Source organism: Aedes albopictus, chromosome 2, assembly GCF_035046485.1.
Source record: "Aedes albopictus strain Foshan chromosome 2, AalbF5, whole genome shotgun sequence".
NCBI classification, from domain to species: domain Eukaryota; kingdom Metazoa; phylum Arthropoda; class Insecta; order Diptera; family Culicidae; genus Aedes; species Aedes albopictus.
Window position 1 is genome coordinate 403,572,412 of NC_085137.1, and position 840,890 is coordinate 404,413,301.

At 39.3% G+C, this 840,890-nt stretch overlaps 12 protein-coding genes and 1 non-coding gene across 18 annotated transcripts in view; 8 read left to right on the forward strand and 5 right to left on the reverse strand.

Moving 5' to 3' along the window:
* The first annotated feature begins 2,972 nt into the window (after positions 1 to 2,972).
* LOC109413834 (uncharacterized) lies at positions 2,973 to 5,086 on the forward strand. 2 transcript variants are annotated; one of them, XM_029860898.2, is made up of 4 exons: positions 2,973 to 3,247; positions 3,306 to 4,493; positions 4,609 to 4,845; positions 4,910 to 5,086. In XM_029860898.2, exons 1-4 carry the CDS (start codon positions 3,218 to 3,220, stop codon positions 5,069 to 5,071), a joined length of 1,617 nt encoding a protein of 538 aa, XP_029716758.2. In that variant the 5' UTR covers positions 2,973 to 3,217; the 3' UTR covers positions 5,072 to 5,086. The 2 variants fall into 2 exon arrangements, with proteins under 2 accessions (XP_029716758.2, XP_062704939.1); XM_062848955.1 differs by having other exon boundaries at positions 2,973 to 4,493.
* Positions 5,087 to 12,177: 7,091 nt separating this feature from the next.
* LOC109407944 (small ribosomal subunit protein eS24-like) lies at positions 12,178 to 13,191 on the reverse strand. Its single transcript, XM_019681141.3, has 2 exons — positions 13,041 to 13,191; positions 12,178 to 12,713 (listed from the first exon to the last, which is right to left on the reverse strand). The coding sequence occupies exon 2, from the start codon at positions 12,701 to 12,703 to the stop codon at positions 12,311 to 12,313; it is 393 nt and encodes a 130-aa protein (XP_019536686.1). The 5' UTR covers positions 12,704 to 12,713; positions 13,041 to 13,191; the 3' UTR covers positions 12,178 to 12,310.
* A 7,180-nt stretch (positions 13,192 to 20,371) lies between these two features.
* On the forward strand, positions 20,372 to 22,292 carry LOC109407943 (phosphoglucomutase). The gene is made up of 2 exons (XM_019681140.3): positions 20,372 to 20,608; positions 20,681 to 22,292. The coding sequence occupies exons 1-2, from the start codon at positions 20,531 to 20,533 to the stop codon at positions 22,286 to 22,288; spliced, it is 1,686 nt and encodes a 561-aa protein (XP_019536685.3). The 5' UTR covers positions 20,372 to 20,530; the 3' UTR covers positions 22,289 to 22,292.
* A 16,123-nt stretch (positions 22,293 to 38,415) lies between these two features.
* LOC109413839 (neogenin) lies at positions 38,416 to 675,125 on the forward strand. 2 transcript variants are annotated; one of them, XM_062853347.1, is made up of 10 exons: positions 38,416 to 39,389; positions 635,414 to 635,731; positions 646,283 to 647,039; positions 647,176 to 647,291; positions 648,003 to 648,165; positions 648,221 to 649,002; positions 655,489 to 656,769; positions 656,833 to 657,034; positions 657,101 to 657,234; positions 672,450 to 675,125. In XM_062853347.1, the coding sequence occupies exons 1-10, from the start codon at positions 39,245 to 39,247 to the stop codon at positions 672,689 to 672,691; spliced, it is 4,140 nt and encodes a 1,379-aa protein (XP_062709331.1). In that variant the 5' UTR covers positions 38,416 to 39,244; the 3' UTR covers positions 672,692 to 675,125. The 2 variants fall into 2 exon arrangements, with proteins under 2 accessions (XP_062709331.1, XP_062709330.1); XM_062853346.1 differs by having other exon boundaries at positions 38,417 to 39,389; positions 647,604 to 648,165.
* Positions 140,830 to 146,001, reverse strand: LOC134288445 (uncharacterized). Its single transcript, XM_062853345.1, has 2 exons — positions 145,883 to 146,001; positions 140,830 to 145,405 (listed from the first exon to the last, which is right to left on the reverse strand). The coding sequence occupies exons 1-2, from the start codon at positions 145,895 to 145,897 to the stop codon at positions 144,143 to 144,145; spliced, it is 1,278 nt and encodes a 425-aa protein (XP_062709329.1). The 5' UTR covers positions 145,898 to 146,001; the 3' UTR covers positions 140,830 to 144,142.
* On the forward strand, positions 262,854 to 264,608 carry LOC109413838 (procathepsin L-like). Its single transcript, XM_029860902.2, has 5 exons — positions 262,854 to 263,021; positions 263,100 to 263,302; positions 263,699 to 263,799; positions 263,877 to 264,313; positions 264,385 to 264,608. The coding sequence occupies exons 1-5, from the start codon at positions 262,932 to 262,934 to the stop codon at positions 264,541 to 264,543; spliced, it is 990 nt and encodes a 329-aa protein (XP_029716762.2). The 5' UTR covers positions 262,854 to 262,931; the 3' UTR covers positions 264,544 to 264,608.
* LOC134288888 (uncharacterized) lies at positions 342,107 to 403,371 on the forward strand. The gene is made up of 3 exons (XM_062854813.1): positions 342,107 to 342,466; positions 342,526 to 344,788; positions 403,039 to 403,371. The coding sequence occupies exons 2-3, from the start codon at positions 342,755 to 342,757 to the stop codon at positions 403,369 to 403,371; spliced, it is 2,367 nt and encodes a 788-aa protein (XP_062710797.1). The 5' UTR covers positions 342,107 to 342,466; positions 342,526 to 342,754.
* Trnas-aga (transfer RNA serine (anticodon AGA)) lies at positions 553,914 to 553,987 on the forward strand. Its single transcript has one exon. It is a non-coding gene; the product is annotated as a tRNA-Ser (tRNA).
* A 27,940-nt stretch (positions 675,126 to 703,065) lies between the features above and the next one.
* LOC109407940 (probable cytochrome P450 301a1, mitochondrial) lies at positions 703,066 to 791,613 on the forward strand. 4 transcript variants are annotated; one of them, XM_062853348.1, is made up of 7 exons: positions 703,066 to 703,616; positions 757,989 to 758,387; positions 766,317 to 766,467; positions 779,543 to 779,655; positions 790,171 to 790,566; positions 790,632 to 791,046; positions 791,113 to 791,613. In XM_062853348.1, exons 2-7 carry the CDS (start codon positions 758,047 to 758,049, stop codon positions 791,434 to 791,436), a joined length of 1,740 nt encoding a protein of 579 aa, XP_062709332.1. In that variant the 5' UTR covers positions 703,066 to 703,616; positions 757,989 to 758,046; the 3' UTR covers positions 791,437 to 791,613. The 4 variants fall into 4 exon arrangements, with proteins under 4 accessions (XP_062709332.1, XP_029716747.2, XP_029716749.2 ...); XM_029860887.2 differs by having other exon boundaries at positions 703,066 to 703,554; XM_029860889.2 differs by lacking the exon at positions 703,066 to 703,616 and adding an exon at positions 703,626 to 703,927.
* LOC109407941 (uncharacterized) lies at positions 791,583 to 793,583 on the reverse strand. The gene is made up of 4 exons (XM_062853350.1): positions 793,324 to 793,583; positions 792,088 to 792,204; positions 791,773 to 792,030; positions 791,583 to 791,712 (listed from the first exon to the last, which is right to left on the reverse strand). Exons 1-4 carry the CDS (start codon positions 793,510 to 793,512, stop codon positions 791,629 to 791,631), a joined length of 648 nt encoding a protein of 215 aa, XP_062709334.1. The 5' UTR covers positions 793,513 to 793,583; the 3' UTR covers positions 791,583 to 791,628.
* Positions 793,584 to 807,646: 14,063 nt separating this feature from the next.
* LOC109413873 (uncharacterized) lies at positions 807,647 to 808,716 on the reverse strand. Its single transcript, XM_019687598.3, has 5 exons — positions 808,570 to 808,716; positions 808,466 to 808,507; positions 808,297 to 808,401; positions 807,947 to 808,226; positions 807,647 to 807,830 (listed from the first exon to the last, which is right to left on the reverse strand). Exons 1-5 carry the CDS (start codon positions 808,624 to 808,626, stop codon positions 807,769 to 807,771), a joined length of 546 nt encoding a protein of 181 aa, XP_019543143.2. The 5' UTR covers positions 808,627 to 808,716; the 3' UTR covers positions 807,647 to 807,768.
* A 13,286-nt stretch (positions 808,717 to 822,002) lies between these two features.
* Positions 822,003 to 822,969, forward strand: LOC109413874 (general odorant-binding protein 67). Its single transcript, XM_019687599.3, has 3 exons — positions 822,003 to 822,279; positions 822,340 to 822,600; positions 822,661 to 822,969. The coding sequence occupies exons 1-3, from the start codon at positions 822,043 to 822,045 to the stop codon at positions 822,940 to 822,942; spliced, it is 780 nt and encodes a 259-aa protein (XP_019543144.2). The 5' UTR covers positions 822,003 to 822,042; the 3' UTR covers positions 822,943 to 822,969.
* A 5,499-nt stretch (positions 822,970 to 828,468) lies between these two features.
* The window catches only part of LOC109407939 (palmitoleoyl-protein carboxylesterase NOTUM), a 91,852-nt gene continuing 79,430 nt past the window's right edge, over positions 828,469 to 840,890 (reverse strand). Inside the window, exons 2-5 of the mRNA XM_029860891.2 lie at positions 836,655 to 837,207; positions 836,295 to 836,591; positions 830,705 to 830,911; positions 828,469 to 830,638 (exon numbers count right to left, since the gene is read on the reverse strand). Of these exons, the coding sequence (XP_029716751.2) occupies positions 829,623 to 830,638; positions 830,705 to 830,911; positions 836,295 to 836,591; positions 836,655 to 837,207 (2,073 nt within the window). The 3' untranslated portion in view covers positions 828,469 to 829,622. The remainder of the gene's footprint in view (positions 830,639 to 830,704; positions 830,912 to 836,294; positions 836,592 to 836,654; positions 837,208 to 840,890) is intronic.

Below are 840,890 nucleotides of genomic sequence, written 5' to 3' on the forward strand. Positions count from 1 at the left end.
CAAGAAAAATAAAAAGCAAATAAAATGATTGTTTAGATGCCATAATTCAATTAACTCCTGCTTCTCAACTCAAGACCTGAGACCTCAAGACCAACAATGGGCCTTTTCATTTGACGTCTTAAATCAGCTGATTGTTCGGGCGTTTGACAGTTCTTCTATGAAGATGACACGTTCTTGTTAGCAGCTGTTGTTCAAGCTTTGTAAACAAATGCATGCACGGATCTATCACATGAAAAGGCCTATTGAAAAGGCCACAACAACATTTTGTAAACAAACATGTTTCTATCCACTTATCCGCGAGCGGTAATTGACCAATCCAAATTCCTGTGTGGTAGTGGTTTGTGTTCAGAATTCCCGTGTTAATCTATCTGTAAGAACTTTGTAAACATCTTTTGTTCTAACGTATATGGATAGGCTTGCATTAGGTTTCGTGAGACATTTTTTGGACAACTCAATGGCGGCGGTGGGCATATCCAACCGGTTCGGATGTTGACGTTTGTTGGGGGAAAGTCAAAACAATTTCATTCTCCTCCTCACCCCTTCCCCCACAGTTTGTTGGCGCCAACCGATTTCGATCCCCAAGAAACGTCAAAATTCGAACTGGTTATTAGTGCCCGCCGCCGCCATAGGGAACTGCATGAAATTCTCTCCTTCTCTTTCACTCTAACAGAAATCTTGTAAACAACAAGGCCACGAAACTTCAAAATCCCATACAAAATCAAAACAGTGCGGTGCCCTATTGCCGCTCGCGGATAAGTGGATAGAATTTTGCACCGAAATTTAACCTCAATTTTCTCTCCGAGAGAGAAAAGAACGGCAACGAATGGGAATCAAAACAAACCACCGGAAAATGTCAAAATTCGCGTGAGAGGGAAAAGGATGGGACGAACGAGAATGAACCGAACGTTCATTCGTGACGTCACCTTGCAGAATAGTCGAGTGCACCGATGAACTGAATTCATCGCGGTCCGAGAATTTTGACACTAGAGCGGGGTCGCTTCCAATCAGAAGTGAAAGATTTCCAATCAGAATTGAACAATTCTGATTGGGAACGACCCCGCTGTAGTGTCAAAATTCTCGGACCGCGATGAATTCAGTTCATCGGTGCACTCGTCTATTCTAGGTATGGACTTATCCACCGATGAACCGAATTCATCGCGGTTCGAGAATTTTGACAGTAGACGAATGCACCGATGAAATGAATTCATCGCGGTCCGAGAATTTTGACACTACAGCGGGGTCGCTTCCAATCAGAAGTGAAAGATTTCCAATCAGAATAATTATTGAACAATTCTGATTGGGAACGACCCCGCTAGTGTCAAAATTCTCGGACCGCGATGAATTCAGTTCATCGGTGCACTCGTCTATCAACACGGAACTACAAATGAACCCAAATTTAAGTTGTTTTGACCCAATCCCGGTCTTCCGTGGAATTACATACTCAAATTTGCGTCAAACAGCGATAGTGGCGAGTGAGTAGTTCTCGTTTGTCTTATAGGGCTCTGCATTGTTTTGATTTAGTATGGGATTTTGACGTTTCTTGGCCTTGTTGTTTACAAAACTTCTGTAAGAGTGAAAGAGAAGGAGAGAATTTCACGCAGTGCCCTATAGAGTTTTGCATCGAAATTTAACCTCAATTTTCTCTCCGAGAGAGAAAAGAACGGCAACGAATGGGAATCAAAACAAACCACCGGAAAATGTCAAAATTCGCGTGAGAGGGAAAAGGAAGGGACGAACGAGAATGAACCGAACGTTCATTCGTGACGTCACCTTGCAGAATTCTATAGACGAGTGCACCGATGAACTGAATTCATCGCGGTCCGAGAATTTTGACACTACAGCGGGGTCGTTCCCAATCAGAATTGTTCAATTCTGATTGGAAATCTTCCACTTCTGATTGGAAGCGACCCCGCTCTAGTGTCAAAATTCTCGGACCGCGATGAATTCAGTTCATCGGTGCACTCGTCTATGGACTTATCCACCGATGAACCGAATTCATCGCGGTCCGAGAATTTTGACACTAGAGTGGGGCTGTTCCAATCAGAATTGGACGATTCTGATTGGAACAGACCCCGCTCTAGTGTCAAAATTCTCGGACCGCGATGAATTCGGTTCATCGGTGGATAAGTCCATAGACGAGTGCACCGATGAACTGAATTCATCGCGGTCCGAGAATTTTGACACTAGTGCGGGGTCGCTTCCAATAGACGAGTGCACCGATGAACTGAATTCATCGCGGTCCGACAATTTTGACACTAGAGCGGGGTCGGTTCCAATCAGAAGTGAAAGATTTCCAATCAGAATTGAACAATTCTGATTGGGAACGACCCCGCTGTAGTGTCAAAATTCTCGGACCGCGATGAGTTCAGTTCATTGGTGCACTCGTCTATCCAGGTCCAATCAGAAGTGAAAGATTTCTAATCAGAACTGAACAATGAGCCATTTTACGAGACGTTTCGGATCAGCTGATCGCTCATTTCATGAATGAAAATTTGACAGGAGGTTGCGCCCAAGCCCGTGAGTGTTAATATCAATATCAACACTGTTGTCGTTTCGTAAAATAGACTATAGACGAGTGCACCGATGAACAGAATTCATCGCGGTCCGAGAATTTTGACACTAGAGCGGGGTCGCTTCCAATCAGAAGTGAAAGATTTCCAATCAGAATTGAACAATTCTGATTGGGAACGACCCCGCTGTAGTGTCAAAATTCTCGGATCGCGATGAATTCAGTTCATCGGTGCACTCGTCTATAGACGAGTGCACCGATGAACTGAATTCATCGCGGTCCGACAATTTTGACACTAGAGCGGGGTCGGTTCCAATCAGAAGTGAAAGATTTCCAATCAGAATTGAACAATTCTTATTGGGAACGACCCCGCTGTAGTGTCAAAATTCTCGGACCGCGATGAATTCAGTTCATTGGTGCACTCGTCTATTCTGATTGGGAACGACCCCGCTGTAGTGTCAAAATTCTCGGACCGCAATGAATTCAGTTCATCGGTGCACTCGCGGACCGATTGAATTCTGGCCCGTGTGCATTGGCGCAAGGATCGGTTCGGAACAAACAACAGTCTGCCAGAAATGCCAAAACAGAAGTCTTGGCCGGAGCCAAGCAGAAAATGAAAGAAATTGATCGAATCTATCGGACTATTTATACCTCGTCAAATATAATATCCGTGTGAAATTAAGCGAAGTTTGAATCAATATCCCAAAAATGACCACAATCAACGATCTTCCGAACGAGGTAAGCTACATCTTCTCGGATGTTTGTAACCGTGTTTCTGACCGTTCCTTGTCTTCAGATCCTTCTCATGATTTTCCAGCAGGTTGAGGATAAGAAAAAATTCACCCGTACCTGCAAGCGCTGGAATGAGTTGATTGCTAACTTCCTGTATCTGAGTATCGATCTCTCTAGCGAGGGATGCATCCGGAAATTTATGAACATCACTTTCACCCGCAGCTATCGGCAGCTGCACATCTACGGGGTGATGTTGGTGCGGTCGGACTTTAACTGGACGGACAGTTCACGGCAGCTGGAAAGTGCGCATGCTAAGCGAGTTCGCTATGGAACTGATCCGTACGTGTTGTTGCGCAAGTGCCTGCAAGTGGTCCGTCAATATGAAGGGATGTTGGAGTATATGAATTTGACCTTTGGGCCGTTTATGGACAAAAGCTTGCTGGCATTCTTGCCCCGGAGCGATGGGCCCAGTTCGTTGGAGACTTTGATGATCCGTTTTACTAGTTGGCACATAATGAAGTCTGAGGATTGGATCGTTGATCGAATGGAGTTTATTTCCGAAGAGGGATTAAAGGAAATTTCAGAGATGCCAAACCTCACAAGTCTCACGTTTAGCGACAACCGCTCAAAAGGTGATCGAACTGCCCGACGAAAGTTCTTTGACGCAATCGCCCGGAAGGCGAAAGCAATAACAGAGATATCTCTGTCATGTGGCTATTACGCTTGTTTTTCGGATTACCGAATTATTCGTAGTTTTTCAACGCAGTTACAGGTATTGTCCTGTACCGTTTGGCCCATATTTGTGAAAGATTTCTTACAACTTGCGTTTCCGGAAGTAAAAACCCTCTCCCTAAACTTCACACCCTGCACAACAACGCCAGACCCGGGCCGGTTCTTCGAAAACGCTAAATCACTTGTCCGTCTAACCGTTACCAATATCGACGATGATGAGTTCTTCCGGCAAGGTGTCTATCGTAGCGCTGCTACCGTCGAGTGGTTGACCATCACTGGTACCCAAGAAATACCCATGGACGGGCTACATGGCTTGATCGGTTTGAGGGAATTGGAACTGTGTGCGTATATCGAATCCGATGTGCAAAATGCGGTGCCTTGCTCTCCGTCCTTGGAGAAGCTGGCAATTGATCGATGCACCAGCGGTTTTTTGTTCTACTGCGTTTTGGCGGAAAGTGTTCCTTACATTACGGAACTTTACATCACCGAAGATGAGGCGTTGAATGATGAGTGCCTACGGGTAAGTTTGTCATTTCTTTTTTTTTTTTCTTTTTGAGGATTTAATCGATGTGTAAATATGGGACTAAAATGCGATCATATGCATTGTACTTAAGCCTCAATTTTTATTCTTTCAGGTAATATGCACCACAATGCCCAACTTACGGGGGTTGAAGCTCAATGTACAGCTATTCTTGGAATATCCGGTTACTGATGTGGGTTTGCGTTACATCGGAAATCTACGCCAACTGGAATACCTCTCATTGGACTGCTTTGATAGTGCGCATTTGCTTATGGAGCGAAGCCATTTGATTGGTTTTGATTGGGCGCCATTGCTTTGGGCATCGGAAATCCACCTAAATGGATTTCTTATGGTACACTTACTGTTTCATCTTTTTTAAAACTTTCCTTCTACATATTCAAAATTACTATTCTCAGATTGATGTGTCAAACATATTGGATTTTCTGTTGAATCCCAACTTGCGGAGCTTGAGCTTGGAGCGGTGCGGCAGGAGTGCCAGTATGATAGAAACTGTGAGGAAGATCAAGCAGCTGATGGACGTTTCACGACCACTGCCACGTATTGCGGCGATCTGGTGATGTGGTAAGTTGGTAAATTAAGGCTCAAGCATCCGTCATCATTTTTCGGAAAATAAAAAGCAGTTTTCTCGCTGTAAATCAAAACAAGGACCATGAAAATATATTCACTGCATTCTATTCCTCATGTGGAGTACAGTGAATATATTTTCATAGCAAAAACTTTTGTTTTGAACGAAAAAACTGCTTTCAAATATTTGATGATGACGATGATTTCAATGACGAATTGTTCAACGTTAAAGCAACTAACGCCATTGCATCCTCCAACAAACACCAAAAGAACAATGTTATTTCATATTATATCAGCTGATGAGCCGTATAGTAGAACTATATTCATATGCCATACAAATAGATGACTTTTTTTTTAAATTATCAACATACATTTTGAATATATGATTTCAACAAGTTACAGTATTAATACCCTTTTTTTATTTCATTTTTCGTTACCATTTTGCAGCATTTGGTGCGGCAATGAGAGCGCAAGTCAGTCCAAAGCCGAGGAGGGGGTATCCATAAAGTACGTCACGCTTCAAGGGAGGAGGGTTGCCCCTCGTAGAGATTTTGAAAAATATATTGATTTTTCTATTTTATACGAAAGAGCACCTTTTTCTGAGCCACTATGATTTTTTTCAGATTTTTAGAACCTTATTTTGGTAGGGTATGTGTTCCATCAGTAATCTCACGCTCCCATATTCATCCTATTCGAAAACAAGCGATTACGGCACCGATTGATTCCGTTCTTTTTGTTTTCATGGGTGCTCATTTCTAACAAAAAAATACAAAAATAAGAAACAAAACAAACAGCGTTTCATTCCTTTGTTTTCCATAGAATGAAAATGCGAGCCACATGCTTAATAAGGGAACCAATACCCTACCTAAAATCAATTTCAAAGAGATTTTTTGAAATCACCTTCTGACAGCTGGGCAACTGTTTGACAGCTCCGCCCAGTACAAACTGTGACGAGGGGTGATACGACAAATTGCTCCCATACAAACTTCAAATTGATTTTTAAATAGGTTCCCGGGCCTCAAAATTCATGAAAATTTGGATTTCAGCTCAATTTGACATGCAGATTCAGAATATCGAATTTTCTCAACATCGTTAAAGAAGCAAATTGCCTTATTTCTAAGAATAATATTATCTAAAAAGAAGGAACATTGTTGGGTTTTTGAATGCCGAAAGGAAAACAATGATACTTTTTTTCCTTCTTCATTAAAAATATTTTTGAGTTGTAATAAGAATGGTTGCCATTAAAACTGCTTATATGTTCACTTTTTCTACTCCATAGTATTGGAATAATGATAAAAGCCCTTCTGATACCGCATGAATGAAGGGCTCTCTCTCTCTCTTCTTGGCGTAACGTCCTCATTGGGACAAAGCCTGCTTCTCAGCTAGTGTTCTATGAGCACTTCCACAGTTTTTAACTGAGAGCTTCCTCTGCCAATGACCATTTTGCATGCGTATATCGTGTGGCAGGCACGAAGATACTCTATGCCCAAGGAAGCCAAGGAAATTTCCTTTACGAAAAGATCCTGGACCGACCGGGAATCGAACCCGTCACCCTCAGCATGAAGGGCCTTTGAAGCGAATAATTAGGAACAGCCATTGGGATGGATCCCTCCAACCATTTACGCCGAAGAACGTGGTCAATTGAGTCTTTCCGAGTAGTTTTCGACAGAATAATCTTTGTAATATAAACCGGTCATAAATAAACTGGTCCATTAACATCTTATACACTGAACAACATCAGTAAAAACCCGATTTAATCCACCTATGGTGAACAGAACCCTTCTTACACTTATTAAAATTATTGTTGTATTATTTGTATTTAACATATTTATTTTGTCTAATTGACCAAAAGTTCTAGAAAATATTGTGGATTTGGCATCTAGTGGATTGATTTCCAAAATAGCATCATGGACCAAGGACTAAACTACCAGAAATGCCAGAATTCTCCTAGAATCTTGTATGGAATGTTTATGAATAGTTTACATATTCTGGAAAATTGTATCTTTTGTTAACTGCCAAAAGATCTTGAATCGATTAACAAAAGAGTAAGAAAATCAGCGAGATACACTTTGTCTAATATCTCTTGATCAGTCGATTAAATTAGCTCCGTAGTACTTGGTATTCATGGTTATGGTGTAGAAAGGACAAAAATGATATATCTACTAAGTTAATCAGTTTTGGCATTAGCTAGTTATTTTGGCTGTCCGGTTCTTGCATTTTTTCCCAAAATATAAATTCAAAGCTTCCATTTAACATCTTGTTAGTTTTCATAGAATTCCTGTGTACAGTCAACTTTCGGTCGTTGGGCTACGTTTAGGTGGGCTACGTTTTAAGTGGGCGCCCGTTAGGTGGGCTATAGCCCAGTTAAAACGAAGTCAAACGTCACTTTTTGACGTGAAGCACGATTTGTCAAGGTTGGTAGCCCTGAATCTCTATTGTTAAAGATTATTTGACAGCTCAAAACTCAGCCCACCTAGTGAAAGTCTTTCACTAACTGGGCTAAGAGCTTAGTGCAACGAGCGAAAGTTGACTTTATTTGAAATTTGTTATTTATAATTTTGTTGAAAACAATAACCTGCTAGTATACACTTTGTGTGAGGTCAGCATTATTTATTGAAAATAATTTCCCATAGACTGGTCAGACACTCATGCAAGATAACAAGTGAATATAATAATAAAAAAAGATTTTATTGAAATACTCTTCGTAAGATATCTCAGTAATCAAATGTCGAATCGAAATAAAATTTCAGGGCGTTTTACAGGGATATTGTAGCTTTCATTTGGTGCTTAGAGAACCCAAATCGGTTGGCAGACGGCTGAGATATATATTATGGTACCCTTGGTCAAAAATCTCTCAAAAAGTTAACCTACACTCAGTAGCAAAAAAAAAAAGCCGAGCTGAATTTTTCTCCCAAAATCCGTCATGTTCAATCTGCTGCAACTTTGGCAATTATCAATATTTTTGGCTGAAAATTTTACCACTTCATCATCAATATATTGATCATGTATGGACAAAATTTCAAATTGATATAAATTATATATTTTGAGTTATAAAAATTTGTATGAAAAATCCATTTTTGGACATATTTTTTTCAAAAATCCGTATTTCAGTGAAAAATTTAAGTAGCTTCATAAAAATTTCACTGCAGCGTCTGTAAATATAGGAAATGTTGTGGTCAAAATTTTAAATGTTTTCATTCATCGGTTTGGGCCACAGAAATCGTGAAAGTTGAAGTACCAATATGGGTGCCTACAGTTTTCACTCCATATTGACCATGCTGAATCACCGGTGCAGAAAAAAAGCCGAGGTCAATTCGTGCCATTAATGTTTAGATCTAAGTTTTAACAAACAATCCATCTTGTATGACATATTTTTATAAATTTTTGTGTGGGCTGCTAGTTATCTATGACATTCTACACGAAACACATAGTGCGTTACGCGTTACACGTAATGCGTTACAAATATATGTACTTATGTTAGTGAATATACAAGTAGATTGTAAAATTTACAAATTTTGGCAACTGTAAAAACATTATAAGCAAATAAATTGAGGGGTATAATTTAGAGCCACAAAGAATGATATAGTAAGGCATGTAACGTCACATGTTTGCTTATGATAATGTTTGTAAACAAGGAATATTAGCATACGCGCCAACTTGTGACGTAGTTGGGGGGGCGAGGCCTCTCAAAACCAATCAAATATGGAAAATACCAACGCAGTTCAGCTTATTTAGGCATATTCTAGTGAAAACTAGTGCATTAAGCTGAAAAAACTTGAATGTTGTCCAATTTTTGAAAGCTTCGCCCCCCCAACTACGTCACAAGTTGGCGCCTATGAATATTAGTATTAAAGCGAAGATACAATGAAGCAACGCCCCGAACCTCGAGAGCACAAACCCCAAGAATCAAATGACAGGCTGCGCGAACAGTCGATCGACTGGCCACCACCAGTGAATAACCAATCGAGCAAACCCTCCAGCACAAACCGCCATCAGCTCTCCTGACCTGCGCCCAACAAATCCGAGGCACAGCCCAGCCATAGCTTCATATTAAAACCAAAAATCTAGATTGCAGAGTACAATACTTCCCAAGTAACCACGCAGCTCGGGCCGCAAATCACGCACAACACGTCACAAATAAAACAAACACTATGTACCCCGCCCGTACAACCGAAACCGATCTAGGGTAGAGAAGGGTCTCTTTCCACTCCAACCCGTACTCAACTGCACCCACAGGGTAGCGCACCCCACACACACTGCACTCATGCATCCATCACGACCCGAGCCGCACGGTCAATTGCCTTACTTTGTTACATACATATACCGTATAAGAAATAGATATTTGCGCGTAAAACACTATAATGTTAAAATCCTTGCCTATACATACCATTAAGATAAACATTGTACTGTATGTGTATTGAACTATACTTTTTAGCAGAGTATATTAAGCTTTTCTGGGGAATGGATTTCTGGGAAATAGTTTTCTGGTGAATGTTATAGAATCGAGAAAGTATTATGAAGACGAGGAGCAATGAATAGAAGATGAATACCAACGTGGTTTAGCAGAGATTAAAGAGGCTCACTGAAAAGCCGTTCCTGCAATCAGGTTAGAGTTTTCTATCCAAAAGGAAGAAGTTAATAGGCAGTTTGGTGGTGAAAAGGCTAGTGACGACTCAATATGCAATTCTATTTCAACTACTACTGGTCCTAGCAAACCACCCGCATAGAGAAATACAGTTTGTCTTAATCTCCAAACAGTAAATTTCTTGTATCTGTTGTTGTTAATGTATAACAAATTGTTGCTATTATGTCAAAGATTGTGAGGTTCTACGCATTCAACTATAAATCACAGTCTATGCAATCCATACCAATAGGACAGATCGGTGAAGTACTAGATTTGTAGTAATGAGCTGAATTTTAGTATGGTGAGAAGGTCAATTCTCCGTTTCTGCAATGAAATGGTGCAAAAAGCGTGGGTATTATGATTCCTTGCCTAATTTGATGCTGTTTGAGCAAAACTTTGGGCAACAATGTTGTTGTTTTCTCCATTTCTTGCAACATAAACAACATAGTTATCCAAAGTTTTGCTCAAACAGCATCAAATTAGGCAAGGAATCATAATACCCACGCTTTTTGCACCATTTCATTGCAGAAACGGAGAATTGACCTTCTCACCATACTAAAATTCAGCTCATTACTACAAATCTAGTACTACACCGAACGTGCCCCATTGGTGACATTATATTATACTGTGCAGATGTTGAATATTGTGGAGATGGAAACTGGCAAATAATGGTGGCAATATTTAATCACCATATGTCAAACTGTTTGTGCTTGTTTTGTGCAACACACTGACACACATGCGTTAAAACTGTAAGTTACTAATGTTGAACAATATAACAAACAGTTGCACGCATTAGTATTTGTGAATCAATGAAAGTCGGCTGAAGGCTGCAAACTTTCAAAACAAAGGGAAAAAATTGAGAGCTGAAAAATGTAAAAAATGAAAATTTGTTCTGAAAACGTTTGGTAAATATCTGCCGCAAGTAATCGCTGCATTGGACCAGCAGTAGTTAACGTGTTGGTAGCGGTAAGTATTTCATTCAATGGAAAAAAGATTCGTTCACCAAACTAAAAACTTACAGTAAATCATTTCTCTTCATAGATGGAAACGGTTTTCACCAGGAGGCGTTTATAGTCGTCCTCATTGGGGGCCTACAGCTGGTCGTGGTACCTATACGGCATCACTCCGGTGACCAACTTCCCTTTCATTTGGAACTTCTGCCGTCTGTATCGCGTATCATGCGGACGGTTCAGCAACGAGCCATGAGGGCATCAGTGAGAAATCTACTTGGGAATTTAGCTATTAGCAGGAAAATTTTGGTTTTACTACGGTTGAACAGTGAAGCCTGCTGACACCGGGTATGCAACGAACTACGGCGGAGTTGGAGAAGCAGAACGACACATTTTATATAGGCACACGATTATTAATAATAAATATCATTGTTTTATTAATTATTATTTAATTTGTTCCTTATTTACGGTATTCTGGTACAAATACAAATGAACAGTACATACTATATGAGCACTAATCCGTATACAGTTATTCTACTATGGAGAACTATAAGTCACTAGTTTTACATACATTACAAGTGTTTCTTTCAAATTAATGGTTAAACTGTTCTCTAACCATTTGCTATGCTATGAATTGTTTGAAAAACTGGATAGTATATTGACCATATGCTTTACTGTTTTGCGAAAAATTTGTTCGAGAAAATGAGCGATTTTTTATTGTAACCTATCTTAATCGCCTATTCCACATACTGTTATTTGGAGGATTACCATTTGTCAAACTGGCAAATCTGTACATGGAATGGTTATCTTACTGTTAGCTCGGGTAGTCTGAGAAACGGTTAATTAACAATAGCTAATAGTCATCAACAGTATAAGAAACGCTGCATTAACAGTTCGTGATTATGCGGGCACTCACCCAAATAACCTCAGAGTACAATACACAGCTCTAGGATTTATTGAATATTATCGATACACACTACAGTGACTAGAGGTTGCACCAACTGAACTAGCACGACTAGCACTGACTAACGGACAGCACTACAGCACACATAATACCTAGTGAAGAATTTTCCACTTGACGAAAAGTTTTCTAAGAGGAGCAAGCATCGAACACACACATCGAGGATTGCAAAACGCCTGGACGACCAAAAATGTAATTCTTTAACATCTTGTGTACAGCAGCCTAGAAAAAATGATATTCGCAAAACCCGAAACTATCAACATCCAAAGTAGTTTACTCTAGCCAAGGATATTTGATATTTGTAAAATGAACCTTACGGCGATGACATAGTGCCGCTTCAAAGTGAGAGTGAGAGTGCGCGTCCATAGGATTTCCGTGGATTTGCTATTATTGATATTCTTCTTTGCGGCTTCGCACACGCGCACTCCCACGCGTAACTATAACGGCGCCCTTATGCATTTTGACGTTTCCACCCTGAACAAATGTTGCTCCAGTTTTGAATACTTACCGAGGCCGAGTGCTGTGATATCAACATCTATGATTAACAAGGAACTCGTGCTTAGGTACTTATATTAAACCATAAAGTTATATTTTCTTTCCCTTCGATGGAATAAACAGCTCCCACCGGAGTGAAAAACCCGGAACCAGGGCCCCACAAAGCACAACAGCGACCAGAATAAGGATCTGACCCGCTTGCTTACTTCTTGACGGCCTGTCCGACCTTGGCCTTCTTGGTACCGCGCACCTTCTTCATACGGTTCTTGCGTTCCTTGCGCTGCTTGCGGGTCATCTTCTTCTTCTCGTACAGTCCGTGACGGCCCAGCCGGTGCTTGGGTTCGAACTTCTTGGCAAAGTCCAGGGTGTCGTAGATCAACGCAAAGCCGGTCGACTTGCCACCGCCAAAGTTGGTCCGGAATCCGAACACGAACACCACATCGGGGGTGGTCTTGTACATGGCCGCCAGCTTGTCACGGATTTCCTTCTTGGGGACCGAAGCCAGACCCGGATGCAGGACATCGCAGATCATCTGTTTACGGCACAGCAGACGGTTGGTCATGAACCGGCGGGTACGGATTGTAGCGGTCGACATTTTGGCGCACCTAAAACCAGAGAAAACAATAACAATTAATCTCCAGCTGATGCAAGTACATCCTTCCGCAATCCAAGTCCGATTTAACGCCGGAAAAACAATGAACCACACGAAACATTCACTTGTAAACAAATCCGATTTGACACTGTGGAGCAGCAGCAGGAAGCCATAACCTCACTCTTCCTGTTCGCAATCGGCCTCGGGAAAGTGAATGTTTCCAGATCCATTTTCCGGATTATCCCGTTAATTCCACACTCAAATCATAACTTCTCATTAGCCCGACACTTGGATCTATCCATTGCACATAATTAAACCACGAATTCGAACGAAAAACTACCTTTTTTAACAGACTGAAGGTAAAACCTCAACACGTCTTAGCGAACGCACTTTAGCGAAAAGAAAGATCCTTCGGGGAAGGCATGTTAGCTCGATGACAGTTCTTTCGCGCCGGAATGTTGGCAGCTTTGCGTGTTGACAACTGACGGTTGCGTGCGTTTGATTGCATCTGGAAAGTTTTTCAGGAGGGGTGTCATTCAGGTTCGATAACACCGCAGTTTACAGCGCATAACGAAATTCAAATGAGCCGTTTGAATGGACGTCGAAATCCGAGTCGAAATCAATAGTTTTATGAACTTATCCACGATGACATCACACGCCAACTGACAGCATGTTATTTTTATTAATATTATTATTATATTTTATTAAAGACACTTTACCAAATGGACTTATCCAAGGTCCTCTTTTTCCTCTGGATTGCTTCTTCTTTTCTTCTCCAACTGCGGGCACTGTTTACAAAAAATAACACCTAGGCTAGGCCCTAGGATCTAGCGAGAGCAAATCTGTGTTCGGAATGTTGTTTAGAATTCTTCACAGTTCCTCAGATTTTCTCCCATTTATTGCGAGGTATGCACTTCAAACGGAATCGCTCAAGTAATTTTCGTTCAGTGCATTATTTTTCCGTGAGAAATTTAACACAGCAAGCCCCATTTGATTTAACGTTTCGTTTCAGCTCCGTACTAGGATCCGGAATAAAGCGACGCTTTATTATTTCTTGAGCGATTCCTTGCCTGAATTTTCCACGCATCGAGATAGGCCAAGAAATTTCTTGCGATCCCGATCACCCATATACCAAAGTGTGACCTGGTACCAATGTCAAACTGTAGAGTGTTGCATGTGCTGAATGAAAATTGCTGTTTTGGGGATGTCTTTCAACAAGCTTCGTCGATCATTGATAACCTGAGTAATTCAGAATATCTCAGAGTTGCTCTCGTTTGCACAGTGTCTTGCCCCTAGGGGCAGGACAGATCAAACGAGAGCAAATCTGTGTTCGAGGTGTTGCTCAGAATTCCTCACAGTTCCTCAGAATTTCTCTTTTTTATGCCAAAGTGTGATCTGGCATCAATGTCAAACTGCAAAGTGTTTCATGTGCTGAATGAATATTGCAGTTTTGGGGATGTCTTTCGACAAATTTCGTCGATCATTGCTAAAAAGAGTTACAGTCGGAACCCGCTCGTTGAGCCACAACTTCCACCCAACCAACGAATTCGATTCGCTAGTTGGGTGAAGTGACAGCGGCACAAGGGGCGTACGCATGGTTTTTTTTTTAATCATGTTTAGGTTGGAAGTAAAAAGTAATTTTTTTTTTCAATTTGTTTTACATTTAGAGCAAAACTAATAGGGTATCGCGCTACTTGGGCGGTGGTTTTCTTCGTCTGTTATTTTCGTCTGTTTTCCACTGTAACTCGGTCTATTTTGAACCGATTGACTTGAAATTTTGTACACGGGTAGATACTATACCTATCTCACCGCATTCCAAGAATTGTGTCAATTGGTTCAAGATTGACTGAGTTATAGTGGAAAACAGACGAATATAGAAGCCACCGCCCAAGTAGCGCGATTCCCTACGTTTTGCAAGATACATATATGGCCTAGGGGCAAGACACTGTGCAAACGAGTGCAACTCTGAGAATAGGCTCCTAAAGTCCTATCGGGATTCTTGTTTTAAACCACAATATATGGTTCAAGAGTACATATTTACTCAATTTTTAACGTTTTTATTAACCGTAGTTGAAAATATATAATTTTTATTTTTTTAGCCTTTTGTCTCGTCCCTAGCTTATAACACATACTTTGAGTGATTTTTTTCACCGTGTATGTCAGATAGGAACATTTTTGAAATCCCAGTGCGAAAAATGTCGAGCTCAGTCACACAAGGTTGACCTGTCAAAGTAGAACTATTTACCATTTTACTTATTTCAAATTTTCTCATTATTCCTTTGTTTTTCAAGTTCGAGTAAAGTACAATTCCGATTAGAATACCATGCTTGATAGTATTGTTCAATATAAGCGAGATTTCGTCTTTAATTTTAGGACCCTATTTCTGAGTAACTCTTTTTAGCAATGATCGACGAAATTTGTCGAAAGACATCCCCAAAACTGCAATTTTCATTCAGCACATGCAACACTTTGCAGTTTGACATTGATGCCAGATCACACTTTGGCATAAAAAAGAGAAATTCTGAGGAACTGTGAGGAATTCTGAGCAACACACTGAGAAACCAAACTACTCTTTAAAGGGTAGAAAAGTACTCTCTTTGAGAGTAACTAGGTGAACTCATAAAAAGAGTAAAAGGCCTGTACTCTTTAAAGAGTACAGGCCTCGTACGTCAAACCAACGGATAAATTTTACCCTTTTTTCCAAATCGAAACGCATTGGAAAAAGGGTAAATTTCACTCTTTTTTCATTTTTATAGAAACTTCTCTTGAATTCAGGTTTTGAAAAATCAAAAAAAACAAGAAACAACGAGAACATACAATTATGTAAAACATAAAAACTTTATTTATCAACATAAAAATCCTTTATCTAGTGATTTTTCTGTAAAGTCCCGTCCGATGCCATGCCGCTGATTTGGTGATGAAATCCTTCGGGGTAGAATGTTGCAATGGCCGGAAGGAATACCTCTCGCCAACCTGGATCATAATTTGACGAGATGCTTCGCGCTTCGAAACATCCTGAAACAGGTGTCTGGAACTTTCCGGGATCCCTGCAAAAGGAGTATATAATTAATTAATAATAAATCCGTTTGAAAAGCTGGTAAAATAATATTTCAATGCAAACTTACATTTTAAATGTATCCATCTTGCTATCTCCTGAGCGCGAGAAAAATATTATAACACGATTTTCACCCATTAATGGGAATGTGCTCGAAACATGCAAAAGAGCAAAAAATACCCTTTATTGAAAATTTTGAAGTACCCTCTTTTTTGACAGTTTCATATATGTGTCGAAAGAGGGTATTTTTTACTCCTTAAAGAGTAGAGCTGGGTTCGCAGTGCACCTTGTAACTCTCTAGCTCAGGGATTGGGGGATTTAGGGATTCTCAGGGTCGTTTTATAGGATGGCTTGAACTTTCACACCTACACACTGATTTAAGGGCTATCCTGAAACAGGAAAACTGGACATTGACTTCACAGACAAAACATGAAAATAGCAGAGTAACCAGGGCTGCGCTCTAAATAAATGGCTTTCACTGAGGCTATTTACAATTTACATAGTTTTATTGTGGACTTACCGGCTACTTGTATTCTACCGGTTACTTGAGTATCCGTTACAAAGTAGCCGTTTTCATGTAAAAATCGGCTTGATTGTCTAAAAATGAATGTCGCTGAATAGCTAGAGGCAACGAGGAATAGCGCATGCAATAAAAATGTTTAAAATCATTTTTAAGTTACTCTTTTTATAAAACGGCTACTTTGGAGGCCATACTGAAGCGACCGGTAGAATACAAGTAGCCGGTAAATCCGCAATATTTAACAATCGTGACGTCACTTTGAGGGGGGGTGGGGGTGTGTGTGTGTACTTGCATGCTTTATAACCGGGATCCGGATCCAGAATAGGCTCCTAAAGTCCTATCGGGATTCTTGTTTTAAACCACAATATATGGTCCAAGAGTACATATTTACTCATTTTTTGACGTTTTTATTAACCATAGTTGAAAATATATAATTTTTATTTTTTTAGCCTTTTGTCTCGTCCCTAGCTTATAACACATACTTTGAGTGATTTTTTTCACCGTGTATGTCAGATAGGAACATTTTTGAAATCCCAGTGCGAAAAATGTCGAGCTCAGTCACACAAGGTTGACCTCAAATGTCAAAGTAGAACTATTTACCATTTTACTTATATCGAATTTTCTCATTATTCCTTTGTTTTTCAAGTTCGACTAAAGTACAATTCCGATTAGAATACCATGCTTGATCGTATTATTCAATATAAGCGAGATTTCGTCTTTAATTTTAGGACCCTATTAACGTTTCACTTATCGGAACTAGCTTACCGGGAGCCGGTGGACCGGTCTGATGTTCTTCGGAGAAAGTTGGTGGTGGACCGATAATAGTAGCGATCAACGGCTGCCAATGAGGGACACCGACGGAATCGGCGAAATACTGAACAGCAATGGCCGTCGCTGATAGGAGCCGGCCTCGAACGATAACGGCAATTGTTCCCAGTCGGGATTTCTGATCGTTGACGATCGGTTTCGTCCGGGAAGTCCCCGTCCGGACGTTCATCTGGAGAGTAGTTTTAAGATGGGAAGAAAAAGGTCCATTCATCGGACCTAACCACTCGATTAATACCCCGACATCACTCTACATAATAGCCTCTTACAATTTGCCACATCTTGCACAAACTAACAATAGAATTTACCTTTTTCTTATATCTTCTTTTTAACTTGTGTTCTTGTCGTTTTTCACTAGGTTTTTGTATGTTACAATACTAATAGAAAAAGAATAACACATTAGCTTTAGGTCTATGTTGCATGATTTTAACTACTAACCATACTAATTTTTGCATGCTAGCACGTTTACTAACTGTTTTACTAACACTTTTTGTAACATTTTACTTTAGACCTATTAAAGAGAACAACACTAAATTATTACAAATTCACCACACAAAAGGTCTTACAATAAACCTTACAGAACAATTTAAAATAACACGCGCGCACTACTATTATGCGTTGCGCGAAAATTTGTACGCGCAAGCGCCCATACACCTCCGCCTGTAAGAAAAATCATTTTGGTGTTTTCGGCGCAGTATTCCTTGGCCAATTCGCGCACTTATTGTAGAAGACACCATAACGATTAAACATACCAGCGGAGGTCTATTAGCGTTTTTGCACCCTTTTCGCTCTCTATTTTCTTGCAACGGGTAATACTCTATTCACAAATCACGATCAGAAAGAACATGGAGATTTCAGGTTTCCTCTTTTATTATGGCGCCAGCACCAAACCGAATAGCGACGTTTTGACTAGCGACACTTTTCGACTAGCGACACTTTTTTTCAGTACCGGGTGTAGTGCGCTGTGTGCGTTCAATGATGCACTATCATATACGTCACTTCCGATGCATGTTGTAAACAAACCAAAACCTAGACCAAAACTAACAAAAATATTTTTCTTAAAATTTTTTTTTTGATTTCCAACCGAATTCATAATATAAGAATCGTCAGTCTTAGAAATGGAACTCGATCAATTACACATATACAACATAGAAACATGTAATATGCATGATTTGTTCTTTTAATGCCAGAAATTTGATCATATACCCTAATTTTACTAACTCCATCTGGAAGTCAATAATCACTGGCTGCGTACTCTTTTGCCATGACAGCTCAACTGGACCGCCACTCAAACGGTATGCAGTGCGAGAATGGGACAACGCTGTTGGAGAAATGTAGTGTCAGCCCCCTGGTTTAAGATGTTTGTATGTGTTGTAAAACAGCTGACGAAGCATAACTGCTAATGTGTGTTTACTTGACAATGTATATTAGGGGGATTCACTAAACAGCGTAAACTGATTAAACCTAGGATTAAACTGATTAAACGTCGCGATCACCAAGGCAATCTTTGATTATTTCACTCGCAAAATCATGAAACATTTCAAATAAGCAGAAAATCATGGTTTACGCAGCAATTTAATCTGTTTAGTGAGTACCCCTATTATGTTTGTAAAAATAATCAGTCCGTACTAATCTGTTGCCCCGAATAGATGTAAGTTGAAGAAGCTATACGTGTCGATCTTTCTTCGTCATATCACGAATCTCGCGACGGTCCGGAACCGTGTGTACTGCGCTGAGTATTCCATCAAACGCTCTTACTCCCATCAAGCCACTGAGAGCAGCCACTGTCCCATCAGTGTTAGTTGGTTCTTTCTTTATAAAAAGGCGTATTAATGTGAAGCGGGAAATTTGGGAAAGGAATTGAAAAATGCAAAATTGAAAAATACTAAACTTGTGGTGGAACTACAAGCATAATTTGGAACCGACGGTTACAACCTCGAACACAGATTTGCTCTCGTTTGATCTGTCCTGCCCCTAGAGTGAGAGAGATGCGGATACAAAATGCATAAATAATAGTATATAGAATTCTGCAAGGTGACGTCACGAATGAACGTTCAGTTCATTCTCGTTCGTCCCTTCCTTTTCCCTCTCACGCGAATTTTGACATTTTCCGGTGGTTTGTTTTGATTCCCATTCGTTGCCGTTCTTTTCTCTCTCGGAGAGAAAATTGAGGTTAAATTTCGATGCAAAACTCTATAATTCCGTGTATAGTGGTTTCTGATTTTAGTGGTGTTTAGTGGTGTTGCGTGTACGTACACGTTGCATTACACGAACACTACCTGAGTTACTGGTTGAAAATAGTAAACAAAAATCAGCTGTTCCCGGCAAAATCAAATGGGCATATTTTCAACCAGTAGATTTGCATTAGTGTTCGTGACACCGCGCTGCGAAACCACTATACAGCCTGGATTCGCTGGTTGGGTCACGACTGCGCCCCGATTAGCGAACCGTGTTCGTTCGTTGGGTCAACTGACAACTGATCAAAATGCTCTAGACACACGCAAGTGATGAGAAATACGTCACAAAACACTCACATACTTGCACAAACGTTCTGTATATAGGAGCTGCCATGCGGCGGCGGTCAGACGTCAAACTCGTTTTGACATCGATTTTGACATTGACAGTGCTTTTTAGTTGGGTTTTGCCCCAACCAGTGAACATTCAACCATCGAGACAGTCCATCTAACGAGCCACCAACGAACGAATCGGCACTGTACTTTTATTTCTGAGTGTAGAATTCTGGAGCTCGATTTGAATAGGTCGTATGTGCTTTTGTCGATTAAAAATTCGATCAGTTGGATTCGCTTATCATAGCGACAACCGTTGAAATTGAGCAAAGTTTATACATACAGCAGAATCCTCACAAAACAGGCTTTCTGTTCCATCATTAAAAGTTTGCAAAATATCTGCCATATTGCTACAATGCCTAAAATAAACTGATCGAATTTTATATCGACAAAAGCACATACGACCTTTTCAAATTAAAGTGACAAGATGAAAATTCAATCGAACTATTTTACACTTAAACGCTAGATTGCATGGCATCCTAGCGATTTATGACCAAAAAGTTCAACCATACTTGCATCTTGTCACTTTAATTTGAAGAAGAGAGAGTCGATGAAGAGAACTCTCTCATGTTACTTTCGCCCTTATTTAAACTCAATCTAGATTTATTTAGAAGATGACAACAGCTACAAAAAAAAAAATAGACACCCCTAGCAAAACTGCCTTCACCAGCGACCTTCACGCGACATTCAAAACAGATAAAGTCCACTGAAGAGCGCCCAGAGAAAAACATTACATTCGTTCGTTAGCAGTCTTCCAGAAAAGCAAGTTATTCGATCCATTTTTGAATTGTGCAGTGCAGTTCGGAACTCCATACAGGCAGTTCGATAATAGAAGTGATAAGAGATTGGCCGCAGGGTTCAATATGGCTATAACAGTTGCTACCGTTGCCACCGCTCCCTTCGAGGGGCAGAAGCCCGGCACCAGCGGACTGCGAAAAAAGGTGAGTTTGAAAATGTTCCAGGCTCTGATGTGAGGCCCCCTAACCGGTTTCTTTCTGTGTCACCCGCCAAAGGTCAAAGTTTTCACCCAGAAAAACTATACGGAAAACTTCGTGCAGTGCATTCTGGACGCCAATGGAGGTGCCCTGGCGGGATCGACACTGGTCGTTGGAGGCGATGGGCGGTATTTCTGCCGGGAGGCGTGTGAGCTGATTGTCCGGATGTGCGCCGCCAACGGGGTGGCCAAGGTCCTGGCTGGGCAGAACGGAATTCTGTCGACACCGGCCGTGTCCAGTTTGATCCGCCGGCACAAGGCTCTGGGTGGAATCGTCATGACTGCGTCGCACAATCCGGGCGGCCCGGAGAATGATTTCGGAATTAAGTTCAACTGCGAAAATGGGGGACCTGCTCCCGATCACTTTACCAACAAGATCTACGCTTTGTCCGGGGAGATCAAAGAGTACAAGATAGCGGAAGGGCTGGAGATTGACGTTTCGAAGACGGGCGTCAACAGCTACGAGGTCGGCGGTAAGCCGTTCGTTGTGGAGGTGATCGATTCCGTGGCCGATTATGTTTGCTTGATGAAGGAGATTTTCGATTTTGAAAAGTTGAAGGACTTTGTCAGTGGCAAATCGAGGAATGGCCAGCCACTGAAGATGCGGATCGATTCCATGAATGGCGTCACCGGAAGTTACGTCGAAGAGATCTTTGTCAATTGTCTGGGGGCATCGAAGGACGGCGTGGTTCACACGACTCCCCTGCCGGACTTTGGAGGGTTGCATCCGGATCCAAATCTCACCTACGCCAAGGATTTGGTTGAGGCCGTCCGCAGTGGAGACTACGATATAGGAGCGGCCTTTGACGGTGACGGCGATCGGAACATGATCATCGGTCGCAATGCGTTCTTTGTTACGCCGAGCGATTCGCTGGCAGTCATTGCCCACTACCTCGAGTGCATTCCGTACTTCAAGAAGAATGGAGTCACCGGACTGGCCAGAAGTATGCCAACCGCTTCCGCCGTAGATCTGGTGGCCAAGGCACTGAACAAGGAACTCTTCGAAGTCCCAACCGGTTGGAAGTACTTTGGAAACCTGATGGACGCGGGCCGGTTGTGCCTCTGCGGAGAGGAAAGCTTCGGCACCGGTTCGGATCACATTCGCGAAAAGGACGGTATCTGGGCCGTTCTGGCGTGGTTCTCTGTCCTCGAACACACCGGAAAAAGCGTTGAGGAAATCTGCGTGGAGCACTGGAAGCGCTATGGCCGTAATTATTTCACCCGTTACGACTACGAGGAATGCGACCTGGCACCGTGCAATGAAATGATGGCCACCCTCGAAAAAACCATCACCGATCCGTCCTTCGTCGGCAAAGAGTTCTCCTCCGGGGGTAAAACCTACGCCGTCAAGCTGGGAGACAACTTCAGCTACAACGACCCCATCGACAAATCCGTGTCCACCAAGCAGGGCCTCCGGATCGTGTTCACCGATGGAAGCCGCGTGGTGATGCGCCTCAGCGGTACCGGAAGCTCCGGAGCCACCGTTCGACTGTACATCGATTCCTACGAGAAGGACAACGTGCTCGGACAGGCGTCCGTCATGTTGAAACCCCTGATCGATATTGCCCTGGAAATCTCCAAACTGCCCAGCTTTACCGGCCGTAATGCGCCAACCGTCATCACGTAAGAAACTCGCTTTCGTGTCTTTCAGGAAATCGGCTAAGGAAAAGCAGAGCTTTGATACACATGATTCGTTCGTTATCAAGCCATACGCGAACGGTTATCAGCTCTGTTTGTAGAAATTTAAACTAAGCTAGCACCAAAGTGTCATCATCATTATCGTTCTTGTTTAGGTTCCTTATGGCCTCGTTCAGATTGTAGAAATTCAAATAGAAGTCATTGTTTGTGCATTTTCATTAAGTTTTGTTATTGTGACTGTATTCGTTTTAGTTCGAATGTTTAGAAAAGTTCAAATAAAGTTGAAACACATTTTAGTATCCCATGTTATTGGAAGTCTATGTTTTTTAGGATGACAATCACTGTTAAGCAAAAACAGCAAATCATGATGGATGCGATTGTTGCAAATTAGAAAAGTCATTGTGGGATAGGTACTGATAAACTTGGCGTATGATAACAAACAACACATTTCGAAAGCTCGGTTGCGACTTTGACGTAGGACTACGCTTCACAAACACTTTTTTGCTTTGGAAATTCCATACAGTCAATATAAATACTAGTAAAGGCCTATAATGATTTTTCAAATTTAAAAGTTGTATCACATGATTTTTTATTACGTGGAATGCCGACAGGGTACCAACGAAATCCACAAAATCCTCTGGTTTTTTTTTTGCTCATTCAACTCAGAAACTCTCGTCATCTTATCAGTGTAGAATTAGCATTAAAGTTAAAATACACGTTAATATGTCCATGTTGCTGCGGGTTCACCTAAAATGCCGTGTATTAAAATATTCCGGGATATGTGCCCGGAAATCCGGATTTTTTGCAGCCACGATCATCGGAGCGGTTCAAATGAATACTCTCCTAATAGATGAGTTTCTGAGTTGAATGAGCAAAACATTTTTAGAATCGGCGGGGAATAAACTGAGATACGATCATTCCTATTTCGTGGAAATCCGTATACCCTGCCGGCATTCTTTTACGGATGTTTTCTTTTTTGCTGGCCACAGTACGGTTAATTAGTTCGCTCAAAGTTATAATTAAGTTTTGCAGAAATTGCGCTGGTAGAAGAATTGTGCACAAATCATCTAATAAACAGGTGAGAACAGTCGCGTCTTCGGCCACCCTCAGAGACATCACGCTTACGCTGTGTACCATAAGCGCGCTTTATTGATGGTGCGTGTGCTAAGTACACGACGCGACCGCTCCCGGGTTAATAACAAATAATAAGCTCAAGAATATTGGGAAGTGAGAATCGCCAAATTCAGTGTTTGTTAATTCGCTTGACCAGGTGAATCCCGCTGGTCGCGGGTCGCGATGGGTCTGAGTAAGGGCCAGATTTGAAAAACTCGATCGGAATTCGATTAATCTGGTCGACCCACCCTAGTACCGCCTCGTACACCGTGCCATTAAGCTTCCTTGCAGCGCCTATAGGTACGCAACACGACGACCCGCAACACCGAAGCTCATCCGTTTTGTCGCTCGGCGATTGTCCATTCATCTCACAAACGCATAACGCTCGGCCTCCGAAAGCTCCGTGCCCGCCATCTGACGACGAGTGGCTGAATCCTCAAACATCGCCAACGGAGTGAGCGATTATTTTCAGTAGGGGTGGGCGGGGCAGTAATGGACACTAGTATGGGACAAACATCAAATTCTAGCTCCAGTCGACTTTTTTGATTCCATTTAGGTCCCATATGAACTGTACAAAATTTCAGCGCAATCGGTGAAACTATAATTTAGCGCAAGCGGTTCAAAGTGTTCATACCATTTACTATGGGAAAAGTTACACTTTCAGTTAAAAAATCCCAGAGGTCGCCCTTTGTCTCCTTAATTCAAATCGATCGTTGCTTCTTGTAGAAAAATCATTTATAAAACTTTGCTTCGAAGACCGCAAAACAATGGACTACCCGCTTTGCGCGCAGCCACAGTTGATCAGCAGGAGTAAATCAATTTAATTTTGTATGGCGAAATGCATCTAAACTTGAATTACTTGAAATACAAAGCTTTTCCCGAAAAAATATTTGGTAGGCTTAATTGTGGTCACTATTGTGCACAACCACTACCAAATATTTTTTCGAATAATGTGTTCCACTTTGAAGAATTTGCCTTTAGATGGTATTCGCCATACAATATTTTTGCGATTTACTTTTAGCGATTTTTCGCGCATAGAAGCTAGCGCCACATTGGTCGATGCGGAGAGTAGGAAAACAGCCGATGTAGTTAATTCATTGGATGCTTGTGGAAAAAGTTATTGATTAATGGATCATTGAAGCCGACTTTTCCGCTACTCACCGCATCAAAACAAAAGCGCCACTATATATGGACGTTCACACAGTGACAGCAGTCGAGTTATGTCAAACACACAGGGCTACGGTGGCGCTATCTGTTCATTTCATAGCGGCCGTTTTAGTTATTTTAGTGATCCATTACCGATTTGTGATGCAACGAACGGCTTTTTGTTTTGTTTTATCAGCAGCACTGTAGCAGCAGCCTTGGCTGCTGCTGTTTCTGGGGGTGGTGATGCCTCCCACCGCACCCCAGGGAACGTTCAAAAATTACGTCCAACATTTGGGGGAGGGGGGGGGGTCTACAAAAGTGTGACAGTACGTGTATTGGGTATAGGAAAATAGCGTGACAGAGGGGGGAGGGGGGGGGTCTAGAAATCCCAAAAAATGATGGACGTAATATTTGAATCTTCCCCCATGCTTTTATATCCTTCAAAAGAAGAATATTAAAGATGTTGACAAGTCCAAGGCTTGTGCAGTCTCTGCTCTGTGGTCCTATGACCACCCGTATTTATACTACCTTAGGTAGACATAATAAATCATACCTAGACATTTAGGTACTGTAATGAATAGTATTTTATGTAGGTAGATATCCTATGCACACAACCATTAGGTAGACACTACAGTCCTTTCCCCTTTAGAAAACTTCAAAAAATAACATACATCACCAAAATAATGATAACACAAATAAACTGACTTTCAAAGACCATATCTGTTCGCTAACAAAATTACAAAAACAAAAAGACAATTTTGCTATCCCAACATCAGCAACTTTACCAAAATGACAAATAACACAAATCCATTCACCAAAACATAACATATGTTTATTCCGCCACAAAAGAACAATTTCGTTCACCACAAAAAATAACATTTCGTTACTACCAAAACAAAAAGACAATTTTGTCAATGCACCATCGGCCAAAAAGAACATTCTGTTCACTATATAATGGCAATTCTACCATAAAAGAACAATTCCGTTCTCCACAAAAATAATATTTTGTTATTACAACATCCTGAAAACCAAAAGGAAATAATTTCGGAATAACTCAAAAGAAATTACACGTTCCTTGATCCTCGTCGCCACTTTTATATCCTTCAAAAGAAGAATATTAAAGATGTTGACAAGTCCAAGGCTTGTGCAGTCTCTGCTCTGTAGTCCTATGACCACCCGTATTTATACTACCTTAGGTAGACATAATGAATCATACCTAGACATTTAGGTACTGTAATGAATAGTATTTTATGTAGGTAGATATCCTATGCACACAACCATTAGGTAGACACTACACATGCAACAACGGCAACAGCAGTGCTGCTGATAAAACAAAACAAAAAGCCGTTCGTTGGATCACTAATCGGTAATAAATCAATAACTTTTTCCACAAGCATCCAATCGTTTTGCGGTCTTCGAAGGAAAGTTCCATAAATGATTTTTCTACAAGAAGCAATGATTGATTTGAATTAAGGAGACAAAGGGCGACCTCTGGGATTTTTTGTTTGAAAATGTAACTTTTCCCATAGTAAATCCTATGCAAACTAAAGCGCTAAATTATAGTTTCACCGATTGCGCTGAAATTTTGTACAGTTCATATGGGACCTAAATGGAATCTAAAAAGTCGACTGGAGCGAGGATTTATTTTTTCCATACAAGCGTGTCCCATACTAATGGGACAAATATTAAATAATTATTCTCGCTCCAGTCAGCTTTTTTGATTCCATTTTGAACTGTGTAAAATTTCAGCGCAATCGGTGAAACTATAATTTAGCGCAAGCGGTTCAAAATTTTCATAGGATTTACTATGGGAAAAGTTACACTTTCAGTCTGAAAGTTTCAGATAAAAAATCCCAGAAGTCGCCCCTTGTTTCCAAATCGATCAACGCTTCTTGTGAAAAATATTATGCCTCTCAAGAAAAATCAGAATATGGCGATTATCTGCCTCTGGCTTCTGATATTAGCGCGACAGTCACTAATCATAACAGCGTCACCAGATTTAAAAGTATATAATTCCACTATATGGGGTTTGACAGCAAGAACACTGCTCATTCCACTGAGCTACACTGAAATAAATTTCATTGTAATGGACTACCCGCTTGGCGCACGCCCACAGTTGATCAGCAGGAGTAAATCCATTTAATTTTGTATGGTGAAAAGCATCTAAACTTGAATTACTTGAAATAGAATGCTTTTCCTGAAAAAATAATTGGTAGGCTTAATAGTGGTCACCATTGTGCACAACCACTACCAAATATTTTTTCGAAAAATGTATTCCACTTCGATAAATTTGCCTTTAGATGCTATTCGCCATACAATATTTTTGCGATTTACTTTTAGCGATTTTTCGCGCATAGAAGCTAGCGCCACATTGGTAGATGCGGAGAGTAGGAAAACAGCCGATGTAGTTAATTCATTGGCACATACCAATATCTTCTTAGTAGTGGTTGTGCACAATGGTGACTATAAAGTATACTATTAGGCCTACCAAATATTGTTTCAGTAAAAGCTTTCTATTTCAAGTAATTCAAGTTTAGATGCTTTTCACCATACAAAATAAAATGGATTTACTCCTGCTGATCAACTGTGGGTGTGCGCCAAGCGGGTAGTCCATTGCGCCAGCGTTTAAAAATTTAAAACATTTATAAGTAAATGTTTCATACTATTTACACCGTTTTTGTTTTTATAAAAATAAAATAAAATTATTTCAAATAACATTTTTTGATTTTAAATAACAATGAAATACAACAAAAATTCTACCAGGCTGCAGTAAATCAAAAATAGTTAAAACAACTACCTTCTGTTGCACATTTAGCTGATGCATTGTACATTGGATAGTAGAGACAACAACCTAAACATAAACTCAGAACAATTGTTAATAATACTACATTTCTTCTTATCATAAACATGAAGTCACTTCGGTTGAAAAACGTTGGTGCGAGTCTGTTAGTTGTAACCCCCATTGTAGAAATTCTCACTATAAAGCTGCTCTCAGTGTACTCTTGCCGTTCGTCACAAATACATTCAAAAACATCTGTCACTTCGGGAAACCCACGTGCTTTTGTTTTTGGCGGGAAGACTTTTTCTTTTGTTTTGCCTTGCGACTGTCATGCGGCGGTATGCCTTGCGAGCGTACGACCGCCGCAGGACTCTAATAAAAGATAAGCGCGACAATATGAAACTTTCCTTCGAAGACCGCAAAACGATTCGAAGCTTGTGGAAAAAGTTATTGATTTATTACCGATTTGTGATCCAACGAACGGCTTTTTGTTTTGTTTTATTAGCAGCACTGTAGATGCTGCCTTGGCTGCTGCTGTTTCTGGGGGTGATGATACGGATACCTCCCGCCAGCCCATGCAACAACGGCAACAGCAGTGCTGCTGATAAGACAAAACAAAAAGCCGTTCGTTGGATCACAAATCGGTAATAAATCAATAACTTTTTCCACAAGCATGGAATCGTTTTGCGGTTTTCGAAGGAAAGTTTCATAAATAATTTTTCTACAAGAAGCGTTGATCGATTTAAATTAAGGAGACAAAGCGCGACCTCTGGGATTTTTTGTTTGAAAGTGTAGCTTTTCCCATAGTATATCCTATGAAAACTTTGAACCGCTTGCGCTAAATTATAGTCTCGATTGCGCTGAAATTTTGTACAGTTTATATGGGACCTAAATGGGATCTAAAAAGTGTTAACATAGTAAGCATTGGATTTGTATCCCCTCAATAAATCATTATTTGTTAGTCACTACACCTGGTCAGACGCTTTTCATTCTATCAGGTTATGAGCCCAGGATAGCTCTTACCGACTGGTGTAGCCTAGCAACCGGCCAAACAACAAGCCGAAAAGTGAATTTTTTTCCTCAAGAAGTCTGCAAGATTTTTTCATCTGCAGCATGCCCGTAAGAAGATCTGGAGAAGGGTTCCTGCCACCACCAGCAGCTCAAGATGGATTTCCGGTCAAAGACGGACTACCGCCAAACGGTCCTGCTCAAGCTATCGGTTCCGGCAGCCGAAGGGAAATGGCCCCCGGGGGAAACCAGGAAGCAAGAGGGTACGACCAGAGAGTTCCGTTCAGCAGTGCGTCTCATCAATCCCTGGAGAAGCTGAAGGGCCGTGACGATTACGCGGCGTGGGTGTTCGGAATGCGGATGGTGATGATTAAGGAGGGAACCTGGCGAGCTGTGAATTCCCCGGACGACGTGCAGATCAGCGAGGATTTGTCCGACCGTGCCTTGGCGACAATTTGCCTCAGTATCGGGAGGTATAATTATAGCCTCGTTCAAAATGCCCGGACAGCCAAAGAAGCTTGGCACAGCCTTCGGACCGCCTTCCAGGACAGCGAGAAATATCGGAAGATTAGCCTGCTGCGGAAGTTGATGCGGTTGGAACTCGAGGACTGTTCTTCCGTGGAGGAGTGGGTGGATGAAATTTTGACCACAAGCCAGAAGCTGAAGGAGATCGGTTTCCCCCTCAACGACGAATGGATGTCGCTGATCCTCATGATGGGGCTGCCGAAACGATACGAACCGATGGTCATGGGAATGGACGCATCAGGTATCAAGTGGTCAGCAGACTGGGTGAAGTCGAAGATTCTCCAGGACGTGATGATCGAGCCCGGGACCAGGGCTAGCGGTTCAAATGGGACATTAGCGACTGGTCCGAAGCAAGGTAGTAGGAAGAAGGACAAGTCGGTCATGCGGTGCTTCAAGCACAGAGAACAGACGTTTAAGCTCGAACAAAAATACGTCAAAATCGTGTGTAAAGGATTTGAGTGTACCTCAACGCCACCAACGGAGACTGCCCCACATATAAAGTCGATTTGACCCCACGATGGCAGTGCACTGTGAAATAGTGAAATACAATTTGTATTACAGTCCACACAGTATGTCTCTTTTATCTGATACTGTTATTGCACCACGAACAGTTGCTTTTCTGTTGAAACTATAAAACTCAGAGCATTTGATCATAAAAAACGGTTTATGTAACCCATTTCAAGTTGTAACAGATTATCATATTGTGCAAAAATGGTCAAATAATATAATAGTGAAAACTCGGAAGGCATGGTGACAATATACAATGACCTTTTCTCAAACGTTTGTGATTATTTTTGCGCAACACACTTACACATGCGTATTTCACTGTATGCCACTTAAATTCGACAGTTTGCCAAATAGTAGCTTGCATTGGTATCTGTACCGACTTAACTTTGCAGCTTTCAATTTTGTAAAAAAGAAAAACAAAATCTTTCACCCGCTAGTGGAGCGACAACAAACTGTAAATTGGCTCGGTAAACGGTTTCAAGCGCATGTAGCGGTCTGGATTTTTCTGGATGAAACAAAGGTAAGTTTTGAATAACTCCTAAATTTGTTTTTTTGTGCCATATTTCATCGATTGTAATTATTTTGCAGAATTCCCGAACTTGTGTGTCCGTCTTCGAGTGGTTCCCCAAAAGGTAGGAGAGAAGGATTCGTCATGCTGCGAGCGAGAATTGTGTGTCATTTGAGACTAAAAATCTGCTTCTACCGGAGGAAGGTTTTAATCGCCGGAAGTTTTAATCGCCGTAGGTGCTGCTGGGTCTAGGATGGATCACCGTGCAAGTCGGAGAATTCCAGCAGACTTTGACATCTCATCCGATCGGAATGACCCGAGACACATGTTGCGCTGCTCGGTAGGGTGCGTGAAAGTCTTTCGACATAGTTTAAGCATTTTGGAGATGAATTCGAGGAGAAACATTTAGTGAATAAAAAAATCCTTTGATTATAATGCATAACCATCTTTTTATTTGTAAACGGTTCAAATATAGCTCAACCATATGCCATAAGCTTCAAATACCATGGAAGACCATAAACCAATAATAACACATACATTGTCCGTTTTTCTTCCAGATTTAGTGTTAAACTGATCTCTAACCATTTGCTATGCAGTAGATTGTCTCAAAAACTGGATAGTATATTGACCGTATCCTCTACTGTATTGTGAAAATTTTGTTCGAGAAAACGGGCGATTTTTTATGGTAACCTATCTTAACCGCCTATTCCACATACTGTAATTTGGCGGCTTACCATTTGTCAAACTGGCAAATCTGTACATGGAATGATTATCTTACTGTTATCTCGCATAGTATGTGAAATAGTTAAATGGCAATTACTAATAGTCATCTACAGTATAAGAAACATTGCATTTACAGTTAGCGATTATGCGGGTGTTCATCGTTAAAATCTAGGTGCTGCGGATAGAAGCGGTTTTATTTCTCAAGCTAGCCAACACACACCAACACACTCCCGGCACACAGCTTGTAAACACGTACGAGCGTTCAACTTTCTTGCAAACACCTCTCTCAGCGCAGTTGTCAAACATGCCGTCGCGACGCTGTTCGGAAATGGTAAACATGATCAATCCACCATTATTCCTATTTTGTTGTCGTGTTCAAAGTTTATTATTTTCCATTCGTGATGGAAATTTGGATGGATAGTTGTTACAAAATTAGCTAAAATGGGCTCAAAACAATGTTTATTCTTCTCCTCGCTTTCCAACGGATTGATAGCGGCAAATGGAGATATCGTGACAATAGTTTTGATTATATCCGCAGCACCTAGATAACAATACTCTTCAATCAAGCACACAGGTACAACAAGGTTTAACATAACCTCTATCTTCAATGTTTGGCTCCCAATGTTTGGCTCCCGCTGAGAGAGCATATTGAGTCAGTCCGCGACACTCAGGTTAAAATACACTAGCCCACAAAGCGACACGAGCGCCAAACGGCCAAAAACGGCGAGCACTAGAAACAAATATGACAACACAACAATGTAAGTGATGAGACGCTAGCGCCGCGCAACGGGAGCATAACCACATACTCTGAAATGACCGTTACAAAGTTTTACACAAGGCAGAAAGCGAAGATAGACGTCTGTTCTCTGTGCTTCAAGTGCGAGAAGCTTGGGCACTACGCGTCGGAGTGTCCACAGAAGTCGACGACGAAGAGCGAGAAGGATTCCCGGAGCACGAAAAAGAAGGCACTCGTGGCGTGCAGGAAGCGGAACTCCCTGGACGAGTGGATATTGGACTCTGGAGCCGGAGACCACATGTGCAGAGACGAGAGTATTCTAGTTGGCACCATGCAGGTGGCAGAGACCATTTTTGTGGCAGACGCTTCCGAAATACCGGTTGTGGCCAAGGGGACCGTCGAGCTGGATGCTGGTGTGGAAGGTGAGTGCTGTAGGCTAGATATTTCTAACGTGCTCTTTGTTCCAGACCTCGTAGTAAATCTCCTTTCTGTGAGTCGCATCTGCAAGAAGGGCTATTGCGTAACATTCTCGAGGGAATCGTGTGTGGTCAAGGATGAAACAACGGGAGAAGTTATCGCCACGGGCCGCGAGAAGGACGGCCTCTACCAACTGAACCAGGTTGGTCAAACGAGTGCGTGTGTGGCACGATTGGGCACGACCAGCCACCAGTCTGGAGATTTGGCATCGGTGACTGGGGCACCTTAACGTGGACAGCGTGAAGCGATTACCTGGCATGGTGGTCAGCATGGACATCTCAAGCGGGACGATGTCTCCTTGTGTCCCTTGCATCGAGGCGAACCATCAGAGGTTACCGTTCAAATCCGGTGGTACAAGAGCAAGCGATCTTCTCGAGGTCGTGCATTCGGACGTGTGCGAAGCAATGGAGAAGCCTTCCCTTGGCGGGAACAAGTATTTCGTCACCTTTATCGATGATGCGAGCAGGATGACCTTCGTCTATTATCTGAAGGCCAAGAAGGATGTGTTCGAGGCGTTCAAGGAGTTCAAGGCCTACTCCGAAACCCAGACTGGGAAGAAGTTGAAGTGTCTGCGAACCGAAAACGGCGGCGAATATACCGGTAAGCAATTCGAGGATTTTCTCAAGGCGAATGGCATTCGCCACGAGACGACCGTGCCTCACAATCCGGAGCAAAATGGGTTGGCTGAGCGCATGAACCGGACGATTCAGGAGCGTACGAGAAGTCTGATGTTTGACGGCAAGTTGGACAAACGATTTTGGGCGGAAGCGACGTCGACAGCTGTTCATTTGATCAACCGATCACCGATGAAGGGCATCTCCGTCACCCCTTTCGAGAAGTTTACGGTACGGAAACCGGATCTGTCCAATCTACGAGTGTTCGGGTCAAGAGCGATGGCTTACGTGCCGAAGATGAAGCGTGCGAAGTGGGACCCCAAGTCAGAGCCGTGTATCCTGATCGGCTATTCGGAGTGTTCCAAGGCCTATCGAATGTTCAACCCGAAGAACAATCATGTTTTCGAAAGTCGGGACGTGGTAATACTGGATGAGCGTCAGGTAGCGGAGGTTCCGGTACCGGAGGAGACCGGTTCGACCGTCGAACCGATGGTCTTCACGAGAGTTGATGGCGATCAACGGGACACCGTGGTCAACAAGCAACAAACCGTTGCTGACTGTGACGTAGATACTAGAAGCGCGGGAAGGGAGACAAAGACGTCGGCGGACAGTGTGCTAGAAGAGCCACAGGGTTCGCAACAACCGCTTGCGCTCCCCTCGCATTTTTCTAAGCATCCTACGATGAGGCGCAGCGTGAGGGAGCGCCGATTCCCAGGCAAGTATGCAGATTCTAAGGTTACTTACAGTGTCTTGCCTCAAAAGTTTGAAACTCCCCAGAATCGACGACGAGATGAACGAGAACCAGGACGAGGACGTGTTTCACAGCACGGGAGCTTGGACAGCACTGCGCTCCCGTCACACTCGAAGCACAGTGACTGGGGGCGCCCAGTCCAAGGCAAGTTGGATGTTTCTTCTGATAACGGCTACTATCTCTCGCCGGAATACTTTCCACAGGTATCCAAGGATCCTGATACGCTGCAGGAAGCGCTAAGCCGGGACGATCGGGACCGATGGATTGAAGCGATGGAGGCAGAATTCGATGCGTTGAGCGCGAACGAGACGTGGTGTCTGGTGGATCTCCCGAAGGGACGGAAAGCTCTGAAGAACCGCAAGCCGTCTTTCAGTGTTGGAGTATTTGTAAACTACAGCCTGGTTATTTTAGGCAGGAAAATATCAAGATCACAATTTAATTTGGTAGATCTTACGCTGCAACGCACCAGGCACCAGGCTAAGGTGATCTATATCATATTTCTATTCTTCTCAATGGGCTTTGAAAACAACATGTTTTAAGGGCTATTCACACCAACGGGCCGGGACCGGGGCCGGGCCGCCGCCGGGGCCGGGGCTCGACGGGACTGTTTTCGCTTCGTTCTCACTGCAAACCGTGCTCACCGGGCTAGCGCATGCGCACCAGCAATTTATGTTGCGCGAACTCACGCACACTATGAAGCGGTTGTAATTTGTTTTGTTTTTGCTTCTGCGCAGTGTCTCCCGATGTGTTTTGATGTGCAGTAACAATGATGCAGAAAGGGAAATCAAGTGAATTACTGGCAGAACGTTTGTGCGATTTCAGGCAAATTCATGTTTGGATTCTACTGGAAGTTCTTTTGCAATTCCTCCAGCGTTTGCTTGTGGGTTTCATCCAGGACTTTCTTTTGTTATTCCTACAGGAGTCTGGCATTCCTCCAGCTCTTTTTGTGATTTCCCTGGGATTTTTTCAGGTTTTTCCGGAAATAACTAAAGGACTCAAGGGAATTTCTCCAAAAATACCTCCATTTACACCTACCAGGAATACCTGCAGGGATTCATTTAGAAAAAAAAAAAAAATCTCCACGGTGTCCACTCCAAATTCTTCCAGGAATTCCTCCAGAAATTCATCCCCGAATTCATACAGGAGTTCTTCAGGAATTGTTCAAGACATTACATCAGGAATTCTTCCAGGGATTTCTCCAGTTAATATTTGAAGAAATTGTTCCAGGATTTTCTCCAGGAATTCATACAAGGATTTGCCTAGGAATTCCTCTAAGGATTCCTCCAGAAATTTATCCACGGTGTCCCACAGAAATTCTTCCGGTTATTTCTCCATGAATTCCTGCAGGTATTAATCCAGGAATTCCTACAGCAATTCCTCATGGGATTTCTCCAGAAACTCCTCCAGGGATTTCTCTACGGATTCCCCCAGGAATTTCTAAAGAGGATTCCTCCAGTGATTCTTCCATAAATACAGCAACTACTCCAGGAAATTCTCTAGAATTCCTTCCAGAATTTCCGCCAGAATATCATCAAGAAATTCTTCCAGGAATTTCCCCAGTTCACAGAATTCCTCAAGGATTTTCTCCAGGGATTCTTTCAAAAATTCCTTCAGAAAATACTTCCAAGAAAATTTCCAAGCACTTCTCCACGAATTCTCTAAGAATTTCTCCAAGATTTTCCAGTTTTCCCAGACCTTTCTGCATTTTTTTTTCAGGAATTTCTCCAAGAATTTCTTAAAGATGTTGATCAAGAATTTTTTTAGAAATTTCTGGAGAATTTCTTGGAGGAGTTCCTTGAGCAGTTTCTAGAGTAATTTGTTAAGGAATGTCTGGAGAATTTTAGAAGAAATTCCTGGACGAATTCGTGGAGAAATTCCAATTCTTGAAAAATTTCTGTAGGAATTTGTGAAGCAATTTCAAGAGAATTTCTTACAGAAATTTCAGGAGAAGTTATTAGAGACATTCCCTTAGAAATGGTTATAGAAATTGTGGGAGAACTTCTTGAAAAAAAAGCTGTAGAAATTCTTGGAAAAATTCTTGGGGAAATTCTTGGAGAAATACATGAAGAACTTTTTGGAAAAATTCTGAAAGAATTCTCGGAGCAATTTCAGGAAGAAATCTTGGAGGGATTCTTGGAGGAGTTTTTGGAGGAATGCCTGGTTAAATTTCTGAAGTAAACTTTAGAGAAATTCATGTAGGAATCTCTGAAGCAATTTCTAGAGGAATATCGGGGGGAATTCATGGAAGAATTCCTGAAGGAATTCTTGGAAGAGTTCCAGCAAGAATGCCAGACAGAAAGAGTTCCAGGAGGAATTTCCGAAAAAAAATCCTGGTGAAATTGCTGGAGGAATTCCGGGAGAAATTCTTGGAGAAACTCCAGGAGGAAAACTTTGAGGAATTCTCGGAGAAATTCCTGGGATTTTTTAGAGGTTTTCTTAGGGAAATTATTTGGTTTTAAAAAAATTCTGGAAAACTTCTTTATTCTCCTAGAAATTCTTGGAGGAATTCTTGCAGGAATTTCTATTAGAATTTCTGCAGGAATTCCTGGATAAATTACTGAATTCCATAGAGAAATTGCTGAAGAAATTCTTAGAAAAATTCCTGCGGAAATTCTCCGAGAACATCATGGAGAAATTCATCGAAAAATTCTGGAGGAATTCTTGGAGAAAATCCCAGAATCAATTGTTGGAAAAATCTTTGAAGGAATCCTTTGAGGAATTCCTGGAGGAATCCCTGGTGGAATTTCTGGATGAATTCCTGGAGGAATCCTTAGAAGACGTTTTGGAAGAATCCCTGGAGAAATTTTTGGAGGAATTTTTGGAGAAATTTCTTGGTGAATCTTTGGTGGAACCCTTGAAGAATTCCTCGGAGAATCTCTGGAGGAGCCCTAGAGGAATTCCTGGTGGGCCTGGAGGAATCACTGGGTACAACCTCTGGAAGAATTCCTGGATGAATTTCTATCAAACATCTCGAGAAATAAATGAAGGAATTTTTGAAGGTATTTTTGGAGGAAAACTTTGAGGAATACTGTAACATTTTCTGGAGGATTTTCTTGGAGAAATTCCTGGGAAAATATTGGAAAATTTATAGGAGAAAATCCTCGAGGAACTCTTGGCGGAAATTCTCAATAAATTCTTCAAAGAATTATTGGTGAAATTCTTGGAGAAATCTCTTTGAGGAATTTCTTGAAGAAATCCTGAAAGAACTCTAGGAGGAAATCCTGGAAGAGTTTCTGGATTATTTTTTACAGGAATTACTGAAAGATTTCTTGGTGTAAAGGCTAAAGAAATTTTCGAGGATTTATTGGGATATTTTTGGAGAAATTTAGGGAAAAATTCCTGGAGATGTCCCTGAAATGATTTCTGGGGGAATTTCTAGAAGAATCTTTGAAGAAATCTCTCGAGTAAATTTTTAAGAAATTCCTGAAGCATGTACAAATTTCTGGAGGTGTTCGTGGAGAAATTCCAAGAGAAATTTTAGGAGGTACATTTAGTGAAATTATAGGAGGAATACTTGCAGAAATTTCTGAAAGAGTTTTTGGAATAACTTCTGGAATAATTCCTCGAAAAATGTTGAATAAATTCCTGGAGAACGTCACGCAAAGAATCTGAAGAAATTCTTGGAATAGATCGTGTGAAAATATTTCGATAAATTCCTGGAGAAATTCTCGGAAAAATTCTGAAGAAATTCATTAGGAAATTTTTGGAGGAACTCCTGAAAGAATTCTTGCAGGAATTCCTGCAAAAATCCCTGAAAGATTTAATAGAAGAATCCATGAATGAATTGCTGCAGAAATGCTGGAGGAATCCTTAAAGGTTTTTCGAAAGAATCCTTGGTGATATCTCTCAAGGAACCTTCGGAGAAATTTTTGGGTGAATCTCTGGGGGAATTCTTGGAGGAATTTCTGGTGTTATATCTGGAGGAGTTTCTGGAGGATTTCTCTGAGCATTCCCTCAAAATACTTCTGTAGGAATCATTGTAGGAATTTTTGGAGCAATTCCCGGATTAATTTCCTTTTTTTCTGGAAAATCCCTGAAGGAATTGCTGGAATAATTCTGAACTGCTGATGAATTTCTAACTCAAGAAACTGCAGTAAAAGTTTCGTAAAGAAATAATGGAGAACTTCCTAGAGAAATTACCATCAGATTCCCTTAAATTAATATTCGGAGGATTTCATGATCAATTTGTCGGATTTCTAAAAGTTATATAATAATTGAAAAAACTGTGGGAGAATATGTGCTTTACTTCCCGAGAATCCATGAATATTGTATGTACTTTTTTGAAGATTTTAACAGTAATAGACAAATAAACATAAACCTTAAAAGCGCACTTGACGCTCTTCTATAAATGTTATGTACACATCTTAAACACAATTTGTAATGGCGCAAACGAAAAAAAAATGCAATTGTTGCGGATTCTGGTCAACCTGTTTTTTTTTAAACTAGAAGTTCTTATCGAACTTCTTCGAAAAATTGCTTTGAGAAATTGCTGCAGAAAAAAACAATCCAAATCCCAACTAGAAGAAGCCAGAGGAACGAAAACATTTTGTTATTGACCAATCCAAATTCCTGTGTGGTAGTGGTTTGTGTTCAGATTTCCCGTGTTAATCTATCTGTAAGAACTTTGTAAACATCTTTTGTTCTCACGTATATGGATAGGCTTGCATTAGGTTTCGTGAGACATTTTTTGGACAACTCAATTATTTTCCTCTTGCTTTCTCCAACAGACGACCGACGACAGACGACCAGACGTCCAAAACAGAAACGAAAAACATTCGTCTTCATCAGCCACTCTCGTTCGAGCTCACAACTACCAACACACGACGCAAAATATGCTGCCCACCGTGCAGCTACCGGGCGTTCCAAATATCGTTGACAACGATATTTGCTGTCCGCCCGGTCGCACCCCGGTTTCACCCCGGGCACTGCCCGGTTGCCGTAGTGTGAACGCTTCCATACATTGTGTATGAAAGAAATTTGAAACATAGCCCGGACGGGCCCCGGCGGCGGCCCGGCCCCGGTCCCGGCCCGTTGGTGTGAATAGCCCGATGACTCGAAGCTTTTAATCGTTTTTTTATTCCATTCATCACATTTTTCAACTCGACCGTGTTCGGTTATGTTGCTGAAGTGATACTTCACCCTACTTTATGGCCTTTTATGGCTAACTTTATACCACTTGGAACTGATGACATTTGCCCAACAACCGGTCTAACTCACACTGACAGCTCTGCCGGTTGTTGTCGAACATCTGACATCGGGGCTTCTTCTTGGCAGGCATTTCGCTTTCTTCTTCATTGTATTCATTTGTGTTTGATTTTACTACAAACGGCGTCTCTTGCGGGTGCAACACAAACAGAAGAAACGAAGAAAAAAAAAAGCATGAAAGAATATGCGGCTCCAGCCAGAGTTGCGGCAGCACGGTTGTAGTGGTGTTGTTTCGTCTGGACCCATTCATTCGCAATATGGCCGGCTCGGGAGTAGGATGCTGTTGTAGTTGTCGTCGTCCACCGTCGTCGTCGCCGTCGGTTGTCGCGTAGAGAGTCCTATTCTGGTTGTGAGGCATTAGAAACCGTCGCGAGTTCATCGGGTGAGGATATACCGGAGAACAGTGTCCTATCGCGCGGAGGATTTTTTTACGGCCGTTCGATATGGGATTGCGCAAGTGGGGTGAGGGCGAGTGAAAAAAGATGGGGTAAAGGTGTTGAATTTTGAAGCATCAGAAAACAACGGATGGATTGGGCTGACTTGCTGGAAAGGTTGGAATTTATCAAATTGTGAATTAAAGTTCGATTGGTGGCGTGTGATATAGATTGGCGGAGATTGGAGCAAGTGCCAGAGAGGAAAGAAGCGATAAAATATTGTGGTGCAGCCGGATGGCAGTGCAGTGTATTCGTGTTTTCTTGTGTCGCTGTTGAGCCAGCCGATCGAAGTGAAGAGAAAGAGCAGTGGGCGAGGCAGCGAAGAATAAAGAAGTTTGTTTGGAGCAAAATTTGAATGTTTTCTTAGCCATTGTGGCCAGCGGCAAACGGGATTGGTTTTTGCTAATGAAAAATCAAAGATGAATATGCTAGGAGCAGAACGAATCACGGCAGGCTGCTTGTGGCCCACAGAAAGGGTTGGGAGTGCAGGCAGCAGGCGATGGAATCTAATGATATGCGGATTTGTCATCTCGCTGATGTTTACAGCGTGTTACAGCAGTCAAGGTAAGCCACTCGTAGGCTTTGTAGCAGTACTCTAGTCACAACAAAAGAAGACTGGACATACATTATAGATCGTCGACATTGGGATTTGCGATTGCCAAAGGGAAAACGCGGAGAGAATGGGAAGCCTGATTGCAAACGAGTTTGTGAAGCGAAATGTGTGAATGAAGCGCACACGATTGCGGCACCGTGCATTAGCCGAAGTGGATTGAAAACAAAAGCCGAACATGGCACGAGTCAAGCAAAGCAAAGAGCCTTATCGAACGCCACAATCCATCATCCGTCGAGTTCGCACGGATCGAAGTTACCTTTAATATTATACTAATGTTTTAGTTCAGTTCTGTGAAGTCGAAGTATTTAAAACTAAACACATTTATAAATGTGAATCAAGTAAAAATCTGGTTATCACGTACCCGTGACTAACGAAAGCAAGGCTAAACAAAATCAGCCCTTGAAGCAAAGCATCCGGAAAACACTACCTTTTTAGTTAACAAATTCCGGATAATATAGGATTATCCTGGAACCTTCACATGTTTATTGTACAAAAATCATCGATGTCTTGATCCGTAAAACGCGGGCAGTTATAGAGAAAACAAATCCTGAGATTTGTACAGCTGTTTTTCTATCTATTCATAAACCTCAGCACGCCACTTCGATTCCAGCATCAATGCATGTTGTTCGAACAGCCAAAGTGAAGGCCTTTGCGGTGGAGTATAGACACCAATAGCACTCCCTCGACATAACGTACACTTTGGAGGTGGAACTCCGCATCGATTGATCGCAATCCACCCCATCATGCGAGCAAATGTTAATTAAATCGGTAAATTACCAGACTAATTGCGTTAGATGGCTGCGTTTGAATGGCGAATCAAGCAGTAATCTATCTAAATTCTATGCATAGGTAAAACTGTAACTTGCTTTGACATGCCATGCGGAATAATTTGCCCTGAAAAGAGGTTCCACCGCAAATCCACTTGCAACAATTGAAACCACATTTGAATCGAGCATCTCTGCATTAGTGAAAGGTTCGTGTCTCAAAGTTGGTTCGTACAATCGTACGACCGCAGAGAAGAAGCCACACAATCCGTAACTGTTGACCACCTCCCACAAATGGTCATCGGCCGGTTCGGACCACATTGCGTAAAAGGAAATTTCAGGAATCGACAACAACAAAAAAGAGCATACGTGCAGCACCTCTTATTGAGTGCCTGCCCGGCCAAACTGAACTAAATTCGTCGCGCCTTTTGCAGTGGAGCAACCAGCGAGAAACCAGTTTCTCGATCAACGAGCAATGATTGGGGGGCGATGATATGTGCGGTTGCAAGAAGAACCAACGTTGCTCCATAATAATACGTACCTGTACATAGACTGTCATGTACGGTGCGAAAAAACTGCACAGAAAGTCAATCAGTTCATGCGGGTTTTGAGAACTTTATGGATGGCTCGTATGGTGCGGTTGCAACTTGTTCGGAAGAAATTATGGATTCTGGGCACATCTTCGCGGTGGAAGTTTGAATTATGGCGGTTGCATTGAGCGTTATTACCTGAATTGTTCTTGCTGGAAACCTTGTGGTTGTTCCAGACTGAATCCAGGGTTTTTTTGTGTTTTACTTGTAGGAATTACAGATAAAAAATGTGAGTTTGAGAGTAATTAAATTCATTGGTTGTTTTCCTCTTCACGAAGGACATCCACCAGTAGTGACCATTGTCACAGTGACTTTTGCACTGTCGTGACATCTCTGTGACATGTGTGTTGCTTGTTGCTTGGCAGAATACCTGAAACACAATCAGACGTAACACTCTTCAAAAGGGCTTCCCTGATAAAAATATCATAAAAAAACGATAAATTTTATTGTTACAACACCATTTTTTCGAAAAATATTCACCATTAAACGTATTGTAATTTACACGGCACACTCACCATCACCCCTATTGTTCTATACCATTCGGCGAATGGTAAATGGCACTTTTACAATAAAAAATGGTGGTCGTTATATATCTTAACCATAAAATTTTGAGAAAATTTTTATACACTTTTTCGCGAAAAACAATAGAATGTATTGTGTTTTTATGAGACATTTTCAGGGCAATTTTCAAAAGAAAACAATATATCTAAATGTTTTTTCATTGTCCTTTCCTTACAATACAAATACAATTAATTAAATGGCGTCAAATGAATCGTTTTTACAATAAAAATACAATAATATTTGTTGTTATTTGTAAGCAGTTTTCGCTTTTGAAAATCCATAGAATTTATATTTCCCGCTAACATTTATATCCAGCATTTACGAGCACTAACGGCCGCCAAAATGATATGCACATTTTATGATAAGAATCAAACACTCTGATGTCTGTCTGGTATGTATTGTCTGGCAGCTGTTGATAAGATCTATCATCAATCTTTTCAAATAACTGCCAAATATCACTAGTCAGACCTCAGGTCGTATGATCCATACCATAAATCGTTCACAATTCAAGTGGCCATTAGTATCTGTAAATGCTGGAGAAAAATGTTACCGAGAAATATGAATTCTTTGGTTTTTCAAAGGCGAAATCTGTTTACATAACAACAAATATTATAACATGCAATATATTACCATCGGTTCAATTGACCCCATTAAACTAATTGTATTTGTATTGTTATCAATGGTAGTTTAATATTTACCAGATTCCTTTAATTAATTGGAAAACATTAGAAAAAACATTGTTCATCTTTTTCTTGTCGTAACGTCCTCACTTGGCTAAAATCTGCTTTTCAGCTAGTTTTCTATAAGTACTTCCTCAGTTATTCATTGAAAGCTTCCTCTGGCAACACGGCTTGACGTCTGTTAGTCGTTGAAGTTTTAGCGAATAACATTCGATAATCGAAACATCTACTTTTCTCAAATTTAAAACGAAAACTATAAAAAAATATGTCAAGTGATTTTGTATTTCATTATACAAACATTAACCAAGCAACAATAATATTTATTGTTATTTATTTGCTACGAATTGTTTTAAGTGTAATTGAGAAATAAACTCTTTTTTAATAAAAAGTCCATGAGAACTTTGCATGCACTTTTGCAACTATATAAAAACAACTTAAATTAATTTAATAAAAAATTAACTTTAAATTATTATAGAACTATTGAAAAACAATCGAATCAATTAGTCACTAATAAAGCTAATGTTCACTTATTGTACGAACTATATGGGCTTGATTTCTATTGTAAAAAGTAACAATATATCTACTATGTGTTTTATTGTGAACAATAAAACCAGTCACATGTTAATAATATTTACCATGTAATGAATGGTAATTTTTATAGATAGTAGAGTAAACATAGATCCGCGGACACCGCTACAATGTTTCAAGCGTGTAAGTAGTAATTTTCAAAAGTGCGACGATTGAATATGACGTCATGCGTTCCATTGATGTTGTCCAAATCGTGACGTCATGCTCGTTTGGATACAGATTTTGACAGTTCGTTTGGATACAACGGATTCGTCTTAGCGGATCTATGTTTACTCTACTATCTATAGTAATTTTTTATCCGGGGTGTCACATGTAGGCAGTGCTGAAAATGTCATTTCGACATATCTAAATTCAACCACATCCACCTCATTTCAGAAGCTCAACCTGAGAAATTCTTTGGCACATCCCTGGAAACGGTGATGGAAGGATTTCTGAAATTTCTGAAGAAACTCCTGAATAATTTTTTGAAAAGATCCTGAAGGCCCCCCCGGGAGGAGAGGAATGAACATTGTAGTTGTAAGTGACGTTAATAAAAAGGGCCCGGGAGAATTCCCGGAGCAATTCTGGGAGGAATTCCTAGAAATCCCTGGAGGAATTCCTAGATGAATCTCTGGAGGAATTCCTGAGAGTATTAATGCAGGAATGCCTGGAGGACACCCTGAAGGAAACTCTGGAGGAATTTCTGGAGGAATCCCTGGAGTAATTTCTGAAAGTATGCCTGGAGAAACTCCCAGAGGAATTCCGGGAGAAATCCCTGGAGAAAATTTTGAAGAAATCTTTTGAAAAATTCCTGGAGCAATTACTAGAGGAATTTCTAGAGGAATACATGAAAACCTTAGTGAATATTCTGGAGGAATACTTGAAGCAACTTTGGAAGCAACTCCTGGAGGAAATCCTGGAGAAATGTCTGAAGGTACTTCTGAAAAAAAAAATCTGGCAGAATCCCTGGAGACATGCTTGGAGGAAACTCTGGATAAATCCCTAGAGGATTTTTTAAAGGAATCCCTGGAGGAATTTCCGAAGAATTACCTGGAAGAATTCCTGGTTGAATTCCTAGAGGTATCCCTGCATAAATTCCTGGAGGGATCTCTAGAGGAGTTTTGGGAGGAATCCCTGGAGGAATTCCAGAAAAAAAAACCCTTGAGAAAATCCTTGAGGAATCCTTAAAGGAATTTCTGAGGAATTCCTGGAGGTATCCTTGTAGGAATTCCTGCAGGAATCCATGAGGCAATTCTTGGTGAAATCTCGGGGAGTCCTTGAAGGAATACTCAGGTGAATTTCTGGAGAAATCCGAGGTAAAATCCCTGGAGAAATTCCTGGAAAAAATCCTGTAGAAATTACTGGAAAAATCTTTGAAAGAGAAATTTCTCAAGGATTTGTTGAAGAAATTTCTGAAAGAATTTCTGGAGGAATACCTCAATCAGTTACAGGAGGAATTCCTGACGGAATTCCTGAAGATATACCTGGGGTAATCCTCCATGAGTTCTTGGAGAAATTTCTGGACAAGTCCCTGGAGGAATTCCTGAATGAAATCCTGTAGGAATCCCTAAAGAAATCTCTGGAGGAGTCGCTAGATAAATCCTATGAGGAATTCCTGGAGGAATCTGTGGAGGAATTCCTGGAGGAACTCCTGGAGCCACTCCTGGAGGAATACTTGGAGGAATCCCTTGAGGAATACCTGGATAAATATCGGGAGAAATTCCTAGAGATATTGGTGTAGAATTTTCTGGAGAAATTCCTCGAAGAATTCCTGGAACAATGCCTGGAAGAGTTTCTGGAGGAATTCCTGGGGTAATACCTGAATGAAATTTTGAAGAAGTTCCTGGAAGAAATCTTGGAAGAATGCCTAGAGGAATCTCTGGAAAAATCCTTGGAGAAATTCCTTGAGGAATTCCTGGAGGAGTGGCTGGAGGAGTACCTGGAGGAATGCCTGGTGGTATTTGTGGAGGAATCCCTAAATGATTCTCTAAACGAATGCCTGGAGGAATGCCTGGAAGAACTCCTCCAGGAATTCATGGACACATACCTGTAGGAATCCTGGAGGAATGCCTTATAGTATTCCTGGGGGAATTCCAGGAGACATATCTGTAGGAATTCGTTGAGAAATCTCTCGAGAAATTCTTGAAGGAATCTGTGGAGGAATCCCTAGAGAAATCCCTGGAGAAATTCTTGGATGAAACATTGAAACAATTCCAGAAGGAATCCCTGGAGGAATGTCTGAAGGTATTCTTGGAGAGATTCCTGAAGGATTCTCAAGAGGAATGCCTGGAGGAACCCCTGGAGGATTTCCTGGAGACATGTCTGTAGGAAAGGAATTCCAGGAGGAATGTCTAGAGGAATTCCTGAAGGAATGTTTAGAGGAATTCCTGGAGGAATTTCTGGAGGCATCTCAAAAACAATTCCTGCTGAAATCTCTGGAAGAACTCCTGGAGGAGTCTGTGCATAAATTCCCGGAGGGATCTCTGGAGCAATTCTTGGAGGAATTCATGGAATAATTCCAGGAGGAATCCCTGGAGGAATTCCTGAAGGAATCTCTAGAGGAATCACTAGAGAAATCCTTGGAGGAATTCCTTGAAAAATCACTGGAGCATTTCCAGGAGGAATTGCTGTAGGAATTTTCGGATGAGTTTCTGGAGAGATTCCTGCAGGAATTCCTGGAGTAATGCCTGTAGAAAATCCTGAAATTCAGAACGAATCCTATGAAGAGTTTGAGGACGAACTCCTGGGGGAATCCCTGGAGGAATCTCTGGAATCACTAGAGAAATCCTTGGAGATATTCTTTAAATTATCACTAGAGCAATTCCAGGAGGAATCCCTGGAGGAATTCCTGGAGATTCCTGAAGAAATTTTAAGAGAAATTCCTGGAGGAATGCCTGTAGATATTCCTGGAGGAATATCTAGAAGAACTGTGAGGCTTCGTGGCCTTGCGGCCAATGGTACCAAGCATTAAGTCGCATCGTGCTGGGGAGTGCGGTTCGATTCTTGCCGCAGCTGCCAGGAAAAGTTTTCGGCTGTGCCACTGGGCGTTGCATGCTAATCCGTTGTGAAGTGTTATGCTTCCTTCAAAGAGCAAGTAGCTTACTTGATGCATTGAACGTATCCTCTTGAGGAATTCTCTTGAGGAATAGCCCCAGCAGAAATCCCCAGAAAAAATTTTAAAGAATTCTCAGAAGGAATTCTAGAGGGAATCCCAAGAGGAGTTTCTGATGAAATCATTGGATGAAGTAATGAAGAAATCGCAGAAAGAATTCTTAGAGAAATTCAGAAGGAATCCCATGAAGAGTTCAAGGCGAAACTCCTGCAGGAATTTCTGGAGAAATTCCTGGAGAATCGCCATGGAGAATCTCGGAAGCAAGAAGAATTCCTGGAGGAATTTTTAAAATGATCCCTGGAGTTGTTCCTGAAAGAATCACAGAAAGAATTCTTGGAGGAATACCTGAAGGAATTCCTGAAGAAACCCCACGAGGATTCCCATTCCGGAAGCAATCCCATGAGGAATTCCTTAAGATATCCCAGGAGGACACCACTAGCACTCGGACATCGATCAGCCACCCAAACATGGGGAACAGACGCCGTTGTGATTCCGGATGCTCAGGATTGCCGAAACCTTCTCCTTTTTTCTGTCAGGCGATGACCGAAGTTTCCACTAAGGTTGATTACTCGATCTTCACGCATTTCATGAAACCTGCTTGAAAAATAGAGCCTATCATAACTGAGAATGAAATGTATGTCAAAGGATCAAGTCTCAGCCAACATATTAAGTTATCTCCCAAGAACAACGAGTTTTAATATTATAGTCCAAACCAAAACGTAATGATTCATTCCAATGACTCAAAAAAAAAATCAGAATTTCTGTACTGAAGCAAAAAAAAAAAATAGCATGAAACGAGCTCACCCACGCAACCGCACTCGTTGAAAGTAATCATTATTCCAAATGTCTTATGAAATCAGTTCTTCAATAAAGTAGCAATGTGTATAGTGCGGTACATAGCTTACTACATACAAATACTGACCTCTTCACAGGGACATAAGCTTGATATGATAATCGATCTACAAAGCTATACTAGGTATACAGCACTGTCACGTTCTAGACATTACAGTTAAGAGTTAAAAGTACCAATTGTTTGATAAAATAGTTGAGATGAGAAGTTTCTGAAAATCGTGTTAAGCTAAATAATTCATTCACATTATCTTAGCTGTCTACTTTCTTAACCGTTGACAAGTCAAGAGCTGCGTCACAAAATTGGAGTTTCTGTTCTGTTCAGTACGCTTCAGTAAGCGCAACCAACGCCATTAACGAATCATTATACCCATGGCTGCATACATCATCATTGAGAAAGCATTATTTACGATGCGGTTATCACAGTTTTGCAAACCAACTAACGCTGCAGCTCTGATGGAGAGCAAACCTCATGACGTAATCTCCTCCTAGCTATGATGATTTCCAGCACAATCAGAGGAAGGAAGCACCCACCATTAAATCGGCTTGTTATGCACACACGGAACGGGATAGTATCAGTCGCCCGCCCATCCAATCGAGATTGAACTCTCTGATATGGTAGCCCACTACTGCAATGCTGCTGCTGCGGCTAGTTCATGGTGATACGGTTATGATGATGTTATTGTTCCCGGTTAGAATCTGCTGATGTGGCCCTAATTAGTAATCCGATCAGAGAATACGGATCACACGAGAACACAAGAACGGTCGACCACAACAAGAGCAGCAGCAGTAGCAGCTTCAGATTGGTAACGGTGATCCCCGAAGGCAGCTCCAAGATTAACCTCTGTTTCACCCATAAATGGTTAAGTTGGGGAATCTGACCATCATCCTGCAGGAATAGCTAAACCGGTAGCAACAAACCACAGCCAATCAATCGATGAGGTTTCGATGGCTCATGTTGGGTTTATGCCCAGGATGGGATAAACTTACTCAACTCGAGTATAACAGCAGGTAACAACATCTAATGAACGACGATCTGTTGTGGGTGGCCGAGGCGAGGCACGTGTTGCAAAGGAGCGAGAAGCCACACAGCACCTGTAAGATGGTCCCTTTATGTGTGCTCTACGTGTGAACTTTACACGTAAATATTAGTTTTCGTTGGGTCGTCGTTTCCACTGTCCAGGTCAAGAAATCGGCGACCATGGATCGGATCGAATTAAGACGATACTAATCCGCTGCCAGACAGTCGGCGGAATTGAGCTGTTTGTATGAAGAAACTTGAGAGTGAAGGTGTACGTAAATGGGTGGTCGGGATAATTTGTAGCTCAATTGTTAGCAACAGCGGAATGTCGTTGGTTGATGTTGGCGGTAATCCAATTAACGTGGGAATAATCACCAAGAGGAGTGATGTGGGTGCCTTTTCTGTTGATTGTGGGTGAAAATGTGGAAAATTGGAAAAACTTCCAAATGGGGATTATTGTGTTTGTCTCACAACATGGACTTGACCCCCCCACAAAAGCTAAGGTCATGAAAAAAACCCTATGTTCGTGCAACGCATCTATATGTGCAATCACCCTACCCCCATTGTATCACCATATAGTACACAAATGATCAATACATAAACAGTTGTAAATAAGCTTCAGCCATGGCTGGACGTCCGAATTTTACTTAAACATCACACAACGTAGGAATTCCTGGCGGATGTGTCAACACCCTAATTAATAGTGGTGATGGCGCCTTTCTCGTACCTTCGAAATCCTGTTTCAACAAAACTCAAGTAACATGTTGATGAATACCTATCGTATTTACATACGATAACTTCGTTAACCATGCTCTAGATTACACAAATCGCCGCAGTTTGATGTGTCGCATGATGAGGCTTGGTTCCGTTTTATATACGGCCAGTTCTACCGATGCTGTTCCGGATCACTGAAATGGCTATAACTCCAGAACGCCTTGACCGATCCGGACCATTTTTAATAGCAAACAATGTGTTAAAATTGCGGTTCAATTCAAGCTATAATCCGAAAAATCGACCAATGGGAAGTGCCTTACAAGTGAGTCAACTTATTTTGCGCACAGACATACATACATACACACATACATCATCTCAATTCGTCGAATTGATTTGATTGATGTGACTTGGCCTTCCGAGCCTACCGAAAATTCGTTTTTTGAGTAAACATATAGCCTTTCAGCACACTTTGGTGTACGGGAAAGGCAAAAAATGTGAAACAAGAAAAAAAGTTGTGCAAGGAGTATCTCTGTATGGGAGATATAAATTTCGTCTCAGATTTCCGACAACAATATTCAGGATTGGATTTGGATTTGCATTTTAGTAGGATTCTGATTGGGTTTGGATTGGATTTGGATTGCATTTGGATTGGATTTGGATTAGATTTGGATTGGATTGGATTTAATTTGGATTGGATTTGGATTGGATTTGGATTGGATTTGGATTGGATTTGGATTGGATTTGGATTGGATTTGGATTGGATTGGATTTGGATTGGATTGGGATTGGGTTTGGATTGGATTTGGATTGGATTTGGATTGGATTTGGATTGGATTTGGATTGGGATTGGGTTTGGATTGGATTTGGATTGGATTTGGATTGGATTTGGATTGGATTTGGATTGGATTTGGATTGGATTTGGATTGGATTTGGATTGGATTTGGATTGTATTTGGATTGTATTTGGATTGGATTTGGATTGGATTTGGATTGGATTTAGATTGGATTTGGATTGTAGTTGGATTGGATTTGGATTGGATTTGGATTGGATTTGGATTGGATTTGGATTGGATTTGGATTGGATTTGGATTGGATTTGGATTGGATTTGGATTGGATTTGGATTGGATTTGGATTGGATTTGGATTGGATTTGGATTGGATTTGGATTGGATTTGGATTTGGATTTGGATTGGATTTGGATTGGATTTAGATTGGATTTGGATTGGATTTGGATTGGATTTGGATTGGATTTGGATTGGATTTGGATTGGATTTGGATTGGATTTGGATTGGATTGGATTGAATTTGGATTGGATTTGGATTGGATTTGGATTGGATTTGGATTGGATTGGATTTGGATTGGATTTGGATTGGATTTGGATTGGATTTGGATTGGATTTGGATTGGATTTGGATTGGATTTGGATTGGATTTGGATTGGATTTGGATTGGATTTGGATTGGATTTGGATTGGATTTGGATTGGATTTGGATTGGATTTGGATTGGATTTGGATTGGATTTGGATTGGATTTGGATTGGATTTGGATTGGATTTGGATTGGATTTGGATTGGATTTGGATTGGATTTGGATTGGATTTGGATTGGATTTGGATTGGATTTGGATTGGATTTGGATTGGATTTGGATTGGATTTGGATTGGATTTGGATTGGATTTGGATTGGATTTGGATTGGATTTGGATTGGATTTGGATTGGATTTGGATTGGATTTGGATTGGATTTGGATTGGATTTGGATTGGATTTGGATTGGATTTGGATTGGATTTGGATTGGATTTGGATTGGATTTGGATTGGATTTGGATTGGATTTGGATTGGATTTGGATTTGATTTGGATTGGATTTGGATTGGATTTGGATTGGATTTGGATTGGATTTGGATTGGATTTGGATTGGATTTGGATTGGATTTGGATTGGATTTGGATTGGATTTGGATTGGATTTGGATTGGATTTGGATTGGATTTGGATTGGATTTGGATTGGATTTGGATTGGATTTGTATTGGATTTGGATTGGATTTGGATTGGATTTGGATTGGATTTGGATTGGATTTGGATTGGATTTGGATTGGATTTGGATTTGGACTGGATTTGGATTGGATGTGGATTGGATTTAGAGTGGATTTGGATTGGATTTGGATTGGATTTGGATTGGATTTCGATTGGATTTGGATTGGATTTGGATTGGATTTGGATTGGATGTGGATTGGATTTGGATTGGATTTGGATTGGATTTGGATTGGATTTGGATTGGATTTGGATTGGATTTGAATTGGAATTGGATTGGAATTTGATTGGATTTGGATTGGATTTAGATTGGATTTGGATTGGATTGGATTTGTATATACAAAATATAGAAAACTGACGATTTGGACCGATGCACGTGTTCACTCATTCGACTTTTGAGCGGAGCCGTGTTATCTAGGTGGTCATGGTAACAAGTTCATTTTATGTGGTCACCTGCTCAAAAGTCAAAATTAGTAAACTCGTGGAAAGGTTTGAGTAAAGCGTGCTGTACATGACCGCCTTGGTATCACTCTTTTCCAGTATCAAAGATGTACCAAGTCAAAAGAGGTCCCATCTAGTAAATCATTGTTGTTGTTTCTCCGTTGAAGAAGCAACGACAAGTTCTACACTATCGGCATCACCCATCGCCATCGGAACGACTTTTATGGGGCATCGATTTCGTTCCGGATTCGACGAGATAGAGAACTTGAGAAAGTTCATTCACTGCAGGCGGCAGGAAGCTCTTCAACTTGGATCGTAAATTAGATTTCGCCTGATTGCGCGACATCGATAGAAGCCTGCCGTGTGGTGGCGCTTATCTGCTGACATCGAATGTCACTCAGTTCGCCGACGATACATGCCGCCGAGTCGAAGACGACGATGCGATGAGTTGTTTTTAAGTTGTTCGTTCGTCAGCCACACTGCATCGCATCGATCTGGAAGGAAAGATACACCATGAAGATGTCTTCCTTCACATATTTTTCGGGGGCGGGGCGCTGATGGACGGTTAGTTGGCTACCAAAAAGCAGTGAGTTGTGAACGGTGATATCTATGCAAATTTATGCCGTTATTTTGGAGCTTTTCGTGGAGAGCTTATTTAAATATGATAATTCTTTGGTTTAGATTTTAAGCTGGCCTGCATCGTAGCCGAAGACGACGACTGGTTTCGTCGTTAATGAGATATCAACTCATTAAAATTCTAAACATTGGACGACAGACAACTTCTGTAGCAGTGACATGGTTTGATGACACCTTAAGAGACAGAATCTTTCATCACCGGAATGACCGGTAGGTACTTGTGGTTGAGTTGAGATGTTCTCCCAGATCGATTGACAGACGACTTGAAAAATTGAAACCGTATCAAGTGGCCCTCAAGTTGAGCGTCGCTGATGGGCAACCGTTCAATAAAGTGTGTTTTTCGCTACCGGAGTCTCGCATCGAGGATATTATGAGCAGACCCTCGAACGAATCGAACGATGCTTGAATTGGCCGCATTACGGGTGGCAAATATGTAGAAGAATGGGGTAAAACGCGTTCTCAATTAAAAATCGATTTAACCGTTCATGAACCGTTGTCTTCTCAGGTAGGGGGATTAGGGGCATAATGGACACCCCTGTTTTTACCGAAACTGTTGAGTTTTAGGTAAAACTTTTAATGCATAAGTGTAAAGGAACAAGTCATGGTTCTATTTTTAAATAGTACCATATTGCTCCAAAATAACCAAAATATCATTGAAATTGAAATATGATTTTCATATGGTGAAATTCTTATAATTTCGAAGCAGCATCAAATAAGGTATTACGAGTGTTGGAGTGTGTCCACCAGGGCGCAAAATTTTCGAGCAGACGAGTTGAAGTTCACCGTGCGACAATTTTCGTTCACTTGCCTGCATATTAATATTCAGCTGCACGATACTCGTTTGTTAACTGAATGGAAGTCAATGAATATTTGTAAACATCTGATAAAGTGTTAAATTGCTTATAAAATATTAACGTTTCGATAACATTTAACGGTGCTTTACACAGATCTTTTCCCATTTGATTGTTGTGGAGTGTTTTTGGAAGGAATCGTAGCAATAAAAGTAGGTAATTATGAAGATGTTTCTCGATCGGCTTCATATTCAATGACTACGAATTGGCTTCTTTAACGATGTTGAGATAATTCGATATTCTGAATCTGCACGTCAAACTGAGCCAACATCCAAATTTTCATGCATTTTGATGCCCAGGAACCTATTTAAAAATTAATTTGAAGTTTGTATGGGAGCGATTTGTCGTATCACCCCTCGTCGCATTTTGTACTGGGCTGTCAAAAGGTGATTTCAAAAAATCTCTTTGAAATTGATTTTAGGTAGCTAAATAAAGTTCCAAAAATCTGAAAAAAAATCATAGTGGCTCAGAAAAAAGTGCTCTTTCGTATAAAATAAAAAAATCAATACATTTTCAAAATTTAAAAACCCAATTGACTGACAGTGTGAAGAGGGAGAACGAAAATGAATTTGTTTTGAATATTCAGTGCAGAATCATTCAAACTCGTGCTGTTTTCAGTCATTGACTATGAAAATTTTGCACCCTGGTGTCCACCATAAAAACAAGTGATCTTTTACCTTATCTACATGTATTCGAAGATTTAGCAATGGATGAAGTATATTAGGGGGATTCACTTCACATCGTAAACTGATTAAACTGATTAAACGTCGCGATCACCAAGGCAATCTTTGATTATTTCATTCGCAAAATCATGAAACATTTCAAATAAGCCGAAAATCATGGCTTACGCAGAAATTTAATCTGTTTAGTGAGTACCCCTATTATTTTTGATCAGAATTTACTTAAATTAGCAATTTTAATGTTGTAGTCGTTTCGGGGCGAAATGATGACTGGCAATTAAGAAGGGATGTACGCGCATTGCATACTGTTAGGCGTTTTAGAAAGTTTGAAAAAAATCAATCCGATTATTTTAGCCTAAAGTTTATTTAATTAACTTTGATGTTATGTAAACTCGTCTAAGATGGAGTATTATATCTGTGGTATTGATCTCCGTAGGCAAATTACTTAACTGGTCGATGTAACCAAAGAATTAGCACAAAATATGCAGGGGTGTCCATTATGCCCCGATGGGTGTCCATTTCGCCCCGTACCTTTTCTGCCAGCCCTGAAAAACACACGGTTTACAATTCATTATTTCTTCACAATAAAGACATTTTACCTCCTCTAAATGATTGAAAGACGTAGGAAACAAGTTAAAGTTGTAAGTCAACTGTTAATATGTTATGTTTTACTTTGCTTAGGGTGTCCATTATGCCCCTAATACCCCTATAAATACATTAGGGAGAGTTTACGTTAAGAAGAAACAAACCATCATCCGTATTTAAAATCTCAAAAGCAGTTTTTTAATTCAAATGTCAACCAATACGGCAATAAAGTTTTATTCACCATCTAGATAACAATGAAATAATTTTCAATAGTGACTTTGTGAGTATGAGCCAGCTATGGGTTATGTGCTAAGCTGGTAGTACAGTCAGGGCAGTGCAGCGCAATGTTGTCCTTTTGACTGCAGCTAAATTAAGGAAGTACGTTCCGAGTATAGATAGTAGAGTAAACTTAGAGTTACTCTACTATCTATAGTTCCGAGCGTCTGTTTACCAAGGATGTGCGGCTTAAACATCATCTGTTTTGGCATTCAGTCTGCGCCTTGTGACATTTGCTGCTGCCGCGTTTGCTGAGATGGCCATCAGCAGTACCTACTTCACACATAAGAATATATCCGAAAACAATCGTGGCGGCACCCGAAGGGTGACACTTTCTCCCAGATGATCACGGGCGTAATTTTTCAGATGTCATAGATGTTAGGTCATACAGAGGTCCGAACATTGACTCGAATTATTGTATCTTATAGCCGCAAAAAATCAGGCGTGATTATCCAGCACCACGAGATCAAGAAATAACAGAACGACGCTTGTCACCCAAAGGAGTTGCTGCACAGTACCATCAGAAGCTAGACGACAGCATAGAAGAGGTCAGCGGATCTGGCGATTCCAATAGTGTTAGTTTATCCATGAAGCAGTGACAACAACTGCTCAAGAAGTGATAGGTACCGCTCTTCGACCACGAACGAACCGACGTGACAGCTAGAACAAATAAATTCAAATTTGTTGTCCGCGACGCCATGATGAAAAATTGCCGAACACTATCGCCACCTCTATAACGGCTCGCGATGGTTTTCTAGCACGACACCAAACCCCCGTGTGTTCATATAGGAAACGGTTCGTGTCTGCGCTGATTTGACAGAAGCGATCGCTCGCTTCGCTGGTTGAACGTTAAATTTGAATCACCACTGTCACGTCGGTTCGTCGTCCAATGTCGTCCAACGTAATGGTTGGTTCGAACATGAGTGCCAACGAGTGACGAACGAAAACAATGCCGCCAGAAGTCGAATACTAGTGGCCTGTACCCGACTCCACAGGAAGCGGTACAGGGTGCCAAGAGTAGAATAGAAACGAATTAAATGCAGTAAAAAAACGGCTGCACGAAGAGAGTGTGATTGCTGAAGCGCAGGAAAGTATGGACAGGAACGATATGCGGAGGTTTTATGCAAACTGTCAATGGAGTGCGACACACGACTGACGTAGTGCTCGCCATGTGCAATGACCGGGGAGGAAATTTGCTGACAGATAAAACAATGGTGGCAGCTAGCTAGCGAAGCACTTTGAAGATTTGTTGAATGGTAGCAGTGAAGGAACACCCAGGAACAGGATTAACATAATGGATGACGATCAAGCAGTGAAACCAAAAACACTGGATGAGGTTAAGAGGTCCCTTGAAGAGCTGTAAAACAGCAAGGCAAGGGGGAAGGACTGGAGTGTGACAATGACAGAGGTATTATTATTACCCTTTTGAATTTAGCTTATAAGGTACTGTCGCGTATCCTGTTGAACAGACTGAGACCTCTTGCGGAGTTTTTCATCGGCGAATACCCGGTTGGTTTTCGTGAAGGGCGATCACTTACTTACTTTCAGTCCTAGGCACCCACGGTGGTGCAGAGGGCCGAATTGAAAGATTTCCATCCTGGGTGATTGCCAGCCATCCTGGATGAATCAAAATCAACCTTGGATGGATTTTTTTTTCCGGTTGGGTACATTTCCACTGCAACCAAAATGGTTGTATTGTGGCGGATTGAAGCAGGGTTATGCTCTTTCAAATACAAATGGTGCAATCTCATATTTGAAGCATAATACATCTATATTTTGATAACATTTCAGTCGAAAAAGTTTTCATTTGTTTTTCCATGCATGATTCCATGACAGTAGAAAAATATTCTGTGAACGTCTAAATCCAGTAATTTCTTACACTTCATATTGAATTCTAATTCCCTAAGAATCCTAATGTTGACCGATTCTCGCTACTTTTTGAACTCACTCCGGTAGTCGAAATTTTAAATTTGTATGATTTTCACATCTAACTATAAATGGGAATTTCAGAGTGCTTTCGTACAAATTCCCGAGGGCTCCAGTGGATGTCTAAGGAGGTTTTAGGAATGTTCATAGCAGTTTCAAGGTGTATCAAGGCTTTTCAGTGGATTTCAGAAGGGTTCCGAAGGGGTTTCCGTGAGATTCAGAAAGATGCAAGGAGCTTTCAAGGAAGTTTCACAAAGTTTTCGAAACAATCGTTTCAAGGTCGTATCAAAACGTTCCAAGACGTTTCAGGGGCTTTTATGGGGTTTAAGGAAGTTTAAGGAGGTTTAAGGTGTGTTATCTAAGGAAGCTAATGATTCAGGGGGTTTCAGAGATTCTAGAACGCTTCTAATCCTTCTGAAAATCCATGAGGAAGAATTTCAATGCGTTTCAAGGTGTTGCGGGTGGTTCCTGAAGGTGTCGGATTGCTTCAAAACCTCTTGAAAATCCCGGAAACGCCCTGAAATCCTATGAAACGTTTTGGCATACCTTTTAAATCTCCTGACATCGCTCTGAACTCTGTTAAACCTTCCATTCCATTCCACACCCTCAGAAATCTCCCTGGAGTGCTCCTTGAACCCCGTGTAGTCTCCTGAAACGCCTCTGAAACTCCCTAGAGCATTTACAGAGAAGAAAAGGGCATCTCAGAACAAACCGATCATACGAAAAGTGATAAAATAAAAGGCGTGAAAAATCAACTCGATTTATTTTGTTTCTGTCCATTTCGTTTCCATCGTGTATAAACGTCTAAACAACTCCATGGCTCGAAGTGTATGGATTACCTTCAGGTATAATCAAAATTATTGAATAGATGACGTCACATCGATGATTAATTCTCTCATTTTACGAAATTTTGTTTCATTGAGAGCATATTAATTGCTGTTTGCAATTGCAGGCTGTTATAAAGCATAGTTATTATTAGATGTTTTACCAATTTTTCTTAATAGTCATATAATGATATTATACATATTCCCAACACTATTGTATTACTTATTATTATTATTATTTTATTATTACACTATTGTATTACGTACCCTTTTAACAGTTTTAAGAGATAAGCAACTTTGTCTGTGTCCCCGAAATACATTTTAGTTAAACACAATCTTTTTGCGAACCAGTTTTTGAGCTAGTGTACCTGACTCCAAAATACCGTGATTTCGGGTGAAATTGATCACTTTTCACAAGATTGGGTGTCTAATTTTTGAATAGCTCTTGATACGAGCAAACGCTATGCTTTAAAACAAGTACGACCACGGTTTTCATCAGTCAACTAGGTTGAAACTCTTATTGCAAATCATTTTATTATAATAAATGTAATTTGAAATAAAAAAAATCTAAATTAACCACCCCAGAATGCGAATTACAGAATTTTGTGACTAACTGGTTGTAAAACATGTACACACATCATTCAATAACCCTTGAGTCAGATGAAGGTCATTTTCTACAAAATATTTTGAGTCTGAAGCGATATTTCTAACAAATAAAAATGGTCGTCACCCGAAACCAAGGTCCAAGCTCTAGTGTCAACACGGTTGAAATTTTCCGTGTAGAAAGTGTGATTTCAACCGCTAGGTGTCGCGACCAACAGTATGACATATTTATCAATTTTTGACTCCAGATTTGACCTTCTCTTCTCTGGCATTTATCAAACCCCTTGAGAAATCAATGAATCGCTCCAAAAAACCACCTGAAATACTCTGGAACGCCCCTGAAACATTCCTGAAATGCCTTATCGTGCTTCTGAAACCCGCTGGAACACCTCTAGGATGCTCTTAAAACCTCTTGAAAGCCGCTAGAATACTTTTGAAACCCCTTGAAGGCCCCTAAACCCCCATAAAACCTCCTGAAACGAAGTTTAAACTCGCTGAATCCCCTAGACTGCGCTTAAAATCCCTTAGAAGATCCTTGGAACGCTCCTGAAGTCTCTTGAAAGCCACTAAAACTGTTTTGAAACCCCATGGAAGTCGTTGAAGCGCCCACGAAACCCCCTAAAACTCCTTAGAACATCTCTGATACCCACTGGAAAACTTCTAAAACCTCCTAAAGCTCCCCTGGAACACAGAGAACAGACATCGAGGCTAGAACAAATTTCATTCAGAAAGTTGTGTAAGGATTTAAATCTTCACTCGACTAAGGTTGCAAACCAATACACGTTGAAAACACTAACGACGCCAAACATCATATTGCCACAGTCAGTGGTTAATTGAAACATTTCTGTGCCTGGAACTACTCGGAAGTCCAATCAAACTCGCAGGAAAGCCCCTAAAAAGAAAAAAGGTTCCTAAAAGGAAAGCCCCTGAAACGTCCTATAGCACCCTTGCAACCCCTTGAAGACCCTAGAACAACCACCAGAACCAAATAGGAAGAGGAGGAGGTTTTCATGAATGTTTTTGTCACTCTACACGGAAACGCCAAACTACCCAAAATTGAGTTCTTTTGACGCAATCCCATAGTTCTGCCCAATAAGCCAAATTTGAGTAAATCGATTAAACTCACACTAGGTAAATTGCCTTTACCTCCAGCAAAAAAATATACTTAAGAGTAGGTAAATTCAACCCAAGACCCCCCCTCATTCAACCCAAATTTGAGTATACCTACATTCACTCAAAATTGGCTTATTGGGCTCAAGGACCCCCATTGGGTAGACGCATCTCTGTTTGTTTTTGACAACATCGGTGGGGGAAAGAGGGAAAACAACCTAATTTTGGGTAACTAGTTTATTCGATATACTCAGCTTTGAGTAAAATCGACCCAAAAATTAGGTAGTTTGATTTCTTTGTGTACCATCAACCCAAGTGAAAACGCATGCAGAATACTGACCAGTGTGAGGGATTTTAGATGTCGATCACCTTCGTTTTGTTTCGAATCGATGGCAATCGCTACCATCAGATGAAGAACAATGTAGAAAATTCAAATGTGGTTTATAGGGAACCATTCCTGGCGTTGAACGCACGCTTACTTCAATGTCCCGATTTGCATCGGAAAAGTTGAAGGATTTTTTTTTTGAAAACTAGGCACTTACACAATCACACTTTAGCAATCCACATTTTCGGAATTAGTTCGATAGTAGTGTGCATTCTTCACGTTGTTGTCAGCAGCAACATGGCCCATGGCCACGTAGCCCACTATTTAAATAGGTTTTGCTTAAATTTCTGTCTTCATTTCAACCAGATGTCCATACATACTTTGAGAATATTTGGATCACTTTGAGAATCATGCTTTTTTGTTTCCGTCAGATCTACATTGGCATCCATCTAGCTCGTCAATCGCTTTTATTGTCAGTCTGCCACAAAATCGAGTAAAAGTTTGTTTCAGTTATCATCGATGTCATCTTCCAAAAATTGCACCATAGAAAAGCACACAAAACACAACAAATTAATTCACACATAGAAACCCCTGCAGGTGAGTCCGAATAAACGAATGATATTCATTATTTTTATTAACTTTATACATTAGCATTAAGGACAAGGTATTTGGAGTACATAGCTCAAAATTTCTAGAGCACCGTTTTTTAGAACCGTTGAACGGATTTGGATGAAAATGCATCACGATAATTGTTCAGTGGTTGTCAACAGCGTGATGCATTTTAAGCCAAATCCGTTAAATGGTTCTAAAAATCGGTGCTCTAGAAATTTTGAGCAATGTACTCCAAATACCTTGTCCTTAAGCGAGTTGCACAAACTCGTAGGTGGTACAGTCCTAGACCGCTGTTGCCTCTTTCCCGTCCGAACCATAGCGCAAAGATTTGGGACTAATCTCTGATTCATAGAGCAGATTAACGCAATCCTTCAATGGTCGAGAACTGTTCTGGCCATGTCCTTGCGACTGCTGAGGGATGGAGAATCTGGTTTGTTTTTCCATCTTGATCCTGCAGTGATCAGGGAATCTATCAGATTCCAAAAATCAGGTCTAAATCCTGGAATAGAAAACGGTATTAACATCTTTCATTGAATAAGCTATTTGTGATACACTTGCAACGGTTATATACCTTACTATAATTTCTCTATCATATGACAAACTAACCTGTATCCATCCGAAAAAAAAATGTTCATTATTATCAGTAAGCATTGAACACATAAACAGAAACACAGAAAAAAAACTACATTAAATCTTGATCCTGGAATGTTCTTACAGGAGCCTGGCCACAAACGTTAGAAAAACTGCTCAAAGTTAATTGTGGTAGATCTTACACCGTAACGCACCATTCTATGGTGATCTACCCACGTTACGGGGCATATTTTTATTAACTTTGTACTTTGTTTTAATTAAAAATAAATGATAATATGGAACAAGCTCACCAATACACTCCATCCTTTCTTTCAAAAACTTATTTTTCTCTCTCCAATCATACACATAAAAGAGCACGAACAAATCGACGCGGATACAGCAAGCTCTTGAAGCTGACTCTCGATTAGCCACCCCTCTCCTTTACCTTTCTCTAGCATCCCGTTGGCAACAGCTCGCTGTCTTAGTGTACGGTTTGGATCAAAAATTACCCTAGAGCATAAGGAGGGCTATACTTCACGACAGCTGTGTAATGAATCAACTGAATGGTAAAATAACGGTGTTGGCCACGTCCTTGCAGTCATGTTGGAGGGAAGGAATATTAGTACCAATCTTTGCAATGTGAAAGACCTTCTTTACTACTGCGTCAGCATCGAAGGCCACAGAAAGGAGCGCTTGTTAAGGACAAACGTCTTGAAACCCCGCTTTAATAGTGCATCAGAACTTCAGACGCACAAATCTCAAGAAGCAAGCTTTAAACAACAGTGCATTTTATTATTCTGTTCTTGCTCACTTGTAATAAGCTTAAAATGAGAAGCTCAGGTGCGCTGGTTTTATTTACGAAGAGATTTGTGCCCTTGAAATCGTGAGTAGGTGCCAAAGTCGGCCATTGTGGCGGCCATTTTCTAACAAGTCTGTCCTTAATAGAGTAGAGAGTGTCGAAGTCAAAAGTATAAACTTTTGGCGCATTTTATACTAAATTCACCTACTCCAGCGACGATTCTTCCAATGTAAACACACATTCCTCCCGGTTGGTTGGCGTGGCGACGACGGGACACTTCTCCATAGTTGCTGCTTCCGAATTTTCGACCATCGAACCGATCAACTATAACACGCCGGGGTTTATGTTTCATCGTCCCGCTCCGTGGCTCCGGATTCGGGATTGTAATATTTGGGTCTTGAACGAGCTGTTATTGCTGACCACGCGTTCCGTCGGGGGTGTGCTACTGCTTTTTGTCTTTCCCCACACAGCCATGCATCCGCAAGCGTGGGAGAGCTAGTGTAAATGTTTACCAAAACCTCCCGCATCGCGTGTGTTTGTGTGTAGATTGGCCGGCCTCAGCAGGAACGGATCGGTTATGCTACTGGATCACCGACCGACCGACGATAATCATATGCCGATTGTGTGGTACATATCTACTAAAATGTGGGAATGGGCCACTTCTGACGATGCGATGGTGCTGTTTCTGTTTGTGTTTAGTTTGGAGTGACCTCTTACTAGCTGGGCTGAAGATGCTCTCGAGATGATGAGCTGACGGTTGCAATGTGAAGGGGTCGGTCGGTTGGTCGGTCGTCCGAAAGCGTAACTATCATCACATACTGAAGCGATTGAAGTGTTGTTTCTGTTGATTAGGTTATGATGGTGATGTCAGGGCTTGTGCTGATGGTTGTTAAATTTTACGATTGTACTATTGATCCACTTACTCTTCTAACAACATAATTGTCACAAGTTGGCTAATTTTACGTCTTTTTCTATTCATTGCAGGTTTGTGAGCAGAAGACTTGATGAAGTTCATCCGGCATAGTTGGAAACGATTTGCAGTTTCGTGCATACTATACAACGATTTTGCTTGCATATACCCCATTTTCATAATCATGTCAGAATAATGTTTTTATTACGAAAACTACCGTCATTAAAAATTGAGTAAATTTTGGAAGATTGAGAAAAGGAATACTTAAAACTGCAACAAGTACTAGGAAATGGCCCTTCGAAGGAAAATAAAAAGGTTCCGGGTCATTTGGCCGAATGCCATTTGGCCGAATGCCGTTTGGCCGAAAAATGAATGATGAATTTAAACTGTTCTCCGCATCAATATGACTCAAAAGAACAGCCTATGATTCAAAGAAGGAAAAATATTTGATAAAATTTTGTCAGTTTCAACGCCAATTAATCCCAAAATGTCAAAACTAGAAAGAATAGCCTATGATTAAAAGAAGGAAATATTTGTGATGATCATAATGGTAGTTAGACTGTTAAAAACTTCCTCTGAATTCATTTGATCATAATTCGGCCAAATGGCGTTCGGCCAAACGATCCATTCGGCCAGATGGCATTCGGCCAAATGGCGTTCGGCCAAACGGCATTCGGCCAAACGGCGTTCGGCCAAATGGCCGGACACCAAATAAAAAAATCATAAAATATTGACGTCAACAATGCAGTTTCCGTTTTATATCGGTCCTCTTGGACCTTTTGGACCTTGTTCCGGTTGCTCCGGGCTCATGACAATCATTTTGAATACTTTTACATCGTTTGCAATCAACGTTTCATTCATTATCGTTTCCTGTTTATTTCTCTTAAGTATCGAATTTGAGCTGACCGGCCCCGCGTCGGAGACGAAGCGCTGACGAACACGGTTTCCTATTTGCAAAATTGTTGCAATCTCTTCATCTCACTTAAGACCGATTTATTGGCATCCTATCCTGTAGGCCGCCGCCGCAATCAAGTCGATTTTGACCCGATAATTTCATTTGCTTTCTCGCTGATCAATCTCGGGCAGCACCAGCACAGACGAATAGACAGCCCGTCACTGACTGGGAGGAAAATCTAATATTCGACCCAAACAGCCTACCTTCTCTTTAGCACACTAGCATCTTAAACTTCCTCGCCAGCATCAGCAGGGTGGAAGATAAATTTCCCACCGATTATCATCGCTCGGTGCGCTCGTTACGACCTTCTCGTTCGTAGCGTACCGGTGTGGCACGAGCTTGGATGTTGGGCCCAAACGGGCGTGCGTTCAGAGCAGGCAGGTATACGAGACTCGATGATGGATATCGCACGATTGCAAATTACCGGAAAGGTTGGGATCTTTACGACGACGACGACCATCATCCTCTCCGGCAGGGGTGCACAGACTGAGACCCACCAAATGGGGAGAAATTTTCATCTCGTATAACAACCGTCATCACGGTCATGATAATTGCAGTACGTACCTGCAAACATTTTACTCACTATTATTTTGTTAAAAAAGTACCTATTCCTTTAACATTTTTAAATGTTATTAATATGAACATTAAAACAGAACTTACTGAAGGCTGAGCACAAAGTGTAAAAATTCGAAGATCCAAAGTGAAGAAAGATATTTTCATTTTTTCATTCGTGTTCCGCCAATAGAAGTTATAACCTATAGAGGAAGAATGTCGCTGGCGTCTCTGCCGCAACAGGCTGCGGCTTATTTTGGAAAAGTTGTTGAAACCTGAAATTCGTAAGCTCCTTTGGATTCAAAAGAGAAACGTCTGAGTTTGAGCCAAAAATATTGAGATTTAGAGGTGGCGCAATCGCTTCAAAGATGAATTTTCTTATTACATACTCGAAAGGTGCTTTCACTTCAATTTTCAATCCTTTCTTATGAATATCACAAATTGATTTTGGAATAAACTTGTAGAACATTACATTTTTCCAAAGTCACGCAAAATACTTTTTTTTGAAAAAAAAAATCCTCCACTGTGTTCCATATCTCTAAATATGATGCACAATATCTGGTTTGGAGTAAAAACTTAAAAAAATGGTCATAAATTCAAATTTAACATGAAAATACATGTTTTAAGGCATGTTTTGACAGTTTTTGGTGAAAAGTGTCATAAAAATGAATTTTTTGACGAATGGTTTGTTCAGTGCAATGATATGTAACATAAATACCTACAAAAGCACGCTGAAAGATTTGAAATTGGTCAAGCAAATTAAAAGTTATCAGGCCCTGAAATTATATAAAAAAATTGGATCTTTAAAAACTCATATTTTGCGTGACTTTGGAAAAATGTAACATTTTACAAGTTTATTTTAAATTTCATTTGTGAGAGATTCATAAAAAAAGAATTTAAATCGGTTAAAACTTGAAAAATTTATGGTATTTGAAGTGAAACCACCTTAACTTAACTCAAAAATTCTACTTTGAGGCAATTGCGGAGATAGGCCGGGATATAAGTGGCAAAGCGAAAAAGTATGCAGCTTAATAGATAGATACCTGACATGTTTGCGAACGAGTACAATCATGTCACCTTAAAGAAATTAAAAAATGCACTCAGATGGTTTTATATTTGAACTGGCGAAAATTGGCAATGAAAATGTTATTTGAAATATCCGATAAATACGTGAAGTAACTGCTTACTAAATTCTTTAAAAAATCTGTAATTGAATGAATCCAGAATCCTATAAAATAATAAAAAAGAAAAAAATGCCGGAAAAGCTTCTAAAAACTGTGTATTGGAATTTAATGAAGAATTTCTGTTAATTTATTCAAATATTTTTCGGATGAATTATTATAGAACTTTCTCACATAAATCTCTAAAATGTTTTTACTGAATTAAAAAAATAAATAAAAATGATGCATCTTGGAGAAAAAAAATCGATACACATTCCGTACTTGAGTTAATTAACAATTCAAAGGAATTCATTTTTCCGAAAACCTTACTCTTTACTTATTTTAATGATTTTCCCTGTACATAGCTTATTTACAGCCTCAAATTTTGACAAGTAGTCTAGGATTTATATTTACTAGGTTTAATCACCGCATGACTTTATCATAATTAATTTTAATTGGCTTTTTTCGGTGATATTAATACTACTCGAAGTAAGAGGGAGTAAGGAAAGTAATGAAAGAATACGGTGGATAGATACGCAAGCGGAAAGAAGGACGGATGAAGCGAAGCGCTTGGATGTTGTTGTGAATGTTCCCGTCGTCGGCGTCAATCCGATTCTGATAAGCGTTCGCTTCATGTTTTGGTTTCGACGATGTAGGCCTCTGATTCTAGTTGCCATTTTGGACTCCAGACTTCTTCCCCATACCAGATATACTCATATTGAAAGCCTCAAACTTCATTAAACAGCCGCCATTTTGGATATTCAGTTCGCCATTTTGGAACTCCGGAACTTTCTACATATCAGATACACCCATATTTCATGGTTTTAGAGCCTAAAACTCCATTTAACAGCCGCCATCTTGAATTATCAGACGCTAACTTGGATATTCTGGTCGACACTTTTGAACTTTTCTTATTCCGAATATATCCATATTGAATGGCTTTAGAGCCTACAACTCCATCAACAGCCGCCATCTTGAATTTTGAGCCACCATCTTGGATTCAAAACCGCCATCTTGTGTATTGTAACTTGTATATTCATGGTTTAGGATCTAAAAACAATTAAATAGTCGCCATCTTAAATTTTGAGCCGCCATATTGGATTTACGATCACCAGCTATATTCTGGTCGCCTTTTTAAGAATACAGACATTTATCATTGCATGGTACACCAAAACCTCCATTTAGGTAATGAGTCGGGACTGCCTAAATAGAATTTTTACCTAAATGGATTCATTACCTAAATGGATTCAGTTTATTACCTAAATGGAGTACAAGGTTGCAAAGAAGTTTAACTAGGGAGAGTGACTCGAATAGGAGATTTAAAGAGGGTCATGGGGAGTTTCCGAGAACTTTCAAGGGAGTTTCAGGAGGGGAGGGGCTTCAGGGGCGTTTTCGGGGGTTTTGGAGGGTCTCAGGTGAGAATTGTTATGCAAATGACTAGCTGGGCACGGAACACAAAAAAACCCTGCAAAATTCCGCCAGACTGAAAAAATTTTGAATATCGGGTCAAAGTCGGGTAAATTTTTATCGTATGTTGGGCCACTGTTGGACCAACATCGAACAACTGTTGGGTCTATGTTTCGTTTGGTGGCCAAAATAAAAACAGGTGAATGATAGGTTAATGTCGGGTATGACGTCATCCATCTTAATTTGGACCAAATTCTATTTAGGTAACGTTACCTAAATGGAGGGACCTAAATAGATTTTACCTAAATGGATCCTACCTAAATGGAGGTTTGAGTGTAACAGAGCCCAAAACTCCATTATACAGCCACTATATAGAATTTTGAGCGGCCAACTTGGATTTTAGACCGCAATCTTGGATGTTGTGGTCACCATTTTTGGACTCCGGGCATCTTCCCTATTCCAAACATACCCATATTGCATGGTTTAAGAGCATGAAACACCATTAAATAGCCGACATCTTGAAGTTGTAGCCGCCATATTGGATAGTTTGGTCGTTTGGGACTCCAGACATCTTCCCCATAACAAATATACCCATATTGCATAGTTTTAGGGCCTAACACACCATTAAACAGCCGCCATCTTTGAGTGTAGAATTAGCATTTAAGTTAAAATACACGTCAATAAAAACTAAAAAAAAACCGCCATCTTCAATTTTGAGCGGCCATCTTGGATTTTAGACCGCCATCGTGGATATTCTAGTCACCTTTTTTGAACTTAGGGACATCTTCCCCATACCGTATATTGCATGCTTTTGGGGCATAAAACTCCATGAAAAAGCCGTCATCTTGAGTTCTAAGCCACCATCGCGGATTTTAGACCCCCACGTTGGGTATTTTGATCGCCCTTTTTGGACTCCAGACATCTTTTCCATACCATATCTACCCATATTGCATGGTTTTATAGCTTAAAACACCATTAAACAGCCGCCATCTTGAATTTGAAGCCGCCAAAATTGGATTTTAAACCGCCATCTTGGATATTCTGTTCGCCATTAAGGGACTCCAGGCATCTTCCCTATACCAAATATACCCCATATTTCATGTTTTAGAGCCTAAAACTCTATTGAACAGCCGTGATCTTGAATTTGGAGCCGCCATCTTGAATATTAGGCTGCCATCTTAAATTTTAGGCCGACATCGTGGAATTTTTGATCTCCAGTGTTGATTTTCACACAAAATTCGTCAGCCACGCAAAAGACTACAAAAATCGCCGCAGTTTGATATGTCGCATGATGGTCCTTGGTTCAGTTTTACGTACGGCCAGTTCTACCGGTGTTGGTCCGGATCACTGAAATAGCCATAACTCCGGAACGCCTTGACCGATCCGGACCATTTTTAATAACAAAAAAAAATCCGGTTCGATTTGAGCTATAATCCGAAAAATCGACCTATGGGAAGTGCCTTAAAAGTGAGTGATCTTATTTTGCGCACAGACATACATATGTACACACATACATACACAATTTTGAGCACTTTTCCGCTATAACTCAGTCAATTTTGAACAAGATGACTTATTTTTTTGTACATGGTGAGATACGTGTTTTATCTAGCCGTGTACAAACGTTCAACTGAATTGGGTAGAAATCGGGTGTTCTAGATACTTTACACGACATTCAAAACGGAGCTTCATTGAACTTCAAGAACACATACTGCAGTGTTCTAACAACCACGAAGACAACATGCTACCCAAGTAACCACAAGCATTATATCATTGCACTAATTCAACCGTATATAAGTATAGCTAATGCAAGATTACCTTTATTCAACATCTTCCAAGCGATAAAGCATTTAGCCTACATTTTGAATGCATTGAAGCATTAGGGGGTTTTGACAGTTCAATGTAGTCCTAAAGAACCTTTGCTTAATGCTTCATTGCATTATCTAGATAAATGCTTCACAGCACACAGTAATGCAAGCATTTATTGCTCTATATACACCATCACTAAAGTATGCGCCGTTTATGTTGCATTGTAAACATAAAGAAACCTGCAGTCTACAGAAAGAGTGTTGGACCATTTTGGAAGAAGAAATATATATTTTGTATAGAAAACCATAATTATGAATTTTCAGGAATGCGACAAGATTTTGTCACAGATGGTCTTGGTCTTAAGACTGAGAATTTATAGCTATGAACTATGACTATACATACTGAATAGATATGGCCGTTAAATCGCAAGCCGGTTGTGTAATCAACTACCTACTGTAATCGATTGTTTACATTCCCAATTAATAAAGAAACTGCAAGCAAAACAGGGAAAATAAAGTTGAAAGTTTTGACAACGAAATTGAACATGTTGCATTATCAGATATGATTCTGTAGAACAATAAGTTGTCCATTTATGTTATAAAAAAATACATGAACTATATAACAATATGATTGGGGCGAAAACACAATCGAAAACTGGTTCAACAAAACAAAATCATCCACTCTTTTTATAACTATTAGATACACAACTCCGTGAGGTATACGCTGAGTATACGTTGCTTTAAATTGCACATTTTCCTCCACAAACATCCATGGCGATCGTAGCACAGTGTTGGCGCGTCCAGCTTCAATCATGGTCAGCAACATGAATCTTGGTTCAATTCCCGAAACAGCTGAAAAAAATCATCACAGTGCGGCAGATGCAACAGATATAAGGAGATAAAAATAGACAAATGAAAAAAAATCTTTTGTTTACATGATTCTATTAAATTTTATTGCATTAGCTATGTGCGATTACCAGCTTCTATACGGTACAAGCATTTTATATACTTTAGCAATGACTACAGTAAAGTCTGCTGATCTAGCTTTATATCCACAATAGTAGCGCCACTTTCAACTTTAAAGCTACTTTAATGGTATCTACATGACAACACAACTTTATATCGTATGCCATAAAATACACTATAAAGTGAAATTAGTGCTCCATATACAGCAGCATGGTTACTTGGGTACACATCGTTGCTGTTTGTTTAGTGTGTAACTTGGACAAACCTTGAATAAGGACTGATGTTGATTTAAAAAATTCACTAGGATTTATTCTCATGTTTTGTTCAAAACAACTAAAACCCCGTTATTGATTGCATTTTATTACTTAACATGTCCCGAGCAGAGGAGAATGTCAAATTCAAAACAACAGAATTACATAGCCTGGTTATATATCATAATTTGTTATTATTAATTTATCAAAGTATTTTTTATAACATGTTTTGTTGGGCAATCTTAATTTGTTATGATAAAGATATTATGATTTATCCACTAAATAACATTTTAATAATTTACTTTGTTGTAGACCAAGTTTTGTTATTATTCTACTATTGAAATGTACAAATATGTGATGAACTATAACACAACAATAACAAGTTTTCAAATTCACTGCAAGATTCATTGTTATTAAGTTGTTGTTGAATCTAACAAAACATGTTATTAAATTGGTCTTTTTTTTTAATAAGATATGTTAATAACATAAAAATTACTGATTCCATTATACAGTTATTATGCCAAAATAACATATTTTGTTATACTGTTGAAATGCTTTTCTGCTCGGGGCACGTTGTTATGACTGAATTATAAAAGAATACTAAAGTCAGTTACGCCCTTTTCTCAAATTCATGCGTTGTTTGATATTGGGCTCGCACTAACACCTCATAACAGCGAAAACTCGGCTTAGTATCTTACAAAAAGCTAAAATCCTTATAAATTATTTTGTTATTATGTTTATATTCGCACCCGCAGCAGCTGCCACTTCCGGAAGTTTAGAGTTGGTCCAATGTGACACCTTAACCGCCTGGAGATTAATCGTAATGAACTTCAAAAGCCAACAATCGTAGACAGAACAAGCTTCAAATTAACACCATCGCATCGTAGTATCTGTTGGATTTGTGTTCAATAACAAATACATCAATCAAAACAAAAACGAAAATAGAGTTGTCAAATTGCAATGAATACGATGGTGTAGGGTGTCCAGTTTGTGGAATAATCCTCGATAGCTATCATTGTCGAATTAGCGGGGTTTGACGGTATCACAAACTTTCTAAAATAGCTAACTTACTAAAAATAAACATTTAAGGCTAAACGTAATCTTTTCGAAAAAAATCCTAATTTCGAAATTTTTTCATACAAAAATCCAAGATGCGATGAAATTTTGAATAACTTTGAAAACACAAGAACAAATCATAAATGATATGCGTTCATCTCTAACGTCTGTGTAAGATTGGCTTCTTGTGTGTTCCGCGGAAAAACGGTTTATGAAACCGACCGCTTTTCGTCGTCTGTGGCGTGAAAAACATGGCATTACACAATGTTGAAAGCGAGGTTGAAAGTTCTTGGCTACTGCCAGTGGACGGGGGCAACGAAAAAGCCCGTAAGATTCCAATCTCATATCTTCTGTTGCTCCATTATTGTAGAGGAGGCTCTCTGTCTCTGTACTGCCACCCGGTATGCTGTTTCGTTTTGTTCGATGTTGGGATTAGGGTCTTTGTCTGTGCGCAGAGATATAGGGCGGTCTGCTTGTATCGAAAAGTGATTTCCATGTTCGGTGGGATGTTGAACAAACTCGGATTCAGTCAGACACCAGACCAGGACACAGAGAGTTCGTAAGATACACAGAGGCGAAGAAGCTATCACCGGTTCAGGATCTGACTGCGACCGGCCAGGAGTTTTCGGTTTGTTTGAGAGTTGTAATGTTTGAGGATTCAGTAGGTAAATCTTTGCGCTCTCGTTTAGTAGCTCTCTAAAAGCTGGGCGTAGTGGCAATAATAAATTCAGATTGGTCTTTGGCTTTATGGTAATGGGAAACCCGGAAACACGAGAGCTCCAGGCTGAAGAAATAGGAAAGTTATGTTCGCTTTGGGAGAGGTTATCGACATTGGCCGATCTCGGAGCTGTCAGAGCTTTTAGGCAGATTTTTTCCCAGATAAATATGGAAAGGATTAATTGGTTCAACTTCTATGTAAAGTAGGAATATTTGAATGTAAGGGATATGTATGGTAGTGTTCCTGGTTAGCTTTGAAGTTGGTTGAATCAGCGGAGGATCTGTAGTCATTTCTTAGCATACTCTGAAAAAATTTATGAAGTCCTGTTTGTAGAAATATTTAGAAGTTGTAGTTTTTATTACTGAATTGAAATACGTGAATCAATGTTATTTACGACGCAAACATGCATCCATAATTCTTTGTGCTCATTGATGGAACCTTTGCAACAATTAAGTTCCTTGTTCGCAAGACTCATTGCCGCAACCCGTAGCAGTTGTACATCTGTCCTCCAGTCTTCAATTGGTTGAACCTTGTCCAAGTGCACTGCTGGCTGCCGCATCGACCATCAATTTGTCTGTGTCATGTTGCCACCTTATGCCATAAACTTTATATAGGTACCCACCACAAGCTGAATGAATGAATGACGACGATGGCAGAGGTGCACTTCCGACACGCTAAATGGTCTCGCCCAATCGATTGCATGTCGATAAATCAATTTATGGTTGCGCGTTCTTTTTTTACTATCTTCTTTCTTACTGTAGTTGAGCGCTTTTTTTAGTTTTACTCCGTAGCTCATCGTCATCTGGAGATCATTTCTCTTTGTTTATTCTCAGCTAAAGCATTATTTTTGTTTTTTTTCGGATGAGGGAAATTTAGTATTGTCAACAATATGTTACTACAGAGATCATGTTTTACCCTTCTTACACCCATAAGAAGGGTATAAATACTGCTCGAAAAACCGACTTTCGATCCGAGGCCCGCAGGGCCGAGTCTCATATACCAATCAACTCAGCTCGACGAACTGAGCAAATGTCTGTGTGTGTGTATGTATGTGTGTGTGTATGTTTGTGTATATGTTTGTGTGTGCGTATGTTACAAAAAAAGTCACGCACGTTTCTCAGCCGTCTGATATCCGATTTGGATTCTCTTAGTTACAAATGAAAGCTACAACATCCTAGTAGAACCCAATTGAATTTTATTACGATCGAGCATTTGGTTACCGAGATATCTTTCGAAGTGTACTTTAAAGTAATATATGTTAGCTTTTTGAGAGATTTTTGACATTTAGCATATTGATGAATATCTCAGCCGTCTGTCAACCGATTTGAGTTCTCTTGGCAACAAATGAAAGCTACAACATCCTAGTAGAACGCTCTGAAATTTTATTTCGATTGGACATTTAATTACTGAGATATCTTTCGAAGAGTACTTAGGAGTTATACAACTAAACTTTTCGAGATTTTTAACAAAGTGTATCATACTAAATATCTCAGCCGTGTGCCAATCGATTTGGGTTCTCTTGGCACCAAATGAAAGCTACAACATCCTAGTAGATTACGAAACGCGACGCGAGATAAGACACGACACTTATGGTTCTTACAATCGTCAAAATAATTAAAAAATTACCTTAATGCCGACCGGTTTCGGGCTCGATGCAGCCCATCTACGGGACAATGTCCGACTGATTGCGCTGTTCCAAGTTGGGAGAGAGAGAATGCTACTGCTGCTGGTGGTTCGTGTCGACGAAATCGAATAGACTCGACATGATGGGAGGATCGTCTTCATTCATCAGCGGTTTTTGGGCATTGCTGATAAACATTGACTCCCATGCGTTTAAGTGGGAAGCTTTTCTTACAGTTTTAACGATCTTCGCACTTCCCCAATCTATTTCGTGGTCGGTTTCCACCGTATGAGCCGCCACGCTCGATTCGCTGCTCTTCTTAGACACCACGGCGTTCTTATGTTCCCTTATGCGGACTTTGACTTTCCGGCGGGTTTGTCCAATGTAAACCGCCGGACAGTCTTTGCAGGGAATCTGGTATATGCCAGACTGCTCGTCAGGTGGAACCTTGTCTTTGAGGTTGCAAAGCAGGTCACGCAGAGTGTTCTCACTTTTGTGAACAACGTGTAACCCTTGTCGATGAAGTGTGGTTTTTATGGGGTTTGTTATTTCCGGGTAGAATGGCAGGCTGACTCTTTTTACTTCTTTGGTGTCCGGCTGTAGGGTAGTTATACTGTTGCGCTGTGTTTTTCGTTTATGTTTTCGGATGATTTTATCCACAAAAGGCCTGTCGTACCCATTCACTTCGGCTGCTGAATAAATACGGTCTTTCTCTTCTTCAAACTCTTCCTTCGCCATGGGTACGTTGAACAACCGGTGTGCCATAGAGTGGAAAGCGGCTTGCTTCTGGGCACCGAAGTGATTGGAATCCGAAGTGATGTATCTGTCGGTGGAGGTGGGCTTGCGGTAGATCCCGAATTTCAACGTGCTGTCTTCTTTTCTACTGATCAACAGATCGAGAAAGGGGAGTCTCCCTTCTACTTCCTTCTCTACAGTAAATTTTATCGTATTGTGTTGGGAGTTTAACATGCCCAACGTTTGATCCAGGTATCGTTCCTTAACCGGAGCAAAAACATCATCGACGTAGCGCCACCAGATCCTGGGAAACAACTTCTTCTTTTGAGCTTCGTTCTCAAAATCGCTCATGAAGAGGTCCGCTAGCAATGGGGACAGCTTGCTACCCATACTGAGCCCAAAGGTTTGCCTGTAAACCTTCCCCCTGAACGTGAAAAAATTCTGGTTCATACACACCTGGGCTACGGAGAGATACGCTTCGATATGATTTGGTGGAGCTCGGCTGCGTTCAGGGGGAAGGTTTACAGGCAAACCTTTGGGCTCAGTATGGGTAGCAAGCTGTCCCCATTGCTAGCGGACCTCTTCATGAGCGATTTTGAGAACGAAGCTCAAAAGAAGAAGTTGTTTCCCAGGATCTGGTGGCGCTACGTCGATGATGTTTTTGCTCCGGTTAAGGAACGATACCTGGATCAAACGTTGGGCATGTTAAACTCCCAACACAATACGATAAAATTTACTGTAGAGAAGGAAGTAGAAGGGAGACTCCCCTTTCTCGATCTGTTGATCAGTAGAAAAGAAGACAGCACGTTGAAATTCGGGATCTACCGCAAGCCCACCTCCACCGACAGATACATCACTTCGGATTCCAATCACTTCGGTGCCCAGAAGCAAGCCGCTTTCCACTCTATGGCACACCGGTTGTTCAACGTACCCATGGCGAAGGAAGAGTTTGAAGAAGAGAAAGACCGTATTTATTCAGCAGCCGAAGTGAATGGGTACGACAGGCCTTTTGTGGATAAAATCATCCGAAAACATAAACGAAAAACACAGCGCAACAGTATAACTACCCTACAGCCGGACACCAAAGAAGTAAAAAGAGTCAGCCTGCCATTCTACCCGGAAATAACAAACCCCATAAAAACCACACTTCATCGACAAGGGTTACACGTTGTTCACAAAAGTGAGAACACTCTGCGTGACCTGCTTTGCAACCTCAAAGACAAGGTTCCACCTGACGAGCAGTCTGGCATATACCAGATTCCCTGCAAAGACTGTCCGGCGGTTTACATTGGACAAACCCGCCGGAAAGTCAAAGTCCGCATAAGGGAACATAAGAACGCCGTGGTGTCTAAGAAGAGCAGCGAATCGAGCGTGGCGGCTCATACGGTGGAAACCGACCACGAAATAGATTGGGGAAGTGCGAAGATCGTTAAAACTGTAAGAAAAGCTTCCCACTTAAACGCATGGGAGTCAATGTTTATCAGCAATGCCCAAAAACCGCTGATGAATGAAGACGATCCTCCCATCATGTCGAGTCTATTCGATTTCGTCGACACGAACCACCAGCAGCAGTAGCATTCTCTCTCTCCCAACTTGGAACAGCGCAATCAGTCGGACATTGTCCCGTAGATGGGCTGCATCGAGCCCGAAACCGGTCGGCATTAAGGTAATTTTTTAATTATTTTGACGATTGTAAGAACCATAAGTGTCGTGTCTTATCTCGCGTCGCGTTTCGTGATTGTCGTGTTTGTTCTTACGTTAGCACTAAGTACACAAATTAAAAGTCCTAGTAGATTGCTCAGAAATTTTATTTCGATTGGACATTTGGTTACAGAGATATCTTTCGAAGTGTACTTAGGATTTATTCAACTAAACTTTTTGAGATTTTGACCAAGTGTATCATAATAAATATCTCAACCGTGTGTCAACCGATTTCAGTTCTCCTGGCACCAAATGAAAGCTATAACATCCTAGTAGAACTTTATACAATTTTATTAGGATTGGACATTTGGTTATCCAGATGTCTTTCAAAGAGTACTTGGGAGTAATACAGGTTAACCTTTTGAGAGATTTTTGACCAAGTGTATCATAATAAATATCTCAGCCGTTTGTCAACCGATTTGGGTTATCTTAGCACCAAATGAAAGCTACAGTATCCTTGTAAAAGGCCCTGAAATGTTATTTCGATTGGACATTTGGTTACTGAGATATCTTTCGAAGAGTATTTCAATTAATTCCTTTTTTTATTATTATATTCGCTTGTTATCTTGCATGAGATTTTGGTCTATGGGAAATTATTGTTCAATAAATAATGCTGACCTCATATAAAGTGTATACTAGCAGGTTATTGTTTTCAAAAAAAATATAAATAACAAATTACAAATAAACAGGAATTCAATGAAAACTAACAATATGTTAAATGATTGCTTTGAATTTTTATATTGTGGGAAAAATGCAAGAACTGGACAGCCAAAATAACTAGCTTATTCCAAAACTGATTAACATAGTAGATATATCATTTTTGTCCTTTTTACACCACAACCATGAATACCAAGTACTTCGGAGCTAATTTATTCGACTGATTAAGAGATATTAGACAAAGTGTATCTTGCTGATTTTTTTATCCATTTGTTAATCGATTCAGATCTTTTGGCAGTTAACAAAAGATACAATATTCCAGAATATGCAAGTTTTTTTTTTTAATTCTATACAAGATTCTAAAAGGTGTCTGGCATTTCTGGTAGTTTAGTCCATGGTCCATGATGCTATTTTGCAAACCAACCCACTAGATGCCAAATCTACAATATTTTCTAGATCTTTTGGTCCATCACACAAAATAAATCTGCTAAATACAAATAATACAACAATAGTTTTAATAAATGTAAGAAGGGTTCTGTTCACCATAGGTGGATTAAATCGGGTTTTTATTTCATGCACGATTTCAAACTCATTTTGATTCTTACAATAGTTTTTGAAAATATGTCTATAACGAATGTCACTTATAAGCAAGAATCTTCAGCAATCAATAATGTACAGTACCGACGCCCGCCACTCGGTTTACGAATAATATACTTCTCAAGTTACATTTCCCAGATTAATTGTTTCGAGGAGATTTGAAGAACTAGTTTAGGTTGCCCAATAACTCTTAAAACCTCCACAAAACCAATTGGACTTCAATTAGGTTAGAAAAGTTCTTGTTCAGAAACTGCTATACATGTAAATCTCTACAACCGACGTGCACTACCAACAAAGCATTTATATAAATTCAAACCACAACAATACACCATTCGACCTCATTGTAGAAGTAGCAGTCTGCAAAGCCATTGCAAATTTTAAAAGCCATATTTTTGCAATAACTTTTCCAACGATTCTTTCTACCATACCTCCAAAGCAAACAATAATAATACCTATACAATAGAACACAATCCCAGCCATGCGTTGTCGGTTTGCAAAGCTGTTCAACATTTATTTAATGAATCATCCCATCCCGGGGAGTACCCAACCCTAGCCTAGCAGGGACAATATCCAGCAGACACGCGGTCTATTAAAAATGAAAAATTGTCCAGTTTAAGCAATTACCGCCGTACACCGCATGGCTCAAATGACAAGCCTCTTTCCATTCATGGAATCACCCCCTTCTTCTCAACTGCTGATCCACTAGCACTAGCTGGGACGCAAATTAGACTTTGTTTAATCAGGCCCAACCTAGAGGACTGACTCAAACTCAGTTTCAGCTCGAAAAACCAATCGAAAGTCGTTCGATTTCCGCCGCCTGGTGCTTCGTCAGCCCATCAGCACGAGAGTGTCTTCCCACCTAGGGGCACCACACGAAGAAATCAAACTACCTAATTTTTGGGTCGATTTTACTCAAAGCTGAGTAATAAACTAGTTACCCAAAATTAGGTTGTTTTCCCTTTTTTCCTCACCGATGTTGTCAAAAACAAACAGAGATGCATCTACCGAACGGGGGTCCTTGAGCCCAATTAGCCAATTTTGGGTAAATGCAGGTTTACTCAAATTTGGGTTGAATGAGGGGGGGGTCTTGGGTTGAATTTACCTACTCTTAAGTAAATGTTTTTGCTGGAGGTGAAGGCAATTTACCTAGTGTGAGTTTAATCGATTTAATCAAATTTGGCTTATTGGGCCGAACTATGGGATTGCGTCAAAAGAACTCAATTTTGGGTATTTTGGCGGTTCCGTGCACGTCGTCGATGACGATCGATGGACGTGTGAATTTTGTTGCTCAAGTCGTAAAAAAATAAATTTATGACTCTACGCCATATCCGGTGCCGTTCGATTACCCTACTCCCACGAAAAAAAAAAAGACACGGAGGCCCATGTTGGTAGGCTGAATGTGGCGGTTAATGAAGGCATGAAAGGTAGTAAAAACTCATGCCAAAAGTTGTTCCAGACCAATTCGGTGATATTGATGGAACTTTCAGTAATAAAGTAAATAACTCACTATGAGTATGCGCTTAAAAAGTTTGGAACAAGGACCAACCAATAAAAACTGTATTTTTTCTCGTAAATTCTAACTAAGCTCATCGTGGCTCATTTAACTCCTTGGAGACGGATGGGTCACATTAGCCTAGCCGAGAAAATCGTCCTGTACAAACGTATTCTATACCAGCGAAGTTGCATCCAGAAAGGCGAAAATATCGTCTCCAAAGGGTTAAATCGTGGATTGTAAGTAGAGCACATCGGGAGCCAAGCCATTTTGGTAGTGGCTTTCTACACGGGTGAAAATCCGGAACCCGAAACTGGCGAAGTGCGTCACGAGTGGGCGTAATTTGTTTTCATGTTATGGATATATATAGGTATATGAGTGATTCAATTGATATTTTCGCAGGAGTCTATCCAGGATTCCTTCAGAAGCTCCTTTTGTGATTCTTCCAGAAGTTTTTTTTTTTCTGAAATTCCTCAAGGTCCATCTGATATGACAAGAATGAGAAGTCAACAACGGAATCCATCGAGATTGTAAAAGCGATAAAGCAGGAAGGAGGAAAGAAGGAGAAGGAGAAAAAAGAAAAGAAGGAAAAAGAATTGAAATGAAATAGCGAAGAAAGAAGAAAGAAAAAGGAAGTGTTGAAAGAAAGTGTAACGAGTGCCAAAAAAGTAAGGACAAAGAAAACAACAGACCGTGTATGAAGCAGAAGGAAATAGTGACTAATATAAAGAAAGAAGCATGCGAACAAGTGCAAAAAATGGACGAATATCAAAGGGAGGAGCAATCTACAGATAAGTAAACAATCTCGGAGAGAACTTCTGGAGGAAATCTGGTGTAAATCCGGTGGAAATCCCTGAGAGGATCCCACAATGAACTTTTGGTGTAACCTCCGGATAAAATCCTAAAGAAATCCCAGAAGAATTTATGTGTAGCAGGCAAAATAAGGACAATTTAATTACTACAGTATAGGAGAAATTCATGAAGGAATTCTGAAATGAATTGCTGGAGTAATCCCAATAAGAGCGAGACATCTCAGAAGGAACTTCTTGAGAAATTCCAGAAGACTCTTGAAGAAATTCTAAAAGGAAGAAGTGAATTCCGGAAGAAATCACGATTGAAAATCTCAGAAGGATGAATCTTTGAATGAACTCTTGGTTAAATCCCAGAAGCAACTTCTGATCAATTTTGGAAAATTTTGGAGGAATCCCAGAAGGATCTGCAGGAGGTATTCGTAAAGGAATTCCTGAGGACATCCTCGAAGGAGCTTCTGGAGACATCCAAGACAGACTCTAAGAAACTCCTTGAGGAAACTCAGGAAAAGCTCCTTGAAAAATCACAGAAGAAACTTTTGAATCATTACCAGAAGGAAGTGTTGGAGAAATTCTCAAAAAAGGAAATCCTAAGTAACTTCTTAACGAATTCAAGAAAAAAATTCTTGTGGATTCCTAGATTCAATTCCTGGAGGAATACCAGAAGTAACCGCTGGAATAATTTCAGCAGGAACTCCTGGGGAACTCATAGATCAATCTCTAAAGGCGCAGTGGCTTAATTTCCCCAACAGGGGAGGAAAAAAAAGGCACTCCTGGAGGGATTGCAGAAGGAGCTCCTGAATGAATCTTATATAGGAGGAATCTGAGAAGAAAACTGTAGGAAAATCAAAATGAATTTATGGAGGAATTCAGAAGGAACTTCTTAAGGAATGCCTGAAGCAATTCTTGGAGGATTATCATTTTGCTGCAGGCGAATTCGCTGGTATTTTTTACTAACTGAAGTTCACCCAGTAGCCCATGGCTGTCGGACAAAACAATAAGATTACTGGTCCTATTTTATACATATGGCCAAGTTTGACGATATAATACTCGGATTCTACTGTACTGATTTGGCTGAAATTTTTACAGCTGACATGGAATTACGGGAATTTTAATTTAATTACATTGATTGAGTTCGGTTTACTACTTCCTAAGTTACAGATATACGGTGCGACAAAACTATAACATCAGAATTTCATGATGGTTATTTGTGATCAATTCAAGAAAAATGTCCCCTTGTTGAAATGGCATCCTTAACTTTATTTAGCACTTGTTTATCAATCATCAAATATCAGATACTCTTATATATCCTTTGATTATGGCAATCTGAAAGCGGTCCTATTATATTGTCGTTTCGTGTATCTGTAACTTTTGATGTAGTGAACAGAACTCAACAATTAAATACAAACCAAAATTCACGTAACTCCATGGCGACTGTCAAAGTTTCAGCCAAATCGGTTCACTAGAAACCGAGCATCACATCATCAAACTTGGCGATTTTGTATGAAAAATGGCTGGTGGTTTTATTGTTTTGTCCGACACTGAATATAAAAATAAAAAAAAAAAATAAACGGCATTTTTAAAGTGATGGAGACGCATGGTCATTCCATATGTAAATGGGCACAAAATTGAAATTAAAAAAAAATGCAGCTCAAAAACAACTTGAAGCACATTTATAATTTTTTAATATGTTTTGAAAATAGTTGATCTTTCAAATATAAAAAAGTATAGTCGTTGTGGTCCAACATTGTGAAAATCATAATAAATGATATTTTGATATATTTTGCATAATTAAGTTAACACATTTTGTTTTGCGATATTCTTTTTTAAATCTAGAGCTAAAAATCTTTCCATGCGTAAAAAAGATTGAAAATCGATCAATTGGTTCGAAAATATAAAAAAAGAGAAATATCGTTTTTGGACCACCCTATTTTCAAAATGGCCACCCTAATGGCGAAACAAAAAAAAATATACGGGTCTCATTATTTTCAGTAACGATCATTCCTACTAAATTTGAGCAATATCAGAGGGCTTTTGTTTTTGAATCTATTCTTTTTTCATGGAATGGCTGCATATTTTTAATGTTTATAAATCCTGCCAGACAGTGCACAATGGTCCACGAACCAGATTTACGAGGAAACATACATTCAGCGCCTTCAAATGATTTTTAGACAAATATGATCTTCTACAAAGTTGTTCCTAAAAATAAACTGTTTTGACCAAATTAGAAGCATTTTCCCATAGTTTTCATAGGGTGACGCAACAACAAATTGTTTTATTGCTTTATCTTTTTTGTATCAAATTTCTCGTCAAAGCAGTCAAAGAACTACTATTAGAGCTTCCAAAAACGCGCATTTTTGTGCGCTGAGAATGTTGCTACTTCATTCCGTTCACTAGATATTGATGATTTTCTAGAAAAAATAGGCACTTTTACTTTTTTTTACTTGAGTTACAAAAATAACACCCTCCTAATTTTTTGATATGTTTTTAACAACATTTCTTCTTTTGAATGCAGGCAAAATATATTTTTTATGTTTGCCCTAACCCGTCATATCACCTTTTCAAAAAATTATGATTTTTTAAGAAAAACACCTGTAACTATTGAACCAAAAGAGATAACGACCATCTCAGCGCACGACGCGTCTTCAAATGCTCTACAAGTGTTTCTTGGTCGACTTTGATGAAAAATCGAAATTGAAAAAGTTAATGCCAGAAAACCGGTTTTTCTTGAACCACCCTAAGCTTATTCAGAAAACTGTCTCTAGTTCAGTCAATTTTAAAGCTACATAAAAACTGTCTTCAGAAAACTTGCTCAAGATGGATAGATTTACAAATTTCCCGAAGAATGTATATAGGTATTCTCGCAAATAAAAAAGTTTGGTTTCCGATTTCTTTGAAAATATGAACCACCCTAATTTTCATGCACAATGGAAAGTTGACCTTATTACTAGAGTCAACTTTGTAGAAGACCATATTTGTCTAAAAATCATTTAAAGGCGCTGAATGCATGTTTCCTCGTAAATCTGGTTCGTGGACCACTGTGCAGTGTAGATGATTTCCGAGAAAATCACTGAGGGATACTAATAGTTTTTCTGTATTTGAAACTATCGCTTTGATCAATGTATTGGTACACCATTATTAACTCGTTTATTATCTTCCATAGATGAGGTTTCTATTTTAGTAAAAGTATAAAACGAAACAGAGGCTCTAATAGGCGTTTCAGGCAATGTGACAAGGATAATAATAACACTAGTTTACAATACAAAACAAAAGAAGTAAACTTCCATAAACGAACAAAATTTTTGATACACAATTTGGCGCTGATGTCGTAATTTTAAGTAGTGCAGTTTTTTAAATTTTATCTGAAAATCAAACACTGCAGTTGATAAAAATGTAGAATTTTCTTAAAATCAAATATCTTGAGTTGTTGTCAACCAATTTTCAATCTTTTTGCATGAATAGTAAGCTGACTATATCATACTTATTTAAATTGAATTAACTTGTCACAGAAGAGTTACGGCAGCACAGGTTTTGGTTGTGCGGAAGTCACTGTGACTTAGTTCCAACTGATAAATACTTACTTGCTAGAAGTAAGTCACAGTTACTTCTGCGGAACAAAAACCTGCGCTGAAGTGACTTTTCTGTGACAAGTGTGTTACGTGGGAGTAGGGTGAAAAATGAGATTTGATTTTCTCGAGATACCAGGAATTGTTTCGGCGATATCTTCATGCATCCCTATCGAGAATTTTCCCTGGATTCCTACAGATACTTTTTCCGGAATTCCTGCAGGGATTGCTACTGAGATCTCTTCAGGAATTTCTGCAGGGATTGCTTTAGAAAATCGTAAAGGGTTGTATTGTATTCTATTCGGCATTCCTTCATGGATTTGTGCAGCATTTCCTTCAAATATTCCTTCCTATACTGCCGTAATTCTGCAAAGTGACGTAAGCGACATTGATAGTTTTGGCCCATTTTTTGGTAATTATGCATAAAACTCTTGCTCAACCTCTAAGTTTATTTCCATAGATGATAGATTACGACTAGATCTTGCATTCTAATGCAGCAGGCATACCACAGTGTTATTTTTACACCAGATATTATATTTAATATACCAACAAATATCGACATTTTGAATGGCGCTTACGTCACTTTGCAGAATTACGGCAGTATAGTCCTGCTGTAATTCCTTGAAGCATTCCTTGTGAAAAGGAATATAAAAGAATGTTGATTTTAGGAACTCGTGCCGGAATTTCTGATGAGATTTCTTCCCGAATTTCTTTTTTAGGGATTTCTTCAATAATTCTTTTCGGGATTCCGTCTTTGATTCTTTCATGAATTTCTGCTCAGCTTCCAGCCAATATTCGTTTAAGGATTCCATGAGGTATTCTCAATAGGATTCCTTCAGAAGCAATTTCAAACAATTTTGCCGGTATTGCTTTATAAAATCCAGAAAGGACTCTTTCAAGAATTCCAGCTGGCATTCATGCAGGCATTCCTGCTAAGATTACTTCATGGATTGTTTCTGGTATTTTTTCAAAGATGGCTGTCCAGATATATGTATTCAGAGAATCCAAAGGCAATTATTTTAGATATAAGGAGCCGGGAATCCTGCTGGTGTTCCTTGATAGATTGGTGCTGGAATTTCTTTAAGGAGTACTCTCGAGATTTTTTTCTGAGATTCCTGCTGAAATTCCAGTTGGGATTCCTTTCAGGATTCTTCAAGATATTTCTCCCAGAAGAAAGAGTATTGGAATAGAGCGTGGATTGGAGAGCAGAAGAGTAGGAGTAAAACAGAGATAAATAGGCTTTTTGATACACCTAGATATCTCTCCTAAACCATGATGTCATCTGACAGTCAATTTCTTGAACCAAATCATGTCAAAATATCACAGCACATTGCTTAAAGAAAATAATTTCAAACAACAACATCCAAATTAGTTTGTTATCGAAATATTATAATTGAAGCAGCTTAGTATACACAACAGTGACATGTGAAGACTTGATCCCTCGAGGCCATATTCTTGGCTGAAACTGCGACAATACATTCGTCTATAAACTAAAAACTAAATTTTCTTAGAAAGTAAGAAAAGAATCCTCTTCCTACTTATTTTTTACAAATCCAGTATGTTTTTCAAAAAATAAATTAGAAATACCCCAGTTCGCATCTTCTTCTTCGTAAAGATCTTTTTTCTAAAGCTAAATATCAATCGTTTCCATATGAAATTCTGTAGCAAAAGTCCAACAATGTTTTGAACGAGCTAGCTGTCACGTTTTGTTCGTTTCCGCGTTTATGATTGATTCGGCCGGTTCGAAAGGAAATTATCTGGTAGTGCTACGCCATCAGGGAGTGAAGAAAATAGTTACTACAAGAAGTTATTCTGCCGGGGAGATTATGAGAAGCGTTAGGGGAATCACAATTAGTTTCTCTTCATTTATGCGTTTTTTTTTTTTGGTTTTTATTTCTGTGTATTTTAACTAAAGCTAATTCTACACTTACGCTTCATTTATGCGGCAGTGGTGTGAAGTGATCTTATTCTCTGAAATATAGCTGGTGGTGCTACGGTTTGATGCCAAGCTAGTATTTTTCCGCGTATGAAAGTGCTTCGTGTATTATCTTGTGGTACAGTTTTTCGCAATTTGTGTTAGTTTCTCCGAATCCCTGTGGACTAAATAACAATGGTATAATGAAAGTAAAAGTGCATAGGGATTTTCAAATGGCATTTTTTTTGGTTGATGAGAAAAAAAAAACTGCCATACACAAAAGTATCTTGATTGTGTTTGAATAGGGCGAAAATTCTAAAGTGTGAAAATGCTTCTGATTCAACCTGAATCTGCTAGAAACAATCCCGCTGTATTACCGAGGATAAAACCACTGACTGTCGGTAATAAAACGATAGAGCTCAAGGCCCCAATTAGAATCAATATGATGAGATCTTTCTGATTTGTTTTTCTATTTGTACCCATAACATCCATATATAACGGGTAAATAGTTTTTTGAGGAGGGCTGCATACATTTTGATCTCGTTTAAGAGAGCGAGTAAAGGCGCTTAAGCCTAGGCTTTAGAGCCAGGGCCCAGGACATACGGGAGAAATACCGTTGGCCCATCCCAGGATTCCAGAAGACATGGAGTGACATTAACATTCTTAGCAAAGTCACTCCCAACGAAACGATATATTATTTTCCCTTTTCACAGAACGGTTGGTACGAGATGTCCCCGTTTACCGATTCCAAAAACAATAAAAACGCTGCACAGTACGCCTGGCCGCTTTAATGGTTGTAATGCATCTCTGATGCATTGCAACCATTAATAATGACAAGAAAAATGATAGGAGTAGTCGATCCTATCATTTTCCAGGATTCTTTCAATGAATGGCTGTGTATGTGTAGACTAGACTAGACTAGACTAAAAGTCCAACAATGTTTTGAACCAGATTTTCTTTTGTAAATATTCGTGAAAAACCCGTATGTGTGGAGAGCAGAAATATCAAATCAGTCGCCCAGAAATAATCCTAGTAAGTCATCTTCTCGCATGCACAAAGACCGGTGCAAATCACCGCGATACATTATATGGACGAACAGAGATATTCGAGACACGGTAGGAACTGATCCATTTTCAATGTCGACATCAATAACGAAGGATTAGCTATCCGCTGCATTGGTTGGTGAGGAAAGTGGCAGTCTTCCCCCGGATTGATATGCAAATTAGCGAGATAATTATAGGAGAATTGCATTTCTATTATCGCTTCTAGTTCAAGAGCGATATGGAGACTACAACAGCGAAGAGTATGACAACGATGCGACGCGACGCGACGATGATGCTGTGCTCCGTCGAACAATGATGGGTTGATGTTGTGAGCACGGCGCTCATAAAACATCACTTTATTATTTGTTTATTGATCATTATAATGCTATTTGGCTCTGCAGCTTGCCACTCATCCCATGCAGCCGGGTTCCAACAACAACAACGTCATGGTATGAAGGGTCCTGGCTGACCGGCAGCAGCATGACCGCCGCCATTCGCGAGCTTAATGCTATTATAGCAGAACGAACGAATCAAACAACGCGAGAACGAGCGCCAGCATTGATTCGCGCTTTTTGTCGGTCCCTCCTAGATCGGAACGAGAAGGGCCGACAATCATCGTGCGCCCATTTTTCCCTTGCTCAACAAAAGAGCGCAAAATTTATGCCAGGCGATAAGCGCTGCGTCTGTGTCTACTAGGTACTGAGGCATAAATATATAGTTAATATCTTGCCAAGCGAAATGGGAACGTTAATTGAAAATCGGAGAAAAGAGGAGATTAAAAAGCGATTTAAGCTTTAATTAGATCATTCAGATTTCCACCCGCGCTCGGTTTCAGGACGATTCTGATGGCGTTATTACCCTTCTTACACCATTGGAAATCACGCTGTTCGTGATCCGATATTGATGGAAATTACACGACCATTAGCATTGATTGGCTTACGGATAACATTGGATAAACGTTGAGATTTCAGTGTTCTCTTTTAAAGATCTAAGTCACTCGAAAAAAAAAAATCAATTTCAATGTTCAATCTTTAATGTTTCTTCTTGTATTATTTTGTAACTACTATGAATATATCTTTGGGATTTTTTCTTTATCGTTCATCCTTTATTATCTCTCTTTAATTTTCTTTGTTCTGCCGTCAATTCTCTATTTACATCTGCTTTCTTGCATCTGTTTTTCTTTTTTCTCTATTTTATTTTTTTTCTTTATTTATACAGGTCGGACTCGATTATCCGGGTGACTCCAAAATTATTTCACCCCGGATAATCGAATCACCCGGATAATCGAGCCATGCTTCTTCTCTTTTATTTTTGATGTTCTTCAATCAAAAACTGTTCGTTAAACATACAAGCTAACATACATAACGTTGTAGTGCCTGAACTCAACGTATATTATTATTACAACCATGTTTTTTTAAAATGAAATTTTAGCTGAAAAATGTGAAAAAATAAAAACAATTTTTAAATAGGCTAAATTTTACTTACAGGTGTTGTATTTGATGTTTATCACATTTGTTGACGTATTGTAATCTAAAAATTTGTAAACAAAGCAAAAACAAACTTTTCCCCGGATAATCGAGCCATTTTTCCCGGATAATCGAGCCCCGGATAATCGGGCCCCCGGTTAATTGAACCCCCGGATAATCGAGTCCGACCTGTACTTCTATATTTCTATTTCTTCTCTATTTTAACTCCTACTTTCTTTTCGTTCTTGTTCAAACATTCTTTTCATACCGTTCATTCACCTGAAGCGCGAAGCTCCCGCGCAGTAAGCCCGAACATCAAGTGCATGATTGACTGAAATGGCATAAATGAAATTATGTATGTAAATGCAATGATGTACAAAGGACCATCATTTTCCTCGTGTACCGACCGACGTTTCTTCGTTCCTTCCACCACAAACAGGTTCCGCTTCCCAAACAGGAGGAAATTTCCCATTCTTGGTTCGTCGCCCGACGGGGAAAAAGAAAAACGAAAACCCAGGCTTCCCGGAAACGAACTCGCGCTTTGCTTTGGCGCGCTATGATTGCAGCAGCTCATCCATGGCGGACTGCGTCGGGTGGCATCCTGATTCGCTTGGCGGGGCAGGAGTGAGCTGAAAAATGTTGTTACTATCGATGTCAAAAATAAATGCGGTTCTGGAAGCAAGCAGCAGCAACAGCAGCGGCTGTGTTCCGCTAGCAAAAAGTGTACAGACGCGAATAAACTTTTTCCTCTAGCTTCCTGATTTGGTTTTTCTGTATTATTTGTGCTGTTCTGCCACCACAAATTGCGTTTGTGTTTGTTTTTTCCTTTTCCTCTTCGATTGTGTCTTGGGACATTGAATAACCCTAGTCAGTCTGTCGGGAGAACTTTTGCAAGTCACTCAGCTGCAGAGTGTCTGAAAGCACATGTATACATGAATGAGACAGTGTGCCATGCGCTGGTTTGAAATGCGTCTCAAGAAAATTTGTGAGATTTGAGATCGTAGCATGCTCATATAAAATCTAGTGTACGTGCCTCAATGAGACGTCTCGTGAGACTCGTCTCATTGAGATGTTCATCAGATCAAACTAATAGCAACAAAACTTTTTTAAAGGCCCATTATTAGTTCTTGTGAAACTTGTTCCGCTCTAGAATCAAGGCAGAAATTAAATCTATGGAAATACTAAGCGGTACAAGCGAAGGGTTTGGTTACTCCTCCTTCGCCAACCGTTCGGTGACGCCAATCGATTCCTATCCTCACAAAACGTCATGATCACAATCGCTCGTCTGTACCCACCACCGCCACTACCATTCGCTGGGAGTGGTGACTACTTCATTAGTCATAGAGGACAGCTCAAATCTGTTCTCGTTCCTAGTCGCTCCAGGCTGCACTTCCTAAACTGATAATGGTATTTATAAGGTGAGAAAAAGGTACCTGTATCAAAACTTTCATTTCCGCTCATTTGTGCTAATTTTTCAACGATTGGCTTTCAGCGAGGAATGATAAACTTCTTGACCAGATTGTCCGGACGTTTTGGTCGATTCCACTGACCTTCGAGCATCTTCTACGGACTTTGAAATATATTATACATTAAAAAATACATAAAACCACTGATTGAAACTCTTTTGTTCCGCTGATTACAATCAATCCGAAAATGAACGGCGGTACCATTTCCCTGCAACTTAAACCACCCTACCATCCCTCTCTGTTGGTCAAACAGAACACGCCATTAAAATCATCAACCGGAAGCCCACGAGGTGACCAAATGAGCACCAAAAGTACTTTTACCTAATCTCTCAAAACATTATGGACATACTCACATCACTTGGGAAGAAGCCCCTACCAGGATTGTTCCTTGTTCCACCTTTCCCGTCGTAAAACAACCTCTACCCCAGCATACATGACCCAAACATCCTCCGCTTTCGAAAAACGTCAACCCAATCCACGCTGAACATCATCTGCAAATGTCATCCTAGTGAAGGATTCAAGAATGTAGCAAACCGGTGTCGGGTCGGGTAATAACAAGCTGTATTTACATGGAGCTTGTCTCATTGAGACGTCTCATTGAGACTCGCAATGCTAATGTGATGTGCATCAACATCGTGAGTCTCAAGCTCAAGGAATATTAATGTGCTCACAGCCAACTTTTCTCAATCTCGTAGTGAGATTTGTGCGTACAGATACTCTGCTCAGCTGTGTCCCAGAAGACTTCCATGAAGGACGTCGACATTGATATGTCATGCGATTGCATCTTAAAAATTGCAATTGAGAGAGTCATGGTGCGATCAGCTTGCTGAATTAAGTGTAGAATTAGCATAAGTTAAAATACACGTAAATATATAAAAAAAAAAAAAAAAAAAAAAGCTTGCTGAACTAAACGGATGTTTTTTATTTTATTTTAGTGGATTTTATAGTTGCATACAAAGTGGCATGCAAGTAAAAATTACTGAGTGTAGAATTAGCATTAACCCATATCCACCCAGCGTGCTGTTGGTAGGATGGATATTCCGAACGCCCAGAGTCCTATTCATAGGACAGTACTTTTTAGGTGAATATCTTGAGAATGACACAATATTTCAGTCCTGAGAAGTTGTTCAGTAGATCCATACTTTGCAAATGGTGAACAATTAATTTCAATAACAATTAATTTCAAAATTGGCTCACTAAATGGCGTTATCGTTGCTGCAAAGATTGCATAAGATCGCGGCTTGTTTTATTCTTAAAGATTTAACCTAATGCTTAGCTCTTTTGTCCACTAGGGCGCTACGTGAGCGATTCCAATTGGCAGCTGCACTTACACTTTGTACAGCGCCTAAATGTATTCTATTTTAATTCTACTATATCGAACTGGTTACCTTTGTGTTGCTGTCACTTTTCTACCCTGTCCATGACAGAATTTCAAGCACGATGATGATGATGTGTGGCTGCTGTTCCCTTTTTCAGTCCGATTGGGGTACATCCATTATGAGTTACCGCCGATATCCAAGTTTTCGGGCCCGTTAGAGCTATAGCAAAGAATTAAAACCCTAATTAATCCACCGGTGATGGGGCCTTTCTCGTCCCTTCGAAAACACATTTCAACAAAACTCAAGTGACATGTTGATGAATATCGCACTTTCATACGTTAAACAAAAATCCATTACATGGCACCAGAAATCATATCGTTTATGTAGCTTTGATGTTTGAGTCTCAAACTCTTAAGGACATAGGGTATTGGTTCCCTTATTAAGCATATTGCTCCCATTTTCATCCTATGAAAAACAAAGGATTGAAGCGTTGTTTGTTTTGTTTTATATTTTTGTATTTTTTGTGTTAGAAGTGAGCAAACAATTTGTTGATTGTGCTAACGTAAGAACATTCACGATCACAAAATACGCGAACACGAGACGGAACACAACACTTATCGTTCTTACTAATTAAAAGGAACTTTAAAAATTACCTTTTTGGTCGACCGGTTTCGGGCTCGAAGTTGCCCATCTACGGGACATCGTCCCGTAGATGGGCAACTTCGAGCCCGAAACCGGTCGACCAAAAAGGTAATTTTTAAAGTTCCTTTTAATTAGTAAGAACGATAAGTGTTGTGTTCCGTCTCGTGTTCGCGTATTTTGTGGTTAGAAGTGAGCACGCATGAAAACAAAAAGAACGGAATCAATCGGTGCCGCAATCGCTAGTTTTCGAATAGGATGAATATGGGAGCGTGAGATTACTGATGGCACACATACCCTATATGAGCGAATCTGGAGCCGCTATCTTTGATTTTCAATCACCATCTTGGATATTGTGGTCACCATTTTTTGGAGTCCAGAATTCGCCCCTATATCAAATAAACCCATATGACATGGATTTAGAGCTTCCAAACTGCTTTAACCCTCGAGCAGTCGCGTCTTTGACTACTTGCTGCGACGCCTCGCTCACGCTATGTACCACATGCGTGCATTTTCCATGGTGCGTGTACTCAGTACACGACGCGACCGCTCCCGGGTTAAACAGCCACCGTCTTGAATTTGGAGCCGCCATTTTGGATTTTAGATCGCCTTCTTGGAAATTGTGGTTGCCATTTTTGTACTCCGGATATCTTCTTTATACCAAATATACCCATTTTTCATAGTTTTAGGGCCTAAAACTCCATTGAACAGCCGACATCTTGAATTTGAAGGCGCCATTTTGAATTTTAGACTGCCATATTGGATTTTCAGGTCCCCATATAAAATATGCCCTTATTGCATGGTTTAGGGCCTAAAACTCCGTTATACAGCCGCCATCTTAAATTTGGAGCCGTCATTTTGGATTTTAGATCGCTGGATATTCAGGTTGCCATTTTTGGACTCCGGACACCTTCCCCATACAAATTATAACCATATTGCATGGTTTTAGAGCCAAAAACTCCACTTGATAACCGCCATCTTGAATTTGGAGCCGCCATTTTGAATTTTAGACTGCCATTTCGGATATTCTGGTCGCCATTACCCATATTGCATGGTTTTAGGGCCTAAAACTCCTTTAAACAACCTCCGTCTTGAATTTGAAGCCGCCATCTTGAATTTTAGAACGCCATCTTGCATGTTCAGGTCGCCATTTTTGGACTCCGGACATCTTCTCCATACAAAATATACCATTATTGCATGGTTTAGGGCCTAAAACTCCGTTATGCAGCCTCCATGTTGAATTTGTAGCCGCCATTTTAGATTTAAGACCGCCATCTTGGATATTTAGGTTGCCAAACTCCACTATACAGCCTCCATGTTGAATTTAGAGCCGCCATCTTGGATTTTAGACCGATCTTGGATATTCAGATCGCCATTTTTGGACTCCAGACATCTTCCCCATACAAATTATACCCATATTGCATGGTTTGAGGTCCCAAAACTTTTTTAAACAGCCATCATCTTGAAATTTGAGCCGCCATCTTGGATTTTGACCCGCCATCTTGGATACTAAGGTCGCCATTTTTGGACTCCAGACATCTTGCCCATCCAAAATAAACCCATATTGCATGGTTTTAGGGCCTAAAACTCCATGAAACAGTCCCAATCTTGAATTTGTATCCGCCATCTTGGATTTGAGACCGCTATCTTGGATACTCAGGTCGCCATTTTTGGACTCCAGACATCTTCATCATACCAAATATATCCTTATTGCATGGTTTAGGGCCTAAAACTCCGTTATACAGACGCCATCTTGAAATTGTAGCTGCCATCTTGGATTTTAACCGCCATCTTGGATATTCTGGTCGCCATTTTTGGACTCCAGACATCTTCCATATACAAAATATACCTTTATTGCATGGTTTTAGGCCTAAAACTCCATTAAACAGCCGCCATCTTGAATTCGGAGCCGCCATTTTGGATTTTAGACCACCATCTTGGATATTCAGATCGCCATTTATGGACTCCAGACATCTTCCTCTTACAAAATATACCCATATTGCATGGTTTTAGGGCCTAAAACTCCATTAAACAGCCAATTTGGAGCCGCCATTCTGGATTTTAGACCGCCATCTGGAATTTTGGACCGACAACGTAGAATTTTCGGTCTCCTGTGTTGATATCCACACAAAATTTGTCGACCATGCTGAAGGTTACAAAAATCGCCGCAGTTTGATGTGTCGCATGATGGGGCTTGGTTCAGTTTTATATGTGGCCAGTTCTACCGGTGCTGGTCCGGATCACTCAAATGGCCATAACTCCAGAACGCCTTAACCGATCCGGACCATTTCCAATAGCAAACAATGCGGTAAAATTCCAGTTCGATTCGAGCTATAAGGACTGTATCGTTAATTCTGAGTACACCTGAAAATGGATGTATTTGGAAATGTTGCATTTATTTTATAAATTAAATTCAATTACATTGTTTATTGACCATCAGAAAAGCCCATGACATGATTGTATATTTAATTTTTCGTGGTTCTTGTCACTTCTCGAACTTTCTTCTTGGTGTTCTTCATAAGGTTTTGGACAACCGTTCCGACGATGGTTTTGCTTACGCTGACCCAGTTTTTCTTGAATTTTGTGACGTCCTCTGCTCCTCTATCTTTTATCCGTATAGTTTCCCTTTCATCAAAGTTAACTATTTCTCAATGGGCCTTATTTGCGGGCGATTTAGAGGATTCATTGCCCTTTCCACAAATTGACCAGTTGTTTTCTTCATACCTGTCAAAGGTGTCACGCGCATAGTGGCAGGATGCCAAATCCGGCCAAAGTGATGTAGGACCTTTGTGCTTTCTGATAAGTGTCAGAATAAGTTTCTGGGGACATTCCGTCCGGTATATTTCGACGTTCATACTTGAGAAGTTCAAGAAAGGTGACGATTTCATACCACATTGACAAATTGCTTGCCAAACCAACACATTTTCCCAATTTTTTCGCAAAAAAATCGATTTCTCCTATCTCGTAACATCCGTGCCACACTTCACAGTGAAAAACTGTGCCCCTGGAAGTGCTTTGTAGTTCAATTTGACATACGTTCCATTATCCATGATTATGCACATGCAATTTTTGCTCAAAACATCGTCGTACAGTTTCCAAGTCCGAGTTTTCATATAATCCGCTAGAATTTGACTGCGTTTTGGACATTTCTGTTTTGGGTAGGTCTTAAGGGAATTACGCTCCTTGGCACGTTGAACCATGCCAACAGTCGTTCCGCACTTTTTTGCGTAATCTCTAATGGATACCTCCTATTTTCTTCAACGATTTTGCAAATTTTGCTGTCCAAATTTGACTTGGACGCACCTGTTTTTTTGCCGCGTCCGTGTAAGTTTTTCAGTGTGTTATGCATACCGAATCTTTTGATAGCATTTTGGACAACAAAAACCCTAACACATTCATTTTTTGCTAATTTTCTTAGCGATGATCATTTTTTATTGCAGTGCCTGGTCACAATCGATTTTCACTTCTCCTCCGTAAATCCTCGCATTGATCCACTTGAGGAAAAACTTTTAATTTTAATGAAGGTTATCGTTTGTTTACAACGTTAGTAACACATAGACACATAGCAGTTGTCAAAATAAGGCATAGTCTTTTTAATACAGAGCCTCAAAGGCGTACTCATAATCAACGATACAGTCCTTAATCGGAAAAATTGGCCAATGGGAAGTGCCTTAAAAGTGAGTGACCTTTTTGTACACAGACATACATACACACATACAGACATCATCTCAATTCGTCGAACTGAGTTGATTGGTATATATGACTTGACCCTCTAGCCTTCTATCGAAAATTCGGTTTTTGAGTGAACATATAGCCTTTCAGTACACTTTGGTGTACGAGAAAGCAAAATAGAAAGAATGCCAACTCTCGCCTTTTTATATGTAAACGTCAAACGAAAATACTAGTGACGCTCTCTGCGTATCAAGGTTGAAGCTCTGTGTAACAGTGTTTGTGATTTGTCATAAGAGAAGGTTGTGTGCGTATGTTTTGGTATCTGCATTCAATTAGTAGCGCACACTACCGCATGAAGGTTGAACTTTCAATCCGCAGATAGCGCTACGGTAGTGTCCCCCCGAGCATCAGCGAAGTGGGCATTCTTGATATTCCTTTTCTTTGGCTATAGACTCAGAAAAGGGTCAGGTGTCATCCGCTCTCGGGCCGGAAGAGCAACTGACGAAAAATTGCAAGTGCCGGGGCTGGGATTGAATCCATGACCACCCGTCTAGGTAGCGGACGTGTGTCCACTGCGCCACGGGACCCGGCTATGGTCGCGGCTTATAAGTCAAATTTTAAATCTATATAGGGTTTCTTTCATCTCATTCCCGTCTTACTAAGCTCTGTCCAATTCATATCAAGTTCATTCCTGCACCTCGCTGAATGCTACATGGCCAGTTTAGTTTCAATGACTAGTTCATAAATTAGTTTTCATATTTCGTTAAAACATTTTGTAAAACAACTACCCTTTCATTAAACTAAAAAGATAGAATAATTGTCCTTTGAATTTTATTTACATCTAGTCCATGTCTAGAAGCAGAAAGCTTCTAAATTGAGATGGATGTAGTTCTAGAGTAACGACCAAAATATTTTGGGTCATACTTTTGCACACCAGATCATAAAACCCCATCATAGTGCAACGAAGAAATCTTTCTCTGTGGTTGTGATACACGATGTTTCGTATGCACAAAATGCACGCACACATTTGCCTGTATCTTCAAAAGGAAGAAGACAGCTTGTTTGTGCACAATTTACAGGTGGAAAAAAAGCATTTTATTTCAATAATAGAGCAGCTTTTGCTGCATTCTGCAGCAGTGAAATCCAACTTGAACGTGCCACATAGATTTTGTAAGGTGTTAATTGAAAGTCAGTTGAATAAGTGAATCTCGCGAAGTGGAAATTGACCGGTGATGAAGAACAATTCGGCTAGCTGCTGCCTTGGTACGGTTGCCTTCGTCATACGTTAAACGAGAAAAATTGTTAAGTCGTAAGTGGAGTGATATGACGAAGCTCATAGGACGAAGTGAATTTCTTTCTTGCTAGTGTTATAAAAGTGATTTACAATTTCCTGAGAACTTATGTTCAAAAATAGCTAGTGTACCAGTCATGAATACAGCATAGCATTCTACGGTGACGAATAAGATTCCGACACTCGCCTAAGTACCTATGTAGATACTGCGGCTGTTGTCGTACCACTCGATCGCAATATGAAGCGCCAAGATGAAGCCAACGATTTCACAGTTCCCTGCTCACGCGTTTTAAAATTATCTGCCGTCAGGCATGTTACGTGGCTTCCATTTTTTCCTCCCCAAACCCTAGTGGCAATGAAAATCTCGAGGATAATGCGGACCTATACCAACCAGCCAAAGCTTTCGTCACTATACTGGTAAATAGCGGCGTAGTTGCAACGCGTCGCAAAGAAGTTCATCTACCCATATCTATATGGGCTTCACGCGATGATGGTAGCTATAACATCGTGTCGGGATGTCTGCTACTATCCTGGTCTGGTCTGGTCTGGTGCGCCGATGATAAGGAGCAATTTTCTATTCAACGAGCTGCTCCTCCTTTGGTTGTATGTACGGACGTACGTACGTACATCTATAACCTGCATTATATCATCTTTGCTTTTAGTTCCCGCCCGCGCGCGCTGATGGGATTCGAAAAGTAACAAAATGCCTCCAGGGAATGTAAAAGTTGTAGACATGCAGGTTGCTCCAGCAAAATTGTCCATAGTTTACAATGAAGCTGAAGTTTTCGATAGAACCAGCCAATTTTTTTTTACTCAGCTGTTGATATGGGTGAACCTGAAACTGCACCAGAAATTCCTTCTAGACTTACCGAAGGAATTTGTTATGAAGCTGTTTCTGGAATTTCTCCAGAGGTTATCTCTGGTGTTGCTTCAAATGTATAACCTGGAATATCTTCCAGCGATTACCCCACATTTGTGTAGACATTATAAGGGATTCCTATTGACACATCTCTAGGAATTCCTTCTAGACTTTCTGAAGGGATTTTTTTTTTACTTATTCGTTTATTTGGAAGGCTCGGGCGCCACATGGGCATAACTGAGCCGAAATCTTTTGTTTTTTTACAATGGTTATACATTTTACAATTTATTACTGCCTTAAAACTATGTTAGTTTGGGAAGCCGAAGTACTCGCGGCTGTTTCGAGGTTAAGGATTAAAAAAAAAAATAAAATTGGGAAGGAGGGATTTATGGGTTTAAAACTAAATTATTTGCTAACTTATACTAAAACATTGATGGGACAATTGTCCATATCTGTAATGGAACCAAAAAGAAAGGACTTTATCGGTAGACAACGACAAGAAGAGGACAAACGGAAGGGGGGTGACGACAGACAAGGGCGAACAACAAAACCAAAGGGCGGACAACGAAAACAAGGAACGTACTACATCAAACTCTGACATCAACACGTTTCAAAAACTGGTAAATCAGGTTCATGTACATATTCCAAATCAAGTCCTGCCAACACTTCTCTAACGGGTTTCTGTTGTTTTCCTCGGACCCGGAGAATTTCATACAGCTCAGATCTGATCTCGCGATACTCATTGCATCCCCACACGACATGTTCGATATCCTGGTAAGCCACGCCACAGACACAGAGATTGCTTTCTGAGAGCCCAACACGGAAGGTATGTGCGTTCAACAAATAGTGGTTGGACATCAACCAACACATTACACGAATGAAATCGCGGCTCAAATCCAACCCTTTGAACCATGGCTTCTTCGACACCTGTGGAATGATGGAGTGCAACCATCTACCCATCTCTCCATCTCTCCATTTGTGTTGCCAGCTAATCAAGGTCTCCTGACGGGCCAATGCAAAAAATTCGTCGAAGGCGATTTGACGCTCGTAAATATCGCCTTCGCTAGCGCCCACCTTAGCCAGAGAGTCCGCTTTCTCATTGCCCGGGATTGAGCAATGTGAAGGGACCCAAGCTATGGTGATGATGTATGAGCGTTTGGACAAAGCACTCAAGGCTTGGCGTATTCCTTTCAGGAAGTACGCTGAGTGCTTCATCGGTTTCATTGACCGAACAGCCTCCAGAGAGCTTAGACTGTCGGTAAAAATGAAGTGGTGCTCAGGTGGGAGAGTGCGAATGTACTCTAAGGTGTAGTATATAGCCGCTAGCTCAGCAATATATACCGAACATGGCTTTTGAAGCATAAAGGTGGCGCTATGAAATTCGTTGTAGACACCGAATCCAGTCGAATCATCGGTTTTGGAACCATCTGTGAAGAACTGTCTGGCCCCGTTAACATGCCCGAACTTACTTACAAAAATTTGTGGAATACCTATGGAACGAAAAGATTCCGGTATACCGGTGATCTCATCCTTCATAGAGAGATCAAAATCCACAGAGGAGCTGTCGAAGTCTGAGAAGTTGTCACGATTGGTGTTAACCGGAGATGGGCTTACCTCCAGCGTCATGTACCAGTAGTACACACTCATAAAACGAGTTTGGGGATTCTGTTCGAGCAGCTTTTCGAAGTTTTCTATGACTAACGGATTCACAACCTCGCATCGGATGAGGAACCGGAACGACAACTCCGCAAAGCGGTCTGTCAGAGGCTGTACACCAGCAAGTACCTCTAAACTCATTGTGTGAGTCGAGATCGTGCAACCTAACGCGATCCGAAGGCAACGGTACTGAACCCGTTGAACCTTCAGCAAGTGTGTTTCTGAAGGGATTCCTTATGAACTTATTCCTGCAATTTCTCCATGGGCTCTCTCTGGTGTTCATACATAGGTTCTACCTGGAATATCTTCAGGGCTTTCTTCTATTATGGCTCCAAGCATTCCTGATGGAGCTCCTTCTAGGATTTCTTCTGGAGATACTCTCTGAAGTTTCTCTTGGGGTTCATTTTAGAGTTTTACGACAATTCACCTCGGAATTTCTTCAGGGATTTCTCCAGGAATATCTCCAAGGGTATGAGCGAACCCCGTCAGGGATTCCTACAGAAATTTTTCCAGAGGCTCCTGTAATTTATAGCGGGGGTCTTTCTGGTGTTCCTGTAAAAGTTTATGTCTGGGATATCTCTAGAATCTCTTCTGAAGTCCAGGGGTTTCCTCTGCAGTTTCTCCAGGGCATCATTTTTGAGGTTTTTGGGATTAATCTAGGTTTTTGGAGGATTTTCTTAAAGAATTTTTCCAATAATATGGGCGGGCATTGTCAGGAATTTCTACTGAAGCTTCTCCAGGGATTCCTGCTAGACTTTCTGAAGGGATTCCCTATGAAGTTATTCTTGGAATTTCTCCAGATGCTTTCTGGTGTTCCTGCTAAGATTTTAACTGCAATATCATCAGGGATTACTTTCATCATTGTTCGAAGGATGGAGTTCTTTCTAGGATTTCCTCCGGAAATTTCTCCAAAAATATGGAAGGAAATCATTAGAAATTCTGAAACATCTTAGAGCTAGAGGATTCCTTCAAGGTTTTCTGAAGGGATTCCTTATGGAGTGATTCCTGGGATCTCTCTTGAGGTTTTCTCTGATGTTCGTGCAAAGTTTTTCCCATCTTCAGGAATTACTTCCATTGCTGCTCAAAGGATTTCTGAATCCTTCTAGGATTTTGCTCAAGTTCTTCTTGAGATTCTGACTGAAGTTTCTCCAAGGGATCTGTTTTGAGTTTTCCGGGGATTTATTCTAGATCTCTTTCATCCACGATTTTTTCCAAGAAAATGGGCGGAAATCGTGAGGGATTTCTCATTTCCATAGGGAAACTTACCAGAGGGATTCCGCTTGAAGTTATTCCTAGAATTTCTGCAGAAATCGTGAGGGATTTCTCATTTCCATAGGGAAACTTACCAGAGGGATTCCGCGTGAAGTTATTCCTAGAATTTCTGCAGGGGATCTCTCTCCTGTTTCTGCAGAGGTTTCATCCGAAAGATTTCCAGGGATTTCTTCAATCATTGCTCAAAGGATTCCCGATGAGGTATATTCTAGAATTTTTCCTAGAACTCTTTTAGGGAATTTCTCTGCAATTTATCCAGGGATTTCTTCTTGAGTTTTCCGGGGTTCATCCTGTAAGTTCTTTTGGATTTTGTCCAGTAACTCCTTCGAGAATATGAGTGTTTATTGTCAGACATTCATACCGAATCTTCTGTATGGATTCCTTGTGGACTCTCTGAAATAATTTTGTGGCTCTTTCTTGAATTAATGTAGAAATTGGAGTTCCTTCAAAGGTTTCACCAGGTTTCAAGGATTACTCTAATTCTTGCTCCAAGAAATCCTGATGAAGGTGCTTCTAGGATTTTTTCTCGAAGTTCCTCCAAGCATTCTATCTATAGTATCTTCAAAGTCCTTTTTTGAGTTTTCTGAGTATTCATACTAGAGCTTCTTTAGGATCATATGCTTAATTTCCATGAATTACTTCAAAGATTCCTAGTGTATTTCTACAGTAATTTCTCTTGGTCTTTCTCCCGTGATTTATCCTGAAATGTCTCCTCCTAAACTTTCAGTATTTCCTCCAGAAGTTCCTTCAAGGCTTACGTGAAGTTCCTCCAAGGATATCCTCAGGAGTTTTTTTGGAGGTACCTCCCGCAGTTCATTTCGAGATTTCTCCAAGTACACCATCATGAACTCTTTCAGGGATTCTTCCGGCTTCTTCACGAATTCCGTCGGGAGCTCCGTCATGGATTCGTTCAGGATTTATTCAAGAGCTTCCTTCAAAAATTACTACATGGAATTAACCAGGAGTTATGCCGGAATTCCGGCTAAAGCTTCTTCGAGAATATATGCTGAAATGCTCCTGGAACTAAGCAATTCTTGAGTTATTCCAGATACTTCTTTTGAAGCTCTTCCGAGGCTCCTTCTGTGTCCCTTCTCCTTCCTTCAGTATGTAATTCACTATAGAGTGACTTTCTGATATTCTCCCGAGGATTTCCATTGGAAGTTCTTCAGAAATTTCTTCTGCGTTTGTCAAGAAGTTCCTGCTGAAATATTTTTTTGCGGTTTATCTTTGAATAATTTTTAGAGTTTTTGAGGAGTCATCCTGGATTTTTTTTCTGGATTTCTTCCAAAACTGCTCCAAGTATTTCTTCTGGAATTTCCCCATATTTTTTTCAGGGGTTCTCCCTGGAGTTGCTTCAGAAATTCTTACAGTAATTTGTCCAGGATTGTTACTGGAATTTCTCCTAGCATTTCTTTTGAAATTTCCACAGGAATTTCTTTTAGGATTCCTTCTAGTTTTTCAGTAATTCCTCCAGAAAAAAGTAAGTGAAGCTTTTAAAAGTATTCCTCCTAGAGTGCCTCAGGAGTTTAGTTTCAGAGATGTTCCCATCAAGACATCCTCCAGGGGTTACTCTAGGGTAAATTTTTTGTGTTCTTCCAGATATTCTTTATAGGAATTTATTCACTTGTTTCAGAAATTCTCCCTAGAATTTCGTTAGAGATAACTACTGTAATTTCTCCTGACATTCTAACTGGAGTTTCTCCTAGGATGCCTTCTGGAATTCTTTCTGGAATTTCTGCAGGAATTTCTCCCAAACTTTCTACAGGGATTTATTCTGGGATTTATGCAAGGATTTTTTTCAGTTATTTCTCCTGAAGTTCATTTAAATACGCCTCCTGGAGTTCCTCAGAAAACCCCTCCAGGGGATTCCTCTAGGAGTTCAGTTTGAGATTTTTCCAGATTTTTCATCCCAAGTTCCTCCAGAAATTTCTCCAGGAGTTACTCCAGGTATTTCTTAAAGGACCCCTTTTGAAGTTTGTTCGGATATTGCCCCCTGGATTTACTTCGTTAGCTGCAGATTTCTCCATGTACTCCATCAGGAGTTTCTTCTGGAGTTCCTTTAGAAGCGTGTCACCTTCCCCAAAGAAGGTCGCATGAGATTGGAGACAAAATAGGTTGAAAGATGGAACTGGCGGTACTGATCCCCATTGCCCACGTACCTACACCAGCCTTAAATTGGTTCGATTAGTGGAACCAGTCATGAAGCGTAATCGAGTCAATCCGTAAATAAGCAGAAGCATAAATTTTACATGCAATGAAAAAAGGGTGTATATTTAGTACTTACGTTTTTACTGCTTAACCTACTACTAATCCTATGTTTAGTGTGTGTGTGGGCGTCAGTGTCTCGTGTATCCCGCGACGACTACTGGTTGCCCCGCCTGTGTGGACAGAAGTTCATTTGCCGGTCGCATACCAGCTATTCCAGCACTGGAGCTCCCAATCGATCGCGCCAAGGATCCAGTGGCACAGCTACCCCATGTTTGTTGGTGAATAAAAGGCCTAATAAGTAGACATGATTTGGTGCTTAGATTCTCCCCCAGATGCGCACAACACTTTAGGAATTGGTTCAGAAATTTGCCCTTACCGATCTCAAACACTCCATCACTCTACTCCATTACTCCTTTCTGGAGCTGCATGCACGATATGGTGGAAATTTGTGTGGCTGAATAATGTAATCAAAAAATAGCATAAGCAAGGTTTTTCCTCCATAAAAGCCAATCACTTTTACCTTGCTCTAGGTCTGCCAGAATCACCATACTTCCACTGAAAAATCTCACTTGCTAACAAATTCTGTTCGGTTCACAAAACGTTCTTCCACGGTCAGGCTAACTATCACCTCAACGTGTGTAAACTTTCGCGCGCGTTGTGCCTGCTTTGCGGTTAACCGAGAACTGGTGATCGAGTGCGATCCAACTGCTGATCAGTGTTGCAGAGCTGATGTGTGGGGACAGTATTCTCTTATCATTGCAGGGTGGTGATAAGAGCAGATGGACAGTAGAGAGTGAGATCTTAGAGAAGCGGGGCTTGCATGAGGGTTTCTGATACCGGTTTATGGGGCTTGTTGGCGGGAGATCAATATATTCTGTGCATCAACGTGAACTTTTTCTATCGGCTCCTCCATATGAGTGTTGCCTTCAATGTTACTGCTAGTGGCTTGGGGCCTTGTTGGGGATCTCATTCAGGCATCGGTGGATATTGTGTTCTGTTGTATTGTTGTACGTGTTGTGTATTTGACATGGTAAGAAGGACCTATGCTTTCGTTTAATACGGCAACTTTAGGAGCAACATTGAAGCTCTCGCGAGGCCGTTGGCTGTGAGAAGGTTACAATACCCCCACACCAGACTGCAATATGGGAGACCATCCCAATATAGCAGTTTCTTTCTTACCATGAGCAATCCACTCACATGATCGACAATTGTCAACCTAGTAAAGTCGTGTTAGGTGTCGTCAAGTGTAATCAGTTAATCCACACAAAGCACATTCTTGTCAGGGCAAAATATTGATATCTCATATGCCAATGGATGGTTGTTTACCAGATAGACTATTGTTTTACTGGCTCGATTTCAGCTCTATCTGAGTTTGAACAATAGTGGCTCACACCAACCAGGAACCGATCTGTGATCATTCGTGGTTATTCGTTGTGGCCATACAGATTTAGTTTACGTTTGGTTTATCTTTTCTCATTTCTCAGACAACTGAAAACAAATTTTCTGCTTCGCTGAAGGGCCTCAAAATTTAGGAGAAAGGAAGTTAATCAAAATTACAGACATACAAAACTTCAACAAAAATTTCACTTACTTATCCAGACATTCTAAATCTACACATGATTCACACTATTTCTTCTCAATCAACATACTCAAAGACAGATATTTTATCCGTTTATTCTCGCATACGAACTTTCACGCGTATCGATCGAGTAACGCGATTACTCGATCGAGAGTCTCATCTACATTCGAATTTATTAGTACGCCAGTGCCCGATAGTCACAAAGTTACACACTCAAACGCCACGAATCCTATTCAATCTTACGCAATCTCTCGGTTGTACACGAACTCTACACTTAATCTACGCGAACTCACGGTTATACACGAATTATACACTTAATCTACGCGAACTCACGGTTATACACGAACTCTACACTTAATCTACGCGAACTCTCGGTTATACACGAACTCTCCACTTAATCTACGCGAACTCTCGGTGATCACCATTTCCTCGGACATTCAAAACGCAATCTAAATCCCTAATCATTCAAACGCACGCGATCCTCTTAGCCACACAAACATAATTTTCACAATAAACTCTTGAGTTGAAAGTAAACACTACGACATTCTCACGCATCTAATACTAAATCTCACTTATTCCGGAATCAAATCTTGCGCCGCAAACACACCTATATTTCTTCCTTCCTCATCCTCCAGCTCATATGATGTAGCTCCTCTTCTAGCAATTATTTTACACGGAACATAAACGGGACCAAGTTTGGCTGAATAGTGGTCAACCGCACTTGAAATTTTAAAATTCTTTTTGTAAACTTTTTGACCAATGTTAAAAGTGGGTGGTAAACCCTTGTGTTTGCTATCGTAATTCTTTTTGTATTTCTCAAACTGTTTTTTGTTGTTTTTAATAACCTCTTCATAGACAGAACCTAAAGCTATTCTCCTCTGCTCGACGAATTGGTCAGCTGATGGATCAGAAGTGTGCCTATCTTGAAGATGGTCCCTTCCATCAACTGTCGACTCATAACCGTGCACAAGAAAAAAGGGTGTAAATCCCGTAGACGAATGCTTGGTGTTATTGATAGCAAACTCAATCTCAGGAATCTGAGAATCCCAGATGCGATGATCATTCTGGCAATATGTACGAATACAAGCAAGTATGACTCGGTTCACACGTTCAACCGGGTTGTTTTGACAATGTCTTCTAGCATTTTTAAAATGATGAACATGAAATTTGGACAACAAATCTTGGAACTTATTTGCTAGGAACGTTACAGCATTATCTGAGACTAACACTTGTGGAACACCAAATTTTAAAAACCAATCACATTTAATTATCTGAGTCAAACTGTCAACACTTATTTTCTTAACAGGAAACAAACGAACATATTTAGTGAACACATCCAGACAAACTAACAAGTCACTGTTTCCTGACTTACTACGAACAAAACCACTAATGTAGTCCATAGCGATCATTTGGAACGGACGCGTTGCATCCTTCTGTTCTCCCATTGGAGGAATTGTGGCAATAGTCGAATGTTTGGACTGCTTGCAAGTGCCGCACTTAGACAAAATCCTTTTAACATCGGTTTTCATCTTAGGCCAGTAATACTTTAGTTTAATTCGCTCTAGGGTTTTATCTGTCCCCAGATGCATTAGTTTGGCATGTTCCTCTTCAACTAGTTGCACCATCTTGTCAGGTGGTACAACCACTTTCCATTCCAGTCGGCCCATATCAAAATGAGATCTGGAAGTGACAAACTTGTATAAGTCGCCGTTTTCAATTTTAAAGTTCTGATACTTTTCTGGAGTGTCACTGACTTTCTTCTTCAAATCATTGTACCATTTCGAAGTGGAATTTTCAAAGATAGCACATACAGCTCGACTCAGAGCATCACAAACCACATTATCACACCCTTTCCTATGCTTGATAGTCATATCAAATTCCTGCAATTTTATTGACCATCGTGACAGTCTCGAACTCGGACGCCACTTTGAGTTGCAGATGAATGTTACTGCGGAGCAATCTGTTATTAAAGTAAAGTGTGAGCCTTCCACGTAGCATCTAAAATGCTCAATTGCTTCAAGAGCGGCTAAACCTTCCTTGTCGGTGGGCCCATATTTCTTTTCACAGGCACTGAGCTTTCGTGAGAAGTAGGCAATAATGTGCTCTTTACCATCCAACTCCTGCGTTAGTATGCCTGCTATTGCCACATCACTAGCGTCGGTTTGAATAGTAAATTCTTTTGTCCAGTCTGGATTGGCTAAGACTGGCTCCGAGATCAAACATTCTTTCAGTTTGATAAACGCCTGTTCCGCTTTATCAGTCCACCTAATCTTCTTGGGCTTGCCTTTCAACAAGTCAGAGATTGGGGCTGCTATACCGCTAAAGTTCGGGATGAAGTTGCGGTAGTATCCCGCCATCCCTAAGAATCTGCGAATCTCCTTTGGAGTTTGCGGTCGAGCAAACTTGGAGATCGCAGTGACTCTTTCAGGGTTCGGTTGGTAGCCGTTCTCTGAAAGAATAAAACCTAAATATTTTATTCTTTTCAGGCAGAATTTGCACTTAGCCAAATTTACAGAGAGGTTAGCTTCTCTTAAGCAATCAGCGACTATTTTAAGATACTTAATGTGATCTTTGAAGGTTCTTGTTGCGATGATTATATCGTCGAGGTAAGAAAAAATAAATGGTTCGTAGAGCCCTTCTTTTAGAACTCTATCAAGGATCCGAGACATAGTAGCACTGCTATTGATAAGTCCAAAAGGTAGCCTTTTGTATTGAAAAAGACCCCTGCCAATAATCTTAAAACTCGTGAATTTCTTTGAGCTTTCCGCAAGCTTAACCTGCAGAAAAGATTCCTTCAGATCCAGAACCGAAAAGTAGCGATTTTTGCCTAAATTATTTAAAATTCTCATTGAGCTGGCTAGAGGATATGCATCTCTAACAGTTTTAGCATTAAGTTTACGAGCATCTAGACAAAGTCTCATATCGCCATTTTCTTTGGTAACTGGTACCACTTGCAACGCCCAGTTAGAATTTGACGGTTCAATGATGTCCAAGTCTAACAAACGATTGATTTCAACATTGACTTTTTCTTGGATTGTAGGAGACCATGGATGGGGGTTCAAATGAATTGCGTTGCTATCAGTGAGCTCAATGCTATGCTCCATAACATTGCAAGCTTCTAGAGTGCCAGGCTCTGATACTTTGAAGCTTTTCTTCACTGATTCTAGTAATTCAGTCTCTTCCGCATCGAGGATGTGAGAAGCGGGCTGAATTTCATTACTTGATTCCACATTACAAGTATTAAATTTATCAATCCCTTCAACGTCATCAAAAGTTAGCTTGATGTTGAAAAGTTTAAAAAAGTCCATTCCTAAAATGCAACGAGTTCCAAGCTCAGGGACAACTAAACAGGGCAAAATTCTTGTTGTTTGATTGACTGTAAATGGAACGTCAACAAATCCATTGATTTGCATTGGTTCCCCACTGGCAGTTGAAATTTTGATGTCTTTGTCCAGACCTTGAATTTGCAAAAAGCTGGTTAAATTTCCAAAGTGTTCTCCAACTAATGACACATTACTTCCACTGTCCAATAACCCGTGCAACTGAAATCCCAAAACGCTAAATTTCAAAAAATATCTGTCATCATTATCCAAGTTTACAAAAATTGTCTCAATTTGATGAAAATAACCAGCAAAGTTACATGGCTGATCATGTTCATGTTCCTCAATGGTACAATCTGTATTTTTCTCAAATTTCGAAATGATTTGTTGAAATGTTGCAGTGGTTTGTGTGTTTTGACTCAAACCTGGAGGAATTTCTGAGGTTGGGAAAATCACCTCCTTTAATTTCCCCTTCTCTGGTTTTTTGCCTCACAAAATGGACATTCCTCGTAATGAAACTCAGGAAGCCCACATATGCAGCAAAATACATTGCGCCTTGAGAAACATTTTGTGAAATGATGACCAAATCTTCTGCAATTGAAACAAATTCTTCGATCTGGAACTTTGTAGTGTCTCAAAATATCCTCTAAGGACAATTCCCTCCATCCTTCATTCGGCTGGTATTCCTGCTGAAAGTTTTGGTTACTGTTGTAGTTAGGGTTGTTTCTGGGTCTATTGTTCTGTGGGTTTGCATTTTGCTGTGAGCTGTTTTGATTGTTTCTACTATTGCTTTGACTGGGTTGCTGAATTCGTTGTTGATTATTTTGATTATTGTTGGTTGCTGGGGGTCTGACATTGGAATTGTTGGGATTGCTATTGGAATTCACTTCATTAATCTTTTGATTTTCAAACGAAAGCACAAATTTGTTCATGATTGATTCATTGTTGTTATCAATCCGAGTGCACAGTTGTTCTAAAGTGTGCAAGTCCTTGACGTCTACTAAGGCCAGTCGGTCTCGGTAGATGGGCCTCATTGTGTGCCACATTATATCAAATTTGTCTTCTTCAGACATTGGAGTAGTTCTGCACAAAAAGAACTGTTCCATTCGAACTAAAAAGTTCGAGAATAATTCAGATTTCGCCTGGAACATTGAAAATGAGCGAACTTTCACATAGTGATCAATGTTGCTCGGTAAGAACTGGTGCCTCAAGGCTTGTATAAAGTAATCCCAGTTTTTGTTGCGTAAGGTCGGCCATTTTGCAACAAACCAATCTTGGGCAGGCCCAACTAATAGAAAATGGGCTGATTCAAACAATTCCTCTTTGGACATTTTCTCCGAGTGAGCAAAAAATTCCACTTACGAAGGAACAGATTCAAACCAATTCCATTGTCATTGCCGGCATACTTGATTGGCCATTGCGAAACCGGAAGTGATTTTCTGCTATGTGAAGTGTTGCTAGGAAGGTTAAAAAATAAAGGGTTATTTGACAAAGCATGATTTGAAAACTGAGATTTTATGTTAAATCCCGGTGGAAGAAATTCAACCGAATGATTTTCATCCTCGACTAGTACCACATCAGGATCAAAATTCAAATCCAAATCTGGGGCACCATTTTGCTTTTGAATTACCGGTGATTTATCGGAGGAGATCTTTTTCTTAGTACCCGTGTACTTCTCAAGTGATCTCATTTGTTCGCGATTACTAACAAAATTTTCACTGTGATTTACGTTTTCACGTGGAATTACCGGCGGCGGCGGCGGCGGAGAAGGAATCTTTTGCCTCTCCTGTTCTGCATTATTATTGCGCGCGCGGCTATCACGATCATTTTCCTTTACCGAATCCGTAGTTTGTTTCGCTTTCTGCTCGTAAACCTCATTCAATCTGTCCCGAAATGTGGGAGAGATTGTGAGTCTTCGTATTTCACGCTGACTCATTTTGCAAATGCTCATCACCGGACTGAACTCTTCCTCAAAATCAAATAAATTATTCGGAATATCTTCACTGTCTACGCTCTGCGCCATTAGTGTCCTTTCACTTTAATTGCACTTTTCTTCTCTTCAATAACCGACACGATTAATCCTCGAATGATTTTTAAACGATTACTTCTTATCTGCGATACGATTACTTTTGATTCACTATACGATTACGTTTGAGATCGGCCAATCTATTCACTATCCTGAAAACTGTGTGTGTGTAAAAGTATAAATTATGTAAGGAAGTTCAGTGAAATGTAAATGGAATTCAATACGATATAAAATAAATTCAATATTTGTTTGATAAAATCTGTTTAAATTCAGCATAATTCAATATTAATTTCATTTAGTTGATAATTTAATTCATTGTGCTAAAAACTATTATTCTATTTACATATGTACAACTTCTTGCCAAAAGTTCAAAAAGATTGCAAGAATTCATTTTCTAATTTCTTCAAAATGACGACTTCAGAAATTCAATATAAAATTCAAAATGGACTTAATCTAAAGAAATCTAAAAAACTATTATGTACATATTTACAAAGCCATCCACCATTGCATATGAAATTTCAAAAGTTGCTGTATTATAAGCGAATGACTCCATGCTAGAAAAACTTCGTCAAAAATGGTTATCCACTGTACAGTAACATTTACGTTGGGCGCCATTTGTCACCTTCCCCAAAGAAGGTCGCATGAGATTGGAGACAAAATAGGTTGAAAGATGGAACTGGCGGTACTGATCCCCATTGCCCACGTACCTACACCAGCCTTAAATTGGTTCGATTAGTGGAACCAGTCATGAAGCGTAATCGAGTCAATCCGTAAATAAGCAGAAGCATAAATTTTACATGCAATGAAAAAAGGGTGTATATTTAGTACTTACGTTTTTACTGCTTAACCTACTACTAATCCTATGTTTAGTGTGTGTGTGGGCGTCAGTGTCTCGTGTATCCCGCGACGACTACTGGTTGCCCCGCCTGTGTGGACAGAAGTTCATTTGCCGGTCGCATACCAGCTATTCCAGCACTGGAGCTCCCAATCGATCGCGCCAAGGATCCAGTGGCACAGCTACCCCATGTTTGTTGGTGAATAAAAGGCCTAATAAGTAGACATGATTTGGTGCTTAGATTCTCCCCCAGATGCGCACAACACTTTAGGAATTGGTTCAGAAATTTGCCCTTACCGATCTCAAACACTCCATCACTCTACTCCATTACTCCTTTCTGGAGCTGCATGCACGATATGGTGGAAATTTGTGTGGCTGAATAATGTAATCAAAAATAGCATAAGCAAGGTTTTTCCTCCATAAAAGCCAATCACTTTTACCTTGCTCTAGGTCTGCCAGAATCACCATACTTCCACTGAAAAATCTCACTTGCTAACAAATTCTGTTCGGTTCACAAAACGTTCTTCCACGGTCAGGCTAACTATCACCTCAACGTGTGTAAACTTTCGCGCGCGTTGTGCCTGCTTTGCGGTTAACCGAGAACTGGTGATCGAGTGCGATCCAACTGCTGATCAGTGTTGCAGAGCTGATGTGTGGGGACAGTATTCTCTTATCATTGCAGGGTGGTGATAAGAGCAGATGGACAGTAGAGAGTGAGATCTTAGAGAAGCGGGGCTTGCATGAGGGTTTCTGATACCGGTTTATGGGGCTTGTTGGCGGGAGATCAATATATTCTGTGCATCAACGTGAACTTTTTCTATCGGCTCCTCCATATGAGTGTTGCCTTCAATGTTACTGCTAGTGGCTTGGGGCCTTGTTGGGGATCTCATTCAGGCATCGGTGGATATTGTGTTCTGTTGTATTGTTGTACGTGTTGTGTATTTGACATGGTAAGAAGGACCTATGCTTTCGTTTAATACGGCAACTTTAGGAGCAACATTGAAGCTCTCGCGAGGCCGTTGGCTGTGAGAAGGTTACAAGCTATTCTAGAGATTTCTCTAGAGCTTACCCTATGATTTCCTTCAGAGATTTTTGCAGGGGTTACTCCAGGGATGTTTTCAGGAGCTCTACCGGGATTCCCCCTAGAGTTTCTTATATGATTCCTGAAGTCCTCTGGGAACTCCTTTTTGAGTTTCTGCAGATGCTCATTCTGATGAATATCCAGGATCTTCTCCTGAGTTGCTTCAGAAACGTCTCCTAGAATACATTCAACGGTTTCACTCTGGAGTGTCTCCTTGCTGTCTCGGATGTTTTGGAAGCCTCCAGACGTTTCTTCTAGACTTGGTGAAAAAGTTTCTCCATGGAAGTTTGTCCAAGAAATCCTACTTCTGTTTCCATACTAGAATTTCTCTAATTATTTCCCCAGAAATTTCTCCATCGATTGCTTTAGAAATTATTCCATGGAATCCTTCTGGGATTTCGCTTGGTATCCATTCTGAAAATTCTATAGGCATTTAGATGGATTTTAATGGGGATGTGTTTGGCAACCCAGAAATTTCCCATGGAATTTACCCACGAGTCCCTCATAGAGTTTCTTTGGAGAAGTCTTCAGAAGATCTCCCGAAAAACTCTTCGATATGTCTTCCAAAGATGCTTCCTAGAGTTTCTACAGGGGTCCTTTCTGGAATTTCTCTACAAAATCTTCCTGCAGTTCTTCCGAGGTATTCCTAGTGGAATTTATCGAGGGATTCTTGTCGGAATTCATACCGTATTTTCTTTTATAATTTCTCTTGGTATTGTTGTACGAATATATACAGAAATTCCTGCTCCTACAATCCTGAGTTTTTCCCTAGAGCTATTCTACAGATTCCTCCTGTGATTCATCTGAGGATTCCACCTAAAACCCTCTCGAGTTTTCATCAGGAATTCTTTCAGAGCAATTACCGGGATTTCTGCTGAAAACTTATTCTTGATCCTGGAACTTTCCAGGAACTCATACAGGAATTTCTTCTGGATTTTCTAAAGATAATTTCAGAAGTTTTAAAATTATTTATATTTCAAATTCTTGAAGGGATATTTCCCGGAATTCCAGCAGGAATTCTTTTGGAATTTTGCAATCATGAAACAACACCAAGTAACATTTTGGTGGCCAATCAGCCTTGTAGAGGCTTTTAAAACCTTCATTAAACCTATTAACATTTATTTTGGTTTTGTGATGGTTCTGAGAACCTCTTCTAGTCTAGTTGATTAAATATACTACTTGGGAAGAGAGATATTGCTTTAGCTGGCTGAACTTACCTTTATGCTTGTATAAATTATTGTACCAAGTGGTTGTGCCTCTCATCCACAAAAGCTCCATTTTCACACAGCACATCCTGTACATCGTCGTACTTACCATGGAAACATGACGAAGACAGAGCCAATAGACGTCGTCCTCATACAACACTCAAACTACAACGACTCCACCGCCGAGTGAGTGAGTGCTGCTAGTTGCACTGAAATAACCCATCCAGCAGAGTACGTAGGTATAGGGCAACAGCATAAAGTGAGTTTAAACGGTTTGTGTTTGAAGTAAATAAGCTTTCCTTCGCCCGCGCACTCCGACGAATGGTGTATTAAATTACTGGCTCGTTTTGCTTGTTCACGCGAAGATGAGAGGCTTTTTGCTTCTGCTTGCTGCTGCTTCTACCGACCGACTATAATACCGAGGTTGGAAAATTCTTTGAAATTTTCCTTCTTCTCCCCAACTGAACTGGTTGACGAAAGAAAATGGATGCTCCGCTCCATAGAGCAGTAGTGGGCGCTCGATGTTTCGCCGAAGCGGAATCAAATGCCCTCCGGCGGTAGGTCGTTACTGGAGTGGTGGGTGGGTGGAAAAGTTTCCACTCGTGTAATGATGGAACGAAATATGCTAAACCAGCTCGACACGCCTGATCCTCGGGGGTGGTGGAAAATAGTTTTGCTTTGCCATTTCGGATTCTTTTTTTGTTCGAACTTTCCTTTCGGCTGACAAATGTAAAGCAAAGCATTTTTGGCTTTCGTCGTTTATTGTGTGGTGCTCGTCTGTCGAGAGGCAGTCAAAAGAAGTCAAGTTTCGGAAGTTTTCGAGCAGAATGGGTTAGTCCCAGGGCGGACGACGAAAGGATATGGAGCTGCTTTTAACCCGTAGGGGCAGATTGCTTGACTGACTGCAAATAGTCTCGGTGGCTTCCGAGTATCGCTGTCAAGTGCGTTGACATAAACATAGTATATTGTGGTCCCAGAGGAGCCCAGGGTCCAGATTGAAAGTTTGTATGGTAGAAAAGAAAGATGCAGGGACTAGATGTGTGGGTGGGTTTGCGATTGCGAAAATGCGAGAAATCTGAACAGGCAGAGGAAAAAAAGAAGTAAAAGTAAATTGCTAATAAAAATTAATTTAGGAGAAAACAATATATTTCCACATTACTTCCATTTGTATCTCTAATTTTGCTTTCTTAATACTTTATACGAATCTAGAAATTCATAAGAGAGTACTTGCAAGAATATTTCGGAAATTTTTTGGAAAATTCTAGTCGAAATTTACAGAGGAATATCTAGGAAAGATTCATAAAAAAATCAAGAAGAACCTCTGATCAAATTACTAGAGGAAATTCCAGAAGAAAACTCTGAAAGAATGCTGGGTACAATTCCTAGAAGAGTACTTCAAGGAATTGGAGCAATTAGAATTTCTTAAATAGCTGAAATAATCTGTGGAGTAACTCTTGCAGTTATTGAAGTCTTCAAGGAATTTCTGAAAGAATCCCTGCAGAATACGTCGGTGAAGTGCGTGGAATACTTCCCGGAAGAAATCATCAGAAGAATATCAGCAGGGAGAATCACTGTAGAAATTTCTGGAGGAACCCCCTGAGCAGATCTTGTACCGACATTTAGAATTCTGTAATCTTCGAGTGAGTGTGATCAGTTTTGTACCTTGGCGGAATTAAAAGGTATAAAACTGATTACACTCATTCCCCTGAACAGTAGTGTTTGGAATTCTCTTAGGAATTTTGTAAGAAAAAAATCCTAGGATCCTATAGGAGTCTTCTGTCAGGTCGTTCTGTTTAACTTCTACGATTTTGTCGAAGAAACCAGCCAAGAAACCAGCTTTGTTTTTTTTCACTCGATATATCTGTGAAGTAAATCATGCGTTGCAACCTGGCAAAATGGGAGAAGAGAGATGAATGTATTCAAATATTTGTAATCACTATAACATGCCAGCATCGGTTTTGTGCAGAAAATTCCAAAATTGTATCTCCGAGAGCCGAATGCCGTTTGGCTGAAAACAGGAAATAGCCCTAGTGATATTGGCCATTTTAACACCAACTGCTTCCTGTAGAATGACTTATGAATACTAAAAAGACTCTGATGATCATATTGGCAGGTGAAATATCAAAAAAGAATGAACAAACTTTAAAAATGAAAAATCTACGCTAAAATTTCAGAAACCACTATAAGTGTACTTTTGGTTACTAAAAGTTGGTCTTTCCGTTTGTCATTTGAACTATTTGTTGATCATATTTCGGCCAAATGACCTATTTGATAAGATGAGAATCGTCCAAATGGCATTCGGCAAAATAACATTTGGCCAAATGACCATACACCTGAGATTTAATATTAGAGATGAACCAGCCAAGGGCTGAAAGTCTCTATAATAAAGACAAATCAATCAATTGGATTTCATATTTTTAATTCGAATCAAACTGAAAAGCTTCGCTGAAGAGTACATCGCATATTTCTTTTAAATAAACTGTGACTGATACAGGTCGGCCTCGATTATCCGGAGTCAGATTCTGATGCTTCGCAAACATGTATCTGGGGAACGGAATGTTGAATGAAGCTGAAATTCTGACATTTTGTCAAGCCAACTTTGATAAGTAATCAGTCAAAACTTCAGCTTTGTATGGCATTCCGTTTTCCAAATATATTTTTGGGAATCTTCAGAACAGGACTCCGGGTAATCGAGTCCGACCTCTATTAGCCCTAGACAACAATGAATGAAAAAAAAAATGAGCAGTACTATTGAACGGAGCATAGTTAGTGGTAAACAACGCTCATTGTCCACAGATTCCCTGAGGAAGGCACAATTAATGTGGCCGAAACGTTGAATGAAAACTGAAGAATCCGTTTTTGAGTTATTCCTCCCAAGACTGAAAGCCATAACCTCCAAACATAAATGAAGAAAGCTAATCGATTTTATTTATTCTTCTCGTTTCAGGTACGTGGACATCATGCTTATGATAGATCTAGGAATGAGTTGATATGTAATATGGTAATGGATTTCTCCAGATGAACATCCCAAAAAGATTCCCCAGGGTTTTTTTGCTGAAGTTCCTTCACGATCTTCTCTGTATGTTCTAAAACCTCTTAAACAAGTCAAAGAGTAGGATTTTTGAAAATGTTACTTCAGATGTAAAGTTTCTTCAGAAATGTTTCTAGGATTTTCTCAATAACTCAAGTTACTCTCAGTCTTAAGCATCTATGATGATTCATTATATAAATTTGAAGTGTACTGTATATATTCATTCATTTTTTTAGGAAATTTCTTCGAGTTGCTGTTTAAACATTTTTAGGTGGACTTTCACAAAAAATTAAGAAGTTGCTTTAGGAATTGCTTGAAGATTTCCGTCGAGAATTTTTCCTGAATTCGTGGATGGAATTCTTCCCTGCAGGTACTTTTAGAACAATTTCTCTAGCAGCTCTTTTACAAATTACTACAGGATTTTCTCTAGTAGCTGCAAGAATTCCTCCGAGAATTCTTGTCGATTTGCTCCGGGAGTTTTTGTTTTGAAATCGCTCGAAAAGCATTATGAGATTACGAAAACTAAACCTTTCCAGAAGGATATCTCTGGATTCCCTGAAGGAACACCTAGATAAATTTTTGAAAGAACGCTTCGAAGAGTTTCTTTAGTATCTGCTGGAGGAACTCCTGAAATAAGTTCTGAAGTAACTCTTAGAGGACTTTTAAAACAATCCTCAGTGAGATTATTGCAAAAACTGCTGGGGGAAATTTCTGAAGAAACTCTCGGGGAATTTCTAAAAAAAAACTCCAAGTCGAGCACTCGCTACTGAAGAAGTCTTTAAGTCGTAGACGAATATCTGTTTCAAAGATAGTGGAATTAAAATTAATTTGTTGGTCTTTTCTAGTTTTTTTTAAAGTTATTCATTTTTGATCTTTTTTTTGCCTTTCTCGTACACTAAGTATACTGGAAAGGCTATATGTTCACTTCAAAAATGACTTTTTGATAGAAGGCCCGGAGAGCCTTACCAATACCAATCAACTCAGCTCGACGAATTGAGGTGATGTCTGTGTGTGTGTATGTATGTGTGTATGTATGTGTACAAAAAACTCACGTCACTTTTAGGCATTAAATTTCAACCGATTTTAACGATTGACGGTTCATTCGACGGGGAATATTGTCCCATTGTTTCCAATTGAAAATGGTTCGGATCGGTCCAGCCGTTCCAGAGCTCTGGCCATTTAAGTGTTCCGAACCGGTACCCCAGGAAGGAGCCAGATATGAAAATGTTACAAACCCATGCATGCGACCCATCAAACCGCGGCATTTTCGATAACCTGATGAATGGTAAGCAGCAAAATAGTCTCAGAGCACATTTGAACCGGTAATGTTCCGGAACCGGTTCCTGGTGTCCCGCCGGAAGTGGCCAAATATAAAAGTGAACTAAACTCATACTTGCGCCACATCAAATGGCGGCTTTTTCGATAACCAGTTGAATGATAAGCAGGAAAAAAGTTTCAGACCAAATTTGAACCGGTTGTGCTCCGGAACCGGTTCCAGGTGTCCTGCCGGAAGTGGCCAAATTAAAAATTTAATTAAACCCATGCTTGCGACACATCAAATAGCGGTTTTTTCGATGACCAGGTGAACGGTAAACAGGAAAATAGTTACAGACTATATCTGAACCGGTAGTGTTCCGTAACCAGTTCCTGGTATCCTGCCGGAAGTGGCCAATTATTAATCTGAACCAAACCCATGCATGTGACACATCAAACAACGGCTTTCTCAAAAACCAGATGAACGGTAAGCAGGAAAACGGTTTCAGACCATATCTGAACCGATAATGTTCCAGATCGGTTCCTGGAATAATGCCGGAAGTGGCTAATTAAAAAGCTGAACCAAACCCATGCTTGCGACACATCAAATAGCGGCTTTTTCAAAAACGAGATGAACGGTAAGCAGGAAAATAATGTCAGACCATATCTAAACCGCTTCTATATAAAACTGACGAAGTTAAAGGGCTGAATCCAGCTGAAAGCGTTTGATGTTGACCGAAGTATAGTAGATCAGAACGCGTCACGCTAAACAGTTATTCGGCGCCAATAATTGCCAATAAATCCATATATTAACATATCTGAACCGGTTGTGTTCCGGAACCAGTTCCAGGTGTCCCGCCGGAAGTGGCTAATTAAAAAAGCGAACCAAACCTATGCATGCGAAACATCAAATCATCAAAAAAAAATCGACAACCAGAAAAAACTGTCAGCAAAAAAGAAGTCTCTGACTAGATTACCGACAGCGTTACAGAATCAGGATTAGATGATTCGCTGAAATTACGAAGGTGAACAAATTCGATGCCAGCAACTTATATGCGTTAGAGAACAAAATCTTGACAAAACTAAATGGGATCTCGTCAAATCACATCATCTTGTCAATATAGGCTGAAGTGTGCAGAGAAAAAATGGTCGAATTGTCAGCGAGAGTAATCTTTTAGGATTCTGGAACACTTCGGCTTCGGTCGATGGAAAAATTCTGAGTACATATTCAACGAGAAAGGCACTATCACCACTAGGTGGATTCATATGGTTTTTTTTTGCAATAGTGACGCAATGGATCAAAACACACGAATTCAAGCTAGTGTTTCAAGCTCTTAGGGATATTTTTGAAGGGATTCCTAAAGGAATTCCAGAAGAAACTCCAAAAGATACTCCTGGAGGGATATGTGTAGGAATTTGTGGATTTAGTGAATTAACTAAACATAAATTTAATCAAATACGTTTGCTATACGGAGTTAGTGACGTAACCCTACAATCATTTTTAAATTGATCCTTATTTTAGTTGATGTATCTATTGGAATTGGACCAATACAAATTACGTAACGAACAAATCTTGTGTTATATTTGAAAAGGGCGAAATAATTTAAAATTGGTTACAGTAAAAAAATGCTATATTTGTTTTTTTTCGAAAGATTCTTCAAAAATTTTTCAGTGGTTATTTCCATCAATTTCTACAGAAACTCATTTGGATTATTTCAGAAATTATTACAGATCTTTCTTAGAGTTCCTCTAAAGGTTTTTACAGAAACTTCTGCATATATTCCTTTAAGATTTTCTTCCATGGATTTCTTTAGAATTTTCAAAAGATTTTTACCAGAAATCCTCTATGAATTTATCTGACGTTTCCAAAGATTCAACCAGTAATTCCTCAAGAACAAATCTTGGTATTCCTTCCGCAATTTACACGAGCATCCCTGCGCAGCAATTCTTCAAGGGATTTTCATGGCTATTGTAAGGAACGTGCTTCCGCGTATTGGCATCACCGCTCCCAGTATCAAGTGTTGCGTCATAGACACATGTTTGAGGCTTTGAACAATTTCGAAATTATCACGAAACGGCAACGAAAATAAAAGAAAATCAGTTTGGTTTGGACTTGCTAATAAGATATGGCAATTGTTTGATGATATGTTAACTTTTAACTTCAAACCTCATTTCTAGAATTGTTTCATTCAATTTTTCTACTTTTGTAAATTTTGCAAAGTTCTAACAACATAAATTCCCGTAAATTAAGGGAGACCTTTATTACCCACCAGTAGTAGGCTGTGCCCATAACGTTGCTGTAGAGAATTACAGAGGATACAAAAAAACCTGGACAGGCAATGTTTTCTATATTTTATTTTAATTTTAGGGATTTTGCTAGAATCGATTTAGTTTCAAATAAAATAACTCAATCTTGCCAAAATTCGTTCCGTTCCTTCTAAAATTGGTTTATTAACTAACAACTCAAATTAATCTTCCTTGGTCCCTAAAAAAGTTACAAGTAAGACCCGCTTTTGATCGTCACGAGCCACGGAGAAACCCGGATTTGGTCACTGTGGTCACCGGAAACCTGCTTAAACTGAAAAATTCCGTTTTAGAGACCCTAAACTTTGGCAAGCTAGCACTTTGATTATAGACATTATTATTGACTAATTATTAAGAACTGGTTCCGGAAATCCGGAACATCCCAAAAATTAGTTTTCATCGTTGCTTTGCTTTGAATTTTATTGCATAAGTTCTCTCCACACTTCACTGAAATGAAAAACATATTGCTAAGGACCATTTTGAACCAAGGCAGTTCCACTGGGCATTTTACTAGCACTTCCTCCAGGAATTCCTTTTGGTGTCGCAAATATCATCATGTTTCATCATCAATAAATACATAGAGCTGTAAATTTTTGTTAGTATTCTCACAACAACAATTATTGTAGATGTAGCAATCTCAGTTCCAATGAGTTATTATTATTAGCTTTATTAAGGAGATTTTCAGCCCGCGGCTGGTTCATCTCCAAAGGTTCCAATGAGTGCACACTCACTGGAAATGAACTCGAAAATTGAATACAAAAATGAAGAAATAAGGAGGTTTTATGCCTGTTGGAGGAAGACTTGTCTATTCCAGCTCCTGTGGAAATAAAATAAAAATCATGTGGGAGGTCCCCTGATGATTGCTTTGGAGTTTCACTGGGAATTCCGCCACAAGTTCCACCGGGATTCTTCCAGAGCTTCCACCAGGAATCTTTCAAAAAGTTCAAACAAAAATCTCTCAATGAGCTCCACCTATTACAGTGACGATTCGTTCGTTGAAAGCTCGTTAGATGGGCTGTCTCGATGGTTTAATGTTCACTGGCTGGGGCAAAACCCAACTAAAAAGCACTGTCAATGTCAAAGTAGATGTCAAAACGAGTTTGACGTCTGACCGCCGTCGCATCACAGCTCCTGTATACAGAACGTTTGCGCAAGTATATATGTGAGTGTTCCGTGACGTATTTCTCGTCACTTGCGTGTGTCTAGAGCATTTTGATCAGTTGTCAGTTGCCCCAACGAAAGAACACGATTCGCTAATCGGGGCGCAGTCGTGACCCAACCAGCGAATCCGGACTGTATTCTAAAAAGTGCCCGCTCTAGCAGAAATGCCTGTAGGAGTGCTATCGAAAGTTTGATCAGGAATTCCTCTAGATGTTTCATTGGGAACCTCTTAACGAGTTTCACAAGGAATTTTTCCAGTAGTTCCACCATCAATTCCTCCAGCAATAGCAACGAAAAATTCCAAAGGAATTCCACCGGTAATTCCAGGAGTTCTGATCGAAACTCCAGTACGTTTTATAACAGAAATTCTAATAAGCGTTCCACTTCGAATTTCTGTATTAGTACCACTGCAAATCCTCTAGTTGTTCCACCGAGATTGCTTCTTCAAGTTCTTACGAAAATTCACCAGAAATCACTCAAGAGGTTGCACCGGAAATTCTCTCGCAAATAATTTCTTTGAACCAAGAACTGTTTAAAACGGAAGAGTTCCAAATAGAATTTCTCTAGAAGTTCCACTAAATGCTTTTTTCCACCATTTATTTCCCGAGGAGTTCCACTGGGAATTCATCTGGGAGTTCGGAAATTCCTGTCAGAGTTTCACGTGGAATTCTGCTCAAAATTTCAACAAGGGCTCTTCCAGTTACACCGGAAAGTCCACTCGAAGATCCTCTGTGAATACCTGTAGGGCCTCTTCCGCCAATATCCAGAAATTGTAGTAGTGGATCTACCGTAAATCCATCCAGTATATCCACTAGGAACTCCTCTAACACTTTCACTGGGAATTCTTGTAGGGGTTGCACCAGAGATTCCCCTAGGAGGTACAGCAAAAATCTCTCTAGGAATTCCACTAGGGATTCATCTAGGTGTGTCAAGGAGAATTTCCGATTATTTCTCGAAGTACCACCAAAAATCAGAACCGATCTTCAGAAATCCCTCTAAGAGTTTCAAGGAGAAGTTACTTCTCTATGTGTTCCACAGGAAAATTCTTAAGGTGTTCCACGATAAGTTAGCTTCGTTTTGAACAGTGGATATTGTTTTTAATTGCCGTGTCGTACTGAAGATAACTTACAAAAACAGTAAAAATATTAGTGTACTTTATATCCTTCTCGCGTGCCTTCAAGAAAGTGATTCTGAACGGCGAACCTTTTCCACAATTCCTACGGCAAAACTCCATTCCTACATTATACATTGTAGTATCATCGCTGGACTGAATCATAGGGATCCTTTCTTACAAGATGAACGAGTGAGTTCAGGGCAAAAAAACGGTACACACCGACAGAAAGGGGGCAAGTTTATCTTGCCGAGTTGATCTTGATAAATCTTCTTTAATATTTTGCTTTCTGTTCCGGATTTAAACTTCGGTGTTCCGGCTCTCGCACACTGCTTCGGGTCAGCATCAGCAGCGCATTAGCTTTCGTTTCACGTTGTTCTTACAACGGCGACCAGTAGTGTGGTGGTTTTTGTTTCCTAATATGCCGAGATTTTTCCCTTCCCGAAAATTATCCGCTGAACGAGCTGAGAGTTGTTGTTGAGGTGGTTCGTAGGAGGGAAAACAACAACCAGAACTGGCTTAATTCTCTTTATCTCCTAGGCGGGAGTAGAGTAGATACATGAGTCAACTCCGGCCCGAGTGCAGTTTATTAATAGGAAAACATAAACCATAAAAATAAATTACCCAGCCATTTATGCTTTATCCCGCATCCAGTAGAACCGGGAACAAACGGGAAGGTGTGGCAAAAAGGTGGTCAGAAGCCGGAAGAGATTAAGAGACACTACCACGTGCGACGTGACAGTACCTACGCTAGATTTCGAGGAATTCGTTGGAAGGCATGAATCCAGCTTTACGGTGAAAAAGAGCTCTGATTAATTACGCGCGCCCACATCTGCCGGAACTTTTCCCGTACCCGACGGCGACGAACAACGTTAGAGACTGATTAGTATTGATGAAGACCGTCGCGTCGTTGTCCTGTCGTTAGGCCTAATCAGGTCCACGGGGTGTCCTCACACTGCTCATCGGTTAATGCTGAGCTGGATCCCACGTGGACAAGCGGAGCCGGTCTTGAACCATGAGATAACCATCGTTGGGTCATTATTTATTTCCGCACCTTTGAGGCCACGGTCGTAGTGTAATGAATCTCTTGCAAGCAGAGGATACGATTTGCACTCAGCAGGATGGCACTTCGTCAATAAAATAAGAGACGACGATGCGATGGCCGAGACAAGCAGCTGCCGTTTGTTGCGGTCACTAACGGTGCGATGCGGAAAGGAAACACGATACTCTTCCACTTGGAAGCATATGGGTCAAGCTGCTGATGTTTGGTTGATAGAGGTTAGACCGCACATTGGCCTCTTAATGAGATATTTATGCCCTCCTGCTGACCAGCAGGCTCGCCACCGGCCGGCCGGCCTGGGAAACTTATCAGGCTGCGATCAGGATTGTTGTTCTCGAGTGGGTATGTGAGTGTAAGCCTAGGAAAAAAAATAAGGCAAGTACGACTTCTTTGCATTGCAATGCATTGAACGGTAGCCACGAAACACGAAACTTGTTTTGGTGATCAATAAACGGTTTACCTTTTTTTTTTTTATAGAATGAGAAAATCTGCAACAGATACCCAAGAGGTGGTTCCTCGGGTGATGTGGGGATCGACCCACTAAAAACTCATTCTCTCTCTTCCTTACCTTCGCGGTACGCCCGTTAGGGATGACTTCGAGAAGGGGGGGACCGTACATGAGTACACTCTAATAGTAAGCGTTCCACCAGCTACCGCCTTAAGTTGTTCACTCTCCCCTGGAGGCTCGGGTCCTGGCTAGTACTTAGACTACCCGTTGAACTCAAGCTCCTGGATGGGGAAGGGGGGCCAACTCAACTAGCTGTTGTTCGGCTCGCCATTTACTCTGTAGTTCAAGTACGATTCGAGAAACCGTGGAAGTAACGGAGTCCCACTTGTCCGCCCCCATACACTACACATCCTTTCAACAATGTTGTCAGGCGTGATATCTCTACCGCATACCTCCTGCATACTCGACCTTTGCTCCACGAAACGTGGACATTCAAAGAGCACATGCTCCGCGGTCTCGTCGCAGTCTGCACACTCCGGACATGCGGGGGAGCCTGCGTGTCCGAATCTGTGCAGATACCACCTAAAGCACCCATGGCCTGACAGAAATTGAGTCAAGTGAAAATTCACCTCACCATGGGGCCTGCTCGTCCACTTGGACACGCTCGGTATGAGCCTGTGTGTCCATCTACCCTTGCTGGAGGAATCCCATTCGCTCTGCCACTTCAGCATAGACGAGGTTCTGGCGATACGCCTCGCGCCTCTTATGCCGCGTCGCTCGAAGCATTCTTCATCCTCTGCCACCACTAAAGCTATGGGCATCATGCCCGCTAGCACGGTTTACCTAAAGGGTTATAATAACCGAGTACTTCGGCTACAGGCCCTGTGAAGTGTTTCAACCAGGACGAACCAAACCTCACATCCTTTTTTTCACTGAAGTTTACGATACAAAAGTGGATTTTGTACGTTTCGTTCATCCAAGGGAGCTACCCTATAGAGCCCGGCTGATTAAGGGTAGGCATGAGAGAATTTACTTACTTTCCGACCTGAGTACCCAACGTATCTAAATACCAAGGTAAGATACTCCAACTATTATTCTTGTATTAGTGAGAAAAGGAAAAAAGCAAAAAAATAGTTATGAAATTTGTGCAGATTTGTATGGGCGCATCACAATTAAGCAAACTTTTTTGAGAAATTAGGCTCTCACATCATAGAGGCAATTATTAAAAGGCATCTCACTAGATAAAAAGTGACTTCCATGCAATAAATCAGAAAATATCGCCATTTGAAAATCAATGACAAAATTTTTTTAATTGGTTCTAAACGTACTTTTACAGCATTTAGAAACGTTCAAACTAATAAAACTTTACAAATTTTGCAGAAATAATGACATTCTAGAGTAAAATCACAAACTTTTCATAACTAACGCAGATGTGTTAGTGAGCCTCGTTATTGACATTTGCGGGAATATCTTACCTTGGTATTTAGATATGTTGCTGAGTACCCACGCAGAGGGCCGAATTGACCGGGCCGCCATCGCATCGCCTTGACCTGTGTTCAGGTCAAATTTCTGTCGACTTGTTTTATTTCGCTGTTGAGGTTGCGCCGCCATGAGCGTTGGGATCTGCCTCTGCTGTGATGTCCTGCTGGGTTCTAATCTAATTTACTAGATTAACTGGTCGAAATAAGTGAGCTATGCAAAAATGAGCGATTTCCGTTGATATTTAGGGGTATCTTTTTTGTAGGTCGAAAGCTTTTTCGTGATCAATGAACACCAGGTAGAGAGATTCTTGTTTCATTGATTCATTGATTTGCTCCAAGACGATACGAAGCGTGACAATATGGTCCACACACGGATTATTTTTTTTTTACGAATTCCTTCAGGGAGGTATTTCGGATCCCTTCATAAAGTCCTTCAAGGATTATGTCATGAAGTTCTTCAACGAATCCTTCAGATGAACCTTAAGGAATTTATTCAAAGATTCTTCTAGAGACTTCTAGAAGAAGGAATCTTGCAGGAGTTCCTCATGAAAATACCTTTAATGAATTTCTGAGGTCATGCTTGATCAGGTATGGCTCCTGAATGGATAAATGTGAGATTTTCTGAAGGAATTTCGGAAGAATTCTCGAAAGAATCCTTGTAGAAATGAGCTCTAAGATTTCTAAGCAATCTAAGAACTCTATGAACTCTAAGATGTATTCGGAAAGAATCATTGGGTTGATTTTGGAGATATCTTTGATGACATTCTTAACGAATTACCAAAGTTCTGTAAAGTAGTAGTAGAAGTACTAGAAGTACTATGAAGAATCACGTAAAGGATTCCTGAAGAAATTTTGAAAGCAAAGGGATTTTTGAATGAAATAATTAGGAAATGCCTGGATTATTTTTCATAGAGATCAATGGCATAAACCCCGAAGAATTCCTCTCAAATTCGTTGATGTTGATTCGCAAAACAATTTCTATAGATTTCCGTGGAGAAATTTTTGATGGCAGCCTTGGCGAAATTTCTTTAAGACCCCCTGAGGGAATTTGTGCAGGAATCCTTTGGGATGAATGTGTTCGCCCGTGCAGGGTTATCTGAAGGAAAACATTGGGAAATTCCTGAAGGAATCTTTGTAACGTAGTTGGAAAAAAATCTTATGAGAAAAAGAAGTCTTCACTGGAATTTCTTAAAGGATTCATGATCGAATCGTGACAGAGCAATTGAAAAAAATGCCTAAGGAATCTTTGGACGATTTCATACAACAATTATTGGAAGAATTTCTGAAGAAATCTTTGAAATGCTTGAACAATGCTTCATAAGAAATCCTTGAAAGGACTTCAAAAAAAAAAAAAATGTGGCATTGCAAAAAAAAAAATCTTTCAGAAATTTATAAAAACAAATATTGAAATAATTCCTAAAGAATTCCTCCGGGAAATTTGCTCAAGGGATCATGTGGGATAGCCCCAAAAGAATCGTTTGTTGAAATATTTGAAATTCCTTCAGAAACACTTGGAGGAGCTTCCGAAGCAATCGCAGTAGCAACTTTTGAAAAAAAATTCGGAGGAATTTGTAAAGAATTCCTTGAAGTTATTCCTAGATGAACCGTAAAAGATATCTAAGAAAGAGTTGTTGGAGTTCTTCATTTGGAACAAATGCGTGATGAAATCCTTAGAAAAAAATTTTAGATGTTTCGTGAAGAAAATCCAGACAAAATAGGTGTTATCGCTAAGTAAACCTTTAATGGTATCAATAGATGGAAACCATGGAAGAATGCCTTAAAAATACATTAAAATTTCCAATAAAATTTCTTGGAAGAATTTCAGTGAGAATTCTTTAAAACATTCTTACATTTTTTATTAAAAATTTCCTTCAGAAATTTCTATTGGATCTTTTTCAGTAATTGCTTTGGAAAACCGTGCAACAATTCGTTTGGGAATATCTTTGAACATTTATTTGGAACCTCCTTCGGCATCCTTCATTATATTTAAAGAAATTCTTTGGCAATTAACCCAGCTATTGTGTTCCATTGAAAATTCCTACGGCAATTCTCTTGAGAATTTTTTTAGCAATTCCTTTGGAAACTTCTTTGATCAGTTCTGGGCAATGCTTCAGCAATGGCTTAGCAAAATTCTTCAGAATATTTTTTGTACAGAAATTTCTTTGAAAATTCCATTTACAACTTCTCGTTGTAATTTTTTTGACAATTCGTTTTAAAATTCCTCTGGCAGTCCCTTTGCTAATATACATGACTATTACATTTCCTATAGAAATTCATTCGCCAGGTACTTTGAAAATTCCTTAGTTGATTCGTAAATTGAGGCAGCAATTTTGGAAAATTTCTTCGTTAATTCCTCAGAAAATTTCTTTGGCAGTTCCAGTGGAAACTTCATTTGATAAACCTGTAAATTTCTAAAAAAAATCACAAAAAATGTTTGAAGGAATACCAGTAGATTTTTTTTATTTGCCATTGTTATTGGGGAATTTCTGTGTGAATTCTTGAAAGAATTCTTATTTTTTTATTTGAATCAGTTAAATCTTTGTAGAAATCGCAAGAGAATTTATTGATTAAGGTACCCCGGGGCAAGTGGGACCCAAAAAAATGCTAGTTTGGTTTTGTTAAGCCAAAAATTCTAAACATAAATAATTTTATAATTCCAATAGTTCTGAAAGACATTGTTGGTATATTTCTTCTTATTAAAGGGCATTGAAACTGTTTCAAAATTTTTAAAATCTGTATATTATGCATATGATGAAAAGTGGAGCAGATCTTCATTTACACCGTATCACGGGGCAAGTGGGACCTATTCGGAATTGTTGTACAAATGGCTTAATAAAGTTGCTACATATATGTAATGTAGTATAAATTATATAATTATAATTATAATTATTATATATAGATATTATAATTAATTATATATAGATATATTATGCGAATAACTATTTTTAGCGATTTAGGTTGGAAAAGTTTTGTGGTATCGTGCATAAATTACGTAGCACATATAATAACGAATCACTGAGGAGAAAATTATAAAAGCGCCCTAAGGTTAAACTTGCTTTTCATATTACGTAGCTGATAAAACTCGCCAAAAGATTTTTCAAGATTTACAGATGTTATGTTTACCCTTACATATTTTACAATCATTAAATAAAGATTTTTAAATCGTGAACTTTGAATAAGTCGTTTTCCAATTTTTTCATACTCTATTACCGGTTCCTTAATATTCAGAAAAACTCATTATGCAGCAAAAAAAAAAAACGAAAAAAATAATAGAATTAAAAAAAAATATGAAAAATAGATGATTTCGGTTTACCATTTTAAACAATAGCTTCATCATCAGAATAGAAGTATTTAAGTGTAATTCAACGATTGTTTACTTAAGACGCCGATTTTTACTTCACTTTTGTGAAAATTTCGACTTAGGCTGAAGAAAGCGAGATCAAACTATGAAGTTGTGTTTGTTTACTTTCATAGGTCTCACTTGCCCCAGATGCTAAAATGCACTGGGGCAAGTGAGAGCAGTTAACTAAAGGTAATAAATGAAAATAAATTACAGCTTTTTCGCTTTAAATAATTTGCAAGCACTCCAAAGATTATCCTGAAACCGAAAAAGTTTTACTTTATTTGTTATTTTATTTTTAAACGACGAATGTAGTAGAGTACGTTAATCTTACTTAGTGAATTGAAAATTACATATGATCTACAATAACATATATGGTCTCTTTATGGTGAGAACAATTGCAATTTTTGAATTCAAAGTATCCGTTGGTGTGATACCTATTTGTTCTATGAAGAATGTTTGCCTTAAAACTAAAAAATAAAAAAAATATAGCTGTAGGTCTCACTTGCCCCGAATTCTCACTTGCCCCGGGGTACCTTATTTTAAATAAAGAAATGTATAGAAAAACTCCTGAAGGAAGTTTTTGAGGATTTTCTAAAGGCATCTTTGAAGGAATTCCTTTAGAATTTTTAATAAATCCTTGGTAGAATTCCTAAAGCAATCCCTGCTAAAGCCCAAAAGTAATCTTCTATAGAGCTCTTGGAGAAATTATAGAATAAATTAAGCAAATAATCTGATTGATGAAAACTTCGCTGAGGTTCCTAATAAGATCTTTGAAGAAATTCCAATAGATTTGTTTGAAGAAATATTTAAGACATCCTTGGAAAAAATGCCGTAGGAATTTTTGAAGCGACTCCTGAAGAATTCTCGATGGGTACCCTATATGAAATATTAAACTTAAATTAATCACTTAAAAGATGCTTCCAGGTATTCCTAATGAATTCTTGAAGAAAGTGGCAAAACAGTCTTAGGAGGAATCCTTGTAGAAACTTCTGAAGAAATTATTTGATTTTATCTTATCAAATCAGATATCTATTCCCTTATTATTTAAGTATATATGCACCTATTTTCACCCTACTGAAAACAAAGAAATGAAACGCTTTTTTTTTTTATTTTTGTTAGAATTGAGCAAGAATGATAACAAAAATAACGTTATAAATTCGCGCAGTAATCGCTTTATTTTCGAATAGGACGAATTTGAGATTGTAAGATTACTAAGGCACGTTGACCCTACCGGGAATCCTCAGAGATTTTTTGAACGAATTTGCGGAGGAATTTCTGGAGGAATCAATAATAAATCCTGGAGAAATGCTTGACTGAGATGCTTGGTGGTAACTTAGAATGATTTGTCAAAAGGTTTTTCGAAAGAATTTCTAAGGAGTCTGATCAAAAGTCACAATAGACATTTTTAGAAGAGTTCTTAGAGGAATGCTAGCAAAAATTCCTTAAGGAATCCTTGGGGAAGCTCCTAGAGTAGATGAATATTACAAAATTCGTTGTAAGAAATCTAGAAAGATTTTTGGAAAGAATTCCAACAGAAGTTCCTCTCAGAATTTTCTTAGAGAAACTTTTGTAAGGATCCTTGAAAGATTTTTGAAAATTATTATCCAATTGGGTTTTTAAATTTAAAAAAATGTATTGTTTTTTTGATTTTATACGAAAGAGCACCTTTTTCTAAGCCACTATGATTTTTTTTCAGATTTTTTGTACATTATTTTGATACCTAAAATCAATTTCAAAGAGATTTTTTGAAATCACCTTTTGACAGCTGGGCAACCGCTTGACAGTTGCGCCCAGTACAAAATGCGACAAGGGGTGATTATACAAATCGCTCCCATACAAACTTTAAATTATTTTTTAAATAGGTTCCCGGGCACCGAAAATCATGAAACTTTGGATTTCAGCTCAGTTTGGAATGCAGATTCAGAATATGCAATTATCTCATCAAGCCAATTGATTCTTTTGAAATTTCTTGGAGGTTTTCTAGGATGAATCTCTTAATAAAACTTTAGAGAAACTCCTAAATTCTTGAAAGAATCCTTGGAGGAATTTCTAAAGGAATCCTTGGAAGAAATTCTAAAGAAATCTTCAAAAGAACGCCAAGATGAGTAATGCATACTTGAGGAAATGCCAAGATAAATTATTTGATGAATCAATGGAGAAATGATTTACTTCCGTGGATATTTGGAGTGCAAATAGCTTAAAAATAGTGTGTTTTAATTTGTTTTGACAATTAGCTTTAAAAAATGCGCAAAAATTTAAAATATTTTCTTTGGCGAAGTTGTGGCCCCTGTTTCACTCTACAATTCGTTCTTTGACATCCAACTTCTATCTCTTATCGTTTATTTGCAATTTGATTTAAACATCGCATTTCAGCGCATGAATTTGCAACTGTTAAGGTAAGCAGTTTTTTGCCCACTGTGCCGCACATTTAAATCGAAATTGCAAGTTAACTATGTATAAGAGTTAAAAATTTTGAGTCCAAGAACGAATTTGTAGAGTGGAACAGGGGCCACAACTTTGCCAAAGAAAGAATTTTAATTTATTACGCTTTTTCAATGATAATTGATAAAAACAAATTGAAACACACTACTTTTGAGCTATTTTGCTATTTGATAGAAAACTCAATAATCTTTCGAATAAGGCTAAAACACTGCGATAAGTTTGACCATTTTCAAGTTATAGCCAGTTTCGGCAATAATAATCAAAAACATGGAAAGTTCAATAACTACGTAACGTTCGAGATTTGACTATATGCGTAGAACATTGTTTTTTTTTCACCATTCATGGTCCTCTATCATCCATTAAAAAGTTTGCACGCACGAACCTAACACCTTGTATATCTAATTTAATGCGTAATGCAATATATGTGGGGAATTAGGGTAAAATAGGCATAACTACATTAGCGCGGATACTGCCGTCACTTCTAATCGATTCCTTGTATCATAATCCACTAAAGAAACCCTCCATAGCATACCACCCTTAAGTTTCTTATGGGTTACACAGTAAAACCGTTCAGCACTAAAATATGTAAGACCTATTCATAAATGCATAATTTCCATACCACTCATAAAATGTGTAAGAGTTACACATTCACAAAATCTGCTCCTGCGTCCACAAAATCGTTAAAGTTGCATTTTTTTTGTATGGCAATCGAGCTAGGTTTACTAGTGACCTTGGCGAACCAAACAATGTAGCCGTTTCGCATCTAGAATAGTGTACGAGCAGATTTTTTGAATGTGTAACTCTTACACATTTTATGAGTGGTATGGAAATTATGCATTTATGAGTAGGTCTTGCACATTTTAGTGCTGAACAGTTTTAGCGTGTATAGAGCTAATTTCATACAAAGCACAATATATGTGGAGAATTTGGGTAAAACGAGCATAATTACATTCACGCGGTCACAGAATTCATTTTAAATCGCTCCCGTGTATCATAATCCACTAAAGAAACCCTTCTTAGCATACCACGCATAATTTCCTTGTGAGCTATGGAGCTTATTTCATGCAAAACTCAACATAAGTGGGGAATGAGGGTAAAATGAGCATCATAACATTAACGCTTCTTAACATACGACTCATAAGTTTCTTGTGAGTTATAGATGTAATTTTATACAAAACATGGGGAATTAGGGTAAAATAAGCATACATACATTCATGCGGTCACTGCAACCACTTACAATCGATTCTCCACATCTTAATCCTTCAGAAAAGCCCTTCAAGGCAAACCGCATTCATGTTTCATAGGTGTTTTAGAGCTAGTTTCATATAGAAGTCAATAAAAACTGGAGAATTAGGGCAAAATGAGCAGGATAAAGATCCGTGTGGTGTGTTTAACCACCTTCATTCGATTCTTTAGACAATTTTACGCCTAAAACCGTTTTGTTCATTAGAAAAACTGGATGTGTTCGTGAGATACAGAATTTAGTGTCGGTTTGCACTGTTTTCCCCCGCTGCAGCGTATTAGCTGGTAAGATGTATCTTTTACGTACACCGTAGCATTCGTCTAAGTCCCACTAAGGCAACGTGAGACATCGTAGAGGAGACGAATGTCGCCGGTATTTGCGCTCGCCGTCTTCGGCTAGGGAGTCCATCCACGATATTTTGTCCCGCCCACATAAGCGCTTTAATTCGTTCTCGTGAGCTGAATAGCGCTGACGTGCTATGGCTGTGGCTCCTCGTGTTTTCGCTCGCTATATCGCGGCTTTGACGTTCCTTCGCTCCGGGAACTTTGTATGGGGAAAGCAATACGAAGCTCTGTGCTTGTTTTTCCAAAATTGTTTGAAAAAAGGAAAACTCTGTTATAATATAGTTTTGTTTGTTTTTAATCATTGCCTTTTCGAGATTTTGGTTCTTCTAGTTTTGCCGTTTCAGTACGCGTTAATATTTAAGTCATAAATTAAAAGTTGAACCAAACAGACCAACCCAGACTAATCAGGTCCTACACAATAACCTTTACTCATATGCAATCATAGATGAACAATTCGTGTCACCCTCCAAATTAAATGAAAACACCTCAAACCACTCTAACTTCTCAAACGTTCTATCCAGAGAATCTCGAGTAAATTTAATTAAAATTATTCATACCTTTCGTGTCACCATCTGATTGAGCCCTCGCCACCTAATACCTTCACGCGCGACAAGCAGTGCACCTGATAGGTAGGTAGATAGGTGAATCTCCTTCCGTTTGATAAAACATAATCGAATTTCGTTCGTTGGTTCACTCGTCCATACGCAAATATTTGCACATGAGCTTCTCGTCGTTTAAACACCTTTCCTAGTGTGGTGGTTGTACGTGATCAATCTCCAGTGTGCAAGGGTCGAGTACTAGAATCCCCACTTGACCAACAGGGGCGTGTTTTCACAATCGTGTATAATTAATTGAATCTATCCAATTAATGTTACGTCGCAGTCCGCTGCTGAAGTGACACATTGCTGGTATTGTTTCAGAGTGGACGTGGTCCAACAAATCTACAATTCATCTCGGAAGTTGATTTCCGGGTTGCCCTCCTATTGTCCATTGCCAGTCGACTAAGGTCACAAATCAAATCGGAAGACATACCTACCGGGAAGGAAGTGCTTTGTGTAATTGCTCTTCAATCCTTTGAGTTCCGGAAGGGTGAGCACGATTTTGCTGGTCCTGTGGCGATGATTACCGGTTTGAACGACAATCGCAATTATTTCAGGATAAATTGTTTCCGTTTGTGTCACATTTTTTTTAGGAATTTATGTTCTTATGTAGTGTGCGTTGAAGAAAACCTGACAATCCTGAACGATCGTAGAAACTGGAGGAACATCGGCCTAGACCTAAACCGACAAAGATGGTGCTCTACTATACGGAACGGATCTCTGCATGTCCACAGTTGTCTAGAAAAGAAGTATTTTATAGTAGCTGTTGACTAAACAATGGCACGATTGACGCTATCACTATACATCGAGTGAGCTTAAAGAATACTGAACTCGCGTCAAGCAATCTCGTGACACAAAAACAATCACTACAGTTTGCAGTAATATTAAATAGTGATTTCAATACGATTATTTTTTAAGTCCACACTTCAAAAGTTTAGTGACAAAGCATCACATCACAATTAGTAACAGGAAATAAAACTTTATCCTGCACAACAGTCACCCAACCGGAAATAAATATCCACTTCAAGCACAATCAATCTCTCACACTTTACCGAGACTTATCACAACAATGTAATTAGTTCATCCGACCAGAAACCTCACCCTTCATCCCTTTAATCCCAAACCGGAAAGCGTCTTAGCAAAACCTCTGACAGCAGCAAATTTCTCATTCAAACATCCGAACGTTTGTTGTCGGTGGGTATGTAGGACCACATACAATTTCCTCTCTCGAACATTTTCATGCCATCGTCATCGCTCTTATTCAAAAGTTGTGAAGTTGAAGCTGCAACAGATGTATGACGACATACGAACACACACGGAACTGAACCGAACCTCATTCCTTCCTGTGAAACTGCTTTCTACCAACTCCTCCTACCATTAATCATACGATGATGTTTTCCCATCCCAACGATGAATGTGTGTCTTCACCGAAATCCCCACTTCCTCCCCCCCCCCCCCAGCAAAACTTTCCGGACTAATTCCGCTGCCAAAGCTGGCACGTAAGTCTGAGCAATTAGGTTAATAGATATCTCGATTTTCTCGAGGAATTTCAATCATTTGGAATCCCGTCTTGACGACAGCAGCAGCAGCAGCGCGATGCCGGAATGGTTGGATGGTTTGGTTTAGTTGGTTGGAGGGTCGTTTTCCCGAAAGTTGCTTCCGACGAACCGAAAGTTCAATCCAAGCGTAGCGCGAGGTGTGCCATCACACGTTGCTTTTGTGGTCTTCATCGTGCTGGGTGTGGGAAGTAGGTTCTAATAGGTACAGTCGAGTCTCTTACTAAACGAATTCCTATTAAATGGACTCCTATTAAACGAACTCCTACTAGACAGGGGTGAGCGTTATAGGAGACTAAGAGCTTATGGGATTTCGGCATTTTGGGGGTGTCGATAATAGGCTCGGGTGTGTTAAGAGTTAACGCAATACTTTCTTCGGCAAAGTTTTAGGGCTTGATAAGATCTACCATTTAGAACTTTGGTTCATATGATTAGTTGGCAATTTGGCCGCTAGAGGGACCATCAACAATTTGATGCTAAATTGCACTACAGGAACCATATCAAGTTGTCAAGCAAACGTTACGATATGCGACAGCTCAAGACCCTGATAATTTGGAAGGATAGTGTATTCGGGAAAGTTGTTGGGTACGCCAATAACTTACTGACGATGAGTTGCGAAGTTCGAAATTCCTCCACTGGGCGGCGCTAGTGAGCAAGTAAATTTTCAAAACCTCATATCTCAGAATCCCGATAACTTAGGAAGATGGTGTCTTCGGCAAAGTTGATCAGTATGACTTAAACTTACATAAAAATTAACACTTGTTTCGCCATTCTGCCACTAGGCGGCGCTAGTGAACAAGCAAATTTTAGAAATCTCATAGCTCAGAATCCTGATAACTTAGAAAGTTGGTGTCTTCGGCAAAGTTGATCAGTATGACATAAACTTACATAAAAATAAACATTTGTTTCGCAATTCTGCCAATAGGCGGCGTTTACCGAGGGTTTTCGTCTTTTTTCGACTTTTTTGGCGGTTTTTCGGCTTGGCAAAACTAGTGTCGCTCCCCCCGATTACTTAGAAAGTTGGTGTCTTTGGAAAAGTTGATCAGAGTGACATAAACTTACATAAAAATTAACACTTGTTTCGCAATTCAGCCACTAGGAGGCGCTAGTGAACTTGCGAATTTTATAAATCTCATAGCTCAGACTTCTGATAACTTAGAAAGTGGGTGTCTTCGGTAAAGTTGATCAGTATAACATAAACTTACATAAAAATAAACACTTGTTTCAAAATTCTGCCACTAGGAGGCGCTAGTGAACTTGCAAATTTTAGAAATCTCATAGCACATAATTCTGATAACTTAGGAAGTTGGTGTTTTCGGCAAAGTTGATCAGTATGACATAAACTTACATAAAAATAAACACTTGTTTCAAAATTCGGCCACTAGGCGGCGTTTACTGCTTGTTTTCATATTTTTCGACTTTTTTGGGGGGTTTTCGGCTCAGCAAAACTAGTGTCGCTCCCCCCGATAACTTAGAAAGATGGTGTCTTTGGCAAAGTTCTGATCGACTTGACATAAACTGACAAAAAAATAAAAATTGTTTCGCAATTATTTAATTTTTTAATTCTTTCAATTCGTCAAGTAGTTTAAGTAGTTTAAAATTTCCACGGAGGATTCCTTTCGAGTTCGACTGACATCAAGGTATACAACTAATAAAATATGCATGCTGCCCAGGGGCAGACTTTCAAACCAAGTATCTCATCAATGAAGAATACAGTCTCTCCAAGATTGCAGAATTCTGAGCTATAAGATTTTCAAAATTTGCGTGATTACTGGTGCCACAGAATTCAGACAGAATTCTGACACAAGTGTCCCATTTTGTGCAAGTCTATGTCATACTGATCAACTTTGCCGAAGACACCAACTTTCTAAGTTATCAGGATTCTGAGCTATGAGATTTCTAAAATTTGCATATTCACTAGCGCCGCCTAGTGGCAGAATTGCGAAACAAGTGTTTATTATTATGTACGTTTATGTCACTCTGATCAACTTTTCCAAAGACACCAACTTTCTAAGTTATCGGGATTCTGAGATATGAGGTTTTGAAAATTTACATGCTCACTAGCGCCGCCTAGTGGTAGAATTGCGAAAGAAGTGTTTATTTTTATGTGAGTTTATGTCATACTGACCAACTTTGCCGAAGACACCAACTTTCTAAGTTATTAGGATTCTGAGCTATGAGATTTCTAAAATTTGTATGTTCACTAGCGCTGCCTAGCGGCAGAATTGCAAAACAAGTGTTTATTTTTATGTAAGTTTATGTCACTCTGATCAACTTTTCCAAAGACACCAACTTTCTAAGTTTCCGAGGGAGCGACACTAGTTTTGCCAAGCCGAAAAACCGCCAAAAAAGTCGAAAAAAGACGAAAAAACCCGGTAAACGCCGCCTAGTGGCAGAATTGCGAAACAAATGTTTATTTTTATGTAAGTTTATGTCATACTGATCAACTTTGCCGAAAACACCTATTTCCTAAGTTATCAGAATTTTGAGCTATGAGATTTCTAAAATTTGCAAGTTCACTAGCGCCTCCTAGTGGCAGAATTTTGAAACAAGTGTTTATTTTTATGTAAGTTTATGTCATACTGATCAACTTTGCCGAAGACATCAACTTTCTAAGTTATCAGGATTCTGAGCTATGAGATTTCTAAAATTTGCATGTTCACTAGCGCCGCCTAGTGGCAGAATTGCGAAACAAGTGTTTATTTTTATGTAAGTTTATGTCATACTGATCAACTTTGCCGAAGACACCATCTTCCTAAGTTATCGGGATTCTGAGATATGAGGTTTTGAAAATTCACTTGCTCCCTAGCGCCGCCCAGTGGAGGAATTTCGAACTTCGCAATTCATCGTCAGTAAGTTATTGGCGTACCCAACAACTTTCCCGAAGACACTATCCTTCCAAATTATCAGGGCCTTGAGCTGTCGCATATCGTAACGTTTGCTTGACAACCTGATATGGTTCCTGTAGTGCAATTTAGCATCAAATTGTTGATGGTCCCTCTAGCGGCCAAATTGCCAACTAATCATATGAACCAAAGTTCTAAATGGTAGATCTTATCAAGCCCTAAAACTTTACCGAAGAAAGTATTGCGTTAACTCGTAACACACCCGATATAATAGGCCACACCCCCAAAATGCCGAAATCCCATAAGCTCTTAGTCTCCTATTAAGCGGATTCCTATTGCGCCCCCCGACCAGTGATCTTATAAGAGTCTCGACTGTATGCTAATGCTTGAACCACCGACGACGACGACGGCGGTGACAAACGAGCACTGGGTGAGAATGCTTTGATGATGTCCCTTGTCCCATGTCACCACATTTCGTCTTCGATGGTCCTTCTCATTTCTTCAGTTTTGTCAACCCAACCATCTATCCCAAACTAAAATCAGCTTTTCAGCTTAACTTTCCACTGTTTTGTTCACATACGGCACACCCCTAGGCTCCTGGTTGGGGAAAGAGTAATCTGACCCCAAATTCTTACGAAAGATTTACAGAGAGATATTTCCTGAATCTGACTGAGCAAAATTCGATTTTCTATAAAGGCCTAAGCTGACTTAACCCACATTGTATGGTTTTAGCGCCTAAAAATCCATTTGGATTCTTGGATTTTCGACCGCCATCTTGGATATTCTGGTCGTTATTTGTGGAGTCCAAACTTCTTCTCCATACCAAATATACCCATATTGAATGATTTATTAGCCTGATACACCATTGAACAGCCGCCAGCTTGAATTTTGGGACGCCATTTATTATTTTTCATCGCCATCTTGGATATTCTGGTCACCATTTTTGGGATCCAGACTTCTTCTTCATACCAAATATATCCATATTGCATGGTTTTAGATCCTAAAACTCTATTAAACAGCCGCCATCTTGAATTTTGAGCCACCATCTTGGATTTTAGATCGCCCTCTTGAATATTCTGGTCACTATTTCCGAACTCCGGACATCTTTCTCATATCAAATATACTGATATTGCATGGTTTTAGGACTCAAAACTCCATTAAACAACCGCCATCTTGAATTTGGAGCCGCCATCTTGGATTTTTGACCGCCATCTTTATATTTTCGTCGTCATCTTCTTATACCGAATATACCTATATTGCATGGTTTAGAGTCTAAAACATTATTAAACTGACGCTGCTTTGAATTTCGAGCCGCCATCTTGGATATATTGGTTGCCATTTTTGAACTTCAGGCATCTTCCCCATACCAAATATACCCATATTGCATGGTTTTAGGGCCTAAAACTCCATCAACAGCCTGAATTTGGAGTCACCATCTTGGGTTTTTGACCGCTATCTTGTCTACTCTGGTCGCACTTTTTGGTTTTCGGACATTTTATTTATATCAAGTACAGTGTCGGACAAAACAATAAGACCACCAGCCATTTTTCATACAAAATAGCCAAGTTTGACGATATGATACTCGGTTTCTAGTGGATTGATTTGTCTGAAATTTTGGCAGTCGCCATGGAGTTACGTGAATTTCGATATGTATTTAATTCATTCAGTTCTGTTCACTACATCAAAAGTTACTGATATACGAAACGACAAAATAATAGGACCATTTTCAGATTGCCATGATCCAAGGATATATGAGATTATCTGATACTTTATGATTGATTAACAAGTACTAACATTAAGGATGCCATTAAAATTTGGGGACATTTTTATTGATTTGACCACAAATAACCATCATGAAAATCTGGTGTTAGAATTTTGTCGCACTGTATATCTGTAACTTTGGAAGTAGTGAACAAAACTCAATCAATTTGATACACATCAAAATTCCAGTAATTTAAAGTCGGCTGTCAAAATTTCAGCCAAATCGGTTTACTATAAACCGAGTACCATATCGTCAAACTTGGCCATTTTGTATGAAATAGGACCGGTGGTCTTATTGTTTTGTCCGACACTGTATACCCATATTGCATGGATTAAGAACCTAAACCTCCTTCAAATAATCGTCATCTTGAACTTTGGGGCGCCATCTTGGATTTTGCGCCGCCACATTGGATTTGGATATTCTGGCTCTCATTTTTGGACGTCAGACATCTTTCCTATATCAAATACATCCAGACGCGCCAGCCTAATCAAATAATTGGGGGCGTAAAGCCTGATTTTTCTGATTTTTTGTATGGGAAAATCTAAAAATCGTCGAATATTGGGGGGAGGGCAAAACCATGCTTGCCCCCCCCCCACCCCCCAAGTTGGCGCCTATGAATACATCCATATTGCATGGTTTAAGAGCCTTAAACTCCTTGAAACAGCCGCGTCTTCTAGTTGGATATTTATGTGGTTTAGTTTTAGGGTTCGTTCAAATATTACGTAACGCACGGTGTCAAACTTTCGATTATTATCGTGCATTCATGTACCTCGGATTTTTCCTTGAAAATGATCAGTATTAGGGCTATGTATTCATAATCGGAAAGCTAGAAAATATTTCATCGGCGAAAATTTTTCCATACCTTTTGTATGGGACGTTTTTTGGGCTTAAATAGTAATTATTGATTTTTAGTATGGAAAATAGCCAAAAACTCATCTAACTCAATTTTTCCCCGATAGAATATTTTCAAATTTTGTATTTATACATTATAGCCGAAATTCTAACATACTATTAAGAAAAACCCGAGGTACATGAAAGTTCGATAATAATCAAAATTTTGACACCGTGTAACGCTAAGGGGGGAGGGAGGGGGTCTAGCGCTGTGTTACGCTTTATATAAAATTTCAAAATTCCCCATACAAAACTTGTTACGTGGGGGGAGGGAGGGGGTCTGAAATTCTCAAATTTTGCGTTACGTAATAATTGAATGAACCCTTATATATGACAGTTCACCAGTGCTGGTTTGGATCACTGGAACGCCTTGACTGATCCTCACCATTTTAAATAACAAACGGTAAAATTCCGGTTCGATTCGAGCTATAATCCGTAAAATGCGCAAATGCAAATGCGAAGTGCCTTTAAAGTAAGTGAACTTTTTTGTTGCGCACAGATATACATACATACACACATACATACACACATATATACACACATACAGACATAATCTTAATTCGTCGAACTGAATCAACTCAGGTATATGTGACTCGACTCTTTGAGCCTCCTATAGAAAATTCGCTTTTTGAATGAACATATAGCCTTTTTAATGTACGAGAAAGGCAAAAATATCAAAAAAGGAAATGAAAATTAAGAATTATTGTTTTTTTCAAAAACTAAATTAGTAATAAATTTCGAAACAACAGGCAATTCGTATAACGCATTAACTCAACCTACGCGCTGCAGCAATTGGCAGCACCCTCTCACAGTCGGATGGTGGATGGAGACTTGCTTTTTATAAGCAACTCAGCCTATTAAGCTTTTTAAAATTTTTCAAGAGTAACATTTGAAAGGAGCTCTATCTTTTTTGTTCACAGATTTTTTTATCGATTGATTTGTCTTTATTTAAGAGACTTTCAGTACAAGATTTTTTTAATCGATGTAACTAAAAAATGACCTATAAAAAAGAATCGTATGGGGAATTTTAAGCAAATGTCCAAGCTTTCATAAAAAATATAGAAAAAATGATGCCCTAAAATATAATTTTAAAATTCATAGTCATTTTACAAAAAAGCCCACTTTTTCATGTTTTTAAATTTTTCTCCTAGAAAGGCAATATAGTTGCCTAACTTTCCTCCATACATAACAAATTTTTCAAACATAAACTTTTTCATATTATCTTTTTAGCGTGTTGCGCATTAACTCGTAAAGGATGCATCAAGAATCGTTATACCAATTCAATAACACTCAAAGGGCAAGTTGTTCATTACATCCATACCTTGTTCCTAGTGGACAATACAATTTGTGACTGGTTCACTAGGTGGCGTAAACGATGTTGCAAAGATTACATATTGTCACTACCGATGAGCTTCATTTCGAATGCGAATTAAATTTATTTGCTTGAAATGCCTCAACCAATTTCAAACAAATTTGGCAAACACATTCCTTACGTTGTGGAGGGTATTGGAATTCAAGAAGGCGGTCAAAACTCCAGAATGTATGCTATTCAATGACAATGCTGCTTCGAATACTATGGAATATAGGTACCTATCGATCGGCCTCGATGTGTAGAACTTAAAAATAAATATCCGTTGCCATTTTAAATCTAAAATGGCGTACCATAATTCAAGATGACAGCCACGGAATGGTGGTTTAAGCTACGACACCATGCAATATGGGTATCTATCAATCAGACTCGATGAGTAGAAGTCAAAAATCGACATTTGACGCCATTTTTAAATCTAAAATGGTGGACCATAATCCAACATGGATGGCAATCACGGAATTATTGTTTTGAGTTATGATACTATGCAACTGGGTATCTATCGATCGGACTCGATGGACAGAAGTGAAAAATTAAGGTTCGATGCCATTTTTTAATCCATGATAGCGGACCAGGATTCAAGATGGCAGCCACGGAATGGACAATTGAGCTATGATATCATGTAATATGGGCATTTGTCAATCGGGATTGATGAGTATAAGGGTGGATGGTAATATAGAGGGTTGGGAAGACAGTGGGCTAGACGGGTGGGTAGAGAGTTTGTGTGATGGCTAGAGTAGATGGTAGGGGAAAGGGTTAAAGTAGATGGTAGGGTAGAGAGTTAAAGTAGATGGCAGAGTAGAGTGTAAGGCAAAGGGTAGAGTGGACGGTAGGGTAGAAGGTTTGGTACAGAGTTTGGTAGAGCGTAGGGTAGAGAGTCAGGGTAGAGGATGAGGTAGAGTGTAGAGTAGAGGATGAGGGTGGAGGGTAAGGTAGAGAGTGTTAGGGTAGGTGGATGGGTAAACGGTGAGGTAAAGAGAGGGTGAAGGGTGGAGGAGAGAGTAGGATAAAGAGTTAGGGTAGAGAGTAGGGCAGAGAGAAGGGTTAGGATGAAGGGCTGAGATAGAGGGCAAGCAAGACGGTAAGGTAGTAAGCAGAGGGTTTGAACAGAGTGTAGGATAATAAATGAGATAAGATTAGATGAGATGATATATTATCGAGATACCTTCAAGAATTCTTTCTGCAATTTCTCCAGGCATTCCTCTCCTAAATCTTCCCAGAATTTCTCCCCGGATTCCTCAAGATGCTCTTTCCGGATTTCCTGTAGGGATTGCTCCTGAGCACTGAAAAGTAATTGACGCGCCTTATTTGATGCTTGTTTTGTGCCTCTTTTGTCCGACAATTCTCATCTTTGCTCTTGAGATATCATGTGGGACTTTTGCAGCGATTGCCTTTTGAAAATCCTTAAAGGGTTGTTTTAGGTATTCTATTCGGCATTTCTGTTATGTTTCCTCCCGAAATGAAATATGAAAGAATGTAGATTTCTGCCGAGGATTCTGCTTCACGCAATCCTGGATATTTTAGGTGTTCGTGCCGTACTCTACAGAATTCCTTAAAAAATAACTTCAGAGACTTCCGCTGGGATTGCTTTGGAAAATCCCAAAAGGATTATTTCAGGAATTCTAGTCTGCATCTCTTCAAGGATTCTTGCTGGGAATACTTCATGGATTCCTCCTGGTATTGCCTTAATTATTTTTGCCTAGATATTTTCAGAGAATATGTGTTCTTTAAGGTATATTGTCGGGATTCCTGCTGGTATTCCTTGAAGGATTCTTTCTGGGACTTTTTCAAGGATTCCTCTCGAGATTCCTTAAGTATTCCTCTTGGAATTCAAAGATTTTTCCACTGATTCCTTCAGGGGATTCTTCTGTTATTCTGTTAGGGAGCCCAGCTGAGCTTCCACCCGGAATTCCTCTCAGGATTATTCCAGATATCCGTCCCAGAATTTCTATGGGAAATCCTGCCGGGACTCATTCAGAGATTTCTGCCAGGACTCATTGGAAAAATCTTCTGTATGGTAAATTGTGAAATTTAATATGAAGCGTAACACTCTTATAGATCCATTCCCTCCTTTAATAGAATTATGTAGTTTATGAAGATCTCTGAGTTATTTCGACAGAGGAAGAAATAGTATAAAAACAGAGCATGAGTTAGAGCTAATGAGAGTGCGAGAGTAAGAGAAAAATACAGAAACAGAAAGTGAAATAACTGAACCTTGTCGGTTGGTGGTTGAATAAAGAATGAATTTATTTCTCTGAAGATTGTCAATGTACATTTTGATCAAAGACTACTTAGATGCTACATTCTCTCCCTTTGTCAATTTTACAAATAATAATATAGTTTATGAACAATAATGATATATTAGTTAACAAATTATGAACGATTGTTTCTTAAACGTTTGGACCATACCGATTGATGTTGTTCTTCGTCTCGCAATCGTTTATCGCTTAGTTTTGTGTTTGATGATGTTAAGTTAGTTAAAAGTGGATTATTAGTGACAATTGATTTTGTATGATTCACGTGTCTATCTGTAATTACACCAGATTCAAGATTCTTTAGTTTGAGTCTAGTCTTATTCCGCTGAAGCACAATATGTGGCTGAGACGCAAAATTTGTGGTTAACTTGTTCTTTCTCAACATGTTCTTCACAAGAACATGATCGCCTACATCTATCTTAGAATACTTTGCATGTTTCTTCATGTTAGTGTATAACCTGCCTTTTTCTTTTGAATTTCTATCATTCTCTCGTGCTTCTGTTACATCAACGCTCCTCCTGATAGGTGGTAGTCTATCTCTAATATTCCACCCAAATAATAATTCTGCGGGACTAAAATGTGTTGATGAGTGTGGTGTAGCCCTATAAGAATGCAGAAAATCTTGAAGATCGTTCTTCCAGTTTCTCCCAGTAGCGACGCTTATTCGGATGGTTTTCAAGAGGTTCGATTCTGCCTTTCTACCAGACCATTTTGAAAAGCAGCATATGGCACAGTATGCTGAATGACGATGCCGTTAACTGAACAAAATCTTGCGAATTCCTCCGATGCGAAAGGCTGTCCGTTATCACATACAATCACTTCTGGGTAACCGAAACGGGCAAAAGTTTCTCGAAGCTTGGTTATGGTGAGATTTGCGGTCATTGTTGATTGATTTGCTACTTCAATATATCTATGAAAATGAAAATTAAATTTATAAACGTCTAACAGGTATTATATTATGAAATACTGAAACCTCGAAAAATAATCAGTAATCACTAGCAAGTGATTTCCCCCAGGTATTTCCATGAAATCTATAGCCAGCTTCTGCCACGGAAATGCTGGCATTTCGATTCTGGAAACAGGTTGATGTTTGGGTTCGGAAACCAGAAGGCATCCGGAACAGCTTTGGACAAATTGTTCCACCATTTTGTCCATGTGAGTCCACCAAACCTTTGTGCGCAAGCGTCGTTTCATCGATGATATACCCAGATGAGGATCATGAGCTATCTGTAGAGTTCTTGTTTGTAAGCTTCTTGGTACAACAATTTTGTGATCCTTCATTATCAAGTTTCCATCATACATCAAGGAGCTGGCAATTTTCTTGTATCTGGACAATGTTTTCGGCCATCGGTTTGCCGGGTAAGGTATCCATCGAATAAGTTCTTGCAATTCAATATCATCTTTTGTAGCTGATTCAATTTCTTCCAAAGACACCGATCTTGGGCATGTGTCCACGGCTAAAATTTTCACGATCCTTTCAGATTCTTCATCAAACGTTGGATCGGAATCGGAAACACGTTGGCAAAGGCGAGAGAGTACGTCTGCGATGTTACTGTTTCCAGGACGATACATGACTTTGTAATCGTAAGACATCAATCTCAACTTCCATCTCTCAATTCGAGGCGAAGGCTTCAAGCGATCTCCAAATATCGATACCAGCGGCTTGTGGTCTGTGATCAACCAAAAGGTTAAACCGTAGACATATTCATGGAATCTTTCGCAGGCCCAAACTAAGGCAAGAGCTTCACGTTCCGTTTGAGCATATTTCCTTTCGACAGGAGAAAGAGTTTTGGATGCATAGCAAATAATACGACCATGATCTCCTTTGTGCCTTTGTACTAGTACTGCACCTAATCCAACAGGGCTGGCATCGGCAATTATGAATGTTTCATCACTAGGATCATGAAATCCTAGAGTCTCATGTTTCAGTAATATGGTTTTGATTTTATCAAACGCTTCCTGATGCTCAGCTTCCCAAATAAATTTGGATTCTTTCCGTGTCAAACTGTTTAGCGGAAATGTGAGTGTAGCCATGTCAGGAACGTAACGGTGAACGAAATTTACAAGTCCGAGAAAGCTCCGAGTTTCGGCACACGATCGTGGCGGTTCCATTTTCTGTACTGCTTCTAACTTCTTTGGTGAAACAGAAACACCGCTACCGGAGATCAAATAGCCCAGAAAATCTATTTCTTCCACATTTGAAACAATTTTCTCGTTATTTAATAAAACATTGTGTTGATGGAGACGTTCAAGCACAACCTTTGTTCGTTGATGAAGTTCATCTCTGCTTTTAGCCGGTATCAGTACACTCAGCGAAGTAAACTACCGAAATTCATTAGAATACCTTATGAAATTTAGCCATAACTGTAAAGTATGGATGCCCTAAGAATACCTTATGAAAATTGAACATGCTTTTTATGACCTAATTACATAAGATAAACTTATGAAAAGAGCAGAAAAATCGTAAAATGATGCAGACTGGAATCGATCCATGAACGTCGAGATCACTGAGCTCGTGCCCAACCCACGCGGCTATCGACGCTTGAGAATATCGTCTTGCTAAATTTGTATAAAAGCCAAACAGTGAGTCGATTCTGCGTCATAAACCGACCTTATGAAATTCAATCTAGTCGTTATGAATTGTTAAAAGGCCATTTCATAAGTTAGACCTTATGATAATCTTAGGTTTATTTGCCTGAGTGTATATGTCATCAATGAAAATGATGAGCCACGGCATATCGGCGAATAAGGTTTCCATCACCTTTTGGAAAATTTCAGGTGCAGCGGATAGGCCAAACATTAATCGTTTGTATCGCATCAAACCAAGAGGCGATATAAAAGTGGTTATATAACGGCAATTTTCATGTAATAATACTTGATGGAATGCCTGTTTCACATCAAGTTTCGTGAAAACTTTGTTCCCGCCAATTTTACATGTCATTTGTTCCATGGTAGGTAATGGATGTACTTCTCGAACGATAGCTTTGTTAGCCTCACGCAAATCTATTATGATCCTGACTTCTGACGAGCTCTTCCGTTTAACCAACATGGGTGAGACCCATTCAGAAGCTTCGCTCACCTTTTCAATTATGTCCTGAGCAAGCAGTTCCTTAAGTTTCTTTAAGGTTAATGCTTCTAATGGAAAAGGAATACGTCTAATTGATTGTCGAACTGGAGAGACTGTTTTATCAATTTTTATATTCGCCACAATCCCTAATAGAAATGTTGTTCCATTCAGTAAATTTATTGTTATATCTATGATTTATGAATTACAAATTAGTTAAACATTACCTTGCATGTGGGGAAAGGCCACATTATCCACAGCTTGTACGAACTTCAGTAATCCCAATTTCTCGGCTGTATCTCCGGACATGAGTGAACATTTTCCTCCCTCGATAACGTACAGTGTAGTTTCAACGGTGTTCCCTTTCCATGTGATTTCCGAATCAACTTCTCCAAGGACCTTGAGATTGTTGCTGGTTCCATAGGCCTGGAACGATTTCTTGCTCCCCTTTCTCACGCTAAACGCCATAAATCCGGTTTCCTTTAAGGTTTTCCAATCGCGATCACACAGCACGTCAACATCTGCTCCAGTGTCAATGATGAGTTTCATGGCAGCTCCACCGATGCAAACAGTCGCTGTCCGTTTCTTCGAGTCCAGATGGAAAAGATCGAATGTTTCCGCTTCTGCATCCATTGTATGGGCTCCATCATCCGTGCGTTCAATTTCTCGAATGTACTGCTTCTTCCTGATGCTTGGTCTGTTAGAATTGGTGGTTTCGGTAGAGTTGCGATGTTTCCTTATCTGACGGCAGCAACGGGCAAAATGTCCAACTATTCCACAAATACGACATTTCTGGTCTTTAGCAGGAAAGTTGTCGCTTCTGAATGCATGACGTCCGTTACAACGGGGGCACCTCTCCTGCTTGTAGTTCCTCAATGTTTCATTCGATTGTCGGTTCATTTTGTTGATTTTCAGCACGCTTTCCGCCGGACAAGGAGTTGCGCTTGTTTCGCATTGATCCAACTGAGACTGCAACGACTCATGAGCACGAGCTGCAGCAATAACTTGATTCAAGGGTAAATCACTCTTCAGAATTTTTGCCTTTAATTTCAGATCCTTCGTGGTCGACATTATCTGGTTAACGATCAACTTTTCAGATTGTTCGCCAAGTTCACAGTTTTCAGCAAGCTTCCGGAGTCGAAATGCAAATTTTTCAATATTTTCTCCTGGTAACGGAGACGCTTGCCGGAACTTCTGCAACTCGAACGCGATGGAGATTCGGGGAATGAAATATCCATCCAGTGTTTCAATAGCCAGATGGTATCGGTTTTCGATCAGATGATTTTCGTCCACATCGATCTGGTCAATAATTCTCCGTATATCCGGTCCACCGAATAACGCCAGGGTTTTGAATTTGGCTTCGTGGTCTTCAATACCTCTCCAATCTACATACGCGTTAATTTGCTTCTTCCATTCCTCCCAGCGAATGGCTACGCTCCCTTCTGCGTCTTCAACGAATGGTGGGATGAGAGGATTGACCTAGCGGGGGATAAGATGAAATAACTTCTTCATCTAATGAATGTTAGAGTGGTTTACATTAACCATACATTATTAAAACATACACTAGTCCTACTAACGCTCTACCTTTTCCTGTTTGGTTTCTGTTGTTCCCATTTCATTATAAATGAATTTCTATGGGCAACCCAAACTTTTTTTTATTTGAAATCCTGTTTGGTCTCTGTTGCTCCCATTTCATTATAAATGAATTTCTATGGGCAACCCAAACTTTCCTGCTTTGAAATCCATCTTGAATTCAACAGCTTTCCATATTTGGTTTGCGTTTTAGGAAACTAAAATATCAACTTTCAGGTTCCGAAGCTCTGAATAATCTCTATATTCAGACAACGTACTGCATCCTGAATTTCTAGTTGCAATATTTTAGTTCTGGAACTGTTTCCAAGGCAACTACAAACATGAAAAAAACGAAAAACAATCTCTCAACTAAAATGTACATACCATCGGCCACGCCATCTTCAAATGTTCGTGTTTTACGATACCGCCTGGTACTCGAATCTGCTTCCCGAATCTTGACCGCTACGCTTCCGTTTCCTGAATCTTGACCGCTGTCCGGATCTTGACCCCTCGATTTCCGCTACTGTCATTTTCTGCTCGACTTCCGCTTCTTGATCTGTTCTGCTTCAATCTTGTTTTCTCCTTCAAAATCAGATGGTGACACACCGGGACTAGTTCCAGTAGTTAACCTCCGCCGTCGATGGGTCGAATAATCTGCACCCGCAGTCGCCAAATGAAATAACTGAACCTTGTCGGTTGGTGGTTGAATAAAGAATGAATTTATTTCTCTGAAGATTGTCAATGTACATTTTGATCAAAGACTACTTAGATGCTACAGAAAGAAATAGGCTTTTTGATACACATTGATATCTGTAGTAAACCATGAATCATCTGACCAAATCAAACCATGTCATCTGAATAAAAATAAATGAAATTACTATAACTTATTTTTCTTATTATTAATTTCAAATTAAGTCAAATTTTTTATATTGATATTGAGAACTTATTTCCCACCGAATTATGAGCTTATCGTAGCAGTAAAGACTACAACGGTTTCAGTCGAAAATTTCAAATGAATTTTATTCTAAAGCCTGTATCCGCAATAATCGGGACGCAGAAGTACGGCTGTAGCTCTGTAATGAATCGGTAAAATTGGCCAAATAATTGACCGAGAACTCTTTGGTGTATGTTTATTATGTGTGCCAAATTTCATAAGAATCGATGCATTACTTTTAACTGTGGATGAAAAACAAACAGACATGGTTTTAAGCATTTTGTACAATCATGATCAATTTTCATTCGCATAATGGATGATTCTTCTACGCTACAGTTCAAAGTTCTGTGATGATAATAATGAAATTTCGTTAGCAGTTCTGATGCTTATAGAGACACTTTCTTGTAAAATTTCATCAACTTTGATCAATTGATTTGAAAGTTACTGGTGTTGATATGGGTGAGTGTGAGTAAAAATTTTTCGTGTTTTTCATGTGCGATGTTTGCCTATTCATAACTTTTGAATTTCTCTGCCAACTTTCATGAAATTTTTATTGAAGATAGTTGATTATGTGTATATTATGCCTGCAAAATTTGATGGTTATTGATATAGTACTTTCAATACTACAATCGAAACAATAAGGGGTGCTGACTAATTGCTGTCTGAGGGGCTTAAATCACGTTCAGTCCCAATACATGTTTCGACTATAAAATTGTTGATAGTGCATCGATTTTTTTGAAATTTCGCCTGTGCAACAAATGTAGATTGAGAGATTTGTGTTCAAAATTTCAGCCATTTTCTACGCCAAATTCAAAAGTTACAGCGCTGACAAGCAAAACTAGGGTCTGTACAAAATTCAATGGCGCACATTCTACTCTTTCGTTGCTACAACAAAAAGTACTGCAACGATTCACATGAAATTTAGTAGGTGAAATGAACACATCTCAAGATGTTATTACGCCAAATTTGAGCAATTTTAATGTATCTATTGCAGAATTACAGGTGTATTTCTGTGTCCCGAATATTACGGATACAGGCTTTATATTTGCGGACTTCGTGGCCGTGCGGTTAGCGACACCAGCTGTTTAGGCGTATTGTAAGCAACGGAGTGTGGGTTCGATTCCTGCTCCAGTCGGAGAAAACTTTTCGTCGAACGGAAAATCCTTCACTGGACCACTTTGTATCGTATGTGTTCAGTCTGTACAGCCTCTGGCTGAAGACGGTGTGTAGTGTCTTTTTTTAAGGCTTCTTACGGCATCATCAGCATCGGCAGCCATGTTGGATATGAGCCTCAAAATTTCAAAGTGATAATTCTCTGCCACCAAAGCGAATATTCGTATGAAAAAGTATCATTTTATATGCTCACAAGCAGTGATTGCGATGATACTTTTTCTGCTGCGTTGCTGCAGAATTGACAGTTTTTTATCACTTCAAAAATGCGAGGCAAACAATCATTGAAAAGAAAAAGTCAATGATTCGTTTGAAAACTTAGTGATGCAGTAAGACACCCTAAATCTGATACGCTACACACATACACGGTAAAAAATCTGCACGCTGATATAAATTGATTGGCACTTGGACTCGCACTACAGTTCAATACATTCGATATCAATTGAATAACAGTTGGAAAAGAACATCCAATGCTTCTTCAATATTAATGGAACTTCACTTCTATTCGTTGTTGAATATGTTTTGATTTCAAAACAAGAATTAAAAAAGCGTTCCCCCGCACCCAGATTTGATACCAGGATCTTGAGAGTCATAATCATCTGTTCTAATACTACACTACTTCACATCTGATAGAGAAGTGCGAATCAAAACAAAACACTTTCTACCACTTTTAATCTATTTTCTAATTGCATGCCCAAAGCACTAATTACACAAGTTTACAAAATAAAACGAAAGTCGTGAACTTCTGTCAACGACCAAAATTTTTGAAGCACAATTTAGTGCTGATTTCGAAATCGACCTTCAAAAAATTTAAAGTAGAACAGTTTTTGAGTTTTAGCTCAATATCGAGTTTTGTAACTTTTCAAAATATGTAATTTACTAAAATTCAAATATATTGGGTTTTGTTCAACCAATTTCAAATCTTTTTCCATAAATTAAAAGCTGAATACAATACCATTCGATCATCTGAATACAGGATTTGCGTCAGATTGATGAAATTCAAGATATTGGCGAGTTTTAGGGACGATCTTCTTAAATTTTAGCAAAATTCCCAAATTTTTTTGAAGAAATGTATTTTTTTCAATAAGAAAAAAACAACTGAAAAATTCTTTCTCGACGTTTATTTGACATATCATATGTAGGTGAGTTACAGTAAAAATTTCAGCTCAATCGGAGCATTGATTACGGAGAATGAGATGTTTGAAGTGAGCGGCTTTGCTTAAAAATAGAACAAAAATCGATTTCAAATCATCAACCTTGTATGGAAAGTCGAAAAAATTTCCGCTCTACTGTATTTTTTTTCCTTCGCGTTCTCGAACTCAGGGCATGATTCTACACCAAAAATAATCATCAGCTTACCGAGTTCAAAAATGCTGTAAACTAGTGTTATCAAATCAACAGCTTTTCATTTGGACAGTACTGCTTTGTACATTAGTGCAAATCGAAGTGATTTTTAGTTGATTTCTCCGGTGGGTTTGTTTTGATTCTTAAGTCAACACTGACAGCATTGCGAATTCAAACGAAAAGCATTTCTAATCATGTTGATTGAGATGCTGAATAGTTGAGGGATTTTTCCTTTGAATCAAGCGTGCAGAATTTTTATCGGGTAGCTCAAAACTAGGGAGCAGGGAGGCAAAACCTGGCACAAGCTTTCCATCTTGAGACAATTTGTTATCATAATTCTCGCCATAATGAACACCTTTTCCAGTCCCCAAGGACCACTAAGTCATTTATCATCTTACCTAATCTGATTACTTTAATCAATGTTATCCCCTAAATCACCCAACCAGCTATTTACCACCTCCGGAAAGTGCCAAAAATTCAATTAAAACTTAAATTGTTATGTAAATTATCCCCTATCCGCTCGGTTGAGAGCTGAGCTATACTGTGCCATCCGAGCGACCCCTAGGGACACCAACACAGAAAGCTCTGATCCGTGTACGGACGTCATCCACGCACCGTACCGCACCGTTTGATCTCCGGTGGAGTCAAACGAGGCTAAAAGCTTGCTTAGCACAAACAAACACAGGGCAGGAGAAAAAATTAGCACATCGATAATGACGACGGGATCCATTCCCTTCGGGGACCAGAGTGGAATGGCACATCACCATCACCGGAAACAAACTTTTGCGCTCATCGTCCAAGACACAGACAAACAGACGTAATTATTACTCGCCTTTTTAATTCAGTTTGACGTTCACACTGCCTCCAGCTAGTGTCCGGTTGAACAAACACAGCGCTGTCAGTATTGAGCGACGACAATTTCGATCGCAAATTATCACAAGTGTTACATCTGTTTGCCTATGATCTGGAAGTGGTTGTTGTCCTCGGGTCTCAAAACCGGGTGATTCAAATTAAAAAAGGTTCAATTCTAGGTCCAATTCGCAATTCTGGCATCGTTCCGTCGCGTCGGGACGTGGATGAATGGCTTGCCCGGCCACACCACGCCCTCATTCGATAATGACCTTTTATTAGTTTGCTGCTCTATTGTTCTGTTTCCTTTGTTTTGCTGCGGTTCGTAAAACTACCAAAACCGAATCATTTCGCACGAACAAACCGTCGTCGTCGCTTCGCTCCGCTTGTTGGCGAAGAGTGGTGTCATTATCACACTTTTTTTTCCTTCTTTGCAATTCGTGGCAAATAACAAACAAACGTTTAGGCGATTATGAGTTTTGCTGTTTGCTAATGAGATGAAATTAACTAATATCCGCTTTTTCTGTTTTCCATTTTTTCAGGTTTGTACCGCGATGTGAAACAGTGAAACCGATGGCCCGGAACGAATTTGGGGCGTTTTGGAATCAATGGATTGTGAAGTCCTCTAGCGAAGTAAAGGATACGGCGGATTTTTTTTTAATACAATTTTCAAATGATTTGGAGCTCGGTAATGTAATATCGAAGACATCTAAATTTTATATTACAGTCATACCTCGATATAACGGAACTGCAATTTTATTTTCGTTACGTTATATCGAAGATACGTTATATCGAAGCATAATTTTTTTTCACGAATTTCGTTTTAAATACATATTTTGAAAAAAAAAATTACCAAAAAGATTATGTTAATCACCCAACAGTGATTTCCCGCCTTTCTTATATATATTTTTTTCATCATTGAATATTATATATTTTTTTAAAATTTTGTAAGATCATACATAATTCGAATACTTAGCATGTCTCTTTTTATTTAACTATTTAATCCAATGTCACATATATCAAGATTCTTCTCCCTTTTTGCATCTAGACCTGATCAAAGGTCAAGCGTTATCTATTGGTGTGATTATAAGTAAGACATCCATGTGACGCAGGCAAAATTATAATCCGATGATGCCTCCAGGAATTCCTCTCGGGATTCCTCTAGAAATAATTCAGGAATTCACCCAGGAGTTCCTGGTTGAGTACCTCATGAAATACCTCATGTGATTCATCCTGAAGTTCTCTAAGGATATTTATCCAAGGATCCTTCAATCTTCTATGATTCCTTCATAAATTCTTACTGAATTTTATATCTGCTATGATATATTTAGGAACGCCTGCCTTAATTGCTTCAGATGTTCTTGATATGATTCCTCCACGTGGTTTCTCAAGGGATTTCTGTAGGATTCCCCAAAGAGATTTGCTTTTCAAGATTTATTCTGTCCAAGATTTTTCCAAGGCTTAATTCTTTCGTTCCTCTCAAAATTTCTACTAGGATTTCTCCAGTCACTCCTGCAAGGATCCTCCAAAAAGTTCCAATATTTCAACTATTCCTGTTCGAAGAGTCCCAAGTAACACATTTGTTGCAGAAGACTCACGGCGGCGCAGGTTTTGTTGCGCAGGAGCCACTGTGACTTACTTCTAACAAATGAATTCTTACTTGTTGGAAGTAAATCGCAGTGACTTCTGCGCCATGAAAACCTGCGCCGTTGTGACTCTTCTAAGACAGGTGTGTTACTTGGGGTATTCGAAAAGATTCACCCAGATATTCTTGCTGCAACTAATCCAGCACAATGACTGAGTTTCCAAAAGATTTCCTCTTCAGATCCCGCTAGAAAAACTTCTGTGATTTCTCCAGAAGTTTCTCCAGTAATTCCTTGGAAATTTCCTTCTGAGATACAGAAGTAATTCTTTTCCACTAGAAATTTCTTCAAAGATTCCTCCAGATATTCCTAATTTGATTTTTCCAGGAATTCTTCCTGCGCGCATTTTTTTTAAAATTACTTCAGGAATTCAACCTGAGTTTTTTTCCATGGATTCTCACTGTGACCCTTCTTGAAAATCCAACTAGGATTCCACCAGTGCACGAATTTCTCCAGAAGTTCCTGCTGAGATTTATACAGAAGTTTCTTATGTAATTAAGGACTGCCCCTGAATGTTACCAGGAATAACTGTGTTTATTGCGGTAGAAATTCCTCCGAGGATAAAACACGTTTTTTTTCAGGCATTCCTTCAGGAGTTGCACCATTTATTCAGGAATGTCTTTAGAAATTCCTTCAAGAGTTCTTCTGAGGATTTCTTCGCGAATTTCTCCAGTGATTTCTCGAGAAGTTCCTCCAGGGATTTATCAGAGAATTTCTCTAGTGATTTTCTGCAAAATTTACTCTAAGACAAAGCGGACCGTTACTGGCGTTCTTACACCCAGTATCACACGAAATCGAGTTCACTACCAATGCTGTCTACTGTCATCTCGTTTGGAGTTTAAAGGCTTTGTTCCAGTAGGGATGTAATGTCAATAATGAGTAGAAGATGTAATGTTTGTTCCGTGAAAAGCTATATAACATTTCTTATAAACATTGACACCGAAAATTCTAATAAAACTTTGAAATTTGTCATATAACCCATAACTGGATAGCAGGCTTGGTTCCAGGAGGGGTGTAATATAATATTGAAAATTTTGTAAATCATTCTAATTATTTAAATAGTGAAAAGTTGGATCCAAAAAAAAAGTTACGTTATATCGAGTTACGTTATATCGAGGTTACGTTATATCGAGGTTACGTTATATCGAGGTTACGTTATATCGAGGTATGACTGTATCTATTAAACATTTGTGTGAGATTTTAATTTTCAACTTACATGGGTGTTTCAGACGAGTGTTAGAGGGGTTCCTTGGAAGGGGCTCTTGAGCACCGTTGGAACGTCTATCCACCCTCATAGAACGATCCTAAGACCTCTTAAGATCACCTAAAACGCCCCTGAAACGCTCTTGGGACCCCCAATCAACACGAAGTCGCACATGACGGAGGCCGTACATTCTTCCATTTATCCGCGTGTTATAAACGTTTTATTCAACAGCATATGCGGTCGTGAATAACTCCTTAAATATTTGAAAACCACCGAAATCCTATGGAACGCTCATGAAGTTCCCCGAAACCCCCTTGAACACTCCAGGAGCGTCTCTGAAACCTCCAGAAACTAAATAGGACACCCCTGGAACGCCCCTGGAGAGACTCTGAAAGGCCTCGAAGTCTCCTGCTACACCTCCAGAACGCTCTTGTAATGCTACTGAAACCTCTTGGAACACCCATGAAACAAACCTGGAACTCCCTCCCTGGAATCACATAAAAGGCTCTTGGGACATCCTGAAACCCCATGACACCTTCTGGAACACCCTTAGAACGCTACTGAATCTCCTTGATAATCTCTGGAACTCTCCTGAAACCCCTTTGTTACAACCACTACCATCGATCGTCGATGCACGCGTACCTGCGGTCTAGGCTACGTTTTGACATCTATTATAAGGCTACTATTTGTTGGATTGTAGGTACATTCTTGGGTGCATCACACAGCTCAGTGGAGAGCTAGGTATCAACTGGTAGGTAAATGGAAATAAATTGTAAATATGTTATACCTAGATTGAATAAAGGAGAGGCACTGAGCTGGTAGCGATATCAGTCAGTGCCTGGGTTTGGAGAACAAAGCCTCGCCTGTGTTTTTTATTTCCAACACTATTGTGAGGAGAATCAAAGAATCCGCAATAGCAGCCGGTTGATATCGCAAACGTGGTTTCGGGAAAATTGTTAGGCGATTATTTATTGAATTTGTGCGCCTTCCAATGCCTCTAAACTACAGTGATCGCATCATGATATCTGTTACCGTTGCTGGCCACACTGCTGTTGGCCAAACATCTGAAGTGTCGCCGTTGCTTAATGACGACGGTGAGATGTCAAATTCTGGTGAAGTCGAGGACAATAGAAAATCTACATGCGGAGAACATCAGCAGGAGCAAGTTCTGTGAATCTACGATTAATTTGTTAAAATCTAATTTGAATTCGTTACCCTTCAATTGGAAAACCCTAAATTGAATTCTAAAACCTAGTTCGTGCGATACAGTAAGAATTTGTTATACTCTACCTAAATGAAAATCCTAAACAAAATTGTTCTATCATTTCTCACTTAAATTAGGTTAGAATCGCCAAGTTCTATAGCTGTGAATTTGCAATTATTCTATTACTGTCCTGTTGACTAGGTAAAATGTTATAACTATGCTAAACCTTTGAAACTACTAACTATGTTGCTTGCAGTAGAATTCCAACTATAACGTTGTATCGGGCAAGCAGAGGTTGTGTGCATACTTTGCAAGTACACCGAAAAGTGTGAGCTATATGAATTTCCTACACATATGTACCTATTTAATTAATAAACTCTATTACAGTTTAAAGCTGCACAAACGAACATCTTGATAGTGCTGCTAACAGCCCGGTGGAAGTGTCCCTCTTGCCCCCTTCGCAACAATATCTATTGAGCTGTATGGTAACTGAGTTATATGAATTCTTACTCCTAACACAAATAGATACTCCTACGTAAGTTAGAATGACGATTATAAGTACCTTATCAGCAATGTTAAACCGTAAAATTAATAGATTTTCTAGGCTAGGTTGCGTGATACCCAGTTATACTTCACAAGTAGCAAATACGGGAAGATAGTAAATCTGTAAGATTGAAATACTAGGGGTACTCACTAAACAGATTAAATTGCTGCGTAAGCCATGATTTTCTGCTCATTTAAAATGTTTCATAGTTTTGTGAATGAAATAATCGTAGATTGCCTTGGTGATCGCGACGTTTAATCAGTTTAATCAGTTTACGCTGTTAAGTGAATCCCCCTACTATGTACCGTGAAACCCCACTGAAATACATATTTCTTCTAGTTTAAGCTGATTACTGAACCCGCGCAGCTCCAAAAATTAGTGCGTCTATTCCGTGTCCGAACACCCTTTGAATACCTTTTTATTGGTGAATTTCAACATAAAAGCTAGTTCTTCACACAAGGAGCGTTCCATTCTGAAACTGACGGAAACCCCCTGAAATACCCTGGAACACCTCTGCAAGCCTTTGAAATCTCATTGAGCTTTAGGGGCACTCAATGAGATTTCAAAGGTCCCCTGAAACCCCTTGAAATCTCCTGAAACCTCTTGAAACCTCCTGAAGCCCCAAGGAACGCCGCTGAAGCCTTCTTAGATCCCTTGGAACGCCCTTGAGGTCCCTTGACAATCCTTTGAACGTTCCTGGAACCCTCGTAGAACACCCCTTAAACTCTATGAAATCACATGGAACGGCAATCCCAAGTAACACACTTGTTACAGAAGAGTCACGTTGGCCCAGTTGTTTGTTGCGCAGCAGTCACTGTGACTTACTTTTAGCAAGTAAATATTTATTTGCTAGAAGTAAGTGACAGCGACTTCTGCGCAACAAAAACCTGCGCCGCCGTGACTTTTCTGTGACAAGTGCGGTACTTGAGATGAACGTTTCGAGTTGTTTGAAGGTGTTTTCAAAACGGCGTTTCAGGGCGTTTTAGAAAGATTTTAGAGGGGTTTTTATAAACTCTCAGTTGAGCTTTCAGAGGGATTCAAAGCGGTTTCAGAGATGTTTCAGCGCGTTTCAGGAGGTTTCGGATAGGCTCACTCAGAGACTTAAGGGGGCTTCTCAGGTTTTCGGGTGAGCTTCAAATGGATTTCAAGGAGCGTTTCGAGGCGTTTCGGAGGGATTTTAGGGAGCTTTACATGCTTTCAGATGAGACCCAGAGGGATTTCAAGGTAGATTCAAGGGGGGTTTCGGGTTGTTTCAAGGCGATTAGAAGAGCTTCAAGAGAGACTCGAGTATTAGCGCAGTCTTATGCCGCACACCATCGACAGTTGCATGAAACCTCCGCATATTATTCCGATCCATACTCTACCGCGCTTCAGTAATCACGTGCTCTTTGTATTGATGTGTTTTTTTTGTGGCGGTTAATCAGTTTCTCTACTTTTGGTTCTCTAGGTGTTCGGAGGGTCTTAGCAGGCTATCTTATCGATCCATTACTGGGACTGTATGCTTATTTTTAGTTGAAGGGATCAACATGCCACAACAGAGGTAGCGATATCGTTGAGTCGCGGGTCCTTCTCATGTTGGCCTCCTTGTGTTAGTATTTCAATCGATTACTTTCGTAGCATCAGCACAGTTACCCAAGTAACTTACATACAGACATTTATTTGTTCAACATCATTAAGACAAGACATGATGAACAATTGTACGCCACAATACTCGGTTTGTGGCTGCCGCTCTTCATCCTCGGTCGCGCTCAATGCTCGCCAAGTCACGCTCCACCTGATCAGCCCGTCGTGCTCTCTGCGCTCCACGCCTTCTTGTGCCAACCGGATCAGTTGCAAACACCAGCTTTGCAGGGTTGTTGTCCGGCATTCTTGCAACATGCCCTGCCCACCGTATCCTTCTGGCTTTGGCCGCCTTCTGGATGCTGGGTTCGTTGTAAAGTACAGCGAGCTCGTGGTTCATCCTTCTCCGCCACACACCGTTCTCCTGCACACCGCCGAAGATGGTCCTTAGCACGCGTCGCTCGAAAACTGCGAGTGCTTGCAGGTTCTCCTCGAGCATGGTCCATGTCTCGTGCCCGTAGAGGACCACCGGTCTTATTAGCGGTTTGTACATGGTGCATTTGGTGCGTGGGTGAATCTTTTTCGACCGCAGTTTCTTCTGGAGCCCGTAGTAGGCCCGACCTCCGCTGATGATGTGCCTCCGAATTTCACGACTCACGTTGTTGTCAGCCGTCAGTAAGGATCCGAGGTAGACGAATTCCTCCACCACCTCGAAAGTATCCCCTTCTATCGTAACATTACTACCCAGCCGGATCCGGTAATGTTCGGTTCCGCCTACCAGCATGTACTTTGTTTTTGAGGCATTCACCACCAGTCCGACCTTTGCTGCTTCGCGTTTCAGGCGGGTGTACAGCTCTGCCACCGTTCCAAATGTTCTGGCAATAATGGCCATGTCGTCCGCAAAGCACACACATTGACCGGATTTTGTGAAAATCGTTCCCCGGCTGTTGAGCCCGGCTCGTCGCATCACACCTTCCAGCGCGATGTTGAAGAGTAGACATGAGAGTCCGTCACCTTGTCGCAGTCCCCGGCGAGATTCGAATGAACTGGATAGTTCACCCGAAACCCTTACGCAGTTTTGCACACCGTTCATCGTTGCTTTAATCAGTCTAGTCAGCTTCCCAGGAAAGCCGTTTTCGTCCATGATTCTCCATAGCTCTGCGCGGTCGATACTGTCGTATGCCGCTTTGAAGTCGATGAACAGGTGATGCGTTGGGACCTGGTATTCACGGCATTTCTGGAGGATTTGCCGTGCGGTAAAGATCTGGTCCGTTGTCGACCGGCCGTCGAAGAAGCCGGGTTGATAACTTCCCACGAACTAATTCGTTTTAGGTGACAGACGACGGAAGATGATCTGGGATAGCACTTTGTAGGCAGCATTCAAAATAGTGATCGCCCTGAAGTTCTCACATTCCAAATGGTCGGCTTTCTTGTGAATGGGGCAGATTACCCCTTCCTTCCACTCCTCCGGTAGCTTCGGTTTCCCAGATCCTGACTTTAAACCGGTGCATACAGGTGGCCAACTTTTCTGGACCCATCTTGATGAGTTCAGCTGCGTCGATACCGTTTCACGTACCCGATGGTGCTCTCGGCTGCGTCGTTGATGGCTGCTTTCATTGTACTCCAGCAGTCCTCTAGAGGGGCCTTATCGAGCTCGCCCTCGTCTGGCAACGCGGCCTCGAGATTCTGCGCGTATGCTGAGGCGACATCCGGTTGTTTCAGTCGCTCTAGGTTGTACCGTGGCGGTCGCCGGTACCGTACATTGTTGATGACGGAGAGTTTTGGGCGCAGTTTGACCATCACCAGATAGTGGTCGGAGTCGATGTTGGCGCCACGATAGGTCCTGACGTCGATAATGTCGGAGAAGTGCCGTCCGTCAATCAGAACGTGGTTGATTTGAGATTCCGTCTGCTGTGGTGATCTCAAGGTGTAACGATAAGGGAGGCTGTGTTGGAAAAAGGTGCTACGTATGGCCATATTTTTTGGAGGCGGCGAAATCAATGAGTCGTAGGCCGTTTTCGTTCGTCTGCTGGTGAGCGCTGAATTTACCAATCGTCGGTCTGAATTCCTCCTCCTGGCCTACCTGAGCGTTCAAATCACCTATGATGATCTTGACGTCGAGGCTTGGGCAGCGATCGTACTCGCGTTCGAGATGCGCGTAAAATGCGTCCTTGTCATCATCAGTACTTCCGGAGTGTGGGCTGTGCACGTTTATTATGCTGAAGTTGAAGAATCAGCCTTTGATCCTCAACCTGCACATTCTTTCGTCGATCGGCCACCAACCGATCACGCGCCTCTGCATATCGCCCATCACGATGAAAGCTGTTCCCAGCTCGCGTGTGTTGCCGCAGCTCTGGTAGATGGTATGATTACCTCTAAAAGTTCACACCATAGATCCTGTCCAACACACCTCATGCAGCGCTACGATGCCGAACCCGCGGTCCTTCAGTATATCGCTAGGGGCAAGACACTGTGAAATCCGGAGCAACTCTGAGCAATCCTGAGTAACTCTTTTTGGTCGAATCCATTCAGAAACGTCTCTACGAAGCGGGAAATCAGGCAAGACTGCTCGATTTTTCACTGGTATCAGACAACACTTCGGGAAAAGCAGAGTGATCCAGAGCAATCCAGAGGATTTCTGAGCAACACTTCGATAACAGAGTTACTCTCGCTGTATCTGTCTTGCCCCTAGGTATATCGGCAAGTATGCGGGTGCTCCCAATGAAGTTGAGAGATCGGCAGTTCCACGTACCGAGTTTCCAATCGCAAGTCCTTTTTGTTCGCTGGGGTCGTTGCCGTTGGTCTCGGTTCGTATTACATATTCTATTGCTGATTTTTTGTTACAATGGTTTTTTACGGCTGGCTCGTAGGGCCTGACACCAACCCCCTACTTTCCGGAGGACCATAGTGCACAGTTGAGCTTGGAGTCCTTCCCTGGCACTCGGACGAAGATCAGCCGCCCCCAACATGGGGTAGTGATAGGAGTTGCTGGGCAGAGGCTAGTGGATCACAATGGGATCTGAATTGCGCAGCATACCCAGCCTTTACCGTACCCAAGTAACAATGACAGCTATGACTGAATAGCTTATTCAGTCAAAATTTTAAAAATCACGTTTAAGAGCGGCAAATTCAACTGTTGTACTGCGATAACATTTGTTGGGTAGGTAATCCAAGGTATCAGGTATCAGTAGGTCGACTCCAGAGGCACGTTCTCCTCCATTTGGGAAATTTGTGGCATAAAATCCAAGGTATCCAGTACACGGTTTAGATTAATATTAACTCTAATCCAGTTCCCACTTGGGGCGACCAACCGTGATTTTCAGAAATTACACTCGTGCATATCCATCGGATTAGACAAATAATCAAACCGGAGATCACGACAAACGAACATATCATAAACCGAGAACGACTGTCCTATATCCCGAAGGCAGGCACGACTCGCCATTATTGTGGCTTAGATTTCAGTGCTCCTCCGCATCCATCGGAAGAAAGGCGAAATTGAGGAAAATCGACTCCCATCAGCATGGCAGAAGCTGTTATTTGCTTCCACACTGCACCACCGCGCCCGCGCCGCGAGGCAATTGACTCAACTATCCAGCACATCTGGCGCTCTGGCTGGCTCGTGCATATCTGTAGGTTGTAGTTTCCCAACAGAGCTACACGTAGGTATAGTTCATGATTGTATGATGCTCTGAAAACAATAATATCAGTCGCTTTTTCGTTTTTCTCTTTTTCTGGCATCAGCTTTGTCAACGGCTTCCAAACAGACGGAAGTATATCAAGAGAAAAAAGCAAAGTTATAGCATAGGGACTAGGGAGTGCAGTTTGCTTCTGCAATTCCAGAGACTCCTCGGGCGCCCTTGTGCATCAAGCGGCCGACTGTCAACAGGTCAAGATCGATATTCAATTTAAAATTCACCTCAAGCCACACGGTTTCGAATGACCGGTCGGGAAGCAGGAATAGAAAAGAAAATCTCTGGCTATCGTCGTGCTAGGTCGTGCTATAGTTTCCGACCAGCTGTTGAGGTTTTGGATTCAATTTCTGATGTTTATCTTATGATGTGCCTCTTAAATTAAGAGAGTCTCAATGTCAATCAATATACTCTGAAATTAGGAACAGTGCCTTTTTAGGATGCCAACAGAAATAAAGAGGTGAACCCAAGAATCACAAAACATTTTTGAAAAAATGGACAAGATTAAGGACAACCATTAATTTCAAGCAAGTTAGCAGAAGAAATATTACCATATTAAGCACTTTTTTCTCAATTAAGTTAGGGTTGTCCATAGAAACGCTTTAATTTATTGAAAGTCGTAATAAGTGGAATAGCATCAATTTCATCGTCGAGGTCACGAAGCTTACTGAATTCTCCCACTTTAGTACATAGTCATGGGAACAACATATTGCCTATCAGATCAGCTCTCATTGGTAGGTGACATATATTTTCTACGCCTGATACCCATCGCCACCGTGTTGGTAGCCGAAGAGAGTTGCAAAACCGATGAAATGAGACCATATTCTGCCTTCTTACACACACGAACGGGAGCACAGGAGCGGAACCGGAAGCTTGAAAACTGTCAGCAACAGCCCATAAGGACTAACTTTTTTACGATGCATTCCTCGAAATGAAATGTCACGGAAGTGGGTTTATTTCCATGCCTGATGGCCTTCGGCTTCAGTATGAAAAGAAAACGAGTGAAATTCAGGTCAATCTCGACCACTCGAGGAGCGAACGAGATCCTTTTGTCATATAATTTGAGCTTTTGTCGTCGTTGATGGGCTTCGATAGCCCTTCATTTGATTAAGGGGAATCGGTATGAAGTGGAACGTTTGAATGAAACGATCTTTAAATTTGGCCGGGTAAAATAAATTCAGGAGTTTACGTTTGAATCAAATGAACTACGCTACACTTGTTTATCCTAGCTTTGTTCATTTGTATTTTTTTTATTTGTGCTAACGAGATTTTTAGCCCTAGGCTAGTTCATCCCGGGACCCACGCTTCGTTTTCCTTCCGAAGGAAGAACTCACATTTTTGGGAGTTTGTCGGAAGTGGGATTCATTCCCAGGTCCTCGATGAGATAGTCAGGCCAGGTTCGCTTCACCCTTGCTAAAAGAGGCAAATGCTTTATTGAATTCCCGTTTTTTAACCACCAAAAAGAAAGAAAATTCGTAAAGAAAAGCCAAAAAAAACTATGCCTGAACTCGTGGAAAATTTTCAAAAAAATATGTTTTGAGAAGGTTTTTTTATAAGCTCTAATCACTGACATTTTTGGAATGCACTTTTTTTTCGTTTTTGAGTTATGGCCAATTTTGTTGAAAAATGTCCAAATGTGCCATATAAGCCTTTTCTTTGAAAAATCATAACTCAAGAACGTAGCATCGTAGAAACTAGAGATGGGCAATCAGATCCGGATACGTTTAAAAGATCCGGATCCGTGCAGTGAGTGAGCGAACCGTGGCTCTTTTCCAGAGAGAGCCGGATCACCCGTCCGCGTGCCTCTATATGAAAGACCCGCGAGAAAAGAACCGTTTGCTACTCTTTGCATCGCTCTGGATTGCTTGCAGCTCATTCTCTCATGTCGAATTCGTTTATTCCCGACGGTGCACTGCACCGGTGTAGCAATTGACACCGGAAAAACGAACGGTTTCGGTGCAATTTGTTGACAGCGTATGATGGTATTAGTAATAGCGCGTGAGAGCGTCAATGAAAACAATAAAGGATATCAAAAATAAACATAATCAATGTTTTCATGATTTTCGTGATGAACAAAATTATTATTTTTTATTTTTTACTTTCTATATCCAATTTAACAATTTTCAAAGTTTTCAGTAATCCACTTGTACATGATAAACTTGTAATAATAAATGTTACTTGAAAATTGCTATCCAATGTTTCAACACTCCTATATTATTTATCTTCTTCAAATTCTCGTAATATCATAATTTTTCAATTAAAAGCAACTTTTTAGAATTAAACAATTTCCGTTGCCCAATAAAATGGATGCTAAGGCGCCGTCCACAAATAACGTAACGCTCTAGGGGGAGGGGGGGAGTACAGCCAAGCGTTACGGCCTATACAAAAATTTTAGGATTTTCATACAAAAAAGCGTTACGGAGGGGGGAGGGGGGGGTTCGAAAAATGTCAATTTTAGCGTTACGTAATAAATGGATGCTGCCTTACATACAATTTTAAACGATCTACGTGCACAAGCTTAACACAAAAATTGTTAAAGGCAGTTCAATAGAAAACGTTTAGCTACAACGTAAAAAGAAAAATAAATAAACGTTTTTTAGAACATAACGTTATTGAAACGTAACTCATATTAAAAACGCTTTAACCCTTTAGTGACATTTGTTTGACTTTCAATGTAATTCAAAAATTCAATATTTGCTGTAAGAAAAAAAAATAGAATTTACGGTTTTTGAAACTGTTTGTACCTACAAAATGTTACTTCAGTAATATTTCAGTCCAATTTGAATGAATAAATTTTTATTCTATTCTGGGCTTATCAAAACTTTATTACGTCATTTTTTCATAATTAATAGATCACCATGCGACAGAAAATTCTAATGATTAAAATCATTAAAAGTAATCCACATTTTTGCGATAATAAAAAAATAATAATGGGAAAAATATACGTTGAATCAACTCTTTGAAATTGCATGTTACCGATAAATTTTGAAGCTTCCTCTGAAGTTGATTGAAAGACGTGATAATCATCGATCAAGTTTAAATAATTTTTAAACGCACAGATTTGCTGTTAAATGAATATCCAAGAAAATTTACCTGATGCCGAAGAGAAAATCATCATTCCTATCAAAACAAAACCACGATACAAGTTCAGCGATATGCATGTATTGGTAAAACTAGCTTTGTACCTGCTACACCGCGCTCAAACTGGGTGTAGCATTTTCTTGCACCGGTGCCAATCGGGTGTCAAAACAGAACAGTACCTGCGAATAAACGAACGGTTTCGGTGCAAGTTTGCTACACCCGGTGGCAAAGCGGTGCAGGCGGTGCAAATAAACGAATTCGACATCAGACTCATCATACGACACTCACTCTCTTGATGTGTTATGGCATTCCCGCATCCACCTTACCACCTACACAGCAGCGTGTTTGGGTCGTTCGTTCGAGTCAGGCCGCCTAGGACAGTCGGATCTGCGCTCTCCCAATTGAGCATCGTGTGCGTTGTTGGCGGACCGCATGCGTGAATTCTTCGCCAGGGAACTGAATGCGGTTGGTATACGACTGTAGTGGTGAGGGCTCGGAGCCACCGCTGGCTGTTTAGCTGTGTTTGCTTGGCGTGAGAAAAAATGCACGTGTTGTAAAGTTATGATTGCTCAGTGCGCCGCACTGAGCGCGGTTCGGTCATTCATGACTGAGCCGCAGATCCGTTCAGAAGATCTGGTTCACTAGAGTGATTGATCCGACTCGGTTCCGATCACTGAAGTGAGCCGTTTTGCCCACCTCTAGTAGAAACAAAGTTTTTTTTCTAGAAAATGAGAGCAAATTTCCTCAAAAATTAAAAAAAAAAAATGGAATGGAAAAAGTTTTCCACAAAATTTTCCACCGTTGAGAAAATTCATAAAGAAAAGCCGGAAAAACTATGTCCGAACTCGTGAACTTGTGAGAAGGTTACTTCATAAGCTTTAATCACTGACATTTATGGAATGCATTTTTTTCCGTTTTTGAGTCATGGCCAATATTTGTTGAAAAATGTCCAAATGTACCATATAAGCCTTTTTTGGAAAATCATAACTCAAGAACGGAGCATCGTAGAAACAAAGTTTCTTAATGAAAATGAAAGCAAATTTTCTTAGAAATCCAAAAAAAATATGAAATGAAAAATGTTTTCCACAAAGTTTTGCAATGTTGCAAAAATTTATAATGAAAAGCCGGAAAAACTATGCCCTAATTCGCGAAAAAATTGCAAAAAAATATTTTTGAGAAGGTGATTTTATAAGCTTTGATTGCTGAAATTTTTGGAATGCACTTTTTTTTTCTTTCCTGAGTTATGGCAAATTTTGTGGAAAATGACCATGTAAGCCTATATTATATGGTCATTTTTCACAAAATTGGCCATAACTTAGGAACGAAAAAAAAGTACATTCCAAAAATTTCAGCGATTAAAGCTTATGAAATTACCTTTTTAAATTTTTTTTTCGAAAATTTTCCACGAGTTCGGGCATAGTTTTTCCGGCTTTTCTTTATAAATTTTCTCAACCGTGGAAAATTTCGTGGAAAACTTTTCCCACTTCATATTTTTTTTTTTGGATTTCTGAGAAAATTTGCTTTCATTTTCTAAAAAACTTTGTTTCTACTATGCTTCGTTATTGAGTTATGATCTTAAAAAAAGCTTATATAGTTCATTTGGACATTTTTCAACAAATATTGGCCATAACTCAAAAACGAAAAAAAAAATACATTCCAAAAATGTCAAAATGAAATGAAATGTGAAAATTTTCCGCGAGTTCGGGCATAGTTTTTTTCGGCTTTTCTTTACGAATTTTCTCAACTGTGGAAAAACTTCGTGGAAAACTTATTTCAGTTCATATTTTTTTTGGATTTCTGAGAAATTTTTCTAATAAAAACTTTGTTTCTACGATACTTAGTTTTTGAGTTATGATTTTTTTAAATAAGTAGTGTCAGGGGAAAACAAAAAAATCCACCTGAATTTTCCGGGAAAGCAGGCGACCCTGATTTTTTTTTCATTTTTTTTTGTTCATATATCCTTGAGCCCTGCCTGTGGGAAAAGTTTCATAAAATTCTGAGACCTTTCGGCCCACACCCGTACGGTAATAACAAAAATCCTTAGATACGAATTTGTCGTTTTCTACAAAAATGTATCATATTTAAAGTATAAAAAGTATTCAGAACAAAGTATTCCGAAAAAAATCAACCAATTAAAACATATTGGAAGAAAACCGTTTCTTCCTAGGAAATTCGACCAGGAACTAAAATCTCTTAGAACAAAGACTGCAAAGCATTCAAAGTAAAGTTGTTCACAATTGAGTGTTTTTTAACTTTGTAGAACATCATGTTGCTCTTTATAACAATGAAAAGTTGACATTTTGATCTGGAGAACCAGTTGGCCCACCCTAATTTCACATTATTGAAAAAATAATGCTTAAAATATATGATGAAATTTTCACAAAAACCAATAATATAGATTTTGTACCGACTTTTCGAACCCTCTAAGCAGAATACCCTCTTCGAATGAGTGTAATCAGTTTCGTACCTTTTAATTCCGACCTATGTTGCTTATCCTTTGTCAGATACGCGTATTTCGACTACCACTTGTAATCTTCCCTTCTTCCTCAGTGGATAACTGATACTGAGAAAGAATACAAGTGGTAGTCGAAATACGCGTATCTGTCAAAGGATAAGCAACATAGCGCGGAATTAAAAGGTTCGAAACTGATTACACTCATTCGAACAATAATATAGGTGTAAATAATTTTTCCACTTAAATACGGCCAACGGACCATTGAACATTAATGACATTGATTTTGGTTCGCCACTGCGACCAGTTATTAGACCGATTGTGACCCTGAAGGTTTTCCAGTACGAGTCCCCGAAGAAATTCCCGAGGGAATTCCTGGGAGGTACCTTGAAGAAACTGCTGAAGGAATCAATGAAGGAACTCATGGACTAATTTCTGCAGGAACTGCTGTATGAAACCCTGTAGAAATTTCTGCAGTAATCCCTGATGGTTCAAGAATCTCTCTTGAAGAGATCCCTGCAGAAAATTTTGAAGAAATCCTCGATTGGAATTTCAGAGGAATTCCAAGAATAATTACCGAAGGGATTCAGGAGTATTCTCCGAAGAAATTGCTGGAGGAATCCTTGAGGGAGTTCAAGGAAGAATTCTCCAAGGAATTCCAGGAGGAATCCTAGAAAAAAATCCAGCAGGAATTCCCAAAGGAACTCGAGGAGAAATCTTCAAAGGATTTCCAGAGAAATCATCGAATGATACTCAGGAGGAATGCTCGAAGGAATTCCTAAAAAAACTAAGAGGAATCCCTGTCGGAATTTCAGGAAGAATCACCGGAAGAATTCCAGGAGAAATCTCCGAGAGATTTCCAGGAGGCATATCCAGAGGATTTCTCGGCGGAATCAATAAAGGGAGAAATCCCCGAACAATTTTCAAGAGGAATTCCCGAAAGATTTTCCTGAATACCAGGAAGAATCATCGAGGGCATTTTAGCAGAAGCCCCTGAAAGGATTCCAGGAGAAATCCCCGAGAGAATTTCCAGTAGAAATCTCCGATGGATTTTCAGGATTTTCCATAAAGTAATTCTAGCAGGTATCCCCAAAGGATTTCCAGGAGGAATCATCGAATGATATCCAGGAGGAATTTTCGAAGGATCTCAAGGCGAAGTCTCTGAAGAATTTTCTGGACAAATTCCCCAAGGATTTTTCAAGAAAATTCCTGGGACATTTCCAGAAGGAAATCCTACAGGATTCTCTATAAGCAATCCTGGAGGAATTCTTGTAGGAATTGGAGATATGCCTGATTGTAGTCTTGAAGAAATTCTTAAAGGGACTCCTAGAAGAATATCTGAAGGTGCTCTTGTAGGAGTTCCTGAAGGTACTTTTGGAGAAATCTGTGACGTAACTCCTAAAGGAATACCTGAATCCTCCGGGAAAAATCTCCAAAAGAACTACTGGAGCGATCCCTTGAAGAACTCCTGCCCAGACAACCAGTAATCGTATAAGATGTTGCATAAGATGATAAAGTGCAGGCCATATACGTGCATGCCTCCATTTAAGGTACACCGGGGCAAGTTGAAACGGGTGGGGCAAGATGAAACAGCGGGTTAACATTATGTTTTCCAATGATGATAAACAGTTTGATTGCCGTATCACATAGTTTTTGATTCAAGCAATCTTTTAGCGAAGAAAGAATTTCAAAATTGTTTTGAAATCTATTTCAAAACTTCGTGTTTCATCTTGCCCCACCCGTTTCAACTTGCCCCGGTGTACCTTAGGCGCATGTAAAATGTACGCATATCGCCTCCACTTTAACATCTTATACAACATCTTATACGATCACTGGTTGACTGGGCTGGTAGAAGTTCTAATGGAAGTTCTGGAGGAATCCCTGAAGGAACTCCTAGACTAATCCCTGAATGTACTTCTGGGTGAATCCCTGAAGAAACTTCTGAGGAATCCCTGAATTTTCCTGGAGGTATCCTTGGATGCTTCTGTATGAATTTCGGAAGGAAATCCTGAACAGATCTCAGAAGGGGCTTCTGAAGGAATCTCTGAAGGGATTCCAGGCGGAATCTCTGGATTCCTAATCTCTATAGGTCCTCCTGTAGAAATTCCTTAAAGAACTCCTGGAGGAACTCCTGATGGATCTCCTGAAGTCATCCCAGAATCCTCCTGGAATAATCTATGAAGGAACCTCTGGAGTACCATATAAGGAAACTCCTGTTGGAATAGCTAAGGGAGCTTCTGAATTAATCCCTGATGACACACCTGGAGGCATCCCTTAATCCTCCTGGAACTACTGGGGAGAGCTCTGAAGAAACTTCAGCAGCAGTCCCTGGAAGAACTACTTTATTGCAGGTATCCTTGAATGGACCCCTAGGTTAATCCCTGCAGGAACTGAAGGAACTCTATAAATTTCCTGAAGACATGAGGCATCTTGAAGGATTTGCTGGAGGAATCCTTGTCCATGTAACAATTTGATGGCTTATTTGCTTACCAGAGGTTTCGAGAGCCGCCGTAAAACCAATATGATTAAATTTTGGCTTTATGATGGTCTTTATAACCTCTTGGATTCTACTTCGACATGATACTTGGGTGGACCCCTCAGAAGAAACTTCTGCATACATTACTGAAGGAACTCCTGGAGTGATCCTTGAAGAAACTCCAGAAACAATCATGAAAACTCAAGGGTGCATTTTAACTCGATTTCCCAACTGCATTCCCAAGATGAGCTCAACAATTGTTGAAAAATAAGAACAAGCCCCGACAACGATGACAAAATCAGATGCAAATAGTGTCATATAATGTGACTTTATGACAATGCTGCACTGTCTTGTCCACATCCTTGCACAAAAGATAGCGACTTGAGCGCGCGGCGCGACCATATCGTTTCCACTGATAAAGCCAACGAGAAATCACTGTCCTGGTCCTGCTGCCGTCGACAGGTCCGTTTTGTTCAAGTTGTCATCGTTCTCCGCGCGCATCAGTGGCATTGTCACTGCACCGCCACCGCCGTTCACAGTGACGGACGACCCGGCAACGTGAATAAAAAATTCAAATAAAAAGAGACACTTGTAGTCGATTTTTTTTCATTTCGTTCATTCGTCCATCGTGGATTTATTTGCTCGTCCGCCATATTTAATCCAAAGGAACAATACAGTTTTTTTTCCTGCGTTTCTTTCGTTTCGATTTCTGCATTAACATGTCTAAAGGGTCTAACTCGTTTTGTAAACAAACATTGTTTCTGTCGCTGTAGGGCTCGTCTCGATCCACCCATGCATCTGGGGGCCGTTATCAGAAAGAGCGAAGACAGATCTTTCTGATAACGGCCCCCAGATGCGTGGGTGGATCGAGACGAGCCCTACAGCGACAGAAACAATGTTTGTTTACAAAACGAGTTAGACCCTTTAGACATGTTAATCCAGATTTAATTCTTTTATTTATACGTTCCACGGAAGAAGCTGCTGTCCCATAATCCGATGAGCATACACAAACAAATTCGTTAGGGTCCGAACGGAAATCAAGGGGAAAGGAAGAACGACTGGTTATGTGTTGAGTACCAGGGAGGTGTGAGGTTCTTTTGTTCGAGTTCGAGATGAATCCTCCTTACAATTGGTGGATTCTGAGGGATTGAACTCGTCAAAGATTGTGAGCTATTGTCTTGTGAAAATTGGACTGAAGTACAATTTGAATGTGAACGTTAATTTCCATCTTGTTTTTTTTATGTGCATACTTTTCTATATCTGCAAAGCCCCGTACACAACTCTTTGTGAAACTTCTGGAGAAATCCCCAGTGGAATTTCTGGAGAAATTTGAAGTGGCTGTGGGAATTTCTGGTGAAATCCTTGGAAAAGTTTCTAAAGTTACCCTAGTACAAATTTCTGAAGGAACTTTTGAAACATTTTCTGAAAAATTCCGGAATAGTTTCTGAAGGCATCGCTGAAAGTTTCATTGAAGGAACTCTAGAGAAATTTCTGAAAAATGGGTGTAACGTTCTTCATAGATGTTGGATCACTTTGCGGTCTTCGACAAAGTTGTTTGGTATATAGTCACCTACAAACTACTAAAGGGTTTGAATATTGAATGCTTACAGCGCCACCTAGCGGCAAAACTCGAAAACTAAAGATTTCTGCATACATTTGGCTACGATTTCCCATACAAACTTTAAGCTTGTTGAGCGCCCTCTTGGGCTTTATCGATTTTGCTCAAATTTCGAACGTAGCTTTTGGAAGTCCAAAACAACTGATTTAGGAGGTAAGACTTGGCATTTTTCAAAATTTTTGTTTTTCATATAAGTTTGGGCCACCTTAATATAGATACATATAGATTTTTCTGTTTTTATTTTATTATTATTGATGAACTCTTCTGTTTACGTATAAAATAAGAAGATTTCAGAATGTTTCAACAGGATTCATGAAGTTTGCGGTAGATTTCAGTCCACAAGATTCGAATCTCCAATGGATTCATTCGGAAATTTTGTTAGGGATTAGTTTAGAAATTCATCCTATTCTACAAATTCAACAAGGAATTCTTTCAAAGCATTTTGCATGATTTACTTCCGAAATTCGTCTATTTTTTCCGAAATATTATACGGGAATTTGAGCAGAAATTCCTCCATGAATTGTTTCAAAAAATCATTTAAAGATTATTTTATAAATTTCGGCATTTTTTCAGAAACTTCTCTAGAGTTCCTTCAATAAAACTTTCAGCGATGCCTTCAGAAACTATTCTGGAGTTTTTCAGAAAATGTTTCAAAAGTTCCTTCAGCAATTTGTACTAGGGTTACTTTGGAAACCTTTCCAAGGATTTCACCAGAATTTCCCGCAGCCACTTAAAATTTCTCCAGAAATTCCACTAGGGATCCATGCAGAAGTTTCACAAAGAGTTGTGTATGAGTTTATGCAGAAATCCCTCCAGAGATTCCTTCAGAAAATCCTTCAGAGATATACTCTTTTATTCGGGACTTTTCTAGTTTTTTTTTGCGAAAAATCCTTCGGAAATTCCTTAAAGCATTCTCTCAATCGATAAACGATACTGCATGTATTTATTCCAAAACTTTCTTCCGGGTTTGCTTTAGAAAATCCAACGACTCATTCAAAAAAAAAAAAAACTGTGAAATCCATTTTTATTTAATTTCTTCAGAAATATCTCCAGATGTTCCTCCAGAGATTTCTTTACAAATTTCTTCAAGGATTACTTTCAAAAAACTTCCACAGCTTTTTCGATAATTCTTTCATGAAACCTTGCTGAAATCCTTCCTGGTAAAATTCACGAGTTTCAGAAAAATCACTCAGGAATTATTAAAGAAATTCTTTCTCTTTTGAGAGCTCCTCTTATATTTGCTTTATAAATTCACCCATGAAAACCTAAAAAAATTCAGTTAGAAAATATTTCGCAAAATTTTCTAGGGATTCTCTTAGACTTTAGAATGTCCTCCAGAAATTTCTTCAAGGACTTTTTTCGGGATGCCGATCAAAAAATTTGGGGGTTGGGACTTGAGAACCAAGGATTATTTTTGATAATAAGGACAAGCTTGCTTATTGCTTTGTAAATGTGTCGAACAATTCATCCAGGATTTTTTTGGATTTCTTCAGGAGTTTCTCAAAAAAAATCTCAAAAGATTCTTCTTCGAACTAGTCCACAGGTTTCTTCAGAGTTTTTTTCAGATATTCTTCCAAGAATTATTTTAAAGATTTTTTGAAATTTCTTCAAAGATTGCTTCAGAATCAATTTTTCTTGGCAATTTCTCCAGGAATGCTCCTATAAATTTTTCGAGAAATTCTTGTTGGAATTTCTCTAGTGGTTTCTTAAGGAATTCCTCCAGGTGTTTCTTCAAATTTTTCACAGTTTCTTGCACAATTTTATCCAAAATTTTAGCAGAAATTCATTCAAAGATTTCTGCAGGAGTTTCTTTCCTTCAGGGATTCTTGCGAGAATTCCTCGATGTATTTATTTAAGCTTTGTTTCCAGACATTATTTTAGAAGTTTTTGCTGGAATTTCCAGAAATTCCTCCAGAAAATTCTCAAGAGATTGTTCTAGCTGTTCCTTCAGGGATTTATGCAAAAGTTCCTCCAGGTCCTTCAAAGATTGCTTCTTTTTAGGATTCATTCCGATCTTTTTTCAGGATTTTTTTCAGACATTTCACTGCTCATCCTTCAGGAGTTTTTCCATGACTTTATTCCTTGACATTTTTTGAGGATGTTGTAAATTATAGGAGCACCTGGAGAGACTTATAGGAGCACCTGGAGAGTTCTTGAGTTCTTTCAGGTATTCCGTTAGAGATTCCTTTAGAAAATCCGTTCCTTCAGAAATTTCCTCAGTGATTTCTTGAAGATTTCATGCAGGAGGTTGGTTTAAAAAACTTCAGCAGAAATTACAGGAATGGCTTGAAAAAATGTTCAAAAAAATCTTCGAAGCACTTCTCCTGAGGTATTTCCAATAATTCTTTCAAGGATTGCTTAAGAAACTTCACCAGGGATTCTTTCAGAAACTTCTCAAGGGAGTGCGTTAGAAATTTCTTCAGAGATTACCGCAGAAATTACTCCTGCAAATCCTTAACTCTCCATGTGCATTTGGGTCATTGTTAACTCGAACCGTACACTGCGTAAACGAGCTGTTCCCAACGTGATGGAATGAAGGGTTTGATTATTTTCAGAAATTCCCGTAGGAGTTTTTTCTTGGAATTATTCCTAGATATGCTCCAGAAGTTTGTCATGAAATTATTTTAGTAATTCCTTCAGAGATATCCCAGGGAGTTATTCCAGAATTATTCCAGGAATTCCTTCAGCGAATACTTCAGAAATTACTTCAGGGATTTCAACCCGTGAATCCGTTCAGAAATTTATTGAGAATTTCTTCTAGGTATTTTCACAGGTAACTTCTGGAGTCCTTCCAGGGATTACTTCAGGAAATCGGGAAGAGGAATCCTGAAGAAGTTCCGTTGGAAATTCAAATATTCTTCATTTTTGTGCAATTTTTAGAAGGACTGCTGAAAAAATCTCTGGAGGAATCTTTGAAGGAAACCCAGGAGATATTTCTGACGGAATCGCAGGAGTGACTTCAAGGAGAAATTTTCAAGGGCAAGAATTTCTGCAGGAATCCCTGAATAAATTTCTCAAGCAATTTCTAGAGGAACTTTTGGAGGAATATTCTTAGATTTTTTTAAAGAGCAGTTTTATGAACAAAAATCCATGGAAGAGCTTCTGAAGAAACCCTTTGTTGATTTTTTTTACCGAAATCATTCAAATACTGAAAGAGTCTTTGGAGATATTTCTGACAAAAAATCTGAAGGAATCCACGGAGAAATTACTAAAGTAATACCTAAAGTAATACCGAAGAAATCTCCAACCCAAATTCGTAAAAAAGATTTTTTTTTTGTAGGAAATGCTTGAGGAATTTCTTAGTAAATGTACAGAGTATTTCTGAAACTCTGCATTAATTCCTGCAGGAATCTCTGGAGGAATTCATGCTAGAATTTATAATCATAATTCTTACAAAAAAATCATTCCTTCAGAAATTTCCGCAGTGATTTCTTGAAAATTTCCTCAGAGAGTTTGGTTTAGCAGAACTTCCTACCATATCTTGAGAAATTATGCAAGAAATTCTTCGAAGCATTTTTCCTGAAGTATCTCCAGGAGTTCTTTCTGGGGATGCTTAAAAAATTTCACCAGGGATTCTTTCAGAAACTCTACAAGGGTGTCAGTGAGAAATTTCATCAGGGATTTCCGCGGAAATTACTCCTGCAATTTCTTAACCCTACTTGTTTCATATGAAGTTATTTTAGGAATTTCTTCAGAAATTTTTCAGGGAGTTCCGTCAGCTATTTTCCCAAGGGTTATTCTAGGAATGCCACCAGAATTACTTCAGAAATTGCTTCCATGAATCCTTCCAGAAATTTATCAAGAATTTCTTCCAGGAATTTTTACAGGAAAATTCTGAATTTCTTTTGGTTCCTTCAGAAAATCACCAAAGTGAAATTTTGTGAAATTTCTGGGAAAACTGTTTAAAAAATCTGTGAAAGAATCTTTGAAGGATAGATTGGACCAGGAGATATTTCTAACGAAATACGGAGTAACTACCAGAGATGGCATGCTCCTCAGTGCGAAACGTGAGAAGAGAAAACATACACTCTACACACGACTTTCAACGAGAGCGAGAGTGAACTACGCAACTTTTTTCACACACAAACCAGCCGCTCACTCTCTGGCATCCATCAGCGGCACACTCAAAATGAGTGCTCAAACAAATGATAGAACAAGCATGTTTTTCAGTTTCTGCGTGCACATTTTGTGCGCACAGAAAATGTGCACACAAAAAATCGTTGAGTGCGCACTCAGTCGTGCTTCCAGTGCAATACTGTATGTACCACAGGGAGTATGAACGTACTATTATGCCGTCTAGTAGCAAATGCATCTGCTAGTCTCAGATATCACATAAATCACAGACAATAGATGTGACTCAATTTCTTGGGTTTGTGACACTAACGAAATTTCAATCTCATATATCTCATGATCCTGATTACTTAGAGAGTTGGTGTCTTCGGCAAAGTTGTTTGGCTGGCCAAGGACTAAGCGATAATAAAACTTAAGATTCAAAATTCCACCGCTAGGCGGTGCTAGTGAATTAACAAATTTTGTTTTTCATATATATCAGGAAAATTTGCAAAAACTTGCAACTAGCGCCGCCTAGCTGCAGAAACTTGAACCAAACGGTAATTATTCTGAAAGTCCATGATCTTCCAAACAATATTGCCGAAGACACCATCTATCTACAAAATCAGGATGCTGAGATATGCGCAATTTAAAATTTGTTTGCTCTCTAGTGCCGCCTAGCGGTGGAATTTTGAATCTCAAGCCTTATTATCGGTTAGTCCTTGACCAGCCAAACAACTTTGTCGAAGACACCAACTCTCTAAGTAATCAAGATCATGAGATATATGAGATTGAAATTTCGTTAGTGTCACATATCTATTTGTCTGTGATTTATGTGATATCTTAGATAAGCGGATGCAACACTGACAAAATTTCCATCCCATATATCTCAGGATCCTGATTACTTAGAGAGTTGGTTTCTTCGGCAAAGTAGTTCAGCTGGTCAAGGGCTTTCAGAATATGGGCCGTATGATTCGTGATTTCACCGCTAGGCGGCGCTAGAGAGCGTACAAATTTTACATTTCACATATCTCAGCATTCTGATTCTTTAGAAAGATGGTGTCTTCGGCAAAATTGTTTGGTAGATCAAGGGCTTTCAGAATAATTACCGTTTGGTTGAAGTTTCTGCAGCTAGGCGGCGCTAGTTGCATTTTTTTGCAAATTTTCCTGATATATATGAAAAACAAAATTTGCTAACTCACTAGCACCGCCTACCGGTGGAATTTTGAATTTTAAGTTTTATTATCGGTTAGTCCTTGACCAGCCAAACATCTTTGCCGAAGACACCAACTCTCTAAGTAATCAGGATCATGAGATATATGAGATTGAAATTTCGTTGCAATTTTTTGCAAATTTTCCTGATATATTTGAAAAACAAAATTTGTTAGCTCACTAGTACAGCCTTTTGGTGGAATTTGGAACCAAAATATCCATCAACTGTAAGTTCTTGACCAGCTTAAGACGTCTGCTTGTCTCTGATATTACAGGATTTGATACCCCTTAGCGGGTTGTGGACTCACTGGCATGCTTACGGTTCACCAAATGCTCAAACAACACTGACCCCTTTGAACACACTGCGTGTGCACTGAGTTCGGTTTTTTCTGCGTGCGCGCAGAAATTGCGCACTGGGATTATGATCTGCGGGCTCTCATTGTTCTCACGCAGCACTCTAATCACCCGCACAAAAACTCTGCGTGAGAGAAATTATGTACATTTTATTGTGCGTTTTTTCTCTTTCTCTTTTGTAAGAAAAATGAAACTGAGAGGTTTAGTGAAAGATGAGCGTAAATTGGCACAGTTTCTGCGTGACATGCCATCCCTGGTAACTACAAGAGGAAACTTTGAAAAGATTTCTGCAGGAGTCCCTGAATGAATTTCTCAAGCAATTCCAAAAGAAACTCTTTAATTTCTGCTAAACACTCTTTGCATTTCTGCAGAATTTTGCAGAGAACAGTTAGATGAAAAAAAAAACTATGGAAGAGCTTCTGAAGAAATCTCTTCAAATACTATAAGAGTCTGCAGATATTTCAGACGAATTTTCAGAAGGAGTCCATTAATTTCTCAATAACTTCTCAACTAACATTGATTGATTGATTGATTGATTGATTTATCTTTATTATAGAGACTTTCAGCCCTTGGCTGGTTCGTCTCTTTCTCAACTAACAGAATACCTGACGGAAGTATTGAAGACATCTTCAGTCCAATTCCTGACAAAAATCCCTGATGTTATTTTTGAAGAAACTCTAGGAAAATTCCAGATAGAATCTCAGAAGAAATTTCTGAAGAAATTCCTAGAAGAAAACCCAGGGGAAGCTTCTTCGGAAACACTTGGGGAAAGTCCAAGAGAATGTAATGAGAAACTTTAGAATAGTTCCTGGAGCATTTCTTCAATAACATACCTGGAGGATTTTTTTTAATAATCCTGGAGTAATCCGAAAATTCTCTTGAAAACGATTTTAATGGAATTGCTGTACAAACTCCTAGAACATATTTCTGGGGATTTTTTTGAATCCATGGAAAAAATCCAAGAGGTATCCTTGAAGGACATGATGGAGGAGCTTCTGAGGAAATATGCGGAGTATTGTTGGAACTGAATGAAAGAATTTCTGCAGAAATCTCTGGAGGAATTCCTACTAGAATCACTGAAGTCAATAATGCGAGAATCCGAAGTGGAATATTTGCTGGATTTTCTAGATGAATCCCTGAAGTAGTTCCGTTAGACATTCCTTTGGATATTTACAATGGAATCCCTGAAGAAATTCCCGAAGAAGGAATACCAATAGGAACTCCTGCATGAACCACCGGAATATTTTGTGAAAAATAAAAACGTCAGCAATATTTTAATTTCTGAAACAATCATTCAAAGAACTTCTAAATGCGATGATGAACCAGTCTCAATAAGAAAAAAAATACAAAAACTTTTGAACAACTGGAGAAAAATCACGAAGGAATCCCTGGAGCAACATTTGACTACTTCAAAAGGATTTTCTGAAGGACACCTAAGATACAGGGGATAGACAAAATGGTCGGAACAGGAAATTTTTTTTCTAGTAGCTGTAACTTTTTGAAAAGTGCATCAAATATTCTAAAATTTTCACTGCAACTTTATCAGCTAGTTGTGTATCAGTGGTCAAAATTAGGAGAAAATCGGGCTATTCTGCACGAAGTTATAACCTGTTTAATCTCCGGATTCAATGAACCGAATGCAATGAAATTTTAGCTATTTACTAGGCTATTTATGACTACTAGTAGGTCAACATACAGTGAAAATTTGTGAATATTTGATACACTTTTCGAAAAGTTACATCTTGTTGAAAATTATTTGAGAAGTGAAAATATTGCCTGTCCCGACCATTTTGTCTCTCCCCTGTAAGTGTCTGAAGCAATTCTAGAAATTGTGTCCTGAACAAATGCTTGGTGAAATGTCTATAAAAATTTCTTAGGACATATTAGAAGGAAGTCTTGAAGAAATTTCCAAAAACGATTCCTTGGAAGAATTTTTGAAAGGATCCTTGAACGATCTTTTGGAAGGAATTCATTGATGATTTTCTACAGCAATCTTTGGAGAATATTTCGATGGAATCCCTGGGAGAAATTCTAAAGGAAACATTGGAAATATTTAATGAAAACCTGGAGCTGGAAGATTATTTTAAAGAACCTCTTAATGATTATCTTAAGAAATCTCTGAAATAGTTTATGAAGAGGGTTTCTGAAGATGTTCTCAAAAAATCATTTGCAAAGTTTTAGAAGGAATTTTCAAGTTTTGATTTTCCAAAAGAAATCGCTGGAAAAAAAAATCTAAGGGAGCTCATGAAACTCTGGAGAAATTTGTGTAGCAATGCATGGATGATTTTTAAAATAGAAAGCCCTAGAAAACTTTCTGAAGGAATTCATGGAAGATTTTATGAGGGAAATCCTTGGAGGATTTTCGAAAGGAATCTCTAGGATTTTCTAAAAAATTCTCTAGAATAGTTCTTTAAGGCAGAGAAATCTCAGAAGGAATTAAAATAGAAATTTCTTGAAGATTTCATGGAATTTTTGAATAAATCTCTGAAGATTTTTAAATAAAATCTAAATGATTTCTTCAAGAAATTTTTGGAGGGCTCTTTTGAAGAATTGCTGAAGGAACTAATAGAGGATTTTTTATGAAATTTATGCAGGAATTTCTGAAGCCTGCAAGATTGTCTAAAACATATCTTTGAAAAATGTTTGAAATAGTATATATTAGAATTGTAGTTGAAAATTTTCAAATGATTTCTTGATTGACTTTTTGAAAGAATGCTTAAAGAATTTCTTGCTTGAATCATTGAACACGTTTTCGTTGGAGTGAGATTTGAGTTGGCGGTGCTTAGGAATATCATTATATTTTGTGGCGTCAAGCACTAAAGCGGCGCACATCTTTAGTCATTCTGACGAAGTGAGTTCAATATGGGTACTGAGACGAAGAAAGTACCTATACCCTATGTACATATTTCTTCACTTGCATCTATTTGTCATCCTTCTGTTTCAAAGCCATGTCGATTATCGAACAAGAGTTACCCAATAATCCAATTTTACACCATGGTTTCTGCATCCATCAATTAGGTGACCGCCTCTAAAAATGTTTGTCCGCCCCAATTTCTCAAACCAAATAGCATATAGTATCAACATGCCACTACAAAGACGACGACGACGACGACGACGATATCCACGACATTATCCATTGCGATGTTTCGGGGTTTCTAATTCCCAATTTGTTTCCCATACCCGTGCCAGTGGCATTGCATCGCCAGCTTTGCATACCTACGCAATAAATTCGGTACAAATTATCGACTAAAACCAAACAAATAAATTTCCGTCTGGCCCCGGGCCCGGGGGCATCCCATTAGACAGCGCATCATTCAGACGTTGATCTGCACCGCACATATCCCGCATTATTGTGCATTGTGGGGCGGATGGTCGTTCCCGAAAATTCCTAGGTATGCGACGGAAGTTGCCCTATCCAACCAGGTCGACGGTCGTCGTCTGTGCGCTCTAAATAAAGTTCCGATTGTTTTGTTTGCCGTCGCTATTCCGTCCGTTAGAAGCATTGAGTTTTTTTTTTCGCTTCCTCGCATCTAATGAGAATTATGTGTCCCATTTCGCGCTCCCAAATAAAATTCCTGCGGGGGATACGCTTCGGGATAGTTCTATTTGGAGCAGTGGTTACCTAGCTTTTTTTCAGGTCTACCGTGCACCAACTTTTTGGGATGTTTGATAATCATGGGTTGCACATATGGGCTTGATGGTCTCATAGATACCGCTTCTGATTCGTGTGCAGAAGGTCCTGGGTTCAATCACTGACCAGATCCTTTTCTATTAGTTTATATCTGTCCATCTAATTTCTCTCTACATATGTATAGCGTTTCGTAGCCATCGCTAAAACCATAAACCATTTCCAACTTCACACCATAGTATTATCATTCATCATTATCGCGCCTACAAGTAATGCTACCTGCGATCTATGCCACACCTCTATAGTAATCCGCCACCTTCCATCTACCAAACGGCATCCATGATACATATAACGTTTACGACAAACGTCTTAAAATCCCGCTTTAATAGTGTATCAGAACTTCAGACGCACAAACCTCAAGAAGCAAGCTTCAAACAACAGTGCATTTTATTATCCCGTTGTTGTTCACTTGTAATAAGCTTAAAATAAGAAGATCAGATGCGCTGGTTTTATTTATTTCACTACGTCTCCAGCAAATGCTGCACAGACTGATTCTTAAAAACTATCACAGGTCCTTAATAGCTATTTTAAATGTAATCCTAGACATCCCAAAGTCATACACGTCGAAAACTTCATTGAAGTGTTGGCAGCAGCGGCTGAAAGGATTGTTCTGCCCGTATAGTGTTCTGCGAAACGGTAAAGCGATGAAACCTCTGTTTCTTAACCGGCGACACGGTGCATGGATGTTAAGGTGAAACATCAAGAAAGCCCAGCATACAAACTTTAGAGGCACAAATCTGACGAACGAAGCATCGAACCAAGTCCCACTTGATTATCCTGGCTTTGCTCACTTGCAAAAAGAGGCAGCTTTTCCAAATTGACCGCATTTGTTTACGAATTTTTAAGATTTGTGCTCTTGAAAACGTGAGTAGGGGTCCAAGTCGGCCATTGTGGCAGCCATATTGGCACTCTCTGAAGTTTCTCCTTAATGTCGGCTAGCAACGATGAGCAGTCAGTCTTACCAGATAAAATGTCGTATATCAGCAACCTTTGGAGCATTACACGGCGACTTGTCAATGGTTGAAGATTAATGAGCTTGCACCTGTCTTCATAAGGAGGCAGCCTCAGAGGGTCATTCCAAGGAAGTTTCCTTAAGGCGTACCTTAGAAACGACCGTTGAACACGTTCGATGCGTTCAGAGTGCGTTGCGTGGTATGGTGACCAAACTTGCACGGCGTACTCTAGAATACTGCGGATGAGCGTACAGTATAGGGTCTTCAAGGTATATATATTATTGAACTCTTGCGTGTTGCGTTTTATGAATCCTAATGTGGCAAATGCTTTGGCTATCGTCGTCGAAATGTGCTTAGCAAACGTCAATTTTTTGTCGAAAATCACACCCAAGTCTTTGATCCATTCCACTTGTTCAAGGGGAGAACCATTCAGTGCGTAGTCGAAAGAGATTGGCGATTGTACCCGACTGAAACTAATTACTTTGCATTTTTTAACGTTCACATGCATTCCGTTATTGTTACACCATTCGCTGAGGATGTCGATATCATGCTGTAACGCAACGCAGTCCAGCAGAGACGAGATAGAACGAAATATTTTCAAGTCATCTGCATAGAAGAGCTTTCCAGAGCGGAGACGAAGACACAAGTCGTTAATAAACAGCACAAAAATCAGCGGCCCTAAGTGGCTCCCTTGCGGAACGCCTGAGGGAATGTGGAATCCTATTGAAGAAGCGTTCCCAAACGATACAAATGCCGTTCTGTTTGTGAGGTAGTCCTTTAACCAATTGGTCAGCCAGGCGGGAAATCCGTAGTGTTGAAGTTTCGCAATCGCAAGATTGTGAGGAACTTTATCGAATGCCTTTGCAAAGTCCACATAGATCGAGTCAACTTGCACGCGCTTGTCCATGCACGGAAACAGAAAGTTGGAGTAGTCCATCAAATTCGTAAGTGTTGACCGATTTTTAACAAACCCGTGCTGGCACTCCGATATGATTGGAAGCGCGACAGGAAACATGACATCATAAATCAAACGTTCAAATACCTTAGCTAAGCATGGTAGAAGCGAAATAGCTCGGTAGTTTTCAACGTTATGAACGTTACCAGATTTGTGTATCGGGATGATCGCAGCAGTTTTCCAGGCGGTCGGGAACTTACCGCTCGTAAGAGATCGGTTGAAAATGATCGTCATTGGGACAGCGAGAGGGGCGGCGCACGATCTAACAAAAACTGGAGGCAATCTATCCGCGCCTGGCCCTTTCGAAGGATCCACTGAACTGAGGGCAGCATGGATGTTGACTTCACTTAGAGCGGGTTGTGCTAGGGACATATTGTATGACGGAATACTGTCGATGTACGGGCCTGTTGCGGAGACATCGTTTGTTTCATACACATCTTTGAAGAAGTCAGCAAATAGATTCGCAGCCTCATCGGTTGAGTTTGACCTTATGTTGTTGTAGGTTACGTCGCTGGGAATAGACTTATTACGTTTTTACGAGTTGACATAAGACCAGAACGAGGAAGGATTAGCTTGCAAATCAGTTTCGGTACGATTTAAGTAGTCCTTGAAGGCGGAATCCACGGATGATTGGTAACTGGATTCCAATTGTTGCAGATTCATTTTGGCTATGTGCGTTCTTTGCTTGAAGTATCTTTTCCTGGCCTTGCGGAGAACGTTGCGACTGTGGCGTATTTCTGCAGTCCACCATGGAGGAGACGTCTTAGAGTGTCGTAGGTTTCTTTTGAATGGCACTTTTTCATTCAAAATTGAAAATACTGTGTCGTAAAAATTGGTGATGGCATCGTCTAAGTTATCGGTCTGTAGAATGCCAGACCAGTTGACCCTCTCTAAAGACGTCGAGAGATCGTCAAAGTCACAGTGACGTAAGTCAAAATCAGGAAGACCACGGTTAGCACGATGCACAATTTGCTTAGCAGGCAGATAATCTAAACGAATAATGAACGGCTTGTGATGGATATCAACTTTCAGGATTGGTGTTGGGGGTTCCAGTAGTTCGACGTTGACAGGATCATTCACAAACGCTAAATCAAGAAGTCTTCCATTTGCGTTGTATGCAGAACAGATTTGATGCAGGCCGCATGGCAGGACAGTTTCACACAGGCTGATCTCTTGTTCAGAAGAAGCGTTCAAAGGAATATAACTGTTGAGGTCAGTGTCAAGTTGCCATTGCAAATGAGGTAGGTTATAGTCGCCAACTTTGCTTACTAAGAGATTTGTGCGCTCGAAATCGTGAGTAGGCGCCAAAGTCGGCCATTGTGGCGGTCATTTTGGGATTCCAACAAGTCTGTCCTTAACCAAACACAGGCTTCCGAAACACTTTGACATCCAATTATGCTTTTGGGCAGATGCAGGGGATTCAATGGCCTGCCGTGGGCAAGCGATTGCAATCATCACTCCCTCCCCATTCCACACATTGATCTGATGTGGCTGATGTCATTCTCATAAAAAAAAAAAGAAAATAAAGATCACCAACACTTACACACTCAAATTGCCTGTTAGTCCCAAGCAGCCTTCTCATTGGTTTCTTGTGTGAAGATTATTGATCTGACGAAGCTGTGGGTGATCAATCAAACTTAAACTCAACTCATTTAACAATCGTTGAACAAATTGAAGGCATACAATAAAGCCCCTAGTCGAAGCGGTAAACGCGTGGGTGATCAGCAAGACTATGTTGAGAGTGCCCGGATCAATTCCCGGTCAGTCCAGACATTTTTCGCAATGGCAACTTCCTTGATTTTCTTGGACATATAAAAAGTCTTTGTACATAACAAACGATGCGATGATGATCGTAATTGTGTACCCACCATCAGCGCTTAAGAATTACCTAAGGCTGCAGAGTCATACCGGAACATGACCGTTGTTTTTTCATGACAAAAGCAGGGGTGGCCACATGAACTTTTGCCCGGAAACCAGTTCATTTAGCTTCCTTAGGCTACCCCCCGAAATCTTCAAGGATATGTCTGTTGTATAGACTAAAATGTTAAAATATTAAAGAGAACAACAAGGAACGAACTCACCGGATAATCCTATTCAGCTGTTTTTTTTTTGCGTTTGCCTTCCCGGCTAGCAAACTTTCATTTTGTTCCCGGATGCTGCTAACTTTTTGCACCGATCAACCAAATCAATTGTTTGTAGAGTAGAAATCTACTCACTCGTCATATGCGCTAATTCCCGTCATATCATGCGGAAAATAATCAATAGCTTATCAGATGGAACCGAAAATATGTAGACTTTCAAAAACCAGTCCCTATAGCACTGGAAATCGAATTATTACGCAAAATTCATGTTTCAATTTCACTCCCCTCAGGCCGTTTTCAGTGGTTATCCAAAATTATGGTCCACATTTATAACAATTTTAAAAATTTGGAACGCCAAAAATAGATCAAACTCCACTCACTTCCACCGGTGGTATTTGTTTCAAATACAAAATCCCGCATGATATGCCAGCTTGTCATTGTTTTGAAGATAGAAAAAGGAAGTAATCTCTAAAGATTAAGCTTATTCTCGGGGATAAGACATCCCTGGGGATGTTTCAGTGGTTTCACCAAGGCACCGAGTTCCCAATGGAATTCGTTCAGTAGTTCCGTTTGAGGTTTTCCTCTAATTCCTTCAGGAGTTCTACCTGGAATTATTTTAGGAGTTCTACCTGGAAATATTGTAGGCATTCTACATTGAATTACTTCAGGAGTTCCTTCAGGAGTTCTACCTGTAGTTCCTCCAGGAGTTCCACTTGGAGTTCCTCCGGGAGTGCCAACTGGGGTTCCTCCAGCAGTTCCAACTGGAGTTCTACCTGAAGTTTCTACACGAGTTTCTCCAGCAGTTTCACCAGGAGTTCCCCCAGGATTTCCAACTGGAGTTCCTCCAAGAGTTCCACATGTAGCTCCTTCAAGAGTTCCACCTAGAATTCCTCCAAGAGTTCCATTTGAAATTTTCTAGGAATCATTTCAGGAGATTCACTTAAAATTCCAGCAAAAGTTCAACCTACAGTTTTGCCAATTGTTAAATCTAGAATATTTTCAGTGGTTAGAACTCCTCCAGAGATTTCTGCAAGAGTTCCAACTGGAATTTCTCTAGGTGTTCCACCAATGATTGCTCAAGGATTTCCAACTGAGATTTCTCCAAGAGTTCTACCTTAGATCCTTAGGAAGTACGACCAATAATTACTCCGAAAGTTTTACCTTGCATTGCTCCAGGAGTTCCACGTGGAATTCTTCCGGAACTCAACCAGGGACTTTCCAGGAGTTCTATCTGCGATTTGTCTAATAGTTTCTTCTAGGATTTCTTCAAGAGCTGGTACCATAAACGGGGATCAAATTGATCTTCAGGTTGAAATTGATCAAACATTTTTCCAGATAGGTTGAACAGTTTCATTTCAAGTATCGTGCTGTAGGAAACAGATACTAAACGATATTTGTATGGAAACTATTTAAAGTATGCTTTATCTAGCGGAAAATCGTCTGATCAATTTCGAGCAGAAGATCAATTTGACCCAGGATTACGGTACTTAATTTTTTCCGATGGTTTTATCTGTGTCTCCTCTAGGATTTCCACGTGGGAGTCCTGGAATTCCACTCTGATTTATATGAATCTCGTCAAATGTTCCCGAAGCTTTGTACATGCCTACATTTTGTTTTTGTAAATAAAAATTATTTCAACAAATTTCTCTAAAGGACTCCAGAAAAAAATCCAAAGGAACCTTACTTGGTATTACCAGTGGAATCAGTAAAATAATCCCTGGAAGAACTTCGGAAAGAAACTCTGGAACGAATTCTTTCAGAAACTTCCAAAAAAACAAATACGGAGTAACTCCGGAAGAGATTCCCGGATGAACTTCACCAGTACCAGAAGGAATTCCAGGAGGAATTCAGAAAATAAATTTCGAAGGAACTGCGGAAGGTATTCTTATAGTAACCTTCGCTAAAGTTTACGGAAAAACTCTGGAAGGAATTTCTGGAGGAACTCCGAAAGAAATGTTTGGAAGAGCTCCAGAAGAAATTCTAAGAGAATCACAAGAAGGAAATTTAGGTGAAACTCTAAAAAGAAATTCTGGTAGAAATTTACAAAGAACTTCGGAAGGAATATCTCAAGGACCATTTACAGAATTCTCCCAGAATGTCAAAAAAAAAAGAATTTTATAAAGGAATTCGGTAGGAGCTCCGAAAAGAATTCTCAGAGGCATTCTAAAATTATATTTTGAAATAACTAAGTTTTGAATTTTCGTATCAGGAGTTAAAAGACTTCTGAAGAAACTCCGGAAGCAATTTTTTGAGGATCATCGAAAGGGATTTCCAAAGAAAAAAACTGGAACATTGCCAGATGATAACCTGGTCATTCCGAAGGTAGCTCACCTAAAGCGATCTTCCGAATAAATTCATGCAGAAACTACCCGACTAGAAGTTTCTAACAAAAATGTAACATATTTCTAACTAATCCTGATATTCATAACTTATTGTGTTATACTTCTGTTAGAAACATTTGGTGTACATAAATAATATAACACAATTATATCACATTATGTTATAAAATCTGATTATAACTCATTGTAATATCCTTAAGTTTCAGTTCTTTGGCATTGAGATAGCATTGTTACAAAGTTGTATCAAATTATGATAGAAACTAGTTTTTTTGAAGCTAAGATTTATATCACGTTTTTTTATAATTTTGATCTGTTCATAACACAATAAGATATTTTATTGATTACACCAGAGTACTTTTAGTTACAATTTTAGTTATTTTAACATCATCCTGCATCTAGTTTATAAAATAATATGTTTTTGAAAATTTTTATAACATCATAACACAATATGTTACAACTTGATATAATTTTCTAGTCGGGTACTGAAAGAATTACCGCAGGACCCTAAGGGAAAATTCCGATGAAACTCATGAAATACGTTTCAGGAGGAACTTTAGAGTCATTTAGATCTTACGAAGATCGCAGATTGGGATTCGCATAGGATCTCTGGAAAATATTTTGTAGGAACTCTGGTAGAGATACCCGCAGGTGCTCTGGAAGGAAATTTCTAAATATGTTTGGATGGTACTTCCGGAAGAACTCCGGAAATAATCCCACCGTAAGATTTTTTTTCGGTGAAAATCTGAACAAAAAAAAAAACTCCCGCATAAGCTGCGAGTGGAATTTCCGGAGGAACCCGATAGGATATTTGCGGTGAAATTCCGTATGGCATTTCTGGATGAACTTCGGAAGGAACTTACGGAGAAACTTCAGAAGAAAGTCGAAAAGGATTTAAGGAGAAGTTTCGGAAACAATTCCAGGAGGAACTTTGAAACCATGATTGGACAATTTCCTGGAGTAATTTCTGAGGAATGCTTGAAGGAATTCCTGGAGTAAGCTTTGGAGACCTGGAAGAAAAACCTGAATTCCTGGAGAAATCCTTAGAGACATTCGTGGAGGAATCTCTGGAAGGTTCTACCCCGTTAGGCCGTTAGCCGTTAAGCCTAATGCCTTTAGGCCGAATGTCGTTAGGCCGAATGCCGTTAGGCCGAAAGGGTCGTTAGGCCGAAAGGGTCGTTAGGCCGAAAGGGTCGTTAGGCCGAATATGCCATTAGGCTGGATGGTTCGGGTCGTTAAGCCGAACTGGTCACTAGGCCAAATGGGTTGTAAGGTTAAACGGTTTGCTTAGGCAACTGAATGGCAAGAAACTTTCGTTTGAGGGAAACGGTCTTCGACCTTGAAATTTTGGTTGGCTTTGAATGGTTAATTGAATAAACACACTAATAGTTTTTCGCGTTTTATAGTCTAAATTATAGATACACCGGAAACAAATTCAGAGTTCCAGTATGAACATGATTAACAAGATTAAGTGCAACTGTATCGAGTTCTCTAAAACTTAGAAAGAACAGCCTATGTTTAAAAGATGGAAAAATCTTCGATGAAAAAGTTGTTAGCCGTTATGCTTATATTGAGTATGAAAGTTATATTACGAAAAAACACGCTATGTTCAGAAGAAGGAAAAACTCTGTTGAGGGCTGTAATACTCATAACGAGTAAAACATTTAAACTAGAAACAGCAGCAGGAGACTACCGCCGTGAAACAGAACAGTTAAACAAGAAAGAGTTTAGAAGAAGTAAAATTTCAGATGAAAAAGTTGATTGCTATAATACGAATATGAGTAAAACAGCCTATGTTCCGAAGAAGAAGGAACTCTGATGAAAAAGTTAATGGCTGTAATCTTTATAATGAAAAAAGAACAGCATATTTTCAAAAGAAAGAAAAAAATCCCGATGAAGAATTTAATAGCTGTTATGTTCATAGTGAGTATAACAGTTAGGCTAGAAGAAAAGCCTATGTACAGAAGAAGGAAACACTTTTATGCAAAAATTATGGCTGTAATACTTATAATGAGCAGAATAGTTAAACTAGAAAGAACAGCCTATTTTCAAAAGAAGGAAAAATCTCTGATGAAAAAATTAATAATTGTAATGCTCATAGTGAGTAGAACACTAAAACTAGAGAGAACAGCCTATGTTTAGAAGAAGAAAAAATCTCCGATGAAAGATTTAAAAGCTGTAATGCTTATAATGAGTATAACTGTTAGACTAGGAGAAAAGCCTATGTACAGAAGAAGGAAATACACTAAGGTCTTTTTTAACACGGGTAGTTTTTCTGCTTTAACTCGGTCAATTTTGAACCTACCTATCTGATTTTCCGTACACAGGTAGTACTAACCGTGTCTACCTGTGTACAAATTTTCATGTGAATTGACCCAAAATTGACCGAGTTAAAGCAGAAAAACTACTCGTGTAAAAAAAGACCTTAGTGTACTCTTATGAAAAAGTTTATGACTGAAATACTTATAATGAGTAGAATAGTTAAACTAGAAAGAACAGCCTATTTTCAAAAGAAAGACAAATCCCCGTTGATAAATTTAATAGCTGAAATTCTATATTTATTCTTCACCACTTATCCTTAGAGCTTTTTTGTCCACTAGGGCACTACGTAAGCGATTCCAATTGGCAGCTGAACTTACACTTTCTACAGCGCCTAAATTTATTCTATTTTACTATATTGAACTGGTTGCCTTTGCGCTGTTTTCTTTTTTGTATCCTGATCATGCTAGAATGATAAGCACGATGATGATGATGCTCTTAGGTTAGGTATATTTTTTTATATGTATTACATTCATTTGCAAGTAGTATAATTATGTTGACAATGTTACTGTATTGAATATTTTTATCCTGTCGATATCTTTGGTTGTGCCCGATCATCATATCACTTTGTTTCTAACTAAAAATAAGCTTTTTCGAGATGCTGTATTATAAATCTTTTCTACTTAGCCTCCCAAATGATGTCGAATTTTCTCATGTTCATTTCGTTTTGTGCAATATAAATAAAACAATAAAAGTCAGTAGACACATATAATGACAACCTATTCGGCCTAACGATCCTGTCAGCCCATCGACCCTATCGGCCTAACGACCCTGTCGGCCTTACGACCCTGTCGGCCTAACGACTTTTTCGGCCTAACGATCCTTTCGGCCTAACGACCCTTTCGGCCTAACGACCCTTTCGGCCTAACGACCCTTTCGGCCTAACGACCCTTTCGGCCTAACGACCCTTTCGGCCTAACGACCCTTTCGGCCTAACGACCCTTTCGGCCTAACGACCCTTTCGGCCTAACGACCCTTTCGGCCTAACGACCCTTTCGGCCTAACGACCCTTTCGGCCTAACGACCCTTTCGGCCTGATGACCCATTCGGTCTAACGACCCTTTCGGCCTAACGACCCTTTCGGCCTAACGGCATTCGGCCTAATGGCCTTCGGCCTAACGGCATTCGGCCTAATGGCCTTCGGCCTAACGGCATTCGGCCTAACGGCTTTCGGCCTAACGGCCTGCTCCCCCTCCAGAAAATCCAAATTTCCAAATAATCCTCGAAGTAATCCTCCAGAAATTCCTCCAGGATTTCTCTATGATGACATCCTTCAGGAATTCTTCGAGAAATACCTTCAGGGATTCCATAGAAAACTCCTCAAGTGAATTGTCCAGGAGGAACTGCTGGAGAAATTGCTGGAGATTTCCCTTGAGGAATTCCTGGAGCAATCCCTGGAGAACGTCGTGGAGAAAATCTCGAAGGAATGCCTGGATCAATCCTTAGAGAAATTTCCTGGAGGAATGCGTGCAGAACTTCACTTCCGGAGGGAGTGCCTGAAGAAATACCAGGAGGAGTCCCTGGAATCTCTGAAAAAAAAAACACCTTGTGAAATTCTTAAAGGAATGCCTGGTGGAAATCCTAGAGGAATCCCTTGAGGAACTCCTGGAGGAATCCCTAGAGGTCCTGCTGGAATCCCTGAAGAAATTTTTGGAGGAATCCCTGATATCCTATCAGAATAACATGATTCCCTCATATGTTCTGTAACTCGATGATCCCTATGATACCAAAATCTCAAACCTTCTTTTTGGTAAAATTCTTGAAAAGTTAATGGACACATTTCTTAATTAATTGCAAGAAGGGTGTATTTATAGGAGAATTCCTACCAGTTGAACTTTCGGACTTGAATATGGCAGTTGTAATTTCCCTTCGTTACGTCGGCTCAATCCCAAGGACTCCCAGCCCACTCAGGGTCGGCTAGTTCCGTCGAGGCTTCGCAAGAAGAGGGGAAACAAAGGATTGGAATGTTTGACGGCTTTATTCAAAGGTAAGCTATGTCCCTACGGCCCTATCTATGCCCTAACGCTGTACTTACGGTAGTGTGTGGTGTCAGTGTGGGGCCCTGATGCCGCTGCCTGGAACCGCGCTGCCGTCCTAACCGTCACTTGGCCCTCGTGGAATGGCTTCGCAGGCCGGAGTTTCACGTGGGGCTCACGGGCGTCCTGCCGTGGCCGGCTTGGTACGTCTCGTCCACCGGAATTCCTCTGCGGACCCGGAACACCTTCACTCCACACTCGTGGTCTTGGAGCGGTCTCACTTTGCCGGCAAGAATGGTCCTCGTAGTCTCGGCACGGTTCTCAAAGTAGGTTCCAGTCCAAAACCTGGGCTTCACTTCTCCGCTTTCGTCCTACGCTTCGGATACAGTTCACTGCTCGGGGTGTAATTCGTCACCAGCTCGTGGATACTATGGCACCACGGCTTTGGACCCGACTCCGTCTTCTTCTGCACCACCGATTGGGCCGGATTGGCGCAGCCCGTCCACGCGGTCTACAAACGGTGAGTATTGGCCAGCACTGTGGGGTTTGTGGGTCTTGCCGTTCGAACTGGCACTGTCGTTCGCTGCCAGTCACTGGCCACAGTTCACTTTAGGGAATCTAAACGTTCCCAATACTTTTAAAACACTTTTGATTAGATTTAGTCTTCGTGTTGAAGCTATCGTAGTCTTCTAGCATGTGGACGAGTCTCGGGCTCCCGACCTACTCGGAACCAGCGAATAGCCCTTTTTTCGTCTGTTGGTAGCTGCTCAAGTGCCAAACTGCATCGGCTACCAAGCGCAGTCAGCGTGGGGTATATTGTGGGTGTGTAGTGTTGTCTGTCACTTAACAAATTGTGTTCTGTGTTTGTATAAAATTTTGATTTGACTGTTTGCCGTCCTCCTATCTATCTGATATGGTAATTGCATGGGTATTGTTTATATATAGCTGCATGTTGTAGTAATATTTTAGGTATTTATTTATTTATTTATTTATTTTATCTTAATATTAAGCATAATCTCCCCTACTAGCTAGCTAATGAAATCCTTTGCCTTCCCTCTTAAATTTATTTATTCTACTGAGTCAGACTGGGAATCTTTGAAAAAGACTGAACATCGCGAAGCGAATGGTCACACAGTAAACATAAAGGGTTAACCAAATTTAACTTTTTTCTGATATAATTCACAAGTTTAGCCAAAACTGTTCCCACACAGAAGGAAGGAAAAAAGGAATTTTTGATAGAAGGTTTTGAGGATCAAGCCAAATATACCAATCAACTCAGTTCACCGAGTTGAGATGATGTCTGTATGTGTGTATGTATGTATGTATGTCTGTGCGCAAAATAAGTTCACTCACTTTTAAGGCACTTCCCTTTGGCTGATTTTTTGGGTTTTAGCTCGAATCGAACCGCGTTGTTTGTTTTTAAAAACAGTCCGAATCGGTCAAGGCGTTCCAGAGTTATGGCCTTTTCAGTGATCCGGACCAGCACCGGTAGAACTGGCCTGAACCAAGTACCATCATGCGACACATCAAACTGCGACGACTTTTGTAGCCTTCAGCATGAATGATGAATTTTGTGCGAAAATCAACACTGGAGATCGAGAATTTCACGATGTCGACCCAAAATTTAAGATGGCTGCCTAATATACAAAAAGGCGGCTCCAAATTCAAGATGGCGATTGTTGAATAGAGCTGTAGGCTCTAAAGCCATTCAATATGGGTAAATTTGATATGGAGAAGATGCCCGGAGTTTAACCAGAGTTGTTGACCAGAATATCCAAATTGGCGTCTCATAATTCCAGATGGCGGCTGTTAAATGGAGGTTTTGGATCTAAAATCATGAAATATGAATGTCCGGAGTTTAAAAATAACGACCGGAATATTCAAAATGGCGGCTGTTTAATGGTGTTCTCGCACATTCAAGCGTCTGTATGGATTCGGTGCTATGGTTGGTCAATTTGGGGACACTGAACAAGTAGTTGGTTCACGGAGTTGCATATCACGCACAGTAACGGAGAACAGTATCGTTTCAATGATGATCACTTTATTCTACACAAAACATTATAGACGAAACACTATTATTCTGGTCAGGTATGTTAACATACATTTAGTGATTGCCTTTCGACTATTCTAGACTGATAATTATTTCAAATTCTTTCGGGGCTATTTATAGTCGTTTTCAATAATGCTAATTTACGCGGGAAATCCGAAGTGACCCCGAAGTAACAGAAAATGGTCAGAGATGATCTATTATTTGTGTGATCCTATATGATACCTAATCTCATTAGAATTAGCTTTAACTGCAACAACATTGGCGTTAACATACCGCCCCCCTTGAGAGGACTTGCCTTTCAACAAACTACATAGCGTTTATTTTGTTGGTTCTATTTTGAATCGCATCTGTTGGACTACCATTATGTACTATCTCTCCTGGTCTGATGAGCAGTGTCCTCGGTTGACTCGGATTACTCTGGTTGCTTCTGCGTCTGCTCATCTCGTTGCTTGAACCGCCTTGAAGGTGCTGCTGAATCCTGTTTACGAGAGTCCTGTGTTTGATACTGCTATACTGTTGCTGATCCTGCTGACTGTTGCTGATCCTGCTGACTGACATCTTGCATTTCTTCCGACCGTTGATGCTGCTGGTAGAACTGTTCTACAGGCTTTTCCGACTGCTGTACATTCCTTCGAGAACTCAAACAAAGGCTCCGTATACTTCGACTTCTCTCGCTGAACTGAGTTGAAAACCGTTGCTCCGTTCAATCTATTCCAACGGTCTGTCGAATCTTCGTCACGGTTCCAGCGATTTCCTCTCGCTGGACTGCTGAATCTCCCCATGACGACTTCTTCAGCCTGACGCTGAAGATTGTAGGTTGACTGTTGTAGGAATCTTCCGTCACGGCTTCAGTACACGTCTGACTGGACTGATGAACTACCACGACGAAAATCTTCTGTCTTGCGCAGAAGATCATTCCTACATCTGACTTGTTTCCTCTAGTTCGATTTCCTTCCGAAAGTAACAGCTAATTTAACTGATGATCTGCCAAGGGATCGCGACCCATAGTTTGCGAAACGCTGGTGGAGCAGTCATCAACCGTCGATTCCACCATAGGGATTTACAATTGGCTCTGGAAACGGGAGCCAGCCTTTTGGCTCCCGTGTGTACCCCGTCGATGTCTTCTGTCAACTGCTGCACAGTGGAATTACTGCTGGGAATTAGTCCGCAAGAATGTATAGTTGAGAAACACTGCATCAGTTTCCATCCATATGCATGACAAACGAATGATTTACTCCACACTTCCAACATTGCAGCTCCGTGGGTCAAGGTTGATCGGTGATAAGAACGATTTTTGTTTCGAAAAACAATCCAGTTTTGTTTTCATACGGATATTCGCTCAAACCACTTTGATTTCTCGTTGTTTCCCATTTTCTTCGTTGTTGGTTGCGCGATACATACATGAGGTAGGAATGGGTTTAGTACAACGACCAGTAACGATTTGAAATGGCCGTTCCAATAGGATCTTCCAATTTCAGCAAATATGCACTCCATCTTCTTAAAGGTATGTAGGACTCCACAGATGATTGCATCAAGTCGCTATTACTCGTTTGTATCGTCGACGGCAAATGAAACTAGTTTTACTCATGTACAGGCATCATTAGAAACGGAGCTTGTCATTATTCACTCATCACATGTTACAACATACTTATCTAGATCTTCAGAAACGGTCACATCATTCACATCTAGACTTTTTCAATGTCATCACATATCACAAGGCTCAGTTTGTTTATTGTTTAGTAGCGAAACTTTGTCAAGTTTTTCCGATGTTTCGATTCATGTTATGTTTTGAATAGTGCGAATCAGTTCATAATTATAACGAGTTCGTTACAGAAGTTCTTCCAACAATCACGATAGCCGACAAATCACTGATACATATTTTGAACACAGCACCGATGGATTCGGCTCGAAGGACCATAAATGTTCTCGCACATTCAAGCGTCTGTATGGATTCGGTGCTATGGTTGGTCAATTTGGGGACACTGAACAAGTAGTTGGTTCACGGAGTTTCATATCACGCACAGTAACGGAGAACAGTATCGTTTCAATGATGATCACTTTATTCTACACAAAACATTATAGACGAAACACTATTATTCTGGTCAGGTATGTTAACATATATTTAGTGATTGCCTTTCGACTATTCTGAACTGATAATTATTTCAAATTCTTTCGGGGCTATTTATAGTCGTTTTCAATAATGCTAATTTACGCGGGAAATCCGAAGTGACCCCGAAGTAACAGAAAATGGTCAGAGATGATCTATTATTTGTGTGATCCTATATGATACCTAATCTCATTAGAATTAGCTTTAACTGCAACAACATTGGCGTTAACAAATGGAGTTAGAGTTTTTTGGTATAGGTTTTGTTTCTATAGAATTTTCAAAAAACTTGAAATAGGTACATTAGAATTATTTGAAGAACATAAAGCATTCTTATCAGCTTCCTCTGACAATGATCATTTTGGATGTGTATATCATGTGGCAGACACAAAAGTACTCTGTGCCCAAGGAAGAAAAGCACCGATAATCGAATCTGCCACCCTCAGCATAGTCCTGTTGAATATCCGCGCGTTTTCGCTATAAATTCCGTATTTCTTTAGAAAGTCTTGATAAACTCATTTCAGAAGAACCTGAAAAACGACTGAGATTTCGAATCAGACTTTTCCGCGGTTGGAAACCACTGCTTCCTCAGCGAGAGGTGACGTTCCAATAGTTTTACGTAGGAAAAGCAGCTTTTCCGCTACAGGAACCTTTTGAAGACTAGACGATGTGGTAGGTGTACGTACTTACCTCACTCACCGTCATTGCACTGCTGCTGCTGCTAAATCTGGAGAATGTCTCGTTAATTAGCGCTTCCGCTTGGTTGGTATGGAAACGGTACCCACAGACGCAAAAGAGACCACCGAACTATCGTCGTCGTCGTCGTAGGTAGGACGACGTTCTGCGATCTACACCTTGCATTCATTAGGTGTAGGGTAAAGTGAGGTGAGATGTTATTTTCCAAGATTTCTTCGTTTTCAATGATGAATGAACTTATTTAGAGGTCTTTCAAAGCAACTCAGCAAAACGTAAAGTATTCTTCGCTAAAGTATTCTTCTTAACTATTCGATGTATTGCGCCATTTTACGCCATCAATGCATTTTGGTCGATGTTCCCCTATTGTGATAAAACGGTGCAACTAGTTAGTAGGGGGAACCAACGTTAATGTACACTTAGAACGAACGAACTGCATCGCATCGTGTGACTTTTTTTTTATTCCTTTCAGAGATGTGTGAGTGCAGAGGGAAAATAAATGCAGGAGCGTGTTCTCTCTAAAGTAGTTTGGCATTGCACTATCGTAGTAATTAAAGGATTCCTGCAGCAGACAGGCCTGGATTATGTCAGCCGCTGTTGGCTTAACTTATACGCGGTTAAAAGAAGGGGTCAAAGTTGTTATCTGCTATGCAAAACGTTAAAAAAAAGTTATCATATGTAGTAGAGTAGAAGAATGTTAGTGAACTTTTGTCCCGGAGGCGGATGTTTTTTTTTTTTGAAAATTGACATACCTGCTCAGTATTCTGGCAGAATCCCTTCTATGGATCTGGGAGAATCTATCACAAGATTCAGGAAGAATCTCTCTCATAATTCTGGAAGAATCCCTCTTACGATTTAGAGAGAATCCTTCTCAGGATTCCAGAAGAATCCCTTTCAGAATTCAGGGAAAATCCCTCTCAGGATTCAGGGAGAATCCCTCTCAGGATTCAGGAAGATTCCTTTTCAGTATTCTGGGAATCCCTCTGAGGATTCTGAAGGAATTCTTCTCAGGTTTGTGGAGAAATCCTTTTCGTGATTCCGGGAGAATCCTTGCCAGGATTCAGCGAGAATCCTTGCCAGGATTCAGCGAGAATCCTTGCCAGGATTCTGGGAGAATCCTTCCCAGTATGCTGTGATAATCCTTCCCAGGATACTGGGAGATTCCTTCTCAGGATTCTGGGAGAATCCTTCTCAGGATTCTGGGAGAATCCTTCTCAGGATTCTGGGAGAATCCCTCTCAAGATTCTGGGAGAATCTTTCTCAGGATTCTGGGAGAATCCCTCTCAGGATTCTGGGAGAATCCCTCTCAGGATTCTGGGAGAATCCCTCTCAGGATTCTGGGAGAATCCCTCTCAGGATTCTGGGAGAATCCCTCTCAGGATTCTGGGAGAATCCCTCTCAGGATTCTGGGAGAATCCCTCTCAGGATTCTGGGAGAATCCCTCTCAGGATTCTGGGAGAATCCCTCTCAGGATTCTGGGAGAATCCCTCTCAGGATTCTGGGAGAATCCCTGTCAAGATTCTGGGAGAATCCCTCTCAGGATTCTGGGAGAATCCCTCTCAGGATTCTGCGAGAGTCTCTCTCAGAATTCTGGGAGAATCCCTCTCAGGATTCTGGGAGAATCCCTCTCAGGATTCTGGGAGAATCCCTCTCAGGAGTCTGGGAGAATCTCTCTCAGGATTCTGGGAGAATCCCTCTCAGGATTCTGGGAGAATCCCTCTCAGGATTCTGGGAGAATCCCTCTCAGGATTCTGGGAGAATCCCTCTCAGGATTCTGGGAGAATCCCTCTCAGGATTCTGAGAGAATCCCTCTCAAGGTTCTGGGAGAATCTCTATCAGGGTTCTGGGAGAATCCCTCTCAGGATTCTGGGAGAATCCCTCTCAGGATTCTCGGAGAATCCCTCTCAGGATTCTCGGAGAATCCCTCTCAGGATTCTCGGAGAATCCCTCTCAGGATTCTCGGGGAATCCCTCTCAGGATTCTGGGAGAATCCCTCTCAGGATTCTGGGAGAATCCCTCTCAGGATTCTGGGAGAATCCTTTTCAGGATTCTGGGGGAATCCCTCTCAGGATTCTGGGAGAATCCCTCTCAGGATTCTGGGAGAATCCCTCTCAGGATTCTGGGAGAATCCCTCTCAGGATTCTGGGAGAATCCCTCTCAGGATTCTGGGAGAATCCTTCTCAGGATTCTGAGAGAATCCCTCTCAGGATTCTGGGAGAATCCTTCTCAGGATTCTGAGAGAATCCCTCTCAGGATTCTGAGAGAATCCCTCTCAGGATTCTGAGAGAATCCCTTTCAGAATTCTGGGAGAATCCCTCTCAGGATTCTGGGAGAATCCCTCTAAGCATTCTGGGAGAATCTCTCTCAGGATTCTGAGAAAATCCCTCTCAGGATTCTGGGAGAATCCTTCTCAGGATTCTGGGAGAATCCCTTTCAGGATTCTGGAAAAATCCATCGGGATTCTGGACTGCATGTGAGAGATTTAACCTTATTTAGTTTTGATGCTGTGATATGTTTGATTTTGTGTTTGTGGAGGAAACAAGCACTCTTGGTGTCCAGTGGACCGAGAAAACGACGACAATACGAATTGTTATTTGAACCCTTCCATTGTCACCATCCGACTATATTTCTGTTCATTGTTTATAGATTCTTCATGCCGTCCTGTTTTTATTCATTCCAGTTTGAAACCAGACGCTATTTAGAATATCCCTTCTATTTTCCATTCCTAAATACCCTTTCGGAGCCAACCGCCCGTGAAATTCTTTTCCTGAGCTGTTGACAAATTTCTTCCCGACCAATTGTAATGCATGCATGTGGCATTTGAAGCTACCAATTCCTCCACAGAATAATTGTCTATTATTTGAATGCAGTCCGTACGACGATGGTGGCGGTGGCGGCAGCCACACACCGCATCGTTTAGTTACAAAAGACGGTCTTATTCCGGCACACATGTTTGTTCTTTTTTCCAGAGCAACGACCATCAACGACGGTCGCGTCGGGACAGGACGGATGTCATCTCGAAAGATCTGTCACACAATGGGATCCTGATAGCTCTGGGTTGAATAAAAAAAATGTAAACGACGACGACGCGTTAGGTTAGATGATACTCAGGCCGATGCGGACAAAAAGCGACGATTTGCTGTGTTTTTTTTTATTCATTTTTCTGAATTGTTTGAAAAAAAAAATGTGGTTCTTTTCCGGGAAAACCTTGCGCCATTGGCTGACTGGTGATGAAATATCGTTTAAATAAATGTCACAATCAGATAGGTCACGGAATTGAATGCGGTATCACCATACATAGTTGATGTGGATGGTTGATGAAGATGGATTCAGGGACAATTGTTCTTTTTTTGGTTGAAGAATGTTTCGAAATTCAGTTGTGCCCCTTACTTCGTCGTGTTATCCACTATGCGCTTACATTCTGACGCATCAAACGCCATTGCACAATGGTCCAGGATCCAGATTTTAGATTTTGTAAAAAAAAAAACTGCAAACACAGCTCACTGTTGCAGTTTTGACCAAATTCATTATTGAGTTTATAGTAGAAATAAATGCAGAAAGCTTTGAAAGTTTGTAGGCAACGTCGCAATATAATTTTAAATCTTGTAACACCTATGTTTTTAAGTTTATTTCATTTATTATTGGATTTTTTAGTTGAGGCTTAACTGGTTGCATTTCTTCATTTTTATATCAATATTTCTAGGGAAACCCCTAAATTACATTTTATCTGAATTCATTGAAGAATTTCTAACATTATTTCTGTCGAAGTTTATAACAAAACCTAGAAGATTGTTGCTGTTATTTTCCATATGAATCTAAAATCAACATAACGAAATTTGTAACACGTTTCTCTGAGAAAGTTATGAGCATATGGATATCGGAGAAATTCTCTAGCAAAACAAAACTTTTGGTCAATTTAGAAACTCTGGAAAATAATGTAATAATTATGACCGAAGGTATACGAGCTTTATTGGTAGAAACTTGTTTTTTTTTTCGGCTTTCAGTCACAGAAAAAGCATTTATTATTTCAAATCATTGCCTACGTTTCGATCCTGTGGTTGAGATCTTCATCAGGGATCGATACGAATCAACTTGTGAAGATCGTGTTGATCACACGGAGGATTGTCGTTTTCATGAGGGACCAACCACCACCCTGGTTGAGATGGTGAGTGGGTGGTACGCTTAACCGTTCGAGTCGCAACACTTGGCACTTTGGGAACACTTCTGTTCTTGTTTACCGGATTGGAGTTACTGTCTATTGGTAGAGATTCAGGTAGAGGTTAAGGTTAAGATGAGGACTTTTTATGGAATTCCTCAAAGAGTCGGCCTAAAACTGCATAAAAAAAGTCCTCCGCCTGAGGGTGCCTGACAAATCGTCGTGTTATTTTTTGTCCCGGCACATAATACCTGGTGAGTTCGTTCCATGATTATTCCACTACATTCTAAGTTTTCACGGTTTTAGAGAAATATGTTGAAGGCTGGTGAGGGAGTCGTGGTCACCAGGACCAAATCAAGCACCAGATCTGTACAGTCATCTCAATTGTGTTGTTTGAAGTTGATCTATTCCAACAGTCTGCCATACGTTTGCCGCACCCTTTGGGAACAAACCACCAGACGAAAATCACAATACCGATTGAGAAAACCGTACAACTTGCCAAATTCTGCACTGGTGGTGGGTTTTCATCTTCATCATCATCATCATTATCATCAATTCTCATAACAATATATCTTGAAAGCAACATTGATATAGCGCTATTTTGTATGAAAATGTTAAGTATTTTGCATATGCCATAACGCTCGGCCATACTATCCCTCTCCTCAGATCGTTATGTAATTTATGGGCGGCACCCAAACTTTGATTGAGGACTACGCGATCGGATTTAGTGAATAATTTCTTCAGACACTTAACTGATCGTATTTGTTTTAAAATCCCGGACAAATCGTTAACGATAGTTGAAGCGGAAGAACGAATGCAAATTTTCCAATTTTTGGAAGTTGTTTTATGAGAAATTTTGGAAATTATAACAGAAATCAAATCTAAAGAAATTCCCTAATATAATTTTTTTTAACATGGTTGGTGTATACATTTGTTGCAGTCCCTAGAAAAATATTGCTGGGGTTTTCAGCATTATCTCCAATACGACAATTTGAAGATTCTCAGGAAGAATTACTTCTTTGGAATTACTCTCAATGATTTTTCACTGAGAATTTCGTGAACAATTTAAAAGTCTCTTAAGGATTCAGGAAGAAAATATGCAGAAAATATACAATCTTTAAAAGTTTTATACTTCAATTTCTAATAAACTATTTATATTAATACATATTAAAGAAATATATATAATATAGAATATAGAAATTTTCAATAGTTTTTAGAAGTATGGAAACAAAAATTTGAAACAACTCATAGAAACTTAGGAGTAAATTTAAAGGACACATTCCAAGTACAAAAGCTGTGTTGTAAAAGTTTAATGAAATTTTATCAATTTTATCTTTGAAGGAATTATCTGAGGGCATCTTTGAGGAATACCTCGGAGCAATTGTTTAGGAATTTACCAACAAGTTTTTGGAAAACTTCAGTTGACGACAGTTTTTGGAAAATTTTCGTTTATTGAAATTCTGAACTTTCCGTCAATTTTTTTTATTGAATTTATAGAAAACTATTTTATACTGATACATTTTGAAAAAGAAATCCATATGAGATCCACGGAAAAGTTCCTGTTTCTGTCAGAATTTCTAGAGGACATTTATTTAAGAAATTCCAAATTTGAGAAACACCAACCATGCAACAAACCAACCAAGCTGCATTTGCTTCTCCTGGCTTTGTTTACTTGCAAAAACATGCACATGATCAGAATTAACAGCATTTGTTTACAAATCTTTAAGATTAGTGCTATGGAGAACGTGCCTACTGCGTTTTTTTGACGTTCCAAGTTCAAGTCCCTGGTAAAAATGTATAAACAATGGATTTTTAAAAAATCATGCGGGAACGCAACCAATCACTCTTAAATATTGTACAGTTGTTTTGGACATTAATTTTCCCATATGGACTGTATCGGTAATTAACCATAAACATTCAAAATGCTCTATCTCGAAGCATGGTTGGTCTTTTTATTCCGGTTCTTCTATGAAATCTTGAAAAAAAAATAGTATTATTGAAAATATTGTTCTATGAGTATACCACACAAAATAGCAATCTGTACAAGCTGCATTTTTTTAATTTTTTTAACGTTTCAATAATTTGTAGCGAAAAAAATTGTACGGGAAAAAATCTGGAAAATAATGATTATTACTAGCAGTTATGTACACATAACATATCACTCGATACCGACTTTTAAAATTCTTATTTTGGATAGAAAAACCTTCAACATCAAGAATATAGTCTATCCCAAAAAACACCTACTTTTTGGTCGAACTTTGACGCTCTGTTTTAAATATCTTCAGAGGTTATAAAATTCCATTCTCTGGTAAAACTACCTCTTCAATAGATTTAAATACATACCCAGTCGAAAAAAATGCAAATTTTCAACTTTATGTATTTTTAATTTGCGTAATCATTCTTTTAAGCCGCATAAAAAAGAGTTCTTCGAAAAATGACCTTTTTTAATTTTTTAGAATTGCCCTAAACTGCTAAGAGATTTTTCCTTGATAAGAATAATTTTCCTGTATCATGAGCATTCTGGAAAAGAATATAGGGTAAGTGTACCAATTATGGCTATAGTGCCAATTATTCGCCATAGTTGATTTTCACCATTTAACCACATATATCAACAATAAAAAAAAAATGAACAACAGATCACGTTCACAAAAGATGGTTGCACTCATTTAAAGTCCATACTTTGCTCAAATTATGGTAGAAATAAATCATTTTCCTTAAAATTTCGGCTTCCTTGCACCCTTTTTCGCCATAGTGTACCAATTATGGCAAATCCCATAAGAAATGCATGCAAATAGTGCGAAAAGGAACCGAAGTTAAAAAATGTAGCCATAACTGGTACAGGGTTCCTATCATTGGCACACGCTGTAATAAATACTAAACGTAGTTTTGGCTCCGTTTTTACATTTCTCCTGTAAAGTATGGAAAATAAACTATCTTTTAACATATAGGTGACATTTGTTGGTCTTCTCGTTATTTTAGTACAAATAGTTTTCCTTAGGTAGTGCCATAATTGGTACAGGCACCCTATTTGCGCAAAAATAAGAGAGAAAATTAGATATTTTTCCACAGTTTTCGAAATTTGAAATTTTTAGGAGGTGTCCAAAATTTTAAAAATATTTGTGCAATCTTTGAGATAAAAGTCCAAGTTAAAAGATTGTTTTTTGAAAATCAGAACTGCCATTCTTTATTTAATAGCTTTATATAGTATCTCCAAAAATAAAGTTATGTTTATTTCGAACAGATTATTTTTCAGGCAATTGTGAACGTTTATAGTTAATATCCTATACAGTCCTTACAACGTTAATCCACTCTAATATACTCATATTTGCAATCTTCATTGTTTCCTCCGCACTTATTTAAAAGTTTCAAATCCTTCTAATTGAATAATAAAAAAACTCTGCTTCCAGCACTTTGTCGGCACTATTGCTTCTATATCAGCATATGAACTGACTTTATCTTCCAAAGACATCCGGATGGACCGTTTAGTGTGGCTAGTTGCATCTGAAGCGCCAACAAATCAACCAATGTCCCTTTCCAATTCCTCTGGGAGTTTCGATGGGCATTCCGTTAGGAAATCGTTCTGGACCTTTCTCAAGAAATAGTCTTAAAACTCCTACAGGAGTTCCTTCTCAGGTTAATCCAGATGTTCCGTCTGTCACTTCTGCATTAACTCTTCCGATCCGGCTGTTTCTGAGATTTCTCCAGAAATGTGTTCTAACATCCTTCAGGAGTTCTTTGTAGGGTGGTTCCCCGAAAAGTTTTTCCTAAAAATTTTCCATTTTTTTAAGGAATAACAACAAGAGTTCCTTTGGAGATTGATTTAGATGTTCCATTTGAAACTCTTTTTAATTTGCAGGGCTGAAAGCCCCCAACTTCTTCTGAGAATCGTTAGCAATTTCTTCTCAGATTTCTTCAGGAGTTTGTTCTGGGACTCCTGCGGGAGTTTATTGTCGGATTCCTACAGGAGTTTCTTTTGGAATTCATCCATAAATTTGCTCGTGGATATCCAAGAGCCTCTGCTGGATTATCTTTATCATTCAAAATTCATCTTTAGAAATTCTCTTGGATTGTCTAATAGGGTCCTTTAAGACCTCCTTCGGAGAATATGATATATGATAGAATTTAGACTGAAAAACCATACAATATGGGTATATTTGGGATGGAGAAGATGTCCGGAGTTCAAGAGTGGAGATCAGAATATCCAAGCTGGTGTCTGGTGGAGTCCCAAGTAACACACATGTTATATAAAAGTTACGACAGCGCAAGTTTTGGTTGTATAGAAGTTTATTTTACGTTATTTTAACACAATGTTAGAATTACGTAAAATAAACTTCTATACAACCAAAACTTGCGCTGTCGTAACTCTATTATAACATGTGTGTTGCTTGGGGTATATTTGGTATGGGGAAGATGCCCGGAGTCCAAAAATGGTGATCAGCATATCCAATTTGGCGGCCAGAAATTCAAGATGGCTAAAATGTCGATTGTTTTATAGAGTTGCAGTATGGGTATATTCTGGTCCGAAGAAGATGTCCGGAGTCTACAAATGGAGATCAGATTATCCAAGATGCCGACTGATTTGTGAAGTTTTAAGCTCTATCGTGCAATATGGGTGCGTATACAGTCGACTCTTCATATGTCGATGTTCTACATTTCAATATTATCAACGATGGTGTTTGCACGGTCCCTTAAATCTGCATACATTTTACTTCTCCACATGCCGATATCTATGATCTCGATATCTTTCTATCTCAAAACGATTTCGTTCTTTTTTTGTTTCTACATATCGATACGCCTATTTCCACAGGTTGCTAAAACTTGTTTCCTGGGTGCATACAGGTGGGTCTTGGGTCCATTGCAGGGTCGAATCTTCTATCTTCCAATTTTTGTGTTTCATGTTCTTCCTTCAATCTTCTACCTTATATATTTCATTCTCTCCTCTCTTATTTCTTCTGTCTCCTAATGTATTTTGTCTACCACTTGCTACTCTGAAATGAACTTATTAGTTAACAATTTGGTTGTTTATGAAACGTTTGTTCTGTTCTAAGAAAAGTGTGTTTCCATTCGTTTGCCGAACATGATGAATTCGCAAAGCAATCATAATCCAAGCCTGGCAAGGGCACACGCGTCACGGATATTTCTCGAGCGGAATAACACAACCAACAACCGGCAACAAACTTTTCCAATATATATTGTTGGCTAAACAAAATGCAAGACTTTGAGCCACCGACTGCTGTTTATCCCTGTGTGACGTCACAGAGTGGATTTTTTTCTGCACCAATTCTCTCACGAAAAACAAGTTCCATTTCCAAAACAAATAAAAGCTAGGATTTTTTCCGGTAGTACCCGCGCTAGTTCCGAGTTGTGCCGAGTTTCACTTGCCTTGCCATCGCGTGGCAAATTTCGGGTACTTAGTTTTTTCTTCCTCCCAGTCGTCGTGTAGTTAGTACAGTGCGAAGAAAAGTGCTTCGTGAAAAGTTTGGCGCAAAACTTGCTCCATGCACGAGTTGGGAGTTCGGTTGTCTATTTAGTGGTGGTGTAGCGACACCGGCCTGCGCGAGGACGGCACTGTTATTATAGTGGGAGAAAAACTGTTGGAAAATTCAGTCAAGTTTTGAACAAAAGTTGATTTTTCTCTTTTGGGGATTTTTTCTTTTGCCTATGGCACACATAAATGCGGGGTCCTAGTTGTTTTGCTTGGCGAAGCGTGCTACCTTGTTGAGTGGCTCAATTTCTGTTTTAAGGGACCTTCCTAAAAATCGTGGAAGTTTGTTGATTTAGTTTGCGGTTACCGAGCTTTCTGCATTCATAAATAGTTTTATGATGGGTTTGGACATTTGAAGTCTTAACCGGTAAAGTTTGATCTGACAGTGAAATAAATCATTCTGTTCGCAGTTGGAATAAAACACCAAGACTGATCTTCGAATAAAAATCCACCACTAGCATTGCTTGGCACTTGTCGCTGACACGATAGTACCATAATTTGTCCAATGGTTGATCCACCTCACTCATTCCTCAAGTGGGATAGTGTCACACTCGGAAAGGAAACTTTTATCATTGGCTTTGCTCCTAAACTCTGAGTTATGCATGCTACTACAGTTCTAGAGAGTTGTCCTCGAACGCTTTCGTCCGGAAAAGTTATGATGCTGGTGACAAGTCCCATCATCATCACCACATCACAGCCAGGCCAGTAGTGCTGTCGCTGTGCAAGTTGTCTCCGCGAGGGAGGAGATTTACATTCCCATCTTGCCGGTAGAAGTAGGTAGAAGCGCTTTCACTGACTGTCCTGACTAGGTACTGTCTGTAAATCAACCCACTGGAAGCGAGTGAAAGTTTGTGGTGCTTCTCGACACAACTACTGGGCGGGGATGGATGCAGTTTGTGCTTAACGATGACACGGACAACTTGATGAAGTGTTGTACATGTCATCGCGGGATGATATCAATCAGAATGTAGCGGATGATTACTAATTCTAGTTTTTCTTTTTTTCTCTTTTCAGGTATTTTGCACGATATTTGGACATCTCTTCGAGTGACTGGTGAACTTTTGTAAGAAAATATAGAGACAAATTCGTAGTTTCTGTTCCGTTATTAACAAAATCATTGAGCTTGCTCAAGTAATCAGCATATGAAGAACAAAAATACATTTCCATATACATAGGGCAGTGATCGGTATTTTTGGTACTTACATTTTTCGTTCAGTCAATTCCAAACCAATACTGTATGTATCTCTGCGAGATCCAAAAATTGTATCAATTGGTACAGTTGGCTGAGTTGTAGTAGAAAAGTGCCCAAAATAGAAGCTCTGCCGAGATGGTTCCACTTCCTATGATCATTGCCACATGTTAAAAGGAAAAGATACACAAACTATTTAACGACTTCAAACACTTCCCCGTCAATCACCACTTTAGTACAAATTTCACTACCCACGCAGCGCCAGCAACATCATCCAAAATGTGGCTTTTGGTCTAAATGAGTTGCACTTAAAGCACACAAAACTTCCATCTTATCAATTGAGTTGCATTTATACTCCGAATTTCGTAAAGTTGCGGCTTTGTTTCATAGAAATCACTAATTACCTCGTGTTTGACATGGATTTGCGAAGCTTACATATTCCTCGCAAGTGATTAATACAGTCAGCTTACATTAAATGTGCTGTGTAACATGCATGATACATCTAACTCTGGTTTGTTTGTTCAGATTAGGTTCCAAATATGTTGCGGAAAACTTGCGCGTCTTTTCATTTGTGACACAGAAGGTGCAATAAAGTAACAAGTAACTTCAGTAGCTTGAAAGATCGCAGCAGGCGTTGTTGCGAATGGGTGTGTTTTTACTTGTCACGTTTTCTTCGCGTTCGCAAATTTCACGATTCAGCTGGTGGTTTGGTCGGTCCTACGGAAAGTTTTGTCACGTGTGAACGATTCGATTTTGCTTAGATTAGAATGCTGAATTGTGAATAAATATTGAAGCAAAGTGAATTTTGACAAACCAGTGAGAAAAAAAAGTGGGTCCTTTTTTGCGCGTTCTCAAAACGAATTTTATGCGACGATTTCGCTGGTGGTTTGGCCGATATTACGCCACCCAGTTAGTTTTCCGCGTGTGAAAGTGTAGGTAATTCTTCAGCGTAGAATCATTCGGGAGTTTCGGTGTGATGCCAGTAATCGCTGACTCGGTCGATCGCTCCACGTAGTTTTAAGTGTACGCGACAATGAAATCAATCATATTTCGGTCGTCGCTGCACCGCTGGAAAAATAAGAGTACAACTATATCACGACAGACTATGAAGAACTTGGTGAGATCTTTCTTATTAAAAAACGTCATTTTATTTATACATGAGATATTTACCATATCAAATACGCACCAGAAACAAAAATGCAAATTTATGATTCAGGAAGTGTTAATGCATTTCAGATATCCAATTGATATCCGGATGCATCAATACGGGGCTTACTGTTTCAGAAAACGACCTCAAGATGTACGTGGAAGTCCTGCCATACTTGAAATGGGTCGTTGGACGTGCAGTAGAGCTATCACCTTCCATCTCCAGGACTAAAACTGTTTGCGTCTAAAATAGACGCAGACATTTTTCTTCCATAAAAGCACTGCCGGTCAGTGGGAGATGAATTGTATTATACTTACACCTACATACAAGTAACTTCAGTAGCTTTTATGGTGAGTTGAGCAGCACTTCTCTTGCAGTACTCTTGGTGTAGTATGTAAGGTGAGGAGATAATACTCCTGGTGTCAATGGTTAAAGTCTGGACAAAATCGTTTTCCATTTTTTATGATTCCCTCTCGTTTATGTTGCATAACAATTCAGAATCTGCGCTTTTTGTATTTCAAAGAAGAAGCAATTGTGTTTTGTCGTCCGTAATACGGACAGTGAATTAATTGCACTAAGGTTGCTGTTACTGGCTTAGAAACAAGTCGTGTTGCTTGGGTAGGCGTGCCTCTGTCTCTAGCCGCAATTATCAAACCTGTCCTGACTGTCTTTCTCTTCAGAGGAGCATACACGCTCCCATAAAAGTACTCTTTTTCATTGTTATCTCTGTCACTCTTCAAGAGGTTCCATTTGAAAATACCCAGTTTTAAGTTCGGCCAAAGCCTTTTGTAGAGTAACAGAGATAGCAATGAAAAATGGGCATTTTTTACGGGAGCGTTTAAGCTTCCTACATTGTCCTACGAACGACGCTCGTCCTACCCAGCAGTAGTAGTTCATCAGCCTTCTTGAAACAGCCAATATTTTTTTTTTATTCTTAGCGTTTATTTGTTTAAGCTCTTTCGTCCAATTAGGCACTGCGTGAGCTGAATCGAATTGACATATGATCTACACTTATTATAGCACATAGTCTAATATCCTGACAATGTGGTATTTTTGCATCGTTTATTCATTTCTATTTTAATGCCGATTACAGCACTTCTACTTTATCATCGTATAAGGGTGATCGCATACACTGCTGCTATAGTCGTTCCTTTTACTCTCTCAGCTCCCAGCGAAATACAAAGCGTAGTCCGTTGAGGTGTTGCCAATTTTGTCGGTTGCCATTGTTCGGGTGTCTGGTTTGATGTATACAACATCAGAGAAAATCAAGTGTCTCAGTCGCTGTCCGATCGCCGAGATGGACGGCCGTCCGCAAAGCACAGTCCTCCGTGCTGTATCATTCAGCGGCTTTGACGAGAAGCTGTTCAGGGGGCTGGGAATTTAACCCATGACCATCCGCATGTAAAGCGAACGTGTGATGCACTACACCACGTGCCCCCCCCTAAACAGCCAATATTTTATCAGAGATTTATCCTTCTTTTAATCATGGGCTGTTCTTTCGAGTTGAATGGATTAGGCATGATCACTTGAGTTCATCATTCATTATTCGGCCAAATGGCATTAGGCTAAGTGACCCTTTCGGCCAAATGGCGTTTGACCAAACGGCATTCGGCCAAATAACCCGGAACCTCCTTTTGTTTGTTAGTAAATTTTCTTTCCGATTATTGCACAAGGTAGGCTGTGACGCAGATTTGTACCGTGTACTATTGACAATTGCAGGAACCTTTAAAGGGCGTTTCACATTTTAGAGAGTTTCAGGGGTTTTCAGGGACGTTTGATAGTATTTCAGGGGTTTTTAGAGGCGTTCTAAAGGCATTACAGGGATTTCAAGGGCGTTTCATTGAGATTATGGAGTTTTTGGGACGTTTCGAGGCATTCCAGCGATGTCTCAAGGGGCTTCAAGGGACTTTTTTGCAGGGGTGGCTCAGGAGCCTTTTGAGGATTTCAAGGGGTTCCAACGTGTCTCAGGATTTTAAGGGGGTTCGGGGATATTTTAAAAGTATTACGGGGATCTCAAAGGCGTTTCAATAATATAATAGGGATTTGATGAGCGTTTCAAGAGATTTACCCTTCTTTTGCATTAGGGTCATTTTAGACACAAACCGTTCTCCTGAAACCCTCGGAATCCCCTAAAGTGCGCTCCGGAGACCCCCTTAAGTGTCCCCGAGATATATTGAAATCCCCTGTGGCCCTCTGAAACCCTCTGTGACTCCACGAAAGGCCCTTAGAACTATCCTGAAAACACTCGGGAATAACTGAAATGTCCCTGAAACCTCCTGTCCCCCGCTGTAGTCCCCTGAAACGTTTCTGAGACATGCAGGTAAAAATTTATCGCAAGTTTTCGCAAAGTAAATCAAACACCAATGAAAGTATTTGTTTTGGGCTTTCAGAATCACACAACCGCATGGCGCGCGCTTCCTTCTATAGGTTAAGATCAATTTCAGCTCAAAAACGGGTGATTTCGAGAATATTGAAGAGTTATTCTTGTTTATGTAGCTTTTTTGCAACATACATTCTATATAGATGATCTTCAAATATCTACAAACACAGTCTTCAATGCAACCATCGCTGATCATGCGTTATTTGAGGCACGGGACACTGGAATAGCTGTGAATAAACATTACAGTTTTGTTTGAAGACTATAAACCATGATACGCTTAAGAGGCAGTAAATCAAAACTTCAACGAATTTATCTGAAATTTTGGATTCCAACTAGGTACTCAAATATTTAGGGAGCTGGCAAAAATATTACATCTTCGAGAAAAGCATTTTTTAAGTTTCGACTGCCCTTGCACCAATGTGTCCTGGAACGCTCCAAAAACCCCTTGGAACTCTCTTGAAACTTCCCTAAACCTGCAAAATCTATCAAGATTCTCTGAAACGCAACTGAGATCTCCAGGTACATCCTGACATCCCCTGAAACGATTCGGAGACCTCCAGGTTCCCCTTGAAACCTCTGGGAATCCTCAAAGATCCCCTGAAACGCACCTGAAACGCCCCTGTGACCCCTGAAGCGCTAAGAATCCCCATGAACCCCCTTGAAACTCCTAGAGACCCCCTGAAACCCCCTTGGAACCCCTCAAAATCCCTGAAATACTTTGAAGTACCCTGGAGACCTCCAGGTACTCCCAAAATACATAGTGAAACCCCTTTTGAGACCTCCAAGTATCCATCTGCAACGTCCTAGAAACCCCCTGGTGCTCCCTGAAAAATCCCTGAGACCTCTTGGAGTCAGATTTACGCGGAAAAATGCATTCAGCGGCTTGAAATGATTTTTTAGACAAACACGGTATTTTTCAAAGTTGTTCCTAATAATAAGGCCCGCTTTTCAATGTACTCAAAAAATAGGGTGGTCCAACCTTTTTTATTAGGTTCCTGAGTGCAAACTTTTTAAAGAGTGATAGAGGACCATAAATAGTGAAAATAATTGTTCTACGCATATGGTCAAATCTCAACCGTTACGTAGTTATTGAACTTCCCATGTTTTTTACTTTTATTGCCTTAACTGGCTATAACTTAGAAATGGTCCAACTTATCGCAATTTTTTACCCTTATTCTATAGATTATTGAATTTTCCATCAAATGGCATCTTTGAATCAATTGGTTTAGTTAAATAACTAAGTTTTCTAGTAGTGGTGTGTTTTAATTTTTTTTTGTCACTTTGAAAAATGCGTTATAAATAAAATTCTTTCTTCGGCAAAATTGTGGTCCGTATTCCACTCTACAATTCGTTTTTTGACATCAAACATTTAAACATCGCATTTCCGTTCATAAATGTGCAACTGTCATGGTAAGCACTTTTTTGCGCACTGTGGCGCACATTTAAATCAAAATTTCAAGAAAACGATCAGAGCTAGAAGTTTGGTGGCAAAGAACGAATTGTAGAGTGTAACAGGGGCCACAACTTTGCGAAAGAAAGAATTTTAATTTATTACGCATGTTTCAAAGATAATTGACAAAAACAATTTAAAACACACTATTTTTGGCTATTTTGCTCTAGAAAACTTAGTTATTCAACTGAACTAATCGATTCAAAGATGTCATTTGATAGAAAATTCAATAATCTTTCGAATAAGGATCAAAAACTGCGATAAGTTTTACCATTTTCAAGCTATAGTCAGATAAGGCAATACGAGTCAAAAACATGGGAAGTTCAATAACTACGTAACGGTTGAAAATTGACCATATGCGTAGAACGATTTTTGTCACCATTGTGGTCCTCTCATTTGCACTCATGAACCTATAATCCCTGTATAATCTTCGGCAAAGTTGTGGATTGATCAATTTTCAGCATGTTTGCTGAACACAGTTTTTATGCAGCTTTATAATTGGGAGATTTAGAAATGATTCCGGAATGCTGGCTTTCTCAGTCTTGGGTAAATCAAAACGACAAGTTTTGCTTTTCCCGTCGTTTCGGCTTTTTATTAAGCCTTTTTCAAAAGCCGAAAACTTGCCGTTTTGATTTACCCAAAACTGAGAAATCCTTCATTCCGGAATCAATATATTCCAGTCGTACTCATCCAGCACAATCCTTCAGAAATAATACTCTGAATTAGTTAAGGGTGGTTCAAGTAAAACCTGTTTTCTTTTTCTGGGTGTAAAATTTTCAGCTACAGTTGCTTATCAAAGTCGCCCAAGAAACACTTTTCGTGCGCGGAGATGATCGATATCTCTTTTGGAGCAATAGTTTTGAGCGTTTTTCATATTTCATTCAAAAGGCGATATTACGGGTTGAGGCAAACATAAACATATTTTTCCAGCATTTAAGAGAAGAAGCATTTTTATAAAACATCAAAAAATTAGAGAGGTGTTTTTATATTTTTTTATTTATGAATTTTAACTTAGGCTAATTCTTTACATAGGGAGAGAGGTGTTATTTCTGTAACTCGAGAAAAAAAAAAGATTTTAAAATGTATTTTTTTCTGGAAAATTATTAATATTTTTTTAACGAAATGACTTAGCAGGTTTCTCCGTGCACGATAATGTGCGTTTTTGAACTCTTTAAAAGTGGTTCTTTAACAACTTTGATGAGAAATTTGAAACAAAAAAGATAAAGCGAATAAAACTGTTTTGACCAAAATCTGGAGCATTTATAGTTTTATAAGGTGGCGCAGGAACAAATTATTTTATGGCTCTATAAGCTCAGTGTACCAGTTATGGCTGTAGTATCTTGAAATCGCTATATGTATACTGTTCTGCCACCTTTCCAAATATTCTGGCAAAAACATGTCGTTCGCAAAGCACACAAATTGACAGGATATCGTGAGCCCGGCTTGTCGCATTGGATCTTCCAGAGCGATGTTGATGAGTATGCATGAAAGTCCGTTGCCTTGACGCAGCTCCCGGCGAGATTTGAATGAACCAGAAACCCGTACGCAGTTTTGCTTGCCCTCCATCGTTGCTTTGGTCCCAGGAAAGCCGTTTTCTTCCATGATTTTCCATAGCTCTGTGCGATCGATACTGCTGCATTCCGCCTTGAAGTCGATGAACAGCTGATACGTTGGGACCTGGTATTCACGCTAATTTCATATGCTTCCCGTCACTAAAATATTGAGTTTTAATAACTGATTCAGTATCAATGCCTCCACTATTGACAGTACCTTCATAAAGAAATATTAAAATCAATACAAATCCCAGCATATAACGAACTAGTCAGGAAATTGATTCAAAACTGCCACAATACAAAATACACCCGTCCATCAAGCTTGCCTCAATCCTCCCTGGACAGCTCTGATCCCCAGTGTTACGTTTCGACCATTTGAACGTCTGTTGTTTTTTTGTCATGCGAGAAACATAGAATCGCGCAAAAACACAACATGCCGTAGTAGTTCACACACAACGTCGTCGGTCGCGTCGCGTCGGGGCTTTGGCTACCAACCAACCACTATCATTTACCGATACGGAGACCCCTCCGGTTGCTCCCGGTTTCCATTTCGGGCCGAGGCGACGCGAGGAGGTGAACTGCAGCGTAGCACGATTTACTCCTGCCTGAGTCCAGACTGAGAGCTGCGAAGCGACAGCCTAATCCCCCCACATAACAACAACATATCCCCCCAGTGTGGTGCTGCAGTCAGTCAGTAGTGGTATGGTTTGTGTGCTGTGCATCTCCCTCGAGGGAGCTTTCACTTTTATAAATGGCAGAACTGATGTGCATCGTTCGTTCCCCACACGATATGTTGTGCCGTATGATGGTGAAACATTCATACCTATGCGACTCGACAAGCGTGTGTGTGGTGCAATATTACGGTAACTTTGGCAATGGACCCTCTGACTGAGGTTGGGGGTGGCGCCGACGACGGTGTCCTGGAATTGGGAAGCACGACCGAGACTTTGGAGGTCTGGGGGAAAAACAGAACCTAAGATTTATTCAACTAAAATGGAAGGAAATCGGATGTTTATGTCATTTTCTTTCAATAGGTTTCCATGCGTTTCATATTTCTCTAGAGTCTGTTGATGTGGGGATCTTGTTCCTTTTCCACTCCGATTGAGGGTCCATTACGAGTTGCCGTTCGCCGATATCCAATTACCCGGGTCCGTTAGAGCTTATTAGCTCAGAAAAGGGTCAGTGCCAGCTACTCTCGGGGGAAGAGCAGCTGACGATAAATTGCAAGTGCCGGGACTGGGATCGAACCCATGACCACCCACTTATGAAGTGAACATGTGATCAATGCGTCACAGGCCGGTGCAATCCTTAAACAGTGAAGAAGTCTCTGAAGACATTTGAGAAGGAAGAAATTTCTAAATAGATTTCTGAAAGTATTTCTGCAGATATCTCTAGCTGAATTCTTGTAGAAATTTCCAAAAGAATTCTTCAAAAAATCATTGGAAAATATCTGAACTTAAATTCAGACGTTGAAAGAAAATACTTAAGCAATCAATGGAAGATTTTTTGAAGAAATTCCTAGCAAAATAATTGAAAAATTTCTTGACAAATTATGAATGGAGAAATCGAGAAAATTTCAAGTGTGATTCCTAAGAGAATCATGCGAGATAGTTTACAAGAATTCCTGGAGAATTCCTTTAGCAATATTCACGAACGATTTTCTGAAAGAATTCTTGTCTAGTCTAGTCTAGTCTACACATACACAGCCAAACATTGAAAGAATCCTGGAAAATAAGGGAAACGACTACTTCCATCATTTTTCTTGTCGTTATTAATGATTGCAGTACAAAGGAGATGCATTACAAGCATTAAAGCGGCCAGGCCTACTGTGCAGCGTTTTTAATTCAACAATTAAAACAATGAGTAGGGACATCTCGGACCAACCGCTCAGTTTATTGAAAAGTAAAATACGGTGAAAATCGGTGGGGCGACGATGCTAAGAAGGTTAGCATCCTTCTGGTCCTTGGTGCTTCCTGGGATGGGACACAGGTATTTAGTCCGTGTCCTGGCCCTAATGCCTAGGCTTTAGCGCCATTGCTCGTTCGAACGATTTTCTGAAAGGATTCATAGAAAAATTCTGGAGACAAAAATATGGCAATTCTCCTTAAACATTTTTAGAAACATCTGCTGAGGATTTTTCATAGCTAGATTTTTTTCTGGAGAAAACTCTGAATGGAATCCAGAAATAACTTGTGGAGGAATCCCACAGGTGTCGTTGGGAAAAAAATCCTAGAGGAGGTTCTGAAAAATTACACGGAGGAATATCCGGAGTTACTCCTGCAGGAATCTTTGTAAGCATTTCTAAAGAAATCGCTGGAGGAATTTTGCAAAAGTATTCTTGAAAAAAATATCTTTAGGAATCCTTGGAATTATTTCTGAAGTAATCCTTGGGGATATATTTCTAAAGGAATCTCTATTTTTTTGTAGAAATCCAGAGAAAACTTAAAAAAATAAAACTGGGAAAAAATTTCTGAACAAATTCTTAAATGGCTATCTGACGAAACCCGTGGAGATTTTCTGTCTTGAAAAAAAGAAAGATTGATTTTCTGAAATAATTGCTAAAGGAATTCATTTGGCAAATTTGGAAGGAGGTCATAAACGATTTTCCAAAGAAATTCATGTAGAAGCATTTGGTGGAATTTAGATGAGTTGCTAAATAAAGGCAAAATCAAAAAGCGCTCCATAAAGAATGAACATATGTTCCATGAAAATGTGCAATGATACCCATAAATAATTGGAAACGGTCCATACTTTATAAAAAATGTACCGGTAAAACATAAAATTTTCTCATTAAACGTGAAATTTTGCACCAATAAATAATACTGAAATGCTCCATAATAAAATACAAATGCTCCATAGAAAAATGCAAATGCTCCATAAAAAATAAAATTGTACCCATAGAAAATTGAAAATTGCTCATCATCCATAAAAAAATCAAATTGCACCATAAAAAATTGAAATTGCCCCATAGAAAATAGACAAATGCTCCATAAGTATTATCAAACTGCACCACATAAAATACCATTTTGTTCCACAAAAAATTGAAAATTCTCCATAACTTTAAACTTTTGCACCACTAGAGCAGTGCAATGTAAAGCAATTCAGCCCTGTCGAATTAAATTATGAGAATATGCTATCTATGAAAGATTTTCAATTTTTCATGGAGCAATCCATGTTTTCTATGGTGCAGTTTGATAATACTTATGGAGAATTCTTTTATTTTCTATGGTGCAATTTCAATTTTTTATGGTGCAATTTGATTTTTCTATGGAGCAATATCCAATTTTCTATGGGTAAAATTTTATTTTTTTTGGAGCATTTGCATTTTTCTATGGAGCATTTGTATTTTATTATGGAGCATTTCAGTATTATTGGTGCAAAATATCACTTTTAATGAGAAAATTTTATGTTTTACCGGAACATTTTTTATAAAGTATGGAACGTTTCCAATAATTTATGGGTAACATTGCACATTTTCATGGAACATATGTTCATTCTTTATGGAGCGCTTTTTGATTTTCTACGGAGCGTTTCTATTTATTTATGGGTGCAATAAATAGGCTGCCCTAAATAAGAAAATCGGAACATCCGTAGGAGGAATCTTGCGAGAAACTGGAGAAGTCTTAAGAGAAATTTTAAAGCTAACTCTTGGAAACCCCCAAAAGAAATTCGTCGAATTGTTTCTGAAGCAATCCAAATAAAATTTACTTAAATAAAATCCTTGAATTTTTTTTTCAAAGATTCCGTGTAATAAAATGTTCCATCAAATATGCATTATTAAATATATTCACTTTCTGACCCGGGCTAGTTTACCCTTAGAAAAAAAGGAAACCTTGATGATTTTTTTAAAATAGTTATATATTTTTTTATTGAAGTTCTTCAAGTTATTTCAGGATAAATCTCTAGAAGTACTTCTGAAGGAATTCCTACATGACTTTCGAATATTACATTTTCCGATATAACTTGAAGATTTTGTTAAAGAATCCCTGAAGGAATTTATTAAGGAAACCATGGAGGATTTTCTTAAGGAATTCCTTGAAGACTTTCTGGAAAAAAAAATAGAAAAAGAATTTATAAATGAGTCCCTGGAAGAATTTGTTCAAAAATCCCTGTAAATTTGAAACTCTGGAAGAATTTCTGAAGGAATCTCAAATCATTTCCGAAGGAATTACTGAGAGAAAAAGTGGAAGGCTTACTGAAGGAATCCTTGAAGATGTCCATTGAAGATTTTCTATAATAATCCTTCGAGAATGTTTAGGAACCTCTACAGAAGAAATTCTTGAATATTTTTTAAAAAATCTTTAGGATTTTCTAAAGGAATCCATAGAGGAAAATCTGCAAAAAATCTGAATCTTTCGTAAAATTTCCGAAAAAATCTCCTAAAATAAATCTGAACAAATCTCAGGAAGAATTTCTGAAAAATCCTTATTGTAATTTCTGAAGCGATTCCTGAAGAAAATAAACGAAAGAATAATTGGAAAATGTTTTTCAAAGAGTTTCTGGAGCAATTTCTGCAGAAATTTCCGAAGCAACCTCTGAAGCTATTTCTAAGATAATGTCTCGAAAGTTCTAAAATAATGTCTAGAATATTCTGACAAAAATCTATGGTCGAGTTTCTGAAAGAATCCTAGGAGAACTTTCTTTCCATGCAAGATTTTCTAAAAAAAATTAGGGAAAAATTTCTGAAATATTCTCAGGAGGATATCGATTTTTTTTTTGTACGTATAGAGGGGCACAAAAGTAATGAAAACCTCATTATAGTATTTATATTGAAACAATGAAGGAGTCTGTAGAGGTCCGGAGAAATTCCTAGTCTAATACGTGTTGGAATCTGTGACAGCATTCTTGTAAAATCTCTGGAGAAATACCTAGATAAAAACTCGAAAAACTCGTTGAGAATCCCCTGATAGAATTCCTGGAAGAATCTCTTGCGAAGCTCTGGAACCATTTCTGGAGATATCCTTTAATGAAACCGATATTCCTTTCTGTGGAGATAAAAAAAAAATCGATAAATCTCTGCAAAAGTTTCTAGACAAAAGTCCTGAAAAGTTTCTAATGGAAAGCCTATGCAAATTCTTAGAAAACATTTCTGGGAAAATTTTCAAATAGAATCCTCAAGAATCCTTGAAGAAATTCCTAGCGATGTTCTTGGAGGAAATCCTAGAGGAATTTCGGGAAAACAACTCAGTGAAATTTTCTGTATGATTTGCTTCAGGAATATCTATACAAACTGTTGGTGAAACCACTGACAAGAACATCTGAAAGACACTGAAGATATTCCTTCGGGAATTTCAAATGAATTCACTGGAGAAATTCTTGAAGGAATTCCTGGAAGAGTTTTTGAATGATGAATTTCTGAAGTAACCGCTGGAAATAGAGGAATCTCCGAAATAATTGATGAAAAATAACAGGAGGAACCCCAGGAACAATTTTTGAAGTAATTCTTGGTGAAACATATCTGAAGAAATCTCTATTTTTTGTAGGAATCCAGAGAGCATTTTTTAATTAAATCCTTAAATAAATTTCTGAAGCCTCAAGTTAATGTTTGAAGAAACCCCTGGAGTTTTTTTTTTTTTTAAATTATCTTCAGGAGTTCATGAGGCAAATATGAATAGAATTCATGAAAGATTTTCCTTAGCAATATTTAGAAATTTTATTGTAGTTTCTGCATACATTCTTGCAAGATTGTTTAAAAGAAACCCTGGAAAAAAATGAAAAAAAACATTGAAGGAATATCATAATGAATCCCAGAAATATGTTCTTTAAGAATCCAAAAAGAATATTTTATAGAAATTTTTGAAAAATTCCTGGAAAAAAAAACTGAGTTTCTGTTTTTTTTGAAGAAATCACTGAAGATTTTCCAAAAGATCTCCCAAGGAGATTTCTGAAAAAAAAATCCATGGATGAATATCTGCGGTAGTCCAAGTAGCAATTTCCAGAGGAGGCCTTGTTAAACTTTATGAGTGAAGCTATAGGAACTTCTTTAAATAATCCCTGAAGGGATGTTAAATATTTTGTGGTAAAAAATCATTGGAGTATTTTTTCAAGGAATTGCTGGAATGGTTTTGAAGAAATCGCTAAGAAGTTTTCCGAAAGAATCCCTGGTTTCTGATGAAATCCCTGGAGGATGTTCTTAGATAATTCGCGAAGAAATGAGTAAGTGAACCTAAAAAAAGGGTTTTAATAGAAATTTTTCAAGAAATTTCTACAGATATTTTTAAAGGAACTTTTAAAATAAACTCTGGAAAACTTCCTGTAAAAATTGTGAAGGATTCATGCAATAATTTCTTAAAAATGCTCGTAGAGACATTTGTGAAGGAATACGTATAAAAAAAGGTTATATAATCGCTTTATTATGGACACTCTCAGTCTCGGGCTTGTTTGGAAAATCCCGAAGACTTTTTTTTAATGATTCATGTAGCAATTTTGGAAATAAAGGTAATTCTTCTCTGGAGTTGTTTGAGTTATTTCAAAAGGAATTCTTAAATGACCTAGATACCATGGAGAATATTATTAATTAATTTGGAGAATTATGGAAGGAACTTGAGAAGCAATATTTCAGTGAGTTTCTGTAAGAATTCCTTCAACAATCCCTTCAAATTGTTTTTACAGATTCTCTGGATGAATTACGGAATAATCCCTGAAATAATTTCTAACACGCAGAAAAAAGCATGGTAAAATCCAAAATTTTTCAGGTGAACTCAAATAAATTGTCAATTTGTTCTGGCAACAAAAATAAAACTGTTTGGAGCAAATCGAACGTCACATTTGAAGCAAATTCAATCCATTTTTAAAACAAACATGCATCTTCTGACAGGTTATGTTAGAAACAAATGTAAAATTTTTTGTTTTTTTTTTTGTGGCAGGTCGGCCCTACGGAAATATTTGTTTTCCAATTAAATTTACAAAGTCATTTCCTTCTCTAGGAAAACCCACTTCCCGTGTGGCACTTTCAATGCCAAATATTTTATCAGTTTACCGAATAAACATGCATATTTTTGTTTCAAACGAACGAAATTTGTCTCTGTGTAAACAACCCCTGAAGAAAATAACGAAATAAATCCTTGGAAAATGTTTTCTAAGAATTCAGGGAGCATTTGTTGGGTGTTTAAAGGAATCCCCGGTGAAATTTTTGAGTTTTTTTTTTGTTTTTTTTGTGTCTGTATTTGAGAGGCTTTCAGCTTGGTCGCTGGTTCGCCTCTATTTTTGAGTTAATATCTAAAAAAAAAAATCAATGGCTGAATTTTTGAAAAAGTACAAACAGGTATTTCTGAAGTATTTATGCAAGCTTTCTTAAACACTTCTTCGAAGAAATTTCTGGAAGAATCTCTTGAAGGATGCCATCATTTGCACTCAAATAAAAAAAAACATATGGGTGGTTTTCATATATTCAGAAAGGCAAAATAAAATTTTACCTGTATGAAAACGAAGATTTCTAATATAATACAGAGGAACAGACTTTTTTCTCTGCTGATGTTATTTTCTTTTATTTATGAAAGTGCACAATCTTCGAATATTTCAAAAGTATACTTTCATTTGAGAGGAACTAAAAAAAAACAGAAAATTACAAAAGCGACTTTATTATAATTGACAAAGTGTAAGAAACAGGTGTTTACATAACTGCAAATAACTTTTGATTATAGCCAAAGACATCGCCGATTTCAAATATTTTGTGCAATAATGTTTCAGCTCTCGAATGATATCAGAATTTTGAACATTGTAAAAGGAACACAGTTTTTCTCTAAAAATTCAAGATGGCGGCCCAATTCCATATGTCTGACCTAACTTTTTAAAACTGAAAATAATAGCTGTCTTTTCTCTTTTTTAATAACATTTAGTTTTATTGGAGCTTTGAAGAAATTTTGGAGCTATAACAGTCCGAGGGTCCATCAATTGTTTTTTTTTACTTTTTTAGAGATGACTTCCAGTAAATCACGACATTTCAATTTTAAAGACAAACTGTGAATAGTGGGATGGTCTCAACGAGAATAACTTAAATAAAAACAATAACGCCACTAGCTGTTTTAATACCAAATGGTCAAGTTTGTATGGAGCACGGATCCTGATAAACCGATTTGGCTGAAATTTTGACAGTCGTCATGGAATTACGTGAATGTTGATTTGTTTTGAAATGATTGAATTCTGCTCGCTACACCAAAAGTCACAGATATACGACACGACTAAATTATACAACCATTTCCATATTGCCATGAAAATAGTAAAAAAAGTATATAAACTAATGCCAAAATTAAACATATTCTTCATTCCTTTCTGTGGTATAAGAAAAGTGATGCGTGTACTTGCATATATATGTATCCAAGCGTATCGAGATCAGAAATCTCAGGACGTTCAAATCTGGCTTTGGTTTGGCAACCCCACCTTCTTCGGTCCAGTTCAAATCCCGCGTCGGTCGTCCAGGTTTTGTTTATTATGTCGCAAACCAGAGACAAACATACTCCTATCAAACATATCGGCAGACAAGCCATCCCAACGACGGCCTTTCGGTTCCGAACGGACGTAAGCGGTGGTGGCCTAGCAAGAGCTTGTACTATAGACGATAACCGCTGATACGTGACCGTATTTATGCGAGCCAAAGTCGTCCCTTTTGCCACGCCATCTGACTGTGCAATTGGATATACTTTCTACACCCCAGGAAGCTACCCTAAACGTGTGCTGGCTCACCGTCGCCGTCGTCATCGTCGTCATCGCCGTGAAATAACTCATAACTTGTGAAATTTAATACACTTTTATCGGTCCCACCGGTGTGCAGTGTGCGGCGCAAGAAGCCTCACGCCATGTTTAAATACGAGAGAGAAAATGAACCCGAGGCGAGGGATCTTCTTCGGAGCATAGGTCCTACACTTACCTTATAACGTTATCCTCGTGTCTTCCCGTGCAGTCAGTGATGGCGGCAGTACTTTTTTTCTCGCCCGAAGACGAGCCGGCTCGTGCCTACTTAATTTTCATTAAATATTAAATTAATTACCAAATCCGTAATAAATTCAACTTTTCATCCCCCTACCCCCACCTCATTCGTCTTGTCCTGAGCTCGGTCCCCAAGATGGAGCAACGAGGTGGCAAATGAAAATCAAGTGAAAATATAATTTACGCGATGATTCAAGAGCAATCCAATCCGAAGCCGCAGCCAGCAGCAGCAGATGAGTTTGATAAAGTTAAACGAGCCGGAACAAATGTGACAGTTTTGATAGCACCGACGACCGTTTGGTCGCAACTAATGGCGCTGGAAAATTGGACGCGACCACTACGGTTTCGGATTGGTTTGGAGTTCTTGAAAAGTTTCCCCATCACAGGAACAAATTTAGGCAAATATTGAGGGTGCAGTAATGGCGATCCCCTGAATAAAGTGTGAATTACCATATGAATTCGATGATAGATTTTTCTTGTATTTTTTTTTTATTTATCTCAGATTTTGCGTAAGTATTTCTCATGACCAAAAAGGGCAATTTGACTCCAGTCCCACTTTTTAGAAGGGCTTCACAACAATCTTTGAAAATAAAGATTTAAATATGTATATCGGTTTCATTGATGAGCTCCGGCAATATTTTAGACAATTCATGGGACTACAGTCGGGTCTCCTATTAGACGCTGCCACCCACTTTATGCCCACCGCAATTTCTCAGCTGTCGTGCATCCAATCCAGCTGATTTTTTAGCGCAGTTAGTGCTTACTGAGGACTCAACACATACAAAAATTGAACTAAATTGGTTAGAATTGTTTAGCCTGGAAAACGCGATATGTGTAAAGTGGGTGACAGCGTCTAATAGGAGACCCAACTGTATATGGAAAACGTAAAGAACGTGTCATTTTTCGTTTTATTTGAAAGACAATACTTAAAAATCCATTATCTTTTAATATACATTTATATTTTTTGATATGTTTATCCCAATGAAGTTTGATGCACTATAGATCAAGCTATAGATGTAAGCTATCGTTAACCAACTTCTATTGCTTCTATTGGAAATCAAATAATTACACTCAATTTCACGATTCAATTTCACTCCGTTTACGAGTCGATAATTTTCTCGTTTTGCGTAGGACAAAGAAAACCGCACCAAAGCAGCAGCTTTGGATAGACTGAACGAGGGAACAATGTCAATGGAACATCCCAATACCCTATGAAAGCTAATTAAAATCTTGAATCTTGTTGGCTACAAGTAACTTCCATTCCAGTGCCATTCCTCTGCACACCAGACCTCCTAATCGCTTTTTCGAGTGCAATGTTGAACAGCAAATTTGAAAGAGCATCACCCTGCTTCAATCCATCCAAAGTCACAAACAAGGTAGACACTTCGTCTGCGATCCGAATATTTGATCCATCCAACGTTGCGCGTATCAGCCTTATTAGTTTCGCCAGAAAACCATGTTCTGGCATTATCTGCTAAAGCTCATAGTTGAACATTTGATCCGTGATTGAACACGACACGCGACAATTTTTTGTATGCTGAATGGAGAAGAGAAATCAGGGTGCAAAATGTTCATAGTCATTGACTGAAAACAGCACGAATTTGAATGATTCTGCACTGAATATTCAAAACAAACAAATTCATTTTCGCTCTCCCTCTTCACACGTCAGTCAATTCGTAGTCATTGAATATGAAGCCGATCGAGAAACATCTTCATAATTACGTTTATGGCTACCATTCCTTCCAAAAACACTCCACAACAATCAAATGGGAAAAGATCTGTGTAAAGCATCGTTGAATGAAATCAAAATGTTAATATTTTATCAACAATTTAACACTTTGTAAGATGTTTACAAATATTCATTGGATTTCATTCAGTTGACAAACGAGTATTGAGCAGCTGAATATGAATATGCAAGCAAGTGAATGAAAATTGCCGCACGGTGAACTTCAGCTTGCCTTTTCGAAAATTTTGCGCCCTGAGAGGAATCCCTCTGGAATTGACACACTCTAGTCTGTGCCCTTTCTTGTAGATTGGGAATATGAAACCATCCAACCAGCTGGTAGGCAATTCTTTATCCTCCTAAATCTGTACAATAATCAGGTGGCTTGATTGATGTAGCTGCTCGTTTCCGGGCTTAAGACGTTCGACCGGGAACTCGTCCTTCTCAGCAGCCTTGCTGTTTTTATCAGCTCTTTAAGGGCTTTCTTAACCTCATACAGTATTGGTGGATCCACTATAATTCTGTTACTGCTTTTTCACTGCTGCCATTAAACAAATCTTCGAAATGCTCCTTCCACCTGACTGCCACCATTGTTTTGTCTGTCAGTATATTTCCTTCCCGGTCATTGCATATGGCGGGCACTGGCGCAGTCTTGTGCTACACACCATTAACAGTTGCATGAAACCTCCCCATATCGCCCCTATCCATACTTTCCTGCTCTTCAGCAATCACACTCTCTTCGTGTTGCCGTTATTTACTGCGGTGGATTCGTTTCTCTGCTACTCTTGCCACCCCATACCGCTCTCTGTTGAGCCGGGTACCGGCCACTAGCATTTGACTTCTGGCGGCATTCTTTTCGTTCGTCGAACCAACTATTACGTTGGCGTCACTGAGCGATACCTATCACATCTTGCGCTGTGGTTGTCTTTGCTTCATGGATAAACCCCCATGAACTTTTGACATCTCCAGATCCATTAGTCTCTCCAATTCTCTCGTCCAGCTTTCAATGGTATACTGTGCTGCAACCCATGACAAGCATTGGATATTGAAACGCATCGTTTTGTTGTTTCTTAAACCAATGACGCTGGATAATCGCGTCCGGATTTTTGCGGCTACAACAGGGAGCATCTATTAAGTACGTCACGATAAAATTGGGATTTTTCAACCTTCCCTCCCTCCTTCGTACGGATTTTCGCTATACTTAGTACATTGCTTGTCACACTTTCACACCCCCCTCCCCCCCCTAGGACCGTGACGTACTTAATGGATGGCCCCATACCTACTGATCCGTGTCAATGTTCGGGCCTCTGTAGGACCTCACATCTATGATGTCCGAAAAATGTCGACCAGCACGTAGTCTATCTGGGAGCAAGTGTCACCACTCGGGTGTCGCCAGGTGTGTTTTCGATTATTCTTACGTGCAAAGTAGGTACTGCTGATTGCCATCCCTCTTACTTGATACTTGATGGGCTACAACTCGTAGCGGTGAGTCTACGCCGAATGAAGTATCCGCCTCCACTGGCCTCGGTCCTGGGCCAATCGCTTCCAGTCGCCCTGAACGTTTAGAGTCCTTAGGTCCTCCTCAACTGCAAAACGCCTTGAAATCAATAAACAGATGATGGGTCTGCAAGTTGAACTCCCGAAATTTATCGAGAATCTGTTGCAGGGTGAACATCTGGTCCGTCGTTGATCGGCCCTCACGAAATTCTGCCTGATATTCGCCGACGAAGGACTCCTCAATCGGCCTCAGCCTGTATAACAGAACTCCGGACAACATTTTGTACGCTGAATTGAGGAGTGTTATTCCTCTGTAATTCGCGCACTCCAGTCGATGCCTTTTCTTGAAAAGAGGGCAAATGAGACCATCCAACCAACTAGCGGGAAGTTCTTCCTCCTCCCATATCTTCAATATAATACGGTGTAAGAGTTGATACAGCTGCTCACTACCGTGGTTGAGAAGCTCGGCCAGGAGGTCGTCCTTCCCAGCAGCCTTATTGTTCTTCAGTCCCCTAATGGCTGTCTTGACCTCGTCTAGCGTTGGAGGTTCCACAGCTTGTCCGTCGTCATCGATTTGAATTCTGTCCATCGCTCTTCCATTCCCACCGTTCAACAATACCTCGAAGTGCTCTCTCCACCTGGCATCCACCATTGTCTTGTCTGTCAGCAAGTTTCCATTACGGTCGTTGCATATGACGGGAGAAGGCGCTGTTTTTCTCCGCACGCCATTGACAGTTTCGTAAAATCTCCGCATATCATTCTGTTCCATACTCTCTTGCACCTGAGCAATCACATTTTCCTCGTGCTCTTTTTTCTTTTTACGGTGGATTCGTTTTTCGGCTACTCTTGCTTCCCTGTATCGCTCCTTACTCTGCCGGGTCCCCGACACCAGCATCCGGCTTCTGGCAACATTCTTCTAGTCCGTTACCCTCTTACACTCCTCGTCGAACCACCCGTTTCTAGGTCGTCTTTGAGCAGTACCTATCACCTCCCGCGCTGCTGTACTCATCGCTCCGTGGATAGAATCCCACAGAGTGTTGAGATTATCGCTCTCGTTGATCTCACTTATCCGCTCGAGCTTCTGGTGATAGTCAGCTACCGTACCGTCTGCTGAAAACCGCTGGATGTTGAAACGCATCGATCGCCGGTTCCTAGAGTCCGACACGGTTGATAACCGAGCTCGAATCTCACTAACTACGAAATAGTGATCTGAGTCGATGTTGGGACCTTGAAAAGTTCTAACATCAATTACGTCCGAGAAATGTCGGCCATCTACCAGCACATGGTCTATTTGTTTGCAAGTATCGCCGTTTGGGTGTCTCCAGGTGTGCTTGCGGATATCCTTGCGTGCAAAGTAGGGGCTACTAATGGCCATCCCCCGATGACAATCTTAACGTCGTGTTTTGGACATTCTCCATAGGTCTTGTCAAGACATTCATAAAACGCATCCTTCACATCATCGGTTTTCTCGTTGGTCGGCGCATAGAAATTGATCAGGCTGTAGTTAAATAATTTGCCCGGGATCCTCAATACGCAGATCCGCTCGTTGATCGGCTTCCGCCTCATAACTCGCTTCATCTGTTTCCCGATCACTATGAATCCGACCCTATGTTCTGCCTTATTGCTACCGCTGTGGTAGATGTTATATTTGAACGATGTGTTGGCGACGGGATCCACCGCCCTGAATTCACGTTCACCAGTTTTGGGCCACCGCACTTCCTGTATAGCAGCCACGCACACACCTACTTTCTGCAATTCAGGATCCAAAAGGCTCACTCGTCCCAATTCATTTAAGGTCCTGACGTTCCAGGTACCGAGTTTCCAATCATAGTCCTTATTTCGTTGCCGGGTCGATCTGCGCAATTGCATCTCCGATGACTATTTTGAATTCTTTTGTTTTGGGAGGCTTGATAATTCTCCTAAAAATCAAAAAAAAAAAAAAGTTTTGCAACATGCTCTATAGCGGTGTTCTGCTTCTGTCTCGTCGCGAGGGAGCGAACGACCCCAAACAGAGAGGCAAGATACATTGAGTGAGCAAGAGGGCAACGAAAAAAAGAGCCGATGATGATTTCGGATAAAAGAGTGTGATTTTTGCCTCGAGAGTCTTTCTTTGTATGGAAGTAGAACTCGCGAGAGCTTTTTGAGTGTGAATGGACGTGAGAAACACAACAAGCAATTCAATTATGAGTGTTGGACGAACTCCTCGCTGCGCGACAAGCTCACGCTAGGTGCTGTTGAGAAATTGCGTTGTGATTTCTGTGTTTTATTTTTTCTCCTCAGAAAATCGCCGAAATCGCTTCTTCATTCTCTCGTAAGGGAGTTTCTGTCAAGCCTGGTTTTGGGTACTCTCCATAGGCCTTATCAAAGCTCTCACAGAACTTATCGTTCGTTGGCGCATAGATGCTGATAAAGCTGTAGTTGAAGAATTTGCCCCTCCTTATCAAAACACGAATTCGGTCGCTTCCACCGAATAACTTGCTTCATCTGCTTCCCGATCACTATGAAGCCAACTCCACGTTCTGCCTTATCGCCGCCGCTGTAGTAGATGTGGTAGTTGGCGATGGGATCGCGTTCTTCAGGTTTGGGCCAGCGTATCTCATGGATAGCTGCCACATTAACGCCGACAATCTGCAGTTCACGAGCCAGGAGCCCAACACTTGCGGATTCATTCATAGTTTTCATGTGCCAAGATTCGAATATCCAATCATTGTCCTTAATACGTTGCCGGGTATGTTGCCGTTGAATCTCCTATTCCTTTTCTTGGCGTTTGAAGGATTTCAGCAGGCTAGCTTACCGCAGCTGCGCTGCCTGTATCGCGCTGAAGGAACTGGCTTCTTAGGTAGAGCATCCGGTGGAGAATCATTTCATACTTAGCCGCTGGACGCCAGATCAGGCGCTGTTTGAGCCACACCTTCTTGGTGAACAGGCGCTCGGGACGTACCTCCTCAATCTAGTTGAAGTCAGAAGGACAACAGTGCCCAGGCTGTTTTACCAGTTAAGCACACAACTCTTAGCTGGTGTTGCTTGTCATCGATTGGCCTTGTGAACTTGTGAGGATCAGAGCTATGTTGGACGCTCTCCTTATCGACTTACCGTTTTGCAGCCCCGAGAATTGATCATCTTTCCGCGTTTTCTTGGACGCCTTCACGGCATTCTCACTGACTGCCTTAATCGCATCCACAGTCTAGATGTTCTTGTGGAACCCGAACTGCATCGCTAGCGCTGAGAGCTCCCTCTCACTTTCGGCACTTTCTTTCAACCTGTTCGGGATGATCTTCTTTAACAGTTGTCCTTAGCTATCTAGCAGACATGACAAAGTTAGCCATCCAATTTATAACTGTGGAAGTGTTCAAAAAATTAGATTGATGAGAGACAGGCCAAGTTCTAGTTGAATCATAAAACCAAAACGACCTGATCTCTTCAAATAGTTCGACAGATTGCAGTTGGTCAACGTTATTCACGGTGCACCTCTCGTCATTGAAACCAGCTGATGGTCTTTTTTCCTGAAACCTTCGCTATGAGTGACAGGTGATTAATCTATTACCGTATCCATTTCAACACTCCAACACCCCACTTCACTGGAACGTGCCATAAAAACATCATACTCCCCACATCATCTCCAATCTCAATTCCCTGAAGAAGTAGGAAGGCCCATAAATTTATATTTATGGAAAATTTAAATTTATTCATTTCATACAGCTATCATCTTTCAACTCCTTCCCCAATTGCTGCAATGAGGAACGTACCAAACCCGCAGTCCCATACACAAATGATGTTCCATTTGTCGATGGATGGGTGGTGTTGGAAGAAAAATATGCACAGAAACCCGTGTACTCCGGCATCCAAATGATTCGAGTTTTGTGACGAGGCGAGGGGGAGATGGCGCGACGACAACTTGAGAGAATAAAAAGTATTTACGCTACATTTATCATACCTTCCCAACCAACGCCCATCGAACGAACGCCTCTCCGGCAAGCGCACGTGCGTAAGCGTACGACAACACCGCACCGCACCGCCAACATGGAGATCGCTTTCCTCAGGAAAATTATTTATTCGCATCGCAAACAGTCGCGCGCCCCCTCCCGGAAAAGTTGATACACTCTTCTCATTTAGTGCGCGGCTCGAACCGGAAAATCTTCCAAAACTAAACACATTGTGCCGAGGTAGAAACTAGGAACCGTAAAATGGGGTGATTGCGGACCTAGAAGCATTCGAAAAGAAATCAATGCTCTTCGTTGATATACCGTCAAGAAAATCTATTTTCCCGCCTAGGCAACGGGTACTTGCTGCTACAGATTTATACCGTCGCACTATCAAAGTTTCTCCGGTTCACGGTAGAAGTTGGTGGCAAATTTCTCTACTCTGCCCTAAACGAGAAACAGAAGACATACTCCGCGCGCATACACTCCACAACTCGTTTCGGGCAACAAGGAAAAATACTTAGCATTCTTGAAGCGGAAATTTGCATAATGAAAAGTTATACTAAGGAGCGATCGTTCTGTAGCACATAGCAAGAGCAGAATACCTTGTCGTTGTCGTGGTGGTTGATGTCGTTGTTCCGAAATATACGTACTTCGCCCGCAACAACATTCCAAGCTACCTAGGTATCTACCTACCGCCTAGGAAGAGGTAAATTTGCCTGCCAGAAGTGTGCTTTGCTGAGGAGAATGCGTGTTTCACAAGAAATTCCTTCGGAAAGAAAGTTTCAACTTGTGAGTTGTGGGAGCACCCACCCTTCTCGTACGGTGGCGATGTGATTCTGCTGCTGGTGGTGATTGGACTTTAGGGGAGGTCGACACGGGAGGTAGGTGTGTCATTCAACCCCTTTTTGAAAATAAGTTAAACAGTCAGTGCCGTACGTAAGGGAAGGAGAGTGCAAGCCTCACGCAAAAGCTCCACTTCACTATGCTAATGATCAGACGGAAGAAGACTTTGTAGTTTGGTATTTTAAGAATTTTGTCGGATTCAGATGACAAACAAGAAAGATAATGAGCAGTGTTTGAACAATCGTTCAAATACCTTGGAAAAAGCATCAACTACCGATATTTAGAAATAAATCTTCAAGAATAAACGAAGGTTACAAACGTATAAGGTAAATTAACATACAGCTTACGGTTCATATGTTGCAACGCGGATTACTCCATGAAATCATTTATTTAGCTCTTTAAACCCCCAAACATTTTCGAAGGCTCAATTTCGTGATCAACATTATACTGGGCATGCAAAATTGATTTAAAAGGTTTATTGTCCTCGAAGAATGTGTATGGTAAATCAGAGTCCTTCTTATTATTATTATCTTTATTAACGAGATCAAGGCTTATTTATATCGGCAAGAGTTCTACTTTCGAAAGCATCACTGATTAACTTTGTGCCAACTTATGCTGGGGACTAGTTTTTTCACATTGAAATCAAGGTGTAAAATATGTTGGTTCTTAACTCAAATTTTGAAAAAATAAACCAATAAGCATTGGAGATACAACTTTGTCGTCCTTAAAAACATGTATTTTTTTCAAAAACAATAACTTCTTTTTCTTCTTTCTGGCCAACTAGCACCGTTCGGCACCAGTTGTGTTTTACGTCGGTTGGGTCTAGGAGCTAAGCCTTAACTTCCGATGCCCCAGGGAGACAGCCACCACACCTGAGGACCCTATATATCGAACCCATCAACACATGGGCCGGGACCTACGGCTTTACTTCCTATCCAAGGGAAGGCGTGGTTACGGATTTTATGTCTCAGAAAATCCCATCGGCGTCGACGGGAATTGAACCTCGACCGACTGGGGTGAGAGGCAACCACACTTACATTTGGACATTCCTAAAAATCTAGAAAAAGTTACTTACAATGAAAAAAACTGATATTTAGGAGTCGTTTACAGATTATGACCTATACATTCCAAAATCTAACAGACAGAACAATAGTTTGTTCGGCAAGTTTTCTTATAATATTTGCCAAACTATTCTGAAGACGTTAACCCGTTTGACCCCAGGTAAAAAATGAAAGTTCAAAAAATCGCCAACAGCCCATTTCTCCACAGAATTCAACCCAATTTTGAACACAAACTCGCACAACACTATAGTTTTGGAAATATACGGGATCAACATTTTCTTGAACTTCTGGACGGAGTAAGGCCGGTGGGTCACTGGGTCAAGTCGGGCATAAATAAGGCCAAGTACGATTTGTACCCCCATAACTTTCTTCTTAACGAAGTTTTTCAATGGGAGTTTGCACATTTCGTTGCCCAACAATAGTTGATGTTGCTACAGGTTCGAATTTGAGATTTTCTGATAGGTTCTTTGGGTTCTTGAGATATTCAACATTTCTAAACCACCCAAGTTTTCATTTGCGTTTGTTGTTTTCAAATGAAATTAAACACTAGATATTATTTCCTTATTGAACCCATAGGTCATCGGAGATATCTTTTGAACATGTGTTGCCCTTGCAGTACTATTAATATTTCCTGATTATCTCGATGGATTGTCCGAATCCGTCCTTACAAAACAAGAACACTCGAAATAATCACCAATGATTATTTTCCATTATTTTTATCGCTTTTATTTGCACCAATACTTGAACATCTGTATAATGTTTGTTATATCAACGAGCAGTAGAAATTTTGGATGATCTGATTGAAGTCATGCCTTGACTACAGAGAACCGTAGATGGACTACAATTAGACCTATTTGCATGCGGAAAACAATGGTTAGCTCCAGAAACCAATACTACATCGAACAGGAGTAAATAAAAGCCTCGACCAGATTCCTGAGTACCCGGGATGGCCTGGCTGAAGTCAGGCCTTGAGTTCATTGAGCTAGTAGATAAACTGTAATCACATGTTTTACCTATGTAGAACCTCTGTGCACTACATAAACTCATATTCTATCATGTGTCAAAAAAGGTCTCGCACAACTATTCCTAGGAAAATTTGATGACCTAAGACATGACAATGAGAGTTTTATTTACGCGGAAAACAATTGTTAGCTCCAGAAACCAATACTACATCGAACAGGAATAAGTAAATTCCTCGACTAGATTCTTGAATACACGGGACATCTTGATTGAGGTCAGGCCTTGAGTTCTATGAGCTGTTGATGAACTGTAATCGCATGTTTTGCCTGTGTAGAATCTCTATTGACTACATAAACTCACATTCCACCGTGTGTCAGGGAAGAAGGTATCTCAAAACTATTCCTAGGAAAATTTGATGACCTAAGCGAAGTCATGCCTTGACTTCAGAGAACCGTAGATGGACAACAACAATATTTTTGTTTTTGCACGCAGGAAACGCCAATATTACATCGAACTAAAGTAAGTGAATTCCTCGACAAGATTCCTGAGTACTCAGGATATCTTGATTGAAGTCAGGCCTTGAGCTGTTGATGAAAGGTAATCACAATCTATGAATTATAAAACTAGCCTATGATTAAAAGAAGAAAATATTCCTGTAGATCATTATGTCAGATCTTTTAAATTCTATTGATTTTAATTCGTCCAAACGGCATTCGGCCAAATTACCTAATCGGCCAGATGGCATTCGGCCAAGCGGCATTCGGCTAAACGGTACTCGACCAAATGACCGGACACCGAAAAAAATCGAGATCAAAGTAATGTAAAACATGAATTTGGGCTGCTTTTAAACTAATCATAAATTAACTTAATAAAATACTTCAAATAAAATTTCACTTTATTTGCAAGAAACATGTATTTTATCATGCAGAACAATTTTGTGGAACATTAGAAAATTTCTTAAAATATATAGAAAATTTACTACAAATAAACTAATTTAAAGGGGTCGTTCAAAAAAAATTATCGTAGTCTCTAAAACTTGAGTAGATTTAACAAAAGTATGTTCAGCAAGCAATATATTCTACAACTTTGCTAAAGACATAAAAACGCTATATTCATTTCTTAAAAAAAAAATTACTCTCACTTATAGGTGGATTAATCGCTTTAGTGATACTTAAAAAAAAGAGCTTCCCCAATCAACAGACGATCGCTTATGATGTTGAATAGGATGCAAAAGTGGAGGCGATGTACGCACACTTTACACGCGATTAAATGGAAGCATGTACGCATATGGCCTCCACTTTTAGCATCTTATTCAACATCATATAAGACTTTGTGTTAGCTGGGTCGACATACCAAACAACTTTTTCGAAGACACTTACCTCTGAAATCAACTTTTCTAGTTCAAAATGATTGATCATGAAATTGAGTCTTTGAAACAGTGTGCGTCCCAGTGTGATCGTGCCACGCAATAACAGACTACTTTCATGATCTTTTGTGAATTTGCGAAAGTAAAAGATATTTGTTGATTTCAGAGTACTTTTATTATATTTTAAAACACAGAGATTCCTCTAGGAATTCCTTCACAAATTCCTCCAAGAATTCCTTGAATAATGCCCCCAGCGATTCCTCCAGAAATTCTTCCTGGGATTTCTCCAGGACTTCCTTCAGGGATTCTCCAGCACTCCTTCCAGGGATTCTTCTAAGAACTCCTCCTGCAATTTCTCCAAGAATTCCTCAAGACATTCCTCCACAGAATCCTACAAGAATTCCTCAAGAGATTCCTCCTAGAATTCTTCCAGAGATTCCTTTAGAAATTCCTCCAGAGATTCTTTCAGAAATTCCTCCAGAAATTCCTTCAGGAATTTCTCTAGAGATTTTTTCAGGAATTCCTCCAGAGATTCCTTCAGAAATTCCTCCAGAGATTCCTTCAGGAATTCCTCCAGAGATTCCTTCAGGAGTTCCTCCAGAGATTCCTTCAGGAATTCCTCCAGAGATTCCTTTAGGAATTCCTCCTGAGATTTCTTCTGGTATTCCTCCAGAAATTCCTTCAAGAATCCCTCCAGAGAATTCTCCAAAAATTTCTCCAGAGATTCCATCAGGAATTCCTCCAAAGACTACTTCAGGGATTCTTCCAGAGATCCTCCAGGAGTTCCTCTAGAGATTCCTCTTGAGTTTCGACCAGAAATTGCTACAGAGATTCCTCCAGAGATTCATCCAGGGATTTCTGCAGGACTTCCTTCAGGGATTTCTATAGGAATTCCTTCAGGGATTCCTCCAAGAATTCCTCCAGGAATTTTTCCAAGGATTCCTCAAGAAATTCCTCCAGAGATTCTTCCAGAGATTCCTGTAGGGATTCCTCCAGGGATTCCTCTGGGAATTCCTTAAGAGATATCTCCAGGGATTCTTCCAGGGGTTCTTCCAGCGATTCTTCCAGGAATTCCTCCAGAAATTACCCCAGAGATTCCTCCAGGAATTTTTTTACAGGAATTCCTCCAGAGATTCCTCCAGGAATTTCTTCAGAGATTTCTCTAGGAATTTCTCCAGAGATTCCTACATAAATTCCCCAAGAGATATCTCCGGGAATTCTTCCAGAGATTGCTCCAGAAATTCCTCCAAAGATACCTCCAGGGATTCCTTTAGAGATTCCTTCCGGAATTTCTCCAGTGCTCCTCCAGGCGTTCCTCCAGAGACTCCTTAAGCAATTCTTCCTGCAGGTACTCCTACAGAGATTCCTCCAGAGATTCCTTCAGGAATTTCTCTAGAGATCGTCTGGGCGTTCCTCCAGAGATTCCGTAAGGAATTCTTCCACAGATACATACATACATACATTTATTTGTTCAACATCATTAAGACAAGACATAATCAACAATAGTACGCCACAATACTCGGTTTGTGGCTGCCGCTCTCCATCCTCGGTCGCGCCCAATGCTCGCCAAGTCACGCTCCACCTGGTCCGCCCATCGTGCTCTCTGCGCTCCACGTCTTCTTGTGCCAACCGGATCAGTTGCAAACACCGGCTTTGCAGGGTTGTTGTCCGGCATTCTTGCAACATGCCCTGCCCACCGTATCCTTCCGGCTTTGGCCACCTTCTGGATGCTGGGTTCGCCGTAAAGTGCAGCGAGCTCGTGGTTCATCCTTCTCCGCCACACACCGTTCTCCTGCAAACCGCCGAAGATCGTTCTTAGCACGCGTCGCTCGAAAACTCCGAGTGCTTGTAGGTCCTCCTCGAGCATGGTCCATGTCTCGTGCCCGTAGAGGATCACCGGTCTTATTAGCGTTTTGTACATGGTGCATTTGGTGCGTGGGTGAATCTTTTTCGACCGCAGTTTCTTCTGGAGCCCGTAGTAGGCTCCACTTCCGCTGATGATGCGCCTCCGAATTTCACGGCTCACGTTGTTGTCAGCCGTCAGTAAGGATCCGAGGTACACGAATTCCTCCACCACCTCGAAAGTATCCCCGTCTATCGTAACATTACTACCCAGACGGATCCGGTCGTGTTCGGTTCCGCCTACCAGCATGTACTTTGTTTTTGAGGCATTCACCACCAGTCCGACCTTTGCTGCTTCGCGTTTCAGGCGGGTGCACAGTTCTGCCACCGTTCCAAATGTTCTAGCGATAATGTCTATGTCGTCCGCAAAGCACACAAATTGACCGGATTTTGTGAAAATCGTTCCCCGGCTGTTGAGCCCGGCTCGTCGCATCACACTTTCCAGCGCGATGTTGAAGAGTAGACATGAGAGTCCATCACCTTGTCGTAGTTCCCGGCGAGATACGAATGAACTGGATAGTTCACCCGAAACCCTTACGCAGTTTTGCACACCGTCCATCGTTGCTTTAATCAGTCTAGTCAGCTTCCCAGGAAAGCCGTTTTCGTCCATGATCTTTCCCAGAAATTCCACAGATCTTTCCAGGAATTCCTGCAGGAACTCCTACAGAGATTTCTGCAGAGATTCATCCAGGGATTCTTCTAGCAATTCCTTCAGGTTTTTGTTCAAGAACTCCTCCAAAGATTTCCTCAGGGATTTCTCCAGGATTCCTCTAGAAATGCTTTAAGGGATTCTAGGAATTTCTTTAGAGATTCCTCCTGGAACTCATCCAACGATTCTCCAGGAATTCCTCCAAGGATTCTTTCAGAAATTCCTTCAAGGATTCCCCCAAAAATTTCTCCAGGGATTTATCCTACAATTTCTCCTGCAATTCCTTCAGGATTTTTTCCAAGAAATCCTCCAAAGATTTTCTCAGGGACACTTCCAGGAATTCTTTCAGGGATTCCCCTATTAATTCCTTCATAGATTCCTCCTGGAATTCTTCCAGGGATTCCTCCAGCAATTATTCCATGGATTCCGCCAGGGATTCCTCAAAGAATTCCTCCAGGCATTCTTCCAGCAATTCCTCCAGGGATTCCTACAGGAATTCCTTCAAGAGTTTCCTCACGAATTCCTCCAAGATGTTCCACCAGAAATTCTTCTAAGGATTCTCCTAGATATTCCTCCAAGGATTCCTTCAAATATTATTCTCACATTAATTCCCACAAGAACAGTGGCAAATAAAAAAAATCTCCTGGCATTCCTTCAAACATTTTTTTGTGATTTTTATAGGAAATTTTTTGTGAACTTCCTTAGATTTTTGGAAATTCTGTAGGTAATTCTTTGAGATTTTTCCGATCGTAAATGCTTGTTTTTTTTTTTAATTTGCAAGAGTGTCTCATAGAATATCAAAAATAACAATAAAAAAACTTCCAGAGGAAGGAAGAAATTTTAAGAGGAATGAACGGAGAAATTTTCTAAAATTGCCACCTCAATTTACGGAATAACTAAGGAATTTTTAAAGTACCTACCGAATGAATTTGAGAGATTTACAAAAGTTATTATCAGGTCTATTAGCAAAGGGACTGCCGGTGAAACTTCCAAAGAAACTGCTGAAGGGAATCTGGCAGGGGTTGCCTGATAATTTTCTAAAGCTATTGTCCAAAGAATTTCGAAAAGTAATCCCGTAGATATTTTCAAAACTAAATACATTTCGAATATTATTGCCTAGAAATTTCCGAATGAGTTACCGAATTAGATTTCAAAGGAATTGCTGAAATCCCAAAAATAATATTATAGGAATTTTAGGGTCAAAACCAATAAAAATGGCTAAAAGGATTTCCAAAGGCTTTGCCAAAAAACTCCGCCAAAGGTTATATGACATATTTCCACGGAGTAGCTCACTGGATTTTTTTTAATTTAACGGAGGATTTTTCAAACGAATTGTAAAAAAAAAAAACCAACAAGAAGTTGTAAATTGATTTTCCAAAGAAATTTCCATAGAAAAAAAAATATTACGAATAAGTTCGCAAAGCCATTGCTGAAGCATTACCGAGAACTGATCAAAAAAGTTTCCAAACCAATTGCCCAACAATTTCTCAAAAGAACTGCCGTAGGAATTTTCAATGAAACTTGTAACGGAGTTCGTAACAAAAATTAACACAATAGCTGAAACAATTTTCAAAAGAATTGCCAAAGAATTTCTTTAAAAATTATGAAGGATGAATTCAGAAAAAAAATCTTAAGGAATTCAAACAAATTTTCAAATATATTTTCTAACGAATTGCTGCGCGAATTTTCAAAGTTATAACTGAAAAAGTTCCAAAAGAAATTTCCAAAGGAAAATTCTAATAACAAAATGTAAGAATTCTTTCAAGAATTCTCACTGAAATTCCTCCAAGAAGTTTTATTGGAATTTTTTCAATGAATTCTTTAGGCATTCTTCCAAGGTTTCCATCTATTGATACCATTAAAGTTTTACATAGCGATAGCAACATTTTCGACCGGATTTTCTTCACGAAGATTTTTTTAAGGATTTCTTCAAGCATTTGTTCCAAATAAGCAACTCCAATAACTCTTTCTCAGATATTTTTTACGATCCATCTAGGAATTATTTCAAGGACTTCTTTACAAATTCCTCCAAGGTTTGCTTTGAAAGTTGCTACATCGATTGCTTCGGGAACGCCTCTAAGTGCTTCTGAAGGAATTTCTTCAGTAATGTGTATTCCCAAGAATTCCATAAAGAGTTTCTTGAATATTTCAACAAGCGGATTCCTTTGAGCAAATTTCCCACAGAAATTCTTTCAAGATTTGTTTTTCGAAATTTCAGCAAGAATTCTTTTTGTAATGTCTCAAATGGTTTTTCTTGAAGTCCTTTCAAGGATTTTTTTACGAAGCATTGTTCAAGCATTTCAAAGATTTCTTCAGAAAATCTTTCAATAATGGGGCTGTATGAAATCGTCCACTCACGATTCGTTCATGAATCCTTTAAGAAATTCCAGTGATGACTTAATATTTTTATCTAAGGATTTTCCTTCAGGGATTTATCAAAATATCCTTCAGATAATTCTACAAGAGTGAACACATTCATCTCCAAAGGTTCCAGCAGAAATTTCTCCACGGAATATCTATAGATTCTTTTGCAAATCAACATCAACGAATTTGAGAGGAATTCCTATGGATTTAAAATGCCATTGATTTCTTAAAAAAATAATCTAGGCATTTCATACACGCAAAAAAAATCCGTTCCTATATATGTGAACTCCCAGTCACGGCAACGGGAACAAACGGGAACTATGCATAGCAACGATAACAACAATAAGAAATGTACACCGTGAACTAGATGTCACGGTTTCTAGAACGCCCATATTGACAGCTGGAACTAGTTCCAGTTCACGGTGTATATTTGCTTGTTCTCATATTTGCGTTTGTTTGTTCACGTTTATCAGAACGGTTTTCTGAGCGTGTAATTATGTAATTCTTCCAAAAATCCCTTTGCTTTCAAAATTTCTTCAGGACTTCTTTACGTAATTCCTCATAGTACTTCTAGTACTTCTACAACTACTTTATAGTACTGTGGTAATCCGTCAAGAATGCCAGCAAAGATATCTCCAAAATCAACCCAATGATTCTTCCCGAACACATCTTAGGATTGATTCAGAAGATTCTTCGAGAATTCCTTTAAAAATTCCTCCAAAAATTCCTGCAAGCATTTCTACAAGGTTTTTTTTTTTGGTAATTCCTCCGAAATTCCTTTAGAAAATCACACAAGGATCCATTCAGGAGCCATACCTGATCAAGCATAATCTCAGCAGTTAATCAAAGATATTTTCCATGAGGGGTCTCTATTTTGTCTAGTGGTTTAGGCTAAGGATCATCAATCCAGAGACGGTGGGTTCGATTCCCGTTCCAGTCGGGAAAATTTTCTCGACTCCCTGGGCATAGTGTATCATAGTACTTGCCTCACAATATACAAATTCATGCAATGGCAGGCAAAGAAAGTCCTTCAATTAATAACTGTAGAAGTGCTTAAAGAACACTAAGTTGAAGAGAGGCAGGCCAAGCCCCAGTGAGGACATAGAGTCATAAAGAAGAAGAAGAAGAAGAAGAAGAAGAAGAAGAAGAAGAAGAAGAAGAAGAAGAAGAAGAAGAAGAAGAAGAAGAAGAAGAAGAAGAAGAAGAAGAAGAAGAAGAAGAAGAAGAAGAAGAAGAAGAATAAAAAGAAGAAGAAAAAGAAGTTTCCATGAGGACCTCCTGTAAGATTCCTTCTTGGAGAAGTCTCTAAGGGGCTGTCCATAAACCACGTGGTTATGAGGGGGGGGGGGGGGGGTTCGGCCAATGATCATTTTGTATGGACTAATAAAAAAATTTGTATGGACGAATGACCACGCGGGGGGGTTTGAAAAGTCCCAAAAAAATGACCACGTGGTTTATGGACAGCCCCTAAAACAATACTTGGAGAAATTTCTTAAGGTTCATCTAAAGGATTAATTGAAGGACTTCATGACATAATCCTTGAAGGACTTTATTAAGGGATCTGAAGAGGTATTCCTGAAGGAATTCGTTAAAAATAATCCTTCAAGGAATTTTTGAAGGATTCCTTGATAATTTTTTGAAGAAATTATTGGAGGTGTTCCTGGAAGAATCAATAAAAGCATGCCAAAATCAATGCTTAGAAGAATTCCTGAAGCAATCCATGAAAAAAGTTCTGAAGTAAACCCTAGAGGATTTTTTGTAGTAGTCTTTGAAGTAACTGCTAGAAAAATCGTAATACATATTCCCGAAGGCAAGGTAAGTTATTACCTTGTCCGAAGAAATTCTCACCATCAGTGTGTCCCATTCCAAAAAAACTCTTGATAATCACGAAGGGCCTCACACACCTATCAGCAGTTCTGCGAAGTGTTGAACTTATAGAATTTTTTTTACTATTTAAAGAACTTTATTCAAACTAGTGTTATAAACTTTCCTTGATTTAGAGGCCCCTTGGAATCGGGGGCCCGGTGCGGACCGCACCCATCGCACCCCCCATGCTACGCCACTGGGTTACCCAATATTCTCTTGTGTTTTATTGTTCATGTGAAAAGGTTCTGAATCGATCTGGAGTCGGTATTAAAATCCCTCAGTAATAAAATTTAACTGAATACACAAGCGTTCATAGGCTGAAAGGATTCTTGTACACGTTAAACTATGCAGGTTAAGCCCCAAGTGGGTGTACGAGGTCAAACACCGTATCGAACGCACTCGTCCAAGTAATAGAGTATTTCAAACATTGTGCATTGTCGTTGTGAAGTTTACAGCGTCGATAGAATGGCCTCATAGAATCTGATCCCCAACGCCCACCAAACACTAGTCGTCAGGTTCAAACATCAGTAACATGTAAACCGAGTCTCTGGGGTCCTCCAAAATGTGGCCAGTCTATTTCACTAACCTGGCTGGTGCACCTAGTTCACGGGTAATGTGTTTTGGCACAGTAGCGGCAGCATCCAGGAGGCCATATATCATTTTGGGAAATGTTTTACATTTTTCAAGTTTATTTATTTGTTTACAAGCAGCCAGCGCGTATGCGTCCGTACCGTATACATAGCTCCACACATCCCACCGAGACCGGTGCCAAGGGAAAATCGTAGATCCCTAGAGACGAGCTGAGCTGGATGGTATGCACCGTCGTAATTGATGTCTTCTTGATGCACAAACGAGAACCGACGACGTCGTCGACATGGTGTCGTTCGTTGCATCACATTAGTTCTTTGACGAAATTCTACGCTCCCCGTTTGCTTATATTGAATAAACCGAACGGTTCTCGTTTCCAAAACATGCTCCCCGGTGTGCTGTTGTTGGGAACCTTTTCTGTACGACACCTAATAGAGCGCGCGTTGCTCCTCCGTCGTCTATGTGATCAGCCGAGTGCTGTGACGACGACGATGCTGCCGCACATGTTTGAAGAACTCTGTGTACCTACGTACATTAAACGCAAATGTGTAGACCGCAGAAGAAGGGCTGTTGTGGGAACATGCATATTCGGTGTCATTGTCGTCATCATCAGTCACTTTTGCGGCTGTAACCATCAGGATAGTGGCGCGTTGTCGTCGTTGGAGTTGGTACCAGCTGCTAGTGGCACTGGTGATGAACGAACACTGCAATGATGGGTCGGCCCGTGTAGAACATGCGAGGACGCTGCACTGTACAGTGCACAGTCAGCCACCGACGACACAATCTATGCGTGACGACGATAAAGGATTTTCGAGGGAACTACGTTCATATCAGAGATTTGGCTGGCGTGCTCACTCCGGGATTGCATTGCAGCCGAGTCGAGTCTCGCATCGTTGATGTCGTCAGGCAGTGCCGGTGTTGGCGTTGCCTTAGGGCTTCCGGAGTAGGAGGATGAGTGCGAATGAGTGGAGTCATACAGTAATTATCGTCATGTTTTTCACACAATCTCATCGGGAGTTAATTGGGTGCATGTAGAGGTGTAAAAGGTTTTCGGGAGAAGGCATTCCGGGGGCAGATGACGGATGTGAGGATGGGAATGCTTACACGATTTTGGATAATAATTTGAATGTGGCAGCTTGTTGCGCAAGGAGTGCAATGCGTCATAGTTGTGAAGAATGGTTAAGAACCAACATATAAAACATATAAATGTCTGATAGTTTCATAGTCAGGGATAGTGGGGTCATAAATATTGTGAATGGCGTAGCTGGAGGAGTGGCCTGGGGGCCAGACCCCCCTCCCCAGTATTTTCAAAATTTTCAAGCTATGGTTTTGATCAATTTCCCATAGTATACAACTTTTTTCCCAAGTTGAAAGTTACCGGATTTTGTTATAACAGAATTCATAATATTTGTAGTTTGCCGTCAAAATTTCAGCTTAATCTATCATCGGAGAACAAAGTTACAGCACGTCATTTTTATGAAAACCAGCTTGCACTGCTGTTTTATGAACATAACTGAATTATTATTTTAGTTCAATTAAATTAAATTATTATTAAATTATTATATAAATTATTATGTAATTTTATTATTTAGATATTAGCAGACTTGATATGATATTCCTCATTTGCATACTGTTGTGATCGTATACAAATTTTTACGTGTTTTTCTACTTTAGCCTGTCTAGTTTGCAGTTTCTAATCTATTTTGTTACTTTATCTTTTATTTCAGGTTCGTATACATCATTTGTGTGGATCGGGAAAGCTAGCAGAGATCAACTTATTGAATGAAAATTCGAAATTTTGCAATTAATAGTTGAACAGATTCAAAGATGGGTATTTTTAGGAAATAAATGTTCTAACAACCAAAGTATGCCATCATTTTTAGCGTGTTTCAACCTAGGTCATCTTTAACACCCATTTGTGCTGGAGTTAGAGTGACCACTCCAAATGGCTAAACCAGTTTCATCAGATCAGCTGCTTTTACACAAGGAACCAATGAGATAACTTTTCAGGACTAATGGGAATCTTCAGCGTGTGCCAACCCCGAAGACAAGAACATAAGATATGCCCATTGTTTTCATCGTTAGAGTAATGCGGGGCAAAAGTTCGCACGGGGCAAAAGTTCGCAGTGGGTCTTTCTCTGCGCACGAGTTAAGACTCCAGGCAAACTTGTAGGTATGGGTTCGACACATTATCAGGCCAGATACTCGTAAATAAATTTTTAGTTAAAAATTACAATTACAATTACAATAAATAACAATAACAATAATAACTCGTAAATAAAAACTGGAACGATTTCGTTGTGCAGTAGCAGAGTTATGCAAAAAAATATGTGTTTCTAGCTGTTTTGATGTAATTTTTGGACCCTTTTTAGTAATAGTTTATAAAGATCGAAAGAAGAAGAATTACATAACCTCTTGATGTCGGAAAATCGTCATTCCATAGTTGTTTGAGAGGTGCACTCGAGTAAACAAAAAGCTTCTAGTGCTTCTTGTAGGAAGGGACATTGTTAAAGCCTCGACAGTGAGGCAAAAGTTCGCACTATATTTCTGAATCTAGAACATCAATATAGTTGCAAAATATTTGAAGCAATGATGATTTCGTATAGAAACTACTATTTTATTATGTATGGTCCAAAGTATCATTGAACAAAATTTCAGACTAACTTATTTTTTTGTGCAATGGTGATTTCGACTGGATACTGATCAACTATTTAGTATTGGCTTTCTCAGTCATTAAGTCAAGACAAGTATTTTATACTGTTCCGACGTTTCGGCCTTTTGGTTGTGGCCTTCTTCAGGGATTTCTTAAAGCATATATTAACATATAACGTAGAACATAAAACATTGAATTTGGATTCACTATTGTCTACTGTCTACCGTCATGAATAAATTCTTCTATTTTGCCCATGGGAGGAGAAAAGGAGTTTTCATGCCTGCCTGAAGTGTTTGGATGGTATTATTTTACGATATTGGTAGTATTTCCTGACTTACTTTTTTGTTATAAACTTGTTGTTCTTAACAACACACCGTGATTTTCTTAAGATCTACAACATCTACCACCATTTGTGTTCACTCTGTTCAAGAACTTTAGTCACGTTGATGTCCATTAGACCTCGGCAATATGTCGAGCAACTCAATATTGTGGTAGTTGGACATTCCGTGAAATACAAATGGCCTCCAAAACATTTTGAAGTTTGGGTTACCTGTACATCCTGTATCATGCTTAAATTGTAAAAAAATATTCGTGAAATGTAGTCTATACTGCTGATGGAGCTTCATTGCACAACTATAATGCTTTTGGTACATTCGTGGGATATTCCAGGCTTTTATTCTGGAATTAGGACCTTCAAGATCTACAGGCTCTACTCTTGTTTCTATTCACTCTATCGGTATAATTCTTTCACGATTGTGTCTGTTGCACCTCATAATATTACGAGTACCTCTATGTGTTGCTATTTGGGTGTCCACACCCAAACTTAGCAACATTCACTTGGTGATCTAGGTCATCAAAACTGTTCTGGAATTCAGACCTTCAAGCTCCACAAGCTCTACTCCTGAACCTTTTTACTTCATCGGTGAAGCTACTCCAAAAATCTTTCAGGAATTCCTCCAAGACTTTCGCCAAGAACACCTCGAAAAATCTTTCTAGGTATTTCTCCAAGAATTTCTGCCAATAATTCCTGGCAGAATTACTCCTGGAATTTTTCAATAAATTCCTCGCTAATTCATCCTAGAGTTCCTCTAAGAATTCCACCAGATTTTTTTTTCAAGAATTCCCTCAAGAATTTCCACCGGAAATTCTTCAAGAATCGCTCCAGATATAACTTTTTCGTCAGTTGCTTTTCCCCCTAGAGCAACTGACACTGACCCTCTTCTGAGCCCCATGGCTCAAACGAACCCGGATACCTGGACATCGGCGAACTGCTACTCATAATGGACCCCCAATCGGACTGGAAAGGAACAACGGCCATCCATCATCATCCTTGTGCTCATCATTCCACTAAGTATAAAGTAGAAAAAATGAAAGCAGCAGAAAAGCAACCAGTCCGATAAAGTAGAATAAAAATTCTAGGCGCTGTACAAAATGTAAGTGCAGCTGTCAATTGAAATTGCTCACGTAGTGCCCCAGTGGACAATAGAGCTGTAAATTAGGTTAAGTGATTAAGAATAAAATAAATAAAATTCCTCAAAGAATCCCTCTAGGTATTTCTCCAGAAAATCCTCATAGACTTCTGCCAAGAAATTTTCCAAGAATTCCTCGAGGAGTTACTCCAAAAATTCCTATATGAAAGAAGCTATCGAGAAATTTCTCCAAAATTCCTCAAAGAATTTCTCCAGAAACCTGCAGGAAATCGTCCTGATTTTTTCCCAAAAATTAATCCACAGAGTCATCCAAGATTACTTTCAGGCATTTCTCCAGAAATTCCTCCAGGAATTCGTGAAGATTTTTTTCGAGGAATTACAACTGAAACTACTTCAGAAAATCCTCCAGGAACTTCTTCAGGAATTCATCGCAGATTTCTTCCAGAAATTCCTCAAAAGATTTTTCAGGATTTTTTTTTCAAGAATTCCTCCAGAAATTCTTCCATGAATACCCCCATTCGTATGCTGGGTCGGTTCATTCTGACTATTCGTCGGGTCATTCTGTCGTCCTGGAAGGCATTCTTCAGGTTCGTCCACGCTGTTTTCACTGTTTCTGAACGTTGAAACAGGCTGTAGTTCACTGGCAAAATGCTGAGGTAGATGGTAGAGAGGGCTCCATGGGAAATTGCATCTGCCGGTTCCTGCCGCGTTACGGCGTCCTTACAGTATGCGGCAGGAAAAAAATGCGAAAGTGTTTTTCAACTTCAAACCTCGTTTTCGTCCATTTGACGTTAACCAATCTATGTTTCAACGTTCCATGATCTCTAATAGGCTAGTTTTCTGAAAAGTTAATTAAAAATTTTCCCATTTTGGTCACTTACCTTTACAAGACGGCACCTGAAGCTGAAGACTATCAGAATTTTCAAACCGCAGAAAAGTACACAGGTCGCTAAATTTCGTATCTGATAAAACAAAATATTTAATTTTCTCTACAGCATCATCAAATATATGTACTTATTTCATCTAGTATGTGAAACTACATGGCTCTGGATCAGTGTGGTCTGGTTGTTCATCGAATTTAAGCTAGTTTTGTTACTGTTATAGTCATTTTGTTTAATGACCATTGGGCGCGCAGTTTATTGATACCCGCTTATTAGGCTTACATTATCACATGTTAAACATCAAATATGTTCATTTTTATTTTTCAGTGCTAGAATATAGACATTGACTGATACACTGTCATGAAAAAATAGTCATATATATCCCATATTTAGCGTGTAATAGTGCCTTGAACTTTTCGCATTTTTTCCTGCCGCACCCTGTAGTTCATGAATCAGGAGCATCTGGGTTATGAATGCAAACGCCCACAAGGGCGTAGCCAGCTTTTCGGTCAGGGGGGGGGGGGGCAAGCACCCTTAGCAAAGTTCTACCTACTAGCTTTCATAACTAAACTTAATATGATGAAATTGAATATATAATACCATTATATTCTAAATAATACCCTTCAGAATTCACGCTGTTATATTTTGTATAATATGTTAAAAAAAAGTTCGTCTGATCTACACAAATCAACATGGTGCTGGTAGCGGTGACCAATTTCTAGAATATTCAGAATTTTTTATTTACCCATTCATTATTTTGCTATGATTTGTTGATAATGTCAACAAAACACTCATAAGAAATTATAGCTGAACTCTTTTGGAAATTACGAACTCTTTTGAGGACTAACCAAGAGTTTTCTGATTCCTGTATGCATCCTTTTTAAATTATCTTCCCATTATGTTGGCTGGAGGAATTTCTTTGAAAAAAAAAATCAAATTAATCATCAGGTAATCCTGGAGAAGTTCTTGAGTACATCAATGAAGAGATGAATTAAGGACTTCTGAAATTTTCGAAGGAATTCCTAAATGAACTTTTGAATAGAACCTGAGAGGAATTCTGAAGAAATCACATGAGGAATTCCAGGAGCAATCCCTAGAAGACTTCCTGAAAAATCCTTGAAGAAACACCTAGATGAATCCATGGAGCAATTCCTACAGGAATGCCTAGGGGAAGCCATGGAATCCCTGTAAGAATTTCTTGCAATAGATGTTTCGGATAGGACAAAGAAACTTTGGGCACGTCTTGTTAGCAGCTACTGCAGCTTCAAAGCTGTAATTATAAAATTTTTAGTTTAGGGTCGAAATTGCACAAATAATTTCACTTACATTTTCGTGTACTTCTCCCTATCGAAACTCTTCAAGTCGTTTGCAAGAATGCGATATTGCGTGACTAATGCCTAATAGTTAATAGATAGTTAACATTTTTCAATGGGAAATTCAATTGTGTCGCAAACTTACGCATAGATTAAGGTTACAAATCAATTCACGAACTACACTAGTCACGTCGTCGTACTAATAGGCTTAGGATACTGTTAAGATATAAACGTTTGAATTAAGCAATTTATAGTAATTAAATAGGATAATAAATTTACCCGGCCAACAATTGATTTGATACTCGAATAGTTAATCAATACTAGAAACAATTGTTTGAGAAAAATGAATTCTAAACGACCAGAAATTGTCCTCTTCGATTACTTATATGATTCAGCATCACCTCGCACTTTTGCCTTATCATCATTCGATCAGATGTCAATCTATTTCGCATCTACGCTTCCTACCGTCATCTGTCTATTAGACAGTAGAGGGTGATACGGAACTCACCGTGGCGTTGCTGAACACTGCTGCCCTGTGGTTATTTTTTACATTCCCCCTCCCGTGAAGTTCCGGGGAATCCTCATCTGCACACTGATTCCGATTTGAACTAACGTCCAGTAATGCTAGCTTAACGGCAGGCCGCGTTAGCACTCCATCTTTCGTTCGTACGACTGCTTTTCTGGTCTGTCCATCCTTGCCTCTTATCACTTCAATAATCCGTCCTCGCAGCCATCCGCTCCGTTTGCTCTCATCAACTACAAACACGATGTCTCCGGTATCCAACGGTTTTGTAGATTGAAACCACTTTGTACGCCTAGTCAACGTTGGCAGATACTCCAGAACCCACCGCTTCCAGAATTGATCCACTAAGTACTGAGAAAGTTTCCAGCTATCTCGTAGAGTAGTTCCTTCGACTGTGAACGCTGATCTTGGTTGAATAACTCCTGTAGAACCGTAGAGCAAGAAGTGGTTCGGTGTTAGAGCCTCTTGATCGGCGTCATCGATCGGAATGAAAGTCAGCGGTCGTGAATTGATAATTGCTTCTGCCTCCAATACTACGGTCTCCAACACTTCGTCACTTGGGTGCTTGGGGTGTCCTGCGATAGCTGCCATTGCGGTCTTGACAGAGCGAACCATCCGCTCCCAACATCCGCCCATGTGGGGTGCCGATGGCGGATTGAAGTGCCACGTTGTCCTGGCATTCGTGAAGGTTACCGCGCAGTTCTCATGGATTGATTGGATCTGCTCACAAAGTAGACTGTTCGCTTCCTTGAAACAGGTCCCGTTGTCAGAGTAAAACGTAACCGGGGCTCCTCTGCGGCTGACGAATCGACGAATGGCCATTACGCAGGACTGCGTAGTCAAGCTGTGTACGATTTCTAAATGCACAGCACGTATGGTGAGACACGTGAACAGTGCCACCCAGCGTTTCACCAAGCTTCGTCCCTGTTTGACTAATAGAGGGCCGAAGTAATCCACTCCACTATAACTGAATGCCCGGATGTTCGGAGTTAGCCGTACAGCTGGAAGCGGTGCCATCATGGGGGGTCTGGGTTCGGCTTTCTTTATTTTGCAGTGCTGGCATTCATTAGAAATCCGTTTGATGATAGATCGTAGTTGGGGAACTCTGAAGCGTTGTCGAACTTCGTTGAAGACTGTATTGTTGTTGCCATGTAGAAAACGGCGGTGATAACTATCAACCAAGAGGCGAGTAGTGGGATGATCTTTCGGCAATATCACTGGATATTTCGTTTCAAAAGAAGCGCTAGGTGCTGCCAAAATCCTACTGTTCATCCTAATCACCCCCGAATCATCTATAAACGGCGATTCTGTATATAGTTTGCTGCACTTTTCCAGACTTATCGGTTCCTCCGTTGGATGCTGACTGTTATATTCCAGCGCAGTATATTCGTCCGGAAAGGCTTGAAACTGCGTCTGACGCCACAAAAGATTTTCTCCCTGTAGCAGCTCGTCGCTAGTTAAGATTCCATGGATTTTCTCATTCCGAAACTTTTTTAACGCCCGATACACATATGCTGCCGTCCGCATCAATCGATTCCAATTGGAGAACCTTGTCACATCGATAAGTGGTTGTGGTAGTTCCCGATGGAGATGGTAGACAGCGCGTACTTCCTCTTCTGTGTAACACTGTTGTTTCTGGACCTGCTTCGGCCATTCCGATGTGGATTGGTAGAGAAAAAGTTCTCCGATGTACCAGCGACTGTCCGGTAGAAAGTCTGGTCCGCATCCCCATTTCGTGGCCAAGTCGGCTACATTCTGCTTCGATGGAACGTGATGCCACTCGTCAATGTTAGAGCTGTTGAGAATTTCTCCTACTCGGAACGCTACATAGGGATGATACCTTCGGCTATCGGATTTAATCCAAGCGAGGGCTGTTGTGGAATCTGTCCAGAAATAACGCTCTTCGATGTTGAGATTCAGAGCTGCCTTGACTGTTTCCATTAGTCGGCATCCAATAATACAAGCTTGGAGTTCCAGCCGAGGAATCGACAGTGGTTTCAAAGGGGCTACTTTTGTTTTAGCTGCAACGAGAACACAGTGGATAGCTCCAGCTTGCACTATACGCAAATAGGCCGCGCATGCATAAGCTTGCTCGCTGGCGTCGACAAATACGTGCAGCTGTATGTTTGCAGGTATTTGGCTGCTAGTCGAACCGAAGAAACAACGTGGAACTTCAACTTCCTGTAAACGCTCCAGTAGACGAATCCAATCTCTCCACATTTGGTGCAGCTCCGGCGCAATCACTTCATCCCATTCTGTACCCGTCCTCCAAATGTGTTGCATTAGAATTTTGCCGTGAACGACGAAATGAGCGATGAATCCATAGGGATCGAACAGCGACATCACCAGCCGTAGCACTTGCCGCTTTGTGGGCATGACTGACTGCACTAGAAACTGTTTCAAATCCTCTTTTAGCACTACGTCGAATATGAACACATCCTCATTTGGCTTCCACACCATCCCGAGTACACGCTCGATGTTTACCGAGCCATCTAGATCAAGCGACTTCTTGTGCAAGCTTCTTGGCTCTCCCAACTGCCGCAAGACTTCTGGGGAGTTTGAAACGAAGTTTCGAATTTCGAAGCCACCTAGAGCGTGTACGTGCCTTACATCCTTTACCAGCTTTACTGCTTTTTCTATGGAGTCTACGCTGTCGAGGTAATCGAGGTGCGCGTTGATGATCGCTTCAGCTGCTTCTGGGAAGTCCGACTCCAACTCTTTTGCGTTTTTGTTCTTGACGAACTGAGACGAGCAAGGCGAGCATGTTGCTCCAAATGTTGCCACGTCCATCACGTAGATTTGGGGTTCTTCATCTGGGTGCTCACGAAATATGAACCGTTGATACTGCTTGTCCCGAGGTATGATCCGAATTTGATGGAACATTTCGCGGATGTCTCCACACACCGCGATCGATCTCTGCCTGAACCTCAGCAGAACAGCAAACAACGACGTCAGCATGTCCGGTCCTTTCAGCAGCATGTCGTTGAACGACGTTCCATGTACTTGCGCAGCAGCATCCCAGATAAGACGGATTTTCTCCGGCTTCTTTGGGTTTCTTACTACCCCCAGTGGAAGGAACCAAGTTTGACACGAATCGGTGGATTCTAGCTCTTCTTGGGTAATCTTGTGCGCGTAGCCTTTCGCCTCATAGTCACGTATAAGAGCAATAACTTTGTTTCTCAGGCCTTCATCCTTATTGAGTCGCTTTTCTAAACACTGTAGTCTACGCATTGCTAGTGGATAGCTGTCTGGAAATACAGGTTTGTCGTATCTCCAGAGCAATCCGGTCTCGAATCCTCCCCGCGTTCTACGTGTTGTCTGCTCCAGAATCCGTCGAGCTCGGCTGTCATCCACAGACTCGATCGGGGTAGCCACCGCCGCTTCCTCAACAGCGAAGTACTGCTTCATCAAATCATGTAGCTCACGGTTTCCCATTTGTTGCTCCTCGGTGTGAAGATGCAATCGCTCAACAGGTAAGCCCTCTCCAATCGCCTGCTTGCCGTAGACACACCATCCCAGTCTAGTCTTAACAGCTACTGGGTCGTTTGATTTGCCCTCTCGCACCTTCAATGCCGTTAACAGTTGTGCATGTTCAATGCCGATGATGAGTCTTGGCACAGCATTGACGTAACTGCGCAGCGGAAGGCCGCGTAGATGTGGGTACGTCTTCTTCAACTCCTCGTACTGGAACGTCTGCCCTTGCAGTTGAAGCCTCTGAACTGTACGTACGTTATTCAATTGGTATTTGCTGCTCATACCACTGCCGGAAATGTTCAATGTTACGCGCTGCGATCCCTTTTCCTCTCGTGTTATGTTACCCGTCCATCCAAGCCAGAGTGATTCACACGGCCCGGCGATGTCTAGATCAGCTGCCAGTCCTGCTTCCATGAGGGTTGTTTGGCAGCCATCATCCAAAAAGGCGAAGGTTTCCACCTGTTTCCCGTTCATTTCTAGTGTCACCGGTAGGTAACGAAACAGACAGTAGCTCAGTGTCGAATGATGATTTTGTTGGGTAACTCTCGCCTCGTTCGATGACATCCTACTCTCGGACGAACTCTGATTAACACTGGCATCAGTTCGCGAATGAAACAGTGCGTGATGGCGTAATCGGCAACCGTCGATTTCACACTCCTTTCCTGAACGACAGGGCCATCTTCGATGCGGAATCAAACAGGTTCTGCAGAGACCTTTAGAACGGATTGCCTTCCACCTCCCATCTACATCCAGAGCCTTGAACTGTGGGCAATCGACTACAATGTGCTCCTCAGCGGTACAGTAGTGGCAGGATTTATTGCTTCTGTCCTGCCAGGGTGATGATTTTGATCTGCCTTCTGTAGTCTGAATCACGGCATGTTCCTCTCCTGACTCTACATGCACGTAAAACTTCTGCTTCTCCCTTCCAGTTTGGCCTGTTGTTGAGTGCTGAGCTAGGGTGTCAACTGGAAAAGTGACGTCTGAAGCTGTGTTGACTAGCTCATCCATAAATGCTCCAAATGTCGCCAGGTTCACATCTGTTTGCGAGCGTTTGTACCACGACCACTGCATTTTCATCGATGACGGAAGTTTCTCCACCAACTCGTGTAGCAGCATAGGGTTACGGAGATGATCCAGCAGCTGTGCCACAAACATATGGTCGACTAGGTTTCTCACAGCCATTCCGAAAGTGATGACCGATTGCAGATTCTCCGATCTCGGAGGCGGAACGCTTCGTAGTCTTCGCAGGAGTGTGTGGATGAGCACTTCTGGCCTGCCATACAGTTTGCGCAACGTTTCCATTACATGCGGCACTGATTCAGGCATCAACAAACGACTCTTCACCGAATCCAGTGCGTGTCCTTTCAGACACCGTTGAAGCCTAGCTAGGTTCTCCGCGTCTGTGAACCCACACGCTGCCGTTGAATTGTAGAAGGAGCTGGAAAACAACGGCCAGTCTTGTGGATCCCCGGAAAAGTCCGGTAACTCGCGTGGCATCACCTGTCTCGCCGCCAATTGTGCACTACTGGGCACCGGTTGGTGCAATGTTCCCGTTTGCGACGCTCCAAAGTGATGCACACCGGGCGGCGTGGACTCCAAACCGGCGGAACCAATCATCAGATTAGCCGATGCTGGTCGCTGATTTGCTTGCGGATGTTGAATAGCTGCTGATGTCGTTGGGTATGTTACACTCGCGTAGGGTACGGTATCACATGGAGGAACTACTGATGCTTCTGTTGACATACCGACGACCGAACCGATAATCGAATTTCGCGGCACTGGCATACGACCAGCAATCGTTTGACATTTGGGAGGAACTACTTCTCCAAACTGGCCCGAAAAGGTCACTTTTGTGTCAGCAATTGATTTAGAAACGCAATTTCCGAATATGTGGTTCACGTGGGAAGTTTGACCATTGACAACGCGAGGAAATGACTGTCTAACTGTGTACATTGTCGAGGAACAAGGCTGTACTGGGGACCTAGACTCGAGATTGTCTCGCCTAATACTTGTACTGGAGGATATTGGTTCTACCTGCTGTGATAAACTAGTCTGAGGGATGTCTACTCCTATCGCTTTACCTGACTGTGGTGTTGATGACGAGGTGGGAATTCCAGCCGCTGGCTCAGAAGCAGGATGTGCCGGCCCCGTTGAGCGACCGGTTGATGTCGATGCGAGCGGTACAGGCAATTGAGGGTAGGCTCCGCTGTGCGACAACCCGATTGCTACCCGATCACCTTGGCTATTGCTGAGCCAATCCACCACTTTCTTCCGGCTTGCTCGACTACTCAGTCTGCTGCTTCTGCTTTCGTCGTCTTCCTCCAGGATAAGGTCCAACTTTTGCTGAAGAAAGGCCTCATCCTCCTCAGCCCGCTTCTTACGGATTTCATCTTCTTCCGCCCGCTGCTTCAGTTTCAAAGCGCGCTGCTCCTCCAGCTGCTGCAGTAGAAGTTCCCTCCGTGCTCTACTACTCGCTGAGCTTCTCACTGACTTACTCGTGTGGCGACTAGCAACTTCCCCGGCATCCTCCTTGGAACAAAGGCTGCACTTCCACGTCCTATCTGGGTTGAGACTTGTCTCCGTTTCGCCGACGCAACCGGCGTGGAACCAGACGTCGCACATATCACATCCGACCATCTGTCCGACTAGACCGCCGGAGGAGCATTTCCCGCATTCCTTTGCCGCGTGCATCATTCTTGAACTGGTTTGCTGCTTACTACACAGCAGATCCGAGAAAATCTTTGAAGAGTGTTTCGGATAGGACAAAGAAACTTTGGGCACGTCTTGTTAGCAGCTACTGCAGCTTCAAAGCTGTAATTATAAAATTTTTAGTTTAGGGTCGAAATTGCACAAAAAATTTCACTTACATTTTCGTGTACTTCTCCCTATCGAAACTCTTCAAGTCGCTTGCAAGAATGCGATATTGCGTGACTAATGCGTAATAGTTAATAGATAGTTAACATTTTTCAATGGGAAATTCAATTGTGTCGCAAACTTACGCATAGATTAAGGTTACAAATCAATTCACGAACTACACTAGTCACGTCGTCGTACTAATAGGCTTAGGATACTGTTAAGATATAAACGTTTGAATTAAGCAATTTATAGTAATTAAATAGGATAATAAATTTACCCGGCCAACAATTGATTTGATACTCGAATAGTTAATCAATACTAGAAACAATTGTTTGAGAAAAATGAATTCTAAACGACCAGAAATTGTCCTCTTCGATTACTTATATGATTCAGCATCACCTCGCACTTTTGCCTTATCATCATTCGATCAGATGTCAATCTATTTCGCATCTACGCTTCCTACCGTCATCTGTCTATTAGACAGTAGAGGGTGATACGGAACTCACCGTGGCGTTGCTGAACACTGCTGCCCTGTGGTTATTTTTTACAATAGACCTGAAGGAATTCCTGGATGAATTATAGGATGAATACCTAGTGAAATTTCTAAAGAGATCTCACGAGGAAATCCTAGATAAATTTCTGGAGGATTCCTTGGGGGAAACTTTGGAGAAATTTCTGGAGGAATTCTGCGAGAAATGCCTAGAAAAATGTCATAAGAAATCTCTTGAGAAATTCATAGAGAAAATCTTCTGAAGGAATCCTTGGAGAAATTCTTGGAGAAATTCCTGAAGGAATCTGTGAGGCAATTCCTGGGAAAATCTCTAGCGAGAATCATGGAGGAATGTCTGGAGAAACTTTTGAACTAATTCCTGGCGTAATTCCTAGAGGAATTCTTGGATGAGACCCAGCGGGAATTCCTGGAGAAATTCATTGAGAATTTTCTTAGATGAATTCTTGGAGCAATCTCTTGAAGAATTCCTGGAAAAATCTCCAGCGCAACTCTGGGAGGAATTGCTGGAGAAATTTCTGAAAAAAAAAATCCCTTGAGAAATTCCAGGAGGATTTTCTGGAGGATTCCCTAGTGGTACCTCTGGGAATATCCCTGTAGAAATTCGTGGAGAAACCCCTGGAGGTCCCTGAAGCAATTCCAGGAGGAATCTCTGGAGAAATTCCTGGAGGAATGCCTGGAGGAAAAATTCCTGAAAGTATTCCTGAAGTATTGCCCGGAAGAATCTCTGAAGAAATTCCTAGAGGATTTCCTGGAGAAATTCCTAGACGAATTGCTGACATAATTTCTTAAGTATGCCAGGAGCAGTTCCTGGAGAATTTTTTTTGAGGAATTCCGAAAGAAATTTCTGGGACATTTCCTGGAGTAATTCCTGGATAAAATTCTGGAGTAATTAATGAAGAAATTCCAAGAGGAATTGCTGGAAGAATCTCTAGAGAAATTCTCGAAAAAAATACTGGATGAATATCTGGAGGAATCTCCAGAGGAATTCTGGGAGATTTCTGTTTCTATTTTTGTCATTTTTCTATTTCTGAAAAAAAAAAATCACCAGTGAAATTCCTGGAGGGAAACTTGTAGCTGAATTTCCGGAGCCATTTCTGGAGAAATCCTCGAAGGCATTCCTGAAGGAATCTCTGGGGGAATCCTTGAAGAAATTTGTGACGAAGTGCCTGGAGGAATCTCTGGAGGAATTCCTGCAGGAATACCTGAAGGAATCCCTGAAAAATTCCTGAAGGTATTCTTGGAGAATTTCCTGGAAGAATTTCTTAAGAATTCCTTAGAGAATTTCCTGGAAGAATCCTTATAGGAACTGCTGGAGGATTTCCTGGAGGAATCCCTGGGAAAATCCCTGGATAAATTCATGTAGAAATCTCGGGAGGAATCCCTGAAGCAATTGCTGATGGAATATCAAGAGAAATTCCTGGAGAAATGCGCAAAGGAATTCCTGGCATAATTTTTTGAAGGATGTCCAGGAGCAATTCCTGGAGGAATTTCTGAAGAAATTCCTGGGATTATTCATGGAGGAATTCCAGTAGGAGTTTGTGGAGAAATTCCTAGATAAAATCCTGGACAGTGTCGCGAGGCATCAGCGTACAAGTCACAAAAAAGCTGATAAACACCAAACTTGTATCACCCTGTCTCTGCGGTTTCTGATTCGCTCTCTCTACAGTCGCTAACACCAGAAAAGACAGAATCCCATCATAGTCACCCGGTCACCCTTGTTTTGCTACAATCATCCTGACTTGGATACGGCTCATGTGAGTGTCATGACTCTCTCCGTCGCCTCAAGCAGATGCACGCGCAACAGTATGTAAAACTATGCATGTGTATTATCACATGCACGGTACTACGTCATAAATTCTATTCGTTCTGCATAGCTCAGTTTAAACGCACACATTGAGCGCACCACGCAGTTCGCCCTGGCTACGGCAAACGCTCTCACTTCGCCCGTTATGCATCGTTGCTCAGAGAGATTGATTCTCTAGCAACCCGCCTGAAGCATACTCAGCAACTGCTATCGCTGCGAAGCTGCGAAGGGTGGAACCAACAACATTTTTGTCATTCCAGGCATGACATGCTAGCTGTTCGTATCACCTTGGGAAGGGTGACTTCAGAAAGCGGTTCAAGTGATTGTCTCGTGATGGTCGCGATTGTTCGCAAGACTGATCCTGGAGGTATGCCTGAAAGAATTCCTAGAGGTATTCCTGTAGTTATTGCTGTAATTGAATCAATGATGAATTTCCGGGAGGAATCACTACAGGTATTCTTGAAAGAATTACTGGATGAATTTATAGAGGAATTCTGGAGGATTTCTATTCATATTCTATTATTTATCTATTTTGTGAAAAAAAAAATCCCTTGAGAAAATCCTGGAGGAATTCCTAGTGGAATTTCTGGAGGAATCCCTGAAAGAATCCTTGTGGGAATCTTTGAAGACATTTGTTATGAAGTCCCTGCAGGAATCCTGATAGAAATTCCCGGAGGAATACCCGGAGGAATCCCTGAAAAATTCCTTAAGGTATTCACCCCGAAATTTCCTTGAAGAATTTTTGATAAAAATCCTAAAAGGATTTGCTGGAAGAATCCTTAATGGAAGTGCTGGAGGATTTCCTGGAGGAATCCCTGGAGAAATTCGTGGAGGAATCCCTGGAGGAATCTCTGAAGCAATTCATGAAAACATCTCAGGAGAAAATCTTGGAGAAATCCCTGAAAAGTTCCTGAGGTTATACCTGAAGAGTTTCCTGGAAGAATTTCTGAAAAAATCCTCAGAAGATTTTCTGAAAAAAAAAACTCAGAAGATGTTTTAGAAAAATTCCTGGAGAAATTGTTGACATAACTTCTGAAGAATGTCCAGGAGTGATTCCTTGATCATTTCCTAGAGAAATTGCTGGAGGATTTCCTGAAGAAATTCTTGGAATAATTCCTGGAGGAATTCCTGGAGGAGTTCCTTGAGAAATTTCTGGACATAATCCTGGAGGAATTTTTGGAGAAATTTCTGGAGGTTTTCCTTTGGAAATTGCTGGAGGAATCCTTGAAGAAATTCCTGGAGGAATATCTGGAGGAATTTTTGCAACAACTACTGGATAAATTTCCGGGGGAATCTCTAGAGAATCTCTGGAAGAAGTTTCTGAAAAAATCCCCTTAGAAATTCCCGGAGGAATTTCTAGAGAAATGTCTGGAGGAATTCCTGGAGAAATCCACGAAGGAATTTCTAATGGAATCCCTGGGGGAATTCTATTCGTGGAAAAATCCGTGGAAAATCCTTGAAAAAGTTCTTGTAGGAATTTTTAGTGGAACTCCTGGAGCAATTCCTGGAATTTTTTGCAGGAATTCCTGGTGGAATTCTTGGAAGAATCCCAGAAGCAATTACTGGAGGAACCTCTGGAGGAAGTCCTGAAGGAATGCATAGTGGAAACGCTGGATGAATCTTGCAGGAATTCTCGGAAGGATATCCAAGAGGAATGCCTGTAGGAATTTCTGAAAGAATTTTCAGAGGAAGTCCTGGAGAAACCTGTAGAGAAATTTCCAGCAGAATTTCTGGAGGAATCTCTAGTTGAATTCATTGAGGAAATTTTAGACAAATCCCTGCAAGAATTCTCAGAGGAATCCATGGAAAAATTCCTAAACGAATTCCCGAAGAAATTTGTGGATGAATCTGTTGAGGAATTTGTAATGGAATACCGGAAATAATTCCTGAAGAAATAGCAGATGGAATTCTTTGACAAATTCTGGAGAAAAGAGTTCCTGAAGAAACTCCAGAAGGATTTCCGGAAACAATTTCAAGAGGATTTACTGAGGGGTTCTCGGAACACTTCCTGGAGGAAGTACTGAATTGATTCCTGGCGGAGTTCCTTAAAAATACAAGGAGGAATTCCTGGAGGAATCCTAAGAAGAGTTCTTGGGAGAATCTTCGGAGGATTTTTTAAAAATTAGTTGTTCCAGAAAGAATCACAGAAGGAATTCCAGAGTTAGGCGCTGCAAAATTTTTTAGGGATTCCTGTTGGATATCCTAATAGAATGACTGTAGGGATTAACGGAGGAATCTCTAGAAATACTCTTGGAGGAATTTGCAGACAAATTCCTGGAAGAATTTCTAGAGGCTTTTCTGAAGGTAGCCCTGGATGAATTTTTAGGGAAATCCTTGCAGCAATTTTCAGAGGAATCCCTGGAAAAGTTCCTGAAGGAATTTCTGAAGAAATTCGTGGAGGAATCCCAGAAAGAAATTGCTGGTGGAATCCTTGGAGAAAACCTGAAGAAACTCTAAGAAGAGTTCGTGGAGGAACGCCTTAAAAAATCCCTCTAGTATTTCCTAAAGAAAACCCAGGAGGAATCCTGGAAGCAATCCCAGGGATTCCCTTCACAGTCCCTGGAGAAGGTTTTGAATTAACTCCTGGAGGAGTTCCTGAAAGAATTTCAAGAGAAGAGAACTCCTGAAGAATTTCTAAGAAATGTTCTTGGGGGAATTATCGGAGGAATTCTTAAAATGATGCCTGGAGTTATTCCTGAAAGAAACACAGAAGATATTCCCGGATGAATCCCTGGAGAAATTCTTGAAGTAAAATCTTGAGGAATCCCGGAAGTGGGATTGCTTAGGAAATCCCAGGAAAGCTTTCTTAACAAATTATTGTAAAAATTTCTGTACACACCAAAAATCGATTGAGGGTTTCAGCAAAATTTTGCTGAATTCTGCCGAGCTGAAAGTTTTAGCAAAAATTTTACTGAAATTCAGCAAAATTTGCTGATTTGTTCAGTAAAATCTGCTGATCACCAGTAACGTTTTGCTGAAATTCAGCAAACTTTGCTGAAATTTCAGCAAAACGTTTTGCTGGACCGTTCAGCTCGGCAAAATTCAGCAAAATATTGCTGAAAGCGTTTGGTGTGTAGGATAACAATTTGAAGGCATCCATGTCTGCAATTCTTCTTCTTCTTCTTCTTCTTCTTCTTCTTCTTCTTCTTCTTCTTCTTCTTCTTCTTCTTCTTCTTCCTCTTCTTCTTCTTCATGGCTCTACGTTCCCACTGGGACTTGACCTGCCTCACTTCAACTTAGTGTTCTTTGAGCACTTCCACAGTTATTAATTGAAGGGCTTTCTTTGCCTGCCATTGCATGAATTTGTATCTTGTGAGGCAAGCACAATGATACACTATGCCTAGGGAATCGAGCAAATTGTCCCGACTGGAACGGGAATCGAACTCGTCGTCTCCGGATTGGCGATCCATAGTCTTAACCACTAGGCTAACTGGAGACCCTGTCAGCAATTATTATTAGCTAAGCTAAGCTGAGCTATTAGCTAAGAGCTAATAACACAAGTTTACAAAATAAAACAAAAGTCGTGAACTTCTGTCAACGACCAAAATTTTTGAAGCACAATTTAGTGCTGATTTCGAAACCGACCTTCAAAACATTTAAAGTAGAACAGTTTTTGAGTTTTAGCTCAATATCGAGCTTTGCAACTTTTCAAAATATGTAATTTTCTTAAATTTCAAATATATTGCGTTATGGTCAACCAATTTAAAATCTTTTTCCATAAATTAAAAGCTGAATACAATACCATTTGATCATCTGAATACAGGTTTGGCGTCAGATTGGTGAAATTCAAGATATTGGCGAGTTTTAGGGACAATCTTCTTAAATTTTAGCAAAATTCCCAAAATTTTTTGAAGAAATGTATTTTTTTCAATAAGAAAAAACCAACTTAAAAATTCTTTCTCGACGTTTATTTGACATATCATATGTAAGCAAGTTACAGTAAAAAAATCAGCTCAATCGGAGCATTGATTACGGAGAATAAGATGTTTGAAGTGAGCGACTTTGCTTAAAAATAGAACAAAAATCGATTTCAAATCATCAACCTTGTATGGAAAGTCGAAAAAAATCCGCTCTACTGTATTTTTTTTCTTCCGTGTTTTCGAGCTCAGGGCATGATTCTATACCAAAAATGATCATCAGCTTACCGAGTTCAAAAATGCTGTAAACTAGTGTTATAAGTCTGCAATTATTATGAGCTCTTTATTGTGGGGAGATTCAGCCCGAGGCTGGTTCATCCCCGCGTGTATTTTTTAGACGAATTATTGTTGGAATCTTTGGAAGGACTCCCAAAATAATGTTTTAAGGAACTCCTGGATTAATTTTAATCTAATCTCTGGTAACATTTCTTGTTAGGGTTTCTGGAAGATATTCCTGCTGAAATACTTGGAATTATTCCAGATTGAATTATTGGATCAATCTCTTGTGGAATTCTTGAAGAAATATATGGAGAAATCCCTGAAGAAATCTTTGAAGGAACACTTGCAGAGATACCTAAAAGAATTTCTGTTGACATTACTTTGGGAATCCCTGGAGAAATTCCCGAAGGAATGCTTGCAAAATGCCCTGGAACAGTCACTGGAGGAACCTCTAAAGCAGAGGTTCCCAAACTTTTTGCTATCGCGGCGCCCTTTGAAATTTTGGAAAATTCAGCGGCGCACCAACATCTTTTAACAGAGAACTTTCTTTATTTTAGAACAACTGCAGCTCAAAAGTTTTGATGCAAAATTGTGAAGTATTTACAGTTCCTTGTTTTCTCAAAATCCAAATAATGTTGAGTTTCTCAACATGTTCTTTGATATAAAAATTGCTTAAGGATTTCGCACTAACTAAACAAATATGACAAAAATGTCTTAAGCAAACTGCTGATTCCAAATATTGAATTATATTCTTGTACCGACTTTTCAAACCCTCTAAGCAGAATACCCTCTTCGAATGAGTGTAATCAGTTTCATAGGGCGGAATTAAAAGGTACGAAACTGATTACACTCATTCGAATTGAATCATAAATAGACGCAATACTTTGATGTTTCCGGGTGAATTCAAATGATTTCACAGAATTCAAATTATTAAAATCTTAGATTTCTGCGGGAATTACAAAGCTCTCAAAGATGGTCAATAAAAATGTAGCGTGGAAAATTTCAGAAAACTAAGATACAAACCTAGAATGTTGATGTTATTATTGTTTTAATCGCCGCGATTTGATGTGCTGGTAGTTCATCGATTGGTTTTCGGCGAGAAATAATTAAAAACTTATTTGCCACACTGTCCGGACGTTTCGGTCGATTTTACTGGCCTTCGACCATCTTCTGCGGACTAATCTTCCAGCCGTCTCTTCACTATCAGTTATGGCCGCTATTTTCAAACTACGAATACAATTGCTCATTACTGTTTACAAAATGTAAATGTCGAATCAAAAAAGATATCATTGACCGTTGAAAACCCCTCCCAGAGACAATTTCTGGCTACGTCACTGTCTGTGATAGTGACGTTAGTAAAACATGACGTACTGAAAACCAGTAGATAACTCAATGTCCGGGAGACTCACGGAAATTATTATAGAAAAGCTATAATAAGGGTTCTGAAATAATTACTTTTCATTAAAAACTGTTGGTAGAATCGAAATATCAACTGAAGTATTGGAAATCCAATTATCTATTTTAAAATCTCTACAATAATTTCTCAAAAGTCCTAGAATTTAAAGGTTTCATCAACATCAAAATGTTTTAGGAGTACACCAGAAATTCCACAAAGAATATTAGAATTTGTTTGATTGATTTAGCTTTCAGTCCTTGGCTGGTTCGTCTCTTAATATTAGGAACACTTCTAAGTTCCATCAAACAAAAAAAAAAACCTTTCCATATTGATTTTTTTTTGTTTTTGTTCTGGCTCAAAAGCCTGCGGCGCGCCAGCGAAATGTTCACGGCGCACCAGGGCGCCGCGGCGCACAGTTTGGGAAGCACTGCTCTAAAGATATCCCAGGAGAAATTCCCGGAGAAATGACTGGGGAAACCCATAGAGGAATTATTGAAAAATTCTCTGGAGCAGTCCATGCTGGGATCACTGAAGAAAGCTATAAAAAAAAATCCCGGAGGAGTTCGTCGATGCATCCTTACTTCTGCAAATATGTAAAAAAAAAAAATCTGAAGAAATCGTGGGAGGAATTCTTGAAGCATTTCTTGGAACAATCCCTAAAAAACTATCTGAACCCTGCAAGATGCCCATGGAAGAATTCACGGTGCAGAATCACCTGGAGAAGTCCCTTGAGGAATTTCTGAACGAATCCCTGGAGAAGTTCCTGAATAAATGCCTAATGGAATTTTTGGAGGAAGAATTCGTAAAGAAATCCCAGGTATTTTATTCTTAACATGACATTTGTTTGAATTGAATACTAGTGAAAATTTGTGTAGCAGTAGCGCGTATGTTCTGCATAGTCCTTCTTTTTCCCTACCGTAAACGGTTCCAGCATATCAGGAAAAATTTGGCATGCTGTTTTTGTATTCCATGAATAAACATCACAAAATTTAGCCATTCAACCAAGCTTATTTTTTGGTAAAATTATATGATAAGATTGAAATGGTTCTCTTGGAGAAATCCTTGGCGAAATTTCCTGGGGTTCTCGAGTAAAAATGGTGTGATCATTGTGGATAAAAATCCTAATTATTAGAATCATTGATTTTTTTAAATGTTTTTTTTTTTCTGGAGCTCTGAATTATTGATGATCTATGAGTTGGCTTGAATTAAAAAAAAAATCTGGTGCCAGGGGAGGGGGGGCATGGCCCCCCTGCCCCCCTCTGGCTACGCCCATGAACGCCCACGAGGTGTAGTTTTAGTGCTGTTCAATGACGCAGGCGGAACCTAGCCTTAGTTTATGGATGTCTGTAGAAAAAATTAAGGTCAATCCAGGTTATTCCAAGTTTCTTAAAAAAGGTTCTTCTTCTTCTTTGTGGCTCTACGTCCCCACTGGGACTTGGCCTGTCTCGCTTCAAGTTAGTGTTCTTTGAGTACTTCCACAGTTATTAATTGAAGGGCATTCTTTGCCTGCCATTACATGAACTTGTATATTGTGAGGCAAGTACAATGATACACTATGCCCAATCGAGAAAATTTTCCCGACCGGAACGGGAATCGAACCCGCCGTCTCCGGATTGGCGATCCATAGCCTTAACCACTAGGCTCACTGGAGACCTTAAAAAAGATCTCGCTTTGAAAAAAAAAAAACAAAAAAATGCCATGAATGAAAGAATTTTGTCGATATTCTTTCCGCCAAAAGTCGGCAGCCAATTAAACACCCCATAATAAATTTAAGAATTTCCATAAATAATTCGGAAATTGCCAAAAAATAAATAGGGGTGGAAGCAATAATATATTATAAAAGTTCCATAAACAAATCAAAAAGTGCATAAATAAATCAAAACTTCCCATAAATAATTGATTTTCGAGCAATAAAAAATGTCAGAATTTCCACAAATAATTCAACAATTGCAATAAAAAACTATATTTTTCCCAACAAAAAGTTTCGAACAAACTGCATCATATAACTATGATAGAAAGACTGAAACTATGTGTGCAATTTAACAGACAATCGCTTGCTGTCCGAACTCGCTAACGCTCGTCGGACTTTAAAAAGGGATAACATCTCTGTTCGCATTATACCGGGCAAATTCTTGGATCTGTGGATTGCCAAGGATCGAATCGACGCAGTAACGGCGCGTCGGATTTCGGAATCTTCGGCGGCGTTCTGCCGCCTCAGTTCCTCAATCATCTATGCGGCTTAGCTAGAATTGCATTCAAGTTAATTGCTAAATTTTCCATTGTTTTTTTGATTGGGAATTTTTAAATTATTTATGAAAAAATCAGATTTATTTATGGAAAATTTAAACTTTTTTTGGTGGAAAAAATGTAGTTATTTATTGCTATTATTGAATTATTTGTGGAAATTCCGACATTTTTTATTGCTCGCAAATTTATTATTTATGGAAAATTTTGATTTATTTATACACTTTTTGATTTGTTTATGGAAATTTTGTAGTTTATTATTGCTTCCACCCTTACTTCTTTATTGGCAATTTCTGATATTTTCATGGAATATGATCACTTTTTTATGAGTCGTTTATATTTTAGCCCCAAAAGTTTGTATCAATATTGGCATTCATCAGAATTCGATCGGTTGCGTTACTCCTCGGCCATTATATATGCGGATTATTTCAATCAATGAACTTGATTCATACATTCACCATAAGCATTCTTTAAAAAACCATGCGATTCTTTCAAATGGGGAAATTTTGGGATTTCCGGATAAAACAGATGTCCGGCTTACGAATTGACTATAAAATAGGCTACGAATGGTTGTTTTAATCATTCGGTGGCTGACAACCAATTGTGCTTGTTGTAGGCTATTTCAGCTGGAAGTGTTACAAATATGAAGTGTGTTTTGATCCTGTTGGTGATCGCTCTGGCCGTGTTTGCCGCTCCAAGCGAGGGAGAGGAGGACGCATGGACATCGTTTAAGGTACATGATAAAAAAAATGCATTTAATTTGGAGTAGAATGGATTTTTTGAACGATGGTGGATTCTAATGCTTTCTTAGGGCCGTCATGGAAAGCGGTACAACGGTACCGAGGAACACCGTCGCCGGGGTAACTTCAACATGAACAAAGCCAGAATCGACAGCCACAACAGGCGTCATGGTCATGGTGGTGTATCGTTCCGCATGGGAACCAACAAGTACTCCGATATGACCCCGGAAGAGTTCGCCCAAACGATGAACGGCTTCAAGCACGGTGGTGCAGTGTAAGTAGCTCTAATTGAAAGCGTGACAATTCTTCCAACTACAAACAATATCCTTTATAACAATATGCAGTAATGCCAATGGAATAAAGATTCCCAAAATAAGCAAATGAATATTTTGTGTGAAATGTGTGTGAATATTTCCCCTTAAGACAACGATTTCCATTTAATGAAGAGCAATGAAGAACTCAATAACAAATTTCCTAACCATAGCTGCTCGTTAAGTACATGAAGAAGCAACTTTATATTTCAAACCGCCATAAGCCAATGGAAATTGTAAATGATTGTTGAGTAAAATTAAAAATTTGTCATGCTTGCTATAGTTCCAAATCCTCTTTTTATTTGTTCTTATTACCCATTTTTATATCAGTCCTAACTTCAATCGAATGAATCTTTCAGTGACCAAAGAACCAGACAAGCACGAGTTACCGTTGCAGCAACTGCGGTTACCAGCATCGATTGGAGAACTAAGGGCGCAGTCACACCAGTTAAGGATCAAGGTAAACCATCATAACGTTTTCTACAAACAGCGCACTTACTAACTCACTTACTAACTCCATATACCACCCGTTTCCAGGTCTTTGCGGTTCGTGCTACTCGTTCTCGGCTCTCGGAGCACTGGAGGCACAGCACTTCAACAAAACGGGCAAGCTGGTCAACCTGTCGGAACAAAACATCGTCGACTGCACGCTTTCCTACGGAAACAATGGTTGCGACGGCGGTAGCATGACCACCGTTTTCAAATACGTTAAGGCTAACAACGGAGTTGATACTACCGCTAGCTATCCTTACAAGGGCGTTGTTGCAGCTACCTGCGGTTTCAACTCGGCCAACGTTGGAGCCACTGCTACGGGCTATGTGCGTCTGCCGGTGAGTGAGGCTTCCCTGCAAACTGCTGTCGCCTCCATTGGTCCAGTTTCGGTTGCCATCGATGCCTCTCAGCCGTCCTTCCAGCAGTACAAATCCGGTATCTACTACGATCCGCTGTGCAGCAGCACTCAGCTAGATCACGGTGTAAGTACTCTTGAGATGGGGGACATCCATTGTTAATCGATTATCTTCATCGATTTTTCTTCTTCCAACAGGTGCTGGTTGTTGGTTTCGGAACGGCCAACGGTACTGACTACTGGCTGGTCAAGAACTCGTGGGGCACCTCTTGGGGAGAGCAAGGCTACTTCAGGTTGGCACGTAACCGGAACAATCACTGCGGTGTGGCTTCCGATGCCAGTTACCCAACTGTTTAAGAAAACGTTTGACGCATACTTGAGTGCCCCGAAATCCTGTAAAATAACCTAATTATCGTGTCCTTTGTACACTGCCGTTCTACGCATAGTTGTCCCATGTTATATGGGATTCCCATATAACATGGGACAATTATGCGTAGGACGGCAGTACAGTGCTTATAAAGTTTAGCATTCTCTAGTCGGAAGTAAAATATTGCAATTCAAATAAAACTAGAATCAATTTTATTCTTTTGTAGTTATAATTGTTTTAATATCAATAAACCTGACTTAACCAGCCCCCTTTCCCAAACCATAGATAGACTAATGTTTTCAAAAAGCATGTTCTCATATATTCATGGGTGTAAGGACTGTTCATTTTATAAAGAGTTCACCTTGCTTGTGCGATATGTTTTTATTTTTCAATATAACCATTATCAGTTTTTTGCATAACTTTCAACAGTTATTCTGCAATGCAGGAAAAATATAACATTACTCGGGTAAATGAGAATATCTAAATCATATCTCAAATCGAACATTTTTTGCTGTCATAGCTTGAAATTAATGAATATCGCACGAATAGCTCAAAGTGATATGATATCAGTTTTTGTTCTTGTCGAAATAGCTGAAAATTTCTACATAAGAACAAGTTTAGCTCTTCTGCACAAAATGGAACACATACAGGGGGTGGTCAAAATGGTTGGGATAGGCAACTTTTTTTTCTCTCACAAAAAAATTCAACATGCTGTGACTTTTCATAGAGTGCATCAAAAATTTTCAAATTTTGACTGTTTGTCAACCTATTATACATATGTGCATCATTGGTACAAATTTGAGCTCGATTGGTTAATCTGACGCGAAGCTAGCCAAAGTGTCAATCCATCATAACTTTCTTCAACGTTTAAATAGTACCTATGTTTTGAGTAATTTTCAAGCATTAATATATTGTTGATAATCTCTCAAAATTGTATTCAATTCGTTTCACTGGTCTCCGAGATATGACAGCTCAAAAATTAGCTGTCTTAAAAATAGTGTTTTACGAGAACAGTTTTAGCTTCGCGAAAGATTAACCAATCGAGCTCAAATTTGTACTAATGATGCACATATAATAGGTTGACAAACAGTCAAAATTTAAGAATTTTCTATGCAATCTATGAAAAGTTACAGCATGTTGATCTTTTTTGTGAGAGGAAAAAAAGTTGCCTATCCCAACCATTTTGACCACCCCCTGTAGGGGTCATTTTGCGTAAACTAGCGTAACACACGTTTTTTGATGGATAAACTACTAGATAGCCCTTATTCTGATTGACAAGCTACCCTTAGAGCTATCCTCCTTGTGGTTAGCGTATAGTTATTCTTTTTGTGTAGAGTAAACGGAGATACATTCTATCAACAAATTTTTGAGATCGTATTAATTCCTGATCTTTCTTCTTATTGATTTACTTGTTAGAGCTTCAAGGAGCCATGCCTTCAACTTGCGTTGACAAGATTGACAAGATGTGAGAAAGCATCATTATTAAAATTACCGTCAATATTTATTTTCTTAAATCCTAGAGATGTTTTTATTTGTCTATGTCGTTTATTTTCAAGGCTACCGTAGTGCATAATGGAGCCGATGTATGTTGGAGAATTTTGGTACTTTATTGTACGTAAAGTGTTGTAATATAAGGCACATGTAACCGCTGTGCAGATCTGCGTCAGAGCGAACGACCTAAACATATTCCCATTTAGCGAATACTGAATAAATTTGTATATTATTTTACAGGCTCACGTGACCGGAGCTTTGCTAAAACGAACTAAGTTGCAAAAAGTATCCTACGAGCCACTCACAAATAAACAACTACAAGATTATTTGACACTTTGACATGTAGGCCTTCATTAACAATCAGAAACCTCAGTGATCTTCATCGATGATAAAATACAGAAATAATTACATTTACATTACATTCTCTGGATGAACTATAATATTAGCATATGATTACAGTTTGGTGAGGATTAACGTGTGTCTTCGTTTAAGATAAAACAGTGCTTCAGAAATGCTTCTAGGATTCAACCAGAAATGTCTGGAGGGAGCCGTCCAAGAATTTTGACTGGGTGTCTTTAGACAATTCTTGTTGGACATCCCCCAAGAATTCCTGGGAACTCCTGAGAGCAAATACCGAATAAATCGAAGCTAGAAATGCTTGAAAAATCACTGCAGAAAAGCCTGGAGAAATTTTAGCAGGAACTTGTATCCGGATAAATCCTTGAAGACATCCCTGGTGGAGTTTCAGGATTAATTTATAGAGAAATTCTTGGGAGAAACCCTGAAGACATTTTTAGAGGAATCTAGCAGGCGTTTCTAGAGGAAAAATTCTCTTGGAATTCCTCCAGGAATTCCCGCTAGGACTCCTCCAGAAATTCCACCTGGGATTCCCCTAGTAATTTTGTTGTGATTTCTTCATGGGCTTCTCCAATAATTATTATAGATACTACCACAAATTTCTTCATGTAATCTTTTACGAACTCCCTCTGAGATTTTTCCAGTTATTCTAGTTGAGATTTGTTAAAATATCACGTACTTATCGTGACTAATTATGAGACGATCGTTACGATAAGATTAGATCAGAACATTAACAATCCGGCATCGACGCATCGTGGACGTTCAACATGACATTTCCAATAATGCCCAACGTGATCCAATGTTGTGACGACATATTACAGAGCGCAACATTTTTTTGTCTGAAGAGCAAACTTATGTGTCTCCGACAGATTTTGGGCCGCTGAATCCGAATCCGGGCTCAGATTTGCTCCAGCACGTCACAATCTTGAGCTATACCTAAAATTATAGGGCAAAACATGCGATTTTGGGCTTTTTTTATTGCAACCCGGGTAGAGGTTAATAACAAACCAATAACTAAAGAACAACATATTTTGTCATCATATCTAAATTTGCAATTCTTTAGTTTTTTTATGAATAGCTCAGGATGACACATAAATAGCGAAACATGCTATCATTGTAAAACTTGTAATTGGCGAGTTATTATTAAATAGTATAATAACATAATAATAACAAATGTTACTATCATACTATCAGTCATAATATGAAAACAATAACATAATTTACCATCATATTAAAATATGTAATTATTTTGACATTCTTTTTGCTATTATTTTGTTATCACAATGGTAAAATCAGTTATTTATTAGTTGTTATGCTATAGAAGTTTAGATATTGTTTTTGTTATTTTAACATTTATTTCAAACAAACTAATAGCAAATTTTGCCATTCAAACATTCTATTTTAATGGTAGAATTTGTCGTTACTGTTCTTACGTTGGCACAAATCACGAAAATTTGATAGTAATTTGTCTATCATTCGCCATTTTGCTCTACCCGGGAAGCATGTGAATATTTTTTTGAAGTATTCGAAAGGTAAATTGTTCAATTAACATCTAAATCTTAAGCATTTAATGTTGGTAAGTAAACTTGCATGCACCTTTTGGAGGGTTTCTTGTATGGGAAATATCGTACCTAATATAAATCGCTTAAAACTATCAAATTCGATTTTGTAAAACGAAATATTTTGCATGAGTCGCTAATTTAGATGTTAATTGACCAATTTACATTTTGATTGCCAAAAAAATATTTCCATGCTTAATAACTTGTAATCAAAAAAGCTCAAAATAGCATATTTTGCCCTATAAATCGAGGTATTTTTCAAAATGGTGACGTGCCGGAACAAATCTGAGCACGGATTCGGATTCAGCGGCCCAAAATCCTTCGAAGTCACATAAGTTTGCTCTTGAGACAGATTTTTGTTTTGCTGTGTTATTTACTCATATTTGAATTCAGTGTTGTGAGTAATTCTATTGGATTATCATATTAATCGTATTGAACTACAAAGTTGAATTAGACATATCTATATAGGACATTGACCACTTGACCTAACAAATGAAATACAGAATCACCATCTGCAAACCAACCGAAAAATGTGATAAGTTTAACAAAATTTTAAGGCAATTGGGTGCAATGAAAATGGTTATTTTACTATAATGTGATTTAATTGCATTCCAATTCATTTGTTTTGATGAATAAATAAACAAAACAGTTTTAATTCGAATGAGTGTAATCCGTTTCATACCTTTTAATTCCGCCCTAATTGCTTATCCTTTGACAGATACGCGTATTTCGACTATCACTTGTAATCTTCCTCAGTGTCAGTTATCCAGTGGCGTGGTGTTCACAGAAGGAATTTCAGGAGATCATTGGAGAAATGTGTAAAAATATCACGAAAGTAATTTCTGGAGGATTCCATTGAGAAACTTTTGAGAAGTTATTGCGCGCAAACCCCAGGCATTCTAAGACAAATTAGTAACAACGGTTGTCGAACCAACATTCCTTCCCCTTTCCCGATGACCGTAAGGACGTGGCCGGCGCCATTATTGACTTTAAAATATTGAACTCTCGATTTGTGCACATTGAGAGTGTGTAACTAGTCCCAAGCACCATTCATTGGATCTCTGTGCAACTTCGATTGTTCTAGTCAATCACGAAGTAGCAACTACGATGTATACGGTTATCTTTGCTTTGCTTTGCTCTTGCTTTGCTAAATGAAGAAACATTTTCAATAAGTGCCTATTCCGTTCATTCAGCAATACTTTCAGAACTTGTTATCAGTTATTTGTTACTTAATGGCGTCATAAGCAATAAACATATTATCGTCATTAAAATCAAAAACAAACTTAAGTTTAGGTTCAACAGCGATGCCAAATATCATGGAATAATCCGGAAACTATGTCTAGTACGGTAAAGTCGCCTTTGATCGAATATTGCTCAAAAAAGATTAGTTTACTTCTAGTTATTGTGTTCTTCATGACAGTAGTGGTTGAATGTAGACTCATATGAACAACTGTAATGTTATTTTGAGGTCTTTAACAAAATTAACTCGTTCTTATTCTATGACTATAGTAGAATATTCTTAAATTCTGAGACTTGCAGACATTTACACAGAGATAGTTTAGTTTCTATACTTTTTTTTTTTTCTTAAAACAAAGATATTGCCCAATCTTCGATTGATTTTCCTGGCTTACCTGAAAATATTTAATTTATAAAATTTTCTTTTCAAGGAAGGCCAACATGCTCAACAATCATAATTATTGTGTTTATGATAAGATTCGTAATAGAGGCATACTTTGGTATAATAGTAAGGACAGATTTCGTCTGTTCTTCCTCTGGGTCCTAAAAAATGCATTTTTCTAATAACTTAGAAAAGGTATTTCAAATGATTTATAGTATTCCGTTTGCTTAGGTTATGTAGAATTATTTAAGCTGTGAATGATTTGTACGACTTTAATGAGATATGATCATATAGTAAACAAACGCATGTTTTATTACGATTTTTTATGTCACATAATTATAAAGAATATTTCAGGCATACTTCAGTGGGCTGGTCTTTTATGGGGAATGTTGAAGACAACTAGTGATGGAAATGAGGGTTTATAGGTTACCAGGTTACGCAAAATATCCTTATTAATGAGATTTATACTGGATGTAAGCTGTGGAGCATGACTGGTAAATTGTAATACTATGATGGAGGATGTCAGTAAAGCATATAAAGATGGCACGCACAATCACTAACAAGTATCTCAATACACAGGCGTGCGATCATACAACAATGTATGTAGGACTTTAAGATTGTAGTTTTATCGAAAAGTAATCCAAATAATCGAAGTGTTCTATTTGCAAATATAACACATGACAGTGCACTGCAGTGCTGTGAAGACAATATAGCCACACTGTTGCTGTAAATGATTATCTCGCCATGGAGGGTTTATTGCTCTCTAGTGACCAAACTATGAAAGCCAGGTTAGAACAATGTTCAGCAAAGTTTTAGAATAAAGACATGCACAGAAAACCTCCATACATTGTTTTTTGATATAATGCCTGTGAAGCGAATTTGCAGCAAGTTAACGTTACGTTGTTTAAGCTATTGGTCCCATCCTTCCTAACAATCACAAAAAAAAATACTCTAGACCCCCCGACAAATTATTTAGACTTTACCTTAAATTAAAGAAAAATATCTAAACTTTTTTATGGCAAAAACTCAGACTTACTTATTTTTTTTTGTTTTAAAGTTGCTCTATAAACACACCGTGACCCGCGAGTTGAGAAAACGGATTGCGACTGCGAAACCAGTAAAAGTCCTGTAGGCTGCAAACGAAGCCAAAACTCGCCTGGTAAGAGTCTGATTTTTGCGATCACTTCATACGGCCACGAATCGTTGACATTGAGAGAAGTTGATCGAAGTTGTCTGAAGTTTTCAAACGGAAAGTGCTGCGAATAATACTCGGCAGTAAATTAGAGGACGGCATCTAGCAGCGTGGCATGAACTACGAATTGTATCAAGTAGTGGAAGGTTGGGTAATATGCACCCCTAAGCAAACGTGGCACTATAGCTACGATTAAGGCCTTTTCTTGTGTCATTACAAAATGGCTTCTTCAGAATCGTCGTCCAAATTCAACTTTACACAGTATTGCAAAAATACATTTACGTAAGAAAATCGACGCTTACCTTTTCTCTAAAATTCTCCACTTCACGCAAGATATTTTGAAATGAAATATAGAACACACTATTCCAAATAAAATTCTCTTTGGAACTATCTATACCACAAAGAAATATTTTCACTCAAACTTGAAAATTATTCAAATTTGTCTCAACCGCACCAAGAGTTCGATGGCAATGTTTACCACCCTCCACAGTACAACGACGACGGCAGCAGCGCGACGCGACGGTGCTGTTCGGCGCACAATCATCGATCGTTGAACGCAGTAATGTCGATCTTGCGGGCCAATTCATCAATAAAATCAATCAAAATCATTGAAATGATCAACTCAAATTTACCGATTATACGTCGTAAAATCGAAAACTATTCTTCGAATGATTATTGTTGTACTTTGAATCACATATGATAGTAATAAAAGCTAATAATTTTTATTTGTGAATTGAAATGTGAAATCTCCTCCGCACTGTCCGCCAACACTGCTGCTGCTTGCAAACATCAACAGCGCAAGAGCATACTAAGAGTATTCGATCATTTTTGGCTTATTACACATAAAATTCGGTGTTTTTCGTAATATTGAGACATGTTTCATTGTTATTTAGCAAAATAGAGTAGTCTACTGCTTGAATTGCTTTTAAATGATTAATAATCTTGAAATGTTTACATTGGTGAAAGCGAGACAAGGAGGCTTTATTTTTGTTTGTTTGTTTATAGAACAAATGTAAAAAGGCAACACCACTACTGTTGCGCTCGATGATTGTTAGAAATAAGAATCGAAAAAGAAGTGCTGAAATAGGAGTGACACAGGGAGTCACCTTAAGATGATTTTATGGGTGTCTTGCGTTTTGAAAGTTAGTTTACTTATTTTACTAAAAGACGCAAGTTTTTGGTCCGCGTCATATCAATTTTAGCGAATCAAATTAACAATTAAAAAACCTGAATTAATCCACCTATGGTGAACAGAACCCTTCTTACACTTATTAAAAATATTGTTGTATTATTCGTATTATTATTGAGTTTTGGTTATTCTAGAAAATATTGTAGATTTAGCATCAAGTTGATTGCTTTCCATAATAGAATCATCGACCATGGGCTCAACTACCAGAAATGACAGCCAGAATCTCCTAGAATCTTGTATGGAATGTTTAAACAATAGCTTACATATTCTGGAATATTGTATCTCTTGTTTACTGCCAATCTATTAATATTGTCTATTCGGTTGGAATCAAGACAGACATTCACTCAAAAATTGCCATTTTCTTGGCACACAAGTGTCGCAACTGTTTCGCATCTAGTGCGAAACTGTGTTGCTGACAGCAACGGGAAGGATGCGCACTACTTTTGACATAATTCAAAAACGTCGCAAGTCGGGTCGCGTCGCGACTTGATTGAGCGACGTCCGGTTTGGTGGCGGCCCGACAATACATGGGTAAGAAAATCATCGAGATACAGCTAGTATAATAATAAAAAAGTAATTTATTGAGATTACTCCCAAATACTATTCAAAAGAAATCTCGGTAACTAAATGTCCAATCAAAATAAAATTCAATTGTACGAGGATGCTGCACCTTTCATTTGCTGATGAGAAAACTCAAATCGATTGACACACGGCTGGTCAATTAATTATGAAGCATTTTTCAAAGACCTCTTAAAAAGTTAAGTTGTATTACTCCAAAGTACTCCTCAAAAGATATCTCGGTTACAAAATGTCCAATAGGAATGAAATTCAAACGCGTTCTTCTAGGATGCAGTAGCTTTCGTTTGGGGCCTTAAAAACCCAAATCGGTTGATAGACGGCTGAGAAATTTATGGTGATACACTTTGTCAAAAATCTCTAAAATAATTAAGTTGTACTACTCCCTAGCACTCTTTGAAAGATATCTCGGTAACCGAACGTCCAATCAAAATAAAATTCAATAGCGTTGTACTAGGATGTAGTAGCTTTCATTTGCTCCCAAGAGAACTCAAATCGGTCAACAGACGGCTGAGAACCGTGAGTGACATTTTTTTGTAACATACACACACACACACACACACACACACACACACACACACACACACACACACACGCACATACAGGCATTTGCTCAATTCGTCGAGCTGAGTTGATTGGTATATGTGACTCGGCCCTGCGGGCCTCGGATCGAAAGTCGGTTTTCCAAGCGGTATTTATACCCTTCTTATGCGTGTAAGAAGGGTAAAAAGTGTTACGTTTTGGGTGCTGAAAAACTGTTGGGGGCAAAACGCACCTTGAGGTGGGGCAATATGACCTCTGGCATTTTCCGCTTTGAATTCTAATGAAATACCAGGCGGCTCCATCTTATTATTTATGGCAGCAAATGGATGGAGCAGGAGGCGGATGGTAGTTAATAGGTTGGTTCTATATAATCAGCGCGCAATTGCTTAAATTGCGTGCGCTTCAAATTAGACAATCTTTCCAAATGTGGAAAATCATCGTTTTCCACGCTTTTCATTCTAATATTCTTTGCATTCTTGGGCTTGTCCGGCTCAGTTTTACGTCTAGTTTGCTTGCATCGAATGGAACTTCACTTATATAATAAAATAGCGTGAGGGCGTTTTGCCCCGGGGGTGCGTATTACCCCAGGTTACCCTACCTCGTATGCTCGAGGAACAACAAGCTGGCGCCATATTCAGCAGAGAACCAGGAAGGGGTTGTTGGCTACATTTCCACATTTACATACTGTTTTGATCAAGCACAATTCTTTATATACTCATCTAACATTCCACCATGTCTAGTTGCAGTTTCTAATCAGTTTCGTTTCTTTTTTCTCTTTTCAGGTTTGTGGAAATAATTTGTGTGAATTTCTAGCTGATGAAGTCACCATTTTGTACGAAATGGTAATTGTAAACGAGTAGGTAAAATTACAATTAGATTTTTTTCTCAAAAAACTTGCTTAAAACAGTTGTTAAATAATATTATGGCTGTGGTTCGAATGAATCCGTTTCGGATTAATTCATGATTGGTCCGGATCGGAATTGAAAAAAAAAGCTTATTACTCATTACTGGTTCAATCAGTATGCATTCACTGATTTCATTCGCGGTGCTAAGCACTCTGGTCGAGAGGGCTGTTTGACAGACGGTTCACGTTGGTTCGTGGATGCCAGGCATAGGGTGATAGGCCGTGTGTTGATTGTTCTGAAAATGATGCAGCACAATTCACTGGTTGCAAAACCTGTAGGCGTAAATGGTAGATTAACACTGTTCTATAAAGTTGGAAGGAATGGAAACGGATTTTCAGTCCATTTCTGTTTCTTGCAATGGTTCTGAATGAACGTATGAATCTTTGTGAGTTATATTTGTAGATAAGATGGATAGAATAGATAAAAATATACAGATTAGAATGAAACGGACAGGCCAGAAACTGAACCAAAATCTTCTGCATACGAATCAGATGCAGTAGCTACTTTGGTGGCTCATCATTCCGGTAATACACACGACTAGAAAAGAAAACTATGATTTTGAGTTGTTAATTTGTTAATATTGAAGATAATGTGAATACGTCTAACTTGCTATGCATGACAATTTACTATTGATAAATAAAAACCGAAATATTTAGATCATGAAATATTACTAGAAAAGCCATCGATTAAAATCCATTCAACGAGTTTACTGAACCCCTTTTTTTTGTTTTTTTTTGCTTTGCTGCCCTGAAGTGTCAATGCTGCCATCGCAATGTGCAACTGCCTAAATAATAAAATGCAACTTAGTTTCAAACAGTTAACGATTTTTCCACCACAGACCATATCAACACTCGAATCTCGGTTCTGTAGCAGATGGTGGTGGTGACACCATCCTGCAACCGCACCGAATCCCAAATCTATTTCGCAGACAATTTGTAGTTAATCCAACCACCACCATCATCGCCTGCATCGGCATAGCCAGCCGTACGGAGAACGGCTTGTGGTCTATTGGGAAGGATGCAGATGAAAAAAAAAAAAAAATTGAAAAACCACAGACACCACTCGCCCATAAATAATTCCGTTTGTTATTTCTGATGGCAGCCTCAGCGCGACCGGGAATAAAAACGCGGCTGGGGTGGTGGTTGCTATCGCTCCTCTCCTCTTCCTCTTTTTGGCGTAACGTCCTCACTGGGACAAAGCCTGCTTCTCAGCTTAGTGTTCTATGAGCACTTCCACAGTTATTAACTGAGAGCTTCCTCTGCCAATGACCATTTTGCATGCGTATATCGTGTGGCAGGCACGAAGATACTCTATGCCCAAGGAAGTCAAGGAAATTTCCTTTACGAAAAGATCCTGGACCGACCGGGAATCGAACCCGTCACCCTCAGCATGGTCATGCTGAATACCCGTGCGTTTACCGCCTCGGCTATATGCTATCGCTCCATCGCTCCAGAACCTGGTGCTGCCTATTTGAGTTTCGACTTTTTTTTCTACCTACCTATTTTGTCTGACTGGTACCTACATAGGTATAGGATCCCACGGCGTCCGATTCTGCCGCAGTTACTTTCTTGTAGGGCACGCTCTCGGTATCGGTTTCGCATAAAATAAATGTGTGCATTTTTTTCCAGTTTTGAACTGGCGGCAGTAGCGGGAGTGTGTCATAAACGGTACCATCCGATACAGCAATATGTACTCGGGACGGGAAGCACCCACGCGAAATCGTTTTCACATGAGCTCTGGTCACACCACATATGAGTGCCGGTCGAGCGAGGGTGTGAGGTAAGGTGAAAGTAAAACGATAAAACTATTATGGGTGCTTATGTTGTGTGGTGGTGGCGCTATTCTGATGGAAAGCGTGTGAGGTAGCGACAGCGACCAAATAAAGAGTGGCAATTTTATTGCCATGTGCAATTGCTGCACTGAGTGCATTTATGATCGCGACAATGATGGTGCGCGGAATGAGGATTATTGGCACTTTAGATGGTGGGGCACGGTGTTAGAATAAACTAGGAGATATCTGCATTGAAGGGTGAATTTTCATAGGGATAGAACTGATCTCTTCTTCTTCTTCTTCTTGGCGTAACATCCAATTGAGGCAAAGCTTATTGTTCTGTGAGCACGGTGAGCACTTCCACAGGTATTAACTTAGAGTTTTTCTCTGTCAACTATCATTTTTTATGTTCATGTTATTTGGCAGACATGAAGATAGTCGATGCTTAAGAAAGCCAATGAAATTTCCATTACGAAAAGTTCCTAGACCGACCGGGAATGCGTCACTCTCAGCATGGTTGTGACAAACTCCGGTATTGGCTCCCGAGCTTTCGATCAGTTTGTAAGAAATAATAAAAATAAAATAGCTCATCTGCATGTCATGCCTCGAGCATATATGTATGCTTGTCAATAGCACAACCGTTACTACACACTATGTATATTTATTTCGCCGAGCTCATCAAAATAAATCGTCGAGAATCCAACTGCTGAGAGCTCGGCAAAAATCTCGGTAAAAGTTCAAATTGCCGAGTGAACTAGGAAAAGCTCAGCTGTCAAACTTTGACGAGCAGGTCGGTAACGCATTACCGAAAATTTCGGCTTACAGTAAGGACTGTATCGGAAATTAACTATATATGTTCAAAACATCCTAAAAAATAATTTATTCAAGTTATAAATAATTTTATTTTTGGAGGTACTATATAAATCCTCATAAAAAGGAATGGCACTTTTGCTTTTGTAAAAATAATTATTTTACATGGTCATCAATCTCAAAGTTTAAACGCATGATCTTGAAATTTTGGACACCTCTTAAAAATTTGAAATTGCGGAAAAAATTGATTTTTTTTTTGATTTTTTTAAATCTATTAGCGCAAATATATTCTTTCCCAGATTGCTCATAATATAGGTAATAAATTTTTTTCAAGAAAAAAATCGATTCCATTTTAGCGCAATTCTTAAAAATGAAAAAAGGTCATTTTTCAGGGACCCTATTTTTTGATGCTCATTCAAAGCACGATTACGCAAATAAAAAATACATCAAATTGATGATTCAATTTTTTTTTTAATTGGAAATGTTTTTAAACTTCACGTCGAGGTAGCTTTAGTAGAGAACGGAATTGTATAACCTTTGAAGATATTTAAAACAGACTGTCAAAGTTCGACAAAAAATTAGTGTTTTTTAGGATAGGTCATTTTTTAAATGTTGAGGGTTTTTGGATCATAAATATTTTTTTTTAAGTTGGTGTTCGGTGATATGTTATGTGTACATAACTGCTAACAATAATTAATATTTTTTGGATTTTTCGCCGTACAAGTTTTATTCGCTACAGGTTATTGAAACGCTGAAAAATCTTTAAAAAACAACAATTTGTCCAAAACTTTAATTTGTGAGATGTATTCATTCTACATTATTTTCAATAAGGCTAAACATTTTTCAATTTTTTTCAGGCTGTTCTAAACTTGACTGTATTGTGAAGATTTGATAGAAGAACCGAAATGATAAGACCAAACATGCTTCGAGATAGAGCATCCTGAATGTTTATAGTTAATTTCCGATACAGTCCTTATTACCGAAGCTCAGTAAATTATTTGTCTCTTTCTTGGTAAAGGTTTGAAAAAGTTAACAATGAATGTATTATTATTTGCCCGTGTAGCTGCCGGCTTAGAATGGCACTACGGCCCCCTTGTTCCGGGGGTAAAAGTCCACCAAACAGGGAATCCCAATCCAAGGTGTCAGGCGACCCGTGCTAATAGATGAATGCTTGAGGGGGTTTCTAACATGCTAGATCGTTAACGGAGCCCGTAACGTGGGTAGATTACTTTTTCGTGTTGCGTTACGGAGTAAAATCTACTGAAACCTAGTGTCGTCCTATTTTTCCAATTTTGGAATATGCGTTCTGGCAATTTATTTATTCGTCGTCAATCATATGTAGACCATTTGTTACAACTATGTTTTCTTAACCTAACATTATTTTTTTAGTAACGAATTACATTCAATTGTCTCTTAAGCTTAGCTTTCGACATACCGAAGTCAATGGACTCACATTGTTCATTATATAACCTCATCATATGATTTATAGGTCCAAACATGACATAATTAGTACGATAGTGATTAGTAGAAAAAATGCTGCGATTCCGTAATTGACGAGTAGGTGCATAAAAATTCAATTTTGATAAAATTTCCTGTGAATCAACTCGGTTGGATACGACGTCATTTATAAATGAAATCATGGCGAATTTTCGACGTTCTTTTAATGTTTGGATATCCAACAGCTTGCACCGTGCTTCATAAGGTGGCAGAGGCTGCCCAAATCTCCAACCTAGTTTGCGAAGAGCGAATAATAAAAACTGTTTTTGAACAGATTCTATTCGGCTGACGTGATTATCTGAAAATGGCGACCATACTATACAACAATATTCTAGTATTGAACGAACATAGGAAATATATAATGTTTTTATTGTGTATGGGTCGTGGAAATTGTAACTAAAACGTTTTATGAACCCAAGCATCTTATTGGCCTTGTTAATGATTGTATTATAATGATCTATACATGTCACTTTAGAATCTACTAGTACACCAAGGTCTCTTATTCTTTCACATTTTTGTACTGACCTCCCAACAAAACTGTTGTGTTTGGCGTGTTTAACTTCCTGCTAATGGAAATGGAGTTACATTTTTTTACATTAAGTTTCAATAGGCTTTTCTGACACCATGTGTAAAATACATTTATTTCATTTTGTAATAACCTAAAATCTTCATTGTTTCTTATTTCGAAGTACAGTTTCATGTCGTCAGCATATATGAGAATATTAGTCTTACTAAGTATAAAAGAAACAGCATTGACATACAAGATAAACAAAAGTGGGCCTAAATGAGATCCTTGAGGAACTCCTGAAGTTACATGTATTGGACTTGATTTAGCACTTTTGAATTTAACTATTTGTTGACGATTCGTGAGGTATGATTCAACCCATTTAAGAAGACCTGGTTCGAACCCTATTTTTTCCAATTTAAAGAGTAGCATGGGTATATCGATACGGTCAAAAGCTTTACTGAAATCTGTATAGATAGCCTCTACGTAGTTCCCATTATCCATGGCATTCAATGAGTAGTTAATGAGTTCCACCAGATTTGTACTGGTAGAACGCCCTTTGAAGAAGCCATGTTGATTATGAGTTATCCTGTTTTTGATTTGCTGAAATAAATTTCCATTAATTATTGCTTCGAACAATTTGGGAATGCATGAAATAATAGCGATACCTCGGTAGTTACGCACGTCAGATTTCTTGCCGCTTTTGAATATGGGTATTAAGAAAGACTTTTTCCATGTTGATGGAAAATTACCTGTTTTAAGTGAAGTGTTGAAAAGCCAAAATAATGGCGCCGTCAATTCCATTGACAAAGACTTCAAAAATAAAGGTGGGATCCCGTCAGGTCCAGGTCCTTTAGAGGCATCTAAATTGTTGAGAGCGTCTGTAACTTCATGTACTTTAACTTGATCAACGCGAATGTCTCTTGAATATTCTGGAATGAATGAAAAGTATTCACGCTCTCGATCTTCTTCCGAAAAAGTGGTATAAACTTCTTGGAAAAAAGTTGCAAAAAGTTTGAAGATTTTTTCTGCGTTGTCACCTGTTTTTTCGTCAAGTTGCATTTCCGAAGGAAAGTTGTCTGATTTTAGTTTGCTATTCACGAGATGATAAAAATTTTTTGGGCATGACTTTATTTCGAGCTCCGTTTTTGTATTGTATTCTTCGAACGCAAAATTAATGGCCAGATTTAACTGATCGCAAATATTGAAATAGTTTGATAAATTTTCATTGTTGCTATTTTTCTTATAAATTTTGTGAGCTTTCTGCTTACGATTTCTTAAATTTTTTTATTTCTTTATTGAACCATACAGGATGTTTTGAGTTGCCACGACGTCTTTTCTTTTTAATGGTACTTCAGTCTGTATTATCTCAAACATTTTCTCGTAGAATATGTCAACTGCAACATCGATATTGTCTTCATTTCTCAATAGTGTTTGCCAATCAATATCACTAAGTTTTTTCCTCAAACTTTCATAGTTAGCAGAACGATAGTCAAAAACTTCTTCAAATTCACAATCATCAGGTCTGTTGTTGGCATATACGAATATAGAAAACTCAAGAGCTGTGTGAAAAACTTCATTTTTCCATAATGGGGTCAGTGATTCTGCCACACAAAAATCTTCATCAATATTTGTCATTAATAAATCTAAAAAACAATCTTGCTGATTTCTCACATGATTAATATGATTAAGCCCAAGGCTTGCTGATTTATCACAAATGAACTGAAGCGTTTCGTTTTCACCAACAATTGGGAGCAAAATGCTCTCATTGTCAATATCTGCAATAAAGTCAATGTCACGCTGATTAAAATCGCCATAAATATGTACTTTTACTTCCGGGGGTAAGCCACTGATAATATTTTCTGCAGTAGTGAAAAACTTTTCATATGTTGATGTCCTGGCATTATCCGGAGGAAAATAAACGAAAACAAAAATATGCGTTTCGCCAGAAATGTAGACTTTAACCCACACATGCTCAAACTCTTTGTATTTTGTGGTTGGGATGATTTCAGCATTTAAATTTGCAGAGACTGCAATTAAAACTCTACCACCTGATTTTTTCTCTGAAATGCGATAATCACGGTCATCTCTAAAAACATTGTAAATGCTTCCAAAGATTTCCTCATTTCTGACTGATTCATCCCAACTAGTTTCCGTGCCCAAAATGATTGAAAAAGAGCAACTCAAAATTTGTTTGTGAATTTTATTAATCTTTGTTGCACTCTTCATACGATTAAAGTTTTGGCAGTAGACCAAAACCTCAGTTCTGGAGTTTGATTTTGGGTGATTAACATTTAAGCAATAATAAAGGAATCATAGTATTTGGTCCTTGTCATTGGTATCGTGGTGGCTTACGGTCTCTGAATAAAACTAAGTTACACATCACAGAATGTAAAAGATTTCCATATGTACATATACCTGCAATTTTGAATTATTTTTTTTTAAATATGTTTATTCTCGTTTTTTTACAAGAACTGAAAATCAGGACATTTCATGTTTTTTTCTCAAAAATGAGTAAAACTCATCGAATTTGTTAAGAAATGTTGGTCAAAATTTGTCCAAAATATGCTAAATCAGGACGGATGGTAACCCTACATGCCTTGTCTGTGGTTAATACTATAAAGGGGACGATGAGTTTTATTGTTGACTTAATAGTACATCTCCACACTCGGCTTTCTCTGGGATCCGAAGGCAAAACTACCCTCTACCATCTTGACCAAGCGCGTCGTAGATGGCTCAGATCTTCGACCCGCTGTGCCTAGGGTCCAGGTTATATGGCATACTATTTTTGAGTTATTGACAGCCGATTGTGTACGATTCGGACATAGAATAATTTCGCTAGCATGCGGATTTAGAAGAATTTCATCAGCTTTTCATGGGTGGTTTGATTTGATTCAAAATGTGGGATGCGAATCCAAGGGAAAGTGTGCTGATTTATGACTTGGTGATGGCACGGTGGCACCCTCCAGGAGGTTTTTCTGGGATTCCACAGGAATCTTTCCTTATAAATTTATTCTAGGACTCCTCCAGGAGTCTCTTGTAGGATTCCCAGGGAGTTCTTGATGAGATTCTTCCGAGGGTTTATTCAGGATTCGTTTAAAAAGTTTCTTCTGGGTTCCTTCCAGGTTTTTTTCTGACATTCCTTAAGAGGTTTCTTCTAGAATTCTTCCAGAGATTCTTCCCTGGTTTGCTTGAGGGATACTTTCTGGGATTGTTTAGGTTGTAGGAGGTGCTGGCGAAAATATTCCAGGATTTCCTGGATTTTTTTTAGAAATTCCTTCCGTAATTTTTCATAAAATTAACTAGAAGATTCCTCTAGGATTCCTCCATCAAAAATTACCCAAGCAATTTTTTTCTGAGATTCCTCCATGAATTCCTTCCGTGGTTTCTCCATTTTTTTTCTAGGATACCTCTAGGCTTTCCTTCTGTGATTCCTCAGGGAGCTATATCTGCGATTCTTTTTGGGATTACTTCTAAAGTTACCTCTGAGGTCCTTCCAGGAGTTTCTTCTGAGATACCTTACAGGTTGCATCACAGGAGCTCCTTCTGCAATTCCTTTTGGGACTTCAAGGAATTTCTCATGAAGTTTCAGGAATCCTACAGAAATTTCATCCGAGATTCTGAAAAAAAAGAGAAATACTCCAGCCTCAAGGATATCCTGTTGGAACCTGTCTTCAAAATTTCCTTTGCATTGTGTTGCTTTGATACAAAGAAAAAATCAGGAGCAGGAGAATGCATGCTCCTTAAGGTGGCCCACACTTATATGAAAAACAAAAATTTCGAAAAATGCCAAGTCTTACCTCCTCAATCAGTTGTTTTGAACTCCCAAAAGCTACGTTCAAGATTTGAGCAAAATCGGTTGAGCCTAAGGGGGCGCTCAAAACGCTTGAAGTTTGTATGGGAAAACTAGGCCAAATGTATGCAGAAATTTTAAGTTTTCGAATTTTGCCGCTAGGTGGCGCTGTAAGCGTTCAAAAATCAAACCCTTTGGTATTACTGTAGGTGGCTATATGCCAAACAACTTTGTCGAAGACCGCAAAGTGATCCAACGTCTGTGAAAAAAGTTATACCCTAGGAAAAGTGAGGATAAACTTTATTATTATTTTTCTAATACATGTAAAGGAATAATATCAATAATGAAATTTCAATACTTTGCCTCACTTTGCCTAGGGTATAACTTATTTCACAGCCGTCGGATCACTTCGCGGTCTTCGACAAAGTTGTCTGGCATATAGTCACCTACAATAATACCAAAGGGTTTGATTATTGAACGCTTACAGCGCCACCTAGCGGCAAAATTCGAAAACTTAAAATTTCTGCATACATTTGGCCTAGTTTTCCCATACAAACTTCAAGCGTTTTGAGCGCCCCCTTAGGCTCAACCGAATTTGCTCAAATTTTAAACGTAGCTTCTGGGAGTCCAAAACAACTGATTCAGGAGGTAAGACTTGGCATTATTCGAATTTTTTGTTTTTCATACAAGTGTGGGCCACCCTAAATTGCTCCTACTTTCTCCAATCAACAATGCATTGATTTGCTCCTATCATTTCGTGAAAATTCTGCATCATTGATCTAAGGGGGCTATTTTATAACTCGAGTCGAGCGGAATTTCAATCGTTGGCTCCTTATACTGAGAGGGCTCGCCCCGAGCGATAACAAACATGCAAGGTAGGCCTAGCAACGGTTCATTTGCCATGGCGAGCTCGCATAGGGTTATGGACAATAAAGGTATAGCTTAAAATTCTCGCGTTTAGTATCATACAGGCGTATCTACAATGATCGATTTCTCTTCATCGATTTTCTCTTCGGATTATTCCGCGAAATACGACCAATATACGGATGATCTCTCGGTGTGTTCCAGTAAAGGGCCACTGGGACTAGCATCTAAAGCAACAAAAACAATCGAAAATTATTTGCCGGCCAAATTATTAACCAAAGAGAAAATCGATGACGAGAAATCGATCATTGTAGATACGCCCGTATGATACTAAGCGCGAGAATTTCAAATCAGGTGCACAGATTTGAATTCAGCGACCAAAACTCTGTCGGAGACACATAAATTTGCACTTGAGACAGACCAATGGTTAATTTTGGTTTCGCTGGTATTATTGTACCACAGCGTATGTAGGGAAGATAGTATCGAGAGAGTAGATAAAAAGATACAAAGTAAGAAGCAATGGAAAAGCCAGGGGTTGTATCCAGGACCTTCTGCATCAGAATCAGAAGCGTCAGCCACTAGAGCATCAAGCTCGTCTGCCAAAAAGGCAAAGTGAGGCGAAGCATGGGGATTTCATGATCGATGTTGTTCCTTTACATGCACTGGAAAAACAACAACAATGTTTCGCCTCACTTACGTAGTGTATAACTATTTTAACCCTTATGTGGCCGGCAGGGTACCCGGGTACCCAGCACCCATTTAAAATACACGGCGTAGAAAAATGCAAAAAATTTGCCGGCCACATAACGGTTAACATGCATTGGATACAATATACACGAATACACGAATATAAAAAAAGATTCGAATTATTTCAAAAAGAGGTGCCAAGAATGGTATATCGTCACGCTACTAATTCTCATTTTAAACAACTCTTTCCAATGAAAACAAAATGTTCAACAGATCACATTCACTGCAAATTTAACAAACAATTGGAAAATGGAAAAATATTTGAGGTTTACGGTCGTATTTATGAGTTATTGTACAAAATCGAAGTGAAAAGATGTCAAAACGTTGTATCCTCACGGTAAATGTGTACTGTGTAGTGTATATAACATTATATAACATTATTGAGTTGTTAACACCAAATATGTTATACATGATTATAACACAATGTGTTATAAATTGCATGGTTTGTTATAATTATGTTATATTTTTATTAGAATCCTCTAGTCAGGTAGTATTACAATATGTATGTACTTGGTTTTATTATTCACCCGGTATTCGAACAAAAAAAAAACAAATAGGGTAAAAGCCCCCTTCTTCGGCCTAGTACCTATATTCATCTCATTTTGTCTCAAAGATTAGAGATGTGCGCCGTCGAGATTTATTACTTCACGCCGCCGGATGTTTTGATTTTCTAGCACGCCGCCAGCTTAAAACTCATCACGCCGCCGAACTTAGAATTTTCCCAATAATCTTCAGAAAATAATCGATTTAAGTTTAAACGCTCCCAAAATGAATGCATGTCATTCATTGCCGAATAATTATATATTTCGTTCAATGATCCTGTTGAGATTTTAGTTACTTTTAAGTCACTTATATATCATCATATAAAAATCCTAGCAAACATCATATTCTTCACACAAGGTGTATAAAGCATGCAATGACAGCATGCATGCTTTTCCCCGCGTGACGTCATAACGACGTTCGTTTATAATTGAGGGGGTTAGAAGCAAAGGGGTGTAAGTGACAAAAACCCACTTTCGAGTAAATGAGGTTTAAAATTTTTCATTACATACATACAAAATGTGAGGAATTTCAAAATCAACCCAATTTTCTCCGATTTATTATAAGTTTTTTTTAATCATCGTAAAAATAATCTTAAAAAAGTTCCTGAAAGCTTGAAATCTGAAGAATTCAGGTCCTAATAATTCAATTCATGCCATAACTTAAGAATTATTTAGGCAGCATCCATTTATTACGTAACGCTAAAATTGATATTTTTGCGACTGTCCACCCCCCCCCCTCCCCCTCCGTAACGCTTTTTTGTATGGAAATCCAAATTTTTTTGTATGGGCCGTAACGCTTGGCCATACTACCCCCCTCCCCCAAGAGCGTTACGTAATTTGTGGACTGCGCCTTATGTTTTTTTTTATTTATTATGGAACGTTTAATTGTCTGCCGCACTATATACAAGTGCGCAATTACAAGTTACTACACTAAAACCTCAATTTATGCACATGGCTGGGGGTGCATAAATTAAAAAAGGCATAAAATGTGGGAAATGTGTGCATAAAAAAAACTCCTCCATAACGCTTCCGCAACGCCTCTGAATCCCGCCGAAAATGCTCTGAAACTTCCTGAAATGCCTCGAAAATCCCCCTAAAACCCCCTCGGACCCCATGTAACGCACCTGCGACGCTCCGAAACCGTTTAAAACTCATTCGTAACGCTTCCGTAACGCTTCTGAATCCCGCCGAAAATGCTCTGAAACTTCCTGAAATGGCTCCAAAATTCCCCTTAAACCGCTTCGGACCCCATGTAAAGCACCTGCGACGCTCCAAAACCCCCGAAATCTCCTCCGTAACGCTTCCATAACGCCTCTGAATCCCAAACCCCAAAATTCCTCTTAATAATACGCTCCGAAACCCCCGAAAATGCCTCCGTAAGGCCTCTGAATCCCGCCAAAAATGCTCTGAAACTTCCTGAAATGCCTCCAAAATCCCTCTAAAATCCCCTCGGACCCAATGTAACGCATCTGAACCCCCAAAAACGCCTACCTAACGCCTCCGAATCCATCTAAGACCCACTTGCACCCGTTTAACGCACGTGAGATCCTCTGAAACCCCCGAAAACGTACCTGTAACGCCTCCAAGCCCCGTCGAAAATCCTCTGCAACTCTCTGCAATGCTTTCGAAAACCCCCTCAGACCCCCGAAAACCCCCCGGAGATCTCCAGGTACCTCGCGGAAACCCCCTGAAACTCCCCTGTGACTTCCATTTGCTCATCCTTATAAACACCCTTTAGCCGCCGTTGCAATAGTTACCGTCATTATTAAATATTCTTATGCATAATATTGGTTCTGAGTAGCTTTCCCTTAATTTATGCAGGTCATAAAAAAAAGGTGCGTAAATTAAAAAGTGCATAAAAATAACATGCATAAATTGAGGTTTTAGTGTATTTACATTCTCATATGCAAAGTATAGCTTGTTAAAATGTTTCGCTATATGAGATGTAAAAGAGCGAAATATTGAAATCTCATTTTTAACGCCGCCGCCGCCGCCGACGACCAAAAATGATGTTTTAACCGCGGCGCACATCTCTGCCGAAGCACCAAAGCAAGCATCACAGCGGTGCCAGACATCAAGAAACAAGTAGTTAATTGAATGAGATTTTGTCACTACAAATACGATGTTTTTTCAATCAGAATATGGTCGTTTCTTGGTTTAACATCTTGGTAATCGAACTTCTACGCAAATCGATCAATAATTTCATTTTCCAACGCCATTTCTTTCAAAATATTTGGTTTGGTTTTCATCTAAACATGCTGCTACCGCTCAAGCTTTACGAACTATCATCCAGTTCGGCAGCACTGATTTGCCAATCAGCTGTGAATGTATGCGAGTGCAAAACGTGGGGAGCGAGCATAGACGATTCGTCGCGCCGCACATTGTTGTGACTTCTCCTTTGCGAGAGAGAAAAACAATCACAATGAAACTGTCACCTGCTTGGGAAAGGGAGTGCGTTAGTGGGTGAGTGCAGAATGCTCTACGATGAGAAAATGTGAGAGTGGTTGTGGATTTGCTGTAAAAACTGTTGAGATGAAAAAGGGGCCACCCGGTGGACCGCGATGAGATGAAAATTTTACGGTGTGCTGAAGATAGGTACGAGTGGCTCGCGATTTGTGATCGCAATTAAATCAAATATTGAAGATAAATCCCACTCCAGTGCATCGTAGGATCAACAGTGGAAGTGAGCACGTGTGTTAAAGGTTTGTATCATTAAGTTTGAAGCGTATACATTGCGCTATGAGTGATTTTTCATGTTGCACATCCTTAATGAGACTAAGATAGGCACAAATACCCTATTTTTTTAAAGCTTTCAATTTTTATGCAGTGCTCCTCAATGCCTTAATCAGGTAGTAGGCATTAGATTTTGCAGAGCAAAGTTTAGTGTTCTGCAGCTATTTTCTTTTGATTTGGATAGGTTTCATATGTGAAGGAATATATTTCAGTGTTCGATAGATAGCAAACTGATGACAATTTGTTAACTTCATTTCGTTTCTAATCTATACTGAATTCAAACCCCAGCCCAACCTTATCGCTGAAATCACCATTCAAAGTTATCGGCAGTGATCAGAAGAGCAGTATCCTGCTTCTATGAGCTTCTTCCCCTTCAGTTAGGGGCCTGCTAAAGCTCAGCCGTTTTTTATCACCATTCGCGCTATTCCTAGCTAAATCCCAAACCCAGAACGGTATTCCGGCGGCCGCGGCTGCCGCTGCGGTTGAAGTTTATTATGCAATAAACACGGTAATAATTCAAAAAAGCAGATTTGATTGCTGACCGTAGCAAAAAAGGGAATCCATAGAATGCTGCTGCTAACTAACTGCCATCTAGCGACCGACCGACGACTACCACGACCCTAGTTAGCAATATCGCTCGCCGCGACTTCTCCAATAGAAGCAAAAACGCCGACTGATAGGGATTCATGCTCAGTAGGGTGGCTCAAAATTGGTCAAATTGAGTTATAGACCAACATCTAATCCTTTTTGAAACAATTAAGTTGCAAACGTTAGAAGGTTCACAGGCTGTGTGCTCTTAGGGGTGATCGAACCGTAATCTAGATCTGTATGAGCAGCTCTTATTAGAGCCTTACAAATGCGTGGTGAGTCCGTTTCAATTGATTTTTAAAACAAACAAACTCGACCCACTCTAACGCTCACAGAGGAAAAAGCATAAATCGGTGGCCGCGCACGGTGACCATATCGGCCGTTCAAAGCGCACAATAATGCTAGAAGCATAATATATGACCAAATGGGAAAGCCCCTGGAGGACAAACGACAACGATGACCATACTTGGAACGGCGGCCGACGACAGCAACGAGGTCCCACAAACAAACAAAAACACAAGTGAATGCCGCTGCCGCAGATAAAAAGCAACTGACCGACTTGGGCAGTTCCAACAACGCGGCGTGGTAAACTTGTGAACATGTGCGCTATTCCACCTTGCGACCTATGTTCGTTCGTTTGAACAAATGCTTGTCCTCGCCGACGCCGCCGCCGCCTGTCATCGTCGTTAACGGCGGCGGTGTCAGAAATCGGTTGTGCTGTCAAAGATACCTGCGACTCCCAAGAAATTGACACGTTTGTTATCAGGTGTCAAAGTGGAGGAAAGAAAGCACCACCATATCGAAACGGATCGTGGGATAATCGAGGCAACGAGCGATGATAGGGTTGAGGATTCTTGTTTTCGGATCAAAACGATTCCCCCGGAAGGGCGACTTACAGCCAACAGCCAACAGTCGGTGGAACCCTTTGATTTCCCTTGGGTTCAGGTAGAGGGAGAAAGTGAAAGGAAGTGTCAATTTTCGCACATATGTTCACTTCCGGTGAGCGGTGGGCGGTTGTTGTAACATCAGCAAGGGTATCACAAACAAGTAATTCTAGTAGGTAAAAAAGCGAATTGCCTGTCTGTCACCTGGATTGGATATTTGTTTCCGAATTCGTTGCATGTAAAATGAGCACACGTGTGTGATGGACGCCCCGGATTCGACTGACATGTTTTACCCGGTGGATGGAAATGTGTCAAATGATTAAATTTATAAATATTCCATTGGGAACTCAATTTCACGAGGTATTATTTATTTGCAAAACAGAATGTATGTGAAATAAATCGTAAACAGCACAGCTGATACAATGTTTAGAGAAAATATACATAAATAGTATGTAGGGCGCCTGTACCAGTTATCGCACTACCTAAGGTAAACTATTTCTACAAAAATAAGAAGAAGACCGACGAATGTTGTCGATATATCAAATGATTGATTAGTGTTCATACTTTACGGGAAAAATATAGAAACGAAGCCAAAACTATTTTAAGTATTTATCACTGCGTGTGCCAATGGTAGGAACCCTGTACCAGTTATGGACACATTTCTTAATTTCGGTTCCACTTTGTACTATTTACATGCATTCCTTATAGGATTTCCCATAACTGTTACACTATGACGAAATAGCGTGCAAGGAAGCAAACATTTTAAGGAAAATGATTTATTTCTATCAAAATTTGAGAAAAAATCATGTGCAATCATCATAACTGGTACACTGAGCCTCATTTGTTCACAGAATTTATGTTGAATCGATAAAGGTTGAAACTATGACGAATTTGAGGTACTACAGTGGCGTTTCGGTTTTATCACTAGTCGTTTTAATCACTACTCGCCCGAATTCACGGTTTTCTATTCGATTTTATCACGATTTTCGTTTCGTTTTTATCACACTTGTTCCGAAATCAATATAAAACCAATACAGCATTGCCCAGTCCACCAAAACTGTTAAAAAATGTGAACTACGACTCATATATTGTGCAGCTGAATGATTTTGAATAAAAAATTTACATTTTTTCTCGTTTCACTAAATTCACGGTTTCGTTTATATCACGGTAAAATTTTTTTTGATCGTGATAAAACCGAAAAACCACTGTATAGCCATAACTGGCACACTGAGCCTACTTGCTAAGCTTTAAAAGGCTTTTTCTAGTGTCATCATAAAATGGCTTCTTCAAAATCATCACCTACATTCAACTTTACACATTATTTCACCAATAAACTTACTTAAAAATGCGACGCTTACCTTTTCCCTAAAATTTTCCACTTCACGAAAGATTTGAAATAGAAAAATAGAACACACTATTCAATTGACAGCCACTTTCCTACTATCTAGGATACAGAGAAATATTTTCACACCAAATTGAAAACTATATTACTACAGGGGATAGACAAAATGATCGGGACAGGCAAAATTTTTACTTTTCAAAAAATATTCAACTAGCTGTAACTTTTCGAAAAGTGCATCACATATTCTCAAATTTTTACTGTGAGTTCATCAACTAGTTGTGTATCAGTGGTCCAAATTTAGAAAAGATCGGGCCATTCTCCACAAAGTTATAAAGTTTCTTGAAAAAGGTAAAATTATCCGATAGCCAACTTTGAGCTGATATATCTCCGGATTCAATGAACCGATTGAAATGAAATTTTGACCATTTATGACTTACATAATGAACTCTGGAAAACATTTGACTTAACTTGAAATTTTTAACAAGAGACAAAATTATAGCGATTTTTATTTTTTCGCGATTTTTTAGTAAATTGGTCTATTTTTAATATGCATTCTATTACTTTTTCAATTTATTGGTGGTTATGTTGTTACCTTCCTTCAAAACACATTTATATATAAGTCAATTAGAGGAAAATTAAATGAGCTATAATTTACATCTTGAATTTTGAACGATGTTGATATTTTGGATAATTTGGTGTTTTATTAAAAAAATGATCTAATCGTTATAATTTTCTTCCGTATTAAGAATATTAAGTTAAGTCAATGGTTTTTCATAGCTCATTATATAAGTCATAAATGGTCAAAATTTTATTGCATTCGGTTCATTAAATCCAGAGATATACCAGCCCAAAGTCGGCTATCGGATAATTTTACCTTTTTCAAGAAACTTTATAACTTCGTGGAGAATGGCCCGATCTTTTCTAAATTTGGACCACTGATATACAACTAGTTGATGAACTTACAGTAAAAATTTGAGAATATTTGATGCACTTTTCGAAAAGTTACAGCTAGTTGTACATTTTTTGAAAAGTGAAAATTTTGCCTGTCCCGATTATTTTGTCTATCCCCTGTATGTCTCAGCCGCACCAAGAATTCGATGGCAGTGTTTACCATCCACCACAGTACAACGACGACGCCAGCAGCGCTACGCGACGGTGCCTTTAGGCGCACAATTAGACTGTCCCAAAAAAAATCGATGTTCAAAAAGTCTAGTTGCTCAACCTTTAAATGAAAGATATGCATATTTGAAGCATTTTTGTAGAACATTTCGATTTTCTAAAAAATCATCAATTTTTGAAAAATGGCCTTTTTTATGAAAAATGTCAAAAAAATAATTTTTTCGTAATATTTTTTCAACTTCTGAATTTTTTCAATATTTTTGTATTTTTCTATGGATCTCTGGGCATTCTTGAAGGGGATAAGGTTTTGAAATATTGTATTTATATTGACGACAGAACCATTTTTGTGCTGATAAAAATACTATTTTTTGAGAATTTTTCATATAAATTTGAGAAAAAAATACATGCACGATTTTTTATTTCCAATATTGAAAAATTTATCTGATAGTACTATTTGTATGCGTCATTTCTCTGAAAAAAGATTTAAAATATCTTGTCTAGAAGCTGAGATATTACGCTTTAGGTGAATGGGCAATATTTCTTTTTTTTTTGCAAAACTTTTTATATTTGGAATATTGTAAGGTCTTTGTGACACTCTAATGTACGTATACTAAAAATACAGCTTTCCTTATTGGATGGTCAAGCTAGTTTAAACATGGATCTTTTATGGATAAGAGCTTTTATCTGAATAACTACAACAATGACGGGTAGCAACGCATTGATTTCGATATTATGTCGTGGAATTCTCGACTATTACACTCATTTTCTGAAGTAGCAAAAATCATTTCATGCAGAGATAACATAATAGTGATGAAATAAAAAAAAAATAACTAAGTTAAGTCAATACTGATTTAAAAAAAAAACTTAAAAAATAATAGACAATAATAGCAGCGTCGTCATGGTCGCGATTTTTTCCGCGGTCAAGTTCGCAGATTGTGAACAAACCTTAGTACCCACTTTCGTAGTTTATATTTAGTCCTTTACTTTCAGATCGGAATAACACGCTAAATATAATTTACCCAAAAGGCAATTTACACGGAAAATAACACGGTAACGAATTTTTTTGGGTACCGGACTGGACACACAAAATTTATTGTTTTTTTTTTGGTACATCGAGGTCTTGAAATTAGTCTATGATAATATGATTTTGAGGAAATACGCGATCTTATGATTCCTAAACGTTTATTTCTTTGATGAACTGAGCTAATATTTCGACACGATATTGCAAACATGCTGAATTTTGCATATACGATGTACAAATCGTGTCTGATTACAAGCTTAGGCACGATGGGGCAACCAAAATGTGTCACAGTGATCGGACAATGGCAGTCTTTTGATTTACACGTGTTTTGCTGTTCGATCAGTTTTGTACTTACGCCCACACATGTGATCAGAAATGTTTTGTATTTCTTATACGCGAAATTCTTTATCGTGTTTTATCTGAAGTTTCGTGTTTTGTTAGAGCTAGAAAGTTGAATTTACAAAAAAGTGGGAAGTTCTGGATTTGCTATGTCGCTATGCTTGCTATTTGCAAGTTTATTTTTTTTCGAAATTGACATTTTTTTTGTAATTTATATGCATTTGTACATATTCTATTTAAAATATTTGAAATCAAATTTAATTGAGAAATTACACAGATATTAAGAAAAATAAATATATATTGATTCTGCAATTTACAAGAATCCGAAATTCGCGTATTTATATAAAAGCCTAATTTTGTCTATTATATATCAAGTTCAAGTCTTCAGTAAAAATCATGACTTAACTATGGTTTTTCATTGATTTTATCAATGTTTTATCTGTATGGAATGGTCGTTCGTGTTTCTGAAAAAAAGGGGCACAGTAGTCGGGAATTCCAAGACGTAATCTAGAACTAAATCCGTTGCTACCAGTAACCACGATACCCGTCATAGTAGTAGTTATTCAGATAAAAGCTCTTCGTGAATCTACTGCCAACCAGCCCAGAATAAAAGATCCATGTTTAAACTAGCGTGACCATCCAACAAAGAAAGCGATTTTTTTTTCTTTTAACCCACGAGCGATCGCGCTGTTGTATTTTGTACAACACGTTGAAAAAATCTCGCTTTTTGTACTCAGCATTAGCGTGGTGCTGACGCAGATAGTCAACCGCGCGAGTTACGGAAGATTAATATACAAACATTGGAGTTTCACAAAGACCTTACAATATTCCAAATATACAAAGTTTTACAATTGCCCATTTACCTAAAGCGTAATTTCTCAGCTTCTAGACAAGATATTTTAAATCAACTTTTAGAGAAATGACGCATAGAAATAATACTATCAGATAAATTTTTCAAAATTGAAAATAAAAAATCGTGCGTGTATTTTTTTCTCAAATTTATATGAAAAATCCTCAAAAAATAGTATTTTTATCAGTACAAAAACGGTTCTTTCGTCAATATAAATACAATATTTCAAAAACTTATCCCCTTCAAGAATGCCCAGAGGTCCATAGAAAAATACAAAAATATTGAAAAAATTCAGAAGTTGAAAAAATATTACGAAAAAAATATTTTTTTGACACTTTTCATAAAAAAGGCCATTTTTCAAAAATCGCCCTAGCGGAACCTCTAAATGTTTTTTTAGAAAATCGAAATGTTCTACACAAATGCTTAAAATATCTTTCATTTAAGGGTTGAGCACCTTGACTTTTTGAACATCGATTTTTTTTGGGACAGTCTAGCGCACAATCATCGACCATTGAACGCAGTGAAGTCGATTTTGCGGGCCATAAAATCAATCAAAATCATCCAAATAGCCAACTTAAATGCATTGATTACACATCGTACAATTGCAAAACTATTCTACGAATTCGTAGAAATAATGATTATTTCAGTACTTTTTAACACAAATGTTAGTAATGGGGATTTTTTTTTTATTATCGTACAAATTAGTACGAAGGTTCTCAGAATTTAATGAAATTTTTTCACAGCTGCGGTTCACATATATATGAAAAAAACTAATTTAGAAAAAAACAAGGGTCGCCTAATTTTCCGGAAAACTCCAGTGGACATCAAATATTTGCCACAAACACCACCTAGTTTGAAAAATCATATCTCAAGAACGAAACATATATGTAAAATGTTTTTCACAGTTGAGGAAAATCGGTTGGAAAATTCGGATTGTGGGCTTCGTGGCTGTGCGGTTAGCGGCGTCAGTCGTCTAGGCGTTTCGTAAGCCTCGGAGTGCGGGTTCGATTCCCGTTTTTTAGGAAGTCCGGAAAAAATCTCAAGAAAAAAAAACTTTTGGAAGGGAATTACATAAGAAATATTCTGTGAAATTTTCGAGATGTGTTTATTTTTCGTTCCTAAGTAATGACCAATTTTGTGGAAATAGTTCAGGTGTTGGTTGATTTTCCACCGTCTTGATTTCTAGTTTGCACAAAAATAGTCATTACTCAGGAGCAAAAAAAAAACACGTGCTGAAAAATTCACAGAATACAGCTTGTGTGATTCCCTTCTAAAAATATTTTTTTTTGATAATTTTTCCGGACTTTCTAAATAGTTTTTCCGACTTTTCAAACCGATTTCCTCCTCAACAGTGGAAAATTTTGTGGAAAACCATTTTCGTTTTGATTTTTTCTTGGACTGCTGAGAAAATTTGCTTACGATTTCACAAAAAAAAAACATAGTGTCTACATCATTCTTGAGTTATGATTTTTTGAACAAACGGTTCATATAGCACATCTGGACAATTTTCAAAATATATGACCAATAAAAAAACCCCGTGAAAAACCCCATCCAAAAATTTATCAAAATATTACTTATGTAATTTCCTTCCAAATTCTTTTTTGAGAATTTTCCCGGACTTCTTAAATAGTTTTTCTGACTTTTTCAACACTCTTTCAAACCACAGCTTGGTGCATAATCTATTCTAACGATTTTCCTCAACTGTGGAAAGTTTTGTGGAAAACAGTTTTCAATTTATATATTTTTTCAATTGCGGAGAAAATTGGCTCATGATGTTACAAAAAAAATGTGTCTACTATGCTTCGTTCTTGGGTTATGATTTTTCAAAGTAGGTGGTGCCTGTGGAAAATGTTTTCCACTGGAGTTTTCCGGAAAATTAGGCGACCCTGATATTTTTCAATTAAGATTTTGTTATATATATGGCCATTAGCAAAAAGTCCACATAAGTTCACCGTAGTGTTATTATGTCATGTACCAAACAACTATAGTCAAGACAGTTATAGTTAGCCGAAATACTACAGACAAAACGAGAACATGGTTTTCCTCCTGATGAAGGCACCATTCCTAAGTGCCAAACGAAACGTTGGGTAAATAAAAAACCCGTTAAAGGAATAAAGTCTGCGTAGCCACTAAAAGTTCACAGTTAAGAATTTCAGTCGATCCATACAAGCAGTTTTTCGATACAGTTAAGCCAATGAGAGTCCAATAAAGGTGTGGAAGAAGATACTTCGTGTGCGTGAAATCCATGTTTGGTACTAAACATGTCACTTCTACAAGCAAAGCGAGCTTTCATAAGAACGCATGTCAAACAATGACATCCCAGACAACCAGTAATCGTATAAGATGTTGCATAAGATGATAAAGTGGAGGCCATATGGGTGCATGCCTCCCCGAGCAGAAAAGAATAACAAGTGAATAACATATCAAGGTATTTATTTAAATGCTATCATACTTTGATATGGCCTTCATCGGGCGATAATAAGAGGCAAAATAACAAAAACAAATACCATAATTGTGTATAAATAACACCTAGAAAATAACAAGCCTTGTTATTTCAATAATGAATTTATGCCTTATATTTTAAGTGCTGTATTTGTTATCCAAAATGTATTGAATAACAAATTAATAACATTTCTTGTTATTAAACTGTACATTTGATCGATGACTTCATGATGAAATAGCAAATCTTGTTCTTCGGTTATTTTCACTGCTAAATCAACAAATACTCTTGTACCGACTTTTCGAACCCTCTAAGCAGAATACCCTCTACGAATGAGTGTAATACTACTTTAATACCAAACTCTGCTCAAATACCTCCAACTGTTATTGTGACGTTCTCATAACATTTCGCACAATAACGAATCAATAACAACTTCAGGTATTAGAACACATGCTGCTCTTCGCATGATATTTGTAAGGTATAGTCACTATTTGTGTTTACATTTTCTCTTCTCCTTAATAAATAGCCTCTGGTCTCTTTTCCATTTCTTCTTCTCACCCACTTGTTATATACTGGGGATACTCAAAATAACTGGGACAGGTAAAAATTTCACTTTTCAAAAAATGTTCAACTCGCTGGAACTTTTCGAAAAAGGCTTGATGTTCTCAAGTTTTTACTGTAAGTTCATCAACTAGTTGTGTATCAGTGGTTCAAATTTGGAAAAGATCGGTCCATTCTACACGAAGTTATCAAGATTCTAGAAAAAGGTATAATTATCCGATAGCCAACTTTGAGCTGTTATATCTCCGGATTCAATGAACGGAATGCAATGAAATTTTGATCATTCATGACTTATATAATGAACTTTAAAAAACAGTTAACTTAATTTGAAATTATAACCAAGAAAAAAAGTTATGGCGATTTCATTTATTCCATGTATTTTCAGTAAATTTATCTATTTTTCATATGCATCCCATTACTTTTTCAATTAAATGCCGGCTTTTTGGTTACTTTCCTTTGAAACATAAATATATTCAATTCAATTAGAGGGAATTTAAATGAACTATAATTACTATCTCGAATTTTGAAACGATGATGAATTTTTGAATAAATTGGTGTTATATTAGAAAAATAAACTTATCGAAATAATTTTCTTTCGTGTGAAGAATTTTCAGTTTAGTCAAATAAAAACATAGCTTATTATATAAGTCATAAATGATCAAAATTGCATTGCATTCGGATCATTGAATCCGGAGATATAACAGCTCAAAGTTGGCTATCGGATAATTATACCTTTTTCTAGAACTTTTATAAATTTGTGTAAAATGGTCCGATCTTTTCCAAATTTTGACCACTGATACACAACTAGTTGATGAGCTCACAGTAAAAATTTGAGAATATTTGATGCCCTTTTCGATAAGTTACAGCGAATCAAACATTTTTTGAAAAGTGAAAATTTTACCTGTCCCAGTTATTTTGAGTATCCCCTGTACCTCATTGCAGCCAAGCTATGGAACAGAATCAGCGAGACGCTAACAAGATTAACGATAGAAGCGCATGAATATGCAGAAGAATGTATTGCCATGTATTATTTTATCACGAACCCCGATTTTGTGATAAATGCCCAATCATAGATGACGCTCATGTTTCACGTAATTTTGTTTGATCAAGTGGTGATATCTCTAGGTGGCATTGAAGCCAATAAAGAAGCTCACACAAAAACTTGGTTGAAATGGTCTTTGTTTTTAACTCGATTTTAGTAGGTATGATGAGTAATTAATTTCTATTTTACTTTTTATAGTCTGAAAACGAAGTGGGAAATCAATTATAACATTTGAATTCGTTACAACGCAGGACAGTAAAGAATCAGCTATTTGTTTATACTTGAACATTGGTTTTCCTTCAACTGTGGACAAAAAGCATACGATGTCTAAAGTTTTCTATAAATTTCACCATGTAATATTTTTCCGTGTAACTGATATATCTGTAGACTTAAAAATACAAATGTATCACTTATTTAAATATCCATTTTCATTAGTTTTTCAGAAACTCTAAAAACAGAGGTCATATATAAAAGATTGAGGTTTTTTTCTGAAATTTCCACCAGAACTTTGAAATTTGAATTTCAGACAGAAGCCTCATCTAGAGTTTTCCGCCGATTCCACTTATTTTACTGCAGAATGCCTGTTAAATTTTCTCCTGCAATTCCTCAAGAAATTGCTTCAAAAGCTTCTCGGGCTTTTCTGTTCCTTGGAAATACCTCCAGGAGTTCCTCGGGAATTTCTCCAGGAATTCCTTGCGATACCCTCTAGGAGCCCCCCGGGAATTCCTTCAGAAAGTTCCTTGCGAATTCCTTCAGTACTTCATCAGGAAATCTTCCAGAAGATCCTCGAGAATTGCTCCAGGAATTCCTTGGAAATTCCTCCATGTGGTTCTCGAAAATTCCTCCAGGAGTTCCTCGGGAGTTCCTCCACGACTTTCTCGAGAATGCATCCGGAAAATTCTCGGGTATTCCTCCAGGTTTTCCTTGGGAGTTTCTTTAGGAGTTCTTTGGGAATTTCTCCTTGAGAATTACTCTAGAAATTCCTGGAGAATTTCCTCTAGCATTTTTTGGAGTATACCTAACTCCGGAATTTTCTCAAGAATTCCTCCAGAAGTTACTCGGGAATTTCCGCAGGAGTTTCTCGAGAGTGCACCTGGATGTTTCCTGAAAGCGAAAGGGAAAAAGGTCCCGTGGAACTCTTGCGTGAAGTTCCGAAAAACTCCCGGAGATATTTATAGGGAACATATAGATGAACTCCTGGGCAAAACCTAGTGGAATTCCCGAAGAATTTAAGGAGAAGGTTCCGAGGAACTCCTGGTGGAATTCTCGAATTTCATACTAGTGGAATGAACGAATAACTCCAGGAGGATCATCCGTGGGTCTTCAGTTAGCTTAATGATTAAGGCTATGGATCGCCAATCCGGAGACTACGGGTTCCATTCCCGTTCCAGTAGGGAAAGTTTTCTCGACTCCTTGGGTATAGTGCATCATTGTACTTGTCACACAATGTACAAATTCATGCAATGGCAGGCAAAGGATGCCCCTCAATTAATACCTGTGGAAGTGCTCAAAGAACATTAAGTTGAAGCGTGGCAGACCAAGTCCCAGTGACAACGTAGAGCCATAAAGAAGAAAAAAGAAAGAACTCTTGATGAACTACTGCAGGAATTCTCAAGGTACACCTGGAGGAATTCCTGAGGAACTCCTGAGCATGTCCTAGAGGAATTCCCAAGGGTCTTCTGGATGGATTCCTCAGGAACTTCAAGTAAATTTCTGGAGGAACTTCTGGCGAAATTCTCAAGTAACTTCTTGAAGATTTTTTTGTGCAACTCGTAGAAATGTACTCGACGAATTTGTTTAGGAACTTATCCTTGAAAATAAAAAATCCCAGAGAAATCCTTCTTGGTAAACTCCTGGAGTAAATTTCGTGGAAATCCTGGAGGGAAATATCAGATAATATATGCAGCCAGTTCCAGGGAAATCATGGACGAATTAACAGAAAAACTCTGGAGGGGTTCTACCATGGATTACTTGATTTGCATAGCAAAATGCTAAAGATCAACTATGGCTTATCCGAGGTACTATAGCCATAATGGGTACACTTGGCATATAACAACGTAAGTTTTGATGTTTTGTTTGCGTATATGGTCTGGAATGAAGATGAAATAGGCTCAATATCGCCCATATTATGACAGCCGAGAAAACGCATTAGTTCCGTTAAATTTATGACAACATAATCCACCAGCCAGACACGAAAAACAACAATCTTCCTAAAATTGATGCTTCCACCAACACGCAGACTGCAGCGGCTCCGAATGCACTTTTCAGCATAAAGTGCATAAGCTGATGCACTGCGCTTCCCAACTAAATGGTAAATGTGTGTACCTACTTTTTAATATTGTTATGCTCAGTCGGGAGCCACAACACCAAAGGAGGCAAGCAAAACAAACTTATTTTTTTCGTCTGCTAATCTGAGGAGAAGCACTCGCGTTGCTAGACCCTCGTCCTAAGTCCAGAATACTGCTGGATGCAGTCAGTCAGTGATGGTGGCGAAGCAAAAATCGTAAACATATGTTTTTGTTTCGCTCCTCTTGCTCGGCTCTCTTCCTGTTAGACGGTGTTATAAACAGCTGTCAGCTGTCAAAAATTTTATGAAGTACATACACTACACAGTTTTTAGCCAAACGTTTTCCGCCGAAACATCCCGTCGATCATACTTGGTGTGATGTTAGGGGAAGCTGGGTAGTGTATTAGATTGAAACAAAAAACAAGTTGAGCCAATCTGCAAACATGTCTGCTCCAAAGAAGATGACTTATATTCTACATACAACATATCCATATGGGGGAATAGATCGTTAATCTTAGGATTTTCGGCTTCGCCTCCTCAGGGTGAATGTTTCAATAAGTGAATTTGTGGTCTCAAGAATCGGATGTGCCATCACGCTTGACCGACAGGCAGGCAGACAGACAGACCCACCCCACAGTAGCAGTGATCCAAATTCATTGCTTTGAGAGTCTTTTTTGGATATGTTTTCATTTCGTTTCCCAACGGAGAGCAATCTGCTGCTGTATTTTGGGCAGCATATTGCACATTGCAATTTCTGAATGTGCAGAGGTCCGTCGGTTATAAAATTATGTTCTTTTATTTTATTAAAAAACATATATTTTGGAGACATCTATAAAAATCCAAGGATACTCTAGACAAGGATGCAGTATAGATTATTGAGCGAAAATCTACTCTTGTAGAACATTAATAAATACGATTCGAGGAAGAATGCCTATAATAGAATATAATATACTATATTTGTTCCTCTTGATAGATCATGGAAAATTTATCACTTAGAGCATAGATTTGGAAACCTAATTTAAAAGGTCAGCAATTCAAATAAGCTCAACATTTTTCTATAAATCACAACTAAATTTAATATAGTTTTTTATCTTCTTGGCTGTTGATAACAAAATAAGAAATTCTAGATGACTTCTACTACAACTTTGAACACTGTGTGATGCGATAAAATTGATCGAACAAAATATAACCCATAGAGAGCATAATGCATAAAGCTTACGTTATGATAAGCTCGATTCCCATGACTTGAGCACGATTTCGTCGGACAAAAGATTTTGGCAACAATCGGATAGGTAATGTGTATCATAATAAAATTATTATTATTTTTATTTTTTGCTTGATGTTCTAGAGGTAAAGTGTCTTCAAAAATATTTCATCTTAGCTTTGTTCTGTTGGTAAAGCAAGCAGCAAAGCAAAGCAAAGCAAAGCAAAGCAAAGCAAAGCAAAGCAAAGCAAAGCAAAGCAAAGCAAAGCAAAGCAAAGCAAAGCAAAGCAAAGCAAAGCAAAGCAAAGCAAAGCAAAGCAAAGCAAAGCAAAGCAAAGCAAAGCAAAGCAAAGCAAAGCAAAGCAAAGCAAAGCAAAGCAAAGCAAAGCAAAGCAAAGCAAAGCAAAGCAAAGCAAAGCAAAGCAAAGCAAAGCAAAGCAAAGCAAAGCAAAGCAAAGCAAAGCAAAGCAAAGCAAAGCAAAGCAAAGCAAAGCAAAGCAAAGCAAAGCAAAGCAAAGCAAAGCAAAGCAAAGCAAAGCAAAGCAAAGCAAAGCAAAGCAAAGCAAAGCAAAGCAAAGCAAAGCAAAGCAAAGCAAAGCAAAGCAAAGCAAAGCAAAGCAAAGCAAAGCAAAGCAAAGCAAAGCAAAGCAAAGCAAAGCAAAGCAAAGCAAAGCAAAGCAAAGCAAAGCAAAGCAAGCAAAAAAAATAAATGCCGAATTCGTAAAGTTCATGTTCTGTATTTTATGAAGGTTTCAATCAGGCTGTCGCTCCCACCTATCAAGCAACGGACGACGTCGCGTCGGGTGGATGTCATTCACATACCGTTATGGGACATTGTATCGTGACCAGGTACCTCCGGTCTAATGTTATATGCATGCTTGTTGATGCTGCTGCTGCCACAGCTCAGCCACTGACCGATGCTTTTTTTCGGGGATGAACTGATGTTACTGCAGTCAGTTCAGTTCCCCTTTTCGTTCGAAGTCACATCTGGCTTGAATTTTGCTGCCTTCGAATGCCAGAGGGCCCTTCTCACATGAGGTAACGCAACGGATTCCACAGTTTGGTCAAAATAGGATTATAACCGGAGAGCGAGCGAGACGACTCGACTATTGAGCTGGTGCTGTTGAGACGAGCGGATTCAAACTTGAAGTGGATTACTCGGGTATTTGCTTCTTTACAGCTAGTGCTACTCGAGCATGTCACCTACGATCACACCTGGACCGAGGGCAGGATTTTTGGACAGGAAATTTGAAATGCGTTCGGTGAGTTGCTAGGAATATGGTTGGAATAACCATGTGGGCTTTGCGAATGTAACATGTATCGTAATTTCCGAGAAAGTTGATTACTATGGGATTCATTTTTTGTTGGATATCATTTGACATAAACCAATCACACCGTTCAACACTAAATTTTGTTATGGGATAAGAAAAAAAGAACAGTTCTGGGGTTTTTTTTTTTTCCTTCTAAACCATAGGGGGATAAATCTGCTCATCAGACACCCTAACAGGGAGGTTAGGGTTGAGGCCGTCTTCTACAATGCCGGTAGAAGCCAGGACTACTCTCTCCTCGACCCACTAAAACACATTCCTATGGTCGCCAAACCCTACGTCTCTCCGGAACCACCAAGAAGGTATTGCTTCAGAGAGGGGCTAGTGCATATCGCACCCTCAAGGTTAGCTGCCGTAGCCTAGCAGCAACGAACATCGATGACTCGCTCTGGAGAGTCCATCACGATAGCATGCTGGCGCTTAGCCAGTTTCCCGAGTTTGAGGTTTGGGACCCTAGAAGTGTCATAGTGAAAGAATTGTCGTTTTTATCATTTTAGTAAAAATAAGTTTTGAAATTATCTAAAAATAAAGGTGCTCAGAAGGATAAAGAGCAACCTCTAGCAAGCTGCTTAGCTCATCAATTACCTTCTTATCCGAACTTCTGGTTACTTGGGAATATTCTACTCAGCTTGATAATCAGCCATCCAGGGTTTGCTGATTAACTAGGCTGAACAAGCAAAACGTCAAACCAATGTTCAGCTAATATTGTGTTCAGCTTTTGACACCACTATCCAAGTAATGTTCAGCTAATACTCTCACTGTTCAGCATTCATTGTTTCTTGAGCATTTTATGTATGTTTACTTTGAAAACGATGTCGGATTGTCCACAGAAACATTTTTTTCAGGTGTACAATCGATTTGTAAGAAGTGAAAGTCTATTAATATGTCGATTAATAGATTTGTATAAAGTGAAATTCTATTATTTTGAAGTTAAAATCTACTAGGGTAATTCGTCAATTGTTAAACACTGCCTCAATTTTAAACAGTTCCTGTAAATCTGACTACAAAATGAGCTTAAACTATTCTTCTTCCCAGAAAATTTCATTGGTGTGTTCCATGAGGGTTAGTGTGTTAGTATATTAAGGGACGTTCCAGGGCTGTTCAAGGGAGTTACTGGAGCGCTGTACGAGGTTTTATAGATTTTACAGGCGTGACGGGGGACTTCTAGGGGTTTCACGAGCGTTTCAGAGGTCTTTTTGACAATATTCCAGGGGTTTCAGTTGATTTCCAGGCCGTTCCAGAGGGATTCAGGGTCGTTGCAGATAATTTTCAGGGGCTTTCAGGGAGTCTCAGAGGGATTCAAGTGCGTTCTAGGGTGTTACAATGGCAAGACAGGGATATTCCAGAAGTTCCGGAGATTTCAAAGCCGTGGTACCAGGGAGTTTCAAGGGTGTTCCAGGTGGTTTCTGAGGAGTTTCAGGTGGTTTTTGGGCGTTCTAGGGAGTTTCAAGGAGTCTCAGATGCGTTCCGGGTATATTTAAGATGTTTCAGGGGATTTCAAGCCGTTCCAAAGGGTTTCAAAGATCTACTGAAAGGTTTTCAGGGTGTTCTAGAGGTCTCAAGGAGTTTCAGGGGCGTTCCAGGGATATTTCACGAGTTTCAGGAGATTTCATGACCGTCCCAGATGGTTTCAGGGACGTCCCAGAGAGGTTCCTGGAGTTTCAGTGCCACTCCAGGTGTTTTCAGAGGAGGCGTTTAGGGAGTTTCAACTGCGTTCCAGGTAGCTTCAAGGAGACTCAGGGGCGTTCCAGGGATATTCCAGGGATTTCAAGGTCGTTGCAGAGGGTTTCAAGGGCTTTCAGGGGCTTCATGGGGCTGTCCATGTGGGTTTCGGGCGTTCCAGGGGATCTTAGGAAGTTTCAATTGCGTTTAAGGGGGTTTGAAGGGCGTTTTAGGGATAATCTAGGAGTTTAGAGGATGTCATGGTCTTTCCGGGTGGTTTTTGAGGAGTTTCGGAGGCGTTCCAGGAGCTCTCAGAGGGTTTCAAGTGCGTTTCAAGGGGGCTCCAGGTGTTTCAATGAGCTTCAAGAGCGTTCTAGGGGTATTTCCTGTGTTTCAGAGGAATTCAAGGTCGTTCTGGGAGGTTTCAGTTCTTCAAGGGGTTGCAGGGGGCGCTTCATGGAGTTCTCTAGGGGTTTCAACGAGTTTTAATGACAAGGTATTTGGAATACATAGCTCCAATTTTCTCGAGCACAAATCTAGAGAACCGTTAGCCGTATCTAACTGAAAATGTAATTTGATCCTTGCTTCCGCACAGTAAACATTGAGTTACATTTTCAGCCAGATCCGGTTCTCTTTGTGTTCCAAATACCTTGTCCTTAAGGCTGTTCCAGGTTATTTCAAAGGCGTTCCAGGGAGTTACAGAGGTGTTTTGGAAGTCTCAGGGGTTCTGAGGAGTACTCTAAGAAGTTCCATGAGCTTTTAGTTGGTTGCAGAAACATTCCGAGGATGTTACAAAAGTTTTCAGGGAATTTCAAGCAAGAACGTTCCATAGGGGTTCAAAGATATTCCAGGTGATTTCAAGGGTGTTTCTGAGAACGGCTTAAAACGCCTTTAAGCTTTCTTGAAAGCTACCCAAATATTTTTTGATGACCTTCTAATTGTATACGGTTGAATTGAGCCCCCACGGTGAATGGCGACTTGACGGTACACTAAGATCTTTTTTTACACGGGGGATACGTACCGTGTAAAAAAACAGTGTTTTTTTGCGAATCCGTGTAAAAAAATACCGATCTAATTCGGGAACCCGCATAAAAAACTGCAGGACCTTCAGATATCCGAGGACTTGTTTCAGAGAGTTCAAGCAGAAAGGGAGGGGGTAGTGTATCAAGGATGGGTTCTAGGGGTTAGTGGGGAAGGGGGCAAGGGATGGTTGAAGTGTTTGGAGGAGGGGAATGCATACTGGTTTCAAGGAGGATTTCAGAGTATTTTAGGGGTGTCAAAGGCGGTTTAGACGGACAAAGCGAGGAATCAAAGATACTGTCATGAAGTGTTCAAGAGGATACATGGCTTTGTCTCGGAGGGGCATAAGGCTCAAGGGTGTTCCAGGAAACTTTCAGCAGATCTATATACGTTATCAATGGGTTTTTGTTATCCTTCTGCTGATGCGAAGTGTTCTATAGTTATATGAAACATGGTTCAGTAAAGTAGTTATGCCCACAAATGTTGAAGGTCCTCCATAAACCTTCGCGAATATAGGCCTCAACAAGATCTACTAGCGTAATCAACAGCTTGTTGTGACATAAATGATACGGTGCAATATCTTACAGATCCATAAGGCATAGATCTGTAGAGATGTAATTCTCAAAAATGTTCTAGGTCATTCAAGAACTTCCGCGAGCAAAGGCCTTCAGATCAACGAGCGTGATCTATGGATTGTTGTTACATAATTGATACGGTGCAACATCCTACAGGTCCATGAAGCATTGTTCTGCAAAGAACAAATTTTCAAGGTGTTCTAGGTCCTCCAAGAACTTCCGCGAGTGAATACCTTAAGATCTACAAGCGTAATCGATGGATTGTTGAAACATCACTGATATGGTGTAACTTCCTACAGGTCCATTGAGCACAATGAAGAGAACTAATTTCCAAAGATATTCGAAATCCTCCAAGGACTTCCGCGAGTAAGGTCTTTAGGTCAAGCGTAATCAATGAGTTGTTGTTATATCACTGACACGGGGCAACATCATGCAGGTCCATGGATTATTGTTCTGTAACGAAACAATTTTCAAAGATGTCCTAGGTCCTCCAAAAACTTCCGCGAGTCAATACCTCAAGATCTACAAACGTTATCGATGGATTGTTGTAACATTACTGATATGGTGTAACATCCTACAGAATATTATTTCCAAAGATATTCTAGGTCTTTCAGGGACTTCCGCGAGTAAGGTTTGAAGATCTACAAGTGTAATCAATGAATTGTTGTTATTTTACTGTCACGGTGCACAATCATGCAGGTCCATGGAGTATTGTTCTGTGACGAAACAATTTCCTAAGATGTTCTAGGTCACCCAAGAACTTCCGCGAGTGAAATCCTTAAGATCTACAAGCGCATTCGATGGATTGTTGGTTCATTCCTGATAGGGTGCAACATCCATGGATTGTTGTTCTGTAAAGAAATAGTTTTAGAAGATGTTCTAGATCCTCCAAGAACTTCCGTGAGTAAAGGCTTTAAGATCTACAAGCATAATGAATGGGTTGTTGTTACATTACTGACACGATACAACATCCCACATGTCCATAAAGCATTTTCTGTAAAGAAATAGTTTCAGAAGATGTTCTGGGTCCCCAAGATATACAAGCGTAATCACTGGATTGTTGTAACGTATGCTATTTTCTGGAATTTCTGAATTTCACTGCACGAAATCAACATTTTCTTCCTACACTTTTATCCTGGAATCGCTCCACTAGGGAGAAATTGATAAACAAACAAAAATACCAAACGAATTCACACATACTCCTGGGACCATTTGCACCCAAAGTAGATGTATCCCTAGAGAGGCGACACCATTCACTGTAAATACTTTCGATCCGATATCCTACAGCAGGATTCCGATTGCACAATCGAGTTCACACACAGAAGTGCAAGTGGTAGGGGCACCATTATCTGCCGTGTGCCGTCGGGTTCCAATTTCAAAGCCAGTGTTGAATGTTATCACATCTCACTGTCTCCCAAGTGTCACAACGTTTGCCAAATTCAAAATTTTATCGAACCGATTGCAAAGTGTCCGAACGTCATACGATTCGAGCGAGTGGGCGAGACAATCGAGACAGAAACTAGGATAAACTTCGTAGGAGGGCACGAGGGGTTCCGTTCTCAATTTGCTCTACGCTTTAAATACCGGTGTCCATCCACCGTCCGGACAGCTTGACACTCGTTTAATTATGGGCGCTGACTGTGTGTGTTTGTCTGTGGTGCAACACCGCCCGATCCGAACCGACTCGACAATGGACCAAGTTTTGAAACATGCCTTCAAAATATAGAATAGAATTACATAATTAGATTTCCTTTCCCCTCGGGGGTGAGCGTTTGGACCACCTTGGCCTCGCCGTTTGCCCTCAATAAGCCATATGGCACACGTTTCCCTGCTTGAGTCTGGTGGTTCGACAGGCGAAGTTCATCGGTTAGGGGAGGATGCTGCTACCCCGCTGAGAGATTGCAACAGTCATAGGCCCACTTTCGCTTGCTGGGCAACTGAAACTGATTTTGGATGTTGGAAAACTAGAATTTTGATCTACCCTTCTTACGATAATGTACGTTCTCAGATGACGGGAAAGAAAAGTCAAAAGCGTGCCATTCAAATAGACTCATTTGTGCGGGAAAAGAAGTCCCAAGCAAAACGAAACAATCCGCAGGCGGTAGGAGAGTAAGCAGAAGTTTCCCACCTCAAAATGTGTCAAAACTTTTGCTCAGCTGAGGCACGTGCTGTCTGGTTTATTGTGGTCTCATCTTGGTATACCTAGAGTCTGTCAAGATTGTTTCGTTTTGCATGTGCCTTGATGTCACAGCGTCGCTAGAAGGTGTGCACGAATTTTGACACGTTTTTCCATTGAGACATTTTTGTGTCTAAATTCAAAAGAACAAAGTTGCACAAACTGGGCAGCGGAAGATAACGCCGAACTCTCCGACGACGGATACATTATGCATTGCAATCAACGTAACTTTTCCCATTATCCGTCGTCGAAAGTCAGTTGTCGCCCGTGTCGTTGAGGAAGGTGACAAGTTGCTAATCGATTTTGTTTTTATTCTTCTCGTTTCAGGTTTGTGGATGCTAGACGCTGAGGGATGCATCACGGATGAAGTCATATTAGAATCAATTTATCGAACAAAGTCATTTAGACGGGGCGTGAGTAAATTGAAAATACGATGCTCCCAAACTTTGGGAAGCGTAGCTAATCCGAGTATCAAATTCGTAAATCAATTAAAAACTCGTTACAAATTTTGATTCACTTTCTAGTTGCTTATAATGAAGTAATCCTTAATTTCCTTCGTGAAGGGGTAGCGCTGCAAAATTACGAGTCACTGTCTTATGCTGCCTCGCGTAGGGTAAAAGCACTAGATTTCGCCCCCCTAAAGCATTGAACTATCCAAATTATTAAGTTTCAACATATATTTCCAATAATATCTATGTTTCTTTGGTGATTCTTGCTAATTATCCTTCAATCAGTGATAACCCAGCTCAAAAGTACCATTTAATGAGGATTTAATACAATAAAATAACAATTTTCAATATTGATTTGTGATTTATTTTTCGCCCCCCAAAATTCAATCTTCGCCCCACCTCCGCTCTAATTTTCGCCCCCTACAGTTGTCCATAAGTTTTCCTCAATTCGATCATGGCTATCCTTAAAATTTTATTGAATACGAATTATCCCGGTAAGCTTTGTGTCTTCTGCGTTTTTGAGTTATGCAAAGCAAGCTCCCGTATGGAAAATCAAGAAAAAAAGATTTTCCTGTATGCATATTATTCGCCTCCTTGAGTTTAAATTAACAGAATGAAACAATACATGCATAGATCAATAGATAGATTGTAAAGTAGAAAACATGGCCAACTAAAAATTACGTAATAATGGGGTGCGTACACAAATTACGTCACGCTATGTGGAGTGAAGTGGGTGGTCTGTTGACGTCCCATGCAAAAAATTGGAATGGAAGAAATGATTTTGAATTGGATTTTTTTTTGCTTTACATAACTTGAGGGAAACATCCAAAAATTACGTCACGAAAAAAATATGTATTAGGGCTACTTATTCTGAAATCATACACTAGATATAACAATATTTGTGAATTCGACTGTTCTCAATCACAGCAAACTTACGACTTATTAAAAACAAACGCAAGAAATATTCTTATAAATAAATTGCGTCACAAAGATTTTCTAATTTGAAGTACATGGAATTCAAGTGATTGACATTGACCGATTAACTATCACAAGCGTATGTAGTCTTTCATAGCTGTTGCGAATAGTTAAATTAGAGTTGATTGAAAGTTACATTTCATTACTAGCCAAAGCGAAAAATGCCAGTGGACGTTTCGCCCCGTAAAATTTTTCAACACCTAAAATTTACCACTTTTTTAAATTCAGAGAGTTTGAACAATAGAGTGTTAGTGATGAACCCTCGTGAGTAAATAAGGCGCGAAATTTATCACCAACTCACCCCATGCAAAGTCTTTCAAAATCAATTCCATTTTCTCTCCCATTTTTTTGTATTTCGTCTCATCAACGTGAACATAGTTTTAAACAAGCTTAAAAAGTTTGACTTTTGGATTTTTTATATTCGACAAAAGGTCAAATTATCCTCCAAAATAGATTGAGCGGGCATTCCCTTATAGAACGCGACGGTTTGGAACGTTCGTGCCACGAACAGTCCCAAAAATCGCCCTTTTTTGCCTTCACACCTGACTTCACAGTCAAATGTGACAAAAGTGACAGATTGGCACGTGCTTTTCTGGCTGGCTTGATTGCATTTCATTTTCGCTCTCTTCCTTTTTTGCAAAGATTACAGCAAGACGTCGTATCAAAACCTAAATAGTTTGTGTGATAGCAAGGGGACTCAATTTGACGAGGATCGTTGAAAATTGAGTGTTGATCGATCTTCGAATTCAGTGGCCAAAAAATCACAGAAGACACTCATTAAATAGATTAAAATGACCACGTTTGCATAAATGGTACATTTTGCCCCACTTTCCCCTACCTCACAAAGATCAACTTCACCTCATCCGATATCTCAACACCCGATTTCAGTATGAGAAAGGGAGGGCGAAAACTGAAACATGCAATACAAATAGAACGGGACAAGGGATTTCGCCAGGGGCGAAAATTGGAAACTTAAAATTTTGTGCTTTAATTTTCGCCACCTATAAAAATAGCTAAAAATTGATAAATTTTATCAATTTAGCTGAATAAATAATCTGCTGTGTATTCCTAAGACTTGTATGATTATAAATGTTCGTTATTTTGGGTTGGAAGAGTTGATTTTGTATGTCTTCCCAGGTTCTGATTATCGTTACTGTTTGCATTGCGTTGAAAAAAAGCATACATCATTGCTATGACTATTTCACAATCGCTAATTCGACAGATTAAATTATTGGTTTTGTGGAATATTATTAGTGCACAAGATTGATTTTCATTTGCTCTCTTAGATACGTTAAAAAGCAAACAACAATCTACCTAATAAATCACAAAAACTACGAATGTTCTATTAGGGGGGCGAAAATTAGGGAGGGGGCGAAGACTAGTGCATTTACCCTATAGATGACAACGACCGCCAGGTAAAAGTTGCATGGTTAGCTGGTGATTAGGGTGGCCCACACTTATATGAAAAACAAAAATTTCGAAAAATGCCAAGTCTTACCTCCTAAATCAGTTGTTTTGGACTCCCAGAAGCTACGTTCAAAATTTGAGCAAATTCGGTTGAGCCTAAGGGGCGCTCAAAAGGCTTAAAGTTTGTATGGGAAAACTTAGCCAAATGTATGCAGAAATTTTAAGTTTTCGAAATTTGCCGCTAGGTGGCGCTGTAAGCGTTCAATAAACAAACCCTTTGATATTACTGTAGGTGACTATATGCCAAAGAACTTTGTCGAAGACCGCGAAGTGATCTGACGGCTGTGAAAAAAAGTTATACCCTAGGCAAAGTGAGGCAAAGTATTGAGATTTCATTACACAGCGTAACAAAAATTGGCTTTTGGTCTGTCTCAAGAGCAAACTTATGTGTCTCTGGCAGATTTTGGGCCGCTGAATCTGAATCTGGTCTCAGATTTGCTCCAGCGCGTCACAATTTTGAGCTATACCCCAATTTATAGGGCAAAATATGCGATTTTGGGCTTTTTTGACTGCCAGCCATTAAGCATGGAAATGTTTTTGTTTTTTAAGCAATCAAAAGGTAAATTGGTCAATCAACCTCTAAATTAACAACTCATGCAAAATATTTTGTTTTACCAAATCTAATTTGATAGATTTAAGCATTTTATGTTAGTAAGTAAACTTGCATGCAACTTTTGGAGGGTGACTTATCGTACCTAACATAAATCGCTTATAACTATCAAATTCTATTTGGTAAAACAAAATATTTTGCATGAGTCGTTAATTTAGATGTTAATTGACAAATTTACCTTTTGATTGCTTCAAAAAATATTTCCATGCCATCAAGGCAGTCAAAAAAGCCCAAAATCGCATATTTTGCCCTATAAATTGGGGTATAGCCAGTGTACGCAAAATATGGCACCGCAAGCGAAAAACAGGCAACAAAGAAGGCACGGCAACAACGCTTTGTTTTTTCGTTAGCAGATAATGACAAAATCGCTCCCGAGTTTGTTCACAACAAAAACGGTAGGAATATTTGTCTCGTTCTATTCACATCGTGATTTTCTCATTGTTTTACAACTGAAACTCGACTCTGAGGATGGCAAGTGTCTTAATTCGTCCAAATGCTCATGAATTCGATGATGTGGGTCGAAAATTTCAGCAGAAAAGCCGAAATATCGGCACACGCACGGCAAGCGATATTTGTTTTATTGCTTTCATCGCTTGACATGCGTTTGTTGCGGAGCGCCTTTGTTACTGACATGCACCGCTTAGGACAAAGCGTTTGTTTTTCGGCGTGATCCGTTTTTCGTACCCTGGGTATAGCTCAAAATTGTGACGTGCTGGAGCAAATCGGAGCCCAGATTCAGATTCAGCGGCCCAAAATCTGTCAGAGACACATAAGTTTGCTCTTGAGACAAAAAACTGTTGCGCTGTGTTATTGATATTATTCCTTTACATGTATTGGAAAAATAACAATAAAGTTTATCCTCACTTTACCTAAGGTATAACTTTTTTCAAAGATGTTGGATCACTTTGCGGTCTTCGAGAAAGTTGTTTGACATATAATCACCTATAATAATATCAAAGGGTTTCTTTATTGAACGCTTACAGCGCCACCTAGCGTCAAAATTCGAAAACTTAAAATTTCTGCATACATTTGGCCAAGTTTTCCCATACAAACTTCAAGCGTTTTGAGCGCCCCCTTAGGTTCAACCGATTTTGCTCAAATTTTGAACGTAGCTTCTGGGAGTCCAAAACATCTGATTGAGGATGTAAGACTTGGCATTTTTCGAAATTTTTGTTTTCCATGTAGGGTATATGGATCATTCCTTGGCCTAGTTTGCAAACCGCCTTGACAATTTTGACCATAACTCATGAATTAATAGCACTAGAAATAATATGTTGACCCTATTACGCACTCTAGGCAATGCATGTTTCACCAATTGGAAGTAAACTAACGTAAATATTCAAGAATTTACTTAACTAAGTTGAAAAGATTCGATGTGATGGTATGCAACGTTGGTCTATGGTACATAAATTGACCTATTAGTGGATACAACGTTGGCCTATTGCTTTCCATGCACTAGAACCACTTATTGTCTCACTGTTTCAATATTTCTGCTGGGGTATTATCTCTGTTCACCAATCATACTTTCAAATTACATTTTCGAAGCCAAATTTTCAAACAAAATTATAATAAATCACTTAAACTAAAGTTCTTTCTTTTTTAGTAACGAAAACAATGCAACCCGATTACAGTCAGGTTTTTTTTTACGCGGTTTTTTTTACGCGGTTTTCATTTACGAGGTTTTTTTTACGCGGATTTTTGAATTAACGCGGTTTTTTTTACGCGGATTTTTGAATTAACGCGGTTTTTTTTTACGCGGATTTTTGAATTAACGCGGTTTATTTTTACGCGGATTTTTGAATTTACGCGGTTTTCATTTACGTGGATTTTTAATTTTAAGCCGGAATTTTTCCAAGCATTTTTTTAGAGTTTTTTCTACATATTTCTGTAGTTTTGGTGCTTAACAGCATTAAAAAGGTAGAATATGATGCAGAGTAATTTTCTGAATATCCAAGGACATCCAAACTGTTCTTGAGTTTAGATCCTAAAGTCTACGTCTGTAACGGTAACTTCTTGCATTATACAAAGCAACGATTTTTAATCTATTAAGCCCAGTAAGTCTTTTGAAATTTCAATAGACAGTTTCAGATCAGACGGGATATCCTAGGTCATCCAAACTATTCCGGAGTTTAGATCCTAAAGTCTACGGGTGTAGCGGTAGCTTCTTGCATTACACAAATCAAAGATTTGTAAACTATTATTGCCAGTAAGTCTTTTGAAAGTTCAATAGACAGTTTTAGATCAGTCAGGATAACCTAGGTCATCCAAACTGTTCTGGAGTTTAGATCCTAAAGTCTACGGGTGTACCGGTAACTTCATTCATAATACAAATCCCAAGCAACACACTTGGACATTAATAAGTTCCTGTAATTTGTATGCAACAATATTGAAAGTTATGCCATTTGAACCAATCGTCATATTAACGACTAAATTACAACTAAAAAAGCGCAAGAGGTGGAGCCAATATAAAACATCCATTCGTGATATAAACGGCTTTAATACGCAATCGAATTATAACCAAGATACAACTTATAGTCGACTTAAAAAATGGTAACCGATTCGACAACTAGTCAGCTAGCCACCACATTCGTCACTGCCAGTGACTATGCACCTACAGTTTCGTTCAAGTGATCAATAATTTGGTGCACAAAAATACCGCATAAAAGTCTGACCGAGAACGTTAATTTGTGTGCCGCTCCAGATTTATCGGTAAGTCACGCATTTTGGCTCCGTATTCCCAATGCGCCTCAGTCTACCTATCATTTTGTGAGTGAAAATTTAGGCATTCGTGGTAAAAAATAACTCGTCATATTGCTTTGACGGAGTACATTTCAGCAGCTTATTTAATGCACCCATAAAATGCTGAAAATTAATTTTAGAATTTAGAAAGATACTATTTGCTAAATCATGTCTATGGGAATCCGTATTGACAAGGTACAACAATGCCGCACGGGGTACACGGAACCGCTAAACTACCCAAAATTGGATTAATTTGACGCAATCCCATAGTTCGGCCCAATAAGTCAACATTTGCGTGAATCGATTAAACTTATGCGTTGCGTTGCGTTGCGTTGCGTGGTAACGGAGTAATTCGTAGATTGCATACTGAAAGTTGTCATGTTAAAACTTTAATACTCCTAATCTAATTGCTTATGGAATGCTATTTGGGAAGGAATAGCTATCCAACCAGAGGTTGAAGTAAAAAAGACATGAGAACTTCCATTGCCGGCCACGCCCATCTTCTCCGTTACGAGGATAGGAAAGGATGTGATGATATGACACCTACTTTACAAGAGGTCAGCGACTCACCGACACTCCCATAGGTGTCAAGGAGTTGGATATTTGGAATGGGATGATTTAAGAATCACTATAAGCGAGTGATACGACAATATTCAGATTGTGTAGGTGTGTTAGTGTAAATCATGTAGATGTGTTCGAGTGAGTGAAATTGTTTTAGTATATTCAAACACCAACGTTGGGAGTGACATAGCTAAGAAATTTTGTCACTCCATGGGCCTTTTTGATTCCGGGATGGGGCACAGGCATTTACACTGTGCCCTGGCTAACAAGCCTAGGCTTAACCGCCATTGATCGGTCTCTGAAACGATAAGGAGAATGATATGTGGATGGGAAAGGATAGTAGGGAAGGGATAACTATTTATCGAAGTGCCAGCGACTCACCGACGCCCTCGAAAATAGAAAGGAAATGGGATTTTGGTACAGGAATGGTCAGGAATTCAATATGATTTAAGGGCGGACGGGACGATCGAGGAAATATCCGCCATTGCTCTGTTGCTACTAAGATGGTAATCTCAGATTCTACTTCATATAATGGAACAAAAATCTATCATTGTGTATGCTCACTTGCAGTGCATATGCTGATTGTTTTTCAGCCTCATCTGTGCGATAGAAATCGAGATTACCATCTTCAAAATCGCGAGGCAAATTGTTAGAAAGAGAGGGAAGATAGGAAAAATAACACAGCGTCCCGATTCACCTTAACTGGGCCTTATATTTGTAGCTTGCTATGTTAAAAAGGGTCACTTTAATTGATTGATACTTAAGCAGCGATAAGAGCAGTTTGGATTAGATTATAATACCTACTTGATAGAGATTGATTATATTGATAGAGAAGCTCATGTAATGTAATCAATGTAATACTTTTTTCAAAGATATCCACAAATTATTGCATTGAGTAATTAATAAAATGTATAAAGGAACGGACTCACCAGATTTTCCAATTCTCAGGTCCTTTCTATTGCACATCATGTTGAAAATGTCGTGTTTTCCCTCTTTTGGATCATATGAGATGAACGACTATCAAATAATATGTTTGACAAAATGACGTATGACTAGAAACCGGTCGCGACAGGCTTATCACAAAAGGAAAAGGTGGCACCGACAGGAAGTTCCTCCAGATCTCCAGTTTGGTACTATACCATAATTGTTCACAAATTATATCTTAGACAACTTCGGAATTTTCACTTTATATGTTCACAATGGGGCACTGGTCTTCAATGGTTCTTCATTATGTCAACAACTACTTTTTCTGGAAGGCGTAGCGCCACTAGCTAAACCAAATTTCTGCCAGCCAAACAAAGCAAAGGATACACTCGAGAGCAATACTTCTGCAACGCAAGCCCGTTCGCCATTACGGCCCGTTCACTTGTCCAGTGGTCAGTGGGTATCGATAAAAATTAAAATTTTCCCTTGTATGGCTTTAATGCAATCTTCCATTAGTTTTCACTTGTTAGGCACTCATAATATAATCATAAGTAACAAAACAGAAAAATACAAAAAAAAAACTAAAAAAACTCGGACGCGAGAAAAAACTGACAGCACAAATTTTTAGAACGTCCGCGCGCGCTCACAGACTGCTGCGATCTCCCATTTGCGTGAATCGATTAAACTTATGCTAGGTAAATTGCCTTTACCTCTAAGAATATACTAAAGAGTAGGTAAATTCAACCCAAATTTGGGTAAATCTACATTTACCCAAAATTGGCTTATGCATAATTTACCCAAAATTAGCTTATTGGCCTCGAGGACCCCCGTTGGATAGAAACATCTTCGATTATTTACGACAACATCGGTGGGGGAGAGAGGAAAAACAACCTAAATAATTTGATCTACTCATTTTAGGGTAAAATAGACCCGAAATAAGGTAGTTTGAATTTTCCGTGTAGGACATAAGTAACCAAAAAAGCAGGCACTTGGACGTATACTTCCCATTTACGTCGACAAGAGGCTGTCCATTTAATACGTAAGAAAAATTGCACGTATTTTGTAAAAAATGTTAACCCATTGTAAAATTTTTCGTGGGAAACTCCTAATACGTTTTTACGTTACGTTAGATTTCTCAAACCCCCATATATTCCCAGTGGTAGGTACCAGTTGTTCAGTACTGCGAAAATGAGGCTTTTTTCAATGAGTCATTATAATACTTCCAATCATATTATTTTTCTATTTTACCACTTTAACTTTATAGAATTTGGAATATGTCGATAAATTTATGAAGAAAAAATTTCATTTTATTTGTACATGATTTCATAATTTTTGAAACATTTTGGTTTTTTATAGTGCATTTTATATTTTTCATGATCACAAAAACATTTTGCCGCCCATTTTGGAACTTCTACCTCTCCTGTCAAAATTGTTCGTTATGTTCTAAATAAGTTCCAGGCGCAACATGTTTATAACAATCAGAATCAATGTTTTGGTTGATTTGGTTTGTAAACGGTTGTAACTAAGATTCGTTGAAACAATAATATTATACTTCAGTTACAAAATGGTTTCGCAAGTTTCGACTAATGATGACGTTTGTTTTCATTTTGCTAGTTGTTATAAAAATGTTATACCTTAGTTTGGCATTACCAACAAGGTTTTAAAAGGTTTTAATTTTGTTTGTTTCATGAAAACTCAGTTGCAACATGTTTGCAACGATTATCATTTCCATTTTAGTTGCCGGTGCTACTTGGGAGCTACGACTTCTAATCTTTCATTACTTACTGAACATCTCAAAGTTTAATAGACAGCATTAGATCTTTTGAGATGTCTAAGGACATCCAAACCGTTCTTGAGATAACATGAACTTTTTTCATTGTACAAATCTACGATTTGTAATGTATTATGTCCAGAGATTATTATAATATCTATAATTGTATCTATCTATCAGATAATTATGTCTATTATGTCCATTTCTGGCTGTTCAATTGGGTTTTTAAATTTTGGAAAAAGTATTAATTTTTTGATTTTATACGAAAGAGCACCTTTTTCTGAGCCACTATGATTTTTTCAGATTTTTAGAACTTTATTTTGATACCTAAATCAATTTCAAAGAATTTTTTCGAAATCACCTTTTGACAGCTAAGCAACTGTTTAACAGCCCAGTACAAAATGCAACGAGGGGTGATTCGACAAATCGCTCCCATACAAACTTCAAATTTATATTTAAATAGGTTCCCGGCCACCAAAATTGATGAAAATTTGGATTTCGGCTCAGTTTGGCATGCAGATTCGGAATATGGAATTATCTCAACACCGCTAAAGAAGCCAATTGGCTGATTTGGAATATTTTAAAACTATTTTGGAATAATGATTGATTTAAACCCTGTCTAATTATGTATAGTTACTATTTTTAGCTTGAGGAACTACTGTCATAGCCATAGACTTTAAAAACTGAGTTCCAGAACACTTAGGATTACCTGGAATATCCCAAAACTTTCTAAGAATGCTTTGTGACATTTAACTATCAACCCTTGAGCAATCGCGCAATCTGCTGTTGTATTTTGTACAACACGATGAAATAATCTCGCTTTTCGTGTTCAGCATTAGCGTGGTGCTGACGGTGGTGGACAACCGCGCGAGTTACGGAAGGTTAAGTGAACATGATTTACTGCCTGTACTTCGACACTTATGCGACAACTGTTAGATGGAGTCTTAACAACGAACCGGTTTAAACCAGTTTTGCAAAACTCTATCCCATTCATTTGAACACTAACCAACAAATCTTTTTAGTCATTTTTCCTTCTATTCATGTTCAAAACGATTTCATTGAATCAGAGCACCTATCAAATAAGAAGCGAATCCTTGTTAATTGAATACATCGTCACTCGAATGAGTAGCTGGGCACGAAACACGAGAAAACCCTGCAAAATTCCGCCAGACTGAAAAAATATCGAATGTCGGGTCAAAGTCGGGTCAATTTTTATTGAATGTTGGGCCACTGTTGGACCAACGTCGAACAAGTATTGGATCCATGTTGGGTTTGGTGGCCAAAATAAAAATAGCTGAATGATAGGTTGATGTCGGGTTTGACGTCATCAATGATGGTGAAAGCTTTAAACCTTTAAACAATAGCTTGGCAGTTTGTGTAACTTGTAGAAATTTTGAGTGACAGGCAAAAATCTTAAAATGATGTCTTAAAATAATTCGTTGAGTTCATTTTTTAATATAAAATCAAGAAGGAAACTATGGAGTTAAAAGTTATAAAACATGGTTTTCATTTACGTGGATTTTTGAATTAACGCGGTTTTCATTTACGCGGATTTTTGAATTAACGCGGTTTATTTTTACGCGGATTTTTGAATTAACGCGGTTTATTTTTACGCGGTTTTTTTTTTACGCGGTATGTATCCCCCGCGTAAAAAAAACCTGACTGTATTGTGTTATATTTTTACAGCCACCGCACACAAAATTTATCTTTCTGTTCGTTCTTTCTGGTTCTTACGCAAGCACTTCATCGGTGCTTTTGACGTCACTTTACTGATGGGCCAAGATTTGGGTACATAGTGAAAAAAATGTCCTCAATATTCGGCCCACATGTAATTTATAAAATAGTTATTATTCGTTAAAAACAAACATATAAATTCAAAATAGCATCTTTGACCGTCGCATCAAATGTTCAGTTATTGAAAAGGCTATTCGAAATATTCCAGAATCATGCCATTTATGATCATGTTTATAGACTACATACTAGCCTGGTACACGGTTTATATGGGAAAATGTAAAAAATGCAAAAACTCCAACTCCTGTATACTTTTTGAGTTCCACTTTGGTCCCATATCAACTGTGCAAAATTTCAGATCGATGGAAGAAACTATATTTTAGCGCCCGCCATTCTTAGTTTTTCATACGATTTACTATGGGGAAAATTTACTTCTTCAAAGAAAAATCGCTTGAGGTCATCCATTGATCCCTAAAAATAAGTCGTTGAATGATTTATGTAGATAACTTTATAAGGAATCAGACCTCCGAAGACCGCAAAGCGATGCGACATTCGTGGAAAAAGTTATTAAGCCTTACCCTATCGATAAAGTTACGAGATTTTATTAGTTATTGTTATTCCTTACATGTTAAACAGCGTTGGCATGCCACTCGGTTATCAGTTAATAACTTTTTCCATAAGCCTTAGATCGCTTTGCGGTCTTCAAAGGGTTTATTCCTCGTAAAATTTCCAACAGAAATCAATCATCGATATATTTTTAGGGGTTAAGGGGCAACCTGGCGATTTTTCTTTGAAAAAGTGATTTTCCTCATGATAAATCGTATGAAAATTTAAAACGGCTGGCGCTAAAATATAGTTTCTCCGATCAAGCTGAAATTTTGCACAATTGATATTGGGCCAAAATGGAACTCAAAAAGTGTACCGGAGTAAAATGTCTTTTTGTGTCCCACGCTACTACATACCCACTAAGCCGAAGAATCATGGCGTCTACAAAAGCTAAACAAAGTGACATTTTCATACAATTTTAATACTCCAAAGTACTAAAATTGAAACGAAATGTTACAGGTGTTTGGCGCAAACACCTGCGACTTCCGAACCCTGAGACGTTTAGTGACGATTGATTTAGCCATTGGTCGAACTCACGCGCTTTCTCCTCTGTTGTTCCGAAACGATATGGGTGATAACCGATTAAATGGCATTCCAGCCAAAAAACATCTCTAGTCATTCTCTCGACAAGATTGTCTGGAGTCGTGCCTCTACCACATGTGGCAAGCTTGTGGATATGCATTATTGTGCGAAACTGCGGCCACACGAACAACACGTACCGTCGTGCGGGGTGTCATTGGGCCAAAGTGGGGTGACATTGGGCCACTATTTCGCACGTTTAGAATACGACTGGAATACATATTGTGTGCTAGACTACTAGAATACATAATTCTAAGATACTTTGCATCTACCGTCGGATTGTCTGACTTATATTGAATCCATGAGATCGATGGACCAATGTTACCCTCTAGGCCCAATGTCACCCCGAACGACGGTACTCCACGTTTTCTTTTTCCAAGACTCTGGATAACCCACATGACCAAAACGGTGCGGAGTAGATACTGTCTAAAGCGGCCATGGCCGGAAATGTCCAGAGTTATGTGGAAAGTTACTGGCATTTCGGCATTGCCAATCTAAACATCCCGGGTACAAATTTCTCAAATGGAGGAGAACGTGCCTCTGGAGCCGACCTACTGAAACATCCCGGCAGCTACTGCAATAGCTGCCGGTTTCAAGGCCAGATTTGGAAAACCGTTTGGACTTGATGCCTTACCTACCCTAAGGGACTTTGCTTTACTTTTAAGTTCCTCATAGGCGATATGGTCTTCTCGTCCACATCACCTAAAAAGCTTGCTCCTGTTAGGACTTTTATTGTCTCACGACTTGTGTCCCGGTTCAAGACACCTGAAGCAAGTCTCTGGTGGCTCATATATGTCCACTAGGATCCAAGGGGCGCCTAGCTAATTCAAAGCCTTATATGATGCTGCATGCATAGGTTGCTAAAGTGGAGGCCGTATGCGTACATGATCTCATCTACCCGCGTGTCCACTTTAGCATCCTATGGAACATTATATACGATCGTGTGTTCGCAGGGCGTCCCTGGCCCATCCTAACATGTGGTGGCTGAGGACCTAGAAGTGGTAGCAACCCCGTGCTCCCTATGATCCGGGACGAGCTGGCCTCTTCATCACCACCCTTTCCAGATTTCTGGAACGCCCGGTCGGAGTCCAACTTACCAGCATTAATTACGGTCCTTCACTAAATGGGTTATTCTGTGAGTGCCGCCTGGTTGCTCCTCACCTGACGGCTGTCGCGCACGTTCTGCAATTGCTTGTTATGGGCAATCGCGTTAGGCATGCCCGTTTATGCGCAGGGCCTTCAAGCTGCTACGCAGTCAGCTCCATTGAGGAAAGCCCGTCTCTGTCCTTATTGATAGCCCTCATCAACCACGCCTTCATGACCTCTCTCGACAAGCTAGCTGAGGAGGAAATGGAGTTCCCAACGTTGAAACTTCATACACAGCCACCTCATCCTGCTTATGCTCTCTTGAGAAGAGACCTAACTAACCTGTTTCATGCAAACTTGCAGAAGAGTTACACACTTAGAAAAAATCATCGATTTCGGTAATGTATTACCGAAATCTCAATCGTTAAGTTTGTTTTACAGGATAATATCGATAAAGTTGATAATTTTTACCGAACTTCGTTAGATTTATACACATAAACCATAAGATTTTACCGAAATTTGGTTATTATTTTACAGAATTTTGTTAAAAACCCGTTACCGAACGCTCAGCAGCGGAGGTTTCGGTAAAAATTACCGAACGAAACTAGCTGTGCAGGTCGTTATTGTCAAAGAATGTATTTAATTTCTAATTTGCCAATTAAAAACTATAGTATTTCCCAGGTGAATACACTCGTCCTTGAAATATTTTTAATTCCACACTAATGTGATTATGGCTCTGACTTACATTTTGTTTTCATTATTCTAGTTATTTTGTTTTGTTTTCATTTATTACTAGTACGGATTGTAATAAACATTTTACCAATAACTTTACTGGATTTCTGGAGAAAACTATGCCAAATATCCTTGCAAGATCTTTGGAAGCTTAATTTATATATTATTAAATGACATATTTCTCACAAGATATTCTATAAATTTCTTCTAGAGATTCTGGCCAACTCGTAGAAGAATTCTACGAGAACTTTAATCATATTTCATATAGGTCATATTCATAGGTCATATGGTCGGCGTTCAGTCAGAGAGGACCATGTGTCTTTTACTTAATAGCGTACAACAATGATTTTTTTTATTTTTCCCAGGAATATCCCTCAGATAAACTTCGAAATCACTCAAATCAATGTTTTGTTGTAGCATTAGCTCTGTTACCCAAATTTAGAGCAATTTGGGGAAAAATTATGTGTACGTTCGTGAAAACTTATGTTTTTCATTACTGGTTTTGTGAATTTCACTGAAATCATTGTTCTAGGTTTATTCCTCGTCGAATACATCAGCAATAGCATAAAAATTGTTATTTTTTTCTTTGCTTCGATATAACTTACAAAGAGTTTTTTTGTGCTTAGATGGTTCGAAAAGATCGTATTTGCAAATGACAGCTATGAAAGATTGAATACTTAAAGCGTTTGTTATGTGAGCACGTTTCCATCGAAATTCCTGCTACTGAATGTAGGGTTTGGGTACTAGTAGTGGACCCCCTAAGCCAGGCCTGCCCAACCTTTCACGACCGCGGGCCACAGGTTACACTCCATATCAGTCGACGGGCTAAAAATTAAAATTCGAAGATAATACATTGTTTAAAATTTTCTGAACTTTGCTTGTTAAGATAATGACTTCAAAAAATGGATTCAACCCGAAAAAATAGAATTCTAAAGATGAAAATGAAACACTACACTTCTACACTTTACAGAATATATTCAATCAGCACTGGAATTCCATTAGATTTTAGTGTTTATTACACACATGAAAGATTTTGCAGGATATTGGAGATCGAGTCAGCATAAAGAAAGATGCAATGGCGATCATAAAGCAGAATTCTACACTGAATCCCTAAAATGTTTCTATACTGTACCACACCTTGTTGAAATTTTACGTCAAAATCAAATTTCTGAATGCTCGTAGAATTATAATTGATTTGTTTTTATTTATTTCAAAAATTGCTCAAAGTTCTTGTTGAAATGTTTTAGAAATTCATTCATTTTAATTCTCAAAATTTCACATACACTTTACTCGGGCCAAATTATATTGTTTTTCGTCATTCGTACCGCGGGCCGCAGAAAATGTTATCGCGGGCCGGATGCGGCCCGCGGGCCGTACGTTGGGCAGCCCTGCCCTAAGCCATCGAAATTTACTTCTGCGGCTTTTAGCTATGTTACGTCAGTGGATTGTTCCAAAGTGGAATTTTGTAACAAGTTTCATGTCCCCTCTTTATGTTAAGACCGTCAAATATACATTACCGTCAATATACATTAATAAATTATTCCAGTGAAATACGCATTTGAAAATGCGCATCGGTGGTCCATTATAGGATTATTCACAAATAGCTTGGTGCCTATAGTGGACCCCCCCATTTGATTTCCATGTTAGCTGTCACGCTGCGACGGAGCCTGTAGTGGACCCTCCTGAAAGTGCCTATCGTGGACCCTTTTCAGTGTTTACATTCATTAAATAGTTAAAATAATTGATTTTTGTGGCCACTGCGAAATTCGTTTGCCAGGAACTGCTATGGAGCAATGTAATTGATGTTCCCCCGGAAACAGTTGATTTGGGTATTTATATTTGGGGCTTTCTGTAGGGGGTCCACTATAGGCGCAGGGTTCACTACTAGCACACAACCCCTATTTCTTTGTCAGTGAAAATTGAGTCAGGTTCTATACTTACAAGCTCTTACAAGTTTATTTGGGTCACCATTAGATAACGAGGCTGATATGCTCTCCCCATTTCATCGAAACCAATCCACCAAACTCAGCACTTTGTTATCAATTCCATATTTTCTCCGCTTTTATGGTTCAATCGGAGATCGTCCCTAATTGGTCGTACGATTTCCCCCCAAAAATATCTCAGACACTTGATACTTCTGGAGCTGGATACTCCCCACATTGTTCATTGGACCCACCCCCACTAGATCTCACAAAGACAAATCTGTGATTCTTCATGTGAGCTGATGACAGCACAACCGCTCACATATGAAAGTCCGACCCCGACGACAATGTCTTTCTGTCTGTCTGAAAGGAACAAACTCATTTCCAAATTGGTATCAAATTCATCAGAAACATCTGCCAACAGCCGGCAGACAAATGGGCATCCAGTCAGTCAGTGCTAGCGGCGGCGACGCGGTCTCGATCTGCGGTAGCGTGCGATGATGCTTCCCGATTATTATGTTTTTATATGCTGAGCGCTGCGAGCATAAATTATACTTCTTTGGTGCGGTGGAGGTGGAGGGGGAGGGCGAGAGTTGTTTCAGGTTTCGGGAAATCGATATGCTTTTCTGGGTTCGAATGTGCTTGGCTCTAGAGGTTCGACGACTGCCTTTAGAGTGAACCACAGCGAAGAAAGAGAACTCAAGGGAGGGGAGATGAAAGACGATTTTTGATGTTTTTCGACCAACCAATGAAGAAGAGCTGAAAATATTATCGCGTGTCAGCTGGTTAAGGATAAAGACCGCAACGGACTGGATGAGTATCGGTTGCAGATGTGATACGGTTTCTCGCCTTTTTGGGGGAACTGGATTTGGGGAATACGTGAAAAAGCGGAGATATTTTGGAACATAAAGAAGATGTGGAAAATGCAAAGTATGCCTTTCTAATATATTTGATTTGTTCTAATGACGAAGTTTCAACGTTTTAGTTATTTTTGAGAAATGTTTTGTTTCGAGTTAAAATGACTTAACTGACCGTGATCTAAAGTATCTACTTAGTATTTAATATTATGTATCTCTTTCTCTTTTTCAGGTAATTCAAGGAGCAACATAATGAATCCCGTATCATTGTACAAAATCACCAGACCTGAATGACTTGATTGGCCCTATAAATAAATGAATAATAATATTATTTCATCAGACCCCTTGAGATAGTGGTAAGTCTTTTACGTGGCGATTTGATCCTTCCGAAAATAATTTATTTCTCATAGCATTTGCAACAGTTAAGGTATCAAGAAAGATGTAAAGGAATTTTCTGTGATCGAAAAAATGCAAACAAGTCCATTAAAGACCTCCTCTGGTAACACGCTGTTTTGGAAATGGCATTTCATCCGTAGCACTCCGACCGATCCATTTGCTCTACATTAACTCGTGCATTACCGAATCACGACCAGTTTGCATATTAGGGCAAACCGAAACCATTACAAAAGACGACAATCACAAAAGGCCCCATTTCACCCACGGCGACACGACCCAAATCCAGACATGACAATGTAGAGAGCTGGAGGTACATATGCAACAGCAGCAGCAGCATCACTAACCACATCATCAAGATCTCCCACGAAGAAGTGAAACCCGATATTGGAAGTGCAATTCGTGGCCGTCGTCGTCGTCATCCTCCGTCACCATCATCCAGCGCGCTGGATCGAACTCCAACCGCAATGAACCCCAAATGTGTGATGCTGACTACCTACCTACTGCAAGCAACAAACATATTGTTCGCAGTTCACCCATCTGGTACCATAAAGGAGGAGAAGGTATTCAAGCGTGAATAAGCCACGCCAAGACGACAGCCAGCGGATTTCGGTAGCCGCTGAATCCGCTGATCGCAACACAGTAGCGGTTGGGTTGGTGCTGTTGCAAAATTATAGACTATTGGTAGTCCATTCATCACTACTGAGAACTAGAACTGGGTAGAATGTTGCCCCTTTCATGAGTTTATGATTCTGCTGCTGGTGGTAGACTTGGTAGACTGAGGAGTTTGTAAGTCATCCACCGGCCAGTGATGCCAGATTTACTGAACATGAGCATAGATGAGCGCGCAATTCAAGTAGAAACAAGTAACCTGTTTTGTACATTTATTTCCTAAATACTTTATATTATTTTTGGAATGCACATTTATTTAATTTTCGCACTAACCAATAGCATAAGAATGAGCTCACCAAGGTCTCAACATTAATGGATCTCTGCTTCACCGACCATGCATTGAATGAAAATACGAGGTAAAAAACGCGTGCTAAGCAATTACTTTTTACTTATACTGAATTTTCTTACGCGGTGCGTGGAAATTCTTTCAAGATTATTTTATCACATCCCTCCAGAAATTATTTCTGATATTCTTCCAGGAGTTCTTTCTGTTATTACTTAATCAGTTTCTTCTGGTATTTTTTTTTCAAGAAATCTTTCTGGGTCTCATCTTCCTAGAGATTGTGTATTCTGTCTTTCTCCAAGATTTATTACAGACACATTCTACCGTGACGTTACAAAGTTTTGACGACTTTTCTGTCAGATTTTCCACTATAACTCGTAAATTCGACCATAAACCCTCTAATATTCAGGCATATTTGGATTCCTTGTAAAATTTCCAATAAGTATGATCTGAACAATTAGTTTTCATTGGAAAAGTATGTTAAAAATGGGAATTAGTAGCGTGACGTTACAACGTTGTTCCTTCTGGGAGCTCTTCTGAAGTTGGTTATAGAAATCTTCTGGGAGTTATTTCTGGGAATCCTTGGGGAATCTAGAGAAGTTTTTTTTTCTGAAAATCCTCAAGAAATTCCTTGTGAGAACATTTCAAAAATTCCTCGTGATAATCCTTCAGAAGTTTCTTCTAGGGAGTTCTTTCAAGATTTTTTTTGAAAATTCCTAGTGGGAAACCATAAGAATTGATGTGTAACCTTAAATAGTATCTATTGAGAGGCCTTGGTTCCTTCTGGAAACCTTTTAGATATTCTGATGAAATTCCTGGATCCTAATCTAAACTCTAGTTTCACGGACTACACTCCTAAATCATGTGAAAGGATTTCTGAAGTATTCCATGGAGAAATTCGCAGAAGAAATCAATTAAAAATTCTGGAGAAATGCATTGAAGACATACAAGGTGGAATCCCTAGCAGCAGTTACTGAAGAAATCCATGATTAATTTTTTTAAGTTATAAGAGAGATGAAATCCTGGATTAAAATTCATCAAAATCTACAGTGAGTCTACTGGATCGTTAATCCGGAGATGGTGGGTTCGATTCCCGTTTTTGTTACAATTAAACTCATGCAATGGCAGGCAAACAAAACCGTTCAATCAATAATTGTGGAAGTGTTTGAAGAAGAAGAAGAAGAAGAAGAAGAAAAATCTCCAGAAGGAAGTTCCAGGAGGATTACCCAGAAGGACATCGCGGAGGAAAAACGGGAATATATAGTGGGATAATATATTGCCGAAATCGGATAGTGACAAAAAACGAAACATACCTGTATTTCAAGAAACGTCCCAAAAAAGTCAAGTCACGGTAGATGTGGAAAGGTTTCAGGATTTCTGAGGGGAGCTTCTAGGGGTGTTTCTGGAGTGTTTCAAGGGGTTATAGGGCGTTTCAGAGACGTATCAGGGGCTATACATAGGGTTTGAGGTGGTTTTGGAGGCATTTCAAGAAGCTGCAGAGAATTTTTGGCGGGTTTCCGAAAAATTACAGAGGCGCTACATAGGAGTGTTTGGGGGTTTTGGCGGGTTTTATGTGCGTTACATGGGGTCCAAGAGGGTTTTACGTGGTTATTGGAGGCATTTCAAGTCGCTTTGGAGAGTTTTCAGCGAGTTTCAGAGATGTTACAGAGGCGTTACATAGGCGTTTTTAGGAGTTTTAGAGGGATACTGTGGGTTCCAAAGGGTGACGCACATGAAAATACTCTCTGGACCCCGGAAACGCCCCTGAAGCCCTCTGTATTGCTGCTTAAACCCACTGGAAATGGTTCGCAAATCCCTGTAATCCCCTCGGACTACATGTAACGCACTTAAAACCCTCCGAAACCTCAGAAAAAGCCTTTTTAACGCTTCTGGAACGAATTTGTAACGCTTCTGTAACGTCTTTGAAATCCGCCGAGAATCCTCTGAAACATCCTGAAATGTCTCCGAAATCCCCATAAAACCCCTTCGAACCCCATGAGTGCCCGGCCATCTGGCCGAATGCCGTTTATCCGAATGCCGTTTGGCCGAAAGCGTTGACAAATTCTGTATACCATTCTGGCTACACTATGATCATCAGAAATATTTCCTTCTTTTAACCTTCGAGCAATAGCGCTGTTGTATTTTGTACAACACGTTGAAAAAATTTCGCTTTTTGTGTTCGACATTAGCGTGGTGCTGGTGGTAGTGGTCAACCGCGCGAGTTACGGAAAGCTGATTATAGGCTATTCTTTCTAGTTTAATGGTAAAAGGCAGAGTTGTCGTTGAAAATGTGATTATTTTTGACAGAGATGTTCCCTTCTTTAGCCTTTTGGAGTCGGAATGTTTCACCACCGCTGCCGCAATGTCACTGGCCTCAGACACGTTCGTTATCCTCGGTTTCATTGCCGGAGTCATATATGACCCCTCCGGTCTCAAAGGCCTAAATCACATGTTATTCTTTCGAATTATACTGATATTAAAAACAGTGGTATGATCACTTCAGTTCATCATTTCTTTTTCGGCCAAACAGCATTCGATCAAACAGCGTTCGGCGAAATGGCGTTCGACCAAAATGAGTATATCGGATAAAGGAGAGATATTCTTAGTGCAGAAAATGGTGACCAGAAAATCCAAAATGGAGGCCTAAAATCCAAGATGCGGGACCATAATTTAAGATGGCTGTCGTTTTATGAAGTGTGTTCAAAACCAAAAAAATATGAGTACAATTGGCATGGAGAAGATGTTCAAATTCCATGAATGGAGGCTAAAAAAGCCAAGACGGTAGCCAAAACTCCATTATGACGGCCTATAATTCAGTGTGGCGTCCACTTTCGCTACCGAATTACTGTCGCTATCGGGTTTTGATGACATCGACAATGAAACTCCACGTTGGAGATCCAATTGTGTGGCCACCATGCACGAATTATATACCGCAGGCATCTAGTGATGAAGACCTACAGCCGTTGAGTGTTCTCCACTGATACACACCAGGTTTCACTGGCGTGTAGCAGCACAGGTTTCACGTTCGAGTTGAAAATTTGAACTTTTGTACGTCGACAAATCTGGTTGTTTTTCCATACATTTCTTAAACTTCCAAAGGCAGCCCTCGCCTTCATGATCCGTGCACCTATGTCGATCTTGGTGCCGCTACCAATATATTGGAAGCTTTCAACATTCTCCACCCAGCTACCATAAAGCTGGAAGGGTTGACCGTGTTTACATCCAACGGTTTGGTCTTGTCGAGGAGCGATTGGCAAGATCATCGAGCTTGCTCTGCATATCAGAGTGCCGTTGAGCTAGGAGAGCAACGTCATCAGCCAGTTCGAAGTCACTTAGGTGCTCCATGGTAATGGGCAGCCTCAGCAATCCACGATTTGGTTCACTGTCAATCGCACCTACCAGGATCTCGTCGATTACGATGAGGAACAGTATACATCCTTGCGCCACTCCAGCAGCGACCCGGATGGGATCAGACAAGACACTGTTGTGCAGTCTGCAGTCTGCAGTTTGCAGTCTGCACGAAAATGCCCTGTTCCCAAACGCGGAAACAATACGATAGAGCTGGTTTCGTAAATTTGAACAAACTCGCCTTTTCACAAACTTCAATACGGAATATTTATTGTGGTTTGGTTTGTATGTTAAATTTTTCCTGTTGGCAATACAAATTGTCACTATATATCTCTTCTTATAATATACATGGTTTTTATGCATTTTTAGTCCTACTTACGTTTAGTGTCTACTTGATTACTTCGTTACGTCCGGATTGCGGTAACGTACGGTAGTTGAAGTCCTGTACATAGGTTTATCACATGCTTTATTTTTTGCTGGTTTCGAATCAATTATATTTAGTTTACCTGCCTGTCTTGATGATATTGGGTTTAAAACTCTACCAGCTGTGATAAGCTTATCAGCAATCAGCTCCAATCTGTGATAGTAGATTAGTTTTTATAGCATATAAGTAGGTATATAGAGTTTAAATTTTAGGTTCAACAGTTCACTTTACCTGCTATCTTCCTGGCCTAATAGCAAATTGTAGTTCTAGTACACTTCAATATGTAATTGTAATAACAAGAATCAAATTCAATTAAGATATAAATTAATGTGTTTACACCAAAGAGTATTATTTAGTTCTCGTTTTTGTTTTGCTTCTCCTCCCAATTTGCCACCCATTCTACGTTACACTTTCCTATCGTTCCTGTTGCATCGAGTCCCAGTAAGAAAAATGTTACCAGCGTGAGTTAGACGTTTGATGGTTCGCCACGGACATCGTTGATAATAGAGACGCGTTCGCACATTGCGGAACATGCCCTGTTCTCTGCTTCAATGAGGCCACTAATCGAACAAATAAAAAAATGGTAAAAAAAGGTTTCAAGTGAACTCGCGTCATTGAATATTTCGATACTTTTGAGTTCTATGAAAATGTTTTTATGGACAATGAGACGGTAACGAGATCAAGATTACTACGAAGAAAAAAGATAAAAAGATGATAACGAAGAAAAAAACAAACATCAAACATTTTGAACACGATTGTCACAAGCTAGTTGATACAATTTCACCTTTATTTGCAAATTTGGTTGACTTTCGCTTAACCCTAGTAGGATGTTGGGGTCAATATGACCCAGATAGGTACGCTGAACGTACACTACGCTGTAGTGGTGCGAAAATCCTTACATCTTAGGAGGGTTAACAATAAAAATCATCACTGAAATTCCAATCCCACGGGTACCTTTCGAATGTCAAACAAATTAATTCATTGTTGATTGCACTTTGATCCTGATCCACGCCAGCTGCACATGCAGTAAGTAAACTAAACTCCCACTAATCTGCACCAGTATCTAACTTGGTTACCTTTCCTGGAGCACTCCGTCATATCCCGGTTTCTTTTGTTTCGGACGCAGTTGTATACCAAAGCCACAATAAGTCGCCTGTCTATGGTCATATGGTTGCTGCCTGCCACCGCCAACCAACAACAACAACAACAACAACAACAACAACAACAACAACAACAACAACAACAACAACAACAACAACAACAACAACAACAACAACAACAACAACAACAACAACAACGGTTTAGTTACCTTTGCAAGTTATTAGCCTTGCTCTCTTCTAGGGGTTACCGACTGTAAGTGGTCAAGACCTTTCCACGCTCCGTGGCCTAGCTACGAGTTTTTGTGCGCTCAACTGTAAGAGTAGCTTTTTCCGAGTATGTGGGTTCATGGATGGTCGGACGGACAGGCGAGGACGAGGACCAGTGTCAATTGGTTCACCTATTCAGCCCACAGAACCTGTTGCTTTGTGTGAGCCGGCTGAGAGGGTAAGGATCGTGCTCATCCATTGTGCACGAATGAATAAAATGCATTTTGCTGCCATATGCAAATTTGGGTTGGTTTAATCTCTAAATAACAGTTTACCCGGAGTAGTAGGAGTCCGGTCGGTCCATAGTTGGGCCAGCGGCCGCGTTGAAGCTACTAACTACAACCTACAACAGCACACGGTTTGCTACAGTTGTCCGACTGACTGTTATGGTTTGGAGAGGATCTATAGAGAAGAGTGCACTCGTCGTCGGTCGACTCGGATCATCACTTGCGGAGGAAGACGGGTCCGGTCAGGGGTGGTTAGCATTGCAAACAAATTCTCGAAATGTAAATAGCAATCCACTCGCAGGCAGGGCAGGTCCAACGTCGGACTCTGCGAAAGGCGTGAACGAGAAGTTCCACTCCGTCGGCCGACAAAAGCGTGAGCAAATGCTGAGAAGGGCAAACGGCACAGTGGTGGTGGCCGCTGTAGTTGTTATCTGTTAATTCAATCAATTTTAATTGAACTTTGAATTGATAATGGGCAGCAGCCGCTGCAGTGCAAGTCAACGGACGTACGGCGACGACGCTGCACACGTATGATGATCTGGTTGCCCGTTCATCTGTGGGCTATTTGTTGGTTCTGTGGTTATGTTGCACATTTGTGATGCATGGGGCCTGAATATGTGAATCAGTAAATGTTCTGGTATTCAGTTAGATCAGGTTTTTGAAGAATCGATTCTCGGTTGATTCAAGAACTTGGCCTGCTGCAAATTTTCTGGACATTATTAGGCATACACGAGGGGGCCTCGTGGCCTCGAGGCTGCACGTTCGCTTCATACGCGGATGGTCATGGGTTCGATTCCCAGCCCCCTCAAAAACCCTCGTCCAGCCACCGGAAGATACAACACGGAGCGCGATGCACCGGGGGCACATCCATCCTCCATCAGTGTCAGATGGTGACTGCGGCACTTGACCCTCTTCGAAGGCAATATGCCTCACACGACACCACAACAACACGGCAATAAACCAATGGCGTACAACAATGGACTATGAATAACTGGATATAGATTGGACCACGCGATGATGAATCCACACATCACGACTGAACAACAGCAGACGACGAAGAAGCATCTCTTTCTGCATACATGTACTGGTATGCGATAGAGAGTGAGATAGTAAAAGAATAAGGCTAAATATAGATTCTGTAACAATAAAAGAGATACGGGAACACTATGAAATCGGCACAGTAGCGGTCATGAACACAGTGTGCCTACCAAATAAATGTAAGGAATAAAAAAAAAAAATTATTAGGCATAGAGTTTCTGTCACAAGTTACTTACTAGATACCTGGCTACAACTAGTGGCGGTGAATCAACGCCGAGTAAAGCTACTCCGAACGTGGTATACGTGTCCTGCCTACTGCAGCTGCTGTGGTTTATTCGTTTCACTATACCATCTCTTTATGTACTTGGTATTATATGACTTTTCCAGATGCCGTCCTCAAACGTAAAGGACTGCCGAGTATATCCGCAGTACTTTACGTTTGAAGACTTCAAAGACTCTCGGATCAACTTCTCTCTACGTCCACGATGTATGGTCGTATAAGGTAACCGGAAGAATCAGTGTCTTGTACAACGCTAGTTTTGTCTTTGTTTGCCGCCTACGGGACTTCAACGGGTTTCACAGCCACAATCCGCAACCCAACGCCGTAATGTCATCCGCAACCCAAATGTACGATCTCGATTCATCAAGCGTCGCACGAAGTAGTCTAACCAGCTTCGCCGGGAAACCATCTTTGATCAAAACCTGCCATAACTCGATGCTTTTCACTGAATCGTGACTGCTTTGAAATCAATGATTGAAATGGCCTGCAAGAAGTACTCCCGAAATGTATCGAGAATCTGCCGCACAGTGAACATCGGTCCTCACAAAATCCCGTCTGATTTTGCCGATCATGGATTCCTCAATCAGCATCCCTGTTAAAATTTCGGACAAAATTCGGAGCTGAGCTTGAGCTTGAGCTTGATTGACCCCTCGTGGATGCTACTCCTGTATCGCCAGACTAGCTACACTCACACATGGAACCAATGAGATATCTGCCGGGGATTAAGCAAGCATATTCAGTGTGTGAGTGTTGTTGATCTTCTATTTTTAGACGACAATGGCTCCTGCCACGTCAGGTTGCTGGTCAATGTGGGGAAGGGGAAGGAAGTGATGATTGCAATTGTTTATACACTGGAACCTCTTTATATGCACATGGCTGGGACTGCATAAATTAAAAATGTGCATAAATTAAAAAAGGCATAAAAAGAGGGAAATTTATGCAAACATTAAGTTTGGGCTTTAATTAGAAAATCTAGTTTGCGAGAACAGATCTTGCTCCTGGGCAGTTAAGGTGGGGCTAAGGGGGTTTCCAGAATGTTCCCAGAGAGCCCAAAAAGGGGGTTCCACGGGGCTTCAGGGGCGTTTTAAGCGGTTGTTTCGGGGGATTTGAGGAGCCTTACAAGGTTGTTCTGTCAAGATTTTTTGGTGTTTTCATGGGATTACGGAGAATTCTGGGGTATTTCAATAGTATTAAGTGGGTTTCAGGGGCGTTCCAAGGGGCTTTAGGAGCAATTCAAGGGATCTCAGGAGACTTTAAAGGGCGTTGCATGAGGTTTGAGGGGCGATTTAAGGCATTTCAGAGTCTGCTCTGAAACTTCCTGAAATGCCTCAAAAATCCCCCTTGAACCCCCCGGGGACCCCATGTAACCCCTGAGAACTTCTCCGTAACGCTTCCGTAACGCCTCTGAATCCCCCGAAAATGCTCTGAAACGACTTGAAATGCCTCCAAAATCCCCTTTAAACCCCCTCGGACCCCATGTAACGCACCTGAAAGGCTCCGAACACCCCGAAAACTCCTCCGTAACGCCTCTTAATCACGCCGAAAATGGCCTAACACATTTTGAAATGCCTCTAATATCCCCCTTAAACCCCCTCAGACCCCATGTAACGCACCCGAGAGGCTCCAAACCCCCCGAAACCTTCTCCGTAACGCCCTGAATCACTGAATCTGAATCACGCCGGAAATGGTCTGAAACATTTTAAAATGCCTCCAAAATCCCCCTTAAACCCGCTCGGACCCCATGTAGCGCACCTGAGAGGCTCCGAACACCCCGAAAACTCTTCCGTAACGCCTCTGAATCACGCCGAAAATGATCTGAAAAATCTTGAAATGTATAAAAAAATCCTCCTAAACCAAAACCCCTAAAAACGGCTCTGAAACCAGCCTAAAATGCTCTGAGACTCCTGAATTGACTCCGAAATCCCCATAAGACCCACTCGAAGCCCATGTAACGCACATGAGACCTTCGGAAACACCCAAAAACGAACCTGTAACCTTCCTTTGCTCTCATCTGTAAACACCCCCCGGTCGCCGTTGCAATAGTTCCTGTCATTATTAAATATTCTTATGCACAATATTGGTTCTGAGTAGCTTTCCCTCTTTTTATGCAGGGCATAAAAAAGGTGCATAAATTAAAAGTGCATAAAAAAAAACGTGCATAAAAAGAGGTTTTAGTGTATCCACATCAGACCGAATATACGTCTACGTCTGCACAAACACATGGGGATGTTGGAGGGAAATGGTTCGCATAGGGTTCACACATTGGTGCATGGATGCCAGGCGTAAGGTTTATTTATTACTCTGAACATATTGCGGCACAGTTCACTTGATTGCATAACTCGTAGGAGTTATATGATAGGTTGACACTGTGCTGGGAAAGTTGGAAGGAAGGGAAACGGCTTTTTTAATCCGTTTCTGTGCTAGCGATGGCTATGAACATGTTACTAAGTTGTGTATGTAAGGGAAGAGGGAGAAAGTATATAGAAATATATAAAGGAGGAGAAAATGGACGGGTCAAGGATTGAACCCAGGACCTTCTGCATACGAATCAGAAGCGGTAGCCACTAGACCTCCAAGCCCTGTTTGAATTTCGGACAAAATGTTATACGTTGAAATGATGGGTGTTATTCCTTTCTAATATCGATGCCTTTTCTCAAATATAAAGAAAATGAGATAATCCAACCAAAACTAGCAGGAAGTTTTTTCTCTTCCGATATCTTCAATATAATATGATATAAGAGTTGCTCAATTTTTTATAACATTTATGTATTAGGGTAGCGAACCACTTGGGCAGCGGCCGGTATTTTGGACACTCTTCGCTATAACTCTGTCAATTCCAAACCAATTGACTTGAAATTTTTTACACGGCTACTAGGCGTATCTCACCGCGTTCCAAAAATTCTTTCACTTCCCTATTCAAAAATGCTTAAGGAAAAGTGTGCTAGATTTAATTACCAAAAAAATTCACTCAATGGCTGAAATAATCCAAGAACTTTTTTTGATGCTAAACTTCTTCAAAAATAAAATAAAAATCGGGTTAAAAATATTTCAAGATTTATCCCAGAGTTCTTTCATTTTTGGGCAATTGCAAGAAATTGCTTTGGCTTTTCCATCATAAATTACTAACAAAAGGAAATGCTTTGAAAATCAGGAAAAAAGCATTCAGGAGCAGAAATGCCAGATGATTTTCTGTATCACTTGTTCAAAAATCTGTATCCCATACAAAGTATTGGTAGAAAATCTGTATCCTATGTAAGAAAAAATCTGTATTTCATATAAAACGCAGTCTGCACATTGTTTTTATTTAGTTTTAATAGAAGTCCAGGGAGAAGTTATAGAACAAAGTTTATTGAAGTTTATTAATGAAATTGCAGGAGAAATTTCAGAAGAATTCTTGAAAGGAACTCCTGCAAAAAATTCGTGAGAAACTCCATAGGCAGTTCTTGGAAGAGCTCTGGTAGAAATCTGAAAAAGAATTCCGGTAGCAACTTTGGGACAAATTCCGGAAAGATATCCCGGGGGAAGTACCATGATGAGGAACACTGGAAGAATCGCGGAAATTTTACAAAAGAAGGAGTCCCTAGAAAACTCTAGGAGAAATTCCATAACAAATACGCTGATATATCCTGAGGTAACTCTTGTGGAAATCTCATGATTAATCCTGGAAGAATTTCAATGAAAATCTTGTTTGTGTGAAACACAGGAACAGCACCGGGAAAATCCCTCAAGAAGGACTCTGGAGCAAACCAAAAAAAAAACGTCAGGGAGGAATCCCGGAGAATTATTCGAATCTAAAAATATGCAGGAATCTTTGAGACATCCTGGGATACATTCCAAGAGGTATTTCCGAAGAAGTTCCCGAAAAAAAACCGTGACTGAATTTCAGGAAAAATCCTTAGAGTGGAGTTTCTAGATGGATTTCAACAGCTAGACTCATTCCTGTACTCATAGAATGTGCAGCATCTTATCGGAACCGTCAGTTTGCCTGTAATATTTGCTAGATTTAAGAGTCCTTCATCTAAATTTCTCTCCAGGTTTTACCGATTCCTTCTTGATTTAACTTGCTTTTCAAATACTAATTTGGAGGGATTTTTAACTTCTTCACCAAACCGGGAATTACGAGAAAATATTAAATTTTTCAGTTATTACTACTAACATATAATAAAAGATCGTGTTGGAGAGAAGTGAACCCTACATATACTAAAATATTTTTAATCACCAACAATTCAGTCAATTCTGTGGGCTCTAATTCTGGGTAGATCTACAAGTAGTAAAGTTCATTACTTGTTATTCATAGCACCCTATGTTTTATTTTTTTTATCGGAGTAAAATGTACTTGAGTAAGCCTCCGTACTCCCCAACAATCGGTTCTTCATGTTTATCATGTAGTACCTGTACTGTAGATACCCTGTCTACAGTCAGTCTTGAAATCGTCTTGCATTGGAGGTTCCATTGGAGGTGGCCTGTCTGCCACCGTCGATTCGAATTCTATTTATCGCTCTTCCATTTTTACCGATCAACATAACTTAGAAGTGCTCTTTCCTCTCTCCTCCTGGTAGCCACCATTGTTTCATCTGTCAACAAGTGTTCATCACTGGCGTCGCACATGACGGGAGCAGGCGCTGTTTTTCTCCGCACGCCATTGACAGTTTCGATAAACCTCCGCATGCCATTCTGTTCCATACTCTCTAACGCATGGACAATCATACTTTTCTCATTTTTCATCTCTTTTCAATTTGCGGCGGGTTTATCTTCGGCTACTGTTGCTTATCTGTATCGCTCTTTGTTTTGCCGGTTCCTCGATACCAGCATCCGACTGCTGGTAACATTCTTCTCGTCCGTTACTCTCTGGCACTGCTCGTCGAACCACTCGTTCCTTAGTCGTCTTGGAGCAGTGATCCCAACTGCCGTATTTATCGCTCCGTGGATAGACTCCACGGATGTGGATAAAACTTCCCTGTTGGGGAAATTAAGCCACTGCATCCAATAAGTTGAACTTTTGTGACATACTACATTTCTCCCGCGTTTGTCTACGACCGATTCGGAACTCTTGGTATGAAGTACTTATTAAAAAGTAGAAGAAAATAGACCTCAACTGTAAGGTCGCCTTTAGTGTCTCGTACTAGTATTTCACTTGATGTTCTTCTACTTACAGGTATTCCACTAACACGCCCAGGTTCATCATCATATTAAAAAAAAGTTGAGTATCGTGCAATTCCAAGCATACAAGTGTGCTCATAATGCAAAGCATTGATCAGACTGGCGCCGTTCAATGCAAATGCACTATCTTCCAACGATAAAACTCATAAAATGGCCCCGCCCAGAGTCATAATTCAAATTTCCACCTCGATAAACAATACCCAATGTATTCTAATTAAGAGCCCGTAAATTTGATTTCATTCATTCCGAAAGTCATAACTCATAAAGATACAGAGCTGAAACAAGACACCCCTTTCGGAACCGTTATATTCTTCGAATAAGGCTGAACTCTATTCTGCACTCACCGGTAGGTACTGACTGGCGAAGTGCGGGAGCCCATACAACGACACGACGACGGTGCATCGAAACCACCCCACCTCTCAGGTGTAGAATTCCATATGATGCATTCAATAACTTCACCTTCCAATAGGCACTAGGTATGGAGTACAATCGAAGCACCATTCGGCACGACCGAACGAGCATAAGCCAATCCCCCGTATGTTCCGTTCTACCTAGGACGGGTTCATATCGGTTATTATTTCATTATTATCCGATTCCCGTCGATAGAGAGTGCCCCGCGTGCACAATGCACGTTTGTCCCCATTGTTGGGAGCGTCGTTTCTACCGTATGTCTAACTGTTATTAAACTATGGAACTGCACCAGCAGGCGTCTTCCGGGACTCTGTTACTTGGGCAAAGTTCCTACGAATGGAGGCTATTCTGTTCTCAAAGCTGCAGCAATCTGGCTGAGCTGAGACAAACCCTTAGAAGTTGGTCAGAGGAAGGGAAGCCATATTACTTTTTTCAGATATTTGTAGAGTACCTTATTTTGCGTATGCAATATACAGCCACACACAAGGACAATCTTTCACTAAGCTAGAAAATCATTGTGACTTTGGAAAAATGTTTTTGATTAAACTCAATGATTATTAATTATTATGAATGTATGTCAAGAATGTATAGAAAAAAAAATCACATGTGAAAAAATACGTTTCTCGATGGGCCAACTACACAGAAAAAAATAATTAGATTTACACGTCATGTGAACTTCATTTCAGTCATGCACACTTATTGTTATGATAGTTTACATGATAGGGTAATTTTTCAATTGTTGCACGGCTAAAAATTTGCCAATTATTGCACACCTCATAAGAATAACATGGAGTATGCAACAATAGGCGAGTTTTTAGCAGTGCAACAATTGGAAAATTACCCTATATCATGTTAATTTGTGCTATATGCCATGTAAGCACTCAGAGTCATGCTGAATTAGATGGCAAATAATGGAAATTAACATAATTTTGCATGACTTTTACATGATGTGTCATCTAAACTTTAGTGATATTTCACACTCCAATCATGTGCATCATATGTCACAGAATTTTACACTCATTTTCCGATCTGTGTACACAGATAAAAATAATGAGATTTACACGTCATGTAAAATTCAGTTTAGTCATGTAAACTTAGTGTTATGATGGTTTACATGATATATCATGTAAATTTGTGTTATATGCCATGTAAACACACAGAGTCATGCTGAATTACATGTCATATAATGGAAGTTTATATGAAATTTTATGACTTCTACATGATATGTCTTGTAAAATTCTATTTTACACCTTTTTTCGATCTGTGTACTTAGTTCATTCTATATGTTGCTTTGGGCGAATTATCACCAACATCTTATAATATTCTTAAAATTTGATACCAAATACCGAATAACATATTACAAGACCAAATCATAAAAAAGATAGTTCGATGTTCTCGATCAATGATTATTGACCATCCTGGACTACTTGATAAACACTAACACATGAACACCTATTACGAAATCTTGTTATGGGTAATTTGCTCACCACAACAAATATGCAAAACCTGCTTATGTAGTTGAAGATAGCATAGCATAGCATGAATACTTGCACAAATCTTGGATGGAGTTGCAAAGTTGACCTGCTTATGTAGTTGAAGATGTTTATAAATTCACCAAATTTTGCTCATATATAAGGAGATGTAGTGCTGTGAGGAAGAACGTGAGGTCATGTGGGATATTTGATTCAGGTTGGCTTTCGGCTCCGCAGAATCGTTACCTGTTCTGTGGCAAGGTTGGTTAACGCACCCAGTCCAGCGAATAGGAAAGGCGTGGGTTCAAATCCCACCAGAACTACTTGGATTTTTTTTCAATTTCTCAATTTCGCAATTTGTAAATTTTTTCCACACATATGTGACTATGAACTTCAGACTTTTACGTATGTCTGACATACCATTTCAGTTCGTCATCCGAACATCAGCAATCAAGTTGACATATTATCTGCCAAACATACATATACATACATTTATTTGTTCAACATCATTAAGACAAGACATAATCAAAAATAGTACGCCACAATACTCGGTTTGTGGCTGCCGTTCTCCATCCTCGGTCGCGCCCAATGCTCGGCAGGTCACGCTCCACCTGGTCCGCCCATTGTGCTCTCTGCGCTCCCCGCCTTCTTGTGCCAACCGGATCAGTTGCAAACACCAGCTTTGCAGGGTTGTTGTCCGGCATTCTTGCAACATGCCCTGCCCACCGTATCCTTCCGGCTTTAGCCACCTTCTGGATGCTGGGTTCGCCGTAAAGTGCAGCGAGCTCGTGGTTCATCCTTCTCCGCCACACACCGTTCTCCTGCACACCGCCTAAGATCGTCCTTAGCACGCGTCGCTCGAAAACTCCGAGTGCTTGTAGGCCCTCATCGAGCATGGTCCATGTCTCGTGCCCGTAGAGGACCACCGGTCTTATTAGCGTTTTGTATATGATGCACTTGGTGCGTGGGTGAATCTTTCTATACCGCAGTTTCTTCTGGAGCCCGTAGTAGGCCCGACTTCCGCTGATGATGCGCCTCCGAATTTCACGGCTCACGTTGTTGTCAGCCGTTAGTAAGGATCCGAGGTAGACGAATTCCTCCACCACCTCGAAAGTATCCCCGTCTATCGTAACATTACTACCCAGACGGATCCGGTCGTGTTCGGTTCCGCCTACCAGCATGTACTTTGTTTTTGAGGCATTCACCACCAGTCCGACCTTTGCTGCTTCGCGTTTCAGGCGGGTGTACAGTTCTGCCACCGTTCCAAATGTTCTAGCGATAATGTCCATGTCGTCCGCAAAGCACACAAATTTACCGGATTTTGTAAAAATCGATCCCAGGCAGTTGAGCCCGGCTCGTCACATCACACCTTCCAGAGCCATGTTGAAGTGTAGACATGAGAGTCCGTCACCTTGTCGCAGTCACCGGCGAGATTCGAATGAACTGGATAGTTCACCCGAAACCCTTACGCAGTTTTGCACACCGTCCATCGTTGCTTTAATCAGTCTAGTCAGCTTCCCAGGAAAGCCGTTTTCGTCCATGATTCTTCATAGCGGCCGTTCATAAACCACGTAGACTTTTAGGGAGGAGAGAGGGGTCTGGCCAAAGTACACGCTCCATACAAGTTTTAAAAATTTTGTATTGACGAATGTTCACAAGGGGGAGGGGGGTCTGAGATTACCAAAATTTGGTCTACGTGGTTTATGAACAGCCCCATAGCTCTACACGGTCGATACTGTCGTATGCCGCTTTGAAGACGATGAACAGGTGATGTGTTGGGACCTGGTATCCACGGCATTTCTGGAGGATTTGCTGTACGGTAAAGATCTGGTCCGTTGTCGACCGGCCGTCGATGAAGCCGGCTTGATAACTTCCCACGAACTCATTCGTTTTAGGTGATAGACGACGGAAGATGATCTAGGATAGCACTTTGTAGGCAGCGTTCAAAATAGTGATCGCTCTGAAGTTCTCGCATTCCAAATGGTCGCCTTTCTTGTGAATGGGGCAGATTACTCCTTCCTTCCACTCCTCCGGTAGCTGTTCGGTTTCCCATATCCTGACTATCAGTCGGTGCAGACAGGTGGCCAACTTTTCTGAGCCCATCTTGATGAGTTCAGCTGCGATATCATCCTTACCAGCTGCTTTGTTGGTTTTGAGCTGATGAATGGCATCCTCAACTTCCCATCCTTCTCAAGCGTAGCAGTTGGTTGATTTCCGTCGTTCTCTCCGTTGTCGTGGTCTCCTTTGCCTGCGTTCTCCACACCATTCAGGTGCTTATCGAAATGCTGCTTCCTTCTTTCGATCAGTTCACGTCTGTCCGTCAAGAGGCCTTCGTAGTTGTTAGGAGCGCCACAATAACAACTCTTGTAGTGATACCCTTAATAGCCTCTGCGCAAGTGTGCGTCGTATCTGCGCGTACGGAGATTGACAGAAATCTAACAATAACAGCATGTAGCTGAACACAAATCGATTACCGATAAAACATTTTCTAATAGACCAGATAAGCAGCCACAAAGTGTTGCAGATATAACTAAATAAGAAAGTTTCTACATAGTGAACTCTAGATTAGGTAGAATTCTTATATTTCGATGTGAAAATAATGCTAATCCTGCCATATATCCACTATCTAGATCGCTAATGCAGAACTTGAGCAGGGCATTGTAAACATAGGCTAGACCGTCGTTTATGGCCTACGATTGGTAAGAGAAACCAAATATAATATCAAATTAGATATAACCTAGTGAACTATTGAACACAGGACATAATTTTGGGGTGAACATGGCAGCAAGCAATTAAATAGTTGCACGAACGGTTGTGGCAAGATCACTAGAAGTATGCAATCACTTATAGTATGAATTTCATTGAATTAATTATGTTAATTGTGTTATTTTTAGGAATTTTATAATTGTATTCACGTCGCAATAAATTATTGAATTGGGATCTTGCCTTCTTTACACCGCCCCGGCAACAGCTTATAAAATTCTTCTATGGCGTCGAAGAAGTTGCCTTGTTCCGCTCTAGAACCACCCGGGTTGACCGAAGGTAATCCGGACAACAACGTTGATGGGATCGTTACGACTAGCGCAAGTAAACCTTCTGTCGTCATCGTACCACCTCCCAATGCCGAAAATCAGGTAGCCGTCGATATTGCCGGTAGTATGTTGCCCTCACATTCAAAACAAATACACATCGACAACAATGATCAGAACAGCGCCGCTTCTGCAAACAATGCTAGACGAAATCCGTTGCGCAAAGTAAGGAGAGAAATGCATCATTTGTGCCAGCTGTGTGATGAGCGTGATACAAATGATATGGTGCAATGCGCAGAATGTAACTGGTGGTTTCACCTCAAATGTGTACAAATTACCAGAGATTTCGCTACCGTTAATTGGACATGCAGAAGCTGTAAGGCTCCATACATGCTTGCCGACAAGCAACAACGACAAATTGCTCCCCCGGATACACTGTCAAAGCTACCAAAATCACGAAGCTTGAAGAGCAAAGCTAGCTCTACCAGTGAAGCAAGAAAATTGATCGAACTTGAAATGAGGAAGTTGGAAGAAGAATTCCAGATGGAAAAGCGGTTCATCGAGAAAAAGTATGAGTTATTAAGGGAGTACGCGAGTGAAACGTCTTCAATCGCTGAGGACAACGAAGAACGCGAGAATTTGTCTAAGATAGAGGAATGGTTGGCCGAAACATGTGACCATGGAGAAGCGATAGACTCTGGATTAGTTGCAGAAGGAACCAGTGAGCAAACACCGATCACTCCGGGTAAGCACAAAGAGCATCGAATTCCACGGGCTCCGCAATCGTTGTCAGCACATCAGCGATGCCAAAGAGACCAGTCCTCTTTTCCTACATCGGTTCCAGTTATGCAGAACCAACCGTCGCAACCATGTTTCGTCAACTCACAGCACTCACGGATTCAGTTCGAAGATTATCCAAGGCAACCCTTGGACCTACAGTCTTGCTGTCACCAAAGGCCGTCGATATCAGCTCCACGAAACGTAGAGTTTTATCATCAACCTAGAGAAACTCGCGAGGAACTTCGAGGAGCGCACTTTCAATCGATTCGACAGGCACCGCTTTCCTACCCTGAGGCGCCGATGAGATCTACGTTTGATCCATCGATGAATCCTATCTTGCCAAATTCTATCAATAATTTTGCACCACGTCAGCGTTCAACGCCGACACGAATGACCCAGCAAATATCCGACCCACCAGCAATCGATGATGAAACTATTTGTATACTAAGCCGGAGCCAAATAGCAGCGCGGCAGGCGATACCCCGAGACCTTCCTGAATTCGACGGAGCACTGGAAGATTGGCCGCTTTTTTACGCTACGTTTAATTCGTCTACACAAATGTGCGGTTTAACGAACGAGGAGAACATGCTCAGACTGCGAAAATGTTTAAAAGGAAAAGCATTAGAGGCAGTTAGATCTGAGTTGCTTCATCCGTCGAACGTGGCGGATATTTTGTCAACCCTGAAGATGTTATATGGCCGTCCAGAGGCAATCGTTCAATCCATCGTTAGGAAAATTAAAAACCTCCCTCCTCCGAACACGGAAAATCTTGAAACCGTTGTCAATTTTGCGTTGACGGTGAAAAATATGATTGCAACAATCCGTGCTTGCGAGGTCACTGATTTTATTTTCAACGCATCTCTTCGGTACGAATTAGTTGAGCGTTTGCCGTCCTCTTTGAAGTTAGACTGGGCCAGATTCTCACGTAACCACCCCAGCCCAAATCTTGCTGACTTTAGCGCATGGCTATATTCCGTAGCAGAAGATGCGAGCACGGTGATGGCGTCAGGTCACGAACAAAAAAATCGTGGCAAAAAAGACGGATTCCTGAATTACCATTCCGAATCGGACTCATCGACTGAGACTCCTATCCAAGCAAACTTGGAAACAGTAAAACCTAGTATTCAGTGCTTGGTATGTAAGGGAAAATGTATGGCCGTGACCAAGTGTGCTCGATTCGAAGAATTCAGCGTAGATTCTAGGTGGGCCACAGTAGTTATCTATGCATATTTTGGCTCGCAGCACGATGCCGTTGCGGGATGCGTTCAGGAACAACTTCTGTGTTTTTTTTTTAAAGGCACAACAGTTCCATTTCTTCACACTCCGCTTTTTCCGGGCACCGCTTTTTCTGCTGTTTCCGCTTCTGTTTGTAACGTTAGACGTTCTGTCGGTTCCCTTGCAGCATTACCGCCCGCGCTGCGTTCCTATCCTTCAAAACTGTTTTGAATTCTTCGTCGAACCATTCGTTCCGTCGATTCCGTTCCACGTACCCGATGGTGCTCTAGAGGGGCCTCATCGAGCTCGCCCTCGTCTGGCAACGCGGCCTCGAGATTCTGCGCGTATGCTGAGGCGACATCCGGTTGCTTCAGTCGCTCTAGGTTGTACCGTGGCGGTCGCCGGTACCGTACATTGTTGAGTTTTGGGCACAGTTTGACCATCATCATATAGTGGTCTGAGTCGATGTTGGCTCCACGATAGGTCCTGACGTCGATAATGTCGGAGAAGTGCCGTCCGTCAATCAGAACGTTGTCGATTTGAGATTCCCTCTGCTGTGGTGATCTCCAGGTATAACGATAAGAGAGGCTGTGTTGGAAAAAGGTGCTACGTATAGCCATGTTTTTTCAGGCTGTGAAATCAATGAGTCGTAGGCCGTTTCGTTCATCTGCTGGTGGGCGCTGAACTTACCAATCGTCGGTCTGAATTCCTCCTCCTGGCCTACCTGAGCGTTTAAATCTCCTATGATGATCTTGGCGTCGTGGCTTGGGCAGCGGTCGTACTCGCGTTTGAGCTGCGCGTAAAATGCGTCCTTGTCATAATCAGTGCTTCCGGAGTGCGGGCTGTGCACGTTTATTATGCTGAAGTTGAAGAATTTGCCCTAGATCCTCAACCTACACATTCTTTCGTCGATCGGCCACCAAACGCCTCTGCATATCACTCATCACGATGAAAGCTGTTCCCAGCTCGCGTGTGTTGCCGCAGCTTTGGTAGATGGTATGATTACCTTTGAACGTTCGCACCATGGATCCTGTCCAACACACCTCCTGCAGCGCTACGATGCCGAACCCGCGGTCCTTCAGTTGATCGGCGAGTAAGCGGGTGCTCCCAATGAAGTTATGAGATCCACGTACCGAGTTCCCAATCGCTGGGGTCGTTGCCGTTGGTCTCGGTTCGTATTATTCTGTTGCTGATTTTCCGTTACAATGTTTTTTCTTACGGCTGGCTCGTAGGGCCTGACACCAAACCCCTACTTTCCGGAGGATCATAGTGCACAGTTGAGCTTAGAGTACTTCCCTGGCACTCGGACGTTGATCAGCCGCCCCTCACATGGGGATCAGACGCTGTTGTGAGCCGCTCCTCCTGGAGAACAGACGCTCAGGTTTGCAGAAACCCCCCCCCCCCTTCCCTGTCAGCCTATGGGGCTGTCCATAAACCACGTGGTCATTTTTTTGTGACTTCTCACCCCCCCCCCCCCCCCCGCGTGGTCATTAGTCCATACAAAATTTTGTATTCATCCATACAAAATGGTCATTGGCCGAAGCTCCCCCTCCCCCTCATGACCACGTGGTTTATGGACAGCCCCTATGACCAGCGGGGTTGGTTACCCGATCTTCCCTTAGGTTGGTCGTAGTATTCAACCGGTACCACGCGGAGCTAGGGATAGGAGTTGCTGGGCAGAGGCTATAGTGGATCACCATGGGATCTGAATTGCGCAACATACCCAGCCTTTCCCGTGCTTCGAAATACAAAGTCTTTATAATCAAAGTTTCATTGAATTTTGAGACTGAACTAACTGAATGAGTTGGTTCTTCCGCTGCCTTCAACTATCATTGCGTTCGGAACTAAAGGATCGTGATCATTATTAGGAAAAGGAAACTGTATTTTTTCAAATAATGAAGAAAATGTAGAAGGCGTGATTGATCTACTGTAGAGAGCTAAAGAACATTTCTTATTCTAATGTAACTGCAGTGGGGACCCGATTTTGTCAGCTTTTTGACCCGATTTTGTCAGCCTTTTTTAAAGTAGAAAAACAAAGGTGTTTTTCATCCAGAATTTCAATTTTATAATCAACATTAATGCAGTTGATGTCTATAGGCGTTTTAGAAAAATTACGAAATGAACAAAACTCGTGTAACTTTTGAAAACGGCCAAACTTTTTTTGCAAACTAAAACAGTTATGCCATTTTAGCACCCAACCCTAGCCAATGTTTTAAACCAATATTGCTTTAAATTGCTAAAAGATTCCAGTTCTCTCTCTTGTTGGCGTAACGTTCTAACTGGGACACAGCCTGCTCCTCAGCTTAGTATTTTATGAGAACTATTAAAATTTCTGAGATCCCCCACAGCCAATCTTTATTTTGCATGTGTATATCGTGTGTGAAGATATTTTATACATATGGTAGTTAAATAAATGTTGATTTTGAAACGAATTCTGGGCTTGCCGGGAATCAAATTCGCCAAATGGTTTTGCTGATTGCATGTGCGCTTGATGTGGCTATATGAGCTTAAATCTTTGGAGCCGGAGTGTTTTGCTAGTATGGCCGCAACATCGCTGATTTCGAACAAGTTTTTATGATCGGTTTCAACGCCGGGGTCATATACTTGATGTCCCACCGGATCCAAAGGGCTAAAGGCTATTCTTCTTTCATAACAAACAATACACGTTGCCTGTTGTTGTGATTACAAGTCAACCAATTTTCTTCTTCTATCTGGCATCTTTGGAATTCCTCCAGGTTTACTTGCTAGTATTGCTTCAGGTGGTGCACTAGGTGGTGGTAGTGAGCAAACGTCATACAGTAGTAAACACGATGCCTGCACCGCGAGTTGCCAATTGACCACTTATCGAATATATGAATCAACCGTTAACAAGCTGATCGATGGGAAGCGAGCAGAGTGTGACGTCTGTTTCTCTGTGCCTTACGGTATTCTAGGTGAGATTCCCACAGAAATTCTTGCGGCGATTCCTTTAACAATTTATGCTTGATTTATAGTTAGTATATTGCAGATGTTTCTACAAGAATCGCCGGGAGTTTTTAAAGGAATTCTTTCGGAGATTTTATAACGATTCATTAAGATGTGTCTCTTTAAGATTTTTCCAGGTATTCTTCCTGTGATTTCTCCAGAAGTTTTTCTTTATAATCGTTCAGGAACTCCTGCTAGGATTCCTCCAAAATGTTTGCTGACACTCCTGCTGGATTTTTTTTTCAAAAAATTCTGCATGAACTCCTACAGCTATGTATCTAGGGGTTTCTCTAAGGATTTCTCCAATAATTCCTCCTACAATTGCTATGTGGATTTATCCAGGGATTTTCCTAGTAATTCCTTGAAGTCATCCCGCTGGGATTTCTCCGCACATTTCTGCTTTGATAGTCCAGGAACTTCTGCTGGAGTTCCTCCAAGAAATTTTCTGGAAATTTCTATTAGAACCCTTTCAGATATTTCCCTAAGAATTGTTCATGCATTCTTCCTAAGTATGATATCCTCAGGGATTCCTTAAGGAACTCTTGTTGAGATTCCTTCAGAAATTCTTGCTGGTATTCCTTTAGGACTTTATTAAGTAATTTCTACAGGAACTCCTCTTGTGAAAACGATACAAATTGGTAAGAAATTAAGCACTAATGACAAACAAACAGTAAATAAACTACACTTTTAGAGTCCCTGAAGAAGCTTCCATACGAAGCGAAACGTTGGATGAAAATTTAATCATCGTTTTCAATCAATTTGATAACTGAATCGCCAACTAAACATAACCTGAAAGTATACAGATAATTCTGTAGATATTTCTACAATAATTCATCTCCGTGCATTCATCCATGAATAAATCTACGGAAGGCACGAATATCCCAAATGGAAGAAAACGTACCCTTGAAGCCATCCTACTGATGATTAAATCTAACGATTTTCCTAGGGGTTTTGTCAAGAATTTCTCTTGGGATTCCTTCAGGGATTCTTCTAGGAATTTCTTAAAATGTTCCTCTATTAATGCCTTCTATTATTACGCATATACGAATTCCGTTAAAGATTTCACTATGATTCCTCTGTTAGATTTCCCAATTGGGCATCCTCTATGGATTTCCCGGTGGTCTCTCTTGAGATTTTTCCAGGGTTACCTCTTGGTATTCCTTATACGAAAATCTTATGGTATTGCTTCTGAAATTCCTTTAGAAAATCTCGTTGGAAATTCTTCTGGAATTCATGCTAGAACTAAACATCCCATTTCAGCTGTTGTTTCTCCACTGCTTCAGATTATTCCTCAGTACTTTTTTCAGCAATTCCTCCATGGATTTCGAAGGAGATTTCTTCAAAGGTTGCAATAGGGATTCCTTCAATGATTTTTAAGAAAATCTCTGGGAATGCCTCTAAGGATTTCTACGGAGGTTGCAGTAAGGATTCCTTCTAGAAGGGATCAGACTTAAGCGAAGCTTAAGTTTTTTTTTTACAGAAACGGGCTTCCTTCGGGAATGTATTGATGGTTACGTTTCGAAATTCCTCGGGTAATTTCTCCAGAAATTCCCCCAAATATGTATTCAAAGATTTCTCCAGAGATTGTTTAGAGATTAGGCTCTGGAAATTAAAGTGTAAAGGCAGCGGAAACGTAGCTAATTCGGGCAGTATGAGTGTCTATCATTGTCAATCAGATGTTGATTCATTTTCATTTGTTGGCAGCTAAAGTAAGATGTTATGATTTAAGCTGTGCTAACCAGTGCCAACTATCTTCTGTAGACCACAATTGCTCTAAACTAGGAGAAGACTGTGTTCCAGAAGGGATGTTATGACAAGAAGAAAAAGAAATAAAAGATTAAATAGTTCTGCTGTAAAAAGCACTGAATGCTAACTTTACTAAATACCATTTTTCTGTGCCTTAATACCCAATCGATTTTTTTATCACAAGAGGCTCGTTCAAATATTACGTAACGCAAAATTTGGCAAAATTTAGACGCTATCCGCTATTCCTCCCACGCGTAACTATTTTTTTCTAAGAGAAATTTAGAAATTTTGTATGAAGCGTAACACAGCGCTGGACCCCCCTCCCCTCATTGGCGTTACGTAATTTTTGAATGAACCCAAAGCAGACCCTCCACACCTATCTCCGTCTCTGACGTACTCAGAACAATTTTTCATGAATAAAAAAATGATTTTAAAAAATGTCCCGATTTTGTCAGGTACCCGATTTTGTCAGCCCAAAATGCTACCAGGGGCTGACAAAATCGGGTCCTTACTGTATTGACAAAATCCAAGACAAAACCCAATTGATTCACGTCCCTTAATAGCCACATACACTGAGCCAACTCTCCCGATCACATTTATATGTCAGTTCTATATTACTGCACTATTGGAATATCATATGAACCTAATCTTGGGTTGAAAAGGAGATGTGAGAGTTATATGCGACGCATGTGGTATGACTCTCAGATCGCCATCATATTGTTATATGTCTTACATTTTGCTTCTATCATGTGGGCTAGGTGCGCCAATGTATATTTGTATTTGTATTTTGCATTTGTATTTTATTGTACTTCATCTAACCTTATTGGTCTTAATGAAGTCTTAAAACTAGATCAGGAACATTGCATCATAACAGCACTGAACATAAAAATGACACATATTGAAACATCGCGACTCATTCGTAACCATGACAATTATCACAAAACTAGTTACTACATATAACAGCTAAATATCAAGATTCTACAAAGTTTACACAATTTACGAAGCAAAATGGCAAACAAGAAAAATTTGCATTATTTATGGTTTCCATGTATCGTTCTGTCGATTTTCAAATTCGCGGAATTTCACTTTTCTTGGCCAAGTAGTTTTACTCAAAGCTTGCGTTCTGTAATACTTATTCATGACAATTTTAAAGGAAACATAATCTAGTTTTGAAACATCTTTCTCTCTAGATACCAATTTATGAACTTCTAAGCTATCACTTGGATCAATTCCCAAACAACGAGACACCATTAAGCTGATTTCATGTTCAGTTACAACAGGATTAATATTTGATAAGAATAGATCAAAAGTGCCGTTGACGTCGATCTGCGAATGTTGTTCGTTTTCCTTATACATATACAACTGCATCAGTACATTCAAGCGAAGAGCTTGTTCCTCCATGAACACAAGGCGGCGACACAGGAGTAGAATGACGTAGGTTGTTTTCGTTGGACGAAGGCGGCTCAGGTACGGCGATGACGGCCAATGTTTCCAATATAGTCGCAACTTTGGTTTTCAAATCCAAAATCTTTTCATCGACGGATCGAATTGTAGTCATTTGAACCGGCTCTCGACGATCGCGATATTTACAAAAATCATCCATACAGACATCACACAACCAAATGACGTTGTTCGCTAACGCGTTCAATTGTTCTACGTCTATACCAGCACATGATGCGTGAAAGCGTTTTGAGCATTTCCCTTCACACACTGTGTACATATCGCGTTCGTTGATGGCTTGCGAACACTTTACACAATCCATGGTTAGCAGCGAAACAATGATGGCAGTTAAACTCCGTACAGCAAAACTTAAAACTGTAGGGCACAGCTCGCTTGTGAATGATATCCTCCGTCGAATACTCGTAGTACGTGTACAAACAGATGCTCCTTCGGTCTCAAAATGAATTAAACGGTTCCATAAACTGAAAAATTTGCGTTCAACTGTGAGCAAACGGCAAGCATTCGGTAAACACAACAACACACACACACATTATGCAGTATGCAACTCCAATAATATCCTTCACATTTTGAAAAAAAGTTTCCTCAGGCTGGAGTGGCAGTCGACCTCACAGCGTCTAAATGACCGACGCCGCTAGCCGCACGACCACGAAGCTCACTTACTGGAAATGCGAAATTATGCAAAACGTATTCCACTTTATCTGCCAATGTTGCTTTTTCACCCAGCCAAAGTTATATGCACAACTAATGTCGTGTTATGTGCATATAATTCCGATATGCGCAAGTGTCATTGAGTTTTATTAGAAGGCTTTTCATTCGGAACTGTTTATGGTATGATACGTATATTGATTCATTTGAAGTGAACGTGTCAGACTAGGGGTACAATGTATGTGTAGTGTCTGATAAAATAGGCTCTTAGAATTATTTCAGTGTAAATGTTTGTACTGTAAACCGGGGTGAAATTGATCATTCGGGTACTACATTGTAATTCCATAGTAGGAACTCTTAAGCGTCGTAATGGTCTTAAACTTTTTACGTCATCTGGTTCGTAGCTGTCTGGAGATGAGTGTAGACTTTTAGTTTTTTAGAAAAAAGTTAGTTTTGCTTATTTTTTTTAGGAATTTGCAATGTATTTCTCATTTAGCTGAAATTATTGTTACTAAACAATCGTTTGCTAATAGGACTTTCCGTAAACTCTCTGTTTTAACATTTTTGTAGAGCCTTGGTTGGGATGTTATGTAGCTTATCAGAACATGAAATAGTTATAAAATAGTTCATTTTATGATGAAATAGTCATTTATTGTGATAGAAATCACTTGTTTCAAATGAAATTGCCTACCTTTAGGCGTTTAAGGAGAAATTTCAAAATTTTATTTTGCATTTAAAGTATTAAATTCACTAGTTGTAAGATTTTAAACGCGTTATTCGGTTTTAAAAGAGCAACATTAAGCGGAGAAGAAAATTTTACTTTCCAACCGATGCTTAACCCTCTAATACCCAAATTTTTTATTTTGATCTAAATATCATTTTTCGTCATCCTAAATCGATATTAACATGTTTTGGAAGATGATTCTTTTTAATTCTCGATTTCGTGAATTTCAGTTTTTGATTTTTCTAATTTTTATTTTTGAACATCCCCACACTTTTATATTTTTCCTGGAAGCCAATTTGGGGAACGGATTTTTTGAGATGAAAACATTTTGAGATTTTATGATTATTGTTGAAATATTATTATTTTAATTTTTTTTCACTGAAAATTTTATTTTCCGTGTAATTCTAAGAAAAATAATTTTAGAGTGTATTCGATTCCCTTAAACTATTAAACAAGGATAGAATGATTTGGGAAAAATTTAAAATATGTTAATTGTAGCGATTCAATACAAAATAAACAATGACTTCTAAAAGGTGACTAAAACATTAATTTTTCAATGATTTAAAAAAAATGTAAATACGCTTTAAAATACACCAAAAACCATTTTGAGATATACAAAACAGTCCTAAATATCAGCCAAAAATATAAAAAAATTGATTTCCCACGAAACAAAAATTACAAAAATGCTCAAACTATACCCCGTCTAAAGGCGGGATTGGGTATTAGAGGGTTAATTGTATACTGGTAAAGTGGCATTTCCATGTTTTTGATATTTGGAGTTATTTAATTTAAAGCTTAAGTTTGTTGAACAAAATTCTGTCACATGGTTCCATGGAGATCCACAGGGTACTGGTTTTACAGAAATTCTGTTTACAATATTTGAATTATCACTGATGTTATCCGCAAACGTTGTTTTAAAGTGATCAATTTGACCCTGGATTACGGTACATAAACCTCCCTTCCCTCTCCATCCTTTCACCTCATTCTATTCTATTTTTCCTGCCCCGAAGCCTATTTATGAGCTCAAAATTAATAAATAAGCAAATGTTCCGTTTTTGATCAGACCAAAAATGTTACCGTGGCTAACAAAATCAGGTCTGCACTGTATCTAACATAACATTATAAGGGTTCCCTCAAGCTGCGCCCTACGGCTACTGTAACAGTGGTCATTTATAAACCAATTTCGTAATATTTAGCGAACAAAGTAAATCATAAATTCTTCCGCAGTGCAGTAGTTGGTTAAATTCATAAAACTTTCGCAACCCGAGTACGATTCATTCGGGTGCTGCTCTAGTGGTAATTTGCCGAACATGAAATTCAACCCTATCGAACAAATATTCAATGCAACCTGATGTTTGCTGGCAACTAAAAGCCCATTTTCATTATCCATTACGCGCGGGGCAAATGTTTACTCTCGAATGGCTAATCGAATAATGGAAAAGCAATTCCGCAGCGCTTACCTCGTGTATTGAGAACGCGCGTACAACAACGCTCCCCGAAAGCTCACACAGGTTGTACCTATTCCAATAATGAAATCCGAGTGGGAATTCGAATGCACTTCTGATCTACCTCTGAACCACCAGTTAGATCAATGTGTGTACGGTGTATACTCTAACCGACTGACTGACTATGGGGTATTAATTTAAAACTATTAGCACAAGCGATTGTTGGAACAGTTTCGGACCTTCTGAACTTTCCCGGGCGGTGGTGGAGGCAGCCTGAGCTCCGAGGCCCACGCGTTTCGGATTAGCGCGAGTCAGCTCGTCGACTCTATATAGTGAGGGTGTTTGGAATATTGAATCACAATGTTCCGGACGCCGAGCAGTCAGCGTTTATCTGGGGGCATTAAAATGTCAGTTCGGGTTCAATTGCTCAGGATCGGGTAGCTATGGCTATTGGCATTTTGAAGGGTTTAATTTACATTTGGCCTCTCGGCCGTTCGCGGATCATACAATGAGATGAGGCGTATCCACGGTGATGAAACAAAGCGTGAGTTGTAGGTAAAGCAAACGTGCGTCATCTGCCTGGGTTGAGCAGGATTCTCTGGTGTTGCTCAATCCAACTTTGAAATGTGTCAAAACTGATTGTCCAAGAATAACTATTTATCAACTAAGTTTAATTTTAGACAAACTCTTTAAGAGCTCACCTCGGACAATCGTCCAGAATGTAGAGTTATTGTATATGATAGCCTATGGGATTATTTACATTGTTGTCATTGATGAACAATAGTAATCATGACATGACCGACAAAAATCAGTCAGTTATTTGCGGGTAATAAACTCCTTTGATTGAAATAGACTCTCCACCTTCAATGCTATCAAATACCGCAATTTATCAAACGAAACCTCCTCACGCCTCGTCTATTCATAACATTAATAAATCACGAAAATTCCCCTAAGAAACGAGTCATCTCCGGTCAACCGCCTAGGAAGAAAGCACCACCAGAAACCAGACAGACGTTTTCTCAATCGACGAACGCATGACTTTCAATTTCCGGCAGTTGGAGCTAGCACGTGGCCACACAAATGGGTGCCCTTTTTGCCCGATTCGAAGAATGCTTCCCCTTTTCCCACACACGTCATTATTATTGGACCGCTGAGAGAGTTTCATAACAATGGAACCAATGCCGACAAGGAGATCCAATCCCAACCGGGCCTATGTGAGTTTCTTCCATTTTTGGATAATCACGAGCTTATTAGGCGTACGTCGTAGATTCCCCGGACTCCGATAGTTCACGATTGAGCGTCCTCCCTCGGGCCCTCCCGAAAATGGGGGGCCTGCGGTCAATTGGATTGTGGCTTGTGGTCGGTAGGTAACCTTTACCATATGCGCACGCGGGCGTCGCTCCGTGGCATTCTTAATGATGGCCCGGACCCGAAGGCAACCCGGCCATCAGAAGCGGTGAATATACATGCAATCATATTTTGTTGCGAGTATCGTTTGTTTGTCCGTAAATGTATAACCCGCCGAGAGAAGATGAAAGGAATCAAATCGATACTCGAGCCACGGCATCAATGCCAAATCTGGGCTCCGGAATGTCAGATTTGTTTGTTGTTTGTACAATTGTTATGCAATCGGGCGCAGTACGGGTTTGGAAGTAGGTGCGATGACTAAGGCTGGCAGGATGACGACTGATTGTATGCGTGGTGGTTGTGGAGTAAATACTAGACAGAAAATGGTATGCGACTCCGACAAGGAGCTTAATGAAGACAGACTTTCAAACATGAGAAAGTTATTCAATAAAGGCAAATGCCCATCTGCATCGAATACACATAATATAAGGTACACCGGGGCAAGTTGAAACGGGTGGGGCAAGATGAAACACGAAGTTGTGAAATAGATTTCAATACAATTTGGATATTTTTCCTTCGCTAAAAGATTGTTTGAATCAAACATTATGTGTTATGGCGATCACACTGTTTAGGATCATTTGAAAACATCATGTTAACCCGCTGTTTCATCTTGCCCCACCCGTTTCAACTTGCCCCGGTGTACCTTAGTACAAGTTCTTAAGTTAAAAGCACGATTTAATTTTGTTTGGTCAAAATTAAAGAATCTGTTAAAACTAACGAAACCGAGGCACTGAGAACCGGATGTAACATTTAGACCAATTCACATCTAAAAATATCGTCACGAAAACGTAATCGCCCAATGCTAATCAATCATGCTGTGTTCAGTCGAGCCACTAAGAAGTGGCAGTAGTGAGCAACTGTCAAACAAGAGTAAAAATGACGCACGCGCCGCCAGTGGTCAATTGAACTTCCAACATTAATTGCCAGGAGAAATCCCAGCAGAAAAAGTTTGGCAGCACGAATTCCTAAAGAAATCCTAGCAGAAATGTCAGCTGAGCTGATACTCTAAGAGAAATTCATAAGGGAATCTTTGAAGTAATCTCCGGAGGAATCTGAAGAGAAATTTCTATAGAGAAATCTCAGGAGGAATCCCGAGGAATTGCAGAGCAGGAATCCCACCAAGCATTCTTGGAGGAGAATTTCTGTAAATATTTCTCTGGAGTTTAAAAGTCAATCACACCGTCTTCGGCCAGTGGCCGCACAGACTGAACATAACTAACATTAGACAACGGACAACACATATAACACCCAGTTGCCCAGTGACGAATTTTCCGTTTGACGAAAGGTTTTCCCTGACTGGAGCGGGAATCGAACTTACACTTCGAGGCTTACGAGATACCTAAACGACTGACGTCGCTAACCGCTCGGCCGCGAAGCCCACCTCCAGGAATGCCTGATGGTATTCTCTACTATTTCATGCTGGGATTACTGTAGAAAAACTTTCAAGGATCCCTCCAGAAATTTCTCCTATAGGATTCCTCCAGGGGGTCCAGTTGAAGTACCTTCAGTGATTTCTCCAAGGTTACTTTCATATATTCAGAGATTTTTCCAAGGATTTCTCCAGGATTTTTTGGAGATTTCTCCACATTTTTTTGCGAGGCTTCATTCAAGAATTCTTCTGACATTACCAATAGAAATTCTTGCTGGGATTCCTCCAGCAATTCATGGTCTAATTCATTCATAAACTTCTTCAGAAATGTGGTATTGCTGCTGGAAATTCGCTTGAAATTATTTTGGGAGCTACTGCAAGGATTGCTCCAGGACTGCTACTGGGACTCCTCTAGACATTTCTGACAAAAAAAACTTCAAGAAATTTTCTGAAGGACTCTCAAGAGTAATAATTTGAGGGGTTCCTGCTGAAAATCTTTGAGATATCTCAGCAAGAATTCCCCATTAATTCTTGTAAGATTTCAAGATGAAATCCCAGCGGTAATTATTGGAATACAAAGAGCAATTCCTAGAGAAATCTTTGAAGAAATTTCTGAAGGTCGAGCTGTTGTTGGTACATGACTTATTTGGTTTGACTGGTTTTGCAACGGACTGTACGCGTTTGGCGCAAATCGCCAAACGCGTACAATCCGTTGCAAAACTAGACAAACCAAATAAGTCAGGTACCCACAACAACTCGACAAGGCAGTTACAGTTAGACGAAACATAAGACCAACCACGAACAATTAATTATTCCTGAAGATGGCACAAAACCCCAGTGTCGAAACGTTGGGCAAATAATAAACCTCGTTTTTCCATATTAAAAGACTGCGTAGCCGTTTAAATCGTAGAATAACTACAAAACTTTCTTAGTTGAACCTTTAGCTGAGTTTTTTTGGAAACTTAGAACTCTTTGAGGATTAACTCAGAATTTTGATGATTACCTTCAATATTTTCCTCAACATTGCATTCCGTCTGAAGATTTATTGAAAATGTCTTCCACGACTAATTGGAGTTGTTTTAGTGATTAAACATCGCGTTTGTCTACCCTTATTAGGAATCTTGGAATGTCCTGAATCTGTATTCCTCTAAGAATAAACATTCAGTGTTTTTGTTTCGAGTGCATCCTTGCCAAAATCCCCCCTAAATATAGTTTTATATACCGTAAACTGGGGTGTAGTTGATCAGTGGGGTGAACCTGATCCCTCAATTACCCGCGGATATCGACTTTCAAGGAAGCAATAATTATATTTTAACCATTCGTAATTGAATGACGTAACATTAGAATGGTATGGTAACTTCCTTGAAAGTCGATATCCGTAGGTAATTGAGTAATCAGGTTAACCCCACTGATAAACTACACCCCAGTTTACGGTACTCATATACTGCATATACTAACCTCAGAGAATAATCCTGAAGAAATGCCAATTGCCATATTCCGGGAAGGATTTTTGAAAGAATCTCGTAAAAGCTTTGAAACTATCTCTGGATGAAATCCTCGAGGTCTGTAAGAACCTGAAGGGAAATCCTATAGAAATTCTTGATGAATTTCCGAAGTACTCTCAAATAATGGATTTCTTGAACTCACCTGAAGGAGGCCCCGAACGAATCACTGAAATATATTCAACAAAAAATGTCTTGAGGAATTTAAGGAATTAATTGTGGTGCATTCAGAAAAAAAATCCGGGATTAATCTCTGAGAGAATTTGAAAGAGTCTTCCTTGGGTTAATTCCTGAAGGATTCCCTGGAGAAATGTCTGAAAATCCCTTTGAAAAATTATTGTATGAATTATTGATGGAATCCCTGAATGAACTCCAAAAGAAACTGCTAGAAGAATTCCCGAAAAAATCTCTGGAAAATTTAAGGCACCTTTTTGGAGAACTTCCACGAGAATTTCCTGAGAAATCCCTACACAAATTTCGGAAGGTAAAATTCTGGAAGAAATCATATGATTAATCCAAAAACAATTTTTGGAGGAAACCCTTGAGGCATTCCAGGAGGATGTTTTGAAAGAATTGATAATTTTGTGGGAGAATCCCTGAAAGGCTTTCCAAAGGAATGGAACACCCTTAAAACTTCCCTCCTATTGAAATATCTGGAGGATATGAAGGAGTTCTTGAAGATCCATATCAAGTTCCTTGGAGTAATTCTTCGAGAAATAAAATAGAAACTTAAGATATATTCCTGAAAGAATCGAAGAACGAATTTCTGAAGAAATTTGCAGGAGCAGCAGTATTGTTGAAGGAATTTATGGAAAGATTCCTGAACAAGTCCGTGGATGATCTCCTAAAGAATTTCTTGGAGAAAATTGTGAAAGAATTCCTGGATGACTTCTTGAAGAATTTCCTGGCTCCTGTATGCATCCCTCTAAAATTATCATAATGAATTCCAATACAAATCGCTAGAGACATTCCTCTAAAAATCGTTGAAGTAATTCAAAAAAAGTCTTTGGGTATTCCTGGGGGAAACGTGGAGAAATTTTAGGGTACATCCCTGAAAAGGTTGATAGAAAATCCTGGACGAATTTCTGTATGAATTTTTGAAGAGATTTCGAGAGAAATTTCTGAAAGAGTCACGAGAGGAATTCCTGGAGTAATCTCGAAAGAATTCTCGGATCAACCCCAGGAGGAATTTCTCGAGAAATTTCTTCATGAATTTCTTAAGTAGTTCCTCGAGGAATGCTTGGAGGAATCCCTGGAGAAATATCTGGACCAATTCTTGGAGGAACTGCTGGAGGAATTACTGTAGAAATTCCTGGAGAAATCCCTGAAGCAATTTTTGGAGTAACCTCAGGAAGAATTACTGGAGAAACCTTCTAGGGGGAATCCCTGACACAATTCCTGGAAAAATCTCTGGCGAAATTCTTGGAAGAATCTCTGGAGGAAATCCTAAATACATTTCTGGAGAAATTCCAGGATTAAAGCAGTTCCTGGGCGAAGTCCTGTATGAATTCCATGAGGTATCCCTGAAACAAAACCTGGAGGAATCTCTAGAGGAATTCCTGGAGGAATTCCTGGAAGAATTCCGGATGAAATGCCTGCAGGATTTCCTCGAGGAACTCCTAATGGAATCTCAATAGGAATCCATGGAGGAATCACTAGAATCTTGGAGGAGTTCTTGGATGAATTTCTGAAGGAATCTTTGAAAGAAGGAATGCCTGGATAAAATCCTGTAGGTATTTCTGGGAGAATTTTTGAATGCATCCATGGAGGATTTCCTAATGAATCCTAGGAGGAATTCCTAGAAGAATTTGTGAAGGAATCCAAGGAGAATTTTCTGAAGAAATCCATGGAGGAAGTATTGAAGAGCTCGTAGAAGAAAATCTTGAACAAAACTGGATGAATTCTTGGAGGAATTCTTAGAAGAGTCCCAGGAGGAATTCCTGGATAAATCCCTGGAGGAATACTTGAAGCAATACCAGGATAATTTTTTGGAGGAATTCGTATTGAAATACCTGTAGGAATTCTTGGAAGAATCCTTGCAGCAATTTTTGGAGAAATCTCCGAAGAAATTTCTGGAGGAATTATTAAACAAATTTTGGGAGGAATTCCTGTAGAAAGCCTTGGAGGAATCCGTAGAGGAATCCTTGGTGAAATTTCTACACAAATTCCTTGTGTTCCTTGATAGTCCCACAGGAATTCTTGATGGAATCCATGGAAGAATCCCAGCATTCCCACTACGAATGTCTGAAGAAATCCTAGCAGCATTCCAGAAGCAATTTCAACACAAATTCTCTATGAAACCTGAAGAAAATTTCCGGTAAAAATATGAAGAGAGAGTTCCAGTAGGATTCTCAAAGGAATTCTGAAGGAATTCCTGAAAAAAAAACCGTGAATTTCTGGCGGAGTCCATACTGAAGTTATATTAGGAATATTTGGATAAATTCAAAAAAAAATCAGGAGGAAGGATTTTTTGGAAGGAACACAGCAGGTTCATTTTTATTTTTCATATTCTTAAATAGATTCGTTGTGCATTTTCACTGAGTCTGGTCCATTACGGAGTAGCAATCATAGATATGTGCAGTTGGTCTCAGCTGAAATTCAATAGTTCTATTTACGATTAAAAATCCGGTTCTATTTCTGAACGCTGCACAATTTGTGGGCTTCGTGGCCGTGCGGTTAGCGGCGTCAGTCGTTTAGGTTTATTGTGAGTGCCATGGAGTGAGGGTTCGATTCCCGCTCCAGCCGGAGGAAACTTTTCGTCAAACGAAAAATCCTGTACTGGTCCTTTGGGTGTTCTGTGTTGTCCGTTGCCTAATGTTAGTGAATGTTCAGTCTGTGCAACCTCTGGTTGAAGATGGTGTAGCGTTAAAAAAAATTCTTCCACTAACGTGACACGGAAACAAAAATGCATTCCTATTCTCGTCAATCTTACCGAATCCCCCGCACACATTTAACACACGAATTTCTAGCAATTTATCCCCAGCTGTACCCCTCCTTCTCTACTTTCTTCACCCAGAACCATAAGCATTTCCTCATTCAACAAGCACTCCTTCATTTCGGCCACGCGCCCAACTGTCTACCGACCGGCCGCCAGAATGATGATATATCGACGCTAATGTCTTCATCACATCGCCGGCTTGGCAGCGCGCGCGCCACGCTTGACTGGTTTCACTCCGGTGCTGGGGACGTGTGTGGATCAGCACGCTCGGTGCAATCAGCCAAATGATGACTATCACCCACCTCTCCAACAAAGCCAGCTTTTTCTTCCTCCACGACTCAGACGACACTCACTCGCAGCGGAAATGCGCGTGCTAATGCATTCGGTCAATAAATGAGGCACTCCCCATCAAGTCTCAACTATGGGCAACACTCAAGCAAGCGACCTGAAATCTGAACGTGCACTCATCATCATCATCGGATCGAGCCATGCCGTCGTGGTCATCAAAACTGCCAGTGCAGCAGCGACAAACCAATAAATATGACAAGAATAAACAATCAAACAAACAAACGGCACTTTGTGTGGGGACGTGAATTTGTGTGCAATAAATAAACACCGGGCCTGGCACTGAATTGGAGACTGTCCGGCGACGGTGACGAGAGTAAAGACAAATAGAAAGTTCTGGCAGGGTGTCGTCCGGGCCGGAGTGGCGTGTATCGCGCCGGAGGAATCAACTGGAGGTAACTGTGACAACTTTATGGACAAATAATCGTTTTCAAGTTCATTAATTTCTTCCGAGTCGTTCTGGGTTGTCTGGTCTGTGTAATTCATGAGAATAGTATTTATTGAGTCTGAAGGATGGTTGATTGTCTCCTAGATTGTCTCCTTGTAGGTTAGTCATTAGAACTATAGGATGTGAATTTGAAAGCAACTAGGATTTGGCGACTGCACTTGGGAACACCTTAACCTTCGCGTACCCAACGTCTATTTCGGATGATTTTCAAATCTTGAATCAGCTATGAAAAAGGCATTTCTCAACCGATTTTCTTGAAGTCAATTGCATTCTCTCCAGGTTTGTCCAAATTGTCAAGGCCTACCATACGGAACCGGTTCACCCATCCGTTCCGGAGTTATTCCAGATTCCGTTGGGGTCATGACCGGCCGGAAAATGACACATTAATGTATTTTACTCTGAATCTATAGTTATTTTGGAAATTTGCACATATTATACGCCAGGAATACAAAAACAATATAACTGCAAGGAACCATTGACTTGAAATGACACAATCAAGCAGTCTCATGAACCGGATATGTCGCGGGTGCCCCCAGGGATGTGGCCAAAGTGGCCATTATAGCAACATTGTCAGAATCATTCATGCGGCACCTCGAACTTCATGATTTGTCGAAATATGAAGGAAAATAGTTCTTCCACGCTCCTAAGATCCCTCGGGAACGGCCTGGCCATACCCGGAATGTTCCGGGTGTCCCCAGGGATGTGACAAAAGTGACCATTTCCACAATATTATCAAAATCAACCGTGCGACACCTCTAACTTCATGATTTGTTGAAACATAAAGGAAAATAGCCCTTCTAGGCCCTTATGGCCACTTGGGACCGGTCCGACCATACCCTGAATGTTCCGGATGCCCTCAGGGAAGTCCTCATTTCTCAAACATTGTCAAAATCAACCGTGTGACATCTCAAACTTCATGATTTGTCGAAACATGAAGAATAATAGTCCTTTTAGGCTTCCATGACCCCTTAGAGTGGTTCTGGCCACACTCAAAATATTCCGGATGTCCCCAGGATAGTGGTCAAATTGGCCATTTCCGCAACATTAGTCAAATCAATCGTGCGGCACCTCAAACTTCATGATTTGTCAAACCGTGAAGGAAAATAGCCCTTCTAAGCTCTTATGACCCCTCGGGAACGACTTGGCCATACCCGGAATGTTCCGGGTCCCCAGGGATGTGACAAAAGTGGCCATTTCCTCATTGTTATCAAAATCAGCCTTACGACATCTCTAACTTCTGGAGGTCATTCTGGAGAACTTCAAGCTTTTGAAACTTAACCCGAAATGTTCGAGATATCATCTTTACAGTGCTGTAGTTTTTTCGAAAAATAAAATAGAATAAAGAAGATTGAGATCAATGAGCATATGGGATCAATCTGGTTGCATAGAATATGATTCGAAGAATTCATAAAAGTTGTGATGATTACAATGTTCAGAGCATCAATCGTGAAATTGAGATATAAGATTTTTGAGATATGAATAGAATGTTGTATTTGAACATGCATGGTCTGAGCTTTGGTTATATTTAGGAAGGATGCCGGGTAAATAACATAACTTCAAAAATAACATCAAGTTAACAATTGCTTTTAAATTTTCATATTTCAAATGTTTGCAACATTCATTTTTCTTCGCTAGCCCAGCATTTGCAACAAAATGTTTGCATAATTTCGCTTGTTCTATATTCTCTACAAATTGCCTTGAGACATGAGGAACATTTGGTATGAATTTTCACATCCTTGAATCGGCATCAGAAAAAAAAAAACCTTTTTTTTTCGATCGGATACGAATCTGAAATCAGGATGCAAAACCCTCTCTTGTAAACCTTTATAAAGTTGGTACAACATCAAATTACCAGTATAAGAATGGGTTTTGCATGCAAAGTTTCAATCAAATCATCATCATCAAATCTATTTGATGTCTTCGGCGCACTATTTCTACGATCTATGCTGAATAAGTGCGATTTGTTGCAATCGTGTACTTTTATTTACGTTTTCACACTCGTGAAAACTAGTGCGATAGTGCATTGCCCATAATCGCATAGTTGACGTAACCACCATTGACAATGTCAGCACTCACAAGCTAATATCTATCAAATGTGCAAAATTGTGACTAGTTTCATTGAATAGAGCGCAAGATCTATTCACTAGCTAGATATAAACGTGAAAAAATCATAAACTTTCCATTATTCATTGTTAAAATTTCAAAAGTGTGCTGAAAACTACAGTGGCGCTTGCGTCAACTATGCGATTATGGGCAGTGCAGTCAGTGCTAAATTAAATGCGCTATATAACAATTGGACAAGTTATCGTTACTCGAACATATAAAATAAGTCTTTGTCAACGGAAGATAGTTACCATACATGATCTCATAACTTTTCAGATATGTGGAAATTTTATCGATTACATTGCTTGACAAACCGAAAGAATTTTATCATTGTTTTGCGTGTTCCAGGGGTTGCGGTAGTAATTGTGAACAGAAAATATGCATTCGATTCTGCGTTTACATGCGACACCACCTTTCAACTTATTACAAACCAGAACTGCATTCGGCTTTGGCGTCGATAGTCTATGCGTCAAATAGTCTAAGGTCTTCAGGATGATTATTCTCATAGCATCATGCACTTTGAGATGTCGCAAGATTGATTTCAACACGTTGTGGTAAGGCGCTGTCCATAAACTACGTATACTCAATTTTGGCAATCTCAGATCCCCCTCCCCATCGTATACTTTCGTCCATAGAAAATCTTCGAAATTTGTATGGACCGTAGACTTTGGCCAGACCCTCTATGTCTATGTCTATGGCCAGACCCTCCAAGTCTACGTAGTTTATGGACAGGCCCTAATAATGTTATCCTCGACCATTTTCTCACGGGGCATACACATAATTTCTAGCAATCAAGGGATCAAGACTCACTATGTCCTGTTATATTTTGACAAATCGTGAAGTTCGAGGTATCACACTATTGGTTTCCATAACCTTCCGGGGGACATCTGGGACATATCCGGTGTGGCGAGGTTTTTTTCAAGGAACCTTGGGAACCTAGAATAGCTGTTTTCCTTCATGTTTCGACAAATCATTAAGTTTGAGGTGTCGCACGGTTGTTTTGATCAACGTTGTGGAAATGGCCATTTTGACCACTTTACATGGGGCATCCGGAATATTTTGGGTGTGGCCAAAACCACTCTAAGGGGTCATAGGAACCTAAATGGACTGTTATCCTTTATGTTTCGATAAATCATGAAGTTTAAGGTGCCACACGGCTGATTTTGACTATGTTTGAGAAATGACCACTTCCCTGAGGGCATCCAGAACATGCAGGGTATGGCCAGACCGGTCCCAAGTGGCCATAAGGGCCTGGAAGGACAATTTTCCTTTATGTTTCAACAAATCATGAAGTTAGAGGTGTCGCACGGTTGATTTTGACAACATTGTGGAAATGGTCACTTTTGTCACATCCCTGGGCACCCGGAACATTCCGGGTATGGCCAGGTCGTTCCCGAAGGATCATAAGAGCTTAGAAAGACTATTTTCCTTCACGTTTTGACAAATCATGAAGTTTGACGTTGCGGAAATGGCCAATTTGGCCGCTTTCTTGGGGACATCCGGAATATTTCGTGTGTGGCCAGAACCACTCTCATGGGAGCCTAAAAGGACTATTATCCTTCATGCTTCGACAAATCATGAAGTTTCAGGTGTCACACGGCTGATTTTGACTATGTTTGAGAAATGACCACTTCCCTGAGGGCATCCGGAACATTCCGGGTATTGCCAGACCGGTCCCAAGTGACCATAAGGGCCTAGAAGGGCTATTTTCATTTATGTTTCAACAAATCATGAAGTTAGAGGTGTCGCACGGCTGATTTTGATAACAATGATGAAATGGCCACTTTTGTCACATACCTGGGGCACCCGGAACATTCCAGGTATGGCCAGGTCGTTCCTGAGGGGCCATAAGAGCTTAGAAAGACTATTTTCCTTCACGTTTTGACAAATCATGAAGTTTGAGGGGCCGCACGATTGATTTGACCAATGTTGCGGAAATGGCCAATTTGACCACTCTCCTGGGGATATCCGGAAAATTTCGGGTGTGGCCAGAACCACTCTAAGGGGTCATGGGAGCCTAAAATTCTTCATGTTTCGTCAAATCATGAAGTTTGAGATGTCACACAGCTGATTTTGACAATGTGTGAGAAAAGAGGGCTTCCCTGAGGGCATCCGGAACATTCCGGGTATGGCCGGACCGGTCCCAAGTGGCCATAAGGGCCTAGAAAGGCTATTTTCCTTTAGGTTTCAACAAATCATGAAGTTAGAGGTGTCGCACGGTTGATTTTGATAATATTGCGGAAATGGCCACTTTTGTCACATCCCTGGGGACACCCTGAACATTCCGGGTATGGCCAGGCCGTTCCCGAGGGGTCTTAGGAGCGTGGAAGAACTATTTTCCTTCATGTTTCGACAAATCATGAAGTTCGAGGTGCCGCATGAATGATTCTGACAATGTTGCTAGAATGGCCACTTTGGCCACATCCCTGGGGGCACCCGGGACATATCCGGTTCATGAGACTGCTTGATTGTGTCATTTTAAGTCAATGGTTCCTTGCAGTTATATAGTTTCTGTATTCCTGGCGTATAATATGCGCAAATTTCCAAAATAACTATAGATTCAGAGTAAAATACATTAATGTGTCATTTTCCGGCCGGTCATGACCCCAACGGAATCTGGAATAACTCCGGAACGGATGGGTGAACCGGTTCCGTATGGTAGTCCTTGGCAATTTGGACAAACCTGGAGCGAATGCAATTGACTTCAAGAAAATCGGTTGAGAAATGCCTTTTTCATAGCTGATTCAAGATTTGAAAATCATCCGAAATAGACGTTGGGTACGCGAAGGTTAATGGCGACGTTGCAAGCACCGAAGTAGCGTGGTTACAGATCTAGGAGTACGTGCATAAAATGAAGTACTTCCGACCCTTGACCTCAGAGTGGTTGAGGAGGAGGTTGGCCGGTTGAAAAAACAGCAAAGCCGCTGGAGCAGATAAACTACCAAGCGAGTTTCTAAAATTCGGTGTAGAAGCACTGGTGGGAGCACTACACTGGGTCATTATCAAGATTTGGGAGGAGGAAGTATTACCGGAGAAATGGATGGAAGGTATCGTGTGACCCATCTACAAAAAGGGCGACAAGTTGGATTGCGGGAACTACTGCGCGATCACACTACTGAGAGCTGCCTACAAGCTACAATTTTATGCCTTCATCTATCACCGATTGCAAGAGAGTTCGTGGGACTGGATTTATGCGTGAACGCACTACAACGGACCAGATGTTCGCCATCCACCAGGTGTTGCAGAAATGCCGCGAATACAACGTGCCCACACATCACTTGTTCATCGATTTTAAATCGGCGTATGATACAATCGATTGAGGCCAGCAATGGCAGATTATGCACGAATACGGATTCCCGGATAAACGGATACGATTGATCATGGCGACGATGGATCGAGTGATGTGCGTTGATCGAGTATCAGGGACACTATCGAGTCCTTTCGAATCTCGCAGAGGGTTACGGGAAGGTGATGGTCTTTCGTGCTTGCTGTTCAACATTGCGTTAAAAGGTGTAATAAGGAGAGCGGGGATAAACACGAGTGGGACGATTTTCACGAAGTCCGTTCAGCTGCTTGGTTTCGCTGATGATATTGATATTTTAGCTCGTAAATTTGAGACGATGGTTGAAACGTACATCCGATGGAAATGTGTAGATGGAAGACGGGAATTGGAGAAGGCGAATGAACCACGAGCTGCATCAGCTGCTGAGAGAACCAATCATCGTCCACATCGCGAAAATCGGGAGGCTACGGTAAGTGGGTCACGTCATCAGGTTGTCGGATAGTAACTCGACTAAAATGGTTCCACACTGGGACAGGACTGAAAATACACGGAAAAAAACCTCTAGCTCGTCGAGATGTTGAGATCCTCAGTTGGTGTCTACAGAGAAAATATTTCTATGAACAAGGTTGATATTCTGAGCGGTAGTCAATTTTTCTTACGTTATTCGCATAAAAGTCCTATAAGTAATTTTGGCCAAATTACATTTTAGCGATATGGTGTCTTCGGCAAAGTTGTTCAGCTATTTATGCTGAAAAAGTTTGCTGAAGACGTCAAAGTTCCAAAGCCTACTATTCTTGAGATATGGACCGATTTGTAAAATACCTACCTAAAATCGATTTTTTTTCAATAAAAAACGTTTTTAAACAAATTTTATGTCCGTTTTCGAGTTATAATAATGAAAAATACTAAAATAAAACATATATCGAGGAAATTAGTTGAAAAAAAAAAACAAAATATGCATTGATTTTATATAGAAAGTTCCCGAAAATCACGAAAAATGGATATAGGACGTTCTTGCAGTCGGGCAAGTTCGGGCAAGTTTTTTCATCGGCAATCACCTAAAAAATACATTAGCTTTTATGTAATTTTTTTCACAGACATGATTTTTGATAATTTTTTTAAAAATTGGTTTCAAAGTTTACTGTTTTTGGTAAATTAGTGCAAAATTTGTGCTGATAAATTACTACGTTGTAAGATGCCAAGTGAACCATGAAAAGTATAGATGCAATATAGTCACAGGTTAAGTTATTTTCAAGCTTCAAACAAATTGTAAAACGCAAAATTGTCCGAAACGCCAATAAAAGTAAACCTTGGTTTTACTTATCATTCATCAATGATATCAATGAAGTTATAGAGGTCGTTTTTACAGATCGAGGTTTTTTTATTCCATTCCCGAGCAGACCCGAACAAAAGAAAATATCATGAGCACAATTAAATTTGTTATTTTCGCATAGTAACTGAATAATAGAATAAGTAGTTTTTAAGTTATTCACATAACATATTATGTTATAAACATGTATGTCATAAGCAGCAAAATAACAAGTATCAAAACAAAAATAACTTCATGGAAGACCAATTTAATAACATGTTTTTTTATATTCAATAACAACTCAATGACAGTGAAATTTAAAACTTGTTATTGTTGTGTTGTTGTTCATCACATATTTGTACATTCGCAATAGTAGATAAGGTCATATTACTTATCAAAGTGAATCCTGACTAGAGGTGTGCGCCGCCGCCGATTTTCGGTTCACGCCGCCGCCGCCGATTATTTTACGGCGCGCCGCCGCTTACGCCGCTGAACTCCAACTTTCTACGCCGATATAAAAAATGCAGTGATACGTTAAATTATTTCTTGATCGATTTAATTACAACACTCCAAGCAATGGTGTCATCTGCATACAACGCATGCATACAAGTGAAAGAGTTTGTCCTTGGAATTAAAACGAGTTTACAAAGATACCGGGGGTTCCTGAAGATAACTGATGGCTGGAAAAGAATGTAGGGATTCCGAAGATTGAAGATTACTGGTGATTCTGAAAAAAAAAAAATGTTGTCGTGTTCATCTCCAGAAAAGATGAAATTTCTCCAGCAATTCTTTTGAGGATTCTTCCAGCAGTTTCGCCAAGCATTCCGCTAAAAGTTCCTCCGGGAACTCTAGTAAGTGCTTCGGGAAATCCGAGGGTTTCCCCCGAGACATCCTCTAGGAGTTTCTTAGGACATTGCAACAGAAGTTTCTAAGAGTTACTCCGGGTATCCTTTTAGGAGATCCTCCAGGAATTCATCTAGAAGTCAAGAAGTTTTTCCTGGGAATTCCTTCAGGAGATCATCCGACAATTCCTCTAGGACAGAGGGACGAATGACCACTAGGTTAAAGTCCCTCTTCAAAACCAAATACACACACAATTCCTCTAGGAGCACCTCCGGGAATTCCTCCACGAGTTTTTCAACGAGTTCATTCGGGAATTCCTTAACGAATTTCTACGGGAATTCCTTTAAGAGTTCATCGAAATGGCACTGGAAATACCAGAAGTTTTCTCCGATAATTCCTCTAGGGGTTTCTCTTGTAATTTCTAGGAGTTCCTCCGGGAAATCTGCTGGGAGTTCTTCCGGCAAGTTCTGTAGCAGTTCCTCCTGGAGTTCTTCCAAGAGTTTCTTTAAGAGTTCGCCCAGAAATTCTTCCAGCAGTTTCTCCGAACATTCCTCTAGAAGTTCCTGTGGGAATTACTCTAGGGTTTACTCTAGGAATTCCTTCGGGGATTTCTCACCATTTTTTTTTCCGAGAATTACACTAAAGAGTTTCACCATGAATTTCTCTAAAAGTTCTTCCGGGAATTCCTCTAGAAGTTCTTCCGGGAATTTGTCTAGAAGTGCTTCCGGGAGTTCGAATATTTTCGGAAACACCTTTACGAGTTTCACCGGGACGAAGTTTCCTAGGCAATTTCACTACGAGTTGCTTTATAAGTTTTTTTTCTAGAACTTGCACTGGGAATGCCAGGAGATTCCTTCGAGAAGTCCTTTAAAAATTTCACCGAGCGTTCCTCTAGGAGTTCTCCCAGGAATTTCTCTAGAAGTATCTTAGTTCATCCGGGAATTTCTCTACGAGTTCTTCCGGGAAATGGGAATTGCACAAGGAATGCCCGGAATTTCCTCCGAGAATTCTTCTATACGTTCCACCGGTAATTCCCCTAAGAATTCCTCCGGAAATTCCTCTAAGAGTTCCTCCGGCAATTTCTCTAAGAGTTCTTTTAAGATTTGTTTCCAGAATTCTTCCAGGAGGGGGCTCCTCTAAGAGTTCATAAGGGAATTTTTTTAGATGCTCTTTTGGAAATTCGTTTAGAAATTCATCCGGAAATTCCTCTAGGTGTACCTAGAGGAATGCCTCTACGAGTTCTTCCAGGAATTCCTTAAAGAGTTTATTCGGAAATTCCTCTAGAAATTCCACCGGGAATTCCTCTAGAATTTCTTCCGGGATTTCTTTAGAAGGTCATTCTGGATATTTTTATGGGCAGCTGATTCACCATAACAATTATTTCAATAAATTTTCAAAAAAACATGTGAAAATAAAAAGAAACGCGCACGGACGCCTAAAAAAATTGGCTGTCATTTTTTTTTTGTTTCAATGTTTTCCTTTATTATTTTTCATTCCGCCGATACTTTTCAAATCCATATTTAAAAAAGTTGAATAGAGATAAAGTGAAAAGTGTAACTAAAGATTTAGATCTTGGCATCCAGAAAGTTAGGTCTCGCGAGGTTCTGCAAAAGCGTCCAAATATTGCGTGAAATCAGATCCGATGCTATCAACTGTCGCAGAATTTGGACGGAACCCGTTCGTGCATATTTTTGGACCCGTGAAGTTTTCGTGTTTCGACGGTGAAAACCTTGGTGAAAACTGTCCACAAGTTCTTTTTCAATTGTTATGGCTAAGATCCCCTGCCGCAGAAGAGTTGTGTTTCGCGTTTCGTTCTTGTCGTACGCTTTGCGAGGAAGCAAAGAAAGTTATGATTTCTGTTTGTCTGGAATGATCGACAGATGTAGTGCGCACCTGTGCGCACCAACTGAATTAGATTTAGTTTTTTGCTGTTCGTCGTGTCGCCAACCGCGTGCACAAATGTTCAATTTTCTGCTGTACCGAAGAAAGACATTTGAACGTCAAAGTGGCTGATACTTGAAAATATAAACAAGGATGGCATAACGAGACGAAAAACCCTGGACCTGAGAAGATCATCGTGGCGACAAAATTGGGTGAGATTGCTCCATGTTTCATTACATTTTAACTTGTATTTTAACACATCGAAATAATCATTTACCTGGTGAATTTTGGAGCGTTTGGTACGGTATGTCCACGCATCCTTCCTTCCCTGTAGATTCGAGAAGTGTTTCGATGTTTTCGTGACGTGACATGACTTCGAAGCATTTCAAAGAATCATCTTCGCGGTAAACACAACGTAGTAGGCCTGGCCGCTTTGAAGCTTGTGTCATATCTCTGATATGCTGCAAGCCTCAATATTGACAAGAAAAATAATTGGGCGTAATCTAACCCAATTATTTTCCAGGATGCTTTCTTGTACTGGCTACGTTTGTGTTCGATTAGATTAGATTAGATTAGAAAAAAACATGTGAAAATAAAAAAAAATAAACATGTTATTGCATCTTCAAAATGATAAGTTACTAAAAAATAAAACACTGATATTGATTAACGGAATTTACAAAAATTTAGAAATTATGACCACGCCGTTTCACGCCGCCGCCGCCGCCGCCGCCTAAAATTCATTCGGCGTCACGCCGATCACGCCAAAAAAGTGCAAAACGCCGCCGCCGACAGATTTCAAATCGGCGCACACCTCTTCCTGACCCAACGATACCTGCCCTACTAACAATCACTCATTCCTGCAGCCTTTGGTGGAGACGTGCGGTAAACGCCAACTTTCACATAACAAAGGTTGCTATTAACATTCCTTCACTCTTCCAACCTGACTGCAAGGACGTGGCCGGCGCCGTTATTGTACTGTTAAAGAGAGCCTCTGAAGCGTGCACAGTGAGAATGTTGACCACTCCCAGTCAATTTTCAGTTGATTCATTGTGCAACTGTCATTGGTTCGAGTCAATCACGGAGTAGCAACCATAGATATTTGCAGTCAGTCTAAGTTAAGCTCCCGGGTAAAGCGAAATGGCAAATGAAGGGCAAATTTTACCATTAAAATAGAATGTTTGAATGGCAAAATTTGCTATTAGTTTGTTTGAAATAAGAGTTAAAATAACAAAAATAATAACCAAATTTCTATGGCATAACAACCAAAGAATAACTGATTTTGCCATTGTAATAACAAAATAATAGCAAAAAGAATGTCAAAATAATAACATATTTTATTATGATGGTAAATTATGTTATTGTTTTGATATTGTGGCAGGATAGTATGATAGTAACATTTGTTATTATTATGTTATTATACTATTTAATAATAACTCGTGAATTACAAGTTTTACAATGATAACATATTTTGTAATTTTTGTATCATCCTGAGCTATTCATAAAGAACTAAGTATTGCAAATTTAAATATGATGACAAAATATGTTATTCTTTAGTTATTGGTTTGTTATTCACCTCTACCCGGGCTAAGCTATTTGTACATTCGCAATAGTAGAATAATAACTAAACTTGATCTACAACAAAATATGTTATTGAAATATTATTAAGTGGATGTATCCCAATGACTTGATCATAACAAAATAAGATTGCCCAATAAAACATGTTATAGAAAAGTAATACTTTAATAAGTTACTAATAGCAAATTTTGATATCAAAACAGGCTATGTTATTCTGTTGTTATCAACTTGCTATTCTCTTCTGCTCGGGGAAGGGCATACCTTACAAATACCATGCGAAGAGCAACATGTGCTCTAATACCTAAAATTGTTATTGCTGCGCTATTCTACGAAATGTTATGAGAACATAACAATAACAGTTGGAGGTATTTGAGCAGAGTTTGGTATTGATGTAGTATTTGTTAGTTTAGCAGTGAAAAAAACCGAAAAACAAGATTTGCTATTATGAAGTCATCGAATACATGAAACATTTAATAACAAGAAATGTTATTAGTTTGTTATTCAATAAGGCTGATACAAATTTAATTTTGACTTTTTGTCTCCCCCCCCCCCTTCAAAAATTTTTGGCTCAAAATGACATTTTGAGGGGGCAGATAAAAAAATATTTATCAAAATATCGAGTATTGCTAAAAATTCTTAAACAAATCCGATGAGTTTTTAATATTTTTCTGATTAAATGCTTTATTATTTTTACCCCCCCCCCCCTCGACCAGCCAAAGAGTGGTGGGACAAAAAGTGAAATAAATATTTGTAACGGCCTAACTTTGGAATAACAAATACAGCAATTGAAATGTTTGTTATGCATTCATTATTGAAATAACAAGATTTGTTATTTTCTAGGTATTATTTTTTCAACATTTTGGTATTCGTTTTTGTTATTTTGCCTCTTATTACCACCTAATGAAGGGCATATGAACCCGAGCAGGAATGAATAACTGCCACATAACTGAAGCATACCAAAGTCAGGTATCATACCAAGACAAGGTATTGGTCGGTTGTCCAGGCATCGAAAATAACTTATTTTGGTATTTTGTAGGTATTGATACAATACCTCAACGAGTTATTGATTTGGTGTTGAGGACTGCTTGAGGTATTATTCAATTATGGAAAAATCGCCATTTCCCGAGCAGGAGAAAATAGCTGAAGAATAACTAACTCAGGTATGGAAAACCGAATACCTACCACCTGAATGAGGTATTAAGTAGCCCTGCATAAGAGGTAAAATACCTAAAATAATAACTTGTGTGTATTCTGTGCATAACGCGTGAATAATGACATCAGGTATGGCAATACCTAAATAATAATCGACGATTTTTCCATACAAATAACGATATTTTCATAATTGAATAATACCTCAAGCAGTCCTCAACACCAAACCAATAACTCATTGAGGTATTGTATCAATACCTACAAAATACTAAAATGAGTTATTGTCAATACCTGGATAACCGACTAATACCTTGTCTAGGTATGATACCTGACTTTGGTATTCTCCAGTTATGCGTCAGTTATTCATTCCTGTTCGGGTTGTATGGAAAAATCGCCGATTATTATTTAGGTATTGCCATACCTGATGTCATTATTCACGCGTTATGCACAGAATACTCACCAGTTATTATTTTAGGTATTTTACCTCTTATGCAGGGCTACTTAATACCTCATTCAGGTTGTAGGTATTCGGTTTTCCATACCTGAGTTAGTTATTTTTCAGCTATTTTCTCCTGCTCGGGAAGGTATGGTAGTATTTAAGAAAAATACTTTGATATGTTATTCACTTGTTATTTTCTTCTGCTCGGGTTTCGGGTCCTGAGAGATTGTACAAAATTTGAGCGCGACCTGTTTTACCTACATCGCGATTGAAATTTGTTTGGGATTTTATATCGGAAAACTTGTTTTTTGGCATTTTCCTTATGAAAGAATATCATTATTCTAAAAGTATGTAACCGATTATGTCAAAGTATAGCCACAGATGTCCTGCAAAACCTTGCCAAAGTCTGCAAAGCGATCTGAGTCTTGTGACAAAAGTTATAACCTACAGAACGTCTGAGTGTGCTTAATATTTAACATGTAAAAGAAAAACATCAACAATAGAATCTGAATCTTTAGCCAGGATTTCCAAGAGATTTTTTTTACATGCATCGGATCGCTTTGTGGTGTTCGAAAAAGTTTTGGACACATTCTCGGCTGTACTTTTACATTAGCAGTTATATGGTATTGGATAAATTTGAGCAAATTTCAAGAAAAATATGAAAAAGTATGTTTTCCCATGTAATATCCCATACAAACTTCACTCGCGATGCGCAAAATGTAGACTATACTAATCATGACCAAATTTGTATGAACAAACCGTGTATGTTTGGGACCTCATCTAATCATTTTTAAATTTTCCCATACAACGTTGGCCCACCCCTTGACCCACCCTAATGAACACGAACACGATCGACCACCCTTAGTAGGTTTTGTTAAGCATTGCCAGATCAGTTGCATTTACACAAGAAATTAACAACTTGCCATTGAGAGAATTCCTCAGTATGTAAATGCAGATAGTTCTATAGTTTCAAGCAATTTCAATATTCTGACAAAAAAAAGAAAAGAAGCTGATGATGAATTTGCTTGCCAACTTCTAAAGCGTTTATGCTTTTGTTTGTGAATTCCTAATTGCTTAGAGGTTGTTCTTGATTATTCATTATATTGTAAAAATAAGGTTAAACTCTACTTTGTGGCAGGTTGGGATCATGGAATACGCTGATCATACTATTGTTGTAAGAGTGCTGGCTATGAACGCTTGAAAATTTATGAGATACATGTATTTGGAACATGAAGTTCCAACCATTCTTATCGTGCTGCAAGGGAAGTGGAACCATCTCGGCAGGGCACTTTTCGGCTATAACTCAGCCAATTTTTAACCAATTGACACAATTTTCAAAACTCAGTGAGATACGTTTAGTATCTAGCCTTGTACAAAATTTCAAGTAAATTGGTTTGGAATTGACTGAGCTATAACGAAGAGTGCCCAAAACACCGGTCACTGCCCAAGTGGCTCGCTACTCTATTTATAAAGTTCGTCAATCATCAGAGCTTATATCACCCGAGCAGAAGAGAATAGCAACAGCATAATAAAATATGTTATTTTGGCAAAATAACTGAGTAATGGAAAGAGTTATTGTCATGTAATTTACATAACATATCAAGTTATAAACTTCTCAGTCATAAGCGGCAAAATAACAAAAATGATAGCAAAAAAATGTTCCTGGAAGACCCGTTCAATAACACGTTTTGTTAGTTTCAATAACAACTCAATAATAGCGAATTTGTAAAATATGTAAATAACACATTTTGCTATGAATAAGTTATTGATAACAATCTGAAAACAAAATTTGTGGCGGTAGAGTTCCTATCCTCCAAAGTCCCATATGAATTCAATGGGATACGCAACAATTGGAGCTTAAATTGAATTTTTAATACATAATAGGAACAGCGTGCCTACTGTTGCCACAAGCGATTTAATATCAAAAAACAGATTGAAACAATAGTTTTCATATATTTTTCAAACAAATTAAGATGAAAAACTACCGACCAACTTTTTGAAGCCCCTTATTGGGTGATACGATCATTGTTAATTAAACTAATATACATTATTACCTCACTGATAGCCACATTAACTCAAGTGAATCTAAGTGGCTTCAAGGCAGTGAAATCAATAAAAATAAAATATTTTAAAATAATCAATGGAGTTCTTCTTCATGATGACTTTCGCTGGATGACTGAAATTTTACAAGCTGATTCAAAACGTTTCATATAATGGCAATCACTCTATTACACTTTCTATACACGTACCTAACTGAAACTGGGACAAAAAACAAGTATATTAATCAAAGTGCTTACAAATCAAAAGGCTTATAAGTTGGCTCTGTCACAGTAAGAATTTAATTTTAGAAAGAAGAACAAGAGGAACTGATGAGAGAATAATATAAGCTTGTATGTTGTGCTATTAATGATCATTGTTTGTACAGTCACAATAACACAATAACAACTGAACTTGTGCTACAACAAAATTTGTTATTGAAATGTAATTTAAAGAAAATATATTTATAGCACGAACATAACAAAATAAGATTGTGCAACAGAACATGTTATGGAACGGTAATGCATCAATAAGTTAATAATAACAATCCAAGATATAAAAACAGGTTTTGTGATTCCGTTGTTATTATTTTGATATTATCCTCTGCCCGGACAAGCAGTGCCAGTGGCACGTATTTAATGAAGTCATATTATTAGCACCCCATGGGCCCTTACTGCACCAACAAACAGCTCAAAAACCCCTCCAAGCGTAGAAAATTGCCTACGAATCACTTTGAACTAAACAAACATAAAAGAGAAACACCATAAAAATGTCACAATGCTCCCCTCCAAAGGCGAGGTCCCCATCCGTTACTACCTCTAACCTCTGGGAAGAATTCACCTCTCTTTTGATTACTCAATTCCCAGCCATTCTCCAATTCTTACACCCAGTGCATAAAACGGAATTTTATTACTTTTGAGCAGAACCGACGTCGTTGCTCCCGGAACAACGGAAAACAGTAGCTGCCCATCAGTAGCAGTCACCTTCTCAGCTAAATTGCAGCGGGAAATTCTTCCCACCCGGGGAGGCATTTTATTAGCTATTGAAGCTAAATTTTGATAACAAACGGAGCGGATGTGGACCGCGCCTAAACAAACAACCGCCGAACCAGCAGCAGGCAACCAGTCAGCAGCGAGCGCCAGGAGAACTAGACAGCCAGAACATCAAAGAAAGCAAATACGGAACCGAGTCCGAAATTAAGTATTCTATTCGACACATAGTGAGATGCTACTTTCTCTGGCGTCTGGTCCGTTCTTCCTCTAATTGCTGTATGTACAATAATTAACACGCGCTACTGGTTCAATTCGACTTTTGGGGAATGTTGCTCGCTCCGTAACAGTCAGTGGTTCGGACGACGGAGACCAGGTGAAGAAGGACACAAAGTCTCAAATGGAATTACAGAAAAGACTTGTCTCCAGGAGACTTAATTTGCTTACAGCAGACTTACTTCTAGAAAACGTCTGGAGACAGACAATTTTGGTGCGGGAAGGAAATGGAAAACGGTGCGCTAGTAATTGCGTTTCTTGCATTTTCTTTTCAAATGGCAATTATTGTGTAAAATAAAGCAAATTTCTCCAACTTTAGCAGAACCTGGCATATGGTTTTACGGAGGAAGGAGAAATTAAACTCTTGATGTAGTTCTCTTTTATGCTATCATTCCAATTCTATCAATCGGAGACACTGCAGAGCTTGTTGCGTGCAAGAATTCCTCCATGGATTGCTCTATGTATATTTCTATTTCTTGCACGATTTTTTCCAAAATTTGCTCAGAAAATGGTTTAGGGAAATCTACAGAAAAATATCCCCCGGGAACTGCTTTCAAAATATATCTGGGAATTGATCCATGAACTCCCACAGGAATACCTCTTATTTCTGAAAACCGGGAAGTCCTTCGAAGATGTTTCGAAATGCGATCCATTGAAATCCATATTACAAATCCATCAGAAGTTGCTCTAAAGACACTTTTGAAGATTAAAGCAACATAAAATAATTCTTCCATAAATTGATAAAGAGAACCGTTAAAAGAGTGAAGATTGTTTCTCTCCAGGGATACTTTAGGGAATTTGTCCCTTAAATCCTACTGGAAATCCACCCGAAATGATCATAGAATTCAACCGGGAGTTGTTCAAGAAAACTCTCCAGAAAAATGCTTTTAATATTGCTTCAGAAATTACTAAAAAAAATCTTTGAGAACTAGAAGGCTCTATAAACTCCTACATTTTTTTGCAGAACTTGCTCAAAAACTGTTCCGGAGATTCCTTAAGAAACTTTTCAAAGTATTGCTTTTGAAATGTATGTATGTATGTATGTATGTAGGTAGCTACCATCCTCGCTTGAGTCTTGCTCTGCATACAGTTCCACTTAACAGTAAAGATTGAATTTCATTACCACTCTGAATTCAACATACCGCTGTATGACGGGCCAAAATGGGGTGTGGCGGACCCGTAAGTAGAGACACTTACGCGAAATCCGCGGGATAAAGAGAATCTCCTTCCAACAGTATGATCCAACAAGGCGAATAATGAAATTCACATTACTTTTTTTTTTTTTAAATCACTTAACCTATTTTACAGCTCTATTGTCCACTAGGGCACTACGTGATCGATTTCAAATGACAGCTGTACCTACAGTATTGTACAGAGCCTAGATGTATTCTATTATACTTTATCGAACTGGTTGCCTTTCTGCTGCTTTCACTTCTCTACTCTAACATGGTAGAATGATGAGCACAAGGATGGTAGGTGGCCGTTGTTGTTTTCCAGTCCGACTGGGTGTCCATTATGAGTAGCAGTTCGCCGATGTCCAGGTATCCGGGTCCGTTTGAGCCATGGGCTCAGAAGAGGGTCAGTGTCAGCCACTCTCGGTGAAGAGCAACTGACGAAAAATTGCAAGTGCCGGGGCTGGGAATCAAACCTATGACCATCCGCATATGAAGCGAACGTGTGACCAACTACGCCATGGGCCCCAACTTTCACAATACTTGTCAAGACTTTTATATGCATTTCTGTAAACATTTTTCCAGGAATTATTCTAGGAATCCCTCTACAACTTATCCAATGATTTTTTTTTATTGCTCCTCAAGGGTTTTCTTCAAGAATCTTCAAGGACTTTCTTTAAGAATTTCGTCAAGTGACTCTTACAGGTATTTCATTAAAGATTTCTCAAGTAATTGTTCTTCTTCTTCTTCTTTTTCTTGGCGTAACGTCCTCACTGGGACAAAGCCTACTTCTCAGCTTAGTGTTCAATGAGCACTTCCACAGTTATTAAACTGAGAGCTTCCTCTGCCAATGACCATTTTGCATGTGTATATCGTGTGGCAGGCACGAAGATACTATATGCCCAAGGAAGTCAAGGAAATTTCCTTTACGAAAAGATCTTGGACCGACCGGGAATCGAACCCATCACCCTCAGCATGGTCATGCTGCATACCCGTGCGTTTACCGCCTCGGCTATATGGGTAATTGTTCTGGAGTACTTTTTAAGAAGTCCTTCAGTGGCTTCTCTATAAATCGTTTCAGGTGAGATTGTACAAAAAATTCGACGTTTCAAAAATTAAAAATTAAGCATATGTGTACATTTTTGAAGCATTTCTGTAGAAAATTTTGTTATTCTGAAAAATTAGTGATAAGATCAGTCAGGTCGATATGACCATTTAAAAAACTTACTAAATTTAGTTCAATCACTCATTTTGATTAAAATTTTTGTATTATTTATGATTATTATTCTTGGTTATTGGATATGGTTATGGTTATTTATTCTTGTTTTTTTTTTGAAATATTGCGTTTAGCCGGATAAATCTACGGATCGCCAATCTGGAGACGGCGGGTTCGATTCCCGTACCGGTCGGAAAACCCTTTTCAAAATGATTGAAATACTATTCAAGGATATTCAAGGATTTCCTTCAGAAATTTCTATTGATGTTTTTGTTTTTTAGGATTCCCCCAAAATTGCATAGAAATTCCTGAACATCTTTCAAGAAAACAAAATCTTAAAGAAATTTTTCACAATTTCAGAATTCCTCTGGAATTTCAAGAAATTTCTCAGAAAATAAGTCCAAGTATTTTTCAAGCTACTTCCCCTGGATACTCGTTCAGAGATTCTTATGAGTATCTCATCAAAGACGAATTGCTCTAGAAAGTCCTACAGGGATTTCTAGTTTCATCAATTTCACCAGCAATTGCTTTAGCAGTGGTTCTACTAGAAATACCTGGAAATTATTTTATAAAGTACTTCTATTTTCTATAGATATTCTGAAAACATATTTTCAGAGATTCTCAAGATACACTTCAGCAGATTAGCCTTTGGTACCCTTGAAAATTAACAAAAATTCCTTTGCGATTTCTACTCGAATCATTCCAGCGATTCCTCTGTACTATTCCCAAAGATTTTACAGAAGTTCGTCCGGGATATTTTTCTTTTTTTTTTTTTAATTTTCCAATCATCTCACCAAGAATCACTAGGCAAATTTCAGAACGCATTTAAACGAGAATTGTTTCAACAATTTCTCCAGGGATTTATCCTTAATTCGGTCAGTTGGTCAGAGATGTTTCTAGAGGTGTCTCAAGAAGTTTCTTCCGGATTTCCCTCGGATTTTTTTTTCAGGAAATTCTACAGCGAATCCTTTTGCATTCATGGATGTTTGTAGACTTCACAAATTGATTGCTTCAGTAATTCCCGTAGTATTTTTTTCAGATGTTTCTTTTAATATTTCTTTTAATATTCCCAACATCCAAGAATTCCTCCAAGGAATCCTCACGGATCTCTTCAAGCATTCTTCCAAGTTTTATCAAAGCATTGTTTCCAAGGTTTAGGTTTTCCTCCGATAACTCCTGGATTGATTTTGTAAAGCTCTACCATGGAAGCCAGAATTTGACGGATGGGGAAAACTAAATGGCTAAGTTTAAAGCGAAAAATGCCCAAAATAGGAATCCTAATCGTCCCAAACTCGTCGCACCACGTCGTCTTGTACCGGTCGGATGACTCTCGAGAACCCAAGTTCTCACGCTAGAACTCACGCTATTTTTTTTTTTATCTGTATTAACGAGATTTTTAGCCCTAGGCTAGTTCATCTCGGGACCCACGCTTTACTCCCCTTCCGAAGGAAGAACTCACATTTTCTGAGTTTGTCGGGAGTGGGATTCGATCCCAGGTCCTCGGCGTGATAGTCAAGTGTTCTAACCATCACACCAGGTCCGCTCCACTACTCACGCTATTGTTCATATTCGCTAGACAATAAATCTTCTTTTTCTTACAACTTGTGATTGTGTCATGAATTCAAAACTATTCCAACGTTTCAACTTGTTCACATAGTAATGTTTTTTTTTTCAATATCTCTTTTCAGGTATGAATACATTTCGAATTCATGAGTTCGATTATTGGTGTCCAAATCAAACCATTAACAACTAATGATTATGAGTAAGTAAGAGCTTATTACCTGGATTTGTTTTATTATTTTGAAGGTTTTCGCCGAAAAATCACAAATTACCGATAGAGTTCAATGAGATGAATACACATGGTCTATTTAAAAAAAAATCCTGTTGATTCCTTTTTATTTTATTTAAATTTAACATCAATTATGCCAAAATTTACTTAATTTTATTATGATTTTCAAATAACTCAATGTACATATTGACAGATGGGTAAATTATTGTGTCAATTAAAAAAAAACACAGCTCAGGTGAGATTTAAACTCACGACCCTTATTCGATAGACAAGTGCTTTACCGAGTCAATCAATGACCCGGCATTTCAGTTGTCATAAGGTAATTCAAATCTCATCGATCTATATCATCTTCCCCTAAAACCGCAAGTATGACCTTTTCTGTTGTACATATCACATATACACGACTAGCGAAAACGATTTATTTTTTGTTAGAAACTGTTTGCCTATCGTACAGGCAACGCTTCCCCAACGACTGTGTTGAGGAAGAACAATTGCTACCTGGAAGGCGATCAAACGCGTCGTTTGTATTCTGTTTGATACGACGGATAACAACAGTAGAGGTAGATGGTCGAAAACGACTCACTCAAAGTGCAAATTTTCGGTAATACCAATCCAAGTGGTCAAATATGATTTTCAAATAACTCAACGTACAGATATGTACATATGGGAAAATTGGTTAAATTGAATATGGGTCGTGAGTTCAAATCTCACCTGGGCTGTGGATTTTGCCCAATTTAACCAATAGTTTACCCATCTGTACATATCTGTACGTTGAGTTATTTGAAAATCATAATTGACCACATGGATTGGTATTACCGAAAATTTGGACTTTGAGTAAGTCGCTTAATTTTATTCTTTAGTGCTCGTTGACTCGTTAAGAAAGGGGGGGCGGTTGGTGATTTATAATAAATGAAAATGATGACAAAATACCCAAACAATCAGGCAAATTCATAAAACTCAACGTAGTTATTAAAAAAGTTCTGAACGACTCAGAATTTATCCTACTATTTATAAACTATCTAATAATTTTTTTTGTGTCTTCTCAAATGATCGAATGCTTAAATCCCACAAAAAAAAAAGCATAAGAGAAAATCCAAATTTGTATCAGCCATATTTAAACATGATTTTTGAAGTTTTAATGATATTCTTTAGCAAATATTCCAGTTTAAAAGCAAATGGATGTCACTTTAAAACCACTCTTGAGAATATCGGCCTCACACTTTTTACATATTTTTTCTCTTTATGCAAATTACAGCTGCATTTGCGTACAGCGCCCAAATGTATATATCAAACTTATTGTCCATAAGTCATCTAAAATTAAAATTCCTTGATAATTTATTTGTAACCCCGACTAGAAAATTATATCAAGGTTATATCATATTGTGTTCTGATGTTATAATGTTTTTCTGTAACTAATAATGTTATAAACTAGATGCAGGATGATGTTAAAATAATCAAAATTTTAACAAAAAGTACACTAGTCTAATCAAGAGTAGAACCTATTTTGTTATTATCATATCAAACTTATAACAAAATGTGATAATAATTTGAGACTCAGGATTACTAATTTCTTTAAAAATTTGATACAATTTTGTAACATAACTTTTCAAATGTCGAAAACTTAAAACTAAATTATAATACAATGAGTTATAAAACAACATTTGTTACATAATGTGATACAGTTGAGTTATGGTATTTTGAAAACATCAAAGATGTTGAACATGATTATATCACAATGAGTTATGAGTATCATAGTTTGTTAGGATTATGTTTTATTTTTGATACAATTTTCTAGTCGGTTTTGGTAATAGAGGGTTAACAACCACACTGGGTCCATTTCACATTCATTATTGGTAGAACTAAAACAAAATTACATAAAAAGAGAACTGAGACATTTATTAAATTATTATTAATTATTTTTTAAAAGAATTCCTATTCAAATTTTCAAATAATTTTTTAGAAGAATTTTGTAAAGGAATAAAACTTTTCGTAAAAGTCTGAAAAGAGTTTCTTGGGATATTTGAAAAAGTGTATAGAGATATTAAAAAAGGGAAGTAAAACTTGTTTTATGTATACGATGCAAATTATATTCCACAACTTTGTGACAAAGTATGTGGCTACGCCGATGACGGTTCAGAAACATTTTATTTCCGTTTTTTTTTTGTAAAAAAATGGAAAACCCTTCCTACTACAAGCTTAATCCTTAATGCAATAAATCCATCTGAAATGCTTCTTTCAACGAGGAAGCAAATATTTCAGGAAAATTATGAGCTCCAGTTCGTCTGGCCCAAAATCATATTCAGGCAATCAATTCGACTACTTTTCCACCAGTAAACGGGAGTTGAGTGATGTGCTGGATATAAACGAGCAAAATTGAAGCATTCTTACTCATTCACGTTCATATCCGCACACACACGCGCAAACAAGCTTTCGTTGAGAGCTCGTCGAGAGTGTTTTCGGATTTGGTCTGCGGGGAAAGTGCACCACACCACTTGAGGAGCAAAATGCGTCCATTCTGCATTTTAGTTGGACGACCAAGAGCGACTCGTCTAGAATGACGATTCCGGGGAAAAATGTATTATTCAATCAAAAGTTATATTGAAGTAGGGATCCTTTCTCTTCGCTGTATGTATGTGGATATCCAGGAAGATGTGGAGATGCGGTTTTTTTTTTGTGGAAACTCAAATAGTTGCTAAAAGCCAAATTTGAAAGGGCGCTTTCGTCTTTCCAGCCAGCCACCCATGCTCGCACCGACCGGGAGGAAATCCTTGCTGAGTGGTGAACCAAACGCTGCCAAATTGGATCAGCAGAACGCTTTTAGAAGGCACTAAGCCCTTCTGCGGTCAAGATTGTGTGGTCCGTCCGGTTGTGTTCGATGAGAATGGATCAACTTTGCTTTTACTTTTGAAGAGCTTGTTCAGTTTTGATGGATGTACGGTCTGCTTTCCTTATCCGCTATTATGACTGAAGTTGAAATTTTAAAGATTTGGATCGCAAACATCTTGAAGAAAGGTTTAACATTTGTTCCTGCATCTTTGTCTTGTTTTTGGCATAAAAACCAGTACATCCAGAGAATATCTTGGGAAAGTGCAAGAGGGTTTAAGAGATTCGTGTAATTTGCTTATTATCACCATCTCTATTTTAAGCCTTCTTTGTATTATGAACGGTGTGTGGTTGGATTGTCGTCAATTATATTTGCATACAATTCTTTGCTCACCATAGTAATAAGGTGATGTATTCCCGGAAGAATTCTTGGAAAAAAAATTTGAAGCTATTCTCGTAAAAGTCTTGAAACTACCAATAGACGAAACCTTTATGTTATTCCTGTGAGAACTCCTGAAGGGAATGCCTGGAGAAATTCTTGAAGAATTTCCTGCAAGTATTTCCGAAGAATTCTCAAATAATGGAATTTATGAAAAAATCCTGGAATTTATATAAAAGAAATGTCTGGATGAATTTAGGAAGAAATTCCTAGAAGAATTCTTGGTGCTTTTCCGAGACAAACTTCGGGAGGAATCCCTGGGAGAATTCCGAAAGAGTCTTCCCCGGGTGAATTCCTGAAGCATTCCCTGGAGATATGTCTGGGAGCACTTTTTGCATGTAAGTACTCGTATGTTTAAAGTAAGTCACAGTGACGTCTACGCAACCAGCACCTGCGCTAATGTGACTCTTTTGTGGTTAGTGTGTTGCTTGGAAGAATCCCTGGAGGATTTATTGTCTCGTTTATTGTAAGGATTCCTTTCAGAATCCCTGAATAAACTGCTGGAGGGATTCCTGAAAGAATCTCTGAATAATTTCCTTGTTCCTGTATGCATCCTTTTTAAATTATCTTCTTTCAAATTTCTCCAGAAGCTCTTGATGTTATTAAAACAAAGCATCAGGTAATCCTGTAGATATTCTTGGATGCAACCCTGAAAAAAAATGATTGAAGGATTTTAGACACTTCTGAAGGAACTCCTAAATGGGTTTTTGAAGAGAAACTGAGAGGAATTTCTGAAGAAATCTCTTCAGGCATTTCTGGAGCAATCCCTGGAAGAATTCCCGAAGCAATCCCTGAACGAATTTCTGAAAGTACATTAACCTCCAATAATATGGAATCGTTGCAATACTCAGTATTGCAGCACCCAAAAAGTTTTGCATCACCCTTTATAAGGAGGAAAAATGAAGTAAACCTAGGATTAATTAGGTTTTGGGTACAAATTGCATTTTAAAAGAGAATAAGGGGGATAAATTCTGGGAGAATTGCCTAGAACAATTTCCGAAGAAATATATTGAGGAATTCCTGGAAAAAATCCAAGATAAATTTCTGGAGAAATTCCTGGAGCAATTCCAGAAGGAATCCCTAAAAAAATTCTGATGAAATCTCTTGAGGAATTCCTAAAGGAAGAGTTAGAGAAATTTCTGAAAGAATCCTTGTATGGATTCATGGGGAAATTCCTGGAGGAATCTCTGAAGCAATTCCTGGAAAAATCTCTAAAGAGTATCCTGTAGGAATACTTAGAGGAAGTTCTGAAGAAATTCCTCGTGTAATCCTGGAGGTATTGCTGGAGAAATTTCTGGATGAATTCTTGGAGCAATCCCTGGAAAAATTCCTGGAAGAGTTCCTAGAGAAATGTCTGGATAAAGTCCTGGATTGCTGAATTGCTGGAGGAATCCCTGAAGGAATCCCTGATGGAATTCCTGGAAGAATCTCTAAAGAAATTCTTGTAAGAATTACTGGAAGAATCTCCAGAGGAATTTTGGGAGATTTCTATTTCTATTATTTTTCTATTCTAAAAAAATCCCTCAAGAATTTCTGGAAGATTTCCTGGAGGAATCTTCGAAGGATTTTCTGGAGAAATCCCTGGGAAAATTCGTTGAGAAATCCCTGGAGGAATCCCTAAAGCAATTCCTGAAGGAATCTCTGGATAAATTCCTGGTGGAATCCTTGAAAAATTCCTGTAGTTATTCCTGGAGATTTTACTGGAAAATTTCTGAAGAAATCCCTAGAGGATTTCCTGGAGAAATTACTGACAAAATTTCTGAAGGATGTCCAGGAGCAATTCATGGAGAAATTCATCGAGGAGTTCCAGGAGAAATTCCTGGATAAAATTTTGGAGGAATGCCTGGAGAAATTCTTGGAACAGAATTTCTGAATTACTGAAAAATTACTGGATGACTTTCTGGAGGAATCCCTAGATGGACTCTGGGAAAAACTTCTGAAAAAACCCCTTTGAAATTCTTGGAGGAATTTTTAGAGGAACTGCTGGAGGAAATCCTGGAGAAATTTTCGAAGGAATTTCTGAAAGAATCCCTGGAATTCTTGGAGAAATACGTGGAGAAATCTCTGTAGAATTTCCTAGAGAAATCCTTAGCGGAATTCGTGGTGGAATCCCAGCAGTAACTTCTGGAGGAAAAATCTGAAAATTTTTTTGTATGAATGCCTGGAAAACTTTCAGAAGAAAATCCTGGAAAAATTTCTGCAGGATTCCAAGGAGGAATCCCTGGAAGAATGTCTGGATTAATTCCTGGAAGAAATCATAGGAGAATTCCTGGTTGAATTCTTGGAGAAATCTCTGAAGTAATTCCTGGAAAAATCTTTTGAAGATTTCCTGTAGGAGTTTCTGGAAAAAATCGCAACTCCTGGAGGAATCTCTTGAGGCATGCATGGAGGAAATCCTGAAGGAATTTTTGGAGGAATGCCTGAAATAACTCCTTTAGCAATTCTTGTAAAGATCCCTGGAGGATATCCTAGAGGAATGCCTGTAGGCATACCTGAAGGAATCTCCAGAGGAACTCCTGGAGTAATCTCTAGAAGAATTTCTGGCGGAATTTCTGGAGGAATCTCTGGAGGAACTCCAGAATGATTTTTTAGAGAAATCACTGCTGGAAATCGCAGAGGAATTCCATGTAGTATTCCAGTATTCTGGGAGAAATTCTGAAAGAATCCTTAAAAGAGTTCGAGGAGCAATCTTTGTAGTAGTTCCTGAAGGAATCCCTAGAGGAATTCCTGAAGAAATTCTAGAAAGAATCCCAGAAGCAATTTCAAGAGGAATTCCTAAGGGATTCACTAAAAAGTTCCCGGAAGAGGTACTGAATTAATTCCTGGAGGAGTTCCTTAAAGAATACTAAGAGGAATTCCTGAAGCAATCCTGAGAACATTTCTTGGGGGAATCTTCGGAGGAATTTTTAATATAAGTTATTTTTCAGAAAGAATCACAGAAGGAATTCCCGAGTGAAGCTCTGGAGAAATTCTTGAAGGAATCCCTGTAGGATTTCCTGGAGGAATCTTTGAACGATATCCTAGTGGGATTCCAGGAGGAACCTCTAGAAGTCTAAAGAAACTTCTGGAGGATTCTCCAGATGAATTCTTGGAGGTATTTCGGAAGGAATTCCTAGAGGAATCTCTAGAACCATTTATGTAGGAATTTCTGGAGGATTTTTAAGAGGAATCCCAACAGCAATTCCCAGATGAATCCCTGAGAAAACTCGTGGAGGAATCCCTGGAAGAATTTCTGAAGAAATCGCAGATGGAATTCTTGAAGAAATCCTGAAAGAATCCGAAGAAGAGTTCGTGGAGAAACTCCTTGAGGAATCCCTGTAGCAGTTCCTGATGAAATTCCTGAAGAAACCCCAGAAGGGATCCCGGTAGCTTGATATTTCTTCCTAAAGGATTCTCTAAACATTTCCTGGAGGAAGGACTGGATCAATTCCTGGAAGAGGTCCTGAAAGAATTCTAAGAGGTAATCCTGAAGGAATTCTAAGAAGAGTTCCTGGGGGATTCCTTGGAGGAAATTTTAAAATAATCCCTGGAGTTGTTCCTGAAAGAAACACAGAAGAAATTTCCAGGTGAATCGCTGGAGGAATTCTTGGAGGAAATTCTGGAGGAATTCCTGAAGAAATCCCAGGAAAGCTTTCTTAACAAATTCCTGGAAGGATTTCTGTAAGAATACCTAGACAAAAATATGAAGGAATCCATGTTTGCAATTTATTGTGGACGAATTATTGTTGGAATTTTCGGATGGACTTCCAAATGATTATTTCGTACAATGTTTAATGGCATTTTTGGTTAATTTTTAGATAGTCTCTGGTAAAATTTTCTAAAAGAGTTGATGGAAGATATTCCTGCTGAAACACTTCGAATTATTCCAGATTGAATTATTGGAGTTATCTCTAGTGGAATTCTGGAAGGAATATATTCAGAAGTCTCTGAAGAAATCTCTGAAGAAACACTTGCAGAAATATCTAAAAGGATCTTTTTTTATTACCGTACGGGTTTGGGCCAAAGGGTTTCAGATTTTCATGAAACTTTTTCCACAGGCAGGGCTCATGGATATATGAACAAAAAAAAAATTGAGGAAAATTCAGGGTCGCTTATTTTCTCGGAAAACTCAGGTGGAAATTTTTTGTTTTCCCCTGACACTACTAATTTTGAAAAATCATAACTCAAAAACGAAGCATCGTAGAAACAAAGTTTTTTTTTTAGAAAATGAAAGAAATTATTTTCAGAAATCCAAAAAAAAAATTATGAATTGAAAAAAGTTTTCCACAAAATTTTCCACAGTTGAGAAAATTCGTAAAGAAAAGCTTGCAAAACTATGCCCGAACTCATGGAAAATTTTCAAAAAAATATTTTTGAGAAGGTCATTTCATAAGCTTCGATGAAATTTTTGGAATGCACCTAATTTTCGTTCCTGAGTTATGGTAAATTTTGTGAAAAATGACCATATAATATAGGCTTACATGGTCATTTTCACATAATTGACCATAACTCAGTAACGAGAAAAAAGTACATTCCAAAATTTTCAGCGATCAAAGCTTATAAAATAACATTCCCAAAAATATTTTTTTGAAAATTTTCCACGAGTTTGGACATCCGGCTTTTCTTTATGAATTTTCTCAACGGTGGAAAATTTTGTGAAAAACTTTTTCCTCTTCATATTTTATTTTGGATTCAAGAGAAAATTTGCTTTTAAAGAAGTTTTTTAATGAAAAACTTTGTTTCTACTATGCTTCGTTCTTGAGTTATGATTTTTCAAAGAAAATGCTTTTATGGCACATTTGAACATTTTTCAACAAAATTGGGCATAACTTAAAAACGAAATAAAAGTGCATTCCAAAAATTTCAGCGGTTGAAGCTTATGAAATAACCTTCTCAAAAATATTGTTTTCGAAAATTTTCCACGAGTTCGGGCATAGTTTTTCCGGCTTTTCTCTACGAACTTTCTTAACTGTGGAAAATTTTAGGAAAAACTTTTTCCAGTTCATATTTTTTTGGATTTCTGAGAAAAAAAAATGTTTTAACGATGCTGCGTTTTTGAGTTATGATTTTTCAAAGTAGTGTCAGGGGAAAACAAAAAAATTCCACCTGATTTTTCCGGGAAAATATTCGGGGGGCGACCCTGAATTTTCCTCAATTTTTTTTTATATATCCATGAGTCCTGCCTGTGGAAAAAGTTTAATGAAAATCTGAGACCCTTTGGCCCAATTTGTGCGATAATAAAAAAAGCCCTACATTGGGCATCCATGGAGAAATTCCTGGAATCCTCAAAAGAAGCACCGAAACAATCACTGAAGCAACCTTTTAAGATATTTCAGGAGAAATTTCCCCAATGTCTGGTGAAACCTCTAGAGGAATTTTTGAGAAATCTCTGCTGCAATCCAAATGAAATAATTGAAGGAAGCTATGGAAATGTTCTTGGAGGGATACGTCGATGCAGCCTTGCAGAAGTATCTGTAAAAATTTCAGAAGAAATCGTGGGTGGATTTCCTGAAGCATTTCTTGGATGAAACCCTGAAACAATCACTATCGGAACCCAGCAATACCCATGGAAAAATTCCAGAAGGAGAAATTCCTGGAGATGTCCCTTGAGGAATTCCTGAAAGAATCACTGCAGAAGTTCCTGAAGAAATACCTGAAAGAATTTCTGAAGTTGTCCTTAGAAGAATTCATAAAGAAATCTCAGATATTTTGCTCTTAGCATGACGTTTGTTTGAATAGTATACAATTCTTGAATTATGTGCTACTACACTCTATAGCAGAATATGGTTCTACAGTCCTTTTTTCTTTACCGGAACCGGTACCGGCATATCTGGAAAATTTGGCATGATTGAAGTGGTTCTCTTGGAGAAATACTTGACAAAATTTCTTGTGTATTTCGAGTATAAAAGGTTTGATGTAGGGGATAGAGACCTAATTATTTTTAGAATAGTTTATTTCTTTAGATATTTTTTTCTGGAACTCTGAATTAATTAAAAAAAAATTGGCGGCCAGGGGGCCCGGCTCTCCTACCCCCTCTGGCTACGCCCATGATTACCGTCCGTGCTGCATTCATCTCCTCCAAAATCACTCTGTACTCCTCGTCGAGTCAATAGTTTGACGACTCCTCTTCACGATGGTGCTTTCGGCTGCGATGTTTTTAGTGTTCTCCAGCAGTCTTCTAGAGAGGCCACATTAAGCTCGCCCTCGTCTGGCAACGCTGCCTCAAGATTCTACCCATATTCTGAAGCGATGGGTATCCGGTTACTTAAGTCATTTCTGGTTGTACCTTGGCGGTCGCCGGTACCGTACGTTGTAGATGGTTTTGAAATCAGCTCGTGTTCGTTCTTGACAGAACTTCATGACTCGTTTTAGTTGGTAAACTAGTGTTATGATTTAATTGTATACATTATTGTTTCCTAAACACCAGTTGAGTGAGCAAAAAAGCAAGCAATTGGAAAACTGTGGGGTTCAGATTCAAAAATGCATAATTACGATGTTCCCAAGAATGCCTTTTGTATTTTTCGAAACCAAGAACAGCCGCCAGTATGTAGAACAAAAGCCCCTTTCAAGGGATATCTTCTTTTCACTCATTCCTAGAAACCCATCAAACATTATTGGGATTGTTTATTACCTCACTCCAGCGGCCACATTTCACTTGCATTCAGCATTATTCATGTTCACTCATCCGACCAATACGCATATTCTCGGACATGCGTTCACGAAGCACACTCCCTGTGCAGTGAGATCACAATCAGCTCAGCACCGCCAAGTCAAACCAAGCCAAGCGGACAAGCAACGCACTTGCTATTCGCTTAGAATTTCTTCCACTTCGTTGAATCAGCAGCAGGCAGCCAGCAGCGCCAACAGTAGCCTGCGAATGCGATTGTCTGCAGAATGCAATTTGCGCTCAGTTTGCACTTGACACGTTAATGCAGCCGGAGATTTCCTTCTCACCATCACTGCCGCTGATGCCGATCTCGATGCCCCCTGACCCTTCCCAAGCATGGCATATGGCGTCGTCGTCGTCGCCATGCAAGCAATTCGTTTCGGAATCGAAATGAATGAGGGATAACTGTGGTCTGCAACCCACGACCGTAGCAATATCAGAAGCAGCATGTGCAATTTTGATCGTCTAAATAAGAATCGCATTTTGGGAACTGTTGCTTGCTGCTTCTGTTGCAGTCGTCAATTTTATATTGCACGAAGGGGACGAACCGAAAGTCGGTTGCACTTTGCCCTCGCGAGATTGAACTTTTCATATGGGCATTGCCAAGTGTTTGAATGAAACAATTTAATATATCGAAATCGTTTCGAAGATCTCGCTGCTGTCGACGACGACGGTGGTCGAGGGATTTGGGCGGGATTATTCGGCTTATAGAAGAAGAAAGCGTGAAATTTCCATATTTATTGATTGAGTGGATTCATAGTCTGCACTGCCGTGTGCAGCATAGTTGTCCCATGTTACATTTTGTCGATTTTGACTTTTTTTCGCCAAACGGTCTATTTTTACGTATTCTTTTAGAAACTGCCCTCGGTTAGTACACTTTGTTCGGAAAATCTATAAAAACAACATCAAGTCAATTTGTCCCATGTTCATTTTTGTCATCATAAGCTGTCCCATGTTCCAATTTTCAGCATAAGCTGTCCCATGTTCAATTTTCCAGTAGTCCCATGTTCAATTTTTCAGCATAAGCTGTCCCATGTTTTTTTTCTCAGCTTTTAAAGCTAAATTGGAGTAAGCTATGAGTAACCAGTGGAGGGTGTAATCAGTAACCAGTCCAAAGATGGCGACCAGAATATCCAAGATGGCGGTCTACAATCCAAGATGGCGGCTCAAAATTCAAGATGGCGACTGTTTAATGGAGTTTTAGGCTCTAAACCATATATATAAAAGTCAATGTATGTATGTTTGTATGTTAAATTGTATGTTAATGTGTATGTAAATTTGTGTGTTTGTTTATTTGTTTGTTAAAGAGGTGGTTATAAGGGTATTGGAATTCAAAATGGCGGCTTAGGTTCCAAGATGGCGGTCAAAACGTCAGAGTGCTTGCTATTTAACGGTGAATCTGTTACGGATACTATGCAATATGGGTATCTATCGATCGGGTTTGATGAGTAGAAGTCAAAAATCAATATCCGACCCCATTTTGAAATCCAAGATGGCGGACCATAAAGGCGGTGATACGGTCAAAATTTGGTCACACAATTTTTTTCATAACTTTAGACTGCGTACACCAAAACAGCTGATTTTTGGACCAGTAATGCTACCTTATAAGTAGCTTATACCATAAAATTTTCATCAAAATCGATTAAGTATTGGTTGATATATAGATAAAACCATCGACCTACCTTTTTAAAATTTTGTACAAAGGCGCTCCATAGTAAATTTTCGAAAATTTAAGGTCAGTAAAGCACAATTTTGATTATAGAACTACCAATACTGCTCCGATTTTTATCAAAATTTTACAGTATAATAATATTATAAAAATATGATCTTAGTAAAATTTTGAGCCATTTTGTATGAATACTTTCAAAGTTGTAGCAGTTTGAATATGAAAAAAACTGACCGGGTGCCACTTAAGCAAATATAACTTTGTAACGGCTGGATCAAAATGAATGAAATTTTTACACAACATTTTGATATGCATACTTCACATACAGAAAATTTTTCATTGAAATCGGTTAAGTATCTCTGGCTCTATAAATAAAAGAGTAAAAATGTGTTCTTATTTGTGCACAAAATTTTAAAATTGCAGATCTCAAGATTCAACAATATCTCCGCAAATACTAGACCGATTTTGATGAAAATTTTATGGTACAAGCTACATATAATGTACCATTACTGATCCAAAAATCAGCTGTTTTGGTGTACGCAATCTAAAGTTATGAAAAAAATTGTGTGACCAGAATTTGACTTGACTTGACAAAATTTGATAAAATTTGACCACCTAAACAAATATAACTTTGTAACAGCTGGATCAAATTGAATGAAATTTTTACACAACATTTCGATATGTATACTTTACATACAGAAAAATTGTCATTGAAATTCGTTCAGTATTTCTGGCTCTATAAATAAAAGAGTAAAAATGCGTTCTTATTTTTTAATCCTCTTTGTACAAAATTTTAAAATTGCAGTTTTCAGGATTCACAATATCTCCGCAAATACTAAACCGATTTTGATGAAAATTTTATGGTATAAGCTACATATAATGTACCATTACTGGTCCAAAAATCAGCTGTTTTGGTATACGCAGTCTCAAGTTATGAAACAAATTGTGTGACCAAATTTTGACCGTATCACCCTTTAATCTAAGATTGCGGTCACGGAATGGTGTTTTGAGCAATGTTTCCATGAAATATGGGTATCTATCGATCGGACTTGATAAGTAGAACTCAAAAATGGATATTTGACACCATTTTGAAATCCAAGATGGCGGACCATAATCCAAGATGGCGGCCACGGATTGGTGTTTTGAGCTATGATACCATGCAATATGGGTATCTATCGATCGGACTTGATGAGTAGATGTTAAAAATCGATATTTAACGCCATTTTGAAATCCAAGATGGCGGACCATAATCCAAGATGGCGACCATGTAATGGTGGTATGAGCTATGATACCATGCAATATGGGTATCTATCGATCGGACTTGATGAGTAGAATTCAAAAATCGATTTTTGACGCCATTTTGAAATCCAAGATGGCGGACCATCATCCAAAATGGCGGCCACGGTATGGTGTTTTGAGCTATGATACCATGAAAAATGGATATCTATCGATCGGATTTGATGAGTAGAAGTCAAAAATCGATTTTCAACATCTGCTTGTCGTGCCCGTTCCGGAAATATCCATATTGCGTGGGATTCCATGGATTTGCAGAAACCGGAAGCCGCCATCTTGGATTTCAAAATTGCGTCGGACATCGATTTTCAACATCTGCTCGGCGAGCCCGTTCTGGAAATATCCATATTGCGTGGGATTCCATGGATTTGCAGAAACCGGAAGCCGCCATCTTGGATTTCAAAATGGCGTCGGACATCGACTTTCAACATCTCCTTGTCGAACCCGTTCCGGAAATATCCATATTGCGTGGGTTTCCATGGATTTCCAGAAACCGGAAGCCGCCATCTTGGATTTCAATATGGCGTCGGACATCGATTTTCAAAATGGCGTCGGACATCGATTTTCAACATCTGCTTGTCGTGCCCGTTCCAGAAATATCCATATTGCGTGGGATTCCATGGATTTGCAGAAACCGGAAGCCGCCATCTTGGATTTCAAAATTGCGTCGGACATCGATTTACAACATCAACTCGTCGAGCCCGGTTCTATAATACTCACATGGATTTTTAAAAATTATTTTGGCAATTTCATGAAATGGTACGTTTCACCCCTCCCTCCCCAAAGTCCTCCAGAAATCCTAACAATACTACATGAATTCCAAAAATTCGCCGGGAATGCCGAGAATGTCTGTGTGAATCCTGGACATTCTCCGGGAATCCTGATAACATCCAACATGGGACAGCTTATGCTGAAAAATTCGACATGGGACAGCTTATGCTGAAAACTGAAACATGGGACAGCTTATGCTGAAAATCTCGCATGACATGGGACAGCTTATGCCGATAAAATCCCGAAATTTGCTAGATTTATCGGCATTACAGTCCCACCAGAGTTTTTATTTAAAAAGTTAAAGTAAATTTAATACCTATGAAATTTTTGGTTCATACTTCAATGATAAATACCAATTCTAACTCTCTCCTGATGAATTCACTTTGATTTTTTATTACACTTGTTCGTAGAGAGGGAAACAAGGCTGGAACTTAAAACGCGTTTTTCTCGGTTTGCTGTTTTGTAACATGGGACAACTATGCTGCACACGGCAGTGCAGCGCTGTAAGATTCGATCAGCACGGGGAAATGAAGGGTCGTTGTCAAAGTCTATCAGGAAGGGGTGACAGAATATGAATTGTGTGTTACAAATGTTCCACCTCTGCCAATAAGTGAATGAGCTATATTAATTTTCAAATTTCATGAAAATTGCCATCAATTTTGCTTTATGAGGTTCACCCCATGTTTGAAGACCAACGAGATAAAAAGCAGCGAATTAGTTTTTTATTTTTTTTTAATTTGAGGCATCAGTCAGCGTACGAGTCATTATCGAAATACCACGTATATTGATATACAGTTCCTACAGTTCCATATATAAAGAAACATCTACAAAGAACTTCTTCTTCTTCAACATTTTCTTCTCTTTCTTCTTCTTCTTTTTCTTCTGTATCCCTCTGCGCTCCAACTGGAACTTGGCATGCCTCTCTTCAACTAAGTGTTCCTTGAGCGCTTCTACAGTTATTAATTGATGAGCTCCCTTTGCCTGCCATTACATGAATTTGTATATTGTGAGTCAAATACAGTGACACACTATACCCAGGAAAATCAAGAACAGTTCTCGATCGGAAAGGGAATCAAACTCACTGTGCTACAAAGAACTTGAATTACCGGAAAACAATTGTTTGGTAGTCAAGAAGGGTGAATCGTCAACTGTCTTTTGAGATCCATGAAATCATGTAAAACAGTTAAGAAACATAAACTGAACATCATGAACCATTCAATTCGTGCAGTTTTCATTGAATTTGAGTTCCTTTAAACACAAGTTTTCCAGAGAAAATAAAATATTTTACTCGTTACAACCCATTGTGGTGTGGTTCCAAGAAAATTTTTCAATATGGGTCCTATTAGTTCTATTTTAGCAGCTCCGTATGAATACAATACAACTGTAAAAGTGTCTGAGTGTCTGGGTTCGAATCCTTCTCTCAAGGCGAAACTGGAAGCATTTCCTCACTTTTTGGTTTTTGATTTTTTATTAAATAACGAAGCAATAGGATGACATTGGGTATTATCGGCAGGTTTGTTCTCTTTGTCATGGGGGGTTTTTGTCAACCAAATTGCCTGAAACTTCGCCATATCATTCAGCTTAGTTGGGAAGGATTTGAAGCCAACTCTGAGTTCAATAGGGTTCAAAAAACTCCCCAAGACGAAGACAACAAAACAGCCGAGAATAGGTAATTTCCCCTATTTTCAAAATCGGTTTTCGTGGTTTCCCGATCAGCCTAGATAGCTGTGTAGTGTCGGTAGCGGTTGTCTCAATTGGCTAAGAATAACACTACGGACCGCCTGATCCAGTGGTAAGAGTCCACTAAACAGGTGACCCCTAATTCATGGTGTTATGCGGCTTTATGCTTACCGTGCCAAAGAATGAATGGTTTGGGGGGTCTAATAAAAACCTAACCACAAACGGAGCCTGTGGAGAATTAGGGCGTCCTCCACAGTATTACGCCCTTACTGCGCTAACCGGAGCAATGGTGCAGTGGACCTTGCGTTTCTCCGAGATAATCAGTTGCCCTTCTTAAGTCTCAAATTTGAGGCTAAATAAGGGCGGGGTTATTCAAATGTTGTTAATTAGCTTACATTACTGCCTATATGGGTTCGCTTAATGCGTATTCGCCATTGGCGTTTTTCAATTGACCACGATTTGGTTCGTCGTTGATGTTTCCTGTTTGTGCTGTGATTGTGAAGTGCGTTATCCTGTCTAGTTTGGGTAGTGGCTACGGCAAGGAAACCTCAGATCAATTTTCAGCGTAAAAAGCGTATGTAGCCCTAGTGGATCTACTTCAAAAAGTTTATTTTCGTAGGGTAACTTTTGTCTAGGTTACCTTGTGAACCCAGCTTTGCTTTTTTCATTATAGATGAACTGTCGTGCCTCGAGCATGCTCTATTTTAGAATTACGTTAACAGTATGTTTCAACCTTTCCTTATGGATGCCTTCAAGCAAGCTCTTGTTTTCAGCATCTTTTCGCTGATATTTGGCATCTGAAGTAGCTCAAACATTGATTTGAGATGCTTCAGTTTGATGGAATACTTAGGTAGTACAGTTCATGGTTAACTTAACATAGAATTGCACCTAACCCAACTCTGCATGAGCAGAATTTGTCATGAGTTGACTGATTGGCTTGTGTCAGATGAGGACTCTCCATTTGACCTTTTTGCACTTTGGAGTGTTCCTTCGCAAACTTTGCGTATTCAGGCGTCCCTGCTCAACAAGCTAGGGAACCTGTAATAATTGGTTACGATCACATTTTATGGATAACTCGCTTCCATTGCTACTCCAAGAGAGTTTCATTATGGTTTTGTTATTACAACGCCCTTCATTGTGGTATACCATAGCTACTGCTTTGAAAGAAGCTTGTCCTCTGCGGTCTGTGCGGACCGCAAGAGGTATTCCTGAATGGAACTCGGACCTGTTCAAGTTCTAAATATCTTCGGATAAACCAGTCTTTTGTATAGCTACGAATCTTTAGCTTCTACCCCGAGGATTGTAGCTATAGAATCGATTTATTGGGCACTAAAAAGCTCTGCTTACTTCAAATCTCCTGGAGCAAATGGGGCTTTATCCTATTTTTCTCCAGAGGGATTTGAGTTTTTCAAACATATTTTGAACTCTTGTAGTTTTCTATTGGGTATTTTCATGGCATGAAATTACTTTGTAGATTTATCCCGAAAGGGTGCGTGCGTTGTAAAAAGAAGGAATAAGTTCCAGATTTATCTGGTTACGTCGTTCTTTCTGAAATGCTCGAAACGCATTGCATTGTCGATTATCACATCTGTGATGTTCGTCTGGCTAACATGCCTGTTCATGTGAACTCACATGTCTCCCAATTTGGGATGTCCACAGTGACTCTTTTACATAAAGTTGTATACGTTTTCAAGAAAGCACTCGCTCAAACGTAGTTTTTGCTTGGGTGATTTCTTGAATATTGAGGATGCTTTTGATGACGTGCCTTTCTATGTCATATTGAATGTCGCATGACGTCGCAAGCTACCTCCAATGAGCTATAGGCTCTTTTTGCGCTTATGCGTTTTACAGTGTCCTTTTCAGGGCACTAATTAACCCCGTTGTGGTATGAGCTATGAGCTCTCGTTGCGCTTATGCGTTCATTCCCTCTTCTAGGGCACCCCTTCCTATTTCATCACCTTTCCATTTCCCAATTCCCATCCCTTGTCCCATTCTCCCTCAGGTAAATGATGAAATAGGCTCATATGTATGGCGATGGCACAAATGTCCCAAATGGAGGATAACGTGCCTCTGGAGCCGGCCTTCTGATACCTGATACATGTAGAGTATGGAGCAAGGTATCTTCTGATTTTTTTTGTAGTGGAAAATGTTTTTCGTTTTTGCAGAAACTATTTTTTAAAAATGGTTTTTGCAAAAATGGAAAACATTTTCTACCTCAAAAAAAAAAAATTAGAAGATACCTTGATCCATACTCTACATGTGTACAAAAACCGATTTTGAAAATATTGCTTCGTTATTTAATAAAAAATCAAAAACCGAAAAAATGAGAAAGTGCTTCCAGTTTCGCCTTAAGGGAAAACTATATATTGCATTGCATTTGATTTAATCGCTTTTGACATTCCCTTGCCCCATTATTGCATATTTCCCCATATCTTGGTTCAGTACGCTACAAAGGACACTTTTTCATCACTGGGATCTTGGTAACATAATCTGACAGAATCCACAGTCAGAACAATTCTGGGAAAAATCCTAGGAGCATTACCGAAAGGAATCAAGGGAGGAATCTTTCAAAAGGTATGGAATTTCAGGAGGAATCCTGGAAAAAATCCAATGAGCAATCTGGAAAGGGATCCCGGGAACCTCTGCAAAAATCTAGCAGGTGACGCTTAAGAATTCCCTAAAGGAATTCCCAGAAAGATTCATGAAAGAATAATTGAAGAAATCTCTGAATGATTGACTGAAGGAGTCCCTCGAAAAATCTCGGGAGATATCCCAAAAGAGTCCCGTGAAAAATCCCGGGAAAATCTTAAAAGGAATTCCGAAAGAAATCCCTGGTGAAATACCCGGCGGAAACTCGATTCCTTCAATGAAAAAAAAAAATCGAAAGGAAATCGGGAAAGTATCCCCACAGAAATTCCTGAAGGTACTCTGGGAGAAATAACTAATTGAATATTGTAGGAAATCTCTTGAAAAATTTCGGTTGGAACCCTGGGATGAATTCCGGGAGAAATTTCTAATGGATCCCCGAGAAAAACCAATTTCATCAAAACAGTTCCAAAGGTAATTTCAGAAGTAATCCCTAAAGTAATAGGGTAGGTAATCAAAAGTTGAACCAAATTGCGACTTTCCGAAGTAGCGCAAATTTTGAGTGGTTTTTTCTCCCATATGGAAATAATTTACTACGGCAAAATCTTATGTACATGAAAGCCACGGGTAGAAGCTTTCGGTTAAGTGGTAAAAAGTTTGTATTTGCACCGAATTTCATTGAAAAATTCGATTATTCGTCAACAATGATGAGTCAAATGATTGCAAGGTGATCGAAAACATCCTTGATTTGAACCAATTTTAATCTTAATTTGAACTACTGGCGGCAGCAGCTCGAGCATATCCCACAACAGCCGATTTCGTGCTGAACAATAGAAAAACACATGGATCTGCTAATTCCCATAACTATTTTTCATTAGGCAGTGGAATTTCAACTTAGAATGTTCTAAACTCTTCAGAAACTTGGAAACTAAATTTGGAATTTTTCATTCCCCAAGAGTAAACAAAACAACCACTAGCGCAGTCTGAAGGCCTACACTAGAAGCTCGCCCCCGTTTACTAGTTCCAATTTAGATTACAAATGGTTCAACTTAAGATAACATTCCCCAAGTAAGAGTTACTTAAATTTGATAATTTTATGACAAAAAATGCGGAATATTATTCGGTTGGTCGATTCTACGATAAATAAGCTTTCATTTGACGTTTTCACATATTGCGTGTGATACAATGTATGATCTGTACGAGTGCACCGAAAATGTGCTTTCTCTGGGGGGAAATGGGTGAAATCACAGTGATTTTTCAATTGCCTGTTTTCCATGACAAAAACACTTTTTTTCAATGCTCAAAAGTCCATGTTATCAGGTAATATTACGGAAAACTATTTACCATCTTTTTCGGGACAATATTTGCCAAAAAAGTACGTCGTTTTAATGAATTTCGATATGGTTCAAATTAAGATTACAATTTGACTAGTTCAATGTTTGATTTCTTACCCTATTGGAAAAAAATCCTAAAGGAATATTTGAAGAAACAATCTTGCAGAAATCCCCGAAGTAATTCCTGAAGGAACCCCCGAAAGAATGCCGAACATATCAAAGAACGAATCTTGGAAAGACTCAAACAATCCTGGAAGGAATCCCGGAATACATTTCTTAAAGGATCCCATGAGGAAAGGAATTCCAGAAAGAAGTCTTGACAGAAACCAAAGTAAAATTTTCAGTGAACTCCCGGGAGATATCGATTGGGAAATTCCGGATGAAATCAATGATGGAATAACGTAAGAAATTTCGTATAGAATCCCACGAGAAATTCCGTGAAAAATCTGTGGAATAATTCTGGAGAATTCATTGAAGGATTATCTGAAGAAATCTTCGGGAAAATCTTGGAAAAAAGATCCTGAAGAAACCCGAGGGGAATCAATGAAGGAATCCCGGGAGAAATCGTTGCCTCAAACTCAGAAATTTCAAAAGGATTCAGAAATATTCTCTGAAAAATTTCGGAAAGAATTTCGTAAGGAATACTGGGGAAAACCCCTGATGAAGTCTTGGAAGAAATCTCCAAAAAAATCTCGGAAGGAATCCTTGGAGAAATCTCTAGAAATATACTTGAAGAAATCCCAGTGAGAATCCTGAGTTCAATACCAAATGGAATTATGTGAAGGATCCCTAGAAGAGTTCCGGAAGAAGTTGAGACATTAATTCTGATAGGAATCCTAAGTGAAATCCTTCGAGAAAAATCGGGAAAAATTGCTAGATGAGTCAATGGTCAACCCCTACATGAGGCTTTATATATAGCATGTTCCTGATATATATGTCGTCAGTACCATCTAGTGCGATAATTCATAATTGTAAACCGTATCAATACACGGCCGTTATGCACTTAAACGGTTTGATTGAAAACGTCATCTTACTGTATATTCACTAAGTTGAAATACGTATTAAGAACAGAAAATGTATTTTCATAAAGGTGCCACAAGTTCCAGGGATTTCTTACTGATAATTCTATTACCGGATTTTACATCACAAGACCAATATTAGCACAGCTGTATCAGCGTAGGTATTCAGGATGACCATCATGCTAAATGTACCATGTAAATTGTCCACCATATTCAAGTAAGGGTCTTATGAATAACTTCTCCGAAAACAGTATGTTGGAAATATTGTGTCGGTAATTCTCAAGATATTCGCTACAAAAGTATTGTCCTATGAAAAGGACTCTGGGCGGATATGGCTTGAAACGGTAGTCAAGAACCCAAAATTGATTGATTTTTCTTTATAAAAGAAACAAGAACCCAAAATGATGAACGCATCCTTAGGCTAGCTCAACCCACCGGTGACTGTTTCCCGCCAATTGTTGAACGGTGCATTTCGAAAGTCGAAAATTTCAAATCATTTTCTCTGTTGGTTAAGCGCAAAGGATGTCTTGGTCGCTTGGGGCTTTGAAACGGATTTCAGAGGGATGTCAGGAATTTAAGTTAGTTTCAGGGGCGATCCAGGGGACTTCTGCAGATTTTTAATAGATTTTATAGTTGCTTGAGGTTTTCAAAAACGCTTCCAGCCGTTTCAGGCGGAAACTCTCCTGAAAGCTCCCTGAAACCTCTGAAAGCCTCCAAGATACCTTCAAAACTCTGTGAAACCCCTTCAAATAGAAAATAAAGAAATCCCAATCTCCAACTTTTACTTTGAAGCTCGACGGCGCAAATCCGTTTGTGGCCAGGGAAGTGTCTTAGCCCTAAGCTACCGGTAACGTCAATGGTAACTTCACGCAAGGTCTCTTCCAACTCCAGGGTCTCTGGGCGTCTCGGATGTATGAGTCTTCGTGTAGTTGCAGGTAGAGCGCCGGAACACAGACCTCGTCGGTAGTGTCGCCGTCCGGAAATCAATACCTGTTCGCTACCAAAGTGGAACGGGCGTCAAGAGAGCTGACACGGGTAGAATAATCCTTAGATTCTCCGAAAGTGGCCTTTCAGCGGCCGATGAAGCGAAAACCTTTTTCGTGACCGACGTGAAGTGCCAGTTCAACGGAATAACAGTCCACCTGGGCTCTGCGTGTCGTCTGTCACGGGGTAACCGTCATGGTCCGGCGGTCAACGTATTCGTACCGGACGAACGAATGGACGGCGAGACGAGAAGCGAAGAAACCCCGTCGACGATTTCGGGTTAGGTTTTTCGTAGAGACTTGTTAATAATCTCTGAAGTCGTGAAGTGAGGCTTTGGTTTAGGTGGAACTCTATTATGGGATTCTGGCGCCGACGAGTAGCATTGACACCTATCTTATCTCGTACACGGAGACAAATTTCGTTCGATTGAAACAAAAATATTCATGTTTATTCGGTGAACTGATGCAATGTTTAAAACCAAAATTTTAATTTTTAAAACTAACTCAATTACACATTTATTTCGACAACACCCATTGAGGAGCCCCCCGTTCCGCCGTCGAGAACATAAACAAAACTCACAAGTTCCAGCTGTAACATCAAACAAGATTGCCTCCTGCAGAAAAGGCATGATTCACCGAAAGTCTGCACGAAATCCCGTAGTTTTCGGGAGCGTATGTTATCTAATAGATGTAAACATGATCCTGGCATTGAAAGTACAACACCGGAAGTGGGTTTTTTCCTGAGAAGGAAATGACTTTATAAGTTTAATGGGAAACAAACATATCCGTAGGGCCGACCTGCCACAAAAAAAAAAACAAAAATATTTACATTTATTTCTAACATATTCTCTCAGAAGATGCATTTTTGTTTCAAACATGAATTGCATTTGCTTCAAATGTGACGTTCGATTTGCTCCAAACAGTTTTATATTTGTGGCCTGAACAAATTGACAATTTATTTGAATTTACCTCAAATATTTCAGATTTTAACATAGTTTTTTCTGCGTGATAGTGTCATCGCCAAATTTTCGCTAGTTGTCCATAGAGCTTGCTGACGTTTATTCACCTTTCTCTTTCAAACATGCAAGCGGAATAGGATTTGTTGTCATCAGGAAAGGTTTCCCGATGAAAACAAATCCTATCCCGCCCGCAAGCTTGAAAGAGAGAGGTGAATAAACGTCAGCAAGCTCTATACGATCTCTACCGCAACTTTAGGCAGCTGACAGAACAAATCATTTCTTCATTGTGCTTTGGTACAGAGTTGACACGCAAGGCGCCTATTCATTAAAAGCGACCATTGGAGTTTTTTTTAAATTTCTCTGTATTTGTGAATTTTAACTCAATGCTAATTCTTCACACCGACCGTTGGAGTAGCTATATAACCTTTTTCATACATTCGACATTTAAAACAGTTTTCCAGAGTATTCGAACCAGAGTTTCAAAAAGTTAGCTGAGTCGGTTTATAACTAAAGGGTGATACGGTCAAAATCTGGTCACACATTTTTTTTCATAACTTTAGACTGCGTACACCAAAACAGCTAATTTTTGGACCAGTAATGCTACATTATATGTAGCTTATACCATAAAATTTTCATCAAAATCGATTAAGTATTGGTTGATATATAGATAAAACCATCGACCTACCTTTTTAAAATTTTGTTCAAAGGCGCTTCATAGTAAATTTTCGGAAATTTAAGGTCAGTGAAGCACAATTTTGATTATAGAACTACCAATACTGCTCCGATTTTTATCAAAATTTTACAGTATAATACTATTATGAAAATATGTTCGCAGTAAAATTTTGAGCTATTTTGTATGAATACTTTCAAAGTTGTAGCAGTTTGAATATGAAAAAAACTGACCGGGTGCCACTTAAGCAAATATAACTTTGTAACGGCTGGATCAAATTGAATGAAATTTTTACACAACATTTTGATATGCATTCTTCACATACAGAAAAATTTTCATTGAAATCGGCTAAGTATTTCTGGCTCTATAAGTAAAACAGTAAAAATGTGTTTTTATTTGTGAAAAAAAAAAATAAAATTGCAGATCTCAGGGTTCAACAATATCTCCGCAAATACTAGACCGATTTTGATGAAAATTGTATGGTACAAGCTACATATGATGTACCATTACTGATCCAAAAATCAGCTGTTTTGGTGTACGCAGTCTAAAGTTATGAAAAAAATGTGTGACCAAAATATGACTTGACTTGACAAAATTTGATAAAATTTGACCACCTAAACAAATATAACTTTGTAATGGCTGGATCAAATCGAATGAAATTTTTACACAACATTTTGATATGTATACTTTACATACAGAAAAATTGTCATTGAAATTGGTTCAGTATTTCTGGCTCTATAAATAAAAGAGTAAAATTGTGTACTTATTTTTTAATCCTCCTTGTACAACATTTTAAAATTGCAGTTTTCAGGATTCACAATATCTCCGCACATACTAAACCGATTTTGATGAAAATTTTATGGTACACGCTACATATAATGTACCATTACTGGTCCAAAAATCAGCTGTTTTGGTGTACGCAGTCTCAAGTTATGAAACAAATTGTGTGACCAAATTTTGACCGTATCACTCTTTATTCAGATGTATTTTACGGGCATCGTTGCATTTATCATAACCCTACTAAGGCGACGTGAGATATCGTAGAGGAGACGAGTGTTGCCGGTATTTACGGTTTCCTAGCCTTTTTTGACTAGGAAATCCGCCGACGCTCATTTGTCCCGTGTACATGAGCGTTTCACTTCGTTCTTGAGAGCCTAATAGCGCTGACGGGCTATGGTTTTGGCACCTCGTGTTTGAGCTCGCTCTATCGCGACTTCGGAGATCTAGATCATGTAAGATCTAACCAATAGCAGGTAGCTATTCGTTTGATCTTGAAATATAAATTTTCGATATTGTTCAGATGTTCCAGGAACTTTTTTTAAAATATTATATGAAAATTTTTATCTATTATGTCAAGTCCAAGCTGGCGGTCTTTGTCATCGACTGTCTCGTGGAAGCCTGAGATTTTTTTCGTTTTGGTTGCTTTATGTCTTCACTATTTTTTGCTACCATATATTGTTTTTGACTTTTTTTAACTTTTAAATCCTTCTCAACAGGAAAACTGCTTGACACTTATAATCGAGTAAATGATTTGCAATAATCAATGCAGTGGTACATTTACTCGATGCGATACTGTTCGTTTTAGTGGCACCGTTTTCAAATCACACTCTTCGCTGCCATTTCATATACTTCAACGGGTTCTACATTATCTGCTCATTCGCACCTGCTTCTCTCGGGGGCATTAATACATTCCACTGTTGGTGACATTGACATAGTGCTAGGTACACTCTCGGTGCGTCTCCAGTTGCAATGTGCTGCTGTCGAGGCGATAGGACAAACTCCCTTCGGAATCTTTAGAACCAGTCCTCCGAAGAACGGGAATCCTCATTCTTTCGCTTTTGAACAGTTGTCTTCCGCTCGACGACTACTCGCTAGCCAGCTTCCAGCAGTTATATCAACTCCTCCCACTACTTGGCCGTGGACGAGAGATGCGTTTCGCGCATTCATTTTCACGGCAGCTGACGACAGATGGGGAAACGATTGCACTCTCCCTCTGAGTTTTCAGGCAGAAGTCTCGTCTGACTGCTCGGCGCGCGGCGGCGGCGGCAACGGCTGGTAACAAAATAATTTATTTGAAATTTAATGTAATCAGTGCCAAGCGCGGCGAACGCAGTCAAGCAACCAGAACCGGAGCATATCGTATCGTCGTCGTTGTCGTTGGTGTCGGCGACAAGTAGGTACCAAAGAGTCTGCACTTGGCGCGAGAGATTCTCCACCATGAAAGCCATTACCAGCTACCAACGCAACGGGGCAATCGGGTTACGGCTAGGGATGATGATGCTGGCTGGAAGGGAAGTTTCTGATGAAGTTTAGCAATGAAAAAACGAAACGAGTTTGCAACTTCTATCTACCGGGTGGCGGCGGTGTCTGGAATTTCAGAAATTTGTCAAGTGGAAATTTATTAATTTAATAGAAAAACGCGTGCGGCGCGTGCGATTGCCAGAGGGAAAGTGCTGGCACTGAACGGAGTGTCGATTACATTGTGTCTTCTGTGATTATTCAAATTTCTCAGAACTGGAAGCAATTATGATACACGTGGATATTGTGCGTACATTCGGGTCACCTCAATACACGACCATTCCCCATGAACCAAACTAAAACGAATATACCTTCAATGTAGTCACCAAAACAAATCGCCTCATCAATTCTTCAATTAACTTATTCAAAATTCGACGCACTTTCCAATCAGTTGCCTCCCAATCAGTGCTGCTTGTTTTGCTCAATGACATTCCACCGAAAACCACAAATCCAGTGACCGTGGCGCAAATATTTAGATGTTTCCTTATTAATCATCCCACGCAGACTGAACAAGAGCAGAGAAGAGACTCGACAAGAGCTGAGCCAGACCATCATCAGCTGAGCAACAAATAAGCCAAGTTCTCACTGATTGACGGCCGCTCCATTCCGGCAAGAAAACCGCAACAAATCGGGGACAACACCGAATGCGGACTTTGCTTCAATCGTGCAGATCCGATTCCGATTTGGCCGGTCTCGTACCTTCACTACGATCCGCTCGCCGCATAAAACACCCCCAAAAATGATTGATACGGTTCCCGTCACCCTCTCCAAGCGAATCGGAATGCCAAGAGCTGGTCGGTCCCGATGGGGAAGGGGAGGAGAGTCAACGAGTTGCTTAGACGTCTTCATTCTTCACCGTCCAACGGAATTGCTAGAGCTAAAACGCTGCAGATGGGCTTAACCAGTTGCATGCTTTCATTTCCACTGGAGCAGCACCTTGCCGAATTGGAAGTGGCGAACGGTGGACAAACAACTTATACGCGGGTTTGACGAATGACCGACTGTAGCAAAAACAGAAAAATCGCCTCCAAGCTTCGAATGAATGGTGCTGGTTTTGATTTATGTGCGAATTAATCTACGGTACAATTCGGCTATCGGTATGAGAAATTGCTTCAAGATTTATGGTACAGAGAGGTTTGGAGCTTTATGGCATGGTATACCGAAGTGAGCGGAAAGTCGGGTAGGACAATCAAAATGTTGTCCGATACAATTTTGTACAGAAAATTCCTTCCAGCTTTTTCAAATCAGTGGGTTAGAATCAATAGAGCATTTAAGCATGATTTTAAAATATCTCAACACCGAAGAACAGTCGCATAAGATGCAGCAAAAATGCTTCATGCGTACAAAGATGGAGGCGATATACGTGCATTAGTGGGACAGTAATTATGCTATATGACTTGAAGCGATATCTTATGCGATGTACCGTGTGCACTATTGCGACGTAATGAAGCATCTAATGCGACTTAGTATCATAAAAAAAACAAAAAAACTTTTGGATTATCGAGCTACATTTTTCACCAAACATTTCTTGTAAAATAAATCGATTAATTATCAAGCATTTCCAGACCAAACCCCCAAAAATACCATTTTTGACTCGATATATTTCAAATTGGAATAAGATTATATTCATGCACTGGATTTCGTGTATCATTTACTATCTTCACCTAACATTTGAAATATTCATTCGTCTTAAAAAAATTATAACTCTTTAACGGTTTGTTGGATTCAAATGATGTCTTAGAAAATGTTTAAGGATATTTGAAGGACTTTAAAAAAATACACTGAGTGCAATATTCACCGCGTATCTATGTTAGATGTTATAGAATTTCAATTTCCGAAAAACCTCAGTCTTCGATTTGTTTTATTATTTTAGAAATTTTACTTCTAGTCTCAAAAGTTTCCCAGCTCATGATGGTCAAGTGCTTCTAACTAAAGCCTGTATCCGTAATAATCGGGACACATAAATACAGCTGTAACTTTGCAATGGATACATTAAAATTGCTCTTATTTGGCCTAAAAACATCTTAAGATGTGTTTATTTCACCCACAAAATTTCATGTGAATTGGTGCAGTACTTTTTAATGTAGCAATGAAAGAGTAGAATGTGCGCCAATGCGTTTTGTACAGGCCCTAGTTTTGCTTGTCAGCGCTGTAACTTTTGAATTTGGCAAAAGAAATGGCTAAAACTTTGAACACAAACCTCTCAATCTACATTTGTTGCATAGGCAAAATTTCAAAAAAATCGATGCACTATCAACAATTTTATAGCGAAACATGTATTGGGACTGAACGTGAGTTTAGCCCCTCAGACAGCAATTAGTCAGCACTAAGGTGGCCCACACTTATATGAAAAACAAAAATTTCGGAAAATGCCAAGTCTTACCTCTTAAATCAGTTGTTTTGGACTCCCAGAAGCTACGTTCATAATTTGAGCAAAATCAATTAAGCCTAAGGGGGCGCTCGAAACGCTTGAAGTTTGTATGGGTAAACTTGGCCAAATGTATGCAGAAATTTTAAGTTTTCGAATTTTGCCGCTAGGTGGCGCTGTAAGCGTTCAATCATTAAACCCTTTGGTATTATTGTAGGTGACTATATACCAAACAACTTTGTCGAAGACCGCAAAGTGATTCAACGTCTGTGAAAAAAGTTATACCCTAGGTAAAGTGAGGATAAACTTTATTGTTATTTTTCCAATACATGTAAAGGAATAATATCAATAATGAAATTTCATTACTTTGCCTCACTTTGCCTAGGGCATGGTTTCCCAAACTGTGGGTCGCGACCCCCCAGGGGGGTCGCCGGCGTTCATCCAGGGGGTCGCGAGGGACAGTAAAATATTTTACTGTAACAGACAACAAATGAGGGAATTTCTATGGGGGGTCGCGAAAACTACATCAGCTGGCAAAAGGGGGTCGCGTGACCTGATAGTTTGGGAACCTATGGCCTAGGGTATAACTTTTTTCACAGCTGTCGGATTACTTCGCGGTCTTCGGCAAAGTTCTTTGGCATATAGTCACCAGGTTTATTTATTGAAAGCTTACAGCGCCACCTAGCGGCAAAATTCGAAAACTTAAAATTTCTGCATACATTTGGTCAAGTTTTCCCATATAAACTTCAAGCGTTTTGAGCACCCCCTTAAGCTCAACGGATTTTGCTCAAATTTTGAACGTAGCTTCTGGGAGTCCAAAGCAACTGATTTAGGAGGTAAGACTTGGTATTTTCCGAAATTTTTGTTTTTCATATAAGTGTGTCTAGTCAGCACCCTTTATTGTTTCGATTGTACTATTGAAAGTACTATACCAATAATCATAAAATTTTGCAGGAATAATAAAAACACAATCAAGTACCTTCTGTGAAAATTTCATGAAAATTGGCAGAGATATTCAAAAGTTATGAATAGGCAAACATAGCACATGAAAAACACGAAAAAATTTCACTAACACTCACCCCTATCAACACCAGTAGCTTTCAAACCAATTGATCAAAGCTTATGAAATTTTGCAAGAAAGTGTATCCATAAGTATCATAGCTGCTAACGAAATTCCATAATTATCATCACAGAGCTTTGAACTGTAGCGTAAACGAACCATCTATTGTGCGAATGAAAATTGGTCATGATTGTTCAAAATGCTTCAAACCACGTCTGTTTGTTTTTCATCCACAGTTGAAAGTAATGCATCGATTTTTATGAAATTTGACACAAATAATAAACAAATAACAAAGAGTTCTCTGTCAATTAATTGTCAAATTATACCGATTCATTACAAAGCTACCGCCGTACTTCTGTGTCCGGATTATTGCGGATACAGGCTTTATCTTTTCTCGAATTTTCATTTATCGTTGATTTTTGATACCATCCAAAGGAAACAGTTTTTAGGATGTTTTGTATCAAAAATGGGAAAATGGAGTCTTCGTACAAATTCTAATGAAAAACATACTTACTGTCCTGAGTCCTGAGCACTCATGGTGGTGCAGAGGGTCGATGCCATCGCCGTGACCTTTTTTGCCGTTTCAACTCTGACACCAAAAATACTGAACCGATTTCGATGAAAAATTTTCTGTATGTGAGGTATACATGTAGAATTATTGTGTAGAAATTTCATTCGATTCGAACTAGCCGTATATGTTACACAAAGTCGTAATTAGATTTTTTTTTGTATTGTGACATTTAAACAGTTTTAACTTTGATTTCAAGCAATGAGGCTCAGCAATTGGCTAAATCAGGTTTTATAAAAGTTTTACAGTATTACGTTTTGGTAAGAGTCTTGTCAGTCATGACAGTTGGGCAGTCAAAATAGTGCACACGTAACTAAACATTGTTAAAAAAGTACCTAAAATTTATTTTGAAGCGATTTGAGCTTTGAATATTTACTAGAAAAAGTACTGAACCGATTTTAATCAAATTTCTACCACTTAATTGATACTTTGTTAAAAATATCGAGTGAAATTTTCGAACGTTTTGACGAATTAACGACAAAGTTAGCCTAAGATTGTGAACTTTTAGTGGTTACGCAGTCTTTATTCTTGAAACGGGGTTATTATTTACCCAACGTTTCGGCACTTAGGGATGGTGCCTTCATCAGGGGGAACTGGAATGGATTTTGTTGATTATGTATAATCCAACTAATTGTGTTTGACTTACAATAATGTTCTCGTTTTGTCTCTAGTGTTTCGGCTAACTATAACTGTCTTGAATATAATTGTTTGGTACATGCTGTGGGGTAGATTTGTCTGGTTAGTTATTTTGAAATAATGAGCTCGTTTCAAGAATAAAGACTGCGTAGCCACTAAAAGTTCACAGTTAAGATTTTCAGTCGATCCACACAAGTGTTACCCTATGAAAATTTTTTGAAATGGGTGCCCAAATTTTCTAAAATCTCATTTTATGTATCGACAATATATGTGCCAATACAAAATGGATTTCAATGAAAATTTTATGGTAATAACTGCACATAGTAATGAATAGTAAACTTTGTGCAGCTATTACCATAAAATTTTCATTTCAAAAATAGCTATTTTTGCGAACACAATCAAAAGTTATACAATAGTTTCTGTGTCTAAATTCCATCGAATTCAGTCTTTACCCGCATTCGATTATTCTCCATGATTATTTACAACGCCAGAAATTACTTAAGGAAATTATTCAGAATATGTACATCAAACTTTGTCCGAAGTTTTTTAGAAAGTAGATTTTTACAGGATTCTCTACTACGATTTCAGCAAGAATTTCTGCAAAGGTTCCTGCTTCAGGTATCTTTTTTGAATGCATCCCTGTTCATGTATTTTTTGAAATTTTTCCCAGAGATTTTTTTCTGTGGTCTTCTCCAGAAGTTTCTCAAACAGTTTCTCGAAAGATTCATCTTCAAAGTTTTTTGAGGAACTTCATTCAAGAATTGCTACAAAAGTTCGTTCATGCATTCCTTCAAGTTGTTTTTCGAACATGTCTAAAAGAAGCATTCCTCCAGGAATATTATCAAAATTTCCTACTTCGAGATTTTTACAGGAACTCTTGTAGAAATTTCTCTAGAAATTTTAGGAATTTCTCTAGGGGCTTCTCCAGTAAAAATTTCTTCAGAAGATGTTATTCACGGAACTTTTTTTCAGAAACGTATTTGTCCAAGGGTTTTCTTCAGAAATTTAGTTTTTGTTAGGATTCTTTCAGAGTTTCCTCCGAGTATTACTTCGTCTACTCGGGGATTCTCTCAGGACTTTATTTAGAAATTAGTATGAACAATTTATTCGAGCTTCTTCGAGAGGAAGTTCCTCTGTGGGTTTTTTCCAAAAGTTCCTCCTGGTATGTATTTCGTCAGGTTCCTCCTAGTACACCTTTCTTCAGAAACCTTTTTGGATTTTTTTTCCGGAGATACTTCAAGAGTTTCTCGAAGACTCTTCCAGTTATTTCTGCAGCAATCGCTTTAGAATCTATTCCTTGACATTTTTAAGGAATTTTCCAAGACCCTTGAACCAAGCCACAAAGAAATTCTTCTATGAATACATGCAGAGCAGAGGGCTCTCCAGGTTCAAAGATGCAACCAAAACAATCATTTTTTAAATAAATTCCTTCGCCGGTCTCAATAATGAATCAGATTTCTTTTTTTTTAATTTCTGCAGTATTTTTTTCAGAATTTTTCCCTGGTTCGCTATTTCCATATCTTCTTTGGGGATTTTTGTGAACTAATTCCTTCCAAAGAATTCTTCTAAAGGTATCTTGGTAGGAGTCCTTCCGAGGATTATTTTAAGGACTGTATCGGAAATTAACTATGGGTCTATTCAAATGGGCTATTAAAAAAGGAATTTATGATTCTTGCTGGATAATTTCATTTGATACAAAAGTTCTCATGTAGATTTTACAATACTATTAAAATGTCTGGCAACACTTTCGTCAACCTTAATGTTTACATAGGTAGAATTTCAATTGAAATAAAGATAATAATACATAAATTTTAAACTTTAGCAATTTATTGTTATCCATTCTAATAAATCCATAATTGATAAACTGGCAACACTGTCATATTATTATTTTTACATAGTTTTCTATTCTCCTTGGTCTAAATCAGCCCAAATTACCTTTAAATTGCATCGAATAATGTTTTCTTAGCGAAACTTGTAAATTGGACTTATTTTATACACTACCCGTCATAAGTACGGACTCACAAAAAGTATTGCAACAATATTGCATCACCCTGACTCACCTCGATATCTCCAAAACCTGAGGACTTACAAAGATGCTGTCTTCAGGAAAATTATTCAGGAGACCAAAAGCAACAACTTTTCTGAAGGCGACGTTTTTGTAGGTGTTCTGGTTTTAAAGATATCGAGGTGACTCAGTGTGATGCAATATTGTTGCAATACTTTTTGTGAGTCCGTACTTATGACGGGTAGTGTATATTAGAGAAATACGGTTTTCAAGCTTAAAAACGCTGTATCTCTGGAACGGCCCAAAAGACCTCGGGGAGTCAAGCTTTTTCGATTGGAAAATGTCTGATAAACACGATGGAATACAAATTTTTGAAATCAAAATATACTCATTCGACGAAAAATCGATTTTAAATTTTAAAATTAAAAAATAACATGTTTGGCAACACTGTATCGAAAAAATAATATTTTTCCTGGATTCCTCCAACAATTTTCTTCAAAAAAGCCGAAGGTCACAAATGTGTACATGTTATAGTTTCAAAGCTATATATTAAGAAAAGGAAGGGAAAACTTGGATTTTTCTTGTATTGGCAAAGACGAGGGGTGCTGCCATGGGCCGAGGGGTGATCCGATCGGCACCAAAATTTGGATTTTTTCTTCCTCCATTTAAACAAACATTTCAACAAAATTTGGTCAAAATCCGTGATGGTCGATAACACGTTTCCACTTTTTCTCGGTCACTTCATATGGAATGACCCCTATATATGTTCAAAACATCCTAAAAATAATTTATTCAAGTTATAAATAATTTTATTTTTGGAGGTACTATATAAATCCTCAGAAAAAGGAACGGCACTTTTGCTTTTGTAAAAATAAATATTTTACATGGTCATCAATCTCAAAGTTTAAACGCATGATCTTGAAATTTGGGACACCTCTTAATAATTTGAAATTGCGGAAAAAATGGATTTTTTTTTTGATTTTTTAAAATATATTAGCGCAAATATATTCTTTCCCAGATTGCTCATAATATAGGTAAAAAAATTTTTTCAAGAAAAAATTCGATTCCATTTTAGCGCAATTCTTAAAAATGAAAAAAGGTCATTTTTCAGGGACCCTATTTTTTGATGCTCATTCAAAGCACGATTACGCAAATAAAAAATACATCAAATTGATGATTCAATTTTTTTTTAATTGGAAATGTTTTTAAACTTAACGACGAGGTAGCTTTAGTAGAGAACGGAATTGTATAACCCTTGAAGATATTTAAAACAGACTGTCAAAGCTCGACAAAAAATTAGAGTTTTTAGGATAGGTCATTTTTTAAATGTTGAGGGTTTTTCGATCATAAATATTTTTTTTTAAGTTGGTGTTCGGTGATATGTTATGTGTACATAACTGCTAACAATAATTAATATTTTTTGGATTTTTTGCCGTACAAGTTTTATTCGCTACAGGTTATTGAAACGCTGAAAAATCTTTAAAAAACAACAATTTGTCCAAAACTTTAATTTGTGAGATGTATTCATTCTACAATATTTTCAATAATGCTAAACATTTTTCAATTTTTTTTAGGCTGTTCTAAACTTGACTGTATTGTGAAGATTTGATAGAAGAACCGAAATGATAAGACCAAACATGCTTCGAGATAGAGCATCCTGAATGTTTATAGTTAATTTCCGATACACTCCTTAGTAAACCCCCCCAAAGATCCCTCTCTTTATTGATCGATGTTTTCATGAAGTCCTCCGGTACCTTCGTCTCCATTTTATGCAGAGATTTGTGCAGTTATTTTTCAGGAGATTTCCTTCAGAAATTCCTCTACGGATTTCGCAAGGGAACCCTCAAAAAGTTCTCCAGCTACTATTTCTTGGAATTTCTTCCACAGTTTTTCTAGAAGTAAGGCATTTTTCTAGGAATTAAATAAAATATATACTAGAGAGTTTTCAGGTATTCTCCCAGCAATTCATCTCAGAAATCATAAGATAACTTAAGAAATTGATTTAAGAGCAATCACTCCAGGATATTTTCAACACTATTTGTAGGAATTTCTAAAGAAACACTCCCGATCAAAAGTTTGAGGTCAGCCCCTCAAAACATGTCATTTTTGAATGAAAAATGGCAAAGATATCAACAAATCACTTTTCCATGTTTTACGATAGTGACCCCACACTTTTGGCAGATACATCATTTTGAGGGGTGACTCCAAACTTTTCGTCGATGGCATCAAGAGTTAATTTACTTAACAACTATTTTTCTAGATTTTATAACGGGTGGTCACTAAATAACGGGAATGCTTTGAATGTGCTCTTAAAAATATATGATCTTTAAAAATGGCAATCTGAATTTAACTATCATAAAGGTTTAACAATGTACGTCCATGGAAAATATAAAATTTAAGGAAGTTGAACGTAGTAATTTGTACAGTATTTTTTTGCAGTGATGTTGGAGCAACTGCTTTGTACGACTTTTCAGAGTTTACTTTCACGCATTTTCTGCGTCTGTGAAATTGTTGGTCAAAATAAATGGTTTCTCAGCTACCTTTAGCATCTACACACTCAAACAGTAATAAGAAAAAATGGGGATACTGACTTGTTTTTTTTTTTTGCTTTGGTTGTAGCCTTTTCCCGTAAATGACATTTATAGAAATTTCCAAAAAATGTTATTTTTCTGTATCACCAAAACGTGTCGATGTAATTTGTGCACTGCGGTTCATTGTTGAACTTTTTTTGTGCTATTTTTTTTTATAACGAACCATTTACATGTTGTTCAATGTGTAAATGTGATTTGATGTAAATATTTGTTATTTAACAAGGCATTCTTTTGATTTATCCAGCCCATGTCACAAAAGAAGATTTTATTATGTGAAATGATATCATGCTTATTGGTTTTGCTAGTTTTCCTCTATTTCCTTCAGGATCTGTTTCTTGGGATGCCGAAATGTGGAATTCATTCAAAACCGGGCGGGTTCTAGTTTTATAATGGTTTACTATTAACTTTTTTCACGGTTGTTTTGAGCAATCAGTAGAGCCGTCCAAGGCGTTTTGGTAGTGCTTCCTGTTTCAATGTCGTTTTCTGCAGAACAGAATAAGTTGACACAAAATAAAAAATACGCTGACTTTGTGGATAGATAGACGATGGTTTTGTCTAAAAAATGTTTACTCTATGGACGCTTCTATTGTTTTTAATCAGCTGCTAAAAGCATTCCCGTTATTTAGTGGCCACTCGTTAGAGAAATCCTATGAAATGTCTGATATTCTGCTAGACGTCTTGTACGGATTTCTGAAAGAATCTATGGAGCTTTTCTAGAGGAATTCTTGGAGAATAATTCAGAGAATCTTCTAGAGGAAATTCTGAAGTAAATTTTCTGAATTTTTAAAACAATCTATAGAAGGAATTCATAGAGAAAAGCTTTCCAGAATTCGGATTTGCTGCACGAACTCCTGTAGAATTTCCAGGATGAAATATAACGAAAAACCACTGGAGTAATTTCTGAAAGAATCCCTAAAAAATATATTACAAGCTATCTGAAGGAATGCCAAGGGCTGAAACTCTCTATAATAAAGATAAACCAATCAATCAATCTGAAGGAATGCCTGGGGGAATTTGTATTGGACTTCATGAAATACTTTTTAAATGTATCCCTAGAGATTTTTTTTTCAAGTGCTCCTGGGATGAATTGCTTGTATTGGAACCGCCGGGGACGTTCTTGAAAGTATTATTTTAATAACTCACGCAGGATATGTCGAAATAATTTTTTAGTGGAATAATTGGAGAAATTTGTGAAGGAAGTTTTAAACATTATTCTGATTAAATACTTAAAAAACTTCCTGGCGGCCTCTCTGATTGGATTCTTGAAGAAATCCTTGTGGGACATTCTAAAGAAATTTATGAATGGTTTTCTAAACGAATCCTTGGAGAAATTTCTGAAGGAATGTCTTTGCAGGATTTTTTGAAAAAAAAAATCGATGGAGGAATGTCTGAAGCAATGCACGCAAGGTTTCTAAAAGGATTTTTTGGAATTTCTGAAGAAATCCCTGGACAAATTCTTAAAAAAGTTCTTGAAGAAAATTTCCAAAAAATACCATGCAGGATTGTTGATAGAATGAATGAATGAATTATGTGGGGATATTTGGAGGGTTTCTTCATAAACTTACCTGTTTTTCCTGCTAGTGAGGTGTGCAAGTAAGGTTATTAATCAATCAACTCTTTTGTATTAGAAGTTTGTTCTTTTTTAAAAGTGAACTTATGTGAAGAATCCCCTAACTGAAAGGAAATCCCTGGAAATATTTCTGGGGGAATCAATGTAGAAATGTTTGATGTAATGTTTTTCTAAAGATGTTCATTGAAAAATTTCTGGAGGAATCTCTCAATGAATTTCTGAAGGAATCACTGGAAGATTTTCTTAAGAAAGCTCTGGTAGAATTACTTTTGAAAACTTTGGAGAAATTTGCAAATTAAATGTTTTGTTAAGGATACTCTTCGGGAGCATTTTTGAAGGAAATCAAAGAAGAATATGTGAAGATCTCCTGAATGAGTTTATTGGAAAATCTCTCAAAGATTTTCGAAAATAATCTCTCAAGGGATTTCAGGAACAATACCTGAAGGAATTTTCAAAAGAATTCATGGTGTAATTCTATGGAAGGTTTCCTAATAGTTTTCTAATGAAACTTTGGAGACACTTACAAATTCATGATTATTTGGAAGTATCTCTGGAGGGAGTTCCTAGGGAATGTATGAAAGATTTTCTAATGAAATATTTGGAGTGATTGGGGGAGTTTTTCGAATTATTTCTAAAGCACTCCCCAGAAAACTTTCTAAAAGCCTCTTTTCAAAGAAATTTTGGTAGGATTTTCTGAAGAAATCCATGGAAGGCTTTCTTAAAGGATTCTTCGAGATATTTCTGAGGAAATCTCGTAAAGAATATCTGGAAAAATATGGAAAAAATCATAAAAAAAATCCATGGAGCTTTTTTGAAAGGGTGAATGAAAGGATTCGGTGGGTGTTTTAGGAGGAATCCTTCGAGAACTTAGAGAAGAAACCCCTGGAACTTCTAAAAGAAATTCTAGAAAATTTCCTGAGAAATATCTTGGAAGTATTTTTTAAATGGCTTTTTCAAGGAATCTTTGAGAAGCAAGAAATTATTTTTTTTTTTAATCGAAAGAAATGTATGCAAAATGTTCTTAAATATTCTTTGTGTAGTTTCTGGAGGTATTCGTTTATGAAATCCCTGGAGGAATTGCTAAAGCAATCGCTCGAGATGATTTCCGAATCCAGTTTTTTTTTAAGATTCAGGAACTATTCCTAAAATCACTGAGGTCCTTCTGGAAATTCCAGAGGTACAGGGGATGGCCAAAATGTTTGGGATAGGCAACTTTTTTTTCTCTCACAAAAAAGTTCAGCATGTTATAACTTTTCATAGAGCGAATCAAAAAATCTCAAATTTTGACTGTTTGTCAACCTATTATATGTGCATCATTGGTACAAATTTGGGCTCGATTGATTAATATTTCGCAAAGTTAGAACCGTTCTGGTAAAACACCTTTTTTTAGACAACTCATTTTTGAGCTGTCATATCTTGGAAACCAGTAAACCGAATTGAATGAAATTTTGAACGTACACTAACAATATGTAAATGCTTCACAACTTTCAAAACATAGGTACTTTTTAAACGTTGAAAAAAGTTATCATGGATTGACACTTTTTGGACTTTTCTCGAAAAAATGTATTTTTTTACATCAGTGTCAATAAATGTTAGTGTTGATATCCAAAGATTTTCCACTTCTGTTCTCATATTATCTCTAATCAGATATATTAGAGCCTATTTAGATTGAAGGAAGAACACATTTAATAATTTTTGTGTGGTATTGTAAATTTTACTTATTTCCCTTTATATGGGTAAAAATTTCAACCCGATATAACTTAATATGCCGTGAGAAAATATTACATTTTATAACGTCGTATTCAGTATCAATATATTGTTGATAAACGTTAAAAAATTCATTCAATTCGGTTCACTGGTTTCCGAGATATGACAGTTCAAAAAATAGTTGTCTAAAAAATAGTGTTTACGCGAACGGTCCTAACTTCGCGAAAAATTAATCAATCGAGCCCAAATTTGTACCAATGATGCACACATAATAGGTTGACAAACAGTCAAAATTTGAGATTTTTTGATGCACTCTATGAAAAGTTACCGCATGTTGAATTTTTTTGTAGGAGAAAAAAAGTTGCCTATCCCAAACATTTTGGCCATCCCCTGTACATTTGTTTTAGGAAATAAACGGAGGTTTATATATGAAAGTAAAAAAAAAAATATATGTATGTAAAATTGAAAACCCCACAGATGAGAGCGCACAAAGCTAGAAATTATGCTTTTCCAATGAAGTGTGTTCTCATACTGGGAATAAGTTTTTTTTTCTGAAGACGTGGTTAATTAGTGAGTAACATTGAAAAACCTCCTCGAAAGCACTGGTTGCTATCCACATGGTTTTACCGAACAAAAAATAAAGCAATAAAAAGCTTCTTTCCTATTGTGATACCTGAAACTGTCTGGATTAAGAAGATTATCTGAGATGAACTTGCCATGAGTTGAAAATCTCGTTAATAAAGATAATAGAGAAGATTATCTGAGAAATTATATGGACTGTTGTTGTAGTTACGTCATCAGATACCCTGCGGTGTTGAACATAAATCTAGTGAGTGAACATCTGCATTGCAAATCAAAATATGCTAAATGTTTTTTATGAAACTTTTGGAAGTGCTTCAACCCCAACGAACTCTGACCGAAATGGACGAAAAGAAAACAACGAATTATTCAGTTAGCGGAAAGAAAATTGATCCAATAAGATTTCCTATGCGATGCAGATCCACTTTTGTACTATCCTTGGCGATATCCCACCCGTTATCGAACCCTCAAAACATCACACCATCTGATCTCCCACTCTCTTTCATTGCAAGTGAGCTCGAAGCTAGAATTAACACAACCAAGGAAAGCAACTAATCAGCCCCAGGGTATCATCTGTTACAATCTTGTTCACTTGAGCAAACATTAACCTCCGATGCTCATACAAGTATGTATAGACGTACATGGTACATGGGTAAAGATAGCACCTATTTTTGCAGACGAGGAGGCCCCTATGCCATCAATAGTGATGATGTGGTGCAAGACTCTTGGCCTGCCAGGAGAAAATGCATCCCCTTTTTTGATAAACTTTCCCATCTTTCCCACCCCGGAGGCGGAATGCATTCTCGCTCAACGTAGGAGGGGTGAGGTGTCCGATCAATTTTCATCTTCGTCTTGACACCCACCGCCACGCCGTGCCACCGCCACCTGTTGGATCGGTCGAGGGAGCGAGCGGGTTGTTTATCTCAGGAGGATTTTCATATTGTGATGATAGTGCAAAATAAACTTTCATAATCCTTCTTCTCCTTGGATGCACTAGTCCACACTTTTTTGCTGGACCGAGGGATGCCGGTGCTGGTTGGGAATTGAGCGATGTAACAGAGATGAAATTGATACCCAGAGGGTTAGGGGGAGGGAACAGAAGGGTGCTTTCGAGAGTGTTAACGACAAGTGGCAAGGTGTTAAGAGCTGAACCAGAAGCTTAAGACACTAGCTGCTTCTCCACTTATAATTTTATCTTTGTGTAGTAGCTTATCTGGTTCATCAAGCATACTGGATATCGACCAGACAAGATTATTTTTCATAAGAATGTCTTCACGGCAGCCAATAGGTCCCGTCGCTTCTGCAGCTATCGATAGACAAACTTTAGTTGAAGGGAAAGGAAATGTGTGTAACATGCATGCGTTTGAATTACTGGTAAGGTTTTAGCACTTGATATACATCTTATTTCCACAGTGGATCACAGATCATATCAGTAATTTGAGAACGGAAAATGTATTGGTGAACACACAGAAAAACAGGCGTAACACTCTGAAAATTCCCATCGTATACCGATCAATTATTTATTTTGTTATAAAAAATGATGCAGATCAAATAAAACAAGTTTTGGTAAAATTTTGTTACCAAAATAATAAGAAATGCTTTTACAATTTGGTTGTCTTTATTTACATTACCCTTTCGTAACTCGCGCGTTTGGCTACCACCACCAGTTCCACGCTAATGCTGAGTACAAAAAGCGAGATTTTTCCAACGTGTTGTACAAAATACAACAGCGTGATCACTCGAGGGTTGAAAAAGTCCTACAAATTCTTACAACAAAATTATATGTTACAATGATGTTATGTGCTTCTGCTCGTTCACTTTTCTTGCACAATTCATGACAATTCCTAAGGAGGCATCCATAAAGTACGTGACGCTAAGAGGGGGAGAGGCCCAGCCAGCAATTTGGTTGCTATATCGAAATTGTAACTAAAATAGTCACACATATATAGCACCAAAGAAATCGTATTCAATGCACGAAACAGGCATATACATACTAAAGTGGAGGCCATATCGAAACATATATACGATTACTGCGATTCCATCCAACATAATTTACGATTTCTCGAAAAAATTCTACGATTTCGCCGATTTTGTCCGTCTAAATATACGATTATGCATGATCTTATTACGATTGAGAGTACCAATATACGACTCCAGATTTTCAACTAAAAAAAAAACAATTGGTGTTCAGTGGGAATCGAACTTAGGTCCTTTGATTGGGAACTGCGCGTTATCTCTATTGGCTATACTGCCAAGTTGAAAATAGAGAGTTCAAAGTGAATGGCATGAAACGAATAAAAATTACCATGATACGGTACGAGACTTGTGGTGGGAGCGTTGTTGTTGTGCATTGTGTGGCACCAAAAGTGGTACCGTGCAAGAGGCCCGGAATTCACATCGTTGTTGGAATCTATACATCACTTATTGTAAGTCATCTGCTAGTATGAAAACCTATATATTTGGTTGAAATTATTGCTACCATATGGTTGGAATGTGTCGACAACAACAAAATACAAATTAGTGATGAATAACATTTTTTCTTTTTCTCCGTCATACAAATATGTAAACAAAACCATTTACGATTTACGATTAGGATACGACTATTAAAAGTGCAGTAACAATCATATGCGACTATAACAATGAATATACGATTTCTACGATTTCATTCACTTGGTATACGACGCAAGCGTGACGCAAACGATCAATATACAACATTGTTATAGTTGTATACGATTTCACCGATTTTCATCATACCTTTAAGTAGCAAACTCGATTTAGCAGATTCATATACGATGTGAAGTGACGATTTCCACGATTCAAAGAAATCATATATACGATGCTAGCGAACTTGCAGCTTGACACTAAGAATGTATGTTTTTTTCACGATTCTATCCGATTCTGTGCGATCCTACCGATAGTATCTCGCACCTTTTATGATCGGAGACGACTATATGAAACAAAATCGCAATTGAAATTTAATTTGGCATGAAATACGATTTTACGCAATCATTGTCAACAAATATACATATTATTATACAATTCTGATTCAATATATGAAAATATACGATTTTTTCCACACAATGATTTACGATATGTGGTTGGCTGGGGGGGGGGGGTTCTGAAAAGTGTGACATGCAATGTATTAAGTATACGAAAAACCCGTACGAAGGGGGAAGGGGGGCTCGAAATTTCCAATTTTCGCGTGACGTACTTAATGGATGCTTCCTTATAATCTTTTGATCCCTAGAAATGCAAAATCAGTTCATTGAAAAAAATAATGTAGGGCTAAGCTTAGAATTACTTTCTGCCTTAAAATTTAGTTGCTATATACTGATTTGTTTTTTTATTCTTTTTTACAGGTATGAAACGATTTTAAGTTCAGGACTAATAATTTTCTGGAATAGTGTCAAAGCTACAGGTGAGTCTGCAAACAGGATAGAAGCCGTGCGAATTTTTTTTTGAAATGGCAAATTATCACGTTCCTTGAAACGATATGACCCCAGGAGAAAATGTTTTGTTGCAGCCGAGGACTGACCTAAGCCTCAAGCATTTTGTGCTAGTCCTTAGCCTACGATTGTTTTCGAGGCTGGCACTTAAGGCCGACCACATGGAAATAAAGCAAAGGAGGACGCTTAGACCAGATTTGGTTGAAAAGGACATTTCCTTAACCCGTATCGGCCTGAGTCAGCGCATATGAACTAAAAATATCGCCGTTCAGCGAATACACAACGGATTTGAATAATTTTTTGACAGTATACTCGTACATATGTCTAGTTTGTAAAAGTGGACAGAGAACGTCGGAATGGTCCCTATGGCCGGAGTTATTCCGGTGGGTCACTGGGTCAGATTCGTATAAAAAAGGCTGTTTTTCGGTACACAGAGTGTTTTCCATTATGATTCGCTATTAAACTCACTCTATTTCCATTAAAGCTTACACCTTTACCACTAAACATTGTTTATACACAATTTTGGACCGTATAGGAACTACCGGATGTGGCCACCGGACATAATCTCCGGAGGAACCTGCCACATACTGTATACTGGGGTACACAACCATAACCCATTTTTTGCAGCTCTATGTATTGACTTTCGCGGTATAGTGTCTTAGAAGAATTTGTTCTATATACTGAACTCTTTATTTTGGAATTTTCACTTTTGTGATTAATCCACCTAATAGTGCAACATAAATTCACTTTTTTCAAAAATGAAGATAGAGTGTTGGAGTCTTCTGCAAAGTTGTAGAAAATGTATTGTTGGAAAGTTTGCCGAACAAACTATTACGTTATTTGCTTAATTATAAGAGATATGTGTCGTTTTTTGTGAACGACCCCTCAAAATAGTTTTTTCGTTATATCTTTTTCTGGGGATTTTTGGTAATTTTCGTGTGTTCTACAAAGTTGTTCTTTGTTATGAAATACACCTCCTTTTGCTTCTGGACTAACGCTCCAGGATTGTCTCCGGAATGCCTGTTGTGTTTCTCTGGGAATTGCTACTGGGATTGCTGATACCATCCAGGATTCTTCCAGGGAGTCCACTTGAAGTTCCTCTAGGAATTCTTCCTGTGATTTGTCAAGTGATATCTCCCAGTTTTTTTTTCATGAATTCCTCCAAGTATTTTTCTAAAAATCCTGCAATAGTTCTTCTAGTGATTTCCGTATAGATACTTTCAGAACTTGCTCTCGAAATTCCTTCATAAATTCCGCCTGTAGTTCCAATGATTCCTTTATAATTTATTCTCCAGATTGCTCCTGCAATTTTTGCAAGGATACTTCCAAAAACTCTTCTGGCATTTTCACTAAAAATTCTTGCTGGGATTCCTCCAGCGATACCAGTGTGGATTTCTTTAGAAACTAAGTACTCCTACTAGGAATCCTCTTCAGATTATTTTGGGAACATTTGCTAGGATTGCTACTGGGTTGCTGCTGGCATTCTTCTATAAATTTCAGACTGGAATCCTCCAAGATTTTTTTTTCTGAGTTTCCCACCTGCAGGAAATCATCCAGTTATAATTGGAGATGCTGAAAATGCATGAAATTTCTCAAGAATTTGAAAAAAAAAATCGGTAGGAGCTCCTGAAGGAATCTCAGCAGTAATGACTGGAATACAATAAGAAATTCTTAGAGTTATCTTTCATAAATTCTCTGAAGGATTCATAGCACTAATTTTTGGAAGAATTACAAGAGATTCCCTTGAGGAATCCCAGGAAGAGTTTTCAAGACACCCCAGCAGGCTTCCCAAATCTTTTGAGAAATCCTCTTGGAATTCCTCTAGAAATGTCTGATGGGTTCTCCTGGAAATTTCTGGAATTTCTCCATGGATTTTTTCTAGGATTGCTCCGCAAATTGCTCCGCTCATCCTTTTAGGGATTTTCCCAATGATTCCTTCAATAATTTCTCTCGGATTAACCTTAGAAATTCCTGCACGGATTCATTCATGAACTTTTACCAAGATTTCTCCAATTAGTCTTGCTGAGAATTCTCAAACACTACTAGATGATATTTCTGCAGTTTTTGCTCTTGGGAATCCTCCTGAAGTATTTCTAGCAGGAACTGCTTGAAGAATTCCAGCAACACTTCTTGTAGGATTCCCACCACGAAAGCCTGGAAAAACCACAGTGCCATTTCAGGACCACTTTCAACAGGAATTCTCAAAGAAACTTGAAGAGGATTTCCAGAATACGAAGAGAAATTCTGAGAAAAATCACCAGAGAAATTCGGCAAAAAAAATCCTGGGTGAGTTTGTGAAGAAATAATTTGATAATTTCGAAAGAAATTGCTGTAGGAATCATATGAAGTAATCTTGATGGAATCTCAGCACGCATTCTTGAGTAATCTCCATGGTGAATTTTTGGAGGTACCTTTTAAACATTCCTGTAGCAATCACAGAATCACTCACTCATGTATCCTGAGCACCTCTGGGCCAACGTAAAAGATCTCCATCCTGGGCTGCTGCTGGCTTCACCTTCAGCCTTGACCTCGACCCAGGTCAGGTTCGCCTTCTTTGATTTCCTTGTTGAGGCTTTGTCGCCACGGGCCCCTGGGTCTGTCTCGCGACATCCTCAATCCAGCGCTTGCTTGCATATTTCATCTCCGTTTTTCCGTGGTGTGTGGTGGACTTCCTCGAGGATCCGTTTACGTTTTCGAATTTCTGTTGATATCGGTTTCCAATGACATCGTCGATAGAGCTCGAAATCCAGTTGTGAGGCCACCAGGCTCGAATCATAAACCACAGACATCGGTTGATGAAAATCTGCAGCTTTTGTGTGGTCTCTGCTGACACGCACCACGTTTCGCTGGCGTACAACAACATAGATTTCACGTTAGAATTGAAAATTCGAGTTTTGATGCGTTGACTGATCTGATTGGATCTCCATATATTTCGTAGATTCGGAAAAGCAGTCCTAGCCGTCTTGATCCGCGTTGATAGCCAACGATTTGATCTTGCTGACGTTGATGGTAGACCCGCTGTAGAGGAGCGTTCGGTCTGGTCGTCGAGCTTATTCTGCATGTTAGAGCGTCGTTGGTCTAGTATGCTCCATTGCAATGGACTGCCAAACTAGCCTACGATTTGGTACACGGTCAATCGTCCCCACCATGATCTTGTCGATTACGATGAGAAACAGTAGCGGTGATAGTACCAAACTACCCGGATGGGGTCCGACAAAGCTCAGTTATGCAGGACTTTGCATGTAAAAGCCTCGTACTGCGCTTCCATGAGGTTGACGATTTCATTCGAAACTCCTTTGCGTCTCAGGGCGCCCCACAGATTTTCGTAGCTCAGACGATCGAAAGCTTTTTTGTACTCAATGAACACCAAAAAGAGGAACTCTTGGAATTCATTAACCTGCTCCAGTATAATACGGAGCGTGACGATATAATTAACACAACATCTTCCGGCACGGAACCCTCTTGCAGCCGCCGGAGAGCCGCGTCTATTTTCTCCTGTATCCGATTCAGGCACAGAACTTTGAGAACAACACACAATGGATTAATGCAGAAATCACGGTAGGTATCCTAGAAAATTTCCTAGAGGAATTTCTGAAGGAACTCTTGAAGAAATATGCCGAAAATGAAGAAATCTTTGGATAAGGACTAAGGAATTCCTGCTGAAATTCTTGCTGAGATTGCTCCAGAAGTATGTCCACGTTATCATTTACAAATCCATTCTGTGATTTCTCCAAGGATTTTTTTAGATATTTCCAATAATTTTTCCAGATTTCTCTTTTTAGGAATTTTGCTTGAAATACTACTGGAAATTTCTGAAGGAATCAAGAAATTTTAAAGAAATATCTGGAGGATTCACAGCAGCCCTTTTGTACGAATCTCAGATGTAAATAGGGTATTGGTTCCCTTATTAAGCATGTGGCTCCCATTTTCATCCCACGAAAAACAAAGGATTGAAGCGCTGTTTGTTTTGTTTCTTATTTTTGTATTTTTTGTTAGAAGTGAGCACCAATGAAAACAAAAAGAACGGAGTCAATCGGTGCCGTAATCGCTTGTTTTCGAATAGTATGAAAATGGGAGCATGAGATTACTGATGGCACACATACCCTACACAAGATAAAGGACTTGCCCTCTCCTTCATCCCGCTTTTCTTAGTATTCATCAAAAAGAATTAATGAAAAAAAAGAAAAGGCTGCCTACACTAGTGGTTTTTATTGCAAGGGGAATTCCTTCAATAAATTCTGGAGGAGACCTATTATCATTCCAGGTATTTCTATAATATTCGTTCCATGATTCCACCAGGAATTTCTCCAAGGACTCATTAAGAAAATCTATTTACGTGAGATGCAGACTCTGTTCCACCTGGAGCGTTAGTCCAGAAGCAAAAGGAAGTGTATTTCATAACAAAGAACAACTTTGTAGAACACACGAAAATTACCAAAAATCCCCAGAAAAAGATATAACGAAAAAACTATTTTGAGGGGTCGTTCACAAAAAACGACACATATCTCTTATAATTAAGCAAATAACGTAATAGTTTGTTCGGCAATCTTTCCAACAATACATTTTTCTACAACTTTGCAGAAGACTCCAACACTCTATCTTCATTTTTGAAAAAAGTGAATTTATGTTGCACTATTAGGTGGATTAATCACAAAAGTGAAAATTCCAAAATAAAGAGTTCAGTATATAGAACAAATTCTTCTAAGACACTATACCGCGAAAGTCAATACATAGAGCTGCAAAAAATGGGTTATGGTTGTGTACCCCAGTATACAGTATGTGGCAGGTTCCTCCGGAGATTATGTCCGGTGGCCACATCCGGTAGTTCCTAAACGGTCCAAAATTGTGTATAAACAATGTTTAGTGGTAAAGGTGTAAGCTTTAATGGAAATAGAGTGAGTTTAATAGCGAATCATAATGGAAAACACTCTGTGTACCGAAAAACAGCCTTTTTTATACGAATCTGACCCAGTGACCCACCGGAATAACTCCGGCCATAGGGACCATTCCGACGTTCTCTGTCCACTTTTACAAACTAGACATATGTACGAGTGTACTGTCAAAAAATTATTCAAATCCGTTGTGTATTCGCTGAACGGCGATATTTTTAGTTCAGATGCGCTGACTCAGGCCGATACGGGTTAAAAAGGAGGACACTTTATGTACTAAATAACACAAAAATACAAAAAAAGTATTCGAAAAATTTAAACATCCTTTTCGAAATGGAGCGCAATAAAGAAAGATCTGCATACAAATGGCTCAATTTTAGCTCTTCAGAAGTCTTAGAAAAATAACAATGGTTGTCCCTCATTTAAAAGAACTACTCTTTATCTTTCGATTTGTTGCTTTGCCTACTTAAATAAATCTAAAATAAAAAAATACACGAAAGATAAAACTTTTTCATGTTTCACGGTTTTTGTATACTTTTTGTTCAACTTGTTGTGGCCAATCTCACAGGCAACGTTAGAAAAAGTTTGTTTGCACACACACAAGTATACAGTGTATCAAACAATTGTCCGTACAGCAATTTTTTCGTCAAAATAATTTTTCATTCAAATGTTCGTAACTTTCGTATACGTCAATCAAAAACGCTGAAATTTTGACCAATCATAAACCACATATTGACCCTCCATTGGCAAAATTTTGAGCGAGATTGAATAAGTTTTCTGAAAGTTATAAAATTTTTAGTAAAGCTTGATGGTTTATCAAACAAAATTTCAATACTCTATATCTCAAAGAATATTGGATGATATATTTTTAAACTTTTTTGAGGTAACACTAACACATGAATATTTGATACGCAATTTTATTAGAGTTCATTTGTTCACTACAAAAAATATGAAAAATCTGTTTGAGTAGTTGACAATGTTTATAAATTTACCATATTTTTCACATATAATCTGCCAAACGTTTTCCACTAATAAAAGTGCATTAATTGGATGAAAAAAGCATAGGACCTACTCTGCATATGTAGTGTAGTAGGTCCTGTATAAAAATATTATATTAAGAAAGTTGTAAGAAGTTGAAAATACTTGGAACTTTTATTGATCAAAATATGATAAATTCCCAAATAATACTCTGAACATATACAGATTTTTCATATTTTTTGTAGTGAATTTAGAACCTCAAACAAAGCAGCATATGTAAACCTCATGTATAAGCTGTAACATAACAAAAAAAGAAAAAGTTTCATAAAGTACATATTAGGATATAATGTTTCAAAAATTTGTTCAAAAATCTAAAAAATCAACGAAAACTTTTAAAACTTCCAGAAAACTTATTCGATCTCGCTCAAAATTTTACCAATGGAGCATCAATATGTGGTTTATGATTGGTCAAAATTTTAGCGTTTTTGATTGACGTATGAAAAAGTTATGCACATTTGAATGAAAAATTATTTTGACAAAAAAATGCTGTACGAACAATTGTTTGATACACTGTAAGTAGATAGAAATTCCTGCAAATCTTCTAATTATTTTATTGAAAATTCTTCAAGATAAGCATCATAAAAAATTCCAGTAGAAAAACGGTTACAAATTCTGTAGGAAATCTAATGTTTTTTTTGTAGCTAGAGAGCAACAGCCTTTCCAATAAAAACCGCAACTTTCATATATACAGGGTGTTAGGTTCCTGAGTGCAAACTTTTTAAAGGGTGATAGAGGACCATAAATGGTGAAAAAAATTGTTCTACGCATATGGTCAAATCTCAACCGTTACGTAGTTATTGAACTCTCCATGTTTTTGACTGTTATTGCCTTAGCTGGCTATAATTTGTAATTGGTCAAATTTATCGCAGTTTTTAGACCCTTATTCGAAAGATTATTGAATTTTCTATCAAATGACATCTTTCAACCAATTGGTTTAGTTAAATAACTAAGTTTTCTAGACCAAATAGCTCAAAAGTAGTGTGTTTTAATTTGTTTTTGTCAATTATCTTTTGTGAATGCGTAATAAGTTAAAATTCTTTCTTAGGCAAAGTTGTGGCCCCTGTTCCACTCTACAATTCGTTCTTTGACACCAAACTTCTAGCTCTCATCGTTTTCTTGCAATTTTGATTTAAATGTGCGGCACAGTGCGCAAAAAAGTGCTTACCATGGCGATTGCAAATTTATGATCTGAAATGCGACGTTTAAATCGAAAATGCAAGAAAACGATAAGAGATGGAAGTTTGATGTCAAAGAACGAATTGTAGAGTGGAATAGGGGCCACAACTTTGCCTAAGAAAAAAATTTAAATTATACCACATTTTTCAAAGATAATTGACAAAAACAAATTAAAACACACTACTTTTGAGCTATTTGCTCTAGAAAACTTAGTTATTTAACTAAACCAATTGGTTGAAAGATGCCATTTGATAGAAAATTCAATAATCTTTCGAATAAGGGTCTAAAAACTGCGATAAGTTTGACCATTTTAAAGTTATAGCCAGTTAAGGCAATAAGAGTCAAGAACATGGGTAGTTCAATAACTACGTAACGGTTGAGATTTGACCATATGCGTAGAACAATTTTTTCACCATTTATGGTCCTCTATCACCCTTTAAAAAGTTTGCACTCAGGAACCTAACACCCTGTATACTGTCTATTTATTCATATTCAGCTTCCAATTCATGCCAGAAGATTTAAGATAGAAGAACTTATGTACAGTCGGCCGTCTTGTTCTCTTTAACATGGAGTTATTTTTATCCTGTTGAACTCAAAGTTGGCCTGAAATCTTTCCCAATCAAGCTAAATTATCGGACCAAGTTTCAAGCGATTTGGCCGACAAAGCCCCTCATGATGAAGAGACCAAATCGGCCGATAATACCCAAAGTACCCTATTTGATGTTTATTAGAAGTTCTATTAGAAATTTCGTCCTAGGTAAAGTTTGTCCACGAATCTCTTAAGACTTTTTTTAATATTTTAAGAATGTTTCTATGTAATTTCCAATTTAAGAAATCCAATTACAGAACTACTTTTAGGTTCATCCAATGGGTTCTTTTAGGAAATCCTTCAAGAATAACTCTGGGATTCCTCTAGGTAATCTCGAATGATTCCGCTTTGTTATTTCTTTGATTTTCAATAGATGTTTTTGTTTGGATATCTGGAGGAGTTCCTGATCCCTAGGATCTCTTCTGGATTTTTTTCTTTTTAATTTCTTCAGAAGTTCATCCTGGGACTTCAACTGGGAGCTTCAACGGGGATTCCCTTAGAAGGTACACAAAAAGTTGGAATTCCCTAAGATTTTTTTTGGGTTTTACCCAGAGATCTCTTGAAATTCAACTAGGAGTTCTTTCTGAGATTCACTTAGACGCTCCTGCTGAAATTGTTCCAGTGGTTGCATCAGAAGTTCCTAGGGGAATATTTTTTTTTTATTTCTGAAAGTGCGTTCTGAGATTTTTTAAAAAGTTTCTTCTAGCAATTTCGAAAATCTGTTTCTTCTGGAATTTCGCACCATTGACTGCAAGACCAACAAAACCCCAAATACTTCTGGATTTCGTCTAGTTTTTTTTTTCTGAGTACCCTGCCCAAAAGTGTTTTTTTTCTGAAAATCCTTGAAAAAGGTTTAGTGAAAATTTTTTGGATTGTTTTTTTTTTTCTAAACTTCTTGGAATTCTTTCTTGTAATACTCCAGCAGTTCCTGGTAGGAATCCTCCACGTGCTCTAGGGATTTCTTCTAACGTCCTCTATGGGAATTTTCCGGGAGTAATTTTTAAGAACTTTCCACGACTTTCTTCTAGGAGTGTTAGGTAATAGGTAATTTAAGAAAAAAAAAGCTAGTTGTTCCCTCCAAACTTTGCCTTGCCTTCTGTATGTTTAGACGTTCGAAGTCAAAGACTCCCTGTTCAAAACGTATAAAACATCAATTTAAAAGAAATCTTATCTTTTCATTTTTTTGCTTTATGAACTTGGGTGCTTGGGTGAAAATTCGTTTTAGGGATCTTCACTCCTGATCAAAAGTTTCGGGTCACCCATTGAAAGACATGCCATATTTAGGTCCACATCTACGCCAGTTTACGTCAGATTTCAAGAACCTAGGTCTTCTCCTAAAAATAATAAGCCAAAGAAACTTTGAACAAAAATAGAAAACTATACATTTTATATAAAGTCAGCAGAGATGTTTTGTGATCTACTTGAAATCTCAACTCATAGAATAGATTTCAAAAACGTCAAAACCTTGTTGAACATAAACAATTTAGAATAATTAAAGTTTGTCTACAAGCAGGGATACAAGATGATTTTTTTGAAAAATGTGTATCACAAAAATCTGTATCCATTTATGGCATCTCTGGCTACAACATCTAGGTCTAAATTAAACGTGAAATGCCGATGTTTGCACATTTTGTCACTGGGTTGTTTGTAATTTACACCCGATTCTTTTTTTGCACGTGTCGAGCCCTTGCTATAACTAAGTAAGTCAATTTTTAACTGATCCTCATGAAATTTTGTATACATGTACGTTTAGTATTATCAGTGTACAAAAATCAAGTCAATCGGTTCAAAATTGGCTGAGTTATAGCAAAAAAAAAAAAAAAAAATGACCCGTGTAAAAAAAAGAATCGGATGTACAACAATTTGGAGTCTAAAATGTAACGATAGGATTTAGGGCGAGGGTACTTCATAGAAGGAATCAACTGGGCAGTCTAGGTACATGCAAGTCTCGTTCTTTTGCGGTAAACTTTATGATTCCGAACGTACTTTACACCTGATAGGAGAACTTTTCACAAAAATATCGCATCGACCACGAGTAAACTACCTAGAAACCATGATGATATTGCAGGGATAGGTAACGATGGTGGGCAAAGATTTAATTACTTTCAACTACAAACTTTGACCACTACCTTTAAACTACCAGCCACTGGCGTTACACTTATCCAGGCAACCAACCAACACGCCAGAACCAGACATTATCCAGCACAGAAACTGTTTCACGAGTTTTAACCTGGATTCACCCGCACCTTTACTGCCAGCCAACACCAACCAACGGTGCCGTTGCTTTTTAAAATTTTATTTTGAGGTAATTAATTTAGCTAATTTCCTTTCACCTCCAATCCGACGAGTTTCCCACCAACTTGGAGTCTGTCCCAGGCGTTTGTTCGGCTTACAACTCCTCCGTCGTCGTCGTCGTCGTCGTCGTTCTCCTGGTGGGGGCTTGGACAAATTGCGGTCGTGTCGTCTGCGGTTTAGTTGTTCATTTTTCTTGCTCACCGCACACAGGTCGACGACTGCCGCGCCGCACCTCAGCTCGGTAGGTACCCGCTGTCTTCTCCCGTATCTAATCCGGACTAAGGGATGGGAAAAAGAAACTTACTCGAGTGCAAAAGTTTCTCCAGCGAAATTGCATCAAGTTTCGTCACTTGCCTAATGCGGATAGTCCGGGCTATCGTTTGAGCGAGGTGTAATGAAGTAGAACTAAATGAAGCACTCTCGTCTTCGCAATCTGGTTATCAGTTCCTTTCGCGGTTGTTACACTCTGGATCCACCAGTTTTCGATCACTTGAAGAAAAGTAAAGAGGAAAAACTTCACTGCTACTGGCGTGACATGTTCGTGGCACACGGAACTGGTGAGAACTAGAAGACATGAATGAAATCCAATTTGAAAACTTCTAACAATTTCCAGCTCATTTATAAAATTAACATGAACAAAGTACTTGGTCGAGGAAACAGCAGTTTTCACTCATCTTGTTACACCTTGTTCTAACTTCCTTATCCTTGTTAGATCAAACAAGCGTGGAAGAAGGTACTTGAAGACAAGGATGTTGTGTTGTAATGAGGTCTTGCGCGCAATGTGAAAGATATGGAGTTCCTTGTCTACCTACTGCTTTCAAACTACTGTTCCTTACCGAGACAACTGTGGAGATTCAGAGGTACGTTAGGATAATAGTATGTAGAAATGCTTAGAAAATTCATTTTTTTTTCCTATTTGAAGGACGTGTTGGATTATATTTTGAAAATTTGAAACCTCGTATCAACTATCTACGGCCACTTCTTTCACTCAGTAGGGTCTGGAACCATTTGGGCAGGAGCACCTATTTTGGGCACTTGCTCCTATAACTCAGTCAATTTTGAACCGATTGACTTGATTTTCGAGACACGATCAGAAAGGCACAGTATCTTTTTGGCGGAGGTATAGCAGCAAGTGACCAAAATAGATGCTCCTGTTCAAATGGTCCCAGGCCCTGTTTCAATAATAATCATCATCCTCAGCGAGACCATTTCCACGGATGAATTTACGTGCACGTGCACTACATTTCACCCTAGTAGGTATACAGAATCCTACATTTCGCGCGACAAGTGAACATCACTTTCATTACCATATAACAGTCAGCGGCATCCTGCACCGTCGCCGCGCCAACCACCACAGCACGCTTTCCAAATTGGTCACGGCATTTGGGCATGACAGTATAATTTATGTCATCCGGACACACGTGGTTTTCCATTTTCCCTAACCTTCGCCATCCTTGGCGAGCAACGACAACGACGTATGGATGGTTCCGTAGTCATTACACCTCGCCACCACTTCGAGCTAAATGAGACGAAATACTTCGGTTACCCCGAAAAGGGCACCCACACAGCATAAACCTAGAAGCAGCGCAGGATGAAATTTAATTTCTTGATCAATTTCAATTTGGTCCTTTTGGGCAGATTTCCCGGTCCGTTCCTCCCTGGGTTCCAACTCACATTGCACTTTTAGGTATATACCGTGATTAAGAAGGAACGACAAAACAGCCGACCTGGCACAAAAAAAAATGCTCTGAACGTGAACCAGATGGATTATCGGATCACCCCGAATCCAGATGGCTGGTTGAAAAAAAAAAACGGTGAAGGAGAAATGGTGAAATGAGGGAAGATGTAAAGCAATTAATTGGGCTGGATTTTGAATCGAACTCCGGAAGGGCGAGCTCGGCTCTTGGTATCCAGACCATATCCAACCGGGCAAGGTTTGGATGACTCACGGTGCAAAAAAAAAAAGAGGCTCAAACAACCACTTGTCCTCGGTTGACTGGTGGTGGGTTATGGCAGGGGTTTGCAGACTATTTTGCTTCACAACCTCAATGACATTTTCTAGGAACTTTATGAGGAGTGATATAGAAACTTCTGCAACTATTCGAAAGGGAATTCCTGTGTAAATATATGAATAAGAATCTCTGAATAAATTCTTGAATAAAAAATAGAAAAATTTCTAATGAAATCTCAGAAGAAATTTCTTATGACTTTTTGGGGATTTTTTTGGGGAAATCCTTGAATAAATTTTTAAAGCAGTTCCTAATGAAAATCCTTACAATTTCTTGACGCAATTTCTGGGATTTTTTTTAAAGTAATACCAGAGGATTTTCGAAGGAATATCAGAAGGATTTCTTGGAGAAATTACTGCAAACACTTCTGAATAGATTGCTAAAGAAATCTAAGAAAACATTTCGAAATAGTTTTAGGAAAAAAAAATTCAAGTAACACTGAAGCAATTCCTGAGGGAAAATTTTCTGGATTTATTTCTGAAGGAATTCCTGGAGAAACCCCTGAACTTTTTTTTTATGGATTTCTGAAGTATTTGCTGGAAGTACCCTAGCATAAATTTTTGAAGGAATCTCTGGAAAATTCATAAACCCTGGAAAAATCCCTAAGAAAAATAAGGACAAAAATCGTTATAAGTTTGTGAAGAAATTCTCATGGGTGTTATAGAACAAAAAAGTGAGTACGAAACCAAAAAAAGGACACGGATATTTCATTATAATCAAATATGTGAGTGGCCCAGAAGTGACGATTTTGTTGATTTTGAGCTGAGCATATAAAAAAATTTCAGATTCCAAGCTTTGTGAACTTTTTTGAGCTTATTTGAACGAAGATAAGAAAAAATACAAGAAATCAGAGAAAATTGGGTCCATTTTGAATGTCAGTATATTTTGTATGGGATGAGTAATTGGTGAAAAACTTGTAACCTTATTTATTGGAAAATGGGGTTTTGTCACTTACAATCCTTTGCTTTTAATTCCTACATGTGGAATTTTACACAAATTTCCCAAAGAAAACTCAAATCAACATTAGAAAAATATTTGAAGAAATCGCGGAAATATTGGAAGAAATCTTTGAAAAAGAAAACTTCTGATGGAATCTCAGGGAAAATTTTCAAAGCAATCTGTGGAGAAATTCCTAATGACCATTGTTTTTTTTTTAATTTTAGCCATTTTAAAAAGGATTCTATGAAAAAAAGAGACGGGCTTGGTGGTCTGGTGGCTACCGCTTCTGATTTATATGCAGAAGGTCCTGGGTTCAATCCCTGGCCCGTCATTTTCCACCTACTTTGTATCTTTCTATATACTTTCTCTCTGCTCTCTACATATACAACTCATGTATATTAACATGTTCATAGCCATCGCTAGAACAGAAACGGGTTGAAAAAGCCGTTTCTCTTCCTTCCAAACTTTCTCAGCACAGTGTTCTCAATCCTATAAGAAAACGCCTGCAAGTTATGCAATCAAGCGAACTGTGCCGCACATCTTCAAAATAATACAAACACACAATTCTATCACCTTACCCTGGTATCCACACACCAATGTGTGAACCTTCTGCCAATCAATTCCCACCAACACTCCAACATCCGCATGAATTTGTGCTGGCGCAGAGGTATATTCGGTCAGATGTGGATACAAACGATTGCAATCATCACTTCCTTACCCTTCCCCACATTGACCTGCAACCTGACGTGGCAGGCGCCATTGTCGCCTAAAAATAGAAGATCACCAACGCTCACACACTGAAGATGCCTGCTAGTCCCCGGCATATATCTCATTGGTTCCTTGTGTGAGTGTAGCTGGTCTGGCGATACTGGAGTAGCATCTACGGGCGGTCAATCAAGCTCAAGCTCACGCTTCAAAAAGGATTCTATGAAAAAAGTGCTGAAGGAAACTCAGGATGAATTTCTGAAAGAATCCTTGGTTATCGCAGAAAAAATAATCTTGAAGAAAATTTCTAAAGGAATCTTTGGGGGAGTTCCTGAATAGGAAACTGGAAAAGTTGCTAAAGAAATCTTTGAAAAGCTCCCGAAGGAATCTCTAGGCTTTTCTCATGGAACAAAATCCTGAAGAAATCTTTGCAGGAGCTTAAGAAAAATAAAGAGAAAAAAAAACACTCTTCTCACACTCCACAAGAAACCATACAAGAATCTTAACCCTCTAATACCCAATCCCGCCTTTAGAAAATCATTTCTTTAATATTTTTGGCTGATATTTAGGACTGTTCTATCCTTGTTTAATGGTATAAGCGAATCGAATACACTCTAAAATTATTTTCCTTAAAATTACACGGAAAATAAAATTTTCTGTGAAAAAAAAATTAAAATAATAATATTTCAACAATAATCATAAAATCTCAAAATGTTTTCATCTCAAAAAATCCGTTCCCCAAATTGGCTTCCAGGAAAAATATAAATGTGTGGGGATGTTCAAAAATAAAAATTAGAAAAATCAAAAACTGAAATTCACGAAATCGAGAATTAAAAAGAATCATCTTCCAAAACATGTTTAAATCGATTTTAGATGACGAAAAATGATATTTAGATCAAAAACAAAAATTTGGGTATTAGAGGGTTAAAGCATTCCGAAAAAAATATGCAAGTGTCACTGGGAAAGTTCCTGAAAAAATCCCTGAAAATTAAAGAATTTCAGAAAAATCTCTGAAAGTATCATAGTAGGAGGTCATGACGAAATCTATGCAAAAATATATAGACATATTCTCGGGTGAAATTCCTGTGGCTCTCCCATCTCCGAAATCTTTGAAGATACTTCTGGTGAAAATATCTTAGTAGAAAAGGAAATATAATAACCAACCTTACAAATTTCTGTATTTCTCTGAAGAAATTACGGAACAAAATTCTTGGAAGAATCCCTTTTAAAAGAATGTTTTTGGATACTCTTATTAAGAATTTGCCATATAAATTTCCGAACATATTTTTGATGAAGTTTTTGGAAACATTTTGAATTTCTTTATAATTGCTTAAACATATCTCTAAAAATTGAGAAAGAATCTCAAAACAATTTTCTTGATGGAAGCTCTGGATACGTTTTCTGAAGAAATCTCTTAAGAAATATATGATAGAATCTCACCTTTAATTTCCAAGGGTATTTCTAGCGAAATTTTTGGAAAAATGTTAGAAGCATTTTAAGGACAAATGTCAGGAGAATGATTGGAAAAAAACATCTGAACTATTTGTGTTGCTTTTCAAGGCTATTTTTTGGAATTTATCAAATATTGTCCTACAGATAATTCATAAGACATCTCTAAAATAAAAGTCCTGCATTATTCATAACATAAATTTTCAAGTGCGATCACTGAGGTATTGAGGTATCTTTGGTCAAACTTTGGTAAATAAACTAAAGACATGTAATAAACATATCCTCGGAGAAATTTTTGGGCGATTTTTGAAGAAATTTCCAATGAGACTTTAAACGCAGTTTTCTTCAAAGAAATTCCTTATGGAATCTTTAAGGATATTTCTGATACAATATCTTGCAAAGTTTCTGAATATATCTCTGAAACACTTTTCTAAAGGAATTTCAGCAGGATTTCTTTAAAAAAATACAGTGTATATACTTCTAAGGACTGCACTTATTAAAGGTTCGTCCGAAAAATAAAAAAAAAAGATGCACACTAAACCACAACTATCAAAGCTCAGTGCTGCCAAAAGTAATAGAATTGTAAATAGGAATTTATTCTTGCTTGATAGTTTGATTTGATTCAAAAGTTTCTCATGCAATTTAACAATAAAACTAAAATGTGCGGCAACACTTCCTTCAAAATTGATGTTTACATTAGTAGGATGTCAATTGGATCACAATATACACATATGCAGGTTTAACATGTTTTGTTTTTCATTCCAATAAATACATAATGGATAAACTGGCAACACTGCCATATTGTTTTTTTTGCATAAAGGGTGTACGGAATCAAATTGTGCCAAGGAAAAAAGAGTATAACTTTTGATTGTATGTATCAAACTGGCTGATTTTCAACCCATAATAGCTAATAATCCACTTTCAGAAAAAAATCATTGCAATTGGTTTAGTATTTCTGTTTCTAGAGATAGATCTATGTACTAGGGTATATGGACCATTCCTTGGCCTAATTTGTAAGCCGCCTTGACAATTTTGACCATAACTCATGAATTAATAGAACTAGAAATAATATGTTGACCCTATTACACACTCTAGGCAATGCATGTTTCACTAATTGGAAGTAAACTAACGTAAATATTCAAGAATTTACTTAATTAAGTTGAAAAGATTAGATGCGATGGTATGCAACGTTGGTCTATGGTACAAAAATTGGCCTATTAATGGATACAACATTGGCCTATTGCTTTCCATGCACTAGAGCCACATATTATCTCATTTTTTCAATATTTCTGCTGAAGTATTATCTCTGTTTGTTTACCAATCTTACTTTTAAATTATATTTTCGTAGCCAAATTTTCAAAAACTATAAATAAATTACTTTAACTAAAGTTCTTTCTTAATTTAGTAACGAAAACAACGCAACCCTATTATTGTGTTATATTTTTACAGTCACCGCACACAACATCTTTCTTCCTGTTCGTTCCTTATGGTTCTTATGCAAGCAATATTGTTGACGTCACTTTATCGGTATAGTTGACGTCACTTTACTGATGGGCCAAGATTTGGGTACATAGTGAAAAAATGTCCTCAATATTCGGCCCACAATCAATTTGTAAAATAGTTATTATTCGTTGAAAACAAATATACAAGTTCAAAATAGCGTCTTTGGCCGTCGCATCAAATGTTTAGTCATTGAAAACTAACTTCGAAATGTTCCAGAATCATGCCATTTATGAACATGTGTATAGACTACCCACTAAACCGAAGAATCATGGCGTCTACAAAAGCTAAACAAAGTGACATTTTCATTCAATTTAAATGCTCCAAAGTGTGAAAATTGAATCGAAATGTTACAGTTGTTCGGCGCATAGCTTTTCCGATATCCAGTTATGCGTGTTTGCTTGAGTTTTTGGTTTATGTTGAGATAGGCCGAACGAGGGGACTATGCCAACGAAGCATCCCGATACCCTATAAGTTTTATTTTATTTATTTGTTTGCACAAAATTAATAATAACAATTAACCCTAGGCTAGTTCATCTCGGGACCCACGCTTTACTTCCCTTCCGAAGGAAGAACCCACATATTGTGAGTATGTCGGGAGTGGGATTCGATCCCAGGTCCTCGGCGTGATAGTCAAGTGTTCTAACCATCACAACGACGGAGATATCTTCGCCAATACTTTACCGATTTCTCTGCAAATGTTATGGTATCATCTGCACACAATATAGTGTTTGTTGTTGAAAAATCAGCCATTTTGATGCATGCAATCAAAAGTTATAGACAATTTTTCGTGGCGCAATTTGATTCCGTACAATTCCATTTTTTTATGTATAAAGTGGCGAAGATAAGTGCAGAATTTTACGGGGGCGAAGTTTAGTGTTTTTATCCAATAAAAAAAAATCCTGGATACCTCTGACAGTTTTTTTTTCAACAAAGTCGAAGGTTTAAAATGTGTATATATTTTAGATTCGAATCTATATATTAAAGAAAGGAAGGGAAAACTTTGATTTTTCCTGTATTGCAAAGACTAGGAATGCTGCAACGGGATGTTTTACTCCTCCATTTTAACAAACATTCCGAAAAAAAATGGTCAAAATCCGCAATGGTGGAAAACACGCTGTGTGTACACCTGATGTGGAATGGCCCCTATTTTAAGAAACACTTTACAAGACTTTACAAATACTGGCGTGAGAAATGAACAAATTGAGACTCCAATTTGTCCATTTCTCTCGCACGTCATTCATTTGTAAAATCTAACTTTTGAAAATAAGTAAAACTTTTACTCGGCTGGTTAAGCCACAAAAATCGATGATTGCCTGTACCAGTTAAAGCACTACCTAAGCAAAACAATTTGTATTTGTACAAAAATAAGAAGAAGACCGACAGATGTCATCGATATGTCAAAAAATTGATTAGTTTTCATATTTTACAGGGAAAAATATAGAAACGGGTCGAAAACTAATTTTAGTATTTATTACGGCGTGTGCCAATGACAAGAACCCTGTACCAGTTATGGACACATTTGTTAATTTGGGTTCCACTTCGCACTATTTACATGCATTCCTTATGGGATGATTGCAATCATCTTTTGTGAACGTGATCTGTTGTTCACGATATTTTTCTTGATGATTTGCATCATTAAAGGTTGAAAATCAACTATGGCAAATTTGAGGTACTATAGCCATAACTGGTACACTGAGCCTAATTAATTGATTTTTTAAACAAAAATCTGAGAAAATCTCCGAAAGAATCTCTGAAGAAGATTTTGAAGGTTTTATATTTCTAAACCTCCTGAATAAAAAATGTCAATAAATCATTAAAAAATTTTCTTGGTGGAAGCTCTGAGGAAATTTAAACAGAAAAATCTGGAACCTTATTTTGAAGAAGAAAATTATGGAAGATTTTATTAATTTCCAGAAAAAACTCTTTTGAAGGAATCTAAGAAATCCTAAGAATTCTTTGGCCCTCCCAGCTCTAATGTCATGCGGGCGTTGTTTGCGTTAAGTCAGCGCACACGACGGTTGAGCTGAGATCCATCCAGCTCCGAAGTCGTCTTCAAATTTCTGAAGGTCTCTAGATTAATTCAGGGCTTTCTGACGAAATCCGTGCAAGGATCCAGTGATGTTTTTTTATTCAACAAACGTAGGTAAAGGCGATCGAAGTCTTGCGCTAAGTTATGAGATGGATATAAAATTAAAAACAGTCGATGTGCTCTTGTTTTATCAAAATACTGTGATTGTTGTACTACTATTGTTTTATCAAAATAAGTGTGAATAAAACAATAGGGTGACAAGGTGTCAACAGTTTGATATAATTAAAACTCTTTTGCTGTCATTATTAATGTATTGAAATCGCCCTGACTTTTAAGTGACAGCAAGCAGGGCATTTAGAACTTTAATATTGTCATTCACATTTTGCAAATATACCATTAGCTTAAACTTTTAAAACGACGACATGTTAAAAATATTTTTGCGATTCGTCTTTTCTTCTAAACATTGAAACAAATTTTATTAAAAATTCGTTTTGCTGAGTTTATATGGCAAAAAATGGATATCAGTTTGACAATTCCTAAAGAATTTTTCAGAGGAATTTCTCAAGAAATTTTTGGAGAAAGTTTTAGAATTATCACCGAAAAAGTCCATAGAAGAAGGCTGAAAAAATCAATGAAATCATAATAAAAGTTCCTTAATAATACTTATAGAAATCCTCGCAGAAATTCTCATATTTTTGAAGAAATTGCTAGAATGTTTCGAGAAAAAAAATACAGATTACAGACACTCTTTGGATAACATTTCGAAATTGTTTTGGAAATTTGTTTTTGAGGAATCCGAGTTGAAGTTTTTTTTAAAGGCTGCATTGGGAATTTCTATAAAAAATATGTCATGTTAAACTTAATAAACTTACTATACTCAAGTGAATTCTTGGATTCCTTTAGGCAGTTTAATAAGGTCCGCATGCTTCCCACATCCGTTCAAATTAAACTTGTCTTGAAACCCTTTAGTCATTCCTTCCTCCCCTTTCCCATAAATCATTCTAATATATCAAGTATTCTTCCAACGTCTATGAATACGATTTAATTTCTTTTAGTAATATTGCTTGAATGGAGGTAACTAAATAGATTTTATCTGAATGAATCCCACTCAAATAGAGATTCATGTGAACATGAAGTTTGTAAAACTTTTGAAATATTCACATCCACTAAAAGATTCCACTATCTGATGTACCAGACAAGATATTGTAATACTGTTTTTTTTTTTCAAATTAGTTAAGCTTATGATTAGAAGCCCATAGAAATACCTATACAAAAATATTGAAAAAAAATTAAAAAATATGAAAAATTGCCTTTTTCGAAAGTTGTTTTCAAAATGGTTACTTTTTAAATAATCGATCTGTTGGAACACCTGAACAGTTTTTAAGAACTTTTAAATGTTTTACAAAAATGCTACAAACGTGTACATATTTCTTTAAGTTGAGGGTTGATATTTTGACAGTTTTCCTACTGGAGAGCAGCCCATATAGCCGATACGCTAAGGCCATGGGTATTCAGCAAGACTTTATTAACGGTGATAGGTTCGATTCTCGGTCGGTCCTGAAATTTTTCGTTGAGGAATTTTCATTTGAGTTTATTCGTGCCTGTCACACTACGCATGTAAAATGATCATTGGCAGAGAAAGCACTCAGTTAACAACTCGGCACCAACATTTCAAAAGGGCGTAACTGCATTTTGAAACAAACCCCTCTTTCACATCTGTGAATCGTATTTCAATGCCGCCATGCAAATCACCGCCAGTATAGGAAAGAAGAGCAATTTCTCTGTCTAGTAATGCAATGTTTGTGAATTTCGTGGGAAACTTAAAATATGACCCACAGATGTGAAAGAGTGGTTTGTTTCAAAATGCAGTTACGCCCTTTTGAAATGTTGGTGCCGAACTGTGGAAGTGCTCATAAAACACTTTGATAGGAAGCAGGCTTTGTCCAGTTGGGACGTTCGATCGGGACTATGAAGAGTTTTACCAAAAACGCATAAATAAATAAATAAAAGTATATCTGCACATATCTCTTATGGAACCCACTCAGTCTGAATGGAATACCTTTGCATCAAGCGTACCGTACTGGGTGGTTTGAAAACCACTCTAATTTAGAACAAACACAGCCTCCTTTATCGACCCAATGAATGACGAAGGGGAATCTTGCCTGGGTTAAATTTAAATTGAAGGGGTTTCAGGGTTTCCAGATGAGTGTTCTGGTGTAGTGTGATCCGGGGAGGAACGGTTCAATCACCCTCGAGACCAGAATGGGTTTTAGTTAGACAATATGTCTGATGAGTTTTTTTTCCTTCCAGAGGGGAACATTTGAATAGAGGACTGATTTCTATCCGGCCAAAGTCAGTGGCAAGTGTTTCGAAGCATATGCACATCAGGGCGATAATGTGAGTAATGTACAATCGGGACGTAGCTCACACAATACCATTCCAAGATTTGAATAAAACTCAATTATCCCTGAATTAGTTTCCCTGGAGACATTCCAAACCTGCAGGTGCATTCAGCATCGGACAACGCACACTTGTTACGATAGTTCGACACAAACGATAACAGCGCACCGCCCCATTGGAGCCCAGTTATTTCCCCATTACGACAACGGCAACAATTCCAATAATTTCAGGATCATTTCCCTTAATTTCCCGGCGAGCAGCCGGCAACCGATGATTGTGGCATTTGAGCAAGGCGAGCCAGCAACTCTCAAGATCAATTACTTCCCTCCCATTAGCGTATTATTACGTTCACTATCAAGAGTGCCACATCTCCAGGATGAACATCGTCATTATGGCTGTTGTCGTCGTCGTCGTCGTAGTCCTCGAAATCCTTGCTCGGAGCCTTATTAAACTCTATTCACATGCTGCAGCACACAGAGCAGCGAATGCAAAACAACAATCAGCATCGTTACACACACGTTTACGGCTTGAGCATGGGGCGGCCCTTCAAGTCGGTGGTGGTTCAAGTACTGCCTCCAGCAGTGCCAGAAGCGGCCCGGTCGAATGGCATATTTACCAAGTCACATTGCATTAGGGTAGGGACCATGCGTCGTCCGTCGTCGTGGTCGGACCCAGAGATGACGACGTTTCAGTTTTGGGGTGGATTCACCGTAGGCCCCTACCTGTGATTTGACTTTCCGGATGGAACAGGATACCTTTGAAGCTCGATTGTGACTCAGTGTGATATTGTGGGTGCTCCTCTATTCAGGGAGAGAGGAAAATCGCCCGGAAGGATGCTTGAACGCAGAATATCTTGCACTTGTTTGCACAGGAATTACTTTACTCCCGAGGCAGTGATTTTGCATTTTTGCACATGAGTTGAGGAATATTTTATGGTGGGGTGCGATACAGGTTTATGTAAATTATGAAAAGCGGAAATTTTCAACAGAGTCATGAAGCGATGAATTGATAAACAACAACAATACACTATGAGGTTTACGGCAATTTTATTCACATCATTCTCATAAAAATGAGAATCTGTTTTATGTTTTTCACCTCCTTTTACTAAGGATTTGTAGTACTGAGAGAGCTCTGTTTGAAGCTGCAAACCATATAATTGTGACACATTCTACGGGCCCCGTATCATCAATACCAATTTTTTAAAGTTGAGTTATGACATATTTGACATTTTTATCACATTCTACATTACCTTTGTCATACAAAAATGTATTCGATATGATATTAGTGTGACAATAAATATATATTGAACGACGATTAAGATGAACATTAAAATCGCGATTTTAAGTCTTTTAGGCACACTTTTTATCCAAACTGTCGTATTTTAAACACCAACACACTGATTTTTCAAAAGTCTTCCATCATTTGTAAATAAATGTATGAAGATTTTTTAGCACAAAAAGATTTTTAATCGGAAGACTTTACAACTCTGAAATAGGGCTGATCATAGTATGGGTTTTTATTGCGTTGTAACGTCACGAAAAATCAACATTTTCAAATTTTATTCAAATACGGAAAACGTTATAAATATGAAATTTTGTATGCTCTTTGTACTTGAAAAGATATTTCAAATGAGACTAAAGGAAAGAAAATCGGTTCACGGAAGCCTGAGTTTCACCTGGTTGAAGTTTGCGTTGTAACGTCACGAAAAAAAGTTCTGTGGAAAAGACCAAATCTTTCTGCCTAGGACGGCTTCTGAATTGGACAAACGTAGTTCTATATTCAAAACAGTTTCGTTCTCGTTGTGTATGAGCTCTTTTTCAAGATATCGTTTATAAATTGCGTACCATTGCTCGTTCATAAACTACGTAGACTTTTGAAGGACGGGGGAGATGGTGTTTGGTCAAAATCTACGATGTAATTGTACTACGATATTGTAATTTTTTTTTTATCGTAATCAAATACCACTCAAACCGAAAATTTCTGTGATATTAGTGGGCAACAGACGAAACACTGACGAAATTACAAAGTTATTAAGTTGGTCAAAGACTTGCAGTTGATGGATAGTTTGATTTAAAGTTCCACCACCGGCGCTAGAGAACTTATAAATTTTAAATTTCATACATCTCAGAATCCCTATTACATAGAAATACGATTTCTTCGGCAAAGTTGATTGGTAAGTAAAGGACTTGCAGTTGATTTACCAATAGATGCGAGATTTTGCCATTAGAAGACGTTAGTTTCCATTTTGCAAAAGCAGGCAAGGGATTAGAATTTCTTGAAAAGTATTCTACAAGCTGGAACTTTTTTCACTTTGGAAATATTGTATTCAAATCTACAATTTCAAAGATCAATATATAATTCATAACTTTCAAAATTTAATTTGATTTGATTCACTTATTCCTTAGATATAAGAGTTAATAGAACAACAGTCAAAAATATGATTCTGCTTAAAGCGCTCCATCTTTGTTTAGAGCTAACCAATCAAGTCCAAAATTGTAGAAATTACAGAAAACAAGATGAGGAACTATCAGTCAAAATTTAAGAATTTTAGATATATTTTATAAAAAGTTACGGCTTGTTGAATGTGTTTTGGGTAGTTAATAAAATTGGCATGCTTTTGAAAATTTGCAACTACCACCACTATGTGGCAGAAATTAATACCATACGGCTATTAAACTGAAAGTCCTTAATCTACCAAACAACTTTAATGAAGCAACCACCTTCCCAATTAATCACGATCCTGAGATAAGTAAAACTAAAAATGTGTATGTCCTCTAGTGCCTCCTAGTGGAAGGATTTGAAATCATATGGCCCATCAATGGATTACCCGCTTGGCGCACACCCACAGTTGATCAGCAGGAGTAAATCCATTTTATTTTGTATGGTGAAAACCATCTAATCTTGAATTACTTGAAATAGAAAGCTTTTACTGAAAAAATATTTGGTAGGCTTAATAGTAGTCACCATTGTGTACAACCACTACCAAATATTTTTTCGAATAATGTATTCCACTTCGATAAATTTGCCTTTAGATGCTATTCGCCATACAATATTTTTGCGATTTACTTTTAGCGATTTTTCGCGCATAGAAGCTAGCGCCACATTGGTCGATGCGGAGAGTAGGAAAACAGTCGATGTAGTTAATTCATTGAAAGTTCTTGACCAGCCAAACAATTTTGTCGAGGACACCAACTGTCTAAATAGTTAGGATCTTGAAATATATGGGATGGATATTACGTCAGTGTTACATATATTTTTGGATTGTGCTACTTTTTCCCGAAAGACGGTTCCCCGAATGCCGTTTCCCCGAATGCCAGTTCCCCGAATGGCCCGTTTCCCCGAAAAGAATATTCATTACATTCTTTTTCGAAATCATCACTTGCCACAAAATGTTCGTGATCCTGTTGACTAGGTGGTTAACCGATAACAATTTGACAAGTCGTTAGGACCAATTTGGTTCTAGAAAGAACGTGCAACAATGGAAAGAAGGAGGCATATTACCATTCTTCATTCAGTAGTGTTTCAGCAGGTGTGAGGGGCATTAGAACTTGAAAGAACCGTCTATAAAATAAAGAAGGGTGTGATTCGGGGAAATGGGTCATTCGGGGAAAAGTGCCATTCGGGGAAACGGCATTCGAGGAATCGGCGTTCGGGGAAACGACATTTGGGGAACCGGCATTCGGGGAAAAGTAGCACACCCCTATTTTTGATATAACGAGAATCACCGACATACAGGCGTAACACCTACGAAATTGAAACTCATACATCTCAGGACTATAATTACTTAGACTTAAGACTTTTAGAATGTTGATGTCTTTGGAAAAGTTGTTTATCTTGTCAAGAATTTTCAGTTTAAAAGCCGTTTGGTTCAAGTTTCTAACTGACTAGTGGTAGTTGAAATTTTGAAAAATTATGCACTTTATATTTATTCCAAAAATATTCAACATGTGACTTCATGTAAAGTGCCCAAAGATTTTGCTAAAAAAAAAGTTTCTCAACTAGTCAAAATTTGTTGAAAACTTTTTGAGAAATTCTAAACTATTGTAAACTTTTAATTAGCGTCGCCCAGTGTGTCTGAATCTCACATCCAATAGTAAATCAGCTGTAAGTTTTTGACTTATCAAACAACTCTCTAAGTAATTATGACTCTGACATATATAGGATGGATTTTTTGTCAGCATTAGGTCTATTTGTCTCTGGAATCACAGAAATTGATGCCCCTAAGTAGTATGCAGATCCTCAGGTATGTCTTTGGTTCAATAACTGCTCGCACATCTTAAAGCGTTTTTAATTGAATCAATGACATTGCATAAATTATAGAAAAAATGTTTAATTCGATGGCGTGATTAGTTATATGCTGCAAAATCTAAATATTTGGCGGTGCGAAGTAATGAATATCAACGGTTTAGTCTTTGGGGCAATATTAGATGAATATGGGTGGTACTAGGCCGAAGATGGGTACCATTAACCTTCATGAAGGAGTTTTCATACTGCTGATAGCAATAACTTGGCCCTCCGAGCCATTTATCACACAACGGATTTTCAATAGAATAAAGTTGCTCTTGGAGCAGTGAAAATGATGCAATAATATATTCACAAATTCGGGCAATTTTGGTTGATAATTCTGCTTCTAAAATGATGTGCATTTTCGCGACGTTACAACGCGAGCAGAACCCTGTTTGAAACTTAGGGGCTGTCCATAAACCACGTGGTCATGAGGGGGAGGGGGGGGGGTCCCAAAAAAAATGTCCCAAAAAAAACTAGATACTAGATAACCTTCACTGGTTTAGTTTGTTAATAACCTTCACTGGTTTAGTTTGTTTTTAAAAAAAGACACTGAAAAAATAATAATTTGGACATGAAAAAGTTTTTGTTAGAAAAACTTTTTTTCCTTAAAAGTGCCCATCTTGTGATGTATGGACGGTTGGTAGGGAACATAATTACCTGTCTTGAGACAAAATTTCATCAAAATCAAAAATGGTGTTTTTTTTTAAATCAACTTTGAATTTTTAGAAATGATTTTTTTCAGTGTAGGGCTCATTTTGGATTTTTTTCAGTATTTTTTTCTTAAAATTTGACTTATTTTGTGATAATCACCCGTACAACACTTTTTTGTAGGAGTAGTCATTTTTTGATTAAAAACATTTTTAAAAAATCCATAAAAAAAGTTTAGCCCTTTTCAAAAGTCAGTCGAGAAAAAAAATTAGAAAAATGAGTATGCAAAGTGGCTTATCTGGGCAAGGTCTACACACCAAGAAAGTTTCGTTGTAATCTGAGAGGGTGCTGCCAACATTTGTTCGAGTTGGCGCGAAATCCGTCAAATTACAATGGGGGAAAAATTCTGAATATAATAAAAATCCGAGCAGATTTTTTAAGATGTTGGTAGCGCGTTAGAGAGGGTCGGATTCTAGCGCGTTGTAACGTCACGCTACAAATACGCATTTTGAACACGTTTTTCTAATGAAAACTATATGTTCAATAGGTCAAATATATCAGAAATTTTACAAGGAATCCGAATATGAAAAAATATTTTGAGGTTTACGCTTGTTTTCATGAGTTATAATGGAAAATCTGACTACGAATGCGTCAAAACGTTGTAACGTCACGGTAGAATGTGTCTTGTACACTTTCTCTATCTATTTTTTTAGGTATCTTTTAGAAATTTCTTTAAAAAATCATTTTTTGAACATTTTTTAAAAGTTTCTTTCAAAGTCCTATTTTTTCTACGCAATTTTTTTTAATTTTTCAAAACTCCCAAGAAAAGCTTTTTTTAAATTTTGCAAGTTTATGTTTATTTTGGAGTTTTTTTTTGAAAGAATTCTCTTCATTTTTTCTTTTATTGGTTCGTTCTTAGTTTCCATCTTTATTTTTACTTTTGCTTGAGTTCCAGTTTATTATACACCGTGTCCAATAAGTTCTCATACAAAATGCAAGTTCAGAAAATATTATTTTATTTCACTTCTGTGATTTATATTTTCAAAATAAATACATGTATTGAAAGGCAACAAAATACTGATTAAATAAAGCATACGGTTTAGATTTACGTTATTTCCTATTTGTTTTTATAAGCCTAGCAGTATACTTCCATTTTCAGAAATTCGTGTGCTCCAGCGCACAAGAAAAATGTTCGAAAACTTTTTCATTCTACGGTAGCTAAATAGAGTCCATAAAATAAAATTTTGAGTTTTTATGTTATGTATTGTACCAAATAGATATACTACGGCTTCAACAATACAATTTTAGTGATGATATGGTAAAAAGTTTACAAGTTAGTTCAATTTGGAATCATTTCCTTGAAAATGACCATTACTTTAAAGATAAACATCGTAAAACTTGAATTTTGGACAAAATTTACCACAATAGGGATACAAGCATATTATAGAAGTGAGAAAGGTCGCCATTTTTGGACTCCAGACATTTTCCCCATACAAAATATGCCCTCATTGCATGGTTTAGGTCACAAAACTCCGTTATACAGCCGCCATCTTGAATTTAGAGCCGCCATTTTGGATTTTAGATCGCTATCTTGGATATTCAGGTTGCCATTTTTGAACTCCGGACACCTTCCATATACAAATCATAACCATATTGCATGGTTTTAGAGCCCAAAACTCCACCTTACAACCGCCATCTTGAATTTGGAGCCACTGTCTTGGATTTTAGACCGCCATCTTGGATATTCTGGTCGCAATTTTTAAATTCCAGACATTTTCCTCATACCAAATGTACCCATATTGCATGGTTTTAGGGCCTAAAACTCCATTAAACTACCATCATCTTGAAATTGGATCCGCCATCTTGGATTTTGACCCGCCATCTTGGATACTAAGGTCGCCATTTTTGGACTCCAGACATCTTGCCCATCCAAAATAAACCCATATTGCATGGTTTTAGGGCCTAAAACTCCATTAAACAGCTGCCATCTTGAATTTGGAGCCGCCATCTTGGATATTCAGGTTGCCATTTTTGGACTCCAGACATCTTCATCATACCAAATACAGTGGCGTTTCGGTTTTATCACTAGTCGTTTTAATCACTACTCGCCCAAATTCACGGTTTTCTATTCGATTTTATCACGATTTTCGTTTCGTTTTTATCACAATTGTTCTAAAACATTCCGAAATCAATATAAAACCAATACAGCTTTGCCCAGTCCACCAAAACTGCTAAAAAATGTGAACTACGATTCATATATTTTGCAGCTGAACGATTTTGAATAAAAAATTTACATTTTTTTCTCGTTTCACCAAATTCACAGTTTCGTTTATATCACGGTAAAATTTTTTTTGATCGTGATAAAACCGAAAAACTACTGTATACCCTTATTGCATGGTTTAGGGCCATGCAGATGATGCCACAAATTTACCAAATGGAGGAGAACGTGCCTCTAGAGCCGACCTACTGATGGTTTAGGGTCTAAAACCCCGATATACAGCCGTTATACAGCCGCCATCTTGAATTTGGAACCGCCATCTTGGATTTTAGACCGCCATATTGGATTTTCAGGTCGCCATTTTTGGACTCCAGACATCTTCCTTATACAAAATATACCCATATTACATGGTTTTAGTGCCTAAAACTCCATTAAACAGCCTCCATCTTGAATTTGGAGCCGCCATCTTGGATTTTAGACCACTCTCTTGGATAGTCAGATCGCCATTTATGGACTCCAGACATCTTCCTCATACAAAATATACCCATATTGGTTTAAGGGCCTAAAACTCCATTAAACAGCCGCCATCTTGAAATTGGAGGCACCATCTTGGATTTTAGACCGCCATTTTGGATATTCTGGTCACTATTATTGGATGGTTTAGGGCTTAAAACTCCATTATACAGCTGCCATCTCGAATTTTGAGCCGTCATTTTGGATTTTAGACCGCCATCTTGAATTTTGGACTGACATCGTAGAATTTTCAGACTCCTGTGTTAATATCCGCACAAAATTTGTCAACCATGCTGAAGGTTACAAAAATCACCGCAGTTTGATGTGTCGCATGATGGGGCTTGGTTCAGTTTTATATGTAACCAGTTCTACCGATGCTGGTCCGGATCACTCAAATGGCTATAACTACGGAACGCCTTGACCGATCCGGACCATTTTTAATACCAAACAATGCGGTAAGATTCCGATTCAATTCGAGCTATAATCCGAAAAATCGGTCAATGGGAAGTGCCGTAAAAGTGAGTGACCTTTTTGTACACAGACATACATACACACACATACACACACACACTCACACATACAGACATTCGTTGAACTGAGTTAATCAGTAAATGTGGCTTGACCCTCCGAGCCTTCTAAAGAAAATTCGTTTTTTGAGTGAATATATAGTCTTTCAGTACACTTTTTTTTTATTCTTAATCACTTAACCTAATTTACAGCTCTATTTGTCCACTGGGGCACTACGTGAGCAAATTCAATTGACAGCTGCACTTACATTTTGTACAGCGCCTAGATTCTATTCTACTTTATCGAACTGGTTGCCTTTCTGCTGCTTTCACTTTTCTACTTTATACCTGGTAGAATGATGAGCACAAGGATGATGATGGATGGCCGTTGTTGTTTTCCAGTCCGATTGGGGGTCCATTATGAGTAGCAGTTCGCCGATTTCCAGGTATCCGGGTCCGTTTGAGCCATGGGGCTCAGAAGAGGGTCAGTGTCAGTTGCTCTCGGGGGAAAAGCAACTGACGAAAAATTGCAAGTGCCGGGGCTGGGAATCAAACCCATGACCATCCGCATATGAAGCAAACGTGTGACCAACTACGCCACGGGCCCCGGCTTTCAGTACACTTTGGCGTAAGGGCATAGGCGAAACTACCGGGGGTGCCGGGGTTGCCAGGCACCCCCTAGAATTTTGAAGCATTGCTGTGAGATATGGGGCGATGAATGAGGAATTCTTCATTGCACCAACGAAGCTAGCCATGAAAATGTTTGACAATTCTCAGGTCATTTTGACAGACAACACACATGCACGAAAAAGACGGATCATATATTCTACTTTATCGACATTGTTGCCGTCCTTTTCAAGTTCATGTTGGATCTGTCAAAATGACCTGAGAATTGTCAGTCATTTTGAGGTTAGGTTCGTTGGTGTAATAAAGAATGGATGAACTAATGAATATTTGTTCGTGGTGCACCCCCTGGCAAAAATTTGTAGTTTCGCCAATGCGTAAGGGAAAGACAAAACTGAAGTTTATATTAAAACTCGAGTAAACAAGAATGCTTTTTGACAAAAGAAAAACGTAGATTAACGGTTCTTATGAGAGTTCATCTTATATGTCAATTTAGAGCTACTTTTGTCTTAGCTTAGCTCTAGCTTATGTAGACTGACTGTACACATCAACGGTGGCTCCTCCATCATTGATCGGAGCTGGTATAAATTGCACTTAGATACAAATGAATAAAAAGGCAGGGACGCGAAACTTGTTCTCAAAGTCCAATTTCAGCAGCTTAAACATTTTGAATAATAATGGCGCCTGCCACGTCCTTGCAGTCAGTTGGGAAGGGAAAGGAATATAAGAGTATGTGATGGTTGTAGCTGAGCACTATACATTAGTGTGGGTCATCGGAACCGTTTTCTCAGATCAAATCTTTTTTGGTTCCGTTTCGGGTCCTGAGTATCTGTGCAAAATTTGAGCACGATCAGTTGCGTCTACACTTTGCGCATTGCAATTGAAATTTGTATGGGATTTTGTATGGGAAAACATACTTTTTTGCATTTTTGGCACAAGTTGAAAAAGTTTGTCTGAAACTTTTTAACCGATACTATAAAATGATAGCCTAGGATGTTCCGAAAAACTTTGTTGAAGACCGCAAAGCGATCCGATGCTTGTAAAAACAGTTATAACCAACGAACCGCATGCATGTGTTTATGTTTTAACATGTAAAGGAATAATAATAGCAACAAAATCATGCTGTTTCGCCAAGCAATGTCAACGCTGTAACTTTTTACATAAGCATCACATCACTTCGCGGTCTTCGACAAAGTTTTTCAGGACACCCGAGGCTATGTTTTCACTTTATCGGTTACATGGTTTTAGAAAAATTCGAGCTTGTTATAAGAGAAATGCAAAAAAGTGTGTTTTCCATGTAAAACCCCATACAAACTTCAAACGCGATGCGCAAAACGTAGACATAACCGATCGTGCTCAAATTTTGCACACTTATTTGGGTCCTGAAATGGGATCAAAAAAGCTTTGATCTGATGGGATAACATTGAATTTTTCATTTTTCCATATAAACGATGACCCACTCTACTATACATCTCTATTCCACAACCAGCACGGGAAGCGTGTTTGTCAGTAGTGTAGTATGGAAGATCTGGGAATCACCTTTGGTCGGTGATGCGATCCATGGATAGAAAATATCATTTAGATCTCAACTAAAATTTTTGTTTTGATCCTTGACCCTTTATCTTTGAACTTAGAAGCTAGGTTTGTACCTTTCTATCTGGCTGCAATCTTGTGATATATCTCACCAAAGTCGTGCCGGAAGTAACTATTTACACTAGCGCCACGTGGTGGTGAATTTCGGAACTGTGCTCTTCATGACCTGGGAGTACTCGTAGTCCTGAACAACTTTGCCGAGGATCTGGCTTCAATCTCGTGCTATCCCAAGTAAAATTTTGACAGCCAATTAGTTTTGTAGAGATTTTGACAACCGTCTTAAAACCTAATACCTTTCATTTTGGCTTTATGATGGTTCTAATAACCTCTTCTAGTCTATTTGACTAAAAAATGTTACTTGGAATATCTCACCAAAATCGTACCGGAAGTCGTATCCATCACCAGGAAGTGGTTGTTGTTCTGAACAACTTTGTCGAAGACACAATGTTGCTATCTTGTCAAGGTTCCGAGAGAACTCGCTACAAAGATATGGTACTCATAACCAATCTGGGAACAAAACGGAACTAGAAGAAGTTAAAATTGTGAAACTAATCTATTTGCCTGGTTCTCACTGGAAGCTGTATGAAATTCCAATCGGTTTTCACTAAACCTTTCTAGGATAGTGTAGGATTCCGATAACGTAAAAAGATTAAAATTTGGTTCACAAACTAATGAAATATGGATGTGACAAAAAAAAAAGTTCCATGTTTTTTTGCCTGTTGGTACTCAGCGGGTTAATGAAGTGATGAATACTTGAAAAATTGAATAACTTATCATTTTATTTAACCCTCCTAAGATGTTAGCTAGGTCCCCCACGATACGACGATACCGTAGTGTACGTTTAGAAAGCCTGTCTGGGTCATATTGACCCCAACATCCTACTAGGAGCTAGGGTTCAATGTAAGCCGTTGACCTAATCCTACTTCTTCAATAACTACTAACGTGCAACCTAATTCACAGTACCTAACAAAGGCCTACTCCCTCCTCCGAAAGATAATTTCGGAATTGCCCTTTTCGACATCACTTAGCGTTAGAAGTCGCCGTTTCGGAAATTATTCACGTTTCTTCATCACAATAGCCGCTCATTTGCATTTCCATTTCTATCATATTTTTTGTTATTTTTCCCCCCGAAACACACTGAAACATTCCGGTCAGCGCAGTCAGTCGTCAGGTGGTGGTTTCTCGGAAACAGCGGCAGACAGTGGATTCCCATCCCCCGGCAACCTTCGACCTCGATGACCCTTCCCTTCCCCCTGACCCAGCCAAGTGGTTTGTTCTCAATCAACAAAAGTGCCATCCATTTGGCGGAATATGAACCGCATCCGAGCCAAGCGCTCGAAGCTTGCTCCATTTCGGAGTCTTTAGCCAATCCACCGATCATCTTTCCGCGAGGATGAGTCCGAATTTCCCAGGAACCTGTGTCGGCGGTAGCTGGAATAAAGTCGACCATCCCAGTTCAGTTAAAGCACATAAAAATGAATTTTCCCTTTCTCCAATCGAAAGAAAAGCCGGTGTGGCAGGAAGCCTCCATGTGGAAGAAGCTCCTAAAAGGCGGAAAATGTATGTCGGTGGTTCCATTTTCACCGTGTCTGGTATTGTGAAATTGTGTTACGAAGGGTTGTTGAGAGAAAGTTGATTCATTCACCTTGAAAACCTGTGAAATTTAGGGAAGTTTACGTTGGGCTGAAAACCTTAAGATAAAGAAATAGTAGTAATTTTTTTTCTCATATATCACAATAAGAAAAGTAGATATGTTGACACCAGCGAAAAAAAAACAGGCCGGAAGCGAAAAAAGGCAATTCGGAACCGTTTCCAACAAAGCGTAAGAAAAACAGGTGCGACGTAGGAAAAAATATTAAGCTGTAAAAAAAGGTCGGTCCAAGGAAGAATGACAAGCTGTGCGGTGGAAAAATGGGAAAATAAATAATGCTGGAAAAGCAACATTGGAGGAGGATAGGAGGCCGCCAGGTTTGTGAGTGTGCTTGCTTAGGTACCTATTGGAAGGTGTGAGCTCTAGTAGGTAGGCAGAAGGCGTGAAAAGATGGGAACAAATGATAAGGCATGAATCGACGAACGGTGAAAACGGGGGCTACGTGGAAAATTGAACCCAATTTTTCGCAAGAAGCAAGGGTTAAGTGCTTTCGTATTGATACGAATGGTGGCTGGGGTGGGCTGCGGTGGAAAATGTAGCTTCCTTGTAAGGTGTGTATTTTATAGAGCTTAAAGTTTCAGTACCATGTGGTTGAAAAGTTGAAGTTTTAAAGCATTCTTTGGATATAAATCATCATCTACAATAAGTCGTTAATATTAAGGTGGACTTGAATAAAACTTTGTTCAAAGTATACTGTCATGGTAAAATCAGAGCTTGTTACTCAAGGTTTCCAAATTTCAGCACCCCATGTACTGGAGGGAAATGACTACACCATTGCACCTAATTGAAAACTATTGCGAAAAACCTCCTCCTTGCGTTATTATTTATTTCAAAGAAATTTTCTGTAATTATTACGGAAGCGACATTCTTCCTGGAATTATTTGAATGATTTTAACAGGAACTCTTCTGAAAGTTTCAAGAAAATTATCCATGATTACCAGAAATTCATTAGTTTTTTTCTGGATTTATGAAAAATATACTGGAAAGTACACAGAAAGAAGATTCTCGTAGGCAGGAATGGGAACACTCACTTGCAAAGAGTTACACTCACTTGCTATTTTCTCAGTTCAGAAGCATGCAATCAAGAAATGATGTATGGACGACTTTTGCCTTGTGATTTTGTCTAAAACTTTGCCGAATGGAGTAGGGGTCCTACACGAATCCCAACGTCGTGACAGAGCTGAGAAAGCAATTCTCCACGAGGTGAGTGTAATTTACATTCACCTCGTGGAAAGTTGCCTTTGAAGCTCCCTCACGTCTTCAGTATGCGTGTGTGACGCCTACTCCATTCGGCAAAGTTTTAGACAAAACCACAAGGCAAAAGTCGTCCATGCATCGTTTCTTGATAGCACGCTTCTGAGCTGAGAAAACTTCAAGTGAGTGTACAGTGTATCAAACAATTGTCCGTACAGCAAAGTTTTGGTGAAAATATTTTTTCATTCAAATGTTTATAACTTTTTTATACGTCAATCAAAAACGCTGAAATTTTGACCAATCATGAATCAATTATTTATGATCCATTGGTGAATTTTTGAGCGAGATCGAATAAGTTTTCTGAAAGTTATAGAACTTTTTGTAAAACTTTTAAGATTTTTGAACACATTTTTAAAATATTATATCTTAATATGTACTCTATGAAACTTTTTAAATTTTTGTTGTGTTACAGCTTAAACTTAAGGCTTTCATATGCAGCTACTTTTAAGGTTTTATATTCACTACAGAATATATGAAAAATGTGCTTATGTAGTTGACGATGTTTAAAAATTGTCCTTATTTAGCACATTTAATCTGCCAAACGTTTTCCACAAATAAAAGTGCATTAACTGAACGAAAAATGCATAGGACCTACTCTTCATATGTAGTTTAGTAGGTCCTGTATAAAAATATTACATAAAGAGAGTTTAAAAAAGTAGAAAACACTTGACACTTTTATTGATCAAAATATGATAAATTTCCAAAAAATACTCTGAACATATACAGATTTTTCATATTTTTTGTAGTGAATATAAAACCTCAAACGAAGCTACATATGGAAGCCATAGATATAAGCTGTAACACAAAAAAGATTGAAAAAGTTTCATCGAGTACATATTGAGATATAATGTTTTAAAAATGTGTTCAAAAATCTTAAAAGTTTTACTAAAAGTTCTATAACTTTCAGAAAACTTATTCGATCTCGCTCAAAATTTTACCAATGGAGCACTAACATATGATTTAAGATTGGTCGAAATTTCAGCGTTTTTGATCGACGTATAAAAAAGTTATAAACATTTGAATAAAGAATTATTTTGACCAAAAAATTGCTGTACGGACAATTGTTTGATACACTGTAACTCTTTGCAAGTCAGTGTTCCCATCCTTGCTCGCAGGATTTCTTAGAATGATTTTAGCAAGAATTCTTCTAAAGATTCCCCTTAGTATCCCTTCAGAATTCAAGCCTGTTCATGCATTCCTTTGGAAATGTTTCCAGGGATTTTTCGAGAGAAGGAATTTTCATTTGGGACTTCAAAGGAATTTCCATTTGGGACTTCAAAAGGAGTTTCTCAAAAAAATTCTCAGACGATTCATCTTGAAACTGGTCCAAGGGTTAACACAGGAATTACATCCGAAATTTCTTCTGGGGTTCCTTAAGGGATTGTATAGAAAATACCAACAAAGTTCATGCTTGTATTCCTTCACAGATTTTTATCAAAAGATTTTCTCTTGGATTTTTCCGAAAATTCTTTAAGAAATTTCTCAAGAAATTTTCGTAGGAATTACTCCAAGAGTTTCTCCAGGAATTCTTAAAAACGTTTCTACTAAAGATGCATACCAACCAGGAAATATTTTTTCATGAAGATTTGAAGATTTTTTCATAAATTCATTTAGAGTTTTCGTTTAAAAGTTAATATTTTTTAAGAAACATTTTTTAGGTATTAATCCATTTATTCAGGAATTTCTTGGACATTTGTTAGCAGATTCCTATTGAAAATTCTTAAGAGATTCTTCTGAAAGCTTCTCCAGGAGTTTCTCCAACAGTTCCTTCAGGTATTCTCCAGGTATTGCTTTGGTTTTATTCAGACCTGCCTTCACGAGTTCTTTAAGACTTTAGAATTATTCCAAAATCTATTCCATGTCATTTGAAGATACATTTCCTGGAGTTCTTCCAACGTTTCTTAAAAAAACCCTCCAAGAATCCCTCAGATATTGAAAGAGGGATGTTTTCAAGGATTCCACCAGTATCTTCCTCTACGAGTTCGGCAGTAATTTTTTAGAGATTCCTTCAGAAATACCTCTACTAGCGTGGCTCAAAATACCACATGTCAAAAAGTTCGATAAGTCCCCTACTCATTTCGTTCTATATGACGCCACGATGCTCTGGTCAAATTTTCAGCTAAATCCGTTAATATTAGGGCGGTGCTAAACTCATTTGAAGATTGTATGGGAGTTTATATGGGAAAACATCGTTTTTAGCATTTTTCTCATGAGGGGCGCTATTTTTACTTCAAACACATAACCAATTACATAGAACCATAGTCATACATGTGCCGAGAAACTTTGTCGAAGACTTTGTCAGCCGAAGCTTGTAAGAAACGATATTACATGCAAACCATCTGGTGGTGCTTAACATTTAAAATGTAAAGGAATAACAATAGCAATAATATCTCGTTGAATGGGCCCGTGCTGTCTAGGCTATAGCTTTTTTCGCAAGTGTCTGATCATGTTTCGGTCTTTGATAAAGTTTTTCGGCATAACCCAGCCTATATTTTTATAGGATCGATTACGTGTTTTAAGGGAAATTAGGACCCCTCAGAAGAAAACTGCAAAAAAACGATATTTTCCCATGTAAACTCCCATATAAACTTCAAACGAGTTTAGCACCGCCCTAATGTAAACAGATTTAGCTAAAAATTTGACCAGTGCATCGTGGCGTCATATAGAACGAAATGAGAAGGGGGCTCATCTAATTTTATGACATTTGGTTTTGCCATATAAGCTTGAGCTACCCTAACCCTAGATTTTTCCCTTGGAATCTCTAGCAGATTTCCTTCAGAGTCTCCCACGATTTATTTCTAAGAAATAAGGGGGATATTTTAAGGTGTTTTGCAGGTATTCTCGAAGGTATTAACCTAAGTGTTCATCCTGGATCCAGGGTGCTTCTTCTTCTTCTTCTACATGGCTCTTCTGGAACTTGGTCTGCCTCCCTTCAACTTACTGTTCTTCTGAGAATTTCTACAGTTAATAACACTAGTTTACAGCATTTTTGAACTCGGTAAGCTGATGATCATTTTTGGTGTAGAATCATGCCCTGAGTTCGAAAACGCGAAAGAAAAAAATTACAGTAGAGCGGAAATTTTTTCGACTTTCCATACAAGGCTGATGATTTGAAATCGATTTTTGTTCTATTTTTAAGCAAATACGCTCACTTCACACATCTCATTCTCCGTATTCAATGCTCCGATTGAGCTGAAATTTTTACTGTAACTCGCCTACATATGATATGTCAAATAAACGTCGAGAAAGAATTTTTAAGATGTTTTTTTCTTATTGAAAAAAATACATTTCTTCAAAAAATTTTGGGAATTTTGCTAAAATTCAAGAAGATCGTCCCTAAAACTCGCCAATATCGTGAATTTCATCAATCTGAAGCAAAACCTGTATTCAGATGATCGAATGGTATTGTATTCAGCTTTTAATTTATGGAAAAAGATTTAAAATTGGTTGAACAAAACGCAATATATTTGAATTTTAGTAAATTATTTATTTTGAAAAGTTGCAAAACTCGATATTGAGCTAAAACTCAAAAACTGTTCTACTTTAAATTTTTTGAAGGTCGGTTTCGAAATCAGCACTGAATTGTGCTTCAAAAATTTTGGTCGTTGACAGAAGTTCACGACTTTCGTTTTATTTTGTAAACTTGTGTAATTGAAGGGTTTTCCTTGCCTGCCATTGCATGCATTTGTACACATATTGTGAGGCAAGTACAATGATACACTATGCCCAGGGAGTCAAGAAAGTTTTCCCGACCGGAAAAGGGAATCGAACCCGCCGTCTCTGGATTGGCGATCCATAGTCTCAACACCAAGGTTAACTTCAGAAATTACTTCAGGGATTTTGGTCCAGGAATTCCTTTAGAAAATTTAAGTTTAATTTAATTTTATTAAAATAATTTCTTCTGGGAGTTTCAAAGGGTATCTCCAGGAATATTATAAGGAATTTCTTGAGACAATCCTCGATGGAATTCTTCAGTTTTTATGGGCTTTTTCTGAAAGAACTTCTGGAAAATCCCTAGAAGAATATCCGAAAAGTCTTCTGAAAGGTTAATAGACAGTATCAGATCAGTCAGGATATCCTAGGTCATTCAAACTGCTCTTGAGTTTAGATCCTAAAGTCCGCGGGTGTAACGGTAACTTCTTTCGTTGAAAGCTGCGATTTGTAATCTATCATGTCCAGTAAGTCTTCTGAAAGTTACAGTGATTGTTTTTGTCAACAAAGCTTCATAACAGTAAGGAAGCCAATATCCCAAAAATACATAACAACGCTTATTGGCCCATATAGCCGAGGCGGTAAACGCACGGGTATTCAGCATGACCATGCTGAGGGTGACGGGTTCGATTCCCGGTCGGTCCAGGATCTTTTCGTAAAGGAAATTTCCTTGACTTCCTTGGGCATAGAGTATCTTCGTGCCTGCCACACGATATACACATGTAAAATGGTCATTGGCAGAGGAAGCTCTCAGTTAATAACTGTGGAAGTGCTCATAGAACACTAAGCTGAGAAGCAGGCTTTGTCCCAGTGAGGACGTTACGCCAAGAAGAGGAGAGGAACTTATTGTTCCTCAAACTGCTTTGGTAAGTACAGTGGATTATGTACACTCTTGAAATGACTCATGATATGCCAGGGGGATTACAGATTACAGTTTAAAGTTCATTGTGATAATAACTACTGTTACAATCAAGAGTTAAACTTCAGGGTAGTTTGGATGACCCTCAATGTCCCAAAGGTTCATAATAATAAATAGTAGACTTTAGATTGGTCCAGCCACCGCGATTGATTATGAGACGTTACTCAGTATGTCAGGTATAGCTGATGTTACGAGTGTAGACCTGAAGTTCTGAACTCAAAGATAGTTTGGAGATAGTGCCTCTAAATGACATTTGAGATTTCAAGAGCTTCACGGACCTCAGCAGATTATGCTATGCTATTATTTATGGTGAAAACACATAAAGTTTTTCTTGTAGATTTGAAGGCCTTTATTATAGAACAGTTTGGACGAGTATAGCAGATATGGTTGTTGTTACGGGTGTAGCCCTGAATTCCTGCACTCCAAGGTAGTTTGGCTGACCTCGAATATCCCTGCAGTGTCTCTAAATGACATTTGTGATTTCAAGAGCTTCGCGGATCCCAGCATATTATGTAATGCTATTATTAATGGCGAAAACACAATTTTGAGTTATTCTTGTAGATTTGAAGGACTTTATTATAGAACAGTTTGGACGATCCTGAATTTCCTAAAGGTTTATAATAAGCTAGTAGACTTCAGATTGCTCCAGTAACTGCGGTTGTTTATGCAACGTTACGCAGTATAACAGATATGGATACTGTTACGAATATAGACCTGAAGTTCTGAAATCTAAGGTAGTTTGGCTAACCTAGAATATTCCTATTGTGTCTATAAATGACATTGTAGTTGCCAAGAGCTTCACGGATCCGAGTAGGATATGCAATGCTATTATATGTGGCGAAAATTCATAAAATATTCTTGTAGATTTGAAGGACTTCACTATAGGACAATTTGGGACACCAAGAGCATCCCAGAATATAAAACACCTTTTGAAATTCTTGACGAAGGCTACATGAATACATATAAACGTATCCAACATCCAAGTTCAGTTTTTAGAAATACTGGTATGCCAATTAATTCGTTTTTTTTCAAATTTCATGGTGTTCAGGATGTTCTAGGTTATCTACGAAGTCCTGAATACAAATATTCCCATTTTTCCCTAATAGAGGACCCAATTTGCAACAACTTTGCCGAAGACAGTATTCTGTTCCATCGAATGGGTGAATTTCTGAAAATTCTTGAATGAAATTAAGCAGGAATTTCTTAAAAACTTCCTCGAGAAATACCTACAGAAACTTCTCGAAAAAAATCATTGAGGACTTTTTGAGAAAGAAAAACTTCCAATAAAATCCTCCAATTTCTGAAAAAACCCCTAGGAAAATCTGTGAACGATATAAAAAAAACACCTGTGGATAAACGCATAGATAAACATCTGCAAAAATCTCTGAAAAAAAACTCGTGAGATGTTTCTGAAGGAATTCCAGTAGAAATTACCAGGAAACATTTTTGAATACATTTCTTAAGAAATCCGTGGAGAAGATATTGGAGTTATCCTTAGAGGAAATCCTGAAGGAATTTTTGTATCAACTCCTGCAAGCATTGCTGGCAAAATTTCTTCCTAAATCAATGAAAGTAATAATACAAGAATCTCTGGAGGTATTTTGCAGGATTCTCTTCCCGAAGAAATTCCTAGGGACAATCATGCGGGAATTTTCAATGTACGTCCGATTTTTTTTGCATGGGTCTTTATTTTGCTATAACTCAGTCAATTTTGAACCGAATCTCATGAAATGTTGTACACAGATAGTACTAACTGTGCCTAAATGTGTACAAAATGTCATGATAATTGATTAAAAATTGACTGAGCTACATAAAAAACCGAACCCGTGCGAAAAAGAATCGGGTGTAATTCCAATTCACGAACTTACTCAACGGATTTCTAGAGAAATCTCTGGAAAACTTTATGAAGAAATCACCGTAAAATTTATGACAGAATCTTCGAAAAAAATTATAAAGGATGAATATTCAGAAGAATTTCTTAAATAATTCCTGGTGGAGTTCTTGAAGGAAATCTACCTGAAAGAATTTCTGGATAAATTTGTTGAGAGATTTAGGAATAGCTGAGATATTTTTAAAAGAAACGCTGGAAGAACTTGCGAAAAATTGAATTGCCGGAAGAGTTTCTGACAGAAACCTTCGTAGATTTCAAGACAGAATTCCAAGAGTAATAGCTGAGGGAATTCATGGATTGCTGTTCGCAGAAATTATTGGGAATCTCGGTATACGTAAGAAACAAATCTTCATTTGGTCTAACTTGGTTGGAGGTTTAACAACAAATGAAGTGAAAAAACAATGTGTCAAGCCAAGTCGAGATCACCAATGCCTACTTGATCTTCAACAGAAATCCATAGAAGATTTCCATGGACAAATTTTTGGAGGAATTTGATTGGAAAATTTTGAAGAAATCTCCAGGGATATTTCCAAAAAAAAATGCTGGAAAATGTCTGAAGGAATCTTTTCAAAATTTTTTGAAAGAGTCTGTAGAATGCGTGTTCTTACTGAGAATCACAAGTACTAATATTTGGATCTAGGTTACATGGTGGTTTTGGCCCGCTTAAAAGATTAGGAAGAAAATCACTGATCTACTCGATGTGATTTCCTTGAAGATCAAAGATCTTTTTTTTTTTCTAATTTTGTGAACACGATTTCTTTAATACGGTTTCTAAAAACATCTTGTTTTAAGATTTTCATCATGAATTCTCATGTTCCGAGTAAGAAGGTATATGACCGCGTTGATGGCTAAAAAGATTATCAATTGTTTGCAATAAAAGGTACGAAACTGATTACACTCATTCGAAGAGGGTATTCTGCTTAGAGGGTTCGAAAAATCGGTACAAGATAAACATTGAATTTTTGATAAACATATGAAAAAAGTTTGAACCTCACCTTATTGAATATAATTATGCCAGTATAACTAATTTTTGAAAAAAAAAACACATAATTTTCTTCTTCAAAAAACTTAAGCTTGAAAACGGATTGTTGATTAAAATGATGTCTTCGAAGATGTTTGAGAATATTTTAAGAACTTATAAAAATACACTGAGAGTAATATTCATCGTGGTTCTATGTTAGGTATCATATAATCTCAGTTTTTCAAAAGCCTTACCTTTCGATTTTTATTTTATTATTTTTCTGTAGAAAGCTGACTTCCAGCGTCAAAATTTGCCAAGTAGTGGGCTTCTAACTATTTCCTTTCTCGTTTTTTTTTTAGATTTTTCATAGATTTTCAAACAAGAAAATAATTTTTGATAATTAAAAATAGATTCTACGTACAAGTTCCAAGGAATTCATATCTTACATATTTTTTTCTATATCCAACCATATTGAAGTTACGACATATTCAAATAATAAAAATATAAGAAAAATGTATGTAACCTTGTAAAATGTTATTTGTTTTTTTACTGTTTTGTAGTTCTTATCAAACAGGACATGTGACTTTTTAGCCCATCTCGAATACATTTAGTAGATTCTATTTTTGTTTAATTTTTTTGAATTTGTTGTAACTAAGGTATGATTGCATGTTGGGAAAGAATACACATGTTTTTTTTTCATTGAAATTCGTACGTAAATTCCATTTTTGATATTAAAAATATCAAAAATTGTTTCTCTAAAGAAACAATTGTTTTCAATATCGATTAAAAGTTAAAATTAGAGAACGACATAGTTCGAAGCATTTGACCATCCTGGGCGTATTGGAAAACTTTGTGGCTGGAAGTCAGCTTTCCACAAAAATAATTTAAAAAATAAAAATAAAAAAGCTAGGCTTTTGAAGAATTATTAATGATATTATATGACAACCAGAGATGCCAGATATACAGACAAGATACGGAGCACTGAAAAATACAGATTTTTAAAATGTGATACAGATTTCTCCAAAAAGCGTAAAATTGAAGTTATTTTCAATAAATGTAATGAAAACTTTATAAATTGCTGCTTAAACTTTAAAAAAATTATGAAATTTGTACATTTTCACACATGTTTAGAAAAAATATATACCAGTGAAAATCAAAAACCGTCAAAAAGTAGTACATTTTTGTTAGTTTTTATTGAAATCTATTACTCTCGGTGTCTGCTATACCCCAAATACGGTGATACAGAACTATCTGTATTGATACCGATTTTTGACAAAATAATATTGACAAAATGATCAGGAACAATTTTCACTAATCAAAAAATGTTTAACTAGGTGTTACTATTCGTAAAAAGTATCAGAGATATCAAAATTTTCACTGTAATTTGATCATTTAGCTGTCTATTAATGGACCAAATTTGGACAATATTAGATAATTCTATACAGGTGTATTTCGATTTGATGGACATTTCAATTTTCGACATGTAGGGTGACAATGGGTATTATCGGCAGGTTTGTTCTCTTCGTCATGGGGGTTTTTTGTCAGCCAAATTGCCTGAAATTTGGCCATATAATTCAGCTTCGTTGGGAAGGATTTGAGACCAACTCTGAGTTCAATATGTTTCAAAAAACCCATGAAGACGAAGTAAACAAAACGGCCGAGAATAGGTAATTTCCCAACTAACAATCACTCATTTTACAAGCACCTTTACGACGAATTGATTCAGCATGATGCTGAATAACATTTGGATAATTTTCAGGCACAACCTTTGTTCGGGTTTTGTTCACACAAATTTTGAGAAACTATAAAGCATAGTGTTGTGTACCAACTGAACTGTTTGTTGTTAAACCGTTTTACAACTATATAGTAAAGCTGCCATTCAGCTTTAGCAAAAATAATTAAAAACCAAAAAAAATGCAAAATTTTTCAATTTCCACGAGAATTTATGATTGGAACTTAAAGCTGTGAATACATATTGTGAAATAATAACTACACATAAATTTACCTAAATCCAGATTCGAACTAGAAACCCGTCGATTGCCAGCCGCATGCCTTCCTATCCGCGCCATCCTAGAGATGATGAATTGCAGCGCTCAAATCAAAACATAAACTTCCCGTGGTTTAATAATGATCAGAGTTTGACTCCTATTCAGCAGTGGTGAATTAGCACAACATTATGGTTAACGACTGAACAACAAATTAATTCAGCTGTTGTTCAGTAAAAACCACGAGTTTTACATCAGGTACTGTGAGTCGAAGTATGATAAAACGAAAGCGCTTATTTGACTTGTGAAAAACACATTATACAGATACATGTCCCCATTTTTATATGAACTTAACAAGAAGCAGAAAAAGTCTTGTTAAACTATGTTGTAAAGGAATAACTTCGAGTCGAATAAAAATCTTATTAAACGCTTGAAAAGTGTTTTAAATTATTATTGTTCATACCAATACGAAAAGTTGAACATTGGCTACTTTTTCTATTGAAATAGCATTTGTACAGTAATGTGTACAGCATAATTTTAGTTCAGCTATAATTACCATTATAAAACAACAATTCAGCATGCATGCTTGTTTGCGGCTGGTGATTGTTAGTTGGGTTCCCCTATATAAAATCAAATTTTACATAAAACCGAAGCATTTTTTTATTTTTATATTAATTGTGTACCAAAATTTACCAAATCATGTGAAGACTGCATGAAAACTGAGTTTTCGATAAATGGCTAGGAGTGTTTGGCATATATTAGTAATTCTAGCTAAATTACGCATAAACCACTATCTCGCTAGTTTGTTACGATCGAAAACTTTTGTCTCCAAAAATATGTATGATTGATTCAAAATCCAATAGTTTGAGCAATGCACATACACAATAAGGCGTAATTTGCATGAATGTCTAAAAAAATCCAAAAAGTTCAAACATTTATTCAGGTATTCCTTTGAAAATGTCTCCGAGGATGTACCCTGGTATTCCTTCACGTATTGCTTCAAAAATTGTCCTTTACCAATTGTTTCAGAACTTTTTCCATTTTAAAACTCTTCAAAGGGTTCCTTCGGAAATTTAGATATTCGTGGCAAGCACTTGATAGTGTGTGGTTACTGATTGTGCTGTATTTGCCGAACGATCTATCTGTACGAGAAGTGTAGTTTTGTACCGCTATCTGTTCGGTCGCCCTTTGCTACAGTTTTGCGGTGTTAATTAAAAGTAAGTGAACCCAGAATTTTCAACTCTATTACGACGTCTCTGAAGAAAATTTTCCTAATAAACTCATCATGTTACAGATTATTTCAGAAAATCTTCCATGTGTTCCTCCAGAAGTGCCACAAAGATTTATTATACGGAATCTAGCATGAATTGCTTCTCAAATTTCTCCATGATTTTTCACAAATCATTTCAGAGATTGTTCAAGAAATTCGCCCAGGGATTACTTCAGAAATTCCTCTAGACATTCGTTTGGAGAGTCTATAGCAGCTTTATTTGGAAAATCATCCATAAATTTCTTCAATTTTTTTTATAAATATCTTTCTAAAATTTTTTTTCGGAAATTTGTTTGAGTATTCGGCCAAAAATTCCCTCAGATTCTTTCAAAAACTCTTCCATAGATTCATGCGGAAATTTTCTTCAGGGATTTGTTCAGAATTTTTTCTAGACATTAATTTCGAAATTTCTCTAGAGATTCCTTTACTATTACTTTCAGCGATACCTGCAGAACCTATTTCAAAGATTTTCAGAAAAAAATCCTTTAAAAATTATTCCAAAAATTTCACTAGGGATTCATCTAGAATGTTCACAAAGAGTTGTGCATGGAGTTGTGCAAGAAAGTTGTATAAGAATTTCTGCAGAAATTCCTCCAGGGATTTCTCAAGAAAATTCTTTTTTCTGGACTTTTATAGATTTTTTTTTAAACGGTCTTCCAAGGAAAACTTTTGTCAAGAATTGCTTTAGAAATTGCTCCACGGATTTTTTGTTTTGAAGATTTGAATTTTTGTCAGAAAATCTTCCAGGGATTTCGTTAAAAAAAAGGTGAAGTCCGTTTGGGAATTTTCTGTGAGATTCTTATAGAAACTGCCCTACACTAATTTTTCGAGGATTTTTTTTTAGAAAATCTTCCATGGCTTTCGTTATAAATTCGACTATTTTTTTTCAGAAATATCGCCAGATTTTCCACCAGAGATTTCTTTAAAAATTTCACCACGGATTGCTTTGAAAAAACTTCTACAGATTTTTTGACAATTCTTTCATGCACCCTTGAATAAATCTATCCTTGGATCCATTTACAATATTTTCAACGAGTTCCTGAAAAATCTCCCATGGATACTTGAAGAAATTCTTTCAGGGACTCCTTTGGAAACTCACCATAGATTTACTTTAAAAAATCAAAAAAATGTTGCATTAGTTTAATTTAGAATTTACTTCAAGAAACTTTTGGAGATGAATAATAGAAAACCTTCCATAAATGTTCTTAAAAATGCTTCATGGATTTTGTTTAGAAAATTATTCACGGGTACATTAAGAATAAGAAATTCAGTATTCCTTCAAAACTTTCTCATAAGGTTTGCAAAGAATTTTCTCCAAGAGATTATCAAGGAAATTCCTATAATTTCTGCTTATTCCTTCAAGACATTTCTTTTCCAGAAATTGACAATATAATTTCTAAAGAAAGTCTTAGAAAATCATCCTAGGAATCAACAATTTTTCTATAGAGTCTTTCAAAGATTCTTACGAGAAGGCTGGAAGACATACTTTCCGAGATTCCTGCAGAAATTCAAACATATATTTCATCAGAAATTCCGCCAAGTTTTCTCTATGTATTTTGTTGGGATTTTTATTAGTGGATTTCTCCAGGATTTGTTCACCTCCAGAAGTTTCCATGTGTTTCTTCAGATATTCCATATTTATTAGGAATTTCTTCAGAAAACCCATCTAAATTCGTAAAATATTCCTGTTTTTCCATAAATTCTGCAGTAGTTCATATATAATTTTCCTCAATTTTTTTTTATTTCCTTTTGAAATTTCTTCAGTGATTCTTTCTGAAAAATCTCCAGATACTTTTTTAATATTACTAGAATTACTTCAGAAATTTCAGCAGGATTTCTTCAAAAAGTATTTCATGAATTCTTTCAGAAATTGTTCCAGCAGTTCCTTTAGGAAATGTTCAAGTGGTTCAGAGATTCCTCCAGGAAGTCATCCATGCGCATGTACCAGTTAAGGAGCGCTGAAATCGGGGAGGAGAATAGAGTTCAGTGGACATACTTCCACAGCGAACCACAATGGAGGTTTGTTTCTGATAGTTTCTCCGATGAAAAGTGTCATAAGCTGTTGCTGGCTGTGCGTGTTTTGAACGCTCTAGTGGACGAAACGGAGCGAGCAAGCAAAAAGCGAAATGAAAATGTCCCTTCTGTTGTGAAGACATCCTGATGAGGCCACACCACATGGCACGGGGGAAAGACCACTATTCCGCGCCAAACCACAACGATGCGATCGCTGACCGTGTGGTATTTCTTCCGGTGGTGGAGATTGGGGAATATTGCGGGAAAGTTGGGCGAGAACAGCTTAATGGGAAATCGAGCGGGTCAGAAAACTCGATGGTATTTTAGCTCTCTATATAAAAATGGCAAAGTGTTACCGTCAGCACGACACATAATATGTGATGGGAAATGAGGGGCGTTCGTTGAATAAAAAACGTGAACAAATCTGACAGGTTGACTGTTACTATTTGCTGGAGATGACTTGTGTCACGTTAGTTTCCAGATTGTAGTGAAAGATGGTGTGGGGGCATAAGACTACATTTTAATTGGATGATATAATTTACGAATTGTATCCATACCATTTTCACTTAAGCAAAAGTATTATCAGTCAGTGATCAATAGCCAGTCAACCAAGGAGCAAGTTATTTTCTACTGGAATTGTGAGTAAGATCAATTATGCCCCTAGTCAATCAAGTGGTTAATCCGATTCCATAGCCATCCAAGTGGCAAATTGGAAATCATGAATAAATTCATTATTCCCAAGACTACTGCTGGCCTCCTTCAAGAGCACAGCCTTCCCGCCTACAACATCCAACTCTCTAAATCGAACAAAAACTATTCTAGAAAGTAGTGCGAGAGCAACAGACAAACAACAAGTCCAGCCCTCCCCAGCTTAACCTTCTGCTAGGAGAGGTTGGTCAATTTTCACGTCTGTTGGGCACGAAGGCAGAATGAAATTATGAAGTCAAATTCGAGACGAAGGAAAACGATTTTGCTTTCCGGACTCGGAAAGTGTCTCTAGGAAAACACAAATTTTCACGTACCGCTTGCTCTGCAGGAATCTAATGGGAGGAGTGCCCAATTCAGAGCCAAAGGCTAGGCTGCTCCATTACTTTCAATTTGGCCCTTCCTGGTTGGTTCCAATTTTGGGTAAAGGGCAAACTCCGTCGCCATTTTTATTGCCAACGGGCAAACCACAATAGGTTATACTTGCTTGGCTACCGTCTTCTCTGCTCTTATCGGCCACTCCACAGGAAATCTTAATTCAATTTAAACCCCTTATCGATTCGTTTCGCTTCTGTCCTCTAAAAATTCCTCCACCCGGACCGCTATAAGGTAAGGCGTTCCAGTTCACGCCTTCGTCTTTAAAATGGAGCATATTTTGCCACCCACACGACAGGTCCAAGCCTCCGGAAGCAGGTAAGGTGAAAGGATTATGGACTCCTGCCAAGCAATGTACTTGCAGATGGTCGTACGGGTACGGGAAACAGGAGGGATGGAAGTTATAGGGTACGATCACCGGTTTCGACTAGCGAAAGAGGAATACAGAGCGAAATATAAATACTATAAAAAATGCCATATTTCTTAAGGTTAATGTTTAATTCAATCCAAACCAATAATTTGAAGTCTAATTAGTTTTATGGAGGTTTTGACAACCATTGGAAAACCTCTATTATTTCATTTTGGTTTAACGATGCTTCTAAGGATCATCATGTGGACCGTAACAAAACCACTTACCCTACACGTAGAGATCAGACAGGGTTCACCACAAAAATAGTCCTGCTGCTTATGCTTATGGGAAAGGAAAAAAAGTGGGGATTTTATCTACCTTTTCTTCTCGCCTTCGGTATCATGACGGACTACCGAGACAAGCCGAGGTGCAACAGTCAGTGCAGAGGAGTGAACAACACATGTCAGGCCACATGCCATGCCGGCCGGCAAGATTAACTGCGCTTTCATGCTAATCACCTCGACGCCTTTTGGTGGCGGAAAGTGTTATTTTGGGGTAAAAATGTGGATGGGTTTCGTCACTTGTAAAATTGGGATTGTTTTTGTCTTCAGGCAAAGTTGTAGAAAATGTCAAAATAATAAAAAAAACTACCAGTGGAGCGGACTTGGTGTGATGGTGATAGCACGTGACTATCACGCTGAGGGCCTTGGATCGAATCACAGTCCCGACAAATTCACAAAATGTGAGTTCTTCCTTCGGAAGGGAAGTGAAGCATGGATTCTGAGATGAACTAGCCTAAGGCCAAAAATCTCGTTAATGCAGATAAAAACCCTAATTAATCCACCTAGCGGCGATGGTGCCTTTCTCGTGCTTTAAAATATCCTTTCAAACAAAACTCGAGCGACATGTTGATGACATTGACATAAATACAAAATGAAAACTGCTTGCTAAATCTATTCAATATGGATACATTTTATATTAGCATAACATCTGATATTCAGAAAATATAAAACAACGATCCAAAACTCAAACCAAACAAGTGTCATGAAGCCGCAAAATTTTGAAACATCATTTTTGATTTTCCGGTCATCATTTTATGACTCCGGATATCTACCCCAACTAAACTAACCGCCATCTTGAACATTGAGACACCATCTTGGATGTTCTGGTATTCATTTTTGGACTCTGCACCTAAAATTACATAAAATAGTCGCCGTATTGAATTTTGGCATGTCGTTTATGATTTTCTGTTTACCAGTTTTGGACGAAGACCGGCATTCTTCCCCATTCAAACTATAGTCATACTGCAGACCTTGTGAAACAGCGCACAGCTTGAGTTTTCTGATTACAAATTTTGAATTCTGGACATATTGTCATACAAAATATGCGCATAATGCAAGAAATAAAAATCCTATAAAATAGGCACTAACTTGAATACTGGGCCATTATCTTGGACTTTGGACCGCTATCTTGGATACTCTGGTGGACTCCGAACATATTTCCCATACCAAATACACTTATTTTACAAAGTTTTAGTGCTCAAAATTCCTTAAAACAGCCACCATCTTCTGTTGACGCGATCAAATTCTTATTTTTCCATTCAACGTTGACCCATCCTGCTATAAATTTACACCTTAGGAATCTGAAATGGTACGATTTGATGAGATCGCTTTAGTTTTGTCTATATTTTGTTCTCATATATGAGAACTTAGACCTATTCGTCACTGTTGTTCATACCTAAGGGGCTTCCATAAACCACGTGGTCAATTTTTTGGGACTTTTGGGACACATGTCATCGTGTCAGATGACATTGATTTGACCTTTTCTTATGTTTATTGATCTTCGTTCTACTGCTCGTGTTGTGTGTAGGTAAGAGGTAACGATAGCGCACGAATGTAACAAAGCCGACTGACACCCGACTGCGGCAACGAAATGAAGGTAGTAAAAAGTGTCGAATGTTTACAAGACTGGTCATGATTTGATGTACCGCATCCATGGGTTTGGATAAATTTTACATTTTACTACCCGGATCTGATTCCGGGTAACTACCGGCTAAACCAAATATGGTCTAACATTATTGTCTTGTCGGTTAACCAAAAACGCTGCAAATTGAAGGTGTCACATGCAGGGTTTGACAATTTCGACGGGATTCTCGGAAACAATTCCGGAACACTACCAGTTGTCTTTAGTGTGACGTAAGGCTATTTTCTAGCTAACTGTTCATCAGGTTATCGCAAAAGCCACGATTTGATGTGTCACATGCCTGGATTTGGTTTACTTTTACATTTGGCCTCTTCCGGCCGCTCAAAACCGATTCCGAAACACTTGCTGGCCGTTCATTAGGTAATCGAAAAAGCCGCTTGTTTGGACGAGATCTCCACCATCCGTATTGCCGGCTCTAAACTCTAGCCCTACATCATCTGCCTAGCATATCTGACCCATTGTTTCTAGTCAATAACACAACGTAGTCATGTCCAGTTGAGTGTACACTCCGTTAGTGAATAAAATGTGAAACTCACAAAATAGTTTAACTACATGGAAGAAATGTTGCCTACCGAACTTATCCTACCACTTGCATGAACATAATGGTGCCGTGACCTGCTGTGCGACAAATCTACCATGGATAGTGAAATAATAAAACAACCTCTGCATTACCCGTCGACGACATCACATCAGTTACGAACAATGGCTAATCGCTCTACAGAGTCGTCATCGGATCGCCTTTGCGCAAACTATTCTCTCGCTTTGCCTACCAGTCAGTAAATGGGATCACTTCGTTGTCCAGGAATGAGCTCGTTTCGATTGAAGGTGAATGTATGCAGTGCTTCTTACAGCGATTTTTTTCCGGGGTAATCCAAAGTGCCCTGGCGGGACTGCATGTCCCCCATAGCCTTCAATCTGTGCCGTGTTTGGAATGCAAGATAGCCATGTTGCTTGAAGTCTCGTCAGTAAAGTGGCCCCATGCGGAAATCTCTGACGACGAAAATCAACCCATCGGAAGCTTGCATTGGACCGAACACACCAGGATCAACGTCGAAGTGCATCAATTTTCGGTTGTTGAAGTGAATACTTCAAGGCGGGGAGTATGTTTGGACGAGATCTCCACCATCCGTATTGCCGGCTCTAAACTCTAGCCCTACATCATCTGCCTAGCATATCTGACCCATTGTTTCTAGTCAATAACACAACGTAGTCATGTCCAGTTGAGTGTACACTCCGTTAGTGAATAAAATGTGAAACTCACAAAATAGTTTAACTACATGGAAGAAATGTTGCCTACCGAACTTATCCTACCACTTGCATGAACACCGCTATTTGATGTGACGCATGTACGGGTTTGTTTCTCTTTCAGATTTAACCACTTCGGCGGGAACCTCGGAACGGGTTACGGAACACTACTGGTTCAGATATGGTCTGGGATGGTTTTCCTGCTCATTGTCCATCAGGTCATCGAAAATACCGTGGTTTGATGTGTCGCATGTATGGGCTTGGTTCAATTGTATATTTGGCCACTTCCAGCGGGATGCCAAGAACCGGTTCCGGAACACTACCGGTTCAGATATGATCTGAGACTATTTTCCTGCTTACCGCTCATCAGGTTATCCAAAATGCCGTGGTTTGATGCATGCATGGGTTTGGTTCACTTGTATATTTGACCACTTCCAGCGGGACGACTAGAACCGGTTCCGGAACACTACCGGTTCAGATATGGTCTGAGATGATTTTCCTGCTCATTATCCATCAGGTCATCGAAAATGCCGTGGTTTGATGTGCCGCATGCATGGGTTTGGTTCAATTGTATATTTGGCCACTTCCAGCGGGACGACTAGAACCGGTTCCGGAACACTACCGGTTCAGATATGGTCTGAGATGGTTTTCCTGCTCATTGTCCATCAGGTCATCTAAAATGCCGTGGTTTGATGTGTCGCTTGCATGGGTTTGGTACAATTGTATATTTGGCCACTTCCAGCGGGACGCCCAGAACCGGTTCGGGAACACTACCGGTTCAGATATGGTCTTAGACTATTTTTCTGCTTACCGCTCATCAGGTTATCGAAAATGCCGTGGTTTGATGTGTCGCATGCATAGGTTTGATGCATTTTCATATCTGGTCCCTTCCTGGGGTACCGTTCCGGAACACCTAAATGGCCATATCTCCGGAACGGCTGAACCGATCCGAACCATTTTCAATAGGAAACAATGGGACCAGATTCCGCGTCGAAAGAACCGTCGGTCATTGAAATCGGATGAGGTTTACTGCCAAAAAGTGATGTGAGTTTTTTTGTACACACACATACAGACACACACACACACGCACACACATACACACACACATACACACACACACAGACATCACCTCAATTTGTCGAGCTGAGTCGATTGGTATATGTGATTTGACCCTCCGGGCCTTCTATCAAAAAGTCATTTTTGGAGTGAACATATAGCCTTTCCAGTACACTTAGTGTACGAGAAAGGCAAAAAAAGATATTTTTTGCCTTTCTCGTACACTAAGTGTACTGGAAAGGCTATATGTTCACTTCAAAAATGACTTTTTGATAGAAGGCCCGGAGGGTCAAGTCATATATACCAATCAACTCAGCTCGACGAATTGAGGTGATGACTGTGTGAATGTATGTGTGTATGTGTGTGTGTGTATGTGCGTATGTGTGTGGACAAAAAAACTCACATCACTTTTTGGCAGTAAACCTCAACCGATTTTAATGACCGATGGTTCATTCGACGCGTAATCTGTTCCTATTGTTTCCTATTGAAAATGGTTCGGATTGGTCCAGCCGTTCCGGAGTTATGGCCCTTTAGGTGTTCCGGACCGGTACCCCTGAAAGGCCAGACATGAAAATGCAACAAACCCATGCATGCGACCCATCAAACCACGGCAATTTCGATTATCTGATGAACGGTAAGCAGGAAAATAGGCTCAGACCATATCTGAACCAGTAGTGTGCCAGAACCGGTTCCGGATGTCCTGCCGAAAGTGGCCAAATATAATAGTGAACCAAACTCATGCATGCGACATATCAAACAGCGGCATTTTCGTTAACCTGATGAACGGTTAGTAGGAAAACAGTTTTAGACCATATCTGAACCGGTAGTGTTCCGGAACCGTTTCCGGATGTCCCGACGGAAGTGGCCATATATAAAAGTGAACCAATCCCATGCATACAACATATCAGAGTGCGGTTTTTTTGATAACATAATGAAAGGTTAGCAAGAAACTAGTCTCTGAACATAGCTGAACCGGTAGTGTTCCAGAACCGGTTCCGGATGTCCAACCGGAAGTGGCCAAATATAAGAATGAACCAAACTCATGCATGCGATACATCAAACAGCAGCATTTTCGGTAACCTGATGAACGGTTAGCAAGAAAATTGTCTCAGACTAAATTTGGGACAACAGGGCCCCTAGAAGGGGTAAAATTGGGCCAATTTCAATTAGGCTATATTATTGTCAAAATGAAAGTTGAAGCATTTACACTTTAAACAATCCTAAACAACATAAAACTGAACGTGTCTACTGAATTCAACATTGATTTAGAGCTAAAATATTGTTGTAACGACTTACAAAGGGATGTACTATGCAGTTTTGGCCCAATGACACCCCCACTGACATAAAATTTAAAATAAAGAAATGGTCGAAGTATTCATATATGCAAGTGAATAAAATCGTGGCCAAAGCATTCTCATCAAATCACACCTTTTCAAATTCATGTGGTGCACAGTGGTGCACAGTGGTCCAGATTTAAAATACCTGGCAAAAATTTCCAAATCATAGTAGTCTGCTAGATTTAGCCAGAATGAATAAGGTTTCAGTATTTTTAAGATCTCAATTTCATTTTTATGGCATTTTCATTATTTTTCGATTTCTTCGAACGAAGTCCGAACAAAATAACTGTTTTTCATACCATTTGACTATATACAGGGGATGGCCAAAATGTTTGGGATAGGCAACTTTTTTTTCCCTCACAAAAAAGTTCAACATGCTAAAACTTTTCATAGAGTGCATCAAAAAATCTCAAATTTTGACTGTTTATCAACCTGTTATATGTGCATCATTGGTACAAATTTGGGCTCAATTGAATAGTTTTTCGCGATGTTAGAACCGTTCCGGTAAAACATTATTTTTTAGACAACTCATTTTTGAGCTGCCATATCTCGGAAACCAGTGAACCAAATTGAATGAAATTTTGAACGTACACTAACAATATACAAATGCTTCACAAACTATTAAAACATAGATACTTTTTGAACGTTGAAAAAAGTTGTCATGGATTGACACTTTTTGGATTTTTCTCGAAAAAATGTAATTTTTTTACGTCAATGTCAATAAATTTTAGAGTTGATGTCCAAAGATTTTCCACTTCTGTTCTCAAGTTATCTCTGATCAGATATATTAGAGCCTATTTAGATTAAAGGAAGAACACATTTAGTAATTTTTGTGTGGTATTGTAAATTTGACTTATATTCCTCTATATGGGTAAAAATTTCAACCCGGTATAACTTAATTCGCCGTGAGAAAATATTACATTTCATAACGTTGTATTAAGTATCAATATATTGTTGATAAACGTTAAAAAATTCATTCAATTCGGTTCACTGGTTTCCGAGATATGACAGCTTAAAAATTAGTTGTCTAAAAAATAGTGTTTTACCCGAACGGTTCTAACTTTGCGAAAAACTATTCAATCGAGCCCAAATTTGTACCAATGATGCACATATAACAGGTTGATAAACAGTCAAAATTTGAGATTTTTTGATGCACTCTATGAAAAGTTACAGCATGTTGAATTTTTTTGTGGGAGAAAAAAAGTTGCCTATCCCAAACATTTTGGCCATCCCCTGTACATATCACCATGGTGCTAATGTCTTAGTAGCTCTTCGCACTCGTTCAAATTCGTTTATGTTCATTATCAAAACTGCAATATATTCCATTAGCAGCTACTCAGTATCGTTACAAGATACAACATCAATAGTTTCAAATTCTTTAAAAGCTATTCAATGATCATGACATTATAGACGAGTGCTCGATATACTGTAACCCATGAGATACATGTTCAAAATTTGAGTTTCTGCCAGCTTTCCCCAAAACTGGACCTCTGTGTGGTGTAAATATAAAGAAGGATAGATCAACTTATCATGGGAAAATTATAATTTGTCGCATCAACACTGAATAATATTGAAATCTCTTTTTGCGTCTCAAATTACTGTGCACAATTTGGGTGCGGCTGGTTGAGCCCTCGCTCTTCTCATTGCGATTAATTATTGAATGGAAAATATCCCTTTTCTGTATTTTTTTTCATAAGGTCAAATTTTATATGAATTGTATTAAGCGTATAAGTATTCTCAGGATCGGCAAACGTCGACGGAAAGATCATGAGTACTTATTCGACGAGAAAGGCACTACCACCACTAGGTGGATTGAACTGGTTTTTTTTTTATATATTTTAACTTTTTGCACCTATAGACGTACAAGAAAAGTCTCATTTATTATATTGGAAACCATTCTTTCGTGATACTATTTTTCATGTAATTGCGCACTCACGAATTGAAAAATAAACTAATGAATATGGTAATGTACGTATTTTGGTCCGGGGCAGGATTTTTAGCCCACATTAGGAATTTTATTACATTTATCATATTATCTCTACACTATCTTGGCGAAGGATTATTGAAAGTTCTAATAAAAAAATGCCAAGATTTTGAAGTGATTATGTGATAAATGTAATAAAAATTTCAGGGTGGGCAAAAATACGTCCACTACCATATTCCAAGATTTTGCGACCTCATTTTTTCAAAAAAAAGTCACCTCTGCGAATTTTCCTATTTTGGTTTGTGCCCTACCACATGCAAAAATACTTGTGAATTCTTCCAGCATATTATTCAATGATTACGCGACCTTAACAAATTGCAAATGCTTCCATGGGAATGTATTTCATTATGACGCATTTTGGTATTTTTATTGAAACAAAATTGCACTTTTAATAAAATAATTTAAAGTTTTACAGGTACATTTTCTATAAACTATGGGACGTTTTCAATTATTTATGGGTAGCATTGCACATTTCCATGGAATATATGTTTATTCTTTAGGGAGCGTTTTTTGATTTCCAATGGAGCGTTTCTAGTTGTTTATGGATGCAATAAATGAGCTGTCATTTTTTCTACGGACTCTTTGAAAAAAAAAATCCATCAAAGGTTCATGCGGAAATTTTTTTCAGGAATTTCTTCAGTATCTTACAGGTATTGATTAAATTATTTCACTTGCTATTCCTCTGAAATTTCTCAAAAGGTTGTTTTAGAAAATCTTGCATGGATTGCTACAGTATTTCATCAGGAATGTTCTAGTGATTCTTCTAGAAATTCTTTGAGCGATTTTTCCAGAAATTAAGAATTTGAAAAACCAAGCGGTGGCTACTGCTTCTGATTCTTATGCAGAAGGTCATGGGTTCAATCCCTGGCTCGTCCCTTTCATCCTACTTTGTATCTTTCTATCCTCTCTCTTACTCTCTTTCTCTCTCTTCTCCACATATACAACGCATGTATATTCATATGTTCATAGCCATCGCTAGAACCAGAAACGAATTGGAAAAAAGTCGTTTCCCTCCCTTCCAATTTTCACTCACAGCACAGTGTATATAACGCCTACAAGTTATGCAACCAAAGCGTGCTGTGCCGCTTGACCTTATTCACCTTATTCACCACACAATCTATCACCTTTCGAACACTATAAATGACCCCCTATCCATGGATCGCATCACCGACCCAACGGTGACTCCCAGATCTCCCATCCGTTCCGTCTAACAAATACCCCAGTCCGTGCTGGTTGTGGGGATGCAGAGGTGATCTCGGTCTTTAGTAGCAACAACCAGTACACTCTAACATTCCTTTCCCTTCCCAACTGACTATAAGGACGTGGCCGGCGCCGTTATTGATCCAAAATGTATGAGCTGCTTAAATTGCACTTTGAGAATAAGTGGAGTGTCCCAGCCCTTGTTCATTTGGATCTCAGTGCAATTGGAACCAGCTCAGATCAATCACGGAGTAGCAACCATTGACATGTATAGTCAGATTTGATCGTTGATCGTTGATCGTTGAAATTTAGAATTTGAAAAACCATTCGTGGATATATTCAGAAATTCCTCCGTGGATTTCTGTAAAAATAATCCTTCTGGTATTTCTTCAGAAGTTTCACCAGCGAATGCTTCAGAAATTTTTTAAGAAATTTGGTTGGGAATGCATACGGAGATTTCTTTGAGAATTCCCTCATAAATTATTCTAGTAATTCATAATTTCCTTTAGATTTTTGTCCATAGTTTTCAGAAGATTACCTCAGAAATTAATGTAAGAACTCCTTTATAAAACCTTATATGCAATCCTTTCGAAATTTCTCCAAGGATTCCTTTTGAAAATTTAACAGGAACTCTTTCCAGTGAGGTAGCTTATGTTTTCCATAGGGAGTTCTCTTGAAGAATCGGACTTCACTCTACGTTGGTTCTGACAATAATGGCTTGTGCTTTATTCATGATATTTCTTAGACCTACTTAATTACTAACACATACAAAGTTGGATTGGGGAGGGGCTTGGACGATCATACGATCGATGTGTCTTAGAACTGCGGTCAGACCAGACCGTGGGACCGCACCGCACATGCAATGCTGACACGACGAAACTCGATCAGTTCATAAACATTCAACTCCATCGAATGCTTATCGCAGCAGCATGGCATGGCAAGCTGGGCTGCAAAACGGTGAGTCGATAAGGAGAGCGTCCAATATAGCTCTGGTCCTCACAAGTTCCTACCTCATGCTTCCACGGGTCAAACGATGACAAAGACCGCCAGCTAAGAGTTGTGTGCTTAGCTGGTAGCGCAGCCTGGGCACTGTTGTCCTTCTGACTTCAGCTAGATTGAGGAGGTACGATCCGAGTGTCTGTTCACCAAGGAGGTGCGGCTCAAACAGCGTCTGTTCTGGCATCCAGCGGCTGAGTAAGAAACGCTGCACCACGCCCAGCTAGATCCAAGGTGGTAGCCCCATCAGCGTGGTCGTCCCAGTGTTGGTTGGGACGTTAAACAGAACTGGCACGATGGCCCTCCGGCGAGACAGGAGTGTTGGCGTAGGCCCAATAAGCCACCCGTAAAAATCCCCATTGCGAATAACATAGGAGAAAATACGACTCGATACAATCGGCAAAGACCCACGCGACGAAATAAGGACTACGATTGGAAACTTGGAACATGGAATTGCAAGTCACTAGGTTTCGCAGGATGTGACAGGATAATCTACGACGAACTACATCCCCGCAACTTCGACATCGTGGCGTTGCAGGAACTTTGTTGGACTGGACAGAAAGTGTGGAAAAGCGGGCATCGAGCGGCTACCTTCTACCAAAGCTGTGGCACCACCAATGAACTGGGAACAGGATTTATAGTGTTGGGCAAGATGCGACAACGTGTGATCGGGTGGCAGCCGATCAACGCAAGGATGTGCATGTTGAGAGTTAAGGGCCGTTTCTTCAACTACAGCATCATCAACGTCCACTGCCCACACGAAGGGAGACCCGATGACGAGAAAGAAGCGTTCTACGCGCAGTTAGAGCAAACATACGATGGTTGCTCGCCGCGTGACGTGAAAATCGTTGTCGGCGACATGAACGCGCAGGTAGGAAGGGAGGAAATGTACAGACCGGTAATCGGGCGAAACAGCCTGCACGCCGTATCGAATGATAACGGCCAGCGATGCGTAAACTTTGCAGCCTCCCGTGGTATGGTAGTCCGAAGCACCTTCTTTCCCCGCAAAGATATCCACAAAGCCACCTGGAGATCACCCGACCACCAAACAGAAAACCAAATCGACCACGTTCTAATCGACGGTAAATTCTTCTCGGATATAACCAACGTCCGCACATACCGCAGTGCGAATATAGATTCGGATCACTACTTAGTCGCTGTATGCATGCGCTCAAAACTTTCGACAGTTATCACCACGCGTCGAAGTCGAACGCCGCGGCTCAACATCGAGCAACTTCGTAACGTAGAAGTGGCTCAAGACTACGCGCAGCAGTTAGCAGTGGCCCTACCAACGGAAGAGCAGCTTGGCGCAGCTACACTTGAAGATGGCTGGAGGGACATCCGATCCGCCATAGGTAGTACCTCGGCTACAGCACTAGGCTTCGCGACTCCGAATCACAGAAACGACTGGTACGACGGCGAATGTGAACAGTTGAAAAACGAGAAGAATGCAGCATGGGCGAGAATGCTGCAACACCGTACGAGAGCGAATGAGGCACGTTACAAACAGGCGCGGAACAGGCAGAACTCAGTCTTCCGGATGAAGAAGCGCCAGCAGGAAGAACGAGATCGCGAAGCGATGGAAGAGCTGTACCGCGCTAAGGACACACGAAAGTTCTACGAGAAGGTGAACCGCTCGCGCAGAGGCTTCGTGCCACAAGCCGACATGTGCCGAGATAATTACGGGAATATTCTCACGAGCGAGCGTGAGGTGGTCGAGAGGTGGCGGCAGCATTACGATGAGCACCTCAATGGCGACGTTGCAAGTACCGAAGGTGGCGTGGTAACAGATCTAGGAGTATGTGCACAGGACGAAAGACTTCCGGCCCCTGACCTTCAAGAGATTGAGGAGGAGGTTGGCCGGTTGAAAAACAACAAAGCCGCTGGAGCAGATCAACTACCAAGCGAGCTTCTAAAATACGGTGGAGAAGCACTGGTGAGAGCACTACACTGGGTCATTACCAAGATTTGGGAGGAGGAAGTATTACCGGAGGAATGGATGGAAGGTATCGTGTGTCCCATCTACAAAAAGGGCGACAAGTTGGATTGCGGAAACTACCGCGCGATCACACTACTGAGCGCTGCCTACAAGATACTCTCCCAAATTTTATGCCGCCGTCTATCACCGATTGCAAGAGAGTTCGTGGGGCAATATCAGGCTGGATTCATGGGTGAATGCGCTACAACGGAGCAGATGTTCGCCATCCGCCAGGTGTTGCAGAAATGCCGCGAATACAACGTGCCCACACATCACTTGTTCATCGATTTCAAATCGGCGTATGATACAATCGATCGAGAACAGCTATGGCAGATTATGCACGAATACGGATTCCCGGATAAACTGATACGGTTGATCAAGGCGACGATGGATCGAGTGATGTGCGTAGTTCGAGTATCAGGGACACTCTCGAGTCCCTTCGAATCTCGCAGAGGGTTACGGCAAGGTGATGGTCTTTCGTGCTTGCTGTTCAACATTGCTTTGGAGGGTGTAATAAGAAGAGCGGGGATAAACACGAGTGGGACGATTTTCACGAAGTCCGTTCAGCTGCTTGGTTTCGCCGATGATATTGATATTATTGCTCGTAAATTTGAGACGATGGCGGAAACGTACATCCGACTAAAGAGTGAAGCCAGGCGAATCGGACTAGTCATTAATGTGTCGAAGACAAAGTACATGATGGCAAAGGGCTCCAGGGAGGAATCACCGCGCCCGCCACCCCGAATTTATATCGACGGTGATGAAATCGAGGCGGTTGAAGAATTCGTGTACTTGGGCTCACTGGTGACCGACGACAACGACACCAGCAGAGAAATTCAGAGGCGCATTGTGGCAGGAAATCGTGCCTACTTTGGACTCCGCAGAACTCTACGATCGAATAAAGTTCGCCGTAACACGAAGTTAACCATCTACAAAACGTTGATTAGACCGGTCGTCCTCTATGGGCACGAAACATGGACCCTACGTGCAGAGGACCAACGCGCCCTTGGAGTTTTCGAACGGAAGGTGTTGCGTACCATCTACGGCGGAGTGCAGATGGAAGACGGGACGTGGAGAAGGCGAATGAACCACGAGCTGCATCAGCTGCTGGGAGAACCAACCATCGTCCATACCGCGAAAATCGGGAGGCTACGGTGGGCGGGTCACGTCATCAGGATGTCGGATAGCAACCCAACTAAAATGGTTCTCGAGAGTCATCCGACCGGTACAAGAAGACGTGGAGCGCAGCGAGCTAGGTTGGTCGACCAAGTGGAGGACGATCTGCGGACCCTACGCAGAGTGCGGAACTGGAGACAAACAGCCATGGACCGAGTGGAATGGAGGCGGCTACTATGTACAGCAGAGGCCACCCCGGCCTTAGCCTGACCGTCGTCGTCGTCGTCATGGCATGGCAAGTGTTGTCAGGAATACTGGATATACCACACCAGGAAGTCTTCCACATATTCCTTTACAAAGTTCTTTCAGAACATCTTTCAAGGCACACGATGAACCAGCCTTGGCAAATCTCTAATAAAGACACCTTATCTTTCATGGAGTGCTTCAGAAATTCTTCAAGAATTTCCTTCAGAATTTCCTCTAGAGCAGGGGTTTTCAAAATTTTTCAGCTTGTGACCCACTTTTTTTTATTGAATTTGGTGGTGGGTATTAAAAAATGCATTTATTTTTGCAAAATTGAACTAAATTTTAAAATAAATACATTTCATTACTTTCATAGGATTTAAAATACTTACGTTACGTCGCACTCAAACTTATATTTTTTTTTTCATGTTGCCTTCTTTGATTTTTGGAAGTGTCTAAATAAGGTTAAGGTGCAAAAGAATTTGAGATAAGATTCTATGTTCTTAGGTATTCTGGAAATAAAAAAGAAACTTACAAATCATACAAAGTATTTGAAAAGATAATGGCAATTTGATGCTTCTGCAGAACTTCGAAGTCTACTTCAAAATGAGAGATTGGGATGAAAGAGCTAAAAAAATTTTCAGCAAGTGGGTGAACATCAAGTATGTCATATGAATCCTGTTAAATTTTAAGTCTTATCCTTTAAATAACACTTATTTTATTCCTGGTTTCATTGAAGTCCCTTTCAGATGTTCTGATTACTGTGAAATTTTAGACTATCGACATCATAATCCACATTCACTAGAATTTTACCGAAGTTTTGGCTAGGAATATCATTTGACATGAGTTAATTAAAGCATTTATTGTAATATCGCCCAAGCCTTCGCAACCCACCAAAAATCAGTCCGCAGCCCATAGTTTGAGAAACGCTGCTCTAGAGGATTCTCTCTTGAAAATTCTCCAAAAATTCATCCATGGGTTTCCTCACCAATTCCTCTATAGATTCTTTCAGAAATTCGTATATTTTTTAAATCTTGATGTGTTCCGTCAGCGATTTCTTCAGAAAATCAATAGCTCTGAATTCCTTCAGAAATCCTTTCATGGATTTCTTTTAACCCTTTGAAGCTGGAATTTTTCCAAGCGTTATTATGGAGTTTTTTCTACGTTTTTCTGTAGTTTTTTTTTTTGGCAAGTAGCATAAAAATTGTAGAATATTATGCAGAATATTTTCTTCTGGATATCCTAGGTCATCCAAACTATTCTTGAGTTTAGATCCTTCATTATATAAGTGTAATGGTAACTAATTTCATTATACAAAGCTACGTTTTGTAATATATCATGTCCAGTAAGTCTTCTGAAAGTTCAATAGACAGTATCAGATCAGTAGAGATATCCTAGGTCATCCAAACTGTTCTTGAGTTTAGATCCTTAAGTCTACGGCTGTAACGGTAACTTATTTCATTTTACAAAGCTAAGATTTGTAATCTACTATGTCCAGTAAGTCATCTGAAAGGTTAATTGATATTATCAGATCAGTCCGGGTGTCCTAGGTCACCCAAACTGTTCTAAAGTATAGATCCTAAAGTCTACGGGTGTAACGGTTACCTTTTTCACCATACAAAGCTACGATTTGTAATCTATCATGTCCAGTAAGTCTTCTGAAAGTTACAGTGGTTGTTATTATCAATTAAGATTCATAGCAGTATGGAAGCCAATAATATCCCAAAATATAACAGCGCTTATTGTTCCTCTAACTACTTGGTAAGTACAGTGGATTATGCAACACTACTTAACGTAGTGGCAAAAGCTATTATCACAAGTGTAGCAATTGGACACGAATGCCAACTTATTTGGTAAAGTGTCTTTAATAAAATATAATAATAATAACAAGTGTAGCAATGGTCTCCGGGGTAATGTTGTTGATCTGGAATATCTCAAAACTATCTTGAAGTGACTCATGATATGCCAGGGGGATTACAGATTACAGTTTAAAGTTCATTGTGATAATAACTACTGTTACAATCAAGAGTTAAACTTCAGGGTAGTTTGGACGACCCTCAATGTCCCAAAGGTTCATAATAATATATGGTAGACTTCAGGTTGGTTCAGTCACCGCGATTGATTATGAAACGTTACTCAGTATGCCAAATATAGCTGATGTTACGAGTGTAGACCTGAAGTTCTGAACTCAGAGATAGTTTGGCTGACCTGGAACATTCCCTTAGTGTGTCTTAATGACATTAGAGATTTCAAGAGCTTCTCGGATCTCAGCAGATTAAGCTCTGCTATTCTTTATGGTGAAAACACATCTACAAGAAAATCTAGAAGGATTTCATTATAGAACAGTGTGGATGAACTTGAATATCCCAAAGGTTTATGATAAAAAAGCAGACTTCAGGTTGGTCAAGTAACCACGGATAAATATGCAACGTTACTCAGTATAGCAGAAATGGCTATTGTTACTAGTGTAGACCTGAAGTCCTAAACTCCAAGATAGTTTGGCTGACCTGGATTATCTCTGTAGTGTCTCTAAATGACATTTGAGATTTCAAGAGCTTCACGGATCCCAGCAGATTATGCCATACCATTATTTATGGCGAAATTACATAAAGTTTTTCTTGTTGATTTGAAGGACTTCATTATAGAACAGATTGGACGACTCTTAATGTCCCAAAGGTTTATGATAAAAAGGAGACTTCAGATTGATCCATTAACCACGGATAAATATGTAACGTTACTCAGTATAGCAGATAGGGATATTGTTACTAGTGTAGACCTGAAGTCCTAAATGCCAAGATAGTTTGGCTGGCCTGGAATATCTGTGTAGTGTCTATAAATGACATTTGTGTGGCTTCGTGGTCGTACGGATAGTGTCACCAAGCATTTAGCCACATCGTGCTGAGGAGCGCGGGTTCGATTCCCACCGCAGCTGTCAGAAAAAGTTTTCAGCTGTGCCACTGGGCGTTGCATGCTAGTCCGTTGTCTAGTGTCGTGCTTCCTTCAAAGAGCGAATAGCTCACTGGAAGCGTCCGTGTTTTTCTTGTAGATTTGAAGGACTTCATTATAGAACAGTTTGGACGACCCTGACTGTCCCATAGGTTTATAATAAGCTAGTAGACTTCAGATTGCTCCAGTAACGACGAATAAATATGCAACGTTACTCAGTATAGCCATTTTTACGAGTGTAAACCTGAAGTCCTGAACTCCAAGGAAGTTTGGCTGACCTGGAATATACCTATAGTATCTATAAATGACATTGTAAATGTCAAGAGCTTCACGGATCCCAGAGGGTTATGTAATGCTATTATTTGTGGCGAAAATACATAAAATTATTCTTTTAGATTTGAAGGACTTCACTATAGGACAGTTTGGAACACCTAGAACTTCCCAGAATATAAAACAGCTTTTGATATTCTTGACGAAGGCTAAATGGATACATACAAACGATACACACATCCAAACTCAGCTTTTAGAACAACTGGTATATGTCAATTATTTCGTTTTTTCCAAATTTCATGGTGTTCAGGATGTTCTAGGTTATCAATGAAGTCCCAAATACAAATATTCCCATTTTTCCGTAATAGAAGACTCATTTTGCAATAGCTTTGCCGAAGACAGTATTCTGTTTTATCGAGTGGGTGAATTTAAATGGCCGTTTCTATGTTGGGGTCATATATAACCCCTCCGGCTCAAAGGGTTAAAATTCCAATGAAGATTTCTCCAGACATTTGTGGAAGGATTTTTTAAGAAATCTTCTATGGAGTCCATCTAAAAATGCTCCATGAGATCCTTACTCCAGGAATTCGACCATCAGACCTATTGTTGCCGAGAAAAGTCACCTTTGGCACAACAATGATTGATAACAGCTTTTATGTTATGTAGCTTCAAAGCTGAAATTCGATTCAATTGATTACATTTATCTTAAACCCTAATGGTAGACATTTTGGTATCTTTTTCCGTTCTTTTCAAAGATCTACCGCCAATCAATAATTTATCTTATTTTTTCTGTTTTCTTCCATTTAGTTCGACTCGTCCGGTATTTTCTTCAGAAATCCTTCCAGAGATTCTTTAAGAAGTTTCATCAGGGCTTTCTTCAGTTATTCCGTTAAGAATTTCTACACAAAGTTCTATTCCACCTAGAACTCTATGACGGTTTCTTCTGACACTGCATCGAGGGTTGCTTTAGAAAATCTTTGGAAATTTCTTCAGGGATTCCTTCAAACATTCTTTCAATGATTCATTTGAAAATTCTTCCAATATGTACTTCCTTCAGAAAATTTTCTAAATTCCTTCAGAATTCGTACATGTATTTCTTCAAAAAATCACCAGACTTTAGTTCAGGAATTGCTTTAAGAACCGCATTGAAAATTTCCGCAAGAATGTGACCAGGAATTGCTACGGGGACTCATCCAGGAAATCCTGCAGGCATTCCTCCAGAGATTCTTGCAACATTACTCTCAATGACTAAGGCTAGCATTTCCTAAGATATTCCATCGAAATTTCCTCTACACCTATATCCCCAGAAATTTATCCTGAATTTCCTTTTAGGATAATAATAAAAATTTCTTCATGGATTTTTTAGGGAATGTGTTCCAAAAGATTTCCTAAGAATTTCTACATGTATTCTTTTAGAAATATCTCAAGCGTGATTTTTATGGATAATAACAAAAGCTTCTCTAGGTGCTTCTCCAGATACTCCTGCAACAATTCCTCCATAAACAGGTCCCCATATTGCTCCAAGAATACTTTCAGAAAATTACAAAAGAATTCTTCAAGGGTTTTCCTACAAATTGCTCTATAAAATTTTCTATGAATTCTACCAAGGGTTTTCCGAGGAGTTTCTCCAGTAAATTTATCATAAATTCCTCCTTCAAAAATTTTCTTGGGATTTCTACAGATATTCCTCTGGAGATTCATTCGAGAGCATTATCCGAGATTCCCACAAGAGGTGTTTTCAAAAAGTGCTTCAGGATTTCGTCAGAATTTGCTGCTTGGATTCCATTTTAAATTCTATCCGAGAGTCCTGCAAAAAATCATAGGAACTTCTTCAAGGAATTTCAATAAAAGATTTTTTCAAATCTTCTTCCATAGAGTTTAGTAAAATTGCTCTAAAAAATCTTCAACATCCCTACAGAGATCCCCTTCGGAAATTTTCCCCAGCGTTCCTCCAAGAACTCCTTGAGGGGATTATTGCATTAATTCCCACAGAGATTTCTGCAGGAATTCCTACAAAGATTTTAGATACATGTGGCTTCGTGGTCGTGCGTCTAAGATCACCAAGTCTTTAGTCGTATCGTACTGAGGAGCGCGGGTTCTATTCCCACCGCAGCTGTCAGTAAAAGTTTTCGGCTGAGCCACTAGGCGTTGCATGCTAGTCCGTTGACTAGTGTCGTGCTTCCTTCAAAGAGCATTTTGGGGCTCGAGGCATGGACACGCGAGATTGCCATTTCAATTTTACTGGAAGTAGCAAACATCGGGTCAAACGCAAAATGCGGAACCATATAGGTGTTAATTAAAGCATTACATCTACATAGAAATCCCTTCTACGAAAGTAAGGTTCTTGGACCAAAGTTGATCTTTTATGCTGAAGATTGATCTGAGCTGTCATAACCATAGCCACTACCCAAACTAGGCACGACCAAACTCTTACAATCACAACACAAGAAAAAAGAGCAGCGATAAAAACCAATTCGGTATCGATTGAAGAAAACCAGAGACGAAGATACACAGAGGACACTGTGAAGAACGCATAATGCGAAGCCACATAGGTTATAATTAAAGCTATTAAACTATGTGCATACTAATAATCCCACCCTTATTGAGCCTCCCAGTTGAAGCTTAAGAAGGATAGCAAATTATCTCGGAGAAACACAGGGTCAACTGCACCCTTGCTCCGGTTAGCGCAGTAAGGGCAGAATACTGTGGAGGGCGCCCTAGTACTCCACAGGCTCCGTAAAGCGGTTTGGATTTTGTTGGACCCCTCTAACCATTAATTCCTAGGCACGGTAAGCATATAGCCGGGCATCACACCATGAATTAGGGGTCACCTGTTTAATGGACTTTTACCACCGAAACAGGCAGTCCGTAGTGTTATTCTTAGCCAATTGTAACAACCGCTACCGACACTACTCAGCTGCCTAGGCTGATCGAGAAAAGAAGTTAATATTGATGATCAACTTCATACGGACCCGAACAGCCGGATTTTTTTTTTTGTGGTGTTGAACTTTTTACAACGGCGCGCGTCCTGAAAGGCTAATACAGTGACTCGTATATCTCTCTCCAAGTAGAAAAGCGTACAAACAGAATCTTGTTTTCTCGGTGTCAGCTGTGGTTAGAATTATGCTTTCCACCTGAAGCTTCCGTTCACATGTGGGAACATTTTCTCGTACAGGAAAATATGTGCCAGACCAATGCCAGGCAAACACTTTTCAATGTGAGTGGCAAACAAATGATAAAATTTTTGTTGCTGGACTAGGCCCATTTTTCTTGCTATACGAGCTACCTACACCTGCTTGAAGCCGTTCGGTGATATTCCAGACTGTGCTAGCTCTTCTGGTACGAACGAATGCAGAGTAGCTACTATAGTTCTAGTTTTCCAAGGGCTTGGGAAAAAGTGAGATGTTGAAAAAAAAAACGCCTACAGCTGAAGGCTGCGGCATATGCTGGAGTGCATAAATGGGGTTTCCCGTCTGGCAACGTTTCTAAATTCGAGGCTTTAACAGGGTGAGATATGTGATATCCAAGGATTATGGACTTTAGTGGTTTCGAAACCACTCGCTGTGGGAAAGTTTAACACCACGGATTAGGTTCGACACAGAAGAAGTTTACCGAATTGACTTGTAGTGTGGTTGGTGACTTTTCGCCTGAGGCTACGTGCCATGGCCCTCAACAACGATTGGATTGGCGTGGTTCGGTTCACTACATTTTAGCCTTTTAAGCGAAAAAAGTCACTTCTCCGTTACCATAAAGTGGTACGTGCCTGAACAAAATTCTGCAAGCGAACCGCAAGTAAGACGTTTTATATTTTTATGATCCTTGCAGAACCGTGTCACCCACCGGAGTCTCTTCTCGTCCGGAGGAACAGACACGGAAAGTGACAAAACCACAAGTCAGCTAACGTTCCACGGATCGTTTCTCCCGTCAGCAGCCGCAGCAGCGCATCGATGGCACATTTTCGTGATAAGGCGTCATTCTCCGAAACCCATCATCATCGACGACGGCAATCGCACGATAGTTGTTCCTCTTGTTCACCTGAACCCGCCCCGTCTTACCTTAAAACCAATATTGCTATCACACGTCTCGAAAGCCAAGCTGTCCTATTCCGGTCGTCATCGCCGTCGGTCGTGGTGCTATCACGTCACCCATTCTACAATGACGACGGCGGTGTCCGCTCCAAAACCATGATAGCAAGCACAGCACGAGCACGGTGTGAAGGTGGTGGAGTCAACACAATTGCATTCTGGTCGTAGCGTGGTATAATAAAAATATGTATTCCAGACGAATGGCTGCTAGATTTACGACATCGAGAGCCATCATCAGCGCGCTTTTCAGCGCTTGAATGGCTCCCACGGGGGAAGCTTCCAGTCCAATCTACAGGAGAAGCGATTTCGCATAACTGTGGTCACCGTGGGGTGAGTCGGGGGTTGAACAACGGGTGGTTTTACTTTTCTTTACAATACTCTGTGTCGTTTGCACCGATTATGTTTAAGATAATCACAAAAAAAAAACTTTAAAAATTTTCTTTTTTTTTTATCAAATCGCATACTTAGTATTTTGTAAGATTCCACATTTTCCGCGAACTTTTTCCGCTTTTGTTTTGTTCCCAGGTTGGTTATGAGTACCATGTCTTTGTAGCGAGTTCTCTCGGAACCTCGACAAGATAGCAACATTCTGTCTTCGGCAAAGTTGCTCAGAACAACTACCACTTCCTGGTGATGGATTTAATAGATCCAAATTTCACCACCACGTGGTGTTAGTGTACGTTGTGACTTCCGGTACAACTTTGTTAGGACAAAGCACGAGATTGAAGCCAAATAGGAAGGTACGATCTTCGGCAAAGTTGTTCAAAACTACGGGTACTTCCAGGTGAAGAAGAATATAGCTCCGACTTTCACCACCACGTGGCACTAGTGAACATATTTACTTCTGGTATGACTTTCGTAAGATATATACCAAGATTGAAACTAGATAGAAAAGTAGGAGTCTAGCTTCCAAGTTCAAAGATCAAGGATCAAGATTTATTTCAGGATTACTTTGAGAGTATTCCCCGAGAATATCTACAAAAATACTTTCCGCGAATGTCCAAGGGGTTTTACTAACAGATTCAATTCTAGTAGAATGAATATTTTAGCGTGATTATTGTAAAAGTTCCGTGGATCTCATGGCAGTTTTTTTGTTCGATAAATATAAACGTCAGAAAGATATTCTCATAATAATGATTCACACAGTTTTAGCAAAGATATTCAATAAAAATTCTGGCTCCAATTGCATATTTATTATGTAGAATACTTATTCAGGGGCAAGGAATCAAACCCATGACCATCCGCTAATTAAGCGAACGTACGATCAACTGCGCCACGAGCTCCGCGTTCTGGAGAGGAATTTCTGAATGAATCACTGCATTAATTTCTTTAGAATCTTTAGAGGACTTCGCGAACGAACTACAGGAAGAATTACCGCATTATCTGCATAATACATTCCGAAAATATTCCTAAATAATAGAAATACTCACTAAACAGATTATATTACTGCGTAAGCTATGATTTTCTATTTTTTTGAAATGTTTCATGATTTTGCGAATGAAATAATCAAAGATTGCCTTAATAATCGCGACGTTTAATCAGTTTAATCAGTTTACGATGTTAAGTGGGGGATTCACTTCATTCCATTCCTAATGATTTTAAATGCACTCAACGTACATATTAGACTGGGTCAATAAAGTCGATTTTTTGGAACAAAGCTTTTTCGATTTATTTTAGCGTCCAAAGTAACTGTGCAAAATTTGGGAGTGATTGGTTGCTTCCCCGTACTCCGCATTGCGATTGAAATTTGTATGGAATTTAGTATGGGAAAACGTGCTTTTTTGCATTTTTCTCATAAATTGAAATTTTTCGTCTAAAACAATCTAACCAATGACGGTAAAGTATAGCCTAGGATATGCCGGAAAACTTTGCCGAAGACCGCAAAGTGATCCGACACTTGTGAAAAAAGTTATAACGTACAGATTGCCCGGTGGTGCTTAACATTTAACATATAAAGGAATAATATCAATAATAAAATCTTAATTTTTGGCCTAAGTTACCAGGCGAATAACTTTTTTCACAAGCGTCGGATCACTTTGCGGTCTTCGGCAAAGTTTTTCGGCATATCCTAGGCTATACTTTAACGTCATTAATTACATGGTATTGGACAAAAGAATTCAACTTATGAGTAAAATGCAAAAATGTACATTTTCCCATACTAACTTCCATACAAATTTCAATCGCAATGCGGAATACGGGGACGCAACCAATCGCTCCCAAATTTTGCACAGTTGTTTTGGACGCTAAAATAGATTGAAAAAGCTTTGTTCCGGGTTGATACGATCAAATTTAAAGTTTCTCCATACAACGTTGACCCACTCTAGTACATATGTACATATGGATATATTACACTAGTTTACAGCATTTTTGAACTCGGTATGCTGATGATCGTTTTGGTGTAGAATCATGCCCTGAGTTCAAAAACGCGAAGAAAAAAAATCACATTAGAGCGGAAATTTTTTCGACTTTCCATACAAGGTTGATGATTTGAAATCGATTTTTGTTCTATTTTTAAGCAAAGTCGCTCACTTCACACAAATCATTCTCCGTAATCAATGCTCCGATTGAGCTGAATTTTTTACTGTAACTTGCCTACATATGATATGTCAAATAAACGTTTAGAAATAATTTTTATATTGTTTTTTTCTTATTGAAAAAAATACATTTCTTCATATATTTTTGGAAATTTTGCTAATATTTAAGGAGATCTTCCCCAAAACTCGCCAATATCTTGGATTTCATCAATCTGACGCAAAACCTGCTTTCAGATGATCGAATGTTATTATATTCAGCTTTTAATTTATGGAAAAGGATTTAAAATTGGTTGAACAAAACGCAAGATATTTGAATTTTAATAAATTCCATATTTTAAAAAGTTGTAAAACTCGTTATTGAGCTAAAACCCAAAAACTGTTCTACTTTTAATTTTTTGAAACACGGTTTCGAAATCAGCGCTAAATTATGCTTCAAAAATTTTGGTCGTTGACAGACGTTCACGATTTTCGTTTTATTTTGTAAACTAGTGTTATTAGTAAAATTGCGAAACAATCCACAGCTCAGGTGAGATTTGAACTCACGACCCATATACGCTAGTCAAGTGCTTTTCCAACTAAGCTACCGAGCCAACTATTGACACGGCATTTTGGTTGGTACACTCTATGTGCAAAGGGAAGTATTATGAAAATCGAATGTACCTGTAAATGTTATGTAAATGTTATTCCATAGAATCGTAGGTTTGGACCTCTAGTTTCAGAATCTGTGCGGTTTAAAATATTTCACCTTGGGTTTTTCGATTTTTTTTTCAATTTGTTTGAATTTTTTCCCATTTTCCCATACAAATGGCAATAAAAGTCATTTTAGGGTTAATTTCATCCCATAAAAAAATGTATGGGAAAAAAACCCAAGATGGATTATTTTAAATCGTACATATTCTGAATCTAGACGTCCAAAAATACAGTTCTAGCGAATAAATTGTGTAGTACCTCAACCCAAGCCCGTGCACAAGGGGGGGGTTTTGGGGGTTAAACCCCTCCCATTACGGACGATTTTTACACTAGGAGCCCCTCCGCCTTTTGCCGAAATTGGCAAAAACCCCTCCCTTGGCGCCACTTCTGTGCACGGGCCTGCCTCAACCTTCACTTTTCATAATACTTCCCTTTGGACATAGCGTGTGGTACAAGGCTGTGGATTTTTTTTTTCAGAATTTTACTAATAATGTATCGGTCTGTAAATATGAACGTTGAGTTAATTTATTTTATAGTTATTTATGCAACGAGCTGCAAAAAGTTGATTTTTTCAGTACGAGTCGTACATTTATCCAACGAGTCTTGCTGAAACTCTTGGGGAAAGAAAGTGTTGGAGGATTGGTCCATGAAAAAAAACGAAGGGGCATCCAGAGGAATTCCCGAATCACTGTTAAATATTTCCTGTAGAAAATCCAAAAGGAATGCCTGCATGAATTTTCGTAGGAATCTTTGGAAAAACTCTTGAATCCCTGGAAAAAATTGCAAAAAAATATCATGGAGCTTAAATCTAATCACCAGAGGAATTCTCGAAAGAAATCTTGGAAAAAAATCGCAATGAAATCGCTGGAGCATGAATCTTCGGCGGAATTTTTGAAAACAATTTCGGAGCAATCTCTTAAAAAAATTCTAAAAGAATTCTTGGTGGAGTTTTGAAGAAATTTCCGAATATCCGGAAAAATCTCTGTATGGATTCTTTAACTATTTCTTGAAGGATCCCTGAAGGAATATTTCAAGGAATCCCTACAAAAAATCCTAAAGAGATCCCTGAGTGAAATTCCAAAATAAAATCAGCCCAAGTAACAATTTGTATCCTTTCTGCCTTTAGACATTATTTGTTGAGGTTTTGTCACGGATTTGTTAAGCACTTTAAGGTTTGGTGATGCAGTTTAAATTGCCAAGCAGCTTTAACGATACAAGCAACTTTAAAACACTATGAAGACATCTAGAAATTCATTGAATAAAACTTATCTGCTGGCCTTTTCGCTAAGCAAAATATTTATTGTAACCGAGCTGTAAGGAGCGTATAAAAACTTGGTCCCAAAACCTATTTCGAAGCCGCATGCATATCACGTCTTATCAGCTTTAAAACCTGATAGATTACATAAAGTCGTAATAAAGCCATCTTAAACCTTTTTGGAATAACCACTGGAAGCATTGAAGCTAGCTAAGGAGTGTTACTTCAATGCGATCATATTTTGATCGATATATTTAATATGTCACACAAACAGAAAAGGAAACAACTTTGTTTTATTCTATTTGAAGTAAATCTTATGAGAAATTTTATGACGGGCTTAATTTTTACAGCTAAGCGGCCAAACTAACTTTTTAATGCGCTTTTGGGCATTTTTTTTATTATCGTACAAATTGGGCCGAAGGGTCTCAGATTTTCCACAGGCAGGGCTCATGGATATATGAACAAAAAAAATGAGGAAAATTCAGGGCCGCCAATTTTTCTGGAAAACCCGGTGGAAATTGTTTGATTTCCCCTGACACTACAAGTTTCATGAAAATCTGAGACCCTTCGGCCCAAACCCGTACGGTAATAAAAAAAAATCCCCTTTCGTGACCGGGATTTCCGAAGCAACCGATGGGTGGTAGGGATGGCATCATTTGCTCTGGCTCCGGCATCATGATTCATGGTAGTTCACTTTTATGTGAGCAAAGCCAGATGCAACCGGTGTACGAAGATCCTTAATGATTTTCACTGTATACTTACCATTCGAGCAAATAAAACAGTTTAAATAATAAAACACCCCTGAAAATTTTGCGGAAATGTAAAACTTTCGGTTTGTTTACATTTCGCAGCAGCAGCGTGTTCTTAAGAGCATACAGTCTGAGCCCACATTTTATAAAACCTATTTGTGTTTGAGTTGCACACAAATGTATGCTTTAAGAATAAGTAGGTATATGCTAGTCTTGGCACCGTATTCATAAAGTACAACAACTCTAGAACATGTTACTTTTACACTGACCGATCTCAAACAATCTCAAACAAAACCAGATGGGTTTAACATGACGGCATCCATATTTTCCAACACGATGATGAATTCCTGCTTGGAAATTATGTTCGCCATGATGATGTTCGGATTTTGATTCGAATGCATTGTTTAGCATGCTGGATTACAATTGTTATTTTTAGAATGCCCAAACCCTCAAAATGGCGTGGCGCTTTGCCTTATTCAGAAATATTTTAATGCATTACACCGGCAAACTTTTTTGGCATGAATTTATTTGTCATAGCAACAGAGATTTCCTCCGCGAAAATTGAAAACTATATAGTTTTGACATGGATGATCGACATGATTGTCGTTTTTCCATTATTAATAATTTGCAATTTGCTGCCAGTTTATGTGATGATACTTGTTTCAGGTTAACTTTAAGACTTTGGTTTTAATAGTTCTTTTAAGATGTTTTTTGAACTTTCTTATGGCTTATTTGTCTTCTTGCAACCTACAAACAGATCTTATCCATGCTATGTAGTATACTACAAGAATATGCCATAAAACCAAGTAGCATGTTCAACGTTTTAAGGAATGGTTTTAACAACCTCCTGTAAGGTGGGTCCTTTCGGGTTCAATAGGGTTTTATCATGGGCTTATTAGAGCTGTTAAAACCACTAAGCTTTCAAACAAGTTTTGACCGTTAGATTATAACAACAACTTGAAGGCTATAAGAAAACTAAAAATGTTACTTGGGAGAAGAAGTAAGCGAAGGACATCCTGGAGAAATTCCAGAAGCATATTCCTCTCTGGAAGAATTTCGGTTGGATCCTCTGGAAGAATCGTTGAAGGGTTTCCGTGAGGAATTCCCGTAAAAACGACTGCAGAAATTCACGGTTGAATCACTGGGAGGATTCCAAATGAAATCCGTAGTGGAATTTTCAACGGGAACCCAAACATCCTTCTCGAAGAATATTCACAGTCCTTGAAGGAGGAATTTGCCAAGCAATATATTGAAGAATTCCTAGAGGCCTGCTAGTAAATCCAGTATCATACAGTTAATCTGTAGCCAACTCTCTTCAAGGAACATATTGTAGTCACTATCAAATGTCAGAAATTGTTATATTTGGTACAGTTATTACGGGAATAAAATAGGACCCTGCAAATTAGGGCTTCCAATCCCGGGATGGATTTCCCGGGAAATGAAATTTGCGAGTCAATAATTGATTTACCCGATTTATTGATTAACGTTCGTGAAATCACATGACCTCACCTCTATGCAGATGTTATTTATGTTGATGTTATTATATAATTCGTGCTTAACGGAAAGCTTACGCAGATAACATCCTCTTAATATGAAGGCATTTAAACTGATTTCAACCGACAATGATTCTTCTTTTTTTTTGATACTGCTTCAAAGTTCCTTTAGTTCATCCTTAAGTTCCACCACGAACTATTCCATGTCAGACGCAATACAGTCAGAGTTCTATATATAGCTGATTTTCTACAAGGTCTCAATGACTGCCCAACTATTTAGGCACAAATCAATTTGTACTTGGCTACTAGATCATGGTGCAACAACCTCATACAGCTCTTGCTAATTAGACGATCAGATAATAGCACGTATTGAGCCATTATTGGGTTTCAATGGGTTTTTACCCATGTAGCTCTTTACTTAGACTTCGAAATCCCTCACCGAAGTTTTGTTTTCGTTTTTTCTTTGGCAAATATCGTAGGTTATAGTTATTTTTTGTTGATTGATTGATTGATTGATTTATCTTTATTTTAGAGACTTTCAGCCCTTGGCTGGTTCGTCTCTTTATATTATTTTTTGTATCGGGTGTTATGTACTCTTGACTTGTGTTATTGTATCTGATTATTAGGTATGACAATATGATTGTGAATTTAAGGAATAAATCTTAAGATTAACCCTAAAAGGGATACCTTCATGGCCTCAGTTTCGTCACCTCGCTGAGTGTGTTCCATCAAAGACGAGCTCTGAAAGGCGCCTGGGGTCCAATGGACCCCAGGTATCCCTTTTAGGGTTAAATTGAGCATCATTATTGGGGTTGTTGTATGCCTGTTGATGTACCCAAAATAATCAATAAACTAAGTATTAACTACTTTTACCAGAACACGTTCATGTATTTCAAATCAAAATTTCATTATTTAATGCTAGTTGAAATCGTTCAAGTACGCATTGCATTGATAGTAAAATATGAATCTTCTTTTCGCGAAATTTGCTGAATTGTGCCCAGTCTATAATAGGAAATGGAAAACATGATATCTGATTAACGATTTTCTTTAAAATAAATACATTTTTCGCTTAAAAATAAAATTTTCTCAAATCCCGGGATCCCGGGAAATCCTGGGAAATGGTAATATTTTTTCTCGTTTCCCGGGAAGCTGAATCCCGGGAAATTTGGAAGCCCTACTACAAATGCTCATCTTGATTTTTCATTTATGCGCCATGCTACGGGAACTATAACACAGCACAACAATTGCAGGATATAACACAATATAACAAATTATCAACATAAGATGCATAACATAAATGTGCCCGTGATGGTCGAGTTCGGGTTTGAAAAATTTCAAAACTTTCAAATACGGGTCAGGTCGGGTTTGAATAATGTCGGGTTGGTGTTGGTAACCAGTGTGTAGATAACACTAGTTTACAAAATAAAACGAAACGTGAACTTTTGTCGAATTTAGCGCTGATTTCGAAACTGTGCTTCAAAAAAATTAAAGTAGAACAGTTTTTGAGTTTTAGCTCAATATCGAGTTTTACAACCTTTTAATAACAAATTCTGATCTTGTAATTTTTTAGCTTTGTTAATTTAAATGCAGGAAAATTCCAAGATCAAAATGTGTTCGACTATTTTTTTGTTTTATGTTTTTCATTGTTAATAAACCATTTGTTTCAGGAGGATTCAGGTAATTTTTGTCTATGTATAGAGTAGAGAGATTTATTTCCGTAAATTATGTGACTGTTGTGAGCCTATCACCATTTAATACTATTTTCTATTTCAGATGTACAAGCGGGCAACCCTGCAGTCGGGAAGACGAAACACCCTTCTTATTTTTAGAAGCAACCTTATCTTTCGGTGGCGGGTAAACCACGTTGTCCGCGTCGTTTTTATTCGAGCCGAGTGTCATAATGTCGCGAGTGTTGATGCGTTTTTGTTTAGAAGAATCGATTTTCGCCAAAATCGCCAATCATGGTTTTTTTTACTAGTTTTACGCGATCTTGTTTTTTTTTTGTTTTGTTTTGTTTTTTTTTAGATAAACTGAGATATTTTTTGTTTTTGTGTAACGCGATGTTTTTTTTTGTTTATTTTATTTTATTCTTTTTATTTTGTTGTTTTTCGAGTCACCATTTTTGTTTCCCTTGCGTGTTAAACATTTATTGCAAAGTTCCGATGATTCTGGAGGGATCGGTTCTGCTTGTGCCTCGCACTGAGCCGAAACATACTTATTTATACAATATATAGAAAAAATATCTTTCGATTTGATTTTCTTCAGCTCGTTTTCCGTATTTTTTTTTTTAATAAATTGAGATGTTTTTTTTCGTTGTTTTCGCGTTTTGAGGTTTTTTTTCTTGAATCGCCAGTTTTTTTTTTCACGCGTTTCAAATATCTATTGTAATGTTCCGATGACCCTGGAGGGATCGGTTCTGCTTGGGCCTCTTACTGAGCAGAAACATAATTATTTAAACAATAAATAGAAAAAAAATCTCTTTTGATTGCCGTTTTTCAAAAGATTAAATTTTAACCAACTAAACAACCAATGCCGTGGGTCCATCGTCAGCTTTTCAGGCGAATCCTTGACCTACATAATACATCTACCAACCACTCACTCCGTAGTACTTATGGGAGTGTCACTTAGTCGGAGGCCTCTTATATAAGTGCTACATCAACATTTCCTTCCCCTATCCCAAGTTACGGTAAAGAAGGGCGTGGCCGGGAATAATGACATTTGTGCTTTTGGTATTCTTGCATAAGATTGGAGCGAAGTTAACTCCCCAGCTTTGTTCCGAAAAGCAATCCGAGCAAGATTAGCAAAAGGTACATGAATGTTGTTAGTATCCAATCTACGAAGTATACCGTAACAACGCTATCGCTAACGCTATATCGAGTTTTACAACCTTTTAAAATATGGAGTTTACTAAATTTCAAATATCTTGCATTTTGTTCAATCAATTTTAAATATTTTTCCATAAATGAAAAGTTGAATGTAATACCATTCGATCATCTGAATGCAGGTTTTGCATCAGATTGATAAAATTCGAGATATTGACGAGTTCTAGGGATGACCTCCTTAAATTTTAGCAAAATTTCCAAAAATGTATGAAGAAATTTATTTTTTTTAATAATTAAAAACAATTTAAAAATTCTTTCTCAACGTTTATAAGACATATCATATGTAGGCGAGTTACAGTAAAAAAATAAGCTCATTCGGAGCATTATTTACGGAGAATGAGATGTGTGAAGTGAACGACTTTGCTTAAGAATAGAACAAAATACGATTTCAAATCATCAACCTTATATGGAAAGTCGAAAAAAAACCGCTTCACTGTTATTTTTTTCCTTCTCGTTTTCGAACTCAGGACATGATTCTACACCAAAAATGATCGTCAGCTTACCGAGTTCAAAAATGTTGTAAACTAGTGTAATTGGATTCATGGAAAAATATTTATTTGTTATAACAATTGGTTTTAACTCGGATCTACAATGTAGATTCTACATATTGAGAAATTTTCTTTCGGCTTTGACGAACATTTTTTGGATTCGGTTCGGGTCCACATGCTTCAGATTGTGCGTGGTAATAAGTTTGAAAAATCCCTTGGCTATCGCGATTTCTTCCTTGCATTCCTAATCAATAAAATTAAACATATAAATTGTGATCCAAAAGTTCACTTGATTAAACCGTATTGATAAGGTATTGAAAAAACAATCACGCCAGACAGTTGTACTAAGCAGTGATGACAACTCATCAGCCAGACAATGAAGGAACCCCTGTGAAACGGATTCGATGTTATCAGTCAACCAAGAGACTGCAAACATATGCACCGATTCCGATATTGCGGTGATGCGGCAACCCCTCACCGGTCGATGATAGTGATGATAGAGATTGGCTGCAGCTATGTACATATATATGAAGCTACGACGACGATGGCGACAGGGGCGACAGTTACACACATATTTATCTGTTCAAACATAACCAAACCACAGTACGCACAGGTTGTCTGCAAACAGTAATCAAGTGGTTTTTTGCGTCTGGCTGGCATGAGCTACCGTAGTCGTGGCCGCCGCAGTCGCATGCGGTAGGTAACTGCTGGCTGCAAATCACCCTTCGCATTGATGTGGCGGAAAAAATGTAGGAACGGATAAATTCTAAAACGCAAACATACGGTTTTCCGCATCGTCGTTATGAGGAGGAAAGTGACCCTTCGGTAGGAAGCGGTTCGGTTGATTGGTCGATCGTTTGATTAGTTTTTATTTTATACAGATTGAGGAAAGGGTTGATAGGGTAGCAAGGGACGTTCTATTTTTCCGTAGTAATTAAGGATGATGTGATGAGCATTATTTACTGGAAAGGCTAAACAATTAGGGTCACTTAATCTTGTATAGAAAACCGTATATATGTTTGTAGTTAAATATGCAACGAGTTGCAAAATGAAGATTTTAACAGAACGTGTAGTACAAACGAGGCTTGTCAAGTTGTATAAATGTACAACACGAGCAGTAAAATCGGTTGAATGACATATTTAAAAGTTAGCTTTCATGTCATATTAAAATATTGTAAAACAACTACACTGCCGTTCTACACCCAATTGTCCCATGATATATGGGAATCCAATACAATACGAGACAATTATTCGTAGAAATGCAGTAAAATTTCATAAAAGTATTATGATTGAATAGTTGTCCCTTGACTTCTCTAGACGAAGACAACTTGTTGTTTACATTTTACCGACGGAAAAAATAATTTATTCGATTTATTAGACAGCTTTTGTTGCATTCTGTAGCAGTGCAATCCATCTTTAAAGTGCCACAGAGCTTTTGTGGGGTGTGAATTGAAGGCAAATATACGGCGATGAAGAACAATTCGGCTAGCTGCTGCTTTTGTGCGATTGCCTTCGTCGTACTCAAAATGAGCAAACATTTTTAACTTCCAAGTGAAACGAAATGGAAACTTAAAATTTCGCGTAATTAAGGAGTGTATCGGAAAGTAGTTGAAAATGTTCAGGATGCTCTATCTCTAAGCTGGGTTGGTCTTTTCATATCGGTTCTTCTATGAAATCTGCACAATATAGTTAAGTTTAGAACAGCTTGGAAAAATTTGAAAAATGTTTAGTATTATTGAAAATATGGTTAAATGAATACACCTCACAAAATAAAAATCTGCACAAAATGCGATTTTGTTAGGATTTTTCAACATTTCAAAAATCTGTAGTGAATAAAATTTGTACGATAAAAAATCTGGAAAATATTGATTCTTGTTAACAGTTATGTACACATAACATATCATTCAACACCGACTTTCAAAATTCATATTTTCGATGGAAAAATCTCCTATATCTACAAAATGGTCCACTCCAAAAAACGTCTATTTTTTGGTCAAACTTTGAAGCTCTGCTTTTAATATCTTAAAAGGTTATAAAATTCATTTTTTTGCTCTAACTTACTCGTCCATAAATTAGAAAACATACCCTATTTAAAAAAATGCGAATTTTTCATTTTATGTATTTTTTATTTGACTAAACATGATTTGGAAGAGCATAGAAAAAATGGGTTCCTCAAAAATGGCCTTTTTTCATTTTTAAGAATTGCGCTTAAATGCAGTGGAGATTTTTTTGAGAAAAATTAATTTGCCTATATCATGAGGATTCTGGAGCTTATTATATTTGCACAAAAAAGTTAACAATTTTCGAACATTATCGAACTTTTTTAGCAATTTCAATTTTTAAGAAGGTGTGCAAAAATTTTAAAACATGTGTTTAGTAATCTAGGTTTAAAACCCAGTTAACAGAACATTTTTAGAAAATCATAAAAGCCATTTCTTTTTTCACGGATTTATACAGCATCTCCAAAAATAAAATTATTTAAAAGTTGTATTAAACTATTTTTGAGGCTATTGTAAACATTTTCAACTACTTTACGATACACTCCTTACTCGATTTTCAGTGTCATAGGGGCAAGGGGCTGGTTACTCGAGTAGCACACTCAGTTATTAATAATTGAATTACTGAAGAACAAAAACTGATATTGGCTTGATTGAGATAAGAGGTAAAACATCAGAAATAATTTCCAAATCTAGTATGAAAATGTGCTCAATAATAGCTCGTTAAGATATTACAAGATCAAAACAATAGTAGACAAGATTTGTCGACCTTTTTCTTGAAAAAAAAAATACCAACATCCAGCATCGAACATACGACCTTAGAATTCACAGGCTGCGATGCTTACCACTCAACTGCGGCTCACTGTTGCGAATATCATCGCAACTGGAGCATGAGGTTCTTCGTTTCCCCAGCTCAGAAAGGGGCATATGGCATTTCACTAACATCGAGCCATCTCTATGGGTGTATGTGTTGCATTTCGTGCAGAAGAACTAAATTTGTTCTTGTGCAGAAATTTTCAGATATTTCAACGAGAACAAAAACTGATATCATGTCACTTTGAGTTATTGGTGCGATATTCTTTAAATTTTTTATTAACAAATCAAAATCACATCTAGCTATCACAAAAAAAAATTGTTCGATTTGAGATTTGATTTAGATATTCTTGTCTGCCCGGGTAATGATAGTTAGTGATATCTGTATCTATTGGCTATCTTCCATCTGATCTGACGGGAATTGACGTATACGTTGAAGTAAGTTTCTACCATATAACCGTCACTATATTTCAAGTCCTACCAGGTTTTTCATTAACCAATTGCATTACATATAATTAAACTAATATAATTATGCGACTGAATTATTTAGTGAAGAAAAGTAGGCCAATATGATACTAAAGTGGCAACATTTTTTTATGAATTTTCACAAGCATCAGATCACTTTCTGATCCTTGACAATGTTTTAGAGCACATCTTAGCTTATACTTTAATATCAAAAGTTACAAAGCACGTTTTCTCATACAAAACCAATTTAAATTCCAACCGCAATTTAGCTCAACTGATTTGGACATTCAAAGGGTTCGCAAGAACTTTGTTCCAGTTTTTTTTAGAAGGAATGCCTGTATAAGTTTGAGAAAAACTGCTGCCATTGCACGAAGAAACCATGAAGGGGTTTTAAAAAGTTAAAGTAGGGGTTTTGACCCCATTCCCGGCACTACAGGTAAACAAAATTGTGCATTACCTAAATTCACAACGAAATGACCGTTTTCGTCCACTTCTTTCGTCTGAATCAGATACCTTATTGCGTAAACTTGTTGTTAACATTGGTTGTTGTGAAGATTTTCTGTCGGAAAGTTGATTTTAAACGAGTTTAAACCACCTAGTCCAGCGCCAATTCCCGTCACCAGTGCCGAATTTCCAGCAATATCAAATGAGAAATCACTTCGGCACTCATCCTTGTGCTGACGAAGTGCACTCGTCTTCGTGTAATAATGGTTTTGAGCACTTGTGCGGCTTCTGAGTGAAACGTGTAGCTCATTGACTGTGGATCCAGTTGCGGAAATGTTGCGGGAGATGAGTACCTACGAAAGTGCGTTTGGAAAATATGCAGCAAATGATATTTTGGTTTGCTTTGCTGTGAGGTGCCGGGAATTGACGCGGGTGCCCAAGTAGTTCAAAACCCTAATAGTATTTTTTAATTGAAGACGATAGCTTGTAAGTCTTGATCAGGTCAAGGAAATAGTTTTTTGCTTGGCTATTTTTGATTTTAAGCACTTTCTTTATCATTTGAAAAGTTCTTGCTGATATCAAGGAACCTTAGTTTCTGAAGAGGAATTTCAGGGCTTCATTAGAAAAAAAAAATCAGATGGATTGCTTGAGGGATTATCTGACTGATGCTGCTGTATGTCTATAAGAGAATTTTAATTTTTTTTTTGATTATTTGTGACTTTTTTTTGGGAGTTTAAGCTCCGGCGAATAATTCTAATCTAACGTGATTTCCGAGATTTTTTATTGTATTTTCAGCTCAATTTTTGAAAACTATACCTCAAACTCTTGTGGAAGCTTTGTTTTTTTTTTTTGTTTTTTTTTTAATACTTGGATCCAGATTCACCGATTTCTAGGAGAACTTGGCTATAACTAACGCAAGAACATTCCGTCAAATTGTTTTAAGAACCCTACTATAAGATTCTTTAACATTTCGCCAGAGATTATTCTTGTATTTTCTCCACTTTTTTTACCAGAATTTTCTGCTGGACTCCTTCTGGTTTTTCGCGAGATGTTAGGCAGGCTTATTATTATAGTTTTCTCTATTTACTTGCCTAACAGCTCTGCCAGAACGTTTTCGAAAGAACTAAGGTTCGTTCAAATATTACGTAACGCTAAGGGGAGAAAGGAGAGGGTCTGGTGATGTGTTACGCTTCATACAAATTTTCAAAATTTCCCATACAAAACCCGAGCAAAGGCGGATAACTTAGTGAAACTACTTTCATAATGAACTGTGTTATCGGTGTTATCATTTTGTTATTTTTGTTATCATCTCGTGCAATTGATATTAACCAGATGATAACAAATTGAGTTATCGATAATTTTGGTCTATCGCGATAGCATAAAAATACTAAATGATAACAAAATATGTTATCAGTTTCCAACCGGAAATTGCAAAGCTTTCCCCAAACTGAGAGTCTGATAAACCTCAAATCTAAAAATAGATTCCGCTTTCCACCTTCAATGTGACTGCAGTACGAAAGCGTTACTTTCAATTACTCTCACTCTCACTGAGTCCCGTTAGTGTATGGGCTATCGGCTGCGATCGGCAATCAGTCAATCAGGGTTCGAGACCCGCTGGGGGCAATAATTGAAAACATGGGTTGTGAATTATAAAAAAACTTTTTTCAACTGCTGACGATGTCGGTAAAGTAGGTTTTTACTATTTGCGTCGATAAAATAGATCTGAATGATTACTAATTGATAACAAAACCAGTTTTCAATCAGTTGTCTTTTTTCATGTTGATAACTAAATGCAATGTTGAACAAAATATTGTATAATATAATTATTTATCAACTTGAACTCAATGATAACTTAATTTCTTATCATGTTGATATTCGAGAAGTATATTTGAGTTATCATTTTGGTTATGTTGGCTCTTAATTCAACCTAAATGATAATAAACTCGGTTATCAAACGAATGATAACCAGGTAACATAGCTTGTTATCATTTTGTTATTCGCCTTTGCTCGGGAAGTTGTGACGTGGGGGAGGAAGGGAGTCTAAAATTGTTAAATTTAGCGATTCGTAATATTTGAATGAACTCTTAGCAAAAAATGGCGTCGTGAATTCCGCCTCGTGAAATAATCAAGGTTTTTGAACAAACAGCGGATACATTCAACGTTCAGATGCTGGAAAAAAACAATTCTGAAAAATAAATCTGCCAAAAACAGAAAGAAAAACTAAGAAAATAAAGTACTTATGGATAAATTAAACGTGGTGATTCATGAAGCAATAATTTAACAACAGCAAGTCAGTCGGAAGTTGGAAGACTTTACATTGATTTTTTTTTGTTATAATTAAGATTATTATTTTCAATTTTTGAATTTCGTCACTATATCTATCGGCTCCGTTTAAAACTAATAAAAGACAAAATGAAAAATAAATAACAATCAATGTTCAGTTGACTGATTCTGTATTTTTTTTTCTTTTTTTCAGGTACCTACTTAATGTAACATTATGGATGGATCGAAGATAATTTGCAGATAGCCCAAGTGAACAAAATCATTTAAAACCATATTAAGGCTGATACAATTTTTTTTTTTGACTTTTTGTCTACCCCCCCCCCTCCCCTTCAAAAATTTTTTGCTGGATTTTGCATTTTGAGGGGGCAGAAAAAAAATATTTTTCAAAATTTCGGGTCTAGCTCAAAATTCTTTAACAAATCCAATGAGTTTTTAATATTTTCAAATTAAATGCTTTATTGGCTTTATTGGCTTGCATGGTCATTTTCACAAAATTGGCCATAACTCAGAAACGAAAAAAAGTGCATTTCAAAAATTTCAGCAATTAAAGCTTATAAAATAACCCTCTCAAAAATATTTTTTTGAAAATTATCCAGGAGTTTGGGCATAGTTTTTCCGGCTTTCTTTAAAAAATTTCTCAACTGTATAAAAAATTGTGAAAAACTTTTTCTGGTTCATACTTTCTCGGATTTCTGAGAAAATTTGTCATTATTTTCTAAAAAAAAACTTTGTTTCTGAGATGCTTCGTACTTGAGCTATGGTTTTTCAAAGAAAAGGCTTATATGGCACATTTGAACATTTTCCAACAAAATTGACCATAAATCAAAAATGAAAAAAAGTGCATTCCTAAAATTTCAGCGATGAAAGCTTATGAAATAACCTTCCCAAAAATATTTTTTTTTTGAAATCTTGCACTAGTTTGAGTTGGCATAGTTTTTCCGGCTTTTCTTTACGATTTTTTTCAAATGTGGAAAAATTTATAGAAAACTTTTTCCAGTTCATTTTTTTTATTTCTGAGAAAATTTGCTTTCATTTTCTAAAAAAAGTTTCTACGATGCTTCGTTCTTGAGTTATGATTTTTCAAAGTTACTAGTGTCAGGGGAAAACAAAAAAAATCCAACAGAGTATTCCGAAAAAAAAAACAGACGACACAGATTTTTTCTCATTCTTTTTGTTCATGTATCCCTGCCTGTGGAAAATGTTCCACAAAAATCTGAGAACCTTCGACCCAAATTGTACAATAATAAAACAAAATCCCCAAAAGCGTCCCGAGTTCTTGGATTGCTTTTTTGCAAAACTTTGCGCAAATTGAACTTTAATGGTTTTCCTTCTATAGTTTCCAACGCCCACTGTATTCATCATGATTCATCTTCTACACTTGCTTTACCATGATGAAATTGTCTTCTTTTCTATCACAGCTCTTGCACTCGCGCAATCCCAGAGCAGAATGAAAATACTGATTCTTTTCTCCCTCAAGAAAGCGACTACGTCGACGACAGTGCGAGAATGTGTCAGCGTCCATCCCCACTGCTCGCACTTTGTTCTTCTGGAATCTTGAGATTTATTGCTTCCAGGGAAAGTGAATGAAAGCTGATCCCTTTTTCATCCAATCGACTTTGTGAGAGAATCTGCCCATTCCCCACCCAGACCGAGAACAATTGCAACGAGTTGAGATTATCCTACCATGATAAATTGATTCAAATTAACTAAATGGAAATTGGTTTCGGACTTGATTGGTTCTTTGGCGATTTTGTGATCTTCAGGATTGAGGACTTAATCTTATTGAAAACATTAGAGTTTTGTGAGTTCTTCACTTCATTTCTAAATTTTGATCAACCAAGTCTCAACAAATAACGCGCAGCTATTCATCAAGACCATTCCGAGTGTGGCTGGGTTCGATTCCTGACCGGTCCAGGATATTTTTTTGACAAATTGCAAGAACAGCTCTCACTTAATAACTATGGAAGTGCTCACAAAACACTAAGCAGATGAGATGTTCTGTCCGAATATGGACGTAACAGCCCAAAGATAAACAGAAGTAAACCGACTAACACCCTTTACAGCAACAAGCTCCTCACTCAGATTGCAAATCACGTTCCGAGACGGTCTCTTTAATCATAATTTTAATTAGCAGATTTGCACTGTCTAGCGACCCTCTCCGACCAATTATTCAGCTCATCGTCGCGTCGTCTACGTCATGTTCACAACTTGTGCCGTCGTCGGTCGGTGCCAAATAATTCTGCTCACATTCAACCGACGACGGTCGACCATGGCCCTTGGTGCCGTTTATGTTGCACCCTCCAACACTCTCTGCTCGCAGGTCGGCGCCATAGCCATATTCCACTCGGCAAATAAGAATTAACAGACCAGCCAGCAGCAGCAGATGAATTATTGAAATACTTGCACGTCCAATCGCTTATAAGTGTACCGCGGCGAGGCGATGCGATGCGGTCCGCGGCGTTCGTCCGTCGCACGATAATCGAGCGTTAATATTTACGAACCATTTGACACTGGAGGAGCTTTTCCACCAAATGCACGCTGCCACCTCATGTAGTTTTTCGTTTCTACATCCTCGACGACATGGACCAGCCTTAGAGAGGACTAACACAGAATCCGTTTGGCAAACGACACACATCGATGTGTGTTGTCTTATCTTGTTCTTGAAGGCGCTTGGATGTTGTCACACCCTCGCTCTTCGTGATCTCCCAACTCCGTGGACACCAGGACACTGGCCTCCTGACGATTACTTCGGTCTGCTACTGTTGCAATCGTTAAATGGGGTAACTGTGGTTATGATCACTATTGATGTACTGTATATCTTACATAAGTAACGATTCTTAAAAGCTAAATTTACTGAATTTTTCACTCAGTACTCCAGAAATTCGTGCTTGTCATAGGTCCTATCATAAGCTTCGGTAAAGATGGCGAATATTCAAAATATATATGGTCATATGACAGTGGAGTGTACAAACAATTAATTTGGAAAGAGCTCACCATGTTCCGCCCACAGCACTGTAAACTCCTTGCGTCGTGCTACACCCTTTTAAAAAATCCTGTCAGAGTTACCCCATTTAACGGTGCTCAGCTTGGTCGTCCAGGATCCAGTCCCAACCGATGTGATGTTCAACAAAAAAGACTACCCTTTGACGCCTCGCACTCTCGTTCGGCAACAAAGCGGCTCGAACGCAGACTTACGTCGCATCGTTCGTTCGATCGTCCATCGGAGAGTGAGAAATAAAGACGACAGTATGCGACTGGTCGGTCGTTCCGTCGGTTGGACGGTCCAACTAAAGAGGCTTATGATTTACTGCACTTGGTGCGCACCGTGTAGACGTTACCAGACGGACCAGAAGAAACCTAGTAAGCATCATTTGGATAGATGGCTGATGGCGACTACGACGACATCAGGGCTGGCAGATACCGAAAGGTCTTCGCATTTTCACTGGCACAAGAGTGCAAAGTATCAGTCACAGTCGTCTGTCTGTGCGAATGAAGAGCTTCATCTGGACTTGTACGTTCTCGGATACCCATTTACGGTAATGTTAGATGGAACAGTGGCTTCTCAATTGTGAAAAAATCTGGCATATGTACACCAAGCACGGCAATACGAAAAGAACATTAAAGTTAAATAAAAGATGCACTGAAACAAATGAACATTAAAAAAATCCAAATAAAATAAAATAATAAAAAAAGCAAAAGTAATACAAAATCAACACCGTAAATGCAACGTAAAACCAGCCAGCATAACAAAAGCAAAGGTAATCAGCAACAGAAACAACACTTATGACTTCGAGTGATTGCTTGATCGACCAGAAAGATGCTACGTTAGGAATTTTCATCGTTAAATTCCCCAACCTCGAACCTCGATGAAGTCGTGCATCCTCTCTGGAGCCACCATCTTGAACACCCTAAGTTTCACTACTCTTCTCGATATCCAGAAGAGCTAGCTTCACAGCAGCTCATCTGGATGCTCCTAGTAATGTGCGTTTAACGAGCTCGTACGTCTATTTCTGGAAACGTGTAGGACGCTCTCGAATCCCCTGATTTTGCGCAGTCTCTTCAATTTTCAATTCATACATCCAACAAAATTTCCCGCATTCAGATCACACATTGCAAACTTCTTTCCAATCCCAGAAGTCATGTAGCCGCCATCCGATAGATATCAGACATGTCCGCCATAGAAGTCCAATCTCGAAGCCGTTTCTAGTATGGCGAGTCATCAATTTAAGAATCACCCTCGCTCTTCTATTATCCACCAAGTCCAAGGTTTCGCTAGGACTGTGGTGGCCAGTCCGTCATTCTCTATGGTGAATGTTCGTCAGTTCACCAGTTAGCCAAGTGGTTAAGGCTATGGATCGCCAATTCGGAGACGGGGCTGGTTCGGTTCCCGTTCCGGTCAAGAAAATTTTCTCGACTCCCTGGGCATAGTGTATCATGCCTAACAATATACAAATTCATGCAATGATAGGCACAGGAAGCCCTTCAATTAATAACTGATGAAGTGCTCAAAGATCACTAAGTTGAAGTGAGGTAGGCCAAGTTTCAATGCAAACGTCGAGTCATAAAGAAGAAGAAGAAGAAGAAATGATAAGATCTTCCAAAAAAATGCTAGAGGATTATCTGAAGAAATTGTCTGGTATATTTGGTCGGGGTTCTGCTAAACCGAACTAAGCGCCAAAAAGTTTATTCCGAGATAATTGAGCTTAAGGTTCAACCACTCAGAAATAAACAACAGCTAAGATTATTTGAAACTTTTTCGCACACATGTAACTTACAAGCCTTTATTAACCATCAGAGATGAAGAATAAATGTAAATTATTTAAAATCATTGATATAATAACATTTAATTTCTCAGTACTTTGCACTCAGTTCACTCTGGCTGAACAAAAACATTGGAATATGGTTTATAGTTCAGTGTGGCTGACTGTGTTCCTTTGTTTCAGAGAAAACCAATCGGAATGTGATAAAAAATATCGATTTTTCAGTGTCTATGAAGTTGAAATCGATATCACTCACAATCCTTTACATGAATCAGAGAGGACGCGTAGTATGGTAGCACAGAGGTCTCAAAAAAGTGTGAAATGTAAACGGAGGAAGCCCTCCCAGCTCAGCCCTTCCCACCCATGCTTTTATTTTATAGGCGGTGCATGTGTATTGTGCCGGCACAGAGCAACAGTGATTATGCCAAATGATGTCCGTGCATGTTCTAAGATCGTTAGATGTGAAGGTGGAGCAATATGTGTACTTCAAATTTATGCTGGTCGAAGAAAACCATGAAAATGTTCTGCCAAAGTGAACTAAGTACAAATAAGTTTTCTAAAATATGAAAGAGATTCGAACTTGGATCATTTAAGTGATTACCAAGCGCGTTACCTCTAGGTCATTTTAACTAGCTGAAGGTCAGTCGTTACGTCTGAATCAAGTTTCAAACATTCTTCTCAAGGATGGTTTTCGTGAAAACGCTATTTTTCGATCAGCCAAAGTGTTTGGGTTTTTTCAAGCTTAATTATTCTTATTAGCCTTGTTGTTCAATAACGGCTCCTGGGTTAAATAATCAGTATGAGGTGTATCGACATAACGCATGTATTCAAAACCAGTTCATTTTTGTATTGTTGAGAATAAATTGATTTTTAAATGCAGTGTATTTGGTTCGGTCTGGCTGAATGTGATTTGGATAAATGGCGATCAACGCCATCGAAACATAATTGGATCCTCCAACACCCGTATTTTTCTTTACGTGTTAAATTCTCTCACAGATTGTTACTATGAGTTAGTTAGAAGTTAGAAATCTGACAGCGATGAGAAAAACTTGAAATGTTCATCATTTGGACCCAAACTAAAATATTTCGCTGATTCTATGGAATGGTTTGCAGTTCACTCTGGTTGGATGCAATTTTATTTATTGTATGTTCTGCCAAACAGAAATTTTGAATTTACTCCACGAAGAGCTGTCAGAATTACTGGATTTTTAAACGGAAAGAAGATCATCATATTCTTCATCTAGTGGTTTAGAAAACTCAATTTTTCAAAAAATGGTCTTTGGTTCGGTTTAGCAGAACCCCGACCATTTCTAAAGAAAATGGCTAAGAAATGCCTAAGAGAGTTTCTATAAAGGGTGAGTCGTTAATTATTGTGCCACCCTACCTTCAAGTGATTCGCAAATTGTCTACAGTTAACGAATTGAAACCAAATTTTTACTGTAGTTTCGTGTATGTATGTATTTCAACTTTTTGGTTTAGGTTCAAAATTAGGATGCGTTTTATTGAAATTCACGACATTTTCAATTAACGCCCTCCATGTGGACATGTTCAGCCTCCACTTGCAACAAATAATTAAAGCACTCTGGTTAGTTTATGCGCATCGTGCCTGGTTTTAACCCAGCTCCAAGCTTATGTTTCACTGACAACCGTTCCTGAAACCTATTGACGAACATTAAGATGATCCGATAATGTATAATCATCAATTGTTCCAAGGCGCTATACCATGATTTTAGATTTTAGCATGTGATCGTACAACATCTTTTTTAGAACTGTGAACTAAATTTATTCTATATCGAGCGGAATCTCTCTGATAACTGCTCAATTCATTTTATGTAAACAATAGACTCTAAGGAGAAACTGTACAAAATTTGGTTGATTTTGGTGAAGTAGGAAAAAAGTTACGTTAGTTTGAAAATGGCACAATAATTATCGACTCACCCTTTAGGACTCCCTGAAAGAATTCCCCGCTTTATTTCAGTAATTCATCAAAAGATCTCATGCAGGAATTTCCAGGGGAATCCCTGTACAAATTTTTGGATGAATTACCTATATGGAAGGGTTTCCAAGAGAAATTGTCGGACAAGCTCCTCAAAAGGAACTTGTCATACAATATCCAAAAATGTTGTTGAAGAATTCATAGAAAGAGGTCCAGACAGATTTACCGGAAGAAATCCTGAGAAAAGATACTAGAGGTACTGCCGAAGGAAATCATAAAAGAAATGCCAAAAAGTATGCCGAAGGCATTGTTTAAGAATTTACCGAAAGGAACTTCTTGAGAAATTGTTGAAAAAATTCTATAAAAATTGAAGGAGCAATATCGGAAGAAGTTTCCGAAAGAGGAAGGAATTTCCATAAGAAATTTTTAGAAAAATTTCCGAAGGCACTTTAATTTAATTTGTGGGATGAGTTTTTGAAGAAAATGGCGCAAAAATGCCTAACAAAATTGACGAAAACATGTCTGATGATTTCCCATGTCGATGATTTTATTTTATCTAAAGATTTTGCTTAACTTTTTATCTGTATTTTCTCTACTTGAAATTTTAGGGAAAATATTTTCAGAAGGGGATCACGTTACGGTACTTTTTGATCATTGTGTGCTAAACGCCGTTTGCATGATCCACGATTATACTCACAGTAGTTATTCGTAATTTTTGCTCGTTGGAATTGATCTCTACGTAATAGAATGAAGGTCTTTATATAAGTGATTCAAGTTAATAGTTATATTAAGTTTCAGCATATCTACCTTCACTTTGTTTTAGCCATTGTTCAGTGTTTAACAATTCATATCTTGATTCTAAACTAATTTATGTGAATTTCAGTAGAACAACAGATTTAAAGGATAATTACACACATTAAGAAGTAAAAGAGGTTATCTGCCTGATTGCTTGAAAATGATAATATCTATGTGTCTCTCGCTTTGACTTTATCATATCATCTAGTGATAATGGTAGCCCTCATCGTTGTGCGTCGGTTTTTGATGGACCACGAGAGATTGCTTCATCGGCCACAAAGACGCTGATTCAAGGATCTTTATCGTAAACTTCCCCCGCCCATGAACGTATGGAAAGTCCTGGATCCTATTTCGAGGCCACCATCTTGAGCACCTCAAGGTTCACCATTCTTCTCGATGTTTAGTTGAGCTAGTTTCACTGCAGCTCATCTGAATACTCTTACCACTATAGTATACTGTATGTGCTAGCGTTTGACGAACTCACCCGTCTGTTTTTAAGAATGTCTCGTTAATCCTCATCATTCATTTCCTCACTCGTGCAACAAGGTGAAGCCTTGCATCCTCTCAGGAGCCACCATCTTGAACACCTCAAGGTTTACCGTTCTTTTCGATGGTTAAGCTAGTTAAGCTAGCTTCCTGCAGATCATCTAACTGCTTCTAACACTACTGTGCGTGCTAACGTTTGACGAATTCGTGGAAATGTGTTTCTTCTGCATCCACGAATCCACTGATTTGGTACTGTACCTCCATATACCAATCCATAAATCCAACTAGATGTCCCACTTTCAGACCCTCAATTGTACACTTCTTTTCCAATCATACAAATCTTCTAGTTGGCATCCTGTAGTTATCAGGCAATAGTGGATTATCTCTAACGTGGTGAGTGATATGTTCGAAAGTCACCTTCACTCGTTTATGTTCCACCGAGTTCAGGGGTTTGCCGTGTCAGTCAGGATTTATAGGTGAAAAAATCTCATAATAAGTGATCCGTATTCATTGCCCCCACCGTGTAGAAATAAACTTGAGATGCGTTATCTTCTCTGACATCAAAACACCTATTAACGGTCCACTGTTAGCGATACTGGATCATTTGGAACTTACCCAAGGTTATCCAAGGCAATCAGATGCTTCGTCAGAACATTTTCATAACTCTTTATCAAAGATTAGTTTAGTAGGAATCATCCACAATGTAAGACGTTTTTCATTGTTGGATTCCGGATACAACAAAATGTTCTTAGGCTAATTTTCTAGATGTTTCAGCGATAGTTTTTGTTCAAATGCCTCCGAGATTTTTCTCAAGAAGTTTTTCAAGGAGCAGTTCTAGGAATACTTGCCATAGTTCCTTCAAACAATCTTCCAGATGTACCTGTAAAATTCATCCATCAGGCAATTATTCCAGTTGATCCTCCAAAAATTCTAATAATTCTTTCGTAAATTCCTTAAAACTTTTCAGAAGTTTCTTCTTTTGAAAATTTATAAGAAAATTTGAAAATTTATAAGAAAATTCAAAAGCGAGGCCGGGTATTAGAGGGTTGAGAATTTACCAAAGCATCCACAAAGGAACTACTTGTGAAATTGTTGAAGAAATTTCTATAAAAAAAATGTGGTAAAATACCTGTAAATCCATGCATAATATATATACCAGCTATTACCAGAAATGATGCCACTCATCGTCATTCTCATCGTAAATTTCCCCTGGCCGTGATCCTAGGAAAGTCTTGGATCCTCTTTTAAAGCCACCATCTAGAATACCTCAAGATTGACTACTGTTCTCGATGTCCAGTATAGCTAGTTTCGCTGCAGGTCATTTGAATACTTCTAATATTACTGTGCAGTGCATGCTAACGCTTGACGAACTCCTCTGTCTCTTTTGGAAAATGTCTGGAAAACTCTCATCGTAAAATTCCCTCGCCTGTGGAACGAGTCCTGGATCCTCTCGATAACCACCATCTTGATCACCCCTCTTCTCGATATCCAGTTGAGCTAACTTCTCCGTTGGTCATCTGAATACTCATAGTACTACTATGCGTGCTAGCGTTTGATGAACTAGTCCAACTTTTTCTGGTTATGTATTTCTTCTTCGTCCACTGATTTCTTACTGTACCTCCAACTATTGATCCATTTATCGAACCAGATCTTCCACTTCCATACCCCATATAGTGAGCTTTCTTTCCAATCCCACAACTCTTCTAGTTGACATGTTCCACCGAGTTCAGGGGTTTGCTGTGTCAGTCAGGATTCATAGGTGAAAAAATTTCATAATAGGTGATCCGTATCTATGGCCCCCACCGTGTAGAAATCAACTTGAGATGCGTTATTTTCTCTGTCATCAGATCACCCATTTACTGTCCACTGTTAGCGATATGTTGTAGCAATGAATTAACTACATCGGCTGTTTTCCTACTCTCCGCATCGACCAATGTGGCGCTAGCTTCTATGCGCGAAAAATCGCTAAAAGTAAATCGCAAAAATATTGTATGGCAAGTAGCATCTAAAGGCAAATTTATCGAAGTGGAATACATTATTCGAAAAAATATTTGGTAGTGGTTGTGCATAATGGTGACTACTATTAAGCCTACCAAATATTTTTTCAGTAAAAGCTTTTTATTTCAAGTAATTCAAGTTTAGATGCTTTTCACCATACAAAATAAAATGGATTTACTCCTGCTGATCAACTTTGGGTGTGCGCCAAGCGGGTAGTCCATTGGATCATTCGGAACTTACCCAAGGTTATCCAAGCCAATCAGATGATTCGGCAGAACATTTTCATAACTCTTCATCAAAGCTAAGTTCAGTTGGAATCGTCCAAGACGTTTTTAATTGTTAGATTCCGGATACAGAAAAATGGTCTTTGGGTAATCTTCTAGATGTTTCACCGATATTTTTTGATCAAATTCCTTCTAGAGTTTTCTCAAGAAGTTTTTCAAGGAGCAGTTCTGGGAATACATTCCATAGTTAGTTTGAAAAATGTTCCAAATGTTCCTGTAAAAAAACCATCCGTCAGACAATTAATCCAGTTGATCCTCCAGGATTTCTATAAATTCATGATGATTTTTTTTCGTAGTTACTTTGGCAATTCTTAGAAAAAAATTTTTCCCGGATTTCTTCCCGGATCTCTTAGGAAATTCCTCCTCCAATATTTTTCCAGAATTCCAGAGTTATTCAAATATGCTGTTGGTAATTCTTCCAGAAGCTCTAACAGGAAATATCTGTGAGAATTTTTCAGGAAATCCTCCAGGAACTCTTCCAGAAATTATTAAAAGGATTTGTTGCGAAGAGGCATTGGTGAACCGACTCTTTTAGCGGATATCGTTAAAGCAAAACACTGATTGCTGTTGAATCTGCTGCAAAGCTGTAAATATGTTTTATTAAGCTAAACGAACACAATAAAATACAAAGTAGCACTTACAAATTCGGTAACTTTATGGAAGACAACCGTCACCTCCTCACTATTATCACATACTGATAGGAGTATTATTAGCAGCACAGCTTTGTCATATGAGATACATAGGGGTGCTCAATAATAAATAATCTAAAGAGCGCTATGCGCAACAGGATTTCTCTTCAAAAGTTCTTCCGAGATGCCGCGTTGGGAATCCTCATCGTAACATCTCCTCACTCATGAACAAAGGAAAAGTTCGTAATCCTCTCTGGAGCCACCATCGTGTACTCCTTCAGGTTGACTGCTCTTCTCGATGTTCAATAGGGATAGATTCACTGGAGGTCGTCTGAAAATGCTTGATACTGTGCGGATTAGCGCTTGACAAACTCAGAAGTCGTTTTCTGAAAATGTATTTCGTACCAATGTTCTGATTTCACCCAATCCAACTAGCCATCCATATATCCAACTAGGTTTCCCGCTTTCTGATCCCGAATTGCAAACTTCCTGTACAATCCCACAACACAAGTCATCTATGTAGTTACTATCCGGTAGCTATCAGGGCTGGATCTTATGTTCAGCATAGAAGTCCAGTCTCAAAGTGAGTTCCATTGAAAGTGCTTCCAGAAGTTTCTCAAGAAGTGTTTCAAGGAGTATTTTTGATAATACTTCCCGATGATCCTTTGAAAGTTCTCCTGATGTACCCGCAAAAATCATCAATCATATAATTGATACAGAACAGATTTATCTCCAGGAATTCCATAATATCTTTCTGAAATTCTTTAAAACCTTTCAAAAATTCCTTCTTTCGGAACTGCTTTCAAACATTTTTTTTTAGAACTTCAGAATCATGCAAATGTTTATTCCTTAACTCTTCCAGAAGCTATTACGGGAAACTTTTGTAAGGATTTTTCAGGAAATCCTCCGAAAATTCTTCCAAAAATTATTTAAGATTTCCCTTCAAAATCTCTTCCGGGACGCTGCGTTACATCTCCTCTCTCGTGAACATAGCGATCGACACCGTGCAACACATATATAGTGAATGTTCAAGAGTTCGACTGGCTTGGAATTCGCTTCTCAGCAAAATAAGAGCAATACTGGGAGGATGCAGGGCACTTTCGTTCACTTCTGTTAATACCAATGCTTAATCAAATATGCAAAAGGAAAAGAACTATAATCCTAAAGTTATTTATTAATTATGTTATCTTTATAAATAATAATGTTCAAATCGATGTAAATGCGCTTGAATTCTACTCGAACTGTGAATTGAATAATAGTTAAGTATGAGAAATATGACCAAATAAAACAATAAAAAAACAGAGGTGAAGTGCTGAATCCTCTCTGGAGCCACCATCGTGAACGCCTTCAAGTTAACTGCTCTTCTCGATGTTCAATAGAGCTCCCAAGCAACATACATGGTTACATATAAGTGATGGCAGCGTATGTAAGGGTTGCTCAGAGGTCACTGTGACTTACTGCGCAACCCTTACTTACGCTGCCGTCACTGTTTTGTAACCATGTGCGATGCTTGGACTAGTTTCACTGAAAGTGGTTTGAATACTCTTGACACTAGCGTTTGACAAACTCAGACGTCTCTTTCTGGAAATGTGTTTCTTATGCATCCACGCTGCTGTGTTGAGTCGAAGGTTTAAAAAAGAAGGACTGGAAGTGGCGCTTATTCAAGAGCCATGGTCCAATAAACGAAAGATTCTTGGAGTTCTGACACAAAATAGTAAACTATTTTATGATGAGCAACAAGATTCACCCAGAACCGCTGTCTTAGTACGCAAAACGTTAAAATGCTATAATATTACAGAGTTTATCAGAGAGGACATTGTTGCGGTCATGGTAGAGGTACCAACCACTAGGGGTAAAACTGAGATCGCTGTGGCTTCAGCTTACTTTCCTGGTGATGCTCCTGAGGTACCTCCTCCTGAGATCGCATCATTTGTCCAATTCTGTAACGAAAACAACAAATCGTTTATCATTGGCTGTGACGCCAATGCGCATCACATGGTTTGGGGTAGTACGGATATTAACAGTCGAGGTGAGTCACTATTAGAGTATCTGTCTTCGAACAATATAGACATTTGCAATAATGGTGATAAACCTACTTTCTCAAATGTAATCAGACAAGAGGTCTTGGATCTAACACTGTGCAATGCTGCAATCTTTGACAAGATCACAAACTGGCACGTGTCAGATGAGATTTCTCTATCTGATCATAAACACATAATCCTCAATTGGAGTGGTGGAGATTATTCTAGAATCGCATTTAGAAATCCCAGAAGGACAAACTGGGATCAATATGTAGAATTGTTGAATACGCATTCATTTACAATGGGAGAAACTATTGATTCAACTCAAAAGTTAGAATCATTTTCTCAAAGGGTAAATGAAAGTATCATCAGTTCCTTTAACAGAAGTTGTCCCACCATACAATCGTCTTCTACTAGAGACGTGCCATGGTGGAACTTTAAACTGGATCGCCTAAGAAAATTTTCTCGTAAAATGTTCAATAGAGCGAAACAAACGGGAGATTGGACTCAGTACAGGAAAGCCCTGACTGATTACATCAACGAAATACGAAAATCGAAAAGAAAATCTTGGATGCTGACATGTGAAAACATAAACAGCACTCCTGTAGTTGCAAGACTACAGAAAACGCTTGCAAAAGATCATTCAAATGAATTGGGAAACCTGAAGTGCGACGATGGAGCTTTTACCAAAACTCCTCATGAAACTTTAGATTTAATGATGGAAACCCATTTTCCAGGTTCGGTTCTAAGTGTGGATTCCAATTATGCTATATCTCAGGAAGGTGAAGGATGTCCTAGTATAACCTCATCGGAGTCAACTAGTACAATAAACACTGCCTCAGATTTAGCTGATGAAATCTTCACGAAGGCCAGAGTGGAAAATGCAATTAGACCTTTTCAGCCTTTTAAATCTGCAGGAGTTGATGGAATATTTCAGCACTGATTCAAAATGGAGAAGCGGTGTTGGTTCCACCACTAATTGAGATGTTCAAGGTAAACTAGCCTTGAATTACGTTCCATCAAAATGGAGATTTGTAAAAGTTATCTTTATACCAAAAAAGGGGAAGCGAGACAAGACGCATCCCAAAGCATACAGGCCAATTAATCTTTCTTCAGTTTTGTTGAAGACTATGGAAAAGGTTTTGAAGGATTTTATCAATTCTTCTTACATAAAAGAGCATCCCCTATCTGACTTCCAGTTTGCTTATCAATCTGGTAAGTCAACAGTTACGGCACTTCATTCGCTAATAACAAAGGTGGAAAAAACGTTTTCAGCAAAAGAAATAGCTCTATGCGCCTTTTTAGACATAGAAGGAGCATTTGATAATGCCTCCTATTCATCTATGAAGCGTGCCATGGAGAACAAAAACTTCGACCAATGTATCATACATTGGATTGATACTGTGCTTGCAAAAAGAGAAATCACCTCTGAGCTGGGAAGTTCTTCTATAACAGTAAGGGCAACGAAAGGTTGCCCTCAAGGAGGAGTCCTCTCACCACTAATGTGGTCCTTGGTTGTAGACGATCTTCTAAGAAGCTTGAAGGAAAAAGGTTTCGAAGTTGTGGGCTTTGCAGACGACATAGTCATAATAGTGAGAGGAAAGTATGACGAAACTGTTTCGGAGAGAATGCAAAGGGCTCTAAACTATACACATTCATGGTGTATTAAGGAGGGCCTTAGCATCAACCCGTCAAAAGTCGTAATTGTCCCTTTCACTAGGAGAAGGAAGATCAACCTAAAAGCTTTTCGGCTTGGAGGGATACAAATTCATCCTAGTGATCGAGTCAAATAATTAGGTTTGATACTGGATGCTAAACTGAACTGGAATGCTCAAATTGAGTCCGTGATCGGTAAGGCAACAAGTGCGTTCTGGTTATGCTCCAAAACTATTGGCAGGAAGTGGGGCTTGAAACCAAAAATGATAATGTGGATTTATACTGCCATAATCCGCCCAAAAGTGACGTATGCTTCGTTTGTCTGGTGGCCAAAAACAAAAGAGGCTACCACGCAATCAAAGCTTGCGAAAATTCAACGTCTTGCGTCCATTGCTGTTACAGGAGCGATGCGAAGCATTCCATCAAAAGCTTTAGATGCGATTCTCAATCTGCTACCTTTGCACGAGTACGTGCAATTAGAAGCAGAAAAGGAATTGCTGAGACTTGCACGAATTGAAAAGTTTATGCCAGGTGATCTTGTAGGTCACCTGAGCATTTCACAATACTTCCAAAATAGGCCAGTAATGAAAATGATTAAAGACTGGATGGAACCTGTGGAGAACCATGATGTTCCTTACAAGTTGCACGAAACAACTCGTGCAGATTCGGAAGTCGGAGGTCCCACTGTTCGTCAAGGGTCAATCAAATTCGTTACAGATGGCTCAGAAGTTGGAATAAAAACGGGAGCAGGAATCTACGGCCCTGGAATACAAATTTCAGTGGCGATGGGACACTATCCTACGGTGTTTCAAGCAGAGATTCTTGCTATTTTAAAATGCGCAAATATCTGCCTTGAGAGAAAATACAGATATGCAAATATTTGTATTTTCTCAGATAGTCAAGCTGCACTAAAAGCATTGTGCGCTTACAAATGTACTTCAAAGCTTGTCTGGGAATGCATTCTTTCACTGCGCAGGCTGTGCCAAGGGAATTCAGTAAACTTATACTGGGTTCCAGGTCACTGTGGCATTGAAGGGAATGAAATGGCGGACGAGCTTGCTAAAAGTGGTTCCAATTCACAGTTTGCTGGCCCAGAACCATTCTGTGGTATAGGCTAAAATATAAACGACTCATAAGAAAGTGATCATTCGTCATAAATAATTCCAAAAGTCCCAGTGAAGAAACAGGGGTGTAAGCAGTAATAAATAACAAAAGTTCCATAAACAAATAGAAAAGTGCATAAATAAATCAAAAGTTTCCATAAATAATTGATTTTTGAGCAATTAAAAACGCCAAAAATGCAATGAATAATTCAACTGTTGCAATAAAAAAAGCCAATTTTCCCACCAAAAAACTTCGAATTTTCCATAAATAAATCCGATTTTTCCATAATAAATTGGGAAATTCACAATAAAAAAATATCTAAAAAGCAATAAATAATTCAAAAAGTGCAATAACAAAAAAATAAATTATCAATAAATGTCAAAAAAACGAGCAATAAACGTAAATGCATTTTGAGCCAAAAATTACATAGACCATGCGGCGAAGCCGCATAGAGGATTGAGGAACTGAGGCGGCAGAAGGCCGCCGAAGTTTCCGATATCCGATGCACCGCAACTGCATCGATTCGGTTCTAGGCAAACCACAGATTCAAGAATTTGCCCGGTATAATGCAAACATAGATGTTATCCCTTTTTTTAGGTCCGACGAGCGATAGCGAGTTCGGACAGCAAGCAATTGCTTGGTAAATTGCAATCATAGTTACGCAAGCTTTTCAGTCGATTCAATCATATAAGTGCGATTCAGCATTTCACTGTCTCATACTTTTCTGCATTTGTTTTTCATGGGTAATTTCGTCATTTTTTATTGCATTTTTTGAATTTTTTATTGCTTTTTCGATATTTTTTTATTGTGAATTTTCTAATTTATTATGGAAAAATCGGATTTATTTATGGAAAATTCGAAGTTATTTGGTGGGAAAATTGGCTTTTTTTATTGCAACAATTGATTTATTCATTGCATTTTTGACGTTTTTAATTGCTCAAAAATCAATTATTTATGGAAACTTTTGATTTATTTATGCATTTTTCTATTTGTTTATGGAGCTTTTGTTATTTATTACTGCTTACACCCCTGTTTCTTCACTGGGACTTTTCGAATTATTTATGGGAAATTTTGTATTTATTATGGAACGTTTAATTGTCTGCCTGTGGTATATCAAACTGTACAATTAGAATGGATCTGAAACGCTGGGCTGAGCAGAGGGTGATATCCAATTGGATGGATGTCAAAAATTGCAATCAGTCAAAACGATTTATAACACCAAATGCTTATAAACCAAAAAACCAACAAGAGAGCTCTATGTACATACACTGGCCTAGTAACTGGACACTGCCCGAGCAGGTATCACTAGAAAAATATTGGCCATATATTCAGAGTGATATCTGTCGTTTCTGTAATATGGCACGTGAAACCTCGGAACATCTGCTTTGCAGTTGTGGTGCTTTACCTGCAAAACCTGGGAAGGTCTTGGAGTTTATAAATTCCATTGCACCTGACTGGGAGACGACGCGTCGTTGCAGTAGCTGATTACTTGACACATGGTAATTAGCTGGCTAGATGCGAATTTCAAAACGGGACATGCCACAAAAGTTCAGTCTATTGGACGCAGTGGCATAATTTCCCCAACAGGGGAGGAAAAAAAATGTATCCACGAATCACTGAGTTTGCTCTGTACAGTTATCAATCGATATATCCAGCTAAACTTAGTCATCTAGTCACGTCGCTATCCGATAGCTATCAGGGAATTCTGGATTATATGTTTTCCATAGAAGTCCACCACTAGCCACCTGTTCGAGAATCATTCACACTCGTTTATTATCCACTGAGTTCACGGTGACTGTCAGAAAACAAGTTTCGTAGCATAAAATAACCAGAGCTGTGTTTTCCCCTTTGTCACCCATAAACGGTTAACCGTAATTAACGAAGTGAGAAGTGGTTCATTTTTGGGTTGCGATTACATTAAAATATTCCTCTAGCATTCTTCCAGATGTTTCACCGATGGTTTTTGTAGAAATTCTTCCCAGAGAATGGGAATTCCATCGAAGGTCCTTCCAGAATTTTCTCAAGAAGTTTTTCTAGGAATAGTTTTGGAAATACTTCCCAGTCGTTCCTTCAAAAATTCTTCTACAAATTCGTGTAAAAAAATTTATGATTTTTTGCCATTTTCCAACAATTCACCGGGGAATTCATGCCAATTTTTTTTCCGGAAGTTCTTCCAGGACTTCTTCGGAAGTTTAATCTCCATTATTTTTTCCGGAATTTCATGATTATTCAAATGTGCTTGCAACAGTTTTTTTTTTCAAAAAAAAAAATCCTGATTTTTCCGGATTTCTTCCAGAAATTATAAAGGAATTCTTTTCGAAAGTCCTGCCAATTTTTTTCTGGAAATTTCACGGGGAATCATTTAAAAAAGTCTTCGGGGACCCCGGAAAGTTTTTAAAACCCCTTCGAAAGCTTTTTTTTTAATTCTCAATAACAACTATCGGTTTTGAAGTTCCTCCAAGAATTTTCCTTTGTCAATTCTTTTAGAACTTCGAAATGCTTCAAGGAGTTTCTCTGGATTTTTCGAAACATTCTTACACAAAATCTTCTGGAATTTCTGCCGAGATTTCTTCCAGAAGTTCCTTCGTGAATTCTTATAGAAAATCCCCGAGAATTCTTCAAACCTTTGGTCCTAGAATTTTTCCAGATCTTCCACAGGAAGATCTTCTAGAAGCTCTTTGCAGAATTATTCCAGAAGTGTCTCATTAAGTTATTCCAGAAGTGGTTCTGATAATTTTTCCAGCACTTTTAACAACAATTTTTTTCAGAGCGTTGAGCCGTAAATTCTTGCAGGAACATCTAACATCGAGATTTTTCCAGGAATAACTCGAATAACTATGCTGGGATTTATCATTGAAAACTGCATAAGAGCCCTTTTGAAAATCCTTAGAATTCTTCTAATGATGCCCTGGAAATTTTTGTAAAGATTTCTTCGGGAGTTTCCGAAGGAATCATCCAAGAATTCTTATAGCATTGCTCTATTTGCATTGCACTTCTTCAAAATTCTTTTAAGAAATCTTTAACCACTCCTTAAAGAATTCTTCAATTTCTTCGGAAGTTCTTTAAATGGTTCATCCAGGTAATTTTCAAGGATTCCTTAACCTTCCGTAACTCGCGCGGTTGACTACCTGCGTCAGCACCACGCTAATGCTGAGTGCAAAAAGCGAGATTTTTTCAACGTGTTGTACAAAATACAACAGCGCGATCGCTCGAGGGTTAAAAAAAATCTACCAAAAATAGCATTGCTAAGATTCCTCCAGTAACCTTTCACAGTTTACCCGGGATTTTAAATTCTTTAAAGATGAAAGAAATTCCTCTAGGAATTCTTCCAAAAAGTACTCCAAGAAATGCTTCGGAATTTCTTCATATGGAAATTCTTACAGTACTCTCCCGAAATTCTTCCAAGAATTCCCTTTTTCGATTTTTATAAGGTTTATTTTTTTATCTGTATTACCAAGATTTTTAGCCCAAGGCTAGTTCATCTCGGGACCCACGCTTTACTTCCCTTCCGAAGGAAGAACTCACATTTTGCGAGTTTGTCGGGAGTGGCATTTGATCCCAGGTTCTCAGCGTGATAGTCACGTTCTTTAACAATCAAACCAGGTCAACGCCACACATAGGGCTTAAGTGAGCTCCAGTGATGCATGATGCCCCTTGAGTCCTTCTGAAACATTCAATAAATCTCCATAAGATTCTCCTCAAATTCCCTGAAAACCCCTCCTTTTAGGCTGGGTTCCTGATTTTCACTTTGCATCTTTATTCACCTTATGCCACTCAGTATATATAGAACATTTCCTTATCTGTATCAGATACACAACTTTTAATTACCTGCAAAAATCTCCTAAGTTATTCCTAGTATTTAGCTTAAAACTGTTGCCTCGATGCGGAAGATTTTTTTTTTTTCAGATTGAAAAACCTCTGGTCCGCAAAAGATTTCCTATACCATTTCCAATCTTTCCGTGCTCGTCCAACTCTAAGCCAATATTCACCATCCCGAAGAGCAGTTGCTTGCACATGTGTGAATGGGTAAGGTTGGTGTACCATGTTTACAGTTCCAGCCTCGTCTCACCTAACCCCAAAATGCGAACATGTGGAGGTCAGAGGCACATCGTCGTCCTTTTCCCCTCGTCATCCCCAGATACTCTGCACCCGAATGGGAACCATTGTAGCATGTTTGCATGATGTTTGGTCTATCGCAAACTCATATCTTTTATTCGATCGCTTACGTTTGAACTCACTTCGGAGGAGCTCGGTCAGGTTATTTACTGTTTTGCAGCCAGTCGGTATATCCAGAAGTGCCTTTTTCTGTATCTTCCAACATTAGAGGAGCGCTTTCCACAATAGTGCGGAAGGCAACATCTTCGAATGGCAAGGTTTCTACTTCTTCGGGACCATCACATGAGCAGAGCATGAGTTGAGATCCATGAGTAAGACGGAAGCTCTTTCGTCGTCTTCGTTGCCGTCGTCGTCGCCATTTGTTGGTCTGCAACGTGTTACTTGGAATTGAAAAGAATTAATTCCGGTACTTTGATCCTGTGATTTAGTGGGTCTGCCTCTTTCGCACCCCCTTCTGGATGCTGGGGCTGCAGCAGTATACAAACATAGATAGGTATTGCCCGCCATAAGAGAACATTTTATGTGGTTCATAAATTTCGCTCAACGCACTGTTCTGCAGTATTTTTCTGCTTTTCTTGAGGCGTTGTGCTGTTTGGTTGGATTGGATGTTTCCTTCTGAAGTTGAGGATGATTTGCGGTACTAGAAGATTGTTATGAGTCTTCTTCAGGCGAGCAAGTGTTGAATGTTATCGATCGAATATAGATTCAAAGCTGTGGAAGATAAATCTCTAGGGAAATGACAGTTTGTTAACCTTCTGTTTTAGTTGAAGTTCTTGAGCGATGATTTTTTTTGTAAAACAACACGTCATGTACCAGTACGTTGTAAGCACGGCTTTTTTAAAGTCTGGAAATGGCTACTAGCCAGTTGTGCACGCAGAAAAATAAACTGTAAATGCAATTAAATTAAAATTCAATCGATTTTATAGTTTAGCAATTTTTAGGTTGATTTGAACTTGTCCATTGTTTAATTATAAAAATACGATTATTTGTCGAATTTTTTTGATAGTCGAAACCGAGATATGATAGTTTCAACTTGGGATGCCAGATGATTTTTTGACACACACTTTTCGAAAATCTGTATCCTATACAAATTTTGGTGAAAAATCTGTATCCCAAAAATCTGTATATATGGCATCCCTGGTTTCAACATAATATACAGGGGACGGCCAAAATGTGTGGGATAGGCAACTTTTTTTTCTCTCACAAAAAAGTTCAACATGCTATAACTTTTCATAGAGCGCATCAAAAAATCTCAAATTTTGACTGTTTGTCAACCTATTATATGTGCATCATTGGTACAAATTTGGGCTCGATTGATTAATCTTTCGCAAAGTTAGAACCGTTCGGGTAAAACACTATTTTTCAGGCAACTCATTTTTGAGCTGTCATATCTCGGAAACCAGTAAACCGAATTGAATGAAATTTTGAACGTACACCAACAATATGTAAATGCTTCACAAACTTTTAAAACATAGGTACTTTTTAAACGTTGATAAAAGTTATCATGGATTGACACTTTTTGGATTTTTCTCGAAAAAATGTAATTTTTTCACATCAATGTCAATAAATTTTAGTGTTGATATCCAAAGATTGTCCACTTCTGTTCTCAAATTATCTCAAATCAGATATATTAGAGCCTATTTAGATTGAAGGAAGAACACATTTAATAATTTTTGTGTGGTTTTGTAAATTTGACTTATTTTCCTCTATATGGGTAAAAATTTCAACCCGGTATAACTTAATTCGCCGAGAGAAAATATTACATTTTATAACGTCGTATCAAGTATCAATATATTGTTGATAAACGTTTAAAAGTTCATTCAATTCGGTTCACTGGTTTCCGAGATATGACAGCTTAAAAATGAGTTGTCTGATAAATAGTGTTTTACCCGAACGGTTCTAACTTTGTGAAAGATTAATCAATCGAGCCCAAATTTGTACCAATGATGCACATATAATAGGTTGACAAACAGTCAAATATTTGATGCACTCTATGAAAAGATACAGCATGTTGAATTTTTTTGTGGGAGAAAAAAAGTTGCCTATCCCAAACATTTTGGCCATCCCCTGTATAATATCGAATGTATTTTCAGTGGCGCTTCAGGAGGTTTTTGGGGTATTTCAGGGGGTCTTTAGTAGGTTTCAAGAGCCTGTGTGTTGTTGTTGTTGTTGCAGTTCTTAGCACCCACGAAGGTGACATTGTCGATGGAGCTCCACGTTGGAGATCCAATTGTGAGGCCATCATGCACGAAATATGTACCGCATTGATGAAGACCTGCAGTCGTTGAGTGTTCAAGGACAATTCACGGGGTTTCAGTGAAGTTTTGGGTTGATTAAGGGGGTTTCATAAGGGTTTTAGAGATTTAAATGACGTTTAGGTGTTTTAAGATGCTGTTAGGGGCACTCCAGGGAGTGTTCAAGAGTGGCACTGAAGCTCTCTGAATCCTTCTGAAACGCCCAATAAATTCCCTTAAGACTCACCTCAAAGTCTTTGAAAACCCCTCTTCTAATAATGATATTAGCCACTTCAATAGCTCCTTATCATTTTTCACCATTCGTCTTTGATTCAAACTACGAACGTATAGCAACGAATGACAATGCGCAACGCATCCCGCAGTGGTGCGTAACCTCAACGTAACGTTCTCACTGAGCAACCATAGATCTTCAAGTGAAAGAAAACAAAGGATTGTTGCAGAAATCCACCCATTAACTTCTATCAGCAATTCTTCTACAGTTTCGTTCAGAAATTACGATGCTTTCTACAGCAATTTCCCCGTGAATTCTTTCACCAGCAGGGATTCATTCAAAAATCCCTTTAGAGATTCCTTTGGAAATTCTTCCAGTGATTGCTTTGGAAATGCTTCTGAAATTTCTTTTCAAAATACTTCTTGAAATTCCTTTTCACATTTGAAATTTCGTATATTAACACAGGGTAAGTTCCTCACAGATCACAAAACCTTCCATAGCTTCCTTTCGAAATTCCCCCAAATTTGCCTTGCAAAAATATTGCAGATGTTACCTTAACCTCCAGGGATTTTTCAAAAAAGCCCATCAGAGTTTTTTTATGGGAATATTTCATGTAATAACATTCTTTTTCATAAAATTTTAAAAATTCCATCTGAAAACCTTCCATGGAATTCTTCAAAATTACAAGTTTGTTTAAGTAATTCCCTCAGAAATCTCCTTCGGAGTTTCCTTTACAAGTTTATCTAGGGAGCATCCATCAAGTACGTCACGCTGAAATTAAGAATTTTCATCCCTACTCCCCCCCCCCCCCTTGGACCGTGACGTACTTAATGGATGCCCCCCCTAGAGATTTTTCCAAGGATTTCCTAGAAATCTTCCGTGAATTTCTTTAAAAAATCCACCATCTATTCTTTGCAGAAATTCTTTTAAAACCTCATAAGGTAATCCCCTAAGGGCTCATATTGAAATTCCTTCAAAATTTCCTTAATAAAATCTCCAAAGGAATTCTTGTGGATTTCCTCGCAGCATTCCTCTACAAATTCTTCTAGAGATACTTTCATAAATATCTCAAAAGATTACTTCAAAATATCTTTCTTAAATTCCTTTCAAAATTTCTCGATTGATTCCTTCAGAAATTCTTCAAGGGTTTTTGTCAGAGAATCCACAAGAAATTCTCCAGCAATAGATATTGGAACACTGAAAGTTTTCAATGATTTTTTTCGGCAATACTCTCGAAAATTCATACAGTAACTCTTAAAGAAATTACCCTAAGAAGTCGTCCAGATATTCTTCTAAAAATGTGTTCAGAATTTTTTCGAATGGTTTCCAAGGATGGGAACACTCACTTGCAGAGAGTTACACTCACTTGATGTTTTCTCAGCCCCGGAGCGTGCTGATGAAATGATGTATGCGTTGCGTTGCGTTGCGTTGCGTTGCGTGGTAACGAAGTAATTCGTAGATTGCATACTGAAAGTTGTCATGTTAAAACTTTAATACTCCTATTCTAACTGCTTATGGAATGCTATTTGGGAGGGAATAGCTATCCAATTAGAGGTTGAAGTAAAAAAGACATGAAAACTTCCATTGCCGGCCACGCCCATCTTCTCCGTTACGAGGATAGGAAAGGATGTGATGATATGACACCTACTTTATGAAAGGCCAGCGACTCACCGGCGCCCCATAGGTGTCAAGGAGTTGGATATTTGGAATGGATTGATTTGGGATTCACTATAAGCGAGTGATGCGACAAGATTCAGATTGTGTGAGTGTATTTGCTTGAGTAGTACATGTAGATGTGTTGATGGGAGTGTAAGTGTTTTAGTATGTTTGAACACCAACGTTGGGAGTGACGTAGCTAAAAGGTTTTGTCACTCCTTGGGCCATCTTTCTTCAGGGATGGGGCACAGGCATTTACACTGTGTCCTGGCTAACAAGCCTAGGCTTAAGCGCCATTGCTCGCTCTCTGAAACGATAAGAAATACATTATGTAGATGGGAAGGGGTAGCAGGGGAGGGATGATATCTATTTATCGAGATGTCAGCGACTCACCGACGCCCTCGTAAATAGAAAGGATATTGGATTTTGGTACGGGAATAGGTGAAGTTTTTGATTGTTAATAATTTCAATTTTACTGTGATTTTATGAGATGATGGATAAATGTTTATAAGAAGATGGATAAACATAAAAGTTGTTTTAAACCCGTGAAAACAAGCCTCATGTGTGAAAAGTAAAAGAGGCACGACAAAATGAAATTAAAAAGCGTTGTTTGGCTGACTAATGCTAATGCTAATGCTAATAAGAAGATGGATAAACATAAAAGTTGTTTTAAACCCGTGAAAACAAGCCTCATGTGTGAAAAGTAAAAGAGGCACGACAAAATGAAATTAAAAAGCGTTGTTTGGCTGACTACTCTCCGTTTCGCCAAGGCAATCGATTTTTGCGCTCGCACATTCTTATGCTCAAAATATCTAGTTCTATTGGCAATAATTTAAGTTTACGCCATTGTTCCTAACAAGGATAAAACTGGAATTCTCTCACCCGGATGGCGTTTCCTTGCCAATTATCCTTCAGATGATGCATCAGCCACTGCGTGCTGATGAAATGATGTATGGACGACTTTTGCCTTGTGGTTTTGTCTCAAAGTTTGCCGAATAGAGTAGGGGTCACACACGCATGCCGAAGTCATGAAGGAGCTCCACAGGGTGAATGTAAATTACACTGACCTCGTGGAGAGTCGCTTTCACAGCTCTGTCACGGCTTTGATATGCGTGTGCGACACCTACTATATTCGGCAAACTTTTAGACAAAACCACAAGGCAAAAGTCGCCCATACACCATTTCTTGATTGCACGCTTCTGAGCTGAGAAAACATCAAGTGAATGTAACTCTCTGCAAGTGAGTGTTCCCATCCCTGATGGTTTCCTTAGAAAATATCCCTTGAGTTTTGTTTTAGTAACTCTTCCACAGATACTATCAGAAAATCCTCCAGAAATTACAAAAAGCCGAAAAAGTGAAAAAGTTGTGAAAGACGGACCCGGTTAGGGTGTTGCTTTGAATTTAGTTTGACTTTCGTAACTTGTTCTGTGGCTTAGTTGGTTAAAGCACCAGACTAGCGATACGGAGCCGAGGGTTCAAATCCCAACAAAACAAGTGGTAATTTTGCTGCTTAAACTCAGTCAAATTTTAACCGAATAATTTTTGGGACACGATCAGATGCGAACAGTAACTAGCCATAGTCAAAAATTCAAGTCAATCGGATTGAAATTGACTGAGCAATAGCAACAAGTGCCCAAACTAGGTACCCCTGCCGAAATGGTTTCAGACCCTACTTTCAAAATTATTCCATAGCAGCTTCAGGACTTTTTTCAAGAATTGCTCCAGAAATAGGTATGGCTTCCACGTATTGCTTTAGAAATTTCTTCAAAAATTCTATTAGAGAACTTCCTTGGATTCCTTTAGAATATTCTCCAGGCAATCTCTCAGAAAGTCTTTCAGCGATTTACTTGGAAAATGGCTGCAGAGTTTCCTTCAAACATTACCCTACAAGTTCATTCAAACTTTTTTCCAAAAGATTCTTTTGAAAGATATCTCATGAATTGCTTCAGAAATGCAGTTTCTCCAATCCTTTATATATTCCATATAGTCCGTAAAATATTCCTCCAAATGTCCTTTCAGAATTTTTCCCAGTAATTTCTTAAGATATCCCTCTAGGAATTAATCGAGATATTCATTCAGAAATTTCTTCAGAAAATATTGTTGTAATAGATCAAAAAATCCTTTCGGAGATTCCTGAAGAAATTCCTCTTGCACCAAAAATCTCTCCAAGAACTCAGAAACTATTCGATATACAATCCTTCTGAGTTCCCTTTTGAAAACTTTTCCACGGATTACTTCAACAATTTCTTCAGAAAATCTTTTTTTTTTCTTTTTTTTAGAAAATCATACATGCGTTGCTTAAAAAATGCCCTCATGATCTCCAAATAAACAAAAACTCATTAGGAGTTTTCTTCAAAAAATATTTTTTAGTTTTTTTTCCAAATTTCTCCAATAATATCTCTAGAAATCCTTTCATGAATTTCCTTATAAACTCCTCCATGGATATGTTTGGAAATTTCTCAGGAGATTCTTTCGGAATACTTTCCATAGTTTCATACCTCCTACAGGGTTACTGAAACTGTTCCTCGAATTATTTCACATTTAATTAGAAATTCCGTCGTTTTTTCTTCATTGACTTCTCAAAGAATACCTCTAAAAATTGTGTTAGAAATTCCTCCAGAGTTATTTTCAGAAATTCTTCCAGGAATTCATTATGAAATTTTATCTAAAATTTCCGTAAGAAATAATTCCACGGGGTTCGTTAAGAAAATCGTCCAGAAATTTATCATGAAATTCCTCCAAAGTTTTCTTCAACGCTGCATATGTTTCACCAGAAATTCCTCTGGAGATTCCATCAGAAATTGCTTCAAGAATTCATTTGGCATAAATTCCTTGGATTTCTTCCAACATCACTCCATCAATTATTTTAAAATGCCCTCCAGGGAACCTTCTAGAAAATCTTTCTTGAATTTCTTCAGAATTTTTTTTTCGAAACTTCCATAGAAATTTCCAAGGATTTTTCTCTGAACTTTTGCAAGAAGTTCCTTCACAGATTGTACAGGTTGTCTTCTTGTGATTCAAGAAGAAATTCATCCAGAGATTGTTGCCGAAATGTACACAGACATTGGGGGATTTTTTTTTCCGTACGGGTTTGCATCGAAGCGTCTCAGCATTTCATGAAACTTTTTCCACAGGCAGGATTCATGAATATTTAAATAAAAAAAAAAATAGAAAAATTCAGAGCCATTTCCCGGAAAACTCAGGTGGATTTTTTATTTTCCCCCGACACTACTTACTTTGAAAAATCATAACTCAAGGACGAAACATCGCAGAAACAAAGTTTTTTTTAATAAAATAAAAGGAAACCAAAAAAAAAGAACTGGAATAAGTTTTCCACAAAATTTTCCACAGTTGATAAAATTCGTAAATAAAAGCCGGAAAAACTTTGCTCGAACTCGTGGAGAATTCTCAAAAAAAATTGAGAAAAAAATTTCATAAGCTTTAATCGCTGAAATTTTTGGAATTCACTTTTTATCATTTTTGTGTTATGGCCAATTTTGTGAAAAATTTCCAAATATGCGATTAAGTCAAGTGCCATGTCCAAAGGCCTTTTTTTAATCATAAATCAAGGACAACATCGTAGAAAAGAAGTTTTTTTTTAAATGAAAATTATAGCATTTTTTTTAGGGATTAAAAAAAATGTAGTTGAAAAAGTTTTCCAAAGTTGAAAAAATTAACGAATTTTCTCAACTTTGGAAAACTTTTTCAACTTTAAAAGCCGGAAAAACTATGCCCGAACTCGTGGAAAATTTTCAAAAAATATTTTTGAGAAGGAAATGTCATAAGCTTCAATCGCTTAAAGTTTTGGAATGCACGTTCCTGAGTTATAGCTAACTTTGTGAAAAAATGATGAAATAATATAGGCTAATATGATCATATGTAAATAAATTTTCCCAACGGTGGCAATGATTTTTCAAAGAAATCAGTGTCAGTGGAAAACGAAAAAATTTCATCCGAGTTTTGCGGGAAAATAGGCGACCCTGAATGTTTCTCATTTTTTTTATCCATGAGCCCTGCCGGTGGAAATAGTTTCATGAAAAACCCTTCTGCCCAATTTATACGGTAATAATAAAAATCCCTCCAGGTATTTCGATGGGCATTCCTTCATGTGCTTTCTCGGAAGTTTCAACAGGATCTCTTAAAGGGATATCCCTAGAAATTTATCCAACGATTCTTTGCGAAAATAAACTCAAAACTTCCTCAAGAAATTTGATTATAAGAATAATTTAAAAAAAAATCCAATGTGATTTTTAAGCATTTTTACAGAGGTTTACTCAGGTGTTTAACTAGATATTCCTCCAAAGATTCCTTCAGAAATACGTCGACGGATTGCACCAAAAATTTCTCCATAAATCCCCCTAAAATTTTATTAGAGGATTTCTCCAGTAAATTTTCTTAAAATTTCTTAAGTTATTTCTCCAGGAATGCCATAAGGAGTTTCTAGAGGAATTATCCAGAATCGATTTTTGCTAAGGCTTACCAAGCCATGTGGAGATTACAACGTTTGATGGCTTTGACATACATGCACATAACAGAAACACGTGTTTGATGATCAAATTGCCCAAGTAACAATCAGCATGCCTTGAAGGTTTATTAATGTTTTATCCTGGTTTTATACGAGCATGTCAAAAAGCTAATTGTTCTAAATTAGTTTTATGTGGTAGTTTTTTACTTTGAACCTTTGGCGTTCCATAAAACTATCATATAACTTCTGCTATAAACATCTTCAGTTAAAGACTTGCAAGTAGACATGAATTGGTTTTATCACTTATTAAATACAATTTCAATAAAACTTGCATTTGCGGTCGTTGTCGGAGAGATTTTTTTTGTAAACAAATACACAAAACTGTGAGGCAATGCATAAAACCAACAAAAGATTTCGTGGCCGTAACATAAACCAAAAAAATGCTGTGATAAAACCGCTAGTTCTATCATGAGCTCAGTTATGACTACCTCAGGAGGGTTAGCCCTATTGGAGAAATCATCAGGAACACAGAGTTTCATCAGAAAAATATGTCGCCTAGCCGAGATAATTCATGTAAATACAGAAAAATTATTTCTCAATTTTATGATTTCACGTACAACTTAAGATCAAATTATACCATACAACACGTTTCCGTCATTTTATTTTGTCAGAAAAATTACATAATGTCTTTTAAACTCCGCTGTGTTGAAAAAACCTTTTTTGCACCCAATTCCACCGAGTAAATTAAATGCATTTAACTTCCAAATTATGCATAGTTTGTGTGGCGCACTTAGTTTTTGTTATTATCACAGTCACATTTATCACAAATTTTCCGTGGCATGTCTCCTGACACGTATTAAATAGGAAAACAAATCTGAATTCCATATCTGCATCTTTCCAATAGGAAGCAATCAGTGAAGTACTAGATTGAAAGTAGTGAGCTGGATTTTTGTATGGTGAGATGATCAGTTCTCCGTTTCTGCAATGAAATGGTGCAAACAGCGTGGGTTATATGATTCCTTGCCTAATTTGATGCTGTTTGAGCAAAAGTTTGGTTAACTGTGTTGTTGAAGTTACAAGAAATAAATAATACAGCAACACAGTTACCCAAACTTTTGCTCAAACAGCATCAAATTAGGCAAGGAATCATATAACCCACGCTGTTTGCACCATTTCATTGCAGAAACGGAGAACTGATCATCTCACCATACAAAAATCCAGCTCACTACTTTTAATCTAGTACTTCACTGATTGCTTCCTATTGATGACTGGATAAACAACCAAGCATATTATTCTGACGATTGAACATTGAGAGTGAAAAATAATCAAAACAATTATTTGACAAGTCAGAAGATGGTTTTATTTAGACGATTGATAAAACTATGATACAACCCGAAATCCTAAGCCGGTTTGCACACGAAGTCCTGTAGACCCTAATAAGACTGGGCCAACTAGCCAGAACGTGGGCTTATTGAGGCATACAAGAACTCGAGAGCATTTTCAAGTCGGCATCAATGGTTTTATGTTTAGGATTTTTGAACCGCTAAAAAGCTTTGATAAAATTAGAATTGTTACTTGGGTGGGATTTGAATTATGAAAAAAAAAATCCACGTTCTCCGGTGGGAATCGAACCCATGACTCCCAATTCGCTCGACGGGCGCTTCTTTCCTCCAAACAACGGAGCCACTTGATCATCTTCGTCCCCTGAAGGCACAGAACTGGACTACCCCTGTGACCAGGCCCGTGCACAGAAGTGGCGCCAAGGGAGGGGTTTTTCCCAATTTCAGCAAAAGGCGGAGGGGCGCCTAGTGTATGAAGCGTCGATAATGGGGAGGGTTAAACCCCCAACCCCCCCCCCTTGTGCACGGGCTTGCCTCTGACATTCATGCACATTGCACACAACAGAGACGTATAGGTGTTCATTTGATACCATCTGAAGGAGATTTGGATTGCGAAAAGGAACAAACCATGTGCATTAAAGGAATCTAGTTCGGTTCCGTGCCTTCAGGGGATGGAGTTGGTCAAGTAGAACAATCTTGGTGGGCTTTGACACATGCAAATACATATTTGAAAAGTTAAATGGAGCGTAGGCTTCGACCACCACCACCATCGTGTGCAGCATAGTTGTCCCATGTTCTATGGGAATCCGTATTAACATGCACCAACTATGTTGCACACGGCAGACCACCTTTATCCAAAAGTGAGAACTACACTATCAAGATAACATGAAACTCTGAACCGACTCGGAATTGAACTCATCACCCTCAGCTTGGTCATGGTGAATACTACGCGCTGTGGCTGTATGAACTTGTATGTAATGTGTATTACAAATTCGATTTCTCCGTAAAATGTTGTTCCTGTTCCGATTTTCATTTATTTTTATCTTTAAGATCAGACATTGATTGATTGTTTGTTTGCGCAGTTTTTTTTTTCAATTACATGCTGCAGATCTACGTGTTACTACCTACTCACTTAAAATACGATTTTGCATTGAAATATGATTTTCCAGTGATTGAAACCCGACAGCCGTTTGCGTGACGGTTTAACGTTCCGAATTTGTCTTTACTTCCTCCAGAACGAGCGTAAAAACATACCCTCCGACAAAATCAAATCACGGCTATTCAATTGGCAGAGTTTTGGGTAGAATTTAGCACCCCGGAAAAAAGAGCCAAACATCATCAACGTAGCGTGCGGAAAAATACTTCTTTCCATGAAAAAAGACAATCCACCGAATCCCAGAAGGGGTCGATACGACCGGGTCTGGTCCGGTGAGGCGCGCGGATTGTTCTGTTTAAACAGTCAGAAAGGTGCGATAAAAAGAGAGCTGAGCAGCAGAAATAAAACAATTTGCATAGAGATTGACTGATTATGTTTGGCGATACAACAGCGACTAGCAACAGAGCAAGCGAACAATGGATGGGTACCATTCCCAGTTTCCCACCTAGAGAGACTTCCACAATATTGCTCCGCGTATCGAATCGGACCAGAAGGAAAAAAAATAACATTGAAGTTCAGCATCGAGCTGGAAAGCAGCGCGACATGAGCTTTAACTGTTAACAGGGTTTTAAAAGGCGAAAAAGCGAACATTCGTAGATGGCACCATCGAGGTCAGGACTGGAAGGAAAATGTCGATTGTCGAGCAGTTTGGGGAAAGGGAATCCGACAAACGGAGGAAAATCCCACTGTTATCCGATGTTTTTCCATCGATGCTGTTAGAAACGGTCGGTGGTGGTGGCGTCGAGAGTCGCGATACGGTCGGTGGGATGTTTAGTTGTTGATTACTCGCTGCGCTCTTTTCGGTATCCCGATCCCAACCCAACTCCGGTTGCGACTGTGACTCCAATTTCAACCCGACTCGTTAGCCACAGGCAGGCGCGCTATGGGTTTGCTACAAATTGAATTTCTGTTAATTGGATAGAATTATTAAACAATGTTCCTACATAAAATCGAATGAAGTGCGCAGGAAAATTGAATTAATAACTTGATGGTTGGTTGGACAAGTGCTTTGGTTTTTGGCTTTCAGTTCGTGGAGGGGGTAGGCTGGAGTCATTGCTGCCGGAAGGATTATCATGACAATTAGGAGTAAATCGCAAATTGATAACGGTAATTGGGATATAATAAACGCAAAGTTTTATGCGTGAGTTTTAGTCTAGCACTGAAATCATAATTTTGTTGAAGGATCACATACCGTGCGGTTAATTGACGGTTTGTATTAAGCACTCCGTTATCATGATAAAAGTTGTACTTATACAAGGAATTAATTGATACTAACCTCAATAAGTAGATTTAATTGTATCTCCAATAATGTATTGTTCATACTAACGTTGCTAAGTGATATTTTCGGCATATTTGGCACGATTAAGGCTGGGTATGCTGCGCAACTCAGATCCCATTGTGATCCACTAGCCTCTGCCCAGCAACTCCTATCCCTACCTCCTCGTGGTACCGACCGGAAACTATGAGCAACTTTAGTGAAGATCGGGTAACCAACCCCGGTGGGAGCTTTGGTCGTAGGCTGTCAGAGAAGTGTTTGGACGGGGGGTTTGCTTCGGTAAACCTGAGCGTCTGATCCCCATGTTAGGGGCAGCTGATCTACGTCCGAGTGCCAGGGAAGGACTCTAAGCTCAACTGTGCACTATGGTCCTCCGGAAAGTACGGAGTTGGTGTCAGGCCCTACGAGCCAGCCGTAAAAAAAAACATTGTAACGGAAAATCAGCAACAGAATAATACGAACCGAGACCAATGGCAACGACCCCAGCGAACAAAAAGGACTTGCGATTGGAAACTCGGTACGTGGAACTGCCGATCTCTCAACTTCATTGGAAGCACCCGCATACTCGCCGATCTACTGAAGGACCGCGGGTTCGGCATCGTAGCGCTGCAGGAGGTGTGTTGGACAGGATCCATGGTGCGAACGTTTAGAGGTAATCATACTAGCTACCAGAGCTGCGGTAACACACGCGAGCTTGGAACAGCTTTCATCGTGATGGGTGATATGCAGAGGCGCGTGATCGGTTGGTGGCCGATCGACGAAAGAATGTGCAGGTTGAGGATCAAGGGCCGATTCTTCAAGTTCAGCATAATAAACGTGCACAGCCCACACTCCGGAAACACTGATTATGACACGGACGCATTTTATGCGCAGCTCGAACGCGAGTACGATCGCTGCCCAAGCCACGACGTCAAGATCATCATAGGAGATTTGAACGCTCAGGTAGGCCGGGGGAGGAATTCAGACCGACGATTGATAAGTTCAGCGCCCACCAGCAGACGAACGAAAACGGCCTATGACTCATTGATTTCGCCGCTTCCAAAAATATGGCCATACAAAAGGTGCTTTCCAACACAACCTCCCTTATCGTTACACCCGGAGATTACCACAGCAGACTGAATCTCAAATCGACCACGTTTCGATTGACTCCGACCACTATCTGGTGATGGTCAAACTGCGCCCAAAACTCTCCGTCATCAACAATGTACGGTACCGGCGACCGCCACGGTACAACCTAGAGCGACTGAAACAACCGGATGTCGCATCAGCATACGCGCAGAATCTCGAGGCCGCGTTGCCAGACGAGGGCGAGCTCGATGAGGCCCCTCTAGAGGACTGCTGGAGTAGAGTGAAAGCAGCCATCAACGACGCAGCCGAGTGCACCATCGCGTACGTGGAACGGAATCGACAGGATGAATGGTTCGACGAAGAGTGCAGGAATGTTTTGGAGGAGAAGAACGCAGCGAGGGCGGTAATGCTGCAGCAAGGGACTCGACAGAACGTGGAACGTTATAAACAGAAGCGGAAACAGCAGACCCGCCTCTTTCGGGAGAAAAAGCGCCGCCTGGAAGAAGCGGAGTGTGAAGAAATGGAACTGCTGTGCCGTTCCCAAGAAACACGGAAGTTCTATCAGAAGCTCAACGCATCCCGCAACGGCTTCGTGCCGCGAGCCCAAAAATGCAGGGATAAAGACGGAGGCCTCTTGACGGACAGACGTGTGGTGATTGAAAGGTGGAAGGAAGGGGTAATCTGCCCCATTCACAAGAAAGGCGACCATTTGGAATGTGAGAACTTCAGGGCGATGACTATTTTGAATGCTGCCTACAAAGTGCTATCCCAGATCATCTTCCGTCGTCTGTCACCTAAAACAAATGAGTACGTGGGAAGTTATCATGTCGGCTTCATCGGCGGCCGGTCGACAACGGACCAGATCTTTACTGTACGGCAAATTCTCCAGAAATGCCGTGAATACCAGGTCCCAACGCATAACCTGTTCATCGACTTCAAAGCGGCATACGACAGTATCGACCACGCAGAGCTATGGAGAATCATGGACGAAAACGGCAACGAGCAACGATGGACGGTGTGCAAAACTGCGTAAGGGTTTCGGGGGAACTATCCAGTTCATTCGAATCTCGCCGGGGACTGCGACAAGGTGACGGACTCTCATGCCTACTCTTCAAATCGCTCTGGAAGGTGTGATGCGATGAGCCGGGCTCAACAGCTGAGGTACGATCTTCACGAAATCTGGCCAATTTGTCTGTTTTGCGGATGACATGGATATTGTGGCCAGAATATTTGGAACGGTTGCAGAGCTGTACATCCGCCTGAAACGCGAAGCAGCAAAGGTCGGACTAGTGGTAAATGCCTGCAAAACAAAGTACATGCTGGTAGGCGGAACCGAAAACGACCGGATCCGTATTCTGGGAGCATTCTCCTCTGAATTCTAGGGGAGACCTCTCCAGAATTCGGGGAGAATTTTCCCCAGGATTGAGGGAAAATTATCTCCAGGATTCGGAGAAAATCCTCTCCAATATTCTGGGCGAATCTTTCCCAGGACTCTGTGCGAATTCTTCCCAGGATTCTCGGCGAACCCTCTCCAGGATTTTGGGATAATCAACCTCCGAATTCTGGAAGAATCCTGTTTAGGATGCTGGGAGAATTCTGTTCAGGATGCAGGATTCAGGGAGAATCCTCTTTAGGATTATGGGAGAATCCTCTGTAGGAATCTGGGAGAATCCTCTCCGGGATTTTTAAAGAATCCACTCCAGGATTCTGAAAAAAATCATCTCTAGAATTCTGAAACAATACTCTCCAGGACTCTGGGAGAATCTTCTCCAGAATATTGGTAGAACCCTCTCCAGGAACCCTCTGGGATAATCTACTTCAGGAATCTGGATGAATCCTCTCCAGAGTTCTGGTAGAATCCTCCCCAGGGTTGTGGAAGAATCCACTTCAGGATGCGTGGAGAATCTTCACCAGGATTCTGGGCGAATTTTTCCCAGGTTTCTGAGCTAATCCTTCCCAGGAATCTGGGCGAACCCTCTCCAAGATTCTGGGATAATCAATTTCTGGATTCTGGGAGAATCCTCTCCAGAATTCTAATAGAATCCTCTCCATGGTTCTTGAGAATCCTCTTCACGATTCTGGGAGAATCCTCTACAGGATTCTGGGAGAATCCTCTCCAGGATTCTGGGAAAATCCTCTCAAGGATTCTGGGAGAATCCTCTCCAGTATTCTGGGAGAATCCTGTCCAGTATTCTGGGAGAATTCTCTCCAGTAATCTAGGAGAATCCTCTCCGGGATTCTAGGAGAATCCTTTCAAGGGTTTTGAGAGAACCCTCTCCAAGATTATGGGGGAATCCTCTTCAGAATAAATAAATAAATAAAGATTCTGAGATAATCCACTCCAAGATTCTGGTAGAACCCTCTCCAAGATTCTGTGAGAATCCTCTTCAGAATTCTGGGATAATCCACTCCAAGATTCTGGTAGAATCCTCTCCAGGATTCTGGTAGAATCCTCTCCATTATTTTGGTAGAACCCTATCCAGGATTCTGGGATAATCCACTTCGAGATTCTAGAAGAATCCTCTTTAGAATTCTAGTAGAACCCTCTCCAAGACTGTGAGAGAATCTTCTCCGGGATTCTGGAAGAATCCTATCCAGAATACAGAAAAATCCTTCCGAATATTCTGGGAGAATCCTCTCCAGGATTCTGGGACAATCCATTCCAGGATGCGGGGAGAATCCTTACCAGGATTCTGGGCGATTTTTTCCCAGGATTCTGTGCGAATCCTTCCCAAGTTTCTTGGCGAACCTTCTTCAGGATTCTGGGATAATCAACTTCCGGATTCTGGGATAATCTTCTTAGAGATTCTGGGAGAATCCTCTCCAGAATTCTGGTGGAACCCTCTCGAGGATTGTGGGAGAATCTTCTCTAGGATTCTGAAAGAATTCTTCTCCAGAATACTGAAAGAATCCTCACCTGGATTCTGAGAGAATCCTCTCTAGGATTCTGGGTGAATCCACTCCAGGATTCTGGGCGAACTTTTCCCAGGATTCAGTGTGAATCCTCTCCAGGATTCTGGTAGAACCCTCTCCTGGATGAGAGAATTATCTTCATAATTCTGGGGGAATCCTCTCCAGGGTTGTGGTAGAATACTCTCCAGGATTCTGGGAATATCTTCTCCAGGAAGTTCTGTGGTTTTGATTTGTGTTGATTATAAAAAGAAAGTCGATTAATAACCCACTTTCAATTATTTTCTTTTTGTATTTCTAAAAGTGAGATGTGAGATGTTTGGTTCAATTCAAGTGGTCAACGCTCGTTGAAAATGGCGTGATTAAAACACTTGACTGCAGTCGAGTTAACCACTCAAATTCTCCGTGGCCACTATTAAGCTGTTACTGTCGGATGTTATACCGTTTCTACATTAAACAGGAATAGCTGCGATTCATATGTAAACTCTATCCAGATCACATGAAGCAAAATGTTCCGCTCTTCATCGCAATTAAAAGTAAATCCCCTTTGGAGTGGAGGGAATCATCGCCGCCGACGGACCAACGGCGACCACCACGCTCGCCGCGGTGTTGTAGGTATACCGCCGGCCACACAGACTTCAAAGGAACGCAAAACTTTTCTTTGATTACATTTAGGTATTCCTCCACCGGTAGTGAGAACATTCCGGTGAAAAATGCTACCTTCACTGCTACACAGCTTGAAGCTACGTAAAGTGCGTCAGACGGAAGGCCGGTAGGAGTTTTTATTTGTTTCTGTTTACTTTTCCCAATGGACACCCGCCGGGCTGTTTACGGTTGATTGTCGAAGCAAATGAATGAAAATATATTTAATTTTGCATAATTGGATCCCACGCATCTACAATGGTGGGCAAAGTCGAGCAGCACAGACGTTTGGATACCCGTCGGAGCGACTGCCGCCTTCTAAATATTCATGAATCTGCGAGAACCCATCAATATTGCACCAATTTGGCATCGATAATTCATCCTGTTGCGTTTGCTGTTGTTGATGCAGCAGCCGTCCATTTGGACACGGAAACGGATAATTCGGCGGCAGCAGCAGCAGGTAAGCGCACATTAATCCGAACGTATAATTCACGACAGCCGGGATCTGCAATGAAGCGGATGTAATCCAACCTGTCGCACGCTTGCACACTTTTCGCCGACAATCCGGCATGGCAGCGAGCGAGGATGCTGTGCTGGCTGACTTCCGTTTACATCCGGTCGTCGCCGTCGTCGGTAGGCTTGGCGTCACATAGTCAATAACGAACAACTGTGGCGCGCGGATAGGATCGACTTCGACGATGGATGAACGTACGTAACTCAGATGCAGCATTTGGTCGGTCGGAACGTGGTCCATATGTTCAATCATATGTCGCGTCGCGCCGGTCGTCGATAGCTTCATATCACGGCGAGATGGGATTGAACCAAAATTCCCACGATGCGTCATTATGGATGCACGGCTGGTGATATTGGAAACGTGAGCCGGAGCAACGAAATCAGAGCAGAAAAAAAAATCAATGAGAATCCTGCAGTGATTCGACGTTGTTGGTTAAATTGATTAAATTATGTTTTGAGCGGCAGCGGACCGTCGTCATTGGTGGCGGCAATGTGAATATTTTTGTGGAATGCGCTCTGCACTGCAGGAACAGGCAAAGAAATAAATTATTTATTCAGTGGTAGCTTATCAGGTTGGATAAGTTGTAGCTTTACGAACATTGTACACTAGCAAGCGCAAAATTTGTATTCTGGCTGATTGCGGAGCAGTGCCGAGATAATTAGTTTCCAATACAGTAGTCACCATGGTGTCACTCTCTCACAGTAGCCACTGGTGTCCAATGTTCTATATATTCTTCTGTGGTATATGTGCATATTAGAAGTATATTAAAGCATTAATGCCTCGCTTAAAGTTCACTAAGTTTTGAAATTTAATAGAAAATTAACTGAACTTTTGAGAAACTGTGATAAATTACACATCAACAGTACAGTCCTCCCAAATGGAGGAGTACGTGCCTCTGGAGCCAACCTACTGATACCTGATACAGTTGACAAGCTAGATTTCGATTGAGTTAAACATTCCCAGACAACCAGTAGTCGTATAAGATGTTGCATAAGATGATAAAGTGGAGGCCATATGCGTACATGCCTCCATTTAGGCGCATGTAAAATGTACGCATATTGCCTCCACTTTATCATCTTATACAACATCTTATACGATCTCTGGTTGACTGGGTTCCATCTAAATACTTCAAGGAAAACTCCCATCCTCAAGTTCTTATCACACCATTTACGACGCATTTTAATACATTATTATTATTACTTCATTATAGAGATGTTCAGCCCTAGGCTGGTTAATCTCTTACATAATAATACAGTAATGATCCGAATTTGTCAGCTTTTTGCCTTTCTCGTTCGCCAAAGTAAACTGAAAGGCTATATGTTCACTCAAAAACCCAGATTAATCCACCTAGTGGTGAAAGTGCCTTTCTCGTCGAATATGTACTCATGATCTTTCCGTCGACGTAAGCCGAAAGGTTCCTGAATCCTGGGAACATTTAATATAGAAAAGCAAAAGTTCTATAAAAGCCATCATAGATATCAGACCTCTCAGTTGACTACTTGACTACCTTAACTTTATTCATACTCACAGATCATTTACGATCTTCGACAAAGTTTTTTTCAGCTCACTTTATTATTATTGGTTACACGATTCATGTAAAAATTGACCTCCTTATGCACTCCTAAAAAAATCATGTAAATTTAAGTTCACTTGGATGCACATAAAACGAGCGGTCCGTTTAACACAAATTTACGACTTCTTTCACAAATAAGGTCGAGCTAGCAATCGTTAGAGCCGAAGTTAGAGATAAAACATATCTAAGTAAAATAATGAACTGGATTCGAACTCTGGTCCGCTGATTGAGAGGTTACCTAAAAAGCCGCGAATTGATGTGTTGAATTCATGGGTTGACATTTGACCGATTCCGGCGGGACACTCGGAACCCGTTTCGGATCACTACCGGTGGTTTTCTAATGTAGTCTGAGGTTATTTTCTTGCTAACCCTTCGATAAGTTATTGAAAAAGCCGCGATTTTATGTGTCGGATGCACGATGACATGCATGATTGCTAAGTGAAGCAATTACTAATTACTTCTGGTGAAACATCCGTAACCGATTGTGGAGCACTATTATGTACTATGTCTTAAATGTGGCGTGCGCCTATTTTCTTGCTGACCGTTCATCAGATTATAAAAAAAAGTTGGTATGGTTTGTTTCCCTTCTATATTTTACCACATCTGGCGGGACACTCGTTAAAAGTTCTGGAACATTACCGGTTCTCTCAAATATGGCCTGAGACTTTTTGCTGGCTAACTGTTCATTGGGCTATTGAACTTTTATATATTTGACCACTTACGACGGGACACCCAAAATCAGCTTCCAGAATCGACCTGTTATCCCAAATATGGTCTGAGACTACTTTTTTGCTAACCTTTTTTGCTAACCTTTTAGGGGGTAGTCACACATTATTTGAGGCCTACTGATTTTTTATACTTGCGACTAGACTGGGCTGATGTGATGGAGCCCACTGAGAGTTCAGGTGACTTTTCCCCCCTGCCGTGTGTGGTTCGTCGTTGCGGGTGTTTTGTGTGTGTCGTGGAAAAAGCCCCGCCGGGCCGCGAACCCTAATGTGGTCTTAGCCTTCTTCCGTGATTACTGGTCATCATTCATGGGTTTAGTTCATTTCTACATGTGGCCACTTCCGGAGGGACACAACGAACCGGTTCTGGAACACTACCGTTTCAGAAATGGTATGAGACTATTTTCTTGCCAACCGTTAATTAGGTTATCAAAAAAAGCCGCTCTTTTATGTGTCGCATGCATGGGTATGGTTCACTATTCTATTTAGCCACTTCCGGAGAGACATCTGGAATTGGTTCCGGAATACTACCAACAGACCCCAATGTGGTCTGAGCCTACTTTCTTAATATACGATCATCAGGTTATTGGTAAAACTGTGATTTGATGTGTCGCATGCATGGATTTGGTTCACTATTATATTTTGCCCACTTCCAGCGGGATTTCCGGAACTGGTTCTGAAACACTATCGGTTCAGATATGGTCTGCGGCTTTTTTCTTGCCTGCCGTTAATAAGGTTATCAAAAAAGCCGCGCTTCGATGTGTCGTATATATATAGGGTTGGTGCATTTTCATGTCTGGTTCCTTCCAGGGGTAACAGTCCGGAACACCTAAATGGCCATAACTCCGGAACGGCTGGACCGATCCGAACTATTTTCAATAGGAAAAAATGGGACCAGATTCCGCGTCGAATGAACCATCGGTCATTAAAATCAGTTGAGGTTTACTGCCAAAAAGTGATGTGAGTTTTTTTTGTGCACACACATACACATATACATACACACTTAGAGTGGGTCATCGTTTATATGGAAAAATAAAAAAATCAATAGTATTCCATCAGATCAAAGCTTTTTTGATCCCATTTGAGGACCCAAATAAGTGTGCAAAATTTGAGCACGATTGGTTATGTCTACGTTTTGCGCATCGCGTTTGAAGTTTGTATGGGGTTTTACATGGGAAAACACACTTTTTTGCATTTCTCTCATAACAAGCTGGAATTTTTCTCAAACCATGTAACCGATTAAGTGTAAACATAGCCTAGCGTGTCCTGAAAAACTTTGTCGAAGACCGCGAAGTGATCGGATGCTTATGAAAAAAGTTATAGCGTTGGAATAGGACAGATCGGTGAAGTACTAGATTTGTAGTACCGTAAACCGGGGTCAAATTGATCTCCGGGTCGAAATTGATCAGACGATTTTCCGTTACATAAAACATACTTCAAATAGTTTCCAAGCAAATATCGTTTAGTATCGATTCCCAACTGCACGATAGTTGAAAGGAAATTACTTAAAATATGCTAAACCTAACCGAAAAACGTATGATCAATTTCGACCCGAAGATCAATTTGAACCCGGTTTACGGTAATGTACTGAATTTTAGTATGGTGAGAAAGTCAGTTCTCCGTTTCTGCAATGAAATGGTGCAAAAAGCGTGGGTATTATGATTCCTTGCCCAATTTGATGCTGTTTGAGCAAAACTTTGGGCAATAGTGTTGTTGTTTTCTCCATTTCTTGCAACATAAACAACATAGTTATCCAATGTTTTGCTCAAACAGCATCAAATTAGGCAATGAATCATAATACCCACGCTTTTTGCATCATTTCTTTGCAGAAACGGAGAATTGACCTTCTCACCATACAAAAATTCAGCTCATTACTACAAATCTAGTACTACGCCGAACGTGCCCCATTGCTTGCCGAAACAGCATGATTTTGTTGCTATTGTTATTCCTTTACATGTTAAAACATAAACACATACATGCGGTTCGTTGTTTATAACTATTTTCACAAGCATCGGATCGTTTTGCGGTCTTCAACGAAGTTTTTCAGAACATTCTAGGCTATCATTTTATAGTATCGGTTAAAATGTTTTAGACAAACTTTTTCAACTCATGACAAAAATGCAAAAAAGTATGTTTTCCCATACAAAATCCCATACAAATTTCAATTGCAATGCACAAAGTGTAGACGCAACCGATCGTGCTCAAATTTTGCACAGATACTCAGGACCCGAAACGGAACTAAAAAAGCTTTGATCTGAGAAAACGGTTCCGATGATCTCTCAATTCGTCGAGCTAAGTTGATTGTTATATGTGACTCGACCCTCCGAGCTTCCTATCAAAAAGTCATTTTTGGAGTGAACATATAGCCTTTCCAGTACACAACATTCAAGATGGCGGCTGTTTAATGGATTTTTAGGTCCTGAAACATGCAATATGAATATATTTGATATGGGAAAGAAGTCTGAACTCCAAAAATGACATCCAGAATATCCAAGATGATGGTCTAAAATCCAAGATGGCAACTAAAATTTCAAAATGGCTTCTGTTTGTTGCAGTTTTAGGCTCTAAAATCATGCAATATGGGCATATCTGGTATTGGGAAGAAGTCTGGAGTCCAAAAATGACAATTAAATTATCCAAGATGGCGACTTAAATGTCCAAGATGGCGTCTCCAAATTCAAGATGGCGGCTGTTTAATGGAGGTTTAGTCTCCAAAACCGTACAATATGGGTATATTTGGTATGCGGAAGACATCCGGAGTTAAAAAATAGCGACCACAATATCTAAGATGGCGTCTCAAAAATCAAAATGGCGACTGTTTAATAAAGTTTTGAGCTCTCAAACAATTCAATATGGGAGTATCTGGTATGGGGAAGAAGTCTGGAATCCAAAAATGGCGACCAGAATTTCCATGCTGCCGGACTTAAATCCAAAATGCCGGCTCAAAATTCAAAATTGCTGTTGTTTTTCAAGAGTTTAAGGCTCTAAAATCAAAAGCCGGATAAACGATATGGTCGCTGATGCCATGAAATGGATTTATGTTAAACGTATGAAAGTGCGGTATTTATTTTTGAAGGCACGAAAAAGGCGCCATCACCGCTAGGTGGATTATATAGAGTTTTTGTGAACAAGAATGATAAAAGTGTGTTTAACGTTGGTTCAGCATTGCCATCTGATCAATAAAATTATTTAAGTTTTTATCTTTTGTTGGCATATATGAATTTCATAACTGACAAATTTTGCTGCAAACTTATGAAACCACTTAAATATTGTTTGCAAACTAACACATTGCTGCTCCTTTAGCGCCCAATCCTTTCCAATAGTTTAAACTGATTTCGTTTCAAATTGCTGAAAGACTTTTTTTCCTAGTTTTCTCTGTAACAGAACAAACATCAAACGTTGCCTGTTGATGTGATCATAAGTAAGACATCTTCAAACATGTGACCAGGCTTGATAATCCTCCTCGAAATCAAAAGAGTTTGCAGCATGCTCTAGAGCGGTGTTTTGCTTTTGCCTCGTCGCGAGGGAGCGAACGTACCCCAAACAGAGAGGCAATAAAATCTGAGCGAGGAAGAGGGGAACGAAAAAAGAGCCGATGATTATTTCGGGTTTTTGAGTGCGATTTTCACCTCGAGAGTCTTTCTTTGTATGGGAGTGGAACTCGCGAGAGCTTTTTGAGTGTGAGTGGACGTGAGAAACACAACAAGCAATTATGAGTGTTGGACGAACTCCTCGCTGCGCGGCAAGCTCGCGCTCGGTGCTGTTGAGGATTTGCGTTGTGATTTTTGAGTTTTATTTTCACTCCTCAGAAAATCGCCAAAATCGCTTCCTCATTTTCTCGCGAGGGAGTTTCTGTCAAGCCTGCATGTGACGCTGGGGTAGAAACCATTCCTTTGAATGAATATCTTTCCTATATATATAAAAAAAAACAAAATTTACTTCTCTTCAAAGCAGGTCCGTGCACAGAAGTGGCGCCAAGGGAGGGGTTTTTCCCAATTTCGGCAAAAGGCGGAGGAGCGCCTAGTGTATGGAGCATCGGAAATGGGAGGGTTTAACACCCAAACCCCCCCCCCCCCGACCCCCTTGTGCACGGGCTTGCTTCAAAGATGGTTCCAGGTTTTTCCCCATGAATACTTACTGGGATTGCTCTAGAAGTTTACACTGCAGATTCCCTGCTTGATTTTTTTTTCAGGAATTGCTACCGGGACTCGTCCAGGATTTTTTTTTCCAAAATTTCTTCAAGGGGTTTTCAGAGATTCCATCATAAATCCTTCAGGAGTCCGTGGTGAGATTCCTTCAGAAATTCAACCTGAAATACCTCCAGGCATTTCTGTTTAGATTCTTTCATGAATTTCTGCTGGTGTTTCAGGAATTCCACCCGGATTTTCTCCTGGAATTCTCTTGGCCCAGCCAACAAATTGATTCACATAACTTCGCTGTAACTGTGCTAAGTGAACCCTTATCCGATAAAAACAGATTGTATAAGACGCATCAAAAATGCTCTATTCGCACAAATTTGGAGGCCATATACGTACATTTTGAGAAAATTTTCACTTCGAACTGTGTAAACGCTCTCTGTAAACAGATCTCCCCCCGTATGACTTTACAAATATGAACTCATATGTAATCTCGAATTGAAAATTACAATACAGTCGCAACAAGTGCAACAGAAGTTGCAAAATGATGTTAAATTGAAGTTATATAAATGTACAGGTAAAGTTGGAGTTGAATAAGATGCAAAACCAAATTGGATGAAATTATAGGCACCGTAAACGACTTAAACTGATCTTCTATTGATTCTTATATAACTTCAACTTTATTTGCACATTAATACAACTTGAAATTAACTTTCTTATATGATCTTTGGTTTGCTGGGGGGCCTTTCTATAAGAATTTATTCAGATATTACCCAAAGATTGTTCTCCGGGCATTTCTTCTGAGATACCTCAAGAAATTTTTGCTGAGATTCCTTCACGTAGAAGATTCCCCTTGCTGATACTCCTGCACAATTTTTTTCTTCGAGAATTTGTATAGGAACTGCTCTGGGATGTATATAGAAAATTTTGTAGGGATTTTTCCAATAATACCTTTAAAAAATACACCATTGATTTATTCAAAAAAAAATCTAGTGTTTCTGCCAGGAATTGGGGTTTTAAATTTAGAAAAATGTATCGATTTTATGTTTTTATACGAAAGAGCAGCTTTTTCTGAGCCATTATGATTTTTTTCAGATTTTAGAACTTTATCTTAGTACCTAAAATCAATTTCAAAGAGAATTTTTGAAATCACCTTTTGACAGCTGGGCAACTGCTTGACAGCTCCGCCCAGTACAAAATGCGACGAGGGGTGATTCGATGAATCGCTCCCATACAAACTTCAAATTGATTTTTAAATAGGTTCAGGGCACCAAAATTCATGAAAATTCGGATTTCGATTCCTTCGAAATTCATGCTGGGGCTCTCCCAGAAATTCTTGATTCTTCCAAGCATTGTTGCGGCGATTCATCCGGAAATTTCTACTAGTGTCCCTCCAAGAATTTCTGCGAGAATTTCTCCAAAAATATTTATGGGAGTTTCCATTAAAATCCCTTCGAATATTTCTGCAGGCAGGATTTTTACCAGGCACTCCTCCTGTGATACTTCCAGAAATTTTTGTTGGAATTCCTTCAGGAGCTCCAGCCGGAATTATACCAGAAATTCTTGTTGGTATTCCTGCATTACTTTTCTCATGAATTTCTGTAGAAACTCCTCTAGGGATACTGGAAAACTTGTTCTGTGGCTTAGTTGGTTAAAGCACCGGTCTAGAGAATACGGAGTCGTGGGTTCGAACCCCACCAGAACGTGATTTTTTTTTCACAAATTTCATCACTCAATTGGTCAATTAGCAACATTGCGTGCCTTCTAATTACAAGTTTTCCAGTATGTTTCAGGCATACCAGTAAATCTGGTATATGCAAGTAAAGGGCAATGTATATCATTGTCCTCTAGGGATGCTTCCGGAGTTTTCTACAGGGATATCTCCAATAATTCCGCGGTTTTATCCAATAATTTATCTAGGAAATTTCTTAAGACTCTCATGAATTCCTTTTAGAGATACTTCAGGAATTCCCTCTAAAATTCTATCAGGATTCAACCAGGGATTTCTCCGGAGTCCTTCTGGGGATTTAAACAAAAGTCTCTATGACTGCCTTTAGTTATTATTCCAGGAATTGCTAAAATAATTTATTCAAGATTTCCTCAGAAGATTTTTTTTTCAGGATTTCTCCAATAGATTTCCCGGGATTTCTCTTTGAATTCATTTAGCAGTATCTCTTGGTCTTGCCTCAGGAATTTCCCTAATGAGCTTTTCCGAAATTCCTGCGGAGATTTCCCGAGCAGAGGAGAATAGCAAGTTAATAACTACGAAATCACATAACCTGTTTTTATATCTTGTTTTGTTATTATGAGATTATCAAGGCATAGCTTTTCCATAACAAATTTTGTTGGACAATCTCAATTTGTTATAATCAAGCTATTGATATACATTAACTAAATTACATTTAAATAACATTTTTTGTTGAAGTACAAGTTTAGTTATTGTTGTTCTATTGATCAACTTATCAACAATAGCACAATAGTAACAAGTTTTGAAATCACAGCAACAATTCGACAATTATGACCTGTCCCTTTGTGTTGTTCCATTTTTGTATTCAGTTAAGAAGGAAATTTCTGAACGACTCCTTTTAAGAATTCCTTAATTAATTTTCGGATAAGCACTTGGAAGTTCAGGAGGAACCTTTCGATAAATCCCTGGAGAAATCTTCAAAAGAACTCCTGGTGCAATTTTCTTAGAAATTCCGAAGGTAATTCTTCTGAGCAATTCTTAGAATTCTTGGCAGAATCTTTTGTTAAACTCTTGGAGAATCATTAGGAAAAACTCCTGGTGAAACCCTCGAAGAAATTTTCATAGAAATCTTAAGATGAACTTCAGGACTAATGATCACAGGAAATTCTGAAGAAATCCTTGAAGGGATTCTATGTAGGATTCTGGAGGAATTTCTAGAGGAATCTTTGAAAATCCGTGAAAGATTCCGTCGAAGAACTCTTAGCAAAATTTCTGGAAGATTTTTGGAGCCATTAATGGACCAAACCTGTCGACAAATTTCTGGAAGATTGTTATGACAAAATCACTTGATAAACATAAAAAGAGTTTTTGACGGAATCCTTAACGAAATAAATAGAGGAATTTGAGAAAAAAATATTGCAAAAATTTCTGGTGAAAGTCCTGTAGGAATCATCAGAGGAAGTTCAGGAGAAATAATAGCAAATTTTTGGCGAAATCCTTGTAGAATCCAGGAGGAATACTCGACATAATTCTAGAATCCAGGGAAAATCGGAGGAATTAAAACTGACGGTTACGATGAGAATTACCAGAGTGTAACGTCTGTTTGGCTATGGCTAAAGGTTGATAAGTTCACTTTGTCACAGTTAGAATGTAATGTCAGAATTAAGAGGAAGAGGAACTGATAAGAAAATAATATTTTCTCATAATAATATTTTGTGAACAACGTAAATCTCGAATGGTGTAGTTTTGAAAACTTGTTGGGGTTCAGCCAAACATTACGTAACGTATAATTTGACAATTTTAGACCTCCACTCTCCCCCACGTGACAACTTTTGTATGAACAATTTTGAAATTTTGTATGAAGCATAACACAACGCTAGACTCTCTCGCTTTATAGCGTTACGTTATATTTGAACGAACCCTCATTGTTGTGCTATTGATGATCAAATATTATTGCAGTCTCAATAACCCAATGATAACTGAACTTGAGCTACAGCAAAACATGTTATTGAAATGTTATTTATAGAACAAAACATCCAACAAAACATGTTATCCCGGGTAGAGGCGAAGAACAAACCAAGGACAAAATAATAACAAATTTTGCCTTCATATCTCATTTTATCATTCTGATGTTATTTATGGATAACACTAAATAACTAGCTAAGAACAAAAAAATACTATCATTGCAAAATATGTTATTTCTGAGTTATTATTGAATATCAATAAATAACTGAATAATAACAAAATATTCAATCATAGCAAAATAGTTAACATCCTAATTGCATATTTTGCAATCAAAATATAACAAGTTTGTTATTGATGAGTTATTTAGATTAATTTTATTTTAAAAAAGAATATTGATGAAGAGCAAATTTTGTTATTGGTTTGTTAGGAATAAGAGCTAAAAGAACAAAAAATAATAACTCACTTTGTTCCAGAAAAAGTAAATAATAACTCATTTTGTTATTATAAGATCAAAACAAGGACAAAACATTTCAGTTTCAGAACACAAAATACAGTTTTTTTTTTTCAATCATAAGAACAAAATTTACAATTATCTTATCTTACAAATTCTGCCATTCAGCTATTCATTTTTCATGGCAAAATTTGATCTTCGTTAGTTATTTTCTTCTACCCGGGATGGAACGATAATGCTTCAATAAGTTAAAGATGTTTTTCGAAATCTTAAGTTATTTTTGCATGCAATTACTTGGAACTTCTCTAGAACTTGTTTTAGATTTCTTCAAATAGTTCCTTCTGGGTACATCTCGTACCATCCCGCTTGGGTATATTCTTTATTCGATAACAACTTTTCGAATAAAGTGTATCTCACCCCTTGGGTTTCTTCAGGAGCTCCTTCTCGGATCAGACTAGATGTCGTTTTTTAAATTCACTCTAGAGGTTGAGGATAAATCATTTTGGATTTATCGAAGATATGCTCTTGAAAATACTTAAGCAATTGCCTTTCAGATTCACTCAGATGTTCCTTTCGAAAATCCTACAGGAGTTCCTCCGATTCTTCAGAATTTATTACGAGAGCTTGGACTAGGGTTATTCCAAGATTATTTTCTGTGTAATCCAATTCGAAAATCTGAGATTCAATTCCAGGGGTTTCTTCTGGAGTCCCCCAGATTTGTTTCTAGAATTTCATTAGTAGTTCCTTTCGATAATCTTCGAAGAGTTTTATCTCCTGAATAAAATCCCTGGATAAATTTCCGGAATTCCCCAACACAATACATTCACTTAATTAAAAAAAATGACGATTATCCGGGGTTTCCATGTCCTGGATAATCGACCTTTGATGGTTTTACACTGAATTATAAATTAGTTAAACTTACCTAAGGTTCAGAAGAAGAAGCAATATCATACGTCAGCCATTCCATATAAACCGCAATATAGGAGCTATGATTTTTTTAAACAACAAAATTGAAGTTTTTATGTCCAATATAATGGAAGGGCCTAATTAGGTGCTCCAAATATGTAAAAATATAAGTTATAATCGCATACTGATTCTTATTATGTTCTGTGTTTTTTTTTTCAGGTGAGTTGAACGCCACCAACGGGCTATGAAAGCCTCTTCCCAGTAATAATGAAGGCTAAATTGCCTAGAAGCTGCGCTTTTTCATATCATATGTACTGCATAATGTCTACTAGTTACACAGGTAAAGTAACGTTTGTCCCTTCCCAATAATGGTTCCTACCCAGTCAAGTCCAGATTGCAGTCGGTACATATATGAGTAAATGCTCTTCGCCGACTGATGTCTATCGAATTCAAAAATAACGCCTTCGGCATCATGTGACAATGCACATGAATGCAAATTTTTCGAATGATTGCCAAACAAACAATTCTCCATTATCGAACGCTTGCAGCGACGCCACTATGGGAAGTTAAAAAGTCAAAATCCTGAAGAGTACTGTTAAGATAAATTTTTGCTTTATATCTTCACTAGGGACCCACTTTAAGAGCTTTAGACGTACAGAAAATCTAGTTCGCCATTTACCACTCCAACACCTTGCTAGATAATCTTTATACAATCTATTTATATGTCGATAATCGTTTTCTATTTGGCCATCAAAACAAGAAAGGCTTACTTCTATCCAAAAACCTTCTCTGGTAAGAAGTTATTGAGCATTATTACATACACATACATACAATATGTGACCAGAAAAATCAACAAAATTCTTACTACAAAAAAATCCTGGGACGTACCTGAACTCGAACCCGGAATTTCTGAATATGCTCATGGTAAATAACTTAATGTTAACCAACTAAGCTTTGAAGGCCTCATTTTGTCAGACATTTTATGAAAACCGGTTTGTGTCCAATACGGTGAACACAATTCATGGTATGTGCAAAAAACACTTCAGCATTGCACCACACGCCAGGAGAGCAAATATTTACTTTTTGATCACCTTTCCACTGGAAGACCTCCCACAATCCCGCGCAAACACAAGGAATAATTTCGGATGAAAAAACGTGAAAACAGGTGCATTTGAATGTTTTGTTTATTAAAAATGGATTGTCGGTTTTATTTCCCGGTACCGTAGCTACCGGTACCTTCCCTGACCGTTCCGTGTGGGGGCTGATGACGACGGTGCGGCGGACCGGTGGATGCTTCTGTGCTGGAATATGAAATCGCAAACTCTCACGAGTTGCCCGGAATTGTTGATTGCGCTGTCGGCTACTACGGAATTGTGGGTGATGGTGATGGGGAGTCTGAACGTGTACGAGACCGAACCGGGAAATGAAGAGAAGTTGTTATAAATTTGAATTTTGTGCACAAACAATTCACTCGCATGAGCTGTTTCGCAGATGTTATGCTGAACTGGGTGGCTTTGGGATGATATTGTTTGAATCGTGATTTTTTTTGGGTGATACCTATGTGGAATATTCAGAATAAGTCTTTGCAATTACATCAATGCAGTACTCTACTTATATTTAACACTACATATTTCTAGATTTTATCAATACTTCAAGGCAAAAAGGATTGGTGATTTATATTCTTGCATCATTTATAGTTCAATCCAGAGATTCTTTTCAGTCTAACAAAAATGGTCCTCGCAAATCAACTGAAACCTCCCAATCAGCAAAAAACAAAATGATCCAAATGTAATCCATCAACCGTCGTCTTCCAGTACCGCCACAACCATCCTCTGCTGCCAACGTACCTACGTTTGAAAAACCCATTAAAGCGAGCAACGAACTGGACGATTTTTCGCTAGTGTTTCCACTCCAGTCAGTCCCAGTCAGTCAACTAGCGACTGGCAATGTCCAAATCCGCAGCATCCCGAGTAGAAGGGATATCAAATTCAGGGCACAACATCAACAAACTTAGTCATCACATGTTAATACCTACTGTGATATTTTGTTCGAACTCTTGTCTCGCTGACACTAATCATATTGCAACGATTTTGACGAAAATTTCCAGAAAATATTCGTGGATATTTATTTTATTGTCTCAATATTGGAAAACCATATTACAAATGCACATTAAAACATGACATAACAGTGGAACATTACAAATGCGTAATAAACTAGGACATCACAAATGGACAAACACAACACAGAACCTATATCTTGCCCTGTTACCCTTTTGGATAACCATTTCCGATGACAGGATGATGAGGTTTCATTATTGTTGTTGGTCCATCAGTCCGTATCAGTAACCGTATTTTCTCTGGCGGGTTCCTTTTGTTCGCAGCATTAGTTGCTTTCATAGCAACTAATTTTTGATCCTTAGGGGGCATACCGATTTGGATTTCATCACTAGAGCTCTATAACTTGAAGTCTGTGCCAGGGAAAGGTTTACATCTCTAGTACTTAATCACGACCCGAAATGGCCTGAATGTTGGCAATCGAAATAGGATTGCGGTCCTCTATTCTCCCAGAGCCCTATAAATGTTCATTAATGCTAGGGGAATAATTACAAGTTAAAATAGCACATTTAACACAAAAATAAAACTTGTAATAACCAAAAAATGCTTCATTCTAATATTGCAACAGCGTCATCATGTAAGGTAGAAATCCACTACGTCATATGCGCTAATATCCGTCATATCAGACAAGGCACGAAACAAAAAGACAAAAAGGCGTAGACTATTATTAACCTTCCGTAACTGGAATAGGGTTAATAAACTATAAAGTAAGAATGTCGCTGGCGTCGCCACTGCAACATCTGTTGCTGGCGAAGATAGGGAGGGATATAAGTGTCAGAGCGAAAATGCATGCAGTTTGACAGATAGATACTCGGCATGTTTTGCGAACGAGAACAAAGGGAACACCAACGACATTTGTCATCTATAGTTTATTAACTCTATTGTTACTGTCGTGGTTGGCTACCACCATCAGCAACGCGCTTATGCTGAGTACAAAGAGCGAGATTTTTTCAACGTGTTGTACATAGCATTGAAAATTGAATAATTACGCGAAATTCCATGTTTAAATTGCAGTTCAGTTGGACTGTACTCCTTGGCAATTATAGTAGTTTCCTAGTTTTTGCGCCCTTATATTTGCCACAATTACTGTGACATTTAATATTTTGCACTCCCCTAAATGTAGGGAAATCTCCTTCGTCGTTTTATATATGATTACGCACTCACGAATTAAAGAAAAATTGCCTTTGCGAATATTCAAAGCTTTAGCGCTCTTGTAGGTGTAAAAAAAGGTTATTTTTATGGAATGGGGCATCCGGAATTTTTCTTTCACTCTTCAAGGTATAGGAATATCACCTCTTTGATTTTATATAGAGCATCCTCACAAGAAAAACTGCCTTTCTGCTACTTAAATTTTTGTTTGCGCTCCCATTTCCTATCGTGTAAGGAAAACAGAAAACTCTGAAGAAGTATTCATTAAACAATTGGCAAATTTCTTGGAATGAAAGTGAACAAGGACGATATTGTTATTCCATTTGTCCAAGAATTAGGAATCATCCTTGGTTTAAAAACTTGGATGTTGGACGTAATTTTGTTTGTTCTATTTCAAGATTATTTGTATCGTTTGTTTGTTCTATTTCAAGATTATTTGTATCGTATGAATATTATAGATTCTTATCTTTGTGCATGTGATAAATCATATGAAGATATAGATCATATTGTTTTTAAATGTCCTCGTTATAAATTACCGAGACAAAAATTTATGGATAAAATGGTTTGCTTGAGCAATGATATTCCTGTGTCTGTTCGAGATATTTTGGCCATTAAATTTCTGCCCATCTTAAAAATAGTATATCAATATTTAAATGAAATTTCTTGTCAAATTTGATGCTCGCTGTTTTGTTTTTTTTTCTTCTTTTTATTTTTAGAAACCACTTTCCTAGGATACGATTGCGATGATTCCGATCAAGTATTTGACCCCTGATTTCAATACGTGTGGTGGCCCATTAGATGTCGTCGGCTCTGGCATGGAACAATTCCGGATGAGCCTTTAATATTAAGTTTTCTTTATTTTGTAATTACTGTTTTTTGAAAAGAAAAAGAGGTTTTATGCCTTTTTGAGAACGATTTCGTAATGTAAGGAAATCACTCAAAGGGACTTTTCCCTCTTTCAAAATCAGAAGTTAAAAAAAATAAACATAATAAACATAAAACAGAAAACAACTTTTTCTAGTTTCTCATGGATATCTTCAGAAATTCATCCAAAAATATTCCAGGTGTTTCGTCAGAAATTTCTTCAGTGAGCCCTCCAGAATATTTTCCATGAAATAAAAAAAAAAATCTGCCATGAATGCCTTTAGGTGTTCTTCCATTATTAGTTTTTTTTTTTAAGAATTTCTTCAAAGTTTTCCCCAACAATTACCCCAGAAATTGATATAATATCTTGCTTAATAAAACCTTTGCTGGATTCCTTCCGATATTGCTCCATGAATGCCTTTAATCTCCTAGGAATTCTATTTCGAAACATCTTTCATGGATAGCTACAGATTTTCCGTGATAACTTCCTTCGGAATTTTCGTTAGAGAGAGGATCCTTCCGAAGTTTCTTTAAAAATTGTGCTAGAAAAGCTTCAATGAGTTTCCTTACAAATGTCCTCCAAAGTTTTGTTCAGGAATCCGTACAAAAAATCTTCCAAGAAATCTTCCTAACTTTTAATATAAATTAATATCTGTAATAACAGGGCCCATATAGCCGAGGCGGTAAACGCACGGGTATTAAGCATGACCATGCTGAGGGTGACGGGTTCGATTCCCGGTCGGTCCAGGATCTTTTCGTAAAGGAAATTTCCTTGACTTACTTGGGCATAGAGTATCTTCGTGCCTGCCACACGATATACACATGCAAAATGGTCATTGGTAGAGGAAGCTCTCAGTTAATAACTGTGGAAGTGCTCATAGAACACTAAGCTGAGAAGCAGGCTTTGTCCCAGTGAGGACGTTACGCCAAGAAGAGGAGAGGAGAGGAGGTAATATCTGTAATTGAAGTAGTTACGGGCTGGTTGTGCCCTTGAGGCACCTCCAGTGGCCTTTTCGACAATTTCAGAGATGAGCCAGCCTAGGGCTGCAAATCTCTTTAATAAAGATAATAATAATAATAATGAATAATAATAATAATATTCCAAGGAATCTTTCAGGAATTCTTCCAGTGATTCTGTGGAAAAATTAAAGGTTCTTCCAGAAATTCATCCAAGGATTTCTGTAGACAGGCCCGGATTAAGGATTGTGGGGGCCCGGGGCCCGAGCGGATGTGGAGGCCCCACGGAGAGATGACCAAAAATGTTTTTCCTTATTTTCGAACAGTTCTGGGGCAGTATGAGAAATAAAGCTAATATTAGCAACCAAAAAAAGTTTTTGTGGGGGCCCCTAAAATGTGGGGGCCCGGGGCCCGGGCCCTCCCGGCCTCCCCTTAGATCCGGCCCTGTCTGTAGAAAAGCTTCCACAGATTCCTTCAGAAAATTTGACAGAGATTCCTACAGTAATTCTTTCACAGGCTCTTTTTTTTTGAAATTTTAGATTCATTCAAAACATCGTTATGAGATTCCTCAATAAATTTGTTCAGGGATTTCAAGCCAAGAAAATCTTTATATGGATTTATTCCAAAAGTGATCCATGGATTCCTTCAGACATTACTCCATGTTTCTTCCAGAGATTCTTTTAGATATTTAGGATATGTCAGCTCAGGCCCGTGCACAGAAGTGGCACCAAGGGAGGGGTTTTTCCAAATTTCGGTAAAAGGCGGAGGGGCGCCTAGTGTATAAAGCGTCGGTAATGGGGAGGGTTTAACACCCAAAACCACCCCTTGTGCACGGGCTTATGTCAGATATTTCCTCATTAATTTTTTTAAAACATATTTTAGGTAGATTTCTACGGATTTATTCTGAAACTGTACCAGCAATTACTTTAGAAATGCCTCTGGGCATAATTTGGGATTCTCCTCGGAAATTTATTCAGGGATTTAGAAATTTCTACAGGGATTTCTATAGAAATTCATCCATAGATTCTTCAGTAAAGTGTCTCAGTATATTTTACAGATATTCCTTCAGAAATTTGTTCAGATACTTCTCCACGAAGACCAAAAAGGATTTGTTTAGAAATGGCTCAAGGGACTCCATTAACCCTAAAAGGGATACCTTGGGTCCATTGGACCCCAGGCGCCTTTCAGAGCTCGTCTTTGATAGAACACACTCAGCGAGGTGACGAAACTGAGGCCATGAAGGTATCCCTTTTAGGGTTAAAAATTGTCCACATGTCCAGAAATTTCCTCTTAGGATAATGAACTCTTTAAAACATTGACCGGCTCTTCGGGTTCGTTTGGAAGTTGACCATCAATGTTAACTTCTTTTCCCGATCAGCCTAGATAGCTGTGTAGTGTCGGTAGCGGTTGTCTCAATTGGCTAAGAATAACACTACGGACCGCCTGATCCAGTGGTAAGAATCCACTAAACAGATGACCCCTAATTCATGGTGTTATGCGGCTTTATGCTTACCGTGCCAAAGAATGAATGGTTAGGGGGGGTCTAATAAAAACCTAACCACAAACGGAGCCTGTGGAGAATTAGGGCGTCCCCCACAGTAGTACGCCCTTACTGCGCTAACCGGAGCAATGGTGCAGTGGACCTTGCGTTTCTCCGAGATAATCAGTTGCCCTTCTTAAGTCTCAAATTTGAGGCTAAATAAGGGCGGGGTTATTCAAATGTTGTTAATTAGCTTACATTACTGCCTATATGGGTTCGCTTAATGCGTTTTCGCCATTGGCGTTTTTCAATTGACCACGATTTGGTTCGTCGTTGATGTTTCCTTTTTGTGCTGTGATTGTGAAGAGTGTAATCCTGTCTAGTTTGGGTAGTGGCTACGGCAAGGAAACCTCAGATCAATTTTCAGCGTAAAAAGCGTATGTAGCCCAAGTGTTCATTTTCGTAGGGTAACTTCTGTTTAGGTTACCTTGTGAACCCAGCTTTGCTTTTTTCATTATAGATGAACTGTCGTGCCTCGAGCATGCTCTATTTTAGAATAACGTTAACAGTATGTTTCAACCTTTCCTTATGGATGCCTTCAAGCAAGCTCTTGTTTTCAGCATCTTTTCGCTGATATTTGGCATCTGAAGTAGCTCAAACATTGATTTTAGATGCTTCAGTTTGATGGAATACTTAGGTAGTACAGTTCATGGCTAACTTAACATAGAATTGCACCTAACCCAACTCTGCATGAGCAGAATTTGTCATGAGTTGACTGATTGGCATGTGTCAGATAAGGACTCTCCATTTGACCTTTTTGCACTTTGGAGTGTTCCTTCGCAAACTTTGCGTATTCAGGCGTCCCTGCTCAACAAGCTAGGGAACCTGTAATAACTGGTTGCGATCACATTTTATGGATAACTCGCTTCCATTGCTACTCCAAGAGAGTTTCATTATGGTTTTGTTATTACAACGCCCTTCATTGTGGTATACCATAGCTACTGCTTTGAAAGAAGCTTGTCCTCTGCGGTCTGTGCGGCCCTCAAGAGGTATTCCTGAATGGAACTCGGACCTGTTCAAGTTCTAAATATCTTCGGATAAACCAGTCTTTTGTATAGCTACGAATCTTTAGCTTCTACCCCGAGGATTGTAGCTATAGAATCGATTTAGTGAGCACTAAAAAGCTCTGCTTACTTCAAATCTCCTGGAGCAAATGGGGCTTTATCCTATTTTTCTCCAGAGGGCTTTGAGTTTTTCAAACATGTTTTGAACTCTTGTAGTTTTCTATTGGGTATTTTCATGGCATGAAATTACTCTGTAGTTTTATCCCGAAAGGGTGCGTGTGTTGTAAAAAGAAGGAATAAGTTCCAGATTTATCTGGTTACGTCGTTCTTTCTGAAATGCTCGAAACGCATTGTCGATTATCACATCTGTGATGTTCGTCTGGCTAACATGCCTGTTCATGTGAACTCACATGTCTCCCAATTTGGGATGTCCACAGTGACTCTTTTACATAAAGTTGTATACGTTTTCAAGAAAGCACTCGCTCAAACGTAGTTTTTGCTTGGGTGATTTCTTGAATATTGAGGATGCTTTTGATGACGTGCCTTTCTATGTCATATTGAAAGTCGCATGACGTCGCAAGCTACCTCCAATGAGCTATAGGCTCTTTTTACGCTTACGCGTTTTACAGTGTCCTTTTCAGGGCACTGATTAACCCCGTTGTGGTATGAGCTATGAGCTCTCGTTGCGCTTATGCGCTCATTCCCTCTTCTAGGGCACCCCTTCCTATTTCATCACCTTTCCCTTTCCCAATTCCCATCCCTTGTCCCATTCTCCCTCAGGTAAATGATGAAATAGGCTCATATGTATGGCGATGGCACAAATGTCCCAAATGGAGGATAACGTGCCTCTGGAGCCGGCCTTCTGATACCTGATACCTGATACCCCTTGTGCACGGGCTTATGTCAGATATTTCCTCATTAATTTATTTAAAACATATTTTAGGTAGATTTCTACGGATTTATTCTGAAACTGTACCAGCAATTACTTTAGAAATGCCTCTGGGCATAATTTGGGATTCTCCTCGGAAATTTATTCAGGGATTTAGAAATTTCTACAGGGATTTCTATAGAAATTCATCCATAGATTCTTCAGTAAAGTGTCTCAGTATATTTTACAGATATTCCTTCAGAAATTTGTTCAGATACTTCTCCACGAAGACCAAAAAGGATTTGTTTAGAAATGGCTCAAGGGACTCCATTAACCCTAAAAGGGATACCTTGGGTCCATTGGACCCCAGGCGCCTTTCAGAGCTCGTCTTTGATAGAACACACTCAGCGAGGTGACGAAACTGAGGCCATGAAGGTATCCCTTTTAGGGTTAAAAATTGTCCACATGTCCAGAAATTTCCTCTTAGGATAATGAACTCTTTAAAACATTTATTCAAAAACTCAATCTAGGAACTTCTACGGACATTCCTTTAAAAATATTTCAAGAGTTTTTTTCTAGCATGTAGGCGCTCATGTAGGTATTAGGCATTGTTTTCGAAAAATCGTCCACAGAATTCATACTTGCTGAAAATCCTTCAAGAATTCAAATAAAGGACTTTCCTAGGAGTTTCCTATTTATTTCTCATTTTTTTCCTAAAAAATCCATCAAGGGTTTCCCGAGAAATTTCTCCAGATATTTCTCCAAGAAGTTCTTAAGAAATTCCTCCTCGGATTCCTGCTAGATTTTTTCCCGGATTTCTTCGGATATTCCTTCAAAAGTACTTCCTAAAATTTCTTCAGGGATTCTACTGACGATTTCTTCAGTAATTCCTTCAGAGTTTCGCATAAAAATTCCTGTTGGGATTTCTTCTGAAATTCCTTTCAAGAGATATTTTTATTTTCGAGACTTCTTTCGAGATTGCTATAGTTTCAGCAAGTGATTTTTCAAAAATTCATCTATGGAGTTGTTCCGACATTATTCTTTAAAAAATGTCTATACAAATCTACAGGGATTGCTTCGGAAATTATTCCCAAGGTTGCACCGAGAATTTTTTGAGAAATTCCTTCAGCGGTTTCTGCTGCAATTTCCACAAGGATGTTTTTTCAATTGCTCTTACGATTCCATAAGAAATATCTTTTGAAATGTCTATAGAGATCCCTGCAGAATTTGTTTAAATATCTTATTAGACATTTTTCAGAAATTTCTCCACAAATTTCACAAAAATACTGAAAAATTCTTCAAGAAATTCCCTGCAAAAAATTATAAGAAAGCCCTGGAGGATTGCTCCAAGAAATTTCTTTAAAAACTCCTGGAGACACTCATTTTTAGGTTTCGTGCTAACGTAAGAACACACACAAGACGCGGCGCGACATGGACACAAAACTTATCGTTCAAACATTATAAGAACGATAAGTGTTGTGTCCGTGTCGCGCCGCAACTCCTGGAGACAGACTCTTAGAAGATATTCATGATTTTTGTTTGAAGGATTCCTGGACAAAATATTTGGAGCAATTTTTGGGTAATACCTAGGATAATATCTTATGAAACACATTAAGATTCCCCTTTTAATTCACAGAAAAAAAAATAAAACTAATGCTGGAACTCTGCAAGTAGTTTCAAGGGAAAAATTCTTGAGAAATTTCTGAAGGAGTTCCTGCAAAAATCCGTATTGGAATTTCTGAAGTAATCTCTTTAAAGTTGCCTGCAGAAATCGCAGACAAGGGTACTGGTGGAATTGAAGAAATCCCTCAGTAAATTTCTGAGATATCCCTGGAGGAGTTTCTAAAGGCAAGCTTGAAAGAACTCCTGGAGACACCTCAGAAATTTTTTTGATTCAATTTCTAAAGGGAGATCCTTGAGAGAAATCCCGCAAAAACATTAAAAGAAAAACCTGGTGTCTTTAGAGAACCACTGAAAAAAGAGAAGTTTCGAAGAAAACTTTGAAATAATAGCTCGAAGAACTGGAAAACCCTCTGCAGGTATTCATAGAAAATTTATCAATTTCTGCAGGAATTGTTGAGATAATCTTTGAAATATCAAAACTCTGAATAAATCCCTAAAGGTCTGGATAATTCCAAAGCAATGCCTGGAGGTATAACTGGGGCAAGTTTAGAGAAACCTCTGGAGGGTCTTCCACAAAAATTTTGTGGAATTTCTGAATAAATGACAGAGATAATCCCAGAATAAATGAAGTAGTTCCCGAAGTAATTTCTGGAAAAATCAAAACAATAATTTCTGAATAAAATTTGAATTTCTAAAGGAAAACCGTTGGGAAAACCCTAGAAGTATTTCTGAAAGAATCTCAGAATTATTGTAAATATTCTTCTGGAATTGCATCCTTTAAGATGAAAATCAAGATGTGATTTGCACACAAACTTTATGAATTGCAATTTTGCACACGAACTTCAGTGGCACAAAACTGACGAACGAAATATTGATCCAAGCTGCATTTGTTTATCCCGGCTTTGCTCACTTAAAAAAAAGAGGTAGATTTTCCAAATCGAGCGAATTTGTTTACGAATTTTCAAGATTGGTGCACTTGAAAACGTAAATAGGAGACCAAGTTGGCCTTTGTGGCAGCCATATTTGTATACTCTGATGTTTCTCCTTAAACGTGTGGAAGAATTTCTGAAGAAACCCCTAAAAAATCCAAAAAGAATTTACAGAGAAATTTCTTAAAGAATTTTCGGAGTAATCTCAAAGAAAAAGTCCCGCAAAAAATCTAACAATATTTCTGGATTTATTTCACCAAGCTCTTAGTCGCATCGTGCTGAAGAGCGCGGATTCGGTTCCCACCGCAGCTGTTAGAAAAAGTTTTCGGCTGTAACACTGGACGATGCATGCTATTCCGTTGTCTAGGATCGTGCTTCCTTCAAGGAGCGAAAAGCTCACTGGAAGTATTGAACGTGTCCGTGTCTTTAAGTACATTAAGAAATGCATGAGAAGGAATGCCTTATAGAAACCCATGAGAAATCTCAGTGGGACTTTCGGAAGAAATTTCTGAGGAAACCAGTTTCAAGATGAATCTTTTAATGATTTTTTTGAGAAACTCCTGAAGAAGTGCCAAGGAAAATTCTCCAGGAAATTCCTGAAAGAATATCTTGAGGAATCCCTACAATTTTTTTCAAAGGAAGATACTAAGAGGACTTCTAGCTAAAATCATTCTAAGATTCTCTGCGAAAATCTTCTTTCTGTAAACCTTCTAGAAATTTTTGATTAATCAGAATTCTCAAAAGAATTTTGGCGGTGTTCATGGAGATAAACCAGGTAAATTTTCAAGATGTTTTAAGGAGAATTCTTGCAAAACTCATCAATGGAATTTTAGCAAGATTGTTCCTATCGTGATAAATGTGTTAAATAATAATGTATGGAGGAATTTTCCAGGAATAATTCTAGGCTAGGCGCAATAGTGAAGTCAATTCCTTGACGCTCAGAGATGCCAGATTATTTTATCAAAAATCTGTATCAATACAGATTTTTCTGTATCGCCGTATCCGAGGGTCGTAGATATCAATAGAAGCTTATGAGAATGTACTACTGCTTTTTGACAGTTTTTCATATTTACTGTTATTTTATTATAGCATATGTAAAAATGCATAAATTTTAATAAATTCTTCATAGTTTAAGCAGCATCATTAAATTCATCGAAAATAACTTCAAATTTTATGCTTTCTGGAGAAATATGCATCACATTTGAAAAATCTGTATTCTTCTGTTCTCTGTATCTTGTCTGTATAGACAGTCAAAAATCTGTAAAATACAGAAAAATCTGTATATCTGGCATCTCTTTTGATGCGTACCAGCATAGGTGCGCTGAAATTTGGAAACTTTGAGTAACCAGATCTGATTTTACCATAACAGCACTTATTCTTTAACATTTTTTACATGATATGGAAGCTTATTTATAAATTAGTAATTGATACCAAATTGGCCATGTGACGTTATTGGTCGGTGCTTACATAGACGGGAATTAGCTGAAAACCCTATTAGCTTTTCTAAAATCTGTTTCGTAGTCATTCCATTTCAATGACAAAACTTGTTCCACATCAGTGATCTAGTTCAACTCGGGAAAGCAACAAGACCCACCACCGTGATGCTCTAGCTCAGAAGCTAGTTCGTGGCAGATACCGGCAAACGAACAAAATATGCAATCGTTTGTCTTCGTTTGATTTGGTGGTAGGTATGTTGGTAGGTATGCATGTAGAGCACGGACGCAATTGGAGACCATCACAACCGTACAATTGCAACCCATATAGTTTTTCGTACTCGATCCTGATTCTGTTGAAGTAGGAGACGTGCGGGAGTTGGAATCCACGAATCGAACGGGTCTGTGATATTGATGGGTGTCTCGTGATGGGAATAAATTTCGAACCATCGAAACTACTGACTACCGAGTGTATAGTTTTAGTTCTTGTGAGTTGTGAGGGATAAATTATTTTTGTGATGCGTTCATAAATATCACTGGTTCATTTCTTTTAGTTTTTAACATGATTTATTTTATAGAATTTTTGAATTGCCAACTATCTTCACATTCTTTACTTATCAGACAAATGAAGCTTCTATTTGGTTGATAATCTGATAATCTGATAATCTGATAATTTATTTTTTTACCTTCGAAGAATCTAGTAGGTAAGTGGAACCATCTCGGCAGGAGTCCTAGTTTGGGCACTTTTCTGCTATAACTCAGCTAATTCTGAACCAATTGACACCATTTTTGGAACACGATGAGATACGTATAGTATCTAGCCGTGTATAAAATTTCAAGTCAATAGGTTTGGAATTGACTGAGTTATAGCGAAAAGTGCCCAAAATACCGGCCGCTGCCCAAATGGTTCGCTACCCTAAACGAATGGATTCTTACTTAAGGACAAACATCTTGAAATCCCGCTACAACAGTGCACCAGAACTTCAGAAGCACAAATCTCAAGAAGCAAGCTTCAAACAACAGTGCAATTTATTATTCTGTTCTTGCTCACTTGTAATATGCTTAAAATAAGAAAATCAGGTGCGCTAGTTTTGTTTACGAAGAGATTTGTGCGCTCGAAATCGTGAGTAGGTGCCAAAGTCGGTTATTGTGGCGGCCATTTTGGGAGTATTACAAGTCTGTCCTTAATTCAACGGTGGACCTAGTGATGCCACCGCCATAAAAACACCTCAACAGACACCCTAATTAAGCTGATTCATAAAGCTGTTCGTCTGATGCTAACGTACTGTTCATCCAGTCAGTGGTCCGACTTGCTGCGGTAAGTTTGTCCGATAACGGTGTAAAAGAAAACTTGCCAGATTATGAAAGTTTTCTTTTATGCCGGTGCCGGGTGAAAAAAATACTGTGAGTGAATTAGTATGATTTCTTCATTCTTCCGACTTATTCTTAATCTGTTTAATTGCCACACTGATTTTCAGGTGTACTGCAAAAGAGCTTAGCGTTCTAGTTCGACGCGACTTAGTGCTTAGCTTTGGTATAATTTTCGAATGTAACAGCAGATGTTGCATTAATTTCAAGCACTTGGCAAATAAATTCTCAACAGAAAGAGAATTACTCTTAGAAATTCATCATTCTGAGCCCTAATCGAATGCTTGAGCCCCCAGACCCAGATGTTTACCATTTTCCCACGTTTCAAGCACCTCATCCATCGTGCTAGAACCCAAACAGCGATCAAGCTCACTCACAGCAAACAGCAATTAGCCATGTCACACCTCGGAGCGACTTTGTCGTGGGTATTTGTCGCCCTCTCGCATCCCAACATGAAGTGCGGGCCGCCTAGGCAACTATAAATTTCCACTTCCCTCGGCTTCCGCGGAGAAAAGAACCAAAAGCGCATTCCGTTTTGTGCGGTTTTCCAAACAATTCAAACTCAGATTATCACACTATAAATCGCGGGTTGCTCGCCACCGAAACGCGGATGAAGGCGCGATGAGAGAGGTAAAATAGAACGTCGATAATGATGATGCCACCGAGAGAAGAATGCGTCCGCTAGGGTGAACCATCAGTTCTTCATGAATTGGGTTTAACGCATCAATTACACAGCGCAACATTTTTTTGTCTCAAGAGCAAACTTATGTGTCTCCGAAGGATTTTGGGCCGCTGAATCCGAATCCGGGCTCAGATTTGCTCCAACACGTCACAATTTTGAGCTACCCGAGTAGGTGGAAAAATCTGATGAATAGCATATTAAGTTATGATTGGTTGAATTACTGAAGAGCAAAAACTGATATTGGTTTGATTGATATAAGAGGTAAAAGAACAGAAATAACAGCAAAATCTAATATGGTGAACTACTCAATAATAGCTCGTTAAGATATTACAAGATCAAAACAATAGCAGACAAGATTTGTCACTTTTTTCTAGAAAAAAAAAAATAAAAAAATGTCAGCATCCAGCATCAAACCTACGACCTTAGGATTCACAGGCGGTGATGCTTACCACTCAACTGTGGCTCGCTGTTGTTAATAATATGGAAGTAAGGGCATGCGGTTCTTCGTTTCCACAACTCAGAAAGGGGCAGATGGCATTTCACTAACATTGAGCCATCTCTATGGGTGTATGTGTTCCATTTCGTGCAGAAGAGCTAATCTTGTTCTTATGTAGAAATTTTCAGCTGTTTCGACAAGAACAAAAACTGATATCATATCACTTTGAGCTATTCGTGCGATATTCATTAGATTTTTGAATAACTCGTCAAAATCACATCGAGCTATGATAGCAAAAAGTGTTCGATTTGAGATATGATTTAGATATTCTCGTCTACCCGGGTATACCTCAATGTATAGGGCAAAATATGCGATTTTGGGCTTTTTTGACTGCAAGTTATTAAGCATGGAAATATTTTTTTTAAGCAATCAAAAGGTTTATTGGTCAAGTAACATCTAAATTAACGACTCATGCAGAGTATTTCGTTTTACCTAATCAAATTTGATAGATTTAGGCATTTAATGTTAGTATGAAAACTTGCATGCAACTTTTGGAGGGTGACTTGTATGGGAAATATCGAACCTAACATAAATCGCTTAAAACTATCAAATTTGATTTGGTAAAACGAAATATTTTGCATGAGTCGTTAATTTAGATGTTAATTGACCAATAAACCTTTTGATTGCTTAAAAAAATATTTCCATGCTTAATAACTTGCAGTCAAAAAAGCCCAAAATCGCATATTTTGCCCTATAAATGGAGGTATAGCTCAAAATTGTGACGTGTTGGAGCAAATCTGAGCCCGGATTCGGATTCAGCGGCCCAAAACCCTTCGGAGACACATAAGTTTGCTCTTGATACATACCAAAAGTTATTTTTTGTTACGCTGTGTTATCCGTGCGTCAAAAATTACTTTCAAGTTGGTTCTAAATTTTTCCAGTACCTTCTGGGTAACCTCTTAGGTGTATCTGAATCACATATGGAACCTTTGCCAAAACCAACCACCCTAGTGTGTCGTTTTGTTTACTTTTTTCTTCCGGTGATGAAAAATAGTCAAATTAGTTGTGTTGGGGGTAAAGTTCTCCATTCTTTATAAACAAGTGCCACCATCGTACTAGAAAAGAAAGGCACGACTTGGTCGGCACACTCTAGAATCTAGAGTCTAGATAGTTAAAATTGGATCCATAATTGGTAGCAAGTCGAGAAGTTCTTCGACGAAAAATATATAGTGATCTCGTCGTACAGGGAGGCTGCACTGCAAGGGAATGATGGACCATTCGAACTTATTGAGAGGTATGCATCGTCGTTGAGCGCTGGTATACGCTCAATAATTGTGGCGCGACGGATGCACGAGTATTCACCATATGTGTGCATCTGCAGATCCAGTGGCTATGTTTCAATACCTTCTTAGAAGAAAAGGAAATAGAGGCAAACACTGTTCGGGATCATCAAATGAGTAGGTGGTCGCCATCACTTTTTTTTGGCTGCATTTGATGTGGTTAGGATGGCTTGGGAAGAAAATCAAAGATCTAGGCGGTACACTGAGCCTAGATCTTTTATTTTTTCCCAAACCATCCCAAGCACGTCAAAAGCACTCAAAAAAAGTGATGGCTGTAGTACCTCAAATTGACCATAGTTGATTTTTTATTTTATTTTATTTTATTTTATTTACTTATAATTCAACTGACTTTAAGGTCTTATTGAATGACTATGAAAATAACAATACATTGAGAATATTTGACAACAAAATCCGAAAAAAAAGAAAGAATTGACAACACACACACAATCAAAACTCCGTCTTACCCTACAGCTTTTATACTTTCAAATCAATCGGTAACATACAAATAATCAATAAAAAACATATAGTGACATGGATCATAGACTAATTTAAAATCACGTTCACATAAGGGGGCGTCCATAAATGACGTAGCTTTTTAAGCGATTTTCAATACCCCCTCTCCCGTCGCAGCATTTCGTCACAAATTCAGATACCCCCTCTATAAATGACGTAGCTTCATAAGCAACCCCCCCCCCCCTCAAAAAAAAAATATGTCAAAATGCAAAACAAAAGCTCGAACTTAGCTCTGATTTCAATTTTCACTTGTATGTTAATAGAATATTATGAAAAAACACAATAGCAAGAAAACATCGCCGACATCAAGACCATAGTTGCAACTAATGGAGAATATCACCAAAGCTACACACCAAAATTTTTGAAATGCTTCCAGCACGCCAAAAATCAGCAAAAGAAATTGCTGAATTTCAGCAACATTTTTGCTGAATTTCAGCACAACTTTGCTGATCAACTGTCAAAATTGCTGGATGGTTCAGCAAGTTGGAAAATAATTGCTGATACTCAGTAATTTCTATTGCTGAATGCAATCAGCACGCCAAAAATCAGCAAAGTTTGCTGATTACCAGCAAAAATATTTTGCAGTGTAATGACTCAATAAACCACACATCGTTCTGCTTGATGCCGAAGAATAGAAAATTGATGATCCCAAGAGATTAGTTGGCTCATTAATATTAAGAATAACAAATTGGTTTCATTTGAATAAAATTCACCATGACATTCGAAGGACTCTGCAGGAGTTTCTTCTTAAATTCTATCAGCAGTTCATTTTGGAATTCCTCAAGGAGTTTCTTTTACAATGGATTCCCATTTTCGAGAATGGCTCCCTTTTTATTTCCTCCAGCACTTCCTTCTGGGATTTCTCCAAGAATTTCCTTTGATTTCTCCTTTTTGTATTCCTTCAGGAATTCCTTCAGAGATTCCTCCAAGAAATGCATTCGGAGTTCCTTCTTAGATTTCTCCAGAAGTTTTATTTTTCAAAAGTTTTTCTAAAAGTTTATCCATGGTTTCCTTCAGTAGTTCTTTCAAGGTTTTCTTTTCCTCTCTTCCACCAGCAGTTTCTTCGGACATCTCTTCAGGGATTTTAACCAGAATTTCTTTTGAGATTCCATCAGAACTTCTTTCTGGGTTTCCTAAAAAAATCCTTTCGAGATTCCTCCACGAGTTCCTTCTTGGTTTCCTTCAGGAATTCACTCAGATATTCATTCCAAGATCTCTGCAGGAAACCCCTCCGGCATTCTTTCAAAACCCTCCCACGAGTTGCTTATGGGATTCCTCCAGGAGTTCTTTTTCGGATTCCCTCAGGAATTCCTTCCTCGATTCTTCTGAGATTCCTTGAGGACTTCTAGGATTTATTTAGGATTTTCCCGGGTCTACTCCAGGAACTTTTTCCGGCATCCCTCCATTCACTCCAGCCAGGATACCTCCAGGATCTCTTAGAATTCTGCGAGAAACCCCTTTACGGATTCCTCCCATCATAGGCGCCAACTTGTGACATAGTTGGGGGGGGGCAAAGCTCTCCAAAATTGGAAAAAATGAAACTTTTTCCAGCTCAATGCACTTGTTTTCACGTGTATATGCCTAAATTAGATGAACTGTGTCGATATTTTCCGCATTTGATTGATTTTGAGAGGCCTTGTTAATCCCGCGCAGCTATCTCATTGGTTCCTTGTGTGAGTGTAGGTGATCTGGCGATACTGGAGTAAGTAGCAACTGCGGGCGGTCATTCAAGCTCAAGACGTGATTTTATCTATCATATACCCCAAGTAACCAGTAAGCATTTAAAATAGCATTCCTTCAGCATTATAGAAGCCTTTACGACAAGGCGTTTAATGCTAATTAGCCGTATATGCGCCTATAGTGCTACCTCACAGCAGAATTTGGCCAAATAACGGGCTGTCTTAGTGCCGGAATGTCAAAGAAGCGTAACGCCCCGTCGAGCAAAAAAAAAACAAAAATAGATTCACGTCTGCCTCTCGTTCTCTTAGTCTGCTTCCCCGCTTCATCGTCCTTCCATGTTCCAGCTGGTGCTAGGTGGTACTTTTTTGCTCACTGGTGTTGTTATGTGGGTTTGAACTTACGATCCGGGAGATTGATCAATCATATCTGCCTCGGATTCTGTTGCTCCTGATCCACGATGCTACAGCTGTTCCGGTGGCGTGCGTTGATTTTATCGCCAATTTAAAGAATGATTGGGTAACAGCTTCAGTTTCAACATTCAAAACTTGTTTCAAAGAGATATTTCATTGTGGTAGAGCATTACCCTTCCTTCTTTTTTCTGTGAAATATAATTCTCTCTTCCCAAAGCATCCACCAAATGTGTGCCGAATAATTTTCCGACGAAATGATAATTGATGATTTTTTGATAGACAAATTCCCAATCTAATCCAGCTGCAGTAATGTTTTCTGAGGGGCTATTGGAGAGTAGGGGAAAATGAAGAAACAAATAAAATGCAAAAATTTGTAAACAAGCTCTGTAAGAGAGAGACAATATGTGTTTCCAAATGTATAACATATCTCCCAATCTCTTTGATTTTAGCATTTAAATGGCAGTTGAAAAGCATTCTGATTGCTTCCAAGTGAAAACACCTCAAGCAGTTGAAATGCTAATTAACAGCCAAAAGCTTTTGAGCAGCACAGCTTATGCTAACTCAAGGCAGTTATGCATTCGAACTACTTATGTAGGGCAACAAGCAGATCGATTTCATAATACGGGCTGCTGTACGGCTTATTCAAATGCTTAGTGGTTACCTGGGAAATGATTATTTTTTGAAAATCAGAACTGCCATTCTTTATTTAAAAGATTTTTAAAGTATTTCCAAAAATAAAGTTATTTTTATTTCGAACAGATTATTTTTAGGCAATTGTGAATGTTTATAGTTAATTTCCGATACAGTCCTTACTTACTGCATAGACATTGAACCACACATATTTGTTGATAATTAACATACTAAAACTTAACGTAAAGTTGCCTCATATTTTGAAATGTGGTGAAATGTGTTAACTTTACGTAACATTTTTATATACAAAAATCGTTAAATACGTTAAGTTAAAGGCATCAAACGTAAATTTGGTTAATTAATTATTGAAATGAACCAAAAAGAATTAAAATTTAACCATAGATGACGAAGATATCACCAAATCACTTTGCCACGTTTTACGAAAGTGACCCCAAACTTTTGGCTGATTGAGCCCAAGTAACATTTCCATTGCTGATTGGTTTTGTTTGATTTTTATTAGGATTTTATTACAGCAATAATTAAAACTCACAGTTGTATGACTACTTTTATGGAAACCATTTATGAAATGTTTTATGGTATACTTGGAGATATCCATAAAGCCTGATTTTAAGAGTAAACAAAACTCTTCGATATATAAACCTTCTGGCATTCATTATTACCACAATAAACCTGTTCAAACTCTCAACAGATGGCGATCCGTTCGATTACTAACGACCAACAGATGGCAAAGCAGAAACTATGACACTGCAAGGTTTATTGTGGTCATGATAAAAGTAAACTTGCTTTCGTTTTATTTTCGCTAATTATGGTCGTCGCCATATTGAAGAATTAGATAACGTGAATGGAAAATAGTTTATTTTGCTCAAATTACCAACAAATTGATAGTTTGCCGCCTTTTCCATTACATGCTCGCATTAATAAACTCTCTCAGCTGAGTTTTCTTGTGATTTGAGTTAGTTTTATTAAATTAAAAAAAAATGATTTATTTCATTCCAAGATGAAAATATTCACCATTTTCGAAGCGCATTAATTTTATGTTTCTGCAACCCCAATATTCACGGTATATTTGAATGTGCATAAGCCTACCAACACAATAACTACGAAAATATTACTTTGAAATGATTGCTTTCTACTTACGAATAATATATCCTCCTGAGCTTTACGTAACATCAAAGAGACTTCTCTGCATCTTGAGCTGTCATAGTTTTTGTTAAAAATACAACAAAAATCATCAACCTTTTTTCAAGAACGGAAAAAAAATTCAACTAGGTTTTAAAACGGGTTTATTGCTACTCTTAATACGGTTTGCAAAGCCTCTCCGAGAGTGGTCCATTTAGCCGGAAGATGCTCTTAAAGAGGTTATCAAAGGGTTTTGAGTATAAATCAGTTTTATTGAAAGTTTTTGTAAAATTGGTCATGAAGATCTCTTATAGAGCCGAACAAAACTTTAAATGTTACTTGGGAGGTGTGCCCCAAACTTTTAGTCGATGACATGAAGAGTTAATTTACTTAATAACTTTTTCTTAGATTTTTTAGCCAAGTTCGGTAAAAAGCAGTTGAAAGCTTATAGAAAATAGGTTATATTACCGCTCTCATCTTAAAATTTGATCGACCCAATTTCCAGCGACACTGCCGTAAGTTTATATTCATTTTTTTTAATTTGGTAACTTTGGGTTAACCTTTACGTACCCGACATCGCATTTTCAAAATGCTGGCATTTTGTCAACTTTCATCCGATTTTTTTTGAAGTCGTCCTCAATCGATCATAAATTGGTGGTAGTTTATTACACTCAAGTGACCATGTAGTATCCGGAACCATTTCGGAGATATTCCGAACTGTACTGGGGTCAGGGGGTCGGGGAGTTGTTAGTTTTGCCAAATGACAAAAAGTGATCGTTTCGTGTGTTATTGTGTTTGAGAGGCCCCCATGGCACCTGTAGGTGTTCCGGAGCGGCCATATTAGTTGATACATACTTATGTATTTTTTATTCTGCCCCATTCTCTCGAAATCATAAAGATTGGTATGTCATATGGTATGTTTTGGCAGCAAACCAGGAATGTCCTCGGTGACGCCCCCGTGGAACCTGTGCTAGAAGTTCCGGGGTTGCCATATTAGTTGATACAGACTTCAGTCTATCGTTTATGAGTCATTCATTCGAAATCATGAAGATTGAAATGTCGCACGGCGTGTTTAGATTGAAAAACCGGAAGTGTCCCCAATGAGGCCCCGCGGAACCTGTCACGGTGATCCGGATGGGTCAGCTTATTCGAAACTGGTTATCGCAGTTGTGTTTCAGTGTTCGCATAAAAAATTTTGCTGGAAATCAAAGGTCCAAACACAATAACACACGAAATAATCACTTTTGGCCGTTTTGGCAACTCTCCCGATCCCAGTACAATCCGAAATATCTCCGAAATGGTTCCGGACATTGCATGGCTACTTGAGTATAATAAACTAGCCCCAATTTACGTCGGGTACGTGAAGGTTAAGTTTACACAGAAAATTTTTTGAAAAAGTTTCTTTTAAATCATGTTCAAAGTTTATTTGACTTATTATCTTTTGAATGAAACCTTGGGTTTTGAAATCGGACGCAAATTGGCGGAGATATGGGCCTAAAAAAATGACATGTTTTTGAGGGGGTGACCCCAAACTTTTGATCGGGAGTGTATATACTCACCACTGATTGTAGCAACTCGCTATATGGTGGTGTTGTATCGTCAACTTTAGAAACATTGAGTTCTTACACAGCTTTCGTAGGAGAATTTGTTCTAGCTTCGATGTTTGTTCTTTGTGACTGACTCTCAGCAGAATGTTTTCTGAATCTCAGCAATGACTGCTCAAATTGCTGAGATCTTGGCTGAGCCAGTCGCAGCAAAAGAACGGAAAAATGATGATATCCCAGTAATCTGAATTTAGTATGTGGATTTTGAACAACCAACTCTGTGTAAAAATAAATATGGGGAAACTTACGTACTTTCAGCAGTTTTGTTCTCTTCGTCAGGTTTTTTGTTTTGTTTTGAAACCTGTTTCACTCAAAATTGAAGTCAAATAGTTCCCAACCAAACTGTGTTAGTTTCAGGAAATTTGACCTATGAAAAACTCCTCATGACGAAGAGAACTATCCTGCCGATAATACCCACAGTCACCGTATCTGAAACATCAAATTCTAACAACTAAAATTAGAAATAAGCATGCCATACTCTCCGTCCTTATTTTACGTCCACTATCGGGGGGGGGGGGCGTAAATCAAATTGGACGTAAAAAAAATCACAGTACTTACCTAATTTCGTCAAAATACCAATGTTAGATGCAAGTTTACCTTCTCCATGTGTTCAGCAAAGTTTGAGTACTGACCAAGGGCTATCATGTGTGGCCATTCACTGTTCGAAATTTTGACCTCAGATGGCAACACTGATCGATCTACATAAAATAGTCCATTATCTGGGGGTGTTGCTTCAAGGCACCGGTAAACGTAGTTACCAAGTAAAGTTTTAGACTTCCCTAACTCGTGATCCAAAGCAGATAGAAAAGTGCCGTCTTCGGCAAAGTTGTTCAGAAGAATAAGAGCATTCTGTTGATTTACCAATTAGTTGGAGATTTCTCCGCTAGGTGGCGCTAGTTATCAAGTGAAGTTTTAGACGTCTCTAACTCGTGATCCAAAGCAGATAGAAATGTGCCGTCTTCGGCAAAGTTGTTCAGAAGTATAAAAGCATTCTGCTGATTTACCAATTAGTTGGAGATTTCGCCGCTAGGTGGCGCTAGTTATCAAGTGAAGTTTTAGACTTTTCTATCTCGCGATCCAAAGCAGATAGAAAAGTGCCGTCTTCGGCAAAGTTGTTCAGGAGAATAAGAGCATTCTGTTGATTTACCAATTAGTTGGAGATTTCGCCGCTAGGTGGCGCTAGTTATCAAGTGAAGTTTTAGACTTTTCTATCTCGCGATCCAAAGCAGATAGAAAAGTGCCGTCTTCGGCAAAGTTGTTCAGAAGGATAAGAGCATTCTGTTGATTTACCAATTAGTTGAAGATTTCGCCGCTAGGTGGCGCTAGTTATCAAGTGAAGTTTTAGACTTCCCTAACTCGTGATCCAAAGCAGATAGAAAAGTGCCGTCTTCGGCAAAGTTGTTCAGAAGGATAAGAACATTCTGTTGATTTACCAATTAGTTGAAGATTTCGCCGCTAGGTGGCGCTAGTTATTAAGTGAAGTTTTAGACTTTTCTATCTCGCGATCCAAAGCAGATAGAAAAGTGCCGTCTTCGGCAAAGTTGTTCAGGAGAATAAGAGCATTCTGTTGATTTACCAATTAGTTGGAGATTTCGCCGCTAGGTGGCGCTAGTTATCAAGTGAAGTTTTAGACTTTTCTATCTCGCGATCCAAAGCAGATAGAAAAGTGCCGTCTTCGGCAAAGTTGTTCAGAAGAATAAGAGCATTCTGTTGATTTACCAATTAGTTGGAGATTTCTCAGCTAGGTGGCGCTAGTTATCAAGTGAAGTTTTAGACGTCTCTAACTCGTGATCCAAAGCAGATAGAAATGTGCCGTCTTCGGTAAAGTTGTTCAGAAGTATAAAAGCATTCTGTTGATTTATCAATTAGTTGGAAATTTCGCCGCTAGGTCGCGCTGGTTAACAAGTTAAGTTTTAGACTTCTTCAACTCGTAATCCAAAGCAGATAGAAAAGTTTTTCGGAAGTATAAGAGCATTCTGTTGATTTACCAATTAGATGGAAATTCCGCCGCTAGGTGGCGCTAGTTAACAAGTACAGGTCGGACTCGATTATCCGGGTGACTCCGAAAAAAAATCTCCCCGGATAATCGAATTTCCGGATAATCGAGCCAAACTTTTTTCATTTTATTTTTCAGATTTATCAATCAAAAACAGTTCGATAAACATAGAAGCAAGGTTGTATGATGTTATAGTTCTTAAACTCAACGGCTGACATGATTATAATTATATTTGTTGAGATTGGAATTTTAGCCGAAAAATCTGCATAATTAAAATAATTCTCAAATAGGCTGCATCTGATTTATGGGTTATTGTATTTGACATTTGTTACATATTTTGACATATTGCCATCTAAAATTGTGAAAACAAAACGAAAAATTATTTGGTCCCCGGATAATCGAGCCATTTTTTCCGGATAATCGAGCCCCGGATAATCGGGCCCCCGATTAATCGAACCCCCGGATAATCGAGTCCGACCTGTAATGTTTTAGACGTCTCTAACTCGTGATCCAAAGCAGATAGAAATGTGCCGTCTTCGGCAAAGTTGTTCAGAAGTATAAAAGCATTCTCTTGATTTATCAATTAGTTGGAAATTTCACCGCTAGGTGGCGCTAGTTATCAAGTAGAATTTGAGACTTTTCTATCTCGCGATCCAAAGCAGACACAAAAGTGCCTTTTTCGGCAAAGTTGTTCAGAAGGATAAGAGCATTCTGTTGATTTACCAATTAGTTGGTGATTTCGCCGCTAGGTGGTGGTAATCATCAAAGTGTAGAATTAGCAGTACAGGTCGGACTCGATTATCCGGGGGTTCAATTAACCGGGGGCCCGATTATCCGGGGTTCGATTATCCGGCAAAAATGGCTCGATTATCCGTGGAAAAGTTTGTTTATGCTTTGTTTACAAGATTTAAGATTATAATATGTCAAAAAATGTGATAAACATCAAATACAACACCTGAAAATTGAGTTTACCATATTTGAAAATTGTTTTTATTTTTTCAAATTTTTTAGCTAAAATTTCATTTTTCGGAAAACGAAAAGCAGTTTTTTCACTGTAAATCAAAACAATGACCATGGAAATATATTCACTGTATTTCATTCCTCATGTGGAATGCAGTGAATACATTTTCATGGCGAAATCTTTTGTTTTGAATGAGAAAACTGCTTTTAAATTATTGATGATGGCAATAATTTCAATGACGAATGGTTCAACGTTAAAAAACATCGAAAATAAAAGAAAAGAAGCATGGCTCGATTATCCGGGTGATTCGATTATCCGGGGTGAAATAATTTTGGAGTCACCCGGATAATCGAGTCCGACCTGTAGTTAAAATATACAAAAAAAATTAAAAAGGTGATCATCAAATAAAGTTCCAGACTTCCAAATTTTGGGGTCGAGAGTAGATAGAAAAGTGCCGTCTTCGAATACCTTGTTCAGAAGGATAAGAACTATTTGTTTATCGGTTAACCGTGATGCCTTCTGTATACGTTTCAAGGTGTATTAAGTAGTGAAGCAAAAAATATGAATGGAAAATTTCTTTTATTGTTCTCTTTCGTTTTAAATCCAGTGTTGACAGAAAATAAAAAAAATAAAACTTAATCGTACAACTGCCCTTATTTTAGTTAACCCATTCTCTCTTCATCGACCGAGCAATTTTTGGCAGCCAAAACAGTAACTGACTGCTGTTTGAAAAGCTGATTATACCGAAGCGTCACTCTCCGCAAATCAGCCCGAAATTGCACGGCTCGTTTCTTAATGGTGTAGTTACCAACACGCATACGAAATTTTACATAGCGATCCGATCTGGAATTTGGTAATTGACCGATGAGAAACATGCTCATGAACACGAAAAATGGACGATATTCAAGACTTCCTTGCGTGGCGTAACTCGTAGCTCTCGGATGCGATTTGTTATCATGTGAGTTTTTTTTGCAATGACCGAAGGATCTGAAAAGGAGGCCCTCGTAATATATTTTTGTGTAACAATGCACTGCAAATGAGGTGCATTACAACATTGTCGAACATTCGAATTGCCTATCTCACACCGGATTTGAGATATTGAGAATTATTTAAATCTGCATGGTCAGTGTTGCCAGCAATAACAGAATTTGTATATCACAGTGCGAAATAATCCACTGTAAATGAGGTGCACTACAACATTGTCGAACATTCGAATTGCCTATCTCACACCGGATTTGAGATATTGAGCTTCATATAAATCGGCATGGTCAGCGTTGCCAGCAATAACAGAATTTTTGTATCACAGTGCGAAATAATGCTCTGTTAATGAGGTGCACTACAACATTGTCAAACATTCGAATTGCCTATCTCACACCGGATTTGAGATATTGAGCTTTATATAAATCTGCATGGTCAGTGTTGCCAGCAATAACAGAACTTTTGTATCACAGTGCGAAATAATCCACTGTAAATGAGGTGCACTACAACATTGTCGAACATTCGAATTGCCTATCTCACACCGGATTTGAGATATTGAGCTTTATATAAATCTGCATGGTCAGTGTTGCCAGCAATAACAGAATTTTTGTATCACAGTGCGAAATAATCCACTGTAAATGAGGTGCACTACAGCATTGTCGAACATTCGAATTGCCTATCTCACACCGGATTTGAGATATTGAGCTTTATATAAATCTGCATGGTCAGTGTTGCCAGCAATAACAAAAAATTTGTATCACAGTGCGAAATAATCCACTGTAAATGAGGTGCACTACAACATTGTCGAACATTCGAATTGCCTATCTCACACCGGATTTGAGATATTGAGAATTATTTAAATCTGCATGGTCAGTGTTGCCAGCAATAACAGAATTTGTATATCACAGTGCGAAATAATCCACTGTAAATGAGGTGCACTACAACATTGTCGAACATTCGAATTGCCTATCTCACACCGGATTTGAGATATTGAGCTTCATATAAATCGGCATGGTCAGCGTTGCCAGCAATAACAGAATTTTTGTATCACAGTGCGAAATAATGCTCTGTTAATGAGGTGCACTACAACATTGTCAAACATTCGAATTGCCTATCTCACACCGGATTTGAGATATTGAGCTTTATATAAATCTGCATGGTCAGTGTTGCCAGCAATAACAGAACTTTTGTATCACAGTGCGAAATAATCCACTGTAAATGAGGTGCACTACAGCATTGTCGAACATTCGAATTGCCTATCTCACACCGGATTTGATATATTGAGCTTTATATAAATCTGCATGGTCAGTGTTGCCAGCAATAACAAAAATTTTGTATCACAGTGCGAAATAATCCACTGTAAATGAGGTGCACTACAACATTGTCGAACATTCGAATTGCCTATCTCACACCGGATTTGAGATATTGAGCTTTATATAAATCTGCATGGTCAGTGTTGCCAGCAATAACAGAATTTTTGTATCACAGTGTGAAATAATCCACTGTAAATGAGGTGCACTACAACATTGTCGAACATTCGAATTGCCTATCTCACACCGGATTTGAGATAAGGACTGTATCGGAAATTAACTATAAACATTCAAAATGCTCTATCTCGACGCACGGTTGGTCTTTTCATTCCGGTTCTTCTATGAAATCTTCACAATATAGTTAATTTTAGAACAGCTTGAATAAAATTGAAAATGTTTAGTATTATTGAAAATATGGGTATATGAGTATGCCACACAAAATAACAATCTGGACAAACAGTTTTTATTTTAATTTTTTTTAACGTTTCAATCATTTGTAACGAACAAAAATTGTACGGGGAAAAATCTGGAAAATAATGATTATTACTAGCAGTTATGTACACATAACATATCACTCAAAACCGACTTTTGATATGCTTATTTTGGATAGAAAAACCTCCAACATTAACAATATGGTCTATCCCAAAAAACACCTACTTTTTGGTCGAACTTTGACGCTCTGTTTTAAAAATCTTTAGAGGTTATAAAATTCCGTTCTCTGGTAAAACTACCTCTTCAATAGATTTAAATACATACCCAATCGAAAAAAATGCAAATTTTCAACTTTTTGTATTTATTATTTGCGTAATCGTTCTTTGAAGACGCATAAAAAAAAGAGTTCCTCGAAAAATGGCCTTTTTTCATTTTTAAGAATTGCCCTAATCTGCGGAGGGAATTTTTCTTGATAAAAATAATTTTCCTATATCATGAGCATTCTGGAAAAGAATATATTTGCGCAAAAATAAGAAAAAAAATTGAATATTTTCCCACAGTTTTCGCAATTTTAAATTTTTAGGAGGTGTCCAAAATTTTAAAAACATTTGTGCAATCTTTGAGATAAAAGTCCAAGTTAAATGATTATTTTTTGAAAATTAGAACTGCCATTCTTTATTTAAGAGATTTATATAGTATCTCCAAAAATAAAGTTATGTTTATTTCGAACAGATTATTTTTTAGGCAATTGTGAACGTTTATAGTTAATTTCCGATACAGTCCTTACAGGTCGGACTCGATTATCCGGGGGTTCAATTAACCGGGGGCCCGATTATCCGGGGCTCGATTATCCGGAAAAAATGGCTCGATTATCCGGGGAAAAACTTGTTTTTGCTTTGTTTACAAATTTTTAAATTACAATGTGTCAAAAAATGTGATAAACATCAAATACAACACCCGTAAATAGGATTTAGCCTGTTTGAAAATTGTTTTTATTTTTTCACATTTTTTAGTTAAATTTCATTTTTAAAAAACATGGTTATAATAATACCAGACGTTAAGTTTAGGCACTACAACGTAATGTATGTTAGCTTCTATGTTTAGCGAACAGTTTTTGATAGAAAAACATCAAAAATAAAAGAAAAGAAGCATGGCTCGATTATCCGGGTGATTCGATTATCCGGGGTGAAATAATTTTGGAGTCACCCGGATAATCGAGTCCGACCTGTATTGAGCTTTATATAAATCTGCATGGTCAGTGTTGCCAGCAATAACAGAATTTTTGTATCACAGTGCGAAATAATGCTCTGTAAATGAGGTGCACTACAACATTGCCGAACATTCGAATTGCCTATCTCACACCGGATTTGAGATATTGAGCATTATTTAAATCTGCATGGTCAGTGTTGCCAGCAATAACAGAATTTTTGTATCACAGTGTGAAATAATCCACTGTAAATGAGGTGCACTACAACATTGTCGAACATTCGAATTGCCTATCTCACACCGGATTTGAGATATTGAGCTTTATATAAATTTGCATGGTCAGTGTTGCCAGCAATAACAGAATTTTTGTATCACAGTGTGAAATAATCCACTGTAAATGAGGTGCACTACAACATTGTCGAACATTCGAATTGCCTATCTCACACCGGATTTGAGATATTGAGCTTTATATAAATCTGCATGGTCAGTGTTGCCAGCAATAACAGAATTTTTGTATCACAGTGTGAAATAATCCACTGTAAATGAGGTGCACTACAACATTGTCGAACATTCGAATTGCCTATCTCACACCGGATTTGAGATATTGAGCTTTATATAAATCTGCATGGTCAGTGTTGCCAGCAATAACAGAATTTTTGTATCACAGTGCGAAATAATGCTCTGTAAATGAGGTGCACTACAACATTGCCGAACATTCGAATTGCCTATCTCACACCGGATTTGAGATATTGAGCATTATTTAAATCTGCATGGTCAGTGTTGCCAGCAATAACAGATTTTTTATATGACAGTGTGAAATAATCCACTGTAAATGAGGTGCACTACAACATTGTCGAACATTCGAATTGCCTATCTCACACCGGATTTGAGATATTGAGCTTTATATAAATCTGCATGGTCAGCGTTGCCAGCAATAACAGAATTTTTGTATCACAGTGCGAAATAATGCTCTGTTAATGAGGTGCACTACAACATTGTCGAACATTCGAATTGCCTATCTCACACCGGATTTGAGATATTGAGCATTATTTAAATCTGCATGGTCAGTGTTGCCAGCAATAACAGAATTTTTGTATCACAGTGTGAAATAATCCACTGTAAATGAGGTGCACTACAACATTGTCGAACATTCGAATTGCCTATCTCACACCGGATTTGAGATATTGAGCTTTATATAAATCTGCATGGTCAGCGTTGCCAGCAATAACAGAATTTTTGTATCACAGTGCGAAATAATGCTCTGTTAATGAGGTGCACTACAACATTGTCGAACATTCGAATTGCCTATCTCACACCGGATTTGAGATATTGAACATTATTTAAATCTGCATGGTCAGTGTTGCCAGCAATAACAGAATTTTTGTATCACAGTGCGAAATAATGCTCTGTAAATGAGGTGCACTACAACATTGCCGAACATTCGAATTGCCTATCTCACACCGGATTTGAGATATTGAGCATTATTTAAATCTGCATGGTCAGTGTTGCCAGCAATAACAGAATTTTTATATGACAGTGTGAAATAATCCACTGTAAATGAGGTGCACTACAACATTGTCGAACATTCGAATTGCCTATCTCACACCGGATTTGAGATACAGGTCGGACTCGATTATCCGGGGGTTCAATTAACCGGGGGCCCGATTATCCGGGGCTCGATTATCCGGAAAAAATGGCTCGATTATCCGGGGAAAAACTTGTTTTTGCTTTGTTTACAAATTTTTAAATTACAATGTGTCAAAAAATGTGATAAACATCAAATACAACACCCGTAAATAGGATTTAGCCTGTTTGAAAATTGTTTTTATTTTTTCACATTTTTTAGTTAAATTTCATTTTTAAAAAACATGGTTATAATAATACCAGACGTTAAGTTTAGGCACTACAACGTAATGTATGTTAGCTTCTATGTTTAGCGAACAGTTTTTGATAGAAAAACATCAAAAATAAAAGAAAAGAAGCATGGCTCGATTATCCGGGTGATTCGATTATCCGGGGTGAAATAATTTTGGAGTCACCCGGATAATCGAGTCCGACCTGTATTGAGCTTTATATAAATCTGCATGGTCAGTGTTGCCAGCAATAACAGAATTTTTGTATCACAGTGCGAAATAATGCTCTGTAAATGAGGTGCACTACAACATTGCCGAACATTCGAATTGCCTATCTCACACCGGATTTGAGATATTGAGCATTATTTAAATCTGCATGGTCAGTGTTGCCAGCAATAACAGAATTTTTGTATCACAGTGTGAAATAATCCACTGTAAATGAGGTGCACTACAACATTGTCGAACATTCGAATTGCCTATCTCACACCGGATTTGAGATATTGAGCTTTATATAAATTTGCATGGTCAGTGTTGCCAGCAATAACAGAATTTTTGTATCACAGTGTGAAATAATCCACTGTAAATGAGGTGCACTACAACATTGTCGAACATTCGAATTGCCTATCTCACACCGGATTTGAGATATTGAGCTTTATATAAATCTGCATGGTCAGTGTTGCCAGCAATAACAGAATTTTTGTATCACAGTGTGAAATAATCCACTGTAAATGAGGTGCACTACAACATTGTCGAACATTCGAATTGCCTATCTCACACCGGATTTGAGATATTGAGCTTTATATAAATCTGCATGGTCAGTGTTGCCAGCAATAACAGAATTTTTGTATCACAGTGCGAAATAATGCTCTGTAAATGAGGTGAACTACAACATTGCCGAACATTCGAATTGCCTATCTCACACCGGATTTGAGATATTGAGCATTATTTAAATCTGCATGGTCAGTGTTGCCAGCAATAACAGATTTTTTATATGACAGTGTGAAATAATCCACTGTAAATGAGGTGCACTACAACATTGTCGAACATTCGAATTGCCTATCTCACACCGGATTTGAGATATTGAGCTTTATATAAATCTGCATGGTCAGCGTTGCCAGCAATAACAGAATTTTTGTATCACAGTGCGAAATAATGCTCTGTTAATGAGGTGCACTACAACATTGTCGAACATTCGAATTGCCTATCTCACACCGGATTTGAGATATTGAGCATTATTTAAATCTGCATGGTCAGTGTTGCCAGCAATAACAGAATTTTTGTATCACAGTGTGAAATAATCCACTGTAAATGAGGTGCACTACAACATTGTCGAACATTCGAATTGCCTATCTCACACCGGATTTGAGATATTGAGCTTTATATAAATCTGCATGGTCAGCGTTGCCAGCAATAACAGAATTTTTGTATCACAGTGCGAAATAATGCTCTGTTAATGAGGTGCACTACAACATTGCCGAACATTCGAATTGCCTATCTCACACCGGATTTGAGATATTGAGCATTATTTAAATCTGCATGGTCAGTGTTGCCAGCAATAACAGAATTTTTATATGACAGTGTGAAATAATCCACTGTAAATGAGGTGCACTACAACATTGTCGAACATTCGAATTGCCTATCTCACACCGGATTTGAGATATTGAGCTTTATATAAATCTGCATGGTCAGTGTTGCCAGCAATACCAGAATTGTTATGTCGGAGTGTGGAACAATGTACTGCAAACGAGGTGTACTACAATATTGTCGAAAATATGAATTGACACCCATATAAGTTATGCTGAAAAGTCTGATATATTGTGCACATTCATATGTATATATTTAGCAATATATGACTCTATTAGAACAGTGTTGCCATCTAAAAGTGTAAATAATTACAACCGAAGCTATCACTGGTTAGCTTTTGTTGTCCTTTCAAACTTTACAGAACATTATTTGTGTCTATTTAGAAAAACTTTTTGATAATTTGAGCAATGATTGAAATGGACGTTAATCTAAATTTTGGACGTAAAAAAGTGGACGTAAACTTATTCGGCGTAAAAAAAGTGGACGTAAAATAAGGTCGGAGTGTACTTTTGATTTGAGGCCACATAAATTTTTGCTTAACGTATTTACGGACGGTGAACACTCCCTTTTCAACCATATATTCTCATTAGAACCTTTTTAGTTTCATGTCTTGTATCCCTCGCAGCACTCATAAATATTTCATCAACCAGTTACTTCCCTCCTGGAAAACGTCTTAACTAAAGTAACATTCTTCCACTTACTTAAGAAACCCCCAACTCGACCCAATTCATTAGTCTTTAGTAGGGTCCACAAACTTGCTACAATCCTCCTCCAAACATCCTATTCCTTTTCTCACCTTTCCGGATGGCTATGAAAAAGGGCAAAAGAAAGCAAAAAAAGAAAACTTTCCTGCCCCTGAACAATAGAACGCGCAAATTGGGTCAAATGATGATTTAGGATTAGAGCCGGGGGTTCAGATTCTTGTCCGATGATGGGGAGGGAATATGAGCGAGCATTGAGCTGCAGCAGGCACGTGCCGATGAGTAAAAGCAACAATGCTTTCACTTCCGGCGATAATTCACTTACTTAGGATGTTTGGTTACTTGGTGTCTCGGTAATGGGGACCGTCAACAGTTCTTCTCCATCTCCACTGGTGTGGCCGAGAGGGGGAAGAAAGGTTAATGAACTGTGGTTTTATCGAATGGGTTCTAGTTTCGATTTATGTGGGTTTAACATTTTGGCTTATTGAGGTCGATTCCAATATTTCATAGAAATATTGTGCATACTTATCAGGCAACTCGAAAGAGTATTTCTTTCCTACTAGGATAAAGCCTTCTTCTCAGTTTCATTTTCATTTTGCGTGCGTATACTGTGTGGCAGGTACAAAGATACTCAATGCCCAAGGAAGTTAAGGAAATTTCCTTTACGAAAAATTCCTAGACCGGGCGGGGATCGATTTCATCACCTTCAATATCTTCTTCTTCCTTGTGACTCTACGTTCTCACCGGAACTTGGCCTGATTCTCTTCAACTAAGTTTTCTTTAAACACTTCCACAGTTATTAGTCGAAGGGCTTCCTTTGCTGGCATTGCATGAATTTGGATATTGCGAGGCAAGTACAATGATACACTTACCACATCGGAAAAAAGTATTACTATAGACCTAAAATTGGAAAAACTGGAAAACAGAAACAAAAGAAACACAAATCAAGCGATAAGAAAAAAATAAAATATTCATAGAAATGAAAATTCGTGAAACATGTCAATAGAATGATAAAATAAAAAATAAACCAAACAACAATATCGGTGATACTTGAGATAAATGGCAGACAAACAGTAAAATAAAAAAAATAAAAACAAAAAAAAAGATAACACACAAAAATGTAAAACAATCTGAAAAATAGATAAATAGTTCAACATTCAGTGGACAACTCTGAAAGATTAAAACCAATTGTAGCAAAACCCTTAGACCAGAACGTCAACCAACTTCTACTATTGAAGAAACTCTTTAAAAAATAGAGCAACATGTTGCAAAGTGCTTTAGGTCATAAAATAAAAGAAGAACAGTCAGTGCCAGTAGTGGAGGCGAACGTGCTTGCGGCCAATGTATGATGCACCCAATTTATGTAGCAAGCGCGCCGGCGACGATGACGATAGAATGCCGGGCGGAAAATAAATTGGAGATATGTGGAATAAAACTGTCATCTGTGGATGGATCCGGAGCGATTCGTCTTTTTCGAGGGCGGCACATTTCGGATGATCTGCTGCTGGAAGATGAGCGACCGCGACTACTGCTATGTCGATGACTTAAGAAAGGGGAGTCGTTAAGGCCATTAAAGTTGGGAATGGGATCGTGGAGCGCGTGCTGCACATGTGTGGATTTGGGCGGTTCGGAACAAGTGGCTGCCTGTGGCACATTTTGGGTAAACGAATTGATTTATGGTAGTGAATTCGAAACTGTTTTGTTCTGTTTTTTGAGTGCAGCTTGGAAATGCATTTACCCTTTTGAAATAATTTCGTAACTAATTATATCTGATAAAAAAGTCGTACTGCTGACTATGTATATGATTGAAAAAACCCTCGGGCTGAAAATCTTCTTAATAAAGCTGTAATAATAATAACTATATGATGAATGACTACATGGAAGCATAGTCTGAACAGTCACAACTAGGTTTCACTAGCTATTGATTGCTGAGAAACTACTCTCATCAACATGAATTCCAAAACAAAACAAAACTATTCCAAATTGGCACAAAAACAGCCGGGAAAACTTTACTACCATTGTCCTAACTTTTCTTCGCTTCCCTGGCAGCAGTTAGTCCTACAACCACCGCCGCGAGAGCCAACAACCGCCCTAGATAAACCCCGGAAAACTATTATTACACAATTCTACGGAACGCAATCTCTTTCCGGCGGCAAACAATCTGCTCTCCAATCTTCACCAAAGTTCTACCCTGACTGCTTCTTCCAAACTCCTACGACACTGCTGTGCTGGCCGGTGAACAATTTCCAGCAATTGAAACTTTCGCCCCGAAATAAACGGCCAGCATCGCCTCATCGTCTGGCATGCCATCGTTTTAATCGAATCTTAGCTTTTACAACAACCACCGACAATTTGCCAAATTCCGGCTTGTTCTCTGGAAACAGGTGGCAGCAACTTGGAAGGCGGGGTAGACGACGGAGTTTCTTCTTCCGGTTCCGAAGAAACAGTTGCACAGTAAAAAAAATGTTTGATGAAAACAGATTTTCCTAATTCATTGCTTATAAAGATTGTAAAGACAATATGAAAACATGAACTAGAAAAATAAAAAAAAATGGAAAAAAGAAAGAAATTACGAAAAACGATGTTACATCACAATTAAGAGACATAAACAATAACTTCAAGAACTGATCCAGCTATAGGGTCAAACTGAACCGCCTACAAACAAGCTTGAACACAATCAAACCAAGTAAAATGTATGTGCGTAAAAAAATAAAAATGATGAGAACAAACATTAAAGTGACACATAAATGCAAAAAAAATCAAAGCAGTTTTTCCTAATTTATTACATATAAAGAATTTAAAAACAATATAAAAACTAAAACATGAAGAATAAAAAAAAAATCATTAAAAAAACAAAAATTAAAAAAAGAAAAAAAAAATACGAAAAACGATGAAACACCACAATTAAGATTCATTAACAATTACCTCAAGAACTGATCCAGATATAGGTTCAAACCGTACAGACTACAAACATTTTTGTAAACAATAATACCAAGTAAAATATAAGTGCGTTAAAAAAAAACAAAAATCAAAATAACACATGAATGAAAAAAATAAAATAAAATTTAAAATAAAAAGAAATAATCTTGTCTCCATAAAATAAATCCTTCAATTGATGCTTGGTGAATATGTCGAAAGAGATCGAGCATAGACCAATCCGCAGCAGTCAACTGTTGGAATTCCGCTTAAATTTTTTTTTTCTTTTTTTTGTATTTTTTTGTGTTTTCTAAATAACACAAAACTTCTATTCCTTTTTTAACTGTGACCAGCGGCAGCTGCAGCAGCATCTGCTCCGTATGTTGACCGATACGCCTCAGCTGATAATTGCATTCGGTCGAGACTGGGAGCTTTCGTTTCGCCCCACCGCCGGCCGTCTCGTTGATTGCAAGTATGCTTGAGAACAAATTTTGAGAAAGTGAGCCGTTGCGCCGGCCCGGTCGGACCGGATGCAGGAACTGCAGAACCGGAACATCCTCGAACCCGAGCACTGCTAAGCAGCAACAGCAAAGTTTTATCGATACATCAGCACTCAGCAGTGTTGACTTCCTCTCTTGTTTTTGGTCAAGACTCTGAGAGAGACCTCTCGGTTTGATCAGTCGGAAATTGAATTTGTGGTCTGTTGATTCCGGAGTGTTCGATAATTGTCTGGGAAGAAAGGGGAACTTTTCCGCATGAACAAGTTTGATGAGATGTGTTGGAATGTTTATTACAAGTAGCCATTGCATATTATTGTGCATGGATGGGTTCTGTTTTCCAATTTTGAAGTTGAACTGGTTGTGGCAATACAGAGCTGCTCTTGAGCCATGCAAATATATCGAGGAATTTGTGATACATAAGTAAGTGCGACTTTCAAAACTTCTGGGTGGAAGGTTTTTACTTTTGTTTAAGAATAAAAATGGAAATCGTTTTGAAGGTTAAAGAAATAATTCCACTAAAATATTGGTAAGTAAACGGTTTAAGTTATGTAAAAATTACAAAAATTGTTTTCTTTCGCTCGTTTTTAAAATCGATAAAATGAAAAAAAAAATAGAGAAAAAATAGTTAGGTAAAAATATATGGGCAAATTTTGAGGCTGAAAGGCAGATTTCTTCAGGAAAATAATTTAAAAAAAAAATAAGAGTGAGGCTTTTGGAAAATTTAAATTAATGACATGTAACATCCAGGGGATAGAAAAAACGATCGGCAAAGGCATAATTTACACTTTTCAAGAAAAGTTCAACTAGGTGATTTAGCTAATTTGAGCTGTTATGTCTCCGGATTCAATGAACCGAATACAATGAAAGTATGATCATTATGACTTATATAATGGGCTCTGAAAAACATTTGACTTGAATTGAAATTGGAATATCGGATAATTATACTTTTTTGAGGCTCTGTATAACTTCGTGCAGAATAGCCCAAACTAGTTGATTAGTTTACAGCGAAAATTTGAAAATAGTTGATACATTTTTCGAAAAGTTACAACTACACGAAGAAAATTTGAGAAGTGAAAATTTTGCCTGCCCCTATTATTTTGTCTATCTCCTGTATATGTTCATCTTCCGAAATTCAGGGTCAAATTATTTGGGATTTTCTTCGATCATTTCCTTTGAAACTCCTTTCACATTTTTTTTTAATTCTTCGGCAAATCTTTAAGGAACTTAACAGATATTCTTTTGAAAGTTTTCAAGATATTTCTTTGAGAAATCTTTCCCAGAATTCCAATTAGAAATGGCTCTTGGATATTTCTTTGAAAATTTCTTCAGAAATTCTGTGAGCATTCCTTTCAAGTTTTTATTTCTGTGTTTCGTTTTAGAACTCCTTCGGCATTGCCCATAAGGATTCCTTCAGCTATTTATTTTTGATATCATTCGGATTTTTTTAATCTTTTCGGAAATTTATTTCAGAATATATTTTTTCTGACTATGCCTTTGGAGATTCTCCCGGTGCTTTTTTATAATATGTTATCAATTTTGTTTTTGACAACATTTTTCTAAACTTTTACGTGAATTCCTTGGGATATTAATATAAAAATTGATTCGTCATTTTCTTTGGACATTTCTCCAGCAATGGGAATAGTGCACTTTTTATGTGTATTTATTCGGTAATTACGACGAAAATTCCATGAGAAATTGTCTTAAGAAAATTTATTTCTTTAGGAATTCGTTAAGCATTTTTTTTTTAATTCCTTCGTGAATCGCTTGAAAATTGATTCAGCTATTCCCATAAGATGTCTTTCGGCAATTCCTTTGGAACGTCCTTCAATTATAATTATTAATTGTTTCTTATGGCTAAAACTCATTCGTTAATTTCTTGTGAAATTGCATTGACAATTTCTTTGGAAATTGATAAGGCTATTCCATGATTTATAATCTTGGTAGCTGTTGTTGGAATTTTATTTAAAAACTTTTTTTTTATTTTCTTTGGTAATTATTTTGGGAATTCCTCCGCAAACATCTCAGTGAGTTCCTTCAATTTGCGGCAATTATTTTGAGAATTGATAATGCAATCCCTTTTTGAGATTTCCATCGTCAATTTCGTTAGGATCCTTTGGGAATACCTTGGGTGATTTCTACGGAAAATTATGCAACAGATTCATTGAGACTTTTTTAATACAGAAATTGAACAAAAAGGTTTTCAAAGAAATTGTCTGAGAAAGTTTGAATAGAAAGTCCAACGAAATTCGTAGAGAAGTTTCAGAAGCAACTGCTTGAAGAGTTGCGAAGAATTTGCCAAAAAACGAAACCAATTCCCAAAAAAATGCTTTAGAAAATTTCTATGAGAAATCATTGGCAATTTATTCGGTAATTTCTTTGTGATATCCTTCTGCAATTCGTTTTGAAACTTTTTCGAAAATTTCGGCAATTTCTTTGCGATATTTCTTCAGAAGTTGCCTTTAAAAGTTCTTCGGCATATTCTTTAGAAGTAGCTCAGGAAATTGTGTTTGCATTTACAAATTATATTGGTAAAATTACTAAATAAAGCTCTAGACGTAATGCTAGAGAAAATTTCTCTAGTAATGAAGCAAGAGACTCTGCAAAGTTTTTAGCGATGGCTTTCAGAAAATTAAAACCAAACAATCCTTCAAAAACATTTTCAGGATTTCTTTTTCAAAAGTTTCCCTTAAGATTCCTTTAGATAATTCCTTCACGGATTCAAAAAACTTCTAGGATATAATCGCAAATTTTCTTCAGGGATTACTCAAGAAATTCGGCTAAGGATTACTTCAGATATTTCTCTAGGGATTCCTCATGAAAATTCTAAAAAAAAACTATTCTAGAAAATCTAACATAGACTGGTTTACTTAATTTTTTCAGATTTTTTTCTATTATATCCTCCAAAAAAAAAATCTCAAAGGATTCCTTTAGAAGTCCTCCCATGGATTCCTTTAAAGAATCTCACAAAATTTTCTCGAAAAAGTATTCCATTACAACCTTCAGGAATTTCCTTAAGGGATTCTTAAAAAAATGTTCCCACCGGGTATATTTTCGGAAATTACTACAGAATTACTAATTAATTTTAAAAAAATAATTTTTCATATACTGCTTCAGAAATCACTGTAGAATTTATTTATAAAATCCATCAATATTTTCTTTATGAATTTCACCAAAAATATATTCAAAGTTTTTTTTGCCAGAAACTCCGCTGAATTCCTTGAAAATTTTGTCGCAGTGCTTCCTCCACTAATTCTTTTGGAAAATCTCTCACGAGTTCAGAAATTTCTGCAGTGATTCTTGAAAACATTTAATTCTTCACTTTTTCCCGCAATGACTTTAGAAATAGGTAAGGTACCCATGGAAAAGTTCTCCGCTTTTTTTAATACCTTTGATCATTTTTTTTTGATTCTTTCGAATTTTGCTTTTGGAGGTTCTTCGTTGATTTTCCTGGAAGTTTTTGCAACAACTTTAGAAACAATCCGCATGAAATTTCAAAGCTTATATTGGGTAAGTTCCCATAATTATTATCGAAAGATTTTTCAACAGAAATTAAACAAAAAGGATTTCCAAATAAATTGTCTGAGAATTTTCGGAAAAAAATCCCGAAAAACCCTGTAGAGAAATTTGAAAGGGAATCAGCAAAAAAAAAAGATGTTAATTCACGAAATAACTCTTTCGACAATTTATATGAGAAAAAATAGAGCCTTATTTTTTTTTTTTGCAATTTCTTCGGTAATGGACTACCCGCTTTGCGCGCAGCCACAGTTGATCAGCAGGAGTAAATCAATTTAATTTTGTATGGCGAAATGCATCTAAACTTGAATTACTTGAAATACAAAGCTTTCCCGAAAAAATATTTGGTAGGCTTAATAGTGGTCACCATTGTGCACAACCACTACCATATATTTTTTCGAATAATGTGTTCCCCTTTGAATAATTTGCCTTTAGATGGTATTCGCCATACAATATTTTTGCGATTTACTTTTAGCGATTTTTCGCGCATAGAAGCTAGCGCCATTGGTCGATGCGGAGAGTAGGAAAACAGCCGATGTAGGTAATTCATTCCTCCGACAATTTCTTTGTGATTTTATCCTACAATTCGTTTTTAAACTTCTTCGAAAATTTCTTTAAATAGTGGAAATTACCTATTCTTGGCCGTTTTGTTCTTTTCGTCTTTAGGGGTATTTCAAAACCTATTGACCTCAGAGTTGGTCTCTAATCCTTCCCATCAAGCTGAATCATATGGCCAAGTTTCAGGCAATTTGGCTGAGAAAAAAACCCCATGACGAAGAGAACAAACCTGCCGATAATACCCATTGTCACCCTATTTCTTTGGAAAATCGGCTGTGAACTTTTCAGCAATTCATTTGGCAATTTCCTCGACAACTTTTTTGAGACATGTGTTTGCATTTCTAAATTCGTTACATAACATTAACGCATGAAAATGTTATGTCATGTTATGCAATAATCGTATTGCTGGATATATTCCCTTTTAAGTTGCTGGAGGAATTTTCTACAGTATAATGTATGGCAATGGCTTTTAGAAAATCGGTTGGAAAATCCTTAAAAAAATTTTTGATGAATCTTTTTCGAAAATTGTTTTTAAGATTCCATTGAAAAATATCACTGGAATTTTTCACGGATTCAAAAAAAAAACCTCCTAAGATATAATTGCAAAATTTTCTTCAGGGATTGCTTCTAAAATTGGCAAAGGACTCCTTCTTCTAGGGATTTCTCTAGAAAATTATAGAAAAAAATCCTTTAAGAAAATCTGACATAGACATCTGCTTTAGAAATTCCTCACTGAAATTCCTTCTTAAAAAATTTCTGCACAGAAAAACCTCCATAATATCCTCCAGAAATTTCTCGAAGAATTCCTTTAAAAATCTTTCCGTCGAATTCTTAGGACGAAACTGGAAGCATTTTCTATATTTTTCGGTTTTTGATTTTTTATTAAATAACGAAGCAATATTTTCAAAATCGGTTTTCGTACACATGGATAAAGGTATCTTCTGAATTTTTTTGAGGTGGAATTTTTTTTCCATTTTTGCAGAAACCATTTTTTGTGAAATTTTGTTCAAAAATAGTTTCTGCAAAAACGAAAAACATTTTTCACTACAAAAAAAATCAGAAGATACCTTGATCCATACTCTACATGTGCACGAAACCCGATTTTGAAAATATTGCTTCGTTATTTAATAAAAAATCAAAAACCAAAAAGTGAGTTTCGCCTTAAGAAGTTCTTCCATGGACTCCTTAAAAAAATTCTAAAAAAAATAAGTCTAAGGATGCCTTCAAAAGTTTCTCCAAGAATTCCATTCCATGAAACCCTTACCAATTTTTTCAAGTTATTATTTCAAAAATAACTTTCAGAGACTCCCTCCAAAATGGGGATTTCTTCAAAAATCTCACCAGATATAGGATTCTTAAAAAATATCATTTATTGCTTCAGATGTTACTCTTGAGTTTCTTGGATTAATTTCCTTATAAATTCCACCAATAATCTACCTATTCAAAGATTTTTTTCAAAAACTCCTCCGAAAGTTTCTCCAAAAGTTGATTAGAGTTCCTCAAAAAAAAAAAACTTTCCATAAAATGCCTCAATATTTTTTTCCATTGATACCATTAAGAAATCATCCAGGTATTCCTTCATAAATCCTTCCACTGATTAATTAAGAAAATCCTTCATGTATTCAGATATTTCTCCAGTGATTCCATTAAAACTACTTCTAGAGATTCTTCAAGATAACCTTCATGGCACTCATGTGGAAATTCCTTTTGGTATTTCGTCAGTAATTTTACCGGGGATTATTTTATCAAATTATCCATACATTCTCATTTTCCGGCGATTCTACATGTTTTTCATTGAATTTATTCAATGAATTTCTTCCGTAATTCCTCCATAAATTATTTCCTTGGAAAATCTTCCGTGGCTTCCATGAGAAATTCCTTCAGCAATACGTTTTCTGCAGTTTTTCCCCAATTTTCTTCATAAATTCTTCCTTTGGAATATCTTCGCGGATTGCTTTCTTTTTTTATGTTCAGATTTGGTAGACGTGCGGCTAGTGTCACCAAGCATTTACTCGCATCCAGCTGAGGAGTGCAGGTTCGATTCCCGCCGCTGCTTTCATGAAGTGTTCTCAGCTGTGTCTTTGGGCGTTGCATGCTAGTCCTTTGTCTAGTGGCATGCTTCCTTCAATGAGCAAATAGCTCACTGGAAGCATTAAACATGCCCGTGTTTTCATATTCATTCGAAATTCTTTCGAAAAGGGTTCCTCTAGAAATTTCTTCCAAAGTTGGTTAATGGGTTCCCTACGAAAAAATATCAAGGAAATTTTATTAAAAAATTTCAAGGCTTCTTTCAGATACTCCTTCAGTAATTCTTGAAAAAACTCTTCATGGGACTATTTAGGCAATTCTTCCAGAGATTCCTTCTTAATTTGATTATCCAAGATTTTTTTAAAGAACGTCTCCATTCCATTCAAAATTTCTCCAGGCACTTGTTCAGGAAATCTTCTAGGAATTCATCTTGAAAATCTTTTTGGAACTCCTTTAGAAATTAGTGGGTGCTTCCGAATTTTAGAGGTATTTTTGAAAATTCTACTAGTGCCCTCTTCATAAATCCAGGAACTCCATGATGAACTTATGGAAATTCCTTTAACTCTCCAGAGATTCTTTCTTGGATTCCAATCAAACTTTCCGAGGAAATATCTCCAGGATTTTTCTTTTACTCCGGGATTCCCCCAGCGATTTTTGCATAAATTCTTCCAGTGGTTCAAATAAGTATTCCTATAGAATTTTTTGCAGAAATTTCTTGAATATTCGTCAATGTTTTTTTTTTTATTACCGGAAATCACTCCAGGAACCCTACAAGAATCCTTCAAAAATCTTCCTGGATTCTTTCAGATTTTCATCTCAAAAATTTCTGCAAAAATATGTTCAAGGAATTATTAAATAAATACCTTCAGTAATTGTGGAAGATTTTTGTATGAATATTTTCAGGTGTTTATCAATTTGTTTATTCAGATGTTCCTCCATGAAAATATTCGCAAAATTCACCTTGGATTCCTTCAGATCTTCCTCCTGGAATTTAAAAAAAACTCTTTCAGAGATTTCTACAGGAATTCGACCAGAGATTTATTTTTATTTTTTCGGGGTTTTACTTGGAAATTCCTCCAGGAAACTATTCGGAAATTCCACTGGGGATTCCTTCTGAAGTTTCTCTAGTTTTCTTAAGAAATATCGGCAGCGACTGCTTGGATACTTCAACGATTTCTTAGGAAATATAAACAGGAATTAACTAACAATTTTTTCATATTTTTTTCGAGAATTTTTTATTTTTTGCAACTTAAAGAAAAAAAATAACATTTTCACAAGAAATAAAATAAGCTTATCATAACTCAAAGAATTCCATAAGTTGTTTTTTGAAAATGTTAATTCATATACTCTCCTTTTATTCCAGAAGAAGTTATTTGTGTTATAAGCTTATTTTGTATCTTGAGAGATGGTCAGTCTTTTGTTTTGAGTAACAACACAGTTGTCATTGCTTTTTAAATCTTTACATATTTGTGAATAAGGAACTGAATAAAATCTTGGTCCATAACCAACAATCGGATATTATCTTCCCAAGCAACACACATGTTATAATAGAGTTACGACAGCGCAGGTTTTGGTTGTATAGAAGTTTATTTTACGTAATTCTAACATTGTGTTGAAATAACGTAAAATAAACTTCTATACAACCAAAACTTGCGCTGTCGTAACTTTAATATAACATGTGTGTTACTTGGGTTGTCAGCTCTATGCGCTCAGTATTAGACAAAATTAAACAGTTCCAAGACTCAAAAGAAATATAGCAGGCTTCGTGATTGCAATGTTTATTATGCTTCCAGTTTTGTGCTGACTCATTTAGACACCATCGCCAAATAATCTAACGCAGGCCTGCCCAATAGGGTGGCCCACACTTATATGAAAAACAAAACATTAGAAAAATGCCAAGTCTTTCCTCTTAAATCAGTTGTTTTGAAATCCCAGAAGCTACGTTTAAAATTTGAGCAAAATCGGTTGAGCCTAAGGGTTCATTTAAATATTACGTAACGCAAAAGTTGCCCATTTTAGAACCCCTCCCTCCCCCACGTAACAACTTTTGTATAGGAAATTTTGAAATTTTGTATGAAGCGTGGCGCTCAAAACGTGGCGCTCAAAACGCTTGAACTTTGTATCGGAAAACTTGGTCAAATGTATGCAGAAATTTTAGGTTTTCGAATTTTGCCGCTAGGTGAAGCTATAAACGTTCAATAATTAAACCCTTTTGTTTTATTGTAGGTGACTATATGCCAGAGAACGTTGTCGAAGATCGCGAAGTGATCCGACGGCTGTGAAAACAGTTATACCCTAGGCAAAGCGAGGCAAAGTATTGAGATTTCATTATTGATATTATTCCTTTACATGTATTGGAAAACAACAATTAAGTTTATCCTCACTTTACCTAGGCAGGGTATAACTTTTATCACAGACGTTGGATCACTTTGCGGTCTTCGACAAAGTTGTTTAGCATACAGTCACCTACAATAATACCAAAGGGTTTGATTTTTGAACGCTTACAGCGCCATCTAGCGGCAAAATTTGAAAACCTAAAATTTCTGCATACATTTGGCCAAGTTTTCCCATACAAACTTCAAGCGTTTTGAGCACCCCCCTTAGGCTTAATTGATTTTGCTCAAATTTTGAACGTAGCTTCTGGGAGTCCAAAACAACTGATTTAGGAGGTAAGACTTGGCATTTCTCGAAATTTTTGCTTTTCATATAAGTGTGGGCCACCTTACTGCCCAACCTTCCGTGGAAGCGGGTCACAGGTAACTCTCCATATCAGTGTACGGGCCAAAAATTAAAATTCGACGATAATACACTTTTTTAATTTTTCTGAACTTTGCTTGTCAAGATAATGGCTTCGAACTAAAAAAAAAACAGATAATAATAGAACATTTGATTCAAACCTTTTCAGAATTTTCATATGTTCAATCAGCATCGAAATTCCATTAAATTTCGATGCTTATTGCATATATGAAAATTCTTGCAGAATATTGGAGTATGTGTTAGCATGAAGAAAGATGCAAAATTGCGTTCATAAAGCAGGAATCTATACTAAATCCTAAAAATGTTTCTACGTTGTATCAGATCTTGCTGAAATTTAACGTCATAAATCAAATTTCCAAATGCTCATAGAACTATAATTGATTTGTTTTTTTTTTATCTATCTATCTTCTATATATATAAAAATGCAATGGCATACGTGGGACCGCGCATAACTTTCGAACGGATGGTCCGATTTGAGTCGTCTAAGTTTTGTTTTGTTAGTTTTCACCCAAGGAAGGTTTATGAGGCAAAAAACATGGAAAAATTGAGAGTTTTTGAAAATCGGGTTTTCATACATTTTAAACGGGGACTTGGGCTTAGCTAGAAACTTGTAGCGTAAAAAAACGCAGTAGGCAAGACAAAGTTTGCCGGGTACAGCTAGTTTATTTTAAAAATTACTCGAAGATGTTATTGAAATGTTCTTGTTTATTCATGTATTTTAATTCTCAAAATTTCACATAAACTTTCACATGGAAGTTTTCAATATTTCAATAAAATATACTCGTCATTCAAAATACACTCTACAATATCAAATTAGAATTTTTAATCAAATTTCACTGGAAAGAGGAGGAAAAACAATTTTTTTATTTCTTTCTATTCGCTCAAAAATATTATTCCTCTGGCCAAATTTTATGATGTTTGTTCATTCATGCCGCGGGCCGCACAAAATGCCCTCGCGGGCCGTACAGAAAAAGAAACTTTTTTGTTGTGATAAGAAAAAAAAAATTAGCTGAATTGACCGTTTTTGCTGTTTTTTTATTACATTTATAAAGGGTTATCGTCCAGATAAGAAAGAATCCTCCAAATAATGTTCTAAGGGAGCGATCAGCAATATTTGGAAACCTTGAGTTGACAGTAGTAATTTTAGTGTAATGGTCGGCCTGATATGCAATAATCCAAAAACATTACTTACTTTGAAGTCTTACCAGTGAAGCTATTTGAGGCACGAATTGGCGCTTAGTCTGCGACGCGTTCATCATACCAAATCAAAAACGCTCGTTAAAGAGCACCGACCCGTGCACCCTGGACTGCATCACAAGCAACTGGATCTAAAACAACCCAGCCAGCATTCCATCACATTTCGGACACGGTCTACTGCCAAGTTGACCGTGCGCACCATACAAAACAACCAACAAACTTTTGCTGAAATGCCCAGCTCCTGAATAGTAAGTAGTTCCAAATGTGGGCGCCCCCTTCCGCCGAAATGAGTCAGTCGTGTGCCCGCTCTTTCAAGCTAATTCGCGCTGATTGTTGGCAATTTTCAATGCCAATTATAACCGCCCAAGTGGGTCCTCTTCGCTGCTTCTGATGCCGGCGACATCGACGACAACCGTTTGAAGTGAACACAGAGAGTTTAAATGAGATTCTAATGGCGATGGCGACGGCGTGGACCCTCATAATCCTCGTTGAGTTCGTCAACGAATGACTATAAGTTCTGGCTGGGCTCATTACAGTTTTGTTCAATTTAAAATCAGATCTCCGGACGGCTTTTAACTCTGTGCGGCGACTTGTTAAGAGCGACCATCATATTTCGTCGTTTCGAACACCGAGGATGACATCTGTAAATCGGTTTAATTTATCAATTAAGATAAATGGCTGAATGAGTTTTAAAGTCAACTGGAAACACACGTTTGATGGTTGGTTGAAGACAGATTTATGAGAGATGAATAGCGATGGCGAATGCTGGAACTATACTTTATGTGATGATAGTAAGGGTCTGTCCATAAACTACGTAGACTCTTAGGGGGGGACGGGGGGGGGGTCTGGCCAAAGTCTACGCTCCATATAAATTTCGAAAATTTTGTATGAACAAAAGTCTACGAGAGGGGAGGGGGGGGGGGTCTGAGATGACCGAAAAAAGTCTACGTAGTTTATGGACAGCGCCTAACTGCTTTTAAATTTAAGTGATTCTGGAATAACACTTTTTTTAAACTACGCTTCTATTCACAACTTAAGTTTATTTTTCTAACTTAGGGCCGATTTCTTCACCTTGACTTAAGCGTTAAACCAGGTTTAACTATATGGGTAAGCCTGGCTTACCGGTTAAGCCGAGGTGAAGAAATCGGCCCTTAATCGTTTTATGGCTATATCGGTCTTTTTCTACTCAGAGTGTAAGAGAGTACAGATCAAAGTGGATAATGAAATGATAGGTATGATAGTATTCGCTAGGTTGCGAACAAGTATGAAAATTTATGGAAGGTGAAATTAGGCAAGTAGGCCATGTATTGAACGAATACACTCTGAGTAGAAAAAGACCGATATATCCATGAAACGATTAAGTTAGGTATACATAGAATACGGTCGAAAAATCAGAATATGGTTTATTTTTTTTTTCAGAATATTAAATTAAGACAGGATTAGTAGTCTAGTGGCTAATGTTCGTGGCCAATGCTACAACAGAAACGGATTGAAAAAGAACGACCCACCTAGCTCACTGCGCTCCACGACGTTCTTATACCGGTCGGATGACATTTGAGAACCATTTTAGCTGGGTTGCTATCTGACATCCTGGTGACGTGTCCCGCCCACCGTAGCCTCCCGATTTTCGCGGTACGGACGATGGTTGGTTCGCTCAGCAGCTGATGCAGCTCGTGGTTTATCGCCTTATCCAAGTCCCGTCTTCCATCTGCACTCCGCCGTAGATGGTACGCAACACCTTCCGTTCTAAAACTCCAAGGGTGCGTTGGTCCTCTGCACGTAGGTTCCATGTTTCGTGCCCTGAGAGGACTACACGTCTATTCAGCGTTGTGTAGATTAACTTCGTGTTACGGCGAACTTTGTTCGATCGTAGAGTACTGCGGAGTCCAAAGAAAGCTCGGTTTCCTGCCACAATGCGTCTCTGTATTTCTCTGCTGGTGTCGTTGTCGGCGGTCACCAGTGAGCCCAAGTAAACAAATTCTTCAACCTCCTCGAGTTAATCACCGTCGATAAAAACTCAGGGTGGCGAGCGCGGTAACTCTTCCCTGGAGCCTTTTCCATCATGTACTTCGTCTTCGACAGATTAATGACTAATCCGATTCGCCTGGCTTCACTCTTTAGTCGGATGTACGTTTCCGCCATCGTCTCAAATTTGCGTGCTATAATATCAATATCATCAGCGAAACTAAGCAGCTGAACGGACTTCGTGAAAATCGTTCCACTCATCCACTTGTGTTTATCCCCGCTCTCCTTATTACACCCTCTAAAGCAATGTTGAACAGCAAGCTCGAAAGACCATCACCTTGCCGTAACCCTCTGCGAGATTCGAAGGGACTCGAGAGTGTCCCTGATACTCGAACTACGCACATCACTCGATCCATCGTCGCCTTGATCAACCGTGTCAGTTTATCCGGGAATCCGTATTCGTGCATAATCTGCCACAGCTGTTCTCGATCGATTGTATCATACGCCGATTTAAAATCGATGAACAAGTGATGTGTGGGCACGTTGTATTCGCGGCATTTCTGCAACACCTGTCAGATGGCGCGAACATCTAGCCCGTTGTAGCGCATTCACCCATGAATCCAGCCTGATATTGCCCCACGAACTCTATTTCATCGGTAATAGACGGCGGTATTAAATTTGAGAGAGTATTTTGTAGGCAGCGCTCAGTAGTGTGATCGCGCGATAGTTCCCGCAATCCAACTTGTCGCCCTATTTGTAGATGGGGCACACGCAGGGATGCCAGATGTGAAGACATGTCTTCAATTTGAAGACATTTGAACTTCTGTGAAGACATTTATTTTTGTGAAGACATATTGAAGATATTTCAAATTATGTGAAGACTTTTGAAGACATTTGAAAACTGAATAATAATATTTATATGTTTGATTCAACCCAATAATTCAATTCTTGGAACAGTTTCAGTTGAAATGCGTTCCAATTTTTGTTGATAAAAACTTACAGATTCCTAAAGACGTTATTTTTAGATTTTTTGGAGTCTCCTCGAGGAGTTCATCTGGGTATTCTCCCCTAGTTGTTTTTTAAGCTCCAAAAGCAGAGGTATTTTCTAACAGTTTTACTGAAATTAGTCTATGGTATTACCGATGTTTTTATTCGGAAATTCTCATCCGAACTTCGTTTGAATTTTAAACAGAGCTACTACTTTCAGAACTTCCCGCAGATTTGTCCAAGAGAGCTTGTTAAAATTTCTCTACGGGAATCCATGGGAATCTCTCCAGAAGTTCCACAGGAATTCCTTCAGGATTTCATAAGGAAGTTCATTCAAGAGTTTTTCTGAATTTCTTCCAGGTGTTCCTCGGAAGATCCACCTTCACCTTCCAGCTGTTCACAAATTCCGCCTGGAGTTTTTACAGGAGATCGTCGGGAATTCCTTCGGGAGTTCCTTGGGAATTCCTCTAGAAGATCCTTAAGAATTCCTCCAAGAGTTGAGTTCATAGAAAATTCCTCTAGGAGTTCCAAATTCCTCCATGAATTCCTCGAGAACTACATGAGTTCATCAGGAATTCATCCTGGAGTTCCTTGGAAATTCCTCTTGAAGTTCCTCAGGCATTTCTCCAGGAGTTCTTGGGGAATTTCTCCAGAAGATCCTCAAGAGGTCTTTTAGGAGTTCTTCGGGAGTTTCTTTAGATTTAGGGGCATTCCTCCAGGAGTTTATTTGGAATTCCTCCAGGAGTTTTTCTAAAATGTCTTCAGGAGTGCTTTGGGAATTCCTCTAGGATATCCCCTGGAATTCCTGCAGGAGTTCCTAGGAAATTCCTCCATGTATTCCTCGGAATTCCTCTAGATGCTTATCGATAATTCCTCCAGAAGTTCCTCGGGAATTGTTCCAGAATTTATTCTGGAATTCCTCGGGTATTCACCCTAGAGTTCCTCGGAAATTGCTCCACGAATTTCTCGGAGATTCTTCCAGGAGTACCTTGGAAATTTCTACAAGAGATTCTCTTGTATACATCTAGGAGTTCTTCGAAAAGTCCTCCTGGAGGTGCCCAAAATTCAGTAGTTCCAGTAAAATTCCTCCATGTATTCCTCGGAATTTCTCCAGAAGCTCCTAAAGAATTCCTCTAGAAGTTCCTCGTCAATTCTCTAGAAGTTCCTCGTGAATTTCTCCTTGGAGGAATTCTCGAGGAAGTCCTGCATGAACTCCCGAGGATTTGTTTGAGGAATCTCCGAGGATCTCAAGGTGGAATTGCCGAGGATCTCCTAGAAGAATTCCCAAGATACTTTTGGAAGAGTTCCTGTAAAACTCCTGGAAGAATTTCCGAAGAACTTGTGGAAGCATTCCCGAGAATCTCGTGGAAAATTCCAGAGATACTTCTGGAATAATTCCCGATGAACTCCTAAAGAAATTTCTGAGAACCTCCTGTAGGAATTTCCGAATATCTTCTGGAGGAATTCCCGAAGAACTCTTTGAAAAATTCCCTAGGAACTACAGGATGAATTACCGAGGACCTTCTGGAGGAATTTCTGGATTATTGCTGGAGGAGTTTTTGGTAGACTTTAAAGTAAATTTCGTGGAAATTCTGGATGGAATTTCCGGATAATTTATGTCTTTAATTTAAAAAACCCGATTTAATCCACCTATGGTGAACAGAACCCTTCTTACACTTATTAAAACTTTTGTTGTATTATTTGTATTTAACATATTTATTTTGTGTGATGGACCAAACGTTCTAGAAAATATTGTGGATTTGGCATCTAGTGAATTGGTTTCCGAAATAGCATCATGGACCATGGACTAAAGTACCAGAAATGCCAGACACCTTCTAGAATCTTGTATGAAATTTTTAAAAAATAGCTTACATATTCTTTAATATTTTATCTTTTGTTAACTGCTAAAAGATCTTGAATCGATTAACAAATGGGTAAGAAAATCAACGAGATATACTTTGTCTAATATCTCTTAATCAGTCGATTAAATTAGCTCCGAAGTACTTGGTATTCATGGTTATGGTGTAGAGAGGACAAAAATGATATATCTACGGAATTAGCTAGTTATTTTGGCTGTCCAGTTCTTTCATTTTTCCCACAATATATAAATTCGAAGCTTGCATTTAACACATTGTGAGTTTTCATAGAATTCCTGTTTATTTGTAATCAAGCTCATGCAAGATAACAAGCGAATATAATAATAAAAAAGGAATTTTTGAAATACTTTTCGGAAGATATCTCGGTAACTAAATGTCCAATCGAAATAAATTTCAGGGCCTTTTACAAGGATACTGTACCTTTCATTTGGTGCTAAGAGAACTCAAATCGGTCGACAGACGGCTGAGATATTTATTATGATACACTTGGTCAAAAATCTCAAAAGGTTAACCTGTATTACTCCCAAATACTCTTTGAAAGATATCTCGATAACACAATGTCCAATACTAATAAAATTGTATACGGTTCTACTAGGATGTTATAGCTTTCATTTGGTGCCAGGAGAACTCAAATTGGTTGACAGACGGCTGAGATATTTATTATGATACACTTGGTCAAAAATCTCAAAAAGTTTAGTTGTATAAATCTTAAGTACTCTTCGAAAGATATCTCTGTAACCAAATGTCCAATCCTAATAAAATTTCTGAGTAATCTACTAGGATGTTGTAGCTTTCATTTGGTGCCAAGAGAACCCAAATCGATTGACACACGGCTGAGATATTTAGTATGATACATTTTGTTAAAAATCTCAAAAAGTTTAGTTGATAACTCCTAAGTACTCTTCGAAAGATATCTCTGTAACCAAATGTCCAATCCTAATAAAATTTCTGAGTAATCTACTAGGATGTTGTAGCTTTCATTTGGTGCCAAGAGAACCCAAATCGATTGACACACGGCTGAGATATTTAGTATGATACATTTTGTTAAAAATCTCAAAAAGTTTAGTTGATAACTCCTAAGTACTCTTCGAAAGATATCTCAGTAACCAAATGTCCAATCGAAATAAAATTTCAGAACGTTCTACTAGGATGTTGTAGCTTTCATTTGCTGCCAAGAGAACTCAAATCGGTTGACAGACGGCTGAGATATTCATCAATATGCTAAATGTCAAAAATCTCTCAAAAAGCAACCTATATTACTTCAAAATACTCTTCGAGACATATCTCGGTAACCAAATGTCCGATCGTAATAAAATTCAATAGGGTTCTACTAGGATGTTGTAGCTTTCATTTGCAACTAAGAGAATTCAAATCGGATATCAGACGGCTGAGAAACGTGCGTGACTTTTTTTGTAACATACGCACACACACACACACACATACACACACACAGACATTTGCTCAGTTCGTCGAGCTGAGTTGATTGGTATATGAGACTCGGCCCTGCGGGCCTCGGATCGAAAGTCGGTTTTTCGAGCGGTATTTATACCCTTCTTATGGGTGTAAGAAGGGTAAAAAGGCATTCTACCACAATTACTGCAGGAATTCTTCGGTTGCTTCTAAGGGAATTCGCTTCTAAGGGAATTCGTGGGGAATCTGTGGAAGGATTCCCGGGAAATTCCTGGAGAAATTCTCGGGGACTCGTGGATAAACTTCCATGAAACTCCTAAAGGAATTCCCTGGGAACTACAAGATATACTCTCGGGGATTTCTGAAGAAGTTGCCTAGAAACTCCTGCAAGGATTTCTAGAGAACTGATGAAGGTATTCCCGAGAATCTCCTGCCGGAAGTCCCGGGGATCTCTCAGAAGAATTCCCAAGGATCTCCTGGAGGAAATCTCCAGGAACTCCAGAAGGAATTGCCAAGGATATCCTGGAGGAATTACCAAAGAACTTCTGGAGAAATATCCGAGGAACTCCTGGAGGGATTCCCGAGTAACTTCTGGAAGAATTCCCGAAGAAGTCCTGCAGGAATTTCCAAAGAACTGCTTGAAGAATTCCCGTGAATCTCTTGTAGGTATTCCCGAGGATCTCTGGGAAGAATTCATAAGAAAGAAATCCCGAGATACACCTGGAGAAGTTCCTGTAGAACTCCTCGAATCATTCCCGAAGAACTCCTGAAAGAATTCCCGAGGATCTCCTGGAGATATTCTCGAGAAACTTCTGGAGGAATTCCCGAGTAACTCATGGAGGAATTTCTATGGAACTCCTGGATGAATTCTCGAGGATCTTCGGAAGGAATATCCGGATTTTTTGTGGAACTCTTGGAAATAAAACCAAGGATTCCATCTGCTTAAGAAATTTCGGGAAAACCCGGGAAATATTCGAGGTAAGTCCTGAGAGAACCATGCATTACTGCTGGGGGACTTCTTGAAGAACTCTTGAAGTAACTTTCATGGAAATTCTGAAGGGAATCGTCGGATAATTTATGAAGTTATTTCCTGTTAAATCATAGAGAAATTGCCTGGGTAATCCAACAAATGCTGCAAGAATTCTTCGGAAGCTTCTTAAGGAATTTCCGTGGTATTTGTGAGGAAGCCATGGAGGAATTCCTGGGAAACATCGGTAGAAATTCTCGGAGACTCCAGGAGAAATTTTCCTAGAAACTTTGAAAGTAATTCCCGAGGTTCTGTTGGAAGAATGTCTGAAGAGCACTAATTTTTGAGGAGCTTCATGAGGAATCACAAAAAACTAGATAATCCCTGAAGAAATAATTGTAGGGATTCCAGACTCCTGGATGAATTGCAAAAGAAAGTCTTAGATGAATACCATGCAACTCCTAGAAGAATTATAAAAAAAACTCCTTGTGGAATCCAAACAAGTATGAAGATAATATTAATATGTTTAAGTATTTCCATCGAAATTTCCCTAAAATCAGAATATCCGAAATCCCCTTACAGTTTATTGAGGAATCTGTTAATAAATTTAGGGGAGACTGGGGAGACTTGATCCCTTTTTCTTAATTTACCTGAAACTTTAAGAAAAACACAAAACTAGATCCGATTTCCGTACAAAATGGCAGGTAAACATCTATTGCAAGTTAATACACAACAGGAGGCCTTTAAATTATTGTTAAAGTTTTCAAAACTGTGTTTTTATATAGGCATGTCTTATGATGCATTTTTCAGAAATGGGTGACACTTGATCCCCCTTTGAGCACATGGTTTATTTATAGCGAAAATAATCCCAGAGTCTTCCTATTCATTTTCTTTTCGAGTTTTCTTATATTTTCGATGAATATGGAGTGTTTGGAATTGTAAGATTTCCTTAAATTTTTAAGGATATGCCGTATTTTCAAAATGGGGAGACTTGATCCCCCTTTTCTTGATTTGTACTAAAGTTACAATTATCTGACACATTTTATCGTTGAATAGACTAGAATCCGAAGTAAATAGAGGCTTCCGAATAGAATTTTATTTTTCACATGTATAATGTGTGTGTAATCCTCGAGGGATCAAGTCTCCCCATGTCACTGTTGTGTATACTAAGCTGAATGAATTAAAATGTGTTAACAACAGCCTTATTTGGATAAATAAGTTTGAAAGTATTTTATTCAAACTATGTACTGTGAAATTTTTACACAATTTGGTTCAATTTTCGCAAAGTTATTGAGATTTTTCAGAATCGCCTAAAAGATTTCTGAAGGACTGAAAACAAACCATCAGCCGTTAAAAAACAATGCAATGTACAATCGAAATCACTTATAGCCAAAACATAGTCGTTTGTCCAGGAGTAGTTTTGGAAAAATTATGCTAGAAGAAAAATGTTTTTAATTCCGAGCAAATATGGGGGGAACAAGTCTCCCCAGGGATCAAGTCTCCTCAGTCTCCCCTACATATCGACATAAATAAACATTTTCTGTAGTTTACGCGCAACGTTTTTTTTTTTTTTTGTTAGTTCATTAACATAAACTGTAAACTACATCATGTCGGCGTAGTATGAAAGCCTTTCTTATATATCATGTCATTACCAGGGTCTTCACGCTATATTACTTGATTTGATATAGGAAATTTCACCTGGCATCCCTGGGCACACGATACATGAATGGAAGGAAATCCATTCCTCCGGTAATACTTCCATCTCCCAAGTCTTGGTAATGACCCAGTGTAGTGACACCAGTGCTTCTCTATCGAATTCTGATAACTCGCTTTGTAGTTTATATTCTTCAGCGGCTTTGAGTCCGTTCATAAACCACGTAGACTTTTTGGGGGGAGGGGGGGGGGTGGGGTTCTGACCAAAGTCTACGCTCCATACAAATTTCAAAATTTCTGTATGGACAAAAGTCTACGAGGGGGAGGGGGGTCTGAGATGACCAAATTTTGGTCTACGTGGTTTATGAACAGCCCCTTATCTCGGCACATGTCGACTTGTGGCACAAAGCCTTTGCGCGAGCGGTTCAGTTTCTCGTAGAACTTTCGTGTGTCTTTAGCGCGGTACAGCTCTTAAGCTGCTAGTACACAGGGTCAAATATTTGTCCGAAAAGAAACCAATGCTCAAACATCTTGTTTGACTCGATCAAATTTTCATTAGTGTCAAACTGATGTTGTTTCTTGAGTTCTTTCCTTGTCAAATATTTGACCCTGTGTACTACTGGCCTTACACCGCTTCGCGATCTCGTTCTTCCTGCTGGCGCTTCTTCATCCGGAAGACTGAGTTCTGCCTGTCCTGTAGCCTAGCACTGTAGCCGATGTACTGCCTATGGCGGATCGGATGTCCCTCCACTTCTATGTTACGCAGCTGCTCGATACAGCGACTAGATAGTAATCCAAATCTATAATCGCACTGCGGTATGAGCGGACATTGGTTATATCCGAGAAGAATGTACCGTCGATTAGAACGTGGTCGATTTGGTTACGACACCTGCAATGACCATTAAAAAGAGTCCCTGATGAGTGCACAGTGAGAATGTTGACCACCCCCAGTCAATTATTCAGTTGATTCCCCATCTTGACCATTGGAGGATTGTTTCGATCTTATTTTAGAGTCGAGTAAGCCCTAAATCGCTGTACTTTGGAAACAGACGCGAAGGAGGCAACCCTCAAAACATCGGTCTAGAACTGTACCACCTACGAATTCCTACGAAGGTTCTTTTCAAACACCAATTAATGTCTCACATGGGCGCACAAAAAGCCAATCGAGTCAATTGCTTGCTATTTTGTTGCATCGTTCATCATTCTAAAAGTGCCCTTTCCACACTCACTGACTGCACACAATCAATTTTGAATAATCTTACTGAGTGTGTTTCGAAGAAAAGACTTTTGGCAAGTTACACTCCTCATTGCACCAGAACTGAACTGACTATGGCGGAGAGACACCGTCTGAACAGTGCGTCGTCGTCGTTGTTGCGGGTGTGGAGCAGTGTGCATACAAAATAAAATTGATGGAAGTGGTAAATATTTGCCGAAGCATCTCGTCGTCACACAATAAAATGCATCGGCAAACTTGGAAGAGGTGGTGAGCGGATGGCGAGGAATTTCCAACGCAGTGCAAATATTTTCCGTTGTAAAACGTAACCACAGACAAACAGACGTAACACTCTGACATTTCCCATCGTACACCGAATTAACGGTCTATTTAAAGATTTAATAGTTGGTCAACTGCCCACCCGTGGCGCTCGCATCGTTTTTGTTCGAGTTTGACGTTTGCCCACTACCGCCACCTAGTTCAGGGTCGGCCAAACTCAGTCCTTTAAGTATTGGGCGAACAGGTTTTCGGGACTATGATTTGAATCGAAAAATGTTCGTAGTGTTACGTCTGTTTGTCTGTGCGTAACTGTTTCTTCCGACCATGCACCCTCCAACTGCACAAACTACAGTCCCAGTGTGTGGGAAACATCAACATGCAATCACCACACATCAACGAGTGTCGAGTACCGAGTGCCGTACTGTCCTGGATGAAGAGGAAAATGATTGAAAAAACTCCAAACAAATGCAATTTATAAAACTATTAAAAGAATATTAATAGTGGAAGATTTTCTGAAGGAAGATTTAGATGGCGAGATTTCCAATAAACAAAACAATGGTACTGTACTACAACCATTTCTGTAAAAGTATCGCTTAAAAATGAAAATTAGATAGACAATTTTATGAATTGAAATTTAACAGATTGATCGCCAACAAGTAAATCTGTAACAATAATAATAATCAATCGCTTCATTTTTTAATTAACCATTCGATATGATGGATCATTCGGCTTAATGGGTTCACGAAAATATACCAAAGCTATATTTAATTCATCCGTATGTAAATGATTCATCAAATCGATCATCTATACACTTCAGAATGTTTTACACCACCTTCCCCTATTGTTCAGACTACGAGCAACTGTCTCCAAACAAATCTCATGACAGACCCCAAAAGGCCGGGCGTGCGTGTTTCGTCCTAAACCTCTCATGGAAACAAATTGATGCCAAGAGGACACCATCCGGCTCTGCCTGCAGGCACTTTCTCCTGGATCTGTGCGGTATGCCGATGCCCCAAATGGCAAAATGGTATGTTCTGCCTTTTCAAGATTCGTGGGTGCGACGACGGTGACCAGAAAAGAGAGCGGGATGCACATTTGGTTGCATCATGTCTGGTAGTAACAAGAGCATTGCATTCGTAGGATATTTGCATACTCACCGTCGCCGTCGCCATCTCTGGGTCTGAAGCAATATTTACCAGAATTAAATTAGTTTAGGGGCTTTGTGCTTGTATGCGCAAAGAGGAACCGGGTGAATCTGAAAGTTTAATGTCGAGTGGAAACATTCCTGTATAGTTTGACGCCTTTTGATAGGGGTGGCGCAGGCTTTAAAATGGTTTCTACTTACGGATGTTCCTATTGTAGACCGAAGACGGAAGTTGTTCCATCAAATGCTGTAAAACGAGTGTCCCGTTTGTGCATGAATGAGTAGGAATTTGTCGATAATGCGGTTTTCATGCACCAAAATGTTGCCAATCGATGAGTGTTATGAACGTGTGAGAAATAAGGAAGAATTAACTCTCGTTGACCCCGAGATTTTTCTATAAGAATTACTGAACTATGTATTTTTGAAATATTTGCTTCGAGAATTTGTATTATTGCTCTATTAGAAAATCCTAAAAGAACTCCAAAATAATTCTTCAAACAATTTGCTCACAATTCTCCCTACCATTTTTTTATTCATTCCTCCATCTCTAAAGGCATTTATGTGGTATTTTTCCTAACATGATTTAAAAAAAAAAGGAATTCTTGCAGATATTTTTCCGGGAATTCTACTAGGGAATTTTCCGAGAAATTTACAAGAAGTTACTTTGAAATTTCTAACAAGAGTTTTAGGGGTGATACACAAATTTTGTCACACGAAAATCGACCTTTTTCAACCCCCCTCCCCCCGTCGTCACGTTCTGCAAAACCCCCCTCCTCCTAAAAGCGTGACGTAATTTGTGTAAAACCCCCTATTGGAAATACCTTCAAAACTTTCTTATTCATACCGAATGAACCCCTGATGTGCGGTAATTGTTCCACAGTTTCCTACGAAAATTTCTTCTGTGTTTTCACTGAGATTTTTCAAGGGATTTCTTTCAGAGATTCCCCATTAAATTCTTTAAAGGATATTCTTGGGATCTTTTTCAGGAGTTCCACCGAAAAATTTTCATTTTTTTCCGAATTCCTACAAGAGTTTTTCTGGCATTCCTTATCCTGGATTTTCATTCCTTTCATGGATTACTTAGAAATGTATTCCACGAGTTCGTGAGTGTGAGATTCTTAAGAGAACTATTCTAGGGGTTTCCCAAGGTTTTTTTTTTCTTCAGAAGTTGTTCCGAAATTCTGCCAGAAACTTCTCTGATAATACTCCAACCAGTTCTTCTAAAAACTTCTTCGGCAACACCTTCGTGAATCGTTATGGTATTTCCTTCGGTAATATCTTATTATCGGAAATATCGGAAACCTTTTTCATTTTTTTTTTTCAAGATTAAAAAATCCGGATTCATCCAACAATTGCTTTGATATGTACTTATTTATGTAATTTGGTTAAGAAATCCTTGAGCATTTTTTTTTCCATATTCATCGTGAGAGGGTTTTGACAGGGTGTTTGATCGACTATTGAATTTTCAAAATTAAAAAAAAAATGAATTTTGAATTATATTTGAAAGCGCATATCCTGATAAGCCGGTATGTTTTATTTCAGCTATTTATCATTTTTTTTTTTCATACCTAAAATCAATCTTTTGATATCACCTTTTGGCAGCTCTGCTCAATATAGAATCTGCCGAGAGGTCATTCAATAAATCGCTCTCATATCAACATTTAATTGATTTTCACATACATTCCCGAGCACCAAAATTCATGATAATTGGGATTTTGGTCCATTTCAGCGTTAAGAATCAGTATATGGAATCTTCTCAACACCGCTTAAGAAGTTTTTTCCTTCAAGATTTATTCTGGAAGTATCATGCATGTAATGCATTAATATTTCTGATAATCTTGTTGACAATTTATTCGGCCATTTCTTTGGGACATTTTTTCAGAAATTTCTTTGAGAAACCTGTCTCTTATGTCTGTTTTTTTTTTTCATATTTTTTTCGAAAATTTTCTTGGCCGGTGATTGCTTTGGAAACTCCTAAGGTAATTTGTTTTTGAGGTTTATACTTGAAGCATTTATATAAATATGTTGAGCAATTTCTCATTAGAAATTAGTTCTGTAAATATTGAGGAAATTTTTAATGCAATGTGTTAGTGCTTTCTTAATTTTTTAGATAATTATTTTGGAAATTCCTTCGCAACTGCTTTGGAAATTCTTTTGGTAATTCTTTATGAAAAAAATTTCTGTCAATTTCTTTAGTAATTTCCTTCGAAATTCCTTATGCAATTCTCTGAGCTATTTAATGGAAATTCCTTAGATAATTCTTTCGACCATTACAATTCAGGATTCCTATGATAATTTCTTTGGAAATGCTCCCAGCCATTTTTCTTTAGTGCTTCATTCGGCAATTCATTTGGAAATAACGTTTTAGGAAATTCCTTGCATAATAACCTTGGTAATTCTATCGGCAAAATCTTTAGAAACTCCTTAAGCAACTTCTTGGATAATTTCTTCAGAAATGTGACTGGCAATTCTCTCAGAAATTCTTTCAGTAATTATTAAGTTTTTTATTAATGTGTATTTTAACTTACGGAAATTGATTTGACAATTTTGTTTAATTTTCCCTGGTTATTCCTTTGGAAATTCCGTCGACAATTACTCCGCGGATTCTTTCAATACATATTTTTTTTTTATTTCAACGACTTTTTATCTGAGATATTAAGCAATTATCAAGGAATTCCTTTGGCAATTTTTCATGTTTTTTTTTTGCCAATTCCTTTAGAAATTCATTCAGCAATTTTTCCAAATTCTTCTGAGAAACCTTTTCAACAGTCTCTTCCGCAACTTTCTTGGGGATTTCAACAATATCTTTGAACATTTTTGCTGCATTTCGGATGGGATTCCAAGAGGAGCTCCTGAATAAATTCTAGAAGGAGTTCTGGAGAAATCCCTCGTGAAACTCCTGAGAAAAAATCCCTAATAAAACTCTAGGAGGACTTCCAAGCAGGGATGCCAGATGATTTTTCCAAAAATCTGTATCAGGATTTTAGAAAATCTGTATTTGTCTGTATTTTAAAACTGTGACTGAAAGGCAAAAAACACCAAGTTTCCGTAAATCCAGTCAGACCCCGTAAGAAATCTGTATGTTGCACATGTATTTTTTGTGTCCCGAATTTTGCACGAACATTTCTATTTGTAGTAAGTTTTCACTAAACGGTGTAAATATCAGAACGTAATGATTTTACATAGTAAAATAAAGCCTGTATCCGCAATAATCGGGACACAAAAGTACGGAAGTAACTCTGTACTGAATCAATAAAAATTGGCCAAAAATTAACTGAGACATTTTTGGTGTATGTTTATTATTTGTGCAAAATTTCATAAAAATCGATGCATTACTTTTAACTGTGGATGAGAAACAAACAAACGACGTTTTTAAGATTTTGTACAATCATCACCAATTTTCATTAGCATACTAGATGGTTCTTTTCCGCTACAATTCAAAGTTCTGTGAGGATAATTATGAAACTTCGTGAGCAGTTATGATACTTATAGAGACACTTTCTTGCAAAATTTCATCAACTTTTATCAATTGGATTGAAAGTTACTGGTGTTGATAGGGGATAGTGTTAGTGAAAATGTTTCATGTTTTTTATGTGCGATGTTTGCCCATTCATAACTTTTGAATATCTCTGTCAATTTTCATGAAATTTTCACAGAAGGTAGTTGATTATGTGTGTATTATGCCTGCAAAATTTGATGATTATTGGTGTAGTACTTTCAACAATACAATCGAAACAATAAGGGGTACTCACTAATTGTTGTCTGAAGGGCTAAAATCACGGTCAGCCCCAATATATGTTTCGACTATAAAATTGTTGATAGTGCATCGATTTTTTTGAAATTTTGCATATGTAAGTAAAATAGATTGAGAGGTTTGTGTTTAAAATTTCAGTCATTTTCTTTATTAAATTCAAAAGTTACAGCGCTGACAAGCTAAACCAGGGGCTGTACAAAATTCAATTGCTCGCGTTCTACTGTTTCATTGCTACAGCAAAAGGTACTTCACCGATTCACATGAAATTTTGCAGGTGAAATGAACACATCTTAAGATATTATCAGGCAAAATTTGAGCAATTTTAATGTATCTATTGCAGAGTTACAGCCATATTTGTGTGTCCCGATTATTGCGGATACAGGCTTTAAATATGTATATTCTTAATAATTCTAAAACTTTTACGTAGCCGATTTTTTGTGAAAATTTCTCCAGGGATTCTTCCAGGAATTTTCCCTGGGAGTTTCTCAAAAAATATCCTGAAACTGGTTCACGGGTTTCCGCAGAAATTCCTTTCGAAAATCCTCATGCTACATAAGTAATGCTTGTATTTCTTAATATATCTTTTTCAATATTTTTGGAGAAATTCCTCCAAACTTTTTCAGGTGTTTTTCGATAGCATTTCTTCGAAAATTTATCAATTAATTTCTCCAGGGGTTTCTCTATGAATTACTTCTCACGTTTCTTGAAAAGATGCAATTCCAGGAGATATTTTTCTTCAACAACAATTCAGAGCTTCTACCAGAAATTCAGAATTTTCGAGTTTGTATGAAGAACTAGCATAATTTAAAATACACAAAATATAGAAAGATTATAAAAAATAAACTTCAAGAACCATTCCAGAAATTATTGCTTAAATTTCTACCTAAAGGATTACTCCATTTTTCAAGGATTTTTTTTGAAGTTCCTCTAGAAATTCTCAAAAGATTTTTTTGGAAAGTTCCTACAGGAGTTTATCCAATAGTTACTTGAGGTATTCCTCCAGGCATTGCTTTGGAAGATTCTTTCAACAATGCTATTAAAGGAACGACTGTTACTTTAACTGGAAACTGGCAGTGGCTACACAGTCTTTATTGTTAAAACGGGTTTATTGTTTACCCAACGTTTCGGCCATCCCTAAGTGCCGAAACGTTGGGTAAACAATAAACCCGTTTGAAGAATAAAGACTGCGTAGCCACTAAAAGTTTCCAGTTCTCTCAACAATTGCTGCATAAATTCAAGTAATAAGCATTTTTCAAAGATTTTTTCTAGAAATGTTTCAAAGAATATTTGAAGAGGGTTCTCCATTTTTTTCAAATTTCTTTATTGGTTCTCTAAAGAATTCTTCCAAGAAATCTCTTCATAAACTGCACGAGATTTTTTTATGAATCTTTCGGAAGTACCTCCAGCAGCTCTTCCAAGGATCCCTTCAGAAAATCCTATAGGGAATCCTTAAAAATTCTATGAAGGATTTCTACAAGTGATTTGTGAATAATTTACTTGAAGAATTTCAGAATTTTTATTTTTTCAGGAAAACTCCATGAAGGAACTTCTCAATTTTGAAATTTTGAAGAATTCTCTGGATATAAATATATCTTTACAATGTGAAGTTCACATACAAATTTCTGAAGAAATCTAAGCAGGAAATTCTGAAAGAAAGAGTTAGAGGAATTAAAGTAAGTGGTATATAAAAAGAAAATCGGGTTAAGTACTGTTCCTTTAAATTCCACTAAGAATGTGCATCCTTTGACAGAAACGAATTTCGACCTTAACTGTAAGGTCGTCTACGAGACACTGAAGACGACCTTACAGTTGAGGTCAAAATACGTATCTGTCAAAGGATGCAAATTCTTAGTGGAATTAACCGTTATGTGTCCGACAAACTTTTTGCTTTTTTTACACCGTGCTTTTTAAATGGGCGCTGGGTACCCGGGTACCCTGTCGGCCACATAAGGGTTAAAAGGAACAGTACTTAACCCGAATTTCTTTTTTACATCCTAGAAGAAGTTTCTTAAGAACTTCCTGGGGAATTACCTGGAGAAACATTTCGGGAAATTCTTGGTGGAACTCATTACAAAACATTTGCAAAGATCCCAGAAATAAATTCTTCAGATATTTCTTAAGGAATTTCCGTAGCAATTCTTTGGAAATATTTCTGAATGAATTTCTTAACGAATCCGTGGAAATATCAATGAAAATATCCGTCGACAAGAAATTTTCGATAATTTTTTAAACAAATCTCCAAAAGAGTGTGTAAAGTTTTTCTTGCTGGAGTTTAAGAAGGAGCCCATAGAAATCTATTCAAGAGAGTTCCTGGAGAAAATTGATCAAGGAATATCTAAAGAATGCCCTCTAGAAATTTCTCAAGGAATCTCTGCAAGAATTTCTTTAAAAAACATTTCCCATTACCGGTGTTCCATACACTAGGCGCCTCACCTCCTTTTACCGAAAATAGAAAAAAAACCTCCCATGCCGCTTTCTTTGTGCTTCAACAAGCTAAGATGGCCAAAATTGCTAGGGCGTGATATTCACACCCAAAGGACCTGAGTTCAATTCGCGTTCGAAATTCTTTTCTTTTCATCTGCAAGGTAACGTTGAGAATGATTGAACTTTCCATCACATATGACGAGTTCTTTTTGCTACATTCGATGCATCATATTTTTGCAAATTGTTTTCGTACTCTGTAGTTTCCAAAAGTTCTATCGATTTTTAATCTTTAACACAATTTTATAGTTAGTAACTCAGTTGTTTGAAAGGGAAAAAACTGTCATTATTTTCAATTTTCGACGAAAACATTATTCGTAAGTTTTCTCATTATTATCATTCTACATATAAGAATGAAAAGCATAAAGAAAACCAGGCCTTTGGTTAGCAAAGTTTCCAACCTTTATATCATTTTTCATGTTCAGTACTTCAAGCTTAAATTTTCCTTACAACTTAATATTTCACTGGAAATTCGCGACTTTTGCAAGTTGTCAAGCAAACAGCAATACACATAAAAAACAGCAAAGATTCGGTTTATTCGATTTTTTCATATATTTGTATTTGTATTAATTTTGGGCAAAAGTTGAAAAGTTATATTTCACAAGAATAAGATTTCAACGTGATAAAAACGTAAAGAAGCCCGCCCTTAACGTATGCTTATTGCATATCTAGGACGTTGTACGTTTCGTAATATTTTTTTTTATTAAATTCAATTCGAAAGAAAATTTTCCCTTTAATGGAATGATTGAGGTCAAATGTGAAAAATATGAATAATTAAACGGGTCTGTACTCTCAATAATTTTTATTACTTTATTTTCCAGCTGGCGTGAATGTATGAGGAAAAAATTATGTGGAGGAAAAATCTGTATCATGATCATGAAATCTGTATTTTTTCTGTACTCTGTATCCTGTCTGTCTCGACCTATAAAAATCTGTATAATACAGAAAAATCTGTATATCTGCCATCTCTGCTTCCAAGTGGAAATCATGAAGAAATTTCTGATGGAACTCTGGAACGAATTCCTGGTGGAACTCCTGAAGAAATTCCATTTGGAACACCAGAGAATGCCTAGGTTGCACCAATAAATAATTTCCTTGAACAAAACACATAAGGAACATGGTAAAATCTAACGAGGAGTTTCTGAAGACATCTAAGGTACAACTACTGAAAGAATTCTAGTACAAATACAAATCTTGAAAGAATTCCAAGTGGAACTGTTGGTAGAGTCCTAGCAAAACTCAAGCAGGAATTCAAGGTGGGAATCCTATACGGAATTCATGGAAGAATAGCAGGTACAATTTCGAGATAAATTTCATGTGGAGCTCCTAGGTGTAACAAATGTAGGAATTCCAGCTGGAGTATCTGAAAGAATTCCAGTTTGAACTTCTGGAACAATCCGTGGTAGTCTTGATAAATATAGAACATTATTCATTTTATATTATCCGACGTTTCGGTCCGTTTGGAACCTTCATCAGGGACTCTGGAAATGTTTATTTGTTAATTCTCATATTTTTACATTTAAGAAACCTTTCATTTTTTAAAATGTGGTTCTACCGAATCACACTGGACGAGAAATGTTTTTATTGTAAAACATATTACAACTAATAAATAAACATTTCCTGAGTCGCTAGAAAAGGTCCCAAACGGATCAAATCCTCGGACAAAATAAAATAAATAGTAACACACCAACGGCAAAGGAAGCCGACAGAAATTTGCCCTGTTTTTTTAATGGTAAGACTGTTGGGCAGGACAAGATCCTGATAAAACTGTTAAATAATGTAATTAGATGTAGTTTTTAATTGACCTGAAATGAATGTACAGTATGACCCATAAAAAATGCGATATTCCATTTTTTTTGCGGTATTTGATGATTTTTAATGAAATAATCCTAATGAATCAAAAATTTTTGGATTAGGGTACAATAAGGAGGTCATTGTCATACAGGATCTCTAAATTTTTTGTCAAAATTTTCATTGGTTACGTATATGGGATACCTTATAATTGTTAACAATTTCTAAAGAAAATCAAGTTTTCCTCTAATTTTTAGAGCAAAATGAACTAAGATAAAAACTTTTAAGCACATGGAAACCATGAAGAAATATGTACTCTTTAATACTCCCATGTTTGAAAAATATTTTAAAAATAATTTCAAATGTTTAGGAAACAAAAACTAAAAAAGGTGCTACATATTAAAAACCGTATTTAAGATAAATTAACAAAAAACTTAACACTGTTTGAACATTTTTCAAAACAATTTTTTGTCGATGAAGGCATATAAACCTACCTTTATGATAGATACAAATACTGAGTACTTAAAAACAATTTCATGCTTAAAACATAGTATTTTCTAAAAATTATCATTTGTCAAATAATTTAATTTTCAGAAAATGTCTCTTAATTTATAAGTTAATATTTTTTTCGTTCTTGTCCGACGAACCAACCATAAAAGTACTATTTTCAAAATAAAATTTGATTGAATGTGATTGAAAGCAATTGAAAATTATGTCCTTAAAAAACGGCCTCTGGCGCGTGGACGATTTCGACATCATCATGTTCAACGTTATATTTCCAAAGGTATGTGCATGAAATCAGTCTATGTTCCTTTGCCATTATCAGATTAGTGGCTCTACTATACTATCCAATAGATACATGAAAGATTAATCAGTTCATAGTAAGGGAACGATGACTTTGAAAACTGTCGCATTTTTTTATGGGTCATGCTGTATGTATTGTAATAGTTTAAGATAATGGGAAAATGCCTACAATCACAATCAATCAAATCAAATAAACAGTCACAAACATACAGGGGATACTCAAAATAACTGGGACAGGTAAAATTTCCACTTTTCATAAAATGTTCAACTAGCTGTAACTTTTCGAAAAGGGCATCAAATATTTTCAATTTTTTACTGTAAGTTCATCAACTAGTTGTGCATCAGTGGTCCAATTTTGGAAAAGATTGGGCTATTTTACACGAAGTTAGAAAGATTCTAGAAAAAGGTATAATTATCCGATATCCAACTTTGAGCTGTTATATCTCCGGATTCAATGAACCGAATGCAATGAAAATTTGATCATTCATGACGATTATAATGAACTTTGAAAAACATTTGACTTAATTTTAAATTATTAATAGGAAAAAAAGTTATAGCGTTTTCATTTATTCTACGCTATTTTGTAAAATTTATCTATTTTTCATGTGCATCCCATTACTTTTTAATTTAATGCCGGCCATTTGGTTGCTTTCCTCCGAAACATAAATATATTCAAGTCAATTAGAGGGAATTTCAATGATCTATAATTACTATCTCGAATTTTGAAACGATGATGAAATTTTGGATAAATTGGTGTTATATTAGAAAAATAATCTGATCGAAATAATTTTCTTTCGCGTGAAGAATTTTAAGTTTTGTCAAAAGTTTTTAAAAGCTTAGGCTGATACAAATTTATTTTTGACTTTTTGTCCCCCCCCTTCAAAAATGTTTTGCTCAAAATGGCATTTTGAGGGGGCAGATAAAAAAATATTTATCAAAATATCGAGTCTTGCTAAAAATTCTTTAACAAATCCGATGAGTTTTTATATTTTTCAGATTAAATGTTTTATTATTTTTATCCCCCCCCTCGACCAGCCAAAGAGTGGTGGGACAAAAAGTGAAATAAATATTTGTAACGGCCTTATTATATTAGTCATAAATGATCAAAATTTCATTGCATTCGGTTTGTTGAATCCGGAGATATATCATCTCAAAGTTGGCTACCGCATAATTGTACCTTTTTCAAGAATAGTTCTTACTTCGTGTAGAATAGCCCAATATTTTTCAAAATTGGACCACTGATACACAACTAGTTGATGAACTTACAGTAAAAATTTGAGAATATTTGATGCCCTTTTCGAAAAGTTACAGCTAGTTGAACATTTTTTGAAAAGTGAAAATTTTACCTGCCCCATTTATTTTGGGTATCCCCTGTATGTGGGATTGTGTCTATTGAGAATGATAAGCATGTTCAATTTATCAGTTTTCTGTGCAATTTTTATAGCTTATAATAAAAAAGTCAAATCAACCCTATTTGAACTAAATTCAAAAATGATATCGTTGCTTTACAATCTGTTTATATCAAAATAACACGATAAAATGACCAACTCAAACAATTACCAAATGGAAATATTGGTCAACCGTACCGTCCACCTTCTCTACCTGGCCACCGAACCCCAAACACCCTCCTTGATTGACAGGCGACACAAGTCTCACAATCGTCGTCACCTTTCGCCGACAGACAGCGCCATTCCACAGACACCCTTGTCTGCTACAATTCGCCGGAACGCGTGTAAGCCTTCGCACTGCCGTCGTCACAAGAAACCGATAAAATCTGTTTTGATTGCACCTCGCTGTTTTGCTTTCTTATTAAAAATGCCCACAAAGAATGGGGGACTCCCGTATGAACATCGAACATGATGATGATGATGCGGTGCGGAGTCATCCAATTTTACTTTCTTGTCCATACATAGGAACTAATTGAATCGCCGCTTTCCGCCACCTTTCCGCTAGCTTCAATAAAGAACCCACTCACCGAGTTTCCCGAAATGAAAATAAAAGTTGCTTCTCGAACGACCTCCAGGCTGCATCAATTTGATACAGTTTCCCTCCGAGGAGCATAGCATCATAGCAAACAAACCAACAACAACGTTTAGTCTGCCTGCGTTACTTTCCGGCTAGATAAACACATCCAACTTTCCGCCTTGTTTGGTGCAACCACGTGAACCATAAGTGAAGCAAAGGGAGGCTGCCATCGTTGTTGTCCGCTCCCCATTATCTTGTGTGCCCCATGACGAACGAAATTGATTTCTATTTACCAAAAGCGCCCTTCTCTGTGTTTGCGGATAGTACAACAAATAACGTTAGTTTAATGAATTTTTATTCACATTTGGCTTCTAACCACCCCGCCAACGCAGCGTCCGTCCATCTGCTCTTTGAAGCTAGTTTCACAATGGTTTAGATAACAATGTTAGGAGGAAAAATACATCTCCTTCTTCTTGCTGATGGACGCCCCAAATGAGATGGAGTCCGCTTTCAAGCTCAGAGTTAATTGACAGTCATCAACTTCTTGACACGACAAATCTCCACGTGGCACCGGCCAGGCTACGTCCACAGAATTCCTTTACCACCAATGTACGAAACCGGCGACCGGCACAACCTTGAGCGCTTCGGTCGGATGTTGTCTAAGCATACGCGCGCGCAAAATCTCCAGGCCCGTCTGGAGGACTGCTTGGTGAGGTGGGAGCCTAGAATTCTTTCCTAAGCAAACCACCTTTCGCACCGGGAGGTGATTCGGAAAGCTAAAGCGGAGTTAAGCCCAGGCAGGCGTGGCGGATTCTCAGAAGTAGACTCTGCTGGGCCTCTTCAGAAATTCCACACATCCGGAAGCAACACTAGGTACACAAACGACACGGCACCGCTTCTAAAGTGCCTCAGCCCAGCTAGGAGTGCCTCGGATACACCAGGAACTACGCCAATAAGTTCCTGATTTCTGTATAGTGGTAACTACGTACTAGTGAGCTAATAGCAAGGAGAATCTATCCTCGTAGCAGGGTTGGGTGACACTGACTTGAAACGGCGGATGAGCTAATGTCCCACAAAACCGTGACGTGGCCATAGAATACGTTCCTGACATGTACCCGGCTTAGGCAACTAACTGGGTGGAAATAGGATCAGATGAACATTTCTGATTAGACCTTGAGCTCAGTCCACATAGGGGCCTGTGCCAACCTTCGTGTGACATTCTTGCTTGCATATTTAACCACTAGGATCATTGGCAACTACTTCATTGGAAGTGAGTGATAGCGGCTCTAAATGGACCCAACATCAATCATGAATACTAAAGCTAAAATACCAAAATTGAGCGAAAGTGGTGTGGCAGAGGGCGAAGGGTGAGGGTAGAAGCTGGATTATCCCCTGCGAGAAAATAGCAGGAGGAACAGGAGGCGGTGCAGCGCCAGCTGAGGATGTGCAGAATACTGGCATAGACCTCACGCGGGCGCTGTACCGCAACAGCTACTGCCCATAATCGCATAAGAGTAACATTCGACAAAAGTAGGCATTGGAGAAAATGGAGCCCAAAGATTCAACTTTTAATGGTATGGATATGAACATAAATTTTAAAAATGTCTCATAAATTGGTAATCAATCGTTTAGCAATAAAATTTTCTACAGCACATCTTATATGCTAGACGAATTGCCAGAAAATAAAACAGACCTGATTATGATTGATGACACGCTTTAAAGCCAGCCTTTTTTTTTCCAGTGTGACTGTTATGCGGTTACATTGGTCAATGAGACAAAATGACTTGGTATTTTTTTCATAAATCCTAGAACAAACTTGAAATTTTTATTCAGGAAGTCGAAAGTACTTGCGATTTGATGGTGATCCCCGATAATAACTCAATACCATCATAATATGCAAATGTTACACATATGCAGTTATGGGCAGAGCAGTGGCTACCAAAAATGTTGGTAGTCGCCGAGCAACTTGACGAGCTGATCGTCTTCCCGAGCGAGCGGTACAACATCAGCAAGGACCTCAAACAAGGTCCGCCAAAGCACCGTAAGTCAGTTGCCCTGACCAAGAAGGAGTACGACCTTCTGGCCGAAGAGAGGAGTGTGGTAGGACCGTGCAGGGAAGAGCGGTTCACTCAAACGGACTGTCCGGACACTGGACGGTGGATGGCCGTCTCTTCCCACTGAAGAGGGTAGTAGGAACAACTGCTGCAGACGATATTTCGACGACGCAACCTCTAACCAACTCTCAAGTGTTAGCCTCGTAAAAGGCTGATTGTTTCGGCTGTCCAAGAAGAAGGCATGCGGGATACGGTTACAACGATGTTTATTCTATCACTGCTTTACAAAAACTGAAACTGATTCAAAAAATGCCATCAATTTTATATCAGGAGGATAACGTGCCTCTGGAGCCGGCCTTTTGATACCTGGTACCAGTCCAGGAAATAATTTTCACATCGCATGAGGGCTTCGCAATAGTGAAGATCACCGGGATGTACTCGCAGGTGACCGATAGACCGGTTCTCGTCTATGCTATGGTATGCTGGGTTAAGGCCCATGGGTATCAATGGAGACTTTAACTTTTGAGTGGTTGAATGGGGTAGCCACTTGACTAATGCGAGAGACTGAGCTCTACTGTAAGCCATGGCTCATAGCTTCCCAACCTTCGTTTCGCGACACCCCAACAACTTGCAGGCACGCTTCGATTGTTTTACGAAAAGCGCAGTGACAACAGACTGGGAGGTCGCGAGAGCCAAGGTTGGGAACCGTGGGGCTAGACTGAACGTGAACGTGGATGTCGGGAATCCATCATTGATGTGGATTATGGAGCCCGTGTCTAAACCCTAGCTCAGACGAGCGTACACGAACAGTGATCATCTGGCGATTCGATACATGGTGGAACACGGAGGTAGATGGCCTCAACCGAAGTTCATCGACAGTCATCGAGGATGGCTGACATCGCGCTTCGATAAGCGGGATTTGGTTAACACCAAGAATCTGTCCAGCGATGATCTATTAGTCTGAACCTAAGTCGTGCATGCGACGCAGCGATGCCAAGGCGATCCCTACCCATATTTCCCTCATCTGTCGAACCTTTTAAGCACTGCGATCCCTACCCATGGACGCAAACCGGTGTACTGGCGGTTTCCAGAAATCACAGAACTCCGCGCAACCTGGCTAAGAACCAGGAGGAGCATGTAAAGAGCTCTGATGAGGGTAGAATGGAGCAAAGTGAGGCCTACAGGCTGGTAAAACTGACACTAAACAAAGAGATCGAGGCGTGTAAGCGGTCATGCGTAGAAAATCTCTGCCAGGCAGCCAGCACGACCCTCTGGGATGATGCCTGAAGAGTGGCCCTCCGTCCCCTACGGCCAAATCGCCCAAAGCGAGGCACCCCGGCGACGAACGACGAGCTCATCGTAATACCTAGTGAAGTCGCCACAAGGCTCCGGGTCCGGTCGGTATTCGACAGTAGCCATCAAGACTGCCATCGAGGCTAGTCCTGACATGTTCAGAATGGAGAGTACAGATGTGCCTCCTAGACCGTGATGAATTTTCGAAGAGGTGAAAAGGCAAAGATTGGTTCTACTGATCAAGCACGGGAAGCACCCTGGTGACCCGTCAGCATATAGAGCTATCCGCCTTTTGGACAGCGCCGCGAAGCTGCTGGAGTGGGACATTGTTTGTAGGCTGAAGTTCTATAACGAGAGTTCAGATGTTTCTGGGCTCTTGGATAATCAGTTCGGCTTCCGGAAGGGTCGATCGACGGTGGTCGCTATTAGGGCTATAACTAAAACGGCCGAGATAGCGCTTCAAAGGAAGAGAAGGAGAATTCGCTATTGACACATTCCTCGCGTTACGTTTTGCGCGTGAATCAAAGATTTGCTTCCACAAATTGTTATATTGTTAAATATAAAATGATCAAATTTGAATAGATGATTCAATTTATGCTTTCAAATTGTAAATAAGACTTATTTACATCGAAAGGAATCAAGGAATACTGCGTAACGGAACACCATCTCAAAAAATGACAAATTTAGACTGAACGCCAAGAAATTTGCTACTTTCTCGAATCAGTTTTCATAGTTTCGAGTACTATTAGAAAAATATAAATAACTATCTTCATTTTGATGCAAAAAGAATAAAAATCAACAGCAGGAGCCCGGAAATATTGTTCGATGAAGTTCAAAAACCGCGGTGTAGAAGTGCATGGAATTTGTCTATTGCGCAGTCGTCACGCTGCACACAGACGTAAATGGGCCAAATTCCTGGCCATAAGTCGAAAATTTTTTTACAGGGTTTTCCAAAGTCTAATATTTTTTAAAGATAAATGAAGTAATGCTTCATCATGTGGCAATCAATAAAATACTTTGAGATGCATATTTTTTAAAGAATAAATGCCGAAATTAAACGATTTTCTCTACTGTTTTTTTCATTTGCATAATAACTCATCGGAAGAACTTCAATTATCGAAATATTGACAGTTTGAAAAAATAACTGAGTATATAACACAGTTCTCCTGATAAGCGTGTATCATTTAAACAAAAAACTTCACCGGGTTTCATTTATTTTGCTCTCTTCCAGAAGAGTTTTCAAAATCATATTTTTTGTCAATTTTGAACCATTTTCAGCATTCAAAAAGTTTTCAGATTCTGCAGCATTCCACGATCTGGATAAAATTACAATAAAATATAAGGCATATCCTTTGTGAATCGCAAGAGAACGGGTACCAGAAAGTACCAGACGAAAAAATAAAACATTTTGAAATTTACACCTTTTTTACTAGTTTTTAGTAACAATTTAGGTTTAATTTCGAAAAGCAACTTCGTTCCGACTACTTTTTCAATGAATGACCACTTATACTCGGTAGATAGATCATAGCAAAATACAATTCTGGTCTTCTATCTCTTAACAAAATGTGTCAAATGGAATTAATTTAGTAAATTTGGGCAGAAATCTCCATACACCGATAAACGCCTAAACGTATGCAATGCAGTAGTAATCTAATGTAAACTGTTGTGTTCAAAATTTGTTACAAAAACATCAAAAACAACTCAAATAAAGAGCTCACTATTTGTAGCATGTAATCATATGTTGATGCACCGTTATGAAAATATTTTCAGATAAATATTGTTTTTTATAGCTAAACTCATTGAGTTTTTCACTCAGTACTCCACGAACTTACTTTTATGTATAAAGTTGTGTTAAAATGCCATGTTTTACTAGAAAAAAATCAAACTGATACATTCCACACGGCTTCTATCATCATGTTCAAACTCCTAAAATTTCAATCCATGATAAATTTTTGAGTTTTGATGTGTTTTCCAGGGCACTATAAAAGTTACCCCAAAATGAAAATGTGATTCAAAAAATATCTAGAAAAAGGTACAACATTTAAACTGAGTTTAAGGGGCCGTTCAAAAATAACGGCCCATATTCCCAAAAATTGTGAAGATAGAACATTGTTCAGCAAGTTTCCCAATTATGACACTTCTTACAACTTTGCTGAAGACATAAACACGTTATCTACACTTATAAAGGAATTGAATTTCTCTCACACTTCTAGGAGAATTTCTATGAAACGAGGTGGCCCTTGTTTCCAAACAATATTTTCCATGGAAATATAATTATTTTTCAGTTCTCTGTTGTCAAATAAAAATGTTCGACGCTTCAAGCGATTTTTGGGGATGAAAATAAACGTTGTCCTTGGAGAGGTTATAAGAAATCATTTCTAGCCTTTAAGTGGATTAATATGGCTATTTATAATCCAAAATGCTTCCTCAATATCTAAATTCACCATTTTATCGCTAGTACATACATAATACACCATGAAAACGTGTTAAAACTTTTTGGCCATGGAATGGACCCTGTTACTCCAGTGTGCGCTGCACAAGACGTGAAAAATACGTTCAACACCGTCAAATGGGCTGCAATCGAGTACGATGTATGGTGCACTTGATGGCATCTAAGCTGACACTTCTGGAGCAACATTTGAAAAGGGCCCAAGAGGTCTTGTGTCTTTTTTTCTAAAACGCTCCGTAGGGCATAACAGCAGCCCGCCCACGCAAATGAACACCGTTATCCGAAAGATCGATGTTTGCTCTATCTGATAACGGTCTTAGTTTTTGTGAATAAGCTGAGGGGGGCTCAGGAGCGACGTGTGAAGTCATTGTTTACCAATGCTTGTATGCCCTTTTCAGACTTTTGAACGTACCTAAGAGGTGTCCCGGATATGTAGCATATGCCGTACCGTAGAGCTACTCTTAGAATAGGGTGCTACCTAATATACGACACAGAAGAAGGCGAGGGGAACTACGAAGTCATCGTGGGGGTATCTCAGGGATCCATCCTGAACCCGGTTCTATGGAATGCGGCGTACGATGGCGTATTGAGGTTCACATTTCCAACGGCGGTTTTGTCGATGATAGTCTAAAGATGAAAGATCAACTTCTAATGCTTACTGAAGCAATTGAACTTCGGTAGCCACGTGAAACATGCTTGCAACTTGTCCTTTTGCTTGGCGATTGTCGAGGATAATGTCAATTAGTTCGGCAATAGTCTCGAGCAAGCGTAAGTAGTGGCGAGACGGATCGCCAGACGATGGTCTGTGTTGAAATGGCAGAGGGAATGGGATTCCAGGCCCATACCGAGCGTGTCCAAATTGACGAGCAGGCTCCAGTGCGAGGTGAACGTTCACTTGACACAACTTCTGTCAAGCCATGGGTGCTTTTGGTGGTATTTGCACAGATATGCGGTAGATTTCACTCCGGACAACATTGTTGAAAGAATGTGTAAGGGGGGCGAACATGTGGGATTGCGTTACATCCGCGGTCTAACGAATTGTAATTCAACTACAGAGTAAATGTAGGGCCGACCATCAGCAAGTTGGCTTGGCCTTTAAAAACCCTCTTGAAGCTTCCTGAAACTCCTCAGAAGCCTCCTAAAACGCCCTGAGTCTCTCTGAAACGTTCCTGGACATCTTTTGAGACCCCCTAAAACACTCGAAATCCGTCTCAAACGCTCCTTAAAAAACCTACTGAAACGCTTTTGAAATCATCCGAGACCACGTGATGCCTCGTGAAACTTCTGAATCCACAGATCTTCTGAAGCGTCCTTGAAACACTCAGAATCCCTTTTAGACGCTATAAAATTCCCTGTAAAGTCTCTAAAATCCCTGAAACAATTTGAGACCGTCTAAAACACCTCTGAAACACCCTGAAAAATCTCCCAAAACCTCCAGAATCCTCCGAATCGTTCGTGAAGCCCCCTGAAAACCTCCAAATGTCTCAAACGTCTCTATAACCCATCATGTAAATCCTCCAAAACGTCTTGAAACGTGCATGAAACGGGAATCGAACCCGCCGTCTCCGGAATGACGATCCATAGCCTTAACCACTAGGCCAGCTGGAGACCCCGTCAATGTACATATTCTCACGTAAATTTACGTCCTAGACCACTGTTCATTGGCTGCATTGGCGCCCTTTGTCTAGTCGTTTCTGGTTCTAACCGTCTGCTTCCTCGCTGAGGCGAAATTTAGGGTGTTTGCCCATTTCGCCGGAAGCAACCAGCCTAGTGAGCAAGCAAGTGTACAGAATTCCATCACCCAAATTGGCGGAACAAATGCCAAGCGGATGAAAAGTGTGATTCTTCCCCCGCAAAAAGAACCGGGCGGCGTATCGTATCGTCGTCTTGTAGTGTGGCTGGCTGCACCCTTCGATTACTTCCGGGCTTGACTTCTACGACAACTGGAAAAAGGAAGACAACTGCTGCAGGACCAACTTTGGCCGGGATTTATGTGTGCAGTCGCGCGAAATTGTATGTGTGCCGTGATGCTGCTGCGCTCCAACGACTGTCATACATAAACCACCGACCCATAAAATATAATGGCTTTTGAAGGCGCACATCGTATCGCACTCTGGGGGCTGCCACACCGAGAACGACGACGACCAAGCGAATCTAGAAGACAAACCATTATTATCATCTCTCAGTCTCGGTGCGGTTGGTGGATGATGTTGTTCGGCTGACTGAGTGTCCCCTTACGCCAGTACTACAGCGAAACAAGCAAAACATATGAGTGGCAAAGCGCAACATAAATATGTAGAGGAAGCATACAAAAGTTCTTGGAGCCGGGAACACCCCCACCGGCGAACGCATAAATGGCCAACATGTTGTCGTCAGTTGATATTTGTACAGATTCGCTTCCGTTGTGGTGGCAAGAGACGACAACTCCCAATGTTGTCAGGATGACTTGAGGAAGTAGGGTTTGTATGTTTGTGGACAAAATGATGCTACACATTCGAGCTTCCGACTGCTAGACAAGTTTATGAAGGAATGAGTATCGTTCTTGTCGCGAGTTCGTTGTTTTTGCAGAATCAAGTTCAATTCTACATAACTAAGCAAATCGAACTGTGTAAAAGTGTAGTCAGTCTAAGCTAAGCCAAGCGTAAATTGAAGGATGATTCAATAATTTACCAAATACTATTTATCCCATCTACATCAATCAGCCCGTATACATCAAATGTGTTAAAGCTAATTAAAAGCATAGCGTGCTAAACTTAACCACTCGTTACATTCTGAGTCCCAACACTGCAGAACAAAGGGTAATAGCCGTGTGAAAAACGTTATGCTTTTCACACTTCACTCATCTTGATATGATCCACTCAGCCCGCCTGCCTGCAGTCAGTAATGAATGACAAAGCACATCCCCCTCAGCAAACTGCATTTCACTGCGGTTGTGCCCATTGATGAATGGCAACCGACTGCTACCCATATGGTGCGTTTCAGTTTCGGCGATGCATGCCGACCGCTTGGCTCAACTCTCGAATCGTCACGTTCTTTCATCTGCCCATCACCGCACCAGTCCCGCTCATCAAGTGCGGCCGATCACAACATGTGATTACAATTAACCATACGCGAGTTGCTTACCCACTTGGCACTTAATCGCTCCGAATTTAATTAAGTTATAGCCCGCGACCGATCGGTTGATTAATTGGAAACAGTTAAACGTAATTTATCATCACTGACTGGGAACTTTTCCCCCCTCTTTTTTGCTCCTCTCTTTACAGCCCTTGAGTTCACAGTGGAACCGTCGGACGTGACGGTGCCGGAAGGAAACTCGGTTCTTCTGCAATGTGCCGGACGGGTGGATCCAAAAGCGTCGCTCCTGCGCGAGGGGAAAGTGGCTCCGAACATTCGATGGCGAGGTCCCGATGGGCAGGATATTGGCATTGTAGGAGATACCTTCCGGTCACAGCTAACCAATGGGTCGCTGTACATCAGTACGGTGGAGAGCAATCGGGGGCTGACCGGGTTCTACCATTGTTTGCTCACCGTGGACGGAGTGGGCACGATAGTGAGTCGGTCGGCTCGGGTGGCCATTGCAGGTGAGTTTTTGGGGTTTATGCCTCTCAAGCATTGTATTCCTATTTGCCTTAAAATGTTTATTCGATGATCAAGTTCAATGAAGTTTCCAATTATGTAAATTGCTTAAAACTGACCAAATGACGAAACGAACATGATTATTCTTCTCTTGTGAAAAATAAGCATCAAATATTCGTTTCTTTGTGCACTTGGCACTACATACTCGTGATTCATGCGTTTGCGCCACACGCCATTTTCTTGTATCTTACCGTGATTTGTCCACAGCAAATTGCGCTCGAAAACTTCAAAAGCTTTTCAGTCGAAGTCCTTACGCCAAATGATAAGAATTGTCAGACAAAAGAAGCACAAACCAAGCAACAGAGAAGGTGCGGCGATTAATCTTTATCCCAAATGATAACAGATAATGACATGATCTCGAAAATTTTTGTTGCAGACAAAACGGAAGCTCAATTTGTTGCGTACTTTTCAACTCGTGAATATTTAATTATTACCAACCCAAAATCGAAACTTTTTGATTATAGATCTTCAGCAACATTGCAGTGTTTAGCGAATCGAAGTAACCGCTCGCAAATCACAATGCAAGGCTCAAAAATCTATAAACTCGTGGTGTACGACGTATATCTTATTATTTTCAAGTTGGGACAAACTTATGTCGTATTGGGTGGATTGTCGCAACCAATGCAGCTTCCGACATTGCCATTATTGTTGTGCGATGGTTGAATTCTGATTCAGTGTCCACGCCATATAGGGCCACCGGAAGAATCAGCATCTTAAAACTTGTGTTTACAAGTTACGGGACCTTAGCTGAATACGTATAGTCCATGGAAGGCCCTTTTCGCAGCTGCAATACGCTTTTTTACATCACGGGAATGCCATTGTCATATGTCAGAAGTGTTCCAAGATAAAAAAAATCTTCAACAACTTCAAACACATTCCTATCAACCACGATCTCAGCACCTGCACTTGGACTGCCTCTGTCCCGCAATCAGGTATATGCTTCGTCCTTTCAAAGTTATCAGGCTTCTCAGCTATGAAATTTTCCAAATTTGCTTGCTATTTAGTGGCACCTAGTGGTAGAATTTCTAAACAAGTGTTTCGTTTTAAGGTCTGTACTAAAAAAATGCAGCACAGAAAAAAGTGTATAACTTTTGATTGAACGCATCCAAACAGCTGATTTTTTAAACAGTTACCGTATCGTATGTGTAGATGATGCCATGAAAATTTCATAAAAATCGGTAAAATATTGGCGACGATATCCCAGACGCAAAAAATGAGATTTTTTTTAAATTTGTGCATCACTGTAAAAAAATGGTTTTGACTATAACTTTACTGATAGTTTAAAAAAACGTCTGAAAATTTGACTGTAGGTTCCCAACCTAATACATATTGAGTGATAGAACTGTCCATATTGCCCCGATTCTTATCAAAATTTGATAGCATTAAACTATTATATTAAACTGCTCTCAGTCAAATTTTTAGTGCTTTCTATACAATATAATCAATTTGAATACTTTCAAAGTAAGAACACTGAGAATGTCACAATAAGAAAACATGTTTGATTATTGCGAAATTTGGCCACATACACGACCACAACTTTTTGTAGGTCAGATCAAATTGAATGAAATTACCTCAAAATGTTTCCATGTACATACTTTGCCTACAGAAAAAAAAAGTCATCGAAAACGGTTGAGAATTTCCGGCTCTGGAGCTAAAAGAGTAAAAAAGGAATTATTTTTTTTTTTAATTTTCGTTCGCACAATATTAAAAAAATCTCATTTTTTGTGTCTGAGATATCTTCACCACTTTTTTTTATCGATTTTTATGAATTTTCATGGCATCAAATACACATACAGTAATTGTTTAAAAAATCAGCTGTTTGGATGCGTTCAATCAAAAGTTATACACTATTTTCTGTGTGCATTTTTTCGAGTACAGGTAAGTTCATGATCAACTTTGCCGAAGACACCATCTTTTTAATTTATCAGAAAACTGAGAAATCAGGTTCAAAAAATTTACATGATCACTAGCGTCGCCTAGTGGAAGAAATAAGAACTTCACAGCTCATCATCTGCAAATTATTGGCATACTCAATCAACTACTTTGCCGAAGAGAGTTGCGATGGGAATCGCGATCGAGTGGCATTGTTCGAAGGAAAAAGTGAAAAGTGACACGTGTTTGGGGCAGGTGCACATTGTCCTTCCTCGTGAAGTGATTAAAATGGATGCACACTTGGTAGCAAACAGTATTGCAGAAAATTGAAGGAGTTAAGGAGTGGTTGCGGTCATCCGACGACATGGAACTGGGTGAGATCATTCCGAGTTTTTTTTTTTATTTTCATACTAGAAGAAGTTGGGGGAATTTCGCCAATGCGTTTTCATGAGGACTCCTGGAGTCTGTAATATTTGCAAATTAATCTTGTAGTTCTGGTGCAGCGATAAAAATGTTAGAAGAAAGTGATTGCAGTTCACAACAATCATTGAGCAAATTAAAAATAATTGGCTTAATTACCTCAACGGTTGTCGATCATGGTATTACTCTTAGTAAAATACATAATTCGAAAATAGCTATCTAAGCTTGAAAGTTTATTCTCCGTATACTCTAAGTTCAATACTGTGGGAAACGCACGACTATTTCCGTGAGTCGGTCGGTTTTCTCGGTAGGGAGATATGGACGCTATTATCATACGTACAAATTGGCTGTCTGGGTACGTCTGTGACCTGTACACTTCAGTTTGGCCTTTCCAGCGTTTCACGTTGCAGTCTAATTATTTTCGCCTTACAGACATGTTCCAATACTATAGCTCATTGCTTTTCACTGAATTGATTTTCTTATTTTTTCTTCTTCTTCTGGGCGTCCTTTTGACTAGGGCAAAGCATGCTTCTCAGCTTCACTGAGCACTTCCACAGTTTTTAACTGAGATCTTCCTTTGCTAATGACCATTTTTCACGTGTGTATATCATGTTGCAGGCACGAAAATACTCTATGCGCAAGAAAATAAAGGAAATTTCCTTTACGAAAAGTTTCTGGCTGACCTGGGAATCGATCCTCGGCATGGCCATGCTCGATAGCCACGCTTTTTCAGGAGTGGTAATATGGGCCACTGAATTGTACACTGCCTAAAATCGAAGTACAGATAAAGAGTCTATTGTTGTATTTCCAGAATATGTCAAAGTTCACACGCAGGGCAAACATTAGATTTGTCATTGATCGGACCTCACGAGCCTGGTATCAGGTATTCACAAACGAAAGCTTCCTCAAACGGTCTCAGTCTGTTGAACAAGACTCCTGATAGTATCTTGAATGCCAAATTAAGAACGGTAACCCTAGGGGTAATCCCTCTGTAATAAGCGTACTTTAGTCTGTGCCCTGTTTTGTAGAGCGCTGTTCATAAACTAAATAGTATTTCATTTTTATTATTAGGCGGATTCACTTAACAGCGTAAACCGCTGATTAATTATCATCCTGATTAAACGTCACGATCACCAACGTTATCTTGGATTGTTTCGTCCGCAGTTTCATGAAACATTTCAATAATCAGATAACCTTGACTTACCCAGTTATTTAATCTTTTATTTCATAGAACTTTCCCGACATCATAGAGCATTACGCATTTTTAGATATTCGAATTTTATTAACCGTACACCGATTCATTAGTTGATTACTATATATCATGGGCACCCGAGCAGAGGAGAATATCAAAATAATAACAACTGAATCACAAACCCTATTTTTATATCTTGGTTAGTTATCATTAACTTATTGAGACATAACTTTTCTATAACAAGTTTAGTTGGGCAATCTTATTTTGTTATGATCCTGCTATTAATATATTTTCTTTAAATAACATTTAGATAAGATGTTTTGTTGTAGAACAAGTTCTGTTATTATTGTATTATTGAGAGTGCACCATTATTTGATCATCAATAGCACAACAATAAAATTTTGCAATCACAACTACACCATGCGAGATTTACAGCAAAAGAAGTGAAAAAGTTAACATTTGCTGATTTCCATACAAAAAGTTCGGTTAAGCTGAACTTTTGACGCAGAACTAAGAATTATTTGTAATTTTAATTTCTATTTAGTTCGATCCATTTCAGTGGAAAAAATGTAGAATTTCTGTTGGTTCTGTTTAGGAATTAAAAAGGTGAACAGTCGCATGATTCACCATAACTCATAATCAAGTTTTGAAATTATCTCAAGACCGTTTGGGCCAGGAAGACTGGAAGCGTGTCATTCTCTTTGAATGATTGGCTTATGAGTTATAGTGGGTTATGGCCTTAGTCATGGCTTTTTATTGCTTTTTATTTTTAAAATGGAACCAACAGAAATTATTTTTTTCCTCTGAAATGGCTCTAACTTAGGGGTTACATATCTACCTAGCGAGGATAACAAACTTTGTTATGATTCTGATATCATAACTCATTTTGCATCCATATTGTTATCAATAACTGTATAATATCAAAATTTGTTATTGAAACATTGTATAAATTCACTGTTATTAAGTTGTTATGCAACTAACAAAACCTGTTATTTAACTGGTCTTACAGTAACATTTTTTTGTAATGATTTTTGTTATTTTGCCGGTTATGACAGACAAGTTTATAACATGAAAATAAAATGACAAGTTATGTTAATAACATGAAAATAACTCTATGCGGTACTCAGTTGTTTTGCCAAAATAACACATTTCATTATGCTGTTGATATTCCCTTCTGCTCGGGCAGTAAACTGTTCGATCGTAAAGTTTCGAGTTGAACTTGAATTCAGGTTAGTCACTACATCTTCGGGTCTTCTCGTGGTTGTCTAGTGAGTAGGCGTCGTGAGTTCGAGTCTCACCGAGAGGACGAGTAACTTTTTCGCAAATTCCACTTCAATTTGTCAATTTCTCACTCACGCCAGTACCCGAGCAGAGAAGAATATCAAACCAATAACTATCATATCACATAATATGTTTTTATATCTTGTTTTGTTATTATTAACTTATCAAGGCATTACTTTTCCATAACATGTTTTGTTTGACAATCTTATTTTGTTATGATCAAGCTATTGATATACACGCATAAAATAATATTTTAATCATATGTTTTGTTAAAGAACAAGTTTTGATATTGTTATACTTTTGAGAGTGTACAAACATGTAATAAACAATAGTACAACAATAACAAGTTTTGAAATTGAAACTACATCATTCGAGATTTTGTTTACAGCACATCGTTCACAGCATACCGTGTGTATGATCCTAATTAGTTACTCTAATTGGAATCGCACGAGCTTTTCAGTTTATTATTTTATAAACACTTCGTTAATTATGACCTGTTTTATGTTCCTTTTAAAGTATTTAGTTACGTATATTCGTAGCTATTCCTTAGAAATTCGATATAGTGGGCCTCAGAATGTTGTTTTCTTGATGAGTTTGTAGTTTATTACAAATACTTAGACTCATGTTTATTTTTTATTTTGTCATTAGGATGCAGTGTCCGACACAGCATACATTTGCGTGTGCGTGACTGACAGTAGTTTGACAGATTTCCCATAGGAAAACTTTAAATAAAGCAGACCTCGACGGAACGAACGCTATGTGTTCCAGGCTTTAGGTCTAGGATTGTTTAAAAGGATGGTAAAAAAAATCCAATTCCTTAAATTTTCAAAAAAAATGTAACTTAATAACCTCTGAACCGACTTTTATTATTTTGTAATTGTAGGGCAAATCGTCTATTGTTGCACACCTTAAAAACTTTATAATTTTGTTCCACACTCTATGCTTTTGTTATGAGGTGTGCAAGAATTGGTGATTTTTTAAAGTGTGCAACAATTGGCGATTTACTCTATTTATTTTTTTTTTAATTTTTTTATATCAATGATTATTGATATGCTCTAAACGCTTAATTTGCTATTCATATAGGGCCTTGTACCATTTTACCAGGTGTACCTATTTTGGGTACTTGATGCTATCCAGCAATTTACGAGCGCTAATGGCCGCCACAATTACGCACACTTTTTGGTAGGGATAAGCCGATCTGACGTTTGGCTTGTGTCGTTTGGCAGCTGGTAGATAAGATTGATAAGAAAACTTATCGACCAGCTGCCAAACGAAACAAGCCAAATGTCAGATCGGCTTATCCCTACCAGAAAGTTAGAATGATCGCCGCGGCCATTAGCGTTCGTAGAATGCTTGATAACTAAGTCAATTTCAAATCAATTGATTTAAATTTTTGTATAGGGTTAGATACTGTACGTAAGTCATCGTGTGTGTACCTAAAATTGATTTAGTTACAGCGATATATAGGTACACCTACCCAAATGGTACAATACCCTAGAATTATGACTTACTTTGTTATTAGTTTGATAGCATAACTAATTTTGCTTTCGGATTGTTATTAATAACTTTAAAATAATAACATTTGTTATTGAAATATTTCCCAAATTCATTGTTATTATGTTGTTATCAAACTAACAAAACATGTTATTAAATTGGTCTTCCAGGAAAATTTTTTTGTTATGATTTTTGTTATTTTGCCGCTTATGACAGACAAGCTTATAACATAATTTGTTATGTAAATAACTTGAGAATAACTTATTTTATTACTCAGTTATTTTGCCAAAATAACACATTTTCTTATGCTGTTGTTATTCTCTTCTGCTCGGGTAAAGTCTATCTTTTAGAATTAGGCAAAACTTCTACTCGTCTGGTTAAGCCGCAAAAATCGATAATGAATTAAGTTGAATTTCTTCCAAAAATTTCTCCAAAGGCATCCTTGACAAAATATTCTAGAGTTTTCTCCAAGATTTAAGTCAAGGATTCACCTAAAACCCATTCAATTGGCCTTCTTTAAAAATTCTCCTACGGATTTTTTTTTTCTGAAACTCATTCGGGTATTATTTCAGGCAATTTAAAAAATCTGTCAAACGCTTCGAAAAAAATTATCCATTTTTTTATTCAAAAAGTGCACCAGAAATTCCTTTAGAACTTTCTCCAATGATTTGTTTAAAAAATCTTGCTTGATTTTTTTCCAAAATATACCCTTGGACTGTTCTAGAAATTCCTCTAAGAAATTTTTACAGATACTTAAGGACAAACGCCTTGAATCCCGCTTCAACAGTGCATTAGAACTTAAGGCATATAAATCTTAAGAAGCAAGCTTCAAACAACAGTATATTTTAATTAGGGTTTTGCTCACTTGTACTAAGTTTGAAGAGATCTTCTTAGATCAGGTGCGCTGGTTTTGTTTACGAAGAGATTTGTACGCTCGAAATGTACCAAAGTTGGCCATTGTGGCGGCCATTTTCAGATTCTAACAAGTTTGTCGACAGATTTTTACGAAATTCCTCCAGGGAATTCTTCAGATATTCATCCAAAATTTACACCAAGAATTCATTTGAAAAATCGTTTATGAATTTCTTCATAAACTTTCTCCAGGTATTCCTTCAGAAAATCTTCCTTTTCTTGAAGCACCAGAAAACCGATTTCTTTGACATTTTTTCCAGAGATTTATTAAGAAATTCCAAAGCATGATTTTCCAAAAAAAATCCTTCAGCGGTTTCTTCAGAAGTTTTTCCAGGAAATTCAACCATGATTTTTTGCAGAGATTCCAATAGAAATCCTAACATTAATGACTTCAGGAATGTTTCTCGGGATTCCAGCAGAAATTGTTCTACAATTTTTTTCAGCTATTTCAATAGCACTGGATACATATTCCCGCATAAATTGCTGAAGAATTTTTCTTCCTGTATTTTCTTTTTCTCCGAGCAAAGTTTAAAATTTTCATTTTCAATTAGTATACTGCCCATAACTGCATATTTGTAACATTTGCAGTTTTTGTCAATATTGAGTTAACACCGAGTATCATTTCAAAATTATCACTACTTTCATCCAGCAAAATAAAATTGACTAGTTTGTTCTACAAAATGTGAAAAAAAAATCCAAGTCGTTTTGTCTCATTGTCGAATATTCACGAATATGGATAACCGCACGCATAACAGTCACATTGGGAATACACACTGGCTTCATAGCGTACCGTCAATCATGGTCTAATTATTTTTCCGACTATTCCCCTAGCATAGAAGAAGAGCTTTAGAAGATTTCATTAAAAAGGATTTATTTTGAATTTTTGTCTTTTTTTAATTTCTATCCTCTTGCATACTAACGCAAGTTGCAAATATTGAGCTCAATTTTCTCCAATCTACTTTTGTCAAGTGTGACTGTTATGCAGTTATGGGCAGTAAATCGTTTTGGTGAGTGATTTTTTTCACTTCTTCATTCATTTTTCTGTCACTGATAATTTTCACTGAGAATCATAACTAGACCGTAACTCTTGACTATATTTCAAATCATCACAAAACTTGTTAATTAGAATACTAACTATCTGCTCTATTTGTTCATTAGGTCAAATTATTAACAGGAATTGGACTCTTTATGACGTGCAAGAAAATATTCATGACAGAGAATTGAATGGCAAAAGAGAGGCACTCAGCTGACAATTAATGTGACCAAACACGAATGAAAAAATAAAACAAAAGGTCAATCTTTACTTTGGATCTTCGAATTTTTACACTCTGCCTCCGAGAATACCTCCAGGAATTCCTTCATGAATTTTTCCAGGAATTCATTCAGACATTTCTTCAGTAATTTTTCTTCAGGATTTTTTTTAAAGATTTTTTAAGAATCTTTTGTTTTTCCAAACATTTCTCCTACCATTCTTCCATGAATGCCTTTAGAAGATCTTCTAGGAGTTTTACTAAGGCATTTCTCGAGTAACTCTTTGATTTTTAGTGGAATTCGTTTGAGAAAAATAAAACACAACTGCGATAACCAGATATAAATGAATTGACCCATCCAGATCACTAGGACAGGTTCCGCAAGGGCCTCGTTGAGGACTATTTTGGTTTTTAACCAAAATATGTAGTGTGGCGTACTAATCTCATGATTTTAAAAGAATGAGCTAGAAAAGATAGGCCAAAGTCTGCACCAACTCCGGAAAATCTGAAACAGGCTCCGCCGAGGTCTCTTTGGGTACACTTTTGGTTATCAACCAAAGCATGTGCAACGTATCAATCATGCACCAATCGTGAATCGTGATATGTTTCACAACATGTTTTGGTTGAAAATTATGAGCATTATTGTCTTACAACAAATTCCACTAGAATACAAATACAAATGTTACGGGGATTTTCGGCTTCCAGTCTTCGCGTAATCATAAACGGATTTATGCTCTACACCTGGCGTTTCGGCTACATGTATTGAGCCTTTTTCGAAGGATAGATAATCACTCCGTTCAATCGTGAGTTAGAATATGTTGAACATAGTCGTACGTCATCCATTCAGTGGTTGAGTTCGATCGTTGGCGCACTTTTCAAATCTAATCTATCTTTGAAAAGTGCGCCAACGATCGAACTCAACCACTGCAGTGGTTGAATGTGCAGTGAATGGATGACGAACGACTATGTGCAACACATTCTAACTCACGATTGAACGGAGTGATTATAATCATTATAATTATCTATCCTTCGAAAAAGGCTTAATACATATAGCCGAAACGTCAGGTGTAGAGCATGAATCCGTTTATGATTACGCGAAGACTGGAAGCCGAAAATCCCCGTAACATATCCACAATCACAGTCGATCCCCATACAAATACAAAAACACATGAAACAATGACTTTCATTTGTTTTTGTACCTCCGTTACCCCTGTACAATCCGAAATATCTCCGGAACGAATTCGGATAATGCATTAGGGTAATTTTCCAATTGTTGCACGACTAAAAACTCGCCCATTGTTGCACACTCCATGTTATTCTTATAAGGTGTGCAACAATTGGTGAATTTTTAGCCGTGCAACAATTGGAAAACTACCCTACCAATTGGGAGTCATAAACTTGTACTAATTTTTGATCGAATGGGAGTGGTCTAAAATAAATAAAAGATGAAATTTGACAAAAAGTCAGCATTTTGAATATGACTTGGGGTCGGAGCCGTGATTTTGTACATCATTTTTTTTTATGCAAGAAAGATGAATTTTGAACCCAATATTGGGGTCGTTTCAGCAGAAGTTCCTAAGAAAAACTCCTATAGAATCTCAAATACAATCTCTGGAGAAGCAACTAGTCTGCCCCTAAAAAAAATTGGTGGAATTGATGAATAAATTTGAGTGGGAATCCATGATGAAACTCTAATGCTATTATGATTTAATCTCTGATCGAATAACCTCTTTGAAAAAATCTTCAAAAGCTCTTGCATGAACAGTTCTGGTCTGAGGCTCTATTTAAATGGGTCTGGTTTGCCAATTCAAATCCAAGCGTAGAATTTAAAAAAAATAACTAAGATTCTAATACGTCTTCTCGAATTCCATGGGAAATTCTTCAATGTTTTGATGTATTTTTTAAAGAATTTATCAATAACATTAAGCAGACTCCGTTGGATTTTTCATTATAAAGAGTTTTGGAATTGCATGGCGAATCCATTGAAATTACAAATGTTGAACATCTCGAAACTTTTATTACAGTCATTATTTGATTATGTCCTATGATTTACCCTACATTCATCTACTCCACAGATCGTCCCGAGATCAACCAGGACTCACACGAAATCTACCTGTACACCGGCCAAACGGCATACTTCAAGTGCATGTCCAGCACCCTGCCCTCCAGTCTTGAGGCTCGCTATCACGTCGAGTGGCTCAAAGACGAATCCCCCCTTCATATGGACTACACCCGGATGCTCCTGTTGCCCTCGGGTGCGCTGGAAATCGACGAGGTAGTCCCGGCCGATCGAGGGACCTACCAGTGCAACGTCACTTCTGGGATATTCTCCAACCTGAGCAGTAAGTCGAATTTGAACATCAAGTCGACAGCGGGACAGCCGCAGAGTTTTGAGCCGCCCTCGTTCGTGATAGTGCCTCAACCGCAGACGGTTCGGGAAGGCGATACGGTCATATTGGACTGTGTAGCCAATGGGAACCCGAAACCCACGATCAAGTGGTTGCGAAATGGCGAGGAAATCGATATGAATGATTTGGATTCGCGGTTTCGGATCATTGGGACGGGGTCGTTGCAGATAAATTTCATTCAGGATCTGGATGCAGGTGACTATCAATGTCGGGCGAGTAATTCGGAGGATTCGTTGGACGCCTCGGCGACGGTCCAGGTACAAGTTCCGCCAAAGTTTATGCTGAGTCCGGAGGATAAGGTCGCCTACGAGAAAGAGGAGTTGGAGCTGCAGTGTTCGATCCACGGCAAACCAACGCCCATTATCCAGTGGTTGAAGAATGGCGATTTGATTACGCCGAACGAGTACATGCAGATTGTCGGAGGGTGAGTTCTTCATTATTGCACAAAAGACAAATCGACAAGCCCATATCTTTCCGCACAGCCATTGACCTTATCGGAAGCCAATATATTCCGTGCAATTGATTAATGCTTGTCTGCTTTTTCTTCTTCACCGTAACAGCCACAATCTAAAAATATTCGGCCTCATTGGTTCGGACGCGGGCATGTTCCAGTGCATCGGTACCAACCCGGCTGGGAGCGTTCAAGCTGCGGCCCGGCTCGAGATCATCGAACCAGGTAATTTATTGCCATCCTTGGCATCCACTTTTTTTTTTGGAGTGCAGTCAGCTGCAAATGCATCGCCACGATTGACTTGATTCTACTTGGTTTCTCTTTCTTTGCATTTAAATGACATATTTTTTTCGTAAATTTCTTTTCTGGTTTCGTTCCATTTCTCGTCTTCCGTTGGATGTGCGATTTATCGATTTGTGTTGGTTTGCGTTGATCGTGTTCTGTTTCACATCGGGAAATTCGGTTGATTATGATTTATTCGGCAACATGATTTTGCATGCAACCATTTGTTTCGTCGTTTCGACTTGACTTCAAAAGGACAAAAACGACACAAGAACAAGAAGTACCACCAGAATCAAGGCAAAATGAAATCTTACGAGAAGCCCATCCATTCCGACCCAAAACTTTCCAAGGGCATTTTAGACAGCTTACTGTCGAAGACGAAAGACAAGGCCAACATCAATCAGAACAAGTTCCAGTACGACGACTACACTGACGATGACTACCTTGAACACGAGGAAGACCACGACGAAGACGAAGACGACTCTGGGAAAATCTACGCCCTGAGACCTAACGAAGACCCGAACAAGCTGTACCAATCGCTAACGACTGGGACACGATCATCCGAAGCCGGTCCACCCGAAATTGGACACTTTTCTAATTCACACTATCCCATCAACGCTGTCACGCGGAAATATCCGAAAACGCACCTTCTAGATGGAAGTGGAAAGTTTGCAGCGCCACTCCCCGGACCCCCGCGAGATCTACAGGCGCAGATCGTGAAGCCGCGCTTCATTACCCTGAGCTGGCTGGAACCGGCCAAGAACCCGGACGAGGTCATCTCTTACTCGGTGTACTACAAGATGCATACCAGCGAGAGGTAATGTGTTGGGTACGCAGTCTTACATCTGATAATCTCACACCTTCTTTTACAGGGAACGCAAAATCACCACAAATTCCCGCGACGAACAAGAAGTTAACATCCAATCGCTCCTACCCGGGAAGACCTATCAATTCCGGGTGATCGGAAACAGCAATCACGGCTCCGGCGAGTCTTCCCAAGTGCTGGAAGTTCGAACCCACTCGGAGGAGAACATCGCTGGACCTCCGCAGAACATTCGCGGTGAAGCCCTCTCCGATAAAGAGATCCATTTGCAGTGGGACCCACCTTTGACATCGACCGCCGAGATCTCCAAGTACCGCGTGTACTACGCCGAAAACGACAACGGCGACGAAATGTACTCGGACACTATGTCCACCGATATCACCATTAGCGAACTTCGGCCCTACACCGAGTACACGCTGTACGTTGTCCCGTGGAACCAGATGGGCATGGGAGATCCCTCGCACGAAATCGTCGTCAAGACCCATTCATCCGTCCCGTCGGAAGCGCCCTCGAACGTCACCCTGGAAGCGTCCAGCTCGACGTCGATCACCATCCGGTGGCAACCGCCGCCGGTGGAAGATCGCAACGGACAGATCACCGGTTACAAGATTCGCTATCGGAAGAACAAGAAACCGCTGCAGGTGGACACGACTCCGGCCAACGTTCGGCACTGGGAACTGAAGGGGCTTGACCGATTGTCCGCGTACCAGGTCAAGATCGCTGCCATGACGGTGAATGGTTCGGGACCGTTTAGCGAGTGGCACCACATCGAGACGTACGAGAACGATCTGGACGAGTCGCAGGTTCCCGGGCAGCCCGGGTGGATCAAAAGTAAGTTCTTGGGGTTACAGTCATCTTTTAGCTCTTTAAGGTATTCCTTACGTAATTACGCTGTAAATTCCTTCAGGAATTACCATAGAAATTAAGTTCTCTAGAAGTTCCTTCGTGAATTCTTTAAAAAAGATTTACCAGAAATTCCTTCTGAAGCTCCTCCGCGAAATCCTCTGAGTGTCACTGATTCCCACTGGGAATCAATTCAGGTCTTTCACTGAAAGTCCCATTGTGAAATCCTCCAGAAGTTCCACAGAGATTTCTTTCTGATGTTTCATCTTCAAGAATTCAGAAGTTACGTAGAAAATTCCTGTAGGATCTCCACCAGAAATTTCTCTAAGATTTCATCTAGGAATTTCTCAAGGAACTACACAGGGTATTGCTTTAGGAGTTCCTCCAGGATCGCTCCAGATTCCTCTAGAAATTTCTTCGGAAATTCTTGGAGATTTCTCTTGATGTTCTCCTGAAAATTTCTCCAGAAGTTTCACTGAGGATATCTTCAAGAGTTTCATTGGGAACTCCTATACTATCATTCTATGCCAAATTGCCCCATGTAATACGGGATCCCATATAACAGGGGACAGTTATGCGTAGAACGGCAGTCTAGAAGATTCACAAGGAATACATTTAGGAGTTCTACCGGAAATCCCTCAACCCTCAAGGAATTCCTTTTGAAATTTCATCGGCAGTTTCCTAAAGATCTCCACCGAAGGTTTCTGTAGGAGTTCCACTGAGCATTTATTTAGTAATTAGCCTCGTTCCAAAAAAACAGTTAACATATTTTTCGAATATTTTGATGATAATCTTTCGTTGAAGATAAAAATATTGTTTTTATATTTTAAAGCTTTTAAAATATTATAAGATTTTTTATCCAACCAAAAAGTTCCTAGAATCTTCTGGGAATGAAATTTCTCGTCTCGCCCAGGAATTACAACGGGAATTCATCCGACTATTTCCCTCCAAGAATTCCTCCGAGAATTCCTCCAGGAATCCCTCCAGGAATTCGTCCGGGAACTCTTCCAGAAATTTCTTCAGGAATTCTTCCGAAACTTCCTCCAGAAATCCTTCCGAGAATTCCTCCGAGAATTCCTCCAAAAATTCCTCCAGAAATTCCTCCAAAAAATCCTCCAGGAATTCCTCTGAGAATTCCTCCAGGAATTCCTCCAAGATTTCTTCCTAGAATTCCTTCAGAAATTCCTTCAAGAATTCCTCCCGAAAAATCAAAAAAAAATCTCCAGGAGTTCTTACAAAAATTCCTCCAGGAATTCTCCCGAGAATTTCTTCAGGAATTTCTCCATTATTTCCTCCACGAATCCCCAATAATTCCTCCACGAATTCCTCCAAGAATTTGTCCACGAATTCCTCCGAGAATTTTTCCAAGAATTCCTTCAAGAATTCCTCCAGGAATTCCTCCGAGAATTCCTCCGAGAAGTTCTCCAAGAATTCTTTCAATAATTTCTACAATAATTCCTTCAGGAATTCCTCCGAGAATTCTTGCAGGAATTCCTCCAGAAATTCTTCCGAGAATTCCTCCAAGAATTCCTCCATTAATTCCTTTAGGGATTCCTCCGAGATTTGCTCCAGGAATTTCTCTAATAATTCCTCCAGGGATTACTCCGAGAATTCTTCCAGGAACTCTTCCGAGAAGTCCTCTAGGAATTTCTCCGAGAACTCCTCCAGTAATACGAGAATTACTCCAGGAATTCCTCTGAGAATTCTTACAGGATTTCTTCAAAAATTCAACCAGGAATTCCTTCGAAAATCATTCCAGCAATTCCTACAAATATTGCTTCAAGAATTTCTCCGAGAATTACTCCAGGAATTCGTTGAAAAATTATCCAGGAATTCTTTCAAAAATTCTTTCAGGAATTCCTCCGAGAATTTGTCCAGGAATTCTTCCGAGAATTCCTCCAGAAATTTCTCCGGAATTTCTCCGGGAATTCTTCCAGAAGCTCCTCCGAAAATTATTCCAGGAATTCCTCCGAAAATCTGTACAGCAATGCCTCCTAGAATTCCTTCAGAAATTCCGCCGAAAATCCCTCCAGGAAATTTCTCCAGGAATTTCCTTCGAGAACTCTTTCAGAAATTCCTCCGAAAATTCCTCCAGGAATCCCTCCAGGAATTCGTCCGAGAACTCTTCCAGAAATTCCTCCAGGAGTTCTTCCAAAAATCCCTCCAGGAATTCTTCCGAGAATTCCTCTAGGAATTACTCCAGGAATTAATCCGAGAATTCCTCCAGGAATTCCTCCGAGAATTTCTCCAGGAATTCCTCCGAGAATTCCTCCAGAAATTCCTCCGAGAATTCCTCCAGGAATTCCTCCGAGAATTCCTCCAGGAATTCCTCCGAGAATATTTCCAGGAATTCCTCCGAGAATCCCTCCAGGAATTCCTCCGAGAATTCTTCGAGAATTCCTTCGAGAGTTCCTCCAGGAATTCCTCCGAGAATTCCTCCAGGAATTACTCCGTGAATTCTGCCAGGAATTCCTTCGAGAACTCCTCCGAGAATTCCTTCTAGAATTCCTTAAAGAATTCCTCCCGAAAAATCCAGAAAATTCCTCCAAGAGTTCTTCCAAAAATCCCTCCAGAAATTCCTCCGAGAATTCCTCCGGGAATTCCTCCGAGAATATTTCCAGGAATTCCTCCGAGAATCCCTCCGAGAATCCCTCCAGGAATTCCTCCAGAAATTACTCCGTGAATTCTGCCAGGAATTCCTTCGAGAACTCCTCCGAGAATTCCTTCTAGAATTCCTTAAAGAATTCCTCCCGAAAAATCCAGAAAATTCCTCCAGGAGTTCTTACGAAAATTTCTTCAGGAATTCTCCCGAGAATTTCTCCAGGAATTCCTCCAATAACTCCTTTACGAATTCCTCCGAGAATTTGTCTAGGAATTCTTCCAAGTACTCCTCCAGGAATTACTCCAAGAATTTCGCCAAGAATTCCTCCGAGAATTCCCCCAGGAATCCCTTCGAGAATTACTTCAGGAATTCATTTGAGAATTTTTCCAGGAATTCCTCCAGAAATTCCTCTGACAATCCTTCCAGGAATTCCGATGAAAATTCCTCCAGAAATTCCTCCGAGAATTCTCTCAGATATTCCTCCGATAATTCTTCCACGAATTCCTCCGAGAATTTGTCTAGAAATTCTTTCGAGAATTCTTCCGAGAATTCCTTCAGGAATTCCTCCGAGAATTCCTCCAGGACTTTCTCCGAGAATTCCTCCAGGAGTTCTTCGGGGATTCTTCTACAAGTTTCTTTAGGAAATTTTGTAGAAGATCCTTGGTGATCTCTTCCAGAAGCTTCTTCAAACATTTTTCCAGAAATACTAACGGAATTTTCTTTGATTATTGTTCAAAAAAGGGGTTGAAAAAAGTGCCTGAAGAAATTAGTTCGATAATTTCTTTAGGCATTCTTCGGTAAGCTTTGCAGCGAGTCTACCAAAGAAATTCTTGGCTCATGGAGTTTTCCAGAAGCTCTCTCGATACTATTTCGAGAAGCTCTTCCGAAGTTTCTCTGCAAATTCTCACGTGAGATTTTGCAGGAACTCATGTGGAAGTTTTCACAGGAATTGTTCCAGAAGATCCTTAAGAAATTCATCCAACTCTTCATGTAGAGGTTTTTCGCCAATTTGTCCAGATTTTTTTAAAGATACGCTTTGAAATTTCTTTCAAAATGCCATTCAGGGATTCTTCCAACAGTTTCATCTGAAATTTTTCTGTAAGTTTTCCAGGATATTCTTTCGCTAATTCTTAAAAAAAACTCCGGGAACTCCATAAGGAATTCCTATAAGATTTCCTCCGGGAATTCTTACATTTTCCTCTTTTAAGATCTACTAACAATTGCTCCATGAGTTCCTAGGAATTCTCCAGGAATTCTTCTAAGAGTTCTTTTGTGAGTTCTTGTATGAGTCGCATTGAGGATTCTTTAAGAAATTTCAGCGGCAATTCTCCGGAGTTTTCTCTAGGAATTCTTACAGATGCTCCTACGGGGATTAATTTACAATTTCTTTTGGGAACTTTTGAAGAAGATCCTTATCTCTTCCAAAAGCTCCTGCGATTTTTTTTCCAGAAGTTCTTTCGGAAGTTTCTTTGAGAATTTTTCCAAAAAATCATCATACCTCCAGGAATTCTATCAGAAATTTTACCGTGAGTTTTGTTCAGATATTCTTCCATCAGTTGCTCCGGGAATTTTCCAGAAGTTCTTCCGTGAGTTCCTCCGAGAATTCTGCCAGGAGTTCCTCGGAGATTCTTCTGAAAGTTCCTCCGTGGAGTCTTCCCGAAGTTTATCTAGAAATGCTTACGGACAATTTTCCGGAAACTTACACGGATGTTCCTCCATGAATCGTTTCGGAAGCACCTTGACAAATTCATCTGCAATTTCATGCAGGAATTTGTCAAAAAAAAGTTGATAAGACCCTTTAGAATTTTTTTTAAAATGTCATCCAGACATGCTCTGAAAATTCCGCAATAGCACTTTATAAATCCCGTTAACACCTTCCAAACCATCAGAAACTTCGCAAAAGTATATAAAACCCCTCTGAAACTGCGCTAAATTTTCTGAAATCCTTCTGAAACTGTCTATAAACCGCTCTTAAACTTTCGTGAAACCCTCTTAAATCCCACCTTGATATCCTCCTAAAGCACACCTGAAGTCTTTAAACCGAAGGCCGCTGAAATCCTTGTAAAATTCCAGTAACGAACCCATGAAACTAAACTGAAGTCTGCTTGAGTTCTTTCTGATATAATATATTTCCTGAAACCTGTTTAACGCCTTAGCTTCTCTGAACCACCCTAATCCGTCTTACGCACCCCTTTCACCGCCTTTGAATCTCTCTCTGCTCCTCTCCACTCCTTACACCCTTCTGCAACTTCTTTTGCAACCTCTTTATCATCCCACAATGGTCGGAAAAAGATAAAGTTCGGCCAAAACTCTTTTTATGTGTTTAATCGAAGTTATAGGTTGTCTAGATATGTTTATTTTTAGTGTTTAAAGAGGGGTATTCAAAAATTACGTAACTTCAATAATTTCAAAAACGGTAAAAATCAGCAAACCCCACATTTTTTGCGTTTTTTGTTAGAAAATCAATTTGAATTTGATTAAATGATCATCTTTCGATCAAATCCAATCAAGTTTGTTCAAAACGTGTGAAAAATGTGGGAAGATAAATTTAATTTCAGTCAAAAATGGAAAAGAAAAATAACGTAAAACATATGAAAAAAACAAGACTTTTTTAAATAGCTCTAATTTGATAAGCTGCAAATTTCTGCAAGAAGCTTAAACGTTTTTATGCATATTCTAAATTGCGGCGACACGTTTCGACACGAACCGTTTTTTAACTTAAAAATTACCAAAATTTCTAAGGTACAATATATGAAAATTTGAAATGATTTGTTACATATTAATTTTGCACCATACGTGCATTCAAACAGTTCAATAACAAGCTTTCATATGCTGGATAACATAAAACATATATTCCATTCTCAAAATATTATTATTTTACTTGTTTCGAATAATTCATTTTTCAATTTTATGACCTAGGCCACTTTGGCAGTGAAAATGTCATTGAAAAGCTGATATGCTTTTAATTAAGAATCATAAAACTACAATACATTATCTTTGTTATAAGGCGAAAAAAAGAGTAAAAATATCAATTCCGTTTTTTGAGAGTTTTGGCCGCTCCTTTGTATGGAGCCCGACCAATGTGCATCCCTTACATACTCCCATTGCTCTTCTTTTTACCTGAAACTCTCCTAAATTCCAATGAAACTTCCTTAAATTCTCCTTAATACCTGGTCGAATACCACATACTGCTTCTCCTGAAAATGCAGTAAACCTCTCAATCACGTTGATTGTCCCTGACAGTTTCTTATCTCTTTTTAAAATATCGCTGCCCTCATCGCTCCTTACACTTCTTTGAAACCCCTCGAAGCTCCATTTGCATCTTCCCTTTGACCACCATCCTTTCCTGCACCATTCCTACACTAAAGCTTGCTATCTTCTCTTAAATTCCACTGAAATTTCTCTTTTACCTTTAAGAACACCTGGGCCATCCCTTCATAATTCTACACACTAAGATCAGCTCGGTATTTTTCCAATGTTTTTACTGAGTTCTCAACAGCAGATTTAACTCGGTACGCTCGGTTGTTTCTTTTGCAGATATTCTGTAAATGAGTTACCGAGCTTAGCTAACAAACTGTCAAAAGTTGCTGATGCACGGTAAATATTGTTACTGGTGAACGGTAAATACGATTACCGAGTGTACCGAGATAAATCTGCTGTTGAAAACTCAGTAAAAAAATGGAAAAAATACTGAACTCAGTGAAAAAATTACTGAGCTGGAACATCTGAATCTTAGTGTGTACCCAGTACTAAAATAGAGATTATTGTGTATTGGATACCTCATACTCCAAGAAATCTTTTGGATATAAACATACTATGAATGCTTTAGCGCATTTACTGATGACCTCTGTTCTTTTTATCTCATTCTACAGCCCGTCCCGGTGCGGAAAGCATAACGGTTCTGTGGGCACCTCCGAACCACCAGGAAATCAAAGTACGCAACTACATTCTCGGATGGGGCAAAGGAATCCCGGATGAGGACACCAATGACGTCGAAGAAAACATTCGATCGTTTGAAATCCGAAATCTAGAGCCCAATACGGAGTACGTGATCTCGCTGCGAGCGCGGAACAATATGGGCGATGGCCCTCCGATCTACGATACCGTGCGTACCCGTGAAGACTCTCCCATAGAAGCTCCAACCCCTCTGGAAGTACCCGTTGGTTTGCGGGCGATCCCAATGTCCGGTACCTCAATCGTAGTGTACTGGACGGACACGACGCTGAGCAAAAGTCAGCATGTAACCGATAACCGGCACTACGTGGTAAAGTTCAATCCGACCTCATCCTCCAGAGTCCGGTTCTACAACACGACCGACCTCAACTGCATGATTGGAGACCTCCGACCAAACACTCAATACGAATTCGCCGTCAAGGTCGTCAAAGGTCATCGCCAATCCGCGTGGTCCATGTCGGTGATCAATTCCACGCACCAAGCGGCCCCAGTGTCACCCCCTCGAGATCTGACTGTATCCTACGACGATCGCAATCCTTTGACTGCCATCCTTCAGTGGCAACCTCCCAAGCACAGTAACAGCCCGATCAACGGCTACGTGGTCCTCTACACCACCGACCCGAACAAACGGGATCGAGAGTGGAACGCCGAAGCGGTGGTTGGAGACAAGACCTCTGCAGAAATCACCAACCTGGAGCCTCACACAACGTACTACTTCAAAGTACAAACTCGCAACTCCAAAGGCTACGGTCTGTTCTCCGCCATGGTATCGCAAACCACCGGAGCCGACGTAGACTCCAGCGAGAACCTCTCCATGCCGAAGGCGATCTCTTCGGAAATGATCTACGTGATCGTTGGATTCTCGATCCTTACGGCGGTGATTGCCGTGTCCGTCGTGGTTCTCATCTGTCGAAAGAAGCCGGAAGGAACGCCAGAACACGCAAAGAAGAGCTACCAGAAGAACAACGCGGGTATTATTAAGCCTCCGGACCTGTGGATCCATCACGATCAGATGGAGCTCAAGAACATGGACAAGAGCAATCACAGTACGACACCGGGATCGGTGGATGGTGGTGCGAGCAGTAGTGGAGCCATGACGCTGCCTCGGTCTGTGGGTGGACACGAGTACGACAGTGAAACGCCAATCACCCACGTGACGAATTCGTTGGATAAGCGAAGTTACGTTCCTGGTTATACAGGTAAGTTTTGAGATTGAAAATAAAATTACGTGTTCAGTACTTAAGTTGAACATCGCTCCTCAGGAACAACGACCCCTCTAAGTTCCACCATGGAACGACCACAGTACCCCCGAACACAGTACAACATGGCCTCGAGGCCGCATATAAGTCTCGATCAGCAGACGCTGTCGCAGCAGAGTCTACTGCAGCAACCCCCTCAGTTGCCTCCGGCGAACTCGTTGGTCCAAACGCCGGAAAATCCATACACTTACGAAGGAAACTATAGGTAGGTTGAATCAGCAATCCAATTAATCATCGTGATGAATGGAACTAAATGAATATCTGATTTTAGCAATCCCAACGTGACGTACGCTCCGGGCATGACCGTGGATGCTCCAAAACGGGGGCAGGGTCATCCGCTCAAGAGCTTCAGTGTACCTGCGCCACCAGCGTCGACGCCGATCATCAGCAGTCAGGGCAAGCATGGTGAGTGGAACATTTACTTTAAGTCTATTGTGTTATCATGCGATATTTGCAAAATTTCCGGAATTTTAGTTTTATTTAGGTATTTGAAGATCGTGAATAAGACTTATGTTTGAGGTTCGGTCGAAGCAAAAATGTTTAGCTTTGGATTTATGATGATGAATTAAGATTTATGAATGACATACAGGGGTTGGCCAAAATGTTTGGGATAGGCGCCTTTTTTTTTCTCATAAAATAGTTCAACATGCTGTAACTTTTCATTGAGTACATCAAATATTCTCAAATTTTGACTGTTTGTCAACCTATCATATGTGCACCATTGGTACAAATTTGAGCTCGATTGGTTAATCTTTCGCAAAGCTAGAACCGTTCTCGTAAAACACTATTTCTAAGTCGGGATGAATGACCCATAAAAGGTTAAAATCCCTGTTAATAAACAAACAACAACTATTTTTTAGACAACCATTTTTTGAGCTGTCATATCTCGGAGACCAGTGTACCCAATTGAATGAAAATTTGAGCGATTATCAACAAAATATTATTGCTTGAAAATTCTTCAAAACATAGCTATTTTTTGAACGCTGATGCACATATAGTAGGTTGACAAGCAGTCAAAATTTGAAAATTTTTGATGCGCTCTATGAAAAGTTACAGCATGTTGAACTTTTTTGTGAGAGAAAAAAAAGTTGCCTATCCCAAACATTTTGGCCACAACGTGTACATTATTGTATGGCCTCCTTAACCCTCCAGCACGCGCGCTGTTGTAAAAAGTACAACACTACCAAAAAACCTCGCTCGTCATATACAGCGAGAGCGCGGTGCAGTTTCGGTTGCTTGATGGCGCGCGTCCTGAAAGGTTAAAGCTAGTTGACTGTGTATTATCTTAAAAAAAAAAAAATAAACACCCCTCCCCGTGAATGATCCTTAAACGCACTGAAACCCAATGGATCCTCTCTTAAAACTCATCAATCATCAAACTCGCCCAGAAACTTCCAGAAATTGCCCGGAGATCCCTCTTCCTTGATTTTAAAGGACATAGAGTATTTTCATGCCTTCTACCCGATACACGCATGCAAAATGGCAGAGAAGGCCCTCAGTTAATAACTGTGGAAGTGCTCCCAGAACACTAAGCTGGGAGGCAGGCTTTGTTCTAGTTTGGACGTTACGCCAAGAAGAAGAAAAAGAACCTCTCTATATCTCCCCGGGCGCCTTTTGAAACCCTTCAACACTGCCCAAAGCCAACACTCACTGAAATCCTCCTGAAATGTAAGGCCGTTTTACTTCTGAAGCTACAATTTTATATTCAAATAAAATTTGAAGACCCTGGCCAAGATCACAGGGTTCGACGGTATTAAAGTGAAGGATGTTAATTGTAATTCTTGTAATGAAAATATCACCTTTAACACTTTAATGCGCCTCCAATGGTTCATTGCGAATCGGCTGTTACAGATGGAGTATGGCTGATTTATCAGAAATGCTCGATAAACAGGAGGGAACTGCTGGGGCCTAATAGTTTCTATACCCAGAAAACAGTTCCGGTCGATTGAGTCTGGGAAGGTTTCGAGAGTCGTTGTGAATCATAATGCAAATTTTTGTGTTTTGTGATGAGTCTCGGAATCATTTTTCAGTCAGCAGACTTTGAACTGTTTCCTGCGCTTCCCACTATTCGGGTAATTTTAACAAATACACTATACAAATACAAATTTAATTCAAATATGAAATAATTAGTAGTATCTCGCGTATTCAATTTGCTAATACATAGTTCTCAACATTTGATGTGCTTTCGTGATTCAATTTTCTCTATAATTTTCAATATCAATTTAAAATAACTAAGAAACTAATAGTGAGAAGTGCAGCATTTAACAGTGCTTGCTTATAGATTCGAAGCTAACGTGTGATCAAGACGAAATCGACAAAAACTGACTACTTCGACTTTGACTAACGTAGACTATTTATGACAAATTAGATATTTTTACATTTTTCGACTGAGTGTATGAAAGGTTTTCTTTAATATGGACTTATTTGGACCGATGCTGATAGTGCTAGGGATGTGGACGAAAGACAACTTTCAAAGATAATAAAAACAATACTAAAATGAGGATCAATCGACTATCTAACAGATCATAGGCACACCAAAGATTACTGAATTATAGGGCACAACATAAATTTGAACAATAACATTCATTAAACCTTAACATGACGAAAACAAAACAAATACAAAATCAACGATATGACAAAACCGAAACTTTCACACCTTCTACCGTAACCTTCGGAGTCAGTACGCAACAGTGTCTTACTGGACGACATGTTCCGTGCACGGCTGGTGAACTGCTTCTGAAGGATTACGTTCTCTATCCTATCCAAAGGCCTAGTGAACTGTCGTTGTCCGCGCAAACGCGAGACGCTTGTGCGCACAGTGATGGGAGAGGTTTCTACGTCCGTCGGCGTGCCGCTAGGAATCTTTCAAAAAAAAAAAAATTGAAGAGTACCGTTATGAAACCTTAATGATTTTTTTTTATCTAGTTCATTTATTTGAGGCTCAGTCGCGGTTAACGCTTTGTGGAGCCAGAATTCATTTTTTGTATTTTATGTACAAATATATTTAGACGGGACGGAGCCAGGGTACTCGTGGTAGCACGAGATTAGTGGGTCACATATGCGTTTAGGATGGGCGTAGTAAGGACTGGGGGTAAGGGTTTTCTGAAGCTCATCCGGAAGGTGTAACATAATGGCGTGTTCCTTGTTTTCGTAGCGATTCGGCTCCAGATTGTAATAGGCTTTGCATTTGTCGGATGGCCAGGAACAACACAAAAACACAGAAAAAAACGGGGGAGAAAACACAGAGAATTTACAGAGAATTAAGCATTTATACAAGACAAACGAAGAAAGTCGTGAATACATAGCATATAAGCAGGCCCGGATTAAGGATTGTGGGGGCCCGGGGCCCGAGCGGATGCGGAGGCCCCTTGGCGAAGTACTTAAACAAAATTTCTTCGTTTTCAAACAGTATTTGAGCAATATGAAACAAAAAGTTGGCGTGTAATAACCAAAAAAGGTCTTTGTGGGGCCCCTAAAATGTGGGGGCCCGAGGCCCGACCCTCCGTACATCCGGCCCTGCATATAAGCGAAGACTACTTTATCAAAAGGACATGCAACTCTGTTATTTTCCCATATTAACGGCAAGCGTCACCGACGGCACCGCTGCCGGGTGAGCTAAGGTGGTACCTTTGTGTAAAAGTGTAAGAGTGTATTGGTGCGAGTATGAACATTTACACACACTATCATGAAGAGTGCCACCTTCATCCGGAGTGGCGCTGCTAACAGTGACTCTCGATTTTCAGCAGTGCTGCAAGTCTTCTTGATAATGTGGTCTTCGATATAAGTGTCATCAGGAGTGCCCAGCACATCTGTCACAAGAACAAAGGGTTGTCTACCTCTGGCCTCGAAGGTATTCAAAAGAAGTGCTCTAGAGGTGTCATTATCCGGGCGTTGTCAAACTACGTGGTCGGTGTCATTGCAACCGAAACCGCACTTGGTTAAAACGTTGTTCAACGCGAAGTTAAACCTGTGTAAATACGCGTCTGTCGATTAATGGTTGGACATAAGTCTTGACATTACGCGTATGAAATTTCGACATACATCCAAACCATACCACCACACTCGCAAGGAAACATTAGAAATGATGGAGTGTAACCACCGGCTTAGCTGGCCATCTCGCCAATCATTTTGCCAACTTTGAAGAGAACTCTGGCGAACAAAATTGAAAAAATCATCGTGTGGAATTCTTCTAGGTATCATAGATCTTACATTCCTGTGCGCCCAGCTTTGCGTAACAGTCCGCCTTCTTATTGCCATAAATTGAGCAATGTGAGGGAACCCATACAAAGGTAATCTTATATGATCTTTCGACCAGTGCACCCATCTGCTCCCTTATTTGGATGGATGTTTAACAGGTTTCATCAACCGGAGGGCCCCAATAGAACTAAGACTATCCGAGAAGATGAAGAGATGGCCTGCAGGTCTCGCATAAATCTAATCACTGGTTTCGGTGTCTTCAACAAAAATTTCCCCGCCTTCCGGCTGGCAACAATCACCATCTAACTGGGGTTCCAATCTTTTAGAGGTGGCGATCTCCTTTAAAAATTGTCAAAACGTTGCCCAATGACAATTTTTAGAAAAAAAAAAAAATATGAATTAAATAAACAAAACCGAGTTATTTTGGTACAGTGATGTGATGATGATGATGATGATGATGATGATGATGATTGTGTACTCACCATCAGCGCAAGGATTACCTATGGCTGCAGAGTCATACCGGAAGGGAATGATCTACCTGATGGTTTGTTGTAGCAGGGTAAGCTAAATTTACTAAAGACCTTTGGAAGACAACACGATGGTTGTTATCTCGTGACAAAAGTCTGGCCACCCCACGAACATTTGTCCAGAAACCAGTTCATTTAGCTGCCTTAGGCAACCCCTCCCAATATCCCAAGTATCATGTAATTTGAATATATTTAATTGTATAGTTAACCTTCTTTAGCGGTGTTGAGATAATTCCATATTCAGAATCTGCATGCAAAACTGAGCCGGAATCCAAATTTTCATGAATTTTGGTGCCCGGGAACCTATTTAAAAATCAGTTTGAAGTTTGTATGGGAGCGATTTGTCGAATAACCCCTCGTCGCATTTTGTACTGGGTGGAGCTGTCAAGCAGTTGGCCAGCTGTCAAAAGGTGATTTCGAAAAATCTCTTCGAAAGCGATTTTAGGTACCAAAATGAAGTTCTAAAAATCTGAAAAAAATCATGGTGGTTCAGAAAAATGTGCTATTTCGTATAAAATCAAAAAATCATTACATTTTTCTTAATTTAAAAACCCAATTACCCGATTTTACCTGAAAAAATAAATATTATGATTATGATACATAGAATGCTAATTGGCTTGCAATACAACTTTATTTACCTGAATAGCGCTGAAACAAATCGTTTTTTTTTTAAGTTGAAGTTAAAATCAAGCAATTAACACGGAAAAAAATGGTATATAAGTAGTAAAAAAAAAACAGAATGCAAAAATAAAACAGAACACAGAAAAGTAAACCAAATTTTGATCTTGTAATTTTCCTGCATTTAAACCAAGCTGGAAAATTACGAAGTCAAAATTGGTTATGGTAGATCTTACGCCGTAACGCACCATTATAAGGTGATCTACCCACGTTACGGGTAAGTTATTTGGGTACAGTGATGTAGCAAGAAATTTACCGAGGAAATGATTTTGAAGATCAATGATACTTTTTTTTATTTGACTTTCACATTTCGTAAACAATGAAGCCTTTAAATTCAATTCGAAATGCTGCTTAAAAATAGCTGCGCAGCCGAAAACTTTTTTCTTCTGTGAGTGTTTTATACTTGAAAATTGTGGTTCTTGGGAGTGTCGATTGGGGGTTTGGAAGTCATTAACCCTAAACAAATTGAAAGGGGGTTTAACGAATGTCTCGCTGTGTTTTCCAAACCACTCCTAGAGATAAGACAAATTCGTAATTCTTCTCGAAGCTTATTATGAAATATCCACTCATAGTTTGGCAAACTACATCAGAATTCATATTTTTTCATTTTTAGGATAATGAATTTTATCAATATTGAATATTCTAACCAATACTACCAGAAATTTGTTCTGAAAAAATCCGCCTGTAAATAAAAAACAACATTTTCTTATCAAGTCAGAAAAAACTCATTATCTTACAATTTCAGTAAAAACAAATCTTAAATATTCAATAAAAACAACATTTAAATTCTGTATAATTTTGTAGATTTTGGAGGTGATTTGAACAAGCATTTATTTTAATTATTCCTGAAGAAACAAACTCTATTAGGGAATGCAATCTTCATGAATGAATTAACATCTGTCCATGTTTCTTGAAACTACTGAAAAAATCGCCGTTTTTGCAGTATTTTTGCCTTCGACCCGATTTCTGCCTGTTTGTACCCATCTCTCATTTCCACGTTTAACTGATTATCAATATAGAAAAAAAAACGCAAAAAATACAAAACTAAAAATTGATACAATTTGCACGAAATAGTCTAAAAAATTACCATTTTTTTATGATACCATGACCCCATGGACTGGCTTCACGGTCCTCCAAGGGACCGCGAACCACCGGTTGGGAACCCGTGATGTAGAATGTACAGATGTAGAAGACTTAGTGTACAGTACTATACTATTTGGGATGAACTGATATCGAAATGTAATCTTAATTTGCTGCTAAATACCTACTATCATGTTTTCAATATGCTATCATTTTGCTGTTGGACTTTGCTCAGACTTCAGAGATTGAATTTAAGTTTTAGTACAATGTAAAGGGGCTAGGAAAGGATTTAGTGAGATTTCTAGAGTAGTTTGGAGAGAGGAAGGCTTACGACGAAACCGGAAACATTTCTTCATTTTTTTGGTTTTAGTCATACTTCATAAATAATGACCCGTAACGTGGGTAGATCACCTTGGAATGGTGCGTTACGGTGTAAGATCTACCATTTCAAGTTTTGATCTTGCTATTTTCCAGCCTGGTTTATTTAAATGCAGGAACATTCCAGGATCAAGACTTGGTGTACTTTTTTACACTATTTATTTATTTATTTATTTTATTTATTTTTTATTCTATTTATTTTACTGCTAATACATATACCATTTGTTTCAGAGGGATGGAGGTAAATTTAACCTATAACAATTTACAAAAATATAACAGTAGAGAACGTATCACAATTTAATACTTTTTTCTATTTCAGATTTGCAAGCAGGCAATCAGCGATCAAAATGGCGAAGTATCTCTTTCTTTAGAAAGGTCAAGATTACCGTACGATACAGTGACAAGTAGACCACGTTTTCCGCGTCCATTTATTCGTGCCGAGTTCCATAATTTCGATTTCTTTTTAGAACATTTGCGATAATGTATTTTTGTTCATCACACCTTCAACTTATATTACGCGTTGCAAACATTCGCGGATAATAAATTTGTACAACGGTTTTATTATCCGCAATCTTAATAACACGGGAACGCGAAAAAAAAAAATACAAGAACATAGATGAAACTCAAAAGCAACGATTCTAGTTATTTAGTTGTCCAGTTTTCTCGTAAAGCTATGGCGCGGGTTTTGGTTTTTCAGCATTGGCAGTAACACTAAACGGAATTGCATACAGTTTATTTTTTGACTGAGAAACGATAAGCTTAAAACGTGCGTTATTACGAGTTGATCCGACATAAGCGTGGTTTAAAAATTATTCATACCCGGTATATAATTAAATTTAATACACAAACATACAATAACATTATTGTATTCTTCCGACAGTCGGCTGGAGGAAGACTAAATCATATCAAGGGTTGCATAGCTCACATCACTTACCAATGTGAATCCAGATCTATGTAACTTTCTATTCCTTCCCTTCCCACTAACAAACTTCCTACCTGTGACAACCGTGGGGATGCGGAGGTACACACGGTCTCTAGTAGCAACGGATGTCACACCAACATTCCTTCCCTTCCCCGATGACCGTAAGGACGTGGCCGGCGCCGGTACTGACAATTTAAAGTTTTGAACCTTCAAAATTGCACATTGAGGATGGAATGCTACACCCAGGCCCCATCCATTTGGTTCCCTGTGCAATGTTGACTGTTCTGGTCAGTAACGGAGTAGCAACTACGAATTGTACGGTCATCTCATGCTCATGCTCATGCTCAGTCATACTTCATAAATAATGGAGAAATATTTTTAAAATCGGTTTCCTTACACAGTTAGATGAGTTTCTCTGAGATCAAGTTCACTATCATTCGATTGTTTATGAAAGGTGATCGAAAATCCTCATGGTAGTGATCAATTGCCCATTATAACCACCATAAAACATAATTGCGAAATGTCAGACGAGTCAATCCTTTTGATCTCACCAAGAATATCGATTGGAAAAAATATGTAGAAGCGGTATCTTTTGGAGTTGAATCATTCAATCCCCTCCCAACTTTGGATTAGTATCGATTCCTGTCTGAACTGTTTCACAAGAGTGCATTAGAATCACAAAATCGACATGTTCCATGTGCAACCTTCAAAAGAAGACCAGCCACACTAGGCTGGGATGATGATTGCAATCAATTGTATCTTAAAAAATCTGATGTTTTCAATGCTTTTCGTAGGCATGTCACCTCAGATTATTATCAAGACTACGCTAAACTTAAAAGTCAACTGAAAAACTTGCTGAAAACGAAAAAGCGTAGCTATTAGCGACACTTCATTGAAGGTCTCTCAAGAGAAACTTCAATGACAACGCTTTGGAGAGTGGCTCGCCTATGTGAAGCTGCTCATCTTCTAATAAGAATGACGAATACTCCAACCGTTTGATATTCAACTTCGTTAAAAAGATTTGCCCAGACTCTGTTCCAGTTAGACCGTCCCCTTGGGGAACTTTATCAAGAGACGGTTCTCTGGAGCTTGACAGACCATTCTCCATGCTGAAGTTCTCTATATCTCTTCTTTCTTCAAACAATTCTTCTCCGGGACGCAATTTGATCAAGTTCGATATTCTCAAGAATATCCCAGATATTACAAAAAGACTATTACTAGACCTGTTTAACTCATTCCTGGAGAATAACACTGATCCGCATAAATGGTAGATCAAAGTAATAGCTATTCAAAAGCATGGTAAACTAGCGTCTGATCATAATTCATACCGCCCAATTGCTATGTTATCTTGTTCAAGGAAATTGTTAGAAAAAATGATCCTATCGCGACTTGACCATTGGGGCAAATCAAATAACTTGCTTTCAAATACACAATTCGGGTTTCGCAAGAATAAAGAAACAAGCGATTGGTTAGCCTTGTGATCATAAAATGCTCAAGTGGCCTAAAAGGAGCAATTAGATTCAGTTTTCTTCGTTATTAAGGGCGCTTTTGATTCAGTTTACATAGAAATATTGCCAGAAAAATTGCACAATAGTGGACTACCAGAAATTTTAAAAAACTTTTTGTATAATTTGTTTTCAGAAAAATACATGAGTTTCACTCTTGGACAACTGACCAAGGATGGGATAATTCATTTGCAATCATTTACATTCACTTGCGAATAACTCGCTTCAGAAACATCGCAGCAAAAACTAATGTATGGAGCACTTTTTCATTTTTGTTTTACCTGAAACTTTGTAGAACATTGTACTAGCGTAGCGTCAATAATAAAGTCAATAGAAGGCAGCAAACGCAACTCTCCACGGCGTGAATGTAATTTACATTCACCACGTGGAGAGTTGCCTTCACGGCTCGTTCACGAGTTTGGTATGCGTGTGCGACCCTAATGCTATTCGGCAAACTTTCAGAAAAAACCACAAAGTTCAATTCATCCATACTTAGTTTTTTGATAGAATGCTTCTGAACTGAGATAGTATCAAGTGAATGTAACTCTATGCAAATGAATGATCCCATCCCTGCAACTGACAACTTCCAGAATTAGTTAGATGGAGAATTAGGCCTTTCCCAAAGCTCAAGTTTTAGTCACTTGCTTTGAAATTTCTATGTGAAAGATGTTGATAGTTATTTGAAAGGACAAAGCACGCTTAAAGAACTTGCAGACGATGCTGTGGATTCTGTAAAAGGTCCACATGCAGAAATGTTGTAAAGACCATTGCAAAATTCCCTAAATAGTCTGTTCACTTGAGCAAAAGCTTTGGGGATTAAGTTTGTTCCTAAAAAAAACTCAATTTGTTGTTGTGTTTTTTTTTTACTAGAATGCGGAATCCAGCCCAATTAAAACTTAATCTTTTGGAAATTGATTCTAAAGGCACTTTGGGTACCCAAATCAAGTATTTGGTGCAAAAATGTCTACAATGGATCAATTTTCTACGCACAATTATCGGAACATGCTGGGGTGCTCACCCGGAAGACATTATTAAACTTTATAAAACGACTATTCTCTCGGTTCTCGGTTTCCACTCAGCAGCAAACTGTCACCTTTTAATATTTGAAACATCCCATAGGGTTAGGGTGGTGCTTCGAATCCATCCCTTTCACAGAATCATGACTTGTTATGAGGCTTAGTTGGTTAAGGCACCTGACTAGCGATACGGAGTCGTGGGTTCGAATCAATTGTAATGGAAGTAAAACACGTCTTTACTGTACAAAGTCTGAACTCGGAATGAATGTATTTTTCAACTATTGATAAGGCTACAACAAACTCTGATTGCTAACGGTTGCTAAGGGGTGTCCGAAGAAGTCGTAGGTTACTTCAATGAACACGCTTCAATACTCCTCCTTAACCTACGACACCAATCATCGTCCGGAAATCAAGATGCTTGAGTTTCGCTAAAGGCTTCGTTAGTCCATCAGCAGGTTGCTCTTTCGTAGGAACGTATTGAATTTTGATATCGCCATTTTCTATTGAATCCTTAACGAAACTGTAGCGGATTGAAATGTGCTTGGTCCGGGGCTTGAATCCAGTATTCTGCGCAATACAGATGGCGGATTGGTTGTCGCATAATATTGTTATAGCCTGCTGGTCATCAATTTGCTCCAACAGCTGCTTCCACCAAAGCGCTTCTTGAATGGTAGCTGCTAGCGCCATAAATTCTGCCTCGCACGACGATAAGGCCACGGTTGATTGTCGCTTGACACTCCAAGAAACTGCTCCTCCCATTTTCTTGAAAATGTAACCGCTCGTTGATTTTCGCGTATCTACATCTCCTCCCCAATCCGCATCGGTATAGCCAACTAACTGGGGGTTGCCGCCAACGGAGTACTCCAGTCCAGCACCAGTAGTTCCTCGAAGATACCTTAGAATCCTTTTCACAGCTTCCCAGTGCCGCTGCTCTGGATTGTTGCAGAATTGGCTTACCATATTAACTGCATACGCAATATCCGGTCTAGTCGCTTGAGCTGCATACAAAAGGGATCCTACCTTGGATCCTACTGCCTCTTTGAAGGGTACACCTCTCATCGATTCGATATCCTCAGGAGTAGATGGGCTCATGGTCTTGTCGAGTTTCAAACTGGAATCCGCTGGGGAGGTTGCAGGGTTGCAGTTTTCCATGTTAAATCTTTTCAGGACATTTTCTATGTAGTTCTTTTGATCGACGAAAATCTTGCCATTGACTCGATCTCTTGTTATCCGAAGACCCAAACAAAACTTGGCTTCTCCAAGATCTTTCATTTTGAAACGGCTGTTTAGAAAAGATTTCAGCTTATTCTTCATCGCCGCATCATTCGTAAAAATCAGGAAGTCATCAACATAAATAGTAACGAAGCTCATTTTTCCGCCTCGAATGGTAAAGTATAGGCAAGAATCCTGCTGCGATCTGGTCAGGCCGAATTCACGAAGTGCTTCGTCCAACTGATGGTTCCAAACTCTGCTTGATTGTTTGAGTCCATATAGTGCACGCTTCAACTTGCAAACTTTTCGACGATCGCTCACGAATCCTTCAGGCTGCTCAACGTAAATGTCTTCGTCCTTCAATTTCCCTTGCAGAAATGCCGTAACAGCGTCCATTTGGTCGATGTCAAGGTTGAATTGTACCACCAAAGCCAAAAGGTAACGCACCGTAGAGTACCGCACAACTGGGGAGTAAACCTCTGTGTAATCTATTCCAGGTCGTTGCGAACATCCTTTGACTACGAATCTTGCCTTGTACCTTTCAATTTGACCATCAGCATCACGCTTCGTTTTGAAAATCCATTTTGAACGAATCGCCTTCCTGCCAGGAGGTAATTCAGTCAGCTCCCAGGTTTCGTTTTCTTCCAAGGATCTTATTTCAGCCTTCATCGCTTCTGACCAGAGATGGTGGTCATCTCGTTCTAACGCTTCGGCTACCGATGTTGGATCATCAATTTCTGGATCGATCATGACGGCCTCTGGACTAAAGCAAACGAAATCCGAATATTTTCCTGGAAACTGGCGCTCCCTATTGCCACGTCTTAGCATCGCCTCATTCACTGCGCTTGTAGATTGTGATGGGACTACATCAGCTGGTGCTACATCTTGAAAATCAGCATTATCTGTGTTCATCTGTTCTTCATGGTGTACATCGGGAGTAGTTCCAGGAGTTTCAACAATCATCTGCTCAACCGGTTCATTCCAAGGGAAAAGGTCCACGAATTCCATACAGGTCTGCTAGACTGCCGCTGATGAAACTTCTGCAAACTGTCCTTCGCTTATATAACGACGTCTCGGCTAATAATTACCTCATTCAGCACCGGACTGTAGATCCTGTATCCCTTCGAGTTTTCGGCGTATCCAACAAAAATTCCTTCGAGAGATTTCTGGTCAAATTTCTTCCGCTTCTGCTTTGGTACATGGTACATTGCCTTCGATCCGAACACTTTTAGGGCGCCGTTATAGTTACGCGTGAGAGTGGGAGTGCGCGTATGCGAAGCCGCAAAGAAGAATATCAACAATAGGAAATCCACGAAAATCCTATGGACGCGCACTCTCACTCTCACTTTGAAGCGGCACTATGGCAGCGCGGTTAGATGTCGAACAGTGGGCTTCCGCTTTGATCTAGACGGGCTTCGATTAACGAGATAAACAGCTGTTGAAATGGCCTCCGCCCAGAACTTCTTCGGCAAACGAGCATCGGCCAACATCGATCTTGCTTTCTCGGCTAGTGTCCGATTCATTCGTTCAGCCGCTCCGTTTTGTTCCGGTGTGTATGGATACGACGTTTGGTGAATGACTCCATCACGCTTCATATGGTTGCTCATGCTTGAATTCACAAACTCTGTTCCGTTGTCTGTTCGCAATATTCTCAACTTTCGCCCGGTTTGACGTTCTACCATTGCCTTGAAATTCTTGTACGCTTCAAACACCTGACTTTTGGTTTCCAAGAAATACGCGAAGACTTTCCGGCTAGCATCATCCAGGAAGGTGAGAAAGTAACGGCTACCTCCGATTGACGACACCTCAACGGGTCCACAGACGTCCGCATGAACCAGGTCCAACAAATTTTCGGCTCTTGAAGAACTTGCAGGAAATGAGTCCCTCGCATGCTAGCCTTTGATGCACGATACACATTCCAATCTGGCTTCTTTCTTCATGTCCATACCGTCGACCATGCTTACCAATTTCTGCAAACTCTGCTGATTCAAATGGCCGAGGCGCTTGTGCCAAATTGCAGCTTCTACCGAAAGGAACGACTTGTGAGTCTTCTTCTGATTTAGACGATACAGACCATCCACAGCAGTTCCACTTGCAATCACGTATCCTTCTCTATTCAAGACTTCACACTTCTCTGCGTCGAACACCATGGTCAAGCCCTTTTTGCAGATTTTGTTCACGGAAAGTTAGTTGGTGGCCAGGCCAGGAACTTGCAAGACATCATGAATTTCAGTTGGTCCTTCTTCAAGCTCGAGCATTACCAATCCTTTGGCGACCGACGAAATTGACTGACTGTTGGCTGTTTCGATGGCGTGCTTCTGATCTTCCTGCTTGTGAAAATTCTCCCAAGTTCTGGTCATGTGAGAGCTAGCCGCAGAATCGAAATACCAGGCATCTTCTTTTCCAGTCTCTGCAGTCAGCATCGCACAAAGAGCACTCCGTTTGAACTTCGACGTACCTTGCTTTTGGGGACAATTCGCAGCAAAATGTCCAGGCTTGTTGCAGGTGAAGCACGTTCCCGATTTCTTTTCAGCTCTTGGACGCCTTGGCTTCTGTTTGGTATACAAAGCACCTTCAACACCAGTCGACTTCAACGGCCACTTGACATCCTGGAGAATTTTCGCCTTCACGACATCTGCTGTTAAATCCATTCCGGATGCTTGAAGTCCCATGATCATAGGGTTATAATACTCCGGGAGTCCTTTCATCAATAATGACGCCAGCCACTGGTCGTTGACTTCGAAACCAATTTCGCTTAAACAGTTCGTCGTTGTCACTAACTCGTCGACATAATCTTCAACCGAGGCACATTCTTCAAGCTTGACCGACGTTAGCCTGTCCAGTAGACCAAATCTTCTCAATAGACCGTCATCCTGGAACGCCTTTTGTAGACAGTCCCATGTTTCCTTCGCAGTTGTTGCTCGTTGAACCAGACTGTAGTTATTCTTCTCGATGCTCAGGCATATTGTCGCTAACGCTCTTTCATCCAAATCCGGGTCGACAGCTTGATCTTGGGGTGGCTTCACTGCTCGCCAGGAACCCTCTCGGATCAACGTCATTTTCATAGCAAACGCCCATGACGAGTAGTTTTGGCGTCCTCGCAACCTCTCGATGGCCGGTAAGTTCACGGGATTTCCAACGGCACGCACACTTCCAGTTAACCGCCCGGTACTTCCTGTAGCTGCTCCGGCATTCTGGAACGTCGTCCTTGTACTTCCGCTTCCTTCACCTCCTCCTTGGTTGCGCTCGAATGGGTCGTCTCTCGTGATTGGCATTATTCCGTTTCAATTACGCTTCGATAATACTCCAGAATTCCAGACTATGGACACTCTGGGCCCATAACCAATTGTAATGGAAGTAAAACACGTCTTTACTGATGATTAACCTGGGCTTGTTAGGGGAATATCTGTAAATAAAAGAAAATCGGGTTAAGTACGGTTCCTTTGAATTCCACTAAGAATTTGCATGCTTTGACAGATACGTATTTCGACCTCAACTGTAAGGTCGTCTTCAGTGTCTTGTACTTGACTCGACGTCTTTACTGTACAAAGTCTGAACTCGGAATGAATGTATTTTTCAACTATTGATAAAGCTACAACAAACTCTAGTTGCTAACGGTTGCTAAGGGGTGTCCGAAGAAGTCGTAGGTTACTTCAATGAACACGCTTAAATAGAATCCCATCAAAACAAGTGGAATTTTTTTTCCACATTTTTTCTCAATTTGTCAATTAAACACACACTATGTCTTTTTTGTCTATTTAAGATATACCAGCCGGCTGGTATAGCCTGTAAAGAGCAATAAATCATCTAAAAAATATTAATAAATAAATATAAACATTCCTCTTATCATCAACACATGATTGCCAAATTTTACGAAAAGAAGGGATCATTCGACTATTTTTCATGGATACAAATGCCTGCTTAATGATTTTCTGGTATGCTTCTATAGAATATTGCAATGTTATCAATTGGCTATTTTTCATGAGTCATTAGAGGCTTTCCATATGCAAAAGAATATTTTCCCTATTTTGATTATAATTTTTCCATCAATGATACCAAGAGAAGTTGATTTTTCAACCAAAACTCTCTTTTTTCCTTATTCTAGCACAAACCCCCTCGGTAACGATACGTCCGCAGAACTCGTCCCCCTACAAGAAGCCCCCGTCGCTCTCGACGAGCTCACTCACCAACCGGCTCCAAACGGGACCGGCAGTGCAGCACTCAACCGACGAAATCCAACGGTTAGCGCCTTCCACTTCGACCGAGGAACTGAACCAGGAGATGGCCAACCTCGAGGGCCTCATGAAGGATCTCAGTGCAATAACGGCCAACGAGTTCGAGTGCTGAATGGGTGTGGCAGATGGGGTCTTACTAGATGCACCCAAGGAGGACACCCGTGATGAACTGTTTAGTCATTCTCATTTAGAAGAAAAACTAATTTTAGTTGAAAGCGAAATTCTGGGGAGCTTCTCTCTTGTCGATTCTATGGTGTCTTTGTTCATAGAATGGCTGAGATGGGAAGCCTTCCCATCATCGTGTCAAATCACGTGTATACAAGTTTTAAGTGCTTTCTCGCTGATACTTTAACTCTCCCAAACCGAAACGTAATATATATGTGGATTAGGTGTTTTAAATCTATTTATTTATTCTCGTGAAAACAGAAACACTGAATCAAAATCGTACTATGAAAATGCATGATTTATCTGTCAAATATATTTCGATAACAAATTGAAAGCAGCACGAATGCTTTCGAAACGGTTTCGTTCGTCGTACATTTTGTCCAGAGCAAAGCGAATTCGAGTAAGATAAATTGATGAAATAACGCCAGCTGTAAATAGAGCTTACTGATAAGGCTTATTCATGCATGCTAATATTATGAAAAATTGGCATGAATTGATATTATATAGCGTCGCAGTGAGCGACCGAGCCATTCTCCAATAGGCGATTTTATTTTGATTTTTAAGTAAAATATTTTATCTTTTAAGTATCGCGAACCGATAGCTAGCATTTCATTCCCAGTGATTTTTACATTTTTAGATTCAATTATGAGGTAATTGTTTTAAGTGACATCGACGGTGCTACCGGAGATTGCAAAACGCATTTATGTTCTTTATTAAATTCTGAAAGTAAGATTAAAGAAGTGAAAACGTTCAACGAATACAAGGGAATGTCTCAAAACATACAAACAGAGAAATGTTTACCCAGGGATCAAATCATTCAACCAAACACCGAAAACGATGAAATTTCTATTAATTTTCTTTTTGGTGGAAGTAAAATGTTGAATCTCAAACATAACTCGAGCTACGGATAAAGTTAGTCTGTCAGGTAATCAAATGTTCTGCTTCACATGCTAAAACACATGTTCAAGTTTCACAAAACGAAGTTCCGAACAGAACTTTCTAGCTACTTAAGCAACTATAGTATGGAAATGAGCAAGTTTATACTATCTAAAGTTCCAAGAAGCAGCTCTCAAGCTGCTTAAAAAAAATCACAATGAATTTGAACGAAATATTACACAGGGAGTCCAGAAAGGCTCATTGTTAACCTCGTAAGCAGCTTGAAAGTTGCTTTAGATGCTTATCGAAACTTGATCGGCACATAGTACACATTTTTGAGAATTTGCATTTTACTTCCATACCACAAACTGAAAAAAGTAGCTCAACATCAACTGCCATATGTCAACTCATCGATTGGTTGCATTTAAGTTCCATAATTCACAAACTTTTCTTATCTCTATTTCACATAGTTAGAACCAGCTTTCTGTCATTGTAAATGTATATTGCATCCAATTCCAAAATATTTCAATCTTCAAACTAACCAATCAAGTATACATAATTTACAAATGAATCTGAAAGGAAAAACATCAATGTAAAGTAGTCGTATTTTATAAAGTCAAGATTTTTACACCCAAATTTCCACTCCTCATAGGACGAGCACACTGAAACACATCATCACATTGAATTCACACGAACACCGTACACAAACAAAAAAAACAAGGGATCACACTCACCGAAATCGCTACAGTGCAGACACTATCACACACACACTCACACAACTCCCACCACCTCACAATACAAATAAGCCCCATTCCGTGAAAAAAAAATCGAAATAGAAAATTTCCCAAATAAAACAAAAACAAAACACTTTTTATACGTATTATACAAGAATAGTCATACCGATCGAGCGCGCACGGAATGAAAAAGTTTTAAACCAAATCATTGCCTATCAGCAGAAAGCGAATCCAGTTGAACACGATTTGCAACAGAAAAATGCCTAACTGAAATGATTTTGTAATTCGAAATTTATGTAACACTGCGCTGTGTTGAATTGGCAAGGAACAAAAATAAATTGGTTTCCATTTATACAGTGCAAACCAAAATAAGCGACACTGAATCGGCTGCTCTAAGTGTAGGTATGTAATAGAAAATTATTATCGAATGAAAAAAGCCTAATGTAAATATTAATCACTTTTGTGGAATCGTATTTATTGCATGCAGGCAGGCGAACCTGAACATAACACAACCGGATCGCCTAATTCCAAGTCAAAGTCGGAAATTGCTACGTGATTTTTGTCCTTTTCGTGAATCTTTTTTAACCAATTCGGTTTAGTATATGCACTGAAAAAAACAGCAAATCAAACATGACAACATGCACCGAAACGAAAATTGAGGCAGAGCGAAAAATTTGCTGGATGGTTAGGAAAACATCAACTTGACAGTGAGAAACCGGAGCAAACAAAACAAAAAGATATGGATAGAATAATAAATCCTTACGAAAATTATTGAACAACTGTTTATTTCATTCAATGCCGAAATTACGAGTTTATCATTTATTGATTGAATATGATGCTGTTCATTAATGTACACAGGTGATACTGTCGTGTTGTCGTATACCGCTTTGAAGCCGATGAACAAATGACACTTTGTGTCTGGTGTTCACAACATTTCTGGTGTATTTGCGCATTCGGTTAAAATCGGTTCCAACCGCCTAGAAAGCCGAATTGATAACTTCCCTTGGGGTGAAAGACGACGTAAAATCATCTAGGACCAAGATCATTTTACGTCATCTTTCACCACAAGGGAATGTATCAATTCGGCTTTCTCGGCGGTTGGATAATACTGGGATACCACATTTGTAGGAGACATTCAGTGTTGAGATCGTTTGGATGTTCTCAAAATCACCTTTCCTGTGGATGGGACATATAACCTCTTCTCTCATCCAATTCTACTGAAGCTGTATGATTTCTCAGATCTTGTCTAAGAACCGGTGTGCGTTCCATTCTTACGATCTTTTAGATATGTGAAATCTAAAATTTGTTTAGTCTCTAGCGTCGCCTAGCGGTGGAATTTTGAATATTAAGTCTTATAATCTGGTAATCCTTGACCAGCCAAACTACTTTGCCGTAGACACCATGGAAGACACTAAGTCTCTAAGTAATCAGAATGCTGAGATATATGAGATTGAAATTTCGTTAGAGTCACATCTGTTTTTCTGTGATTTATGTGATATCTTAGACAAGCAGATGCAACACTGACAAAATTTCCATCCCATATATCTCAGGATCCTGATTACTTAGAGAGTTGGTTTGGTCAGATACTCAAGGACTTTCAGATGATGGTCCGAATGATTCATGATTTCACCATTAGGCTTCGCCAGAGAGCAAACAAATTTTACATTTAACATATCTCAGCATCCTGATTCTTTAGAAAGATGGTGATTTCGGCAAAATTGCATTGGCGTAACTAGAGGGAGGGCCAGGGGGGCCAGGCCCCCCCCCAGAATCCGCCAGGCCCCCCCCAGAAATTTTTCATGATTTTATATATGGAAATTAGAAAAAATCTAAAAACCACTGTCGTGGTGACAAACATAGATCTATATTTTAGTTGAAAATCGGAGTTTTCGACTAGCGAAGTTGGATTTTTTTCCAAATCCGTGCGTCGGACCTAACTTCGGAAGTGGTGCGCTGTAAGCAAACAGCTATACAACGCACCACTTCCGAAGTTAGGTCCGACGCACGGATTTGGATGAAAAATCCAACTTCGCTAGTCGAAAATTCCGGGTTTCAACTGCACGTACAGTAATAGAAATTTATTTGGCATAATATGTGTTTAAAAAGACAGTTATTGGAGACAATTCTCAACTCATTCTTTACAAGATCATTGTCCAAAATGGTCTATGTAATTAGTTAGTTTTGTTTGGAAATATTATATAATCAGAACTATTTAAAATGCAATACTTCGTACATCTTCTTTTTTAAATCGCTGAGAAATTAAATCAAAATGATGATTTCCAGGAATTTCTGGATCGATATCTTTAAGAATCTTTGAATTTTCTAGCAGCATTGCCTACTGCAAAATATGATTATGTGCTTCTTTATGGAAATCAAGTATCATGTGGGGAAAAACTCTGGTTGAATTTGCAATGGAATTCCAGCAAAAGTTTGTGAATTCCTAGTGAGAATAGATGTACGTAGCTGAAATACGTAAACGCGAGTGTATTCATTAAAACCATGCTGGAGGTGATTTCTAGTCGGTCACTATTAATTTCTTTTATTTCGTGGGTCAGGGGTATTTTTGCGTCTATCAAACAACGCACAAATTCGAATGGTCATTGAGGAAGTTTTAATATATTTAAAAGCTGGTGCTGCAAGATGTAATCGTAAGTTTGAAGATATTCATGATTGGACTTGTAAAAGACTTGGTATTCATGAGATAATTGTGAAAGAATTCCTGGATGACTTCTTGGAGAATTTCTTGGCTTCTATGTCCCTCTAAAATTATCTAAAAGAATTTCAATACAAATCGCTGGAGGAATTCCTCTAGAAATCCTTCAAATTATTCAAAAAATCTACAAGTAGTCCTAAAAAAACCATGGGGTGAATCCCTGAAAAACATTATGAACGGAATACTGTAATTTTTTAACTAACCGCTGAATAAATTAAAAAAAAAATCCCGAGAGAAATTTCGGAAGAAATCATTACAAGAGTTCTCGGAGCAATACCTGCAGGAATCCCTGGAGTAATTTGTGAAAGTATACCTGGAGGAATCCCTGGAAGAATTCCTGGAGGAATCCGAAGAGCAATTATGCTAGGAATTTCAGGGAAAAAAATCTGAAGATTCCGCATCAGAAATCCCTGTAGAAGTAACTAGATAAATCCTTGGAGGAATTTCTGGATGCATTCCTGGAGGAATCCTTAGAGGAATTCTTCCAAAAATCACAGGAGGAGTTCCTAGATGTATTTCTGGAGGATATCCGGGAGAACCTTCTGGAAAAATTCCATGCGGAATCTCTGGAAAAGTTCCTGGACTAATGCCTGGAGCATTAGGGTATTTTTTTTATTATCGTACAAATTGTTATGAAGTTTCTGAAGGTTAATGAAATTAGGTAGGGATCATATATATTTAAAAAACTAAATTGAAAAAAAATCAGGGTCGCCTAATTTTCCGGAAAACTCTAGTGAAAATCAAACATTTTCCACAGGCACCACCTACTTTGAAAAATCATAGAGCGAAGCATCATAGACACATTTTTTTTTGTGAAATCATAAGCAAATTTTCTCAGCAATTCCAAGATGGATTTCTGGAGGAAATCCTAGAAATTTTTTTGGACAAATTCCTGGCGGATTCCCTGGAAAAGTTAATGGATTGATTGATTGATTTGTCTTTTTTAAAGAGACTTTCAGCCCTTGGCTCCAAAGTTAATGGATAAATTTCTGAAGGAGGCATCCCTGGAGAAGTTCCTGGAGTCGTGCCTGGAGCATTAGAGAAATTTCTGATGAAATTCCAAGATAAATTTCTAGAAGAATTCCCAGAGGAATTTCTGGAGGAATTCCAGGAGGAATTCTTGGAGGAATCTCACGGAAGAATCCTTAGAGGAACCCCTGCAGGAACTGTTGGTATATTCTTGGAGGAATTCCTGGTGGAATTTCTAGAAGAACCCGTGAAATAACTCCTGGACGGATTTCTAGAGGAATTCCTGGAGTTGAAAATCATGGATTCATTCCTTGAGGAAACCTGAAAGAATTTCCGGAGGAATCCCTTGGAAAAGTTCCTATAGAATTTCCTGAAGAATCACCTGAAAGATTATCGGAATCAATCTCTAAAAGATTTCCTGCAGAAATTCCTGGAGGAATGCTGTAGGAATTTCCGAAGAAATTCCTGGAGGGATTCCTGGATCAATTTCTGAAGAAATTCCTGTAGGAATTTCTGAAGAAATACCTACGGTAAATCTTGGTGGAATTTCTTGAGGAGCCCCTGGAGACACGGTAGTAATTTCTGAGGAATTCCTATATGAATTCCTGAAGGACTTTCTGAAGGAATTCCTGGGGTATTTCTGAAGAAACCTCATAAGGAATTCCCGCAAAATTTCTTAGAGAAATTTCTACAAAAATTCTTGAAAGAATCCCTGGAGATATTCTTGGAAAGAACCCTGGAGAAATCCCTAAAACAAATTTCTGGAGGAACATTAGGAGGGATTCCTGGAGGAACTATCGGACAAGTTCCAGGTGGAATTTCAGGAGGAATTTCTGGACAAATCTTTATAGGAAATCTTGGGGAAATTTCATGGAACTATTCATGGATGAATTCCAGGAGGATTCCCTTAATCAATTCTTTGAGGAATCCTTCAACGAATTCCTGGAAGAATCTCTAGAGGAGTTCTGGAAGGAATCCATGGAGAAATTCATAGAGAAATTCCTAAAGAAATTCCTAGAGAAATTCCTAGAGGAATTCTGAGAGGAATTTCCAATGGAGTTCCAGGAGAAATTTCCAGAGGAATTTCTGGAGGACTTACAGGAGCAATTTCAGAAGGAATTTTTGGAAGAATTACTGGAGAAATCATCGGTGGAATTTCTGGAAAAATCCATGAAATAATTCCTGGAGAAATGTGTAGAGGAAACAGCGGAGAAGAAATTCCTTGATTAATTCTTGGGGGAAATCCTGGAAGGATTTCTGGGGGAATTCCTGGAACAATCCCTGATGGAATTGCTGTACGAATTTCCGAAGAAATTCCTGAAGGAATTCCTGGATCCATTCCTGAATAAATTACCGAAAGTATTCCTGAAGAAATACCTGGGGTAATTTTTGGTGAAATTCGTGGTAGAACTCCTGGAGTTCTGCCCTGGAGAAATGCCTGGATGAAATCCTGGAAGAATGCCAGGAGGAATACCTGGAATAATTCTTGAATAAATTCCAGAAAGAATTTGTGGGGAAATTTTTAAAAGAATCCTTTGAGGATTTCCTGGAGGATTCCTGAAAAAATATTTGAAGGAATTCCTAGAGATATCTCAGGAGGAAATCATTCAGGAATCCCAGGAAGAATTAATGGAATATTTCTTGGACAAACTCCGGGAGGAATTCTTGGGGTAATTTCTAAATGAATACCTGGAGGATTTTCTAGATAAATTCTTGGAGAAATTGCGGTAGTAATTTCTGAAGGTATCCTGGATTAATGCCTGGATGAATCCCTATAGAAATCTCTGGAGGAACTTCTGGAGGAATGCCTGGAGTAACCCCTGGATAAATTCCTGGAGACATGCCTGTATCAATTCCTGGAGGAATCTCTCGAGAAATTTCTTAAGAAATCCTTGGAAGAAACCCTGGGGAATTTCCTTGAAAAATCTCTGGAGAAATTCCTGGACTAATGCCTGGAGTAAGCTTTGGATACATTTCTAGATGAGTTCCTGGTGGAGTTTTCAGAAGAATTCTGGGAGCAATCTAGTGGAGTTTGGAGTTTTTAGAAGAACTCCCGAAGCAATCTGTAGATAAATTGCTGGAGAAATCCAGGGATGAGTACATGGAGAAACTCCCAGGAGAAATTTCTAAAGAAACCTCTTGAAAAAATCCTAGAGGAATCCTTAGAGAATTTTCTAGAGAAATTCTTGGAAGAATCCCTGGGAAAATTCTTTGAGAAATCCCTGGAGGAATCCCAGAAGCAATTTCTGGAGAAACCTCAGGAGGAATGCCTGGAAAGTTCTGGACACATTCCTGCAGGAAGTTCTTGATAAATTCCTTGCGGAATCCCAGGAAGAATTCCTGGATTAATCTGTAAGGGAATTTTTGTGGAAATTCCTTGGAACTATCCCTGGAAGAATTCCTGAATGAATTCCTGGAGGAATCTCGAGAGAAATTCTGGAAGCAGTTAATGGAGGAATTTCTGAAGAAATTCCAAAAGAAATTTCTGAAGAAATTCTAAGAGAAATTTCTGAAGAAACTCCAAGAGAAATTTCTGAAGAAAATCCAAGAGAAATTTCTAGAGGAATTCCCAGAGGAATTTTTGGAGGAATTCCAGGAGGAATTTCTGAAGGAATTGAGTTGGAAATTTCTGAAGGAATTCCTATGGGAGTTCCTGGATCAATTCCTGGAGGACTTTTTGAAGGGATTCTTGGGGTAATACTTAAGTAACCTCTTGAGGAATTCCTGGAGGCATCCTTAGAGGAATTTCTAGAGAATTACTTGGAAGAATCCCTGGGGGAATTCTTGCAAAAAAAAATCTGGACGAATCCCTGAAACAATTTCTGGGAGATCATCAGGAGGAATTCCTGGACAAATCTCTATAGGAAGAACTGCAGGAGGAATCCCTAAATGAATATCTTCATAATCCCTGAATGAATTCTGGAAGAATCTCTAGAGGAATTCTGGAAGGAATCCATGGAGAAATTTTTGAAGGAATTCCTGGAGAAATTTTTAGAGGAATTCAGAAAGGAATTTCTTGTGGAGTTCCAGGAGGATTTTCTGGAGGAATTACTGCAGGAATCATTGGTGAATTTCCTGGAGGGATCCATGAAATAAATCCTGGATGAATGTGCAGAGGAAACCCTAGAGAAGAAATTCCTGAAGTAATTCCTGAGGAAATACCTGGGGTAATACCTGGAAAAATTCTTGGTAGAACTCTTGCAGAAGTCTCCGGAGAAATGCCTGAATGAAATCCTAGAGGCATGCCAGGAGGAATACCTGGTATAATTCTTGAAAAAAAAATCCGGGAGGAATTTCCGAAGGAGTTCCTGGAGGAATCTCAAGATTCATTCCTGATGAAATACAAAGTTCGATTTCTGAGGGAATTCCAGGACGATTTTCTGAAGAATTCTCAGGGGGAATACAGAAGAAACCGCTGAAAATCCTGAAGAAATCCTGAAATCCTGGATTAATTCCTGCGGGAGTTTCTGAAGGAATCCCAATAAGAGTTCTTCTAGAAATGTTTAAAATAATCTCGGAATTCGTTTTTGTAAGAATAACTGAAGAAATTTCCGGTGAATCCCTGGAGGAACTCTTGAAGTAATTTCTGAAGAAACCCGATAAGGAATCCCGGAAGCAAGCCCCATTAGGAACTCTTTATAGAATCTCAGGAGAGCTTTCTTAGCGAATACCTGGAAGAATTTTTGTAGGAATATTCCTGGATAAAAAAAAATGAAGAAATCAATGTCTGCGGTAATTGTTGAAGGAATACTAGGATCCCTAGTGGAGCGGACCTGGTGGGATGGTTAGAACACTTGACTATCACGCCGAGGACCTGGGATCGAATCCCACTCCCGACAAACTCGCAAAATGTGAGTTCTTCCTTCGGAAGGGAAGTAAAGCGTGGGTCTTGAGATGAACTAGCCTAGGGCTAAAATCTCGTTGATACAGAAAAAAATCTTGGAGGAGTTGTTCGTACTCATATAGTTTACAAAACTATGAACAAATCTGAAACAGTCATTTTGATTACTCAAAACTACAATACTGATTTGCATATTTACATATCGGGCGCCCATCCCGCTTAAAATTCATCTCAGGTCAGGCCCCCCCCCTGGGCCCCCTCCAGGAAAAAATCCTAGTTACGCCAATGCAAAATTGTTTGGTAGATCAAGGGCTTTCGTAATAATTACCGTTTGGTTCTATTTTCTGCAGCTAGGCGGCACTAGTTGCAAATTTTTGAAAGCATACAAATTGTAAGATTTACCTAAAAATAATTTCACAAGCTGTATAAAATGCACCGAAAATTATCAGATTTCGACCGCTGTTTCCTCAGCTAGTTAGCTACAAAAGGTAGAAATTTGGCCTTCATTGGTTATCTCTTCACGAAGTTGGAACGTTTCTAGTAAAATACTTTAAACTTCCCTGCCGTTCATTGAACTACAATATCTTAGGGTTAACGGAACCAAATTAAATAAAATTTTACTATTTGACTTGACCAAAGGGAGGGAAAAAAGTTACAGCTTGTTGAATTTATGTTTAAACATTTCAATCATATTTACAAGCAACTACAAATTTGTAACTAGTGCTGCCTGGTGGCAAAATTTCGCATCAAATGATAAACAAACTATAAGCCCTTGACTTGCCATACATCCTTGCCGAAGAAACCATCTTTCTAAGTAATCAGGGTACTGATATATATGAAAAATAAAATTTGTTAGTTCACTAGCACCTCTTGTTGGTGGAATTTGGAATCAAACTATCCATCAACTGTGAGTCCTTGACCAGCTTTAGAATATTACCAGGCACACCAGCACTGTAAGTAATCAGGACCCTGAGATGTGTATATGGGATGAATATTTTATCAGTATTACGTCCAACAGCATTTGATACCCCTTAGCGGGTTTCGGACCCACTGACATGCTTTTGGTTCACCAAATGCTCAAACAACACTGACCCCTTTAAACACTCTGCGTGTGCACTGAGTTCTGTTTTTTTTTTCTGCGTGCGCGCAGAAATTGCGCACTGGGGTTATGACTTGCGGGCTCTCACTGTTCTCACGCAGCACTCTAGTCCTAGTCACCCGCACAAAAACTCTGCGTGAGAGCAATTATGTTCATTTTATCGTGCGTTTTTCTCTTTCTCTTTTGTAAGGTAAATGAAACTAAGAAGTTCAGTAATAGATAAGCGTAAATGGCACAGTTTCTGCGTGGCATGTCATCCATGCCTGAAACCCTTTGAATAGAGGGTCTTGCCCGGGATTTCCCGGGACAAAAATCCCGGGATATCCCGGGATCTGAAAAATCCCGAATCCCGGGATATTTTTCTGAAATTCCCGGGATTTCTCGAAATGACAAAAATGGGAATAGTGTGCATTCAATTCTATGCTATCTGGCAGGTCCAGTTCTACGGAAATCAAGTTTTTGATGAGAATTTTTTTGAATGTGCTACTGATTTGAATGAATTTCAGAATGTGGTTTCTGAGGATTTCTTTAAAGGCAATTTTCCTTGCAACATTTTTAATAGAAGAGTTTGTAGACATTTTCCACTACACATGTAAAATATTGTGGAGCTTCTGCTATTTTTATCAGAGATATCTGAAAAACTTGTAGCCATTTCTGATATATTTCTCTAAAAAATCTGATGCTGCAAGAAGCTAAATACCTGGAGTACCTTCTGCATTTCCAGATAAATTTAAAAAAATCTCGTTACAAAAATGTATTGATATTTTCATGATATGAGCAATATCACCGGATTCTCAAAAGAATTATGGCGAAAAGTCGCTCACATAAATTACAAAATTTTAGGATGCTTCTATCTAGATTTTTTTAGAACAATTCTTCGTGGAACCTCTGCTGAGCTTTCTTATGTAATCATTGTAATTTTTTAAAAATCTCTTTTTTTTAATGCCAAAGCATAAATTACCATCAATCAGGCATACGAATGCAAAAATGATTTATTGGTAAAATAGAAAGTATTCAGCTAATAACTGTATAAGGGTGAATAAAATAAGAGCTGAAATACACTTCCTGCTTCAGTAGCGATGTAATACCATGATAAAAGAATAAAAAGAAAATAATAAATTGTTTCATAAACAGAAAGGAAACATCTGGACATTGCTAAAGGTTGTATTTTTTTTATATATCGAAAACAAGATCAGACAAGCTTCAGGATGAAAATTCGGGAGACGTAAGAAACGTCTGAAGGTGAAAAGGCATCTCTTATGTATTGCGTGAAAGATTTTTTAAAAGAACTTTTAAAAGATTCTTTGAAGTGTTTTTTTAATGATTTTTTGAGCAAATAATCTTGAAAACCTATCATTAGAAATTTTCAAATCACTAAACCTTTTCCACCCCATTCTGGCAGAAAAATTCTCATGTTGATTCTCAAAAATAACATAGAGAAAGGCTTCTTGAATCAATAAAATTATTTCTTCAGAAATTCAGTTTTCTTTGTTAATTAGTTCCTCTAGGAATAAAAAAATGTTTGAAATAAGTTAAATTCGACGACAATTTCAGTTGGAATTTCATTCAGAACTTTTTCATTCCTGCCCAAAATTTCGCAGGGCTATTCGTTTTTATTTCGCGAAATTTCATCTTTTTCGTGAAATAAAAAAAAAATCAAAAATATGTTTAGAAATTCATTTCATACATTTTTTCTTGGGTTTTGGAAAATTTGGAATTTTCCCGGGATCCCGGGAAATCCCGGGATTTGAAAAATAAAAATCCCGAATCCCGGGATTTTTTTCAGTCCGGGAAACAAGACCCTCTACCTTTGAAAGACTCTTGAAACTCATCAAGAAAACCCCCGTATCATTAAATGAATTTGAAATGCCCATGAAACCTCTTGGAACAACTTTCAAGGGCTCCAGAAAACCATATGAATTTCTTTTGAGCGCCCCAGAAATGCTCACTAATGCCCCTTAAGATCGCTTTTTAGACGATCTTGAAACCCCTTCTCTAGAATGTCTTGAAACGCCCCTGAAAGGCTCCTGAGACCCCCCTCAAACGCCCTTAAAGCCCCTTCCAACGTCCCTAAAACCACCGTAATACTATTGAAACACCAACGGAACCTGTCGGAACGCACGTAAAATATCACTGAAACAACCCCTTCAATTGGATCCCCATTTTTTGGCTCTCATTCCTGAAAACCACCTGGAAACAATCCATATCATTTGACCCCACATCCCCAGCCCATGGCATAAAAAGAGGTTCCAGTGTATATGCAAAGACGACATACGGTTACTTCAATCGATCTACACTCCCGTGCAAAAGTTTAAGGTCACCCCCACAAAAACATGGAAATGTTTTTCGGCATATTTCAGTCATCTTTCATTTAATCCACTCGTTTTTAGACTCTATCGAAAGATAAAGAGTTGGATTTGATTCGTAGGTACTTTTCACAAATTTCATATGGAATTTTTAATACAAAAAGTTTACCTAAACTTACATGTTTTTCCTAAATCTGTACGAAAAATTGTTTTCCGTGTAAGTAATTCAAAATTGGGTCGTCCTAATTTTGAAATTAAAGTTGCATTAGAACCCTATTTCTATCCTACCCAGGTAACCACCAAGCATTTGAATAAGCCGTGTATCAGCCCGTGTTATGCATTTAAACTGCTTGCTGCCCTACATAAGCAATTCGAATGCATAACTGCCTTGAGTCAGCATAAGCTGTGCTGCTCAAAAGCTTTTGGCTGTTAATTAGCATTTCAACTGCTTAAAGTGTTTTCACTTGGGAGCAATCAGAATGCTTTTCAACTGCTCTTTAAATGCTAGGAGCAAAAAGGTTGGGAGATATGTTACGCATTTGGCAACACATATTGTCTCTCTCTTACAGAGCCTATGCTTCTGTTTACAAATTTGTGCATCTTATTTGTTCCTTCATTTTCCCCCACTCATCCAAAAGCACCAAAGAAAACATTACTGCAGCTGGATTGGATTGGGAACTTGTCCACCAAAAAATCACCAATTATTTATCATTTCGTCGGAAAATGTGTGCCGAATAGGTGGATGCTTTGGTGGATCATAGGATTGTTTGAAAGAGGGAAGAATGAATCATATTCCACAGATATTTAAAAGAAGGGATCGTAATGCTCTACCATAATGAAATATCTCAATGAAAACTAATTTTGGATGTTGAATCTGAAGCTGTTATCGAATCATTCTTTATATTGGCGATTAAATCAACGCACGCCACCGGAACAGCTTTAGCATCGTGGATCAGGAGCAACAGAATCAGAGGCAGATATAATTCATCAATCTCCGGATCGTAAGTTCAAACCTACATCACTACAAAAATCAGCAAAAAAGTACCACCTAGCACCGGCTGGAATATGGAAGGACGATGAAGCGGGGAAGCAGGCTGAGAGAACGAGAAGCAGACGTCAATCTATTTTTGTTTTTTTTTTTGCTCGACGAGGCGTTACGCTTCTTTGACATTTCGTCACGACGTTCCTGAAGGGATAGCACTAAGACAGCACGTTATTTTGCCAAAACCTGCTGTGAGGTAGCACTATATGCGCATATACGGCTAATTAGCATTAAACGCCTTGTCGTAAAGGCTACTATGATGCTGATGGAATGCTATTTTAAATGCTTACTGGTTACTTGGGTATTTTAGAGCCATTCATTAGATTTTAGCGAAAAAAAATCATAACATAATTTAAATGATCGAGTTAGGTTTACAAGTCACCGTGCAAAAGTTTGGGGTCACCTTTCAAATGAAGTCTGAGTCGGATTTTTATTCAAATCCTCATTTTTTTGGTGCAACTCCAATTCCTTCTATGATAGTTGAATGGCAAGACACAGAAATGGTTATGAAATGTTCATGTTAATGTTAATAAACTAAGTTCTAGACTAAGTTAAGGTAGAAAATAGTATATAAAATCCATACTTCATTTGGAAGGTGACCCCAAGTGTAGGTTGTACCGCGGCGGTCGCCGGTACCGTACTCGTTAATCATGGAGAGTATGGTGGCTCTCTTGTATGAAAAAACATAAAATTCGAGAAATTCAAAGTCTTCCCTCCTGAATCAGTTGTTTTTCCAGTAGGGTTAATCACCAATTATTGCAAACTCTATGCTTTTCTTATGAGCTGTGCAACAAATGGGAGGAATTCCACGGAATCATGTTAGTCGATCCTGAGCGACCATTTCAAAAATATCTGAAACTTTGCACAGTTTTTCAATATTATCTAAATCGTAACTTTTCGATATCAAATCTTCATATTCAGTCACGACAAACTTTTCAAAAGGATGTATGCAAAAATGGTTCAAAAATAGTCTAAAAGCTTACAGCAAAAACGGATTGTTCGATTGAAATGATTTTTTCTGCAAAGTTAGATAACTAAATGGTGGTTCCCAAGAAGAAATACACTGTAAAAAATGCCTTTTTTTTACATTTGAAAATATGATTTTTGTCATAAAAACTCAAATATCTCAAAACCCTATCTTTTTACCAACGTATTTTTTTAGGGGAAACGGTCCATTATATTAACCATCTACCATAAAAATTTGGTGATGGTAAACTAATAAACAAAAAAGTTATGACATTTCAAACATTTCACAATTTTTACATTTAGTAACAAAAAGAATTATTTTCTGTGTAAATTATTTCGAGAATTATAGTTTGATGCTGATTTTATTGTAAAGGCTACCACCTGAATTTAACAAGTTGTTTTCATGATATTTTTATTTGATTATTCATAATAACTATAGTATCTATTAGAAACTTAGACGCGATCCAATGTTGTGATCCAAAATATTGATAGTGTCATACTTTTTATTGTACGTGGCTAGTGAAAAAATCTCTTAATAGTTTTGAAAACCTGTTGGTAATAAGAATCATGGAAGAAACCTTATTTTTAAGACAGAAGCTGTAAAATAAAAGTTTTAAATACATCTAGTTTATCTGCAAAAAAAAAATACCTCTTATAGAACAGACTTTATGATCGGAAGAAAGCGAGTAACTTCAACAACAACAAATGCATGAGAGGTACATACCACAGATAAACAGACGAGATACCTAGAACAATTTTCGTGAAAATCCATCGTCCAGTTCACACTACCACCACCTGGTGGAAATGTTTCACGAAACACTGCGTTGTGCAATATCATCAACAGAAGGTGCTAGTGTGAAACGTCAAACGCAAAGAAAAACGATTTGCGCGCTTCTGGTTATGAAAGCCACAACCAAGATTTAAAATGATCGCTAAAGGCACGGTCAATGAAAATTTCGCCAGTGTTACGTTTGTTTGTCTGTGTATATACCATCACAATGCTCACGAAAGAACAAAAAAAATACTACCGCATGGATATTAAAGATTTCATAGTAAAATTTTTCTGCAGCCACGCAAACGATACAAAACTAGTCAGTTAAAACTTATAAGTGATTTTGTTTATTATAACCCTACGAACAACATGAGTAGTCGCTTTCTCAACGGCCTACAACTCAACGCTCTCTTGCAGGCCATTTGATGGAAAAAAAATGTTCAAAAGAGTTACGAAATCTCACCGAAAGCACCATAGATAAACTGTAAGAGACTAGTTGTGCCCAAATGTCCACATTGAATACAAAATTACGCATTTGCACGTCCTGCCGTCTAAATTTTGACAAACGAGCACAGCGTGGTCGATTTACGATTCCGTGGTGATGGTGTGATGATCATATTGTGCCCAAAACTCCTAAACACCATTAACAATGTACGCTACCGACGGCCGCCCCGATACTACTAGGGCTGGTAGAGCAAATACATACACCTTCCATCTTCCTAATGCATCACGTAGGGAACAACTCACTGACGTAGTGTACATATGGTTTGGGTCAAAAACCACTCTAGTGAACAAGGAGGGTTAAATTCAACTCGAGTTTTCAAGAGCATAATTCTCGCCATCTAACAAAATATGTTTGCCTAAATATATGTACTTAAGTGAAGAATAATACAACAACGGACATAGTCCGTTGTCTAAACCTGCTTGATGCCACTTGACAAGCCTTAATAATTGGGCTTTTCTTCATTACTTTTGAAACTATTTTTGAGCAGAAACAAACCATCATTATAGCAGGATTCTCATTCGAACAAGTCAAACAAACCCACCGTCTCCGTTTTATATTCTGTCATTTCCGCCTACATGTATACTTTCCTGTGTGTATGCATTGCTACACGCTTCATATAAAATGGGTAAAATCTTAAAATTCATGCACGTTCCATTTCTGTTTATAGTAGAGACTGATCATACGAGTGATCATATGCATTTTATGCAAAATTCGAAACCAAGCCAGTGCACACCCCTGAATACATATATTCATATATGAACATTATTTTCTATAAGTTTTGAGAAGTTTTGAGAGTCTGTAAGAAGGGTGAGTGGCTAGGAGATTTCAAAGTGAAGTCATTTGGATCATCAGAAGGGGTTCCAGGAGATTAGATAGGTATGTCAAAGCGTTTCAAGGCATCCCACATGTTTCAGAAAGATTCTTGAGGGTTTCAGGGGCTTTGACGAGAGAGCTTCAGAAGGTTATAAAGTGGTTTTAATGAGATTTCAGAAGGCTTCCGGGGGTTTTACAGGGATTCCCTGGGATTTAGAGGGTTTCAAGTGCTTTCAGGTGAGTGTCGAAGGAGGTTCAGGGGTATTTTAAAGGTGTTTCATGGTGTTTCGGAAGTTTCGGAAGGTTTCACAGGAGCTCCTAGGGGTATTGGGTGGCTTCATAGGCTTTCAGACGTGCTCCAGTGAGGGTTTCAAGTGGTATTAGAAGCTTTGGGGTTCACCGGGGTTTTAAGGATATTCACTAGCTTTCGGGTAAGCTCCAGAGGGGTTTCCATGAGGTCTCAGAGGCGTTTCCAGGCATTTCGAAGCATTTCAGGGCATTTAAGGGGGATTCGGAAGGGTTCCCGGGGAGCTTCACATGCGCCCAGGTGAGCTTTGGGTGGGGTCTCAGTGGGCTTCCAGAGACATTGAAGGCATTTCAAAACGTTTCAAGACGATCCTAGGTGTTTCAGGGGGCCTTCATTGGGTTTTAGAGGGGTTCTCGGGGACTTTATGCGGGATCATAGGCTTTCAAGTAAGCATCAGGATAGGTTTTAAGGATATTTCAGCAGGATTGAAAGATTTGAGGGGGTTGCGACGGGTTCCCGGAGATTTTAAAGGGCATTATTGGCAACCTCATAGAGACATCTAGTTGGGTGTTTGTAGATTCGTTTACCTACCTCAGGTACCTTAGGTACTCTTGAATAGACACACCTTTAACGCCACAACTCTTCTCGTTTTTTCCCTTAAAACATAAGGTTATACACTTAGAAAAAATCACCGACTTCGGTAGTTTTTTACCGAAATCTTAACCGTTAAGTTTTTTACCGGAAAAATTCGGTGACGTTTACCAAACTTCGTTAAATTTTGACAGATTAACGATAAAATTTTACCGAAATTTGGTATTTTTTACAGGATTTCGGTAAAAAAACCATTACTGATCGTTCAGCAGTAGAGATTTCGTGTGTACCCTAATCCCTTAACATGTCAAACAATTTACACAATCCAACTCCAATCCAACTCCATTTTGACAATGTTACCTTAATGGATATTTTTGTGACGTTTTAGCCTTTAGGGGATCAAAAACAGCTATTTTTTTCTTTTTCCAATGTTTCGATCCTTACGCAACAATACGCCAAAGTAGTAATTGCAATCGCTTGCCCACATCAGGCCGTTGAATCCTCTGCACCTGCACCTGCACAAGGTCATGCGGATGTTGGTGTGTTGGTGGGAAATGTTTATTTTTGGCACATGGATCATGCATTGGTGCAAGGATACCAGGCGTAAAGCGATAGATTGTGTGAAGATTACTGTGAAGCGGCATAGCCCGCTTGGTTGCATAACTTGTAGGCGTTATATGATAGATTGACACTGTGCTGTGATTAAAGTTGGAAGGAAGGGAAATGACTTTTTTCAATCCGTTTCTAGTTGTAGCGATCGCTACGAACATACGAATATACATGAGATGTACATATATGTAGAAGAGAGATAGTGAGAGAGAAAGTAGATTGAAAGATACAAAGTAGGAGGAAAGGGACGAGCCAGGGATTGAACCCAGGACCTTGTGCATATGAATCAGAAGCGGTAGCCACTAGACCGCCAAGCTCGTCAATTCATTTTATTCCTTGAAGAAGACCCAAAAATGGATCGAAATGTTGGAAATTGAAAACATATAGTTGTTTTTGATCCCCGAAAAAAACTGAAACGCCACAAAAATACCCAAAATGTCTACCGAACAGTCGTCGTCAAAGCCTTGATGGAGATATCTAAACAGATATTACCTAAATGGAGGTTCTAGTGTAGAAGTTTTAATAATACTTTATTCAGAAAACCAAGCAACAGAGCGATACGCGACCCCATCGTAGAAAATGTTGAACTTGGGCTTTACAATGTTGAATCACTTTTCAAACTTTCAAGATCTATCTCAAAAATAGAAGTAATTTACTATAGTTTGGCGTATATTGAATCGAAATTAGTAACAGAAGAACTGAAATATTGTTTAATAAAGTTTAAAACCGTGGACAATACCACCAAGCTCCAGAATAAATGCCCATGTAGCCACAGCTGTAGAGGCGTGGATCCAGCATGACACGATATACACATGTAAACAGGTCACTGGCAGAGGAAACTCTCAGTTAATATCTGTGCTAAAAAGCAGGCTTTGTCCCAGTGGGGTCGTCATGCCAAGAAGAGTAAGAAGAACCACCAGGATCCAATCCATAATCAAGTCTGCAAAATTCAGCACAACGGCCAAACCATGCCAAACGCTCTTTCCTTCCAAATTCCCAGAGCTGCAATACCATCGCATTTGCATATTCTAATGTGGCTAATCTTGCAAAAAACGAAGCAAACTCGAAAAAATGTTGCTCCGCAGCAATCTGAACCCATATGGCGGCATGGTTTCAGCAAGCAGAATTTGTCGTACAAAAAATGCTATGAACCTGTATCGCTTATCCACATTTTTCACACAGCTCCTCTCGTTAGATTCAATCAGCCAGTACCTACCTACCTACCTAGTGTGGCATATAGCGTGCAACAACACCTCATGGCAGCATCAGAAGAAAAAAATACACGCTAAGCCGAGAGTAGGGCATAAGCGGACGCCCGGTGTCACGGTGTCACCATTGTCGATCGTTGTTACCTCGCTTACCACTTATGATGGAAACGACCCTTGAATATCTGCGGCTGTTAGGGTGTCCCAAAGAATTCCGTATTTTCCATTACCAAGCAACTAAAATGTGCTTGAAAATTTCATTTACAAACTAGGCTCACTGAAGCCTTTTTTTTGCAGGTTATTTTTATGCACTTTTAATTTACGCACCTTTTTCAATGCCATGCATAAATTAATACTGTGCATTAAAAAATGTACTGAAGCCAGCTATGACAACGGTGGCCAGAGCTTGTTTATAGGGGGAGAGAAGGATGATTGCTGGGGCGTTTCAGGGGATCCGTGAGGGTCAAAAGGTACCAGGAGATCTCAGCGTGATTGAAAGGGATTCTAAGAAGTTCCCGGCGCCTCTAAAGGGAGTCAGGGGTACTGCAAGGGGTTTCGTCGTACGGGCGTTTTATGGGGTCTCAGGAGGTTCCAGGGCGCTTCAGGAGGTCTCAGGAGCGTATCAAGAAGGGTCAAGGGGGTTTCAGGGTATACCTTCAGGTCTCAGGGGCGCTTCAGGGATTCACAGGGGCTTTGAAGGGGGTCTCAGGGCGTTAAATGAGTGTTCCAATGCCCTTGAAGGCCCTTGAAATGACCCTAATAGGCTCCTCTCCTCCTCTTCTTGGCGTAACGTCCTCACTAGGACAAATCCTGCTTCTCAGCTTAGTGTTCTATGAGCACTTCCACAGTTATTAACTGAAAGCTTCCTCTGCCAATGATCATTTTGCATGTGTATATCGTGTGGCAGGCACGAAGATACTCTATGCCCAAGGAAGTCAAGGAAATTTCCTTTACGAAAAGATCCTGGACCGACCGGGAATCGAACCCGTCACCCTCAGCATGGTCATGCTGAATACCCATGCGTTTACCGCCTCGGCTATATGGGCTCTAAAAGGCTCCCGATACTAAAGAAACGTAAAAGTGCAGGTGCCAATCGCGAGAAAGATGACGCGCTCGTAATCAAGACTGAAGATTCTAAGTACTCGGAAGTCTTGTAGGTGATAATAATGAGCGACGTGAAGTTCGTGAACTGGGGAGTCGACGAACGCAGTATTAGCAGTAATCGTACAGGTGAAATGATCCTCGAGGTCAAGCGCGGTAAGGAGCCCGACGGGGCCACCTACAAGAGTATGGCGAAGAGGTCCTTGATGAGGGTGTCGAGGTGAGGGCTCCTACAACGGAGGCGACTCTGAAGGTGAAAAACCTAGACGAGATCACTGACGCGGAATTGCTCGTCACGGCACTACAGCATCAGTGTGAAGTGCAGGTAGCTACCGCAGCGTTTCGGCTGCGCTGACAAATACGTTAAAATAGGGAAGCTCAAAATGGGCCTACCAGTATGCCAACCGACCATACACGAGCGCTTCAGGTGTCTGGACTGGTGCAAGCTATATTGGCCATGTGGAGGATAAGGCACAAGGATGCACGACCCTTCCAAGTGTTTGATTTGTTCCGTGAAATCCGCAAACAGCAAGCATCTAACGGGGAGCCCAAAGCGTCCGGCTTTCAGAAGAGCTACATCTGGCAAGTTACAACTGCACCTAAACCACTGTGGCGCAGCCCTGCCACTGCTGTGTCGGGCAGTTGCGGATTCCCAGTAAACCACATATCGTATAAATGTGTTCATATGAAATCGCATTTTCTTGCATTAAAAATCAGAATCTTAAAAAATGTTAAATATTGACACAGAAACGACAGAACTACTTGTATAATGATCACCCTTACGACTCATTTATAACACTGCGAATAGAAACCAAAACAAGCCTTAAATAACGCAAATCGAAATCGCTTTATGTGGCATGAACTGGCAGATCATATACACTATCGAAAGAAGTCACAGCGACTTAGTCACCCAAACTCCAACTTTCTTACCCTACATGCACTACCGGATTAACACTTCAGAAATACTTTTTTCCTCGCAATGGCAGTACTTACTACTTATTTTGTTCGCTGAAATTCCATATTATACCACTGGTACCAGTACTCAGCTTTCGTCTTACCGTTTCAACCGCCCTCGCACGGATTGAAAATTGCACTTATCTACACAGCAACACTGGGGTGACCACTGTCATGCTAGCAGATATTTGCATTCCAATTGCGGCACAAATTATGAATCGACCGGGAAATCTACCCTAATAATTCGTTGCACTCGGCCGGCCAATCTTTTAATGAGTACCACTTGCCCTAAATCAACACTGTCTTCGCCGGAGTTCCTTCTCCTGCTGCAGATTCTTGCGTTGCGAATGCTGGTTACAGAAGTGGGTGGGTATTCGATGATGTTTTTTTGGCTAGCGCAAGTAGTGCGGTGCGAGACGTTGTCTCCTGTTGTCTCGATATTCGAGACACATCCAATGGCTTTTCCATGGCTGGTGATCATGCCAAACGATGCACTAATTTCAACACTAACACATATTTTCTTCATTTCGTTCCACAATCAATTAATCGCGAAACAATTTTATGATTTCCCCGATGTTGGGGACAGTCTCTTTCGGAGTTATCAATACTTATTGAAAGCAGATTTCGTTGCAATCAGTATTGATAACTCCGAAAGAGACTGTCCCCAACAATCTTCAATGATTCTAGTATCTTTCCGGATCCCCGAAGGAGAACTTCTCCAACAGAACACGTACTATGCGCAGTTTCTTTACTGCCATCTACTGTACTACTAAACGATCTAAGAGAGTGAGGTGAAGCTCGTAGCAACTAGGTATTTTATACAATGTTGCCAGTTTCACTAAAAATAAAAACCTTCCCAACATTCTCCCCCACGTGAAACTGGTAACATGTCGAATCCATGCATTTTCTCATTTGCCGTGGAATTACTTTCAGCGCCAACATCGGGGCACAACTACTTTAACACAACACTTGCAGGTAGCATTGTAGAAGCACAAAATCTCCATAGCAGTTGTCGCCGTTTGTGTATGCTTTTCTCTCCTGTATATCACAGTTTTGTTGACAACAACGAGTGTGTTATTCCCGCCGGGATCGAAAACTACGAAATCAGCAGAAAACCTTGACATTCCAAAACTCCTTTCGCATCTGTTTACTCCCACATACTTTAGAAATCGCCCTGTGTGTTTAGCCGCATTTACAATCGGTGCACTCATTTGCAGCTTACGTAAACCGTTCCGTTGTTGAATATCGTTCCTTGTGTTTATGTGGTTATCGATGCAATTGAAAACTATCAATAAGCTTCCAGAATCATCAACGCCTTCCGAAATAGTTTTCATTATCACTGCATCATTTTGATCTTTTGAACATGCAGTTTCGAAACTAGCTGTTTCTGGGATGATTACAGGTGGAACAACGGCGTAATCTAAAGAAGGCATTTTGTAGGACATCTTCGAACTTTGTGCTGAACGTGGACGATTAGCTACCGCTGTACTATGCACTGAGTTGGTATTGCAGCTTGAAGTGGACGGGACACTATCGACATCACTCACTTGGTGCAGTGTTGTACAAGTACTTTTCCCTCCATACTGTACCTCAACAGATTTCTTCCTAACGCAGAACGCCAACTCAATCTTTCTCACAGCCTTTTTGTGAGCCTCTTCAATCTCCACCAGCCTGCGTTCGTATTCTTCCTCTATACGCTTCTTTCGTTCCTCATATTGCGTCCTCCATAATTGCTTTCTGCTTTCAAACAGCTCGAGGGTTCGCTCCACATCATCCATTTTGCGAACCGTTTGTAACAATGATTAGAATCATTGAAGATTGTTGGGGACAGTCTCTTTCGGAGTTATCAATACTGATTGCAACGAAATCTGCTTATACTATACAATTATGCTTATATTATACAATGTTGCCAGTTTCACTAAAAATAAAAACCTTCCCAACACCCGATGATGACGGCGCGCGCACGACGCGAATTTTGTAAACAATACTAGTCGTTATAAATGCCGATTCAAACTCGGTACGAGTTGTATGGACTGACAGATCCTAGCCGATATAAGATCGAATCAATATTGAACGGAATCGTTCAGACTTAGGCAGAATAGCTGCGCAGACTTCATACCAGTATTTATGTAAAAGGTGAAAAAGCAGATTCCCCAGCAAGGGGCTTTAGCTTATGTTGTCGAAAATGTAATCCCTCTTCAATAATAGTCAGTTGGTGCAGTGGTAAATTATCAGACGCTGAATCCCGAGGTTCTGTGTTCGAGTCTTGATGAAAATATTTTTATAGCTTGACATTTTGAAACATCGTATTGTTGTTCATTAAGAGTCATTTTTGATCCGTTTTATCGTTGAATTGAGACATCTTATAACATATCATATGAAATCGAGAATAGTCGTCTGAAGTACGTATATGGCCTCCGCTTTGGTACGCATATAGCGAATTCGTGCTCTATATACGAGTAAATTGGTTTTTATATGATGATGCATAACCCGAATTATACAGACCAAAATGTTTACTGGGTTGGGACGGATATTGCCAACATAGCGGACTCATAATCAGTACCCGCCGGTAATGGCCACTGGGTCGCGGGTGGGGCCGTAGGGACTACAGTCCTGGGGCCTGACAAACCCCCCCTCCCCGCTTGCGAGTCAGCCGCGTAGTCGCCGGCTAAGAATAGGACTACTAACCCCAATTCAAAGTGTCAAGCGACCCGTGCGAGGAATGAGTGATCGAGAGGGTGAAAAAGATGCTCGATCATTAACGGAACTTCCTTTCCCGTGAAACTCGTGGGATAATGCATGAAAAACAAAATAAACAAAATTCAAAATCAAACAGGAGGAAGTGGTAGTGGCGAAGCTAACTCTTTCGCAAGAAGTGGGTTTGGCGAGGTTTCCGTTAAGGAAAAGCGAGGAGGTAGAAGTGGGAAGCTGCGCTCGCAACTCCAGCGTGGGATCCCCGATCCATTCCCCATTAAGTCCGCCGGTGGAGATACCGGATGGAGCGTGGTTGATGAAAGCCATCAACAAAAAGAGAGATGGACTGCCTGCGATTGAGGTGGCTGAGCAGCAGCATAGCAAGATCATCGACTTTGCGTCCACGAAGTAAGGATCTGAAAATGGCCCTGTTGCGACTTCGTAAGTCGATGAAAGATGCCAAGCAGGATCATATGAGACTCGCGAAGACTGTGGCAGCGTCGGAACCGGTGAAAGTACAGGTTACGAAGTCTACCAAGACGGTGGCCTTCGCTTTCGCAGAAAGTTCAAAAGGAGTGGTGGATGCGACTGCTCGTGATAAGCACTCGCAGAAGCGGGTGAGGCAGCATTCAGGTGAGGAGCTGTCTAGCGGTGCCCGCAACGCTAGGAAGATACTAATCCCGAAGGTCAGCAGTAATGCCGGCAAGTCGGACCCCAGCCAGGCGTCCCGGAAAGCTGGGAAGGGTGGGCCCGATAAGGCTGAACCGTCCCGGATGGAAGGAAACAAGAGGTTGCGACCGTTGTTAGGCCCTCAACAACCTCAGAGTAGGGTGAACGAAGGGGAGGACCCCTCCCCCCTTGGACAAAAGTCGAGCGGAAGAAAACGAAGAAAAAGTCACGAGAAGGGCAACGTTCTGGTCATCAAAACCGAACAGTCTAAGTACATGGGCGTCTTGAAGGCAATGCGAAGCAACGCCAAGCTCGTGGATCTGGGAACCGACGTGCGCAGTATCAGACGTACTCGTATGGCGAGATGATCCTGGAGCTGATGCGCGATAAACTGTTAAGGCCCTAACAGGAGCAAACTGTGTAGGTGTTGCGGAGCCGAAGACTAAAAGACACAAGGCTGCACGCGTCCACACATTTGTCTGATTTGTACCGGGAAATCCGTGAACAACAGGCATCCAACGGGTGTTTCAAGGTGCCCGGCTATAAACAAACCACAGCACAGGTAACGCAGCCGAACCTGAACCACTGTGACGCAGCTCAGAAACTGCTTTGTCAGGCGGTTTCTGAGTGGGAGACGGATATCGCCATCATTTCGGACCCATACCGAGTACCCGCCGGCAACGGCAACTGGGCCTCGGATGGGACCAGGAAAATGGTGGCGATATGGACGACGGGTAAATACCCCGTGAAAAGTTGGTGTTTACTACCTATGAGAACTTCGTGGTCGCCAAAATAAACGGGGTCTTCTTCTATTATGCGCCTCCGCAGATGCTGGACTGTATGACGACCGTGCTGACAGGGCGAAGGCCGGTGGTAATAGCGTGTGAATTCAGTGCCTGGGCCGTAGAATGGGGAAGCCATTTCACGAACTAGCGGGCAGATCCTGCTAGAGACTCTGGTCATACTACCGTATGCGTGATAATGTTTGCACCATCGTACAAATAAGGTACCTATATCACCTGTACACACAATGTCTTGATTTTTATTGCATGTGCGTAAGCTCTAACTCATATCACAGTAGGTTGCGGGTAAAAAAATCCGATTTCTTAAGTTTAAAATTTGCACCATGAAGGGGTAGCAGTGGTAGTCGGGACTTGTCCACGCGCAAATGTTGAAAAAGACATTTCAGGAGTGTTCAGGAGAACCGTAAAACAGTCTTAGACCGATAAAAAGCAAGGGCAACTATTCCCGAAGGTGTTCACTGGTCATCCAAGGTTAACATGGATTAAGAAAGCTATCACTGCCACCAAAAATAAGATTTGGGTGAATTATATGCGCTAAATGAGAAAAATGGCAAAGAAACGCGAAATCAGCGACTTAACGGCATGGCATATCGAAAAGGAAAATTACGGTGGCCTTTATGATCCTTCGATCATAGAAAAAAAACTTACATTATTACCAATGGCATCCAGGAGCTACGAGTAACACCATATAAGAAAGTCTTGAATTTGCCCGAACGCAACCTCCGTTTTTTTCGATTTCCGAAAAACAATCGATCCGTACCAAATTCCAGAATCAATAGTTATTATAACTTTTGTTTGTGTGTCAATGTCTACACCATTAGGCAATGTCAAAATAAAAAAATAAATTCAATAATTGTTAATCTTGACTTTGACACTACCACGGATACTTTTCGACATTTGCGCGTGGACAAATCACGAGCTAGGTTGCCACTTAGTCATTATGCAAGTGTTAAACTAAGAAAATCAACACTTTTTATTCACAGCCTACTATGATATGAGTTATAGCTTAAATGCCTGCAAATAAAACCAATACATTGTCTTCACAAGTAAAACTGGAATTTTATTTAACGATGGTGCAAACATTATCACGCATACGGTACGCAAGAGTACCTTTAGTCGGAACGGTGCGGAGTCGATTATTGACGTTACTTTTATAGTCCTAGCCTAACAAGTAGTTCGAACTGGAGAGTAAACGATAGCAAGCTCCACTCTCAGCGATCACCTGGCGGTTCGCTACAGCATTGACTACAACAACAGTATGCAGTGGGTAGATGACGAGGCGCCTAGGCCAAGGCCAAGCCCTCGTCGGTTGAAGACATCATACTTTACGACGAGGTATTTAGGGAGGCGCTCGTGGTGGCGCTCCGCCGTGAGCGAAATTTACTTAGGTTTAAGCGTTAATGAGCTGCTAGCAGTGCTTTCGCGTGCATGCGATGACACCATGCCTAGGCAAGTCCACCTTAGATATGGGAGACCACCGGCTTACTGGTGGACTCAAGCGATTGCAGACCTGCGCCGCGCCTGTCTACGGACAAGGCGCCAGATGCAGCGAGCACGAACTGAAGAAGAGCGAAACGAACGACGGGTTGTGTTCGCCGCTGCAAATGTCACGTTGAAGACCGAGCAAAAGAGCGTGCTTTGTGGGTCTGTGTCAAAGTGTTAGTGCATGTGTGGTATAGTGTGGTGCATAGTGGATGTAAGTGGTATCTCGAGCAACCAGTTTGGCTTCCGGAATGCGAGGTCGACCGTAGGCGCTATCAATAAAAAACCGCCGAGATAGCACTCCAGATACCTGGGTTCCTGTACAAGATTCTCGGAAGTTACTTCTAGAATAGAGTACTAGTTTACGACACAAAGGTGGGTCGGAAGTTCTTTCACATAACCTCAGAAGTCCCGCAAGGTTCCATCCAGGGTCCGGTATTATGGAATGTCATGTACGGCGAGGTGTTGAGGTTAGAGTTCTACGGAAGTCTACGGCGAATCGACCGAAGAACCTCAGGTCCTTACAGGTCATGGTTTCTTCCGACAGTTTCGGGCATGCGGATTCTCCAGAATGCCCAGTGTGCAATGGTCGCACAATGCGTGACCACATGCTTGCCACATGCAGGGAGACTCAACTCCACACAATTTTATCCAGAGGATGTGTAGGGATGCGTTTGGCAGGAATGCCGATTCAACGGCTATCACCCACATCGTCATGGAGACTCGGAGAATGACTAGTGCAGACGCTGGACAAGAGGTGGTCCAAGGGTTCGGCGTCGGATACGTAGGTCATACCGGTGCCTTGCGGTCAAAATTGACCCTTACAGCGGTTAAGTGGCCGCGGAGAAAACATCCTGGTAGCGTTGCTGGCGTGGCGTCGGTTTACTGGGTTGGGTCCCTGCACATGGTTGGAAAGGGGTCCCGGGCAAGGTTGAGGTAGGTGGAGACCCCATGTCGATACGTACTTCTGTGAGCTGGCTGAAAGGCCTTACTTGTGGGAAGGTCGAATCGCTGTGTGCGCGGTTTAAGTTCTTGATACTTGCTGTGCAGTTAGAAGCAGGCATGATGCCGACCCTGCCTGTTTACCGAGGACAAATAGAGTGGTAAGGGCCACGTGGGCAACAGCCAAAACGCCAGCATGCTACCTTGGTGAGCTTTCCAAAGATAGTCATCGAAATTTGTTGATGTAGGCTACGCAGGTTGCTATATACACTAGCCACTTTCTGATGCAATGCCTTCTTGGTGGTTTCGGAGAGATGAAGGGTTTGTCGACCATGGGAATGTTTTTTTTTTTACTTTTTCGTTTATTTGGAGGGCTCGGGCGCCACATCATGGGAATGTTGTTTAGTGGATCCAGGAGAGAGTAGTCCTGGCTTTCACTTTTTTGTAGAAGACGGCCCTTAACCCCACACTACCTGAAACTCCCTGTTCAGGGGATGTCCATAAACCACGTGGTCATGGGGGGGGGGGGGGTTCGGCCAATGACCATTTTGTATGGACGAATAAAAAATTTTGTATGAACTGATGACCACGCGGGGGGGGGGGGGGGGGGGGGGGGTTGAAAAGTCCCAAAAAAATGACCACGTGGTTTATGGACAGCCCCTCAGGTGTATGTTTCTGTTAGCCCGTTTGACCCCAGGTGAAAAATAAAAGGGCCAACAACACGCAAGATGGTAAGATGAACGGTTGACAGCTTACCCTTGAAAAAAGCTTAACGAAAAGCCGAAACGTCGGAAAAAGCAAAACTTGCCGTTTTGATTTACCGAAGACTGAGAAAGCCAGCATTCCGAAAACAAAATTTAACCAAATTTTGAACACAAACTCGCACAACACTAAAGTTTTGGAAATATACGGGATCTACATTTTCTTGGACTTCTGGACGGAGTAAGGCTGGTGGGTCACTGGGTCAAGTCGGGCACATTCCGTTGCCTAATGATAGCACTAATTTACAGCATTTTTGAACTCGGTAAGCTGATGATCATTTTTGGTGTAGAATCAAGTCCTGAGTTCAAAAACGCGACAGAAAAAAATTACAGTAGAGCGGAAATTTTTTCGACTTTCCATTCAAGCTTGATGATTTGAAATCGGTTTTTGTTCTATTTTCAAACAAAGTCGCTCACTTCAAACATCTCATTCGCCATAATCAATGCTCCGATTGAGCTGAAATTTTTACTGTAAGCCGCCTACATATGATATATCAAATAAACGCCGAGAAAGAATTTTTAAGTTGTTTTTTTTTTTCATAATGAAAAAAATACATTTCTTCAAATTTTTTTTGGGAATTTTGCTAAAATTTAAGAAGATCGTCCCTAAAACTCGCCAATATCTTGATTTTTATCAATCTGACGCAAAACCTGTATTCAGATGATCGAATGGTATTATATTCAGCTTTTAATTTATGGAAAAAGATTTAAAATTGGTTGAACAAAACGCAATATATTTGCATTTTAGTAAATTACATATTTTTAAAGGTTGCAAAACTCGATATTGAGCTAAAAGGCAAAAACTGTTCTACTTAAAATTTTTTGAAGGTCGGTTTCGAAATCAGCACTAAATTGTGCTTCAAAAATTTTGGTCGTTCACAGAAGTTCAATTTTTGGTCGTTCATAGAAGCTCGATTTGATATTTTTTCGATTAGTTTCTTTTGAATTCTTGAGATATTCAACATTTCTGAACCATCCAAGTCTACATTTGCGTTTGTTGTTTTCAAATAAAATTAAACACGAGATAATATTCTCTTATTGACCCCATAGGTAATCGGATACATCTGTAGAACACGTGTTGTCCTTTGTAGTACTGTGAATATTGCCTGAATATCTCGTGGATTGTGCAAATCCGTCCTTACAAAACATGAACACTCGAAATAATCACCAAGGATTATTTTCAATTATTTTTATTGCTCTTATTTGCACCAATACTAGAACATCTGTATAATGTTCAATGTATAATATTTGTGATATCAACGACCTGTAGAAATTTTGGACGATCTGGTTAAAGTCATGCCTTGACTTTAGAGAACCATAGATGGGCAACAATGAGAGTGATTTGCACGCGGAAAACAATGGTTAGCTCTAGAAACCAATACTACATCGAACTAGAGTAAGTAAGTTCCTCGACTAGATCCCTGAGTACCCGGGATGACCTGGCAAAAGTCAGGCCTTGAGTTCATTGAGCTGTAGATGAGATGATAGCGCTAGTGAATTTTCTTCGCTTAAAAATAGCTAATTTTTGAAACACTCTAATCTACATACTCCGCAAAGGCCACACTCTTCGTCAGACAGCATCCATCCGATCATCGGCATGAGAAAAAAAACCTCATCTGTCGATCGATTCCGCAGCCGTCGCCGCCGCCGTGGAGAGACGCAGCGCGGATCGAGAGGAAGCCTCCCAAAGAAGTCGAGGTGCGGCGAAGCCGGATTTCTTGCATCTACCTACCTGCCGAGCGTATGTCCGACACGACACCGAAAGCCATAGACCGCGATCAACCCAGCCAAGTTCAGCCCGGTTCAGTCTTAGCTCAGCGTTCGTCTCGGTCGGTATTCGTACGTATTTTCTCGCGTTCCCCCCAGCAAGTTGGAGCTCAATAAACGGGGTTGGTTCATTCAAGTTTTTTTTTGCTGCTGTTGCTGCTGCTGTCGGTGTTCCCTTTCCTTTCTGCCCGGTGGAACTCTCGCGGCCACAGTTGGCTTTTTTTGTAGGCCTCGGTCGTCTCGGTGCGCGCGCGTGTTTCCAGCAGTTTGTATAGTGTGTTGATTCGGTTCTTCAAGTTCTTCAACTTCTTCTTCTTAGGCATCGTTGCCTTCATCGACATCTCGATTGGTTAGTGTTTTGCTGAATCGTATTTTTTTCTAAGCAGCAAGATTCTTTTCCAATTTATTTCGGTGAGTGGAAGTTAATGAGCAAGTACCAATATCCAAGAGCATCTGTGGTGGTACGCTGTTGAACACGTTCGGAGAGCGGCGAGCGAGCTTCCAAGCTTGAAGGTGGTCCGGTGTAGTGGCACAGAAGTGGAAGTGGAAGAGACGTGGAAAAATAGTTTCGATTGACCCCGTTTGGGGCAGCGGAAAAAGGAATTGCTGTTTTTTTTCGATTGTGAAACTGCGCTACGCGGATGATAGCGATCGGTCATTTTGGTGGATTCGTACGTGCAAAAGTGATATCAGCGCGCGGTGCTCTCTTCTGTGGCTCACAGGTGAACGCTGAATTTGTGTGATTGTTGCGGTTCATAGAAAGTGAAAACGGAAAATTAATTCACCACGTGAAAGTTGAATATCACAAAACATGCGGAGCAACGAAAGAAAAAAAAGCAAACTGCCGGTGTTCACAACAAGTTTCATAATGATTTAGAATATGACTTGCAGTACAGGAAAAATTTCATGATACATTTTATCGATTAATAGACCCGTATCAAGTGATTGCCAGGTAGACCCCCTACAAGGGCGCACGCATCAGAGGGTCTGTCAGTACACAGTACACGTTAACGTTTCCAAGAATTATCGCTGAAAATGCAGCAGAATTGTTTCTTGTTACTTTCTCCATAATTTTTCTAGTGAACATGAAATAAACATTTTTTGAGGAACTATGGTAAATCGCCAATATTTGCAAACCCTGAAAACTCGTTAATTGTTGCACACCTCATAAGGAAAGCATGGAGTGGGCAACATCTGGCGAGTTTTTAAGGTGTGCAATAATTGGCGATTTATCCTAATCTTTTTGTTTTTGCAACAAGTAAACTGAGAAAGTCAAGATGTTTTTTTCTGTTCTTTTTTTTGAATGAAATCTGAACTACCACGAATTTGTTTTCTCCAAAAATATTCTCAGCACACTCAATAGGAAATGAATTTAATTCATTTCCAACCAAGTATTTTGAGTGAACAATTTCAGGCGCTTCAGTTATACGCCATTATAATTTCTTGAAAATATTTCTGAAAGTTCTATGAAATATATAATGTTTTCCTTTATGGGAGTTATTCTTTAAATGTTTTCCTTCTTTGTGCTTTATGATTGTTTTTGGTACATCGATACACTAATTATGCTGTTGTTTCACATATGAGTATGATCAAGCTTTGCCATTTATAACTTTTTGTAACTTAAAAAACCGTGTTAAACTCGACTTACAGCTTAGAGGTCGCTACAAAAAAGTGACATATTGTCAAAAATTACCTCTGACATGAAAATGTTCCTAAAATGCATTTTTTTTACGATACATAGACAAGTCACTGGAGGAATTCCTGAAGAAATCTCTGGGAGAACTTTCAAATTAACACCTGGGAGAATCACTGATGGAACGTTTGAAGAAATTCCTGGATTATTTTCTGAAGGAATTCTTATAGGAATTAAGGAAATTCCAGGAAGATTTTATATAGAAATTCCTAGCAGAATTCTTGAAGGAACCCCATAAAGAGTTGAGAAATCCTTTGAGGAATTCTTCAAAAAATCTCTGGAGAAAGTCCTGAAACAATCTATGGATTCCTGAAGCGATCCCTAGAGGAAGGCCTGAAAACAATTCTGAAGGATTTTTGGAAGAAATTCTCGAAGGAATCTCTGTAGGATCTCTTGATGAAGATTTTCTGAATGAATCTCTGGAGGATTGATTGATTTGTTTTTATTAAAGAGACTTCCAGCCCTTGGAATCTCTGGAGGAATTTGTGAAGGAATTCCTGAAGAAAATTAGGAAGTTTTCTCAGGAGGAATTCCAGACGAAGAATCCCAAATCGAATCCTTTGAAAAATTCCTGCAGAAATTATAAAAAGGATTCGTGATGGAATCCTTAAAGGGATTCCTGAAATAAACCCTAGAGGAGTTCCCAAAGTAATCTTTGGAGGAATTCCAGAAATAATTCCTGGAGGAATGCTTGAAAAATGTCTGACGTGTCCCTGGAGAATTTCCTGAAAGAATCTCTCAAAGAATACCTAAGGGGCTGTCCATTTATTACGTATGTGAATTTTCACAATTTTTCGTCACCCCCACCCCCGTTGTAAGATTTTTTGTATGACAATGTTTGTGCGTAAGATTTCTTGAGTAAAAATATGGAGCCCCATAAACCTTACGTAATGGACAGCTCCTAAAGGAATCCCCGAAGAAATTCCTGATGAAATTCCTGAGGGTATCCCTGGAGGAACTCTTCAGGAAATTTATCGGAAATTCCTCTAGGAATTGTTTGCTGAATTCCTCCAGGGATTCTGTTAAGAATTTCTTCCAGAGATTCATTTAGAAACCCCTTCCAGAAATTGCTTCAGGAATTTATCCAGACATTTTTTCAGGAATTTTCCCAAGAATTTCTCCAGGGATACTTCTGAAATTTAACAGATATTCCTCCGGAAATTCTTTCAGGATTTCCTCCAGAGATGTCTTCAAGAACTCCACCAAGGATTATTTCAAGCATCCTCTAAGGATTTCTTCACAAACTCTTCTTGGGATTTGATTAGGAATGTCCCTAGACAAGCCTCCTGAAATTGCTACGAAGATTATTTCCTGAGTTCATAGGGCGATTCTTTAAAAAAAAATCTTCCAGATTCATTCAGAAACTCTTCCAGGGATTCCTTGGAGGAATCCGAGAAGAAATTCTTGAGCAATTCCTGAAATCATAGGATGCATCCCAGAGGTCAGTTTGAAAGAATTCGTGAAGAAATTCTTGAAAGAATCTGTGGAAGAACTCCTGTAGTAACCGCACCGTGCACTAAGGAGTGTATCGGAAATATTAGCTTTAAGCGTTCAAAATACTCTATCTCGAAGCACGATTGGTCTTTTTTCCGGTTCTTCTATGAAGTGTTCACTATATAGTTAAGTTAAGAACTGCTTGAAGAAATTTGGAAAATGTTTAGTATTTCTAATAATACGGTTCTATGAGTACACCACACAAAATAACAATCTGTACAAAATGCATTTTTTTTTAATTTTTTTAGCGTTTCAATAATTTGTAACGAAAAAAATTTATACGGGGAAAATCTGGATAATAATGATTATTACTAGCAGTTATGTACACATAACATATCACTCAATACCGACTTTTAAAATTCTTATTTTGGATAGAAAAACTTCCAACGTTAAGAATATGGTCTATCCCAAACAACACCTCCTTTTTGGTCGCACTTCAACGCTCTGTTTTAAATATCTTCCGAGGTTATAAAATTCCGTTCTCTGGTAAAACTACCTCTTCAATAAACTTAAATACATGCCCAATTGAAAAAAAAAATGTGAATTTTCAACTTTATTTTTTATTTGCGTAATCGTTCTTTGAAGACCCCTAAAGAAGAGTTCCTCAAAAAATGGCTTTTTTTCATTTTTAAAAATTACGCTAAACTACGGAGGAAATTGTCCTTGATAAAAATAATTTTCCTATATCATTAGCATTCTGGAAAAGAATATATTTGCGCAAAATAAGAGAAAAAATAAATATTTTTCCACAGTTTTCGCAATTTCAAGTTTTTAGGAGGTGTCCAAAATTTTAAGAACGTACGTGCAATCTTTGAGATAAAAGTCCCAGTCATATGAATATTTTTTGAAAATCAGATAGGCCATTCTTTATTTAAAATATTTATCTAGTATCTCCAAAACTAAAGTTATGTTTATTTTGAATAGATTATTTTTTTAGCAGTTGTGAACGTTCATAGTTAATTTCCGATATAGTTCTTATATCAGCGAGCTGTTCCCAACGTGATGCATTAGGAAGGTTGAAGGAATCTCTGGAAAAATGCCTGAAGTAATTTCTGGAAGAATTGCACAAATTCCTAGGGGCATTACTGCAGAAATGTCTGGGTCCATCCCTGGAGAAAATGCTGAAAGAATTCCAGGAGGAATCCCGGGAAGATTTTCTGAGGGAATCAATGGAGACACCATGAGGAATCTCAGGTATTGTGGAAAAGCCCCTGAAAGAATCACAGAAGCAGTATCAGAAGGAATGTTGAAGGAAATCCCAGGATAAATTTTTGAAGAAACCCCTGGAGAAAATACAGACGAAATTTCTGGTAAAAAATGAAGGAAGTCAGGGGACAATTCCTAGGGGCATGTTTGCAGTTATTTCTGGACAAACTTTATAAATCTGGATAGAAATCTCGAGAATTTTTAGAACAAAAAGTTGAAGGTTAAAAAAACACAGAAATAAAAGTCCTTGAGTAAATGTAAGAAATTATCTCTGGCAGAGTTTTCAGTCAAAAATTGTAAAGGAAATTCTGATAGGTTTTCCATGAAGAAATCTCTGGAGGAATATTCGGGAAAATACCCGAAGGGATCTCTAATGAATATCTTTCAGGAATTTTTGATAAAATTCTTGAGGAAATCCGCGAAAAAAGGACTGAAATAATCACTGAAGAATCCCTTCAATAGGGATTCCTAAAATAATCCCTGGAGGATCCACTGAAGGAAGCACTGGGGTACCGTAAACCGGGGTTAAATTGATCCGCAGGGTGAAATTGATCAATCAGGGACTAAATTGTAATTCCATTCTAGAAACTTCTATGCGTCGTTATGATTATAAATTTCTTACGTCATTCAGTTCATGGATGCCTAGAGATGAATGTACACTTTTCAGTTATTTAGGAAAAGTTAGTCTTACATTACATTTTTGAAGGTTTTTCAATGTGTTTATTACTTAGATGAATCCGTTGGTACTAAACAATCAATTGCCACTAGCATTACCTGTGAAATTTCTGTGTTAACATTTTTATGGAACCTTTATTGTGATGTTATGTACCTATTTTAGACAAGAATCAGTTATTAAACTCAAGACCAACAATTGAAAAGGCCGCATCAACATTTTGTAAACAAACATGTTTCTGTCGACTTGAGTCCTTTTGAACTCCACCCACACACCTCACCACCACAAACAGAAAGCGCAAACATCAAGCTTTCTGTTAATGGTGGTGAGATGCGTGGGTTGATCCCAGAAGGCCCTATGTCGACAGAAACGTGTTTGTTTACGCAATGTTGATACGGCCTTTTCAATTGTTGGTCTTGAACTATTATATTTTGTTTAAAAAATAATTTAATGTGGTAGGACTCGCTTATTTCATAGAAAATTACCAAGTTGTAAGAGTTTTGACACATTATTCGTGTTCAGAAGGTGAAAATTAAGTAAATAAGGCGATATAGAATTTTAACTGATGTTTAATTGTATGCTGATCAATTTCACCCCAAAACGGTATTTTCAATTTTTTAGAGTTTAAAGTAATTTAACTTTATGTTAAAAATTGTTGAACCAAAATTGTATCACGCAGTTTTATAGAGGTCCACCCAGTACTGATTTTTCATAAATTTTTTGACAATATTTGAATTTGTGCTCACGTTATCAGCAAAAGTTGTTTTAAAGTGATCAATTTAACCCCGGTTCACGGTACTTCCTGAAGGAATTCTTTGACTTATGTTGCTGGCTTTTCAGTCTTCTGGGAAAATCAAAACAGCTATATGTTTTCTTGATCCGACGTTTCGGTCCTTATTGGACCTTTTTCAAGGATTCGAAAGTCTAGTTGTTTTTTCGTTATCTAGACTTTCGAATCCTTGAAAAAGGTCCAATAAGGACCGAAACGTCGGATCAAGAAAACATATAGTTGTTTTGATTCTCCCAGAAGACTGAAAAGCCAGCAACATAAGTGAAGACATCCAACATACAGTCGATCACCTAAGGAAGGAATTCTTGGATACATCCCTTCAGAAGTATCTGTAAGAATTTCTGAAGGAATCGAGAAAAGAGGAATTCCTGAAGCATTTCTCGAAAAAAAAAAACCGTCACAATCACTATTAGAGCCCCGCAAGACATCCCAAACATACTAATCCTTGGAGACATTCCTAGAGAAATTCCTAGATATGTTTTTTATGAAATACCTGGAGGAATTTCTAAAAGGGGTCACAGGAGGAATTCATAAAGGAAACGGAATATCCAAATAATTAGCCCATTGATTTGCAAGCCCTTTGCATGTTGATTTTGTAGAGGATGGGACTGAAAAAGCCATCCCCGAGCTAAACAGAATAGCAACAAAATAACATATCGAGGTATTTATCTTAAATAACATTATACCTCGATATGCCCTTCATTAGGTGGACATAAGAGGCAAAATAATAAAAATGAATACCAAAATTTTGTATAAATAACACCTCAAAAAATACAAGTCTTGTTATTTCAATAATGAATGCATACCATAAATTTAAAGTGCTCTATTTGTTATCCAGAAGGTATGAAATAACAAAGTAATAACATGTCTTGCTATTAAATTGAACATTTTTCGATAGCTCCATAATGTAATAACAAATTTTGTTATTCAGTTATTTTCCCAACTAAATCAACAATACCACATCAATACCTAACTTTGCTCAAATACCTCCATTTGTTATTGTGATGTTCTCATAACATTGCGTAGAATAAAATAGCAATACCAACTTGAGGTATTAGAGCACAGGTTGCTCTTTTTACGGTATTTGTAAGGTATGCCCTTCTGCTCGGGAATGGGAGCAGGGGAGTTGCAATCATTCATAAGTCCTCAGCCACCACAAATTAAGGCAGATCAGGGAAGAACTGCAGGAATACCATTTGATTTTCTGTATCACTTGTTCAAAAATCTGTATCTGATACAAAATTCTGGTGAAAAATCTGTATCTACGAGAAAAACTCTGTCATTATATAAAATGCAATCTGTACAGATGCTTAAAAATCTGTACATAGCATTTATGGTGGGCAGGAATGAAAAGAAGCATGAAAGTAAAATGGAACAGGATCGCAGGGATACTAAGCCAAAGAATGGTAGAAGGACAGGCGCCAGGCGTGAGAAGGTTGACGCCTTCGTCATCAACACGGACGAGTCGAAGCACTCAGAAGTCTTGAAGGCGATGAGGAGCGATTCTGAGTTCGATGAGCCTGGACCCGAGCAGAGGAGAATAGCAAGTTAATAACTACGAAATCACATAATCTGTTTTTATATCTTGTTTTGTTATTACTAAATTATCAAGGCATAGCTTTTCCATAACAAATTTTGTAAGACAATCTCATTTTGTTATAATCAAGCTATTGATATACATTAACTAAATTACATTTAAATAACATGTTTTGTTGAAGCACAAGTTTAGTTATTGTTGTACTATTGATCAACTTATCAATAATAGCACAACAGTAACAAGTTTTGAAATCACAACAACAATTCGACCATTATGACCTGTTCCTTTTGTGTTGTTTCATTTTTGTATTCAGTTAAAAAGCAAATTCCTGAACGACTCCTTTTAAGAATCCCTTAAATAATTTTCGGATTAGCACTTGGAAATTCTGGAGGAACCTTTCGATAAATCCCTGGAGAAGTCTTCAAGAGAACTACTGGCGCAATTTTCTTAGAAATTCCGAAGTTAATTCATCTGAGCAATTATTAGGATTTTTAACAGAATCTTTTGAAAAACTCCTGGAGAATCCTTCGGAAAAACTCATGGTGAAATCCTCAAACAAATTTTCAGAAAATATTAAGATGAACTTCAGGATTAATAATCACAGGAAATTCTGAAGTAACCCTTGAAGGGATTTCTATGCAGGATTCTGGAGGAATTTCTAGAGCAGTCCGTCAAAGAACTCTCGGAGAAATTTCTGGAAGAGGGGGGCCACGTGGTGTAGTGCATCACACGTTCGCTTTACATGCGGATGGTCATGGGTTAAATTCCCAGCCCCCTAAACAACTTCTCGTCAAAGCCGCTGAATGATACAGCACGGAGGACTGTGCTTTGCGGACGGCCGTCCATCTCGGCGATCGGACAGCGACTGAGACACTTGATTTTCTCTGATGTTGTATACATCAAACCAGACACCCGAACAATGGCAACCGACAAAATTGGCAACACCTTAACGGACTACGCTTTGGATTTCGCTGGGAGCTGAGAGAGTAAAAGGAACGACTATAGCAGCAGTGTATGCGATCACCCTTCTACGATGATAAAGTAGAAGTGCTGTAATCGGCATTAAAATAGAAATGAATAGACGATGCAAAGATAACACATTGTAAAGATATTAGACTATGTGCTATAATAAGTGTAGATCATATGTCAATTCGATTCAGCTCACGCAGTGCCTAATTGGACGAAAGAGCTTAAAAACAAATAAACGCTAAGAATAAAAAAAAAAAAAAATTTCTGGAAGATTTTTGGAGTTATTTATGGAAAAGTTTATGACCAAATCTGCTGACAAATTTTTGGAAGAATTTTATGACAAAGTCATTTGATAAACATAAAAGGAGTTTTTGACGGAATCCTTAGAGAAATAAATAGAGGAATTTTAGAAAAAAATATTGCAAAAATTTCTGGTGAAAGTCCTGTACGAATTCAGAGGAATCAGAGGAAGTTCAGGAGAAATTATAGCGAAATTTTTGAAGGAATTCTTGTAGCATCTAGGAGGAATATTCGACATAATTCTCGAATTAAAACAATCTTTCCAGAAAAATTGTAATAATCTGTGCAATATTATTTCCAATATACCAAAAATATTCTGCAAAACTGTTGAGCATTCTAAAAATTCTTCAGTTTCTATGCTGAAAAAAAACAAAGGTCACACGTGCTTCGAAAACAATAAAAGTATAACAGTTTATAAATTCCAGGGGGAAATCGAAGCTCGTCGTATTTGATAATATAGAAACTACAAAAGTTCGATTATCTCGTGACTTCAAATCTCTTAGAATGAATTAAAAGCTGAATATAGTATTTTTCGATCATTTGAAAATATTTCTAACGTCAGAGTGATGAACCACATGTTATTGGCGGGTTTGTGAGACAAAGCGAATAATTTTATATAATATATATAATATATATAACATAACTTATTTAGTAACGAGTTCGGTATCATAGCAAATTCTGCTCTCCGATTATTATCAATAACATATTAATATCAAAATTTGTTATTGAAATATTTTCCGAATTCACTGTTATTAAAATGTTATTGAAACTAACAAAACAAGTTATTGAAATGGTTTTCCAGGAACATTTTTTTGCTATGGAATTTGTTATTTTGCCGCTTATGACAGACAAGTTTATAACACAATATGTTATAATAATAACTTAAAAATAATCGATTTCATTATTCAGTTATTTTGCCCAAATAACACAGCTCCTTATGCTGTTGTTATTCCCTTCTGCTCGGGGATGAGCAATGATCCTCGAACTCGAACGTGAGCAGGGATACCAGATGATTTTTTTAATCTGTATAACTATTTCCAAAAATCTGTATCCCATACAAAACTTTGGTGAAAAATCTGTATCTCATTAAAATAAAATGGCCCTCTTGCTCAAAAAACGGTATTTCATACAAAACGAAATCTGTACGGATGCTCAAAAATTTGTATAATACAGAAAAATCTGTATATATGGCATCCCTGCTGGTGAGGGTATCGAGGTGAAGGTTATCATCTCTAAAGTGACTCTAAAGATCAAACACCTATCATGCAGAAAAATAAATTGTAAACATAATTAAATTCTAGTTCAAATCAACCGATTTTTCAGTTTACTATAGCGACAAACTGATTTCTAGTTTAAACTGAACTGTTCTATTGTTTGATAATACAAATATTTTCATTTGTCGAAATTTTTGACAGTTTGTTAAAACAAACAGAGATATGGTATTTTCAACATAAAATAATGGATTGATTCAAACGACTGCACTTTTGCCACTAACAAACCCGAAATGTGATTGTGTTGGTGACGGCAGCAACTACTGCTGCTGGGAAATCTATTTTTAGACCGTCGGCAAGCGGATAGGGGAGGAGAACGATTAAAAAAAGACAAAAAAGGCGAAACCAATCAACTTTTTGTGGATGCTGTCGTGAGTACCTGCGCGTTATCCATCACGGCCAAAGCTGCACTTGGAAGTTAGCGTGATGGATTTGCTACACCTTCTTCGTTGTGGCGATGTTGGGGTAAGCATTTTATAGATGTGTGAGTGCTTTCGGACCATGTTTATGGTTTTTATTTTGTTGAAACAAATGAAATTTTTTACATTATATGAAATGATGGTAATCGGTTGTTTTTAATGATAAACTCTAAATGAAAACAATTAAATATAACTTTGGAATAAGTAAATTGGCAGTTTGAAAATCAACCATGCGTTTTATTGTTTCAAACAAGCGCCATTTTTCTGCGTGAGACGAGATCACGGATGTGGACGAGCTTGTTACAGTACTGCGGTAACAGAACGAGGTGCAGGTGGCCACCGCAGCTACACAGGCTCCGGAAAGGCCCGGCAGGGACACAGGTGACTTTAGTTCAGGGTGCGCTGCCTTCAGAAGAGCCATAGGTGACAAGCCACCGTGCAGGTGACGCAACTGAACCTGAACCACTGTGACACAACCCTGCAATTTCTGTGTCAAGCTGTCGCTGTGGGAGACGGATATCGCCATCATATCGGATCCATACCAAGTAACCTCCGGCAACGGTTGCTGAGTCGCGGATGGGTCCAAAATGGTGGTGATATGGAGAAGGAGGAAAACCCCGTCCAGGAGTTTGTGTCTACATCCTACGTGGGCTTCGTGGTCGCCAAGATCAACGGGATTTTTATTTCGTAGCTGCTATGCGCCCACACGGTGAAAGACTACAGTATCGATTGCAATAAACAGCAGACAGTCGGCGAAGTAAGGGGCTATCAGGCCAAGCCCTTGCAGGTGAAGGACATCATACACTCCGTCCTTATTTTACGTCCACTATCGGGGAGGCATAAATCAAATTGGACGTAAAAAAAATCACAGTACTTACCTAATTTCGTCAAAATACCAATGTTAGATGCAAGTTTACCTTCTCCATGTGTTCAGCAAAGTTTGAGTACTGACCAAGGGCTATCATGTGTGGCCATTCACTGTTCGAAATTTTGACCTCAGATGGCAACACTGATCGATCTACATAAAATAGTCCATTATCTGGGGGTGTTGCTTCAAGGCACCGGTAAACGTAGTTACCAAGTAAAGTTTTAGACTTCCCTAACTCGTGATCCCAAGCAGATAGAAAAGTGCCGTCTTCGGCAAAGTTGTTCAGAAGGATAAGAGCATTATGTTGATTTACCAATTAGTTGGAGATTTCGCCGCTAGGTGGCGCTAGTTATCAAGTGAAGTTTTAGACGTCTCTAACTCGTGATCCAAAGCAGATAGAAATGTGCCGTCTTCGGCAAAGTTGTTCAGAAGTATAAAAGCATTCTGCTGATTTACCAATTAGGTGGAGATTTCGCCGCTAGGTGGCGCTAGTTATCAAGTGAAGTTTTAGACTTTTCTATCTCGCGATCGAAAGCAGATAGAAAAGTGCCGTCTTCAGCAAAGTTGTTCAGAAGGATAAGAGCATTCTGTTAATTTACCAATTAGTTGGAGATTTCGCCGCTAGGTGGCGCTAGTTATCAAGTGAAGTTTTAGACGTCTCTAACTCGTGATCCAAAGCAGATAGAAATGTGCCGTCTTCGGCAAAGTTGTTCAGAAGTATAAAAGCATTCTGCTGATTTACCAATTAGTTGGAGATTTCGCCGCTAGGTGGCGCTAGTTATCAAGTGAAGTTTTAGACTTTTCTATCTCGCGATCGAAAGCAGATAGAAAAGTGCCGTCTTCAGCAAAGTTGTTCAGAAGGATAAGAGCATTCTGTTGATTTACCAATTAGATGGAAATTCCGCCGCTAGGTGGCGCTAGTTAACAAGTAATGTTTTAGACGTCTCTAACTCGTGATCCAAAGCAGATAGAAATGTGCCGTCTCCGGCAAAGTTGTTCAGAAGTATAAAAGCATTCTCTTGATTTATCAATTAGTTGGAGATTTCACCGCTAGGTGGCGCTAGTTATCAAGTAGAATTTGAGACTTTTCTATCTCGCGATCCAAAGCAGATACAAAAGTGCCATTTTCGGCAAAGTTGTTCAGAAGGATAAGAGCATTCTGTTGATTTACCAATTAGTTGGTGATTTCGCCGCTAGGTGGTGGTAATCATCAAAGTGTAGAATTAGCAGTAGTTAAAATATACAAAAAAAATAAAAAACTTCCGGCTTACCTGTCCAACTGTTTCACCCGCAGCTAGGTAGTCAAATATTTGAATTTTGGTTTTCAGGGACAGACTTTTCCTCGCCTTCTTTGCAGCAGGATCCATCGTTCCACCTATATAATGTAATTAATAAGTTTGTGCGTCTGGAAAGGGTTCACAAAACTAACCTTTTCGCTGTTTTAAACACAAGAAATCCACAAATTTCAATAGCGATTCGGCTTTAGGTTCGAGTATGTTTCAAAACTACGCTGAACACGATTAAAGAGACGTTCACTCTGGATACGAGTTGTATGAATTGCTAGACTGCGCAGACACTTCAGTTTGATCGAAAGTCACTAATACATACGCATTCGCACTGTTCCACCCATACCAGAGAAAGTTATCCTTGCGTGCAAAAACATATGCCTCTTTAACAACAATGTTGTAGGGGTGGTCATGTACGGTACTCCAAGTAATAGGGTGTAGAACCAATCGGGCTTTTAAATTTTGTAGCAATTAAAGTGTCGTAAATACAATAAACAAAGCAGCAATCTGAATAAAAAAAATCCCACACAAAAAAGTTTTAATTTTCCATTTCTAATCAGCTAGATCGTAGCTTCCCAAACTTTGTTTCGCGACACCCAACCACTTGCAGGCGCGCTTTTGTTGTTCTACCAAAAGCGGGGTGACGACAGACTGGGGGGTCGCGAGAGCCAAGTCTGGGAAACGATGAGCTAGATTTTTGGATAATGATACGATCTCCGTCTTTCAAGCGAATCGTCTTTCGAGCCTGAGTCAATGATAGTCGAATGACCTACAATTTAAGACACAGACACGTTTAATGCTTCCAGTGAGCTATGCGCTTTGTGTCCGACAAATTTTTTGTTTTTTTTTTCTACACCGTGATTTTTAAATGGGCGCTGGGTACCCGGGTACCCTGTCGGACACATAAGGGTTAAAGGATGTATACAGTTATTTGTGCAACTAAATATTTTGGTTACCAATTTCTTGAAAATTTGGTTCACCCTAATTTTCATGCACATTGTGAAGACAGCCTTATTTTAAGGAATTACGAGCGAACAGTTTTTGGGTGGATGTGACAGAATCAGATGGCCAGTGTTGGCAGCACCAACATGATTTCACATGGTATCGGTATGCGTGATAATGTTCGCGCCATCGTACAAATAACGTTCCAGTTCCACTTGTGAATACAATTAGTTGGTTTTCTTTACATGCTTCTTCTTCTTTTTATGGCTCTACGTTCCCACTGGAACTTGGCCTGCCTCTCTTCAACTTAGTGTTCTTTGAGCACTTCCACAGTTATTAATTGAAGGACTTTCTTTGCCTGCCATTGCATGAATTTCTATATTGTGAGGCAAGCACAGCACTATCCCCAGGGAGTCGAGAAAATTTTCCCGACCGGAACGGGAATCAAACCCACCTTCCCCGGTTTGGCGATCCATAGCCTCAACCACTAGGGTAACTGGAGACCCCATTTGCATGCACGTAAGCAGTATCTCATGCCATAGTAGGCTGGGAGTAAAAACGAGCTTTTGTTTTTTGGTTTTGGTACTCGTGATTTGTCCACGCGCAGAAGTCGAAAATAGTTATTTAAGCAACAAGTTGCAAAATGATGATTTTGCATCGAGTTTTGCAACGAGTTGCATACAAAGTTTTTTGTAATTGCAAAAAATACCCATCAGTATAATCTTTTCTTGCTATACGAACATCTATCAAGAGCAACCACGTGCCACCATTCATGCACGTCAGCGTGCTGCTTTTGTTCGATCAGGTAGGCTATGATAGGGCACTGCCCTAAGGGCAGGTGTCAGAAATTTGCAAGCTCCCGTCGTCGTCATACCGCAGCATGGGCAAGAGGAAAAGTAGTTTCAGCTACTGTTTCTACGCCTGATCTGCTGCAGTTCTAATCAGATCCTGAAAGGTCCTAATTCGGATTCGAGCAGCTCAGAGAACGTAGAAGCAGCAGCTGTGTCTACAATAGCCACGTAAGTTATCGAAAAGTGGGTTCTGGCTAAGGTGCCGAAAAGTGCTACTTTTCAGCACTCTTAAGAGTGCCGAAAAGTAGTACTTTTCGGCACCTTTGTTTTAGTGAAGAAAAGTAGGCCGTTTTATCATTCTACCCGCGAGTGAAAAGTAGGGGAAAACGCAACGCAATTACAAAAAAGCTATTTCAATCACCGTGTGAGTATCCCGGTGAAAATCGATTTTTTGAGATTTTTCATGTTTACATTTCTTAATGGTGTAGTTACCAACACGCATACGAAATTTTACATAGCGATCCGATCTGGAATTTGGTAATTGACCGATGAGAAACATGCTCATGAACAGGAAAAATGGACGATATTCAAGACTTCCTTGCGTGGCGTAACTCGTAGCTCTCGGATGCGATTTGTAATCATGTGAGTTTTTTTTTTTCAATGACCGAAGGATCTGAAAAGGAGGCCCTCGTAATATATTTTTGTGTAACAATGCACTGCAAATGAGGTACATTACAACATTGTCGAACATTCGAATTGCCTATCTCACACCTGAATTGATATTTTTAACTTTATCTAAATCTGCATGGTCGGTGTTGCCAGTAATAACAGAATTTTTGTATCACAGTGTGAAATAACACACTGTAAATGAGGTGCACTACAACATTGTCGAACATTCAGATTGCCTATCTCACACCGGATTTGAGAGATTGAGCTTTATATAAATCTGCATGGTCAGCGTTGCCAGCAATAACAGAATTTTTGTATCACAGTGCGAAATAATGCTATGTAAATGAGGTGCACTACAACATTGCCGAACATTCGAATTGCCTATCTCACACCGGATTTGAGATATTGAGCTTTATATAAATCTGCATGGTCAGCGTTGCCAGCAATAACAGAATTTTTGTATCACAGTGCGAAATAATGCTCTGTAAATGAGGTGCACTACAACATTGCCGAACATTCGAATTGCCTATCTCACACCGGATTTGAGATATTGAGCTTTATATAAATCTGCATGGTCAGCGTTGCCAGCAATAACAGAATTTTTGTATCACAGTGCGAAATAATGCTCTGTAAATGAGGTGCACTACAACATTGCCGAACATTCGAATTGCCTATCTCACACCGGATTTGAGATATTGAGCTTTATATAAATCTGCATGGTCAGCGTTGCCAGCAATAACAGAATTTTTGTATCACAGTGCGAAATAATGCTCTGTAAATGAGGTGCACTACAACATTGTCGAACATTCGAATTGCCTATCTCACACCGGATTTGAAATATTGAGCATTATTTAAATCTGCATAGTCAGTGCTGCCAGCAATAACAGAATTTTTGTATCACAGTGTGAAATAATCCACTGTAAATGAGGTGCACTACAACATTGTCGAACATTCGAATTGCCTATCTCACACCGGATTTGAGATATTGAGCTTTATATAAATCTGCATGATCAGTGTTGCCAGCAATAACAGAATTTTTGTATCACAGTGCGAAATAATGCTCTGTAAATGAGGTGCACTACAACATTGCCGAACATTCGAATTGCCTATCTCACACCGGATTTGAGATATTGAGCATTATTTAAATCTGCATGGTCAGTGTTGCCAGCAATAACAGATTTTTTATATCACAGTGTGAAATAATCCACTGTAAATGGGGTGCACTACAACATTGTCGAACATTCGAATTGCCTATCTCACACCGGATTTGAGATATTGAGCTTTATATAAATCTGCATGGTCAGTGTTGCCAGCAATAACAGAATTGTTATGTCGGAGTGTGGAACAATGTACTGCAAACGAGGTGTACTACAATATTGTCGAAAATATGAATTGACACCCATATAAGTTATGCTGAAAAGTCTGATATATTGTGCACATTCATATGTATATATTTAGCAATATATGACTCTATTTGAACAGTGTTGCCATCTAAAAGTGTAAATAATAACAACCGAAGCTATCACTGGTTAGCTTTTGTTGTCCTTTCAAACTTTACAGAACATTATTTGTGTCTATTTAGAAAAACTATTTGATAATTTGAGCAATGATTGAAATGGACGTTAATCTAAATTTTGGACGTAAAAAAGTGGACGTAAACTAATTCGGCGTAAAAAAAGTGGACGTAAAATAAGGTCGGAGTGTACTTTAACGCCCTACTGTGAGCGAAACTTACTAGGTCTAAGCGGTGAGCAGTACACGGCGGATGTTTTTCAATTTTACACCCGACGTAAAAAAAATGGCACATAATTTTCTATTACATTTCACTGAATTAAGAGTTTCTCGCATATTCTTTTGATCGATGATATCAAGAGTTAATTTACCTAATAACTTTTTTCCTAGATTTTTTAGCCAAGTTCTGTAAAAAGTAGTTGAAAGCTAATAGAAAATAGGTTATATCACCGCTCTCATCTTGGAATTTGGTCGACCCATTTTCCAGCGACACTGCCGTAAGTTTATTTTCATCTTTTAGAAAATTTGTCAACTTTGGGTTTAGTTTACATACAAATATTCTTGTAAAATTCGGAGGAAGTATACAATTGGGAGGAAATGTTGTCAACCGCATAACGAGAGACGGTTGACTGCTTATAAGACCTGGGGTTTTGAATTCGGACACAAATTGGCGGAGATATGGGCCTAAAAAATGACATGTTTTAGCAGGGGTGACCCCAAAATTTTAATCGGGAGTGTACGACGGGTGGCTTTGCCATACAATCCCAGTGGCTAAGACACTTTGTGTGGGGTAAGGGAAGGATCACTGGTGAGGAACTTGCAGGAACTGTCATTGTTTTAAGCGAGGGGAAGACCCAAGATCTGGATAGCATTCATAATCTGACCTGAACTGAAATCAGCCATTGCAGAGGCTCCCATATGTTTAGACCTACAACTCGTAGTGGTCTGGACGACCACTATAACAGAAAAAAGATGCAAAAAGTTTCATCGTCTACATATTGAGATATAATGTTTTAAAAATGTGTTTAAAAATCTTATACGTTTTACTTAAAGTTCTATAACTTTCAGAAAACTTATTCGATCTCGCTCAAAACTTCAGCAATGGAGCATTAATATATGATTCATGATTGGTCAAAAATTTCAGCGTTTTTGATTGACGTATAAAAAAGTTATAAACATTTGAATGACGAACAATTGTTGTGTATCAAACACCTTCTGGAGGACCAAGTGGAACGATTAATTTGGCGAGAACGGCTACGGTTTAGGGTTAGATCAAATTGTCATTCCTCCTTCTTCGTTATTGTTCAAGTCTTCCGCTACCTGAGCTTCTCGTACACAGAACACAATGCCATACTAACATTTTTGTTGAATAACAGTATAGAACAGTTTTTTTAAGCGTTTTCCTCATAAACTGTCTAATATTTTCGGGATTATTTTATGAGTTCGACAACGATTCTGGGTAATTTAACCAAGCGCGATTTGATCAAGTCACAAGTCAAACTCGAAAGAACAGCCTATTATTAAAAAAATGAAATCTATTACCAAATATTGGCAGTTTCAGCGCCAACTTATCCCTGAATAGTAAAACCAGTAAGAATCAATGATCTATCTATGATCAATAGAAGGAAATATTTCTGATGATCAAAAAGTGCCTCTGAATTATTTTAATAATAATTCGGCCAAATGACCTATTGGGCCAGATAGCATTCGACCAAATGGCGTTCGGCCAAACGACATTCAGCCAAACGGCTTTTGTTCAAACAAATCGCTTCAACTGGTAAACTTAATAATTAAAATGATATTTTTTTCTTAATTTTTTGTCAATTTGAACAGACCTCTGGGAAGTTTTTCGGGCAATTCCTTCCTAAAGTTTTCGGACATTATTTTTTAGGAATTCAGAAATTTGATAAGGAGTTTCTCCGACAAGATTTCCTCCGTAAATTCCTGTAAGTAACCCTCAACATATTGGCCCAAAATTTCCTCAAAGAGTGGCCGTAAGAGTTCCTAATGGAAATTCCGGACTGTTTCTTGAAGATATGTATTAACAGAGACATTCCCAAAGGGATAACCAGAAGAAATTTCTCAAGAAAGAATTTTTAAAGAAATTAAATAAGCTATATTACAGAAAAATTTCTAAGATAATATTCAAAATTATTCCTAAAAAAATTGTTGAATGAATTTCTAGAGCAATTCCTGGACGAATTCTTCAATGAATTTTGAGAACAATTGCAAAACATTTTGTTTGATGATTTACAAAAGGAATTTCCACAGGTAGTACTCAGGAAATGTCCGAAGAAATGTGCTAAACAAATGTTCGTAAGAATTCCTTTATTTATTTTCGAAAAACTTTTAACCTTCCTATTGTATCACGTTGGGAAAAGCTCACTGACGTAGTGTTGGAGTCTAAAATAACCTCATTGCAAAACTACCAGAGGAATTCCTTAAACGTACTGAAGAAAAGCTCCTTTGAAATTTCTTCGGAAAATCTCCTAATAAATTATCCGAAATGTACTGTAGAAATTCTTTTCAAATCTATAAAATCGGTATCTTTGCTGATTAATAAGCTATGGAAAACAATATTTTACCATTTGTCTCTTACAATAACATTACTTTTCCGTTGACTACTTTTTGCTTGCACATTCTTTAGTATAATGTCGTATCTGGTCACCATTAGGAGTGCATTGTCATAGAGTCTCTGCAAAATCCATCACAGTACTCAATTTACAAGACCTGTATAGTCCACAGTAGCATTTGATTTATCCTATCTCGACCAATGAGCAAGCATTGTACAACCTCTTTGAGGCTTTTAGTAGCAACCGAAGATTTCCCAACACCACATGCGTTCCCGCAAAGCATCTCAGCTAGGTAGCTCTGTTGTTGGCCAACAAAATAGCCATCAACATAAAGCACAAGGTAAAAAAACCTCTAGCGTTGAGGTTGGGTTTCAGTTTGATTACGAGAAAGCATCGGCTTGGCTTCTTTTTGTTGCTTTTTTTTCTTGCTGCCTTGAGGGATAGTCATCAACGCCATGTGGGCTGTGGCGATCATCATCTTTAAACCGCCAAGCCTCCACCCGTTTTGGGGTAGGTAAGCTATTTGTCAAACAACTCGCAGATACTATACATCCCCAAACTTCACGCTGCGATGTGAAGAGATGGACGCATTGGCAGATCCACAATACCACCGTGAAGGAAAAAAGTGGCATCCGTGCATCGAAGAAAAAAGTTAACTGAGATGAAATCGTATTATTTTCATGTGAGCTAAAACATCGTAACAACAGTTGCTGTAAGTTGCATACCTTGGATATCACATATTTTCCTATATTCAATTGAATTGATTTAGGTTGCTTAACCATCTTTCGTGTTTGCACGCAAGCATTGTTTACTTTGTATCTGGGTGTGATGACTTTGCACGGTAGGTTTGTAGTATGAGTCTTCCATACGGTGAGTTTCACTTTCTTTAGAGTTAATTGTTGTTACTTATTCATCAAGAGGAAAATTGAATATTTGTGATAACCTTAGGGCATTTGGAGCACAACACTTTTGGGGCGGGATTTATTTCGAGAGAAAAATCGTTTTTGATGGTTTCAAGATATAGCAGGAATGCACATAAGGACATATATTCTTACCTCTCAAATAGTTTACTTGTACTTTTGTACTACCTTTCCACATTAGAATTGTTGACAATATTATGATAATCAGTTCCAGTCAATCTGATATGTTAATACATTTCAAAGAGGAATCTCAAATATGGAAAATGCGGAAAGCATTGAAGAAGAAGAAATTGAAATTCGTCTCGATAGGGTTCGCCACTTAATGTCTTCCTCTGCGTTTAAGTCTTTGAATCGCAAATCAAGAAAACAGAGCTCAAGCTCTATTATACAAACTTCTTAAGATAGATCTATCGCCTGTTTTTGAGCTGATGGTTCTAATTTCTACATTTCATATCTGAGAGTTTACCATTGACTACAAGTTTTGCACTGTATGGCCAGCCTGCTGAAAATATCTATCACAAAAAGTCACTGAAGTGAACATGAATCTAACTCAGACATCCTCAGCATCTTTTTCCTTAATACCTACGCGTTCATGGCTTCAAATGTAGGGACCCCAGTGCTTTTTATTCATTTAAATTTTTAGCTTGTAATCTACATGAAGCCAAGGTACTCGTTTCTTACAGCATTGCAGGAACCTTGAGTTCCAACTAGTCCTGCAGCAGCGATTGCAATAACCTTGCATGTGCACAATCACTTCATCACGATCCCACAGATCACTTCAACTTCATGGTGCAAAACAACTCGCACAAATCATGATTCATCCAGTATATGATACTCCAATCCCCTTCAGTGTTTTCAGTGCATTCTGCATGCGTTCACAAAACAGCTCTTTGCCGCTCACTCTTTTGCGATCATTACATATCCAGCACTGCGATGGCAGTAGGTATCTACGTGTACCAACAGTAAAACGATGAAGTGCATTCACCATATCTAGCTTGCATACCGCACCAGCAACGGTGTTTGGTGCATATCACCATCAAGTGAAGCAACCCACATCGGCCAAAAATGTATGTCAGAAGCATCTCCGCCCTGCCCCGCAGTGAAATCACACTTCCATCGTACATGCCACAATTCGATTAGGCACATTACAGTCTGGCCTCCTAATATACGGTGCCACCCTGTGCCACCCATTAAACTATAACTATGACCAGTCAATCAACTCAGCTGGAAATGCGCAGTGATCTGATTGTGGTATAACTAATGAATGCCAAGTAAAAACTCATACGAAATTTAAAGAACAGTTTTAAATATGTTTTAAACTTCATTGAAACCTCCAGTGGAAGCTTTCTTTGGAATTTGTAACGCGGATTCTCAAATGAATCGTTCCCGCAAGTTCTTTAATAATTCTTTAGGCTTTTCTATTGGGAATACATTTTGAAATTACTTTGGAAATTCACATGAAATTTCCTTCAATATTTCCATAGAAAATTATTAATTTAAAAATATTTCAACAATTCCATTACGAATTTCTCCCGCAATATCTAGAGAATCTAAATAAAATTTAGGGAAGAATTTTATCAATAAATTGCAAGAGATAAAAAACTAAGGTATTTCTGGAATAAAACGGGAATTTCTACAGGAATTTTAATAAAGATTTCTGAAGATTCTGAAGAATCTGTCAAAAAGTTGCCGAAAAAGATTGCTGCAGAAAATCATTAACCCTTCAGGACGCGCGCTGTTGTAAAAAGTACAACACTACTAAAAAACCTTGCTCGTCGTATACAACGTAGTTTTGGTTGCTTGATGGCGCGCGTCCGGAAAGGTTGAAAATTGCAGTGGAATTCCCGGAAAGTCAATTACGAAAGCGCCCTAGTAGTTCTTAAAAAATGGCAGAACTCCGAAAAATGTACTTGAAGCAATTCCTACAGAATTAGTCGAAATAGTTTCTAAACCAGATTCTTGTATGGCATTTCGGAAAAGTTACTAAGAGCATTTCTGAAGGAAATTCAAAATAGCATACTTCCAGTATGTTTTTTCGGAATTTCTCTGGTATTTTAAGAATATATCCGAAAATGTATTAAGGAGTTCCTTCGAAAAGGTAATTGGAAAATTACTTTGGACACTCCCTTGGGTCTCATTCATTCAGAAATTCCTGAGACAAAATATTTTTAATTGTTCAAAAATTAACACTTACACAAATTACACTTACTGTAACAACAAATTAGTTTTAAGGAAATAACAAATTAGGCCTTAGTTTTTACAAGTCCGCATATGTGCTGTGCACTATGATTCACATGTCAATAAACAATGATCAATATCTAAGTTGTTCCTTCATCTACTCCTCTTTCTTCGTTGACAGTTGACGAATCTGTCGAAATGACATTCCGTTTCGGTCGGGCTAGCCCTGCAGTATACGTACCTGAAACAGTGCTCCCAGCGTCAACTGCTAGAGTAATTTCCTAAAGAATTTCTGAAGGGAAAGCCGAAAAAGGGCCGGAGGAATTTCCTAAAGATTTTATGAAAAAATAAGCAGAGGAGCTTCTGAAGAAATTGCTGAATGTATTTCAGGAACATTGTCGAATGCGTTACTGAAGAAACCGCAAGAGGCATTGCGTAATAAATTACTAGAAAAAACAGCAAGAATATGACGGATAAATTCTTAAAAAAAAAACAGTGGAATACTTCAAGAAATTTTGAATAGAATTGAAAGAGCAATTTCTTACAAATTTTCTCGAAAACTCCAACGAAAACTTTAATCATAAAACTTTGTTCAAGAGATATATATGTACTAATTTTTGGATTGGCTGTAATTGAAAAGATTTTTTTTTCAAATTTTATTGAAACTTGTTTCTCGCTTCTAGCCTCAATCACATATTTAAAGGAAATTGCATTTATCGTGTACGGGGGGAGTGGTGTTGTGTTTGAAAAGTGCGAGTGAGGCAAGAGATTCTTTTGAAGTGTTGAGCTCAATGCAAATTACTTCTCTTGAGTGTTAAAATTGTTTGAAGGTTATTTGAATAAAAGTCTTTCAGTAATTGTCATAATAAGACTTATCTTGGTCTTGAATTTCCACAGGACATTTTGGATAATTTATCAGGTGATTTTCTGCAAAAATTTAAAAAAAAAACTTCTCTCCGCTTTGTTTTAGGAATTCTTCTGGTAGTTACTTTACCCTTTCTTGAGAAATTTCTTGCGGCAATCCCTTCACGAATGTGTCCGACAATTTCTTCAGTAAATAATCCGGAATTCCATTAGATTTGTCTTCTCTTTTTAAGGAACTTTTCTGCTAATATCTTGAGGATTATGGAATTTACAGAGGAAATCTTGAAGAAATTGTCGGAGAAATTTCTTAACGAATTGCCAGAGGAATTCCTTTATTCCTAAACAAATCTATTCAAAAACATCATGAAGCAATCGCCTGAAGAATTTGTGAGAGATTTCATGAACAAATTGACAAACTTCAGAAGAAATAAAAAACATTCCTCGCGGAATCGCTGAAAGATGTTTGCCAGAGAAAAATCGTTACATGGTTGCCGGAGAATTCCAAAAGTAGTTGCCTGGCAAATTTTTGAAGAAATTGAAATTTCCTTAGAAAACTCACTGTGAGGCTACTGAATAAATTTTCGGATAAAATGATTTGCTAAAGATTTTTTTGCAGGAATCGCAGGAAAAAAATCTGGAATGATTGCCTAAAGAAGTCCTAGGGCTGAGAGACACTTTGGAGAAATTACTAGAGAAATTTCGAAAGAAAATTATTTAATTTCTGAAGAAATGATCGGAAAAAATCTTGAAGAAATCAGTTTGGAAGCTCCAGAGGAAATTTTCCTTATAAAATTGCTGAAGAAATTTCAAAATAAATGATGGGAAGAATTACTTTGAATTTTCTATCAAATTGGCGGAGACGTTCTTTAAAAACAATTTCCAAAAAGTAGCTGAAATTAGTCGAAAGAGTTCTATAAGAAATAATTGAAAAAAATCCTTAGGAAATTGCCTGAGGAAACTGAAAAATCACAATTAAGAGTGTCCTGTTCAGTTATCATATTTTGAGTGCATTATGTTTATCATGTGCGTCATATAGAAACATGTTTGAATCCTCAGTAGGAATTTGTAGAATTCCATTACCGTAATCTGGGGTCAAATTGATAACTTTAAAACAACTTATTCGGATAACATTAGTGGCAATTCAAATATTGCCAAAAGAATTTCTGGAAAATCAGTACCCAGTGGATCTCCAACACAACAAACTTCAACAAATTTAAACTATTAGTTAAATCATTTCAAAAATCATAAAATTGAAGCTTTGTGGCGAAACTGATCAGTATACAATTGAACATCGGTTAAAAAGAAAAAAATCCTTATCCACTTAATTTTGCTCTTCTAAATCCGAATAACGCATCAAAACTCTTACAACTAGTGAATTTGACACTTAAAATGCAAAATTAATTTATTTTTTGATTTCCCCTTAACGCCTAAAGATAAGCAATTTCCTTTGAAATAAGTGATTTCTGTTACAATAAATGACTTTTTCGTCAAAAAAGGAACTTTTTTTTTTAACTTATTCATATTCGGAATAGCTTCATAACTTTTCAACCAAGGCTCCACAAAAATGTTAAAACAAACAATTTACAGTCGATTGTTTAGAAGCAATGATTTCAGCTAAGTGAGAAATACATTGCAATTTCCTAAGATAATAACTTGTTTTTTTTTTTCTACAACGATAAAAGTCTTGACTTATCTCTAGACTTCTATATACTAGATGAGGTAAGAAGTTTGAGATCTTTGCAGCGCTTAGAAGTTCCTGGTAAGCAATCAAAATATAGTACCTAAATGATCAATTTGACCCCGGTTTACGGTACATCAAAATTGACCTCAAATGTCAAACTAAAGGAGTTAGCCATTTCTTTATTTAATATTTATTCATTATTCTTCCTTGTTTCGAGTTCGCGAATTTCTTTCGCCTCACAAGTTTCGCCTACGGTATAGTTTTTTTATAACCGTTGAATCATTTTACGGCAAACTTGTTTATCATATTGTTAATAACCTTCAAATCGAAAGTGGAAATAATTCGTTATAAAAGTGATTGAATAAGTACTTACAGGGCCGCCAGTAGCAAAAAAAACAAAAACTTGTCTTTTTCTGCATTTGGTCGTGTTTTCCCATACTAACTTCAAGCTCGTTGAGCATCGCCTTAGACTTGATAGAATTGAACCAAAATATTACAGGAGCTTATTGGTGATACAAGGAACAAATTCAGAAGGAATTTTTCGAGGTTTTTCAAGTTTAAGTTTTTTATATAAATTTGAAACACCCTAGTGAGCAGTTAAGATCACGCACCCGAGTGCACCGCCGCCATGTTTTAGAATCCAATAACTTATTTGTAAACATTTGTACCGTAAAATGGGGTAACTTTGATAGTTTTTCATCGAATTTTCTCAATATTTTTACATGTAACAGTATTTCCCCGAGTTTTATATTTTTAAAACAAATACTGGGGTATCAGTTATCAAATGCAATTGACAGATTCGAAAATCTGAAATATTTTGGATAACTTTTAGTTTTTCATATAACCGAAAATCAGATTTTCATTTTGGGGTAACTTTGATAATGCCCTAAAAACACATCAAATCTCAAAAAATAATCACATATTGAATGCTTATGAGTATGAACATGATAAGAAAAGGCTTGTGGAATATATTATATAGAATTTTTGTATCAAAACATTGATTTTTTACTAAATTTTACATATAAAAATGAGTTTGTGGAGTATTGAGTGCAAAACAGAATAAATTCAGCTATCAAAAATCATTATCTTTGTAATAATAAATGCTCAACAATACATCAACATATAATTACATGCTATTCATGGTTAGTTTTCTTTTTTTGGGTAGTTTTTTAATGTTTTATTAACAAATTTTGAACAACCCATATTTATCAACATGAAATTACAAGGGCATTGCATACTTTTAGGCGTTTATCAATGTATGGAGTTTATTATCCCAATTTACAAAATTGCTTCCATTTCGTAAAAACACACTTCGTAAAGAGATTCAAGGTCAGATTTGGAATCTACTATGATGAATCTATCGAGAGTAAAAGTTCATTCATTGAAAAAAAAAAAGCTTTAACGAAGTCGTATAGCAGATTGTTTGATGGGGTTGATAAATGACAAAAATATCAACAATTTTTAATTTTTGTTCAAAAAGTTGTATATTAACTAGATTTTATATTCATTCACGTCTAAGATGAACTTTCATATGTATAGAATTGATTAACGTTTACCTTTTTCTTAACTGGTTGAAGGAATCATAGTTATAAGATAAATTACACAATGCCTGTCGCAGTATCAAAGTAACCCGCATTATCAAAGATACCCCGTTTTACGGTACATCCAATGTGTTATGAACGTGGATACACGATTGATGATGGATCCTGTCAAACCCCTTAGGTGGGAATAGGGTTGCCACATAGGGTAAATGGGTATAATGCACCCCACACCGGGGCAAAACGCCGTCCTTCATTTTCTAGCGATTTAAGCGCTTTTCGCATGCGTGATCAATTACAAATCTTAAACAATCAAGAATAATTGCCATCAGGCTTGTCCGTTTGCTGAACCAATCCAAAGAAAAGCAATAAAAATATCAAAAAGTCTGAAAACGAGAGTTTTGACTTTTGACGTGTCTGCCTCTCGTGAACAGACTTCATTGTAAATGAAGCTAGTTCTGTTCGCTTGTGTTATTTTGCAACTTGTATGCCACTAAACAGTTATTGAAAGACTCGCCTAGGATAAGCATGTGGTGGAATTACACCCTGGGACAATTCTATCGCGGGGCTGGACGTTTTTTCCTTGATGGAGCGTATTGTCCCCGTTGTTTTGAAACGGCACAATTTGGAACGTTGTAGAAAAAACGTTTTTGCCTTTCTCGTACACCAAGGTGTACCGAAAGGCTATATGTTTACTCCAAAAATGAAATCTTGATAGAACCCCCGGAGGGCCAAGTCTTATATACCAATCGATTCAGTTCGACGAGTTGAGATGATGTCTGTGTGTGTGTATGTGTGTGTGTATGTATGTATGTGTGTGTGTGCGTGTGTATGTGTGTGTATGTGTACAAAAATGTCACCTCACTTTTGGATAGTAAATATCAACCGATTTCAACGCTTTAGGTTTCAATCGACGCGGAATATTGTCCCATTGTTTCCTATTGAAAATGGTTCAGATCGGTCCAGCCATTCCGGAGTTATGGCCATTTAGGTGTTCCGGACTGGTACCCCAGGAAGGGACCAGACATGAAATTTCAACAAACCCATGCATGCGACCCATCAAACCACGGCATTTTCGTTCATCTGATGAAGGATAAGCAGGAAAATAGTCGCAGACTATATCTGAACTATCTGAACCAAACCCATGCATGCGACAAATCAAAACGCAGCTTTTTGTATAACCTGATGGACGGTAGACAGGAAAATAGTCTAAGACCATATCTAAACCGGTAGCATACCGGAACCGGTTCCGGGTGTCCCGCTGGAAGTGGCCAAATATAAAAGTGAAACAAACCCATGTATGCGACACATCAAATCACCGCTTTTTCTGTAACCTGATGATTGGTAAACAAGAAAATAGTCTCTGATATCTGATCTGGTAGTGTTCCAGAACCGGTTCCGGGTATCCCGCCGGAAGTGGCCAAATATAAAAGTGAACCAAACCCATGCATGCGACACATCAAATCGCAGCTTTTTCTATAACCTGATGAACGGTAAATAGGAAAATAGTCGTGCACTATATCTGACGGGTAGTGTTACGGAACCGGTTTCGGATCATATCTGAGCTGGTAGCATCCCGGAACCGGTTCCTGATGTCCCGCCGGAAGTGGCCTAATTCATACATGCGACACATCAAATCGTAGCCTTTTCGATAACTTGTACGATCAGCAAGAAAAAAGCTAAGCCCACATTAGAAACTACGGATAGTGTTCCGGAATCGGTTCGAGGTGTCTCGCTGAAAGTGGCCGAATGCAAAAACAAACCAAAAAAATATTCGCGACACATCAAATGGCGTTTAAGGTATCCTGATGAACGGTTACAAAGAAATAATATCCCAGACCATGCTTGGGAGAACTAGTAGTGTCCCGGAATCAGTTCCCGGTGTCCCTCCGGATGTGGTCAAATGTAGAAGGGAACCGAGCTCCATGCATGCGCTTCATCAAATCGCGGGTTTTTCGATATGCTGATGAACGGTTATTAAGAAAATGAGCTGAGACTACGTTCCACAACCGGTTTTAGGTGTCCTGCCGAAATTGGTCAAATGTAAAAATGAACCATGTAAATTTTCCGGAACCGGTTAAGAGTGTCCCACTGGAAATGGAATATATAAAAGTGGATCAAACCCATGCTTGCGGTATCAAATCGCTTTTTTGTCAGTAACCTGATGCGTGGATAATAAGAAAATAGGCACAGTCCACAGAAGTTACCACCGGTAGTGTTTCTAAATCTGGGTAATTTGATTAGCAGTTTTCATAAACTAGTGAACATAAGGTAGTGTTCCGGAATCATTTCCGGGAGTCTCGTAAGCAACACAAAATAGACTGAGACTACATAAGAGGCTACCGGTGGTGTTGCAGAAGCAGCGTTGGGTGCTTCAGCGGAATTACGAAAGTGAACTAAATCAATGCAAGCGATGGATATGTGTAAGAGAACCAAAAACCTAAGAAAAACTAAAGCTGTTGGCAATGGGGCCAACTGCGCTGGTACTGAAGGGGTTGTTTTCCGCGATTATAATCACCGTCAATAAAAACACAGGAGTCTCGGTGTAGTAAACGGTAGATTATAATATTCCTGAGAAATAGCAATTGTATATATATGTTAAATTAGTTTTAGTTGTTGAAATTAGTTCGAACTATGCAGATAGGATAAGCTTTCATAGCACACAATTTTCTAGCTAGATTTAAGGACAATTCAATTAGATTTAAGTTAATTTAAATAATCATCCTTTTACCTAGCCAGACGTTAAGAATTAGAACCTAAATTTATGATTAGAACCAATAGCTATAAGCACTAGGGTAAAAGCCCCCTTCTTCGGCCTAGTACCTATATTCATCTCATTTTGTCTCAAAGACTAGAGATGTGCGCCGTCGAGATTTATTACTTCACGCCGCCGGATGTTTTGATTTTCTAGCACGCCGCCAGCTTAAAACTCATTACGCCGCCGAACTTAGAATTTTTTCAATAATCTTCAGAGAATAATCGATTTAAGTTTAAACGCTCCCAAAATGAATGCATGTCATTCATTGCCGAATAAACAAAATATTTCGTTCAATGATCCTGTTGAGATTTTAGTTACTTTCTAGTGACTTATATATCATCATAAAAAAATCCTAGCAAATATCATATTCTTCACACAAGGTGTATAAAGCATGCAATGGCAGCATGCATGCTTTTCCCCGTGTGACGTCATAACGACGTTCGTTTTTAATTGAGGGGGTTAGAAGCAAAGGGGTGTAAGTGACAAAAACCCACTTTCGAGTAAATGAGGTTTCAAATTTTTCGCCTTTCATTACATACAAAATGTGAGGAATTTCAAAATCAACCCAATTTTTCTCCGATTTATTATAAGTTTTTTATAATCATCGTAGAAATAATCTTATAAAAGTTCCTGAAAGCTTGAAATCTGAAGAATTCAGGTCCTAATAATTCAATCCATGCCATAACTTAAGAATTATTTAGGCAGCATCCATTTATTACGTAACGCTAAAATTGATATTTTTGCGACCCCCCTCCCCCTCCGTAACGCTATTTTGTATGGAAATCCAAAAATTTTTGTATGGGCCGTAACGCTTGACCATACTCCCCCCTCCCCCAAGAGCGTTACGTAATTTGTGGACTGCGCCTTATGGATTTTTTTTATTTATTATGGAACGTTCAATTGTCTGCCGCACTATATACGAGTGCGCAATTACAAGTTACTACACTAAAATCTCAATTTATGCACATGGCTGGGGGTGCATAAATTTAAAAAGGCATAAAATGAAGGAAATTTGTGCATAAAAAAAAACTCCTCCATAACGCTTCCGTAACGCCTCTGAATCCCGCCGAAAATGCTCTGAAACTTCCTGAAATGCCTCGAAAATCTCCCTAAAACCCCCTCGGACCCCATGTAACGCACCTGCGACGCTCCGAAACCGTTGAAAACTCCTCCGTAACGCTTCCGTAACGCTTCTGAATTCCGCCGAAAATGCTCTGAAACTTCCTGAAATGGCTCCAAAAACCCCCTTAAACTGCCTCGGACCCCATGTAACGCACCTGCGACGCTCCAAAACCCCCGAAATCTCCTCCGTAACGCTTCCGTAACGCCTCTGAATTCCAAACCCCAAAATTCCTCTTAATAAGACGCTCCGAAACCCCCGAAAACGCCTCCGTAAGGCCTCTGAGTCCCGCCAAAAATGCTCTGAAACTTCCTGAAATGCCTCCAAAATCCCTCTAAAATCCCCTCGGACCCAATGTAACGCATCTGAACCCCCGAAAACGCCTGCCTAACGCCTCCGAATCCATCTAAGACCCACTTGCACCCCATTTAACGCACGTGAGATCCTCGGAAACCTCCGAAAACGTACCTGTAACGCCTCCAAACCCCGTCGAAAATCCTCTAAAACTCTCTGCAATGCTTTCGAAAACCCCCTCAGACCCCCGAAAACCCCCCGGAGATCTCCTGGTACCCCGCGGAAACCCCTGAAACTCCCCTGGGACTTCCATTTGCTCATCCTTATAAACACCCTTTAGCCGCCGTTGCAATAGTTACCGTCATTATTAAATATTCTATTTAAATTTCTATTAAATATTAAGTGCATAAAAATAACATGCATAAATTGAGGTTTTAGCACAGAGAAACAGACGCCACACTCTGCTCGCTTCCCATCGATCACCTTTTCAACGGTTGATTCAAATATTCGGAATGTGGTCAATTAACCACTCGCGGCGCTAGCATCGTTTTTGCTTCTGTTTGACGTTTGCTCACTACCACCACCTAGTGGTGGTCCGGCCAAGCACAGTATATTTAACATTGGACGATATCGTTTTCCTGACGATGGAATTAATGAAATTTGTTCTTAAGTGTTACGTCTGTTTCTCTGTGCTTTTAGTGTATTTACATTCTTATACCCCAGACAGACATGTGATACGAGTGTGATTCCTGTACAACGGTACGCAGTGTCAAAAAAATTCTGACAAGACTGACTTGAACTGAAAGAATTTTCAGTATGGCACTCATTTCAACCACAATTGTACAGTGGTTCTTGTATCACATGTGTGTCATAAGTATTATATGCAAAGTATAATTTGTTAAAATGTTTCGCTATATGTATGAGATGTAAAAGAGCGAAATATTGAAATCTCATTTTTAACGCCGCCGCCGCCGCCGCCGCCGACGACCAAAAGTGATGTATTAACCGCGGCGCACATCTCTGCCGAAGCACCAAAGCAAGCATCACAGCGGTGCCAGACATCAATAAACAAGTAGTTAATTTGAATGAGATTTGGTCACTACAAATACGATGTTTTTTCAATCAGAATATGGTCGTTTCTTAGTATAACATCTTGGTAATCAAACTTCTACGCAAATCGATCAATAATTTCATTTTCCAACGCCATTTCTTTCAAAATATTTGGTTTGGTTTTCATTTAAACATGCTGCTACCGCTCAAGCTTTACGAACTATCATCCAGTTCGGCAGCACTGATTTGCCAATCATCTGTGAATGTATGCGAGTGCAAAACGTGGCGAGCGAGCATACACGATTCGTCGCGCCACACATTGTTGTGACTTCTCCTTTGCGAGAAAGAAAAACAATCACAATGAAACTGTCACTTGCTAGGGAAAGGAAGTGCGTTGGTGTGTGCGTGCAGAATGCTCTACGCTGAGAAAATGTGAACGTGTGCTGTGCATACGGTTGGGATGAATAAAGAGACCAACCGATGAGATGAAATTTTATGGTGTGCTGAAGATAGGTGCGAGTGGCTCGCGATTTGTGATCGCAATTAAATCAAATATTAAAGATAAATCCCACTCTAGTGCATCGTAGGATCAACAGTGGAAGTGAGCACGTGTGTTAAAGGTTTGTATCATTAAATTTGAAGCGTATACATTGCGCTGTGAGTGATTTTTCATGTTGCACATCCTTAATGAGACTAAGATAGGTACAAATACCCTATATCAATAATTGTTACACCACTGATCACTTTTGGGAGTTAAGCTAAGTTGTTTGTTTTGTTTTAATCCTCTTTCTACCTACATTTGACAGTCATTGTTGTTACCTGTCGTAGTGAGTGTGCGATAGTGTTCGGTGTTCAAGGTAGATTAGGAATAAGGTGCGGTGGCGGCGATAGCCTCGCCAACAAAAGCGATCTCATTAAATCACACAATTTAGATTCCTGAGACATAAATTTTCAGTAGGATGGGTCAACGTTATATGGAAAAATAAAATTTAAGCGTATGAGCCCCGAACTTTCTTTGAAATCTTTATTTGCGTCTAAAATTACTGCGCAAAATTTTGATGCGACTGGAGAGCGGGCTCTGTAATGTGGTTTATATTTGAATGTGATATAACATTGGCAATTCAAATTACTACATAACAAATTTTACATGGATCTTGTAACCAATGATAACAAAATATAGCATAAAGTGTGCAGATTAAACTTTGTCAAAATGATCTGTCAAAAAGTTAAATCCTGGCTAGTAATTGTCATCTTGGTATGAATCAGCCTCCAGTAAAGATTATCAAGCAGTCAACTAAAAGGTCTGATACTTTCGGCTCTGCCCATACTTTGAACATAACGTCAGAATAAGTGCCCCAAATCGATGATGACCTTGAATTTCTAAATAAAGTATTCTCATGATTCAGAAATTCGTAGGTGGTACTGTCTCAGATGGCTGTTATGAGCATTTCCTCCTTCTCGTCCGTTACCAAAGCACAGAGATTTGGGCCCCAAATTTTGGGGCTGATCACTGACTCTAAGGCAAGATTGATTGCGTCGACGGAAAGATTATTAGTACATATTCGACGAGAAAGGCACTATCACCACTAGGTGGATTAATCTGGGTTTTAAGCTTCAATAGCCGCCCATCCAGAGGCAAAGTTTGCATGCAACACTTCACTGACTTTTAGAACAACAATATGCAGTGGACAATAGGTGGAATAAGGCGCTATTTTAAGAGACATCGCCGTTTCCGCTTAGGAGGAGGGCATATTTACCTGTTTACCCTACGGGAGGTCACGCTTAAATTACGGCAGCTGGAATATTAATAGGATTCACTAAAAATTTTCATTAACAGAATCAGCTGCGAAATTACGCTGAGCGTAAAGTAGGTGTCACCGTGTTATATCAGACTCATCTGTACTTCAGCTGATAAACGCACCGACAACTTCACGGTGACGATGACCGACATGTTTCACTCACCTTTTTGCCTTTCTCGTACACTAAGTGTACTGGAAAGGCTATATGTTCACTCCAAAAATGACTTTTTGATCGAAGGCCCGGAGGGTCGAGTCACATATACCAATCAACTCAGCTCGACGAATTGAGGTGATGTCTGTGTGTGTGTATGTATGTGTGTGTGTGTGTATGTATGTGTGTGTGTATGTGTGTGTACAAAAAAAAACTCACATCACTTTTTGGCAGTAAACCTCAACCGATTTTAATGACCAATGGTTCATTCGACGCGGAATCTGGTCCCATTGTTTCCTATTGAAAATGGTTCGGATCGGTCCAGCCGTTCCGGAGTTATGGCCATTTAGGTGTTCCGGACCGGTACCCCAGGAAGGGGCCAGATATGAAAACGCTACAAACCCATTCATGCGACACATCAAACCACGGCACTTTCGAAAACATGATGAACGGTAAACAGGAAAATAGTCTCGGGCCATATCTGAACCGGTAGTGTTCCGGAACCGGTTCCGGGTGACCCGCCGGAAATGGCCAAATATGAAAGTGAACCAAACCCTTCATGCGACACATCAAACAGCGGATTTTTCGATAACCTGATAAACAGTAGGCAGGAAAACATTCTCAGACCATATCTGAACCGGTAGTATTCCGGAACCGGTTCTGGGTGTTCCGCCGGAACTGGCTAAATATGAAAGTGAACCAAACCCATGCATGCGATACATCAAACAGCGGCTTTTTCGATAGCCTGATGAACAGTAGGCAGGAAAATATTCTCGGACCATATCTGAACCGGTAGTGTGCCAGAACCGGTTCTGGATATTCCGCGGGAAGTGGCTAAATATGAAAGTGAACCAAACCCATGCATGCGATACAACAAACAGCGGCTTTTTCGATAGCCTGATGAACAGTGGGCAGGGAAACATTCTCAGACCATATCGGAACCGGTAGTGTTACTGAACCGGTTCCAGATGTCACGCCGGAAATAGCTAAGTATAAAAGTTAACCAACCCCTTACATGCGACGCATCACATCGCAAGCTCTTCAGGCAACCTGATAAACGGTTAATAAAAGAGAATAGTTTCAGATCATATTTGGATCAACCGATAGAGTTCCGGAACCGGTTCCGGGTGTCCCGCTGGAAGTGGTCAAATGTAGTAGGTATCAAAACCCATGCCTGTGGCACATTAAACAGCGGCTTTTTAAATAACGTGATGAACGATTAGTCAGAAAATAGGCTCAGACAAGAACGAAGATCTTCTTTATAAAGGCTACCGATAGTGTTCCAGGACCGATCTAGGGTGTCCAGCCGGAAGTGGCCAAATGCCAAAAAGAACCAAACCTGTGCATGCGACACATCGAACCGCGGTCTTTTTTTAAACCATGAGGAACGATTAGCAAGAAAAAAGGCTCAGACCACATTAAAGGCTACCGATAGTGATGCAAAACCAGCATTGGGTGCTTCCTAGGGTGCTTCGCAGGAACTTCAAAAATGAACAAAGTCAATGCAAGCGATAAATATGTGTAAGAAAACAAAATCTTGACTGAACGAAGGCCACATACATACAGACGTCTTACTCTACTCACTCTCCATCGTCCTTGTTTTCAACGGTTGAAACAAATATTAATCGTTGTTGCTCGTTTGACGTCTACTCACTACCATCATCAAGCCGCAGTGAAACGCAACCTGATTAGCATTTGGCGATTATTTTTTCGTAACGATGAATATAATAGCAATATGTTACAAATGATATGTCTGTTTATCTGTACTAAAGCAATCTCATCAAATCACTGAGGTGTAAAAATATACTATAGGATAGGTCAACGTTATATGAGAAAATTATCGCATCAACCCCAGAGAAAGTTTTTTCAATCCTCTTTTCCGTCTAAAACTACTGGGAATTTTCTTATGGGATTTAGTATGGGTAATTTCACTTGCTTGCATATTTTTTGTCAAATTTTACATGAATTTTGTAACCTATGATAATGAAATATAGCCTAAAGTGTGAAGAAAAAACTATGTCGAAGACCGTAAAGCAGGGCTGTCCAACATACGGCCCGTGGAATCGATGAATGAAACTTGGCCCAAGGATTGAAATATTTGAAGATATTTCATATTTCAATAAAATTAAATATTATAATTAAACTCGAAATAGGTAGAGTGTTTTGTTAAAAATTTTCAAAGATTAAAAAATTTAAATACATATATTTAAAAAATTTAAACTTGAAAGGTACAGCCAAATTTGAAGCAGAATTTCAGCAAAATTTACTGAATTTCAGAAAAACGTTGCTGCTGAACAGCAGAGTTTACTGAACGAATCAGGGAAGTTTGCTGAATTTCAGCAAATTGTTTGCTGCAACCTGCAGTTCGGCAAAATTCAGAAAAAAAGTATTCAGGGTGATTTTTGCAAAAAATCAAGAATTCTTGCTCACATTTTTATGACCCAAATGATGTCAGTGTTATGATTTGCCGCGAGAACGGGTAATCGGATGTACAAAATTTCGCTGTTGCATTCATGCTTTCGAATTTTGATGTCGAAATTTAATGTCTGGCCCGTCGACTGGTATGGAGTATCACTTGTGGCCCGCGGCCACGAAAGGTTGAACAGGCCTGCCGTAAAGTCATCTGTGATTGTGAAAGACGTTATATCCTAGCTTGTAATTATCGTCTTGATGTTGATCGGTTTTCAGTGATAGTGAAGGTGCTCAAGCAGTCAACTGAAAATTCTGATATTTTCCAGCCCAGTCTATACGTTTAACGTAACGTCGGAATATGTTCAACTAATAAATTTCCCAATTTAATTAAAATTATTGCTTTTCTAAATAAGGTATTCTCAGAATTCAGGAACAGTTCGCATTACGTCGACGGAAAGATCATGCTTCGGAATGATGGCCCTAGCACAGAATCTAGCTAAACAAACAATAGTAGAAGATTCCAAAAACAGGGACCGAATTCTAAACCGCCCGATAGGTAGGAGATTGTCCACATCACGACGGTTTCAAACCGATCGGACTCAATAAATACCAAAGCTTTCGTATGACATTTTTAAGTTAGGCAAGGCCATCATGACTAGGAAACCTTGACTGATTGAACCCTTGAAAAGGCCCCATACAGATCGAAACGTCGGAAAAATCATAAACTAGTGTTTTCGATTCCCCAAAAAGGCTGAAGCCAACATTCTGAAGCAAAATAATCCCAGTCGTATCCCAACCAAGGAAAGATCATGGGTACATGTTTGACGAGAAAGGCACTATAACCACTAGGTGGATTAATCTGGGTTTTTATCAATCAACGTGCAATTCTATTGTTCCTCTTTCGTGCGGACTTCGCGCTAAGCATGCAATGCAGCAACGGCTATGTAGCGGAACATCAGTTTCCACTTTTTGCCGCAACCTTGACTTTAAATTGCTTCACGGGCATGCGCTTATGGTGTTGCTGATGTTGTTGTGGCATTAAATTGGCAGGACGCCTTATGCACATTCAGTGTTGACTTCGATCCAACATTAGAATAACTAGCCACAGAATTCCAATGTCGCGACTGCTCGTGTGACTAACATCTAGTTTGCCTCGCCCTTACAGCGCCAGTAGCGGTACTAGAAGTGTCAAATAAATTTTGTTTACCAAAACAAAAGATCCTCTACCAGTTGGACACTTAAAAATAATCAATAATTACAATTAAAGTTATTAATTGAATTAAATATGAAAAGTGACTACAGCGCCATTGGAGTTCTAGTGTATTTCTATTGATCCAACTGCTTCATCGCGCCACACATGCCAGTTTAATGGGTTTTGATTCAATGATTGATCCCCTCCCTGTCGCATAGTCGTTCCTCGTCAAAATCTCGCGCGCGGCGCTGGCGGATCTCATTGATCGCGTACAGGACGGGGTTCGAGTTCGAAGACCTTGGAAGAGCGCTGCGCTTCAACCACCTATCTGTATGATGGCCCGCGCTGGCCAACACGATGTTAACGAGAAAAGTGGATGCAAAAAGAGCGAAAGTATCCAAACAACTGACGGCCGAGTAATGCTCATCATGGTCCTATTAATGCATGGGCATTGTACGGGCTGTAGCGGGCTTGTGAAACCAGTTTTGCCACACTGACTGAAGTTTGGGTGGCCATGGTCAATGGAAGAGTAACTGTTGTCCTTACGTTCGCCGCAATCCCATTCGGCCGAGTATCCGACAATGGAATGCTACAAAAAAAAATTAACCGTTTACCGAAAGAGAATGTAGGCTTGTCGCAATTAGGTAGAGGTACAGAGCCAAAATTATGGTCTACTGTTCATGATATGGCCTTTGTACAAAAAAGTCGAGATAAATATAGAGCATTTCAAGCCCGAAACATGAAAATTCGTACATATATATGCTATTTATGATTCGATATTTTTCAATTTTGTTTATACACTGCATTTCGTCAATCATTTACTTTTGTGTTAACCCATAACCTTTTTCCTTATCTAACTGTTGAATAGGGCGTATGAAAAAACATAGTTTTCTTCTTCAAAAAATTATAACTTAAAAACGGTTCTTCCAGACGGATTCAGTGATGCCTCCACAAAATTCTTCAAGGATTCTCCCTGGGATTTCTTCAGGGGTTAGTCCAAGAGTTTCTTCGGAGATTCCTACAGGATTCCTTCAAAGTTTTCTCTTAAACTTGTTAAAAGTTTTCTCTTAAATTTAGACAGGGATTTCTCCCGAAGTTCCTTCAGAGGTTCATCCAGGAGAATTCAGGGATGCCTCTAGGAGTTTGATTCAGACGATCTCTAAGATGATCCGACAGAAGTTCCTTCAGATATTCCTCCAGAAGATCCATCGTTCTTGAATTCCAATCAGGGATTTTTCATGGCGTTTCTTCAGGGATCTCTATAGGAGTTCCTTTAGTAAATTTTGTTGCCATTATTTTCTTCAAGAACTCATCTAGGAATTCTTTCAGAGTGCAGAGACGAATGCCCTAGAGGTAAAGTATCTTTAGACATCTTCCAGAAACTTCGCTCTTGGAGTTCCTACTGAAATTCATCATGAGCCAAATAAGTTATAAACATCACCATAAAGCAGAAATTTAAATCAGCTTGGTTTTACAACGGTTCTCAAAACCTCATAAAACCAAAATAAATGTTGTTTGGGTAAGGATCACTCCTAAAATTCCTTCGGGGATTCCTGCTGGATTTATTTCGGGATGTCTCATGTAGATTTTTCAGCGATTCTTTCAGGAGTTTTTTTAAATGATTTTTCTAGCAGTTTCTTCTGGTATTCCAACAGAGGTGTCTGCAGGGATTCATTCAGGAGTTTCTTCGAGAATTCTTGCAGAATAGTAGTTCTTTCAGGTATTGTTTCAGAAATTCCATCAGGAATCTTCCCAGTAGTTCCAGGAGGATTCACGGATACCTTCATGGGTTTCATCAATGTTTTCTTCAGAAGTTCCTTCCAATTATTCCAACAGGGTAGTTCCCCAGAAGTTGTTCCAGAGGTTCTTTTAGATTTGGAAGAATTTAGCGATGCCTCCAGGAGTTCCTTTCTACTGGAGGTCCTTTAGAGATTAGTCTAGGAGTTTCTCGAGAAATTCCTTCAGGAATTCCTACAGGAGATCCTTCAGATATTCCAGTTTCAGGAATTCTTTCAGATGTTTCTTCAGAAATTCTTCCTGCAATTCCTTCAGGGATTCCTCCAGAAGTTCCTTCAGGGGAATCTCCAGGATTTCCATCAGGGATCTCTTCAAAGTTTCCTTCAGAAATTCTTACATGACGATCCGCGGATACCTTCAGAAAAATTCAGGTATTCCCTAGAAGTGTCTTTTTACAGAAGTTTCTTCTAATAAAAGCTCAATCAGGGATCAATCGGAGTGTTCCTTCTAAGAATTCTCCTGGAGTTTCTTCACAGATTCCTCGAGAAATTCCTGAGCGGATTCTTCCATAGATCGCTCCTGGAGATCTTTCGATTTTTTTTCCAGGATTCAGGGATGCCATGAAGAGTTCTCCAGTTTTCTCTGGAAGTTTCTTCAGGAACTCTTGCTGGAGTTCCTTCAGGGGGTTTTCTAGGAGTTCCTTCAAGAATTGTTTTAGCATTATAATTAGGCATATCCCTAGGTTTTTTTTTTCATGGAATTTCTACAAGAACTTCTCCTCCTTCTTATAGGGAGTCCGCCTTCCCTTCCTTCTGAAATTCTTCCACCAATTCTTTCGTGGATTCCTTTTGGACTTCCTTCGGGATTTCTCCTGGAATTACTTCGAGGATTTCTCCTGGCGTTGTTTCAGGAGTTTCTACTGAAGTTTTATCAAAAATTCTTCTTGAAAGTCTTCGGGGATTCCGCCTGGAAATCTTTCGGGGATTACTCCTAAAATCCTATGGTGATTTCTCTGGAAGTCTTTCAATGATTTCTCTTGGAAATATTTCAGAGATTCCTCTTGAAAATCCTTCGGGGATTCCTACAGGATTTTTTTGGGGGATTCCTACGGCATTCAGGACTTCTCCCGGAATTCCACCGGGGATTCCTCCTGAAATTCCTTTAGGAAATTTTCGTGGAATTCCTTCCATAATTTGTTTGGGGATTCCTGCTGGAAATCTTTCGTGGATCCCTCCTGAAATTCGATCAAGAATTATTCCTGGAATTCCTTCAGGGATTCCTTCGAGATCTTTTCCGGACTTCTTTCGGGAACTCCTCCTAGAATTCCTTCGACGACTCCACCTGGATATCCGTCGATGATTCCTCCTGGAAACCTTTCCGGGTTTTCTTCTCGAATTTCTTCCGAAAATTCCGCTGGAATTTTTTCGAGGATTTTTCCTGGAATTCCTTCGTGGATTTCTTCTGAAATTCCTTCGAGATTCCTACCTCTGATTCTGTAATTAGAAGACGTAGTATGCTGATAATTGTCAAATTGGGAGATGAATTTGTGGAAAAAAAATTGCGTTCAAGTGGGATTTGAACCTACGACTCTGTATTCGCCAGACCGGCGCTTTAACCAACTAATTCACATAACACGTAACGCAAAAGAGGAGTTGGGTTAAAAAACCCTACTCCCCCCTTCCCCTTTGCGCACGGCCTTGTCTTGATGCATACTAAATTATACACCAACAAACAGACTGCTTGGTGGCTAGGTATGTGCAGTGCGAGAGTAGGTCTCGGCTTTAGAAAAACAATTCGCTCTCACTTGTAGTTATTAGGCACAAACGCGAGTGTGTTGTGGATTGGCATCTAAGCCGGAAGAAAGGTGGATTTGAGAAAAAGAGGTTGTTCATGGTGTGGACTCGGAGTCAGGTTAGCTATCTACTCCGCAGAATCATTATTTGCTTAGTGGCTTAGTAGGATAAAGCGCCGGTCTAGCGAACACGGAGTCTTGGGTGTGAATCTCACCAGAACGTATTTGTTTCACAAATTCATCTCTCAATTTGGCAGTTAGCAATATTATGTCTTTCAATTAAAAATTTCTCCAAAAAGTTCCTTCAGGGTCTCATACAGCAGTCCCTGCAGGGATTTCTCCATGAGTTGATGTAGATATCCCACTGGGAGTTCCTTCAGGGATTCCTCCTGCTGTTCCTTCAAGGTTCATTCTGGAATTTCTTCGGGGATGGCTTTGTTTAAATATTGTGACCTCATTATCAAATTTGAAAGCTTTGATAATTTCTCAACCTTTTTAAAAAACAAAACAAAAACTGCATTAATATCGAAATTTTGATGCCCCTCAATGGCAATGGAATAAGGCGACATACACTCCCGATCAAAAGTTTGGGGTCACCCCCTCAAAAACATGTCTTTTTTAAGGCCCATATCTCCGCCAATTAGCGTCCGATTTCAAAACCCTAGGTTTCATTCAAAAGATAATAAGTCAAAGAAACTTTGAACATGATTTAAAAGAAACTTTTTCAAAAAAAATTGTATGTAAACTTAACCCAAAGTTGCCAAATTTTCTAAAAAATGAATATAAACTTACGGCGGCAGTGTCGAAATTGAAATTGGGTCGACCAAATTTTAAGATGAGAGCGGTAATATGACCCATTTTCTATTAGCTTTTAACTGCTTTTTACAGAACTTAGCTAAAAAATCTAGAAAAGAAGTTTTTAAGTAAATTAACTCTCCATGTCATCGACCAAAAGTTTGGGGTCACCCCTCTATATGATGTATCTGCCAAAAGTTTGGGATCACTTTCGTAAAACATGGAAAACTGATTTGGTGATATCTTCGTCATCTATAGTTCAATTTTAATTCCTTTTGGCTCATTTCAAAGATAATTAACTAAATTTACGTTTGATGTCTTTAACTTAACGTATTTAACGATTTTTGTATATAAAATTGTTATGTAAAGTTAAATCATTTCACCACACTTCAAAAAATGAGGCAACTTTACGTTAAGTTTTAGTATGTAAATTTCAACAAATATGTGTGGTTCAATGTCTATGCAGTAAGTATCATTCATTTTGTTTCAAAAAAGCCAAGAAGAATTAAAATTGAATGAAAGATGACAAAGATATCAACAAATCACTTTTCCATGTTTTACGATAGTGACCCCAAACTTTTGGCCGATGACATCAAGGATTAATTTACTTAATATCGTTTTTTTTTTCAAGATTTTTTAGCTAAGTTCTGTAAAAAGCAGTTGAAAGCTAATAGAAAATGGGTTATATTACCGCTCTCATCTTAAAATTTGGTCGACCCAACTTCCAGCGACACTGCCGTAAGTTTATATTCATTTTTTAGAAAATTTGGCAATTTTGGGTTAAGTTTACATACAAAATTTTTTGAAAAAGTTTCTTTTAAATCATGTTCAATGTTTCTTTGACTTATTATCTTTTGAATGAAACCTAGGGTTTTGAAATCGGACGCAAATTGGCGAAGATATGGGCCTAAAAAAATGACATGTTTTTGAGGGGGTGACCCCAAACTTTTGATCGGGAGTGTACACTACACTAAGGATACGGGTATTGTTACAATCTATATAAATAAAAATGGTGTTTGTATGTCACGAATAGGCTTGGAAAGGGGCCAACGGATTTACCTGGTTCTTTCACTGCTGCATTTGCCCAAAGGTTCGACGTGTTCGTACGGTGAAAAACTTTAGGAAATCCACCCGTAAGGGCGATAGATTGTGGAAACCCGAAAAGTCACTTAAAGGGCACTGCATTGTTTTGATTTTGTATGGGAGTTTGACGTTTCTTGGCCATGTTGTTTTCAAATCGGCTCCACCCCACTACCCCGAACGCCATTACCCCGAATGCCATTACCCCGAAAGCCACTACCCCGAATGGGTCATTACCCCGAAAGCCATTACCCAGAAAGCCATTAACCCGAATAGGCCATTACCCCGAAAGCCACTACCCCGAATGGGTCATTACCCCGAAAGCCACAACTCCGAATGAATACACTGAAGTTTTTTTACGCGTTTTTTTTTTTACGCGGTCCGTCCTAAAAAACCGCGTTATTTCAAAAAACCGTCGTAAAAAAAACACGTTATTTCAAAAACCGTCGTAAAAAAATCCGCTATTTTTTAAAAACACGCGTAAAATAGTCAGTACCACATCTACCGTGACTTGGCTTTTTTTACGACGTTTTTTGAAATAACGCGGTTTTCTTACGACGGATTTCGAAATAACGCGGTTTTTTACGCGGTACCATTGCCGTCGTAAAAAAACTTCAGTGTACTCTTCTCCACCCTTCCCTATAGTGGTCAAACTGAACTTATTCAAATGTTTGCCTTCTTTAAAAAATAAGCTGTTCTTTTGAGTTTGCAGTATCCAACCATGAACTGTTGCAGAGTTGTTTGGCAGCCTGTTAATTTATCTAGACATTTTTCCTTCCTCTGTTCTTTCGAGTTTGAGTGTTATATAGTTTATTTACAGACGAACTACTAGCTCCATAGTGGATTTGTTCTTCTTTGAATAATAGGCTGTTCTTTCAAATTAAGTTTTTGAAAATTAACTGGCGGCCAAATTAGTTCGATATTTTTTTTTTCTCTTGGGAATAGACTGTTCTTCTGAAGCCTGCTTTTCAGTCGATCTATAATTTATACGGCCTCAATGTTCATGGCTATGCTGGAGTGTAGCGGTTCAGTTGACATTCATTTATTTAGTTAACATCAAATTCATGATAATACTGAATCAACAATTTGCCGCCATAATACTCGATTTGCAGCTGCAGCTCTCCAACGTCGGTCACGCCCAACACTCGCCAGATCACGCTCCACCTGGTCCGCCCATCGTGCTCTCTGCGCTCCACGCCTTCTTGTACCAACCGGATGGTTAGCAAACACCAACTTTGCAGGGTTGTTGTCCGGCATTCTTGCAACATGCCCTGCCCACCGTATCCTTCCGGCTTTGGCCACCTTCTGGATGCTGGGTTCGCCATAAAGTGCAGCGAGCTCGTGGTTCATCCTTCTCCGCCACACACCGTTCTCCTGCACGCCGCCGAAGATCGTCCTTAGCACCCGTCGCTCGAAAACTCCGAGTGCTTGCATGTCCTCCTCGAGCATCGTCCACGTCTCGTGCCCGTAGAGAACCACCGGTCTTATTAACGTCTTGTACATGGTACATTTGGTGCGGGGGTGAATCTTTTTTGACCGCAGTTTCTTCTGGAGCCCATAATAGGCACGACTTCCACTGATGATGCGCCTTCGTATTTCACGGCTCACGTTATTGTCAGCCGTTAGCAAGGAACCGAGGTAGACGAATTCTTCTACCACCTCGAAAGTATCCCCGTCTATCGTAACATTGCTGCCAAGGCTTGTCCTGTCTCGCTCAGTACCACCTACCAGCATGTACTTTGTCTTAGCCGCATTCACCACCAGTCCGACCTTTGCTGCTTCACGTTTCAGGCGGGTGTACTGTTCTGCCACCGTTCCAAATGTCCTAGCAATAATATCCATGTCATCCGCAAAACATACAAATTGGCTGGATTTCGTGAAGATCGTACCCCGGCTGTTGAGCCCGGCTCGTCGCATAACACCTTCCAGGGCGATGTTGAATAGTAGGCAGGAAAGTCCATCACCTTGTCGTAGTCCCCGTCGAGATTCAAATGAACTGGATAGTTCACCCGAAATCCTTACGCTGTTCTGCACACCGTCCATCGTTGCTCTTATCAGTCTAGTCAGCTTCCCGGGAAAGCTGTTCTCGTCCATAATTTTCCATAGCTCTGTGCGGTCGATACTGTCGTATGCCGCTTTGAAGTCGATGAACAGGTGATGCGTTGGGACCTGGTATTCACGGCATTTCTGGAGGATTTGCCGTACGGTGAAGATCTGGTCCGTTGTCGACCGGCCGTCGATGAAACCGGCTTGGTAACTTCCCACGAACTCATTTACTTTAGGTGAAAGACGACGGAAGATGATCTGGGATAGTACTTTGTAGGCGGCATTCAAAACGGTGATCGCTCGAAAGTTCTCACACATTAACTTGTCGCCTTTCTTGTGGATGGGACAGATTATCCCTTCCTTCCACTCCTCCGGTAGCTGTTCGGTTTCCCAGATCTTGACTACTAACTGGTGCAGACAGGTGGCCAACTTTTCCAGGCCCATCTTGATGAGTTCCGCTGCGATACCGTCCTTACCAGCCGCTTTGTTGTTTTTGAGCTGGTGGATGGCATCTTTAACTTCCCTCAGCGTGGGAGTTGGTTCGTTCCCGTCCTCTGCTGCACCAACATAGTCATTTCCTCCGCTGCCTTGGTCCTCCGTGCCTACATTCTCTTCGCCATTCAGGTGCTCGTCGAAGTGCTGCTTCCACCTTTCGATCACCTCACGTTTGTCCGTCAGGAGGCTCCCGTCCTTATCCCTGCAGATTTCGGCTTGCGGCACGTAGCCTTTGCGGGATGCGTTGAGCTTCTGGTAGAACTTGCGTGTTTCCTGTGAACGGCACAGCAGTTCCATTTCCTCGCACTCCGCTTCTTCCAGGCGGCGCTTTTTCTCCCGGAAGAGACGGGTCTGCTGCTTCCGCTTCTGTCTGTATCGCTCCACATTCTGTCGGGTTCCATGCTGCAGCATTACCGCCCGCGCTGCATCCTTCTCCACCAGAACCGCTCTGCACTCCTCGTCGAACCAATCGTTTCGTCGACTCCGTTCTACGTACCCGATAGTGCTCTCAGCTGCGTTGTTGATGGCTGCTTTGATTGTACTCCAGCAGTCCTCTAGAGGGGCCACATCGAGCACACCCTCGTCCGGCAACGCTGCCTCGAGATTCTGCGCGTATGCGGTGGCGACATTCGGTTGCTTCAGTCGCTCTAGATCGTACCGGGGCGGCCGCCGGTAATGTACATTGTTAATAACGGAGAGTTTTGGGCGCAGTTTAACCATCACCAGGTAGTGATCGGAGTCGATATTAGCGCCACGATAGGTCCTGACGTCGATAATGTCGGAGAAGTGCCGTCCATCAATCAGAACGTGGTCGATTTGCGATTCCGTTTGTTGTGGTGATCTCCAGGTGTAACGATACGGGAGACTGTGCTGGAAGAAGGTGCTACGAATGGCCATGTTCTTGGAGGCGGCGAAATCGATGAGGCGTAGGCCATTTTCGTTCGTCAGCTGGTGGGCGCTGAACTTTCCAATCGTCGGTCTGAATTCCTCCTCCTGGCCTACCTGAGCGTTTAGATCCCCTATGATGATCTTGACGTCGTGGTTTGGGCAGCGGTCGTACTCGCGTTCGAGCTGCGCGTAAAATGCGTCTTTGTCATCATCAGTGCTTCCGGAGTGAGGGCTGTGCACGTTTATTATGCTAATGTTGAAGAATCGGCCCTTGATCCTCAACCTGCACATTCTTTCGTCGATCGGCCACCAGCCGATCACGCGCCTCTGCATGTCGCCCATCACTATAAAAGCTGTTCCCAGCTCACGTCTGTTGCCGCAACTCTGGTAGATGGTATGATTACCTCTAAACGTTCGCACCATAGATCCTGTCCAACACACCTCCTGCAGCGCTACGATTCCGAACCCGCGGTCCTTCAGTATATCGGCGAGTATGCGGGTGCTCCCGATGAAGTTGAGAGATCTGCAGTTCCACGTACCGAGCTTCCAATCGCAAGTCCCTTTTCGTCGCTGTGGTCGTCGCCATTGGTATCGGTTCGCATTCTTCTCTTGTTGATTTTCCGGTGCTAGTCTTTTTTACGGCTGGCTCGCAGGGCCTGACACCAACCCACTAACCCAGGGAGCTGGGCTTACCTTCCCGGAAGCTACGGGTTCTGCATTGGCATTTCCTCCAACTACAGTGCTAAATAGCTAGGCTCGAGCGCCAGTCTTCGCCGGGGGTGGTGTTTTTAATGGGCGCCCAGGAGATAATATTTTACCTGAGCTTCCACCCCCGGTTCAGTTGACATATAAACTCATTATTTTGATTCGTTGTATAGTGTAATTTCGTTACCGCTAATAAAACAGAAAATTTGTTCAGTCTAATTAATTTCGACTTCGCTAGTGTTTTTTATGACAATCCGGAAGTAACGAAGAAACCCAGTTTCGTCAGCGCTACCTTTTCCCCTCATCGGCCGCAGTAAGTTCCCCAACAACTGTTACAGAGTTTGATTACCAAACTGTCTATTCCTCCTTAAGAGATTTTCCCTTCTTCTAGGTATAGGCTGTTCTTTCGATGCCAATTTTCGATCGGTATTATTTTGATCTAGCCTTATGATCATTTGGCATAGTGATAGTTTGTCAAAATGTCTTTTTGGCCTAATGAGCCAGTATTGACAGCCAGTATTTAACGGACCTTTGCTGACAGTTATTATCTCATGCAAGGGCTCTAACACGCATTCACTTGCATGCGCAGCTTTTTCTTTTTTCTCGCCCATTCTCTTTGATATACTCAAGAAAAAGCGAGATAGAAGAGGCAAAATGCCCACTCTTTTATCTGTTTCTTTCTCGTGTGAGTCAGTGAGTGAGGAAAAAAAGTTGATTGATTGATTGATTTATCTTTATTACAGAGACTTTCAGCCCAAAGAAAAGTTGCGCACGCTAGAGTAAGCATAACTTCTTTATGTTGTTTTAAGGTTATTATTTCAAATAGTATCTTCTAGTATTGAAGCTGTCCACTGGCGTAGCCCTGGGGCGGGGGGGTGTGTTTGTTTAATTGGTGGAACAAATTTTCAATATAAAGCGCGACGAAAACAATTTTCGGCTGCGCCGCTATTTTCAAACTATGAATACAATTGCCCATTACAATTTACAAAATGTATGTGTCAAATCAAAAAAGGTATCATTGACCTTGCGATTTTCGACTGTGAAGATTATTTCGAATGATTTGTTCTGGCTTGCAGTCTTAATAATTGGCCTACGAATTTATTTTCTTGGCTCCAACGTTTCGATCCCAATTTGGATCTTCATCAGGGACAGCTACGAACAATTCTTTATCCCTGATGAAGATCCAAATTGGGATCGAAACGTTGGAGCCAAGAAAATAAATTCGTAGGCCAATTATTAAGACTGCAAGCCAGAACAAATCATTCGAAAGGTATCATTGACCGGATTTCTGGATACGCCACTGAAGCTGTCAGTAATGTTATTGAATTATTTCTTCTTTCAACAATGGCTTCTTTTTCAATGTCCTTTGCGAAAAATATATATAAACCATCATCAGAATAACTCATTTAAAAATATGCTTTCGGGGTAATGGCGTTCGGGGTAGCGGCCTATTCGGGGTAGTGGCATTCGGGGTAATGACCCATTCGGGGTAACGGCTTTCGGGGTAATGGCCCATTCGGGGTAATGGCTTTCGGGGTAGTGGCGTTCGGGGTAATGGCGTTCGGGGTAGTGGCATTCGGGGTAATGGGGTAGAATCTTTCAAATCTGTAAGAGTAAAAGAGAAGGAGAGAATTTCATGCAGTGCCCTATAATTTATGTCTTCTATGGACTTGAAAAAGTTCAGACTGTAAATTTTAGAGCGTATTGGAAACTTCGCCAATGTCAAATTTTGGTCACGCTGGTTCACGACGTCGCTGCCAAAAGGGTGGGGGTTTGGAGAATGTGACGACTCATGCAAAAAAATTATGAAGTCCAATACAAAAAGCATGACATGGGGAGAGGGGGTTTTCAAAAAGGTCGATTTAAGCGTGACATAATTTGTGTATCACCCCAAATGGCCCTCATGCCGTCGGCGTCCAGCAAAATATAGTTGGCACACATGTCTACTGGCCACGCTGCCTTGTGATTTTACGTATATGCTGAGGCAACTTCCGGAAGTTTCAGTCGATCTAGGTGCTACCATCGCGGTTTCCAACATCGTACGTTGTTGACGACGCAGAGTTTTGGGTGCAGTTCGACCATCATCTGTTAACCCACGAGCGATCGCGCTGTTGTATTTTGTACAACACGTTGAAAAAATCTCGCTTTTTGTACTCAGCATTAGCGTAGTGCTGACGCAGGTAGTCAACCGCGCGAGTTACGGAAGGTTAATGACCAGAGTCAATGCTCGCGTCACGATAGGTCCTAGCATTCATAATGTCGCAGTACCTACGTTATCTGTATTTTGGTGAAATAATAATGCCGAAAGTGTTTCTCGAAGGCTCCAAACTCGGCAGGAATTGTAAGAGCATGGTTCGCCCGCAGGCTTCCTGTCGGAATGGCAGAACAGTGGGCAAGGAGTTAATGCAAACGAAAGATTTTCTGATAGGTTTTCTAACGAAAGGACAATTTTGCATTTACAAAGGAAACTCACTTAACAGTTTAAATTGCTTCGTAAGCTATGATTCCTTGCAATTTGAAATGTTGCATTAAATTGTGCTCTAGAAATTTTGAGCTATGTACTCAAAATACCTTGTCCTTAATCGAAGATTGCCGTGGCAATAGCGACGTTTATTCAGATGAAAATCAGCTCATTTTGTATTACTAGGATAACGATAATTTGGTAAGTTTGGATTGGAATTCAATTAAAATAGGGTCTTGTACCATTTGGGCAGGTGTACCTATTTTGGGCACTTGCCTCTATAATTAAGTCAATTTCAAACGGATTGATTTGAATTTTTGTATATAATTAGGCACGTATGTACAGTATCTAACTCTATACAAAAACTCAAATCAATCGGTTTGAAATTGGCTTAATTATAGAGGCAAGTGTCCAAAATAGGTACACCTGCACAAATGGTACAAGACCCTAATACGGCATAAATTTTCTGATTGATAATAAACTTTTCTGTGCTAAAAGAAAGGGTCAGTATTCAAAAAATATTGTAGCAGGCTGCGCGTGCGAACGGTCGTGTTTTGATTTTTTTTGTCACGTTTTTTCTCGCCGTCTCGTATCGGTGAATTTACATATGGAATACAAAATGACGATTGCTACCCAGACAACCAATAACCAGTTAAATTTGCATTTTTTAGTACTATATGTGCCCCTAATGCAGGTATTAAATGCTAATCTGCCGTATATGCACCATAAGTGATAGTTTTGGCCCAATATACGGCTGATTAAATGCTTATCCTTCCTATCCCCAAATTATCAAAAATAAAAACAAAAATATTTTCCCCTGCTTATTTCAGTCGCTTCATATTCTCCACTTTCTCTATTTATTTACACTCCTGTGCAACTTTTTGAGGCTGTTGTTTTTGTTTTACAGTTGTTTTTTTTGCTGATCCCGCTGAAATTGGGATTCGATCCCTCGATCCTTTGGTTGGTGATGATGCTGAACCGCGCTACAGGATAAGCTAAAAATGATCAGATAATGTGCGTTGATTTTTTTGATCTATTAAAGGCTTGAGTACCACACTGGCAGTTATTTTGCTGTGCCCTGGACAGCGACTCAAATAAGTGCTGGTAGTTAAACCAACCAGATAATACACGATGTCATAAGAAACCAACCATGAGCATTATTTTACATTTGTTCTCTTATTAATTTGTTTCGTTGCTACTATGAAATGCGAATAGAGCATCTGAATTAAAATGGCTCCTACAGCCGTGGCACAGAAATTGAAAAGTTGAATCATTTCTCTCAGCAGTTTTATGGCAATAATGAAGCAGTTGTGATGCTTGTCAACCATAAAATATCGTGCATTTGAAATGCTACACAACAGCTGTTAGATTTAGTTGGCGTTTAAATTGCTAATACACTGGAACCTCTTTTTATGCACATAGCTGGGACTTCATAAATTAAAAATATGCATAAATTGAAAAAGGCATAAAAAGAGGGAAATTTATGCATAAATGAGGTTTGGCTTTTAATGAGAGAATCTAGTTCGCGAGAACAAGTCTTGCTCCTGGGCAGTTGCGGTGGGGCTAGGGGGGTTTCCAGAAAGTTCCCAGAGAGCCCAAGAAGGGGGTTCCAAGTGGCTTCAGGGGCGTTTTAAGGGGTTGTTTCGGGGGATTTGAGGAGCCTTTTAAGGGTGTTTTGTCAAGATTTTTTGGTGTTTTTATGGGATTACGGGGAATTCTGGGGTATTGCAATAGTATTAAGTGGGTTTCAGGGGCGTTCCAAGAGGCTTTAGGGGCAATTCAAGGGATCTCGGGAGCCTTTAAAGGGCGTTGCAAAAGGTTTGAGGGGCGTTTTAAGGTAATTCATAATCTGCTCTGAAATTTCCTGAAATGCCTTCAAAATTCCCCTTAAATCCCTGAAAACTCCTCCGTAACGCTTCCGTAACGCCTCTGAATCCCACCGAAGAGGCTATGAAAGGTGCTGAAATGCCTCCAAAATCCTCCTTAGACCCCATGTAACGCACCTGAGGGGCTCCAAAGCCCCACAAAACACCTCCGTAACGCTTTCGTAACGCCTCTTAAGGTACTATTGCTTAAGCTTTACTTACTGGTACTAAAGAAATGATGAATACGTGGGTCTGATTTGTTCCGTGGTGAATTAATCGTCACGGAATTTTCCGTGAAATTTCTTAGCCACACTTGTAAAACTTGTAGCAGTTTGACCGGTGGTTGAATTTCGTTTACATGTAATTGAGGTGATACTACACCCGAATGCGAAACATTTGAAATTGAGCAGACAATTTAAAATTGTGCTATGATAAAGTAAATACGTTGTGTAGAACTTTCATCTGGAGATTTATATAGAAATGATTTCCACTATGCATTAAAAGTCATTGGACGTTTCGTAGAATTGAACCAAAAATTACTTTGAGGAGACTTGTGTTTGCACATCCAGGTTGTGAAGATTCCATGCCGGGAGTGTTAAGCGCTTAATGGAAAGGAATCAAGATGTGGATTGGATACAATCTCCGATGAAATGGCACTTGGTGAGATCTTTCAGATTTATTCTATGAACACTATATTGTTCTCTCTCTCTTCTTGGCGTAACGCCCACCTGGGACAAAGCCTGCTTCTCAGCTTAGTGTTCTATGAGCACTTCCACAGTTATTAACTGAGAGCTTCCTCTGCCAATGACCATTTTGCATGTGTATATTGTGTGGCAGGCACGAAGATACTCTATGCCCAAGGAAGTCAAGGAAATTTCCTTTACGAAAAGATCCTGGACCGACCGGGAATCGAACCCGTCACCCTCAGCATGGTCATGCTGAATACCCGTGCGTTTACCGCCTCGGCTATATGGGCCCTTATTATATTGTTATGTATGTTTATTAGACTGGGTCAACAAAGTGGATTTTTTGGAACAAACGATTACTTTTGGCGTCCAAAACAACTGTGCAAAATTTGGGAGCGATTGGTTGCGTCCCCGTATTCCGCATTGCGATTGAAATTTGTATGGAATTGAGAGTGGGAAAACGTGATTTTTTGCATTGTTCTCCTAAATTGAATTTTTTTTTTGTCTAAAACGACCCAACTAATGACGTTGAAGTATAGCTTAGGATATGCCGAAAAACTTTGCCGAAGACCACAAAGTGATCCGACACTTGTGAAAAAAGATATAACGTACAGATTGCTCAGTGGTGCTTAACATTTAACATGTAAAGGCATAACATCAATAATAAAATCTCAATTTTTGGCGTAAGTTACCAAGTGAATAACTTTTTTTCACAAGCAACGGATCACTTTGCGGTTCGGAATATCCTAGGCTATACTTTAACGTCATTAGTTAGATCGTTTTGGACAAAAAAAATCAATTCAGGAGAAAAATGCAAAAAAATCACGTTTTCCCATATTAAATTCCATACAAATTTCAATCGCAATGCGGAATACGGGGATGCAACCAATCGCTCCCAAATTTTGCACAGTTATTTTGGACGCCAATACAGATTGAAAAAGCTTTGTTCCGGGTTAATGCGATCAAATTTAAAGATTCTCCATACAACGTTCACCCACTCTAATGTTTATATATGTTTGGAATTCGTATTCGCTATTTTTTTACACCTTTTCATCTACGGACAGAGCTTGGATTTTCATCGCGAGTCACTGAGTGGTCTATGCTCAGCTTGTGCTACACTCGACGAGTATAACACATAGTGAAGCGACGTGCTCGGGAACGCTTTCCGAAATGTGCTGTTCATTCTCTTGCCCGGTTCAATACGAGAGTGAATGTGCTGAGTGAGTGAGTGAGTGAGAGAAGATGCTCGGCGACGCTAATGAAAGTGATGCATTTGGCAAGAATATTTTATTGTCATAACTCTTGGCGACACCGCCTGCAAACGTATATTCACAGTTGTTTGAAGCCAACGATGAGAGAGCATCAGAAAGTGTTACACTTAGCGATGCCCGCTCATCGATATTGGAGTATCTTCATTGTATACGTTCGTGAACCATACGACTCGACGAGAGAACATAGATACGCTTGGTAATTGAAACAAACCCAACAAAAGGGAAGAAAGACAGCTGAGTGGTTCACTTATCACTTCGGCTGCCAAACACTGTCTACGGAAGCCGTTTCAGTTATGGACGGTATCCAAGTTGATGATAGATCTTATGGCTGATTTCTTCACATCCGCTCAACTCGTAAATCTGGTTTACCCATATAGTTAAACCAGGTTGAATGCCTAGGCGGAGTGAAGAAATCGCCTCTTCCAACATATAAATGCTTGCAAGGACTTGGCCAGGTGTGTGGATCTATGTTATTGTAAATAGTAGCAAAATTTGCAATGGCAATGGATATACTTATCTCTTTGCAAAGCCAACCACGATTTGTGAAAGTGTTTATGTAATGCTATGCTATTTTTTTTTTTTTATTTTAGACGGCGGGTAATAGCACCTAAACTTAGGCATAAGGGCCAGGACAAACGGGGTAAACACTTGTGATTCATCCTTTGACAGCATGCATCAAGGAGTGACATTTACTTTCTCAGGAACGTCACTACCATCGATTTTTACGCGGTTGTGTTCATAAATCTGAGTGGTTGGTATGAGATGTCCCCATTTTATGGCTTCAATGTAGACTCAAGCTTTTCATTGATGTCTAGAGAATTTATTACAACGCTGCACATTAGGCCAGGTCACTTTAATTCTTGTAATTTGTCTCCGATGTACTGCAAGTAATAGTAATGACAAGAAAAATTATAGAAATTCAATCATTTTCCAAGATTTTTTAAATAAATGGCTCTGTAGTTTTTTACTATTTTTTATTTTTCTGAGATACACCACAACAGTATTTCAAACAGTTATGTAGGGAAAGTGGGGTAAGATGCCATTTTTCAAATGTTCATCGTTTTCAATGATAATTAGCCTAATTTGTTAGTCTTCCAAAGTGATAACAGCAACTCAACAAAATTACGTCCATCAGTTTTCGGGCATTTCCGACTCCCTTTCCCCCTCTGACCCGCTTTTTCCGTATACTCAAATGGAGTATCACCCCCCTTCCCGAAAAACGATGGTCGTCATAATTGAATGACCCCTTACATGGATAGCATAGACATCAACAACCATGCGCCTCCATGTGTGCCTTAATCTCGTTGGAAACACTTGGCTGGTAATAAAATCACCAGAAAACCTTAATTGCATGTACGAAAAACCGGAAGTTGGCAATTTTCATTGAAAATCAAAATATTTTTCGAGGGTTTGGCGGCCTAGCTTCCAGAAGAATGTATGATGCAAACACATCTTGACACCATTCACCTATAGTAATGATCAAGTCCCATTCAGGAATGATTTTATGAGTTGTACCATTTTATCCCATCTTGGCATTTTGGGCTTTGTTCCCCTATAAGCCATTCTTGTTTGAACTCGTGGCAATACTGTGCATTAAGAACATTACTCATGATAGACTAAGCAATTTGCAGTGAAATGTGAAAAGAAACAGTAAACATATCGGAGGAACACATGGGAATCCCATGTCTGCCTTCGAAGAAGAAATCCAAAACATTCTTGTTGCACAACGTTGACTATAGTACTTAACACTTCCATACAAATCTATGAAACTGAAATTCTACGTCAGACATGCCTACCTAATGATGTAATAGTAGTTTCGTTGAATCATTTATTACACGCCAAGGCAGTTCTTCCGCCCATCTCACACGCTTTGATGGCTTTGCATCAACTCAAATATTCCAAGCGCGATGCTCTATGATTCCAAACCAACTCCCACTTCCACCACACCCAGCTGCATCGAAAAAAAAACAAACTTTGAATTAACAAACATCTTTCCGTCTTTCTTCTGGCAGGACTTGCATTCGTTTCTTGCCGAGTTCGAGTGCACCGGCCGTGTCGCCACGAGTGAAAATGAACAGCACTCGCCATCGGTTGATACGCGAGCTGAATCGATTAGCGTCCACTTCGGCCACATCGTCAGCCCCCTCGGCCCCGCAGACCACCGCCCAGAGCACCGCCGCCGCCTCCGCCACTCAACAGAGCAACAAAATCCCCAGTTCCAGCTATGCCACCAGCACCTGTCCCCACATGATGGACGTGGCCTCGGTTGCCGTCAATAGCCGGCTTCACCCCGCCGCCACCGCAGCACACATCCAGCAGCAGGCCCCACCGACGATCAAACTGGAAAACGCTCGACCCTACTCGGAGGTTCCCGGCCCGAAACCACTGCCGATTCTGGGCAACACTTGGCGGTAAGTTTCCACAATCTGACCTGGGCATGGTAACTGCAGATGAAACTTGTAATCAGATAACGTGATATGCTAGGCCTATATCATAGATAAATTAAGTTATCAATTCTAGAAAAAAAAAACAAGTTGTAGTGCATTGATGAGATTCGAACTCACTACTGTGAATTTATTAGACCAATGCTTCATCCTGCTAACCCATGGCACAGAAAACCGCATCGAATATTGAAAATTGAGGCCACAGCTATTTTCTTCATCAAATCAGCCATTCTCAGACTCAGTGACCTTCAAAGAAAATAAAAATTTTGTTTTCACTTCCTACTGGGATCACCAACCGAACCGCAAACGTTGATCCTTTGTCCTTTCGCTCATTAAAATTCCAAAAAGTTGCGGTCTTTATGCGACTGCAAACTTCTGGTTTTGCGTCAATCGCGAAAGAGATTCTTCCCGATTGTAGAAACCAGTTTTGCTTGTTTGCCAATGACGCCAAATTTCGGGAAATATTCTGCGGCGGGTTCTTATCGAATGACGTTATTCGATCTGCGAAAAAGATCACTAACCACTAAAATACACCTCTACCTACATCACCGCACCGTGTGACTCAAGGTTGAATCGATTTCGCCCGCCCGCCAGTCTCCAACAGGGGAAAGCATTACCGATGCGACTTCCTGAACGGCGCAATCAGAGCGTGAAAACAGAGCTAAATGGCCTACACGATGGGGGCTTACGTGACGGCGATGGTTTGGTTAGTCAGACGAATAATCGAAATCGAAGCTTGGAAGCGATCGTGCACGATGCTTCCTGGGGTTCCCGGGTGGGCTTTTGCGATCAATAGGCTTATGTAAATTATGGTATGGAGAAATGTTGTTGGACGAACTAGATGTTAGTTTTATTGATTGTCTCAATTTTCTTGATTAATTTTTCCTATAAGGCCGTTACAAATATTTATTTGACTTTTTGTCCCATCACTCTTTGGCTGGTTGAGGGGGGGATAAAAATAATAAAGCATTTAATCCGAAAGATAATAAAAACTCATCGGATCCGGCCAAAATTTTTTGAAGAGGGGGAGACAAAAAGTCAAAATTAAATTTGTATCCGCCTAATTGCAATGAAAATAAAAATTTAGAAGAATAAGAATCGCTCATACGTGATTTCCAAAATTGTTTAAAATTGTTTTACATATATCCAAGTTTGTAAAGGTTTTTGATCCACGGTTCAAAAACTTAGAATTTCAAGAAAAAAGTTTTGTGTATGATAAATCACTATATTCTTTTCTCAATTTGCAATTCTCACACAATCACTTCAGCAGGACAAACTTGATGACAAGATGATGTTGTAAAATATAAAACAAAAGAGAAGCAAACAATTATTCTGCCGTATTCTGTTAAGTGATTTAGGGTCGATCTCATCATCTCAGCTTAACCGGCAGGCTAGGCTAACCCATATAGTTAAACCTGGTTTAATACTTAAGCCAGGGTAAAGAAACCGCCCCTAATCGTCATTCCAATTCTCGACTTCTTTTGGTATCAAACTGGTAGAATAATAATACTTTGGTGTACCAACCTGTTATATAAGGATGTAAAATCTAGTTATAATATATCATATCTGCGGGCTAGGCGGCGGATGCAGCGAGCACGATCAGAGGAAGAGCGAAACGAACGGCAGGTGATTTTCGCCGCTGCAAAAGCCGCGCTTAAGACCGAGATAAGAGCAAGCAAAAAGGCCTGCTTTGAGGGTCTCTGTCAGAGTGCCAATACGAACCCGTGGGGTGACGCCTATAGGATCGTTATGGCCAAGACGAGAGGTGTGATGGCTCCTACAGAGCAATCTCCAGAGATGTTGGAGGGAATCATTGGAGGACTTTTTCCGCGTCATGATCCTTATCCTTGGCCTCCTTTCGTAGGATAGCCGAGGACTGGGGCTGGCGATGAGGAGAGGGTCACCGATGTGGAACTTGTGGGGATAGCTAAGTCCCTTAGCGTAGGTAAGGCCCCAGGTCCGGACGGAGTTCCGAACCTGGCCTTAAAAGTAGCCATTGCAGAGGCTCCCGAGATGTTCAAGTCTGCTATGCAGAAATGCCTGGACGAGAGAGTTTTCCCAGAAGCTTGGAAGAGGCAGAGCCTGGTACTATTGCCAAAGGCGGGGAAACCACCCGGAGACCCGTCGGCATATAGACCAATATGCTTGATTGACACGGCGGGGAAGGTGCTCGAAAAGATCATCCTCAATAGAATGTTGAGGTTCACCGAGGGCGAAAATGGTCTTTCGAGCAACCAGGCTTCCGGAAGGGGAGGTCCACCGTAGACGCTATCTTGTCGGTTACAAAAACTGCCGAGAAAGCACTCGAACCTAAGAGGAGGGGAATTCGCTTCTGTGCGGTAGTGACTCTGGATGTAAAGAATGCGTTCAATAGCGCCAGCTGGTCTGCTATTGCCGATGCGCTCTTGCGTTTGGGGATACCGGGGTACCTACAAGATTCTCGAAAGCTACTTCCAGAATCGCGTACTAGTTTACGACACGGAGGTGGGTCGGAAGTGCTTTCACATAACCTCAGGAGTCCCGCAAGGTTCCATCCTGGGTCCGGTGTTATGGAATGTCATGTACGACGAGGTGTTAAGGTTAGAGTACCCAGTGGGAATGGAGATTGTCGGATTTGCCGACGACATTACGCTCGAAGTCTACGGTGAAACGATCGAGGAGGTGAAGTTGACTACCGACCACTCGATCAAGGTTGTGGAGGTGTGGATGCGGTCCAGGAAACTGGAGCTGGCTCACCACAAGACAGAGGTGACGGTTGTTAACAACCGGAAGTCGGAGCAGCAGACGGAGATCAGTGTAGGAGAGTGCACTATCCTGTCAAAGCGCTCCGTCAAACACTTGGACGTGATGATCGACGATAAGCTTACCTTCGGTAGCCACGTCGATTATGCCTGTAAAAGAGCCTCCATAGCTATTGCGGCACTGTCCCGGATGATGTCCAATAGCTCTGCGGTGTATGCCAGTAAGCGCAAGCTTCTGGCTAGTGTTGCTACGTCCATACTTAGGTATGGTGGCCCGGAGTGGGGCACCGCGCTAAGTACTGAATGCTACCGACGGAAGCTGGAAAGTACTTACAGGCTTATGTGCCTGAGGATTGCGAGCGCGTACCGTACCGTGTCACACGACGCTCTCTGCGTCATTACTGGTATGGTGCCTATCAGCATTCCTATCAGTGAGGACATGGAGTGCTTCGAAATGCGCGGCAAGAGAGGCATACGCAGGACTGCCAGGATGGCCTCTATGGTCAAATGGCAGCGCGCGTGGAACAGTTCCACCAAAGGAAGGTGGACCCATAGGTTGATACCGAGGGTAGATAGTTAGATTAATAGGCGCCATAGGGAAGCGACACAGGTCCTTACAGGTCATGGTTACTTCCGACAGTATCTACACCGTTTCGCGGATTCTCCCAAATGCCCAGTGTGCAATGGTTTAGAGGAAACGGCGGAACACGTTTTGTTCGTGTGCCCACGTTTTCGCACAATGCGTGACCGCATGCTTGCCACATGCGGGGAGGACACAAACCCGGACAACTTGGTCCAGAGGATGTGTAGGGATGAGTTTGGCTGGAACGCCGTTTCAACGGCAATCACCCATATCGTTCGTCTAGGAGCTACAGAGGAGGTGGCGCGTGGACTCGGAGAATGGCTAGTCCAGATGCAGTACAAGAGGTGGTCCAGGGGTTCGGAGTCGGCTTCGTAGGTCATACCGGTGCCCTGCGGTCGAGATCGACCCTTACAGCGATTAAGTGGCCGCGGAGAGGAAGTCCCGGTGGCGGTGCTGTCGTGGCGTCGGTCTACTGGGTTGGATCCGAGCCCGCGGTTGGAAAGGGGTCTCCGGCAAGGGTCGGGGTAGGTGAGAACCTGCTGTCTGCAACCTTCGGGTGCATCTGATAGGGCCTGAAGGGTAGTGATACCCTTCCTTATGGACAGGTCAGATCGGGTTGCACGTGGGCATCAGTTCTTGATGTCTGCCAAGCAGTTGGGCGCGGGCGAGGTTGACCCTGCCCGCCTTCCAAGGACAAAGGGAGTGGCGAGGACCACTCAGGAAACTGGCTAAGCGCCAGCATGTTACCGTGATGAACTCTCCAGAGCGAGTCATCGATGTTCGTTGCTGCTAGGCTACGCAGTTAACCTTGAGGGTGCGATGTGTACTAGCCCCTCTCTGAAGCAATACTTTCTTGGTGGTTCCGGAAAGACGTAGGGTTTGGCGACCATAGGAATGTGTATAGTGGGTACGAGGAGAGAGTAGTCCTGGCATTTACTATTGTTGTAGAAGACGGCCTCAGCCCCACACTACCCTATCCTTGATATTATGGTGTCTGTTTGCAGATTATCCCCCTATGGTTTAAAAGAAAAAAGGGGTACCAGTGGGCTTCCAAGAGAGTTTCAATGGATTTCAAATGGTTTCAGAGAATTACATGTGGGATCGGAAGCGGTTTCCGGGAGTTTCAGGAAGCTTTCAAGGCGAGCGCGGTTTCAAGGCGTACATTAAGTTTCATAAAACCTCCTAGAATACCCAATAACACTTTTTAATATATATCTCTATTGAAGAGATTTTTAGGCCTAGACTAGTTCATCTCAGGACCCACGCTTTACTTCCCTTCCGAATGAAGAACTCACATTTTGTGAGTTTGTCGGGAGTGGGAATCAATTCAATTCGGTTTGATAGTCATGTGCTCTAACCATCCAACCGGGTCCACTCCCCCTGTAACACCTGGAAATTCCCAGAAACTATCTGGAACCCCTTAGCAACGTTTCTGCCACTCTCTGAAACTCTTTGAAACCCCATAGAACACCGTTGGAACCCCCTAAAACGTCCCTCAATCTCCCTGAAACCACCTGAAACCCGAAATCTCATGGAACGTCCATGACACTCCCTGTAACACCGCCTAAAAGCCCCAGGACCCATAATCTCCCGAAATCTCCTGGATTGCCTCTGAAACTCTTGTAATGCCCTGAGACCCTCTCGAACACTCCTGGAACAATCTTGAAACACCCCTGGAATGTCCTTTAAACCCCCTGAAACCACCATGAACATCCCTGGGACACCCCTGAAACCCCTTGAGAACCCTTCTTGAAACGCTTCTGACACGCCCTGAAATGTTTTGCCAACTGGCTAAAAGTGTTTATTTTATGTGTTATTGTTTTTAAGAGGCCTCCGCGGTTCCAGGTGTTCCGGAGCGGCCACATCAGTTGATACATACTTCAGTCATTTTTTTCTGCCCCATTATCTCGAAATCATGAAGATTGATGCGTCGTACGGCATGTTTTGGTTACAAATCAGAAATGTCTCCGATGACACCCCCGTGGAACCTATGTTAGATGTTCAGGGGTAGCCGGGTAGCCGTTTTCATCCATGATTCTCCATAGCTTTGCGAGGTCGATACTGTCGTATGCCGCCTCGAAGTCGATGAACAGGTGGTGATCTGGGACCTGGTATTCACGGCATTTCTGGATGATTTGCCGTACGGTGAAGATCTGGTCTATTGTCGACCGGCCGTCGATCAAGCTGGCTTGAACTTCCCACGAACTCATTCGTTTCAGGTGACAGACGACGGAAGATGATCTGGGGTAGTACTGTGTAGGCAACATTCAAAATGGTGATCGCTCTGAAGTTCTTACATTCCCAATGGTCGCCTTTCTTGCGCATGGGACAAATTACCACTTCCTTCCACTCCTTCGGTAACTGTTCGGTTGCAGTTGCGTTGCTGGATGCGTTGCTGGATGCGTTGAGCTTCTGGTACAACTTCCGTGTTTCTTGTAAACGGCACAGCAGTTCCATTTATTCGCACTCCACTTCTTCCAGGTGGCGCTTTTTATCCCGAAAGAAGAGGATCTGCCGTTTCCACTTCTATTTGTAACGTTCCACGTTCTGCCGGGTCCCTTGCTGCAGCCTTACCGTCCGCGCTGCGTTCTTCTCTTCCAAAACCGTTCGGCACTCTTCGTCGAGCCATTTATTCCATCGATTCCGTTCCACGAAACCGATGGTGCTCCCGGCTGTGTCTTTGATGGCTGCTTTCACTGTACTCCAGCAGTCCTCTAGAGGGGCCTCATCGAGCTCGCCCTCGTCTGGCAACTCGGCCTCGAGATTCCGCGCGTATGCTGAAAAAAAAAAAATATCCACTGCTTGCCCAACTACTGTGAAGCTCGAAGGGTTGACCGTGTTTACATCCAACGATTTTACCTTGTTGACGTTCATGGTGAGACCTGCTACCGAGGAGCGATTGGCAAGATCATCGAGCTCTGCATATCAGAGCGCCGTTGAGCTAGGAGAGCAACGTCATCAGCCAATGCTCCATGGTAATGGGCTGCCACAGCTACCCACGAGTTGATTCTCGATCAACCGCACCTACCACCAGGATCTCGTCGGTTACGATGAGAAACAGTATTGGTGATAGGATACATCCTTGCCTAACTCCAGAAACGACCCGGATAGGATCGGACAAGATACTGCTGTGCAGTTCTCTGCACGAAAATGAGGACTCCCCACATATGTTCTTGATTGAGACGGTTGAAAGATTTTTCGTAATCAATGAATACCAGGTAGAGAGATTCTTGGAGATATGTCTTTTACAAAATCAGACAAGCATGTACAGGGGGGCCATATAGCCGAGGCGGTAAACGCACGGGTATTCAGCATGACCATGCTGAGGGTGACGGGTTCGATTCCCGGTCGGTCCAGGATCTTTTCGTAAAGGAAATTTCCTTGACTTCCTTGGGCATAGAGTATCATTGTAGTATGGTCATTGGCAGAGGAAGCTCTCAGTTAATAACTGTGGAAGTACTCATAGAACCCTAAGCTGAGAAGCAGGCTTTGTACCAGTGAGGAAGTTACGCCAAGAAGAAGAAGAAGAAGAAGAACAAGCATGTACAATCGTACTGCGTTCTACGGAGGTTGAATTGCTCTTAGAGTTTTCGTCTCGTAAAGTATCTTGCCTTGATTTATTTAGCCGGATCAGGTAGCGACCTTTGAAGTTATTTTTGTTTTTTCTAGCCTCACATTTTTAAAGATAATCGTTGGAGCTGAAATACAGTCTTCGCTCATGCTGATTTATTTTATGACTAAAATGGAACCCCAAAAAGGCTCGAGGCGATTTTTTTTTCATGTAGTCGTGACCCAGCCACGCCCAAAAGAAAACAATGATAAGAAACAAATCAGACAGCGTTTTAATCCTGTATTTCTGCATACAATCGGTACAGCATTCATATGACTAGTTGGTTCGTACGGTTTAATGCTACTTCTTTCAACCTTGGACTTGATCCCTCCTTATAAGTAATCTCTAACTAGACCCAACCAAATGCGTCAAACATCCAAAACAATGCTACCTCAGGTTCGAATTCACGGTACGCAACCTTGAACTTGCCCCTCTAGCGTGTTCCAAGCGGCAACCAACAGCTTCCATTCACGTAAACTGCCAACTGGACGAATGATGTCAAACATTGTCCAAATTTTTCGCCATTGTGAATTAGGCAGTGACGCACTTCGACCAGCTAACTGACCGACTGACTGGGGCGGACGAAACGGATGCGCGGTAGAAACAGTTGGGAAAACTAGTTTTGTTTGGCCGAAACGGAACCAAGTTTCATTTCGTTTGGTTTGTGGTTTGAGTACCGACTAATTAACATCTGTCTAGCTCAATGCAGCGGAAAATTAGCGGCGTGCTAATCAGTCTGACTACAGCAACCTTTGCGCGGTTTACGTTCCGTTACTAATATGGAAATTGTGTCTTTCAAAGAATCTCTCAGACAGTTGTAGCTGATGGATGCTTATCTGAACTCTCGTACCGAAAAAAATGTCTGTTAGTATATTTTTAATGTGATAATCAATAAATACACATTAATTTTAAACCTCAACCGACACATCGTTTAACAGTTTTTTTTTTTAATTTTCTTCCAGCGTTTTCCCCATCATCGGCCAGTACAAAATCTCCGATGTGGCGATGATATCGTTTCTGCTGCACGAGCACTTCGGCCGGATAGTGCGACTAGGGGGCCTCATCGGTCGGCCCGATCTGCTGTTCGTGTACGATGCTGATGAAATTGAAAAGGTATGTCATGGACCCCCCGAATACGTACATCTATATGATTTTAAGGTCTAGCCCAAAAACCGTTGCTGCTGCCGGCTTCGGATAGAGTATGAATATTCATAATCTTAATCATATATGATCGCATGGTAACGGAGGGATCCTAGAGAAGCGTAAGCTAGCACATATGATCATGTGTGAAGATACGCGAAAATATGTGAAACTGATTTGAATTTGTAGTGTTCGTCACACAAAAATAGTACCAGAAGAACCGGTTCGACACATAGTCAAATATGTGCATAGCCAGGTTCTTGAACCGAATGACGACAGCTGTTGATTGTGTTCATGTTCAGCGATGTGAAGAATTACAATTTTAAATGTGAAACAATTTTACAGTAATCAAGATATTTTAATTTGACTGCAGCCAACTATTGTCTTCATTATTGTTTTGTTTGCATTGCATTGTGCATTAGCGTGGTTCAAAAAATCGTTTTTGCTCCACACCGCTTATTCGATTCCTGATCAGAGTACATGCCTTCTCCCAAAATTTGAGCTCATTTGGTTGAAAATTGAGAGTGCACAAGCCCTTCAAAATTTGAATGGGAATTACTATGGGAAAACGATGTTTTTCATTCAATCGACCGTAACATTTCCCCAAGTGACCTAGAGAGTTAGTTGGTACTCCTAGGCTACTCTATCAGCTACAACTATGCCGAAGACCGCATTCAAATCGGACGCCTCAATAATTAGTTATCGACTAGGGATGTAGTACCGGTAGAACCGGTACCAAAAATCCCGGTATTACCAATAACCCGGTATTAATTGGTCAATTTTTGGTATCGAAATACCGGTAATGACTGAGCATTGGTACCGGTACTTTCGGTACTGGGAGACCTCTCCCGAAGTGTTGAAATCCGGTCATTAGTATAGCCAATATGCAATAGAAATAAACGAAAACATTTAAAAACTACTATGACAAATCAACATTTAATATATGAAACCTTTTTGCTATTCCAGCATATCATAACAGTAATTGGTTTATTGAACGTTGTATGTTGGAAATAGATTTACTAGCTTTTAATAAAACTTGTTAGATTAGGGTTTCTTGTTATTCTTCAGTTTTTAATAAGGAATTCAGTTTAATATAAATCAGTTTAATCTTCTTCTGTCTGTACATAGCATCGATCTATCTGATTTTGCTATATGTAAGATTGTTAAGCAATAGCTCTAAAACAGTTTCATACAACTAATTTCTTTCTTTATTTTTCATAGATCTATACTTGCTGTTCAATTTAGAATGTCGTAGTTAGATTTTAAGGGGCTGTCCATTAATTACGTAAGGGTTATTGGGCTCTCATACAAAAAATCTTACAAGGGGGGTGGGGGTGTCGAAAAATCGTAAAAAATCCCTTACGTAATTAATGGACAGCCCCTTATGACATACCTGAAAACCGGAATTCACGAGAGTCTGGTAAACGCTACGGATAAGACAGATACAGCGAGAGTAACTCTTTTATCGAAGTGTTGCTCAGAATTCCTCTGGATAACTCTGGATGACTCTGGGTTTCCCTAAGTGTTGCTTAACACCTGTGAAAAACCGATTTGCCGCTTCGTAGCGACGTTTCTGAATGGATTCGAACAAAAAAAACTTACTCAGGATTGTTCAGAGTTGCTCCGGATTTGACACTGCAGTCTTGCCCCTAGGGTAAATGGTAGATTTTATTGTACAAAATATATACATATATATTTTTTATCTGTATTAACGAGATTTTTAGCCCTAGGCTAGTTCATCTCGGAACCCACGCTTTACTTCCCTTCCGAAGGAAGAACTCACATTTTGCGAGATTGTCGGGAGTGGGATTCGATCCCAGGTCCTCGGCGTGATAGTCAAGTGTTCTAACCACCACACCAGATCCGCTCCCTTGTACAAAATAGATTGCTCTTCATTTTAGTGAAAATTTTCGAGTACCGGTATTTTACCGGTACTGTGATCCTCAGTACCGAAATACTGGTACTCACCAAAAGTGGTCGGTACTGCGACCCCTATTATCGACTTGTATCCAACTGGACAAACTTTTACAGTGATTCTCCAGCTTTCCAGCAGGCAACATTTCTGCATATGGCGCCAAAGATAGCAAACTGAAATCATGGCTGCTATGTTTCACTGCAAAATGCAGTGATGCCCACCGAAAAGTTAAACCATCATTAGTAAAGTTTTCGATTCTGGATAAAAATCGATAGCTTATTAATGAGGCGTCTGATTTAAATGCGGTCTTCGGCAAAGTTGTAGCTGATAGAGTAGCCTAGGATTACCAAGGGTCAACTAACCCTCTAGAGCACTTGAGGAAATGCTACGGTGGATTGAATGAAAAACATCGTTTTCCCATAGTAATTTCCATACAAACTTTGAAGGGCTTGTGCAGTCTCAATTTTCAACCAAATGATCTCAAATTTTGAGGGAAGGCATATAATCTGGTTAGGGATCCAATAAGCGGTGTGAAGCAAAAACGAGTTTTTGAACCACGCTATTATGCATAGTGCAACAGACTGAGTCTCGTCGTCTCAGAAGAACTTTATGATTTGGTATAGCTGGGATTTTTTTTTTATTATCGTAGAATTGGTACGAAGCTTCTCAGAATATGATAATTCTGTAAAATTTTCAAGATCTGGTTTTTCTCCGTTCCTTCATTTTTTTTCAATTTCAATCTGAATCTCAATTTCAAAGCTGAATTGAGAAGCGTTATTCCTCTATAGTTCGTGCACATCAGTCGGTGCCCTTTCTTGTATAGAGGGCAAATTAGACCATCCAAGCAACAAGCATGCAGTTCTTTCACTTCACATATCTTCAATATACACTAAAGTTTTTTTTATACGACGGTGATGGTACAGCGTAAAAAAACGTCGTAAAAAAGTCAAGTCACGTTAGACGTGATCCTGACTATTTTGCGCGTGTTTTTAAAAAACCCGATTTTTTTACGACGTTTTTTGAAATAACGCGGTACCGCGTAAAAAAAAACACGTAAAAAAACCGCGTAAAAAACTTCAGTGTATCAATACCATCAATACAGCGGGTTGCAACTGCTCACTACCATACTTAACCCTAGGCGTGCATTGGGAAAGTTCATCTTTCCCAGCAGTCTCGTTATTTAACCCTTAAATGATTGTCTGGACCTCGTCGTCACAGCCTGTCCGTCGTAGTCGATTCGAATTCTATCTGTCGTTCTTCAATTATACAGCAAAACCTTGAAGTGCTCTTTCCACCTGGCAGCCACCATTGTTTAATTTGACAAAAGGTTTTCGTCACGTTCGTTGCACATGACGGGAGTAGGCGCTGTTTTTCTCCACACGACATTGCCAGTTTTGTAAAATCTCCGCATACTATTATGTTCCATTCTGTCTTGCACTTGAGCAATCTCATTATCACATTTTCCTCATGCTCTCTCTCTCTCTCTCTCTCTCTATTTTGGGGTAGATTGCGTGCAAAGTAGGTGGTACATACTAATGACCACTCTCTGGCAGCAGCAAAGTTGACTAATCTCAGGCCGTGGTCATTACCCAAGTATCATTTTAAGATTTAAAATGTTCTATAAGCAGTTTTCATGACAAATTTTTTGCTAATAAAGTTAACTATTCTATTACAACCTTCTGACAACCGCTCTAAGAACGCCTTTCGACCAAGTGGACCACACTTATTGAGGTTTTCAAAGAAACATTATGAGCAACAATAAGAACGCAACAAAACCAACATGGTGTTCATTTTTGTTCGAACAACTTTGACGTTCAGTATTCATTCAATTGTACTAGAAAAGGTAAACAAACTAGCGTTCTCATCGAAACCATCATGGAATCGATGTTCCACGATAATTCCGAACTGATATTCGTAATAGTATGTGACTCTGGTGGTGGTTTCCGTAGTAAGAAAGTGTGTGAGAAACGAATTTTACCGTGAAAGTTGTGAAAATAGGTGCAAAAAACCAGCGCGCCTCAAAAATAGTAATTTGTTTGCAGAAAATTTTCATTCGAGGAAAACGAGAAATGATTTTTTTTATTCACCTGATCCCCCATAAACGGCCTACCCGATTGTGCTTTTATTTAGCCTGCAGTAATATGGATAAAATTACCAAGGTACACACTTAATTTTGATTAGCGAGCTCGATAATTTTTTGACGAGATTTAAACTGCTGAGCACCGAACTCGTTCAGCAAAAATGTCTTGTTTACCTTTTCCATTCGATTTAGACAGTTGTTTTACTGAATCTCAGTAAAATCGATTACCGAAACTACCGAGATCGTACTGCTGTTATAATCTCGTCAAAAAAGTACCGAACAGGCAATTCAGAAATAAGTGTGTATGTATCATTCTGACGAAATTATTGATTTTGCGCTGGGAAAAAGTTACAAATTTCAATATGGCAGCAGGAGTTTCCCAGAAAAAAAGTGCGTTTGGCGATAAATTTATCAACTCTTTATCAGAGCCCGTATAAGTGTAATCGGTCGTGTTATTACTATATTCAGATTGTAATAAGCCGACTTCTGGTTTCCACTACTCTTTATGAGATGGCGCTCAGATCGACCATAAACAGCATTTCACTATGGTCGGCTATGAATGGCTAAAATATGCAAATAGTAATATTTGAACGGCTTCAAATTGATCATATTTTATTGAAAGGACATTCATTTGAGATGAAATTTAAAAAAGGCGTATTATGAACCAACTAATACTTCAATATCTTATGCATTTGAGTCATGGTTAGGGATGGCGATAGTTTTAGCCACCTAATATAACATAGTGCATCTTCTGGCATGAAATCCTCGCAGTGAATACTCCTTTAAAGAGCTCTCAACAACCGCCATAAAACCTTTTATAAATCAAACAGGTTGCTTCATGAGTGAGTCGTATGAAATTTTTTTTTTCGTGCTTTATAGGACGCTTTTAGTATTCAATAAAACTTATACCGATGGCATTATCGACGACCGTTATAAATCTCTCATAAAACTAAAATAAATTCAATCAGCTCTGAAAATGTTACTTGGGTAGTGATGGAGTGGAGCTCTCCGTACCTATGATTGGACGTAAAGCGTCCTTGCTTCCGGCCAGGGTGTTGACGTATTCGATTTCAATCCTAACGTCGTGTTTTGGGTATTTTCCATAGGTCCAGGCATTTCGTATTACGATTCTTCACGTTATTGGTTTTGTCGTTGGTCAGCGCATAGACAATGATCAGGCTACAAAAGAATTTGCCGCGAATCCGCGATACGCAGATCCACCCGTTGATTGGCTTCCATCTCTTAGCTCGATTCATCTGTTTCCCGATCACTATGAATCCGACCCCATGTTCAGCAATACTGCTACCGTTGTGGTAGATGTTATATTTGAATGATGTGTTTTCGACAGGGTTCACCGCTAGGTCCACCGCTCTGAATTAACTTTCACAAGATTTGGGCCATAGCACTTTCTGAAAAGCAGCTACTCACAGACCAACTTTCTACAATTTACTAGCCAAAAGGCTCACCCGTTCAGGTTCACTAAGGGTCCTACCCAGCCAATACGAAGTTGTATTTAAAAAAATATGCGTATTTGCTTCCATTTAACTGCATGCAAATGTACATTGGGTAACGGTCCATGTATGGAGGATGAACGACTTTATTTGGACTTTGATCAGCGGTATTTCAGGGGCCTTTTAAGGGCGTTCCGTCAGGTTTCGATGGAGTGTTAATGGGATTATGGGGGTTTGAAGGCGTTCCTAGAGGTTTTGAGAGCGTATGATAGCGTTTCAAGTGCGTTTCAATGGGGTTTCAGGTGCATTTCCCGGGGTTTCCGGAGTCTTGCTGGTGAAATAATTCTTTAGTTAGCGCCATCATGGCGTCAAAACGAGTTTTTAGGTGGAAAAGTCACAGTCACAACTGAGCTTGTTTTTTTTTTTATTATTTTACACAAGATTTTTAGGACATTTTGTTCGAGCATGTTCGTCTGTTCTCCGTGGTTTCAGGGCCATTTCAAATTAGTTATGGGAATTTCAAGGGTATTTCAATAAAAATGTAGACTCTACATTGTAGAGGTTTCAGGGGCATTTGAAAACATTTCGGAGGCGTTTCAAGGGGTTTCAATGGTTTTAGTGAAGAGATCTTTAAAAATACTCAAAAAAAATACTCAAAAAAAGTCCCAAAAAAATGACCACGTGGTTTATGGACAGCCCCTACCACTAAACGCTTGACTAAGCGTCAAATTATTGATCTCGTGCATCGGTGGTGACGTTATGTTACTCTCAGACGGAGGGAAAATGTGATGTTTTGTGGATGTGGATAAAGAGAAAGAGTATATCATGAGTGCTGGAGCGAGAATTTTTTTTTCCTCCGTAAATTCCTCTAGCGATTTAAGAGAATGTTTCAGAGATTTTTGTCCACCTCTACCTTCAGACAATTCGCAAGAAGTTCGTTTAACAAACTCCTCCAGAAGTCACTATCAATTGGTATATTTAGTGCTAACGTAAGAACAATCACGACATTCACGAAACGAGACGCGAGACAAGACACGACACTTATGGTTCTTATAATCGTCAAAATAATTAAAAAATACCTTAACGCCGACCGGTTTCGGGCTCGATGCAGCCCATCTACGGGACAATGTCCAACAGTCGCCTCGCGTTTTTGAAGATGGTTATCTCGATTTTAAATGTGAGAACTTCAGGGCGATCACTATTTTGAATGTTGCCTACAAAGTGCTATCCCACATCATCTTCCGTCGTCTGTCACCTAAAACGAATGAGTTCGTGGGAAGTTATCAAGCCGGCTTCATCGACGGCCGGTCGACTACGGACTAGATCTTAACCGTACGGCAAATCCTCCAGAAATGCCGTGAATACCAGGTCCCAACGCATCACTTGTTCATCGACTTCAAAGCGGCATACGATAGTATCGACCGCGCAGAGCTATGGAGAATCATGGACGAAAACGGTTTTCCTGGGAAGCTGACTAGACTGATTAAAGCAACGATAGACGGTGTGCAAAACTGCGTAAAGGTTTTGGGTGAACTATCCAGTTCATTCGAATCTCGCCGGGGACTGAGACAAGGTGATGGACTCTCATGCCTACTTTTCAACATCGCTCTGGAAGGTGTGATGCGACGAGCCGGGCTCAACAGCCGGGAAACGATTTTCACAAAATCCGGTCAATTTGTGTGCTTTGCGGACGACATGGACATTATCGCCAGAACATTTGGAATGGTGGCAGAGCTGTACACCCGCCTGAAACGCGAAGCAGCAAAGGTCGGACTGGTGGTGAATGCCTCAAAAACAAAGTACATGCTGGTAGGCGAAACCGAACACGACTGGATCCGTCTGGGTAGTAATGTTAGGGGATTAGACCGGCCCACATTTGTATGAAGCGAAAAAAAAGTTTTCAAAATTCACGGGGCACCCTCTAGAATCGTGCCTTTGGATGAAAAGAACAATCTGTGAAAGATTCAGCTCAATCGGTTGAAAACTGAGCTGGCGCAAATGAGTTGAAGGTTTGTAAGGGATGTTCAGTCCAATTGTAATAACACTGTTCGACAAAAAAAAACTTTTGCCGTGATCAGAGACCCCATTAGCAGGGCATAAAAGCGCATGGAAAATGTAGAAAAATGCCATTTTCAAATTTGTTGGAGCACCCCTAGAAACTTTTTGAGATGAGTTAGAATTTTATTCATTTTTGAAGGTTTGACACGAGCTTTAGAAATCATCATAAACACTTTTGAAATACAATATCTTTGAAATGCAATTTTGTGCACCGCTAAAATTTTCACAGATCTGAAAAGTAACTTTGATAAATAACTAGTCAAAATCTCAGCCTATTACGACATTCCATTTCATTGATACATATCCGGGAAGAATCAAATTTGACTTATATAATACAAATCCTTGAAGTTTTCTCTTAATTCAATCACAAAAAGCAAGCCCCTACCCTTATCTAATCATGACAACATAACTATTTTACTTTGATTTGACTTCGAAATGCTACACTTATGATCTAAATAATTGAATTCAAATTTTCGAGAAGAAAATCCGGTCGATCTTTCAAATTTACCACGTTAGTAAAAATGTGTAAAAATAAAAATAAAATCTAATCATTTATATTTTGCGATCAGTACAAAAAAAACGTTTCCAGTGTTTTCGTGGGTTGTCCATATTCACTTAATGCTTCGAAGAACCTCCTAGCCATACCAAGGTGGAAAAATTGGTAACTTTATTGAATAAAACAAACTTATTTCAATACAATGAATTGAAGCTGGCATTGCGCAGAAAACATGGTTTGAGTTCACGACTGTTCAAAACAATACAACCCTAGAAAAATGCAAACCAAAAATGAGAACACTCTCCATTTACTATTAGTAATCGTACAAGCACTGTTGCTTTCATCACATTTTAGTTAGTTTCACAATACAGAATGTGTATGTTGGGGCATTACCGTTGAAGACACTTTTATGAAATTAATTGAATTTGTCATGTAGTAAAATCTTAATTTCAAGCTCAATAATGCCCTCCGCGATTGTAAAATTGCTTTATAAGTTCCAGCAGCATAGGGTCTGGAACCATTTGGGCAGGATCACCTATTTTGGGCACTTGTGTCTATGGCTCAGTCAATTTAGAACCGATTGACTTGATTTTTGAGACACGATCAAATACGCATATTATCTAGATGTGCAACAATTCAAATCAATCGGTTTGGAATTGACTGAGTTATAGCAGCAAGTGCCTAAAATAGGTGCTCCTGCCTAAATGATCCTAGACCCTATTTGTTAATATACCCAAGTAACCATTAAGCTGTAAAAATGGCATTAAATCGGTTCTATAGTCGAATATAGAACCTGGCTAACAGAGTTAATTGGTTCTATATCCTCTAATAAAGCTGCTCAAAAGCCACTTTTGGCGCATTATTCGGCTGATATACGGCCAACTTCAAAATTCCGTACCAGGTCTCTGGAGCGGGAGTTGTCAAAAGTGAGACGAAGAAAAAAGAAAAAAATATTTTGTTTATCTCCTGTTCTTTTCTCATTTATTTTGCTTCCTCTGAAGTTACTTTTTTGCTGTATGACCCAGATTCCAGCTGTTGTCCTCCGGGTTCCTGATGGAAAGTCCAAGTCCATTTGCGTTTTCCATCTGCTCCAGCGATGCACCATGGAATCAGTGTGATCAAACTAGTATTTAAACCATGCAAAATAATAGTTTGGGTATCTCGGCCGGCGGTTCAAAATGATATGGGAGGGTGATGATATAGTGATCAATTTGGTGGCGACGAATGCAAGAATAAAGATGCAGGAAAAGCCTCGGGAGAAGCAATTTGTATACGAATGGTCGGAAAACGTTGCAGCTCCTCCTCCGCGATGTTTTCCGACCGGATCTGGAATTTGTAGAACTAATAAAGTATGAGAATCATGTCTGGAATCACCACATTGGCTTGAAAGATTCCATTATCTATTGGTCGAAATCAATTTTGATTGATATAAACGTCATGAACTTCAAGCCCTGTGACAGCACTGACAAACTTATTTAGAGCTTGTAGGCTTTATATAAGCATACAGGGCTTATTTTAGTTCTTACTGTTCATAGAGCCTATAAGCATTAGGAATGCTTACATAGAGCTTTTTAGCATTGAAAAGCTGTTCAATGACCGTTATTATGCTTAGAACAGTGCTTAGTGGTTACCTGGGTAGTGTTAAATATTATCTATCCAGAAGCACTAAGGCGAGTTAATATGATTTATTTAGACCAAATGGTCCAAATTAGTTTCAATGCAGAGGTTGTTGGAATTTGAATATATTTTACGCATCGTATTTAATTTTTTAAGAACATGGAACTGCTTGATATCCACCAGGTCAAGCAATCTGGAATGGTTGCTAAGATACACACTGAATCATGGAAAAGTATTCTCATCCATATGCGATATATGGATATTTAAATTTGGGCACGACTCGAAATTCGATCAAAACAAAATACTTCCTTGAATTAAGTAGACGAAGTGTATTTTGCCTGAATTGTGATCCTAATCCATCGCACTCAAAATCGCAGTTTATTGGTATTTAAACATGATTATGAAAGTAACATTTGATGTCAAATGTTACAATATACTTTGTTCATTTTCATAAGCGACAAAATTTTTTTTTGAAAACTGCAATTAGAACATTACATTTATTTGGAAAAGTTTTTCCTTAAAATACTCATGTTGACCTCAATGAATTAATCTAACTTTCTTCCTGTGGATCCTTTGTAATCATATCCTAAAATTTCTCGTATAGCTTTCTAGAATCATACTTAGTTAAACCAGATGTTTGAAATACAATTTTCATCTTCTTCAGTCAGAGACTGAACAATATATTACCACTTGAAAACGGACGTCACATCTAGTCACCTAGTGGAGAACTTCTAAAGAAACGTTTTCTCCTACTGGAGCGGAAATCCATCCAATATTCCGAGGTGTACGAAGTATCCGAAAGACTGACGCTTCACGGCATTAATGCATAGAAGTTTTTTAAATGGATATGAATATGGGCGTGCTTTATGGAATTAGATTAATAAAAAAACCTAAAAGATTTTCACTATATAAGTCAGAGTTAGGCCTTCGCGGATGTGTATCAATGAAACGGAATGTCGTAATAGGTAGAAATTTTGACTAGTTATTTATCAAAGTTGCTTCTCAGGCCTGTGAAAATTTCAGCGGTGCACAAAACTGCATTTCAAAGATATTGTATTCCAAATGTGTATATGATGATTTCTAAAGCTCTTGTCGAACCTTCAAAAATGAATAAAATTCAAACTCATCTTAAAAAGTTTCTAGGGGTGCTCCAACAAATTTGAAAATGGCATTTTTCTACATTTTCCATGCGCTTTTATGCCCTACTAATGGGGTCTCTGATCACGGCAAAAGTTTTTTTTTGTCGGACAGTGTAAAGACAATTCACACCGTCTTCAGCCAGAGGCTGCACAGACTGAACATTACACTAACATTAGACAACGGACAACACACAAGAACACCCAGTGGCCCAGTGGTGAATTTTTCGTTTGACGAAAAGTTTTCACCGACTGGAGCGGGAATTGAACCCACACTCCGAGGCCTATGATGTAGCGCGAAAGCTACGGCCGACCAACACGTGCTGCATATAACAACCGAGAGTAAACGGGGGAAGATGTCCTAATCCTGGTTTCGTTGGCTAAAACCGTAACTAAATTAAGTTTTATCATGATATGGTCTTCTACAAAGTTGTTCATTAGGGTATCAACTGTTATTCTTTCAATTCTGAGCCAAATCGAACTCGCCAAACCGGCGTGCTGTATGAGAGACTGGAGGTCATCCAATTTCCCATATATTTGGACTGAACATCCCATACAAACCTTCAACTCATTTGCGCCAGCTCAGTTTTCAACCGATTGAGCTGAATCTTTCACAGATTGTTCTTCTCATCCAAAGGCACAATTCTAGAGGGTGCCCCGTGGATTTTTCGACATTTTTGTATTTGGGCTGGTCTAACGGGGATACTTTCGAGGTGGTGGAGGAATTTGTCTACCTCGGATCCTTACTGACGGCTGACAACAACGTAAGCCGTGAAATTCGGAGGCACATCATCAGCGGAAGTCGGGCCTACTACGGGCTCCAGAAGAAACTGCGGTCGAAAAAGATTCACCCACGCACCAAATTCACCATGTACAAAACGATAATAAGACTGGTGATCCTCTACGGGCACGAGACATGGACCATGCTCGAGGAGGACCTACAAGCACTCGGAGTTTTCGAGCGACGCGTGCTAAGAACGATCTTCGGCGGTGTGCAGGAGAACGGTGTGTGGCAGAGAAGGATGAACCACGAGCTCGTTGCACTTTACGGTGAACTCAGCATCCAGAAGGTGGCCAAAGCCGGAAGGATACGGTGAGCAGGGCATGTTGCAAGAATGCCGGACAACAACCCTGGTGTTTGCAACAAAGCTGGTGTTTGCAACTGATCCGGTTGGCACAAGAAGGCGTGGAGCGCAGAGAGCACGATGGGCGGACCAGGTGGAGCGTGACCTGGCGAGCATTGGGCGTGACCGAGGATGGAGAGCGGCACCCACGAACCGAGTATTGTGGCGTACTATTGTTGATTATGTCTTCTCTTAATGATGTTGAACAAATAAATGTATGTATGATACCTAGGGTTTTGGAATCGGACGCAAATTGGCGGAGACATGGGCCTAAAAAAATGACATGTTTTTGAGGGGGCGACCCCAAACTTTTGATTGGGAGATTGGAAATATTTTGGATTTATTTTTTTATTTTTCATTAAGTGTGTAGACTCTAATAGGACGGGGAGAGTCTGGCGATCAGAAGGCCAACTGCAGAGCCACGTTATCCTCCATTTGGGACATTTGTGCCATAACGGAGTCTGGCGATACTTTACAGTGCATAAATATTTTCAAAAATTGGTATGGACAAATGTATACGAGGGATAGGGGGAGTGTAAGATGAACAAAACTTAGTCGACGTAGTTTATGGACAGCGCCATACAATATTTACTGCAATGTGCCCTGGCGAACCGTGAAGTAGAGAGAATAAAAATGTTTTCTTCAAAGCATCCTGTGCAGCGGTTCTATCTTTATGATTGTCCTAAAATAACAAATAATTATTGAAAAGGTCATCTACTATTTTGGCCACCTCGGGCACTCCAGAGTGTCCTTGCAGAAGCTGTAATAAAAGACCAACTTGGCTAAATTTCAATTTAATTGTTATTCCCATATTAAAAAATCAACATAACATAAACCGAGCACGAGCTTGCCTCTCGAAGCGCAACAGTCGGCAAGCGACTGAAAAAGTCAAGGTTCCTCACCGCATCTGAGCGGGTGCATTGAAGTCACTACACTACCATAACGAATTCGCGCGCGAGAGCTAGCTGGTGCCCAGCGCAAAGCAACCGGTCTCCATTGTATGCAATCGTTGAACTTGACTTTGATGAACGCGGTGGTGGCAGTCAGTGATTGGATCCGAAGGAGAAGAACTCCTCGATGAATGACTTCGAAGCTGGTGATCAAAACAGTTTAAGGAAAAAAAAATATGCATTTTTTGAATGACATTGTTCTTTTTTCTGCTTCGTTTCAGGTGTACCGTAACGAAGGTCCCACACCGTTCCGACCGTCCATGCCCAGTCTGGTCAAGTACAAAAGCGAGCTGCGAAAAGATTTCTTCGGAGATTTGCCCGGCGTGGTTGGAGTGTAAGTATTGTTTGCGGGCCGTACCGTATATTGGAATTTGAGCGGGCGTTTGTGGAATTTTAGTTTTATATGAGGGGAACCAGCATAACAACGGGTGTACATATGAACGGCTCAAGAGTGTTTCACGGGATTTCTCTTTTTGGTTTCGCTTATTAACGAATCGTGCGTAGTGGAAGCTTGACATTTTTGTGACGGTGTTTCAATTACACCCATGTCCAGGTGAAAGCATATAAATATTAAATATGGTAGGTGACAGTCAGTGTGGCGTATCGTGGATGCACCAGTCTTTTTTTTTTTTTTTTTTTTTTTTATCTGTATTAACGAGATTTTTAGCCCTAGGCTAGTTCATCTCGGGACCCACGTTTTACTTCCCTTCCGAAGGAAGAACTCACATTTTGCGAGTTTGTCGGGAGTGGGATTCGATCCCAGGTCCTCGGGGTGATAGTCAAGTGTTCTAACCATCACACCAGGTCCCCACCAGTCTTTGTTCGTCAACGTGAAAAGCATATGTTTTATTAGAGGCTCAGAGATGACAAAGATGACGCACTCGCAATCCTTGTATCAACTTGCACAGATTGTTTTATATATAATATTTTTTGACAAATCCATTTATTATGTATCATTTTATCCTTTTATTAGACATGAGCTCTGTGGAAAAAGAAGAAAATGAGATTTGCTCTGGTTTTACGATTACAAAATCAAAACTGTTGGATGGTTCGTTAAGAGTGAAGCAGCGTTGTCAATGCTCTGTTTCTCTTTACAGTTATACAAGAACAGACTTCTTCTTCTTCTTCTTCTTTGTGGCTCTACGTCCCCACTGGGACTTGGCCTGCCTCGCTTCAACTTAGTGTTCTTTGAGCACTTCCACAGTTGGTCGGCGTTCAGTCAAAGTGGACTACGCGATGTTTTCGGACAGGTAAAAATAAGCTGCGGAATTCGTTAAACATGAACTTTTCGACGTTATTTTGTTGCAGATGTGTCATTACATTTTCTCGAAATCATTGAAAAACAGATGATCCGGTCTGACTTAACGCAGACCAGTTAGTAATTGAAGGGCTTTCTTTGCCTGCTATTGCATGAATTTGTATATTGTGAGGCAATTACAATGATGCACTATGCCTAGGGAGTCGAGAAAATTTTCCCGACCGAAACGGGAATCGAACCCGCTGTCTCCGGATTGGCGATCCATAGCCTGAATTACTAGGCTAACTGAAGACCCAGTTACAAGAACAGACAATAGGACCGAGAATAGGCAACATAACTGTCACTTTTTGTAAAGTTCATCAAAAATACTTCAATTTTGAGTTTTAGTTGATTAGTTAGTTATTTATAAATGAAAGAAATTTTAGGCAAACTAAGGTTATTCTGCATAAAGCTAGAGCAATCCTAATAAAATACTTAATTACTCCTTCCAGCGATAACTCTGAACTTCCTGTGATACCTATGGAGGAGGCAGAGGTCTCAGGCATCCAACTAACCATCCTTTCCCATCCCAAACTGTCGCAAGGACATCTCTTGACCGTTGGAAGACTGCATCAATCTTGCCTTAGTCGTATCACTGTACTTTGGTAATGGACGAGAAGAAGGCATCCCTATAACAGTGATCTAGGACACTTGCATCTACGAATTTGTGCGACTTGCTTAATGCTAATGCTAATACTAATACTAAATTTAGCCAATACATTAAATGAGGATGCAAATATCACAAGTACAAGGTTAGCCCCTGCGAGCTTGAGAGGACGGATTTCGAGAAACTGAAGAGGGATTTAGGTGGTTCCATAAGGGTTTCGGAGGCTTTTCAAAGGGCTACAGGCAGGTTTCAGGGGCTTCAAAGAGGTTCCAGTGGGTTTCAAGTTTGTTCAAGGGAAGAGGCACTTTAAAGACATACAGGGAGCTCCAGCGCCGCAAGTTGAAACCTCAATCTCCCTGAGACCTGAAAAGCCCCCAACACTACCCTGAAATCTCCTAAAACCCCTTAAATAAGCCCCGAAATGTCCTTAAATGGGTTTGGCTCCCACTCCGGACGATGAAAGTTTTCACAAGTAATGTTTCTTCCTCGTATCCTATATACCCAAGCAACACACATGTTATAATAGAGTTACGACAGCGCAAGTTTTGGTTGTATAGAAGTTTATTTTACGTAATTCTAACATTGTGTTGAAATAACGTAAAATAAACTTCTATACAACCAAAACTTGCGCTGTCGTATCTTTTATATAACATGTGTGTTACTTGGGTAGTTTGTGTATCCGTTGTCCTATGTTGCGCTTCTCAGTTTTAACAGCCGCTGGCTAGAGTCCGTATATATAAAAAAAAAACAGAAATTGCTTAATCTTCCTCTAATATCCCTGAATACCCTCTAAAACTATCTTAAAACCCTATGAACCCCTCCTTGAATCTCTTCTTAAACCCCCTAAAGCCATCGGGTGTTGCTCAAAACACGAAGAATCTCGATGAAGGTGTCTGAAACGCTCTCAAAATCTCCTGAGATCTCTCTGAGTCTCCCTGAAACCACCAGGAATACCTCAAAACGTCTCCTAAGGCTTCCTCAATCCCACTATTGACCTATTGAAACGCCATGAAATGTCCCTGAATCCTTGAGAGGCCGTCTGAAATAACCCTGAAACGCCCTGAAATCCTATGAAATGTTCCTGTGAGTCTCTCAATCTAAAAATCCTCCTTAAAAGCCCGTGAAACCTTAAAAAACGCCCCTTGAAACCGTGAGCTCTGAGCCCGATAAATGCCCCTGAAATTTCTTTGAAAGGAGATTCAAGGACGACAGTTTTTCTCATAGAGGAAATACGAGCTATTGAGCATTTTAGGTAAGCATGATCAGTTTAACGGTCGGCTATGTGGAATGAAAGACATTCCAAAGGGGTTCACCAATAGCACATTGTCCAGTAATAATGAGGATAATGGGTCTTGAAACCATTACAAGGGGTTCAAGAAGGGTTTATGGGCTGTTGTGCAGGTCATCAGAAGATTGGAGTGTCAGAGGTAAAAGATTTGGGAGGTTTCAAGGAGCTGTAAAGAGGTTTAAGGGTGGCTCCAGGGAGGAGATCCCTCGCCGGCAATGAAACCCCAACAAAACTTCCAAACTTCTTCCAGGGATTCCTTCAGAAGTACCTTCGAATGAAAGAAATAATTCAAGGACTCTTAGTATCGTACATGAATTACTTCAAACATTTTTCTATGACTTCTTCAGAAATCCTACAGTGATTTCTTCAGATATTCTTCGAGAGATTCTTCCAAAAGTTATGCAAGGATGCATTTAGAAAACCATAATATCTTTTAAAAAATTTCTCCAGTGATTCCTTAAAAAACTTCAAATTCTGCCAGGAATATATTCGGAGCCTTCTCTGAGAAATCTTTCAGAAATTGTTCCAGAGGTTACTTTTTAAATTTCACAGCTTCATTTAAAATTTTCTTCAAAGCTTTTTAGGATATGTACATCGGAAATAATATTCAGACTTGGCTTCATTTCGAAATTGCTCCATGTATTTTAAGCAAATCTTTCAGGAATCGTTCAGAAAGTCGTCCACAGACTCTTGAAAATTCTTTTAGAACATCCTCCCCTGCTCAAGGAATTTCTCTACAATTTATTTATAAACTTCCTTTAGAGAGTCCTCTGGAAATTTCTCCAATAATATCTCTAGATAAGTTCCATGGGTTTTCTAAGAAAAATCTTTCAAAATCAAAAACCAAAATAAAATGAAAAGTTCAGAATTCCTTTGAAATTTTTTGAATTATTTCCATAGAAAACTTTCCACAGACTCCTTCAGAGAATTTTGCAAAATTTTCTTAAATTAATCACCCTAATCAATTTGTTGAGAAATTGCTCTAGGCATTCCATTGAAATTTCGCGCATACATAAATGTGTCCTGAAATTTCTACTGGGATTAATCCAGAATCCTTCATGATTTCTACCAAAATTGCGCAGGCAGTTTCTTTAAGAAAATCTAAAAATTCTTACACGAATTCTTAAAAATTATATCCTGCATTTCCTATGAATTTCTTCAGGAATTTTTTGAAAGTTTTTTTTCTTGGAATCTTAAGATCTATGAGCTCATCTAGGTGGTACAAGGAATTCTTCAGAAATACGTCACCAGACTGCTTCAGAAATGCTTTCAAAAAATTCTCCAAGAATTTGATGGGAGAATTTCTCCAAAAATTTTCCCCAAAATTCCTTAATATTTTTTCTAGGAATTCAAACATTGGTTTCCAGAGGTTTTCTTGAAGTTCTAAAGGTATTTCTCGAATTCTTCTAGAATTTCCCTTAAATTTCTTCAGATATTCTAGTGGTTTATTCAATAGCACTTCCTGCTATTTTCCGGGCATTTTACTGAAGATTGCTCTACAAATTTATTCCGGATTCCTGCTTGGATTCCTTCTGAGATTATTGTAGGGACTCCTTCAAAAATACCTACAGAGAGTTCTTGATAATTTCAGCAAGGGATTTGTTTAAAATTCCTTTCGTGGTGGTTTTAATAAATTGCTCAAATAACTTTGAAAATTCTTTAGATGTTTATTCGGAAAGATTTCCTCCAAGACTTCCTTGAGATATTTCTTCAGAGATTCCTGTTAAAATGCCTACAATGTATTTTATTGCTCCTGCGGTTCCGTAGAATATATCTATTGGAATTTTTTAAAACATTTTTGCTGGAATTGTTTCAGATATACTTTCTGGGATTTTTCAGAAGTTTTTTCCAGAAATTACACAAAAAAAATACTTGAAGAGTTATTAAAACTATCCCTGGATTTCTAAAATATCTGGAAAATTGTCTGAAAAAGATTCCTAGCGGAAATTCTTGATGATTTTTAGTAGGATTCCTGGACAGAATTTTCTGATCAATGTCTGAAGTATTCCTGAACGAATGTTTGAAAACATACCTGAAGAAACTCCTTAAAAGATTGTCTTGATTCACAGGAAAAAAAAACATGAGAAACTTCTGGAGGAAAAAGAAAGAAGATTACAGGGTGTCTACGTGGGCATTTTTTTATTACCGTACGGGTTTGGGCTGAAGGATCTCAGATTTTCATGAAACTTTTCCCATGGGCAGGGCTCATGGATATATGAACAAAAACAATTGTGAATAATTCTTGGTCGCCTATTCTCCCGGAAAACTCATGTGTTTTTTTTGTTTTCCCCCGACATCACTTACTTTGAAAAATCATAACTCAAGGACGAAGCATCATAGAAACAAAGTTTTTTTAGAAAATGGAAGCAAATTTTCTCCAAAAAAAAATATGAAATGGAAAAAGTTTTCCACAAAATTTTTCACCGTTGAGTAAATTTACAAAGAAGAGCCGGAAAAACTATGCCCGAAAACGCGGTAAATTGCCAAAAAAATATTTTTGAGAAGGTAATTTCATAACCTTTGATCGCTGAAATTTTTGGAATGCACTTTTTTTTCGATCGTGAGTTATGGCCAATTTCTAAAAATTAAGTTTTTCCGGCTTTTCTTTATGAATTTTCTCAACGGTGAAAAATTTTGTGAAAAACTTTTTCCATTTCATATTTCAGGCCAAACATTTCAATAGGTCCTATCTGCATTTGAGAGGCTCTCTTTGTTCACTTTCTCTTTCAATTATTGCAATGCAATGGTACACTTTTCAACTATTTTTGCAGTACAAATCAAAAGACAATTGTATTGACCATCGTTCAATGCAAGGAGACAATCATAATACAAATCAACAGCAGAGATATTAACGAAAGAGAGAGAAACCAAAGAGAGCCTCTCTTCTGCAGATTGGACCTTTAGACATGTTTGGCCTGATTTGTATGGATTCCTGAGAAAATTTGCTTTCATTTTCATTAAAAAACTTTGTTTCTACGATTCTTCGTTCTTGAGTTATGATTTTTCAAAGAAAAGGCTTTTATGGCACATTTGGACATTTTTCAACTAAATTGGCCATAACTCAAAAACGAAAAAAGTACATTCCAAAAATTTCAGCGATTAAAGCTTATAAAATAACCTTCTCAAAAATATTTTTTCGAAAATTTTCCACGAGTTCGGGCATAGTTTTTCAGGCTTTTCTTTGCGAATTTTCTCAACTGTGGAAAATTTTGTGGGAAACTGGGATTTTTCCAGTAATTCCGTCAGGGGTTCTTTCAGGAACTTTTGTAGAAATAACTCCTGGAATGTATTCCAAGATTTCTCACAAAATTTTTTACATATTTCTAACACCATTTTTCTTAGCATAATTCTTTATTTTTTCCCGGAAGTATAACTCCGGATTTCTTTCAGCATTTTTTCAGTATTCTTGAATTCTAACAGTTTTTTCCTGGTGTTTTTCAGGGGATGCTACAACATTTCAGAACCCCCGTGGAATTATTCCTGGAGTTCATCCTGCGTTTTCCTCAGAGAAATTTTCATAGGATTTCTACCAGAATTTATCACGAATTCTCTATAAGAATTTCTATCGAAAAAAAATTGTAGAAGTTGTCGCAGAATTTCTTTCGGGATTCATCTTGGAGATTTTACGCGATTCCTTCCGGTGTATCTCTTGAGACTTTCCAAGGACATCTTCCCAGAATTTGTCTCAGAGCTGCTACAGGAGTTATTCCTAAGATTCCTTTTCTCGTTTTCTTCAGCATTATCAGCTGGGTTCTTGTGGGGATTATTTTGCAGTTTCACTTGAAATTTATCTCGTAGTTTCTCTTGAAACTTGTCTCTTCCGATGTTGGTCCTGGGATGTCTCTTAAAGTTATTCTGAATTTACCCTGAACATTCTCCTAAGTTGTTTTTTTTTTCAGAATGCCTTATGTGATTTCTACAGGAGCTATTGATGATATTTCTCATTTAATTCTTTCCGTGATTTCTCTCAGAGCAGGCTGTTCCTCGTAGATGTATCGGATTTCTTGTAGTGATCCATCTGAGATTATTGTTTTAAAGATTTTCTCTGCATTATGCCCAGAGATCTTGTTGGAATTTTTATCGGGAATTGTCCCGAGATTCTGGATACTTCTTTAGGAATTTCTATAATAGGTACCCCCAGAATTCCTGCTGGGATTTTTCACGGGTTTTCCTCAGAATATCTCCTCGGATAACTTACGAAATTCCTCATAAGAAATTTCCGGAAAAATATTCGAAGGAATCAAAGTCAAATCTAGCAAGAAACTCCGCAAAGTCTTATTGAAGAAAGTTCGACAGGAACCTCAGAAAACCTGAGAAAAAATATGACATCTCGGAAAAAGTTCTAAGAGTAATCCAAGAAAGAACTCTGAAAACCTCATGGAATCCTGAGAGCAACCACGGGCAAAATTCCGTGAGGAAAACTATCGGTAAAAATCCCGAGAAAAACTGTTGAAAAGCTAACAGCTAAGTGACATTCGTGAAGGAACTTTGAATAATTGTGGATGGATCTTTAGAAGGAATCCAGCGAGAAACTCTGGAACCACATAGGAAAACCTATGGCAGAAATATCGGGAGCTACTCCAACAGCTATCCCGTGAAAAACTTCTGCGGGTGTCCAGGAAGGAACTCTGGTAGAAATCTCAAGAACAACTCTCAGAAGTCTTGAAAGATGTTACCTTATTTTTGAGGATTTTTTTTTTTGTATAGTTTTTGAAAAGTATATTGTTTTTAGCAAATTTGTGTTATTTGTGTTAAATCCTGGAAAACTGAGAGAATTTTATTTTAAGTTATGAGTCGGCACTGCTTGACTAATTTCTGGAGACATTCCTGGGGAGATCCGTAAAAGAACTTCAGAAGGACACCAATAAACATTTTGACTGCACAAGAATGGGATAAACCTTTCTCAAGCAAATTTCAGTTTAAAAAACTGTTATTCTGCTGGTTCTGTTACTTGGGAATCTCTTATAATGTCCGCAGAAATCACTGCAGAAATTGCAGTCAAATGTACTGGTGGAATTCTTGAATAAATCCCTCTATAATGTTTTCAGAGATCCCTGAAGGATTTTCTGAAAGAACCATTGTAAGAACTCCTGGAAATACTCCTGGAAATAATTCGTAGAAGAACTTCTTATGCTATAAAAATATAACAAGAATAGTAAACTTAAGTCCCTGAAGTACATAGAAAAAAAATTAAAGAAAGTTCTGCAGAAACAAAAGAAATCATACAGGATTTCTTTTTTAAGGAATTTTGAAAGAATACCTGGATGAACTAATGAACCTTCTGCAGGCAATTATAGTATTTTTTTTTTGAAAATTCCTCAAAAATGCCAAGGAATAGATTATAAAGTATTTTTTACTGGAATTGCGGCGAGAATCTTTGGAAAAATTTCTGAAAGAAACCCTGAACGATCCTTCTAGGGATCTAAAGCCTAAATAAGTCCCAAGCACTCTCTGAAGGAGCTTCCGAAGAAACCTCTGGATGGACTTGTGAGGATCTCGAGAAAGTTTTGAACAGGAATTTCTAAATGAGTATATACACTGTGGTGCATAATTGATCGGACAAATGCCGATTTTCATACAAAATGGCCAAGTTTAAGATGCTGTAACTATGGTTTGCTTTGATGGATTGAGCTCAATTTTTGACACGGAACTACAAATATGCTGAATTTTGTGTATACAAAGTATAAAATGTTTTCGTTCACAGGTCTGGGCGTGGCAAGGCGTTGAAAAAATTGCAAAAGTGATCGGACAGCGGCACGCGTGTAAATCAAAGGGGTACCGCTGTCCGATCACTTTTGCAATATTTTCAACGTCTTGCCACGCCCAGACCTGTGAACGAAAACATTTTATACTTTGTATACACAAAATTCAGCATATTTGTAGTTCCGTGTCAAAAATTGAGCTCAATCCAACAAAGCAAACCATAGTTTGCTATAGGGCCCATATAGCCGAGCATAGGGCCCATATAGCCGAGGCGGTAAACGCACGGGTATTCAGCATGACCATGCTGAGGGTGACGGGTTCGATTCCCGGTCGGTCCAGGATCTTTTCGTAAAGGAAATTTCCTTGACTTCCTTGGGCATAGAGTATCTTCGTGCCTGCCACACGATATACACATGCAAAAATGGTCATTGGCAGAGGAAGCTCTCAGTTAATAACTGTGGAAGTGCTCATAGAACACTAAGCTGAGAAGCAGGCTTTGTCCCAGTGAGGACGTTACGCCAAGAAGAGGAGAGGAGTGTATATCAAGTTATACCTGAAGCATCCAATGAAGAAATTATAACCAGTTCTTGAAAAATTTTCGATTTCTAAAGTTTAAAACGAAAACCCAAGAGGAATCTCTGAATGAATCTCTGTGAAAAATTTCCCCTAGAAGACTTTCTTTAGACATTTCTTGAAGAATTCCTGGAGAAATTCCGAAGAAAAGCTCCAGGATAACCACTTCAGCAATGTTAAAAAAAACATGGAAGGATACAGAAGGAACTCCAGGAGGAATATCTGAAGAATCTCGTGGACTAATTTCAAGATGAATGTTTTGAGAAATTTCTTGAAAAAGTTTTGAAGAAGACCCAAAGATAATTTGTGAAGAAATTTCTGGAAGAATCATCGGAGAAATTTTCAAAGAAATGCAGGGACATGAATGCTGTCCAAAGGGATACCCTGAAGGAATCTTCAAAAGTATTCTCGGAAATCCTGCGAGAATTTAGTTATCATGGAAATTCTGGTTATCGGAAATGAATGTTATCATGAAAATGAGGTTATCGAGAAGAAAATACTTAAGGGGTAAATGGGAAGGAAATCGGAGAGGGAGGCCTAAGATGGCCAAAAATGAGTCTACGTAGTTTATGCACGTCGCCTTGTGTGTATGTACAACAATACGAGCAAACCATGCAGCTTTTTTCAGGACCATCAAATTGATTCATACGTATTGTTTCGAAACATGCATTCAATGTAAAAGTCAATCCATTTTCGAAACCTTTTAATTATTTGTTTGAAACAACTGCCCACAAAATTGCTGTGCTTTCATAACAAACCACTTCTCGCAGATCGCCGTGCAATTAGGTCTTGTGAAAAGACCTGGAGGTGCTCCCGTTAGCGTAATATATAAGATTTTGCAACGCCTATGCGAAAGCGACGGATTTAATTCACTGTCCGGTAATTGACCATAATGTTGACGACACCCTTCAACATAGTGTCAGCTTCACGTTTAAGTTACTTTCTTAAGATCTTCAATACTGCAAACTGTCCTCAAATTTTTGATCGATGACATGATGGGGACTCCCAAGTAACTATGATAGCTGAATAACTGCTTATTCAGCCAAAACGTACAAAATCAAGCTTAAGAGAAGCTTATTAATCTCTTGTACAGCAATAAAGTTTGTTGGGTCAATATTGTTGGTTGGCTTGATAACGATTGATCCGTTTGCAATAGGGTACTGCATTGTTTTAAATTTGTATGGGATTCTGACGTTTCTTAGCCTGTTAAAGGTGAAAAAGAGCATGCAATGCCCGATATAAACCCCATACAAGGACAATATACCGACTACCTTAGTAATCGTACCCACAAGCGTAAGCTTTTAATTTTAAAAATATATAGCTTATGTCCAACTCACAACTCCAATTTCTTAATCCCCAATCCTTTTTGCTTTCCACACAGTCACGGAGAACCATGGCGCGAGTTCCGTTCCCGAGTGCAGAAACCAGTCCTTCAGCTATCCACCGTCCGTCGTTACGTAACCCCGCTGGAACAGGTCACCGAAGAGTTCATCGACCGGTGCAACCAAATGTTGGATCACAATAAGGAACTGCCGGACGATTTTGACAACGAAATCCACAAGTGGTCACTGGAATGCATCGGTCTGGTGGCCTTGGATACCCGACTCGGTTGTCTGGAGCCGAATTTGTCGGATAACTCCGAACCGCAGCAGATTATCAATGCAGCAAAATACGCGCTGAGAAACGTTGCTACATTGGAGCTGAAGGCACCCTACTGGCGGTACTTCCCGACGCCCCTGTGGTCCAAATACGTGAACAATATGGATTATTTCGTGAAGTATGAGGGGGTTTTGCGGGGAAAGCTAAGGTTTGAAACATTGACGGTTGATTTTTTGATTCTAGGGTTTGCATGAAATACATCAAGAACGCCACTAAACGCATGAACTTGGGCGAAGGACGAGCCCTGGACGGTGAACCTTCTCTTCTGGAGCGAGTCATCAAGAGCCAGAAAGATGAACGGCTAGCGGTGGTCATGGCGTTGGATTTGATTCTGGTTGGAATCGACACCATCTCGATGGCAGTGTGCTCAATTCTTTACCAATTGGCCACCCGACCGGTTGAACAGCAGAAGGTCTACGAAGAGCTCAAGCGAATCATGCCGGATCCGAACACTCCACTCACATACCAGCTGTTGGATCAGGCTCACTACCTGAAGGCATTTATCAAGGAAGTTCTCCGGGTGTACAGTACCGTGATCGGAAACGGACGAACGCTGCAGGAGGACACCGTCATCTGCGGCTACAGGATTCCCAAGGGGGTGAGTGCTGATATTTGAACCTTACATAATATATCTTACCAACTACCTTTAACCACCCCCCCACAGGTCCAATGCGTCTTCCCGAACCTGGTGACCGGCACGATGGAGGAGTACGTAACCGACGCCAAGAGCTTCAAACCGGAACGTTGGCTCAAGCCCAGCCAGGGCGGAACCGGTGACAATCTGCACCCGTTCTCGACGCTGCCATACGGTTACGGAGCCCGCATGTGCCTCGGGCGTCGCTTTGCCGATTTGGAGATGCAAATACTGCTGGCTAAGCTGCTGCGCTCGTACAAGCTCGAGTTCCACCACAAACCTCTGAAGTACGTGGTGACCTTCATGTACGCGCCCGAGGGAGCCCTCAAGTTCAAGATGACGCCCCGGGAGTGAAGCACAGGGAGTTGACGGGACGGTGACGGATGACAGACAAGATTCCTTAGGATTGTTAGGTTTATTCTATTTTTGTTCAACGTAAATGCAAGTTTAACCAGTTTACCGTGTACATAACCAACTAATGTAAATTTTATACTCTATCTTATGAAATAAAAATTGTGAGATGAGTTGGCATGACAAGTTTCTTTCTTACGCCGGAATCGGACAATTCGTTATATGTAATCGTAAGTTATTGCAGCTGTCGCTGTTGACCCAGAACTCCGGTAAGCACATCTGAAAGAAAAAGATCCCATGATTTTCATACTCCTACCCAAAAGAAGTCCCAAAAGTAACCTTAAACATTTCCATGTTGACGCAACTGACGAAGATCGATGCCGCGGGGCGGCAGTGTTTGCTATCGAGTGGATACCCGGGATGGGCAGCCATAACTTGTGGCGTCAGGAAGCACTTGACACAGCTGGCAACCATGACCGCTGTTAACGAGGAGCCGCTTGCAGCAGTTCGGCTAGTGATTAGCTGCAAAATTTTCTGCTGGTCCAAGACTCCGTTGACGAGCGTTCCGGATGAGTTCAGGGCGCATTCGATGAAGCACTGCAATCAGGTTGAGGTTAGAATTGGGCGGTTATGTGAGCTGTGAAATCTACGAACACTGCCTCTTTCGTGGATCAGTCCTCGAGTGAGATGTTCGCCGCCGTGCAGTTGTTTGCAGCCATGCAGAAGGTTCTCGTCTAGTAACGGTGGCATGTAGCAACAATCTTTAGGGTGCTTAGATGTTCATGAAAAGACACGTCAATTTAAGAGGTTAGTTCTCACGGAAAATAGTTGAATTGTGTTTATGAATGTTGTAGACATTCACACCACCCTCTCTCGCAAACTATTTATAAAATAACAAACCAAACATTTGTTCGTATCATAGACTTTGGACTACTTATAAACCTCTCTCATATCAAAGATTGCGATGGTCATAGACAAGTCTTACCCCACGCTTTACTAGGAATTGTGCGCTGGACATTGTTGCAAAAATGGAAAACGCCACGAAAATAATCAACAGCGTAACTTTCATATCATTGAGCCCACTTTACCTAGTTGGTAAACGTGCAGCGCGGCGCGGTAATTTAGTGAGACCATGCTAAACCTGTCGGATTTAGCTTCCTGGATTGTCCTGAAACATTTTGATATAGACATTTCTTTGTTTTCTTTGGGAAAAGAGTATCTTCGTTGCATACAAATGCAATAATATCCGTATCAGTGGTCTTAGAGCACAGAAACTGGTTTTGTTCCAGTGGAAGTTACGCCAAAAGTAGTAAAAGAAGAAGATGATAACTAACCGAAACTTGTAGGTTTACAGTAATGTTCCGATTTTGTCACGGCCTCCTCGCGTCAGTCTTTTATTTTTCATTTATTTGCTGTTACATTTGATAACAAGAGTTTTCCCTCTTCTTTAGGATAAACGCTGAAGGCGCGTTTTGCAACGTTCAAAATATTAAATATGCATATAGATTTTGTAGAATATTGAAAAGCATTTTTGAAAAGGGACGTGATAAAATCGGAACAATACCGTATTATATTGAGGGGGTTAGAAGCAAAGGGGTGTAAGTGACAAAAACCCACTTTTGAGTAAATGAGGTTTAAAGTTTTTCACCAACTTTTCATCCCATACAAAATGTATGAAGTTGCAAAATCAACCCAATTTTCTTCGATTTATTGTAATTTCTCTAATCATCGTAAAAACAAACTTAAAAAAGTTCCTGAAAGCTTGAAATCTAAAGAACTTTTTATATGCTCAGCTCAAAATCGACAAAATGTTCACTTACACCCCTTTGCATCTGGGCCCCTCATATATCTATTGAACTTTCTGCACCACAACATTCAAATCACACTCACAGCTTCCAACGGTGGTTTGGAGCAGTCAACTGAAGATGCATTGATGCTTCCAGCACAAATAAGAACCAAAAGTAAAAGCACTAAAGCAATGTTGCAACCCACAGAACGGCTTCCACTGAATAACCTCAAGCCTAAAACTTCCCGAACGTCCTCGACTAAACATGAACGATCGTTGTCGTAAATGAACATGTTCCTCTAGCTACATCAATTGATAACTGAATCGCATGCCTAACTGAAAACCTCAAGAGGTGTTGAATTCAGTGGAGTACACTGATTACTGTATGTATGTGCAGCTGACGATTCGCACTGATAGGTCATTTTTTGCCAACTAACAATTTATGAACAAGTTCGCATCAGCGAAGCATAAAATTTGATACTTTTTTTCATCAGGTAAAAAAGTGACGGAATAGTTGAAATAATGAGACGACAAATTTGTATTCAGCTGGCTTAAGTTAAAATACTATGCTTGTTTGGATAACCAAGAAACTATTTTTAGATAACAATTCAGTTTTGGTTGGAATCGCCTATGTAAACTTGTGGTTATTTGGTCATGGATGCTACACGGTGTCAATATCTCGATTACTATCGAACGTTCATGTACCTCGGATTTTTCTTCATAAATGATTAGTATTTCGGCCATACATTAGGGTCCGTCTATAAATGACATAGCATCTTTTCAACAGCCCCCTCCCCCCTCGTAGACTATTTTCCCATGCCTAATACATGGCTCGAAGCAATTTCAGGGGTTCCCCCTTTCCCCTAAAATGCTACGTCATTTATGGACGACCTCTAATCGGAAGGTTCCGAGTTCGTTAATAATCGAAAGTTTGACACCGTGTGTTATATCTGTTGGGTGGCCGACATGGCAGTTGTACGAGGTTCGCATGTTACTTTGGAGAAGGCTTTTTTAGCAAGGCAAGTCGGTATCCTGATTATGGTAGGTACTTGATAGAGCCTGCCAATCAGGACCGAAAGACTGTAAGAGAGAGTTCTCAGTCAAAAATAGAGTTTCGTTTATTCATTGTCACTTCTTTTATAGGTTTTTACAACAAGTGCTTAAAGTATGTTCTAGCTACAAGTAAGCGAGACGTCTGGAGAGGATTTGAGGAAATGTGCAAGTCTATAATTTCTTGAGCCCTATTGGCCTCTTGTGCAATTTGAAACCCTTCGCATATGGATGTGCTCTGGCATCGCCTGGTGAGTGAACACACGATGTGTGGTATTTGTCACCAACAGCTAAGATTTTAATGCACTAATAATGCTGCTTCGTCATTCCGTTTAAAAGATATTGATTATTTACTAGAAAAAGTTGGCAAATTTCTACAATTTTTTTTTCTTGGGTTGCAAAAATAACACCTCTCTAATTTTTTGATATGTTTTATTACAATATTTCTTCTTCTGCCAGAAAACCGTTTCATCTTGAACCACCCTAAGCTAATTCAGAAAAATATCTCTAGAAATCGTCAATTTTAAAGCTACATAAAAACTGTTTTCAGCAAAATTGTTAAAAATTGATCCGAAGAATGTTTATAGTTAATTTTGCAAATGAAAAAGTTTGGTTTCCAATTTCTTTGAAATATGGACCACCCTAATTTTCATGTACATTGGAAAGAGGGCCTTATTATTAGAAACAACTTTGTAAAAGTCTAAAAATCATTTGAAGGCGCTGAATGCATCTTTCTTCGTAAACCTATTTCGTGGACCACTGTGCAATGATATGTACCTGCGTGATTGTTTCGCAGATGGATTCACTTAACTGAGAAGTGTCGCTAATGGGTTTCCGGGGACAACCCAAGAACAGAACTAGCTGAATAACGGTTCCTTGACCCATATCCGCCCAGCGTCCTATTTATAGAACAGATACCCCGAATACCCAGCATCCTATAAATAGGACAGTCCTTTTGATATGAATATCTCCAGAATTATGCAAAATTTTAGAATACTTTCTTCAGAGAAGTTTTTCTCCATACCCATACCTTGCTCATAGTGGACAATATAGTTTGTAACTGGCCCACTAGGTGGCGTAAACGATGTTACAAAGAATGCATGTTGTCACGATTTGTAAGGTTCATTTCCAATGCGGAAAAAAATATTTCCCTGGAATCTTGACAATGGTTAATAATTTACAGTTCATTTCCTCGGCAGAGTGGTGAATCAATACATACAAAACTCGATGTATGTATGATTGTTTGTTTATATGTTTGTATGTTTGTCCATTTGTATGATTATATGTATATACGTATGCCGAAACATAGACATAACTCTGAAATGCGTCAAGAAATTTCAATCAAATTTGGTGTACACATTCCTTAGGATGTGGAGGTGGTAGCAGTGGTATTGAAATTCAAGATGGCGGCTTAGGTTCCAAGATGGCGGTCAAAACTCCAGAATATATGCTTTTTAACGGTAATGCTGCTTCGGATACTATGTAATATGGGTATCTATCGATCGGGCTTCACAAGTAGAACTCAAAAATGAATATCCGACGCCATTTTGAAATCCAAAATGGCGAACCATATCCAATATGGCGGCCATGGAATGGTAGTTTGATCTATAATACCAAGCAATATGGGTATCTATCGATCGGGCTTTATGAGTAAAAGTCAAAAATCGACATTTGACCCTATTTCGATGTCCATGATGGGTATCTATCGATCGGGCTTCATGAGTGGAAGTCAAAAATCGATATTTGACCCTGTTTGGAAATCAAAGATGACGGACCATATCCAAGATAGCGGCCATGAAATGGTAGCTTGAGCTATGATATAATGAAATATGGGTATCTATCGATCGGGCATGATGAGTAGAAAGAAAAAATCGATATTTAACCTTCCAGGACGCGCGCAATCAAGCAACCGAAACTGCACCGCGCTCGCGCTGTATACGAAAAGCGAGGTTTTTTGGTAGTGTTGTACTTTTTACAACAGCGCGCGCGCTGAAGGGTTAAAGCCATTTTTAAATCCAAGATGGCGGACCATATCCAAGATAGCAGCCACGGAATGGTAGTTTGAGCTATAATACTATGCAATATGGGTATCTACCGATCGGGTTTTATGAGAAAAAGGGTAGAAGGTCATGGTAGATGGTACAGTAGCGGGTGGGATAAACGATGGAGCAGACGGTCGGGTAGAGGGTTTGGGTGAAAGAAAGAGCAGAAGGAGTAGAGAAGAATGTTAGAATAGACGGTAGAGAAGAGAGTAGGAAGCGATGCCAGATGGTTTTCTGTATCACTCGTTCAAAAATCTGTATCCAATACAAAATATTGGTGAAAAATCTGCATTCCATACACATGAAAAATCTGTATTTCATATAAACGCAATCTGTACAGATGCTCAAAAATCTGCAATATACAGATAAATCTGTATATATGGCATCCCTGGGTAGGATAGAGAGTAGGTTTGAGGGTAGGAAAAATGTTAGGGTAGAGAGTAGGGTAGACGGTACGATTAAGCACAATATAGACTAGAGGGTAGGGTACGGTAAAGGATAGGGCAGTTGTTATGGTAAAGGATAGTTTAGAGTGTAGGGCAGAAGGTAGGGTTAAAAGTTATGATAGAGCGTAGGATAGAAGGTTGGAAAAGAGGGCAAAGAAGACAGTAAGGTAAAAGCTACAGAGTAGGATGAAGAATTGAGATGAGATTAGATGAGCTGAGGTTCTTTTTTGAGATACCTTCAAGAATTCTTGCCAAGATTTCTTCAGGCATTACTTTCGAGAATCTTCTCAGGTTTATTCCTGGGATTTCTTCAGATATTACTTCCGAGATCGCTGTGCGGATCGCTCCGGAGTTCTCTTCGAGGATTTTTTTGCAGGAGTTGCTTTGGAAAATCTAGAAAGGATTCTTTCAGTTATTCTTTTCTGCAGTCCATCAGGAATGATTTCTGCCAGAATTGCTTTAGAAAATCCTGAAAGCCGGGAATCTCGCTCACAATTTATACAGCAATTCCTCCCGGGATTTCTTCTGTGATTATTTCAGGGATTCCTACTAAGCTTTCAGCTGAGATTCCCTCAGAACGCTACCAGATATGCCTCTCAGAATTCCTTCAGTAAATCCTCCCGGGATTCCTACCGGGAATGTTCTTCCCCCCAGCGTTATATTTTTCAGGCTTTAGTACGTAATTCTAAATTGCAATTAGTAGATCGAATGAACTTGAATTTTTGGGTAGTTTATCATTTTTCATGTAGCCGAAAAACACATTATCTTTTCGATGTAACTTTGATAGTTTCCAGAATAACACCCTAAAACCCACATACATATTTGAAAACATATTTGTAAAACTTTAAAATCTATTCAACTGGTATCGACCGCGTGCGATCAATACAATACTGCGTGTAACAAATAATGGCACAACCAATCAAATCATGAATGCGAAAAGCTATGCAAAACTTTTACAACTTAACTAAATTTTTAGTTATTTAAGTTTAAAGTTAGATAAATCCCAAGAAAACGCATGATAGTATACAATTTACATACTAAACAAGTAAATGCTTATGGAATTTATGCATAAAAAATTGAATATTTATAGAACCTTTGATGACGAAATCGAATTTAACGAATACTTGACAGTTAAAAACGTCCATTCGAATATACATTACATGTGCGATACTGCCAAGGTAACACAAGTTTGAAAGTGTAATTAAAGTTCGCCTAACACAAAATTTCGTAAGTATTGAATTTAATACAGAAATATGTGACTAATTGGTTGTAAAACATGTAAACTCAGCATTCAATAACCCTTAAGCTAGATGATGGTAATTTTCTAAAAATTGTTTTGTGTTTAAAGTACATATTATTTTTAACAAATAGAAATTACCCTAACGTCGATCAATTTCACCCGAAATCACGGTACCTAAAATAATAATGTGTATTCTGCACATACCACTAGAATAATGATATCAGGTATGACAATACCTAAATAATAATCGGTGATGTTTCCATTCAAATAGTGATTTTCGTATAATTGCATAACGATTCTTTCCGAAAAACTTTCAGGAAATCTCCAGTGGAAAAATGTCCATTTACCTGATGCGTTCGCTTGACAGTAATGTCGTTTCCGCTTCCTAGCGTTGAAAAGCCAACAACTTAAATTAAAATACTTTTCATCATAAAGGAAAATGAAACCATTTCGCATCTGCTTGATATAAAATTTTCTCATCGAACCATAAAACAGAGCCGGATAATGGTAGCTGAAGCAAATATAACATGTAAAATTCGCCTGAAAGTATACTTCTAGTGAACCCTTAGTTTTACTCTCATGTGAATGCGCAGTCGCCAGAAGATACGAATTAGAGAATGGTACCCGACGAGTACGGGTTAGCTTCAGCCTCAGATTTTTCCAGATTTTTTTATTTATCTCAATTGTTGAATTATTTGTGGTAATGTCGACGTTTTTATTGCTCGAAAATCTGTTTCTTATGGAAAATTGGTATTTATTTATGTATTTTTAGATTTGTTTATGGAGCTTTCGTAGTTTATTTGACCATTGCTTCCACACCTATTCCTTTATTGACAATTTCTGATTTGTATGGAAAATGATCACTTTTAACGAGTCGTTTATGTTTTAGCCTTTTGACGTTATCTTCCCCTTTTGTAGCATATTGGCCCATACTTAATACATGGCTTGTTGCACTATCGATGAGTTCTCTTACCCCTAATTAAATGCCAACAAGGATTAAACCTCACAGGAAACCCGAGATTATCATCTGGTGGAATCCAGTCTCAGGAAATATTCCAGTATATAAATTCATCCTAGGAGACATATCGGAATGAATCACAAGATGCATCTCGCGAATAATTTCGGAAAAAAATCCTGATGGAATTCCAGAAGAAATTCTTGGAGAAATCTCGGAAAGAATCACACAAGAAACTCAAAAAGGAATCTCTCAAAGAATCCAGGACAAATCTCCGCAGAAATTACTAAAAGATATCCCAGCAGCAAACCATGAAGGAATCCTATCAGTAGGTCGGCTCTAGAGGCACGTTCTCCTCCATTCGGGAAATTTGTGCCATCGCCATGAACACGAGCCTATTCATCATTTACCTGACGGAGAAGGGAAGGAAAGAGGATAGGACATGGGAAAGGACAGGTAAGGGAATAGGATCGTCATACTCGCAAAAGCGTACCACAATGGGTTCACATAGCGTCCTGAAAAGGACACTGTATTAACGCATAAGCGTGTCACAATGGGTTCGAACAGCGCCCTGAGAAGGGCACTGTGATAATGCATAAAGCGTAAAGAGAGCCTATAGCTCTTTACCACAGCGGGTCAAGAACAACAGAACGTCCTGAAGATTCAGGTTTCTGAAGTCAGTTTCACTTAATAAGTGTTTCCCGAGTACTCGGAAACGCAATTGCGCAAAAACTGGACAGTTACATATTAAATGATACGAAGTTCCATAATCGGATTCACAGCTATCACATGCAAATGAATCAGCTTGCTGAATATTCGCCATGTGATAACTGAGTCGGCAATGGCCAGTCAATGCTTTGACCAGCATGCTGCAATTCTGCTTTGACAGATTTGTTAGATACTTTGCCACCCCTAGAGATGGCTCAGTACAATACAATTTTGTTTGACGACATGACTCCAAACTATTCCAGTATTGTTTGTGCTGAGTGGCAGCCCAGGTGTCAATCTGAAGCTTCACCCAACACTTGGATACCGGAATAGCTGGCTCAGGGCCAATGAAGTCATGTGATGCTCCAGTGCGAGCTAACTCATCAGCCAATTCATTTCCAGCGATGGAAGAATGGCCAGGTACCCATACAAGGTGAACAGCGTTTGCTGAATTCAGCTCCTCAATTTGAGTTCGACAAGCGATAACTATCTTCGACCTGGAGTTGGCCGAAGCAAGTGCGTTAATAGCAGCCTGGCTATCTGAACAGAAGTATATTACTTTGCCCATTACGTGCTGCTGAAGTGCTGATTGCACTCCGCACATAAGAGCAAAGATTTCGGTCTGAAAAACGGTGCAGTGTCTGCCAAGTGAATAAGACTGATACAGCCTTAGCTCACGAGAATAAACACCAGCACCTGCTCGACCTTCGAGAAGGGAGCCATCAGTGTAACATACGATGCCGTCTGAAATACTTCTCTCCAGATAACCAGATGTCCACTCTTCCCGGGAAGGGAATTTCGTGGAAAATGTCCTATATGGAAAATTACAAGCAATTGTAAGATCACTTGGAGCAAGGACAACTTTGTCCCAATTCACCAAAAGTGGAAACAACGAGGTGTGTGTTGAACTGCGGTTCACAGGAGTTTCCTCTAGTAAACCGAGTACCCATAGGCGGTAAGTGCAAGAAAGTGCTTCTTGTTTGAGATGAATGTGTAGTGGGGCAACGTCAAAGAGAACTTCGAGCGCTGCCGTGGGAGTTGAAGAGAACGCTCCAGACATCGCCATTAAGCACATCCTTTGGAGATGGCCTAACTTTGATTGGACCGTTCTCACTTCGCCCTTTTGCCACCACACAAGACATCCATAGGCCAATATTGGCCGAACAACAGTTGTGTAGATCCATTTGATATACTTGGGTTTTAGACCCCAAATTGTACCAAAGGTTCGCCGGCATTGCCCGAAGGCCATACAAGCTTTCTTGATTCTGAACTCAACATGAGGTGTCCAGGAAAGCTTGGAATCAAGAATGACTCCAACGTACTTTACCTGTTCAGTCACATTGATTTCAGAATCAAAGAGACGTAAAGTTCGAACACCATTATGGTTTCGCTTTTCCGTGAAAAGAACAATAGATGTTTTACTCGGATTTACCGAAAGGCCATATTGGCGACACCAACCCTCAACTACCTGAAGAGCGTTTTGCATCAGGTCGAAAAGGGTACTGATGCACATACCGACTAACAATGTTAGGTAGTCGTCGGCAAAACCATAAGTAGGAAAACCGCTATTATTGAGTTGCCTCAATAGCGTATCTGCTACGAGATTCCATAAAAGTGGTGATAAGACTCCCCCTTGGGGGCATCCACAAACACTCAACTTCCTAATCGCCGCTTGACGCAATGTCGAGAAGAGATGTCGGTTTTTGAGCATTTGGTGAATCCAATTGGAAATCATTGGAGATATACCATGACCCCGTGCGGCTTCCAATATGGCATCGAAAGGCACGTTGTCAAAGGCACCCTCGATATCTAAGAAAACACCCAAGCAGGATTGCTTTTGAGCGAATGCCTTCTCGATATCGTAAACAACTTTGTGTAAAAGAGTCACAGTGGACTTTCCAGATTGGTAAGCATGTTGGTTCACATGAAGAGGCACATTGGCCAGATGAACATCACGGATGTGATGATCGACTATGCGTTCTAAGCATTTCAGAAGAAAAGAGGTCAAACTGATAGGTCTGAAGCTCTTTGCTTCTTCATATGACGCGCGACCCACTTTCGGAATAAACTTCACAGTAATATCCCGCCAGGATTTGGGAATATACCCTGTAGCAAAACTGCAAACAAGTAGTTGTTTCAAAACATGTTTGAAATGATCAAATCCCTTCTGAAGCAAAATAGGATAAATCCCATCTGCCCCAGGAGATTTGAAAGGAGCAAAGCTATTGAGTGCCCATTCAATCGATTCTAAAGTTATGATACTCCGAGCCGAAGCTAAAGAATCATAACTACAAGAAAAGACATCAGGTTCATCCGAAGATGTAATATCCACACATCCGGGGAAGTGTGTACTGAATAAACATTCCAAAACTTCCTCATCAGAGGAAGTGAAATCACCATTTGGCAAACGAAGTTCGTTCACTTGAAAATCCTTAGATTTTGCAAGGATTTTGTTCAATCGACTGGCTTCACTCAGACTGGAAACATTTGTACAAAGGTTTTTCCAGCCGGATCGTTCAGCAGACCGAAGAGCTTTCTGGTAGGCCTTGCGAGCCGACCTGAAAGCCTCCGATCCAGCCGAACGTCGTCTGTTCCAACTCTTTCTACATTGTTTCCTGAGCTTCGCCAGATCGGAGTTCCACCAAGGGGTTCCTCTTGTGGTCTTCACAGACCGCAGAGGGCAGGCTTCTTCAAAAGCTTCCATGATGAAGGCCGTTGTAGTATCTACGGCATCATCTAAATCACTTGGAGTGTCAATTGATGGTGAGTATCCATGGAATTTGGCTGCAACCAAATCGGTAAAGAGATCCCAGTTGGTTGACCGGGGATTCCTGAAACGCAAAGTTTGCGAAGTAACATTCACATGTTCAAACAAGATGTAGCGATGGTCAGATAAAGATTCTTCATCTGACACATGCCAATTGGTCAGCTCGTGACTAATTCTGCTAGAGCAAAGCGTTATGTCTAACACTTCCTCTCTACCAGATACCATGAAGGTTGGGCGGTTGCCTATGTTAAGTAATCCAAGATCTATACTACTTAAGTATTCCATCAAACTGGAGCCTCTCAAATTGATGTCTGAGCTGCCCCAGATTATATGGTGAGCATTAGCATCACTACCAACAATTAGCGGAAGGCCTTTTGAAGTGCAGTATGCAATGACTTGCTTGAAAGCATCCGTAGGGGATGGTTCATCATGCGGTAAATAAACCGAACAATAAACGTATTTCCTGTTGAGGTTTCCAACAGATACATCGATTGTGATAGCACATACATCTCTGGTAGTTAGTTCAGAGATGAGTGTAGCAACGATTGCGTTGTTGACAAGCATACATGCTCGAGGCATGACACGTGAGTTTGCCATTTCATTTTTACTGAAAGTAGCAAACACCGGATTCACAAGGTTTCCTAAATAGAAATTCCCCTTACGAAAGTAAGGTTCTTGGACTAACGCCACTTGGGCTGTACCATTTTGCATAAGTCTACAAAGATTGATCGTTGCTGTTCTTTTGTGCTGAAGATTGATCTGAGCTATCCTAACCGTAGCCACTACCCAAACTAGGCAAGATTAAACTCTTAGCAATCACAGCACAAAAAAGAACAGCAACAATAAAGCCAGATCGGTATCGATTTGAGTGCGCCAAAGGCGAGGATGCACAGAATACACTGTGTAAAACGCATAATGCGAAACCATATAGGTGAAAATTTAAACTAATTAATAACATCTTCATAATCCCGCCCTTATTCAGCCTCAAGTATGAGTTTGAAGAAGGGCAGCTGATTGTCTCGGAGAAACACAAGGTCCACCGCACTATTGCTCCGGTTAGTGCAGTAAGGGCAAAAATACTGTGGAGGGTGCCCTGGTACTCCACAGGCTCCGTTTGCGGTTAGGTTTTTATAAGACCCCCCTAACCATTCATTCCTAGGCACGGTAAGCGTAAAGCCGCATAACACCATGAATTAGGGGTCACCTGATTAGTGGATTCCTACCACTGGAACAGGCGGTCCGTAGTGCTATTCTTAGCCAGTTGAACTAACCGCTACCGACACTACACAGCTATCTAGGCTGATCGGGAAAAGAAGTTAATATTGGTGATCAACTTCATACGGGCCCGAAAAGCCTCAGCCAGGACAAATCTCCGCAGAAATTACTAAAAGATATCCCAGCAGCAAACCATGAAGGAATCCTAGATGAATTCCTGAAAAAATCCTGAAAGCAATCCCAGTGAAAATATTGGAAGTAAACCCGAAAATAACCCATGAAGGAATCCCTGCAAAAATGCAGGAAACATTGCTAGAGACATCATTTGAAGAATATCCAAATTCTAAAGAATTCCCTGAAAGAATATCGAGAGAAAACTCTGAAACAATCCCTGAAAAATATAAAAAAAGTCCCTAACTGAATGTTGGGAGGAATTCCTGAGAGATTGTTAAAAGGGATCCCGGGAGAAAACCCAAAATATTGAATGAAGAGTCCTTGAAAGAATCCCTGAATGAATTTCAGGAGGAACCAAAAGTAAACCCAAGAAACATCAGTAGCGAATAAAAAATACTGGAATCAACGATGGATTGCCTGAAGGAAAAGTCATAAAGGAATTCCGGTAGAATATTGGAGGAAAATACTGAATTATTCTTATAATCATGGCAAAAATCCGTGGAAAGATCCCGCAAAGAATTTCGAATTAATCCCAAATGAAATCCCGAGAAGAATCAACTAAGGAATCCCGTGAGAAATTCCTAACGGCATTCCAAAAAAAATCTGAAGGTATGCTTGACAGAATTCTGCAAATATATGGCGTAAATCCAGGAGAAATCCATGAAAGAAATCCTGAAGAGTTCTTGAAAAAAATCCTGTAGAAATCATTAAAATTCGATTAGAAATATTTCTTGAATCAATCCCAGGATGAGTCCCCAAATGCTGGAAATAGTTCCGGAAGAAACCCCTTAAGGCATAGGTTCCCAAACTTTTTAGGTGCACGACCCCCTTTTGCCAGTAGACGTGCCACATTAAAACGAATTGTTTTTGAAAAAGGGAAAGATAGAGCTACTATTTGCAATAATAAAAAGTTGGGTCGGCCATATTGATTTTGACCGCCATCTTGGATTTTTATACCAAAACCTTGTCTCCACCATGAGGGCAACCGCCTATTTTCAAAATGTTTGCATCAATCGTAAGTTGGAACATTTATACATAACATATCAAAAAATTTGAGATGCCTTTTTCTACTTTCAAAATCAATATGACCAACCCAGCTTTTTATTATTGTTAATAGTAGCTCTATCTTTCCTCTTTTCAACAACAATTCGTTTTGAGGTGGTTTTCAGAGAAACTTTCGAGTTACAACGGTTTAAGTGAGCCACCATTTGACCAAAATCGAGCGGTCTGCAAAATTTGTTGTGGCTCTGGGGGTCCATCAATTTGAGTAACCAAATGCATTTTCCTTACTTTTTAGCGAGGGCTTTCAGAAAATCGGCACCTTAAACATTTTTGAAGACAAGGTGTAAATAGTGGACCGGTCTCAGCGAGAGTTACCCACCTGTGTGTGCCTGTAGGCTTTTCTAAAGATTTCTCAACTTGAGATTTGAACTCATGATCTCCCAATCACCCGTCACATGCCTTACCGAATACTCCATCCTGAAATTAGTAAGTTGCTCGCTGAGAGTGAAACATCTTCACAAAGCTGTGAAAGATCAATATTTAGATTTATGGAAGGTTGTAAATATATATTAAAAAAAGTTGTGAAAATGACTACAATTTTGAAATTGCTACGAAAATTAGCAAGTTTCGAATATTTTGCATTGGTGTGCAACAAACATCAATACATATTTAATAATGAGGAACGTTCCAGTACTGCTCTATTATAATCACTTTGATCTCTTGTTCAATCGAAAAGTGATAATCGAACAAATAAATCATAAATCCGCTTATACAGCTTACTGTTAAACCATTATTGAACGTTCCCACAATAGCAGAAGTATTAAACATCAAAAGCATTTGTTTAACTTATGTAGACCACAATAATCAGCTTTCGGAAACTGTAGAACATGAGCTTTTTAACGCGTAGAAATAAGTTCTTCTTCAGCTTATATTAAAGCTAGTAAGGGCTAATCGAACAAACAAAAATTGCAGACGTTTGTTAGGCTTAAAATTAAATTGCTGGTTACATACGTGCCAAATGTTGCATTATCGATTATTTACAATGTAAATAGCATCATTTCAGCTTATTATTCAGCATTTGCTTTTGTTCAGCTGCGAATTTTATAAACCAGCAATAGTTCGACATGCATGCTTATTTAAAAATCCCGGCAGATACATGTAAAACTTCTTCAATGATTCTTCTTTAAAACAATCCATCATCGATATTTCCTGAAATTTTCTCTAAGAGTTCTCAAATCCGGTGATTTATTTTTATTTCCAAACTGATTTCATAAAATAATTTCCAAAGCCTGTATCCGCAATAATCGGGACACAGAAATACAGCTGTAAGTATGTAATAGATACATTAAAATTGCTCAAACTTGGCCTAATAACATCTTAAGATGTGCTCATTTCACCGACAAAATTTCATGTGAATCGGTGCAGTACTTTTTGTTGTAGCAATGAAAAAGTAGAATGTGCGCCATAAAATTTTGTACAGCCCCTAGTTTTGCTTGCCAGCGCTGAAACTTTTGAATTTGGCAAAGGAAATGGCTGAAATTTTGAACTCAAACCTCTCAATCTACGTTCGTTGCAAAGGCAAAATTTCAAAAAAATCGATGCACTATCAACAATTTTATAGTCAAAACATGTATTGGGACTGAACGTGATTTTAGCCCCTCAGACAGCAATTAGTCAGCACCCTTTATTTTTTCGATTGTACTATTGAAAGTACTATACCAATAATCATCAAATTTTGCAGACATAAAATACACATAATCAACTACCTTCTGTGAAAATTTCATGAAAATTGGCAGAGAAATTCAAAAGTTACGAATAGGCAAACATCGCATATGAAAAACCCGAAAAAATTTCACTAACACTCACCTCTATCAACACCAGTAACTTTCAAATCAATTGATAAAAGTTGATGAAATTTTGCAAGAAAGTGTCTCTATAAGTATCATAACTGCTAATGAAATTTCATAATTATCGTCACAGAACTTTGAACTGTAGCGTAAAAGAACCATCTACCATGCGAATGAAAATTGCTCATGATTGTACAAAATGCTTAAAAGCACGTCTGTTTGTTTTTCATCCACAGTTAAAAGTAATGCATCGATTTTAATGAAATTTGGCACAAATAATAAACATACACCAAATCGTTCTCAGTCAATTATTTGACCAATTTTACCGATTCACTACAAAGCTACAGCCGTACTCCTGTGTCCCGATTATTGCGGATACAGGCTTTATGAAGGCTTGAATGAAGCTGTATGTATAGTAATTCTCGAAAAAAAAATACAATAGATAATCCTAGAATCACTGAATCAATCTTGAGAATAATTTATAAAGAAATCTCTAGGGAGGGAGGAATTTCTCACGAAATTTCAGAATTGATTTTCTAAAACAAATAACCCTGACAAAAATAAAAAAACAATCCCGGGAGAAATCAATGAAGAAATCGCGGATAGAATCTCTGACGGAATCCAGGAATGAATCACAGTTGGAATCCTCAGGGTATAAGCTTAACGGTAAGCTAGGAAAATTTGCTAAGGAAATTCTGGGTGAAGTTCCGAAGTTTCGAGAAGTACAAATGAAGAAATTATGTGAGAAATCCGTGAACGAATATCGGATGATTTTTTTTAAAGAGCAAGAAAGAAATATTTGAATGAATCCCGGAAGAAACCCAGAATGAATCCTGAAGCGATCTATGATAGAATCCCAATAAAATTCCAGATATCATTCTGGAGGATTCCTTAACACATTCTTTAGCATGTGAGCCCCTCACATTTAATTAGAGAAATTCAGGCTTACGTGCATTATATTATATCTAAAGCATTCCAAAGTTTTGTAGAAACATTAAACTTTATTTATACTGAAATAATATTCGGATTCGTCGGATAAGCATATCTATCGCACATTTTTCTGTCCATTGGCATTGTAAGGTTTACAACGTTTCCTTTTCTTTTCAATGGTGCTTAGGTCCTCGTTTGTCACATTCTCCACTCTTGACTTTTTCGCATATCTCGGCTGAAATTCAAAATATAAAAAAGATATATAAAATCAAAATTGTTACTTAATCCCAACTTTTTTAGAGACTTTACCGCTATGCGGCATTTGTCTCTAAATCCCAACTCATAACCTACATGAATTCCACTTATCGGCCGGACATTGTTTCATGGTCACCTTTCCCACACACATGACGAACATCGCGGCCGTCGGTTTGCAATCTCCCTTGGGGCCACCCCGTTGCTCGATTTCGGCGACCGTTTCCTCGGTCCGTTGGACACAGTAGTCAATCGTTTGCTGAGATGTTTGCTTCCAGCTTTCCTCGAAACCCTGCGTATTATGCTTCATGGCATCAGTATCGAGATTACCAGAACCATCGATTAGGTTCTGGTCTTGCAGCAACTTATGAACGCCACACTATTGCAGAATGTGTAAAAAAACATTAATTAGAGTAAAAGTGAAGACGCTAGATACCTAGTAAACGTACGAAAAATTTCTCATGATGATTTCCTTCTTGCGCATCGATATTTTCTTGTAGAGCTTCAAAGTTTATGAACGTGTCCGCTGTGCAGCACTCTTTGGTTTCATGTTTCTGTAACAATAAAAGCCTTAGTAACGATAAAGAAACTCTAACAAGAACTTAGTGGACGACTCACCCTTTCCCAAAGTTCTTTGCAATCTATCGCTGATGAGACATGCTGTTTTGGAAAATGTGTAGGTTAACAAATGATGGCAAAGGTTAACTTGGACAAAATATTACCACGAATGCAGCAATCACGGCTACGAATAGCAACTTATGGGACTCCAACAGTTTCATACTGAAAACATGCACTTGAGAACTTTAAAAGCAAACAATGGAAAACGAACTGTAAAGCTTGTTCTACTTGGTGTATGTTTTATATATCTACGGTCACGCGGATGGCCACCATGTGGAATCCCCCGGTGGGAATCACTGTGTAACTTACTTTGTAGTAATTACCTATCGGACGGAAGCGTGAAACCGTTTAAGATACCAGATTGTGGTGACAATCATTTCCCGTCGGCTCCAATGAAGCAAGCTCACGTGTAATTGGGCATTGTTGATTGTGACGCCCGGGGCCGGATCTGGTGGGGGCGGGGGTGGTGCAGGGCCCCGGGCCCCACAAAAAAAAACTTTTTTTGTTTGCTAACATTAGCTTATTTTTCATATTGCTCCAGTACGGTTCGAAAATAAGGAAAAAACATGTTTTGCATATCTCTCCGACGGGCATCCACAATCCTTAATCAGTGCCTGGTGACGCCAGGCGGTAGACGCAAAGCTACTCTGCAAGAACATGCTGAGTGGTTTGATTCCTAATACCTAAATTCAAGAACTTTCCATGATAGAAATTTGCTTGACCTCCTGGGTCATAGAGTACCTTCGTGGCTACCACAAGATATACAAATGCAAAATGGTCATTGGCAGAGTAAACTCTCAGTTAACAACTGTTGAACTGCTCAAACAACACTAAGCAGGGAAGCAGGCTTTGTCCCAGTTATGACGTTGCGCCAAGAAGCAAAGCAAAGCATATACATCGTAGTTGCTACTCCGTGATTGACCAGAGCAATCGAAGTTGCACAGATAAACAATGAATGGTGCTTGGGACTAGCAACGAACTCTCATTGTGCACAATTCGAGAGTTCAATATTTGAAAGTCAATAGCGGCGCCGGCTATCCTTACGGTCATCGGGAAAGGGAAGGAATATTAGTTCGACAAGGGGCTGTTCATAAACCACGTAGACCAAAATTTGGCAATCTCAGACCCCCCGTCCCCTCTCGTAGACTTTTGTCCTTACAAAAATTTTGAAATTTGTATGGAGCGTAGACTTTGGCCAGACAACCACCTCCCCCCCTCACCCAAAAATTCTACGTGGTCTATGAACGGCCCCCAACCATTGTTACTAGAAACCGTGGAATCCACAGCATCCCAACAGTTGTCTCGGGAAGGAGTATGCGGTAGGGTAAGGTGTGGATCCTGGAGCCACCTTTGGTAGGTGATATGATCTACTACTTACATGTTTACCCTACTTACGGTATGACTTTGGAGGGATATAGCACGAGATTGAAGCCAAAAAGGAAGATGCGATCTTCGGCAAAGTTGTTCAGAACTACGAGTATTTCTAGGTCATGAGAGCATAGTTCAGAATTTCACCACTACATGGCGCTAGTGTACATAGTGACTTCCGGTACGACTTTGGTGGGATATAGCACGAGATTGAAGCCAGACAGGGAGGTGCTGTCTACGGCAAAGTTGTTCAGGACTACGAGTACTTCCAGATCATGAAGAGCATAGTTCGGAATTTTACCACCACGTGGCGCTACGAGTGGTGGAGAAATTCTGAACTATGCTCTTCATGACCTAGAAATACTCGTAGTTCTGAACAACTTTGCCGAAGATCGCATCTTCCTTTTTGGCTTCAATCTCGTGCTATATCCCTCCAAAGTCATACCGGAAGTCACTATGTACACTAGCGCCACGTAGTGGTAAAATTTTAAACTATGCTCTTCATGACCTGGAAGTACTCGTAGTACTGAACAACTTTGCCGAAGACCACATCTTCCTATCTGGCTTCAATCTCGTGCTATACCCCACCAAAGTCATACCGGAAGTCACTATGTACACTAGCGGCACGTAGTGTTGAAATTCTGAACTATGATCTTCATGACCTGGAAGTACTCGTAGTACTGAACAACTTTGTCGGAGATCGCATCTTCCTATCTGGCTCCAATCTCGTGCTATATTCCACCAAAGTCGTACCGGAAGTCGCTATGTACACTAGCGCCACGTGGTAGAGAAATTCGGAACTTTGAAATCCATCACCAGGAAGTGGTTGTTGTTCTGAACAACTTTGCCGAAGACAGAATGTTGCTATCTTGTCGAGGTTCCGAAAGAACTCGCTACAAAGACGAGTACCATGTCAACCAATCCGGGAACAAAACGGAACCGGAAGAAGTTAAAAATGTGCACACCAAAAATCGATTGAGGGTTTCAGCAAAATTTTGCTGAATTTTGCCGAGCTGAAGGTTTCAGTAAACATTTTGCTGAAATTCAGCAAAATTTTGCTGATTTGTTCAGTAAACTCTGCTGATCACCAGTAACGTTTTGCTGAAATTCATCAAAATTTACTGAAAGTTCAGCAAAAAAATTTCTGAACCCTTCAGCTCGGCAAAATTCAGCAAAATATTGCTGAAAGCGTTTGGTGTGTGGAACTAATGTTTTCGCCTGGTTCTCACCGGAAGCTGCATGAAATTCCAATCGGCTTCCACTACACCTCTCTAGGATAGTGTAGGATTCCGTTAACGCAAAAAGATTGAAGTTTGGTTCACTAACTGCTGAGATATGGATGAACAAAAAAATTAGTTCCACGTTGTTTTGCCTGTCGGTACTTTACGTTACAAAAACCCTGTTGGTATAAGCAGTGTTAAAATACACGTCGCCGTCTTCATCACGATTATTATTTATTTGGTCGCGATTAGAGATGGGCGAACCGTTCGCGAACGGTTCCGAAGAACTAGTTCTAAGGAAAGAATGACTGAACTGTCGTTCGTTTCAAAAGAACGGTAGTTCTTCGTTCTCCAAAAAAAACAGGAAAACTGAATGTCTCGCAGAACTGTTCATTCAGCCTTTTCAATGAATAAATATTGGGTTCTGTGAGAGCGAATGTTATAGATATACGTAACCGATGACATGCACTCGATTAAAAAACGGCAGTTGATAAATAATGGGTCAATGCACAGTATCACAAATCCTACATATTTTTTGCAGAGACGGATTTGTTTTTTTATGTTGTAAGGTAAATAATACGGCAACGTACAAACGTCTAACTTCTGTTCATAAAACAACTATAAAATCTACTGAACGGAAGAACGGTTCAAAAGAACTAGTTCTTTCTATGGAACTGTTCCACTCAGAATGGTTCCGCTAAAAGAACTGTTTTGCCCATCTCTAGTCGCGATGATCATCCTGCACAATAGTAAGGATATTACACATACTTCAACGGTTGTTCAATGTTAAGGACATAGTTGCAGGCATATTCTACGCGGCTTCCGAATTTCAGCTTATCGTCGATCATGACCCCCAATTGCTTCAGTAAGCGCTTAGAGTTGATCGTGCATCCGCGTGGTGACAACTGCCTGCTGTTCAGACTTGCGGTTGTTTACCACCACCACCTCCGTTTTGTGCTGCGCGAGTGCCGAATGTCTCGACCTCATCCTCCACTATGACAATTGCGTGCGTTGCCGTCAGTTCCATTTCCTCTATCGACTCGCCGTATCCAAGCAGGGCTGCAACTTTTCGACAGGCCTTTATGATAGCGATATTATACTTTTTTTCATTTTCTCCGTTTCGGTTTGCCTGTCAATGTTGTTTTCCAATCAGCAGCAACGGAGCGAAATGAAAAAGGTACTCAGGTGTTTTCACCCGTGGTAGCGTATAGGGTACTCACTCTCACCTGAGACTGAGCAGGCCTGCATCCAAGACAGTCAAGCGGCTACCCCACTCAATCGCTCAGGCGTTGAGGGCTCCACCGATGACCACGGGACTCAATCCCATACTATTGCGCTTGTTAACGATTCCAGCATAGACGAGAACTGGTCTATCGTCCAATTGGGAGGAGCATAACAACTGCAGTAGTACACCCCGTTGATTTTCGCTAATGCGAAGCCCTCGTGTAACGTGAAAATTATTTCCTGGACCGGAAAACGACCGGTTGTACAGTTCGCCACTAGCTTGGCCTTATACGCTACCCAGTTTCCGTTATCAGGAGGGATGCGGTACGGGTCCGATAGTAGGGCGATGTCTGTACTTGACTCCGAGACTGCCACAGCAACTGTTGTGCGGCTAACAACTGTGAAGCCGCACAACAGGTTTAGTTGAGTAAACTGCATTATCATTTGATTTGGAACTTCGACCTCCTCGCGTGCCTGGTCTTTTAGGCCCGCCCGTCGTGTGGCCCTTGCTCGCCGTACAAATCAGGCATTTTGGTGCCGAGTTGCACTCCCAGGGGATATGACCTTCAGCTCCGTACTTTCTGCAGAGCTTACTCCGGTCGGGGCCTTTGCATGCCCAGGACTTATGCCCTTGCTCAAAGCACTTTATGCATGCCACTGGCGGCTCGTATATACTGAGCGGGCACACCTTGATCTTGCCGGGCTACCTCGATCTTGCCGACTGCAATCGCCTTGTTCACCGTCCCTACGGGGAGTTTGAACGCGACAATCTGCGTGCCAGCCGGACCCTTTCGCAAGCGAATCAATGCACTTGATACATCTATCTCACACTGCTGTTTAAGTGCGGCTGCGAACTCCTCTGCGTCAGCAATTTCGTCTGGAGAGTTGCCTCCGCCGTTAGGGCTTTTTACAGCCGCGCCCAGCGGTGAGAGACGATTCTCGCCTCGCATGGCCTTCAGCACCTCAGCGTATGTATCTGCCTCGGTTTTGAAGATCAGCGCGTCACTTCTCGCTCGTTTGCGGAATGGTTTCGTAGTTCTCTTCTTCTTCTTTTTTTTTCCTACCGTAATCCAAGGCGGAGTTCTCCTTCACAGATAAAAATAATGAGATTTACACGTCATGTAAACTTCATTTTAGTCATGTAAACTTAGTGTTATGATAGTTTACATGATATGTCATGTAAATTTGTGTTATATGTCATGTAAACTCTCAGAGTCATGCTGAATTACATGACATATAATGGAAGTTTACATAATATTTCATGAACTTTACATGATATGTAATGTAAACATCTATGATATCCCACGCTACAATCATGTGCATCATATGTCACAGAATTTTACACTCTTTTTTCGATCTGTGTTCCCTTTGGTCCGGTTGGCCTCTGTTCTTCCTAGGGTTGGCTTGCTGGGGCTTGGTTTCCCTGCCCCTTGCGCGCTTCGCAATCTGCTTGACGCTAACCCTCAGCTACCCAGATTGATGTCAAAGCGACCCAGATTGAGCAAAACTGCAGTTACTCTAATCTGGGTAAAGGCACCTTTACTCAAATCTGGGTTACCGATGTTGGTGGCAAAATCTGGGTAACCGGTACCCAGCTCCTCCGGGACCTTGATTTTGTTAATTTATTTCTAATTTAGATTTTTAATAGAAAGCTCCCAAGTCCCATGTGCTTTTCACTTACCTGATGCAGGAAAACAGTTCCCTGGAAGAATCTCACTGTTTTCCCATCATTTATCCTCATATTTTTTGTGGAAACATCCATAATTGCCAGCGTTCGCCTGACCGCTGCCATCTTCTCAAGCCGGAAAATGACAAAGTGCCGATTACCCAGATCTTTACCCAGATCCAACCAATCTGGGTTTTCGGGTTACCCGGATTTTGACAACTGCTAACAACATGAAAATCCGGGTAGAATCGACCCAGGCGATGGGTAGTTTCAGGTTAGCGTATGCACTGAGCCTGAATTTCTTTGACTGCACAGCGGGGTCGACTCTCAACAACTTCTATTCAGAGATGCCACCAAAATGCGCTGATTATATTTTTCTTTGTTTTCTTACATGAATTTACATTTAAAGTGATGTATATGTATATAATTAATGCATTAGCCTATATTTTTGCAACTTCATCGCGAAAACTAGATGCAATAACTTAAACAAATTTTCAGTTGGATAGAAGTTGTTGAGAGTCGACCACGCTGTGGTGTCAAAATTCGCGCCCCGAGTGAACTTTCAGCGGTCGGTGCACTCGTCTATAGAGGTACAGGCCGGTACGGATTGTGATAATGCTATACTTCATCACTTTTTTGGTTCAGCTCGATAATTCTCCCGTCCTTTTCCTGATTTATGTGGATCAAAAGTTCCTTGCATGCGAACTATCGACACCGGGTATGTTGAAGGCCTCCCGGATAAAAACTAACCATAGGGTGTATGGTGAAAACCATTCCTGCGCCATACAGTGTACCAGCTACAATAAAGTGTATTGTAATGAAATGGTTCGCTATACTATACATTTACATTGGATTTTTATGTAACAATATATTATCAAGGGGTTGGTCATTCAGCACACTTCATTTGTGCCATGATTTTTGAGCGTGTGCCAATATGTGCTTAAACTGTGCCGGTTGTTTTTCAGTATGTGCCGGAGGTGTGCCGAAGTGTGCCGGAGATGTGCCGAATGTGCCCAGTGGAATATTTTCTTTAAATGATTTTGCGCTAATTATAATCCTGTCTATTTTTGGCGAATGTTATTAGTCTAGTCTAGAATCTGTATGAAGGGATTTTTGCAATCGTAAGTATGTTGACAGTTTGATTCCATACCGAAAAGTTGGATTTATATGTTGTGCCCATGTGTGCTGGATTGTGCCGGCATGTGTGCCGAGATGTGCCGGCATGTGTGCCGGGCACAATGTGCCGAGTGACCAGCCCCTTGTATATTATACTGTTTTTCTTACGTTTGAACCATTCACTTTTCCGAAACATTATTTTTCCGTGAATTTTTAATTATTTCTGGTGTTCGATTTGAATAGATCGTATGTTTGCTGTGATTCCTATGCAGATTCGACCTATTCAAATCGAACACCAGATTTATTCAGTTTAAGATTTTTTCCGTGCTTTGTTTTGTTGATGTTTGTGACCTTTTTGTTGCAAAGGAAAGGAAAGAGAAAAAAGTGAATAAGTTGAAACATCAATTTAACCTTTTGGAATCGATTTTTTTCGCCGCTGTCGACGCAACCTCGCTGGTGTCGAACACGTTTGTTATGCTCGGTTTCATCGCCGGGGTCATATATGACCCCTCCGGCTCCAAAGGGTTAATGCCAATAACATGTATTAGTAAATCGAAGAAAAAATATATTGCATGAATACTCTTTCCATTCACATTAAATAACAAATTATGGGGCAAAGCGGATCTGGTGTGATGGTTAGAACACTTGACTATCACGCCGTGGACCTCACACTAAAAATGTGAGTTCTTCCTTCGGAAGGGAAGTAAAGCATGGGTCCCGAGACGAACTAGCCAAAGGCTAAAAATCTCGTTAATACAGTTAAAAAAACAAATTATGGACATAAATGCGGCTTCCTTTCATAATACATGTTGTAATTGAAATGTAAACATCCCTAGCTTTAGCTATATCGAAGAGTGTGTGATTTTGGACTGGTAAATATCATGAATTAGTTTGTATTGATCAGTGCAACAGATCGGTTGCTGTTAGCACGAGTAAAGTGATGGACTGCATATGAGAGTTTCGTCTTCGTGATCCGAAAAGCTAGTAAACCTACATACATGCAGCTATCAGACGTTACAACTGAATCTGAGAAAATGGTTTGAAATCCTGCTTAAAGAATAATCTATTGTGTACGAAAAATTTCAATATCGCTCAAATGCTTCTCACGACCAATAGTTTGCTGGTTGCTATAAGCCACTGCACACCACTAAGGCTGCAAAGGAAAAAAAATAAGTTTTTGGCATTATGGCATTATTCAAGGAGTTCGTTGTAAAGTTTCTACAGGACTTCCTCGAAGAAATCCTACAACAATTTCTTAAGGAGCTCCTCTAGCAGCTTTTTTTAAGAATTTCTCATGGTGTTCTTTACAGGTTTCCCCAACAGGAGAAGGATAACATTTCCACAGGAATTCCCACTGGAAATCAAACAAAAACTGAAAACATTCCAAATGGATTTGGAGGAATCCCTGAAAGAACTTCCACAAAAAAATTTCAGAAGGAACTCTTGGAGGAATCGTGAAAAGAAATCATAGACAAAATCCAAAAGAAATCCCGTGAGGAGTTCCTGGAGCAATTCTAGATGGAACTTTTGGAGAAATCTTGAAGAGTCTCAGAAGGAGCTCCTGGTTCAATTTCAGTAGAAAACACGGAAGAAATTTTTGATGGAATCCCGGAAGGATTTTGGGGAATCCCGGAAGATATCCAGATAGAACTCTTGGTGAAATCTAAGAAAGAACATTCAAGAGGAATTCCAGAAGGAACTATGGGAGAAATCCGTAAAGGGATTCCCCGCGGAATTCTAAACAGGGCACAAAATTTTCGAGCAGACGAGCTGAAGTTCACCATGCGGCAATCAAGGATCGGTAAATTCGCCTCACTCCATTCATATTCACTCCTCTTTGCTGAAGCGAATCGAGAAAGATGCAGCAAACGGATAGTCGTGATCAAACACGCAACCCCATCACCAGTGGGAAGCGATGCGCAAGCTGGTTGACATGGATATTCATGGCCGATCGTCGCAGTTTGGATCGCAAGCGAATGAATGAATGGCGAATGGTGACGAATGCTGGTGAGCGATCGAAACAGCTATTATCATAACTAGAAGAGAATTTCTGCATGTTATGCATACGTTTTTAGTGTATTGTTGTTGAATTGCTAGATTAGCAAAGAAAATAATAAACATTTTTTGAAAACTTCAAATATTCGTACGCGCAATATCACTCACGAATCGCATAACCTCTCCATCGCTTGCGATGCGAATGTGGACGAATGTTTAAATTCCATGTAGGGTGCCTGTACCAATTATGGCACTACCTAAGGTAAATCATTTATACAAAAATGAGAAGAAGACCAAAGAATGTCATCAATAAGTTAAAACACATGTTAGTTTCTATACTTTACAGCAAAAATATAGAAACGGAGCCTAAACTACTTTTAGTAATTATTACAGCGTGTGCCAATGATAGGAACCCTGTACCAGTTATGGCAACATTTTTTAACTTCGGTTCCTTTTCGCACTATTTGCATGCATTCCTTATGGGATTAGCCATAACTGGTACACTATGGCGATATTAGGTGCAAGGAAGCCGAAATTTTAAGGAAAATGATTTATTTCTACCATAATTTGAGCAAAATGTGGAGTTTAAATGAGTGCAACCATCTTTTGTGAACGTCATCTGTTGTTCACAATTTTTTTCTTGTTGATTTACATCGTTAAAGGGTGAAAATCAACTATGACGAATAATTGGTACTATAGCCATAATTGGTACACTTACCCTATGGCTTCCCACCGTTCGCCGGTGTTTGCTGTCGTCGCTGGCAAGCAAACACACAAACTAAAGCGACAACCGTTCGCTGCTGACTGTATTCGAGTATGGAAGAAGATGAAAAGTGGAAATCAGGAACCCTGGCGGCAATTTTCATTCACTTGCCTGCATATTCGTGTGTCAACTGAATGAAAGTCAATGAATATTTGTAAACATCTTACGAAGTGGAAATTGCTGATAAAATACTGACGTTTGGATTACATTCAACGGTCTTTTCCCATTTGATTGTTGTGGAGTGTTTTTGGAAGCAATCGTAACCATAAACGTAGGTAATTATGAAGATCAGCTTCATATTCAATAACTACGAATTGACTGACTGTGTAAAGAGGAAGAGCGAGAATGAACTTGTTTGTTCTGAATATTCAGTGCAGAATCACTCAAATTCGTGCTGGCTGTTTTAAGTTAATGACTATGAACATTTTGCACCCTGATTCTAAGAGACCCTGGAGGAATACTGGAAGGAGTGAATGGAGGGATACCTGAAAAAATTCTGGATGAATCCCAGAAGAAACCCCAGAAGAATCCAGTATAGAATTCCTGAAGGAATCCGAAAAAGAATTTCTGGAGGAATCCCAGAAGCAACTCCTGGAGGGGTTTTGAAAGAATGTCAGAAGAAATTCTTACAAAAATCTCGGAATGAATATCTGATTGAATTCCGGAAGGAATTCCTGAAAGAAACCCAGAAGGAACTCCTGGAGGAATTCAGGAAGAATCTTCTTTAGGGAACCCAGAAAGAAGTTCTAATGGAATCTCAAAAGAAATTCCGGTTAAAATTCGTGAACAGATGATCGAAGAAACTGCTGGTGGAAGAGAGGAGAAAAAAACCTTACAAGAACTCCTGAAGGAAACCATGGATAAACTTTTAAAAAACCTTAGAAAATAAATCTCCCGGAGAAATCACAGAAGGGTCTTTTGGTGGAAACTAAGAAAAAAATTCGGAAGATTCTTGGAAATTAAAAAGGAAGGAATTCTCAAAAATAGGAAGCCCATATAGCCGAGGCGGTAAACGCACGGGTATTCAGCATGACCATGCTGAGGGTGACGGGTTCGATTCCCGGTCGGCCCAGGATCTTTTCGCAAAGGAAATTTCCTTGACTTCCTTGGGCATAGAGTATCTTCGTGCCTGCCACACGATATACACATGCAAAATGGTCATTGGCAGAGGAAGCTCTCAGTTAATAACTGTGGAAGTGCTCATAGAACACTAAGCTGAGAAGCAGGCTTTGTCCCAATGAGGACGTTACGCCAAGAAGAAGAAGAAGAAGGAAGCCCAAAAGAAGCTCCTTGAGGAATTTTAGAATGAAATGCTGAAATAATTTTAGAAGAAACTCCTGCAGAAACTCAAATAAAACCAATTTGATATTCTTAACAGATTACAGTCTACAGATTGCAATACAGATTAACTATATTGTGAGCTTCTACTTCCTGTTCTGCGGCATCAAGCAGAACGATAGGCGGCTTATTGAGTCATTAACTTTGGTGATAATCTCCACCTATGGTCTGATGTCGGCAATCTGAACCTGGCAGTCTGCAATGTTTTCTTTCTATTGTTGTTTTTTTTTCATAATAAGTATTCGTTAAACATACAAGTTAAAAACGATATCAGAACAAAGTTTTGATTTTCTTTGCGTTTTTTAAATTAAAAAAAAATATTGAGGGGGGGGGGATGGTATTTAACAAGCTACGTCATTTATAGGGGGTTATACGAATTTGTGATGAAATGCTACGAGGGGGGAGGGGGTATTAAAAATCGATTTAAAAAAGCTACGTCATTTATGGACGCCCCCTTATGTCTTGTCTTAATGATGTTGAACAAATAAATGTATGTATGTTCAACCTGCTACGGAATTTGTGGATATGCTAGTTATAGGCATTGAAATGTTTCTATATTTGTTGTTCTCTCCACTACACATGAGTATTGAGCATGGATTGCACGGATGAAGGCCCTGTTTGTACGTACATATAATGCTAATATAGTGCCAAGTAATTGCTTGTATTCATCCATCATTTTAAGCATCAATGATACAATGTGCTTCCATGTATTGCAAATCCAAGCAAAAAGTTTATTTGCTTTCACAATGCTGAATAAGTACTTAAAAGCACTTCTAGTGCATTAATATATGGTTACTTGAATAGCCACCGACAGCACCACGTAATCTCTAGGCCAAACCACACTAAATGTGGTACTAAATGTGACGTCACAAGTTAATGTTAAATACTGGCTAAATAAAGATAATATAATTGTGCATGTAAACTCGTTCGATTTAGTCATTTCAGTGTAGTGAAAATCTTACTATCGTTTTAATTTTGCCCGTGCATCCCCGGACCCGCAAAGGGGTCTTCATGCCTCCCTCTCTTTGCCTTCTGATTGGGTTAGTTTTCACAGTGTGGCTTTTAATTAAGTACTGGGAGGTCTCCGTGACGTTTAAGGGTGTCTCAGGGTCGTCCCAGGGAGTTTCAGGGACTTCCAGAGGGCTCCAGAGGGGATCAGGGACGCTTCAGGGTATACCTTCAGAGTATGTCAGGGGCATTTTAAGCGGGTCCCAGGGACGTTTCAAAGGACATTAGGGGCTTCTAAGAATCTCAGAGGCGCTTCAGGGGCGTTTCAGGTGGTCTCAGGAACCATCTATAAATGCCATGTATCATTTTAGGGGAGAGGGAAGAGTCTCTGATATTGCTACGAACCATGTATAGGAAAACAGGCTACGTGAGGGGGAGGAGTGTAAAAAATTTGCCAAAAATACATACATGCTCCCTTAGCAGGATTCCGTGGGGCCTCAGGGGTGTTTCAAGCGGTCTCAAGGGCTTTCAGGGGTGTTTCAGGAGGTATACGAGAGTTTCAGGAGGTACCTGGAGGTACCATGAGTGTTCCATGGGATTTCAGGGGGCATCAGAAGGTCTCAGAGACTCTTCAGCAGGCCTCAAAGGCTTTTCTGGGGGGGGGGGGTGGCTTCAGGGGTGTTTCAAAGGGGTTCAGACATATTAGGAGCGCTGCAAAGGGTTTTTATTATTCTTCAATCACTTAACCTAATTTACAGCTCTTTTGTCTACGTATTGTGGCAGGAAATCGAACTTACTTTGGACTTCGCAGAACTCTACGATCAAACAAAGTTCGCCGTCACACGAAGTTAACTAAAACGCTGATTAGACCGGTAGTTCTCTATGAGCATGAATCATGAACCCAACGTGCAGAGTTCCAACGCGCCCTTGGAGTTTTCTAACGGAAGGTGTTGCGTACCATCGATGGTGGAGTGCAAATGGAAGACGGGACTTGGACAAGGCGAATGAAGCACGAGCTGCATCAGTTGCTGAGAGAACCAACCATCGTCCACACCGCGAGAATTGGGAGGCTACGGTGGACGGTCACGTCGTCAGGATGTCGGATAGCAACCCGACTAAAATGGTTCTCGAGAGTCATCCGATAGGTACAAGAAACACATGGTACGCAGCGAGCTAGGTGGGTCGATCAAGTGGAGGACGACCTGCGGACCCTTCGCAGAGTGCGGAATTGGAGACAAACAGCCATGGACCGCTTGGAGTGGAGACGGCTACTATGTGCAGCAGAGGCCACCCAGGCCCTAGTCTGATCGGTAAAGAAAGGTAAGGATAACGGTGTGCTATGCGGTGAAAGATGAATAACGAGCTCGCAGCGCCTTGTGGTGCACCAACAATCTTGAAGCTTACCGATTCCGGAAGGATTTTATGGGTAGAGCATGTTGTAAGCATATACTGCTTGGAGAACTTGTGGATTCAATCGTTTGTCGCATGTTGAAATTGAGGTGCCGATCGGGAAAGTGGCAACTCTCAAACAGTTGTCTAGGACTGTGCCACCAATTTGCTCAGCTATTATGCTAATGTTGGGGCAAATGATTAGCTGCCGTACTAAGCGTAACTGTCCAATGTTCAATTTGAACCTTAAGAGTGATGAGGATGAGACAATGATGCGCAGAACAGTAATAACATCCTATCATACGTAACAAACATTACTCATCATCAGATGAAATGTGTATAAATGTAAACCAATAATTCACTTTCACCACCCTAGAATTACACGAGCCTGATACTGATCGGACACTGAACATGAATAGTCAGTGAAACATCCGTTCTCGGCTTGCACAACGAACACCCACTATAAATCCACAAAAACGCGCAGATTGAAGTTAACTTGCCCATTAACGTTCCTGCTGAGATCACAACAGGTATAAGCGCAAAAACACGAATGGTTTCCAAACTGTGGATACTCTTGGCCTTCGTTGGGCCGGCCTTGGCCCAATCCGACGATTACTACGACACCAATCGACGGTCCAGGGGTAACGACGAACGGTGCTACGAGCACGATCAGTTCCCGGAACCAAGCGAGTGCTGCACCCGTCCACTGTGGATCAACCAATACCTGGTTAGACCGTGTCGGTTCAGCAATGTCCAACGCGATGGCTACCGGCAGGAACATGAAGCCGTGAGAATGATGGGATACGCGAAAGGTAATCGTGAGTTGACTAGTTTTGTATCCTTTTAGTGTAGCGTTAGCTGCGGAGTCTATCGGATCAACATGGAACTGCTGAACAACCAGGTGAACAGCGTTCGAGTATTTCGGCCGGCCCGTTTGAGAGCATATGGGGATGAAGACTGGAAGCAAACGGTCGCCTCGGCGTTGAAGCTGTGCAAGAAGCGAATCACTTCAATGGTAGGGAATCGCGTTAGAGAGGGTCGAGAGGCGGAGCAGTGCCAAGAAGCAAACGACGTCTTCGCCGACTGTCTGGATGGGCAACTGTTCCTGGTGAGTTTTCCAAGAGGTTTCATAAAAGTCCTACTCAATCATTTTTTTTTCTTATTATAGCAATGCCCCGCACGGGTGTTCATTCGGACTCAAGGATGTGAACAAGCTAAAAGCCATCTAATGGAAGGATGCCCGTACAGGTCATTGACTCATGCGACTGAAAAGCATCGAAACGATTGGTACGATAGGAATCAGTGGAACGGTGCTGGGAACGGAGGAAGGAATGACGATCAGTACGATGATGAGTACGAGGATGTGAACGGAGGACGACAGAACAGGAATGGGGGAGGGTATAACACCAGAAATAACAACGATAGAAATAGAAACAATGGTCAATGGTAATCAAAACAATCGTTTATAAATCATTTCAGTTAGCTCCAGTTTCTTGACACGCTGAAGCCTTATCTTCGTTTTTGAATCCGGCAACGCATAATACTTCCAGTCCTGAACACCCATGAAGGTGCAGGGGGCCGTATTGAAAGATCTCCATTTTGGGTGATTGCCACCATCGCCTTGCCCTGTAGCCGGGCCAAATTTATGTCGATTTCCTTTGCTTCTTTATTAAGGCTGCGCCGCTATGAGCCACTGAGCCTGTCTATGCTGCGATATACTTCTGGGTTCAAATGTTACGCTTGCTTGAAGATTTCGTTTCCGGCCCTGCATAGATTGTGGCCGACCCAACTCCAATTTCGCTGCAGAATTTCTGTCGCCATCGGCTTCTGATGACATCGACTATGGAGCTCCACTTTGAAGATCCACTTTTGAGGCCACCATGCATGAATTAAGGCAGCATCCATTTATCACGTAACGTTAAAATCGGCATTTTTCGACACACCCTCCCCCTTCCGTAACGCTTTTTTGTATGAAAACCATAAAACAATGTATGGGTCGTGACGCTTGACCGTACTCCTCCCTCCCCAGAGAGCGTTACGTAATTTGTGGACGGTGCCTAAACACTCGACTCTCCTTATCTCGATATTGAAGGTACCATCGAGATAGAGAGATATCGAAATAAGTAAATATCGACATTTAGAGAGGAATGAAGGGACCGTGCAAATAATCGAGATAGGGAGAGATTACGAAATGTAGAACATCGCGACATGAAGAGTTGACTGTATAACGCAGGTATCTATTACTGAAGATATACAGCTGTTGAGTGTTCTCCATTGATACGTACCAGGTTCCACTGGCATACAGCAGCACAGGTTTCAAGTTTGAGTTGAAAATTCGGATATTGGTGCGTCGACTAATCTGGATTCCATACATTCCTTAACCCTCGAGCAATCGCACTATTGTATTTTGTACAACACATTGAAAAAATCTCGCTTTTTGTACTCAGCATTGGCGTGGTGATCAACTGCGCGAGTTACGGAAGGTTAAGCTTGCAAAAGCAGCCCTCGCCTTCTTAAGCTGAAGATATGACAAAGCCACACCTCGAATTTTCAAGAGCACAAATCTGAAGATCCGAATGTCATTTTGCACTGACAAGTTGATCAATTGGTCACCACCTGCAGGTAACCAATCGATCAAGTTTTCAGCGCAAACGAAAATTCGGTTCTTCAGATTTGTGCTTTTGAAAAATCGAGGTGTGGCTTCGTTATATATTCACCTTAATCCGTGTACCTATGTTGACGCCATTTGTCTACCAAGATATTGAAAGCTTTCAACATTCTCCACTGCTTGTCCAGCTACCGTGAAACTGGAATGGTTGATCGTGTTCACATCCAACGATTTGGTCCTGTTGACATTGATGGTGAGACCAGCCACCGAGAAACGTTCGGCACATCAGAGCGCCGTTGAGCTAGGAGAGCAACGTCAGTCGGCCAGTTCGAAGTCATTTAGGTGCTCCATGGTAATGGGCTACCATACCATCGTTCGGACAAGCATCCCACGATTTGGTTCACGATCAATTGCACCTACCAGGATCTCGTCTATTACGATGAGGAACAGTAGCGGTGATAGTATACTTCACTCCATCAACGATCGGACAAGACACTGTTGTACAATACTCTGCACAAAAATGCTCTGTACTGTGCTTCAACGAGGCCGACGATTTTCTCAGAGACACCCTTGCGTCTGAGGGCTCCCCACAGCACTGTAGCGTGACAATATGGTCCACACAGGATCGTCCGGCACGGAATCCTGCTTACTTCCATCGGAGAGTTGCGTCAATCTTCTCCTGTATCCGGTTAAGGATCACTAAATATGCAGAGGACTTTGAGAACGATGCATAGCAACATGATGCCCCGCCAATTATCGCATACAGTCTGGTCACACTATTGGGTGCCTTTACTAAGACGCCTTGCATCCTGTCAGCCGAAAAAGTCGCGGTTTCTAATATGTTGCAGAATAATTGATACAGCAGTTGTGCGGATACTACGGTTTTTTTAGATGTTTTTTTTTTATTTTTCATTAGATTTCATCAATTATTCACATATCTCAGAAAGTTCCTACAGAAATTCATTCAGAAGATCCTTCAGGGACTCCTATAAGCAGTCCTTCAGAGATTAGTCTGAGAGTTCCTTCAGGAATTCGTACAAGAGTTTCTTTAGGAACAAATCCAGGATATCATTCAGAATTTCCTTTAGAATTCCATCAAGTGATTTCTCCCGACGTTCTGTCGGGATCGCTCAAGGAGATCTTTCAGGGATCACTCCGGAACATTCATCAAGGGTTCCTACAGGAATTCCTTCCAGCATTCCTGCTGGAATATCTTCAAAAATCCCTTCTGAAACTTTTTCGGGGATTCCTCTTGGAATTACTTCAGCATGCCTAATGAAATTTTTTTCAGAAATTCTTTCGAAAGTTTTTCCAAGGATTGCTCCAGAAGCTCCTTGGGTGCTCTCCAGGAGTTCGTTCAGGGATCTCCCTAATAGCTGCAAGAGGATTCAGGGATACCTCCAGGTGTTCATTAGGAATTTCCTCAGAATTCCTCAAGCTATTTCAGCAGGGATTCCCTCAGGTATCCTTCCAGAAATCCCTTCAGAGATAAATCCGTAAGAAGTTTCTTCAGGAATTCCTGTAGAAGTAAGTCTAGGAGTTCCTTCAGAAATTCCTTCAGAAGTTCTTACAGAAATTACTGTAGGAGTTCGTCCAGAGTTTGTTCCAGGAGTTTCAGGGGCTCTTGCAGATGTTTCTTCAGAGATTCCTCCTGAATTTCTTCAGGGATTCCTGCAGAATCCTCCTCAGGAGTTCTTTCTTAAAATCTTATAGCAGGATCCAAGGATACATCCAGGAGAGTCCCGGAATTCCCCCAGATGTTTATTCAGGGATTCAAATATTAGAGTTCCTTTTAAGATTTCGGCAGGATATTCTTGAGGGAGTTCTCGAGAAGTTCCCTTAGGGATTCTTCCAGAAGTTCTTCCAGGGATCCCTCCTTTCAGATTGTAGATTGAGAATGAGATTTTTTCAGGAGGACTCACGGATGCCTCCAGGAGTTACATCAGCGATTTCTCCAGAAGTTCTTTCAGGAAATCCTACAGGATTTCCTTCAGGGAAACTTGTAGGAGTTCCGTCAATAATTTCCTTTAATCAGGCATATATCCAGGATATTCTTGAGGGATCATTCAAGGAGTTTCTATAAATATTCCTCCAGTATTTCCTTTTGGAATTCCTGCAGGAATTCTTTAGGGAATATCTCCTGCAAATCCTTCCCCTACCAGCAAAGATTCCCTTTGGGAGATTTTGCTGAAAATCTTTCGAGGATTCCGCCTGAAAATCCTTCGGAGATTCCTGCCGGAATTCCTTCGTGAATTCTCCGGGGAATTCTTGCAGGAATTTCTCCTGTAATCTCCTAGAAATTCCTCTTAGAATTGCTTCAGGAATTTCTCCTGGAGTTCTTTCGGGGATTCGTGTTGGAATTCCTTCGGATATTCTTCCTGGATTGTCTTTCTGGGTTTCCTCTAAGACTTCCTTTGGAGATACCTCCTTTCTTTGGAGGTTCTTCCTAGAATTCTCTCGGGGATTTCTTTAAGAACTCCATCGAGGATTTCTCCTAGAGTTCCTTCGAGGATTTCTCCTAGAATTTCTTCGTGGATTCCTCCTGGATTTCCTTCGGGGATTCTTTCTGGACTTATTCCTTCGAGGATTCCTCTTGAAATTCCTTCTGGGATTCCTGTTGATATTCCGTCGGGATTTCCTCATGGAATTCCTATCTTTGAAGATTACTCCTGCAATTCCTTCGGAATCTCTCGCGGGTTCGTATTGGAATTCCTCCGGGGTTTCTTCCTAGAATTCCTTCGAGAATTGCTCCTGGAATTCTTTCGGAGATTCCTCATGGCATTCCTTCAGAGATTCCTCCTAGAGCTACTTCGGGGATTCCTTTTAGAATTCTTTCGGGGGTTTCTCCTGAGGATTCTTCCTTCGAGGTCCCTCCCAAAATTCCTACGTGGATTTCTCCTGATATTCCGTCGGGTATTCGTTCTGGAATTCGTTCAGAATTCCTTTGGCTATTCCTCCTGGAATTTCCACGAGGATTCCTCGTGGAATTCTTTCAGCAATTTCTTGTAACAGGACGATTTGGATATCCCAAGCTAATTTCACTGCACGGTCATTTGTGAGGAGTGCTTTGGATATAATATATAGTTGAAATTGTATCTTTTGGGGAAATAAAACCGTTACGAACTAATCCATTTGTTACATCCTCTTACAATCCCCTCAAGGGTTTATCCTGGAATTCCTTCAGAGATTCCTCCTGGATATTTTTCGTTGATTCCTCCTAGAAATCCTTTGATGATTGTGATGGAATTCTTTCAGGGATTCCTAATTCCCTCATTTGAGGAATCCTTCTGGAATTCCTTCGGGGATTCTTCCTGAATTTGCTTCTGAAATTTTTCGAACATTTCAATCAGAGCATTCTTCAGAAGTTTCTGCAGGGATCTCTCTAAGGGAGATTCCTGACCCACCAGAGATTCCTGTAGAAATTACTTCAGGGTTTGATACAGCAGTTCCTGCAGCGATTGATCAGAAATTTTTTCATGGATTCCTCTAGGAGTTCCTTTAAGGCTCCTCCTGGAGTTCCTTTTGAGAATTTTCCTTGAAATCATTCGGGATTCCTTAGTATAAATAGTGCGACCTTATTATCAAGCCCAACCAACAATCGTAAGCCACAAACGAACATGCATACTGAACTGTTGCTTTATAATAGTAATGAAAGCTGAGCTAAAATTATGCTGTACTTTTCCAATTGAAAAAGTAGCCAATTTTCAACCTGTCGTACAATGATAATTTAAAACACTTTTTTAAGAGTTTATTCAGATTTCTATTCAGCTTGCAGTAATTCTTTTACAAAATAATATAACAAGACCTTTTTCTGCTTCTTGTTAAGCATATGTACAGATTAGCACATGTATCTGTATAATGTGTTTTTCACAAGACGAATAAGCGCTTTCGTTTCATCTTACTTCGACTCAGTGTACAGTATGAAAAACGCGTGTTTTAGTGAACAGCAGCTGAACTAATGTGTTGTTCAGTTGTTAACCAATATGTTCTGTGCTAATTCACCACTGCTGAATAGGAGTCGATCTGTGCCCTCAACCAATGCAATTCTGACTGCTTATTTAAAGGTGGTAGAAAGAATACATTTTGCATAAAAGTTCTACACTGCAGAGGCTACACCAACTATTGCAGCTTGTGATGGTGTCCAGCAACGACTCTGGATAGTGTTCGAAATTGAAAAGTTTCGGTCAATCCATCCATTCAGATTCGGAATATGTTTGAAACGCAAAGCTTAAAAATTCCTCGGCTTCCTATACAGAGGAATTTGTTTTTGGCGCGCATATTAAAAGGGTTGTGATTATAATGTCAAGCCGTAATCTATTGTTAATATTTCGGAATGGTATCAGTGAATAAAGAAGTAATTACGTAAGGTTCTGGTTCAATACATTTTTGTTTATTTATCATCGTGTCATATCTTCACTTGGCATTTTTTGAATATTTTCAACATGATACTGATTACAGTTCGTTCTTCATCTATTACTCGTAAGTCCCTATTGTTCTGTCGACTCTTATAAATAAATTATGTACAAATCAATACAATATATAAAAAAATCATTGAAAATCATCTCTCTTTTTTCGTTTTTGCTTTTTATCTGTGGGATAAAAGCCATGCAACTGGGAAAACACGGTCCTAAAGTAGCAGATCTTCTGGAAGTTTGAAAATGAGTCACACAGTGTCCACGGAAGAGCACAGGGGGCGCGGAAGATAAGTGGCGGGAAAATCTATCTATAATACTTTCTATAACTATGACTAATTGCAGGTACAATATATGATTCCGTTTTTTGCAGTGTGTGTAGGGCTGCGAGTTTCGACTCTATTGATTTGTTTCGGCGAATATGTCCGGGTTTATTACTTTTCCTTGCTATTCGAGTTTCAGTTTTTGTTTCTTTTGCTCTATTGTTTGTTCTCTTCTCTATAAAGTAATCGGTGAGGTAGTCATTTCGCTGTTTCCTTACATGGCTAGTATGTACAGTCTAGAGATTATTCTCTTCTTTTTTGGGCAAAACGAAAACATAAATACAACTTTTGGTCGACGTTTCTGTCGGTAGAACATCTACTTTTTTAAAGAACTGGGTTGGCTGTCGCTAAAAATCATCTCTGGCTAAAGCTTCTATATTGTACACAGGGGCTTACAAACGAACAAATAAATAATGCTTCTAAACGTAAATGATTCAGTCTGGTTTTAGTTTGTTTTGTAGCTCTTTGCATTGCTTAGGTAGTTATATGTACACGCATTATGAACAGGGTTTCATTTCTATCTTGCGATTAATCTCAACAAAAGTGTGAGCTGCATTTCTGAAGAAAACAAGGACCGAATCGAGGAGGGGGCGTCTGCCTGTGGGGCCGACAAAAATTTTGAACTTAGAAACACATCTTGCTCGAATTACGTAACCATTTGAAGTTCATCAAATTTCTTGCTACTTCTAAAGAGGTCTTCTCCGACCAAAAACGAATAAATTATCTTCTACCTAGTCGATTTGTTCAGCTATTTACATTGGGAAGGGGGTTGTGACGTCCGTCCGGGCTACGTGACCTGTTGCGTCAGTAGATTGACCAGCTCAGCGTGGTCCATGTTGTTCAGGGTTTGCATGTCGACGCCGAGCGCCGTCGCGACGGCGTCCATGTCCAGCCCGAACGATGCCAACAGCTCGAGGAATTTCATCTCCTCGCCCGTCAGCGGATTCGTCAGCGTCGGACAGGAGTGGTTGCATTGGGGCCAACTGCATCGCTCCAGTAACCTCAGAGAGCACTTCTTTGGTTCGGCCAGGTCCAGCCCGAAAGGATTCGCATTCTGCTGCTGCTGTTGGTTCTTTCGGTTGTTCATGTTCTTGCGATTGCGGTTTTTGTGGTTCAATCGCTTCTTGTTCTGATTCCGCAGTCGATGTCGTTCGTTCTGGTTCGGCTGCTTTTTAGAGCTTCCGCTGCTATTACTATTTTTACCGGTACTATTTGGCGATCGCTCTAGTCTAGGAACTTTCGTTGAATGGGTTTCTTCCAATCTCTGCTGGTGGCGGGTATGATTCCTTCCACCTTCTCGGCCGTTGTTGTTGTTCTTGTTATTCAACCGGTTCAATCTCCGCTGTAGCTGCCGCTCTTGTCGTCTCCTCTGTCTCTCTTCTTTGGTCAACTTGGGTTTCGGAACTTCTTCCGGTCCGTTTCCACCTTGGCTATCGTCCAGCTGTTGCTGTTGCTTCTTCCTCCGGCCACCGTTGTGCTTTCGTCGCATCTTCTGTGGGCTTGGATTCCTGTTTGACTGTCGTCTTTGAACCTGTCGATCCCGTACGTCCGACTGTTCCCAACACCGAAGCGCATCCGCCAAACTGACATCGTCGATTTTGATGTTCATCCAGTCACGTTTCGTCAGTACGGAGTGCCCAATGCAAGATGGAGCGAAAACCGCAGTCACGTTGTTCAAGGACTCCCGCAGCGCACCACCCATGTCGTGGATGTAGTCCCACTGTTGAGGCGTCACCGGAGCACCCACGTGGTCCGCTCGCATCTGTGCTTCGTCGAACAGCCACTGGAACACGAACAGGGGAGCTGCGAATCAAAGAACGCGCCATTAGACTTACTATTCAGGAAACTTGGAATGTGTCGTCATCTTACCTTTCAACGTGTTGTACAGCCGATGGCCGAAATAGCACCGCCATGGTTCCTTCGGGTGTTCGGCTACGCAAGCCTGCGGCAGGGCTCCGTCCCACATGCGCCAGCCCTGGCGAACGGCTTCCGAGGCGGCCACCGCTCCCGGTGTGTACGGTTCCCGGTCGAGGAACCAGCCGGAGTCGCTGACGCCACGGACGGCCACCTTGAGACCTGCAACAAGAAAGAAATTCAATTATTAATTATTTATTTAAAGCCTGTATCCGCAATAATCGGGACACAGAAATACAGCTGTAACTCTGCAATAGATACATTAAAATTGCTCAAATTTGACCATATAACATCTTGAGATGTGTTCATTTCACCTACAAAATTTCATGTGAATCGGTGCAGTATTTTTTGTTGTAGCAATGAAAGAGTAGAATGTGCGCCCTTGAATTTTGTACAGCCCCTAGTTTTGCTTGACAGCACTGTAACTTTTGAATTTGGCAAAGGAAATGGCTGAAATTTTGAACACAAAACTCTCAATCTACATTTGTTGAATGGGCAAAATTTCAAAAAAGTCGAATTATTACCAACAATTTTATAGTCGAAACATGTATTGGGACTGAATGTGATTTTAGCGCCTCAGAGAGCAATTAGTCTGTACCCTTGATTGTTTCGATTGTACTATTGAAAGTACTATATCAATAATCATCAAATTTTGCAGGCATAATATATACATAATCGACTACCATCTGTGAAAATTTCAAGAAAATTGGCAGAGAAGTTTAAAAATTATGCATAGGCAAACATCGCACATGAAAAACACGAAAAATATTCACTAGCACTCACCCCTATCAACACCAGTAGTTTTTAAACTAATTGATCAAAGTTGATGAAATTTTGCAAGGTAGTGTCTCTATAAGTATCATAACTGCTAACGAAATTTTTTAATTATCCTCACAGAGCTTTGAACTGTAGCGTAAAAGAACCATCTAGTATGCGAATGAAAATTGGTCATGATTGTACAAAATGCTTAAAACCACGTCTGCTTGTTTTTCATCCACAGTTAAAAGTAGTGCATCGATTTTTATGAAATTTAGCACTAATAATAAACATACACCAAAGAGTTCTCAGTCAATTTTTTGACCAATTTTACCGATTTATTACAGAGCTACAGCCGTACTTCTGTGTCCCGATTATTGCGGATACAGGCTTTATTAAGTATTCTAGTTTTGGATTTAAAAAAACTATTCAGAAGCCACTGCTGGAAGTTTCGAAAGCTAATGGTAGCAGTTTAACAAGCTTCTGGCGGAAGTTACACAAGATTCTAGCAGAAGCTTCACAAGTTTCTAGCGGAAGCTTCGGGTGAAAGCGTCACAAGCTTCGGGTGAAAGCTTCACAAGCTTCTGGCCGAAGCTTCACAAGCTTCTGGAGGAAGCTTCACAAGTTCCTGGTGGAAACTTCACAAGTTTTTAGCGGAAGCTTTTCAAGCTTCTGGTGGAAGCTGCACAAGCTTCAGACGGAAGCTTCATAAACTTCTTGCGAAAGCTTCACAGGCTTCTGGAGTAACCTTCGTAAGCTTATGGCGGAGCTTCACAAGCTTCTGACAAAAGCTTCACAAGCTTCTGGCGGAAGCTTCACAAGCTTCTGTAGGAAGCTTCACAAGCTTCTAACGGAAGCTTCACAAGCTTCTAACGGAAGCTTCACAAGCATCTGGCAGAAGCTTCACAAGTTTCTGGTGAAAACTTCACAAGCTTCTGGGGGAAGCTTCTCATGCTTCTGATGGATGCTGCACAAGCTTCTTACGGAAGCTTCATAAACTTCTTGCAAAAGCTTCACAGGATTCTGAAGGAAGCTTCATAAGCTTATGGCGGAGCTTCACAAGCTTCTGGAGGAGCATCACAAGCTTCTGGCGGAGCTTTACAAGCTTCTGGCGGAAGCTTCACAAGTTTCTGGTGGAAACTTCACAAGCTTCTAGTGGAAGCTTCTCAAGCTTCTGATGGAAGCTGCACAAGCTTCTTACGGAAGCTTCATAAACTTCTTGCAAAAGCTTCACAGGATTCTGAAGGAAGCTTCATAAGCTTATGGCGAAGCTTCGCAAGCTTCTGGAGGAGCATCACAAGCTTCTGGCGGAGCTTTACATGCTTCTGGCGGAAGCTTCGCAAGTTTCTGGCGGAAACTTCCCATGCTTCTTGCGGAAGCTGCCCAAGCATCTGGCGGAAACTTCCCAAGCTTTTGACGGAGGCTTCTCAAGCATCTGGCGGAAACTTCCCATCCTTCTGTCGGAAGCTTCCCAAGCTTTGGTGGAAGCTTCACAAGCTTCTGGCGGAAGTTTCACAAGCTTCTGGAAGAAGCTTTACAAGGTGCTGGCGGAAGCTTCCCAAGCTTCTGGCGAAAGCTTCCCAAGCTTCTGGCGGAAGCTTCCCAAACTTCTGGCTGAAGTTTCCAAAGATTCTGGCGGAAGCTTCACAAGCTTCTGGCGGGAGCTTCACAAGCTTCTGGCGGAAGCTTCACAAGCTTCTGGTGGAAGCTTCACAAGCTTCTGGCGGAAGCTTCACAAGCTTCTGGCGGAAGCTTTATAAGCTTCTGGCGAAAGCTTCAAAACTTCTGGCGGAAGCTTCATAAGCTTCTGGCGGAAGCTTCTCAAACTTCTGGCGGAAGCTTCCAAAGATTCTGGAGGAAGCTTCGCAAGTTTCTGGTGGAAGCTTCGCAAGCTTCTGGTGGAAACTTCACAAGCTTTTGGCGGAAGCTTCCCAAACTTCTGGTGGAAGCTTTCCAAGCTTCTGACAGAAGCTTCACAAGCTCTGGAAGAAGCTTCACAAGCATCTGGCGGAATCTTCACAAGCTTTTGACGGAAGCTTTACAATCTTCAAGCAGAAGTTTCTGACGGAAATTTCACAAGCTTCTGACGAAAGCTCCCCAAACTTTTGTTGGAAGCTTCACAGGCTCCTGGCGGTAGCTTACCATGCTTATGGCGGAAGCTTCACTAGCTTCAGGTGGCAGCTTAACAAGTTTCTTTTAACTTAAGAAGCTTCCAAAACTTCAGGAAAAACCTTCCAAAGCTTCTGGAAAAAGCTTCCAAAAATTTTAGAAGAAGTTCCAAAGTTTTTGGGTGCAGCTTCCAAAGTTTTCGTTAAAATCTTTGAATGCTTCTGTTAGAAGCATTCAAAGCATTTAGCAGAAGCTTTCGAAGCAACTGGTTGAAGTATTTAACGTTTCTAAAACGATTTTCAAACATCTGGAATTCAATGCTCTTTAAAAACAGCTTCTATAGATTTCAGTAGAAGCTTCTGAAAGCAGCTTTAAAACCTCTGATCGATACTTCCGAAGCTTGCGAAAGAAGCTTCCAAAACTTTTAAAAGAGATTTACAGCCTCTGGAAGAGACTTCCAATGCTACTGGAAGCTTTTGGAAGAAACTGTCACAACTTCTAGAAGAAACTTCTCTAAAGTTTCTGGGTGCAATTTCCTAAGCTTTTGTTTAAAGCTTCCAAAACTTCGGTTAGAAGCCCTCAAACTGGGGGAAAGACACTGTGCAACCGAGAACAACTCTGAGAAATTCTGAGTTATTCTTTATATCAATGATCGACGAAATTTGTTGAAAGACATCCCCAAACTGCAATTTTGGGGAATTGAACTGTGAGGAATTCTGAACAACATTTCGAGTACAGATTTTCACACGTTAGATCTGTCTTGTCCCAAGCCCTCAAAGCATTTGAAGCTTTCAAAGATTCAAGTAGAAGTTACTACCGCTTTTCAAAAGTTTCTGGGAGAAGCTACTTAAACATCTGGAAGAATCTTTTAAGGCTTTCATGGCAATCTTTTTGGAGGAAGCTTCCAATGCTTTTGCTTCCAAAACTTCTGTAAGTAACTTCCAAAGCTTCTATAAGAAGCTTCCTAAGCTTCTAGTAGAAGTTTCTGAAAAAAGTTTCTAGAAGAAGTTTTCGAAGCTTCAGGAGGAAATTTCCAAAGCTGTTGTAAGAAGCTTCCATTGCCTCTGGATGAAACTACTAAAGCTTTTGGGAGGAGCTTCCAAAGCTTCTGGAAGAAGCTTCCAAAGCTTCTGGAAGAAGCTTCCAAAGTTTCTGGAAGAAGCTTCCAAAGCTTCTGGAAGAAGCTTCCAAAGCTTCTGGAAGAAGCTTCCAAAGCTTCTGGAAGAAGCTTCCAAAGCTTCTGGAAGAAGCTTCCAAAGCTTCTGGAAGAAGCTTCCAAAGCTTCTGGAAGAAGCTTCCAAAGCTTCTGGAAGAAGCTTCCAAAGCTTCTGGAAGAAGCTTCCAAAGCTTCTGGAAGAAGCTTCCAAAGCTTCTGGAAGAAGCTTCCAAAGCTTCTGGAAGAAGCTTCCAAAGCTTCTGGAAGAAGCTTCCAAAGCTTCTGGAAGAAGCTTCCAAAGCTTCTGGAAGAAGCTTCCAAAGCTTCTGGAAGATGCTTCCAAAGCTTCTGGAAGAAGCTTCCAAAGCTTCTGGAAGAAGCTTCCAAAGCTTCTGGAAGATGCTTCCAAAGCTTCTGAAGGAAGCATCTAAAACTCTATAAGACGCTTCCAAAACTTCTGAAGGAAGCTTTCAAACCATTGAGAAGAAGCTTCCATAGCCTCTGGAAAAAGCTTTAGAAGTTTCTGAAAGATGCTGCCAAAGCTTCTGGAAGAAGTTTCCGAAGTTTTTGGAGGAAGCTTCCAAAGCTTTCGTAAGAAGCTTCCATTGCCTCTGGAAAATGCTTCCAAAGCTGCTGGAAGGAGTTTCCAAAGTTTCTAGATGAAGCTTCCATAACTTCTGAAAGAAACTTTCAAAACATTATAAGACGCTTCCAAAGCTTCTGAAAGGAGCTTTCAAAACTTCTAATGAAAGTTTCCAAAGCTTCTATAAAAAGCTTCCAAAGCTATTGTAAGCAACTTCCAAAGCTTCTGAAAGAAACTTCTTAAGCTTCTAGTAGAAGCTCCTGGAATGAGTTTCTAGACGAAGTTTCCGAAGCTTCAGGAGGAAACTTCCAAAGCTTTGGTAAGAAGCTTCCATTGCCTCTGGAAGAAACTACCAAAGCATCTAGAAGAAGCTTCCAAAGCTTCTGAAAATAGTTTAAAAAACATCTGGAGGAAGCTTCCAAACCTTTGGAATGAAGCTTCCATAGCCACAGGAAAAAGCTTTAGAAGTTTCATTAGCCTCTGGAAAAGCTTCCAAAACTTTTGGAAGAAGCTTCCAAAGCTTACGGCTTCTAGATCAAGCTTCCAAAGCTATTGCTAGAAGCTTTTGAAGTTTATGGTAGAAATTCAAAAGCTTCTGTTTAAACTATCATAGCTTTTAACACAATACCTCTGTCATAAGATCTTAAAAACTTCCGGTACATGTTTTCAAGGCATCCGGCATTAGCTCCCAATCGTTTCAGAAGGAGCTTTTGAAATTCCCAAAGTTTTCACTGAAAGCTTTCAAAGTATTTGCCAAAATCTTCCAAAGTATCGACTAGAAGTGTTCAATACTTCATCCGCAAGTTTTCAAAGGTACCTTAAGCTTCTAACGCGAGCTTTCTGTAGATGCACTCAAGATTCAAAACTTGTCATTCTGATAGAAGCCTGGTAGAAGTTTCAAAGGACTGCCAATCAAGCACGATGAAATACAATCAACTTACCTCTCTCATTCTGCAGAAAGCTGCGGACCTTGTCCAAGTTGAGCATCACTCCCAGGCCGCCGGCAGACGAACCGGCCATCAGCAGATCGGCACCCTGCGAATGTCCCAGCCCAAGCGGAATCAGATCGGCCATCACCTGTCTCACGATCAACGATCCCATGAACCGCAAGCCATCTCGCGTGTCCGGTTTCACCTTGGTTCCGCTCCACGAGTCACTGCTACAGTACGGCACGAACACGTGGTTCGCATTGTACCAGTACGGGTTCTCCGACGGAAGCGGCGATAGCAGGCCACCAACTGGAAGACAGAGGTCAGAATTAAAGATCGATGATGTGATCAAGTTAACCTGTAAGTACTTACCGTCTCGGGTTTCTGGCCACTGAGCCGAGGTCATCAGGTGTCTGAGCTTGAGCCACCTGGCCCGGCAGGACTTGTGGTCGTAGCAGTGCCAGCCTCCTTCGAAGAACACGACCCACCGCCGTGATCCAGGCGACTTCCGCAGATAGAACCCCGCCTGAGATCCATCGTTACAGGTGACGGTCCGATTGGACAGAAACACCCGCTTCAGTTCCTTCTGGACGGTGACGATCGTCGTCGCCGCCGAGGTCACTGCCGGCAGCTGGTTGCTACTGTTGCTTCCGTCCCCGTCCGACGAGGAACCGGCCCCAGCCGAGGCGCCATTCTGCTGCTCACCGTAACTGACAGCTGCCAGCGACGATGACGCCCCGTTCGACGCTTCCGTTTCGCTACCACCACCACCGTTGTTTGCGGCCAACCGTTGAATCGAGTTACTTTCGATGGAAATATTTGCCTGCCGATGTCGCTGGTTAACCGCCGAGCTCAGGGCAGTCGCCGCTCGGCACTGGCACGGCACGGAGAAATGCGCCACCATCAAACACACCGCCAGCGTGGTCTGCAACGGAACCGGAGAGGGGAGAGAGATCGATCATAAAATTAATCAAACTGTCATTAAATAATTTGTGACGCGGCGCGGCACGGTCACACAGAGAGAACCGACGGACGGTCCGAGCCGAACATGGACAGAGCGAAAAAAAATCTCAAACTTGCTCGGAACGTTGTCCAGCGAGCGAGGTGGAGGAGGGGCAGAGGCAGATACAAAAGACATCAATCATCGTCCGGCGACGGAGATTTTGACGGCGTCAGGCGACGAACCCGATCGATTTGTTGCGATGCGGCTCCTCTACTTTGATGGGGAGGGAAAGATGCCGCTGCACGGTGGGATTTCTGTTGGGAGATTTGGTCAAAATACTGGTAGTCCATGAAGTAGCCCATGGAATTCGGATCAACAAATTTAATCAGCAATGTTAATCACTCACAAATGCTTCATGTTTCAGTCGACTTTTTATCCTGGCAACTTTTAACGACCGATCGGTGTTATTGTTGTAGATGTTTATTTAAGAGTTTTCAAAGTTCAACGCTGGTTGATCTCTTTTTACGCTTACTGTATCCCACTGTCCACTTGGAAGTCCCCGAAGACGATTACCCCACGGGATCACGTACGCCCACAGAATTTCATAATTTCACGCTCAAGAACGCTCAGGAACGGTAGGTACGGCACGAACAACATTGATCAAAGAGATCAGCCGGTTGGTAGGTACGGTAGCAGCAATATAAAGTAGTTAAGAGTGGTAGCAGGTCGCGCGGCCGGTGATCGATTGATGCGCCCAGGGAGCAAGCGAACCCTTGCTGGGAGCACATTAAACCAGTAGCAGTCCTTGGGATCCCTAGGCGGTGGCGGCGGCACCTTGTGATCTCTTCGTCGTCCATCTGCTTCCTCTCTCGGTTCGTGTTGTTGTCGCGCAGCGCACTCGACTTCGTCGACTACCTACAGTAGCAGCCACCACAAGACGGTGGCAGCACACTCACTCACACACAGCGCTAATGGGCTTTGAGGTTTTCTTTTGGTCAATTTTTTTTTCTTCTACGCTTGGGTAGTGAAGTTTAACGGAAAGATCATAGTATCTTCAAATAGTAAAAATGACAAGAAGGATAAGAAGAAAACAACTGACCAAATCCGTTGCTTTCTACAACAGTTCTATTTCGAAGTAGCATGTACAACCCGCACAACCTTGCGTACACGCTGAAAAAACCGTTCCGAAAATTGTCCACATTGCGTCACGCATATTGGAACAACCGCGAACTCTTTTCACAAATATACACCATGAATAAAAATCACGGCATCAAGAACATTGTTCTGCTACATGCACGTAACGCCTCTGTAACGCAGTGCCTGACAGCAACAGCGGAACAACAATCTTAAAACCGTGATTTTTGTTCTTACAGCCGTGATTCATATCACGGTACCAGGAACACAGTTCATGGTCTGCAATGGAAAGTTTGACGTTTCAGTAAAAACATCACAGAAACTAGAACTGAGTTCCGAAAGCCGTGATTCTGTTTACGGTAGGGAGAACTTCGTTCTTGATCAGCAAAAAATACCATTAGTAGCAGAAAACATTATGAAAACAAATACTGTATCGAAACTGCTATTACGGAAGCAGAAATCAACCAATTTCAAGACCAATTTCAACGATTTCGATGATTCAAGAGAAATGTGTTTCATTAAAGTGCGATATATTTCTGATAATTATTTTTCAATTTCGTATCACGGATTCGGGAATAACATTTACTTCAAAAATCAACATGCCGTCAGTGTACTAGTCGCCGCTCACCGTCATAAAACTGGTCTTTGTTGGAGTAAATAGAAGTAAATAGGAGTAAATCTGTGCAAAAAAGTGTGTTTATAAGTTTTACCCAAGGCCAAGATACTGTGATTTGTGAAATTTCAAATTTGGTTGTCCACTCCGTTGTTGGTTTCTCAGACTGTGCTTTTTCCCGGTACTGGCTGATGCTGCACGATGATTGGTGTCTCCGGAAGCTCATTCGCTGCTGTGACTGTGCCGCCGGAGTAACCTGGAAGTGGTTCCGTGGTGCTTGCTTGTTGCTTCAGGCATCAGGCGCAAAGCAGCCAAGATTTCTTTCTTCGAGAACATTTTCGAGTCTGAAATAAAAGATTTGCACATAAGCAATGTGTTCAGTAATCTTTTAAAATGTGTAATACAAATTTTTAGCGAATAATATGATAAAATTACTTACCTCCTCCAGTTTACCGTCCGAGAACTTTTTTTTAACTTTTTCTAGAATTTATGCGTTACAAAAAGTGACAGCGATGTATTGCCACGAACAAAGTTCCCATTATCGGGCACAATATCACGTGCAATGAGTTTTCAAATCACGGAGCCGTGATTTCTGTTCTCATATTGTAATGCGTAACGGAGTTGTTAAAAGGTATGAATTTTGTTCCTGGATATAGGAATAGATTCAGGAAAGTGCGATGCGACAAATCATGTAAATGAGAACTACTTCACGAAATTGAGGTTACCGGCTGTTCCACTTACCATGATTTTTTGTTCACGAAAATCTGAACGGATTTTTTAGCGTGTATGACAATAGCAATAGGCCAGGGCCCGTGGCGCAATTGGTCACACGTTTGCTTCATAAGCAGATGGTCATGGGTTCGATCTCAGCCACGGCACTTTCGTCAGTTGCTCTTTCCTCCTGAGAGCAGCTGACTCTGACCCTCTTCTGAGCCTATGGCTCAAATGGACCCGGATACTTGGACATCGGCGAACGGCAACCCATGATCTGCAGTGTGCAGCATAGTTGTCCCATGTTCTATGGGAATCCCTATGAACATGTGACAACTATGCTGCACACGGCAGTAATGGACCCCCAATCAGACTGGAAACAGGAACAACCAAAAGCCACACATCAACATCCTCGTGCTCATCATTCTACCATGATAGGGTAGAAAGTGAAAGCAGCGCAACGGCAACCAGTTCGCTATAGGCGCTGTACAAAGTGTAGGTACAGCTTCCAATTGGAACCGCTCACGCAGTGCCCTAGTGGACAAATTGGCTGTAAATTAAGTTAAGTGACAAAATTAAAATAACAATTCGCTAATAATTTGCCCTACTCTGGAATCTCTATTACCCTTTCAGGATGCGCGCCATCAAGCAGCTGGACGACGACCGAGGATTCATGGTAGTGTTGTATTTTTTACAATGGCGCGCGTCCTGAAAGGTTAAGGTAATTGATCAGAAGTGCTCGAACGGAGTTATTACCAAAATGAAACCATATTACCTAAATGAGTTTCAAGTTTGCATGAGAGTTTGAGGAGAGTGTGTGTCTAGGAAATTTCAAGGAGATGCCATGCGGAGTTTCTGGAGGGTTTTATAGAGCTTTTGGAGTTTCAAGTGGCTTCCGAGGATCTCAGGTGACCTTCAAGGGGAGTTCAAGGCATTTCAGTGAGCTTAATTGAATTTTAGGAGGTTTCAGGAGAGCTTAAGAGAAATTAGCTGGAGTCTCATGGGGATTTCACATATGTTTCAAGGTGTGTTAAGACGTTTCAGGGCTTCCCAGGGAGTTGCAAGGATTTATAGGAATTTTAGCGACTTCTAGTGGAACTTCAGGGGACCATTTAAAAATAGGTTCAAGACATCTCGATACATTTCAGTAAATTTCAAGGTGCTTCGGTTAAGGTCCCGGAGGTTGAATGGGCTTCAAGGGGACCTA

What these genes read in the sequence shown, in the direction of transcription:
- LOC109407944 (XM_019681141.3), bottom strand. Translation starts at nt 12,703, where the DNA reads ATGTCGACCGCTACAATCCGTACCCGCCGGTTCATGACCAACCGTCTG.
- LOC109407940 (XM_062853348.1), top strand. Translation starts at nt 758,047, where the DNA reads ATGAACAGCACTCGCCATCGGTTGATACGCGAGCTGAATCGATTAGCG. An exon ending in ATTCTGGGCAACACTTGGCG is followed by an intron (nt 758,388 to 766,316) that starts GTAAGTTTCCAC and finishes ATTTTCTTCCAG; the next exon opens with CGTTTTCCCCATCATCGGCC. An exon ending in AATATGGATTATTTCGTGAA is followed by an intron (nt 790,567 to 790,631) that starts GTATGAGGGGGT and finishes TTTTGATTCTAG; the next exon opens with GGTTTGCATGAAATACATCA.
- LOC109407943 (XM_019681140.3), top strand. Translation starts at nt 20,531, where the DNA reads ATGGCTATAACAGTTGCTACCGTTGCCACCGCTCCCTTCGAGGGGCAG. An exon ending in CCAGCGGACTGCGAAAAAAG is followed by an intron (nt 20,609 to 20,680) that starts GTGAGTTTGAAA and finishes CACCCGCCAAAG; the next exon opens with GTCAAAGTTTTCACCCAGAA.
- LOC109413838 (XM_029860902.2), top strand. Translation starts at nt 262,932, where the DNA reads ATGAAGTGTGTTTTGATCCTGTTGGTGATCGCTCTGGCCGTGTTTGCC. An exon ending in ACGCATGGACATCGTTTAAG is followed by an intron (nt 263,022 to 263,099) that starts GTACATGATAAA and finishes ATGCTTTCTTAG; the next exon opens with GGCCGTCATGGAAAGCGGTA. An exon ending in TTCAAGCACGGTGGTGCAGT is followed by an intron (nt 263,303 to 263,698) that starts GTAAGTAGCTCT and finishes TGAATCTTTCAG; the next exon opens with TGACCAAAGAACCAGACAAG.
- LOC109413839 (XM_062853346.1), top strand. Translation starts at nt 39,245, where the DNA reads ATGAATATGCTAGGAGCAGAACGAATCACGGCAGGCTGCTTGTGGCCC. An exon ending in GCTCGAGATCATCGAACCAG is followed by an intron (nt 647,292 to 647,603) that starts GTAATTTATTGC and finishes TGACTTCAAAAG; the next exon opens with GACAAAAACGACACAAGAAC. An exon ending in GCAGCCCGGGTGGATCAAAA is followed by an intron (nt 649,003 to 655,488) that starts GTAAGTTCTTGG and finishes CTCATTCTACAG; the next exon opens with CCCGTCCCGGTGCGGAAAGC.
- LOC109413874 (XM_019687599.3), top strand. Translation starts at nt 822,043, where the DNA reads ATGGTTTCCAAACTGTGGATACTCTTGGCCTTCGTTGGGCCGGCCTTG. An exon ending in ACCGGCAGGAACATGAAGCC is followed by an intron (nt 822,280 to 822,339) that starts GTGAGAATGATG and finishes GTATCCTTTTAG; the next exon opens with TGTAGCGTTAGCTGCGGAGT. An exon ending in TGGATGGGCAACTGTTCCTG is followed by an intron (nt 822,601 to 822,660) that starts GTGAGTTTTCCA and finishes TTCTTATTATAG; the next exon opens with CAATGCCCCGCACGGGTGTT.
- LOC109407941 (XM_062853350.1), bottom strand. Translation starts at nt 793,512, where the DNA reads ATGTTCATTTACGACAACGATCGTTCATGTTTAGTCGAGGACGTTCGG. An exon ending in CCAAACCACCGTTGGAAGCT is followed by an intron (nt 792,205 to 793,323) that starts GTGAGTGTGATT and finishes TGAACATCTAAG; the next exon opens with CACCCTAAAGATTGTTGCTA. An exon ending in TCAACATGGAAATGTTTAAG is followed by an intron (nt 791,713 to 791,772) that starts GTTACTTTTGGG and finishes TTTTTCTTTCAG; the next exon opens with ATGTGCTTACCGGAGTTCTG.
- LOC109413873 (XM_019687598.3), bottom strand. Translation starts at nt 808,626, where the DNA reads ATGAAACTGTTGGAGTCCCATAAGTTGCTATTCGTAGCCGTGATTGCT. An exon ending in GCAAAGAACTTTGGGAAAGG is followed by an intron (nt 808,402 to 808,465) that starts GTGAGTCGTCCA and finishes TTATTGTTACAG; the next exon opens with AAACATGAAACCAAAGAGTG. An exon ending in GGCCGATAAGTGGAATTCAT is followed by an intron (nt 807,831 to 807,946) that starts GTAGGTTATGAG and finishes TTTGAATTTCAG; the next exon opens with CCGAGATATGCGAAAAAGTC.
- LOC134288888 (XM_062854813.1), top strand. Translation starts at nt 342,755, where the DNA reads ATGGCGTCGAAGAAGTTGCCTTGTTCCGCTCTAGAACCACCCGGGTTG. An exon ending in TAGATTCTAGGTGGGCCACA is followed by an intron (nt 344,789 to 403,038) that starts GTAGTTATCTAT and finishes GTGTAGTTGCAG; the next exon opens with GTAGAGCGCCGGAACACAGA.
- LOC109413834 (XM_062848955.1), top strand. Translation starts at nt 3,267, where the DNA reads ATGTTTGTAACCGTGTTTCTGACCGTTCCTTGTCTTCAGATCCTTCTC. An exon ending in TGAATGATGAGTGCCTACGG is followed by an intron (nt 4,494 to 4,608) that starts GTAAGTTTGTCA and finishes TTATTCTTTCAG; the next exon opens with GTAATATGCACCACAATGCC. An exon ending in ACCTAAATGGATTTCTTATG is followed by an intron (nt 4,846 to 4,909) that starts GTACACTTACTG and finishes TACTATTCTCAG; the next exon opens with ATTGATGTGTCAAACATATT.